Source organism: Periplaneta americana, chromosome 7 (genome assembly GCF_040183065.1).
Source record: "Periplaneta americana isolate PAMFEO1 chromosome 7, P.americana_PAMFEO1_priV1, whole genome shotgun sequence".
NCBI classification, from domain to species: Eukaryota; Metazoa; Arthropoda; class Insecta; order Blattodea; family Blattidae; genus Periplaneta; species Periplaneta americana.
The window spans coordinates 145,445,440-146,482,976 of NC_091123.1; the positions used below are offsets into that span (position 1 = coordinate 145,445,440).

At 37.0% G+C, this 1,037,537-nt stretch overlaps 12 protein-coding genes, 1 long non-coding RNA gene and 1 other non-coding gene across 37 annotated transcripts; 7 read left to right on the forward strand and 7 right to left on the reverse strand.

Moving 5' to 3' along the window:
* Positions 1–16,010: 16,010 nt before the first annotated feature.
* On the forward strand, positions 16,011–16,082 carry TRNAH-GUG (transfer RNA histidin (anticodon GUG)). Its single transcript has one exon. It is a non-coding gene; the product is annotated as a tRNA-His (tRNA).
* A 70,648-nt stretch (positions 16,083–86,730) lies between these two features.
* On the forward strand, positions 86,731–99,126 carry LOC138703533 (meprin A subunit beta-like). The gene is made up of 6 exons (XM_069831480.1): positions 86,731–86,855; positions 88,814–88,997; positions 90,366–90,473; positions 90,610–90,730; positions 93,336–93,748; positions 97,139–99,126. The coding sequence occupies exons 1-6, from the start codon at positions 86,758–86,760 to the stop codon at positions 97,397–97,399; spliced, it is 1,185 nt and encodes a 394-aa protein (XP_069687581.1). The 5' UTR covers positions 86,731–86,757; the 3' UTR covers positions 97,400–99,126.
* A 417-nt stretch (positions 99,127–99,543) lies between these two features.
* On the reverse strand, positions 99,544–386,690 carry Rhp (GTP-Rho-binding protein rhophilin). Of its 7 annotated transcripts, none has more exons than XM_069831459.1 (14): positions 262,235–262,377; positions 252,298–252,493; positions 163,876–163,991; positions 141,102–141,230; positions 139,312–139,387; positions 120,718–120,795; positions 118,270–118,394; positions 115,223–115,481; positions 114,728–114,826; positions 110,099–110,372; positions 108,422–108,616; positions 106,748–106,977; positions 103,880–104,032; positions 99,544–100,477 (listed from the first exon to the last, which is right to left on the reverse strand). In XM_069831459.1, the coding sequence occupies exons 2-14, from the start codon at positions 252,364–252,366 to the stop codon at positions 100,280–100,282; spliced, it is 2,001 nt and encodes a 666-aa protein (XP_069687560.1). In that variant the 5' UTR covers positions 252,367–252,493; positions 262,235–262,377; the 3' UTR covers positions 99,544–100,279. The 7 variants fall into 7 exon arrangements, with proteins under 7 accessions (XP_069687560.1, XP_069687561.1, XP_069687559.1 ...); XM_069831460.1 differs by having other exon boundaries at positions 252,298–252,476; positions 262,235–262,361; XM_069831458.1 differs by having other exon boundaries at positions 252,298–252,646; positions 262,235–262,304.
* On the reverse strand, positions 157,749–162,458 carry LOC138703525 (uncharacterized). Its single transcript, XR_011333200.1, has 3 exons — positions 161,928–162,458; positions 160,755–161,821; positions 157,749–160,484 (listed from the first exon to the last, which is right to left on the reverse strand). It is a non-coding gene; the product is annotated as an uncharacterized lncRNA (long non-coding RNA).
* Positions 314,778–325,326, forward strand: LOC138702735 (uncharacterized). The gene is made up of 3 exons (XM_069830039.1): positions 314,778–315,611; positions 324,094–324,229; positions 324,304–325,326. The coding sequence occupies exons 1-3, from the start codon at positions 315,548–315,550 to the stop codon at positions 324,413–324,415; spliced, it is 312 nt and encodes a 103-aa protein (XP_069686140.1). The 5' UTR covers positions 314,778–315,547; the 3' UTR covers positions 324,416–325,326.
* Positions 386,691–387,946: 1,256 nt separating the features above from the next.
* LOC138703526 (fatty acid synthase-like) lies at positions 387,947–463,201 on the reverse strand. 2 transcript variants are annotated; one of them, XM_069831451.1, is made up of 31 exons: positions 463,065–463,201; positions 451,684–451,891; positions 449,746–449,898; positions 447,717–447,887; positions 445,712–445,912; positions 441,396–441,634; positions 438,231–438,458; positions 437,965–438,159; positions 436,493–436,624; positions 434,500–434,730; positions 434,225–434,414; positions 431,423–431,652; positions 429,046–429,350; positions 426,977–427,121; positions 426,781–426,897; positions 424,522–424,888; positions 420,889–421,053; positions 419,584–419,744; positions 419,362–419,496; positions 415,286–415,695; positions 412,305–412,490; positions 410,324–410,381; positions 408,377–408,541; positions 405,166–405,345; positions 400,837–401,029; positions 398,247–398,427; positions 398,016–398,134; positions 395,082–395,341; positions 392,979–393,264; positions 392,395–392,687; positions 387,947–388,757 (listed from the first exon to the last, which is right to left on the reverse strand). In XM_069831451.1, the coding sequence occupies exons 2-31, from the start codon at positions 451,850–451,852 to the stop codon at positions 388,206–388,208; spliced, it is 6,417 nt and encodes a 2,138-aa protein (XP_069687552.1). In that variant the 5' UTR covers positions 451,853–451,891; positions 463,065–463,201; the 3' UTR covers positions 387,947–388,205. The 2 variants fall into 2 exon arrangements, with proteins under 2 accessions (XP_069687552.1, XP_069687551.1); XM_069831450.1 differs by lacking the exon at positions 463,065–463,201 and adding an exon at positions 453,184–453,248.
* LOC138703527 (fatty acid synthase-like) lies at positions 461,391–540,302 on the reverse strand. 2 transcript variants are annotated; one of them, XM_069831452.1, is made up of 34 exons: positions 540,061–540,302; positions 529,058–529,239; positions 525,419–525,742; positions 524,185–524,385; positions 520,412–520,650; positions 517,673–517,903; positions 515,816–516,007; positions 513,896–514,030; positions 512,308–512,538; positions 512,038–512,227; positions 508,582–508,811; positions 506,295–506,599; positions 503,126–503,270; positions 501,851–501,967; positions 500,075–500,183; positions 499,462–499,719; positions 494,829–494,984; positions 491,500–491,657; positions 488,599–488,727; positions 487,028–487,243; positions 485,562–485,755; positions 482,858–483,040; positions 479,971–480,031; positions 479,727–479,891; positions 475,800–475,979; positions 472,725–472,923; positions 472,064–472,244; positions 470,849–470,958; positions 470,515–470,777; positions 467,735–468,020; positions 465,137–465,420; positions 464,830–465,060; positions 463,309–463,524; positions 461,391–463,233 (listed from the first exon to the last, which is right to left on the reverse strand). In XM_069831452.1, the coding sequence occupies exons 2-34, from the start codon at positions 529,224–529,226 to the stop codon at positions 463,132–463,134; spliced, it is 6,390 nt and encodes a 2,129-aa protein (XP_069687553.1). In that variant the 5' UTR covers positions 529,227–529,239; positions 540,061–540,302; the 3' UTR covers positions 461,391–463,131. The 2 variants fall into 2 exon arrangements, with proteins under 2 accessions (XP_069687553.1, XP_069687554.1); XM_069831453.1 differs by lacking the exons at positions 524,185–524,385; positions 525,419–525,742; positions 529,058–529,239; positions 540,061–540,302 and having other exon boundaries at positions 517,673–517,917; positions 520,412–520,483.
* Positions 540,303–540,404: 102 nt separating this feature from the next.
* Positions 540,405–695,553, reverse strand: mub (poly(rC)-binding protein mub). Of its 15 annotated transcripts, none has more exons than XM_069831478.1 (10): positions 695,418–695,553; positions 579,250–579,382; positions 575,924–575,980; positions 566,608–566,724; positions 566,113–566,376; positions 565,735–566,028; positions 558,353–558,446; positions 558,093–558,243; positions 557,202–557,330; positions 540,405–544,960 (listed from the first exon to the last, which is right to left on the reverse strand). In XM_069831478.1, exons 2-10 carry the CDS (start codon positions 579,325–579,327, stop codon positions 544,876–544,878), a joined length of 1,269 nt encoding a protein of 422 aa, XP_069687579.1. In that variant the 5' UTR covers positions 579,328–579,382; positions 695,418–695,553; the 3' UTR covers positions 540,405–544,875. The 15 variants fall into 15 exon arrangements, with proteins under 15 accessions (XP_069687579.1, XP_069687578.1, XP_069687577.1 ...); XM_069831477.1 differs by having other exon boundaries at positions 566,113–566,388; XM_069831476.1 differs by having other exon boundaries at positions 558,093–558,261; positions 566,113–566,388.
* A 533-nt stretch (positions 695,554–696,086) lies between these two features.
* On the forward strand, positions 696,087–721,593 carry mal (molybdenum cofactor sulfurase). Its single transcript, XM_069831454.1, has 9 exons — positions 696,087–696,507; positions 701,304–701,460; positions 704,503–705,117; positions 705,635–706,028; positions 708,394–708,913; positions 711,331–711,543; positions 713,169–713,287; positions 713,363–713,467; positions 715,526–721,593. Exons 1-9 carry the CDS (start codon positions 696,453–696,455, stop codon positions 715,733–715,735), a joined length of 2,388 nt encoding a protein of 795 aa, XP_069687555.1. The 5' UTR covers positions 696,087–696,452; the 3' UTR covers positions 715,736–721,593.
* Positions 721,594–722,848: 1,255 nt separating this feature from the next.
* On the reverse strand, positions 722,849–735,411 carry LOC138703536 (migration and invasion enhancer 1). Its single transcript, XM_069831485.1, has 3 exons — positions 735,277–735,411; positions 734,886–734,983; positions 722,849–723,125 (listed from the first exon to the last, which is right to left on the reverse strand). Exons 1-3 carry the CDS (start codon positions 735,372–735,374, stop codon positions 722,962–722,964), a joined length of 360 nt encoding a protein of 119 aa, XP_069687586.1. The 5' UTR covers positions 735,375–735,411; the 3' UTR covers positions 722,849–722,961.
* LOC138703534 (dnaJ homolog subfamily C member 9) lies at positions 723,993–731,495 on the forward strand. The gene is made up of 5 exons (XM_069831482.1): positions 723,993–724,180; positions 724,310–724,462; positions 724,546–724,662; positions 725,318–725,529; positions 731,149–731,495. The coding sequence occupies exons 1-5, from the start codon at positions 724,087–724,089 to the stop codon at positions 731,350–731,352; spliced, it is 780 nt and encodes a 259-aa protein (XP_069687583.1). The 5' UTR covers positions 723,993–724,086; the 3' UTR covers positions 731,353–731,495.
* Positions 735,412–735,432: 21 nt separating the features above from the next.
* On the forward strand, positions 735,433–854,904 carry LOC138703535 (valacyclovir hydrolase). 2 transcript variants are annotated; one of them, XM_069831484.1, is made up of 8 exons: positions 735,433–735,555; positions 754,964–755,041; positions 794,731–794,772; positions 831,562–831,728; positions 837,706–837,859; positions 840,551–840,806; positions 848,290–848,382; positions 854,505–854,904. In XM_069831484.1, the coding sequence occupies exons 3-7, from the start codon at positions 794,769–794,771 to the stop codon at positions 848,378–848,380; spliced, it is 672 nt and encodes a 223-aa protein (XP_069687585.1). In that variant the 5' UTR covers positions 735,433–735,555; positions 754,964–755,041; positions 794,731–794,768; the 3' UTR covers positions 848,381–848,382; positions 854,505–854,904. The 2 variants fall into 2 exon arrangements, with proteins under 2 accessions (XP_069687585.1, XP_069687584.1); XM_069831483.1 differs by lacking the exons at positions 735,433–735,555; positions 754,964–755,041; positions 794,731–794,772 and adding exons at positions 830,700–830,929; positions 831,014–831,104.
* On the reverse strand, positions 745,224–820,970 carry B4. Its single transcript, XM_069831479.1, has 6 exons — positions 820,705–820,970; positions 808,242–808,322; positions 763,568–763,879; positions 755,550–755,687; positions 752,026–752,400; positions 745,224–746,122 (listed from the first exon to the last, which is right to left on the reverse strand). The coding sequence occupies exons 3-6, from the start codon at positions 763,875–763,877 to the stop codon at positions 745,569–745,571; spliced, it is 1,377 nt and encodes a 458-aa protein (XP_069687580.1). The 5' UTR covers positions 763,878–763,879; positions 808,242–808,322; positions 820,705–820,970; the 3' UTR covers positions 745,224–745,568.
* A 78,647-nt stretch (positions 854,905–933,551) lies between the features above and the next one.
* On the forward strand, positions 933,552–942,217 carry LOC138703537 (tubulin beta-1 chain). The gene is made up of 2 exons (XM_069831486.1): positions 933,552–933,839; positions 940,573–942,217. The coding sequence occupies exons 1-2, from the start codon at positions 933,783–933,785 to the stop codon at positions 941,857–941,859; spliced, it is 1,344 nt and encodes a 447-aa protein (XP_069687587.1). The 5' UTR covers positions 933,552–933,782; the 3' UTR covers positions 941,860–942,217.
* Positions 942,218–1,037,537: the final 95,320 nt, after the last annotated feature.

The following is a 1,037,537-nucleotide window of genomic DNA, read 5'->3' on the forward strand; positions in this document are numbered from 1 at the left end:
TACTTTGTGACCGTCACGGTACTGCCCATACGCATCTGAGCTCCGCATGTAAAACTTTTGTACACGCCGTCCTAAGTGGTCTAGAGGTTACCATGCCAGGGCGACAAAATCCTTAGCAGGTTTCCTCCGAGTGGGAAGTAAAGGTGGAAGGCCTATGCTGGTTATTTCAAAAGAAGGGAATATCTTCAGAATATTTTTAATAGTTATAATACCTTTTAACAATCACATTACTTTTTAACTCTGTCTTTCGTAATATTACAAATAATTTTAATATGCTAATTATTTAATATAAAATTGAGCAAAGATAATGAAAATATATATACTTAAGGCGTCCAATTTTTCAATGAAATAAATGTTTCAATTCTTAACGTCATAGAAATTTGTATTATTTTAAATCCAGAAAACGAAAGTTTGTGTTCTTATTTGGACGCACAATGAATGCTTTCATTCATACACGCACAACAGATCAAGAAAATAAACTATGGCATACTTTCTTTCTTTGAAGTGTCGTATCTATATCAAAATGATGACAGGCTATAAAATTGAGGAAGATACAGTATGTTTGACACAATTCACTTGAAAGAGCAGTTTCACGTTCCGTAATGAAAAAGTACCGTATTTTGAAGAGGTAGCGGACAAACTCAGAATTCACTCACCTCATTCCCGCAGTAGGGAAACAAGCCTCCGCTTTCTACTCAAGATATGGTAGTGAAAAAGGGTCCACTGCTTTGGAAATTATTAATTCAACCAGCACTCCACATGACAATAAGAGAATAGTACATTGTTGTATAAGACTCACATCCCGAAATGAGTCTCTGCTTTCTAATCGCTAAAAACAGGATATGCAGCCACCGATGTGTGATTCTTTTTTATAGGGAAGGGACTATCGAGATCAAATTCCTCATATTTTTTTTCCTCTAGTTGCAGAAAGATTAAATGCAATGTTTGATAAGATGATATAATATGATCGCAGCAGTGTCACGATTATTCCTGTGTTTTGTAGGTTAAGGACATGCAGTTTTGAATACTATGTAGGATGATTTTGAAAATTTGAAATAAAAACATGGTTTTAATAATTAATCTGCAGCACATTAAAAACATTATTCACGAAATGGATTTCACTATGGATTGTCCTGGATAATAACCATCTCAGTTAATCGAGAGTTTACTGCAGGCGTAAACTTAGGAGACTCCTAGAAGTATTGAATATAAGCTAAGCTAACATAGCTTGCTGTCGAGGTTGCATATGTTTTTATTAATTTACTTTTCCCTCTTCCAAAATGAAATTGTAGTCAGCAATTCCTTACTTGAAGTAGTTATTTTTGTTTAATTGCTAACACTTTCGAGGCGCAATTTCATTAGTTAAATTTTTAAGGTTCAAAGCATATATTCAGAATATTTCGGGACCTGAATGAAGACAAAAGGCTTTCCCTAATTTTTACATATACGAACATAACAAAAATTTGCCATTTTTAGTTGTTTTTAAGAGTATTTAATGTAGTAATACACTACGTAAATCCTCAATGTTTACATACCGGAAAACAAATGCACTCGCAAAGCGCATCCTTCAAATTACACGCGCGCTATCTGTTGGTGCTAGTTCAGGATATCCCTATAAGAGCAGTACATTTTAGTAGAAGACTCACAGCCCGGAAGCGAAATGAGCCTCTGCTTTCTAGTTGACACAGTGAAGAAGGGTCCACTGGTTTTGGAAATGATTCATTCTACTAGCACTCCATCTGGCATTAAGAGGATAGTGCACTGTTGTATAAGACTCACACTCCGGAAGGGAAATGAGCCTCCGCTTCCTAGTAGACACATACGTAAGTGAAGAAGAGTCTATTGGCTTTGGAAATGATTCATTCTACTAGCACTCCATCTGGCATTAAGAGGATAGTGCACTGTTGTATAAGACTCACACTCCGGAAGGGAAATGAGCCTCCGCTTCCTAGTAGACACATACGTAAGTGAAGAAGAGTCTATTGGCTTTGGAAATGATTCATTCTACTAGCACTCCATCTGGCATTAAGAGGATAGTGCACTGTTGTATAAGACTCACACTCCGGAAGGGAAATGAGCCTCCGCTTCCTAGTAGACACATACGTAAGTGAAGAAGAGTCTATTGGCTTTGGAAATGATTCATTCTACTAGCACTCCATCTGGCATTAAGAGGATAGTGCACTGTTGTATAAGACTCACACTCCGGAAGGGAAATGAGCCTCCGCTTCCTAGTAGACACATACGTAAGTGAAGAAGAGTCTATTGGCTTTGGAAATGATTCATTCTACTAGCACTCCATCTGGCATTAAGAGGATAGTGCACTGTTGTATAAGACTCACACTCCGGAAGGGAAATGAGCCTCCGCTTCCTAGTAGACACATACGTAAGTGAAGAAGAGTCTATTGGCTTTGGAAATGATTCATTCTACTAGCACTCCATCTGGCATTAAGAGGATAGTGCACTGTTGTATAAGACTCACACTCCGGAAGGGAAATGAGCCTCCGCTTCCTAGTAGACACATACGTAAGTGAAGAAGAGTCTATTGGCTTTGGAAATGATTCATTCTACTAGCACTCCATCTGGCATTAAGAGGATAGTGCACTGTTGTATAAGACTCACACTCCGGAAGGGAAATGAGCCTCCGCTTCCTAGTAGACACATACGTAAGTGAAGAAGAGTCTATTGGCTTTGGAAATGATTCATTCTACTAGCACTCCATCTGGCATTAAGAGGATAGTGCACTGTTGTATAAGACTCACACTCCGGAAGGGAAATGAGCCTCCGCTTCCTAGTAGACACATACGTAAGTGAAGAAGAGTCTATTGGCTTTGGAAATGATTCATTCTACTAGCACTCCATCTGGCATTAAGAGGATAGTGCACTGTTGTATAAGACTCACACTCCGGAAGGGAAATGAGCCTCCGCTTCCTAGTAGACACATACGTAAGTGAAGAAGAGTCTATTGGCTTTGGAAATGATTCATTCTACTAGCACTCCATCTGGCATTAAGAGGATAGTGCACTGTTGTATAAGACTCACACTCCGGAAGGGAAATGAGCCTCCGCTTCCTAGTAGACACATACGTAAGTGAAGAAGAGTCTATTGGCTTTGGAAATGATTCATTCTACTAGCACTCCATCTGGCATTAAGAGGATAGTGCACTGTTGTATAAGACTCACACTCCGGAAGGGAAATGAGCCTCCGCTTCCTAGTAGACACATACGTAAGTGAAGAAGAGTCTATTGGCTTTGGAAATGATTCATTCTACTAGCACTCCATCTGGCATTAAGAGGATAGTGCACTGTTGTATAAGACTCACACTCCGGAAGGGAAATGAGCCTCCGCTTCCTAGTAGACACATACGTAAGTGAAGAAGAGTCTATTGGCTTTGGAAATGATTCATTCTACTAGCACTCCATCTGGCATTAAGAGGATAGTACACTGTTGTATAAGACTCACACTCCGGAAGGGAAATGAGCTTCCGCTTCCTAGTAGACACATACGTAAGTGAAGAAGAGTCTATTGGCTTTGGAAATGATTCATTCTACTAGCACTCCATCTGGCATTAAGAGGATAGTGCACTGTTGTATAAGACTCACACTCCGGAAGGGAAATGAGCCTCCGCTTCCTAGTAGACACATACGTAAGTGAAGAAGAGTCTATTGGTTTTGGAAATGATTCCTTCTACTAGCACTCCATCTGGCATTAAGGCAGTGCACTGTTGTATAAGACTCAAAGTCCGGAAGGGAAATGAGCCTCCGCTTCCTAGTAGACACATATGTAAGTGAAGAAGGGTCTATTGGCTTTGGAAATGATTCCTTCTACTAGCACTCCATCTGGCATTAAGACAGTGCACTGTTGTATAACACTCACAGTCCAGAAGGGAAACGAGCTCCGTTTTCTAGCTGGCATTTAAGTGGAGAAGAATACACTGGGTTTGGAAAATCCTTCAGTCAAGTAGAGCTCAACATGAAGATAAGAGGACAACACTCGTAGTACTTATAAGACTCACACTCCGACATGAAAAATTATGATTCTTGCTTTCCAGCCGGCACTTGGGATTCACTGGTTTTGGAAATTCAGGCAGCGCTCCACGCGGCGATAACGGAACAACACAATTCATTGTTGCAAAGCGCCACGCGGCGCACGGGAGGTGCGATGACCTCCGAAGTCTTGTGCAGACCTCCGGACGTAAATCACAGCAGCTTGGCCAGGGTTGTCCGGCTGCACTTTAATCGTGAGTTAGGTCTCAGCTTAGCAACCTCTCGAGTAAGAGGTGTCGCCTCTTTATAATGTCTGTATATTGTATCCCCATTATAAACATGCAATGCTTAGAGGCCTACTCATTTTTCGTCATCATTTGCTAGTGTCGAACTTTCTTAAGTTTGCGTCCATATAACGTTATTTTCAATTCATGTGTATATGAAGTTATTTTTAAGGTCGGGTGCATATTAAGTTATTTTAAGTTCCGATTTATAGCTATTAACTTACTTGAAGTTCTGATTTACATTAAATTATTTTAAGATCAAGTGCATATTAATTTATTTTTAAGTTCGGGTTCATAATAAGTTATTTTTAAGTTTTGATGCATATTATGTTATTTTAAAGTTCGGGTGTATAACAAGTTATTTTAGGTTAATAATAATAATAATAATAATAATAATAATAATAATAATAATAATAATAATAATAATAGTTTATTTTAACTGGCAGAGTTAAGGCCATTCGGCCTTCTCTTCCACTCAACCAGTATGATAGGTTCGGGTGCATATTAAGCTATTTCTAAGTTCAAGTGCATATTAAATTATTTTTAAGTTCTGGTGTACATATTCGGGTCCATATTAAGTTGTATTTAAGTTCAGGTGCATCTTAAGACAATTTTAAGGTCAGGTGTATTTGCATATTAAGTCATTTTAAGCATGATGGATATTAAGTTACTTTTAAGTTCTGAAGCTTGTTAAGTTATTTTTAAGTTTGGGTGCATATTAAGTGGTGCATTTTAAGATAATTTTAAGTTCGAGTGCATTTTAAGTTCAGGTCTATACGCATATTAAGTCATTCTTAAGTTCGGGTGCATATTAAGTTATTTTTAAGTTGGGGTGTATTAAGTTATTTTAAGTTCGGATGCTTATTAAGTTATTTTTAAGTTCGAGTGCATATATGTATGTTGTTATTTTTAAGTTCGAGTGAGTATGAAGTTATTTTTAAGTTTTTATACATATGCATATTAAGTTCTTTTTAAGTTCTGATACATAAGTTAATTTTTGTGCAAATATTAAGATATTTTGAGTTTGGGTGCATATTAAGTTGTTTTTAAGTTCGTACACATACGAAATTATTTTTATATTCGGGTACATATTAGTTTATTTTGAGGCCTCTTTCTATACATGTTGCGAATTTACATTAGTTGCATCAGGTCACAATTTAAAACACATTCTGCATGTCTATAGTAAATGAGCCTATATTTATTAAGACTTGAACATCTAAAGTTTTTAGGGTCGGAATTCTCGGTGAAACTAAGCACTCAACAACCTCGATCGTTGAATAACATGCACTGCAGAAACTTAAAGGCAATTTTATCGTGGCAGTTTCACCGTCACGAAGTCATTCAAGATTAAACTCTTCGCTACCATCACGCGTCTATTGTTGCCATTTAGCTGCTCAATTATTAGTTTTCGATGAATTGAAAGATCAGACATTATATGCCTCAAATTAGTAAGTGCGCCTTAAGTGATCATGTCTGAAACGAATCATTCTGAAGCAAGTTGCTTAAGAATACACATTTTCGAGTTCGGGAAAGAAACGCTTTATTTTAGTACTAGTAATGCGTGTGGAACATTCTAGATTTCGCTCAAAGACGCATTTTCATGAACTCCAGACAAAGAAATTTTCAGAAAAGATGAAGTGTAATGTATAATGCCATTATGTTTAACATTGTCATTGCAGTTTCGTAACATATTTTGAGATGGTATTCCCTAAATCTTTGTGCCACTTCTAAAGCAATTTCGTCATCAGAATTCACACACAATCTTACACGTAATCTCTTTTGGTGGCATTTTTATGTCATGTAATTATTGTCCCAAACTACTGATATCTTCTGAGATTTCATGAATAATATTCGCATGTTCAAATATGAGGAGGCCTCCTTTTCCACCACACACAACTTACATATTGTAGTTCCATTCTGCGCAAGTATTTTCTAAGGTACAGTGCCCTCTCAGTAAACCTATCTCAAACTCTCAAAAACTCTCTATCATTACACAATTCTATTTACAAGAGGACATACTTTCGGGATCTCCAATTCTGATGATCCTGTTTAATGAAATAAAGTGAAGTATAGAAGGTTTTCCAATTATTTATTGAGAACGACATTTGCGGTAGGCCTATATCTCATTTTAGTTAATACTTACAAATATGATCTTTTTATTTCATTTTTCATTTCATTTCATTTATTATATTTCATAGATCTTACATGAGCAATGAAGCTTTAACATGTGGAACAAGTCAAAATTTTACATTACAACAGTTACATTTTTACAAATTTTTACCATGTTTACAATATTTTACAATTTTTACAGTTTTTACAATTTTCTACAATTTTTTACAATATTTTGGCGAGATGTAGTGAGACGAGGTGAGGCACGAACCATCGATAGCTCAGAATAACTTAAGTGATGTATTGGTAATGAGAAGGTCCCGAATTCGAGAATCGTCTACTCTTTTTTTCTTTCCTTATTACCATTTTTAGAGATATTGCTGTAATCAATTTAGGTTCATGATTGTCGTTTGTCTAAAATAATAGACAAACAGATATTTATTTTTTTCTTAACGCAATGTCTTACTGCAACGAAGCAATCTCAACATTATTTTCCTATAAAAATTACCGAAAGTCATCACCACTACGTGAAGAAAAAGGCACATACATTTACGAATTCATAAGTAAGCTCAACCGAAAGTTGTCGCTGTCTTGTTATAACACAGACATTTCTATAAACAGAGAAACCCGTTTATTTTTTACGGAATTCCCTCTGTGAAATTTAAAACCGCCTTTGGCTGTAAACAAAGGGTAAAGATGAGACTCAAAGAAGAAATTCCTCTCCCCTCTACTGATTTAAACATACGAGAAACACGTGCATTAATATTAAAAAAATAAATAAATAAAACTTATACAATCTTCAAACCATTCACAAATCTGGCGCTTAAGCTGTGAGCTACCAAAGATTCCTCCCAGAATTGATAATATGACAGGTGACAGGCCGCAAAAACTCAGTAACTCGTTGTATGAACTGGCTCCTTTACACTTCGTTCTACGTAATTAACTTCCATTCGAAATACAATTCAAAGTCGTGAGACTTTCCTATTAAATACTTAAAAAAATGCCTGAATTAAACCCAATGCTGATCATGTCACATTGTCAGTAAGATATATAGCAGAGTGCATACATAAACTAAAAACGAAAGATAAACACATTAGTAGTAAAATTTTCTACGATTATTGAATTATGCTAGGCTTTATGAAGATTATTGGAATACACTAGGCTACAGTTTATCACAAATTCGTGCAGGTTGTGACAAAACACGAATTTTGCTCTAGGACAGCCGTGGCGAAAATTTGATCTTGCGCCGAGCCACTGTGTAACCTGCAACGTGCATAGCAACTATGAGGGAGGCGGATACCCGAAGGGGAAGTGAAGCAACTGTCTGACTTATTAAAGGATTTTCATTTTCCTTACGTCAAGCACTTAAATATAATTTTATACAGTACAAGACTACAAACTAATGTTTAATACGTGTAACGAAGAAAGAAATGAATAAGAAAACATAGGACACATTATCACAACCTAAAATTAACTGCCTTCAGAATGTCTCTGGGACAGAGTTTCAAAATCAGGAATTATGTCACTTACTGCCAGTCGCAGCTGATGACGAAGGTATTTGTTTGTCAGTCGTAATCTAAATTTGGTTTTTAATATTTTCATTGTTGAAAATAATTTTTCACAAACGTAAGTTGTAGCGAACATGGCTTCAACAGAGCAAGCGAAAGAACGAAGCTTCGGATATTTATTTTTTGGCAAAGATTTGAAAAGTTCAACATTTGTCAAGTCCTTATATCTAGCTTACATTGTAAATCTGTGAATTTAAATTGAAGATCTAACCGCATTATTCGTACATCTGCTGAAAAAGGATCGACGTACAGAGATAATAATAATAATAATAATAATAATAATAATAATAATAATAATAATAATACTTAACCTTTTAATGTTTTATGAGTGACATGTAGTATAATGTCGTTTTATGTTATACAACCGTTTTCCTCGTAATAGCTACTTGCGAACAAATCATACATTTAATATTCTCATCATATTGGCAGCAAAAAAATTCGTCCTCCCATCCTACTTGAAACTTTGGTTTTGTAGAGGTACATGGTATCGAGAGAGACATTGCGACGATACGCCACTCGCAGGTCTGAGACAAATATAAATGGAAAGGAGTTTGACTCCAGTGAGTCACATTTTCGCCACGGCTGTTCTAGGAGAATCACTCAGACTTAAAGTAACACACCACAATATGCACTTTTGCGCGATCTTGGCGACAGCACTCTTTATTCTAACTGGACAACATAGCAACAACATCGAACTGACAGGAAAGACACGCTCTAAGCAATTCATATGCCTTCTTTGGCGTCTACAATAACAGAAATTGGGCCTTGTACACCCGCAGATCGTCCCCTGTAGTTGTTATGCGCGGGCCGTAAGGACCAGATTAATTGCTAGACCACTCCTGTATTGCTTATCGTTCGAATTTTAAATAAGCGGACCTCGATTGCCAGTGAGTGAGACGGGATATTCAGTATATTGCATAGGGAAATTTGCTCCCGAACTAGAACGAATCAACTTAACCCTCATGGCCACAATCAATATGATTGTTTATGAATACACTCCACACGACATTTGAGTTGTCGACATGACAAATTTATTGTATTATAACACTGCTTTGAAGCTGGTGTGTATCATAAATTCTATCCCCAACTACCTATCTTCTTTTATTTAATACTTCCATGGCAATTTGTTACATCAATTTATAGTATATCTCTAATTGAGGTTCTGCCGATATGTACATTTATTATCAGGCAGTACATCTCACTTGACGATTTATCAGAGGAAGAACAATTGTTTGTATGCATCTGAAGTCTAATTAGTGTAATATGTAACTAGTAAGCGATACGTGCAATGGAGAGTAAAATAAAATTGGCCAGCCTACCCCATTATCTCTTGGCTTAGTTTCCTCATAAGTGATGCCTTATTGGTGACTAAACAACAACAATTAATAGTGCTATTTAAAGATAAATATATTAATATAAGAATTTTCAGTTGCAAATCTATCTTTCCTTCTTTCATATTTTCATCACAGAATGTTATATAATTCGTATTCGAAGACTTATCTATAGTAGTTCCAACGAACGTAAAATATGAGTATCACTCCGCCGAAGTACGTACTAAAGAAAGCAGGCGACATTTCTTATCTCAAAGTAAGCCATGTTTAGCTAAGCATTACAGAATATATAATATGCAAAGATTACGATATAATAATAATAATAATAATAATAATAATAATAATAATAATAATAATAATAATAATAATAATAATAATATGTTTTCCTCTGATTGAGGTTCTGGCTGACATGTATAACTATCAGGCAGTATATCTCACTTAACGGTAAATGTCAGAGGATGATATCGGCGTTGTTCCTGCAATAACTTTTATGCGACATATTTATCGATTTTCAGATTTTTGCTCTATTAAATAGCTTAAATAGTGATACAGCAAATAATAAAATCTCCTATATGTAATTATATTTCTTTGTTTCGAAATTGTAAGAATTCACAGTCTCCTATGTACGGCTGCCATAGGATGAATAAATGAGTTTTTTTTCCCTCCTACTGAATATTTTGCAAATAGGAGTTATTGCAGGAACAACGACGATATGTTGGTATGCATCTGAAGTCTGATTAGTGTAATATGTAGCTAATCGGCGATGTTTGCAATGAAGGTGGAAAGTAACTGGCCACCTTACCCCATTATCTTCTGGCCTAGTTGCCTCATAAGTTGTGCCTTGTTGGTATTACTTATGAGGTTCAGACCTGTCTTTGGACAGTTGACTAAACAACAACAAACAACAATATTATGTTATAAAGTTTTAACGAAATTTAACACAGACAATTGGTCGTACTGACATGAATTGGAGACTGGCGTGAAATTAATGACAACTTCATGCAGGCTCCATTTTCTCCATATCTATAGTGGTATTCGAACTGGAATATTCACTTAAATTTTATCATTTGCAAGTGTGTACACTACATTGTCTACCATTCCTTCTCAGTCCCATAGATAGTTCTTCCTGCACCACGTCATCTATGCAATCACGCCATTGTTAGCTAAGACCTCTGTAAATCTTTGATATGTTAGTCCCCGCACTGGTACAATGCATCCCTTAACTTGGCTTAAGCCCATTTCTGTAGGGTTTAGATTAGTAAGGTGCTAATCTTGCAACAACATGACCCGCTTGTTCAGCCAAATAATCTATTACTAGAGATATCTAGTTTTCAAAAATCACGGATTCGCTAAATACGGTTTTTCAGCTGATAAAAACAAAAATTCTATGTTTCAAGCCTTCCAGGTCATAATATCGTGAGTTTAAACTCGCGAAATAACTCTAAACTTTGTGTATAAGCACTTCTTTCTTGTTTTAGCACGAATTTATTCGGAATTAATGTTCTTCAAGAGAAGTTTTGTTTTTTTTTTTCACAAAAATTTCAATTTTAAGTGTCCAAGATATATTTATTGAAAGTCATATGAACATATGAGTGAATTAATAAAATAAGCTTCGGAGAAGCTAACTTCCCTGTCAGCTATAGACTACTGTTAAGCCTTGGTTTTTCTGAACCGACGCATGCGACGTGCGAGGTGCGATGCAGTTATAGAAACCACTCACTATCTCTCGTGTAGTCCGGATTTGTGCGAGGCGGGCCTCGCACCTCGCACGTCGTAGAAAAACCGAGGCTTTAGCAAGCATGGCAGCGATTAGAGTTAGTGTCACTGTATACAATATGTATATTAAATGATAAATGAAATAAGTGTTTCTATCAGAGAGATCAGAGATATTAAATTCTTACGTAATTTTAGTGACTTTGCAAACTAAAGCATCGTTAACAAAAAAAGAGAATAGTTCATTTTGGTATACAAGTTAAATAACCAGCGGCGTATCTCAGGACATGATCCGAAGCTGTGCTTGGGTGCGGGTTCGATTTCCTTTTGGGCTGATTATATGGTTGGGTTTTTTTTTTTCCGAGACTACCCCAAATTGTAAAGGGAATTGCAAGTAATCATATGGCGAATCCTCGAACGTATTTCGTTACATCTCGCTATCATGAATTGCATCGACTCTAAATAACCTAGTAGTTGATACAACGTCGCTAAATAGCCAACTAAAAAAATAACTTATTTTCTGTATACAAGATTAGTTACGTCTCGAGTTCAGAACAGATAAAAATACTGAGGAAGTTTAAGAATATCCTGACTAACTACTTCTTAAAATGAATGTATCCTTAGACATTACGGAAGTATAAATATTGTATAAAAATTTACTGTGAGAAATCGTTTCTTGCCACGAATAATCTGACAGCTTGATGGAACAATTCCAGCTCTCGCTCTTTCTTACAAGATTAGCCGCCACTATTTTTAAAGGCTACTTTGTTAAACGCGAGCGAATTTCCACAAAATAATAGACTACAGATTTACAACTTCAACGCAGAACTACTGGGTGTTCATTTCAAAGTGTGTCATGACGTCACTGTTGTGAGCCAGCGATTTGAAGCGAGTTTCAGTTTTTATGTCAGAGAAGTTTCCTATTATTCAAGGCGTTCAATCTGAACTTGAGAACGTGTACGGTATAACTTGAACGTCGTAGCAATAGATGGCGGTCTGTAAGGTCTATGTGCTACCATAACCTCTTTCGAACTGTATTTTGCGCGGGCAAATCGTACGCAGGGTATTTGTTATCATCGGTAACGGCAACATTCCACAATACAAATCAAATGCTCCGTGTCTATGTTGACTGTCGAAGTTAATGTCAACAAATACGTAAGTAATTGTGTTAACCCTCCCCACATAAAGAAAAAAACTCATCTCAGTACGTGTTTCCAAACACTTCACATACCTGCCACTACCGGCGTTACCGTACGTATCGGTAAGTACCTTTCAGAATGAACGCCGTACTTGCCAGGCAACTTCTCTGGCACACAGATATTACGCCTTTGCGGGAAGTGTAGGAAGATTGAATTCTCTAGGCTCATCGGCTAGCCACATGACGGCATACAGCGAGCCATGACACACTTTGAACTGAACACTCAGTATTAGTAACTTGGCAAGTACGTCATACATTTAAAACCTCTTTAGGGATACATACATACATACATACATACATACATACATACATACATACATACATACATACATACATACATACATACATACATACATACATACATACATACATACATACATACATACATACATACATACATACTGTACATGCATGCATACATACATACATACATACATACATACATACATACATACATACATACATACATACATACATACATACATACATACATACATTACATTACATTACATTCATACGTATGTTTTCTGTTCTCAGGTCTTTCACTGCAAATCCAGCATATTCCTTTATATAAAAATTGTTTAAAATATCAAAATAATTTGAGAAGCGGTAATTAAACATTGTAAATTAATTTGTTCATGATTAATTATATAGGGTGTAACTAAAATGTATGTCAAAACTTTAGGGGAATATTCCTATCATATAGACTAGAGGATGAAAAAATATTCTATGAAAATTCGTCCATAAACGCTTTATTTCTTTGTTACAGTCCTTCTTCTGTAACTCTGCTTGCATTGTATAATGCGGTCCATTATGAATTAAAAATAGCATACGACATGGAAATCTGTCTTACAGGAAGTGCTCAAAAAGGCTCCTGTTAGCACGAATACATGCATCAACCCGACGTCGCATTGAATCCCGGGTGCGCTAATGTATCCATGGAGAATGTCGTATTGCCTCGTCTTCCAAAATACGGGCTCGAAGACACTTTTATCTTGCACCGGGATTCCATGAATAAGCTTTTTTAAATGACTCCACAAATAAAAGTCTAGTGGGCTTAGGTCCGGAGAGCGCAGAGGCCAAGGAACTAGTCTATCAGTACTTACGAGTATTAATCTGTCACGGAACCTTTAATTTAGAAATCGATGAACATTTACACTGAAATGAGCAGAAACTCCATCGTGCATGAAGTACGTGTTTCGTAGTTTTAACGGCACGTGGTGTAACAGAACAAGCAAGCTGTACTGTAAGAACACTTTGTATTTTTCTCTGTTAAGCCAGGGCGGAAGAACATGAGATTCCACCAAAATGTCACCAACAATGCCTGGCCCAAACATTTACATTTCCATATAGTACGCTATTTTTTTTCCATAATGTACCGCATCATACAATATAAGCAGAATTGTAGAAAATGGCTGTAAAAAGGAAATAAGGCGTTTTCGAATCAATGTTCATATAAACATTTTTTCATCCTCTATATGAGAGGAATGTGCCCCTAAAATTGACATACATTTTAGTTACACCCTGTATAACCGTACTTTTTAAACAGCGCAATTGGTAAGTTAATGCCAAGTACTTTAGTTCTTGAGACTCTAAACCGACATTTTATTACACAAGGGGTAGAGAGACTATTTTTCATGTGGTCAGCTTGTCCGCATATCCAGTTTTGTTGGGATAGGGATAAATCTCTACAAATCCTGCCGGGAATCGAACAGATGTACGCTGGATTTGCAGCTGCTTAAGTCACGGATAAGGACGTGTACTAGTATTTATAATGTAGTGTTAGCTTTTCCGTGTAGCCTATGTTACCACAGCAACCTCTTTACAAGAACATTTTTATGAAGCAGGCGTTTGTTTTTATTTGCTGAGCAGATACAAGCAGACAGGTTCGTAAGCGGAAGAAATGAGAAAGAAAGAGCTCGTAATTTATCTTTTTCTTGGGTTGCTTTAAATATTCGTGGAAAAAAAATAAACACTTGTGGCAGACATATTACTTCCAAGAGTGCATTCTTCTGCAACTCTGTAGCAGAATAAATATAGAACAACAAGGCACATGCGTGCCGTCGGAATATATATCTAGCACCGAGTTTTCCTGATTGTAGACATCGTTGCGAAAATAGAGCAATCGCAGTGGCAGGATATAATAAAGTGAAATAGCTGAAACTTCATTAAAATAAATGGAATGGAATTTAACGTCGCCATATTTTCTTTAATAGAACATTATGCAACGAGCCAATAATGATAGTAATTAAGAAGCGAGTATGGATGTTTATGAAACGAGCGCAAGCGAGTTTCATAATTTTCATACGAGCTTCTTAATTACCATTATAGGCGAGTTTCATACGACGTTTTATGCTCGACCATATTTATAACTTGAAATTATTTAGATGTATACATTTTATTTGTATCTCACAAGATCGGAAGTGACCTTGTTCTAGGTCGTGAATTGTGAGATGTGCGCAGACGCGAAAGTATTGATTTTTTCCGAGGAATAATAATGGCATTGACCTTGATGTAATCCCGTTAAACTTGGTATAACCTTGATTATTGAATTCGACATTGAAAAACGAGATGACAAATTGAATTTATTTGAATATTATTTACAATTAACACTAATTTATTATAGTAACAGAACATAACCTTCTGCGACAGTATTGGATTTCCAGCCTCCGTGACTTTTCGCTAATTCTCTTTCGATTGCATATCCGAGAATAATCGATACTTGCGGTTTTATAACGGTACAAAGCTGACTTGTCATTGGCTGAACACCTGTAAGCTGAGTTGTGTCATTGGCTGAAAACACCTGTACTTTAATGAGTAGGTGTACTTTAATGACATGCATTAAAGGACTGCTACCAGGTGTATAATTACTGCATTTCGGCATGGTCGAGCATAAACGTTTTTTTTCTTAATTCGGTTGCTTTGACAACGGTATATAACACATGAAAGTAACTTACTTCACCATGAGTTGTTGCGTTTTTAAAGCAAATTAGTTCCCTTAATAACGGTTTTAATATGAGAATAGAGTTTATTCAGGGTTTCGATTCAACAATTTTTTCCGCGCCATTAGAAGATTAATAATTCTATATGATTTTGAGGTGTGGGCCCTGTAATCTATCTTCCTTTCTAAAGCTATCAATGGTTGAAGAATAAAATGTCGCTAATAAATAAATTTCATATTAATCGCTCTTCACACACACACAATATCTATTCTTTTGAGAATTCTATACTAATCTTAAGATTATTACGGTGTACCGAAGTAGGCCTACACATGATATTTCCATGCAGAAATTCTGCATCATCATATGATGAAGGATGGGTGGAACGGAGAAAAATTCTCTCCGGCACCGAGATTTGAACCCGGGTTTTCAACTCTACGTGCTGACGCTCTATCCACTAAGCCACACTAATATGATATGCGAAAATAATCACTTAGGGTTGTATTCATAGACATTCTTAGCGGGGGCTTCCGGTGAATGATCAGCGAACTAACATTTTTCGTATTCATAAAACAGTGTTAGCGATATGATACGATATGAATTCCGTACAAGTAGTAAGTCGATAGCCGGGGCTAGTTTAGCACGCTCGTAGCGTGGGCTAGCGAAATGTCTATGAATAGCACCCTTAGTGATTTAAGACGGCGCTCAATCCGTCGGATCCTGGCTACTTAGTCACTCGTAATGCGTGGCCCTCTGCACATTAATGTGTTGGACATTGTGCCACTGTCATATATTTGTGATGCAGTGCATGAGGGTTGGCCACTAGAGGGAACCTAAGAGGTGGAACTTAAACTGAGAGGATTCAATCCGGCATCGGAATGGGAATCCGGCGTGGCTTAGTGGATAGAGCGTCAGCACGTGGAGCTGAAAACCCGGGTTCAAATCCCGGTGCCGGAGAGAATTTTTCTTCGTTCCACCCATCCTTCACCATAATCTTAAGATGTTCGAATAAAGTCATAAACGAGGAAATACTTAAGATATTGGGAACAAATTGATTTCATGGAAATACAAGCTCCTTGCACACGTCATACCTAGAAAATTGCACTTGCCTACCTAACTTCTTCTGAACAACGAGCACATTGTCTTCACATTCAAATCCTTACAATTCATAAGAAAACAATGTAGGTCTATATTAAATAAAAACAGGCATTTATATTAAATAAATACAAAACAGCAGTTTACTCAAATCCTTCATCAGACGTATAAGTAGCGATGTAGTGTACATAAGCCTACGTGGCTGTACCAGTAATAATAATCTGTCGCGCGACAGCCCATGAAGGGTCAACCCTCTCCAGCCGATTGCTGGCCTCACGCCCACAGAGATGAACGATCATCCAACAAGTAAGGGAGTAAGGTATGGTGAGTACGATGATCCTCTCCTCCGTTACAGCTGGTTTTAGAAACCGGATTTCGTACCTATGGTAGCTCCCCAAATTCATCACGATGCTGGGTGGACACCGGTGTTGTACAGTGGTCAAATTTTAATGAGAAAATTCCTTCCTCATGAGGATTCGAACCAGGGCTCATTTCGTAATGCGAGTCCTAGGCAGGATGGCTTAATAATAATAATACTTACTTACTTACTTACTTACTTACTTACTTACTCACTTACTGGCTTTTAAGGAACCCGAAGGTTTATTGCCGCCCTCACCTAAGCCCGCCATTGGTCCCTATCCTGAGTAAGATTAATCCAGTCTCTACCATCATATCCCACCTCCCTCAAATCCATTTTAATATTATCTTTCCATCTACGTCTCGGCCTCCCTAAGGTCTTTTTCCCTCCGGCCTCCCAACTAACACTCTATATGCATTTCTGCATTCGCCCATACGTGCTACATGTCCTGCCCATCTCAAACGTCTGGATTTTATGTTCCTAATTATGTCAGGTGAAGTATACAATGCGTGCAGCTCTGCGTTTAATTTATTCCCGAGTGTCATTTATATTTGTTACTGTTGCTCCAAGATATTTGAATTTTTCCACCTCTTCGAAGGATAAATCTCTAATTTTTATAGATCCATTTCGTACAATATTCTGGTCACGAGACATAATCATATACTTAGTCTTTTCGGGATTTACTTCCAACCCTATCGCTTTACTTGCTTCAACTAAAATTTCCGCGTTTTCCCTAATCGTTTGTGGATTTTCTCCTAATAATAATAATAATAATAATAATAATAATAATAATAATAATAATAATAATAATAATAATAATAATAATAATAATAACAATATGTACAGAATCGGGCGTCTGCTCGAGAAAGTGCCTTAATTAGTAGCATATTCTTTTTTTTTTCTGAATTAGAGTAAGCTTCTGCCTTTGCATGGATGTTTGCCTATTGTGGCATATTACGATAACCCCCCAAGCTAAGCGCATTTCTAATCCACTAAGGAACTCTGTGTAACCAGGCTCCATGCAGACAACCCCAAATGTCCCTGGACTAGCCTCATCAGCACGATACATGATCGAAGAAATGCTGTTGAAATGAAGAAATATTGATGAAATGATGTCGATGCCTACATTGTAGAGATGAGAGAACCACGAGAAAACTCTCAAGTGTGACCAGACCCGCCACAAGTGTCACTATAGATTTTTCAATGAAGAAACCAGATCTGATCGGAACTCGAACCCGGTCCACCTGAGTGCCAGGTTAATCGTCCAGACTACGCAGGGACAAGAAATACACCGTGTTTCAAAATGAATATCGGGGTTTTAAGGCTTTGTAGTATTTATTACATTTAACGTACAATAATTAAAAATAATACATGAAATGAAAGAGCAACTCAAAAAGTTTTGTACGCGCATGCACTGTTTCCTCTGTCTGCCGTTAGAAAGCGCGTTGAACGAGTGAGAGAGTCTTTCACGCGTAGCCCCAAGAAATCTGTTCGGAAGGCTAGTCGTGAATTAGCAATTCCAGCGACGTCTGTGTGGAGAATTTTATGGAGACGCATATGACAGTACGCGATTGGGTAAACGACGTTGTACCCGACTGCTGGATTGGCCGAAAGGGGCCGAATGACAGAGCTTGTATCGCATGACCTCCACGTTCACCAGATCTTACGCCATGCGATTTTTACCTTTGGGGATTCATAAAGGATCGTGTGTATGTACCTCCGCTACCAGCTGACCTACCACACTTAAGACACAGAGGATTGAAGCAGTTGTTGCAACAATTGCTCCAGACACACTGATCAAGGTTAGGGAAGAACTCGCTTATCGACTCGATGTGTGCCATGTGACGAATGGTGCTCACATTAAACACTTGTAGCAAACTGTTTGAGTTGCTCTTTCATTTGGTGTGTTATTTATAATTGTACGTTAAATGTAATGAATCCTACAAAGCCTTAAAAACCCCTATATTCATTTTTAATCAGATCCAGATTAACACGTTATGCCAATCAATAGCCAATCTGCACCTCCGCATCATGACCGGATACTTCATTTTAATTTGTTGTGCATTCTTCGGGTAAGGGTATAAATCTGGAGAACAGCTCGGATCCAACAGATAAGTTTACCCTTATGATGGAATCAATATGTAGGCCTAGCTCCTAAACGTTGGATAATGTACTGTACTGCACGAAGTAAATACGCTGAACGTTGAACGCTGTGAAAGTTTTAAATCATACAGTGTAAACTTTGTTTGCAAGAGGAGGGAATGTGACTGTGCCCAGGTGAAAGTGGCACATTTTGGTGTCCGAAACGTCTCTCTCTCTCTCTTCCAGTTCTCCGCATGATCTGGATAATATAGCGAATAGGACACTTATGACCTAGTTTTGTATTGTATTGTATTTATTAACATTCCATGGTAGTCATACATTGCTTTATAGCTAGAATATGGAACAAGTCAACAAACTTAATACTATTAAAAGATTTAATTTATAGTCACAGTCTAGATGAAATATATAGAGACGAGATCTACAATATAGTCTACTAGTACAACACATGGTTTTAGTATCAATTTCAGGAAGTGTTATTGAATGTCATGAATTCACCTACAGAATAGAAGGCATGAGAAATTAGGTACTTCTTTAATTTGGCCCTAAATAATCTTATGTTTTGATTTACATAACTTGCAACTACAACAAGACAATTCTTTGTTCCTATTTGTGACATGTGATGCTGAAATACACGACCTTCGAAATTGAAAGTATCTGCGGGTTTCATGCAGTTCGTATCCCACATTTTTAATTCTTAGACCTTTAACCAGAGATTTTCTTCAGTTGTACGTAAGACGGATGTCAGACAATCCCATACTAATTCTCCGTCTCATATCGCCAATTGCACCTATGCTAGACTGAGTGCAATTACAACAGCGTGGGTAAACAACATTTTATGTACATAAAACAGCTAACAGCTGTAATTTTAAAATATCAACAATGAAAACGAAATGCATGGTTTTTAAAGAAAAATGTATGAGACTGAAATTCTTGATAAGTTGACGTATAATTGAACAAGCTTTGAATTTAAATTATGCAGGTTGTCAACTATCACTTTATAAAGAAGGATATTATACAGAGTGTTTCAAAAGTGATAGTTTAAAATTTATAGATGAGAAGAAAAAACGAAGAGAAGAAAAAGTTCCAGTAAACATGAGCCCGCAAATTAACCGTTTACGAGCTAATGTCGTTTTGTTCTGGTTGTGGACCGCTGAATACTAAGTACTAATTGAAACAAAATTTATGAATCACGAGGCAGTAAAATTCATAATTTTGGCTTGAACACCACAGAAATGTAATTTCACATACACAAAATAAACTCTTTGTTTCAACACAGTTAAGTTTGTGGATAAAGAAGGTACAGTACATTATGAACACATTAACTGAAGAATTTTACAGTAGGTGTTCAAAATGCTCACCATGCACTTGAATGCATCAGTCTAGTCTTCTCCGCAAAGACCCAAGAATGAGCTCGAGCAATCCTAGGTCATTCTTCATTTGCTGAAAGGCATCTACAATCCGATGCTGCAATTTTTCAGGTATGGTGATGTCTGTTGTGTGAACTAGACTTTTCGCACAACCCCATACACAAACATACAAAGGATTTAAATACGGTGTTCTAGGTACAGGTCCTCCTCTACCTATCCACCGTTCACCATATCGTCTGTTTGGATATCCTCTCACACTTTGAAGGAACTGGCATGGGGAGAGTGCGGCATACTTTCGAAGCATGAACGTTGCCGCTTTACAGTATCCAGGCGGTCGGTTCACTGGTGGTCTCAACCAGCAAAAAATGCCATTATCTCGTAAACGGTTAATTTGTGAACCCATGTTTACTATAATGTTTTTGCTTCTCTTCGTCTTTACTTCTCATCCCTAAATTTTAGCAAAACTTCTGAAACACCCTGTATAAATAATAAAATTCAACCAGATCTGTCGTACAACTAAAAAAAAGATCTGAAAATAAAATTAGAAAAAAATGCTATTTTTTTAGAAGTACGGCACTTTCGGTACGATTATATGCAAGTGAACCATGGACTGTAATCAAGAAAGAAACAAGCCCAATACATGCAGCAGAAATGAGATTTTAAGACCAGTGGGAGGAGTCACACGAGAAGGTAAAATAAGAAATGAAGATATAAGAGACAATCTTAAAATCAAATCAATAAATGTATGACAAGAAAAAAGAGAAAACTTATTCGAGCATCTAGAACGTATGGAGGACACTATATTGCCTGCCACTAGAAGCATACCGATATCGACCAAAAGGAACATGAACAGTTGGCAGACTCAGAAAAAAAGATGGAAATACCACTTAAAACTGGAGCTGGAACGAGCCATCATGCCTAAACCATGATGATGATGATGATGATGATGATGATGATGATGATGATGATGATGATGATGATGATGATGATGATGATGACCGATTAAAAGAATAATATGACATCTGTATGGAAGCAATGTCATAGTAGAGAAAATCTTATTCAACTCTGCCACATCGTATCAACTTTATGTTTGTTATGCCAAAAAATTGTAATCTTGTAAAATCTTGACTTGTGCCATATCTTAAAGCTTCAATGCTAATGTAAGAAATATACAAGGGTCATCCAATAATTAGTGGCAACATTTGAATTAACAACAAAGAAAACATTTTTGGAACAGTCACATTGTTGCAGTGCTCAGAAGTAATCTCCTCCAACATGAAGAAGCCGCCTCCACACCTCAGGGAGACGACGGATGCCATGCACAGCGTCTTGTTGTACTAATCTTCGATCAGACTGCTCTACTGTTGCTATAATTGCCTGTCTGGTTCTAAAGCGAACTCCTCTAAGTGGTAATTCCATTTTCGGGAAAAGGTCAAAATCACATGGACTCGTATCTGGAGAGTATGGAGGATGTTCCAGAACTTCCCAGTTCCATCTGCGAAGTACATTAACCACAGGGGCAACTATGTGAGAGCGAACACTATCATATTTATTTATTTTTATTTATTTATATATTTATTATTTATTTATTTATTTATTTATTTATTATATTGCTAATGATTGTAACATAAAATATAATATATACAGAGAAACTTTAGCTCGCCCCTGAAAGAGTAGAACTCGTTCTCAGGGGCGGATTCCTGAATTGAAATTAATAATTATACAATACAATCATAATTAATAATTATGCAATACAATTTTCAATTATAGTATATAAATTTAAAATTACAATTTTTCAATTTTTATAAAATCCATACATAACTTTTTAAGTTTAATACTAGAACTATTCGAATTGACAAGATTAGGATATTTAAATAAAAATTTGTTGGGCCTAAATTACTACTATGATTAAATACTGTAACAGTGTTGCATTTTGGTTCAACCAATCTTAAAGAATTCATACCTTTTGTTTCATAACTATGAGAATACAATTCAAAATTATTTCGATTTTTATGTATGAATTTTATTAATACGATATAATAAATTTGTCTTACGTTAAGTACATTAAAGTCTAGAAACAATTTTTGAGGTGGAAAATCAATAGGTTTATGAAAACATATTTTAATTATTTTCTTCTGTAATAAATAAAGTGGATTAAAATTGGATTTAAATGAGCTACCCCATCCTATAATTCCATACATAATTACCGATTGAAATAAAGTTAAATATATTGTGCGTAATAAACTTATTGACAAGTAATTCCTCAATAAAACAAAATAATATACTATTTAACGTAATTTATTACAAAGGTAATTAATGTGTTGGTTCCATTTTAAATGATTATCGGAAATTATGCCTAAATACTTAACTTCAGAGGACTCTTTAATAATCGGACATTTACACTGTACAATCAGAATTATGTAATTTAATACTTAATATAGATGTAGGATGATATAGCACAATAGGATGGGAATTCAGGACATTTTGACGTTTACGGCGCATCGCTGGTTGTAAATGGTGTTCCAGAAAATAACTTACTGTACTATGTACCATTCACACGATTTCCGACAGAAACTGAATGAGTGAGAAGAATTCCGTCGAAATCATAACCAACAACGGTGTTCTTCCAGCAGCGCTCTTACAGCGTTCACTTGCCGATTACTGTCTGCCAGCTCCACTTTTTTTATGAACATTTCCCTCTCTTTGCGAAATGCATGCGCCCTCCTAGCCACGGTACAATATGGTGAAGTCTCTCTACCATAAGCTTCCAGTAATGCAGTATGTCATTGTCGAGCATTCTTGCCTCTTGAAGTTTGAAATTCAATGAAGCATCTTTGTTCGTATTTACTAAACAGATACTTACTTACATATTTACTTACTTACTGGCTTTTAAGGAACCCGGAGGTTCATTGCCGCCCTCGCATAAGCCCGTCATTGGTCCCTATCCTGAGCAAGATTAATCCAGTCTCTATCATCATATCCCACCTCCCTCAAATCCATTTTAATATTATCTTCCCATCTACGTCTCGGCCTCCCCAAAGGTCTTTTTTTCTCTCCGATCTTCTAACTAACATTCTATATGCATTTCTGGATTCGCTCATACGTGCTACATGCCCTGCCCATCTCAAACGTCTGGATTTAATATTCCTAATTATGTCAGGTGAAGAATACAATGCGTGCAGTTCTGTGTTGTGTTGTTTCTCCATTCTTCTGTAACTTCATCCCTATTAGCCGCAAATATTTTCCTAAGAACTTTCCTAAGAACTTCCTAACTTTCAAATAGCAGTCTACAAATTAAATTCCCTACAAATATATCTTATAAATGAGATTGTCTTCAAACTCACAGATAACACACGTCAGATGCTCTTCTTTCTCATTGTTATCAGCTTTCATCATTTACCGCTGATAGCATCACATGTAGAATACAATAAAATAAATGAAAAAATGAAATTGAAAGAGAGAATCTGCAGTAGAATAAGACAGTTCTTTAAAACTTGACATGTCAAACATTTTGTGGAACTTCTAGCACACTTGGTACATCTGATGCAAGTCTGTAAAGCAGTGAAGTAACCATCGACAATAATTAATTCAAATCTGCCAAGTGAACGACATATTAGGAGTAGTCTGCAGCATATGTGAAGTGAATCGACTCCCAAACGATGACCAATTTTTAGGGACGCCTGAGGCACTCGATTTAGATTACGGCTGAGAGTCGTGGTGGTCATTCATCGGATTCGTCTTCCTGGAACATCTGCTGCCACACTCGACGTCGCATGTGGTCTGGTTTATTTTAAACGTCTTTATCAAGTACAACATACCAGTAGTAGCACAAATTAGTTAAACAAAATTCTAGCATACTAAAGCTCGGGTATAATTAACTCGTGGTAAAAGCTGAATGCTGTGGCAACACAGGCCACGCGGAGAATAGTTTAGGAGAAATCTCTGCACGACAGCAAACAGATTCATGAAGCAAAGGGTGTCCCAACAAGAACGCCGGATTTAATAAATGCAACAAAAACAAGTAACAAAGTAGATTGCAGTGTCGCCAACCCAACCTATCAACATAACCTTTAGCCTAAATCATGTAATAAAAAAGGACAACATACAAAACTATACCAAATTTCTAGGACTTTTTATAGACTCAAATATATATGCACAAAATTATCAAGAGTTATATATTTATTAAAGAAATTAGTGACTTGCGTTTTTCAAAATTATTTAAGATGTGCCTACTTTTCGTACTTTCAGTCGATAACTAGGTATGCCTTAATTTTTTGGGGAAATGGTAGCAAAATTGAGAGTATCTTGATTTTGCAAAAGAAAGCCATTAGAATTCTATGTCAATCAAACTATCTTGAACACTGTCGACCTCTTTTCAAACAATCACAGATATTAACTGTCATAAATGTATATATATATACGACCTAGTCCTTTACACTCGACAAAATATAGACAATTACTCATTAGTAGCCAATATACTTGATCATGCAATTAGAAATAGTGAACAAATTAATATTCCATACTGTAGATTACAAAAAAGTAGTACCGTACACATTTTTCTGTCATGGGGATGAAATTATATAATAAGCTTCTTAGTCAATATTATAAGTTACCAACCAATAGTTTCAAAACTAGATTTTATAATTGGCTTTTAATTAATCCTTTCTACTCTGTAGATGAGTTTCTTAGCATAAATTCATACGAAATTGTTTTTTAATAAATAAAGTTATTTACATTTAGTTACAAATATTACATTAAGAGTGAAGTGTTTTCATTAATTTTAGAGTTTCAAAATGTTTTGTGTTTTCATTCTGATTAAACTTTACTGTTTTCAATTATATGTGTATTTTCAAATGTATGTTTTTTTTCCTCCCTTCTGTATTGTGACGAAGCCTATCACTGTATGTTTAATGGCTTAATAAATTGAACTGAATTGAATAACAAGATACTTTTGGGACATTGCGCCACTGTCTTACTATTGGTTTGGAGGAACTCTGTTATCTGTTTTGTTGCATTTACTTACATTATTAAATCCGGCGTTCTTGTTGGGACACTTTGTGTGTGTTCATTACTTGTTGGTTTCGTTTCAAGGGTAGTACCACTTGAGAACTGAGTATTAGAACCCCGAGAAAATCTCCAGGGATCTTAGTCTTAACCACCACAAATACGACTTCGCCATCACCGGAATTCAAACATTAGACGACTTCGCAGTGTAGCTATACTTCGTTTCTGCAATCTGTAGAGCAATGATCGCCAAAAGCTGTGTCGCGACACATGCTCCTGCTTCCACTCAAGCGCAACCATGGCATCATACCTCCACCCTCTGTTTACAGCCTTCACTTCGGTATAAGACAAGGCATTTATCAGCAGCGGACGTCCACATGTAATGTTACAAGTGTGTAGGATAATATGTTTCTATGTCTTTTCCAAAACAGAAAACAGATAATATGAAAACTTAATTTTAAGGAGTGTGGGAGCAAAAGTATTTCTTTTGTGCAGATGGCAAAAATATGAGATACTTAATTTGTTGTACAATTTTAAATGAAGTATAAAAGAACAATGTACGTTGTCATTATTCTTCTTGAAATAAAGACTACCACGCCCTTACCTGTAAACTAAATATTTTATTAATAAACCAACAATAAAAAGAATCGGCTTCTATGTCTTAATCGGGGTAAAATTAGAATTAAAATTAGAATTAGCCACGAAATCCCATGAAGGGCAAGGGCCTCCTTACTATGCAGGGTGGCTTGTCAAACGGTTCCCGGTTAGCCACTCCGGGAATGATGGTCACTTTTGTAATGTCATATCTGAAGGGTCCACTGTTCACTAGTCACTGTTTAGGTTGCAAGTCACTTTGTGATTAGTTTCCATTGTTGTCGGTCTTTCGCTGTTCTTGACCATAGATGGCTGAATCTTGCTCTAAGTTCGTCTGCCCATCTTGTCTTCTGTCTTCCAGCGTTCCGTTTGCCAATCCTTGGCTCCCATGTCGTAAGGATGTGTGTCCACCGGTTCGCGTTGAGTCGCATCACGTGTCCTGCCCATTTCTCCTTCAGCTTGTCGGCCGTCTTTGCTGCGTCTTTGAGGTGTGTTTGTCTTCTTATGTCTTCGTTACGTAGTCTGTGTCTGAGTGTAATGTTCAGCATCTTCCTCTCCATTTTCCGTTGGCACTTTCTCAGCATGTCCCGCTCTCTTTCCGTTAGAGACCATGTCAGTGCTCCGTATAGGAGAACTGGAAGGATGCAGCTGATCATGACTCCACTTCTTAATTTTAAATTGTATGTCTTGTCTGTCAGAATGAAACTGAGGCTCCAAAATCTCTTCCATGCGTTTCCGATTCTTCTCTGAATCTCGTTCTGTCGTCTGTTGTGAAAATACTTCGACGTTTTTTCCGACGTATGTAGTATAATTTCAATATTTCATTAATAAACAAACAATTAAAAAGTATCGGCTTCTATGTCTTCATCGGGATAAAATACTTCGGCTCTTTTTGAAGTGTGTAGTGTAATTTACAACTTCGTGACCAGCCTGGTACGTATTTCTAATTTAAAATATCTGCTGATGTGAAGTACACGTTCTTTTTATGGTAAATAAGAAAATATACTTTATTTTATTAATAATACAAAAATAATGAATAGGAGGATAAAAGTTAACACGGAAAAATGTGTATAGTTAATAAGTAGAAGAATATCATATATTTTTTTGTTTTTTGGTCACAGTCCGTCTCTGCATTGCCATTCACTGCATTACCTGAGGAGATACCCACTTCACCCCTCTCCCTGCGATAGTGGTATGCGGGTTGCATTTCCATTACGTTACAATTTCGTGATGTTTGGCAGCCACTGCTGTAGAGTATAGGATACGAAAGAAGTCTTTTGCTCAAGTGGTCAGTGGAGGGGGCCAGTTCAAGTGACCGCTCTGGGGGAAAGCATTGCTTGAAGACGAGCGTCGAAAATGCCACCCAACGTGTCATATACACAAAAAGAAACTAAATGAAGGGGTGAGAATGGTACAGTCCTAAGTCAAACAAACAAAATTTTATAGGACAGCTTGTTAAAGATTTAGAGTCCAATGCTATTAGGTGTGGTATCATAATTTGTTGAGTAATTTTTATATTTTAATAGTAGCTTCCCTATCTGTGAAGAGAAATAAACTCGCACAAAAATACATTTTTACTAAAAGTGTGGCTTTGAACTATCTCATTGTCACCCATTCAAATAATAGATTAACATTAATTTTACGTTTCGCTATGCCATTACTTGTTACCAAGAAAATATCTTCACCTTGTGTTAAACAGTTAAGATGAAGATCCACTACATTTTCAGAAAAAATGATTTGTTACACTTCATATTAATCATTGATGAATTGGCCCCTCGATACTGAAGAAGAAAAATACATCCTTGGAATGGTTTAGGACAGGGCCGGGCTTGAGAGCGGCTCCATTTAGTCGGCCAGAGCTGCTCTCGCTTCGCAAGGCACTTCAATTCCAAGCCAGAGCAGAACGCTCACGCAGTGGCGGACTCGCATTACAGCTACCTTCCCTGCATTAATATAACAAGAGCCACGGTTGTTCTAGCCATTCAGTCTGTCAGTACATAATAGTTTATAAGGATATTACATCAATCCATTGTACATTACAGAATTTATAACACTCTTATTAATTTAATGAAATAAACTTCGCTCTATGCACACACACAAATCATTAGGCTTATTTACATAAATATTATTTTAATGTACCGAAGTACACATGATATTTCCATGCAGATATTCTGCGTCATCATAACCCATACGCACATACTGCAATCTCCTCACCACGGTTTTACGAGACGTATGGCTTCCACTTCTCCTGCTTGCTGTGGACAGAGTTCATCTGCAAATATAATTAAACATCGCTTGATGAATTCACCTCCGTTGAACGTTTTCAATTCCTTTGCAATTTCGTGGCAAATTTTATAGCTAATTCTCATAACCGATTCACTAAGTGCATTATTGTAATCCTGTTAATATATAATATAATATAATATAATATAACATAATATGATATGATATATGATATGATATGATATGATATGATATATGATATATGATATATGATATATGATATGATATGATATGATATGATATGATATATATAATATGATATGATATGATATGATATGATATGATATGATATGATATGATATATGATATGATATGATTTGATATGATATGACCATAAATTAATACAACTTAAAGAAAATGTTTCTCAGGTATACACTATATTAGAGTATCTATTCGATATTTATATTGCATTATAAGTTATTATAGTACATTTAGTAATATATAATTTTAAATTATACAAATATTATGATGTATCATAGTATAGTATATTACAGTTCATGATATATAATATGATATATGACATATCATGAACTGTAATATACTATACTATGATATATCATAATACTTGTATAATTTAAAATTATATAATACTAAATGTATAACTTATAATGCAATGTAAATATCAAATAGATACTCTTATATAATGTACCTGAGAAACATTTTCTTTAAGTTGTATTAATTTATGGTGTTCATTACCAACATATTTGTCATATTCAGTAGCATGTTGTAAAGAATAATGTCATTGGATATTGAACCTCTTAATCAGTTGGAGTGTTTTATGCCAAATTAAACACTTTGCTAATCCACTCTCTCTACCAAAAAGAACTCCTCCTCCCATGATACATTAAAAGCATTGGGAATAGCGGGACGCTTTAGTGTATGAGCGGAAGCTCCGTCTTCAAAATTCGCCATCATACTGCAGAGTCACCACTGCACCGACACTGAATGACGTACAGTATGCATACGTCGCAGCGCTCGCAAGACTCACTCTTTAAAGAACACAGCGCTCATTTCTCAGAATCACGTAATGTGCCCAGCCCTGGTTTAGGAGAAATCTCTTCAAATGAATCGACAGACGGACTGCTGAAGACTACGTCTAGAAAATCTAGGAACAAAATTTTTGCGCCATCACAATACTTTATGCACTTCGTGAAATGACAACGTAAAATTCAGTAGAAATAACAACGGCATGTAAGCGTAACTGTTTCCAGCGTGAGGTAGTCTTACACACACAGAGAGTCTACTGTTTTAATTACCAGGTTACCGATAATGGACATCAAACATGTGTCCGTCGGACGCATTCTCTACTCACTTAACACCTGCAAGTGCAAATATGGCGAGAGAGCAGACTTCAGAAAGTGAAGCACAACGAACAAAGGGCCACCGGCGTAGGTCAGTCGGCTAAGGCAATTGCCTGCCGATCCGGAGTTGCGCTCGGGCACGGGTTCGAGTCCCGCTTGAGCTAACTAGCTGGTTGGGTTTCTTTTAGAGATTTTCTCCAACCGTAAGACAAGTGTCAAGTAACCTATGGCAAATCCTGGGCTTCATTTTGCTAAATATCACCTCGCTATCACCAATTTCATCGATGCTATATAACTTCGTAATTGATACGGCGTCGTTAAATAACCAAGTAAAGAAAGTAACAAGGGATTCATAGAATCCCTGTAATTTCATTAAACGTTTATGTTGTTAGATAGATATCATAATATTAGATTTTAAAATAATTTGATCTTATTTACAACTATTGTGAATATGATTCAGAGCGAAATAAATTTAATGCAATTTGCGTGTTATATTACTGATTATTTTCCCTTTATTTCTTTATTGAACACATGCCATGTAACACTACAGATATTTACAATGGAATTGCTGTGTTTCGTCTGAATTAGTTTGTTGGAGAGCCGCTAGTTTGGGTTTATAAAAAGAGAAATAAATATAATTCAGGCAAGAAAGTAGTCTATCTCTCTAGCAAACATCACATCAAGGTAAGAATCTGATCCGTTGCTAAGCAAGTGACGTCAAAATAGTGTCACTAACTCATTGCCGTTGTTAAGCAACTGACGTCTGATATTGAAATATTCGTAATATTTTATTCATTTCACACTCGAGCACGAATGGTTCACGTTTAAACTTAGAAAATTAATTATTTCAAATCTAGAGCAACTCTCTGCTTTTCTATCTTTATTTAATAATAATTAATATTTTGTTCTTTTAATTATATTTATATTATAGTTCTAAATTTTTATTTGTCGATGTGTAATATTCTGGATCCTAGGGTTCTTCCTCATTGGAGGGGCAGATGGTTACACAAATAAATCAATATACAGTAATATGTATTATAATAGGGCATACAAAATGAATTCAAAATAGATTTTCTCATAAGAGTTTTAGTATTCTCAGGATTCCCTTTCCTAGCAACCGCATATAGTTAACACAGATTGTGTTAAGGCCATATGACAAGATTCACCTTAAAATCAATTCGATGTCTTAGACGTGATACCTCTTATCTACAAAAATGGTAATTTAGTGTAAGTACATTATTATTATTATTATTATTATTATTATTATTATTATTATTATTATTATTATTATTATTATTATTATTATTATGTTCACAACATTGGAACGTTAACTAATATTTTGTCCTCGAGTAAAAGATCTTGCAAAGGAGAAGCATATTTATTCTATTTTGATAAAAATTAATTTTAAAGCGATTTTTTTATTCATCTGCGAATTTACAGATACGAAGTATCACTTCTTAGCCATCGAATTATAACTAATAATGCATAAAATATGACCTTAACAACGATTTCTTTACGTCAGTCTTAGTTTCATTACGATGTCATATCCTAGCAACCACATAGAACATTACATTTCTGACATTTACAATTTTCTCATATTAATCCAGGCATGCAATCGGATTCTGTATCAAGGGTGTTATCATAAAAGTTATTTCGAAAGTAGCTTTAACACACGAGAGAGTCGCACGACCGTTGTGTGGACTGACTTGGAAACAGAGGTCTGACAGGTGGGCCCCAGATTATCCGGTCAGTGGGAGCTGCTACGCCGTAAAAATGTAGCGAGTTCGTAATGGGGGGCCATAAAACCGCGCGCTATCTCAACTGTCCGCCCCTGCACACGTTCGAGGTCTCATGGTCTTGATAAAACTGATAAGAATCTAAGTGCTCAATGACTCCAATAAAATGAGACCTGACAAAATGAATACACAACCTGAACTAAAGCAGGCACTCCTGCCAGCAGCATCGTTCAAAATGGACACAAGGTCCAATATGACTTAGTTCATAGTCTCACAGTAATTCCATGTCTTATACAGAGTGTCTCACGAGGAATGTAAAATACTTCAGGATAATGTAGTTTGAGTTAACCTACATCGATTTAATCTGATATACATATCTTTTGCACACGGCAGCATCTGATCACCGCAACGCCAGCGCAACACACACGACTGAATACACGTTTACTTGATATTTAATTCGTGCAATCGTATAGTGAATATTCAGACACGCTTTTGTTTGTGGATTTTGTGGTGGTAATGCATAGGCTGCTGTTGAGGAATGCAGACGACGTTTTCCCAATCGAAGGGTTACATCTGAAATCTTTTCGCTGTAAGAATAATCCTACAGTAAACAATGGCACGTGACTAAAGTGAGGCTTGATTGGCCACAATTTGGCGCCAGAGATTCTCAGTAAGTGATCCCGCCCACTCCTGTACATTCTGTTTCATGTTAAACATTTTCCGTTTCTCGTAAGAGTAGACCTAACATCACTACTATGCATTCGTTTGCTTAGGAAAATGCTACTTTGTAATTTATTAATTGAAACTTACTACATACTGTACATTCAACATTATTTGTTTCTCTGCGGTTTTGAGAGAGTCTCCACTCTTACGTTTAGTAACCACACACATTGAGTATGCAGAAGCCATACTATCACTTGCTTACGAGAACACGCTCAAGTGGCGCCAGAGTATTACTCGTACAAGAACAGAATACCTTGACATTACTCTTAGTATTCATCCGCTTACAAAGTAAATAACAAAATATAAAAGTAGCTTCCCTTTTACATGGCGTTTACATATGAGTGAAGTTATATGTTTCGTCGTATTTAATAACTAGAATTCAAATTTTATTTTCAAATAAAACAAGGTTATGACCTCCAAGTACATAATTATATTTTCCTGCGTCGTGTGAGTGTTTCGACTGTGAGTCAATCACGGATATGACAGCCACGTGCTTGTGTTTACATTAGGATTTTTCTTACAGCGAAAAGGCTATAGCTGTGTGTTTGCTCGTCTTTACCAGATGTTATCTGAAAGTGGCAGGCTACCAAGTGTTTCATTGAAGTCGGAAAGGGAACCGTTACCGGTACTTGATATGAATTTACAATTCATGGACTCCATAAGAAGGGCAACCTCAGTAATTTGTCCTGTGTAATCATTTTATTTTCTTACTAGTTTTTTTGTATTTAATTATAAAATAACACTTATTAGAACAACGCAAGATGCAGAATTTTCGATAATACATCATATTACAATGTTCTAAAAGGTACCCGTACTCGTATAAATATGTCTATAATGCCTCCCTCCGTTTAAAAGTTCATCCATCAATAACTTTCCAACCGTTATATTTCGGACATAAATATATCAGGATAAATTGATGTAGATTAACCCAAATTACTTTATCCTGAAGTATTTTATATTCCTCCTGAGACACCCTATATATGACAACGTTTCAAATGCCAAGGAAAAACACAATCACTTGCGCTCACACGCATTGTTAGCAAATTAGGCTATGTTCATTTGTTCCTGTGCAAAATTCAACCTTTTTGAAGGAGAATACTAACCTAACGATGTACCGAAGTACATATGATATTTCCATGCAGAAATTAATTAGCATTAATGTGTTGGACATTGTGACACTGTCACACATCTGTGACGCAGTGCATGAGGGTTGGCCACTAGAGGGAACCTAAGAGGTGGACCTTAAACTGAGAGGATTCAATCCGGCATCGGAAAGGGAATCCGGTGTGGCTTAGTGGATAGAACGTCAGCACGTAGAGCTGAAAACCCAGGTTCAAATCCCGGTGCCGGAGAGAATTTTTCTTCGTTCCACCCATCCTTCATCAGGAGAATGCTAAGCAAAACCATAATACTTCCTGCGAATAATAGCTATGTAGGGGAATTTGTCTTTGTATAAATATTCCCCTTGTTGAGGAAATTGCCTGCGAACTAGTTTTCCATTAGAAGTATCGTAACAAAGCACTAACTTTGATTAAAATCTGGGAAAATTTCCAAAAATTGTGCAGGTTTCTGCTTCGTTGTCAAGCTAACCAGTTAGAATGGTCCAAAAGTCAGAAGGTTGGCAACATATTATTTTCCATGGAAAATTTTTCTCTATTAGTAACTGAAGCTGCAGACTTCCATAAGCCCACGACATGTCAACCAAAACAAATGATCCTGTCACACTCATGAGGCCTACTGCCCCAGGAATCAGGTCACTCAGTTGGCCCATTTAGCCAACTGTGCGGTCTTGACACAGTCATTTGTTTGCAGTGCCCGAGGGCTCGAAGGGTGACTTCACTGGGTTTGCCTCCTTGACGACTGAGGACAAGTGACTAACGAATAAGTTTTTTCCTCCCGAAATTATTTCACGTGCGAAACTAAATTCCTGCTGCATCTCAACGTCTGGATCAGGGGTGTACAAATGTTTCAACTTCCAAACAAGTGAGGAGTATACTATAACCTGGGTAGTCTACACGGTGTTTTAACAGTGTCCGATATTTTAATTTTTTGTTTGGTCTTGAGGAAATCAATTTGTGACTCGGATGCAGCGAGAATGTTGCGCGTGACTTAGTGTTGCCTGGAACAACGGCGCAAAGCACCCTCTCTAGTTCTGTGTTTGAATATTCTGTGAAGTGTTTCTTGACGCTATAGGAAATCATGAATCTGAATGATTCGGGGAACCATGAACATATTTAGCTTAAACATCTTTATTACATAAGCATTATTATTATCATTATTATTATTATTATTATTATTATTATTATTATTATTATTATTATTAGAACCTATTATTATTACAGTTTCTACAGAAAATATCGGTATCACGAAAGTGGCACGTGCTTTTTCACATGTATTTTACGCAGTTCGCAGGAATTAATTTTTTATCATGTTGTGAGTGATAATTTTGTTTGTAGTTAATTATCTTAACTATAATTCAAACGAAAAGCATATCAAATCATTTTCTGTGCACCCAAATAACAAGGTAAACTTTCACGTTCTGGATTACATAGAAAATACGTACAAGTAGCCTACATTGCTTATAATGCTAAAATTGAAGATATCTGACTTCACATAATAAATTATACGGATTTAAAGGATGTACAGCTTAAGACAGAAAAACTTTCCGATCGCACGAATTCTAGCTTTAATCGGAATACTTCGGCTAGACAAACATGATTCACACTAGTAACCTGTTCCTTACCTTACCGGTATACAATGTATATCTCCAACGAGAAGAATACAGTCATATATACTCATGATGACGCAAGTGGTTAGAAGACCGACGCGATGGTCAGCATAAAACAAACCCGTGGAGTGTTTGAGTCTCAGTATGTTCTTTTTATTAATTTTTAATATATCCTGAAAATGCTTTGTGGCTTTCACGGGGATTATGCCCTTATTACAAAATGGGAAATATAAGCCTGTTTATTTACTTATTAATACAAGGTGAGACAATGAAAGGAGCGATTTTAAAACTTTATTAATTATTGCACTGATTACTTTGAAACAAAACTTTCACTTTACATTTAAAGTATACACAATAACATTTACCTGTACCTCATGAAATTCTTATTTTCTGAACACTACATCCCGCAGGTGGGACTCATTTCGTTGCACACATTCTTCAAGTCTAAGTTGTGTGTTTCCCATTACAGGACGCAACATGTCCACAGGAATATTAGCAACTTCATGGCGAATGTTTTCTTTGAGTTCTTCGATGTTCTGTGGAGGCGGATTTTTTAAGACCATACTCTTCAAATATTCCCATAAGAAAAAATTGTATGCTGTCAGATCCGGAGATCTCGCAGGCCATGAAATTCTCCATATCTTGAGACAATGTGGTTTGGAAATTAACGTCTGACTGCATCCATGGAGCGTCTAGGCGTGTGACTGGTCGCACCATCCTGTTGAAACCACGTGTCTCTATTGTTGAGAGGATTATTGGCAATTTGTGGAGACAAAAATTCTTGAATCATTCGGACATATCGCTGTGATGTTTCAGTAACAGATGTCCCATCATCGTCTTCAAAGAAATAAGGATCAATGATTCCAAATGACGCTACTGCACACCAAACTGTGACTTTGATACTGTGTAATGGTTCCTCATGCATTTCATAAAGGTTGGTTGGTGACCAGTATCGAAAATTTTGTTTATTGACGTATCCAGAGAGATGAAAATGAACTTCACCACTCATCAGCATATTGTGGAAAATGTCTTCGTTAACATTTAGATCGAAGAATTGTTGAAAAAAGTCATGCGGTTTACTTTATTATCAGCATCTTTTAATGTCTACCGTTGTGCAGCATGAAACTATAATTATTTTTGTAATATGCCTTAATATCAAAAGAACGTTGTTCACCCGTCCAACGATCCATTATAAACAAATGCTATCGAATGGAGAACAGATTGTTGCATGTAATAATTAAAATACTCGACAACAGCCGAAAAGACACGATCTGAAAATCGCCAGTTTCATTGGCTCACCTTGTATATCTTATAAATGCATGGTATCTACTCTTTTAACGAAATCAACAGATCGAAGTATTAAATTGCCTACTTTATGGGACAAATACGAAGAAATTAAGACAAAATTCGTGTTTTTGCAAGTTACTGTATCCTACGTTAATGCTATAATACAGTATTGTGTTATGATTATTAAATTTTAGAAAACAATGACTAAATACATAAATAAAGTATCATAAAAGAAGAATAAACCTCAAATTTAAAATAAATCAATAAATAAAAACAGTATTCACTAGTACTCGCACCATTGCCAAAACTACCTTCAGGGGTTTTTAGGCTTTCACGGTGACTATGATCAGAATTAGTCTTTTGGGTATTCCACCGTTTCAGAACACGGTGGATTTTTTTTTATATGAGTGAGATAGTCAACACGTAAAAGTATGGTTTCAATTAACAGACCAAGAGTCATTGGGTCTCGTCCTTTCTCCAGAAAACGATATCATACATATTGGGTTATTCAAACGGGTTAGCTGTTTGTAACGACCACAATGAGCAAGACCCCTCTTCCCACCCCATTTTGTCTATATTTTAATCACCTGAAGACAAAGATCCAGCCAATCTTTCAAACGTTGTAAGTTCCTTTTTCATCATCAGCAATAGAAAAGGTATCTCTCTCTTGTATAATACTGTCCGATGTGTATTTATGTAATGACGTAATAGCTTGATAAGACGCTTGCGAGATACCTACAAACTGCTCTATTAAAAAACACGTAATAACAGTGCGCAAAGCCACAGTCATGCACTGAATGATTTGCTACTGCATGCTTTGGGACAGGCACAAGTCTGGAAAGCGATGTGAATCAGACCAAGTTTGGCGAGAACTTTATTTTAACATCCTCTTTCTGAAGGAGCTAAGATACGAAGAATAAAATTCCCTTCGTGTAGTATTTTCTGTGTTTTACTAATCAACAGTCAGATATTCGTCTTTCACTATTTTCATCATTATCGCTTTTGTAACTGCTTTGTCCTAAAATTGCATAAATTCGATAGTTCAAAATTTGAATATAAACTTTGTGACTTCATTAAGTTTGATATACATTTCTGATTACCTGGTTGGGTTTTTACCGAGGTTTTCCACAACCATAAGGCAAATGCCGGGTAATCTTTTAGCGAATCCTCGGGCCTCACATCATCTCACTATAGCTCCCTAAAATATTGTAAAAAATTGTAGAAAATTACAAAATTGTAAAACTGTAAAAATTGTAAAATATTGTAAAAACTGTAAAAATTTGTAAAAATTGTAATTGTAATATTGTAAAATTTTTACTTGTTCCACATCTTAAAGGTCTATTGCTCATGTAAGATCTATGGAACATAATAAATGAAATGAAATGAAAATGAAAATATATTTTTTTAATTTAAACATGATTTGCAAGCCAATATTTAAGATGTTGTTGAAACGAACAGTTCATTCTTTCAAATGTGACTTCTTGCTTGCAAATATGTGCTTCCCCGAATAAGCCTAGGTGGCCCCGTCTTCTCCTACATCACGATGCTCGTTAGCCCGCTGTTCCATTGTCCACGTGATAGTAATGCTTTTCACTGACAAGACATTTGGCTCAGATAAAGATGAAATCCAACAGCGCGTGTGATGATCAGAGTGGGCTGATCTGCGAGGCCCCCTGCATTCACACCCGACAATGGTCTTCAACTTCAGGACGTTTACATAACTCTTTGCAAAGTTCGCATTAAATTCCTGTGGCTATCTAACATCTAGTGCACCTTTTAAAAATAATCGGTGTCACGAAGATGCGATATAATTTCTAATTATTCGTTTTAAGCTTTCTCCAACAATTAAATTCCTTGATTATGTTGCTCTTATGTCTGCATTGAAAAGACGTAGTTACTTACTTACAAATGGCTTTTAAGAAACCCGAAGGTTCATTGCCGCCCTCACATAAGCCCGCCATCGGTCCCAATCCTGTGGAAGATTAATCCAGTCTCTATCATCATATCCTACCTCCCTCATATCCATTTTAATATTATCCTCCCAACTACGTCTCGGCCTCCCCAAAGGTCTATTTCCCTCCGGTCTCCCAACTAACACTCTATATGCATTTCTGGATTCGCCCATACGTGCTACATGCCCTGCCCATCTCAAACGTCTGGATTTAATGTTCATAATTATGTCAGGTATTGAAAAGACGTAAGTAAGTTAAATAAAACCACTTACTATGTACCTAAATAAGAAATACTCCAACAAATTAGACATCTCATTTCATTCGCCAAATTTAAGTACTATTTATGTAGACTTTCACATGAAGTAACTATCCCATTTTAGAGACCGGAAAAATATGAAGAAAATATTGCCAAAATAGGAAATTTATTTTAGCAAAGTATCAAGATATGAAATAAATATTTTAATGCAGAATGCAGAAAACAAAGAATATGCAGAAAACAAAGAACGGATGTGGCAAAATTTTACTTTGTTAACCGCAAAATAGTAGACTGGAACAGCTTACTTGTAGCAATCTTTCAGGGTGGTCCTCTCAAAATCAATACATTTAAAGAAAGGTTGAGAAGATTAGACTGAAAATGTAATTGTAGGTGCAGTGTAATTATCTAAGTTGTATCATGTAATTAATTAAGTTGATAAGTAATTAATTAAGATGATATGTAATTAAGCTGATATGTAAATAAATTAAGGTGATATGCAATTAATTAAGAGCATATGTAATTAATTAAAGTGATATGTAATTACTTAAATTGCTAGTAGTTTGGTGAAATAGAAATACTTATAAGTTAGGTTTACTTTTGTTTATTGTAGGCGTTATTATAGCATAGTTTTTATTTAGAGTCCTAGGTTTAGTGCATCTATTTATTTATAGTTAGAACAAAACTTACGTTTATTTTATTTTTTTTTAATTGCTGTAATTATTGTATTATTGTAATGGTATTATTGTATATTATAGATCACTGCCACCGGGTGTATACCCAATTGTAGTATTAATAAATACATACATACGAAAATTTCTTCGTTTATAAACCATTTGAAGCAGGTTAACATCATTATTTGCAAAATAAGCCTCTAGATATTAATAATTTTGGATATTTTATAATATGTTGACAAATAAAATACCATAAATGTGCATTATTAAATATTTTTTCAGCATCACCAAACCCTTACCTGAATGCAAGAATCAGGCAACTCAATTTTTACACTGAATAAATTACTTCTTTTTTTTTTAGTTGGTTATTTAACAACCCTGTACCAACTACTACAATCCTACAATGCATGTAAAATTCATACAAAAAAGACAGTATTAATTAATATACATTATACGAAACAAATCACTGCATTTGAAATGTACTGTAATTTATTTAAACAATTCAAATTTCACTTAACAAAAAGAAATAAATATTATCCCAGTTGAACACGAAATAGATATTACAAGTACCTGAATCATTTTTACTCCTTCACATTGAAGTTGATGCCGAAGTCTGCTAACCTTCAGTCAGCTGTTCATAGTGTAATGTACGTACTGTATATTAAGCTTTCTAAAAATATTATTCTCAAAATATACTATCTTGCAAAAAATACTATACAACACGTTTGTGAAGTGCATTACAAAATCTTGGAAACCGAAAAACTCATTCTTCTCGTTTTTCAAATTCGTATCGTAATATGCTATTTCCACATAATCACAAAACATTCTTTTAGCATTTAATTTTAGGTGGGAATGTGTAGCCTATTTTAAGTCTTCTTGACACGCTTGAACTGTTTTTACTCGAAAGCTCGAGCAGCAGGACTGCCACGCTTTTGTAAAGGATAATAAAATCCCTCTTACCGGCTTGACCAACTTGAACAGTTGACGAGCTATATTTCGACAGTGTGTTGTTAGCGACTCCCACGACTTACGCCTCAACGACTCCAGTTTTGTTTATTTTCTTGCAATTCTGTGGGAGTAGAGAATTGAGTCCTGCTCCAAGTTTAGAGGTTGTCATGGACACAAAGAAACAAGCGACGTGCGGGAACGAAAGTCTTCTGTTTGAACACATGTTGCGAGCGAGTTCTGACAAAGAAGTGGGTGAGTTCTTGAAGACCAAAGCATGACAACGTTAAGTTTCAAAGTACTATTCTATTTCGCACAAAAGTGAAAGCTCGTTTATGTCAGTTCCAAGAAAGCCTAACATTTAAACATTAAATAATGTAGAGATCTAGACCCCGCACCATTTAGAGTAGACAAGAGCAAGTTCCAGCTGCAATGTGTCGGTGTGCATAAGTATTATGGCCTTGCACAAGCACCGAACAACTCATTACTGCTGCTGAAATTTGATCGTCGCTCTACCTTTGTAAGATACATCTCCACATATGTATATAGAATGTATGAATGTGATGTACTGTACAATATATAGTAGAACTTGGTTATAGCGACCTCGTTTTTTGCGACACCTCGCCTATAACGTCAAATATTTTGTGGTCCCAACTAATTTCCCATAAGACATGCTTTTCTACCTTGCTTAATACGACAAACGTATATGCGTTTACCTCGTATATAACGTCATTTTCAACCTCAGTTTGGAATGCAATTTTCTAAGAACCAAAGTATTTTAAGAAATATTTTGCTGAAATCTGGCAAATTCTTTACTGTTCCCTTCCATCATAGACCTCTGGAATGCGGGCAGATTCCCCATCCCATTGTAACCCGCCCGAATTCATGCGGTATTAATGGTACCTGCATGCGGTAAGATTCGACAGGAAGTTTTCACTAAGTGCACGCATTTTAACGCAGTATGGCCACTATAAGAAGTGAGTGACACTTTAGAAGCCATTAGAATTGTGAACATTTCTATGAAGCTAGAGGAGGGAGCAGTGAAATTGCAACTGAAATAATGAACATAGAATGTGATTTAGAAAATGTGTATTGGGCAAGTAGGAAACAACGGAGTAAAAATGACTGATTACTTTACTCCTCAGTAAAGAAGTTTGGTGAGTAATGAACAAACTGTTTTAATACAGAATTCTGTATTTATAATTGTACATGTATTTTATTATGTTCATGGTATGCTTAAAAGTGAATATATAAAACTAAAATAAGCCTAATTATGTTTATTATTTTTTATTTTCCACCTCACTAGACTGATAATATGAATCTCGGTTACTACGACACTCGTTTCTAACAACATAATTTTTAAGGTCCCTTGGATGTCGTTATAACCAAGTTCTACTGTAGCTTAAAGTAGATGTAGATGGATTCGTTGCTGTTCATCAGTTTATATATAATCCATGTCGTCAAATGTAGCCTACACTTTTTCACCTAGTATAACTTAACTCCAATTAAGTCACTCTTGAGCCATTTCTTTATCTTTACTTTCTTATTTTGTTAAGCATACAGACAAAATTCTGTGTTGCTGCGAAAATTGATTGTGAAAATTTTACGAGATACATAATTTTAGCACCCCTGATACATTATCGTAATAATATATTACGATACAAGTTTGGGAAGAGCTTTTTACAAAATCGAGGAAAAGTTTTAAATACGAGCAAAGCAAGTTTTTAAATTTCCAAAATTTTATAATGTACTTCAAAACGTATTTTGTACAACATTTTTTGCACGATGATATTTTCAAAAGTGCAAATACAATATATATTACTTTGAAAATTTAGAGCAATATTATACCAAAGCCTTCGCAAAACTACACTGTAGTGGTAACTAAGTAACAATAAGTGCACTTAATTGATCTATTTCAGTATAGTTTTATGTTATGAGGAATGGCTTCCCTAGCAACAAATTTCTGTATGGGAATTCTAACTTTCAAGACCTAACAACAATAGCTGTAAATACAACAAAAAGCACGATCTTACAAAAAAAGATTTTTTCTGTATGCCGTCAGTCTGTCTGTACAGCGATTTCTTACAAACTATTCGATGCATTTTGTTTATTCAATTCTTCTGTGAATGATGCACATGTATATTACTAGAAACATTTCAATAAAATATTAATATGTTTAATAATAACATTAATAATAAACATGCGAGTGAAGAATCTTACGCTAATGTTTTCCGGGAGCCAGCATGCGATAACTGCGTGGACTACCGTAAGAATCACGCTGTATTTTATGTAGAGTAATACAAACTAATTACATACATGATCTTAAATCGTTTAATTTATAAATGAAATTAGATCTCTCATTTCGTGATTTTAAACAAAGTTGTCTTTATTGTCCAATCTAGAAAGCGAAAGTTTACTTTTTTTGGTTTGTATGCTTACTTACTTACTTACTTACAAATGGCTTTTAAGGAACCCGAAGGTTCATTGCCGCCCTCACATAAGCCCGCCAGCGGTCCCTATCCTGTGCAAGATTAATCCAGTCTCTATCATCATACCCCACCTCCCTCAAAACCATTTTAATATTATCCTCCCATCTACGTCTCGGCCTCCCTAAAGGTCTTTTTCCCTCCGGTCTCCCAACTAACACTCTATATGCATTTCTGGATTCGCCCATACGTGCTACATGCCCTGCCCATCTCAAACGTCTGGATTTAATGTTCCTAATTATGTCAGGTGAAGAATACAATGCGTGCAGTTCTGTGTTGTGTAACTTTCTCCAATCTCCTGTAACTTCATCCCGCTTAGCCCCAAATATTTTCCTTAGCACCTTATTCTCAAACACCCTGAACCTATGTTCCTCTCTCAGAGTGAGAGTCCAAGTTTCACAACCATACAGAAGAACCGGTAATATAACTGTTTTATAAATTCTAACTTTCAGATTTTTGGACAGCAGACTGGATGATAAGAGCTTCTCAACCGAATAATAACACGCATTTCCCATATTTATTCTGCGTTTAATTTCCTCCCGAGTGTCATTTATATTTGTTACTGTTGCTCCAAGATATTTGAATTTTTCCACCTCTTCGAAGGATAAATCTCCAATTTTTATATTTCCATTTCGTAAAATATTCTGGTCACGAGACATAATCATATACTTTGTCTTTTCTGGATTTACTTCCAAACCGATCGCTCTACTTGCTTCAAGTAAAATTTCCGTGTTTTCCCTAATCGTTTGTGTATTTTCTCCTAACATATTCACGTCATCTGCATAGACAAGAAGCTGATGTAACCCGTTCAATTCCAAACCCTGCCTGTTATCCTGAACTTTCCTAATGGCATATTCTAGAGCGAAGTTAAAAAGTAAAGGTGATAGTGCATCTCCCTGCTTTAGCCCGCAGTGAATTGGAAAAGCATCGGATAGAAACTGACCTATACGGACTCTGCTGTATGTTTCACTGAGACACATTTTAATTAATCGAACTAGTTTCTTGGGAATACCAAATTCAATAAGAATATCATATAATATTTCCCTCTTAACCGAGTCATAAGCCTTTTTGAAATCTATGAATAACTGATGTACTGTACCCTTATACTCCCATTTTTTCTCCATTATCTGTCGAATACAAAAAATCTGATCAATAGTCGATCTATTACGCCGAAAACCGCACTGATGATCCCCAATAATTTCATCTACGTACGGAGTTAATCTTCTCAAAAGAATATTGGACAAAATTTTGTACGACGTCAACAAAAGTGATATTCCTCGAAAGTTACCACAGTTGGTTTTGTCCCCCTTTTTAAAAATAGGTACAATTATGGACTCCTTCCATTGTTCTGGTACAATTTCCTTTTCCCAAATAGCAAGTACAAGTTTATAAATTTCGCTATATAATGCACTCCCACCCTCTTGTATTAATTCTGCTGGAATTTGATCGATACCTGGAGACTTGTACTTTTTCAGATTTTCTATCGCAATTTCGACTTCTGAAAGCGTGGGTTCGGGTATAAATGGCTCAGCAGTTTGTATTTCAATTTCGTCCCGATCATTTCTATTTGGCCTATGTACATTTAGTAGTTGCGCAAAATAGTTTTTCCATCTGTTTAGGATTGATGGAGAGTCTGCAAGCAAGTCACCATTCTCATCCTTGATCACGTTTACCCTTGGCTGATATCCGTTCTTAAATTCCTTTATACCCTTATATAAATCTCGAATGTTTTTATTCTTACTATTTGTTTCTACCTCATTCAGTTTTTCCTTCAAGTAACCTCTCTTTTTATTCCTAAGTGTACGACTTGCTTCCCGTCTTTCATTGAAATAATTATCTCTCTTCTCCTCAACTGGATCCTGTAAGAATTTCAATTTTGCCTGTTTCCTTCTTTCTACTACCATGCAACAATCTTCATCAAACCACGGTTTCTTTTTCTTAGTTTCATAATAACCTATGCTCTGCTCAGCTGCAATTTTGATACTATCTCTGATATTTTCCCACACGCTATTAACATCTAATTCTTTCTCAACTTCGTCGGAACTTTCTAAAGTGGCAAACCTATTCGAAATTTCGACCTGATAATTTTGCTTAGCTTCCTCGTCCTTTAATTTCAAAATATTGAATTTAGTAATATTAACTTGTTGCTCTACTCGCTTGGCTACTGATAATCTTTCTCTTAATTCTCCAATCACCAAATAATGGTCAGAATTACAGTCTGCACCCCTGAAAGTTCGAATATCTACTATACTAGTATGTCTCCGTTTATCTATCAAGATGTGATCTATTTGGTTGTGTGTCAATCCATCTGGAGAAGTCCAAGTATATTTATGTATATCCTTATGGGGGAATGTTGTACTTTTGACAATTAAATTTTTCGATGTGGCAAAGTTGACTAATCTAACTCCATTGTCACTACTAATTGCGTGTAGGCTCTCTTTTCCAATAGTTGGTCTAAAAATATCCTCCCGTCCTACTTTAGCATTGAAATCCCCCAATAAAATTTTCATGTGATATCTAGGGAACTGATCAAAAGTATGTTCCAATTCCTCATAGAAGCTATTCTTTATATGGTCGTCTTTCTCTTCTGTAGGGGCGTGAGCATTTATAACTATGATGTCGCACCATCTACCCTTAAGTACTAAATATGATAACCTGTCACTGATAAATTCGACCTTTTTTACTGCTGATTTTATTCTTTTATGAACAAAGAATCCTGTTCCTAATTGGTGATTATTGTTTCCTTCCCCATAATACAACAAGTAATCTCCTATTTGTGATATGCCATTCCCATCTAACCTAACCTCTTGTACTCCTACGAAGTCTATTCTATATCTAGCTAGTTCTTTTGCTACTAATGTTACCCCTCCTGTTCTATAAAGACTAGTTATGTTCCAAATGCCAAATCTCAAATCCTTATTCCTTTGCTGTGGTCGTGCCAGAGAATCAGTCCTATTCCGAGGCTTATTATAGGGATACGTAACAAGCTGTTTTTTTACGGTGATGGGTTGTTAGCCCTTCGCCCAACCCCCAAGCTGGAGGACCACCCCTTATCGGCTGTCCACGACTGCTTATTCAATATATTCGCAGCTACCCTCCATATCTGGAGGCCGTCTCCTCTATCCGCAACCTGAGGACGCGCCATGCCGTGGTGATAGGGACCCACAATACATGCTTACTAATTAATTTAATTTAATATAGGATGTCCGTTGAAAATTAATTTGAAAAAAAAAAAAAACTACGAACGAAAATAGCAATTATAATATGATAAAAGAGTTGGGTTGGTGGCGGACTTCATTATGTATCATTTTCGTGACACGGCTTTATTTTATTTGGACAACTTTACTGCCGATTGTATCTCCGTCATGTCACAGCAAAAGGCAACGCTGGCAGTAGCAGCGTCAGGACCAGCAGCGTATCCACAAACCGGCCGCACTGTTTATTGAGGGCGTGGGCCACACGATTGAGATGTGCCGAGGCGTGACCCGTGTAACCCTTCGACTAAGAGCTAGAGTACGTGAACCGTGGAGGAAGCGTGTCTTACCTGAATACAGTGGCCGATCTTCTCCATCGAAATACCATACATCCACAGCATACCTGAAAATATCAAGAATAAAATAAGTGTAAACCAAAATAAGACAGCACATTTTGTCAAGTTCTCTCCGCAACAGCCACAAACCGAATCTCATGGACATTTGCAACACCCAGTGTGTCCGGTCAAATGAGACAATCAGATCATTTCTTTGACAAGTCCACAATAGTATAGTAATTGTATGACGCTGGATTGAAAGTAAAAGTAAAACATATCTATTATTCATAAATGAAATCATTGCACATCCATAGAAAATATAAAGGAGCTGCATACATGGCCGGATCAGAAGACTCCATAGCTAATCCAGTATACATCTTACTGTGTTTAGCTATCACCAGGCTTCGGTCCTGGGCACAGAAACGCATGAAGTTCAGAACGCACGGACAATAGTGTTGTGTTGGTCGAATGGAGTGGGAGATGGAGCGCGCCGTTACTTCGTGTCTCAATATGTAAACAGTCCGTCACAATATATATTTCACCCTGTATAGATGCAGTATATACAGTCCATTCCTAGTGTAGACAATAAATGTCTACCATTAAAGTATTAACGTGAGTTGTAACCTTCAATCAGGTGTCCCTACGCCGACGCCTGTTACACGTACCGCAGTCAAGCAGCAATACACACAACGGTAATGCACAGGTTGCTGTGCTGTTGCAGTCACCCTTCCACACGGGTCATGACGTCATTTATACTCCATGTAGGCTACTCTAAACCTCATACTGGTTACTCTGTGTCCTTAGGCCGAAGCCTGGCTATCACTGATGTAAAGTCTACGATTGAATTAACTAATATAATTACCACAATCTCTACAACTCCATCCACTGTTTGCACACATTAATTCGTGGGTGCGCGGGCAAAAGGGAATAAGTCGCCAAAAGTGCAGTAAGTTTAGAGATAATTGCAAAAAAAAAAAACACTTTGACGAAATATGTAGGATCGCTGAAACAATTTTTTAACTCCATAAAACAATTTCCTGAAAGAAATAAAAAGTATATTAATAGCGATGGCTATCTAGATCAAGAGTTTTGTGCACCTTTACGCAGATGGTTAAGAAGTCACTTAAACACTTCTCGCCAAACTTAGATGGCCTTAGCCAGAATAGAAAGATTAGCTCACCTTACTGCAAATGTTTATAGTACTGTACAAGGGGCACCCAATAAGTTTCCGAATTGTCCTGAATGTAGGCAACACACAGGACGTAGGAATCGGAGAAGTTATATATAACCAGGGAAATTCCTGGAATCTATACTAAATGCATCATTTGAAAGGCACAGAAGAAGACTAGCCATAAGGCGTATATGGAGAGATTCCAAGAAAAATCGCAATAGTTTCTTGACACGTTTACGAAAAACCACGTGCAGAAGCTCGGTTCTTAAAGACAATTTGACGCTCTTTGATAGACTTACTCAACAGGCATGGAAGCAATGATCTTCAGTGACGCCCGCATGTATGTTTAGTAGTAGTCACTCCGCAGGGAAGCATAGGGCCTTGATGAAAGCACGCCATCATACTCTATTGTTCGCCAACGCTTTAATTTCTTTTCAGCTTTTCCCTGCCTGTTTAGCCTCACCTCTAATTGTGTTGCTCCACGTTATTTTAAGTCTTCCTCTCCGTCTGTTCAGTCCTTGGGGGTTCCAATCCAGAGCCATTTTAGTGATGTTATCATTTTCTGTCATTAGTACATGCCCAAGCCACTTTCATTTTCTGAATTTGATTTCTTTGCTGATTTCGTGCTAATCTGCTCTTCTCCAGAGTTCCTCATTAGTTATAATCTTTGGCCACCAAATACCCATGATGTTCCTCAAGCAACGATTTATAAAGACTTGCAATTTCTTTCCAGTTTGTTTCGTTGCCTTCCAAGTTTCGCACCCATATAGTAAAATCGACTTTACACTTGAGTTGAATAATCTTAATTTAAGTTTTAACATGTGTGTTTAACAGTACAATAAATACAAGTGTAGTTCGGAAATATATTGATTTCACCTTTTGTTTATGTAAGTGAAGCTATGATTCCTGCCTGATACAATCCATCACTGACCTTCCTGTCTGCTCGTACCGCACCAAAACATTACTTTCTCAGACCTAGAAGGTGGAGTGGGGAGTTAAGGATTGTCTGCAATGACTCAAACGAGTTAATAGCGCCCAGGCCTAACTCAGACGAATGTTCAAGATGTGTTTTTCCATGTTCCTTTGACACACTATTGATTCCATGTGGCTGCTTATGAAGCACCACGTCTGACACCGTAAAACAGAATTGGTACGACGCACGTCTCTAGCACTTACGCTTTCAACATCAAGCTGAGGTATTTCTCTTCCAAGAAGAAAATAATATATTTTAATATTATTCTTTATGTGAGGCATCTGGATGTGGCGTCATAGGATAAGATCTCAGTACTGTGCAGTCAGTCGTAGTCATCTAGCTGGCCGAGGTTCAGATATAATCCCCTTCTGATTGCATTGTTAGCCGCGTGGCGATTATTCATTCTTCTCATGTTCGACTCTAAAGCGATAGTTGATGATGGATCAAGAAGGGCGAGTCTCATAATCCATCACATTTCAATATGGTAAGTACTGTCACAAGACAGAATGAATGGTCGCTTCATGTCTGCCAAAATTCGATGCGCCAATCTCACTGGTACGTGCTCTTCTTGAATCACTAATTTCGGTTATTGGTACACTATGAGATTTATTTATATTTTTATTTCTCTCAAACAGTAAACATTGCTCTAGAGAACGTTATGAGAATAATGCTAGTGGACACGTACAATACATGTTAAGGTCGAAAATGACTACTGCATTATGAAGTGCAAAATATGTCCTGAGCATAGGTGACGAGAGCGATGTGTTATTGAACATTGGCACAATACATTACCTATAAGATTTATTCATAATAATTTTCTACACTGGATAAAGAATAAGAATTTAATTGATAGGAATGAAAAAAAAGGCTAAGCTCAGGAAATAGTGATTCATCCATTCCAAGTCGGCAATAGCCACTATACTGCATTATGACGTCAAAGCAAATACATTGTGTTTCCAAGTGACGTGCTATTTTAAAAATGTTACCCATTTTATTACTTGCACTTTTATCAACAGTAATCTCACTAGAGGATTTGATTTATCTAGAGAAAATCAAAACTCGAATGGGGTTTAATTGACTTTTACACGATTAGAAGAAAGTGTGTAAAGATTAGAAGTAATAAAGTATTCTAATATAATAAAATATTAATTGACCTACAACAATATGTACTAACCTGTCTTGAAAATGTATTATTGTACATTTCATCATTACAAATATTCCGCTAGATGGCAGTAGTGTGTTATGATCTACTGTTCTCTTGTTACCAGTTGTACCAACTATACAATCTTCATTGAACTCTATGGACGCTTACTAGTCAAGAAGGTTTTGTTGATTCAGTTATATTCTTATTAAAACAGTTGCATTCCACTTCCATTACCAATATATATTAAACAATACCTGATACGTGACTATCCATAATCTCATACAGCAGAAGCTATAGCATAACATATGAGGGGCTTAGAACAAAAAGCAGGTAAGTGACGGAAACCTAGTTTTGAGGAAATTACAGTTAAAGTTCTACATGCATTGGAATATTATACACTAGTTTGGTGAAATGATGCCCATATAGCAGCACTGCAGAGTGTGATCACTTACCTGATTTTATCCCAAAGAAACATCCTTGTGGGCTATCACAACACGCACTTACCTCATTTTTTAAAATAATGTCACTTAGCTGCTTTTTGTTCTAAGCCCCTCAGATATAATATAAACAAGATAAATGATAGAAAAGTTTAATTAAGGATGATGAAATAAACATGAATAATTTTAAAAGGTACAAGTATTGAAAGTACAATATTGGAAAACAAAGAAACAAATGCGTGTTGAAAGTGCCATAGCTGTCACAATCACATTATGTCCTATTTCAAGTTCTTTTGTATTAAAACAAATCGATTACTAGTATAAACTTAATTGTGTCCGGAACAAGTTTTTTCCATCATCTTAATATGTATAATGTGGTTGTGCTTTTTATAGGTAGACACTTGTCCTTGATAATTGAGTAATTGTTCTTTATAGGCAACAAGTTCCTGATAATTAAGTACTTGTTTTTCATAATTAGATACAAGCAATTTTGAATCCATGTTTACTAAATTACTAATTTGTATATGTAGTGTAAGAACTTAAAACAATACCGTTATACATATAACATAAATACATGTCTATGACTCGCGTTATAAAATGCGCGCTGGTTCGGGTCCTCATGGGGAAGAAATATTTTCATAAAATTTCGGCCAGTATATGGGATCGGTACACACTCAGTATCGTGATGCACTTGGGGAGCTACAATAGGTAGCGAAATCCAGTTACGAAAGCCGGCTATAACGGCTGGGGGGATCATCGCGCTAACCACACGATATCTCCATTCTAATTGGATGATTGTACATCTCTGCTTCGGCATGTGGACGTGAGGCCGGCTGGTCGATCATGGTCCTTCATGGGTTGTCGTGCCTCGGATTATTATTATTATTATTATTATTATTATTATTATTATTATTATTATTATTATTATTATTATTACTGGTCTATACATATAAAAATAATTTACCCTTCTGACATAATTATATCGTCTCTTGAACTGAAAAATAGCAATTTCATTGTCTTCATCAATAATTCAATAGTAGCTTTATATAGAAATTTAATACCGTCAATTGTGGTGACTTTGCCACCTTTAGGAACGTGTTTTTCTTGTTTCATTGCCTATATATTATTCTATAATCACTAATATTTTTCATAAAATAATGGATGTATGGCTAAGACTTTCCTTCGTTCAAGTTATTCTTTGTACTTACATTTTAATATAATATATTAACCTTTTCTGACCTTAATTGTTTTTCTTTGCATCTATCTTGTGTTTTTACCTAAGACAATGGAGAAAAAAACAAAGCACTCCTGTTCCTAATAACAGCTGGCCAAGGAACTGGCGGTTGCTGCACTCTATCGGTAAAGAACGAAACTACTTCTCAGGATACCAATGGAACCCATCAAAATTCAAATTCAAATTCAAATACAAATTCAAATTTATTTACAATTTACATTTGAATTGAATACATGTGAATAGATACCCGAAATGAGCATAATGCTCGTGCTCGGGTACAGTCCAGTAGTCTACATCAATGTTACAGGGTTCAAATAATAATGCTGATGATATAAATAATAATAATAATAATAATAATAATAATAATAATAATAATAATAATAGAATAATCGTGACAGAAATGATACAAAGATTGTAATACAAAATAATTCATTAATAATAATAATAATAATAATAATAATAATAATAATAATAATAATAATAGTGATAAAACAAAAATATTTACAATAATAAAATAAATACTAAGACGGATAAAATAAAATATAAAACCTCTAGCGAGGCAAATCATATGAGTCAGAGATTACAGAAATGTTAGTGATTCCAAATGGACTACTCATTCAAGCGGAAAGGTTACAAAACTTTCAGGGTGTCAAAATCACCTCGGCATTGGGATGACTTTGACACACTATTTTATTGTATTATTTTAGTCTTCTGAGTATCTTTTTTTTTAATTGGGTTATTTTACGACGCTGTATCAACATCTAGGTTATTTAGCGTCTGAATGATATGAAGGTGATAATGCCGGTGAAATGAGTCCGGGGTCCAACACCGAAAGTTACCCAGCATTTGCTCGTATTGGGTTGAGGGAAAATCCCGGAAAAAACCTCAACCAGGTAACTTGCCCCGACCGGGATTCGAACCCGGGCCACCTGGTTTCGCAGCCAGTCGCGCTGACCGTTACTCCACAGGTGTGGACTCTTCTGAGTATCAAAGTCATCCCACAGATCATAATAAAATGGTCTTACAGACCTTGTCAAGTACATTCAATAAAAGTTACAGTTAAAAAGTTGTTGTATGTCATAAAAATACTTACTAATGGGTCAACTAACATTTCTAAATTCACTGCTTAGAATAAGTCATCTCGCGATCTCCCTCATCTCTTTAACGACCCCTCTGGTGGTCGCGACTCCTACTTTGGGAACCACTGTGTTAGAAGTATAATAAAGTCTCCGTAACAGCTAGACATGTCGATGGCTGTGAACCAGACTGTTCTAAGTCCAATTTCTTATAAGAAAGTAATATATGTTTCATTGTGTTCCAGTTCTTGTCTGTATATATGAATCGAACAAAATTGTAAATATTCCTCTCCATAAGATTGCTATGAAGCTATTCCAAATTGTTTCATGAAGCTTTGAATGTCAGGAGCTTAAAATAGCTCTCCTGGAAAAAAAATTGTAAAATGGACTTGGAACAGTTTGGTTCTGGGCCATCGATATATCAATTTTAACGCTGTTTTATAAAAGAGCAAGTTTCAAGCAAATCGCCATTTTATATTACTTTCTAAAGTAAGTAGCAATTAATTTTTTCATAACATTACTATTACCTTTGACATGTATTATTTCCGGCTGAATTGAATCGTAGATACTTCTTATTAACAACATTCGAACAACAATTAAGAAGAAATCTCTGTACACATAGAGACAGATGACATGCCCGAACACACTTTTTGGAAATAGTGGCGTTAAAAACGTGCGTTCCATGAAAACTTCTAAATCGATTTTTTCTAACATCACAATAATTTCTTTAATCGTGGTCTGCATTTTCTTTGCTGCACACGAAAATTCCAGAGACGTTTCTATGGCAACTGAAGAACTGCATCATCCTGCTGATGGTCCGAACTGGTTGCCAGACCCTCTCTGAAGGTCGCTGTAAATGAATTTCGAATAACAACTGACTCGGAGAAAGCGGCCTTCGAATTGACGTAATAATCACCATAAATCTTTCTGGTTCATTTGAATGGACATCGCTTATAACCGCTTTATTATGCAGCTGGGCGGCATCTGCACACCCGCCCCCCTCCAACCTCTCACCAGCGATTCGCAACCTCGCAGCCCTGGTTTCAATTTCAGAACCAAAAAGTGGGTAAAATCCCAAACATACCCAATGAGATTTGGAATGGAAACAGGATTCCTTAAAACACTTTCGTTTCATGACACCATTAGTCCATTGTCATACCAACTTTTTTTATTTTTAGTAGGTTATTTTACGACGCTGTATCAACATCTTAGGTTATTTAGCATCTGAATGAGATGAAAATGATAATGCCGGTGAAATGAGTCCGGGGTCCAGTACCGATAGTTACCCAGCATTTGTTCATCTTGGGTTGAGGGAAAACCCCAGAAAAACCTCAAACAGGTAACTTGCCCCAACTTCGAAGAACTCCTACGGAGACCATTGTTAGGACACCTTTTATCTCTTTGAGGCTTAAATTCTACAAAGAGGCTCAAAACATTTCGAATTTATACTCGTACCATTGTTCTCTATTTTATTTCCTTCTAACTCCGAATAAAATATAATATCAGAACGAAGAAATCAAATTCGGAAGCCTATAGAACAGGTGAAAATTGGAGCTCCTGTAGTTTTCTCATAACTTGACCATAGCTCCAATATTCTTTACAAGCCAACATCTCCGAACATGGATGCAAAACTGTGTTACAATTGTGGCAAACTCACAAGCCGGAACACGTAACTCATCCCATCCTTTCAATCCTTGCGTCATTGGACATGATAGGAGGAGAAGAGATATGTATTAATTGTGCTTACGAAACGTCACAGATACGTCATTGAAGGCCGAGGATTGTGGACGGGGGAACAAACTCTTTCCCCATGCTTCCACCCCTCTCTTTCCCAGTTCTGCATCCCTGTCTCAGAGTCATCAAGTCGAAACGTTTAGTCTAAGCAAGAGAACTCTTATAGGCTACAATGCATTAGGTGCGAGTACGAGCTGTGAGATACAACTATTCCATTAATGCCGTCACGATTTGAAGTTTGTTTACAGCCAGTACTTCATGCCCCTCTCACTGCTATGCCAATAAATTGTATACAACAGACACACAGAAAGCCATTCCCACGAGCAGTGATGAAATGTTGGCACATATCACAAACCAGTTATGTGGCTGTTATTCTAGCTTGAACACCACTGAAAACGGGAATACAAAATACAGGCGAGTCAATCTGGACATGCACACTAAAGCTATGGTTTGTCTAAGGCGATCTTCGCTGGAATTCCTTCCCGTTGATTTGAATGCACATGGTTTCTTTACAGCGATGATCGTCAACGACATCGCTGGGCTCAACGAACATCGTCGGAGTTTGCTTTCGAAGCAAAAATCTGGCGAACATCACCGAGAAACCAATTGTAAAAATTTACAGTAGGTCATAAACTAAATAATAACATGTGATCTACACATTATATATACCATAATGACGGTAAAACAGCCTCGCAGCTATAGAAACCACTTACCTTCTCTCGTGTAGTCCGGATTTGTGCGAGGCTCGCATCATGCACGTCGCATTCGTCGGTTCAGAAAAACCAAGGCTTCAATCGTCAGCGACGATCGTTCGACGAACATCGTCGTAGACAAACCATAGCTTAAGGGTGGAAGTAGAAGACATCAGTAAGACTAAGAAACGAGACGGCATTATTGGAATCCAGTGTACAAATAACTGGTGGAAAAGAGATCATCATAGTTGGCAGATAGCGCAACAAAGTTCGCAGGAGACACTGATCTGTTAAATTGTGATTAGGTTGTAAATATGCCTTTACTGTAGTGTAAGGTGTGACGCATTTGACTTGCCTTTGTCAAAGACAAGTACAAAGTTATTCACATAATAACAGAACTGAATATTCTACCTTTTTATTTCGAACCTAAATTATTATTTTTGTTACAATGTATTACCTTCTCCGTCTCCTTCTATTATTACACCAACACTCTCCATCTCCTCATTTCATCTGTCTTACGCAGTAGTGAAAACAGGCTGGGGTAGTACGGGTTTCTGATGCTACTAAAGGAAAGGCTTGGGGCTCCGGGCCCTTGGGGCTTACCAGGCTACTCGTATGCGGACAGGACCTGGCTCGACCTGGCTCTTCAGAGGCTGAGGCAGGATGGCCTACCTGTCAGCGTCGGATTCACTAATCCCATCCAGGCCACCTGTCGGACTAGGACAATCATCGCATATATAGAGCGTACAATGGCCAAAGCTTGTCTAAGTGTGGGACCCGTCCCGGTTTTCAATCATCATAAAGCCAGTCAGCTGTAGGTCTATTACTTTTTATGGGTAATCTTTCAAAAGAAGTGCCGATCTCAAATTTTGGAGGCTTCTTTTCCTAGAATATACCTTCAAAGAGTCGCTAAATAATGGAAATCCATTTATCAAAATCATATTCAATAATGACAATAAACTGTGGATGCGTATATAAACTTCACATATTATGATATTTCATTATTTCTCCATAACAAAGCTATCCTCCATCATCTGTTATTATTTAATTTGTACCTACATAGATAAAGTTACTAAAATGTCAGAGAGAATTAAGGCATCAATATTTATTTCGTTGCATGCACTCAATTATATACGCTATTGTATGCAGATGACGGCGAGTACTAGCTGACTCAGAAGACGACTTGGAGAACAGTACACGAATTGTGAATAATCTCAAATCTAAAAATTTATAATAGTAAAACAAAATAACGGCTTTCTGGGAAGCAAGCCCATTCAGAATCGTAACTGTTATAATAATTAAATTATAAATCAAGTCGTATGAGGTTTCAGTTTTTTTTTTTTTTTTCCGATGATTCTGTTCTGAATCAGAATTCTGGGTATTCTAATATGTATTTGGATTTAACTTTGCCAACGTTTCGGAACTACATTGGCCATTAGGTTCCTTCTTCTGTATAGTAAGACCTGAGGAATGCCGCGTTTGTTCGATTCCCGGTCCGGTCGTGATTAAATTTATGGTGGACAAAGCAGACCTTCCACAAGATCCTTCTCGGAGTGCTCCCGTTTCCCACCTCTCAGTATCGGCTTCACGATATTAATTTAGAAAGGGCTTGTGACTCCGGGCCCCTGATGCTTATCAGACTACTCGTCTGCTGATGGCTCTACCAAGCACTGAGGCAAGATGTCTCACCTATCAGCGTCGAATTCACGAATGTCACCCAGGCATGCCCGACTTGGATAATAATCATCGCATATTTATATGGCGCACAATAGGCCAAAGCACGTCTTGAAAAATCAAGGCAAGCGATACCTAAAGAATCGATCTCCTATTCTGTGGGGCTCGTTATGTCTGGTGATTGAAAATCTCTGCGACAAACTCTGAGGGGTGATAGATCTAACAATAAGGAACCCTTTTTGTTAAGCAATCTATGTCTTTTGACGCGTCGTTTCGAAGTTATCGTTGAAAGTGTTTTTGCGAGGGCGTACATCAATGTATGCGAATGTGTTCACCCCTGTTTGTTAGTTAGTTAGTTGGTTGGTTGGTTGGTTGGTTGGTTAGTTAGTTAGTTAGTAAGAGACGAGAAGGGTTGTTGTTGTTTGTTTACGTTTAATGTTCAATACCTTTTTCTTTCAGTTCAGTGTAATCATCAATTGAGAATGGATGTCTACGCGGTCTTCCACCAATCCGCCCGGGACGAAGAGACCCATCGTCTCGAAGGCGCTGATAAAGTCGAGCAAACATTGTGTGGTGAGGGTGATTTCTGTTTTGAAACTGTTATTGGTACATGTGGAGAGCTCTTCTTCCGTTTCCGCGAGCCTCTCCATAATACATTACCATGTCGGTTAACTCGGGAAAAGTGTGGACATCCATTCTGGATTGATGATTAGACTGAACTGAAAGGAAAAGGTATTGAACATTAAACGTAAACAAACAACAACAATCCTTCTCGTCTCTTACAAACATCTCAACAAACAAACAGGAGTTCACACATTCGCATACATTGACATACGCCCGCGCAAAAACATTTTCAACGGTAACTTCGAAACGACGCGTCAAAATACATAGGTTGTTTAACAAAAAAGTTCCTTATTGTTAGATCTATCATCCCTCAGAGTTTGTTTTGAATCACCCTGTATATATATATATATATATATATATATATATATATATATGAAATAAGGAAGACATAATTTATGTGACATAACTTTGTATTATTTAGGACTATAAAATCCAAATATTAAAGTCACAGTACTGGCGGAAAAATAGTAAGTTTAGCTATATGAGCAGCGTAGAGTAAATACCCGCAATGCAGCTATTATTCCAGATAAAATGAAATTCAACATAACGGATACTACAAGTATTTAGTCAGAACTATGATGTAAACACAAATTTATGTTATTGAAATCTGGGTTAAACTGAATGTACTGCGAAGAGCTGAAATTGTATGCATGTATGTTATTGTTTTTTACTGGTATACGTTTCTCCTGGCTGTGTTCTTAGAACGTGTGCAATCGATTTTCGTGGCTTGCTCAACATAAAACCACTCTTCCTGTTAATTGTTCTGAGACATACATTAATTTCCATGGCCTCTCTAATTAAGCGTTCACAATAGCTTGACTTTCTAGCTAAAACCTTGGTTGCAATCTCCTTCAGTAGCAATGAGAGTAAACTGGTTAAATTTCAACACATCATTCACACAATGAAGAGATTTAAACTGCAAAAATATTAAAACAAGAGCAATTCCAACATTCAGACACGAGGTTAATTACTACTGAAACAAACAGAAGCATTTGCGCTGATGGGTCATGTCATAACATTCATACAGGAAGAATTGGCTGGGTCATACCATATAAGAAGAATCCCACACAAGGTCTTACATTACAAAGAACAGAAAAAAAGTCTAGAAAACAATGGAAGGATCAGTCATTTTCTGAAGACAGAAATGCAAACTTCATCACATTTGTTTTCGTCAAAACCTAAAAATTAAATGCTAAGGGACACTTCATCTACTCCAGGGATGCAAAAAAACTGTGCTACAATTGAAACACACGTCATAAGCCGGAACACGTAACTCACCCCTTCCCTTCAACACTCACGTTAGAGGGAGAAGAGAAGAGAGAACAGTGTGTTTGCCAAACGTCACAGAAACGTCATTGCAGGCGCCGGCATTGTGGATGGGGGAACGAACTCTTTCCCCATTCCTCCACCCCTTTCTTCCCCAGTTCTGCAACCCTGATCTACTCACTGCAGCTTACTGTTCACCCTAATTTTCTTTACTTTGATCGGCTTCGGTAGCGTAATCGGTATAGCGCTGGCCTTCTGTGCTCGAGGTTGTGGGTTCGATCCCAGGTCGATGGCATTTAAGTGTGCTTAAATGCGACAGGCTCATGTCAGTAGATTTACTGGCATGTAAAAGAACTCCTGCGGGACAAAATTCCGGCACACCGGCGACGCTGATATAACCTCTGCAGTTGCGAGCGTCGTTAAATAAACCATAACTTAAAATTTCTTTACTTTGTCCGTCAAAGGTTTCAGCAAATTAACGAGAATGTGTCCTGCAGGAATCTATAGAGAGGTTATTTGAATATGTGCAAGATTATTTACATATATGGTTCCCTACATATATATTTACTTAACGCGTATACTGTATAAGTAATCGGATGCCTTGCTTTTGGAATATTATTATAAAGAAAGTATTTTGTGTGCAACCCACAAAATGAAAGTTCACCTCCTTATTTGGGTGCATATTAAATGCGTCCATTTATATACTCTATCTTTTGAGTAGTAGCTGAAGAAAACAAATTGAAAACAGTAATATAACTGCGTGATATTTAAGGAACTGAATTGTTAAGAGACGTGTAAAATGTGTAATAAGAAAGCATGTGTCTTTTTATTGAGTTATTTAACGACAAGATGTCAACTGCTAGCTTTTTGCATTGATAGCGAGGTGGTATTTGGCGATATGAACCCGACGATTCACATGAATTACCTGACATTCACCTTACAGTTTGGGAAAATTTCGGAAAATACCCAACCATGTAATCAGCCCAAGCGGGAATCGAACCCATGCCCGATCTATGTCGGTTAATTATTCTTCTTCGTAACACTGATTTTTATCTTAAAAAACTAGTAATGAACTGATCTATCCTCAGTGAAATAAAATTCATCCATCAAACGAATGCATATGACACGGATAATGATGGTTATTATTACTACTACTATTATAATAATTATTATCCTGTAGTCGGCCTGGGTGGCGTTGTCGGTAGAGTGCTGGCATTCTGTGCCCCAGGTTACGGGTTCTATCCCAGCCTAGTCAATGACATTCAAGTGTGTTTAAATGCGACAGGCTCATGTCAGTAGATTTACTGGCATGTAAAAGAACTCCTGCGGGGCAAAATTCCGGCACACTGGCGACGCTGATATAACCTCTGCAGTTGCGAGCATCGTTAAATAAAAAACATAAATATCTCGTATGACGTTTCCACGTGTCAGACGTTACCACTCTTGGTATTTCTCTTGCCTCACGATAGAGGGAAGCACACTCAGTGAGATGTGTTATTTCCCGGATAGATGGCAGATCATGGTGCACCATTAGCTAAACTGCTCGGCTAGTGTATCGAGTTTCCACGTTGGTAACCGGAGTTCGAATCCCAGCGGTTCAAACTGGAATTTATAGTGGTGGTAGGTTTTCGTGATGTACTCCCGTTTCCCCTATCGAAATTCTACCATTCATTATCATCGTTTGTAGTCGCTTCCCATGCTGTACCGAAGGCAACGATTAATGGCGGCTAAAAGAATTACAGTTTCGGTGTGTCGTCCTCTATATGGGAACGTTTTGGTGAATGACGTATGTTAAATGCCCGCCACTAGATATAAAATTTTTCACGAAGACTGCTATAATGAATGATTACAGGTTTCAGGAAGGAAGCTGGTTATTTGGTCCTTGTAATAGATACTACATCGGTACTATTTTGGACAGACTTGGGAACACACGAAAATCGAAGTCAAGATAGTCAGTTCTTGGGATCGAGCTACGGATCTTCTGAATACGTATTACTTCATTTCGTCCCAGCCATTTCCTCATGGGAAAAATCGTCCTACATTTCAAAGTCGCCACATTACAAATTAGTCCCACAGTCACACAGGACAAATCTTCCCAAACATTTTTTTTACTTGGTTATTTAACGACGCTGTATCAACTACGAGGTTATTTAGCGTCGATGGAATTGGTGATAGCGATATATTTGGCCAGATGAGGCAGAGGATTCGCCATAGATTACCTGACATTTGCCTTACGGTTGGGGAAAACCTTGGGGAAAAAACCCAACCATGTAGTCAGCCCATGCGGGAATCGAACCCGCACCCAAGCGCAACTCCAGATCGGCAGGTAAGCGCCTTAACCTACCGAGCTACGACGGTGGCTTCCCAACCATATGGTTACATTATCGCTTTATAAAAATGGTCCCATATTTACATGACAAGAATCTCGACAATTGGCGTTGTTTTTACGGCAACGTATTCTCGATTTATTTCAATTAAGACCGTTCTCCAGTAACTACCTCTCGAAGGAGTAGCTACAAATTGATATGGGAGGCTTATACAAGACAGACAGGATGACCATAAGACTCAAAGAATGTACGAAACAAGAAGCAAGAATTCAGTTGTCATTAGGGTTGCCAACTCTTCCGTATTTCCCGCGATCTCCCGTATTTGCCCCTAATTTTTAAGTCTCCCGGCTCCCGTATATTATTCTTCTATTCGAAAATTTTTCTCCCTTATTTTTGGCATAACGCAAAAAAAATACTCTAAACATTTAATTTTGCTGTGAATGATGATTGATTATATAATGAATTTTGTTGTTCAAGAAATGTATTAAAATGTGCAGTCTTTGTAGAAAGTAATGCTTGCCAGAAATGGGTTTTAATGCTCACCCGTCTAAAATCAAACCGTGTTGATGTTATAAATTTGGAAAAACAGGCTAGTTTTGTTTCAAGTATGGCAAGTAGTAATACTCATACAAAAAGGATGTTTCATCTCATGAACAATAATTGAATAGATGTTCGAAACATGAGCACGACACATTTAACCAAATCAGAGCTGAAAACTGCAGTCTACTTCAATTATTACGCGAGAAAAAATGTCTCAAAATACTCTTAATTTAAGCCTAGCTGCCGAATTGTAGAATGAAGATTTTTTTAGTAACTGAACCGAATAATTTGTCTATTTTATATGTGAAATTTTGTCGATTCCTTAGTCTCCCGTATTTTCTTCAAAGAAAGTTGGTCACCCTAGCTGACATCCACATTGCCAGAATCAGAAATGAGGTACGGAATCAAACAGAGTACACATATGTCCCGACTGGGATATATGGAAGGCAATGGGCATAACAAAGACGCTTGGGAAAATGCTTTTCTGACCTCGTCACTAGAATGATGTGGTGTGGTCGGCAACACGCTCCGACCGCCTTTTACCTCCGTGAAATACCCTGTATTTAATTTAATAAGGGGTTGAGTGAACCTCGGGGTCATTTTGAAACGAGAAATATCTCGTCACCACCTGGGATTTAACCCAGGACCTCCCAGTCCGTAGCCAGTTGCCCTACCAACTGAGCTGCGTGTTGAAAATAACGAAATAAAATTAATTCATGAGGTCGGAATGCAGAGTCAAGCTCGTTCGGCTTTATGGACCGGCTCAAGTTGAACTCGAACGGGCGTCATTTGTCATAATCGACACTGTTGTTGAAGCAGCACGGGACATTATCCATAAATCAACCCCACAAAAAACTACAAAACAAGAGAAGACAGATTCCGATTGGTATGTACTCATACCAGCAAACGAAACATCAATTATAAGTTACTATGGAAACAAAAAAAATAAAAAATGCAGATTTATTGCTGAAAGAACCGTCTGTCATAAATCACAGTAAGTAAGCCAGAAGATTGCTTTCGCATTTCGATATTGTTTTCGGTAACATAACCTCTAAACTTGGTTAAACATGTCGATATTTTTATTATTTTTCAGGTACAGAAGTACAGTCCTAACAAAAGTTTCACTGTTTCAAATGAGATGAGTAGAATCAAAACATGGGCGGCTCCACGGCTCGGGTCATGGCCGATCTAACATTTAAAGTAAATAATAATAATAATAATAATAATAATAATAATAATAATAATAATAATAATAATGAAAGAAGAAAGCACGGACTAAGTACTCTATAGCGTTAATATTTCTATTAGATTAGATAAAAATCAGTAGGGCCTATATTCAACACTATTAATCATTGAGTACGCGAGTTGTCATCTGGTTTGCAAATTCCCTCTAGCGGTCCTCCTTTGTTGTAACAAGCAAGTCTTGATCAACAATGTAGCGTGTAAATTTGAAATGTAATCCTTTTCAAATTGAGGTTGTTTGTACAGTGTTGCCAAGTCAGCGGTTTTGTAGCTAAATCTGGTGTTTTCAGGACTATGGTCAGCTACAGAATTTTACCGTCAGCGGTTAGCTATTTATTTGGCGGTTTTTGATTATTCCGGCAGAAGAAAATGATATTTTTTAGTTTTTTTTTTCTCCATAGATATAATTGTTTTTATATATACTTGCGGACAACAATATTAGTTAATCATAAACCAGACTTTAATATGGCATTATCACAATTTTTCACTGTGCGAGTATAAACGTTTTATGTCAACTCGATTTGGTACAATCACAGTCTAGTATATACAGTCACAAAGCTTGAGTTGTGAGGGTGCTAGGAACAATAGACTGTGCAGGTACTATTTCGCATTGTCTGTAATGAGACGATAGTAGCGATCCTAGTGGTTGGCAACTATGTAAAAAAAATGTTATGTTTTATTTAACGACGCTCGCAACTGCAGAGGTTATATCAGCGTCGCCGGATGTGCCGGAATTTTGTCCCGCAGGAGTTCTTTTACATGCCAGTAAATCTACTGACATAAGCCTGTCGCATTTAAGCACACTTAAATGCCACCGACCTGGCCCGGGATCGAACCCGCAACCTTGGACATAGAAGGCCAGCGCTATACCAACTCGCCAACCAGATCGACAGCAACTATGTACGGATGCATATTTACTACATATTGAGCTTCGTGACTGTATATACTAGACTGTGGTACAACCACATCCATTTTCTGCCTCATCCATTGTTGTTGTACAAATAAGGTATGCCACATTTGTTAAACTCTTGGTCTAATCATGTATGCATTGTTTTTGTTAATGAATTGATATATTTAATCATAAAGAGTAGATAATGAACTGAATTATTATTTCTCATTTATGATAACTTATATTATGATATATTATTTAATTTATCATTCCGCATTATAGTTTATGTAACACAGACATACTTAAAACTTAAAACCAGACTCGTTGGCAAGCACGTCTCCAGCTCAGTGTGAAATCAGTTTCGAACCGACTGGTGTGATTGTGAATGTGATTATTTCCGAAGTGTCCAGTATATTCTTGAGCTATTTCATTCAATTTTGAAGAAATATTACCCGTAAAACTCCATACATTGTAAGGTTTAGAGATGTGTAAAAAAAAATATATATGTGTTGAAAGATAGGGTGGAAGAAGTTGCCGGTGATACTTGGAAAGCTCGATGTAAATGGTGTAAGGTGATATATTGAATACAAAATATTCAGATTTAATTGTCCATACGATTTTCCATAGAACATAGAGCCTACAAAGTGATACATACTTTCCATAATTTAATCTACATTTTTATAAAATTCTCCAATTCCTAAAACTGTATAGTCAGTATTTCAAACTTGGAAGTGATATGTTAAGAAAAATCTGGAGTTTTTCAACTACAGTTTAGAGGTTTTTTTTTTAATCTCGTGCAGTGGTAAATGGAATTCTAGTTGCCAACACTATGTTTGTAGCTAGTACTCACTTGTCAGTAGTGATCTGAGTCTAGTAATGGTATGTATCCTTTGATGGATCGGTAATTATCTGTAGTAACTGCACAAGCGTATCATCTTATTGATAATACGTGCCCGAAGGGCGTGTGAAATTATGCTAATAAAATGAAACCACGAGTGCAATTTAATAAGATTATTCAACGAATAAAATTAAACAACTTGCAAAACCGAATTACTTACGTAAATTATAATAATTATTATTATAAAACACAGCAATAAGACATTATTTTGTTTCCTTATAATGAAGTTCAAAAACAAACTGCTATCTATCACGGCATACTAAATATTATTATAGGCAACGAGTTAGAAAGTTCTAACTCGTTGATTATAGGCGTCCAACAAACAAGACTCAGTGCGTAGAAACCAGCGGGCGTGACTGTCTCGCGCAGATGACGTATGCTCTCTTTCCCCAAGGCTTCTATACTCTATAGGCCTTGCTCTTTCCCAGCATGCTCCCTGTCTCCAATCACACCACCGACACTATGCGCATGCGCACGTATTATCTTCTTGTGCTGAACTGAACACGTGTTATTGCTACAGAGTCAGGGAGTCACATAGCGTTTTATATTAAATATTAATTTAAATATTTAAAATTTAAATATGAGGACAGTTCCAGAGAAGATAGATACCGATTGTGACTTAGAAAGAGACGATGTTGACATCCTGTAATGTTATATTCACTTAATTGGTTATTGTTACAGCTGCTCTTCGAGTGCACATGTCCGCAACCGTAGCCGTTACAGCTATACCAATAGCCGCTTATCAAAGAACCCGCCTACTGCAGGGGTGTAAGAGGGGTACAGCATGCGCGGCGCGAGGAGTCTGAGCTGAGTTTTGCTTGTAGGATACCTATACCAACTACTCAGAGCGAAAATACGAACAACAATATTTAACCTAAAAAATAAGATAAGCTAGAATGTTACATTAACAGAATAAAAACACAAAACGTTTTTACAGATATTTATTTATTACTTGAAGTTACAGTTATTGAAAACGCAATTTTCAAAGTTAAATTTTGTTCGTATTTCTTGATTTTCTGTGATTGACACTGAAATGGACTGGACTGAGCTGGAGGTAGAGGGAGTAGCAGTGGGATGGGTAGGATTTCGTAATTTATCTACGATCAGCTCATCAATGTCTTGAAACGACGCTCGCCATATTTGAATTTGCCGCTAATAGAGTGTGATGACGTAATCGCTGCATACTAATGAGCGTATTCCGAATCTCAGCGCTGAGCAATCTGATGGCATCACGGTGTTCCGAATTTCACCGATGGCTTCACTAATGTTCCACCGGCGTCGCACCGGTGCCATCAACTTGCAGAGGTGGTGGCAGTCTCCATCAGCCGCCATCAGTGAATCTGGTTGGTTCTTGTATAGGGCGGGAATTAGCAGACGAATGACATCGTGCACTGTTGTGTCATGGCGGTGTGTTCTGCTTTAGTTCTGCTGTATTGTTTGTAATGACCACAACATGAAAAGAATATGTTAATGGATTATGAGCGAACATGTCAACGGACCAGTTATTACTACCGGTTAAAGAAATAAATTGTTTATGCTCTCTTTTCTTTGAACGAGATGACAGTACGGAAATTTCGTAAAATTTTGCTAGCTTAGCACAACTTGTACAGTCGCCATGACAGCCATCGATCCTTCCAGCAGTTTTGTTCCTATTTCGCTGCAGCATGACGTCATTGATGTCCACCGGTCCGGTGAGATTCGGAATACGCTGAATGCGATTACATGTTCGGCATTGTACGGGCGTCTTATCAAGAAACACAACTGTGATTGGTAGATTTTAAGGCGGTTCTGAAATGTTATTAGCCAATATCGCAAATTCATGCTATAAGCTGAATAATCTCATCAATGCTACAAAATAATGTTTTACAGTACTTCCTACATTTCCCTTTTAATTATAAGTATTTAACTGTTTAACTCTTTGACAAAATATACCTTGGGCTAGCGATACGGTATGAATGCTGGTTCGAGTCCTCACACTGGAAGAAATTTCTCATGAAATCTCGACCAGTGTATAGTATCGGTGCCCACCCAGCATCGTGATGAATTTTGAGAGCCACAGTGAAGTGCAAAATCGTGTTTCATACGTCAGCTACAACGGCTGGAGGGGGGGATCATTGTGCTGACCACATGTTACTTCGTCACTGATTGGATGATCGTTCATCTCTGATGAGGCATATATGAAGCCAGCCTTGACCCTTCATGGGCTGTCGCGTCACATATTTATTTTGTACCGGTATACAGTTACAGAAACAAAAAGTGACAGGAACTTTACAAAACTCAGTAATTGCGTGAATACGTTTTTGTTTTATTATTCTTTATTTCAGTGCTGTTTTTTTTAACATCAGGGATAGTCCCACTATTAGACTGTTACGATATTATGACGGGAATGCGCAATAGGTCTTTCAGGTTGCAGTGCTAGGGCTGTCATAGGCCTCCCCTTTTTAAATTCAATTCAATTCATCATTTGGGATATTATTTTTATTGATTAATATCCTTATTCTATTTTATTTTGGTTACTAAGGTTATTATTGACGTTTTAACTCTGTTTATAGTAGGTTACTAGAAGGGCATTGTAGGATCCAAACCCACAGGATCAGAGCGGCCAAGTAGGAAAAATCCAGCAACACATTGGTATGCTGTGCACGTAGTCCATTTTTGCTGTAGTTTTCCACTACACGGGTGAAAGTCGACAAGATCGCTACTACGAAACAATTGAAACGTGCTCGGGCTTGAACTGTGGTGGTCGCAAAACCTTACCGAAATAGCCCTAGAAAGAAACAAGATATAAGCAGTTCGTTAAGAGTATAAAATGCCGAGTAGAAAGTGTTTTGGTTAATTCCTGTTCAAGTTATGAACAAAAAGACCTTTAGGACGTAAGCAACAGACACACATTATCTATCAACACAAAATCTGTCTGCTCCTCTATTACAAGAGCGCTGAAAACTGGGAAAGCTAATCGGTGTGGGTTCCAACCCTGCTTGCGCCGATTACCTGGTTTAGTTCTTTCCGAGGTTTTCCCCAACTGTTAGACGAACGCCAAGTAATTCCGTTACTCCCGAAAATATCGTCTCATTACCATTAATTCCATCGACGATATACTGGGTGTTCAGTTCAAAATGTGTCATGGCTCGCTGTATGCAGTCATGTGGCTAGCCGATGAGCCTAGAGAATTCATTCTTCCTACACTTCCACAGAGGTGTATAACCTAAGAGGCAGAGAAGTTGCCTAGCAAGTACGGCGTTCATTCTGAAGAGTACGTACCGATACGTACGGTAACGCCGGTAGTGGCAGGAATGTTTACTGTTTGGAAATACGTACTGTCGGGATATGGGGAGAGGGTTAAGACGATTACTTACGTACAGTATTTGTTGACATTAACTTCGACGGTCAACATGGACACGGAGCATTTGATTTGTGTTGTGGAATGTTACCGTACGCAACCGATGATAACAAATACCCTGCGTACGACTTGCCGGCGCAAAACACAGTTCGAAAGAGGTTATGGTAGCACACAGACCGTACAGACCGCCTTCTGTTGCTACGAAGTTCAAGTTATACCGTACACGTTCTCAAGTTCAGATTGAAGAACGCCTTAAATAATAGGCAACTTCTCTAACATATCAGCTGAAACTCGCTTCAAATTGGTGACCCAACAACAGTGACGTCATGACACACTTTGAAATGAACACCCAGTATAACTCCCAGTTGATATAGCGTCTTTTATAACCGATTGAAAAAAACAGCTAGGGAACAAATGGAGATTCTGTTACGTCTTCATGCAGTAAAACGGAAAGCTCAGAAAAATAATCAGTGTCACGAAGATGACACATTTCGTATACTTACATCAGTTCAGAACTGTATCATGCTGTCGTAGCCATGATTTCATCGTACCCATCGGCTTTACAAAGGTTATTTCTATAAACATACATGTTGATGAGGGATTTATTTGAATGAATAATTTGTGCCGGCCAATCAGAGGTCAGTACAAATGGTGACAGCAATTTTTAAGTCCACATGAAATATGTAGTGTTACCAGCTCTTGCTTACACTTCACAATTATACGTAGATTTCTATTATAATAAATAATTGAAGGCTATGGATTAATGCAAATGAAAACAAATAAATTTGAGATATATCGATTATGATTAATGTAGCCTACCTAGTAAGTAGGCTACATCAAGAAATTCATATAAGGAAAAAGTTAGCATTGCTTTATCTCTGACTTGGGCGTAAATAACTCGATTGAGTCATTGCAAACCACCCCTTAACTCCCCACACCACCTTCCCCGGCTGAGACAATAATGTTTTGGTGCGGTACAAGCAGGCAGGAAGGTCAGATGACGGATTGTATCAGACGGGCATCATAGCTTTTACGAACTTTTGGCTCTCGCTGGTCGCCTAAAATCCACCACTATGCACAGAGCCTTACTCTGAGTTTGTTTACAAGGCGGTGTAAGCAGAAAGGATATAGACAGGGGTTTCACCGTCCCTTTCACTTCCTCTCTTATACTCGGGCTGCTTTATCTCAGTCTCAAATGTTGAATGTTAATGCCAATATACCTAGAAGAAACTAGGTCCATTAACGAAACAGCAAACATTGTGAAAAGGAAAGAGGGGGGGGGGGTTGTAAGATTGCAAAAAAGAGTGGAAACTAAACATCTAAATTTCTAAAAAGAAAGGAAGCAAGATACAGAAATTTTATAAAGTCATCCATTTTTCGTGCAATTTAATTTGTCGGTAAATCTACAAACTTCATATGAGTCGACTTAACCAACAATTACAGATCTGCAAGATTGCCTCATAGAAATCACTATATTGTGCACTAATGACTTCATCGGGATTTAAAACGTCAGATGATGTGCACTGTGGCCAGGTTCGTTACGAACAGTTCTGTACTATAGAACACTAGAATCTTCTTACTTCTGAATTTTAAACAAAATGGAGTAGCGTTCTGACGCAGACAGGTGTTACTGCATTGTTCTATACGTACCGGTAATTCTAATCACTAGTACAAGAGACGTCATACATCGGAAACAAGGGCTCCCTTAAGTCTTCATACAAAGCGTGAGTTCATAGAAGAAATTCAAGTGCACGTAACGTTAGTGACGTGCATTGCTGAATATGTAGGCAACAGTTTAATATTCAATTCACCAAAACCTTCAAAGCGAACGTAATTCCAATACTCACAGTTTACAGAGTTGTACGGATTTGTCATTGAGTAATATTATACAGAATGTAACGCTTGCCCCTTTTTTAAAGTTATATAGTCCCGCACAGTGCCGTAAATTTGAATCTGTGCTCCTTAAGCCGGCGTGCGTATCACTTGCGGAGACAGCGTCTTACCTACAACTAACTGTTCCCTTGTTTATCAAAGTCACCAGTAGAGTAGGGGTAAAAAGTCTGGATTGTGTACAGCAGTAGCGGCCGGTGACCGAAATCCTCGGTGAAGTCTGATGTAACTGGTTTAAATAGGCTACCTCTAATACAATATGTTTATTATTGACGATACTTTATTATGATTGACATTGTTACTATATTATTATTACTAGCCGTACCCGTGCGCTCCGCTGCACCTGTTAGAAATAAAATATATAAAGTAATTACATAATTAAAATAGGACGTTTGATCCAGGGAACATTCGTGTTTGATAGAAGGATAAATCGTTTAATATATTACTTAATTTAAATTGTATTTAAATAATTAAAATGCGGTCATTTTGGTCCAGAGAGCAATCATTTGGTGCAATGACAATTCTTTTAACATGTTTCTTAATTGTTATTACATGTAACCACAGTTTAATGAAGACTGACATATCATTTAGTTTTAATGTGTATACTTTATATTACTTGCTATATGTTTCAGAAGTTACTGTAATAACATTGTAGAATTATGTCCATCTAGAGAAACTAGACACTTTCCAATGGTGAAATAATAATTAAACAATTAATTAGCTTCCGATATTACTTCATACAAACACAGAAACATTCTCTTAGGCTATGTTTAATAGCTTTCGATTGTTGTTGTCCAAGTCCCCTTATAGACGAAGTCATTTTTTTTTATTTCAGTACAGCGCCTTAGATGGCGTTGTTATTGTAATTTTAAAACTCATTATCTCATTAAATATCAGTCCTATCAAAATTTTGTATAGAATAAAACTTATCGGAAATTATTTTTAAAGAAACTTTTGTTATGTTATATTTTTCATGAAAATTAATAATAAGCGAGATATTTCGATTTATTTAATTGAGGCCCCCTTATAACCCCCCTTTTAAATAAAGTATTTTGAATGCCATATAGCCTAAAATCTAAGTTACAACGAACTTAATTTATATTCCAATTTTCATATAAATCGGTTCAGCCATTATCGCGTGAAAAGGTAACATCCAGACAGACAGACAGACAGACAGGCATACAAACAAAAATTTCAAAAAAGCTATTTTCGGTTTCAGGATGGTTAATTATACATGTTAACACCAATTATTTTTGGGAAATCGAAAATTACCAGAACAATTTTGGCTACAGATTTATTATTAGTATAGATTATTATTATTATTATTATTATTATTATTATTATTATTATTATTATTATTATTATTATTAATGAAAAATAATGTCACTCACCAAATAAGTTGCTATGCTATGAGTTTGTTCCAGTAACTGCTTCAGTTTTATAAAACTATGCATATTATGCTCAGCTGAAGAAGTATATGTTGAAATTCCCTTGGAAATATTTTTCTGACCGCTGAAGCTGTCAGTAGGCCACACTGTTCTCTCTCTCTTTTTCTCTCACCCTCTTTTTGTTTTTTTGTTTTTTTCTTTACAGCAAAAGCAAGACCAACAGAAAAATTCATTTCGCACCCATTTATGTTGCTCACACCAGGATGTAATTAAAACTCGCGTTTTAAGATTATCATTCTGAAAAATTGTCAGTGATGGCGTACGTCCGTCTTAATTTAAAACTTTATTTTCTTTCAATACTATTTCTTCTCGAAAACGATACTCTAACAATGAATTTATTGCAATAATCATCATTATTTCTCGCATCTCTTTCGATTTCTATTTTCCGGAAACACGTAACCACACTGGGTCACACGATTCACCATTGTTATTCTCATCCCATCCCACCCTTGACAAAATACCGGGTTCTGAATGGGAAGTGAAGACTGGTGGATGAGCGAATACTGCTAGTCCACGAGGACACAAGAAATGTGCCTCAGTTTCAGCTTTCCGAGTGCAACCTCAAAACCCGTGGAAGGTATGATGGTAGAGACTGGATTAATCTTACTGAGGATAGAGACCGACGGCGGGCTTATGCGAGGATGGCGATGTACAGTTTCCCTGAAAAGGAATGAGACAATTGAATATTCCTAAATCTCATATGTAAAACACTGCGCATGATCAGAGACCAGAGCACTGATACACAAGATAACGAATATTGAGTTACTTAGATTCAAGCTATTTGGTTTGTTACTAGCATCGTTCCGGAATTCACTTCAAAAACTGCAAAAAATATGATAATATTACGTAAATAAAAGATAAATATATACGTAAATCGTGTAGTTAAATCGACAATGGACCTTCATGACTAGATCGACACTCCGCACAGAAAGCAAAGCTTTCGTGTCGTTGCAATAGCTCAGACGCTAAGACCTCTGCGTGTTGTGTAGAAGAGAGCGAGTTCGATTCTTAATCTATATCAACGATTTTTTTTCAAATAACGTTGAAATAGATTTACAAAGTCCTTAGGTTAAGTGTTATTGATCACAGGTATTACAAAATTACAAGTTATAATTTTATAAACGTTAATCTAATGAATGCATTTATACACACACATACAATGTAAATGCATATATATATATATATATATATATATATTAAAAACTAACAATTAAAATGAAATTTAAAAAATATTCCTAACCCACACAGACAAACGTTTACAAAGGTTTAGAGTCCTTAGGCTATGTTATTTGTTAAGTAATTATTACAATATTTTATTAGTAGCTTTCCCATATGTGTAATAAATGCACTCGTACAAAACAATTTTTGTTAAAAGTGTGGCTTTTGATTATTTCATTCTCACCCCTTCAGTTGATTTTAACTATTTTATCTACGTGTTTTCAATAGTGTTTAATTTAATGTGCATTCAATTTCATTCATGTCATGATTGAATGAATAAGCACTGTTGCAGTTATTGATTAATTACATATATTAATACTAACTATTAAATGCACGTGTTAAGTAACTAATTGCAGTATCTTTTGCAAAATCTTGAATGTTTAAGTTGTCAATAATATTTCTGTACTATATACTATAAGACGTTAAAAGAATTTGCAATAGATTTGGGATCCTCTACTTTATAATCACTAATTTTAACGAAAAAAATATTTTCTTTTTTAGGATATCTACAAGTTTAACTTTAATAATATTCCGAATAGCTTTCATTGCATTATCTGGATTTTGTGCTTTTCTATTCAAATGTGTTCTATTTCCCACTTTCATAAATTTTGATAAATTACACTGTACTTCTTGTAGTATTTAAGAATATGAGGATAGTTACATTGCAGCTCATTACATATAGATTATTCTTTTTAATACATGAGATTTTTAAGTCCCTGCAATATCTACATGTATTTACTTTTGAACTTTTTCACCACATTGAGTCTAGAACATCCACTGAAGTGATTCTGAAATGAAGTGAAAAATACAATACATTTACTCTTAATATCAGTAGTACCAGTAACATACACGTTTTTCCAAGGTTCATTTTGTAGACATAAATGTAAATAATCACTAGATACAGCATTTACGACCCTTTTTTAGTTTTTAAATTAATATTTTGAAATTGTTCAGTAACATTGGAAACACTTAGGATTTGTTTATCATGTTCATACAAGCCATTGATTATAGGTGCTGTCGAATAGGAATTCAGTCTAATTCAGTGTACAAAACTTTTATCAATGGTGGGAAAATGAGTCTACTACTAAGGTTTCCAGTTTCAAGGAGTGAATTTAATTTACTTTTACGGAAAAGTTCCGAGAGATAATCTATGTTTATGTCACTACAGATCACAAATTCCATATGAGATTTCTAAAGTCTTTTATTTACAGATTCAATGTTGGCTATAAATATTAATAAATATTAAGAAATATGAATTATTGTAGTTATAAGTCTGATTTACATTATAAAAAGCAAGAAGTTACATTCCTCGGCAACATTCGAACTTTTCGATGTTTGGTTTTGTCGTCCATCGCATAAGCACGGACCTATTCAATGCTTATGTTAATAGCCTACAATTTAGCTGTAGCACTGTGGTGTCATAACTTTGGGTTTGTTTACTTAATGTAATTAGATTTAATTTGATTAGCTTCGCAACAATTGGACTTCCTGTTATATCCTGTTATTTAAATATTTAAGTTAGAGTTGATTAATTAACTCTTACTGTGCAAGATGACCCTTATTTCAATAATTCTATATCACGTTAAATAGTCATTGTCTGCACTAGAGTATTATCATCATCTCTCATTTCTCATCTTAATGGCGAACCGCCGTGACATGAGACAGCGAGTTATAGCTCTAGTTGAGGCTGGATATGGGGCTAGATCTGCTGGCCGTTTGGTTGGTGTTCCTGGAAGTACAGCCGAGAGGTGGGTTCATCGTTACCAAAATTCAGGGGAGGTCGAAAATCGCCCTATTCCTGGGCGTCCCCGGATTTCTTCATTGGAACAGGATGCTCTCTTATTCGAGGCAATTCGACAGGACCCCTTTCGGACTGCTAACGAAATAAAAGCAGCATCTAACTTTCCCGGTTCTTCACAGACTGTGATCAGCAGGTTGAGGAACCGCGGTATTAGGAGCCCGAGGGCTGCGCAAATGGAAATATTGGGGGAAGCACAAACTGTCGACCGTCTTGCCTTCGCTACCAATCGAGTGGATTTCGATTGGAGAAATGTAATTTTCTCCGACGAAATAACCATCTCGAGTGATTACGAAAGTCCTGTCCGTGTCTATCGTGAGGATGGTCTTCGACATGATCAGCGCTATGTGCACCGACGTGAAAGATCGGGGCGCTTTAGCATATCGTCACAGTCTAGTATATACAGTCGCGAAGCTCAAGACGTAGTAAATATGCAAACATTAGATAGTTGCTCATCACTAAGATCGCTAATATCGCCTCATTACAGGCAATGCAAAATAGTACAGTCACAGTCTATTGTTCCTAGCACGTTCAAAACTCAAGCTTCGTGACTGTATATAGTAGACTGTGATATCGTGTTGAGGTGGATGTCTTACGATGGACCTGGCGTTATAGAACGCATCGATGGCCGGTTTAATGCGGGAACTTACGAGCATATTCTGGAAAATATATTCCTTCCTTCCGCCCCTAGAACGTTTTCCCGAAGGAACATTGCTGTTCCAACAGGATAACCATCCCGTGCACTATAGCGCAAGCATTCAAAGATGGTTTCAAAGGAGACCCGAGTTCGAAATCATTAATTGGCCTCCGAAGTCACCTGATTTGAATGTCATCGAAAATTTATGGGCAGAATTGAAAAAGAGAAGGATAGCCACCTATGCCCACCGACGCCCTCGAAATCGAGACGAATTGTGGGATCAAGTTGTTGAAACCTGGGAAGATCTTGCCGGGGATTAGAATTTGTTCCACAATCTCGTGACATCCATGCCGGACCGACTTAGAGCTGTAGCCTAATAGAAGCTGATGGCATGTGGACAAGATTTTAAGTTGACAGGTCTCTTTTTGTTTCTTATGATTTTTTTTTGAGGAAGAATACTCTTAATTTCCAAGTAAGATTTATTTATTTTTTTTTTGACGAGGTTCAGCCCACTTGTAAGACCCAGAAATTGGGCATAAATTATTCATATTTTTCGACAAATTAGACAGTCTATGAACTCTGAACAAATTAATTACACCTCAATAAAAAAAAGTTTTACCTGGGATCGAACACGAGATGTTTCGGTTAAGCAGTTGAACCGACACGCTACTACATGAGCTACCGAGACAAGACAGTGACAACAGCAGTCTAGAATGTAGATCCTATAGCAGGCATTTGCCATTCGGCACAGAGAAGCAATGATAGTTTGTGACCCGAGCTATGTTGTGAAATCGTGGCCTTAAATGGCTGTCTTCTTCGTGATTCTTATTTTGGTCCTTGTCCTTGTTGTGGTCCTCGTAACAATTCTTACTATATTGGTCATGTTACGTATCGTTACGTCGATATCGAGTAAACCGCGCTGTAGAACTTTAACTTCCGACGACCAAGAGTCGTCTCATTCCTTTTAAGGGTAACTGTACCTGCGGGTTCTCTAAAAGTCATAAGTAAGTAAGTAACTAAGGCATATGTCAGATACGTCCTACACATAATTTTGTATGGTGAAGGTAAAGGTATCCCTTTGAAGGCGATTGGTGTGAATGGAGGAGAACTCCATGCTTCTGTGATCCCAGCACTTGAATGAGGTGGTGTGGTCGGCAACACGCTCCGACAGCCTTTTACCCCTAAAATAGACCCGGTACTCAATTTGATAGGAGGCTGAGGAAACCCCGAGGCTGTTCTGGAAGTTTGTGGTAACAACAAAAAACCCTTCACAAACCGAGATTAAATCCAAGGCCTTCCAGTCCGCAGCCAGTTGCTCTACCAACTGAGCTACCCGGCCACCACCGAAAAAAATTTGTTTGTTCACAGCGCCAATGAAACACAAGAGCTGTTATAGTGATATTCGTTTTTTAAATAAAAAAAATACAATACAATGTCCGGTAGTTGGTTCTTGTTCCAAAATGGCTACAATGTTTAGAAATATCAAAATAACACAGGATATGGCTTGAACAATGCAATTTATTGGCATGCAGTTATTTTTTAAATGACACATTTCAAGGAATCCCCTCAGCATCTTATGGTTTGTTGCAATCTTACCCGGAAAATTGTTTGCTACAGCTGGATCTGACGAGTTTGGCAGAACTGTAAAATTAAATGAGAGCGGCAACAATGAAACGATGTCTAAGTACAGCATAAACGACCAATACACAGAACAAAGGCGACCGTATGGTGTACTTTCTTCTGCTAGAATCGTCATTGGTCCCTACTTTTTTCAAGATGAAAATGGGAGAGTTGTTACAGTGATTGGTTAATGGTATCGGCAAATGTTACAGGCATTATTCAGAGATACATTAAACAGGGACGGTATTTGGTTTCAACAAGACGGAGATACGGCCCGTACTGTCAGACATATCGCGGTTGTTGAGAAATATTTTCCCTGGGACGCTTAATTTCTCGCTTTGCTAATATCAATTGGCCAGCTCGATCCCCAGACCTTACAACTGCCTATTTTTTCTTCTGTGGGGATATCTTAAAGAAAGTGTGTTTCAAACCAGACCAGAATCTGAAGAACAGGACACAGACAGAAGTCCAAGAAATCAACAAAATCTCAGGTTTAATGCAACGTGTCATCAATAATTTCCGGGTAAGATTGCAAGAAATCAAAAGATACCGAGGAGGTCATTTGGAATGTACCATTTTCAAAAAATGTCATGCCAATAAATATCATTGATCAAGCCATATCCTGTGTTATACTGTTATTTCTAAACCTTATAGTCACTTAAGTAGATCCCGAAAAGACAAAGTATATGATTATGTCTCGTGACGAGAATATTGTACGAAATGGAAATATAAGAATTGGAAATTTATCTTTTGAAGAGGTGGGAAAATTCAAATACCTGGGAGCAACAGTAACAAATATAAATGATGCTCGGGAGGAAATTAAACACAGAATAAATATAGGAAATGCCTGTTATTATTCGGTTCAGAAGCTTTTATCATCCAGTCTGCTGTCAAAAAATCAGAAAGAATTTACAAAACAGTTACATTACCGATTGTTCTTTATGGTTGTGAAACTTGCATTCTCACTTTGAGAGAGGAACATAGGTTAAGGGTGTTTGAGAATAAGGTGCTTAGGAAAATATTTGGGGCTAAAAGGGATGAAGTTATAGGAGAATGGAGAACGTTACACAACACAGAACTGCAAGCATTGTATTCTTACCTGACATAATTAGGAACATTAAATCCAGATTTTGAGATGGGCAGGGCATGTAGCACGTATGGGCGAATCCAGAAATGCATATAGAGCAGACGTCTCCAAAAGCGTACTCGCGAGTAAGCCCCTGAACGGAACCCAAGCCAGTACGTAATGAGCGCGCTCGCCTCACCCATCTCCATCTGTACTGTACTCAATGTTTATGCGTAAACGAAGAGCAGTGGCGGACTACCATTATCATTGTGTTGATCGGCGTGGTCCACCTTTTCATAATGTATTCTAATCATGGACGTAGTACATTCAAGGATGAATAGGAAGAGACATTTTTTTTTAGTTAGTGGGGAGAATGTGAAATGCTTAATTTGTTCGAAAATTCTTAAGGGTGTGTTAAAATTCAACATGCGAGACAATACTAGACTCTTCACAAAGGATATCATACAATTACAGGCATGTTGGACATGTGAAAATAATTTATTTTGGGGCTATCTGTATGACTGTTGATTATACATAATAATCAGTATATTATTACAATACGTTTACACTCAGTTCCACATGACAAACATATAGTTTTCCGTTTAATTTTAGATGAAATGCGTAGGCCTACAAATATTTTGATAAATATAAAACAAGAAAATACAAACACAAATCACACGTCCTCAGTCTTAAACAAAAAAAAGCTTTTTGCTAGCTATGTTTTAGCTTGGAATATTGGAAAATCAATGAAGCCTTTTACATAAGCATCATTTGTAAAATCGTGCATATAGGACGTTACTAAAATACTGTGCCCAGAACAAAGTCAAAGTTTAAGAAAATTAAATTGTTTCCAATTACAGTTCAGAGAAGGAATTTCAAGATTGCAAATGTAATTGAATCTGAAGTCGAAACCACAATTAACCAGTTCGTAGCTTACTCACTTGCATTGGACGAAAGCACAGATAGAAATGACAAAACTCACCTAGCCATTTTCATCCAAGGAGTTAATAAACATTTTACTGTGTCTGAATGTCTTCTAGATGTAATTACAAAATATAACTGGAGAAGATCTTTTCCAGGCACTGAAAGGCACCATAGAACAGAAGAGGTTGCATTTGCAATGGCTTGTGTCAATAGCAACAGACGGGGCTCCAGCTTCATAGTATGTCATAATAATATACAAACGTATGTTATTTCTTATTCTTTTGATGTTATTATGTGCAAACTTAAGCAGACCGTTGCCGTGATCCCCCAATGATCGTTCCTATCTGTTGAGTTACGAGTCTCTTCCCCTTTTCTAGCCTTACAGCACACTGTGTTCGGCGGGCAGCATCGAGAGAACGAATGACGATACGCTTTTTGGAGCCCTCTGATAGAGAGTGTTAGTTGGGAGGGAGGAGGGAAAAAGACCTTTGGGGAGGCCGAGACGTAGATGGGAAGATAATATTAAAATGGATTTGAGGGAGGTGGGATATGATGATAGAGACTGGATTAATCTTGCTCAGGATAGGGACCAACGGCGGGCTTATGTTAGGGCGGCATGAACCTCTGGGTTCCTTAAAAGCCTGTAAGTGAGTAAGTAAGTATAGTCAATTAAGAACACCATGCTGGAATTCGGCACAATCAACTGCCGGACTCCATATATTTTAACACGTGTACTTATTTGTTTCTGTTTTCTGGCCAAGTTTGCCTCATTCTACGGCAATCTTTATTTACTCATACAAACATAAGAATGTCGGGAATCAGTAGGCCTAGATAGCAATGCGTATGTTGTTGAGGCGCTAATGTGACCCGAATATTCGGGGATGCGTCGCGGTTCAACGCTCGCGCCTGATTAAGTTGCGACGCGTCGCGCGGACCTATAAGAAGCCCGAGCCGTGATCACGCCGCTCGAACACGATGAAGGGCTTCACGGCGACGCTGTTGCTCGCGACGGGACTGCGCCTCTTCGCCGGCAACCCCCTCAAGGGGCGATTCCATCCCATTGGTCCGGGAAGCGACGAGGGCCTCTACAACAAAGGCTTCTTCGAGGGAGATATCGTGCCACACGTCGACGTGAGTATGGCAGTGTCTGTGGCTGCTCTTCCATCCAGGCGGCCCGGGTTCGATCCCCAGCGAGGTAGCGATTAAATTTCTAATGGACAAAGCAGACTTTTTATAGGTTTTTTCTCACGGTACTTCCGTTTCCCTCTATTATTACACCAACACTCCCCTTCAATTCATCTATCATCTGCAATAGTAAAATAGGCTGGGTAAAGTCTTGGGAGTAGTAGGCTTACTGGTTTCCGATGCTGATATAGGAAGGGCTAGGGATTCCGGACTCCTCCAACTTATACAGCTACTCTTGTGAGGAATGATAACTGACTCTACCAAGGGCTGAGGCAGGATGATCGGATTGAAAAACGTCACCCAGGCCACCTGTCGGACTTGGACAATCATCGCACATACAGTGTGTCTAAAAAAATAAATCGGTAAAATTTCCTGGAATAGTCTTTAATTAAAAAAAATACACAAAAGCAAAAAGTTTGAATCCTTTAACCCAAATAGATTTTGATATATCAAATAAACACTGATTAGGCAGTGTATTAGTATACATCACACGCACATATTGGAAATTTGTTTATATCTATTCAACTTCTAATTAGCGCGGAATCAGGGAACAGCACTCCATACACTGCCTCATCGCTCTGAGTTACGTTAAGCTTGCATAATTTTACCTATTAAAAAAAGTTGAAATCATTTGAACAAAAAGAAACAAAACATCAGGAATATCTTTCCTACAAATAAAACATAGGTCCCACCCTTTCTCGGCCTTTTAAGACTACTTGTTAACTCAGAATTACTTAGAAATCATTTTTAGATATTTTTACTGGAAAAAAAAACAATACAATGGGCCTACATGTGTAAAGCTTTACAAACAGCAAATATACCGTATTAAAAGAGAAAATACTGTACAGTATTACTATTTTGAACTTGGTCCTGCTTCAAAGAAATCAGGTAATTTGGCTTGTTTCACTTTCCTTGCTCTTGCTGACGGTGCGCTTTGCTGATTTTGCACCCAATTTTAAAAAATCATTCAAAATAGAGTTTATTTTACTGATGACTGTACATGATGTATGCAATACCTAAGTCTGAAGCAATTTCAATTTTTGTTTTGTGTGGATTAGCATCCACCTTTCATATGAATTTTACTTTTTGATCTAGTATATAACTTTTCTTTTTATATTCTCCATGGCTGAGTTGAGCGATTCTGAAGGGCCGAAGTGACCAGGGGAACACGTGTTATATTTTTACTCTCTTATTAGATCTATACGAAGTACAAAGTATTTTGATGTTGCAAAAAAATCGATGCCGACAAGAAAATACACATTTCCAGCATGCCTGATATCAAAAATACTCTTTTCGGAATGCATAATATGTGGACTGAATTATGATACATAACTAAACCTTCCAGAGAGTGGACGTTTCGTTAAAAATACTTTTTACTACATTCTAACTTACGACGCAACGTTATTGAAGTGACCCATTCAATATAATTGCGATCCAAACAATAAATGTAAGTAAGTGTATTTTGGATGTTTGTGGTATAATGAATATACAACTAATACTGGGAGGCATACAGTTTTAGTAACTGATGTACAGATGACACAGCTAAATAAGTTTTTTTTTATATTTGTTCACTTAGCTGTTTATCAACTATTGGGTTATTTAGCGTCGATTGAATTGGTAATAGTGAGAAGGTATTTGCCGAGATGAGGCCGTAATTACCTGACATTCGCCTTACTGTTATAGAAAATGTCTGAAAACCCCAATCAGATCAGTCCAAGCGGGAATCGATCCCACGCCCAAACGCAACTCCGAATCAGCAGACAAACGCGCCACCATCTGAGCTACGCTGGTGGTCTAAGGTTTTCTATTCCATATCTCTTACATGCAAGATTTTTATTGCGTTGCCCTCTGATCAGAAATAGCGTACTTTTCTTTTTAACGCGAAAAGTTTAAGCGGAACCCTATAGGATAAAATTGGCCCATTTTCTTGTAATACCAAGAAAAGAGAAAGCCTTTTTTAAGCGGTCCGTTTCGCTCTATTCTCGATTTAATGTGCCTCTATGTTTCGTTACACAGGCTTTTAACATCTTCGGCGAGCCTGCCAGTGTTGCTGTTCTATAGTGCTTTGTCCATTTTCGACGTTCCCCTTCAAAAGTCTCTAATGTTCATTCATACGACGAAAATCGGAGTGAGACAAGTGGTTAACAGGCTTGGAGCTCACATAGACACGTCCTCTCAGCTCCAATTTCCTTACGAGAAAAATTCGCTCCGGCGCCGCGGATCGAACACGGATCCTTGGTTCTACGTACCAAGTGCTCTACCCACTGAGCTATGCCGAAGTTCAATTCACAGTACCGAGTCGAATCCTTCTCCTCTAGTGTTTTTCCCTTTGTGACCTGACTCCAAGTTCGACATATACAATATGTTGACATATATTAAGTCAACTGCCATTATACAAGGAGAGCGCACTCAATTGAGTGACTTGGTGGCCGGGATTCCACAGTAATATGCACTGTTGGGCGAAGAATCTACGTAGAGATTAATTTTTTGTCCTACAGAATATATCTGTTGTGGTAACATTGATTATTAACACTAGAGGAGAGGGATTCGATCCGATATTGTGGATTGAACTTCGGCGTAACTCAGTGGTTAGAGCACTTGGTACGTAGAACCAAGGACCCGGATTCGATCCCCGACGCCGGAGCAAATTTTTCTCCTCTAATAATAATTGTAATTGTAACATATATTTTGTAGGACCAAAAATTAATCTTTACGTAGTTCCCTTGGAAGGACGCGTTTTAGCGCACTTTTAAAGGTTCACCTTCCATTTCTCAAATTCATTCATGATGTTTTTTCACACACTAGTCATGGATTGGGTATATGGATTATGTAGTCTACTGTATGTACATGAATATTAAATAAAATACACTGCAGTAGGCCTACGTACAATTAAAGAAAGTACATATTGTATTTGATTACTTCATACTTCAAGTCGAACACGTTTCACGCAATCATTGAGGTTTCCTTCAACCCAGTCTTTCTTTTAAGTAGACGACAAATCTCGTCAACTTCGTCATTACTTTTAATACTGCTATCGGGCCATTTAAATCAGATGATGCAAATGTACACTCTATAAAATACAAGTAACCTTCCCTTCACTGGTAGAAAAACTTATATAGGCGTAATATGAAAGTAAGTTGATGATCCGATACTTCTGCGGAACAAAATAAATGACGTCACTTTTAAGTACGAAGTAATAAAAACCAAATCTACAAAGAAAATATATTGTATTGCATAGATACAATGTTTATAATTTTTTTTTATTACAAATAATTTAATTTTCTCCATACTATTATGGAAAAGATCGCTGATTATGATTCAAAATCGTGAAAATATTCTGGGCTCAGCTTTCTAGAATAAGAAGTCATTAAATATTTGCAACGCTGAAACATACCGGTAGATTTTGCAAGTCGCATTAAGGTGGATAAGTTCACAAATGGTTGATGTTTTTTGATACATAGGTAGATAGATTAACCTGGACAATAGCGAAGAAAGAAAGATTTACTCTGGACCATAGCGAAGAAAGAAAGATTTACTCTGGACCATAGCGAAGAATGAAGTACTTTCGTGGGCTATAATTATCAAAGATTCGTATCTCTAGAGTGGTGTGCTAAAATTTTAAAGTTATATTCAATTATTTAAGTATTTTTCTCTCACACGTGTGGTATGTAATAGAGATCGAAGTTTCATCAAAGAAAATTAGCCTAACCTAACAAGATTTCGGTATGGACCAGCGTTCCACTCGTCCAACTGTTTTAAGTTCACCCACTGTGCTTACCTAGTGTGCGACAGGAAGCAGACGGATGGCGAAGTCTAGGAGCACTTTATGCCTGAAGAATATGAGTTAATGGCGTTGCTTACGAGATTACAAGCTGGCGCATAGCGCCTGAAATACGAGTCTAAAGTGGTTCCCTCGCAATGCCAATTCCACCACTCGGAGCGCTGTTCGTAGATATTCATAGAAGAACACTTAAATGACATCGACATTTGAGACATTTAAAGGACTCACCGTTGCTTATTAAATGCTTCTTACAATAAGTTATGGTCAATAGACGTAATTTCAAAACTTCTACGTCTCAATTATATTAAAATGAATGGCTGTCATTCTTGATATTAAAAGATATTACATATTATAAACTAACGTACTACCTACATGTTGTTCAATTCATACACCGTACCAGTCCACACCTGTGGAGTAACGGTTAGCGCGTCTGGCCGCGAAACCAGGTGGCCCGGGTTCGAATCCCGATTGGCACAAGTTACGTGGTTGAGGTTTTTTTCGGGGTTTTCCCTCAACCCAATTTGAGCAAATGCTGGGTAATTTTCGATGCTGGACCCTGGACTCATTTCACCAGTAACTTATTATCACCTTCACCTCATTCAGACGCTAAATAACCTGAAATGTTGATACAACGTCGTAAAATAACCTACTTAAAAAAATACACCGTACCTTTTCAGAAATAATGAAAGAAACTTAATATATTTTACATGAACACTGTAGTCTATCCTTTTCACGTATTTATTTATTTAATTTATTATTATTATTATTATTATTATTATTATTATTATTATTATTATTATTATTATTATTCCAATGAATTAAGGTACTGTATTATCATCCATTTCCCTGACTTCATAATTTAATCATTTGTAAGTGGGCCTAACTTATCCCTTTCTTTTTTTAAAATACATTGACGTTGAAGTGTTATGATTTTTACTAATGCAAACAGCAGTCACAATACATGATTAGAACAAATGTGCGATTTTTCTTGCACACCTTGCAGTGGTGAAATAAATATCTAAAAGGCCTGCTGATTAACCTGTAGTGGATAGTAATAGCAAATGATATGATATTTTAGTGTGTGTAAACAGTTTTTAAATTAGGAGTTAGAATTAAATTAATTTCGAAGTTAGTCTGCAATATATGTGATTAGAAATGGTTTACGAATTTGACCATTTCCCAAAACAAACAAATATCTCAGGAATCTCAGGGACGATTTTTTTTGCCGTCAATAAGCACATGCGCATCTGCTCTCCCGGATCTCCATTCCATTTTTAGTAATGTCTGCATGTCGCTTCCCTGAGCTGTTTTTTGTCGTCACTCATGACATGTCAATTTAATGAAAACATAAAGTAAAATCTTTCGTACACCATGCAATTGTACTTTATCACAACGAATAATTGTACTAATTATTATTTATATTGGGGGGTAACTTTCGGCGTTGGACCTCGGACTCATTTCGCCATCATCATCATCATCATCATCATCATCATCCATACCATAGCCTGGGCTCAGTTCACGATGCATCGTGCTGTACTTGTACAAGAACGCAGACATTCGGCTACCCAATCATTCACAAAGAGTGGTAAGCACAATAAGCCTCAGGCTGCAGTGCAAGCTTTCGGGTCCCTCCTCCGTACAAGAGAAAAAAAAGTGGGGTAAACTTTGCCCTTTTTTTCTCTATTTTACGGAGAAAGAACCCGAAGGCTTGCACTTCAGCCTGAGGCTTATTGTGCTTACCACTCCATAGCCGAATGACCATACTCTTGTACAAGTACAGCATGCTGCACCATGAACTTAACCTGAATTATATATGGATGATGATGATGATGATGATGATTTTATATGAATTAATGATGGCGAAATGAGTCCGAGGTTGAATGCCGAAAGTTACCCAGCAATTGACTGAGGAAAAACTCCGGAAAAAACCCCAACCAGGTAACTTGTCACATCCAGGATTTGAACCCGGGCCTGCTCGTTTCACAGTCAGATATGCTAACCATTACTCCATAGTGGTAGACTAAATTTGACCGTTAAACAAAGTAAACCATGATAATAATAATAATCCTTGGCGCTACAGCCCGTGAAGGGCCCAGACCAACCAGCCGGCTGCTGGCCTCACATCCACATGCCGAAGCAAAGGTCATCCAACCAGAATTGAGGTATCGTGTGGTTAGCACGATGATCCCTCCAGCCATTATAGCTGGCTTTCGCAACCGGATTTCGCTACCTATCGTAGCTCCCCAAGTGCATCATGATGCTGGGTGGGCATCGGTCCCATACACTGGCCAAAATTTCAAATAAACCATGATATCAGTCCTATTTCTGCAAAATAACAAAAATATACCTGTAGGCCTACTTAAAAATGGAGAAAAATTAATACTTTAAAAATATGTTCAGTGTATCTGATAATATGGTTTTGAATTCTTTTTTCCTTTTCCTTTATAATCAAGTTTACACCAGTTGACGGTATGGAAAATAGTTCCTTTCAGAGATAATATGGAGGGAGCATGCCGTGCAATATGCCTTACAAGATCTTCCCTAAAATACCTTGTTCTCTCCCTGCACAAGCAAAAAGTAAAATGTCGCTCCTGATTAAATTTGTACAGTAATATTGTTAAGGCAAAAAACAAAATAATCAAAGATAGTAACAAGTAAAATACAACTGTTCACATAATTATTTCCGACGATCCTTAGTTGTTTTTTTAATTACTATGCTATCTAAGTAAATTAAACAAAAACTACTATATGAAAATGACGTAGGTAGATTTTAGGTGCTGGGGCATCTATTTTTGTTAATGTACTAGAGATTTTATTTTGTTAAATGGGGCGAATGTGTAGTGTCCCAGTTTGTAACTAATTATCACCCAAATGAAGTAGAAACTGTGTCAACATTGCTTTCCCTGATGATAAAGACAGACGAGAAAAAAGGAGTAGTGCCATATATATCAAACTGATTTTTAACCAGTAATTATGCTAATGTTTATATCAAGTCTTTTTCTGAAAACCACATAATTCAAACAGATACTGCAAAGAGACTGGATGGCTATATCTTAACTGTGTTTAGGGAAAAAACAAAACCCTGATGATGTCTTTTTTAACAATTATAATTATATACAACAACCAACCCCCATTAAGCGAAATGTTCCAGGTTTGTCTGTGAATGTGTTTTAACTTTTTACAGATGAAAAATGCAGTTGCTGACCCAGATCTCTTGTGGCCTTATGGGGCTGTCATATACAAAATAGAAGATGACGTTGGTGAGTGACAAGTTCTCCAGAAAATCGAGCATACAGAATCAGAATTACTCTAATAAAAGTGAAAGAGAATTGTCATATGAGAAGTTTGTGTTGAAATTAGTTCGTTTGCAAAACTGACAATATTAAATATTGCTGCAAGGTAGGGTTACCATGCAAAATTGTATATTCGGAGTAAATGTAAATGAGATGGTGATTTTTTGTAAGATATTAATTTGTGTTAGTAGAAATGCATACATGTATTCTTTATCCTTCCTTCCATAACTTTCAACCAATGATCCTTAAGAAATTCTATTTACTTTTAAGTAACTGTTGACTTGAAAAAAACCAGTCTGAAAATCTTTTTTTAATAAAGCTACAAGGTTTCAGGAAAAGTAGAAGAATAGAAGGTCGAAGAAGGCGGACAAATGAGATTTTAAAGTTAAAGTTAAAGTTAAAGACTAGACAATGATTGGGAAAGCTCAGCTTATCCTGCCTACCCTGAGACTTCACCAAACATTTTCGAAGAAGGGACAAGATCAATTTGGAATTTAGTTAATTAAAAATAGGAGCGTTTATCTTTTAGCGACATAAAGCACAGCCTAGATCACTATGCCTTCAGCCCAGCTTACCCAAAATTTTTGTCATGCTTCGATACTAAATTCTTAAAAGAACAATGATGGTGCCTCCAGATTTCCTATTACAGGTACTTTTACAAGTTTAGGATTTCACTCACAAATGATGTTAAAAGCAAAGAAAATATTACATCTTCGTTTGAAACCATTCAAGTATGATTAAAGTTTGACAGGACATGTTCTCGAAAAATTAAATAAACCTGATGGTGCAAAGATCAATAAAACTAAAACCGGGAAAGAATAGGAACTGTGGGAGAAAAAGAGAGATAGAAATGGAGATGAATGATGAAGAAAGAGAAGAAAAAGAAGAAGACAACGAAGAGGAAAGAGTTGATGTATATGAGCGAAAGATGGAATTGATAGTCTATGTTTGGGAATGTAAATGGAATATAAAATCAACCATAACTTGGGAACATGTCTTGAAATTGTCCTTTATGCTATGAAATATTCTGTATATGGTGCAATGAACCATGTGCGTTACAGGATGCCCTGAGTCACCACAGTGCGAGATCTTAATGCGGGCCATGGATCACTATCACCAGCACTCATGTATCCGCTTCAAGGAGTGGACGGGCGAGGCCAACTATGTCACAGTGTTCTTCAATCCTGAGAGGTGAGTTTACAACAGGCTTTGTCAGATGCTGTTAACTTGAGAACTTTGTAGATACAAAAAGACCGTATGTATGTACAATAGGAAGGAAGAGACTGCAGGCAGAATAGCCATTTACTGGTTGAAATTATGGTGAAGTAATATGGATTTTAAATATTTAACAAATAATTGACGAATTTCTTGAAATTACTTTAGAGTAGGCAGGACTTGATGGTCAAAATATATTATAAATTTTATTAATAATGTCTCCTTCTTATAGTAACAACATTCCATTACGTCAGTGGCCTTTTTCGAATATCTGACTGAACAATACAATTCGTGTACTACTTGTTTTAAGAACACACATCCTGAATACTGAACTGAAACTGTACGTGAATGCATTACCCTTGCTCTTAACATTTACAGTTCAGAGAACTGAGTGGGTGGATGCTTTATGTTTTGTTTTTATTTTTTTATATCACATCTTAAGAACCATGTGGCAAATGCATTGAATTATCATGCTGCAAAAGGAAGCAAATAGATGTTACAAGGATGGATGACACATACTTTCTAATTACACATTTTATATGCCATTTATGGGAGAAAGGAATTGGCCACTCTATCCCATGACCTCCTGACCTAGTTGCCTTATAAGTTATGCCTTGTTGGTATCACTTGTGAGATTCAAGCCTGACACTTGGATAAACAATGCCACTTATAGACTTTCTTCAAATATAATTGAAGGGACACATATAAATGATATAATTTATGTGTACTCCCAAATAACAAGATAAACATTGGTTTCCTGTATTTATTGCACACAAAAGGCTTTTTTCACAACCCTACAAAAAAAACCAAAAAAAGCAAGATATTTAACATATTTTTTTTTTTAAGTTCTGCAGTTTAAGTAGGTGTATGTATATAATTTAAGTTTGCACAAATACACATAAAATAGCTATGCACATATTATAATCTGTTCTGGTAATATTTTGATGTTCACTAAAATCAGTATATAAGAAAGAAATTTTCATGTAAAATTTCTACCTCAGGACTAGGAGAGATGGCGGTGCACAACTTCTAATCACTAGATTGTGCACCAATATGCCTGGGTTAAATCCCAAATCTCTCCGCAGTGCATATGAAGAGAAGACATATGTCACTGTTGATAGTGGGACGTCGGATGGGGACGTTAAGTCTGGCGGCCCCCTTGGTGCAATTCGACAGGTGTAGGCTATGTGCCAGCACCGGGTTTCCCCTTCTCCTTTCCTCATCTTCATCACCAGGTGGCCCGGGTTCGAATCCCGGTCGGGGCAAGTTACCTGGTTGAGGTTTTTTTCGGGGTTTTCCCTCAACCCAATATGAGCAAATACTGGATAACTTTCGGTGCTGGACCCTGGACTCATTTCACTGGCATTATCACCTTCATTTCATTCAGATGCTAAATAACCTAGATGTTGATACAGCGTCGTAAAATAACCCAATAAAATAAAAAAAAATTCACAGATACACATCATGTAGAGTGTGGCCCGCCGAAGTGGTATACAACTAGAAAATGGGTCACAGTCCTGCCATCTTCTGCAATATGCGGAACCCGAATCATGTAAAGTGATGTGGGTTGGCATTGGATACATACATTAAAATATATCATCAGCTTATATGAGGTTTTAAGTGTATTTATTTCTTACCAAACATAGAGCACTACCATGAAGAGGCAATTGTGAAGCCATTTCCTATTCTTGACATCATTATTGCTACTTTACGTAGTGATAGTTAATGCTTAACAGTACGAAGGGGTGTACAGTGATTTATTCTTGAATATGTTTTTCACACGAAAACTGTTAAATAAAACAAATACGATGAATATGACAGTGATATGGATTACGAACTTCAATGTAATAGAAATACTAAATGAATTGTGTACTACAATTTACCATGTGCTTTCGCTCATAGCATAGTATGGGTTTGTTCGCTTGATGTTGCAGCGGGGCCTGCTGGTCCCCTGTGGGGCGTGTAGGTGGTGGTGAGCAGCGTCTATCACTGGGGCAGCGATGCTGGTACCTGGGCATTGTGATTCACGAACTGGGCCATGCCGTCGGTTTCTGGCATGAGATGAACCGTCCTGACCGTGATACATGGATCTATGTCTACTGGAAGAACATCATTCCTGTGAGTGCCATCATTTGTTACAGCAGACCATATCATACCCTCTAGCATAAGAAGTAAAAATCAAATTTGTCGAAAATTGTCAAGAGTTATCAGTTAATGATGCAGGTGGGTTTCGTAATTTGATAGAAATTTCTCATCCTGATTCTGAACATTAGTAATAAACAAAATTGGAAGTTAAATTTAAAGAAATATAAAACTATTTCAATGAGAACAGTAACTTTGAGACGTATAGCAGTTCACAAGCTACTTCTTTTGTAATTATTATAATCGTGTTTCAGAATGATTGCATAGTAGTAGTATAGCATAGTAGTTTTATAGTATAGTATTTATTAGCTGTCGCTATAGCAAAAGCTAATGACATTGTCAAATTACACGTGTGAAATAATCGTACAAAAATGAAAAATATTCTATTACAACACTAAAGATAAAACAAAACGGTCACAAATACTCCTTAGAGTTTATAATTGAGAGTCAAGATTATCAAAAATAGGCTAATATCTAGATGAAAATTGTAACACACTGATCACAAATATTATTTGATACACTCTGTTTATATACAATAAAACAAGAATTAACTTGACAATTCATGAGAATTTCCTAATATATTACAGAATAATAATAAAATTCAGAGAAAGAAACCTAAAAAATATGTACAGCTTGATTTTCTAACTCAAAATATTCTTGCACAGAATAGAATGGGTTTTTAATAAGCCATGTTTTCACTTTGACTTTGATTGTCTTATAAATTTCAAAGTTAAGTATCTTTCTGGCTCTTCTGTCTTTTACTGCCTTCACCGGCTCATAAAAGATTGCTGACTGCTTCATTCTACGTAAAAAAATAATATTATTATCGAAGTCTACAAGCCTGCATACATAGCTGAACTATTTAAAAACAATCAACAGTCTATAATCACAGATAGCCATAAGAGACAGTTCATTTGTTACTGCGCATGTGCTGCTGAAAATGTTAATGAATAATGTGAAAGTACAAATCAAATTTCATTCACGTAACAAACACACTTTTGTGGATCAGACAGAAATTAACAGTTTTAGGACTAGCCGCAGCAATAAATGCATGCTCGCATGTTCAGAAGCTCTCATTTCGAAAGTTTACAAACACGCAATAATATAAAGACTGAAAGAAAAGTGGAAGTGATATTTTAAATAATTACGATCTATCACATATGGCACAACTTCTGAAGGGATGCTGCTTGCAGAAATAGATTTAGGTTTCCTGTGCCTGACTTTCCGTTAGATCAATCTCATGTTTCAGCAATCAAACGAATGTCTACTGCTGAAGTATTTCACATACATCAACAGTGAATATGCTTGTCTCTTCTGCAGTACAGCCAAGTCTTTGTCTTGCAGGGCTTTACGTCGGCCTTTGCCAAACACGACCCCAGCACAGTGGACACCCTTGGAGAGAACTTCGACTACAAATCCATCATGATGTATGACGAGTATGCCTTCTCCAAGGTACGTAGCGCAGGCTCAATTCCGCTGGTGTCTGTGGACTACCACCCCATTTAAAATGCTTCATTTTCATTTCGTTACGTGACAGTATGATTTCCAAATTGATTTTCAACAATTGAGTTCGTGTGTTGCGCCGCAGGATGGAGTATCACCCACACTGCAGGCCACGCAAAACGGTGTGGTGATCGGACCCATCTGGAAGAAGCCTGGCCTCAGTGCCAGTGACATTCGACGCATTCATAAACTATACAAGTGCCCAGGTGAGCTGGCATGAACAGGTATTCATACAATATTGTTTCCAAGCTATGCAAGTAGGCTGCAAATTGACAATGACCACAGCTTCTCTTTCAAAACATATTGCATACAATTTGGTAATAAAATACATTATCTTGGTCACACTTTGAAGGAAAATTGGCATATTGTTAAGCAGGTACGTTACAGTTTGAGATAAACAATATTTTCGGTAAGGACCCAGTAAGAAAAATAAGCTGCATAGTTGCGAACAATTATCTGTTGAGAGAGAGTGTATTTCATTAAAAAACCAGTTACCGTAAATTGGGGTTACTTACTTGAAAAACTTTCAAAATTTAATTTAAACAAAGTCCTTAATTTTTATATAATTCTGATCTGATGATACATATAAGGCCGCCAGTGGCACCGGTGGTGCAACATCTCATTCAATTCTGTTTGCAGACTGAATTTTTAGTCTTTAGTTTCATGTTACCCCACAGGATGGTGATATTTGAAACATGAATGAGAACATGCTGACTTTTCAAGTTAGAAATTAAGTGTGATACTTGAAACAAAAAAATAATAAAGAAAACTAATTAAGAAATGTTACTAAACAATATTTTATTTTTTCAGTAGTACAAATTAATTTTCATAGAACATTTGGTACAAAATACAAAATGTAATTAATTGATAAACTAGTGGACTTACTCGTGTTATTAATTAACACGAGTAAGTCCACTAGTTTATCAATTAATTATATTCAAGTGTTAAAAGTAGGGTACGCAAGATTCAAAATGGATAAAATTTAAGTTTTATAAATGAAAACAGAAAATTTCCTTTCTTTCATATAAACTATAAATGAGTAGCCTACATTTCATTTGCAATGCAATAGCGGCCCTTTATTACAAACAATGGTTTTACTGCACACACAGTGTGTTGAATTTTCACAAATTAATAATAATTTTCTTCTGGGAAAATGTAAATGTTAGAAGCTTTCATCGATTGTCTCATGAAGGAAAGTTGAAACTCATCCCCTTTAATGCTCATAATTTTGGCTTTTTGAAGAGTTTAATCTGAGAAATTCATATGGCAACTTCTTATACTTCCTCGGTATTTTTAAGCTAAAATGGAACCAGAAAGCTCATTAAATATCCATCAATCAAATAGAACTGCAAATGAGGTAAGATTTTCACTGAGGGTTAATTGGAAATCCATCGGGTAACTTGAGGGTAATTTGAAATGTATGGTATGTTTCAAGTTACCCCATATTAATCTACTATAAATTATTCTGATAATTGCAGAATGAAAAAGAGAACTAGGTGTACCCTAAATATTACAATAAGTGAGGTTAAGTTTGATTACAAGTTTTATTATTTCACTCATATAGTTTATAGTAGAAGTTTCATAAGCTATGATTTTTAGTTATTACTGTTACCTTTGCAATTATACCCATTTAAAATCACTTACATTATGATAATTCATCTAATGATGATGAGCAATGATCTTCCTGGCTTTGGTCTACAAGTTGGCCACAAAACAATTGGAAGGAATTTAAAAGTAGTGTTGCCACACCATTTTAAATAATTACTGGTGAAAGTGTTTCTATACCTGTCTTTCTTTAAGATGGGACATGACAGTTAAGCAGCCGAGCTTGGAACTACAGCCCTATGTTGCCAATATGAACTACCACGCTGTCAGCTAGTGGGATTAACATTAGATGGCTGACGTTAAAACGTTCATTGACAATTGACGCGAAGGTAAAAAAAAAATGCAAAAATTTACAAAAAAAAAAAAAAAAAAAAAGAAAAAAAAGAAAGATGAAATGTATCAATGCTAACATCTTGTTGTTGTTTTCTAATGCCAGGTGTTTGACAATAAAGTCATTTGACCTCTTGCACTCCAATATTTTTCAAAGATATTATCATGACCAGCCACTGAAGCACAGGTTTTGAGGTGTTCCGAATCCATTTCTTGGTTTGAGTTGCACAATGGGCAGTTAGGGGACTGATACATTCCAATTCTATGCAGGTGTTTAGCCAAACAATTATGGCCTGTTGCCAATCTAAATGCAGCTACAGACGATCAATGCTAACATTGTGTGCACAATAAATGGCGCCAAGAGAGCTATTGAACACTCACCACGAGGGAACTGTAACTTTGGCAACTCAACTGTTTTCACCATGGCAACAGGCCTACTACACTATGTGACATTCAGTTGTTTTTCCGATCACAGCACTCATGTCATGTACCATATTTAAAAAAAAAAACAGGTATAGTAACCTCGGTGTTTCAAGTATCACCATTTTACAGTATGTACACACAGGACTGGACAATTTTAGTCTCAAGTGCCATGTCACATGTCACCTTTGTGACGAAGAAATTTCATCTGGCATCTAAAATGATCAATTTATAACTGCTAAAATTCCATTCTCATATTAATGTAATATAATATTTATTTCTTAAAATCTTCTCAACATTACCACCAGTAATAATGAAGTAAATAATTAATAAAAATAATTAATCTGCTTACTTTTTATGGATATCAGCTTGTTATAAAATTGAAGTAAAATAATAGTTCAAATGCTCTATGAGAGTGGTTGCCCCAATATAAAAAAACTGGTTTCTGTACACCAGATGATCAGCCCAAGCCTGGCTTCCCCTATGACGAGGTGTGCACCTTCAATACACACACGTGTGGCTTCAAGAATGGTGGTGCAGCAGTGTGGAACTGGCGAGCGCTCAACAGCTCAGATGGTTATGTGTATGCCTCCTACGAACAGGCAGGTGCCACGCCAGGTTACTTCCTGTCTGTCAACTTCCATGCGCTGGCAGAACATGACCCGCGTGGGTCCTTAGGGTGTGTGCGCTTCTGGTATCTGCTGCAGGCAGACTGCGACCTGCGCCTGGCCCTGTCACAGGCCTTCCTCAACGCACCCACACAGCTCTTCTACGACCCCGACGCTGCCTTCGAAGTCTGGGAGAACTCCACCAGCACAGGTCACTGGATGCATGTGCAAGTGCCTATCTATGTCACCAGGCCTTTCAAGGTACTTACAACGCACAGGCCAATTTCATTCATCTCATGCGGTCTGCAAAGATAAGTTCTGGAATTCTGTCTCTGAGGACATGTTGCCAATTTATCGCTAGCGGATATTTTGTAAGAGAAATACCACTGAATTATTCCATTCTCTCTGAATTTGTCAATGCTGTAATTGCTACACTTCAGTCTACAATTTCCTTTCGCCTCTGAAAGTAATTCCTATTCTGTCAGTTCAAACTCTGGAAGCTATAATCCGGATAATATGGACAGAACGTATGCAATACACGTTTTCGTTGTAACTCTAAACATAGTCATAGATCTAGTGTTGAATTCTTGCTGCATTCGAAAGCGAGTTAATTACTTATGCACATTTGTTGGTGATGTTCCTGGTTAGTGTGCTGCATGTATTCAAACATGCATTTTCAAAGCTAACAATTTCCGTTAAAATACCTTCAACTCCAGTTGTGCGAAATATGTGTGGAAACCATTCCCTTGTATTGAAGTAAATTTTCTCAGCATTTTATTCAGTGCCTTAGAAAGAAAGTGTTCATTTGTAATGCTATACAATGTAAAATTTATAATGTTATATTCATTAATTCAAAGCTTTCTTTCCAAGGGCAGGTCTTTCACTGCAAATGTAGCATGCTCCAATCTTTCCTATTTTCTGCCTTCCTCTTTGTCTCCCATATGATCCATATATCTTAATGTCGTCTATCATCTGATATCTTTTTCTTCCCCGAACTCTTCTCCCATTCACCATTTCTTCCAGTGCATCCTTCAGTAGGCAGTTTCTTCTCAGCCAGTGACCCAACCAATTCTTTTTTCTCTTCCTGATCAGTTTCAGCATTGTTTTTTCTTCACCCCCTCTTTCCAATAGAGCTTCATTTCTTATTCTGTCTGTCCACTTCATATGCTTCATTCTTCTCCATATCCACATTTGAAATACTTCTAATCGCTTCTCTTCACTTCGTTGTAATGTCTATATTAAATATAAGCATATAATATAAGCACTGTTTATTTTAATGCATACATTACTTCCAACTCTAAGGTAAATGTTAGGTGATCACTGAAAGAATTCTCGGTCTCATCTTGTCAAAATACCATCTCACAATCACCAATTTCACTAAAGCTAGATAATTCTGCAACTGATACGGCTTCGTTAAATAACAGATTTAAAAATTACTGCTCTAATTACATATGTTGTAAAAAACTTCAATTTGTAACTGAAATCTATCTTAATTTTTGCAATTATAAAAAAATACACCCTTCATAATACAGAGTATTCCCTCATAAAACCGACAAGCTTTGCCAGTGTGTTTGGATAGTTATTCTAAGTAAGAGTTCATAATACATCAGGTATTCATTTTGGCTTCATTCTCAAGATAGAACTGAAATAAATTTGTTATATCACAGATATTGTACAAACACGTGAAACTTGGTTGAATGTGCAAGGTCTGTCAGTTGTCCATTTCTGCAAAGAGCCGACTGAGAATGTATTAGTCAGTGTAACTGATAATATCTTGTGATAGGCTGGGCTAACAGATGAGAATAATGTTGACCTCCAGTTTGTGTCAGTGAGGCGTGAGTGAAGAGGAGGTGCAAAAAAATATTACACAAATGGCATGTTCATGTATTCCTCGTTTGAATACAATCCAGGCATTTAGCATACTACCTTTTCACTCATGCCTTACTGATACAAATTGAAGACCAATGTTACATATGTTATTGCGGCCAATAACAATGACATTATCAGTTACACTGGATGTATGCATTCTCTGCTGGTACATAATAGAAAAAAACAACTGACGAACCTCGCAGAAGGCAGACAGGATATTTCATGAATTCTTAAGACATTTTTGGTGTATACAAGCATTTGATTCCTTATCTTGGGAATGAAGCTGAATCAACACATTGTGTATTATGAACGCTTGCTTAGAATGACCACCCGAACACTTTGGCAAAGATTTTTGATTGTGTGATGAAACATGAAACACTCTGTATGTAATGCAGGAGAAACAAGTTGATCTTATTTGGGTGTATAGACATTTTGAGTGATAGTTTTAGGATCCCAATGAAATAATGAAATAAAACCTTGTGAGAAAAATAAACATGGGAGACCAATGATGAAATGATGTAACTGAAATAGGGAGATACGCCTAATCTTGTATAGTATGAAGAGGAAGAGCTTTAGAAAATAAACTACCTACAAAGGGACATGTGGTTGATAACATGATAAAGAACTACAGGGTATCCTAAATGTCCCACAGCATAGCTTTAACCACACCATAGCTTCACCACACACCATGCAGGTCCATGAGACGAAACCACATATTGTTTAAAATACGGGTCACAAAGCCAGATAATATGGCTCGTCACTCATTTTCTAAACTTTGGCGTAGATGTTCCATGTCTCGAATCTTGACGCTTGAGATCAGTGACTTAACATTTCCCCAGAAAGCAAAATCAGGGAATTCAAGTCTGGCGAGCATGAAGTCCATTTGACAGGACCTCTGTGACCAATCCACTGGGGAAAGTTATTGTCCAACCAATCACGCACTGCTGGGGCAAAATGTGATGAGATGTCACCTTGCATGACCCATGCAAGTCGGTCACCAATAGCTTTCAATTCCAGCACTGGTTGACAACTTGTTGCAATGGTAATGTAAATACATAACAGAGAAGATACAGCAATGGGCATGAATTAGGATAATGTGTGTTGAGCCTCACGGAGCACATAAAAAACTACTATTATTAATTGAAGCGTATGCATGAACAAATGTCTGTTACATTTTTGTGAAATTTGAGTTATTCATGGAACAAAGGTCTATAATGTCCTAGATCCGATTTACACGTAGTTTGAGCATATCCCAACAGATGTCCTCAGTGTTTCGAACATTCTAAAGCGAAATGCATTTTGAAAATCATGGAACAGAAGTTTTATATCACATCGCTTCCTGCAACAATGTTACCGGTACAAATTTAAAGCAACATTATTTTCACAGACTAAAACATTATAATTATGTTAAAAACATTAACCTAAAAATATGTTATTCTTTCTATATGCATCCATTCCATGTGAGTAAGTGCGCTCACTTATTGTTTTGATTTATGGAACAAAAGTCTATGTTACCTGATACGACGTAGCCCTGCTCCGCAGACAACATCAACTTCATTTCTAATTTTCTAAATATACATGAAATGTGACATAGACGTTTGTTCGTGCATATGCTTCAATTGTCCTATGGTGTGGGACTTTATAGACACACTGTAAATTGTTGCAAAACATGTAAATCATAAAGGTAATGAGAAAGTATTGTCATCTGCGTCACCTAGATTTCTTTGTGCAAAATTAGGACCCGTACCTATAGAATTCTGTGCTGAGCTATTGTGTTTGCAGCTCATGTTCCAGTCATTCTTCAACCAGAGCTGCAGCTTCGGCAACATCGCATTGGATGATGTAGAAATGTTATACATGCCTTGCGAGGGCGTCACCACAGCATCACCTACTACGACATCTCCCACCATTTTCAGCACCAGCACAGAGTGCGTCACAGATGAGCCAGTGCCAGTCACGACGATGGCTCCACTTCCCACCACACCCTTGCTGCCAGTCACCATCTTCCCCACGGACTTCATGAAGCCACCCATGCATGGATAGGAGAAACAGTATTATTTATTCATTATATTAATAATTTTCAGACCTGTGTACCATAAAATAATAATAATAATAATAATAATAATAATAATAATAATGTGCCAGTAAACAAGGCACAATATAAGAACCTCATTTACTAGCAATTATGGAATCCCATGGAAATAGCACTCTCTATATTATAGGTACTTAGCGAATGACAGAATTTTCCCAGCATGGACAGCTGGGTGCTGTTGCCAAATTTAGTTTTTCATGGAACTCGAGCATTTTTTCCGTAAATAAAGCGATAATTCGCAGTAACAGCAAAACAAGACATATTTCACTATGGTTTTAACCAATTGTATGGTCGAAAACAACATTCACTACGGTTTTAACCAATTGTATGGTCGAAAACAACATTCACTACGGTTTTAACCGATTGTGTTGTCGAAAACAAACAACTGGAAGGGACTTCATTCTAAATTCTGTAGTGCCATATTTTTAACTGAACTTTTCTCAGATGTAACTCATGTCTACAAATACACGAGTTACATGAAACAGATCTGGGCATCCTTTTATCACTCTCTACGTCATTTCGTTACTAAAGACTCAAGTACAAAATCATTTTCACTTGTTCATTGCAGAGCATTTTAAGACTGCCACACTACCTTCAACATTATTCGTCAAAGTTCAACAAATCTGTACAATATATATTGTATCACTTGCGCAGTTGATATTGTTATGTGTACCTAATTAATTTAAGTATATTACCTGTCGCTTTTCCTTATATATAACATAATGTATTTATTATCATCTTGAATCACATGTGTGTTGTTTTAAACTATAAATAATTAAAGACAAGTTCTGGAGATCGTGAGTTGAGTTTAGCTGTTAGAATCCTTTCCCTTCACAACAGAATACAGATAGCTAAGGTAAATGAAAAAATTAAAGAAACGGATGCTGAGTCCTTAATATAGGCTACAAGTTATAAATTACTTTCACATATCTCACTTTAAACATACTTTCACAGAAGTACATTCTCACACATGCAGTAAATAAATTTTAACACCAATTAGTAATAATAAATCAAACTGCACCACTTGCAATGACAAGGCTGTAGCAATGAACTGAGTTCACACTGGGCAACATCGCACTGTTACCATTGAAATGGAGTAAACATCCAAAAACTATTTGGCCCAAGCTATCACGTGTCATCTGCATTAAACCTTTCCAATTAGTATACAGTGCGTCCATAAGGCCATGATGTGGGAAAGCTATAATGATGTTGCAATGGTACTTGGTAGACATACATACACCCGAACAACTGCTCAAGTTATGAATATGACACCAGCCAAAATAGGCATGTGCTGAGTGTGTTACAATCTGAATCTGATGATTCTTTATTTGGAATGTGTCATCATAAAATCATATTATGCAACAACGATTTTGAACAGACTAACAAGAAAGATAGGTACGGCACAAATCCGAGTCACGTGGTTATCATGGTCTAGTCCAGGAGTTTCCAAACTTTGAGACCACGTCTCCTTTCATATGTCACATTTTCCTTATAATCCCCCACCCCTGTACAAAAAAAACCTGAAATTCGATGTGGCGATATTTTTTTTAAGAAAATAGTATTTTACATTACTAGCTTGTATTGTTTTAAATTTAAAGATACAACATTAGAAAAAAAAATAAATATGTACACGTAGTGAAAATTTGAATGTTGCACTTCATTATACATTATATTGGTAGATTTTAGTTACCCCATGTAGCCACAACGCCCCAGATAAAGACCTGTAATGCACCAGGGCATTGCGACGCACAGTTTGAGAATCTCTGGTCTAGTCATGGCCATCTTGACAATCACCTAATGTAAAGACATCTGGAAAGTTCTAGAAAAAACAAAGGAATTATTTTATTAAACTCATGTTAAATTTGCATTTATACCTAAACTTATTCAATGTTGACCATGTTATGACTAAGAATGTGTTGTCGCACCGTAGCCTGTCTTTTTCGTTAGTCATGCATTTCGAAGCTATGACGTCTTACCCTGCTGTAAACTCCTAAACTCAAAGTCAAGAAGGCTATAAAGGATATGATGTGACTTAAACAGATGAAACATAAATGAGAATAATGACTAAGTGCAATGCTTCAATACTGAAACAAAGTTATATTCAGAATAATATATTTCTCATAATGATAATACAATCATTTTGTACTGACTGACTCGCATGTCTTAGACGTACATAATTACATTAGTTGCTGAGGAATCTGTACAAGTTTTAATGAAATATTTATATACTTTTATACATAACGTAATATATATGTCTATGTACACATAATACACTACCAGGATAGAACTGGCCCCTTTGGGTTGGTGCGGTAACATGGGGCATCCTGCACAAACACCAAGTCCTGTCTCAATGTATTGCAGCTGTCAGTCTGCGTGGTGGGGACATCGGAAGTGCGTCCAAGATAAATAAGTTCGTGAACTGTTCACGCACGTGTCCATCAACTTTAACACCACTTGATATTTAGCACTTTTATAAACAATGCCGCTTAATTTTTCCATCTTGTCATAATATTTTCTATTACAGTGTACACTTGCTATAATGTGACATTCAGGAATAACTTAATACTTTCACATTATAAAGAATAAAAAAAGAAATCTGGACCAATCTGTTGTGTCCAAGTAAGAAAGGAATGGATCAAATGAAATAATAAACATATCGGAACATGCATTAAATTAGTTTAACACATTGTTTTTCCAATTGTATCAAACATAAGGGCTGACTGGAAAACAGTTCCATGAAGATCTCTTGCAGCATCCTAAATTATAAATTTCTATTGTCAACACGAATGCACAACATGGCCACTTCGTAATGGCTGCATCACATCTCTCCTTCATCTGAGGATCACGTTGGCATCGTAAGTAGGCTCCTTGGAGTCACGCTGGCCAGATGCACGTCGGAACGGGTTCCACGTCAGCTTCTTGTGCTGGTGACCAGTCACGCTGCCTGCAGGACTGGGCTGCCCACTCGACACGCCTGAGCTCGAACTGCTGCTTGTCGACACAGAGCCCTTTGGTCCACCCTTCGGCTGCTGTTCACACACAAACAAACATCTGCTGTACAACTAATTTTGCAATGACCTCTCCTTTCCAAGTTACCAGTATATCTGTGGCGTTCATCCAAGTCAATAAAAAATGTTGATTCCTACTCCAACCCTGATATAAAATCTAAAGAACATACAGGCTAGTTGTAACTACAACAGGAAACCAGATATTGGCAACAATCATACTCCACCTACTACTTATCGAGGGTATCATGCCAGAAGGGCGTATCAACAAAACTGAAATTTTACACAGCCATAAAAAGATGGAATGATTTTTCCTTTCCTTGGCTATGCAACAAAGTATAGCAGAATTCCTCTTAACCAGCACCAAAGGGACCAGGCTAGTTCCGGATACGAGATTTTGTCGGATAATTGAATAAGTACTGGTATATACAAAAAAAAGTTCGTATTTCATGATGCCAAATGCTGAAAGTGCAGACACGTGAAGCTTATTTCTCTATTACTTGCTCGTAACTGAATAAACATAAAAACTGTGTGGATTTTTTTTATTAAAACACAACACAAATAATACCAATATACTAATTTTAGGTTCGAATATTCACTGAAAATGAAAGTTCGTGCGAACTTCCTAATGTGGCAACACTGACGGCCCAGGCTGTGGCAGATTTAAACTTTTTTTCTGGCCTAGCCAAAAATGTCGTTGTTTTGTATTGCTGGTTATGAGGGATTTTACTGTACTTTGATTCTTTCTCGTGTCCACTGTAATTCTCAAACGATAGTTTCAAACATAAAAAGGTTCCATTACAAATATCTCACTATCAGAAAATTTGTTGATATGCCCTTCTGGCATGATGCCCTCAATATGTTGCATAACTATTGCTAGTAAAGTCTCTGAAGTTATGTTAAATAAGAATATTTTTCCTATATTGGAGAGGAAGAGCATTAATTGCTTTATTGCAAAGAACTAAGCATTAGTTAACGACAGCAATATTACTCACTTATTTGATAACAACTGCTGAAAATGTTCTCTATGCACATCTGAACATAACTGGCACCTTCGAATTTACACAAAGTAGATCTTAGAAACATATGAAAGAATTGCTGTCCTAAATATCTTACAGTTCTACAACAGTGTAGGGATTGTACTTGCACACATTCTTCTTTTTATTATCCTGCAGGTAAAAATCTCAAGGCAAAAGACAGTGAGAGGGATTTCTAATGTCATGTAATGCAATTCATAGTTTTGTAGGGACTAAGAAATTTTCCTACGAACTTTCCTTTACTTTAGTGTGGCTCATCACACAGAAATGATCACTGTTCGCAACTCTTGGCATGATCACACTCAACAACTGACAAACTTGTGACACAAATTATTTATCTGAACTTGAAATGCATGTGATTTAACAATATTGTCATTTTTCTTAAAAGTATGGTACAGATGGTTAATTAGCGAAATGTATGTGGCATGTTTTATAGATGGAGCATCAGTCACTGCCAGTATGGGACCGACTTGCAGGCTTTGGTAGCTTAGAAATGACATTACAATATTTGAATACTGTCAGCAATCTCAATGGCTTGGCATACTAAATGAAACCACACTGTTTGGAAACAGTAGTGGGTATTCATATCAAAATTTAACAATAAACAGTGCATATATGGGTTAAGATCAAGTAGCATAATATATGTGGCTCCAAGGCAAAATGTGGTATGTCATCTCTGGCAGTTTTCCAGGAGCGAGCATTTAAAGTTTGAATGACAATATAAAATCACATTAATCATCTTCCATAACAACGAGAAAAATAATAGAGATATGCAAGTCATCTTTTGCCAAAATAAAGACGCCATCAGGATGCACAACATTTGACAAAATCTCATTTTCCCCCAAAAACTGACATATCATCTTTTGCCTTGCAACCATACACAATGGTTTGAATACACATTCCATCTTCTACTCATACATTATAGAAACTGCAAATAACAAGATTGTCAAATTTACATAAACATAAGGTACAATAAATTAGTTTTTTTAGAATCCATTACCGTGAAATAAGTCAACACTTCATTAAATCTAACTTTTAAAGACGGTAAATATTAGTTAAAGCAGGGCTTCAGGGTCGGAAATAGAATAAATTTTGTATAGAGTTGTAGTCTGTAAAAATGCATCGATTCAGCAGTCCTAATACAAAGTGAGAGTTTTTGCAAAAGTAAACATTATTCAGAGATGAGATATGACTAGAACCCGAATTTATATGCATTTATAAAGCTTGAAATATGCATGCAAATATACTCTACAAAATTTGCACTATAATATGCATATAAATTTCGAAAAATAACACCTCGTAAATGGTTTCACTTTCAAATGGAGTAAAAAGATTGCAGCTTTTTAAACCTCAATGCATGCACAATTTGTGGAAAGTTGTGTAAAATATAGTACATTGTAATAAAACACAGTTAAACAACAAACTTCAGTTTCATAAATATTATTGAAGTATAGAATTTCTATCTTTTACCCACATCAAGCTTCAGAATTGCAGGAAACCATGAATTACATCTTCACGTTTTCCATGAGGGAACTCCTATGCCTATCAGAAAACAAATTTTTGCACACTAAGAATGACCTCTCTACATCACAAGAAATCAAAGGTGCATGGGATTAAGTCTATGTTTCTTCTTGTGCCAATTCCTCTTCTAATTCTAGTGCTCCACCATGTAACAATTTTGTCATCTTACAAACGGAATAGTTCCCAGAATTTTTTGCAAGCACTAATTAAAGTTTTTCAGAATTTTTTTTTATCATTTCTTATTCATTAAGCTTCGTACATCATAATACGTCCAGAATATGAAATTTTTTATACTGATATGGGAGAATATGCATGCAATGTAAATAATTTTTTTTTTAACTAATGGCAGGTACTTGACTTACGTCATTCATGTGAAGCAAGTTATGTAGACCAATTTACCGACACAGTCATTGCCCAGGGTGTACCATAGGAGGCTTGTCTACGCTACACTCACAATAAGATGATGATGGAGATTTGTTGGGATGCCAAAGAGGAACCAGAGCTCCCGTAGAAAACCCCAATGTTACGTGGACCATAGACTTGCCCAACAAAAGTTATAAGTCGGAGATACACCAGGAATCGATCCCGGGTCCAAAGGATTATACATCCAACACTCTAGCCACTTGACCATCGTGGTGGCTGAATAATACACCTTAAAATATGCAATCATATGTACGATATTAACAAAATGTGATTACTATTGTCATGAACTCATGATAATCAAAGAAAACCATGTTTGCATATGTTAAATTAGTTTGCATGCAATATGCATATATATCCGGGTCTAGATATGACATATTATGACAGATGTAAACATCTCACTGGCTACTTTTTCTTTTAATCCCTTCCACTGTCTGTATATTCTTACCTTGAGATAGTTCCTGTCCATGGGTGTGACGAGTTTGAGGCTCAGAGTATCCCCAGCATCCTTGATGAGCTTCACCACATCCTCGTGTGGCGACCACTTGACATCTTGCTCACCAATCGACACAATGAAGTCTCCTTCCTTCATCCCTCCAAACTGAATGACAGAAAGAGGAGCAATCACAACATCTGGCAATAGCATACAGGGACACGACTTAGTTTGTGACTAACTCCACTCTCCTGTTTCAGGTCCTCAACAGCCCAAATAATCCTCCTATTGTATCCACTTGCTTTGGTCTTGTCACATTGCTTCGATATAGAGAGGTATAGCCAGCTAGGAAGATGTCTGGGCGTACATGCTAGGAGCAACACTTATCACAACTCTACCCACAAGCAGTGGCGTATACTGGTTAAAGGGTTTGGGCTACCGCTGACCCTATTATTACACAAAATATATCTAACAATTACTTTAATTTTAATTACTATGATAAAACTAATAATACAAAATTATTACATTATGTTATATTATAAACTTTTTCTTTTGTAATTTCCTTGGGCTACCGCTGGTAGCCCCGGTAGCCCACAAAATACGCCCCTGCCCACAAGTACACACCAGTGCAAACATTTTCAATTGTCTTTATTTATTTTTTATTTTATTTACTGTATTTGGTTGTAGTGAGTTATACTGTTGATTGACAGCAGTGATATCCTGTCATTAGCTATCATTCACTTATCAACATACAATTTTATACATAAACACATAGGTCTACTTTCATTTTTTTTTAACAAATTTCCCTCATTTACTTTTCTTGTACATTCCGAAAATATGTTCCTAAGGATTTTATTATCTGTCCATTTGTACTTATTGGTATTTTGGCTAATACAATAACATTATTAAAATATTGTCATTCCTTGTACAACTGTGTTAACTCTAATCTGCATTAACATATAATAACAACACATGCTTCCATTTCGCCACATAATAAATATGTCATTTTCTATATTAGGTACCCCTAAAACCATTAATTTCCACACTCTTAACATAATCCATGTGAAACCAATTCTAGCATTTCTATTGCATACCGGTACCGTTATGTATGGTTCTTGACTCCATACAGTTTTAACTTTCCTGTAATTTTGTAGTTAAATTTTGTTATTCTTGTAACTAAACATTTGTTGTTTTTCTATATTGTTACATTTTTGTCTAATAATATTTAAAACATTGTTTTCTCTTTCGTGAATTTATCTCCACAGTTGTCCTAGCCCAATTTCATCCAGTTCATATCTTAAAGAACAATCCCAATTTATTTTATTGCCATCCATATCTATAACAAACCTTAACAATCTTGTTATCTTTCATCTTTAAAATTCTAAACCAAAACTATGCTATTCTTATCATAATTTCTCTATTGCTACATCTACCACATTCAAACATTACTGTTCATCTGGGAGTTGAATTAGGGAGCTGTAAAAGCAAATTAAAATTCATGGGAAGGGAAATACTAAAACAATTAACAGATGCAGGAAAGAGTAGTAGCAATGGTTAGTGTGCAACAAAGTTCCTTGAAACAGATAAAAGATAAGAAAGAAAAGCAATTGGAACGTTTGTTTGAAACATCGAATAGAAAAAAAAGTGCGCCCAAAGATGATAACGAATTTAACAAAAGTGCAGTTCTCGTTTCGTAAATAATTGTTATTTAGTGAATAAATGTCTGTCTACAGAATTCGTGCAAGAATGGGGAAAGAGTGAAACTTCCAATACCACTGTAAAAAGAATGCTTCATAGATTATAGACTACCCAACAAAATTCGGATGGAATAAAAGATCAAACTTGGAAAATTTATTGACTAACTCTGAGGTAATCCCACAAGGGCCACGCGAATCTGTTGTTCAAGGTTGATAATAGGTCATGACTGTTTGGCAAGCAACAAGTACTGGATAGAAATTTCGCATACAAATAGTAACAGCAACAACAAGAGCAACGACTACAACACAACAACAACGACGACAACAACAACAACAACAGTAGACTGTCATCAGAAAAAAAAACTTTAGCTGTATCAAGCATAACAAGACAATATACTATAAAAGAAAAAAAAATAGTTTAGTACCGAGAGGATGAATGAGACTTACATACATGCAATTCATGTTTCCAATGAAGGTCGGTCTCATAACTGAACAGCAGACATTTCAATGTCCACGTCAATGCGCAAAATGTTTATTGTTCTGCAGGAAAATGGACTCCTCTGACAATAATTATTGTCTAATAATATAATATGGGTAAGAGAAGCGTCTTCTCAACCTGCCTCCTTCGGTTATGAGTAATGAAATATCTGAAGTGACCTGTACATGCTACAAAGTCCAATCGAGGAGGGGAAGCCAGACACTCATGTCTTCTCTCGGGACTTCTTCCAAGTTACTTGTTCATTTCTATTAGGGGAAAAAATTGCCAGTAATAGTTAATAGGTAAAGCCACAATAATTCGAGGAGCAGCTAGTGAACCCATCTGTTCAGTTAGGAAGTATTTTGAGAAGGAGAAGTCACCTCTTTCAAGACAGGCCATATTAAATATTCACCAGAAATGTGCTCTGAATCTACGCAAGAAGAATATAGTTCTTCAGTTGTTCTTGAAGTACTGGGATATTAAAGACGATCAAGAAACAAGCTTAGGAGGAATCAATTCTTTCAAATATTTACGAATATTACGAGCAGCATCTATTCTCGTAATGGCGACTGTAGTGATGGTGATGGAGGTTTATTAATGACTGAGAAATTGTGTAATTAATTATTACCGATGGAATGAAATTACGCTCAAGAAATATCTTCCACACAGTCATTCACCACAAATACTATTTGCTGCAATGGCACTTACATCAGCAAGGCTGCCCTGGTCCACCCCAGCCACTATGACAGGTCCATCTCCACGCACCGAGAAACCGAAACCTTCGCCCCCTCCAAGGCGCTGCAGCTGCACAGACCTGGGGGCTGTCCAATGGTGCTTGGCTGAGAAGATGGCGACAGGCCCAAGTGGGCGGAACAAGTCTTCGACACGAAATTGGGAGAAGTCCGGAGGTGTCAGTGACAGCTGAAACTTGGTGGATGCTGAAACATCACATTAACATGATACAAATTGGATTATTTCATTTTTAACATGATCTAACTTACCAATAGAGACTTTCACCTTCGTTTTCAGGAACCTTATATCAGCCTACATTCACACTTTCAGCCAAATCCATCATGTCCTACTGAAAACCCTCCCTTGTAAGTATTTGAAATTCTGTTATTCTTTTTTTTTTTTTGTTTCACAATGAACCCCGGAATGAGTGCCCATGCTTTTTGTGGGAAAAGACATATCAGTATCTAATATGAAAAAAGCTCTATTTTTGTAACTGCTAGAGTTAGGTTAATTTTGCAAAGCAATTCATGCAGCTGTCTTTAGATCCTAAAAAACATTTGTCTGAAGCTTTTTTAATTGTAAACATTATTATATTTTACAGAAAAATAAACCAATTTTTTTTTTTTTTTTTTTTTTTTGCTAGATTAGGTTAATTTTGTAAAGCAATTTATAGATATATCATTAAGTTCTAAAGTTTTGGCCTGAACAAGTTTCCAATTCGATTATAATTATGTCAACAGTATTTCTCCAGAACAACATTTTTTCTGGGTCATATGGTCTCTACACAGAAATAAAACTCGCATGAGTTAGTTTTGGTAAATTACCATTTTGCTTAGTTTTTTTAATTACAGATCCATTAATATTTTAGTAAACATTATACGAGTATTTCATGCATATCATTCCCAGATGATATTATTACGATGTACATATCATATTTCCATGCAGAAATTCTGCGTCATCATATGATGAAGGATGAATGGAAAAGAGAAAAATTTTCCCCGGCAGAGGGATTTGAATCCGGGTTTTCAACTCTAGTGCTGATGATCTATCCACTAAGCCACACCGGATTCCCATTCTCTGTTCCACCCATCCTTCATCATATGATGATGCAAAATTTCTGCATGGAAATATCATATGTAGTTCGGTACATCATAATAATATGATATGCGAAAATAATCACTTAGTGATTTAAGACGGCGCTCATTCCGTCGGATCCCGGCCACTTAGCCACTCGTAATGAGTGCACCTCTGCACATTAATGTGTTGGACACTGTGCCACTGTCACACATCTCTGACGCAGTGCATGAGGGTTGGCCACTAGAGGGAACCTAAGAGGTGGAACTTAAACTGAGGGGATTCAATCCAGCATCGAAATGGGAATCCGGTGTGGCTTAGTGAATAGAGTGTCAGCACGTAGAGCTGAAAACCCAGGTTCAAATCCCGGTGCTGCAGAGAATTTTTCTCTGTTCCACCTACCCTTCATTCCCAAATGAACTGTGATGTCAAGTAATACATATGAAAAGCATCTATTCAATAGTTATGAGAAATCACTGTACAGACACGCAGAATACCCAGAACTACTTTTAAGAACTATGGATGCTTAAATGTATATTTCCGTAAAAATCTCAGAATCAAATCACAATATAGCACCTAGAACATGAGGGGGGTCAAGCAGCTCCCTGAAGTCGTCCTCCTCCTCGGCAGCTGTGTAGGCCTCCAGTGCCCGACTGTGGGACTTCTTGAGCATACCCGTCAGTGCTGCCTTGCCCTTGAGCTCACGGCACATGCGGTGCAGCCTCTGACTCTCCTCATGCCGCAGCAGTGCCTCACGCAGATGGGCTCGCCCTGCAATACAATTTTAACACTTACATTTAGGCTCATCAAGTTGCTGTGATTAAAATGAAAACAACTTGTAGTTTTCATAAAATCAAAACAAAGAGAATAGAAGCTAAACTGAAGTTTAATCAACTGGCTTGGTTGTTAAGTAGGCACTCTCGACTATCGCTGTACAACAAAATTATTATCTATAAAACAGTAATTAGACCAGTATTATGGACATATGGAATACAATTGAGGGGTTCTGCCGGCAATTCCAGCATAAACATTTTAAAAAGATTCGAAGGTAAATTTCTTCACTGTATAGCCAATGCTCCACTGTTCATGTCCAATATTAACGTACACTGTGACCACTATCAAGGAAGAAATTACCTTCTACAGTTGTCGATCTCAGCAGCAACTCAAGTTACATCCAAATCTGGCCAACAACCTTCTGGCCAACAATATATTGCCTCAAGTGTCATCACATTCTTAATTTTGTGCACAATAACTAAAGAGTTGTCTGAGAACTCTTAGATTTTCTAGTTCAATTTTGCAACACATTTACTGAATATTCCTTTGGAAACAGATTGTAAAACAGCAGTGATTAATAATAAAACTAACTAACTAACTAACTAACTTACTGGCTTTTAAGGAACCCGGAGGTTCATTGCCACCCTCACATAAGCCCGCCATTGGTCCCTATCCTGAGCAAGATTAATCCAGTCTCTATCATCATATCCCACCTCCCTCAAATCCATTTTAATATTATCTTCCCATAGTGATTAATAAAAAAAAAAAAAAACTTGAAGTTTCCAGCCAAATGACGGTTCCATCAGCAGGACAGAATATCAACCTAAAGGGATGACTAATTCAAACATTTTCTGGTAAACAAAAGTCAATTGCGGAATAAATGATTTACAGAAGAACCTGGAATTAAGAGACCTTTAGATTTATTAGTAACCCTTTCTGTAAGAAGCTCTGTGAAATATTTCTGCAATGGAAGGTAAAGGATATTTGGTACATTCACTCTAGTATGCTAATGACATCTGACAACTGCAGTTCCTGTTAAATATAGACCTTATATCAATAACTTACGGCAAAAAAAAAAAAAAATTACTTTACAATGGATTCCTTCCCATTGTGATATAAAGGGAAATGAAACAGCACATTTTTTGACTAAAAAAAGCACTGAAGTTTTGCTACCATTAATAACGGACTTTCATTTTATTCTGTAAAACAATTAATCAAAAGTAAATTCAGATCTGCCCAAAAACAGCAAAATTCATGGAGCAAAAGATAAAACCTAGGAAATTTTACTGAATAACCCCAAGGTAATCCCCTCAGGGCCACATAAATCTGCTGTTGCAATGCACATTGTGATAAAAATAACGTAGATAAGTGTAGCTAATGCATTGTTTATTTTTAGCCTGGGTGTGTTTCTGAACTTTACAAGGTTCTACTACTTGCTTGATGATTCCTGTCATAAGTAATAGTGCATGCCTCACTCACCCAATAGCTTCCGCTCTGAGTTGTCCTGGGGCACGCGGATCTCTAGCTGTGTCTTTGGATCCGAGTCGCCATGTAGATACTGCAGTGCATCCTTGGTGCGGTCACTGAGCTGCTCGAGTTCACGGCTCAGCACGCCGACTGCCACATGGAAGTGTGCCAGAGCAGAGTAGTGCTCCTGCTTCACCAGCACTAGTGACACCCACGAGTACGGCACGTAATCCTTGACGGGTGCCGCTGAGATCAGCGTGTGGACTTTGCTGTACACGTCCGCAACCTGCACATATTTGTGTACAGAACCAACCTTGGTTTTCATATATGACAAGCAATGAAAGAAATCAGGAAAAGTTACCTCCTCTCTCCATCATGTTAAACTTATATCTTATCTAACAAACTCTTAATAGTAGAACAATGAAATTTGTTTCAATCTAGAAAAGCAATCAAAATACATTTGCTATTGTGGAAATGTATGCTGCACTAGCTTAACTTAACGACTTTCTGACACAATTATTGTGCAAAATTATAAAACTGTACGATAATTTTACATCTGTGATACAATTATTATTATTATTCACAAAAAGTTTTTGTACAGACCAGGAACAAAATTTCGGCCACCTGAATTTTCCAAGTTCTAATTATAACATACTGTGCATGTTCAGTAAGTACTGAGCATGCACAGTATGTTATTGTATTGTATTTATTTACATTCCATGGTATTCGCACATTACTTCAGAGCTAGAATATGAAACATGTCAAAAAAATCTTAATAGTACTACAAAGTCTTAATTATAGTCAGTCTAGTTGAAATATATACAGAAGAGTTTTACAATATACTAGTACAGGGCAGGGGCGTATTTTGCGGACTACCGGGGCTACCGGTGGTAGCCCAAGGAAATTACAAAAGTAAAAGGTTTATAATATAACATAATGTAATAATTTTGTATTACCGTATTAGTTTTACCACAGTAATTAAAATTAAAGTAATTGTTAGATTTATATGCGCTCTCTGCTCTCGAAAAGAAACAAGTTGTCAAGGCGGCATCACTGGAGAAACCGCTGCCGCGAAGGATAGCCTGTGACCGTTCCGCTCACGTCGCACAACTGCCCGTCCCCCGCTCCCTCCTGTTTCCATCGTGCACTGTAGGTGGGTGAGTTGCCGCTCTCGTGATCGGTTTCTTGGAAGGCGCGAAGCAACAATATGCTTAGTACGCTAGCTCATTAATGTGATTGTGTTCTTGCAGTGCAGTATTTTAAATTTGTGATTTGTTCGAGTGTCTAAGAGTTATATTAATTGTGAATTATTAAGTTTTTAATTTCCCAATTAAGTGATATTGTGAAAAATATGGCAGAACAAGTTTCTGGAGAGGTTTGTGTTGAAAATGACTGTGTAATAGGTTTATTAAAAGTGCCTTTTAACCGTCGTACATACAACGAGAAAGTTGAAATTGTGAAAATGGAAAGACCTACTCCTGAGTTAAATTTGTCCATGGACGTAAAAGAAAAACAGCGTGAGTACACACGCCATTTCACTTCAACATCATATGGTAAGTGGAATTGGTTGTGTGGTAGTTCTAAACTGTCTAAACTATTTTGCTGGCCATGTTTGTTATTTAGCCGCGAAACTAATGTGTGGTCAAAAGAGGGGTTTTCTAATATGAACTCCCTTTGAACGGCAGTCCTAAAACTCGACAAATCAAAAGCTCATATTTATAGTAGCATGAACTTTGCAAACTTTGGGAAGACAAGAATTGATTTACAGCTAGATAAGCAATAAGTTCTACACATCAACCAACACAATGCTCTTGTGAAAAAAATCGGGAGATATTACTGCGTCTTATTAACGCAGTCTGCTTTCTAGGAAAACAAGAATTGGCTTTTCGGGGTCATAATGAGAGTGTGGAATCAGACAATAGAGGAAATTATATTGAATATTTAAGTTCCTTAAGTGAATTTGACCATTTACTGGCCAATCATCTTGAGAGTTCAACAGTATTCCGTGGTACTTCTCCCGCAATTCAGAAGTGGGGTTATGATAAAGAACATAAAATCTGAAATAGAAGAAGCACCTTTTGTGGCCATTGTTGTTGATGAAACAAGTGACTGCTCTAATCAGAGTCAATTGTCCACTGTTTTAAGATACGTCGACAGTACTGCCAATGTTCAAGAACGGTTTATAGGATTCACAAATGTCAGTTCGGGCAAAACTGCTGCTGCTTTGTTTCAGCATGTGGAAGGTGTTATAGCAGAATACAATGTCGGCAATAAGTTAATTGCACAGACATACGATCGTGCTTCAGTTATGGCGGGAAATATTAATGGCTTAAAAACAAAAGTTCAAGAAAAGTATCCTCAAGCACTATTTGTCCATTGTTACAGCCATGTTCTCAATTTAGTTTTGCAACAAACTACTGTATCCATTCCAGAATGCCGCATTTTTTTCAAAACACTGTCGGGTTTAGCTGCATTTTTCTCATCATCTCCTAAAAGATCAGAAAAACTCAAGGAATTTATGAAAAAGAAACTCCCAAAAGTAGCACCAACTAGATGGAATTTTACATCTCGGCTTGTAAATACAGTAAAGGAATACAGAGAACAACTGACTGCTTTCTTTGAAAATATCATTTGTAATGACTCTGAAGAAAACTGGGATGATGATGTAATTGTGCAGGCTCAAGGATATTTGTATTTTTTCACACAGTTTCAGAATATATTTCTTCTTGAAGTCTATGCTAGAGTGTTCGCACATACAGATGTGCTCTACAATATTCTTCAGACAAAAAGTCTAGACATAGCATACTGCTTGCAAGAGGTATCAAAGTTAAAACATACTATATCCGAGTTCAGACGTAGTGGGTTTCCGTCCATATGGAGTAATATGGAAAATGAAAATTCTTCAGACAATACAATGGAACCACCATTAAAGCGAAGAAAAGGAGATGATGAATTGAAATACAGGCAGCTGTACTACAGCACACTAGATCGTATGCACATGGAAATTACTGACAGATTTTCTGATTATGGAAAGCTTCAGTTCACACATCTTCTAGATTCTCAAAAATTTTCTGCTTATAGAGAAAACTTCCCGAATGAGGCACTAAACAAATTATTTCAGTCCTATAACAGTCACTTTGATCAAGTACGTTTGAAAAATGAATTAAGTGTAATATATTCAGCAGAAGTCTGTGATTTTTCGAACAAACCTATCCATGAAATATTATCTGCCATATATGAAAACCAGCTGAACCAAGTTATTCCTGAAGTCCTTAAATTGGCAACATTAATTGTGACAATACCAGCTACGTCAGCATCGGTAGAAAGAACATTTTCTGCGTTGAAGAGAATAAAATCCTACTGTAGATCAACTCATACACAAGAACGTTTATCCGGCTTGGCACTGATGTCAATTGAAAAGTCATTTCTACAGAAACTTCGCAAGCGGCCCAACTGTAATTTCAATGACGAAATCATCAACGTATTTTCGTCCCAATCAAGGCGTCTGGAATCCACATATAAATAGGTAAGGAATTTTATTACAGGGTTTTAAAAATATATTTTGTGTAATAATAGGGTCAGTGGTAGCCCAAACCCTTAAACCAGTATATGCCACTGGTACAGGGGTTAATATCGATACTTAATATAAGACAGAAATATTCATGCACTCTTTAATTTGGCCCTAAATAATCTTATGTTTTGAGTTTGGTTTTTATATCCATAGGGAGACTATTAAAAATTTTTACTGCCATATAATACACTCATTTTTGATAGCACAATAGACTTGTTAATGGAGTATGAAAGTCATTTTTTGACGAGTATTTATGCTATGAACTGTTACATTATTTACAAAGTTTTCACGGTTACATACGAGGAAGTTCATTAATGAAAAAATATACTGACAAGACATGAACATTATTTGTAGTTTTTTTTTTTTAAGTGGTCCTACACAATTCCCTAGATTTGACACCTACTATTATTCTAATTATTCTTTTTTTGCAGCAGGAATATATTATCTGTAGAATTTCCCCAGAATATTATTCCAAAACTCATTACCGAGTGGAAGTATGCAGTATGTTGTAACTGGAACTTGGAAAACTCAGGTGGCCCAAATTTTGTTCCTGGGACTGTACATCAGCATTATAAACAGTCTTCATCATTAATCAAAATCGTACACAATATGCCACATTATTGTTCCAGTACCGTAAAATATGACTATGTCAATTAAAACATAGTGACTTCTATGACAACGGCATAACTTGTGTCATAAAATAAAATATTATGAAACTATTTCCGTGCAATAATATTTAATACATTACTGCTATCATAGCAACCCATTCTTCATAGACTATGATATCAAAGTACCCATTATTACAAATTTGATACTACATTCTTACTTTATTAATTGTTTTATAATGCTGTCATAAAAAACAATAGTATATGAAACACGTTTATAATGTTATACAGTTATTGCATTCAACATTGACTCATACAATATAAAGTATAATGTATTATAAACTAGCTTCATAATAATTTTAAAACTAATCAATTTAAATGTGAAGAAGTTTCCATAGCAACTAATGTTTGTGCTAGTTTGAAAATCCTGTGTCATAACAGCCTGCTTCACTGCAGTTAACTGACCTGTGATGCTTCCTGGGCAAGATCCAAGCACACGTCGACGTCTCTTCTGTCACGTGATTGCAGCTCTAGTTTCTCAAAAAGACACTCACGAGCCTGGGCCTAGAGCAAATTGCATGAATTAGATTTAGCTTGAGTAATTACAAATTAATCTTGCATCTCACCATCGTAATGTACTATGTGATATCTTACAAGCTATGAGCACAGCATTGTTTCCAAACACATATTGAGAAATAAGAAGTTATTGTTCTTTATGAACATTTTTAATTCAAAACTGTACACAATAAGCTGTCAATTGTTTGTACTGAAAATTAAAGAAATATTAAATTCAGTGTACGTAGACACTCTGGACAGATTTCCAGCATTTTTCAACGACTGAATCAGTGTGAATCATGGACATTATATGAAATAGATCTCTCTCTTTGTAAATGTATGGTAATTTACTTATTACTTTTTCATTTAAATTTTTTAATTTTATATTGTCATGAACCAACTAACCAGCATCAGCTGTGACAGCATGTCCAACATGTCAGGTCCCAGATCCATGCTGGGCGCATTCGTGAAGTTCTCGTGGATGTAACGGAATGTGCCAGCAGCTCGCAAGAAGCTGTCGACAGCGCTGTCCAAGCCCTTTGGTGTGAGACGATCTTGCTTGGCACCAATTTGCGTGTACACAGCGCCCATATTGAACAGAACACACGCCTTCTCGAACGCCACTGTTCGCTGACAGCTTGGAACTCCAGTCAGAGAGTCGTACCTGCATACATGGAGTGGACAACTGGCAGCTAAACCAATTAAATGTACATCAATATGTAATACACAAAGAAGGTTGTAACATGTTCCCACACTCTACAGCTAGAGGTTATTGTTATCAAATTACCAAGAGTTTAGAACACGGTAATGGCAGGTCTGAAATTTTATTTTATTCATCTTTATTTACATGCAATAAATCCACTGCATGTAACCAAAGAATTTAATTCCTCATACTATTGAACTGTTCTGTTCATCACAATCTCACATGCAACATTTGATTTCAGAGAAGTGTTAAGTCATATTCTATTAAAAAAAAAAGTCTTTGCTCTTATACAAGAGCTTCGTATTTTTTAAGAATACACACTATTTGAATCAGTGACAAGATTTACCAAAGAAAAAAAGTTAAGAAACAGCAGTGACAGAATTTAGAGGAGGAAGTGGCATTTAATTCTAGAAGTTCCTCAAAAATAGTTGTAGGAGAAATTATATATAAATACTCAATCCAACATCTTCAAAAGAAAAGAATATGTGTTCTATGATAGTCTCTTCCGTCAATGTTCTCTGCTTTGGAATGCAAGAAAGAAACATTTCTTATGTTTTATAAACCCGGAAGTAATCTTGTATTTTGTTAGGCTGGTTTACGAGAAGAAATTGTTCATGTGTGCTTGAGAATTCACTAAAATTAAAGTTCAATTTCTTAAATCGGAAATTGAATGATATATGCGGAGAAATGTTGTTTCAATTCCATTAATTGAAATTCGTAATTTTCTGTTCCTTTGTCCTCATTGCTGTAGTTGGAAAAAAATTTTGAGCGGAACTCACTTTACAGTCTATATCAGAAGATCTCAGATTGTCTCATAATGTGTAACTTCTTTCACTGCTGTCGATGCTGTTTCAACTTCCATCTCGCAATCACGATTGTACATAAAGGTGTGGATTGAACTCTTGAAATGGAGGGCCAACACTACTTATGAATATGAACCCACTTGCTCAGGAGACTAGAAGAGCATTTTTCTTCTTTGATATTACTTCATTCATTGTGCTGAATAATCTTTTGCACTTTGATGTTGAAAATGGCGGAGTGTAGATAGTTTGTTTTAAAATTTTCAATTCATGTGTTCCAGTTTCATAGTCAATACATTCACGGACGGCACTTACAAAGAGTCACTTTTCTAGCAAACAAAAAATATCGCAGAGTCTTATCACTTATCAACACCAGTGACATCAGTTTTTTGTGTTAACCAAATTGAGGTCATTTACAAGTAAATTAATTTGTTCATCACTTAGTGAAAAATAATTTAAATTGATAATACAGGAAACTGAATAGCTAAGCGGCGTTTTTTTGAGACTAACTTCACCTTCATACACCAAAGTGCTCTCTGTCTGTCTGCATAGAGAAAAAAATATGGACTACTCACATCTCACTCCATCTTTTTCTAATACAGTATAGTGTTTCTGTTTAACAGAAGCGTACTGTAAATTGAAATTTGCTCGATTACTGAACCCGATAAAAAAACAAGATTTGTTTTACTGGTAAATATTTAGCTAGAATTAATTTCATTTAGTGTTCTGCCCAAGGGCAGGTCTTTCACTGCAAACCCAGCTTTCTCCAATCTTATTAGCTAGAATTAAAAGTTTATTTATACAGGAACAGTGAAGTCATATTAATTTTTAACTATAGCGGTAATGGTAAAGTCCAACTAAAATTTTAACCAGAACTGTGTTCCGGTTCATTCCAGCCCAACTACAGCACTGTTTGTCCTAACAGCATATAGAATGGTCCACATAAAACATTACAAGCCATTATTTCTTAAATGGATTAATAAAACTAAATGTTGATTTTTCCAAACTGCTGGATTTTCTTGACAGAGAAGAGATGTTGATATTCTTGAACCTTCAAGTATTGGAAATTCATAGAAAGAATGACAGGGTTGTTTGTGAACCATGAGGTGAATGAACTTCTTTCAAGCCAGTCCACTACAACAGTAACTGTAAGAAGTGCAATGCATGCCAAGTGTGACACTTAAGGCTACAAGAGAGTATTTGATATACTTGATTTCAGTCTCTGAACAGGAAGCTACGTGTTATCTCTGTCAGTTGAGACTCTATTGCTACACAGGAAAGTGAGATTCTATTGCTACACTGCAGAGTGATAATGAAAGTTTGTTTGGAGTCCTAAGCTTGCAATCAGCATACTAAAAATTCAATATTACCAAAGATTTGCATTTAATTTAACAGTAATAGTGGTAAACATTTAACAGTAATAGTGGTAAACATTTAACAACAGAATATTGATTGCCAATGCACAGCAGGATAAATTTTGCTACAATGTGTATGTGAACATATTACCAATCTATCACTTGCATATTATATTCTGCACAATAAATTCTTCATCCCTCCATGTGTCAACCCTGCATGCTACCACTCTATCCCGAACTCCTCTCGTCCGTAAGACTGCTTCCTTATTCACTGGTTCAAAACCAAGACAGTGTGTTGAATTTTAGACAATGGATTATGCAAAAGCCACCAAATGTAAAACGAAAGGACTAATGCCAACTCAAGAATATCCTCATCTGTATGGATAAAGCAGCAGTCTGTACCTTCGATGGGTCCAGTCATTTACTGTGAACTACCTATCCACTACAGGACACATATTATGGTTGGTGTTTAGATGCAGGGGACATATTTTGCTTATATTCACAAGCTCTTGATTACAATTCCATGCTCTGCATACCTCACAGAAATGAAAGAAGACTGGAAAAGGAAAAACTTACCCCAATATAAACACTCACCATTCGAAATAAATGCCAAGGCTACGGTCTGGAGGAAAGAACCTGCGCTCCACAAAGTAGAGTTGGTTGTAGTACTGGAACAATAGCGCCACACCTGAACTGTCTCGCAGAGGTGTCCGCATTGCCTGCAATGCACAACATACAACAAAATGAGTTTTAATCGTTTTGTAACAGTCCAGTTTCTTATTGTGTTGCAAATAATAATTACTGTGTATAGTTCATTTTCTTGAACTATTATTCAAGATATACCAGTACATATTGAAATGTTTAATATGCAGTCAAAGAAAAATATTAACTTTCGTTTTCTCGATTACACATAAAAGGCATTCTCCGTAATTCCAAATTAAGACATATTATGACTTTATTTTATGAATTGTACAGTTTAAATGCATATACATTACTAATGTTTCTTAAATTTGCATATAATAGCTGTAAATATATCGTATCTCTCCTATTATTATTTTTCTATTTACGTAAATCCGAATTTGTTTATTAAATTATATTATTACTGATTCTATGATTAAATTATTATTTATGGTCATGGACATATAATGCACATGGAGGAAGTTAAGACAAAATACACAAATTAGAAACAAATATTAACATTAAAATCCGAATATTCACTCACATTATAACATGGACTATTAATTATTAACCTTCGAAACAATAATTTTAAACCACATAAAATTCACAGTAAAAGCCTTTCGTTGTAATTTATTAAACAACATGGTAGCCATAACATTAAAACTACTTTTCGTTTTAGTTAGTCTGATAGTAGGTAGGTTCAAGACAATACAGTGAAACCTCTCATTTACGGACATCGAAGGGACATAACAATCTGTCCGCATCTAGGTGGTGTCCTTTATTGGGAGGGAGGTTCTCCAATCTAACAGTAAATTTATAATATGCGTTATGTAGACCTTCACGCTTTAAATGAAATGTATTACTCTAGTTTAATTCTAAATACATTATACTGCACTACAGTAAATTCTTTGCAACTATGAACTACAGTAGGTAAGACAGAAAAAGGAAAATACAATACTGTGCCGTGCAATTTTATTCTGGGTCTACAGTTATGCAGTACCGAGATTTACAATCTATCACCTATTTAATCTCAGCCATTCTACTAACCTTGCAACAATGAATATTTTCAACAAATCAAAAATATATTGGAACTAATTTACAGTTTTAAACTTAACCTTTATGTTCAGGTGCCATGTCTCTCGAAACAGAAAAACTGATTGAAGTGAAGAGAATAATCCTACTTACCCTATCATGTGTCGAATACAATTTCACGATCGCGGAAACCTTAGACCCATCAGACAGGTTAAATTTTATAACTCTGTTTATCCACCCTCTTCCAGCTAACAAGGGGTAACCGGCTGGGGTAGAGATAGCCTACGGGACCCTTACTTTCTCTTTCATATTAAGGAATTTCTGTACTAAATGTTCCATTTTTGTAACACATTAGGTCTTGAAATCCAAGTTCTGTCCGCAGTCAGGAGGTAAAGCATGCTTTAGGACTGTGAAACAGCTGTCCGTGTCCGTGTCTGAGAGTGTCCTTAAACGAGAGTTAAATTTATCATTATTTCTATATTATTCCAGTTGGGACATAAAAATCTGTCCGTATATGAGGAGTGTCCGTACCTTGGGGGTGTCTGTAAGGAGAGTTTCACTGTAACTGCATAATTTTGAATATCAGACCTAGTATAATGTTCACTTAAGGTGGTCTTAATTCTCATTAGACACTAGTATTAATTACAGTTAAAATACTTTCAGAAATAAATAAAGGCTTACAATGGGCATCATAAGATGAGCCAAGTATGTTACAAACATTACAATTACCTGTATTATCTCAAATATAAATGCCATACAATAAAATACTGTTAAAAATAGAACATATTCTTCAGACACAAGTTGTTTCGAATACCCTAAATAACTTCTGCCAAACGAAAGAAGATTGGACTTTTCACAATGCTTGAAACAATAAATACAGAATTCACAACGTTTTGAAGATTGCTTCCATTTTCGTCTTCATGTGAAAAAAGGGGGAGTTGATCTAAAGTCGAAGGTATAGCCAATCTTCGAAACCTTGTGAATACCGGTACTTTATTCAATTTTTAAAAATGCAATGAAAAGAATATAATCTATACCTCTTCTTAACGCATCACTGCTTGCGCACTCTTTTATATCAACAACAACAATAAAAATTAAATATAATATAACAATATAAATTAAAATAATAATAATAATAATAATAATAATAATAATAATAATAATAATAATAATAATAATACAGCAAAATCAGTTCATAAATGCAGTATAGTTCTCAATTTGACATCAGTGTTCTTGAACTGCAGAATAAGTGCATATAGTCAGTTCTTATTAGGTTATTTAAATCAGTGAGATCACGAAGAATGTTTAAATAAGGAAGAACAGGGGAGTCACCTGTCGAATATCCATGAACTCTGCAATGGAGTCCTCATACTGGCTACCATCCTCGCTGTAGTGCTCCAAGATGAAGTCCTGCAACAGTTCAAAATATACAAATAATATATAATATCATTTGTTTATCTATTTATTCTATATATAAATCCAACCATTAAGTGCAGAAAAAATAGTTAACCAACATGAGAGTTTGCTGACGATATAATACTGTTGTAACAAATTCCGGAGATTTATTACAGAGATTATGTCAACTACACACAATACTCGAATACTCTGCAATGTAACATGGAAGAAAAGAAAAAAGCGAAAACAAAATAACTGTATTGGAAGAAACATTGCCCGGACGCGTGACTATAAGAAATCAAGCATACTGCCGACCTGAACGTGCTTACTGGTATTGGACCTCCTTTCTCTGTCTTATTGTACCACAAGAAGTTCTCGCTTCCTTCGACAGCTTAGCTATGTATTCCATCCAAGCGGTTCGTGGTTAGATTCTCGCCACAGACAATGGAAGAGATTTATCTTCCGTGATGTGAATAAGATCAGTGCATCATGATTCATTACCCCAATGTTTCATTCAGAGTGACGTTGTCAAACTCTCCAGACAGTATTCCTTCTAAGCATTCCAGTAATTAACTTCTGTTTTCATAGTCAGTGCAAACAAGTCTACTAGTAAAATTCCACCTTGCATTGGGAATCCTAGGAAGTCTTTTATCCACTACTGAGAAACGAGCGTTGATCGACCAGTCAAGAGATTCAATTCATGTGCTGGAATTGCCGAATCCGTCAAACGGTCACCTCGTAAATCGACATGGAAAAGAGCATCAGAACTCTGAGTACCACATTCAATAATGCGTAACCATTTCAATTTGTTTTCGTCAACGAACCTAGTAATGCTGATGTGAGCAAACACAGCAAAGCATGTACTTTAGTAGTTTCTTACAGTTTTATTTGTGTCTCAAGAAAATGTTCTCTTTACAAATGAAGATACAGGGTAAAAACAATCAAAGTCACAATTATCGTTAAGTTATGTTTTATTTAACGACGCTCGCAACTGCAGAGGTTATATCAGCGTCGCCGGTGTGCCGGAATTTTGTCCCGCAGGAGTTCTTTTACATGCCAGTAAATCTACTGACATGAGTCTGTCGCATTTAAGCACACTTAAATGCCATCGACCTCGCCCGGGATCGAACCCGCAACCTTGGGCATGGGAGGCCAGCGCTATACCAACTCGCCAACCAGGTCGACTCAATTATCGTAAGGGTGATATCATCTAATTCAGTACATTACTGAAAAATGTATCTGTTTTTCTTATTAAAACTGATAAGAGAGAATTTTTACGACGGATACAGTCATCCTTTCCAATTTTTCCATTTGGGAAAGGAATAAATTTTTCAGTAATCAAAACGAGAATAGCAATGGCAAAGGAAGCTTTTAATAGAAAAAGAAGCATCTTCTGCCGACCTCTGGAGAAAGAACTACGGAAGAGACTAGTAAAGTGCTTTGTATGGAGTGTAGAATTATATGGGGCAGAAACATGGACATTACGACGAAGTGAAGAGAAGCGACTAGAAGCATTTGAAATGTGGATATGGAGAAGGATGGAGAGTGTGAAATGGACAGACAGAATAAAAACGAAGCTGTGCTGGAAAGAGTGGGTGAAGAAAGAATGATGCTGAAACTAATCAGAAGGAGAAAAAGAAATTGACTGGGTCACTGGTTGAGAAGAAAGTGGCTTCTGAAGGAAGGAATGGTGAACGGGAGAAGAGTTCGGGGCAGAATGATATCAGATGATAGACGACATTAAGATATATGGATCGTATGAGGAGACAAAGAGGAAGGCAGAAAATAGAAAAGACTGGAGAATGCTAGGTTTGCAGTGAAAGACCTGCCCTTTGGCAGAACACTATGAATGAAATGAATACGGAATAAGATGACATCACTCTTAAGAGAATTGTGACTGAATGTTTTCCCCCTGTACTCTTCAAATGAGTGTGCAATTTATCGCAACATGCGCCAACGCAATATCGTTTCTTGGGCAAAGAAAAATCCACACTTAGCACCAGATCTGGAACAAAATCCATGTATTATGTCGTGGATATGTGTTACTGAAAATTACGTGACTGGGCTATATTTTTCCGAAGGATCTGTTAACGGAACAACCTATCTGGAAATGCTTCGAACTTGCTTAACAGACTATCCGACTGAATAAAAATGGAGTTATGGATGAGGTATGGTTTAAGCATAACGGTATGCCGGCCCATTTTGGGCTAACTGTTCACGACTTCCTAAATGACAAACTTCCCAGCTAGTTAGATTGGCCGTGGATCTTCAACTTCATGGTCACTACTATCATGGCCTCCACAAAGTTCCGATTTGACCACACTGAACAACAGCCTGTGAGGATACATCAAAGAGACGGTGATACAAATCGCTACAAAACTAAAACTCGAGCAGCTGTGAGAGCCGTCTTCGCAACAGTAACACCAGCGACGTTACACAAAAATGTAGCAAAGGACCTGGAGACATATCCAACTTTGCAGTGACAATAATAGAGCTCAAACAGACCCCTTTAGGTCAATAAATATGTAGAGGATATGGTGACATATAGCCCATTCACCATTACATGCTCCCCACTTACTTAAAGATGTTGTGATACTACCAGTTTACATCTCTATAAATACAGAACCAATGAATTGCCGGCATCATTTATAAAAAAAAAAATTCTGCGCTGTATCAAGGATCCATGGACACGTAGAATACGTCACCTAGTTTCGGGAATGAAACTGCACTTGTGTGAATTTGAATGTTTTATTTTTGTTTCGATTTATGAATGAAGAGTATGGGTCTACGTAATTAATGGAGGACATGCAATGTATTTTCTTTTCATACGAAGCGACATTTCGAAATTACGAGATTTAGCTCACGACAAATTCTTCACTATGCTTCACTCAAAGTAGCTATATCGTACATTTTAGGACTGCTGTCACTTTTCAGAATTCGCAATTACAAATCAAATCCACCACGGTCTGTACCTGTTCTCGATGCCAAGATGTTACTGAGAGAGACCGCGCGGCACGGCCAATTTTATATGTAACTTCAGCGCCATCATGCCCGTAGAGAAAGGAGGTGGATTCATTGGGCGTGATCACACAAATTACATTGGTTCATGACTTTAATAACATTAGCATTCAGCTGTTACTCATATTCTTCTTAGCAATTGAAAATTTTGAAAATCCACAAAAGGATTAGGGAAAACACGGGAATTTTACTTGAAGCAAGTAAGGAGATTGCTTTTTCTGGGTTTACTTCCAAACCTAAGTATATGATTATGTTTCGTGACCAGAACATAATACGAAATGGAAATATAAAAACTGGAAATTTATCCTTTGAAAAAGTAGAAAAATTCAAGTACCTTGGAGCAACTGTAACAAATATAAATGACACTCTATAGGAAATTAAACGCAGAAAAAACATGGGAAATGCCTATTATTATTCGGGAGAGAAGCTTTTATCATCTAGTCTGCTCTCGAAAAAGCTGAAAGTTGGAATTTATAAAACAGTTATATTACCGGTTGTTCTGTATGGTTATGAAACTTGGACTCTCACTTTGAGAGAGAAACAGAGGTTAAGGGTCCTTGAGAATAAGGTTCTTAGGAAAATATTTGGAGCTAAGAGGGATGAAATTACAGGAGAATGGAGAAAGTTACACATCGCAGAACTGTACGCATTGTATTCTTCACCTAACATAATTAGGAACATGATATCCAGACGTTTGAAATGGGCAGGGCATGTAACACGTATGAGTGAATCTAGGAATGCATATAGAGTGTTAGTTGGAAGACTTGAGGAGAAAAGACTTCGGGGAGGCCAAGGCGTAGATGAGAGGATAATATTAAAACAGATTTGAGGGAGATGGGATATGATGGTAGGGACTGGATTAATCTTTTTCAGGATAGGGACCGATGGCGGGCTTATGTAAGGGCGGCAATGAACCTCCGGGTTCCTTAAAAGCCTTAAGTAAACAATAATTTGAAATTCTGTCACCACGGATCCCGGAACATGTGTCCATATTTGGTGTGGGGAAAGAAGCTACATCAAAATTAAAATTAACAAGATAGCAATCAGTGTCCCTTGCATCGCCTTGTCAAGGTAGATATTTCTGGTTTGTTATGTTTATGCACTTAGGGAAATTGCTATGTATGCAGACGATACAGCTATTTATGCAACCCATCGCAACATTAACATAGCCTCAAATCCCCTTCAGAAAGCCTTAAACAACATATGCCCTTGGCTTGAAAATTGGCGCGTCGCACTGAACTACAATAAATGCGAAGCAATGATATTTACCTACTTTGTGTCGTCCTGCTAATCCTCCATGCATAAATTTTTCAACTAACGTGATACCGTGGAAACCAAAGGATGAAGCTGTAAAATATCTTGGAGTGCACTTAGATCGCCGTCTATCATGGAAACATCACATCAACAACAAACTTAAATTGGCCTACTCAAGACTCACTAAATTATATCCGCTCCTCAACAAGAAATCATCTCTAAAGCTACAAAATTGCATGCTACTTTACACATCTCTATTATGACATTACTGCTTTATGCCTGTCCTGTCTGGGGAGGAGCTGCAATAAGTGAAATTAAACACATCCATTTCAAAATAAAGTCCTACGAATTTCACTCAATTCTCCTTGGTTTGTCCGCAACAGCCAACTACACAGAAAAACTAGTATTGACACAATCAAACAGTTTATTCATTCACAAGTTAGAAATGCTCTATAACAACCTAGAAAATGTTCCAGGCGCCATCCACTACTCTCTCGGAAGGAAGTCCACATTTCCCACCAGAATCAAGAGCCGACTTCCAATGGACCTCATATTATAATCAAAATTTATCATCACACCAACCTATGTAAATAACTATTTATTAACAATTATTTTTGTTCATTGAGGAGCCCAATCTAGGCTGCCCTCAATTCAGTGTCATGTATTGTATTTATATTTTATTTAGAAATGATCTGTATAGCGCTAAATGCGCTGATCGATCAATAAATTATTTAAAAAAAATGCACTTAGGGATAGTCCTTTAACGTTAAAACGTTGAATTTAAAGAATATTAAACAAATAGATCAGATCCTATCAATCAGTGACGAGAATGCTGGATTACGAATCACTAGTTGGCAAAGTTAATATCCTTTCATGACTAGGATTTGTGGAACGAATTCCTAACTTCCTGAAGGTCCGCCCTTGTGCTGTATGTTATGCAGTATAACCCATTTACAACGTGCCATATTTTGCCAGAATCACAGAAGCCATTTGAAAATGTATACACTTGTGTAACAGAAGTATGTGTGCGCAGACCTACCTCAATTCCCCTCACCCAGTGAATGGAAACTTTAAAATCCGCACAAGCAGGTAACTCTCAACAATCTTAGCTCGAGGATCTCAGTTCGACGCCAAGTCACGTTCCTTCAGTTTCAGTCGTACTTGTGCCTGTGTGGCATGGAACCAATTTGTCCGACATGATTGCAGGTAATCGCTCTGTAATGGAGCCAGCTACAAGATGGCGTGCCGACGTGACAATGGCGCACGCCGCCAACAGCTGTTGCATTCAGATCGACAGCTGCCGCTTTATGCTTATGTTCCAACTTTTCGTGCACTATAAATGCTGTTATTGTGGCAGTTCGAAACAGTCGAGTGTTCCCAGCTGCAGTTTTCTTTAAAATAAGTGGAGTATCGGAAAAGTGGCCTCTTACAAGATCCAAATACTTGCGCTACATCATCCATGAAACGAATAAGCTGTGAGCAAATATTTACCGGTATTCAGAGAGAAAAATGTTCTCAAAAATAAGTCGAATTCAAAATTCTCCTCTACTAATAACAGAGCTACTTCAACTCCTTCAAATAGAGCAAAAAGGTGATTGCTGAGTGGCTGAAGGTTTCAATGTCCTGTTCCTTCCTTTCATGAAATGTAAACATGCCTTTGAATGTAAACACAAGGTAAGGAGAACATTAATCTAGCGTCCCTTACTGCCTAATGCATTGCAGTATGGTATCCTAACCCAGAGGAAGCGCTGAAATGTTCGGTTGAATTTAGTTTTCTTTAGGAGAGATTCAGATATTCCTGCCCGAAGTTGAAGAGAACACTTTACTATACTTGTTTTTTTTTTTTTTTTTTTTTTAAAGATGGGACATGACAGGAGCGTTGCGATCGGAAAAACAACTGAATGTCACATAGCGTGGTAGGCCCGTTGCTATGATAACAACGGTTGAGTTGCCAAACTTACCGTTCCCACATGGCGATTGCTTAATAGCTCCCTTGGCGACATTTATTGTGCATACAATGTTAGCATTGGTACGTTTCGTCTTTAATTCTCTGTCGATTTTTGTATTGTTTTCTTACCTTTGCGTCAATTGTCAATGTTTTAACGTCAGCCATCGTAACGTCAATTGATACCTTCCATCAGCTGGCAGCGTGGTAGTTCATATTGGCAACATAGCACTGTAGTTCCAAGTTCGGCCGCTAAACTGTCATGTCCCATCTCTCAAAAAAACAAGTATAGTACCGGTATGGTAAGCATCTAAAAAAATCAAACTGGAATGGTAAATTAGATTAGTAGGTGATTAGAATAGTATAAATAGAAAGTCTCCGTGTATCTCATGTTTGCGATTCTCAAATGTTTTTTATTGGGTTATTTTACGACGCTGTATCAACATCTAGGTTATTTAGCGTCTGAATGATATGAAGGTGATAATGCCGGTGAAATGAGTCCGGGGTCCAACACCGAAAGTTACCCAGCATTTGCTCGTATTGGGTTGAGAGAAAACCCCGGAAAAAACCTCAACCAGGTAACTTGCCCCGACCGGGATTCGAACCCAGGCCACCTGGTTTCACAGCCAGACGCGCTGACCGTTACTCCACAGGTGTGGACTCTCAAATGTTTTCTATCAGAATTCAGATTTTGAGTTTACCGTTTGCTCTGTACAACTGTTATTTTCCAATGCTCAGTTGGCAATGAAGCTAACTGCCGTCTTGCAGTCCAATACTCTTCGATGTCTTGATCTGCTGGGAGAGTCTCGCAGACAGCTAGATGGTCTTTGTCCATGTATACATCCTTACCACAAAGTACACAATTTGATGACTATAATGCCAATTCGTCAATCAGTTATGGCCAGTTAACAGGCGAAGCTGCAACAGCTGTTTGTTCTTCCGGGATTAGATTTTGGTTTCTGGAGGAGACCTATCTTTAAATTATTCTGTGCAAGTGATGATGATGATGATGATGATGATGATGATGATGATAATAATAATAATAATAATAATAATAATAATAAAAAGAAAAAGAAAAGAACTTAATAAAGAGTGAACATGGAAGAGATGAGCTGTGTCTGGCCAATCGTTCATTACAAGGTTCACATTTACAGTAGGGCTATCGATAATTAAGATTACTAATTTTGCTCACTGTACAAAACTTAAAACATGCCGTGTGGCGTCAGGAAGGTCTCCACAGTGGGTGACGGGCTCAAGGCTATGTGCAGGCAACGTGAAGCATTTGGAACCAACCCATTTCACGTCATCATCGTCATCATCATTTTCATCATCAGTCAAGTATAGAGATGTCTGTGCATTTCCACCTTGGACTTTCTAGACGTCTCGTAACGGACGTAGTTTATTGCGAGCAATGTCAGTCTTCTGCATTCTTGTCTTTGTGCTCTTCACAGCTGCATTCGGTGTTCAATTACAGTGTGATATTTCTCATTCCAAGTCTTAGCTTAGATCCATATAGAAAGGTTTACTGTCGTCGTCTTGTACAATTATGCTTAATTTTTAATGAAGAGTTGTCTACTCGTGTTCCACAGTAGACGCGTAAAACAGTGCCTTTTTTTCTTTTATATTATACTCTGAAATACAGATCACAGTACACTAGAACCCCTTTTATCCGTCACTCTATTAACCGATCCGAGTTTTACCAGTCTTATTAGGTACACAAAAGATGTCTTTCTTGGAAATATCGAAACCACGTTTTTTGCAGGCTTCTTTTATTTAGACTAAACTGTACTTACTTGGCACTGAAAAAGGTCGTAATGTACCCCTCCCAAAAAGGCTCGATTTTCTTAGACACTGCTGCTGTGAGACACTGTGCACTCTGACTATGAAATCACTCACTACTGGTCTTACCACAGTTCAGCTGTCGTACGACTCCTGACGCATATGACGTCATTCAAAATTCGTTTCCAGAGATCGGAAATAACCTTTGTACTACTTTATTGGCATTATTTCTCGTCATTATTATTCTAATATTGCTATTAGCATTCTTATTATTGATGTCTGTATAGAATTTATTTTTGATGTCTGTATAGAATTTATTTAAGTCCTTAACTTCAGCTCTACTAGTCTGTACCTGAGCACGAGTTCATGCACATTTCACGTAACTACCTTACAACAACAACAACAACAACAACAACAACAACAACAAATGGCTTTTAAGGAACCCGCAGGTGCATTGCCGCCCTCACATAAGCCCGCCATCGATCCCTATCCTATGCAAAATTAATCCAATCCCTATCATGTCCCACCTCCCTCAAATTCATTTTAATATTATCCTCTATACCTCGGCCTCCCCAAAGGTCTTTTTTCCCTCCGGTCTCTCAACAAACACTCTATATGCATTTCTGGGTTCGCCCATACGTGCTACAAGCCGTAGCAAACGTCTAGATTTAATGTAAACTTAATAAAATTAAATACAAAATACTTATAAATGACGAAATACAAAATAATCACTAAATTTTCACGAACAATTTGAAACATTTTCACCTAAAACACTTGGCCTTGCCCATCACTAAGTCATCCAGCATTGCAGTCACGTAAGGAGCTGTGCTTCCTTTAGTTTAATACTGAGCGCACAGATGGCGTGAGATTCATGCAGTCGAGTCAATTTGCAGAAAGGAAGTTCATTCAGTTGAACCTATTTATGGTCATCCCATTAACTGGGATCGTAACAAAAGGGCTAATATATTATTATAGTAATTTTGGATTGTAATACACATGGCATACAAACTTATTCACGTCCAGTGTATGAGCCACATCAAGACTGCACGAAACCTGAAGTTCCTTGCAGAAAGACATCTCAGGTTTTCTGACATCAATTTTGTTTAATATTCAACGCTCACGATACATTATTCGATGAAAGCCTGTTATATACATTTTCTACGGCAAGTGTTCAGTTCCCTAGAGCCCGGAACAGACGTTTGCAACATATCCTACGTAAGAATTATACGCAACGGAAACGACAGTTACCTACTGGAGCGTGACAATAGACGTCATTCAAGTTTGATATAACGTAAAATGCGTCATAGATTGCGATAAACATTTTGAAGACGTGGGGAAATACTTCAGATTATTGCGTAGATGTGTTCCCAGTTCGATTTCGATACGTGTTACATAAAAAGAACCAGCAAAAACAACGAAACAGTGGCGTAATCAAGTATTTAACATGGGTGAGGGCAAGTTTTGGGGAACTTCACTTGGCAACTTTGCTTGTGTATAACTTACATGCAACATATTTACAGACAATAATAATTACTTTTTAATAGGCTACTCTGGCATTCGAAATCAATTTAGACTCCCAAAAGTTGTTATAAAGCAAAATCCATTCTCCGTCGTTGCAGAGTAAATGAATAGACGCCGACCATAAATAAATATGGTTATTATGTTGAGAATGGTAACTTCATAATTTCTTTGAAAATCATTGGTGAGTTTAAAACAACCTGTTTAAGGAAATATACAGGATTTGTTTGTTATTCTAAATATTGGTCATAGTCCGTACAAACAATCAAGCGATAGGCCTATTATGCAAATCTGGCATTCAGGCAGAAGCTCCCTGTGAAGCAGGCTTGAATAATTTCAAGGGAAAAATTGTTCCGGGCCGGGTATCGATCCCAGAAAAAGTTGTTCCGGAGCCGGGTATCGATCCCAGATTTGCATAATATATTCGTTACTGTAGATACGTTAACAGAAAGCCACAATTCAAGTCACACAGAATTGTGTGCAGCGTCTTGTCAGCCCGAGTTGTGAGGATTTAAATGGAAGAATTGTGACGGTGTCGTGTATGGTTCCTGGGGTAGCTCAGTCGGTAGAGCATTCGTGCGCTAAGCATGATACCCGGGCCCGGAACAATTTTTCCTTGAAATTATTCAATCAAGCAATATTTTCCTTTCAGTGCCGTATTCGAAATTCTAATCGTGGACTATTTCTTATGTTTTAAATCTAACACATAGGCCTATTTTAAATATTTTTTGAAAAAAAAATGAGGGCTTCAGCCCAATGAGCCTCCCTCCATCTGCATACGTCACTGCAACGAAGTGTGTGAAGAGATGCGTTTAAGTTCAGTTACAGAATATATTTTTAGTAGGTTATTTTACGGCGCTTTATCAACATCTTAGGTTATTTAGCGTCTGAATGAGGTGAAGGTGATAATGCCGGTGAAATGAATGCGGGGTTCAGGACCGAAAGTTATCCAGCTTTTACTCATATTGGGTTGAGGGAAAACCCCGGAAAAAGTCTCAACCAGGTAACTTGCTCTAACCGGGAATCGAACCCGGGCCACCTGGTTTCGCGGCCAGACGTACTAACCGTTACTCCACAGGTGTGGACTACAGAATATACATGGTGGAATAAAAGAAAAGTGAAGATACAAGACACGAATATTAACTGTGACAAAAACAAAAACATTAACGGCGCGAAAAAATACAAAGAAATGAGCGAAACCCGCATTCAGAAGCTAGTCTACGGACAAAGAAGTAGAGGAAGACCAACTCTGCCGCGCATGATCACGCTAATGTCACGATACGTAAGTTTAAGAATTAGTATGCCCACGAGAATCCCAGTGCCTCAACAATGACCTCGGCTGCTGACCTCCACGACCCCTATACGATCGGCGGCAGTCTTCCCTTAGCTCAGTGTTGCCCACCAGCAGAGCGCTCGCGCAGTAATCGTCTCACTAAACACAGTGTTTAAGGCTGAGCCAGATTAACGTTGAAATTGAATTCTTCGTAGTGACGCAGCTCAATTAGGCCCAAAACACAGAACTTGCCTGCCTGCATACAATGGACGGCAATTGTTTCGGTTCCTTGGGCTAAAAACCTATGACGTCCGTCCTTGCCTCATCCCTTTCCAAAACCGATCGTAGCGCGTGGCGGGTCTCTCTCCTCAGCGTTGCCACTTTGTATTTTTCCTAACATTTCTTATTCGTGAGAACATATAGTGGGGTTCACGTAAGATTATTTCCTAAAAAGCTAACATGGTCATCTTTTCAATGTTACCAATTATTAACAAATATCACCAAAGCTGGTAAAATTACAATGCCATGTACTGAAACAGGGGGGCAAAGGCTAATTGGGATTTCCCGGTCTCTGATCGGGTCAAAAATCCTGATAGAACTGATATTTAACCCTTGCGTTGAATTTCAGTGAAGTCTGGAGGGTCTAATTAGTCAAATCCACTCTCTTCACCTCCACGTTGGGGGTCCCTGGCTGAGAAGAAACTGTCTACTGAAGGATGCACTGGAAGGAATAATGAACGGGAGAAGAGTTGGGGGCAGAAGAAGATATCAGATGATAGACGACATTAAGATACATGGATCATATGCGGAGACTAAGAGGAAAGCAGAAAATAGGAACAATTGGAGAATGCTGGGTTTGCAGTGAAAGACCTGCCCTGGAACAAAACACGTGTATGTATGTATGTATGTATGTATGTATGTATTCATTTAGGATTGATTGATGACTGACTGCTTGATTGGATTGATTGATCGATCTAGTATTAAAATGTATTTTGTCTGACAACATGAAATTCAGAATAACTCTTCTCGGGTTCTCAGCCAGGTGAGTTGGAGATTTGCTTCCAAGCTTTCGACGGCTAGCTCTGCCATCTTCTTGAAGCAAATCTCCAACTCACCTGGCTGAGAACCCGAGAAGAGTTATTCTACATCAAATGCCGGGAAAGCCTCAAGTCAAACATGAAATTCATTGGTTTGACTAACGGTTTACGATTTATGTGACCTAACCTAAAAATTTATTTTGTTTCATCACATGAAATTATTAGTATGAACTCCGAAAACCGAATACCATTTTCAAATACAAGCTGTTTATTTATTTATGATTACTATAATATTTATTAATATTAATATTATTATGTTAAAATTTCAAACACTCGATAAGCCTAGTAACTTTCGTTTTATAATGCTGTCAACATAACAGAAAGTAACTGCATGTTGTGGTATTTGTTAGTTATAAAATTCGAAAAAAAAAAAAAAAAAAGTTGGCAAAAGAAAATTCAACCTTACAACTAGAAAATCACTATAATCTCATAATATAATATGTAGTATCCCTAATAGGGAAAATGGTTAGGTTTCATCCTTGGCTATAAAGTAAGCAGCTTTTCCGTTAAGAAATCATCATTCCAGTCTCGTCTGACATTTCCAATCGAGCTCTTCGTGATGTTATATAGACCTGGCTAAGTTTCGTGATGTCACACACTTCACCTGAAACGCGTCCAACTGTACTCACGAATACAAGTGAGAAACACGTAGAACTGTGATGATTTATCATGACAAAACTCTGCCGCATCCTAAATCAGTGTGATACTTATCAAGAAAAACAACAACAGTGCTTATTGACATCTTTTTACATTCACAATTATTATCCACTCAGCAAAAAAGTATTAGAATATTTAAACCAGAGTCTCATGTGACGCCGCACTGGCTTGAAGGTAGAAAGTAGGCCTATAAATAAATATTACCTTGTTATGTGAGTGGAAGTTAAGTTTTGTTTTGTAATTTTGTAATCATTGTATGAAAACATGCAACACTATCATAAAACGTAAGAGATAATTCCACAACTACACATAGGCCTACTGCAGTTGTCACCTATATCACTGTTCTCACATTTTCCAGCCTCAGTACTGAACCAAGTATCTTTGAGTACTTTATTAAAGAAGTCACTTTCATATGAGGGTGAAATTAAAATCTCAAGTACTATAGAAGTGTTACATGTTATTTCATCAATACTCTCTTGGCCATTTCGATCCTCCTCGGTCTATTAACTTCAAACGATCGTTCACTTCAGACATCACTATTTTAGTTCAGAAGGTCATTAATACAAAAAAGGTGCGTACAATTTCTACATTTAAAATTCATGCTAACACGTCTGGCAACATAGCGTGCAATGTGAATAGGTGCCATCATATGTTTTGTTTATTTCTACACCACCATACACTATAATAAGGTCTTGGAAACTTCCATCGTCTATTGTTGTAAGATCTTCTCGTATGCACACAAGACACGGTATGAATAATTAATAACCCTTGGTTATATCAGTTATAGTCTAGTGGTTACCAAAGTGTGGGTCGCGACCCCTTGGGGGATCGTGTAAAAAGCTGTCGTGCAGTAAAATAGAAAGATGGTAAAGAAAATTAACCTGCATAATTAATTTAAAAAAAAACTTTTTTCAACAGCATCCGAACCCCGAACTTTGTAGTGTGCAAGCAAGCACGCTGTCACAGAGCTATCGGAATGCTTGAGATGAATTGTCATAATCTGGGTTGTCGCACTGTATCGTGTTTGTTTAATAATGACTAGGGCTAGGATTTTGATGAAATTGCATCTTTTTTTTAGTAAGCCAGAAACATAGCTGCTTTAGTATTTATATGTTATGTGATAAACTGAGTGTTTTAAGACATATTTGTTACGGAATTTTTTTGCATTTTTTGCCTGTTTCAACTCATAAGAGCATCTTTTGTTTTATTCGGTCATTTTTAGGCATTTTCTTTTCATTTTGGCCATAAATTCCCATTATTAATGTAAAATAATGTTTATTTCCTGTGATATTTTCTTTACATATTTTGTCCATTAATACCCATTATTTTGTATAATATTTTAATCGTTTTCCTACACAAATATTGCCATTTTAACGTAGTACACCCCATGTAATGGATCAGTCCAACCACCTCTTCAATATAGACTCCTCTATACCTGCTAATTCCGGATAAGAGTGGCCTTGTGGTAGACTACATGGAAACTAGAAGTAAAGTAAATCCATGGCGCTACAGCTCATGAAGGGCCAAGACCGACCAGCTGACTGCTGACCTCACATGCACATGCCGAAGTAGTAGTGAACGATCATACATGGAAACTACATCAGGTAAAATAATTTAAAGTATACTACTTAGAAAAAATTATGTAAAATTTAATTTAATTACTAGTCTAAATATTAAGTACTACAAAACCTCTTTTCCTACTAAGTCAATTATGTAAAATAAATTTTTAGGGCATTTTAATGGCATTTTTTTTAAAGATTTTTAGGTCATAAATGCATTGTTTTTAGGACATTTTTTCATGATTTATAGGTCATCAAAATCCTAGCCCTAATAATGACTCTTAGGCATTAATTTGATCTTACTTTCAGATTAATTTCCTGCTTTATGGATTAGTTGTGAAATATCTTTCTATAACACGTACTATTCAAATAAGAAATTGAAAATCGTTGTGGTGTGAATCGTGCTCTGTAAGGAGCTTCCAGAGTCGGGCCATTTTTTGTTTCTGGGAATGTACTAATGTGTAATGCATGTACAGAGCGTACTATCCAACGTCCCAGAAAAGAGTGGCTGACCGGCTGGCGACGCCCTACGTTGTTTCCGCCGCCACGTGCTAACCGTTTCTCCCGCGCAATTGAGCTCCAGTAGCCATATGACATTCAGTGTGCTTAGAAGTCATGAAATGAAACTCTCAATTCAAGTGTACAAGTTAGTGTATAAAGTTTCGTGATTATTGTATTATTTAGGTAAAGCCTAGCAACAAATTCTCACTGTGTGAACGTGTGTATATGTACAGTACGTACATAAAAGGCAGAAGGTCGTGTGCAAAAACAAGACGAAAATTTCCAATAAAGTTTCCAAACAGACCTGTGCCTTTTAACAAAACAATTAGACGACTCGCTAAAAGATTTAAGGTAACAGGCTCAGTGAAGAATCGAAAATCAAGCAGAAAACGTAGTGTTCTTACGCGGAACGATTGTCAGTTTATTTCCAACAAGATTCCGCCAATGTTCATACAGCTGCCGTGTCAACGAGGGAATTGAGAAGTATTTTCGGTACGAGACTAATCAGTAATAATTTGTGGCCTCCACGAAGCCCATATATATTTATGGAGAACACTAAAAGGTAGTGTTTATAGGAAAAATTCTCATTCTATAGTTGAACTAAAAGACTACCCTATATACGGGAAGAAATCTAAGCTATCAATGATGTGAAACTTCAGAGTGTTGTTCATTCTTTTATCAGAAGATGTCAGGTTTGTGTGGCGGCAAACGGGGGTCATTTTCAGCAACGACTGTGAGCATGGCAAGTCCAAATTATTGAACATTTATTGTTAGTACTGTTATATATTGGAGAAGCGCCGGAGAAATGGTTATGTGCTCGGCGGAAACCACGCAGGGACCGTCCGACCGGCCGATCTTTTCTGCGACGCATGATAATAACAGCTCTGTATTTACTATGAAGAATGTATGTAATGCTCGGCAAGGATATGGAAGGTGGATCTTTGTTTTCTTAAAAACAAGAGAAAAATACATTCATTCATAGTAGATCTAAACTATAATTAAAACAATAAATAAGAACAAAATTAATATAAAATAATTCACGACACAAACTGATTCTAGCCACATTGAAACACAAATTCAAACTGAAGACATTGTTAAAAAACCTCCAAATTACAATATTCCTCCTACATGAGCAGTTGCAAATTCGGAACTGTGCCTTTAATTTAGTTTTCCGTATACAAATTAACTAACCAAAAATCTCACTACATTCATGGCTGAAACATTTTAAACCTCTTCATGACAACAGGGAACCAATTACGTACCTTTTAACTTCCTTCTTCTTACAATGAATAACTTAGTGAATCTCGTTATGCTATTATACACTGCTTATCTTCACGTAGGACAATATTAAACATAGCTAACCCTTTCATCAAACAAAGCAAATGTATTTTATTAGACTCGAACGAGGAGTGTAGGCAGTGTCGGTAGCATCCACCAATCCAGGGATTTCGGGTGGTTGTCAGTGTTTCAATCACTACCCACAACGAGAGTGAAAGAAAAGCCACTACAGCAAGAAAAAGGTAGTCAAAGCATGTCAGAAACTGTAAAGGCCCATTCACAATGAAAATTAAACATAACCGTAACATAAACACAGAAGTTTGCGCCCAGGCTACCAAATGGGATCATTCACAATGATTCACATAAGCATTGACATAAACATTACCGTAAGACGTTAACATGAAAGTTTGCAAACTCCAAACTTTCATGCTTATGCTTACGTGATTTGCAAACAGAACACAATCGTGGAGGCTGAAGTATACGACAGAATATAAGGAAATGGCGTCGTTGTTATGTTTCCATGGTTACCAAGTATGTTTGCTGTTATGTTTATGTTCCCATTGTGAATGATGGTATGACTTCTTGATTTTACTGTAACGTTAAGTTAACGCTTACGTTATGTTTAATTTTCATTGTGAATGAGCCTTAACAGCCGTTTTATCGAACTTCCTTACGGGAGTGAAAAGGTAGTGATGAGAGATGCTTAAATCCATTTTGTTTCTTTGTCGCCATTTTGTTTTGAATGTGAAACGACAGAGTTAATAGAGATTTTGGAGAATATATCTGACAAATTGCTGGCTAAATGTTACAAGGGTGTATGCAGTAATATTTCTGATATAGACATAGAATCTTGTAATTTTGAGCCAGCGAAATGTAGCAGCGCGTGTTTGCACACTATTCCAAGTTATCTAAGAGATCCTGACCCCGACTATTTAAAGAGAACTTACATGGAAATTGAAAGGATATTGCAAGTGTCGACGGATGTTCCATGCACGATATGTTCACGTAACAAAGATGAGAAAAATTCCTCCTCAGGCCCGAATTAGATTCACATACAAAATGGCGTCTTCCGTGACCTTCAGGAAGTGCAGCCACCAAGAAATTACAGCTCCGCTCCCACAGCACGAGGCTCATTACGTGCGTCTAAAATTAAATTAATGGGGAAACAGCGGCCGTCCTCGCAACACAGACTTTGGACACAATGCTAGAGATCTATATGTAACTTCAGAAACGGAGTCAATAATGTGCAGACAAAACCTTAAAGATAAAGTTTCAAGTGACAGAAACGGGCGCTTAATCTTCTCTCCCCTACCCTCCTCAATAATGTACATTAATACAAAGAAAAAAATGAAAGGATATTGTGAACGGATATTCGAATTCGATTTCCAAGGAAATGCTTACGTCACATCCGATAAAATAACAATGTGAACGAGTCCATTCCTAAGCACAAGGTGAGTCCACAGATCTACATAACCTACTTGGAAGAGTTTATTATAATAAATGGGGGGAGTGTAATATAATTTTAAAATAAATGTATTCAATTGTGCTTTAATGTGGACACGAATCAGACGCGTGCAAAATATAAGCGTAATTATAGAAAGGCTCTTTGTTCTTATTGAGTTATTTATTATAGTTTACTATTCCTGAGGTAATTCTGTATTTGTTAATTAAACTTGTGTTCCAAACGTGTTGTTTTACACAAAAAAGCTAGATAAATTTATTGTGTTTAAATGAAGTTTTGATTTATCTAGAGAAAATCAAAACTCGAGTAGGATTTAATTGACTATTACACGATTAGAAGAAAGTATATAAAGATTAGAAGAAATAAAGTACTCTAATACAATAAAATATTGACTTACTGAAATTATATTTCACTAATGTTAGCTTCACCAAAACGTTTCAACGGAGCCTACATTTTCAGTTGACTGTCTATGCTGTAAAAAAATGACGATCGCAAAGCATGTTTTATAGTACCGTAAAGAATTTGCAGTTTGAAATTGTTGACAAACAAAGAAATAAATGGTAGGGAGGCGATAAAAACAGAAGAAAGTACATAGATATTAGAATAAATCTGCAGTGCTTGGGAAAAGTGACATAAGTCAGTTTCCACAAACCTTTTTTGATAATTTATTGACAACTTACACTGGTTTATGTCGATTTGATTTTTTTCTGTATGAATTATTGTAATGGGAGAAATACTTATGTATTTTTTTTCCAAGCGAGCATATGTTCCGTACGTTGTCAATAAATTATCAAAAAAAGCTTGTGGAAACTGACTTATGTCACTTTTCCCAAGCACTCCAGAAATAAAGTACTCTAATACAATAAAATAGATATTAATTGACTTACTAAAATTCTATTTCACTAATGTTACCTTCACCAAAATGTGACTACTAACTATGCGGGAAACAAATGACGATCGCAAAGCATGTTTTATAGTTACCGTAAAGAATTTGCAGTTTGAAATGTTGGCAAACAAAGGAATAAATGCTAGGGAAGCGATAAAATTAAACAAATTCTAGGGAAGCGATAAAATTGTGCGATAAGCAGCCATGATTGGTTGAAAGATGTCCTTTCGCACCGTTTTATTGGTCAAAAGTAGTGTGACGTAGTAAAAATGTAATAGTCACTGAAATTCAAAAGATCACTGACCTTGAACGGCTCCCGGAAGTCGATCTCCTTGGTCTCCTTTAGGCCAAGGGGAATCATAGGCATCACCGGCTCCGAGCTGCAACAAAACGAGGGGTGAGATGGCTGGCAGCAGTAAAGTTATCCACTAGTTCAGCGAGGTAATACTACTGTGAGTTCACATTCCCGTCTACATGTAATTTTCTTGAACTAGGTAGGCCTACTACTGAAGGGTACACATAAATTAATATTTTACTGTGCACCCAAATGTGAAGGTAATACATTTTTACTTTATAATTCCAAGAAGACGTGTAACTTAGTTCTGTAGGGTTTAAATAGATATATTATTCTGCATAAATCATAACATAACTTAATGGGGCTTTAATTATTGTCGTTAATTAGTTCCATAAAACTATGATAGTCGAATAGCTTAAATCTGTGTTAGAACTAAGGCTCAAAAATTGATGAAATGTCATCTTTTTTTTTCTTTAGCATCACACAGTGCAAGATAAACTTCTTTCATTTCAATACTAACCAATATACCTTCTTTTATTTTACATTTTTCGGTCTTTTATTATCTATTGGTCATTTTTAAGGAAATGTTCTACTTTTTGCTGCATTTCAATCTGCACATGATATTTATTACTTCACTTGATGATCTGTGTCAGAAGAACAATTTTATTGTTTGTATGCATCTTAAGTCTGCTCAATGGAATATGTAGCTAATCGGCGATGTATGCAATGGAGAGGAAAAGGAACTGGCCACCCTACCCCATTATCTCCTGGCTTAGTTGCCTCATAAGTGGTGCCTTGTTGGTATCACTTGTGAGGTTCAGACCTGTCTTCGGACAGTTGACTAAACAACATAATATCTCTAAGTTCTGTGAAACAATGCCTGCAACAGACGGTTGTACCGTTCTATCTACCCGATTTCGAGTAAGTCGCCTTTTGTGCAAGTAAAAACTACCGATTAAGGTTTAGTGAAATGAATGTACATCAGGGGTGAAATGACTCAGAGATAACGAATACGTCCAACAGCTCTGATCAGGAACAAACTATTTACAGTTACAGGTAGACAGACGGACGTACGGACGGACGGTATACTCAAAACTACTTTTAAATATTAGGGATTAAGAAAACATTTATTTCTGAAGAAATTTTGAAACAGTTTTTCTTTTGAATAATTTCAAGGGAAAAATTGTTACGGGGCCGGGTATCGATCCTGAGTTGAACGTACCAGCGCTCTATCAACTGAGCTACTCAGGAACTCCACCCGACACCGTCTCAATTTTTCCAGTTATATCCACACAACTCGAGTGGGCTGACGAGACGCCAGAGACCCACATCGAGTGCACACAAACTCTGTGTGACTTGGAATTTTGGTTTTCTGTTAACGTACCTCCAGTAACGTATATACTATGCAAGTCTAGTTTCCAGGTAAAGCTCTCTGTGAAGAGTTCCTGGGTAGCTCAGTTGGTAGAGCCCTGGTACGTTTAACCAGAGATCCCGGGATCGATACCCGGCCCCGTAACAATTTTTCCATTGAAATTATTCAAGTCTGCTTCACAGAGAGCTTTATCTGAAAACTAGACTTGCAGTTTTTCTTTTGCTGCATCCTAATACTTTCTACATATTCCTCGTATAATGAAAATGTAAAAAATAATAAAATAAGGCTGAAATAGCTGTCTGGAAACCGTAAAATTGTTTTAGATGTGCTAAAGTTCAAATATTGTCATTATTGTTGATGGTATTATTATTATTATTATTATTATTATTATTATTATTATTATCATTATCATCATCATCATCATCACCTGTCATTCTGGTAGAGCTCCACCGAGCTGTTGAGTTCGGCCAGCTGTTCCTTGAGCAGTTGCAGGTTCGAGTTGACGAAGCTCAACTCCAGCGCCACTGTCTCCTTCAGCTTCCGGTTCGTAGTGGCCCTGGGAAAAAAATTACACATAATGAGGACTTAGAACAGAGTGGAACACATTTCATGTCGAACAGCGCAAAATATTCTTCTTTACGAATCAAATCCTTTATTACGTCTTATGGAAAAAGACATACGCAGTTTTATTTGATTGAATGCCATAATTCAGAACGTATAGATCTATTTTCAACTCCTGCACAAGGAGTCGGCAGGTCTGATCTTATTCTTTGGATACTGCTTTTATGGTACCGGTAGAATAAATCGAGCAGCGCTCTTGCTACTTCTCGATTAGAAGTCAGCGCGAAGTCTTTCTAAGGGTACGTACGCGTTGGATAAACGATAAAAGAAACGATCTAGCGACGCTTTGGTATTATCAAAGAGTCAAGTGTTCATATCGGAGCAACGAGGACGCGGGAAGCGAACATTTTGATTTATCAGTAGAAGATATTCTATGCATTCACTTAATAAAAGAAGATATATAGAAAATATCAGCTGCTAAGTTCAAGGCTAGTATAAGTTAAATACGTACAAAATTAAGCCAGTTTCTCATCCCAAAGTTAGTATAAATTCGTTGTGTTGTGATTGGTTCTTGTGATCACATAACATATGACCAATAAATACACAACTGATCAATTTGCCAATATCTACAATAATTAATTTAATATGCCGAAATAATAATACATCGATTAATATTCGGATATATTGACAACCACCGGTAATTATACAGATTAATATTATCTTAATCAGAGATCATATAAACGACAAGAGCGAAGAAAATTGAACTTTTCTTTTTCGTCCCTTTTATCGTGTATCTTCGCTTTTATCGTTACTCCAATATGCACACCTCAATAACAATGCATGCTTCAATTCTCTCTGATATAGCATCGCTGCTTCCTTTATCGTTTATCGTCGCTCCAACGTGTACGTACCCTAACGCGATCGTGTCAAAATGATGTCATTGACAATTTCTTTGAAAATTGTTCAATATTTCCGAAAACTCTTGGAAATGATAAAATGTTTCCTGGACTGGTTTTAATATGACTAAGTACGCAGTGGCGTAATAGCCAATCAGCGATCCTAAGCATTATGCACATGCCCGGTGTTTATTAGTAATAAATAGGTGCCTAACTTCTGGCAACAACGATAAACTCAAAACATTCCAAATGTCATTTTAGCAGCATTCCGCCTTTTAGACGCAAGTATAATAAAGCTGCGAAATATCGCAAAATTTGTTGGTTTGCGCGAAATATCTGTTGCAGCTAAATCAGACCCCTTTATTACAAAAATTACGAAATATTTATATCCCCCCAAAAAAACAGTACAATTGTAGTCTTTATTTATATTTCCTGCCCTCTACCTAAATGCTTTGTTCAAAATTTCCATTCAGAAATGCTTGTATGTCGCTGGCTGCTATAATAGATTAGTTAATTTTTCTGCCATTTCGTAGCATTCATATTTCTTGACCTTCTCTGTTTGACATTCTCATTTTACAACCTCTATGACAATATTTTGTATTGAGTTCACTGTGTGTGTAAAATTTTAAGCAAATAGACATCATAAACAAAATCTGATAATGAGAAATATCCGATGAAATGGCTATTTATTTTAGGAAATATTGTCGGACCATCGAATGGATCTATGCACCTTCAGCGCTGTCGTCGTTCTTGGAAAAGTTAACGCCTCTACTCACCCCATTCCACCAGTTTCTCTCCCATTACGTCAAACAGCAGGCCACGAAACTTGCCGAATAGGGATGTTGCCAAACTTCCGTCAAACAGTGTCATGTCTCTTGAATATTGCTTATAATAATGTAAGGTTAATTATTACTTATTCATAATTTAATTTAAGTAGGTCTAATGACGCTGATTGACTTATGCAAAATGCTATTACTTGCTTAATAATATTTCTTTCACCACTCCGTGCTACAGTATTCATGTTGAGTTGACAACACTGGACTGCAAGTGCAAATAAACTGTCCCGCAAGAAGGCTCAAAATTGTGAGTAGTGGGAGAGAGAAAGAGAGAGGGGTAGAAAAGAGAGAAATAGGAATACAGGGAGAGAAATGAATTGCCGAGACTGAAAAGGAATTAAGGTTCAGTTCGCATATCTTACGGGGGCACAGATCCGATGGTCGGACTATACTCATCGAAATAGAAACATGTATAGCACCAAAATCAGGATTTTATTTCACCAAAAAACCAGACCTACAGTAATAATTTTTAATTGGTTATTTTACGACGCTTTATCAACTGCTATGGTTATCTAGCGTCTGAGTGAGATGAAGATGATGTCAGCGAAATAAGTCCAGAGTGCACAGCCGAGAGTTACCCAGCATTTCCTCTTAATGGGTTGAGGGAAACACGGAAAAACCTCAATCAGGATTTGAACCCGGGTCCGCCTGTTTCACGGTCAGGCATGCATGTTGTTATGATTGCTACTAAATATTAGACTTATATAATTGCTAGCCCCTATTACTATAATTATATTGTAACAATGAATTATTAAGTTTTATTTCTAACAAGTTATATTATATACTGTATTAGCAATGCATATAAGAAGCTAATTCCTTTTATTTTGTCATTTCTGTTTGTTTACAATGTTTTATTGTGCCTGTTAATTAATTTCTTCTTTACACAATATACAAGGTTTTAGATCTTACTGAATTGATTACATTAATTAAATATCTCGTTCCTTAAACGTGTTATTCTTAAGTATATATCTGTAGTGCTCGGGAAAAGTGACCCAAGTCAGTTTCCACAAACCTTTTTTTGATAATTTATTGACAACTTACGGAACATCTGTTCGCTTGAAAAAAAAAAATACATAGGTATTCCTCCCATTACAATAATTCATACAGAAAAAAATCAAATCGACATAAACCAGTGTAAGTTGTCAATAAATTATCAAAAAAGGTTTGTGGAAACTGACTTCTGTCACTTTTCCCAAGCACTGCAGATATTCCTTTCTGAAAAATAAAATATGACGAACGACGCTACTCAGCCGAACACATAAAACAAATACGATGAATGATTATAATTTGCCAGTCCGCTACTTGCTGAGATAACTTGGGTTGTTACTGTACCTGTATGTCGAGTCAACTTGCATCTGTAACACCTCTTCTACCCTTAACATGCCCACCCCTAGTGTACTTAAAATAATAATGGCTCATTAATTTTTGTTACGAACTATTACATTTCACGTGTATAATTTGCTAAAAAGAACTGACTTGTAAATATTATGAACAAAATCGCTGTACACAGACGGACATACGGCAAGCTACAAACGTGTACTTGAATGAAAATCTCGAAAGAAAGGAAAAATAAAGAAGGAAAGAATACGATGAAGTAATTGACGAACAGGAATGGAAAGCATTTGACGCCAGAAACATCCTAGCAATGAGAAACAGGCTTTGGAAAACAAAACAGGCTTTAATTATGACGACAGGATTGCGTAACAGAGAGCTGAATACAAAAGTGGCCTATGGCTCTTGGTTACGTCACTCATTTGCATTTTTCCCAGGCTCCAAGGCCAGGGCGGAGCCCCATACCAGCACGTCGCGGGACAATGCCTCGGAGATGCGCCGCACCGCCACGGACGGTGGAACACAACTATTCCTGCAGGCAGGTGACTTGAGAAAGCAGCGCCATCATCATCATCATCATCAATAATAATAATAATAATAATAATAATAATAATAATAATAATAATAATAATAATAATAATATATTCTTAATCTTCCTTTTCGTAAGATGTGTTTCAACTCTTCACCAAAGGCCAATTTCACTTCTATTCGTCAGATTTTGCTCGCCGAACGCCAAATTAACACAGAAAATTTTCTAAGGCTTAATTTATTAACAGAAGTCATTACAAGAACAGGCGTAATACGGTAACGGAAGATCAGAATCGAATCGCATCTTCGTGTTTTATAACGTGATTTCCGCCCTTGAGGTCAAACATCATTGCAAAATCTGAATTCGCGCCTGAAACTCAGACCGTACCAAGTGATATCGCCTCGGACTCGCATTCGGGAGCCCCGGATTCAAATTCTGAGGCCGACTAATCTGAGCGTGGGTATTTTTTTCTCGAGTCTTCCTCATTCGCAAAGAAGAATGTCGGATTGGAATTTACTTTCCACCGACCCCGTGCGTGTTGCTTTTAGGATATGGTCCCTGCGTCGAACTGATTCCTCCATTGTTCATATCTCGTGAGTGATACAAATAATTTAATTATTTCTCCCCTACGGGCACTGGCTTGTAAGACCCAGAAATAAGGAGATTAAACGGATAAAGAAATTGTTGTATACATCGATAATACTCTCCGAGAACCAGCAGAATTAGTTAAGCCTAGGAACAACGCGAATACTCTAGTATGTATACGCCAGACTATTAGGAATGTAAAGAAAGAAGGTCATGTATTTTTCGGAAAAGCAAAGATGATACAGAAGTGCGCTGATTGTTTAATCATATCAAACACATTTATTCGAAATACGTGTTTGATTTTTGGTATGAAAACAACTGGGAAATTTTACAAGGAATATCGAAAAAGAAAACAAAGATATAACTTCAAGCCCCAGGAGAAGACTTTGATAAATTTAATCCAAGAGTATAATAAACACATAATTATAATAAAATGAACACACTCTTTTATCGTAAACGTTATTCCATTCATGTATTTCTAGGCACTCCGCGTGAAACACACCGGAACCAAAATTAGGGCTATCTGCTATTTTACAAAAAAAATATTTATAAAATTTATATAAAAGGTTAGAAAATGACTCTTCATTTCCATCCAGTATATTCTAAATGGCCAACTGCGCAATACTTCTTCAAACATTTAATGATAATCAGCTCAGTGATGGACCGAAATTAAAACCCCAAAATATCTGGCCACCGATTTGACGAATGTCAGAGATCACCAATGCGATGAAATGAAAATAAGCTCTCACAATCGTTCAACAGCTAACATCGTCAGCTTGTCTCGATCATGAATGGTGAAAGCAGCCGAAAGTGTCCAGTTCTCTTCCGCCTCTAGGTCGGTACTGGAATACCAATTCTGGAATTACTCGTGTATCTTTGTCCATTCACTGTATATGGTATGCCCACTTATTTTCTTAAGATTCTACGTCTTTCAGGAAGTCATATACTTTTACTTTTCATTTATAACGTGATTTCTTCGCTAGTCTAACCTTACGAGTCCTTAAAGCCCTAGGAAGCTCATCTGCGGCCTGTAGTTTTTGGACATTCCTTGTAAAATCGAAACTTTGCTATACTTTTCTTAAATTATGTTGTCTAATCTAAACTCTCTTATGTAAAATTATATTAATTTGTGTCATTGTATCAGTTTTGATTAATTAATTATATAAAATTTCTCACACAATGCCAGTAACTTGTTCTATTATTTAATATGACATATATTTTTTAAACAATTTCCAGATTTCCACTAGACAATTACATAGTTTTCGGCTACGAAGTGGAAAGTTTTCATTTAGTAGGCCTATGTATTGCCTACTTAACTCTTTCTCGTTGTTCACTGTGCTTGCTTGCACTCGTACACAGACGGCAAAGTTCAACAAACGAATGGGAAAGAGAAGCACAGAACATAACCCGGGATTTCTGTCAGAACTTGCCAGGTTTCACACGAATAAGTGTACAACATTCAAACATGTCCGTTGCTGAACCTTGCAGGAAATTCCTAATAGCTATAGAGACTGAAAACAAAGACGAAGCAATTGCAATACTGAGCATGGTCACCGGCATCTCCATTCTATTCAGATTTGCATAATTTTTACATGCAGACTTCCGGCTCAAATTACACGTAATAACACGGTATCTGCGCCATTGTCTCTTGGTGATACATGGAAACATGTACGCGTAACATTCTGCATGAAGACAGCACTGCTGCCACGGTATAACAAAAAGCTATAACTTACATAACACACATGCGTTAGTATGTAGGACCCTAGTAAATAGTGTCGATATTTAAATACAGAGTGTTAAAAAATATCCAATATTTTAGGAGGTGCTAGTATGCATCAAAACAAGAAAATGATGTCTAATAAACATGGGTCCTACAACACATACTTTCTGAGATCTGAACACTTGTTCATAGGAGGTGCTCAATGTGACGTTCATTCATAGCAATGCATTCCTCTGCCCTTCTGAATAAGGAATCACGCACTCTTTGAAATTGATCTGGTTCCTTCATGTGTTCCCATAACCAAAAGTCTAGGAGATTTAGGTTTGAGGAACGAGCAGGCCAAGGTGTGGAGCTTCCCCGACCAATCCAACGGTCCTGAAATGTCAGCGTCAGGTGTTCACGCACATTGCGGAGAAAATGTGCTGGTGCGCCATCGTACATGAATCACATCTGTAGTCTCTGCTGACATGGCACATTCTCCAGTAAGATAGGCAATATGTTAATAAGAAAGTCCTCACAGTCTCTCTGGTAGCACGTATGGTTCTATTAATCTATCACCAAGAACGCCTGCCCATACCTTGATTGTGAATCGGTGCTGATGCCTTGTTTCTTCAACTGCATGGGAATTTTCATCAGCCCAAACATGCTGATTACGAAAATTCACATCATCATCTCTGCTGAACCCCGCTCATATCCGCAACCAGACTTTTGTTTTCAGTATTCTTTACGACGTATCATTACTCCATGCCAAGGGTGTCAACTACAGTATGATTATCTGGTAGTCTGCTGTATTGTAGTGCAGAGAAATGCATTGCCATAAATGGACGTCACATTGAGCATCTCTTATGAACAAGTGTTCAGATATCAGAAACTATGTATTGTAGGACCCATGTTTATTAAACATTTTTTTCTTGTGTTGATACACACTATCACCTCCTAAAATATTGGATACTTTTTAACACCCTGTATATCATTACATATCGTATCTTTGATTGAGGTTCTGGCTGATACATCTATTATCAAGCAGTACATCTCACTTGACGATATGTGTAAGAGGAAGAACAACTGTTTGTATACATATGATTAGTGTCATACGTAGCTAGTCAGCAATGTATGCAATGGAGGGGAAAAAGAACTGGCCACCCTACATTATCTCCTGGCTTAGTTTCCTCGTGAGTGATGCTTTATTGGTGTCACTTATGAGGTTCTAACCAGTCTTCGGACTGCTGACTAAACATAACGTACGGTATATTACATATCGAAGCACTAGACAACAATATTAGACATACCGTAGGGCTGCACTAATAATAATATACGAGTAATAAAGGATTCATTTAGTAAGTTACCACTCCCACCACGAACATTAACGCAACCACCACCAGTATGACGAACATTACAATCACCACCGCCACCACCCTTACTGACCCACCAATATCAATGTCTATCCACAATGGTATCGTTTTGCTTTACGGGTGCGAAACTTGACAAGTAACCAATAACACTGCTAATAAAATACAACACCTTTATAAATTGCTCTTTGAGAAGAATAGCCTACTTGGATAAAAGGTGACTTGGTGTAAATAATTATACATTGTGGAAAATTAGCGGAGAGAAACCAGTTGCAAAAGAAATTGAGATGAGAAAATGACGATGGATAGGACATACTCTGAGGAAGTACTGATTTGGAACCGATAAGGCGTAGAAAAGAAGATCGAAGCAAACTTGCAAAAGGGCAGTCGTAAGTGAGGCAGAGATATGTGGCAAAACATGTGGGGAAGTCAAGTGTTGGCAGGCAATAGAGTGAGAAGGAAATACTTCGCAGACGCCTTATCACAGTCTAGTATATACAGTCGCGAAGCTCAATACGTATGCAAACATTAGATAGTTGCTCACCACTAGGATTGTTAATATTGCCTCATTACAGGCAATGCAAAATAGTACCGTCACAGTCTATTGTTTCTAGCACCCTCAGAACTCAAGCTTCGTGACTGTATATAGTAGACTGTGGCCTTATGCTCTTAACAGAACGAAAGGACATGCACCCAACAGCACCATCACCTCAATGGTATTAAGCTCGTCCTGGATCAGAAGAGAGATTATTCTACAACTGCGCGTGGTGCGATCGCAACGTGCAGCAATCTCGCGCCGTAAATTGACATCCTGCGGCTGTGAACACACCTCGGTAGGTTGAGCTGATCACTTGCGAGTCGAAGAGCAGGACTTTGACATGAGGTACATTTATTTCAATGCTTCAGTTCGACGTTAAATAAATAAATTCAGTCACCGTGACTCCGTGCAATAGCCGGGACATAATAACATTCATTTTAAGGTTCAATTGCAGCGAGTTGGACTGAAGATATGAGGCCGTGCTCGGGTGTGAGTTCGAACCTCGCTTGGGCTAATTACCTGGACGGGTTTCTTCAGAGGTTTTCTTCAATCTTAAGGATATATACAGAAGTCAAATAATTACTTTTTCACGAAATATATCATTTCGTTCTTTCTCGTAAAAATATCTGGATGTTTATACTCCTCGCAAAATTTCAAAGACATGCGCCCCTTAGAACACTTGTTTTGGCAGTCATTTTTAAAGTGTGCGCGCTTTAAATCTCTTGCAGTCTCTGCTATTTATCTCTATTTCTCTCGCTTTTTAGTTTTTTTCACTTTTGCGCATGTTCAAAACCTAGGTAGCCCTATATGCTTTCATAAGTTTTGAGCTAACTGTATGGATTTTTTTTCAACGCCTCCCTCAATATATACTGTATGAAATTTCGCACGGATATCTCAATAGGAATACGAAGAGATTTATATGAGCCGTTCAGAGCAAAAGTGGCATAAGTCAAAAATGGGTAATGAGGGTTAAACTAAACATTCTGTAAAATACAGCGCAAAATAGCAATTAATATTCAATTTATTTAAACTATTAGTAGTTAGTGGATATCAGGAAGGACATATTAATTGCTACTTTGAGCTGTATTTTACAGAATTTTTACTTTAAACCTCATTACCCAATTTTGACCTACATCACCTGCTCTGAACAGCTCATATAAAAAAAATAATAATAATTTGTAAAGTCGTGGCAAATTTTTTATTTCGAATTTGAGGTACAGTAATGTAAACAATTTTTTTAGACAAAAGTAATGCGCGCACTTAGAATTTTCATGCCAATTATTGTTAATGACAGTAGGTATGTTGGACATAATAGTGAAATTTCGGTTCTAAAATGTAAAAAAAAAAAAAAAAAAAAAAAAGTACAAGTTCATCACAAAATTGAAACTGTAGGTCCAATAGCCTATTGCAAAATTTGAAAATTTAACTTCGGTGTAAGCTTAAGGTCAAAGACATGTAATACATGATGAATTCTTGCATTTAACTCGGTATCACCAATTTCACCAACATGAACAACAAGTCTTCAGGCTCCGATGCATTCGTAACAGGAAAAGGGTTTAACTGTAATTAATAATGCGCAGAAAATGAACTTAAGTTTATCTGTTTATGTCAGTTGTAGTATCATCACAACTGAAGAGCTTGGTAGAAGAAGGACCTATCCTACTCTTCCATCAATTTATATATACACGGTGACCAGATTCACATCGATAAAAAAAAAGAGGACACAAAGCTTCAGAAAGGAGGACATTGTTCGAAAAAAAAAAAACGACAGAAAATATGTAGTAGAGTACTTTGATTTAGGTTTAGGCCAATATTATACTTCAAATTACGTCAATATACAGTACAGATCTAGGCTTATATCATACTTAAAAGTATCCTATGTTAATATCTATTTTATTACAAAATAATTACGATAAAACTTAATAATGATTTTACAGTTAGCTACATATGAAAGTCAAGGGAACTATAATTATTAAAGAGGACAGAAAATATATATTTATATTTAGGCTTATGTATACCTATTTTATTTAAAATTATGTCAATATCTACTTTATTATAGCATACTTATGATAAAACTTAATAATATAATAGTACATTATGCAACGAGCCTATAATGGTAGTAATTAAGACGCGAGTATGTTTATGAAACGAGCTCGAGTTTCATAATTTTCATACGAGCGTCTTAATTACCATTATAGTCAAGTTTCATACGACTTTTTATGCTCGACCATATTTGTAACTTGAAATTATTCATAAGTATTCATGTTATTCTTATCTGACTGAGGAGCGGAACTGACCTTGTGCAATACCTCGTAAATTGTGAGATGTGCGCAGACGCGAAAGTATTGATTTTTTCCGAGAAACAAATGTCGACATTGACCTTGATATAATCTAGAGAGTAAAATAAACATTAATCTTGATATAACCTTGAAATTGAATTAGACATTGAAAAACGAGATGACAAATTGAACTTATTTGAATATTATTTACAATTAACGCTAATTATTATAGTAACAGAACTAGTTGTCTTTCGATTGCATATCTGAGAATAATCGATATTTGCGCTTTCATATTGCTAAATTGGTATTTTCTGATTGCTGGAACACCTGAACTTTAATGAATAGGTGTACTTTAATGAGTTCCATTAAAGGGCTGCTACCAGGTGTATAATTACTACATTTCGGCATGGTCGAGCATAAAAAGATTTTACAGTTACCTAAATATGAAAGCCAGGGAACTATAATTATTACGAAAAGGAGGAGCATAGAGAGTTATGAATGTTAGCAATGAGGATATTCTGTCGATGCTGCTGCCACCTACTGGCGAATTGCTTTAAAACGGCGTCAAATCAGGTAGTTTCAAAATATCAGGCATGTAAGTTACGAAGAGGAGGACATTTGATTTTTTTTAAATCCTCCCGGACCCCGGACAAAGGCCTAAATGGAGGATAAAAAAGGACGTCTGGTCGCTCTATATATATATATATATATATATATATATATATATATATATTTTTTTTTTCCAAAATATGACAGCAGGCACCATGTAGTGTACGTTCACAAGTTTGTTTTGAGGGGGAGGGGTATTTTTGTTATTAATTAATAAGAGAAAGGTGCGCTCGAAGGAGCATTAAAGTTTGGCACACTGCACTGTTTATATTTTGTCTTTGATGAGGTTATTTTAGGTGAAATAAAAAGTTTTAAAATGTGGGTAGTCCTTTCTTCTATTAAGCCATTCAATTTCCTATCATGGCAAACACGGTGTTAACGCCACACTACAAAACTGACCCTAAGGCTCAACTGAAATTAATAATGCACACACAATGTTAGTTCTAGTATTAAACCGTTTTCTATGCCACCAACCATTAACAAATGTTTTCAAACCACATAACGAAGCTCAATAAAAGGTTCGATTTATTATACCTAACAACGTAGGCCACATAAATTAACCTTAAAAGACTTTTCTTTTGCCAGTTTTAGTGTTATCACCGTTTCGTATCCTAGCTACCACATAACGTCATGCTGCATTGTAATCACTTGCACACGCCCCTCGAGTCACGCCGTCCGTTCCCACGTCTTATTTCCATTCCAGCCGCGACGGAGAGCCCGAGCCACGCGTCGTGGCGCAGCTGCGGCTGCCATGTTAATACGACGGGCGGGTCCAAGGCAACGGCCGAAGAAAGCAAAAGTCGACGATGTGTTGCTTACTGATGCGAAGGTCCGACTACGAGTCAGGTGCCATCCACGACAGACCCTCTTTATTTGTGACGCTCAGGCACTTGGCCATTCAAAATCCATCTCATATCATTGTTTGATCGTTAGTAAATAGCAAATGAAAGGAACAGTCACATAATTACCTGAATTTCAAGCGTCCGCACCTCCTCTACGTATTCCTAGGGTTACTTGACGACTCATTCGGCAATTAATACATGCATTCCTACAGATACTTGATGACTCATTCGACAACTAATCTATGCATTCCTACGGTAACTTGACGACTCATTCGGCAACTAATATATACATTCCTAAGGTTACTTGACGACTCATTCGGCAACTAATCTATGCATTCCTACGGTTACTTAACGACTCATTCGGCAACTAATCTATGCATTCCTACGGTTCCTTGATGACTCATTCGGCAACTAATCTATGCATTCCTACGGTTACTTAACGACTCATTCGGCAACTAATCTATGCATTCCTACGGTTTCTTGACGACTCATTCAGCAACTAATCTATGCATTCCTACGGTTACTTAACGACTCATTCAGCAACTAATCTATGCATTCCTACGGTTACTTGACGACTCATTCAGCAACTAATCTATGCATTCCTATGGTTACTTAACGACTCTTTCGGTAGCTAATATGCATTCCTACGGTTACTTGACGACTCATTCGGCAACTAATCTATGCATTCCTACGGTTGCTTGACGACTCATTCGGAAGCTAATATATGCATTAATAGTTACTTGACGACTCATTCGGCAATTAATACATGCATTCCTATAGTTACTTGATGACTCATTCGGCAACTAATCTATGCATTCCTACGGTAACTTGACGACTCATTCGGCAACTAATATATACATTCCTACGGTTACTTGACGACTCATTCGGCAACTAATCTATGCATTCCTACGGTTCCTTGATGATTCATTCGGCAACTAATCTATGCATTCCTACGGTTACTTAACGACTCATTCGGCAACTAATCTATGCATTCCTACGGTTACTTGACGACTCATTCAGCAACTAATCTATGAATTCCTATGGTTTACTTAACGACTCATTCAGCAACTAATCTATGCATTCCTATGGTTACTTGACGACTCATTCAGCAACTAATCTATGCATTCCTACGGTTACTTGACGACTCATTCAGCAACTAATCTATGCATTCCTATGGTTACTTAACGACTCTTTCGGTAGCTAATATGCATTCCTACGGTTACTTGACGACTCATTCGGCAACTAATCTATGCATTCCTACGGTTGCTTGACGACTCATTCGGAAACTAATATATGTATTAATAGTTACTTGACGACTCATTCGGCAACTAATATATACATTCCTACAGTTACTTGACGACTCATTCAGCAACTAATCTATGCATTCCTACGGTTACTTGACAACTCATTCGGCAACTAATCTATGGATTCCTACGGTTACTTGACAACTCATTCGCAAATAATATATTCATTCCTACAGTTACTTGACTCATTCGCCAACTAATCTATGCATTCCTACAGTTACTTGACGACTCATTCAGCAACTAATCTATGCATTCCTACGGTTACTTAACGACTCATTCAGCAACTAATCTATGCATTCCTACGGCTACTTGAAGACTCATTCAGCAACTAATCTATGCATTCCTATGGTTACTTAACGACTCATTCGGTAGCTAATATGCATTCCTACGGTTACTTGACGACTCATTCGGCAACTAATCTATGCATTCCTACGGTTGCTTTACGACTCATTCGGCAACTAATATATGCATGGCTACGGTTACTTGACGACTCATTCGGCAACTAATATATGCATTCCTACGATTATTTGACAACTCATTCGGAAACTTGTCTATGGATTCCTATGGATATACACGACTCGTGTCGGCGACTAATTTATAGAGTTCTACGGTTAATTGATGACTCACGTCGGCAACCGAGCCTAGGCCTATTTGACGACTCATATAAGTACATTTCACTGACAGAGAGGAGTTGTCCTCAATAGTCTTAGAGGCTTCTTGATCACATTCCCAGAAAATTCCCGCGTTACTGTTTCTGATGCAAGTGTAGTGAGGGTTAAAAAAAGTGACCGTTTCCTATTGTGTACAGATGATACAGTTATAACTAGTTTGTTATTTCAAGCAGATTGGTGTGTTTCATGGTCTTGTGAACCTGTGAACAATGGAAATCACAGATTGGTAGACAAAAAAATTGATGTTCTTAAACAAAGTCATTTTTATGTTAATAATTCTCTTATCTTAAGTATAATTTTTATCTTATGCTTAATTATAGTGTCTTATTTAAATGGTGGAAGAGGGGAAGTACAGAGCTTATATGCCGGGTTCACGAATATTTCCAGAAGAATATGACGATGCAAGGTAAACCTATAATAACCGTCAGTAAAATGTATGAAAGAACTATTAAAGCAACTAGAATTGGTGAAAGTTCTTTGAGTAGAATTCTTAAGGAGAAACAAACAGGCGAATTGAAAAGTCTGACGAAAGAGCGGCTCGGCATTGTTCTGAAACAAATATAGATAATTTCGACAGTGATGCATTGAGAAGGATTATTTTAAGTTTGTATGGAGAAGGTTTCATTCTAAGCTTGAGTGACATATTAAAAAGTGCCAAAGAAAAGTTGTGTTTCGATCATCTCTCTGGCGGATAATGAGGAAGATTTGGTTCCGCTATAAGAAGAATGGTATTGCACGGAAATATTTGATGGAACGTCAAAACATAGCTGCGCTGTGTAATCAGTTCCTTGTACAAAGATGCAAAATCAACCGAACGTCTTACATTTTGTGACCCATCAAATCAAAGAAAATAGATATGATCTATTCAAACCTAAATAAGCAATAAGTTACGTTTATTTCACACGAATACACCATCAAATCCAGAATGTATGTTCGTATTCATTTGACAGCCTAAATAAATGCGGCGACCTTACTTTCATTCGTTAATATGTATAACAAATTAGATATTCATATCAAATAAAATAACAATTATAAACAAGTGTTCTACCAGGACTAGGAAGTTTCTTTTGACCATGATTCTTTTCTGCTGTTAAGCCAAATATGGAACAGTTACTGTATGCCCACCACTAAAAAAATTAATTACTGATAAATGCGCAAGAACCGCGCAAACTTTAAAACAAGGATTAAACACTTTAAATGATGCTGTATTAAATGGTAAAAGAATTATTGTAACCGGACGTGACCGACTATATTAAAACGCATATTATATTTGGAGAACTTTAAATTTTTTTTTCAATTGTAATGTTTAAACCCTTCTGTAAGAAGAAAAATACTTTAGAAACCTGTAATTGAAGTTACATTAGTCAGAACGTACCTAATCTGAACAGATTCCATGTCTCACAACACAATAAATCATTAACGATTGGCTCTTTTTCATCCACATAGTAAGCCTCTCTGTCTACGACTGAACAGGAGCGAGAAGTGTTAGGAAGAACTCATTGTTCATACCCTTCTAAATATAGCTTTCCGCTGATAAAACAATAAAAGCTATTTCTCACAACAATCTTCAAATGTTAAAGCACATGAATTAATATTCACCTATGTCTAACTAAACAATTAATATTTAAGGAGAAAAATTCGCTCCGGCGCCAGGGATCGAACCCGGGTCCTTGGTTCTACGTACCAAGCGCTCTGACCACTGAGCTACGCCGAATTGGAGTCAGGCCAAAGGGGAAACATTCAAGGAGGAAGGTTCGGTCCGGTGCTGTGGATTGAATTCGGAGTAGCTCAGTGGTCAGAGCGCTTGGTACGTAGAACCAAGAACCCGGGTTCGATCCCCGGCGCCGGAGCGAATTTTTCTCCTCAAATATTAATTGTCAATATTACATATATTATTCTGTAGGACAAATTAATAAAATATCTTTAATGTAACTAAACAAGTCTAAATTTGATTTTTGTCCACCTAGACTGGGAAAATTGCACACTGTGCGACGTCGGGACTCTAACCCTAGTTGTCTGCATGAGAATAACATTTTTCATTTCAGACTTCCAGTATAGTGAGGATCACGTAAGTTCAGTTCCCAAACAGCAAATATTTCCGCCTTGTCAGTGTTGCCAACTGTTACCAGATATCACCACATGTAGTAAAATCACGATCCTATGTACTGAATGACTTCTTTACTCACCGTACTTTACCTTAATGTTGGAAGGTTATTCTAAATAGTTTCAATAATAATGAGAAATGTATTGCTATGTTCTATTCTTTTATTCCTTTACATTATTATTAGTATTAGCATTAATAGGTTACTAGACGTAAATATACAACAAAGTATAGTATATAATATTCAAGAATCAAATCTGTTCCAAGACCAATTAAATTATTGTCACTTCACTTCAAAGATTCCAGCGTACATATACTGTACTTCCTAAAGGTAGATAAATTAATAACCAATTGACTTTTGGTTGGAATTCGAATGAACTTCTGATTATCTTTTGAAATTAGTAAGGAAATGGATAATACAACTAGGCTAAAACTGAAATAATAATAAATCAACTTAAAAAATTATTTTGGTCCTTAAAAGCCATACGTAATTTCACTTCTAGATACCTTTTTAAAGATTTCATTTGTTTGTAAATTGCTTAATAATGCTACACTTACACTTATTATTTCTGCAACTCCACGTCTGTCATTGAAAAAATGTATGATACATAACTGTGAAGTCTCTTTTTGGCTCTTGTGTCCTAAATTTAAATAAGAAAAAACAAATGATTCAAGAAATGTGAGCTGGTGAAAATTAAATACTCAATTAATAAAATAATTACTACCAAAAGAATATTTTATTAATTCTATACAAAAGATGGATTACACAGAACAGATGGCCAGAAATCATAGATTTATACACAACATACAGCATGAAACGATCATCAAAAAATGCTTTTTGTACACAATAACATCTTTCAAACGAAGTGAAATAGCCAATAAGTTCAATAAATATTATGCTAATAAGTAATAACTATAATTAATAATTATCTACAAGCTGTAAAAGGGAATAAAATAGTATATTGTTGAAATTAGGGGGTTATGGTTTATTACGTGTATTTATAATTTTAATTACTTTTTCTACATTTAATTATATTTTAATTTCTATTAGATTAGTTGGTGGTGTGGTTGTTAGTTTTATCTGTGTACGTCAGACTATTAAGGAAAAACTGAAAGAAATATTAAATCTACTATCTGCTTTATATAACAATATTTAATCAAGAACTGAATATTACTATTAATTTAATAACATAAGACCCAAAACATCTCCAAGTCCAGACAATACACATGCTGATTTTCTTAAACATGTTGGCAAACAAGCAAACTCACTACTTTTATCTTGTAATCTCATCTAAAATACAATATCTGTCTGGAGAAAATCTATCATAACATCAATTTTGAAAAGCAATTATTCAACTAATGTCTTTTCGAGTTATCGACAGATACCACTTACTAGTATGATAGCCAAAATTATGGAAGAGATGATTTCATAGATTGAATTGGTTCCTGGAATCTAGTAACTAACTTTCATTTTATTGGGTTGACTTTAGAGAATTGCATTTAACAAATGGACAGATTTTAAATTTTAGTCAAGATATTAAAGATATTTTAAACAGAAAACAAAACAACTTAACAATTTTAATTTATTTTCAAGGATCATATGGCTCTGTAGATATAAATCACTTAAGAAATTGCAAACTTAGGGTGTCCATGATAAAGTGTTACACTGGGTCAGTGACTTGATTATTTGATTCATTGTCACAAATATGTAAATAGAGACAGATTCATCTGGGCTTCCCACATTGTTGTTTTCAGGAATACATTTTCCAATATTAATGTCGATGGTCTAACTAAAGAAATAGATCTTATGATAATCTCATCATTTGCAGATAATATGGTTGTCTAGAACAAAAAATCACAGTCTACAAATATTAATAAACTGAGCCAAAATCCCAACAGACTTTTTGACTCTACTTGGAGAACTCAAACTTGCTCAATTAAGGGAAACTTTACTAATAAAACACAATCCCAAGTTATTTCAAAATGAATAGTATATAAGTTAACTTTAACAGATGATGTTAAGAAATGTGATACTTCTCCAGACATTTTAAAAATCATTAGAAACGATAAATGATCTGGTCAGTGAGTGACTACATACAGTATTTTTTATAGATGGATCCTGTTTACCAAGCCATAGATGTAGTGGTGTTGTAGTACAATACCAGTATATTCCCTTTTACAGGGAATTATATTCAAACACTTGTTTGCCCCATTTTAACCGTGACAACGCTTTTTAGCATTTTAAACATTCCGGTTATTGTATTGTGTTTAGTGAAAGATTTTAGATAAGGGTGCAAATAGCCATAGTAGCTGACGCGCCCTTTTTAAACGCCACTAACTAACTAACTAACTAACTAACTAACTTCAAACACTGACTAATTTTGATAGTGAAAATTTAGATACACTTTTAAGCTTACAAAATCTCCAGTATCGACTTCATAAATCTGAGAAGGCTGTCATACTATCAGATTCAAAATCAGATGTTCTTGCTGCAGTAATGGACGTAACAGCATGAAATCTCAATATTTTACAGTGTTTTAATATTTTAAGCAAAATGGTCGAATTACATCGACGACTGGTACTTCCGTGGATCCATGAACTTTATGGAGTGGGAGGTAATGAGGTAGCTGAAAGGTAGCAAAATTACTGTAAGGTTATCTATACCTGCATCTTACCACACTGTTAAAAGAATAACAAGATCAGTACATGACAATGTGGTAACAAAAATCGGAATGATTCTAAAGCAAATGAAAAAATTGCAATAGGCCATCCGGCATCTGCTCCACGATGGAGGAAAATCCTCAGAAGAAACCAACTAATCAGACCAAATGGGGGATCCAAACTACCCTCGAGTGCAGCTCTGAATTTGCAGGCCAACGAGTCTACCGACTAAGCTACATTGGTGGCTCCACTAAAAATATGAAGTACATGGCACTCAGATTATTAAATTGACAAACCTAAACAATTATTCATCAGTTAAGCTATAAAATATAATACATAGCAAGCAAGTTAATTCAATTTAAAAGTATAAACAATTCAATCAGTTGAAATATACAGAAACTGATAATAAATATCATGCAAATTACTTCACATTACAAGCATAAACAATTCATCACTTGTGGTATACAGCCTACTATTTAATTTACAGCACATACAATTCATCAGTTAAGCTATAGACCTACAGTCTACTATTCAATTTACAGCATATATAATTCATCAATTAAGCGAAACAAAAATATAGTACAATACATAGTAAAAATAATACACCTAATTTAATAACTGAACTTCTATGAAAATCTACAGTGGCAGTACTCATATTATCACAGGCCATGATTGTCTGAAATATTTACAAAGAACTGATATTTCAGAATCTCCCCATGCCATTTCTGAAATCTCAATGAAGATATGGATCATTGTCTTGACTGTTTAACTTTACACAGCTTTCAATCATCTGGTTAAATATTGGAGTGCAAGATAACAAATGACATCAACTGCTGAACACTTGGTATCAATCAACCAACAACTTCATTACATTAAAGGGGAAAAAAAACTGAAAGAATTAATTGTATATAGACACAACACATAAGACAAGGCCGCTTCAGAACAGTAATTGGTAAGGCTCTGTTGTTTTAGGATTCTTATGTAGATTCAATTTCACCTGAAAGAAAAAAGTAGCATCTATAAGTAGTAGTAGTAGTAGTAGTAGTAGTAGTAGTAGTAGTAGTAGTAGTAGTAGTAGTAAAGATAATAATAATAATAATAATAATAATAATAATAATAATAATAATAATAATAATAATGACTGTAAAGTATGGAAATTAATATTGCAATGTAATATCAAAAGGTGATTTCACACCATCAACTCTTATCATTTAGTACAACTCTTATCATTTAGTACAACAAATCTATTATATTCAGTTGCAATCACCAGTAGCTGTTCTTTCCTCCATTTTGTTGTTGGCTGATTTTTCACAAGTCTGCTATGATATGCAGCACTATCCATGACAATAACGCATTGCCCTAATGTTCTCAGGTCAACAACTGTGTTTGCACCCACTTCTCAACTACAGGGCTATTCATAGCACTATGGTAGTCCTGACTTTTCTTTCAATTGCATGAAAAAATTAAATCAGCACCTGCAATAAAAATTATACCTGGGCATATAATTACGTCACATGAATTCACAGCATTTAAATAAAGAAAATAAAACATAACATAACATGACAAGACATGAGATCCTCTTTGGTGAAAGGCTTTCCCACGTTTTTATTTAGTCACCAATTTTTATATTTTTGTACCCTGATTAAAAAAATTATTCTTGCCAAATTTATGTAAAATATAAATCAATATAACTTACCGAGTATAAATCCACCTTTCGTTCCGGCATCTAATCTTCCACCCTCATTTGTTGGTTTATGAATAACACCATTCATGTCACTGGAAACTTCACCTGGTTTATTTCATGAATAAGTGGGTGATCATACTTAAAAAACAGAGAGAGAAAAGCAATTCACATTGACACTCTAAGAGACACAAAAATTTTAAAGACAGGAAAACCGTTCAAGAATTTTATAACTAACCTCTAGTTATAATATGAAACTATTAATTGCAAAACACGTTGTTCCCACCTGAATTCATTACTAGTAGCCTATATTAATTGCAATTTCATATTCCACATAAGTGTTAATCTATTTGTTAGTAAAAAATTCAATCACTCAATGTCTCACAATACATTGAAATTTACCATTCATAAAAATCCAAGTCTCATCCAAGAATACTACGGGTTTAGGGTTCTCACGCTCCACATTTCTTATATATTCTCTTAAAAACGAATAACATCACTTTCTCATACATGTGTATAAGGATCCCCTTTGCTCCATAGAAATTTCATCTCTTTCAAAATTTTTTTCACTGATGATAAGGATACTCTAAATAAATATGTTTCATAATCATCATTCATATGTTCCAGAACTTTTGCTGCTGTTAGTACTTCCCCTGTAACAATAAATGAAAATTATGCCATATTTTTATACATAGGCCTATGACTAATATCAGAATTACATTGCATAAATCAACACAATAATTCCTGTAACTTCCCTACCTTTATGTAACTTGTCATAAATAAATCTCGCAATTGCATCTTTCGTAAAATCATCAGCATCAGTCACTGGATGTTTACGTAGTCTATGTTTTCCTGGTGTCACGAGTGGGGTCCCCTTGTGTGAATTTATCACTTTCGTGGCTGTAGTTAAGCCAAGCTGTAATAACAAACAATAACATAATACTTCTAAAAATTGTTATATCATAAAATTCATGCATAATACCAACATTTACAGCTATATGAATAGAAAATGATCAACATGTTAGGTTGGGTCTACGATAGGTTTAAGTAGGCTAATATTTAGGTAATTCTCCAGAAAAGCTACACCAAAGAAGGCATAATTTTATTTTGTTTAATTGATTTCTGTGATATTTACATAGTGATGAACACGTGGTTTTAGTGCACAGCCACAAATACTTTCAGCACAAAAATCCTTTGACACTTACCTGTATATTCTAATGCATTGTTGTAGTCCCTCCCTCAAACTTGTTACTAATTACCAATATAACATGCGAGAGGTCCAGGACGAAGAGAAATGGTTAGTTTCCCAGTAGTGCGTCCTCGTCCTCTCGAGTGTTATATCTTAACAAGTACTTTGGGTGGGGTAGCTTTTCTGAAGAAACACCATATTTAATATTACTTAGACCAGTCATGAATAAATTATTCAGCCAGAGTCAACGTTCCTATGCTTTATAGAGTATGTTATATAGTTATTATATAAAACTGAATTATTTTTAAGCACCATAACAGGCCAACATTCATGTAATATTTGCTGCAATATCAAGTTAATAATTACAATATGACTTGTATTTTCTTCGGCCGATGTGGCATGTAAATTGTGATCTGAACGGTTAATTTAATACCAAAAGAGAAAACCGGAAATTTACTTTCGTGCTGTTTGATTACTTGTTCGTCTAATTTGTAAATGTATTTAAGCTATCACCTACTGCAGTATTACAGTATCTTAAATGTATTTAGTTTGGCAATATGAAAATCACTGACTTGATTAAACATTAGGCCTAACCTAAAAATTTGTTTTGTTTGACCACAATCATGAAATTATTAGTGCAAACTCCTAAAACTGAATACCACTTTGAAATGTATGCTTAAGAATACTTACTCCTAATAATTGTCCTATTCTGGTTGTAATTGCTGTCTCCGTTAGCATAATTCCTTCTTCATTATCTTCTTTCTTCAACTCATTATACACGTGAACTACAGATTTCTGAAGCGTACTCTGAATGCCACACATTTTCTTCCTTGGAGGAGTCACTGCAACACTATTTCATTTTTTTGACATAGTAATAAAAATCTAAACACGAAAGAAATTCATTAAAATTTGAAATAATATTTCTATCCATTACCCACGTGCATTATCACGCCCAAGTATATTATATTCATTCGTACTTATCTGACTATTCTTGAATTATAACCACAACGCAACACATAACATAACTATTATGTATTAATATTAATACTAATATTAATTAATTATTAATAAGTTCGAATTTCACTATCTTCCAGTAACCGGCTGAGAAATCTAGTACAATTTTAATTTCATGGAACTCCAGTACCGGCAAATATTGTCGATATTTGCCTCAGCTGCCAACATACCGGTTACAAAATCACTACCATTTATAGTATTTGTCAGTATCGAAATTCGAAACGAAGTTGGCAAAAGAAAATTCAACCTTCAAACTAGAAAATCACCATAATCCACTAGCATTTGTAGTAATGGGGGAAAAATAGTTAGGTTTCACCCTTAGGGTATCAAGTTACCTGGTCTTCCCTATAGTATGGAAATAGACGTAGAACATTTGTAAAGAGCCGTGCTCGGCAGGCAATTTCTCCGACGCACGTGTAGTTCTCGGCAGTCTAGTCGACAGTCGCAGGCGCACCCCTTTTGTAACTACGTTCAAGGATAAAATAGATCACGACTTGGACTCACTTGAAGAGGTTCTCGGCGCCGGCTCGCAGGCGCAGTTCTTTGTTGATCTCCTGGTTGAGCTTGGAGCGCTTGTTCTGCAGCTTCCCGCGGCATGTTGCCACTCGCGGGTCCGACCCCTGAAACAAAACAAACACGTCATTCTGTGGAACAGTGCCTTTGAGATTCATAATACTGTACATCTCCGTGAAAGGGAAAATAAGTTTATTAAATAAAAAAAAAAACAGTGTAAATAAAGGAGCACCGCTGTGGAGCAACGGAGAAACAAGTGGGCACGGGTTCAAATTCTGGTTGAGGGCTTTTGCCTCAATCAACTGAAGCAGAATTGAAGCGCTGAGATGAATAACCACTCAAGTTCATTAAAACAAGTTTCGAGAAAAATCCAAGAATTTTTTTTTTCTTACCTAACTATTATTTTTGCATGTAATATTTCTAGTCGTTTTAGAGACCAAGACAAAGTAGTATACCAACTTTTTAAAGTCTTAACACTTGTGGAAATATCCAAAATTTAATTTCAAATTCGCAAAAAAATTAATGATCAGAAGTGGACTTGAATGGTTATTGTTCTCACAGCTTCAATTGCTGGGTAACTTTCGACGTTGGACCCGAGACTCATTTCGACACTATTTATTCACATGCCATTATCATCATCATCATAGATCGGGTTAATTTCACGGTGCAGCGTACTGTATCTATGCAAGAGCGTGACCATTCGGCGACAAATATAATTCACAGAACAGAAGTGGTAAACACAATAAGCTCCAGATGATGCATCGCTGTTGAATAACGGTTAGCATTCTTGGTCATGAAACGAGCGGGCCCGGGCTCAAATCGTGGTTGGGGCAAGTTACCTGATTGGGGGTTTTCTGAGGTTTTTCCTCAACCACTAGAAGCAGAATTGCTGAGTAACTTTCGGCGTTGGACCTCGGACTCATTTCGCCTTCATTAGCATAATTTCATTAATCATCTCAACAGTTTACAGGTCGACCAGGAGGACATGGCGGATGTGGTTCCGGGATCTGCCTATAGGCGGCATCTGTCTGTGGAAGCTGCACATATCCAGTGCAGTCGCAGGGGCTTTTAAGCGGACTGTTGGCGAACGGGGTAGTGTAGCTCCCTCGGACAGATGGCGCTTTGGTAAGTCGTGAAATCGATTGCGATATGTTCTTCTGAAGGATGCAGTAGATTCAAGCACATGAAATGCGAACAGATGCCATCGATCTGAGGAGGCTCGCAGAACAACATCACAGGAAGGCGGAGGATCAGGTCTCCAGTCAGGACTGGACGCTGCGGCTGAATCGATATGATGACACCATACAGTGTATCATGAGCTTGAAGAACGATCCTAAAATGGACTTCAACAATCATTCCAATATAAGAAGGTTGCACAATAAGCCTAAGACTGCGGCGCTTGTCTGCGGGCCCTCCGAAAAAAAAAAGCCTCAGGCTGGAGTGTTAACCCTTCGAGTCCCACTTCCGTAAGAGAGACAAAAAACAACAGTGGCTCTCTAATGAATAATGAAGTGAGCCGGAGAGTTTATGGACGTAGAACTACGTTTCTCAGCGAAGGCAGTTATGGGCGAAATTTAAGAAAGAAATGTTTTAAATTCGTTTCGTTTATGAATGAATGGTTTAGAGAGTATAAAGAAGTTATGCTTAAAACTAAGAACGGATACACGGTTTACAGAGTACCTATGCTTACAGACTGGACCTGTAGATATGTCCTACAGCTACTGCCACAGTCCACAGAGCTTGCGTGCGCCAACGTTCTCTAGAGCTCTCTCTACCATCACTTGTATTCCGCAGCAGTGGCCTTGGGCTCGGAATGTCCTTTTCTCCTGTTATGTTCGTCTTCATTTTTCCATTCTCTCAGCGTTTGAATTCCGTGGCATTTGGAAGTTCACAAATTATCACAACTTTTAAGTTACGAGAATAGGTCTAATTTATCCAGAACTTTTTTTTTCGTTTACTTAGTCGATCTCGTCGCGCTCGATCGTTCGACACTTCAAAAGTCCAGGTTTGGTTCACATCTCACGGAGTTACGCGCATAAAACGGCAGCTGGAGCGCAGTTTTGGAGGCACGTATAATCAAATTCGTCACGCCGGTCTTGAGGGTTCGACCGGTTTAGCGAAAATGTCTGCGGTTAGGGACTCCTTCGTCTACACGGTGGTGTTCTTTTTCGTTTCGCTATGTTTATTTATTTAAATATTATAAGCGATTCTAATGTAACAATTTTTTTGGCCATCGTTAGAGAGTGGGTGGCAATCTACGTAAAAAAAAAAAGGAAGTCTTTAAGATCCTGCTATGAGGTTTATGGGTTTTAACATCTTGTCAGAAAGGCCCAAACATACAACGTATCGGAGATGAGCATCGGCTCCATCATCACGGAAGGCAAAGGACAGAAGGAATCCGTGTAATGATCCGTTATCGAGATCCGTTCTCCGGAACTATACGGCGCGCAAGCCCGAAACTCTCGCACAACGTTAACGTTATGAAGGGGTCGGGTCGCGTTCCGTCAACACTGACCTTTACATATGCTGCTGTCAGCATGACGAATCAGAAAGATTCAGCTAAAGGAGTAGTCATGGCAACGCCGCTCTGGTAGTGTAGCTTCCATTAAGCCTAGCAATGGAATACCGTTTGTGCCTCTAGAAGGTATCACAAACCAACTTCAGTTGTTGCGATCCTCATCAAAGTTACACAAAATGGGGATGTATCTCATTACCAGACCGAATTTATTTCCTGATAAAAACGTAGGTTCTATGTTACGAACGAATATATGCCTCAAATGAAAACCTCCTCGTCCCAAAGCTGGACCGATGTGCGTTAAATGCCGCACAAGCAACGCCCGCAAAATCACCGCCATGGCACAACGCGTTTCTTTCACTTTGTACATTCGCATTGGAATGCAATTGAAGCGCTCCGGTGGGGCCGAGATGGCTTTCTACCTCGACCCACTTACACACTTAACGCAGGTGTCTCCATGTTGGAGCATTCTCTACCTTCATGGAAACTTCTACGTAATAGATTGTTAAACTAGCCGATGCCCTGTGCAACACCAGTCATAAGAGTGGTAATATAACACAGTGCAGCAGTTTCCTACTGTTTTCTGTATTGGATATAACTTTTAACTAGGGGCGGATATTAGCATAAATCGTCGTTGTTCCTGGAATTACTGCTATGGGATATATTTACCGATTTTCACATTTTTGCTCTATTAAATAACTTAAATAGTGATACAGCAAATAATAAAATCTCCTATAGGGCTATGTAATTATATTTCTTTGTTTCGAAAATGTAAGAATTCACAGTCTCCTATGTACGGCTGCCATAGGATGAATAAATGTGTTTTTTCTTCCTACTGAAAAATTTTATAGAAGTTATTGCAGGAACAACGACGATTTGTATGTTTTATTCCTTAATTGCAAATCATATGCTACCACTATATAAATGCATTTCAAGTTATTCGCAACCAAAGATCAAGGTTTTATAGTGCGCATATTATGCATATTTGAGCCGTTCAGAGCAGAAGTGGTGAAAGTCAGAATTGGGTAATGAGGTTTAAAGTAAAAATTCTGTAAAATACAGTGCAAAGTAGCAATTAATATATCCTTCGTGCTATCCACTGACTACTAATAGTTTAAATAAACTTAATATTAATTGCTACTTTACGCTGTATTTTGCATAATGTTTACTTTAACCCTCATTACTCATTTCTGACTTACACCACTTCTGCTCTCAATGGCTCATTTAAGGGGTAAACGCATATTTGAGCTCATAGCACATATAAAAACACATTTTGCTATCTTTTAAATAATCTTATGCTTAAAGCAGATTTAGAATACGGAAACCCGAAAAATGGAATACGGAAGAAACTCAGGACATTGAAACACATTATTGTATTGTATTATATATATATACATATATACATATATAATTTATTGCAAGTGCACATCTGTGGAGTAACGGTCAGAGCGTCTGGCCGCGAAACCAGGTGGCCCGGGTTCGAATCCCGGTTGGGGCAAGTTACTGGTTGAGGTTTTTTCCGGGGTTTTCCCTCAACCCAATACGAGCAAATGCTGGGTAACTTTCGGTGCTGGACCCCGGACCGGCATTATCACCTTCATTTCATTCAGATGCTAAATAACCTAGATGTTGATACAGCGTCGTAAAATAACCCAATAAAATAAAATGTATTGCAATCTGGCAACATGCAGACAGTGCGCTGTTGTCAGCAAATCATTGCGGACAATTCAGCGGCAATCAACTAAGCACTCCATAATTAAATGCATTACTGACTCTGAACAAGTACACAATATAACATTGGGACGTTACGATGGATGAAAGCTGAGATTAAAAGAACAGATAATCAAAACAAGAAGCCGCTTTATCGTCTACTTCGCACGTGCATAAGATATTGGCAGTTGTCACGAGAACGCTGCAATATGACCGTGAGAGAGTTACTGGAAGTATTGATAAATTTATTTGCGCTCGCTAAACTCGAATTTTGGCGCCTGTCAACAATATTATTGGCACAATAATGTAATTTTCTCTTTTTTACTTGCCGACGAATATTTCGTTTTATTTTGTGACAAGTCAAAGAAACTTTCACAGTGTGTAGAGTGCATTGTATTTTAGAACATTTTAGCTGCAACAAAATTATTAATTTTGAATTAGTTTTATCAACGATGACTAACGAAAAATGTGTCAGAAGTGTACTGCTTAAGCAGTGGTTGAAGGACACGCAACATAACTGATGGTGTCTCAATATTCATATGTATAACTGAAAACCATCAATAACAGTAAATTGCTTAACATTCTTTTAAATTTTAATAGTGCATATTGTGCTATGTTTAGTGCACATAACATGATTTTGGGTGCATACGTGCATGCATATTTTTATATTTTTTTAGTGCATATGAATCCGCCCTCTACTTGTAACAAAGATTGAGCATTACGGGGAAAAATGCAGCACAATAGCAGGAGAAACGGAGAAATTTCAGAGAGAACTTGACTAAACCATCTTGAGAATCTGACCAAACCATCTTTATGAAAGAATTTGAACATGTCGAGAGGCTCCGGTGTCCGAAGAAGACTCCAGCCGAAATATAACACAAGTCCCGCTAATATAACGTCTAGCTTTACATTAATTTACAAACCAATTCATGTATGTCTTTAATGCTTAGAATTGCATTAGTTAAACAAAAACAAACTGTGTAATATCTGTTTTTAAAGTGTAGAGTTACATTAATTCACAAACCAATTCGTGTACTGTATTTTAAATATAGAGTTACATTAATTCATAAACCAATTCGTGTACTGTATTTTAAGTGTAGAGTTACATTAATTCACAAACCAATTCGTGTACTGTATTTTAAGTGTAGAGTTACATTAATTCATAAACCAATTCGTGTACTGTATTTTAAGTGTAGAGTTACATTAATTCACAAACCAATTCGTGTACTGTATTTTAAATGTAGAGTTACATTAATTCACAAACCAATTCGTGTACTGTATTTTAAGTGTAGAGTTACATTAATTCACATACCAATTCGTGTACTGTATTTTAAGTGTAGAGTTACATTAATTCACAAACCAATTCGTGTACTGTATTTTAAATGTAGAGTTACATTAATTCACAAACCAATTCGTGTACTGTATTTTAAGTGTAGAGTTACATTAATTCACAAACCAATTCGTGTACTGTATTTTAAGTGTAGAGTTACATTAATTCACAAACCAATTCGTGTACTGTATTTTAAGTATAGAGTTACATTAATTCATGTACCAATTCGTGTACTGTATTTAAAGTGCAGGGTTACATTAATTCATGAACCAATTCGCGTACTATATTTAAAATGTAGCGTTACACTAATTCAAAAACAAATTTTTCTCATGTATTTGAACTGCAGGGTTACATTTCATAAACCAATTCGTGTTTTGTATTTAAAATGTAGGGTTATACTAATTCACAAATCAATCGTGCACTGCATTTAAAATGTAGAGTTACATTAACAAACCTATTCATGTAATTTTTTAACGTCTATGATTACATTAATTTACAAATTCATTCGTGTAAGTATATTTAAAGTCTAGGGATATATAACAATTTACAAACCAATTTATGTAGGTGTTTTCAACGTCTACAATTACAATTATTTTTTCTTTTAGTAAAAGTTATTATGTTCCATGCGCATTTTTTTCCGGATGAACTGACTCAAAAGATACCGAATATTAATTAAATTCGTCCAATATTTTGGGAAACCCCTGTATGGAGAGTGTTGAATGCTGTTGCTGTTCCAATTTGCCTGAATTATTCCAACTGCCAAAATTAGCACAAAAATGTTTTAATTGCTAGGATCTGAGCTATTTAATAATGATTACGATAGAAGTTAGAAATCTCAGATAATTACTAATCACTTAATAAGTTGCATAAAGCTAGAAGAATGTCCCGCACAGTAGCGTCGACGTCTAATCAATCATGCCTGGACTCGCATTACGGAATGAGTGCTGGTTCGAGTCCTCTTGGGGAAGAAATTATCTCATAAAATTTCGGCCAGTATATGGGACCGGTGCTCACCCAGCATTGTGATGAATTTGGGGAACTATGATAGATAGCGAAATTCGGTTTCGAAAAGTAGCTATAACAGCTGGAGTGGGGGATAATCGTGCTGACCAGACGTTATCCCCGTATTTGTATGATCGTTCACCTCTGGTGATGCATGTGGACGTGAGGCCAACAGCTGGTTGGTCAGCTTGGCACTTCACGGGCTGTCGCGCCAAGAATTACTTAAAACGAAAGGAATAGCATAAAAAGAAATATGTTAGAAAATTAGGTCTACTGAACAAAGACGAAAAGGAACAAAAGTAACAACGTACAAAGTACCAGAAATGTTAAAAAATGACCAACAAACAGAAATACATAAAAACAAACGGAAATATTAGAAAATTTCTAACAGATGAGAAGCAACAAAAGTGACATAAAAACAAATAGAAACGTTAGAAAATGACTAACAAAGACCAAAAGTAACAAAATATTACAAAAAGAAAGAGAAATAGGTATATTATAAAATAGCAAGATGAAAGCAACAAAAGTAACATAAGAACAAACAAAATATAAAATGACTAAAATGTTAGAAAATGACTAACAATGCTAAAAGCAACAAATGCAAGATTAGAACAAAGGAAAAATATTTTTAAATTACTAACAAAAGCAAAATAACAAAAGTAACGTAAAACAAACAGAAACGTTAGACAATAAAACCCCTTTCCGCATACTGGGACAAATATGGCACATTCCGGTTTTATATTCATGTAACTTATGATATAAGCGTATAATATTTCAAACTGCATACTGGGACAGATATGGCACACTGTCAAGAACTGGATTTGACTATATGTGACATCAGTTGAAAAAGATAGAACTAAAGTTATCTGAATACATAAAACTGATGTGTGCAAAACTGTCCTATGCAGTAAGGGGTTAATTAACACAGACGAAAAGCAACAAAAGTAACACAAGAACAAACAGAAGTGTTAGAAAATGAGTAACATAGACGAAAGCAACAAAAACACATGCAAATGTTAGAAAATAATTAACAAAGACGAAAAGCAACAAAAGTAGCATAATAACCAGCATAAATGTTATAAAATGACTAAGAAGAAAAGCAAGAAAAGCAACATAGTAACAGAAATAACACAAACTGTTTGACTTAAAGAATAATTTCGTAGAAACATGAAACAAAAAGAAAGCATTGTCCGTGATTTACTAACGAAAATGCGACGAATCGTCATTATCGACTTTCTTTCTTCCTCTCTCTTTCACATATCAACATGGCAATACACCGCCGGATTCTGAAAAAATAAGTGAGCCAATTATTGAATCGGTTCGATGAGATGACCTCGCACTTGGACGCTACCATTCTCATCTCTTCCGAACTTGTCTGGGGCGGTAACAATTCTACCTACAAGTTTGGATTCGATAACAACAACATATCTCTCTTTGAAACCTGGTGTGCATGACAGTGTTCTGGGCCGGTCTTGAGGATCGCACGTCTCACATTCCTGTCGCCTTCCGAACGAAATGACTCGCGCGCCACACAACATACGCGTTGCTAGGGGCTACGCCCCGTGTGGGCGAGACAAGCGACAGTCGGGCAAGGACCGAGCGTTACCTGGAGACCACTGGAGCAGCCGCGCAACCCGCAACTTTCACTGAGCGCTGCGGGCCACGGCAACGACACCCGGTGCCAAGACCGGTAGGAAGTGAGCGCGCTCTTCCTGTTTGCTTGGAGAGCTACTCCACGTCCCGTTACTGTAATGTGCTTGTTAGGCTACCAAATCTTGGTATCAGGAAATCTCTAAGTTCACGCATTATTAATTACAACTGCACCATACAGTAGGATCAGCCTTGTTACATGGTGTTAGGTTGCTAAGATACTAAAAGTGCTTATTAAAAGTAAATAGTTGTTAAGTTCATTTTATGTGAATTTTATTAATTATTGCAATTGAGCCCTAAAGCTAGTCTTGTTATGTAGCAATAACATGATATACAGAGTGTCCCATAAGTCTGGAACCATAGGCCAAAACCAAATCTCTGAAATGTTGTTTCTTCTTCTTTACAGATACTTGTGAAGCCAGAGTGATGTCGTTAAGTAAAGAGGAATGATATTCAAGCGATCCTGTTTGTTGGCAGCGTGAGAAAACTTATTGTCTGCTCGTTCGTTGACGTTCTGGTGATCCACTGACAAGCAAACATACTGATGGGGGTAGATAAAAAAAGTTAAATTTTTTTCTTCCACCATGTTAATAATGTCGAAAGAAGTTCTTGTACAGATTTTGGCCACTCGACCGCAATTACGAGGGCCGTAAAAATAAGTTCGCTGGGGGCCGTTAACACAAAGAAAACACAATCTCATGAGAAAAATTTATTGTAACACACATAGCAATTGTTGAGCTATTTTTCAACATATTCCCCACCGGAATTGAGACATTTATCACATCATGGGATCGAAAGAGAGGTGCAGACGACTATCAAACGCTGGTTCCGATCCCAGGCGGCTGACTTCTATGACACGAGGATACAAAAATTGATCCCATGGTATGTCAAATGTCTCAATTCCAGTGAGGGATATGTTGACAAATGGCGCAACAACTGCTGTATCTCTTTCTATAAATCTCTCCATAAAATTGTGCCTTTTTCTGTAAACGGCCCCAGGAAAAATCGCTTTCTGGACGGCCTCGTAATTGCGGTCGAGTGGCCAAAATGTATATAAGCACTTCTTTTGACATTATTAACAGTTCCTTTCCGCCTCCATTGCATACATCGCCAATTAGCTACATATTACACTAGTCAGACTTCAGAGCCATACAAACAATAATTGGTTTTGTCACACGAATATTTTAAGTACCAAAAATGAGGCAGTGCGCATGATCAGAGGACGAGGGACCTGATTCACAAGAGAAGAACTTGTTGAGGTAATAAAATTAGTTTTGTTTCGTTGTGCGTTTGATCATGAGCACTACCGCCTTTGTGGGACTTATAAAGTAGGCCTATCTGTACGACAAAACCTTTTTTTAAGACTGTACTGCCTGATAATAGATGTACTGTACATATCAGCCAGAATCTCAATCAGAGGCAGTACAAGAATTGTATGTACATGACTAAAATAAAAATTACTGAAATCCTTTAAGACACTATCCGCTTGCAACCCCTTCTAACATGCTAGCTTTACGTGTTGGTTTCTACACGTTATTTCAGGATGGAACGCACGTTGTGAAAGTTATCGCATCTTTACTTCTTGGATGTTGGCATCACCGGACTGATTTATTTCATTAACGTCGGCAGAGTTGTCGCCGTCACGCATTTACCCGCGTCTTAGCCAGTTGAACTCGCTCACACAGTGATTTAGAACAGGGTGTGGTGCAGGTTTATTTCGGCTCCTCCATACCACCTCTTCGGTGCGCATCGCCCATTGTCGGATGGTCAGGTCCTCAACATGACATCATCCAATATTTCTGGCGTTTAATGCGCCTGTCAATGCTAATGAAATTTGCTGCAACAGTGAACTCCATATTTGTAGGCACAAAGCAGCAGCCGCCGTCGCAACGACTAACAGCACAGGACAAATAGTAATGGTGGAACTTCGCGAGGGTTGTGTTTTAAAGCTAATAAAGTACAATATTTTCAATATACTTTTCAAAATAATATGTGATTGTTATCTCTGAGGTACTAATGTTTCATAAATTACTCTAAGCAATTACATCGATTCTCCAAACTTCCCCAAATTAAGACTATGGTGTACGCTGCTGTCGGGAGGTCACTGTTCGCAAATAAGAAAGTTTTTATTCTAATTGTGATGTATTCTGTGGATTTATTTAACTAGATTTTACAAAAGTAACGCATAATTGCAATTAAAATTGAATGAGGGAATTTTGAACAAAAACTCAGACACGTCATTTTTATCGAAACAAATTTTTTGCGACTATCGTTGAGTGGGTTATGACGTCGTCGAGAACATTTTAGGTTTGTTCCAGCACGGTTCAGAATCGATTATGAACTCCCCGCTCATGCGCAGTAGTTCAATGTGCGTTCCAACAAGACTAGAACTGATTCCGATTGATACTGAATTGTTCCTACGTGCTTTAGGACTCGTTCGAAACGAGTGAAATTGGTTCTCGATTAAGAGCAGGAACTGGGAATTCTGAACTGCCGACGCATGCGCACATGGTTTACTCTGAAGTTGCTTCGAGATTGGGCAGGTTAAAATCATGAGTGATTTGGAAGGTGATAGCGCTATATTTTGAGAAGAATTAAGTTCGGAAGATGAATATAATCTTAATGTGAAAAGAAATTTCGAAGGCCGCGAAAGAAGAGTTCAAGAAACGTTCCAACTATGTAAAATCCCAAATTAGTTCTGACACCGTACACAACTGGCGCATGCATCGAAAGAAGTTCGGTATTATATTCTTAATTGCTAGTTGGAACCAACCTTCTGAAATGACACACTACAGCTTTGTAATATCACGTGAAAGAGCACAATATTTTCTTATGTAATATTGCATTTGTCCACACCTGTGGAGTAACGGCTAGCGCGTCTGGCCGCGAAACCAGGTGGCCCGGGTTCGATTCCCGCTCGGGGCAAGTTACCTGGTTGAGATTTTTTCCGGGGTTTTCCCTCAACCCAATATGAGCAAATGCTGGGTAACTTTCGGTGCTGGACCCCGGACTCATTTCACCGGCATTATCACCTTCATCTCATTCAGACGCTAAATAACCTAAGCTGTTGATAAAGCGTCGTAAAATAACCTACTAAAAATATTGCATTTGTTTTGTACAGAAGTACTGTGGTTAAGGGTGCTATGGTAACAATTTTATTATTGACTAGCCGTACCCGTGCGCTCCGCTGCACCCGTTAGAAATAAATACAAAGTAATTACATAATTAAAATAGAACATTTGATCCAGGGAACATTCGTGTTTGATAGAAGGATCATCATCATCATCATCATCACCACCACCATCATCGTCATCATCATCATCATCACCATCACGCTTTAGGCCTCTCGACCTGTTGCGAACTTCATACATATTGCAAACCTAGTCTTTCAGGTAAAGCTTCCTGTAAAGCAGATTTGAATAATTTCAAGGGAAAAATTGTTCCGGGGCCGGGTATCGATCCCGGGACCTCTGGTTGAACGTACCAGCGCTCTGCCAATTTAGCTACCCGGGAATTCCACCCGGCACCGTCTCAACTTTTCCCTTTATATCCACACAACTCGCGTGGGCTGACGAAACGCCAGAAACCCACATCGAGTGCACACAAACTCTGTGTGACTTGGAATTGTGGTTTTCTGTTAACGTACACGTGTACGTTTAATGAAGATTGATATCATTTAGATTTAATGTGTATATTTTATTTTACTTGTTATAGGTTTCCATTGAATTATGCTAATAACTTAATTTTAACCCTTGTTTTCTACGTATTCAGTAAATGGCGCTTGGCCCACTATGGTTCTGAACCCTTCAAGTAACTTAAATTATATTATATAATATCACATTATATTACATTATATTATATTATATTATATTATATTATATTATATTATATATTATATTATATTATATTATATATTATATCAGAAGTTACTGTAATAACAGTACAGTATTATGTCCATCTAGAAAAAACTACACTTTCCAATGGTGAAATAATAATTAATTATACAAATCGGTCAATTTAGCTTCCGATATTACTTCATACAAACACAGAAACATTCTCTGTATGCTGTCTTTCATAGTTTTCGATTGTTACTGTCCAAGGCCCCTTATAGACGAAGTCATTTGTTTTTTAATTCATTACACGGCCTTAGATGGCAGTTATTTTAATTTTAAAACTCATTTATCTCATTAAATATCAGTCCTATCAAAATTTTTCAAGGAATAAAACTTATCGCAAATTAGTTTTAAAGAAACTTTTGTTATGTAACATTTTTCACAAAAATCAATAATAAGCGAGATATTTCGATTTATTTCATTCAGGCCCCCTTATAACCCCCCTTTTAAATAATGTATTTTGAACGCCATATGGCCTAAAATCTAAGTTACAACGAACTTAATTTATATTCCAATTTTCATCGAAATCCGTTCAGCCATTATCGCGTGAAAAGGTAACAAACATACAGAGAGACAGACAGACATACAAACAAAAATTTCAAAAAAAGCTATTTTCGGTTTCAGGGTGGTTAATTATATATGGTAGGACCAATTATTTTTTGAAAATCGAAAATTACCAGAAAAATTTCGGCTACAGATTTATTATTAGTATAGATATAATTTTGTTAGTCCCTGTGTTATAAAAGCAATTTTATTGGCAAAATCAACATAAAACAAGATGTTCTTAACATAGAATAAGATAACTGAAATCCTAATGATGATAGGATCTGGTGACAACAGACGTACAAAACAAGAAGTGTATGAGCCGTTCAGAGCAGAAGTGGTGTAAGTCAAAAATGGGTAATGAGGGTTAAAGTACACATTTTGTAAAATACAGCACAAAGTAGCAATTAATATTCAGTTTATTTAATCTATTAGTAGTAAGTGAATATCAAGGAAGACATATTAATTGCTACTTTGCACTGTATTTTTACTTTAAACCTCATTATCCAATTTTGACTTACACCACTTTTGCTCTGAACGGCTCATATACACTTTTTAACGAAACTCATCCAAATCGGCCATCTATTTCTCAGTCAAGTGTGAATGGAATAGAAGCGAAACATGCATTTCCGAGCATATATGATTATATGAACATTTTTGTTCATTTTCCCATCAGGAATCACGTCTTGGAGCTTGTCCCTATAGTTTATATTTACTCTATACAGGGTGTTTCAGAAATACTTGGACAAACATTGGGTGCATGTTCTACACAACAAAACGAGAAAAGAAGTTCATATTAACATATGTCCGAAAATCCTTAGTTTTTTTTAGTTATTAATGAAAGAACATATTGAAACATGTTAGATATTGTCAGCTTGTAGCAAGTGTTGCAACTTTAATCAATTCAGAAACTCATAACAATGAAAGTTTACGTTCAATGCGTTTCGAGGCACAATCCAACAACTTTACTTATAAGTTTGTAAACGATAATAATATTCATTATGTTACATAATCGAATGATGTTATCGATACTAGTCGATACCGTGTGGGAGTATTTGAAAGGGTGCGATAATCCATGATCCGACGAGTTCATACGCTTGTGGAAGCAAGAGGAGAACATTTTGAACATTTGTTATAAGTTTCTGAATTGATTAACGTTGCAACACTTGCTACCAAGCTGACAGTATCTAACAGATGTTTCATTATGTTCTTTCATTAATAACTAAAAAACTAAGGATTTTCGGACATATGTTTATGTGCACTTTTTTCCTAGTTTTGGTGTGAGGAACATGTCCCGAAGGTTTGTCAAAGTATTTCTGAAACACCCTGTATATGCAGGTAAACTAATAGGTCCGTGAGCATTTCTTTTTGGACTCAACCCGATGTCTACACGCCTTAGGAAAACCACGGAGATACCAAAGGCAGGACGAATTGCTTAATTAACATTTGACTATAGTAAAATTGCCCCTTCGCTCAAAAAGAACATTGACATTATTATGAAGGTGGATTGAATTTCTGCTCCGGACATTCGCCCCAGTACAAGGATGTGCGGACTGTCGGCGGCGTGCGAAGGAGCTGGCTCGCTGGCAAATGTTGAATTTGTAAAGCAGTTCTGTCGGTAGCTTGAGCTGACCCGAGCGGATGACCTGAGCACGGCTTGTTGACAGAGGAAGCGGCCGCCAGCTGACACCAGGTGGCCGTGGGAACAGTTCAGTCACAAGTCTCATTACCTCAGGTTACAGAGCAGCCATTCCGGGCAAACTGGGAATTCCAATGAAAAAGTATGTTTCAGAAATATTTGTTTATTATAAGTGTAAGACAAATATGGCTCTACATTTAAATATTCTTATGTTTTATTTTCAAAAGGAAAATATTTTACAAGTTTTATAGGTTTTCAAGCTAAGTGGTCTTGGCTGGGCAATAGATACTGCTTCGTTTTCCTAAAGTCTGCAGCAATTACTGATAGAGAGATCAGCTGTTAATGTATGTTTTTCAAGGAGCTATTGTTTAAGAAATATTTTGAGAGTCTGCACTGTTAATTTCAGAGCTCCAAGATCAAGGAACTTTTTACTCTGCACTGTATTATTTTTGCCATTTATTTTCAGTAGTTTGGGTTAATAACAATTAATCTTATAGTTCAAGTGAATATTCTGACTTAGAAATGTCACAGTTATTTTGAAACTGGAAAAATGAAAGCATTAACTCATTATTATTATTATTATTATTATTATTATTATTATTATTATTATTATTATTTGTAACACCCGTGACATGGAAGAAACAGCTATAAAATACTTACCGATTTATGTTTTTGTGAACTATTTGGATGTTACGAGATTTGCATAGCTTTCACATGGACACTTAGGGCCATATTCATAGATATTTTTAGCGCGGGCTTTCGGTGGATTATGAGCGTTTTTCGTATTCATAAACCAGTGTTAGCGATAGGATATGATTTGAATTTTGTACTAGTAACCAGTGGATAGCCGGGGCTAGCTTAGTACGCTCGTAGCGCGTGCTGCGAAATGTCTATGAATACGGCCCTATGAGAATGAATATCGTTTTGCTTGAGACAGAGACCTGTGTTTTACACTTTTTCTGTACTATTCATAGACATTTCACTAGCCCGCGTTACGAGCGTGCTAAACTAGCTCCGGCTATCGACTGGTTACTTGTACGGGATTCATATATCATATCATATCATATCATATCATATCATATCATATCATATCATATCATATCATATCATATATCATATCATTATATCACTAACACTGGTTTATCAATACGAAAAACGTTAGTTCGCTGATGATCCACCGGAAGCCCGCGCTAAGAACGTCTATGAATGCGGCCCAGTTAATAAGGCATGGAGTACAGAAATCTTGTAACATTCGTGACGGAACCTTTTCTTTATTTTCTACAATAATAATACATTTTATTCAGTTTTTTTCTCTAAAATGATACTAATCTTCTAAACTTTAATGTATTTTGTTTCAATGTTTTAAAGTTTAAAAACATTAATTCAACTATTCACTAGCTTCTGGTATCGTATACACCGTGTTTCAAAAAGGACATCAAAACTTCAGAAGCTTATAGAAATTTATCCACTTATCTTACAAAATCGGCTCACGTGTCACCTTAAAGGATATCAAATAAAGTTTGACTCGTGTAGTGGCGCAGTACTAAAATCAGACATCAATAGCGCTACATCAGTTGCAGTACAAAATTGCTACTTTCACTGGTGCGGAACATGCTCGCTGTGTTTTGGCTTCACGAATCAAAGTCAGCGTATACAGTGCAACGTAATTTTCGTACCCAGTATGGTAAATATCCTCCAAGTAGGCCTACGATTTACTCTTGGCACAAGAATTTTGTTGAGACTGGTTGTTCTGTGCGACATGACAAATCTCCAGGTCGCCCGCGACTTTCTCATGCTGTTATTCAACAAGTCAGGCAGAACTTTACCCGTAGCCCCACAAAATCAAATCAACGAGACTAATCTCTCGTTGAGGTTGGTATACCACACACGACGGTTTGGCGAGTACTACGAAAACGTTTGCAGTTGCAGAAGTAACTCCTGATCTATTGACTCGTATGTGGCAAGAAATTGACTATAGATTGGATGTGTGCCCTATCACAAACGATAGTCACATCGAGTCAAAATAACTGCTTGGTAGAAACTTTATGTATTGTCTTTAAAAATGACACCTTAACCATTTCTGTAAGATATGTGAATAAATGTCTATAGACTTCTAAAGTTGTAAAGTACTTTTTGAAACACCCTGTACTTCTTGAAAATAAAAAGAAACAAACGTACTACCGTAACAATATTTAACTTCGTTCTAACCGTGTAATTCGAAATACACTAAGAGATCACATAGTAACATATTAGGAGTAATAATTAAAAGTAGGCTACGTGCCGGCACCGGGTTTCCCCTTCTCCCTTTCTCATCTTCATCATAATCACCACTCATTCCAGATACTACACTTACACATACACTCACCCTAGTACACGACATAACTAGCCACCGGCGTGGCTCAGTCGGTTAAGGCGCTCGGGCGCGGGTTCGATTCCGGCTTGGGCTGATTACCTGGTTGGGTTTTTTTTTTTAGGTTTTCCCCAACCGTAAGGTAAATGGCAGGTAATCTATTGCGAATCCTCGGCCTCATCTCGCCAAGTACCATCTCGCTATCACCAATCTCATCGACGCTAAATAACCTCGTAGTTGATACAGTGTCGTTAAATAACAAACTAAAAAAGAAACGACATAACTCTCCACAGATACACATCATATACAGTGTGGCCCGCCGAAGTGGTGTACAACTAGACAATGGGTCACAGTCCTGCCATCTATCCGCAATATGCGGAACCCAAGTCACGTAAAGTGAAGTAGGTAGGAACTGGATACATACATACTGTACATCATTCTACAGCGATTAAATTATTGGTTGCGTTTAGCAACACTTCATAACCGCTGATCACAAAAAAAAATATATATACATATATCAAATTGACAATGTTGGAACATTTGACACTTGTATACCATCAACAGCAAATCCTAGTGATTAAACTTATCAGCTAACGAGATTTTCTTTCTGATTCGCTGCCGGAAATAAGAACGACGTAGCTATAGTCCTACAAGCCGGAGAAAATATTATTGCAACAGTTTCGTGACTGGTTTCGTTCCACATATTTCAACAAATAATAAGAAAAAAATTAGTATGACATGGGATTTTGAAAAATGAGTGCATGTGCATGTGAAACCATTAGAATAATCTGGTAGCCGGTCGGTCGGCCTGCTCAGCTGTTACTGGATCCACCTGTTCTTATTTATAGCGAGTCGAATCGTCTTTTTGCATCCGCAGTCGCATCACGTATAAGGAAACAGAGCTGCACCGCTCCGGAGTGCATTGCTCGGGTCACCTCCACACCAATTTGAGTGTATCCATCATTTCAATAAAATTATTTCATAAAAGTTCTTGAAAGCGATTTGACTGCTTTACGGGCACAATGTCTTTGCCACTTACTATCGCCCCTCCGATACACAGTTCAGTGTCAGAACACGGTCTTATTTCGCGAAGTAGCCTCAATGCCCGAAGCTGACTGGGGGGTAAAACTTGTGGTGGAAGAGATCAAAGGTGCAAAGTGGATTTTTTTGGGCTGTACCCTTTCTCTCAGCATTAAAAATAATTCCAATATCACTTTTTATTTCATGTAATAAAAAGAGTATGGTTAACGGTAAGGTGTGTGCGATACCAGCGAAGGAAATTTCCAATGCTATAGTCGTAAGATTAATTCTGAAAAAAGTTAATATCTTTTCAATGTTGCCAACTGTTATCAGATATCACCAAATCAGGTAAAATCACAATGCTATGTAATGAAACAGTAATAAATATTTTATTTATTTATTCACTTATTTATTTATTCATTTATTCACTTACTCATATATTTATTCATTCACCTATTCATTCATTCATTCATCCATCCATCCATCCATCCATCCATCCATCCATCCATCCATCCATCCATCCATCCATCCATCCATCCATCCATCCATCCATCCCCATTTATTTATTGGCTAATATTTTGTCTCCTTTGACTCTTACTTTGAGAGAGGAACAGAGATGAAGGGTGTTTGAGAATAAGGTTCTTAGGAAAATATTTGGGGCTAAGAGGGATGAAGTTACAGGAGAATGGAGAAAGTTACACAAGCAGAACTTCTCGCATTGTATTCTTCACCTGACATAATTAGGAACATTAAATCCAGACGTTTGAAATGGGCAGGGCATGTAACAGGTATGGGCGAATCCATAAATGCATATAAAGGGTTAGTTGGGAGGCCGGAGGGAAAAAGACCTTGGGGAGGCCGAGACGTAGATGGGAGGATAATATTAAAATGGATTTAAGGGAGATGGGATATGATGATAGAGAGTGGATTAATCTTGCACAGGATAGGGACCGATGGCGGATTTATGTGAGGGCGGAAATGAACCTTCGGGTTCCTTAAAAGCCATTTGTAAGTAAGTAATATTTTGTCTCTTAATATGAAATGCATTGCTTCAATTAAACAGTTCATGATTCATGAGACCTAACTCAAAAATGTATTTTGTTTGACCATACGAAATGATCACTACGAATTTCGGAAACTGAATACCACTTTAAAATATATAGGCCTACTGTTTACATAATTTAAAATTTAATTACAAACTGCCCCCATTGAGGGTAGCCTTACGGACTCAGTAGGCCTAGGCCTATCCTAAAAAAAATATACATATGTAAACATAGATAATTAAATTTAAAAAAAAAAGAAACGAAGAGAAGGGCATGAAAAATTACAATTGCTGTATATTAATGTAGCACCATGTGATTGATCAGGATTTGACAGAATTTTTTGAAAAATTACAATTGCTGGATATTAATGTAGCACCATGTGATTGATCAGGATTTGACAGAATTTTTTTTTAACACAGCATAATGTCATCCCTCAGAGATGTTGGCAGAGCAAATTTCCGTCGCAATTCTTCGTAAAAAGCTAGTATAGTCCCTCGAGCACCTATGAGCAAGCCGAATACCTCAACATGAATTAAGGCATATTCCAGCTTGAAATAGTTGACTGTAGGCTCATAGATCGACTTTTTCTCGGCTGACTGATGACATCCTACTTCAAAACGTATCGTGAGGTCCACAATGATGCCCTGTTTGGTGTCAACATTGTACGCTAAAATATCGACTCGTCTCGCTGACCCATTTTCAGCTTGACAGGAGAAATCTTCTTCTATTATCCAGCCCTTATTTCTTGATACTGTATTATTTGTTAATATTACTATTATTAATTACGTTCAAATTTCAAGCAACACACGCTATAGATGATTTCACGTCAAGAAAAAAAGCAATGTTTTCATGGGCTTTGCCTAGTAGGCTACATTGTACAAGCTATGTGGTAGGTTGGCGTTTCTACAGCAACTGGTCATTTGATGCAATAGCCCCATATACTCAATGCTTTTCTCTTAATGTGAAATCCTCTATAATAACTTCTTTCGTTTCATGAAAGCTGGCAGCTTCTTCAAAGGCAAACATGCTGTCAACATAACAATTAGAAAGTAACTGTCAGTTGTAGTATTTATCAGTACCGAAATTCGAAACAAAGTTGACAGAAGAAAATTCAACCTGACAACTATAACACAATAATTCACTAGCATATGTAGTAAATAGGTTTCACCCTTAGGGTATAAAGTAAGAAGACCAGGACTGTACCTGCACGCGGGAAGATGTTCATATAAGTATAAACAAATGAAAAATAAATTTCTAGTAATTTATGAATTTGTGTCATTCCCCATTATTTCCGATTAAAATAGACTGGTAAATACTGAAACTGATACCAAGAAAAGGCCGTCTGTAGACAGAATATTGCGGTAATATTAGAAAATAAATTATCCTCATTTCTAAATACTGGGCTCATATGCAGTAAGTGGATTGATTCAGACGACGAGGCTACAAAGAAGATTCTTAGCATAGACTATGGTAATGAAAAAGAATAGCGCAAGAGAGAGAAGAATGGAGACGCTGGACAAAGGAGGCCAGGGCTGACATCGGTCTGTCGCGCCATATTAGAAGATGCATATATGCATTTAAAGTTTCTGTGAGGGTGATGAAATAAAGCTATACTGGGGATGGTGTGTAGGAGGTTATCTACGTCGAAGATAAATAAATGTTTTCATAACCATGAGGAATTCAGTCTTGCTCTAACTTCAACGTAATTTCTGAGCATGTGTATTTGGGTTTGCCTATCGCTTTTAACTGTTACGAACCAATATCCAAAGACCGTTCATCTGCAGCACTCAAACGAATTATAACCAAGAGCAAGAGTTGCCGTTCACTCTCATGTCTATTGAGAAAAATATTATCTCGAATAATTTAACACTAGAAAAACTCTGAAAGGAAAGGCTAATATTTAAATTATTCTCAGATTCTATCTAGGTACAAGTTAATGGAAGTTTTCACTTTACTGTTCTTGTTTGTTTTAATCAATTGTCCGAAGACAAGTGTGAACCTCGCAAGTGATACCAACAAGGCACCACTTATGAGGAAATTAGGCCAGGAGATAACGGGGGTAGGGTGGCCAGTTCCTTTTCCCCTCCATTGTATACATCGCCGATTAGCTACATATTACACTAATTAGACTTCAGACGCATACAAACAATTGTTCTTCCTCTGACAGTATTATCAAGTGAGATATACTGCCTGATAATAAATGTACTTCTCAGCCAGAACCTCAATCAGAAGTAACTTTACTGTATGGCGCTGAATACTGAACAAAAACTGCGGTAACTTAGAAGTTGCAGAAATGAAAATCCTACAATCAACAGCAGTGTATGACATAACAGACAATATCAGAAATAAAGAAATTAGAAATTATATTAAGAATTTTCTACCTCTTGACAAGTTATCGAATATCAGAGAAATAGAATGACGAAAGTTGAAGAATGAAAGTCCGACAGAATTGGACAAAAGATATACAAAGGAAAACAAATGACCGAGATAAAGACGTTGCGATGATTAATTTTAATAATTGTACAGCATTTGACTATCACTGGAAGAACTCCTTGGAGAAGGAACAGTCTGTAATATGTTAACCGATGATGATGATGATGATGATGATGATGATGATGTAGTGAAATAAACCACAAATAAATTGACGTGGATAATCACCATTAAAAGTTGCTTTATTGACAAAACAAAATACATATAACAACTGGCAATCGTTGTTAGGGGTCACAAAACAAAATATGTTTGGACGGTTGTCCCCACAGCACTCCCCTCTAAGCACTCCTAAGCGTCGATGTAACTCCAGTCTCTTACGGAAATGTACATGTTTTTCACTTCTTGTAGTTCCAGTACGAGGTGGAGGTTTGTTAAAAGGAGAGTAAAGTTTTGACAGAGACGGAAAATAAGACTTTGATAATGAATTGTCATTTTCAAAAATGAAAGCCGGTATTAGATGATCAATGGATTTTTTTCTTTTCTTTCCCCCACCCTGGTTAATATCTAGCAGAAAAATACTTGGCTTCTCTTAGTAACACTTCAAAGGGGTGCGGCTGAAGTGACTTCTAAACACTACAGCTGCGGACAAAAACACGACATTGTCATTAGGTTGTGCTGAACAAAGACTGGACGATTACCATGCTGTTGGACACGATGAGGGTGAATTTCACAAAATATTTGACCTAAACGTGTCACAAATGTTGATTGACTACTAGCGATGATGATGATGGATTATTATTATTATTATTATTATTATTATTATAAAAGTCCATACCAACTTTTGACGATGAAATTACTGAAAGATATTTTAAAAAATAACGAAAAGGAAGACATGCTTTCAAATAAATCGGGGAATAATAGTACATTATGCAACGAGCCTATAATGATAGTAACTAAGACGCGAGGATGTTTATGAATCGAGCGCAAGCGAGTTTCATAATTTTCATACGTGCGTCTTAATTACCATCATAGGCAAGTTTCATACGACTTTTTATGCTCGACCATATTTCTAACTTGAAATTATTCATAACTTTCACGTTATCTTATGTGAATGGGAAGGGAACTGACCTTGTGCAATCTCGTGAATTGTGAGATGTGCGCAGATGCGAAAGTATTGATATTTTCCCCGAAACGAATGTCGACGACCTTCATGTAATCTCGTTAAACTTGATATAACCTTGAAATTAAATTTGACATTGAAAAACGAGATGACAAATTGTATTTATTTGAATATTATTTACAATTAACGCTAATTATTATAGTAATAGAACATAACCTTCTGCGACAGTATTGGATTTCCAGCCTCCGTGACGTTTTGCTAGTTGTCTTTCGATTGCATATCCGAGAATAGTCGAAAACCCGAACTTTAATGAATAGGTGTACTTTAATGACATGCATTAAAGGACTGCTACCAGGTGTATAATTACTACATTTCGGCATGGTCGAGCATAAAAATATAAATAGTTCAGTATCAGCTCCACGAACATTCTCGTATGAATATAGTCCACTTCTAAATAAGCCTTATATACGATTTTCAATAATATGACTCTTTATTTGTAATAATGGTGCCATACAGGCCGTGGTTTACGCAGACGCACAATTTTAACGTTACATGAAGGTCACGATCTGAGTTCGAATCCCATATGTCGGATGTCCTTTTGTCAATGTGATGTGCAGTGTTGTAGCATCCCACGTCATGCTGACTCATATTTCTCAGTTTGTCATGAAGAAAGTATATACTTTTAAGACAGAGCGTTCCAGTGCCATGGAAAAACGCTCGGTAGAATGACAGCATCACATCCTTCAAAATGACGGATCAACAGTTTTAAAGTGTTTTAAAGTGTTATTACAAATAAGGAATCATATTATTGAAAATCGTATATAAGGCATATTTAGAAGAATATTCATACGATAATCTTCGTGAAGCTGATACTGTACTATTTTTATTTGTATTTTCCGTTTTATTTGAAAGCATGTCTTCGGAATGATTCGTAAACACTGAAATTCCGACATGACATTTAGAGAAATTTGGCTCTCAAGACTAAAGCTAACACGGACTTGTACAGAAATCTGATCATACAATCTGTAGTTCAAAATCATCGCTAAAGTAGCTAGTCTCCTACACTCGGATAAACTAAGTTTAAAGCTTTCACATGGACGAAAGTGAAGACAAAGTCACTCTGAAAAAAGCGCGTTTTCAAGTCATACTTCCAAAACTGCAAATAAATCTTCTAAGTTTCATATTAAGCAACATCGAAAGCCACAAGTAAGATTCTAGTCATTGTAAAAACACGACGTTGGATGAGGGACAGACATTTTCTCTTACCTCGTTTCATAATTTTTTTCAGAATTCGTTATCGTCGACAAGGACATTTACTGCACCTTGTCGCAGATGAACTCATTTCAATGCCAAACAAACTGAGTTGCCGCACTCGGAAAATCGCAATAAGAGCTACAGACTCTCGAATTCAAGTCTAGGATTATTGTGAAGGGTTCAGCAATTCCGCAGCATCACCAATCTGTTATAATTGAGACGCATGCCAAGAGACTTCAATGGCAAGACGAGACATTAACTCTAACTCGAGTCACCTGAAACTGTCGCAATGGAGACTTCAATGCCAGGATGGGACACTAACCCATGAGCCCGTGAATCCTCCGAGTGAATTGGTGGAAATGAAGATCTGGAGAGGAGGAGGACAAGGTCGTCCGAACGCAATATATTACGTCACAAGTAGGACGCGCACGCGCGGGGCGTGAAGACTTTCCTCTGCAGAAAGCCAACTCGGCGACAGATGGAGCTTCATTTGAAAGAATTCTTTTCTGAGCGACCAGAGAATTTCTCCGAGGTTATGCGAGCACGAACATTCAGATGACGACGATCCAAACCAATCAGTGCGGGACATTGAGCGTGACGTCAGTAATCTGTACCGTTGCTCCGTGCCCCGGTCAGAGCAGCGACACAAGACACGAACATTGACGACGTGTCAGGCTAGCGACCACTTTAATCGCAACTTAATGCAGAATAAATGTTTTGCGTCTCGTGTATCGCCTGTTCGATGACCAGGTAACGAGTGGGACTGAACGAAGCAAAGCCGCAATATACGAGAGGGGGAAAAAGACGAATGGAATGAGAAAGGGCGAATGGATTTATTTTAGTAGATTATTTTACGACGCTTTATCAACATCTTAGGTTATTTAGCGTCTGAATGAGATGAAGGTGATAATGCCGGTGAAATGAGTCCGGGTTCCAACACCGAAAGTTACCCAGCATTTGCTCATATTGGGTTCAGGGAAAACACCGGAAAGAAACCTCAACCAGGTAACTTGCCCCGACCGGGAATCGAACCCGGGCCACTAACCGCTAACCGTTACTCCACAGGTGTGGGGGGCGAATGGAATGAGGGAAAAAGAAGAATTAAATGAGAACAAAAGACGAATGGAATGAAAAAAGGACGAATGGAATGAAAAGAGGACGAATGGAATGAGGATAAACAAGACAAATATGAGCAAAGGGAAAAGAATATGGATAAGAAAGAGGACAAAAATGACGAAGAGGAAGAGTAGGAGGACGAGGATGGCAGAAGGAGAGCTGCTTCACAGTCCTCTGCCTAGGTTCAAACTCTGGTCCCTTGAGGGGAGGCTCTTGTCCGACACAGCCTGCTGCCTGGTCGCTACATTATAAAAGTGTGCTTAATTCTGTTGCCTAGTAACCAGTGAAAGTTGAAAGACGTTGCGCTATAATTAGCCGTCGCAATCAGCTCGAACCTACATAACAGGAGATACAAACGGAAACGGCAGTGCTTGCAACTTCTTGACGAGCCAATGCGAAATAGTTGTCAGTGCTTAGGCTACTTGAAACCGTTATCAGGAAGTTCTTTCCATATTTTGCTGTTGATTGTGTTGTACGAAATAATAATAGACTAGGCAGCACAAGAATCGAGCCACAGAATTCAGATGAGTTTGCGATCCGGGAACAGTGTGGAAACTTAATCGAAAGCAGTACAAGCCATCTGTAAAACCGAGACATTCACTTTGTGATTGTGCTTTGAAAGCTATCTTTCTCACTAATGTTTAATGAAAGGAGTTATATCGGGGCTAATGCAGAACTTCATTATTTGCGTAGCAAATAAGCATAACCTATGTTTTCACAACAATTACAACATAAGCTCTTAATATCTAACAGTCTCTGTCCCTCTGGTACGGTACCTGCCAACTTAACTTATCAGAAGGACGTTTGAAAACTCGGGGACGATTTAACACAACTTTACATTGCTCCTCATTTAGCCTACAGGAAGTTTAGAGAAATGTGCTTTCAGGCACTTTTCTGTGTTTCCTGTCGTCGGATGGACGGGAGCAAAACACTTAGGGGGCTTCGAAGCATGTTAAATGAAGAATAAACGTCTTCACCTTGTGGGTGGAGTTCTACCTCCCAGGACTCTAAATCCTGCAGCAACACTCGGCGAGCACTGTGGCAACGTCGGGTTCATTGACAGAGCGCGCGGTAACCCACTTTGCAGACTTTCATATCTCGGTGGCGGCCGTGTCAATCAGACCCGGAATCTGTTAACACGACGTCATTTCAAGTGGACAGACTATTTGCATGTTCGAAAGAATGAACGGCTGAGGAATGTGGCTGATTCACATCACCTTTCTATGAAATGTCAACAATTGTGGCCTTGTGTCAAACTGTTGGCACGACATTGCAACTATTGTTCTCATCATTTTGTCACCTTTAATGGTTTCCTGCGACCTTATAATAAACATCGTCGTCACTATTGAAGGATGAACAATGTACATAGATCATTTTTTTGCATTTATTATTTCTTGGACTCTAGCTCGTAAGTAAAGTGTAAGAAAAGAACTGCCACAATGCTATTAGAGCCAGCATTAATGTCCAGGTCGCTGTTGACATCAGTGCCTGTATGGATGGGCGAGTGACAGCTGACGTATATGTTTTGATGACGAAGTAATAATAGAGAAAATTTTCTACTAACCATCTCTTCCATTTCATATTCACATGTCTACAGTAACTTTTCAAATATTCCCTAGTCATGACTAGAATGAGGATTTATATAGCCTATACTAAAAACTGTCAAAATATTCATGGAATTATGCACTAAAAACCTTAGAAATATGCACTTGTTGTTTAGTCAACTGTCCGAAGACAGGTTTTAACCTCATAAGTAACACCAATAAGGCATCACTCATGAGGTAGCTAGGCCAGGAGATAATGGGGTAAGCCACCGGCGTGGCTCAGTCGGTTAAGGCGCTTGGCTGCCGGTCTGAAGTTCCGCTCGGGCGCGGGTTCGATCCCCGCTTGGGCTGATTACCTGGTTGGGTTTTTTCCGAGGTTTTCCCCAACCGTAAGGTGAATGCCAGGTAATCTATGGCGAACCCTCGGCCTTATCTCGCCAAATACCATCTCACTATCACTGTCTGATTTACATTGTCGTGACAATGGCCTTGCAATTTCTCATACTAATAAGTTCGACTTATTTGTGTACACATAAGTTACACTTATTGAATGAAACTTAACAAAGTACGACTTATTAGCCAACTATGAATACCGTAATCATATAAGTTAAGATTTTCCAATAAGTATACCTTAACAAAGTCATACTTATTGAACAAATAAGTCACTGACTATGAATACCGGCCTAAAAACCTTAGAAATATGCACTTGCTGTTTAGTCAACTGTCCGAAGACAGGTTTGAACCTCATAAGTAACATCAATATAGCATCACTTACGAAGCAACTAGGCCAGGAGATAATGGAGTAGGGTGGTCAGTTCCTTTCCCACCTCCAATGCATACATCACCGATTAGCTATACAGGGTGTATGTATATGTGTGTCCATAAATGTGGGGGCGTATTCCTGACACCAAAACATAACAAAAAGTTCATATGAACATGGGTCCGCAAACCTTTCGTTAGGGAGTTATGGGTATACTGGCAATGGTACATGTGATATATTTAACAACACACATTTACAAAAATTGCTCAAAGTGACCTCCTCCTGCTTCGATGCACGCCCTGAGCCTGAGTTCCATGCTTTGCCGTACTCTGTGCAAATGTCCTGGGGTGTTACGGATTTGATCAAATTTGCTACCGTATTCCCATCTGCTAGGCCATAAATGTACTGCATATCCGTCATTTCTCTCACTGAATACATCTTGTGATGTGATGAATGTTACTGTGAATAACACAAAACAGAACAAAAGGCAATCAGACAAAACAAAACAAATGTCATGACCAACTGTAATGAAGAAAGTGGGGAAAAATGCAAGTTTGAAGTGAATTACATGTATCAGGGGTCACTACAGGAAATTCCTTTCATAACTCCCTAACGAAGGACTTGCGCAGCCATGTTCATATGAACTTTTTGTTATGTTTTGGTGTCAGGAATACGCCCCCACATTTATGGGCACATATATGGATACACTCTGTATATTCCACTAATCAGACTCCTGATGCATTCAAACAAATTATTGTTCTTCCTATGACACATATCGTCAAGTGAGATGTACTGCCTGACTAAACATTAAAAATAAACTTTAGCGCACTTTTAGAAAGAGATTCAGGTAACTTCTAACTGTACTTTTACTTTCAAAAAATTCTGATAAATATCAAATAATTTAACGTGTGTTAATGCAACTTTTTCGCCGATTATTTACAACAGTCCATTTATATCTGTCGTGAAAGAAAAAAATGGATGGACCAGTGAGACTCGACTGGTGGAAATAGTTATTGCTTGAAGATAAAGAATAAGAAGTATACGGAAAATGTTATGTTTTATTTAACGACGCTCGTAACTGCAGAGGTTATATCAGCGTCGCCGGATGTGCCGGAATTTTGTCCCGCAGGAGTTCTTTTACATGGCAGTAAATCTACTGACATGAACCTGTCGCATTTAAGCACACTTAAATGCCATCGACCTGGCCCGGGATCGAACCCGCAACCTTGGGCATAGAAGGCCAGCGCTATACCAACTCGCCAACCAGGTCGACTAGAAGAAGTATACGGTGGCGAGTTCTTTAATTTTGATTACTGACCAAGCTTCGCCTTCGTTTTTGCCATAGTTTAAATGGCAATAGGTAAGGTTTTTTTTTTTTTTACAGGTTTTATTTTGTGAAGGAATGTCTCCCCCCCCCCAATCAATACAAGCCTTTGTGCTGAAAATGAACGTTCAGTACCACAAGATATAACTTGGGAAACTTAAAAGGAGGGATCTTTGTAGATGGGCTCCTGGTCTCTAATTTTAACGCAGGAACGAGTAGTGTGCTACTAGGAATTTCAGACCTTCCTGCAGACCAGGTGAATCAGCGCCCTTCCCTTTATAGGTGTTCGCTGCAACTTAAAGAGCCGGCTATCCGCTGTCCGTTTCTAAACTGTTTATTTCAAATTCTTGTGGGAGTTACGGATTCTTTGAATGTGGTTGTGACAATCATCCCTCTCATTTAAAGGAACTTTTTAAGATTCCATCGTAAAAATGTGTGGAAAACATGAAAAAATGGTAAACTAGGCAATTATACGCGGTATGGCATAGTTGCGCCCCGCGGTCAATTGGGAGGCCTAGGCATGGCATAGTTGCAGAATGGACATGACATAGTTGCGCCCCGATGGGCATAATACACATGAAAGTGATTGTCATAAAATAAATAAATAAATCACTTTAAAATATTATAGTGGTAGCTGCTTTGAAATCAGGTAGGCCTAGCGTATGATCAATTTTGCTGTTTAAAATAACCCTTTTTTATCGATCACACACAATAAATGAACTGCATTTTTTGTTTGTACACCGATATCTTAATCCTACGGTACAGGGTTTCGAAAATTGAAACTTAGAAACATTGTGAATTATTAACTCTTTACCCTTTTCACTAAACTTAACATTCATTTTAAATTAACCTCATTATACGCCACAGACGGTGTGAAGATCACTAATAAAATGTCACGACAGCTAAGGCCCCATATACCAACGGCTCATTCATTTGAATATGTCAGTTAATAAAGTACTGCCAACTTCATGGTGTTCATTTTAACGGTATCATAATGAATATTAAATCCATAATAAATCAGTAACTTTGGTTGATTACGAGGCTCGAGTTCCCGTAATGTCTTTTTCTCTACCTATTTCATCGGGGCGCAACTATGCCATGCCCCTTTTTCTACCTGATGGGAACGAGGCGCAACTATACCCACAAAACAGAGACCCTTTTTTTATCTGCTGCAGCTTACCCGACTGTGGGGCGCAACTATGCCCTGCCCATTATACGCAGTATTAAATTAAAATAAGCATATTTAACCATAACTACTGAAATATGAATAATATGCAAATGATTGTTTTTCTTCGGTTATTCTTCGTTCGAAACGCAAAGATATCAAGTACTTCTTCAACATGACGCATCGATAAAAGCATGTATTTCCATTCAAATCTTGGGTCTAGTCATAACAGTATTCCCTGACTTGTCAAGTTTTAACTTATACATCACAATAATTTATAAAAGGTCTACACGTAGATTTCAGACGATCTGTAGAATACTGGTGGTATCCTTGACTTTGAGGAGCAATGTACTGTCCGCACCTCATCAGAAGTCCATGGGAAGAATTCGCCTTCAATAAGTGCTACGGATCCAAGTGTGAGTGTGCAAATACTAAATGCATATGTTGCATTCGGGTCCATAATATTACTCACTGATGAATTAATGTTATCCTGAAATTAAAAAAGAATCTAAAACGGAAAAGAAGTTATGTAAGTTAAGTGTACAGCCTGTTCAAGTGAAGCAATAAATTAACACATAACAACAACAACATCGCGTTGATACAAACTGCGGAATGTCCGTCGGCAATGACTACTGCTTTCACTTCTTAAATGTCAGATTGCTGTCCACATAAAATGTTATTCTCCTTCGGTGTGCAGTTTTCTAATGATTCTCATCTATGTAGTCCCCAGTGAACAATATTTCGAGTTTCGATTAACATTTTCCAGGTACTTTCACTCACTTTATCTGAACCCAATAAGTACAAAATTCTTCGTAAAGAATTAGGGTCCCACGACAAGTATTTTAATAACTGGGAGTAATTTCCTGCACGCTGGCCGCACAACATTGTGCGCCCAATCATCACCGCAACATTTCTCTGTCCATATCCCCTTATCCAGTGTTCAAACTTAGTTATTTTCCGGATCTTTTTGTTGTGGATACTTTGCCGCCTTACTGCTGCTTCACCACGCATTTTGAATTACGTCTACGTCAGCTATTAGTTGGTAGAGCAACTGGCTATGAACTGGAAGGTCCTGGATCAATCCCGGGTGGTAACAGGATTTTACTCGTTGTCAAAACATCCAGAACGGTCCCGAGGTTCACTGAGCCTCATACAAGTTGAGTACCGGATCTTTTCCGGAGGTAAAGTGTATCGGTGCATGGTGCCGATTGCACCATCCCATTCTAGCACTGAGATCAAGAAAGTATGGAACGGAGATCTACCTCCATTCCCCCAACCACCTTCATAGCATAAATACGAGATGCATTTACCTTTACGCCTACGTCTTCCGAAATTCATCACGCTGCTTGGTGGGCACCCGTCCCATACAATGGCTGGAATTCCATGACAAAATTTCTACTCCATGAGGACTCGAACCAGTGCTCATTTCGTAACGTGAGTCCAGGCATGATGTCTTAGACGAGTGGTATTCAATCTATGAGGTTGTCTCAAGAGGTACGCATCCCACTGACCCACCGATTACGTATGCAAAAATCCTGACATATTTATTATATTTGTTGGTAATTAATTGCACTTTACGTATTGTAATTGTTTTTTTGTTATTTCTGGTGTAAGTACAATGCAGTTTCCGGGTGTAAAGGTAAAAAACATATTTTGGGTGCACGCTAGCAAAAAAGATTGAATACCACTGTCTTAGACCAGGGATGTCAAAGCACCTCCACTGCGTGCTCTCAAGAACCAGCATAACATTTCCTCAAGAGCGATGATTGTACTTTATCTTGCTAAAATGTGAACTTTGTTGGATTTGTATTGCTTGCAGTATGAGCACGCAGTGCAGGCGCTTTGACATCCCTGCCTTAGGCACGACACTACGGCGCGGAACCTTAAAAGCTGATTATAGTCACAAATTCCTCGTCAGTAGCAACTTAGTTCAATAGTTGTGAGTGATGTTTGCAATAATAGTACAAAGACACACTACAAATTACCTATTGAGTCGACCATCGACCAATAGCAACAAAAGTTTTCACTATCGACTTTGGTAGGCTTACATACAACCCCGGCCTAGACGTTCAGGTGAGAGTTGTCAACCCGCGAGACACGTCCGACAATGTGGCACTTTCTGAGTAAAAATGTCTAAAAGAGACAGAGAAAATTCCCAAATTAAAATGCAAAAGAAAAAGAAAGGCAAGTCTCAAACTGCGCAAGGAAACTGTACAATACAATGACACATTCGCACATTAAGATTGATTGATCGTATGCCACCTATTCAATCCGTATCCGGTCGATAGTGATCTCGGGATAAGAGCATTTATTTTACTTCAAACTTAACACCAGCTTCTTCCACCGCTGTGGAGTAACATTTAGCATGCCTGATCGTGAAACGTGTGGCACCGGGTTCAAATCCTGACCGGGACAAGTTACATGGTTTGAGATTTTTTCTAGGGTTTTCCCTCAAACCATTAAGAGCAAATGATGGGTAACTTTCGGCGATGGACTCTGGACTTATTTCGCCGGCATTATCACCTTCATATCATTCAGACACTATATAGCCACAGCAGTTGATTAAGCGTCGTAAAATAACCCACTAAATATATCAGCTTCCTTGTCCATATCTATTTGTTTACTTAATCATCTTCTATTTACTTGGGTACCAGAATCCTACAGCTGAAAATAACAGTTGTATTGTGACTTAGTGTTTCGTCCTTTTAATTTTATTTTTCTATCATATAAACTAAGAAAAGAGAAAGTGTTGTGATGCTACAAAAATCTATTTCAAGATATTTACTGAAATAAACATCAACTTCAAGAAAGCAGTTCTGAGCACGCTGTCTTGTACAGCGATTTCTCTTCAACTATTGGTAAGATTTTCTTCATATCCTGTATCCACGAGTCAATTTATCGCAGAATTTTGCATCCTGATGGGTCTTCCATATCAAAAACAGACAACGACGCTGAACTTTAGAAAGCGTCAGATGATTTCCTCCGGGATGCAAAACTACACTTACAAACGACACGGTGAAGTTACACCGTTTGGCTAAGAAGAGTGAACGCATTTATTTCTAATCTTTGTTACGAATCCAAGTTCGGATCACTAACCAAGTAAAAGTGTCGCCGCGTATGTGGCTACAGTGCTAGCGCGCTGGCCTTCCATTCAAACGGCTCAGGTTCGATGCCCGTCCAAGTCTGGGTGAAATTTGTGATGAACAAAACAAACGTTGCAGAAGGGTTTTTGTCGGGTTATTCCCGTTTCCTTCTCTCATTCCACCAACATTCTCCACTTCCTCCTCATTTCATCTATCTGTAACAGTAAAAATAGGCCGTAACGATGTCTGGGTTTTTCCGATGCTCATCCAGGTTCTAAAGGCTTGGGGTTCCGTGCTTTGGGTGCAAGACCCTGGAAAGATGGCTCGCCTGTCCGCGTCGAATCACAATCCAAACCACAAACCACTTAGACAATTATAGCTTATAGGGCGTAGTACATGGGTCCAGTCACAGTGAAATCAATCCAGTAAAAGGGCGGATGGCTTCTTTCCCTTTCATTGTTATGTAGTTATAGTTGCGAGTAGCGAAGATATGCTGTACGTAAATGAACTTCAAAAGCAAAATGTCAAAACAGACTATCTCTAATAAAGTTATAAGCCTAATTATGAACTATTCATATATTTAGGACTCGCTTAAGTTTTAAATATCGGTTTTCGTGAATAGCAAAACAATATTGGACCAAAATACAATACAAAACCTGGGAAAATCCGGAAAAAGATTATATAATCAGTTTATTAATATAAATTCAGATTTAAGTAAGCTTATTAACATTTTTACTAAGAGAATTAAATATATATTTCTTTAAACTGAAACCGTCCATTATTTAACATTTTCGTAGAGATATTTTTTGTCTTTTTTTCCAACTAGTGTTTTTGGTCTCAATTTCTGCTTAAATTTTGAATTATACCATTCAACTCATTCACTGATTCGTTTTCTTCCTATGTTTTCCTCAGCCGTGGGACTTATGCCGGATGACCTATGGCGAGCCCTCGGCCTGACTTCATTTCACCCCCTTTGGTCTGATTACCTGGTTGGGTTTTTCCGAGGTTTTCCCCAACCATAAGCCAAATGCCAGGTAATCTTTTGGCGAATCCTAGGTCCTCACCTCTTCTCACTACATCTCGCCAAAATATTGTAAAAAAATTGTAGAAAATTGCGAAATTGTAAAAATTGCAAAAATTTGTAAAAACTGTAAAAGTTTTACTTGTCCCACATCTTAAATCTTCATTGCTAATGTAAGATCAATGGAATATAATAAATGAAATGAAAAAAATGGAATGTAGGATTCATTATGTAACGAACTATCCCAAGCACGAGCATTTAATCTTTGTGTGTAAACTTTATTATTTTAAATATGTATAGGCCATGTAGCCCAATTTATTTCAATAAAGTTAAAGTCAAAATATTACAAATTATCACAATACGTAATCGTGCAGCTGTTTCATTCAATTTTTTAAAAATTAATTATGTGTGGGAAATGCATATAGAGTGTTAGTTGGGAGGCCGGAGGGAAAAAGACCTTTGGGAAGGCCGAGACGTAGATAGGAAGATAATATTAAAATTGATTTGAGGGAGGTGGGATATGATAGTAAAGACTGGATTAATCTTGCTCAGGATAGGGACCAATGGTGGGCTTATGTGAGGGCGGCAATGAACCTCCGGGTTCCTTAAAAGCCAGTAAATTAAGTAAGTATATATGTTGATCTATTTAAGCCGTACATTTAACAAAATAAGCGGAATATGTTTATTTTGGGAATACAAGAAAAGTCTTATGCATACAAAAGAAAGTTCACCTTATTTGCGTACATATTAAATTATTTAATTAGTGTCCTTTCTGCGTAACAGTTCAACAATTAAAGCTACAAACGGTAGTATCACTCACAGCATGATACCTAAAGGAACTGAACTGTTGCGAAACGCAAACACGTACGAGAAAGTAGGCATCAACAGCACTTTAGACCTTTATCCGGGATTTTCAACATCTCAGTATTGGCAACACTGTTTGATGCATTCATTCGAATAACCATCGTCAGACATCGCAACCAACTATGTTCATGTAGGCCTACGAGATTGTGACCTGAAGATGAGCAATGCTCACATCATCTCAACGAGCCGACTCCAGGGCTTTCCATGGTTACTTGTTCCCAGCTGATGGGAGTTCCTCTATAACACTTGCTTTTACACTTCAGCGACCGGTACCGGTTCTTGTTGTGGCACAGACCATTTCACCGACAAGCGGAGTCATGCTACATTGAAGTTTTAAAGGGTTATAGCGCAGACAGTCCGCCAATTTTCCATAAAACCACTTTTTAAAACAGTTGCCGTCAAGCTTTATGACTTCCCGTCAGCGCGGACTGGCTAGTAACGGTCTTGTTTTGAGTCTCAGTACTGCCACTCCCTTTTCACTGTTGGAAGGCTTCTTAATATCATCATTAGATACATACGCCTACTCGGTTAATGAATTGCACATGCTACGTTTAAACAAAACTCTAGCGACACTGGCAGCCCATAGAGCGCGGCTAATGTTAGAAATATTCAAAATTTTAAATTTATTTTGCCCGTGACTACGCGAGAAATGTTAAAAAATGAATTTGCGACACTGTGGTCCGCAACTCCTTTCTTCTCTACCATCGGTTATTAACCTCTTCCCTTACTATATATTTTACCAGTTTTGTGAAAAAAAGTGTCATTTTTTTATTTCCGTAAAGAAGTCATTTAATATTGCAGAATCACTGTACATCACTAATTTTCTTATATACCTAAAAAATCACTATGAAACAGACATACATTCATACCTGAATTATTATCCCGAGTTATCTCGTGCACCTTGATTCCAGCTCTGGTAGTTATCCCACTTTGATTTTCTCCTGAATTATTTACCACCTTATGTTTTTAATGGATTAATTTATGAGGTACACTACCAGTGCTGTTATCAAGGCGTTAAATGTTGCTTGTCGTGTGATAGACTCGAAAGCAGGGTATTACGCACAGTGGCACATTGCATTCCGGACAGTAGTATCTGCTCTCCTATATGAGAGCGTTTTGGGAAGAATGGTGTAACAATCATTGAATATTTGTACCAGTACATCTGTTCTTCAGGTTTGTGAATGATGTTCTGCAGTATCACTATGCCCAAAAGTACACGTATTTCAGAGTCTGTAGTAGGCCGCCACGAATTATTTTCAGCATTCTGTGAACATTTATTAGCATGCCGAATCGTCTCCTCGAGTATAATGTTAATGAGGCCATTATTAAAGAATAATTTAAAAAATTGAGAATTATCGTTATCAGAAACAATGTTAAAATTTCAGGGAATGGGGACCTCGGAGGTGCAGAAGAAATGGTGCCAGATGTCTTCTATTCAAACCACTGTCGAAAAGACGTGACACCAACTGATCTGAATTTGTTTGTGGGTCTATAACTTCGTCTTCTGATACCGATGTCTCATTTCCTAATCAAAAGTTTCGGAATCACTAACTTGATCCATCTTTACACAAAACAGCACAAAAAAACAATAAACACAAACAGAAACCGCCAAAACTAACTAGCATCTACTCACTACTGTGTGTGAATGCTATATGAGCACAGAATTCACTCGCAAGGAAGAAGTACAAAAACACCACCAGATATAGCAATATCACTAACTTCTGTAGCCATATAGTGAGGATATGGTTAATGAAAGAATGGAAACGTATATATTCGGGATATAATACTTAGCACCGAAAATGGGACTCAAACGAGTTAACTCGGGTTAATTAATTTTGACACAAGTTAGCAACCCGAGTTAACTCGGGTTAATCAGGGAAGTGGTTAATGGAGAAAATTCGCTCCGGCGCCGGGGATCGAACCCGGAATTCCCAGTTCTACGCACTGGACGTTCTAATCACTGAGCTACGCCGAGGCTCAATCCACAGCACCGGATCGAGTCCCTCTCCTTTGGTATTTTCCCTCAGTGGTCCTTACTCCATGTTCGACATATATATATACATTGACACATACAGTTATTATTAGGGGGCGGATGTTGATGACCTAACAATCTACTTAAAATTAACATTAAAATGCCCTTAAACTAATGGAAAAATGACAAAATTAAAAGAAAATGACATTTAAATATTATTCACCGTACTCACAACTTCTTAAAAATTAGTCACCTCGTTTCAATGACTCCCCTGCAAATCTCCAGGAGAGGAGGCAACTTCCTGGAATATCTGGCTAAGATAAAGGAAAAGAACATGCAACAAAATGAAGGTTTTAAGGGAAAACTATAGATTTTAATGAGAGTTTACAATGTGTTTCAATCAGGGGTGGTCCATGTCAGTGCCTTCATTCTTCGCCTCCTCCTTCCGCGTTTCACTCTTGTTGCCAGATCTTCCAGATAAGGGAGTGTGAATGACGAAACAAATTGTGAGCGCAGCGTGCATTCTTGCAGTACACATCCCTTCCGAACCACCTGGATTTTATTCCTGGGTCTGTACAAATTACAAGGGTTACGACTCCCTTTCTTCCCAAGCCTATAATCCTTCATATCATCATTTCCTTGTCATCTTCTCACTTTCCTCGACAGACTGGCCATCTGTCAGAGAAGTATTGAAACTGGCTGAGAAGGCTCCCCTCTATCGAGAGGAAATATCATTAGAGGCAAACCGCTGGATGGTGGAAAAAGTCTATAAAAATCAAGCTATAAGTTAGTCTATATTTTATACAACAGAAGACGCTCTCAGGTAAGTGTTTATCATCTTGAAAATATTGAAAAAGAATGCAATAAAAACCCATGTCATTCCGACGGAACACTGTCGGATCCAAAAGTGTAATAACATGTAACAAGTTTTAAATACATTGGGCTTAACGTTACACGCTGCCAGAAACAATACTCAGTTATTAAAATTAATGAATTCAAGACAAATATGGAACAATGATAAGAGCAAAAATAAGACACTGAAACAATGAGAACCACAGAGTTAAAATTACATACAGCAATGATGGTTACTCTACGCCTATATACGATTGTGAAAACTGATTGGTTTAACATTCAAACATAATTAGAAGCAGCAGAGATGAGATTTTTCGAGTCACTTACAGAGCAGCCCTATACTATTAATAATACAAATAAATACAGATATCAGAAATACGCTACAAATAATAAATACAACTGAGAAAAATAGATGAACCAAGGAGAGGGTGGTTTCAAAATTCACAACGCACATCAAAAAATACATTTCCAAATCTAATTTGAAATTATAAACCAACAGCATTGAAATCCAGATGCCGTCCCGTATCAAGAAGAGGAGATCAAATGAAAACCTCTTTAAGTCGGAATAGGTCAAATGGTTTAAACCGTAATTACAAAGAAAAAGATTCGTGTTAAAGAGTGGACACCAAAATGAGGAAGTAGTGTGTATCACCAGATGAGAAGCCGGTTCTTTGTCGGAGACCTTACTTACTTACTGGCTTTTAAGGAACCCGGAGGTTCATTGCCGCCCTCACATAAGCCCGCCATTGGTCCCTATCCTGAGCAAGATTAATCCAGTCTCTACCATCATATCCCACGTCCCTCAAATCAATTTTAATATTATCCTTTCATCTACGTCTCGGCTTCCTCAAAGGTCTTTTTCCCTCCGATCTCCAAACTAACACTCTATATGCATTTCTGGATTCGCCCATACGTGCTACATACCCTGTCCATCTCAAATATCTGGATTTAATGTTCCTAAGTATGTCAGGTGAAGAACACAATGCGTGCAGCTCTGCGTTGTGTAACTTTCTCCATTCTCCTGTAACTTCATCCCTCTTAGCCCCAAATATTTTCCTAAGAATCTTATTCTCAAACATCCTTAATCTCTGTTCCTCTCTCAAAGTGAAGGTCCAAGTTTCACAGCCATACAAAACAACCGGTAATATAACCGTTTTATAAATTCTAACATTCAGATTTGACAGGAGACTAGATGACAAAAGCTTTTCAACCGAATAACAGGCATTTCCCATATTTATTCTGCATTTAATTTCCTCCCGAGTGTCATTTACATTTGTTACTGTTGCTCCAAGATATTTGAATTTTTCCACCTTTTCGAAGAATAAGATCGAAGAATTAATGATATTGTTCTACTTGGTTTCTGCATTCCTTAGAATTAATATCCTTAATACAATGTTATTTTCTGCCCTCCTATATTGATAAGCACAGATTTGCTATTTTCAACAATCTAGTCGTCCCTATCAAACGCCGGAGCTAAGAATTTTCGACACCTGCATCAAATACACGTTTCAAACAATGGGGCACCTCCAATTGGTTGTTGGCGAATTAATCGACTGCAGTTACCTCATTTGAAAGTGCCTATTTAAAATGTTTGAGGAGAAGTTGTACCGATAGATCGTCTTACGGGCAAACACAACACGGTAATACCAAGGTAAGTCACCGCCACGCACTGGAAAGGTTGCTAAAGCTCGTCACTTCAACAATGGCTTCGAAATGGGCAAACACTAGGCAGCTAGGATTGGAGTCCTTCACGGGGTAAAAAGAACATCCCTGATGGAGCAGTGGTGAAACGAGACCGGCAGAGAAATCTGCCGCCATGCCTTCTTATGACATGCCACTACATTGCCATGGAAACGCGTTGCTCCGCCCACCTAACTGTGCACGAGCCCGCGGGATGGTTGCTAGTAGCAACAGTTACGGGGCCGGGTCAGGCTCCGTTATATGGACCCGGGCATCAGCTCTCCGTTTTTGTGGCAGATTTAACCCTTTGGTGCATAGCTACGAATACGTCGCAGAGAGACTTTTGTAGACGTGACCTTCATGTTTGATGGATCGTGAACATATTCCTTGGAATTCGCTATATCTAGAATATTGAACTCCTACAATTTTATTTGAGATGTATTCCACTTTGAAACGCAGTAATCCTCGATTCAGGAAATGCAATACACAGATTACAGCTCGGAATCAAGAAAAAGACAAATACATATGCTTTACACTGCATAAATCAATTCAATTATTTTGTAATACTGCCAATAACATTGCTGTTCATTGCTTACTGTCTTGAATATACATAAATTAAATCACCTTATATACAGAATTAACCATAAGTAATGTCATTAATTCAGGGGCTTATTCTTTGAGATATTTCACACAAAAAAACTTTAATACAATTTTGCTCGTTTTAGGCTCCTTCTTTAGATAAAAATTGTTTTATATGAAACTTTTCTGGAAAGCCATTGATTTAATTGCCAATATGCCCAGTTAATTTAAGAGAGCAGTGTATTATGATAATAAATTATTGGAAGAATTTTATTTTTATTCTTTAAATGTGCAGAATTTTGAACCGAACAAATGTAACATTGGAAAATTCCTTTGCTACATTTGTTCGGATCAAATTTCCGCACATTTAAAGGACAAAACTATTTTTTTCAATCATTTATTACCACAATACAGTCCTCTTTTGAATTGAGCATATTCGAAATTAAATCAATGGCGTTCCCAAAACAAGCTATGAAATGTTTCATATAAAACAATTTTTATCTCGAAAAGGAAGCAAAAACGAGTAAACTGTATCAAACGTTTTTCGTTTGAAATATCACAAAGAATACCCCCCTTAAATTAATTACATGATTTACGGTTCACTCTCTATAACCAGATAAGATGAACTTTTATTTTCTGGTTTGTATGCAACATATAATTCTTCATGATCCCGAAAGCAAAATGTTTGACTTAATGTCTATTATGAGATTTAAATAGTCTATACATAAATTTCACAGAATTTTTAAATATAAAATAGCTATCCGTGTACTGCAGACAATCGTAATGTTATTTAGGAAGATCGGAATTTAAAAGCGGTGTCATTGGTAAAGGCGTATTAGAGACGTATAATTACATTCTAAGCATAATCCCTTCTTTTCACATAGTCAGCAGTAGTGTCAATCAGATCACAATAAAGGTATCTAATTGCTTCCGTGGAATTTGGTCAAATATTACAAGGACGATTTAGAGTTACTTCTTTAATAAAATGGATGATCTTCAATGCCGGAAGAATTGGAATATCAATAACTTCGCATTAAGAACTACTTCCCTTGCAACATTCAATATACCGCATAAGCCAGGTATGCGAGCAATATATTTTTAAAATGTCACACCAAAAGACAAAAGTCTTGGTAATTAGGCTAAAGCAAGATATTCCGTAAGTACATTCCAAAAATAATGATAAATAATTATATAACAGAGCAATTATCACACTTTAATTTCTTAGGATGTGATGTAAAGTTATGAAAGAGTGGAAGACGTAATAAGCTTAATAAAGTAAATAAATTTCAAGCAATCTGTGGCACAATCAATAGAATTGTGGTGTAGGGATCAGCATGTTGGTTTCTTACGCAGAGGGCCCGGGTTCGAATCCCGGTCGAGTTGAATTTCCTAGTTGAGGTTTTTCAGGGTTTTCCCTCAACCGTAAGGTACATGCCAGGAAATTCGGGCCACAACATCCCTAAATATCACCGGCCTCATTCATCACCGAAATCATATTCATAACAAATCAGTAGGCCTGATACATATAAAGTCACCATCTAGTTCACAACAATAGAACCAGTACTCAACAATAGTACACAGGCCTTCGGATTTCACTCAAAAAGATTAACTCGCGATATGACCAAAGATGTTAAAGCGAGTATAAATAATAGCAGGAAAAAAATCAATAGAATTCTTAACCCTTAAATGGGCAAAACTTCATTTCTCACACTAGTTTATTAAACCGTGTCGGACTGTAAAGAAAACAACTATCACAATGTCCATATTTTATATGTTGCACAATATTACAGTATTGTGAAATTTTAATTTTCCTACCAATTTTTTTATTGTTCTATTAAAATTATAGCATACAGTATAGCCTATTAACCTGTTGTATCCTATAGGATACTTTGCGAATTTTAGGGTTAAATATAAGGTCACAAGAGAAACGTATGAAATTTTACGAAGTTATGGCCACACCGAAGCAAGTCATGTGCACTTACAAAGCGAGATAGACAAAAATATAGCATCTGCAGAAATAAAGTTTAAAAAAAAAAACAAAAGGTTGTAACTTAAAAGATCAAGAACAAACTAGTAATATAAGAAATTAATTAAAGATATATTCATTCAATAATAAAATACATGAAAGCAAAGAAAAATGGAGTGAACACACAGAATGGAAGAAAACAGGATTCAAAAACAAACACTGAAGTACAAGTCTACAGGTAAAATAGAGATAGGACGTTCTAGGAAAAGGTGGCTGGATGAAGTCGGAACAGTCTACTGAGCAGGGATGTCAAAGCGCCTGTATTGCGTGCTCATACTACAAGCAATACAAATCCAACAAGGTTCACTTTTAAACAAGTACAATAATCTCCCTTAAGGAAATGTCGTGCGGGTTCTAGAGAGCACACAGTGCAGGCGCTCTGACATCCCTCTACTCCATGAAGTAAATTATAATAATAATTATTATTTATTTATTTAATCTGATAGGATTAAGGCCATAAGGCCTTCTCTTCCATCCTACCAGATAGCACATATAAATACAAAAAAGAAATACAAACACTGATGAAAATAATACAAATTAAGTTAAAGCCGCATAGAGGGTCAACAGAGTCAAAAGAACACTATAGAGCTCTCATCGAGCTAATACAAGAGAAAAGAAAGAAAACAGAGATAGCAATGATATTGATAACTGACAATAATAATAATAATAATAATAATAATAATAATAATAATAATAAATACATTACATATTAATTTTCAATTTTACAACAGCATAGTTACAATATTTACTATATGTCATGGGTTAAGGTGAAGTTGCACAACCTAACATGTGTTCAACAAGCAATTCCACGAACTAGAATGTGATTTTTTAATTTAAATTTGAATTTTGATATTGTCCGACAGTCTCTGACATGGTCAGGGAGAGAATTCCAGAGGCGTGGAATAGATATGCTGAAAGATGATGAGTAGAAGGATGTTGATGATGAAGAAGAAGAATTAACTTGCTTCCCCAAGATACGATGCGGTTTCATGTAACTTTATTCTATGTAATCCAAAATGTCACGAATAAAGTAACTTAATTTAATTTGGATTAAATCGCAACTGAAGAGTAATTTATGTTAACGCTATGCTATTGACTGCGAACAAAATCCATCAAATACTTGAAGGCAGATAGACGACAGCTCCAAAAAAAATTCCCATTATGAGAGATGCTGAAAACATATGTAGACTATGTAAATGGGAATCTCTAAACCTAATTTTTTTTTTCATAATGATAAAGTAAGGATAGGGCTATACATAGAGTTCTCTAATATTACATGGATGATAAATAAATGAAGGCCTCATCTCATAACCGAGATTGACAGTTTTTTGGTTATTAACAGCCTATAAGTCACATTATTTTTATTTGGTTAAATAATTATGTAAATATGTTAACAAATGATTGAATTATGCTGCTTGAAAAATATGGCAATCCCCTTGTGTTTTCAGTAAAAATTTGCATGCAATTTGTATATGTGGGTTATAATTATTTATTACCGAAGTCTTGAAATATTATCGAAGCAAATGAGCCGTTCAGAGCAAAAGTGGTGTAAGTCAAAATTGGATAATGAAGTTTAAAGTAAAAACTCTGTAAAATTCAGCGCAAAGTAGCAATTAATATGCCATTCTTGCTATCCACTGACTACTAATAGTTTAAATAAAGTAAATATTAATTACTACTTTACGCTGTATTTTACAGAATGTTTACTTTAACCCTCATTACCCATTCTTGACTTGAACCACTTCTGCTCTGAACGGCTCAAATATAAAATTACAAACTGAAGAGACGGTTACAAATAAAATGGACAGGAGACGTCGACATGGTCTGAAGGATTAAATAATATTATCGTTGAAGAAGATGCTGAAGATGATTAGAACGACGACTTTGTTGGCCGGTAAAATACCAAAATAATTCCCTGAAGCACTTTACCCTTAAAACTTATGTTAAACACAAGTGACAAATTATCTGTTAAGTTATTCTACAAATAAAGAACATTACAATCCCCTCAGCGTAGACTTCCCAGCAGTTTTAATCACTTTCTAGTCTGAATCACTGAAGTTAAGTGGATGTTGCAGAAAACAAGGCGTAGCTTCAACCGCGCTCTATTCGTGTGTCTGTAATTATCGGGATTCGAACGCGCGACTTAATTTCCGTCATAACGAGTCAAATTTGAACAGCGAATTTTGGCAAAGACAGGTGATAGAAGATAAACTCCTAATTTGGAAAAGGTTGGGTGAAGGAGTAGTTTAATGTCTCTTTTCCTCTGGAGATTACATTAATTGTGTTTGAAACTTCCCTGTGAATGCGGTTATAAAAACTTAATACGTATTAACAATGGCAGGCAAGCCTATTGCAGTAATAAGTGGTGCCAAGAAGACATTTCATCACCACCACGTGAGTTATAACAACATATAATTCAGTACGAGGCTGGTGGTTACTGTAGCCAACAGCAGAAATCTGTTCTTGAAGTACCGGAGTCAAGGTTGGTTCAATGCATCATCGAGTTTGAGGCTCACACGAAAGAGTGATTTTCTTCAAAGATATCATCTCGAAGTCACATATTTGCAGACTCCACCCAGAATTGCTTTCGATTCAGACCTTTTAGGTGGACTACTCTCGATGCAAAACAATTATTCTTAAACAGCGAAAGCCATAAAGATAAAGAGTGGATGAGAAGGAAACCCAAGATTGCACCGCTTGCGGAGGTGCCTCTCCCCGAAGACTTCGGTTTTACCGCCAATGCAGCCACTAGCGCCGTGTCATAAATTCATCGACCCCGAATAGTTTAACATTGTTGTTAAACAAAAACTGGCGAGCGCTCGTCGAGACCACAAAGTGGGTAATTTCCTCGTAGTCACGTATCGCTTGCACCCATAATGCGAAATAGGTTAATCACGAAATTACGTCGAAGATGCGCGCGCGGCCTGGGAAAATGACGTCAACGACCTCCGGAGACATAATCTCCCTCAACTGGCCTCCCTCTGAACCCAGGTCACATGCATCTGACCCGCTGGGAACAAAAATCAGCTTAACAGCGATTTACTTATGTCACTGTTGATGTACTAGCAACCATATCAATGCCACTAACTCTAAGGTTCAACTGCAATTAATAAATTGACAGAAAATAAACTTAACAGCGATTTTCTTATTTCATTTCTAGCACTATTACGATCTCATATCCTGGCAACCGTACACAGCGAACATGGATTATACTGTCGTAATATTTCCGGGTCACGCACTACGTAGTGACTGGGTCTACTACGTCTACAGCTTGCACTAGCTACTGCTGGAACAAGTGCTTAACGTCGATTAAAAATATACTTGCAGATTTTGACAGGAATAAACATTCCCAGGAACGAATAGTAGTTTTTGAAAGATCCTTCCTCCTCGCTATTAGAAAGACAGAAACGTATGTTTAATATGCAGGGCCGTTTTTTTTTAAAGCGATGAATGCGAAATGTGACAGAGATACACCATGCAGGTTTCATCGTAAATGCGAAATGTGATAGATACACCATGCAGGTTTCATCGTAAATGTGATTGAATGATGACAGTAATTTGTCACGAATTTTCGTTAAAATTTGCTATTTCTGCGAAAAACTTCGTTTTTTTGGAAGAAAAAAAACATTTTAAAAATTATTTTAAACAGTTAATTACGATATACTGCATTAGTTTTGAAGATGTTAGATGCAACAAACTAGTGAGAAAAATTATTTCGAAATTCTTCTATTATACGTTTTAATGACCTATAAAACCATTCATGACTGGATGTTTGTACAAAAACTGAGTTAAGTAACAAGGCTGATTTAATAGAGTTAAACTATTACCTATTATTATTATTATTATTAATATTATTATTATTATTAACAGCTTTATTTCGCCATGAATGTTGCAAATACAATGCCGTGTAGACTATAAGATTATTGTGAATTAAGATTATGTATAAGTGTTTCGACATTACATGGTGGAAAAAAATAATCATGGAATTTCCAAGAAATTAGTGGCTTTTAACTATAAGTACGATTTTTTATTCATTTCTCACAATTTTTTTTTTAAGTTTTCTCCCCTCCCCCTCCCCCAAAAAACAGCTCTGGTAAGATGAGTCGCCTAGTTCCAAACTGCACTTTCTTCAAATTATGAAATATGAGATTAATGTTTCAGTGCAGAATTTTGCAAGGAACGTGATAAACTGGTTGTTTGCAGTCAAACTGGAATTTATCTATCTTAAAAATCGACGTTTGGAGTCTAACTGCTCTAGTTCTTCGTGTTTTCTTACAAATCAGATTTTTGGATGAAGTACAGTTTGATTCTAGGCGACTCATGAAATGTCAAATCTTACTTACTTACTGGTTTTTAAGGAACCCGGAGGTTCATTGCCGCCCTCACATAAGCCCGCCATCGGTCCCTAGCCTGAGCAGATTAATCCAGTCTCTACCATCATATCCACCGCCCTCAAATATATTTTAATATTTTCTTCCCATCTACGTCTCGGCCTCCCCAAAGGTCTTTTTCCCTCCGGCCTCCCAACTAACACTCTATATACATTTCTGGATTCGCCCATACGTGCTACATGCCCTGCCCATCTCAAACGTCTGGATTTAATGTTCCTAATTATTGTATGTCAGGTGAAGAATACAATGCGTGCAGTTCTGTGTTGTGTAACTTTCTCCATTCTCCTGTAACTTCATCCCTCTTACCCCCGATATTTTCCTAAGCAATTTATTCACCCTGACAAATCTACACACCCAAAACAACCAATTTCCTTTCATATCTCGTTGGTGAACACTTATCAACATTCCCATCTTCTACAGATGTTTAGGGTGGACAAAAACTACATGATTTACGTTTGTATAAAATGTTTTCTTCACAGAACTGATGTAACTATGTAGGCCTGAGGCACATGATGGGACCGGGAGGGTTGATGTACCGAACAAGCTTCAACAATTGAACGGCAAACTTGTACTGTTGCGGTGACGATCCCTGAACTCAAACCTTCCCATCCTGTAACGGCTCATCTCAATTCGCCTGCACTTTACATGTACGTCGGTGGGTATTGTTACACACAGGGTTATAATATGTAGACTACCGGTGATATTTTGAATCAAGGCGTTTCCGATCTCTTGTACTAGAGTTGCCGTGGTGACTTCTGTCACCAAGAGTTGAAAACTGAGTAACGGTGGCTCGAATAGTATTTTTGTATCGCGTATACGTGAAGTGAATCTAGCACATGGGACCGGAAAGCCCTGGACCTCAGCTCACCTTCTGGCTGGCGCGGTGCTGCGCTCGGATGACGGCCGCCTGCGCCATAACGTCACATCACAGTCACTGCTGTCACCACTACACTCGGGGCCACGCGCCTCGCGACTGACGAGAGCTGAGCTCCGCGCTGAGCTGCTGAGCGGAGCGGACGGGTGGGGGCGGCCGAGCCGCGGTTGGCTGGGGAGACTCGCGCAACAACGAGCTATGCCGCAACACGCGAAAACAAATAACAACAACCCTCCAGCTATCTAAAATTAAAACTTACTGTGCAAGAATTAATTAATTAATTTATTTATATACGTACTCATTTATTTATTTATTTACGTACTCATTTATTTATTTACGCACTCATTTATTTATTTATTTATTTACGCACTCATTTATTTATTTATTTACGCACTCATTTATTTATTTATTTACGCACTCATTTATTTATTTACGCACTCATTTATTTATTTATTTATTTACGCACTCATTTATTTATTTATTTACGCACTCATTTATTTATTTACGCACTCATTTATTTATTTACGTACTCATTTATTTACTTATTTATTTATTTATTTATTTACGTATTCATTTATTTATTTATTTACGTACTCATTTATTTATTTATTTACGTACTCATTTATTTACGTACTCATTTATTTATTTATTTATTTATTTACGTACTCATTTATTTATTTACGTACTCATTTATTTATTAATTTATTTAAGCATTCATTTATGTACGCACTCATTTATTTATTTATTTACGTACTCATTTATTTATTTACGCACTCATTTATTTATTTACGCACTCATTTGTTTATTTATTTACGCACTCATTTATTTATTCATTTATTTATTTATTTTACAATTTACTACCTACATAATATACTGGTGAAGACACATACATTTTGAAGATTTCTTTCCACATCGTCATTTTAAATCTAAATGCTATACTTTGTAATACATCCCAGTAAAGCGCAACTTGAATTACCAAACAACAATTCCGTCAAGGGGTGCGGGATGGTTTTTAAAGTAAATAGTTCACATTATCGGTAATATAAAATTTAAAATATGTTTATTCTTCTTCTTATTATTATTGTTATTATTATTATTATTATTATTATTACATTCTTCACCTGACAATTAGGAACACTAAATCCAGACGTTTGAGATGGGCAGGGCATGTAGCACGTATGGGCGAATCCAGAAATGTGTATAGAATGTTACTTGGGAGGTTCGAGGGAAAAAGACTTTTGGGGAGGCCGAGACGTAGATGGGAAGGTAATATTAAAATGGATTTCAGGGAGGTGGGATATGATGGTAGAGACTGGATTAATTTTGCTCAGGATAGGGACCAATGGCGGGCTTATGTGAGGGTGGCAATGAACCTCCGGGTTCCTTAAAAGCCAGTAAGTAAGTAAATAAGTAAGTAAGTATGTATTATTATTTTTTTTATTTTAGTAGGTTATTTTACGACGCTTTATCAACATCTAGGTTATTTAGCGTCTGAATGAGACTCAGTCTCCTTTAAGCCAAGGAACAACGCGGTTCGATCACCTGAACCATCCATCGTGGTAAATAGTCACTGAAGATGGAGAAGCATCTCCGAAACATGTCTGACTATTAATAATTTCTTTAATAATTATATTATATTTATTAGTGTTCATATAACTGTAATATATAATTTGTAATGTTTCTAATGTAGATATTACTTGGATGCTGAAAAATTAGAAAAAAAAAAAAGAAAACGATGGATAAAAAAATTCAAATCTAAATACGGCAATTTTTTCCCCTCATATTTTAAGAAAGAGTGGTTCAAAGTTGAAGGAGGGTTAAACTTGCATACGTCACTGCCAAACAAAGATGTTAAATAACATAAAACTCCGTACACTCGAGGAACCATTCTTAGAACATGATTCTTCAACAGCTCTCAATGTTTAAAATATCAGGAAAGCCATCACTTTCGTTCGTGCTTTAAAACCACAGCCGAAAAATACCCGCATGCCGCAGACAAAAAGATTAAAGCACGGCCATTTCCCAGAATTACAGTATTCAGTGGCTTTGTGTGAATGTTGTGTACTATTTATCACCTTCAGAACGACTCGTGAACAATATTTGGTTGCCACCCTCCCCCTCAACACTCTAAAGTTCAGAGTCAGTGAGAAAATGAGATGGTAATGAAGGTATGGTCGAGAATCTTAAATCTGTGGCTCAGTTTCTTAGATCGATCTGGCACTTTCACCAAGTGCGTGAATCCAACACGTGCCAAAAGTGAGTCATCTGCCGATACTATGGCCATTACAAAGTGCCTTACTACAGCGGTGCATACGTAATGCCACTCTTGATCACAAGCAGCGGCCCATGAAACCACGCAAGTGTTATGAGGTATGGGGAAATACGGTATCATGTATGCAGAAGAACAAAACAGTAAATTTCTAAAATACTTTAAGCAAGAAAATGTGTTGATAAGAAGATAATCTTCTGTAGGCTTGCCGTATTCATAGACATTTTTATCGCGGGCTTTCGGTGGATTATCAGCGTTTTTCGTATTCATAAACCAGTGTTAGCGATAGGATATGATTTGAATTCTGTACTAGTAACCAGTGGATAGCCGGGGCTAGCTTAGTACGCTCGTAGCGCGTGCTGCGAAATGTCTATGAATACAGCCCATACTGTTTAAAACCTCCAAAATGCAAGACTGCAGCAACTTATATAATCAAGTGACTGTCATTTCAGAATGTGTACAAAGATCGTACCTGCAAATTCGGGTATTTACGAATAAGTGTGCAAGGAACATAAGGACTTCAGCTCAACACACAAAACGTTTTTAAGTAAAGGACACATGAAGCTGCTTGAGAGATCATTTCAAATCATTTTTAAAATTCAACTTTCGTAAACATAAAACCATGGTTATATTAACGAAATAATGCGATTTATTTATGTATTAATATAAAATTCGAATAAGACTTCATTCTGTTCTTCTTGTCTAGCATTCAGAAGAAAATTGTTTTTTCCAGGACGAAAAGATCATGTAACCTGGAGTCCTTGGTGCACAGCAACAAACATTCGTCTATTTCAGCCATTTTCAACTGATGTGCAGCGAGAAAATTAAATTAGTAAGTATATGGTAGCAAAAATTGGAAAAACAAGTGAAAATAGTAAAAAGAGTGTCCATAGGAGTCAACTTTCAGCGAACGCGGCACAAATCAACATTCAGTAGACACATTGTTGGTGTGCGAGCGGCAGAGAAGAGAATGACTGATACATAGTCGCGTTTCCCAGGTCACTAGAGTTAGAATATTGTATCAACTTGAAGTGAACTAGATTTGAATTTAGGGCGGGGTCACTACGACCCATCACTGCGATCATATATCTATTGCGCTGACCCTCAAGCTAAGCGTATTCCCAAACCCATACAGGCCAACTATACTAATTTTTTAAAAGTCATGTTGAGTTCAGATAAGTTTATGAAATAATATCATATAAATTAGTTTTTTTTTTATTTTTCAGTCAATCACTTATCATGTTAAGATGGCAGAAATGGATTCTGTTACATCAAGATACAATGTTAATATACGTCACGAATATTTTCGACTTACTTTCAAGTCATCTTCAGGTGATAGTTTTCTAACAAACAAACATCTGAACTAGGTGAAAATATTATTTAAACATATTTATAAAACACTAGTAAATAGTCTGACCATGCATACTTTACATAAAATGATTGAATGGCGTACATAGTCTTAAAATTAAATTGGCATACAGATATAAAGCCTTCCAATGAACATAATTATAATACAATATATTAAGAGGCATGCAGTGTGCCTGACTTATGAAATTAAAATCGTTTAAAATTATTATGTATAAAACTGAAGACTAGGCTTGTTCTTTATGACGTTCAATGTATTGGAAGACTGTATGAAGTGGATGTAAAAGAAAATCTCGGTCTATTCGCCGTGGTGAGAGGAGTTACCATGTAACGCCAAGATGAGAAGGCCACATCATCTGAAAACCTCCACTGTACATCTTTCGTGAGTATTAACCTTTAAAGCCCCTTTAAGGCTTTAATCACTTAACTTCTCTTCAAAATTTTAAGACATCTTTGATAATTTTTTCAGATATAATGCCTCTCACCACGGCGAATAGACCGAGATTTTCTTTTACATCCACTTCATACAGTCTTCCAATACATTGAACGTAACAAAGAACAAGCCTAGCCTTCAGTTTTATATATAATAATTTTAAACGATTTTAATTTCATAATTCAGGCACACTGCATGCCTCTCAATATATTGTATTATAATTATGTTCATTGGAAGGCTATCTGTATGTCAATTTTAATTTTAAGACTATGTACGCCATTCAACCATTTTATGTAAAGTATGCATGGTCAGACTATTTACTAGTGTTTTATAAATATGTTTAAATAATATTTTCACCTAGTTCAAATGTTTGTTTGTTAGAAAACTATCACCTGAAGAAGACTTGAAAGTAAGTCGAAAATGTTCGTGACGTATATTAACATTGTATCTTGATGTAACAGAATCCATTTCGGCCATCTTAACATGATAAGTGATTGATTGAAAAATAAAAAACTAATTTATATGACAACTATACTAAGGTTCTCTGTGTACCCATGTTTCGTACCTGGCAATCCCACTCGTCCCTAGCGTAGCCTCCTTCAGTGTATCGACAGCTGGCGTTAGGAGAATGTTACGGAACGATGACGGAATGATGTAATGTCTAATATGAGGAAACGGGAGAACCCCGATGAAAACTACAAATGCGGTCTCTTCCGCCACAAGGATCACTATAGACCAACATAAAAAATATGTTTTACTTGTTTTTATGAAAATTCCCCCCCCCCCAGTTAGAAACAACAGGTTTATAGTATATATAGTGTATCATGGGATTTTAAATTACAAATATAGTGTGTCACATATTGGAAAAGGTTATTTAACATCAATAAGAAGAAACTTTTTGAAGTTAAGTTAATAGCGAGAGTAGAAGACTTAATAGTTTAACAGGCTGTCGGGATTGCATGCTAATTGTAGGTACAGTATATGTAATAGAAAGTTATGGTGAAACCCGTATATATAAGTTGTGGTACATCATAACTAATATAAAATAATGTTGATGACAAATATATCTACATAGTGAAAAAGGTTTAAAAACGCTGGTCCATTTGAAAGTAGACTTTAGAACCTTTCCCTTTTTAAGTTTGCAGTTTCCCCTGATACTCCGTACATTAAATGAATATCGTCTAATAATTCAGCATTAGTGAAACTTCCCAGTACGCCAAATATTAGCGAGTGACTTCCTGTAAGGTTAACAACCTTCATCTGAGGCAGAATGTGGTTGAAAGACGTACGTATAGTCTAAACCAGCAGTCATCAGCACCGAGCACCCTGGGGCTAGCGTCTCTTACCCGCGGAAAAGAAACTGCACTATGGTTCATTCTTAGCTGCTAGCGGGTATGCTCTCTACCTCTTCCTGCTGCACGATGGGGACACACGGGACGGCTCCGCTTGCCCTTTACCCATTTCAGCGAGTTCTGATGACCACTGGTCTAAACGGTCAGGCGTTTCATAGTACGGTAATTCACAAGACATTAGACAATAAAATACGAGATACATTTTTATAGAAGACTATTAACGCACGGGAAAAGTAAATAGGGCGGTGGTTTATGTGCATTTTCCTTAAATAAATATTAAAATATTTGCATGAATACCCCTTACATCATGTATACTTGTAATATATTAATTTAGCAAGTACCACCAAATGAAGGACAAGAAGTATCATATTACTCTACATTTAAGAGCTGCCCGTAAGGTCGACATCCTCAAACCTGTAAACCTGTTTGTACACCGGCAAACAAAGCAGACGTTTGTTCTGTATTTTTGTATATTTGTAAAACTGTTGAAACATGATATCTCCTAACATAGTCTGAGAACATCTATCGTTCTCATAAAAATGTTACGAGACATCCTGGAACCGAAGTCAGGACGAGTAGACATTGTGTCTAGTTGCTATGGCAACATGAAATAAGAGGCAAGAGCAGGCTTCACCTTTCACCCGTTTCCCATTCCTTTCTCTCGGCCGCGCTGTCGTTTATTGACAAAAAAGGCCATTCAGCGCGTGAAAGCACGACATGCGAACACTGCCTTTTCTTGTTTTGTTTCCATAGCAACTCACATCACCCTTACAACGTTAGTAACAAAATGATTGTAAATAACGGTCGCGTTTACATCTATACTGTACAGTATTGCATGTTAGTTGCTTTTTAAATGTATACGTACTGTATTTTTGAACATGTAAGGCCGTATTCATAGACACTTTTAGCGCAGGCTTCCGGTGGATGATCAGCGAACTAACGTTTTTCTTATTCATAAACCAGTGTTAGCGATATGATATGATATGATATGATATGATATGATATGATATGATATGATATGATATGATATGATATGATATATGATATGATATATGATATGATATATGATATGATATGATATGATATATGATATGATATGATATGATATATATGATATATGATGTGATATGATATATGATATGATATATGATGTGATATGGTATATGATATGATATGGTATGATACGATATGGTACGATATGATACGATATGGTAATGATATATATGATATGATATATGATGTGATATGATATGATATGATATGATATATGATATATGATATGATATATATGATATGATATGAATCCTGTACAAGTAATCAATCGATAGGCGGGTCTAGTTTAGCACGCTCGTAGCGCGGGCTAGCGAAATGTCTATGCATAGTACCCACAGAGTTCATATTAACCTAATTTGTTCATTCTATTTGATCTATTAGGTAAAGAGTTTGTCCAGTTTCTAATCAAAACACAGTTTTTCAGTAACCATCCGTTTTATCCAAGTTTTTGCTTATCCGAGGTAGTCTTCATTAACTCGGATAATCGAGAGACTACTGTACGCCAAGAAGTCCAAGTCTTCTGCAACGGAACATTACAAATGTGCTTCTAATTTTCTAAATTCACTAGCCGTTTCTAGTTTCCTGAAATATCCTTAAAAGAATTTACGAACTCTAGTTACAGTCACTTTTAAACTAAATGTTACCCTTCTCAAGATGTCTGTCATTCCAATAAATTCCTGCTTCAATTTTCAAACAATAAAGTTGTCAAGTAACAGAAAACTCCACGCACCACGTAACTACCCTCAGAATCAGAATCATCAATAGTTCTTAACTAACAAACAGACCTATTACAACTTCACTCTTGTCAAACAAACCACCACTTCCGCATGTACTGTAGAAAGTAACAGAACGCCGCAAGGCGGATTTTATCAAAACCAAGTAGTCGAGTGGAATAACGACAGAGGCTGCAACAGTTCAGAGAGAAATTATTTTAATATATATTATGTAAGTAGAAATGAAAACTGGGACTAACACCAATATGTAGTGAGTGTGGGTGTAGTCTTTTTCAGTCTCCATATTGTCACGGTGCTATTTACTTATTTATGAGCCACTGTACGAACTCTATGCGTCTTTTGCAGCTGTTCAGATAAGTCGTTAGCAAGAAGCAATACCGAACTAGAGTCCAGGGAAATTGTGCATAGTAGACGTAATCAGGGATGTCAAAGCGCCTGCAACCCGTGCTCTCAAGAACCCGCACAACATTTCATTAGGAGCCCAACTATGATGAATGCTGTGCTGTCGGACTGCAGAACCATAAGCCACTCTTCAAGTAAGTTGATCGTGTCGCTTACATAACAATGGAGTCTGAAATCACTTGAATGAAAACATGGACTAAAGTTGCATACACACTATGCTGACGTGTTAACCCGCCATCTGGGGCTAGGTTTGTACTCTGTTCCGACGTTGTACCGCGTCAGTTAAATCGATTTTACAAGAGCAGTGGGTGGGCTCTAGACAAAAAAATAAATAAATGAAGACATGAGAAAAGAATTAGCAATAGACTAATTACTTGCTTGCTTACTTACTGGCTTTTAAGGGACCCGGAGATTCATTGCTGCCCTCACATAAGCCCGCCATCGGTCCCCATCCTGAGCAAGATTAATCCAGTCTCTTTCATCATATCCCACCTCCCTCAAATCCATTTTAATATTATCCTCCCATCTACGTCTCTTAAAAAAGTTGGCAACCTTAGTTCGGAGGCAGTCAATAAGTAAGCAACATATGTCTGTTGTTGCGAAATAAGATTCCTTTATAACAAAAAAAAAAAAAAAAAAAAACGAAATATACCCAAAAATTGTAATCCAATGAGGTTCAAGTCTTTATTTTTTTTATTTTTCTGTCCCCTACCTAGATGATCTAGGCAGCAAGTACTTCAAGAAACCGCAATGCTATTTACTCTAAGTACCAAATTTTATCTATGCTAAGATTGATTCCAGACTTACAGACACTGTCAAAAACTTTACCCTACTGAGCATTATCCCCAAGTAACTTTAATAGTGGCAACACTGCTGTAAAAGCGAAACGAGACGGAGTTAATTGTTGTCACTTCTACCACATGTTAGTCTATGTCTGCCCTCCCCCCCCCTAAAAGAACTCTTCCGTCCGACTCACAGCGCATGCGGTGTGAAGAGTTGAAGTTAGTCTCCTGTTAGTTACAGCTCTAAGCGGTTGTGTTTCGCCATGTTTACCAAGCAGGAACAGCGATCTTGGCTGAATGTTAAGTATTTCCGTAATTTTTTTTAGCATAATCTGAGACCGGTGTTGCGAAGAAAGCGTCCACACGTTTTGCAGAACTCTCCCATCATTTTGCTGGATAACGCAGGGGCGAACACGGCACAGTCTGTAGCTGACCTGTACTGTCGCTGGGGGTGGGAAGTGCTTTTCCATCCACCACATTCACCGGACTTAAGCTCCTGTGATTATGACTTAATCCCAAAGATGAAGAAACCACTTCGTGACGTTCGATTCCGGACTGTTCCCGATATTCTGCAGGCAGTAGGGCGGTCCATCAGAAAGATCAACAGAACAGGAGCTGCTACAGGAATACTACGACTTCCACATCGCTGGCAACGAGTTGTTGACAGTGCTGGTTACTATATTGAAGGACTGTAGAAGTTTCACACATGTATCACTTGTATATTCGTAATAAATAAATAGTTGCCATTGTTAAAGTTACAACCTATTTTTATGCGGGGTTATAATGCCTTACAGAAACAGGTAAAATAATATGCAGGCCAGGTAGAGAACGAGGACTATGTGGCCAGTATTAGAGGCTCTGCTAGAGGACTACGGTGAATTTGCTGCAAAATGTTTGTAGAGAGTGTGATTTCAACATCAAAATTAATGTGGATAGCGAGAGTGGGTTTTCTGAATACACCAAAATAATTACAGACTATTGCACAATTCGTCGTGTAAGTAGACTAATGTTGAAACTATGCTAGATGTTTTGGGGATGTACTTGAACGCTGCAAACGTTGTATCGGTATTGTGTTTATTGTGTACATAAAATGTTAAGCAATCAGGCATCTTAATTAAAATCTGACAATGACAAATAGACGTTAGCATGGCTATTTATTTCACGAAATACCACCGAAATAGAAGCATGCATAGAAATTACGAGTTTTATTTCACCAAAAAAATCAGACTCTTACGATTACGTCATTGAGCTAATATGTTTCCTTTTCACGCCATTTACAATTTTATGGCAGCCACAACATGAGTTCCCTACGATTTCTTCCCGTCCATCAATATTTTCAAAGAGCCCGGTTCGAATCCGGGTTCATGCCCTAGGAGCGCTACTGTCAGGAACATGCGTATGGTAATGGCTACACGGTCGAGCGCGCCGCTGCAAGACTGGCACAAGAGACAAAATACTGGCTACTGTGCAATTGATATTACTATATCAAATATGTTTGAAGTTTTAACCGACTGTGACAGCTGTCAAAACGGCGTCATACATTGTAGGATAGCGAAAATTTGATGTGAAACATTTTTAGAAATCGAAAGTGTCGAAGTACAAAATTTCCACTGCCTATATGTTCTTACAGCAGCCCATTATGAAGCGTTCTTACTAGAGAAATGAATCCCTGTTCTTGAAAACATTCGTTACAACTTAAAAAAATTATTCTCCAAGACAAGACAGACAATACATCATACTTTCTTACTTACTGGCTTTTATGGAACCCGGAGGTTCATTGCCGTCCTCACATAAGCCCGCCATTGGTCCCTATCCTGAGCAAGATTAGTCAATTTTCTATCATCATATCCCACCTCCCTCAAATCCATTTTAATATTATCCTCCCATCTACGTCTCGGCCTCCCCAAAGGTCTTTTTCCCTCCGGCCCCACAAATAACATTCTATATACATTTCTGGATTCGCCCATACGTGCTACATGCCCTGCCCATCCCAAACGTCTGGATTTAATGTTCCTAATTATGTCAGATGAAGAATACAATGCGTGCAGTTCTGTGTTGTGTGACTTTCTCCATTCTCCTGTAACTTCATCCCTCTTAGCCCCAAATATTCTGCTAAGCACCTTATTCTCAAACACCCTTAGCCTATGTTCCTCTCTCAAGGTGGAGTCCAAGTTTCACAACCATAAAGAACAACCGGTAATATAACCGTTTTATAAATTCTAAGTTTCAGATTTTTTGACAGCAGACTGGATGATATAAGCTTCTCAACCGAACAACAACAGGCATTTCCCATATTTATTGACAATACCTCATACTTCGATAATGCTTTGGACGTTTGCACCACCATTTCAATAGCATTATTTCCGAAACTGAACAGTCACAGGCGACTTCCTCCCACATTGTTTTTCGTATGATTATCGAAATAACAGAATGTACGGAATCGTGATATGTTTTCAAAGATAATTTAGGTATTTCAACAGTACGCTGAGATATGACTACATGGAAGAATCCCCATACACGTTAGCCCATTGGGTTTGGCTGCGCAATATATTGTTCAAAAGTCCAAATTATAAAAAGACCGTCCTCAACGGTTGCGCGTTAGAGGAGTAGAGATCTTGGGTGCTATTCATAGACATTTCGCTAGCCCGCGCTACGAGCGTGCTAAACTAGCCCCGGCTATCGACTGGTTACTTGTACAGGATTAATATCATATCATATCATATCGGTAACACTGATTTATGAATACGAAAAACGTTAGTTCGCTGATCATCCACCGGAAGCCCGCGCTAAGAATGTCTATGAATACGGCCCCTTGAGTGTAGCTAAGCAAAGAAAGTAGTTTTTTGTGGTCTAGGGATTATCGCGTCAGCGACGAATCCAATACGACAGAGGGAGAAAAAAAATCCTTATTTTAATTTCTTTCGAAGGGATGATCTCGTGTCGTACAAACAATCCCGGGTCACGCAAGCAAAATTACCGGCCAACTGTTACTCGTTCAACATGTTCCCTTACTTTGTGGACAGGTGTCTCTAACGTCACGATTTTGAAACTGCAGATGATTCTGAAGCACAACGCTTCGTGAGGACACAGCGGCCTCTGACGGACAAAGGAGGAACGAAGTAGAAATTTTCCTGAATATCACACAGGGCGCAAGTGCCGTGTTCTGGTGCCAGTTTGTTTCTTATGTTTAAAATGGTAAACTGACTGTGATACATTTCACTTCCTCCGTTTATTACTGATGGTTAAAATGTACAATGCCGTGTTGCTCTTTTGGCATGGCTTTTACACGAAATGTGAATTGTGTCATTTAAGTTCAATCTTTAAATGCAATTTTATAATTCTGTGACGATGTACCTTTCTTGTAGAACTATGAAATGTATAAAGATACAATTTTGCATACCTAAGTAAGAGAGAATACTGACTGTGAGTTATGAAGCATGACTTACAATTACATAATTTATATTTAGAGTCTCAGACATAAAACCGGTGGAACGTCTTTCTTCACTATGTTTATTAAACACAAAGTAGGGACAGCGTCGTTAAATAACCAAATAAAAAAATTAAGAGGATAAATTTTAGATAATTTACTATACTTGCACCTTCTTCATTACGAGTATGCAATCTTGTAAAAAAGTAAATCCATGGCGCTACAGCCCTTTGAAGGGCCAAAATCGACCAGCCTGCTGCTGGCTTCACGTCCATATGCCGAAGCAGAGGTGGACGATCATCCAAACAGAAGGAAGGTATCGTGTGGTTATCACGATGATCCCCCACCCGTTATAGCTGGTTTGCGAAACAGGATTTTCGCTACCTATCGTAATTCTCAAAGTGCATCACGATGCTGGGTGGGCACCGGTCCGAAATTTCATGAGAAAATGTCTTCCCCCATGAGGACTCGAACCAACGTGCATTCCGTAACACGAGTCCTAGGCGGGATGCCTTAGACCACGACGCAACGGCGGCGCGGAACATGCAATCCTGTACATTCATAGTTTATTCCGTAAACAAAGCAGACATTTATCAAATCTTAAATGTAGACGGAAATAGGCCTACTGTATCGGGCACACACTATTCGTTAAAGTGCAGCTTCGGACCTCACAACATGCATGCCGTTTCAATGCAAATGTTTTAATGTGGGCCAGAGAATATTCCACAAATTTAGTCAATTATTCTACGCCATTCTTCACTATCTCAGAAACATAGGACTTCCGATAAATTTCAATGTTGGTTGCAATAAGACTCATCAAGTTTAAAGAACAGGCAACGCAATGAAGAATACGTGCACATGATCTTACTTTATTCGGAGGCACGACGAAATGCAGATGAGGCACAAGGTATAACCATAACCATGAATTCCCTCGTGGGATTATTTCATCATCGCAAATGTGGTGCGTTTTCTGGCCACGAATCTTTTCATAGAGCCGAACATCCACAGTGCATTCGACAACAAAATTACACGATGGGTCATTGATGAGAGCCCCCAAGATAGCACAGGAACTAAATTTTCATAACACAATACGTTACTAAAATTTATCAGTAGCAGTACAATCTAATCTATGATGTATGATTCCTTCATCAACATTTTGCAATAAAAAAAGTGTCTAATACCAAAATGTGTCAACATTTTTTGGGTAACCAGTAAAATGCAGTGTTACCTGTTTTCAGAAGAAAAGGCATAGACATTCAGAAGAAAAGGCATAGACAGATCATCCAAAATAGACAGAAGATTCACGCCTAACCTTGCGTTGCAATCTCCTTGAATTTTGATTCCATGCTACAAAATAAAGAGTTGCATGGAACTGAAAAGGCAAATGGTAAGTGAAATACAAGAAAGTGTCTAATATCAAAATGTGTCAACATTTTTTCGTTACCCAGTAAAATGCAGAGTTGCCTGTTTTCAGAAGAAAAGGCATAGACAGCTCATCCTACATAGAAGGTTCATGCCTAACCTTGCGTTGAAGTCTCCTTGAATTTTCGATTCCATGCTAAAAAGATAAAGAGTTGCATAGAACTGAAAATGCAAATGGTTAGTGGATCATCCAGTAGGCTATAGCAGGTGCCAAGGATACAGCCAAGAATACATTTTATACCTATGTGATAAAATTTGTAAGATAATCCGTAGTAGTTTCAGAGTAAACCGAAATCCTTCCGATGCACACATAAATGTCTGTAATTCCCAATACACAATACACGGAGGTGCTCTGCCTGTCATCGGTGGCCGGCCGAACCCGTCACTAGTGCGCGGCAGGACAGGGCGATGAACCAGAGTGAGTGACACCAGGACATAAAATCGCCAACTACTCCGATTAACTTCCTGCTGCCCGTTTTAACTCCTTCTTGAAGAAAAATGCCCTCCTTTTCAGATTCCTTCAACGATGCGGTCTATCTGTTCCACTTCTTCACTATTCCCTTTGTTGTCAGGAGGTCTTTGTAGTCGTTAATGAGTGACTAGGACTAGGATTTTAATGTGCCAAATATGAAGAAAAAATTATAAATTTATATGCCAGAAATATGTGCTAAAATATTAATACGAGTAATTATGGGGAAAATAGTTCATTAATGTCAAATTTCACATACTGTTACCTTTATATCTGGGTGTTGCAGTGCAATACGAAGACCATATCTAGGCCTATGAGTTGTAATATCTCAAGAGTTTATCTGTAGAGCCTCTAGTCTTCTGCAACACCCCACACCGCTGTTAATCAAAAGAGCTCATTAGGCGAAAAGTAAGAAAGAAGTTCAAAATATATCATTTTACGCGTTTTCTTTGAATGTAATTTTAATTTAAAATGCGATTTCAAATCAAAGAAACCCCGAAACGTTTCTGTCAAAATGTGGTTTTAAGTTGCTATGCCTACATATGAATTTTTATATGAAATAAAACTTCGGAATTACGTTCATAAACATGTGATAAATTGTCATACGAAGTTCCAACGATGTCCAGTACAGCAAAAGAAATATGTGAAAACTTAAAAATCCAGGCCTCAGTAATGACACAGCTAGTGTCTCAATGTTGATTACCAGGATTGGTGAAATTTCACCTGATATGGAAATTTGTTTCTGCAGTTGGATCAAGTCTGCAGACTTTTAATACTTCCCTGCCTTTCTTCCTCCCTCGTTTCCATTAGGACTGCCTAAATACAATACACGAAGCGAAGTTGATTCTCGTATGGAAATTTACGAGAATTTTTCTTGGAAATAGTATTTGTAGGAAAATTTTCAATTGCATGATTAGTTATAGAAAGAAATTGTCGTCAAGGCAGCACATAAATTCAGTTCTCTTAACACGCTGCGAGTTATACTACCACTTATATTCTAGTTTTCTTTTTTTTTAATATCATTCGTAAGATATGTATATCATTTTACTGTACATCTAATTAACAAGATACAATTTCGCTTTTAACGTGCAGCGCTTTTCTGTTTACTACTCGAGAAAAGTTGTAATAAAGATTGCAGAATTGCCCTTTATAGGAGTTAGGTCGATGCCGCCCTCAATGCATTCATTAGCTGAGGGGCTTCATCTATTCATATAATATGGCTCAGATTATGCTTCTGCTTCGTCATTGTTGAAGTGTTTTGTGTGGAGTGTGGCATTGTATGGGGTAGCAACATTGGTACTACGACGAAGTGAAGAGAAACGACTAGAATCATTTTAAATGTGGATATGGAAAACAACGCAATAATGTAAAATGGATAGACAAAATAAGAAATGAAACTGGCTAGAAAGAGAGGGAGGAAATGAATAATGCTGAAACTCGTCGTAAAGAGAAAATAAATTAACTAGGACACTGGCTGAGAAGAAACTGCCTACTGAAGGATGCAATAGAAGGAATGGTGAACAGGCAGAAGAATATTTCAGATGCTGAGACTAAGAAAAAGGTGGAAAAGAGGGAAGACTAGAGAATGGTGGGTTTGTAGTGAAGGACCTGACCTTAGATACAGTAGAAAACTAAATGAATGAACGAACGAATACGAATGAATAAATTAACGAATGAATGAATGAAAGAATGAAATTAGTTAATAAACTTATCACCAAATTTCTCTACACGATCTCTGTTCAAAGCACACATGAGCCAGCACAGACATTCACGCGCCAACATATAGGCAACCCACATACTAGTAGCGTACGATGTGTTGCTGCACACACGATTGAAGGCTCAGTAAAATAAAGACTGCTGGGTTAGTAGCAGCGACACTTGCAGTGCGTTACCAAGAGCTATCCTCGAGGCTTTAACAATCCTCTTCTCAGATGATAAATCCAATTGCGCATCTCAGACCTTGTGCATGAACGAAAAATCTGGCCAATTCCAAATAAATCACAAGTTTTCTATTAAATGCTGATTTACCGATCTGGAATAAAAAAAAATATGTTAAATCCCTGGAAGAACTCTGTATCTTTTTTAAATGAGCAATAACATCTGTAATTATCTACGACAAATATGAACGTAGAACCCAAAGGTACCTTTATATATTGTTGGTCTTTGGAACGCATGAATTTCATACAACTTTTACAACATAACGTATACTTTATTCATTTAATCAATTTCCAAGAATCAGTCTGAGCCACTCATCTGGCGACAAGGACTTAAATGTAAACGTAAACCAAACATGGCAGTGATGTTTCGCTATAATGGCCCCATCCCCAGGACGTTATTGTAGATGATTTTCCACGGCCTCATTTTTCGCGCTGTCGCTAATTCAAACCAATATAGGAGGCTAAATATTAACGAAAATATGTTTAATTCTTATTTTCTGCTGTCATTCTTGATGACGTTACAACATTAGTGTCGTCCTCGATGGTCTACGCTCAACATGCGAGGTTCAAGGATTCATATCCGGGGAAAGGAGATACATTTTAAAGGGCGATATAGTTGAAACTCCTGTTAAATCTAATACCACTACTTCAGCATTAGCCTGGTAAGCGTAATGTCAACGATTGCACGCGTCAAATTCAGAAGCTAGTAACCTTGTCGACTAACTACTACTCGACTCATTTTTTTTACAACGCAGTCTAGGTTCAATTCGGTCCACAATTTTTAAGATGTACTATTCTGACAGACGATTTTTAATGTAGGTTTGTCATTAACCATCTAACGTAAAATCTGATTGTATTTGTTACTATCCATCAAGTACAGTGTGTTCCATATCATCTGGTGAGTAATAACATATTTTAATATCCATGATTTATTCGAATCTCTAGTTTTGGGAGCCATATTTGTTTAAACGTGCACCCTCTTGTACCTTTGAACACAGAACATCTTGTACCATGGAACATGTCCCAAGGTACATAATACTGTTAGTTTTTGTCTTTCTTTTATTTTAAGATCATGCCACGAAGTAAGTCTGGAATTAAGAGACCCCCCCCCCCCAGTTGATCCGGATGCCTTGAAGAAAGCCGTTGAAGCACATCTTGTTCCTCCAGGAAATAAAGTCTAAATCAGAGAAGCCTGCTATGGTTTAGGATTGCAAATACATTTTAAATGTGATTGTCAGTTCTTACAACTATATTCCCTCCTATATTCCATGTGTTCCAACTTACAAGAGGGTATGTTCTAAGGTACATGAACCTGTTGTACCTTTGAACATATTATATATATATATATATATATATATATATATATATTTTTCCATCTTTAATAGATGTGTAGAACAGGAAAATATAGACAGGAAGCTGTAAAGGAATCTTCAATAATTATTTAAAGCACTTCTTTAATTTAAAAAATGTCATTTCCCAAAATAAAAAAAAGATAAAATGTGAAAAGTGTTTAAAGGTACAACAGTCTCCCCTACTCTTTGGCAATGGTTAAGCATTTCAATTCATCAACATTGGCAGTTAATCACTTCAATTCATCAACATTGGCAACGGTTAAACATTTCAATTCATCAACATTGGCAATGGTTAAACACTTCAATTCATCAACATTGGCAATGGTTAAACACTTCACTTCATCAACATTGGCAATAGTTAAACATTTCAATTCATCAACATTGGCAACGGTTAAACATTTCAATTCATCAACATTGGCAATGGTTAAACACTTCAATTCATCAACATTGGCAATGGTTAAACACTTTAATTCATCAATATTGGCAATAGTTAAACATTTCAATTCATCAACATCGGCAATAGTTAAACATTTCAATTCATCAACATTGGCAATGGTTAAACACTTTAATTCATCAATATTGGCAATAGTTAAACATTTCAATTCATCAACATTGGCAATGGTTAAACACTTCAATTCATCAACATTGACAATAGTTAAACATTTCAATTCATCAACATTGGCAATGGTTAAACACTTCAATTCATCAATATTGGCAATAGTTAAACATTTCAATTCATCAACATCGGCAATGGTTAAACACTTCAATTCATCAACATTGGCAATGGTTAAACACTTTAATTCATCAATATTGGCAATAGTTAAACATTTCAATTCATCAACATCGGCAATAGTTAAACATTTCAATTCATCAACATTGGCAATGGTTAAACACTTTAATTCATCAATATTGGCAATAGTTAAACATTTCAATTCATCAACATTGGCAATGGTTAAACACTTCAATTCATCAACATTGACAATAGTTAAACATTTCAATTCATCAACATTGGCAATGGTTAAACACTTCAATTCATCAATATTGGCAATAGTTAAACATTTCAATTCATCAACATCGGCAATGGTTAAACACTTCAATTCATCAACATTGGCAATGGTTAAACACTTTAATTCATCAATATTGGCAATAGTTAAACATTTCAATTCATCAACATCGGCAATGGTTAAACACTTTAATTCATCAATATTGGCAATAGTTAAACATTTCAATTCATCAACATTGGCAATGGTTAAACACTTTAATTCATCAATATTGGCAATAGTTAAACATTTCAATTCATCAACATTGGCAATGGTTAAACACTTCAATTCATCAACATTGGCAATAGTTAAACATTTCAATTCATCAACATTGGCAATGGTTAAACACTTCAATTCATCAATATTGGCAATAGTTAAACATTTCAATTCATCAACATTGGCAATGGTTAAACACTTCAATTCATCAACATTGGCAATAGTTAAACATTTCAATTCATCAACATTGGCAATGGTTAAACACTTCAATTCATCAATATTGGCAATAGTTGAACATTTCAATTCATCAACATTGGCAATGGTTAAACACTTTAATTCATCAATATTGGCAATAGTTAAACATTTCAATTCATCAACATTGGCAATGGTTAAACACTTCAATTCATCAACATTGGCAATGGTTAAACACTTCAATTCATCAACATTGGCAATGGTTAAACACTTTAATTCATCAATATTGGCAATAGTTAAACATTTCAATTCATCAACATCGGCAATGGTTAAACACTTTAATTCATCAATATTGGCAATAGTTAAACATTTCAATTCATCAACATTGGCAATGGTTAAACACTTTAATTCATCAATATTGGCAATAGTTAAACATTTCAATTCATCAACATTGGCAATGGTTAAACACTTCAATTCATCAACATTGGCAATGGTTAAACACTTTAATTCATCAATATTGGCAATAGTTAAACATTTCAATTCATCAACATCGGCAATAGTTAAACATTTCAATTCATCAACATTGGCAATGGTTAAATATTTCAATTCATCAACATTGGCAATGGTTAAACATTTCAATTCATCAACATTGGCAACGGTTAAACATTTCAATTCATTAACATTTCACATTCGTCAACTTGTCTTCATCGTGGTTGGTGAGTGATGTAAGTTTAGTTATGCATCTTGTTTCCCTTCGCAAGTCGACCTGGCACATGTTCGTAATCGCCTTACATTACAGTAATCACATTAGTTTTTAAACCAGACAGCTACGTGACACGTGGCGACGCGCGTGGCAGAACGAGGAACTCGATGAGTGACAGTTGCACACGGTGGCCCGTGTATGTAACAACGCAGGCATGGGAAAGGTGCGCATTCCGCGGCGGCAGGATATAAGAGCTCTGTGGAGGGTTATCGGCCCCGAACGGCTTCCGGAACAGAGGTCTCGCGAGCGATTCCCACGGAGTTCTCGAGTCAGATATCCGCCCCTCCCCACCCCGCTGCTAAGCTCAAAATTCATACCCCCAAGGGACTTCGAACGCCTATAAACTATTTTGGTTTAAACTCTTTATGGCAAGTTGAAATAAAAATATAAATTAAGAATTTAATGAATCCCTTGCTTAAGCCCGATACACAACATGATACTCTCCTTAGGTAACGATATCTAAAAACTATAATTTGTAACAAAAATCCTGACGAATATATATATTGAAAGTGGCACCTTGAAAGGACCACCGGCATAGTTCAAGTGGAAGAGGGTTTGTCTGCTAATCCGGAGATGCGCTCGGGCGTGGGTTCGATTTCCGCTTGGCTCTTTTCCTGGTTGGGGATTTTCAGTTTTTTTCCCCAACTGTAAGATGACTGTAAGGTAAATTAATGGCGAATTATCGGCTTCATCTCGCCAAATATCATTTCGATATCACTAATTACATCGACGTTAAATAACCTGGTAGTTGATACAGCTTCGTTAAATAATAGACTAGAAAACCATGAAATGAGGCACTAGTCTATCAGTTCTAAAACATTTCCTCCCACCCTTCCAGTTGAGTGCATTGTATAGTCACAATGGCTACGCCTCACAATAAAAAAGGAAGGTGAGGTTACTTCACTGTCAGTGCTTCATACCAAATGACGGTGTGTCACCACTCAGTCCACATCGCACCAAGGACGATGACCATCTTTAGCTTTTCTCGTGGCTAGCGTTCAGTACAATTTCATTGTTTTAACGAAATTGTATATCTCAGCAAGCATCCATCAAGAACTTGACACGAATAATTGCCAAAAGGAAATGCAACGCGTTACTATATATAAAAATTATATGATTCAGCCCATCCCCTGTAGAATTTAAAATTACGACAGAGTTGTATGATGAGAATTTCGCTTATTAAAATTGTACGATATTCTCAGAAAAATATATTAATAATAATCCGTGGCGCTACAGCCCGTGAAGGGTCTAAACCGACCAGCCGACTGCTGGCCTCACGCCCACATGCCGAAGCAAAGGTGGACGATCATCCAACCAGAATGGAGGTACTGTGTGGTTAGCACGATGATTCCCCAGCCGTTATAGCTGGCATTCGCAACCGGATTTCGCTGCCTATCGTAGCTCCCCAAGTGCATCACGATACTGAATGAGCGCCGGTCCAATACACTGGCCGAAATTTCATGAGAAAATTTCTTCCCCCACGAGGACTCGAACAAGTGCGCATTCCGTAACGCGAGTCCTAGGAAAGATGCCTCAGACCACGACGCGAGACATAAAAATATATTAGGCTCTTTAAAAAAAAAAGTAAGTAATCATTAAAACTCTATAATGTAACTGAATCACAAAACAGGAATCAGTCATTGTAGGATTGTTCCTTCAGGTGGCTGAGTGATCAGATCTTCAACTTGTCACGCAGGCGGTCCGGGTTCAAGCCCCAGTAAGGCCTGGATTTTTTAAATTAAAAATCCATGGCGACACTTGTGGCGTACAAGGTCGCAGTTGAAATTTTCTCGGGGTTCTCCCGTTTCCTCATATTAGGCATCTACATCATTCCGTCAACACTTCTCCATTTCGTCATCCCTGAACGCCGGGTAGCCTAAGGACAAGTGGGCTTGCCTGTACAAAACCCTAGATAGACAGCGTTTCTCAAACTTTTTTGAAGTGGGGACCACTTTTTAAAGTCAGAACAGTTCCGCGGACCACCTTACTCTTGTTCCCTTCGAAAGCAAATTTATCATTTTTGTAGTATATTTTAATATCAATATACTTATATTTTAAAATAGAATTAAGTAATTAAAATTAATTACTGGACACTGCAACTAGTACAGTCGATCAGTCCTAGTGAAATGGAGGAGTACACGAGAGCGGAATATGCAGACCTGGTTTTCGAATACGGATGAGCCAATGGGAACAGTAGACAAGCTCGCAGATTGTATCAGGTCAGGTACCCATACCATTTTTCCACGACTGTTCCAAAAGTTAAGGGAAGGAGGGCAAATGGTGCCAAATTACAATTCCATTTCCACACAACTATTTTTGCTTATAACTTTCGACTGCCATTTCCGGACCATGGTTCCATATGTCTAATTAATAGTCTACATGTATCCTTCGCCATCATCCTTGAAATTTTGTAACACCAATTCGGAAACAGCCTGTCTAAAACTTCTCTCTTAACCGAGTCATATGCCTTTTTGAAATCTATGAATAACTGATGTACTGATCATATCGTTTTATATAGATAGTACAAATGTTCCACATCCCATATCTGACCATGAAATGTCCCTGAAAAATCACACTGAAAGAAGGCGCAGCGTCATGCCTCTTCAACTTGAAATTTATCTTCATAAACGTGTGTTACGTGGTTAGATTACTTATCGTACAAACAGGTACTTCTTCCAATCTAAATTTCACGCAAAGTAAACTATGGACATTACTTACATCTAATACAGCCTACTATTTTTTCACTGTACTGAATTGCTCACAAATTACACACACGAGTAAAAAAAAAAACCACTTGACATAAGTTGACAAAATACAGCGTTTTACGTAGGCCTACATAATCTAATAATAATAATAATAATAATAATAATAATAATAATAATAATAATAATAATAATTTACGCTACAGCCCTTGAACGGCCTAGACCGACCAGCCGGCTGCTGGCCTCACGTTCACATGCCGAAGCAGAGGTGGACGATCATCCAACCAGAATGGAGGTATCATGTGGTTAGCACGATGATCCCCAGCCGTTATAGCTGGCTTTCGCAACCAGATTTCGCTATCTATCGTAGCTCCCCAAGTGCATCACGATGCTGGGTGGACACGGATCTCATACACTGGCCGAAATTTCATGAGAAAATTTCTTCCCCCATGAGAAATCGAACCAGCGAGCATTTCGTAACGCGAGTCCTAAGCAGGATGCCTTAGGTCACGACGACACGGCGCGGAACAATAATCCAATGCAACCTTACGACATTACTTCAGTGTGAAAACGAAGCTCGTCCGTAGACACGAACTGGGGATTATTATATAATGTGTTGATCAACAGTGGTTTGTTCACGTGCAGGTGGGACCAAAAACGATGGACAGTCAAGAGCAGAGTTCTTTCAACACAAAACGCACATTTAGTGTCGCTAACGATGATTAAATTCGTCACTTTTCTCTTGTAAAGTATATGAATATCAATATCATATTGTCGACAAGATACAAGCAATGCTCGAAACAGAGATCACGATCAGGTGAGTTTGGTTGTGTCCGACTTCAGTACTGTAGCAATGACTTAGTAGTACACGTTTATGTCTGAACAAATGTTGAAATAAACTGTTTAAATTAAATATATGTCATGTGACTTGACAGCACGCTGATGTTTCCATACAACTATTGAGTACACATGTACATGTAGTGAATAATAATTATTACTATTCACAGTTAAATTTCTTGAAAAGAAAAGACAACATACAAAAACGGTACGTAATATATACCCAAACAAAAAGATGAACTTTCGTCCTCTGCACTGCACACAAAAGACGCTGTCTAATATTCCGAAAGTAAGACATCAAACTTCCATTTACAAATTGATGGTTTAACTGGATGTAATTTATGTGGCACAAATCGACATAAAACGGCTCCATGTACAATATATTATAATAGTTTATAATATTGCTCTTCTGTTTACAGACAATTATTTATTTCATATCTTAAAGTATATTCTATTATCCATGTGCTGAAAAGGATAAATGTTCATCTCCCCTCTTGCTTAAAAAAGTCCCTTGTGCAGACACTTGTATTTCCCTATTTTGACTATGCTGACATTTTACTGACCTCTCCAGCGACAACAAAACGAAACTTCAACGTGCTCATAATTTGTGTGTACCTTTTGTAAGCAATGTTCGTAAATATGATCATATCACCCCATCCCTGGAAGCAATAGCTTGGCTTAAACTAGATAAGAAAAGAAATTTACATTCACTTCTCTTTCTCTTCAAAATCTTGAACTCTTCTATTCCTTCGTACCTGTCGTCTCGCTTCACTTACCTTTCTTCCCACCATAATCTGAACACACGCTCTCGTCATGAAACAATACTAACAATACCATCCCATCGCACCTCCTCATACTCATCCTCTTTCACAATAGCCCTGCCAAGACTCTGGAATTCGCTACCTGCTAGCATCAGGGACTGTCGAAATAAAATTGAATTCAAACGCAAACTAACTAGGCACTTAGTAATTGATTTCTTGTAAATAGTTATCTTAATCTATCACAAAATATTTCAGTATCCAGTAATTTCATCACTATACAATTTTGTTATTCTAGGTTTAATTTGTAATTCAGTAAATATAAAATATTCTTTGTTTTTCTATTATAAATTATCTAGCTTTCATTAGTCAGGTAATCTTTTCGTAATTTTATTTTTATTGTAATTGTAACTATAAATTTAATATTGTAATTTTATTTGTAGCCTAATTGTAAATCTAATACTAATTGTAATTTTATTCTTCATATTATAGTTGGAATCTCCTGGTAGAGGGGCAGAGAAGGCCTGACGGCCTTATCTCTACCAGGTTAAATAAATAAATACTAATACTAATACTAAACCCTGTTTTCAACCTGTCCATCTTTCTAGCCTGGAGGCCTGGCTCGAGACCTCGCAGAGTGAAGGAAAGTTATGGACTGTTGGTAGAATGAAGAGAAACACGACAAAAATCCCACAGCACCCGCTCTATCCGGTAACAATTCCACCTTGATCCAGACGGGGATCGAACCTGAGTCGCCGAAGTGAAAGACAGAAAGGCTAACCACTTTGCCACAGGCGATGTCGAAAAGCAGAAATACTCGTGAATCATGAATAAGTTTACGATTTTGCTTGCTTTAAGCGAGACGAGAGCTCGTGCACTTGCGCCGCTCTTGCACGGCGTTCCACCTGATCGAGCAGGTGACTCACTAATAGCGACCCGCAGGCTGCAGCTGAATAAACAATGCAAAAGAACGGCAATGCTATTTGTAAAGCAAAGACGTAGGTCTGCGTCCTGCCGGGCATTCACGGAGTGCTAGTGAGGTGACAGATCTGTAAATTACCGACTCTTATCGCTGCTGTTTCCACAATCGGGGGGAGAGGAACAATAACTTTGTTCCTACTTACAGTTCAGAACGTATGCAGAACAGATATACTGTACCAACTTTTCGTAATGCGAAAGCGTTGATACGAGTAAAGAAATAGTCCAGAATTTTGCTTGTTGCAACACCTGCATTGTGTTCTGTGCGTAATCACCAGAGTCCGGATATTTAGCAAAATGTCTTTTTTACTAGGTGGAAGTAAATCATTATTTGCATAGATATAAATGTGATTTGGAGTACATCAAAGTGATAGGGCCAATTTTTATTTTGCCTATTTTCCCTTTTTAAGATGTTTCTTACTAATAAATGCCTTTTTTTTTTGTCATTTTAAAGCAATATGTTTTGTTTATTTGCAATTTTCTAATTAATTGTAATGTAATGTGTATGAAATTTAAATATTTAAAACAATTAATAACTTTACTAACAACAGTAAATAAAAGTAATTTATTTCGGTGCTTAATCTGCTAATAATCGTGCTTTAATACTATTGATGTAATATGAATAACGATCGACAATCCACAGTTACAAAATAATATAATATTGTCATGTCTTCATGATACCAACAATCAGCTTTATAATTTTAAATATTAAGCTCGTTCTCATAGAAGTTGTCACGTAACATTTTCAATTGTTTGTTTTCTTATTTTCAAATCTTGCTGTTACAATTACGTGTAGCACAACACGTGTTTATTATTGTAGGAGAAACACTGTTGCCAAGTCAGCGGTTTTGTAGCTAAATCTGGTGTTTTTAGAACTATGGTCAGCTACAGAATTTTACCGTCAGCGGCTAGCTATTTATTTGGCGTTTTTTTCTCATGATTCCAGACAGAGAGAGATGATAGTTTAAAGTTCCTTTTTTTCTGTAAAGATGTTATAATTTTTTAATATGTACTTTCGGACAATGTCAGTTAATCATAAACCAGAATTTAGTATGGCATTAACACACTTTTTCATTGTGCGAGTATATAATATCAACGTTTTATGTGAACTCGATTTGGTGCAACTACGTCCATTTCCTGCTTCATCCATTGTTGTTGTACAAATCAGGTATTCCGCACTTCTTAATCTAATGTATGCATTGTTTTTTAAATGAATTGTTGTATTTAATCATAAAGAATAGATAATGAACTGAATTATTATTTTCACTTATGATATGATATATTATTTAATTTATCACTCCGCATTATAGTTTATGTAACACAGATATACTTAAAACTTAAAACCAGGCTCAATGTTAGCAGGCATGTCTCCAGCTCAGCGTGAAATTAGATTTCGGACCGACTGGTGTGACTGTGAATGTGATTATTTCCGAAGTGTTCTGTACATTCTTGATCTACTTCATTCAATTTTGAAGAAATATGCCGCATAAAACTCCATACGTACAAAAGTTTAGAGATGTGTGAAAAAAACATATGTTGAAAGATTGGGTGGAAGAAGTTACCGGTGATAGTTCAAAAGCTCGATGTAAATGGTGTAAGGTGATATTAAATGCAAAATATTTAGATTTAATTATCCATGCTGATAATTATACACACAAAAAAGGGTAGCGAGTGTTTTTCTGTTCTTCGACAACATAATATTGCCATTCACAACAAGCTTCTGAACAGACATGAGCATTATAAATATAGATTTTTTTTTAATTTGAAACCTGAAATTCTTCAGTTCCTAAAACTATATAGTTTGTATTTCAAATTTGGAAATTATGTGTTAAGAAAAATCTGGAGTTTTTAAATTACAGTTTAGCGGGTTTTTTTTTTAAGCTTTTGCAGCGGTAAATGGAATTCTGAGTTGGCAACACTCAGGAGAAAGACATTTGAGTGAGGAACAGTCGTTATTGTCGGGTGACAGGAAGTATAAGATCGGTTAGCTAGAATGTCTAAATTCAGTAACCATTGCAAAGTAAACTTCATGCTTACATTAGTGAATTTGGTGCCCGTGTGTTTTCAACCGATGGAACAGTTTTGTTATGTAAGGTTTGTGAAAAGACTGTTAATCACGAAAAAAAAGTATTTGATAAGTCAACATGTGTCACCTAAGAAGTAAATATGCGAGTTATGTTGATGTAATTTAAATTAATTGCTAAAATATATTATGCCTTTTTAAAATGTATAATGCCATTTTCAAAGATTATTGTGCCTTTTCTTTTTTACATTTTTATTGCCTTTTTGGCCTGCCTATTTTAACTTTCATAAATGCCTAAACAACCGGGCTCTAGTAGACAGATGACATCAGGGCTGCCCAAACTACCACATCCGGCCCGCCATGGCTTTTTATATGGCCCGAATTTGTTCTTGAAAAATTGAAAATCGTATATTAAATTACTAGCGATTTTTGGAGTTCCATTTCTTGCACACGAATGTCCCGACAGTGAAACCTAGTCCGGCTGCGAGAGGGGTGTTTACTTTATATTAGTGAATATGGCGATGTAATTTACCACATATTAGGACGGTGACAGCCCCGGGCACGCATTGGCAAGGTTTCTTGCTCTACGAAAAGTGACGCGCAAATTTCTGGAAGAAAAAGGACGCCTGTTGAATTGTTAAGTAACCCCGATTGTATACCTTGCTTACCATTTAACAAATCGTTTAATATGATGAAAGAGTAATGGAACGGAGAAAAATTCTCTCCGGCGCCGGGATTTGAACCCGGGTTTTCAGCTCTACGTGCTGATGCTTTATCCACTAAGCAACGCCGGATACAATCCCGACGCCGTTTAGAATCGGAGAGAATTTTTCTCCGTTCCATTACTCTTTCATCATGTTAATACGCAGAATATCTGCATGGAAATATCATATGTACTTCGGTACATCAAAATAAATATGATATGCGTAATAAATCACTTTGTGATTTAAGACGGCGCCCATACCGTCGGATCCCGGCCAATCAGTCACTCATCTGAGTGCACCTCAACACATGTATGGACTTCGGTCCTGCGTTCATAGACATCTATGACGTAGTGCGGAGGGCGGCCACCAGAGGGAACCCAAGAGATGGAGCTTAATCTGAGACGATTCTAAACGGCGTCGGGATTGTATCCGGCGTTGCTTAGTGGATAAAGCATCAGCACGTAGAGCTGAAAACCCGGGTTCAAATCCCGGCGCCGGAGAGAATTTTTCTCCGTTCCATTACTCTTTCATCATGTTAATACGCAGAATATCTGCATGGAAATATCATATGTACTTCGGTACATCAAAATAAATCGTTTAATGTTTTGAACAATTACAAGGCAAAGATAAACTTAATGATGAAAATTATGATGCAGTGAAATAACTTCAGTTAAACTTATCAGAGAAAAAAGTTCCTGTGAAAAATTGAGGGAATTTTCTTATAGTCAATGATATACAAAATGCATTATCCCGAAACATTTTTCAGAACTGATTCTATTGTGGAAGTTATTGAAGAAAAATTATTTCTTAGAAGATATGTAAATTTTATGAAAATGGACTCTGAAATTTCTTTGTTTTCGTCTATTTTTACCTGTTATATTGACGATGCACCGGAGCAACTTAAATTAGAACTACAATTATCGTAATAAGTTTGTATTACAGACACACAATTATGACACAAGACGAAATATTAATTCAACATTAGTAGAACCTAAATGTCTCACATCTGCTGGTCTAAAGCATAGCATTAATTTTGGCCCTCGGTTGTACAATGCTTTACCTAAATTACACCCAGAACTTCTAACATGTAACCCACTAACATATAACAAGAAAATTAGAAACGTGTTAATATCTTCAATTTGATTAAATAAATTTATAGCCTATGTGTATGAATTAATCAACCTATATTATATTTGTATTCTATAATTTTGAAATATATATTAGTCCTACTTTTCACGTGCAATATTATTCTTCTCTAGTGTTAATATTATATTATATAATTCCATTGCCGCTGTAATTATATTTTAGTTCCTATTTTATTTTACTTATTTATTTTTATTATTATTTTTTTTTATTTTAATATTATATCTGAACTGCGACCGAGCACAAGCGCTGCTCATTCGGTCTCAAATTTTGTTAATACTGCTGTATCTTCTTTTTATATTGCTTGTATTATTTTATTTCTATTTCTCGTTTTGTTTTGTAATTATATTCTTTATTTTGTATATTTAAATTTAAATAAATTGAATTAAATTAAATTGCCGTGTGGTCATGGTGATGTGAAAGGAGTCTTTGATCCTATGATCACATAAAATTCTATCAATTGGTAGCACATAGCTTTTAAAAACTACGCCCTGCGTATGATGTCCATGATTTCATTGACATAAGCCTATATTGTATTATGTGAACAAAAATGTTCATGCTCAGGACGAGAATTCAACTCGGGATCTCATGATTTATAGTCATGAATGCTAACCGCTGACCACGAAGTTGTGTTATACAGGGACATCATTTTATTTTTACTAACATTTTTAATATTAACCTGGCTATACCTTTGGATCAACGCCGTTTGCTACCTCCTTCCAAGACTGGAGTTCGATGATACTGACGTAATATACAAACAAATCACTTCACTAGATATAGGAGGGAAGAAAAATAGTTCATCCATTTACGTAAGCTAGGAAATATTGCGATTTTGAGTTTGATCATTTTCATTAGGTTTTTGTTTAATCAAAATACAATACTGCATTAACAATGAGTGTTTTTACTCACGAACTGAGCTTTCTATGCGGACGTATTCATTATGCAGTGTATATTATACTCTCTACAGCACATTAGCGTACAATATAGAGAATGAAGTTACATTGAAAATAATCATAATATGGATATTTAAACACATTTTTGAAAATGGTGGCCCTTCTTTTCGATAGAGGCTTCAGTTCTAATGTGCATATTATTGCACTATAGACTATTGTACCTAATCCCAATTACCAGTTTCGTCCTTCGTACTAGTAACTCATGTTGAAATAATTCTGTACCTACTCTATAAAAGAGTACCTTACGTACTGTACATTCAATCTTCACTTCTGCCCGATCCGAAAAGATAAAATTACTCACATACTATCTACTGCCCGTGCAAGTGGTTATGTCGTAAGGTCGTAGAAAGGAAGGAAATAACGTGATAGTTAATTACTTAACAAGGCACTTTTATTTAAGTTAGTTTGAACAGTTGTATAATATTACGTAGACGTCCAATTCCTAACAGAAATTAATGTTCTCAGAAAAGAGCTAAGACAGCCCAGCCACTAGCTGGCGAATAAAAGCTGGTGGGGGAAACCGGGATACGACGTAGGCAAATGGACGACAGTATCTATGCTAAAATGATTCAATATTGAAAGCTCTTTCGTCACTGGAAAACGAGAACATATTTTTGGAACGTACTATGACCGTAAGGTTACTATGAATGTATACGCGGTCTTGGATCTGTGTGGAGGACGGTTGAACTTCATTAGTAGAAAGGGTGGGAGTGAAGTACAGTCAAAAACTCAGGTACAATAAAAACTGAAGTAAAAATAAAATGATGTCCGTGTAGAATCTACTTATTATATCGTCATTTTTAATGGCATTGATAGAAAACATCGCCTTGTTGTATTTAAGGTTGCATTGTATTCTACGAATGCAAGTAGGAAAACCATCATATTCTACACTGCAATTTCGTATTTTATGATAGATCTACCGTAACTTTACAACTCTAATACTATTACATCGGGCCCGCGATCGATCAACCTTGCAGTTACTGGCACTCCAAATAAAGTCTGAGCGCCTCTGACAGACTGACAATGAACGAAAGTGGCGGTCCAGAAATTTCAAAAATGTTAAAAGGTTATTTTATTATTTTTTCATACCGATACAAACAATAATTACAATTATATATAAATCACTGAAAGTGTCAAATGACAGGTTCGCCAACCTAATCTAAATACTGCATTTCTGTACTATAATTATTATAAACGTACTTACTTACTGGCTTTTAAGGAACCCAGAGGTTCATTGCCGCCCTCACATAAGCCCGCCATTGGTCCCTATCCTGAGCAAGATTAATCCATTCTCTATCATCATATCCCACCTCCCTCAAATCCATTTTAATATTATCTTCCCATCTACGTCTCGGCCGCCATAAAGGTCTTTTTCCCTCCGGCCTCCCAACTAACGCTCTACCTATAAAAAATAAATTATGGTTTATTTAACGACGCTCGCAACTGCCGAGGTCATATCAACGTCGCCGGTGTGCCGGAATTTTGTCCCGCAGTTCTTTTATACCCCATTAAATATACTGACATGAGTCTGTCGCATTTAAGCACACTTAAATGCCATCGACCTGGGCCGGGATCGAATCCGCAACCTCGAGCACAGAAGGCCAGCACTATACTGACTACGCTACCCAGCCCGACTAAACGTATCTCATTTGTACAAATAATTTGATAAGACTTTGTTGAAAAATTATAATTAAATAAATTTTTCATCTAGAATTACAACAGTTTATGTAGAGCAGGACAATAGAAACCAAACAAAAATTTAGAAATGGAGTTATGTTTAAACATTGACCCATGATCGTCTATAATCAGAGTAAGGTTATTTCAAAACCCAGAATCCTCTGCACAAAGCAAAGCTGGATAAAAGAAGGCATCTGTGCACATACCCAGTAGCGGCTGATGGTAAAAATAATGAGTGTGCTACAATCTCTATATCGATCTACTGTATAAGCCTACACTTATTAAATGTATTTATCTTAATTTGAGTCTCGCCTAGTGATGAAATATGAAGTCCATTCGACATTCTTTCGTACTGCAGAACTTGTCAATTGGTGTTAAACCCCTCCATCTTGGACATCATACTCTTTTCTATTGACAGTATTGCAAGAGCAGTCAGACGATCCTGGGTCATAGTGTTCCTTAAAAACGTTTTTATGCGTTTCAAGCAAGAAAAACATCTTTCTGGCTCAGCAGTGGTCATTGGTGTTGTAACCAAAATATTTAACAACTTCGTTACTTCACAGAATGGATCCTGTAAATTGTTGTTTGTAACAATTGAACAGCCATCTATATTTCGGAAGTCAGGTCTTCCGTATAGAAATCCAAGTTGCATCTGGAACACTATTTTGTTCAGCATAGTGTAGCTGTTGACAGCAAGTTCAACAGGTAGATGGCAGCAGCAGTCGGACACTTGAGTTACCAAATACATTGTAAATAGTTCCGAGTTCCTCTTTCGTTACGCTTTACTTTTGCAATCTCGAAGCTGTGTCATGCTGAAGCTGACTACAGCGCTTTCCCGCGTAAAAATAGCCAATCAGAGCAGTGAGTTCAGCTTCGCACATGCGCATAACTGTCTACATTCTCATATGGAGTTTTGAGTAGCACAACGAACCCCCTGAGGCACCAAAGAGCGAAGACTAAACACTTTATAACGCGTCATGAACATAACCACGGGAAATTGTCAAATGACAGATCAAATACTATGGTATTACAAATACATTATTTGAGCAAAAATTATCATTGTGCTGTAGCACTGTAGCATATAAGGACGGGCCGCCCCTGCACATACCCACAATGTCCAATTCCTGTTCTTGACCGAGAACTGTTTTCACTGTTCTGGATCAGTTCGTAAGTTCGTTGCAACACTCTGTATGTTACTGTCCAAGCGTCGGCAGTTCCCGCACGATACTTCTGCGCCCACATGAAATCAATGCAATATCCAAGGCACGTGTCGGTGTTGAATGAAGAGGAAATGGGAGGAGAAACAATTAAAAGGTAGGTACGTGATTGCGCGTCCTTGCAAGGGTATTTCGGGCCGTGAGGAAGAATCTACAGAATGCAAGTTCCAAGCCGGTTGGCTACTTGTCTAATAGGTATCATATAAGGGTGAAGAATGTCGCAGAGCACAATCCGTAGCATGGCTGAACACCAGCAGGGCAGGATCGCCGAAGATTTTCGAAGTCTGAGCATTGCGACTGAAGAGAGGTGTGCGTCGCTATCCTCGCTAGACGAGAGATCCGAGCCCTTGGACCATCCAGATGAGTGGCAATCGAGTAAGCTCGCCCAGAAGTGCCCAAAGTAACAAGCGTAAGCCAAGGCTGTAATCTGCAAAGATTTTAATTTGGAAAATGCTGAAATTTATGACGGAGAATATGTAGAATTCTGACACTGTGCATTCGGAAACCGTTTTTGTGCGAGATAGAAGGTATATGAAAGACAGGGATGGAAGACTCGAGCATGAGTAGAACAACAATGCTGCCACTCTATCCCATTTCCAGAAACACCAGTTGTTAAGATTTAATAGAATGACAAATATCATATTATATATTAAAACGAAATAAGAGTAAAGTAAGGAACTCTAAGAATAATTTATAAAGCCTGCCTTCCTGTTTCAAATAATTCAATTCCTCTTTGGCTTTGGACTATCTCATTTTCATCCCTTCATATCATAAAGGTAAAGTTCAATAATTTTAATTATTATTTGGTCATTCAATTTATGTCGAAATAATCAATAATTTCAAATTTGAAAATCTACTTTAATCTCCTCCATTTAAAGCAAATGTCTACTGATTATAACAGTTGCTAGGTTGCAGAAAATAACGAGTAATTTCACTTTCGAGTGTTCTTTGAATGATAGTTCAAGAAAATAAACTATACCTTCACCATAACAGCATGGTTAGGAACATCTCAGAGCTGTGTGTAGTTTCCATGACAGCAATTGAGATATATTATTCTGATCACATCCAATATTGAAGAAATAATTTCCCCTTCATCCATACCTAAGCTTCGTTGTCATTGTTAATTTCTCTTCCTAATTTCCACAGAAACCAATTAGCCGTCTCTACGGACTGACACAGTTTTACTTGGTATGCTTCCTGTCTGTGCGGTTTCGTGGCCTTGAACTTGCAAGACATACGGAGGAAAAGTTTTATGTGGCACGCAGAGAACAACAATTCGGATCTTTCTGAAAAAGTACCTAATTATGGGAAAAAATTAGAATAATTAATTTATCAATGAAGAGCATAAGGCCATATACTACAAACCACAGATTTCGATTATCATTTCTGAAATTGGAAAGTGCTTTTCGCCATCTGATAGTGTCAACTGTTATACGGTCTTGACTAGCTTCGTTCTTCTGGAGACAGCTGATTCGCTTGCTTAAGGCGTATTTTATTATACACCGGGTGTCAAAAAAAATATTTCGGAATATGTATGATAAGAACTTTCTTGTGTTAAATATTAACGTACCTTGTTAACATGTTTCGACCTATTTTCGGTCATCTTCGGAACTGGTCGTTGTTGGTCTTGGTGCCTCTTGTTTCCTGTGTGGGTGCGTTCGTAGTGTAGAGTCAAAGAGTGTATGTGTTTTGAAATTGAGTTGTGTGTTGAGAATATCGTTGGGGTGTGTTTCCGTGTGTCTGTATATTTAATATTGTTCTAGTGTGTTGAGTTTCTGGCTTTTTGGTTGGATGTGCAGTATTTCCATGTCTGTGTTGATGTCTCTGTATGTGTGGTTGGCATTTGTGATGTGTTCTGCATATGTGGAGGTGTTTTGTAATTTTGTTATGGCTGTGATGTGTTCTTTGTAACGTGTTTGAAATGATCTGCCTGTCCGTCCAATGTAGCAGTTGTTGCAAGTGTTACATTTGAGTTTGTATACGCCTGTGTGGTTATATTTGTTTGTTTGTGTTGTTTGTGTGTGGAGATGTTTTTGTAGAGTGTTATTTGTTCTGTATGCGATGTTGTAGTTTAATTTCTTGAATGAGGTTGCAATTTTATGTGTATTTTTGTTTTCGTATGTTAGTGTGATGTATTTTTTGTGTTCTTGTGTTTGTGTTGTATTCTTCTGTTTTTTGTGGTTTTGTTTTGTCTTACGTATTATGTTGTCTATTATGTTGGGGTTGTATCCGTTTTCTTGTGCTATGTATTTGATTATGTTTAGTTCTTCGTTGTAATCCTGTTGGTTCATTGGAATGTTGAGTAGTCTGTGCACCATTGTTCTGAATGCAGCTTGTTTGTGTTGTGTTGTGTGGGGTGGTTGGATGTGTTGTGTATGTGTGTTGTTGTTGTTTTTCTGTATATTTTGAATGTGTGTTTGTTGTCTACTTTTGTTATGTACATACACTCTTTGACTCTACACTACGAACGCACCCACACAGGAAACAAGAGGCGCCAAGACCAACAACGACCAGTTCCGAAGATGACCGAAAATAGGTCGAAACATGTTAACAAGGTACGTTAATATTTAACACAAGAAAGTTCTTATCATACATATTCCGAAGTGATATAGTGTTAAAAGTTGTGTAATCAAGATGTATAAAAATATATTATATAAGCATAGTCCCGAAATTAATATCTTTGAAGAAACAAGTACTGTAAACTTGGTAATATGATAACAGCATATCTTGTAATGTCAGCTCTTTGCTGGCTTCTTTTTGGATATTTCGCATCTGGCGGTTTACTCTTTCGTTCATTAAGTTGCAATTTCCAAACAATATAAATTAATACATTAAATGAAAACCTCTATTATAAAATTGCAACGCCGCATCCGTTTAATACTGTCACAACTACCTGACGGGTGAGTCACTTCTGACTGCAGCTGCCAGCAGTCGCAATGGAAAGCTTTAATAGCATTAATTTCATTATAAGGAAATATCCTTACAGAAAATATTACACAAGTGATACACGCACAATAAATGAAAGACACAGAAAACTGTGAAAAAAAAAATTGTGATAGCCAGAATACTATTTACGAAACACTACCAAGCTGGAGTATTTAACTGAATATTCGGACTTTTTATAATGTAGTCGATTGCCGTCAGGAGCTCTTTTCTATGCACCAAAATTTCGAGCGTGTCATATTACTAACAAAGTCAAATTGCTTTAACCCCTCACCGCATGGGACAGTCTTGCACACACCAGTTTTATATTCAAATAACTTAAGTAGTTCTTTCTTTCTCAACTGATGTCACATATAGTCGAATCCAATTCTTGACAGTGTGTCATATCTGTCCCAGTATTCAGTTTAAAATATTATATGCTTATATTATGTTATTCTTACTTACTTACAATTGGCTTTTAAGGAACCCGAAGGTTCATTGCCGCCCTCACATAAGCCCGCTATCGGTCCCTATCCTAAGCAAGATTAATCCAGTCTCTATCATCATATCCCACCTCCCTCAAATCCATTTTAATATTATCCTCCCATCTACGTCTCGGCCTCCTCAAAGGTCTTTTTCCCTCCGGTCTCCCAACTAACACTCTATGTGCATTTCTGGATTCGCCCATACGTGCTACATGCCATGCCCATCTCAAACGTCTGGATTTAATGTTCCTAATTATGTCAGGTGAAGAATACAATGCGTGCAGCTCTGCGTTGTGTAACTTTCTCCGTTCTCCTGTAACTTCATCCCGCTTAGCCCCAAATATTTTCCTAAGCACCTTATTCTCAAACACCCTTAACCTATGTTCCTCTCTCAGAGGGAGAGTCCAAGTTTCACAACCATACAGAACAACCGGTAATATAACTGTTTTATAAATTCTAGCTTTCAGATTTTTGGACAGCAGACTGGATGATAAGAGCTTCTCAACCGAATAATAACACGCATTTCCCATATTTATTCTGTGTTTAGTTTCCTCCCGAGTGTCATTTATATTTGTTACTGTTGCTCCAAGATATTTGAATTTTTCCACCTCTTCGAAGGATAAATCTCCAATTTTTATATTTCCATTTCGTAAAATATTCTGGTCACGAGACATAATCATATACTTTGTCTTTTCGGGATTTACTTCCAAACCGATCGCTTTACTAGCTTCAAGTAAAATTTCCGTGTTTTCCCTAATCGTTTGTGTATTTTCTCCTAATTTATTCACGTCATCCGCATAGACAAGAAGCTGATGTAACCCGTTCAATTCCAAACCCTGCCTGTTATCCTGAACTTTCCTAATGACATATTCTAAAGCGAAGTTAAAAAGTAAAGGTGATAGTGCATCTCCCTGCTTTAGCCCGCAGTGAATTGGAAAAGCATCAGATAGAAACTGGCCTATACGGACTCTGCTGTATGTTTCACTGAGACACATTTTAATTAATCGAACATATTATAAGTTATATGAATATAAAACCGGTATGTGCTATATCTGTCCAAGAATGCGGTAAGGGGTTGTTACGTAAATCTCAAACATACAGCCAACACGGCACTATCTATATGAAGAGTACAGAGGAAAAATAATCAAAGTCACAATTCTCTTAAGAGTGATGAATCTTCTAATTTAGTATATTACTGCAAAAAATGGGTAAGGATGAATGTATCCGTGGTGATAATTCTCTTTTACCAGTTTTGATAAGAAAAACACTAATCTTCCAGTAATAAACTGAATTAGATGATGACATACCCTTTAAGAGAATTGTGACAATGTTTTTCTCCTGTACTGTGTGTATGTATATACTGTATATTATACAATATATATATATGTACATACATATATATACAGTACATATATGTATAGGATCGTCGCTGCGCCTCCAAAATCCGCTATATGTTTTTATAAAGATTTTGTAGGCCAAAGAAAAAAGCATGGAATGTAATTTACGGGGGAGGGGAGCACTATGGCCCAGCACAGCTATCTGTTACGATATACAGTATTGCGTTAACCCTCAAGCTAGGCGCATTCCCAAATCCACACCGACTAAGGTTCGCTGCGTACCCAGGTTTCGAGCAGGCAACCCTTCTCGTCTCTAGGCCAGCCCAAAGACGTTTTATAGTTTAACCAGCCAGCCCCAGCCGTGCGTTGTCAGCCGGCGTTCGGGGAATGCTATGGAATGACGACGAAATGGAGAAATTGTGACGGAATGATGTACATGTATAATTTGGTGAAACGGGAGAACCCCGACAAAAATCCCAACTGCGACCTTGTCCGCCCCAAGTGTCACTATGGATATCCCAGATCTGACCGGGACTCGAATCCAGGCCGCTTGCGTGAAAGATCGGAGGTCTGACCACTCAGCCACAGCTGGGGTGATTTTCAGAGCTACTTTCGATATAATTTTATCATTTTTCTTGTAATGATTGAAATTATACCGAAAACAGCTTTGAAAATCAAAGGGATTAAAAGTGGCAATGATTGTTTCTTTGGCCTGCGAAATCTTTTTAAAAATACAAAGCGGATTTTGGAGGCGCAGCGACAATATACAGACAGACAGACAGACACACAAACACACACACACACACACTTGAAAAATTATACTTCTAAGCCCATGTTTTCCACGTTGTCCGTACATTTGAGAGACAAATGTGAATATGCCGATCCCATGACCAGGAAGACCCGCATTTGTGAATGTCTAGTGTGCGATCCAGTGAATCTCCCGCTCCTTGCACTCAATGGTGTGCAAGTCGGATAAAAGGGAGGTAAAGCAGAATGAGTCCATTTTCAATGCGATGTCCACCCGTCATGCTAACCCAGCGTGCACGGAAACTCTGGATAAGCTGTATATCATGTGTAGTTGAAATCATCCTATCAAGCAGGCAACCCGGCGTCCCAGAGCTGCGGGCAGTGTTAACGGGGCTAACAAAAGACAACCGTACACCAGCGCTCAAGTGCCGTAACGGTCACTATGAAAATCGCTTCGTCAGCGCAGGAACAAGGGCAATGGGGCCCATCCTCACATACACGGGCTGGTTGCCATGGCGACTGTGGCGAGAAGTACACAAACTGAGTAGGCGGAGGGTCTGAATATGTCTTCTTGTAAGGCACAACGAATCATAGATGATGTTTTTTTGTAGGTTATTTTACGATGCTTTATCAACAACTTAGGTTATTTAGCGTCTGAATGAGATGAAGGTGATAATGCCGGTGAAATGAGTCCGGGGCCCAGCACCGAAAGTTATCCAGCATTTGCTCATATTGGGTTGAGGGAAAACCCCGGGAAAAACCTCAACCAGGTAACTTTCCTCGACCGGGAATCGAACCCGGGCCACCTGGTTTCGCGGCCAGACGCGCTACCCGTTACTCCACAGGTGTGGGCTAGATGATGTTGAAGGATTAAAATTCTAAATAGTACAAAGAAAATATTGGCAGGAAACGTCGCCCCACTAAAGGGTTTCTGAAAATGTTGCAAGGGAAGATGGCGGAGAACGTCTGCCCACGGGTCTTTGAAAATATAGCAAGGAAAGAGATCTTCAAGTGAACGTCTATCAACGTAACAGTGGCACGTTAAAAAATTTCACCAGATGTAGGCCTACTTCATGCTTGCGAAATACAGATAAGTATCATAGTATCGTAATATGGCTAAATTACGTGACCATTCGCTTATTCTAACTCCCAAGAGCTTCACCAGATCACTTTAACTTTTTGGGGCGTTATATTGTTCTGAATTTAAATCCCGACGAACATGTACCCACTGCATCTCTTCTAATGACTACATATGGGCATCACTCTAATGCAGGCATTTCTAGCCTTTAAACGAGGTGCAACAGTGACGTAGAATATCTTTTTAAGCATGTAACTGCATACGATTCTGAGATTCTACGTTACTCATTTAAAAACTGAAATTGCCGTCGCTGAACATGCCTGCTCTAATGGATGATGAAATATTTGGGAAACGGGAATTATACCTGTGTTCGTCCATGGTTTGAAATTTAGATTAAGTTTAGATTTAAAACCTCTTTTGACATCACATAATCATGATCATCTCATCATATCATCGGGGTAATGTACCTCCGTCTTTCAGGTGCCCCAACCTCAGAAGTGGGTTACATCTTGTAAGTCACTGCCAGGAGAGACCAGAAATGTCGAAAGATAACATAGTGGCTTTTAAAAAAAACTCAATTTTCTTACCACCTTTCAATTTTAGCCATATACAGAGTGTAAATAGTACATATACCGGTAAATTTACTAGTGAGAGGGATGGTGTTCCTGAAGACAAAAGTCTAAAAACATTTCCCCAAATTCTCAAGTTTAAACTATATACATTTATATAAATATATAATATACTACATATTTTCAAAACAGATAATAATGACATCGATTGTTCGACTGTTTTTCTAAACAGTCTTCAAAGTATTAGACTCAGAAATTATCGTCAAATGCGGAGAAACTACTGAATATTTTTTTTTTTTTTGTTTAGAGATGGATATCTACCAAAATTTCGGCATTTGTACTGTTTACACTCAAAACAGCAGTTCTCGATGTGATTAGTTGGTAAGACCAAAAAGAAAAATCATTTTGTTTTGACATGCTAACATAAGAAACTTCAGTTATCTCATAATTAAACCACACTGTAAACAGACGTAAGATTTTCAAGGTTCAAAAATTTTAAGAATTAAAAAAAGAAAAAATTTTCCTTTACAACTTGACAGAACATCTATTATACTTTGCTGCTGAGAAAAGTTCTGCTGTTGGGGAGATGAATTTTTAAGATTATGCGAGGCAACAGTAGGCCTACTTACCACAATGTCGCGGCCCCCTAACGTACCGGTATTGTTAACTCTCTGGTAAAATCCTAAGGTTGTTTAACCTCATCTCTCTTTAGTAATATTAGTTCATTATACTTTTATTTCATAAAATTCATCGATGAATTTAGCAACACACCCTTAAACGTGTTATGAAACATTTAAAATAAATTATTTTATTATAATTATAGCTTGGCTCCGCTGAGTTTTCTGTTTTTTGTTCTATGCTCTCTTTTCATCAATTAATTATATCTGTAAAAATAGGCGAAAGAAAATTTGAAGTTAAGAGCATCTTGTGGCACATAATTGTTATGCTTCCTGTGACGTAATAAATTAAACCAAACTATAACACAGTGGGAATTCAGTCTGGTTTCAAGATGAGTGTAAGAGTTAAACTGCCGTCCAAATAAATAGCTTGGATTCTTGCATTCTATGAAGCAGCGTACTAGAAGAGGAGAGTGTCATTTTGTAAGCTTGGTAGCCTAGTATCGTTGGTGTACATAAGAAAGGGAAAACATAGTCAGGTTATTTCTAGTGAGCGGCGAAGAAATCAATCGGTACTGCAGCCAAGTAGTAGGGCTTCAAGGTATAGGTGTGGCTACTCTAAAGTGGGTTATTAATTGTTCAACTGCAAGGACGAAACATTGCCGATAACACGATCGTGACTGACACAGCTTGGACATAAGAACCACTGCTGTATTTTTGAATGAACGAATGAATGCGGAAATGCGAGGAGAAACTTTAAAAGACACGCCGAAATCCGTCCTTGCAAGGGAAATTAAGAGCTAGAAGTGTTTATGTGAGCTCCAAGCCAGTTGGCCATTTGTCTCACTTCGATTTTCGCCGTTCCATATGATGGAAAATCAGTGGATTCTGAAGATTTCAAAATTTCAACAAATTTAAACATATACAGAGTGGAAGTGAAATAGCCTTGCAGATTTTCAGAGCGTATAGCTCATGTTGTATGTAACAAAAAACTATAACACCATATTGGTGTAAAGTTAACAGTTCTTTAAAAAAAAAGTTTTTTCTCATATGTTTAACAACTTCTTATTCGGCAACTATTGCAAGTAGGATCGTGATTTTTTGTCCACATCGGTAGGAAATCTAATAAAGAATAATTTATCCCTCTGGCGTATTTCAATAGTGTGGACGGTTTTCGTGTAAATTTAATTTTAAAAACCTCTAATTTCAAACCACTGCACGATGCAAGTTGGTTGCAACACAGCGCCAGAGAACAGCTCATCTAGCGAGACACGCCGAGTTCGTTAACCTCTTACGTCTGTATACCGAGAAGATAGTGTTTTCGGCGATGTTGCCGGACTGCTGAAACTTCAAGTTAATTTTCTAATTAACAGTCCATTTAATCACAAAACTTGATACAGGTTTTCTATTCATTTAAGTGTACCCTATCGTCCCTTTCAGTCTCCATGATTATTTCTCTTTCACCCTATATGTAAGTTTTGTATATAATTATAATGTGAGTTATGTACAGTAGTGGCAAAAAAAAACCGGACCGACCCTTGTAGCTGATTTCAGAGCCTTGTTCACTCCAGAGCGTCGGTGCACATTCACCGCCAGTACCCTTTCCTTCCACACCACCAGCCCACTGTCCCCTCGCATGGCCGAACTCTCCTCAGTGTACACGATTACTATTAGAGTGATATCACTTGAGGGATACAGTCAGACTTACCCCAACTCTCTTCCTGGCATCCAAGCCGAAACCGCCACTGCCCGCTTCACCGCGTACCCACTTCAACATGGCGGCACATAGCTCCAGTCTATCACAACACACGAGTACTTGGTTTGTGCGTGCTACATGTCCAACCGTCCACACGCACTCACACACTCTTCAGCAGCATTTCAACTAGCCTGCGAGACCAACAATGCTGAACAGGAAATTGGGACTATTAGGAGAATGTTTCACTCTGTACAAGATGACGGAGAGAGGAAACAAATGTTCTACAACAATGTCCCGCGAGTGCGTTGCAGTGGAATTCAACAACAGGATAGATAAAGGGTAGAAGTGAATGACTTTCCACCTTGAAAATTAAATATCAACCACACAGGGAAAATTCTCACCATCGTAAGTCATTTTATGAGCACAGATAAGAAGTGGAACCACAATGTCACCAAGAAGTGAGAAGCGAGAACTGAATCTACGATTTGTGACCGGTTGCTAGGAATCTGGTATCCATTGAGTACTTGTGTATCATCTCACACTATCTCAACGGCTTAACACAACAGACATCATAGACAGAACTGTTATATGATGTCCACAGTTATAACTAGGATATGATGATGTGATAATACAGTATTAAAACAGACATAAACGAATCAATGTTTATTTTATTTCAACTGCATTATTAATTACCGGTATAATTCAACTTAAAACTCAGTCTTGTTGTGTGGCGTTATCAGCCATTTGATATACGAGTGTACTTTCCCGAAGAGGGCGTCATGAGTGTTTCTATGGTGACCAAATGTCGTCATGCAGATAGGCGAATTAATTCCAGAAACATACGTCAGCACAGATGTAATATCAAATGAGTATTAACTTCACCTATATTAACTCTATATGGTTGCTAGGATACGAAAACGTGATAATATTCAAAACTGACATGTGGAAACCACAGTTAAATTCATATTTGTGCGTTATTAGTTACATTGCTCTCAAGTATGCAGGCTGTTTACGTATGTCGAAACGACCGATGTGTGGTGCATGTGTGAAGGTGTCTAATAGCTTCGCACACGTGACGTCTCCAGACCCGGCTGCTGCTTCCCTGTCACGATCTCGTGCCCTGCACTCACGCACATCTGCCATCATACAGGAAAGAGAAGCTGTCCCTTTACCATCAGTTTTCTACGCTGAAGATCCAAACCGATGTAGAATTTGATGAACAAACACCATCACTCAGGAAAGAGAAGCTGTCCTTTTACCATCAGTTCTCTACGCTGAAGATCCAAGCCTATGTATAATTTGATGAACAAACACCATCATACAGGAAAGAGAAGCTGTCCCTTTACCATCAGCTTTCTACGCTGAAGATCCAAGCCTATGTATAATTTGATGAACAAACACCATCACTCAGGAAAGAGAAGCTGTCCCTTTACCATCAGTTTTCTACGCTGAAGATCCAAGTCTATGTAGAATTTGATGAACAAACACTATCATACAGGGAAGAGAAGCTGTCCCTTTACCATCAGTTTTCTACGTTGAAGATCCAAGCCTGTGTAGAATTTGATGAATAAACACACCACACAGGAAAAAGAAGCTGTCCCTTTACCATCAGTTTTCTACGCTGAAGATCCAAACCGATGTAGAATTTGATGAACAAACACCATCACTCAGGAAAGAGAAGCTGTCCTTTTACCATCAGTTCTCTACGCTGAAGATCCAAGCCTATGTATAATTTGATGAACAAACACCATCATACAGGAAAGAGAAGCTGTCCCTTTACCATAGCTTTCTACGCTGAAGATCCAAGCCTATGTATAATTTGATGAACAAACACCATCACTCAGGAAAGAGAAGCTGTCCCTTTACCATCAGTTTTCTACGCTGAAGATCCAAGTCTATGTAGAATTTGATGAACAAACACCATCAAACAGGAAAGAGAAGCTGTCCCTTTACCATCACCTTTCTACGCTGAAGATCCAAGTCTATGTAGAATTTGATGAACAAACACCATCAAACAGGAAAGAGAAGCTGTCCCTTTACCATCACCTTTCTACGCTAAAGATCCAAGTCTATGTAGAATTTGATGAACAAACACGGCGTCGCTGCAAGACACTTCCGTCTCTCCTATCACCATTTCGCAACCAACCTTATCACCGGTGCAGAAACCATCGGGAAACTGAAGCACTGTATCACCTTGTCAAGAGATTGTTGGTCAAACACGTAGTTGCAGCTTTTCTCTGGTGCTCCCGTTTCACCTACCACAAGTTGCTGCCAGTTTGCAGAAGGCAATCGCCGGTGCAGAATATACCGCCTTCGCACGGCGAGCGTACAGCCGGCCGCTGCACTGATCCGAGCCACACTGCAGGCGGCCATGTGGGTCAGCCGAGAAAGCACAGTCCGCCTCAAGGTCGCCTTTCCTTTGCTACGTGGACCGAAAAAGTGCGGACTTCGATTCCAGGTCACAATTCTCCCGCGAGACGTACCGGCATACAGCTCGACATTTCACCTTCATAATATTTCATCAAGGAAATACCGACACGAATGAAGGAACCAAGACACACCACGTGGGTAGTGCAGCGTCCTCACAAAACGCATTTCAAGTTTCTGCAGCTTTCTCCTGACAGCGAAAGAGGACCAAATTTGGAACATCTAGCTAGGTCCAGGACATCAGTTCTCACGATTACATGTGTAACCCTGATCGCTCAAGACGGCCAGGAAACCAAAATGTAAGCTAACAGTGAAAGCCTCATCACTCGTTTGGTCACTGAAGAATTAGCTTTCGTAGGTTACGATGTCGTTGGCAAAATGGTCATCTTCTCTGAAACGTTAGGGGTGCAAATTCCTTCAAGAAGTTATAGAAGTCATGCAGAAGGCACTATGGTGCAGGAATCGGTAGAACGGAGAAAAATTCTCTCCGGCACCGGGACTCGAACCCGGGCTTCCAGCTTTACGTGCTGGCGCTTTATCCACTAAGCCACACCGGATTCAAGTTCCGAAGTGTGTCGTGTATAGTTCTTGGGGTAACTCATTCGTGAGCTAAGCGAAGGGTCCCGGGATCAATACCCGGCCCCGGAACAACTTTTCCTCGAAATTATTCAAACCTGCTTTACAAGGAGCTACTACCTGAAAGCCAGATTTGCATAAAAGGGCATTATGTTACGACAAGATGCAGAAGTAGAATATTACATGGTCGCCACGGTTATTTAGTTCCTACCGGCCCAGATCACATGTAGATTGCTCATTCCTATGTTTAAAAAAATCGGTTGCACTTTGAAGAGAACAACCGCCAGGATCGCCACCCGTCCGCCGTAAACGAACACGAGATGGTAGTACAGTTGCTAATAATATTCAAATGGGATTTACGACGTGACTCCTTATGTAACAACTAGATGGCAGCATAGTAAACCTGACAAATGTTGTTACCATCAAAGCCTATAACGTAGAGCAATCTGAGTATAATATGATCTAGGCTACCGGCAAGCTTTGTGTTGGATAGATCTTTTTTGCACACATCAATATGTCTTGTAACGCCAAGCGATATTGTCACATTTTCGTTGTAAAGATTACTCCTAGCCACAAGTATTTTATACCAACATCAATATATTAATTTTTACCAGCACCCTCCACAGTAAGGTGACTTTTAATTAATACTGAAATTAAAATTACTAGGTAACTTCTTTTGTCATCAATCAACTCGAGATACAACAACGTTTTTCTATACTCCACGTGGAGTTGACATGGAAATGTCACTTGAAAACGTTAACGCACCATTAGCAGACATAATATTTTTACCTCTTTTCGTGACTGGAGCGGTATCTGAGAAGGCCTGATCAGTAAACTATTATGTCATCTCTTCAAAAGAAAGCGTCTGCTTTGACAGCGGTTGGGTATTTAATTGAACGAGGATACTATACAAATAGTTATTTTTTTTATTTCATAATGAATATTCTTTTCAACAGTATTAGTCTGTTTTATAGGTCACACAACAAATGTATTATACGCTGAATTATCGAGTATGAAGAACGTGACGAGTCTAGTAAGACAACCGTTAAAACTTAACGCAACTGGTCACCTACAACTTCCGATGAAGGATTTGTAAATATGCCTGCACTCTGCGTATAATTAGCATCAGTCACAACTAGTCTTGCAAAGCTGCGGCAGACTCCCATACAATACGAAATGACATTCCAGTGTAGAACACGGTAGTCTTCCTAGCAACATTCGTAGAATATAATGCAACCTTAGATACAGCAAGGTCTTCTAGTTGCGATGTTATCTATCGAAGCTATTAAAATACAATATCAGAAACAGATTCTGTAACATACGGCTTCGTGATTTAGCACTCAGCATTCCTGACTACAAATCATGCGATCCCGGGTTCGATTAACGTCCTGAGCATGAAAATTTGTCCTTAAAGATACTACTCAAGATTTTCACTAGACGATTTTTCTGGAATACGATACTTCTATAACTCGTAAAGTTCCATTAGTTGTCTGAGTGATTGTATATTGATTTCTAGAGAAAAATTCACATTAGTGTTCCTGTATTAGAAACAGATTTTTCTGGTACCACGATGTTTCTGGAAATCACAAAACTCTAGAAGCTAAGTGAATATATATAAAGGTTTTTTTAGGTAGGAGCATCTCAGTGTCCAAGTATTGGTGTCTTGAAAAAATAAAAAATAAATTTTAAAAACAATTTATAGAAATGAGCAAAAATTGTATTCTTTTTATTTATTTATTTATTTGTTTATGTATTCATTTATTCGTTTATTCGTTTATTCATTCCTTTATTTATTTATTTATTTATTTATTTATTTATTTATTTATTTATTTATTTATTTATTTATTTATTTATTTATTTATTTATTTATTTATTTTTACATTTCGGGACAGGTATAACCTGACACAGGACACACCATTTAAATCAAGAATAATCCCGGGAAATCCAGGACATCTGGCAACCCTGCCCTTAGGCAAGGCAGTGAATTTGCGAACCACGATTCGCTCTAAATTTACTAGAAACGGATTACACTGCGATAGTTTGCCTATTGCCTTCCGCAGTATGGGAATAAGGGACATCATAGAACACCTCGTCCTGCGGACGGAAGATGAATTCCTCCATTGCCCACACCGGGAATCGAACTACGGACGATTTGGTTGAGAATCGCACACGCTAACCACATATCCACAATGGCAAACAACTCATGTAAGTTACTACTAAATTAGATCAGTATCTAGTATGGATTGAGTTAACTCGAGAGGTATTCCCCACAACTGTTAATTTAGTGATCTAGAAGGTTGAACGCAAAATGTTTATTTTTGGTTTGCAGGCACAGTGGAAGGATCACGGAAAGACTGACAAAATGCAGGTTTTACGCCTTTTTTTTTGCAAGGTGCCTCTGATATTCAAGCTTTCTTTTACAGTATGATTGCTCGTGCTACGGACCATGATTAAATCGGTTGTTACGGCCACTGAAGAGGGAGCGAACGGGTTTGTAAGTGGACAGCTATTAAATACTCGCTCAATGAGCCTAATTGGGTTACTTGCAGCTTCGATCTGTGTCATTGGCAGCAAAAATATTGGAGAGTGTAGCACAAGATGCCTACCACTCAAGGCTAGGACCTTGACGACACAAGTCCATTCCGACACTGTCAAGAAGACAACCACAATCATTTGTGATCGTGAAATGGGCTAATGGCGTATCGTAATTTTGTTTCAATTCTCTTATTCCCGAAATATGCATCTGCGAAAATGACATAAAACATAATTCTGCAATAAAAGCAGTGTTGCCGTCTTATTCACATCCAGGGGGCTCAGTCCCGTGCTGCACGAATAAGTGTGGCACTGCCTTGTTTGAACTAACAGCTTAATGTTGCATAACCCTCCACCAATCAAAGACGATTGCAAAACATGTTACGTGCAGACAACCCACAGCAGCAATTGAATTCCACAACGTTCAATACGTGTGAAGGGAAATGTGCCAACAAAACCGACTCTTAAGGTTCAGTTATATTAACGAGTATAAAATGAACTTAACAGTGATTTACTTTTGTCGGTGTTAATATCTGCACGATTTCGAATTCTAGCAACCACATACAATTAACATAGATTGTGTTAAAACCACATAAATCCGACTCTAAGGTTCAAATCTAATTAATAATGCACATAGACCTAATAGAAACTTAACAGCGATTTTCTTGTGTCAGTTTTAATATCATGATTTCGTATCCTAGCAACCACATACATTTAAAACAGAAACAAAGCCGACTCTAAGCTTCAAATCTAATTTATAATGTACATAATGCGAACTTAACAGCTATTTCCGTATGTCAGTTTTAATATCACGATTTCGTATCCTAGCAACCACATATTTAGTTAACACACACTGTGTTAAAACCAAGAACAAAGCCGATTCTACAGCTCAGGTCTAATTCACAATGCACACAATAGGAACTTAACAGATATTTTTGTATGTCATATGCCAGTTTTAGTATAATCACGATTTTTTATCCTAGCAACCACATATTTATTTAACACAGATTGTGTTAAAACCACAGAACAAAGCCGAATCTAAGGTTCAAATCTAATTGATAATGCACACAATAGGAACTTAACAGCGATTTACTTATGTCAGTTTTAGCATATTCACAATTTCGTATCGAAGCAACCACATGTTTAGTTAACACAGATTGTGTTAAAACCACAGAACAAAGCCGAATCTAAGTTTCAAATTTAATTGATAATGCACATAATAGAAACTTAACAGGAATTTCTTTATGTCAGTTTTAGTATTATCACAATTTCGTTTCGTAGCAACCACATATTTAGTTAACACAGATTGTGTTAAAACAACAGAACAAAGCCGAATCTGAGGTTCAAATCTAATTGATAATGCACATAATAGGAATTTAACAGCGATTTCTTTATGTCAGTTTTAGTATTATCACAATTTCGTATCCTAGCAACCACATATTTATTTAACACAGATTGTGTTAAAACAACAGAACAAAGCCCAATCTAAGGTTCAAATGTAATTTATAATGCACATAATAGGAATTTAACAGCGATTTCCTTATGTCAGTTTTAGCATATTCACAATTTCGTATCGTAGCAACCACATGTTTAGTTAACACAGATTGTGTTAAAACCACAGAACAAAGCCGAATCTAAGGTTCAAATCTAATTGATAATGCACATAATAGGAATTTAACAGCTATTTCCTTATGTCAGTTTTAGTATTATCACAATTTCGTATCTAGCAACCACATGTTTAGTTAACACAGATTGTGTTCAAACATCAGAACAAAGCCGAATCTAAGGTTCAAATCTAATTGATAATGCACATAATAGAAACTTAACAGCGACTTCCTTATGTCAGTTTTAGCATTATCACAATTTCGTACCGTAGCAACCACATGTTTAGTTAACACAGATTGTGTTAAAACCACAGAACAAAGCCGAATCTAAGGTTCAAATCTAATTGATAATGCACACAATAGGAGCTTAACAGCGATTTCCATATGTCAGTTTCAGTATTATCACAATTTCGTATCGTAGCAACCACATGTTTAGTTAACACAGATTGTGTTAAAACCACAGAACAAAGCCGAATCTAAGGTTCAAATCTAATTGATAATGTGCATAATAGAAACTTAACAGAGATTTCCTTATGTCAGTTTTAGTATTATCACAATTTCGTATCGTAGCAACCACATGTTTAGTTAACACAGATTGTGTTAAAACAACAGAACAAAGCCGAATCTAGGGTTCAAATCTAATTGATAATGCACATAATAGGAACATAACAGCGATTTCCTTATATCAGTTTTAATATTATCACAATTTCGTATCGTAGCAACCACATGTTTAGTTAACACAGATTGTGTTAAAACCACAGAACGAAGCCGAATCTAAGGTTCAAATCTAATTGATAATGCACATAATAGGAACTTAACAGTGATTTCCTTATGTCAGTTTTAGCATTATAACAATTTCGTATCGTAGCAACCAAATGTTTAGTTAACACAGATTGTGTTAAAACCACAGAACGAAGCCGAATCTAAGGTTCAAATCTAATATTGATAATGCACATAATAGGAATTTAACAGCTTATTTCCTTATGGCAGTTTTAGCATTGTAACAATTTCGTATCGTAGCAACCACATATTTATTTAACACAAATTGTGTTAAAACCACAGAACAAAGCCTAATCTAAGGTTCAAATCTAATTGATAATGCACATAATAGGAACTTAACAGCGATTTCCTTATGTCGGTTTTAGCATTATCACAACCACATATTTAGTTAACACAGATTGTGTTAAAACATCAGAACAAAGCCGAATCTAAGGTTCAAATCTAATTGATAATGCACATAATAGAAACTTAACAGCGATTTCCTTATATCAGTTTTAATATTATCACAATTTCGTATTGTAGCAACCACATGTTTAGTTAACACAGATTGTGTTAAAGCAACAGAATAGAGCCGAATCTAAGGTTCAAATCTAATTCATTATGCACATAATAGGAACTTAACAGCGATTTACTTATGTCAGTTTTAGTATTATCACAATTTCGTATCCTAGCAACCACATATTTATTTAACACAGATTGTGTTAAAACAACAGAACAAAGCCCAATCTAAGGTTCAAATGTAATTGATAATGCATATAATAGAAACGTAACAGCAATTTCCTTATGTCAGTTTTAGTATTATCACAATTTCATATCCTAGCAACCACATGTTTAGTTAACACAGATTGTGTTAAAACCACAGAATGAAGCCGAATCTGAGGTTCAAATCTAATTGATAATGCATGTAATAGGAACTTAACAGCAATTTCCTTATGTCAGCTTTAATATTATCACAATTTCGTATCGTAGCAACCACATGTTTAGTTAACATAGATTGTGTTAAAACCACAGAACAAAGCCGAATCTAGGGTTAAAATCTAATATTGATAATGCACATAATAGGAATTTAACAGTGATTTCTTTATGTCAGTTTTAGTATTATCACAATTTCGTATCGTAGCAACCACATGTTTAGTTAACACAAATTGTGTTAAAACTACGGAACAAAGCCGAATCTAAGGTTCAAATCTGATAATGCATGTTAATAGGAATTTAACAGCGATTTCCTTATGTCAGTTTTAGTATCACGATTTTGTATCGTAGCAACCACAAATAATTAACGCCATGTTAACAACGGGAAACAAGTCTAACTTCAATTGTAAAATTGATAATGCATCTAAAATAAACTTAAGAGTGATTTCCTCATGTCAGTTTCAATATTGGCATGATTTCCTACCCTAGGCAGTCCTGATAGACCTTGATCCTGCCGGACGGCTTTCACTCCGCTCTTATTCGGAACATGATAATTATCGTGGATGTGGGCCACGGCAAATGAGAAGTCCAAGACGTCAGTAATCGGAAATTGCAGCTGATATCAATCATTGTACAAGGACCTAAATTGACATAGGAGTGAAGAATCGACTAACAGTGGAACGAACGAATGACAGAATGCAAGACAAAGTAGGGAAAAATAAGAAATGAAGAAGAAGTAAGTAAAGCAAATTATAAAATAAAGTAAGACTATAGAAACTGAAAATAATTTAAGGAAGGACAAGATAAATGTAGGCAGAAAGAAAGAAATGAGAAATAAACGAGAAGAACAAATGATATCAAAGTAGATGAAAGGAATAACGAAAAAAGAGTTGAGAAACGGAGGGTGGCACAGAAGTGACAGTTTAGGGATGAAGAAATAATGAAAAAAGATAAAAAAAAATGAAGAAAAAAATTCAATTAAAAAAAAAAGCCGAGACGTGAGAAAGGCACAAAGGATAAAAAAAAGAAAACACAGTATGAATGTAGGCCTAACACATGAAAGTAGAAGCGAGATCCCTGAAATCTGCTGTTGTCCCTAATATTTGTTGACATCTCACCCTCTGCCGCGGAGGCGACCACAGCTCACGGAATCACAACACTCCACACGGCGTGTTTACTACTAGGTCCGTCGCGACAGTAGCGCGAGAGTCAACTGACGAGAGGCAAGTAGTTTCCCGCCACGCGCCATTAACGTCTGCGGCTGCGCAGAAGTGATCATTGCGGTGCGCTGACCATCACTCTGTGGTCAGCACCGTCTCCATAAAACGGTGCTTTTACGAGCCGCCTAACTGTTCGAATCCGGGAGATGGCTATGTTTACACCAAATTTTGAGCGCAGCATAGAAAAGGATTTCTTAGTCAGATAAGATATAATTACTCGTATAGTGTTCCTGTGTACCAGAGATGCTGCGAAAGCGAATTTAGAGACTGATCATTTTCCTCCATACAAAAACTATATATATGTTCGATGCGCTGTTTGTATCAACTACTAGTTCGAGAGGTGTGAATAAACGTGTACTGGCCAACCACGATCAAGCTAAGCACAGTACAGATGTTTAACTGTTAGCAAAGAGCTTACAGACATGTGCAAATTATTAGACTCAGCACCACATTTTTTACATTTTCATAATATGAGCCGTTCAGAACAGAAGTGGTGTAAGTCAAAAATGGGTAATGAGAGTTAAAGTAAACATTCTGTAAAATACAGAGCAAAGTAGCAATTAATATTCAATTTATTTAAACTATTAGTAGTCAGTGGATAGCAAGAAGTCCATATTATTTGCTACTTTGAGCTGTATTTTACAGAATTTTTACTTTAAACCTCATTGCCCAATTTTGATTTACACCACTTTTGCTCTGAACAGCTCATATCATGAATTACTGGCCACAAAATAAATGTGTAGGACTCTATGTGACAGGATCAGTACAAAGAAGTTCTAGAAACCCGAATTTTTCCACAAATGAGGGACTGGTTCCCTGATGGTGAATGTATCTTCGTGTAGGATGGAGCACCCCGTCACAAAACCACATCAGTAACCAATTTTCTGACTGAAAATAATGTAGACGTCCTTCCCTGGCCAGGTAACAGCCCAGACGTAAATCCAATTGAAAATCTTTGGTGTATCATAAAGAGAAAACTATATAAAAAAAACGACGATTACCACCAAGGTGGACCTCATAGAAGCACTTATGCCAAATACGGCACAGGGATGTAGACATCAAGAAACAATGTGAAAATCTCATGAACAGCGTGCCAAACCGCATAAAATTGATGATAAAGAACAAAGGGTTTCATACTAAATGTTAATTGTTGCGAACAGTGTGTAATAAATGAGTTTTGTAGAATAAATGTTACTTGAATCATATTATATTATCGTTTGAGTCTAATAATTTGCACACGTCTGTAATTCTATTTCATCTCAATGTTCGTAATACCTGATATTCGTCAAATCGATGATAAAATTGGAAAATAGGATCTCGATTTGAGTTTATTTTCGTTCTATATTTGAAGAAGTACTACGCAGTTGGTCACACTGAAAATACTGGATGACAGTAAAGAATGATCTTTTAACGTTTTATCGAATATTTACAATAGAATGAAGGGTAATTTGATGCCGAGAGATGTTGTACTAGAGAGCGTCTAGAAAAATACGACCTCAAAGTTCTTCAAAAACGAACGGGGCATTAGCATTTGCTGTTTAAGGACAAGCAGTGTTCGAATTCAAAGGGGGAAGCCGGATATTTTTGCCCCTTCTGGAAACTTTTTCCAATTTCTGCATTCCCCTCTTTGAATATATGCCATAACATTATTAGTACCACACCAGCCTGAATAGCGATATTTTTTTTTTTTTTTCTAAAATTGCATTTCCGAAAACTTACTTTTATTTTTTGTGCGGTGTTCAAACAATTTCTCCTCTAGAGTGAATTTGCTACAGCGAGCTTATGGTAAATGCCGTTTGTAAATATCATCTGACTTTCAACATTTACAAAAGAAGTTATCCTTAGTAATATATTAAAACATTTTAGTTTTAGCCTATGTCTCTTTTATATAATTATGTCAGAAATACTATGCTTGTTTTCATGAACATTTGTTACTATTATTGTTACCATAATACGATTTTGTAATTAATTTGTGAATTATCGATTACCTATTACGTCATAAGGTACCTATGTCAGGTACCACACTAATTGAAATGAACGTAAACAACAATAACGATAATAACAACAATAGGCATACCTAACTTTATAACAATAAACTTTAAAACCAAATATGTTATAAACTGACATCGATACTTAAAAAATAAAAATAAGGCATTACTATGTCAACGAGTAATTTTTCCTTCATTTTTATCAATTCGAACCTGATTGGCAAGTATATCTATATCACGAAATGTTCTGTCGAAAAAAGTCATATTAAAAATTCTGAATGAAATATAGAATACGGTAAAAATGGGCCACTTATTAGTTCACAAGCAATTATTACTGTACTGTGGTTCTGCAAAAGGTGGATTTTCAAGAAAATAAACTATAAACATGATAAAGGAACACGTGCAACACATAATGCAAACAGTATGTGTCACCATTACCTGAAATGAACCCATGTTTAGGAAAGAATGTCCATAGTGTAGTTTATTACTAATGAGCATGCTTCGGATATATTGTTACACTGTCAATCATCCAGACGTGTTAGTGCTGTCGAAAATTAAAGAAATTTCGTAAAAATCTAGAAACGAAAACGTAGATCTCAGAATATTTTATTTCATAAACGGGTAATGTTAAAAAATATAAAAAAATGAATTAAATAACATTTCCAACACAATAGCCTTCTCATTTCTACAAAATCTCCATATCACTTCCTCAAAGAGCAGTAATAAAATAATGCTACCATCTGTAGCTTACAATTTATACAATAAATGCTTTTGTGCGAGATCGTGCGTATTTGCTTGTTTTCCGCACAGAACCAATACGCGGTAAGTGTGAAATACCACATTCGGTATTCCCAACGTAACACACATAACAATTTCCCTCTTCTTACCGCTTAAGCGCGACATTCATTTTACTGCTTTAGGCTTTTAACATATTATTTTTAGAGACGTTTAACATAGTAATAATTATAAATTGGAAACTTACCACTGCAATTTCACCTAAATTGCAATGTTAATTATTGTTTTTAAATATTTGCAAAAATTAAGTAAAGTCTACTACTCCACGAAACTTATTGCATTCCTGATACAAGTAACATTAAGGAAGCCGTGAAAAAATCAACAAGATTCCAGATGCCGATGTTATTACTGCAATATGTTATATAAATAATATTGTTAAAATATTAAAATGAAAAATAAATCATTACATAACCTTACCGTTTGTTTTAAGTTCGCATTTATAGACTGGGGGGAAAAAAGACAGACGTATATCACGGCCTGCTGGAGTATAGTAAACACAGAAAACATTTTAAAGCAACAATGTTGAAGAAAGATATTTTGGTTTTCCGAAGTTGCCGTCGTTAAACAGAAACCAACATGGAGATTTCATTGCAACTAATTAGAAATTCGTCTTTCAGGTATGTAATAAACTATCTTCGCACAAAATAATGTACGATACACGAGCGGTACGTTTGTTTTCATGTTCTCGGAAATTAAAAAAGCTCAACTACGTTTCGCGTTTTCAATCTTTTCCTCGACCATGATAAACGTCAACATACCGCTCTTGTAACGTATATTACTAATACAATACTCATTCCTAATGAATTTCTGAGCAACAAACCTCACCGTATTTTGTTTTACTCGTACATACATTTCCATAGCAACTCGGATTACAGTTTATGAATAGGCTCATCTATACTGATATATTCCAAATGAAATCTTGAGCAAGAAATGTGCGTTCTCTTGTTTCAGATTTCCTTGACAAGGCGAGCTTGGAACCAGCTACTGAAGTACGGCATATTTTATAAACGTTTTCCACTTGTGCAGTGGTCAAGCGCCGCGGGAGGTGGTGGAGCGGAACCTAACTGTACAGCGCGGCACGCATGCAGCGACGGACATCGAGCAGGAAAGATTTCCTACAGTAAAGTTTTGTTTTACATGCTATGATTTCGTATCCTAATAAATATACGTCTACTTGACTGCATTCCAACTGGGCCATGAAACTGAATTCCGTGAACAAAATTATGCAACCAGTTGTTTCCAGAACTTACAAAGGTAGGGTTCTGCCTTTCCTTTCCATCGTGAAGACACTGCATAAACACTGCAACCACTACTGGAATCCGAATAAAATACTGTATCACCACGAAATACGGCAAACTAATGTTTCAGTGTGAATATTTGTGTTTAATTCACAGCACCATGTTGTACCATGTTTCGTGAAATGCAAGTTTCAATTATGCAGAAACTGGTTGTCTGGTTACACACGGATATACAGAATGTACCGTAAGTAATGTTATTAATTTCATGGGGCTATTCTATGAAATATTTCAAACAAAAAAGTTTCATGCAATTTTGCTCGTTTTTGTTTCCTTTTCGACATAAAAATTGTTTTATATTAAACATTTCATAGTGTATTTTCGGAAAGCCATTGATTTAATTCCCAATATGCTCGGTCAATTTAAGAGAGCAGGGTATTATGATGAAGGATTTCAATAATTTTAGTTTTGTCCTTTAAATGTGAAGAAATGTTTTTAGTTATTTAACGACGCTATATCAACTGCTAGGTTATTTAGCGTCGATGGGATTGGTGATAGCAAGATGGTATTTGGCGAGATGAGGCCGAGGATTCGCAATAGATTACCTGACATTCGCCTTACGGTTAGGGAAAACCTCGGTAAACCAGGTAATCAGCCCAACATGGAATCGAACCCGCGCCCGAGCGCAACTCCGGATAGGGAGGCAAGCGCCTCGGCCGACTGAACTACGCTGGTGGCTAAATTCTTTTTCAGAACGAAAAGTTACATTTGTTCAAATCAAATTTCTACATATTTAAAGGACAAAACTAAAATTCTTTCAATCTATTATTATCATAATACACTGCTATCTTAAAATGACTGAGCATATTGGAAATTAATTCAGTATATTTCCTAAAATACGCTATGAAATTTCATATATATTTTTTTTTCCTCGAAAAGGAAACAAAAAAGAGCAAAATTGTATTAAATTCTTTTCTTTGAAATATCTCAAAGAATAACCCCTTGAAATTAATGACATTACTTACGGTCCACCCTGTATATACGAAATTTTAGCTTTCACTGTCTTTACGTTAAGTATTCAAGCATCATACACTCTACCTCATTACACTGTTGAACACAAAATTCTTCTTCTGAGGTAAAATAAAGAAGCAATTCGCTTTCAGTGATCTACAAGAAGTCTCTCAGTAAAAAGATATGAACTGCGGTCAGTGTGACAACGTAAATACTTGTAAGTGGACGAAGACAGCGACACTATGAATTGAACAGACAGTATTACTTGGTCTTCCTAGAAAATTAATCAAGAAAACATACAGACGATAGTCTATGATAATCCAAGAAAATTAAAATGCCTAGAAAGCTTAAAAAATAGCAGTGGATAATAATTTTAAAACGTCTATCACAAAAACAAATTTATGGTAGAACATAACTGTAGAACAGGTTTACAGCTTCAATTACATTATTTCTGATACAGCATTACGTATGAAAACGCAAGATTTAATTAATAAATCGAGAATATTTCAATGTTTCGCGACATGACACTTTGAAATCAAGGTTCACATACAAACAAGGCACCGTTTCATTCACGAAACAAACTGCGTGCATTTATGTAAAAAGCTAATTACCGATAATATGTTAAATATGACCGCCATTTTGTTTATCTAGTCTTTGAGACGAAGATGCTATGAAATGTTCTGAATCCCCCACGTAATAAGATAAATAGTTCTCCAGCATTAAAAGAGTGACAAGGAAAAATCTTTTCTTCTAGATAGTCACTCATAAATCAGCAGCCTTATACTGTGATTCCAAAGAACTTCAATGCGCGGGATTTCCTGCAGTTTCTTGCACTTCTTGTGAAACAATGGCAGCATCTAAAGCGTCTACCACGAATTTCGGTTACCCAGAGCTTTCTTTTATCTACTACGAAATCGATCTCTTCAAATTTTGCAACAAGTTTAACAAATGAACACAAATTAATTACAGTACGGTATACGAGTATAATAATTATAAAGGACAGAACAAGGCCGCTGATAAGGACCCAACGTGCTACTCCAAATTTCTAAGCGGGCGAGAAATGACAGACAAGTTCCCCCCCCCTGCAGCCCTCTATGTGGCGTAAATCTGCAACATGGAACCCACAGTTTTATTCCCGTCCCGGAGGAGGCCACGCTAAGCATTTTACGTCGCTTTAAAATCCAATGACAACGGTCGGTTTTGAAAATCATGAACCTCAGATCCAAAGGCTGGCATGGTAACTGCTAAAGCACCAAGGAGACGTCTACAACAGGTTACAGAGCCCCCTCCTCAAACCAGAGTTCAAAATATTCTTACGACATGGAAAACTTTCTGCTGCATTCATAACAGCACTGTACATTTCTACAACAGCAGTGTACAAAAGAGCAACTTGAATAGCTATATTTGTTACATTGCGGAACAATGCCAAAGCAACCCAATTTAAACAGTTGAAAACAAATATCGTGACTACATTGCGGAACAATTGTTGCTAAAGCAACCCAATTTAAACAGTTGAAAACAAATTTCGTGACGTTAATCTTCTTCGTAAGGAATGGATGCTTAAGGACGTATAGAACTGTAAAAAAAGATGTAACACACTAAACGAAAAACTACCGGATTTTTTTTTGGAATTACATATATCTTCCTTAGTCTGTATATGAAAACTCAAAATGTTGGCGAATTAGGCTACTAAGACCATTATATTTAATTTTAATACTACACGTTTTTACATATTTCGAGATAATTACATATTTTTACACAAAATTAACATTCATGCCAAATATTGTTTAATTAAATGCCTTGTAAAGAAAATGATCAATATTTCAGCATAAACTAAAATGAAATTATAAAAGGGTGCTATGCACAGACATTTCGCTAGCTACGAGCGTACTAAACTAGCCCCAGCTATCGACTGATTACTTGTACAGGATTCATATAATATCATATCGCTAACACTGGTTTATGAATACGAGAAACGTTAGTTCGCTGATCATCCACCGGAAGCCCGCGCTAAGAATGTCTAAGAATGTGGTCCAAATGTTTATATAATTTAAACTCCGCGTAGTCCGCACATAATGAGATACACAGTTCAGCATTCAGGATAGGACAACTCAGACCACTGACATTTATTTCCCTGCTAATCCTTTCTCTTACACTTTGTTCTCAACTCTGGAAAAACCTAGGTGATTCACAGGTCTCGCTACATAACGACTTCATGTCACTCCACAGCCTGAGGGCAACTCAACTTGCATATGTTTTGTTCTACTGGACAGTGGCTTTACTTTTTATTTCAATATTCACTTGACTGCTTTGCAATGTGTCTTACAGAATTATAAAATTCTTGTGAAGTGGTGTTTATTGGCTGTAACTTAAGCTGGATTTCCGGAATCATCAAACAGTTCAATATTGTCACACTTTCACTCATGGTATGATGGGCATCTGTAACACAAAAAAAAAAAAATAATAAACCCACTGCTGTCCATGGAGCTGCAAGTAAACAAATCTTGAAAAAATTCGAAGCAATCCTTGAAAGAAATCGGAGTGAAGCCAGTTTATTTACTGTTAGTCAGATCCTTAATGGAGAAACGCGGAACCCTCCAGAAGACATCCATTTATTTAAAATATGCACCAATAACCTCATGCGATGTCAAGCGATTGTTTTCAGTGTATAAGAACATACGGTCCAATCGCTAGCAGTACGTAACCCCTGAAAATATGGAGAAATATCTTAAGGCACATTGTGCTTCATGTCTTAACTTTAAAATCGCACCAAAACTATTACCGTGGCATTTATAAATCTACAAAAGGTTGGATAAAAAGTAATGGCAACAGTCCGATAATTCTGATGTGGCTTTATTCACAGGGGTGCAACATTTTCGTACCTTCAATATAGTCGCCCCTCTTATTTATCACCTTTTGTCAAATGTTTGGAAGGCGTCGTACACCATCAGCGCGTCCATCCATATTGACTGCTCTATAGCACAGATAAGTTCATCTCTGGTATTGTACCGGGTCCCTCACAGTGGTTCTTTCATTTTGGCGAAGAGATCGTAATCGCATTGACTCATCGGATGACTACGGTGGATGTTCAAGAATCTTCCATTGGCAGCGGCGCAAGATGTCCTTGACAGCAGCAGCGGTGTGACTCCTTGCATTGTCATGAAGAATGATGGGGTTCTGTACCACCAAGTGTCGTCGGTTTCTCTTGAGCGCAGGACGAAGGTGGTGGTGCTTCACGCAGTCCCTGAAAACATTCTTGTGTACTACGACCTCGTGTCACATCAATTTTGATGCAGGAACGTTGCTCTAGTTTTGTAAACGTGGTCTTAGGGCACTCGCACTATCCCTATGAAAGTCAACGTTCTATACACTGCAGTAGATTGACACAGTACTGTCGCCGCTGGCTGCACTAACTCACAGGGGCGGCTTTTGGGGTAGTACCAGTGTGCCATGGCACCGCCAATGAAATAAACAAAAAATAATATCCTAAAAAGCAGTTGTAATAGTTTATTTCTACACATTTTATTCGTATTTCATCTGAACGAGCGCGCGCGCAGATCGGGACGCACTCTTGCAGCGTTTTTCCGAACTTTGGAGCCACTTCTGTGTGGCACTGCCCACATCCATATAACACTGTACAAAAGGCTACTGATTCTATTTTATATACGTTTCTTATGGCAGACTTTGAGCCGAATTCAGTTTGACTCAGCAGTTAATATTCCGCCCGCTAGAGTACAGTAATACAGAAATTTCGCTAGATGGCAGGGTTGTTGGAGACTTTAGGAAGGGAACCATCAACCGCAGACTTGCACGAAAACACAAGTTAAAGTTCCGCGCCAAATGTTAATGTAATGTTGCCAATTCAAAACTAATGCACATAACTTGGATTTTAGTGTGTAAAGTATTAATCCGTTTAACTATATTGAATGCAGAGATAGTCATGGTTCTTTTTAGGAAGATAAATATTTTTTTCATATTATGTAACACTGTTTGTTAATGTTGTGTAATATTTATTTTATTTTGCGGCAACTAAATATCGCTACACTGTTGCTATAGTATTGATGCTTTTGTTAACGATATCTGAGATCTATGCAGGACATGAACATGTGTTATTCAGGCTGCTGCCTTGGATTCATCGGCCTGTTAAATAAAATGCAAACGTGTTCGTTTATTATCTATATCACTGTTTATCTCGAGTGTTTTTGCCAGTAATTTTATTAGTTATAAAATTTATTTGTATATGACTAACAATACTGTGAAAGTTTTGCATTATCTGTATCTGTAAATTTCGTTATTAGTTTCGGAACTGTAACTGTTACTAGATGCATTATTAGCTATACACCTGGTAAAATAGCTGGTTTAATTAATATGTTTTATTTAACATAATGTAAACGTGAGCTGCGATTATCAGTTTCACTAGGGTAATTTGCGTAAAACCTTTTTTTCATTTTTGGCACCACCACCAGAATGCCTCACCGGCCGCCACTACTGACTCATCTAACAGTCCTTGTTCATGTCCACACAGCTGGCAGCTCTCGAACATACCATCGTCATGTGACAGCAGTGTTGCCATAACTTTTTATCCAAATTGTATAATTTTTATTAAATTAATCTTATAATTAATATTTATCTTAATAAAACTATTTTAAAATAAATAATTTTAATACTCTGTGCAATTTTTATATTACATATTTTGTGGTTCTTAGTTACATATTTGTGTAAATATTTTTAGGATGAATATTACATAAAAATCCGGACTCTAGTCATAAGACATACGTGAAGATGGCTAGAAACTACGAGTATCATTATCGACCTGCTGAAAGAAGTAAGAAGAGGATAAAGTGAGGTAGGAACAGGCGAATCTGCTGCTGTATGGTGATGACTACATGCTAGAAGACTACTGTGAAATATGCACATAACTTACCTAACATGCATGTAGCTAGCTGCAGCCCACAGTTCAAGCCTCCGCACTGTGGCGTCACGCTTCATGCATCATTGCCTTTCTGCATCCAAGGAATCTGTTTTAATGTTCCTCTCCCGATCATCTTTCTTTCCTTTGCGTTGCTTTGCCTTTTTGTCTCAGGTATTCCTTCGCATCTTCAACATTCTCGTTTCGTTTTTCCTCATCCCTTCACGCGCTCCTATTTCGCCACCTTTCAAATTTTGACTTCCGATTCTTTCGGCTACGATACACAGTTGAATTATCTGGTCAAATGTATGCCGCTTGAAACAACACAAGATAAACGAGAATCAATGTTCTGACAAAGACGCATCTCTATTCTCTTCGTACTAAACCTGTTGCCTGGTGTTGGTATAGCGACTTCTCAACAGCTGCTTCACATAGGCTTCCCATGCGTCCCGTAAAATATGGCAATGTTTCTTTTTTTTCGCTAATGTCTCCCGTTGTCCTGAAAACGGTCTTCTGGACGCATATTAGTCCCGTACTTAAAAATTAGTGACTGAAGCAGCAAAACTGGGAGTATAAATTGCTATTTTACTATAAATATCACTCTTCATCACTGTTTGTTACATTGGAATTCGCTAATTGGCAATATTGAAGGTGACGCTGAATAAGATATTCATATAAAATAAACAGAATAATATAAATAAACTCAATAGGGTCTTCTTAACTTAAAAATTAAATTCAACAGAAATAATAAGAAACAGTCTATTCCTCGTCTAACCAACCAAACCATTTAATAATCTAATTTCACCTAATAAATTTAATGAAGGTGGAGCAGCTATATTACAAGATCTTAATAAAAATCATCATATAGTTATTCTAGGTATAAATCCTAGTAAACCCTTATTAAACAATAAATAGTTCATACAATGAAGCAAATTGCTACCAGATCAAACATTGTTGAATCTTACTTGTTTGATGATATCATAATTATTGTGAAAAATGTTCTGAATTCCAAAGATATCATTGAAGGAAATTCTTACATGAAAATATTTAGATGAAGTCTGGATGGATTTGTTGAAGGTATTGAAGAAAAACTCCCAAATTAAAAAAAGTGATAACTTCATTATGTGTATCCCTGGTACAAATCCAAATAATGGAAGAATGTTCTCCCGCATGAGCTCACTGTGAACTGATGAGAAAACAAGTTGCATAAAAGACAATGAAAGAAATGCTTATTGTGAACAAATTTTCCAGTGAGAACTGTGTTGCATTTCATGACTTAATGCTTCAGAACAAACAATTTTATTGTTACAAGAAATTCATTTTTCAGAAAATTATTGTACGAGTGACTGATTTATATTATAGTACTGTATTCTCAGGTAAACCTATTTTGTAAGAAGCGTATTTTCAATTCATTTTCTGCAATAAATATACAACACCATACGTTCTATGATCGCAGATGCACTTCGATCCGAAAATACAGGTTGTTTCCGATCTCTGATAACGATTTTGAATGACGTCATATACGTCAGGAATTACACTGACAGCTGAATTGCGGCAAGAGGTGACAGACCAGTAGTGAGTGATTTCATAATCGGAGTGCACGGTGTTTCACAGTAGCAATGCCCAAGAAAATCGAGCCTTTTTGGAAAGGGTACATAACAACACTTTCTCATTCCAAGTACAGTTACGTGAAAATCATAGGAGCCTGCAAAAAACGTGGTTTCGTTATTTACAAGAAAGGCATCCTGTGTGTACCTAATAAGACTGCCAAAGCTCGGATAGGATTAATTCCAGAGTGGAAAAAGCAAGCAAATCCACCCTCCCCCACAGTTACAAGTCGCCGCACCCACGAGATGATACAAATTAATTCCATTCGAGCTTTACCAATCTTATTAAGTAAGCCTACACAGAAGATGCCTTTCTTGGAAATAACGAAACCTCGTTTATTGCAGGCTTCTTATATTTTCGCTTAACTGCACTTGGCATCGGAAAGGGTTGTTATGTACCCCTCCCAAAAAGGCTCGATTTTCTTGGGAATTTCTGCTGTGAGTCGCCGTGCACTCTGACTATGAGATCACTCACTACTGGTCTGTCACCTCGCGCCAAGTTCAGCTGTCGTGTGACTCCTGACGCACATGATGTCATTCAAATTCGTTATCAGAGATCGGAAACAACGCTATATAAAGAAACAGTCGAAATAATTGACTCTAAGATCAGATTTGAAAATTCAGTCACTCAACCATCTGAAGCGAAAAATAAAATCTACGAGCCCACCATTCCGTTTCTATCAGTCAAGTACAACATTAAAACAATCTCTGTTACCGGTCTCTTCTTTATAACTAGATGCACCATTCCGAAAACTTTGTAGGGTGGAGGGAAAAATATAATCTGAAGAGAGAACTTCAAGATGCCATCGTCACCACCATAATAAAATTTTCCGTAGCGATATTTCGCCAGCATCTTTATGGAGTATACTCAATTTAAATTGTACTACAGTAGTCTCTTTTTGTCATGTCGTAATTTGTTTTGCTTGAAACCTGTTCGTATTATTTTCCATTTTAAATTTTATTGCGAGCTAGTATGTGTCGCAAGATAAACTCAAAATATTGGGTCAGACTAATAAATAATCTTTAAGTAAGGTATCTTTTTTCAATAACAGTATTTAAATTTCATTTAATTGTATTGTTTTAATCTGTTCAAAGACAACATAGATAAGTGCGATGGAAAATTTACAGCAAAGTTTAGTTTTTAAAATCAGTGCTGACTGTCCCTTTTTTTTATTTTTTTTTATTTTTTTTTATTAAGTTTCCGGGAACCCTAGCTTCGAAGAACCAACCCTTGGAATGGCCGGCGGTCTGTAGCATTCCCAGAATCGGGGGAGAACAAGGGGTCAATCTACTCGGCTGAGTTCCGAGAAGAAGGGGAAAGAATACTGCCTAACTGGAAGTTCCAGATGAAACTAAAAGTGATCAAAATTAAAAGCATGTGTTATTCGTGGTAGGGTGCCGTTCCAACAATCTTGTGCTATGGAACCCTTGCAAATGCCACGACAAAACAAGCATGCAATCCTCGCCAGTTGCTAGGACAACGCTTCTCTAGGCTAGCGCTGTTCGTCTCCATGGCTACCGGTATCCGGAGCGCCCGCGGCAGATAACTGCGAGATCTTCCTGCCGCGCAGCTGCTGGCGTAACGGGACGACCAAGTTTTTTCGTTTCCATTTCAGTTGTTTGTTTCACCGGTCGACGCAGCTCAGCGATCTGCTTCCGGTAACGAACAGTGGCGTGCATACCATCAACACTAATATATTAATTATTATTCATTAATACTATTTTTGAAAGATTGGACTTTTCCAGTTTGTTCTGTCTCTTGGAATAATGAACAATGATTAGGTATCCAGGGGGACTCGCTGGCCGTGTAATCAGCATGGTGCAAGGAACACTGAGGGGAGAAAGATAAATGTCCACTTCCCACCAGGAATCGAACTCGGATCCGCCGAACACATCATACGACACAATAGTCTTTACTGTATCGCGGCATGAAGTCATCCGCCTATCAGGTGAAATGTGTCATTCTAACATTTGTTTAAATTCAAAAGCATGGTGCGGGGTTCTTGACCTGATAAACTCCAACAACCACAGCAAACAACTCATACAGAGTCAGTAATTTCAAGGTTGTGTGTGGTGCGTAATCGTGACACAAACATCACTATAGTCCCGTCGCTCTAATTTCCGGCAGTGTGGTGCGTAATCGTGACACAAACATCACTATAGTCCCGTCGCTCTAATTTCCGGCAGCCAATCACGTTGCAGGTCGGCTACATTTAAACGTGTGGGTCTTGTGATTTGCTGATGATGTTAAGCATTTCCTAAGGCTGGATAAATACTTAATATAATCGCCCGCCATTTTGGCTCTTTCGTTGGCATTCGCAGAAAGCACACGAGGACGTTATTTTCCGCTCAATTATTTGCTGAATTACAGTGCGTTTTATTTATTATCATAGGAGCTACGACGTGATTGTGTTTAACGGTGTGACAAATAGATTCCTCGTATGGTAGCTCGGCAACGAAAGAACAAAAATGGCGAACGATACTACCTACCTAGACTTTATAGAGCCTTCACTTCCTAAGACGTAAGCAAAGAGGAGGAGTCACACCGGGAATAACAGCGTCGCGACTATAATAGAGGTGGAAGAAGCTGTTGTTTTCGTAGAAATGTTTCGAACTATCAGGTTTCAAACAGCATCTACATTTGTACACAAATGAACTGCGATCAGTGGCTTCCGACATTAACGTGCCATCTGGGAAGAAGTATGATGTAACGAGCTGTGAGGAAACAGTACAGTCTCAATGCATTACAAACGTCTATCCTGAAACATAAGTGGATCAAGTACCTAGGCACATCATGGGCAGGTACAGAACTTACGCACTCGGTAGACCAAACCTAACTCGTACATGGACGCCGAATACTGTTATCGTACCATTTTCACTGCAGTCATCATATCACAATCAAACAGTCTGTCACGTCCGAGGCCACAGTGGCACAGTGCTAGCACGCTGGTCTTTCATCCAGGCAACCAGGGTCAGATCTCCGGGTGGAATTTATGGTGGGCAAAACAGACGCTCCAAATGTCGGATCCATTTCACACGCTCCATTCTTCATGTGCTTTTGATAACCATGGTCTTTGTCTTGTTTACATTGTTTAAATTTTATCTTCATCCCATACTGCTCACAGCTGTCATTTAGCTCCAGTAGCATATCCCTTAGTACCTATCATCTCCTCTTCTGCTAACAACGCAATATTGACAGCAAATCTTATACACTTTATACTTCTTCTTCCTACTATCACCCCTCCCAGGTTCTGAAAACAGTTCTTCAATAAGTCCTCCAAGCAGATGTTGAATAGGGTAGGCGATAAAGGGCATTCTTGTCGTACCCATCAAAATTATAATATGACTAATTAAAAGAAGAGATTAAACTGTTACAAGTTTTATGTAAAGGTTGATATTACTGTGATACGAGTAATATTATGATAGTTCTTTTTGAGAATTTATTACAATTTTACTGAGCGAGAGGAAGATAGTTTTTTTGCGTCAACGTATTAAGGGAATGTTCGTGGACAAGTAACTGCACAAAACCGTTCCTTCTCTCGCTCAGCAAAATTGTAATAAATTGTCAAAAAGAACTATCACAATATTACTCATATCACATTATTAGCAACCTTTACCCTATGTTTCCTTACGAATAGGCGTAAATAGAATATATATGGAATGATCCAAATGTCACTATCCATTATTGAACTTAGATTATATTTGTAATCTCCCTATGAATATAAAAATAGCCATTTTCACTTTCAATTAACAATTAGTATAATGTAAACACTGGAGTGTATTACTATAATTATAATCAATCAATCAGCTGTTAATAAAGTGTCACTTTACCATTCGATCTGTGTATTTTCATTTGTGACTTTTGGGCCATCCTTTTTGGGCTCCCTAAGTCGGCGCACAGCGCAGTGGCACGTCCGACTTGACGAACCATTTTCAGAATAACAATGTTGGTTTCCGGAAGTGTTCAGCTATATTTTCCCCATCAATAAACAACGTGGGATTCGGGCACCATGACTAAACATGACGTGCCGACTGTCACAGCATGGCGACCAGTGCCTCTCTTTCTTAGACAGGAAATTCCGTACATCTCAATTAAGTAGTAATCGAGGCTATTACCTTTCATCCTACCCCTCCTACGTTCCACCGCTCACCGAGCGAGGCTCAGACGGTAATGTTTGAGACTCGCAATCGGGAACTCCCGGGTTCAAACCCCGTGGTCTGCCAATCTGACTGGGGTGTTTAATGGTTTTCCTCAGTCACAAAGGCAAATGCCGCTGGATTGGAAATTTACATACCATGATTCATCAGAACCTTCGATCACCACTATCAACATTATCTTCTTCCAGTGTTGCCAGATTGTTCAGCCTGTGAACATTTTCTCAACATACATTAATGTGTTACAGTTTACGTGGTCTATAATAATAATAATAATAATAATAATAATAATAATAATAATAATAATAATAATAATAGCCTGACAGATCCCAAACAAGGAAAAGGGTTCCTAGAATAAGGAAGGGCTCGCTAGAACTCAAGCAGGGAGCAATTCTAGGTGAAGGTTTGTTACTTATGGTCTAATACAGGGACATCATTTTATTTTTACTAACATTTTTAATATTAACCTGGCTATACCTTTAGAGAACCGGAAAACCCGTTCGCTACCCCCTTCCACAACTGGAGTTCGATGATACTGGCGTAAAACACAAACACATCACTTTACTAGGTATAGGAGGGAAGAAAAGTACTTCATCCATTTACGTAAACTAGGAAATATCGCGATTTTGAGTTCGATAATTTTCATTAGGATTTTTATTTAATCAAAATGCAGTACTGTATTAAGAATTAGTGTTTTTACTCACGAACTGAGCTATCCATGCGAACGTGTTCATTATGTAGTGTATATTATACTGTCTACAGCACATTAGCGTACAATATAGAGAATGAAGTTCAATTGAAAAATAATCATAAAATGGATATTTAAACACATTTTTGAAGATGGTAGCCATTCATTTCGATAGCCTACAGGCTTCAGTTCTTTTGTGCATATTATCGCACTATAGACTACTGCATCTAATTCCAATTACCAGTTTCGTCCTTCGTACTAGTAACTCATGTTGAAATAATTCTGTACCTACTCTATAAAAGAGTACCTTATGTTATGTAAATTCAATCTTCACTTCTGCCCGACCCGCATAGATAAAATTACTCGGACATGCTATCTACTCTCCGTCCAAGTGGTTATGCCGCAGGATCGTAGAAAGGAGGAAAATCACGTGACAGTTAATTACTTAACGAGGCCCCTTTTATTTAAGTTATTTTAAACAGTTGTATAATATTACGTAAACGTCCAATTCCTAACAGAAATTAATGTTTTCAGAAAAGAGCTAAGACAGCCCTGCTTTTACAGAGGGCCGTGCAGAAGCAGGTGGGGGAAATCGGGATGTGACGTAGGCAAACGGACAGTACCTGTGCGAAAATATGATTCAATATTAAAAGTTCTTTCGTCACTGGAAAACGCGAACATATTTCTGGAACGTACTATACTCAGTAACTCAGTGCTGTTTACTATAAGCGGCCTTGATTCTGTCTGGAAAACAGTTGAAACTTCATTAGTAGAAGGGGTGGGAGTGAAGTACATTTAAAAACTCAGGTACAATAAAAATTGAAGTGAAAATAAAATGATGTCCCTGTATAAAACACTATTAGCAGCAAGATGTATTATGATCAGTAACTTCAAAGGATATTAACACATTCAGGCACACACAATTATGTTTATTGTATGGGAACCAACTACGTCTCTACGACATGACATAGGAAAGTTTGTTTACGAAAACAAGTATATGTAAAAAAAAAAAAAAAAAAGATTACGATGAGGTATAATTTTATTCATTATTTCAGAAGTATTTTTCATTTCATTTTTCTGGGCATTCTCCCATAGAAGTTTGTCTCCTACCATTGATATTGGATCCTTATGACCACCTATAGGTATTTATCCTTTCAATCCATTACAAATTCCACTATTAAATACAGCTATCCTGACCCACATAGTAGCTGTAAACTCAGAAAAAATAAGTTTCCAAAAGAAAATTAAGTATTGGAATATGCTTTACACTTGTCATTAGTAAGAACAAGTAAGATGTTACACATTACACAAATCAGAAAAAGGTTGGTCTCAATTTAACAATATTATGAACTGTGTGTATTATCTTTCAATAGTAAACAAATATGGTAAAGAATGTCGAAAACAGATTGCTAATATTTGGTCTAGAGTAGTGGTATTCAATCTTTTTTGCTAGCGTACCCCAAAAATACAATTTATTTTCGTAGCCATTATATTGCCATTGTATTATTTTAAATACCAAAAGATTTTGATAATCTATGCAGAATATATTATTATTATTATTATTATTATTATTATTATTATTATATATACGGTAGTTACTGATGCAGCAATAATAGTAACGAATTATTACTGAAGCAGAGAAAAACAGGAGTTTTTACTGAAAAAGAAAATATGTAAACTGCAAATCTACAGGTATAATAAAAATAAATGTCAGTGTTTTTACACACGAAGTCAATGTGATGCGTACCACTTGAGAAGTCTCCGCTTACCTCTGGGGGTAGGCGTACCATAGACTGAATACCACTGGTCTAGAGGTCTAGCTGATGAAAAGTGAAGGAGAAGGTGTGCCCCAAGAGCCTGTGAAGTGCACGGTATAGTTTGTGACTTGCAGTTCGAATACCTGTTCGATTCAGCGACTGATGACTGGATTTAACAATTACATTTACAATAAGAGATAGGCTACCTAGAACATCTGTGAAAGTTGTTGTAAGTTTCTACTTTTGAGAGCCTACAGTATATTCGATTCTCTTTTACTGACGTCTCGAAAGTAATGAAAACATGTTATTGTAAAAAAAAACCTACATTCAATTATCTTGAAAATCCTTTCATCCGTTATAGGCAACACCCACACAAATCTAACGTAACAGTGGGAGCGAGTTCCACGATATAATTTAAATGGAGGAAGAATACAGAAACGACGACGACCAAGTTAATCTTCCTAAGGATTGAAAAGATTGGTAAAATTACATTACGTTCTACCTTAAATAAAGACAGCAATGAAATGGTAGCGATCAAGAGAAGAGTGCTGTTAGCCAATATGACATTATTCTGCGCTACTTATGTATACAGGATGATTCACGACTAAAGACTCGCACTTTAGAAATCAGTTCTATAGATAATTTTTAGATAAAATATCATATAAACATGTATCCGATAGTTACAGCTAATTGAATCCTACAAAAGCAGCAGTGTTTTTGAGCAAAACTAAGAGTTATTCACTTAAAATACACAGATATTACTTACAAATGGCTTTTAAGGAACCCGGAGGTTCATTGCCGCCCTTACGTGAGCCCGCCATCGGTCCCTATCCTGTGCAAGATATACACAGATGCAAATACACAGATATATTAATATACATTAATTAATATATTAATATAAAATACTGTATTGATCATAAAATAAACGTATCTCATTTTAAAAGCAGATTTTCAAATATCCTTTATTTCACTCCAATACAATTGGCCGCACTAAAGTGAATGGTGCCCATACCGATTCCTACCTAGTCAAGGCTGTCCCTAATCGGGCGTCGGAAACTGCACATCAAAATTTTCTACCTGGATTTTGGACATGTAGGAACTGCACACCAACATTTTCTGCCTGGATTACGGTCATATGGAAACTGCACACCAAAATATTTTCTACCTGCTTTGCCAATATTATAGATAGTTTTAATTTACGAAACTGTTTTAATTTTATTCCAAATGGAGCGTCTGTTTACATCTGAAAGCGAACGAGGTAATTTAGTACTGGTATATGACTGTAAATTTTATAAAGCCAAGGAATCTAAAAACTATGAAGTAATGTGGAGGTGTTATGTTAGAAAATGCAATGCGAAAATTTATAGCTTGCTGAACAATGTGGAAGTTATTAGAGAACGCGGTGGGCATAACATGTGGTGGACATTAGTATATTAAATCATCAAATAATTAATGCAGCTAAGAAAAGAAAAGCCATCGATGTTGTTAACAGGAAGTCACCAAAAATATTTCATGCTGTTTGTCAAATCTTTCCTACAGAAAACCTAAAAGTGAGTGACATATCTCGAATAAAAGATAACATACAAATCGTGGGGGAAACTTCAACCTATTCTACTTAAATCCAACCCGAAGTTCATGACAGACGGAGTCATTTAAACTTTATTACTGAGCGAAGCGAAGATTTCGTTCTTTTCAATAACAAGAAGTCGGGGATTTCTTCGCTATGGAACTGACTGAGGTAAAACCGATAGGTACTAGACTTGATAAATTTGCAGATTGTTTAGCCTACTAGAAACGTACATCTCCGAAGGTAAAGTTTTCTCTCCTACTGTATGGGCAGCCCTGACTGCATCGACCTCTCGCACAACAAATGATTGTGAATCATTTCACAAGCATTTTTGTTTGTTTTTACAGCAGCAATCTTTCATTGTATAAATTCGTGAATCAACTTTTGGACATACAAACTGAAGCTTATATTATTAAACTGGAAAGCACTGAAGGAAGTAACTGAAGTTTCGATGTAAATTCAGCCAAATGCAAAAGAAACATATTTTGTAAATTGTGCAGTTTCCGGGTAAGATTAGTAAAACCCTCGTGAATCAGTGTGCAATATCCGGGTAGGATTAGTGAGTCTCTCGAAAAGCGGTGTGCAGTTTCCGGATCAAAGTGTGCAGTTTCCACCTACCCGTCCCTAATGAGTGCAGCTGATAATCATCAAACCCATCTTCCCCTCCTCTCCCGTACCTCACGTCAAAACGCAACACTGTTTAGTCCACGTTTCAATGTTTGTATTACTGTATGATGCAAGCAGCTTCAAAGCCTGATTCACAATATGACGTTTGAATTTTTATGAATAACTTTCAAACTAATGACAACTGGACTTATGTTCATACGGCATTTTACGCTTAAAATGGCCTACAGACGTGATTCTTAAAGCGCGAGTCATTAGCTGTGAATCACTCTGTATAGAATTTTACACAGGAAAAGGAAACTAAGACTTTATAAAACGGTTGTGACATCAATCCTTCGTTATGGTTATGAAAAAAAAATAGGTGGAACATGCTGGGTGAATTTGAAAAAAAAGTTTCACTATCTATGGACCAAAATTGGATGGAGACAGATGGATAATTACATGTAGCGAAGAAATTTATAGTATGTAGCAAATATTAATTTATTAAGATTGCAATGGCTGGTCATTTAATTACAATGGATGAAAGTCGCATACCTAAAAAGGCATTTCAGCAAACAATTATTTATGGCGAAAAAAAGAATATGAAAACCAAAGCCAAAGATAGGGATTTCTAAAGACGATACGAAGCTCGATTTGGACTCTAGCTCCATAGCAGTAGTAATGAACCTTCGTTCAGCTACTTTGAACAAATTGGTCACACCATAAGATGGCATGTTTTACTATCAGGAAGACCTGAGTGGAAGTTGTGTTAACAGTACCACCCAAGTCGGTCAGCAGCTGTTATCAGTGACCTCATGCTTCCGCTTCCTGGAGAGTTTCGTGTGTCGATCAGACAGTCCCAGGTCGTATCAGGGGCAGATCCAGCAGTAGCAGATACGGTGCGAATGTGATGTTGCAAAAAACCAATTTCAAGATTTTCACAGAAATATTTTCGTTTTCAGCATCCCGAATACCGAAAAACTGGCTTTGGATATGACGCCTCTATGCTGGTGTATATGTAGAGCATTTTTTTTTTCAACTATTGGCCGGATTTTGTTTTTATTCAATACCTACGAGCCAATTTATCCACAAACGATGAACAGGAAATTAATAATTAATTTTAAAAAATTAGCGCGCTTTACTTGAAAATGGAGACATAAAATGGTGAATCACACAAAATAAAAGTCAATGATTTTCTTCGTGACGTTTTCGTATCAACAACAAAAGAAACTGACAAATGAAATGTTATAATTCTTATCAAACGAAGAGAGAGACTTGTTTATTATATTATATTCTTGGCTGTATGTTCTATTGCATCCGACACGGGAAGAACCATCATAAAAGACGAAGCAACAGACAGGTACCAAAAGGATACCTCGAAGGATTATTTTGGTGACTTGATCAAAGCCCTCTTTATTATTACACGAAGTGACTATTTACAGAAGCGATTATGCAACTTTCCCTTCAACGGTCTGATTTAATAGTTCTGTTATCATAAAGAAGAAAAAGAAGAAGAAGAATATATTTAGGACATGAATAAAAAGCCCACAAAGACGAGGCAGGTCAGTTTCAATAACGTGTTTCTCCTACCTTAATTTTATAGGAATTGTGTTTTCTTTTCTTAGTGTATGAAAGAAATTAATGTTTATGTAGGTCTTTGCCAGTAGTGACAGCTTCAGATACTCCGAGTGTACTAAAAGTAGTAACATGAGCTGCGCCAAGAAGTCAAAAGAAGAATATAAGCTCTTAATATAAAAAGGAGCATCTTCTGCAGACCTCTCGAAAAAGAACTAAGGAAGAGACTAGTGAAGTGCATTGTGTGGAGTGTAGTATTGTATGGAGGCAGAAACATGGACATTACGAAGTGAAGAGAAGCGAATAGAAGAATTTGAAATGTGGATATGGAGAAGGATGAAGCGTGTGAAACTGACAGACAGAATAAGAAAATAAGATGTGTCGGAAAGAGTGGGTGAAGAAAGAATAATGCTGAAACTGATCAGGAAGAGGAAAAGGAATTGGCTGGGTCACTGACTGAGAAGAAACTGCCTACTGAAGGATGCACTGGAAGGAATGGTGAACGGGAAAACGTTTCGGGGCAGAAGAAGATATCAGATGATAAGACGACATTAAGATATATAGATCATGTGGAGACTAAGAGGAAGGCAGAACATAGGAAAGACTGGAGAATGCTGGGTTTCAAGTGAAAGACCTGTCCTTGCGCAGAACACTAAGAATAAATAAATGAATACATGAAAACATTTTCTTACCTTATAGTAAACAAAGGAATAAAGTTAATGTGTTAAGGGGCCCGGCAAAATATTATGAAATGGGTCCTCGAACTCTCGCAATTTAAAACAGCTGTAATAGGGCAAGTATCTGAAACACTGGTTCTAGGAGTTGTTTCAGTTTTTTTTTTTTTCAGTTCCTTTATTGCTTATGTATAAAACATTCAAATTATCTTATGATACCACTACCACTCTCAATGATTATTGCTGTTTCATTAATACTCCCAGCTTATTATTATTATTATTATTATTATTATTATTATTATTATTATTATTATTATATTATTATCTACTTTTAGTTCACACCTGTGGAGTAACGGTCAGCGCGTTTGGCCGGGAAACCAGGTGGCCCGGGTTCGAATCCCGGTCGGGGCAAGTTATCTGGTTGAGGCTTTTTCCGGGGTTTTCCCTCAACCCAATATGAGCAAATGCTGGGTAACTTTCGGTGCTGGACCCTGGACACATTTCACCGGCATTATCATCTTCATTTCATTCAGACGCTAAATAACCTCAGTTGTTGATACAACGTCCTAAAATAAGCCAATAAAATATCTACTTTTACCCTTATTATTTACTAATATTTCTCACTGTCATACTGTTTTATGTTCTAGATGTTATTGCAATTATTATTTAATAGGTAAGGCTACTGTATTCAACTATAGTCTGGTCTTAGCTCTGCTAGATTAAATAAATTTATCATTATTAAATACCGGTACAATAATACTGGCGTTAGAAATTATTGTATGATGTAAATTTAATTTTATACTACATACCACGTTAGTCTAGATCTAAGCCTAAGCCACTTAATAAAGTTTTATACAGTACATGTGATAAACATAAAATGAAAAATTAAGAGGCCACAAGAGCAAAATTTGTTAAAAGCGCTGGACTGGCCTGATTCTTCACTCTCCATTACGAGATGCAATCCACGTAGTTCTGGGTACGGCAGAAGATGGCCCTACATATACTTCATGCGGAAGCATTCGATATGCTGAAGAGACTCTGCTGCTGCCATCTGCAGCCTGCGGTAGAAATTGCTGCGGTGCAACGCATATAAAAACATCTGGCGCTGTGGCGACTTGATGGAACATCTGCTGGCTTCAGGTTGGTTATGGTGGGTGGAGGGAACTTTGCCATTTAATCAACTATCAGACCATGTCTGATGCACTGCAGTTTATCGCCTTATCAGTAGTGGTGACGTGTTCGTTCTCATATAAAATTTGACTATAACCCAGAACTGTAGGAAGAGGCTAAAAAAATGATCAACTATTTTGAGAACTTGCCTGTGTCTGTTTTTAGGGGCAGATTCTGGCAGCCGAATGATACAACTTTCAGTCATTTTTTATTTGAATGACTCGGGACCTCGCGGAGTGAGTGTCATTGTGGAGTATTGGTGGAATAATGATAATGGTGAGGGGAGAACCCCGAGAAAACCGCTTGCTTCCTTACTTACTTACTGGCTTTTAATGAACCCGGAGGTTCATTGCCGCCCTCACATAAGCACGCCATTGGTCCCTATCCTAAGCAAAATTAATCCATTCTCTATCATCATATCCCACCTCCCTCAAATCCATTTTAATATTACCTTCCCATCTACGTCTCGGCCTCCCTAAAGGTCTTTTTCCCTCCGGCCTCCCAACTAACACTCTATATGCATTTCTGGATTCGCCCATACGTGCTACATGCCCTGCCCATCTCAAACGTCTGGATTTAATGTTCCTAATTACGTCAGGTGAAGAATACAATGCGTGCAGTTCTGTGTTGTGTAACTTTCTCCATTCTCCTGTAACGTCATCCCTCTTAGCCCCAAATATTTTCCTAAGCACCTTATTCTCAAACACCCTTAACCTATGTTCCTCTCTCAAAGTGAGAGTCCAAGTTTCACAACCATAAAGAACAACCGGTAATATAACTGTTTTATAAATTCTAACTTTCAGATTTTTTGACAGCAGACTGGATGATAAAAGCTTTTCAACCGAATAATAACAGGCATTTCCCATATTTATTCTGTGTTTAATTTCCTCCCGAGTATCATTTATATTTGTTACTGTTGCTCCAAGATATTTGAACTTCTCCACCTGTTCAAAAGATAAATTTCCCATTCCGATGCTTATTTGAAGGATTCGTAACAAGCTGTTTTTTTACGGTGATGAGTTGTTAGCCCTTCGCCCAACCCTCAAGCTGGAGGACCACCCCTCATCGGCTGTCCGCGACTGCTTATTCAATATATTCACAGCTACCCTCCATATCTGGAGGCCGTCTCCTCGATCCGCAACCTGAGGACGCGCCATGCCGTGGTGATAGGGACCCACAATACATGGCCGAGAAAACCGCTAGCGTCCAATTTGCCAACCACAAATTCCTTCGTGAATCAGAGGGGATCAAACCAGGATCACCACGGTGGAAGCCAAAGAGGCGAACCATTCGGCCATGGACGACGTGGACTGAATGTATAACCGTGAGGTAATTTAATACCAGCAGGTGTAAAAAGTATTGAAAGACAATACTACACGCAACATGTCGGGGATAATAGTCGCAAGCGTCAGGACTCACAGACGGCGCACAAAAGCTGATCTTAGGCAGATACTCTCTACATGCTGTCGTCGGCGTAGCTCAGACGGTAGCGAGTTGAACGGAAGTTCGAATCATGTGCGATTATTTTACTTTACTTGGTTTTAGTCCAATATTAGGTAATCCCATTGCGAATTATCAGACTCTCTCGTCAAAATACAATCTCGCCATCACCAATTTCACGGACATCGCACAACCTCGCATTTGATACAGCGTCGTTTAATAAAACCGGTTAACATATGCTGTTAACACGTGCGGCACAGCAGCGTGATCTGGGTTCGGATTTCATTTTTATGCTGGCCTCTTTATACAAACTTATGCTAAATTAAACAACTTCTAGCTTTTCTGAACACGGTGATACGGCTCTTATTAGTTTCATAAATCCATATTTTGCCATATTTTATCAATGTCATAAAAGCATATTTTTGGCCATATTACAATTGTTTTAGCAACTATTCACGTATAGCTCGCGCAAGGAACGATTACCGAAAGCAATGGTGGCGTTGCTGTCTGTTTCGACGTGTGTATGCAGGCACGCCGTGGGAGGAGAGGTGCAGGCCGATGGAAGTACAGTCTCTTCCAAGAAGATGAACAAATGAGGACATCGCTGTGAAAATAAAGAACTGTACTCTTCAATATCATTCAAGCTATCTCGTGACCTTTCCTATCGCCCGCTCTTCCTTATCGCATTATTTCATTCGCATTCCTTCCGTCGGTATTCCCTGCTTGCGAGACCTATATTATTTACATGTATTGTGTCAATAATGTCACGGTGATCTTGTTTGAGTTGGTTACTTATTTTTGTTCCTTTCCTTAGAAATATTTTGTGGTTAAATAAAGTTTTAAGATAATTGGATTCACCAGCCAGCAGTAGGCTGTTAAAACACGAAGGACAAAAGAATGTTGGGAATAAAGCCAGATTGTTGCTGGTCAGTCTCGCCTTCACCTCTTCACTAGTCCCAAACATGTGACGCTTTAAGAAGTTCCAGCGCCGCTGTTGCCAAGGTAGCATTTCATAAACAATCAGTGATCCTGTTACCATAGTTGTAAAAGAATTAGTCACGCAAAGGACAGACGTTGGACATTTTCACCCCTCTTATCCCAGTTCTATTTTTATAGGGTCAACAGTCCGCTATGGCTAATACAAGGAGTTATAGCTAGATCACTTAGAAAATGCAGCTATGGCGGAAACCTGAATCATTTCCTTCTCCCACACTCGCTGCGTGTTCCCCTCCCCGATGTCGATCACCAATCAGAATCTGTGTCTTAACCGAATTGGCGGTACTAGGCCGCTATTATCGCGACTCTCATTGGATTGCGTTGTTTACTTCCGCTTCAACCGTACACTTCTCGTCAAAATATTTGTCCTCCATTTTCCGCACATGATCACATAATTTCCTCCATCTTTCGGGAGAATATTCATCCATGAGTTTATGAACAAACAATATTTCTCAAGTAAAGACATGCCAATACTCTGGTTATAATTTAAACACACAGCACTATTGCTAGTATTCATTTATTTATTTTATACTACTCTTCACTTCACTTTGGCGCTACTCTACTCCCTACGAACTCAGCGTTCGCCATGAACAAGAACTGTGGGAGGGGAGATTAGCGCATGCGCATTACAACTGCATTTACAAAGTGGTATCCCTATAGTATTCAAAAACCAATTTTGCAGAATGGTGAATAAAAACGTTTTCTAAATATTGTATGTATTTTCTGGACAATGCTTAATTTGTTCCGCGTCATATTTCCAAGTTATTATATTATATTTTGGTATTTTTAGGGTATACGTGCAACCATATTTTCATAGTTTTTAGGTCATAGAAATCCGAGCCCTAGTGGCCACTATCATAACGTGGACAATGATAATGAAGTCTAAAATCCCAGAAACTAATCATTTTTGTCCTATAATATCGTTAAAAATAATTTTCTTTCGCAATGGAAACATATTCCTGAGTTTAGTTACATCCTGTACAATATACAAGAAATGGTATGGACGTTAGTGTTAAGATTTCAAGGAAGTAGGCAGTAGCCCCCCTGCTATGCAGATTCTATATTGATCGGTCGTTTTCTTTTAAAGTGTTACCGCAGTGGGCTCACTCTTCTGTCTCGCACGATGCACAATACTTACGTCACGATAATTGCGCAGTCCTGCCTTACGGAACAACCAAACACATTATGAACATTAACACACCAAGTATTATAAATGATCGAAAAATGCCGAAAGAATATAAAAATGACCTATTAGTTCAAAAACGTCAAAAATGCAATATAAGAAATTGTTTTTTACGTTGATATTCACATAGAAAGGATTTCTATATTAATAGGCATCGTCCTAATGTGAAAAATAAGATGATGACTTTTCATCAACATTCGCCCCCTAAAATGTTGATGGTAATGTGCTAATGATGATGATTGTGGTGATATGAAGGACGGGATGTGAAATGACGGGAGGGGATCCAGCGATGGTCCTCTTCTGGAGAATCTGGTGTCCCCTGTTCAAAAAGTATTCATGTGTCTTGTCAGGTACAAAATTATCCCCTTCAGATATAGTTTCCGTATTTTCTAAGTTATTAATGATTCTCCTTTCTTCTTTTAATATAAGTTGACCGCGACAACAATATGAGTTGGCCGACATTGATAACTGTTATGGACAGTATATTTTATCGACATTAAAATTGTAATATCTCACCCTGATGGAGGTGACTATAAAGGTAGAGGTCAGAATATGACGATAGTGACAGTGCTTACGTTGATGATGATCCTGATAGTTATTGTAGGTTGATGACAGTGATAATACTGATATTTAGCATTTATTCGTTTATTTATTTATTTATTTATTTATTTGTCTTTCCCTTCTTCTCTTCTCGTGGCGATAATCATGGTTGTAGGCCTACTGGTGATAGTGGCAATACTGTGTTGGTGATTGTGACATTACACATGCTGGTACGCTGAGCACAATCAGCTGTCACTCTTCTCCAACAACAGACACAACATTTATTAGACTACACGTTGCATGCAACAATTGTTCAATACTTCATTACCCTGACAATGATATTCCTGTTATTGTTATTCTGATCGATCCGCCCATTTTCTTCGGTCTGGTAGGCGTACTGTCGTGTACTGCTGTTGTACAGTAAATCTTTCAGTTTCTCTCACTTCGTCTTCAGCTCCCAATTCTAAATCGTGTTGTACTGAATTCAATTTCGAGAGGAGGGCACTACGAACCAACACTGTCTATTTTTTTAGTTGGTTATTTAACGACGCTGTATCAACTACGAGGTTATTTAGCGTCGATGAGATTGATGATAGAGAGATGGTATTTGGCGAGATGAGGCCGAGGATTCGCCATAGATTACCTGGCATTCACCTTACGGTTGGGGAAAACCTCGTAAAAAACCCTACCAGGCAATCAGCCCAAGCGGGGATCGAACCCGGGGTCGAGCGCAACTTCAGACCGGCAGGCAAGCGTCTTAACCGACTGAGCCAAGCCGGTGGCTCTAGAAAATCTATTACCCAACTTTCGAGCTAGACGCATTTTCAACTTAAACAGGCTGTCTACACTAAGGTTCGCTGCGTAGGCCTACCCAGGTTTCGAGCAGACAACCGCTATCATCCCTATGTCAGACCTCACTGTGTGTCGCTAGCCGGCGTTCGAAGAATGCTATGGAATGATGACAGAATGGAGATCGAACGGAATAATGTAGATGCTTAATCTTGGAAAAAGGGAAGGACCCTAACTGCACCTCGTCCTCCACAAGTGTGTCTATGGATTTTTCACAGACCGGGGCTCAAATTCAGACCGCCTGCGTAACATGCCGAAGGTGTGACAACTCAGGCACCGCAGGGGAGCTAAATTGTGTTACTTAACATACCGATTTCTACGCCTGGATCATTTTCATGTTTATTTTAAATTACTAGAGTTGGTTATCCTTACTGTACTAATTAGGTATGTTATTTCCACGGTCTCCTATATACAGTCACGAAGCTTGAGTTTTGAGGGTGCTAGAAACAATAGACTATGACTGTATTATTTTGCATTGCCTGTAATGAGGCGATATTAGCGATCCTAGTGGTGAGCAACTATCTAATGTTTGCATATTTACTACGTATTGAGCTTCGCGACTGTATATACTAGACTGTGTTATTTCGTTGTGGCTAGTGTCGTAAGCCTGTAGTAGACTTTTACAGAATACGAAATGACAGTGTAGAATACGATAGTTTTCCAACAGCATTCGTAGAATACAGTGCAACTTTACATACACCAAGGTTATGTCAGTTGCATATACGACAGGCTATGTTATCTATCAATGCTATTAAAAATTACGATATTGTACAATAATAAACAGATTCTATGGCTTCATGGTCTAGTGATCAGCATTCCTGACTATAAATCATAAGATTCAGGGTTCGATTCTCATCCTGAGCATGGAAATTTGTCCTGTAGTTATTTCACTAGAAAAAGCTTTTTCTGGAATACGATATTTCTGGATCTCGTGAAGTTTCAGACGTTATCTGAGTGATTGTATGTATGTTGAGAATTTCTATACAAAAAAGCGAATCAGTGTTCCCTTATTATAAATATGTATTTAATTATAAACGACGTACCAACGTTAAAGATTTACATTGATATGAAATATGTTTTGGGTCGTCACGAAAGTATTAGATTAAATGTAATTCTCCTTGTTAGAGAGGTTTGATTTTATTTTGAGTCTCATTTATATCATTTTATTTAATGTAAAATTAATTTAATAATAATAAGAAATTATTTTATACGCCAGTTCATTTACTAACTTTTTTAAGTAGGCCTAATAACTCATGTCTGTGCACAATTACTTCGACTTTGTTTTGTACGCTTGCGCTATTCTGTCCATAAATTGATAATTACTGACAGCAAAATGGCTACGATTTGAAACTGTTTCAATTCTGGAACTTGTAGCTAAATATCTGTCTCATATATTACACATACAAGTACGTCAAAATTACCATTCACACCAATATAACACTCACAACCGGCTGAGAGTCTTATTTGAGTAACCTACAAAGGCATTTTGTTTATTTTTATATGAATCACAAACCCTTGATAAAAAAAATAGATACTTCGTTTCTTATACATGCATTCAAGTCCCTTTTCTGATCATTGCTACTAATTCTACGACTATTTCTGTTGTAGCATACCAGCTTTTCGTATTCTACCAAAACTACCGAACCAGTATTCTACAAGGCCGTAACTCTATTTTATGCTCTTGTCTAGCAGATAAATATTTATTATTTAGGTCCATGGAGAAGAATGGAGCGTGTGAAATGGACAGACAGAATAAGGAATGAAGCTGTATTGAAAGAATGGGTGAAGAAAGAATGATGCTGAAACTGATCTGGAAGAGGAAAAGGAATTGGTTGGGTCACTGGCTGAGAAGAAACTGAGTGCTGAAGGATGCACTGGAAGAAATTGTGAACGGGAGAAGAGTTCGGGGCAGAAGAAATCCGATGATAGACGACATTAAGATATAAGATGGATCTTATTCGAAGACTAAGAGGAAGGCAGAAAATAAGATAGATTGGAGAATACTGGATTTTCTCTGAAAGACCTGCCCTTGGGCAGAAAACTATGAATGAATGAGCGTAATATTGACTCATGGCAATTATTTCAATTTTCTTTATTAAGTCAAAGATACCAGTTTTTTTTTATTCACCAAGCTCGCATGTTATAATTATTATAATTAAACGACGATTATTCATTAACTGTACACGCGCTCCTTTGCGTCACAAGGCTTGTATTACATTTCCCTTCCTATTTTCTAATATGACGCTTCATTTATCCCTTGATGGTTACTAAAATGAAGCGTAACCTTTCGATAGTTGTATTTCATTTAACGACGTTTTCAACAGCAGAGACTATTTAGGGTCGAAATTCAACATGGGAAAGAAACGGTCGATAAATTTTGCCTCGAGATCTCTATCGAAGACAGGGTTCTCTCAAGTGTCATACGCTTAAGCCTACGACACGGGATCCACAACTTTACTTCCCATCCGGATCAAATCATGTTAATTTTATTATCCTTTAACCTCGTCTGTCCTTCGGTATCATATATGATAGCTTAGAAATTTATTCATGTCATTCATTATGCGCTTATATAGGTCCGTGGCCTGAGGTATCTTATTCTGTACCATCTGCGCTTTCCGGTTATCATTCGAGTTTCTTCTATTTACTTGTCACTAGATACTTCTAGTTGATTAAATTTGTCATTCCGTCTAGTCAGCAGCATGGCTGAGAAAAGCAAATATAATTGCCGATTTGTTATTTTAAATGAAATAATATTTATTTATTTATTTATTTATTTATTTATTTATTTATTTATCTATTCTGGTGTAGTTAAGGCCATCAGGCCTTCTCTTCCACAACAACTGTTAATACATTCTTACACATTACCTATTCACGTAATAGTAATAGAAACATTGTTTGGGTTCTCATAAAGGCGTACAACACTACTTTTTAAGAGGTATCATTGGCGATACCTTTGGTCACTAGCATGACTTTTCATAAATCACATTACTAGGCCTATGGTTTTGTGTAATAAGTAGAATACATAACACTGTATAAACGCGATAGCTGTTATTTCATGCTCGCATCATTTTCATATAATCAAAATATCCTTTACAATATAATACGCTTCACTAAAAAGTGACACTGATACGAAGAATAAAGATAGAAGTAGTTTCGAGCAAGTGGTGAGAAATGACGACAAACTAGCTTTACTAAAGTAGTTTGACAATACGTCCATTTTATGTCATCGACTGAATTCGGTGTGGAACTAGTAGAAGACTATAAGTGCTGGTCAAAAAAAGGTTACTGTGCCCGTGTATTGCATAATACTCCAATAGATGGACAGTTTAGTAAAAAATTGTGAGCAGAAACAATTCGTGTAAGTCAATGCCTGTAATAGAGAGTGTGTGTGGAACTGCCAATCAGATTTGATCACTCTACCCGTGTATTGCATAATACTCCAATAGATGGACAGTTTAGTAAAAAATTGTGGGCAGAAACAATTCGTATAAGTCAATGCCTGTAATAGAGAGTGTGTGGAACTGCCAATCAGATTTGATCACTCTACCCGTGTATTGCATAATACTCCAATAGATGGACAGTTTAGTAAAAAATTGTGGGCAGAAACAATTCGTGTAAGTCAATGCCTGTAATAGGGAGTGTGTGGAACTGCCAATCAGATTTGATCACTGTGCCCTTGTATTGCATAATACTCCAATAGATGGACAGTTTAGTAAAAAATTGTGAGCAGAAACAATTCGTATAAGTCAATGCCTGTAATAGAGAGTGTGTGAAACTGCCAATCAGATTTGATCACTCTACCCGTGTATTGTATTATACTTCAATAGATGGACAGTTTAGTAAAAAATTGTGAGCAGAAACAATTCGTATAAGTCAATGCCTGTAATAGAGAGTGTGTGAAACTGCCAATCAGATTTGATCACTCTACCCATGTATTGTATAATACTTCAATAGATGGACAGTTTAGTAAAAAATTGTGAGCAGAAACAATTCGTATAAGTCAATGCCTGTAATAGAGAGTGTGTGAAACTGCCAATCAGATTTGATCACTCTACCCGTGTATTGTATAATACTTCAATAGATGGACAGTTTAGTAAAAAATTGTGAGCAGAAACAATTCGTATAAGTCAATGCCTGTAATAGAGAGTGTGTGAAACTGCCAATCAGATTTGATCACTCTACCCGTGTATTGTATAATACTTCAATAGATGGACAGTTTAGTAAAAAATTGTGAGCAGAAACAATTCGTATAAGTCAATGCCTATAATAGAGAGTGTGTGAAACTGCCAATCAGATTTGATCACTCTACCCGTGTATTGTATAATACTTCAATAGATGGACAGTTTAGTAAAAAATTGTGAGCAGAAACAATTCGTATAAGTCAATGCCTGTAATAGAGAGTGTGTGAAACTGCCAATCAGATTTGATCACTCTACCCGTGTATTGTATAATACTCCAATAGATGGACAGTTTAGTAAAAAATTGTGAGCAGAAACAATTCGTATAAGTCAATGCCTGTAATAGAGAGTGTGTGAAACTGCCAATCAGATTTGATCACTCTACCCGTGTATTGTATAATACTCCAATAGATGGACAGTTTAGTAAAAAATTGTGAGCAGAAACAATTCGTATAAGTCAATGCCTGTAATAGAGAGTGTGTGAAACTGCCAATCAGATTTGATCACTCTACCCGTGTATTGTATAATACTCCAATAGATGGACAGTTTAGTAAAAAATTGTGAGCAGAAACAATTCGTATAAGTCAATGCCTGTAATAGAGAGTGTGTGAAACTGCCAATCAGATTTGATCACTCTACCCGTGTATTGCATAATACTCCAATAGATGGACAGTTTAGTAAAAAATTGTGAGCAGAAACAATTCGTATAAGTCAATGCCTGTAATAGAGAGTGTGTGGAACTGCCAATCAGATTTGATCACTCTACCCGTGTATTGCATAATACTCCAATAGATGGACAGTTTAGTAAAAAATTGTGAGCAGAAACAATTCGTATAAGTCAATGCCTGTAATAGAGAGTGTGTGAAACTGCCAATCAGATTTGATCACTCTACCCGTGTATTGTATAATACTCCAATAGATGGACAGTTTAGTAAAAAATTGTGAGCAGAAACAATTCGTATAAGTCAATGCCTGTAATAGAGAGTGTGTGGAACTGCCAATCAGATTTGATCACTCTACCCGTGTATTGCATAATACTCCAATAGATGGACAGTTTAGTAAAAAATTGTGAGCAGAAACAATTCGTATAAGTCAATGCCTGTAATAGAGAGTGTGTGGAACTGCCAATCAGATTTGATCACTCTACCCGTGTATTGCATAATACTCCAATAGATGGACAGTTTAGTAAAAAATTGTGAGCAGAAACAATTCGTATAAGTCAATGCCTGTAATAGAGAGTGTGTGAAACTGCCAATCAGATTTGATCACTCTACCCGTGTATTGTATAATACTCCAATAGATGGACAGTTTAGTAAAAAATTGTGGGCAGAAACAATTCGTATAAGTCAATGCCTGTAATAGAGAGTGTGTGAAACTGCCAATCAGATTTGATCACTCTACCCGTGTATTGTATAATACTCCAATAGATGGACAGTTTAGTAAAAAATTGTGAGCAGAAACAATTCGTATAAGTCAATGCCTGTAATAGAGAGTGTGTGAAACTGCCAATCAGATTTGATCACTCTACCCGTGTATTGTATAATACTCCAATAGATGGACAGTTTAGTAAAAAATTGTGAGCAGAAACAATTCGTATAAGTCAATGCCTGTAATAGAGAGTGTGTGAAACTGCCAATCAGATTTGATCACTCTACCCATGTATTGTATAATACTCCAATAGATGGACAGTTTAGTAAAAAATTGTGGGCAGAAACAATTCGTATATGTCAATGGCTGGAATAAAAATTATGTGAAACTGCCAATTAGATTTGATCACTGTACCCGTGTATTGTATAATACTTCAATAGATGGGACAGTTTAGTAAAAAATTGTGGGCAGAAACAATTCGTATATGTCAATGGCTGGAATAAAAATTATGTGAAACTGCCAATTAGATTTGATCACTGTACCCGTGTATTGTATAATACTTCAATAGATGGACAGTTTAGTAAAAAATTGTGGGCAGAAACAATTCGTATATGTCAATGGCTGGAATAAAAATTATGTGAAACTGCCAATTAGATTTGATCACTGTACCCGTGTATTGTATAATACTTCAATAGATGGGACAGTTTAGTAAAAAATTGTGGGCAGAAACAATTCGTATATGTCAATGGCTGGAATAAAAATTATGTGAAACTGCCAATCAGATTTGATCACTGTACCCGTGTATTGTATAATACTTCAATAGATGGGACAGTTTAGTAAAAAATTGTGGGCAGAAACAATTCGTATATGTCAATGGCTGGAATAAAAATTATGTGAAACTGCCAATTAGATTTGATCACTGTACCCGTGTATTGTATAATACTTCAATAGATGGGACAGTTTAGTAAAAAATTGTGGGCAGAAACAATTCGTATATGTCAATGGCTGGAATAAAAATTATGTGAAACTGGCAATCAGATTTGATCACTGTACCCGTGTATTGTATAATACTTCAATAGATGGGACAGTTTAGTAAAAAATTGTGGGCAGAAACAATTCGTATATGTCAATGGCTGGAATAAAAATTATGTGAAACTGCCAATTAGATTTGATCTCTGTACCGGTGTATTGTATAATACTCCAATAAATGGACAGTTTAGTAAAAAATCGTGGGCAGAAACAATTCGTATATGTCAACGCCTGGAATATGAATTTTGTGAAACTGCCAATCAGATTTGATCACTGTACCCGTGTATTGTATAATACTCCAATAGATGGGCAGTTTAATAAAAAATTGTGGGCAGAAACAATTCATATATTAAGTCAATGCCTGGAATACGGACTGTGTGAAACTGCCAATCAGATTTGATCACTGTGCCCGTGTATTGTATAATACTCCAATAGATGGACAGTTTAATGAAACATTGTGGGCAGAACCAATTCATATAAGCCAATGGCTGGAATAGGAAGTGTGTGTTAGGTACCTTGAAACGGCATAGGCTTTGGTTTAGGACGGGGTTCGTCTGCAATGTTTTGAAAAATGTCTGTTACATTATAAGTCACGTAGTGTTGTTGCTGTTATTCTGTTATTATTCTTCAAATGTTTTTTTTTTTTTTTTACTTTCATTTGTAAAATAAATAAAACTGAATAGATATCAAATTAAGTCCCCATAGAATCCCAAGGTATCACATTATGATACCTACTGTCCATTACTCAGGAGAAGACGAGCGGAAAGAATGTGACCTTCTTGACTATCGCTGTTGATTATTATAAACATCGCTCAGATAAGCATCCCAGTAGCCAGGTTATTACTCGTGCAGGAAACATGAGTAACAATGCTTATGGAAATTAAAGCTAAGTTGAACAGAAGGAGACCTAATGTTTCCGCTTACTGCAGTACAAATATTGCATGTGTTGTCTTACATTATCTATTCACATCCCTTCCTCCTCAGTCCGCTCTCGTCTTCTCCTGAGTCACCGACAGTAGCATAAAACAAGAATTGAGGTCATGATAGAAAAATTTTGATTGGTTAGTGTCTGTCTTTGTATCGCCAATTAGCCAGTAAATAATATTTTAATTTTTTTTTACTTTAAATTTGTCTTGGGACTGAAGACCGCCTCGACCGGATGTGAACCCGGGAATATCAGGTCCTACGAGACCACTGAGGATACTTTAACCTCTAAATCTCCCAATCGAATGTAACACTTCGCATACGCTACAATTAAATATGATTCCGAATTAACGTACAGTACGGGAGAACAGGCTAGCACCGTTTCATAGTAGACAATTTCTACATAGATCTATGTAGGAGGAGGTAATTTCTGCGAATTTTACGCCATCAATCAATCAAGAACATGTTGGCACATTTACCGTGCATGAATCTTGATATTTCAGGTCGAGCTTCAGTCCAATAGCATTTCTGTGCGTTGTGTGTTACGCCATGGAACCAGTTCGTGGCGGCACTAATAAGTTCCACGCAGAGTGAACTTACATTAGCAGGCATTGACCGAGAGACTGCAGAGGTGCCATGATGAGCACTCAAATTAAAGTTCACGACGGTGAAGAACTAACGAATAGGTCTATAACAAATAGGTGGCGGCGGCGGTGGTGGTGGTGGTGGTGGTGGTGGTTGTGGTGGTGGTGGTTGTGGTGGTGGTGGTGGTGGTGGCACAGTAGTAGTAGAATAATAGTGGCGTTATTTAGGGGGTAGGGATATACTGTATATTTTTTAGTAATACTGGTAAAGAAAGAAAACCGAAATTTGTACGGTTAATATTAAAATATTCTACTTTTATAAACGCTTAAGAAATAAAAGACGAGCTAATTAATGACATTCCTCAAATTAAACCAAGGCTACCAAGGAAAACTTTGCTATCTTTATTATCATTAACATTATTACTAATTATTAGTAGTAGTAATTATTATTACTGGCATTATTATTAATTCTCATTATTGAGTGTAATTAGTTACCACTACCACCGGATATATACCCGTTTGCAGTGTGAGTAAATAAATATTTTGCAGTGTGAATAAATACATATATACATTAGTGATTGTTAGCTATTGTAAATAAAAGTACTACTCCATTTGTTAATTGAAATTAAAATTTATTTATCAATAAAACTGTTTGTCTTCATCTGTTCACACATGTCATATTAACAGCAAGTGCATGTAAATTATGTATCATGTACTGTATGACAAGTTAAAACTAAGCCTATGTGTGAAAACTGGAAATGCACTGTAAAGTGGGGTAAACTTATCATAAAAAGCATTAATGATATCAACCCTATTTGTGACTTAACATAATAAAAATACTTAACATTTCATTTCATTTATTCAATCTGACCCAAAATCGGGCTTGTCATTTGGCCCAGAATAACTGACAGTTTTTTAATTAATATAAAAATAAGCGACATAGAATAATTCACAAAGACTGATTTTGATAAATACAAATTATGAAATACATAATAAATTTCTCCTCTCTAGTTTCGCCTAAGAATCTCGAATATCAAATAAATGATTTCTTAATATAGCAACTGAGATCTTTATCACACATATCACATCACAGTGTTGTTATGTAAACACTTCAAGACACACAAGACAATTAGGGGCTGCAAGACAATTTAGGGGCTGCAAGACAATAAACACCTTTAAGAACAGCTTAAAAGATAACCTTATTAGCATTTCACTCCAATCATACTGATTTAAACTATCACTGACTACATTGTTACTTTTTTCTTTAGACATCATCCTGATTGTGCTGTATTTTAATTGTCTCGTAATAATATCTTTCTATTATCTAATATTATTTGAAATATATTAACATTCTATGTATTTTAGTTTAATTCTGCTACACAGTTTATTTCAGTGTTTAATTAATAGTTCATAGTATTTTGTTGTTTAATTTGTAAATAACTTTTGTATACATGTAACTCTCATCTAAATCAAATTGTTGGATTCTTTGTAAGTTCATGCATATGTATATACACTTTTTGCTGGTTGAGTGGAAGAGAAGGCCTTACGGCCTTAACTCTGCCAGCTAAAATAAATTATTATTATTATTATTATTATTATTATTATTATTATTATTATTATAATTTACAAGCTTCCTTCCATTAAATAAAAAATTTAGGTATGTTAGTATTTAGTATTAGTATTTATTTAGTATTTATTTATTTAACCTGGTAGAGATAAGGCCGTCAGGCCTTCTCTGCCCCTCTACCAGGAAATTCCAACTGTAATACGAAGAATAAAATTACAATTAGTATTAAATTTACAATTACAATTATAAGTAAAATTACAATTAGTATTAAATTTACAATTACAATTATAAGTAAAATTACAATTAGTATTAAATTTACAATTACAATTACAATAAAAATCAAAGTACGAAAAGATTACCTCACTAATTAAAGCTAAATAATTTATCATAGCAAAACAAAGAATATTTTATATTTACTGAATTACAAATTAAACCTAGAATAACAAAATTGTATAGTGATGAAATTACTGGATATTGAAATATTTTGTGATAGATTAAGGAAACTATTTACAAGAAATCAATTACTGACCAAGTGCCTTGTAAGTTTGCGTTTGAATTCAATTTTATTTCGACAGTCCCTGATGCTAGCAGGTAGCGAATTCCAGAATCTTGGCAGGGCTATTGTGAAAGAGGATGAGTATGCGAAGGTGCGATGGGATGGTATTGTTAGTATTGTTTCATGACGAATGTTATCATGTGAACCAAAAAATAGATCAGTTAAAACAGTGCATCTGATATCATAGTTCAAAGTTTCTTCTTTTTAAAGGTCAAGTTTACCCCAGTTTTGTCCAGCGCCGTGGCGTCGTGGTCTAAGGCATTCTATCAAGGACTCGCGTTACGGAATGCGCGGTGGTTCGAGTCCTCATGGGGGAAGAAATTGTCTCATGAAATTACGGCCAGTGCATGGGACCGGTGCCTATCCAGCATCCTGATGCACTTGGGGAGCTACGATAGGTAGCGAAATCTGGTTACGTAAACCAGCTATAACGGCTCGGGAGCTCATCGTGCTAACCACACGATGCCTCCATTCTGGTTGGATGATCGTCCACCTCTGCTTCGGCATGTGGCCGTGAGGCCCGCAGCCGGCTGGTCGGTCTTGGCCCCTTCATGGGCTGTAGCGCCACGGATTATTGTTGTTGTTGTTATTATTATTATTATTATTATTATTATTATTATTATTATTATTATCCCAGTTTACGGTACAGAAAAAAAGTTAATTTCGGATGAAAAAGGGAGCGAGTACGTCCCGCGATATACCCCATAAGGTCTTTCCTAAAAAAAGGCTTTCTCCTCTCCCCCAAGTAAAAACTGAAATGACGCACCTGTAGTACAGTAGTGGTAGGCTTAGAAGCAGTAGTGGCAGCGGCAGAAATGTATTTTTATTCGGGATACTGTTAAGATTTAATTTATGTTTGTTTCTTAATAAACTACGCACAGTAATATTGTTATTTTGTAACGTGATAAGATTCGTAAGTGTTGCGAAACGAATAAGACGCATAACAGTGTGTTCATAATTATTATCATGCATAAATCATTTCCGGCACGTAGCGTTTCATGCACGACAAAAAAATATTGTTCATTACGTCATTTATGAGAGTATTCATACGTAGCGTAGTGTATTCGGTCATGCACGATTCGGCATGGTCCGCCACCGTATGGGATTCTCGGCGAGAATATGTCTGATACGCTACGTGCAGGAACGTGACAGAAGGAAGCACCTGTAATACGCTCAGCATGAATGGGCCTCTGTCAAGTTCAGAAACGACCAAGAGCTTTGCCACTATGGATTCTTTTATTTATTTCAGTAGGTTATTTTACGACGCTTTATCAACAGCTTAGGTTATTTAGCGTCTGAATGAGATGAAGGTGATAATGCCGGTGAAATGAGTCCGGGGTCCAGCACCGAAAATTACCCAGCATTTGCTCATAGTGGGTTGAGGGAAAACCCCGGAAAAAATATCAACCAGGTAACTTGCCCCAACTGGGAATCGAACCCGGGCCACCGGGTTTCGCGGCCAGACGCGCTAACCGTTACTCCACAGGTGTGGACGCCACTATGGATAACGAACAGCTTATAGGATCAAGGGGCGATCCATTAATTCTCTGTATTGAAGTTCAATATTTTATTTTTTTTTATTTTTAAGGAAAAGCGTTTACGTTGGTCCTTCCGAACATCCTCTTCTAACAGAATTGAAATTGAGCACAAGTCTTTTTTTTTTTTACAAGTCGGTATACTGTTGGTACGATTTGTTGTACGATATGAAAACTCGGACAAATGACGTGCATGAAACGCTATGTGCCAGAAACGATCCCTGCAAGACAGCATAAACACACAAAAAAGTACTGTATTAATTGAAAATAAGACCCAACTTTTTGCTAGATCTGCATTCTATAAATAATCTGAGGTGGTCTTATATTCGCTTTTATATATTACATTAATTTCGTTGTTTTCTATCTTCATATATTATATTAATTTAGTTATTTTATGTCATATTCATTTTCACTGTTGTATTCCCACCAAACAAAAGCACTCATTTTCAACTGTACAGTATGATTGATTAATCTAGACACTATCTGGCTTCAACGAACGCTGCATTCATAATTACACTGTAACTGATTGTACGTCATAATTTTGTTAGTATTTCACATAAGTCTCAGCATTAATTATGGTTCGTCGTCATAAGCTCTACGGTCGTAATCAGCGAATGTGTTCCCTGGGAGAGGGGGGGGGCATTATATCCGTAGATGTCGCTTATCTGGCCATGAATTTCTGCGGTACACGAGTCACAGCTGGCGAGTTTGTGGACTGCATTGCTATTTTGAACCAACATTTCAAAACGACAAACAATCACACAAGCTCACAAAATGATATGACACACACACACACACATACGCACACACGCACACGCACACGCACGCACACGCACACGCACGCACACGCACACACACACACCTTTCCAACAATACACTTTAACAGGCTAAGGAACCAAATCAATTATTCGGATTTTTTGATCAGTAATATTCGAACCGCTTTCACTTTCTGGATATCCGCAATATATACAGAGGTCTACATATTATTATATTACATGCATATATTATTATTCGGCAACGCAATATGAGTTTCTTAATATAAATTTCGCCGAACATGTCATAATTTGTTCATATCTGGTGAGCGTCCGGGAGGTTCTTCTCGATGTAAGTAAAATATCCGGCTTTTTTTCGACAGAAGTAAAATATCCGGCTTTCAAGGACATAACGTTCCAAGCATTGAAATGTGTATAAATGGAATTTAAGGTCGAAAATCATTAGTTCAGTTTGATGAAGTTCAGTGTTTTTGTTAGCTGAATACGAGAAACTTGACAGAGAAACACTGCAGTTTTAATGATAGGCTATTATTTCCTGTGCTCAGTATATTAGTGAAGAAAATGGAAAACAGAAATGTATTGTATTGGATGATATAAAATTGTTTGATGAGTATTGTGATGTAAAAAAATTATCTTCAAGCAAAATGAGTCTTTTTTTTTTTTCTTGGAGACTATAGATTCACAGCGGAATAACTTTTTTGAACAGAATGTGAATATTAAGAGTTTCCGGAAATTGATGTTCATTATTATTATGTTTTTTTCTTTTTTAACAATTGCACAATGAAAATATTGAAAGGGTATTTTCATTAATCAATACCCAATGATATGATGAAAGGAACATATTGTCAGTAGAAGAAGTATTAGTGCTGGGGTTCCCAACCGGTGTGTCGCGAAATTTTGGAATTGAAAAGTAAATTTTATGCCATCCAGAAAGTCTCTTTACAACGCATTTTTCATTTACAACGAAGTCTTTGATATGATACATTTTATTTTGAGACAGACTTTACCAATGAAATATGAAGACCTGCAACAATATTCAGTTCAATTTTTCTGCCTGGCGATAATTCGAATGAAAGTGAACACTTGCAACAATGTTTAGTAATTCGTTTACTCTGCCCACTTAGTAATAAACAGAGTTTAGAACTTATTGGTCAGTTTCAGTATATACGTAGTACGTGTGAGCGGGTGATAAAGCATTTTTTATAAAAATAGTGGCACTATTTAGATTTTATCTCAGACAAATTTTGAATTCGAAAAAGACAATCTGAATCGGGTTCAGAATTAGATCACAGCAGTGTTAATTCAAATAATGTAAGCGAAAATTCCCTCAGGTTTCACAAAAACTTGCGTGTTTCGTAAATATAGCGATGAATATTTGCAATATGGTTTTACGTGGCGTGGAGATGAATGTAAAATCCCGAGTGTCTTATATGCGGAAATGTTTTGTCAAATCAATCGATGGTGTCTAATAAACTAAAAAGACATTTAGAACTGCCGTTTTCAAAGTCATTGTGACTGGTTGTTATATTATATTATTTACTTACTTACTTACAAATGGCTTTTAAGGAACCCGAAGGTTCATTGCCGCCCTCACATAAGCCCGCCATTGGTCCCTTTCCTGTGCAAGATTAATCCAGTCTCTATCATCATACCCCACCTCCCTCAAATCCATTTTAATATTACCTTCCCATCTACGTCTCGGCCTCCCTAAAGGTCTTTTTCCCTCCGGTCTCCCAACTAACACTCTATATGCATTTCTGGATTCGCCAATACGTGCTACATGCCCTGCCCATCTCAAACGTCTGGATTTAATGTTCCTAATTATGTCAGGTGAAGTATACAATGCGTGCAGTTCTGTGTTGTGTAACTTTCTCCATTCTCCTGTAACTTCATCCCTCTTAGCCCCAAATATTTTACTAAGCACCTTATTCTCAAACACCCTTAACTTATGTTCCTCTCTCAGAGTGAGAGTCCAAGTTTCACAACCATAAAAACAATCGATAATATAACTGTTTTATAAATTCCAACTTTCAGATTTCTGGACAGCAGACTGGATGATAAGAGCTTCTCAACCGAATAATAACACGCATTTCCCATATTTATTCTGTGTTTAATTTCCTCCCGAGTGTCATTTATATTTGTTACTATTGCTCCAAGATATTTGAATTTTTCCACCTCTTCGAAGGCTAAATTTCCAATTTTTATATTTCCATTTCGTACAATATTCCCGTCACGAGACATAATCATATACTTTGTCTTTTCGGGATTTACTTCCAAACCGATCGCTTTACTTGCTTCAAGTAAAATTTCCGTGTTTTCCCTAATCGTTTGTGTATTTTCTCCTAACATATTCACATCATCCGCATAGACAAGAAGCTGATGTAACCCGTTCAATTACAAACCCTGCCTGTTATCCTGAACTTTCCTAATGGCATGTTCTAGAGCGAAGTTAAAAAGTAAAGGTGATAGTGCATCTCCTTGCTTTAGTCCGCAGTGAATTGGAAAAGCATCAGATAGAAACTGACCTACACGGACTCTGCTGTACGTTTCACTGAGACACATTTTAATTAATCGAACTAGTTTCTTGGGAATACCAAATTCAATAAGAATAGCATATAATACTTCCCTCTTAACCGAGTCATATGCCTTTTTGAAATCTATGAATAACTGATGTACTGTACCCTTATATCCCATTTTTTCTCCATTATCTGTCGAATATAAAAAAACAAATAACTGTGTAGCGATATCGTGGACGTTCGGTAAAGTGTGTCGTCAGTCAAAAAAGGTTGGGAACCACTGTATTAGGGTATAGTAAATGTGAGTAATTTTAAACATTTCACATGCAAAGAATTTCATGCATATTTGTTGAAATCCCCGCAATAACTTAAGCAACTTTCCTCTTCACAAAAGTATGAACAATAACAAGACTAAGATGAATAACCACGTATATCTTTAATGTATGTGCCAATACCATTTTTATTCTTCTAAGACAATACATGGAAATTTTAATACAGTATGTCAGGTTCTTTTTCTGAATGTGCTGCTTTTTTTCCCATTTATATATTCTGTTTTTCAAAATTTCATTCTGGTCACACTACCTATTTCGGCCTCGTCTAAGGGTATGTACACGTTGGAGCAACGATAAACGATAAAAGAAACAACCTACCGACGCTTTGGTATTATCAAAGAATCAAGTGTTCATATCGGAGCAACGAGGACGCGGGAAGCGAACATTTTGATTTATCAGTAGAAGATATTCTATGCATCCACTTAATGAAAGAAGATATATAGGAAATACCTGCTGCTAAGTTCAACGTTAATATAACTTAAATACGTACAAAATTGAACCAGTTTCTCATCCCAAAGATAGTATAAATTCGTTGTGTTGTGATTGGTTCTTGTGATCACATAACATATGACCAATAAATACACAACTGATCAATTTGCCAATATCTACAATAATTAATTTAATACGCCGAAATAATAATAAATCGATTAATATTCGGATATACTGATAACCTCCGGTAATTATACAGGTTAATGTTATCTTAATCAGAGATCATATGAACGACAAGAGCGAAGAAAATGGAACTTTTCATTTTCGTCGCTTTTATCGTGTATCTTCGCTTTTATCGTTACTCCAATATGCACACCTCAATGACAATGCATGCTTCAATTCTCTCTGATATAGCATCGCTGCTTCTTTTATCGTTTATCGTCGCTCCAACGTGTACGTACCCTTAAAGACGTTTTAGCAGTGTTGCAAGTCTTCGACGTGGGAAATGCACCGTTATGATTGTTATGAAGACGCACTTCCGGACAGTCAGCAAAACACGGAGATGATTTGACAACAAAGGTAATAGTGAAACAAACATATGCGACGGCAGAGATTAAATTGCCCTTTATGAAGTTAAATCTTTACCTGAGAGGAGACGACGTCTGGCAGGAGCAGCATGGCACCGCGCGACTCCAACAGAGTCTGTCCACACACTGCCGAGCGGAGTTACGGAGCGTGCCTTGCCGGCAGAGGGCAACACACAATGCGTAAACCGTAAACATAAACACAACAAAGAAAATTTGAGCATACGTAAGGAACAGCCAACCAACTCTCTAATATTGCCGAGACAATAAGTTTTGTTTACATTCCGTGTCACAGAGTTGGTTGCTACTCCTGACATTGCAAGCAAGTTCTGCGGTGCTGCTCGGGCCTTTAGCGACGCACAGCACGCCGCGCCTGTAAGCAAGTTGAGAGGATTAGAGTACGTACACGTTGGAGCGACGATAAACGATAAAAAAGCAGCGATGCTATATCAGAGAGAATTGAAGCATGCATTGTTACTGAGGTGTGCATATTGGAGTAACGATAAAAGCACAGTCTACTATATACAGTCACGAAGCTTGAGTTTTGAGGGTGCTAGAAACAATAGACTGTGACGGTACTATTTTGCATTGCCTGTAATGAGGCGATATTAGCGATCCTAGTGGTGAGCAACTATCTAATGTTTGCATATTTACTACGTATTGAGCTTCGCGACTGTATATACTAGACTGTGATAAAAGCCAAGATACACGATAAAAGCGACGAAAAAGAAAAATTCCATTTTCTTCGCTCTTGTCGTTCATGTGATCTCTGATTAAGATAATATGAATCTGTATAATGACCGAATTATCAATATATCCGAGTATTAATAGATTTATGATTATTTGGGCATATTAAATTAATTATCATGGATATTGACAAATTGATCAGTTGTGTATTTATTCGTGATACGTTATGTGATCATAAGAACCAATCACAACACAACGAATTTATACTAGCTTTGGGATGAGAAACGGGTTCAATTCTGTACGTATTTAAGTTATGTTAACCTTGAATCCAGCACCTGATATTTTCTATAATCTTCTTTCATTAAGTGGATGTATAGAATATCTTCTAGTGATAAATCAAAATGTTCGCTTCCCGCCTCCTCGTTGCTCCGATATGAACACTCTATTCTTTGAGAGTAACGATAAAAGCCAAGATACATGATAAAAGCGACGAAAAAGAAAAGTTCCATTTTCTTCGCTCTTGTCGTTCATGTGATCTCTCATTAAGATAATATTAATCTGTATAATTACCGGTGGTTATCAATATATCCGAATATTAATCGATTTATTATTATTTCGGTATATTAAATTAATTATTGTAGATAATGGCAAATTGATCAGTTGTGTATTTATTCGTCATATGTTATGTGATCACAAGAACCAATCACAACACAACGAATTTATACTATTTTTGGGATGAGAAACTGGTTTAATTTTGTACGTATTTAAGTTATATTAAGCTTGAACTTAGCAGCTGATATTTTCTATAATCTTCTTTCATTAAGTGGATGTATAGAATATCTTCTACTGATAAATCAAAATGTTCGCTCCCCGCGTCCTCGTTGCTCCGATATGAACACTTGATTCTTTGATAGTAGCAAAGCGTCGGTAGGTTGTTTCTTTTATTGTTTATCGTTGCTCCAACGTGTACGTACCCTTATGCACCACCTTTTCCCTTTCACTGTTTTGTTCACCCTTCGTTGATCGTGGCGTGCATATTGTGTTCCACCCGTCGAAGAGACATAAGCTCTTGAATGATCCCTTCAACCGGGGTCAAAGACACGCCCCCTCATTGTACCAGAAGACGCGTGCGCCACTGCATTTCCCATCGGAAGAGAAATTCAGTCAGGGTCCTTAGTTCACCAATCGAGCGTCTGTAACAGTCCAGTCAGAACGCAGCATGGCTAGGGACGGCACTTACTCCACCAGGTAAGGTAAAATAGTGTTAGGTCGACGCACACACAACGCTGGATTCAACGTTATTTGCCAACGTGAGGATGGACGATTTGACATGATAAAGCGTTGGGAGCTTTCCGTCGGGTGTCTGTCGACCAATTATCAAAAGGAATGGCCCCAATGTACAGGTTATGTCCACCAAAGACCATGTCCACACAATGGTTTCATGCCACGGCTGTCACTGTTAGCATTTTAGTACTATACCTAGTACTTATAAATATTTTTAGTACGCTTGTACTGTTTATGGAAATCTAGTACCTTTCTTTACACTGCAGAATTTTACAAATTTTACTGTGTGAAGTCAAAATCTTACCGATTCAAATTAAAAGCACTTCATTAGATTTAGATTACTAGTTTCGTGTGATATTTCTTTTAAATCGAGTAATTACTACTGTAAAACTACTGGTACCAATGCTTCCTAATTTTTTCACTCGTTAAGTAGGTTCAGATCTATTTTTAAGTAGGTTATTTTACAACGCTTTATCAACAGCTGAGGTTATTTAGCGTCTGAATGAGATGGTGATAATGCCGGTGAAATGAGTCCGGGGTCCAACACCGAAAGTTACCCAGCATTTGCTCATATTAGGTTGAGGGAAAACCCCGGAAAAAACCTCAACCAGGTAACTTGCCCCGACCGGGAATTGAACCCGGGCCACCTGGTTTCGCGGCTAGACACTCTAACCGTTACTCCACAGGTGTGGACATTCAGATCTATATGAAACTCTACAATTATTTATTTTGGTGAATATTCAATAATTTAATAATTGTTTCAATTATTATTATAATTAATAAAAAATTAATATTAACCCAACATAAAAGTTTTTTATAAATTATCACAATTTTGAAGCTACATTAAAAATTCTACAGATTCAGCATCACAGTATGGTCATAAAAGAGAGTGCAAAGTTTCAGATCTCTAAATTCAATAGTTCACATGCTATGTGTACCTAGAGGTGAAAAAAAAATAATTTGCAGAAAACTGCAGCAAAGGCATTTCAAAAGGTGGTGTGGCAAATACGGGGCTTCATATATATATATATATATATATATATATATATATATATATATATATATTTTAATTTCTTAATGAATTCGCACGCTTTTCGAAACGAGAGTAGAAAAAAAAAACTAACTTTTTTATCATTTTCACGACCAATGTCCTTAATATAGGAATGCAAAACTGTGCTACAATTGTGGCACAGTCACAAGCCGGAACACGTGACTCATCCCTTCCTTTCACCTCCACACGTCATTCGATATGGTAGGGGAGAGGAAATATGATTCAGTGTACTTGCGGATGTCACAGATACGTAATTCAAGGCCGGGGGATTGTGGACGGAGAACAAACTCTTTCTCCATGCTTCCACCCCTCTCTTCCTCAGTTCTGCATCCCTGCCTTAATATAATCATTTAGCGGCAGTGGTGACACTTTCAAGTGAACAGATTATTGAGCGTCTAAATTCAACATGGACGAGAACTGATTGAAAAATGTGACATGGAGCTCTCTATCGGGTTTCCAGCTTCGCTTCATTTCCGAAATTAAAAACTAAGGGTTTACGGCCTTAAATTCATCCCCCCCCCCGACCGAATTTGAATCCCTAAAAACCTCGATCCAATGGCTAGCGCGTAACTTCCGAAGAATACGAGTCGAATGTAGGAAAATAACGCGCCATAAAATGCTGGCAACATCTTATAATGAAGGCGTGGGCAGTAACAATTACATTGTAAATTTGATCATCCCCAATTACTGAACCTGGTTGACCAAGTTCAGCACGGATTAGTAGACTATTCTTCATATTGGACGAGGAATATATTATGGCTCATATAAATTTTTACATGCCTGGATTATCCCGATGCTTATACAGACTGAAATGTTTTACCGTGCAATTCGGTATTATCTGAAGTATTTATATATATATATATATATATATATATATATATATAATTTTTGTTTATTTATTTTATACTATTATTAATAAACATAAGGGTTTAATATTACTAACAATAATAGTTGCGTACCATCAATTATTTTTTTATATTGGCTTTACAAGGACTGAACATGGAACAGGTCCGAACACTTAGGCACGCTATGACCTATTGTGCGCAGTATACAGTATGTGATGAGATGATGTGATGACTATCCAAGTTCGACAGCTCTGGATTGTATTCGTGAATCCGACGCCGACAGGTGGGTCATCCTGCCTGAGCCCCTCATATAGACAGGTCCCATTTCGCGAACAAGTAGCCTGATACGCCCAGGGACTCGGAGCCCCATGCCCTTCCTGATAAGTCGATGCTCACAGGTGAGCCATCCTGCCTCAGCACCTGATAGAGCCAGGACCCATTTCGCGGATAAGCCTGATAAGCTCCAAGGGCATAGAGCCCCTAGCCCTTCCCGATCAGCCGCCTCAGCCCCTGATAGAGCCATGTCTCACCCGCGAAGAGTAGCCTGATAAGCTCCAGGTCAGCATCGGAAACCCGTACTACTTCAGCCTATTTTTACTATTGGATATGACAGACTAAATGAGAGGAGGTGGAGAGTGTTAGTGGAGTGATAGGAGGAACCGGGAGAACCCCGAGAAAAACCCTCTCAATGTCTGCTTTGTCCACCACAAATTCCATCACGATATGCCAGGAGATCGAACCAGGGCCGCCTGGATGGAAGACGGCGCACTAGCACTTGAGCCACAGACGCGGTGTGGCCACCGTCACGCTCCGGCCGTATTCAAATCTCCTCTGAGTAGTTGGAAGTGTAGTGTCAATATCAAACTAGCGTATGACCCTGTTACCGTCAGAATAGAAAGTCGTGGCGGTGGAAACATTCCCACGGTCCGGCTCGTCGCCTATCTGTACTGTTTGTCTCCGTACCAGTCACAATAAAAATATCACACACCTACAACTCTGGTCTTGTGTTGCCTGTCACTGTTAAGTACTTTTGCGATGCATGCAAAATACATTTTGATGCATGCAAAATACAATTTTGCATGCTCTTCGCACGTCTCAATACATAAAAAAAAAATAAAAAATAAAAAAAATAAAACAAGAAAAATTGTAGAGGATTCCGTACCTGCGAATGCATGGTTGAAGAAACCAACGCCGATCATTGTGCTACCTCAAAATTTGGACGTGAGCATAAATTATAGGTAAATTTCTCCCGGAGCCCTCTCATTCTTTGACGTCCCGTAAATGTTATGACGAGATCATCGCCCCCAAAGTCTACGAATGTTATCTCCCTTAAGTGCATCGCTCTCGGCCGGGTTCAAACCCGCGAACCTTGCACCCACTGGCCTGCATGGACTAGCATACATGAACAGCAACTACCTACATTCCCATGATAAGGGGCCGACACGAAGGCGCTATCAGAATATGTATGTAGGTATAACTTAACAAAAGGAGATGAACCACAAAATATTGTGAAGAAAGACTGCTACTTAATTTGCCACCACAGTCTGTAATTATTGTTAAATATAACACGCCTTACTACAATGTGAAAGGAAATAAGCCACCCACCACAGCGACAACGGAAGGAAACGTTCACACCTGTCTTCGAAGACAAGACCTTACAATGAAAACGGAAATGTTGTAACTTGTAAAAACTCATTGTCGTCCTCCGAACTTCAAAATGTATACTTTCTTTCGTCACAATTCGTTAAGGTAAGTTAAGTTAGAGTTAGAGTGGAATAGGTTAGCATTAATTGATTTGGTTAGGTTAATCTAGGCATTTGGTTATTTTATGTTAGGCTCGCAAAAATGCAATGCCATATTGCGAGAAGAAGTGACAAGTTTCGTTTTGCACGTCTGATGCGGTATACAACGTAGTCCAGCTTTTCACGGTGGTAACCCTATTCGAGTCCCGGCGGAGCCAACTGGAATTTGTACGGTGTTTGGTGGTAGGTTTTAGCGGGGTACTGCCGTTTCCTCTATCGACATTCCGCCATTGGTCAATTGATCATGCGGTGCTGTATAGTTCTCCTCCCATGGTGCGCCAAGGGAACGCCTATAGCGGCTAGAAGAGCTACAAGTTCGTCGCATCGCCCACAGATGGGGGCACTTGAGTGAAAGTCAAATGGCCGACGTCAGAAAAAAAAAATATTTTTTCCAGCACCATCATCGACTAGGCCAGTAGACAGTCGTTGTGTCGTCCATTACTAGACAACTAAGCAAAGCAATAGTACCAAAATGTGCAGGTTTCATGGAAACAATGCAGAATGCGGCAGTGTATTGTATGCAAATGTTCTCGATACAATCCTTTTTTCGGCATGTTCAAAATCTCAACACGTGAGATGACTTTTTTTTTACAAGTTACAGCATTTCTCCCACCTCAATATAAACCTCAAGACTCATCGAATATCTTCCTATTTTCGTGTCGTCTGCAAACTTTTCTACACTGATAGTAAATATACCATAGGCATACTCATACCATTTAGGGCCTTCCAAATTAGAAATTTCAGGTCGAGTAAACGAAATTCTGTAATCAACTACACTGACTGCATGTTTCTCCCTCACTCATTAGTAAGGAGCGGATTCCTATGTAATTAAATATTATTTTTGCGTGTGATGAAACACAATTAACAAAGTTAAAAATTCCGTACATGAAGTTTCAAGTTTAAAACCCGAATTTTATTTCACATAAAAACAAATATTTTCACAAAAAAATTATGTAAATACATATTTTCAAGAAATCTATTATAAACACATAAATCTTGGAGTTTTTTTACTTAAATACTTTTTTACAAGAACTTTTAAATATTTTAAAACTAAATCAATTATATCACTCTTGGTTGCTTCGTGTTTCTAAGCACTGTATGGTGTATCCGTGATCCATTTTTGTAATAGTATCGCCTCAAGTTCTGAGAACTGCTAGGCAGCATATCAGTGTTATTATTAGAGAATAAATTAACATGGACAAGGAGGAGAGATTTTGTAACACAAAATTAGGAATGTTCATTGTTGCTGAAGATGATTTCATTCCACGCTTTGTTTGTGAAACACAACAGATAAGAGCTCGGGTATGAACATTATCTAATTTAAACAAATCTCTCGCCTCTCGCTCATGTCTATCAAGTAAGGCAATATATCTTGTTGTGATTCCCTGTTATCGGGCTTCGTCAATCGATATCCTTCAAGATATACTGAAAGAGGGTTGTTTAAAAACGATTTGGCTTTCCTATTAGCAAATATAAGGTTTTTGTGTGACACCATAAAAAACTCGAAACATCCAAAAACCTGTTGTCTGAAACAGGGAGGTGCGTGCCGTGGAAATTAAACTAGACTCGCTACCAGGTTCAGAAGCACAAGTACTAAGGGACAAATTCCAGAATATGTTTGGGAAAAACAGTGGATATAAAAAAAAATGTGTAAAGTTGCTCAAGTATTGGAGGATGTGCCTGTAGTGAAATTGACGTTATTCAGAGATAATCGGCATGCATTTGTGATGGAGGATTTGGAGATGACCTTTGTTGTTCACTGCAATTCTCGGCCAACTACTAGCACTCAAGTGTGGTTGGTGAGTACTTAGTAACATTTTTTTTTCAAGCTAAGTAAGGTATTTTTGTCATATTAAAAAATATATATACATTTTTTTTATTTTTAGCAAATATTTTCATACTTTTCAGCACATAAAAAATAAATATATTTAATTTTTTTAGCACATAAAAATCCGCTCCCTACTCATTAGGAATAATAAAAGGCCCCGTTCACATTCTTTTTCCTCTTCATCTTCTTCTTCTTCTCCTTCTTCTTCTTATCATGTATTAAGCCTGGTGGCCTATTATGGTCTCACCCCTTATATTGATCATAAATTCATATGCAATGACTTGAAATTTTCAACAATGCTATTACTCGAGCGCTGCGACTGCTGAGTCGCGTTAAGACCTCCAGCTCTTGTGCTGATCGATCGCAGTAATATATCACTGCCTCTTCTAAAACATCGACCCGATGCTGATCGCACAGTTGGGACTATGCAATTCATGAGTCACACAGTTCGCCTCCACAGTAACGATGTAGCTATCTGGTGACCGCAGGTGGGGGTTCACGGTACTGGCGTCGTTGGGAGAAGACTGCTCCTGTCGCTGTGGCTGCGGCGTCGAGGCGCTGGTGCCCTGCCTGCTGCTCGCCGGCATCCTGGCCCTGATGCTGTTCGCCGCTCTGCTACTCTGGGCTCCTCGGAACCAGAACCTACCCTCACAACGCACAGGTAGACCCAAATTATAAAGTGAGCCGCACAAAACATACAGGAAATAGATGTACTCACACAGTCGGCCACTAAAGAAGTCGATGACGTAATTGACCATGCAACTGTACCGTACTCGAGAAGAGATTCACGCTCACTGTTTCTTAAGAAGGAAGACGGATGAAATTTCGACATTTCTGGTCAAATATATTATTTTCGTTTTACTGCAAAAAATAAATCTACTGGCCATAACCCAAATGTCACCAAATTTTCAGGACACACTTGGAACTGTCATATTTAAATGGCTGCGCTCTTTAAAAACTCCGTTGTATATTTTAAAGCGATTTTTCGATATTGCTATTTTTAGCACATTTCTACATGTTTATATTTTGAAGTTTTTTTTTTACAATTTTAAAGCTATCAGGTTGAATTTCGTTCCACATGAATTATAACATATGGTTAACATAGCGTATCTGATTTTATATTATATTAACTTTATGAAATAAAAAACAACTTCCATATAATATGCACTACTAAAAACTCTTAAAATAGCGCCTTGAGTTAAGTAGATATAGGCCTACATTTGCTTTTTTTCATTCTAAGAACCAGTTTTTAAAATATGTAAGCCCAGTGTTTTTATAAATTAGAGATTCTATACACAAATTTGTAAATATTATACTAAAATTTGTGCGAGAAAATAGGCTTTTAAAATATTACCCATTTTCAAAGGAAAAACTGCATAATTAAACATTTTGTAGCATATATTCATATTCCAAGAGAAGTATGCGTGTAAAAAATAAACTCTCTAGTTATAAATAGTACACGTTAGAATTTTCACCCCTCTCCTCTTTTAAACAAAGTATCGATCATGATATTGCTGCAAAAGAATCCATTTCGAGGTTTCCACCGAAATACAGTAGAGCATCGATTATCTGAATACCGATCAACCGAAACATCGGTTAACCGAAAGCGTTCCAGTCGACAAATTTGAATTTGCGCGCGCGCCATATAGAAGTTTCGCTGCTAGCACTGTTTGCGACATTTAGTGGCAAAAAAAAAAAAAAAAGTCTCTCAGCTTTGAAGCAAAAAAAAAACTTCTTTTCCTAAACTGTAGGCCTACTTTAATGGCCATTTTGAACTTGTCAAACTAGGCTAGTTAGTTCTCTGTGTTATTTGTAAGACGTGTGACAGTTTTGTGTTTAATATCAGTGTTTTTTTGTTTCATACTGCTCCTATGACACCGTACAATTAGTTTTCGTAAATGATCGGTTATCCGAAAAATCACTTATCCGAATACCCTCCGTCCCCAATTGTTTCGGATAATCGATGCTCTACTGCACATATTTTCAGCACCCTTTGAACAGAGAAAGTAGTTTTGGGCTTTCTGCGTATAGCGATTTCTCCTAACTATCGAACGAATTTTGTTCATATTCAATATCATCGAATCAAATCATCCAGAATATATGCACATGAAATATAATTCTCTTCGTAAAAAATTAATGTATCTTTATATAATACAATACAAAATGACGATTAACTCTACAATCAACATTAGAATCTGCATGTCTCCAAAAACAATTTCGTCAGAGTAAATTATTATCATTTGCTTAATTAAATCTCGAATCAAAGAATTGAAGGGATAAGAATGATAGTCTTAAGTCAAACAAAATTTTACGGGAGAGCGTATTAAAGGTTTAGAGTCCAATGCTATTAGGTGCGGTATCATAATTTCTTCGGTGTATATTTACGTCATTTGTTGAATAACTTTTCTTTCTTTCTTTCTTTCTTAACCTTAGTTTAACCTCTCCCTTTTAGGTACATTTATACGACCCACGCCACACGGGCCTTACAGGGCCGCGACCTGTCAGGAGAGGAATTAATCTACTGGATCACATACATACTTTTTTGACCACACAAGGACGTGGAGGGCCTCCCCGGATGAGGGATCAGCTCAATGCCAGAGCCACCTCCGATACAACACAAACATTTAAGACATTACACAGTATTCACTCACACATATGAAAGGATTAAGGGAAGGATCCAGTCCATGGCCGGACCTTCCAAGAGGTACAATCCCGGCATTTGCCTGGAAATAACTGAGGAAACCATGAAAACCCTCAGTTAGGATTGCCGGCCCCTGGAATCAAACCCTGGACCTCCCGAATGCAAGGCCAGCCCTACCACTCTTCTACCCCGCTCGGTGAATAACTGTTCTAATAAATTTTAATAGTGGCTTCCTCATATGTGCAAGAAATGAACTCGCACAAAAAAACATTTTTGTTAAAAATGTGACTTTGAACTAGGTATCTCATTCTCGCCCCTTCAATTATTCAAACAAAATGTTTAGAGCTTAAACATATCCACAGGAACTGCTTTATAAAATTGACGTAATTCTAACCGCTACGGCAATGGAACATGTAGTCTTTATCTTTTTCTGTCTAAAAATTCAATTCATATGCACATTATTAGACGTTCAATTTACATTTTCTCAAGTGACACTTTTAAGGACTTGGAGATGTAAGGCTACAAGTAAATTAATCTGCAAAACTAAGGCAATAATCAGTACAGAAACAGTACCAAAAATTGGACTTAAATGCATAAGAAAAACTTAATATTAACAGTTCGGAGAAGCACACATCTTATACTTTATTAAAATCTACAACTCAGAATTCGTTCCTCACAACATTATTTTAAAGCTAGAAAGGATGGGTCAAATGACGAGACTTCTTTGCAATGAAGGTTACCAACTTTTCACAGTGCGTTGCGAAGGCTACAGAGGGACTGTTCATAAATTACTTTCACTTGAAATGTTTGACTTCATAGTGCTGATAGTTCCTCAACAAGCAACAAAGTTCAAATGTCAGTGTAATGGATGCATAATAACGCCTTTCATATTAGTATGAAAGTGCTGGTTTTCATACACGGCGAAGTAATAGTACAAGAATTACTAGATACAAAGAGGTACACATCGTGTGAATTACTGCGAAATTAATTACACGACCTACTTAAACCGTAAAATGTAAAGCTGAAGTCGTAGGCCTACATCTAACGTTGAGGGGTCATAAAAATGTCTTGAGTGTGCAATGCGTTAAGATGGAAATTCATATTTAGGTGCACAGTAGAGATGAACAAAACTAACGGCCGCTCTCGCTCGCTGGGTTCGTTGCATTTGTCTTTCGAGTCTTGTCTCGTAACTCTCGTGCGCTTTGAGTCTCGCTCATCATTCTCGAAATAGCATTTGGTCGGCGTGGAAAGGTTTCGTAACTTTGAATAACATACATCATTGAAATAAATAACATTATAAATGTTTAATTGAGACAAAAAGACAAAACAGAACAGTATCTTAGTTATCAAAATGTTCTGGTTCTATTATATGGTATTACCTATGGTTATATAAACATAAAAAACATAAACATAAAAACAATTCTCAAATAAATTTGCATTTCTAAGAAACATAAATAAAGCGTTAATATATTTTTTTTTTACTTGAGATTGCACACTTGATCTCAAACATACGAAAAGAAAATTCCTAGCCTGTCAATAAGGGCCTAGTTTCAAATAGGCTACTTGATTGTTTATACATATATAACAGTTGCCAAAGTAGATACAAGTTCAGGCTGGTATAAACAACTGTGGCGATTCAAGACTGCTTGACGTTCGAGAGTTGAGCACTCCTGAAGTCTTGAAACACTCACAATCAGTCTTCAAGTCAATGACGGGACGTATACAACATTGCTGTGCGGGTTTTCGGCTTTGCGGGCGCTGTTAGTCTTGCTTTCTCGATCGTTGTTCAACTATAGTGCACAGTATACAAATCTATATTAATATTATTTAACCCTTGAGAGCTCGCGCACGGTCTTTTCGACCGGGTGTGATAAACTTTAGCTTCTGCTTCAAGGTCACTTGAGTTCTGCCGCTCACCCCTTCAGTACCTTTCATTCGACTCTTCCAGAATAAGATGTGATTGTTGTCATGCACTTTGCAATTGGTCAATTTGATTTGAAACTGTTGTTATACAGACCTGGTCGTTTCAACCGTGTGCGAGTCATTACGCAACTTCGTATTGTTTCACTTGGTGTATAAGTATAATGTAGTTTTTTCTTGTATTTATAACTTTTCACATATACATATGTTTTTGTCAGTGTAATACTTTATTTTCACTACTGATCACCTTACATTGCCGTGTAGAAATATGGATGAAGAGGGAGAAAGGATAAGGAATCTTATTGATAGTGTAGAAAAGGAAATGGCCCGGGAAGAAGAAACAAGAAGGGAAGCTGGTGCAGTCAGAAGACAATTGTTCCGTGAAGAAGAAATTATCAAACCAATTGATAGCATTGAATCGGACGTTGAAGAAGAAGATATGGTTGAAGAAATCGATCATAACACAGACTCTGTTCAATCAGCAGATGAGGAAGTAGACCTTGTTCTAGGTCCAATTTATACAGGAAAAGATGGAGTAACAACATGAGAAATGCACTGTCCACCACGTAACAGACGTGTTGGCGAACGTAATATAGTAAGGTTTATACCTGGTGTAAAACAGGTAGCAAGGAGCGCATCGACTCCATTCCAGTGTTGGAAGTTATTTTTTACTGACACTATCATTGATGAAATTGTTAGACATACAAATGAAAAAATTGAAAAAGTGCGTCCAAATTACAGCCGCCCAAGAGATGCACACAATACAACGAGAACTGAAATGGAAGCTTTCATAGGACTTCTTTATATGGCTGGAGTTTTGAGAGCATCTCATCTGAACCTGTTCGACCTTTGGTCTGCTGATGGGACAGGTGTTCCTTATTTCAGAACTTGTATGAACCGGATACGATTCAAGTTCCTGGTGACAGTTTTAAGATTTGATGATTAAAATACTCGACAAGAGCGCAGAAGTGTTGATAAGCTTGCTCCTATTCGATCTCTCTTTGAGCAAATTGTTCAAAAATGCTCCGAGAATTTTACTGTTAGCGAATACGTCACTATCGACGAGATGTTGGAATCTTTTAGGGGAAGGTGCAGTTTCAAACAATTCATAAAAACAAAACCGGCAAGATATGGAATAAAGGTATTCTCTCTGGCATGTGCAAAAACCTTTTATACACTGAATATGGAAGTCTACGCTGGTAAGCAGCCTGAAGGGCCCTACCTGCTAAATGTGTTGTGAACAGGATGGTGCAGCCAATCAGTGGATCCAGGAGAACGTCACCACTGACAACTAGTTCACTTCAGTGCCGCTTGCTGATGAACTTCTAACAACTCACAAGTTAACATTAGTTGGAACGCTGAGAAAAAATAAGAGGGAGGTGCCCCCTTTATTTTTGCAAAGTCGTTCAATAGAAAATAGTAGTGTTTTCGGGTTCACCAAGTACAAGACCCTTCTGTCCTACTGTCCGAAAAAGGAGAAGGTGGTGTTGCTGTTATCCACCATGCATCATACCGATGAAATTGATCCAGACTCTGAAGAATCTAGAAAACCTTACATGTTGACGTTTTATAATTCAACGAAAGGAGGGGTGGACATGATGGACGAGTACAAGGCTAGGTATTCAGTTGCAAGAACCAGTAACCGCTGGCCTCTAACTCTGTTCTTTACACTACTGAACATAGCAGGCATGAATAGTTTCATTATACTGAAACACAATATTCGCCAATTTGACATGTTTCGAAGAAAATTCCTACAAACACTCAGCAAGGAGTTGTCTAGAAATTATCTACTTGAAAGACTGCAACTAGAAAATCTGCCGCGTCAACTGAAGAGAAACATCAGAGAAATTACTGGAACTGCCGAAGAAAGAAATCCACCTCCATCTGGAGAAGATGAGGGTCCAGGAAGGTACCATCTCTGCGATTGGAAGAAAAATCTTAAGTCTAAGACGAGGTGTAATGTATGCCGCCACTTCATCTGCAAAGAACATACACAGTCAACTTGCACTTTTTGTGCTAATCCTGAAGAAAGTGCCGATGGTGATAGTGATGAAGATATGTAATACGTATGAGGTCATGTGACTAAGTGAGTTCATCTTCTAATATTATTTTCTTCCGTGTTTGTTGAATTTAGGCCTATCTCACACCGATAATGACTATAATGAATAGGACAAGTGGAAATACCGTCATATTTTTGTGTTACTCCTATACCAGGCCATAACGTTGATGAAAATATTTAACATATAATGTGATTTATATATTTTTCACAGTATAAAGAACACTCAAGGTTACTTGGATATTGGCATGTTCATCTTCTTTTTAATACATAATAACAGTGATGTTAATGAATAAAATACAGTTAAATAATGTTTTTCTAATAATATTGATGTTAATGAATAAATACAGTTAAATAATGTTTTTGTAATAATAATATTGATGTCAATGAATAAACTGCAGTTAAATAATGTTTTTGTAACTTTTGTGCTAACAGATATTAGCAAAAAATATATATTCCGCTTCATTTCCACGCACGGTCGATTCGACCGTGCGCGAGCCATGAAGTAAAGTTTACAGGCGCGAGCTCTCAAGGGTTAAACATATCTGTGTACATTCATCCCCCACAAGGCAAAGTACCGTAAGCGCCACTTTTACCGAAAATGAGTTATAGTGCCTATAATAAATTGCTCAGCACTGCGCATTGACTGTAAAAGTTCCGTGAGACCAACAGTTGCTTTCATAAGTTGGTTTAAACTTTGACTATCGAATTCATCAACATGTTCGATAAGTATTGTAACTGCCTCTCCTGTAAAGTTACGATACTCTGCCTTGCAGAAACTGTACAGTCTTAAACAAATAAAAAAAAATGATCGGCTGCCATACGCTAAGTCCCCTTCGGAATACTTCGGGTGATTCCGTGAGAGCATATGTTTAGCTACATGTGTAGAAATTTCTTATGCACGACTCCGCTCTGTCTTTTCTTTGTTTTGTTTGTTTGTTGTTTTTTCTGTCTGTTTATAGGTCAAGTGTTATGAATAATCTATAACGAAGATGTATTCAAGGAGTACATTAGGTGCAAAATAAATGTCCTTTCCCTAGTCGTGAGAACCAGGCGCTGTCCGAAGTGGACTTAGAAAATTCATGCCACAGAAGATCGGTCATTGTTTGTGTCTAAGCCTTGGATAAAATAACCTAAAAAAGGAAATATATTTGGAAAAATGAACTGATTTGTTGCAAAACGTAGGTTATTATTATTATTATTATTATTATTATTACTATTATTATTATTATTATTATTACTATTATTATTATTATTATTATTATTATTATTATTATTTACAAATTGCGCCCATCGTGAGTAGCCCTTACGGACTCAGTATGCTCTAAAAAAATATACCTATGTAAACATAAGTAATGAATAATAAAAACAAACAAAGGAAAGAGCATGGAAAACTACAATTGCATTAATGTGGCACCATGTGATTAATTAGGATTTGACAGGATTTCTTAACACGGTTATCACAGTATCAGAGATGCAGACCGAGCAAATTGCTATCGAAATTCTTCGAAAAAAACTGGTATAGTCTCTCGAACACCTATGAGCAAGCCGAATACCTCAATGTGTATTAAGAAATATTTAAGATTGAAATAGTTAACTGTAGGCCATAGATCGACTTCTTCTCATGGACTTATTCTCGGCTGACTGACGACACTCTACTTCGAAACGTATCATTGGGTCCACAATACTTCGAAAGCATATATAAATTTTTATTTCTAAACCATCTTTTAATTCCTCAAACATGTTGTATGTATGTGAATATATCATTAGGAATAAGCAAATTAATGGCATTTTCTGATTAGACCCAATACAATAACAAAATTATTAGTATCAAATCATAATTAATCGGACTGAGATATCTTGAAAATAAATAAAAATATTCTCATTTAAAATGTACTGAACAAAGGCTCCAGTTTAGTTACAAAATGTTCTACAAAGTGGCAAAGTGGCCATAATGTCTGGACACCAAAGCCAAAAACATGCACTCATTATCCCTCATTCTGCTGCTCGTCTTTTCCTTTTTCCTTCCGTCCTCCTCAACATCTGCTTTTCCCCTTTTTTCGTTCATTTTTCTTTCTTGTTGCGTTCTTGTCATTTTCTCTGGTTTTGCTGACGTCCTTCTATTACTTTTCTCTTTTCTTCTTCTCGTTTTCTCTCTCTTTCTCACCTTTTCCGTTCTTTTTTTCTCGTATATTTTTCTTTTCACAGTTTTTTTTCTTTTTCTCTTCATCCTCTCCTTCTACTAACCTCTTACCTTTCCCGTCTTTCCTACGTGTCCAAGCTTTAGTGACTATTTTGTAGAATGAAAGAGTACAAAACACTGGAATGTATAGGGCTTCTGCATATTTCGAGAACAAACAAAAATGGAATCTTATATTACACTGTATATTCATTGCAATCACTGTATATTCATTGCCGAAAACGACAAATGAACTGAAGTTAATGAAAAGTAAATTTCTATTTGATTAATACTGATGGTGATGGTGGTAGTGATGATGATAATGATCTGCATGTCATTCTTACAAGGTGGTGATCCGTCTGGTGGGGACAGTAGGCCTACTACTCTCGAAGAGACTTTGTTGTTCCCGAGACAGTCGACGCCCGTGCCAGCGTCGGCGAGCGGCACCCGAGGGTCCTCGGAGCCTCACCCGACACAACTCAGGTGAGAACGGCTTTGCCTCCTCCAGGCAGCAAGGCGGTGCCACGCGCTGATCCTTGGCCCTTGTGTTGCAGCAGCTCGCAGAGTGGCAGCGCCTTCCCCGGGCTCAACACCCCAGAGACCACGATGCAGGACACATGCCCCGTGCATGGACCACCCGCCTTGCACCCCTTCGAGTTCTGGCTCTAGCGAAACCATATGTAATTTTGATTATCTGCCACTAGTCAAGTATCGCTTCCACTACTGAAGAAAGCAGTGAAGCCGTTGATTCCAAGAATGTAAAAGACCCCAACGTTTGTAAATAAATATGAATAAAAACGAAAAGTATATTTCCAATAGTTGTGAGGCATGATTTTGAAGACCTGTGATTTTGTCGCTGTGATGGGTTTGTCGCTGGTTCCGACTGTGACGGCAAAACGCTGTCACATCTCTCCTCTAATTTCCAAGCCCGCCCACCATTACTCTGTTATATACATACAAGGTGTAACAGAATAACTATTCCTAATTGTCTGATGTGATAGAGGGCATGAAATTAAATATTCCTTTCTTAATAAAGTAATGTCCGGAAACGCTTCGTTTTCAAGTGATAGTGGTATGAAGGAAGAAAATGAAAATCTCAACTTGGAAAGTTACTTTATTAATTTTACTTTCTATGGTTACACAGTAACTTTTTTCATCTAATACCAGATATTAAGAAAATGGCATTGACAAACTATAGAAACTGTCCAAAATTGCGATCGCCATTGTTGACACACAAAGTATAACCCTCACCCAGATGGCTCGGCCTTATAGGATTTGACGGTAGCAATTTTTGTCATGTTTACTATGCTGCCATCTAGTTGTTACATAAGGAGTCACGTCATAACTCCCATTTGAATTGCATTAGCGACTGTACTGCCATCTCGTGTTCGTTTACGGCGGACGGGTGGCGATCCTGGCGGCTGTTCTCTTCAAAGTGCTGCCGATTTTAACATAGAGATGAGCAATCTGTTACATATAATGATCTAGGGTCTAACGCCGTATGATTGAGCGACGAATCTTTCGAAATATCTGTGGTCGATTACGAAGATCGTCAAAAGCAAGAATAATTCTAGAAACTAATTCTTCTGCTGTGTCGATGGGTGTTTAATAAACAATGATTTAATATGACCCCAAACACGAAAATCAACTGGAGTCATATCTGGGAAAGTACCGACCAAGCATCTGGACCTGCTCTCCCTATCCAACGTTTCAGAAAATGTACATTTAAATAATTTCGAGAATTTAAGTCGAAATGTGCGGGTGCACCATCGTCTTGAAAGATCATGTTTCTCCGAATATTAATCGGGACATCTTCAAGTAGCTCTGGAAGCATTTCCGCAAGTTTAATATTTGTATACCGATACATTTTAGTACCATGAAATTAAATAAACAGATCTCACATAAGATATTTTGTAACATAAAACAACAAACTAACTTCAATTATTATTTCCATGGTAACAATAAGACCTGAAACATAAATACAGCCATAATATGAGTTTTGAGCTCTGTCTTTTATACGAAGCATTTCCGGACATTACTTTATTAAGAAAAAATATTTATTTTCATGTCCTCTATCACATCAGAAAATTAGGAATAGTTATTCTACTACACCCTGTATATATAAACATGTCGTCAAGATCACGATTGATATCAGGCGGAAAAGAGCGAATTGATGTCGATTCAAGTTCTCACTGTAACGCAGTCTTCTTTGTGCAACAAACCGCACCGACATGGCATGTACAAACTAAAAATGGGCATTATGTACAGTCTTAGAAACAAGTTTTGTCGCACAGATACTCAGAAAGGAGGCAGTGCGCATGATCAGAGGACGAGCGACCTGGTTCACAAGAGGACTGGTTGGGGTTATAAAATTAGTTTTGTTTCTTTGTATGTCTGATCATGCGCATTGTGTCCTTTCTGAGTATCTGTGCGACAAAACTTTTTTCTAAGACTGTACATTAAGGTGAGACTAATCCCAGCAACAAACATTCCGACTTTAGAACTCGCTCCATGAGGGGATGAGTGACACGAAATGGTCTCAGGCTTGTTTTACGATGACCTTGCCCCACAAACCGCGGGGCAGCGAGCAACGGGCCCGCCCACGCGGGGACCAATGAACCCACTGCAGTGTGACGCCACACCGGCTGGGAGTGACCGCGCGCTCTTCCTGATGCAGCGTGCAGCGTCCTTGGAGGCCCAGGAGTCCGCCAGGCCGACCGAGTTCGTCTGAAGAGCATCAGAAAAGCTGAACCCCGACCACGCTGCAGACAAACAAATGACTGTGTTTCTGTGTTCGGAACACTCTACTACCAAGCATTGTTTGTTCTTGCACGTGTGACTACATCTTCCGAATTCCCAGTCTCCAGTCATCTCGATCCTCCCTTAGTATCCCTTTAGACGAGGCCACTTTAGTGGCGCTGCTTTATAAATTAATTTTTTTAGAGAATTTTTCAGTTTTCTAGTGGTCATGGACATAGAAGGAGATACAGCTACTTTGGCAATTTTGCTCACACGGAGAAAGAATAGACTAAAAATAGAAGAAGAGTCTGGATTCATCCATTATTTTGGAAAGAATGAATCGAGGACTATTCCATACCTTGTTTAATGATTTACATCAGGACGGTAAAAAAAAATATTAATTTAAAGTTATGCAAATGAGGAACAATATGGCATAAAACATATATATATATATATATATATATATATATATATATATATATATATTAATATTTAAGAATCCAAAATTAAATATAATAGGCAGCAAACATGAAACCATATTTCAACCAATAGGTTATACTACAATCTGTTCTCCAATCAGGAGATTAAACGCAAAAGGAATGTGCTTACTATTGCGTCATCTATTGGAGCGAAGTAGATAGATAATATTACCGTTATAACGTCAGTTTAAAAAACATGCGCTCTCCTGCATATATTATTTCCTGTATGGAGGGATTACAAGACCAGGAGATTAACCGTGATCTAATTTTGTAACTAGGGTAGTATAAGTATGTGTGTATCAGTGTTATCGTTTGTGCTTTGAGAGTTAGCCAATAGAGATGCGTGTACCCACGTGTGTGACCTTATGACATCAACATTCGTTCACAGCATTACCCCTCTCATTCCCCTGAAACTTTCTCGTGGTTGGAGTACAGTAGGTGTCTGTTGTGTAATGATAAAGTCAAAGACCGTGGTGTAATTGAACCCAAGTTCGAACCTGAGATCAACTAGTTTTTTTTTATCTCTTTGTTAATTTATTTACATTATTTTAGATGCATTATTTTATTTTAACGTAAAATAAAGGAGATTTTGCTACATAAATAATATAACTGTAATTCGCACTAGTCCAGTATTTAATTGTCTAGTCTACGGTTATATTATTATTATTATTATTATTATTATTATTATTATTATTATTATTATTAGTACCGTCATTCTATATTATTTTGTGCCAGATCGTGCGTATTTGCTTGTTTTCCGCACAGAACCAATACGCGGTAAGTGTGAAATACCACATTCAGTATTCCCAACGTAACACACATAACAATTTCCCTCTTCTTACCGCTTAAGCGCGACATTCATTTTACTGCTTTAGGCTTTTAACATATATTTAGAGACGTTTAACATAGTAATAATTATAAATTGGAAACTTACCACTGCAATTTGACCTAAATTGCAATGTTAATTATTGTTTTTAAATATTTGCAAAAATTAAGTAAAGTCTACTACTCCACGAAACTTATTGCATTCCTGATACAAGTAACATTAAGGAAGCCGTGAAAAAATCAACGAGATTCCAGATGCCGATGTTATTACTGCAATATGTTATATAAATAATATTGTTAAAATATTAAAATGAAAAATAAATCATTACATAACCTTACCGTTTGTTTTAAGTTCGCATTTATAGACTGGGGGAAAAAAAAGACAGACGTATATCACGGCCTGCTGGAGTATAGTAAACACAGAAAACATTTTACAGCAACAATGTTGAAGAAAGATATTTTGGTGTTCCGAAGTTGGCGTCATTAAACAGAAACCAACATGGAGATTTCATTGCAACTAATTAGAAATTCGTCTTTCAGGTATGTAATAAACGATCTTCGCACAAAATAATGTACGATACACGAGCGGTATGTTTGTTTTCATGTTCTCGGAAATTAAAAAAGCTCAATTACGTTTCGCTTTTTCAATCTTTTCCTCGACCATGAAAACGTCAACATACCGCTCTTGTAACGTATATTACTATTGTCGTAACATAGCCTGTATATTGTCGTAACGTGTAGATGTAGGGAATTAGTGGTCCAGCAGTTGTCCGTTAGCAGCGCCACGAACGCGCTACTCATGCGCCACTAAAATATTGGCCTGGCGGTGGCCCCGTCTGAAACCTACCATTTAATTCCATGTATCGCGACGAAAAGCGCTATTTTTAGTGGCCGCCACCAGCGGTGAAGTCAACCACTCAGAGCGTCTTCAGCGCGACTGATTTTGTGCTTGTGGTTGTGGCTGCGTCTGAAGGCCTCCATTTAAATACATTATCCACGAGCGGCAGCGCGTTGTCAGCGCTTCTACAAGTGGCCTCGTCTGAAGGGACTCTTAAACCACATATTTTTTTCATTATGCCATTCTACCAGTCGTATGTACTCCCTGGCCTTCTGCGTTTCTTTCTTTCAGAAGGTTTCCAATCAGTTTCTTTGGAAGTCTTGTATTGGTCAGTCTTTGAATATGGCCAAATCACAATAGCTGTTTTGTCATTTTTTTTCCATTAATATTTGGTTCAGCTCCATTTTACTCTCATATTTTTTCCATTTCTAACTCTATTTGATGTTCTGTTTGCCCGTCTCCAAAGATCCATTTCAGTTGCCAAAATCTTTCTTTCTTGTGTTCTTGTTATTGACCAAACTTCAGATCCGTATACTATGATTTTTTTTTTTTTTTAGATTTCATTGGAAATAAACTTGTTTTCCATTTAGTTCTGTCATCCCCCCCCCCCCAAAAAACATTTAATAATGGTATCTAGCCTTTTCACCCTGAATATTTTTATTTTGGATTTACATATCAATCCCCTCGTTTTTACTAATATTCATAATTTTCACAGTTTGTAATAATCTGACCATTATCCAAAATCAAGGTTTGCTGAGTTCTTCCTATGCATATAGGTAGCCCTGATTTAGGTAGTGCTATGCCCATGACCCCGAAAAATATTGCGTCCCTTACCAACAAACGTAAGTAAATATTTTAGTAGTCAAACTGTAAACATACTGTAGTTTCATGTAACAATTTAGCATATGCCACTGTCTAAAGCATCTGCGAAGTAAATATATATATATATATATATATATATAATTTAATTTCAACTCGATTCTTTTCTTTTCTAGTAAAGAAAAGTCTGAGATAAGGTTTTTCTATATAGCTAACTTTATTCAAAATTTATCTAGTACAAACACTAAAACACTGGAAAGCAAACTTCAAATCTATGAATGTGCCAGTAGAAGAGAAAACGATGCCAGTATATTCTTTACGCTTTGCAGATGATCAAATAGTAATATCACAGGAATATGAAGATACTGAATGCGTGATGAGGAAATCGATTGAAGATTACGAAAAATGGTGTTTGGTAATTTTATACTGGAGAAAAAGGTGGTGGAACTCTGTGTAGAATATATTACAGCGAAAGAGGAGATGATTTGATTACTGTTCAGTGCACGGGAATGTTATCGTTTTCAAACCCCTTTCCATCCAGTTTTGAGACTTTCAAGTTCTAAGCGAAGCTCGAAGAACAATTGAGGATCTAACATTCTAAATGTGTTAAGTGCCAAAAACAAATTTCTGAGATATTGATGAAAAACATGAAAAACACTGCGTAATGCATGTTGGGATACCTACAACACCGTCTTTTGGTGCAAGAATGAGTCACTTAAAGTTGAGCTACTACAAAGACAATGTAGTATGATATTTTCATATGGATGTTACTCCCTTAGATTAAATAAAATGAAATTATGTTAAAAACATAATTATTAACACATTTCTCAATTCCATCAAGAAAAACATAAGAAAGAGGCCTGTTCCGCCAGAAAGAAAGCACTGGATAAACCTGTTACATATTAGGCCTACATCAGAATCGTATTTACGCATGGGCCTGGGCCAACGGCGGTAAATTCTGAGAGCCCTTTAAAAGACGCCTTTTGGATTTCACGTTCTCTCAGCTTGTCTGTACTCTGCCTGCGGTCTTCCTTGCTTTCAGAATATCAGGACATCAAATCGTCCTCTCAGTCAACTCGAGCCGCGTTAACTGCTATAGACTGTCGAAGGGAATATCTCAAATACGTTTAAAGTAGTCAGGGTTCTATACTCAACTCATGTAAGACGGCGCTCAACTCGGCAAGTCTCGGATTACCAAGTCACAAGAAATAATTACATTAATACTCATCGCTGGGTTTCCAGTGGGCTGAGATACATCAATCAGACCGCAGTGCGTTACTATTCCTGCTCACTCACGCCAAGTGTACCCTAACTTTGACGGCAGTAATAGACTACATACAATAAAATATTTTAATAGGTAGTATTGCTTCTATTGAGCATCATTATTATAAATCATTCTAACAGTAAATAAGTCCTACTAAGGAAACCAGATATTTCTGTCGATGGATCTATAAATGATACCTCGTTTTAATCGTGACAACATTTTTTTAGTTCTTTTAAGCATTCTGATTATTGTATTATGTCTCTGTTCTGTAAAGAATTTTAGATTATGGCGCAAATAGCCATAGATGCTGACGCGCCCTTTTTTAAACCCCACTAACTAACTAACTCTATAAATGACAATATATTTTGCACTGTTATCTCCTAACAGAATCCATAAATGTGCTAAGGAGATAAGATATCTAACAATAAACAGGAATATGTTGTTAAGTCAAACAAATTGTCTTTCTTTTTATTGTATATACTGTACGTGGGGGACATCATCCAAACGAACAATTTGCCAGTAAGAAACTTTGCTTCTTTTATTGTCCGTTGTGAAAGCATGTCATGCTACACGATGTACTAAGCGAAGACGGCATCCACCAATGGTTAGCACGTCTGGCCATGAAACGAGCGGGCCCGTGTTCAAATCCTGGTTGGGATTTTTTCCGGGGTTTTCATTGAACAAATGAAGCAGAATTACTGGGTAACTTTTGGTGTTAGATTTGCGACTCATATTGCCATCATTAATTTACATATCATCATCATCATCATCATCATCATCATCATCATCATCCAGACAATACCCCGGATTCAGTTCACGGTGCGGCGTGCTGTACTTGTACAAGAGCACGGCCGTTCGACTACCCAATCATTCACAGAATAGGAGCGGTAAGCACAATAAGCATCAGGCTGCAGTGCAAGCCTTCGGGTCCCTCTCCGTACAAGAGGAAAAAAAAAAAAGCGAAGACGGCACTCTGCTAAGAAATTTGAATGCTATAAAATATCAATGTCACAAAGTTTTTTAAGTTTTATGCGTTTTACAACAATTGAGCGTGTATGTCATATTACAAATAATAGTGCTTACCTTTAAATAATGGGCCTTTATTTTAAAACAAAATTACTATTACTCTTTCAGTTTTTGAAACGGTCTCTCTTTTTGGATGATGATACAAGTACGGTAGTTAAAATTTCTGTATCACTTTTTCGCTTCAGCTCTTCTAGTTTCGTTATTTGTGCGTCTTCTAAAGAAAAACATAATTAGTGCACCTATAATAATAATAATAATAATAATAATAATAATAATAATAATAATAATAATAATAATAATATAATAATAATAATAATAATACTAATAATAATAATAACATTTGAAGCACATTTATATGAGCAATGAACACACGTATCTAACAAAATGTGACTCCCATAATTATGCTGATGCAACCTAAAGTGCCTTCATTGATATCAATTTAATTATAGATTGGCATATCAGACATCTTGCGCTACGGGGCCTTCCTGTACGCTGAAATATTCTAGTTCCAGGAATTGCGATCGATCGACTTGCCATGATAAATCTGCCTTACACAATCCGTCACTGAGCAATAGTTACTTTACTCCTATCTGATCAAAATATTACTGTTATCTTAGCCAGGGAGGTGGAGTGGAGAGTTGAGGGGTAGTGACAGTGACTCATTTGAGGTATTAATTGCCCAGGGCTTTTGGCTAGGCTTTCAGAGAGCCGGACCTGGGAAGGAATCTTGCACTTAAACACTCTCATAGCCCTATTGTGCGTGATGAATGCCCAAGTCCAACAGGTGACTGGATGGCATTCGTGAATCTGATGCTCACAGGTACAGTACTCCAACCACGAGAAAGTCTCTGCGAAATGAGACGAATCGGGGTAATGCTGTGAATGAATGTTGATGTCATAAGGTCACACACGTGGGTACTCGTATCTCTAATGGCTAGCTCTCACAGCACAAACAATAACATTGCTACACACATATTTATACTACCCTAGTTACAAAATTAGATCACTGTTAATCTCCTGGTATTTTAATCCCTCCATGCAGGAAATAACATATGCAGGAGAGCGTATGGTTTTTAAACTGACGTTATAACGATAATATTATCTATCTACTTCGCTCCAATAGATGACGCAATAGTAACCACATTCCTTTCACGGTTGATCTCCTGGTTGGAGAACAGTAGATCACCCTGTCTCAGAGCTCACAGAGACGGGTCCCATTCTCAGACGAGTACCTGATAAGCCCTGAGCCCCAAGCCCTTTCTATATCAGTATCGGAAAACCTTATTACCCTCAATACTTCATCCCAGCCTCTTTTTAGCTAAAACAGATTATAGATGAAATTAGAAGATGGAGAGTGTTGGTGGAATGATAGAAACGAGATTGCCCTGAGAAATAAATCTCACAGACGCGGCATGCCCAGGGTTGCTTTATTTATCAATGCGGGACTTACAATAAGTGATGTGTAATACATCGTGGAAAGGACGTGACAAAGCAGTAGAGAAAAGTGTTCGTCAGATGCTTACTTCCCGACTGAAACAATCAAAAAGCCTCGAGCCCGCTGCGAGTTAGTGCTTGCATGAAAAGGAATCGCATTCAATAAAATGCAGTACTACAGTATTTTTTTCGGCAAGAATACGGGAATCATGGTCACAGGAAGAAAAATAGCGAAGAGACTATTGAAGTGATTTGTGTGGAGTGTAGTACTGTATGAGGCAGAAAAATGGACAATACGATGAAGTGAAGAGAAACAAATAAAAACATTTGAAATGTCGATATGAAGAAAGACGGAGCGTGTGAAGTGGACAGACAGAATAAGAAACGAAGTTTTGTTGGAAAGATGGGTGAAGAAAAATGATGCTGAAACTGATCAGGAAGAGGAACAGGAATTGGCTGTGTCACTGGTTAAGAAGAAACTGCACTGGAAAGAATGGTGAACAGGAGAAGAGTTCGGGGCAGAAAAAGATATCAGACGATAGATGATATTAGGTTATATGGATCATATGCGGAGAATAAGAGGAAAATAGAAAAGAATGAATGAACAATCCTAAATTACTTATGTTGAGACGTGTGACTGTACCTGTGTTCCAACAGAAAAACAGCCAATTACAGTGGAGTTTCAAAGACCGCTATACGATGTAATCCTAATAAAGACCCAAAGGAAAAACCAATTAATTAATGAACGACTATAATAATATTGCTCCATACTGCGCAACTTCAGTTCGACTGAATTGTGATCTAGATGTTCTGCTTTTGCCCCTTCTCTATTGGACGCCGATTATATGGTGCACTTCTGATACTGATTTTATTATTTCGTACTATGACATGTTGGAGGCTTGTCCAACGGTCTGTTACTGTGTTCGGTTCCCTACAATGACTATACACTGCTCCGCCGATTTAATAGAATGTGTTTCAGTCTAAAGAAACCAGAAAACAGTACAACGTGGTCTGTTGTGACGAGAATCCAAGCCCCCGCATACCGGTAAGGCATCATGTCACAAAACGTTCACGTATGAGTATTTTCGACAACGTAAATATTATTCAACGCCTAGAAAACGGCGCAAATATTAAGTATATTGCTGGAGAGTTTAAGGTAATATTTATTTACTTATTCATTAATTCATTCATTCAATCATTAATGAATTAATAATCTATTTATTATTATATTTTATAGATAGATATATTCTAGGAAATAAAATTAATTGGTATTAACGTTGTATCAGATTCACTCTTTATAATGAATTAACAACTCTTAAATACTCATTACCGTATGATCGATGTTTTTCTGTTCATTACATTCCTCTACTTTGATGCTATACCTCACAGATGTCCAATTGTAACTCCTACGAGATAATCCCTGGCGTAAGCAACCCGCAGCGCATATTCTTTAAGGTCGTTTTTCCTATTTTATATGGGAAGTTATTGACTTTAGCAGAGCATGCTTGACGTGCAATATCTCCTGGTTCTATAGGTGTTTGGTCACCCATGATGTAATGCCATTCCATGACCTAACGCTTAAAATCCTAACCATCAGTCACGAGGTTCAAAACCGGCGGAGGACGATGAATTTTAAAGAGCCATAAAATCTTGAGCATTGCTTCTTCCGTGAGAGAATAGTAAAACCATGAGTCCCATGTCGTAGATTTACGGCACGTGAAAGAGCGCTGTCCAGGGAAAGTTAGTCACCCATTTCTCATCCACAATGAATTTAGACGGTGAATAAGCTCTGCGGTTGAAGCGTAGCTAAATACACTGCTGCTACTGCTATTATTACCATTAGGCCTATACAGTATAGGCTATGATAAGAACTCGTCTTTTTCGTGTTACGAGTAGTCTACGAAAGAGCTGCTCCAACCCCTTCTCCACAAGCAACAGACCTAATCTGTTATCAGTTTCGTGTTGCGTTGTTAAGGTTAAAATGAACAGTTCTGCATTAAGCTTGACTGACACACACTTAATTACAAACTGACTTTATCTTGTGACTGTGACACGAACATAAAATAATACCAGAAGACGTCACAGCCGCCATAATTGCACATATGGATCTGAAGCACCGTTCACACTATACCTAGGTTTATGTCAGATTTTAAATCAACCTCGCGCAGCTCTGAATAATGAACATGCACTGTATCTACATACATTACGGTCATTTCTGATAAAAATCACGGAACTCTAAACAATAGGCATTCATTGTATCTATATAGGCTACACTACAAAGTACGGTCTTTTCAGATTTTAAACATCACGCAACTTACGATCATTTCAAATTCTAAATTAACCTCTCACAACACTAAATTATAATAAACTAGTGGCTTGTGCAGCAATTGCTGCAAACTAAGTCCACAAAATGTTAAAAAAAAAATTGTTCAGATTTATTTTCAATGAAGAATACCAGACATTTTGATAGTTATTTGCTTCCATAATAGTGAAACATATTCCCTCTGAATGTTTTTTTTCTCTCCAAATACTTTTTCTTGAACCTATCCGTCTCCAGTTCTTGAGTTTCAATGTGAAATCGCAGTAACAATGTCAGGATGATCAGTGGGTTTTTCATGTGGGTGTAATACAGTAGCTATTTCGGGTCATTGCGGATTGTATGTGAAAGTTAAGAAAATGTAAGGTTTGTCATGCTTTGAACAAAAGACTTAGCATCTTGGTATAGCTGCTGCATGTTTCGTGAACTACCCTGAAATGTAGAGGGCAAAATCATTTTTTCCCACTAAGAGATCTTGCTGAGGTGATCAAGAGACTACAAAATCTTGTATGCCTCTTATTTTATCAATAAGTAATACCTTTTGGTCTTTTCTTATGAATTGTAATTTTTTGCGCTTCTTCCAGAAAATACTGATCTATCAAATACTGCTGGATTAATTTGTGTAACAATGAATGTTATTTCGTATATTCTCTGTAATATAGGCTGTTGTGAGGAATTTATTGCTGATATGTGGAAAATGAGGCGTATGATATGTCAGAGTTGTACAATCTTATTTGCGCCCTAAATAAAATTGTCCATCGAAAATCGTTAGCAGCTTCAGTGTTTCATTTGTTGCTGGTTGCGGGAAATAAACTTACTCATTACGGTAGCAAGAAGTGAAATGGCATGCTATTTTCCCTACAACAAAATATGCTTGGCAGCGATCACAAATCTAATCAATTAAACCAAAGAAATATGAAATTAAGTTTGATGTAGTTTAAAGACGCAGCTAAAATAGGAAGCATGACTCAATTACTACCAAGGAAAGTTAGAGAATCAGACTTATATAATATATATATATATATATATATATATATATATCACACTGCCATTACATATATGAAAAGGACCCACACCACTCGATTAATAATTGTAAAAATATTTCATTTTTAATAACAATATTGTTACCTTACGTAAGTTTTATAGTTTTCAGTAACATAAGTTTATATAGGCCTATAGCCGTTACTCAGTAAATTATAGAAATGAAGATCTAATATAAAATATTCTTTCTCTGCGTCTACTTACATAAAGCCCCAAAAGGTTTCACTTTCATATATCAGTATAGGATTATGTGTTGCATTAACTATAATAATATTTCATTTTTAATGGTAATAATTCATCAAACATTCTTAAGTTTTGTAGTTCTTAACATCCAATACACAGCTGTACTCGGAAAACTACAGACCAGAGAATCAGACCTGTAAATTATTTTTTATATGTTATCAACAAATTGCACAAATGAAGATCGACATATTGACATTATGATGGAAAATAATCTGAGCCATCTGAACTCTATGTCAGCAATCCTGTAGGTCATGGCCTTCGTGTAATAGCCTATTGTTTATTGTAGTGTGTGTTTTGTTTTATTATGAAATGCAACACGGCCGACTTGATGCTCGCTTCGCTTAAGGAAGCGAACATCAAGTCGGCCTTGAATGCAATTAATTAGTTCTCAAAACTGACGAAAGATGGATTTTGGAAAAAAGGAAAATGATGTAGGAAAATTGACATTTCACTGAAAATATTATTTTTCCGAAAAACTTTTGGTTCCAAGCTTCAAAATGAGGGGTCATTTATTAAAATCCGTTCAGCCGTTTTCCCGTAATTTCCATTAACAGTTCAAATTATATATAAAGATATTCACTGTGTCTACATATCGATGGCCCATAACCAGACTGTTCCAAGTCCGTTTTACTTTTTTTTTTTTTTCAGGAGAGTTATTTTAAGCTCCTGACACTCAAAGTTTCATGAAACAATTTGAAATAGCTTCACAGCAACCTTATGGAGGAATATTTACAATTTTGTTCGATTCATATATGCAGACAAGAACTGGAACATAATGAAACACAGATTTATTGCTTACAAAAAGCGGGACTTAGAACAGTCTGGTTCTCAGCCATCGATATGCTACGAACATTTCAGATTTTAAATAAACTTCACGCAACTGTAATTCATAATAAGCATTCACTCTATCAACATAAAATACAATAATTTCAGATTTTGAATTAACCTCAAGCAACTTTAAACAATAATTAAGCGTGAATTGAATTATTAAAATAAAACTGTCGGTGGTGTCGGTACTGCTTTATTGTATTACAGCATTCGTGTAAGCTTTCGCTAATTTATAATAGGCTATATTTCTACCGTATGCCTTTGATATGTTTGATTCTGCATTGAGTATGTATTAAACAATTGAGGAGCAGACATGGAAAACGGTATAAGTGCCTCCGAGATCAAATTTTGTTTTTGTCATGGAATGTGATATATGTAGCAGCGCCAATGTCATAGTAATGAATATATGTGCCAAACATCCTTCCATATAGTCAAACAATGGCAATCAAATATAAGTCCCGTAGTTCCCGTAGTATAGTCCTGATGAACGATATAAGTGCCACTTACTGTATGTTCTGTGGAGGGTTACTCGCTGTGTTGATCTGCAGTGAATGTAGCGGTGTTGTAGCATTTATCATGGATAATAACAGACCACTAACTATAAAAGTATCTAAGGCAAAGAGTTGTGTAGAAAATAGGAAACTACGGCAGCAAGGGAAGCCATACACAACTGCTAACGGAGAGGGTTTGTAAAGCCATGGTTCCTGATACACGACACTGTAAGGTCGGCCAGAATTAAAAAAAAAAACATTCAAAGTGATTTCAATGAAATCTGAAAACTTCTTGGATGTGGCTTCAAAAGCTGATAGGGCTCTAAATACGTTAACATTGCGCATTACTCAGGTATCATGGATTCGAGTTGCTTGCGATCATCCAACATTGGTTCTTACCAGGAATAACTTGAGAGATTCTAAACAGTGGAAGACATGTCAGGTTCTAAGAAGAGGACGAACACTGCAGTCTATTACAAATCTGGAGACGTTTGCTATACTGACTCCTAAGAGCTCTTTAAAGGCAGACCTTCTGGCAATGCTAGATTTCATGGACACTAGTATCATGGTTTTTATAAGGACCTGTGCCAGTAAGAAAAACAAACAGTTTCTCATGCTTATAATTCAAACTGTTAGTTTTCTATCTTTTAATATTCACAAATCACTCGACTAATTGCACCGTTTTCAAGGAAATTACACATGGCACTTAAGTCGTTGTCAGACTTTGATAATGCGGGAGCCAGTTACACTACATAATATTGTCAGTAATGGGTTGTTTCACAGCTCAATATGTTTGCAGGGAACTTAATTGGATATTGAGACACTTTATGTTGAAAAAATTAAATAATAATTGCAAGTACACAGTTTTTTGTGTTTTCCCACACTTTGACATTTTGGCACATATACCGTTTTCCTTGTCCAGTCCACAATTTCAAATTATGTTGAGAACATATAAACAGCTGTATTTCAAGTTAATAATAAACTAACAATAACGACAAGAAAGTAAAAAAATATGAAATTATTGTAGCGTATGTATGGATACGGAATTAAAAATTTGGAGCGAGTTCTGATGGGAGTCCACATTTATGTCGGCAACAATTTCACACGACTGTCCACAAGTAGCATATAAACAGGGGTTCTTGTTTACTGCACATGTGCAGTGTGTTATGAGCGAAACATACAATAAGAGAGATCCAAATTTTATTTCCGTATCTGTACATACAGTAGGCCTATATGTTTTTATCGTTGTGGTATAACAGCGCGGCGTTAATGAAAATTAAAGGACCAGAAATCAGCAACACTTTATCGCCCCATATCCAGTTAATGACCAGATGTCATAGGCCAACGCTAGGTAGCTAGTCGAATTTCTTACTGTTTAAACTGCGACCTGAGTACCCATTTCAAAGACTTTGGGAAACAAAGTCATAAGTGTAGGGCCGGAAATCATTCCCTTTCGCTAGTAATAACTTAAACAACGCGTCGAAGTAAAGTACTGAAGGTGTGCATTTTATTCAATATATTTTTTTCGGTTCAATGAAGTGACTTCCGTCAGATTTCTAACCACTCTTGGAGTAACAATAGCTGTACGGTACGCACACTTGCGTAAGTTGTGGAGTTCACACAAAAACTATGGTAGCTCTCACTTTCTCACAAGACAATTCCTTTGAAGATTATACGCACTGTACTCGTTGCTTATGCATGATTACAAACAACATTAACCGTTACAATCTGATGCACACCCGTGTTTCCAGTTAGTACTATCTTTGTCATAGCGCAAACACACAAATGTATCTTTAAGAATATGTAGATAATGAGCTTTTAACATTTAAAATAAATTATTTTAATGATTTACCTCTGCTTCAGAATATGTACAGCAGGTACATTTGGTTTAGCTATTTTACACGTTGCCTTCCATAAGGTTGCCTTTCCATAACTTCAGGCTAGCCAACTATTAATTTACAATTCATTTTTGATAATCAGATAAGCCGATCTCACTGTTACATATATCAATACATTAAAGCTTTCTTTCAATCTTTATGGCTTAACACATTAAACAAAAAACAGGTTACATATCACTGCTTAGTATATTTGCATTTGTACTTTACGAACGTTTTCATCCTGCAAGGGACATCATCAGTAAAATAACATCAAAATATCATAGTCTATGTATAAAATCAAGATACGTTATATAGTCTACATTTCGCTGATGATCAAGTGCTGATAGCGGGAGATGAAGAAGATTCCAGCTATATGTTTCGTAAATTGAATGAGGCTTATAAGGAAGGGGGCCTAATCAATTAATTTCAAGAAAACAAAATACATGGTTGTGGGTAGTCGCAGCAAGGTACATTTAGATACTGGGGATACACAAATAGAAAATTCTGAGTCATTCAAATATTTGGGTGTTACCCTCAACAGTCAGGCCAAAAGTGATGAAGATAATAATAAGATTGGTCAAGGAAAGCGGGCCATAAGACAATTAAATACACTCCTGTGGAATGACAAGGTAACAAGGAAAACCAAGACAAGTATATATAAAACTATAGTAGAAAGTATATGTACCTATGGATCATTGGGAAATGAGAGACAGGATGAAGAAGAAATTGTTGGCTTTAGAAATGGATTACTGGCGCCGTAGTTGTCAAATTTCGAGGATGGACCACATTAGGAATCAGGATGTCCGTAATATAATGCAGGTATGAGGAGATATCTTACAATCAGTGGAAACTAAACGTCTGATATGGTATGGACATCTCCAGAGAATGTCAGCCGACCGCTGGCCTAATAAGGTCTTCAACTGGACTCCCCCGGAAAAAAAAAAAGAAGAGGAAGGCCAATGAAAAAATGGAGCAAGGAGGTTCAGGAGGATATGGTCTGCAGGGATCTACATGTGGGCGATTGGCAAAACCGGAGTACCTGGAAGTTGAGAAGCGGGAGACGCGACAGCCGTAAAATTACTCGCAATACATACATAAAATCAAGTATATAAAATGTACAAGACTGTTTAACATGATACATAACGTATGAAGAAAAATCTACACTATAATATGAGATTTTTCTTCATACGTTATGTATCATGTTAAACAGTCTTGTACTGGGACATCATTTTATTTTTACTAACACTTTTAATATTAACCTGGCTATACCTTTGGATTAACGGCTGAGAACCGGAAACACCGTTTACTACTCCCTTCTACGACTGGAGTTCGATGATACTGGCGTAAAATACAAACAAATCACTTTACTAGGTATAGGAGGGAAGAAAAGTAGTTCATCCATTTACGTAAACTAGGAAATATCGCAATTTTGAGTTTGATAATTTTCATTAGGTTTTTGTTTAATCAAAATACAGTACAGTATTAACAGTAAGTGTTTTTACTCACAAACTGAGTTATCCATGCGAACGTATTCATTATGCAGTGTATATTATACTGTCTATAGCACATTTAGCGTACAATATAGAGAATGAAGTTAAATTGAAAATAATCATAATATGGATATTTAAACACATTTTTGAAAATGGTGGCCGTTCATTTCAATACAGGCTTCAGTTCTAATGTGCATATTATCGCACTATAGACTATTGCATCTAATTCCCATTACCAGTCTCGTCCTTCGTACTAGTATAACTCATGTTGAAATAATTCTGTACCTACTCTATAAAAGAGTACCTTACGTACTGTAAATTATTTTCTGTAAACATTAACCGATATTGAGCTAGCGCAGACATTTATATCTATTCATATTTCAGATTTATGTACCTACTGTGTTTACAGAATCAACTATGAATGTGCAGGATTGCATAACTTCGTATGAAGTAGGCATACTACATGACTCACTCGGTATATCTCCACGTGAAATACATTAAAATACCAACAACTGTTCTTCAATATGTTTCGACTTCATAAAATATCAACCACCTGTTCTTCAACGTATTTCGTAACGATAGAATACCAACAGCTCAGTATTCTTCAGCGGGTTTCGTAATGATAAAATACCAATAGCGCTGTGTACTTCAGCGCTTTTCGTCAAGAGAAAATACAGTACCAAACTCTGTTTTTCAGCGTGTTTCGAATACCAACAGCTCACTGTTCTTCAGCGTGTTTACTTATGAAAAAATACTTGTAACTGTTCTTCAGCGTGTATAATTACTGCAAAATACCAATAACTTTCTGTTCTTCAGCGTGTTTCGTCATAATAAAATTTCAACAACTCTGTTCTTCATCATATTTCGTCAGGACAAAACACGAACACTTAATCGTAGGAACTCTATTGTTAGCAGAAAGAACGTGAAATTTCTGGAGTCTGTAGCTAATGAATGCACCTGCCATTTGTGTAATTGTGTGCTAAGAAATATTCACCAGACAGTTTCGTTGAGAGGTGGTATTTAATTCTGAAAGTTTTTACGATCTACAGTTCTACACGCTCTCTCTATCTCTTTCTCACTCTCTCTATTTCTTCTCCTACGTTCTCTCTGGCCCGTTTCCTCTTAAAAATGCTTCAGGTTCCTTTGGTTGGACGATGCATTTTGGACAGAGACAACTCACTGCTCTAGAGCTCTCTAAATCTCAAGCATCTTGTAGAGCAACTTGAACAGCAAATGCCTTCTAGATTTTTCTCCCCCAATTTTTTCTCACGCTGCAATATGACGCATTAGTCAGCTCACAAAATTTCACTCCCCTTCGTTACAGTCTGGCACGCAAACGCAAACGGTGTAGAGACTGTCTGAATAGATGGTTAAAGACGCTTCATTACTACTGTATCAATTAAATGTGGTTGAAACTAACGCCATTACTCCTACAAGGAAACGTTCAACACTCGATGATCTGTTGGTTGCCATGGTAGTTATTGGATCCACGATTCTCGAGATCAAACCTGACCGAGGGCGATGGATTTTTAAGGGCGATAAAATTCTTAATATGCTTCATCCGCAGCGGAATTAAAACTGTAAAAGTAAACTGAATTATAACATTTGTTGACCACTTCTCGCCCACGTTCAATTATTATGCTGAACCAATTGCTGCAGTTCCAAGAGTCGTTGAATAAAATATTGCTGCTGTTATTTCTCCACTGCTTGTTACTACTCCTACTACTACCACCACCACTACCACTACTACTATTATTTGGCTAGAATATGCTGCATCCCTACAACACGCAAATAGTAAAATTGATGTTTTTGTCTGTTTCGAAAAGAGTTTTTTAACTACTAGAGTACATCTAACTCAGTTTTTTTAAGTACTAGGGTACAACTAACTTGTCTATTGTTTCATTCTTAAGCCGATTCCTTTTCTTCCTCTTGATCAAACTGAAGATCTTAAAATTTCGTTCACATGGAATGAAGCAGCAGTCGCTGGAATGCGTAAGATTCGCGTTGCAACAGTGGACAAGTGTTTGATGCTACTGCAATAGTTCTTCCACCAAGTTAATGGAGAAATTTCCTACAGATCACCAAATTATATTATATTATATCGAGCCTCCGTAGTTTTTTGTTTCTATATTGTGCCACTTTTACCATAACAGCTGCTTCATTCACATCGGGAATTCGCTGTCCACAATAATATACAAAGCAGCCGAAAAGACCACACCTCGACGTATTTGATCCAAAAGATTTGCACCCAACTGAATAGAGGATGAACGATTTTCTGCAATGTATTGACATTTTTCTGTTCTTCGCTGCTCAACGGGGAAGATAAAAACGTTGATTTGATGTAGTTCATCAGATTACGTAGAATATCATACGCTACTGAAATATTAGATCTGTCTTCTTCCTATCTTCCATACGGCTTCAGAAATTAGTTGTAGAATACTTTGAACTTCTCACACATTCTTTCAAAAATCATTATCTGAAATATTCAATCTGAGATTATCATTTTAGCTATATCTTTCTCAACAGTAGTACTCTGAAGGCTGCTTTCAAATTTCAGTAGGCCACCGAACACCTAGTTTTGAAGCTTCACCTTGTTTCAATCGGGAGTGACGAGACACTTTCTTTTCCATCCTTATCATTTTCAATTTTCTTCAGGATTTGATTTGACACATAGTGATTAGAAAGAAATTTACGATTGTCTTTCAGATCCCAATGGTAGTTTTAACAGAGTCAATGCAAAAACATTCAGACCATGGTCCAAACAGCCAAACGTCACAAAATGCGTAGCCTATATTCATCATTCGGAAGTTTCCCAGCGAGTTCATATTGACAGGATTGTGGGTTACTAATGCTTGTACTTTTGAGGCACTGCCACAATCTCTGTACTTACCACTTGAGCTATATATTCTACCTATGACGTGATTTTCAAACCGGTTGAGGTGTTGCAAAGATCACACTGATGAGAGGATTTCCACGAACGTCTAGCCGTCTGACATCAGTGTGAGAGATTCAGCTTCAGCAAGTTTGTGTGCTACTTTTCTCTGGATGAATTCTGCCATATTCTTTGTTTAATAGAGGGTTATAGAGGCGGCAGCGTGAAGGGAGCTAATAGGAAAGCAGAAGTTCGTTGCAGTGTCCTTTCAAGTACGTATGTTGTTACATGGAGAGAGCTACATATTTCAAGTGCGAATGATTCATCAAATCTCTGTTTTTCTTCAATGGACATTTCATTAAAGTACCGGTACATTATATTATCATAAATTTCCTTTGTATCCTCTGGTTGAGTGGAAGAGAAGGCCTCGCGGCCTTAACTCTGCCAGAATAAATAAAACATTATTATTATTATTACTGATTAATGTTCTCTCTTCTTGTAGAAGAACTTCGCTCACTTCTTATTTCTGATCAACTTGACAACTATATCTTAAAAGTCTACTTCTACCGGTTCATCAACACTAATATTTTTGGTTCCACCAACAATGAAGGACATAGTTCCTCCAGAAACTTTGCATGCAAATGTGCCACACAGCTTTGCTACTTCATATGTTAAGCAAACTATTTTTTTTCGGAAACTTCAAACAATTTAATTTTTTAGCGACACTGTTGTGTATGTCTATACACAATAAAGACACTTCCAAACAACTGTTTATGGTTCGGGATTTTTAATTAAAATTAAAATGCGTAATTAAAAAAGGATCGAGATTTAAAAATAAATAATATCTCGAAATTAACCACATGAAACAATTTTGTACACAATCACAGACCACACACAACACAGCGTACAATTTCGCTCTTGGTATGAGTGATTCAAACAGAAGAGATGTGAATGCGTAATAAAAAAAACAATAAATTGGGGAGTCCACAGATATAGCGAACCCGGGAAATCACGAAATATATTAATAATTTCCTTAGGCAACAATAACTGTTTTCACCAAGCGAGGTGGCTCAGACGATAATGTTTGAGACTCGTATTCGGGAGGTTCTGGGTTCAAGCCCCGTGGTCGGCCAATATGACTGGGGTTTTCCATGGTTTCCTTTACAAAGGCAAAGCCACAAAGGCAAATGCTGGATTGAAAATTTACATACGATTCATTACCGCCTTAATCACCAATCTCATAAAAAATATGAATCAGTTACATGAACACAAGCCATCTATCTATAACACATGACAAAAGAACAGTAATCTCAACAATAAGTCATCGGACCTACTGATATACACAAAGTTTCTACACATGCAACATGACCAATGATCACAGATGTTAAATGAATGAATCTATATAAAAATAACTACTATTTAAAATGATCTGCATACATTAGCTGCTCGTGGAACAAAACTATTCCGACAATTGAAATAGAGCAGTAAATTTTACAGAAATGATATTCTGTCAGAGCTTGTCCCTTACTAAGAATCAATTTTATGGTGAAACAAACGTTAACAATAGCGCTTGTTTTGACACAGCCATAAAAGATTAGACGATTTAATGTCGCATAAGTTAATGGTTGAGGATAGTGGTGAATAATATTACAAGTGCAGCTGATACTGTAAGCAAAATAGTTGATAACAAGAAAATTTGGTTGGGCGAAAATAGAAGGTTCAGAGCTATAGTGGGCCAAGCGCATATAACAAAAACGGAGAAAACAAGGGTTAAGATTAAGTGAATACCATACTTTAATGAAACATACAGCAAGTAATATAAAGTATGCGCCTTAAAACTAAATGATATGTCAATCTTTATTAAACTATAGTATTAACTTAACTTTAACCCTTGCTTTCTCCGTTTTTAATAAATGGCGCTTGGCCCACTATGTCTCTGAACCCTTCAAATGTTCTAGAAAAATATAAGTGAGCATTTTCTAAAAAGTTTTCCTTCTTACATCACGATATAAAATTAACATAAATTGTTCGAATGTCGCATAACAAGACTCGCTGTAAAGTTTAACTGTAATTAATAAAGCACAGAAAATGAATTTAAACAGCGCTTTCTTCTTGTCAGTTTTTGCTCTAGCTCGCTGGTCTTGTGGGCAGTGAAGCACCTCAAGTGCATATCGACCGTTCTTGTCAGGTTTCGAGCCCGCAACATGACTCAACAACAAACTATGCAGCAGCCATCACGGTCAATCTTATCCGTGGTTTCTCTTCAGCAGTTGATACGTAATTGTTAAATGCAGTTCACCGCAGTAACGGCTGTGGAATGCGGTCGTAACGTTTATTTTTATGTCGCATTTCTACGATATCTGCAGGAATGCCAACAGCCTCTTCGCTGCAGACTGCGAGTTAACCCACATACGCCAGCGTAAGCAGGCCTGCCAGTGCACACAAGACGGTTCGCTCTGGTGCGGCATGTGGAGGGATTTGAGCAATCAGTGATAAAGTAAGCAAACACCGCGCTCAGTTTTATAGGCTACATAGGAATCTGATAAGAGCCCGGAGCCGTGATGACAAATCCTGTTTCCATTTTCCGCAGGAACAACCAGTACACTCATTCTTACATCATGATAATGAATCATTACCCATAAATTCTCATTTCTAAAATTCCAATGTAATTTTGCAATCTCATGTTTCACGGAGTCATTCTGTGAACCTAACAACGGCTAAGTGGATTAAAAATAAGTATATCACAAGTAAGACACAATACATACTTTCTCGTATGTTCTACGAGTGTGGTAACAATTCCATTCATTTTCTTTATCACGTTGTGAATCATACCACAAAATCTGCAGGCCTGTTGTTTATTTTCTTGAACCATTATAGACATAGGCGCCGACTTGTAAAATTTATTGGGGGTTCTCACTCAGAGCGTATTCCGAATCTCACCGGTGAGCAATCCGATGGCATCACGGTGTTCCGAATTCCACCGATGACGTCATATGCTCCACCGGTGTCGCACCGGTGCCATCAACTTGCAGAGGCGGTGGTAGTTTCCATCAGCCGCCATCAATGAATCTGATTGGTTCTTGTATAGGGCGGGAATTAGCAGACGAATAACATCGTGCACTGTTGTGTCACGGCGCTGTGTTCTGCTGTATTGTTTGTAATGAGCACAACGTAAAAACAATATGTTAATGGCTTATGAGCGAACATGTCAACGGACCCGTTATTACTACTGGTTCAAAAAATAAATTGTTTATGCTATCTTCTCTTTGAACGAGATGGGAATACGAAAATTTCGCAAAATTTTGCTAGCGTACCACAGACAACAACTTGTACAGTCGCCATGACAGCCATCGATCCTTCCAGCAGTTTTGTTCCTTATTTCACTGCAACGTGACGTCATTGATGCCACCGGACCGGTGAGATTCGGAATACGCTGTCAGAGAAGGAAAACTACATTCAAGTTCAATACAATTTATGTTGAAACTGTTGAAAGTCCTTCTTCATTACAACAAACGGCATTATTAATAAGGTAAAAGTGAACAGCCTGTTCATAATTTGTTTAATCAATAATATTTAATTTACGTACAGATTAATTTTTGGTCCTACAGAATTTACAATTGTTACCATAACAGATAAATTATTTAATTATTAACAACACTACCACTTTTCATGAGGATTAATAAAATATTAACATGTTGTACCACTAGAAAATTGTGATTTCTCAAAATATGCTATTTCCTAGTAAAATACTGCTGTAAAATATTTTAATAAATAGGTATCAAAACTCTTGATAGTTTACTATTTTATTAGGCCTATTAGAATTTTATACCTCTAGCTAGTAAAACAACGTTGTAAATAATTTACGAAAGGAATATGCGATTTTCGACTTACGACAGAATTTTACTGGGAAGGCCTAAATATCAATACAACAATAAGGTATGTAATCTGATTTTTATAGCAAAATGTTTTGAAAGGAAGTACTCAATTTTATTTATGACTGATATTTCCCTAATCTGCTATGTCAGTAACAAGAATATGTTTTGTTTAAATATTTAGTATTATCAGTTCACTTTAACTAATTGGATTTAAAAAAGAAAATTGTGAATTTAAATATTTCCAAATGCCTTTTCTTTTAACATATATACGTATTATATTTGTTTACAAACCATTAGACATGTAATGCATTTAATCCGAATTTGCTGATTAAGTTTAAGTGTTGTAATTATTGTGATCGAAAATACTTTCGTCATTTTGTTCATGAGCACCAGTCTGTTGTAATCCGCCATATGGTTGTGGACGGATCATGGAGACGTCATTGAACGCCAGTGGACTGTGGAAGGGGGACCAATGCTTTCCCCATGCTCCCACCTCTCTCCCTCCCAGTTCTTCATCCCTGGTCTAATTTAAGAGAGGTTCCAGGTTAGTTCTTTTACTACTACATCATTTCTTCAGTGGTCTTACAGTGTGATTAATAAATCTCATTTCCATTGTTGTTTGGCGTGTTTCATCAGTTTCCCTAATAGTCCAGGTTTGCGAGAGTGCTTTATATTATAACTTCAAATTTTGTTCATTTTGGATTTTTGAGAGCTTCATTATTGAATTTATAACTCTCAAGTTTTTATCAAGTTTGTTATAGAGATAAATATTCATTCGTATAAGACAAGGAAATTAAAACAGTTGATTCTAATATTTTGTTACTAAATGCAAGTAGCATTCTTTTTTTTTTTCAATTGAAATTTGCATATTAAAATTTGTTGCTATTTTATTAAGGTTACGTAGAAAGATTTTCGGAACATCTTATGAATTTGCCAATCAAACATACTCATAAGCTTACAAAAATATTGTATCGAACATAGGGTTGCCAGGTGTCCCGTATTTGAGGCCGGAAAATGTCTTATATGGATACCATACGGTGCACCAAAAATCCCGTATTTATGGACATTGTGTCATTCCGGACAATGTTTTTTATCTTACTTTCATTCGTCTCTCCCTACGTTTTGTGCGGATATCGTGTTGTATAAATATCATAGCAAACAGTCACTTGTAATTAGAAACAACAGCTTTTGTAACATTAATTTACATACAAACAACTTTTAGAGAACCTGAAAGTTCATTGCCGCCCTCACGTAAGTCCGCCATCGATCCCTAACCTAAGCAAGATTAATCCAGTCCCTAGCATCATATCCCAACTCCCTCAAATGCATTTTAATGAGCCTCCCATTTACGTCTCGGCCTCTCCAAAGGTCTTTTTTCCTCAGGTCTCCCAAATGACACTCTATACGCCTTTCTGGATTCACTCATACGTGCTACATGCCCTGTCCACCTCAAATGTCTGGATTTAATGTTCCTAATTATATTAGATGAACAATATAATGTGTGCAGTTCTGCGTTGTGTGACTGAAAACATGACACCAAAAGAAATAAATTAAAATCTCCACATTCTTCAGTTTCAGTTAAAAGTAATGAATAATATTAGATTTCCAACCAACTAATATCTGTGCACGACAGTAATTAATGTTTCTGAGCTGAGTGTACGAGTAGTATGTGTAAAGACGCGAAAAACGTTTGAAACCAAAATTAGTGATCTCCTCCTCTTAAACAAGAACATTGTGTGCGTAAAAAAAAGTGACAGGGAATTTAAGGAAATTCCAATGATTACGTGAAACGTCTATGATTAATGTAATCTAAATAATAAAATACAATATACACTTGTACTGTAGGCCTACTGTAACGTATTTTATTTGAAATGCATGTATACTGTATACAAAACCAATATATCCAATATTTCCATGACTACTGTATAGAAAACATCCAATGAACGAATGGGAAAATTGGAGGAAAAACATTTAAAAGGTACTTTTTGCAATTTAACAAATTCAAAACATTTCATTATACTACAATACATAATATTTAATTTTATACTATTATTCATTGATATCATAAGATAAAACATATTTGATTGGTCATCTATTATCAATCAATTTAATATTTCATAATTTTAACAAACTTATATTACTTTCAATATTCGTTTTCAGCCTCGAAAACTAATTCACATCATAATAACATTCTACGCTAATTCCAGATTGAAGACAATCTCCTATAACATAATATATTACGTAAGTTTATTTACATGTCCAATATACGTTACATAATTTTTTCCACTTATGAACACTAAACACGTTTTATATTTAATTTCATGAAATACAAAACAATCATTTCATTAATTCCAAACTTTTCGATATCAAAATTACATACGTTAATATTTTCCCATTTTATAATTTCAAGATATAACATTATAAACGAATCATTTTCAAAAATCTTAATCACAATTTGATAATTTTAAACAATGTTTGTAAACATTTTACTTTCAGTCCGGAAATCTTCTGATGTCACATTGCCACATTACATCCCGTCTAGATTGAAGATAGAAATCAATATATAGTTTTCAAACACGTTAATGATATCCAATTTTCATGCTACTACTTCTAATACAGAAGAATACATCTATTATAGAAAATATATGACATGTTACTCTTATTATCAGTACATACTAATTATCTTCTTCAGCAAACACATCAATGCTGAATGACAACTATTAATTTTAGCACAAACTAACATGTGCGAGTAAATATAAATTGATCAATGTTATAATAATAGGCTCACATACATCATCATATCACTCAATAAATTCCATATGACACAACAGTCAAACATGAAATGTAAACAAGTCTTCATATTTTAATATAACAATTTTATGTAGATTTAGATAATGAAGGCTTGTAATTTTATATTAAACTTAAGCTTTTAACTTTATTGATATTAATGGTAAGCAATTACAGAGATTATTACATTATGAATGGAAAATATGGTATCTGATGACGTCGCAAGTAAAAGCGACTAAAACGTTAATATGAACAATTAAATATGTAATATAAAGGTTTTATATCTTATGTATAATATGTTAAGTCATAGACATAACAACATTAAATCCACTTATTGAATTTAAAAGGTACACTAAAAAAGGGTCCTTTCAAGAGAAATATGGGGCTGAATAGGAGTGTATGTGTAAGCTCCAAGGCTGTGGGCCACTTGTCTCACTCCGATTTTCGTCATTGCATTGAAGGAACGTTAGAGAATTTTGAAGGGCAAAGCCGAAAATGAACAAGGCACAGAAAAATAGAAAACAGCGAAACGGATGGAGTGGAAGAACATCTACACTTGTTTTCATGGTAACATAGGCGGAGAGAGAAGCGTTTCCTTGGGGGGGGGGGGGCAAAGCAAAATCACAGAATCCCGATATAACGAGGTTACGGAAGATATCATTTACTTACTCCCCTGTTATAGCTCGACCGTGGTACAGTGTATCGAAATATGATCATTTAATAAAAGTATTTTGGGTGCATGTTTCTTATAGTGTTACATCCATATCTACGACGTTTCGGACCGAGTTGTGTAGGGCTTCAACTATGGGTCTACTACAAATTATAATAGGTCATAACCATAAGCAGAGTTATGGGAGGGTATGTGGGGACACTGCCCCCCCCAAATTTGTCTGAACTCTTTTTTTTTCTATTAAAATTACAAAATATTGAATTCAAAATACTTTTCTTGCTTTTGTTTATGATTGAGATATTATTTGTAAATGCTACCATCGTACCATCTTCCTAAAAATGGCTGTTTCACAAAAAAAAATCTTTGGACTATCGTTGTTTTATGAAAATTACTGAAAATTTTCACTCCTTTAACATGGGACTATGGTGTTTTTTTTTTTCTTTCCTACTAACATCTAATTCAGTAGATGGCCGCTTCAGACTTCTAACACAGGAGTACAGGTTGTTGCAAAAGAAACATTACAGTGCTTCCATACCTCAAACGAGGTATAGAAATTCTTATACATTCAGAAATTTAAAATAAATATTATAGTCTAGACATATGATATGAAGATATTAATTCGTCAATAATTTAAGCACAGAAACTTAATCATAAACAAAAGCAAGAAAAGTCTTTTGCATTCAATATTTTCTAATATTAATAGAAAAAAAAGAGTTCAGACAAATTTGGGGGGGGGGAGTGCCCCCCATGTCCCCACCCCAAAACTCTGCCTATGCATGGTAACATGAATGACTATATTATTGTATTACAAGAAAAGGGAACAATTTTATCCGTATAGGGTTCCACTTAAGCGTTTCACGTTAAAAAAAAACCACACACACACTCATTTTACTTGAACACAATCTTTGCAATTATATCTCCCCAATCTGAACCATTAATATGCCTTCTAACTTTTAATAACACAAATCAAATTATTAATGGTTAGTAATACAACAGTTTTAATGGTGTACGACTACAGTACAGTATATTGCGATACACGACTAGTAAGTGCATTATAACAAAAAGAAAAGACGAGACGAGCTCGTCTTTTCTATTTCCGAGATTCTGTTACGCACTTAGCACATGTGTATTGGTGCTATTGTTTTTACGATCATATTTTTAGAGCTTGTTGCAGGGCTTAAGCCACAGTCGCATTTGTCGCATTTTGCTACTCGACTTCTAAAAATGCAACAGACTTTGAATGTAAATGTGCAAAAATGCGACAAACACACTGGACTTCAGAAACGAAGATGATAATGGAGAAAATGAAATCAGAGATGTGTTTGAACTAATCTGAATTTAAATGAAATGCTAATGGCATGGGCAAGATTCAAGAAAGTATTAAGCAATAGATGTTCACGAATTGATTTCAAAGAGTTGGTGCAATTCATGTAAGTTAAGTGAACAATTTCTTCTAATTGATTTATATAATTCCATCGCATACTGTAAATTGTGAGCGAGGATTTAGTTGCATGAATCCTGTAAAAACTGGTATTAGAAACCACCTTTCAGTAAAAAGAGTCACCACTCTGCTAACAATAAATCTTAAAGGGCCTACTAGTAAATAATTTCAATGTTTAGAGTGCCCATAAAATAACGTATTTTAATGTGATGTAAATTCATCAGTAATTGATTCTAAATATACACACCTACGTCTAATGATTTACTTCAGTAGCTATATCCAGGAAGAGATAAGACAGATTGAAAGTAATAAAACTCCAAGAAACAAATTACATAACTTTTTGTATCTACATCGGCTACTTTATCAATTTTATCTTTCTGCACAATTATTTATAATATTGCACAAGCATTTTGCAATTTGCACAAATACAATTTTTAATTTGTGCATTTTTGGGACAATTATTTATTTTCTAGCTTAAACCCTGGTTTGTTGATGCTCTGCCATTTTAGTCAGCGTAACTATTATGCCGTGGGCTTACTGGTAAAAGTTGGTAACTACATAGGAAAGCAATGAGGCATTCCAACTTTTTTCAATAAGCTCACAATACATTCAAGGGAGTAATATTATTAAAGCTAAACCTCATTTCAGTTTGGTTGATAGGTTTTCCCTCTACTCACGCTCCCTACCATCAGTGAAGGGGAAGATGCTACTATTCATCTCACAAACGTTCGACTAATTGACTTCCTACATAGTGACAAATTTTATTTCAGAAAATGTTTACCAGTACTCTATATTTCGGAAGTCCATACTAAGCGTTTATATTGAATTTTATTGATTTTTATATTAACTGGCACATTAAAAAACTGCTGATAATAGAAGATAAATGTTTTATCCACCGCTAGTTGCTACTCTACAGCATACACAATGGGACAATCTGCACTGTGTCGCTCCCCCTGACTTTATAATACAAACTGACATTCCTAAATGTAATTAATTATATTAATTAAAAATATTGTAAGAATTACACAAAAATATATTCTAACATGTAACTGTCAAACATCTGTGACACTGTATTTTATTTTCATTTATATACTTTATTTAATATTTTCTAGTGTGTACAGCTTGGGGGGTGCAGGTATAAGAGGTAACAGCTACCAGTCTGTCACTGACGGACTCAAGACAAGTAGAAGGGGAAAGAAATTGCCTTCGCATCCTCTCAACTTGTATGAAATGTCGTTTAGTGTTATAATATCTGATATATCAAAGAAACTAAGATGATTCTGACATCTCCGTGGACATAATTTATATTAAAGAGCTACGGAAAACTGACTGTAATAATTCACAGGTACTGTCCTGACCTATAACAGCACTGTTATGAGTTGTAAAAATGCTCTGTTTCTCTAGCAACCATTCCGCGTGTAAAATTCAACTTTAAGGCCTGTCTACAACAGCGGTGCGTAGATAAAAAAAACACGGTCGTGCATACAGGTATTTTCTCCTATTATTCTTTAATATGCTAGTAGTATACGCTGTGAGATGGGTTCTCTTTCTTAGAAGTTCCTCGTATTTCCTCGAATTAAATGTTGCGACTGTCTCTTCTTTGTATTCCGAAAGGCTGGAAACCTTAATCTAATATGAAATTAGGTTTAGTAATTTTTTATTGTCATAAAAGGTATAGAAAAGAGTCCATATAGGCCTACCCTGTCTAACTTCGCAATTTACTGGTTTTCAAACTTGATGCTTGATTTTTTTTTTTTTTTTTTACTTTCACTGAAATTAATTTATTTTCATATTCAAAAGATATAAATAAATTAAATAATTAATATGTACCTGAATAAGAAGGTAACTTTCGTTATCTGAATTGTACGTGAAAGATTCTCTATAGACTAAAAACTAAGACATTTGATTTAATTTATAAATTGTACGGTTCAAGTTGATACATGGTGTAAATTTTTCACAATTTCACGTAGAACAGCTTATTCGTATACTCTTATCAATTCAGATGTACGATGACGTTTTAAAAATTATATGGATATTGAAAGACATTAGAGGTTGTTGATAATGAGATTCTAAGCAAAGACATCTTTTTTAATAAACAGCAGCACTATAAAAAAGGAAATTTGTCAACTAACTGCTTCTGTGTTAGATCCAAGGTTCATGGTTCGATGGATTTTAAAGGACGATAAAATCCATAGCACGGCATCTTCCGAGAGGGAATGAAGCTAGGAGGCCCATATCGTAGAAGTACGACACGTAATAGGGTGTTCCAAGAGAAATTGAAGGGTTCAGAGCCATAGTGGGCCAAGCGCCATTTATTAAAAACGGAGAAAGCAAGGGTTAAAATTATGTGAATACCATAGTTTAATGAAGGTTGACATATCATTTAGTTTTAATGTGTATACTTTACATTACTTGTTATATGTTTCCATTGAATTATTGTAATAACTTCATTTTAACCCTTGTTTTTTACGGTTTAGGTAAATGGCGCTTGGCCCACTATGGTTCTGAACCCTTCACTTCAACGAAAATTTCTCCATCACGTCGGATTTCGACGCTGAATAAAATGTGCAGTCGTTAAGTAGAATACCACTACTAAATCTAAGGAGCAGACAGGCCAGGCCACTTTGGTCAAAATGGGGCATTAACAGCAATCCCTGGTCAATATGAAGAAAGTCATGTTGAGTGAGGAAGTGACAAGTTTCCGGCGGCAGCAGCAATTAGGCTGGAACATCACTCGAGTCGAAACTAAACCGTGTTCCATGGCAGTGACTTATGTTGCTGGATACACTAGTGTTTTATTTCAAGTTTTCTTATATTGGTTTCCTTCCTCTCTCAATAAATACCTCTCAATAGCGGAACACATTATTGTTATTATTATTATTATTATTATTATTATTATTATTATTATTATTATTATTATTATTATTATTATTATTTGCTCTTCGTGACTTTTCACGGGTTCTGACTTCACAGATTCCAATGGTCCAAGTTGAAATTCAGTAAACTTAGCACTATTTCTGCTTGCTGACTAACTAATAATTTGTTTTGCTGAAGAATCTTCGGATATTGTTGCCTTCTGCATTATCATGAATGAGTTGTTACTGATGTCCAGATATTTAATAGATATTAATACACTTGTTGCTACTGTGATTATCGGCAATATTTGCACAGCACTTATCTCCCAAAGTTGTGTAATTCCTATTGCTAAATCAGTATAGCTCTATTCTGATACCTTGATAGTACTGTACATACTGATTGCAAATTTGACGTGTTTGGGATTGCTGCATCCGTAAGTTTGCCTCAGTTAATTTCGTCCAGAATTATATCTTGCCTGTTATTGCCAACTGTTTCATCTCTCAATGTTTGTATATCTATTCTAGAACACCTTTGCTGTATCTTGAATGGATTATATTGATGATATGGTACAGTGTCTCTTAACAGTAAATATTAAATTTAATGTCAATTTTTGGTATAAAAACTCGGCTACATTATTTTCCCTCAATTCTATGGTTCAGTGCAAGAATCCAATACTAAACAAATTAGATAAGTTATTAATACGGATCTAAACTTTTTATTCAACATGCCTCTTATTGCGACTGTTGTGTAAGCCAAAGTATCCATATCAGAGATAAAATAGAGATGACAACATACTGCATTACTATTATGCAAAGTCCCAGAAAAAATGGCACGACTCTTGAAACTCCTTACAGAGTATGATCACCATACAGCGATTTAACTACGGTTTTCAACCAAGTATTATTTGAATAGTCTTACAGAAAGGTATTTCCAATTAATGAAAAAAGCACGAAATTAATCTGAAAATAAGATCAAATTAATGCCTAAGTGTCATTATTAAACAAACACGATACAGTACAACAACCCCGATTATGACAATTGACCGTAAGTATTCCGATAGCTCTGTGCTAGCGTGCTTGCTCGGATACTATAAAGTTCAGGGGTTCGGATACTATCGAGGAAAGAGTTTTTTTTAATGTTTATTTTTAGACTTGTAACATTTCAGGTTTATACCCAGATCATATAACAGACTGCTCAGCCTTACAGGCTATGACGGTAACAACTTTTATCAATTTCACTATGCTGCCATCTACAGTAGCTACTGCATAAGAAGTCACGTTATAACTCTCATTTGAATTGCATGAAGAAACTGTACTTCCATCTAGCGGTAGTTCTCAATCGACAGTGACGATCCTGGCGGTTGTTATCTTCCGCATGTTACCGATTTTAACATGGGGATGATCAATCTGTTATATCTGCAATGCTTGGGAACAGTGGCATAAGTCAGTTTCCACAAACATTTTTTATTAATTTATTGACAACTTACGGAACATCTGCTCGCTTGGGAAAAGAGACATAAGTATTTCTTCCATTACAATAATTCACACAGAAGAAAAATCGACATAAACCAGTGTGAAGACAGTTTTTTTCCTTATCCTGTAAAATTAACATTTTTTACTTGTGCCACTTTTCCCGAGCACTACAGATATATGTGATCAGGGATTCATGCCGCCACCACCACCAAAATGAATGTCAACTTCTACGAAAAGCACAACCGATGAAATACTTTATAAGATGTCTGAAATAATATAATGGTGTTGATGGATATGTTGCATCTTATTCCTATCTCTATTTTTCATGCAATACCTACTTATTAATTTTTATAACAAATGGATTATATTTGACTTTCGGATGAATTGACTCTCCTGTTAACGCCGCATATATAGACGTGCAGTCATTTGCACATGTGCCTACTTGTTTTGGCGATTATGATGAAGAATCTTGTTCTGAGGTTGGGCCATTCATTTGGTCGGATTCTTTTCTCCACCGTAAGTATGGAAGCGGGCAGACTGACGATGAAGGTGATAATGACGACTAAATGAGCGCCGAAAGTTAGCCAGCATTTGGTCTTAATGTGTTAAAGAAAAACGCCGACAAAAAACCTCCCCAGCATCTTGTCCCAACTAGAATTCGAACCCGGCTCACTAGCTTCACAGTCAGGCACGCCGACCTCTACTCCAAAGCGGTGAACTTTTGTCTATATGTGAGATTTCAACACAAACCATTTCGATTCTGAAGCTGTACATTCTAATACCGGTAATAAGAGTTTGTGAGGATTATGATTTTGAAGCGTTCAAAGCAGAAGGCGAATTCATTAGGAAGAAATTCTGCACTATATAACTTGTTGCTATTATGTTAAAACCTGTTGTAAAATGCATCTTCATTCTGAAAGCAGATCTGCATAAAATAGGTAACGGTTTATAGTACAATAACTGTTGGCAATGAGAGGACGAACCGTTTAGCTATTCGTAAGTGGAATAAGAAATATGAAAGAGGTAAGTCAACAGTGCGATGAACAATGGATGCAGAGCGTTACCTCTGAACTGTATTTTAAACAGACATGTTATTTATTTCAGAGGTTGTAATTAGCTCGCATCTGGATCAATTAAAAAACTTCAAAATGAATACAAAAATTAATGTTTATGCACACGTGCAGAATCCTTAAAAATAAAGCACATTTACTATTCGAATGCCAACTTTAGAATTGAATATTAATGGCAATGCTCAAAAAAAAAAAAAAAAAAAACTGAGTAGGCTCCTTGTCCGACTGTTGGAGTAAACAATCTAACACCACTCTCTGTGATCCTTCACTTCTGTAGACATTTTGATTTCGACCTTCAGTATGATATTGGATTACTGTTAACAGATACTGCACCAGACAGTTCGTTAATAGTAGACAATGACCTAGTTAAACCACAGTCTAGTATATACAGTCACGAAGCTTAAGTTGTGAGGGTGCTAGGAACAATAGACTGTGCAGGTACTATTTCGCATTGTCTGTAATGAGGCGATAGTAGCGATCCTAGTTGTTAGCAACTATCTATGGATGCATATTTACTACGTATTGAGCTTCGTGACTGCACTAGGGTGCACTCCGTAGCTGCTAGCGGATATGCTCTCTATCTCTCCATGTTGCACGACGGTGCACACGGGACAGCACCGCGTACCCTTTGCACATTTTAGCGAGTGCTGACGACCACTGTACTAGACTGTGATTAAACTGTGACATACAAGTTACAACTCGCATACACTGTATTCTAAGGTGTGACACATCTGGTTTGTCTTCGTTAACAAGCGGAAATGTTATTTAGGCACTAGCAGAACAGAACATTTCAAACTATTTTCAGTTGTCACTTGTTTCTCATAGTATTTACAGGCTTTCAAATTGAGTTCCAACATGACAAAGTCGCTTGTAGGAGTAAACATCTCAAGAATTTGTGACCTTTTTGGTTGTAGATTTCCAATTGGAATTTCCAAAAGAAAAAAAAACGTATAGGATTTAAACAAAAAAAAAATAGTAAAATAGGTATAGTCTGTCTGTTGAAGATCAAGTTTCTGGCTGCTCTGCGCATATTATCACGTTGTACGTCCTACATTATCACGTTGTTACACTCGGATGGTCGTGAACAAGTTCCCATTCTTCTCTAGCAGAGGCCTCCTCAATCGTAATCGTGGTCACAATGAAGCAACGGCGGGTCTAGACATAAAACATTGTCTTCATTCATGAAAAAAAGGATTTCAGACATTCCGCAAATATACTGAATAAGGCCAACAGTTCATTTCGAAGCAGTACGATGACGGTACGATGACGACGCCAATTTTATTTAACTGCCACAGTACGTTTAGTGTTTCTGTAGTGAGCAGGAAGTCGATTATGGAGATTCCAAGGTCAGCTGAAGACCTCGACCGACACAACTTACAGGTGGCATGGAGAAAGTCAAGCAGCGGGCCTCGTGAGGAGAGCGAAGTGGTTGGTGAAAACCTGCCACACAAGATGGATGTGCATCGCAATACTCTGCTGGGTGGTTGTGCTCTTTTCCAGCAGCAAACGTACGCCACACGCTAAAAATTTTAGGCATGGGACCATGCTGATTTAATTTTACTTACAATGAGGGGAAAAGCTCTACGAAAAAGTTGAAGTGCATGCTCATGACAGATGTAGTATAGGGCTATCTATGTTAAAAAAAACTCACTCACAATCAACAACTCTAGCTTTATTTTAACATCATCAGTATTACTTGACATCGGAATAGGGCAGATACGCGCAGTGATCTTGCTCTCACAAAGTTGCCACTTCTTTCTGTCTTATCTTATCTTATCTTATCCTTTGCAAAGCTCATAGAATACTGGCATCACAGTCATAAATAAAAAATGGCAACATCTTATTACTTGAATTATATGTCTTTCTTGCACTCCTCGAAGATGAAATCGGAGATTGTTCTCCTCTGTTTTTAAGGGCAGGGGACTGTGAACGCATACAAAAATTATTGCAAAACATGTACTGACATTTTTGACAATATCTACCACAATATTTATTATAGCAGTACATAAATTTTACTACTGTATCTCGGAAGAAAGATGAATTGAATGACATACAGTTCACTTAATTTAAATTATTCATTTGTCCTAAATGATTTGTTAATTGTAGTAACAAATCGAAAATACACTGAAACATAAGATCACATAGGTACAAATTCCTGGTAAACTAATGATCTCTTTGGTCCTAAATTTTATCAGATATTACATATAAGTACAGCAGCAGAGGATTTTCAGGGGAGACAAGGGAAGACGTGCCTCCCCTAATATTTTACCAGAATACAATATGACAGTATTAATTCCAGCTGAATTAAGAACAATAAGTTAGGGTATAGCAAATGACGGACATTTTTCCTTTTATATTAATTTTACTATTCACTATGACTAAGATGTAAGTTACGTCAAGTCGACCACATCCAGTTGGTGATGCCCGCTCGCTATACTGTAGATAGTGCAAATAATTCGTTCCTAAAAATAACAGATAGCGCTGTAACCTGTGCAGTCGACATTAGCACTCTAGCAGCCTGCAGTATCTTCTATGCGAGAGGGGGAGAGAGGAGACAGCTATATCACTCTGCTCCCCGGTAACCATGACAACAGAACTTCAACCAATAAGATAGCTGGTCAGCGGATTGTTTAAACTTGACTATAACGCGCGAGGGGAGCCGAATTTGGAGACGTCCTACCCACAGCTGACAACTGTACTGCTAATCACGGCTGCTTTCGGCATGTATTGGCAAGCTCTTTCTTTCTTTCTTTCTTTCTTTCTTTCTTTCTTTCTTTCTTCTTGGTTTTAGAAAATTGAGTCTCGTGTTGTTAGTTTTCTCTCCCTGCGTAAAAGTTTTCTTTTATGTTGGTAGATTTTTCTCTTGTTTGCGGGTGTTTCTGTTATTTTTTTCCTTTTGTGTTACGAGATATATTAATTTATACAGTATATTAAGTGTATCGAGAGTTTAGAAACAAATGCGGTTGTTGCTATCTTGTTACTCTCGAAATATTGCTTTTCTTATTCGTTGTATGTTGCAATGAATAACGTTCTTAAATTTAATATGACCTAAAAATACCTAATTCGTTGGTTAGGACTTAAAATGGCCTAGAGAGACCTAATTCATATTAGGAGCACTACTTAAAAAGGTTCGGTGTATGAATTGAACAACAGGAAGGTAGCATCTTAATTTATAATATGTAATATATTTTAATATCAAGAATGACAGCCATTCATTTTAATATAATTGAGACGTAGAAGTTTTGAAATTACGTCTATTGACCATAAAATATTGTACGAAGCATTTAATAAGCAACGGTGAATCGTTTAAATGTCCCAAATGTCAATGTCATTTAAGCGTTCTGCCATGACTATCTAGGAACGAACAGCACTCCGAGCGGCGGAATTGGCATTATGAAGGAACCACTTTAGATCCTTATTTCAAGCGCTATGCGCCAGCTTGTATAATCTTGAAGCAACGGTGAAAAGAATGAGGAATGTTTCCATATCAGTCATTCGTAATAATAAATAGGTCACAATGCCGACTGCTGCTATGGAAACGTCAAGACAAACGTAAGCTGGGGCGTGATGTTCATGACAGTAAGACAATCAAGCAAGATCGCTAATTTTGTGCTAATGAAGGTAAGTTAGCCGTCATCCTACTTAACTCTCTCCATGGGCTACACTCGAGTTCCTCGGACCATTAAATTCTAGTTACGATCGGTATTCATTGTTTAACAGGAATTGCATCTCCAAACTTTGTTTCCTTCTCTTTCGCAAATTCTGGACCAATTAATCTGGACTTTATCACCAGGAATTCGGAAGAGATTTATAAAATGTTGAGCATCATTCATGCATGCCGTCTTGGTAGCTTAGTTGACGACGACGACTGCGGACCGAAATTCAAATACTGGCGATGACGAAGTTGTATTTGTGATGCACTAACTAAGGTTGCCAAGATTTCCTCTGGTTCTTCCATTTTCTCTAATTTCACCAACACACCCTACAATTCCTCTTTCGAAAAACGGAAACTGGTTGTGTTTGTGCAGCGCTGAAACGACCGTCAGCCCTGGTGCATGAGTGTATTTTCCTTGGCCTCTTCAAGTAGTCTGCAATGAATTTTAGAAGATTTGTAGATCTAAACTTTAGATCTTTAGATTCTAAAGAGAGAAACCGACCCCATGATAGGGAATGACTCAGGTAATCTATGAGGTTCGGCACATTACCACCAAAGGTGTTGTATTCGGACATGTTGGCTGGAGATTCTATGCGTGGTGCGACAGATGGCGGAGCAGGCTTAGCGGGACAGTACAATTAACAAGCAAACCATTCCATAAAGAGTGTACAGAAACCAATTTGGGCTGAAGTTCATCGAAATGCTTCTTGTTTTACCTGATAATTACCAATACAATATCTCTCTTACGTGCCATTCATTTACAAGGCTTGCATACTCCTACAGTTGTTCCCGACGATACAACCATGGCTAAACCTAATATATATTTTGTTTTAATCTGGATGTTTCTGTTTTTCAAAATCTTATAAATGACAAGCAACTCCGTAGATATATATTTTATAAATTATGTCATTGTTATGACATTGCACAAACAAATGGAAGTATTGCAACGATTCAAGTGGACATCATTATTAGAGTATGCCTACTCACCGAGATTATGATCTCTGCTACATTCCTGCGAGTAGAAAGTACTTCCTAGTGGACAAGGAATCATGCATTACTTAACTATCAATCATTACTCTCATCAGAATGTCTCAAATAGACACGCTGTCTAGCGTTGCGTGGAAGCCACGGCCGTATGGCAAAGTTCTACTCAACTAAAGAATAAAGTGATGTAAACTGTAAACCTTAGAACACCAACTAAACCGCAACGTATCACTCCGGCGTTGTTACATATCCATGTCACATCATTTAACAATATATTTGCATCTGTTTATTTGGTAACAACAAAAAAGTTCTCATTTACATATTTCTTTAAAATAAACTTTTAAAAATTTAATAATAAAAATTAAAATGAAACTTTTCTCAAAACTGTTACATGGATGAAAACGTGTGAGGAGTTCTATAGCCAATCAGGACTATCAGAACCATGTGCGTGTGTGTTTACATCACTTCATTCTTCCATTGCACATATTCTATCACGAGTTCAACGTGTTGTATTCAGGGATGTATTTTAGCCTTGGCTGGCCCTGACAGCGTCACGGTACTATTTTTGGAGGCCAGGCGGCGCCAGGGCACTTTTGTATTTGCAAAAAGTTATATTTTATTCGTATTTAAACAATTTCATAGTGAAATGTACTTCGCAGACCCAACAACTACTATAGCCTATCTATATTTGAATCCATAGAATTTTTGTCTGATATTCTGTAGGTATTCCTATGAAAATTGTGGTCTAAAATCTATAACCTTTAAGAAAATCAATGTAAAAAAAAAACAATAAATATTTTCGTGAATATCCCAAAGAACAAGAATAAATACCAGAATAATACATTCCAAGTTGTCTATAATATTACAAATATAAAGAAAAACAGCACTAAAAAGGTTTTAAAAATTTGTGGTGGTGGTGGTGGTTGTGGTAGTGGTTTGTGGTGGTGGTTGTGGTAGTGGTAGTGGTGATGGTGGTGGTTGTGGTGGTGGTAGTTGTGGTTGTGGTGGTGTTGGTGGTTGTGGTGGTGGTTGTGGTGGTGTTGGTTGTGGTGGTGGTGGTTGTGATGGTGGTGGTGGTTGTGGTGGTGGTGCTTGTGGTTGTGGTGGTGGCTGTGATGGTGGTTGTGGTGGTGGCTGTGGTGGTGGTTGTGGTGGTGGTTGTGGTGGTGGTAGTGGTGATGGTGGTGGTGGTAGTTGTGGTTGTGGTGGTGTTGGTGGTTGTGGTGGTTATGGTTGTGGTGGTGGTGGTTGTGGTGGTGGTTGTTGTTGTGGTGGTGGTGGTAGTTGTTGTGGTGATGGTTGTGATGGTGGTTGTGGTGGTGGTTGTGATGGTGGTTGTGGTGGTGGTTGTGGTGGTGGTTGTGGTGGTGGTAGTGGTGATGGTGGTGGTTGTGGTGGTGGTAGTTGTGGTTGTGGTGGTGTTGGTAGTTGTGGTGGTGGTTGTGGTGGTTATGGTTGTGGTGGTGGTGCTTGTGGTTGTGATGGTGGTTGTGGTGGTGATTGTGGTTGTGGTGGTGGTTGTGATGGTGGTGGTGATTGTGGTGGTGGTTGTGATGGTGGTTGTGGTGGTGGTTGTGATGGTGGTTGTGGTGGTGGTGGTTGTGGTGGTGGTGGTGTTGGTGAGTGAAAAAGTTTTTTTTCGCATAGGTAGGTCGCCCCGAACATAGCTTCGCATTAAGAGGAACACTCCGTAGTATTTAGAACTTTTTTTTATTTCTTCTGCTTCCCAAAGGCTATGCTTTCTACTTTTAAAACATTTCAACGCTAATGAGAATTGGAGATGTGTCAATTGAAGTTTCTCACGAGTACCCTTATTATTCTCTTGAATCATATTGATTATTCTGAGTAAGTCCACAGTGAACGGAAAGAGACTGTACACCATGAAATACGAGAAGGCCTATTAGGTCGCTAAAATAGTATAATGGATGGATAATAACACTCTTTGTCCCGGCTGGTACAACAAAGTTTGCATTGGAAAAAGGACCTCAGGAGTGTTCGTGCACATTTGTACTCGCTTAACGAGAGCACCAAATGTCATTAAAAGAGCACCAGGATGATAACGCCTACCTTAGACTATGGAATAGAAAAATATCATCTGCAACGTGATAGAAGAATTCCACTGTTGCGAAAGCATGAAACGTAAAAGAGGAATATCGTAATTTGTTATTAGGGGGCGGATGTTGATGACCTAAAAATCTACTTAAAATGATCATTAAAATGCCCTTAAACTAATGCAAAAATAACATAAAATTAAAAGAAAATGACATATTATTCACCGTACTCGCACCACAATTTCTTAAAAATTAGTCACCTTGTTTCAATGACTGCCCTGCAAATCTCGGAGAGAGGAGGCAACTTTCTGGAATTTGGCTAAAATAAAGGAAAAGAACATGCAACAAAATGAAGGTTTTAAGGGAAAACTATAGATTCTAATGAGGGTTTACAATGTATTTCAACCAGGGGTGCCTTCATTCTCCGTCTCCTTCTCCTTCCGCCTTTCACTTTTGTTACCAGATCTTCCAGATGAGGGAGTGTGAATGACAAGACAAATTATGAGCGCAGGGTGCATTCTTGCAATCTTTGTGTTAAAAATACTGCCTACTACAGTAGACATCCCTTCCGAACCATGTTGAGGACACAACGTCCTGTCCAGGACATGGTGAAAGTTTCCTCCCTTCCAAACATAAATTCTAAAGACATCCTCTTACCGGTAAAAGTCCTCACTTAAACTAAGCTCTTGTCAAGCATTTTATATTACTTCCGTTGTGAGAAGTGAAGCCTTCAGTGGAATGAGGGATGGACTTCAGAGTCTGTTCCAAACTATGAAACTCAAACTTCACTGTTATTCACTTATTCAGTAGATAATTACTACTGACCTGTTTGGTTAGAAAATGATTTAACAGACCTATCGGTCAAGAAGAAAGTAAAATGCATTCCAAATGATCTAAAAGTTCTTCAAAGTATTAAAAATTATAAAAAAAAAGGCCGAAAAAATATAAAAATGTACTATTAGTTCAAAAACGTCAAAAAATGCAATATAAGAAATTACTTTTTTACGTTGATATTAACATAGAAAGGATTTCTATATTAATAGGAATCATCCTAATGTGAAAAATATGAAGATGACTTTTCATCAACATCCGCTCCCTAGTATTTATTATGTCACCTCGGTTCAGCGATCTTCTTAAATTATTTCTCGATGGGATGTAGGCTATGAATCCGTGTGAATTTAATAAATAAAGCTCTCGTAATTCCTATAAAAAACTGTGGGCCACAAATAGAAAAGAAACACAAAACTTTTCCGATATTCGACAAAGAGGCGCTTTTGACAATCTACAGCTCTCACCTACCCGGCCAGAACCCCACGGCGACGACGTGCCACGTGAGAGGAGCTCACGCGTATCAGTCCACAAACAGCATCCACATCATGAACAGTGAGGTAATACCTAGGAATTGAAAAAAAAAAAAAAAAACGCGTTTTTACAGCTCATGGTCAGGACTTCACAGCACAATCACAAAAAGCTACGAAAACCTGTATACGTACACAATGAAAAATAAATATGACGTAGGTAAAACATTTTTTTAAGTTGCTTATTTAACGACGCTGTATCAACTATAAGGTCATAGTATATTAATTACGTAAAATAGTATATTATTTTGTTTTACTGAGGAATTACTTGTCAATAAGTTTATTACGTACAATATATTTAACTTTATTTCAATCGGTAATTATGTATGGAATTATAGGATGGGGTAGCTCATTTAAATCCAGTTTTAATCCACTTTATTTATTACAGAAGAAAATAATTAAAATATCTCTTCATAAACCTATTGATTTTCCATCTCAAAATTTGTTTCTAGACTTTAATGTACTTAACGTAAGGCAAATTTATTATATTGTATTAATAAAGTTCATACATAAAAATCGAAATAATTTTGAATTGTATTCTCATAGTTATGAAACAAAAGGTATGAATTCTTTAAGATTGTTTGAAACAAAATACAACACTGTTACAGTATTTAATCATAGTAGTAATTTAGGCCCAAGAATATATAACAAATTTATATTTAAATATCCTAATCTTGTCAATTCTAATAGTTCTAGTATTAAATTTAAAAAGTTATGTATGGATTTTATAAAAAATTGTAAATTTAAATTTATATATTATAAATGCACAGTAGACATAAGGAAAATTGTATTGTATAATTATTAATTTCAATTCAGGAATCCGCCCCTGAGCACGAGTTCTGCTCTTTCAGGGGCGAACTAAAGTTTTTCTGTATATATTATATTTTATGTTACGATTATTAGCAAAATAATAAATAAATAAATAAATTTAGCGTCGATGAGATTAGTGATAGGGAGATGGTATTTGGCGAGATGAGGCCGAGGATTCGCCACAGATTACCTGGCATTCACCTTACGGTTGGGGAAAACCTCGGAAAAAGCTCAACCAGGTAATCAGCCCAAGCGGTGATCGACGTGGGTAAAACATACTTTCTTATTATACACTTTTTTTACGTGGTTCACAGTAGTTCAGTTCCCTTATGTTATACATTATTCTCTTCTTCTTCCTTTTTTCCCTTTTGCCTTTCCAGGCGTTTGGTTTCCTGAGTCATTCGTGATGCTTTTCCTGCATTTTACCTTATCTTCTGTTAATATTTTTGTTTCCTGCAGGATCTTTCCTCTATTGTGTACTATTTTTTCTATGTACCCTTCCATTTTATTCTCAATCATCCTCTTCTTCTATTCATTCTATTCCCTTCCACTCTGGCCTCCAAAATTTGTTTTGGTTTCCCATCTCTACTGGAACATAAGAAGTAGCTTTTGCTAGCAGTTTTCAAGCTTATACTAGTAGTTTCGTGAATAAAAACAAGCTTTTGCTGGAGAGCTTTAACTATTGTTCTAACCAAACCATCTCAATTCGTCTGTCTCTATTATTTTTGTTGCTGATTTTTGGATTAGTTTCTTTCTTATATAGTTATTTCTTATTCTCTCTCCTTTTATTCTTCCTACGCATTTCCGCAGATATCTCTTCTCTCCACTTATAACAAAATTCTGCTTCCGTGTTTTTTCAACATTATCCAACTTACTCAGCCATAGAGGAGTGATGGAAGGTATAATGTATTGTATATTCGCATTTCAATGTTGTTAATGTCTTTCTTTTTCCGTTAATGTACTATTTATTTAGTTCATTATCTTGAACTGTTAATCAAAAGACATACATATATGAAATTATTTAAACTGCACTAAAATAAGATGAATTCCTCGATTTATAAATTCTGCTGTTTAATTAAATGTATGTAATTAACTTTTCACAAATTTATATAAAATATCCATATGTATATTGTAATCATTTCAAATATTATCTATATTTAATTTGCGGATTTGAATTTTGAAATATCGTATTAGACTTCGCTTTAGTCCACTTGTGCGTAACAAACGTAAGGGATGCTAATTGAGTGATTTCACAAGGGCTGGATCCGGGATAGATCCTTTAGGCCGTTTGGCCTATCATACGCCCTATATGCAATGGTTAAGTCAGACAGATGGCCTGGGTGGCATTCGTGAATCCGACGCTGACAGGAGAGACATCGTTCCTGGGCCCTACAGATAAGGTCCCAACCGCTACTGACGAGGCCTAACCCAGAGCCAGGAGATCCAAGCCCTTAGAACATAGATTAGCATCGGAAACCCGTACTATCCTCAAATATCATTCCAGCCTATTTTTACGGGTACTATTATAGATGACAAATGAAATGAGGAGGAAGTAGAGTTGTTGGTGGAATGAGATGGAAACGTGAGTACTCCCGAAAAAAAACCCTTTGCAACGTCTGTTTTTTCAACCACAAATTTCACCCATACTTCGCCGAAGATCGAACCCAAGGTGCCAGGATAGAGGGCCAGCGCGCTAGCACTGTAGCCACAAAGGCGACACACGTGGATTATTACGATTTTGATTATTCGCAACGAATTCTGCGTATGTTATTTAACACGATGCTAAATACATAATTGTTCGCCGATGATCAGGCTATATTCGCAACCACAGAAGATGGTCTTCAAAGAGTCCTATTTAAACTGAACTGTAGGTAGCCTACTGCAAAAGAATATGATCTTCAAATATCTACCAAAAATAGTACAGTGATGAGTTTTAAGGGAACAACACCACTAAAAACAAAACGTCGTTGTTTCGGTAAAAAGTCCTATGTGACATATTTGTCGATTTTCAGATTTTTGCTTTATTAAATAACTTAAATAGTGATACAGCAAATAATAAAATCTCCTATATGTAATTCTATTTCTTTCTTTCGAAAATGTAAGAATCCACAATCTCCTATGCACTATTGCCATAGAAGAATATATGTGTTTTCTCTTCCTACTGAAAATTTTCATATTTTGCACATAGGAATTATTGCAGGAACAACGACGAAGAATAATTATCGATAATGAAATTGAGGAGCAACTGAACTGTTTCAATTTCTCAGACTCTATGATATCGTATGAACAAATTATTTTTTTTTTTTACCTTGGGGATTTAGTGAAGTGAATTTTTAATGGCAGGCAGAGTAACTATCTCATGCCCCCATGTTTTAGATTGCTACCAGTGCACTTCATTAGAACCAGGTACCCAGCTTCGAAGCCGTTAGCCCTGTGAACAAATTAATGTTGTAGACATAAAACTCTCTAAATTCCAACAACTATTAGGCGCGATAATAGCAACACTAATGCAGAAAGGTAGGACCGATGCGATTTTAAAATTATATAAAGTAAGATAATATAAATTCCAGCATTAACCTATGAATATGATATTTGGTGCACAACAACTTAGGTCTACATGAAGAGAGTTGAAGCTGCTGAAATGAGGTTAACGTCAATAGCAGGATAGTACAGTTTAATAGATCACAAGTGAAACGAAGATATTTAACAATAATTAAGCATGCCAAATATCACAGAAACAATCAGAGAATATAAGAATACAACATTTCACCACATATCCAGGATTGAACCAACTTGCATTCCATATTGAATTGAATTGAATTGAAAGAGGTGAAGTGGGAGGAGAAAATTAAAAGGTACGCAAAACGCGTCCTTGCAAGGGGTTCGGGGCTGAAAGAAACTAAATATGTGAGCACCAAGCCTGTTGGCCACTTCTCACTCCGGCTGCTCCATTGAAGGAACTCTAGAAAATTTTGAAGGGGAAAAGCCGAAAATGGACATAACCTCTTAAGTACCACATATGCGAGGGGAGGGGAAATGTGCATTCCATATTAACTGCTTCACTATAAAACGCAAGAGAGACGATGAATCCGACGCCCTAGAAAACGTTGGAAAGACCAATTTTAAATTGCTATGGATACGAAACAGGTAAAAGGCCCAAATCGTACCGTACATGATTTATTATTATTATTATTATTATTATTATTAATTTCTTCGAAACACGCGGGTTTGGGGACAAGGAGGGCATTTCATTTCATTTCTCTCATCTGATGTAATCACACAAAAAAAAAAGTATTTTCAATCGATTTATAATTAATTGATATTTTTATTTCAAATAAATGCCTATTAGTTATTTACTATATTTGCTATATTATATCACTCCCAGGCAAATTGCCTCGTAGTTACTAAATAAGAACAAAATCTATCTAATAGTTGGAAGAAATCCGTGTCGTCTACAGACAGACCACGGATCAGAGAAGCTGAAACTCGTATTCCGCAAAAATCTGGAAATCGATTTGTTGGAGCATCACAATACTTTTTCTAACAAAGAGTAAAAAGAGCATAACACTTTGTATTCACAATTAACAACAACAAAAAGAAAAACATAGCATTTGAAGCACGTGTGGCAGAAGCAGCGCGTAACCAAGGACGCATGTTCCCTCTCCCCTCTACATTCATGGTGCCCATGATTATCTACATGCATGTTTATAATGTAATGAATGGAAACTTACCAATGAAACTGGGCCGGATTCTACTCACAACTTTCCGTTTAAGACTCAGGAAATCGTTGGCTACTTTGCTAATAACAGATTAGTTTACTTTTTGGAATAATGCATAATATTAACTTTGTTCAGAGCCTAAAATATTATTATAAATTAACAATATTCTTAAAACTATTCGCGACTCGAACAGCTCCACAGAATGCTCCACAGAATGCGTTGTTTATGTGAACATACTGTGTATTAGAGATGAACAACGATCGAGAAAGCGAGACTAACAGCGCCCGCAAAGCCGAAAACCCGCACGACAATGTTGTATTACGTCGCGTCCTTGGCGTAAAGACTTCCGTGACTCGATATTGATCATTTCCCGAAATCCCGAAGTCTAGCATCTTCAATCGCCACAGATGTTTATACCTGACTGAACTTTTATCTACATTGGCAACTCTTATATATGTATAAACAATCAAATAGCCTATTTGAAACATCATATCTACCTTTCAGTGTAATCCGTTCTCCAGTCTTTAATTACTAGGACATTATTAAAAGGCTATTTCTTTTCATACGTTTAAGATCAAGTGTGCAATCTCAAGTAAAAATATATTAATATCATGTTTTATATTTCTTAGAAACGCAAATTTATTTGAGAACTTTTTTTTAATATATTAACCATAGCTAATATCATATAATAGGACCAGAATATTTTGATAACTAAGATATTATTCTGTTTTGTTTTTTGTCTCATTTAAACATTTATGTTACTTATTTCAATGATGTATGTTATTCAAAGTTACGAAATCTTTCCACACCGACCAACGAGTTAGATACTAGTATCTAGCTCGTTGACGCCGACTAAATGCTATTCGAGAATGACGAGCGAGACTCGAAGCGCACGAGAATGACGAGACGAGACGAGACGAGACTCGAAAGACAAATGCAGCGAACACAGCGAGCGAGAGCGACAGCATAGATAAATATATAATTATATATATATATATATTCATCCATGGCGAACAGTTAGTTTTGTTCATTTCTACTGTGTATCGTATCATCTGTAGAGAGTGGGAAGGCGAGACACGGGTGATGTCTATAGTCTACTCCTCGCTAAACCGGTACTCAACTGAAATCTACTGTTTTGGTACGAACTTCCTACCTATGATTTAAGTTTTGTTTGCGATTGTTGAAATATCTCCAAATATATAATGACTGATTCTACAGACTGTCAAATTCAGTTTTGTCTACAATTGTTAGAAAATCTTCAAATGTACACATGAATGATAACTAGATCCTAAGTTCATATTGTTAGCCATTATTTTTTTGTTATTATAAGTTTTGTTTACGATTGCTAGAAGAATGTCTTCTTAGTTGGCTATTTAACGAAGCTATATCAACTACTAGATTACCTGGCGAAAATGGAATTAATGACAGTAAGATGATATTTGACGAGATGAGTCCGAGTATTCATGTTATTACCCGACATTCACGTCGGAAAAAAAAACAACCAGGTAGTCAGCGCAAGCAATTAGAATAGCTGTTCATAAATAATGGCGTCTCCTACAATGTTGTGAACATTGTAACGGAGCATTATGGAATCCCTCAGTCTTTAGAAGATAGTTAACAACAAGAAAAACACTTATTCACCTGCAAATTAAGATCCAAGTTCAGAAAGAGCTACATACTTTCTAGGATGTGTGCAAACTTTACTGCAAGGAATTGTATCGTAAAAAGTGAGAGCTAACGAACAGATTGTTAGAGCTCAACTTCCAGCTGCAGAGTTGACGTAAGTATATCGTGACGCAGTTATTGAACGAGTGATTGTAAATCTGCACTGCAATGACTGCGAAATCGACTAAGATGACTATATAAAATGTATTATTATTATTATTATTATTATTATTATTATTATTATTATTATTATTGAGTCACCAATTACTTTCAGAATAATAACTGCTTAACATCTCAATTTACTAGCAAGTTATTGGTTTTGATAATGTTATTAAACGTAGGTAATAAATTAATGATCGTATAAACTTTTACTGCTGAAGTGTATCCTACTTTCCGTGTTTAGTTTATGTGCGCAAGATCGTGAAATGCTATATGCAGAGTAACTAACGACAGGCGCACTGCTAGATACAGATGACAGGAATAATCCAGCTACTGTGTTGAAACGTTGTCAAGCTCACACAAACAGATATCACGGAGGTGACACATACATGTTTCATAGAGCTTCAGTTATTTTACCATATTACCACAGTCTAGTACATACATTCACGAAGCTTGAGGTGATTTTTTGCATTTCTCGCGATATAATGCTCCAAGCGGTTAGCAACTGACAGTAACTACTATACTTACTATAGAAACAATAAACTGTGCGATAGTAGCGATCCTAATGGCTAGCAACTAAAGTTCAACTGTCATTGGATGCATATTCCCTACGTATTGAGTTTCGTGACTATAATTATGTACTAGATTGTGATATTACTGTTCACAGAGCTTTTTCTTAACTGTCATTCAAAAGACATTCATAAATGAAATAAATAATTTACTGTGTACCTAAAACGATGATGTTAGTCAACTGTTCGAAGACAGGTCTAGACCTCGTAAATGACAACAATAAGACATTACTCATGACGTCATAAGACAACCAAGCCAGGAGATAAAAGGAGAAGGTTGGCCATTACTTCCCCTCTCCATAGCATCCATCGCTGATTAGTAAATATGACGTAATACGCTTTAATTTGCTATACTGCACAATGCACACAGAAGGGAACCCTAATGATAGAAGAAAATGATATAATATTGACGCAAGTTAGGAATATAATGGAATTAAATTTTCGGGAAGGGAGCACTATGACCCAGCATTGCGACCTTTTACGATCTATTGCGCTAACCTCAAGCCAGGCGCATTCCCAAACCCACACCGGCTGCTACACTAATGCCCAATTGTATAAACCATTTAATCTTAGATCAGAAGTTAAATTGATCCTTGTTTCAGCTGAACTTGGAATTTTGTGTTGTATAAAGTCTAATCTGAGATTAATTTGTCTCAAACTAAAGTCAACTTTGACTGAAGAAATTTCTCCGATTAAGTTAGATGATCCAAGTTCAGTTATTTCTTTTCTGTTTGAAATATACGAGTGACAGATTGTGCAAATAAAATATCCATTATTATTAATATTAATAGATATGTTAGATACATTTATATATATATTCCTTTCAATTTCTTGTCTTAATACACAAACAATCTTATATTTTATAAGGCTCTATCGTGTTCAGCAGTATCAAATAACATAACCTATAATTATATTATGCTTATAAAAGTCATTAATTATTAATGGATATGATAGGTACATTCATACATTTTCAATTAACTGTATTACTAAACGAAAATTGTCGTTTTATAAAGCTTTATTATATTTAGCAGTATCAAACACCATAACATGATAACAACTCGGAGAAGTCAACCTTCTTCTTATTGTCTGCCATTATTTACATTGCACAAAAAACCAGTGTCTCCAACAGAGTGTACGGAAAGTCGCCAAAAAGTAGTTGTAAAGTCGCTAGATTTCTCATTATCAACAAAGAAAGATTAAATTTTGTCACTATGGGGTGATAAAAAGGTCACTAAATCCCTATTTAAGCAATATAAAAGTTAAAAGAAATTGTTGTTGAAAAAGAGTTAAAGTCGCTAGATTGGCAACACTGAACAAGCCTGTATAACATGGTTCGCGCATCACGTATTTCACCTGTTTATGCGATGTTGCCAAATCCTTTTCACGTGAACTTAGATTGCATTTGAACCAAGGTAATTTAATCGCAGAAAAGTTTTATACAATAGAAGAAGTGTCTGAACTCGGTTCACTTTTCGATCTACGATCAAAGTTGATCTTTAGTCAGGGAGTTTTATACAATCGAGCCTAAGATTCGCTACGTATACCGGGGACAGAACAACTAGAGGCTTCAGTGACGTCACTACAGAAGAACCCACACACAGCAGAATTGTTCGTTGCACTACAAACTGAAAACGTTGACTATCTACTTTCACTGATCCAGCTGCGCTCTCACAATACAATAACGTCTTTCACAAAATGTTTTGCAGCTGAATGGTACCGTATACCTGCTAGTGCGAGAGGAGGGGGTGGCCGGACAGTAAAAGTAACCGTCTCCAAGCTTCTAGATGTTCTGTCCCCAGTATACCTAGGTTTCGAGCAAGCCATCCCACTCGTCCCTAGGCCAGCCCCCTCCGTGCGTCGCCAGCCGCGTTCGGGGAATGCTATGGAATGATGACTACGGCTCGGACAAAGGAGCTGTATCAGAATAAGCATCCTAGGTCCATGCGCTCCCTACCCTCTAGCTAAAACATCAGTGAATGGACAGTATAGCCCTAATTAATGTTTGTAAACAAAACGCAAGGACCAAAGATGCCTATCCTGACACAGTTACTTTATCCGAACCGTAATGTACAGTATTTATTCACACTGCAAATGGGTATATACCCGGTGGCAGTGGTAACTAATTACACTCAATAATGACAATTAATAATAAACACAGCTAATAAAAATGCAATCAATAATAAATTAATAATAATTAATACTAATAATTAATAATAATAATATAATTAATAATAATAACAATGCACAATGCACATGACGAAATGGAGAGATGTTGACGAAATGATGTACAGAAGATGCCTAACATGACGAAATGGGAGAACCCCGAGAAAAATCCAACTGCGACCTCGTCCGTCACAAGTGTCCTATTGATTTTTCAATCACAATCAAATCACCAATCCCTACACAAGACGTCGCGGCCAACAGAACTTCGTATGAAACTTAAAACGAAAGTACGATCTCGTAATCCTAGAAATAAAATATGGTAAACATAGCTTGTGTAACGTCACATAACAAGACTGACTCTATTAGGTTCAATTTATAATATTGATTAAAGCATATAAAAATAACGAACTTAAGAGCGATTTGCTTACGCCTTACGTAAATTACGATCTCGTATCCCAGCAATCACATTATAACAAGATTGAATCTGAGGTTCTGCTGTAATTCATAAAGTGAACTTACTGCGATTTCTTCATGTCAGTTTTAGTTTCATCACTGTTTCGTATCCTTCATACAACATACAGTTATAACATAAATTGTGTTGATGTCACATAAGACCGACTCTACGGTTCAATAATAGGCTATATTATCTATACTAATAATAAATCTGTAGCCAAAATTGTTCTGGTAATTTTCGATTTTCCAAAAATAATTGGTGTTAACATGTATAATTAACTATCCTGAAACCGAAAATCGCTTTTTTATAATTTTTGTTTGTATATCTGTCTGTCTGTCTGGATGTTTGTTACCTTTTCACGCGATAATGCCTGAATGGATTTCGATGAAAATTGTAATATAAATTAAGTTCGTTGTAACTTAGATTTTAGGCTATATGGCATTCAAAATACGTTATTTAAAAGGGGGGTTATAAGGGGACATGAATTAAATAAATCGAAATATCTCGCTTATTATTGCTTTTTGTGAAAAATGTTACATAACAAAAGTTTCTTTAACAATGATTTCCGATAAGTTTTATTCTATGCAAAATTTTGATTGGACTGATATTTAAGGATATACAAAAGGTAAAGGTAAAGGTATCCCCGTAACATGCCATGAAGGCACTTGGGGGGCATGGAGGTAGAGCCCCATGCTTTCCATGACCTCGGCACTAGAATGAGGTGGTGTGGTCGGCACCACGCTCTGACCGCCTTTTACCCCCGGGAAATACCCGGTACTCAATTTTATAGGAGGCTGAGTGAACCTCGGGGCCGTTCTGAAAGTTTGGCAAAGAGAAAAAATCCTGTCACCACCTGGGATCGAACCCCGGACCTTCCAGTCCGTAGCCAGCTGCATTTAAGGATATACAAGACTTTTAAAATAACAATACTATACATTTTCACCGCCGCCTCAGATTATAGCGTTGTTGTTCCTGCAGTAACTCCTATGTGCAAAATATAAAATTTTTGAGTAGGAAGAAAAAACACATTTATTCATTCCATGGCAATGGTACATAGGAGATCGTGAATTCTTACATTTTCGAAAGAAAGAAATATAATTACATATCACTGTTTATGCTGTATCACTATTTCAGTTATTTTAAGGGTTCAGAACTATAATGGGCCAAGCGCCATTTACTGAAGATGCAGAAAACAAGGGTTAAAATTAAGTTATTACCATAATTCAATAGAAACATATAGCAAGTAATATAAAGTATAAACATTAAAACTAAAAGATATGTCAATCTTCATTAAACTGTGGTTGCATGTAATAACAATTAAGAAATACTCGTATGTTAAAGGAATTGTCATTGCACCAAATGAGTGGTCTCTGAATCAAATGATCGCATTTTAATTTTTTAATACAATTTAAATTAAGTAACATATTAAACGACTTAGCCTTCTATCAAACACGAATGTTCCCTGGATCAAATGTCCTATTTTAATTATGTAATTACTTTATATTTATTTCTAACGGGTGCAGCGGAGCGCACGGGTACGGCTAGTTGTAAATAGAACGAGTATAGAATCAAATTAAAAGTCATTTATGTACTGTATGTCAGTTTTAGTATCAGTACAATTTCGTAACCTAGTAAACTACAATAGAGCGTCTCGTTTAGGCATAGTGAAAACGCAAAGAAACTGCAGGTAAAGTGTGAGGGGAGGACGAGCCGTACGATAAACACGAGGGATGCACAAGGTTTTAGTTACAACATTTATCGCGGAGCATTAATTGAAATTACATTTTCCAAAAACACACAAAACAAAAGAACACAAAGTTCATAACGTTATCATATACACATTTTAACAAACAAGCAATTGTAACGTTGAAATAATTACTGTGCTGTATCTGAATAAATTTAACTTTGAGAAGGGATAATTATGTTTAGGAAATAGTGTTGTCACTTCAGACGAATATACTGTAGTTTTGTTAATTCGACAACAGAAGACGGTGTATTACGAGTATGTTATCATACAGAAAATGAAATTCATGACCGTAAAAAAATGCTGCTTGAGAGCAACATCATATAAGTAGCAAAAATTGATTTGTTATATTGAATTAATTCAACGCTACAATTGCTTGTTTGTTAAAATGATAACATTATGCAATTTGTGTTCTTTTGTTTTGTGTGTTTTTTAAATATAATTTAAATTAATGCTCCGCCATAAATCTGCAGTGCCTGGGAAAAGTGACATACGTCAGTTTCCACAAACCTTTTTTGATAATTTATTGACAACTTACACTGGTTTATGTCGATTTGATTTTTTTCTGTATGAATTTATTGTAATGGGAGAAATACTTATGTCTCTTTTTCCAAGCGAGCAGATGTTCCGTAAGTTGTCAATAAATTATCAAAAAAGATTTGTGGAAACTGACTTATGTCACTTTTCCCAAGCACTACAGAAATGTTGTAACTAAAACCTTGTGCATCCCTCGTGTTTATCGTACGGCTCGTCCTCCCCCACACGTTACCTGCACTTTGTTTACGTTTTCACTATGCCTAAACGAGACGCTCTACTGTAGTTAACATAAATTGTGTTAATATCCCAACAAAACCGTACAAACAGAATTAATTTAACAGCGATTTTCTAATGTCGGTTTTAATATTAGACGGTTTCGTAGCCTTGCAACTGCATACAGTTATAATATTTTATGATGACGCCACATTAATAATAATAATAATAATAATAATAATAATAATAATAATAATTTATTTATTTAATCTGGCAGAGCTAAGGCCAGTAGGCCTTCTCTTCCGCCCAGCCAGACTCTAATTCTAATTAAATACATTTGCTTACATAGTTATTACATTAATATCTAGATCATAAAACAACATGAAAGTAAATAATGAAAATTGGATAACTAATGTTAGTGTGACAATAATAAACATTGGTAAGAAATAGTTATAATAATAATAATAATAATAATAATAATAATAATAATAATAATAATAGTATTAGATTCTAAGGTTGAATTGTAATTTAAGACTAATAAGAGGTTCTGGCTAATGTGTATATCTATTATTAGGCAGTACATCTCACTTGAGGATAAGTGTCAGAGGAAGAACAATTGTTTGTATGCATCTGAAGTCTGACTGGTGGAATATGTAGCTAATCGGCGATGTATGCATTGGAGGGGGAAAGGAACTGGTCACCCTACCCCATTATCTTCTGGCCTAGTTGCCTCATAAGTGATGTCTTATTGGTGTTACTTAAGAGTTCAAACCTGTCTTCGGACAGTTGACTAAACAACAAACAACAATGCACATAAAATGAAAGACTAATAACCAGTGGCGTAGCGTCAATGTAAGCTAAAAAGCTCAGCTTCCCCAGTTAATAATAATTTCATAACAAACCTGCAGTTTATGAACAAAATTATTTATTAATTTTAATATAACTTATATTTACGCGTTAAATATTGTGATGCGGTAGCTCAGGATGATTTGTGATGCAGCAGTAAACAAGAAGCCCGCACACACCAGCTTGCAATCCCCTCATTCTTCTGTGTAACCCTACCCGCAGATTTTCCATCTCTTTCTAACAAAACTACCCTGGTCGCAAGGCTCGCAAGAAGCTAGCCGTCGAAAGCTTGGAAGCTAATCTCCAACTCACCTGGCTGAGAACCCGAGAAGATTTATTCTACATCAAACGCCGGGAAAGCCTCAAGTCATACAAGCTAGCTTTAACATTGAAAAACATTTAGTTTCCGAGTTATCCCTTTCGTGCGTTGTGTTTTGTTGAAGTGTTAGTGTGCATTGTGGCTGATATAATAAATAATGAGTGAAATAACTGTTGCTGACACTAATTTACTTGAAATTTTAGGACAATTCCATTATCAAAACTGACTTATGAACAAAAGTGCGATTTAAAAAACAAACGACCGGCTCCCTTGCTATCAATGAAGGACACAACCGTCCACACCTGTGGAGTAACGGCTAGCGCGTCTGACCGCGAAACCAGGTGGCCCGGGTTCGATTCCCGGTCGGGGCAAGTTAGCTGGTTGAGGTTTTTTCCGGGGTTTTCCCTCAACCCAATATGAGCAAATGCTGGGTAACTTTCGGTGCTGGACCCCGGACTCATTTCACCGGCATTATCACCTTCATCTCATTCAGATGCTAAATAACCTAAGCTATTGATAAAGCATCGTAAAATAACCTAAAAAAGGACACAACCAAGACAGACGCATACTTACGTAATTAATTACTAACACTGTATTTATTGACCGTTAATATTGTGATTTCTCTAAATATGACAGAGAGTGAGCTAGTGTTAAATTATACGTATACGTGTCTATTTGTTAGAGATATGTGTAAACCATGAAATCATATTTTACTACGTTCCAACCAATCTTCGGACTCCTGACTGACTATTTACTTTAAGACTATATTTTTCCAATATGTACATGGAAGAGAATTTGAGTTAGCTTCCCCTGCTCAAAATTTCATGCTATGCCACTGCTAATAACGCACATAAAATGAAGTTAACAGCCATTTCCTCATGCCAACACGGTCGCATAATATCCTAAGAATGAACACCCTGTGTCGATGTGTGAAGAGAGGCTGGGAACGCAAACTTTCACCATATTTCGTGGCTATGGGATCGGCGCGCGCAAGTGGGTCAGATGGGAGACAGAGTTCACGGCTACACCGCGAGCTGCTGTGGAATGCGGGAAAAGACTACTCGACTCATATGGAAGAAAGCAGACATTCACCGTTAACCGAATAGATGAGGCCCGACATCATATCCCGGTCAGGTCAATTTGTGGCGCGACGGCCTTGTCAACTGAGTAGCATTTTTATTAGTCAATGGCAGAGGCATTTTTGCAATCACGATAAATGTGAAATGTGTGCAAATCCTGTCAAAATAAGTAATTATGTTTAAAAGCATGTTATATATATATATATAGCCTATATTATTGTAGTTTTTTGATCAGCGATAAAACGAGAAATTGAGTACAATAGTAATATGCGTTACAAGAGCGGTATGTTGAAGTTTTCATGTTCGAGGAAAAGTTTGAAAAAGCGAAACGTAGTTGAGCTTCTTTAATTTCCGAGAATTGAAAGAAAACATACCGCTCGTGTATCGTACATTATTTTGTGCGAAGATCGTTTATTACATACCTGAAAGAGGAATTTCTAATTAGTTGCAATGAAATCTCCATCTTGGTTTCTGTTCAATGACGGCAAATTTGCAAAACAAAAATATCTATCTTCAACATTGTTGCTTTAAAATGTTTTCTGTGTTTACTATACTCCAGCAGGCCGTTATATACGTCTGTCTTTTTTCCCCCAGTCTATAAATGCGAACTTAAAACAAACAGCAAGGTAATGTAATGATTTAGAGTTTACTTAATTTTTGCATATATTTAAAAACAATAATTAACAGTGCAATTTAGGTGAAATTGCAGTGGTAAGTTTCCAATTAATAATTATTACTATATTGAACGTCTCTAAAAATAATATGTTAAAAGCCTAAAGCAGTAAAATCAATATGTCACTTAAGCGGTAAGAAGAGGGAAATTGTTATGTTATTGTGGTTTTTGGGAATACTGAATGTGGAATTTTAGACTTTCCGCGGATTGGTTTTGTGCGGAAACCAAGCAAATACGCACGATCTCGCACAAAATCCTTTACTGCTTCATTTAGAATTCGCAAGTTTATCTTCTGTATTTTTCTTCCTATGACGATATCACGTCCCTGGAATTCGTTACCTAACGACGTCAGGGACTGCCGGACTTTATCACAATTCAAAATTAAATTGGAAAATTTTGTCTTGTTTAATGCTTTTTAGGTATTGCTAGAAGTGTTGATTTGTGTTTTTTACTCTAGATTAAAATCGCAAGTTTCTCGTTTATGTTAGTTAATTAGTTAGGATACAATTAACTATACTTAATCACTCATTTAAAGTTTGTGTGACTGCAACCTGCGTATATTTTTGTGTGACTTTACTTTGTTTATAGTGTCCCCCCCTTTTATTTCTGTTATTGCATTTGTATTTCTGGTGGTGTGGAAGAGAAGGCCTGATGGCCTTAACTACACCAGAATAAATAAATAAATAAATAAATGCTCTTCGTCTTATTTGCATATCTTCATTCCATACTGCTCACAGCTGTCATTTTGCTCCAGTAGAATACCCTTTAGTATCATTTCCTCTTCTGCTAACAACGCCATATCATCAGCAAATCTTATGCACTTTATTCTTCTTCCTCCTACTATCACTCCTCTCATGTTCTGAAAACAGTTCTTTACTAAATCCTCCAAGTAAATGTTGAACAGGATAGGTGATAAAGGACATCCTTGACGTAGGCCTACTTTTTTATTTTATTGGGTTATTTTACGACGCTGTATCAACATCTAGGTTATTTAGCGTCTGAATGATATGAAGGTGATAATGCCGGTGAAATGAGTCCGGGGTCCAGCACAGAAAGTTACCCAGCATTTGCTCGTATTGGGTTGAGGGAAAACCCCGGAAAAAACCTCAACCAGGTAACTTGCCCCGACCGGGATTCGAACCCGGGCCACCTGGTTTCGCAGCCAGACGCGCTGACCGTTAATCCACAGGTGTGGACACGTAGGCCTACTCATCTCCATTATTATTATTATTATTATTATTATTATAGAGGATATTTCATAGTAGCCTAATAAACATCATCACAATAGTCATTAATTCCGTTGTCGTCATCCACACCAATATGTTCACGGTAGTAACAGCGAAGCAGTCCGGTTCCTGGAAAGGTCCATTTCGTGCCCTCCTGATAGTACATTTTGGAGAAGAGAAGGCCCATTGACTTTTACATTCTCTTTATACGAAATATACGGAGAAAATATTGTGATGCTAGTTTCCGATTTTCCGGACTACCTATACATTTTCAGCATCTATGGCACCGAAAAAGCGGTTTTGGCTGCCTCCAAATTCGTACATGACCTTTTCTTCTATTCTTTCCGTGAGCACTTCGTAACATGGTACTTCATAGTTCTATTCTAAATACCTTGCTTTGTAATATTACGTAAAAAGTTCTCGACAATAGCGCGATTGGTGCTACGAGCTGTAATTTCTGTGAACCTTTGTGCAAAAATTATACGACGTCTAGACCAAAGTTTTTCTTACGTTACTGGATATAGTGTCGTATAAACAGACCACCCTTTTCGTTCAATGTTGGTTGGCTGCCAAATAAAATTGGAACAATTTTTCCCTTTAAATTATTCAAGTCTGCTTCACAGGAAGCTATATCTGCAAGTCAGATTTGATAATACCGGTATATACGTTACTATATACGTTAACATAAAACCACAATTCAAGTCACACAGAGTTTGTGTGCACTCAAAAGTTGGGTTTCTGGCGTCCTGCCAGCCCACTTGAGGTGTGTGGATATAAAGGAAAAAATGAGACGGTGTCGGGTGTAGTTCGTGAGTAGCTCAGTCGGTAGAGCGTTGGTGCGCTAAGCCAAAGATCCCGGGATCGATACTCGGCCCCGGAACAATTGAAATTATTCAAGTCTGCTTCACTGAGAGCTATAGGCCTACCTGAAAGCCAGAGTTGCATAAAATTGGAGTATTTTTATAAGCAACATGTCCAAATTCCTTGATGATAATGGTAGTTTAGATGCTTTAGAAGAACAATGTGATGGTTTTGATTCGGGAGGAGAAGACAATGATGCAGATTATATTCCATTAGATTCAAGACCAGAAAAATAACTACCATTTGACATTTCCTTCAACAGATAGGTCGCTTTCAATGAACGATGCAGTATTTGTGCAGGAAGTAACACCAGCGGCAAAAGACTAAATAACTGAAAGACATATTTCTAAAAAAAAAAAAAAAAAAAAATAGCAGCCACAGAAAAGAAGATTAACCCGACAAAAGTCTATAAAGTCTGTTCGGGTCAAGGCAAAGCAAGGAGAAAAGGAATAGATTTGATTATAGGCCTATGTTTCTATGCTTACCAGAGAGCTAAAAAAAAAACCCTTACAAAAGTGTATTAGGGCATAATGTCTCTGATGACATTTTTCGCAATTCTTCTTCCTAAGTAAATTTCCATGCTTGTGAATAAACGTATAACTAAGCTCGTAATGTTTCATTTTACTTAATCAATATCGAAAACATTAAATGGCTTAGCTGCGACGTAGGCCTATTATACCACGATCATGTGGTAACAGAAATTATATGGCCGATAAGTCTTCAAAAAGTTTCTATAATAGAAATTATCATGCCTTCAATCAATATTTGGAAACAACAAATTTGGGGTTAAAGAATTGATTTTCAAAATAAATGTATCTTTAGCAGTTACGAAAATGCAACAAAAATTATACTGTATTTCTCCCTTAGATTAACCTAACCCTGACTGTTACAGAAATAGAACAAAATAAAAGGACTGCATTTTCCTATGAAAATTTTACTTTTCTGGCGACAAGTAGGATATGTATTTTCAGACAATATGCCTATATAACTTCTTGCCAAATAATTTCGGAGCTCGAAAGAACACCAAACCAATAATTCAGAATGGCTCTTCCTTAAAGAATCAGTAATCATTAGTAAAAGAAACCTATCATAGTAGCCTATACGGTTTCACAAATTTCCTTTTAATAGTCTGTTTTCATAATACTGCTAGTTACTGTCAATATTATATACCATATACGTAGACTCTCATTATAAACGCAAACCCATTTTAACATTTCAAACACAAATGCCGATTTTGTACCTTTGAAATGTGTTGTAGATACTTAACATCAGGCAAATTGAGTATTTTCTCTAGGGGAGGGGAGGGAAACTGAAATTTGAATTGTCGATAAAAATATTATCCATAATAATAAAATTAGTGGCAGTGTTGGCCGACTCTTGTAGGTGCAGCGCTCAAATTATAAAATATTAAAGAAGAAACTATAATCGTTATGTACAACATTAGTAGACCTAAGTTGTAAGCCCAGCACCCTCCTCTCCCGTCAACGTGAACAAAAACCATGTAATAATTATTTCTTATGAGAGTTGAATTATAGAAGTAGGACTAACATGTCGAAAAATTCTTCTCTGATACGGTATAAGATGTGCTGAAAACGCGTCTCCGCGAAAATCTAGGTAGGCTATCACTTCTTTGTTAACACAAAAAGAAAAATCGATATTATCTCAAAGAATTTTAATGTAAATGTCACGGTACGATATGCCTCAGTCATCAGATGTAATATTATGTGAACTGCCATATTATTGTGTAGAGTGTTTTGTTCGAGCGTGTTCTTCCTTCCGACAAACCTGCGACGCAGACAGCAAGCATCGCCCAATGCCCTGCCCTCCACTGAACAGATGGGAGGCCAGTATATCCCCTTCCGAAACGGAACATGGAAATGATTCGGACAGGCCTTATGTAACGTTAATAACATTCCACATTGTTATCTACAATGCAGTACGTTAAAAGAGACCTTGACAACAGTATAATACCCATTACTCTTGGCAACAATTGTTATACAATAGAAGGGCTAACTTTCTGCTTCAACGTGAGTTTTGAGAACTCCTGTCAGGCAGAATTTCTCCTAATTTGTTCGAGTTCCTGCAACTCCAATACCCGTTGTTTATTAATATTTTGAATTATATCAGACAATATTTTTAATAATAATCTTAGTAGCGTAAATGGATTGTGAAACAATTATCGGTAAGGGATTCAACTGTCAATTTACTTTGTTCTCGTATATGGTTTGAGGCATCACTGGAAATAGAAGGGTAACAGATGACGGCGGCATAATTACTGAGAGTTGAAACAGAGAAAACGGATCGGAATAGCAGACATGATGCTACTTTCAGTCTGACAGTAGGGAAACAGGGCTAAACTAATATACTCGATGGATTATTCCGGGGACTGTTTAACTTGATCTCAATAATGCATACTATATGGTACTTTTATGGAAACGCTTACCATGGCATTTTATTGTCTTTAATGATTCATAAAGATACACTACATATATCTCCCATATTGTAATCTTGCCTTTATAAACTGATAACGCCAATGAACTTAAACAAATACCACGTCGGTTAGATAATGTTTTCGACGCTAGTCACCCTGAACTGATAGTGAGAAACCGATTATTCTCAAAACAAAATCTGGGAAACTGTGTGACGGAAGTGTCAGCTGGAAACATTCGCTGAACGGTCGTTGTTCAGCGTGAATAATTGTCTTCACTTACAAAATACCTCGCATGACATGCTTGGTAGAGTATTACAAACAAACTTACCCTGATGATGGCGAAATTAGTATCCTTCTTGTTCAGGTCATCCTTATTCTTCGTCGATGTCAGCTTTTCTGTCGCATTCATTGTTGAGACATTGTTAACCTCATCTCACTCTTTCCTGCGTATAAAAAACCCGCGAAAGCACTAAACACACACAATCACGGCACGAGTCCAAGAAACGCCTATCTCACTCCCCAATCGCTTTACACTCGTGCCACGGCCTCAAGCAACAAACAAAACAACACGACAACGCTTCCGACTTCTACCAACAGAGGCGACTACTGTTGCACATGCGCAGAGACAGCTGCCCAAGCTGCCTAATGACGTGATGCTGCGCGAGAACTAGGTGCCACGGTGAGTTCCGTAAATTCCCTGAAGCCGTAGAATTGTATTACAAATTACGATGGAATTTATTCGCAATCATTAACTACACTCTTGCAACACAAGTCCTTAACGCATTAACTCGTCTCCTATAGTACTAACAGTGGTGGTAGCTCGGCGTTTTTTATTTACTACCTATTCAGTTCGCGTATTGTGATAATCGCTCAGCAAAAGGAAGACTGCTCCCTAAATTGATAGACTTTCGGAATTAATTTTATCATTTTTTTTATTTCTCACTCTGTTTTATTCTAAAACTGACACCAGTCTGCATGGTACAAACAGCAAGTTACTTTTTTTTTTGCTGCATTTAGATTGGCAACAGGCCATGATTGTTTGGCCAAACACTTGCATAGAATTGGAATATATCAGTCCCCTAACTGTCCATTGTGCAACTCAAACCAAGAAATGAATTCGGAACACCTCAAAATCTGTGCTTCAGTGGCTGGCCATGATAATATCTTTGAAAAATATTGGAGTGCAAGAGTTCAAATAACTTTATTGTCAAACTCCTGGCATTAGAAAACAACAACTTTTTTTTAATGAGTTAGACTTAGGGTGCTATGCATACACATTTCGCTAACCCGCGCTACGAGCGTGCTAAACTAGCCCGCGCTACGAGCGTGCTAAACTAGCCCGTGCTACGAGCGTGCTAAACTAGCCCGGCTATCGACTGATTATTTCTACAGGATTCATATCATATTGTATCATATATCGCTAACACTGATTTATGAATACCAAAAATGTTAGTTCGCTGATCATCCACCGGAAGCCCGTGCTAAGAATGTCTATGAATATGCCCTAAAAGATAATGGTGGAGGTGTTACAGAAACCCCTCTTTCCTTAGCCCATGTCCCATTGAATATATTTATAATATTAAATATCAGAACAGACTGGCATAAGGTACATTTTCAATCTGAAAACTATCTAGAAATGAAAAAAACATTACTCTAAATTTGAACAAATTAAAACAAAAACAATGGTACACTAAGAAAAGCTGTAAATTGTATTTTTTTTTTACCTCTGGGAACCATTCTATAAAGCAGTTTCACACAATTCACGTCGTTTTAAGGTGCTAACCGTTATAAAAACGTAATGAATACGTATTTTCATACCTATCTTTGAGTCTCTTTCAGCATTTCACTTAATTTTTTACTTAACATCACCATTTACAGCATATAATTTAATCCAAATTCTTTTTGCATTCGGGCTTGGGACTGGCTTTGGAGGAACTGACCTTTTGTCATTTTAAATTTTGTCTTGGGACTCTTTTCATCAAAAATCCATTTTCCTCAGCCAAGTTTGACCTGGGTCAGGACATATTTAAGCATGGTAAACAGCAGACTATTGATGCACGTCATATTCTGTATTCAATAGTGAAGTTGAATTATTTCAAGACATTTCTTATAGGGCTGGAAATAGTAATGAAAAAGTGTTCAATGCTTGAAATAACCATTGCTTTTATTTACTGTCACAATAACATTAGTTAGACAACAAAGCTGTTAATGAGGTTGCCGGTGTCCACATGACTGGGGATGGTGTGGTGCTTGGCATCCACAAAGCAGACACGGACGGTTTTCTTGAAGAATTGCGTCAGCCCACAGCTGTCCTTAACGACCCCTGAGGGGCGCACTAGAAGCACGTCGCCATCCAGCAGTGTGCCAGGGTGCTGATGCTGCAGGACTGCTTCCACGCGATCCTTCAGGGCAGTGAGTGCCACTTTCGCGCGAGAAATATCTTCAGGAGGTGCGTCTTGCAGGGCATGGGTGAGTCGGGTGTCCCAGTCAGGCAGGGCTCGCAGCTCCTCCTGCAGGTGAGTTCCCTGCAGTAGCCGGCACAGCAGGTTCATCTGCAACTTCTCACCTTCTCCCAGAGGCTGCAGCATGGCCACCATTGTCTCCGGTGCCCCATCCAGCAGCATTACTCTGGTCTCCTCTCCTCGGGATTCCAACTCTTTAGCCAGCATCAATGTAAGGACGCCGCCCCATGACACACCCACCAAGTTATATGGGCCCTTTGCCTGGGCCTGCTGTATACACTGCAAAAAAAGAGAATACTCATAATTTAAAAAGCACTAAAGAGACAAATATACAGTGATTCAAACATCACTACAGTGACAGCTGTAGTACAATGATTCATGCAACACTACAATGACGACAGTACAGTACCGTAATTCAGATTATGAAGGTTTAACTCTTAATATGATGCAAGGTGTATCCTCACTAGAAGTTCCTTAGTTCGCTGCTTTGTGGACCAAGTGTGCTGACTGCACGAGATCAATGGGAATGATGGGGAAAAACTGGTTATAGGCTAAGTGTTGCCAATCTGACAATTTGAAACATTATGAATACCAATTATTTACAGAATTTGTCAGTTTTATAATATTGATATCATTATTATTATTATCATTTATTATTTACCAATGCTGGATACTTGATCGTTCATCATTCACTATGGTTGTGTTACTAATTTACCGACAAAGTCATTACCCAGGTGCGCCATAGGAGGCTGGTCTATGCTACACTCACGAAGAGATAAGATAATGATGGAGATATCCTGGGATGACACAGGGAAACCAGAGCTCCCGAAGAAAAACTCTGTGTTACCTAGACTACAGGTTTGCTCAACACAAGTTATAAATAGAGGGTACATCAAGGCTCGAACCCAGGTCTACAGGATTATAAGTCCAGCAATATTATTGAGCTTATAGTTATTTTTGTACAGTCGATTTACGATTTCAGCCGGAGATGAAGTAACCAAATTAGGCATACTTGTTCAGCTGGTCAGCAATTAGACTTTGGCAATCCTGTTACATTTGAATCTAATAAACCCAGACCGTTGTTGTAAACAGATCAGATAGCAGAGAGAATGTGTTGTCAACTGTTTTCAGTTTAATGTTCAACCATTATACTCATATGCATATGTTAAATCAAAAACCATGTGTGGTCTGCATGTGGTGGTTAAACATTTCATTCAATCTGATAAATCATTATGCGCTTCTTTGGAGGGTAGGCCTATATGAAAAATACTACAAGTACTAATAATCAGGGGCGTATATTGCGGATGTTCAAGGTGTGCGCTGGACACCCTATAAATTCGGTAATCTCATTTTTTATTTTAAGTTGTTTTATATAATGCAACAATAATTTTAATTTATCACAATTTAAATGCGTGGTAATCTCATTGGAAGTTGACGTATATAGTTCAAGACTAATTTTAATTCATTACCATTTAAATATTTTTAATGCCTGCTGGTTGAATGTGCAAACCATCCCCAGAACGGCTTTCGTTTTATAACGTACGCTCTGCCTGACGAAGTGGGATGAGTTCTGGTCTGGTTGTCCTGTCCGTACAAAAGAACATCCCCTGCTGAGAGTTACTGCTATAATTCTCTATGTGCGCAAGGTGGCATGGTGGGGATACTTGCTTCTCTCAAGCTCGCAGGTCATCCTGTATACAGGCAGCTCAACTTGTCAATTGTAGCGTTACAAAATATTGTGTTTGACATGTGTGTTTACTGTTTGTGTGAGTGAATTTACTGTGTTTAGGTTTTACTAGGGTTCATAGTTGTGTGCCAGCGCAGGTGAACAATTTAAATTACTTATTTAATGATAATAGCATTTGCAAATGTAAAAGATCTTTTGCAAAAGCCATTCTCTTCTCGCCCACTAGGAGAGAAATTACATATAGTGAATAAGGGTAGACCTACCCTGCCGCTTCCGAATTTAGTGCAACAATATAAAACAAAAAGCGAACAATATACTAGACATTTTTCTATTTCACAATATGAAATTGTAGAATAGTTAGCGGGTTGTGGAACTTCAAACAGGTTATTTGCTGGTCATGGTTATTGTTTGATCATAAATAATGCAATTTTGAATAACGTTATTTGTAGTTGCCTCCTTTCTCCGGCATTTGCAGGGCAGTCATTGAAACAAGGTGATTAATTTTTAAGAAGTTGTGGTGCGAGTACTTTGAATAATATTTAAATGTCATTTTCTTTTAATTTTATGTCATTTTTTATTAGTTTAAGGGCATTTTAATGATCATTTTAAGTAGATTTTTAGGTCATCAACATCCGCCCCATAGTTATTATTTATAACTAATACTAAATTATATATTAAAAATGGCAGTTAATGTTGACCCGATATTTCACTTAGGCTTATAATAATTGTGCGACATAGACCAACTATATATTTATAACAGAACACCCAAACTCCAGGTTCAGCATACGCCACTGCTAATAATGTTGGTATAATGGACACCTGTAATGTTGATCGGGCTTCATAACATGAAATGTATTTCCGATTTTTGCCACCATTGACTGCAGCATTTGCTTATATATTCGTATTTCAATAGTCTCTTAAAAGTATAGATTCAGTTAGAGGTATAATATATTATTTGTCTGTGATGCAGACTATAAAAAAATATATATAGTAGTGTCGTACAATGTTAAACATGAGAGGAGAAATGAAAATATTACAAACTTCGCCTTATTACATAGACATCCAAGAATAGGTAGAAGGAAAGCATGCAAACTAAAATAACCGAATTCGTTGAAAACTGGTAAGAGACCTTAGGTTCAATTCATATTTGCTGAGTTTCTATAGAACCAAAGCTCACTTTGCGGAAGGTCTGCCATGTTTGTTCAGCCTTTTCCCTTATGTTCGGTATCTTTTTCCTTAGCTCCTCCCCTCAATGCCTCTTTATGATAAGGATCTAGGTATTGGTAATGAAATCATTTATTTTTATGAACTTATGCAACTTATTTTATATTGTGTATTCATGTTATAATATTTCCATCATTTGTGTTTGTATAGTCACACATCTACTGTTGCCGAGAAACTGTAATTTATTTCAATATTACCTGAAGATATAAATTATATTTTCTGTCTGTAGCTGGCATAGTAAACACTGTCATGTATTTTTAAAAGAGATTTGATTTACTTACATGTAGCCTATATTTCTGTGGATGTTAATCATATCTTTGCATTAAAAGTTATCTGTACTTACAACTATATAAAACTACACAAGAAACTATACAGTGATTTAGACTACATTGAGGAATATACACTGATTGAGCCTAAACTACAATGAGGACTATACAATGATTCAAACTACACCACAGTGACGACTGTACAGTAACTCAGATGACGTTACAGTGAGAACTATATAGTGATTCAGTCGACATTACGTGACTGTACAGTAACTCAGATGACGTTACAGTGAGAACTATATAGTGATTCAGTCACAGTGATTCAGTCGACATTACGTGACTGTACAGTAACTCAGATGACGTTACATTGAGAACTATATAGTGATTCAGTTGACATTACATGACTGTACAGTAACTCATGACGTTACAGTGAGAACTGTATAGTGATTCAGTCGACATTACATGACTGTACAGTAACTTAGAAGACAATATGGTGAGAACTGTACTGGATTCAAACTACACTACAATGGGAACTGTAAAGTGATTCAGTCGACAATGAAGTAGCCTTATTGTACAGTAATTCAGATGACACTATATTGAAAAATGTACAATGAATCAGGCAACACTAAAGTAAGGACTATACAGTAATTGAGACCACAATACAATGAAGGACTGTATAATGATTCAGACTGCAGTACAGTAATTAAAATGTTGGTAAAATAATTCATACAACACTTACCTTCGCCAGTGCTGCAGCTGCGTGTGACAGAGATGTGCATGACTTTGGCAGTTTGACACATAGGGTTGGATACATGATCTGCCGTGCAAGGGGCTCTAGTTCCTCAGCTGGAACACCCTGTAGCCCGGGTACAAGGAAAACAGGTGGAATGTCTTTTACATAGGCACAGCCAGGGCTCAAGGAAGGCAACTCTTGTAAGCAGTACGTAGAGCAGTTTTCAATATCCTCGCCGAACTTTACCATGTCCTCTAGAGATACTGGCATGAAGGCATCGAGCGATTTAAGTGAGAAGTCTGTAACAAAGGCAAATAATTTCGTAGCCATCAGATTGTTGGAGGCTTTAGATCGTTGTTGAAAATACTATATTTCAGCTATGACAGAATTCTTCCATCCAGCTGACCATCACTCATTTTAAATCATTTAGAATGTTTACATAAATGAATTTAAAATGTTCTATATAGTAATTTTACACTATTATTCAATCAGCTATACCACGAGGGCTAATAATGGCTTGCAGACCATAGCTTGAAAAAAATGCTGACTTAGGAGAAAGGGTGTATATAAAAGGGAATATTTTTACAGACCTGTCTTGACGTCGGCATTGCGGCTCTGCTGCGTCACCATGACTACAGGACCAACGTTCTTGGTGAGCATGGCATCCAACACATGCAGGGATCGCCTCAGGTTCTGGTACTTGGGCCAGTGCACAGCGAGTGCTGGCAGGCCGGCCCTGTGCCGTGCCTCACAAGTGTTCCAGCTACCTTCTGACAAGAAACATACGAAGTGCTCCAGAGAGTTCAGATTACGCGATGCTACGTCTAGCTGCGACACTGTCGCTGTAGTGACACCGTTATCGTGACCTGACGGTTCCTGCAATCAGTGTGACAAACTTTGTTCAGTCTGCCATTACATTTCGATCAGACTTAGTTCTACACATTTTCAAGAGTGAACACAGCACTTGTGGAATTAATATGCAGAACATAGTGTGTTCATAAAGGCCGAATTAGTGAATACCAAATTAAAAAGTTAAAATCAAAAGTATTTATATCACTCGAGTTCATATAATAACTACAATAGATTTTTGCTTACGTAAGATTACAAAGGAATGAGGAAACAAAATTATAGACAAAGGAACAAACCATATCTTTTTTTTATACCAATAAGAATAAAATACTCATCACAAGAGATATCCACAATGGAAGATATGAGATATACTGGTCTCAAAGTACAAAAATAAGTTGTAGACACGTTACTCAAACCAGAAGTCTCTTATACTTCTAGATAGGAAGCCCTACAACTGACTGGTATACAAATATATCTATACAAAGTTCACCTTGTGCAATAAACAAAAATTGTTTTCTTGTCTTAATTTAACTTCATTTGAATTCCATGAAAGCGAGGAGGCAATAAAGGACTTAGGTGGGTTAGTGTTCATCCAAGTTGACCTATTGCTCATTACTTTCATTATTGTTATACGTTTCTTAGCAATTACTGCACAGCCTTTCTCACCAATATGTATAAGCAAACTATGTTTAAGCGTAAATTTGATCATGTTCATTCAGTTTTAGCCTCATATTATTCATTTTTGTTTAAGGTACCGGTATAAGTTTTGAATAAAAATGAATCATATTAAACCAGTACAAGTGTTTAGTATTACAAATGTTTGCCTTGACTAGTAATACTGGGTGTTCATTTCAAAGTGTGTCATGACGTCACTGTTGTTGAGTCACCGATTTGAAGCGAGTTTCAGCTTATATGTCAGAGAAGCTGCCTATTATTCAAGGCGTTCTTCAATCTGAACTTGAGAACATGTACGGTATAACTTGAACGTCGTAGCAACAGATGGCGGTCTGTACTGTCTGTGTGCTACCATAACCTCTTTCGAACTGTGTTTTGCGCTGGCAAGACGTACACAGGGTATTTGTTATCATCGGTTGCGTACGGTAATATTCCACAACACAAATCAAATACTCCGTGTCCATGTTGACCGTCGAAGTTAATGTCAACAAATACGTAAGTAATCGTCTTAACCCTCTCCCCATATCCCGACAGTACGTATTTCCAAACAGTTCACATTCCTGCCACTACCGGCGTTATCGTACGCATCGGTACGTACTCTTCAGAATGAACGCCGTACTTGCTAGGCAACTTCTCTGCCTCCTAGGTAATACACCTTTGCGGAAGTGTAGGGATATTGAATTCTCTAGGCTCATCGGCTAGCCACATGACGGCATACAGCGAGCCATGACACACTTTGAACTGAACACCCAGTAGTCTATTCCTGAAGCAATTTTATTCGTCCACTCTTCCCCCAAATTAAAAATGATGGCACTACCATTGATCTACTTCAAAAGTTATAATGGAAAACAAAAACATAAGTGGAAACTATTTCAGTTCCTGGGCCACAGACCCAGGATGTCAGAAAGCTATAAAAATATCCTTAACATATTAATAAAATATGTCCTAAAATCTACAGCCTAATGATGAAAATACAAAAGCTATGATCTAGCAAATATCAAACAAGCAAAGCAACAAGTAGAAGTCTTTTGCTGAAGAATATAATACTCTTCTACTATGATCATTATTTATCTCATATCAATGTATCATTAATAAACTCTAAAGCTTGTAGTCGCAACTTGACTTGCACACAGTAGGATATACAGCTAGCATTATGAGACATCACTCACAGCAGGCAGGATAAAGATGGCTCCTATGTCTACTCCTATGGCAGAGGCTGCCGCTTGCAGCACATTGGTAGCATTGCTGCTTGTTGTGGGTGCAGGAGTGGACACCAGCACCACGTGGGCATTGTGGCACAGGCGCAGCAAGCTGATGCGGTGTGTCACCTGACTGGGCACCGCCTTGGAGCGTAATGCGAGCACCACATGCTGTGCCCCTCGCTGTACCAGCCACTCTGTCACATCCACGCACTGCTCTGCCTTACCACCTGAGAGCAACATAGCAACATCATACGTATGTGTGTGTTACCTGTCTCGTTTGGAGAGGAATTAATAAGCATTTTATATGGCAGTACTACTGCTACTGTTATTATTATTATTATTATTATTATTATTATTATTATTATTGTTGTTGTTGTTGTTGTTATTATTATTATTATTATTATTATTATTATTATTATTATTATTATTATTATTATTATTATTATTATTATTATTATTATTATTATTATGAGTTTAACTGCAAATGTTTTAATTGTTGCAGTCTATTTGCCAGACGTTAAGATCTTGATTATTTATTTTATTTTTTGTAAGGTCATTAAGGATGATATATTGATTGGTGAATCCTTCTTAAGCAATATCAGTCTTTGAATTTCGACCAAAGTATTAAGATTTAAAAAAATTTTCTACACTAGAAACTCAAAATCTCTCTTTCTAGTCTGCAGATTTTACATGCTACATCCTCCTCCATATGCTTTTCTTTACTTTTTGTAATGTCCATATACAATATGTGTTCTACAAACAGCTTTCTTTTCTTCAGAATGTTATTAAGAGTAAAAGTACTTCTAGTAATATGGAAAATGTTGCTGAAGAAAGCTTTCTGTCGGTGAACAGCACTCTACCAGCTCTACTGTGCAAAATATGGAAGAGAGAGGAAGCAAAAGGAAGAGAGTAGAAGAAGTGTCTCCCGACTTTGAACATCTAATTAATGTGCTACAAAGTAATATGGAAAAGCTAGAAGAATGAGAAAAGTCAAGCGAAGAAGATGATGATCGGTTGTTTCTATTAAGCTTATCACTTCTCATCAGTCTTATTATAAATATTCCGGAACATTTACGTTTTGGTGTGCGCATGCAAGTCATGCAAATTATTGACAGTGCCACAAAAATAAATGTTCCTTACCACTTCAACAGTTTCCCCCAGCAACAATTCAGTCCGCAGTACCAATATCCTCAAAATTATAGTTTGACCCTACTACAACCTGTCATAAACTTAACTCAAGTTGCTTCCCCTGACGGAAACACATCTCAAAACAGCTGTGAATCTGAAATCGAGAGAATTTTCTAGGACTAGAAATGTACGATATTCAAAAAATTTGTTTGTGAAATTATTAAATCATATTATGTATTAAAATTTAATAATCAATGCAATCAGAATTCTATTGCCTAAATGTGACTACAGGCTTTTCACTGGTGGTATACTGTCTCTCATATTTGTATCCACACCGATCAAATGATCCTTTAGAGATTCCAATAACTCGTCGAAAGATAGGTACTACGCTCATGTGTATGAAAGTGAAAGTGAAAAACTTGTCTGGATTATGCCGAAGATCAAAGTACAGAGTACGAAATGTACCTTTTCTTGACCTGTCTTGTAAAAGTGAGTGAATCCAAAATTTTCTATTTCTCCGATTTCGGAAATTACGTAACCGTGTGTACAGATAAATAGCAAGTGTCTGTTTCTTCCACCTTCATTCTGAGAAGACTGCATGAACATAAATGTCACGCCACTAAGAGAAGCACCACCAAAGACACTGGTGCTTCGCGTGAAATAAGTTAAATATTAGGGAACTCATCAGCCATGCTGATGAAGGGAGACGAACTCGTGAGAACAGTCGAACTGGCATTTTAGTGTTTAGTCATATTTAGTCATATAACAAGAATGTCAAATTTTGAAAACGTACATACGGAAAAAGAAATCGTGTGACAGAACAAGGGAAAACTTTAGACGTAAATTTCCTGCCCACCCAGATCCGTGTAGAAAAACAATACTAAATAATAGTGATTTAGTGTTTAGTCTTACAACAGGGATGTCAAAATTTGAAAACGTACAGTAGTGGCAAAAAAACCGGACCGACCCTTGTAGCTGATTTCAGAGTCTTGTTCACTCCAGAGCACGACAGACTGGTAACTAAGACTTTCGTGGTTCGAATCCTGCCTGAGAAGGAAACTTTTTATTGTTCCTTATTCAAATTTATTCCCAATACTTTTCGATTGCAGCAAATAACTCATTATTCCCAGAACATGAATTTTACCAGTAATCGAAAAGTATTGGGAATAAATTTGAATAAGGAACAAAAAACAAGTTTCCTTCCCAGGCAGGATTCGAACCACGAAAGTCTTAGTTACCAGTCTATTGTGCTCTGGAGTGAACGAGGCTCTGAAATGAGCTACAAGGGTCAGTCCGGTTTTTCTTTTGCCACTACTGTACATGCGGAAAAAGAAATCGTGTGACAAAACAAGGGAAAAATTTAGACGTAAATTTCCTGCCCACCTGGATCCATGTAGAAAAACAATACTAAATAACAGTGAATAGTTTTAATGAATCATGTTCTGTGAATGATGTGATGTGATATCACACAAAAAGAGCACAGCTACTGTTTGGAGGGTGAGTACCGAATGTTATATTAGTAACACAGAATGTAAATTTTAATCTGGAAAAGTACCTTGAGTCACAGGTGCAAGCAGTAGGGTTAGTGGGGAAACCTTTCACTGGTCAGAAACACTGGGTGTGTTCGCTGAGATTCACTGTATACTGGTACCGGTAAGCCTTTAATATTAGTCAGTAATAATTTACGCCCTTCTTTCACTAACCACATAATTCTTATATAGTTGAATTAGGAATAAAATCATTATCTTGCCAGACCTCCTGGACTACACTTGCCTGTCACGAGGTAGGCAATGCGAGGGTTGCACTTGAACTGGTGTTGTTTGACACTGTAGCCATCACCAAGTGAAGCCTGCAGCAGCACCTTGCCCACATGCTGTGTGTCGCATAGCGTCCTGCAAACCAAACAATTTTATTCTGCTGATTCTGCCTCAGGCAGGTGATTGTGATTACGTCGTCTTGTCTAGTCATAGTAGTACCTTACCAAATTTAGTTATTTTGTATTACCTGAACGCCTGCTGCGTCTGTTGACGTGAGAATACAGTGCATGCCAGAGGCTGCACCACCCCTCGTTCAATTCCATCCTGCACTTTGTTATGCAAGTCTGTCTGCCAGTCTAGTGGCAGGCTGAACAGGTCCTCTAGTGCCACCCCAAACACAGCAGTGTTCTTGGCAAACACCTCCATCCCTTCAGTTGCACAAAGTAAAAGTAAAATAATTCACTGTAATTACAACATTAGTTATCTCCATTCTTCTGAATACACCAGGCATGAAAGTAACGTCCCATCAGTCTGTGCATATCTCTATTTGCTATGAACAACAGCCAAAGTAAAAGAAAGCCTACTTACCAGAATTAAACGTTCTGTTCTCAGATAAAGGGAAATAAAAGTAATTTTGCTCCTTTGGTATCTCGTTCATGCGAAGTTTATGATATTAATTGTAATAAAATATTATTCAGAATATGATTGCATGTGGATGAAAAAGTTCGTTAATATCAATTTTTGTTTGCCTATTTTTCTATATCAAATACAAGAATCAACGATAGGAAGGTTATTTGTAGAATTTAAGTTATTAGAGGAGTTGCTTTATAGTTTCTGAACGGTGTTTGTTGACTGTTTTCTTTGTTTTTATTCATCAAATATTGAAGTGTCTTTACGAAGTACTTGATGAAATTGGTTATTTATTACTATAGTTGGTGATGAGGATGAGATTAATTATTATTTCTATAGTTGGTGATGAGGTTGAGATTAATTATTACAGTGCATTTCACGAATAGGGAGGGCTAACCTCAATACCGTAGCTTTTAGAGGCTCCTTGACCATATTCCTGGAAAACCTGCACGTTTGTGATGCAGGTATAGGGAGGGTTGAAATAAAGTCACTGATTTTCCTGTAGTTCCTATTGCCTACAGATGCTACAGGCATAACTAGTTAGCTATTTCAAGCAGTTTGGTGTGAATTGTGGTCTTGTGAACTTGTCACAATGGCAATCTTAAATGTAAGTTTTATATTATGTTTAATTGTAGTGTCTTATTTAATTGCTGAAAGACGAAACCATATTCGTTCCAAAAATAAAGAGCTTACATGCCAGATTCGCAAGTATATTCAGAAAAATGATGATGCGAGGTCCGATAAACCTATGATATCCCTCACTAAGTGTATGAAAGAACTATTAAAGCGACTGGAATAATTTCTTGAATGAGGTTGCAATCTTGTGTGTGTTTTTGTGTGATGTATTTTTTGTGTTCTTGTGTTTGTGTTGTATTCTTACGTTTTTTGTGATTATGTTTGTGTTATATATTATGTTGTCTATTATGTTGGGGTTGTATCCGTTTTCTTGTGCTATGTATTTGATTGTGTTTAGCTCTTCTTTGTAATCATGTTGGTTGTTCATTGGTATGTTGAGTAGTCTGTGTCTGTGTACCATTGTTCGGAATGCAGCTTGTTTGTGTTGTGTCGGGTGGTTGGATGTGTTGTGAATGTGTGTTGTTGTTGTTGGTTTTCACTTTTCTGTATACTTTGAATGTGTGTTTGTTGTCTACTTTTGTTATTGTGATGTCTAAAAAATTTATGGATTTGTTGTTTTCAATTTCTAATGTCTAGTGTAGTGCAGTACACACAAAAACATAAGAATGCAACACAAACACAAGCACACAACAAATACATCACACTAACATACGAAAACAAAAACACACACAAGATTGCAACCTCATTCAAGAAATTAAATTATAACATCGCATACAGAACAAATAATACTCTACAAAAACATCTCAACACACAAACCACACAGACAAACAAATACAACCACACAGGCATATACAAACTCAAATGTAATACCAGCAACAACTTCTACATAGGACAGACAGGCAGATCATTTCAAACACGTTACAAAGAACCCATCACAGCCATAACAAAATTACAAAATATTTCCACATATGCAGAACACATCACAAATGCTAACCACACCTACAAAGACATCAACACAGACATGGAAATTCTACACATCCAACCAAAAAGCCAGAAACTAAACACACTAGAACAATATGAAATATACAGACACACAAAAACACACCCTAATGAAATTCTCAACACATAACTCAAGTTCAGAACACACACACTCTTTGACTCCACATTACACTACACAAACACACCCTCACAGGAAACAAAACAAGAGGCGCCAAGACCAGCAACGACCATTTCTGAAGAAGACCAATAACAGGTCGAAATATGTAAACCAGGTACGATAGAATTTAACACGAGAAAGTCATATAATACATATTCCGAAGTGATACAGTGTTAAAAGTTGTGTAATCGAGATGTATAATATTGATATATTTCATATGCATCATTTCCAGATAAAATGACTCGTAGATAGTGAGTATGAAAAAAGTCCAATCAATAAGTTTACGAGGAATTTCTGTACACTAATAGACAGACAGACAGACAACATGTCCAAAACTAGTTTTTTGTTATCAAGAATGCTGAAAACGTGTATTATAACGAAAAACTCAAAGTAAATCTATTTTTGTAGCAGCAAAACACAAAAAATAAAAACAAAAAACAAGCATGAGAACAGCAACAGGATTCGTGTGTCTCACCTAAGGTCTTGTTGGCTACAATATCGGCAGCAGCCATCTGCAGCAGTCGTCCATGGGTAGCGAGGCAGCGCACGGTGCGGCTCATTTTGGGACCACTCAGGGTGTTAAGGATTAGACTGCAGCCCTTGCCAGCCGTCTGCAGCAGGATGTGCGTGTCGAACTGCTCGAGTCCCAGAATGTGACTGTCCAATAGCTGCACACACGCATTCAGACATACTGTAGCTTGACTTGGCTTTTCAAGGGATGAATCCATGTATTTAGGCCTACATTGGCCCTTGTGCACCCTATATATGCGATGAGTACTCGAGTCTAACAGGTGGCCTGAGTGGTATTCGTGTATTCGTTGCTGACAAGTGAGCCATTCTGCCACAACCTTCACAGACCAAAGTCCCATCCTCAGACGAGTACATGATAAGCCCCAGAGTCCCAAGTCTTGCCTACATCAGCAATGGAAAATGGTACTACCTCCAAAAATTCATCCCAGTCTGTTTTTAAATTATTTAAAATGAGGGAAACATGGAATGATAGAGGGAAACGGGAGTACCCTGAAAAAAAGCCCTCTGCAATGTCTGCTTTGTCCACCACAAATTCCATCATGATCTGACCGGGTTGCATGGATGGAAGACGAGCGTGCTAGCACTTGAGCCACAGATGCGGAATTTTTATGGTATGTTATTTTAAGATATCTTCGCATCTGTGGCATACCATAAGCCACACACATGGCCCTGGGTGATGCTAAATGAACAACAATTTACAAGGTGCATTAAATATGAATTACAAGTTGATCAAGATAAAAATGTGCATTTCAACACAAATCACATCTGTGGCAGGGAGGAAAAAGACCTTAAGTCAATATTTTGTGAAAGTGAGATTTTATATATTCTGAAAGCGGAAACAATTCTCTACAATCTGGTAAAGCGGCTAAAGTTAAGTAAGACTCCTGACTAGATTTATAGTGTTACCAATGTCCTAAGTCCTTTTTGAATCGAGCACACACAGAATAAAGGGCTTAAGAATATTTAATACTTTATTCCTTACAAACCATCACATGTTTACTTTCCATGCTTCCCTATTAAAAAGGTCTAACTTGTATTTTAGCAATTTTATCACATACTGATGCCCTTTCCTTTTAAAACTTTAAGAACAAGGGTAAACAGTCCTATAATTGTTTAAGACCCATTTTGCATTTCTAATAATTTACATTTCTCATTTATTTTGACATGAAAAAGGTCTTATGTTTAATAATCCCTTTTACTCAGTTTGGCTTCTAGTCTTAAAAGGGCTTAAGTGCGGCTGTTTTTTTGGAAATAATCAAGAAAATTGTTAAATGAGCAACATTATCTATTTTAGAAGAAATATAAACAAATAATATCCAGGAAAAAACTCATATTAAAAAACCTCTATAATTGACACCAATTTCTACTGTTCTCCTGAAAAGTGTAACATTTTTACTTAAGACCTTTTTCCTCCCGGCCACAGACATAATGATTTTATCAAGTTGATGAGGCTAGTGTAATACATGAAAGGACATATTTTGATCAAGATAAAAAATATGAGACATACCTATTACTGTAGCTACATAAGAGAAGGAAGATTGCAAGTGAAATTATTGTCAGAGTACATAAAATTAATTTCTCAAAATTATCTAGGAAATAGAAGAGTTAAACAAGACTGGCTTAGTGGAGATCACTGTTTGGAAAAATAACGAGGCATCAGAAATTGTTACATTTTATAACCTACAACTGGATCTACTAAGACTATAATAACAAGTGACTGTAATGCAGCATCACCAAACTGGTACCGGTATTATAGCTACACAATCTAACCTGGGTGCTATTGCATAATCGTTTACAAACTTATAATTAGGTCCCGATGTTAGGTAAAATGCCTTTTTTAAACTGAGTGTATGTATGAAAGACCTATTAGAGATAAACACGTTTCCACACATTTGGGGACCATAGGCCCAATTTTTATTTTGCCTTTTTTGCCTGTTTTAGCTGCCGTTGATTATTTTAAGGTTAAATGTCTTTTTTAGCCTTTTTACGTCGTTATTGTACATTTTCTATATTTTTAATGCATTTAAAGTAAACCGCTCATAAATTATATAAAAAAACAAAAAAGAATTCTCCCCTATTGATTCCATCTTTTATGTCACGTAACAAAGATGTTTGAACAGTATAACCCTCAGTGCTCAGGCCACTTCGGGGTTTACTAGCAAAAGAAAAGGGATGAGGGAAGTATTAAAGCAAGTCTCCAGGTCCCATTACTGTTGTTGCTTGCACACACAAGTCACTCGTACTTCGAAGTCTCTATTCCCTTCTCACATCCCTCTTTTTGAGACAATACACAGTCGGTTTTTCCCGATCTCTGAAAGAAAGTTGAGACAGTCCTTCTGAAATAAGTTTGCTCCACTCACTTCAGTAGAAGTAGAAAGATCTTTTTCCACCATGAAAAACGTTCTCGCTGACAGGTGGCTCACTGTAACAGTTGAAGGGTACACGGGAAAAACGAACAATGTCACAATGCTGTTAAGGGTGATGTCATTATCTAATTCACTGTATTACCACAAACTTTAGTGTTATTTTTACGAAAAGTGGTAAAGGAGAATTAAAACCACGGATACATTCATCATTTCTTTCATTTCAAATAGAAACACCAATAAATTTAGCAGTAATATACCGAGATAGATCAATATCTCAACCTTAATGGAAATGTGACATTGTTCGTTTTTCCCGTGTACCCTTCAGTTGACAACTTGAAAAAGCATCTTGTTGTGATATGTAACAAAGGAAAGTGAGTACCGTATGGGATAGTTTATTAAGTATTTGTTTATTTTTTGTCTTTTTCCATCAATAATAAATGCCTATTTCACTGTCTATTTTTACTATTTTTAATGCCGATATGCCTGCCTATTTTAACCAAAATAAATGCCTAAACATCGAGGCTCTACTTATAACATTAATGTATTTACATATTTGTGCCATGTAGAATATTTCTGTTGCATAATGCTAAGGAGAAAATTTACAAATTACAAATAAAATTTGGTACTGGCACTAATATTATTAGTGAATTTTACAAGCACCTGTTGCATAATTGGAAGTAATGTTATTAGTTATTAGTGTTTACTAATACCGGTATTTTTTCTACAACTTTGTATTCACTCATCATTCCGAATTATCAATCAGGTTAATTTGTTTGTAGTGAACATGAGTAAAATGAATCATGATTCGTTATCTAGTTTTTAAATCTTCAAAAACCTCACCCAAACGACAAAAAAAAAGGATAATCCTTACATAAAATTTGATAATCCATTTTGAATCTTGCGTACACTACTTTTAACACTTGAATATAAGTAATTGATTAACTAGTGGACTTACTCGTGTTAATTATGTAAGTCTGTGCGGCTTATAGCTGTTTCGGTGCATCACCACACCATCTTCAGAGCCTACTAGATCTCGGCGTCATCTCGAACTTCTCTGCCTGTTATGTGGGTGCGTTTGATTGTTGAAAGGTGTTGAATAGTGGAGTCAAATAGTATGTGTGTACTGAAATTGATCTGTGTGTTGAGAATTTGATCAGGGTGTGTTTTAGTGTGTTTGTATATTTCGTATTGTTCTAGTGTGTTGAGTTTTTGGTTCTTGGGTTGTATGTGTAGGATTTCTATGTCCGCATTTATGTTATTGTATGTATGGTTAACATTGGTTATGTGATCAGCGTATGTAACCAGAGGACGCAATACATCTACATACGCCGATCACATAACCAATGCTAACCATACATACAATAACATAAATGCGGACATGGAAATCCTACACATACAACCCAAGAACCAAAAACTCAACACACTAGAACAATACGAAATATACAGATCAATTTCAGTACACACACACTATTTGACTCCACTATTCAACACCTTTCAACAATCAAACGCACCCACATAACAGGCAGAGAAGTTCGAGATGACGCCGAGATCTAGTAGGCTCTGAAGATGGTGTGATGATGCACCGAAACAGCTGTAAGCCGCACAGACTTACATAATTAACACGAGTAAGTCCACTAGTTAATCAATTACTTATAAAATTTTATTTGCAAAATGATTCAGACTTCTTTGAAAGATTTATATAGCATATGTTTTTAGAAGACACATGAGTTCAACCAATACTGAAATTTGTTAAGTTTTACAGACTTTCTAGTAAATTTAAACAAAACAGATGTCAATTATCACCTGTAAATAGTCAAACATTTCAATTACGCGGAATACAATTCTCAAATGACTGTTACTGTTGGGATACACTATGAAAACCAGGACTACAAAGTGCACGTGCTCACCTGGGGGAACCGCTTCTTAAGGAAGAGGCGGTGCTCAGGTGTAGCCACTGTGGTGAACACTGTACAGGCATGGTCCAGTGCTATGCTGATAGCAGCTTGCCCAATGTTCGTCCATCCCTTGTGTATCAGCACACACTCTTCACGCCGCAGCCGCGCTGTTAGCTCCAGGACATAATATGCCTGAAAAAGAGACAGTCAGTTGGTAAGCCAAGAGCAAGCGACCCAGATATGACGACGTCCCCACAGCTGAACATCCCATTAGTGTATTGCTTATCATGCTTACTCCTGGATTGAAATTCGGCCGGAGTTTTAAGGGCGATAAAGCCTTTATCACAAGATCAGTTGAGATTTCCTGTTGTAGATTTGTGGTACAAAACAGAACTTAAAGAGAACAGAGAGAGAGGGTTGCCAGACGTCCTGGATTTTAATGGTGTGTCCTGTGTCCTGGATTGAGTTATATTTTTCCCGGAATGTCAAAAAGTTTCGAAAAATATAATTCTTTGCTCATTTCTGTAAAATAATTTTTGAAATTCCTTATTCAGTTTTTCAAGACCCTGTCCAACCTATGTTCAATGCTGTCATTGCTGCCTGGCACCTCTTATCGGGTTGTATTCAAATAAAAACGATAATATTACGTATTCTATAGTATCGTTATTCTTTATTCTCTTTGGAAATTGATTTATTATTGATAGGACCTAAACACAGTATCAAGCATTTTTTCTGTATAGATCAGGCTGAAACATTGTTTTTCCAGAATTTATCAATAATTCAAAGGAAATTTCATAATCTAGCAAAAATATAACAAAATTAAAAGTATATATTTTATATAACTTAGTTGAAATACATAAAAGGAATAAAATTAGTTGCATTACAAACTGAATTAATTCAAATGTGTAGTCTCGTTAAGGTATGCAGTATCATCACCTCTTCTGGATTCTTGCCGAGAGAATCTGGCAACTCTCATTCCTATTGTGTAATTTCTGAAGTTTTGTTGTGAATGACTTCATTGTGCAGAAACGAACAGGCTTAAAATATGATTAATATCTCTCCTTCGCTCTACAATTCACTTGGAGGTCTATTAAATTGTGTCATAAATTGAAGGCCAGTAACTGTCATTCTTCAGACTGAGTGAAGACGCAAAATTGATAGTTTCTTCTGACTCAAAACATTGGTCAAAAAGTGGTTCTTTGACAACCAATAGTCATAAGAAGCGAGATCTGGAGAGTAGGGAGACTGTACCATCACATATCACATGGCGATGCTGTGTTGCTGAGCTGCTGAAGTTCTGAAAGTGATTATGCATGAGGCCACTTCAATTGAAGAACACGTGATTTTGAGTGCAGTCTGTCTGTGCTGAAATATTTTTTACTTGGCAATTTGGCGAATGCCTTTCTGCACTTTATTTTTCAACTTAGGGTCATTGCCAGTCCCAAGTCCGCATGAGAAAGGAGGGGCAGAAGTAATAACCTGGTTTAGTTGGTTCATTGTTAGAGTTATGATGAAGACCTTAATGGCAGAAACAGCGAGGTATAAGTCTTATGAAGGACTGTAAGTGACAGATGAGGCAAACCACTCTCCACCGAAAATGATGAGATAACTGCTATCTTACTAAGGGATGATATCCCAACAGAAAATTCCTGTTCCTCCAGGATGGAGGTTGTGCTTAAGGCTAACGATCCTATCACGGAAAAAAACCTAAATAGTGAATGACAATATTGTCAAATTGCCAACACATAATATATTATGAATCAACATGTTTATGAATATCAATATTGGAATATGGAATGTCTTAAGTTTATACAGATCTGAATCACTGGATAATGTTATAAAAGAAGTATCACGTTACAAACTTGATTTATTTATTTTATTTATTTAATCTGGTAGAGATAAGGCCATCAGGCCTTCTCTTCCCCTCTACCAGGGGATTACAACTACAATATTAAGAATACAATTACAATTAATATTGAATTTACAAATACAATAAAAATCAAAGTACTAAAAGATTAACTGATTAATAAAGGCTAGATGGTTTATTGTAGAATTTAAGAACAAAGACATTTTTTAATTAATTAAGTAAAAATTAAACCTACTCTAGGCAGTAAGAAAATCCTTAATAAGTTTGTTTTTGAACACTGCTAAATTCCGACAGTCTCTGATGTCACTGGGTAGGGTATTCCACAAGCGTGATAGTGAGATTGTGTATGATGATGAATACGATGTTGTCTTATGTGTTGGATTTAGTTGGTATGGAAAAAAAACAAGAGAGTTAGGCAAAGGAAGTATGACAAAGTACAATCACATAATTTTTTATGGTAGAAATAACATAGATGGGCATCAATTTGATACTGCATTTCAAATTAATAACAGAATATTGGCTTATATCAAGAATAGCATATTACATTATATTAAAATTGAATGTAAATACATTAACACTATTGTTATTAATTGTCGTGTGCCATCTAAAGAAAAATCAGATGATACTGAAGAAGATTTCTATACTGACCTTGAAAATCTAATTGATAATTTCTCAAAAAGAGTAGTCAAAATAATATTAGGAGATTTTAATGAAAAAATTGGTCAGGATAACCACTGTAAGCCTCTAATAGGCTCACACCAGGGAAGCAATGACAGTGATTTAAACTTAATTCATTTTGCTATCTCTCAAAATCCTATAATTAAAGGAAACATGGATATGATGAGACAGTACTACTAAAATCTAATTGAGCTTGCTTTAATTGATAAACATCACCATAAATGTATACAAAATGTACGAAGTTTCAGAGGAGCTGACTGTGACTCGGATCATTATATAGTCAAAATAAAATTTAAAATATCACTCTCAATAAGAAAATAAATAAAGTAAGTAAAATAAAATATCTAATTTTTTTTTATTCATAGATTGGAAGATGCTGAAATAAATAGCCAATTTATAGAAGAGTTAAAATTAATTCAATGTGCTGTAGAAGAAGCTAGCACAGCAGTTACCACTAACAATGATTGTGATATAAATGAAAAATTATTAAATCTCAAAAAGAAAAATCTGCTGAAATTTTTTAAGTTACTTGTTCAGCTAAAAACTCTTGGTTTGATTCCGAGTGAATAGGCAACAGAAGAAAGGACGAAAGCTAAAAATAAATACCATAAAAATTTATCTAAAAAATTTGAAATATAAATTTATTAAAACGCAGAAATATGCCAACTCGTCACTTACTGCGGCATAGGCCAGTGGGACAGTGGCGGCAGCCTCTAGACTCCAGCCAGGGGGCACGTGCCACACAAGGTACTGCTCTTTGGTGGCATCACGAGCAATGCCCATTATCTGCTGGCCCTCTGATGTCCTTCCAGCGAACTCCACTATCTCCACACTGCCCTCACCCTGCAAAAATAACATCTTACGTCATTATTGATAAAGGTACACTTTCGAATAACCTCAAACCAAATGCAACTCTTTGTTATCTTTAGATTCGCGATACTCCTGAGTTTGTAAATTTACATTCAGGCTACTCTTGATGTACTTATAATCATTTTACCTGAACTTGTATTTGATGGTTCAGATCTTATCAAAGATCTAAATATAAATTTTCCGTTAAGCAGAATTGTTTGACGCAGAAAGGGTTCATATTTTAGTACAGGTAATGTTACTGAACCTGCTCATTTCAGTTCATTATCAACATTTATTTCTCGAATCAATTCGGCATTGTTAACATTTTGTTTCCAATATGCCACAGAATTATATGCAATCTTAATATAGAATGTCACCAGATTTGTATGAAGAGAAGTCACAACATTCCTTTTAAAATATTACAAAAAGAACAAATGAGTGGTGTCCTGCCAATTGACGTTTGTCTTGTCCATGAGTGCTTTAGTACAGACAACTGTGTTAGTGTCGAGATATTTGAATAAATGATGGAGAAATGAATCCGAGGTCCAATGCCGAAAGTTACCCAGCAATTCTGCTTCAGTTGGTTGAGGAAAAACCAAGGAAAAAATCCCAACCGAGATTTGAACCCAGGCCTCCTTGTCTCACATTCAGACTTTCAGACATTCAGAATTTTGGTAAGGAGACTTCCCCTACAGAATCGTGTATTCTGCACTGAAACAATATACAGCAGTATGATATTAAAATCAGTAAGATTATTACGATGAGCCTATTTGTTCTATATATTGCACTGTAATTTATATTAGGTTGATGCCTAAGTTTGTAGGGTTTTTATTTCGTCATCACAACACTGCATTGTTAGGAGATTGTTTATAATTTGTTATTTGGAGTGTTGTGCTTGTAAATATGCCTTGAAGTTTACAGATTTGAAGAAACTTTGTGCTATTCGTGGGCTAAAGAAGGTGAAGTGTCAGTGGTAAAAAACGAACACTTCCGACTTATTATTCTGTTTGCGTTTAATAGAGGAGCAAAGGCAGAAGAGGCGGCTCGAAACATTTGTGCCGTGTACAGGGAGAATACCATCGAAGAAAGCGCTGCAAGAAAATAGTTCTGTCGTTTCAACACACAACATCCCGTAAAAAAAATAGTGTCCATCCACAGAAGATGATGTTATTCTTCTGGCAGGATTGATTGATTGATTGATTTTTTATTAAGCCATAGCAATGTAATCATTGCTGACATTTATTGCCAACAACTCAGACACCTTGAAGAAAAATGACCGCGAAGACTACATCAAATACTGCAGCAACATAATAATGCACGCCCGCACTCCACCAACATGACGAAAGCAGCTACCCAGAAGCTTGGTTGGGGAGTGATTCCACATTCCCCATATTCTCCCGATCTTGCATCCTCAGATTTCCACCTTTTCTGTTCTCTGTATACCGGTAACAATCTTCAAGGGAACTCTTTTGATAATGAAGATACTTTACAAATTTGGCTTGACGACTTCTTTAACGCCAAACCAGCAGATTTCTTCAGACATGGAATTGAAAACGACCCCAGCATTGGCAGAGTCATAGATAATGTGCGAGAATATTTTATTCATTAATTTATGTCTTCTATTCATCACAAATGAAAACTTTTGTCACAGCGAAAAAATGCTACAAACTTTTGCATCAACCCAGTACATAAAAACAATTAATTCAAATGTTATTAAAAAAATATGCAAAGTCAACAGGAAATAATGAATATGGCATTGCCTTGTTATGAACTTACCTCAGTATCAGCATGCTTGAGGTTGAGTCCCAAGTACTGAACTTCCACACCATCAATACTGCAACAAACAAAATATTGGTGTATGCACAGATTAACATTTCCTTTCCGTTTGAAAGAATATGAAACTGCATATGATGTCGGGATAACGAAAACTACGGACTATTGACTTAGAAGAAATACTGTTAGTAGTCAACATACTTACTGAAATTGAGATGTTAATACATTTACAATGCCAGAGTTAGCCTTTGGTTCGTGTGCACTGAATTTGAAATATCATAAATAAGCAACTGTACTAACATCCTACTGCCTAACAGAGCACTTAAGCAATAAACTTATTAATTAAAAACATATGTGGCACTATAAGATGAACATTCATATAAAAAGCGATAAGAAGTACTCTGATGAAACTTTTACTGGTATAAAATGATAGTGGTGCCATTGTTGATGTATGGATGCGAGAGTTGGCCTTAAAAAGAAGTGAAAAAGGAAAAGTAAATCATCTGAGATGAAGTTCTTGAGACCCCTCATAGGCTATATTAGTATGGATAAAAAAGGCACAGTGATATAAGGAAGGAACTGAATATTTTCAATCTTTTATATTGATTATTTAACAATGGTCTATCACCTACGAAGTTAACTAGCATTGGTGAAATTTGTAATTGCGTGATGATATTTTGGCGAGACGAGCCCTAGAATTCGTCATTAGATTATCTAGCATTCATCTTACAATAACATTGCTGAGAAAATTTCTGAAAAAAAAAAATCACACCAGGTATCAGACCACATAGGATTCGAACCCACATCAGAGTGCAACCTGGGATGACGAGGAGCACAATTCGCCATATCAGAACTATACCATTGATGCACTTTCATTTCTAATAGGAAACGGAGCAGTTTCTTTGTTTTAACGGACTTCTCAGCTGGTATATTTCTTAGCTATAAAATTATTAAATATTCTATCGTTAAAACTTATATCATATAAAGTAAATCATATGATACATACACTCGCAAGTTTCAGAGACGTTATTCTGAGTCTAATGTGCCATCAAAATCGTGTAATGTAAGAGTGTGCAGTCCCATATTTACTCATTCATTCATAGTATTCTGCCAAAAGTAAGGGCTTTTACTGCAAACCCAGCATTCTCCAATCTTTCCTATTTTCTGCCTTCCTCTTAGCTGCCGCATACAATCTATGTTACTAACCTGTGTTTTTATAAATCATTCTGTTTTAATTTCATCAGTTCAAAATTATGATAAGGAAATCGTCACAGAGTTTGAAGCTGCTTGATTGAATGTTAAAAGTTGGACAAATAAGTACAAAAACAGATAAAATAACACATTCATTATGTGACTGTTCAATACTAACTTTAACTTTAGCTGGCCTTTAAATTAGAAGCATATATATGTTATTTTATTTTTTTTTCTCGCTGTTATTTATACTTGCTTAAATATCTTTGGTCATATCGCGAGTTAATCTTTTGTGTGAAATCCAAAGGCCTGTGTACTATTGTTGAGACTGGTTCTATTGTTGTGAACTAGATGGCGACTGTATATGTATTACTGATTTGTTATGTACATGATTTCGGTGATGAATGAGGCCGGTGATATTCAGGGATGTTGTGGCCCGAATTTCCTGGCATTTGCCTTATGGTTGAGGGAAAACCCTGAAAAACCTCAACCAGGAAATTCAATCCGACTGGGAATCGAACCTTGGACCTCTGCGTAAGAGACCAGCAAGCTGACCCCTACACCACAGAGGTGGTCTATTATTATTATTATTATTATTATTATTATTATTATTATTATTATTATTATTATTATTATTATTATTATTATGTTCATCTTCATTATTATGCCTCCAAATTTTGTTCTGTTGTTTCTTTAGTTTTCTGCTAAGCAAGCACTCTGTAATGGGAAACTTCTGGAAATTAAACTCAGCAAAAGAAAACTAAGCAGCGTGATAAATGAGAAGTAAACCAACCTGTCAAATGGAAGTTTCTCTGGATCAGTCGTGTGCTCGTCCTCTGTTGTGATGGGAATATTGTGGTACGATCCCCACACCCCATTCTTGAAGATGTTGGTTACCAAGTCCAGGCACAAACGCTTCAGGTATGGGCTGTTGTGCAAAGAGAATGCAGGAGCGGAACCATCTTCCACAAACACGCACCTACAAGTGCAGTCGAATTAAAATATTATCTTCGATATTCAGTGGAGAAGCAGCTTCGATTATCATTTTTTACTGTCGCCATGAACACAGTTTACCTTCAGAAGTATCAACATGACAGTAAAAACTGACTTATTAATTTGAGAAAAATTCGTTCCGGCACTGGTAATAGAACCCGGGACCTCTCAGCTCTGTGCACTGAGCGCTCTTTCCAACTGAGCTATGCTGGGACACAATCCATGGTGCTGGCCGAACTCTCCTCCTTTTGTATCATCATGATCTATTACCTACATTTTAGACATATAAGTCATATATGCAGGAGCGCATATTTAAATGACTTTGTAGTCATATTCAACAACAGTTTATGATATGAATATATGTATATAAAAATTGACTGTTCATATAATTTTTAACATCATTCTTTGAAATTAAAATAGCTAATAGCCCCTACGAAACTATGAAAAGCAAATTACTGTAATAGGGTACTGTATTTAGAAGGAAATAGTCATCTGTGTAAAATATTTTGGAAATCTATTTTAACACTAATACCGGTATTTCAGTTACGGTAAAATTGGCGATTTTTGGTATTTAATTCAGCGATTAACTATTGAAGTAGAGCATTTTTTTTTAATTTTTTTTTGCAAATTCAAAATCAATAACATCTATTAACTGATAGTTATGGTGGACATACATCCAGTTTTAAATGGAACTGAACCATTTTATAATGCAATCTCAGCCATCCATCAATTTTACATAAATCTCATTTTGTCTAATTTTCGTTTGAAATATAATTTTAATATAGTTGAAAGTTGTTTCTACGAAGATAATATCACAACATTAAGAAACACCAAAACCAGTTCTTCAACATTTAGATCAGATGCACACAGAATCAGATGCAGTGCAACACAACATTTTGTTTGTTGGTACTTGATTCCCATTGATTTTTTATAATGTGATGCACACAGAATCAGACGTGACAAGATGATCGCGAGCAAACACGAAGAGACAACATTGGATGACTGCTTGGACTTGGTCGTGAGCAAACAGTCTGATGGCTGCAGCATACTGCGTGTGCATGAGTGGGTATGTTGACGATTGCACACTCCCACTATCTACAGATACTATTATTGTGTGATGTACATTATTTATAATGGAGCTTTATGCGGATAAATTAGTTGTTTTAGTACAGGAAGGACCCATTCTGTACAACCCCAGAAAATAATGTGGTTTCTAAAATTTGGGAGGAAAGTGCAAATGACATAAAAGCACCATATGAGTATTAACTAATAATAGTCTACAGTAGGTTCACTTCTCTGCTCTACATTATCACTCATTATTTAATATATTTCAACACTGTAGCTCGTGAAGTAGTCATAAACATACACAATGACGTTTGTGCACTACATTTGTAACATATCTACAATAAGCTAAACCATTAAGTGCTAGGCATGCTTAGGAAATAATAACCAAATACAATAGAATTTCTGATATAAACAAAAAAAAAAACAGGATGCATGGAAAATTCGCACGAAAACAGACTGTTTCTTCCAAATAAAAAGTGAAAATTTTCTTCGTTACAAAATATACATGAACATTTCTACATATTTGATGCAGGGTGCGAATTAACGGGGGATGGGGGGGATTTCCCCCTGTTGGAAAGTTATCCCCCCTTCATAAATTCATATTAACATCCCTGCCAGGGATAACCTCTATCCCCCCCTCACAAAATATAATTGTTTTAATACATGTATGCTTTGTAAAGTACAGTATAAAGTAAGCAAAGAAAATAATATTGATGTATTATCATCACCGGTGAGCTGACAACAATCAATAACTTAGGAATTACACATCTTATCTTAAGCCTGCTCATGGATACAATAATAATAATAATACTTCCTTACAAATGACTTTTAAGGAACCCGAAGGTTCATTGCCGCCCTCACATAAGCCCGCCATCGGTCCCTATCCTGTGCAAGATTAATCCAGTCTCTATCATCATATCCCACCTCCCTCAAATCTATTTCAATATTATCCTCCCATCTACGTCTCGGCCTCCCCAAAGGTCTTTTTCTCTCCGGTCTCCCAACTAACACTCTATATGCATTTCTGGATTCGCCCATACGTGCTACATGCCCTGTCCATCTCAAACGTCTGGATTTAATGTTCCTAATTAATAATAATAATAATTATTATTATAATTATTATTATTATTATTATTATTATTATTATTATTATTATTATTATTATTATTATTATTACAATCAAGATGCAAGACAAACAACTCAGTGCGACCAAGCGTTGAGCCATATTGAATGAGGATAATAATAATTTTATGTATGGTATTCTTTATCTAGAATTTTATCCCCCCCTCATCAGAAATCTTAATTTGCACCCTGCATACGTTTGGTATCTGGCAACAATATACACATAGATTCCGGGACTACTTTCAGGGAGCAGCATAAGCAGATAATGATCATTTCTGTTTCTCACAACAACTGCCCTCGTGTGATCAGTGCCATCACCTTCTCACAGCCGAATGAAATTGAATTATGAACTTAATTAATGATGCAAATAATTTTCTTTAGTTTCAAAGGGATTGTTTCAATAATGATTTTAGAAAAGTTATTATTTTATTTTCTAAGTTTCTTTAGGGTGCGAAATATGCACGACATTGTTTGTTTGTTTTTTACGAAATATTCACCGAAATCAAACCATCTTAAAGACCGAAATCAGGATAAAATATTTCATGAAATTCTTTTACACCTGTATTAAAAAAGTCTGGGCTCTAGTGTCCTCACCTGACATGTGCCAGCTGAGGGTGTTCCGCCAGCTGTTTTAAGAATGTGCACAGTGAGCTGCTGGTGTGTGCACTGCTCTGCAGCACCACAGCATACAGGCGCTCACATGGTGCTGCCGCCTGCACCTGTGCTAACCATGAGGATGCCTCCTCTCCCAGTGTCAGCACACACACTCTCTGCTCACTGAGTTGGTATGCCTTCCTCAGCAGTGCAAGCTTCCTATTTCCAAACTTCTGCTCTGCTACGGTCACGAGATCAGTACTGAGCGGCCACACTTCTCCATCACCCATACTGAGCAGCAGGAAGCCCTGGTGCACAAGTGTGCATCCTTCTTGTAGTGCAGCTTTGTCGGTCACCACCACGAGCGAAGCATGTCCCTCTGATAGGTTGTGAGTTGTCTTCAGGCTGACCTGCAGGCAGCAATAAGACAGTGCAAGAGCTATGGTAACAGCAATCAGTGCGTGACGCAACACTTACCTCCCCTGGAGAGATTTATTTTATACCAAGGTGGTGGGGCCGACAGCAAAAGAAACAATAATTCAGATCTTACCTAACAACAACAAAGGCAGTCTATGTAAAAGGGAACACAGAAAAATTGATTTAATTTAAGAAATAGAGCTTTCACTACTTTATATTTGTTTTAAATTCTGCTACATATTAATACTTACTTACAAATGGCTTTTAGAGAACCCGGAGGTTCATTGCCGCCCTCACATAAGCCCGCCATCAGTTCCTATCCTGAGCAAGATTAATCCAGTCTCTACCATCATATCCCACCTCCCTCAAACCCATTTTAATATTATCCTTCCATCTACGTCTCGGCCTCCCCAAAGGCCTTTTTCCCTCTGGCCTCCCAACTAACACTATATGTGCATTTCTGGATTCTCCCATACACGCTACATGCTGTGCTCATCTCAAACGTCTGGATTTAATGTTTGTAATTATGTCAGGTGAAGAATACAACACGTGCAGTTCTGCGTTGTGTAACTTTCTCCATTCTCCTGTAACTTCATCCCTCTTAGCCCCAAATATTTTCCTAAGCACCTTATTCTCAAACACCCTTAACCTCTGTTCCTCTGTCAAAGTGAGAGTCCAAGTTTCACAACCATACACAACAATCGGTAAAATAACTGTTTTATAGATTCTAACTTTCAGCTTTTTTGAGAACAAACTGGGTGACAAAAGCTTCTCAGCCGAATAATAGCAGACATTTCCCATATTTATTCTGCATTTAATTTCCTCCCGAGTATCATTTATATTTGTTACTGTTGCTCCAAGATATTTGAATTGTTCCACCTCTTCAAATGATAAATTTCCAATTTTTATATTTCCATTTCGTATACTTTGTCTTTTTGGGATTTACTTCCAAACCTATCTCTTTACTTGCTTCAAGTAAAATTCCCGTGCTAAATATTAATACAGGAGGTATTAACTTAAAAATGTTTAAAACGTGGTGAATATGAATGGTAAATTTAGTACAATTAGTAATTAAATACTAAATTAGATGAATGCGCCTTCCAGTAGTTTTTCTAAGGTTCTTAAAGGACGCTGATTTGAATACCCCATCTGTTATTGAAGAGCGTCGAGATCTAAATGCATTTCACACAATTAACAAAATGCATCACTTCAAGTACGATCGAAATACAACCAATCATATTTAGTTTCCCATTGTTCTTTATATTTGACTTCACGTCCAACCCAGTGGCGGCTCGCAACCTCAAAAGTTGGTGAAGCTCTTTTATTAAGTAACATGATGTATGATTTACCTATCTGTTGCAGATTAAGCTGATTCGTCTGTCTCTACGGAAGGAGAATTGTCACTGATGTCGTCATGAAATGGCTGCTTCTCAATTAGATCATGTAGCAAGTCCTTGTGAATGGAGATGCACGCCAATGATGATAATCTTCCTTGTGCCATTGAATTGCGAAGATTTGTCTTTATGCAGTTGAGTGCAGAAAAACTTCGCTCCACTGAAACGCTTGTTGGCGGTAATGTCACAATAAGGGAAAAGAGCCTATAGGTTTCTTCAATAAGTCTTTGTTTTACCTTACAGGTTTTAGTGCTTGTATCAGGGGAAATATTCTGGTACCAGTACTCATGATCTGCATAGAGAAGCTCTAGTTCTGTTTTCAAACGACTTACTTTGAACAAATTTGGGAAAGTCTTTTGTAGAGTGGCAAGAGCATTAAAAGGACAAATATTTGAATACTGAAGAAATTTTGAAGTATTGGCAAAAGAGCAAAACTGAAGCTGTTGAATGTCTTGATATCTAGTGTTAACTTGCATAAAAATGATGTCACGTATTTCAAAAATAATTGTTTGTACTTCTGAAAAAGTTCACCTTCTGACAGGTTAACATATTTCTGCCCTGAAAATTCACCCCTTTCTTTAGCCTTTTCAAAAAAAAAAACTGAAAAAACTTCATCTGTTTTCACAAAATCCATTCGAGTTCCATGCCGATTTTTTTATTTCAACTAACAATCAGGACCAACAAAACAATTTTTTCAAATAAGAACTACCGCACAGCCACTGATATTCACTGTACCACGCACTTTTAAAATGTTTGTTATAAGATCTTGCACCTTTCCTTTTCAATTTTTTTGCCGATATATTAATAATTAGTGTTGGTTTCCCCTCTAACAATTTTTTTTTTTATTTTAGTCGGTTATTTAACGACGCTGTTTCAACTACGAGGTTATTTAGCGTCGATGAGATTGGTGATAGCGAGATGAGGCCGAGGATTTGCCACAGATTACCTGACATTCACCTTACAGTTGGGGAAAACCTCGAAAAAAATCCAACCAGGTAATCAGCCCAAGCGGGGATCGAACCCACGCCCGAGCGCAACTTCAGACCGGCAGGCAAGCGCCTTAACTGACTGAGTCACGCCGGTGGTTTCCCCGCTAACAATACATCTCTTTCTTCACCTTCAGTCCAACACGAAAATAGTGTCTAACATGCTACACGCTATATCGTTTATAGGATACATTCCTCGTTGTTAATAAAAATATTTGAGTTACCACTTTTAAAAATAACTATAAAACTATCACTAGAAATAAATAACTGCTTAGTTAACTTAATCTTCTAATATATCGTTTTAGCAACAAGACATAACAGAGTCACTCTATTCACACGTCTCACAAACTGAAATTAACAGGTACAAAGAAGTGTGAACACTGTGAAAGACAAGGAATTTTATCTCATTGTATTCGCGTGCCATTATTTTCCTTTCAAAAGAGCCAAGCCAAAAGGTTATAATGTGTTTGCAGCTACAAGAGAAATGTTTTGTCAGTGATTCAAGTACCCTTGCAGACAGGTTCTACAGAAATCTTACAAGGGTTCGTTGCCATCGTTACCTGTAAACAAATCCGCAACTTGAGAAGCTCTACCTCTGAAAGAGGGATATAGCTGCAATTGTCACCCTTCTCCACTCTGCGCCAACCATTGTGACAATGGGACTAGTGTTCCATAATGCAGAATACCTAAGTGCAGAACATATCACAACGCAGAACGTAAAAGACAAAAATGAAGTGAAATAAAATGAAATATTAAAATACTTGTAATAAGTGAAGTTGCACTTAGTAAACAGGTGAAGTACCGCTTCACGAACTTCACCCGAAAAACCGCCCCTGGTCCAACCATTTACTTCATAGACTCACCACTAACAGCATTAGGTGAAGGTAACACAGATGGAATTACCGGTTCACAGATTTCGCTTTCACTTAAAGCCAATTCAGAATTTTCTTCATTAAATACATCAGACACACTTTCCATTGACTCCTCTATACGGCTTTTCTTTTTAAGAAAAGTAAAGTGTCCGTTCTTTTGCCATCATACACTGAAATATTTATGTATTGTACATGCTACAACTACTGTATTTTAGTAAACAAAAATTGTTATAGCACACCTAACTTCTTAACTGTAACAATCAATACTGAAAATTCAGACAGTTTAAATTTTAACCAATCAAGATCAGCTGGTAGACTCAGCTGCGCGAATTATAAATTCGGAAATGGCGGACAACCTGGAATCTGGGGGAATGGGGAGGTTCCCACAGACAACTAGGCCTACTTACCTGAGGGTAGTGGGGCAGTAGTGCTTCGAGGGCCGAGTCAAGGCCATCAGACAGCTTTACAATAGAGATGCTGTTCTTCCCCACGCTGTTCTCTATCACCAGCTGCATGCACATTTGCAGGAACTGCTGAACACTCTGCACACACCACAGCAATGAGACTGACAACAGTTTCATAGACTTGTCTGTGTGAATACACAACTACAGCACAAACTGCTCGCTCACCTGAAGTTTTGGATTCATATGACAGATAAACTTGACTGTTTTCAGAGTGAAGTTGGACTGACAGGAGGGCAGTTGCTCTGGATTTGCCAGACGCACCTTGTGCAGCTCTAACCCACCGCAGTGCAAGACCCCTGCCACATGGTTGTACACTGCATCCACCCCTATAACAGCATGGAACTCATGGAGCCAATGATCCACTCAAACTGTACTGCGTATTCAGTGTTGCCAGATTTCTCAGATCAGAATAAGGAACATAAACATATAAACATCTGTCAACGTGTAAATAACTAAATATTTATTAAAATCTAAAAACTTTAATAACGTCACAGTGTTAAAAAGAAGTTAAAAAAGATAATACATACCTTATTAACAAATTTTAAACTGTGAAGTTTTTGAAGTTTTAAAGTGTTTAGATTTTCATTATATTTAAATACTAAGCATTATAAAGTGAATCAATAACAAATAAATAACTAAATTTATTAATTAATATTTGAGGAGAAAAATTCGCTCCGTTGCCGGATATCGAACCCGGGTCCTTGGTTCTACATACCAAGCGCTCTTACCACTGAGCTACACTGAATTCAATTCACAGCACCAGACCGAACCCTCCTCCTTGAATATTTCCCTTTTGGCTTGACTACAAGTAGGCGTATATGTTGACGTTTTTTGTCCAAGTCAACTGCCATTATACAAGGGGCGCACTCAGCTGAGTGACTTATTTGGCCGGGATTCCGCAGTTAAGTGCACAGTAATCTGTACAGAAATATGCACTGCTAGCTATGAGAATATTAAAGATATTTTTATTAATTTGTCCTACAGAATAATATCTGTAATATTGACAATTTTTCTCCTCAAATATTAATTGTCAATATTACAGATATTATTCTGTAGGACAAATTAATAAAAATATTTTTAAATTTATTAAGTAATAAAAAGATATTTGCAATCACTTTTTAATAATAAGGAAATTTTTGCTCTGTACAGTAATTAACAAGATCAAATTTAAGATCTGTAGTTGTTAAGTTGGCGGCCTCTCCGATAAGTTTTTATTTAATTGCACAGTTGTTTCTTATGTCTGTGCATTTCAAAGAAATTTGAGAAAGGTCTCCTGCAAAAACTTCTGAAACTGGTATACTTGAATAAGAATTTATTATTAGTTTGATAGTTTATTGCTCATATCCTTGCAAATTACCATTCATTTACTAGCAACATTAAGTTTTTCTCTTAGATAACTGAACTGTGAGTTTCAAAATACAGGTCGAGTACACAACTGTCAGGGAATTAGCTATACTGAGCAATACTAACCTTGCACTGAGCTCTGGAGCTCTGAAGGGTTCACAATAACTTTCTGCAGGGCAACAGGCAGCTGTAGGCTCTGCGAGTACTCCATAGAATGTAGCATCGCCATCTGTAGCAGCGACTCACCAAACGCCACCAAGTTGTCTGTCCACTGCACTCGTGCTGTGCAGCCTACCACAACAATTCACTCAATGGTTGAATGAAAATAGTAGTAGAGGAACTAGTACTAAATTCAATACAAGACCAACATGACCGAGTGAGATGGCTAATGATTACATTTGAGACTCTCATTCATGGGGTCCCGAGTTCAAACTCTGTGGCCCATCAATCTAACTGGGGTTTTTTACGGTTTCCCTCAGTCACAAAAGTAAATGCCGGATTGGAAACTTACATACCATGATTCATCACTGTTTTAATCACCAATATCATAAACATTAAAGCAAAATCTACATCCATAACACACGGCAATAAAAACAGAAACTCAACAATAGTCAATAGCCTACTGATATACCCAAAGATCCTACACAAGAGATTTGACCATAGAAGAAGAAGAAGAAGAAGAAGAAGAAGAAGAAGAAGAAGAAGAAGAAGAAGAAGAACAGCAACAACAACAACAATAGAATGTTTAAACCCCGAGATTACTATCTACTTATCTACTTCTCTCTCACTCCACTGCTTTTCTAGAATGCCATAAGCTTCTCTCTCTCTCTCTCTCTCTCTCTCTCTCTCTCTCTCTCTCTCTCTCCTTCTCTCTCTTTTTTTTTTAAATAAGAAACATGAAACAAAGAATTCCAATTCTGACATTCCAAAGTAGCAACAACGAAAAAGTGTCGTGGCTCTGGGATTTCGGTAGTACCAGTGGCAGTTGTCGTCATTGTCATTGTCGTCATAATCATCATCACCACCATCATTTCCGCAGGTATACTTATGGAATGTCAGACGAAAACACGTGGATTCGAATCTAGATATAGAGGTTATTAGGTCTGCAGAGTAGGCCTCACTATGAAATAGTTTAAATATGACTTTTTAGTAAATGCAAAATTTGACGATATGAAAATCAGAAAACTGCTCTGGCGCCACTTGACCTCGAAAAATAATACCATGGCACCGCCAGGCCTGAAATACACTCCTGGCACCAACATACTGTAATAGGAAAAAGCACATAATTAATCAAAATAGGAAAGTCACCAAAGACGAAGAATAATCATAATCAGAATAGGGATAACAGATTATATATCTGTGGGAGTAATGAGGGATGAGTATGACAGAAGACTGGTAGTTAAACAAAATCAGGGCTACTGTACGCAGTATTTCACAAATGAACAAAAGCTAGTCTAGAAGAATTTTTTTTAAAATTATAGCAAACATATCAAGAGAGAGTGCAGTTGCTCTATACAGATACAGACCATAATAAAATTGTTTAGTTGAACATTTATATAAGATGAATTGCCTATGTGCAAATAACTGCACGATATGCAAAGAGAGAGATGTAGTACCGGTACTATTAGATGAGAAATACCTGCAAAAATGACAATGTCTAAATATTAGGAAATGTGAGAAACATAACTGCCTAGTTGACTTGTGTTCAAATGGGTGACAAAAACATAACTGAAGAAGCTTGAGGAACATGACTGTTTATTTGTTAAGCTATTTGTGTTCAAATAAGAGCACGACATGCAAAGAGAAAAAATGCAATACTAGATAAGAAATACGCCTGCAAAAATACCAAGATCTGAATATTAGGAAGCTGAGGAACATGACTGCCTAATTGTTAAACTGCTTGTGTTCAAATGAGTGCACAATATGCAGAGACTAGATGAGAAACTTAAATGCAAAAATCAGAAACATGACTGAACTGTATTAGAAAGTCTGAAGAACATGATTGGGAAGTCAGAGTGAAGATTATGCAAATCAGTTAATCACAGTCGTGGATCGAAGTTTTAAAATTAGGGAAGACTATAAAGGGCACATAATAATATATCAGCTGTGAATTGTTCGGGGCCTTGGGGAGTTTATATTTATTTACTCGTTTATTCGCCTATTTATTTTCGTAAGTAAGTAGTTAGAACATTAAAGTTACTTATATTACACAGCTCATCACTGGGAGGAGATGGATGACTACTCTCATCCTTGATGTATGTGTTATTATTGCGGCTGTATGAAGAGGCTTCACAATTTACCAGTTTTCTTTATTTTAATAATATGTAAATATGATTTAGAGGAGTTGATCATGCACCAAAGTGTTGCTAGATGGCCTAAATGCCGCATCTTATGATTTCTATATTATTAATTATTGTGTCTGTATTAATAATTTAGTATTAATATAATTATAATTGTAATTGTTATTATTTTTATTTACATAAGAAATATTTCATTTGATGGTAAGCTAGTGCCTTCTGGGGCAATTTTTTATAAATTTAAAGATACCATTTGATTAACAAATAAAAACTTCTCATTCTTGTCACAGTGTTCTTCCGAAAGATCAGTTACCCATTATAGAGCGAATGAGAGAGACAGAGCCTGAGCTTTTTGTTTTCACTCTGAACTTTTATTTTTTATGTAAGCTATTAGATGTGACATCTTGTAGGGATTTGTAAGACGTATTTAGACATAGGTATCTGAGTCTTCATGTCAATGAAAATCAACAGATCTCCACTCTAACCAAGTCCTCCAGCTCTGTTACACAGAAAATAGCGGTAATTCATGGTTGGAGCTTGTAAAAAAAAGAAAAACCTGCTGATATCAACAGTCCCAAATATGTTGACTGTCATTACCATATGAACAGAGTAAAATTTAAATTCTAAATTCCATCATAAAATAATCCATGTTGAATCTTTCGTACAATACTTTTAACACTTGAATATAAATAATTGATTAAATGGTGATCTTACTCGTATTAATTATGTAAGCATGGTGCGGCTTACAGCTGTTTCGGTGCTATTCGACACCATCCTCAGAGTCTACTAAATCTCACATGCAATAGTTGCTACAGTTTCTACATTGGACAGACAGGCAGATCATTCCAAACTCGATACAAAGAACACATTAAAGCAATAACCAGAGGACACAATACATCTACATATGCCGAACACATAACTAATGCTAACCACACATACAGTAACATAAATACAGACATGGAAACCCTACACATCTACACATACAACCCAAAAACCAAAAACTCAACACACTAGAACAATATGAAATATACAGACACACTAAAACACACCCCAGTCAAATTCTCAACACATAGATCAATTTCAGAACACACACACTATTTGACACAACTCTTCATCACACGAACGCACCCACACAACAGGCAGCGAAGTTGAGATAGCGCCGAGATCTAGTAGGCTCTGAGGATGGTGTCGAATAGCACCGAAACAGCTGTAAGCCGCACATGCTTACATAATTAACACGAGTAAGATCGCCATTTAATCAATTATTTATAAAATAATCTTTAAAAATTTTTATAGGAATCCTTCCCAGAACCTTTCATTAGGAGCCATGGCTGATCAATCCCTAGTGCCACTGAGCAACCAAGTTCTTTATTTAATAGACCTTTCAAACCACAGAGAATATTCACTGTCATGCCGAAAAAGTGAAGTGGACAAAGCCTACAAAACAGTACTTATAGTTTACCTTGGCGACCCAGCGCAGCATTCAGAATGCCTTTGAAGACACCACGGTACTGGTATCCACGCTGCTCTAGCTCCTCGTACACCTCGTCCCTTTCCAGTGCGATGCCATCATCCATGTCCAATGGGGGCAGGGTGGACACGAACTCTTTCTGCACATTCTCGGGCACAGTGACCTTGCCCTTGGCTACCATCACGTGTTCCTTGCAGATCTCGAAGTCTCCACTGCCCCGCTGCACCATCACAAACAGCTGCACCGCACCTCGTTCAGGGATCTCCAGTGGCTGCAAGATGCGGATGTCCTCGAACACGACAGGCAGGTCTGCACACTTGCTGCTCCGCAGTGTGGCTATTGCCTCCCACACGATTTTCTATGGAAGCAAATAAGGGGAGTACTCATCAGGGAGAAACTAGGTAACGTGTTTCTCTTAATCAGTTACTGCACAGATGACATCTCTTCTCTGTCTCTAACTTTGTATTTGAAAGCTACCATTCAAGCAATAATATTAAAGGCCCATTTAACGTAAAATGAATGGGGTACTCATAATAAAGATTTGGTTAGAAAAATATAACAGTGAACATCGCATGTTTCTAGGGTGCTCTGTTCTCTCGATATGTGTAACTAACTGATACATCTATTGACGTGATGATGTCATTCCTCCCAAGATTAGCTGAGATTCACCTACTGCTGATTGCAATGAAACCCGGGATCACTTGCACCTATTATTGTCACACGATAACTCCCATCTTAGATTTTATCAGCCTCATGGTCTATAGTCAGAGCTTCTGGCTATAGTTCATGAGGTCCCGGGTTCGATTCCCGGTTAGAGCACAGGAATTTTTCCTTAAAGGGGATTATTCCTGTGTCCGTCCATGGTCTGGAATTTAGGTTAAGTTTAGATTTAAGACCTCTCCTGGCACTACATTATCATAATCATCTTATCACATCATCGGGGTAATGTAACTTCGCCTTCCAGGCGCTCCAACCTCAGAAGTGGGTTACAACTAAGCCACGGCCAGGAGAGAAGGCCAGAAATGTCGAAAAGACAACCTGGTGGCATTGGATTAAAAAAAAAAAAAAATTATCTAATAAACTTAATTTTTTCGTTCCTTAGTTTATATGTATTTGCATTAACACATTCCCTGCGAAGGAGGGATTTGATGTCTGGATGCTCCCATGTATTGGCCCACCGGTGACATAATAATGTCATTAGTTAAAATCAGTTCAGGTCATCGGTGCCCTGAATGCTGGGAGTGTACAGATGCCTCAAACTAGCAAGCTGTCTCGTTCACGCAGGCGCATAGAGCACTTCTCCCCTACCACTGTCCGCCTACTGCTGTGCACTGTGGACTAGAACGGTACAGCTCAGTTCTAATAACAGTTGAGAAGGCTGCATAGGGAGGGAACATCTTGAATACATTGTCAAGAGGTCAACTTTTCAGATAATATGACTATACCTGGGTATCGGAGCCTAGGTGGGTCCCCTCCTTTAGCTCTACTACTTCCCCTCTCCAGGCATCTTCCTAGTTTGAGGCATCTGTAATCAAGCTGCTCTATAGCCTCAATGCAATACACAAACGTTTGCTGAGTTGCTTACTGAAAAGAAAATGTTCTCTTAGAACTTATGTTGCAGCAGTGGGTCAGTGTGCCCCAATATGACCCTCAAAACAAATGTCGGTTTATCAGATATTTTTGGGACATGGATTTTTAATCACATCATATTTATCAAGTTTTAAGTAAAAATAAACTAATTTTAAAAGTGTACTTACCTTAATGAAACATAGAACTTTAGACATTTGCACAGTTACATCTTACAAAATATCATATTTGCACGTTTTTCATTAAAGCAGGCAATGAACATTTTAGATTCTCCTGGGCATTCGTGCAGGAATTCGTGACGTTACTGGTTTTGTTATCTACTTCCTTCTTGTCCTGCTGAGCAAAAGTTCTTTTGTAGCACAATGTGCAATGTCGCCGAACTCATCCCATCCCCATCCCTCCCCTCACCTCACCTCATCTCATATCTCATCTCATCACAGATGCCTCGTAATTGCGTTTGAGTGGCCAAAATTTGTATAAGCACTTGTTTTGACATTATTAACATGGTGGAAGAAAAAAATTAACTTTTTTATCTATCCCTATCCTGCTTATTAGCCAGAGATAGAGAAGCTTTGATAGCTTTATATTATGTCTGTACAAAAAGGCAAATAGTTCAAAATTAAAATTCTGATGCCAATGGGAACAAGCGACAACGAATCTTACTAGATATCCAAAGGTGGGGTACAGCATTCGCTCCTGTACCACATGACCAGCATACATTTGATCGTCAGTATGGCTCAAGCTCACTGTGATGTCTGCCTCTCCCGTAATGGCGTCGAACTGAAATGACATATCAACACAATGAATGGCACATACAGCAGAAACACATCTACATGGCAGCCTATGTCCCGGCACTAACCTGGGTGACTTCATTCATGACATGCCAGTCTGTACTGTGGTCCCAGCTCACGAGTGGTGTGAGAGACGGTGTGTTATTGCTCACAGGGAACTGCACAGGAGGGTACAGCTTCGACACTTGGGGCATCCCTCCCACCATATAGATTCTGGAATAGGGACATTGCTGTCAGTACCGACACTATATTTGGGTTAAAAATACTTTGTGATTGCACGGGGAATATGTTCACAGGACATTACCATGGATGCTATGCCAACAACAGATCACGGTCCGTTCTGAATTGTGACACAGTAGCGTTGTTGCTGGTTCATCTTTTAAACAAAGTCAAGCTTGTTCGCATTTGTATTTCATCTTCTACGTGGCTTGTGTGTGCTAGTTCCCAGCTAATATTGCTGTTGTTAACTAATGCTGAGTTCTTGGCCATAGAACTATTAACTTTCTTGCTCTCCAATATTTCTCACACACAGTGGGTTTAAGGGATGGACATTGCTAAAGATGATTTTGACCCATTTCTTCCTGAACATTGCACAATGGTCAAGCAGTGAAGAAATAATTTCAATTTTGTTCAAGTATTTGACAAACAGTCATTCCTTGTGAACAATCGAAAGGATCCAACTGCATTTTTCCTTGGACACACAGGAATATTATATTTTGTTGTACATCGAGACACTCCCATCCTTTATTATTTGAAATTTCGTGGCAATGCTATAATATTACATCTTGATATTTTGAATTGATTATTACGTATTTTCATCTGTTAAAAGATTAACAGTGACATGGGGTTTTAAAGTTGTTACTTTCCTTCTTAACAAGACAGTCAACAGCTTCAATACCAGATAATCCAGTGTGCCATACCCACTGAAAAACTAGCATTTTGTTGAGCTTCATCAGATGATGTATAATTTTCCAACACAATCAGTTTTTTTTTTAAGGTGGCAGATTGGTTGTTATAATCGCCGCGCTCTCATGCTTAACATTCGGCAGGTCTTTGAGCAACCTCGTGAGTAACATTCGGCAGGTCTTTGAAATTTAATTGTATTATTGTTTTCAATTTCTTGTGTCGTTGCTCCAATCACTCACCTCAATTTCAATGTTAGAACCAATAAGCTGCTTCCATTACAAAATGACACCTACTTGTCTAATCCACGTGGACTAAAACCGAGGTTGCAATGTCTTGTGCTGAGGACGAACATTAAGGTATGTGATTAAAAATTATTATTAAGAGTTAAGAATGTCGATGTACTCGTATATGAAACAACAACAACAACAACAACAACAACAACAACAACAACAACAACAACAATAATAATAATAATAATAATAATAATAATAATAATAATAATAATAATAATAATAATAGCCATTTAACAATATAACAAACTAGTGTTAATTCTTATCGAGGAAGTAGATGTGACAACGTGATGGTTAGAGTGAAACCTACAGAGCAACAATCGGTCGGAAAAATTATGCTTTAAAAGCACATGGCACGTTATTGTATGATGCCGACATGTTAAGCATGAGACTGTGGCGATTATACAACAATATAATAGTTGCTTCAGAATCACTGAATATAGCAGTTTGTTGAAAATAAGAGCTCCAGTGCAACAGATTTTGAAGTGTCAAATAGATAGTTTCAACTTCTCCAAAAAAAAATTTGTAGCTTCATAACCAAAGGATTTTAAAATGAAGCCATTCTTTGTTAGGACATCTAGTTTCCAATGTGAGCAATTTTAGGACATCGTTTGGAGTGTCTCTTTTCTAGTATCTTCAACCAAGCCCAGCTAACTTAAACAAGTTTATTCTATTTTGTTATATAGTTATTATTGATGCTGTTGTAGCTTAATTCAATGTTAAATCTATTTGTTTCGTTGTTGTTATTTTATTATTTTATTACTTGTGGGCATTTATTTAGTTTCAAATTACACTGACAAATTGCATATGCATCAAGTACTGGAAGAGTGAAATGTATGGCAACAGGATGTATCAGTTGGGATCACAAAGTATTTTTAATCCAAGTGTAGCAATCTTATTAAGTTTTGGCAAGCTGATGAATAGGTACTTAGATGACATACTTGCCAATGGCAGACAGCAGGAAGTGGAGGCCTTGTGGGTGTGCACGTTGTGTCAGAGCGATGTTGGTGCAGTTAGGTCCCAAAGAGCGGCGCAGGATGGCCTGCAGCAGCCCATGGGGTGCCACCTCGATGGCGATGGCGTCCTTAGGAACATGCTTGCTGGCCTCCTCGAACAGCACAGGGCTTAGCAAGTTGTTGGTGTGGTAATCAGCTGAGCAGTAGCGTGCCAGGGGCGAGTCCCAGGACTCCTGTGGCACTGACGAACATATCCAGCGTGGAGAACGGGGCTTTGGCTCCGGAATCAGCTGCAATGAGTCACGAGTTCATTAGGCGCGCCATGATTTCAGAGCATTGTGCACCAACACTAGCATCTCATGATTCTCTACACTCCAGAGAATCAAGACTATCCACAAATGTCACTACACTACAGACGTAGTACTCTTGGTTTCACAAGTAAAGAACCTTCGTTGGAGGGTTGGGTTCAGGAAGCCATAAATCTGACTGACACGCTCCCCCAATTTGTGAAACTGTGGATAAAGATACCACCAGGAGACCGCCGAGAATGCTGTGTTGTGAATTTTCCATTTTTGAAAGAATCCAACCAGTTGCAAAAGAAAATACATTTAAAGACTCAAGCCAAGCACAAACGTGGCAACAGCTGAAAGTTTTAGCAAGTCTACTTTCCTAACTGGCCTGTCAATCACTGTCATCTGTGTAGAAGTGGTGTGAGGCCAGGGTTCTTTACTGTGAAGCCGAGAGTAACTACAATTTCAAGTTCACCACTGTGGAGTAATGGTTAGCATGTCTGACCATGAAACGAGCAGGCCCAGGTTCAAATCCTAGATAGAATAAGTTACTTGGTTGAGATTTTTTCAGAAGTTTTCCCTCAACCAATTGAAGCAGAATTGTTGGGTAACTTTCGGCATTGGACTTCGGGCTCATTTCGCTTTCATAATTACATTTCCCCTCTTTCATCATCATCACCATTTCTTTCCCACATTTCGGGCTTACTCCGATGTAGAGTCAGCTGTGGGCTACCACGGAACTTGGTCCCAGTGGTATATGGTCATTAGTTACTGGTAGTAGTGCTATATACCGTCGGCTTTCCCCTGGGTTCATGGTAGCTCGTGTGACCAAAGTTGAGGAACTGTGGTGATGCCTATGCAGAAAAATAAAAGGGTTCTCTAACTTATAGAGGAGTTCGGAAATGGCCTGCAAGAGAATCTGTAGTGCAGGGAACCTTAGGGCATACACATCATTCCATTTTTGTGTAGTACAATGGGCCCACCCAAGCAGCCTACTTGCGAGGCCAGTCCCCAGCCCATGGCACTTCCCTCAATGGGGATTAATAGAATAGAACTACTACTTCAGATGACAATCACAATGCAATGGTCGGCCAGCACTGTGGATCGGGTTGCAGCATAGCTCAGATGGAAAGATACTCAGCACGCTAACAAGCAAACGTTCTGATGGGGGCAGATAAAAAAGTTAATTTTTTTTTCTTCCACCATATTAATAATGTCAAAAGAAGTCCTTACACAAATTTTGGCCACTCGACCGCAATTACGAGCCCGTCCAAAAAGTTATTTTCCCTGGGGCCGTTTATGGAAAAAAGCACAATTGCATAGAAATATTTATTGAAACAGATACAGCAATTGTTGCGCTATTTGTCAACATATCCCCCACTGGAATTGAGACATTTGTTACCGGTATACCATGGGATCAATTTTTGTGTCGTAGAAGTCAGCCGCCTCAGATCGGAACCAGTATTTGACTGCGTCTGCACCTCTCCCTGTCGATCCCAGGATATGAGAAATGTCTCAATTCGATCGAAAATATGTTGAAAAATATCTCAACAATTGCTGTGTCCGCTCCAATAAATTTGTCCAATGAAAATGTGTTTTTTTTTTCTGTTAGCAGCCCCTGGCGAACTTATTTTTTACTGCCCTCGTAATTGCGGTCGAGTGGCCAAAATTTGTATAAGCACTTCTTTTGACATTATTAACATGGTGGAAGAAAAAACTAAACTTTTTTATCTGCCCCTATCAGAACATTTGCTTGTAAGCTGAGAGTTTTGGATTCGATTCCCGATGCCAGAACGAATTTTTCTCCGCTAATAAGTATCTAAGTGGTGACTCATAAAGTCATTGACATTCAATAGAGGACAGCAAGGTCCTCTAATGCGAATATATGTATGTTAACTGCGATAATGTTTGTTTATGTTCCCATAGCAACTACTGTTGCTCTTCTGGTCTCTAACCTGCTAGTTCAGCAGGTGTGATGTTTCCTCTTTCATAGAAAAGGTATGTCCTGATATACAATACTATGTTAAAAAAATATGAACTAAGTTAAAAAAAAGAGAGCAACAATATGTAACCTCAGTCAAATAATTCAAGAGTGCTGGAGCAGCAGGTTGGATGTAGCGGCTGTGGTAAGCAATGTTGGCCACATTCACTACCCGAGCAAATATGCCCCTTCGCTGGAGCTCTGCTACGAACTTCTTCACTGGCTCCACAGGTCCAGAGATGGTGCAGCTGGTCTCACTGTTGTGACAGGCCACGTCCACCTCCGGAGGCACTATGTTCTTCACCTGGTTTCTCCCCAACCCTGCAACAATTATGGCATAGTCCAGAAATACGATCTATTTCTTCTATCATGACTGCATATTTAATAAGTACCGGTAAGTAATGCAGTCTTACTAAGCATGGTAATAGTAATTTTCCGATAGTCAATATACAATGTAATATAATGTTTATTTTAGTATTCAGTCTAAATGACTTATCATAGTTTAAACAACATCATCATGTTGTTTGCTTACCATAGAGATAATTATTCAAACTGTTAATTAAGTAAGAAATATATGATTAATAACAACAGTTTTAATTATAAAAAATGTTTATTACAAATGTAATTTTATTTTAATATCTGTAACTTAATTTGAATTTCATGTTGTTTGCTCACCATGGAGATAATTATTCAAACTGTTAATCAATGATGTACACATGATCTTTAAATATATTAGATGTAAACTGTCTGATACATATTTCACAGCCATCATATGGTAAAATTTTGTACACGATATTGTTGAATCAAATGCCTGAAGATGCCCAAGGGCGAAAACGTTAGCACATTAGTTATCTATAACGTTCAATGAATATTTACATTTGTAAGTGTTGTTGATGTTTTTTTGAACTATGATAAGTCATTTAGACTGAATACTAAAATAAAATAATGCAGGGTTGAGCATGATTATCTGGCCCGCCTCATCTTGCCAGATATTTGCATCACTCATCTGGTGATAGTGGTGGTCGTGGTGGTGATGATGGTGGTGATAGTAGTAATGATGATGGTGGTGGTGATTGTAGTGGCAATGGTGGTAGTAGTGGTGGTGCTGATTGTGATGATGGTGATAATGATGGTGGTGGTGATAATGGTGGTCGTGTTGGTGATGGTAGTGGTCGTGGTGATGGTGGTGGTGGGGATGGTAGTGGTGGTCGTGGTGATAATGGTAGTGGTGGTAATTGTGTTGATCGTGGTTGTGGTGATAATGGTAATGATTTTGGTTATGATAATGGCGATGGTGGTGGTGGTGGTGGTGTTAGTTGTAGTGAAAGTGGTTATGATGATGGTGATAGTGGTAATAGTGGTCGTGGTTATGATGATAATGATGGTAGTGGTGATGGTGGTGGTGGTAGTGGTGGTGGTAGTGGTAGTGGTAGTGGTGATTGAGCCAATTTGACAGTGGACTTCTAAGACTTCCTAATTATGATTTCATTAATTTGCGTCACAAATTGAGATGTCTGAACAGAAGGCTCTTTGTTCTTGGGTGTATTTGCAAAGGATCCAGTTGCTTGCTGTGCTCATTCACAATGCACAACACAACTGCCTTGATACTGAGAACAGACGCCAATACGAGGAGGGTGGAGGGAGGGTTGACATCGTTGGACGAGGAGAGGGGAAGTGAAATGGCTGAGTGTAGGAGAAAGAATAGTTTGAGACCAGATGAGTGAGTACAAATGTCTGGCAAGATGATATACAGCGGTTACTCATATCCAACCCTGAATATTTGAAATTTTCATACAGTCATCTCGTTCAAAGAAAAGAGAGCATAAACAATTTAGTTCTCGAACCAGTAGAAATATCTGGTCATGTTGACATGTTCGTTCATAAGCCATTAACATAGATTTTTTTTACGTTGTGCTCATTACAAACATTAAGTTTGTCAGCTCGTCTTCCTAGCATATGAAATACATACCTTTCTGGAATTCGCCCCCCTCATCCATTAGCCATGACTACCTGTGTGCAAGTGAGAGAGTAACTATCTTCTTCTCTTTCTAAAATTTTGTAACCCGATTACAATAGGGGCCAGTCTGCTGTTCTCTTGCAGTTTCTTTACTGGGTTTCTAGATGAAGTTTGTGTGTCAAGTTTGCTAAAGAAAAAAAATCAGATTTCTGTGGTCTGTGAAAAAAGTGAAAACTCTATTATGTCATAGGCCTATGAGGATTTGAGAAGTAAACTCGGTGAAACATTTGGATTTAAATTGAACGATCGTGGAGAAGTGTTAGTTTTAATTAGACATGTGCAGAGCAGACGATACTTAAGACATATTATATTACAGGTACCATAATTATGGGACCTGCAAGTAGTTTCGAGATGTTGGAAATATTAAATCTTAATACATACCGGGTAGTGGAAAACTTTTTTTTTAACATAATCACCATAAAATCATATAATCTCATATGTCATTTTCACGACTGGAATTATTTATTTAAAGAATATTCATATCAGATAGTCCTGCGCCGTGGCGTCACGGTCTAAGGCATCCTGCTTAGGACTCGCGTTACGGAATGTGCGCTGGTTTGAGTCCTCATGGGGGAAGAAATTTTCTCACGAAATTTCGGCCAGTGTCTGGGACCAGTGCCCACCCAGCATCGTGATGCACTTGGGGAGCTACGATAGGTAGCGAAATCCGGTTGCGAATACCAGCTATAACAGCTGGGGGGATCATCGTGCTAACCATACGATACCTCCATTCTGGTTGGATGATCGTCCACCTCTGCTTCAGCATGTGGGCGTGAGGCCAGCAGCCGGCTGGTCAGTCTAGGCCCTTCACGGGCTGTAGCGCCACGGATTATTATCATATCAGGTATGTTGTGTTTAATGAAATGCTCTACTTACCGATAGCGGCCATGTATCCTGTGATGAGTTTAGACTCTATGGAAGCCATGCCTCGGTAGTAAGCTGCCAGCAACATCTGCTCCAGTGTGAGGCACCCATCTGCATACGAACAGCCCAGCTCTCCCACAGAGTGTCCAACCATCCCATCTGGCACAATGCCCAGCAATGTGAGAGCGTCCACCAGGGCCAGCTACAAATCAACAAACAATTTTATTGCATCCCACCATTGATAACGGCAGCAATCCTGGTACTTATCTGTATTGCGCCATACTTACCTGTATTGCGGCAATGCCAACGAAACTGTGAAGAATCGTGTCGAACACAGAGGGATCCTCGGTTGTGATGATGTGCTTGAGGTCCAGTCCCTTGGTCTTCAGGATGTTGTGGCACTTGTCGATGGTAGCCGCACATACAGGGAGCTTCATTAGCTCCCGCCCCATTCCAGGCCACTGGCTACCCATCCCAGAGAATATGAACCAGATAGGACGTTTTAAGTTGTCAATATGCTGCAACACAACACGAGCTGACCAGTGACTGTGCAGCACATACAGTACATCTAAAGTTGACTATTCATTACATACTGGTACATGTTCACTACGATTCCCAGATAATTTTCCCAATTCGTTTCGCCCAAAGAAATATTTCCCAAAGCAGTTTCCCAAAACACTTCTTCCCAGTGACATTGCGCACAATGTATTTGTTGTTGTTTTCCAATGGGATCATTTAACCCATTTTGCTAAAAATGTATTTATTTTCAATTGTAATTTTTACCAATCCACATCTTTCTATGGGTGGCCGGGTAGCTCAGTTGGTAGAGCAGCTGGCTACGGACTGGAAGGTCCGGGGTTCGATCCCAGGTGGTGACAGGATTTTTTCTCGTTACCAAACTTTCAGAACGGCCCTGAGGTTTACTCAGCCTCCTATAAAATTGAGTACCGGGTCTTTCCCGGGGGTAAAAGGCGGTCAGAGCGTGGTGCCGACCACACCACCTCATTCTAGTGCCGAGGTCATGGAAAGCATGGGGCTCTACCTCCATGCCCCCCAAGTGCCTTCATGGCATGTTACGGGGATACCGTTACCTTTTTTTACATCTTTCTATGACAGATTTTCCCTTTCTCACAAATAATAAATAACAGAAACTTTAAGGAATTATAATCGCTGATTTTTTTTAAATGTACATAATTACAGTGTAAGACCAGCCTCATGGGCTAGTGGTCAGAGCTTCTGACTACAGTTCATGAGGTCCCGGGTTCGATTCACGGTTAGAACACAGGAATTCTTCCTTAAAGGGGAATGAATGTTACTGTGTTGGTCCATAGTCTGGAAATTAGGTTAGGCTTAGGTTTAAGTCCTCTCCTGGCACTTCATAATCATACTTACTTACTTACTTACTTACTTACTTACTGGCTTTTAAGGAACCCGGAGCTTCATTGCCGCCCTCACATAAGCCTGCCATTGGTCCCTATCCTGAGCAAGATTAATCCACTCTCTATCATCATATCCCACCTCCCTCAAATCCATTTTAATATTATCTTCCCATCTACGTCTCGGCCTCCCTAAAGGTCTTTTTCCCTCTGGCCTCCCAACTAACACTCTATATGCATTTCTGGATTCGCCCATACGTGCTACATGCCCTGCCTATCTCAAACGTCTGGATTTAATGTTCCTAATTATGTCAGGTGCAGTTCTGTGTTGTGTAACTTTCATACCATAAATGACTTTATTGTCAAACGCCTGGCATTAGAAAACAACAACAACAACACTTTATTTTTCACTGTTCCCCAGAAACAAAAGTCACATGAAATTAGATCTGGGGAATGAGCAGGCCATAATCCCCTACTAATAATTCTACGGCCAAATATACGAAAGTTATTAATATTAATATAACAGAAATTTTAATCCAGCGAAGTCCAGTGGGTTCGCAGATGCAAGTAGCAGCAGTAGTGCGGTTGAGGGGAGGGGAGACCTGCCACTGGTCAGCTGACAGAAACATTGGGAACGTTTTCTTCAGACTTACTGTATACAAATTGACTCTTCAGTACATAAATCTACAAGCTGATTATTTACTACATATACTGTATCTCATCACTAGTGGTTACTCTTTCTGGCATTTGTTCTGTATGTTCTCTCCATTTAGTCTGATATATGTCTACAACCTGATTGTTCTACATAGGCTACATCTACAAACTGACTGTTCTGTATACATACAATGCAAGCTGACAATTCATTATGTACATCTACAAACTGTCTATTCACATATATATTTACCTGGACGTTATGATGGACTGTCTCCCCAGCAGGTAATATGGTGTAACCACGGTATAAGTGGTTGTTGATTGGCATTGAATATACATCCTGTACTAATCTGATGAACTCCACATCCATTGGTCGCGATTCTAGCTGAAAATACAGCAATAGCAATAATAATAATAATAATAATAATAATAATAATAATAATAATAATAATAATAATAATAATAATAATAATAATAATAATAATAATGAGAAGGAGGTAGAGTTGCCAGATGCTCCCTTTTGTATGAAATATCCCGCAGTGAAGACAAAAAATCTTGTCCTGTATGAACTTGATATGAGGCGCCCAAAATTCGGTATTTATGAACATTGCTTCATAGATGGTCAACTTTCTTTGTTTTTACAGTTAACTAATGTCAAATAAGAAACCAAATATGAATATTCATCATAAATTTGTATACACTATAAAAAAAAGAATTGTGTTAGAAATTTAATACAGCACTATAATGGAAACCAATTTTTAAGAGGAATATACACATACATTAACAAAATATAGTATCAGTATTTACAATCTTTACAATTATGTATCCCAAATATGAATTTGAGATATCAGTAACATGCCTTCCAAATTTTAATAATAAAACATATGGATGGTTAATAATATAACTGTTTGAATGGTGCAAGAAAATGGTATGTTTGTCTTATAGTGTGTATTAATATGCCAGTATACCGATATGCTCTGAGCTGATATGCATGGAGTTCCCCCAACCTCAGAAGTTCTCAGAATACCTTCTGCAAATTTTAAGTCTACAACACTGGAGAAAGGTAACACATACTGTAGAGATAGCAAAAGTTTTTTTTTTCCTAGTACCATACTGTTCCACATGTTCCAGTCCTACACCTGAAATACCGATATTAGATTCGAATTTTATTGACAGCTTCACAAATGAATTGTGAGATGGAACTTTCATACTAGTATATTGTCTGGGAAGAAATTCTAAGAGACTGTATGACGAAGGTAACACGCTTTTGGGAATGGGCTGGATACAGTACATGATTCGAGGGAGAAAATATTGATCTCACAGCACGATTTCTGTTTGTACTATAAGACTAAATATGTAAGTGGATTCTTGATCAGAGGGAAATTCGAAAAGAAATTAAATAATTATTACCGTACTACAGTATCAAACATAACCTACAATGTGTTACAACCTCTTTCATGAACTCTAACATAAAATTTCACTGTAGTGTGTGGTGCTGGAATAGGTGGAATTGGAGGTAAATAAACTCCACAAAAGAGAATAAATCATGGTTTCCTGTTCATTTGTTTATCAGTATGATGTTGTGGAATTACTTGTGTGGTCAATCTGGCAGCTCAGTCAATGAGAAGACTCTGGTGACAAATATATATCAATACGAAAGAACAGACAAATCTATATAAATCACTTCTCTGTCTGTTTCCAACTCAAGTTAATATAATACTGTACCTTGAAACACAAGTCTTCGAGTCCTTTCTGCGTCCTGGCAGAAGCCACCACTAATCTGGGTAAGCCGTCATCGTGTGTCTGCTTGGGTGTGCTTCGCTTGAAGGACTTGAGCAGTGCATGTGCATACACTCCAGTAAGACCAATCGAGTTCACGGCTACCAGACCGCCCTCCCAGGGTGTCGACTCTGTGACAACCTGAATGCAACAAAAATGTCAAATGCACTGCCTCTACTCGAGTGTCTGCAGCATAATGGAAGTCATCTCACCTTGAGTCTGTTGTCACGCAGGGCAGGCACATCACAGGGCTTCTCGTAGTTGATGTTGGGAGGGATCTTTCCTGTCTGCATCGCGATGAGGACCTTGCAGATGGAAGCAAACGAGGATGCTGCGTAACAGTGCCCCATGTTGGATTTGACAGAACCAATCAACAGTGGCGTCTTGCGTTTCTGGAGCAGGACTGCCTCAACTGCACTCAACTCCTCCACGTCTGAACCCTGCCATACATACATAGTTTAAATGCCATCAACCTCTTAAATTCTGTGGCCAGGAGGAAAAAGGTCTTACGTCAGTTTTTTTTCAATGAGATTTTTATATATTCTGAAAGCAGAAACAATTCTCTACAATCTGGTAAAACGGCTAAAGTCAAATAAGACTCCTGACTCGATTTATAGAGTGTTACCAAATGTCCTAAGTATTTTTTGAATCGAGCACACACAGAATAAAGAACTTAAGAATATTTAATACTTTGTTCCTTACAAAACATCACATGTTTTCTTTCCATGCTTCCCTATTAAAAAGGTCTAAATTGTATTTTAGCCATTTTATCACATACTGATGCCCTTTCCTTTTAAAACTTTAAGCACCAGGGTAAACAGTCCTATAATTGTTTAAGACCCATTTTGCATTCCTAATAATTTGCATTTTTAATTTATTTTTACATGAAAAAGGTCTTATGTTTAATAGTCCCTTCTACTCAGTTTGGCTTCTAGTCTTAAAAGGGCTTAAGTACGGCTATTTTTGGAAATAATCAAGAAAATTTTTAAATGAGCAACATAACCTATTTTATAAGAAATATAAACAAATAATATCCAGGAATAATATCTTAATTAAAAAAACTCTATAAATGACACCAATTTCAATCTTTCTACTGCTTTCGTGAAAAGTGTAAAATTTTTACTTAAGACCTTTTTCCTCCCGGCCACAGAATTAATCTGTTAATAATTGTAGATTTTCCTTTCAATATCTTTCTATATTTTTGGTATAACAAACTATTCTCTTTTTGCTTGCTTCTTCTTGAATTCCACAATTTCTTCATTCATATCTGTCATACATTAAGTCACTAATTTATTAGCTTAAAATTAAATATGTAAAACAATATTTTAAAACTGTGTGAATAGATCTACAGGCGTATAATTTAACAAATGCCTGATCAGGAAGTTGATAGGAAGTATAATATGGGCTTGAAAAGGTGAAAGGGGTTTTGCACTTTACAACCCAGTAAATATAGGTGGGGAAGTAATGTAGCCATTCTGTAATGTGCGTGCCATTACCTGCTCAGTCAATGCTTATGTGCTAGTAGCCACTAGTTGGTAGGTAGTGCATACCGTTTTTAACATTATCAGTAATAGTGGTGTGCACTGTCTGCCACCTAGCGGCAAAATAACTTTAATTGAGCGGCAGTTAACTCAACCATAGGATGCGATCTAGCAGGCAGTGGCGCGTGCAAAATATAAAGGCTAGTGCATTGTCTCATTGACAAAATAGATTATCGTATACTGTAGGTTGACAACATTGAACTTATTTAAAGAAAAGGCAGGCATTGTGACGACAGTCGTTAGCCCATAAGTCGGCCTCTAGCTTTTCAGTGTCTCTGGACTACAGTGCTTTATGTAGTGCTGGACATCACATCAAGTGGTTCACATCCATTAGGGACTTCAAAGTATGTGTAACTTGTGCATGCAAGCGACAACAGTAACGGGACCTGGAGACTTGCTTTTAATACTTCCCTCATCCCCTTTCTTTCGCTGGTAAACCCCGAAGTGACCTGAGCACTGAGGGGTTATACTGTTCAAACATCTTTGTTAAGTGACATAAAAGATGGAATCGGTAGGGGAGAAAAGTTTACGACTTCTTGGGAGCATATGTATTACTGGAGAATAAAATTCTCAGCAAATATTTGTATGAGGTGAATATATATTTTTAATTTGTACAATCGTTCTTTTTTGTTTTTTTATATAATTTATGTGCGGTTTATTTTAAATGCATTAAAAATATACAAAATGTACAATAACGACGTAAAAAGGCTAAAAAAGACATTTAACCTTAAAATAGGCAAAAAAGGCAAAATAAAAATTGGGCCTATCACCCCCAAATGTGTGGAAACGTGCTTATCTCTAATAGGTCTTTCATACATACATTCAGTTTAAAAAAAGGCATTTTGCCTAACATCCAGGCTCTAATAATAACTATGAATCGTAGTTTGGCCCATATTATATGGGAGAAAACATTGCGACATACAGTATACTACTAAACACATTAAAAATCATTACTGACTCAGCGTTATTTAGTTAAGACTAATTGATATGTGGTATATATAAGTAGTTAAAATGAAAATGTGGTTAAGAATAAATAATGCTAAAATTGATCAAGAAGAGAAAAAGAAATTGGCTGAGTCACTGGCAGAGAAGATTGCACTGGGAGAAAAATGTTCGGGGTATAAGAAGATATCAAATAATAGACAACATTAAGATATATGGATTTTTATTTTAGTTGGTTATTTAACGTTGCTGTATCAACTACTAGGTTATTTAGCATCGATGAGATTGGTGATAGCGAGATGGATATTTGGCGAGATGAGGCTGAGGATTCGCCATAGATTACCTTGCATTCACATTACGGTTGGGGAAAACTTTGGAAAAAACCCAACCAGGTAATCAGCCCAAGCGGGGATCGAACCCACGCCCGAATGCAACTTCAGACCGGCAGGCAAGTGCCTTAACCGACTGAGCCACGCCGATGGCTAAGATATATGGATCATATGCGGAGACTAAGAGGAAGCGGAAGAAAAAAGGAAGGGAGAAAAAGAGATGAAAGAAAAATATGAACATTATTTTAGAGAGGTAAGCATACCACTGTTATTTTAAAAAAGCTTTGGAAAACTTCGGAGTCACTACTGATGATGCTTTACAAGAAGGTTGAGACACAGGTTATTAAAAGTGTTAGTCTACGTTATGTGTTTCAAATGTAAGATGTATTCATAGGAATTTCATGTGTTTGTGTTTGTGGGTGTGTGAGAGAGAGGTCTTACAGAACTCAATTATTAGGACCATGCATTTTTCCAAAATTCACCTTGCTAGTATGGCATACCAATTTCTCTCGACGCGACCAACCAGCAGTCCAGGCCTGCATCATACAAAGAAGTCCACTGTTACCTTGGTTGCACTGCCATCAGCTTCCAGAAACTGAATGGTTGTAGGGTCGACACCACAAGTTTGATAGAAGCGCTCCATCAAGTTGATGAGGGGCTCTCGCATAGGCGTAATGAGAGGTGTCATCCTATTTCCACATATCTCAGCAGCTGAATGCACCACACATGCATATATCCGCTTGGCACATTTGGCTTTCTGTAGTAACATCACTGCCACACCGTCACTCCGACCATACCCATTCGCTGAAGTAAGAACATTCAGTCACTGATACACCTGCACTGAGCAAAAGATGAGTAGAGGCAAGTTTAAAGTAGACTAGAATCGTATGAAATGCTGAACTGGTAGGAAACAATAATAAAAAACAAACAGAGAAATATATTGTGACAGAGCTGGGATCAGATCTCGCGACTGGTGGAGGGATTGCATGGTCGGCCGTGGTTCGGCGTGGGTTGCGTGCGCGTCTGCTTCCTGTGGCATGTGCTGTGGCATAGAGAGGAGGGAGGAGAGGAGAGAGAGCGACTGCTGCCGAGAGGGGAGATATCCAGATTATTCGAGAATGCCATCTCTGGACATCCGTGGAAATCTCTAGCATCGTAGAAATTTCTCGTAACTATGGTTGAGTTATAAATACAACACGCGAGTGAACTTGAGTTACTGTTGTCACGCCAGGAGAAGGCGGCTGAAGTACTTAGACGGGGCGGAGGGGAAACCGTCGCGCATGCGCACTGCGCTGTTCACTGCAATATTCCTGTTTCACAAACATCTACTGCACGTGTCTATGAATCTTTGCGACTTTGTGAAAATAATAGTGGGGTTTTTACTGTAGTGTTTTATTAGTTTCAACAAGACAATTGTTTTCAGTATACCACAAATCTTGTATTGCTTTAGTTATCCTTTGCTTTTCATGTTAATAGTGTTGATAATAATATAGTTAATAGAATTTATGTTATTGTATACTGTTATTTAGGTTTATAGCAGTTTTTTGTTTATTGTAAATATGTCGACAAAGAGGAAACAAGGATTGACAATCTATAGCGAAGAAGAACAACAGTGCCTTTGCATTCCTCTTACAAAACCTACAGCAAAGGTAGAAAAGTACTCTAATCTATCCACAAGAACAATACAGCGTATAAGGAATGAAATGAAAGACTGCACAGAAAAGAAAGTGCGTTGTCGACACCGGAGGGAGAAAAAAAATGTAAACGTCCAGAGTACCGAAACGCAAATGTAGATGACTTCGACGGGAGATTGACAAAAAAGATATAATTGAGAATTTTTATTTGAAAAAAAAAGAGGGCCACCGGCGTAGCTCAGGAGGTAGCGTGTTTGCCTGCTGATCTGCAGTTGTGCTCGGGAGTGAGTTCGATTCCCGTTTGTGCTGACTACCTGGTTGGGTTTTTTCCGAGGTTTTCCCAAGCGGAAGGCGAATGTCAGGTAATCTATGGCGAATCCTTGGTTTCATTTCGCCAAATACCATCTCGCCATAATCAATTCAATCGACACTGAAGAAGTTAGTAGTTATTACAGTGTCGTTAAATAACAAATAAAAAAAATAGTACCAAGCTGCAACAAACGTCTACCCTTTTACAAGAGAAAATTGATTTGAAATGAAAGACAACATTAAGACGAATACTGAAGAAAAAGGATTTCAGGTGGAAGAAGTGTGCAGCAAAAAAAAAAAATGAGGAAAACACTGTAAATTAGAATACATGAAGATATCTACAGCAAATAAGAAAGCTTAGGAAAGTAGAAAAACCGATTTTGTATCTGGACGAAATGCGGATAGATAGGCCTACCAATTTAACGTTTCCCAAGTTCTGGCACGATAAAAATGTCACGGGAGTTTTGACTACCGTAAATGTGTCCAGAACACTCATTGTTGTCCATCAGGATGGGGGCGGTGGGGCTAATGGCTTTGTTGAGAGATTCGAATTAATATACACGGCTGGAACATAAACAGACGATTATCATGGACAGATCATACTCCAGAAATTAAAAAAAATGTGATAATGATAGTCATAGCGACAGCACCGAAGATGCGGAATCCTTTATGTCTGACTCCGTTCCCGTGTAGCCAAGTAAGTGGACGAAGTTTTCAGGTCAGAGTGTAGCGTAAAGTTCCCCCCGTCCCGCCTATCTACTCCCCGCGCCAACTCATAGCGCGAAGACAGTAGTTGTGTTGTTGTAATCGTTGGACAGCAAGCCAGCCAGTCTTGTGTAGCAGTGAAGCCAGCTATGAGACCGAAGTTCGACTTGAGTTGTGTCCGTAACTGTGGAGCCGGAAGTCCTGAGTTTGAGTGCAGTGGACTGCAGTTGGGGGACCTGATTTCGAAGTTCAGCGGATTGTCTCTGAAGGTCTGGGGTTCGAGATACTGTGAACTCGAGTGACTGAGCTAGAAGAATCAGCCAAGGCAAACGAACTGTGAACTGAGAACTGACAGTTCTGATTTGTAAATAGTGCTTTGTGAACATTAGTTAAGATTAACAGTTCATTGTTGTTCTCAATAATCCAAGTAAATTGTCATTGTCGTCGGTGGACTGCAATAACGAATACTGTGTTACTGTGTGGAGTGGAAATCCCATTGTTGACGGGAGTAGAATTAAATTGTAGAAAGTGATTATTACTGTTTTGAAATAAAAGTTACATTGTTGAGTTGGAATAAATTTACAATATTATCATGAATTAAGTAATGACACTACAAAGAATTGAATATAGGACAGTATGTTGTGTATGTTGTTGAACTCATTACTCTATTGCAAACATACAACACATTCTTTTAATCTTGTGGCTGCAATGATTCCTAAACTTCGAATTTATGAAGGTAATGATGATTATGACACAACATTGACGTTGATGGAGTGGTGATGGTGGTGGTAGTGATGTTGATGATAAATAAACGAAACAAAACACAAACTAACTGTAGCATTGTTGTTTACTGTGGCCTACTTCATAAGTAAATCCTAAACATAAATACAGAGTGAGGGGTATAACTGCATTAATTTGAACTAGTAATAGATATCAATAAAACTACCGGTAGCAGATAAGTTCGAATAACCGTTTCTCTATCTATAATGAATATGGAAAAAATCGATTTTTTTATTGAATGACTGAAAATGGATACATTGCAACAGCGCAATGCCTTTTTACAGCTGCGGAAATTCGAAGCCTAAAGCAGAAGTAATAAATAATAAGCAAAGGATTAGCTTCTACTTGTATCGAAAGCCTTTCAGTGTGGAGGCAATCGATAACAGCTGATTTGTAGGTCAGTGTGCTTTCTAAAGACGTAAATTCATACATGCGGTGTTATTTTTATGAATAAAGTAAACAGAAATAGGTTAGGACCTAGTCATGAGTGTATGGATACATGAACGTCCTCACACAGGAGAGACAATTAGCATCATACGAGAACACTTTAGGAAACGAACTTGTGTCTGCCATTTCAACTCACAAAATGACGATTGAGTGAGGTGAATTTAACAACAATAACAAAGGTATACCGACATAACAACAATGCACAAACAACAATTACTAATGTTATGAATATTAATAATAATAAATAATTACAATATAATAATAATAATAATAATAATAATAATAATAATAATAATAATAATATATGCTATGCTAATAAGAAACTAGTAAAGTATAGGGGTATACAGATTTCCCGGACATACTGTACAATAAAACCTCGTTAATTCGGACCCCAATAAGCTGGATTTCACTTAATCCGGACAGGCAAAAAAAAAAAACAATTAGTTTGGAAAAATTAAAGAACCTTGTTTTAAGACTTACTTTATACATTAGAACTATGGAATTACAATATTACACCTATAATATATAAAATTCTACTGCATTGTATATATTGTTTTACATTTTACTGTACTTTATAGTGTATTTAGGTCTATGGTCTGTGCATAAACGTGTTTTGTTGCTATAAACGAAGTTTTAATGCACTTTCTATTATTCTTTTAGGTTATTTCAGTTAATCCGGACTTTCGTTAAACCAGTCAACATATCCCCCTCAATTAGTTCGGATTAACGAAGTTTTACTGTACCAGCAATTAATTAATCCTAACAAAAAAGTTTCATTCAACATGAGCTGTGCCATTCTAGTAACATCTGATGTAATTTGGAATGGACTAAATCACCACTGTGTGTTATTAGCTTAAAATAACGATCTGTTATAATCTCTTATTGAACATTATTACACTCCCTATGTACTATTCTCTCATAAATTAACTTGTATATTTCATATAATGAGAAAATAAAAACAAATGAATCACATTTTTTGCTGTTTGCTGTATTCCTTTCCACTCACCTGCAGCATCAAAGGATCTCGTCTTGCCATCTTCAGAGAGTAGTCCGAGCTGCTGGTAGTGGTAAGATACTTCGGGCAGTAACACTAGACTAATGGACGAGATGATGGCTGCATCCACACGTCCGCTCTTGATGGCGTGGTACGCAATGGTAAGGGACTCTAGGCCACAGGTCTCCATCGACACTATAGTGTAGCTAGTGGCTGTAACACGAACACATTGCTTAGTTTATGTCAGATCTGAAACGCAAGCAGTATGAGTGCTTGATTAGGTCATCTGTTAGGCCACTGTGTTTGAATGCAATAAAATGCAGATCATCCACTACCACTACGTTTGTTTCCAGAAATAAATGGAAAGAAACTAAATGAACTACTGAAATGACCAAGAAGTCTTGAACCATGTGAAAGCATACGAAGTCACTATGAAAAATACAACAATGAGTGAGTATTGTTCTGTAGCACTAGACAAATTCAAGATAGATATGGAATCATAGAATAGAAGTAAGAATTTTATTATTTTATCACCACCACCATCATCATCATCATCATCATCATCATTATTCAGTAGGTTTAAATCATCTGTCCACAACTGACTCTTAAATAATCCATTTTATAATGGTCAAGAATTTTTTTGTTTCTAATGATATTATTTTCTAACCACTCATTTTACTAATTTAATGTATTTATTGTATACCTATTTTTGACTCGCCACATACTCTAGAAGTTTCTGGCTAAATAAAGATTGATTGGTTAATTGACTGATTGATCGATTGATTGATTGATTGTTCACAGCAATATTTTTTTAATTAATTTCATTAATATATCAATGTATGTAAAATGGTGTATATAACAGCAACAACAACAACAACAACAACAACAATAACAATAATAATAATAATAATAATAATAATAATAATAATAATAATAATAATAATAATACATTTCTCAGAAGACTTTTGAGTTCCCTACCATATCCATTTCAGAACAACATACAAATTCCATCTGTAAGGTATCTAATACTTATAACAAGACCTGAAGATGCACTTACTATGTTGAGCCCGTTATGTATGGCTACTCCAAACATCTAGGCCACTAGTAAGTTATTATTCAATCTGTCTTAAACAAGAGTTACTGGTAATCAGTTCATAGGCCTACATTGCAATCTCGAAACTTCATTGTTGTGTTAAGTATGTGCTAAAGAAATTGGAGTGTCAAATACTAGAGAAAAACTACCATTTCCGGCATTGAAGTTTGCTAATTCTTCCCATTTTTTACGAATTTGGCAATTTTTTATATTAAGTTTAAGCACAATTTTTTTTATGAATATCGCTGAGTCATACATTCATTGATCACGAAATTCCATTGTTTTATTTTCGACTATGAAAATTTAAAATAAGTGCGAAAATGGGTTTGTCTTTCATATTTCATCATACGGAAAGCATGGCTGCTCAGCTGTGAAAAATGAAAATCTGTGTGTCACGCATGCACAATGCTTAGGTTTGTTACACAATAAGAGGATATGCGTAAAAGATATATAAGCTTACCAAATTTTCAGCAATAATATGCAACTATGGAATAATGTGGGTGAATGAGTTTTTATTATTATTATTATTATTATTATTATTATTATTATTATTATTATTATTATTATTATTATTATTATTATTATTGTTACTACCGTTTTTTTTAAAGTGATTTCCATGTTTAAATTCAACTTTTTCTTCGTGATTTACATGTTTAAATACAGACATTTTTCACGATTTACATACTTAAATAACGACTTTTTATTTACCGAATTTGATGTATGTATTTGATTCACCGTTTTACAGTGTTCCTACAAATAAGAAATTAACATATCGAAGGTTGGCTTTATCTACGTTGTGAATTACTTATTCATTAACAGCAATGGAACAAGTCCGATGTATACCTTTTTTAAATAGCAGTTTCATAAAGATCACGGGATTAGGCTGTAAACTTTGTTATATGTATAAGTTGAAAAATGACACACCATGCAGATCGAGCCAGTACGACAACCTGTTGGCCAGCATGGATCGACTGTGGCCCAGGAACTCCAGACCCGACTGGACGTTGCTGTACAGCCACGTGTTCTCAGACTCGCAGACGCCAGTACTGGATATTACTGCCGTGTGTGTCTGGCGCAGCTCGTTGGGATTTATCCCTGTAACACAATCAGCCGATGTTCAAGATTTTTATTTGCTCAGAATGAGAGGGTTCTAGGCATTTTATCACATAGGTTTATTATTACACAGACAGTCTGCAGTGGTCTTTGATGCCTCCTGAATCAGGAAAACAGGGCAGAGAAGTTTCATTTAGAGAATTCGAAGTGAAGAGTAAACTGTGGACTCTTAATGGATGTACGAGGATTGTTCATAAAGTAATTTTCGTTTTCATAAAGAACACGCAGTAATCAGCATAGTGATGCCGTTTTTGCAGTGAATATTTTGTGATTTAGTTCACTTTGAGCAATGGTACAGAGAGGATCGTGAGGCTGTTACAGTGCTATGTGTGTTCAAAATGTGTGCTCTAGTTGACAATCCTGCCAGCTGTGAGATATGATTTCTTGTGGAGAAAACTGTAAAACTACTGACATCCATCATGTTGCGCACTTTCTTTTTTTTTGCATGACTATGCCTGCCTGTGTATTGTCAATGTACTGTGTCTGAACTGCAGAATTATTTCAACTGAGAAGTATTTGGTTACCTTCCATACAATCTGATTTGGAGCCTAGTGATTAACATCTTTTCATGCATATAAAGAAGTGGCTTGCATCACAGAGCTTTGACGATGACGAACAGTTGCAGTCCAGCAACATAAGTTTGCTTCAGCCACAGACAGGAGACTTCTATGTCTGCAATATTCGTTAAACATTATGACAAGTGTCTCAATTTAGCCGGAAACTATGTACAAAATTAATCAAAGTCTGTAGTTTCAAACTGTTGTAAACAAATCCTGTAACCACATGGTCATTTTTGTTACAACGGAAGTTACTTTATGAATAGCCCTCCTACTGTCTTGGGATATCTCTGAAGTTTTAGGTATTCTATTAAGACCAAATTCGTAGAATTAGTAAGTTACCAATATGCAATACGTATAATGGATAACGTACAGCCTTAGACACAAAAAATGATCGATCTCCTGTAGCATAATTTGTCTAAGTCCACTTTGGGCAGCACCTGGTTTACATGACTACGGAAAGGATGTTTATTTTGCACACAATTTACTCCTTGAATATCTCAATATTATGTGAAGAATGTAAATTATAGCTGCTTTCTGTTGGTAATTGGTATAGTAAAAAGTGCCATATATTTTTAAAACAAAATGTGATTTATATATATATATATATATATATATATATATATATATATATTTCTGTGAATGTCTAATGATAATTTTGTAATAAAAATTATCTATCCTTACATCTAAATAACATTTAACAAGATTTATTCTAAAATCCTTACGCAGCTAAAAGCATGAAGGGTTTAGGACGGGAGGATAGAAGAGGCCAGTAAGCTTAAAGGGGCAGATTCGAGCGAGTGGAATAGATCTGCCTCTTCAAAGCAGACTTCGGTTCTTGTCATGCTCGACAAATTTGAACCAAACATAGTGCTTAAAATGCACGACACTAGTGCACACTACAATAGTAAGCTGGAAAGTTTGTTTCCTGTATAGGTACTTGTTTGTCTATTGAGTCGATACTGTAAATGTATGTATGTCAAAATGAGTGAGGCTCTTTCCTCTGAATCACTTTCTAAAATAAACGCATTATGTGATGTCTCTGATTCACTGTTGTTGTTTAAGGCCTATGCAAGTTCTGTACTTGTGCCAGCTGTGCAGGAGAACCATTGTAACATTGCTCCTTTAAGCCCCACAGTGTAGATGAACTAAAACAAATTTTGTTTTCCATTACCATATTTGTCACCTATATTAATCCTATTTCAAATATGCCAATTTGAAAAAAAGAATTTGGCAATTTCATTTTCAAATGTTAGTAGTGCCTGTAACTGTTAACCACTCACCAGCATCAACAATGGCTTCATAAGCCCTCTCCATGACAAGACGGGTCGTCACATCCATTGTGGAGGCGTGCTTGCTGTGGATTCCAAAGAAGCCCGCATCGAATTTGCTCTTGTCCCTCATCAGCCCAACCTGTATTGGTACACGAAGCTTGCCTATGCACACAGATAAAATAATTGTATTATTTATACTTCACTTAATGGATTTTTTTGGAGAATTTTCCAAGCATTGGCCAATATCATCCAACATTTCTTCCATCAAAACTCTTTTTTCCTTTCTGCATTTCTTATACTTCCATTCTCCCGAAATTTACGTACTAATTTACGAATTGTTTGATGAGCTAAAACCTTCATATCAAGAAATCTTTCTGCAAATAAATATCTTCGAACTTGATGAGCAGACTCTGTAGCCTACATATAAATGAATGAATATACAGTGCTCCAAAGGAAACCTAAACTCAGCGATATTACACACTTTTTAAAGAAATATTGCAGTTACAATGGTTAAATGACTGACTCAACTAATGGAAAATTATAAATTTCACATTTTCAGTGCAAACTCATGTGTATGATGATGATGATGATAATAATAATAATAATAATAATAATAATAATAATAATAATAATAATAATCGACATCATCATCATCATCATCATCATCATCTGCCTGTCAAGTAATAGGCCTAGAGTCGACGGCAATTTGGAAGGCGGTAGTCTGCTAGCGTTTGCGTCGAGAGAGGCAGATAGAGAGGGTAAGGCACCGTACAACATTGCCACATCGTACTTCATGCTCACATGCGATGCAAATAGCGCAGGAGAGAATTTAAATTATCAAAAGACAATAATGACCTTAGACGTTGATTACTGTAAGCATGACACCAAACAAACCCTGTTTCCTTCACTAACAATATTCTTTGCACGGTTCTCAATCCCACACCACATGCTTCTGCAGTCGTTTCTTGCACTTGGCAACGTTGCAGCCAGCATCAAGATGGCCGGCAGGGTTGTGCTCGTCAACGTTTTTAAAATAATTATACACCTTAAAAAATATTTTCCGCACCTGCCTGTGCAAGACTTGTCTTTTTACAGTCTCTTCTTCCATTTATTTATTTTACACACACAGTAAATGTTAGTTTTACTTATTCAATGTATTGAAACACTCACACGTGAACAAACAAACTCGGGAAGTACTTGTTACAGACTGATTCTGATTGGTTCTGCTGTACAAGCTTGTGACGTCACATGCCAGAAATGCTATGGCGCATATAGCAGTTGACCGCCTTCCGAACTGCCATCTAGTCTCGTGACCTATTATAGTCCCCTGCCATCTTCGGGATGGTCGACCCACAGATCTTCTTCCTCTGGGGATATACTAGTACCGCTAATAATAATGGTGGTGGTGATGGTGGTGGCGATGATGATGGTATAATAATAATAATAATAATAATAATAATAATAATAATATAATAATAATAATAATAATAATTTTTTCTGCATTCAGTAAGACCTTACAAATCTCTAATCTGAAATCGGTGGCTTATACTGATTTGCCTCATTTCTACAACTTATATTTTATCAATATTATTGAAAATAGCTCAAGAAAAATTATAATTACTGTATCCTTAATTTTTTCTTAAATGGAATATCTGTCTCTGTGTGTCTTTATGACTGTCTTATGTTTCTATCTACTTATGTCCATCTCAATGTCTGTCTACCTGTGTGTATGTATATGTTAATCTCTCTTTGTGTCTGTTTACGTGTATATCTGTCTATCTATGTATATGTGTCTGTCACTGTGTGTTTTTAGCATATGAACACTAGTTTCAAGCTCTTCTAGTAACGGAAGGAAGAAGCTCTCTTTTCTTGCCTCCGTAGGCAGGACGTCTCTATCTCTCATGCATGTCTTAAAACTGGAATATTAATTTTCTGTGCATTGCTTACTATTCTTCCACAGAGGATCTTCATTAGGTCTCACGAGATCTGCCATGTTAAACAGGTTCTCGCTGAACTCGTCAATGTTGTCGGAATCTGGGAACTTCCCACTGAAGCCACTGATGACGACATCATCATCTGCAATATCCTCCTTCATCTTCATCCCAATGGTCACCATCTTGAACTTTATTTCAACCACTGGTTGCTCAGCTCACATCTACCAGAAATAATCAAATCACTATACACTTCATATTCTTTGGCTGATCTGGAGATTTTTACCTCTCTCTCTCTCTCTCTCTCTCTCTCTCTCTCACCCCTTATCTCTGTGTATCTATAATAATTTCTATATACAAGACTACCTCAAGAATATGAACTGGAGAAAGAGAAATTATCAAAGTCAATCTATTGTAATAAATAGCAAACAGCTCATTACATTTAAGTTACTATTTGGTTAATTTTTAATGACTAATTTTGAATGCCTAGGACTCATGATACGGAATGAGTACTGGTTTGAGTCCTCATGGGAAAGAAATTTTCTCATGAAAATTCGACCAGTGTTTGAGACCAGTGCCCATCCAGCATCGTGATGCACTTGGGGAGCTACAATATGTAGCAAATCGTTTACGAGAGCCAGCTATAATGGCAGAGGGGGGGGGGATCATCGTGCTAACCAAACGATATCTTGATCTGGCTGGATGATCGTCCTCCTCTGCTTCAGCATGTGAACATGAGGCCAGCAGTCGGCTGGTCGGTCTGGGCCCTTACAGATCCATACCACAACACACACACAATTGTCTTCACTTAGTGAATTTATTTTTTATTTTATTTTACGACGTTGTATCAACATCTAGGTTATTTAGCATCTGAATGATATGAAGGTGGTAATGCTGGTGAAATGAATCCGGGGTCCAGCACCGAAAGTTACCCAGCATTTGCTCGTATTGGGTTGAGGGAAAACCCAGGAAAAAACCTCAACCAGGTAACTTGCCCCAAACGGGATTCGAACCCAGGCCACCTGTATGTATGTATGTATGTATGTATGTATGTATGTATGTATGTATGTATGTATGTATGTATGTATGTATGTATGTATGTATGTACTGCAGGTACCAGTAAGATCTGTCCACTTGGATTCATTAGATCTGCTTAACACAGGAAGACTGTAGTTACAATGAAGAAGAAAACGAAAACAAAGAACTGCAAAATTTACAAATTTGCTTTATAATGCTTTAAAAGGGGAGTATGGAAGTGAAAGTATTATAATATTGTGGTATGTGGCACTGAACTGGCATTGCCTAAAAATGTTGCTATGTCATTATACCCATTACTCGCATGCAAGAAATGTTAGAAATGATGGACGACAGAAAATGAATAGATCTGAAGAGAGAAACTTAAAGCAGACTTTGTAAGAGGTTAATTTCATTAAGTTATATATAGTACAATTCGTCTGATACAGGTCTCTAAGTATTCACAAATTACTGCATATCACTAATTTCCACAAGTACAAACCTGGTGAGAACACTGCACACACACTGTTGGAGCTGCACTCCATAGACGACCATGAAATGGGTGCCACGTGATGTGATTAGAATAACAAAAGGCATTCAGCATTTAAACTTGAGACAATGAGGTCTTGACCTGTCGAAACTTCACACGGAAGCCAACCATAAATATGAAATTGGATATGGAAGCAGTTGTAATTATTTCACGACACTTCTAAACTACAGGGATGGAATGGCCAGTAAGTGTACCGGTAACAAGAAAAATGTCGAAGTATTGGAAGGAAACCTGTTCTTCGGACATTCGTAAACTTACAAATTCTAAGATATCAGACTGTTATGATGACTGAAATGTGAACGTGACTTTTCAACCTGTGTTTATATCAATTTCTCCAACGTTTCACAGCTACTAACAGGTTCCATCCTCGGGATAAGTACAAACAACTGGACTTCGGGAATGTAAACTGACAGTTCCGAAATCTCAACATACTGACAAGTGTATTCCAGATCAAACTTCACTCCCTTAGCAAGAAGACTTAAGATAACTGAGTTACTCGTTGTTTAGTGTTGACCTCAGCTATATCGTGGAAAAATGATCCATTATTGAACTCATTTTCCATTCCTTTCATTCTAAGAGCAAGTAGAATAAAATGAGGATGAAAAAAAAAACACTCTTGTATCCATTTTCTGACATAAACGAGCTTCTTCAGTGTTTATATGCTGGGTAATTCAGGATGGATAGTAAATATTTCACGGGAAGGTAGTATGGAATATTCTGAGTAATAAGTTCAAATAAACATGTGGCAATTGTCAATGGGTATGGAAATACAGCTATTTGAATGTAACGCATAATAAGCATTACCAGTGGCAAGAGGGAAAAACAAATGACTTAATGATTACATTTATTGCTTATTTATATGTATAAATACATTTCAACAGTTCAAAGTAATGGTTAAAAAATTCCACCACTTTTCAACCATCCCCACAGACAAAATTCGATAGCAGTAAGACTAAAGTCTGAGGACCTTGTTGGCCATTGCACATGGCTATCATGACCTATCAATTGTTTGGGGAATGTGAGATGTAGATGATGTACCACCTGATGGGGCTCCGTCATGCTGGAAGAACATGCCCATCCTTGTAGCCAAGGGAACTCCGCAACAACATTGAGAGCTCATTTTACAGAAAATCTAAGTATCTAAGCTCTGTAAGAAGATTTAGTAACACAGAGGCCCAATCAACTGACCGTCAATCACACCGCACCCACACATTCACAGTTGTTTCTACAATGGGAAGTGGATCTTCATCAGACCACCTATGTGAGTTAAGGGTGTTGCTTAAATGAGGCGTATTTTTAAAGTAAGCACCGTTTTTAAATTTTTCCACGGCAGCACTGCAGTAGCAATTTTGAGCATGTGTAGTGACTTTCTCTATTCATTAGGAAGCCAGATGCTGCTGTGAGCGGCAGTCATTTTGTGTTTCCTTATTGTGAGAGCGTTTCGAAATGTTCAAAACAATCGAACGACCCGCCAACTGTAAAGTCCGATCAGTGGTTCGTTTTTTGAATGCAAGAAATGTTATGCCAGCAGACATTCATCGCCAACTGTGTGAGGTTTATGAGGAAGCAATAATGAGTGATGGAATGGTGAGGAAGTGGGTTAGACAGTTTAAGGAAAGTCGTCAAAATGTGCATGATGAGCAGTAGAGCGACCAACCATCTGTGGTCACAGATGATTTTGTGCAAGTTGTGGAAGCAAAACTTCACGAGGACAGACGTTTCACAATATCGTTGTTTTCTTCGCATTTTCCACAAATTTCAAGAGCAGTCCTCTACAACATTGTGGCAGAACGCTTAGGATTTCGGAAATTGTGCTCAAGATGGTTGCCAAAAAATCTTTCTGATGAGCACAAGATCGAGCGATCCGCCTCTGCACTGACTTTTCTCACGCGATATGCTGAGGAAGGCGATGATTTTCTAATGAATATTGTTACAGGCGATGAGACATGGGTGTCTCACACCACTCCTGAATCAAAGCAACAATCCATGGAGTGGAGGCACACAGCATCCCCAGTGAAGAAGAAATTCAAATAGACATATCTACTCACAAGATCATGTGCACGGTTTTCTGGGACAGACAAGGTGTTTCACTTGTTGAATTATTTCCCAAAAATGCGACAGTCAACAAAAACGTCTATTGTGCGACACCACGAAATCTCCGTCATGCAATACAGAACAAAAGGCGTGGAATTCTTTTGATTCATGATAATGACCGGCCACATACAGCCAAACAAACTCACGATCTCGTCACATCATTTGGTTGGGAACAATTTGATCATTATCACTACAGTCCTGACTTGGAACCAAGCGATTTTCAACCGTTTCATCTGAATAAATTCCTTGGTGGAAAACATTTCATCGACGATGATGTTGTGAAATACGAAGTGCAGACTTTGCTTTCATTACAGGCGGCATCATTCTTTGGTAAAGGCATATAAAAACTGGTTTCCCGTTATGACAAGTGCCTCAATAACGGTGGTGCCTATGTGGAAAAGTAGTGTAAGGTGTAAGGTCATTCATTCATAGTGTTCTACCCAAGGGCAGGTCTTTCACTGCAAACCCAGCATTCTTCAGTCTTTCCTATTTTCTGCCTTCCTCTTTGTCTCAGCATATGATCCATATACCTTAATATCATATATCATCTGATATCTTCTTCTGTCCCAAAATCTTCTTCCATTCACCATTCCTTTCAGTGCACCGTTTAGTAGGCAGTTTCTTCTCAAGCAGTTACCCAGTCCATTCCTTTTCCTCTTCCTGATCAGTTTCAGCATCATTCTTTCTTCATCCACTCTTTCCAACACAGCTTCGTTTCTTACTCTGTCCATTTCACACGCTCCATCCTTCTCCATATCCACATTTCAAATACTTCTAGTCGCTTTTCTTCTCTAGATATCTTTCGCCGATTGTTCATAGCAGTCCAATTGCATCTCTCGTACTTTTTCCATTCCTGAAGCCAAACTGCTCTTCTTCCAACTGTTCTTCCATCTTAGAAAATAAATGTCAATTCAGTATTTGCAAGAGAATCTTCTCCGAGTGCGATATCAGGCTTATAGTCCTGAACTCATTACATTGCTTGTCATATATGACTCAGTTTTTTAAATTTTGTGGAAACGTTTCATAGAATTTAATGCTCTGTAAGAAACTCTTTTGAGAAGAAACAAGTATCCATACACTTTTCCGCCAATACAAGCCTGTTTCCAATATTGCTATGTCAAGGAACACTTGCAGTACGAGTCAAAGCTTGTTATAAGTCAATATGTTTGGACTAGGAAGGAGAAACCCTGGCATGTGAGTTGCATACTCACCAAAAGTAATACTGGCAGACAAATTCCGCTGCATCCAAAGACTGTCGGTAATACTGCCAATGTATGGGCAGCTACTGTGCTACATCAAAATGTCAACCTGGGAGAGAAATGGCCGATAAACTTTGTCTATGGCTACATCAGATTCACTTCTTTCCTGGAGGAAGCTATGCTATAGATTTTATTATCTTTTAAAATCAATCATCCTTGGCAGGGTTTTGAACCCACAACCTCGGATTCAGTGACTAGGAAACTGTGCCTGTTAGTTGGTCCTCATGCATATTGATAACACATAAACAGGGGTCACAGTTCCATTCAGGTCTGGCATGCTTCCTCATCATACAATACACATTGCTGTTCATTTATACATGAGATGCAAGCATTAGAAACATTATGCAAATCTGGCTTTCAGGTATTGCTCTCTGTAAAGCTGATTTGAATGTCAAGGGAAAAATTGTTTCAGGGCCAGGTATCGAACCCGGGGCATTTGGGTGAGCACACCAATGCTCTACCAATTGAGCTACTCAGGAACATACCAGACACCAGCTCAATTTTTCTCCTTTTATGAGCCGGTATCTGGTACAGTCCTGAGTAGCTCAGTCGATAGAGTATTGGCGCACTCAGCCAAAGGTCCCGGGTTCGATACCTGACTCCAAAATAATTTTTCCCTTGAAACTTTGTTCAGTTATTACAAAATATTTGCATAAATGGATTTATGTAAGTCAGTAAAGGCCTACATATGCCTACATTCCCGCAAGTATAAATCCATCACGTTATAATAATTCACAAAATGGTGAACTGCCTTAATATTCGCAAAATCTAGAATTTGTCCCAAAGGCCTACCATTCTTATAAGGGTTTATTGACCCTTCACAGGGATGACTGCAGCAATCACTCTCTTTCTTCTATTTACAAGTTGATGCTGAATAGTGTCTCCAGTTGAATGGATGGAAGAATGCATGTTCTAAAATTTGAGACTTTCAAGGTCACTTTTTTGGTAGTACCTACTAAACCATATTGTGGAGAAAAATGTCTATAACGTTTAAAAACTACGTATTAGATACGTGTATTTTATTTATCGCAAGTGCATTTCATACATTGTACACTAATCAACATTTCTTCATATCACTAAAGGCTGCCTACTCAAATTTGCATGTTCTTTCATTCTAGCATGCTAAAGTGTTCTACATAGTTAAAAGAATTTTGTTCAAATAGAATGAACACATCATAATTTGATCATTATCGATTTATGCATGGCAGTAATAGAAGTCGTGAAAGAACTGCTAAGAAAAGATTTTCTTCAAAAATCATAATACGTATCAGTTAATAAGTACATAACCCTAGTTAGAATTACTGACTATAGAAACTCATATAATACACAGTATTCAACATATCGTTGGCTAAGAATGAAGACCTCGTATCTCACAAAAACCAAACTTTACAGGAGGAACAAAAACTGTCTGTAGACTTCATTTTTATATTTTTTAAATATAATTGACCAAATTATCTTTTAAATCAGAAACAGAAACAGTTGCTTTCTACACTTTTTACCAATGAGTTACGAGATTATCCAAAGCCAAAAAAGCACTTTTTAAAGTGAGATATGAGGTTTTCATTCTTAGCTGACGATATAAGAATTGTGAGCTAAATATAACCACAGTTAAAAGTAACGAATAAATTAAGTTTGAAGAGACCTAAGACAAGCTCTAAGTTTTAGTTTAATTTTTTTGGCTGAATATGCTAGCATTTTATCGTGTAGGCCTATCCTTTATTTATTTATTATCTATTTCTCTCACAATCTATTGATCTATTTATTTATTTTGTATTCTTTTTATCTAAGTAATTATTATTAATGATCTTTAAATTAACAACTTATTAACTTTACTGTAGTTATGTTAGTGGAAAACCACAATTTCTAGTCACACAGAGTTTGTGTAGACTCGATGTGGGTTTTGGTGTCTCGTCAGCCCACTCAAGGTGTGTAGATATCAGGGGAAAAATTGAGATGGTGTTGGGTGAAGGTCTGGGTAGCTCAGTCAGTAAAGCACTGGTGCGTTCAGCCAGAGGTCTCGGGATCGATACCCAGCCCCGGAACAATTTTTCCCCATGAAATTATTCAAGTCTGCTTCACAGGAAACTTTACCTGAATGTTAAATTTGCTAAATATATATGTTACTGTAGGTATGTTAACAGAAAACCACAATTTCAAGTCACACAGAGTTTGTGTGCACTCGATGTGAGTTTTGGCATCTCGTCAGCCCACTTGAGGTGTGTGGATAAAAGGGGAAAAATTGAGATGGTGTCAGGTGAAGTTCCTGTGTAGCTCAGTCGGTAGAGCACTGGTACATTTAGCATAATTTACTGTGTTAATATTGAAACTATTATGGTATTTTACCTTAATAGTTTTAATATAAACACAGTAAAGTTGATAAGTTCTTAATTTAACAAATTTAACAGATCATTAGTGATACGGTACAATTTTAAAAGTGTATAATGAAGAATAAAAATATCCGATTACATATTTAGCAATTCAAATAGCAAGAGGTCATTCCTAGCAATACATTATTGTCTTGTGCTTCTGTAAAGTGAGGGGGAGCATAGGTTAACTATGCAATTATGTAGTCAGTATGCGTGACTGTGAAACAAGAGGGACCAGGATCGAAATCTGGTTGCCTGGTCGAGAATTTTTCTGGAGTTTTCCCTCAATCCATTAAGAACAAATACTGGGTAACTTTCGGCGTAAAACTCTGTGCTCATTTTGCCATCATTATCACCTTCATTTTCACCCATCCTGCCTACTTCCATATTCATGTCAACCTTATCATACAGGGCAAACAGCACCCAACTTCAGAATTGAAGGGTACACGGAAAAAACGAACAATGTCACAGTGCTGTTAAGGGTGATGTCATTATCTAATTCACTGTATTACTACAAACTTTAGTGTTATTTTTACCAAAAGTGGTAAAGGAGAATTAAAACCACGGATACATTCATTATTTCCTTCATTTCAAGTAGAAACACCAATAAATTTAGCAGTAATATACCGAAATAGATCAATATCTCAACCTTAATGGAAATGTGACACTGTTCGTTTTTCCCATGTACCCTTCAATTGTATTCTTCATCATAATCGCCAAAAGGTAGGCAGAGACGCAAATGGCTACATGACAATATGACTGGCATTAAAAAAAAAAAGGATAATATAAAACAAGTTCATAATGTTATACATTATGACACGAGTCAATTTTTAGGAAACGAGAGAAGCGCGTTTTCTAATTTTGACGAGTGCAATAACTGCATAACATTATAAACGTTATAAAACAATTAATAAAGAAATCAGATTTGTAATGCTAGGTAGTTTGATATCACAGTCTATGCAGTCTATGTTGTCATATGACAACAATGATGTATTAACTAAATAGCATTGCAAATTGTTTCATAATGTTAACTTTATGGCACAAGTTATGCCGTCATAATATAAGTCATTACATTTTAGTTGGCAAGGTAATATTTTACGGCTCTGGTACAATAATGTGGCATATTATGCTCGATTTTCACTAATGATAAAGACTGTTTATAATGCTGGAGTACAAAAAAAAAAGTTTCAGTTTAAGAAACTGTCGGGTTGAAAAGTGCTTACATCTCTGTTCCATCTTTGTAAAATGCACATGTGAGACAGCCACTCCAGTGTGAAGCAAATTAAGTTTCAGCAATGTAGACATTGACATGTCTCTTTATATTTTTCGGAATTAAGCTTAAAAACAAACATAATACTGAATATGTAAGTTAACAAAGACAAATAAATCTTAAACGGTAAATGTCGAGTTAGAACATTGTTTGGTAATTAATTATTGTTTAAATTTTGACCACAAGATTACATTTCACACACATACGCATACATGTATACACTATTATAAAGATAATTATCGAAGAGTATTCATAGAACGATTTTCTGATGGAACTGGCCACTAGCCTTCCTAATAATCACAACATCTGCTTCTTATTCTTCATGAAGTTTGTCAGTCTGATAAACGTTTGTTTTCTAATGCAGTATCACAAAAATCTTTAGTGTGGGATGGTCTTCAACTGTACAAAATTCAGTATTATATTTACAATATTGTAGTTTTGTAATCCGTTACGCAAAATTTAAATATTTCACGCAACTATTGTGTTGACTTTTTATTTCATGAAAAGAATGTTCTAATCTGTGTTAATTTTTGGTGACTAAGAATTGAAATCACCCACACATTATCTTATAATCCGATTCGATACTCTTCACGCAGAAGCTCAGAACATCTTGTCTTATGCATCAGAATTTTGAGACCCACTAGAACAACACCTACACGGAATCTGTTACCTGACAAGAATGGCACATGAGACGATCTAGAACAACATAAAGGACAACTATTACAAGAAGTTATGATCAAGGATGTGGGCTCTTAGGACAGAGAGTTGCTGAGAATTGGACATGCTTGCAAAATGGGTGTGTTTCATACTACATAGAATTGACAGTTGCAAAGCTAGGTAAAATAATATATATGTAACACCATATTAACAGAATGGAATAACAAGGACAGTAAAACCAGCTTACAACACAGTCTCATAAACAGAAGAAATTTGGGACAACCAAGAAAAAGATGGGGCTATAACGGGATCCAGAGAGTCTGATACGTCCTATTGTTGCTATTGGTAGTAGTAGTGGTACTGGTAGTGGTAAGGAGGGGGAAGAATTGAAATCACAGAAATATTTATATCACACCTCTAAGCAATACATTTTGTTTATAGTAATTTATTCATCCACTTTACGGTAAAGAATGGGACAGGGACAGAACAGACGAGATTGGGTGAAACATACGATTGTCATTGATCATGTATTTATGAAACTAATTTTTCATACATTTTGACAAGGGTGCGATACATGAATAACCATATCGAGCACAACTTACATGGTCATTTTTTGTTAACTTTCTTTCCCAAAGTTCGACCTTAATCAACTGTGCATACATGTAAATTAAATATTATGTACAGGCGTACTTTATAATTTTAAAAAATGTTTCAATGACAGAGTATTCTGTTCTTAAAATACAATAACAACAATGCCAAATAAATCTCAATCAATTTGAACTTAACTTCAACTCTGAAACAGTGAGTAAACAAAAACTCTAAATCATACTCTTTAACTACCAAGAAGTGTGCTAAATCAATGGGACACATATAGCATCTCAGTATATTACAGCGAGATCTGTCTTAAAATAAACAAAACTACACCACTCCAGTAGGCAGTAGATGTCTCAATAATGACAAATATTCAACACCTGCCGGTGCAATATATGAATGTAAGTCATATGTATGTATATGTTACAAAAACAATACATTACGCAGTAGATATAAAAACCACCTTTTGACACTAACATAAAGCGGTAGTGATAATGGATGAGTACCTCCTTATGTAATAGAGTAAGGAAGACTTTCCCAACATACAAACAAGCTCTCACACAGATGAAGAAATCAATACAGAGGTACCAAACAGGTCAGGCTGTGTAGAAGACATCCACCTCTTTTCTGTTTCTCTCTCTCTTTTTCTTACTTAAAATTTTATTATCGATTTCTTACTCAAATCATCCATTAGGAATATTTTCCTCTCAAGTTTTTATTTTCTCAGTATAAGCTACGTACAACAGTACGTAAATGCAAACACATATTTATATTATAATGTAAATATTCCATCGTGTTTATAAAGTAACACACACCAAAAATAATTGATGAATACCAACTGTTTAGTTCCAGTTTTAATTTTTTATAGAGATCATAATATATACTGAAAAACATATTCATCTCGCTTCCTTGAAGACCTTCACAAGTTTAGTTATCCGCAACTGTGCAATGTGCATGGAGTTCATGTGACAGGTGCAGAACAGAACCCCATTGAAATGTAGTACAAGGAATGTAGCATAACCTAACCGAACTCCACATTTATCCTTTGAATATGTTCTAGTTCAGCAGAGGTTACAGATAGCCTCATTTTTTATTTGATTTCAAATGGATGATTGAACAGCTTTCAATAACAACCACTTGTTTGTGGTGCACTGTCTCTTCTTGACTGATATTGATACCCATTTTCATTGTGTGCACACTATAATACCATTAGCAGGTATTGTTACACAAAGAAGAGTATGGGCCAATGAGATTTTGAATCGAGATATTCTCAATCCTTCTTATCAAAGGTGCCTGTTATCAACAGTTAAGAACGAAGTAATGGCTGGTCCAGACACAGAACTTTATCTTTATTCATTTTTGTTCAGGAACAAAAGATCTTTTCCACGCAGTTAATTTACTACATGGAAGCAAAGACTTTACTGTTTCATCATATGAAAGCAGTATGTTAAAAAATCAGTCACATTCGGCTGGGTTTGAACCTATGGCACTTGATTCTTAAACCACTAGACCACAGAGGACGACTGAAAATAACATTCAAAAGTATATTATTCAGGCCAAAAGAGGTGTTCAGCATGTGACACAACACTTTCATACCAGAAGGATGTGCTGTGCTGGCATTCCTCTCACATATGCTCAATGTCTAGATGCAGTGAGGTTTCTGCTAGAGGATGAAGTCATTGACAATGGCATGAAGTCTGGGGCTTGCGAGGCAGCTGAGGTGGTCACCTGGCACCAGATGGATGCGCACCGTCTGCTTGAAAAACTGCAACAGACACAGAGTTGGTACTGTAGCAGAGGTGGTGTAGAGCTACGGAATGTGGGATGGCATTGCACTCACCTGGTCCAGTCCGCAACTGTCACCCTCACTTGCGTGGGACGGCCTCACCAGAGTCACGTCACCCTGAAGCAGCACCCCTGATGGACTATACTGTAAAAGGGCAGCGAGACAGTCCTTCAGGGTGGTGAGAGCAGCTGAGACGTGAGGGTTCAAAGTAGGTATACCCTCAGCCATTGTCTCGGTAGTTAACACACCTCCACTGTGCATGCCAGCCAGCTGACATGAATAGAGAGCACAGGTCTCAATAACAATACAATTACATGAATAATTTGAATAATTTCGAGGGAAAAATTGTTCCGGGGCCAGGTATCGAACCCGGGACCTTTGGTTTAACGTACCAACGCTCTACCAATTGAGCTACCTGGGAACTCTACCAGACACCGATCCAATTTTTCCCTCTATATCCACAGACTTCAAAGTGGGCTGACAACTGTCAAGCAACCAACGTTGAGTGCACACTAACTCTGTGTGACTTAAATTGTGGTCTTCTGTTAACGAATAGTGACGTGTATTATGCAAATCAAGCTTTCAGGTATAACTCCCTGTAAAGTTGATTTCAATAATTTCGAGGGAAAAATTGTTCCGGGGCCAGGAACAATTTTTCCCTCGAAATTATTCAAATCAACTTTACAGGGAGTTATACCTGAAAGCTTGATTTGCACAATACAATTACATGTATAACTCAGCACCATGCATGCAAATCTCAGTTACAACACAATTACACATATGGAGCCCCATACAAGCAAAGATTTATCTGTACAGACTTATCCCTGGGAGATATGTCTGAATTGAATTGAATGATTGTCCAAACATACTCAGGCCTACCTCCTGAAATTATAGTACACCAAGAAGTCATCAGAGGTTGTTGAAATCATCTATTTCCCATGGAGAAATGGGTTCACTCGAGAAATATTATTCCTTCATGGTTCTACGGACAACATTAAGGTCCAGGGATCATATGCAGAGACCAAGAGGAAGGCAGAAAATAAGAAACATTGGTTTGCAGTGAAAGACCTGCCCTTGGGCAGAACACTCTGAATGAATGAAAGAACGAAGTGCGTTCATAGAAAATACGCGAGAATAATTTCTCAAATCTGTACTTTCATAGCTTACAACCATTTTGATAAAGAAAACTGCTTAAAACGAAACAATGACGAAATTTCGACCACATGCTCGCAATATCGTTTGTTTTTATGTTTACTTTCTTTCCCGCTTAGTTTTTGGAGAGTGCTCAAATTGGAACTATTTAAGCAGCTGCTGAACTCTGGAGACTTATCTGAAAGCCGAAAGTCTTAACACTTTAATACTTTTCGCCTATACACGGGAGGATTTGCCTAGAATTTAGGTTTGTAGGCAATCTCTGCGTATATAGGGACCTTATGACTCTGTGCCAAGACTACATATCTCAGTAACAAATCTTAGTAGCAATACAATAACATGCAAGGACTCTGCACTAACATTGCAGATCTCAGTAACAACACAATTACGTGCATGACTTTATGCCAAGACTGCAGATCTCACCTTATGTGTAGGACACTGTAATAGCCTCGCTACAAGACTGGTTTCCAATGAGTTCTTTTCATCCAGCTGCCGCACTGTAGCCTGCATCGTTTCTGGAGCACCATCGATAATAACTACTCTGGTCTTGTGACCTCGACATTCCAGTTGTCTCGCCAGCTCCAATGCTAGAGCTCCGCCCCAGGACACTCCTAGTAGATTGTATGGACCCACATCTTGCATCTGCAGCACGTGCTGTAAGCAACATCACAGCATCTTCAACTGTTCATTTGTATTACTATAAAATTTCTGTCAGAATGTGACTGATTACCTGAATGAGAGTGGCAGCCATGTCTGGTATAGAGGTGCAACCATGCATCAACCTGGCACACAGCACGGGGTACATGAGTCTCTGTACGAGGGGCTGCAGCACCTCAGATGGCAGACCCTGCAGCCCAGGAATCACGAACACAGGGGGCACTTCTTTTACCACACTGTAACCTGGACTCAGAGAAGGCAGCTCCACCAGGCAGGAAGTGTCGCTGAGAAGATGGTCTCCAAGGCAGGTCAGCTGCTGCAGTGAGGCTGGTAGCAACATATGCAGTGCAGGACCAGCTGAAGACAATATTATACTCTTTAAAAATTGCACATATGTCTCGGATTCTCTACTGATCTAATTTCTGTAATGTCGTGTTTTCCGGGCATATTTGCTATCAGGAAGTGAATAGTAGGATGAAGGGATTTTTCCTCTTAACGCCAAACATCTCCTCTCTGCTTGTACGCTCCTCATCTGAACCAGGGATGATTAATTCCCTCCCTCCTCCTTTCATAACAATATTTTCTTAGAAATAAATTTGTAAAGATGTATACTTTCGGGTATAATATTTAGGAGATTATACAAGAAATTTTGAAGGAGAAATTACTGCTACTTATATATCTTTGCAAAACCTCTTATATAGAATAAATAAATTGGACACTTTAAAGTAGAAAGGTGCAAAGTGCCAAAATCATAGAAAACGAAATTATTACGCAGAAAAGTGCAATGTGCCTAGGAGGATGATATATGAAAGAGGCTACATCCAGTTGTGTTTCATAAGCGAGATATTTAGATGTTACGTTGCCAGCACCATGCAGTTTCAGACGGTAAGCGCCCTATTGGGCTGCATCATAGAATGGAATGGATCTTCAACAGGTCATGTTTGTGCCCAAAGTTACACACAGCGAAATGTTTTACAGATGTCAGGTTTCACGTTATAACTTTGGAGTTTGTGTATGTGATACAATGCAGTCTTATATGTGTATGTGGGTTGAAAGCATCGCGAGTAGAGGTGCCAATGAGATTGCCTCGTGTATACTAAAACTGATGAATATGGACATAACAAACAAGAAGAATCTGATAAATGTGCAGCTGAAAACAAAAATCATGTAATGGTTTTCATGTGTCTCTTTTTAGTTGCCATGGGTTTATTTGAGCACATAGAACAACGTTTCCTTCTTAGCAGCTACAGCTTCTTGCAATGCGATTCTGATTTCGTTTTGATTGAAAAACGACAGAAAGTGACAAAAGCCTTCATTCCTAGTGATCTGCTTAAAATCGTACAAGACTCTAAAGTTGTAAAACCATTTCAAACCGTTTCAATGCTAGAGTCATATTTCCTTAATATGCAAGATGTTGCTGATCAACTAATTTCCATCAAGAACTTGAATATTTCTAAGGCATGTTGCATTCAGTATGATGTTAGTAACGCAGGTAGTGTTTCTGTGAAATAGTCCCATGATAATGAAGCAGTGCATACCATTAAAGTGCTTAAAAAGGAAAAAAAAAAGCATGAAAGATGTGCAGTCAGCATTGTTTCAAGTTAAAGCATAAAATAGGGAAATTACTGAAGAAAAGAAGGGGGATTTACTAGCAATGACACCCTATCTTCCAAATGAGGAGCATAGGCAGTTCTACAGGCAGATCTGTGAGTAAAAATTGCTCCAGAATAGGAAAAAAATAGGTATTGGATTTTGCACCATTCTACTGCAACTGTACCCATTACTTAACCCTTTTCACAATCTGTGTTATATAATTAAATATGGAGAAATAATGTCTTTACATACCACTATTATTAATGAGTAAACACTGTACTAGTGCTGTTTTCTATCATTAAAAAAAAAACATGACATAAATATGTGTACAATTATTCTTATAGCTACATTTTTTTATCTTATCTCCAATATTTCATTTTGGCACTTTGCACCCTTCTATTTTAAAGTATCCAATTCCAAAATGCTGTCATATTGTCAGATTCAAGGCCAGCCATACAAACTATAATTTCACAGCAGTCTACAAAAGGGGATAAAATTCAAGATTGTAAGAAAATAATCTATTACCTAACTAAACTACAGAAAAAAAAATAGTTTGCAGTGGATTCCTTGCCACTGTGATATAAGATAGAAGATTTTTTGCTAAAAAGAGCACTGAAATTTTACAATCATCTAATAACGGACTTCGATTTTATTCTGTAAAGCAACTAATTAAAAGTAAATTCAGACCTGCCAAAAAACAACAAAATTAGGATGAACAAAAAAGAAAACCTGGAAAATGTTATTGACTAATCCCGAGATAATCCCCCAGAGGCCGCGTAAATCTGCTGTTGCAATGTTCAGGTTGATAACAGGTCATGTTTATATGGCAAGCTACTTGCACAGGATAGGAATTTTCCATACATCTGCCTGTGTATCGTGTGATGCAAATGAAGAGATTAATATGGAACACATCAAAACATGCACAACAAGATGATGACATCATACAAAAGTACTGGAGTGCAAGATAGTGAATGGTTTCACTGTCAAGTGCCTAGGCACTGAACTGAACCGACAACTTCTCTGATAGAAGTTTTACTGGATTTATAGCCATTCACGAGTAATGAAGTTTCTGAGGTACCATTGGTAGGCGCTGAGTTCTGTGTCCTGTTCTCTTGCACGATGATAACGCTATCTTGCATGCCCAGCAGCTGGTCCAACACGCTCAGACGAAGTCCTCCATCTCCACGGTGTGGCCAGAGCACAGCCAGCGCTGGCAGACCTGCCTGGTGCCGCACCTCGCATGTACCCCAGCTGTCCTCCATGAACAGGCACACAAAGTGCCGCAGCAAGCTGAGCCTACACGTGGCTGCATCCAGATTGGCTACAGTGGTTGCCGTCACGCAATTCTCCTGCCCCACAGGTTCCTGCAACAGCATGAGTGGCCTGTAATTCTTGGTGGTTTATCTTCCAGTTTTTTAACTGACAAAATAAGAAGTACATAGTTAAGAAAGTGTAGCAAGTACAGCATTGACACACTGAAGGAAAATGGAACATTTCAATGGAATATCTCATGCAAAAGGTGCCTAGGTAGATGGTGGGACAAGCTCTCGCGCATTTAAGTCAGTGTTGAAGGCCCATTGTGCTACATACATTTTTTTCATGTTGACGAAAATTGGCCGGTAAATTTTCCTATAGCCCTATAAGAGACAATATTATTTTGTGTGCTGTACATACGCAAGATGGGAGCCTCATATTTACGTCCTTTAAATCATCAATTTAGGGGAGAAATCGGTAGATACGAGAAAAAAATAGGTAAATCTTTACAAGATGTAGCCTATAATTCTGGTATAAATATACCATATGTAAGGATTTAATTAAAGAAATTATCTAATGTAACTATACAACACGACTATATTTTACGATCTTTTACATGGGATCTATTGTTAGAAAATTTATATTTTTTTAACCATAGATACTACTGTCAGTAACGATCACTGTCACAAAAATATACTGGTATGTACATAAATTTGCTCCTAACTAAAAGAAACAAAAAATATTTTTAATTGTCTGGTCAGATGAAAGTGAATGTGTGACATATAGACTACCGGTACAGTACTTGTTTCTCATAGTCATAAAACTACTGACACATTAGTTATAATTACAACAATCAACATTTTGATTTCATATGAAACTAATTTATCACTAGTGGTTCAACGGAAAAAGAATAATGTTTGACAAAAGTAAATAATGAAACGGAAATTAACTGTAAATGTAATCATTTTATAGCCTCAAGGTTGATCAACTGATTATACACCGGAATTTTGGTTACGTTGTAGAATTAAAACTTAAGAAAACATAAAAGAAAAACAGGAAATTAGTCAACATGGAAATAATTCAACATTTGGTATCATGTATGAGATTTCTGTAAACGAATGAAAAATTCAGTATGGTTGGCAACAATGATTCTTGAACTAATCAAGCTTAAAGTGGCAGGAGTAATGCAGAGTCAATGTCTATAATTTGTTGTTGAAGTTCGAATTCACGATAATAAAACATGCCTGGCATTGCACCTAACTATCTGATGCAAGGAAACAAACCAAAATGTAGGATTACCAATCAGTGCATAAGTTATTATATTGTTGATAACAGATCTTTAAAGTTAATTGCGTTGCATAAATAACATCTAATGGATAGTCAGTTATCATTCCAGTAGCAATTTCTCTCTGTATTCTGAGCAAGTTGACATTGCCAGTTATAGTCTTTTACACTACTTCCACGAAATACCATGTGTTCATTTAAAAACTTCCGAGCTTGAGTAATTTTAGTTCTGCAAGGGGCATGATTTTGAGAAAAAAACATGTCGATTTAGGTTTTGAAGGGAAAGTTCAAAACCAGTGCTGATTGAGCACCCCCTATCTTCAGATACATCGTTTTAAAGAGGACGACAAACTCTTATCTGTCTTTGGGGGGGGGGGGGGGGGGAAACAGTAATAATAAATTAATAAAAATTCGGTCCATCTATTTCTGCATTTCTGAGATAGAGCCTTCTAGCTTCACAATATAATTTAGAATATGTATGATAAGAACTTTCTTGTGTTAAATTGTAACGTATCTTGTTAATATGTTTCGACCTATTTTTGGTCATCTTCGGAACTGGTCGTTGTTGGTCTTGGCGCCTCTTGTTTCCTGTGTGGGTGCGTTCGTAGTGTAGAGTCAAAGAGTGTATGTGTTTTGAAATTGAGTTGTGTGTTGAGAATATCGGTGGGGTGTGTTTTCATGTGTCTGTGTATTTCATATTGTTCTAATGTGTTGAATTTCTGGCTTTTTGGTTGGATGTGCAGTATTTCCATGTCTGTGTTGATGTCTGTGTAGGTGTGGTTGGCATTTGTGATGTGTTCTGCATATATGGAGGTGTGGAGGAAACAAGAGGCGCCAAGACCAACAACGACCAGTTCCGAAGATGACCGAAAATAGGTCGAAACATGTTAACAAGGTACGTTAAAATTTAACACAAGAAAGTTCGTATCATACATATTCCGAAGTGATACAGTGTTAAAAGTTGTGTAATCAAGATGTATAATTTAGAGTTCGAATCCAAAAGATTAGATGCCAAAGCTGGATATTTTCGTGTGCTGCTAAACAGTCATGGCCAGTTAACATTCAAACTTCCCCTTCGAAAACTAAATCGATGTGTTTTTCCTCAAAATAGAAGGTGGAAAATTTTGAAATCAACACATGGCATATCCAAATAAATATAGAATCTTCATAAAAGTATTATTCGATTGCCTAAAGTGATAGAATTTTAAGAAGTCAGTCAATCAAAATGAATAGGTAACTTATCCTTTGAACTTTGAAATATTACGTTTATGAGACACGCTTACAGCGATGGAAATTGTCACCACTGCTTTACTCACGCACCACAGGCAAGACGAACAGCCCCACCAGTTCCCCACAAAACACGGAGCAGGCCTTCTCTAGGAGTGTGGGGATAGAATTGGCAGAGTGAAGGGGCTCAGCCTCCACGAGCTCCACGCGTGCCTTGTGGTATGAGTGCAGCAGGTCAATCCTGTGTGTCATGCTCTGTGATGGCACGAATCTGCTGCAGACTGCAATCGCTACACGGTGGACGCCGCGTGAAACCAGCCACTCCACCACGTCCAAGCACTCGTCTACCTGCAGACCTGAACAAAGCTGTGAGTCTGCACTTCGAGCACCCAGCATGCAACAAATTGCAGCAAGATATGGCACTCACCGATCACGAGGTAGAACTCACAAGGCCCACAGTGTAAAGCTGCCTGGATGCAAGCACCCGATGACACACAGAGGACCACCTTTGTGGTGTGCGACTCATTTGCTGCCACTCTAAGAACAGACAGAAAGTCACTGGTTGTCCTTTACTTGAGTAATATCCAATTTTAACATATATATCACTGCATTTACATTATGATTCGATATGTTTATTCTCTTCTCTACCAGATCATTATCTTCGTGGCTTCTGTTGAAAATGAAGTAATAACGTGCGTAAAAAAATAATTTTTCTTTTATTAATATTTATTTGTCCACAAAGGGATCTTATGCAGTAATTCTATTACATGAGATCAATGGCATTACTTACTGATTAATCTGGGTGAGGTGAATATAAAAGTAAATACTTTGTAGTACAAGAATTATTTATTATATTTGCCAATATTAATGAAAACAATTATTTATTCATGAGTGAACAAACATTTGATTTTATTCGAAAGTGTTTACTAGGAAAATTCAGTGTGATACAGCTTTATAGGTAATGGTGATTAGTCACTTGTTAAACATATATATGAAGTAGTCTCAATTTATACACTCCACTTCACTTCCATATAATTATCACCACATGGTTTCAGTTTACTGATTATAATATGATCACAATCTAGTACAATCATCACTATCAAAATATTAAATCGAGTACCTACTCCCTCGTCTCCTTGCATTATAGCTAAATTTCTTCCAACACAAATTAAAATTTCATCCATTTATGTGCTCTTTCATAATTTTACTAACTCACGTGTGGGGAACACGAAAATTATCAGCTATAACAATCTGGAAATTTGAACTGCTTAGATAACGGAGAAAATTCTAACCTTCTTTATTGAGCTTGGTGTCCTACCTCTTGTTTAATTTCCTTCAGGCAGAAAACAATTTGTAAATAATTCAAAGTTTTATATTTCGTATATTAAAATATTTTACATTACAAACTGGGACAAAATTTTCCAGTTTTATAATTTTAGTTATTTCAAGCAAGCTCGAATAGAAACTTAATAAACACAAGTATTTATTTGAGATCACAAGTGACAATGGTTGTAATAGTGGTGGTGGTGGTGATGGTGGTGGTGGTGGTGGTGGTGGTAGTGGTAATAGTAGTGGTGGTGGTGTTGGTAGTGATGGTGGTGATGGTAGTAGTGGTTGTGGTGTAATACGTAATTAACAATACCTGAGAGCCAACTGTGCCTGGTGTTTAGGGAACACGCTGCAAGGTAAGGGATGCACCACGCCCCTCTGAATCGCAGCCTGTATTCCTTTATGTAGGGTCTCGCCTCTCTTGCGTGTCAGACTGAACAAGCTCTGTGCGGTCACGGTGAACATGTCCGTGTTACGCTGGAACACCTCCATCCCTGCAACAGAGAAGTGTAAGCACACCGAGACGAGCAGGTTCAGAGCTATAGTCGGGACGCTGTTATTCCCGGCGTGACTCCTCCTCTTTGCTTACGTCTTAGGAAGTCAAGGCTCTATAAAGTCTAGGTAGGTAGTATCGTTCGCCATTTTTGTTCTTTCGTTGCCGAGCTACCAGACGAGGGATCTATTTGCCACACCGTTAAACATTATCATGTCATAGCTCCTATGATAATAAATCAAACGCACTGCAATTCAGAAAATAATTGAGCAGCAAATAACGTCCTTGTATGCTTTCTGCGAACGCCAACGAAAGAGCCAAAATGGCGGGCGATTATTATTAAGTATTTATCCAGCCTTAGGAAATGCTTAACATCTTCATCAGCAAATCACAAGACGCACATGTTTAAATGTAGCCAACCTGCAACGTGATAGGCTGCCGGAAATTAGAGTGACGGGACTATAGCAGACGAATTACTCACCTATACTCTGGCCGACCACATTATCCAGCCAGCCCAGCTGCACAAAGCGACCGTGCCGAGCGAGGCAGTGCAGTGAGGCATGCAGCCTGGAGCCTAGCAGTCTGCTCAGCACTACCTGGGCGCCTGTCCCATCTGTCGCCATCTTCACACGTGTCTCAAAGCTCGTGTCCTCACAACTCAGGATCTGCTCCTCTGCCAACTGATAGATGAATATGAGTCAATGGGAAGAAGCCGGCATTTTATACAGAGAGGGTGCATACTTAAAAAAAAACGCTATCTGCAGTAAATATAGTTACAATTATTACAGAGCTAAAATTATTACAGATGTTTTCTTTTTCAAAGCAACAAAATTCCCCCTACCAAAGTTCTCTATCTACTCTGTAATTTACACCTCATGTAACCTCGGCACTAGAATGAGGTGGTGTGGTCGGCACCACGCTCTGACCGCCTTTTACCCCCGGGAAGGACCTGGTACTCAATTTTATAGGAGGCTGAGTGAACCTCAGGGCCATTCTGAAAGTTTGGCAACGAGAAAAAATCCTGTCACCACCTAGGATCGAACCCCGGACCTTTCAGTCCGTAGCCAGCTGCATTTACACCTCATGTACAAACAATAAACAATAACAATGTAAAGTGCTCCCGACCACCAACCGTACTGATATCCCGAGCAGTCAAGACCTCAAAAATGGTGCATATCAAAATGATAATGAAGATTCTATGACCACACATGCCACACTTTATTCTGTAATTAATTTTTCTAATGGAAACATTTGTCACTTTGTTTTATGTAAGAAAATACTTTGAAACAAAAATTATTATTACGACCAGATTTTAAGTAAATGTCTAGTTTGTGTTAATTTTTCATTCGTTGATGAAATCATTTAGTGTTCATCCAAATAAGAAGAAAAGTTTCACTTTCTGCATTGTATACAAAATTCCAAATAGTGAAATTTCTAATTTCATTGAAAATACAAAATATGAAGAAATTGAAACAAAAAACTTTGACTTTATCATTGCTTCAATATCTAAAAATCATAAATCTCATTTATTTTGTGGGATTCAAGGTAGTGGTCAGCCTGTAAAATTTTACTGTCTTTTACAGAGCATCAGTAGAAGACAAATATATCCCACTTAGATTTATTGGGAAAAAAAAAAAAAAAAGACTTTACAAACTACATGTGGTATTTGTAATTTGTGGTGACATAAACATAGATTATCTCTCAGAAAGTTTCCACAAAAGTAAATTAAACTTACTTCTTCAAACTTATAACCTTAGTTCCCCAACCAGAATACAAGATGGAAGTAATATAACCAATGATAATAAATATTTTGTTTTACACTTTGTACAATAACAAAGAAAATACATTATTTACTTGAAATTTGGGCATTTTTCATTTTATTTTGTTTATTTTTTTTTTTAACTAATGGGAGGTACTTGACTTTTCGTCATTCGCTCTCATTAAGCCAGTTGTGTAAACCAATTTACCAACAAAGTCAATGCCCAGTGTGCGTCATAGGAGACTGCTTTACGTTACATCCACAGTGAAATGAGATGATGGAGATGGGATGGCAAGGGGAAAGGGAGCTCCAGGAGAAAACCCCTGTGTTTTTCCAGGTAGGACCATGGGCTTGCCCAACACAAGTTACAAATCGAGAGTATGCCGGGGATTAAACCTGGGTCTACAGGATATTAGGTAGAGCAGCTGGCTACGGACTGTAAGGTCCGGGGTTCGATCCCAGATGGTGACAGGATTTTTTCTCGTTGCCAAACTTTCAGAACGGCCCCGAGGTTTACTCAGCCTCCTATAAAATTGAGTACCGGGTCTTTCCCGGGGGTAAAAGGCGGTCAGAGCGTGGTGCCGACCACACCACCTCATTCTAGTGCCGAGGTCATGGAAAGCATGGGGCTCTACCTCCATGCCCCCCAAATGCCTTCATGGCATGTTACGGGGATACCTTTACCTTTACCTACAGGATATTAAGTTCAGTGCTCTAGTCACTAGACCAGCGTGGCAGCTATATTAAAAATACTAAACACTACTATTATACCATAAAACACTACATGATGCAAAATTTCGCAAGTTTATTATTTGAGTGTAAAACCACAATTCTTCAAACAATTTTTCCTTTTCACAGTCACTGGTGCTGCTACCTATGCACATAATGACAAAAGGGTTTCAGGTGTTGTTTAGCCTATCTCTAAAGCACCATACATCCACTCATACAAATTCATTGAGTAAATACACAGATCTGAAAGTTACAATGCAGAAGACTTCGATCCACCTCCTCTGCGTGGTGTGTGACAGTAGAGTATTTTACTCTCATATTACAAATGTAAGGTGTGTGTGTATATCCATCCAATGCCCGCCCACTTGACTTGCGTGATTCGGGTTCCGCATGCTGCGGATAGATGCAGAACTGTGACCCATTTTCTAGTTGTACACCACTTCGGCAGGTCACGCTGTACATGATGTGTATCTGTAGAGAGTTATGTCGTGTACTAAGGTGAGTGTTTGTGTGTAAGTGTTCGTGTAAATGTAGTGTCTGGAATAAGTGATGATGATGAAGATAAGGAAGGGAGAAGGGGAAACCTGATGTCAGCACGTAGCCTACTCCTGTCGAATAGCACCAAGGGGGCCGCCAGGCTTAACGTCCCCATCCGATGGACGAATCACTGTCAACAGTGACATATGTCTTCTCTTCATATGCACTGCAGAGAGATTTGGGATTTAACCCAGGCATATTGGTGCACAATCCAGTGATTAGAAGCTGTGCACCACCATCTCTCCTAATCCCAAGGTATAAATTTTTTTACATTAAAATCTCTGACCTGGGCCAGCTAGTCTGGAGGCAGACACGCTACCACAGAGCTAACACGGCGGACTACAAATTTAAGGTAAAAAATTAGAGATTTTAGATAAAAGTCAACACTGTGTTACTTAACGCTGTTATTTGTCCACTGGAAATTCACGTCTACTCGAAAGAGTTGATGGCTTGTGAACATTAATAGTCAAGGATAAGGGAACAGACAACCTTCTCTTAAAATGTGTACCTTCTTCCCATGACAATGCCAACCTGTGGTATGCACTGCTGAATGAAGACCTTCTGTTCAAGGGTGGCAGCAGTTGTAAACACAGTGCAGCCTCTGTCGAGGGCCAGGACGATGGCAGCCAGCCCCACTGCATGCCAACCCTCGTGGACTAGCACAGTCTCCCCGCTCTTCAGCTCAGCTGCCAGCATCAGAGAGTAGTATGCCTGTGCCAAGAGGAGGCGATCCAAATAAAGAGATCACGATATTTCTGAAGTTACCTACTTTATGGGGACAATACAAATGACAAAATTCATCTGACTGATCAATCACAAAGTACACAAATCATGAAATTATAAACAAATAGGGAAATCCAAGAAACAATTGTATGAAAGACAAGTTATTATTAATACAACTTTGGTACCCACATAATATGTATTATGTATTTACTTAGAGATGTTGCCTTTTCTCGAATTTGCATTCTTTAAATTTTCAGTGCTCATAGCACTGGAAACAAAGATTAGGGTACATATCGTAAACATCTTATCATCATTCCCACTTTATAATTTATCTGTCACACATGTGTTAGAAGTTAGCATATATGTAAAGTAAAATTATTCTCTTGAAATTTATCTCATATAAATTGTCATGAATTAAATGTATAACCCTAACAAGCCTAATTCGGGTAAAATAAGGTTACTTGTATTATTGGTTATCTAATAGCAGCAGCAGCAGCAGCAGCAGCAGCAGCAGCAACAACAACAACAACAACAACAACAACAACAACAATAATAATAAGAATAATAATAATAATAGGCCCTAATAATAATAATAATAATAATAATAATAATAATAATAAAAATAATAAGTAAATTAAGAATAGGTTCAAGGTACTGTATGCACTCACTAAGTAGAACAGATTTGTTTGGCACATTCGGATTTTAATTCTTTGCACTATTTTAAATTAAGCAATGCCCATTTGGTGATATCGCCTTTGCCCATATAACTGGATTCTGTCCAGAGAAGTCTAGATGGATTTCCGTATGGGCTAAGATCAAAATAAAGAAAGTCATGACAATATAATTGCAAGGCCTCCAATCACGGTAATACTGAAGGCATAAATTAAATGGATGATATGAAGTATATTTTGTTTTTTCTTCTTCCAAAGCTAACACATTAAAACAACAACTGAATAGACTACAGTGGACTATAGTGGACTTTATGTTGTCAGCAAACAGCTGGATACATTAAGAAGATTGATTCCAAAGCTAACACAATTAAGAATACATCCTTCTCATTTCTACTCATTTTATTTACAGGATTAGTCCAGAACACTACAATAAAGTACTACATTTGCTCTAGTGGTAGATAACACTATTAAGCTATAGTTTATCTATAACGATCTTCACCGAACAATCTTCGCTGACAATTGGAATCGCCAGCGTTCATCGTCAGAGAGTGGTTTCTTTACCAGCGAACTTCGTAGGTGGATAGTAAATTGTTTTATATAGTTGACCATGCCTGATCAGTTGATAAATGGATGATAATCTGATAATGTTACAATATCAGTTTTGCTTTGAAAAACAAGTTTGGATCTTAAAAGTAGCTAATATCATATTTAGAAATAGATATACAGAGGGCTGTTTTAATTCATTGGTATTGAGACATCTTGAAAATGATCCCACCAAATTTAAGGAAAATTTCACTTTCTCCTGAACAATTTAATTTTGTTTTAAGTTTAATTGAAAATGATATTGTAAACTTATCCACAATTTCATTACAAATGAGGATTGCTTCAGTAAAAATCCAACTTCACACAAAAGCACTAATGAGTACATAATTATATACAGTAGGCTTTCTTGTTTCTTTTTAAAATGCTAATGAAGGAAACACCTATGATTGTATCTAATCTAATCTAAGTAGGTTGTACTGATACATTTTAATAAATTAACACAGTCTGTTCATTTATTAACTATTTAAGGTGTTAATGTTGAAAGTACAACCATCTTATAATACATACCCAAAGAGTTGGCCTCGTTCGGCAATGTATTTACGACACCTCACCAGCATATAGCACCTGACAATGGAATGTGTCAAGTATTGCATTTTGCATTTCAAATCTAATTATTATTGGTATGTGTTTAGGAATTCACTATTGATGTGCGGAATTGCAGTTTCGTATAGAGAAGGAGCAGGTGATTTGGTACACTATAAGCTTACACATTAGTTTGTTGCTTTTTTTCTTATTTTTAACTTAGCCTTAATATGTTCACCACTATTTATTGTTGGTGTGTCTGTACGGTTAGCCCAGCTACTTTTTGCACTTAATTGCCATTTTGAAGTATCTTTTTTCATGTAATTTTCATTTAAACTGTAATAGATAGACTTGTGGAATTCAAAACATTGCATTGGTAAATGTAAGACCCAAATATTGTTTTATGGTGTGATTTTGTATCACAAATTGCACTGACATTGAGAGGTCTTTATCTTTCTCACTCCCTGTTCTTATCCAACTATAGTTGTATATTATGGTAGCTTGGACAAAATAAAGTTATCCGCTCATGGTGGGATATGGTAGTGAACATGTCAAAATTTATGTTCTTTCTCGAATTGTTTTATATTTCCTCATATATTTTCCACTAATTATATACAGGGCATATCAAAAGTCCGGTAACACTTTCAATATTTTATTACACAAAAACTACTATTGATAGCACTTTCAAACACACGTCAGTTTAAAGTCATACTCTCAAAGTTCTGTTTACACCTTACAGAGATTCAATGTGTGAACCACGAGTGACTCAGCAGATGTCCAAACGATAATCAAACTCTTCCCATACCCTTTTCAACATATCCTCTGTGACCGTGGTGGCAGCTTCTCGAATTCTGGTTTTCAGTTCCTCTAAATCACGTGGCAAAGGCGGTACAAACACACGGTCCTTTAGTTACCCCCATAGAAGAAAGTCACATGCAGTCATATCGGGTGACCTTGATGGCCATGTCATGAAACATCTGCCCCTTACTCCAGCACGTCCTATCTAACGATCAGGCATCTCCATCGCTGAAAATTAAGCGGCTGAATAAGTCATCGTCGTCTGCTGCCTGTTGTTGTAGCTGGCAAGAAAACTCGTAGCGCTTGCGTTTGTCATCGTCATTTAGCATATGCAGAAGCTGCAGTGTGTATGCTTTCATAGCCAGCCTCTTACGCAAAATCCTCCACACAGTTACTGAAGGAAGTTGAAGCTCACAGGACGCTCTATGGACTGATTTCCTCGGGCTCCTTACGAATGCTTCTCTGACTCGCTCAACGTTCGCTTCATTCACCCTGGGATGGCCACTCCTCTTTTGCGGACACAAGAAAATATCTCTATGACAATTTCATCTTTCAGCAAGATGGGGCTCCGCCACATTTCCACAATGCAGTTCGTGTTTACCTGAATACGGAGGTGTCTGATCGTTGGCTAGGACGTGCTGGAGTAAGGGACAGATGTTTCATGACATGGCCACCAAGGTCACCCGATATGACTGCATGTGACTTTTAGGACCGTGTGTTTGTACCACCTTTGCCACGTGATTTAGAGGAACTAAAAATCAGAATTCGAGAAGCTGCCACCACGGTCACAGAGGATATGTTGAAAAGGGTATGGGAAGAGTTTGATTATCGTTTGGACATCTGCCGAGTCACTCGTGGTTCACGCATTGAATCTCTGTAAGGTGTAAACAGAACTTCGAGAGTTTGACTTTAAACTGACGTGTGTTTGAAAGTGCTATCAATAGTAGTTTTTGTGTAATAAAATATTGAAAGTGTTACCGGACTTTTGATATGCCCTGTATTACAGATGTTTAATTATTAAGGAGGATCAGAAACTACACAGACTGACAAGGATTTTATTCATTTCAATACATGAACACGTAGCTGAATACATTATAGTCTGAGATAATAAGTCACATAGCCAACCACTGATATTACTCACAATAGCATATGCCAGGGGAACTGTGGCAGCGTCCTCTAGACTCCAGGACTCAGGTACGCACCAAGTGAGGTGTGGAGCAAGGACTTGAGTGCTTGCTGATGCCACTCCCATGAGCCTCTGTCCTGACTCTGAGCAGCCGGAGAATTCCACGGCACTCAGCTTAGCCTGCAACACAGGGAATCAGTGTAAGCAGCCAACCCTATCAACAGCAACAAGATCAAGAACAAGGTTGAATCATACTCACGTGAGCGTGTCCTGTGTCATTCATATCCAGGCCCACGTGTGACAATCTCACTCCACTCATACTGCAACACAGAAAGGCCAGCCAGGACTCAATCATTTTGCAATAATCCACAAGGAAACATTGCGATTTGAAGGGTAGTTCCAGAATACCACGCAAATAAAAAAAAAAAAACTAAAATTTATCAATCAATACCGTAATCGTTTTATATCACAGACTAGTATGAGCAATGTCATAAGTTCGAATCTTATCATTCGTATTTCGTTGCCAACATATACTACTGAAGCTAAATGACAACTGTGAGGAGTATGGAATGAAGATAAATGCCAACAAGACGAAGACCATGGTTATAGAAAGAAAAGTAAAGAAGGTAAACTTGCGAATTCTAAATGAGGCAGTAGAGCAAGTGGACAGCTTCAGATACTTGGGGTGTACTACTGCATGTTCAGTTCAAAGAGTGTCATGGCTCGCTGTATGACGTCATGTGGCTAGCCGATGAGCCTAGACAATTCAATCTTCCTACACTTCTGCAGAGGCATATTACCTATGTGCTAGAGAAGTTGCCTAGCAAGTACGGTGTTCATTCTGAAGAGTACTTACCGATACATACGGTAACTCCAGTAGTGGCAGGAATGTGAACTGTTTGGAAACACGTACTGGGGTGAGTTTTTTTTACTTACTGTCGGGATATGGGGAGAGGGTTAAGACGATTATTTACGTACAGTACTTGTTGACATTAACTTCGACTGTCAACATGGACACGGAGCATTTGATTTGTGTTATGGAATGTTGCCGTACGTAACCGATGATAACAAATACCCTGCGTACGACTTGCCCGCGCAAAATAGAGTTCGAAAGAAGTTATGGTAGCACACAGACCGTACAGTCTGCCATCTGTTGCTACGACGTTCAAGTTATACCGTACACATTCTCAAGTTCAGATTGAACGCCTTGATTAATAGACAACTTCTCTGACATAAAAGCTGAAACTCGCTTCAAATCGCTGACTCACAACAGTGACATCATGACACACTTTGAAATGAACACCCAATATAAGCAGTAACATGAGCTGCTGCCAAGAAGTCAAAAGGAGAATATCAATGGCAAAGGAAGCTTATAATACAAAAAAGAGCATTTTCTGCGGACATCTGGAGAAATAACTGAGGAAGAGACTAGTGAAGTGCTTTGTGTAGAGTGTAGCATTGTATGGGACAGAAACATGGACATTATGACGAAGTGAAGAGAAGCGACCAGAAGCATTTGAAATGTGAATATGGAGAAGAATGGAGCATGTAAAGCAGACAGACAGAATAAGAAATGAAGCTGTGTTGGAAAGAATGAATGAAGAAAGAATGATGCTGAAATTGATCAGGAAGAGGAAAAGGAATTGGATGGGTCACTGGTTGAGAAGAAACTGCGTTCTGAAGGAAGTACTGAAAGGAATGGTGAATGGGAGAAGAGTTCGGGGCAGAAGAAGATATCAAATGATAGATGACATTAAGATATATGGATCATATGAGAAGACAAAGAAGAAGGCAGAAAATAGGAAAGAATGGAGAATGCTGGGTTTGCAGTGAAAGACCTGCCCTTGGATAGAACACTGAATGAATGAACATATACTTTTACTACATATATTTACCATACAAACAAAAACCACTGCACGAGTTTAATTAAAATAGTTTGCATCCTTCCCTTGTGAGAAATCATGTCGACTCTTGTTAGAATGAACGTTATTGTCTTGTTCTACCATATATAATTGAAAATATATAAACTATAATAGTACAGTAAAATTACATTTATGTGTTTTATGGGGGTCAGAAGAAAAAAAAAGGCATAAATGAAAAAAAGAATGCAGCCTATAACTGAAATAACATTTAATAACATCTGAAAATCTTCTGATTGAAGTTCTGGCTGATATGTACGTCTATTATCAGGCAGTACATCTCACTTGACGATATGTATCAGAAAAAGAACAACTGTTAGTATGCATCTGAAGTCTGATTAGTGAAATATGAAGCTAATCGGCGATGAATGCAATGAAGGCAGAAAGGAACTGGCCACCCTACTCCATTATCTCCTAGCCTAGTTGCCTCATAAGTGAGCCTTCTTGGTATCACTTGTGAGGTTCAGACCTGTCTTTGGACAGTTGACACAACAACAACATCTGAAATGGCATTTGAAGACTATAGGCTACAGAAAGAACAAGTTGACTCATTTAGTACAATTGCATGAGTCACTTAGAACTTCATACTTAAGCCATCTTTGATTCTATAATACAGTACTCAAATTTATAACATGTATTCTTGAAGAATATAAAATTATTTGTAGGAAATTTTGCCTGCTTAAGACCACAACTGAGTATTGCATTACATTTCAAACTCTAAAGCATAAAATTTTACGAAAAAAAAAAAGCCAGTTATTTTGGACTGCTTGCACATAAAAATAAACCATTTCCTTCAAATTGTGATAATGTTCATAATTTGTTCAGTTACAGCATGATGTGTTACGAGACATTTCACTATTTCTAAAGCAGTAACAGCGTCATTAAAGGACACAAGATTGTTGGAGGCAAACATGGGCAGCTTCGAATTTTCACGAATTCCAAAGTGGGTCGCATCTTAACAATAAACACATGTTGTGTTTCGCGTTCTTACATTTTCACAACAAAACTAAATTCAAGCAAACTTGATTTAGAATATGTAAATGATGTTTTGTGTCCTCTGGGAGTTTAAAATACGATGGTATAAGTGTAAAAATCGAATATACGAAAAATGTATAACCGAAATAAATTAACATGGAAAGTATAGGAGTTTTGCATGGACCTCTGGAAAAAACGAATAAGTGTGAAAGGTGTAAAAGAAGTTTTATTGTATAGCAATATTTGAACTACCTCTGCAGTGATAGCAGTTGTGCCTCTTGTATGCTTGCTGCCGAATGACCAGTGCTGTCAAGGGGCACACGGTAGAAGCCACCCCACTGGCCAGTATACAGCACATTGACCAGCAGATCGCGATGCAGCATCTCCTGCTTGAGAGAGAATGTGGGTGCACATCTGTCCAGTACGAACATGAACCTGCAACACAAAGACTAATCTATACAGCAGATATGACAAAGTGAGCCATAGATGGCATTTTCCATAGCCAGGGTTTGACTCTTTTACAGTGGCCAAAGATTGACAACTCAGCTGGGGTTAGATCGCTGGAAATTAATTTGCTAGTCCCATGTCATAGTAAACATACTAAAAACATTGGTTGTATTATGTTTCAGAAGAAATAAAGTTTTATTGTTTCCGTTTTACTATTGATTGAGTTTACTTTTTAAAAGTGTATCATTACTGTAACATAGTAGTAGTAAAGTGATATCAAAAACTTTTTCTTTGCATTTTTGACTATGTCCTGATAGTACCTATGCAGTGTAAAATATTACCATGGCAGCTAAAACTTACGATTAAGCAAAGCCTGGATGGTATAGTCAAAAACAAGGTACAATAAAAATGTAAGGAAAAAGCAGCAGTAGCAGTAGCAGTAGTAGTAATCTAATGCCCAAATGCTCGGATATATTTCACTTGCTTTCTTGCTTTCCAATAAAGCCCAGTCAGCGTTCTTGTAGGTGATATCCTGGGAGCTAAACAACTCGAAAGGTGAAAGGTAATATTATAATACAGTTTTAAAATGGAAGCTAAAAGTACAAACTTGATAATTTATGAATACCGAAAGTTTTTTTTATTTTATTTAGGTCTATATATTTTTTCTTTTAATTTTTAAGTAAAATTACGTGCTGTACAATGCTTACGAACGAAGTAGACATTTTCTTGTGCAATATCTGAAGTGTGAGATAATGTAATTTTAGTGATTTCAAAAATCGAATGTTTATAAACCTGTTTCCATACTTCAAAATATTAAAAATATCAATAGATCAGAATGCATCATTTATTATGTGAGGGGGAAAAATATATCATGTAGAACTAATTAGATATTTTACAATAAGCATGTTTAATATTACAGTATCGGGGTAAACTGCTTGTATGAATCTACTTCAGTACCAACATATTGTACACAGAGTTCTGGATTTTATGTATAGTATCATAAATTTAACATTTAGTGTAAGAACACTGTAACATATGTAAGTATTTCAAGGCTGTAGTTTGTAGTATATTATTTCTATAGGAGACAGCTACTACGATTTCCATGTGAGCAACAACCCTCTCGTAGTGGCCAGTGACCTTGACAAAACTGCTGTACAGGAACCTTGATTTAAGCAATCGGCTAAGTGAGTGTAACCTAATGAAACAAACTTACAAAAATGCATAGCCATGTTCTAAATTATACGGATAAAAGGCAAGGAAGTTTTTAAGACAATTATGAGAAAACAACGCACAATCAATAAAATTTGTCACTCACTGAGCTAGACAGGTATACTTGCTTTTTTGAAAGATGGGATATGACGGTTAAGCGGCCGAGCTTGGAACTACAGCGCTATGTTGCCAATATGGACTACCACACTGTCAGCTAATGAAAGCTAGCAATTGACGTTAAGATGACTGATGTTAAAACATTCATTGACAATTGACGCGAAGTTAAAAAAAAATACAAAAATCGACAGAGAATCAAAGACGAACCATACCAATGCTAAGATTGTGTGCACAATAAATGTTGCAAAGAGAGCTATTAAGCACTTGCCACGTGGAAACTGTAAGTTTGGCAACTCAACCGTTGTTACCATAGCAACAGGCCTACCACACTATGTGACATTCAGTTGTTTTTCCGATCGTAGCGCTCCTGTCATGTCCCATCTTTAAAAAAAACAAGTATAGATCGATGGGTGGAAGGGGGATTTGGTGGAAGGTGGGTGGATGACTGGAGGAATGGTACAGTAACTATGGGTGGATGGATGGATGAATGGATAGGCGGATGAATTGATAGCTGGGAGAGAAAATAAGGACTGGATGGACAGATGAATAAGCGAATGGATGGATGGATGGGGTGGAAGGTGGTTGGTTGGAGGGATGGGTATGGTGAGTGTGGGTGGATGAATGGATAGGCAGATGAATTGAGAGAGAGGGGGAGAGGATGAGGGGAAGGGGAATGGGAGAGACGGAGAGGGACGGGGAGAGGGAGGGTAGATTGAGGGGGAGTTAGAGAGAGAGAGTGGGAGGAAGGGAGGGGGAGAGAAGGGATAAGAGATGGGGAAGAGAGGAGAGAGGGAGAGAGAGAGGGACATGGAGGGGGAGGGGATGGAGAGAGAGTGTATGTGTATGTGTGTGGCTGCAAATGGATGAATGGTTGAGGATGGCTAGATGAATGGATGGTTGACGATGGCTAGATAATGGATGGACAGATGAATATGCAATTGGTTGGATGAGTGGGGGTTGACTGGATGAGAAATGGATGTGTGGGTGGGTAGACGGATGAATAGATGGATGGCTGGATGGATGATGTATGGATGGATGGGTGGGTGGAAGCAAGCATGGGTAGGTGGTTAGGTGAGTGGTTGAGTGAATGGATTACCACCATTGTTTCCATCTTCGTCAGATGTTAATCAACGTGGTTAATATTAGCTCAGGGAGTTGATTTATATCACTCAGCATAGATTACCTCACATGCTTCAATTCTGTCTTCTTGTTCATTTGCTGACAGAAGACAAAGACTCTTTCCAGTCCCTGTAGATCTGACTCCACCACAGCATACACTCTGCTGCTTGAAATGTAAGCCTCCAGTTGCTGAAGCCAAGTGGATGTGTGTCTGCTGAGGTGAAGCACTTTAGTTGCGTGCATGTCCACGGCCACTGCCTGCCACACAAACACCAACACCAATGCAAAGTGGCATTCATAGCATTTACACGAAATGAACTACCAATATGTCTATTATATACAGAGTCTTCCATTAGGAACGCAACTGGACTCGAGTTACCAGTGAAAGGGAACCACACTATAACATGCAAAGGCCATGCAGGCTGCATGGACCAGTCACATTCCTGTGTAACTATACATCATAGGTAATGAATAAGATCTATGTAGTCTACAAGTTTTAAAAGTTTTTAACTACTTTAACTATTTCCTGCGTCCATACCACGTTCTGACTGCTTACAGCGTCATATTTTCACCTGGTGTCAAGACTTGGAACTATTTTTTTTTTCCATAATTCACGAGCACATTGTTTAATTAGCATATCTGCGAGGTTTCACACTCCTACGATCATTACAGTCCGTGCTGTGCCAAGCTGAAAACCGTCAGTAAGAGTTGCCAAAAGACACAGCATACTAAACTGATAAAAAAGCTACCCCTGTGACGATATATTGGTAACCCATATGGTGAACACTTCAGAAATATAGTCAGTTTTGTGGTGTTAAAAGGACTAATATTAATCATATGTGTGCAATTCTGAATGGTATACAAATAGTAACATAAATACTTTGTGGGAAACGCACGAGATGTTGTTGTGCATTACTATTTTGACATTATTCTCTGTGATTTTAAAATCATGCAAAATCATCTTGCATAACTGACGGCACAGATTTTAGCATCCAAAACTGAAGAAGGCTATTAGATGAACTTCGTTCATATTAGGCATGTACAAGTCAATTCAATCAAAAATGTTCCAACATGAAGTACACTCATTTTTATTACAAATTAATTATAGGACAGGATATCTTTTGGTTGAGAAAATCTGTGTGATCACAGGAAATTCCCTTATAAAAAATTATTGGATCTGTATTTAAAAAAGAACACATAATGACGATTTAGTCGAAATGTTTTACTTTTTATTTTAAAATAATCTTCACGTGTGTTTATTGGAATGGAACATTGTAAATGTGTGACATTACACAAACACAAACAGGTAATTGTGATTAAACGTGGCAGCACTTTAAAGTTCAATTTCGTAGCACCAAGTCGTTTCAATATGTTCGGAATACACAGCACCTGACTGTGGAAGTAGGCTTTGCATGGTTCAAAGTACTATCTAAAAATTCTCTTACTGATAATAAATCTCTTGTTTCCTATTGCTGGCAAAATATCTCCTGCACAATTGAGCTTGATTTATCCAGCATATATTATTCCCACCTTTCTGAGCAGCACCAATGTGTGAACATCGAAATGCTGTACAGCCACCGTGATCAATGCTGGATCTTCATGCCAGGTGTCGCCTGCATCAACCCTCATCAGTAGGAAATCAAAGGTGACATTCGCAGTCCACCACAGCTCAGATGCGGGCACTGCCAGCACATTACACACATCTCCTGAGCGCAGATCTTTTGTGCTGTTGCAATGCAGCGTCACCTGTCACATACCGGTACAAAGGTACTATAAACAGCAAAACATCTGGAAAACTGTTGTTTGGTCAAAAGCTATACGTAACACATGATCAGGCAGTCTTTGATGGTCATTTGTTACAGTAAGGAAGGAAAGAGTCAAAGGGTTCATTGCAAGAAGATGGTCGTGGTGGTGGTGGTGGTGGCAGTGGTGGCAGCAGCAGTAGTGGTGGTGGTGGTGGTGGTGGTGGTGGTGGTGGTGGTGGTGGTGGTGGTGATGATGATGATGATGATGATGATGATGATTATAAGAATGACGACGACGTTGATGCAGGTGGTGATAGTTGTGGTGTAAGACACTTCTCCCAACATCGTCTCTTACAAGGGAAGGGTTTCGGCTCGAACAGGAATTTTTGGTTAAAAATTTGTACAGAGGCTTACCTCACAATGGTGATGAAGTCCGTAAAAGCATTCATTTGTGTAACTCTCCGTTTGGTTGGTATTGGTCAATACACTTCTTTAAAAATGTACATGGGGATTCTCTATAAAATGCATGAAACAGCATGGAGCAGAGCAATAAGCACAACACATGAAAGCAACACTTGAACAATCTTCTGAATGACACTCCATTGCTATAAAATGAAATGCCACCTAAATTACATTTTTGAAGTCTGAGACTTGTTCAGGATTCACGTAACCATTTGACTGCCAGGAATACTGAAGCACATGGCAGTATACTGGAACAGACAACTGGTTACGAATAACAGAGTGCATTTTCATTATAAACACTCGATTTCCCAAGTTAAGTTCTGGATTCTCAGGAAGAGTCCTTATGTAATCTGTTATCCTCTGAGCATATATTTTGTATTGTCTAAGGAAATATACATTCAGAGGCTGGAAATATTTAGTTTTTTAGTTGGAATGATCATACATTCTATGTCCTAGCCTTGGAATGATTCACTTATTAAGGTCGTGTCCTTGTGCGCATTCAGTGACTCACACAACAGTGTACATTTTTGATTAGCTGCAATATTTTCAGACAGAACGTTGGAGAAAAATGTTCTTAAATGGGCTTTAGACATTTTACCACTCGCACTAGCTTCTAGGTTAGGCTAGGCTAGGCTTACGGGTAAGGTGTCCCATCTCCTTAACTTGTGCAGTGCTCTTCCCACCCCTCAACTTGTACAGCGCTCTAACAGACAAACCACACATTACACAAACGAATGCTTTTGGGAGCTTTACAGAGATGTAAAGATGGGCCTGTATACAAATTTTGGATACGAAATTCCGTTCGAGCTGAAACCCTTCCCTTTTTAGTTCATAACAAATTAGACATTCACTTGCTAGGATTTTAATTCGAGTTTCCAATGGCAAAAAATGTACCTGTGTGAAATGTGGCAACAAAGGCTTCATGCACTCGGCGAGGTTTGCCTCTGCAATAACAGTCACGTCGTCAACAGGGCTGTTCTCCATGGCTAACTGTAGACTCACAGCAAAAAACTGTTGGGGAGACTGTAAATCACGAGAAATGTGTCACTCTAGCATCACAACATATACGAACTGCTTCACCTACAGTCTACTTTCATAACAATCACTCACTTATAGAGAGCAATGGCAATTCTGGAGCAGGAATTTATTGTACACTGTTTCCAGTGGCGGCTCCTGTGTATTTCTTAAGAGGAGGAAAGAAGTTAACAGCACGAAATGACACCTTCTTGAATGGAACATGCTATAAATTAGCCTACATACATACATGTAAGACCAGGTAGTGTTGGGGTTGGCCTTCCCTTCTGTATAGCAATAATCTGTTTTTGTAAACTGAATTTCCTAAATTTTCCAAAATATAATATGTTTTCACTTCCATTCATTGTTGCATAATTGCACAAATTAACAATTACAAGGAAATTCACAACCTCGCAACTTTTTTCTCGCACACTACAGCATCACACGTGTTGGAAGAGACCAGCTACTAACACGTAACCGGAACCGTTTTACGGAAATGGGAATGGGAAATAATCTGAGGAAAGCGAGAACACTGCACCCACCCACGTGATCTGTGTTGCCATATATACATTTTACAAGTTCAGTATCACATACTTTTGAAGAATATCAGTTCTTGTAAAGTCATACTACCATTATTGTTCAAAGCTGCTGGTGGCCGATTAATTTTTTATGTTAAAAATAATGCAGTTTGGAGTACCTACTTTCAATTTCAAATATATTTGTACAAAACTGACAACTTGGCTGTTACCCTGTCTAGTAGACAATGAATGGAAGTGAATTTCAGGGGCCAAAAAGATCTGCGATACTAACAGAACTAACTACTTCCTCTTAGTTTTATATAAACCCAGCTTTAACTTTCAAATATCCTTGAAAGTTTCAAACCATGAATAGTAGCCTATATAAAATGCAATGAATAATATATTTTGATTTATAATTTTAAGAAAGTTTATATGGTGTCTTTCATAGCTTTGCGTTAAAACTGTTTTTATTGTGTCTCCTCCTAGATGTGTTATAGTCTGGTTGAATGCAGCACCGTTAGATGGCAGCAGTAGCGAGCTTGCTGCAAGACCAGTCGGTTTCTATTTCTCGCCCATGCGCTGATTCAGAGGAGGATCTCCTCCCTATCCTTTCATTTACTTGCTTTAAAACTCTGCTTCTTTCTCTGGCCGCTAGTGCGCTGTTGTCTATGTGTGTTAACTACAGTAAAGGAGGAAAGGATTGACTTTCCTCCACACAAACAATCTCGCATCTTTCTAACAGTTTTCTAGCAGCACATGAGCACGCGTCGTTTAAAACTCGAGCAACCGAGGTTTTCTTATAGCTGAGAACTTAAAAATTATCGAATCTTCCTCGAATTTCAAGGCACATATTTTATTTGGTATTTACTTTCAAAAGAAGAAAAATGTGAGGAGGACGTTCCTCCCTTCCCTCCCCCGAGGAACCGCCACTGACTGTTTCCATTTGATATCTCATTAGGAGCAAACACCAGTTACTTGGATGGCAAAGTTGAAGCCATAAACATTGTACTTCGACAATTATTCCACAGGATAACACTTTTCAACAAAGATTCTACTGCAGCCATTTAGTCAATAGGAAAGGTAGATACCTTCTTCAATGAAAACATTAAAGAAGTACATAGGAACTTCAATAATATATTTACAGCAGCTAAACAAACTGTTTACTAAAGATATTGCACATTGTGGATTTGTTAGAAATGAGACAGCAGACATGTTAGTAAAAAAAAATTAACAAATGACCATCCAAAAATTATCGTATCATTCCACAACACTCGAAGTTAAGAGAAATTACAAACAGGAACTATCTAATATATATCTCACGAAATGAAAACAAAATCTGGAAATCTATTTTGGAAGACACAAATGTAAAACCGGACGAACGTAGAAGAACAGCAGTAACAATATTCAGATTTTTAAATGGACATGATTGCATAGTTACCAATCTGAATCATTTAGGAATTTATCCATCCCCAGCATACCTTTGTAAAGAAGATTCATTGATGGATTTTTTTTTTAATTTTAGTTGGTTATTTAACGACGTTGTATCAACTACTAGGTTATTTAGCGTCGATGGGATTGGTGATAGCGAGATGATATTTGGCGAGATGAGGCCGAGGATTCGCCATAGATTACCTTGCATTCACATTACGGTTGGGGAAAACCTCGGAAAAAACCCAACCAGATAATCAGCCCAAGCGGGGATCGAACCCGCGCCCGAATGCAACTTCAGACTGGCAGGCAAGCGCCTTAACCGACTGAGCCACGCCGGTGGCTTTCAGTGATGGATAAGGCGCATTTCATGAAATGTAAAGTTCTAAACCAGAAGCAAAGAAATCAGTGAACTATACTGAGATGCCAGGATGCATATGGAGTTATACAAAGCTTTAGCATCAGATACAACTACTACTTTTTTTTTGCAATTTCACAAGTAGAAGCAGAGTGTGACTTTACTTCGAAACTTATTTTTTAGTGCGCACTATGAAAAATAAGAAAATTCTCAGTGCAGTATATACTATCTGAATGTTAGTATGACTTCTGACAAGCATTTTTCAAGCTCCTGTAGTAATTCTATCAAACTGCATAGTTTACTTAGAAATACAGAACTTACTTATTGGTAATGCACATTTATGAAAAATTACCACCAGCCACCACTGTATAGTCACAACACACTCATAGACTCATAGTTTAGTATTGTGACACACTCACGAACTCAGTGCATCAGATTCAAAATGTAGTATTTGACACTCACATTGCAATGACATACCTGGAGGTCTGTATTGCCATGTGTTACAAATCGTATGGCCTCCAGTGAGAGGCTAGGATCCTGCTGCAAGGACAGGGATGGCGCTGTTTTAAATCCCATCAACTCGATGATCCCGCAACGCATAATTTCTGTGCTGTAGTGGAAAGTTGCTTCCAACTCTATTGACACACAAAATTCAGCTCAATTTGTGCCTGGTCAGAGCAAGTTTGAATGGTTGCACAGTATGCCTTAATTCTCCAGAAAGATTGAAATAAAAAATGAAAGAAACGATGTAAAAAATTAACTTATTACTGAAAAAAGACAGAAAAACCATTACATGCCAGAATGGAATGACTTAAAAGGGGAGGTACACCTTTTGCTAGTATAATTTTACTATATTTCAACATTTTGTCCCTCAGAATCTATAGGTCCTTTGGAAATAAAAATTGTCGTGCTCAATATAATTACAGTAGCGTGCAAATTAATCCGAACAATGTAATTACTTATGTAAAAACACTCAAACGGGATAAAAAAAAAGGATCTAAGACATACCTCAGTAATCTATGTGGCCTCCCTTGTTCCTAATAACAGCTCTGAGACGATTTGGCATGGATTCCACTAATTTCCCACAAATATTCTTCATTTCTTCATCACGAAACCATACACCAATGAGGGCAGAAATCATCTTCTCCTTTGTAGAACAACCCATTTTTTGTATTCTTCTTTTGCAAATTGACCACAAGTTCTCAATGGGGTTGATGTCGGGTGAGTTGCCTGGCCAGGGGAGTACCTGAATATTCTTCTTGTTGAAGAATTCTGTAGTTTTTCGAGACGTATGGCATGATTTTATTTTTTATTTTATTGGGTTATTTTACGACGCTGTATCAACATCTTGGTTATTTAGCGTCTGAATGAGATGAAGGTGATAATGCCGGTGAAATGAGTCTGGGGTCCAGCACCTAAAGTTACCGAGCATTTGCTCGCATTGGGTTGAGGGAAAACCCCGGAAAAAACCTCAACCAGGCAACTTGCCCCGACCGGGAATCGAACCCGGGCCACCTGGTTTCGCAGCCAGACGCACTGCATATGGCATGCCAGGTCTTGTTGGAACACACCTCTGCCATCCGGAAATGATTTTTGCAGCTGGGGTACGATTCTGGTTTCCAATAAGTGAATATATTTGTCAGAATTCATCATTCCCTTGATAGGTATTAATGCTCCAGGCCCTTCATGTGTAAAACAACCCCAAAACATTACTTTAGAGGGGTATTTGGGTGCTTGTTGGAGATGAGCTGCTGTTACTTTTTCGGATCCTTTCCATACGTAAGAAACATGGTGGCCGTGGACCTCGAAATGCATATAACAGGGGTTAGCAGTTGCTTCTTAATAGGCTTACGAGCCCTTCGTCCAGCTTCCAAAAGCCTACGCCGCGCCGCACTGTTGTGACGTGAAAATTCGCCCCAGTGGTAGCCATTAACTCGCGGGTTAAGTCGACAGCAGTGAGTCTAGGAATTAATTTACTTTTCCTGACAATTAAACGATCATCTGCAGGTGAAGTCTTCCTTTTCCGGCCACAGTTTCCTTTTTTCTGAGGTGTGATGGATCCAGTCTCCCTGTATCGTTTTATGATCGAATTAACAGTAGCCAAATCGATGTGACATTCTGCAGCAATTTGCCTCTGTGTCATAGAAGAATGCTCTGCTAATGTTATAATTTTAGACCATTTTCGTGGAGTTGTATCCATTTGTGAAGACGACAGAATGTACACAGGATTGCAGTATTAAGTCTTCAACACAACTGAAATGCTTATAAGTACAAAACGACAGGCAAAATGTCACATATTATAAAAAAAATAATAACGACAGACCTTCAACAATGGAATTACACGTACTACAGATGTCAATTAAAGCGGTATGAGCAGCTGTGAGGCCAACAATGACAGAAAATGTAAAAATATGTCATGTTCGGATTAATTTGCACGCTACTGTATACTATCTGTAAATTACTAAGCAATTTTAATGTTTTTTGAAAACCTAATAGTTTTTTATTATGAAAATTTTGTGAAGTATTTTGTTCAAGTCAAAAAGTATACTTAAAATATTTTTTGCTCGACCATATTATAGTACACTCATTACATGTGACGAAACTGTATCTTAATGACATATATTACAGTACTGCTGTTCATTATGTTATTGCAACTATCGATTTCCAACTAAGCATATGAGATATTTATTAAAATCATACACGCAACATCTCGCAATTCAGCGGTTTTCCTGCTAAATCTGGCATTTCTCAATGTTAGTTAAGTGGGTAAAATTTATGAAATTTGTATTGCTGATATTGGGATTTAGTGGGTATTTATAGCCGGTACAGTGGCAAATTAATCCCATTTACATTGACAAATTAGCAATTTAACGGTTTTTGCTCTGTTTCACAGGCGGTTTTTAAGAATCGAATTGACAACAGTGCTCGCAACTCTTGAGAGCACCAATTCAAAATGGCAGGCGCGAGTTTTGAAAGTGACATTAATCGAATCACTCAAACAAACATTAACCCAACTTCAAACATTCCACTGGGAACTTTTCCCCAGATAAATTTCACAAACTGCATAATCAACAACATGTATTTAAAATAAAAGAAATTCTGTTCATGTTAATTTTAATATTCTAATAAACTAAGTTCATTCCCTGTGTTTTAATGTGTGTTGTTTTGAGTTAAAATCTCTATACCAAGCCCTGCAAAAAATCAATAAATTCGGCGTACACGCCTGTCATCTGTTGCACTACTCGAGAACACACTGAAAAGACAGTCACACTTGTGCCATCTGTTACAATAGTCGAAAACACACTGAAAATACACGCATGTTCATCATTTCATTATCACTAAAGTAACAAGGTAAGATAGTACCGGTATTTGGAAAAACTTAAAACTTAAGACATTTAATTATGGTTGAACAAAAACAGTCGTATGCATCTTGCCTGTAATGGTAATTAAGATACTCGTACGAAAATTTTGAAACTCGCTTACACTCGTCTTATATGCATACTACCATTACAGGCTCGTTGCATAATATATTAATAAAAATTTGCATGCATGTATAGTTCTTCCATGTAAACAATATAATTTGGAATCTTTAATGTAGAATGTATAGTTTATTTGAAAGGAAAATATATTTTCATAATACATTTAAGTTAAAAAAAAATTTGATCAATATTATTTTAATTATTTTTGTCTCTCCTGAAGATTTGAAATAGATTAAACCACACAAGTTAATTGTTGCTCGGTAGCATCTTTAATTTTTGTGAATGAGCCACATTTCAAACCATTTGAGATCACCACCATGTGCTTACCCTGATTGGGGGCATCACAGCACTTCAGGGGATTGATTACGACTTTCTGCAGGCCTGCAGGCAGCTGCAGACTATGGCTATGCAACATCACCAGTTGCATGAGTGCTTCTCCAAGTACCACCCAGCTGTCAGTCCACTGCAAGTTCGCCACGCAGCCTGCAACATTGCATTTCCTTTTCACCCATTTTTCATGTTTATACAGTACTGAGAAAGTGGTTAAACATTCAATAAAATGGATGGATTTTAAGACATTATTTTTGAAAATGGCAAAGTAGTGATTTATAATTTTGAACTGTATCTCTGAATATAACACACAAACAACTGCAAAAACAATCAATTAATTTTAATATAAAGATAAACCAAAAAAAAAAAAGCAACAATGCTATCAAAAAAACAGATTGAAGATCGAGAAAAAAGTTCACCTTTTGAATGTGGATTTGACCCAAAATTTTAAATATGAATATATTCACAAAGAAAACTAAGTTCATGGCTTTTGTTGATATTAGTTAAAAGATAATTGGCCAGTTTTTCCAAGTAATGTTTAATTTGGCTTAACAAATGTTAAATTAACAGTTGGTTTATTTTTAACGTTTTGTTAAGATATTTTCCATTTTTCCAACATAATTTTGTTTAAAATAACCAACACTTAACTTTAACTGTCGTTAATACTATTCTAACTACTCAACAGCAGTTGGTAATGATTTTGCATATATAAGACAACTTCTTATTGGCTGATATTATTATTTAAATTCTGTACTATGGAGTAAGTCATGAAACATGTGTAAAATCGTAACCTATTACAGTAGCCATGATTCATACAGTACAGAGAATTGATAAATGAAAGTTGCATTGACTGCTATTGAATAATAATAATTATTATGTATGGTTACATTTTATAATGCTAAATATGAATTTCTGTTTAGAAAAATCTCAGCATTATGACCACCAGGTGACAATAATTACACGAATGTGTGTGTAGTCAACTGTACAGAAAACCCCGAGGAGAATTCCGTATCATATAAAATTCTCTAATTTAGGTTCATGTATAAATTATATGTAATTTCGTCCTAAAGAAGCAATTGCTGCTGAAACATTTTATTATTTACTCACTGCGTATTTTGAAGCACTATTGACATCGGCTGTAGTTGAAGAGCTAGTAACATAGAATCTAGAGTTAATAGTAGCTAGTGAATTGAAACAAGTGGCCTATTTCAACTAGGTAACATACAACTGAGTTTTATTTTAAGACATGAAAGTGATTATTATAACTACATACCGGTACCTAAGAAATATTAATAAATTAATACATAATGTGCATTCAAACATAACGAAACTTAATTGGTATATTAACTTTCATTTATTAGAATTATATTATAGCTAGCGATAAGATATGTTTGCACTGGCTTTAAAACAGAAGCGAAAGAGCTGGATTCTTGGAATTTATAATCGTTTTCTTTCCGATGGAAATTTAATTTTCCAGCAGGATAATCACCCCGCGCACACCGCCATAAACGTTCAAAGACGGTTCACGGAAAAGCATGAAAAAGAGGATTGACAAATATTGAGACATCCCACCTCAAAATCCAGATCAGTTCTGGGATCAAGTTCTGGTTACCTGGGAAGATTTCGCTAAGGACCAGAACTATTTCCGCGATCTGGTGGACTCAATGCCCCGAAAATGCCAGGCAGTGATAGACGCCGATGGCATGTGGACAATGTATTAGATTCACATGTGTATTTCTTTTATTTTTCTTTAATTTGTTTGTTTATCTTTGTTTTATTTCGGGAAGAAAATTGATCTCCCAAGAGTTTTTTAAATTCTCCTAGTGGAGCCAGAGTTGCGAAATAATAAGTTCCACTACACAAAATTATAAAAATGAAGAAAGGTAACATGTATAAAAATTAGTTATGTTAAAAAAAAAAAAAGTTATCGCCGAGAACGGAACACGGGTCCCTGGGATAGCAAGCCAACACGCTACTGACTACTCCATCTGGGTACCATGACGTAATCAGCGCGACGAGGCACATATAGCTGCTAGGCTTGAAGTCTACGGACACAGCTCACATACAAACGTAATCGTGTAAATATTTCTATGTTCAGTACTAGTTAATGTTTCATTTGGACTGATTTATTGAAACTTGGTGAAACCGTCCCTTACTCTAGACATTCCTCAAAGAGAAACATAACATGTTACTTTCACAACTTTTGTCTGAACAGCTGTGGTGTTATCCGCCATGTTTAACTGTTTGTTAAATGAGTTAACAGCCTGAAATCCTACATTTAAAGTTAACAAACGGTTAAGAATCTGTTAAGCCAAACTGGTGTTGAACAAATGGAAAAACTGTATTTAACAAACTGTTGAAGGTTTAACAGTCGTTAAGTCTTCTAACAATACTTGGACAAACTGGCCAAATAGAAGACAATGTAACTGAGAAAGTGAATTTTTTAAATTAATCGAAAATTTTGAATAAACATGAATATTAATTTGAAAAAAATATATATATAATGTAAATTCACTTATCAAGCGGTACTCTGTATCTGTTATTATGCGAAACAAAACCGCTATGAAAGAGGAAGAAAGAGTATTGTGCGCCTGAGCACAAGAAATTTTCACATTCTCAAACTGCTGTGTGAAAACATGGAGTTCCATGCTGAACAAGTGGTGTTCGTATGTGAAAAACGTCTTATTAAATTAAAATACCTATAGGAATTATAATAGTAAATTATGAATCAGTTTCATTTGCGATTAGTATGATTAATAGTATACCTTCCCTTATGAAGTGTTAGTGTGCAAATACTTCTTTTTACATAACACCATGCATATTGACTTGTAGCAGTAGCCACTTGTGTCTCTGTCTACTTTTTGACTGTTACAATGAAGAATCCTGTTCTGAGTCTGGGGCACACATTAGGTCGCATTCTGTTAGCCCCCTATGATATGAGTATGGAAATAGGCAGGATGGATCAAGATGAAGGTAGTAATGACGGCGAAATGAATCCAGATTCCGGAGATGAAAGTTACCCTGCATTTATTCCCAATAGGTTGAGGGAAATCCCGGAAAAATCTCAACCAGACAACTTATCCCATCAAGGCTTTGATTCTGAACCCGCTAGTTTCTCAGTCAGACATGCTGACCACTACTTCAAAGTGGTGGACTAGTGTGCAAATAATGTAGCTGAATTTGAAGTCAAAATATATTCACGTAGGTACATTACGTGTTAACATACGCAAAGAAGCATTCCTTAAATTTTATAAAGTGATGTCAATTTCGAGTTCACATAATTGCTGCGAAAATTTATTAAAAGAAATAAGAAAAGGAAGATCAACTGAAAGGGAATGAAGTGGCAGGAATATGATCCCTAACAATAGCTCGAGGCTGCGAACTACTGGACAGGAAACAAAATGATGATAATATTTAGATAGTTTAGATTTAGTTATTGACAACCTAACTAGCATCATCTAGATATATAGGAATAACTGGAGAAAGGGAAACTTGTTCTGAAAGCAAGATTTTCAACTATCGAAAATACCCAAACAAAACGATCAAACGAACAAAAAAGACCAGGAAATCCTGACAGGTTTTCCGATAGTAAACTTCGTGTAATCATCGGTACTGGTGTTGATTATCATCATCATTATTATTATTAAGACAATCTGAGGAAGCATTAATTCAGTAATGACTGCTAGAGGAAGAGACTGGGACGTTGGCTATGACAATGATTTAAAAATGCTACTTTTGTCTCTGTTTCTAGTTTCAATTAAAGTAAAAAAAAAAAAAAAAAAAAAAGAAGTGCAAGTTCTTACTATGTATAATTTGCCATTCTAATATTCCAACATTTTTATTTTGATATTTTAATTCTTCACGACTGAGCTCCTTCATGAGTAACTCCAAAAGAAATAACTTCGAAAGATATAATACTGAAAAGCTTTCCTTTCTTACTAATGGAGGGTATTTGACTGTTCGTCATTCATCCGGGATGGGGTGGGATAGGCTGGGCTGGGTTGAAGTGGAGTGGGGTGGGATGGGATGGGATGAGCAGGGTGCGAATTAACTGGGGGGATGGGGGGATTTCCCCCCTGTTGGAAAGTTATCCCCCTCTCATAAATTCATATTAACATCCCTGCCATGGATAACTTCTATCCCTCCTCACAAAATATAATTGTTTTAATACGAGTATAAGTACTTTACAAAGTATGAAGTAGGCAAAGAAAATAATATTGATCATCACCGGCAAGCTGACAACAATCAATAACTTAGGAATTACACATCTTATCTTAAGCCTGCTCATGGATATAATTATTATTATAATCAAGATGCAAGACAAGCAACTCAGTGCGACCAAGCATTGAGCTGTGTCGAATGAGGATAATAATAATTTTATGTATGGTATTCTATATCTAGGATTCTATTCCCCCCCTCATCAGAAATCGTAATTCGCAACCTGGGGATGGGATGCCACAGAGGAACCGGAGCTCCTGGAGAATGTGTCACCTGAACTACGGATTTGTCCAATACAAGTCATAAACTGAGGGTAAGCTGGGGATCGAACTCAGGTCCACAGGATTATGAGTCCAGCGCTCTAGCCACTGGGCCACCATGGTGGCTAATACTGCAATATCTGGTCGCACACCTTCACGTGTTAGAGTCACGTGTTTCACGGCTCTGAAGAAGTGGCTGCAGTTGTAACCATATTGCTCCAGCTCCAGATATAGATCTTCACTCGTCAGCTGGATGTCGTTGGCAGTTGTACAGATGGGGGGCTGTGTAACGAGGACGTCGTCTATGCAGTCAGGCACGTGTACACGCCCAGTCACCAGCAGCGTCTTGTCACTGCTGATCTCGAACATGCCACTGCCCCGCTGTACAAGCACGGACAACTCCTGCGTCCCTGCATACAGACATCACGTTAAGCTGCAACCATGTCATACTACTCTGAGGAGCATGCCGGCTATCAAAATGCATGCTGTCACTATTCACTGACTCGCCTGATCACTTACTTCACTTTTCTCGTCCTCTTCACTCGTCATCAATTGGCTGAATGTTTTTCCTAATTTATAATTTATTTCAATTAAGTTCAGTGTTGCCAAATTGTGCTATAACTATAATTCCGTACGATATTTTTGTCAATCCGACATGAAACGACTTTAACTTTCGTTTTGGTGGCAATTATTATTATTATTATTATTATTATTATTATTATTATTATTATTATTATTATTATTATTATTACACATTATCCTTGCCTCTCTCCTCGATATATAGTTGATGCAGGAAGTACACATCCTCGAAAACCACTGGCAGTCTACTTGGTACAGTCTTCTTCAATGACGCCACTGTATCCCACACCATTTTCTGCAACACGCCAAAGACATTGTTTTACATTTTCAACTTTGCAATTCTAGCTCTCAAAATTAACTTTGTACATATAGTACAGTAAGTCTATAAAAATAGATTCATAGTTCACAATCTACAATTAACAAGAACAAATTAGCACAAATGAAAGAATAAAACTGGGCTACTAATGGTTCCCACATGGAACCCATTGAACAGTGGCAAGAAGAATATTAAAATTATTAGTGCAATTGAAATCCTTACACTTTTTCCTATTCCATCAGGAGTCTCTTGCTTCTATCCTTCACCTTCTTATTTTTTCCATAAGAGCTCTTCAATCGCCAACTCTCCTTCACCTTTTACCCTTTATTCTACCAATCCATTATAGAACTATCTGCTTTTCTTGCAATAGAGGCTGTAATCGGCTGAGCTCTGAGGTCTCTTCTGGTGTAGCCTCTTCTTTGTTGTAGATCACCTGGGAAGTAGGTAAGTAGCACTTCGACCTTTTTTTTTTTTTTTGTTATTTTTGTTTTAGTGCATAATTGTAAATTGTGTTACTTGCCCTCATGTCACCAGCGACTCTATTTATTATACATATTGATTACACAACTTTTAACATTGTATCACTTCGGAATATGTATGATAAGAACTTTCTTGTGTTAAATTTTAACGTACCTTGTTAACATGTTTCGACCTATTTTCGGTCATCTTCGGAACTGGTCGTTGTTGGTCTTGGCCCCTCTTGTTTCCTGTGTGGGTGCGTTCGTAGTGTAGAGTCAAAGAGTGTATGTGTTTCGAAATTGAGTTGTTAATTAATCTTGAAACCTTTTAAAATTTGTATTATCATTATAGTTTAAAGTTTGTTTGGTAATTGAATAACAGAAATGGCTGTAGTGGTAGTAATAATGGTGGTGGTGGTGGTGGTGGTGGTGGTGGTGGTGGTGGTTAGCAGCAGTAGCAGCAGCAGTAGTAGTATGTTGTTGATCTAATGTTGTCTTCTAATGTCGGACACTTGGCGATGAAGCCATTCATCCTCTTGCATTCCAATATTTTTCCTAGATTGTTTTTTTCTGGAGGATTGGACATCGGCGAGGTGCACCCAATCCATCTCTTCATTCAGCAAATACAATGAATGGATATACAGGTGACTGGAAGGCTCCTATTCTGTATAGGAATTTTGCTATGCAATCATGTTGATCTATGTTCAACATTTTGATTACATCAATTTTTCTCTAGCTAACGAACAGGTATAATTGTTGCAGGAATACACAGTCTTTTCAGTTCCAGGCATTCCGTAAAATTTTCGCCATTTTATATTTTGCCAGTGGAATAGAATTTTCACAAACTGTTCTCTATAAATTCTATTCTGTAAATGTTATCCTGAGTAGTCATGTCTGTAGTTAGTCTAAAGTCAGCACTGCTTCCTGGTTTTAATTTAGTTGTATGGCCTTAATTGTTTTCGTTATGTTGGAGTAGCTTTTATTTTATATTTATTTGTTGAGAATATCCAAATATTTCTTTCTATCCCGTGAGTCCAAGTGAAATAAAACTGCATTAAAAAAATATGTCAGATATGTCAGGCTGTAAGGGAGGATGAATTTTCTTCAATTTGGAAACAGACCAATAGATGAATAGCTTCATGAAATAAAGTGCTATGAGAAAGAGAAGCAGGTCTAGAATAAACTCACCAGGAATGCAAACGCTGGGAACAAGATGTGGCCATTAATGACATGGCCTGCATATGCCCGGTACTCCTCCTGATTCAAGCTGACTGACACCTGCTGCTCGCCAGAGATCAGTTCTGACTGAAAATGTACACCAAATGCATTGATCAGTAAATACCAGAATTTTCTATACACATTTCGATTATTATTTATTTGAAAAGTTCCAGTTGTGCCAAATATATTATCATCACTGTGCATAACCGTTTATTTTCAAAGCTTAAAACTGTAATAATTATTCGTACACATAACAGCAAGAAGAATATGGTGACCAACACACTTACTTTAGCTACAACCAAGCTGTGGTTGTTTGAAAGCATAAAGCTGAACTAAAGGGAGGGGCTACTCATCAATTAGCACTGGTCAGCTTGATGAGTTAATGACTGAATTTGGTATAATTTTCCTCTATTCAATACCTAATTACCTCTTTACCCTTTCCTATCCAGTCCTCTGACTGAACTCTTACTTCCTTCGACCCCCGATGGCATTAGAGCATTCGAGGCCTAGGGGTTTATTTCCCTTTCCTTCCTCCTCTTTCTACTTTTCTGTTCCTAGTGCTGACCTGCTATAGCACTAAAATCGTCCTCCAGTGGCTTAAGGAGGGAAAGCTGGTGATCAACAAGATCTCCCAGCTAAGTCCAATGGACCTGTCGACCAACAGCAGGTGTGGTCCTCCAGACATTCTGGGGGTTGTGTGTGAATGAAATAGCCACCAAAACGTTAAAATATGGTGTTCACTTAAATCGGCTACAACTTCCCATTTTCACTCTCCAATATGAAATGAGTACCATTAAGGTAAAATTATCCGGAGGTAAAATAGTCCCCCAATCGGATCTCTGGGCGGGGACTACTTTAATGGTACAGAATCAACTAAACATCTTTAGTTAATTCCCGATTTACCACGAAAATCGTCTGTAGCTGCATTTAGATTGGCAACAGGCCATGATTGTTTGGCCAAACACCTGCATAGAATTGGAATATATTAGTCCCCTAACTGCCCATTGTGCAACTCAAACCAAGAAATGGATTCGGAACACCTCAAAATCTGTGCTTCAGTGGCTGGCCATGATAATATCTTTGAAAAATATTGGAGTGCAAGAGGTCAAATGACTTTATTGTCAAACGCCTGGCATTAGAAAACAACAACAACATATCTGTAATACAAACATTGATCTAATACTAGAAATTCGGAACCCATGTCCCTTCTCAGAAATTAATAATTGCTCTACGTAAATCACTCACAATGTCCAATTCCCCCACAGTGTACCACGAGTCTGTGTGATCCCATCTCACAAAGGGGGATATAGACGGAGTGCCTCTGCTAACTGGTAGTTGTACAGCCGGGTATAAACACCTCACCTGAGGCAACAATCCCACCAGATACATCCTGCAACGTGGATAAGTCACTGTTTTATTATGACGAAGGTGAAAAGTAACATGTGAGACAGACATATTCTATAGGTCAATTATTATAGGCGTCACCTATGAAACATATAGTAACTAAATTTCCATTCACTTTTTCTGGTACTGTAGATAAATTACTCAACAGTGGAAACTGTTCCTGTGGTCGTCCGTGATTTGTGACTTAGGTTAAGTCTAGATATAAGGCATTTAAAACAGCAGACAAGATGAACCCATGCAGTAACGATGTGGGACCCCTACGTCGGAAAGAGAGGACAGGGAAGACCGCAGCTCAGATGGTCTGACATGTTTACCAAAGAGGTGGGGAAACAATGGTTGAGGACAGCAAAGAACAGAGTTTTGTGGAAAGAACTAGAGAAGGTCATTGTAAATAGATAACGTAATCAGTGTTAAGATATTGAAAATAGTAAAGTCAGTATTAGTGAAAGTGTAAGATAAGTTTTGTAAATAGTAAAGTCAGTGTTGAGAAAGTATCAGGTAAATAGTGTAAATAGCAATCAGTGTTTGTCAAAGTGCCAGTGTCAGTATAATGTGTGTAGTGCAAGAAAAAAAATGAACAAAGAACAGAGTGCTGAGACTAGTTAAAGTTGAACAGGGTTATTAACCATGTCACAAAAGTAGTATACACGACAAGCTCGCCTGGATTGGCTCACCAAGCGAGTACACTTGAGCCATCCCTGTCGAGGGGGTTCTAACCCCATCACAGGAGGCCTGTGCCCAACATGGGACATCATGGCTAACATTCATTCATTCTAGATTTAAGATCTCTCTTGGCACTACATAATCATACATAATCATCCTATAATATCATCAGGACAAAGCAACTACGCTTTTCAGGTGCCCTCAGAAGCAGGTTACACATATGCCACTGCCAGAAGGGAAGACCAGAAATGTCTAACGACAATCTGATAGCAAAGGGGGGAAGGGGGAATTATTTAACGGTTACAATTTTTATTTTTCACTTATGTGTATTTTACATCTAAATCTAGTATCATGTAATTATTTTAAATTTTAATCATGTTCAACTAATTTTAGAATTCTAACACACAACATAGTAAATGACCTGATGATGCATATGTAGCAAAATGGGGGCGAAAACGTTTGTTAATTAAAAACTACATAGTAATGATAAGGTATTTGACGGAAATATAATATACATATCAGTAAATGGAAATTTTAATTATAACTTATCCCAGTAACAAAATTAATATTAAAATAAACACCGAGTAGTTATGCATTTTATAACCAGTGCCGTGATTCTAAAATTAATAATTATAGTAAAGATATGTTGTTGCATAATTTGAAATAAGCATTGCAGAAAGCAATCCAGACTTGAATGAGTTCTGAATTACGATAATTATATTTCTACTTATCTCTGTCTGTATGTATGGTCCTTTTCTCTGATCGATATTTGTAACAGAGTCTTCAAGATGTTGAGCATTGCGCGACATTTTTAGGACTCTTAGACCATGTCGCTGTGTCCAACATTTCAAAGCTACACTTAGCTCCAGCATCAAAAAAGGTAAGAAACTGGGAAACTAACTGAAAAATGTCTCTTTGTAAAAAAACGATGTTTAGGTGCCATTTTACTTGCCATTAATGATAATAGAGTTGATATATATCTCTGAACATCTATACCATCAATTGTAACAGAATATGTACTTTAATGCAACAGAACCATCTTTCAATAAACAGAAGGTCAGGCGTCAACAAGAAACATATTGAATCAAAATACAAGCACGTATACATAACAGCATGACACCACTGGCGTAACTTGGGTTTAGAAGTTGGTTTCCTAAATCAAGGCTACTCAGGCGTGGGTTCCAAACCCACTTGGGCTGATTACCTAATTGGTTTGTTCTTCCGAGGATTTCTCCAACAGTAAGCGAATGTCCAATAATTCATGATAATCTTCGGTTTCATCTCGTCAAAATAACATCTCATATCACCAATTTTACCAATATGCTGCAAGGTTATCTAATCTTGCAGTGAAACAGTGTCGTGAAATAACATATTAAAGTTTGTATGATGGAAAGTTTCATATTCATAACTTGTGCTGGCAGATTCAATTACAGGGTTTACAGATATATTCGTTTCTGGCTCTTATAAAACTTCACTGGTTTTAAATTGAATGTAACAACACAATTTTATTTCTCAATTATTTTTCATATTACGGTATATATTATAGCCTATTATACCATGGTAAATCCTCGCATGGGAAATATTATTACTTACCATTCCCACATTCCAAGACATTTGTTGCCACACGCAATAATTCTGAGCGTGTTCTTGTCTTGATGGAACTCATGTCGTCAGTGTCATGGTATTTGTATTCAGTCAGATTCCTCTCCCCCTTACCCACACTTTTGAAATATTACAAATCATTTTTCTGTTTTGGGATTTTAAGTTTTCACGCTGAATATGTCTGAAGAAAAGTTCTGGTGCAAAAACCCTAAACTTTTCTTCTAAAAAGTTGTTTAAAGTAAGCTGTTATATCTGAAGTGCTTCTTTGGTTGACATGAAGCTAATCATCAGACTATTGAATCTAGCGTTCATTGTCATACATGAAACAATCTGGTTAATTTGAATCATGACAAAGATCATTGGTGATATCTGAACTTTAAAAGTGTCCAGTCTTATGCCAACTAGGCAGCTACATGCCTACTACCGGTACGTTAATAATGGAAAAATATATACTTGAAATTAGAAATAAGAAAAACACAAATCTTCAAGAGACAGAAGCAATAGCACACCACAAACTTGTTTATACTGTTTCATAGAATTGCTTCAGAGGTGCACTGGTAACAAAACATAAACCTATAATAGAATAGACAGGTCAATTTGTGAAGCATTCTCTTCCCATCACAGCTGTTTAAGTGTGGCTGTGATTCTCTTACTCTCCCACAATGAGAAGTACAAGGGAAAGTGGATATTGAAATTAAAACATTTCATCCAATTGAGTCAAGCATCATTATATTGTGGTCCCTACTTGCCAATGGCAGACAGCAGGAAGTGAAGGCCTTGTGGATGTGCACGCCGAGTCAAAGCAATGTGGGTGCAGTCAGGTCCCAGGGAACGGTGCAAGATGGCTTGCAGCAGCCCGTAAGGTGCCACCTCGATGGTGATTGCATTCTTTGGGATGTGCCTACTGGCCTCTTCGAATAACACCGAGTTCAGCAGGTTGTTAGTGTGGTATTCAGCAGAGCAGTAACGTGCCAAAGGCGAGTCCCAGGATTCCTCCGGCACTGATGTGCATATCCAGCGTGATGACCGGGGTTTTGGCTCTGGAATCAGCTGAAAATCCGTAAAGTTACTGACAATCCTAGAGCATTATGCAAATCTGGCTTTCAGGTAGTAGCTCCCTGTAAAGCAGGTTTGAATAATTTCAAGGAAATATTGTTCTGGGGCCTAGTATCGATCCCGGGACCCTTCGCTTAGCGCACAAATGCTCTGCCAACTGAGCTACTTCAGGAACCATACAGGACATCATCACAATTTTTCCTTTATATCCACACAACTCAAATGAGCTGACAAGACGCCAGAACCCAACTTTGAGCACACACAAATTCTGTGTGACTTAAATTGTGGCTTCTTGTTAATGTACCTCCAGTAACGAAATATATTATGCAAATTTGGTTTTCAGGTAGTAGCTCCTGTAAAGCAGGTTTGAATAATTTCAAGGAAATATTGTTCCGGGGCCGGGTCGTGTATGGTTCCTGGGATAGCTCAGTTGGGAGAGAATTCGTGTGCTAAGCGAAGGGTCCTGGGATTGATACCTGGCCCTGGAACAATATTTCCTTGAAATTATTCAATCCTAGAGCATGATGCCAGTTGCCTACTTTCCCCAGTCCAGCATCATTCTTGTTTCTAATGTACAACTTTCAAATGCCTTCTTACTTCGCTACTGTATTAAAGTTATTTAAGACTCTACAGGATTAGAGGTGTTATAAATTAAAAGTATATTATTATGATTCTGAAGTTCTTATTTTGAATAGATGGGCTTCCAAATAATCATACCAGTTGCTAATATAACAACAGCAACAGCATCTCTTCCCATATTGGATAGCATTAATGAATATTGCTTACCAAGTTTATTTAATGATAATAGTTCTATCTGATTGTTTTATATTTTTTTATGCGAAATGTGTTTCGGTTTTTGCACTGTATCAAAAGTATAGAAACTAGAAACAACTACAGAAATATACATCTTCAAGGAAAAATGGAACCTATCTGTTGGACCCATTACAGGGAGTTATTCTAGTGGAGAATGATGGATGCTTTTCTTAATAACTGCAAAAAATAAAGAAAACAGCTGTTGCCAATTTATAACTGAATATGCAGACCATGACTACCTGGTTGGTCCCTTCATGCAGAAGACACACGTCAGGAATAGAAGGATAAAAACAAAACTCATAAATGGATGAAGAACAGTTACAAAATAACTTCAACAGTCCAGAAACCTAAGAGGACTTCACTGAAAGACAAAAGACAAAATATGAGCAAAACAGAAAGCAACCAACCAATTTCTCTTAATTTCGTTACTGAAGGTTTGAGGATTGTCAAATAGATGTGACTAATAAAACCCAAGTTATGCCTTAGCTTGCAATTGCAAGTGATACCTATAAATCCTACCATTTGGATGGGTGAAGGCTAATTTCCGGTGTCATAAAACGAGACCTTTCGGCTAAGGTATGGTAACCCCTAAAAGAGAGTCCCTGGTCCTCCTGGTAGGAAGTTGGATCGCAAAGCTGACAACCTTGCATCCGTAAAACAACTATTGTTGAGAAACCCTATGATGCAAGCCGGACTGATATGAAACGACGTCCTGGCAAATGTAAACAGATTAACGGTTTGTATCTAGCTACATGGAATGTTAGAAGACTTAATGAAAGCTAGATACATGTCCAAGAAAATTCCAGAATGACATAATGGAATTCAAGGTTAAGAGATGGAGAATTAAAGCACATGATCGGACAGAAGAAGAAGAAGAAGAAGAAGAAGAAGAAGAAGAGGAGGAGGAGGAGGAGGAGGAGGAGAGGGGGAGAAGAAGAAGAAGAAGAAGAAGAAGAGGAGGAGGAGGAGGAGGAGAGGGGGAGAAGAAGAAGAAGAAGAAGAAGAAGAAGAAGAAGGTTTGAGGATATAACTAATGAGAATCATTGTCTTACTGAATAATTTGAATTCTAATTGAGATCTGAACAAATTGTGCACTTTTAGAACAAAGAGATATTTAAAAGCTTAGAAGGTAATAATTATATCCTCATAAAATCTAGACTCACCTTTTGCAGAGCCTCGAGTAGGAGTGGAGCAGCAGGCTTGATGTAACGACTGTGGTATGCTATATTGGCAACATTGATGGAACGAGCAAATATCTTGTTATGTTGCAGGTGATCCACAAAACGCTTCACGCTCTCAGCTGGTCCAGAAATGGTGCAATTGTCAGAACTATTATGGCAGGCGATATCCAAGTCTGATGGCAAAATTTCCTGCAGTTGTGTATGCCCGATACCTGGCAATGAATGCACATTTTACAAGCATAAAGTCCTTAGTTTGAGAAACTCAAATAGAAGTAGGCCTACAGAGATAGAATATAGTATCTGGGGGACTATATTGTTGTTTAAAAATGACACTTCCATAAAAAATATAATGTAGTCTACCTACTACAATCCTTTTGCATTCTCTGGAAACTAATAATAATTATGAAATACAATTCGTCACATTTAGTTCAAACTTGACTCAGTATCTGGCTCTGAAGAAAGGGCTGTGGGATGATTCTATACCTTGTGAAAAGTGAGCTGCAGAAAGAACTGATCATTACTATAATAGTTTACAATGGGTGAAGAATTTCAGCGTTTTATGTCTGTTGATATTTAAAATATTTTATGATTCCACCACAAGCCAGATTCAACCAGGCAGGTTTCTGTATGTTTGATTTCTTATTGTTTAGTATTTAGTAAACTGTTAAAGTGAAGGAATGTTTCGGTACTGCTATCACATCACAAAAAGCACAAACACGGCGAAAATACTTACAAACTTGTAGTTATAAATAGAAGCTCCAGAATGAAAGGATGAGATGTTATCAATAATTTATTGTGTAAGGCTTTTATTTGTATAGACGTCACACACACGATAATTTGTTAAACTTCCAGCTGTTCACTTAAAGCACATAAGTACATCTTTTCTCTGCCATTTGTCTATGCCTATTAAGTTTATATGTCGTGGTCTTTTCTCTCTTTCGTCAATTAATCACATTTTCTTCCACACGATAACTCACAATATGCTTCAATATGAAATTACCACTCATGTTTTCGTAGCCAGCAGAGATGTTGATGCCACTAAAGCATATTATGAGTTATCGTGTGGAAGTAAATGTGATTAATAGATGAAAGAGAGAATTCAATCTTCTTAATGTATCCAGCTGTTTGCTGACAACATAAAGTCCACTATAGTCCACTGTAGTCTATTCAGTTGTTTTTCACGAGAAATGAGGGGTATTTTGATCGGTGTTCATTATAGATGCCTGTTGCTAATAGCCAGAGTTGGGGTGTAGACAATATATACTGCAGGGCATGAAGGAGAGAAGAGATCGCGACATATCATCTTAATAGGCATAATTAGTCTAAGAGACAAATGGCAGAGAAAAGATGTATAGTCTTGTGCTTTAAGTGAGCAGCTGAAAGTGTAACAAATTAGGAGGGGGAAACGGCCACTTGAAAAGCAGGATGTACAAACTCAATTGTAAAAACTGTAATAAAGTACTTCGGACAAACGAAAGAAAATTCCAATACTAGATATAAAGAACACAAAGCAGATTTCCGGAATAATCGAAATAAATCTAAATTGCCTCCCACCTGATAGAAACTGAACATGAGCTAACCAATATCAGTAATGCATTACAAATTCTAAAAATAGTTAATAACTATAATATAATCAACACAGCAGAAGAATATTATATTGCGAAGCATCATAATCAAAATACACAATTACTTAATGAACAGATATTGAACCATCAAAATCAACTTTATTGATTGACCATGAATACAACTTACTGACTAATCCTGCCAGTCAAGTGACTGGCCCACCCCAACTCATAAACCAACCTCGATGTAAAACTCTAATGAACCAGCAGTGCAGCACACCAATCAACTACTCAACTCAGCCATAGTAAGTACGTAAAAACAATCTTTATACAGATAGAAATATATATACAAAACTTAAAATTCAATATTCTAAATTCTTCACATTAATTTTCCAGATGCCCATGAACACGAATCACCCGAGTTAGCAGTCCATACATAACATATGTAATTAGCCTACATTTATTACAATTAAAAAAAAAATGTAAAACTTGACTAAAATGCTAAAGACATATTGAAACTGGTTTTAGTTTTCTTTAAAGATGGGACATGACAGTTAAGCGGCTGAGCTTGGAACTACAGTGCTATGTTGTCAATATGGACTACCACACTGGCAGCTGATAGGAGCTAGCAATTGATGTTAGATGGCTGACGTTAAAACATTAATTAACAATTGATGCAAAGGTAAAAAAAAAAACAATATAAAAATAGACAGACAATGAAAGACGAATTGTATCATTGTGTGCATAAAAAAGTCGCCAAGACAGCTATTAAGCACTCGCCACGTGAGAACTGTAATTTTGGCAACTCAGCCTTGTTACCATAGCAACAGGCCTACCACGCTATGTGACATTCAGTTGTTTTCCGATCACAGTGTTACTGTCATGTCCCATCTTAAAAAAAAAGTGTAGTCACTGTTTGATCATTATATAATGGCTTTTTAGTCCATTAACTGAAATAAAGATAAGTTTATAGACTGAAGATATTCAACATTAAATATTTATTCACTGTTTAAGTTACCCAAACTGAAATAAGCTACTCTGCTTATGATACTTATACTAAGATAATCTAAAATAAGTTACAGGTATCCTAATCTACATAACTTATTAATATAACCTATTCTATATCACCTACACTATCTCACCATATCTAACTTAACCTATCCTATCTAACCTAACATACTTAAAATCCAACCAACCTATCCTTCCTAACCCACCCTATTCTATTTAACCAAACCCATCCTAACTAAACTAGGTCTACAACATCACACATAAGTTGGCATACTGTATACCATCTACCCGTTTGATCCCGGGCCAGGTTGATGGCATTTAAGTGTGCTTAAATGCGACAGGCTTATGTCAGTAGATTTACTGGCATGTAAAAGAACTCCTGCGGGACAAAATTCCGGCACATCCGGCGACGCTGATATAGCCTCTGCAGTTGCGAGAGTCGTTAAATAAAAAAAAAACAAACCATCTACCTTATCTTACTTTACCTACCGAATCCTACCAAACCTAAGCTAATATAACCTAAATTACTCGATTACACCTGATTATACAGTAACCTACCTTACCTAGCCTAACCTATTATATCCTACATAACCTAACCCGACTACCCTATGTCACTTAACCAAAGCTACCTAACCTAACTTAAACAAACGCTATTAAAACTAACCTAAGATCATACAAGATTATGTTAGTTCTGTAAAACATTTCGTACAATGATAATATAATTCAGACAACATGGTATATATATTTTTTATTACTGAAATGCAGTAGATTTCGTAGCCAGTTGCGTAGCTTAAAATGACATTCTATTATTAATAGTAGCTATTATATGAATATTATGTATATATCATTTGTTTTGACCCTCACTCACCAACAGCTGCCATACATCCCTCTATCAAAGTAGCATCAAAAGATGCTCGGCCCCGATGATATGCAGCAAGGATCATCTGCTCTTGAGTGAAGCAGCTATCTGCATAAGCGCAGCCAAGCTCCCCTACTGAATGTCCCAGGAAGCCATCAGCAGTGATCCCCAGTGCATTCAACAGGTCTACGAGAGCTAGCTTCAGGGAAAAGAGCTCAAATTACAGTGATGTCATCTGCACAATGCAGTAGCCACAAACACCAGTCTCAAGAAACTCACCTGCACAGCAGCAATGCCTACAAAGCAATGCAGGATACTGTCGAACACGTGTGGATCATCAGTTGTGATGATGTGCTTTAGGTCCAGCCCCTTGTGTTTGAGGATGTCATGGCACTTGTCAATGGTGGTAGCACACACTGGCAATCTCATCAGCTCCCGCCCCATGCCAGGCCACTGGCTACCCATCCCCGAGAACACGAACCATACGGGCCGACTGGATTGGTCGTAGTGCTGAAACCAAGTATTAATGTCTAAATATGCTCTATATATGGTTCTGTGTAGCAAAAAATGACTTTGGAGAACATATTTTCTATCACATCTTCATAAGAGTCAACACAACCCTAACAAAAAATCTTCGCAACAGCTAAGAATAAGTTCATTCTTAAACAGTCATTCCTAAAAATAAAAACCTGAAACGTTTGAAGAAATTTTCAATGAGATGCAAAGATGTGTATATAAATTAATTATTCTGACAAAAAACTTTTTTCGAGACATGCTCAACCTAGTTTGTCCATCACAAATATGACTCTGTCATCAGCAGAATTTCAACCCAGACCCAATCATTGTAAGCCAGTGCTTTGCCAGTTAAGATATCAAGGTGGCTATCTTGGTATGTTATGGATTATATTTGGAGTTTTACACATATTTTCCTAAGTGAAAGTCTCAGGAATCTTCTATGCCACATCAGTAAATTTAAAAATGCAGTTATATTGTCAGACTCCAAAGCAGCTATTCTATCAATAGTCTCTAAACACACACCTTCATCTCAAACAGCAGAAATAACTAAAATGCTCTCTCAATTAATATCACTCAATAAAAGAATTGTATTCCAATGGATACCATCTCATTGTGGAATCCTGGGAAACGAGAATGCGGATGCTTTAGCAAAGAAGGGCAGCACTGCTACTTACAGACCTGTTACTAAATCTACGTATTACTCTGTGAAAAGATTTATTAAATCTACATACTTAGACTTCAACAAGCAAAATTTGATAACACAATCCCAAGGGAAAAAATGGAACTCTCTGCATCAAAATCCACAGTTAATTCCCGATTTACCACGAAAATCGTCTGTAGCTGCATTTAGATTGGCAACAGGCCATGATTGTTTGGCCAAACACCTGCATAGAATTGGAATATATCACTGTCCATTTTGCAACTCAAACCAAGAAATGGATTCGGAACACCTCAAAATCTGTGCTTCAGTGGCTGGTCATGATAATATCTTTGAAAAATATTGGAGTGCAAGAGGCCAAATGACTTTATTGTCAAACGCCTGGCATTAGAAAACGACAACAACAACACATATTTTCCCCATTTCTTCTATTAAGGGAGCTTTCGATTAATATTTTACTATCTCATCAAATGAATTACGAGGAGATGTGATGCTGCAAAGGATCGAATTCGAAATTATTATGGAAATACATATTTCTATACATACTGTAATACATATTCCGAAACATATTTCCAACTATTTTCTTTTTTCTTACATAAAGTTATGTATCATTGAAATGTTCATGAACAGATCATAAGTGATCAGAGAGTGCTTACTTGCCTATGACGTTAGTATTACCCAAACTTTCGGTACCTGAAGATCGTGCACTGGCTTCTTTGCAGCAGATGGAAGTACTGTGTAGCAGCGGTACAGGTGCTTGGCGATGTTGGTAGAATACACATCATGCAGCAGTCGAGCCATCTCTGCATCCACTGGCATCGACTCCAGCTACAAAAACGTCATAACGACCATGATACCATCTTACCATGATAAGCTTTCATGAAATAGACACATCATAAAATATGTAAACAAATTACTGAATTTCTCTCTACATATAATTGGTCATTTTTACTGGAGTCAGTGACTCTTCTCGATTGGTAGCTCAATTTCAATTTTCCCATCTCTTATATTATGTCATTGCACATTTACTGTAACACTGTGAACCGGTGAATGAATGTTTTTTTTTTTCTATCAGAGGACTCCATAATCATCATAGCAACGTCCGTTTCAAGAGTTGAAGATAGAGCAAAGATAGCCCTGGACATAGCATGTTACACCTCTACTAGAAACATCAACAACCAAATTTCTTGGTTTGCATATTAATAATACAATAAATTGGAAAAATCATATCAAAGAAATAACCCCCAAACTTAGCTCAGCATGCTTTGCAATTAGGTCGTTACAACAATTTCTAAAAAGCAGTATCATAAAGACAATATATTTTGCCTATTTTCATTCTATTATGTCCTACGGAATAATATTTTGGGGAAATTCTGTAGATAGTAAAAATATATTCTTATTACAAAAAAGAGCCATTAGAATAATACTGGGTGTTCATTTCAAAGTGTGTCATGACGTCACTGTTGTTGGGTCACCGATTTGAAGCGAGTTTTAGCTTATATGTCAGAGAAGTTGCCTATTATTTAAGGCGTTCTTCAATCTGAACTTGAGAACGTGTACGGTATAACTTGAACGTCGTAGCAACAGATGGCGGTCTGTACGGTCTGTGTGCTACCATAACCTCTTTCGAACTGTGTTTTGCGCTGGCAAGTCGTACGCAGGGTATTTGTTATCATCGGTTGCGTACGGTTACATTCCACAACACAAATCAAATGCTCCGTGTCCATGTTGACCGTCGAAGTTAATGTCAACAAATACGTAAGTAATCGTCTTAACCCTCTTCCCATATCCCGACAGTACGTATTTCCAAACAGTTCACATTCCTGCCACTACTGGCGTTACCGTGCGTATCGGTATGTACTCTTCAGAATGAATGCCGTACTTGCTAGGCAACTTCTCTGCCTCATAGGTTATACACCTCTGCGGAAATGTAGGAAGATTGAATTCTCTAGGCTCATCGGCTAGCCACATGACGGCATACAGCGAGCCATGACACACTTTGAACTGAAACCCAGTAGTTGCAGCAAAGGCTAGAGAATCATGTAGATTATTTTTTTAAAAATTAGAGATCTAACCTTAACAAATCAATACATATACTCTACAATAAATTTCCTCTTATGTAATAAAGAAAATTTTCCAACTAACTCAGCCATACATAGTATAAATACCCGCAGAAGGAATGATTTTCATACGCCATCATCAAATTTATCATGCTTTCAATGGGGAGTACGTTACATGGCAATAAAAATGTTCAATAGTCTTTCTGAAGACATTAAGAATCATAGCCAAAACCCTGCATTATTTAAGGTAAAACTAAAAAACTACTTAATATCTCACACTTTCTATTCTATAGAGGAATTCTTGACATTTCACAGTACTGTGTAAATATTATAATACTATTAAATGGTAAACATATTACATTGTATAAAATATTGTTATTAAGGTATTAATTCTGTACATATTTCATATTTGCATTTTATATGTATTGCATTTTATTGTTAAACGTAAGAATTGGACATGTTCTTTATTCTATGCTATAAAGCAAATGTATTTATTACCTGCAGTAAATGTACTATGTACATGCTTATTTTCATGTCCTTGTTTCATACTCACCTTCCTCAAGATCTCTCGCACACCCTGCTCCGTCCTGCTGGACAGTAAGATGAGCCTTGGTAGACTGTCACTCGTGCTTTCTGATTTCTCTCGACTGTACGAGCGCAGTAACGTATGTGCATAGGTGCCTGTCATGCCCATACTGTTCAGTGCCACCAGCCCTCCATGCCATGGCGTGCTTTCTGTCACCACCTGCATACACATAAATGCCATTCAATGCCAGGAAGCAATTCTTGAACATTACGAGGATAGTAACTTTCTTCAGCTCTTTGCTTTCTCCTGTGTTCTGAAATATCAAATTGTTCTACCATTCCTGCTTAAAAAGAACAAGTTGGTTATTTATGCAGTATTAATAATTTCCCTCGTTTCTTTAAAGATAACTATACTTTTCAAATAATTAAGAAAAATAATGAAGACATTTTAAAGGAACTTCAAGTGATACTGGTGTCCATTTTTCCACAGCAAATGTAAGAGAAATGGTAAAACCGTGTCCAGTACAGATGACTGAAAGAAATTGTTAATTACTGACTGGGAGGAGAAGAACTTTAAAAAAGACAATATGAGCGTAGTGATACCACAATCGATCACATGCATGAACTGGATGTGATAATAAGAAATTAATCAATCTGAATAATCAGTTACAACTTTATTTTACGATGAAAGTAGATCAACTTTTGAAATATTGTATATTTCATGCAGGTATAAGGTAACTGAAATATTGCAAAGAAAATATTTTACAAATAAAAGTGTGCACAATATGGCGTAAAAATCGCTATATAGTCTAAATTTATAACAGGTGATGAATATTGTTCGCAAATATTAACTTTTCATGTGATTTACAAGGGTCATACTTTTCCAAAGGAATAGTAACTGGTGAACCAAGGGGCATATTTGGGAAGAAGGAGCTCCAATCTACAAATAAGACTGGTGGGAAAAGCAATGATTTTCTTCCTAAGAAAAGAAAAGTCTTTCCCTACCATAAAAAAATGTTCTTTCAAAAGCCTGACCATCATATCCTGCCTAGATACCTGGACAGGCAAATGGATGAAGCCTACTATTTTTTTTTTGACAAAGAAGGGGCCCGAAGGCTTGCACCACAGACTGAGGCTTATTGTGCTTACCATTCCTGTCCTGTGAATGATTGTCACCAAATGGCTGCACTCTTGTATGAATGCAGCACACTGCACTGTGAACTTAGCCTGGCCTACAGTAATGATCAGACAGTCGATTTTTCGGTCCCTACATAGCGACAAGATGTTACGTTCCTTGGCGTATGAACAGAGCATAGCAGTGAGTTCAATGACCTCCATGCAACTGACGTACATCTAATGTTCAGTATCGGGACCAAAATTCGCTGTCTAGTAATGATGACAATAATATTGAAATAAATGATGGCGAAATGAGTCCAAGGTACAATGCCGAAAGTTACCCAGCAATTCTGCTTCAACTGGTTGAGGGAAAATCTCGGAAAAACTCCCCAGGTAGCTTGTTCCAACCGAGATATGAAGCCATCTGCCCGAATCACAGTCAGACATGCTAACAATTACTCCACAGCAGTGGACTAATCCTTTCTTTAAATGTCACATACGTGGATAGTGCATTCAACAGTGTGTTGATCGATAGCTGCACCACCAACGTCGATTTACTTCATGCTATTGAGGTTAACATAAAGACTTGGTGTATCCTTAGAGCATCGAGATTGATGACAATACAAAAATATGTACGTGGGTACGAAAAAATGTGCAGAAAGACTTTGAAATGACTAGGTGAAAGAATAATAGAAGTTTAAGTTGAACAGTTACAAAGGCAACTGCGTGAAAAAAGTTCGAACTTGGTGCGCTTCAAGATGTTGCTCACCTTTGCTCTGCCCTGCGTGAGTGCGGTGATCTCCACTGCTGGTGTGTGGTAGTGCAGGGTGGGAGGGATCATCCCCGTCTGCATGGCTATCAGCACCTTGGCAACAGAGCATAGATTGGCGGCGGCATTACTGTGTCCCATGTTGGACTTGACAGAACCCACAAGCAATGGAGTCCTGCGCCTTTTCAGAAGAACAGCATCCACTGCACGCATCTCTTCTACATCAGCCATCTGCAGGAAGAGAACTAACCTAGTTGTGTTCCTTTAGTCTAAAACCGCTTGTAATATTTTCGAATCTAGTCACGAAAGCCAATTTAATGTAAAAAGAGAAGACTAATGCTCACTTTCACTACAAAAACCACTCAGACATGCAAATTAAATGGACAGGAAGGATCCTGAACATGTGCTTCAGAACTACCGTCTAAACAGACAGTGTTATGCTATGGAACCAATACAACTGCTACTAACATCTATAATGACTAATATGTATATGTAATAACTTATGTATAAATGCAATGTTTGTGCTCCAGTGATAAGAATTGGGTGGTGCATCTGGTTGCTACAGGTATGGTGTACGAGATATTGATCAGCGTCGTCAGAGGTGGGCTCTAGTACGTTCCTGTGAGCTAGGGAGGTTTGCCATGAAAATTGACTAATCTCAAAGCTTGAATGTTGCATAGCCATCATGTCAGAGGTAAGTGTGAGACATGATTTAAATAAAAGTCACATATATGTGTATCTAGCAGAGGCTGATGAATTTTGTAAGAGTAACAAAATTTCTTAGGATTAATTTGTAATATACTGTCAATAGAGGACAGTTACGGGAAATTATAACCAGTAAAAGCATTCCAAACTACCTATTCAAGACTATTCAAAGTATTATATGAAAAACATAATAAAATTATGTATTGTAATGGCAGTGTTTTTCTTTTGGAGAGAGGGATGGTGAAACTCTATGTAGGATATATTATAACAGACTGAGAGGTGATTACTATTCAGTGTCGTTTTTAACCTCCTTTTTTCCCAACTTTAAGACTTTCTAGGCCTAAGTGGAATTCAAAGAAAAATTAATTATTAACACATTTCTCTGGCTTCATGATGAAAAATACAACAAAAAAGTAAATCGTCTGTAGCTGCATTTAGACTGGCAACAGGCCATGACTGTTTGGCCAAACACCTAAATAGAATTGGAATATATCAGTCCCCTAACTGCCCATTGTGCAACTCAAACCAAGAAATGAATTCGGAACACCTCAAAATCTGTGCTTCAGTGGCTGGTCATGATAATATCTTTGAAAAATACTGGAGTGCAAGAGGTCAAATGACTTTACTGTCAAACGCCTGGCATTAGAAAAGAACAACCACAACATATTAATGACTAAAGAACTGGACAGGCACAACGAATGTGTTAGGAAAAATCGCAACTAACTAGTCTACCAGAGTGCTGCATTGGAGTTAAATCGCTTGCTTGAACTCGGTCGAGTGTCGCACCCTCGAGTGAGGTACAATCGGTCGTGATACGCTCGTAATAAATAGAAGCACAGTACAAGGTCATCTCACCGACATGTCTTATCTTGTATGGAAGGCGACAGATAAGATACGCATATGTTTTGCTCACATGATAAAAATAAGGCTTTATTTTCTGCGTTTATGACAAACGTTTAATGGAACGGTCAATGGAACGTACCAAAACAGGAACATGAAGTTATAAATAAAATAGTACGAAAAACTTCGATACACAGTTATTATTGCTAATTAATAATTATTCAATATTTGATTTACCACATATATAATATGATAGGTCCATACATAGTGTTCTGCCTATATACTGCGACAATGTAGAAACGTTTTACAAAATATTATTGATATAGCACCAGATTAATAACAATATTAGTACAGAGATAACTTCACAGAAAATATAATAAAACGAATAATCATGCTGCACAACTGTTACAGACGCAAAGATTGATACACTAATTATTAGAGATTATTATTATTATTATTATTATTATTATTATTATTATTACTACTACTAGAAAACTTGATACAGTTCTTGCATTATCGTGATTGTGTTCTCCGTTTACAATAATTATATAATTACATTTACATCCAATAACATCTATCTGATGTGGCAAAAAACAAAATCACTCCTGTGTGGAAAAAAAAAAAAAAAAAAAAAAACATTTACCTACAACATTTATATTACATTTTAAAGCAAGTTTTGTAGTTGTACTATGGAGAGGTTAGTTAAACACTGCAAAGTTTTGAAATGATAAACATCTATGATGTTACTACACAGTTCATCATTGTAACAAGAACGAATGTCCAACGCTCGGCTTATACCGTTCGAGGATTTATCGCTCGTGACAATTTTACCCATCATGCATGTGCACTACTTATCGGATTATGCTATGAACTACTTGGCGCTCGAGCGAAAAGTCCGATGCAGACCTCTGTAGTCTACATTATCCAACCTCTATTCATTCAAACATTAAAATACATTTCCATCCCCCACTTGCGTATCTATCCATTCACCACACAACCATTCACCAATCCATCCATTCAGCTATTCATTCATCCATCGAAACTTCCCTATACGCAATCAGCCATCTATCAACCACCCTTTCATCTATTCATTCACCATCAATCCATCTATCCATCCATTCACCTGTAATTCTATTTCTATAAAAATCTAAGCACATCACAATATATTACAAGTCGTGTAGACGTTGCACTCACCTTAATACCGCAGCCCTCTGCCTCCAGGTAGTTGATGTCAGCAGGATCAATGCCACACTCACTGTAGAAGCGCTCCATTAGTGTTTTGAGTGGTGCTCCAAAAGGCACTGTATAGCGCACATCACGGTCACCACAGCCATCCACTTCTGAATGCACAACAGTTGCGTAGATCCGCTTCGCATCACGTGCCCTTTGCAAAAACAGCACCACCACACCATCACTGCGTGCATAACCATCCGCTGAAACATAAACGAACTTGTTTACATGCTGTGTAACCTCCCACGGAAATTATACTCTATCAGTGAATTTTATACTGAAGAATTTTGTACTTGGCTTATGATGAGAATAGGAAGTATCAGTAAACTTGACAAAACAACCTCTAAGTAGAAGTGTATTAACCAGTGACTTGCATATAATGAGAAAGATGTTCACATTAAATACAACATTTTTTTATGTTACATGTATTGCTTTCTGACACAAAAATACAAATTTTCATTCAACTCGTAAACCAAATATAACCAGACAGAATTAATTTTAAAGAAACAATTAAAGATATGTTCAAAATCACTTGCATTATTCGACATAAATTCCCCTAACTTCGATACAGCAAGTGGCATGGTTAATTGACAACTGAAAAGTCGTGTGGTAGTTCTGTTTGGAACAGCTTGCAGACAGCTCGGCACTGAGTTTTGGATGGATGTGATATCATTAAAACTTCTTCATTTCTGTGGCAACTTTGGTTTCAGGAATAGCAATAGGTAGAGTTCAAAATATCAAGAATATGGTGGGTGACCAACTACGGAATTAATATCTGGTATATAATTTTTCGATCAGACACAAAAATCTGACTTATTTCATCCCCCCCTCACTGAAAGAAATTATGCATAACCCAGTCGCTCTTTATGCAGATTTTTTTTTAATCTAAACAATCCCTCTAGTTGATCATGCATAGATCATAATTATTTACATTAAGGCAAATACTAAAAAAATGCAGAGTTCAATCAGAAGTAGATTTGGTACCGGTACTTACAGATTTAGAAAAAGGCATATGATAGTGTACCAAAGAAAATGTTCTGAGTGTCACTAGAAATAGCTAATGTCGATGAGCCTCTAATTAAATAATACAGGAGATATATAGAGATTACAAGTGCAAAGTAAAATCCGGTACCGGTAATAGTAATACATTACAAAAATCTTAAACTAACAAGAGTCTATTACAAGGCTGCAGTATGTAATTGACGGTTTTCAAGATCTTTATTGTAATAATGAGATGAAGGTCTTGCAAAGTGAAATGCTGGGATTAGAGATAGGAGAAGGAAACTATCTACATCTATATTTTGCTACTGATGATCAAGTTCTTATAGCACAAGATGGAGAGGACGCAAATAATATGTGTAATCAACTGCTTAAAGAATAGGCCTTACTGAAAATGGGATCTAAAAACAAATTAAAAACCTCTGTTTTAATTTTTTCCTTTAAATGTACAGAAATTTGATCCAAACAAATGTAATATTTAAAAATTCCTTTGCAGAACAGAAAGTCACATTTGTTCGGATCAAATTTCTGCTCATTTCAATCATTCATTATCATGATGCAATACTTACTTACTTACTTACTTACTGGCTTTTAAGGAACCCAGAGGTTCATTGCCGCCCTCACATAAGCCCGCCATTGCTCCCTATCCTGAGCAAGATTAATCCATTCTCTATCATCATATCCCACCTCCCTCAAATCCATTTTAATATTATCTTCCCGTCTACGTCTCGGCCTCCCTAAAGGTCTTTTTCCCTCCGGCCTCCCAACTAACACTCTATATGCATTTCTGGATTCGCCCATACGTGCTACATGCCCTGCCCATCTCAAACGTCTGGATTTAATGTTCCTAATTACGTCAGGTGAAGAATACAATGCGTGCAGTTCTGTGTTGTGTAACTTTCTCCATTCTCCTATAACTTCATCTCTCTTAGCCCCAAATATTTTCCTAAGCACCTTATTTTCAAACACCCTTAACCTATGTTCCTCTCTCAAAGTGAGAGTCCAAGTTTCACAACCATAAAGAACAACTGGTAATAAAACTGTTTTATAAATTCTAACTTTCAGATTTTTTGACAGCAGACTGGATGATAAAAACTTTTCAACCAAATAATAACAGGCATTTCCCATATTTATTCTGTGTTTAATTTCCTGAACTGATGATGCAATACTTTCTTCAATTGAATGAACATATTTGGAACTAAATCAATGGCTTTCAGAGAATACGCAATGCAATGTTTCATATAAAACAATTTTTAGCTCGAAAAGAAAGCAAAAACGAGCAAAACTATATTAAACTTTTTTGTTTGAAATATCTCAAAGAATAACCCCCTGAAATTAAGGACATTACATACGGTTCACTCTGTCTAGGGCTCCTGTAAGCAATAGTAGCAAGTTGCGTGTGAAAGATTGCAGTCTTGCAAATGGTGTCTCGAATTTCTCTTGCATCCCAGGAAACAGTTTTATAGTGGGATTGCCAGTTCTTCATAGAGTTGTCAATGCTAAGTCAGTAGCGGCTGGTGGTCAAAATAATGAGTGTGCTACAATCTCTATATCGGCCTACTGTACACACTTATATGTATTTATCTTAATTTGAGACTCGCCTAGTGACGAAATATGAAGTCCATACGATGTTCCTTCCTACTGCAGAACTTGTCAATTACCCTGGTGTTAAACCCCTCCATCTTGGACATCATACTCTTTTCTATTGACAGTATTGCAAGAGCAGTGAGGCGATCCTGGGACATAGTGTTCCTTAAAAGCGTTTTTATGCATTTAAAGAAAGAAAAACATCTTTCTGGCTCAGCAGTGGTCATTGGTGTTGTAACCAAAATATTTAACAACTTCGTTACATCACAGAATGGATCCTGTGAATTGTTAGAGGCTATGTATTGTAACAATTGAACAGCTTCATCTATATTTCGGAAGTCGGGTCTTCCATATAGAACTACAAGTTGTGTCTTTACCACTGTTTTGTTCAGTACAGTATAGCTGTTGACAGCAACTTCAAGAACGCGTTCTGGAAAATCACGAGAAAAATTGTCAAAAAATTTGCTGTTTAACAATTTTGTTGCGTCTAGGTAGCTTAAAGACTGAAACGATAAGTAGTTTCCCGAATTATACTGTCACATAATTCCTTGGCTTCAATTTTCTGTACTGACTGATTCAGGAGGAACCTCAAAAACCAGGTAGATGGCAGCAGCGGTCGGACACTTGAATTACCAAACACATTGTACATAGTTCCGAGTTCTTCCACAAACAAGCATTCTTTCGTTACGCTTTACTTTTGTAATCTCCAAGCTGTGTTGTGCTGAAGCTGACTACAGCACTTCTCCGCGTAAAAATAGCCAATCAGAGCAGTGATTTCAGCTTCGCACATGCGCATTAGTTGTCTACATTCTCATGTAGAGTTTTGAGTAGCACAACGTACCGCCTGAGACACCAAAGAGCGAAGCGCAAAGACTAAACACTCTATAACGCGTCGTGAACATAACCACGGGAAATTGTCAAATGGCAGATCAAGTACTATAGTATTGCAAATACATTATTTGAGCAAAAATTATCATTGTGCTGTAGCACATAAGGACAGGCCGCCACTGTGCTAAGTACAACTATGAGAAACTTAATTACTGTCTGTACCGTCACCTATGTCTAAGATGGGGACTGCACTGTGCATACTTAAAATTAAAAGAAATTAGCGAATGATAGTGAAGTTACTGAAGCATATGGACCTCTCTCACCTTGTGCATCGAAAGGCCTGCATTTTCCATCCTTGCTGAGCACGCCAAGTTCGTTGTAGTGGTACGACACCTCCGGATGCATTACCAGGTTTACAGCACCCACAACTGCTGCATCGCAGCGCCCTTGCTTCATCTCATTGCAGGCTGCTGATAATGCCTCAAAGCCACTAGTCTCTGTTGACACTATAGAGATGCTCGTGCCTGACACATATGAATACTTATACTATTAACTGGAACATTATCAGTCTTTAAACGTCTAGAACAAAAATTGTTTCCTAGTTCATATATATACGCACACATACTGATATAACTGTGCAGACTGAAGGAGGCAATAGTATACATTAAAATAAATAAAAAACCTATTATGAATTTTGTAATTAAGTGCATGGTTAATTAGAAAATAGGCTCAAAGTCTCAAATAGGCAGTTTGGCAACAGTTCATTGCTAGCACATTTACGAATACACACACGAACAGGTCTCAACAGAAGCATTCCCTTCCTTAGTCACTGCAGTAGGGTTGCCAGACTTCCTAATGGCAGGAAATAACAATTACGTATTAATCTTTTTATTTAATTTGCAAGAAAAATCTGCACAGTTATATTACATCCACCCTGTATAAGATGGAAGGGAACATATTACATTCCTTCTCAGTTATGATTCCTAGAAGAGTAACAAATGAAAATGTACCAAATTTTCATTCTCTAAGGTCTGTTTTAGAAAAAAAAAATGACATTTTATGTTAAAATTCTGATTGAGGATTCTATGAAATTGTTTTTTTTTTTACTTGGTTATTTAATAACGCTTATCAACTACTGGGTTATTTAGTGTTGATGGAGTTGGTGATAATGAGATGAGGCCGAGAATTCGACACAGATTATTTTGAATTCGCCTTACAGTTGGATAAAACCAGAACTTCGGAAAAAAACCCAACCAGTAATCAGCCCAAGCAGGAATCGAACTCACGCCCAAGCGAAACTCTGGAAAAGCAGACAAACGCGCTACTGCCTGAGCTACACCAGTGGCCATGAAACTGTTTACAAACATGAGTCTTTTTTTTTGTAGGGTAGTACAGAATAAACTGGTGTTTTACTTTGCAGAAGCAAAATGGAAGAACTAATCTAATTTGGCACTTCAACTAGGATCTTTGAATGTTCATAACCTTCGATAATTATTGGGTTTTCTAATCATTCAGAGATCAGTAAGGAGCGTAAATAGAGGTTTATATTGACATTACCATGCACGTTGAGCCAGTATGAGATGCGGTTCGACACCATGGCACGGCTGTTGCCCATCACTGCCAGATTGTTCTTCTCAGGGACGTAGATATAAGTGTTCTCTGACTCGCTTATGTTGGAGCCTGTGTACACAGCTGTGTTGGTTCCACGTAGCTCACTGGGGTTGAAGCCTGCATCCACTATGGCTTCGAACACCTTTTCCAGTAGAATGCGCACGTATGGGTCTGTGGACGCGCAATGTTTCGGATTCACGCCGAAGAACCCTGCATCGAACTTGTTCTTGTTACTGACCTGCCCCACGAAGGTCGGCGCACCCATTTTCTCTAACAAGATAACAAATAACAATGAGTAAATAAATACATTAATTAATTATACATAAATATCTTATCAACAGAACAATTTTATTGTAAAACTTCCCCAGTCCTGTTGAGATTGTCTCATTATTACTATGTTTACAGGCCGGCTTGCTTTGGCAGTTGCATCGTTTTAATTAAAACGTACTGACAATCTCATTGTGATGAATTCAGAAAGTGACCTCGGAAGGAAATGTTCCCCAAATCTCAAAATTCCCAACAGTGGAGATTTCAGATGCACCTAAACCATTTTGCTTCAACTTAACTTAGAAAAACTGAATTCAAATTAACATATCTCTCACAGATGAAGATATTTAAAGCTATGTATTAACATAAACTATACATATTGTAGCTTTACTTAGTCTTCCAACTTTAAAACAAGTATTGAAATGGTCTACACTGGAAAAAGTTTGAACAGGCACATAAACATAATGACGACCCAGTTCGAACTGGAAACAACTCAAAATTTAAAGTTTTGAGAAATCTGCATTTAAAGCTTTATGTTGCTGTGAAAAATCAAAGGATCGTTGAAATTATTCCAAATTCTGTTAATGATGTTTCATATACGGTATATAAGTTTCAAATTACAGTATGTTAACTGGATTTTTCACAGTAACATGAAGCGTTAAAATTCAGTTTCTCAAAACTTTAAATTTTGAGTTCTTTCCTTTTTGAACTAGCTCGTTGATATGATGTAGTAATGATAGAATTAGTAGTAGCAAATAATAATAATAATAATAATAATAATAATAATAATAATAATATTATACCTTATGGCTTACTATCTTCATCCATTTCCCTCAATTTCATTTATCCTCCTCCCCAACCCTGAGAGAAATAGACCGAAATCGCGACAAGTAAGGAAAGAACAAGCTTTTGGGAACAGTAATATTGACAATACTGCTTCGAATTAATGTAAATTGTGTAAAATTAAGTATAGTAAAGTCAAATTTTACAATGCTCAAAAATTACGGAGTTACTAACATCGAAAGTTGTGACCTGTCAACTATTAAATGCAGGTCTACATACTTTCACACCACCGGTAATGCAACATAGTAGCTCCAATAGTCTAAAGTGTATATGCCAGATTGGTAATTGAGAGATTCAGTGTTCGAAAACCAGCTAGTTTTTCTATTATTAGAATTATTGCCATAATTTACTTATCGACTTGTTTCGCATGTGTTTAAAATAGTAACAGAGGGTATTTTTTCCCCCACTACAGGCTCATCTGCATTATGCTCCAGATGCACCACAGTCTATGACTTATTATGCTTACCTGAGTTATTTACTATCAATTCCAACTCATCAACCCTGTATCCTTAATTAAGAAATAGTTCTACTAATGAAACTTGATCAAGATCCTCTGGTACTAAGCCAAGGGTGCCCACAGGGGGTAGGGGGGGGTAGCCAATTGCTACCACTGAGATTTGTTATTTTTTCTCGTTTCTACCCCCCCCCCCAATTGAGCAACCTTTGACATTCTCCATCACTTTACTCTGCACTATGCACTACATGTACAGTGGAACAGTCATTCAGGTAAGTTATGTGTAATCATTATTATTATGTTCGTTTGTTATGGTTACAGCATTTATCAGAAAATATTTATATGCATTCCTTGCATTTATATGTTTCAACACCCTTCGGAGAGTGAAAAATGGCTAAGGAACACCATGCGAGATGACCATCTTTCCTCTCTATGTATTCTGTCCACACATTGGAAACGCATAGAAGAAAACAGAGAATCATTTTTGCATAAAGTGATTGATATCTATGGATGAGTACCTAGGCGACTGCGAATTTTGTTTCAAGCTCAAGAATCAGAATGGTGAAATACTGCTAGCTGGAATATTATATGTAGGTACAGCAGAACATTAAAATTTGAATTATTATATTATATAATATCAGCGATATCTTTGCCTCCTATACAGCGGTAGGCACTCATAGGTCAGCTTATGACGGTGAAATTGAAGCTATCAGGGTAGCCTTAGCTCAACTGATATGTCAGCAAACTAAATTCAAGAATGTCGTCATCCCGTCAGACTCCAAAGCAGCCATAGAATCTGTAGGTTCCTTAGACCCTGAGTCTTCATCAATCCAAGACTGTCAAAATGCCATACAACTATTACAAGCAAAACACAAAATCATGGTACTACAATGGGTCCCCGAGCACTGCAACTTATCTGGCAATGAGCAGGCCGATGCCTTGGCAAAAAAAGGTGCTAGAATTTTACAAACATTTCCTAAACCAACATCCTTCCAGACAATAAAATTATACATCAAAGAAGTTGCCCACAACATCCACTCCCATAAGATTGCAAAAAGAACGTATGGCAAACACTGGAGAAGGGGCCTTCTATCAATACCTAACGGACCAAGAAGATTGGCAGTCGCACATTTCCGCCTTGCAACTGGCCATGACTGCTTGGCGCAGCATCTCCACCATTTCGGTATTTATCAAAATCCAACCTGTACCCTTTGTGACCTTCAATAAGCGATTAATAGGGATCATCTCCAACGCTGCCCAGCTCTAAAATCACTGACTGAATGTGCCAGATACTGGGAAGCGAGAAGCCTCATACCTCTTTTTAGTTCTTTAAGAATTTTGTTTAGTTCTTCATTAGATTTAATTTTAAGTTGTATTAAGTTAATTGTTTTAATTTTGAGGTTATGTATAGGTAAAGGATAAGTTATCTATGTACCTGTCATTTGCATAAATAAATATTATATAATTTAGAATTAAATTTTCAATTTAGGGTAATTTATATTTCAGAACTGGCTATTTTTCATGTTCAATTCTCTCTTTACTTGTCCATCCGTTTCCTCTAATTTTCTAACCATCTTGCTACCACTGAGATTGAATCCTGCGGGCGCCCTTGTACTAAGCTGAAACAGAGGGAATTACTTCTTTCCTTAAAGCAGTAATATGCGACATTTTACAGCAATATAAAATATATCTGAAATAAATAATCCCCACTATAAACATTTATGTAATTGTTCTTCAGAAGTTTCTTTCATTCATCCCCTGGAGACCCAATTTCTACCCCCCACCCCCAGAGTGAAATAGATGACTTCAACACTGACAAACGTTGTTTTAATAAAATTACTTTATCTTTTGAATATACTGTATTGCTTGTAAATAAGCTCTTCCTTAACGTGACAAAACTGTTGCATCCACCTCTGTACAGGCATAAAATAAATTGATAGAAATCTACTAAAATGATTTCCAACAAAGTCGAGAAATAGATTCTTTTACAACATTATTTATATGAATCATAGTGAACTCACCATTCTTCCAGTTGCCATCCTCCTTGGGTCGCACTAGGTGTTCCTTACTGAAGAGTTTGTCTCTGAACTCATCAATATTGTCTGCATCTGGGAAGCGTCCACTTATCCCTGAGATCACAATGTCATCATCTGTTGGGAGACCTCTCTCCTTCCCGTCTCCACTACTCATCGTTCAAATGGCTCTGTCACATCAAATTCAAACCAAGTGTATTTGTATCTTATGTTTTAAATCGCCTTAATGAAATATTCTAGATTTTCACGATATTTTGATTTTGAGATTGATATAGAGTATTTCTCTTCAACATTTGGAACCACTTACAGATTCCATTAACAACCACACCACCCAAGTCATGGAAGTGTCGCTCACTTTACTTTGTCTATTATGCTTGGATAGTCCAAACAACTGGACAAAGAAAATCACAGTTGACCATCATAATCCTGACTTCTTTGCATTGAAACAAGCAAACAAATGTAAAATAATTCTGAAGACAAAGTATACCTCATTAAAATTTTTTATCCTCATGGGGTTTGAATATAAAAAATGCACGCGGTAATAATCTCTAAACTCGTATTTTAGCCAATACACCATGAGGTACAGAAAATCATTCGATAAGGAAAGCTGTATCAATTATTTATTAGTATAGGTCATAGGTCGGCATTCTGTGACTCGTGAGCCAGCTCCTGGAAAACAAAGCAAGTGAAGGGGAATAGTAGAGGCTATACCCCCACCCACAACAGACTTGCAATTCATTGTGCGCAGAGTATACAACATAACTAATATCACTGGTGGCTTGGCTTTATAGTATCATGTCATTATCAAGACCATTGAAAATCCCAAGGAAACGTGAATTTCGACCAGAATATCGATCCTTGTAAAAGATATATCAATTATTGTTATAATTATGATAAAATTTACAATTTATTTTTCTGTAATTTCACAATTAAACATTGACAATAATAATATAACTTTCATCCATTCTATAATTCACCAAGAGGCACTACGGAACAAAGCAACAAAATATGAAATATGTTAAGGACTTGGTTGTTGACACCATGACCCAAATAAAATCAAAGTCAAATTAAAACACCAGAAATTCCGAAAACTCCTACAGGATATGGGGGGGAGAATATCAGATTTTCCTTATTATACAGCTGTAAGGTGACTCAGAATTTGAAAAATGATTCGTCGGTTTTTGGAAAGCATAAAATAATTTCTGCTTTTATAAAGGAAAAGGTGCAGTAATTTTCTTTAAGTACCGGTAATAAAATTGTCGATTATGTTTGAAATATATCACACTGCCCTAGGATTTCAATATGCTAATAAATAATTAGTGTTATAGGACCAGTAAAGAAGCGTGACAAAATTTTTGGGTTAGCTGGGCTGAAGACAAGGTTCAGAAATAGTGATCTAGGCTATGCTTTATGTCGCTAAAAGATAAACGAAACGTGGAAACAATTCTGTTTTTAATTAACTAAATTCTAAATTGATCTTGTCCCTTCTTCGAAAATGTTTGGGAAAGCTCAGCTTACCCTCCTTACCCTGATGCTTTGGCACAGTATAGGACACAGAAATTCCCAAGTTGGCCAAAAATTGGCTGCTAGATTTGATACTCCTTTCCAAAATTTCAGAACATTTCAACAATTTAAATCGATAGCTTCAAAGGAATAATAAAAAATATAGTACATATGTATGACAGCATCAATTCTTTCTTTTACTTATAGATTTATGGAATCAAAATTTATTAGAAAAGAAGACATTTAATTTTCCTTGCTTACTCATTTGGCAATACTGTATATGATATATCAAATTACAATTACATTGATGTCTTAAATGAACTACAAATAGATTTTCATAACAAAAGATTCGTTCAATTTAAAAAACTGAAACTGATTTCTAATTGCATTGAAATCCTTTTGGCTTAGAAATAATGATAGTAAGACCTGAATTACAATAGAAGTTGTATATATTTTAAACGACATGTTTTTTTTTTTTTTTAACATAGAATAAAGATTCCAAAGGTGTTAATATTGTCAAATTGCTAAATAAATTAAAATACGCTAATCTGAGGTTTTACACAGGCATATATGGCTCCACATTATATTATATGTGAACAGTTTTTTACAAAAATGAACATTGCAAAATCAAAAAGAACCCGTATTACAGATGAGCATCTCACTTTACAGTTAAAATTAGCCATATGTAATTTTACTCCTGACTGATCAGTTACTCAAATGCCATTTCTCTTTGAATTACTGTCTCGGTTTTGTTCTGTTATACTTTATCAGTCATTGTTCAACGAAATTTGTGAAAAGTGACGAAGAAAATAAATGAAAACATACCAATAATAATCATGGTGATCAATGTTTTACTTCTAAGATTACAGTCAGGCACTATACAGTACATTGAACACTGTGGTAAGGGGAAGCATACCCACTCCCTTTCATCCCTTCCATTTGAATGCTGAGTTTGTTGTGTTCTGCTGATGTATTCGGAAAGTAAGTTTTGCCGATGTATGGTGTAGGTTAAAGTAAAATTGGTATTGCCACTTCAAAGTAATTTATCGCCTTTATTTGATTATAATGTCATTAAAGTATATATTACTGTTCTATAGCGATGAATTTTAATAGCACCAGTCCTTTTATCAAAGTTAAAATCTCGTCCATTGTAAAACAAGCTGCAAATACAGACTGAAAATCCATATGATAATATATCCATAACTATATGGTGGAACTTGAATTCTGGAAAAACAGGATGGCCAATTTATCTTTCCATGAGTGCACTTGTGGGGTCCTGTACTTGCACAGATATGTATTTTATTGTCATTAAGTAAAATAATGTGATTATTTAGCATCTGTTTCTAGATTATGTTGCCATATTGATTTGAAGAATACGTTCTACATCATGGTCGTCAGCACTCACTGAAATGGGTAATGGGTAAGGAGTGTATCGGTGAATGCACCACGGTGCATGCTCCGAGAAGTGGAGAGAAAGGAAGCTACCTTAAGTTGATGTGGGTGATCAGTGGAGAGTAGTCAGTAGATACTTGTGAGTGTGGTGGCTGAAAATTCTGATAGTTGTTAACGTAGGTCTTCTACCACTACATTCTTTAACCCTTCGTAGGAGGAGGCATTTTTTACAGAGTTTGAAAATATTGCGAAATATTTAATTTGCAATAAGAACCTCAATGTGATGAGAAAATATAACCTGCAGTGCCACTATGACAAGTCTCATGCTAATGATTACAATAAATTGAAAGACAATGAAAGAATCGCAATGGTGGAGCAGTTAAAAGACCCAACATACTATGTGCAGACAGTCAGTTGTTGGGAAGCTCCTTCACTGGTTTTCACTTTGTGTGAAGAAATCGCCTTATTCATGGACATTAATGATAGGCAAGTTCCAGAGCTTGAAGATGATAAATGGATCAATGACTTATACTTCCTCGTCGATTTGACTCATCATATCAATCCTACATGCTTACCTAGAAGATGGAGATCATACAATTGTTCAATTGTTTGGAAACATGAAAGCATTCAAACAAAAACTACTGTTATGGATAAATCGACTACTTGACATGGACACATACATTTTTCAAATCTCGTCTCTGTGAGCATGTTTGGCAATAATAAATTAATAAAGAAACATAATCGCCAAGAAGAAAAATTGCAAGAAGTGTACAATGTGTACATATATTCTAAATTAACATAAATATGGATATTGTGAAAATAAAGTCTGTATTTATGATTGATTTTTCTAGAAGTTTTTTTTCTTCTTTCGACCAATTTTTGTACATATATTAGACACTAATGTTTGAGCACAGCTGAGACTCAGCCCCTCAATTGTGTTAATCCTTTATGTGATGAAGTGTCCAGTCAGATAATGAATAAGTCACAATTAAGATATTTACATAAACTGGAATGCTCTGCCATCTGTGCTCTTAAATCCCAAATTTTACAGAAGTGAATTACACCATTGGAATAATATGTTGTCATAGAGTTTAGTCTGAAAGTATTATTTTCATCACATTCCAGTGAAATAAGGAGATATTCTACACATCAGGATTTGTGGTTTGTCCCCTTCTTCCACTGGATCCCTCAATTTCAAAGGAGACATTGATATATAAACATTTTTTTTTTAAGTTACTCACATTATAAACGAACATGCGAAGTATTTATTAATTATATAAAATATGTTTAATTAAATGCTTATGTGAATATTGCGTACTTGATTAAACTATTATTGCTGAATTCCACTAACAAGTCACGTAATTCCTGGCACAAAGGAAATGCCGCCAATGTACAAGCAATACTGCTTACCCACCAGCAGCCATGGATGCAGCAGATGCTCGCTTGAAATAGACACCAGCATGAGAGTGCACTGTGCTGATTGCTGTTCTACATCACCCAATGAAAGGTTTGGATTTGGAGGTGTATACACATTAATAAGTGATATGGATAATTACTTTCAACAATGTTGTACTGATCTATTTGGCATGTTCTTCAGTTCTCTGTTTCGTTTCAAGTATATTAACAGAACAATTGCGTTGTGGGTCATATCAATTCCTCCACCATCTTTATCTTCACGAAACAAGTTAAAAATTTTGTAATTAGAAAATTTAGCAAGTTTTGAAATATCAGTATTCAGTAAAGATTCTTCTTGTATGCAAATTACCAAACTTTTTTTGTCTTGAATATCCTGTTTTAATAATTCAATTTTATTTCTTAAAGATCTGGAGTTCCATTGGTGAAATTTTAGTACTGATATTTCTATATCTTTTTATATCAATATTTCACGATCCTTAAATGTGGTACTCGGTGTTATGAAGAACAGATTTCGCTTCTGTATTTGACTGACACACACCATATTTCAATCTGAGATTATATTTGCCACTATGCTGTTTCTCATTCCAAAATTGAGCTTTGTTCTCAAGTTCTTACACAGTATTGTTTTTGATTTCCAAATATTTAGTCATTTAATTTCTGGTCTCCCCAATGCAGACCCTGCCCAGAGATCTGGATGAGGGGCTATTTTACCTATGGAGAATTTTATACTGAAGAACTACATAAATCTATAAATCAAAGAGGACAGTAATATTTTTGACTTAATGTGTTTTACTTGTAAACCAACGAACTATTCATTCTGCTACAAGAGAAGATAAGTCTCTTATTGGTATTTACCGACTTCTCTGACCATTAACCCAGTTTCTCTTTCAGATTACTAACTTTTCTGCAATGTGCAAGTATTTGGAATACACAAATACTATTGCCTCACTCCTCAGTAAATTAAAGGAATCAAATAAGGGAACAGATACTGAAAGGTCACTGCTGCTTCAAGAGGCATTAAGTCATGGGGAGCATTGATAGTCACAAATGTAATCAATATGCGAAGAAAGAGGAAACCTTTTCAAGCATATAGTTGTTGATTAGTCAACTGTCCGAAGACAGATTTGAACCTTGCAAGTAATGCCAATAAGGCACCACATATGAGGCAACCAAGCCAGGAAATAATGAAATAGGGTGGCCCGTTCCTTTCCCTCTCAAACATATTATGGAATTGGATTAGGATTACTAACAGTTCTGCATCCAAGAAGTTGAAAATACTGTTCCTTATGCACATAATTCTAAGACATAAAAAATCTACACAGGTACTTTACATTTGCTTCAATAAACATTTTATTAAAATAAACAAGAAAGTAGTTATAAGTTACCGACCTATGGTTGGCAACATATATGCAAAATATTACTAAGGGAGCTTCTTCCCAAAAAACAAAATAGAGCTGTGAATGATTTTTTGAGCTTTTACTATACTAGCCTAGGTTATTTAGAAAAATCACACTCTAGTTCCCTGGTGATAACACTCTCAAGCGAATAAAGTTTTAAGGTTTACTAAAAACTTTCAGTATTGGTAATTCCAAACAGGTAGCTTACCTCCAAAGAATTATGTACATGATCATTTATTTCACATTGAACATTTCGAAATCAAAATTATTTTGAGCAAAGTGTTTCCTTTTACTTAGTTATGGCTTTTAAGGAACCTGTAGTTCACTGCCGTCCTCACATAAGCCTGCCATTGATCCCTATCCTGTGCAAGATTAATCCAGTCTCTATAATCATATCTCACCTCTCTCAAATACATTTTAATATTATTCTCCCATTTATGTCTCAGCCTCCATAAAAATCTTTTTCCCCTCCCAACTAACACTCTATATGCATTTCTGGATTCGCTCATACGTGCTACATCCCCTGCACATCTCAAACATCTGGATTTAATGTTCCTAATTATGACAGGTAAAGAATACAATGGTTACAGTGCAAAATGTTTCCTCAGTTAAAAAAATGGAATAATAAAATTAAAATTGAGTAAAAAAATTCTAGTTCAAACATATCGCAACTATAATTTTCATGAATATTTTCATGCTTAAAGCAATGATGTAACAGATTTTAGAGAAAACCAAAAAATGAACTAAATATAGTTTTGAAATGACTGATTCTTCAGTGCTTTATGTGAACTATTAAACACAAATTAAAAGCTAAATACCGTAATTTTCCCTATGATCCACACTCCACAGTTTTTGTGTATGTGTGTATATATATTTTTTAACAAATAAATCCACATGAGTAACTGAAATTCAACGATATTTTGGCTTTGGATAGTTGTACATCTAGGTGAAAGAAGTTCCACACAAGAATTGAAATAACCTTTGTTAACAATTTATTAAAAATTGTTTTAACCACTGGTACAGTACATAGTTGTTTTCTAAGTTGCCAAATTATGGTCTGTTAATGTTTTCTCTATTTAAACTATCATATACACTGTTTCTTGGACCATACTTACATTTTTCCTTTCTTCCTGTTGGGATACACTTTCGTAAGTAGTTTTAACAATCTCTCCAGTTCTAGTTCTTTCTGTCACTTCCATTTCACTCTGTACTACTGTTAAATCATGTGAGGCTGTGCTCAGGTATGGACTTTATAATCTTGCTTGGGTTAATTAGCTGGTCACGTTTTATCAGAGGCTTTCTCAAAATGTAAGATGAATATCGGATAATACCATAACAAATTTTCAGACTTACCTCACTATCAATTCCACTGCTACCAGGTACTTAGGCCTACATATATTATGGCTGTCTCCACTCCAAGCTATAGCCTACATGTCCTTTCTCTGTTACAAGATTTCTGTGCCTGTCATACACATCTCTTCCTCAATTTCTTACATTATTTTTACTGTAATCATGCAGACAAACGCTAATAGAAAGTTAAGAGACTGAAAATTAGGAAATTACAAAAGACTGACAGAATTTCACATTCTAAATTAACAATATTATAATTCAGCCACCACATTGGTAGGTATAATGATTAGAGTGCTGTACTTTCGTGTGGACCCAGTTTCAAGCTCTGGTTCCCCTCTGGCATCCCAACAAATCTCTATCATCATCTCATCTCACCATGTGTGTAGCGTAGACCAGTCTCCAATTGCACACCCTGGGCAAATTACTCTGTCAGTAAATTGGTCTACACAATTGGCTTCACATGGGTGAATAACAAACAGTCAAGTACCCATTATTAGTGAAAATTCCACAATAAAAAGAAGACAATTTTTTTAATTCCCAACAAAAGTTTGCATTTATGTCCATTACATATAAACCATAAGTTTTATATTTTTAGCTAATTTAATTTTAATAACATACACTTTTTGTTCGTATATTCCTTTACTTAAGGGATATGGGTGAAATTTTGGTAATTATCAATCAAAAATCGCATTTTCGATTTCTTGTGAAAAATCAATCAGCAATGGTGTGTGGATAAGCTTCAGGGCTTCTACCGCGTTGTCTCAGTGTTGGTGGCTGACATTTTGACAGCTGTGTTGTGGTCATCTTCAGAGCAGTTGTTGGATAAGGAAATAGTCTGCGAGCTCGTACGTATGTATGTATGTGTATATATATATATATATAGTAGTCTCGATGGAGGGAGTACTTGCAGTGATAGGTCGTAGGTTCTCCTTCTGGCATCTGATTGGTCCTATGTTGTCCAATCCGGTTGAGGTCTGTATGAAGGGGAGTATTCATATTAAATACTGGCCCTCATAAGGTCCGAAAGAGTGACCTTGATACCGTGCCCAATGTCCGGATGAAGGGCGTACATGTGGAGACCTGGTTTCTTGTTCCTATGTATGATCTTGGAATAGACTTCCCCATGAGTTGCTGAGTTGTAACCCCTCGTCCTTGTTGATGTTGTTGGGATGTTGTTTGATGTGGAAGGCTTCTTTAACCAGTCTTCTGTATAAGTTGCCTTCTTTATCTATTATCTTGATATTGTCGAATTCGATGGCGTGGCCTGAATCTGCTGAGTGTAAGGCTATTGCTGATTTTTTGTATGGTCCGTATTTGCAGAGTCAGATGTGTTCCTTCCTTCTATCTTCCACCGTACGTCCAGTTTGGCCTATGTATTTTAAACCGCAGGAGCAAGGGATCATGTATATTCCGGCTGATTGGAGGTATGGAAGTTTATCTTTGACTTTGACAACATAGGACCAATCAGATGCCAGAAGGAGAACCTACAACCTATCACCGCAAGTACTCCACCCATCGAGACTACTATATATATATATATATATATACAAGCTCGCAGACTATTTCCTTATCCAACAACTGCTCTGAAGATGGCCACAACACAGCGGTCGAAACGTCAGCCACCAACACCGAGACAACGCAGTAGAAGCCCTGAAGCTTATCCACACAGCATGTACACCAACCGTGGAAGCCTATGCGAACACTTAATCAGCAATCTCTTATTTATGTTGAGCATGTTTCAATGCTCTGTGGCGCTTGAAAACATAAAAATTATGCATTATATAAATGGCTGCAACCTTGAACTTCCAATTCCATCCGAATTTTACAAGGTGTTTTCTCACACTTTGTTTTTCCAATACATTTTGTCAGATTCGAAGTGTAAAGGCTCTTTACAATTTCAATGCTAGGAACATGAAATTTTTACTGCATGTTCTATATACTGTGGTTAACAACATAGCATATGGGTTTTATGATTAAATGAATACTTTTTAAAATAGAAAATGAAATACTTATAGTAGCAATAGAAAATTTTTATTTTTAGGTATACAGTGGTTATAAAAAATGTGTTCCTCCTTTTGTAGTATATATATATATATATATATATATATATATATATATATATATATATATATATATATATATATAGGAAAACTAATGCGTAATGATTTTCTAAATATGCTACTGATCTTGCAAAAAAAAAAAAAAAAAAAAAAAACAAACATTTTACTGAAAAATTGAGCGACCCATTTCATTTTGAATTATGCAAATTTTTCAAAATATTTTTTGTTAATTACTCGAACTAATTAACTCACAGAAATGAAACTTCACCACATCATTATCTATTACACGGAGATTATGTCTACTGCGAAATTGACAAATCATGTGCATTACTATTACAAAATATACAATAAAGCAAAGAAAAATAGCACCCTGCAATTGATTACATGGTGCAAAAAATGCAGAAAAAGCCCACAGAAATAACGGAAACTAGCGATTCCAATAAAATAAGGTGAAATACAGGAGTCCAGGAATTCTGGGAGAGATTGCAAACCTAGTATACACTATGCTCTGAATCACCTGATTTCCATTTTGAAGAGTTAAAAAAATAAGTACAGTAAAACCCCGACAAGACGCTGTTCAAGGGACCGGGTGTAAGCCACGCATTAGGCAGGTATACTAATTTTGACTTATATACAGTATCTATTAGCATTTTTCTTTATTGAACTACATGATCCATGAAAGGTAATACAGTATTACTTCATTATGTAATTACTGTACTGTACGCCAAAGACATTTACAATATGTACTGTACTTAATTCTTTCGGAAAAAAAGTCATTTATACATAGTTGTTTGCAGTGTGCGTGTTCTCCAAGTCCTCATGTTTACCACACTTCACTTTCCTGCTATTACATCCTCCTGACGACGTCGCAACTGTAGTGATTGAGTCGCGATTTTTTATTATCATTCTTAATATCGATGATGGGATTCCTAATGAATCAGAGAGTTGTTTCTGAGTAAGAGTACTGTTTTCATCGTACATGAGCAACATTTCCAATTTTTCCGACACAGAAAGCACTTTTTGTTTGACAATCATTGTAATGACATTCACAGACACTTCAATACACTAAAGGATAACAAACTGCCCAGCAAAAATTTCCAGAATTTTATTACGGCCGAGTGAGGAATGCTGTTTGAGAGTGAGAGAGGGTTAGCAAGAGGGTGAGGTATTGTAACTGTATGTAGGCTTTAAGCACGCAGGTTAAGAGTCGAATAAGAGAGCGTAATACGAGGGTGAGGTATACTAAGGTATGAATTATGAAGGTTTAAATGTGCAGGTAAAGGGTCGAATACTAATAGTTTTCAGGTTAATGGCACCAGTGAGTTCAGTGACCAAGATGTTTCATTGCTGTTACAGTACATTGCTGAAAATTACATCGAAAATATTCCACAAAATCAGAGTATTATGCGGGACTTGAGCGCAACAAATGGGGTATTTTATAAAGGTGTTATATATGAAATCTGCAGGGACCGGACAAAAAAAGCGTATTACACGGGATAGCGTAATAAGCGGGCTGTAATAATGGTTGCCTGTATCAACTGTGAGGACATCAAGCACTGATAGAAATAGTGATAGCAAGTTGCTAACTTGAAAGTTGAGTTTGACAATTTGTTATGATTACCTGACATTTACCTTAGTTTGGGAAAATCTTGGAAAGGATCCAACCTGATAATCAGGCAAAGCAGAAATCCACCTCATGCTCAAGCCTTAGAACATGAGTCCTGCTTGCTTCCCCTAGACTATGCCAGTGGCCAGAGATGTTTTACAGAGGATTTGTTCAAAGTATATTTGGTACATATTTAAAACATTTGTATTAGATAAAATTCCACATAATTTATTATAATTTATGAACACAAAAGTGTGTAAGACTTACCGCAACAAAAAAACAAAATGTTCTTCTCTAGATCAGGTACGTGTCACACAGTCAATCCAGCAGCACCTTACCTCAAAGCAGAAAGTTGTAAACTAGGGACCAGGTCGATATGTCTATCTGCGTCAGCTCACCACACAATTGCAGGAAGTTGAGAGGGCATTGGCTTGGCACCTTAGCATAACATGTTCCGATCAAGCGAAGCGGACACGAACCAGGAAGCATTACACAAGAATGACGACAGCATGCAAAATCCATTTATAATCAATATGCTCAGCAACCAAAAAGCCTCCATTATGAGAAGGAAAAGGAGGTGGGAGGGCAGAAGAGTACTGGAAAATGAAACATTCTTTTCTAAATATACACACTTTAATAAACAAAACAAACAGTACACAATGTGTTAATAGTAACAGCTTACAAGACAGCAGTACATGTGCAGTTCTAAAACTTGTCTTTTTATGCCTGGTATTTTTTTTATTTCTTTTACTTCAATATTATTGCCCTTTACTTTTAACACTATTATATTAGCAGTAATAAAACATCTTTGATTTCTGATTCTTTTTACTTTTCCGAATGAATGACTACAAACATATTCTCCCCACCCATTTCAGCTTGGAGAACTGCATGTCTCTCGACTGGCCTTGCCTTGCCCACTTCTTCTATTTGTACTCCCACACCACCAAGCTGAAATGCGCAGGTTGTGTTTCTCTCTAGTAGCAAGCAAGAAGCACTAACAACACAGAATTTTATTTATAGTAATATTTCTTTTTGATTTGCCGTGTGATGACAATAATAAAAGCATCACCCTGAATAATAATATTATTTACAAAGATTCCCCATCCTTCTCCCCTCCCAATGATGTTTTATTAAATACGTTTATTAACCTCAATCCCTGATTGATGGAACACATGACTAGCTCTCATTGTATCGTACGTGTTGCCACGTATCATACTGAGGTGTCCCTGCTGTTCCAGTACACAAAAATTTGGCACCTCTAAGAATGCTAGTCCTCTACCCTCCCCATTCAAAAAATGTTAAAAACACATAAAAAACAATACTGATTTGAACAACCACGCTCGCATATACGTAGTCTCATTCTTACACAACTACTTATTATTTTTTAATTATTTACTTATTTAAATATGTTAATTATGACCCTGTTCATTAAAGGCTAGAAAAATCTTCTGTTCGCTCACACGCACTGTGGTAGCCTTGGTTTGGGTTTTAGATAGGGTGTCTCGTTTTCATGTTCAGACGGTTGGATGTATCAGGAGGGTTCGGAGGTCTATCAACATTCATTAATTTCTCGACCTCACTGTGTTCTTCTTCCGTGCCAAATTCGTCATGTCTTACCTCACACTAGTCCTGCAGGTACTGTCTGGGACTGGCATGGAAGACGCCCACAAGAGGCCAGCAGTGGGACAGGTACAGACAAGTTTCCTGAGCTTTGCGTTACGATGACACGGGTCCCCCGTGCACCCGCACGATGTGATCTGGGATTTGGCACAGCAGAGTGTTTGGCACGCTAATTTGACTTGCGAACCTCGAAGGTTCTGCCCATCGCCGGTGTGCTACGGCTGAAGCCGCGTCATCACAGAAACAAAATGGATGCCAAATCGTCTCCTGAAAGACTCCATCACAAGGGAACTACCCACGCATCTAAAAATCAGTGAAAGTAAAAGAATTCGCAGCCGCACTAGAAACTAACAGTCAGTCAGTCTCTCAAGTTGGACACTGCGTCAGGATATTTACAATTGTCCCAACTTGTAAACAAATGACTACTGTCGGCAGCGAGCGAACTAACAAGCTTCTGTTCAAAATACAAACAGCATTTTTATATTATCAATAAAGAATCAACATTGTTAAATACTTTTAAGGAATCTTTTCTTTGGAAGAAAGGTATATTATTAGTATTACATTACTTGATTGCCTTGCGTACAAATGTCCAAATGGGCGCACATTCAATGGAAAGGAATAGAAACAACTGAAAAGCTTTTTGTAAAAAAAGTAGTTACTGTTTTAAGGCCCCTGTGCTCCATGACTTGTATCATCCGATTCAACATAAACAGTTTCTGATTATTGCTCTGAGCTCATTAATAACTACTCCCTGCATTGGAAAGTAACTCAAACGCCACAAAGAGGGGTGTCATGGGTATGGGCACAACACGTCGTCTTCACACCAGTTTGCTTTAGAATTGTCTGGCTAGAACACAGATAGGGGGGTAGAGGGATGGGCATCTACCGGATGTTTTTGCCTTCATGTCACAAGGACAAGGTTCGAGAGAGACTTCACCACCGTCTCATCATCTTAAAAAAATAGCAACAAAAAAAAAGAGAGAGAGGGAGTCAATTATGTTACCTATCTGAAACCACAGCCGTGAACAGTGGTGGAATCACTACATAATGAAGTACAATGTTACTCACATAAAGATATGTGCGGAGGAGAAAAAAGCTGTCCGTCAAAAGGCAACAGCCTGCAATATACAAAATAGTAGTGAGCTTTTTCCTCCTGCCAATTATATTTTATGCATCATGATGGAAACTATTTACCTAAGATATTGTAAAATTTGGATACCTCTTCAATCTAACGTGAGTCTGGAAACATGAAAAGAAGCCTCAAACAGCCACCCGAAGTATGACGGGTATCTGTTCAAGGGAGAGACAAAAGTGCATCATGTTATAAACTAACTCTTTAAACATGGCAAACGATGTAAAGGTGCAAGAGAGAGAAAGAGAGAGAGAGAACGGGCTATACTACGTTGGTGCTTTGCATTATTGGGGCAAGTTTCCTTGGTACACATTATTAATAATAATAATAATAATATTAATAATAATAATAATAATAATACCGTTATTAGCTTAGATAAAACCATTTGCTCTTTGCACAAAAATATCTTTTCAGTCAAGATATTTCATTTTATATAGTACAAAACACTGGTACATAACAATTATATTATTCTGATTAAAAAATTGCAGAACATTGCAGATCTCCTAAACAAAACAAAAACAACCTACATCTCTACAAGTGTAACCAAGATACCAACACTCATTCATAAAGAAGTGCGACAACACACTAATCGACACAGAAAACAATATGCAGATTGTCCGCGTTGTTACCATGCTCCTCCTGCTCACCCTACCTGCTCATCAGGTTCGATTGATTTAAAGCTTATCATTTGTATCAAGCTAAATTTCTTTTAAAAGATATGTCTTTATCTTTGCTATATGTGAGCATAAAAAACTTTGTTTATTCTCTGGAATCATTTTAAAATGCACAGAAAAAATGTATATTTTGACATTTGTATTGAATCCGCATCACATGTGATAGACACATTCTACTCATTATCACACATCATCACATGTGATATGTCCAAACACTTTTTTGTCATCTCTCTCACATAAAAACTCACTACCATCATCACCACTACCATATCCACCTTTGTTGGATAGAGCAGCCTCATCCCATCCCGTGCATCTCGCCCAATAGATGACGATAATCATAATAATAGTAATCGTAATCATAATCATAATAAGCTATCTCTAATCACAGCAACAGTGATTTGCCATCGGCTAGTGCTGTCAGTTTATGTACACAAGTGACTTAGTCCTGACTAAAACAACAATGATACATTTGTTAGACAAAGAACCTGCACACAAAATAAAATAAATATTTCCTAAAACTATGTTTTTTGTTCATAAATGGAGATTCCTCTAAAATGTGATCCTTTCAGTTTCTTAAAAATTTATGCCTTCTTTCTTAAAGATGAGCATTAAATTGTTACTTTCTTATTAAAAACTGGATTATATTAAATAAGATTTGGCACATTTCAATATTAAAAGGGTATGTATGATATTACATGGAAGATATGACTGAGAAGCTTTGGAAGAAAAGGGATATGTCCTACATATGGCGGGTCACTTATTGTCCCACATGTGGTGTCTACCCGTCTGATATGCTAAAAATATGTGATGTTTCAGAGCTCCTCTCCACCACGTGAGCAAACGTCCTCCAGGATATGCCTGGGCTGATATGGTCAATTTAGCATCATTCCATCTCGAGATTTGACTTATTACTTTCTCAGGAAGACACTAACTGAGATGATATATAAGATTCAGCAGTATGGGTAAATCTAATAAGAAACCTAAGTCTGCGGCAAGAAGAATCCACATCAAACTACTGGCTACTGTGAGAAAGACTTCACTCCTAATAAGATCACTAGACTAGGTGTTATGCAAAATCGAAACACTCGAGGGAAACAAATCGATACAGATACCTTAATATATATATAGTAGTAATAGTAGTAGTAGTAGTAATAATAAATAATAATAATAAATAATGTATAACATTTCTAGTATATGATTATTAATAAAAAAACAACAAAAGAATCACAAATCTTTGGCTTGATCCCTTTACCACCATCCAACTGACTTGCCTGCAGTCCTGGCATTCAGCGAGTATTACTTTCACACTATATGCCCTTGTCCTAGCTTTAAAAATTGTCCCATGCCTGCAAGCATTGTTTATACCAGATATGCTCTACTTTCAACTTGGAAAATACTGCATGAATTTGCCCGAACATTGTTTCAACCAGTGAAACAATTCTTGTTTTCTATCGACCTGGAAAACAATGCTTGCCTCCTTGTTCTCTACTCGCATTATTTCCATCACAACTCGTTCTCACACAGATGAGTTTGTTACAACAAATTTTCCCAATACAAACTTCTGCAAATCCTACACAAGTATTCCCTCCTCTCCGCAGGAGCCTGAGAAGGAAACAGTTGGGCAGAGCTCCTTACACAATTACAATATACTTTACATTAGTGTATCGGAGCCTTGACAATGTGATTGGGTGTGATATAGTGGTACCCGGGCATCGGCATGCCAGCTGTCTCCATTGATATCCTGCAACAAACGCAAACAGAATGTCATGTAGCAGACATTAAACAGCTCCAATGCTGCCACATGTCTACATACCCAACATCGCGCATCTGCAATAAACCTGTAACTGGCTGACAAGTCAGTATCTCAACTATTTCAGGACAGGAAATCCATGTTCGCTTGCAACATACATGAATCATATGCCATCATTATGTGGTATCATGATAACTAATGTTATCGTAACATCAATCTTTCAAGAAGCAAACCTCCTCCATTACAGTCTGACAAATGCAGTAAGTACAATATTTTGGCTCTCATCAATCTGAAAATTCAATACTGAGAACACACATTTCATTTTCCACACAAAAGTATCGGTAGTTTCACTCACTTCATCTGAAGGCAACACCACTAGAATAAGTTAATTACAGTGAACAAAGAACAAATTAGCCAAGAAGAGCCAACATATTTACCTTCAGCTCAAGGCACCCTCGTCCATGAGGTTAGTGTTTATCTTTCACATTTAATGATGCGATGATCTGACAAACAATTTCCGTCTGTGAGCGATTCTTGCAAGGAGCAGAGGGTGTCAACAACCTAGCAATAGGTACAGGGGCTGTAAACTGCATGCAAAACTGCAACATGGGCACTACAGCTCCATGCAACAGAGGAACCATTTGTCCTGTCTTCAAACAGGGAGTACCACTACATTACAGCAAGTAATTCAAACAAATCAGTAAACCAGTGGTGGTACTAATAAATTAAGTGTTGTGTAACTTCCAACCATTTTCACTTACATGTGATGCCAGAAAATATTACTGTTTAAAACATTTGGTTCACATGTGGTATTACATTCATTATCAAGATGATTTTTATTAAGTTCACACTGACAGAATTTCTTCAACTAAGCTACACATAAAGCATCATTGTATATAGGCTCGCAACTACAATTTCATGTAACTGTAACCCTTCCATCCTCTCTTCAGATTGTATTGTATATATCCTCATCATTGTATATAGGCTCGCAACTACAATTTCATGTAACTGTAACCCTTCCATCCTCTCTTCAGATTGTATTTTCATAGTTTTCCGACTACACGAGTATTATATGTTAGCCACTTTCATAAAGGACGTCAAAACATCTGCTAGTCACCATAAAAACTGTTATTAAGAGATTTAAAATTTATATAGTTTTCGGGCAAAGGTGCCTCACTCCAACTGTGAATTGAATAAGTAATGTTGAAAAGAAAGAAAGCTTTCTATTCTCTAAAAGTTTCTCCTGAGCATTTTGATGTAAACACCAACAAACTTGCTACTAAAAAATTTAATTTACTGATAAAACAAAATATACTTTTCACAATAATATTCACTGTATTTCTGCTGTGGATAACATAACCTGAATAAGGAACAATAATACATTCCAAAATCCTTCCATTTTGTAACACTAGAAAGCCACATTTCAACTTCCACTTAAAAACAAAGCAACCCCATGATACTTCATTAATTTCAAGGTTGTTGAAAGTAGTGTATAAATGGAATTTTGCATGTTTACAAATGCAATCACAGCACAAACATTTTACATAAAAGAAAAATGTTGACACACGATGTTAAGTGCTCTGCAAGCACATCAATGATATTGATGATGAAACATCACAACTTTCCAGCAAGAAACACTTTTTTGATTTGCACAATATATGCCAAACAGAAAATTGGCCATCTACTATTCTTACTACATTGAAAAGCCAACACAATAGCAACTAATCCTTATTTGCTTATTGCCTACTATAAAATATAATCTACATTTCTCTCTCCTTTTATTTTAATATTATTTAGATTGCATTCTTAAGAAAATGTGCAACAGTGAAAGCACAACTCAAAATATTATTTACGAAATGTCGACACTGACAAACAATTTTACAATTTCCTCCAATCTGTGTCATTTAAAAGATACTTTGTTCCACATTTCAGAAGCTGTTATAATATACACATTACTGATGTGCATTTGAAGAGAAAGGAGTTTTATATATAGTGAGACACTTTAAATTTTAATTTGTTTGTTTTTTTAACTAATGTCTCAAAATTCTTAATGATTTCTCATTGAAAAAACTCCTTATTCATCTTTTAACCTACTTCAGTTTCATACACTTCTGAAGAAATGGGGAATGTGTATTTTTCGGTTTCTAGAAAATTAAATTAGGTAAAACACATAACCATACTATGAAAGCTTTCTTTCTTTCTTTCTTTCTTTTTTTGAGGCATTTGATATTATATTTCTCTAAATGAAGCTATCCCTCAACCTTTCCCTCATTCATTCATTCATTCATTCATTCATTCATTCATTCAAAGTTTTCTGCTCAAGGGCAGACAGGTCCTTCACTTCAAACCCAGCATTCTCCAATCTTCCCTCTTTTCCACCTTTCTCTTAGTCTTGCTATGGAATCCATATATTTCTCATATTTGGAAACAAATATTCTTTAATTGTATTTAGATTCATAATTAAATTTATTTCCCAAATTTTACGTCATAGTGTTTATATTTTTACACTTTATTTGAATGTGGTCATGTTTTCTTAAGAATATTCAACAAATTGCAAATCTGAACTGCCATACATTACTCAATCATGACATGTCTCCAGGTACTATCTCTAACTACAAAACATCATTCAAATGGAAAAAAAATAAGAGATTAGAAATTCAGAATTAAAAATCTTGTGAGAACATGAACCTAATATAATGGAATTAACTTCTAAATTAATTAGTAAAGTAATGTTATGATATCAAACACGAATTCTTCTCACCAAATTATAAACATATACTTCAGTTTTGTGGCCGATTTTATTGCATTTTCGTTATATCTTAAAATAGGTATATCAAATCTACCTTATGTTAACATTAAAACAATATGATTGTCGAAATAGAGTTTTCTTCTTATTTTGTAGGTTGGGGGAGAAGTATGTTACACATTATATGAGTATTTCCAAATGAACTAGATGTTTTCAACTCGAAGGCCATTGGATGAAGACATGCTATGAACATAGTAGATGTACTTTAATCTATTTATTCCACTATGAACTAATGATGTCATAGCATAATTTGACAAGTTTCTGTTGAATGACACTTTGGAAAACAATGTTGTAGTTTTTCAGGAACATGTAGTATAATTTTTAACATGTGGCCATTCAGATATAATTTGTCATATTACAGAATGTTATGTATTAGGAGCAAACAAGTTTTTTAGTAATATAGGGAAATGAAAGGAACAAAAAAGCCTTATGTATTGCGCTTAACTTGGAAGTATTTTTACACACTGCAAATATCCAATGTTTTTAGCTTAAACATAATTATTTTGCATGGTTGCATCAACAGTTAATGATATAGAAGTGAGTAACTGATCTGCAAGATATTAGTAGTAGAACAGGTACTTGCCTCAATGTGACAATAAATGTTTTCCTACAATAAAAAAAAATAAATCAATAAAACTTGAGTATGAGTGTCAGAATTCCACAAGCCTCTTTATGCTCTCATGAAGTACTGTTGTGATCATACTCAAATAAATAACTTTAATATGTAACAGCAATGAACATATAATTAATCAAACAGTGCAATTTTGGTGTTGGGAATAAAAATGTAACAAAAACTTCAACTAAAAAATAATATAACATAGTAGAACCTCACGTATGCAGAATGCTATGCTACGTTATTTTAGTCTTCATACTTCTTTGTAAGATGTGTGCAGCTATCTGTAGAGCAGGGATGCAGAACTGGGGAAGAGAGGTGTGGAAGAATAGGGAAAGACTTTCTTCCCCTGTCCACAATCCTTAGCCCTCAATGATGTCTCTGTGACATTTGGCAAGCACAGTTTTGCATCCCTACTGTAGAGTATGCAGCACCTCATCACCTTGCAACTCTGTTCGGAGGAGTATAAGTGTGTAACGGTACTGTGTGCAAATTGCTAGCAGATCTTGACATTTCAGTGTATCATTTCAATAGGTAGGCCTTTATACGAAATTTTGAATTTTGGGGGTGAAATTACGCACTTTTCTGTTTTTCATGGAGTTGAACAGAACTTACTTTAATCCCAATGTTCATAAAACATGTTACTGGTATTAGTTAGTAGTTATGCACTACAGTAAGAGCATCCATAACACCATGTTTATTAAATTATATTATAAATCTGTTTCCCGATTTTGAAGGATCTAAGTAGTTATTTTAGTTATTGTTTTATAATTATTAACAATAATTATTATGTGGATCTATTGGTGGGTTAAATCAAATTTCAATCCGAAAAATTCTGACATACTCTTCAATCAATCATATACGGCAGTAGTGTCAGAGTTCTAAGCTCCAAAACCGGTTGTGGAGCTAGATCGGAGCTTGAACTTGCTTATGTCTGTGGAAACACTGGAGCACGCAACCAGTCCAGTGGAGTGCTCCGCTCCATTTAGTCCCTGTCTGACATCGCTGGTATAGGGTGAATATTTCTTAAAGGTATTATTTGTGGAATAGAAAATTATTCTAACGAATAATTTTATCTCTATATACATTGCTATCATTTCTAGCAATTTCGTGAATTTTTAGGTTTAGTTATTGATCTGCAAACATTTGAATAAATCTGTCCCTCCCTCACAATTTTACCAAAAATTACTGCCATTTCGTAATACAAAACATTTACATTTCTATGCCAAAATTATATATTTCTAGCAGGAATTGGCAAATTTACACAGCAATGGGATTCATATACTGAACTATGTGCAAAAACAATAATTTTGAATTTAAAATGTGAAGAGATTAAATCAATAAAAAATCTTTATTCCTCAGTGTTGTAAAAAAAAAATTATGTATAGCACATCCTTTTCCAAATTCTCACTTGTAATAACCAGATAAAAGTGCATACAACTAAAAATCATTATGAGATGGTGGAATGGTTAACAGTAAGAGGGGATGAAGGGAATCTAGACTTGTATTCTTTCTTCAGAATGGGCGTATAAACTAAAATTAGATTTGCTCTTTAGTTATATTTTCAATTCTGAAACTATATTTTAAACAGCACATTTATATCTACAAAGAACTATATGCTACTGAAACTGGTGTAAGGGAATTCGTATTAAAACTTTCTTCTCAGCAGGATGAGTATTTCTACAATCCATCATTCCAATAATTTACAGAACTCGAGAATCCATACTGGAAACAGTATAACAGAGAACCGACATCTTATTTCAGCATGACTGCAATGCTTACAGTCGTGATTCAGAAACAAGATTCTCTGAACTTATAAAATTTTCGAATAGCAGCTGCGAACCACATGTAAAATGTGAAAAAGTGTTTGTGGTCTCACACCGAAAAATGAAACACCTTCAGTTCAAAACACACGTAATTCTGATACTGAATCAAGCTGGCAGTCCAAATATATGGTGTAATCATTAAGCACACGATACAGACTGAACTCGCAACAATTAAAAATACTAATGGGAGCTGACTAGAAGGTCAAAATTGATTATTCTGACAAATGAATTCAAAGAAAACAATATTATATTCTTAGTGCTACACTGATACCATTTAATGTGCCCACCTAATGCTTCTTTTGTGAGAATAACAGGTATCAATTTTCACTCAGAAATTTAATTTTCTATTTTGCAAAATAGAGCCTGAATTAGATATATGTGCTTAAGACTGAATGAAAACTCTGTCTAATTCAAGACCACACATGAGTGAAGGGGCATACCGTGTCATGCTAGCAAGGACATGATTCATAAACATGCAAAACAGTTGTACAGACTTCAAAGCAATGTCTGTATTGCTGTAACACAGGAAGTACATAGAAGAAGGCAGTCAGTGACCTGGCACATGAGAGCTTTGTATGCAAATTTAACATTGGAACAGTGTCAACTTGAGAGCAATGTACCACAGGGTCCTTTAGTGAAATAACCTATGATAGTGACCTGCAGTTGTCCAAAAGGCTGAAATCTAACTGTGAACATTCAATCAACTTAAATTATCCTTTTTAGCAATGAAGTTTATCTGTGAGAACTCTGCACACTGTGCATACTGGTAATTTAGCTTAATATTGAAAATAAAACAAACTGTACTCATTCAATCTACGAAAGGTTCCTCATATTCAAGCAACTTAATAGTGGATATGGAAGAGAATGAGGCTTGTTTAGACAGAATCTCTTACAAACGTTGCAACACATCAGCAATTATCTGGTATCTGATCAAGTAATATTGTTACACAAGTACAATTTGCGAGATATTATGATTGCTGATGGACACGTTGTTAAAAGACCACTCCTTGAATACAAAGATAACTTAAAACGAGCATTTTTACACAATCTTTCTGAAGGTTTTAATGGCATCACAAGGCTTATGTTTTCCTATAAACTCACACCTGAGTAGCGACATGGCTATTCGTAATTTCAACTCTGTAATATAAACAGTGGTTACTATGAATATAATACTAACTTGGGGAGGGGATGCTGCTGAGTCATTGAGAGAGAACATACGAGTAACATCTTTGCCTGACAACGACCTCACTCTTGCAGAAGATCTCATCCATTCTGTTTCATCTTAAGTACAACAAAACCCCAATTTTGTGTGACTTCGAATTAATGTAAACCCACATTTAACATAAGAAATTTCAGACCCCGAAAATGATTCCATAACAATGTATTTTCATACTTGATTTCACGTAATTCACTTCAGAATAAAAGCCGCATTTAGCATTACAAAAAAATTAGGAATTCTCGAATTTTTATTACCAAGAAATTGTTTAAATTTGCCTTCAACGCAATACATACCCAAGCAGTCCTGGAGTTTCTGAAAGAACAGAACTGGAACCTCTGTGAAAGGTTATGGGGTAGCACAATAAGCATTGAAACTCATGTGCGAGAGTAATAAGCTCGTAAATAATCCTCATTTATTACTATTACCCAAGCAGAGCCAAAGACAATGTTTCACGTGGTTTGAATCCAGGTCGCTTGGCCTTTGGCCTTTCTGAGTTTCTGTTATGTATTTGACATTGGCAACAGTGTAAGTTTCAAGTTTGTCTTTGTGTGCTTTAGCAAGACTATGTTTCATAAGACTGACTTTAGTAAAGCAGTAAATGAAGAAGAAGACTATGAAGAAGTGGACTGCCCAGATTGGATACAAATATTTAGTGATGTACCCATTATGTTTGATGAATTTCTGGTTTGTTATGAGTAGGGTGCGGATTTTAGCTTGTTTTATTCCTTGGTTGCAAATCATATGCTATCATTATATAAATGTGTTTCAAGTTATTTACCAAGCGTTAAGATTTTATAGTCCATATACAGTTTATGTATATTTAAGGGCTTAATACATCATATTTCAGCTTTAAGCACACATAAAAGATTTTTTTAGCAATGTGGTACTTAACCAAGATCAAGAACACGGAAATTTCGAAAAATGAAATATAGAAGAAACACACAGACATTGAAACACATTAATTATATTTTATTTATGCAATCTAACAACATCCAGACAGTGCACTGATGTTGGCGAATGACTGTGAGCAATTCTGTTGCAATCAACAAGCACTCCATAATTAAACACATTGCTGAACCTGTAATGTTGAAAGGAGTTTTCGTCATTTAAAAAGATTCTTGCATACAATAGAAAAAGCTTTTTGCCTGACAATTTAGAAAAATATGCAACTCAGCAGAAACAAAGATATGTCCCAATATGTAACAGAAAAACTACCAGCAATAGTAAATGGCTTAAAATAAAAGAAGTTCCCCTTCCCCCAATTTTGACAGTACAAATTTTATTATTTTTAGTGCATATATCCTCGTTTTTAAGTGCATACGTGTATGTATATTTTGCCGCTTTTAGTGCATATGATAATGTATTCACAACAGGTATCTGTGATGATCGAAGGGATGATGGTGATTATTATGATGATGAAGGTGAAGAAGATGCAGAAAAAAAACCTACTCCAACATCCAGTAAAGCTATAGCCAATACTGATATTGTAAAAAAATATGTAAATCATTTAAAGTAGATGACCTTTTTGTTGTACAGGTAAACCAACTGGAAAGGGGCATTGTGAACTTGAAAAGCACAGTTGTACTAAAAAGCAAACAACACTTTTGGACTATTCGAAAAATTAAAATATGTCTAGTACATATGAAGGGTACACGGGAAAAACGATCAAGGTCCATCAAAAATCGAAATTGAGTTAATAATGCCATCTTATAGTGGAAAGGAAGTACTATCATGTGGTCTAGCTAGTAATAAGAAACCATCGTTCTTGACATTCCACTACATCAGTTTCTATTAAATACACACATAAGAAAGTATTAAGTGCTTAAACTTTAAAAGTCGTTTTTCTCGAAACTTTGTAAAATGGACCTTGATCGTTATTCCCATGTACCCTTTATATCTTTTGTGTTAAACCCCATTAAAAAAAAGTGCCTTGAAAAACGTTAAATAGAGGTTTTATTGTAAATCTGTGGCTTTGCACACAGATGCTAGGATTCATGAAATTTGAAATTTTTTGCATTAGTTTTCAAGTATACTTTTAACATTACTTTACTCTTTATCACACGAAACGGCGGTATGGCTGAAATAGGTTATTCTTTAAATATGCAACCGTTTGCACCAACTACATTAAATTCTGTTGTGTTCTGAAAATACACAATGTATGAAAACTTCGCAAAAAGAGAAATGGCAAACATTTGCTATCATCAAAATACATCTTACAAATGTTCGCGAATTCTAAAGCACTGTTTTGCAACTGTACCTGTGAAAACAATCGCAAAACATTTCATGTTGGCAATCCAAAAATTCATAGCTTTCCTTTCATAGGAGATCAACTACTGACTTACCATGTATCAAGGCTGTTACTGACATGCTTTCGGATTTAGTAAGAGGACCCAACTAAAAATTATTTGTGAATAATTAATATCCAAGTTAATTTTTTGTTTTAATGTGATAAGAAGACTAGTTTATGACATGAACTGAAAATAAAACTGACGGCAAATATTAGAATTATGAAAATATATTTGCGAGGATGAGTACTAGTGTCCTGCAGTGTTTGAACATGAGAGAGGCAATCGAGACATTACAAACTTCGTATGAAAAACTGAAAGCAAGATCTGTGCTAAATCCTTGTGCAGTTAAAACATGAAAAGGTGGGTGTGAAAGACAGCGAATACTTTCATAACAAGGTGTAACAAACACGACAGGCTTTCTTCTGCAGAGCAAATATCGAACTTCACCATACTCGACAAACTTGAATCGAACATATCGCCTGTAATGCACAGCACTAATGGATACAATTGTAATCTTGATGTGCTTTAGCAAAGATGAAGTAACACAATGCATTTTGTTTTAGTGTTAACTATCATTTTTTAAGCAGTGTTCACTATGCATTAAATATTACAAGATGACGATAAATGAATATTATATGAACAAGAACGAAAATGGTACATGAAGAGTACCAGCATTTCAAAACACACATCTCTCAGTGCGAAGTACAACATGCACTAGGCTTCTATCACCAATGTACAGCTTATGCTTATGTAACAGAATTTGCAAGAGAAGCTAGAATCTGGACGACTTTGGGTTGCTTTCTACGGAGAGCAGACTGTATCATTACGAATATAATGCCGATTCACTTCTGAGCTTAATTTATCTACACTCATATAGTTTTCCAATTTCGACATTATAAAGAACTGAACACTTTCTCCTCTCCCACTGAACTGCTTGTTACATGTAACTGTACCTACAGCAAGATACTGCATCACTCACCACAGATGACGAGCATTATACAGTAATGACTCAGCAGTACCCATTTCTACATCATGCTCAAAAATTCTCTCCTTTACATTTCAATTTCATTGCACATGTAACATGTTTAAAATCTGTAGAAGAATTAGTAAGGAGAGAATTCAAGGATGGAACAGGAGAAGAGAAAGAAAAGACTGTCAATGTAAAATTATGGAATGGGAAAGCCAGTGGCGTGCACAAAGGGGCATGCAGGTATGGAAATGGACAACCCTGAAGGACAGTTAATGCAATTCGATTCATCAGCCCTTTTTATACTGTGAGGAAAAGGAAACATCAGACACTAATATGACATTCAGTTCTCTCTGCATCATGAGGTGATTGATTCCCATTTCCATCCCTCAACACGACAGAAATAGTGCTGGAGTCTCAGAAGGATTGGATAGGATATGCAAGGACACGTTCAGACAGGAAATTGAGGCAGAGATTTGGCATCGTCCTCGCATTTACGTAGAACAACAGAGACTTTCGTGTTTTGTTGCTGCAATTATCCAATTGCTAACAAATTTTATTTCAATTGCCACAAGGCAATTTCATCAAATAAAAATGAGCCTATTAAATGTTTCAGTTTATTTTCCTTAATGAACTAAATACACATGACAAAGAACCTTAAAAACAAAAGCAGTGATCTAAACAAACCGATTCATGATATGTTCTCTTCACTTCAGCATTCTTGTAAATATTCAACACAAAAACTTCACTTTGCTGGTCACTTTACAGAAATCAAAACTATAAAATAATAAAAAAAATCAACCCAAAACATATCACAAAAAGTTTGGAATCGTTACCACTTTCGCAAAACAAGAAAACACTGACTTGCAAAACTTTCTATAAAAATCATACTATTGATTTGTCTTCAGGCAGCTTGCTCTATGTATCATGGAATAATAGAAATTGTACAAGAAAAATATAACAGTAATAATATTAATAATAATAATATAGTAGTAGAGTAATAATGAACTATTGAGACGATGATCCTAATGAATGTATCTAGAGTGAGATTTGTAAAGTACTTCGCATTTCTCTGCTGCTGAACTACAGAGAAGAATCACACTTACGTCAAACTTATGGCTAATTTAACTGTTCTGTCAAAAGACCTGCCACGGTAAAACCCCGTCAATAAGTGCCTGTTACAATTCAGTGCCAACCAACATTAAAACGAGGTCCTTACAGTGGCCCCCTCCATGAACAAATTTATACAAATCCACATATTAAAGAGGTTTCACCGTGCTCTACCCCTCTAAGTTGTGAGCTATTATTAACGTAAATAATATTTTGTCCTGTAATTATGTAACCTGTTGGCCGACACCCCAGCGCTGCGGAGCAGATGGTCGGGTGAGCAGGATAATGGGTGGACTCTAGTATGGAGCAAACTTGCTCCTCTCAGATTTTATCTTGCTATTATCCTGCGGGCCCAAACCTCCACCCGGGCTCCGCAACCTGGGGGTATAGGTCTTATGTGAACGGTGAACGCCTGTGGTCTGGACGGGGGCTGAGGCGCCCGTGCCCCCCAGAAGCTCCGTGAGCCCCCCCAGGGCGCTCAGACTCGAGAGTGCGTTGAGGGCGCCAGGTTTGGACAGCAGCTGGGCGAGGGGAATAGCACTGGCCAGAGGGGAGGCGGCCGCGGAGGAGGGACCACTCGAACTTGAGCCAGGGGTTGAAGTGCCCGGACCTCCGGGGGTGGCGGGATTTTGGGCCTCAAGGTTAGCTTTCTGCAGTTCGACACTGGGGGAAAAGAGACAACGGACATAATGGCAAGGATTAAAAAAATATACGAAATAATGTGGCCGCCGTGGGTGTATTTGTTGACCAGGAATCAGGAACAAGTCGCCCGGATGCGGCAAGGTGTGCAGGAAGGTGGTGCCTCTCCGTGTCTTGTCCCTAGACCCCAGAGCAAACAAATGCAGCCGCGAGCACCCACAGGAACAACACCATCTAAGAATGCCATTCAACCAAACTTTCTAATGCACTGTGTTATGCGGCCAAAACGAGCATCAACTGAGAGGCATTCTTAAAGGGGAGTTGGCACATGGCATTCGAAAAAAACACGACCATGTGCCCATCCAATTCTACCGAATTTAACTGTACAAACAGAATGAAGAAATACTGCAAAAACAGGTAACCAAAAACCACAATTTCAGCCCCCAAGCTGTGACATTAATTTTAGAGTTTAAAAATAAGTCATAGCACCCAGTGCTACTATAAATTTAGAAACCTCGAGGTCACACTTCAATGCAATGCTCGAACACCTCCCCAGTCCTAACTTCAAAACAAAAGCAAACAACACAAAAGGGAACCATGAGGAGGGCGAGGGGAGCACTGCAGAAAAGTGAGGGGGCAGAGATCGGGAAGAAGTTAGTGTTTTGTAACAAAGAACGGGAAATTGAGAGGTCCTCAACGCTGCAGAGTCACCGCTGTCTTGAGCTGCAAGTCTACAACACACTACTTGAGGACTGGGCCCCTACCTCATGTTGATCAGATACTGCGCCAGGGCCACTGCATCAGGGTTCCCCGTTATAGTGATGGTTCTGTCTGTGGCGCCACCTTCGCGCTCTTCACAGTTGGATATGCGGATCATGGCCCCACTGATTTGCCTGCAAAAAACGATAGCATTACTAATAAAAATGTACTCTGCTGTCAATGTAGACATTACAACTTGTTTTTCACCTGAAATTGCTTGTGAAGTTATTTAAGATGGTTAAATGAACTACTATACTACAGTAATTCTGAAGATATGTATAATTCATCATAATCAAATAGCAATGGGAGGCACTTCAACAATTCAAAACCAAGGGCACTAGTATGCTAACTACTTCAACAATAAAAATTCTTTTCTTCTTGGCAACTGATATTTTCAAATTACATTTTTTTTTTGGTTTGACTTGTCCATAGAATAAAATCATACAAATTTTCACATTAGTAGTACAATTTTTTCTAGATGCAGCTTTCAGGTTTAAAGAATAGGAGTTGCTGTATTAAAGTACTCATGAATAACGTTGTGTGTATATCACATTTACAAATAGTCAAAGCATTGTGGACTTTCACAAAACTCTACCACAAAAGATACTTTTCCTTTATAAATATAATAATTCTAAGAATGACACAAAGAATATGCATTTACTGTCAGCCACAATTTAAATAATTAAATTCACCCCATTCAGTGCTCTTAAGATTTGTGTTATCTGTCTGGCCTATTAAAAAAAGAAAAAAAAAAGAAAAAGAAAGAAAGAAGAATTTTCCAAACTGTTTCCCAATTTTTCTCTATAATTAATTTCATTGCTGAAAGAATTATGGCAATTAGGACAGAAATAAATATCTGCTAATATAATAAAAAATAATCTCAAATTGAAACATACCTGATCTCTGCAATCTTGGTGCCACCCTTGCCAATGATGCAGCCAATAAGTTCATTGGGGACAGTCATTTCATGTGTCTGCTGGTTAGCACCAGGTTGGTTGCGGCTCTGATTGTTGGTGCGAAGTTGGCTGCCAGCAAGAGCGGCAAGAGCTGTGCCAACAGAGAACACTGCTCAAAGAAATATCATACTTGTTACACCATCGGTGCAGCAAGCTTGCACGCCTTTTTGCTCAATATCACAAGTGGACAGCATAATTACCTGCAGGATTCAGGCCTCCTGTGTTGCCCGTGTTGAGGCCTCCCAAACCAAGAGCTGCCAAGCCGGCCAGTGGCGAATTGCCCATCCCCATCTTCTGGAAATATTCAAATATGGCGCACCTCCATACATCTCCGCCATATGGCAAACATCTGCACCGACACTCAGCATGCATTGCTCATGGACACAAGCTGTCAGCTACTGTCTCAATTGCGAGAAAACAGGGAAAGGGAAGGAAATGGCAGCAATGCAAAACTGCTTCTATATGTTGCACAATTTAAAATAAAACAAGAATCTTCTAATTAGCATCATCTCCATCATTTCTTAAGATTTCTGTATCTGCCTATTATAAACCTGGAACTACTTATTTTCATATGCTACATTCCCATAAACACAGTTAATATTCACCAACCCTCTTAACCACCCACCACCACTACTACTACTATGCTACTGTGTAGTTTCACTGTCCACAGCTATACTACAGTCTTCATCATGCAGTTTGTAAGATGGTAAAGGACAGTCATTCATCAATACCACTAATTGTTGTTTGTAAAAATACAATATTTGGTTTTATTAAAAACAGTCTAGACAAAGTGCTATCTAAATGGGTCAGAGTTTCCTGGGTCAAAACATGTTGACTCCTCACACAGTTTTTGTCTTGTACACTAGTCTCAATTTTCTAACCAGATTGGGCACTTTAGAATGACTAAGAACTTTCCCATTTGGAAAATTGTCTGTAAACCTTCTTTTCTCTTGCCAGGCAGAGTCCGTCAGTGCACAGGACAAATAACACTTACTGTTGTGTAGTAAACTGAGAGAAACCCATTCCAATCACATAATAACTACAAAAGAATTTTTGGCCTATACTGACTGTTAGCCCCAGAAGTAAATTAAACGTCCTTTCACAATCATTGAGTGAATGCAATTGTTTGTGTTTGTCTTGTATCGTTATTTCAAGTTCTGCAGAATAAGGTGCATAAGGGAAATTTGTAACATAGATGTGGAAGCAAAAAAGAAAATGAACTGAAAACACAGTGATTTGCTTCTTTAGAAGTACCAACTTTACGCCATAAAGTCACTATATACAGTCAAACCTCCATATAAAGATATTTGCGGGCCCTAGCAGAATGTACTGTTACATCAGGTTATTTTTGTATGAGGGTCTGTGATTTATTACATAGGATAAAAAGTGCAAGCAGAGTACCATTTAACCTACAGGATAATACTAGGAGGTAACATGTAAAGGAACTAAATACAATAAATCACACATTTATGTACTTCCATACTGCATACATCTATTTTTGAAACTTTTCTTTGCTTTTTGCTCTTAATAGCCTCTTTGATAAACACCGACCTTAAAGATTCCAAAGCAATTAGTTGTTCCTTTGTAATACATTGAAGACAACTTCCAACACACTGAATTGTTCTGTTGAGTCCAAGGAGTTCTAAATAACATACTTTTTTGGTTCCAACATCACCATCATCACAATCATATACGGAATCTTTATCTTCGCTGCCTTTTATCTTCCCATCCCTCAATTCTGCAATTACAGACTCTCCATAAACACTGATTCACCATCATCCACTGACACATAAACTATTTTATTGTAGCACTGTCTACATCATCTGAAACTGCCGTCTTCAATTGTTTTCGTGCGAGATCAAATTTGCCGCTCATAACACCGTCCTCAATTTCTTTCATTTTTGTAAGAAAAGTAGCCAATGTAGATTGTGAAAATTTTTATTTTTGTGAAACTGCTGCCTGTTTCATTCCTTCATCCAAATCTTTAAATGCAGCCAATTTAGTTTTCAAACTTGATTTCCGTTTAGCAGAAGCCATCGCAATGCGTACTCACTCCCAACTCATCACCTGTACACTGGAAAATAACTAGAAAGGCAGATTACACGTCCATGCCTTTGAAGAAATTTCCACTCTTGGGTCAAGAATGTTTTAACTGTTACCGTCCTCAAGACCAAGCTGCCAATTTACAAAAAACCTTGAAGTTAAAAATGCATATCATTGTAACAGGGCGTTTCTAAAATTGCTTCATCACTATAGTGAGGGATATTTAATGTTATTTATATAGGAAATTTGCCGGGACCATAAAAAATATAGTTTAATGCAGGTTTATCATTATATCGATCTTCATTATACGAAGGTTTGGCTGTATATATAAAATTTGTATTGTAACGATAACGGCACATACACACATCTTGAACTGTCCTTCTCATTTGATATCTTGTATGGTGTTAAAAATGACCTCCCCTTTGACATTCAACACTATTCACTCTAACATTTCAAATATGGCTATAACCTTTCGGTGTATTTAACTGTGACTGTGGGACACTTATTTTTGTACACTTTTTCATTAAGTAGGCCCTAACAGAAGAAATCTGACAGTGCTAAATCTGAGTACTTTTAAAAATTACACAGATAAAAATAAATTATGATCAGATAATTTGTCTGCGAGACCAGTCACACCACACATTAACTTCTTTCCACTGTAAAAAAGCATATTCTTCATCTATGAAAGAATGAAAGAAAAAATCTGCAGAATTTGCAGTAACAAACACTGAAACCATGGAGGGAGGGAGAGGGGGAGGGAGGAGGGAGAGGGAGAGCGAGAGATACATTTTTTGTGGCCCTTGGAAGTAATACTCGATTGAAATGAACATCACATATTCTGGTCTCTAGTTTCACTTTTTCATAGCTCTTTGACAAACTGAATATGTTTGGTCTCCTGGGAAAGTCTTAATGATTCTAATGGTGATACTTTCAACAGTTCCTTTACATTTCGCATTCTATGATAAGATGGTTTCTGGCCTCCTGAATGCTGAATGACAAATCTTTTGAAGTAAATTTGAGATTGACTGTTATAATAGGGGGAATATTCCTTCCATCATCAAGGCAACCACTATTCATCCCAACTGGTTTATGTTGTCATCATAACAACTGCGCAATATCTGACTGCCTGCTTCCCTTACAACATTTTGAAGGCATACTTTGTCCACAAAAAAGGGTTTCGAAATGCCCTTTGGCATGATTTAAATAAACCGAGTTAAGATAAGAACTACACTGTTCATTTGTGTATATCTTTATTACACAACAACCAATGTTATAGTAAATTAAGTTTGAATGAGTCAAAATCAAGAGAAGTCTAAGTATGTTGAAAACTATATAGATCTATCATAAAGTTCAAATTTCGTGTATATAAATTTTCATTACCAATTAGTATAACTGCTTAGTAATTTCATTTCAATTCATTCTGTGTTACCCAACAGTACAGTACTACAGTAGTTTTGTCCTCTGTGGGCTATTGGATACCGTGCTTCCATCTTCTACATTCAACTATAGTTAAGAACAAACGAAAACAATTCGAAGTATATTATAACTTCCTATGAGAAGTGTATGTGGCCTAGGCCATACTTCGCACGAAACTGAGTCATAAAATTATTATTTGAAAGAAAGCAATAAGCACTTCCAATGCCACATTTAAAATACATGGCGATAAACTTCAAGAACAGAAGGAATGTGACACATAATGAATAAGAGAAGAAACATTTCCCAGGTTTTGACCTAACATCAATCTCTGAACAACTCATCCAAAATCCTTCAATTTCCTCTACACTACACTTTTCTGCTCAAATCAAGTCATAAGATCAGCATGCAGGATTCTTCTTATGTGGCAGGGAAGCAAATCTGCAGTTACTGAAAAAAATAAAAAATATAAACCTCAGACAACAGACTTGGACCCTGTTTCTATGATATTTATGTGTTTTGAATCTTACAACCATTATCACTTCATGGATTAGCAGACACACACATTCCGTTCACAATTCACGTTTCACTATCAGGTACGAATTAATAGTGCAAAGACTGCAATTTCCATTCTTTGTAAATGACCATCTGTTTCCACAACAGAATTTTTTTTTAAATTTAATGAATAAATTTTTAAATTATTGTCTAATATTTTTGTTTCCTATTTTGTCCATCCTTGTGTATCACATCTCCATTCTTTAGATATTTAAATTCTGTGCTGTTTCCTTTGTTTATATTTAGTATATAACAGTCTGAGGCAAATATACACACAAAATTAACCATTTTATTACAAAATTAATATAAATTTGGAGGAGGGAAACGAGAACAATGTTGATCTGTTTCATGTAATGAAAATAGTATAGCTGACAATACGTCAGAGAAATTAATTATCGTCTTAGATCTAGAGCAATAACTGATCTTCATCTTTTCATTTACTACCTCATTGTATTTGATGTATATTTTTCGTGGTCCCACCTAAACCAATAAAAAAAAACATACTTGAAGGATGGTAAATGTTAACGCACTTAACAGTACATCTGTGCTTATACTTAGCTACAGAGATAAATCAACCTCAGGAGAAGCAGATACAACACTATATGCATGTCATCACTAACATAGAGTCTATTTCTTGCTTTTTGTTTTAAAATTCGTCATTGTTGCAAAATCCTTCCAACACAAGTTGTTGGAAATATTCATGCAAATAAAAAGATCACAAATGACAGTAATTTTATAATGACCTAAAAATTTAAGTCTGACAAAACATTTTGAGGGATATTTCTTGGAAAAAAGCTGACCACAAATCCTCCAGTCTGGTGTCATGACTTACATATCCAATGAAAACAGATTTCCAGTCCACTCTGTGACCTATCCTTATAATTTCGGGGGGAAAAAAATGACTTGATTAATTTTTAGAGCAATTCTAAGTGCTCGTCCATACTTGTAATGTCATCAGTGTAAATGAAGCATTTTCCTACAAGAATTCACATAAATTCCTAAATGGATCAACATTTTTACTTTTTATCTTTGCTGCTTTACCAAGATAACTGGCACAGTCATGTCAGACTATGCCTACAGCAAGAATCCCTCAAACAGTCTTGAATTACATACCAGCGGGCGAAAGATCACTAGGACGCCCTATGAAAATATGGAACGAAAATGTTGTAGGCTGGAACAGTTCTTTTTAGGATATTACCTGTTAGGAGGAGGAGGAGGAGGAGGAGGAGGAGGAGTAGGAAGAAGATAATGATGATCTTTGCTGCAATGCTAAGACCTCTTTTTGGAATGAATTTTCTTAGCATGATCAAAATGAGAGAAGTAATCTCTTTGCATTGATAAACATGAAGATTTAAATTAAGTATGTCAGCCAAGTAGGCTAGGTTTAAAATCAATTTTGAGTTAAAAAGGGTTTGTGTATGGCGAGGCTTTACTGCTTAACATAATAAGAAGCACTCATGGTGTAGTTAAACTCCTTGAAAGACACCTTATTCTTGAAAGCCAAGGAACTTCTAACTTGCTACTTAAAGACTTTCCTTGAACTACTAGTCCCAACTGCTTTCCACTAAATGTATGTAAATTTAAAAAATCTTTCTCCTGAAGGTTCTGAAGCATGAGTCATGACAATGGCAGTGAAACTTGATGTAGTTTGGGGAATTCTAAGGGCTTCACTCTTAAACTGAAGTGACCAAAATGCACAGCCTTCAATCCACTGCACTTGTCTGAAAGTAACTCAGTTTTTGTGCCTTTCAAACTCATTTGTACACCTCTTCGAAAGACACTATATTCCCAAGCCATATGATTATTTCGGTTAATATACTATACCAGTAAACATGCACATTTTAACGCAAAGGATATAGTAAATATCTTCAATAGAAAAAGAGTAACTTCATTTTCAGTGATAGGTATTCAGATTGCTATCTCAACTCTTGCATGTAGGAGTGACTGGAAATAAGGTAACTAACAATTTTACAGAGTGAAGGAGAGAAATGCACTGAGACAGTAAATCGAACCACACTTAGCAAAAATAAAATATACAAGAATTAAATATCTTGTCGAAATTAAAAAAAAAAGTTTTCATTAGTCCTACTACCAGCTAGTGACATTTGACATGAGCAGCGCAAGTACTTTCAAGTGCAGATGTGTCGGTGCAATGTTTTACTTTCTTAACCTCCTCAACACCCTACATAGTTATCTATCCGCTGGCTTCTGGCAGAAAGGAGAGGTTCTCGGCGGATAAAAACCAAGGCTAGGGCAGAAAAATTCCACACTACATCATAACAATACTAAAGTAACACAACCATGTAAATGTCCACACTTGTACAAATAAAAAATACAACAGTGTTACCAGAACATAAACTCTGTTAAGTGTGTTGGGTAGGGTCTAACAACAACGTCCTGGTGTTCGCTCCAGATGGGAGATCTGGGCTGTCCCTCTGTGAATAGACTGTGCATCAAATTTATCAACTCTCTGTCCTAGTGAAACCTCAGTAATCCAATCTAATGCTGGTTGTACATGCTGGTCACACATGCAGATTAGAAAGGTTTCACATCTTACCTCCTGATCCGCCATCTCTACAAGGACACGTGCACTTGCTACGCTTACCTGCAGTTGGGAGAGCAAGTCTACAGGGAAGGGGCACAACAAACAGAAGTGTGGACACTTACATGAGCAGAAACTAAAGCACTAGAATCAGTCATATCCTGGCCTGCGCAGGCTGTCGGCCGGGCAACCCCGTTGGGTGACCCCTCCCCTCTGAGGTCAGTGCGATCGGCTTACCGAACAGGTAAACAAATTTCACCCCACTTAATTTCTTGTGCCACTTAACAAACAAGAGATGGTGTGCGAAAAAGATCACGGAAAAAAAGCCATGCACAATGTATGTTATCTGTTTCCCCATGTATAAATTTTCTCGGTCACTGGGAACAGGTGGACCTGCGTGGAATGGGTCGATTGAGTGCCAGAAGAGGAGCTCCAACAAAGCAGCAGAATTTGTAACTAGAAAAAAGATCCTTAAGCTGACATGACACCACAGTAAGCTAACTTAAAACACATCAGTCTCACACTACCATACCAAACTAGGGGTCTCGGTGAGACGGTGTATTCACGGATGCCACACCAACAGCACAGAGGAATGCGCCGCCTTTCATCTTCTTGCGAATACATAGTAGGCTCCCGCCCCACTGCGTGTTAGAGTGGCATCCTGTCAAACTGTACAAACATGAGGGCGGGAAGGAAGACACAAGTTTGAGCGAGATGCAAACTCCTTGCTGCATGGCAGAGGTCAAGCGAATCAGCATGCAATGACGGGAGTTGGCACCTCCGACTAATACGTTAACAAGCTCCAGGTCCCAGGGCCACACAAGACTAGCAAGCAGATGTTAGTTGCACCACACCCTGGAAGCTGCAGCAACAGACACCGGAGGAAACACTCGCCACGCCATGTCTAATGCAGTCTTTGTGGCCTGCAAGTGTTTCCTCCGCTTGGCATTCTGGGTGAGGTGAGGGGTTATAACAGAATAGTGTGTACATGTGTGTGGGGGAGGGGGTTAGCTGCACCCAAAGACTTACGTCGGCAGCCGCCAGATGCGCGGGCGGTAACGCAGCTTGCAAGTGTCCGTTCTTCAGCAGCGGATCTGCCGCCAGCCCCGCGGTATGGAGGAGTGGGGAGGGGGGCAGGCCCAACGGGGTGTGTCCGGCGGCAACCGGAGCCAAGCCCGGGAACAAGGGCATTGTACTTACGTCGGCATGGGCAGGCACGGCATAGTTACCCTGGATAGTGTAAGCTTGTCCGCCGGCTAGGATCACTGGCCCAGCCACTTGGGGTTTGGGACGATAGGGAATCGTGGCACCTTTAGGAGGGGACTGCAACAGATAAACACACACAGTCAGTTAGGGAACTGTAGTGGCAGCAGAGCTCCGCACCCATTCTTTAGGACTCAAGCTTACCTCGAGCATGACACAACAGATGTGATAGATACACTGTGTGATGGCCTCACTGGTGCCGGATATGGTGACAGCACGCTCTGTCGAGTTGGGCAGCATCTCTGATGCCACCTGTATTGACGCTCCTGTCACCTCGCGGATCTCCTTGATTTTGGAGCCTCCCTTTCCAATAAGGGAGCCACACTGTGATGCAGGTACAATGAGACGTAGAGTGATTGGGGGACGAGGGATGCCCGATCCATTTGGAGCCCCCTGCATCTCCTGGAACTGGAAACACCACTGGGGGTTCACACCACCTTATTAGCAATGAACATCGAGTTTCCACCTTCACTACTGCAAAGCCGAGGAAAGTGAGTGAAACCAAATTAGCACTGCAATCGGTTTTCAATGTAATAACTGACCTTGATGAGAAAAATAAACTAAAAGGTATCGTTCCAGTTCATTAAGACATTACAGTACTTTCCCACATCTTCAGTACCGCGCATCTTTAAGCCTTACCTCTTCGAACTTCTTGCAGATAAGTGTGAACGCCTTAAAGATGGCATTTGTCGGTCCAGTGACTGTAACAATACGTTCAGGACACGAGCCATCGGAGATGTTTATCTTGGCACCTGACTGTAAAGCAACATTACAATTACATTACTTTCATCCATAATTCCAATCTGCACCACTTAATAAGAGAAGTGAAGCAATTACTGTACTCTGATGATACCCACTACATCACCATCACCATCATCAATACGAAAAAAAAAAAAAAACACTAGTCCAAACAGTTTTACCTACTTCGTCAACAATATCAGCAATGAATTTAATTAACATTCTTGTTATCCAGCTTTTCCCCTTCCCTTCATTTTAAGCAGTGTTGCAGTTTACCATCACATGAGACCACACCAAATAAAATATTGCGTAACTACCACACATAATGCAAAGCAACTTATTATTTCTTCCTACAGTGACCTACTCAGTATCCTATTGGAATTTTAACTGACAAAATTATTTAAAATGCACACAAATTCAGGAAATCTAAAACCTGCCACACACGCACAGTCTTGAAATAACTACTGAAGCTTTCCTGGCGACGTGATAATTCGAAATTTTCTCGGGCTTCCAGCCAGGTCATAAGTTGGTGATCCACCGACGTTTCGAGGATGTTCATCTTCCTCATCTTCAGGGTTAAGTGAAGCACTTAACCCTGAAGATGAGGAAGATGAACATCCTCGAAACGTCGGTGGATCACCAACTTATGACCTGGCTGGAAGCCCGAGAAAATTTCGAATTACACACAGTCTTGTTCATAGATTTACTTGTACATTACTTGTTGTCATGCATGACGGAGTGTGCAAGACGATTTATCAGTTGTGTTTCTTCAATTGTTTGGCATGAATAGAATCAAGCTCTGCCTGAAATTTTGCTGCATGCTGCATGCACATGCACACTGAAGAGGACGGAGCTTAATAGGCGGTAATTACGATTTGCATCTAGTCTTTTCAAGGGATATGACTGATTTAAGATTAATTTCAAGGGAATTTTTTATTGATTTAATTAATTTATACAAAAACAACCCATGTCTTTGGAAAATAAAGTAAAATGAATATTCAGTCTCTATAAGGCTAAAAATTGTGTAGTCTATGCGGACGACATAATATTAATGGCCAGAACCCAATCATCTTTAATTGAAATTTATAAACTACTAAAGAATGAATACCTACAATATGGCCTAGTAATAAATATTCAAAAAACAAAATATTTAAACTGTATAAGAAATAAAAATAACCTAGATCAGGGATGTTAAAGCACCTATATTACATGTTAATATTACAAGCAATACAAATCCAACAAGATTCACTTTCAGCAAGATAAAGTACAATCATTGCTCTTAAGAAAATGTGCAGGTCCTTGAGAGCATGCAATGCAGGTGCTTTGACATCCCTAACCTTGACAATTTACTGATTAATAACGAACACACTGAACGAATTAATTCTTTTAAATTTCCAATTCACTACAGACTAAAGCACGGAGATACACTATCACCTTTACTTTTTAACTTTGCTCTAGAATATGTCATTAGGAAAGTCCAGGATAACAGAGAGGGTTTGGAACTGAATGGGTTACATCTGCTGCTTGTCTACGCACATGACGTGAATATGTTAGGAGAAAATCCACAAACGATTAGGGAAAACGCGGAAATTTTACTTGAAGCAAGCAAAGCGATAGGGTTGGAAGTAAATCCCGAAAAGACTAAGTATATGATTATATTTCGTGACCAGAATATTGTACGAAATGGAACTATAAAAGTTGGAGATTTATCCTTCGAAGAGGTGGAAAAATTGAAATATCTTGGAGCAACAGTAACAAATATAAATGATACTCGGGAGGAAATTAAACACAGAATAAATATGGGAAATGCCTGTTATTCGGTTGTGAAGCTTTTGTCATCCAGTCTTCTGTCAAAAAATCTGGAAGTTAGAATTTATAAAACAGTTATATTACTGGTTGTTCTGTATGGTTGTGAAACTTGGACTCTCACTTTGAGAGAGTAATAGAGATTAAGGGTGTTCGAGAATAAGATGCTTAGGAAAATATTTGGGGCTAAGAGGGATAAAGTTACAGGATAATGAAGAAAGTCACATAATGGAGAACTGCACCCATTGTATTCTTCACCTGACATAATTAGGATCATTAAATTCAGAGTTTGAGATGGGCAGGACATGTAGCACATATGGGCGAATCCAGAAATGCATATAGTGTGTTAGTTGGGAAGCTAGGGGGAAAAAGACCTTTGGGGAGGCTGAGACGTAGATGGGAGGATAATATTAAAATGGCTTTGAGGGAGGAGGGATATGATGGTAGAGACTGGATTAATCTTGCTCAGGATAGGCACTGATGACTGGCTTATGTGAGAGTGGCAATGAACCTCCGGGTTCTCTAAAAGCCACAAGTATCTAGGCACAATATTAAATGGTAATAACTTCATTGAGGTAAAAATCAAAGCAAGAGTAATATCAGGAAATAAAGCCTATTAGGCAAATTTACATCTGTTCAAGTATATCTAGTAAAGCAAAACTGATGCTATAAAGACATAAAAAGACTCACAATAGCATATGTGTGTGAAACATGGGTACTTAAAGAAGCAGATACCCAAAAATTATTAGTATTTGAAAGGAAACTATTGAGGAAAATATATGGGCCAATGAAAGAGATGGAAGTTGGAGAGTTCGGAGAAATAATGAATTATATATACTATATAAAAATGGAAACACTGAAGAGTTCGGGCAGAAGAAGATGTCAGACGATAGACGACACTAAGATATATGGATCATATGTGGAGACAAAGAGGAAGGCAGAAAATAGGAATGACTGAAGAAAGCTGGGTTTGCAGTGAAAGACCTGCCTTTGGGCAGAACACAATGAATGAATATTAATTTCATTATATCACAAAGATTAAGATGGTTCTGTCATATAATCAGAATGTCAGATGACAGATTAGTCAAAGAAATATTCAAATGGACACCATTAGGAAGAGCAGAGGAAAGATAAAAAATCAGATGAGAGGATGATATAATAAACCACCTGAAAGAAATAAAAACTTGAAGAGTATATACAGAAGATGGGCCATAAATATAAACAAAAGGCTTATGTGGAAAATGACAGAAACAATTAAATGTTTTGTGGACTGCACTGTGGTCGTCTTGCACTGCAACTTAAATTTGTACATGTAAATCCATGATCAAGACAGCAGGTTTAACATCTTCTCAATATGTCTCTTGTTCGTGGATATAATTTCAACTAAAAATTCGTTTTGCTGTGCTAAAATCTCATAAGTCACCCATACAAGTAAAGTTAAATTGTCATAACGACTGAAAAGTGCAATGTTGTAGGCATTTGGCAATCATGTCAACTGTAAATAGAAGTTGCAGAGACTGAATAACACACACAACAAGACTCACTGTAAGAATTGCACTATTTACCATAGTAGAATTCTAAATTTTCTACATTTATTTGTTCCCAAATCACTACTTTAATCAGAGTGTCGACCACCGTGTGAGCCACTTGAACACCTACAATGGAATTTATGGTAGATTTGAGATTGCATTTGCGAAGAGCTATAAACCTCCATGTGCATCAGCCTAATGACTATTTGTATGCCTCTGAACACCAACACTGTTAACCCACTTCCAAGTTTTAACATACTTAAAGTCTTTTAGAACTTGCCATGCAATGCTCAGAGGTAATTTATATATTCATAATCCCAGCACCACTGATCACTGTGGTAACATCTGTGAGGAAGTGGGTTATGTAAAGGAGATCGAAACACAAAAATTCATTTTTCATTCTTAATTGATAAATTTAAAGGAGAAGAAATTAACTGCAATGAGTCTTAGTTATGCACTTCTGGATGCAGTAGATCTCCAAATACAACGAAGATAACAATTGTAGTTTGATGTCATTGGATCAGACTCCACACTGCTTGTGCTATAAAAGTTCACAAAGCAGCAGTTTCTCGATCAGCTGCTTCTACTGACAGCCAATAGTAAATTACCATGGCTTCAAACCAAATTTGTCCATATCAGTATCAGTCAGAAAGGAAGACGGTGATATTACATTTTTCATGTAATGTTGATCAGTTTATTAACTTCTCACAGTCTGCTTTTTCCAAATCACCTATCATCATTCTCCTCTGCAATAGATCAAAATCAATTACTTTACCCCAATTTAAATTAATAACTGAATAAATGAAATACTTCACTGAAAACTTAGAGGTCATACTAACCACCTCCTCCTAATCATATTGATTTATAATCATTTTTTAATAATGTAAACACTTTAATCTTTATTACTCCCAACATTTCGTAATGACTGGGAGGTGTTATAATGTGGATAAGACTTTGAAAATTTTGATAAATTTATTGATTTACAGGATTGAAATTGGTTCAAACAATATTTCAGAAAGTAAGTATGCACTTGGTATTATTACATTGCCTTCTGGTTCCCCCCCCCCCCCGACTTTTTTGTGAATGTCATATAAACACATTGTCAAAATCACAAACTGTTTTAACACGCATCATGTCATTACCGTAATAAGATTTTATTTTAATTTTGTTTCTACATACAGGGTGATTCACGAGGATTTACTGCTACTTACGGAGCTTATTTCTGAAGAGGTTTTGAGCAATAAACAAAATGTTCTATTCTCAATATTTACAGAGTTACGTTTCGTTATTGGAATGGATTGCTGTGAACAAGGCGTGATCTTGGCTAGCGAGCAGCCAGTGCGAGCACGTGACAATGTCTTGTCAGCACCGTTTCACTGATGGGGTTTGTGGTCAATGAGACAATGAGTCAGATTGTTGCCTTCGGTTGCGAATGTTGTGGAGTTTGTTCCAACAAGCAGTCCATGTATCAATTCATGTACGAATCATGGATTATCTTATGCGCATGCGCTGGTTGGGCATCTGCTGTGGGCTTGAAACAGAACTGGATGATGTTGGAACGCTTTTTTGGATCACTGTGTACTAAATCCAGAGATGCTATAGCTGTGATCATCTTTGACTGAGAAAAGGCTGCATAATTATCGTTTCACAGCTAATTCAAATTGCAGAAAATAGAATTTCTATAATGTTCTACAAAAAGGTAAAAGATATGGAAAGTAAGAATTCCGCTTATTCGATGTCGTGTAATGGGGGATTCTTTTATCTAAAGAGAAAAAAATAGTTTTTTTTATTAATTTATGTACTTTAATCAAAGTTGCATGTTCAAAATGTAATTAACTATTTCAATACCCAAATACTTTTCATTCTCTTTATTTTTGGCGAAATTTAAATTAAATCTCTAGTTTTATTATTCGTCTGCACTATCATTTTCCATCTTAACTCATTGATATGAACAGAAAATCATGTTTGTCTTTCTTTAGCATCCAGGAGATGTCGGTGAGCATATACATAGGATGGATGAAGGATCTTGTCTACCAAACGAAGTCACAAACACATGATAAGATACTTGCACACGTCATGCATGCCGCTACAGAAATCAAAGATAGCCATATGCAGTTACGTAGAGCGATGAATGCTGTTCACAAGTGTGCAGCCAAGTGTATCAAAGCAGACGGCGACATTTTTTAAAATGTGTTGTAAACTCTCTAAGACTATACATTAGGATGCAAATTTTAACTGCATAGAATCAAGCCGGTGGAAGTGGTGTGATTTGTACTAATTGTTGTCATAAGTATGTAGCAATAACGTAATTTTCTAGTTAAAAATTTAAAAAGATATTTGTACGAAGCAACTAAGGAGTTCACAGCACATTTTTAGCTTCAGAATACTTGCCAATTAAAGAAATGATACTTCTGAATATTTTTTCACCTTAAAACCAAAGAAGAAGGTATTTTACAAACAATTTCACATTAGTGTAACTCTGTAAATATTGAGAATAGGACATTTGTTTATGACTTTTTTGCTCAAAATGTCTTCAGAAATAAGCTCCATAAGTGGCGGTAAATCCTCGTGAATCACCATGTATATTACACTACTTTAAAAGAAAGAGTAACATGTTTAAGTGACAATAAAATATTCTACTTTGGGTTCAGTATCTTAAGACATTTCTAATGACTCTTCTTCACTGTCATCAGGCAATTCTGGATCACAGAAGTTAATACTTAAAACCTTATGCTGTAAACAATCCTCTAATATTTTCTTATTAATTTCTGGCTCTGATTCAAGGAATTTTCATGCAATTTCACGGTTTCACGACATATGACTGTATTTCTGCAGTCTATGTCAGCATGCCCGCATACATCTCACTTGATATGTGTCAGAGGAACAACAATTGTTTGTATACATCATTCTGAAATCTGATTAGTGTAATATGTTACTAGTAAGAGATATATGCAATGGAGGGGGGGAAATGAACTGACCATCCTACCATCCTGGCTTAGTTTCCTCATGAGTAATGTCTTGTTGGTGCTACTTGTGAGGTTCAGACCTGTCTCCAGACAATTGACTAGACAACTAACCATACTATTCCTCGTCTTTTACTTTTTGAAGGACAAAGTTGATGCTGGGAGCTAAGTCTATCTTCATTCTGGAATACACTCAGTAAAACACTATCTTTCACAGTCTGATGGTAAGAAATGCTCCTGGCTTAATGACATTTTCATTTTACAATAATTTTATTTTCATAACTAGTCACCTTTAAATATAAGCAACACATTCGAAACCTTTCACTAGAACAAATGTTTTTTTCTTTTTAAAAAATTCAACCCAATTTTCACAGCTCTTTGGCGATTTATATCAATTCGGAAATCTATGAAAATTGATGTTTTTACTTTCACACCCCTCAGATTTACTTTTTATGTTACAGCGATACACACAGTACAATGACATTTTCTCCCCTCATTTAAAACATAACTAAAAAGTGACACTTAAAACGTAATTGAAAAAAATAAGATGGAAGGTATATACTCTAGGTATAAAAGTTGCAGCAACACAACTCTACAAGGAAACATTGCCTAGCCAGCTGCATACCAGCGGTCTTGGATCCAATGACGTCATGGTCACTTCCATTTCCTCTTGTCATTGGCAAACACATAGAAGAAAAAGTATACTAATCTATGTAGGTACAGTAATTTTACAAGCAATATGATTATTGTGTTTCAGTCTCCTTTAACCTTCTTTATTTTGGGATACGGTTCTTCTACACAACGTAAATATTTACGTCACTTACTGAACTCAAACATAGTAAGCATTGTCCAGCAATGTTGAAAGAAGTCAGGAGTCGTATTTGTTAGAATTGTAACAGAGTACAAGTAACTAAAACTTCCAACACAACAGTAATTAAAACTATTCCAATATACAGTGTAGTTAATAAATGAAAATTCATTAAGAACTTGTGTTCAGTTTCTACTAGTGCTGTCAATCGATCAAAATATTTAATCGATTAATTGATAGACTAATCAAGCTTTGATCGATTTAAAAAAAGTTTCAATATACTGTAATACACAATTATTGTTGAATTTAATTTGTGTTTGGTGATAAATGTAAGTATAAAATGTATATTATGTATATACTGTATGGTTGTATTACAAAACAATATTATTGTTATTTACCAACATATTTATTATGTAGATTTATACTATTTATTGTGTCAATTCTTCAGGGATTTTTGAGACAAACACAAAATAAGTATGAAGACTCACCTAATTAAAACTGCTTCATCCATGATTTTAAACATTTGAGTGCAATACATACTCCAAATTAAGTGTTGTTCTATGTTTATTAACAATATTTCCTGCATCACTAAACACGATTTTTCTTTTCTGTAAAGCACTTCTCCACGATCATTCAATTTAAATTTAAACGTTTCACCAAGTTTACTTCTCAAATTCTAGGTCTATGACATAACGGAGTTTTCACTCTTTTCACAGACCATAGAAATCTGATTTTTTCTTTAGCAAACTGAACACACAAGCTTCATCTATAAACTCAGTATTAAAAAAAAAAAACTGCAACAGAACAGCAGATTGGCCCCAAATATAATCGAGTTACAAAATTCCAGGAAGAGAAGAAGATAGTTACTCTCTCACTTGCACAGGGCGAAGGCATGAGGGGGCGAATTCCTGAAAAGTATGTATTTCATATGCTAGGAAGACGAGATGACAAACTTAATAAGGGTTTCGCAGTGTGTTTCAACTTTCAATAGGGGTACACCAGGTCACTGTCACATCTTAATCTCTTTCTGAAGTGTTTGTGCAAAGATTTGTCCCATGATATACCTGCTATCTGCTTTGTAGTTACAAAATAACAGTATTATCGTATTCGAAGCAAGCAATTTCTGAGAGACGAATATTGTCGGAATTTTTACTCTGAGTTTGCATTAACAAAATAATAATTAATATCAAGTAAAACGGATTAGTTTTAATCGACTCGATTATTCGATTAAATATTTTTGATCGATTAATCTTACAATATAAATTGATCGATTAAATCCCATAATACTAGTTTCTACACAAATGTAACAGTATAACATTAGTTTTTCAAATACACATCAAGTTAAATACCAGTACATATTTAAATGCCTCTTGTTTTAATAATATAGACCAGGGGTCGTCAGCACAGAGCACGCTGGGGCTAGTGTCTCTTACCCGCGGAAAATGCAGTGCACTAGGGTGCACTCCGTAGCTGCTAGCGGGTATACTCTTTATCTCTCCCTGTTGCACGACGGTGCACACGGGACAGCACCGCGTACCCTTTGCACATTTCAGCGAGTGCTGACGACCGCTGATATAGACAAACGATTCCTACTTTGATTTACTATTTTATTTCATTAATTCCGTTTTGAGAAACTGCTGAGTAATATGTTATTAAAACTTGACTTCCAGTTAATTCAGAGATACCTTCCAATACCGTGATAGTTCTTACGTTATTTCTTCTGGAGAACACACAATGTCATTTAATACACTTTTCTTACGAAGTGATTTTTGCATACCGCACACCAAGCATCATTTAACATAACATTCCATTGAGGATTGGACCTATTGTATGTTGTTTTTGTCTATTTTGATATTTTGCCACACAAACTTTAGCACCCTGCTTCTTCCTCCTCATGTTTTTGCATAGAGGAGAAAATAGCATCTGTGCTATTGAAATTTAATGACGGAGACCTTTTCTACTGGTTTTATGAAGTAAGTAACATCCCCATATTCTAATATAGGGCCTACAGCCAGTTAATCTTTTGTGCTATATATAACTTTCAGGCTTTAGTTCACCAAGCAATGCTATACTAGATTAACTACCAAATCATTCGATTTTAAGCAACATACCTCTTCACGAAATCTCTTCACTATTTCACCCTTTTTTCCAATGATGCTGCCAACTTCCTGCAACAAAGCAAATACTGAAATTATTGAAAGTTCCACAGATCACTTTTAAGAAATCAGTTATGCACTACCACATTCCAAGCCAAATCTGGTATGCAACCAATATTCAATCTTTGTTATGCAATTCAAGTAGTGCAGCATGCTACAAGCGACATAATCTAACTAAAGAAAAACCCTCAAAGTAGTGAAGATATCAAGTATGTCTTCACTTACAACTATGTTATCGAAATTAAATATTCTTGTGACAACCCTGAAGACCCTATCAAACAATCGATGAGAATGCTGAACCTTGTCAGCCTGCCCGTTGTTGTTCTTTTGTTCCCATGGAATGTGCTGGCAGAGAATGTACCAGATTGACCTGACCCCAGCCGAGTTATATTTAGTGCTGCTGTAGGTAGAATAAAAGTTGGCTGTTGTTTTAAATTAGACTACATGGTGACAGATACCTTCTACACACCGAAAAGAGACATAATACCACAAAATACTGCCGCATGACCGAGACAAACAAGGTGACTGTCCATCAAGCAAACATAACCTTTCACATGCAGATGCATCTGGCTCTTCTCCAAACATCCTGCACCACTCTGCTGCTGGGTGCATTTTCGCCAAGCTCTACCAACTTCTATTACAAAGAATTCAATGTGAAGAGCTTTATTGCAATTAGAAACTAATACAGTGTTAAGTGCTTCGATTATATACACCTGGTCAATTTCAAACACACAACTCTCTGCTTCCAAATCAACCACTACTATTAAATATACTCTTTTTGAATCGTAAGGTATTAACGACACTGAGAAATACCTGAGAAGAAACAATATGTTCTTTTGATAGATTTCTGTTGTCCCATTACCAGCGTTTAAGGATATGGCTCCCTGCCAGGAGACAAACTGCCAACACGCCCTACCACAGCATCAGTGACACAAGCATCACTCATCCCTCATGTGCAGAGCACAATCTCTATTCAAATTAAGAAATCCATAGGAACTTGCGTAAACTACAAATTGAGGTGTTTGGCAAAGGGATTCTTCACTAGCTTCCAGGTGATACAAATGGGGTCCTTCATGCAAGGCACAAGCCACATATGCGAAAACAAACAGAATATTGCGAACTGGAGATAAGTGGAAACATACACCAGAACTGTGTCTATACATTTTCCCATTAAGTATAAAAAGACTCTTCTACTAAGCGATAGTGATGTTGGATAGTTCACTTTCACTTGTGTCACTCTTGTGTAAATATACTACTCAGAGATCCCAATCAAGAGCTCCATCTCCATAACCCAATTACACAAAATCCTGATATTCACTCTCTATCTAAAATTAAACCACAAGTGAATAGAAGAGTTGTGAAGACTGAGCCAACCCTTGGCTTGTAATACCAACCAGAATGACATACGTTTCCCATTCTCAACAATGTCCTACTCACTACAGCATCATGTACTTCATCCCTGCTATGTTAATTCAAAGCTAAGATAATAAACTAAACCTGTCAACAGTTTGGTCTGACTTTGCTACTCTGCTCTACCCATAAGCATGGAAAGCAATCTAACATGTAATACATTAAATCCCGAATGTTTTGTTTAGTACCAAATGGGGACAGCATTCACTCCACAGTTCTTTTGAACATAAGAAATGTATGTTATTAAAATTTATCATCGTGGGTATTCTGAAGAAAACAATTTACCGTTTATTGTAAAATTTAACAGAAACTGTAATTTCATAAAAATAATTTCTTTCGGAAGTTGTCCTTCGAAATCAAATGCATTCCATTCATGACTCTGTGCAGTCATGTGATGCCATCACGCTGAAACAATGTAGTCTTCGAATCAATGTTACTATTTTGTAAATGAGACAAAAGGTCATTTACCCACCATAAGCACACATTCATCAGATGTTACTACGTGACAATTCTCATTTACATGCATGCACACACAAAAAAAGACGTAATCCCATACCATATTGTAATTATGAAGAGATTTCATGTGAAGCTCACGAGGATTGCAATCACTTCAATTAGGCCTATAGGAAATTTTGCTTGTTTACTCCGATACTTGAAAATTGTGCTTTGTTGGATATTAACAAGGGTGACAAATCAATCAGATCCTCGCAAAACGTTTTCTTAATGCATAATCATGTTCAAGCAATTCTTGAACAATATGTAATTTATATAGGCAGTAATGGAAATCCTGGTGCAGTATTTGGTAAAGAGAGATGTTTGATATGGCATGTCTTTGAATCAATTGCTTAGAACTATGAGTGATTGCAATACATATCATTTTGATGATTTCAGGTGTTTTTACAGTTTTCTCACTCTGTCCAGCATTAAAGTTGAAATGCAGGAATTATGCTACTACAATTTTCGTTGCAGCATCTTATTGGCTACATAACAAAAGCTCGAAATGTGAAACTCTGATTCATAATTTACAAAAATGATTTTTTTTTTCAACCATGCATTTCCAATGTTAATTAGTTTCAATTTAAGTTTCGATTGCAACGCAGTGCAAGGGCAAATAAAATAAAGAGGGAATGCTGCCCCCCCCCACGTGAAATTACAATCTACCAATTGAAGATTTGATACCAAAACAAGATGGAAAATTATTTGCATTCTACCCAGACAATTGACACACATACTGGGTACGAATAAATTCATTCAAACACAAACAGACAATACGTAAAAAATATGTGAATACTTAAATAAAAATGTATAGCATATATGACATTCATGCACATGTAAAGCAGAAATTAAGAACAGTCCCTACCAGTTTACTGGAGGGGGAAACAATGTACAGTAGGTACTGCTTGAAATGTTGGGGTTTAATAGTGTATTTTACAAGAATTCTTCTTACAACCCTGCCGTCCTGATCTCAGTAACATTCCTACATCAAACAACAGACGAGACCAAGTGAAGTTAATTCATTCAGAGTATTAAATACTGGATATGAACAAAGTCAACGCATTATTCTTACATGACAATTGGCCTAATATATATTCACTTAGCATTATTACTACATAAAGGTCCACCCACATCCACTGTTTTCTATACCTAGATATATGTTAAAGCACACTTCATCTGGGTTCCGATATTATCCTCATTACAGAAAGCTTACAAAACCTAACCTAACAAGATTAGAGAAGCCCAACAATTGCTCAGAAGCCTTACAACACGGAAGAACGAGGAAACCCCTAAGCATGAAGCAAGAATGCTGTTAAGCATCACTTACCGAGTTACAACTATGAATATAGGGTCATCGGACAGGGTGTGCTCCTTACCTTGCCCTGCATGATAAGCCTAATGGTAAGGGTGACTGTGGGGTCATCATTGGGCAGAGGCTTGTCCATGGAATCCATGCTGTGGTGATGTCTGGTCAGTACAGAGGGGTGGCGACACTCAACTCGCTTCAGTCTGCAGATAAACAAACACACGGCGAGTTAGTGGGACTCGGGCTGGGAGGGGACCACACTCTCAAGCCCATGCACTGCCACAGAAGGTTATTGCTTAAATAGACATTACTGGTGCACAGAACAATTTATTAGGGGAGTCGGTAGAAATGTGCTAATTCAGACTCCACTTTTCTACCGCTTCAGATGACACCAATCTACATGTCCACTCATATAGATAGTGTGAGAATAGTGCTTTAAGCAGACTTCCGTTGTTGCCATGAATAATAAATAAACTTGTACTTAAATAAAGGTTTAAAAAAAGTAGCCTGCTGATGCACGCTCCTGGTACTATATACCATTAATACAACTTATCTGATAATGTCCAACATGAGAAAATCACCTTATATCAACTGTGTCCATCACCGTACATCCTGAACAAAATCACTGATATTTGACATACAAAATAATAATGGTAAAGGAAATCACAAAGTCTCAAATGTCAATTAAAATCAGACATCACTAATTCTGCTCTTTTTTAAATCTATCGCGAATATGAATATAATGTTTGGAATTCATGAGCAATTCTCTTAAGAAGAAATCCACAATACTTCCGAAACAGTCTTAGTTCCAAATCTAATCCAAAAAATGGGAATTGCGAAGTTGCTAGCAATAGTAGTAATCCTATTATTCATCACAATTTCTAATTTCAACGCTTTGTAAAAGCAGTCGCAATATTAAATGTCTCCTGTCCGAATTTTGTAAACATATAATACAATAGGATACCATCCTATAATTCTCTGATATTTCAATTATACATTTCAATAAAAATAAGCAAAATGGACGTAAAAGCTTTTACAAAATCTATGGTGCTTTTATGCATAAGGGTACGTACACGTTGGAGCGACGATAAACGATCAAAGAAGCAGCGATGCTATATCAGAGAGAATTGAAGCATGCATTGTCATTGAGCTGTGCATATTGGAGTAACGATAAAAGCGAAGATTCACGATAAAAGCGACGAAAAAGAAAAGTTCCATTTTCTTCGCTCTTGTCCTTCATATGATTTCTAATTAAGATAATATTAATCTGTATTATTACCAGTGGTTATCAATATATCCGAATATTAATCGATTTATTACTATTTCGGCATATTAAATTAATTATTGTAGATATTGACAAATTGATCAGTTGTGTATTTATTCGTCATATGTTATGTGATCACAAAAACCAATCACAACACAACGAATTTATACTATCTTTGGGATGAGAAACGGGTTTAATTTTGTACGTATTTAAGTTATATTAACCTTGAACTTAGCAGCTGATATTTCCTATAATCTTCTTTCATTAAGTGGATGCATAGAATATCTTCTACTGATGCGTCGCTAGGTCATATCGTTTATCGTTGCTCCAACGTGTACGTACCCTTAGTTGGTGCCTGGGAATCACACGTATGCACTGTGAAGTGGGCAGTAAACAGCTTACAATAATAATACGAGTAATGCACCTTGTTCCTGGACACACTGGTGTAAGGGCGTCATCGTCTTATAGCCTTCTGAATCAAGTCTCGTCACAAGTGTTGGAATGAAGCTACAAGCTATGAGACAGGCTATTACTAAACAGGAGGAATTTATGGTGATAGGTCGATGTCGCCTACAATCAAAGAATGATCTGTGTGTCGACAATGAGCAATGTAAGAGTAAACATCTTCACATATCCTTTTTCTGGTGAACTAATTTGATATTACATTGTTCTTTGAATACTGAGGCCTTACAGAAAAGATCGACTTGTGTACGGTTAATATTTGCCTGTCTTTGAACCCTATGGATGAGGAGCACAATGGATCAAATTAATAGACGAGAGTACTTCAGACCAAGTCACAATAATCCAAAATATGATTAACGAAATAGTGTAAACCATGTATAGAATGAATAACAAAACTGGAAATGTGTAACATGTTTCAGCATGATCGCTCCATCTCAGAGATTTCACAATCCAAATCTTGAGAAGTGTGGACGTGTTAGTTACCATCTACAAGAACTGCATGGTGTTATAAAACATGTACCAATGGTAAGGTACATAATTAATTACTAAGTTAATGTAGTGCAACACATATTCACTGCACATGGAAGCAATCTCAGTCATGAGAAGTTGTTATAAGAGTATACTAAATTAAATTAAATGATTAATTAAAAGCTATCAAGCAAACTAAACATGATTTCACAGAAAATAGTTCTACACCAATGTCAAACATATAGGGCTACAATAATACTGTCACAGATTTGAAAAAAGAAGCCAAAACTTATCACACAGCACGAAGAATACAGCATAAGGTGGAGATGTGCTCTAAATCAATATGAAGCGTGTCTAAGTTAAATTATACAATTTAGGGCAAAAACTTGAAAATAACAGATTAAAACAGTCCTTCATCATGATTCCATTTCCACAGAAAAGGGCAAAAGAGTCGCTTGCGCGAGTATGTACACAACCCTGTATGAATGATCCAACTTCCAATTTAATGAAGATGCCTTTAGTTCTAGAGATATTACAACTCAGGGTGAGAATTGGTGGGGGATCGTCACTCCCTTGGATAATTTGGTATGCCCTGCTAAAAGGGTGTTGATTTGTCCTTGCCAGGGACACATTTATCCCCTTCGGGTCATAATTTACAGTTTCCATATTTTTATGTGTTAGGCTTACTAATGCAGTACATAATAATGACTAATTTCTTTAATATAATTTTAGCACGACAACAATACGTATCGGGCAACACTGCTATTATTATGAACAAAATTTTTATAGACAATGAAAATTTTAATGTCCACCCCCCTGGGGAACATATTCAATTTGCATCTTGTTAATATTTATATTATTGGCAGGAAGTTCTCGTTAAAATTATCTTATACAAAAACATATAACATAGGTCATGTCCCAGTTTTGTCACACAGTGCAAATCGTCAATAACGCTTGGTATATGTAGCAGTTGGTTTCAAATCTATATATAGATGCTGTGTTTTGTTCACATTACTAGCCAGGCAAAATGAACTACATAAAAGGGTAATACCTCATACAATATTAAGGACATTAACATGGAGTTCCTTTTAAAAATTAAATTATGGTTTATTTAACGAAGCTCGCAACTGCCGAGGTTATATCAGCGTCGCCGATGTGCCGGAATTTTGTCCCGCAGGAGTTCTTTTACATTCCAGTAAACCTACTGACATGAGCCTGTCGCATTTAAGCACACTTAAATGCCATCGACCTGGGCCGGGATCGAACCGGCAACCTTGAATACAGAAGGCCAGCGCTATACTGGCTGCGCTACCCTGGCCGTGTTCCTTTGAAACTCTATTAAAACTAATCCAGTATTTATTCATATACACTTGAGTTTTACAAATATTTCCTCTAACATCGAAATCGTAATTAAAATTGGTCAATTTATACTAGGCCATAAAAAACAACACACATTTTTTCTACATAGTTGTCTGTGGTTGCATTGTTGCATGCATTTCATCAGGAAGGCTGTACCAATCACCTACGACGAGTAGAATTGGCACAGACAGACTCGACTGCTTCATGTTGCCCCAACCACAGGGGAAGCACCGACATAGACACTCGTCTTCAAACATTAATTATGTTAATATTTGTTATGCATGTAACATTATATTGCTCAAATGTGCGACTATAATAAAAAACTTATGTTACTATACTGCTGACGAAGTAAGTTCCATGTGATTGGCGAAAGTGACAAATAGTCGATATGTATCTAGAGAACTGGTGGCGAGAAAATCATCACGCATGAAATTTCTTTAGCAGGAATAGAAGTCAATTGATTTCAACATTTATTTCTATATTTACGAAATTCAGAGACCAATTATTCGGTCTGATAAGACTTGTCCATGAAAGTGTCCCCAAACATTAAGTAAACCTGCTCCTTGCAAAAAGTAAGAGCCTTATTAATAGACATTCTTAGCGCGGGCTTCCGGTGGATGATCAGCGAACTAACGTTTTTCGTATTCATAAACCAGTGTTAGCGATATGATATGATATGATGTGATATATGATATGATATGAATCCTGTACAAGTAATCAGTCGATAGTCGGGGCTAGTTTAGCACGCTCGTAGCGTGGGCTAGAGAAATGTCTATGCATAGCACCCTAAATGTTTTACTTCCAGTTTATTTTGTATTTTAGATTATTTTTGGGTCACAATAAATTGAAATGTCATTTATAGTCGATATTGTTATAAATGCGTATTTTATTATCAATTTTATTCGAAAGGATGTCTTGTTTTGTTGAATAAGCATAGCAAATCCTTCATGTCTGTACCATGAAGACGGTGAAGGTAGTAATGGTGTATGGTATGGCAATCTGGAGACTACAGCAAGATCAATACTACACAACAGCTCTTAACATTGCTGAGCTGGTGGAAATCAAGAGGCTGATGCCACACTTTTCAATCACCGCAACTGCATCTTAGAGACGAGATGCGACAAAGGCCCATGAATAAATTCAAACCTATTTATTATGAAGCAACTAAACTGAGAGCCCATCGAGAACAGACAATCCTGTCAGTGTACCTGTGACAAAGAGTTAAATCCATCCTGTTTGGGGAAAACAAAAGTTAACTAGTACATTATATTCACAATCTCCACAGTTGTTACAGCTACAAATGTGGAACTCCTTCACATGCATTTACGTATATTCTTCGTATTTGGTTTACTAAAAAAAAAAAAAAAGAGTATCACGAACGTGACACATAATTTCATACTTTTACGTGTTTCGCAACAATTCTGTTTCTTTATCATGTTGCGAATTATTATGTTGTTCACATTGTAATTTTTGAGCTATCGGTATTATTAAAAAAGTACTTAACTGGAATTATTTAATATGCACTGAAACAAAAAGAAACTTTAGTTGCCTCCTTTGTACAAAAAAGACCTTGAAGTTCATTCATGAATTGTACAATTCAAGTAAAGGCAATTAATTTTCCACGAATTTACATGCAATAATTTTATAATAATTATTTCTAACACTTTTCCATTTACTAAAATTACAATTAAACAATTATGCTAAAATAAATTACTTTTCTTTGGTTCACTAATACGTAAAATGAGTTCATGACATGGGATACTAATCCTACGAAGATGGCTCAGCATAGCTTCACCTGGCTGAGAAAATGGTAGACAATAACTCTATATACAATAATTTTTTCTAAACTTAATGGGCTGCTCATCTTGTGTCAATTTCGAATTCTTAAGTTTGTGTTTCTGCTTTCTAACAAAAATCAATAAATTATATTTTATTCACCATGTGCCCAAAACCACTTTTCCGGGATAGTTACCTATTCCAGCAAAAAATCGAAATCGATCTCGAGTCACTGACATATCTCAGGGTGGGTTCGATTCCCTCCTGCAATTATTACCTGGTTGGATTATTTTTTCCCAACTGCAAAGCGAATGCCAAGTAATGACAAGGTAAATTCTCGGCCTCATCTCGCCAAATATCATCTATCACTGACTCAATCACGCTAAATAATCTCGTAATTGATATAGATCGTTAAATAACAGAATAAAATAAAAAAATCGCTCTCTTACAGCATTATAATATTTTATGTACTGAGAAAGTAAAAAATGAAGTGAGCTAGATTTCTTTCTGGGATAAGAGATTTCCTACAGTGTCTTCGCTATATGCACAAATTAACATTTCCAGAATTTGATCAGGAGTTTTTAAATGTGTTTGGGTTCTAACGAACAATGCCTATTCTTCAGCGAATATTTAATTACGAAAATTGACAAAGGGCAGTAAAAAAATTTGCCAAATATTCTCATTTAACGATAACTGATTCATAATAAGCCAACTCTTTCAATGTATGATTCTTGGCCAATGTTTTGTACTCTTAAGTAGAAACTTTGTACTGTTAATCTTCGTTTCATATCGAGGAAGACGGAACCATGAGTCTTACTTCATATCATGTATACAATTAAATTAAATATCATGTTAAAACATAATCATGTTACCCTCTCCGACACAGAAAGAGATTACCTCATAATGAATCACATTATTATACGTGAATTTCATGTCACAAAAAGCTAAAAATATATACAAAATAAATGTCAGTGATCCGTCCTTACGCTTCCTGAACTGGAACTTAAACACAAATCCAATGAGCCCCGAGTTCGATTTCTGGAAATTACTGCGAGACTTGTATAGAACTTTCTCTCTCAAAGAGACAGCTAATCCATTTGTTCATTATGTCATCTACGTTAATTATTTCAGTGTCGTAATGATTAGTTATTCCGGAACCTAATGACATTTTGATGAAGCGATGTGCAATTAATGACAGGTAATCAGCGTGAATACAGTACTTATTATCAGTAAGCCTTCATATTCGTTATTACATATAAATTGTGTTTTGAGCTACATTTTCACATTCAATTATACATCCGTAATTAAATAAGCGAAAATGAATCTGCTATAAGCGGTCTGTTCTCCGATTTGAACTGAATGTTCGTAATTTTTGCTACAGTGAGGAAAGTATTTTGGGTAAGCGAAAAGTTGGAAACCTATGACTGAAAGAAATCCGCTTGGTTTGTTCTTACCGTTGCAAAGTGTATAGAATGGCTCGCAGCTTTTTGCCTTCTTGTATCATACCGTTTTGTATCGATACCATAAGAAAAAGTGTTATTAGTAGACAGTGGATGCGGGATGACTTATCGTTGAATGTAGGTGCACATTTACTATATGTTACAATTTTTTCATTCAGATCATTGGCTGAACAGGTTTTAAACGTGAACAGACGACGTCAATAAGCTACTGTATCTCCGTACAGTCAGAATGAAAAGAAAAATGATGTACTGTAGCTCATACCTCGTCATCATTGATGGAATTACTAGCGTTGCAGTAAACGACGATATAGTCTCGCAAGTTGTCGAAGCTGAATCGTCTTCGCCTATAACACAACTGCACACATTGCGTTGCAATGTTACTATGAAAGGACCGGGGTTCCTTCGTTCTGTACGCTGCTATACTCGCCAGGTACACAAAAGACGGACGACACGGCACGTGCCATATACTATGATACGAAACAATTTCACTTTTCCTTAAGTCATCCCGCATACACTGTCTAGTTATTAGTGATTGACATGAATTTGAAACTCCAAGGTATGAAAGAGAAAGATTGCACTAACGTAAGCTTCAATTGTATGAACGACATACAAACCTAGCATCGGTATGATTGTTAATTCAATACTGGGGAAAACTTATAAACTTTAGTAGAACACAGTGTGCCAGTTTAATTCCTTACCTAAGAGGCACGTACGCCCTCAGCTGGGTTACGAGTTCCTTTTACGCGCATAGTATTGTGTACCCCCACTAAAATCAAGACCATACAAGGGAGATGTTCATTTGTGAGGCTCTCAGCACAATCGGTGGATGAATAAAAAAAAGTCTTCAGATACTGATTGAGAAATTAAAGGTTAATTAAAGGCTACCGAAAAAACTGAGCAGCTTGCAACCTTGAGTAGTAGTGCTCACTTAGCTGGCGAAGTATGTTGAATGCTCAACCTTCTCGCATGTAAAGTGACAAGGTATGCATTCACGGATGGCAACGCAACTACTCTCTCCAAGTAAGCACAGTTGTTTATTAAGCCTGCTCGAAACATGGGTACGCTGCGAACCTTATTGTAGTCAGCCGGTGTGGGTTTGGAAATGTGCCTAGCTTGAGGTTAGCGTAATAGATCATGAAAGGTCGCAGTGCTGGGTCGTAGTGGGCCCCTCCATAAGTATAATTCGCGGGTGCTCGTGTAAAGGGGATTAAGTATGAATTGACTAACTGGAATAAGTTTAGATTTGAACTATCCACAATTACTTTTCTCTTGTGTTGAAGGGGTTAAGTAATTCTTCCATCTATGATGCAGTTACAGTGCTTCATATTTTGTAACAAAGGGGTCTTGTTCAGTGCCAAAGGAGAGAAGTTTACATACCTTACAATTTGACTTAACCCTCTTTACATGAGCACCCGCGAATTAAAATTCAATTCACACCTTTAGTACGGATAGAACATTTGTATGTGTGTGTGTCTATCTGATGTGGAGATCTACGTACACAGTTTTGGGCAAGGTTCCGATATGAATTCCTTTTTTTTATGTAAGTCAATACAGGACTAGTTTTCTGTCAAAAAATCTGAAAGTTAGAATTTATAAAACAGTTATATTACCGGTTGTTCTGTATGCTTGTGAAACTTGGACACTCACTTTGAGAGAGGAACAGAGATTAAGTGTGTTTGAGAATAAGGTTCTTAGGAAAATATTTGGGGCTAAGAGGGATGAAGTTATAGGAGAATGGAGAAAGTTACACAACGCAGAGCTGCACGCATTGTATACTTCACCTGACATAATTATGAACATAAAATCCAGACGTTTGAGATGGGCAGGACATGTAGCACGTATGGGCGAATCCAGAAATGCATATAGAGTGTTAGTAGGGAGGCCGGAGGGGAAAAGACCTTTGGGGAGGCCGAGACGTAGGTGGGAAGATAATATTAAAATGGATTTGAGGGAGGTGGGGTATGATGGTAGAGACTGGATTAATCTTTCTCAGGATAGGGCCCAATGGCGGGCTTATGTGAGGGCGGCAATGAACCTCCGGGTTCCTTAAAAGCCAGTAAGTCAATACAGGACAAACTAACGATATGATTGAACTATCCCCTATGAAAGCGACGTAAGTTTCCTGCTGAATCTGACAAGCAGTGCGAGTGAGAATTTATTAAGTGTGTTCGTGTGAATGAAAGTATGTATCTCCACTAACTATACAGCACCGAGATTTCATTTATGTTTCTCATGTACAAACTTGCTCTGCCCGACAAGAGTAAGGGTAATTTGAAGAGAATTTCCCAGGTGTCAAAATCGATCTACAGTGCATCTGAAAGAAAATTTAGCGGATTGGGAATGTTCTCCAAGACAAAAAGCATAGAGACAGCGACATGTTTTGACAGAGGAAACTCTAAGCGGTGTAACATTTCTGTAAAGCTGCAATAATAATAATAATTAATGATAATGAAGAGTGACTGACTGCCTAATAGCCCTAATAGGTTCTTGCGGTCAGTGAAAGTGCCACTTCAGCGGTAAGAAAATAGGTACACTGTACTTCACGTAAAAAAATAAAACCTTCACGCACAGAAAAACGTCATTAAATATGTGGCAGGGCCCATTAGATTTTTTTATCTTTCCAGGATGTTGGGAAATTCGCTACTACGTAACATTCTGTAATACTAATTCGCGTCTAGAGATACAAACCCATTATTATAAAGAAAACTAAAATCTGCTTAGGAAGGCACTCAAAAACACATACACGGAGGCTAGAGAAGCTTTCATTTCTTACACTGCGAAATAAACGTTGTAAAAGCAAAGGAAATAAAATAACTGCAAAGTATACCACCGCGACAATAAACTCTATTCCTTTAGGAATTGAATGGTGTTTTATTTTTATGACACGATTATTTTTAATAAAGTTTCAAAGATTTCAAAAGTGACATAACTTTAAAGCAAACATGTACTTCTATAATAAAAATGCTTTACGTCGTAACTTCTGTTTAATTACTTGTAGTTTTTTTTGTCCCCACGCAAATTTCCCGCTTAAAGTACAGTGAGAACATTGTCAATATTGAAGCGCACAATAAAAATGACAATGCCTGAATTATAAATTCCTACACACACATTTTAACACCTTATCACTAATTCGTTTCTATCGGACGGAACTTTCCCGAAGCTGTCTAGAATAGATTCTGCGAGTTTTAATGCGTTTATTAGAGGGTGGTATGTTATTATCTTATTTAAATCGTGTGTTTAAGAATTTTATCAATAATTATTCACGTAAAATAAGACATATAAAATAACAACCCGTGTTATTTTTTACAACATTTACACGAACGTCTTGCAACATTTTATGTTTTGTTTCTGTGTATGTATGTGCGTGTATATATATATATATATATATTGTTTTATATAATATTTATTCAGATGTTAATGAAGTGTCACCTCCATCCCAAAACAATGTCGAGGTCGTGAAGCGAAACAAGTAACTTTTGGCAGGCCAGATATACAGATTCCAGGACAGTTCAGCTAATCCTACTTACTGGGAATAGAATTTCTTACGCAAGTTTTCACATGGTTGGGCACTTCTCCCTTCGCTTGATTAAAAAGATACAACTAAACCCAAAAAATGTCGAATATTTTTTATTCTCATTTTCACAGTCCGTGATGACATAACGGTGGCTAAAAGAAACGAACCTAAGTTAATTAAATTCGGAACATGATTTTATTAGAGACCGGTAATGCTATTTTACTGCTAAAGTGGCCAATTTTAGGAATGCTCGTGTGATCTACTGAAATTATCGTCTTCCTAAACAGAAACACTTCACTGTAGTTAGTCTATGCTGATACCTGAAGTAGTACCTTCAATGAATGATCTTATGTTCTAAAGATCTTAATATTAAGAATATATCATGATAGCACTAGAACTCATTATTGCAATCCTTACAACTGATCGATATAGACCGAAGATTACCTCTCCACCACACACAATTGAAATTACAGCGGTCAATAAGTATATGGGAAGAGACCTTACACTTCGTTGTCCTGCACCATAGCGTCGTGGTCTAAGGACTCCAAGACACAATGCCTGGATTCGCGTTACGAAATGAGCGTTGGTTCACAGTCCTCAGCTGGAAAGAATTTTCTTATAGAATTTCGGCCAGTATTTAGGACCGGTGGTAAATTTGGAGAACTATGATGGGTATCGGAATCCTGTTTCCCAAACCAGCTGAAACGCCTGGGAAAGAGTACCAACGTGCTGACCATACGTTACCACAGTACTGATTGGATGATCGTTCGCTTCTAATGAGGCATATGAACGTAAGGACAGCAGTCGGCTGGTCGACGTTGACCCTTCATGGGCTATCGCGTCACGCTTTATATTTTGTTACTGCCAGAACATACAGAGTTCTCTTAGGCTTAGTGTTTGATATATGGAACTTCTTAGCGTGATGAAATATTGTGAAATTAGGTATTCAACGAGAAACAACATTTTCAACCAATTTCATAAAAGAAAAGCACCAAATTTCACTTTAACAACAAAATCAAGAATTGTTACTCCATTCTCAGCAATTTTAAATTTTTCGTTGTGTGGGATAGACGACGAAAGGGTTACTAAGGTTATAGGGACTGCTGATAGGTGTTTTGTAGCAATGTGACAATAATAAAAAAAAAAATAAGAGAATTTTCTGCCTATTCAACGTATTTACTCAGTCGAATCAACCTTTGTCCAGGAAATAATGAAATCTAGTTGTGTATTTCGGAATGTCTGAACTAATAAAAACAAAAATAAAAGTGATCCTGATTGAAACAGTTGAGGTCACAGAATATTGTATTCTTGTACGGACAAACCCGAATTACGTGAACTCGGACTTACGTAGTAGAATATAATATACGGAATGCTACGGAACAACGCGGAACGTGAAGAACGAAGATTACGAGAAAACGTGTGAAACAGTGGTATAGGGAAATCATATTTTAAATTTTATACAGTACTGTACATCAGATATTACAGTAATGTTTATTCTTTAGTGTAACCTGCTTTTGTTATCAAGCGCGCACGCGCATATATACACACACACACACAGTTTATATTTTTTTGGATTCAGCAATGTTAGTAGACAACATATAACAATAAAAAAAAGCCGAGCCATATAAGCTATGAATGCATCACTACTTTTTACACAGCATCCAGCAAAATTCGTATTTAAAATTTTTTAATCCGTATTTAACAACGCTGTAAATTGCGAGGTTACTTAGGCCCGATTGTATAAACCATTTAATCTTAGATCAGAGGTTAAATTGATCCCTGTTTCAGTTGAACTTGGAATTTTGTGTTGTATAAAGTCTAATCTGAGATTAATTTGTCTCAAACTAAAGTCAACTTTGACTGAAGAAATTTCTCCGATTAAGTTAGATGATCCAAGTTCAGTTATTTCTTTCCTGTTTGAAATATACGAGTGACAGATTGTGCAAATAAAATATCCATTATTATTAATATCAATAGATATGATAGGTAGGCCTACATTTATATATAAATTTCTTTCAATTTCTTGCCTTATACACAAACATTCTTATATTTTATAAGGCTCTATCGTGATCAGCAGTATCAAATAACATAACCTATAATTATATTATGTTTATAACAACCATTAATTATTAATGGATATGATAGGTACATTCATAAATTTTCAATTTACTGTATTACTAAACGAAAATTGTCGTTTTATAAAGCTTTATTATGTTTAGCAGTATCAAACACCATAACATGATAACAACTCGGAGAACAGTCAACCTTCTTATTGTCCGCCATTATTTACATTGCACAAAAAACCAGTGTCTCCAACAGAGTATACGGAAAGTCGCCAAAAAGTAGTTGTAAAGTCGCTAGATTTCTCATTATCAACAAAGAAAGATTAAATTTTGTCACCATTGGGGTGCTAAAAAGGTCACTAAATCCCTATTTAAGCAATATAAAAGTTAAAAGAAATTGTTGTTGAAAAAGAGTTAAAGTCGCTAGATTGGCAATACTGAACAAACCTGTATAACATGGTCAGCGCGTCACGTATTTCACCTGTTTATGCGATGTTGCCAGATCCTTTTCACGTGAACTTAGATTGCATTTGAACCAAGGTAATTTGATCGCAGAAAAGTTTTATACAATAGAAGAAGTGTCTGAACTCGGTTCACTTTTCTATCTACGATCAAAGTTGATCTTTAGTCAGGGAGTTTTATACAATTGGGCCCTAGTGTCGCTGAACTGGAATAACGACATTGTAATCGGAGAGAAGAGTTCGAATATGTTATAGAATATTGTCTAACATTCGCCATACGGTTGGCGAAAACTTCGGTGGGGGGGGGGGGAGCATACCAAGTAATCAATCCAAACGGGATTGTAACCCATGCCCGAATAGTTTCCAATCAGTACGCTAAAGCAGAACTACCGGCAGAACTAAATCAGTGGCCTATTCGAAGTCAGCTGCTGATAAAATTACATCACCAAACATTTATCTGGGTTTGATTCAACGCTGTACGAAAGAAAATTAATACAATCTAAAGTATATTACATGAGCTTCACCCCGACTTATTTCTGCTCCAGAATGCTTATTTTTCACCGAAACTAGACTCATACAGTGGCATAATTGTATCATATAGCCCCATAATACGTATTCGCAAAACATTAAGATTCTTTCTTCATTAAACACACCAAAAAGCGATATATTTTCAAAAACATCACGTGAGTCGAAAATACCACTATTACAGCAGAATAACACGATGTCGAAAATACCACTATTACAGTAGAATAACACAAAAGAATAGCATGTTTTCGAGTATAATTATATACATGTATATGGAAATATTCAGTCTCGAAATGCATTTTGTAACATCGCAATACTTCGTATCATAAAGTAAAATGTAAACGTAATCTTATGTTCATACAAGATTATCGGGACGTGAATGTGTGAGCTCGAAGATTACAGACCACTTGACTCACTCCCAGAAGGACTTAAAAGCCACAAAGGGGGCGTAATCCGCTAGAACACACCAAGAGAATGAGACAGATCCTGGGGAACAGCAAGAATTACGGCAGAACCTCACAGTCGGTCATAAAATTGATAAGAAAATTTCTTGGCACGTAACGAAGCAGAACACGGGATCTTCTTGTCACAGATTGAAGACCCAGACGGAAAGAGTGCCCTTTTTTTTAATCAGAGAAAAGTCGATAGAATGGTATCTTCTCTGAAGTCCACAAATTCTCCGTTGCATTCATGATGTTCAGTACCATCAATCTGTGTGTAGGGTTTTGTTCAAGCTAAGTTTTCAAACGTGATACAGCATATTAGTTTACGTTGCTTTGCAGCTATACGTTTTGCAAAGTCTGGCTCAATTCTAGATACTTGAAGTCACAAATCTAGCTCAACATTAATTTCATTTCTGTATTTTCTCTTCAAGACCAGGGCAAAAAATAATATGCACTCACACTAATACGTTTACGCAATGTAATTAACAAAAGTGTTGTAATGCAATTCGGGAAATATTGGGATACATAGTCGTGAATACAATATCCTGCAAACTGTTGTAGAAAACATGCTTTTTTAAGCTCGATCAGAATATAATCCAAGGGGTGAGAATGAGATAGCTCAAAGCCAGGGGCGGACGCACGATTTTTTTTCGGGGAGGGATTTGAGGAGATAGTAAAAATGGATTAATGAGAAATAAGTTTATATACTCACAATTTGTTTCCGAGTCACAAACATTTACAAATTGTCCTGAGTAGCGTAGTCGGTATAGCCTTCTGTGCTAGAAGTTGCGGGTTCTACCCCAACCCAGCTCGATGGCATTTAAGTGTGTTTAAATGCGACAGGCCTCTTATCAGTCGATTTACTGGCATGTAAAAGAAGTCCTGAGGGAAAAAATTCCGGCACACCGGCGACGCTGATATAACCTCGGCAATTGCGAACGTTGTTAAATAAACCATAATTTTTTAATTTTAACATTTACAATGACTGCAATACAAAAACAATGACAGAATGACATTTATAGAAGAAGGCGACGAGGCTTCTTAGACATTTCATCCAGTACTTCATGAGCTTTTACGTCTACATTTTTATGTATATACATCAAGGCCAGTCCATTTAATCTGTCTGCTCCCATCGTGCTCCTCAAGTAAGTCTTCAAACACCGCAATGTTGAGAACGACCGTACTGGTGTTGCTGTAGTTACAGGCAACGTGCAGAAAAGTTTCAGCGCCTTGCGAGTGCAGGGAAAAATAATTTCATTGCACCTGTTCAGAGATGATATAAAATCAGTAGGTATTAGGTGAAGATTTTTCTGATCAAGGAAATTTCTTCTCCACATCTTCAATTCATTGAAGAAAGACTCTGGTGATGCATCAACATCATTGGGCCACTGATTTACTACAGCCTCAACAGCAGTTTCTAAATCTTCATCTGATACTCGCACTATGTTTTTAGGCAGAAAAGTTTGTATGGACTTCAGGATTCCCTTATGATTTAAAAACCAGTCCTTGAGCTGACTAATGAAATAGTCTAAGAAGAGAAGGAAGATAATTAAAAGCCTAAAATACTCTTCATGACTCTCTGTCTTGAAGTAAGAACGCTGTGTTTGTCTTCCTGCAGTTCTTGGAATTTAACATTTTAGCAAAGAGAATTTACGTGGAAAACTCTCTAATTCCTATGTACATTCACGAATTAAAATTAATATTATTTTTGTTTCTGGTTTCGTATTTTTCTCAAAATTTCGGGAGGGGATATATCCCCTTAATCCCCCCCCCCTTGCATCCGCCCCTGCTCAAAGCTACACTTGAAAAAGGAACATATTCCCTTAATTTTAATTTCAACGAATCAATATAACACTTTATACTTTCAATGCAGAGGGGACTATCTGTCGCTAGAAACGAACTGGGAGTAGGAAATTAATTCTCAATTGTCAACTCAGCAAAATCACAGGTTCAATTTCTTTATCGTTGCTTCAATCTTATTCTGAAGAGCAAACACTGTTAAATTCCAACCCTGAAGACCGAAAAGTAAAGAATTAATTTTAAAAGGTAAAAATAGCAGATACTGTAGGTAGGCAAAACATGTAAGCCAAGAGAAATCCCTCAAATTATCTCATCCCTGCGTCTCCATAGTCTGAGATAAAAAGGAAATGTTCAGAGAAGCTGAGAAAAATCAGAGAACATGATGACATTAAGCTTAATTAAATTACTATTTGAAAACCCATCTCGGTTCCGCGGGTCCCTTTCGATCTGTAAATCCGAATGACTAGCGGACCACAGGTTGCTAACAATTATTGGTATAGGCCAGCCAAGTTCCGATTACCGACGTCAGGAGTCCGAACTACTGAGCTCGTTGCACGTTTCCTGTTTGTAGCGATAGCAGCGACCTCATCTCCAATCGGTAATAAGAAGTCAGTGATCTTATACAGAGCAAAACATTGCTCATAATCCGTAACAACTGCATTCATTTTGATATTTCCTGAACACTTGTGTGGACTTGTCTTAATTCGAAAAACTCCACATGTCAGAAAATCAGTAAAGCAATAGCTTCATTACACTTATATATATATATATATATATATATATATATATATATATATATATATATATATATATATTATATGATCATTAGAGCCCGAATGTTTGGCAAAATGCCTTTTTTACTGGGTGGAAGTAAATAATTATTTTCATAGATATAAATGTGATTTGGGGTAAATGAAAGTGATAGAACCAATTTTTATTTTACCTATTTTGCCTCTTTAAGGTGTTTCTTACTAATTCAATAATAGATCCCTGTCTTGTAATTTTAAAGCAATATTTTTTTGTTTATTTGCAATTTTCTAATATTAATTGTAATGTAGCCTAATTTGTATGAAATTTAAATATATGAAACAATGACACACTTTAGTAACAATAGTAAGTAAAAGTAATTTATCTCGGTGTTTTATCTGCTAATAATCGTGCTTTAATACTATCGGTGTAATATGAATAATGATTGACAAAAATATAATGTAATGTCTTCATAATACCAACAATCAGCTTTATAATTTTAAATATTACGCCCGTTCTCATTGAAGTTGTCACGTAGCATTTTCAATTGTTTGCTTTCATATTTTCAAATCTTAGTGTTACAATTTTGTGCTGCACATGTTTATTATTGTAGGAGAAAGAAATTTGAGTGAGGAACAGTCAGTTATGTCAGATGACAGAAGTATAAGATCGGTTAGCTAGAATGCCTGAATTCAGTAAACCATTGAAAAGTAAACTTCATGCTCACGTTAGTGAATTTGGTGCCTATGTATTTTCAACTGATGGAGCAGTTTTGTTATGTAAGGTTTGTGAAACGACTGTTAGTCGGGGGGGGGGGGGGATATTTTATAAGTCAGCATGCGTCAACTACGAAGTAAAAATGTGAGTTATGTTGATATAATTTAAATTTATTGCTAAAATATATTATGCCTTTTTAAAATTTATAACGCATTTTTTTTTTCCAAAATTTATTGTGCCTTTTTTACGCTTTTATTGCCTTTTTTCCCATGCCTATTTTAACAATTTATAAATGCCTAAACATACGGGCACTAATGATCATGTTTGAGACCTGTTATATTTTAAGCTTGTTTTCTCCCAAAACAACGCCAATCCCTGTCTAGAAGTTCGTGTTATTGTGCATGTCACTTGAAAACTCGCTCAGTCCTTAGACCGGTGGATAAAAAAACTAGCCTAGTCCTTTAAAAAAATGGACTTAAAGCGTTTCAGGATCACACTCTTCAATAAACTGTTGTTTTTAACACGTTGCCTTTCACACCAGTGGAGTAACTGTTAGCGCGTCTGGCCGCGAAACCAGGTGGCCCGGGTTCGAATCCCGGTCGAGGCGGGTTACCTGGTTGAGTTTTTTCAGGGGTTTTCCCCTCAACCCAATATAAGCAAATGCTGGGTAACAATCGGTGCTGGATCCCGAACTCATTTCACCGGCATTATCACCTTCATTCCATTCAGACGCTAAATAACCTGAGATGTTCATAAAGCGTCGTAAAATAACCCAATAAAAAACACGTTGCCAATGATCACAATTATTTTCTATATTAGCCTACTGTTATTCGAAAGAGACACGTACATAAAGTCATCCTGTTTCTTTCTGCGACTGCATAAAAAAGGTCTTTTTAATCACAAAATGTAAGGAATGACAATTAGAAATAGTAAATTAAGTACTACCGGCGCGTTTCCCTGCTGATCCGAAACTGCGCTCGGGCATGAGTCCGATTTCCGCTGGAGTTGACTACCTGATTGGGTTGTTTCCGAGGTTTTCCTCAACTTTACGGTGAATGACAGGTAATCTCAGGCGAATCCTCGGCCTCATTTCGCTATAATCAATTCCACCTACGCTACATAACCTAGTAGATAATACAGCGTCGTTAAATCATATGCGTAAACTCGATAAGTGACTGGTAGATACGTAAATACCGCTATGCAGAGGCATGTGGCATTCCGAAGACCATTTTCTCAATATCGGGGATGAAGAAAACGCGTGAACGTGAAAATCTCAAAATAAATTTTCTGCAACACTTTCTTTTCCTATTGAACTTAATTATAAACTACTTCGCAGTAACAAATTTCCACAACACTATCATAGTCTGAAATGTTTTCCTTTCACATAGATTCTATGCAGATATCGCGCGGCGTTTATGATCGTTGACCAGCTCCGTGCGCGCTGCCCCATTTTATTTTTATGAGGCAATGATTCTCAGTGGCACTTTTATAATGGCCATAAACGAACACACAGATAGCAGCACTGCAGTTCAACGTCTTGTAGACACTTCGATAAATTCATTTATTGTTAATGATAAACCAACATACCGCATGTAAAGCAAGCGTCATTCTCTCGGAGGAGGATAATTACTATTCAAGATCGATGTTCAAAAATTAAACAGCTCGCCGTCCACTAGACTTCAAAAATTCATTTAGAAGAAAAAAAAAAAAAAAAGGCAACGTGACGAAAATTCCGTCTACTTTCTTATATGTTTTACGTATTTCGCAATAATTATTCCATATTGTTGACAATAATATTTTATCATTTATCATTCAGACAGCATGCAAAAATTATACAATCTTAGAATGTAGACCTTCACGATCGATGTCGGTTTTATCCGGGCTAGAGGATCGTGGTCTGTCAGTAACGCAACCAAACGTTTCCTCCACTACTCCGGTGAACATCTTCAGTGGACGGCCCTCTATCCCGCAAAAAACCAATCCTATACTTTCGTTTCCTACATTATGCAAAAATGATTTTCTTTACAATTCAAAATGGACGTAGTAAGGTATTTAACCTTTGTGCGAGATCGTGCATATTTGCTTGGTTTCCGCACAAAATCAATCCGCGGTAAGTCTAAAATTCCACATTCAGTATTCCCAACCTAACACACATAACAATTTCCCTCTTCTTACCGCTTAAGTGACATATTGATTTTACTGCTTTAGGCTTCTAACATATTATTTTTAGAGATGTTCAATATATTAATAATTATAAATTGGAAACTTACCACTGCAATTTCACCTAAATTGCACTGTGAATTATTGTTTTTAAATATTTGCAAAAATTAAGTAAACTCTACAACTCCACTAAAGTTACTGGATTCATGATGCAAGTAACATTAAGGAAGCCGTGAAAAAATCAACAAGATTCCAGATGCCGATGTTATTACTGCAATATGTTATATAAATAATATTGTTAAAATATTAAAATGAAAAATAAATCATTACATAACCTTACCGTTTGTTTTAAGTTCGCATTTATGGACTGGGGGGAAAAAAAGACAGACGTTCTATATCACGGCTTGCTGGAGTATAGTAAACACAGAAAACATTTTAAAGCAACAATGTTGAAGACAGATATTTTTGTTTTACAAATTTGCCGTCATTGAACAGAAACCAAGATGGAGATTTCATTGCAACTAATTGGAAATTCCTCTTTCAGGTATGTAACAAACGATCTTCGCACAAAATAATGTACGATACACGAGCGGTATGTTTTCTTTCAAATTCTCCGAAATTAAAAAAGCTCAAATATGTTTCGCTTTTTCAAACTTTTCCTCGAACATGAAAACTTCAACATTCCGCTCTTGTAACGCATATTACTATTAAATTTATAACGTATCCTATAGGATACAACAGATTAATAGGCTAAATGCTATAATTGTAATAGAACAATAGAAAAAAATTGGTACGAAAATTAAAATTTCACAATACTATAATACTGCACAATATATAAAATATGAACATTGCGAGAGTTGTTTTCTTTACAGTCCGTCACAGTTTAATAAATAAACTTGTGTGAGAAATGAAGTTTTGCCAATTTAAGAGTTAACAACAAATACCTTATAAAATTACTATACGTATATTGTATTCACCTCTAATATAGCATACAAAAATGATACAATGTAATAATATCAAACCACAATAAATGCTGTACATCTTTCGTTTCACAGAGTATACAAAAATTATTTTCTTTAGAATGCAAAATTGGAGTAGTAACAACTTTCATAAATTTTGTCGTTAAAGCGGAACAAAATATTACTTGTACACTGTATTGTCTAATATTCCATTAACGAAAATCGCTATTTAAACGTCATATGAACTTTAAAACTGAACAACAAGATTTTACGCATATTCCATTCTATTCCTCCCAGACAACCGGTAGTATTCCAATTACAACCTTTAAGACTGATTACTTCTGTGTAAAATCGCCGAAGTATTAATAATGAGGGTACCATAGCTTGTGACAGCTAATCAAGACTTCTATTTGTGGAGCGTGGTTTATTTGCAAGTGAAATAGCAATGAAAAGTAGCAACTGCATAACTAAAAAACATTTCCGTCAGTCTATCCCAGAAATAAAATATACTGATTTGATTCTGAAGTAAAATCATTGTATGTTTTGATTTCCAATAAGGACTAGTCAATTACACACGTCAAGTGAACAAATGTGCCCGATAGCTTAGGGAGACATCGCTGTACACAGGTAAACACAAAAGCACTCGGACACAGAAACAGCGTATTTTCAAGCCAATCTCGAAATAATTTTTTGCAGCAACGCAATACAGTCTCTTTATACTTCGGGCAACAACAAAGTAAAGATGCAGAAACAGTGAAGTAGTAGTAGCGCCTAAACACAAGAAACGTCTCAATTGCCAAAAAGTGAAGTCTGGAAGATCATCTACAGTATTATGAGGTGCTGGCATATAATTCAGCGTATGTACAATTGTAATTTCTTCAACCTTCAAAAGTGGCGCCATTCTTTTCACAACGATGATAACGTTCACTACGAAATTTCACTAGGCTGACCCTCGGAAGGTCTTGGCTCGGCCGGTTGATCTTTATTTAACCCTTTTAATTACGGAAGCCGAGGCCAGTTCATAAACAACAGTACACAGAGGCGAGTAAACAACCACATTCAGAGACGTATTTTGTGGTAACAATCACTTATTTGAAAGCTGTAATGTAGTGGATAAAAAGTAGAATGATTAATTTAATTTACAGAACGGTCTTTAAGCCACTATGGCATAGCGTGGTTATAAAGCTGCAAGCGCAAGACAATAAATAATATTACAGAATGTTGGCTGACATACGTATGTTCAATGAGCAGACTTAATCCCTAGCTACATAGTTCGCGAGAGGAAAGAATAGATGCAGTCAGAAATGGAGGAAAGATATATAGGGGTGAGGATTTCATACTACTGGTGCTGCTACTACCGAACCTGAAGATATCAAGTTAACTGAGCTACAGACGTGTGCAAATTATTAGACTCAAAAGATAATATATGTGATTCAAGTTACATCTATTCTACAAAACTCATTTTTATTACACACTGTTTGCAACAATTAATATATATTTAGTATGAAACTCTTTGTTCCTTATCATCAATTTTATGCGGTTTGACATGCTGTTCATGAGATTTTCACATTGTTTCTCGATGACTTCATCCCTGTGCCATATTTGGATAAGTGTTTTATGGTAATCATCGTGTTTTTTAGTTTTCTCTTTATGATAGACCAAAGGTTTTGAATTGGATTTGGGTCTGGGCTGTTACCTGGCCAGGGAAGGGCATCTACATTATTTTCAGCCAGAAAATTAGTTACTGATCTGGCTTTGTGACAGGGTGCTCCATCCTGCATGAAGACACATTCACCATCAGGGAACCAGTCCCTCATTTGTGGAAAAATTCGTGTTTCTAGGGTTTTTTGTACTGATTCTGTCGCATAGAGTTCTTCAGAGTTATTTTGTGGCCAGTAATTCATGATAATTATGATAATGTAAAAAATGTGGTGCTGAGTCCAATAATTTGCACACGTCTGTTGAAATTTGACAGTTCCCTCTATCCAAATGTTCTAAATAAATTATTATATACTATTATGTTCATTGTTTGCATGCATCTGAAGTCTGATTAGTGTAATATGTATCTAATCGGCGACATATAGAATGGAGGAGAAAAGGAACTGGCCACCTACACCATTATCTTCTGGCCTAGTTGTCTCAAGTGGTACCTTGTTGGTATCACTTGTGAAGTTCAGACCTGTCTTCAAACAGCTGACTGAACAACAATTATGTTCAATATTGGTGAGGACTCGCCTAGAAAACAAGTTGAGACAAATACGTGATGGACTGGTGTTTCGTATAGGTTTACAGGCTGAATTTTTCGCATTCAAATTATTTTATTACCAGAAACAATTCGTCTCACAATATCAAAACTCACATCTATGCGACCATCTTTACTGTGCAAGAAATTCCGTGTCTACAGAAAATAATTTTACTATTTTTGTGATTTTAAGTAAGTTTAAGAATTTTCTATATATTTTTTTTAAAAAAGGACATTAATTTTAATTTTAGCAACTGAACTTTTCAACACAATATTATAGCTTCTTTTAATCATAAGAGATCCTCTTTAAAAACATAACATGTGTTTTGACAATTTTAATGTTTTGTTCAGTGTGCATGTCTTGAAAGTGATTGAAAACTGAGTCCCGATTTGGAATCCTGGCAGTCCACGTGTAATTTGTTTTCACAGGATACTTTCATATCACAGTCACAGTCATAATTTCACATCTCCGTAATGTAGGTATAATAGGTAATGCGGGCATGGCGGTGCGGCGCGATGCGTTCATTGCGGCTGACGTTCATGATCAAATTGTGTGTAATAAATGGAGTTGTCCAACGTGAACACGTGACGCGTGCGATTCATACGATGCTGTGAAGCCGCGCCGCACGCATTGTTTGCAATTTAAAACGGTTTGATTTTCACCGCAGTTGTCATCCGGCAAGCAATAGCAATGGAAGTGTTAATTTCCGAAGTACAAACAAGAAATGTATTGTGGAACAAAATAAATCCTCAGTATAAGGATCGTTAGCTACTGACAACGAACGGGACTCTGTAGCTGATAGTATGAGATATTCATTTAAGTTTAAAATGAGTGAATATGTAATTATATAGGTTTTAAGCAATGTTTATTGCAGTGGCGTAGCCAGCGGGTGGCCAGGTGGGCCCAGGACCACCCAAAAAATATGTGAATTTTTGTGTTTTTCACGGAAAATACTCAACATTAAAACTAAACCATGGATCCAGAGCAATAGTTACAAACGATAGCATTATGGTAAGAAGTCGAAAATGCGTTCATTTCTTCAAGAGCCAATTTAACTGTGTTGGGTTGGGCCTAAAAATTGCCTGGCAGAGATAAAAAGAAGGAAGCAGTGGAGTTAACTGAATTGTTACATCAGCTAGAAACATTTGACACCTTATTTTATTTGGTATGTTCAGACGATATTCTTGCTCTTGCAAATTCATTATCGGAAGCACTGCAGTCTCCAAAAATGGGTAGGCCTATTAGTAAATGTTCGTCCTTCATTAACTTTTCAAAGCTCTGAAACGAAGAAAACTTCGACAATCATGTCAAGCACAAGGCTTTGTAATCTAGCAATTTTATTCTATCCATTGAGAGAGAGAGAGAGAGAGAGAGAGAGAGAGAGAGAGAGAGAGAGAGAGAAAGAGAGAGAAGTTGGGATTTGTTGAAGGATCCATCATCAGCGATCGACAGATTCGTTGCTAGAAAATCTCGACAGCTCCAGTTCACTTTGTGAAGCGTTTGTATAGGTATGCCTTCCATGATTGTTTATCATAATTTTGCATATTATTAAATAAGACTTCCGAGAATGAGTTTCAAGAGAGCTGACGGCAGCGGCATTGTCAGGAGATGGGCCAGGTACTTTCTAAATCTAAACCTTGCATACCTGGCCCACCCAAAATAATTAGTCTGCTACGCCACTGGTTTATTGTTTTCAAAACCCGTGATAATATGATTACTTGAACATTAAATTGCTTTCAATTAAAATTATTGATAAAAGGTGTCTCGCACATTTTCTGCTGCTCTCGATATACGATTGTTTGACTTCGAGTGCTAGAAGTTATGATATCCTTGAGCCACATTATCTTCCGAGACACTGATAGAAGTATCCTCTTCGTTGTCAATTGTAGCGCTATGGAAAATGATTTTACAACTAATCGTATTGTACGCAGTTACATTGGACACCTTCGCTTTCTCCGCAGATATCTGCGACGAGTGTCTTAAACACGGTGCCCGCATCGCTCGTGCTCGCATTTACTTAGGACACGGGGTAATACTTCTCATCACTACATGAACTACTCCACCGTTTCATCTTGCCAAAAGACAACTTCATGAAGTCCAATAAGCGCGTGACCAAAGGAAGTCTTTAATTGAAAGAAAAAAAGGGGTGAATATAATGTGTGTATGTGTGTGTGTGTGTGTGTGAGTGAGAGAGAGAGCGCGACAGCGTATTATGTAAGCTCAGACAATCTGCTGTTATTTTGTTGAGATAAGAATGCGGGATAATCCAATTTTATTATTTAAGATGAAACTATAAAAGATCTAAATGATTTGAAAAAACGCAGTGGAATAAAGAGGCTATCTAATAGCTATTTAAACATCTTGATTGGATAGATGTTTTCCCAATTGACGAACTGGACAGCAGCTTTTTTTTTTAATTGTCAATCAAAATAGCCGACGCTGTACTCCCTAAAGACCCTAATGCGTGAAAATTAAGAAAATAAATCCTGAGAGATGGAAGGAGACGCGTAACAGTGAACAGAAACATCTTCTCTAAGAAACAGTAAAGTTGTGTTTGGTGAAGTTTCTTGAGATTCATTGCTATAAAACAGCTGTCAGATAAAAACCACGTTGCAAGAGAAATATATTAAAGACAGACGTGGGGGGGGGGGGATTGGGAAACATAGAGGCGTAACAGCAATACATTAAATCATGCAGTACGATGACGACCAGGATACGCGAAGTTGCATTTTTAACCATTGCATTATAGACATAAAAAAGAGTTGGTTTACAGATGCAAAATACAGAGTTTGGTATTGGGAATCTAAAGCGAAGGATTCATGCTTATAGTCCTCAGAAATGGGAAAATCTAATCAGGAGTGCAAAGAAACGGAACCCATTCGCTCTGTTTTAATACACATAAATTCTGTACGTCTGTTAAAAAAAACCGTTCCGGTATAAAGTTGGACTTCAGGAAAGTGCCCATTTTGAGATTCCACTGTGGACATAAAGTAAATGCGGAATACATACAGTGATATAAGCCCTTACACGACTATTAGCTTGCAGCAAGGTGAAGGAAACCCACAGACAATAACGGACACAGCAATGACACCTAAGTACCATAATGGAAGCCCCATCGTATCTGTAACGGTAGCTGTATTACGATACAATTTGTTTGATATGAGAAGACTTTTGAGGCAGACATAAAAGTTTCAGGGATTTTAATACACTTATAACTGAGTTTTTTTACACTATTCTAGACTAGAATGCCCACAATAGAAATATGAGATTTAGTAATAAATTTAACTACAATTGTAGAAACGAAAATTAATGTAAAAATGAGAAATAATAATAAAATATTACAAAAAAAAAAAAAGGTCTCCAGAACAATAGTCGCATACAAATGCTCCAAATACTTCGTAACTTGATCTTAACTCATGCCACCAAGATGAACACCTTCCACACTGAACCCACTCTTCATCGTTGCTCTCCTGACACTCAAGGCATTTAGTTAGTTCCTGTGATCCAGCCTGCTTCCTTGACGGTTTTGAGGTTCGCAGCCCAAGTCGTCGAGAAATAACGTTTCTCTTTTTGCTATTTGCTCTCTCAGCTTTTGCGCTTCTTTTTCCCTTTTATTGTCTCTTTCTTCCAACTTTTTTTTTGTAAGGAGACGATGAATGGATTTTTTATATTTGAGTTTGTTTCTGCCTCTTCTTTTTCACGCTGCATTTTGGCAGTGGAGATATTTCCGCTACCTTCTCTTTTATTCCCACTGTGGTGTTCATTTTCGGGTTAATATCTTCATTACCATTTCCTCCTTTTGCTGTTGATTCTGAGCTTATATTTTCATCATTGCTCCCATTCTCGCAATTTAACAACGTTTGTGGCTGTGTGAAGATCTTCTGAACTTCTGAGAGTGACAAGAGATGGAACAAACTGATCTTCGGTAGTAACATCAGGATTAAATGGACTGATTATTTACATACCTTTCTAAATAGGCATTCTTCTGCGGCTTTACCAACGTATATCTCACCCTTGTCAATAATCCATACTAAATCGAATAATGCAAGCCAATTTCGCAGCAGGCAATACCAATTATGAAAACTTCACTAGAGCGTTCTTATCCGACCGCGCACACTTACCCTCCGTTACCTTACACCTTCGGAAGCTCAAAAAAATGTTTAAATAGCCCATCTCTACGATCTAAAATGTGAGACTAGAGGATTTCACATTAAGAAAAAAAGCATTGAGGATATGGGGTTATTCAATCAAATGACCAGTTGCCATAGAAACTCCAACCTTCCACATAGCTTCTGCAATGTATTACACAAGGCCCATGAAACCAATACTTTTTTTTCTTAACGTGGAATCATCTATGTCAACTGACTTGGTCATTTAAGTATGGACAGAACTTCTCATCTTCTGTGAATTTGTCACTCATTTCCTGTAACTTAAGTTTTCCAAATCCGTTTTCCTCATAACTTCCACATTTTTTAGACAAATTCATGAAATTTTGGACGCGAATAAATTTCATATTGGGGAACAAGCCCTGCCTTTAAGCACTTTTTCATGATTTCAAGTACTTTATTAATTAATTCTTTATGTGAAGTAATTAAATTTTACATTTCATAACAAAAAAATCACAAATATTTTTTTATTTATAGGCTATATTCAACTGATAATGGCAGGATTTCTTAACACTGATTATGAACAAAATAGAGAAGAAAGCATTATAAATATTCAAAATTGTGCAAGGTATCAGCGAAACCAATTTTCCCTGCACAAATTGCAGCCTTCCCAACTTTATTGAGGTTCTAAAAATATCATTGTGCTGAATTCCAGCGCAAAATTAATTCCGCATATGTTTGAAGTTTACTAAATTTATACTAGCGAGTTTGTATGGTGTGATTTCATGTCTCCATGCATTGTCACGTTTTCTGGTATGTGGCTCTACCAAATGAAGGTGTAAATAAGTTCCATTGTCCACCCTTAAATAAATGTACCAATCACCCGATTCGAGAGTAAATTTACATACTATAGGTTATCACGTTTAAGTAACCATGCATTTGCCCATTTTGATCTAAACCTTTTCCTTTCCTTTCCTTTTTGTCTCAAATCTGAAGCTAAAGCAGTGTAAATTAAAAGCTCCTCCAACATCTTGTTCCATGTACGATTCGCTAAAACGGTGCGTAAGACTGGCTACAAAAGGGAACATGTGTCCTCTTCCGTGTTCCGTCTTACATCTTAGAACTGCGGATAGTCTATGGGGCCCTTTAAATATAAAACCCACTGTCTTAGTGCGCGCCTTAAAAATCATCCACCGACTACTGAAAATCAATTCCTTTTTATGACAGGTAATAGTTACCAGTATTACGGTATTCTTCACGTGGATATAAAAATCGTCTATAATAGCTTTTATGAAGTGGCAATCGAAGTAATCGTGGGAGGCTTTGTACTCCTCTACACGGGATCTCTTCTTCCCTGAAGGCAATTTCTCAATCAAGATGGTATCGATATTCTTTTCTTATGTTCTTAATAGTACACTAAAGCACCGTGCAATATTTAGTTGCTCTTTCCTTTTCGATAAATATGCATTGCGAAAAGCAACGCATTTCCAGTTTTTTCTTGTCTCAGAACTCAGCAATTCTTCTATCGAACACCTTTCTTTTCTACGAGTACTAAAACCTTTTCTGCGAATTTCCGACATGATAGCAGGAATTCGCAAACGTTATAACAGCCTCCGACAGCAAAATGTTATGCTTATACAGCAAAAGTTTACAGAGAATCACTAGTAGTAAGCAAGCAGGAAGAAACGGTCTAGATTCTAGATACATCAGGGTCTCTGAAAAGTGAAATAATAATAAAATCGATAAATACAAAATCAACCGAAGCGAATATGAACAGAAACACCACGTATTAAGCCGAGCCGATAGTAACAGTCATAGCAGCGTAAGTCGTTACGGCATTGGTCTATTGAACAAGTTGATAGTTGTAGCTCAAGGTTCGAATCTCCCCCCAACCTTCTTTTTTTTAATTACAGCATTTCCATCATATATGTCTCGCAAAGCTATAATTATGTGGCGATATTTCTCTTAGAATATGCCCAAACTCTAATAAATGATAAACCTCCCTCTCTCTTTCAAGCAATACTTCTACCTGTTAATAAAACATTCTGTCTCGTCATTACGCTTGAAAATGGCACAGAGAATAACTCACTGCTTTGGTTCGCATAGGTTATTCTGTGTATGCTATTCTCCGACAGCACTTCGATTGGAGAAATGTCATTTTCTCCGACGAGATAATTGTCTCCAATAGCAACGATAGTACTGCCCTAGTTTATTGTATGAATGGCCACCGATACGATAAACGCTTCGTGAGACGAATTAACAAGTCGGGTTGCGTGTTCGGGGTGGATGTCATACGATGGGGCTGGACTTCTGGAACGCATTCACGGTCGGTTTACGGTAGAAGTCTATGAACACATTTTGGCAAATGTAATGATCCCTTCCGCCCGAAAACGATATCCAGAAGGAACACTTTTCTTCCAGCAGGATAATCATCCGATACACACCGCCAACCGGATTCAAAGATGTTTTACGAGGAGGCGTGATGTCGACCCAGTCGACTGGCCTCCAAATTCACCAGATATGAATCCGATTCAAAATTTGTGGACTGCAGTCAAAAGGATCCTACGCTCTAACTGGGCAGAACCACCACCCGTTCGGACACCTGAGGAATTGTGGGAAAGACTTCTAGATGCGTGAGAGGAGATGGCCAAGAATTTAGACCTGTTCCATAATCTTGTGGACTCCATGCCGCGCAGAATGAGGACAGTTGTTGACGCAGGTAGTTTGTGGACAAGATACTAGTCCCCACCACAAGCCCTTTTTTGTTAATATATTAACAAATTGTTTGCTTTTGTTTATTTATTTATTTGTGTTTGATATGTGTCCGGTTTTTTTAGGATGTGAAACAAGTATTTTTGTTTATACAGACCAGGTCTCGCCTATTAATAGCCCACAGGTGATGGGCAATAATATTTTTACAAGGCAGGCATAACGAAGTTTATTAACAAATGCCATTTCACATTTAAACTAATAAATTAAGTAAAAATTAAAATAAAAAATAATTTTACTGTACCGGGAGGCGAACTCACAACCTCTGGTACGGATGTCAGACATCTTACCACTGGGCCACACACAGGTCATAAGGTTTATTACATTATAGACGGATGACTGAATGAAGAGGCACCTCAGCAATGCCTTGCAGTGCGTTACGTTTACACGAGTGAACCGCGCGACAGAACTTAGCATTTCTATCGACCAAGAGTCGGCCCATTCTTTTTGCCGTTAAGTGTACGAATAATAGCTACTTAAGACGAAATTCTTAAAATTAATAATTTCCACTTATTATTTATAAATTATAAATGGAATGAATTCTCTTTTTTCACGTTATAAAGCACGTGTTTTGTATACAATAAAAATTACGTCATTTAAATAAACAGTAAGTCTGTTATACTATAGCTTAATGCATAGCGAGAGCAATTCCCAAATAAGCAGTCTGTGGTTCGATTACCGGCGTGAAAGTTTTTCTCCATTGCACGGAATTAGATGTTTGTTTCTAGTCTTGTACTCGTCCTATAACACCTCCACTGTGGTCCTACGTGCTTGCTGGCCACGAGGTCAGCGAAGTTCCGTACTGTGAAAGAGTCTGGTGTTGGTTCAAACACCCATACACTGCACTGGATTGTTAAACTGATATCAAAGAGGGAGTTAAAAGATCAAGATAGGAATATGTAAATTGGTCCAAGAAAAACTGTAAGCAGTAGTATCATCACAACTTGACAAAATTAAATATTTGCGAAACGCTTGATTAGAAGCTACGTGCCAATTTCGTGACACTGATATTATTTTATTGGAAGATGAGCATCGTGTCACTCACAAATTGAAAACTACGCTCATTAACTGGTACATATTTTGCAGCCGCTCACATATTGATCACAGGCGGCTTGTGTGGTGGCGGCAACGAACAGCTCCCTCCGCAAGCAATGGGCTAGACCCAATCGATCGTGCGCCGAACCGCGGGGGCGACGAGACTCGAACCCGAGCGAGCGAGAGCTCAACAAGTACAGATCAAGACGGGTACCTAACGTTGGTCCAAGAGAACTAGGTATCAGGACAAGGTAGTAAGCCGGCGGGGTCGCAGCACCGGTTATAAATAACAGGAGGCACAGCAATTAAAACAAAATCAACTTGCTCCATACACGATCTACGTACACCATCCAGTTAGTTACAGGCTTACAGTGCAGTAGGTTCCCATTATCTCTGAACCTGTGGAATGCTGGCTGAGGAAGCAATGAAACTTCATACAGTGTCGATGGTGACAAATGTAAAACTAACACAGCAGATTAACATCCCGTGTTTCAAACGGCGTTGCGTCACTTGCACATACTTCCAGACAATAAAAAATACAAATGACATTCCTTATAAAAATTATCCGTAACCGCAATCAGCCAGAATCAAAGATACTAGAGTCGATGTAATCCAAGGGCTGAGTCAATAACATGCCCATAAAATATAGAAAACAATAACAGACTGGATAACCAGCCATTTCGTGTCTTTAAATAAGCCACTTCTTTCTATTCTAAAAATGAACTGATTCGCAGGTACTGAATACGAACAAATCCCGTGCATTACTTAGAAATTCTGTACAAAGCAACAGACATGTCCTGATAACTTTAACGGTACCAGAATGCCGAAAACGTGTACTGCAATGAAATTATCTGAATTTATAGATGCAACAAAAATCTCTTTTTTTTTAATGGGTTTATTTTACGATGCTTTTATCAACTGCTATGATTGTCTAGCGTCACAGTGAGATGAAGACGATTATGCCAGCGAAATGAGACAAGGGTCCGGCGCCGAAAGTTACCCAGCATTTAATCTTGTGTTCAGGGAAAACCTCGGTACAAACCTCAACCAGCTAACTTGTCCCAACCAAGGTCTGAACCAGGACCCGCTCATTTCACGGTCAGACATGCTAACCTTTACCCCAAGCGGTGGACAAGTCACTTTATAATTTATATATTGAAAAGTAAAGTATTTACAACAATAATAACAGTGACTGTACTTCCATATATTAATTAAAACTAGTGTATTCACCCTATTCTGTCCTCAATATAGTACAAAACAGGAATGTGCTTTCTCAGCCCTACTAAGAAGCCAAGTGCGATTTATCTATATTTTTTCAGTAGGTGTAGTGTGTATCTACTAAGATGATAGGTCGGCCTGGGTGGCACAGTCGGTAGACTGCTGGCGAGTTCGATCTCAGCCCAGGTCGATGGCATTTAAGTGTGCTTAAATGCGACAGGCTCAAAATTTACTGGCATGTAAAAGAACTTCTGCAGGGAAAAATTCCGGCACACCGACGACGCTGATATAACCTCGGCATTTGCTAGCGTCGTTAAATAAAACTTATTTTTTTAAAGATGGTATTAAGACAATTCATGAGGGGTATATATTTATATAGTACATCATCATGAGTCGTTCCACGGTAAAAGATTCCGGACGTAAACTATCCCCCATTCGGATGTCCGGGAGGGGGATGCTGGGGAAAGATACATTATGAAGCAACCCAAAAGAGACAAGGAAAGAAGTTTGAGGATTGGAACGAGGAATGTAAGGACTCATTTGCAAGCAGATATGTTGGAAAACTTGAATGAAGAAATGAGAAGAAACAGAGTGGATGTGATGGGAATATCAGAAATGAGGTGGGAAAACAGTAGTGAGTTGGTGATGAATTTAGGTTGTTTTATTCAAATGGTGAGTGCAAAAGAAATAATGGTGTTTGTGTATTATTGGGACCACGTGTGAAAGATAAGTGATATCACTGAGCTATGTAGATGACCAGATGATATTGGTGAGATTACTACGGAAGAAAATAGACTTGCAAATTTACATGTCACATAGTGGGTTAGCAGACGAAGTGGAAGAAAGCTATGACAAGATAAAAGACATAGTTAACAAGGAGAAGAAGGGAGTATGCGTAATCTTAATGGGCTATTGGAACCCTTGTATTAGGAGAAGGGCAAGATCGAAGAACAGTTGGAAAATGTGGATTGGGAAAAAGAAATAGAGGAGAATTTTTTGTGAATTTCTGTAATTGAAATAAAAAAAGAATGTTGGAAATACATTATTCAAACAACATAAACGAAGGAGATATACGTGGACATGCTAAGGGACGAAAGCACATATCAGACAGACTATATACTGGTACAGGAAAGATTCCGAAATTGCTTAAAAATGCAAAGACTTTACCAGGAGCGGATATTAACTCCGATCATGTCCTGCTGACAGGTGAAGTAGATATTAGTCTGAAGAAGATAAGAGGAAAGAAGAAAATCTGCTTCAAATTTTCAAGAGAAAGCCGCTACTTTGGAATCCACGCCTGAGAGTAGTAATGAGTACTGGACTCATCTAAAAAGTTGTATACAGATAATAGCAGAAGAAACAATAGGATACATAGAAGGTGTGAGAATGAAGAAACTTTGGGTCACAGAGTAAATGTTGAAGATGGAGGAAAGGAGAAACTGGAAAAACATCAATACAGAAGACGGTAGAAGAAACTGCAGGAAGCTTAACAACCAACTAAAAAGAGAAACTGATTAGGCGAAAGAAGACTGGATGAAAGAGAACAGTAAAGAAGTAGAGGATCTAGAGAGAAAAGAAAAATGCGATTTAATGTACCAAGAAGTAAAACGTTTGGACTTCACAAATAAGAACAGGAATTCCATGTGGTTCATAGAGGACGAAATCGGAAATGAAATAACAAATAAGGAATAATGAACAGAAGAACGAAATGCGTAGAACAGTTATATGAGACAGAGAATTGTCCAGATGAGTTAGCCATTGGAGACGAAGCAGCCGTTATCAGAAGAAAAAGGATTTTCTATTTTAAGAGAAGTTGAACTAGCGATTAGGAAAATGAAGAATGGGAAAGCAACAGGAGTTGATGGAATCCCCAATGAATTATTAAAATGCTTAGGTGAAGACAAGAAGGAAATTCTGTCATTATGCAATGAAATACAGTATATGAGAAAGGCGAATGGCCTAATGATTTTACGGGGACAGTGTTGGTGCCAACACCGAAGAAAAATAATGCCAAGAAATGTAACGAGTTCAGGACTATCAGCCTGATACCGCACTCGGCGAAGATTCTCCTGCGAATACTGAATCTACATTTAAATTCCAAGATGGAAGGACAGTTGGAGGAAGAGCAATTTGGCTTCAGAAAGGGAAAATCTAACAAGGGATGCAATTGGACTACTACGAACAATCGCCGAAAGATACCTAGACAAGAATAAAAAGTGTATATAGTATTTGTGGACTTAGAAAAGGCGCTTGGCAAAGTGGTTTGGAACAAACTGATGAATAACCCGAAGAAAATAGGCGTGGATTGAAAATACAGAAGGTTGTCCAGTAATCTTTACATGAAACGAGTCAAAGTCAGGATATGGTAAGAAATGTCAGAAAGAAGAGGAGTACGACAAGGATGTCCTTTACCACCTACCGTGTTCAACATCTACTTGGAAGATTTGGTGAAGAACTGTTTTCAGGACAAGGAGAAGTGATAGTAGCAGGAAGAATAGAGTGCATAAGATTTGCTGATGATTATGGCGTTGCTAGCAGAAGAGGAGACGATACTAAGGGATATGCTACTGGAGCTAAATGACAGCTGCCAACAGTATGGGATGAAGATAAATGCAAACAAGACGAAGACTATGGCCATAGGAAGAAAAATAAAGAAGGTAAACGTTCGAATTCGAAATGAGGCAGTAGAACAAGTGAAAATCCCCAAATACTTGGGTTATACTATATGCAGTATCATGAGCCGCTGCCAAGAAGTCAAAAGGAAGATAGAATAGGCCAAGGAAGCTTTTAATAGAAAAGGGAGCAGCTTCTGCTGTCTGGAAAAAGAACTAAGGAAGAGACCACTGAAGTGCTTTGTGTGGAGTGTGGCCTTGAATGGGTACAGAAACATGGACATTACGTCAAAGTGAAGAGAAGCGGCTACAAGCATTTGAAATGTGAATATGGAGAAGGAAAGAGTGTGAATTGTACAGACAGAATAAGAAATTAAGCTGTGTTGGAAAGAGTGAAGAAAGAATTGTGCTAAAACTGGCCAGAAAGAGAAAAAGGAACTGGTTGGGTCACTGGTTGAGAAGAAACTGCCTTTTGAATGATGCACTGGACGAAATGGTGAACGGGAGAAGAGTTCGGGACAGAAGATATCAGATGATAGACGACATATGCAGAGACTACAAGAGGAAGGCAAAAAATACGAAAAATTGGAGACTGCTGGGTTTGAGTTTGGGCAGAACACTATGTATGCATTTGTTTATTTATTTATTCAATTGTTTATTGACTTTCTATGATAATGAACACATCAATCTGGGATTTTCTCAGGATTTTAAAGAATTACAGTGGACAGTGCTCCTGCAGTCCATTGTAAAATGTCCAGATGTTTAATAGCGTCCTTACAAGGGCGATTATCATTAACTTTCATCATCTTATTAGTTTATTCAGCGCCAACATTCAGACCATTAAGCTGCATTGTACACCAAAGGGAGGTAGGTCTATCTTGCACCAACACAATTTGTAACTCAGCAAAATTGCTTATCCCAAGAGGTTAAATGTCTCCATGTAAGTGTTTTGGTCAAGTGAACTTACAAAGGTCAAGAAAAAACGTGAACACGAGGAAAAGAGTCGAGTAAACAAAAAAAGTGTCAAAGAGTATTAAGACTGATTCACAATAAACCGAGAACGGAAACGGCAACGAGAATGAGAACGGAAATATTGTTAAAATAAATGTATTTAAATGCGAGGATTCACAATTAACTATTGTGAACGCTCACATTTAAATACATTTGTTTTAACATTTTTCCGTTCTCGTTCTCGTTGCCTTTTCCGTTCCCGTTTTATTGTGAACCAGCCTTTAGACTTTAAAGAAGGCAATTTGATAGCGAAGAGACGAGATAAATTTCTCACATCTGCAAATTAAAAACAAAGCAAACAAAAAAAAACACCAAAATATGCAGATTTTCAGATAATGTACAAAGTAAGAGACAATAAATAAAAAGACTTCAATAAAACACAAGGATACAGACTTAATAGCAGACATCAACACTGCTAAACCTTTCTCAAAATTCTACTGTCAAGCTAAAATAAAAGATCCACAGCTACAAGAAAAGGTCCACGTGTCAAAATGAAGTCTGAAGTTGTTAAAAGAAAACTCACAATAAAGGAGCTAACAGATTCAAACAACCTTTATCAAAGTTCCATTTTCAAATTATGATATTTCTGAATATTAACTCCTGTTAGCATTTAAGGACCTACAGAACAAATTGAATTTCCTGAAGAGAATATCCATGCTGAGTTTATCAACTACCTAGGAAAACATGCTAGCACATCAATATTCAAGTGGTTTAATAAAATTTTAAAGGCATGTAACAGCCCATCACAATGAAAGAAGGCAATTTTATTGTTATACCTATTCTAAAGAAAGACAAGGAATCTTCTTCTATACGTAACCTATAGACCCATCTCACTAATAAATTAGCATTATAGCAAAGCCAACAGAAGGCTAGAAACAAACTACATTATGGAAAATTAACAAACTGAATTTAAGATAAACAGCTCTACTAGTTAATTTAGTCAACAGCAATGGACGCACTACATAGGAGAAACATTCTCACAGCAGTATGTGGACCTCAGAAGTGCTTATGATTCAGTTTGGGAAGAAAACCTTGTAGCTACAACTTTCAAACGCTGGTATTCGCTTCCATATGCTCACACAGATCGATTCTTACGCCGTGAAGTATATTTTGGAGCAGCTATAATGAGTCATGGTAATGAGTACTTCAACCGTTTTATCACAAACTTGGTCCAAAATAGTCGTCTTTTACGAAAACAATCGTCATTTATTCAATAATTTATAGTACTACTTTGGATCAATGCAGGATAGCAGATATTTGGAGTCATATGTGGATTCCCAGTTTAAAACTAATAACTCCAACAAAAGAATAACCAAAGAGCTGTTACCACTGCTATAAGTGTGTGTGTGTGTGTGTGTGTGTTATTTATATGTGTATGATTTGATAACAAAAGTTAAACCGAACCCAGGAATCAGCTATCTTCCCGATGCAGACAATTCGATATTTTGGACAGACTCCAAAACTGAAAATAGCAAAAACTAAGGCAGTACTAAACATGGGCCTAACTCTTGAAGCCTAATGTGATAAAAATAACATACGCAAATTTAAACTTGTCAAAAACAAAATTTCAGTATTTTTCTTTGACCCACCAAAGCATTAGCTCTGTGCTGAAACACAAAAACGCCAAAATCTCGCAGACATCTTCACATATCTTCGTTTCACATTTGACAATTAACTAAGCTAGAATCCCATATGGAAAAACTCGCATCACGATCACAACAACGTAATGCCTTGAAGCCTTTAGCAGGAAGCATATGTTGGGAACAGCTCTCGCAACATATCAGTAACATCATACTGTTAGCTATACTGCTCTGCAGCAGATAATACTATCAACAAAATTGAAACAAACCAAAATCAAACTTTGTAACTGATATCAAGAGGGGGGAAAAAAAACAAACTTCAGTGGATGCAATGCTTATGCTCACAGGGATGCAACCATTGCGCATTAACAATACAAGAGAGGTCACTCTTTCTCTACGAGACGTATTATATCCACAGACGTTTTATCCAGGTGGTCTCAAATACAACATTTCAAATATCTATAAATCACTTCCGAAAAGCATCAATGCCACCGGAAAATGTAATTCAGCTGTGTACTAGGCATACCATGTCATGTACATAGTCCAATAATTCAGTGCTAAAAATGAAATGGATGGAACTTGCTTAGATTTTCCTGACCTCCTTCTAGAAGGAAGGAATGCTTGGCCTAAGAAATAGTTCAGGAACATCTGGGTTTTAATGTTACTGGCCCTTAAAACTATATTACTGAAGTTACCCTGAATACCAATGGTTCCATATCTGCACTGATGGGTCAAAAAACGCAAACTACAAAAGTGGAAGCAAAGATGTATAGTAATCTTTTTCTGTTTTATATGCCAATTGGAGAGCTTACGATGATGAAACTGATGTTATAAGAATAGCCTTAAACCAGCTCACCCAACATCCAGAGAAATTCCGTAATGCTGCCATCCTTTCAGACTCAAAAGCAGCTAATCAATTCCCTTCCTGCTTCAGTAGACATTCAAAGTTGCCACCGTACTATCCAGTTCCTCAAGCAGAAAAACGCATTGCACTACAATGGATACTAGGTCAATGTGAAATATTTGGAAACGACCAAGCAGACAGACTAGCAAACAGGATGCTTCACTATCTCAAACCTTCTATAAATCCAAGTCATATCAGTCTGCAAAACTATGTATCAACAGACTGTACGAAAAAAAAATCAACCTACAAGAAATAGAATCCAGAACATCTCAGAAGTTGTGAAGGATATCAGTCACATCAACACTAGATAGAAGAAGAAAGGAAACACTGACACTATTCCACCTCAATACTGGTCATGATCTCCGTGCAAAAAATCTTTTTCGCTTTGAGATTATGCGAACACTGGTGATGATATGGACTTCCTACACCTTCAAGTACAGTATGTTCTGCCTTGCGCCTCCTCAGAAGTAGAAATACACCGATAAGCTAGACTCTTGTTCATATTTCTTTGTTAAATATGCTTATTTATGGTTAATGATTTTTATTAATGTACACTGAACGGTAAAAAGAATGGGCCGACTTTTGGTCGATAGAAATGCTAAGTTATATCGCGCGGTTCACTCGTGTAAACGTAACCCACTGCAAGGCATTACTGAGGTCTCTCTTCATTGAAAGTCGTCCGTCTATAATCTAGTAAACCTTATGAGCTGTGTGTGGCCCAATGGTAAGAAGTCTGGCATCCGTACTAGAGATTGTGGAGTTCGCCTCCCGGTACGGTAAAATTATTGATTTTTACTTAATTTATTAGTTCAAATGTGAAATGGCATTTGTTATCAAACTTTTTTATGCCTGCCTTGTAAAAATATTATTGCCCATCACCTGTGGGCTATTAATAGGAGAGACCAGGCCTGTATAAACAAAAATACTTGTTTCACATCCTAAAAAACCTGACGCATATCAAACACAAATAAATAATTAAATTAACAAACAAACAAACAATTTGTTAATATATTAACAAAAAAAGGCCTATGGTGAGGACTAATATCTCGTCCATAAACCACCTGCGTCAACTGTCCTCTTTCTGCGCGGCATGGAGTCCACAAGATTATGGAACAGGTCTAAATTCTTGGCCATCTCCTCCCACGCATATAGAACTTTGTCCCACAATTCCTCAGGTGTCCGAACGAGTGGTTGTTCTGCCCAATTAGAGCGTAGGATCCTTTTGACTGCAGCTCACAAATTTTGAATCGGATTCATATCTGGTGATTTTGGAGGCCAGTCGACTGGGTCGACATCACGCCTCCTCGTAAACCATCTTTGAATCCGGTTGGCGGTGTGTATCGGATGATTATCCTGCTGGAAGAAAAGTGTTCCTTCTGGATATTGTTTTCGGGCGGAAGGGATCATTACATTTTGCCAAAATGTGTTCGTGGACTTCTGCCGTAAACCGACCGTGGATGCGTTCCAGAAGTCCTGCCCCATCGTATGACATCCACCCCAACACGCGACCCTCACGCAACCCGACCTGTTAAGTCGTCTCGCGAAGCGTTCATCGTATCGGTGGCCATTCATACAATAAACTAGGGCAGTACTATTGTTGCTATTGCAGACAAGTACCTCGTCGGAGAGAATGACATTTCTCCAATCGAAGTTCTGTCGGAGAGTAGCATACGCAGAATAACCTATGCGAACCAGGGCAATGAGTTATTGTTTCTGTGCCATCTTCAAGCGTAATGACGAGACAGAACGTTTTATTAACAGATAGCAGTATTGCTTGAAAGAGAGAGAGGGAGGTTTATTATTTATTAGAGTTTGGGCATATTCTAAGAGATATCGCCACATAATTATAACTTTGCGAGACACATATGATGGCAAATGTGTAATTAAAAAAGTAGGATTGGGGGAGATTCGAACCTTGAGCTACTACTATCAACTTGTTCAATAGACCAATGCCGTAACGACTTACGCTACTGTACTTTTTATATCGGTTCGGCATAATACGTGGTTTTCCTGTTCATATTCGTTCCGGTTGATTTTTTATTTGTCAATTGTATTATTACTTTGCTCTTCAAGGGCCCTGATGTATCTAGAATCAACCCGCCATTCGATTACATATTTTAGACTCTTAAACAAAATACAGCAAATTTAAATGGTTTAATTATGTGTTACCTAGTGAACTACGGCTTTGACGAGACGAGCATGCGCAATGTTATGTCTCTGGAACTCATAAATTGTCAGCGGCTCATTCTTCTTGCCGCTAAGTGTACCTATCACTAGATAACAAATAAATACATACATTTTACCGCATTTTGAATGGTAATTTATGATCAACGTTCACGTAAAGTCTGGCGTAACGTATGATGCCTTGAGGAATAGTCCTGTAGCCTGAACCGAACCGAATGTATGAAGCATTCTTTTTGGACTCTGTATTTCATACAAGGAAAAAAATTAACCATCTCCATTCTTGTAGCGTTTCACGTACATCACTACAATTATGTTCTGGTACTGAAATGGCTCACAGATATTGCGCACGAAACAAATCCAAAGGGAGAGCGGGCAAACGATCAGCTAGAAGCCGACAGTTTTTTTCGATAAGATTGATGATTTCAATTATTCATGTGTCATTGAGTCAGCATACATCGTGCACATGTGTATTTGCACAGTTTCAGATCAAATCCACAAAGTGTTCAAGAGTATTAAATAAGTGCCGTACTTTAATTATCCTCCATCGTCATCCACTTTCAAGAAACGAACCCGTCTACCCAGAAACTCGTAATTTTATTAAATGATATGAAGTATAAAGAAGTACAGTAGTTTCAGATATATTACCTTTATGTCATCTCTCTTAAAATAATGGACGGATTTTGTTCAAATTCAGTACTTCGTTAATGAACATGATATATAATAATTATAGTAAAAAAAAGTGAATCTATATTATATACCACAGAACACCAATTAATCTGTCACACTGGCAGCAAACAAAAGTCATTGTCAATTCAGAGATCTCAATACCACGTGCAAGTATTTACATCCCTTAATTCTTTCGTTGGACAGATTTTAGTTCATTGGAGTACACAAATGTATAATAATTAATAGCTATTTAACACTTTTCTGGGCCTTGCACTACTTCAAGATAGTGTGAATAAAATTGTTGGCGCTGTAAGATCTTCCATAGGCCTACTGTCATTATGTCACTTTCTCCATTGTTATGTTTCTGATGCTGCTTCCACTTTATTCTCAATAGCATTAAGACCTGTTCTTCTAGGTAGGCGTTTTGATGCTGATGGACCTCAAGTTTTTATACTGAAATCCTAAGTATAACCAACAGTGCTCTTTGTAAAATTAATTCCTTTTTTATGGACTTTCGTTCATTCATAAGGTGGAGGACATAGAAGAGTGACCGCAAATATTTTTAAGAGCGATTCTTTGATTATCCTCCTGGCGCAGGTATTGTGGCCGTTCTTCTATACTGGAGGGTGTGGAATTTTTTGGAAAATCACAGCTAAGAGTAGAAATGATTATGGTTTATTTTACGACACTTTATCAACTGCGGTGTTATCTAGCTTATGAATGAAATGAAGATGAGTCAGGGAAATGTGACAGGGGTCCAGCATCGAAAGTTACTCAGCATTTGCTCTTAGTGGGTTCAGGAAACCTCGGAAAAACCGTCAATCAGGTAACTTTTCCCCAAAAAGAACTTGAACTCGGACCCGCTCGTTTCGCTTTGTGAAAGTACCGAATGAATCATGCTACAGTTTTCGTTCGGTGTTCTTTTTACACTAATATACTACGTAAACCAAATCAATTCATCCGATTGTTTCCAAACTATTGTGAGATTAGATCCACCAAATACGAAAAGTTTCTGCTTTGCAATGGATTGTAGTTACCGTGGTAACAAACTTCAGCCGAAAGTCGTTAAAAATCAACACAAACGAATCTAGGCCAGAAAGTTGTATGGGATAGAGTAAGTCAATAGTAACGTTTCATCTCGCACCCAAGAACAATGCGAAAATAATTAACATATTTTACACAAGACTTCATCGCTGGGAATTCATCTTCAACAATTACTGCTATATCCGTGCTTTATTAAATAATCAACGAAGGGCACAATCAGTAATTTTACAATCTCCTACTGCAATATTATTCAATACTGCTGGGATCGGCGCACACCCAGCTACGTGATGAATTTGGAAAGATACGATAGATAGCTATTTCCCGTTACAGAAACCATCTATAACGGCTGGGAGGATCATCGTGCTAACCACAAGATTCCTTTGTTCTGGTTGGACGGTCACTTCTGCTACGACATGCAAACGTGAGGCCAATAGCTGACTGGTCGGCCTTGGTCCTTCATGGGCTGTCGCGCCACGGATTTAATTCAATTAATGAACGGCGAAAAGTCCTGAATACCAACAAAAATGATGGTAAATCAACTCTTTGGACTCATACACTGACCGAAATTTCATGAGAAAATTCCTTCTCCACAAGCACTCGAAACAGCGCACATTCCGCTAGGTATCTTAGTCCTAGGCATACCTTAGACCACGACGCTACGGCGTCTATCAGGCCAGTACGGAATACAGTCATGTATCAGTCCAGTGTGTAAGGCTGAACGGTCAAAATCGGACACGGGTAAAATGTCCACAGAAAATTAAAAATACACAAGACCTTCATCGCATTGTTACACACGATTTCTTTTGTGAAACCATCTCGGTTGTAAGGGAAAAATGTAAGGTTTTAAGACTACAAAAATCCCGATAACAAAACCCCACAATTATTTTTGCTAGCTTTAATTTATATATGTTGTTTAGTCAACTGTCCGAAGACAGGTCTGAACCCCAAGCGATATCAAGAAGGCACCACTTAGGAGCCAAGCAGGCCATTCCCCCTCCATTGCATACATCGCCGATTAGCTACATATTACACTAGTCAAACTTCAGATGCATACAAACAACAGTTCTTTCTCTGACATATTGTCAAGTGAGATGCACTGTCTGATAATAGATCTACATATCAGCCAGAACCTCAATCAGAGGATAATTTAGATAATAGCATTAATAAAACATCAGATTGAGAAAATGGGCTTTTTAATATATTATTTAACGATACAATGACCTACGAGATTACCTACCGTCGATGGAATTGTTAATGGCGAGTCGAGACACAGGATTCGCCAAGGAATTGCCTGACACGCGCCTTACAGTTGGGGAAAATGCCAATAAGAGTCAGCCAAAAGGGATTCGAACTCCCGCCAACCGAAGTCTCCAATCACGAGTCCAACTCGCGACCATCTCAGCTACTCAGGCGGTTGAATATATTCATTAAGGAAGAATTCAGAATGAAGTCTGAATGCATGTAGTGATTCTGTACTCTTCTACGGCGCAATCTAATAGTGATACTAGATACGTGTACACCTACGCAGTTTCCAGTTCATGAACACCTACCCTCTTTCTTCAAAATTCCATATTAACTTTACTATGTCCAAGAATTGAAAGCTGGATTCTTTAGACAGGTTCAAAACTAATAACTTCAATAAGGAGTCTGAAAATGTGTGACGCGATCGATGCTTGCATAATAATTTTTAGATCCTTCTACATTTCAGCCTATTCTACGTCAGTTTTCATTATCAGTCACGTGCTTCGCTTTCGCTGTTTAGCATTAAAGACTGACAGTCAGTCACAGGCTCGGAGAGCGAACTATGTTAATATGCCTACTCACGTTAGAGCTGCTTCCCATAGCAAAACTGTGAGGTACGATATATTATTATGTTTTCAAACAGATCGGTAATTTCACTGCAAATGCACCGAACTGTATATCAGATTTGATTTTAGTGAAAAAATATTTCTGCAATGTACAGAGGAAATCTTGCTATGACTACGGTATATTGTTGGTCTTGAATATTACACGAAGAAAATCAGCAAACCTATAAATCAATTTCATGTTTTAACGTTGCCAACTTCTACACCGGGGGGGGGGGGGGGGGTTCTAAAAAAACCGCGGCGCGAGGAATTTTAGCTACCTTAAATTGCTTCAAATCAGTGTATAAGTTATAAGTCCATTTAACAAGACTGTTTTAAATGAAGACACTGGATTAGAAAAGAACGCTTGGGTCGTCATCCTGGAGGACTTAGCATTTGAGTTACAGCAATTCCAACAAAATTATACATTAAGAGCAAAACAATATTACACAGACAATTCCCGCATCGTAGGGCTAACGCGAATTCAAGCGTACAGCAATTTCGTACGTTTTCTCACTATCTGCGTTAAACTACGTTTTCGCCTCCTTCCGTAGATCTTTACTTTTGCATTATACAAAGTATTGTGATGCTGCAAAAATTGACTTCGGGATTCGCGAAAATACAAGCTTTAAGCATCACTTTTTGGGGTTATATCGTCTGCGTGAAGTACGAGATGAAAGAATAGATCTAAGAATGTGATGTAACATATGGGATGAAATTATCAGAAAACCGGTCCGTTTGAGTCATGGAGTAAATTCGTAACTTGCAACGGCATCCCCTGCTTGATGGTTTCTTCCTACTTGCTTAGTAGTTCCCTCTTAACCCCTGCTGTGTAGGCCTAACGTGGTGCTACCAGGTCGTGTTCAAACGTTCGTGAATTCTTTCTTGCTAGCATGTCGTACAAATAGCTCTACAATTCGTAGCAAGGAAAGACAGTTGATTAGGAGAAATGGTGAACATTGCGGCCAGCAAACATCTAAAAAGACGTTACTTATCCCAACTGACAAAGTAAGAGAGAAAGCAGTGCATTACTGTATTTTAAGGTTTATTACTCTGCTATAAAAAATCAGAGAAGAAAATCGGGAGTATTCTCATACCCTAATCGGAGTACAAAGTTTTCGTCACCATGCTATACAGTAAAAATTGTAGATAATTGTTATAGCTATCCATGACAACAAAGCATCACCATGCCGGAAACTATCACTTCTCTTAAAATGGGAGGGGGGGGGATTTACAGTATAGTCAATGAACTATTATAAGACATTAATAATACTAATAATGATAACATACCGCTCCTACTAACGTTTCATAGGTTCAGAGCATAAAATTGCTATTAGCATGGAAAAAAAATGACTTGTTTAAAAATTAGTGCTGTTCATCGATCAAAATATTTAATCGATTAACTATTTGAATTTAATCGATTAATCAAGTTTTGATCGAGTTTAAAAAATGTTTTAATATACCGCTACTGTAACACACAATTATTGTTAAATTTAACTTGTGTTCGGTGATAAGCATAGATATATGTATTGTATCGTAATATTACAAAACAACTATTTCAATTATTACTAACATATTTATTATTGTGTCAATTTCTCCAGGAACTTTTGAGACAAACATAAATAACAAAAATTATGAAGACTCACCTAGTTAATACTGCTTCATCCATGATTTTAAACATGTGAGTGCATTCACATGCTCCAAATTAAGTGCCGCTTTACGTTTAGTAACAATGTTTCTTGCATCACTAAACATGAAAAACATTTTTTCTATCAAGCATTTCTCCACGATCGTTCAATTTAAATCAAAACGTTTCACCGAGTTTAAATCTCAAATTCTCATAGGTATGACATAATGGAGTTTACACTTTTCACAAACCACAGAAAATTGATTTATTTTTCTTTGTCAAACTAAACACACAACCTTCATATACAAATTGCGGTCGAAACAGAAGACTGGCCCCTATTGTAATCGAATTACCCTGTTTTAGAAAGAGAAGAAGATAGTTACGCTCTCACTTGCACAGTGTAGACATGGCTATTTTATAAGGGATGAGGGGGACGAATCCCAGAAAAGTATGTATTTCATATGCTAGGAAGATGAACTGACAACAAAGTTTTCTTGGAAAACCATAAAACTTGATAAGAGTTTCGCATTGTGTTTCAACTTTCAATAGAAGTAGACTAGGTCACTGTCCTCATATCTCCATCTCTTTCTGAATTGTTTATGCAAAGATTTTCTCTACGCTACCCGGTTTACAGTTAGAAAATAACAGTACTATTGTGCTTTTAAGTAAGCAATTTCTGAGAGAGAAATATTGTCGGAATTTTTAGTATGGGTTTGTATTAACAAAATAATAATTAATATCAATTATAACTGATTAGTTTTAATCGATTAATATTACAACAGAATTAAACATACATATGGTGACAAGAGTTACTACATGAAAGTCTCTAACAATTCATATGTGGATACTAATTCAAGAACTTCAGTTTCTTTTTAGCGACGAGAAAGATTTGCATAAATTACGGGTAACTAAAATATGACTGTGTAATTTCCGCACACACTTTCCAAGACTCCAAATGACGACTCAACATTAAACTGGTTTCAATTCACAGTGCACTGAACACGTTACTAAAATTGACAAGGTGCATTTACGTTTTCAAAGAGCATGTTTTATGAATAAAAAACGAGCAATAAGATGTTTGAAAGTTCCCTTGCTGAAATTCTAATTTAATGTGCTACTTCTAAAATACAAAATAAGAGAAATAAATCTTAAAATCACTCAAATGATAAAACTATTTCCTACTGGCATCGAAAAATACAATCTTAGCTTCAATAGTAGCAAAACTAGTAGCACGAAATCCTCAACCCCCCCCCCCTCGCCACGTACCTTTCTACATTTCTGACCGCGTCTACGTATTACTCTCGCGAAACGCGATTTCTCCTGAACTACTGGAAGCATTTTATCCATATTCAGTATCTACAACTGAATTTACCCGGGGATAATGGCTTGAAATGTAACATTTTTGTGAACAAATATAAAGTAATACATCTTCATTTGAAATCAAAAGTACAAAATGGCGATGAACTATAAATCTATCCTAACGATTGATTAATAAAGTCTTTACGGTACTATAACAAAATTAACCCTCGAGACAATTGTTTTTCCTTCTTCTTGCATAAAATGAAATGAACAATCCAGTCAGTCTACAGACCAATATGTTTTTGGAAAATTATACGCAGAATTATTAAAACAGTACTTTTACCTCCGAATATTACAAGTTCAAACAGTTTCTTTACTACCATTAGAGGAGGGCTTCATTGATATTGTAGTAGCATACGCTTAAGTGAACCAAAGGAAAATCTGTAACCTATACGTAGTTTAACATTCATGTCGTAATGCCGACTTTGAAAATAGAAAATTATTGGAAACGTATACAATATAGTTCACATATAGGTCTAGCTATTATATGCAATTTTTTTTAATTATGCACATCTAGTTAAACAGTAGTTTATAAATTTAATTAAATATCTTTTTTTTATTTTTTTATCATTCCTCCTCTCTAACGCTTTCTTTAGTCCCTGCTTTCTCATCTTCCTGACACTTTTCTTTTAGCTATATCTGGAATTTTCTTTACCGAAGTCCACGTCTACATCATATGTCGCATGAGCATAAGACGAGGCCTTTATAAAATTTTGTACACAATCTTGAAAATCCCACTGTCCCTTTATAGAAGGAATGCATTAAGTTGTGAAAGAATAGTTTTAAATCTACCGATTTTTGTTTTATCTCGACAAGCTATGTAGTATCGATGTCATATTAGTCCACACTGGTCAACACCTAAATCCTATGTTTCGTGTTGTAACACAAGTCTTCGGTATTTTCAATCAGTCTCATTCTCTGTCCGGTTCACAGATGGCCCACACAGAAGATTGATGAAACACCGTTCTAACGGGATTAAAGTAACATTAACTCAACTTTTCTTTGAACTCGTTGGTGTAACGAAATGTGTGTGTGTCACTATTGTATTGATTAAGGCTGGTTGAGTGCAAGAGAAGGCCTTATAGCCTGAAATCTGCCAGCGAAAATAAAACATTCTATTCTATTCTAAAGACTGAATATACACATTTAAAACTTCCCATTTATTAACAATATTCGAATTCTCAAGACTGCATCAAAATTATCAACAATTTAAACGGTATTACTTTTAAAGTGTGCGCAATTTTAAAATGCAATAAACATTCTTTAGAATGGTTTCTGAATCCACTTCCAGAACATTGGTTGTAGTTTTATTTGACATTAAGAAATGGTAGACCCACTGAAGACATTGACACGTGGTTATACGACGCAAAGGGAAAGAAAACCGAATTACTAGCGTAATGCCTCAATGTGCAAACATGCATCAGACTGAGACCAAGTATGACAGCTCCAAGCTTGGAGCTGACGCGTAAATACGAAGGACAACGCCATACGTTCACCTCTTCAGTCTAAAATAAAATTGAATTCGTGAACTTGGAAGAAGATAACTAGGCTAACCAGTAATGAGTTTCGTATTTGGAGGTCCGAGATACCCGAGGCTGTATATTCTATCGATTTAAGCAGGGACATAGGCCTACATGTTCGATTCAAAATCCTACTGTTTACCAATAATAATAATAATAATAATAATAATAATAATAATAATAACAATAATAATTATTATTTAGTTCTTATAGCCCATTTCGTTTTCTCATTGCTGCAACAAAAGAATTATAAACATTATGCATTTACAAATAAAAGGACTCTCGTAATGTGGTCAATATAGCGAAAGGACACCGTTTAAGAAGGACAAGGAAGACGAAACGTATCTAATCAACCCTATGAGAAGGGGAACAATTCAACTTTTGTTGGGGACGGAAATAATAATAATAATAATAATAATAATAATAATAATAATAATAATAATACCGGTAATTTAGTTCTTATAGCCCATTTCGTTTTCTCATTGCCGTAACAAAAGAATTATAAACATTAGGCATTTACAAATAAAAGGACTCTCGTAATGTGGTCAATATAGCGCAAGGACACCGTTTAAGAAGAAGGGCAAGGAAGACGAAACGCATCTAACCAACCCTATGAGAAGGGGAACAATTCAACTTTTGTTGGGGACGGAAATAATAATAATAATAATAATAATAATAATAATTTAGTTCTTATAGCCCATTTCGTTTTCTCATTGCCGTAAAAAAGAATTATAAACATTAGGCATTTACAAATAACAGGACTCTCGTAATGTGGTCAATATAGCGCAAGGACACCGTTTAAGAAGGGCAAGGAAAACGAAACGCATCTAACCAACCCTATGAGAAGGGGAACAATTCAACTTTTGTTGGAGACGGAAATAATAATAATAATAATAATAATAATAATAATAATAATAATAATATGGAGCACGCATGTCGGTGGGTACCACAAAGGGGTGCGAATACCTACCCTAAACTTGAAACACATTAATGCTACTGTAATTATATTCAATACAAGTGGATGACGTCACACGCGCGTCATACGGCCGACAATCAATGCGCGGTGCTACCATGGCAACGGATCACATCTCGCGTTGCCAGGCGACCGCTCGGGAAGAGTTGGGGAGGGGGCGCCACCGATACATAAAAGCTAATACAGTGCACACAACCTGATCGAGTTATGCACGTGTGCGGGCCAAGCCGGCCGCAGCGCCCACCCACGCGTCACGTCGATCGATTATCACACGTGCTCAATTTTATGCGCGTCAATTATTCCAACTGAATTGCTTCAAGATTCACAGCTCCTAGGCAATTCAATGCGAGTATGACAGCAAATCGCCCCTGGAAAAATATTACGCACACACGCATACCCACTCAAAATACAATTATAATGACCTCTGATAAATACAACACGTGCTTGCTAGATACCAATTTATACATTCAAACTTACGTAAAAACAATATTACTGTAGAGTTCATTTAAATAGAGTTACTGATCTTTAATATTTTATGTGACATTAAATACAATCTAAATCAACTGTAAGTGGTTACTAGGATACGAAACCGTGATAATACTAAAACTGACGAAGTTCATTTTTTTACTTGATTAAATACAATTTTATTGAATCTGGTCTTATTATGTATGTATATCAATACAACCATATTGCAATGAGGTTGCTGATATATGTATGAAATCGTGTTAATATCAAAACTGACATTAGGAAATCTCTCTTAAGTTCACTTTATTTACATTATTAGTTAAAACTTAATCTCAAGAGTTATCTTGCGATGTGATTGTTATCATGTAAACTGAATATGATTGATAAGTCGCGTCCGTACTAAAATCGCTGTAGTGTTCATTGTAGTATCATTATCAATTAAAATGAATTTTAGAGTTCATCTTTATGCGTTTACTAAAAGACGAAATCAAGATAACACATGAAACTGACATAAGAAAACTGACTTACAGTCAGTCTTATTATGTGCCTTACTTACTAGGATACGAAACAGTGCTAATACTACAAGTAATACACAAGTGTAGCACATAAAAAGTCGTTTATCAACGCTGTGTGTGCTGCTGTGGGATGTCAGGTGACCGCGGTGGTTGTGATTGTCTTATGCATACTACCTGCAATTCCAACACCGTCTGACGACGCCTTCCTTCCTCACACACTATGCCGGTAGCAATCACACTGTATTTACAAAGTTATCCAGAATCAATGATATGGTGATATGGAGCAATGGTGAAATGGAAATGTATGACTAAACCTACCACAACCGCTTTTTGCACAAATAATCCGAAAGGATATGCGCAACAAAACGCTTGACACTTAACAACAAGTACATACATACTGACCGTGCGAGTGCTGAGTCCACTCGGCGGTACCTGTCTGCCACACACTGTCACACGCTCACTGCACTCACTGCACTGAGTGGCTTGCAGAGCGCCGCGACCGGCCGGTCAGGGCACGGGGCGGGGGGAGAGGGTCGCACAACAGGTAAAAATAAAACTTGTGTTGTTGAGGCGAGCGGCTCTCGCTCTCGGATGGAGGAATGAATCGCGCTGGCTTGGCCGAGGACTGAACCTACGTACTCAAGGTTGTACGTGCTCGCTGCCCCCACTCTCGTCGCTACGTATCCCCTCCATCCGCCGCCTCGCTACCCTGGACCGCGCGTCGCGTCCCGTCCCGGCCCGGCCAGACGGTAGGTAGCTGCCGGATCAATGTCTACATGGAGCCCTGGATCAATCGCCCTATCTTCAGGACTCGGTCGCCCCACGAACCCACGTTCTCCCGTCTGCGGACGGGACACGAACCCGGCTATCACACATGTCCTCTCTGTACATAATAACCTCTTTATTGACTTCGTAGACGATGCATTCATCCAGAACAAAAAAATTTATTTTTACGCTGTAAAGATAATTTCGAGATTTTTGTGAAAATATGTAAATATATACGTGAAAGTTACCCAGCATTTGCTCATATTGGGTTGAGGGAAAACCCCGGAAAAAACCTCAACCAGGTTAACTTGCCCCGACCGGGAATCGAACCCGGGCCACCTGGTTTCGCGGCCAGACGCGCTAGCCGTTACTCCACAGGTGTGGACACGAATTATAATATTCCATATTCACGAGCCAAAAACATGCAAATGCAAAGTCATAGCTTTTTTTTTTCATTAGAATAAATTACATGCATAAAACTGTTGTTTTCTTAATCAACTGTAACTGCTTCCATCCTGATTGTATATTTCAGTCAAACGCAGAAGCGCTGGGCTGAACAGGCCTCCTGCCCTCATTACACCTGACAAATGGCACATGGGGACGTGCAGCGGGTTCACTAACCAACACACAAGTGCTAGTAAAATACATACGCACGCGAAAAAAAAAAGTTGCGTGTTCGATTCCCAGGAACAGCTGTATTTTCACAACATTTCTTTTATGTTACACATTTATTTAAAGATTTTAGGGGTTTTATCCATTATTCCGATGTTTCAGGGTCAATTACCAAGACATACAAAGGTCAACCGATGTGTTTTACACAACCCAACAAAGGAAACCTGCGTCATTCATGCCCTTTCTACAGTTATAGTAAGAGACATGATATCAGTTAGCCATCTAGTACAGAGGTGTTCAATTATTTTTAAACAATCGTGAAATTATAACTTCTGAATATGTCTACATAATTTGACAAACGTAATTTTAAATTCTACCATAGAGTATGCACAAGACGATTGTACACAATGAACATATCCAACATGCATATTATATCCATGTCTAGATGAATGAGTAACATCTCATCTGTGAGATTACTACTAGCAAGTTACGTATTGCGTATCTTTCATAAAAACAAACTGATGAAATTATGAGGCAATATGGATTAATATAACTTATAAATGTCCATTAGAATTAATATGAAATACAGTACATACAAAACTCAGCGACTGTATGTCTTGGTAGGTTGCTCCTCAAATTAGTCGGTGTGATTTCATAGTGAACTAAACGCCAGTTCTGAAAAAAGGAATGACTTAGGTCTACTACCCTGCCTTAGTTGAAGTTATTTTCAACATCTGCTTGTGCCTAAGTAGCTTTTTTTTCAAAACCAACATTTTGGCACTTCGTTCAGTATTGACGGGGATTCAGTGTGTGCACAATAAACATACAAAACATTTAATTTCCGCAGTGAGTTATATAAAATGGAAAATGACTGTGTATTTAATATTTAATGCCAAGAATTCTAAGGTAATATACTTATTGGGAAGCTTCACACCATTGTCAACAGTTCAGTTCAATTCTTGTATCATTGTTTCACTGTCCATGACATTTGATAATGTCTATGATTTATTTTCTTGTATTCAAAAGATGTACCTAAATGAAATAATTTAATACGTACCCAAAGAATATTAACTTTCTTTCTCTGGATTACACTAGAAGGCATTCTGTGTAACCTCAGAATTACTCGTATATTCGAGTTAATTTATAAACGGCTATGACTTACGTAGATGTTCGTATTTTTTTTTAATTTACATAATGTAAACTAAAATAATATAATATAAATTTACGTAACATAATATGATTATTTAATAATTTGTAATTATTTTTCTATTTACTGAAGATCAGCATTTAAAATCGACATGAATACTACATTTTATAAGAATCTGCTTTGGTTCACTAACGTGAAACACGTGTTTATGATGAGAAACGCCAATACTGAATAGATGTTAGTGACTGGCTGGGTCTCACCTATCTGCTACGAAAAGTTGAGATATTTCCGCATGTAACAATTTACTCTGCGAAACAGATGGGTTTGGAGGATATACTAAAGAGCTCATTCCATTTATTGATTTCACCTTATACAAGAAATTAAATAAAAAGAAATCCTTTGTCGATTTCAATGAAAAGCAGAATTATAGGCCCTAAAAATGGCATTTTAGGCGCCTAAAATACTCAAACTCCTTTATTTAGGCTCTGTAAAATAAAAAATAGGCTTTATTTCTGTTAAAGAACATCACTAATATAAGATTCAAAATATTTATTTAATGCAAAATTCTAGGATTAAAAGAAACTTCCACACATTTCACATTTTACAACGGTACACATGCATACACAAAATGACATTCTGTCTTTGAGTTACTGTTTTTCATTCACCAATCACATTTCCATAGTGTGCTCCACAGTAGATGATTAGCACCTATTGTGGCTATTGTGTCACTCACTGCTGTACTTAGAAATGGTGGGAAAAAAGGAAGGAGTTGTTATTTGTCTTGGAATGTAAGAGAATGCTTATTCAGGTACAACCCAACGAGTTTATGTTAAATTGCTGACAGGCAGAGGAAGATGATATAATAATAATAATAATAATAATAATAATAATAATAATAATAATAATAATAATAATGTGTCCCGCAGGAGTTCTTTTACATGCCAGTAAATCTACTGACATGAGTCTGTTGCATTTAAGCGCAATTAAATGTCACTTATCCGAGCCGGGATCGAACCCGCAACCAGAAGGCCAACGCTGTACCGACTACGCTATGCAGGCCGACTAAAAGTTGGAATTTTAGGATTGAAAGATTGTAAGAATGAGAAGGGGTGGTCCGGAGGTACTTCTCTATTGTGTTGTTCACTGCTAGGAAGGAGTTGTTATCCGTCTTGGAATGTAAACGATACAGGATGTTAAGAAAACAGTAAGCTGTTAAGAAAACAGTAAGCAGTAACGAAAAATGATGCAAAAATTAAAAAAAAAACTTAAGAATAGGCACTAATGTCGAAATAGGCATTTTTAGGCACTATAAAACCTCTTTATTTATACCTATATTTCCATGAAAAATGTAAATATTAAACCTCAAGCCTGTATGTATCAAGGAAAAAAATGTTTTTTGCCTAAATTCCGCTCTGTAGTGATAAGTTACTACTGAGCAGTGTAGGCCTACGCCAAAAATTAATAAAATTTGACATATTATATATGGTGAACGTGATATAACTATGCAGACTGAAGGGGGCAATAGAATACATTGAAATACAGTGAAACCTCTTCTTATGGACACCCCCAAGATACGGACACTCATATACGGACAGATTTTTATGTCCCAACTGAAATAATATAGAAATAACGATAAATTTAACTCTCGTTTACAGAAACTCTCAGACACGGACACGGACAGCTGTTTCACAGCTTGCTTTACCTCCTGACTGCGGACAGAACTTGGATTTTAAAGACCCAATGTGTTACAAAAATGGAAAATTTGGTTTTGAGAACTCCACAGAAATTCCTTAACATGAAAGAAGACAAGGGTCTCGTAGGCTACCACTAGTCCAGCCGGCTACCCCTTGTTAACTGGAAGCGGGTGGATAAACAAAGTCATAATATTTAACCTGTCTGATGGGTCCAAGGTTTCCGTGATCGTGAAATTGTATTCGACACATGATAGGGTTAGTAGGATTATTCTCTTCACTTCAAACAGTTCTGTTTCGAGAGCCATGGCACCTGAACGTAAAGGTTAAGTTGAAAACTGTAAATTACAGTACTGCATAACTGTAGACCTAGAATAAAATTGCATGACACAGTACTGTATTTTCCTTTTTCGGTCTTATCTACTGTAGTTCAAAGTTGGAAAGAATTTACTGTAGCACAGTATACTTTATTTAGAATTAAACTGCAGTAATATACTTTATTTAAAGCGTGAAGGGATACATATTGCATATAATAAATTTACTGTTACACTGGGGAGCCTCCCTCCCAATAAAGGACACCTCCCAGATGAGGACAGATTTTTACGTCCCTTCGATGTCCGTAAATGAGAGGTTTCACTGTAAATAAAAACCCACTATGCGTTTTGTCATTGAAAGTCTGCGCAGTTTTTCAAAAGATATCGCCGCGTCAGTTCACCTACGAATATACACAAACTCGGGTCTGAATAGCTGCATTCCGTTCCTCAGTCACTGCAGTAGGATTGTCAGACTTCCTAATGGCAGGATATAACCATGTGTTATTCTCTTATTTAACTTGCAAGAAAACTGTCCATTTTATTTTAAAACTGCAGAGGGATGATAAAAGTAAAATTCAGAATCGTACGAATAGTACCTATCGAGTAAAACAGTGTCAACATTTAGGGGTAAATTATTTTATCTGAGAAAAGTACTCATTTGGAGCTAATACGGTACTACAATTTTGTTGTACTCCATCCAAGAAATAAGCTATTAAAATCTGCACAGATATATTACTTCCATCTTGTATATTATGTATGCAAAGGACCACGGATGTATTTCTGCCCTGGAGGCTCCAGGATACTGTTTTTCGAGGTCAGGCGGCGTCAGGACAATTCTATGACTTCCATATTATCGTCAAATTTTGCATTTATAAACAATAATATTTTATTCATATAAACAATTGCATAGTGATGTCTACTCCGCATACCCAACCATCTCTGTATCCATACTCGCACAGCTATGTATTTTCGTCTGGCATTCCATAAGTATTTCTGCGAAAATGACGACGACGACGATGATAACTACTACCGAAATCCCAGAGTCAGTGCACTTTTTTATTTATAAATACGCCACTGCAAAGAACAATAGTTGTAACAGCTACCAGTGATCAGAAAAAGGTTCTTCACACAAGGGGCATTAGTCTCAATTGCGTAATTACGAAAATGACAGGCCTTTCAAACATAGACACTCCGTATGAGAAAGTACATCTACGATTCCCTGTACTCCAACTATCGGAATGACGCAGCACTTACCACACGGCACCTGGTACTCGATGATTAGCTGTACTTACCGCAGTCCATTGTTAAGTGAGACAAGTAGACTACCGCCTGTTATTAGTGAATATTTTTGCGCAAAAGTAATAACCGTATCGTGAATATATAATATACAGTATTTAAATTTGCAAAAACATTTCCTGATGTAAATGTTCCAAACAAGCCAATGATAAAAAGATTGAACTTTTGAGCTACTGGTTCGGTGTTGTACAAGAAATCACAAGCGGCCTGTTCTAACAGAAGAGACATTTGGACAAAATTGGATCATAAGAAAGAAATAGGAGGAAATCTCTCAATAGTCCAGGTATACAATGTGCAGTTTCACATAGATTCGCAAATACAGTAACAAAATTACTCAAATTGCGACATAATAAGATTTCAGTGGTTCAAAGACGAACCCCAACAGCAACACTAAAATTCGGTTTTGTAATTTTATTGGTTCCTGCAGTATGTTGGCCTACATGTCGGAGGTGAATATCCAGAACCGACTGGTTTTTTTTTTTTTTTTTTTTTTTAACAGATGAAGGGTCGCTATATTTATCGGTTACGTAAATTTCCGTAACAATCGGTATTGGAGTTCGGAAGCACCTAATCTTCAACAATTACACGAGTACCAATTACTCAGTAAAAACTGGGCTCAGTATTCAACAATTTGTTAATGTAAAGCTTATTTACGAGCAGATGGACACCATTTCAAACATCTGTTGTAATTAAAACAAAGATTAAATACCATGATAGAATTTAAATACACTCTTACCCCTGCAGTTTAATCACAAGATCCAAAAGCCGTTTCTATTTGCGTATATCATTGTGAAAGCGGGTCCCATTATGGCGCAGCGGTCGAAGAGCTAGCAACAAAACGGAAAACGGCAGGTGGGGACGCTCGAGGTTGGATACCTTACGCTCATATACGTACGTACTTTCCGTGTCTTCGGATTTTTTCTAGCTCCACGGGTTTAAAATAGACTACATGTAGTCTTGTTTGTTACATTCACATGTGCACTAATCACAACGCTTTTGCTCGTAATGATCGCCAACAGTAATCGGCATAATGGCATTCCATTTGCTTCGGTGATATTGCTCCATAGTAAAGGTTGCCGCCATAAGCGTCGAAAAAACGTGACTACGCTATTTTCGGCACAATTTCCCCGTTAAAGTATCACAATCAGTCAATGAAAGAGTAATGGAACGGAGAAAAATTCTCTCCGGCGCCGGGATTTGAACCCGGGTTTTCAGCTCTACGTGCTGATGCTTTATCCACTAAGCCACACCGGATACCCACCCCGGCGTCGGACAGAATCGTCTCAGTTTAAGTTCAAACTCTTGGGTTCCCTCTAGTGGCCGCCCTCTGCACTACGTCATAGAGTCTATGAACGTAGGACTGAAGTCCACACATGTGCTGAGGTGCACTCGTTATGAGTGACTAGTTGGCCGGGATCCGACGGAATAAGCGCCGTCTTAAATCACGAAGTATTTACGCATATCATATATATTATTTTAATGCACCGAAGTACATATGATATTTCCATGCAGATATTCTGCGTCATCATACGATGAAAGAGTAATGGAATGGAGAAAAATTCTCTCCGGCGCCGGGATTTGAACCCGGATTTTCAGCTATACGTGCTGATGCTTTATCCACTAAGCCACACCGGATTCCACCCCGGCCAACTAGTCACTCATAACGAGTGCACCTCAGCACATGTGTGGACTTCAGTCCTACGTTCATAGACTCTATGACGTAGTGCAGAGGGCGGCTACTAGAGGGAAGCCAAGAATTGGAACTTAAACTGAGACGATTCTGTCCGAAGCCGGGGTGGGTATCCGGTGTGGCTTAGTGGATAAAGCATCAGCACGTAGAGCTGAAAACCCGGGTTCAAATCCCGGCGCCGGAGAGAATTTTTTTCCGTTCCATTACTCTTTCATCGTATGATGACGCAGAATATCTGCATGGAAATATCATATGTACTTCGGTGCATTAAAATAATATATATCACAATCAGTGCCTCACAACACACAAGAAAATACAGCGAGTAGAAAACCAAGAAAGATACGTTAACAAGTTAACGAATATAGTATTTACATGGATCGGAAGAAGAGGATTTGTAGAGTGGCCTGTAAGATCGCCGGATCTTCTTTCTCTTGATTACTTTATTTGGGTTATTTGAAATGTAAGATATTTGCTACGAAGCCTGCTGATATTGATGAATTGAAAAGAAGAATACGAGTGGAGTGCAGAGAAATGAAAATGTTAAAATTAAATTTGTTCTGCGTCTTTCACATTGCCAGATCGTAAATGGGGAACATTCTGAACATTTAATTAATTGAAGATTTGCTTCTCTAACACATTTACTTTAACTAGTTATTTTGTTACCATAGCAACGTTTGTTGTATAAAACAATTGATAGCTTATGTAACCATGGAGAGTAATAAAATCTTTCAGATGGTATACAGAAAAATACAGGGTGTCATTTAAAAATGTCTCCGATGGCGTCACAACTCGCACAGCAATATCAAGAATGGTTTGTTTTTGTGAAAAAGTCTTTTAAAATATACTGTTTGACGCGTTCGAGCGTTTTTCGAAAAACATTTCCATTTAGCTGTAGCAGAAAATATGCGTGATTTCTTAAACGCACTACATATAATTTTCATATTTTAAGCGTGTAGTTTCTTACATTCCCGAAAATGGGTAACGTATTCTACGTGCTGGTATATCCCTGATACAGCGCAGATTATTTTTATGAAACTATGAGTATATACATCGACTTCAGTATCAGGGAAGACAAGTTGAATTAATTACGAAGCTAGGGAAAAGTTCTTGGTAACGAAGTGATGATTAAGACAAACTCCTTTAAGTTTTTGCATTAATGCAACACAAAAAAAAACATACATACATACATCGCAGTACGTGTAATATCTACCATAAAGTTTTGAACTGTAGAATATTAAATTACTGTTGTATTCTAGGCATTTCTCCAACAGTCCTGGTTGGCGAGTTGGTATAGCGCTGGCCTTCTATGCCCAGGGTTGCGGGTTCGATCCCGGGCCAGATCGATGGCATTTAAGTGTGCTTAAATGCGACAGGCTCATGTCAGTAGATTTACTGGCATGTAAAAGAACTCCTGCGGGACAAAATTCCGGCACATCCGGCGACGCTGATATAACCTCTGCAGTTGCGAGCGTCGTTAAATAAAACATAACATTTTTCTCCAACAGCGTGGAGTTGCGTTTTGTATTCAGTGAAGTATTGTTTTGTAATTGGTTTGTAACTTGACATGTCGAAATGGATATCTTCTAAAGACTGGCCTGTAGGTGTAAATACTACAAAAAGATTCTACGGGACTGCCTTTAACATAGCTTGTGCTTAGCTGTTCAGCTCTTCTTCCTACAGCGAACGAGGTTCGACCTCAGAACTCAGTGCATGTTTCACACGCAAGACACGTATGCACCGCTCCGACTACGTGAGCGGATTTGGGCCGCGTTTTGCACAATTTCGGAAACAAATGCCATCGCAAGTTCATGCCCAAATGCCACTGAAGTAGGTCACGGACCGACGATCAATAAACATCAAGAGCGATTCTTTTGTTCTACTCAACACTGTCAGATCGTCGTCATGGCGACGCCGGCCGTCAGCGCCTCGCTTGCTTTATCAACTGAACCATTAACTTCATCGTAACTGGCGTCTACGAAACACCGCCCAGTGGTTAGCATCGCACTCTCACCAACGCGAGCCGTTGGTTCGAATCGCCCTGCTTGCATTTTTCCCTTTTATTTTCAACGTCATATTTACTGTTCAGTGTATCGCATTTTTAACGTCAGTGGTATCTTCCGAAATGTAATAACCTTGTAAATACGCTTGTGTGTGTCTTTTCTTCTTCTGCAACTTTTATATTATATTCAGAGTCGGTTCTTGATGTTTAGCCACTGAGGAGAGTTGTGATTTTGTAAAGATAAGCGCATTACCTACTTGAATTTACACTCCATTCATATCCGCCGAGTGAAGTCGTACACAATCGCTTTCAAATAAAGTCTGAAAATCATAATTGGAAATTCATAACCTCCTGCGTGAAGAACTCCTTCAAACTCTGCCCGAGCGTGCATACTGCGTGTTATGTAATGCATGTAAGCACGCGTGGATACCTACACGCAAATATTTTGTTATGCTTCGACTCAATGAAAATACGCTCGTCAAGCAAATAAGAACATTTAAAATTATTTCCACACAGAGAACAGCAGTCCAAAGCACTCCTCGTCTCGCAGAATTACCACAGCGGTAGGCAAGAGTTTCATTTTATTTGTTACAAGCTCGTTAAAATATGCATTTTCAGATAGTGTCCGGGTTTCCCCCCCCCCCCACTAGTCGATTATCAAATGTCTATCGGTTCGTCCTAAGAGAACTGTCCTCCTTACCGAAACTTGAAGAAAGACTAAGAGAGTCACCTGGTCGCGAAGAAAAGAAATAGGGTGGAACACTGTTAACTCTCTATTGACTAATGTTGCTTTTCTTATGATGTTCATATTTGTTTATTTAATGTTTATTTTGTTTATTTAACTAGCTAGCTAGTGAGTACGAATTAAATTTATAAAACAATTATTTGATGCATTTGGATAATGTATTAGTTCATTTTATATGATATTCAGATCATTAAAATTATCTAATATACAGGGCTTTCATTTCAAAATTTCCCAGTCTAGGTAACTATAAAATGTAAAATGAATTTAATTAAACAAAAAACACGTCAAACCAATCTTAACTGCATATTAGGTTTCACCTCCCTCATTCCCAGCCACCTTCACTCTGAAATTTCAAATGGCACCCCTATCTTGTGATTTGAAAGAGTAGTCAATTGTTTATACTCGTACATCTCATTAATTTGCTTTCGCATATTTTATTTTCTATCGTTGCCTGGCAACCTGGATTATTGTTACTGTTCATTAAAACTGAAGAGAATAAAGCTAGAAACACTACTGAGCAGTTAGTTCATGTAATACTTCTGTTTATATATTATATTATTTTAAAATGGTGTATAACCTTGAAGATAGAACAGAAATCATATTTTTTATGGAGCTGAATATCGTTGTGCCCACAGAAGTGCTAAAGCTTTCAACGAGAGGCATCCCAAGAAAAACAGAGGCCATCGATTTGTGATAAATCTAGTACGTAAATTTGAAGAAACCGGTTGTGTGCAACAAAACAAATAACCAACCCAGAAAACTCGATGAAACTTCGCAGATTCCAATACTAGGCCACTTCATTAATGAACTCACCACCACCACCTTCATTCCAAACGTCGCTGCTGTAACGAACATTTCGTTTGGTTCCACACAAAGTACTAAAAATGAACAAATTTGTCTCCTACAAAATACAAACTCTCCAACAGCTCAGTGAACACGATTGTGATAGAAGAGTAAAATTTTGTAAGCAGACGTCTCAGATATTTGAAGATAACCCAAATTTGTCAAAAGATATTTGCTTCAGTGATGAAGCGATTTTTTTCTTGAATGGGCATGTCAACAAACACAATTGTAGGTACTGGGACAATGAAATTCCGTGTGTTTCGTGACGATCATACACAGTTTCTTCAAAAAATCATGTGTGGGATGGAATTTGAGGATGACATTGATGGACTGATTTTTATTGAAGAAAACCAGACTGGAGAATTGTATCTGAACTTATTAGAAAATGTAATTGATCCCCTTAGCACACTATTGCTAGAAAACCAAGTCAATGAAGGAAACCTGATGTTTGACGAACAAAAAATTGCATTTTCAACGGGACAGAGTTCTTCCAGGCTATGCAGTACCTGTGCGACAATGGCTGGATACAACATTTCCTGGAAAATGGATTGGTACGAGAGATGCTGTAGAATAGCCGGCGAGATCTCCAGACCTGACGCCACTTGACTTCTTACTCTGGAGCGCATTTCGAACATTTAGTTTAGTACAGTTAATCAATTAAATTTAGAAAATTACCCAGATTAAACTGCGTTTTCATCATACAACCGATTTATACTGTAACTTATTTGTTAAAATTTAAACGGTTTCAGATGTCAGGCAACGATAGAAAAAAATGGAAGTAATACTAAAGATCACTGTCCGTAAATTCTTCGCTGTAGGCCAGTTTTGAGCCCGTATACTTCGAATCTAAGGCGATTATATTTACAGCTCATTGACATTTGCTCATATTGATACAAAGTGTCTCAAATAAGAGGAAGTTTCTAAATACAACAAAATAAATACGCTGCATGAGATAGAAAATAAAAATACAAGAATTGTAACATTACATACTGAAATTTGTGTAACAACATCTATCACATTCAAGTTTTGAAACTTATGTCAGGCAGACGACAACCTTAAAGATGTTAACATTCGGAGAGTCTGAGATGGAGATCAATCATGGCATGTTCCAACATCGCAATAGGAATGGTTTCGATTTCAACATGGATGTTATTCTTGAGCTTTTCAATAGTGTGCCGCTGACTTGCATACACTTTGCTTTTCATGTCCCCCACACGAAATAATCACGCGCAATTAAGTCAGTGAACCAGAATCAATGTCACAATTCTTAGAGATGACGCAGTTGTGGAAAATTTGGCGCACTGCTTACATAGAAATTGTAGCTGAATGCAACGTCTTGCCGGAACTAATATGGCCTCTGTGTAAGGAATCTAGCAAGTTCCCGTACGCAGGACATCCCTGACAGATGTTATGTTGGACAGGACCATTTCTTCCGATATTAAAATAACGATATTTTCCTTCAGCATCTGCTAAATTATCACCACTTTTATAAAAAGCTTTAACAGCTATTGCTCGTTGAGATCCATTCCATCGATCCAAATTTCTGACTTAGTATTGTTAAACAGATGGCGGTCAAATATTGTTTCTGCAAATGGCATAGTATTGTTAAATAAACGATGGTCAAAAATTGTTGGTAACAATCTCGGTAAGTCAAATGAGCTTGCATTATTTCCGCGAGCGCGAGCGACACCTGGAGCGTCTACTTCCCGCCATTTTCAAATTACACGAACACTCCTGGCTATATTTTTTGTCTAATGACTGGCACTTGACTGTCATTCACCCACATGAAGCTAGTTGTGTAGACCAATTTACCGACAGCCAATGACCAGAGTACGCCATAGGAGGCTGGGCTATGCTACCAGCAGTGATAAGATGATATTTGTCGATATGTCACAGGGGAACCGGAGTCCCCGGAAAAGACCCGTGTTATCTGGACTACGTACTTCCCCAACACGGCATAGCTCGAGGTACGCCGGGGATCTAACCCGGGTCCACAGGATTATTTCAGCGCTCTAGAACGCCTGGCATACTCCAAACATTTTCAATGTTGTATAAAACAAAAACTATGTGTGATATCGTCATGCATTTTGCGCTGTTAGGTTGAGGAACTGTACAAGTTTCGATAAGACATACTGTTGGTACTACTGCGTTGCTTGTTGAGCTGATGCAAGCATAATAGCTAAGATAGCTATCGGTGATATCGACAAGCATTTTGCGCTGTTAGGTTGCCGCAACTGCATAGGAAAGTGGGGAACTCTATCTTCCAACAGGATGACTGGGACCATGGTGTTATAAATAATCTGAACGGAACATTTCCACAGAACTAGACTGGCCGTACAACAGACAACTGCGCTCTCGCACGATAGCCACCAAGAAGCCCCGATCTCACACCGTGCGACTTTTTTGTTTGGGGATTTGTGAAACACTTTACTTCCCCTAGTGATTTATATGAATTGAAACAACGCATCATGATTGCTGTGGCTAGTGTCTATATGTTACACCGGGTTTGGGATGAATTAGACCAGTGGTCGTCAGCTGAAATGTGCAATGAGTACGCGGTGCTGTCCCGTATGCACTATCGTGCAACAGGGAGAGATAGAGAGCATACCCGTTAGCAACTACGGAGTGCACCCTAGTGCACTGTGTTTTCCGCGGGTAAGAGAGACTAGCTCCAGTGTGCTCTGTGCTGACGATCCCTGAATTAGACTATCGCTTTGATGTGTGCTGTGTGACACAAGGAGCCCATATTGAACATTTGTGAGTACCCGAAGTAAACTTGAAGAATTACTTTATAAAACAGTGTAAACTAAGTCCTGATAATTTTAATGGTTTTATATTTATTGAACATTGAAAGTGTATATTTCTTTTGTACTAACCCTGTATATTAAACAGTAAATGTAAAAACCGTTTGAAAATTAACATCCTGATTTTATGAAAAAAAAACTGTATAATTTCAATAAAAATTAGGCCTACTGTAAATATATACTGTGATTACGGTAACTGCATCTGCTTTAGTTAAACACGTATTTGTCTTCCACATGCAAACAGAAATATACATATTGGTATTACAAACTTCAGACAATACAGGAGCAATGTAAGTATTCGTAATGAAGAATACGCAGCAAAGGGCTCAGAACCGAATAATATACATTGCACTGATCTATGATGCACTGCATCGTAAAAAAAAAACTTCAGTTACGTAACTCAACGTGCAGTTCGCAGTTAAAATGGGATGTAAAAGAAAAATGTTATGTTTTATTTAACGACGCTCGCAACTGCAGAGGTTATATCAGCGTCGCCGGATGTGCCGGAATTTTGTCCCGCAGGAGTTCTTTTACATGCCAGTAAATCTACTGACATGAGCCTGTCACATTTAAGCACACTTATATGCCATCGACCTGGCCCGGGATCGAACCCGCAACCTTGGGCATAAAAGGCCAGCGCTATACCAACTCGTCAACCAGGTCGACGATGTAAAAGATCTGAAACAATTGAGGAAGAGTCAAATTATAATTATTTACCTTCAATAATCAGTTTAGAATTTTACCTAATGATTGGTAGGATTACAGGCAGGGGTAATACTGCGATGGACTACGACCTTAATTCTACGTAAAATATACCAAATAGTGCGCAGACGTAAACCAAGCTCGAAATAATAATATATTGTTATGGTGAATGAAAGTCGTTTAAAATACGGATAGGTATTGACGTCTTAAGGTGAACCAAAAATACAAACTTTAAACCATAGTAAACACGTTGAAGGTTCCGTCTTAGTGTGGGGCTGGCATGGGATCGCCACATTTCATCGGTGGAATAATGGATCATCGTTGTTACATCAATATAGTGAAAGAGAAGCTGCGCGCCAATGCTGAAAATATAGCCATTCTAAACAATTTTCTGTTTACGCAGACAATGATCCCAAACATTATTCCTGGGAACATCAAGATAATTATAGTGTTGTATACACTACGCCCTGACACGAGAACTACCGATTCCTATGCTGGATATTACCACCGATGTCTAATCATACTGGGCCGTATTCATAGACATTCTTAACGCGGCTTCCGGTGGATGATCAGCGAACTAACGTTTTTCTTATTCATAAACCAGTGTTAGCGATATTATATGATATGATCTGAATCCTGTACAAGTAACCAGTCGATAGCCGGGGCTAGTTTAGCACGCTCGTAGCGCGTGCTAGCGAAATGTCTATGAATAGCACCCACTATGACTTGGGGTCAATGTTCATGAATAAAAAAAATACATAAGCAGTCAAATAATGATCCTAAAAACGTAAAATATTACCAACTTTTTAAAAATAAAAATAACCGTTAAATTAAAAAAAAAACATCGGAACATACAACTATTAGGCCTACACTAGGCCTACTCGATCGATATCCATTTTTTTTTTTTAACTTTCTCTGTGAGTTACTTGTTATTATTACGAGTCAGGACAAACTACGCACATTTGGTAGAATATTTAATCAAAAAAGCCTGAATAAAAAAGGTTTAACCAGAAACCTAACCATGACACTTTCATCACTAATGTTACCACTGCCATGTCAGAGGAAGTAATTTAGTAACCATTCTGTAAAACAATTCGGCGTGAATTTGCGTTGTACTGCATGTTTACGAGACGCCGAGACAATGACGAGAGTACTTTTGCGATATCGGAGAAGATCGAAAGAATATTCCCGTAAAAATATAGACATCAATATTTTGCAGCATCAGAATACATCTACACACAAGGCAGAATTCAAAAATAAAAAACCGTGCGACTGCGGGTACCCGACATTGCTTCTGTAAAAAGGTAAAGGTATCCCCGTAACATGCCATGAAGGCACTTGGGGGGCATGGAGGTAGAGCCCCATGCTTTCCATGACCTCGGCACTAGAATGAGGTGGTGTGGTCGGCACCACGCTCTGACTGCCTTTTACCCCCGGGAAAGACCCGGTACTCAATTTAATAGGAGGCTGAGTGAACCTCGGGGCCGTTCTGAAAGTTTGGTAACGAGAAAAAATCCTGTCACCACCTGGGATCGAACCCCGGACCTTCCAGTCCGTAGCCAGCTGCTCTACCAACTGAGCTACCCGGCCGCCACATTGCTTCTGTGGGGGGAGAAAAAAATGTTACACTTGTATGAGAAATAAAATTGCACTGGACTGTTTCTGGGGTCCTCCGCACTGACGACGCAACCAACAAAGTTCCGCCCAGTTTGCGTCTCGGCATGTTGAACGCCGGCCAAGTTGGGACAATGCGCAGCACCGACCCGCCGCCGCGTCTAAGAATGCGTGACTGAGGGGGCAACAGCTGCGGCGAGTGACAGTAGTACCCGCGAAGGACCTCCAGCACACACGTCCAGGTTACGTTTGGAACTCGTGCAGACGAGATAAAGTCTGAATCTGGATTTGTAGACTCCGACCTCGCTGTAGTATTATTTAATCGTATTCTAGTAGTAGTGGAGTCACATGGTGTGGGATTAATGGCGAGTAATCATTTCATTACGTTACACGGAAATGTTTCCACGTAACTATAAAATAACGTATTAGTATAACAGTAGATCACATTAATATTCAGTACGCGTTAGTGCCATGTCTTAAATTAGGTTTTTTTCTCTATTGTACGGAGGAGAAACCCGAAGGGTTATACTGCAGCCTGAGGCTTATTGTGCTTACAACTCGTATTCTGTAAATGATTGGTAGCCGACGGCCGCGCTCTTGTACAAGTACAGCACGCCGCACCGTGAACTTAACCTGGACTATGGTATGGATGATGATTATGATGATATGTGGATTAATGATAGCGAAATGAGTCCGAGGTCCAACGCCGAAAGTAACCCAGCAATTCTGCTTCGATTGGTTAAGGGAAAGCTACGGAAAAAAACCCCAACCACGTAACTTGTTCCAACCAGAATTTGAACCCGCGCCCGATCGTTTCACTGTCAAACATGCTAACCGTTACTCCACAGCTAAATTAGGCTTACTCTACACATGCCAAAAAGTTTTTGGGGTACCGAAAGTGACGAACAGTGACAGAGTCCTGTGAGGGAAGGGGATCATATGCCATTGAGGTCACACAATTTCTTGCATGTCTTACGCTCTCAATGCAGTTCCTTTAAAATGTTGCGAATTATATTACTGTCCACAGTATATTTTCTTCAACCATTATTTAAAAGACATAATTCGATTTTTTGGCTCCATATTAAAACGAGCACTTACATCATAACGAAATACATTAAATTTGGCTTTACATACAGCTTAAATAGATATAGGCCTAGGTACAGTAATTAATTTTCACAAATTTGCATAAATTGTTGCACATAGATTGCAATCATTTTCCATAATTTTTTTAATTAATAAAACCGAAAATAAAAAGAGATTATATGCTTTAAAAATATACACTGACCGACAAAAAAAAAAAAAAAAAAACGAAACACCTTGAATACTTCCAGGTAACATTTAATTATGGAAATTTCATGATTATGAAACTAAATTGATTTTTGAGGTAAATTAAATGAGTCTATGATACAAATATCGTAAAATATAAAACAAAATATCATAAAATTAAGGTCTGAATTAAATTTGTGTGAATACCTGTTCACACATTAAAACAATTTGTTGCTGATAGAGTAACCCGCATCAAGGACACAACCTAGTAGCGGGTGTTTCCTCCTCTGGCTCTGAAGACAGCTTCCATTCAGCTTGGCATGCTCCTTACCATAGCACTAATGTATTATTGTCCAATGTTTTTCAATTCCTGTAGTAAAGCTTCCCTCAATTGTTGCATTGTTTCTGGAGGGTGATCTCTGCCTCTAACACTTCGTCCTAGATTATCCCATACGTGCTCTATCGGATTTAAGTCCGGGCTGCATGAAGGCCACCCAAGAGACACGATACCAACTTCATAAAAAAAAATCCGACACACACCGAGCAGCGTGAGGACAGGCATTATCATGCGTAAGGATGAAATTTTCTCCTGCAAATATCGAGAACGGAACCACATGATAATAAAGAACCTCATATTTCGGTGCTGGACCCCGGACTCATTTCACCGGCATTATCACCTTCATCTCATTCAGACGCTAAATAACCTAAGCTGTTGATAAAGCGTCGTAAAATAACCTACTAAAAAAAACCTCATCAATATATCGTACTGCATATATCGATCCATTTTCGATGAGGACAAGCTCCATTTTCTTGTTGGTAGACCATAATGGAGCCACATCTAAATGGTGTGCGTTTAGAGATGCAGTCAAGATAGCGTTCTCCTGGTCTCCTCCATACTCGATCCCTTCCATCTGGTCCTCTTACACAGAATCTGGATTCGTCTGTAAAGAGTACATGGCTCCAGTCTTCATGCGTCCAATGTTGGTGGTTCTGCGTTGTTCTGCAGACAGCAGAGAACCAATTGCGGGCTTGCGAGATCTCACATTTGCTTCATCAAGCCTTTTTCTAACTGTCCTTTCACTGATGTTGATGTGCGTGGCCAACTGAAGTCGATTACGGGTTTCGACAGCGGTGGTGTGCTAGTCCTGCAAGATCTGATTCACCAAAAATCGATCATCTCTGACTGAAGTTTTTCTCTTACGGCCTGAATTCGGTCCCCTAGTGTACTGCTGAGTTTCCCAAAAGCGATGCAGTGCCCCATACACCATAGAGAGGGCTGCATTCAACGTCTAGGCAACGTAACTACAAAATTGATTTAGTTTGTACTAAAGATTTCAAAATGTTCCGTTTTTTTTTCTCTCCGGTCAGTGTATTTATAACGAGATACTGAAAGCATTTCTCACCCTCCAGTATAATTTTTTAAAATCCGGCGGCCGGGTAGTTCAATTGGTAGAGCAACTGGCTGCGGACTGGAGGGTCCCGGGTTCAAGCCTGGGTAATGACGGGATTTTTCTCGTTGTCCCGAAGTTCACTCAGTCTATCAAATTGAGTATCGGATCTTTCCCGAGAGTAAAAGGCGGACGGAGCGCGGTGCCGCCCACACCACCTCATTCCCTAATTCTAGTGCAGAAGTCATGAAAGCATGGAGCTCTATCGCCATGCCCCCGAAGCGCCATTATGGCTTGTAAAGGAGGATACCTTTAAGAACCTGCTTCAGTGTTTCATCGGGCGTAAAATATGCTTTATGAACCAGCAGTAATGCTTCCAAAGAATAAAGAATCATCCGCCAGTTCCTTACCTACTTACCGACCGAGGAGATGGGAAGAATTCGTAATGAAAAGTACATGTTTATAAAATTCAATTCTCCTAGAAATTTTTTTTTCGTCCATACTAAATAAGTAACCCTCTTAATTTAATGTTAACAAATTTTGTTAGTTTATTTTATTTAAAATAAAAAATCATAAAGAAATCTCAAATTCTAGAATCTGAGCACCGTTTATATTTCATAATTTTTTGTTACTAAAAATTACATTTAACAAACAATTTCCAGGTAAATTGACTCGTTGATGCTGAATAAGAACAAAATACAGCTAATAGTTTAAAAGAAATAGCTGTACACAGAGAGGCGACGTATCCAAAACCATTTTTTTCGGTAACAGGGACACTGAAACGTACATTTTCGCAAAAATATCTACATATTTTTTTAAGCATCTCAATATTACTACTCCTTATATGTCGTACATTGACCCATTTGACTTTATTAGCAAAATTATTATTATTATTATTATTATTATTATTATATTATTATTTCTAATAAGTGAGAGAGATGAGAGGAACGAACACGAAAAAAAGATTAATAAAAAATACTGAACGCGGAACTTGCCTTACTATGTTTCTTATTTTTGTTCTGTGGCCATTATTGTAAACAAAATACTCTTTCTTAATAAATTCAATTTTCAAAAAATGACTATAGCATGGAAGTATAAGAAAACTAGATATCCACAGTCGTCCAACTGATCTCGAGACGCCGAGTGCAAAATGTTCAACTGTTACATCTCCGCAAGAAACTACTCCGTCCATCTCTTCCTTGACCTTTCCAGTCAAATATGGTATACCAAAAAATGTTGGTTATCTTTTGTCCGATACGCTCAACGTATTATCCCTCGAAGTTTCGAAATGTCACTGATGCTACACATGTAAAATCCATTTCTATTCCTGCAAGCCGTAAGCAATCTCAGAATTCTTATTGCTTCTCGTGATATTCTCGTCTTTCCTTATTGCACTCCCAAGTAATTCAGAATCTATAAACTTTTCTCACGAACCTTTTTCCCCAGCAAGCTTTTAATGCCGTCACAAAACACCTAAATGATTTCTACAACTGTATGCTTTGCTACGTCGGCTCTCAGCCAAAAAATTAAAGACACTAATCTAATCTACAATAACCTAGACTGTGTTGACTCCATTCTCTCTTCTCTGACGGTATTTGCTTTATCAATTAAGATCATGGATCGCTTCTTTGGCGACGACTATTATTTTGCTAATAAAAGAGTTATAAAATTTATACTTCTTAGTATGAACTTTATTTTCAAATTTCTTGGCCATATCTGTAAGGTTTACTCAATACAAAACAGAGAGCTTCCTTGCCTCACTCCCTGACTTATTTCAATAGCAGCAGCATATCAAACATCTGGCCAAGGAAATTATTACAATAAAGTCAAGTAATATGCTGCTGTAGTCTTTACATTGACTTCAACGAACGTTTTCTCAAGTTCCCATAACCTACCCTACATCGCACTTGTACAGAAGAGAATGCAAGACCTGTCATGTGTCGTGGGTATATCACCAATGGATGTGGAGGGGGAAATAGTCCGAGACGAACTTCCGTCTCGGTAGATTCCTATAATATTAATCATAAATTAAACTCTCTTTCTGATAGCTTATTCTTTCCTCTATCGCACAGCTCACATGCCAGGTCTCGCCTCCTGATTTATACCATGCGCATTACAAAAATGGTGCAGTCATTGCCAATAATTGCTACCTACCTCCTTTCGTTCTTACTACGGCAATTCAAAGTTTTCTATTTAAAGAATTTCGACCTTACAACTCATTGATATTAAATCGCAATGGCGTTCACACGCAATAATTGCTACCTACCTCCTTTCGTCCTTATTACGGCAATTCAAACTTTTCTATTTAAAGAATTTCGACTTTACAACACATTGATATTAAATCGCAATGGCGTTCACATGCACTGTGCTGATATTCAGGGGGTAGAGAAATATTAGCTAGTTGCACAATAGAAACATGTCGCTCGTTTAGCATATGTGTATGTTATGCGCACACAACCACACTAACACTATTAAATGCGTCTTGAAACCTCGGTTTGTCGGTTCAATATCCCAAGAAACGCTTCTATTAGCGCGAGTTTCGAACCTTCGGATTCGTCATAATCGCGAAACAAATGAATCGGCTAATAGAGCGGGTGCCATATTAATTTGGCTCGAGACCACCACGTGGAGCGACGCCAATTTGGCAACCGGGGGTCGATACAAAATGCTCCAGTACGACAAAGGTCAGCCGGCGGCGGGCGGGCGCCCTGGAAATCAACAATACAAACAAGCAACTCCAAACCGAGCGGCCTCGGTTCGACTAATAAGAGGTGGTCTGTCTCGCTCGACACGGGCGGGATGTGTTCCTCGCTAAGGGACGCTGCAACATGCTGACCACAGCACTTACCGCAGACACCATTCTTACGTAGCGCTAACGAATATGCCTACAAACGACCGCCTTAGAATGTGTCAAATGGGCCAATGCTTGAATGGAAATAAATGTACAAAGTAATTTCTTACGACTGGGAAAATTTGGAATAAGAGATGGAACCGACGGACATATCTATGTCACTCTTCGAGATAGTGATAGAACCTTCCTCACTAGACGACTTAGGGCCGATTGTATAAACCATTTAATCTTAGATCAGAGGTTAAATTGATCCTTGTTCTAGCTGAACTTGGAATTGTGTTGTATAAAGTCTAATCTGAGATTAATTTGTCTCAAACTAAAGTCAACTTTGACTGAAAAAATTTCTCCGATTAAGTTAGATGGTCCAAGTTCAGTTATTTCTTTTCTGTTTGAAATATACGAGTGGCAGACTGTGCAAATAGAATAACCATTGTTATTAATATTAATAGATATGGTAGTCACACTTATATATACTTTTTCAATTTCTTGCCTTAATACACAATCATATTTTATAAGGCTCTATCGTGTTCAGCAGTATCAGATAACATAACCTATAATTATATTATGTTTATAACAACCATTAATTATTAATGGATGTGATAGGTACATTCACAAATTTTCAATTTGTCGTTTTATAAAGCTTTATTATGTTTAGCAGTATCAAACACCATAACATGATAACATTTTGGAGAACAGTCAACCTCCTTCTTATTGTCCGCCATTATTTACATTGCACAAATAAACCAGTGTCTCCAACAGTGTGTACGGAAAGTCGCCAAAAAGTAGTTGTAAAGTCGCTAGATTTCTTAATATCAACCAAGAAAGATTAAATTTTGTCACTATGGGGTGCTAAAAAGTTCGCTAAACTCCTATTTAAGCACTATAAAAGTTAAAAGAAATTGTTATTGAAAAAGAGTTAAAGTCGCTAGATTGGCAACACTGAACAAACTTGTACAACATGGTCCGCGCATCACATATTTCACCTGTTTATGCGATGTTGCCAAATCCTTTTCACGTGAACTTAGATTGCATTTGAACCAAGGTAATTTGATCGCAGAAAAGTTTTATACAATAGAAGAAGTGTCTGAACTCGGTTCACTTTTCGATCTTCGATCAAAGTTGATCTTTAGTCAGGGAGTTTTATACAACTGGGCCTTAGCGACACAAACAATCGTAGCGTCTGATTAAGAAGGGACAAGTATAGTATTGAAAAATAACAAGTCTGCATTTATGATCTTTGATCAATATAGGAGGGGCAGAAAATATAGCATTGCCTTATTTATACGATATTAATGCTGAGGAAAACAGAATAGAAGAGGACATATTCGAAATAGTTGATACAACATAGTTAATTGACTAAATAAAAAGAGAAATCTGCTATAATTACTATGTAAAAATAACAAAGGCAGCTCTTAGGGAAAATAATGAAACATTAATAGGCGAAACTTTTCTACGAAGGCCTTAGTTCTCAGGCTATGAATTTTAAAAAATAGTTTCGTGCCACAAATGATTTAAAAGGCCATACGTAGAGGCCCATTCGTAATGTTATTTCGTACTTAGTTTGTAGTCGTTTTTTGTGTATACAACATAGAAGTACTCGAGTGGAAAACTTTAAGGAAAGCGTCTGGAACCTGGAGTGCACAAATCACTGTGTTTAGGGTAAAATGTTTCGAGATAAGGAAATTTAAGTCGACATGCACTGTTACTGCATGGTTAAAATTACTGCATCCATTGCAGCAAATCCAGAGCTTCAGCTGGTTGATACGGGAAGGATTAGTAATGCCACCAAGACTTCGTTAAGTAAAAAGTAAGCCTTGGCACATGTCTGCAAAAACTCCAAAAATAGTGAACTAAATCCACAGTTATCCAGCTTATTAGCTGTCATGCAGGATCTGCAAAAGCAGATTTTGTACCATAACATAAATTTGTATTTAAGAATTGACGCTCTATTTCACTTACGATTTCCACTATGAAAACTAGTCGAGCACATTCTCGGCCTTTGTACTTAAAAAAACTAGAACAGACATAATACGACATACGAACTACGCATCCAAGTGAAATAGCGGCTGTCGTTTTGGTCGACACCCAAAATGCTTTAGAAACAAAGCGCTGTATACCTGGGCTGCGAGTCTTTCAGTCTCATCTGTTGATGCTACAGTTGCTGGACACTGATAACATCGCGCACCATACTGTCGTTATTAGACATATCAACTATTCAAGCCCCTCCAGTTGCTTTCGGTATTTCAGAACATTGGAGCAATGGTCTATCGACCATATCACAGTTCTACAACCTTCATAGTATAGAACCATTTCGTAATGTTGAATCCTTTTCTTGCAGACGTCAGTTTAAATAAGGATCGTTTCAGCAAAACAGATGGAAGAAATGACAGATGATTGCTTAGTTTATGAAGTTTTAAGAAGGGCGTATATACTTCGTCGAAGCGAAGGTTACTTATACAGAAGTGTCCTCATTCGCCAGCCATACTGAGAATCGTTTCCATTATAAAACGTATTTGTTGGAAATAACTGCTTGATATTAGGTAGGAATATAACAGTGAAAATGAACCTGATAAAAATATAAAAAGAAACCAAACTAGAATCCAATGATATAACTGAACGTGCGTATATACAAAGCAGCATCGTACATTAAGAAGTTGTATTTATGGCAAAAAGTAACGTCCAGGGAGGGGGGAGTGAAATGAACCTGTTGCTTATTTTAAGTCAGTAACACTTGCTGTGAACTACTAAGTGACCCATTTCCGTAGCTAAAACATAATTTCGTTCAACTGTAAATTATGTTTGCTTTGACAGAAGAATTCATGCTATAGATTTATCCTTATTCAGCGAATAATCCATCATACCTTTCTTTTAAAGGATAATAGAGTCATATATTTTCTAGGCATTCGAAGTACGTCACCGAAAAATTTTACATTTGTGTGAGAGGTTGGGAAGAAAAAAAACCACATTCACTTTCATCTGGTACATTCAAGGCGGCTAACTACATATAATTTCTTAAAATGATTTGACGATAGTAAACTCGGTGACGACAGTAACCTCATCTTCAAATTTTACCATTTAGGATTGGCAGAGATAAGAGATAATGAAAAGAAAATAAGCTCTTCGACAACCGTTGAACATCTAACACTGATGTCGTGATTAGTGAGATCTGTCGAATCTCGCATATCGTGACGTCAGGTCTGAACACCCCGTTTCCTATAGGGCTACTCAGACGGTCTGTTACAAACTCAACCAGTACTTTCCACACCCCATTTTAACCTTCAAGAACATCGTTCTCTCTATAATGAAAAAAAAAAAAAATCCAAACCCTTCTATAACAACATTATCTTATTCTAGGTTATCGATGAAAACAAATAAACCACGTTCTTGTGCACGACAACAAGGAAACAAGGTAATTCCGTTGTAATGAAATTATTCCTGCACAGACCCCCAAGGATTCGTATCTCAGATATGAGCCGGCGATTATTCAGCTTAAAGCCATAACATAAGTTCCTTATAGGAGGCAGTGGGTACACAGGAGAGTAAAGGGTTACAAGATGGTGTCCACGTAGGTAGGGCAGGTGGCGTTGCACGTCTCCTGGTCCCAGGCCCAAAAGCAAAGCTATCTTTGGGGAAGCCCGGACAATTCCTTAGCCCTGGCCCCGGCTAAAAATAACAATCAAAAGACAAGATGCATTATAATGTCGTGATGGGGCGGCCGCGCGACGACATGCAGGGCTGTCCACAATTAAGTACCGACGCCAGACGGCCACTCCTCTTTAACCACTGCTCCATTCTCGCCTTAGCATCCTGAGAAACAAAACTTCTACCATTACGGGCTTAGTAAACGCTTCTTCCGGATATTTATTGCAATCGACAGTCCACAAGAAAGCGCAATTACGGACTCAAGAATTAATAAAAGATATTACACTCCTGAAAAAATGTTTACAGAAATACAGTATGTGATATCGAACGAGCAGGGTATTTATCACAGAAATGTATGAACTGATTACGCCACAAGTTTTGTTCGAAATAGAGACGTATTATTTGAAACAAGTGGCGACTTCATCTATTCAGCTTCTTTCGAGTGTTCGATAAATTATTCCGTAAAAAAAAGTATTCGTTACTTCCCTTAAATCTTAATAAATGATAATGATACTTAAATGTTAATAAATGATAATTGTAGCAGTAGTAGTAGTAATAGGTTCAAACCTAGCCGAGTGTGATGATTTCGCATGACTTCCTCGGAGAGGGAAGTAAAGCTGCGAGTAACGTGTTGTATATTAAATGAGCCGTTCAGAACAAAAGTGGTGTAAGTCAAAATTGGGTAATGAGGTTTAAAGTAAAAATTCTGTAAATTACAGCGCAAAGTAGCAATTAATATGGCCTTCTTGCTACCACTGACTACAAATAGTTTAAATAAATTGAATATTGTTACTTTGCGCTGTATTTTACAGAATGTTTACTTTAACCCTCATTACCCATTTTTGACTTACACCACTTCTGCTCTGAACGGTACAAATAGTACAGACACGGAAAAAAAATTGGAGCTTATTGTGTAAGTTTCACTTACAACACACTGCGCATATGCTACTTGTGGACAGTTGTACGAAATTGTTGCATACGTACAGTTGGACCTCCCATCAAGACTCGCTCCAAATTTTAATTCCGTATTTGTATATAAATTAAACTCTGTCACAGTCAGCCAGCTCAAGCGAAATGTGACGGCCATTTCTCGGAATTTTGATGTTGAATAATATCTAGTTGAAAGTCGCTAAAAAATACTATTATTACACCATTAAGAATTACGTCCCCAGGATCACCGAGATTATTAGACTACTTGTCTGTTCATTACTTTTGTTTATGACTATATAGGCCTATGTATGTTAGTATACTATGTATGTTTTCGGGTAGTTTTTCTTTGCATCACCGTAAACAGTAGTCTTTGCAATTTCCCATCAGCATCTTATTACAAACGCTTCTGTTATCTGGATGATTTTCCAGCTTATCGCAGACATCCTAGCTTGAAGAACAATGCATTATTTTTTCTGGAGATTTCCTGCCTACCTAAATGTCTGTTATGCACTGAAACTCTAAATAAAAAAAAAAAGCGAGAAATAACGTTTTCTCGTTAAGACAGCGAACCCGCTTTATTAAAAAAAACACACACACAGACACACACACATGACGTTCGCAACAACTTCTGTGCAATTTTGTCTTGCACACGTCTTTCAATCCAATAGACTTTGTAAACACCAGACACCACGTGCTGGAAAAGGGAAGGAGTTCTTCGGAATGCAATAGTAGAGGCTAACTTCATGCTTTTCGCATTATCGGAAGAAGCATCACGCCTTCGCCAGTCATCCCTACTCTTCCAACTGCGACCTGTTTATAAAGCGTCAAGTCTAAAAGTTGTATTTTTTTAGTAGGTTATTTTACGACGCTTTATCAATAGCTTAGGTTATTTAGCATTTGAATGAGATGAAGGTGATAATGCCGGTGAAAAAAGTCCGGGGTCCAGCACCGAAAGTTACCCAGCATTTGCTCATCTTGGGTTGAGGGAAAACCCCGGAAAAAACCTCAACCAGGTAACTTGCCCCGACCGGGAATCGAACCCGAGCCACCTGGTTTCGCGGCCAGACGCGCTGACCGTAAAAGTTGTATTACAAGTACTATATTACAACTGTAGAAAATATGCTTCATAAACAGAATTATTCCTACAATCGAGTTTGCGAATTTCACAAGTTCGCCTATTTTAGTGTTTACGAAGACAGCCAAACATGAAATTATCAATAGTTCTAGTAATTAGTTCATTGTAGATCAAAACTAGGATGAATTTCAAGCAAGACCTTTACTGTGTTTAATTGTTGTGGTCTGTATGTTTTCGGGTAGTTTTTCTTTGGATTACCCATCAGCATCCTATAACAAACACTTCTGTTATCTGGATGATTTGCCAGCTTATCGCAACATCCCAGCTTAAAGAACAACGAAAACGTTAAGACAAATATTTTACGTGTACGAAACAAAGCAAGATATAACATTTTTTTCGTTAGACATTGAACCCGCCATACTCTGTCTGTGTGTGTGTGTGTGTGAGTGTGTGATTTATTAAATTACACATACTTGCGTAACAAAGCTCTCCAATAACTTTTGTGCAATTTTATTGTCTTGCACAAGTCTTTCAATAGACTTTGTAAACATCGGACACCACAATCCTTACTAAAAAATATCTTAGTAAATCTGCAGATGTGTGGAAATTTGAGTGCTGGAAAAGGGAAGGAGTTCTTCGGAATGCATTAGTAGACAACACACAATATTGCGAAGCGAATTGCACAAGTCTGAAGCATGGTCAGAAGAATTCGAATGACTAAGACTTCATTCATACTTATCGCATTATCGGTAAGAAGCATCACGACTTCACCGGTCATCCCTACTCTTCCAACTGCGACCTGTTTATAAAGCGTCAAGTCTAAAAGTTGTAATACAAGTATACTATACTGTAGGAAATATGCTTCATAGACAGAATTATTTTACAATCGAATTTGTGAATTTCACAAGTCATCGGATTTCAGTGTTTACGAAGCAGACAAACATGAAATTATCAATAGTTATAGTAATAATAGTGCAGTGATTAACATTTTAATTTTAGATAAAATATGCCAAGTGGAAAATTGTAATTTAATACTTTATAAATTTGTGTACAGGAATTATTGGCGAGCGTCTGGTACGCCACCAGCACGTGTGTGTAATTTAATAAATCACACACACAAAAGAGCAGGGTGAGTTCACTGTCCAACGAGGAAATGTAATTTCTAAACATTTGTCATAACTAGTGTTTCATATATATGCACTAAAAATAAAGAAATATGCATTTATATATGCACTAAAAATTCCTAAATATGCACATTTATGCACTAAAAACTGAAAAGCTGGCAAACTTACCATAGTACAAAATCAGATGAAAACAAAACACTAGTCATATAACGAGAAATATTCAAATTAGTGGGCTTAAAGGAAAACACAGTCACTGTAATTCCTTAGTCACAGCCTTAATGTCTATTGCTAATTTAATTGAAGCCAATTTTACACAGACAATTTTCTTTTATAAGGCATAATTGTATAAAACTTTGTTATACAGTTAATAATCTTTTCCATATTATCAGGAACCAATCTGTTTCTCCTGTCAGTAAATATGAACTTGTTCAGAGAGGAAGTTCTTTCCACATCACATGATGTGAGGGGACAAAACTTATAATCCGGCAATATGGTAGAGTCACCGTCCACATCACTATCGTACCCTTAAAGCACTTTGCAAACTTCCCTCATCTTCTTCAGTCCATTATTCTTAGCAAGGACGATAGCCAATTTCTCTTTGGAATTGAAACCTTCTTTACCTCCAGCTGCAACCACACATTTGATTGCAGCATCAAGCACCTTCAAAGTTTCAGTAAGCTGCAGGTCCTGCGTTTCTAATATTGATTGATGCTGTTGGAAAGAATGTAAAAATTTGATTTTATATATGCAAGCTTCTTATGCACACTGGGTGAAGCCATGGCTTTCTTCGCAACTGCAGCACATGCAGCCTCATCGTCAATAGAGTTTAGTGCCTGAATGAGTAAGAGTTAATGGCAGAAGGAAATTTGAGAGCAGTAAATAAATTACGTATTTCAAAATTAAAATGTCATACCTTTCTTATTTCACAAAAAAAAATGGTCACTGTAAAAAAAAAAACAGCAGACTCAAGCGAAGTCCCCCATCTTGCAATGAAAGGCTCTGGAGGTACATGAACATTTGGCAGCATCTCTCTGTATGTGCTTATTCTGGAAGGTGCTTCTAAAGACACTTTCTTCACAGAGTATATTAAACTGTTTACATCAGGAAATGAATTACGAACCTTCTCCGTAACCCTTACTAATACAAATGTTCCGTATTGGATGCCTCTGCTGCACAGCAACTGTCCAGCAACGCTAACGTGTCCTTTAAAGAGTTACGGTACATGTTTGACCAAAGTCCATACACTAGAAAACTGTTTTCGCTACAAAAAAGAAAAAAATAATAAAAAAATATGCACTAACGTCCAAAATATGTACATATATGCACGAACAACTATGCGTCAATCATCTTAATTTAACATGGAACATGTAATGACAAAGTTTCATTAAGATGTGCCATTCCGATACAAATATGCATTTAAAAATATTTCTCATTACTAGCCACAACGTTTGCAAATATGAATTCCAAACAGTAACAAATTGCTCACAAAAGTACAGTTATAAATAAAATCAAAGCCATGAAATAACTTTTATTCAGAGCTTTCAAAGATTTTGTGACAAAAGATGGAGCCCAAAAATCGAAAAATGTGGAGAGCGTAATTTTATTTATCTCTGCAGTTTGTTTCAAACAAAGATTTCACCTAAAGTATGACTTTGACATAATTTCGGTTCATGAAGATCCAACGAAAAGTAACAATTCTAATAACTTCTCAGTAAGACGTAATACGTTCTTCAGATGAAGGCTCTACTTCACAAGATGTAATCTGCTAACATACAGCCACTTTATTGCAGCCTAGTATCATTGCTTACGTAACAATGAGATTACAATCTCACACAAATCAGTGATACTATTAAATATAAAATAAATATTACAAGCCCTTCAGATATCTATAGGCCTACTTTGAGAATTTGCGGAAAATTACGCGTATGTAGGCAATACTAATTCCTGAAATTAGGAATAAATAGAAGTTCTGTCTCCTTACAAAGAATTATTTCATTTCTGTATATTATGTGAACTATATTTCAAGAAAAACTACAGAAAAAGAGTATCTTTGGTAATGTTATGAACTGAATTCTTGCGAAGCGCGTAAAACGTATGAGAAAGGTGTCATCTTCATAATACTAGTGGCGATGGTGTTCGTCTACAAGCCAGTCCGCCGCTGCGAACGCTCCAGTGCGCACTAAAGGCGCTTTAAATTAAAACCCGGCGTTTGACAAGTGAACCGACGAGCAGGTGAGCGAGGCAGATAACGGCCAGCCAATCACCACCTCCAGCTTAATGACGCTCATCCAAACAATGCACCATTGTGCAAAAACCGCAATTCAATCATCACAATCAACACTCGCCAGCGCCCGCCCGCCTTCACGCTCCAGGGGCGCAGTGCCCGCGCTGCGGTAGCATTTGAAAACCGGGGCGCTAGGTGGACACGGCTACGGAGTGACAGGCAACTACGGAGTCCAAAATCTTCCTTTGAAAAAGTGGTTCAACTTGCTTATACGCGTTGTTATGAGACGTGTAATGCACAGTGACAACATTAGCCCAATGGCACACGTATCTTTTGTTGTAACCAGACGCGAGACTTACAAGCGTGAGATTAAGTACACTCGAGAGGGAAGAAGTTCAACTTTCAACGTCGTCCTTCGCGGAAAGCAATACAAAGATATTAAAACAAAGATTTTAAGCATACTTCTTACTTTTCAAATTCAGCTATATATATATATATATATATATATATATATATATATATATATATATATATATATATACTGTTTTCGCTTTAAGAAAAATCCTAATGTAAACATAAGCACGTTGCTGTCATACCCTTGATTGGCTCCCAGTCGAAACACTCACATGACGCAGGAAAATATAGTTCGTATCTGGAAACCATAATCTTATATTATTTGATAATAAAAAAATGAATTCTAGTTGTTAAATACGATGAAATATATAACTTCATTCATGTGTATAACGCTATGTAAAAGAAAAAACTACTTTTATATTTTGTTATGTACTATGAACGCGGATGAATACCAACAGTAATACCGAGGTAGTCTGTTCTTATAACAAGCTGGCGTCACTTGAGCTTGTAGTTGTTCACATAACCTTCTGCATCCTCGGTGTGTGGTTTTTAAACATAAGAGTGGAAATCCTCTCAAAAGCGGAGAAAAACAAATAGTCTTAAATGTATATAATAAGTTATGTGAGTTTTAATTACAGTAATTATAAAGTAAATGTTTCCTAAGCAAGCGAATGCGTAGTAGTGAGGTTAGACCTACTTGACGAGTAAAGGGAAATGTTTAACATGAAACAGAATGTACAACAGTAGGCGGGAATACGTACTGAGAATCTATGGCGACAAACAGCGGCCAATGAAGCCTCACTTCAGTCACGTGCTATTGTTTATATTAGGATTTTTCTTACAGCGAAAAGATTATAGTGTCATTCGACCACTCTTTGTTTACAAATTGCTTGTCAAAATTCATCCACGTATAAGGAACATTTATAACTAGTCGCCGCTAATCCGTTAATAGAGAGATCCTTCCTTCCCTACCTGTGCAGTCAACTGTTCGGAGAGGGTAAAAACTTGAGACTAAACCTGCAACGAAAGGTATAAACAATTCTGTATGTCATAATTATATCCTCTAGGGAAATCGTTTTTCCTTTCACACGAAATATGCTGTTTCATTTGCCAGTAATACAAAGAATCACAAAGAAATCGTCAATTAGACCAAATAACCATTTTTGAATTAATTTTAAATGAAATCTTCCAAAAAACTTTCTTCAGATTACTGTAATTTAACATACACCATTCTCGGATAAATTGACGCGTATATCTACTGAACACGAGCAAAGCCTGTCCAAAAGGCAAGAAAAATCACTGCTTAGTGTAATCATTTATTACGGTATCAGGAATTCTAAAAACGTGCACGTCCATGAAAATTTCGAAATAAACTGCCTGCAGCATCCCAATACTTTTCTTCTATTTGAATGAATGTAAAAAAGGGCATTTCCAAAAGCATCTTTACCCAAAAGGTCAGACATATGGTTTTCTGCAAAGGACATCCGAGTTTCAATTCCAACTTTCCATGGTCAAAGACGACTTTAGGGCAGATTTGCTCAGAATGCCAGTTGCCATTCCACCACACTCGTCGTAATACTGCAAACCGAGAAAACAACGGTACGGTACCATCTTAACAGTATACCAACTTCACAGAGCAAGCAACCACATGCATCCCAGGAGTTGTAGCCATCGGCCAATGTCTCCGCAGTGATTATTTTTATTACGCCGCAGGCACTGGCGACCGAAAGGGCCGTGGGTTCGAACGACGCCTGCGGGAGCGCTGGGGCGCGTAATCTGGAGCCAGTCAGGTGTACACGTACTTCAAAGAGCCTGGCGCAAAGCGCCTTCAGCCGGAACAGCGAATGGACGGACGGACGCGCCGGCTATTTTTGCGCTTCCAGAGACTCCGCAGTCCTCCGGCTTCTGCGCTGGACTGGCAGGCAACTGGAGAGAATAGCGAACGAACCCGTAGCTATGCGACTCAAGACAGCTTGCAGTAAGAAAACGCAATTCCTCTCGATAAGATGATAATAGCACCGATTTTCAATATGAGGCACGCGTAGCTGTATAATTATGAATAAAAAAAATTTTTAGTAGTTTATTTTACGACGCTTTATCAACATCTTAGGTTATTTAGCGTCTGAATGAGATGGTGATAATGCCGATGAAATGAGTCCGAGGTCCAACACCGAAAGTTACCTAGCATTTGCTCATATTGGGTTGAGGGAAAACCCCGGAAAAAACCTCAACCAGGTAACTTGACCCGACCGGGAATCGAACCCGGGCCACCTGGTTTCGCGGCTAGACGTGCTAACCGTTACTCCACAGATGTGAACACAAATTAATTAATGATATTTCAAAGTAATGGAAACGAATATGAATTTGTTCGTTATACTTTAACAGTAGGTAACAGACCAAGATTCTTTAGGAAAAAATAAGAGCATTATTATTATCATTATTATGTTAGCATGATGTTAGAACGCCATCCTTGTATTCTAGAGACCACGGATTCGATCCTAAGGGCTAAGTTTTTCGTGACTTCACAAGTACCTCCCGAACAAAATGCCGCGACAACACCAATACAACAGGACCGAACAACCTCTTCCCAGGTAATCAATCACACTGTGTATGTGATTACTGATTAGCCAACTTCTTCTACAATAGACCAGCAATGACAGGTATGTACTGGGTGTTCATTTCAAAGTGTGTCATGACGTCACTGTTGATGTGTCAGCGATTTGAAGAGAGTTTCAACTTTTGTGTCAGAGAAGTTGCCTATTAATCAAGGCGTTCAATCTGAACTTTAGAACGTGTACGGTATAACTTGAACGTCGTAGCAACAGATGGCGGTCTGTAAAGTCTTGTGTGCTACCGTAACCTCTTTCGAACTGTGTTTTGCGCGGTCAAGTCGTACGCAGGATATTTGTCATCATCGGTTGCGTACGGCAACATTCCACAATACAAATCAAATGCTCCGTGTCCATGTTGGACATCGAAGTTAATGTCAACAAATACGTAAGTAATCATCTTAACCCTCTCCCCATATCCCGACAGTAAGAAAAAAAACTCACCTTAGTACACGTTTCGAAACAGTTCACATTCCTGCCATTACCGGCGTTACCGTACGTATCGGTTAAGTACTCTTTTGAATGAACGCCGTACTTGCTAGGCAACTTCTCTGCAGATAAGTAATACACCTCTGGGGAAGTGTAGGAAGATTGAATTCTCTAGGCTCATCGACTAGTCACGTGACGGCATACAGCGAGATATGACACACTTTGAACTGAACACCCAGTATATGTTTAGTCAGCAATCTGAAGACTGGTTGGAACTCTTACGCGACACAATAAGACATCACTCGTGAGGCAACTAAGCCAGGTAGAATATGTAGAAACGTCCAGGAAAAATTATTATTATTACTATTATTATTTACACCGTCAACCGATCAATTTCGTAAGTGTATTTCATGTTCCTCGTTATCAAATATACAAATGGAATTGGAAAAATAACAATATAATGGTGTGCATTTTGAAATAAGTAACTATGAGGGATATTCTCTCGAATCTAATATAAAAGGAAAGTATTTTCCAAAGTAAATGGATGTAGGCCCTATTTCATTAAATAAAAATGCATAATGTGGTAGATCGTTACACGTACAATGAATTTGGATATTCTTTGCTGCCTGAATATGGTTTTACATGCCGATCTTGGTTTCGAACACTCAAGTAACAGCAAAGGAAGTCCAATGTGTACTGTGATTAATATCTGTAAGCCGGATAATGTTAATCAAATACCTTTACAAGGGATCCACTTCATTACTGTAAACTCAGTTCGATATTGGCATAAAAACTCTACGAAAACAAGAGTTTCTGGCCATTAAAAAGTAGACTAGGCGCAAAGGAAAAATAAAATATCTGATACTCGACAATGAAACCAGGTATGTCTAGAAAATTCAAATACAGTAAAATGGTGTTTACTTCAATGTCCCTGGTGGTAGGAATGAGTATGTCAAAAGTAAAATTATCAAATATTTTACTGATTCGAGCTTCTTTGGAATTAGCACCAGTTTCAGACATGAGAGCTTCAGCTTCGTCACCAAGAAAGGTGAACAACCAAACCAATACCATAACTACGCAATATCTCTAATTTTTTCTTGCCTTTCAAATGATGCGCCCATGTAGCTCCGAAACATTGAATATTTCTGTAATCTAAGACAAGGTTAAAAAAAATTCGCATCACATCTAATTTCGCTGAAGTCTTAACTCCTAACAATTAGTTCTTCCCAACAAAGGACCAAGCACAATTCGTATCCCTGATTTCAACTTTATATATAATATATAACCGAAATTTAACTTCAAACAAGGTCTAAATGTGGCCAGGAGAATAAACAAGAAATTAGAACGATAGTAAAAGTCGGCAAACCTCCTCCCAGTGTACAGTAGTGGCAAAAAAAACAGGACCGACGGAATAATCGAAGTCCCCGAAATGAGCCACTGCGCATGCCACGCCCGCATTCACAAGATAGCGAGTAATCTATTGAAATTGTTGTTGTCCAGTGATACTTAAATTAAATTAAGAGATGTAACGGAAACGTTTGTTTTCACAAGTAATGCAAATTATATGAAATTCGTTCTAAATTAAAGCTACTCGTAGGACGTAGTCTCCTTTTAAATCACTTGTTGTATGACAGACTCTCAAAGAACGTTGGTTCTCAAGTGATTCCGTAGCACAGTGACAGCACGATAAACTGGTAACTAAGACTTTCGTGGTTCGAATCCTGTCTGAAAGAAAGAACTTTTTTTTGTTTGTTCCTTATTCAAATTTATTCCCAATACTTTTCGACTGCAGCAATATCTTACTAAATTAACTTATTATTCCCAGAACATGAATTTTACCAGCTTATTTTCTAATGGCTTTCGAAATGGGCGTCATCGAAAATGCGTGGGCCAGACTAAAAGGAAGGACGCGCAAACTGATTGCAGACAGACCACTTCGAAATCGTGACGAGTTCTGGGAACATGTTCTTGACGCCTGGGAGGACATCGCCCAGGATCTTGACTATTTTCGGAGGCTCGTCGATTCCATGCCTAGGCGAGCAGAAGTTGTCAGAGAATCTGAAGGGTATTGGACAAAATATTAGTAGTTCAATAGCCTATTTTATTTCATAATTTTTTGTAAATTTTTTTTAAATATTTTTTGTTTTGTTTTGTTAGAGGAAGACCAGATGCATCTTCCAAATAAATCTTTATTTTTTTAGGCCAAATAATAATCCACGTTTCACCAAAATTAAATTAGGTCCATGAGCTGTGACAATGAATATTACTGTCGTATACTTAAAAAAAAATGCCTGCCACGGCAATCGAACCTGCGACCGTTTGCACGATAGCGACGCGCCCCAAGCACCTGAGCCATTCAACGAAGACGAAAACAGTAACCAGCTGCGTGGCTGTTGTTCAACTGCACAGGTGGTTTCGGGTCCAAGGAATATGCACCGACGTTCTGCAGTGAACAAGGCTCTGAAATCAGCTACAAGGGTCGGTCCGGTTTTTTTTTGCCACTACTGTACAAATATGAAGGGAAAAAAAGAGCTCAAACGGTGATTTAAGAAGTAAAACGGCCATTTCCATTCACATAATGCTGGGATATTATTTATAAAAATTAGACATTGGAATTCGACTCATGACAATTTAACTGGAGTCAAAGAAGACCCGCAGTAGGTAGAACGTTATCGAGCAGAAATGGGCCTTAACATCGTAGTCCATGATTAAGAGGATGTGCTTTTACAATCAGACCAGAAAACACCCGGCCCCAGTAGTCTGTAAAAGATGCATCGTAACACGTCATTGTGCAGTTTGTGAAGTCGTATGTATGCGCGGATTACAGGGGCAAGGAAGCCACAGAAACGCATCACGAGCCGGATCTGCATTCTTGTATTGCGACAAAGCTACGAATTGCGTGTTCCATGTTAAATAACGACAGCAAGACTGTAAAAATAAATTAACCTCAGTCATAAGCTTTTTCGCTCTGAAATCCCGGTAAAATAAAAAAAAACATGTACCACAAAATATTCTACTCACAATTTCTTCCTACTGCATATAATAATGTATTTGAACCTAACAAGCTACCATTTAAATCTTTTATACAAGGTAGCCAACAAAGTGTTACTTTTAGCTTCTCTTAAATTGGTCAATAAAACTAAATTTTTCCAAATCCCATTAGAAGGGGGCCTTACAGAATGCGTCATGAACAGTATTCCGTTAGGCCCCACTTATGAGGCTCCCATATTTTGAATGAAATTATAATTATAATACATATCCAGAGTGAGTCAAAAAGTATGGAACAATGCTGGCAACTTTCTTATTTCTAATTTTATGAAGAAACTATTTATACAAAAGTTGTAGGGTATCAAAGAAGGAACATTTTGAACTTGTTTTCAAATAACATGCTTTACACTTATAAAGGTTGTGCCAATGAGTCTGCTTTTTTTTTTAATGGCACCATGTACTTATGTCCCCATTTTTTTATTCTTCAGGTCTCAATAGCTTACGTACATTTTTTTTTTTACATTTATGAAGTATTGTTTTGTAAAAATTACCTCTTTTGATGACAATGTATGTCTACTGAACAAAGAGAAATTTTAATGCTTCAGTACATCAATTTGAGGAGGCTTTGGATTAAATAATTGCAGACAAAAGCTAACAGAAACAAGTGAATAAAACTAATCAAAAACAAATGAATAACAATTTTAATCTTATTTAAATTTATAATTTAAAAAACACACGTTGTAGGATATGCACATTGCAATTTAGCTACAATAGTACTGTCAAAGCGGGCTACTTGGACCCTTAAGGTGTTACTTGAACCCAGAAGAAAAAAATGTTTTCGTCGATGTAAAATAACAGTTTGGTGTCGAAAGTTGTGGTTTTTTTCTCTGCAAACTTTCATCTGTACAAATATTTTACAAATATTTTCACCTAAGTTATTCCAATGGTAAGTAAACATTTTTTTTTTCTTCTGGGTTCAAGTAGCCCGGTTTGACGGTAATACAATACATGGATTTTAAAGCAAGAAACCCCATTAAAACCAGAATTAGCATTGTGTTGTATCACGTATTGATTTCAGTTCACAAAAGGTGCTCTAAATGGCCCCCATTTATTGCCAAGCAATTCATAAATCTGTCTTTGAAATTGTTTAATGTTCTCAACAACAATGTTCGATTCATTTGCTGTATTTCATCCCTAATTCTTCGTTGTAAGTCTTCCAGGTCTCGTGGTCAGTCCTGGTAGACCTTCCACTTCATATATCCTCATAAAAAAATCTAATGGATTCAGATCAGGAGATCTTGGCGACTATTCAATACTTCCTCTTCTGCCTGTGCATCTTCCATATTCATATTATTTGAAAACAAGTGAAAATATTCCTTCTCCGACACCCTCTCACCAACAATGTGGCCTCCGCGATCTCCAGATTTCAATCCGGCCGACTTTTGGTTGTGGGGTTACCTTAAAGAACAAGTTTTCCTGACACATCCAACAACCCTACTGCAACTGAAAGATCCAATCTCGCAAGAAATTGCCAATATTCCAAGATATTATCTGCAAAATGCTGTGCATGGTGTTGCAAACAGAATGCTGTAGGTACACGTTGAACAAGAGAACGGCGGACATCTCTCCAATGTTTTGTAAACCCCGTTGTTTGTCCAACACTGTGATGTTTTTGTGTGTTCCCTATCTCAAGAGGTTAATGTTTGAACTGAATACTAAATATGGGAAAACCCCGCTATGGTTTAGGAGATGTCGCTCTACACAGACACAGGCGGGATGCCCAAAACTACCCTTTCGATAACAGGAATGATGAAACGTCTTACGCGAATACTAGAAAATCATTTTATGCAAATCATAATACTTTATCAGACAAAATAAAAACGGACGACCATACAAATATTCAGGACTATAGCCTGATATCACACTCGGTGAAGATCCTTCTGCGAATATTGAACTGACGTTTATATTCCAAGATAGAAGAACAGTTGGAAAAAAAAAAGTTTGGCTTCAGGAAGGGAAAAGTACGAGAGATGCAATTGACTGCTACAAACAATGGGCGAAAAATACCTAGAGAAGAATAAAGAAGTGTGTATAGTATTTGCGGACCTAAAAATGTCGTTTGACAGAGTGGATTGGAATAAACTGATGGGGGTCCTAAAGAAAATTGGAAAGACAGGAGACTGTTCAATAACCTTTATATGAAACTAGTCAAAGCCAGGATAGGAGAAGAAATGTCAGAAGGAAGTGAAATAGGGAGAGGAGTACAAGGATGCCCTCTATCACCCACCCTGTTCAACATCTACTAGGGGGATTTTGGGAAGAACTGTTCCCAGAACATAGCAGAGGTGGTAGTAGGGGGAAGAAGAATAAAGTGTGTAAGATTTGCTGATGATATGGCGTTGTTAGCAGAAGAGAAAAGGATACTAAGGAATATGCTACTGGACCTAAATGACAGCAGTGAGCAGTACGGAATGAAGATAAATGCCAACAAGACGAAGAGCATGGTCATAGGAACAAAAGTAAAGAAGGTAAACTTGCGAATTCTAAATGAGGCATTAGAGCAAGTGGACAGCTTAAAATATTTGGGGTATACTATAAGAAGCAGTAATATGGGCTGCAGCCAGGAAGTCAAAAAGAGGATAGCACTGGCAAAGGAAGGTTTTAATAGAAAAAGGAGCATCTTCTGCGGACCTCTGGAAAAAGAACTGAGGAAGAGACTAGTCAAGTGCTTTGTGTGGAGTGTGGCATTGTATGTGGCAGAAACATGGACATTACGACGAAATGATAGAAACTAATAGACGCATTTGAAATGTGGATATGGAGAAGAATGGAGCGTGTGAAGTGGAGACAGAATAAGAAATGAAATTGTGTTGGAAAGAGTGGGCGAAGAAAGAATGATACTGAAACTGATCAGAAAGGGAAAAAGGAATTGGCTGGGTCACTGGCTGAGAAGAATCTGCCTACTGAAGGATGCACTGGAAGGAATGGTGAACGGGAGACGAGTTCGGGACAGAAGATCAGATAGACGAAATTAAGATATGTGGATCATATGAGGAGACAAAGAGGAAGGCAGAAAATAGGAAAGACTGAAGAATGCTGGGTTTGCAGTGAAAGGCCCGCCCTTGGGCAGAACACACTGAATGAATATACAATAACCTAGCAGTGAGTCAACCTAGTAAATAGAGCATTTCGTCCACACCTGTGGAGTAACGGTTAGCGAGTCTAGCCGCGAAACCAGGTGGCCCGGGTTCGATTCCCGGTTGGGGCAAGTTACCTGGTTGAGGTGTTTTCCGGGGCTTTCCCTCAACCCAATATGAGCAAATGCTGGGTAACTTTCGGTGTTGGACCCCGGACTCATTTCACCGGCATTATCACCTTCATCTCATTCAGACGCTAAATAACCTAAGCTGTTGATAAAGCGTCGAAAATAACCTACTAAGTAAGTACAGCATTTCCTATTGGGGCTCTCGTCTTGTGTGATTGTCGTACAGAAGCTAATTCTGAACACAATAGACTTGCGTTCGAACCCCGTCCTCTTGGCAGAAAGGAACAAGACTCTTTTTGTGGTTCTTTAACTAGGAGCACAGACGCTCAGAGCTTATGTTGTCCTAGTGACTTATTCACGAAGGCAAGGGGAGAGACTACGCACACCCGAAAAAATTCACATGGTCGTGAATCGTGCAGGACTGCAGAAGGGAGGTCCAAGCAATTTCGGATAGTGAATTTCACGTTTGATGAAGTGCATCATTAAAATGGCAACAGAGCGGGCGGCTGCATTGCTTGCAACCCTTCTCGCCTCCCCCGTCAAATCAATAGCAGTCTGGCAGCCCGGGCGAAGGCACCTCCCTCCCGCGCCTATCATCTCGCAAGTAATTCCGATGCATTTCATAAAGCCAGCGCAATGATTAAATTTCACGCGCGCCCGTCTGATACCTGCACAATGCCTGACAGACTGACGTATCGCATCGCCATTGTTCGGCAGCTCCGGCCACCTTGACAGCTCTGGAAATGTAACCGCATCCGGGGGCGGCGCCACTCTCGCCCAATCAATGCCGCCGCCATATCACAGTCCTGCGCACACCGCTACCTGGACACCCCTTCAAGGTCTACACATTTCCTTCAAATCCTACGCAACTTGGGTCACAGTTCCTTCGACAGCATATTCAAGTTTCCTGTTTCCCCTGCCATTCGCATTCAACTCACCCTCTGAAATATCTATCTCGATCCTATTATATGTAGTACTGAATTTTCGCATGCAGGATTTATTTCGGCATTTGTCTAAATCGAGTCAACAGCTCTCAGAATGCAGGACAGATGTGAAATTCGACTGTGATAACATAAAAAATTATTCAACCGTATACAACAATGAAGCAACAGGTAATGGAAGTACGCAGATCCGAACCAACTCGCTATGTCGTTAACGAATCGTCTAGAGACTCTTGGTAAACGAGATGCAAGGAGGTTGTCAAATCTGATAACATCGAATAATTTTTTTTGTAACGGCTGGTATGGGCTTCATTAAAATGTAGAGTTTTCCGTTCGCGACGTCTCCCTGTCACTTTCGTGCATTGAACACTGAAAAACTGCACGAGTCTCTTAGCTACGACTTTGGGTTCATACGTGGAAAACAGCCAGAAGTCGATACTAGTGCTGCTTATGATTAGGTTTTCTCCGGAGCGGTTGCTTGCGCGCTTTCAATCGGAGACCTCCGGTTACCTCCGATTGATGCCGCGCAGGTTGTATATGTGCTGCGGTGCAGACATACACTTTCCGCTGAGCATTCCTTTAATCGGATCAGGTAGTGATTCGAGTCCGCTGACGTCCGCGTATCTTTTAAAATAAGTTCTAATTTGTTGTTGTTTAATCTCTCTTTTATGTTAATCTCTCTCTCTTTCTTCGGCTCTTTTTTTTTGTGTTGCTTAAAGTGCTACGTTAGCTGACAGATTTTTTTTTCTAGTTTTGAAATTCATAGCATATGTGGATAGCCGTATTAGTTTTATGTCATTGATCAAATTAATAACATTCAATCTAACTGCAAAACTAACACAGAAGTAAAGCTTTTCAGTAGCTAATGTAAACATTTATACTTTAATTCTCCTAGAAACTCTCGTTTAATTCCAAACAGGGTTTGTCAATTATTATTCTAATCGGTTTAGTTAACGTAAAATATATTAAGGGAGCTTCAGAATGAAACAAAAGAAACGTGGGCCATCCATGGGATAAAGTTTACTGTCCAACATAATTTATTCAGATTTCAGATTCTTCACCGAACAGGATTGTGATTATTGTGTTAAAGGGTGTCAGCATTTGAACTGCCTCTTCTAAAACGCGCCACTCTTGTTCTGTAATAAAAATATAAGTGGATAGCAACTTAAGGATAATTGTAATTATATTATTACCAGATATTTCTTTAGTTTCATTCAGAAATATTTTAATCCACACAGTAAAATATAATTCAAGTTGTCTAAACAGTAAAATATAACTCAAGTCGTATTGTAAATATTTCATTTGTTTTTTTATTGCCTCGAAAGTTACGTTTTAGAGAAATGTCAAGACTTTTTCATGGACTGTGAGTCTTTGGGAACAATAGCACTAAAACAATTTAAAAAGAAATCGTATCAAATGTTTTGCGTAATTGTTTTCATCAAGTTCGCGATTGTGCGATCGCTTCAAATGGTTAACAAATTCGATGTTCCACCACCCTTAGACTAAATTCGCCCACAAAGTTTACAGTGTGCGACTTTATTATTACCTTCAACTAAATTAAAGAATTTCCATGCGACGGATATCCGATTTGGTGCCATTTTATTCCCCTCACAACTACAGTCAGTCCGTACGCGCCGGTCGTCCTTGAGCTAACTGTCGCTTCGCTCCGAACCCCCGCATCCCTCTGTATGTCCCCTGTTCCAACTACGGTACTATCGGAGATCACCGGTGGAGAGCTTTATTTGCAATCTCCGATTCCTCCGCAGTAGTAGTCACTCCGATGAGCAGCACTGGTCGATACTCCATGAAAGTATTGCGCCAAATGGAATCTGATCTTCAATATAAACTGTAGCTGATTTGTTCCAGTATCGAACTGAAGGTCCGAGAACCTAGGTTAGATTCTTGGATGGAACATTTCGGTTATCTTATATTTTTATTTAAATAATTTTCTTCCATACGGTAACTCACAATGTTTCAATGGCATCTACATCTCTCAATTGCTTGAATATTTAGACACTAGTACTCTTTCAGCACTACGATCAGTTCAGACGGCCTTTATGGTTCGTGTTCTCGGGGATGGGTAGCCAGTGGCCTAGCAAGGGGAGGCACTGATGGAGCTGCCTTGTGTGTGCTACCACCATTGACAAGTGCCATGACATTCTCAAACAGCAGGGGCTGGATCTAAAGCACATCATCACAACTGTTGCACCTTAGGCTAAAGTGCCCGCGCTGAACATGCCTAATTTAAGACTAATTTCACGGTACTCAACGCCAAACTAATTGGTAGACCAAATCAGCCAGCACAGCTACATGGCCGAGGAGACTGGCATCAGTAAAAATTGTGTGCCGAACATTTAACTTAGTACATTTCCGCCCAGTATCGACAAGGATCATCCGAGGAGAGTTCAATAAAATTGTAGTAGCATCAACAAGGACCATCTGAGGAAAGTTCAATACTGTAACTGGATTAGTTAACGCACACATAATCCAAATTTTCTTCTGAATGACATATTCTGTGGTCTTCTTTTTATGACTATGAACATATACAAAATGCAAGATAAAGGGTTCCACAAAATCCAAAACTGGATGCGTCCTTCTCATGAACCAGATTATGCTATCGTGTGGTATTCTATACGCCACTGTGGGTCCATACTTATTTGATGAACTTGTCGACGAACACACACTTACAAACATGCTTTATGGAGTTTTAATGGATTATTTCGTTATCTGCCACTAAATAAATGGCAAAAAAAACAGTAGTTTTAGCATGATGAAGCAACAATGTATTACGCTCTATCGGTTCGCCGAAAATTAACAAGCCTATTGATTTTTCCTCTGGGGCAAATGTGAAATGAAACATGTTTCAGATAAAACCCGAAATGATGGACGTCTTAAAAGGAAAGAATCGCCAACACCATTCAAAACATTCCAACAACACATTTATTAAACGTGGTTCGTGAAACTTTGGGTCGTGTAAGACATTGTCTTCAAATCAACGAAGTACATTCTGATCACTAAGAATGAGCTCAAGGACCTGTGCGGGGGAAAAAAAAATCAATGTTAAAACACAGACCATCCTATGAATAGGAAACCATACTCTAGTTCAAGTTCGCCGTGCTACGTAGGCAACTTCTTCACCATAACTGCAGTGCGGGAGAATTGCATAAAGGCTAGTTTTCCCATTTCGAACGTACGGCTTCTGAGACAGTATTAACATACTTTGTGCCACTGAAATCAGCAAACACTTTTTAAAACATACAACAACAAAAAAAAGTTGACATCATTTGCATTGGAATAATTTACCAGTTCACTCACATTCTCTTCGTAAACGTACCTTACCTCGTTTCACTTGTACTTATTAGTTTTAAAAAATGTCATACACTTATGACACTTTTCCCATGAATATAAAAGATCATTTTCTCTAATGTTTAATCAGTCATTCCCCCTCATACCCACCATTCTATATTGTTTTTGAATGGCCATAGTTATTTGAAGAGTAATTTTTTTTCGTTATTTGTAACGCTATTCTCTCTCTTTTTCAGCGCGTTTTTCTTTAACGGCACCCCTCCCACAAATCAAAGACAAACTACCATGCAACGTCATACGTAAAGAAATCATTAGGCCTGCTTCTGTGGAATGGGAGTGGTAGTTACTATATAACCAATATCACCATTTTTACTCTTTTAGACATAGCACCGCGTACACACATATTCGCCGTACTGCAGCAAGATTGGTTACTGAGAATCAGTTCAGTTTAGCTCAGATGGAACAGCATAATAATTTTCCACTATAGCAAAGTGGATATGCAAACATAGACGGGTGGCATGCTTCCTCGTGCAGGCTCCAGAGGTAGATGTGCTTCCACAGACGAACTACAGGTCACCAAACTCATTAGGGAAGCTGGAAGGAATCCCTTTCAGTCTGCTCTGACGTGTCTTAATTTTCTAGAGAGCAATCACACTGATAAGATGAAGGTGCTATAGAACTATAGATCGTCACAAAACCAGTTGTAACAAACGACCAGAGGATTTTGCGTTTGGCATTTGCAGAAAAAAATGCGTTTTTTTTTTATTTTAAGACGCTTATCGACATGTGGTTATTTAGCGTCTAAACGATATGAAAGTGATAATGCCAGCGAAATAAGTCCTGGGTCCAAAGTCGAAGGTTACCCAGTATTTGCTCTTAATGAGTTGAGGGGAAACCCCGGGAAAAAAAAAACCTCAACCAAACTTGCCCCAACCAGAATTTGAATCCGGACCCGCTCGTTTCACGGTCGGGAATGCTGTTACTCCACAGCAGTGGACGAAAATGCATATAATAATTTTATTGAGCGTGTTATTTTTTTCGGGCGAGACTATATTTTCCACTGCATTCAAGGGGAACACGACGCCATAATACCGTGTTAGGGATCGATGTGTCGCGGTGGCTTTGAAATTCCGTACATGTGAGCAATGACCAACATAAACATACTGGAGCACGTATTTCTACCTTCTGATCGCAAGAATTGTGTGGTATGTGTAAGTGGTTGGAAGATTCCAAATAATCTGTAACACCGTCTGATGAGAATCATTAAAATAAAGAACTTGTACTTTTAATGAATATCGTATCCAGTACCAGTATTACAGAAATAACTGAACCTTTTCCGAAAAAAGTGCTCACTTAAACATTCCACGTCAAAATAATTCACAAAGTTATGTCTATAAATGAAATGAATTTTAGGAGTTAATGACGTTCATACGATTGTTAACACTGACATATTTCCCACTTACAGGAAAAAATTTTATTTCCGTAAAAAAAAATGTTTTTTCGGGAACGCAGTCATGCGTACTTTTAAGAATTTCTTCCCTATCATAAATAATTTAAAATGCGTATGAGGGTTGCAAGGGATAGCGAAGTGCATTCCATAATCTCTATCCAAATCCTTTTACAGATGAGGTTCTGGGGACCGAATATTGGCGGTATAACCACAAAATCATATACAGATGAAACGCTGTATAGGTGGGAACCCCACCAATTCTACTCTTTCGGGCCGGCAACCCATTGGGCAGTAATTTTATAACTGCTTTTAAATTTCACAATAAGCCTCATATGAACCGGATTGATAATTCTATTGATGACAATGGCAAGGCTAAGGACAATTCTTGGTTTCTAAATACACCAAAACAATGGGAATAATTAACAACATTATGAAACCTTCCCTAGTACAAAGGCATACTAGAATTCGCCTATACAAGACCTTGGCGAGACCTGTACTTTGTTACGGCAGTGAGGCATGGACATTGACGAAGACGAAAGCAGAATAGCGGCCAATGAAATGAAATTTATGAGATATACAGCGGGATATACGAAATGGGATCATAAACGCAATGAAGATGTAATGGAAAAATTACAACTAGAACCTGTAATTAATCACATAAAATATTATCGGAACAACTGGATAAATCATCTGCATCGCATGCGTAGAGATAGAATCCACTATCGTCCAAACGGGAAGGTATCTCTCGGTCGTCCAAAGAAGCGCTGGATTCAAAATTCAACTGTGAGATCGTAACAGGCCATATGGCCTAATACTTGAAGGGAAGAAGAAGAAGAAGAAGAAGAAGAAGAAGAAGAAATGCGTATGATAGAAGAACTAGCCTCTCAGTTATTGTTTTGAAGGTAGTCGTCACAAGTTGTGGAGGGTGAATGTACTCCATTAGAAAAAAACACCTAACTCTTAGAGAAGGAATTTTTCAGTATCCTTCAGATAAACACTCTATTCATTAGCGACCGGAGAGCGTCATAGACGAAGGTAATGTGATTAAACCGTAATCTCGTATATAGTTCAGCGGTATGCCACGTGCTCCTCATGCAAAGATGGGCCTTTCAATCTAACTTAGTGATTTCGATACTTTTAAAACACTATACACTGGGTGGCGTACAAAAAAAAAATCAGCCCGAATACATGTAAAATCACAAACGTGTACATTACTGCTTCTGAATAGTATCGGTGCGAGTGTATTATAGGATTTGCCGCGCGTGATGAGTGGTTTTTCTCGGCCACGTAAATTTACACAACAGAAGTCATTGGGCGGCGGAGAATAAATACTCAACTCTGCACGAACAGCAACTCTATGACCCAAAAAAAAATATATATATATATATATATATATATATATATATGTTTCGTGAGCTGTGTCAAGGAAACGTATCATTCGACTGACATTCTTTACAGTCCCGTCAACACGGAAGTCTGCATTAACATTTTTTTATGGATCCTATGCTCAACTTACGAGGAAAGACAGAACTTGTTTTTCCAGCAGGAAGGAGCCACATGTCACACTTATCGGTTATCGGATATTTCTGCAGCTAGTCCAATGTATTTTCTTAATGTACACGCGCGCATAAACTGCATCCTAAGAGAAAGCGGTAGCGTTTTAATGATTCTAGAGGGTAATGGGCAACAGAACACACAGAAATAGCGCTTGTAAACAAGTTCTTTCCCTTGTAAATAAAAAAGGATTCTCCGCTTCTGAGGCAAGGTAGGCGACTTGTACCCAACTTCACTACATGACGATGAGTGAGATTATCCAGTACAGGAATTTAACACCGTAGAGAAGCTAGTTTTAGAAGAAGTGTCAACTTCTGTACGGGACACTGTTGCAGATCCGTAATGTTTTCAAACGAGCTTACATTCAATTCTGAACACGATGGGCGGCAAACAGTCTCATCGTTCACGGGCATCCATATACAAATCTAAACATGTGAAAACGCAATACAGTATTCTTGACCACGTACTGTAGCATGTTAGGGGTGGATGTTCAGTGATTGTCTAAGTACAGTGCGTTCGTAGCTCGGCCGGACCGTTATAACATAACATAAATAAACAAGTACTTAAAAAATTTTAATTAGGGATGACGAAATAAACAAGAAACCTTTAATTTAATTAAGGACGATGAAATAAAAAATAAACATGCATAATTTTAAAAGGAACAATTATTAAACGTACAATTTTCAAATGTGGATGCTTTAGTGGTCTGGCCGATCTACGAACGCACTGTATTTATGGAGAATTGGCGAACAAATGCCATACAATACAAAATTGGAACAAGTGACATCAAATAACTTTTTCCTTGCATTTTTAACTATGTCCCGATTGTACCTATGCAGTATAAATATTACCATGGAAACTAGATCTTACGGTTAAGCAAAGCCTGCATAGTATAGTAAAAAAAAAACAAGTTACAAAAAAAAATGCGAGGAAAATGTTTTTGATGCCATTCTGTGAGGATGATATACCCTGAGGATAAAATGATTCTGGTTGAGCATGATAATCATCCTGTCCGCTACGGTGACAAACTGTTTTCGGAGAAATCGGGTATCAGATGGACTGGCCTCCTAGTTCACCAGATACCTGATACGTAGAACTAAGAAAATCCATGAGGAAAATTGCGGGGAATCTTATCAGCCAACCACAAAGGATGTCCTCTGAAAAAAAATATCGAGTATGCCTGGAATCGTGTAGCTTCACGTCGATGTCCTAGGCGCGTGGTATCATATGTCATGGAGGATACAGCTATAGTAGAAGCGGAGGAACGGCATTTATACCATATCATATTAATTGGTAATTTTTTATTTAGTGTTTTTATAAAAAATATTTTAGGAGAAACATTTACATGGCCAATTGTGCCTATGATTTTATTCAATTACTGCATTACTAATACCTACAAAAATAACTTTGTCACCATAAATAGTTTATACTTGGGGGGGGGGGGGAAACTGTTACATTTGTAATGTGTATATGTATGTATTATAACTGAATGCACCCGAGCACGAGCTTTCGGGTTTTATATATCATATTTAAAATCAAAAGGAAATAAATTATTTATTATTATTATTATTTATTATGTATTATCCCCTTAAAATCGACAAAAACTCGCGTCACTTTTAAATAATACATAATAAAAAATTTTACGCTGGGATTTCAACACGGAACGTCGCAATTGCAAGCCGCGATCCTATCCCTAGACTATTATCAATACCAGATGATACTCATGTTTGTAAGTGGCATTTGAAATGCTAAACCATACTGTAACACAAAATCTGTTTATATAAAACTGACATTTACACATCTCACGTAGTTGGCTAGAATATCTCTGTACAACATCACATCATCCGGTACTTCAAAATAATTTAGTAGAACTGCAATAACATCCTTTTCTTTGCTCACTTTGGTGAAGTCGTGAATGTTAGCAATGCTTCATGACTTTTCTTGTCAGGATGCTAAAATTTCATTTCATTTTACTGATAGACAATATTCTGCACCTTTTTATAATACGTGATTGCACGTTCACTTATACATTTTAAATGGCAAACTCTTAGTACCTTCTGTGAACTATCTTCCAGACGTTTTATTCCAAAGTCTTTGCTCAGAACTTCCAAGCTTCTACATTCGTCTAAAATATTACAGTATTGTTTGGGAGACAAGATGCTTTCCTTCTTTAAGATTTCTCTTTTTACTAAACACTCAGAAGCCATGCAACTATGTCACGGAATTGGGAAAAAAAAATTAATATTTACTTTGTGTTTTATTATTTCTTCTTCTTCTTCAGCTACAGGGATTAGACCTATTGGCCTGTTCCGTCTTCAAGGTTTAAATCATCTGTCCATCTTATTTTCGGTCTTCCGACATTTCTATATCCTGTTGGTGTATAATCCATAATTTGTTTTGGTAATCCATCATTAGTCATTCTTGTAATATGTTGGTACCAATTTTGTTTCTGATTTTTAATCTTTTCTTCTAAATTAAAAATATTTAATAATTGTCGGATATTTTCATTTCTTTGATGATCCAATGTACGTTGTCATAGTAACATGTCCCCGTTTCGGCTGCTGCAAGAATCTGAGAATAAAATGTAATCCTTACAGGACTGTCATTTGTTTCTTTTCTAGGTCACGAAGTTCAACTTCTAGATAGGAATGTTTCCAGTAAAGTACAGAAAACTAGGTTCACCTTACTGTGCTCTTTAGAATGGATCATGATGCACAGATTGCATAACCATATTTTTCTAGCATAAGGAAACCTCAGTTATACGGAACTGGCTAGTTTTGCAGCATGTCAAAGCATACCTTCAGATCACCTGAATTTTCTTCCTTAGTTACACTGCAAACTATGACTAATTCTCAATTCATTCTTCTTCTCCAACACATTTCTGCCTTTATTTTCAAAAGACTCATCTAACAAGTGAAGCATGTATCGGTGCGAGAGTCTTGGTTTGCATTTTTGACAAGGATCATAGTTTCAGTCCTGAAGTTTTCTTTCTTCACAGAAGTTCCTCTACCTTTACTGACCAAGATCTGAAGGCAAATACAGTTTCTTAGACTTTCCTCTTTGATAATTATCATCTTTTCATTTGTATGTCTTAACATTTTTAATGGCAATGGTTAGATCCTTGTGTTCCTTTCTTGTTCTATTCCCTTCTCGGACCTACTTTGGCAACTTTCCTGTTTCATGAAACTTGCGTGCCAGATACGATAATTTATCCCTACACATGCCAGAAACTCCTTGAAAAGTAGCAGTACAGAGTACTTTATCTTTGTTATGTTCACTAATCCGGGTTGAGATGTAGAAAATTATGATAAACTAACAACGTGCAGTGATGTCTTGTTTAAAGACGTCACATGATTATGAAACCGGGTGACATCTTCATAACAGAGTTCAGCGGTTTTGCATTATTTCTTCCCTATAATTTCTGCATTTATATAGTTTTGAAAAAAACCCATCTCATTTTATTTAGGTGTATTTTAAATGGTAGTTCAAGAAAATATAAATAATAGCAACTAAACATTATAAGAGACGGAATTGTTGAGAATCGCACAAAATATAAATTAAGAAAATATGTCACTCTCGTTACACCAATTCATTTTGTCAGAGACATTATATATAGAAACCGTTCTAAATTTTCAATATTTGAACACAGATTTAACTTGCTTTCGAATTCATCGCGTTTATTTTTATCCCAAAATTGCTACTATGTAGTCTGCAGGACATACAAAAGAGGTGACTTAAATATATGTATTTGTAAATGAGCCTAGGAACCCAGAAGATGAAGTAAATAGTGGAACAAATTTTGAATACACCACTGGCACCCTCCCTGTCCCACAACTAAAATTGTTCTGAGAGTAGATTATTCGTAAATGCAAATATTGAATATCAGCACTAGTTCGCATACAACTCACTTTTCCTTTCCCTTCACATTAACGTTAACATTTACAACTCAGAACTAATTAAAGACATTAAAAAAATTCACGAGATTGCGGGTTCGATCCCGGCCCAGGAAGATTGTATTTCAGTGTGCTTAAATGCGACAGGCTCATTCAGTAGATTTACTGGCATGTAAAAGAACAGCGAAACAAATTCTGGCACACCGGCGACGCAGATATAATCTTAGCAGTTATGAGCATCGTTAAATAAACCGCAATTTTTTTTAATTCAAATATGAAGAACAAAGGTAGCCAGTGGGACTCTTTCTCCAACGTTATACTAGAACAGGTTCAAATCCCATTTGGGCTTATTAAAAGATTGGGTTTCTTTCTAGGTTTTCCAAATTGTACAATAAACTTCAGGTTACTCCACAGTGCATTCTTGGGCCCATTTCACCAAAACACCATCTCACTATTACCAATGCCATCAATGTTAAATAATTGTGCAGTTGTGTTTAATTAAATAACAAATAATAAAGGAAAGACATGAACTGCCAAATATAAGTTGAATGAAATAATTACAGTAAAATTTAGGTGGCAGGTATTCTGAAACACGTTTCAGCTGCACTTCCACCACCTGTTTGAAGAGGGGAAAATGGGGAATAGGGTGCGCACAGATTAACTTACAAGGGAGTACGGACACCAATTTTGTTAAATGTAATTAAATTCAATTTAGATATATGAAAAAGCGATTTCCACTCAAAAACCCTGCCGAATGAGAGTTAATTTTCGAGATTTTAGCTTCTGAATTTTCTTCTACACTTGTCACATTATCTGGAAAGATCATACCCATAAGCACATACAAACCTCAGCAGCATGAATAAACGACAACCTTCTCCTAATAAGAATTATTAAAATACAAGAACAGATAAGTGGAAGTTGTGTGAAGAACATTGCTAGAAAAGGTAGAAAACCTAAAATGCAGCACATAAAATTTCCTGGCGGAAAATCAAGTGCATGTGTATGACAGTATTTCTAAGTTACACTGAATCAGCCAAACAATTGCGGTTCTACAGGATGATCCTTAAAAGTCCAATCCTCTTTACATCCTCATCCATGATGTGTTCAACAATGTCAAAAATATGTACAGAGCACAAGCATATACGAGGGTCATTCCAAAGTAATGCACCACACTTTAAAACAACAGATTTTTCATTCACAGCTTTGCTACTTACAGTGTGTAGATACATTTCAGCTGCTTCTTTCTCAATTTTTTTTGTAATCCTCTTCCCGCAAGGGACGTACTGCAGCGTCAATTAAAAATAGCTGCTTCTGATGTCCATCAGAAGCAACATGCTGTGAGTTCCTTGTGTGCGAGAACATGACGGTAGAAAACATTCACAAAAGGTTATAGTCAAGTGTATATAGAAAAGATACCGTCAATTGCAGTGCAGGCAGTCTTGGGCACAAGCAATATCAAGCCAAAATGTACATTCCGATTTTCGCAACTTGCCTCAGAGCATCAGGCTACAGCCCACTTGAATTCATCGCGTTAACTGCTCTTGGCAGACAGGAATGTCAGTGTGAAGGAAATTTCTCATATACTGGATCTGGGAAGCAAATGTATGTCATACATTGGAGCTACGACATTCCAAAGTCTGATCTGCACAAGGTGAATTGCAAAACAGCATACAGATACACTGCAAGTCGCAAAACCATGTGCCTGGAACTTCTTGCAGGGTATGAGAATGATGGTGACTAATTCCTTTCAAAAACTGTCACAGAAGACGAAACGTGGCTTCATCATCACGAGAGACAAAGAACAGTGAATGAGCGGCAACACAAAGAATCTCCAAGGAAGGAAAAATTAAAATCTGCACCTTTGACAGAAATCGTGAAAACTTTTTTTTTGCCTCTGAACAACTTTCACCAGTAGACAATGCCAAAGGTGCCACTACAAATTCTGAATCGTACATAAACACGCTGAAGAAAATTTGTTCTCAACACTGTGTTCGACCACATCTGCACATGGAAGACAGTCTTCTGTTTCACATTGTCAGGTCCCTCGTCAGTTAACACACTGTAACGACAAAATTTCAAAATCAAGATGAAAATTTCTTCTCCACCCACCATACAGTCCTGATCTTGGTCTTTAATATTACCATATTTTTGGGAAACTGAAGAATCATACTCAGAGCACTATGTTTGAGGATAACCCTGAAGAAGTTCCTAAAACATAGTAGTGGTGACTTACCAAAGAAGCATACATGTACTTGTTCTGAGATCACTTACGGCTATTTTAAGAGAATGAGATCGTGTATAGAAAGTAGCAGCTTCTTCATAAAGTATAAAAGCTGTGATTTAAAAAATTGTGTTAAAAATGTACAGCACTTTTGGAATGACAGGCATACAAAATGCCCTTTGCTTCAGTCAAGAACTGCAAAAGACAATGATTTCATTACTGAATGAGTAGATGGAAATGGAGTGTAATTAAAAGATAAAACTAGTAAAATTTCGAAAATATAGAAGACTGGGTAAACAAGAACACGAGTAGGCAAGGGACGAGTACTGATAAAGAGTTCTTTCAAGTATCTAGGAATCAATAAAACTGAAATATCTAAGAGAAAGGCTCTCAGCTGCACTCAGTGAAGTAGACATGACAAACTCATATCACATATCACACACTGCCATGAGACCCTTCCGGGCAAAATCACTACCCACACTCATATTTGGATTAGAATAAGATTTGGGAGCATCTATGAAAAAACACAACTACAGCTTCAGAAAAAAGTTTAATGTGGCTGAAGGAGAATTTGGGCTAGAGGAACAGTAAGGATAGCACTGACAAAGAGGAAGAACGAACAAATTATATCATATCTCTCTTATAACTTCGAAAAATTAGACAGAGCAGAAAGACTTACCTGCCATGTCACGTGAGTTGTAGGCCAAATCATTGTGTACCACTGCTGTGTTCGTGTTGGATTATTACTGCTACTACCATGAAATTACCTAAATCTTTCATAATACATGTACTAGTAACAACCTTAATGGGTTGATTTTTGTGAATTATGCAACAACAAAGCCTCAACGGTTTCTGGTTAGGCTACTTCAAGTACTAAAATCAAGTACTTAAGGTGCACAAATTGAAAATGAACATCAATAAAGAAGAAAATAGCCAATGACTTAGTTGACAAATAACATACCTAACCCCAACCAACTTATCCAGGAAGAAAATATATGTAATGAAAATTTGTGAAAGTATTGACACTTACTATTGGTTTCTAAAGACAGACTGTGATTTCTAAGTGTATTGTGGATTAGAAATTACGAACATTTCACATTAAGTACATGGGAATAGCTTGATTTACATGTATATGGTATCTACCATGCCACAAATTGACAGTCGACACACAAAAACATCCGTGCACCGAGTAAATTTCAAATTGAAGGTCTCATATTTGGGATACTTCAATTTTCCATGCTATAAATGCATAGAACAAGGGATATCATTATCCCCACAACGCAAACATCATAGGCTTCCCAACACAGATAAACATTGGAATTTTAACACCAGTGAAAGGACTAAAAACTAAACTGTCACATCCAACTTCTTGATTATAATGGTTCCAGTCACATCCACTTGCACTTTCAACAAATCAATGGTGAGAATAAATGTTGTATACAAATTACTCTATATACTGAGCTTAACATGTATTCAATGGGAATATAAACAATTTCTTTTTAATTCATTAAATAGTGATTCTTAATTGGGAAGTTACAAAGTTTGATCAAAATCTCCTTTTATTGCATAAAATACTGTATATTATTGTTTTGTTATGCATCTCAAAATGATGTGAAATCCTAGAACAAGATCTCTATATTATGCAGTCTGTCAGCTAGCTAGCTAGCTAGCCAGTCAGTCATCTAGCAGGCTGTGGTTCAGATTACAATCACTTTCTGACTACACTGTTGACTGTAAGTGACGGTTTATGGGTTCAAGAAGGAGCAATCCATATCTATCACATGTAAAGTTTATATGTATATTAACTACTTTCATAATGCTTATGTCTGTCAAAATTAGAGGCATCAAGATCACAAGGAAAGTGGCACTGGTATACTCTCTTCATGAACCATTAATGTTGATAATTGATAAGATATTAGTATTTGAATATTTATTTTCCTCTAATAAAAAGTATTGCAGAGAACGTTATAGAATTAATGCTGTTGGAATGATTCACCGCACATAAAGTTGGAAAATGCTGTTGTGCTGTGTCATACAAATGACATGATTTGTGTCTTAAAGAGTCAGTTTTCTAAAGGAATGTGTTATGAAAAATCACATGAAAGTAGCTAGTCTTCTGAATAATCTATGCCATGAAGACGACACACACTTGTTCATAGTTATAACAATTCAATTCTTTATCATACTATTAATGATATTTTATATTACAGTGAATTTTCTTTATCATACAGAAATGACTATTTACTGTTCACCAAATTAAAATAACATTTTGATTGCAATGCACACATAAGACATTTCTTGTACTATAATCCCAAAAATTAAGATATGTCTTCAGTTTATAAATAGTATGTTTATGTCCTTGTAAGCAATTAATCTCGCTCAAATTCACATAATATACTTCTTGTTATACAGTTCATTGTTTGTAATATTACTTTGCTATTTACAAAATCCGTACTTAAAACTGACAAGTTATTAAAAGGTATTAATCGCTTATGAGCTCCTAAGAATGTTACTTGACAAATAACCAAACTGCACTACGAAAGCACACCATTCAAGAATGTTTATGTATATTCATCCACGTAAGAATAAAAAAATTGGTCATAAGAAAAACAAGAGATAAATCTTTATTACAATCAGCAAACCATCCAGTCCAGGTGTTTTCCTTGGCTTTTAAATTATTTGCACATAGTGTAATTTTTAATGAAAAACAGATCTTTTTAATTTCTTTGATGGTCAGAATTAACGTCACTTTACAAAATAATTCGTGTAGATATCTTTAAGCACTGTAAAAAAAATTTCTCAATTGAAGGCACAATTCCGAGGTAATTTTGGACAGAAAAAAAGTAGTTTCTTGCTCTCTCTGTAACTGCTAGAATTATCTTAATTTGAAAAAGTATTTGCATAAATAAGTTAAGACCCAAAAACATTTATGTAAAGCAATTTCAAATTGCAGGCATAATTATATAAATAATTTAACTAACACCATCCAGACTGTGAATGTACTGCCATCATCATTTATATTACCACATATCTCGTACAAGAAACATTGAAATAAATGCTAACACCCATTTTGAGTAACTCGTCATTTTGAGATTTTTTTTTAGCAAAACTGAATTGCATGTGCATCATTTGCAAGTGGACTAGGAGATACTGAATATGAACAAAATCAGCCGAACTGTATTAAGAGACAGATGGCATGTTAAAAAACCAACTTTTTGGTATCTGAAGCTGAACACGTATACTTGTGTGAAATCTTGGAGTCGATTTTGCAAGTGTCACAATATTTTCTCTCGATAATTCGTGTAATAAGTCTCCTTCCTATCTTCAATTCTCAACAAGTAGCCAAAAAGGTAACTCTGCAAATATACCAAATAGAGCTTTGGGTCACAAATCCAGTACTAGAGTTTTATGAAGCTAGTCAGCATATGTGCAAAGAATAAAATACGAGCTTCACATATTGGGAGCTACACTGTCTTTACAAGCCTCAAAGCCAAACAACAAAGCTGCATCAGCAATTTCTATCATGCTGCACTCGAGAAAATCACTGAAGAATCCCTCTGCAGTCACTCATTAGCATGAATCATTACACTATAAATTATGTACATATAGTATTAATCGAAAGCACTCATTAGCTTCATAGATATGTTGACCCTAACATCAACATAGGCCTATCTTTCACATCTGGAAAGAAATTTCTCAATTACATGGTGCAATTTCCTTTTTCTGGAGCGAATTTTACATATGTTTTCTTGCAGCTGTTCCAGAGTATGGAGATTTACCCTGCACACTTTGTCCTTATATTCTCCAAAGGTAAAAATTTACAGTACACAAATCAAGGTAGCCACAGATTTCTGCTTGTCATCTGTCTACTTACAGGAAGATTCTTTGGTAAACGTTCTACACGAAGTGTTGAATTATCTATTGGAATACTTAAACTCTCCCTTGTGTGTGTTATGCAATTCTAATAAACCCATGAACCCAGAACATTTAGAAAGATGTAGAACCCTGCGAAAAGAACTTACTCTTAATACATGTATCCAGCTATAAGATGATTACACGATGTCCACTGTAAATCAAATATTCAATTTTTCAGAGCTGTGGATGGTGAGAAAGTCACGTAACGAGTGGTTTTTCATTCTTTCCTGCAGTTTATGGTTGGTGTTATTATATTGACGTAAGATGTGTTCTATTGTTCCTTCTTCTGTTAAACATTTTTTACATAGCGGTTACTATGATAATTTAAAGCAAAGATTCCGTAACATGGTGTCCAATTCTAGCCCATGCAGCAAAAGTTCGTATCTGTCTGGAAACATCACAGTAGACTTTAATATTGTTGGATTGTTTCAAATTTTCCATAGTGCTCTTCCTGTCTGTCCACTTAATCTTCTGCAAAAAGAAGATTCTATACCTAAAAATATTTAAATGCAAAAGGACTAATGGCTTTGTTGCCAAACGTCTAGGCATTTGAACACAACATTAGAGTTTCCTGGGTCAAACATGATGCCTCTTCCTATATCTGAACACAACATTAGAGTTTCCTGGGTCAAACATGATGTCTCTTCCTATATCGTAAGTCTTTTGTACTTTCAGCCTTCAGCAAAAAAAATATCTCAACTACACCAGCTCTGTAAGACAAATACAGACTACCACTAGAGACTAACTCCCAGAAAACTCTCTTCAAACCTTCATTGGTTTTTATTTTTTTTTAATTTTAGTAGGTTATTTTACGATGCTTATCAACATATTAAGTTATTTAGCATCTGAATGAAATTGAAAGTAATAATGCCAGTGAAATGAGTCCGAGGTCCAGCACTGAAAGTTATCCAGCATTTGTTCATACTGGGTTGAAGGAAAACACCAGAAAAAACTTCAACAGCTAACTTGCTCAGACCAGGAATCGAACCCGGGCCACCTGGTTTCGCGGCCAGACACACTAACCGTTACGCCACAGGTGTGGATAAACCTTCTTTGTATTTATCAATCAAAGTTGGTGACGAGTATGAGAAAACACTTGCTGTTCTATAATAAACCAAGAAACATCCAATTAAATTATGTTATCACTACAAAATAAATTCTCACTCACATCGATTAATATCTAGCAGAAAACTCAACTCCCATCCATGGGTAATGAGAGAATTCAATTCTCGACTGTTTATTCTGTGTTTTCTCAATCTTAGAGTACTCATTCAGAGACATTTAACAAGCTCAAAACACAGCTGTCAGCAGAAGACGTCTTCGATGATATATTAAGGAGCATAAATCTGCAATAGTCTTGATTCTCCCTAGTTTTTTTTTTTATTTTAAGCTTTGGGGAAATATTAAAGACGAAGTGTGCAGGACAAATCCTCATATTCTGGAACTGCTGAAGAAAAATATATGCTGAGAAATTCATTCTGGAACAAGAAAGGAATTGCGAGTAATAAGAAATTTCCTTTGCAGATGTAAAATAGTATGGATGTCAAAGATCAACATTTTCATCGTCATCATCTTAAAGGTTTCAAGTGATTTTACACAGAACTATACAACATAGTGATCCTGCTTAGGAAATGGAACCTTAATTTGGAAAAATCAATTTTCTGTTTTTGTTTTATTCTACTTCAGAATTAAATTCCGAACATTAAAAAAAAAGTTTGAATAAAAAATTGAAGATCTTATATGGATTACGAGTTAATATTATGAAACTGTCCTTTCTGCAAAAATGGCTTTAAAATTAGGTGAAAGCATTGTATATCAGCATTGCTCAGATCAACATTCATATTTTTGTCGAGCGCACTGTGTTTATTGGAGGAAAATTATATTTTGTCAAGAAAGAGATATATTATTAAGGATTCAATATTTGCGGACCTTTATAAAAAAAAATAACATATTCGTTGTATTGCAAACTGCTTCCACATCGATGGCAGTAAAGTCACATAATTCAAAGTTCGATCAGATGACGTTAAGATCCAAAAATCGATTTTTTTCACTCAGGTCATTTTTTCGTTCTGTAAAATTACGAATTTCGAATTGGCGTCCCTTTTCCTAGGCAGGGTCACAATTTTTACTATATTTGAAACCAATGGAGTAGCTACAGGCAGTTAAAGTAATGCTTTAGTGGTAAGCTTTTAATTCAGGTACGGTACACTGTAACACAGCCTTTCAAGATAAAAACTCATAGAATTTTTAACATAGTCTTGGCTTTGAAATCTTCGAAAAGTCAAGGCCCACAGTGCCAGTCTAACCTTAAGTTCTCATACAACTACCTGATCTACAGGTACGTGTACAAACTTGAAGCAGCTGTGGAATCAATATCACGATGCGTAACAGAACTGTAATGAGAATATAATGATCAATTTAAATACAAAAAATGTTAATAGGTACGATAATCTAATTCAGGAATCATTATATAGTAGATTAACTGCTTGATATTCTCCCTATTTACAAGACAGTGGTTGCTAGAGAACAAAAGAATAGAATTGATAACTTGTTTGCTACTTTGCATACTGAGTATTATAATAGTAGGTGCAGATCTTAGTTTACTAACTATAAATTTTGACGTATTTTTCACTCAATTCTGCAAACGAATACAGTGAAGGATGTGAATTATTCCTTCAAAGATTACAAATAATGTACTAATATTACAAACAAAAGACATTACAGAAACTCCATTCAGAGCATGAATTCGCCACTGCAATAAAAATGATTCCTTAGCACACAATCCTGTTCAGTACATGTAGGTTTTAAGGTGATGTCATACAGAGTCCATATCGTGTGGTGACATTTTGAATTTGTTTCAGACAACAGTCAACAAAAGAAATATCTAATACTAGTCACAAAGTCAATAAAAGAATATGGTGACAAATTAAATTGCCTGGCAAAAATCCATCGCCCATAGCCTTAAAAGTGGCTGACAACTTATATAAGAACACAGAGAGGCATACATGTTTCAAAGAAAACTCTTCCATGCAAGTATACAAATTTCCTTAAACATTTTACACATGAAACTGGTCTTGGTACATTCATAACTATATTTTCAGGAATAAATTTAATACTTTTTTCAGAGAATTGTCTACAATCATTTTCTTACATACCAATCTGTTCAATACACAGAAGGTTCTCTATATGTGTAATTATCTTTCCTGGGGTTACCAGAACTTCTCATAAAAAATTAAGACATCTTAGTCAACATTTTCTGAACATTTTAAACCAATTAATGTCTGCCATCACACTGCAGCAGAGTTTAAATATACACAATAAACAAAAATGCTAATCTGATGTTGACATAAACTCTTAGCAAAATTTTCGAAAATAGGCTTTCATGGCCAGCGTCAATGGGTTGAGTGTTTTTCAGGCTAAGAGGCCATCACCTACTGGTGATGTTACGTCCAAATTTTTCTTCTACAGCTGCAGTAGACACCTTCAGTGGTGAGGCAGTCATGGGTGTAGAGAACTCAGTGTGCAAGGGATGAATGATGTTTCAACTGGTTTCGTGTCATAATTTATAGGGTCGATTGGGTGTGACTTACTATTGTCTGTGCAATCTGCACCAGGTGCTCCAACGATTTGGTTGCAGATTGTGGTGTTAAGACTGCTGCAGGTGAATGGGTTTTGTTTCTCAGCACTAGACACCACACCTTACCGAATTTCAGAACTTCTTTATGGTGAAATTTATAAACACAAGAACAATTTCAACCATAAAGAAGAGTGTCTAAAACTCAATAATGCGTAGTATTCGACACTGAGAAACACATGTAGTATCCGACACTGAGAAACACATGCATGAAACCCATTCACCCCCTGCAGTCCACATTACAGTCTGCAACCAAATCATTGAAGCCCCAGCAAAGACCACACAGACAATAGGAAGTCACACCCAATCTCCCGCATTTAATTATAACACGAAATCCGTCAAAGCATCATTTGTCCCTGGCAACCTGAGATCACTGCGCCCTTGACTGCCTCGCCATGTCTATTGCTGCTGTAGACAAAATTCTGGATGTAACATTGCCAGTAGACCACAGCCACTTAGCCCGGAAAACACTCACCTTCTTAAGAAAGTATTAGAACACAATACATATTGCCATATCCTTCACAAATATAAGACAACTTACTAGAGTATCGTTAAATTTGAAGTTCAGCAGAACTTATTTTACAGACATAAAAACGTATGCAACTAATGCATAATCATGCTAGAAATATAATACAAATGTAAAATCTGGCAACTCCTAACATGCTGTATGAGGCGAGAGTCATTACACCAACCCTTCCAATCATCTGTTAGCAGATAATATGCTGTCAACGAAAATACCACTACTAGTTTAACGTCTCTTCTAGCACGTCTCCAATTTAAAACATCTACTTGACTGAAGTGAAGTTTTTTTGAAGTATGCAAACATAGGCCTAGGCAGGACTTTTCATGTAGGTGTGCTGAAGGTAATTCAACCTTCCCTCTCACTGTAACATTCCCCTGTACAATGGTCCATCCAATTGCATATTATAAAAACCAGTTATTTCCGATCAGGAAAAGATATGATTAAGTTAACACTTAATTATCAAATCAATCAATTGTGTGGCACATCAAACCAAATAAGGTTTTTTACTTGTTCACATATCCTCCAGTCACTCTGTCCTCTGCCTGGTGTTCACATCCACCTATGAAGAGGTCCATTTTGACTTCATTTGCAGTTTCTGCCTGACAAGAGGTCTTCGGCCACCTGGGTTCTCTCCATGCACTCTCCAGTAAGGAATCATTCTTCTGAGAACATGTTGCTTATTCTCCAGAGCTGCTTTGATATCAGGATACTTATATATAGCCTTCTAATTTCTCTATCATTCTTAATTCTCCATACTCTATTTTCATTAATAGGACCAAAGCGGTTTCTTAAAATTTTATTTTAAAAAGCCACGGAGTATTTTTCATTCTTTTTGTAATTATTGTCCATGTTTCTGCCCTATATAGTAATTCTGCTTGTATTGTCTTATAACATTGGAGTTCAGTAATACTAAAACTATTTTGGAGGAAATGTTTGTAATGCTGGAAGCATTTGTCATCAATTGTTAATCACTGATGAATTTCTATTTCCATTACCAAGATTTTGTGTCCTGAATATTTAAAATCTCTAACCAACTCGCAGTTAGGATTACCATACACTTTATTTATTATACTGTATATTTCTTTACAGCACACAAACTAGCAAATATACTAGTTTAAGAAGATATATAGGGTGGCCTAAAAGTCAATACCCATTACTGAACTTAGATTATATTTTTAATCTTCCCATGAATTTCATGAATATATTGACTACACCCAAACTCTAGCTACTAGCATTTATAATGAACACCAATCAAAATTTCTCATGGAAAACAAGAACTGAAAAGACTACAATGTTGCTCAGCAAACAGCTGGATACATTAAGAAGATTGATTGATTGATTTGATTGATTGATTGGTTGATGAATTTCAAATTATCTGCCTTTCACTTTCATTCTGACAATTAGTCACTAATGTAAACACTAGAGTGCAATGCTATAATAATCAGAGCTTGTCAATAAAGTATCATTTTACCATTCGATCTGTATGTGTTTTTTTTGGGTCATTCTGTATAAAATATGCATTTAAGAAACTTCCGTTGACGTAGTCTTATTAGAGTGTGCAAAGGACACCCTTGCATAATTGTTTACAAAAAAAATACTAGCACAGTCTAGTATATACAGTCGCGAAGCTCAATACGTAGTAAATATGCAAACATTAGATAGTTGCTCACCACTAGGATCGCTAATATCGCCTCATTACAGGCAATGCAAAATAGTACCGTCACAGTCTATTGTTTCTAGCACCCTCAAAACTCAAGCTTCGTGACTGTATATAGTAGACTGTGATACTAGTAACCAAGAAATAAAAAATCTATTTAAGTGAATTGTTTTAATATACTACCAACACGCACTGTAGTTTGACTTTTAAGGAACATATTAGCTGAATGAAGTACCACGTAAATAAACAACAGAAGTCCTTTCAAACATATTTTGCAGGGGGAAGGAACGAAATGCCTCAGGGGTGATTATGATCATTATCATTATTATTATTATTATTATTATTATTATTATTATTATTATTATTTTGTCGGAAAGTGAAAAGTATAATTAATTCTGTCATTTCCAAGAAAGTCATTAGAGTCCAGGTTTTTTATATAATATTATGAAACATATAAACAGCATTAAAGAAATTGAGTAATTTTATAATTTTATAAAACTCCATGTTTGGAATATTACAGCTGTGGATGTAGCGCATTCACTTTGATCGAATAAGCGTTCTTATAGTTGTTTATAAAACAAAACTAACCAAAATTTTCGCGATCAGATTAAAACACTTGCTCTAAAACCACAATATGAAATCTACACCAATTCAAATGCAACAAAAATAAATAAATAAAAAGCTTTTTACAGCAACTAAAAATATGATTTAGGGTCTTCAGTGTGTTACAACAGATCTCAATGTTTTTTCCCCACTGTAATTTCAGCATATACTCTGACCCTCCTCACAGCTATAGCGGAAAGACGTTTCCTTACTGTAAGTTAATTCACATTTGATTATATTCAGTTGTAAAAAAAATAAATATTCTCTATAATGCATGCCATACCTGCAATTGTTGGCCTTCAAAAGGCATATTTATTAACTGAAGAAAGCTGTTTCAGAACATTAGAAGTCAAAAGTAGTACAAAAATAATGTTACATGTTAGAAGACAAAACTTCATCAATTTGAAAATTTTTACAGTATAAAATATGTAATATACGAACTCTGACTCCACTCATAACCTATTAAGGCAATAACAATAGAACGCCCGAAGCAAAAATTCTTAATTGTTGTATCACGTAATTAAATTTGAATTTCGGTATGACACTTTGGTAAAATAATTGGTTGCATCTCCTACTGTGGCCTGGATCTCCTGCCATTAGTATCTTGAGAGGGTGGCGGGCTTTTAGAAAATATCATAACTCTAGCAACAATGCCGGCAGGTATCAGTGCAGTCATGTGAGTTGCTCTCTTGTGTTCCTATTTGATAGAGGACAAGACACACAAGGCCAGATCCTGCCCCAAACAACCCTGGCCCTCTGACATAATCCATACTCACCTCTGTTGTCCAAGTGTTTAGGCTCTGATTTGACACCCTAATGACAAATTAATAATGCATTTAAATTTAGGTAATAACAGTTCCTGTCCAATTTAACAGACCGACTAACCTTCCAGGGATTCTCACAATGTGATATGTCAATCTCCAATAACTGCAAAATAAATAAAAATGTAAGAAAAGATCTGTGAACTCCCAGCCACATTAACGAAATAAAATCCACCCCGAACTATGCTACAATCGAAAGGAAGGTACGGTATGGACCCCAAAGATAAGACCGTGAACTGGATAGCAGGATTTTACCAGGTTCGGGATGAATCTTTACCAGTTTTTAATCATCAGAAAAACATCAGTTCACTGCCAGCCAGGCTTCTGTGGAATTTTGTAAGCACATGGGGATGATCACACATGACGGGTACCGCCAGCCCAGAAGGTCAGCGGGGGTGAAGGCTACATGCCAAGAGCGGGGGAAGCCATTAGAGGGCGTAGGGGTGGTTGGAACCAGGAACTTGCTTCGAGTGTCAATTCGTTATTTAAGTCTATTCCAACAGAAAAACATGTCTGCATTGTTTTTTCTGTTCGCAACCTCATCTGCTCCCGTAGAACAGCATTCAGACACGTAATACACCAAATTATGTTATTGCCTAACTGATACTTTTGTGTTCGGGTCAGTGCATCACGTTAGTGAACGCGATGCAGTGACTCTCATTCCTAGACAGCAATCACAACTACAAAGCCACTGGACCAACCTGGTTCAGCAAAAACATACAAGCTGGGTGGTACAGGCAACTAGGAACAAACAAAGACAGGTCAAGCACAACAACCACAAAGTCAATGCACAACTCTCAATTTCTGTATTAGGGTATACCCAAAACAAGGCAGGGTCCCCAAGGCAGAAAATAAAATACAAATTCTTTGTGGGAAGAATTCAATATGACAACTAAACAATATAGCCTCTATGCTTATGAGGGTAGGAGCACCCTAAATTAAACAAAATATAATGTACTCCCTATTTTGAAAATTATATATATGAACTAGTAATGAATATGTAAAAGTAGCCTGAAATGGGTTCCGTAACGATGGCCGATTTCATGGGACTGACTAAGGTAGCTTATATTGGTACAGAGGATAAAAATTTAATTCAATCACGCGCCTTGTTTCTGATATGATTCAAAACTGCCAACTCCATATGTAACAGACAATTATTAAATATACTAACAGAAACACACGTATAAATATACATCCGGCACTTAGGCCATGAACTTTGTTCTTACACGTGCAATGCACACCGATGAAGTTCAGACTCGTCACTCGAATTCAAAATTCAAAGCTAGTCGCAATGAAATTTTACGGCTCCAATTTTACTCTAGGTACAGTGTGAAATACTGATGATGAAAATATTTGCTACGTAGTAGCACATTTGAAACATAATTTGGATAGATCAATTATGGCGTCAATGGAGATGGCTCAGGAAGTTGTAAATGACTTTGTGCAGGGACTAGTATGTTAAATTCACATAAATGGTTGAAGGAATAGTTATAAACATACCTTTATACACTCGGGATATAAAACTGGCAGGTCCAGGAATACCGGGATTATTTCTGGGGTGTTCAGGTCACAAATGAAGGAACACTGTATGGATGGCAGCAGGCTGGCAGCGATGTTCCAAGGACAAAGTGGCGACCTGCAAAATGGCGCAGGTGACGCTGCTACAAGAAGTTATATCCCTCCGCGAATTTATGTAATAAGCATCACTAATATGCTTTAGCGCGCTTTCATACACCATAGCGTCAACAAAAGTTATATACATGCTATCATATTCCTCAAATATATAAATATTATCCAAGTTAGACGATAATTTACTATATACTACGATCTATTTTTTTGTACTCCATGATATGACAAATTAAGAGCTCTTATATTATATTTAAAAGTTAAAGGAACTTTTGTTTATGGACTGTAAAAATAAAATTATAATATAATTGAAATATAATAACAATATGTAATTGTTTTACTTAAAACAATTTCGCGATATTTATAAAAACAATTGAATAATAGTCCTCGGCCTGCGGTCACAGCCCCCTAGAGCTCTTCGAAAAGCTACATCAAGTGACATGAACAATATGGAAAATAAACAATAAACATGTTTTGTAGTCATAATGGTCACAAATCACAATAGAGCTATAAGGTTATCAATCAGAACTTATCTCTCCTTTCCTGTGACATCATGACATTACCTCAGTGTTTTTCGCTACACCATGCATATTCTAAGAATTCTGAACGTATAAAAATGTTCCAAAAATTGTTTACATCATCGGAATCCTACTGATAAGCTGTTAGCGATAGGAAATGTACTACATGCATGTAACATGTAACACATAATCATTTTATGTTACGTAATATCCATACAGAAATGGGAACGATAAGAAATGTCGAAAGACTATGTACTGTATATTTGCACCGCGAACAACAAATGACTCTCCCCTCTCTACTTGCTTACGTACTTATTGTTCGACACGAAGTTAGTTTCAGCATACGAACTTTATATTGAGACTAAGAGTAAGACGGAAGATAACATCAAGTATGTATTCTAAAGAACAAGAAGATAAAATAACAAAAGAATTTTCTAGGTTAGGAGGTAAGTATCGGCTAACCTTTACCCTTCTAAGATTACCTTGTGCAGAATAGAAGGCGGCAGCATGAAATGCAATGATTTGAAAGCCACGTGTTCAATACAGGTTTCTGTAATGAAAATTGGCTATGTGATTTGTTGTGCTAATATTTTGTGCTGGTATGAATTCGGGCTAAACTAGCGCCTAGATATTCCCTTCGTAAGTTACCCTTATAGTCTACACCTTTCATATACGAAAGTGACAGGTTAGGTTTGGGGGTGGGGGGGGGCAGAGGGAAAGAGTAGGGGATCCAAGAGTAGTATTCGTGTTTTGAAAGTTACCCCAAAAAATCCCTTCTAAATTGAACGATTTTCACTTCCAAAATCACCGAAACTCAGCGCTAGTTGCACTCACATAGATTCATCATTTAAATATTTTATGTAAAACATATTTTGCATAATAGCCCACATACACATTTCCGAAATGTTGATTTACAGCCACCAATCTTCGATATTGCCCCACACCACACACGGGACTGACATCTTAGTTATGTTTCTTTATGGGTTAAGTGAGGGGATAGCTTACTGACATCAAGGGCGAAGTATGTGGCAAGTTTAGTGGGTTAGTTGAGGGGATTATTTAAGTGATACGAGGCCGAGAAATGTGAAAATTATTTACATACCGGTTCGTTTTCTTTAGTGTGGGGGGATACAGAAGTTTCACCACAAATTTTTTCCTGTCCTATCTTCGAGATCTCCCCACACCATACACGTATCTGACGTTTGGTTTGTGTCTCGTTATGGGTTATAAATGAGGGTATAGTTGAGGACGAGATATGTGACAAGGTTATGAGTTAGTTGAGGGACTACAGTATAAGTTTTCAGTGATTTAAGTACGTTTTCTCTCATGTGTGTGGCGTGAGGAGATATCGAAGTTTCACCTTACTTAACTTTTCTGGCCCATAGCATTGATGTAAGAAGTAAAATTTCAAGTTTTCGACCAGATAAGATAACCAGTAAATAACGCTATAAAGTTATTTTTTAATTAAATGGGAGGCCTAATTACTTGTCCTATGACAAAAAAAGTCTATAAGTTAATGTACAGTCTTTATGTACACAATCCGGCACTTGGAAAATGGGACTGATGCTGGAAAAGAAAAAGAATTCATGTAAGAACAATATGAGCATTGTATATTTTAGCTTCTGTAGATCATGAAGCAACTGGAAAAACTAGCATTAGGTTGAAGGCCTTGTCTGGAATTCTGTTTACTATTCTCTTTACACTTAGGGCCTATAGTTCTTTGAATGGAGTTCACGCCATCAAGAAATTTCTGATGTATTTTGAGTTTTGGAAACAAATAGGAGTCATACAGAGCTAAGTTCAGAGCCGGATTTATCTCTTTCCTGCCCCTAGGCCAAACAGGCCCTGCTGCTACCTATCGTGTTTTTTTAAATACAAAACTCATAATAATGTCGTGCAGTACGCTATTAATTAAATTAGAGATGTAATACATACAAGACCTGCAAAATGCAGCAAAACGATATGACATAAATTATATAATTTATTCTTAACATACCTCGTTTTTATGAGAAGACCTTCCTCCTCGCTTTATGGCGAGCGAAGTCATCTCTCAGGCTATCAAATTTCATATTCTGCACCAACCTTCCTTCAATGTTGAGGAGTGCCAAAGCAACAAACAGCCTGGCGCTTAGGGATAGAAAGTGGCTCATGGGGTGGCATTTTATGACCTCTTAACATGATAAAAAAATATTGAATACATCTTTCCTTAGCCATAATGCTACTAAATTTAATAATACTCTCTCTGAATTGGTGGATTATTGACAATGATTCCGTTTTTACGAAGTGATCCACTTTTTTTTGCTGGTCAGTGTACATAGTATATAGGCCTGCCAGAGCTGTGGAGTAATTGTTAGCATATCCGACCCTGAAGCAAGCAGGCCCGGGTTCATATTCTGATTGGGACAAGTTACCTGGTTGAGGTTTTTTCTTTGTTTTCCTATCAACCAATTGCAGCAGAATTGCTGGGTAGCTTTTGGCATTGGGTCTCAGACTCAGTCTACCTTCGTTAAATTTCAATTTCATCATCTTTCAAAAGCTTCAGGTCGACCGAGGATGCAGTAGAATTTAGTACAGATGCAGAAACAAAATTCAGGTGGCCCAAATTTTGTTTCTGGGTCTGTACCATAACTTGCATGGCATCAATCTGAGGAAGCTGCAGAAGGCCCAGGAGCACGGAGGAACTCTCATAGCAGACTCCGTCGGAACTGGGTGATGTGTAGCTGAATCAATAGATGAGATCAAGTAGTGACTGACGATACCTACAGGAACAGTGTCTTCAAGTCAATATAGGTATGATTCAGCAGAATGTAGTACCATGGCTTGCATATAGTTAGTATTGATGTGAAGAAACTGCATAAGTCCCAGGGGGATGGAGAGGCTCCCTCAGACCTGGGTGATATGTAGCTGAATCGATAGATGGCATCAAACAGTGAATCACGATACTTACAGGATTGTGGTCCTATGGACTTCAATCAGTCATTTGTATTATGTGAAGGAGGTAAGCCTCAAGCTACAGTGCTAGCCTTCGAGCCCTGCTCAGAAAAGAAAAGTAAAATAAGATTATTATCTTCTTATACTGTCAGCCTGGTTGGCTCAGTTGGTATAGCACTGGCCTTCTATGCCCGAGATTGCGGGTTCGATCCCAGGCCAGGTCGATGGCATTTAAGTGTGCTTAAATGCGACAGGCTCACGTCAGTAGTTTTACTGGCATGTAAAAGAACTCCTTACTTACTTACTTACTTACTTACTTACAAATGGCTTTTAAGGAACCCGAAGGTTCATTGCCGCCCTCACATAAGCCCGCCAGCGGTCCCTATCCTGTGCAAGATTAATCCAGTCTCTATCATCATACCCCACCTCCCTCAGATCCATTTTAATATTATCCTCCCATCTACGTCTCGGCCTCCCTAAAGGTCTTTTTCCCTCCGGTCTCCCAACTAACACTCTATATGCATTTCTGGATTCGCCCATACGTGCTACATGTAAAAGAACTCCTACAGGACAAAATTCCAGCACACCGATGACGATGATATAACCTCGGCAGTTGCGAGCGTCGTTAAATAAAACATAACATTTCTTTGTATACTTAATCATTCACAGCATTTCCATCTGATATTCACTCTTTGGTCCATTCTTGTTTCGTGACACACATGTAAGAGAGACGAGTAGTTCAGTTCACATTATTTTCTCAAATGACGACAATGTATAAATGACTTTCAGTGTAGCATTTTAGTGACAGTACTTCTTTGGATTCATACTGTCAGATGGTGTCTGGCTCATAACACCAATCACGTTTTCCAATTGCCGCACTGTATTTTAACTGACAGCTCGTAATTGAAATTGTTGTGGCTATTTTCTTATATTACGTCAAAATATTTTGGTGACCAGTTTCATTTACATCTACAAAATGAAAAAGAAATGGCATCTATACTAATAATAAATCTGTAAGCGAAATTTTTCTGGTAATTTTCGATTTTCCAAAAATAATTGGTGTTAACATGTATAATTAATCATCCTGAAACCGAAAATCGCTTTTTTGAAATTTTTGTTTGTATGTCTGTCTGTCTGGATGATTGTTACCTTTTCACGCAGTAATGGCTGAACGGATTTCGATGAAAATTGGAGCATAAATTAAGTTCGTTGTAACTTAGATTTTAGGCTATTTGCCATTCAAAATACTTTATTTAAAAGGGGGGTTATAAGGGGGCCTAAATTAAATAAACCGAAATATCTCGCTTATTATTGATTTTTGTGAAAAATGTTACATAACAAAAGTTTATTTGAAAATGATTTCCGATAAGTTTTATTCCGGGCAAAATTTTGATAGGACTGATATTTAAGGATATACAAGAGTTTTAAAATAACAATACAATACATTTTCAACGCCGCCTCAGATTATAGTGTCGTTGTTCCGTAATTCCTATGTGCAAAATATAAAATTTTTCAGTAGGAAGAAAAAACAGATTTGTTCATTCTATGGCAGTGGTACAAAGGAGATCGTGAATTCTTACATTTTCGAAAGAAAGAAATATAATTACATATAGCAGATTGTATTATTTGCTGTATAACTATTTAAGTTATTTAATAGAGCAAAAATCTGAAAATCGATATGACACAAAGGAGTTATTGCAGGAACGACATCGATGGCTATAATGAAATTAAAACAAATGACTCCGTCTATTTAAGGCGGCCTTGACGTTTATCAGTATTAATATACAGAGAATATTAAATTTGTCTGTTTATATGAAGTAATCTCAAAAGCTAATTTGGATAATTCCTTCACTATCTGAAATTTCTAGTTTCTCTAGATGGATGTAATACTACATATGAGGACTGCGGTAAGATGAAAATAGATCTTTACGCACAGAAAAAATATCTTCATACACAATCCACTCTATTAATTTGGAGTGTTTTATTAAAGATGCATTCAAGACTAATTTAGCAAAAATGTTAAACGGATTATCATTGCATCAAAAACGGATGTTCTCTGAACCAAATGATCATATTTTAATTATTTGCATGTAATAACAAATAAGAAATATGTTAAAGGAATTATCATTGGACCAAAATGATCGCATTTTAATTACTTAAATACAATTTAAATTAAGTAACATATTAAACTATTTATCCTTCTATCAAACACGAATGTTCCCTGGGGCAGATGTCCTATTTTAATTATGTAATTACGGAGCGCACGGGTATGGCTAGTAAGATAATAATTTACTATTGTATCATTTGTTAGGCATATGCTACCTGGATCATGTGGGAGCTACATTGTATGCGGAGAGCCAGATTGAGGCAGTGGCACGGGATTTATGTGAAACTGTGTATGGAAATCCACACTCACTCAGCACCAGCAGCCGCTACTGCACTGATGTTATCGACCAGATCCGCTACAGGTGAGGTAACCAAGCACAATTAAGTTTTTATAGCAGCAGCCAGCTACCACTTACACACTGGTTACTTTTAAATACTGATTATGACCAAAGTCAGTTCAATGGGAATATATATGACATAACCACCTTCAACAAAATGATTTTTTTCACTGTCAGAGAAAATCAAAGAATGTTGTTGTTGTTTTCTAATGCCAGGCGTTTGACAATAAAGCCATTCGACCTCTTGCACTCCAGTATTTTTCAAAGATATCATGGTCAGCCACTGAAGCACAGATTTAGAGGTGTTCCGAATCCATTTCTTGGTTTGAGTTGCACAATGGGCAGTTAGGGGACTGATATATTCCAATTCTATGCAGGTGTTTGGCCAAACAATCATGGCCTGTTGCCAATCTAAATGCAGCTACACACGATTTTCGTGGTAAATTGGGAATTAACTGTGGATTATGATGCAGAGAGTTCCATTTTTTCCCTTGTGATTGTGTTATCAAATTTTGTTTGTTGAAGTCTAAGTATGTAGATTTAATAAACCTTTTCATAGAGTAATATGTAGATTTAGTAACAGGTCTGTAAGTAGCAGTGCTGCCCTTCTTTGCTAATGCATCTGCATTCTCGTTTCCCAGGATTCCACAATGGGATGGTATCCATTGGAATACAATTCTTTTATTGAGTGATATTAATTGAGAGAGCATTTTAGTTATTTCTGCTGTTTGAGATGAAGGTGTGTGTTTAGAGACTATTGATAGAATAGCTCCTATGGAGTTTGACAATATAACTGCATTCTTAAATTTATTGATGTGGTATAGAAGATTCCTGAGACTTTCACTTATTGCAACGATTTCTCCATCAAAACTTGTTGTTCCATATCCAAGAGATCTATAAAGTGAGAAGAGACAGCATGTAACACCTGCAGCGGCACCTTGTTCTCTGGAGATCAAGGATCTGTCGGTGTATGAATGAAGCCAGTTTTGTGGAGGGTACCTAATATTAATTGTCTCTAAAGACAATTGTTTCATTATTTCAGTGTTTACTACTGATTTCAGTATTTCTTCTGTTAAATTTAGATTATATTCTATATTTAATAGAGTTAAGGGTTTGGTTTAATTGTAAGTTTTCTTTTAAATTTGGGATATTGATGTATTTACATCAAACTTCCTCGTTAATTTTCCTCAAGATCGTAACTAGACCTCAGATTTTAGGTAAAAACCTATTTTGTTTCACAAGTAATACATGAAAATAAATTCGTATGTATACGATTTATGGAAATATATTATCGAAATTGGTGGTCTCATAGTACTTATTCCAAAATTGACTTTAGAAACTATTTTTACCTATTTTATTGTTTCTTTGCGAAAATTTATACCGGTTATGAAGTATATAAAAAAGTTGTTTTAAAATATGACATAGCCCTAATACTGTATAACTTTATATACATGTATGTATATACATACTGTCAACTCTGGATTTAGTGAAGTCGGTTATAGTGAACATTTGGCTATACTGAACTGAAATCATTGGTCTTGCAGTCAAGTGCAACGACCTTTGCTACGAACCCGCAGGGTAAATGGGAAGGGCTGTGTTGAGAAGAAGGACGTCAGGTCTACTGTGCTGTACTTGTCATTTTAATTACAGTTACTAGTGGAAAATGAAGTAAAAATGATCCTTTATATAAAGCTGAAGTGAAGTCATTTCCATTACAGGCCAAATTGACCCAGAAGCTAGAGGAAGGTTAAAGCCCCCATCTGTACACATAATCTGCACTAATGGCAGTAGGTATGTCCTTAGTGCCTGCAACCTTTACCCCCAAAGAAAAATCCCTTTGATGCACATTACTTTTAGAGGCTGAGTAAATGCCAGGGGCATAGTGCAGCCAGAAAAATTAAATCAATGAGGAAATTCCATGACTCCATCGGGAATTGAATCCACGACCTTTCGGCTTTGCAGCATTGTGCCTTAACTGTGACGCTACCGTATGCTCCAGTTTTTTATATACAGTATATAATTTCCTCTGTGTGCGTGTAAAATATACAAGCAGGAACAGTATAACTTAATTCGTACCTTAGAAAGTATACCAGGACTTCTAAAAGTTAATTCTTAGAAAAGAGAGAGTGAGTGAGAGAGAGAGAGTGTGTGTGAGAGAGAGAGAGTGTGTGTGTGTGTGTCTCTCCCTCCCTCCCTCCCCCCTCCCTCTCCCCCCTACCCATCTCCCTCCCCCCTCCCCATCTCCCTCCCCCCTCCCCATCTCCCTCTCCCCTTCCCCCTCCCCTCTCCCCTCCCCCTCCCCCTCCGCCTCCCCCCCTCTCTCTCTCTCTGGATTTAACAATGAAGTCATCATCCTCCTTGCTTCCCAATATTTTGATGGAAGGTCCACAAATGTCCTCAGAGTTTCACAATTAGCCAGGTGCTCCATCTCCATGTCCTCTTCTCTGGTGCACAGTAAGCATTTAGGTGAATTCAGTACTCCGATGGAGGGTTAGAAAAATATTGATGTGTTTATTATCAGTACAATTTTAAATATGTAACTTCCTTCTGTTGCATTATACTTTCCTGCATTACATCTCACATTATTTTAGTTTGTGATAATAATTTATAAATGCAATCAGAAAAAAAAAGTATTTTGTCGTTTTAGAATCTATTTTGCATTGGAACAGAACCTATTTTAGGTACCTAAAGGAACATTTTTAGAACCTAACAATCCGAGTTCTAATCATATCACTTTTTTCCAATTGCTGTAATGAGAAAATCATTACTCACAGTTTCAGTAAAGAAATATGCTCCTGGCAGTTTCAATTAATTCTTTCGTATCTGTTCTAATGTATTTGATCTAGTAGCAGTAGTGAAAATATTTCTAGTACACATAGTATAGTTTCGATATTCTACTTCCCATGAGAGTTCGTCAGCAGCAGGAGAAATTTCATCATAGGTGCCTTTCTTGTCTATAGATCCTTCGTTTTTGACTTTATACCCTCATAATGTTAGCAGAAAGTAATAATTGAATTAGTCCAGTTTTACTCGTAAAACAGTGTCTGTGTTTGGTCATGTTTGCAGGGTGCTGCAGCACTTCAACACAGATCCTGACACCTACAGCGTCATATTCACGTCTGGCGCCACCCAGGCTCTCAAGCTTGTTGCCGAGTCATTTGATTGGAGGGGTGGCACCTTCGTTTACCTGCAGGACAACCACACCTCTGTGCTTGGGATGAGGGAGCTGGCTGCACACTCAGGTGCAGCTGTACACTGTCTGTCTCACTGTGACGCCTTCCAATACCTCCATCAACGCACACAAGGCATAACACAGGCATGTGGGGGCAACTCCCTATTTGTATATCCAGCCCAGAGCAACTTCTCCGGTGTAAAGTACCCACTGTCGTGGGTATCGCAGGTGCAGAAGGGGCTGTTGGGTGGCGAGTCAACACACTGGTTCTGCTTACTGGATGCAGCTTCATTTGTGTCTACTTCTCCACTTGACTTGGCTCTAGTGCAGCCCGACTTTGTATGCCTGTCCTTCTACAAGATGTTCGGCTATCCCACGGGTTTGGGAGCACTACTTGTGCGCAATTCCAGCGCCCACGTCTTGCAGAAACATTACTTTGGTGGTGGCACTGTGCTTATGTCACTCAGTTCTCAGCGCGAGCATTTCCTGCGTCCAGCTTTGAGTGACAGGTGAGTGAGAGGCAGTCATACTAAACTGCTCTTTTGCGAGTTGACCATTCAAGTATGAATGTGAATCAAAAGACTCCGGCTTATTTTCCACACAGGTGGATTAGGGTCACTCAGGCTGATCTTACACATGAATAACTTTCAGTCAGTAACTAAGACATAGCCACCGGCGTAGCTCAGTCGGTTAAGGCACGTGCCTGCCGGTCTGAAGTTGCGCTCGGGTTCGATCCCCGCTTGGGCTAATTACCTGGTTGGGTTTTTTCCGAGGTTTTCCCCAACCATAAGGTGAATGCCGGTGATCTATAGCGAATCCTCGGCCTCACCTCGCCAAATACCATCTCGCTATCACCAATCTCATCGACGCTAAATAACCTCGCAGTTGATACAGCGTCGTTAAATAACTAACTAAAAAAAAACTAAGACATATCTTTCACACAGATGAGTTGGTCTGTCATTCAGGCTGATCTTTCACGCAGTTGAGTTTGAGTGAAATCCTGACTGACTGCAGTCCTCCCAACAGGTTCGAAGATGGAACATTGCCATTCCTGAGCATCGTGGCACTACGGCATGGGTTTGACACCCTGCAGCAACTGCCAGGTGGCATGAAAGGCGTGTCAGATCACACACATGCATTGGCCAAACGCCTGTTCCATGCTCTACTGATGCTGCACCACTCAAATGGGGCGCCTGCTACTGTGTTGTACTGTGATTCAGACTATGAGAGTGCATGTACACAGGGAGGTGTCGTCAACTTCAACATGCTGCGCCGCAGTGGCGAGTTCGTGGGTTATGTGGAGGTTCTGAACATGGCCAATCTGCATGGCATCCATCTGCGTACAGGATGCTTCTGCAACCCAGGGGCTTGCCAGCGCCACCTTGGCCTGTCAGACCATGATGTCAGGAATCAATTCCAGGTATGATCCCAGGCAACACCCACTGACAGCATTGGCTTACTATGCACTAGACAGTTGTTATTTGCGTTGGTAACTCTTCCTATGAAGAAACTGTAGAACTTTTCTGAACCAATCAGAACGTAGCATTTTCTATCAGCTGCTGCTATTACTAAGTAAAGCACTGCTATGTTGTCAGTTTACCACGTGTGTAATTTGTGTGTTAGTGTTATAAATAATTTGTACCCTTGCTGTGAAATTTCGCAAAAAAAAAAAAAGGGCATTCAGGGAATGATAAGTCACGGAATGAGAATCCTTTGTGTAAAGGCATAACCTTAAATTTAATAGTAAAGTGTCAGAATTGGTGCAAAGGACTTGTCAGCTGTTGTATAGTGGTCATTGTGGCAACATCGCATTTCTCGCTATCAACATTACGCAGAGCTGTCATGTGCATAGTTACAATGGTTCATGTATAGAGGATCTCAATGAGGTATAAGTTTTGAGCAATGTAGAACTCACAACACTGGATTCAAACCATAAATAGTATATAGCCTATCCATTACCTTTCTTACAGATTCTCAAAGTGAAAGCAGAAGAATAATATACGAGTGTTGAAAGAAAACATGTTGTGCTTAGAATCGAAAAAAAAGTATAAATAATTGAGAGGTTTGGGAAAGAAGAAACTGTAGCCCATGTCGAATTAGAAGGCGTTACAACTGTGCGCGATTTAATAAAAAGAACAAGGATAAAATATATATAGTACGAGAATGTAAACATACTATACGAGCCCTCTATTCCTATCTTTCCACAGATAAACATCACAAGGATTCCCTTGGCATTCAAAACCCGTCATTGACTACCGGACATAAATTAGTGAACTTAAGATCCACTAACTACTCGGAGCATGTTAAACACAAGACCACGGGGAAAATTACGAAGCTGTAGACCTAAGTATTAGGCACTTGAATGAATGAATGAATGAATGAATGAATGAATGAATGAATGAATGAATGAATGAATGAAATGAATGAAATAGCCTATTAGTGTCCCTTAGAAGGGCTGAGGCCTCCTGCAAGAGGGAAAGCTCTGGCTCTGTTTTGCTCATGTGTCGAGCTAGTCCACGTGGGCGGAGTTATGTACTACACATCGACAATTATGACTAAATATTAACACTTTGTCACTTAATTATAATTAAAATATTCAACACTTCTGTCATTTAGGATTGTACTCATTGCTGTTAGTCTGTTGTGCACGTTAGTTATCACATTAGAATATTTAGGCTTTGTCATTCAGGTGATTTCAGTTCCTACTCATTGGTCTACGTTTAATTCGCACTAAATTAACATATTAGGATATGTATCACTTTGTCCTTGGGATCCGTTGTCTCTACTCAACTAGCTGTCGCCCTAGCTCCTTCCATCCTCTCCTACATTGTGCTACTCTGCTCCAGTGTGTTCCGATCTGCTGCCTGAAGGAGTCAGCCCATCTGACTCTCGGCCTTCCCGGTCTTCTCCTTCCTTGCTAAGTGTCCCAAGTAGTTGTTATTTGCGCCCATTTATTCCCCTGCAGCCTTACCACATGTCCTCCCCATCTCCATTTTATCCTTGCCGCTTCATGAACTACCGTATTTGCTCGCGTAATTTGCGCCCCCGCGTATTTTGCGCACCCTAATTTTTAAGGGATTATTTTGAACTTTATTTTTGCTCCGTGTATTTTGCGCACACATTTTACGTACATATTTTTTTCAGTGTGGTAGGGATTACGTACATATTTTTTTCAGTGTAGTAGGGATTTTCCTTCCCTACAGTCCATCGTAGGTCATTCACCAGCAACTGAAGTACCTGCTTCAGAAAGAAACCCTAAAGTCCCGCTACTTTAACAATGCTTGTCCTTGGTAGAGACAAGTTACCAGTATAGAAAATTAGCCCTACCGTAAATACTTACCTATACATATACTAATTGAGATAAACTCAGAATAGGACCTCTTATTTGAAAAATCCGCATATTTTACGCACCCCAATTTTTCAGTGGCCAAAGTTAATTAAAAAGTGCGCAAATTACGCGAGCAAATACGGTATGTTCTTGGAGGATGTGATTTCTTGCAACCTCTTGTTGTTAATCCTGTCCTTCAAAGATATGCCGAGTATTTTCCGCTCCATTCCCCTTTGGCATACTGCTAGGGTGTTTTTCTGTCTAGCATTAGGGACTTAATTTATGAAAATCTTTTGTTACAGATTATCCTATTTTTCGATAAACCGTTCAGTCCTCCCCCTTCATTACCACGTCTAATAGAGGTTCTACTGTAGTTCAGCAATTCTGCACAACTTTCCTTTATGTAAAACAACTGTCCAGATCATGATGTCATACATTTGTGTATCTTTCTTTACAGGCGGGCCACGTGTGTGGGGACGAGCATGACCTTGTGAATGGACAGCCCACGGGTTCAGTGCGTGTGTCGTTCGGCTACATGAGTACACGGCATGATGTGGACTGCCTGGTAGACATGCTGACTCATTGCTTTGTGCACGAGCCACCAGTGCACAAGCTGCCAGTGTGGTGGCCGGCCTTCCAGCAAGAGTGTGCCACCAAGTTGGAGAATCATGTTACACCTGCCTCCAGCCCCAGACCCAGATCCAGCACTCCTTGCAATGGCTCTACTGTGCCCAGTATTCTTCCAGATTGCAGAGTGCCATGCACCCTCACACACATGTTCCTGTACCCTGTCAAGTCATGTGCAGCTATGCCTGTGGACAGCTGGTTTCTAGGTTCAAAGGGTTTCCTTTACGATCGTGAGTGGATGGTAGTAACACCTGCTGGCGTGTGTCTCACACAGAAACAAGACACGAGGCTGTGTCTCATCCAGCCTCATATATGTCTCAAGAGCAGGATTCTTACGCTCACATTCCCAGGTACTCTTGAAGTATGAAAATTACTGAGTCAAACTTTATATAGTTGTACAGCACATTCTACTGAACAAGAAAGTAAGTACAGAGTGGGCGAAAAGCCTGTATACCCCTGTCATTTACATAGATTTAAAACGATTTGACTTGCTTATTACAGATTCAAAATATGTTGTTGTTGTTTTCTAATGCCAGGCATTTGACAATAAAGTCATTTGACCTCTTGCACTCCAATATTTTTCAAAGATATTATCATGGCCAGCCACTGAAGCACAGATTTTGAGGTGTTCCGAATCCATTTCTTGGTTTGAGTTACACAATGGGCAGTTAGGGGACTGATATATTCCAATTCTATGCAGGTGTTTGGCCAAACAATCATGGCCTGTTGCCAATTTAAATGCAGCTACAGACGATTTTCGTGGTAAATCGGGAATTAACTGTGGATTATGTTGCAGAGAGTTCCATTTTTCCCCTTGGGATTGAGTTATCAAATTTTGTTTGTTGAAGTCTAAGTATGTAGATTTAATAAATCTCTTCACAGAGTAATATGTAGATTTAGTAACAGGTCTGTAAGTAGCAGTGCTGCCCTTCTTTGCTAAAGCATCCGCATTCTTGTTTCCCAGGATTCCACAGTGGGATGGTATCCATTGGAATACAATTCTTTTATAGATTTAAAATATTCGCATGTACTCTTCCATGGTCTCTGTACCGAAGGATGTGTTTCCAGGTCTATTTGCTCATTTTCCATAGTATTTGTAGCGTGACAGTCGTAAAGACATTGCTCACAGCATTCTTTAACTTGACATTCGAAACACAGTGCCTTTTGTGGACATCCTGCTGTATGATTCGCCAAAGAGAATTGTTTGGCATGGTGAGATTTGGGCTTCGTGATGATCATGTCAAAAATGAAGAGAAGTTCTCGAATTCCTAACGTGAAAAGCTCGATAAAACGTATTTTCACATTCATGGCGAAATGAGCTGGAGTGCCATCTTGTTCAAGCCATACAATGTCAATGTCTTTTTTTGGAATTCAGAAAGCAACTATTTGCTAATCATATGGAGGTAAGTTGTCTGATTCACCGGCCATTGCAAAAATACAGTACAGGCAGTTGATTGTTACCACCACCCAAATCATAACATGAAGTGGATTTTGTTCAATTTCTTGAGAGAAATGTAGATTCTCCTTCGACAAAAAAAAAGAAAAGTTCATGTCTTTATAACTTCGATGAATACCACATTCATCAGAAAAGTCGGCCTCGGTAGCGTAGTTGGTATAGCACTGGCCTTCTATGCTTGAGGTTGTGGGTTCGATCCTGGCCCAGTCAAGTGTGTTTAATTGCGACAGGCTCATGTCAGTAGATTTACTGGCATGTAAAAGAACTCCTGCGGGACAAAATTCCGGCACACTGGCGACGCTGATATAACCTCTGCAGTTGCAAGTTAAATAACCATAATTTTTTTTCATTTTTCATCAGAAAAAAACAACTTTCCCTTTACTTTCTCTATTTGGGAAATGGCTAAGAAGCAAGTTACATGCTTCTTTGCGCCATTTCAAATTCAAATCTGATAGCTCACTGTGACGCCACAAATACCAAGGAAAATGTGTAAACGGATCCGGAGATGCACCCAGAATACATGTGGATGTTTTGGGTCCATAACAGGCATGTCAAATCATTGTAAATCTATTGATGACAGGGATACCGAACTTTTAGCCCACTCTGTATAATGAAGCTCCCTTCTGTTAAGCATTTTCATTATTAAGGCATTTCCACATTTCAGTGGTTTCCATCATGCTCCATGTCAGTATAACCTCTTTTGCTTCTCAACACAGGAAAGCACACTCAATCAGCCAGTTGGTATACTTCCCACACAGACGGGTGGACTAATATCGAATTATGTGATAATGAAGGTTACAAGATTTGGAAAGGAAGCAGCTCTTAGTAATAGGACTATCCCAATATTCACTCTTAGAAAATTGGAAAACCACGAAAAACCCACAATAATATAGCTCAAACTTGGAATCGAATCCCAGACTGGACTTCCGAATACAAGAGACATGGTAACCTTTACACCATTGTGTTTATACATTCATTTTAATATAATAAAATATTATATTTGTAAAGTGTAGAGTAGCCACAGATTGCATCTTAATCTTAACCTCTGGACAACAAAAACAAGTGCTGAATATGCAGGAATCTGACACTGCAGAATTGTACAATTAATGTAAAAATTGTCATCAAACAGGACAAAAATCGAAAAAAAAAAAAAAAAAAATGCTCTTTTCCTTGTAAATTTTATATGTATCACTCTTCATAGCATTCTTCCTTCATACTTTGTTTCACATTTCCAAACCATTTTAACTTTTTTTTTTCTAATTTTTTTTTTTTTAGTTTATCTTTTATATTTTAAGGTAGTTTCTTTTCCAGACTCACCACCTATGTCCATCCCACTGGATGTATCGCAGAATCACAAGGTCGATGCATCCCTGTGCCAGAGCAAAGTGTGTGGGGACCGAGTACAGGGCTGGGATTGTGGTGACGATGTGGCCAGCTGGCTGAGTAACGCACTGGGACGCCCTGGGCTGCGACTCATTCGGCACTGGGATAGTGACTGCAGAATCAGCAAAGTCAAGAAAAAAGGCAAGTCATACCATGAAACATCCGTCACTGATGTACCTAGGTACTGTTTTTGATTAGGAACTCAGCACACATACGCAAAATCATGACCAGCGAAATTTGCAATTCAAACTTACTTTGTGAACATGCTTCGTAACAAATTAACCTTTGTAAATTGTCTGAAATATGCTGGTCATGTCTGTGACATCTGAAATTCAAGGTAATTTTCTAATGATGATTATGATGATAATCCTCCTCTCTAATCGTGTTCTCCGATTAAAGTTCAATTTCCTCCTGTCTTTATTTTTTGTGTAAGTAATTATTCCTTCGGATTTAAACTGCATGCCCTAGTCTAGAATCACCATCTAGATTTTCTTTGCATACATGAAAAGAGTAAACATCAGAAAGTTTATGCATGGTATAAGCATTCGTCCCCATGATTTTGTTGCTTTAGTATCATCCTTACTAATCTCTATGCAGAACCTAATATAGGACTTTGCTCCATGTTAGAGATGGGTAAAAAAAGCTGGAACAGTTTATTTGAAACTGTTTCACAATTGAAACTGTTTCGTATCGAAACAGTTTCGTGATATAACCTGTTCCAACTGTTCCAAAGATTGTTACACTGCTCTAGTGATAACTTCAACGTTCCACATGGTTCCAACAGATAAACAGTTCAGTTTCTAAACAGTTTTCCTCTTCTTTGTTGTCTGCAAAGGCCATGTGTAGCGCTATCATTGACCTCCAATCGAAAGTAGATATAATATCCATGTTCCACATGGCCTTCATGCAACAGTAGCCTATGTAGGATCGCGCAATTTAATTGTACGAATCAAATTCCCTGATAAATCTCCTAATTATTAGCTGTCCATTGATGGAGAATATGTTCATGGTGCCCTGACATAGTGTTAATTATTAATATACCGCGAAAAATATCATCAGCTAATGTCATCGTTATTAAACTTTCCTAGGGTTATAGGTGTTATTTTTACTAAAATCGATTTATTTTGAATTGTAGTTACTTACCAGTATGTATTTTTTCTGTATGTGATTTGATCCTGGTTGAGTGGAAGAGAAGGCCTGATGGCCTTAACTCTGCCAGGGAAAATAAAACTATTATTATTATTATTATTATTATTATTATTATTATTACTATACCCTTAATAGTAACCTACGAAAACTATCTTTCATTGTCATAATATGCTGAACAGGTGGTTTAAAGACGATTCAAGGGCCTTGAAACATGTTCCCGAAGCAGATGAGAGGTTGAAACAGTTGGAACACTTGGAACAGTTGGCACTGATGTTGTAAACATATTCTTATGAAACTGTTATTTTGGAACAGTTTCGTTCATGAAACAGTTACAGTCGAAACTGTTTCTTAAAAAGAACAGTTTATCCCATCTCTACTCCATGTTGATTTTGTGACAGCAGTTAAGGTAGTTAACGTTGTTGAGAAACAAAGAACAAACACAGCACAGACTAATGATAATTTTATATTTAATAGACTAAGTAAAAAGTTTTCTTGTCATGATGTTTTTAATATTTAAGATTAACATCATACTCATAAAACAAGTCATCATTTATTCATGGTCAAAAATGGAGGTTGGGGAAGGGTCACAATTAACACAAATAACTTACTGTGTACAGACGAGAGACAGAAGGTTGCCCTCTCGCTGTCAAACCAGGCTCAGTTCCTGCTGATCAACAGCAGCAGTGTCGAGTGGTTGAGTGACCATATCAACCAGGAAGAGTCAGACTGTCAGAAGGTGAGTAACCAACAGTACGTTGAGATGCACATTGAAGGTGAGAGCATGGCTGACCACCATCTGCCACTTTTTCAGGAAAGCCTATTGAAGCGATTCCGCAGTAATCTCGTGGTGCAGAGCTCTCAGCCTTTTGAGGAAAATAGCTGGTCACAACTTCAGATCGGAGATGCCAGATTCCACGTAAGTTACATGTGCAGTATTTCATCACAAAATATTGCACGATTGTTTTTCAGTGCCTTCAATATTTACGATTTATCTAAAAATCTTAGGATTTTACATAAAGTCACTACAAGAAAAGATATTTAACAAAAAACTATTCCCTAGAAAGATGTAATAGTTTCCCATATTTAGGTTACAATCCTTCCATTTTTGAAGAATTGGACATATCACAGAAAATTAATAAATATACAATAGCTATGGGCATTATAAATAGTGTAATGAAACCATCCTTGGTTCAGAAACACGCCCGCATACATCTCTACAACACATTGGCACGACCGATGCTCAGCTATGGCAGCGAAGCATGGACGCTGAGGAAAGCAGAATAATGGCTTGTGAAATGAGATTCATGTGAAGAACAGTGGGCTATACTAAGTGGAATCTGAAAAGAAATTGTGAAATTTTAAAGGAACTAAAAAATCGACCAGTTTTAGATTACATTGTTCAATATCAGTCTAATTGAAAACATCATTTGGAAAGAATGAGTAATAGTAGACACCCAAAGGCAATTTATGATTATGTATCACATGGCCAAAGATCTGTGGGTCGTCCTGCTAAGAGATGCGTGAAAATTTTATGTGAGACCGTAACAGGTCTTGTGGCCTAACACTTGTCAGGCAGAAGAAGAAGACTATTCTCTAGAAGACATTTAGATAAAATGGCAATAAATAATTTTGGATGGGCCTAAAATAATAATAATAATAATAATTCACAGTTTTCTCCCCAAGAACAGATTCTTCACTGCAAACATAGCATTCTCCAATCTTCCTATTTTCCGCCTTTCTCTTTAGTCTTCACATACAATCAATATATCTTAATGTTGTTTATCATCTGATATCTTCTTTTCCCCCGAACTTTTCTTCCGTTCACCATTTCTTCTAATGCATCCTTTAGCAGGCAGTTCTTCTTAGCCAATGACCCAGCCAATTCCTCTTTATTTCCCTGACCAGTTTTAGATTTATTCTTTCTTCACCCATTCTTTCTAGCAACCTTCATTTCTTATTTTGCCTGTGCATTTCACACTTTCCATTCTTCTTCATATCCACATTTCAAATGCTTCCCAGTCGTTTCTCTACACCTCGTCGTAATGTCCATGTTTTTGCCTTGTATAATGCCACACCCCATATAAAGCACTTCACTAGTCTCTTTTTTAGTTCTTCTTTCAAAGGTCCGCAGAAAATGCTTCTTTCTCTATTAAAAACTTCCCTTGCTATAGTATCTTAATCCCATGCTGCTCACATTTGTCATTTAGCTCCAGTAGCATATAATAATAATAATAATAATAATAATAGGTCCACCGCTATGGAGTAATGGTTAGCCTGCCTGACCATGAAACAAGTGGGTTGGGACAAGTTACCTGGTTGAGGTTTTTCTAGGATTTTCCCTCAGCCCATAAAAAGCAAATTCTGGGTAACTTTCTGACTCATTTTGCTGGCATTATCACCTTCATTTCATTCAGACGCTAGATAACCACAGGAGTTGATAAAGCATCGTAAAATAACCAATTAAAAAAAAATAATAATAAACTTCTTCTTCTTCTCCGCTTGAGGGATTAGACAATTTGCCTGTTCCAGCTTCACAGTTGTCTCCAGCATTTCCTGGGTCATCCTCGATCTGTACTTCCCCTTGGCATATAAATAATAATAATAATAATAATAATAATAATAATAATAATAATAATAATAAAATGTAATTCCAGGAAACATCTTTTCTCTTGATGCAATTACACTGTTTCATCAGTTAATTTTATTCTATGCAATACGAGACATAAAAAAAAAAACATCACTGGCCTTGATTCGCATTGGATCATAAGTGTGTGTTTATTTAAAGTAAAGCCCCCACAGTCCACTTCTTTTACTAAAATTATTATATTTCATGGGCATTATTCCTTACTTACTTATAGGTACTCAGCATCAGGAATGCTGAACACTTGTACTCGTACTTACGTGAAAATTTCGAAATTGATTTTTAGTTAAAAATAAGCCACCAGTCTAGATCTGCCTGAATTCTATGTTGCAGTGTGAGGGCCCATGCACACGTTGCCAAATGGTGTGCATTGACCAGACAACGGGCAAGAAGACAAGGGAGCCACTGCGAACCTTGGCAGCAATGCTTCATGGGAAGATGAAGTTTGGAGTTTACCTGAGTCTGCTCACAACAGACAGAATCAAGATCTCAGTCGGGGACTATGTCAGTGTGACCTATCCAAGCAATGGAGACATGCCATAATATTGATTGAACTACTGCAACTTTGTACACATTGAAAATCGTATTTTACAGGATGATTCACATAAAAAGGGTGGTTTTTTAAATCTTTCTACAGTATTTCTATTTGATAGAAGATACGAAGGTGCAAAGTTTTTTCTAAATATCTCTGGAAGAATTGCTTACCTTCACAGTAGATGTTCAAAATGACCTCCTCCTTCCTATACACACATCCGTAACCATTGCTCACAGTTTGTTACATTTCTTGGTTAATTTCATTGATTTCGGTCATTAATTTGTTCTTCAAATCATCAATTGTTCGTGGTCAATTCTTGTAAATTCTATTTTTAAGATAATCCCACAAGAAATAAACCGGTGATATTTGGTCAGGTGATCTGGATGGCCACGAATTTTTAGAAATTAATCATCAAAGTAACTTGCGATCAGATAGAGAACCACGTGAAGTTTAGGATGTTAGACAGCCACATAAGTGAACCCAGGAACAATATGCAGTAATGAACTCGTTTCTCATGACCAGGGTCTCGAAACTCGTGAACAACATAATTCTTTATGGCCACATTTTCGTTCCTTTGCCACTCTTTCACAGGTGGAATAGGAATACCCTGCCTCTTGAGACAAATGACTTAATGATTTCTAAGTAGATTGCTGCAAACAGACTAACATCTTTCGCTGTGTTAGCCAGATGGCTGTGCGATGCTTGCCAGTCTTGTTCAACGAAAATCCTGTTTCAATTTTCAGACTACGGCCAGTATTGTGTCTCTCTTCGGAAGAATGCGCACTAAATATTCTCTCTGTAATACCCTTTGTGTGGCAACGGTAGAGTTTGATCTTCAGTTATTTTTCACTAGAAACAGCTTAGGCATTGTGTACAGCATTTTGATCACATACAACAGCAAATGAACAACAATAAGTGAAACAGAAGATGATAGCAACATCATTCAGACATCTTACAAAACTTCCAACTTCCTGCATCATTCGAAGAAAACCAAATCTGAAATGGTGTAAAACACAAAGTTATGCAATTTTAGAGACCACCTGTTTTATATGAATCACTCTGTATAATTCAGTATCTTTAACCTGGGTACGGGAAAGAGAAGTATGGCATTAAAAGGGGCATGATGAAAATTCTGTTATAAGTAAATTACAGAGTGAACAAAACTTCACTATACCACCAATATCCATTCCTTCTTGAGTGACTCCTCATATTAACAAATGCATGTATTAAAAGATATTTTCTATTGGAAGTAGGATGATGAACCTCTTAATGAAACTGTTCCCTTTTTAAAAGCATACATATTTCATGATTTCATAGGAATTAGTTGATTTTTTTATGATAATTAAAGAAAAGGAATCTGACACAGTTGGTACAGCATTAATGTCGAAAAAGAACGTGAAATTTGGAAGCAGGGCAGTGGAACCGACTGCAGTCTTTATAATGAGGAGGTCATAACAAGGAGTTGTATTTTGTCAACATAATAACCCAAAATCTGGGGATTGGTGGGCAGTCGATTTCAATTTATTCCTCATTCCACCATAAAGCCAGTCAGAAGACAGAATGCTGAAGACATGGATTTGTTTGCTTTCATGGGAGTCATCCAAGAAGGAATGTAGACTATGCAGCAGTATGTATTCGTTCAGTAATGAAAAATGAACAAATATTTGTGTTGGTGTGTTCACTGATACAAAAATTCTCATGTAGTAGTATAACGAAGTTATACACGTAACTAGCGGAAATAATAAAAAAAAGTGTTATATCGATCTTAAAATAATACTGTCTGTTAAACAGCAAATTGAAAGACCACGTTTAAAAAAACGTGTATAATATGGCCTGATGTATGTGACTTTGATCAGTAATAATATCCGCAGTAGATTGGAGTTATGATGCAATTGGATCATTGGACCCTTTGTTTCAGTCACTCTGAGTTGCCAGTTAAAGCAGTCTCCTTGTTCTTACAGCATGCAATATTATTCAGTTCGGTGCAGATCCAGGCACTCACGTCCAGCTAGAGTTGCCAGATTTTCAGAATGCCACTAAGAGACAGTCTCGATATTTAGTTCAAGGAAAATACTAACTTGTAAAGAAATCCATGCACACCAAATATTAGCATGTTAAAGCACAGTATTAGACTCTTTTTCACATAAAGTGATACACCGTAGAATGATCTACTACTGCAGTAACAATAGGCGAACTAAAAAAAAAAACCCCTCACCTCCACTCACCGCTTGTTAGGGTTATGGCAACAGTTTTCGTTTTTGTGAGACTAGAGCTTGTGTTCACTACTTTTAAATAAATATCTCTTCACCTGTTTTTTGTGTGTCTGCATTGTTTTGAGCTCATTCATCCACCATATCACTAGAACTTAATATATAAAATATGTGTGTATCTAATGCTCTGGATTTAACAATGAAGTCATCATCCTTCTTGCTTCCCAATATTTTGATGGAAGGTCCACAAATGTCCTAAGAGTTTCACAATTAGCCAGGTGCTCCATCTCCATGTCCTCTTCTCTGGTCCACAGTAAGCATTTAGGTGAATTCAGTACTCCAATACGATGGAGGTGTTTACTGAGGCAATCATGACCAGTAATCAATCTAAACATGGTCACGGCAGATTTTCGAGGTAGATCAGGAATTAGTTTTGGATCTTTGAATGATTCTTTCCATTTTTAATTTTGATGTTTTGTTTGTTCGCTGTTACTTATTCTTTTTATGACTCGTTTTATTGATTCATATGGGAACTTGAAATTTGTTTTTAAGTTGATATCTGCTTTCTCGTTACCGTTCAGTCCACAGTGAGCCGGGATCCTATGTAAGACCACTTTTTTATTTAGCATTTGAATTTGTTTTACCATGCAATGAATTTCTTTTACTTTTTCCATTTTAGGGTATGTAGTTAAGCTGATGGACTGGATTGCAGCTTTGGAGACAGACAGGATGACTATGTATATATAAAATATACAATATGTTCTCCATTATTACAAAAGATGTATGAAGACGCAACCTTCCACAGTTTAAGAGTACCTCCCTTTACCCTTTCGCAGAAATTTCATCCATGTCAATTTTTTAGATAAGATCCTATCTACCTATTTGAGAGAAAAAACCTTCCAAACAGTAGTCCATAGTATGAGATCTAAAACACCATTCAAGAGTATTTCATTCCAACAAACTGATTGTAGGACGATCACAGTTGGGGATATAATATTGAAACGAGAAAAATTAAAAAAACTTTTAAGTCATGAATCTATATACTTACTTACTTACAAATGGCTTTTAAGGAACCCGAAGGTTCATTGCCACCCTCACATAAGCCCGCCATCGGTCCCTAGCCTGTGCAAGATTAATCCACTCTCTATCATCATATCCCACCTCCCTCAAATCCATTTTAATATTATCCTCCCATCTACGTCTCGGCCTCCCCAAAGGTCTTTTTCCCTCCGGTCTCCCAACTAACACTCTATATGCATTTCTGGATTCGCCCATACGTGCTACATGCCCCGCCCATCTCAAACGTCTGGATTTTATGTTCCTAATTATGTCAGGTGAAGAATACAATGCGTGCAGTTCTGCGTTGTGTAACTTTCTCCATTCTCCTGTAACTTCATCCCGCTTAGCCCCAAATATTTTCTTAAGCACCTTATTCTCAAACACCCTTAACCTATGTTTTTCTCTCAGAGTGAGAGTCCAAGTTTCAAAACCATACAGAACAACCGGTAATATAACTGTTTTATAAATTCTAGCATTTAATAGAATATAATCCTATCAGTACAATATGCGAGCTTGTAGATGGCACTGACAGTAATGTGAAGCATCACAGTCATCATCTACAGCGATTTTAGACGTTGGAGACTTTACCATACATTTGAAAAACGTAAAAATAATGTGTGATTAACTGATTGGTATGATTTAAAAATTTCAACATGTTACAGATTAAAAAGAAACTACATCTTGGGAAAAGCGGAACCCATTGACAGTAGTTCTCTAAAATGGATCCAGCAGGTAGATTGCCCTTTCCTTGCCTTCCCTGATGATCTAGATCCTATACGTTGAATGTTTCTGCATCTGTAACAAGTGCAACAGTGCAACACATTGCAGTGTGAATGACTATAGGCAACATAGCACTTGGCTTTTACATGCACACTCTTGATCACAAGAGCTCTTCATGATTACTCCTACTCTTTCCTCTTGCTCCACGCAAGATTGAACACAATCCAGCAAAACAAAAACTATTGTATAAAGATTGCTACGATGTACAGTGTTAACCACAATCACTTTATTGAAGTACAGACAAGAAAACAATGCTGATACGAGAGTGCATCAAATCTTAAAACTTAGATTCGAAACAATTCATTGACGAAATAAAATAAATGAAGTAATTTAATGTCGGTCCTTTGTGTTGTTATTTTTACAGTCTCATTAGAAACCTTCCAGATTCGTAAAAGCAACCTCTCATTATTGTATTAGATGGATATACCAATTCAGTACAGGAGGCCATGTTAGTCCTTGCTGCCATTGTTTTGTGTGAACTTTCGGAGAAAGAATGCATTTTTATAATTGTCTGTGATCGCACAACAAAGAATGGTTACATTCTTTTCATATTTTTAGTTTACCACTGAAATGCACATAGAATGAAGTATTGAAGACATTATTAATTCATCATCATGAACAAGTATTATGACATTCCTAGACAAACATTTTCATGTGCTTTGTTACTGTGATATTGAAATCGAATTTTTCTAAAGAGAACATGTGTAATATAATATATGAAATATTGTATATAACTTTTATGGATAAAAGTGTACTGTACTTAATTATTACAGATCAATACAAATCTTTTTAACCAAGTCTTCTCTCCTTCTTCCTTGTATTACTGCACTTTGATGTTGGGTGGCAAGAAAACTAAATATACAAATTAGCTTATTTTGTCACTAACATAAGTAATGAATCTTTGAAGTTAGTTGGTCATTAAATTATGGAGCACTGCTTAAGTATAGGGATGTGTAGACATCGGATTTATATGCAAATACATATTTAGTTTGTTTTTACTTGTGATACAGAATTAACATTTGCAATATGTTTCATGTTCTTCTGTTTTTGTACATGAAGTTTTATAATGCATATAATTGCATACTTCCGATGTTGCTGCATATTTCGCCATTTTTCCATGCATATAATACATGTATTTTTTTAATTTTAAAATTAATATTTAAACACATTAGTGACAAGATAAGTTTCCGAGTCCCATCCAGAGTTAATGCTGACAAAGAAAAATTTACAGATCTCCCATTACCCCCAGAGCCAATACTTACCAGCTGGAGTACATAGATTGAAGCTGCTCTCTCTATTCAGATAATTTCAATGAAGTTAAAGAATTCGTTGGTGCGCTAAATGCAACTGAAGCTTTGTCAATTCAACGTTCACAGAATATTTTAACAGTGAATATTTGCAAAGGGACTTAGCTGTAATCAAGCCACATTTCAAAGTTATAGTTGAAGTCACAAAAAAGAAACTCAAAAAATGTGGTTTGTCTTTACATGAATCTTTATCAATCCTCAATGAGGTTTAAAGTAAACTTCAGAGTGCTCCTTTAAAATATGCAGAAAAATTAAATGATAAATTGTGCGCTGTTTTAGAGAGAAAACCTGACATTAAAAAAAGTTATATGTTTAAAATAATACACTGCATTATAAGCGATAAGGTAAGACTGTTAGCAGAATATTACTATTACTTATTCAAACATCTAAGATTCTTAATAAAATTGTAGACATACAATTCTAGCCTTATCATAATGAATTTTTAAAATTATTATTATTACTAATTAATCTTGAGTGTTTCCCCTATTTCAGAAGCCACACTACGCCACTGGACACTACATAACTTCGTTTATGTGTGAAGGCATGTGTTCTGTGGTGTCATATATTTGTTTTTGTTTTTAGTTCTTCAATGTTGTTTACGTGTGATCCTGTGATGGAGTCAACAAGATGGTGCTATAATTGTACAAGAATGATTTATGAAAGATGGTGCTCCACCACATTATGCCACACCTCTGTGAAATTAGCTTGATGACAACTTCCCCAATCAGTGGATAGGCCGCAGAGGACCGAGAGATGAGCTCCCAGGTCGCCTGACCTAAATTCACCTGACTTTGCTTTCTGGGGTTACCTTAATTAAAAGGTTTACAAAGTGAAGATTCGTAACCTAAAACATCTACAAACGTAAATCAAGGAAAAGTGTTGTGATATCACGGCCGACATGTTACACTGTGTTGTAAATAACATGTTCTGCCTCCAGACATGTTTGGAAATAGGAGGGGTCATAATGAACAAACTTCATGATTTAGTCTGTGATGCGAGATTTGTTGGGTACCCTGTACTTCCCTTTTACTTTCCTCCCCTCTCTCCCAAATTTTCTAGCTTCTTCTAACCTGATATTGAAAAATTCCTGGGAATTATGTAGTAAGCATCGGCCAAGCCATCATCTTCTCGAATTAGACATCCAGGAAACATACTATCCCATCAGACTGTAAAGAGACTGACAATATGTCAATCATAAGAAAATATTGAAAATTTAATTAAAATTCACCTATGTATATATTTGGTAATGTATGTGTCCTGTACCTCTGTTGCTTGAAGGTGACCTGGCCGATTCTTACTACATCCTTAATCATTCTACAGTCAGTAGAGCTTACTGGGCTATATGTCCAGTCATTGGAACTCTTTTATTGTTACGAACCTACCATATTTAGATCATTAAATAACTTATCTCTTGTAACCCTTCCTCCATGTCCTGTTTTCTTTCACTACGTAGTCCAAAAATATGTTTCTAAACCCTTCTTTCAAATAAACTTAGTTGTCTCATTTGCTATTGACAGAGACCAGGTCTCTGCTGTACATAATAGCAATGGTCTCACAATATATAGATATGCTACATAATGACTTTATTTTTTCTACATCGAAATAATATTTAAGATGTATACTCTACGAAAATAACCGGATTAACAAAGGCAGCAATACAGTTAACGTATATGGCATCATTAACGTTTACTATTACCCAAATCCTTGTCATAGCAACCAGCACTGCTGACTGTGCTATGTTTGTAATTTCAAACAAACTGCGTAATATCTTTACATAATGTTTATTACATATTTACAAGCTATAAAATAATAACACTGCAAGAGTTTCAAGTCCTCCATATGGTTCATTCTTCCAATTCCCAAGTGAGTGCTGCCTCGTTACAAGATGATACAATCAATGGGCTGCTGTTTGGACACTGACTGAACCACCTTCCCATTTGCGGCATCATTCACAATGTCAGTCACATTCTCGAAGTCTGGAAATGCCATCGTGGACAGCTTGGAATACACGAGCGTGCCATTTACTGACACTTCAAAGGAACCTGCAAGCACAAATAATCTAGACAACACATTATCAATGAATGCCGCATATTAGACAAATAATAGAGCACTAGATTGGTCTAGGAGCAGCAAGTGTGACTTGTGCATTGAGACTGCACTCGGAGCCCGCCTGGGTTCGTTAAGTAGTAGTTGGGTCTTTTCCAAGGTTTTCCCCAGCTGTAAGGCGAATATCTGGTAATTCCATTGCGAATTTTCAGACTCATCGTGCTATCAGTAATTCCGTCAAAGAAATTTGCGCATGGGAAGCTCAGCTGATTATGGAATCGAAAATCATATTTTTAGTCGGGGGGAAATACTATTATTTTACGAAAACACTACATCGGTCACTAAAGGCATAAATTCGACGAATTTTCACGTCTTACGAAATCACCTGAACTTCCCGTAGTTTCGTCATTTCGTCGGCACTAGATATGACGCAGTTTACATAGCGTCATTAAATATTCGGCATCCTCTCAGCATTAAACTAACCTTTTTCCATGTGAATTTGTATTCCAGTAATTAATAGAAGTCGTAAACAGCTGAAAGACCAACGAGTTAGAAAGAGAAGACATTTAAACCACAATTGACAATACTATATTATAATGAATTGAATTCAAATCATAAAAAGCGCCCAACATGCTACAGGGCTTACACTACACACACATTAATTTCCCTGTATGATTTTATACGGAACTCTACGGAACATACTACTATGAATTGTAAATATGAAATATTTGATCTCTCATAATCAACCAATCTTACAATAATATTATATTTCCAATCAACTAATGAAATTTAATTAAATAGGAATTAGAAATGAACCACAAAGTAGAAATTATAATCGACTTACGCAACTATCGATTATATATCGCATACCTATCATTCGGTATTCGTTCGCGCCGAAAGTGTAAGCATAGCTTTTTGCTGTCAAAATTTGATGTGCGTGCTAAAATCTTAAGTATAATGCCTGGATTACTCGATTTATGTGAAAAGTATTTTGGAAGCAGAGACTTATATGAGGTCTTAAAGATTAATAACTCAGCAAATGAAAAACAAGGTGAACGCATTACAAATCTTTAATTCCTAACCTCTTTCTGAGTTGTAATACTTCGGGTACAGAAGCAATTCTGCAAATGCAAGTCCAAACACTAGCGAATTTTAGAACTGTTGTTTTCTCTGTTTTCAGTTCGAAAGGCATATCACAAGTTGTCACTTTTAGTTCATCCTGATCGGGTAGAAGAACATGAAAAAGTAGAAGCAACCGAGAAATTCAAAGTTCTGGGAAAGATCCATTCGATATTAAGTGACAAGGAAAAAAGGGCCATTTATGATGAATCTGGTAAATATTTACAACAGCAGTGATGATTTCGATAATCAAAGCACGTATATTTCAGAATTTCAATAACTTTTCATTACTTTTAGGCGACTTCGATGAAGAAAGTGATGAGATGGTGGAAAGGGATTGGAGCGAATATTGGAGAATGCTCTTCAAACCTATTACCGTGCAAGATATTAACAACTACGAGATAAAATATAAAGGTGAGTGGTATTTTAATTTGGCTTATTAAAATGACGGCCATTATCTGCTTAGTTTCCAATACGTTGTTTCATATGCATAATATTAGACACTGGATCATGGAACATGAAAACTTTTAGATAATGGTTATGTTAATTAAACGATCATTTTCAGTGTGTTAATATGGGAGACATTTATTGAGATATTGTAAGAATTCAAAACTTTAATGCAGTTGATGCGGCATTCTAAGACTTAAGACATCTACAAATTTTTACAGAATTTTAATACGGTGTACGAAATAATTTGATGTATGCCTACATTTCGTGATGCTCATTTCTTCAACTTAAATTTGTTGTACAGACTGGCTTTTGAAATTATTAATTAAGCATATCGGTAGGCGATAAATTTATATTAACAATTAGGCATACATCATAATGAAAATAGTGACGTTTTTAATAGATATTATTCGCAAAGTTGCTTTCTTTGAAATTTTCACTACATATAGCAATACTTCGTACAAACTTTTTATGAAAATTGGTCGAAAAAAATTATGAGAAATTATTCCTTTTGAGTATAGGCTAGCAACTGGAGGGAGGTCAATTCATGACATTCAAAGGCATTTATAATTTGAATTAGAACATGATGATAATCAAATTTACTGAATACATATGTAAACAGGTTCAGAGGAGGAGTGTGAAGACCTGAAGCGTGCCTATCTTGATGGTAAGGGTGACATGGACTTCATCCTGGAAGCCGTTCCCTTCACCAACACTGAAGAGGAACCACGGCTTAGGGAGCTCATTCAGCAATTCATTGACGAAGGAACTGTGCCAGCCTACAAGGCCTTCACTGACGAGTCCCCCCGCAAGCGAGAACGCAGGAAACGCAAGGTATTATATAACACAGCATTTACGGTATATTAAAAATAAGTCACGAACTTGAGACATACCTCCTTTCAGTAATTCGGTAGAAAACATTGGTCAATATGGCGGACATCGAGGATCAGTGACAGGTTAGTTTTGGTTTGTTCGAGTTTTTGCTATGCCAACCAAGAAACATATAATATGGAAGGCATAACAAAAACCTCAATAAAAACTCTTATTTTCTGGATTACACACAAAAGTATTTTCCAGAATTCCAAAGACATTTTTACATAATTTATAAATTGTAAGGTTTAAGTAAACATTTTTTATTTACAAAAATGGGAATAAGTGATGTATTAGCCTACAAGGCCCCAATCCTCATTTTATGTAAGGAACAGAGTTTAAGAAAAAAAATGTTCAAATAGATTTGGAGATAACAGGCATTTTGTGCTTTAGATATCAAGTAAAGACCTTCAGTTTTTAAATAAAAATTACTGCATTTCATGTGCATCATACCTGCATAAATTGACTGGTAAATATTAATGAATGTAAACAAAATCCGAATAATATTTTAGAATAAATCTCTGTACACGGATAGATGGTATGCTGGAAACATCATTTTAATATCACGGCAGTAATTATGTAGTAGGCCTAAGCATTGGGCAAGCCATCTTCTCACAATACAGGTCCAGGGCACATACATTATCAGATAATATACATAAAGTAAAATTCCATTTATAAGTTTTCATGCGGGTCTGAAGAAAAAAGTGTGAGAAAAACGTATATGAAACTGAAATGACATTTAATAACATCTGAAATAATATTTGAAGACTATATGGGAAGAACAAGTTAAGTCAATAAGTAGTTTTCACAAGAGAAATTTACAGTTACGCCATATTTGAGTGTATATAACGCATATTCTCGAAGAATGTAAGATTATTTGCAGGAAATCTTAGCTGCTTAGAGCCAGAACTGACTGATATATTACATTTCGAACTTCAATTCAGAAAATTTTATGACATTGACTTACCTTGTTCTTTCAGTGTAGTCTTCATTTAAAATAATGCGATTATTTTACAAAAGAAAAGGCAGTTATTTTGGACAGATTGTTCCTAAGGAATAAACCATGCCCTCATATTCTGATAATTACTATTAGGTTAACTGGAAAGGTGTATTTTCGCGAACATCTCGAAGTGTTACACCCCCCAAGTTAAATTTACGTCCTGTGATTGCAAGAGACAAGCGCTAGTAGCTCTAATTGCTCTGGTTGTTAGTATACTACCTACTGTTTTGTGTGTAAGTAAGGTCATGTTACAAGAGATAATGCAGTGAGTGAGGTAATATATACAATGTATATAAGAAATACAATGCATAATATTAACACTTGCACATATTTATAGGATAGAACACTTTCAGCACCTTCTATCTCATACAACTCGCTGGCACGAACAGTAAACACCTCTTTATCAACTTAGTATTTACTCATAAGTCACAAAGCCCAGAGGGAAAAAGAACAGTGATTCACATTCTTTCTGGATGCAGATTTAACTTGTGCGTGTAGTATATATTTTTACAGGATCATATAACTATTTCAAGAGTATTATAGTTCCTCATACGAAATGTTTAAGAAAAATAAAATCTCACGTTATCTTCTGAAAATAAATAAATTGTAACACTTCCTCCTTCAGGAACTAGAACGTGAAGTAGATAAAGCCAATAGCATTTGGAAGTGTTATTATAAACTTGACAATGTCGACAGCAGAGAGGAAGGCAAAGAACCTTGATATCTATGCTCACAAAAGTTTCACTGTTTTCAGTAAATACAGATGCCTGCAATAGACGTAAAGAAACCTTGAATGCTTACAAATTTCACAGAATCAGTAAAGATCTGTACAGGAAAAATATGAGAGAAATATAGTTGGTATTATTTTACTTATCAAAGGGGTTTTCAGGCTTAATGTTCAGAAGCCTGTCCATAATTTGAACCCTGTGGCAAAAAAAAAAAATTCTAAATGAGCTCCACATCATCTTCAACTAGATTTCATGATTATTTAAGTTTTTATAAAAACTAAAGCTTCTGCAGGACAACTTGTGACAGCTCCATAACGTATATCTTTAACTACTATCCACTCCCCAGATCCTCCAGCCAATGGAAACTGGATACGTCACTCGTCTTTCTGACATCACACAGGAAGTAGATATGATGTTGCTGCATAGATATATTGCCAAACCCCACACCCTCCACATCCATCTGCCAACTCCTGCCATTGGGATGAGGAAAGGGGGAATGTTGTTGGTTGCAACATTGCATTCTGGCCCTGCAACTTCCATGTGTTTCACTAGAGATGTGAGAATTCGCAGTTTTCTCCATGACCACTGTAGTCTTTACTTTTCCAGAAAATAATAATATTGTAACTTTTATTCAAAACAAGAATGTAACTTTATTGTTACGACAATAATAATCACTTTCTACAATTTAATTCTACTCCCGTCAACAATGGGATTTCCACTCCACACAGTAACACAGTATTCGTTGCACTCCACAGACGACAATGACAATTTACTTGGATTATTGAGAACAACAATGAACTGTTAATCTTAACTAATGTTCACAAAGCACTATTTACAAAACAGAACTGTCAGTTCTCAGTTCACAGTTCGTTTGCCTTGGCTAGCTCTTCTAGCTCAGTCACTCAAGTTCACACTATCTCGAACCCCAGACCTTCAGAGACAGTACACTGAACTTCGAACTCAGGCCCCCCAACTGCGGTCCACTGCACTCGAACTCAGGACTTCGGACGCTCACACAGCTGCGGACACACTCAAGTCGAACTCCGGTCTTGAAGCTGGCTTCACTGCTACACAAGACAGGCTGGCTTGCTGTCCAATGATTACAACAACAACAACTGCTCAAGTTCACTCGCGTGTTGTATTTATAACTAAACCATAGTTTCTGGAGAGTTTGCGATCAGTCGACAGATACCTAGAAGATGACACCTATCCAGACTTCTCTGGATTTCTCCCCTCAGTCACCAGGTGCTTACTTCCACTTCTCTCCCGCGGCCCAGCATGCCGCCATTTCTCCTCTCCTCTCCTCTCCACGCTGCGTGCCGCCCCCCTCAGTGCTCCGTGGAACCCGTGTCTACTCCCGCGCAACTCTTGCGGGATGCGTGTTCAAGTCCTGATGTGGCTTTCACAATATTCTTCAATACCAAAATAAGAGAAATTCGTAAAACTGTCCGAAATCCTAATGCTAATTGCTCACTGCTCTGAATAAAACTGATAGACAGCCCTGTGCATGTCTAACAAACTCTCCAATTCATTTAACTTAAACTGTGGAGTATCATGGGGCTATACTTAGGACCTGTTCTTTTTATAATCTTCACAGACAATATCTCTACAGGAATAAGTTCTGTTCATTGCTGAAAAGGAGGGAGTCCAGTGCTTATCAAAGGGGTTTTCAGGCAAGATTAAACTTCCAGTTGAGACTCGTTCTCACGAAGTAAAATAACACTTGAGTGGAACTTTTCTGGTTGAGGCGGAATCGGTTAAGAGTTGCAACTTCGATTTATTTTAGGAGTTGTACATCGATGTAACTCTCTCTCTTTGACACACAAAGAGAAATAACTAATAAGTAAACAGTATTTCTGATGGTAACTTGTGATTTTCTTTAATCGATTAACATAATTTAATTAATATTGCTCGTGTATATGTGAATATGGTGAAAGATTCCATTACATGAACAATTATGACTATAGTAGGGAGCAAAGATATTGGCGGGTCGTACTTAGCACATTTTTGCACGTACCACCCCCTCTCTTCTGACCTGTCCATTGGGATGACTGGCTGGCAGTGTGTTGATGCGTTCGGGTGTAGTTGCTTGCAAGCCAATCATTGTGTATTGAGAGAGTAGTCATCGTAGCTGTTGTCTGTTCACTGTGCACATATTCAAACAGTAATTTTCAATATTAACAGTGGAATTGCTTCTGTGCCTAGTCGAGCGACATGTCTAGAAAGGGAGCGGATACGCGGAGCCAAGCGAAAGGAATTATTTATAGTGTTTACGAATACTTAAAAAAACTTTAATTAATACAACAAATTAAAATTTTCGTAATATGATTGAAATTCTGGTTATTAAGAGAATGAGGAAAACAGGAATTAGGTCACTATAAGTTTAAGTGAAATATTTTAAGATCTGATAATATATTGGCAATATACTCATTGCAGTGAAGTAAATCTTTAAAAACCATTGTGTTATTATTATTATTAAATTTGCACTGATGGATTTCATTTAATATAGCATTACTAGCCATTGTTAAGTCAATTATATTATATAAAATAAAACCTGGGTACCGACACAATACTATTCACAAATTATTTACATTGTCAACACCAGTGATTTTACTCACGGGACTGGCTTCATCTTTTCTTGCAACCCTTGTTTTGTTCAAAAGGTCTCTGGGCACTGCTGTCAGTTGGGCACCTGCTGTGATTCTTCCTGCCGGAAGGTCCCTGTTGACTTTCTTTGCCGCAATTCCAGGACCGCTGCCATCATTTTTGGCCTCATTTCTGAACAGCTGGAGCCATTCATCACGACTTCTACTCTTTGTGAAGCTGATGACAATAGGACGCGTCTTCCCTGGCCTGGATGGTATGCGATGTGCTACGCTTACATCATGTTGCACCAATTCACTACCGTCTATGACTTCCGATATTTGGTCAATGACTTCATAAGTTGATTGTTCATCGATCTCCGGAACTCCAAATAGCATTATATTGTCTCTGCGTGTGTACTGCTGCAGATCACTCACTTCCTGTTTGAGATGGTCATTTTCTTGCACTAGCCTCTTTATCTCCTCCAGCGTGGAGTTGAGTTCATGCCTTGTGTGCGCCAATTCCTCTCTAAGACTGTCGAACTTGGAAGATATGAATTCAACTGATTTTCTTAGTTCATTCACCTCAAAATACGAATGCTATTCGATATCAGTATAGTAGTTATAAAATCATATCGCATATTGTATACCAGTAGTTTGTATGATAACAAATGAAGTGTTCACATGTGCTGTTGTTTAATGATGTAATTAGGCCTATAATGCTGCGCACAGAAATTACACTAAATACTGACACACAGACAGTGTTTATATATAAACACTACTTCGATGTTACAGACTTTAGGTTACGTAGTGAGGAGTAAAAGATGTTTCGGAAGCGACCCTTCGAAGAACGTTTACAGCTAAAGTAGGGGTGGAACGTGGGTTAGGTTAGTATGAAGGGTTATACCTCCATCCGCCAATATTCCTGCTCCCTACTATAATATGGTATTCAATTTCTCTCTCTAACAGTACACTGTTATGTTCTATGTCACACTGTGTACTTGCTGGTCACTGCCTTGCAACACAGGTACTACACAGAGCTTGCCTTCTTCTGAGTGACAGCATCAGGGCTTCCAAACTACTACTAATATTCCAAGTACTTTTTAACTGTCTTATAGGTCAATTTCGAAATTTTTTTTTTTTTTCATAGAATATTTGTTATAAATGCGATCTTTCAGTGTACAAAATTTGAAGGTCGTACCCAACCTTCCAGTTTTGAACGTTCCCTTGTGAGTTTTATTTTATCTGCCTCATTCCATTCTGTGTTGTGTAGTGGGAGAAGGAGGCGCAAGAGGCTGCCAAGATGAAAGAGGAGAAGGGTGTGGGAGACACAGAGGATGAACTGAAGATGCTGATTCAGCAGAAGCAGCAACAGCGAGCCTCTGAGTTCAATTCGTTCTTTGATGCCCTTGCTGACAAGTATGGGGGCAAGTCTGCTGCTGGTGCCAAGAAGAAGACGGCCAAACGCAAGAAGTAACAAGTGCTTTGTTTTTGTTGAGATTTTGTAACGATTCTTTATTTGTAATTAATATCTACCTGTTGCAGGAGCAAGTCTTGCAGTTTATATTTAAGGATTCCTTCTTGTATCGTAAAAATGAATAAAGAATACAATTAAATTCATTTCCAGAAAACCATTTTTTCCCAAATGAGGACTGGATAAAACAGGCTAAAGTGCCAATATCTTAGAAAATTAGTTTTTACAAAATAGAGTATATGTCTCTGGCTCAATCCAGTAAAAAAAAAGAATGGGGTAAGTTCATTGCAATTTCATTTAGAACCTAAATTCTTCCTTAAATGTGCAAAACATAATTCTTCACAGATACACATCATCCATAATGTGGCCGACAGAAGTGGTGTGCAACTTGAAAATTGGTCACAGTCCTGCCATTTATCCGCAGTATGCTGAACCTAAATCATTTTTAGTGAAGTGGGTAGACATTAGATACGCACATTTCTAGTTGCAACAAGAAAACCCAATCTAGGGCACTTGCAGCCTTTTTTATGTACAGTCTTCAAATGTGTAACACCATCTTTTGGTAATAATTGCAAATGGGACCGTGATTTTTGTCTATGTCAATAGAAAATCTAATAAAGAATTGTTTATCCCTCTGGCGTTTTTCAGTAGAGTGGACGGTTTTCATGTAAATTTAATTTAAAAAGCACTAATTTGAAGCCACTGTATGATGCAAAAAGCTCTTGCATAAGTATTAGAAGGAGAACCAGGAGTGTGTATTAGCATCTTGTTGATATTCAGTGAGGATGTTTATTGCATATCGCACAATTATCTTGCTACTTAGATTAATTTTTGCAAACACATCAGTCAGATAATCGGTTAGAATATCTGCTGTTTTGCTGGAACATTCATCAATTTCCAAAATTCGAACATGGACACCTTGTAACAATAAAAAGTACCTAACTGTAACAGGGAAAATATTTTTCTCCCCATGATTAGAAACATCTGTAAACACCGTAACAAACCTGACTTCATTCAATTCCTTCTGCAATATTTCACAAGAATGAGATGCAAGTATGTTCACAGTAATGACTTCGCACTTCATATGACCGCAAGAGAACTTCAGTTCAAACCAATTTCTTACTGCTTTCGAAGTACAGTCATTTGAGCAAAAACTATGATTTTCTTCAATTGTGTGCTAAGCCAAGGCTCCTTGAATTGCAGCCGGGTGCAATTTATTCATGGTCTGTTGCTGAAGTTGGCTGGAAAAATGAAGTTACACTTCTGGAGGACGCTGCTGCAAGTTCTGTGTTTTTATGTTTGATTTCAGATGTTGTTCAATGTCGCTCTTCCCTCCATGGGACACAGAAAATTCTGTGTTAAAAATGGTGCAACGAACATCACAATCGGTCAGCATTTTCTTTATGAACGTGTATCTATGATAGAAAATAAGTATTTGTTGATCTATAAATAATTACTGGGAGTTGAATTGCATTAAATTCGCTATAAATTCTAAGTCATAAGACACTTACCTTTCTTGCAGTAGCGGCTGGTGGTCAAAATAGTGAGTGTGCTACAATCTCTATATCGGCCTACTGTATACACTTGTATGTATTTATCTTAATTTGACACTCGCCTAGTGACGAAATATGGAGTTCCTTCCTACTGCAGAACTTGTCAATTACCCTGGTGTTAAACGTTAAACCCCTCCATCCTGGCCATTATACTCTTTTCTATTGACAGTATTGCAAGAGCAGTGAGGCGATTCTGGGACATAGTGTTCCTTAAAAACGTTTTTATGCGTTTCAAGCAAGAAAAACATCTTTCTGGCTCAGCAGTGTTCATTGGTGTTGTAACCAAAATATTTAACAACTTCGTTACTTCACAGAATGGATCTGTGAATTGTTGGAGGCTATGTATTGTAACAATTGAACAGCTCCATCTATATTTCGGAAGTCGAGTCTTCCGTATAGAACTCCAAATTGTGTCTTTAACATTCTTTTGTTCAGTACAGTATAGCTGTTGACAGCAACTTCAAGTTCGCGTTCAGGAAAATTATGCGAAATATTGTCAAAAAATTCGCTGTTTAACAGTTTTGTTGCGTCTAGGTAGCTTAAAGATTGGAAACGAAGAGTAGTTTCCTGAATTAGACGGTCACATACTTCCTTGGCTTCAATTTTCGAATTCCATTTTCCGTCGCTTGCTGACTGATTCAGGAGGAACCTCAAAAAACTGATAGATGGCAGCAGCAGTCTAACATTTGAATTACCAAATACATTGTACATAGTTTCGAGTTCTTCCACAAACAAGCATTCTTTCGTTAAGCTTACTTTTGCAATCTCCAAGCTGTGTTGTGCTGAAGCTGACTACAGCACTTCCCCGCGTAAAAATAGCCAATCAGAGCAGTTATTTCAGCTTTGCACATGCGCATTAACTGTCTACATTCTCATGTAGCATTTTGAGTAGCACAACGAACCCCCTGAGGCACCAAAGAGCAAAGACTAAACACTCTATAACGCGTCATGAACATAACCACGGGAAATTGTCAAATGACATATTAAATACTATGGTATTGCAAATACTTTATTTGAGCAAAAATTATCATTGTACTGTAGCACATAAGGATGGGCCGCCCCTGCTTTCTTGCAACGTGGTAGTGAACAACTGAACATATATTTTCGTTTCAGCATCTTTAATCTCGCATCTCATTATATCCAACTGTTGTTGCTGAGAGAATGGATTGAAGTGAACTAGTGAAGCGAAGGAAACAAATGCAGCCAGGGTAGCGGCATTGCAATATTCGTTGTTGTTCATATATCACATCTTCCTATATTCCCTCTTTACTCTTTGCTTAGCTCTTATGGACATAAAAATAGTTACCTTGCAATAAACGGATTTCAGTATGTATAATAATTTAAAATATTACATTAACGAAAATAGAGACTAAAATTAAATTCCATTTTCTGACAAAACTGGACAAAGAGGCATCCCAACAAAATCTATTGGGACACTGGGACAACAGGTTGAAAAATGGTACTGTCCCGTTCAAAACGGGATGCCTGGTCACTTTAGATATAAGTATGGATCATATGCGGAGACTAAGAAAGTCTGGAGAATGCTGGGTTTGCAGTGAAATACCTGCCCTTGGGCAGAACACTACGAATGAATGAATTATTGACATCATCAGAAAACAAAAATTCACCAGTCTTTGTCCAGTGTATAGGCTATGCAAGGCATAATATAAAAGCCGAAACTAACCTGTCACAGATTCGTATGCAAGATATAGCGTGAATGTACACTAGCGTGAAACTTTTGTAATGCACCAAACTTATGTTGGTATTACAGAGGGACAGCTGAAGGTGTGGAGGAACAAACTCAGCGCTAGTTTAGCCACCTAACCTAACCTGTCACCGATTTCCTTACAGTAGAACTTCGAACAATTCAATTACATTGGAAGTTTCAGTGTCGTGTGCTATAGAAAAATCCTATTTTTTTTTTCTAAATAAAACAGCTAGTCAAATGTAAACGATACAAATATCCCGCCAAAAGATCCTTACCTCTACGGCCCTCTTTACCCATCACTTCAGCTGTAGGCACACTGGATTTTATCTGGTTTGCCAATTCTTCGAAACGAGACCCATAGCCGCAGGAACCACTTGAACAGAAACACAGAAAGCTAAGTAACAAATGCGCTTACTGAAAACAAGTCAAATTAGTTTTACAATTTAGTAATTTTCTACAATTTTTACAATACTAAACTGGTTCCTGATTATGCCTGCTACAAAATCGGCTTTCAGCTAAACTAACGAAAATTAATGATTACATCAATATACATTCTTAAATGGAATATATTGTGTAAATTACTTTCATAACCTAAATCTCTCTACGTACCAAAGGCCTATTCCTTATTAACATGAAACATATACACATGGAATAGAAATCACTCACCAATATTCGACTTCAACTTTAACATCTTTCTTAATATTAACGTGTCTCGCCGGAGGATTATTATATTCATCGTCTGACGAACTACTACTTGACTCCATTTCATAAATTATAACAATGACAAGTATTGAGTAACAAGGCGCACATCTAGAAGGCTGTGATCAAGCCAAGGGATACCAACAACCTGCACGATCTGTCAAACTTGTAGCAAACGTGTTATTCTTGCTGATTCATTCATAGAAACAATGGAATTAATTACAGAATAAAGGAGTTATCTTGAAGGTAATGTAATAATAGTTCTCGATTATTAATATGTAACTCCTAAGCACTAAAATAAAAACAATTGTCATCTTCATACCTATCTAAAGAAATCATGCACTCTCGCCAATATTTCTTACGTAATACCGGGAACAATTATTTTGCGTGTGTTTTGTAACTTACGATATCGCCCATTGACGTAAATGCAATTTTTTTCGAAACTGAGTTACTGATGTCAAGTTGTTTGAACACACCTATCTGGGGAATCAAAAACAGAATTTATGTAATATTAAAATTTACAGCTAGATAATCGCCTAGATTTACTGTATGTGATCTGGGATATTCGTAATCAGGGATAGGGCGTATGTCGTTGTAAAATTGGCTCGCATTTGGTGCGTTCCTGTAGTGACAACGTCCGATGGGTCAGTAGCACTGCCTGCTCGATCGCATCCTATGGCTGTTTACACCTAAACCACAAACTATAAAAGTCTTTGGCTTACACTGACTGCTCAATCAGAACCTTCTATATTATATTAGAAGGTTCTGGCTCAATCAACGCATATGTGCGAGTAGTCGCTATTGGGGATAATGTTAATAACGGTTACAGTGACTATATGTATTCATACAGTCACTTAATAGCGGTGGCCACTGCCTGCCACCTAGCGGCGAAATAACTGATTGAGCAGGCAATTTACGCAGCTATAGGATGCGATCCAGCAGGCAGTGGTCAGTAGTCAGTAGTGCGCATATTGTTGTGGCAAGTGCGTGTGTGTTGAGCAACAATGTCATAAAGGTAATTTCGATAAATTTATTATTATTTTCATTTGAAGAAACAATGGCGTAAATATGCATTTTGTGGTTTTTGCTGCTATTATTATTCATTTCTCTATCACTAACTGTAGGCAATAACAACGCAAATGTACCATAATATGTCTTTGTTACAAATAATATTCATCCATAATTATTGAGAAATAAAGACGCAAATGTGTTTTCTGCTATTGTTATCTTCACTTTGGTCTGAAGTGATAATGATGGAATAGCATTTTGTGTCGTAATTGCTACAATTAATAGCAAACAATTAATGTGAGCAAAGAAACGTCCAAATGTTCCATGTATCTTCTTAACTCAGATAAAGTTATTTTTTATAAATTAAAATGGGTTTTGTGTCAGTGTTTCATCGGGACTTCACTATTAGCAAATATAGGCCTATTTTAATGTCTATATTGATGATAATGTCTTATTGATACTCAGTTTATAATAAATAATAACTTCTCACAAAGAAAGATAAGCACCTGCCTGACAAATTAGGTGACCATTCAGATCCAGATTACATTACAACTCAACACAAGAATTTAATTTAACTGATTAACGTGAAAACGGTATTGTTTTGAATTTCTTCTTCATAAAATAAAAATTCCGTTTACAATACGGTAATTATTAGGTTGTTTTCATTTAAAATCATCCTTCAAGGTTTGCCGTAATTGAGAGAGACAACAAAACCGTAGGGTAACAATGACATAATTGGGGGCTATGTCTTCCTTAAATTCCTCTTGAAAGGATTAATTTACGAAATATCATTAAAGACATAATAAAATATAAATGACAAATCATTTGAATCCATAGAAGTAGGCCTACTACTAGTGCATAATTAAGATATTCCATTTTAAACATTTGAAAAATCATTAAATGTCTCTCCTGAACAGTTTAGTTTTTTCACTTGCGTCAGTATTTCTCCGGATGGGTGATATGTAGCCTACAGTACTTTATCATCGTTACAAACTTAATTTTTGTTGATTCAATTAAATTAGTTATTTTTTTTTATTTAGAAATTTTGTACAGAACCCTTTAACAATTCTGCTTCTCCATAACTTCCTACTCTCCACGTCTTCTTCAGTCAATCCTCTATAATCCAGAGGCTACTTCTTTGGACTCCATGAATGCATTGTTCCTTACATCTTAGGTTTTCTCTGTCTTCTGTTGCCCTCTGCATCCAGTGCATACGAGTACATAGTGTTCTGCCAAATGACAGGTCTTTCACTGCAAACCCAGCATTCTCCAATCTTTCCTATTCTGCCTTCCTCTTAGTCTCTTCATATGATCCATGTATCTTAATGTCGTCTATCATCTGATATCTTCTAATGCCCCGAACTCTTCTCCCATTCACCATTCCTTCCAGTGCATCTTCAGTAGGCAGTTTCTTCTCAGCCAGTGACCCAACCAATTCATTCTTTCTTCATCCACTCTTTCTAACACAGCTTCATTTCTTATTCTGTCTCTCCATTTCACACGCTCCATCCTTCTCTATATCCAAATGCTTCTAGTCACCTTTCTTCACTTCATTGTAATGTCCATGTTTTTGCTCCATACAATGCTTCACTCCACACAAAACATTTCACTAGTCTCTTCCTTAGTTCTTTCTCCAGAGATCAGCAGAAGATGCTCCTTTTTCTATTAAAAGCTTTGGTAGCAGTATGAATTTAATTTTCTTTCTTCTATCACCTCAAAGACATTTTTCTTAACATACATATTTTCTAAGTTTTGTATTTTTAGCTATATCCCTCCTTGAGTTTCGTTAAGTCCTCCTCCAAAAATCCGTCTTGGTTACTAGTTTTTTCTTGGTGTCCATGATACCGCTCCATACAGTAATATACTATGTACTGATGAGTTATAAATAATCGAACTTAGCATTCCAATAATTTTTCTTCCTTTACTTACTTAAATATTTACCAGTGGCGCCAAGTTTTTGAAAACATTGGGTGGGCTCAAACACTTGAGTTATAAGTTAAAATAAATAAATCTCATAAATAATGACAACAATAATAACATGACGAACTATCGTGTGGGCTCGGGCCCCACGGGCTCATATAAGTTGGCGCCACTGTTACCTACAATAAAACTCCTGAATCTGAACACTATTGAAACATCTATTATCACAGTATACCGGTACCGGTAACTATAAATAAAATTGTTACGTAGTCTTTGAAGATATAAAATACTGTAGTCTAATTTAATAATAAATAGGCTAATGATTAGATTTAGCATTTTGTATTAAAATATATAAAAACGAAAATGGTTGAATTTGAATATTAAAACTATAAATGTAAGATGCTTGATGTACGGTATCCAAAATCATGTATACTTCTTAAGAATAAAAAGCCAATTACAGTACTGTACTTTATTCTGCATTATTTTCATTCAATGAAATGCAATAATTTATTTTATAGACTAATTCTCCATTTTATTTTGAAATCTTCAAGGAAATTTGTGAGTGCAATAACAGACCAAATGAAGGCTAGGTTCAATGATAACAAGATTGTTTCTCTAATAAGTCTAAATTTCACTTAATAGAAGGATTTAGCCATAGTCATCTCAAACCAACTTAAATAATTCAAGATGGCTTTGATTTAACATATTAACTCATAATGTTATCAGTATAAGTAGCCCTATAGCCTACTTACCTAAATATCAGTAATAAATATGCAGTGTGGGCAGTGGTGGTGCGTCCTAAATGGTTCAGAGAACCTCGAGGAAAAACAAGGTAAAATAATATAATTGTTCAAATAAATTTATTTATAATTTACACTACCATTCTTTGTTCCTTGCTCATCTTTAAGTTTACTTGCGGCTCTGATGTATTTTTGTTGTATGAAAACCTATGAATCGCAGAGATTGAATACCTACATGCTTGTAAGCTTCCGAGGTTCAATTTTCCTCTGAACCTCGCCAAGCCAGCTTTTGGACTTGCGTGCAGGGTGAGAGGCAAGGGGAAATGCTACATAGCAAACGTGTGGTTGTGCTGGTGTTTAGACTAGCGCAGCTATAGTCACGTAATCGTGAGACAGCCGACACGTGAAAGACTTCATGATGAAAACCGGAAGTTAGCTCCAATCTGTAGCTGAGATCCATGCTTTTAGCACATGTACATGTGTGACATTAAATTGTTGTATTTATTAATAGTTTCTTATAAGCCTTTAAATGTCCATTTAGTCTTTCTTGGTGTTTTAGTCTTAATATATTCATCTGTGAGTGTGATCAGTGTTCGTTTCCAAAGAAAATGAATAGTGTTCAATATATTTTACAAACAAATTTTTCAGTTTTAATCTTGGAAGATAAGTGTAAAATAAAGAAGCTTGGAAGGCCGTTACCTCAACTCGATTTGAAGCAAGCACAAACAAACCAAGATAAGACATTTTGCAGGGCTTTCAATGTAAAAGAATATGAAAGAAACAGCTGGATTTGCAATTTTGAATCTACAAATAAATTATTTTGTTTTCCGTGCCTGCTATTTGCTAAGGGTAAAGATACGAACTGGATATGCACTGGTATGTCATATTTAAGCCATTTGACACAGAAAATTAAGAATCATGAGAAATCTATTGCTCATAAGAATGCTTGCCTAGATTTATCAGTCCTTGGAAGAACAGAAATTAGACAACAACTTAGCTCAGCTTTCAGGCAGAATATTGAAACACAGAATGATAACTGAGGAAAAATTGCTATGTTCTTTCAACTGTAATTCATCATCATCATCTGGCTCATTTTAAGGCAATTATCTACTTTATAGAACTGTAGTATTTTTTTAATTTTTCAGAAATGAGATATTGTGTAAATTGTTGGCAAACTATGTACCGGTAACATCATAAAAGTAGTGAACACCTTGTCATTTAAGCACGAACCGCCACTAAGTCTGGGCACATATTTGTTCGTTTAGACAAGTATCTATTGGACACAGAAGAAATGAAAACCCTTTATCTTACATTTTTCAGTCTAATGTTGTGTACGTACTTTATGAACATCCAAAAGAGTTTTGTATCTGTTTTTGATACTTTCCAGTTTCCATGATCGCAATAAAACGATTATTCATCATCTCGGATTACAGGACAAAATGATTACCATCTCTAAGAGACATGAAATTAAAAAAATATACGAGTTAGGCCTATATAAATAAATAAAACATATGTTATTAAGTATAAGCCTCTAGCTTCAGAAATCTTCTTCTGGAGTAGGCCTACTGGTACTTAACAATATCTCTAGCTTCAGAAATCATTTTGTGGAGCACAGTTGGTAGGGCAATTACAAATTTCGTTGTAGAATATGAGATATAATTTCAGAAGTAAACTTTGAAAAACATTTCATCTTGCATCTGAAAGTAAGAGAAGATTTCTGAAAGTGGTACAGCAGATAAATTTTATTCGTTTATGGTCGCTAATCTAGTCATTTTACATAGATTATATTGTTTTCACTTATTGACAATCGTCACCAGTAATTTTTCTGGTAGCGTATGTACGCATTTTCCTTAATAGGCATATATTGTGAATTGTGAACCACTTAGTATTTTCATTTTATATGGCTTATAGTTTGTTTTGTCTCTCTTCCTTTTCCTTAATAAACCATCTAGAGAACTACACTCTGAATCACTCATTTTATTTAAACACAGCTCGATATAAAGTGATTATTATAGACCAAATATTTAATATACCAGTACCACAGTCTACTATATACAGTCACGAAGCTTGAGTTTTGAGGGTGCTAGAAACAATAGACTGTGACGGTTCTATTTTGCATTGCCTGTAATGAGGCGATATTAGCGATTCTAGTGGTGAGCAACTATCTAATGTTTGCATATTTACTACATATTGAGCTTCGTGACTGTATATACTAGATTGTGCCAGTACTGAGAACTAAACCTGCAGCTTAAACACATACAATACTGAATGGTACTGTAAGCTATGATTACAAGCCATTGCATGTTACCTCCTGAACATGACATGTTTTCAAACTAAATTAAGCTTTCGTAGTTCAATATTGGCTATATTTAATAGAAGGAGATGACTTGTTTTAAGCTCAATCAATGCATTTATCTCTGAAGAACAACAAACTGATCAGTATTTCATTTTTTATTCACTATTGTTTTTTTGCATCTATTAACTAACATAATATTTAATTAGTTTATATAGAGTGTTTCAAAAGTGGTGGTAAAAAATTTAGATATGGGAAGTAAAAATGAAGAGAAGCAAAATAGTTCCATTAAACATGAGTCCTCAAATTAACCGTTTATGAGTTAACGCCATTTTGTGCTGGTTGGGGCTTGTTAAATACTAAGTACTAATTCCAATAAAACGAGTGATAATTTTATTAATTTATCAATCACGAGACAGTGAAATTCATCATTTTGCCTTCAACACCACAGAACATACACAAAAGAAATATTTTTCTTTGAGCAACAGTAAAGTTTATGGATAAACAAGGTTCAGTACAATATGGACATGTTAACTGAAGAATTTTACAGCAGGTGTTCAAAATGTTGACCATGCACTAGTCTTGTCCACGAAGACCGCGAATGCACTCAAGCAATCCTGGGTAATTCTTCATTTGCTGGAAGGCGTCTACAATCTGATGCTGCAATTCCTTAGGTGTGTTACTATCTGTTTTGTAAACTAGGCGTTTTGTATAACCCCACACACAAAAATTGAAGGAACTAGGTACAGGTCCTCCTCTATCTATCCACTGTCTGTTTAGATATCATTGCAAACTCAGAAGAAAATGGGAATGAGGGAAGTGCGACATACTTACAAAGCATGAATGTTGCGACTATACCATATCCAGGCGCTCTGTTCACTGATGGCCTCAACGAGTAAGAAAAAGGCATTATATCGTAAACAGTTTTTTTTTACTTCACATCCCTAAACTTTTGGCCATAACTTTTGAAACATCCTGTAGATTTTAGTTTTGTATAGACCTACTTGTATAAAATTTTGTCATTATTATCCGTGTAATAATTGTTATTTTAATTTTATATTCATTCTTTCATAGTTTTCTGCTCAAGGACAGATTTTTCACTGCAAACCCAGCATTCTCCAATCTTTCCTATTTTCTGCCTTCCTCTTAGTCTCTGGATATACATTTTATATTATATTATTATTGTATTTATTGCGCTAGACTATTATTGGCCAACCGCTGTTGGCTAGTAACTGATATTAATATTAATTAAATAATAATAATAATAATAATAATAATAATAATAATTTATTATTATTATTATTATTATTATTATTATTATTATTATTATTATTATTATTATTAATTTGAATCCCTTAAGTCAGGGATGGGAAACAGCCTCTCCTAGCTTCTCCCACTACAGTTGCTATTATGTAGGTACTAATATGCTGACTGCTCTGTTTACAATTCGAGTTTCCCGCCCTTGCTTTAATATTAAAAGTTTATACTTTAGCTGGTACTTAGTCTATCAGATTTTGTGCACACAAATTCAGAGCCGAAATTTTAGATTGCATGGAGAGCACTCTGGCCTGGGCCGTGTCGTCGTGGTCTAAGGCATCCTGCCTATGACTCGCGTTATGGAATGCGCGCTGGTTCGAGTCCTCTTGGAGGAAGAAATTTTCTCATAAAATTTCGGCCAGTGTATGGGACCGGTGCCCACCCAGCATCGTGATGCATTTGGGGAGCTATTATAGGTAACGAAAATCTGGTTTCGCAAAGTAGTTATAACGACTGGGGGGATCATCATGCAAACCATACGATACCTCCATTCTGGTTGGATGATCGTCTACCTCTGCTTCGGCATGTGGGCGTGAGACCAACAGCCGACTGGTCGGTCTTCGCTCTTCAGGACTGAAGTGCCATGGATTTTTTTTTTATTTTTTTTATTTTTTTTTTTATTTTTTTTTATTATTTTTTTTTTTTTTGTGGAGAACACTATACAAGGGGACGAACCAGTCTCTGAACTGAAGCACCAACCAACCAACAGTAAAAAATAAAGTGGAGATGACTGATTTTCGGACTTATCGATTCAGTAATAAAGATGATAGGATCTACTTAAATGATAAAAATATATAAAGTGCATGTTCCATATTGTCGAAATTTTAAAATCTCATTGCATGGAAGCCTTTGATAGGAAGAGTAAGAGGTGTCGGACTTTATAGCAAAGTCACTCCTGCAATAACTAGATGTTAAACAAAGCAGGATTGTCTTCTTCAGAGTGGATTACATGTTTAGAGATGAACGCCAATGTAGCGACTGTATGCTCCATTCCCGGTTGGTCCCTTGACAGAAACCAGTGCACACATTGTCCAGACACTGGACAGGTTTTGGGACAATCTGAACGTGAAATGTTCTTGCATAATTCCACATACCATGTTGTACGATCTACATTGGCCACTGCCTTGAAGAAGAAGGGCTGGACTGTGGAAGAAGTTTCTTGCCTAGCTCCAAATTGATCAATGAGGTGTGTTGACATTATTGCTATTAAAGCTGATGACCATGGGGTTATTGTTTACCCAATGATTCGTTTAAGTTGGGATTCATCAAACTCCACGAAGAAAAGCAGAAAATCTATAAGCCTATAGTGGACTATTTAAGTGTATGGCTTGGTAATAGGTTCTCGAGGAGTTATTCTAAAATTCTTTGAGGGCTTTATAAAGACATTCATTCATAGTGTTCTGCTCAAGAGCATATCTTTCACTGCAAACCAAGCATTCTCCAATCTTTCCTATTTTCTGCAGTCCTCTTAGTCTCCGCATATGATTCATATATCTTAATATCGTCTATTATTTCATGTCTTCTTCTGCCCCAAACTCTTCTCCCATTCACCATTCCTTCCGGTGCATCCTTCAGTAGGCTATTTCTTCTCAGCCAGTGACCCAGCCAGTTCAGCCAAAAAAATTCATGCAAAGCCACCACTTCTATATTCAACATTAAAACCAGAAACTAATTCTTTTTCTCTTCCTAATCAGTTTCAGCATTATTCTTTCTTCACTCACTCTTTCTAGAACAGCGTCGTTTCTTATTCTGTCCATTCATTTCACATGCTTCATTCACATTTCAAATGCTTATAGTCGTTTCTCTTCATTTCGTCATGATGTCCATGTTTTTCTCCCCATATAATTCTACACACCACACAAAGCACTTCACTAGTCTCTTCCTCAGTTCTTTTTCCAGAGGTCCGCAGAAGATGCTCCTTTTTCTATTAAAAACTTCCTTTGCCATTGCTATTCTCTTGTAAAGACATTCGACTTCCAGTTTCTCTTAGGGATAATATAGTTGTAAGTGTCCTCAAACAGTGAAAGGCAATTTGGCAATAATAATAAATAATAGAGCATGAAAAAACGGCTTGGAGATTGCTTTTATTTGTTACCATATGGGCTCGCTTGTTTGAATGTACATAAGATTTCATTTTGCAAAGTAGATTCCAGAACCATTGCAGAATATGATTTTGTTTAGAGGGACTGAAGCCACCGGCGTGGCTCAGTCGGTTAAGACTATTGCCTGCCGGTCTGGAGTTGCGCTCGAGCGCGGGTTCGATCCCCGCTTGGGCTGATTATCTGGTTGGGTTTTTTCCGAGGTTTTTCCCAACCGTAAGGTGAATGCCAGGTAATCTATGGCGAATCCTCGGCCTCATCTCGCCAAATACCATCTCGCTATCACCAATCTCATCGACGCTAAATAACCTCGTAGTTGATACAGCGCCATTAAATAACTAACTTAAAAAAGGTACTAATGATTAGATCAAGTGTGAAGTATGTCTTTTTTTTCCCCCGAATAATGGCATAGTGTTGAAGTTTAAATATTACAGTGAAATTTGATTTATTTAGACAATGCGACCAACATTGCCATCATTCACTGAAAATTTTCGATGGGAAATATCTATTTATTCACTCAGTGTACAAAGAAAACAGTAAGGCATGAAATTCATATATTTCGACTGAGAGACGTTTACATAGTAAGTGCTCCGTCAGTCACGTTCATGAGCATCTATTCTACAAAATTCCTTAATTTATTATGTACTTTCAAAATGATGTCCAGTGTGTCGTTTAAGAGATGTTTTACTACACATTCCGAAATTGTGTGATCAAATTAGTGAATGAGAAGACAGTTTAAACATTTCATTGTCATATGCATAATACCGCTTATCTGAATTCAGTCTTTCTATCTCAGCGCATGCACTACACTTCAACAAATCACATACACACCCTCTCAGGGTTAGCACTGGCACACCACAAGTCCCCGAGGCGGGCGTTGCGTCAGCACACCGTGTCGTAGTCGGGGTTGGACGACGATGTGGTGCCCGAAAACGTGCCGTCGCTGCCGCTCTGAAGCTGCACATAGTAGAGGTCCTGCAAGTATAGGTCCTTGCCCTCGCATATCTCCGCGTAGATGTTCTCCTCCAGAGCGTCGGCTACGCGTCCATATGGTAGATCGTCTGCTGCAGGCAGGGCGTCAGCATCAGGTGGGCGCTGCTGCGAAGGTGTGTACGTGAAGGACGAGGACTTCTTGGTGCTGCGCCGCGCCTTTGTTTTGGGCTTGCTTGCCTTCTCCGGCTTCTTGTCGTGTTGCGACGGTAGGACGTAGTGCGTCACTTTGATTTGTCGCCGCCAGAAGTCACCTCGGTCGCGGCAGAAGGCCAGTGCCGTCTGCAGCAACGGCGATTTGAAGAGGCGGGACTCGAACTCGTGGTGGAATAGCGGCCTGGACAGGAAGAACCGCGAGTCGGCATCCATCTCGAGCAGCTGGGGCTGTGGCAGCGTGCAGGCCAGGATCACATCTTCCTCCTGACAGCCCTCGAGCAGCAGGCTCCCTGCAACACAGCCTACAGTTAATTATGTCTAATGTCTTCTTCCTCCCATTTTCATCAAGTAGCTTTCGTAACTCAGGCTTAAGCGCAGAACAATAAAAGAGCTATCGAGTTCCCTTTTTTTCTTTCGTAATTTTATTTTACGTTTAGAATTTATTTAAGGACGAACGGTATCCCTCACATATAATACGGTATAGAAGTATCACTTCCTCCCTTAATGCATCTCAACATTATTAGCTTATGGGAAATGATTGAAACTTCTCTGATTTTTTAAGATGATGGCACACATATTTTCGTTTTTATGGCAAAGTCATCTCTAATAGCACAGATACTTCTATGAACATAGGACACTTGTTATTGTATGTTGTATGTTTGTATTTATTAACACTACAATTGGGTATACACCCGGTGACAGTGGTATATAATATACAATAATAACAGTAATAAAAAATAAAATGAACGTAAATTTAAATTTAACTATAAATAAAGAAATGCAATTAACCTAGAACTAAAAATAAGAACTATGCTATAATAACGCCTACTACAAGCAATAGTAAACCTAACTTATAAGTACTTCTATTAAACCCAACTATTATCGACTTAAGTAATTACAAGTCACCTTAATTAACTGCATTCAACTCAATTAATTACATATCAACTTAATTAATTACATGACACATCTTAGATAATTACACTGCACCTACAATTAAATTTTCAGTCTAATCTTCTCAATCTTTCCTTAAATGCATTGATTTTGAGAGGACCACCCCGAAAGATTGCCGCAGGTAATCTGTTCTAGTCTACTATTGTGCTGTTGTTGAGTCATTGGAGATTCTTTCTATGAAATAGAATCGTTCGTCAGAGTATAAACACAGGTTAAGTACAGTATAATATATCGCTCTCAAGAAAGGCTTTCCATGGAGGAAAGAAGCGATACTTCTAACCCTCTATTATCATTTTAAACATGTGAGAAATATGTCCACAAATAAATGCATTATGTAAAATAGCATGACAAGATATAAACAAGCTAAACAGCCTCATGCAACGCTCTGAACTATCACGTCCACCTGGCGGAAGTAGAATGAAGGTACGTATTATGGGCTATTAACACAAGGCATCAGATCGAAACTGTCGCTGCCAAATTGGCGGTTTTTGAGCGTCGTTAGAGAGCAAGGGTCAAAGTTCCAAATGATTTTCTGTCTTTATGTTCTTCTGTCTGTTGGTTACATATTTCAAAGCTTCTTGTCTTCATTCGCCGAATGCTGTCCGCAATATGCTAACGGAAACAAATGAATTATGTGTTTTGTTAACGCCCATGATAGTATAAGTAGGTGGTTGCAAAGCCTCATTTCATTTGTCAACTGTAACGGTTAAAATGCTATGGTGTTGTCTTGGTGTAGTAAGGGTTTCCGATGCTGATATAGAAAGGTATTGCACAGTGGTTCAAAACGCGGATCTAGCGGGACAAAATTAAATTTGGTCACCGTGAAAATGCAGTTTATTGATGAGATAGTATTGTAAACATACTGAACCTTCATAATCCGTAATAGAAACTACAATAAACAGCGGTATATCAGCATCATGTTATCGTGAGGTTGGGTCTGCAAGCAACTCACCTTGCATCTCATGCGAGACAGTTATCCAGTGTGAAAGAAAGAAGGGGGTTGTTCGACAATGTGAAGAACTAAATGTTACATTTCTATTGCAGGTTTTAGCTTAATGTATGTAGCATGTTTTGACACATAGTCATCTTCAGTTACAAGCCGGAGCATGGGAAGATTTGGCAACGCTGAGTGGAGGCGGGCGAAGGCGAAATAAAGGCATGACGTTTGACGTTTTAGTGCTTTGATTTCGTTGTCACATGTATATTTTCGACATTAATTGATACAAAACTAGGTGCATATGATCAAGATTCAGTGTATTGATGTACGTAATTTATTACGTAATGGTATTTTATTTTAGTTTCAGAATACCGCGTAAGTACTTGCATACAGGCACTTGTAACTTTAAAAAATTAAAAGCATACGTGTTTTTTATTTATGGTACAAGGGAAAATAAATAAATACTTAAAGAAATGTTACTTGTACCAAAAATAATTAAAATAACGACGTACTTTTGCAGTACCCTATTCCAATCAATCAATTAACCATTATGTGGCTAGTAAATTCACAATGTTTTGCCGTTTTATGTTGTTTCACCTCTGACGTGAAAGGTCTAGGATATCATATACATGTTAATTTCATGTGATAATCTGTCGAGCTTTTCTATAAATATTTCAGATGCCCAGGAAGTCAGTTTTAGTTTGAACCTCGTCAGTCACCATAACAATACTGTTATTCTAAATTATTGCAGTTGAGCCAAATTTTCTAAAACATTATTTTAAATAGGCCAAGGCCAAGTATAAAAATCTATGAAAAAATGAAGAAACATACCTTCAACATAATACGTAACAAAACACATCATTATCTATTAAGTATGTGCCAATTAGCGTAAACTCAGTGAACTTTAAATCCTGCAAATACGAAGTGAAAAGAAACATGTTTACAACTACTGTAATTTATTACAAAACAAATAATATTAATAAATAAACCTTGAAAACCAACAAAGTGAGTGTATGCATCTACAAATTATAGGTAGTTCTGACGTATAGCAGCATTCCGAATCTTCAACAAAACTGAAACATTTATGGGATCACAAAACAGCTGTTTACAATGAACTTCAAAAACAACGGCATAACTTTATTGATATAGCAGACGAGACCCAACAATTTGGCTAGCATTCTGATACACCACAAACCACAAGTAAGACTATAAAAATGTAGTTTATGCAATATTTAAAATTTAGAAGAATTGCCAATCACTTTGTCATTAATAATAACCGGTAAAATTGCTGCAGCCCTATTTTCATTCATTGTCTTGTTTTCATCGCCAGCACGCACTTAGTTTATAATACATCAACAATTAACGTTTGGTACTACCGCGACCATAATTCCATCGACACACATTTGTAGTGTGACATTAATTTACATTGAAAATCAGCATTAGACCAACACATCAGGGGTTCACAACCAGAGTGGACCAAGTCCATCTGGAATAGTTCTGAGATATTGAGTCTTAAAGTTCCTGGCTCATGCTTAGCAACCTTCACCTTCCATAGAAAATGCTGCCCTCTGTGGAGTAACAAATGAGTTACGGACTTTGTTATGGCAATGAATAAATCTAAGTTTTCTTCATTCAAGATTGTATTAATCCACAAACTGATCACTGGTGAACTTGGTCCACTCTGGTTGTGAGCCCCTCACATGTTCTGGATAGTAGGCCTCCGTTTGACAGTTCATTAGGATGTTGCCGACGTATGGTTCCGGCTTGTAACTGAAGAAGGCTCTGTTTTGACGTAATATTGGATGGGATACAGGAACTCGTGTGTGCATGCTGATGACTGACAGTCATTGAAGAAAAGCAATAATTTTAAGTTGATTATGAATATTGACATAGACTTTTAAAAAGAATGAATCGGAATGGAAGGACGATTTTTTTTTATTCCTTGTATTCTATTATATTTATATTCCCTTGAACTTTAAAACATTTAAGGTGCTAGGTGCGGTAACCTGCGGGTTTCTTTACAAGACTGTCAAGAGTTGAAGGTCTTGCGAGTGAAATATAATTGAAGCTACTTTTGTATTATAATAATAATTATAATAAATTCCTTAGCTCAATAGAAGTTTTAAGTTCTTTCTCATTATTTAATATTATTCCTGCATGTAATTTATTCATATAATATCGAAATACTAATTTCTTTCGGACGAGATTATGTCGAGCGGAGGGATAAGGTGATTTATCTGTTGAACTGTGTGTTTATATACAAAAAAATATTACAGGACTGCAGTATTACCACTTTTAAATTATAAAAACACAATTAACCGTTTTAAATCTGATTTTCGGAAGTCCTGCAAACGATTGAGTAGGAACTAGCATACATTTTAATTGAAAACCAGGTTTAGTTAAATTGTGAAGTACAATTTCCTACAAGTATCACAGAATTATCGAAACCACTTTATGCCACTGAGCCTACTGTCTATTCTTAAAAAATAGGAAGACCGTGTAAATCTTTCCATGAAGGTAGTGACAAAACTAAGAGCAGACTGTTAGAATCCCTTGTCTGAGAAACTTCGAAAGAGGAACCATTATTATGTTTCGCAAGAAATTTGGCTTTGATAATATATATATATATATATATATATATATATATATATGCTAGCTGTCAGTGCTGAGGCATGATAGCCCACCTGTGAGTATTGGATTTGCGAATACCGCCAGGCTACCTCTGTCTTCCTCCGACGAGTTTAGCGCTGGAACCTGAGGTATTCTTGCCATCGGTGCGGGGAGGTTGCAGGTAGATTCTTTTGTTGCTACAGTCAAGCCGAGCCGAGCGGAGTTGGAAGTATTAATCGTCCAAAAATATGCAGTCTTCAAGTGTGTGAATATTTCATATACATATTGTTTACCTAGGCCTATATGGTTTTGTTATTAATATATTAAATATATTGTTGCAATTTTTAGTCAAACATCTCCCTGATGTTAATACTGGGTGTTCATTTCAAAGTGTGTCATGACGTCACTGTTGTTGGGTCACAGATTTGAAGCGAGTTTCAGCTTATATGTTAGAGAAGTTGCCTATTATTTAAGGCGTTCTTCAATCTGAACTTGAGAACGTGTACGGTATAACTTGAACGTCGTAGCAACAGATGGCGGTCTGTACGGTCTGTGTGCTACCATAATCTCTTTCGAACTGTGTTTTGCGCCGGCAAGTCGTACGCAGGGTATTTGTTATCATCGGTTGCGTACGGTAACATTCCACAACACAAATCAAATGCTCCGTGTCCATGTTGACCGTCGAAGTTAATGTCAACAAATACGTAAGTAATCGTCTTAACCCTCTCCCCATATCCCGACAGTACGTATTTCCAAACAGTTCACATTCCTGCCACTACCGGCGTTACCGTACGTATCGGTACGTACTCTTCAGAATGAACGCCGTACTTGTTAGGCAACTTCTCTACCTCATAGGTTATACACCTCTGCGGAAGTGTAGTAAGATTGAATTCTCTAGGCTCATCGGCTAGCCACCTGACGGCATACAGCGAGCCATGACACACTTTGAACTGAACACCCATTATTATATGAATTACTCATATCAAATATTTCACCGTTACAAGTCATTTTTAAGGAAACATGCTGTGGAAAAGTTTTTGGTTTTATTTTATTGGAATTTTAGAATATGTGTGATTGGTATCGTGAAAAACAGATTCCTATAATGTCATGCCAAAATCATTTGTTGGTGATATCTTAAAATACAAATGAAGTAGTGTTACTTCTCAAGTGAGTTCAGCAGTAGAGTATATTTAAATTGATAACTTTACAAATTTAATTCAATTCTACTAATCACTAAATTTTATAGTATGTTTCTTCTTTTCATTTATATTATTGTAGTTTTATTATGATTTTTCTTTTTATTTATTTTATTGTATTTGTATTTCTGGTGGTGTGATGGCCTTAACTTCACCAGAATAAACAAATAAATAAATAAATAAAATTTTCTACAATACTTCCCTTCTCTGAACACGTAAATACGAATGGCTGTATCTCTATCTCGCCAAAAATACGTCAGAAAACTAATAGGCATACTGCTGTCGTAAATTGGACGTTTTCAGTATGATTGAACTTCCTTCAAGACTGCCGCTGTCACTGTTCCCTCCCACTCCAGTACCGCGCTAGACTAGTCGGAACCGCATTCCTCTCAGCACTAAACTCCTCAGAGGATGACAGTACTTGGACAATCATCCCATAAACAGGCAGTGCCTGTATTTGTCCCGGGTCCACACTCGAAAAGCCAGGCCAAGCCATTACCTGTGAAGCCGACGGGAAGGGGCGCGGGCAGAGGCCCTGCCACGAGATGCGCCTTAACTGGCAGTCGGTGGTCGCGCAGCAGCTGCGCCAGCTGGTAGAGTGGCGCCTGGTGCGCCTCGCGGGCGCCACCCAGCGCCACCGCGAAGAACTGCCCCGTGCAGCCGAGCGGCACGAACACCGTCTGGTTGCGAGCACCAAGGCACTGGGCGTAGCGCTTAGTTGCGGCGTGCGCGCGCCCCAGCAGGGGTAGCGAGAGTCTCTTGTCGCCCACGTCCTCGAACACGGCCAGCAGCTTCAGCACCTGGCCCGCCGCCACGCTTGTCTTGGCATACTGCAGGCGCTTGCGCACTGAGGAGTCGTGGGTCGCCGCTTCCCCTGCACACACAGCAGAATCGCTTATTGTGTTCGTAGACGAATTTATTAAAATTCTTGCAACGCCCTAGATTATCACATTTCGCCATTAAATTAATGTCATGTCCTTCAGGCGGGCAAAGAGTTAGAAAAGGTTGTTAATGTCGTGCAAAGTTCGAACGTGAGATATTACAAATTTCGCCCTACTTCTTAGGGTACGTACACGTTGGAGCGACGATGCTATATATAGCGATGCTATATCAGAGAGAATTGAAGCATGCATTGTCATTGAGGTGTGCATATTGGAGTAACGATAAAAGCGAAGATACACGATAAAAGCGACGAAAATGAAAAGTTCCATTTTCTTCGCTCTTGTCGTTCATATGATCTCTGATTAAGATAATATTAATATGTATAATTACCGGTGGTTATCAATATATCCGAATATTAATCGATTTATTATTATTTCGGCGTATTAAATTAATTATTGTACATATTGGCAAATTGATCAGTTGTGTATTTATTCGTCATATGTTATGTGATCACAAGAACCAATCACAACACAACGAATTTATACTATCTTTGGGATGAGAAACGGGTTTAATTTTGTACGTATTTAAGTTATATTAACCTTGAACTTAGCAGTTGATATTTCCTATATATCTTATTTCATTAAGTGGATGCATGGAATATCTTCTACTGATAAATCAAAATGTTCTCTCCTCGCGTCCTCGTTGCTCCGATATAACACCTCATTCTTTGATAATACCAAAGCGTCGCTAGCTCATTTCTTTTATCGTTTAACGTTGCTCCAACGTGCACGTACCCTTAGGCATCCAACAATACGTATAAGTGAAGCATATAACTAAACTAACCGAGTTCGTTAAAAACTTGTAAGAGGCCTTATGTTCGGATCATATTTGCCGAATCTTTGTAGTACCTTTCTCCTTGCTCATGTTCGGTGCTCTTCGCCTTAGTTCCTTTTCTCCTATCCCTTTATGCTTTAGCTGCATAAGGATGTCAGGCACTTTATCGTGTGAAGTTACGCATAATAATGAGTAGACCTACAGGTAATTGTTGTTGTTATTAATATGAATAATCGTTCACAAAACTATACGTATAAGTAAAGCAAACAAAATATCTTTTTAAAAATGCAGTCTTCATAGTACCGACTATAAGGTATTGTGCAATCTTCTAACATGAAAGGGAAACCCAGACATTACAAACTTCGTTTTATTCCATATGAAAAACTAAACGCAAGATATGTGCTCACATCCTTAAGCGGTTTATGATGGGATTGGAGAGGAGGACAGCAAATATTTTCATAACACGGTCCAACAAAAGTGACTGGTTTCCTTCTGCAGAGCGAACATCGACGAATATCGAACGTCGCCATACTCAACAAAATGAACCGAACATAGCATCTGTCATGCATGACGTTAATGTGTAGTATGAAAATGACATCATTTATTTTATTTATTAACAAGTTGGATATTATAAGTTAAAATAATGTGTAGCATGAAAATGAATATTTTATTTATAAACAGGTTGGATATTAAAAGTTAAAATGATGTGTAGAATAAAAATTATACGATTAATTTTATGGAATTATACAATTTATTTTATATTATGTGTTCATGTTATAGTATGTATATAAATATTCACATAAATAATGTTGCCGAGCAGCTGTGAATATTATGTGAAGAAAGTAATTATACTTTCTGTCGGTATTTGGTACAGTAAACACTGTCATGTACAGTGCATACATTGTCTTTCCACACTATCATGTGTGTAGCTGCGTTGTGCTCTGTCGTGTCCGCTCTACATTCACGACCGTGGAAATATAAAATGTATGCACTATATTAAAAAATATATTGTAATTTACTTATATTTCTGTGAATGTTTAATCATAATGTTGTAATAAAAATTATTTGAACTTAGAAGTATATAAAACTCAAAGATTTGTTCTATAATTCTTACGCAATTAAAGCATGAAGGGAGGAGAGGCGAGAGAAGAGAGAGTAGGGAAGGGCAATGAACGTGAAGGGCAAATCCGAACGTATACATCGCAGAGCAGCAGCTCAGAAACAAAGTTCGGATTTCCCCAAACTCGACACACTTGAACCGAACATAGCGCCTGTAATGCACGACGCTAAAGGCTATTCATATCGTCGTTGTTCCTGCAATAGCTCCTATGTGCAAAATATAAAATTGTCCAGTAGGAAGAGAAAACACATTTATTCATCCTATGGCAGCCGTACATAGGAGACTGTGAATTCTTACATTTTCGAAATAAAGAAATATAATTACAAACAGGAGATTTTATTATTTTCTGTATCACTATTTAAGGTATTTAATAGAGCAAAAATCTGAAAATCGATAAATATGTCACATAGGAGTTATTACAGGAACAACGACGATATACAGCCTAACAGACGCATACTACCGTACTTCTCAAGTTTAGGTAGTGACTTTTGAATTTGCATTATGTCTTCTCCTGTGGCAACAGGGCGCTTTATGTATTTGAATATGACTGAGCCAAGAGTAACAGGGGTATAACATATTGCACTTATATTATTTATTACAGATTGGTGAAGAATCGCGGCCCATAAGTTGCCAGTCATAAGCCACCGACAGAATGAACATACTCAGGTCATCTTGACAGGTGGGTTTTTTAAATTCTGTTACATCGCCTGCTTTCGAGTTGCCGAGCTGTGAATAATTTATTGAGTAAAATGTTTGGTGATATAGTTAACTGCGAATCTTACGACAAACCACGAAATAACAGTATGTATTTATTAAATTAACCGTTACGGTGGCTGAGTGCTAGCGAGTTGGGCTTATAAGCCACGAAGCCCGGGTTCAAATCCCGCTGCATTCTGAATTTTATTAAAACTTGTATTGGACAACCCCATGGTCCAGGCAACACAGGAATTTTCTCCGGATACTCCGATTCCCTTGTGACATCCCAACAATTCTTCGTAATCATCATCATCATCATCATCATCATCATCCATTCATTACGAGTGTAATGTAGATCCACTGCCTCTATGATAAAGAAGAAGATTGGGATAAGAATGGAGTTAATTTCTTCGGCAGGTGTCAGAACTAAACAGGCAAAAACCCTGATCAATGTATTTCTTTTAATCTAGAAAGATATAAATGCATGTTACCTTTGCTGTCATTCAACTTGTAGGCCGCAATCTCCGTCTTGGTCAGGAAGCGCGTGACGCGAGCGGCGATCAGTTGCTGCATAGATGTGTAGCACTGCGCCACCAGTTGACCCTTGGGAGTTAGCAGCGAGAACCAGCCTGAGACACAACGTCCAATGTAAACTGATTTAATAATAATAATAATAATAATAATAATAATAATAATAAATACATTTTATTTTAGGGAATTTATTCCATATGCACATAGGTTTTCATTAGTTGTTTAACGGTTTGTTTTCCTTCACAAGTCACGATCTTCCTCCATAATAAACCTGCAGTTTATGAACAAAAATATTTATTAATTTTAATACAATTTATATTTACGCGTTAAATTTGTGATGCGGCAGCTCAGGATGATTTGTGATGCAGCAGTAAACATGAAGCCTGCACACGTCAGATTCCAATCCCCTCCACTGCACTACAAGCAGACTCGTTTCTTTCACGCATTCTTCTGTGTAACCCACCCCGCAGATTTTCCATCCCTTTCTAACTAAACTACCCTGGTCGCAAGGCTCGCAAGAAGCTAACTTTGGCATTGGGAAGAATTTAGCTTCCGAGTTATCCCTTTCGTGAGTTGTGTTCAGTTGAAGTGTTAGTGTGCACTGTGGTTGATATAATAAATATGAGATAAATAACAGTTCCTGACACTAATTTATGTAGTCAAAAATAACCTTCTGATAAAGATTTTAACGTTGATTGACGTAATTATACTAACACTGTATCTGTTGACCGTTAATATTGTGATTTCTCTAAATATGACAGGGAGTGAGCTAATGTTAAATTAGACGTATAAGTGTCTATTTGTTAGAGATATGGAATATGAAATCATATTTTACTATGTACCATTTGACGTGATGCCTTATTAGTATTACTTATGAGATTCTAACCAATCTTCGGACTACTTACTTGACATGGACTACTATTTATTTTAAGACTATATTTTTGCAATACGTTTTCTCATACCTGAAAGACAACTCGAGTTAGCTTCCCCTGCTCAAAATTTTATGCTATTCCACTGTTGAGTAGGCTATATAGCGGATGTTTCTCGGCTTTTCTGTCAACATTTTTTTGTGACACAGACCCTACAAGAAGATAATGACCACTCATTTTTACCCCCCAAACAGAATACAGGTATAACAATATAGCAACTTGTCTCAGAGCACCCTGTTAACCAAGGATATTTCATATACCATGAAAATTAAAACTTCCTATTTTGTCTCCTTCATCCGCTATTTAATAATGTAAATGTAGTGTCGATCTCCTATCTTTGTACGCCCCAATGTTCTCTCAGTATTGGCCGTTTTACACCAAAATTAGTAGATGCATGCACTTTTGATTAAAGTAACACATAACACTGCAGCGTATTCACAGAAAACCAACATAGCGCGGCGTATTATATCGCCGTTGAGGCTAGCCCCACATCCTGCTATTGAGTCGTAGCGAATCGATACCTCCTCCTCCTCGACCTCCCCTCAAGCTTGCGAGTGCCGCTACCTGTGAGTGAGGCTTCTGCCACAAGCCTCTCCCAGTGGGATGACTACAACAGTAAATTTAATATATGGAAGGATCGGCGTGAAACCAAGTGTTATAATACATCGTTATTACGAACTTATACTGTTACTAGATATTAACTCAAATTTTTTTGGATAGGCTAAGCCTCAAAATCCTTTTGTGCGAGATCGTGCGTATTTGCTTGGTTTCCGCACAAAACCAATCCACGGAAAGTCTAAAATTCCACATTCAGTTTTCCCAACCTAACACACATAACAATTTCCCTCTTCTTACCGCTTAAGTGACATATTGATTTTACTGCTTTAGGCTTTTAACATATTATTTTTAGAGACGTTCAATATAGTAATAATTATAAATTGGAAACTTACCACTGCAATTTCACCTAAATTGCACTCTTAATTATTGTTTTTAAATATTTGCAAAAATTAAGTAAACTCTACAACTCCACTAAAGTTACTGCATTCGTGATGCAAGTAACATTAAGGAAGCCGTGAAAAAATCAACAAGATTCCAGACTCATAGACTGGGGGAAAAAAAAGACAGACGTATATCACGGCCTGCTGGAGCATAGTAAACACAGAAAACATTTTAAAGCAACAATGTTGAAGATAGATATTTTTGTTTTGCAAATTTGCCGTCATTGAACAGAAACCAAGATGGAGATTTCATTGCAACTAATTAGAAATTCCTCTTTCGCACAAACGATCTTCGCACAAAATAATGTACTATATACACGAGCGGTATGTTTTCTTTCAATTCACGGAAATTAAAAAAAAAGCTCAACTACGTTTCGCTTTTTCAAACTTTTCCTCGAACATGAAAACTTCAACATACCGCTCTTGTAACGCATATTACTATTAAGAGTTTCGCCATTGTTGCATTCCCATGACTTGTCCATACCATCATAACTGTGTTTCTCCTATTTCTTATAGCACCCTTTCCTTTACTTTCATTTTGTAATTACTGATAATACAATGATGATGGCTATGATCATGATGGTAATGATATTAAGTACATTTTAGACATTACTAACAATAAGAGTTTTTCATAGACCACCCATAACACAGTCTCTTTAAACTAGAGATAGAATGTACAAGAGCTAGATATTCTCTACAACATTCGACAATAACTACAACTGCACGTTGTTTTATTTGCTTGTTCGGTTGGGGAAGACGAAGCGCTCAATTACCAGCGAGCAAGATAATCTGTAGCGAGAAAGACTGCGGATGAAGCTGAAGGCTGCCTCGGGGCACGAAAGTGGGTATTCACACGCCACATTCCTGATGAAAGCAGGAAATCGGGCGGGGTCGGTGCAGCACAGACTGCTTCCTACATCGTCACGCCAACTTCTTCATCACAATTATTATCATCATGTATTATTATTAACCTGTCATATATATGATAACCTCTGCAAATTCCATGCAATTATAAATGTAAACATAAACATGAATTTTTGTATTACTATTCAGTTTAATCAAAGTAATTCTCATTATCCTTCGTACGCCACATAAAAATTGGGTTGCGGAATTCAAGAGAGGAAGAACGGACATCAAAAGTGAACACCGTGCTGCAAGACCAGTTTCTGGATCACTCCAGATGCTGTGCGTGACATGATTTTAGAGGATTGACAAATTGGACTCAAACGTATATCAGAGGCTTTAAAAATTCCCCACGAATGTTATATCACATCTTATATCGTGATTTGGCTGTGAGATAATTATATGCTAAATGGATTCCTAAATGCTTGAACGCTGATCACTGATCAGAAACGATTCAGAGTGACGATTTCCAAGTTGCTTGGCCGCCGATTTGAAGAGAATTAGGGAGGGCAAAGGCTAATTGGGATTTACCGGTCTCTGATCGGGTCAAAAACCCTGATAGAACTGATATTTAACTCTTATGGTGAATTTCGGTGAGTCCGGAGAACCTAATTAGTGAAATTCACTTTTCTCAACTCCACGCTGCGGCCCCCTGGAATCTTTTAACCCTTAAATTCGCAAAGTATCCTATAGGATACAACAGGTTAATAGGCTATATGCTGTAATTTTAATAGTACAATAGAAAAGAAATTGGCAGGAAAATTAAAATTTCACAATACTCTAATATTGTACGACATACAAAATATGGACATTGCGATAGTTGTTTTCTTTGCAGTCCGACACGGTTTAATAAACTAGTGTGAGAATAGTAATATACGTTACAAGAGCGGTATGTTGACGTTTTCATGGTCCAGGAAAAGATTGAAAAAGCGAAACGTAGTTGAGCTTTTTTAATTTCCGAGAACATGAAAACAAACATACCGCTCGTGTATCGTACATTATTTTGTGCGAAGATCGTTTATTACATACCTGAAAGACGAATTTCTAATTAGTTGCAATGAAATTTCCATCTTGGTTTCTGTTCAATGACGGCAACTTTTAAAAACTAAAATATCTATCTTCAACATTGTTGCTATAAAATGTTTTCTGTGTTTACTATTCTCCAGCAGACCGTGATATACGTCTGTCTTTTTTTCCCCCAGTCTATAAATGCGGACTTAAAACAAACGGTAAGGTTATGTAATGATTTATTTTTCATTTTAATATTTTAACAATATTATTTATATAACATATTGCAGTAATAACATCGGCATCTGGAATCTTGTTGATTTTTTCACGGCTTCCTTAATGTTACTTGTATCAGGAATGCAATAAGTTTCGTGGAGTAGTAGACTTTACTTAATTTTTGCAAATATTTAAAAACAATAATTAACATTGCAATTTAGGTGAAATTGCAGTGGTAAGTTTCCAATTTATAATTATTACTATGTTAAACGTCTCTAAAAATAATATGTTAAAAGCCTAGCAATAAAATGAATGTCGCGCTTGAGCGGTAAGAAGAGGGAAATTGTTATGTGTGTTACGTTGGGAATACTGAATGTGGTATTTCACACTTACCGCGTATTGGTTCTGTGCGGAAAACAAGCAAATACGCACGATCTCGCACAATAGTAATATGCGTTACAAGAGCGGTATGTTGAAGTTTTCATGTTCGAGGAAAAGTTTGAAAAAGCGAAACGTAGTTGAGCTTTTTTTAATTTCCGAGAATTGAAAGAAAACATACCGCTCGTGTATCTTACATTATTTTGTGCGAAGATCGTTTATTACATACCTGAAAGAGAAATTTCTAATTAGTTGCAATGAAATCTCCATCTTGGTTTCTGTTCAATGACGGCAAACTTGCAAAACAAAAATATCTATCTTCAACATTGTTGCTTTAAAATGTTTTCTGTGTTTACTATACTCCAGCAGGCCGTGATATACGTCTGTCTTTTTTTTCCCCCAGTATATAAATGCGAACTTAAAACAAACGGTAAGGTTATGTAATGATTTATTTTTCATTTTAATATTTTAACAATATTATTTATATAATATTGCAATAATAACATCGGCAAGTTGATTGGTTGATTTTTTCACGGCTTCCTTAATGTTACTTGCATCACGAATGTAGGTGGAGTTGTAGAGTTTACTTAATTTTTGCAAATATTTAAAAACAATAATTAACAGTGCAATTCAGGTGAAATTAATATGTTAAAAGCCTAAAGCAGTAAAATCAATATGTCACTTAAGCGGTAAGAAGAGGGAAATTGTTATGTGTGTTAGGTTGGGAATACTGAATGTGGAATTTTACACTTGCCACGGATTGGTTTTGTGCGGAAACCAAGCAAATACGCACGATCTCGCACAAATGAAGTTTTGCCAATTTAAGGGTTAAAGCATTTATCTTTCTCAAGAAAAACTGCAAACATGACATGAGTCTTCTAACATCTTGGATCGTATTATAACTATGGAAGAAACATGGATCTATGAGATTCATCATTACGATCCAGAAACAAAAAGAAATCAGAAGAATAGAAACACACGGTTCTGTCTGTTAGTTGCAGATGTTACTCCAAAAAATTTCCAGTTATTTACAAGATTATGTAAGTTTTGTCGTGATATCGTGTGATGGACGCATGTGCCCAATATGATTGACATTTTTTCTGCGTAATTATGTACAACTTGGTACATTATAAGTTACTACTATGTTTTAATAATGTATTGCGCTTGCAATTTCCATTCAAAATTCATTGCTCCGACGACTTTTTGGAAAGTAAGGAGGGAGGGCAGGAACTCTCTTGTCGCACTATACTAATTTTTTTCCAGACATGGGTGTCAAAGCAGAGACAGTCAATTCTCACGGAGAGGGTAAAGCCCTTTCACGGGTCGCCGCGCGGTCTCTATTGGGCCCGGCCCGGAATCACTGCAGTCTCGCCTGGAGCTACCGGAAACTAAGCCAGATACGCTTTCACTTGCCACAAGAACAAGTCTGGCGCTGACGACAATGAAACTTAGGTTATGAATATGTATCTCATGTCACTGAAACAAGTCAGATTTTTGTCTATCTATCCATGTCCTTGCTGCCTAACCTATCATGCCCATCCCTCTGTAAATGTCTGCTCTACAGTAATACCAACAAGTGTAATGGGCTCCAATCTGGGTGCAGAGAAATGTAGTCCTCTGAAGTCCGTCGCAATAAAATTAGTGGCGTAAAAAACAGTTAAGGAGCGAAATTTTGAAAGTGGTCCACTTAACTTTTGGTATTCCTAGTTTAATCAGTACCTGTGGTTCTTGATGAAGTGATATTCACTTCTCTCGGGTTTATAGCAAAGTGGTTATTTCTACCACCACTACCATCACTGCGGGAATCTTTTGTTCAGGCCTCAATATGTACTGCGTCTCGGTCCCTACCATTTCTTTCTTCACACTGTTGTTTCTTAATGAAAAGTGTAATTGTTAATTTCTTATGTTTTATTTTATTTTAGTAGATTATTTTACGATCCTTTATCAACATCTTAGGTTATTTAGCGTCTGAATGATATGAAGGTGATAATGCCGGTGAAATAAGTCCGGGGTCCAGCACCGAAAGTTACCCAGCATTTGCTCATATTGGGTTGATGGAAAATCCCGGAAAAAAACCTCAACCAGGTAGTACGGTACCTGTTTCCTTGTTAGCACCTATGTCACATTAACAGCAAATCATGTAAATAACATGGCATAAGTTGGATAAACTGGGCTATGTATGGAAACTGAAAGTGTACTGTTAAGTGAAGTAAACTTTGACCATAAAAAATTAAACCATAATATCAGCCCTATTTCTGACTTAAAATAAAAGCAAACATACATATTGATTACACAACTTTTAACATTATATCACTTCGGAATATGTATTATATGTCTTTCTCGTGTTAAATTTTACTGTACCTGGTTAACATGTTTCTGAGTTCTGAAGAAGGCCAATAGCAGGCCGAAACATGTCAACCAGGTACAGTAAAATTGAACACGAGAAAGACATAATACATATTCCGAAAAAAAACAAATACTTGAGAAATGGAAAAAAAATCTTTAAAAAATATATTCAATGAATCTGATATGATTATATATTTTTACGGTCAAATTTGTCCCATAAAAAGTGTTTCCCCCCAGGCAAAGACTGAAATGACGTCCCTGTGCTGAAAGCTGTAATTTTTTATTTTTTCGGGAACCTACTGTACAATTACCCATCCCAAAGCCACGGCGATCCGTGGGTTAAGAACCTCTATTTAAAGGCTGGTCCACAATAAACCAGGAACGAGAACCAGAACGAAAACGGGAAGCAGAGGACATGAACGTGAATATTTTTGATTCACAAAAAACGAGAACGAAAACGGCTATACATATCGATATGTATGTCAATAACGATATGTAAAATTGATATTACGCATTCTGATGTTATTGTGTATAGTTGACCAATGGTGCGTTCTCTCATGAGTACAAACCAGCCAACATAAACACAGATTAACCAAGTTCAAAATGTATGAAACAGAATGCAATTCAAGTGTTAATCTGTCACACATACACGAAGCATATCGACGGTTTCTTGGTAAAAGTGACCAAGTCCAAAGTTCAAAATTGTTGTTAAAAGGCATTTAAAGGTTTAATGATCCATCCAAAGATAACTGTATTTCTCTAGATGTTAGTAACACGTTATTTTGAAGGTAAATGTGCTATATTATTAGTTTTTAATTTAAAATTATGTCTTAAATTTTCATAATGCTTGGAAGCCTTAGAATGTGAGTTGGTCACTTTTACCAAGAAACCGATGATATATTGAAATTGATTCTACTGACTTTCTGGGTTAGTTACAAGCAATGTATGAAGAAGAAATTATGTCACGGCCTCCTTCCTACAAAATATAAGTCGATCTTTCATGGCAACAGAATGAATCTAGTAGGCTGTGATCGGAAACGAGAACGGCAAAGTTAAAACTTTCACGTTTCCGTTCCCAGGTTCCGGCAAGCATGTCGTTAATTTTGAATGCTCACATTTAAATACATTTATTTTAACAATATTTCCGTTCTCGTTGTCATTTCCGTTTCCGGTTTATTGTGGACCAGCCTCAAGGCTCACCCTGGTAGGAGTCGGGTATGACGAGAGCAGGGCCGCGCGCTTTGCCGCCCGCGACGCTGCGCGCCTGCACTTTGGCGCTGCGATACTGGCGGTACAGGAGCAGCGGCTCGGCCAGCGGGCCCAGCTGGGCGGCGTCGTCCGCCACGACGCGCACCACGCGCGGAAGCGAGTACTTGTCCAGGAACTGACGCGGCGTCAGACGCTCCCGCCGCGCGCCGCTCTGCCGACGCTCCAGGCTCGACGAGTGCTTCAGAGACAACTGCGCGCGCGCCGGGTCACTGGCCGCCGTCGAAATCTCCGAGCACGACATCGCTACGGACAAAAATAGCAAACACTAATTAATTCAATGATTCTTATATTAATTTAACCCACTACATTTTACTTCAGTGTCATTCAACAATATTCATCTTGAAATGTATTGAATCTTCTTTTAATTTAACTTCAGTTTATTATTAGTTCCTTATTTATTTGGGGAGGGAGTTCACATCCAGATGTGCGCAAATATAAAATGAATATTAACCAGCACTGATATTTAACATTAGAAATTTTTCTCAATAATAATAATAATAATAATAATAATAATAATAATAATAATAATAATAATAATAATAATAGTAATAATACGACAGAAAACTATTAGTGCGAATTGAAGTAGCGACCTATATTTTTTAATGAGGTGCCTAAAGTTATCATTGTTATATAACAGTATTATCGATTTGCGCATAAGCGAAACAAAGAAGCAGTAGTTGCAAGATTGTGGCACCTCTGCACGAGTGTACCATTGGCGCACGTTTGTCTCGGGCTAGTAATGATCATATGAACCAGAATGTTTATAAAAGCTCGGATGCTGCCGCCGATAATTCTGTAGTGTTTGGTCAAAACATGATAATTCCAAAAACCTGTTTTGAGATACAAGTTACAAGCATTTTTATTTTGACTTTTCCTATATAAATCATAATTCGAGTTTACATACAAATGTGAATGAAAATAACATAAGAGTACATGGAGAGATCACGGCTATATCAAACGAAAGGAACTGATTTTATATAGGACTGCGATTTCAACAAAAAAAAAGAGACCATTTTTGGAGTTATCATGTTCTGACCAAACACCACAGAATTATTCACGGTCCAATCTCTAAAACTCGTGACAACAAAGAGAAAGATTGCCACGGAAGAATGGAAAATAATATATTCCAGCAAGCAGTATACAGTACGTTGACATTTCTAAGTTAATGCGCGTTGTCGTCTATCACGTATGTCTTAGTTAGAACCATATGATCTGTCAGAGTCTGAATCCAACATTTTACTTGGTTTGCTCAGGTTTTGAAGTTCTCATGGTAGTGTCACTAGGAGTGACACATTGAAAGTATCTTGAAATAAATAAACAAAATTGTGTTAAAACTCTGCGCTGTCTGTTCATACTTTCTTGTTATGTCCGTTGTTTGTTCCGAATGTTAACAAGGAAAATAAATTATTATGAGGGATTGAAGATAACCTACGTGTTGATATGATAGGTTTATTATCGGAACTGTAAGAAGAGCACAGGCCTATGACTCGATAAAACACTATCCGCCGATAAACGCGACTAAAAGAAACGTTGGAAAGCCGAAAGAAAATAAATTATTAACATAACAGATTAACTGTGCATGTTTAACTTAAAATTATCATACGAAGACTGAAATTCGTAACATTCACACGACGTCAGTGGGCTAGAGCTGGAGACGGAGCGATTAGAACTGTTGAGTTGCTCGGTTCTATCGGTTTATGTGCTTGGCAGTGGAGCACCGAAGTTACTCGGTTAACCGTAGCCGGTCAGTTCAAACAGAATTCACATGTTTTACTTAATTCTAGCAGACAGTAACGTTGTTACTGTTGTATTTAAATATTTTCTGCTGCAGGACAAATTATTTTCTTATCCCCAAGGCGGGCTGAAAGGCCTCTAGTATTGAAGAGGAGTTCATCCTATTATATGACCTGTCAAGTGGGCCTAATGAACACTGACAGTCTGACCATATTACTGTAAATAATAATAATAATAATAATAATAATAATAATATTATTATTATTATTATTATTATTATTATCATCATCATCATCATATTAGAGTGTTTCATTAATATTAAAATACGTCAAAAAAGGAAGTGCATTATATTTTCTTCTATTTGTGTTTATTGGATTTGTGTTACCTCATCAGTCATCATTTTATTTATATTTATTTCTACGAATTATGTTACCTAATTACTTTAATTTATCAATAATGTTACTCTTCACCAAAGATAACATGGTTGTATTGAAGGCTAGTAATGTTATAAAATAAATAAACATTATGTTCTTCAGTTTAAGATTCCAACGTTTTATTGATTATTTTATCCACTTTCCGTAATAGTAAATAATTCTGTGTGTTATTTTTAAGTGTTTTAGGCAGCGCTTCATGGAGCCCGTTTCTTTCTATCTTCTTTTTTACTTAGCTCCAGCGTTTAACGTTTACCTCACATGTTAGTATTATAAATTATTTTATCAATTTTATTTCGTCTGTCATATATAACAACACTGAAAGTTAAATAGGCCTTTCATACAAAATAACTCCGCAAATAGTTGTAATCACGCAAATGAAATTTGCAACAGCCACTTCGCAATGAAGAGAAGCACTTTTTTCTCGTCAATTGGCAAAGCGAAAGCGCTTTACTACAACGATTTTAAAATACGCTTGGTTTCACTTTCAAAGTACGTTCTAAAATCGATTCAATCTATCTAAATTTTAAATCTGCCGCCACAAATTTATACTCGGTACTGTATTCGGTTCAACCGAGTAATGACGTCACAGTAACTGCTCCGAACCGAACCGCTCCGTCCCCAGCTCTACAGTGGACGCTATAACTACCTCTGATTCCGCCTGCGAAACCTTTAAATACCTCCCACATGTCTCTGCTGATATTTTGGCTGCCTAAACAAATATTAATAAATAAATGACTTAAGTCGGACACTGTTGTACAGTACAGTACATACATACATACATACATACGTACATACATACATACATACATACATACATACATACGTACGTACGTACGTACATACGTATGTACATGCAAGCATGCATGCATACGTACGTACGTGCGTGCGTCCATACATACATACATACATACATACATACATACATACATACATAATACATACATACATACGTACATACATACATACATACATACATACATACATACATACATACATACATACATACATACATACATACATACATACATACATACATACATACATACATACATACATACATACATACATACATACGTACTTTAAATCCCTGGAAAGCGGAGAAGAATATTTTGAGCTCGAGTTCATCTCCTGACTGCGGATTTTATTCGACCCATTCCAATGTTGAGAGTGGAGAATAAGTGTAATTGAACTGGATTATATATAATTGTTCTCAGAATCACCCACTAAGTTTATTTTCCAAATTTATTATTATCTTTTCTACTTGAACGCGAGAACTTTTATGTCGGATCGGAAAATTTCAACCGCCTTGGAGGAGAAAATTCTTTGCACAACTGGCAATACTGACTGAACTGTCCCACGTGAGACCAACCACATCTGTCTACGAAACTGACAACACATTTCCACAAAACGTGACACCGATAGTCCCACTTTCAGGTCAGGGTTTTGTTACGGTTTTCACGGTCATGGTAGAGGAACTACTACAACACATAATAGAGTCCAGGAAGAGATAGCGGGATGACTTTGATTGGAGCAGGAACAGTGTGAGAGGCTCGGACCATACTGCGCACGATGCCACTTCTTGGAAGACTCACCGTTACCACTCAAAATGATGTATGCATGTATGCATAGACGGAGATAAGGGGAGGAAGGTATGCGGGACAATATCAAAGTGATATAGGCTACTGTCACTATTTAGCATTAGGTATGAAGAAAGCATATTTCTGCAATATACAAATCAACCTTTACATAAACGTTATGTTTCTGAATACAGGCACTCATTATGCGATTTATCTTTTTATAGTATGATCAAGAAAAATTGGGACAAACGTGGAACATTTTCTAGAAATCTAGAGAGAGTGGACTAAACATATTAGTAATATTGAAAAGAACCTGCTATTACTATGGATAATAATATAAGTATTGGTGCAACCTACAGGTAATGACCATATAAGTGGTGATAAGAAATGGCGAAGTGGACAAATACATGAAGCATTCTACAGAATCAGTGATGGCACAGCTCTCTAGTTCACACAATGATCTTAGGGCCGTGTTAACAAAAATCGACAATATTTATTTGATATAATTGGCATTTTGCTGTAGCTTCTTAGCTGAGGAAGGTATACGTTTCAGAGGGCATAATTGATGTTTATGTTTTCATTGTGTACATTGTGTTCATGTATTTATCTTTTTATGCGTGTGGTCGCTTTCGTATTCACATAATAAGAATACTTATTTGTGTAGCTTAATATTCTATTGTGCGGCCACAAGGAAGTCTATCTCTGCCATGTGTGAGTGTACCCTTGGGTGAATGTTTATAGGGATTTTCATACCACTACTGGGGAGGGGGCTTCTTGGCGTGTGGTCAACACGACACCTTGTCTCCATTTGAGACAACACAGCAGTGGGAGACATAAATGTCCCAAGTATGATTTGAAAGTACGTCCGTAACTTCCAAGTAATATTAAATCATATATATGACTAAATTTTAGGAATTCAAGTGAATGCTCGGGGCTATTGAAAGAGCTACTGTATGCCTGGTAATGGAGTCATGCCGTTCATTGAAGTGTTAGTCAGCGCGGTGACCGGAACGGGCAGCAGTTGTCAAGTGGCAAAACATCTGACGACCGCTACCCGAATCTCAGAGAGCTGCTCGAGTGGCCAGCCTTCATATTCCATTTCTGTTGAAAGTAAAGAGACCTCTGATTTAAGCTTCTAAAAAGAAATTTTGAGTCCCATTTTCATTGAAGTTATTTAAATTAGATAAGATGATATTTTATGACACTGCGAAAGGGAATGTGTGTTTCTGTATGGATAAAATTGTTCTTCTATGACGCGATAGTTCACAGTTGGGCCTTGGCCTACTTTATCAAGTATCTCCATTTTTCTCTATGTTGCGTATGGATAAATTCTTTTGACCTTCACTTCCTAAAAGATTGACATTGCGATATAGCTCATTCGAGCTTTTAATTGCAGTATAACACTAGCATGCCTTTATTCTTTCCACTATCGAGACTCTTGTTCATTACAATAAATTTTCACGCAGAAAATATTTCCACACGAACTGAAGTGAATGAATATTTTTTAAACATTAGATAATTTTTTCATATCCTCAGGAGATCTACAACGTGTTCAGTACCCAAATCCTTAAGTTCCTTGTTAACATGTTAGCACATTCGTCCACTCTTCGATAACTTAACCTCAACCACGTTTTATTTTCATATCTGCTTCCTTCACAACAGAAAGCTTCAAGCTTTATAAATAAAAAAATAAATATAAATGAATTCTAATCTACACAATGTCACTTTAAAACAGAGAAATTCACCGTAATATACAGTAGTAACTAGCGTCGTTCCACTTCGTTATAAAGATATTCGCTGTCCCCCATTTCCACCCCTTCATGTTTTAACCGTTTAAGGGGAGTCTGTACTTCCATATCTTACAATGTTTAATTCCTCAATTTTGGGTGCACTTTTTTCAGAAGTTATAAAAGATACAAATGTATAAAAAATATACCTTTATGTATACAACCGGTTAAATAAATTTAAAATTACACTGAGCGGTTGGCAAAAAAAAATCATTGATAACATTTTTTGCATTAAGAATCACTGCAAATTATTTTTTATTTTTTTCTAAAAATAGAAATCAACTTAATTTTTTTTAATCTACTGTGTAAAATGCCATCACATTGATATTGTATTTTAATTTCAGCCTTCTGGGTACAATACTATCCGAGAAAAGTGTACCAATATCACAAAAATAAGAAAGTGCAGAAAAATGGTGTCAAAGTGTCCATATCTTTTATTATTAAATTCCTCAATTTTGGGTGCACTTTTCTCAGAAGTGACAAAAGATTTTTAATTTTTATTTTTATTTTAGTAGGTTATTTTACAACGCTTTATGAACATCTTAGGTTATTTAGCGTGTGAATGAGATGAAGGTGATAATGCCGGTGAAATGAGCCCGGAGTCCAGCACCGATAGTTACCCAGCATTTGCTCATATTAGGTTGAGGGAAAACCCCGGAGAAACCTCAACCAGATAACTTGTCCCGACCGGGAATCGAACCCGGGCCACCTGGTTTCGCGGCCAGACGCGTTAACCGTTACTCCACAGGTGTGGACGATAAAAGATACAAAAGTAGAAAAAAATAAGGCATATGTAACATATTTTTATATATACAACCGGGTAAATAAATTTAAAATTTCACTAAGCGGTTGGTAAGAAAAAAGTTTTTATTGATAACATTTTTTGCATTAACAATTACTACAATGTTTTTGCTGAAGATAGGGTTAAAATCTGACAATTAGAAGAAATAAAATCATATTATTATTATTATTTTACACATATTAAACTACCGAAAAACAATAAAACCAAAATTTCATTTTTTGTCAAAATTCGGTGTACAGACTCCCCTTAAGAATTTTAGCATAGATCTTGCGGTTAGGTTTTCATATGAAATAAGACAAAGTTTGTAATGTCTTGGTTGCCTTCCTCATGTTCGAACGTTGCAGGATACTAATAGTAACCCGCCATGTTTTGCAATGAAAAATGTACATTCTGGAATATTTGAAACGAAAATCGACATCTTTATTCATTTTGCTTACCATTATTCAAGTCAATTCTATTATTTAAAAAGTCACATCAATTCTGCTGTTACCCAGTGGCGTAGCCAGCGGGTGAGCCAGATGGGCCCACCCAAAAATATGCGAATTCTTGCGTTTTTTATTGAAAATACTCAACATTAAAACTAAACCATGGATCCAAAGCAATAGTTACAGTCGATAGCATTAAGGTAGGAAGTCAAAAATGCGTTCATTTCTTCAAGAGCCAATTTAACTGTGTTGGATTGAGTCTAAAAAATTGTCTGACAGCGATAAAAAGAAGAAAGCCGTGGGGGCTACTGAATTGTTACACCAGCTAGAAAAATTTGACACCTTATTTTATTTGGTATGTTCAGACGATATTCTTGCTCTTGCACATTCATTATCGGAAGCACTTCAGTCTCCAAAAGTGGATATTAGTAAATGTTCGTCCTTCATTAAGGCAATGATATAAAACTTTCCAAGCTCTGAAACGAAGAAAAATTCGACAATCATGTCAAGCACAAAGCTTTGTAATCTATCAATTCTATCCATTGAGAGAGAGAAAAGTTGGGATTTGTTGAAGGACCTATCATCAGCGATCAACAGATTCGTTGCTAGGAAATCTCGACAGCTCCAGTTCACCTTATGAAGCGTTTGTATAGCTATGTCTTGCATGATTGTTTATCATAATTTTGCATGTTATTAAATAAGACTTCCGAGAATGAGTTTCAAGAGAGTTGACGGCAGCGGCATTGTCAGGAGATGGGTCAGGTACTTTTTAAACCCTGCATATCTGGCCCACCCAAAATAATTAGTCTGTCTACGCCACTGCTGTTATCCAGCGTCAGTGGCATTGGTGATACCAGCTGAGTACGATTATTCGCAATGGACTATCCAAATTTCACCTTACAGTTGGGAACAATCCCAAGAGATCCAGGAGATTCACTCACTACCAAGTCCACGTTGGAGGCTCCTTGTATTATAATTATTAATGTTTTAATTTTTCTATTGGCTTTATAACACTTAATTATTTAAAAACATGATAAACATTTTAAATATTAAAACACTTTTAAAACTTTACTGTGTTAAATACTTAAAAAGTAATATTCCTTGATATGCACGTACGACCGTCTCGGTGTCCTTCACTTCATCCCAAGTGTTATCAAACGAAAGAGTAAAGGACTCCGACTCTATGGAAAATCATTTAGCATACTAGATTTTCAGCCAGAAAATAAGAGTAAAACTATCTTTACATTTTTCGATCAAGGCATATGTATTTTAATTGAGATTTTCTGTAGCGAATTTAGGCCACTGGTACCTCCAAATTCTGACATGGATGACAAATGGCCGGCATATTTTGTCTGCAGCCCTTTACCAAGCATAGCTAAAACTATTTCCCTTCCTATTATTTTCCTTACAATCATTCGCCCTCGGACAGGTTTGAACCCGCGAATCTCTGAACAAATTGCAAGTATGATAACCACAAGACCACGAGGACGACGACGTTTTCATTTGGTTGTACTAACAGCGTTATGAAGCTTCTACGCAAGAAGATTTACAAAAACAGTATATCACTTCTCTGAAGTAAGCATCTAGCTAGTGTACTAGTGATCATTCAGACTGCAGTAGACTTGTATTTAAAGTCTAAAGCGTGTCAGGCTCAGATCACAGGTAAAGAACCTTTCGTTTTTTATATTCCTTTGAGCTCAAGTGTTCATTTTGGCGTAACTGTATTAGAATCATTAGGGGTGAATTTACAAAGGGAACGATATCTGCTGGGCATTATAGTGGCATCGGTACGAGAACGACTGTGACATTTCCCTGCGATGTTGCTAACAAGCATCGGAGCGCGCCACGTGTAAGAAACTTCATGTTGTCCAATCTTGTGTCTAGAATTTGACTCTAAAAGCAGTTGTCACAGACGTTCTCTTATAGACTGCACTTTAGTTTGCACTATAGCAATTTTATTAATTATTTTTTTCTCCCTTGTACAGAGAAGGAACCCGAAAGCTTGCAATGCAGCATGAGACTTATTGTGCTTAACACCCCTATTCTGTAAATGATTGGGTAGCCAACGGCCGCGCTCTTGTACAAGTACAGCACGTCGCATCGTGAACTGAACCGAAGCTATGGTATGAACGATAATTACATGTGGATTAATAATAGCGAAATGAGTCCCAGGTCCAACGCCGAAAGTTACCCAGCAATTCTGCATCGAGTGGTTGAGGAAAACAATCGGAAAACCCCAACCAGGTAATTTGTCCCAACCAGGATTTGAACCCGGGTCCACTCGTTTCACAGTCAGACGCGCTAACCGTTACTCCACAGCGGTGACTTATTAATTGGTTACTGAGTAAAGGATTATTTACATGACAGTATTTATTTCATTTGCGTAATCATGAGAACTTGAGCAGTTAAGGATTGAAGCTTTTTTTGCTGAATATTTATTTATTTCTATGTATGTATGTATGTATGTATATATGTATGTATGTATGTATGTATGTATGTATGTATGTAAGCATGCATTTATTCATTTATCTATCAATTTCTGTATTCATATATATATATATATATATATATTTATTTATTTATTTATTCATTCATTCATTCATTCATTCATTCATTTATTTATGTATTTATTTATTTATTTATTTATTTATTTATTTATTTATTTATTTATTTATTTATTTATTTATTTATTTATTTATTTATTTATTTCCAACAAGCTATATTCGACAATACAAAATAAACAATAAATACATCAGAATGAATTAAAGTAAACAGTGAAATTAGGAGTAATCAGGGTCCGTCAGTGCTTATCTGCTTAACAAATATTAATTGTTAGAATACTTGTCACATTAGTTTATTCAGTTTTTTTAACATTTTCGGCTTGAATAAGCCATCTTCAGAAAAGTTATATGACTAATTACATGAATGAAATTGGTACATGTGTGTATGGTACAAAACAGATGAATCAGTACAAGTCTCTGTGGTGATAATATTAAACATAAATCGATTAAAATGTTAAAACAAGGGCTATATGAGCAATGGCCATAGATTATTAAAATACTAAAATATTAAAACTGTGCAACATTGTTACAATTACAATATGTTGGACCATCTGTGGCAATATCCAATGTTGACTAGAGTGAAGGTCAGTAGGCTCTGAGGATGGTGTGAAGAAGCACCGAAACAGCTGTAAGCCGCACATACTTACACAATTAACACGAGTAAGATCGCCATTTAATCAATTATTTATATTCAAGTGTTAAAAGTAGTGTACGAAAGATTCAACATGAAATATTAATTGTTAGAATAGGCTCTGAGGATGGTGTGAAGAAGCACCGAAACAGCTGTAAGCCGCACATACTTACACAATTAACACGAGTAAGATCGCCATTTAATCAATTATTTATATTCAAGTGCTAAAAGTAGTGTACGAAAGATTCAACATGAAATATTAATTGTTAAAATAGGCTCTGAGGATGGTGTGAAGAAGCACCGAAACAGCTGTAAGCCGCACATACTTACACAATTAACACGAATAAGATCGCCATTTAATCAATTATTTATATTCAAGTGTTAAAAGTAGTGTACGAAAGATTCAACATGAAATATTAATTGTTAAAATAGGCTCTGAGGATGGTGTGAAGAAGCACCGAAACAGCTGTAAGCCGCACATGCTTACATAATTAACACGAGTAAGATCGCCATTTAATCAATTAATTAATATTTGTTAAGGAGATAAGCACTGATGGACCCTGATTACTCCTAATTTCAATGTATTAGCTTATCGGTCCTCACTAAGTGTCTTTCAAATTAAAGTAAACAGCATAATTATTGCTAGAAAAAGAATGGACAATGTTAAAATCAAATACAAGAAACAAATATTCTAGCTTGAATCAGCTGTTTAGCTACGTAGCAGTAGACCTATTCGACCCTGTGCTTAAGGTGTCATTGCTTAGGATATTGCAGGTAATACTTGCAGTTCAGAATTTTAAATGAATCTTGTAATGAGGATATTCTCCTCTGATAGTACAGTACAAGCGTATGTAAGATTCATATAGAGTATAGACGGAAGTGCAGCGTATCAAAGCGCTGTCCGTCGATTCAGTTTAAAATCTTCGCCTGGCGCAGCATCTGTGCGCCTTGACCTATGAGCTGTAGTTCGTTCACCCGCGGCTGCGTAACGGTCGCGACAAAGAAATACCAACGCCACTTCCGAATCATCACCATCATCATCATCGTCATCAACTCCGGAGAATTTCGCCCTCCATCTCTTCCATCTTCAAACGTTTTTAGCAAAAGAATCCTCAATCAAAGACGATTAACTCAAGCTTTACAGGGGAAAGAATCAACACAGAGTATGCAGTATATTCACACGTAATGCACGAAATAAAAACGAGGCAATAGAATCGCTTTGAGAAAGAGATAAGTTTATAAAAAGGAAACATTCCTGGAGCAAGTCTCTAGAAGAACGGAAATAAAAGAAGAAACGAGCTTATAGCCTGCAGTGGCTTAGTACAAAAAATCCAGCAGATAAAATTATATAGGGTAGACCAAGGTAATTGTAATTTTCACTGATTTCAAATATATTTCAACATTACACAACCCTCAGTTTCGGTAAGCATGACAAAGAAAAATTGTGTTATTTTTAGATCTTTCTTTTCCCTGAAAATGGGTTTAAAATAATAAGGTTCACTTTTTTTCATCTTTTAATTGCTAGTTTATATTTACCCCACCTGTTTACATTTACCCCTTTGAGAGGGGGGTAATTGTAAACACCAATTTTCGCACGGCTATCAGACACTGAACATTTTTTGTTCTGTTTCAGAAGAAAGAGCTGTACTCCTTCCAACTCCAATTTTGGTCACTGGTACATTTCGTCCTTTAACCTATGATATATGACGGTATAGGAACTCAGTAACTCTCCTAAGTTTCACGATAACTGTAATTGCTATTTTTCACATCTGTGACAACCCTCTCTAAATCCTCTACAGTGTAGTTTGGTGGGGGTCTCTTTGATTACTGAAAAGTACGAAATGTAACCATAGTAAAACATGTTTACAATTACCCCCAAGCAATTAAAAATATGGGGCAAATGTAAACACGTCATAATTTAATGAACTGAGGTTATGGGAGATCTCAAAACCATTGTAATAAATGTTAACTACTATGCATTACTCATAAAAACAACATATTCTTAAAAAATAGCACTGTACGTTTACTTGCAATGCCAAAAATGAAGGTGAACAAAATTCTTTCTCAACTTTTTTTTGTAGACTCTTACAAAACATTCGGTCACAACTAAGCAGTTACTCCTATTTGGCGCCAAATTGTTTAGGTTAGCCAACATGTTAATTTAAATATTCCCCCGAATTAAAATTGTTATATTGACAGTTTTGTATTTCTCACTGCATTTGTTTACAATTATCCCCTGTTCACAATTACCCCCACCTACCCTACAGAGGAAAGATTGCAAAATTTAGGGAATAAATAATAGTTGGGAAAGAAAATGCAATGAGATTGGTAGGTACTTAGGAAGCACAATATCATCAGAAGCCCAGAGAATTGTTAGCAATTCAATAACTAAAGAGCGGAAAATCAAGTGTCTCAGAGGATATACCAGCAGAATTAATGAATGGGTAGGCCAGTGAAATTAATACGTTCTTGATCCACCGCTGTGGAGTAACTGTTATCATGCCTGACTGTGAAACTAGCGGTCCCAGGTTCAAATTCTGGTTGGGACAAGTTACCTGGTTGAGGTTTTTCCGGAGTTTTCCCTCAACTCATTAAGAGCAAATGTTGCGTAACTTTCCGCGCTGGACCTTGGACTCATTTCGCCAGCATTATCACCTTCATCTCATTCAGATACTAGATAGCCACAGCAGTTGATAAAGCGTCATAAAATAACCCATTAAAAATAAGTTCTTCGTTGTTTTTATAAGGTCATAACTCGTACAGCAATAGTATAAAAACATTTTTGTTTCCATAAAAATAATATTCCTTTCTAAATACAGTGCGTCTAGAGATGGAGTGGACCGCGGCGGTCTTGGACTGGGAGAGAGTTGCCGCACCTACTGCCAGACTTACATGTAAACAGCCGGCAAGTTCACTCTACCTCTAGACGCATTGTACAATACAATAAGACGTCTGAACTTTTTGACCAAAATACCCTTATTCAACATGAATTGCAATTATGCTTTATTTTAGAAAAATCCTGTATAATTTTGACTTGTAACATCTATATTCAACCTACATTAGTATAAAAACTGAAAGAATTCGGTAAAACGTTTTATTACGCTGATGTAACTCAACTTTGATCAGCTTGAAAATGCTTACGTCACATGCGATAAACCCGTGGCTCGATGCCACCTCTTTTTTTTTCCCTACACGAACCAAAATAATGTTCTCTACTTATATTAAATTTTATTCTGTTGAATAGCGTCTCCGATTCACGGCGACAGCGCATGTTTTAATCATTACCGTGGAAACATACAAGTTTACGACTCAAGATAGACATCAAAGTCATATTAACCGATGGCACTGTAGTTAAAAGTATTTGATGCTATAAAGAACTTCACTCAAAATGAATAAGACAGTAGTGGCAAAAAAAAATCGGAATATTGTGGCAAATGTGTCCGATTGCCCTTACCTCAGGGATGTCCGAACTCCTGCACTGCAGAGCGATGATTATACTTTATCTTGCCGAAAAGTTAGCCTTGCTGAATTTGTATTGCTTGTAGTATGAACACGTAATAAAGGCGGTTGACAGCCCTGTTGTATCTCGTTGAACGAGGTATTGTGCTTTGATGTGGTCATAGGCTACCGGTATCTGTCTGCGTGTGTACCGTACAAAGATTTCTCCTAAACTATTAAAACACATTCCTATCGATATCTACGAGACAATCCATGCGGAAATGTTGTATATGACAACAATAAAAAACAACTGACGGGTCTTTATCGAAAGAGACACGACAGAGTGATTTACAGAAGGATTTGTGTCAGAGACTTATTAAATAGGGCGCATTAGTTCCTATAGCGCTCCAGTTCCCCAGTGACAAAATTCTCCATCATCATCATGATTAATAATGAGTGTAACGTAGATCCACCGCTTGTGGTGTACTCTGAGTAGTCTCCGACGAACGCGTAGAGGCCTGTATAGGCCGAAATTCTTAGGCCCAGCCTAGCCTGATTTGAACCGGACCCGAACCCGATTCGAAACCCGATATTAGCTTAATTATTATCACCCGGACCTCTGGAAAAAGAACTAAGGAAGAAATTAGTGAAGTGCTTTGTGTAGAGTGTGGCATTTTATGGGGGGCAGAAACATGGACATTACGACGAGATGAAGAGAAACGAATAGAAGCATTTGAAATGTGGATACGGAGAAGACTGGAGCGTGTGAAGTGGACAGCAGACAGAATAAGAAATGGAGCTGTGTTGGAAAAAGTGGGCGAAGAGAGAATGATGCTGAAACTGATCAGAAAGAGAAAAAGACTGGATCACTGATTAAGAAGAAACTGCCTACTGAAGGATGCACTGGGAGGAATGGTGAACGAGAGGAGAGTTCGGGGCAGAAGAAGATATCAGATGATAGACGATGTTAAGATATGTGGATTAAGATGTGGATTGGATCATATGCGAAGACTAATGGAAACCAGAAAATAGGAAAGATTGGAGAACTGTGAGTTTGCAGTGAAAGATCTGCCCATGGGCAGAACACTTATGTATGTAGGCCTCTGTATTATCAACCCCGGTCCACACCTGTGGAGTAACGGTCAGCGTGTCTGGCCGCGAAACCAGGTGGCCCGGGTTCGAATCCTGGTCGGGGCAAGTTACCTGGTTGAGGTTTTTCCCGGGATTTTCCCTCAACCCAATACGAGCAAATGCTGGGTAATTTTCGGTGCTGGACCCCGAACTCATTTCACCGGCATTATCACCTTCATTTCATTCAGACGCTAAATAACCTAGATGTTGATACAGCGTCGTAAAATAACCCAATAAAAAATTATCAACCCAGCCGACCCAAAGCCCGAGATTAGATTAGGAAGAACCGGAGAAGTATAGAATCAAAACAGTGGGTGTAGAGACAAAATGAGCTACAAACTTACTTATTTTGCTACTGTCAGCACACTAGCAGATAAAGCAGAGACAAGGACCCACAGGGGTCAGAAACAGAGATTAGGCTATCATTCCAGTGGAAGCATGAGAAAGAGTGATCCCTCAGTCTCCCAGAAACAAATAATCAATGCTCTGTGTCTATGAGAGTAGGGACGAGACAAATGCCGTTACGAAATGCAAAGCCGAACTATGCGATAACTTACGATACAGGAGAGTACTGTTTTGGATGGGTGTCGGGTGGACATCTGATCGTGCATGCATTAAAATCTTCGTATTATTTATAATCAGCATAATATAATTCGCGGGGAAAAAATTATTTGCGTTTCTTTAAGGCCCGAGCCCAGCCCAGCCCAGCCCAAACCCGACAAGCATTAGTGAATTTCAACTCGAACCCGGCCCGGGCTTAGGTCCGCGGTCTTGACCCGAGCTCGTGCAGACCTCTGTGAACGCTAGGCTTCTCGATACTAGCGACATCCGTGAGGGACGCTCGTAGAGGCGGGGCGAATAACTGCAACAACTTTTTTGCACTAAATCTAGAGCTGAAAACTTATTCAAACTAAAATGTTTGGCCTTTAAGCTAGTCCATAAGAATTACTTCGAAAAATTAATATAACTCTAGCCGTTCCGGAATCAGATGAAGGGACAATTAATCCTTGTGAAAAATAAATACAGAAATACGCCCCTCATTCAAGTCTCCTTAAATATAAATTTTATGGCTTAGGCTTATAGATAACTGCACAATTTACTTTGAAAATATAACGTTACGCTAGGCATTACGGAAATAGAACCAAAAAGAAGTTCAATCTTCTATAGAAGATTTATCTTCATTTACATATTACCTTTCGTATGGTCGAAAATTTTAGGGCTTCGAAATACCTACAGGAATTACTATGAAAAAGAGCAATAGCTAAACGTTACGAAAACAAATACATAAATTATGTTATTTCTCTGTAAAATTATAGACCTACTCCTCATGGGGGAAGAAATTTTCTCATAAAATTTCGGCCAGTGTATGGGACCGGTACCTACCCAGCATCGTGATGTACTTGAGGAGCTACGATGGGTAGCGAAATCCGGCTACGAAAGTCAGCTATAACGGCTGGGGGGATCATCGTGCCAACCACACGATACCTTCGTTCTGGTCGAATGATCTTCTACCTCTGCTTCGACATATGGAAGTGAGGTCAACAGTCGGCTGGTCGGTAATAGTCCTTCATGGGCTGTCGTGCCTCTAATTATTATTATTATTATTATTATTATTATTATTATTATTATTATCATCATCATCATCATTATTATTATTATATTTAACAATATTAATAGATTTGTTCTCATGACAACAAACAAAAGAAAAATGTTCTTCTTTCTATTCTTTATACGCATATATTTTATTTGATATATTTGAAATCATGTAGGCTTAATAAAAATAAAATGGAAACATTTCGCTACGACTATTTTATGGAAAAAATATATGTCATGCGTCCATGGGTCAATCAGAGATCTCAAAATCACATGCATGTGAGCCATCGGCGTAGCTCTGTCGGCTAAAGCGCTTTCCTACCCATCCGGAGATGCGCTCGGGCGAGGGTTCGATTCCCGCTTGGGCTGATTACCTGGTTGGGGTTTTTTTCCGTAGTTTTCCCAACCGTAAGGCAAATGTCAGGTAATCTATGGCGAATCCGTTGGACTGATTACCTGGTTGAGTTTTTTCCGTGGTTTTTCCCAACCGTTAGGCAAATGTCAGCTTATCTATGTCGAATCCTCGGCCTCATCTCGCCAAATGTATGTATGTATTTATTCACACTGCAATGGGTATATACCCGGTGGCAGTGGTAACTAAATACACTCAATAATTACAATAATAAACTTATTAATTAAAATACAATTAATAATAATACTAATAATTAATACTAACAATAATTTATAATAATAATAATAATAATAATAATAATAATAATAATAACAATAATAATAATAATAATAATAATAATAATAATAATAATAATAATAATAATAATAATAGGGAATATCCTAAATTAAATGAAGCCCGATCACTTAAAATAACATTTAAAATAAATTTAATTTGTATCTTAAACCTAAGTTCGAACTAAAACCCACGAGTATGATATGTTCATATCTGCACAAGTACCTTTCAACATTACCCTCATTTCGCTGTCAACTCACTCCTGCACTGGAATTACGACACATTTCACTGATTCTATCCTGATTTCACTAACACTTCAAAAACATTTCACTGTTCAAATACTTTGCACTGCCACTATAAACTATAAAGCTTCACTGACAGAAACACGTTTCACTTACACAACACACTTCACTGACACAACATAATTCTTCACTGATACAACACTTCAAAAACAAAATATCATTTACACCCTTTAAATACTGTGTATAATTACCGTCTATTAGTAAAGTCTTTAAGCCTATTTTTAAATACATTTTTGGTTGTTGGTAAAGCCTTTAGTAAGCCTGCAGGTAAAGCATTCCAGTCCCTGATAGTACGATTGAGAAAAGAAAACTTTCCAGTGTCGGTCCTCTGTCATCTCACTATCACCAATCTCATCGACGTTGTTGATACAGCGTCGTTAAATAACCAAATAAAAATAAAAAAATAAAAAAAACGTGCATGTGTTAGATCACTTTATTCTTTCGTTTGACAGTTTTCAGTAGCTATTAAGTTTGCCATTGGATGAGAGGTTCGGCCGAGGACGAAGAGTTTTAAAGCATGCCTTCCTCCAGAAGAGATGTAAAGTCTTAGGTCCAATGTTGCAGATAAAGAACCCTACTATCGGTACTACTGCTACAACCAAAAGGCTTAAATTTACTAGTTTAAATTTCGTGCTTCAAAACTGTTTTCTCCTTCTTCTTCCATACATTACATTATTTTGTGTATTTTGTGGCAAAACAGCATGCACTATCACAAGAATTCCTCCTCACTTTGGCTTGGCAACATATTTATAAAATGGAGACTCGGAGAAAATTGGTGAGCAGCTGATGCATATCCCCTGGTTGCAGACGGATCGGACGTTGACCTGCTGCAGCTAGGAACGAAGCGCGGACCCAGCCTCACGAAGGCGAGCGTTGCCAGTTTAGCTCGGTAGTGACCCATGTTTACAAAGAGCCACATGTGTCTGCAGTAAAGTTTTACAAGTTTTTACCTCAACTGGACCATATTTATTTTACACCAAGTGTATGGAATTAGTAATGTTAGATAAGAAAAATCGACAGATCCATAGCTTTGTTATGCTCCATATCTTCACGTACAAAACGTGTGGTGCAGTCATAAGAACAAGAAGACAGCAAGGAGAACAAGGATAATACAAGAAAAACAATGGGAAGAGAATAAGAAGATGAATACTAGGAGAACACGGGAACAATAAGATGAAAAAGTGAAATACAAGGAGAACAACGGGAATACAAGGAGAGCAACGGGAAGACAAAGGAGAACAAGGAGGCAACAAGTTAAAAAAGGGAATAGAAGAACTAGGGGAATAGAAGAAAGACAAGGGAAAAATCAGGAGAGCAATGGAAAAACGTGAAATACAAAGAGAGCAAGGAGAAAAATGGAGAACAAAGAAACAACAAGGTGAAAAAGTGGAATGAAAGGAGAAAAAGGGGACGACAAGGAGAACGCAAGGAGAAAATGGAAAGACAAGGAGAACAAGGAGACTTCACTCCTCGTTTAAAAGGTTAATGATAAGACCTCGCATTTTGAAGAGACTGAAAATGGAATAATAATGTTTTAGATTATGCAATGATACCACAACAGCGAGCTCAAAACATCACATGCTGTACTTCACCCTAGTGTAATGCTATCTGCAAAAAAAATTCTGCGGCATTTTGGCTATGGGGTTATTTAGAACAAACATTGATTTTAATTGCAACCAGAGTTTGCTAAGGTAAAATCAAGCCTCTTCATAAACAACAACTGATAAAAGCCACTTCTACATGAATAATTTAATGTTAAATTAATCATACTCTTTGCTATGACAACAGACTACTTAATTTATCTGTAAAGAAACAATATTCGAAATATTGCATAAAATTACCCAAGCTATAATAGTTTATTGTGAAACAAGTTTATAATGTTACACTTTATTGAAAGCCACCGGCGTGGCTCACTCGGTTAAGGCGCTTGCCTGCTGGTCTGAAGTTGCGCTCGGGCGCGGGTTCGATCCCCCCTTGGGCTGATTACCTGGTTGGGTTTTTTCCGAGGTTTTCCCCAACTGTGAAGAAATGCCAGGTAATCTATGGCAAGTAATCGGCCTCAACTCGCCAAATATCATCTCGTTATCACCAATCTCATGACGCTAAATAACCTCATAGTTGATACAGCGTCGTTAAATAACCAACTAAAAAAACTTTATTGAGTGAGTCAATTTTTAGAAAATAACGAAGCGAGTTTCCTAATTTAGACAATTGCAATAATTGTAAGCATTATAAACTTGTTTAATGCGTTATTTGTTTTTTTCTACGACATAATTATAAAACAACTCATAATAGTACATTATGCAACGAGCCTATAATAGTAGTAATTAAGACGCGAGTATGTTTGTTTATGAAATGAGCGCAAGCGAGTTTCATAATTTTCATACGAGCGTCTTAATTACCATTATAGGCAAGTTTCATACGACTTTTTATGCTCGACCATATTTCTAACTTGAAATTATTCATAAGTATTCATGTTATGGTTATGTAAGTGAGGAGCGGAACTGACCTTCTAAATTGTGAGATGTGTGCAGACGCGAACGTATTGATTTTTTTCCGAGGAATGAATGCCATTGACCTTGATATAATCTAGAGAATAACATGAACATTAATCTTGATATAACCTGGAAATTGATTTGGAATTGAAAAACGAGATGAAAAATTGAATTTATTTGAATATTATTTACATTTAACGCTAATTGTTATAGTAACAGAACATAACCTTCTGCAACAGTATTGGATTTCCAGCCTCCGTGAAGTTTTGCTAGTTGTCTTTCGATTGCATATCCGAGAATAATCGATACTTGCGCTTTTATAATGCTACAACGGTGATTTCTCATTGGCTGAACAACTGAACTATAATGAATTGGTGTACTTTAATGAGGTGCATTAAAGGGCTACTACCAGGTGTATAATTACTACATTTCGGCATGGTCGAGCATAAATAAATAACATAAAATCTGTAGGCCTAATAGTGGGTAGTTGGATATCATGGTCTATGAAGATAGGGTTGTTATGATAAAATTGATGTATTAAATATCGAAGGAGCATATCAGAAGGCCGTATCAACAAAACTCTAAGCTTATATTAGACCAATTTAAATATAGAATAATTTTTCCTATCCTTGTCTACTTAAGAGGATACTTTCTTTTATTCTTTCTCATGCCCATTGTAATTCCCAAATGATTGTTTTCAAACATAAATAGATTTCATTAAAATATTTCAATAACTCTGCATTTGTTGATACGCCCTTCTGGTATGATGTCCTCGATATTATTGCACGGAAAATCGTTTCGTATTATGCACAAATTATGCCTTCGCAATAGAAGTCATTGCCCCTTTTGTTGGCATGGTAATATTTTACGGCTCTAGTACAATAATGCGGCACAAATGATTTTCACCAACGATAAAGACTGTTTATAATGTTGGAGTACAAAAAGCAAATTCTTCTCGAATAACTTCTATTTCATTCACTTCATGGTCATATTACAAACCTGCGGAATTTAGAGATTATTAACAAAATTGATGTTTTTAACATCTGAAAACTGAATTTTGAAATGCATCTTGCGTGTCCTTCCTCAGTACTTGCAGCTAGTTGTTGAGAAATTATGCACATGTGTGGGTTTTCTACTGACTGCTGAAAAATGATTAGATATCAATTAAAACAGTCAATAGCAGCGTAATTTCCAACAATGATCTCCAATTCAAAAATATTCGAATAAGCAAAGCGGCATATCTATTCATTGCATGTAATTTATTTATCCGTATGAAAAACCCAATTTCACACTTTCTCAGCCATTTTCACTTTCATCTCTCTAAAAAAACATTTGTGTGATCTTGAAAGCGAGTGAAGTAATACTGACTTCTTGCTATTATGCACTCGGTAATCAATGAGAGACGTATTTAATATCTGTTGGAAAATGGATCAGCAGTGACACTTTCACATCTACATTGATTTGTTTATGTTTTACTCTTACTGCCTATGTAATGAAATGAAGCCGACACATATGAAATTTAACTTATTGTTTGTTAAAAATTGGATGGCTGTGAAAAATTATGTTTCAAGATTTTATAAGGATATTGATGAATATGTTCTGTTAGAGCATAGTACACTATCTACCAAAAAGTAATTGGGCACTGTTTTTCCTCCTTTAGAATCTCGTGGTACTACCTCTTGTTGCTGTAACAGCAGCCACCCTGTCAGGCATGCTCTCCACCAGTTTGTGTAGGATATCCACTGGAATGCGTCGCCATTCCTCTTGCAACATGGCACTCAGTTGGTTAGTGGAAGTTGGCCGCATCTCCCAAGACCTCAATCGTCGGTCCAATTCGTCCCCAAAGGTACTCAATGGGATTGAGATCAGGACTCTGTGCAGGCCAGTCCAACCGGTGAACATCATTGTCTGCATACCACTGCATAATAGCCGCCGAAACATGGGACACTTCCATTGTCCAACTGAGTGCCATGTTGCAAGAGGAATGGCGACGCATTCCAGTGGATATCCTACCCAAACTAGTGGAGAGCATGCCTGACAGGGTGGCTGCTGTTAGAGCAACAAGAGGTGGTACCACGAGGTTCTAAAGGGGCAAAAACAGTGCCCAATTACTTTTTGGTAGATAGTGTATAATAATGGTAGTAATAATCAAGGTGTGAATTAACGGGGGATGGAAAGTTATCCCCCTTTCATAAAATCATATTAACATCCATGCCAGGGATAACTTTTATCCACCCTCACAAAATATAATTGTTTTAATACTAGTATAGGTACTTTATAAAGTATAAAATAAGCAAAGAAAATAGTATTTATATATTATCATCACCAGCAAGATGGCAACAATCAATAACTTAGGAATTACACACAAACCAATTTAAGAATAGACTAACGAAATATTTTTCTAACAATAATAGCTGTTTCAGGTTTCTCAATGTTTAATGGTTATATAGGCTTTATCACAGAATAAGTATTTAAATTATCTCATTATTATTATTATTATTATTATTATTATTATTATTATTATTATTATTATTATTATTATTATTATTATCACTATTTCTTACCAATGTTTATTATTGTCACACTAACATTACTTATCCAACTTTCATTATTTACTTTCATGTTGTTTTATGGTCTAGATATTAATGTAATAACTATGTAACCAATTGTATTCAATTAGAATTAGAGTCTGGCTGGACGGAAGAGAAGGCCTACTGGCCTTAGCTCTGCCAGATTAAATAAATAGATTATTATTATTATCATCTTATCTTAAGCCTGCTCATGGATATTATTATTAATACTATTATTATTATTATTATATTATTATTATTATTATTATTATTATTATTATTATTATTATTATCAAGATGCAAGACAAGCAACTCAATGTGACCAAGCGTTGAGCCGTATTGAATGAGGATAATAATAATTTTATGTATGGTATTCTCTATCTAGGATTCTATCCCTCCTCATCAGAAATCTTAATTTGCACCCTGGTAGTAGTAGTAGTAGTAGTAGTAGTAGTAGTAGTAGTAGTAGTAGTAGTAGTAGTAGTAGTAGTAATAATAATAATAATAATAATAATAATATATAACGTTTAAAATACTGATAATGTAAATTGCATACAATTTTAATAATGACCCTCCCCCTTGACAAAATTCTGCGTACGCCACTACCTGGGAGGTAGACGTATATTTACGTACAAATTTAGTATGTTATTTCTCTGAATAATGAAAAAAATTCCTACGTGAAGTGAAGAAGCGCTTCACAAATCCTTAGTAATGCAGCAAATCCTTGTCAGGTTCGGATTACTGTTCCTCACCCCATTGTTATATTCCATCAAACAAAAATGATCATTTTGGATCAGCTGTGTTAAAATGATGGAAGAATTTTTAATTTGAGAAGAGAAATACATATCTTGTTAGACATAATGGGCCATATTCATAGACATTCTTAGCGCGGGCTTCCGGTGGATGATCAGCGAACTAACGTTTTTCATATTCATAAACCAGTGTTAGCAATATGATATGATATGCATCCTGTACAAGTAACCAGTCGATAGCCGGGGCTAGTTTAGCACGTTCGTAGCGCGGGCTAGCGAAATGTCTATGCATAGCACCCTAGTTGCCTAAGTTAACTTAGCACGAGCATTTCTATTAGTTACTGCTAAAACTCATGAGGAAAAATGTGTCATTTAAATGACATTGTTTAATATTACACAAAATGAACTTGAAACCCCTATGGCTCTCTTTCCGCAAATCACTCCTTCTTTAATTGCCATGTTGAATGCTATGAGCTGATATGCTAATATTCTGAACACTCTTTCCTGTTCGTCAGTTGTTTTATCTTGTATACAAAGGAATCTTTGCGGCAGTTTATCTCGGCTGACTGGCTTGCAGTCGGAGACGAGATGCTGGGTACCCCTGACAATATCTCGTTATGCTATGCGCTACAGCTAATTGACCAGATCAAACAAGTTCCCGTGGAAAAAGAAAAAGAGGTGCGCGCAGCCTCGTGGAAACAATGACCTGCTACTCAGCGGCCACCTGGGGGGCAATTAAAAGCAGCTCTCCGGTCCCGAATTTCATCCGATTGTCGGATTGCAATACACCTGCCATCTCTGCACGCAGTGTTGCCAATACTGCCTAGAGAAAAATTGCTCATTTTACGAAATAAGTAAACAGATATACAGGCACATCATTTTATTTTTACTAACATTTCTAATATTAACCTGACTATACCTTTTGCTACCCCCTTCCACGACTGGAGTTCGATTATACTGGCATAAAATACAAACAAATCACTTTACTAGGTATAGGAGGTAAGAAAAGTAATTCATCCATTTACGTAAACTAGGAAATATCGTGATTTTGAGTTTGATAATTTTCATTAGGTTTTTGTTTAATCAAAATACAGTATAGTATTAACAATGAGTGTTTTTACTCACGAACTGAGCTATCCATTCGGACGTATTCATTATGCAGTGCATATTATACTGTCTACAGTACATTAGCGTACAATATAGAGAATGAAGTTAAATCGATAAATAATTATAATATGGATATTTAAACACATTTTTGAAAATGGTGGCCGTTCATTTCTTTACAGGCTTCAGTTCTTTTGTACATATTATCGCACTATAGACTATTGTATCCAATTCCAATTACCAGTTTCGTCCTTCGTACTAGTAACTCACGTTGAAATAATTCTGTACCTACTCTATAAAAGATTACCTTACGTACTGTAAATTCAATCTTCACTTCTGACCGATCCGAAAAGATAAAATTACTCAGACATGCTATCTATTGTCCATCCAAGTGGTTTCGTCGTAGAAAGGAGGGAAATCACGTGACAGTTAATTACTCAACGAGGCCCTTTTACTTACGTTATTTTAAACAGTTGTATAATATTACATAGAAGTCTAATTCCTAACAAAAATTAATGTTTTCAGAAAAAGCTAAGACAGCCTAGCCGTTAGCCTTTACAGAGGGGCGAGCAGAAGCGGGTGGACAAAACCGGGATGCGACATAGGCAAACGGACGACAGTACCTGTGCGAAAATATGATTCAATATTGAAAGCTCTTTCGTCACTGGAAAACGCGAACATATTTCTGGAACGTACTATACTTACTAACTCAGTACTGTTCAGGCGTCTTTGACTGCATACGCGTCCTTGGTTCTGTGTGGTGGACGGTTGTAAGTTTACTAGTAGAGAGGGTGGGAGTGAAGTACATTCAAAAACTCAGGTACAATAAAAATTGAAGTAAAAATAAAATGATGGCCCTGTAGCTAATTGCAAGTATTGAGTTTGTACACAAATTCGTAGTATTCTTTATTAAATTAAAAGTTATTTATTTTACATAAAAGTAGATAAATTAACCAATATTATACATCTGAAGTCTGATTAGTGTAATATATAGCTAATCAGCAATGGTTACAATGATGGGGAAAGGAACTGGCCACCCTATCCCTATATCTCCTGGCCTAGTTGCCTCATAAGTGGTACCTTGTTGGTATCACTTGTGAGGTTCAGACCTGTCTTCGGACAGTTAACTGAATAACAATACATTTTAAAATTTGTACACCCAACAAACTAGGTTACGTTACTATGCAGAAGTAGAATATATTTATAGTGAGGGTCACATAAGAACAGTTCCTAAACAGCAAATATTGCCGTCTTGTCAGTGTTGCCAACTGTTACCAGATATCACACGATCCTTCGTACTAAATGACTTATTTACTTACAGTTCTTTATGTTGGAAGGTTATTCTAAATAATTCAATAATTTGCAACATATTTTCGTAGGCAAACTATACGGGAAGGGATCAACATGTTAAGTATTTTGTCTGGCAATACGAAATTCATTGGTTTGACTAAACAATTGACTCACAGGACCTAACCTAAAAATGTATTTTGTTTGACCATATGAAATTATTACTACTAACTCCGAAAACTTAGCTGATTATAGTCTTGAATTATAACCACAACGCAACACATAAAATAACTGTTATGTATTAATATTAATACTGATATTAATTAATTATTAGTATGTTCAAATTTCACTAGCTTCCAGTAACCGGCTCAGAAATCTAGTACAATTTTAATTTCATGTAACTCCAGTACCGACAAATATTGTGGATATTTGTCCCAGCTGCCAACATACCAGTTACAAAATCACTACCATTTGTAGTATTTGTCAGTATCGAAATTCGAAACGAAGTTGGCAAAAGAAAATTCAACCTGCAAACTAGAAAATCACCATAATCCACTAGCATATTTAGTAATGGGGGAAAAAATGGTTAGGTTTCACCCGTAAGGTATGAAGTAAGCTGACTCGGACTATATTTTGGAGACATTATTGTATCCTTTCTGTTGCGAGATATCATGCGTAAGATAAGTACGTATCAGAGTCGTAGACTACTGGTGAACTAACGCCGGCAGTGATTGCATGTGAAGACACGCAGATCCGTGGTTGCATTGCGACACGTAGTCCGTTTCGTAAGAGTTTTCTCTGAGAAACGGCACGTCTGATTAAATCTGCATATATTATGTGTTATTTTATGTTCTCTTTTCACATTATATGGAGCGACGTAAGGTTTTGTGACCGTATTATTGTTGCTGCAAGCACTATATTGAAGTCGGCTTTTTACTTTGCAGAAGTAACACAATGAAGTAGTGCTCCTAATTATCTCCCTTAGTCATCGCTGTAGGATTTCCAGACTTCCTAATGGCAGGAATTAACGATATGTCTGTATTTTTTTTATTTAATTTCCAAGAAAACTGTCCATTGTATTTAAAACTGCAGTCCCTTATCAGTTTCTCTTACAATATGAGTATAAATCAGAATCGTACAGACAGTAACTACTTATCGAATAAACAGCGTTAACCTTTAGAGGGAAATTATTTTTTCTGAGAAAATGATTCACTTTGGACTAATGTGGTATTATAATTTTTGTTGTACTCTGTCCAAGGAATAAGCTGTTAGAATCTGCACAGTTATATTACTTTCAGCCTGTATATCTCGCCATAATCTCAAATGTCACATTTACTCGCTAACTGAGTAACCTACTAAGATAACTCGAAAATTGTTGAGTAGTTAGAGGAAACTGTTGTACCTTTAGCATAGTGTACCTGTGAACATTTCTAGTTTTTTTTTTTATTTTTGCTGCTACCTAGAGGACTCAAACTGAAGTAGATTGTAGAGAAAGCCGCTAAGTAGCTCCGGTCGTAGTTTCGGTTTGATTTATTGCAAAGTGTGAGTTCTGTGGACAAAAGAAGTCTTTCAGTACCAAAAGTAAACATTTCGTTCATTGATATATGTTTTCTAACACAAAACCAGATTGTATTTGTTAATATCTTTCAAGTACAGTGTGTTCCCTATCATCTGGTGAGTAATAACTTATTTTAATTTCCGTGATTTATTCGAATCTCTAGTTCTGGGAGCTATATTTGTTTAAAAATGCACCCTCTTGTACCTTTGAACACAAAACGTGTTGTACCATGGAACATGTTCCAACGTACAAGATACTATCGGTTTTTGTTTTTGTTTTATTTTAAGATAATGTCACGAAGTAAATCTGGAGTTAGGTCCCCAATTGATCCGGATGCCTTGAAGAAAGCTGTTGAAGCAGGTATTGCTCCTCCAGGAAATAAAATCTCAATCAGAGAGGCCTGCTCTGGTTTATGATTGCAAATACATTTTAAATAAGATTGTCAATTTTTACAGCTTGTATCCCCACCTATAGTCCATGTGTTCCAACTTAAAAAAGAGTAGCCTATATTCCAAGGTACATGAATCTGTTGTACCTTTCAACGTATTACATATCCCTACATTTTATTTTTTCCATAGATCTGTAAAGCAGGAAAATACATACAATAAGTTGTAAAGCAATCTTCAATGATTATTTCAAGCATTTTTTTTTATTTTAAAAAATTTCATTTCCCAAAATTAAAAAAAATTAAATGTGAAAAGTGTTTAGAGGTACAACAGTCTCCCCTACTTCTTTCTAACTAATTACTTGTTCTTTTATTCATTTGAATAATCGAGAAATTACTCTCGTCGGAACAACTATTCTGATTGTGAGCAAGTGTTCGTGATTGAGCAAACAGAAATATTTATTCTTATGGAATTGAGTAATTTCTCCAAAATTTCGATAAAAGGGTAGGTACTTACCTACCTTTATACATTTTATTTATTATTCTTGGAAAACACTGTCTTAGAACAAAAAAAGAGAAGGAGAACGTAGTGATCGGAACTGTGCTGTTCAATAAGAAAGGATGCATGAAACCGTATTCGAAGTGGAGTGTGTGTTCTTATCAGTGGCATAGCATGAAATTTTGAGCAGGAGAAGCTAATTCGAGTTGTCTTTCGTGCAATATGAGAAAACGTATTACAAAAATATAGTCTTAAAATAAATAGTAGTCAATGTCAAGTCAGCAGTCGAAGATTGGTTGGAACCTCGTAAGTAACACCAATAAGGCATGACCTCAAATGATACGTAGTAAAATATGATTTCACGGTTTACACACAAATAGACACGTATATGTACTATATAACATTAGCTCACTCCCTGTCATATTTAGAGGAATCACAATATTAACGGTCAATAGATACAGTATTACTATCATTACGTAAGTATGTGTCTGTCTTTTGGTTGTGTCCTTCAGTAACAGCAAGGGAGTCGGTCATTTGTTTTTTAGATCACACTTTTGTTCGTAAGTCAGTCTTGATAATAGAATTGTCCTACAAAATTCAAGTAAATTGGCGTCAGGAACTGTTATTTCACTCATTATTTATTATATCAGCCACAATACACACTAACACTTCAACTGAACACAACTGACGAAAAGGGATAACTCGGAAACTACTTATTTTCATGTCAAAGCTAGCTTCTTGCGAGCCTTGCGACCAGGGTAGTTTAGTTAGAAAGATATGGAAAATCTGCGGGGTGGATTACACAGAAGAATGAGTGTAAGAAACCAGTCTGCTTGGAAGCTGGTGTGTGCAGGCTTCTCGTTTACTGCTGCATCACAAATCATCCTGAACTGCCGCATCACAATATTTAACGCGTAAATATAAATTATATTAAAATTAATAAATAATTTTGTCCATAGACTGCAGGTTTATTATGAAATTATTATTAACTGGGGAAGCTGAACTTTTTAGCTTACATTGACGCTACGCCACTGGTTCTTATCCGGAACTACTTCTTTTGCGGAACTATTCAGCTACTTTTTTCCTCACCTCTGTTCTGCCTAATCTTAAAGGCATTGGAATGTTGTCACATAACATTTGTAAGCATTATCATGAGAAGTTTACTAACGGCATGTAGAAAAATGCGCATGCAACTCCCTCTCTGTGCCCTCCATACGACACGCATTTGAGTCTATATGGACGCACGCGCTGTCTTGGATTCGTGTCATTTCCGTAGACTTTCCATTCCAACGCTTTGTTCTATTGTGCTCATACTACTGGAAAGTTTCACACGGCGTCCAGGTGGTCCGCTACTCCACCCTGGCCCGCGAGCACGACACACTTGTGCTTCAATTAATTACCTGCCATTAACTAAATTCTAATAACTGAAAACTTATTATTACACATCGGCTTTTCAAACTTCAGAGCTAGGATCAATTCCACATCTGGACTAATGGAAGTTTTGGCGAATTAAGGTGGATTTCTGGGAGAGTTTTTTTCTCATAATTCACAGTAGATGTTGTTATCACATCCATTTTACTCACAAGTCACGATGCTTGATATCCCGAAAACAAAACGCTCCTAGAACTTCATTGACTTACTTACTTACTTACTTACTTACTTACTTACTTACTGGCTTTAAGGAACCCGGAGGTTCATTGCCGCCCTCACATAAGCCCGCCATTGGTCCCTATCCTGAGCAAGATTAATCCAGTCTCTACCATCATATCCCACCTCCCTCAAATCCATTTTAATATTATCTTCCCATCTACGTCTCGGCCTCCCTAGAGGTCTTTTCCTCTCTGGCCTCCCAACTAACACTCTATATGCATTTCTGGATTCGCCCATACGTGCTACATGCCCTGCCCATCTCAAACGTCTGGATTTAATGTTCCTAATTATGTCAGGTGAAGGATACAATGCGTGCAGCTCTGCATTGTGTAACTTTCTCCATTCTCCTGTAACTTCATCCCTCTTAGCCCCAAATATTTTCCTAAGAACCTTATTCTCAAAAACCCTCAATCTCTGTTCCTCTCTCAAAGTGAGAGTCCAAGTTTCACAACCATACAGAACAATCGGTAATATAACTGTTTTATAAATTCTAAGTTTCAGATTTTTTGACAGCAGACTAGATGACAAAACCTTCTCAACCGAATAATAACAGGCATTTCCCATATTTATTCTGCGTTTAATTTCCTCCCGAGTGTCATTTATATTTGTTACTGTTGCTCCAAGATATTTGAATTTTTCCACCTCTTCGAAGGATAAATCTCCAACTTTTACAGTTCCATTTCGTACAATATTCTGATCACGAGACATAATCATATACTTAGTCTTTTCGGGATTTACTTCCAACCCTATCTCTTTACTTGCTTCAACTAGAATTTCCGCGTTTTCCCTAATCGTTTGTGGATTTTCTCCTAACATATTCACGTCATCCGCATAGACAATAGAACTTCATTGACACAAAATAAAAACCAGATCTGTATTGCATGAATATTGTACTTACAGAATCAACTGTCCACCACTGTGGAATAACGGTTAGTATGCCTGACCGTGAGACCAGCGGGCCCGGATTCAAATACTGATGGAACATGTTACCTGGTTGAGGTTTCTCCGGGATTTCCCCTCAACCTCTTAAGAGCAAATGCTGGGTAATTTTCGGCGGTGGATCCTGGACTCATTTCGCTGGCATTATCACCTTCATATCATACAGACGCTAGATAACTGTAGATGGTGATAAAGCGTCTTAAAATAAACCACTAAAAAGACAAGTACAGGTGATATAACCTACGTGAACTCGTCATAATATAAATTCCGATAATTATCAATAACCCCTTATTAAGTTAAAAATGATATTTCTTGTTGGTATTACAAAAAGTCACTTTTCTACATAGTTACAGTTTCTGTTCTGACATATTTTGTCCCTACTTGCCTCAAGTATATTGAAAGAGGTCTAACTCCAATGATGACATAGCACGGACGGATGTTTTGAATTCTTGAATAGTTTTTCTTTCCAGCATTTCTTTGTGGGCCCGAAAAGTCCGTAAGTCGAAAGCTTAGTATCGAAATTGAGCATGTAAATAGTAGACAAAGTACACTCATGCTCCAATTTCAATATTTGGTTTTGGCGGCGCGTCATTTGAACTCTTACTTATGCTTGGATCGATGATTGATTGATCTCTGATGTTCCCTTTTTTCTTCCTGTCCAATATCTTCTTATAATCCCCGTCCTCTTCCTTGCCCAAGTAAATGACGTGTGACGAATTTAATTATCCATTTGTTCTGTTTTCTCCTTCTTCCAGAGAGCTCTGCCAATCTGTAGCGCTATCTTTGTGGCTCGATGTGTAAGTATATTTCTTCTTTTCCCTATTTTATTTCGAAATTTTTAATTACCTAACTAGCATAATGATCCTGTAATATTTTCTTCCTGTAAATGTATCATAGTTCAGTTTCTGGTATATCTACTGAATTTATGTTACAATGTTGAAGCTCCCTTGTGCACACGCCTAAAACAGCAATGTGTGTCATTTTTATATTTTCTAATATTAACACTTCATTGTAATCATTTTATATCTAAAAAGATTGATTTTATTCTGCGAGTTGTAGGTTAGACCAGAGATGGGTATTCGTGTGCATTTACACCTACTGAGTGCCTCTTTCACTCGATCGTATGCACTGTTCTGAAAACTGCCTAACATCCAGGCGCTCTTGACTTTCTTGTCTCGACAAAGTTAATGATCGACAAACACCGATTGCAGCACTTAAAAAGCGAACTAAAATATGCGATTGATCAATGTTGTGTTTAAATTAGTTACAGTGTATAGCTAGCACGAGTGATATTAAACAACGCTCAGGGTCTCGACTGAAATCTTCTTGAAAAAATTATTATTTATTTTCGGAGATAGAAAGTGGGGCACAATATTCAGTTTGTTGAAGAGTTATTACCATTGTTAGAAATTTCATTTAAAGCGCCATTATAAAATACCATATCAGTTAGTATGGAGATTTCGTAGAATGAATCGTGAAGCTCCACTGAATGATCTTCGTAATGATAAGCTTGCGAAAAAAGTAAGGTATTTAATCTTACTATATATCATGAATGCATTTACAAAACAGCTATATTACCGGTTGTTCTGTATGGTTGTGAGAGAGGAATAGAGATTAAGGGTGTTTGAGAATAAGGTTCTTAGGAAAATATTTGGGGCTAAGAGGGATGAAGTTACAGAAGAATGGAGAAAGTTACACAACGCAGAACTGCACGCATTGTATTCTTCACCTGAATAATTAGGAACATTAGATCCAGACGTTTGAGATGGACAGGGCATGTAGCACGTATGGGCGAATCCAGAGATGCATATAGAGTATTAGTTGGGAGACCGGAGGGAAAAAGACCTTTAGGGAGGCAGAGATGTAGATGGGAGGATAATATTAAAATGGATTTGAGGGAGGTGGGATATGATTATAGAAACTGGATTAATCTTGCACAGGACAGGGGGCTTATGTGAAGGTGGCAATGAACCTGCGGGTTCCTTAAAAGCAATAAGTAATTAAGTAGGCTACATATTTATCTACATATTTTGCCATTTTTCTCATTTTCATATTACATTAAATCCGGACTCTACTCATTACGAGATTACGAACAAAACAATTATGAAATTAAGGTAACAAAGAAAAGACACAAAACTACTGATTCCTTCCCCTCGAGGACTCGAACCAGCGTGCATTACGTAGCGCGAGTCCTGGCATGATACCTTAGACCACGGTGCTACTTCGTATGTGTTAGTAAGTATAAAGCGTTTAATGAATCTTTGTTAGCAATGTTTAAATTTACGTGATTCTTTCAAATCTCGTTTGACGTGCTCGATTTAGCTACTACACTCCCTCCTTGAAGCTACCAGTAGTAATTTTTTTTTATGATGAAAATATATAAAAACAGTGATTCCTTTTCCCTCTGCGCTGGCCATAACAGTATGCAGTACGGGAACTGCGAAATCCGTAGAACAAGTTTACTTTGGCCCTCCCAACGATAAAAGGAGGCTAATCTACCAATTAACACATTATTTGATACAATCGTACTTTTGCTTGACTGCTTATTGGTTCGAACAGTGAATAAGTCGTCTGATTGGTTATCGTCTTATGTTCTGTCCAATAGAAAATAGAAACAAACTGGTTTTTGTACATATTCCATCCCTTCACATTCTTTATTATAGTATTCATTTGTCACCCAACAGACCTTGAGACCACGCCTCACAACCTTATAGTTCCACCTATACAAACAAAGTTGTCACACCGTACCAAGCACGTAAGATCATGATAATAATTATGGACCATAATTGAAGACTGACATAAAGAGTCTGTAGGCTATAGGACATTCGGTGGATAAATCGCAATATAGCGAACGCCATTAGGGGAAGTTATCCCCATCCACATGAAATGTGCATTCGACACAACACTCGCCTATCACGTAGAGTGTCTGGTGAGCTAGTAGGGGAAAAGTGGAAGGGGCCGTGGGCGGAGCTTCTACGTTCGCTATATTGCGATTTGTCCCATTTAATATTGTTTGGAAGCGCAATTAATAATTAAATATTTTTCCATATTTTCTGCTGTCATTGATCGTCTCGTCAACGGCAACCCATACATAGGAATCATCAAGTTCAGCTCTAATCGTTTCCATTGTGTCAGTGTAGCAGGAGTTCAAATAATTTTTCGGGAATGTTGATTCATGCGAAATATTGAAGTTGCAGTATTTGCGTAGGAATGCTTGAAACTTTGACACTTCAAGTTTATACCATGGTATATTTGCAGCAATCATTGTCATGCACAAATTTTTATTAAAGTCACTGGTAGAAGACGAAGAATTTTTCAGCACCACTTCTGTAAGAAGAACTTGTTTCTTTTTTTCGGAGCACGTTTTTTATTTTTCACATGAAGTTCAATTTTTAAATGCTGTTCTAATTGTGACCTCATGGAGCACCCAATGCGTTTGTCACACACTTTGCACAGAACGATTTTACCACCGCAGTAAAGGAATCGTCAATTGAAATCCAGTCTTTTAACTTGGATGCGAATGGCAGTAGACTAGCTACTAAACTTGTAGACTATCACCTGATGTTAAAATAAGCTTCTCAAGAAAACAGAAAAAACTATTGTTTTCTTTCAGAGCAACTGATTGGGGGTGTTTGTGCAAAACGGTCATACCTAAAGGGTAACTTTCACTCTTTCTTCCACTGCGTTAGCAGTACAATGGCCTACTTTTCGCATTGGAATTCGTTCCTACTTTATCGTTACTTCTTAAGGGAAATAAAAACTATTAGCATTGGAAATAGATTTCCATTTTTGACAGAATACGTTATTATTTTCAATTATTAAGTTATATTTATGCACTAGAGACCAAGGGATAAGCTTTATTTTAAAACCTATATAACCTAAGAATTAAGTAGAGGGAAAATTGGTGAAAAAAAATGTGTATTCTTTCAGAACATGTAATATCCTTCAAAATATGTAAAAAAATATGTAATATATGTAAAAATATTTATTATGCACCAAAATATGTAAAAATATGTAACTTAAAACTTCGGAATAATGATCTCTTTGATATGATTCGCAGACTTTTAGCTTTCCTTATAGATACATACTGTATATAGAAACAGAATATGTAATTACATAAAATCCGGACTCTAGTAATGAGTAACCTAACGTACTTCCAAATAATTACTTCCAGGTGTTTTAGTCTAATTTACCGCGAAACGTTTATGTTCGAGATTCAAATGATTAATATGTTAAGAAAATTTCAACATCTGAAGACAATATTGCTTAGCAACGGCAATGTATTACTGTAAGAATACGTCCCCTATTCTGACGTCAGTTGCTTGGCAACAGCAATGAGTTAGTCACTCTATTCTGACGTCACTTGCTTAGCAATGGATCGTTCAGATGACGTCCAATAATTGAATTGTAATCACTTATAGAGATGTATGGTATATAGGGCCTATTTAATAAAGAAATAAAGAAAAAATAATAATCATTAATAGGTCCTAAGACGTATAAATTGCATTAAATCTATTTCGCTCTCAATCGTATTCATAATTCTTATAAATAAACCCGATTCGTTAAAAATCTAGAAATATGTCGCCACTGTGGTCCAGTAGCTAGAGTGTGGACACATAGGCATAATCCTGCGGACCCAGGGTCGATCCCTGATTTATCACTTGTGTTGGGCAAGCCCGTTGTGCAGGAAACATAGGGGTTTTCTCTGATAGCTCCGGTTCCCCTGTGGCATCCCAACAAATCTCCACCATAATCTCATCTCATCGAGGGTGTAGCGTAGACCAGCTCCCTATGGCGCACCCTGGCCAATGATTCTGTCGATAAATTGGTCGGTCTACACAACTGGCTTCATATGAGTGAATGGCGAACAGTCAATTACTGTCATTAATAAAAAGAAAATGTAAATACAGTGTTACAGTAACACGTATCGGAGTACATAAACGTTTCACGCAATTACAGGAATTCTATGAATCCCCTGTCACTTCTTGTGGCGATGTCATTAGCATATAATAGTGTGGGTCCGTTGATGCGTTGTAAATTGTTCATTCATGAAGTCTCCTGTACCAGATTTGGTTTCATGCATTGTTTGTTATTCCGAGAATCCTCAATTTCCTATGAATGTCGTTTTCATAACGTAACGAATCATCGGAAAAGAAATGCATTGCATTGTCAATATCGTGTGTCCTGTTTCTAATATTGGCGTGTGGAACGGCAAGCCGAAGTTGCACGAGAATGCTCCTTGCGCAGTAGCTAACCCAAATTCCCGCCCCAGAAATGCGTGAGAAGTGTTCTGCTCCATTGTTCGCCGCACTGCCAAGTCTGCCATATATGAAAACACTCCCGTGATATGGTGATGCCACGACACACACAAGGCAGGATTCAAACTCACGCCCTCTTATCCGATTTGTTACGCTGCCCTAAGATTCAACGTCTCCCTTCGAAGCAGTCGCTCCAAAAGAATCAGCTTGATTGCAGCAGAGTTATCTCCAAAATGCCTGTGAAATATCTTTCCGCTTTTGAAAACAAACCTACATTTTATATCGCTTCCACCAAGAATTGCCGTATTCTAAGGAACATGGAGTAATAATTTACATGTTGCGATTTGTGTGATCCGAAATGCCGCATTTCTAGTCCTCGTTTTGCTTAAGGGAAGACTCCACAGAAAATCGTGGAAATTTTCCAAAATATTTTTATTCACTATTTCAGTTCTTTAGAATGTATATTTTTGTATCCCAAATGGATGTAGTTGAATTCTGAATAGAAATACGTTTACATTATTTTTAATTAAGGAAGAAGAGCTGTCAAAATTATTCTTTTGATTAAAGAATTCTTACTTTACAAATTTCTGATTACAAATCTAGTAACTTTTGTTCTGCAGTTGGCTCCGTGAAGTTACTATATGAATGTAGTAGAGCAGAATTTTAATAGGTATGTGTTGCATAAATATTAATTTTACTTTAAAATCCATTTTTCCACCGGTTTATTTTTCTTGATTGGATACCAACTTTTTTATGCCAAATATTAAACAATCTGGATTAAATTTTTAGCGCAAGTATTTATGATGTACCTACATGTTTCTATGCATTTATGTTGTAAGAAATGTTGTTAGTTTATTTTATTATTATTTTTTCATGAATTATAGAAAAAAGTAGCATTTTCAAAAGTTCAAAAATTTTTTCGAAAGAGAATAAACGAGATATTTCATAAAATGAATGCATAGAAATTTTTCTCTATGTCTTGTGAATGTAACCAAAAAAAGGAAGCTTAAAAATTGAGATCTTTTACTAAAAAGTTGGGTTTGAAAATATTTCTAAAAAAAAATAGAAAAAACCAAAAGTAAAAAACATTTGGAAGTTCAAAATTTGGAATTTGTTAGTTCTTTACATAGTAGGCTAAACATACTCTCAAAATTTGGTTGAAAAAAATGATTAAGGGAGAAGTTGTAATTTTCAGTGGAGTGTCCCCTTAAGTTGTCGCGAACAATCAATCCGGCTTACTTTCGTTTGGAACACCGACTATTTGAATGTCCTCTGGAGGTGTTACCACAGTCTAGTATATACAGTCACGAAGCTCAATACATAGTAAATATGCATACATAGATAGTTGCTAATCACTAGGGTCGCTAATATCGCCTCATTATAGACAATGCGAAATAGAACCAGCACAGTCTAGTGTTCCTAGCACCCTCACAACTCAAGCTTCGTGACTATATATACTAGACTGTGGTGTTACCATCACCCCAGTAAGTAAGATTGTCGATAGGGCTGTGTCCAATCTAGCTATCATAATATTATACTCTGTCCAGTGGAAGAATAAAGTGATTTAAACCATAGAATACCACTTAAAAATCGGAATGTATCACTCCGCCACATTTAACAATATCAATAGTTTTGTTCACATGGCAACAAACAAAAGAAAAACGTTTTTATTTTTATTCTATATACAGGGTGTTTCATAAATACTTTGACAAACCTTGGGAGCATGTTCCTCACACCAAAACAAGAAAAAAAGTTCATATAAACATATGTCCGAAAATCCGTAGTTTTTTAGTTATTAATTAAAGAACATAATGAAACATCTGTTAGATATTGTCAGCTTGGTAGCAAGTGTTGCAACTTTAATCAGTTCAGCAACTCATAACAAATGTTCTCCTCTTGCTTTCACACACGCATGCACTCGTCGGATCATGGACTGTCGCACCCTTCCAAATACTCCCACACGGTATCGACTTGTATCGATAACATCATTCGATTATCTAACAAGAGGAATATTATTATCGGTTACAAACTTAAGTTAAGTTGTTAGATTGCACCTCGAAACGCGTTGAACGTAAACTTTCATTGTTATGAGTTCCTGAATTGATTAAAGTTGCAACACTTGCTACCAAGCTGACAATATCTAACAGATATTTCATTATATTCTTTCATTAATAACTAAAAAAAAAAAAACTAAGGATTTTCGGACATATGTTTATATGAACTTTTTTCTGTCTTTTTTGTGAAGAACATGTCCCCAAGGTTTGTGAAAGTATTTCTGACACACCCTGTATATCACAAAATGTATTTTGAGAGAAGGCAGTATTCATAAAACAAGATAAAAAATGTATAATAAACATGTATCCTCGTACCTTAAGAGTTATAAACACTTGTTTATCGTCACTATAGGTCCATAGGCAGTGCCCTATGTGATATAACGCAACCTTTTGCTCTACTTCTTAGGGTATTAGGCACTCTTTGAAACACTCCTGGTTGGTCTCGTATGTACTGATAAACATTGAAGACACTTTCCTGTAGTGTCTGTATATTACTGATGAGAGTGCATACACCAAGACTTTTAAGTGTCTGCCAGATACTGACAATCATAGACAAAAATGTTTATTGCATTGCAGAAACAAATGACTTCATGCCTGTTTACTCTTTTGTTTCGTACATTGCAATAAGAAACGAGCAAAGAGATCACATTAGAAAATAATATGCTATTATTACAATATAAATTTCACAGTACTTGTTTCTTTAAAAAATATATTAATTTTTGGATCCATGTTTATTATACTTTTCTCTTGTCTTTTGTGAATACATCTTCTCAAAATATTAAACCCTTCTTTATCGCCTTGTGCTTATTTAAAAAGTTCTTAAAAACATAGTAGTAAAAATAAAATAGAAACATTTCGCTGACTGTTTTATGAGAGAAAATGTATGAATCTTCCAAGAGCCATCCAGAGATTTCAAGATCACGTGCATTTATTTACATCACTTTATTCTTTCGTTAGACAGACTAGCTTTCACGGTAATCCTAAATAAAGAGGTTCTTCCTCCCACTTCTGGCCGTTGAAATGACGTAATTAGAAATAATCTACGAGTCCTCAGCATCCTTGACATTATTGATGATGATTATGGAAAAGGCCTAGTTGGTAGGACCACGAACAAAGTATGAGTCAGAACAGACAACCTAAATTTACCATTGCATATCAGCCTGATGGTACAAGAAGTATTGGTCGAACAACAACACCATGCTGTAAGCTGTTGGCTTAAGGGCCTACAGCTTACAGCAGAAGAAAATGAAAAAGAAACAAACGCTATTTTAACGATGCTGTATCAACTGCCCGCTATTATCTATCGTTGATGATGTTGGTGGTAGCAAAAGGGTATATTTGTGGGATGAGTCCTAAAATTCGCAATTGATTTACTTGAAATGCGCCTTATAGTTGGAGAAAATCATCCAGGTAACCAGTTCAAGTTCGAGTACCAGTGCCACTTATTACTCCTAGACTACACAATTTATTGAAGTTGTGTTCTTCTGTTCCACTATTTGTGCTCGGATTTTTAGGTGCATAAAGTCAGGAAAATATTTGTTTTTATGTGTTAAAAATTGGTAAAATATGTGACAAAAAAGGAAAAAAAATGTAATTATGTTTCAACTATTTTATGTGAATATAAACAGTATACAGTACTCACTAGTATAAATTATGTTGTCTCGCCAACTACTGAGTAATTACAGTACATAATGAGATTCGTCCTCAAGTTGCCCATCACAAATGACTAACGATTATCGCGGAACACTGCCTTGTACTGGGAAAAAGAGCGCCCTGGCCATTGAGAAACAACGTACTCCCTAGAGACATGTTTATTATTGGAAACGAAAACAGAGACAGCTAATGTTTATGAAATTATGTTTGCTCCCTGAATAAGTGTTATGATAACTTACAAGGCACTCCTAAATAACATATCAATGTTTATGTGTGTTAGTTACAATACAATTTATTAGCCTACTTGTGGTGAGAAAGGAGACTGCAGTTCCACAGGTCTACAGATAGGCAATTCCGAGAAATAGTTGTCAGCTGTCACGTCAGCAACTGCTCTGAACATTCGAATGATGATTAATCTGAAATGGGGTTTTGGCGAAAATTATTTGATGAAAACTTAACTTTTTATGTGTTTTATGAATGTTTGAAAATAGGTATTTACATAAAAAATCGTTTTTATGTGAAATAAAATTTAAAATATATGCTCAGGTGACCTTGTCCGAAACTTAAAACATAATTAAAAGTTTCTATAACAGTGCAAATAAAATATTTATTTACTTAAGAATCCTAGCCCTAGTTATTATTCGATAGTTACATCTTAACGAAAAACTTTAACTGGAATTTTATATACGAGTGAACTCTTCTGAGGAGGGCACCAGCGGTGTTTCCGTGGCAACCAAAGGCCGTCATGCAAAGCGGTGGGTGAATTCCAGGAAAGACAGTCGGCTCAGATATATCAAATGAGTATTAAGGATTATATTTATTCCTATAGTATCAAACTGTGTGCATTTCCATAATCTAGAGATCGACTTGCGCATCACAGCATTTTTTCTCTGCTTCGTGCCATTCACAAAGTAAAGCGAAGACATTGACGCATGCAAATCTTAAAGTAGGCCAAACCCTTGACGAGGTTTTCGCTGTGACTCAACGCAACGAGCTGGAATGTACAATGAGACAATTAATCGCTCGTTCTTGGCTGTTCGGTCATTTGAGCACGTAACGACGTGCCGCAACCGGGAAAGTTTGTGTGGCTTGCGTAACTGGTTGATATCACGAGGCTCTGGGGGTCGAACACTTCTACCTGGAAGATGTATGCGCGCTAAGTAACCAAACCAAACGATGATCCGCAAACAACACAGATCATACAAATAAATATGTGTAGACAGTGGATTGAAGAGGCTATACTTTTGAACGCGAATGAAGCAAACCGGAAGACACATGCTTAAATGTATGATTCATGTGATAGGCAGGCGCCTAGGAGTGGCGAGTGGCGAGTGGCGGTGCCTGAATTATTGGGAATAACCACTCTGAAAGATACCTCTCTTTATTCGTATGTAACATGTGAGTTTGCATATGTATGTTCAGCACTACAACAAATACCGCATCAGGAATGCGTAGACATTACATGCATGCAAGCTAACACTTCGCGAAATTTTTCCTGGATTGTTCTTATTGTTGATTAGAGCTAAAGAGAATAAAGCTACAAAAACTTATTGAGCATTTCATGTAATAGTTGTGGTTATGAATTAAATTATTTTTAAATGGTGAGAGAGAACATAAATCATTCTTATTGATTAAATTTAGGATATTACACAAAATAAGCTGTGTTTTCATCCTACAGTCAACTGATAATAACAAAAACGCAGGTTGCCAGGCGACGATAGTAAACAAAAGATGCAAAAACAAATGAATGAGATGTATAAACAATTGAATACCCTTTCATCTACACTAATAATAAATCTGTAGCCGAAATTTTTCTGGTAATTTTCGATTTTCCAAAAATAATTGGTCCTAACATATATAATTAACCACCTTGAAACCGAAAATCGCTTTTTTGAAATTTTTGTTTGTATGTCTGTATGTTTGTTACCTTTTCACGCGATAATGGCTGAACGGATTTCGATGAAAATTGGAATATAAATTAAGTTCCTTGTTTAGGCTATATGGCATTCAAAATACATTATTTAAAAGGGGGCTTATAAGGGGGCCTGAATTAAATAAATCGAAATATCTCGCTTATTATTGATTTTTGTGAAAAATGTTACATAACGAAAGTTTCTTTAAAAATAATTTGTGATAAGTTTTATTCCTTGAAAAATGTTGATAGGACTGATATTTAATGAGATAAATGAGTTTTAAAATTAAAATAACTGCCATCTAAGGCCGTGTAATGAATTAAAAAACAAATGACTTCGTCTATAAGGGGTCTTGGACAGCAACAATCGAAATCTATGAAAGGTAGCCTACAGAGAATGTTTCTGTGTTTGTATGAAGTAATATCGGAAGCTAAATTAACCGATTTGTATAATTAATTATTATTTCACCATTGGAAAGTGTAGTTTCTCTAGATGGACATAATGCTGTAATGTTATTACAGTAACTTCTGACATAATATAATATAATATAATATAATATAATATAATATAATATAATATAATATAAGTTATTTGAAGGGTTCACAACCATAGTGGGCCAAACGCCATTTACTGAATACGTAGAAAACAAGGGTTAAAATTAAGTTATCATAATTCAATGGAAACTTATAACAAGTAAAATAAAATATACACATTAAATCTAAATGATGTCAATATTCATTAAACTATGGTTGCATGTAATAAAAATTAAGAAACATGTTAAAGGAATTGTCATTGCACCAAATGAGTGTCTCTAGACCAAAATGGTCGCATTTTAATTATTTGGATGCAATTTAAATTAAGTAACATATTAAACGATTTATCCTTCTATCAAACACGAATGTTCCCTGGATCAAACGTCCTATTTTAATTATGTAATTACTTTATATTTATTTCTAACGGGTGCAGCGGAGCGCACGGGTACAGCTAGTACTGTATTTAAGTATAAAAATATAGGGGTGCCATTTGAAATTTCAAAGTGGGTGTGGCTGGGGAGTGGGAATGAAATCTAAAATGCAATTAAGCCTGGTTTCAGACTTCCCCCTCAATATCTAAATTGACTTGCTTTTTTTTTTTTTTTTTTTTTTTTTTAATTGAATTCAATTTAAATAATTAGTTATTTAGACTGAGAAATTTTGAAATAAAAGCCGTGTATAGTGGACATGCTGGAAAGTGATTAGTAACCTATTGTTGACGATATAATATATTGGAAATGTAACTGAGAGTGATTATTATTCATAGCGATAATAAACACAATCCAATTTGATTTTCAACAATACATTCTTATTTATACAAGCAGTTAAATTTTAGAGTTTCATTGTGTAATAATGTAATACCGGCATTACAATATAATTATGCAGCTGCACACTTTCCTTTTACTCTCACCGCTACCGCGACAATGCTATAACAAAACAATATCCGACTTGCAAAGGTGTTCAAGAACGAACTTCAGAAAAGATTTATCAACAAGTGTTTTAAAAACAAATTTCTCTGTAAAGTGAGGGGGGGGAGGAAGAGAGAGAGAGAGAGAAAATGCCGGTCCCTGGAAATTGCCGCCCTAGGCAATTACTTAATATAATATTTTAATTGATGTAACAGAATTTATTTCTGCTTTCATACTTAGATCAGAGATAGACTGAAAATTGTACAAAACTATTTTATATTACAACTGCTTAGGTTGCCTAGGCATAAATCCGGCACTGGGTTTAGGCATCTATAAATGAAAGAAATTTAGCTCTATTTACAGTAATTATTGTGATAAATGGTGTTTTTTTTAATTAGGCTATTGCAATTTACTTGCTGTACGTATCAGAGATGAAATTCTTAATACGTGCACTGTAAAAATACAACCACTTCAATCCAATGAAGCTTATTACCAGTGTTGCCAACTCAGAATTCCATTTACCGCTACATAAGCTTAAAAAACCGCTAAACTGTACTTGAAAAACTCCAGATTTTTCTTAACACATCACTTCCAATTGAAATACAAAATATACAGTTTTAGAAACTGGAGAATTTTATAAAAATGTAGACTAAATTATGGAAAGTGTGTATCACTTCGTAGGCTGTATGTTCTATACAAAATCGTATGGAAAATTTAATCTGAATATTTTGCATTTAATATTACCTTACATCATTTACATTGAGCTTTCGAACTATCACCGGCAACTTCTTCTACCCATTCTTTCAATACATTGTTTTTTTTCGCACATCTCTAAACTTTTATTCGTACGAAGTTTTACGCGGCATATTTCTTCAAAATTGAATGAAGTAGATCAACATTAATATAAGCTTACTGAACACTTCGGAAAGAATCACATTCACAATCACACCAGTCCGTTCGAAATCTGATTTCACACTGAGTTGGAGACGTATCTGCAACAGTGAGTCTGGTTTTAAGTTTTGAGTGTGTCTGTGTTACATAAACTACAATGCGGAATTATAAATTAAATAATATATAATATTATAAGACGATATTAAGATATAAGTGTCATATGAGGAGATAAAGAGGAAGGCAGAAAGTAGGAAAGGCTGGAGAATACTGGGTTTGCAGTGAAAACGAATGTGACATACCTTATTTGTACAATAATGGATGAGGCAGAAAATTGACATGTTGTACGAAATCAAGTTATCATAAAACACTGATATTTTATACTCGCAGAATGAAAAATTGTGATAATACTATATTAATCTCTGGTTTATGATTAACTAATATTGTTGTCCGCAAGTACATATAAAACAATATAACATCTTTACAGGAAAAAAAAAACTTAAAATATCGTCTCCCCTTGCCGGAATCATAAAAAAACGCCAAATAAATAGCTAGCCGCTGATGGTAAAATTCTGTAGCTGACCACAGTCCTGAAAACACAAGATTTAGCTACAAAACCGATGACTTGGCAACACTGCTTATTACTGCATTACCGAGCATTGTTTAAAAAGAACGTTTGAAACATTTGAATGATCGATTTTCGATTTATTCAATATAATAATTGTAATAGGCTGGCGAAAACTACACCATTGATTGTTGGTTTGTTTATTAACGTTTCTAATTGGCTGGTGAAAATACTGTACAGTCTACACGCACAAGTGTGGCAACGTTAAGAAATTTGCTATGCGATAATGAACTATAAAACCGCCAGCATAAAGTTAAAATGAAACTGAAAACCACTAGAAAATTCGCTGTCCGCTATATAGAAAATATTCCAGCTAGTTTAAGGTCGCAATCCGCTAGACCTGGCAGAAATTCCGCTGTTCTGGCAACACTGCTGATAAAGTATGTGTTGTCTTCTCATTTTTGCAACAGATTGTGGGGTTTTTTGAAACTCACGCTTTAGTCGTTGACAACTGGATCACAGCTGCGCTCCTACGAGTGCACTGCCACCTGTGAGAGCGCCTGGACGGCCCATATCTGCGAACAAAGCGACACAATCAGTCAAGCCCAGTAGCATTTAACACAAATGAATCGTGAATTGCAGAAATCCCACATGTCTATTTGAGTAAATTTTACACGACACACAAAAAACTGCTTATCTTTAAAAGCGTTTGGTACCTTCAAATGACTATTTTTTCATTAGAGCATATTAAGATATAGTATTTGACGTAGATGATAATAAAAATAATAATCCATAACGCTACAGCCTTTTAAGGAACTAGACCGATCAGCCGGCAACTGACTCATGCCCACATGCAGCAAAGCAGAGGTGGACGATCATCCAACCAGAATAGAGGTATCGTCTGGTTAGCACGATGATTCCCTAGCCGTTATAGCTGGCTTTCGTAACTGGATTTCGCTACCTATCGTAGCTCCCCAAATTCATCATGATGCTGGGTGGACACTGGTTCCATACACTAGCTGAAATTTCATGAGAAAATGTCTTCCTCCATGAGGACTCGAACCAGCGCGCATTTCGTAACCTGAGTCCTAGACAGAATGTCTTAGACAACGGCGCTACGGCGGGGGACCTGACACACGTGAACTTGAATGATTTCCTTAAGTATTTGCTGGAAAAAAATCTGAATTGCCTGGACATGTGGGATTTTTGCAATTCATGACTGTATTATTTTATTCCTTCGAAACAATTTCTAAGTGAAGAAAGCGGAGAACAATTTTTTTTATCTTCTAAACTATTTTGAATATATATTTAAGCCAAGAAGTTGAAAAAAGTACACAAACAAACAAAAATTGGAAATTACATGATTGATATATATTTAATTTCTCAAATTCCTTCAAACCAGTAAAAATAAACAAAAGGAAGTAAACTGAGACATATTTTGGTTTCTAAAAAATTCTACATGTCCTGGATTTGTGATCCTGCAATTCACTGTAACATATTGCCGCGGTAAAATGTACACCAAGCATAGGACGTGTGGAGTTTCTGCTTCACTTGAAAGGAATTAACAAGTTATTACAAAAAAAGTGACTTGCTGTGTTTCTGCAATCATTCACGATTCAAATACAGTACCGATTTCCGGCAAAAAGGATTTATTCTGTATCGATGTGTGTTCTTCCCGTGTCCTCGTCATAGGTTACTCCCGTCATGATATTCTTGCTATCTATGATAACTATAGATAAACACAATATGAATAAAATTTTGTCAAAATACGAAATAAGTCCTATTTCAATGCTAAATATGAGTATCTTCACTCCTAAACCATTTAGAGTAGATTTACAACATTTTTACAAAATTATAAACAAATTGTAAAGAAAACAACTGTCGCAATGTTCATATTTTATATGTTGTGCAATATTATAGTATTGTGAAATTTTAATTTTCCTACCAATTTTTCTTCTATTGTCCTATTAAAATTATAGCATATAGCCTATTAACCTGTTGTATCCTATAGGATACATTGCCAATTTAAGGGTTAAACTTTTTTTAGCATCATCTAACTCTTAGCTGACTGCAACAACTAGGTAGTTCAATTTTGTACACTGAAGAGAACAAAAAAAAAAGTACCGGTACTTCTTACTCGTACATTGACTGGTTACAATACAACGCGAGTAACTTTTCTATATATATATTCTGGAAAAGATTACATCTTCTGTCAATTAATATTACTTAGTACAATGATAAAGATCGCTCCACTGGATTCGAAAGAATGAGGAAAGGTGGAATAAGAACCACTTATTTTCTTTTGGCTTCTCGAATTCATTGACGCGAGGTCAACAATTCTAAAGGGAAATTTGGAGATTTCACTTGTCCTTGGGAATCTCGGAATGTTGAAATGGGTGGCTTGGTTTTCTTTCAAGTGTTTTCTGGAAACATCTCTAATGTCTCCTTATAATGTCAGGAAATTCTGGTACAGTTGTAGTTGTAAAAAAATTGTGCAAATTATTTAAAATTGAAAATGTTTATTAAATTCACCAAGATATTATGAAATATGACATTTTTTGACGTTAATTGCATTCTACATATCGTAACCGTGAAAATTCCATCCTGCTAGCAAGAATGATTTAGAACATGAAATTTTACATTTTGTCTGCCATTAGTGTTAAGACTTCATCATTTCGAAACAGTAAATGTAGGCTATAACTTGTACGATATAAGTTTATCAGTTACTTCTAATGAGTCACGACTGCAAAGTCATCTATAACAGTACAATCTCCAAGGCAACTTAATATCTCACCAGGATTATAAGCAAGACCGTCTGCAAAATATCTAATTTGAATGTACCAACTGTAGTTAAAATTGCGATACATAACCTAACATATGATCTGAAGTCTGTTCACTGTACTTTTAACCCTGCTCTCAACATAAATTGCACCCAATCGCGAAGGATGTAATTGAAGCAATATCGTGGGGTACTGCTAGGCCTAAATTACTACTTTCAAATGTCATGTGGCAAAACATGAGTAGGCCTACTGCATCATTAAAATGATCCACAAACAATTCATAAAACGCATTCCCCTCCAACCATCAAATCTGTAAGTTATATCGTATTTCTGATGGTGACCTGGCATACCTCACAGTCATTATGTTCTCTTCATGTAAGTAAGAACCTTCGGTTCTTCGGTGCAACTTTTGCAGATCTGAGTCGTCTAGAATTATCCTTCTTCGATAATAATTGAATATAAGAGTTGATACACAGGATCTAAACATCACCTACCTTGTTGCATAATCCAGTAAGCACTTACAACGGCTTTGCTTCTAGGAAATACAAGTTAACAGGTTTTCCTTATTTCTCAGTTATGAACTAGCCGTAATAATTATTTTTATATATTATATACGAGAGTTGGGGCGCAAGTCATGGCAATTATTTTTTTTTTCAAAGTTAAGCAATAGTATCACGAGATGTCGTATGTCTTATGTGATATGGCATCCAGAGTATGTAGTTACATCACTATATGGCAGTATGACGTATAGTTATCGCACTGATAGCAATGTGAATTTAGTTGTGAGTCGACCGCTGTGCCATACATCCATAATACGGGTATGTGGTCACATCACTGCAGGGATGGCAATGGTTATCGCACAGGAAGCGATATTAGACATAATGCGTAATGCAGTTGTGAATCGATCCCGGGCAAGATGGTTGTGGGTTGGTATGTTTACTGCAATGATATTCAAATTACCGTAATAAACACGAGAAGCATGATGCTATGTCGTTCATGGATGTTTGATCGCTACCTTATCCTATCCTACTAGTACACATACCATGTTTTTTTCATTTGCATATTTCAGAATTTCAAACCGCGTCCATATTCTCACATTGCCATGATTTATGCCACAACCCTAGTATAATAATTTATATTATAAAATGATGTAATAAGTTATAAAATTAAACATCATATGTGTTTAATATCTGTATGCAATAGAGGCCTATCGTTTTTCTTTTTATAGAAGATTTGTTTTTCTATTTTCAGTGCTACCAAATTATTACATATTTTAATTGTGGATGGGATCAACGTCTCAACTCTTATTATAAAGCATGGATGGGCATTTAGTACTTCGCGAAAAGAAACTGCTTCGAAACTTCCCTCAAACGCGAAAGATGGAGCTATGATTTACAGTACTGATTTCTTCGTATCACTCGTCCTTTACCGTACAAATCAAAACAATTGAAAGAGACAGAAACAAAGGGATATAAGAGCAGTTTATTAATTTAGTTTTGGCAAAGTGTATTAAACATTTTTTTAAACTTTCCGTGAAGTTTTAATTTTAATTTTAATGTGTGATCTGGTTAAGTGATACATCCCTTTGCCACTATAATTGCTTATGCTTTAGCTTACCCTGGATGCAATTAACTTATTATTTTTAGAAATGTCACTTGTGTCCCTTTGCACCTGATCCCCTCAATTCTAGTTGAATTATTATCATGGCTCTTTCAAAGATAATGAAACAATCATTTAAACGCAAATTTCATGGTGAATGGGAAGAACAGCTGTTTTTCTATGTTGCCAAAGGAGAAACTGTTCTTTGCCTTTTATGCTCAAAAATTTTCATGGGTATCCACAAAGGTAATTCGCGAAGACATTACGTGACCAATCACAAACATCACAGGAACATTAAAAGTGTTACATTTTATCTTTTGAGACGCTTAGGTTGCATGGCCATGTCTAAAAGAATTCATTGAAATTTCTATGGTGAACGTAGCTGGAAAAAATATTCGGAATACCTACTTGATTTTAAAATAATTAAACAGTCCATGCATAGTATTGTCGGACGTTTCAGTCTTTCAGACAGAGCCTATTTTAAAAACATGGAAAGTTTTGTTCTCAATTTTCAGCTCGAATTAATATCAGTGCAAATAATACTTTTTTTAAATTCGAATTAAAACCTCACTTAATTTACGAAACAAACATTTTAATCACATTTTCTCAAAAGTAACTAAAGTTTTCTTACACCTCTTTGCTTGTGACTCCTTCAATTGTTTTGATTTGTACGGTACAGAACGAGTGATACGAGAAGACCGTCACTGTAAATCACAGCCCTATCTTTTAGCGTTGGAGGAATGTTTCGAAGCGTTTCCGGTCTAGTAAATGCCCACCCATGTTATAAAGCGACTACAGAGTCTAGACATTACAGATAATGAGGAATTTATTGCTTCATCGACGCAATTTATTTTTATTTGACTGGATTTTTTCTCGTTGCCAAACTTTCAGAACGGCCCCGAGGTTCACTCAGCCTCCTATAAAATTGAGTACCGGGTCTTTCCCGGGGGTAAAAGGCGGTCAGAGCGTGGTGCCGACCACACCACCTCATTCTAGTGCCGAGGTCATGGAAAGCATGGGGCTCTACCTCCATGCCCCCCAAATGCCTTCATGGCATGTTACGGGGATACCTTTACCTTTACCTTTTACGTAATGTGTACCTAGATTTAGTATTTGTATGTTAATGGAAGTCATGATTGAACTCAAACGATCAGGAGTATGCCTATTGTCTCAACTCTTAGGCTATATTCAATTATCAAGAGACTCTATCTAGAATCCACCACCACTGCCATCTACTATTACTCGGACAAATCGCGAGAAATACCAACCACGATGGGCGACCTATTCGATATCACACAAACACAAGTGGTGCCCTATTTTTCGAGACGGAGATGATAATGAAAGGGGAATCGTAGGTGTTAGTGGAATGACGAGGAATAAACGGGAGAATCCTGAGAAAAAAAAACCCTTAACCTTGGCTTTATCCACTACAACTCTACCAACGCCGAAATTTGAACTCGGGTCCGCTGTCGTCGTAAGCCAGCGCTCCGCCAATCTGACTAGCAAGGTGACAATCCTTAAGTTTAAGTTAGATTTAGTTGTACAATATATAGACCCTAAGTGTTAGGAGGGGACTGGCGCTTCCTAGAAAAATCCGCTGAAAATATCCCCTTAAGGTATCACTATGGTCGCTCGCGATGCACATAGTACAGCCGACTACATGAGCTGGGGACCGGTTTAATAGCGATTACCAGCTTCAGTAATTTGCCAGCTTGGTAATCAACAGTTCTCACAGTGATCGCAAGAATCCGAAAACCTAAGTCTCTAAATCTTTATTGCATTAATAGAAGCAGAAATTGCACACTCCAATTACCATCACCCTCATGATTATTAGTAATACTGTCTGACATCATAATGAGCTAAACTGCCCAGTGAGAGCATGTCAGTTCTACTGTAGAAGCTGAAAGTGAACATTTTTTCCTGACTTCAAACTAGTTTGCCACCAATAGCCTTCGAGCGTTGTATAATTTTGGCTTTGCTATACTTTGTTTTAACTTCCAGCATCCGAAACAGAATCATTAGAATGGGACACCCCAAAAGGATGCCTCTCATTGTAAGTTAAATTAATGCAATCTTGATTGAATTTAGACAGCAGATTGGCACTGGGTTTTCTTTACACACATCTTAATTGAAGCGGTGAGATCAATAACCATTCAAGTCCATTTACACAAGTTTTGAGAAAAATGCAAAAAACTTTTTTTTTATTTCTTACCTAATTATTATTTTTTGCACGTAATATTTCTGTTTTTTTTTTTTTTTAGAGATCAAGACAAAATAATATATCAACTTTTAAAGTCGTAACACTTGTGAAAATATCCAAAATTTAATTTCAAATTTGCAAAAAATGAATGACCAGAAGTGGACTTGAATAGTTATTGATCTCACCGCTTCAATTTTTACTAAACCTTTTACTTTAATTCATGGTAATTTTATGAGAACTACGCCATTTCGCGCGAAGCCCTCACATTTTCATTCTAAATCTCAGGGAGGTATTACACATTATGGTTACACAAATAGAAAGTATAACACAATAAACTCTTCCTGGTCACACGTTCCCATGGCAACGTGCTGGTTCTCTCAGGTTTCGGCGGTGCACAGTTGCGCTTGCATCACGTTAATTAAGACAATTCAGCCTACATAATGGCTTCAACAATCTGTGAGGCACCCGCCTTTTTTATTTTTGCAAGTAATATTCATGCAGAGTGCATGTTACTAGAAATATATTTTGATTAGTTAGTTGTTTGCTTGTATATTTGGTTGACTGTTTGGTTGTTTGGTTGGACGGTTGATTGGTTGGTCGGTTGGTTGGTCGTTTGGACGGTTCGTTGGTTCGTCGATTGGGCGATTGCTTGATTGGTTGATCGGTTGGACGGTTGGTTGGTCGGTTGGACGGTTTGTTGATTGGCCGAGTGAACGGTTGGACGGTTGGTTGGTCGGTTGGAAGATTGGTTGGTTGGTTGGTTGGTTGGTTGGTTGGTTGGTCGGTTGGTTGCTTGGTCGGTCGGTCAGTCGGTGGGTCGGTCGGTCGGTCGAACGATTGGTTGGTTGGTTGGACGGATTGTTAGTCGGTTGGACGGTTGATTGGTCGATTGGACGGTTGGTTAATCGGTCGGACGGTTGGTTGGTTGGTTGGTTGGTTGGTTGGTTGGTTGGTTGGTTGGTTGGTTGGTTGGTTGGTTGGTTGGTCGGTTGGTTGGTCGGTTGGTTGCTTGGTCGGTCGGTCGGTCGGTGGGTCGGTCGGTCGAACGATTGGTTGGTTGGTTGGACGGATTGTTAGTCGGTTGGACGGTTGATTGGTCGATTGGACGGTTGGTTAATCGGTCGGACGGTTGGTTGTTTGGTTGGTTGGTTGGTTGGTTGGTTGGTTGGTTGGTTGGTTGGTTGGTTGGTTGGTCGGTTGGTTGGTCGGTTGGTTGGTTGGTTGGTTGGTTGGTTGGTTGGTTGGTTGGTTGGTTGGTTGGTTGGTTGGTTGGTCGATTAGTTGGTTGGTTGGTTGCATTAGCTCGGCTGAATTAATCTAGGCTTAATTAATAACCATTTTCTCATGGAAGTTCATCGGCGAATATCGCTGCATGTGAAAGACTGTCAACCTGTGAAATTTTTAATAATTTAAAAAGTTTCATCTCCTCTCTAACACAGTCGTAATCGTAGTGACACCAGTGGAAGTCGCATTTCAAGACGTGCTTCACAGTTCTCGGCCGCGTTTGACCCTAGCTATTTGAGTCCAATCCTAAATAACATCTGATAATGGTGTCCCTTTGCTTGCTTTTTGGTGATTGAGACTTATGTTCCTGTATCTATGACACGGTTCGAAAATTCGACAGGTGCATAGCTTTACTATGCTGCATATCTTTACGGAGAACTTCGTATGGATGTTGCGAGAAATGAAACAAGGAGAACAAGGGGAGCATAAGAACAACAAGGAGAATACAAATAACAAGGGAAATACAAGGAGAACAGTGGGTAGACAATGAGAACAAGGGGAGGAAAATGAGAACAATGGGAATACCAGGAGAACAAGGGGAATGAAAGGAGTACAAGAGAAATACAATGAGAACAAGGGAAATACAAGGAGAACAAGGGGAATGAAAGGAGTACAAAAGAAATGCAATGAGAACAAGGGAAATACAAGGAGAACAATGGGCAGACAACGAGAATAGGGAAGGAAAATGAGAACAATGGAAATACAAGGAGAACAAGAGGAATGAAAGGAGTACAAGAGAAATGAAATGAGAACAAGGGAAATACAAGGAGAACAATGGGCAGACAACGAGAATAGGGAAGGAAAATGAGAACAATGGAAATACAAGGAGAACAATGGGAATGAAAGGAGTGCAAGAGAAATACAATGAGAACAAGGGAAATACAAGGAGAACAATGGGAATGAAAGGAGTACAAAAGAAATGCAATGAGAACAAGGGGAATACAAGGAGAACAATGGGCAGACAACGAGAATAGGGAAGGAAAATGAGAACAATGGAAATACAAGGAGAACAGTGGGCAGACAACGAGAATAGGGAAGGAAAATGAGAACAATGGAAATACAAGGAGAACAATGGGAATGAAAGGAGTACAAGAGAAATACAATGAGAACAAGGGAAATACAAGGAGAACAAGGGGAATGAAAGGAGTACAAAAGAAATGCAATGAGAACAAGGGGAATACAAGGAGAACAATGGGCAGACAACGAGAATAGGGAAGGAAAATGAGAACAATGGAAATACAAGGAGAACAAGAGGAATGAAAGGAGTACAAAAGAAATTAAATGAGAACAAGGGAAATACAAGGAGAACAATGAGTAAACAACGAGAATAGGGAATGAAAATGAGAACAGTGGGAATACAAGGAGAACAAGGGGAATGAAAGGAGTACAAAAGAAATGCAATGAGAACAAGGGGAATACAAGGAGAACAATGGGCAGACAACGAGAATAGGGAAGGAAAATGAGAACAATGGAAATACGAGGAAAACAATGGGCAGACAACGAGAATAGGGAAGGAAAATGAGAACAATGGAAATACAAGGAGAACAATGGGAATGAAAGGAGTACAAGAGAAATACAATGAGAACAAGGGAAATACAAGGAGAACAAGGGGAATGAAAGGAGTACAAAAGAAATGCAATGAGAACAAGGGGAATACAAGGAGAACAATGGGCAGACAACGAGAATAGGGAAGGAAAATGAGAACAATGGAAATACAAGGAGAACAGTGGGCAGACAACGAGAATAGGGAAGGAAAATGAGAATAATGGAAATACAAGGAGAACAATGGGAATGAAAGGAGTGCAAGAGAAATACAATGAGAACAAGGGAAATACAAGGAGAACAAGGGGAATGAAAGGAGTACAAAAGAAATGAAATGAGAACAAGGGAAATACAAGGAGAACAATGGGCAGACAACGAGAATAGGGAAGGAAAATGAGAACAATGGAAATACAAGGAGAACAAGAGGAATGAAAGGAGTACAAAAGAAATTAAATGAGAACAAGCGAAATACAAGGAGAACAATGAGTAAACAACGAGAATAGGGAATGAAAATGAGAACATTGGGAATACAAGGAGAACAAGGGGAATGAAAGGAGTACAAGAGAAATACAATGAGAACAAGGGAAATACAAGGAGAACAATGGGTAGATAAGAAGAATAAGGGCTATACAAGGAGAACAAGGAGGATATAAGGGTGATATAAGGAAAACGAGGTGAAGTCAAAAAGAACAAGGGGAATACATGGAAAACAAGATGAATAAACGGAGAACAATCGGAACACAATAAGAACAATAAGTACAGCCGAACGGGAAGACAAAGACAACAAGGAGAAGATGAAAACAACAAAGGGAAGACAATGACATCAAGGGAAATACATGGAGAAAAAGAGGAATACAAGAAGAACAAGGGGAAAACAAGGAGAAGATAAGGAGAACAAGAGCAATACAAAGAGAACAAGGAAAATATATGAAGAAAAAGGGGAATTCAAGGAAGTACAATACGAGGAGAACAAGAGAAATACAAGGAGAAGAAAGGGACGACAAGGAAAACAAGGGGAAGACAAGGAAAAAAAGAAGAATACAATGAAAACAAGAGGAATAGAAGGAGAACAAGGGGAATACAAGGAGATAAGGAGTTGACAACGAAAAGAAAAGGAGACAAGGATAGCAATGGTAATGCAATGAGAACAAGAGGAATACAAGGAGAACGAAAGGAAGTCAAGAAGAACATTGAGAAGACAACAAGGAGAACAAGGGGAGAAAAGGACAACAAGAGGAATGCAAACAGAACACGAAGATACAAGGAGAATGATGGAATACAAGGAGGAAAGGAGGAAGACAAGGAGACAAGGAGACAAGGGGAAAACAAGAAAAAAGGGAATAAAATGAGAACAAAAAGGAGACAAGGAGAAAACATGGAGAATAAGCTGAATATAAGAGTAAAAAGAGGAAGATATGGAGAATAAAGGGAATATATGGAGAACAAGGGCGAGAGGGGTTGCATTTTTAGGCCACTTCAATTTTCAAGTTACCTCCTTCCATACCTAGAGAGGAAAAAAGGTAGTTCTACATCTAAATCCAAAAATCCCTCACCATATTGACCTTATGAAAGTCTGAAATCATTCTTCAGCCACTCGATGATAAATATATGCAAATGAAAAAAGTATTTCTCTTCAATGAAACTGAACTTTGGTTCATTACTTTATGAATGATCCTCGTAGCTTTTGTAGCATTGTAATTTTGATCGAATCTGTATTTTTATTCAACTTTGTGTTTGTTTATATGTTGTAATGTAAACTAAAGATTGATAAGAAGAAATAAAGGTGAGCGCTTCACTTTGTTCGCTGCTAAGAATGCTAAACCTGAGATTTAAGAAGGTATTGGCGAGGCCAGGAACATAAACTAGAAAGACGGTGAGATAAAACAGAATGAATGGATTTGTTTTATTATTATTATTTAGCCGAAATTAGCTATGTATTATTTTACATTCGTCAACTACTGAACCAGCCGGACCAAGTTTAGTTCCTTTTAGAAGTACGTATGTGCCGTCATGTTAACCATGAAAATCCTAAGCTGCTGCATATTTCTTCGAGACATTACTATACAATAACTTCCAATAGTGTAAAATCATACTACAGAGCCAGCTATTAATAGAACTTGTCGCATTGCTATGTGAAAGGTAGGTTCATATAACCTTAGCACTACGACCTCCAGGATTTTTGTGCATCCCCTGACCTTAACCTCCTATTAGTCCTAATCATTGTAAGAAGGTTTTGTGTCCTTTTAAGGAAACTTGTGATAGACTGTTCAATATTGGAGAGAAAAATCCATATAATGATATTTTAACTGTGTGAGAACTTGTCTGATAATGTGATCATGGACATCCAAACAATTAGGCAATATGTCTAGACTACCCGCCACAAAGTCTACATTATTTCGTTGGAAACTGACACCTAAACTGTCATGTGTGTAATTCTCTTCTTTCTTTCGCTCCTTCTGCTAACAATGCTATTAACACGGCGCAAGGTCTTCCATGAGGTCGACGGAGTTTGCAACTATTGCCATTGGTGTCACGTTGGCCAAGCTAACGGGAGGTCCCTAAGCGTCTTATGTTCGCGTTTACTCTCGAAATAAAACGACTGTAAAATCATCATCACATTCTTCTGTGGGATCTGATCAACACGGCGTTGGGAAAAACTGTAACACTTAATACTAGGAAGTTTGAATTTTACGTGTAAACAATAAAACCGACTTTTCCTATAAGAAACCGAAAGCTACTTAGAAGTATCCTTTATGTATACGAATCTGTCGAGAACGCGCAATATCGCAGTTTATAAATAACAAAATAAATCGAATTTTCATTAAATTTGGGTTTCGCGGCAAAAAATGAATCTTTGTAAACTGGCGTGGTATAGATGCGACGGGCGAGATGTGCTCAGGCTTTAATTCGAACCCCGATTGGGCTATTACTTGACTTACCTTTTTTCAAGGTTTTCTCCAACAGAAAGGCGAATGTCAGGTAATCCCATGGCGAGTACTGAGCTTTATATATCGCCAATTTTAACGACGCTAGATAATAACGTAGTTAATACAGCGTCGTTAAATAACCAACTCAAAAGGAACACGAATGAGTAACTCGAACAAAATGTTAAGTTTTCATGTATTGAAATCTTCTATTTTAGACAAAAAGTTTGATGTACGTACGTTTTATGGCCGGGAAGCTAAGCAAAATATAGCATTGTTGACATCTAACATAAATGCCGTCTGACGGGAGTGTTGACAGAAACCACTCTCCACTTCTGTCTCTCAACGACACTCAATTTAGTGGGACGTCTTTGCGCTGATTAATAATACATTTGGAAAATGTTAATAAAGCACTGAACTTCAATTCCATCGTTTATTATTTACAATGTGATCATAATATTTTGAAACGGTAACGCCGAAACCCCTCTTTAAAAACACCGGCAACCTTAGAAAGTAGCACTGGAAAACTTGAAAAACCACACCGATCTTAAAAATAAAAAAATATGCAGCAGGTGTACATCGTCTGTTGCCTGGCCTCGACAAACACTGTAATGTAAGAGAACAGTACCGTGTGGGTTCCGCGGGAAGCTGCTCCTGCTGCAGTCGCTGTCACACTCTCACTGCGGATCCAAGGTTCTGCATGATCGCGCGCTGCCAACCCAGAGACGCAGTCATGCCAACCACATTTTCTGTAGCTTACGTGTGCTATGCTTGACGAAGCCAGTATGCGTCCCCACAGTTCAAGTCGGGTATCCGGCGTGGAAAATATTTCTGTTTGTCATCATTACGATTACAAGGGTGCTCCTGCTCGCTTTGTAACTACGACCGATTTGATGGGGTTGTGTCCCACATCATCGAGTTGGCAACTTTGACTCCTCCGAGGTCCGCACATGCGCATACAAGAAGGTCGCTCCTCTCCCAAGGCCAGTACGAGTACTATTTCCTGATGCTGAAATCGGTAGCTCAGTTGGCAAGGCTCCGGGTGGATGACCTATCCTTCGCTCGCAGCTGGATGCCCGGTAGTCGTCGTCACTCATCCGGAGGTCGTTCGGTAGTGGAGTTGCACGTCTGTACCATCATCGATGTCTCCTTGCCGGAGCGCCTAGCTATGTATGCAACTTAACGTAGCGTCACGTTGAGCGGGTTTGCTATCGACCTGCCCTCGTTGAAGGCCGAAGCGACACAAGGTGACCATCAAGGGGCTCTCAGAAATTATATTTAAGTTTAAGTAATTTTTTTGTATAGCCGTGTAAAATTGCAGTGCCTGGAAATGTTTTTACTATTAAACATGATGTTATTCTTCACAAATTAATTTCAACGTGGCCTGTAATTTTTGTCTTATTCAGAGTCGAGCTCCCTTTCCGTGTCTTAATTGTGCGACGGCCGCATTGAGAAGTATGACAACACTAGATACCGGACGACAAATCTGGCTATGGAGAGGAATTGTTTGAAAGAAAACATGTTCCTAGACGAATTACTTTGGTTGTGATGTGCACGTGATGTTCAGCAGACTGATCTGTTTACCTGCGATCCATAATGATTGAATAGACGTTTTATTCTACCTGTTGAACGTACATGTCTTCGAAATTACGAGCAGAAATACCTAAATTAAAGCTGATGTAACTCTACAACACATACTATGCACGTGCTCTGAAGCACCGCTCTGGACAGCCCTACATGTTGCCTTAACTCGTGGCATGCACCGCAAACCTTCAGCTCATTGCCAGCGCTGCCAACCTGATAGATAGCGGGGTCTGACTGCAACACTTTTTCAGATTCTTTCATTTTTCTCGAATACCGTAGTTCGGTCTTTCGTGCCGATTTCAACCACTGATTATTAAATCCTTAACTCACGATTTCAAAAAGAAGAAAAATATCAAATGTAGACGCGATCTTGCGTCCTTGCACTTGTGAGCTCCAACACTGTTGACCACTTGTCTCACTTCCGGGTACACAGCCGTACTGGAGAATATTCGTTCATGTTTGAGAGTGAAAAACTGAGAACAAAGCATTCGGGCATTTCACCAGTTTTTCTCACATTCTTGCTTGGTGAACGTCAAAGTAATGATTGTAAGTTTTTTATGTTTCGACAAAATAATAACTGGTCTATCAACACGACCAATAAATAACTGGCGACCACATGATCTACATATAGATCAAGATTTTTCGTATAAACAAGGGTCATTAATTAAATTTATTATACTGTATAGGTACAGGTTTTTAAAGTAAGTTTTTTAACAGTGAAAATGAGGGAATTGAGATTCTCATAGAGAGATTATTTTGTTACAGAAGATGTACACAACAAGAGGTGCGCACACTTTTTAACGATACTCATCCAAATCGGCCAACTATTTCTCTGTCAACTGTGAGTTGAATAAAAGCTAAATTCATTGAACATATCTGAGACATTAAAAGATCATTTTCTGTTAAAAGTATCTCGTATGAATAAAACTGCATCCATAGGACAGGGACTAACAAAATATATCAGCAATAAAATTGTTACCATAGTAACCGTAACTGTAGTGCTTCTGTACAAAACAAGAGAAATGTTACATATGCTCCTTCAGATTATATTTAAAAATTATAGGGTGTCATTTAAAAATGTTCTCGATGACGTCATAAATATAAATAGTAGCAAAAATTTTTTGTTTCGACAAAAATATTCCTTTCTAAATACAAGGTATGACTTGTCTGAGCTTTTTGACCATAATTCCCTCATTCAGTTTTAATTGCAATTATGCGTTACTTTCGAAACACCGTGTAGATGTGTCAGTCATATCAAGAATAAAGTTGGAAATAAATACTTAATTTCAAGTGAAAATACCGAAAAATAACGCATAAAAAAGAGGATACACTTCAAGACTTACGAGAAGGCACTGATAAATTTAATTGGAGAGTATAAACACGTACAGTAAAACCTATCTGAAAGACCACCCCTATTGAGAGACCACTCCTTCTAAAGACCGATTTTTTAAAGAACCGAATTAAAAATCCATACAACCAATGTAAATCTACCCCTTTTAAGAGACCACCTCTCTCCCCGACCACCAACCAGTGATTGAATAGCCATTTCCTTAATTTTACCCCTTTTGAAAGACGATACTGTATTTTTTAAATTTACAATTTTGTATTTTATTACTTTACTCTAGCCTAAATAAATTCCAAGAAATTCGTACAGTACTAGAAGTTAAAATGATGTTTGGCAATGTTAAGTGATACCGTATTCACGTTGAATGCCCATCTCTGTCCTTAATCCATTAAGGAATGTTGGAGATTGCTACGAAAAAGCTACAATGACCGTTTGTAAACGTCCTCCGAAGTATGACAAAGAGTCATTTGCACCGCTATTTAAAGTTTCTTGAAAGGTAAGATTTTTCATGCCGTATGACGGTTTTACTTTTCGTTTTGTACATTAAAAATGAAATCGTTACTTGTTAATTACAGTGCAATAATTTATTTTTTCTTCTGCAACACTGAAAGACTGTATGAATCGAGAACATATAAATGAACTTCTTAACATGTTAAAGAATAGTTTTGAAAATGAGATTGTAAAAAGAAAATTTTTAAAAAGTTAAGCAGAGTTCAATTTATGATTTTGTGAAGTGGAATCAAAGGAGAAAATAACGTAAAATCTGAAATAAAGTTCTGATTTCAAGCTTTTATTATTAGCAATATTTTCCACGTTTTTATTTGATTAACAAAGAAACGTTTCAACTCATTATTTGTGTAAAATAACTCCTCCTATTGAGAGACCATCCCTCTAAAAGATCAGTTTTTCATGAAACCAGCAGTGGTCGTTTAATACAGGTTTTACTGTAATTAAAATAAAGCCACTTATTGAAACACGTCAAATATAATGAACTTACACGAAAAGACAATGTCGGAGAAAGAAACTGTGAAAACGAACTTGTTGCCTGAAAACTTAAATATTCAATTGGAGTTACTGCTGCATGAACTAGTGAATGGTCCCCCCAGTTTAAAAACTCCAGTAGACATATCACCATCCAGGTCTTCGTGTAGATATTTTATTGTCGGGCCATCGGATCTGTGCCCCTTCAGCGCTGTCGTCGTTCTTGGAAAAGTTAACGCCTTACTCACTCCATTCCACCCGCTTTCCTCCCACCATATTAAACAGCAGGCCACGAACCTTGCCGAATAGGGATGTTGCCAAACTTCCGTCAAATGGTGTCATAATTAACTGGTCCTCCGTGCTACAATATTATTTATTTCAATCAAAATACATCTTGTATTTCTATATTTTTTAAACCTAAATCCCATGTCTCGAATCACTTTCCGTAGTTTTTCTCTCCAACCTTGGAAATTATTACTTTTCAGCAATTTATTCAATGTTGAAACTTCTTTCTGAATGGCATAAAGTTCTTGTATATTTCTTCTTAAAATACATCAGTTCATATCATCTACAATAATTAAAAGTTCCCTTGGTCTGTTCTTCTCTGATGATTCTAGCTTTTCATCTCCTACACAGACTCCCTCTCTCCTGATTTTCTTTATTAGGAGTTCTGACCTGTCTATATAAATTGCATAAAATGTTGTATTATTAGTATTAGTTAAGTAAATAATTTAAATATATAATCAATTGAAATAAAATAAGCCTCACCTGTGATATCGGTTGCTCTTTTCGTTGCCTGATTTATAGGAAACAGATATTGACCTGTTTGTTTCTCTTCATCGCAAAATGCTATTACGTACTTAATAATATTTCTTTCGCCACTCCGTGTTCATGTTGAGTTGACAACACTGGACTGCAAGTGCAAATATTGTAAACTGTCCCGCAAGAAGGCCAAAATTGTGAGTAGTGGGGGACAGAAAGGGAGAGAGATAGGAATGCAGGAAGAGAAATGAATTACCGAGGCTGAGAAGGAATTAGAGTTCAGTGCGCATATTTTACGGGGGCACAGATCCGATGGTCCGACTATATCCTTCTCTAACTACGAATGGGATTCCATTCAATCCAGGGAGATAGATAAGTCTGGATTCGGTGCATGGCATCCAACATGTTATGTGAGACTGATGTTCATAACCTTCATGCCCACCACAATTTCTCACACAGTCAGGCTTTAAACCTTTTCCCTCTCTCCCTCACTGGGAAGATTAGCAGGGATGGACTCTGCGCACAGTATATTTGGCATCCAGCATTTAGGATGATGTTACTAGTGACAATCATTCCCACCTCCAATCTCTTACATAGCCAGGACTCAAACCTCATCTCTTCCTCTCCTTCCAGGGATACTGATGGAACTTGACTCGGTGCATGGTTCACTCTGCGTCCAACATTAAAGATTGTGCTAGCAGTGACTGATGTACTGTCATCAGTACGAAGACAGCAATCATGCTCCTTCCCAATCTCTCTCAAAGTCTTAACTCACAAACCTTTTCTAGATCTTCTTATAATAATCATATGATAGTTCTTTCTTTAAAATATCAGTGTTGTCTTTCGGCAAATAGGGTAAATTTACTAGAATCAACGTAGCTGAGTCAATTTGCTTGGTCTCCTAAATTGAGGAGTTCTATGTATGCGGGGCCTATCTCAGAATATGCTGTTTTGACAAAATAAGAATTGAAATGTTTAGTTTGGGATCCCGCTTTACATGCTGTCAGTATAAGGCTATCTTGACAATCCATGTTGAATCTTTCGTACACTACTTTTAACATTTGAATATAAATAATTGATTAAATGACGATCTTACTCGTGTTAATTATGTAAGTATGTGCAGCTTACAGCTGTTTCGGTGCTATTCGACACCATCAAGTGTTAAAAGTAGTGTACGAAAGATTCAACATGGATTATCAAGACAGGAGGATGGTGTCGAATAGCACCGAAACAGCTGTAAGCCGCACATACTTACATAATTAACACGAGTAAGATCGCCATTTAATCAATTAATTATTGACAATATTCGTGTACTTATGATTTGATGCATTAGCACATTCAACAATGCACAAGAATGCTTAGAGTCACAATAATTATTAATATAAAGTTTCATAGACGGATCCTTCTTACATACATCAACTAATATAAGAAATTTTTACATTTTTATCTCTGTGTTTTTGGAACATTTTAATATAAGATTTATTACACTAAATGCATATTGATTTATAAAAAGTCTAAGTGTTACAAACATGCGGTATAATAACTAAAACTCAAGCTCTTTATGAGGACAATGTCAAACAGTAACACAAACATAAATGTTTTCTTCACATTAACATATTATCAACTAGTTCAAAGATTAATCTCATCATTTTGATTTGTATCCCATATTGATATGACTTTTACATTTATTTTTGGCAGTGGTAGGTTTTGGGCATAGTCGCATTCTAAGACCAATGTTCGGTTACCTTTATTCTTGCTACTCTAGTCTTATTCTTCGGTGAGTTACAAGCTGCAGTGCTTCTTTGGTAGACTCACTTAAAAATATTTCAATTAACCCTTAAATTCGCAAAGTATCCTATAAGATACAACAGGTAAATAGGCTATATAATATGCTATAATTTTAATAGAACAATAGAAAAAAATTGGTAGGAAAATTAAAATTTCACAGTATCTAGCCTGAAAATGACAGCAAATTTAGCAGCTGTTTGTTCCGTTCCCGGCAGATCTCTCAACGGTACCCGGTGCAGACATGGCTGCCCGGAGATTGAAACTTTAGCACACGTCTTGGGATTCTATGAACAGGGATTGCTCTTGAGGAACTCTAGACATCATCTTGTAAGATCCAAAATTGCTGTCGCATTAAGAAATAAGGGCTGGATAGTAGAAGAAGAAATCTCCTGTCTAGCTGAAAATGGGTCAACGAGACGAATAGATATTTTAGCGCACAATGCTAACACTAAACAGGGCATCATTGTGGACCCCATGATACGTTTTGAAGTAGAATGTCATCAGTCAGCCGAGGTCCACCTTGAGAAAAAGTCGATCTATGAGCCTACAGTCAACTATTTCAAGCTGAAATATGCCTTAATTCATGTTGAGGTATTCGGCTTGCTCATAGGTGCTCGAGGGACTATACCAGCTTTTTTCGAAGAATTTCGACGGCAGTTTGCTCTGACAACATCTCTGAGGGATGACATTGTGATAATTGTGTTAAAAAAATCCTGCCGAATCCTAATTAATCACATGGTGCCACATTAATAGCAATTGTAATTTTTCACGCCCTTTTCTTTGTTTCCCTTCTTTAAAATTTAATATCTATGTTTACATATGTATAATAAGGTATAATTTTTTTTTGAGGATATACTGAGTCCGTAAGGGCTACCCTCAATGGGGGGCAGTTTACTATTATATTTATTATTTATAATATTGTACAACATATAAAATATGGACATTGTGATAGTTGCTTTCTTTACAGTCCGACACGGTTTAATAAACTAGTGTGAGAAATGAAGTTTTGCCCATTTAAGGGTTACCGGTAATGTTTTGTTGTTTATAAATACACATTAATGGAATTGGCTACAAACCTTAGTTATCAAGCCAATTTTGATTTCAAAATGCTGTGCTCAGACGTCTGCGATTTTTGTACTGTATCAGTAGTTAAACTTAAGATCAATCCAAATGATCATTTAAGGAAATGTATGGTAGTTATCTCAGAAAGTGATTGTGAAAGAACTTATTATAAGTCTTGTAACTCATTTTCACTAGTTTTCCAATCTTCTCCTGAGAATACTTTCTGAATCTATACTAATAATAAATCTGTAGCCGAAATTTTTCTGGTAATTTTCGATTTTCCAAAAATAATTGGTCCTAACATATATAATTAACCATCCTGAAACCGAAAATCGCTTTTTTGAAAATTTTGTTTGTATGTCTGTCTGTCTGTCTGTATGTTTGTTACCTTTTCACGCGATAATGGCTGAACCGATTTCGATAAAAATTGGAATATAAATTAAGTTCGTTGTAACTTAGATTTTAGGCTATATGGCATTCAAAATACATTATTTAAAAGCGGGGTTATAAGGAGGTCTGAATTAAATAAATCGAAATATATCGCTTATTATTGATTTTTGTGAAAAATATTACATAACAAAAGTTTCTTTAAAAATGATTTATGATAAGTTTTATTCTTTGAAAAATTTTGATAGGACTGATATTTAATGAGATAAATGAGTTTTAAAGTTAAAATAACTGCCATCTAAGGCGGTGTATTGAAATAAAAAACAAATGACTTCGTCTATAAGGGGCCTTGGACACAACAATCGAAAACTATGAAACATAGCCTACAGACAATGTTTCTGTGTTTGTATGAAGTAATATCGGAAGATAAATTAACCGATTTGTATAATTATTATTTCATCATTGGAAAGTGTAGTTTCTCTGGATGGACATAATGCTATAATGTTATTACAGTAACTTGTGAGTGAATCGAGGACAGGTAAGATTAAAATAGCTTCTTATGAATAGACAACTTGATAGGTTATTCTGTATATTCATTTCCTGTATTTCTTAAAATAATGTTTATGAATATATTCATTTTTATCTCAGAGAATTAACGAACAACGAGAGTGTATTGAGTTCGTATGCAGTAATAGTATGTTAGCTTAGTAATCCATTATTGTATAATTCAAATTTTAACTATGCTCAATTGAATCGTGTTAAAATACATAAAATATATAATATGCAATAAATGCAATGCAAAAAAATTGGGTAATGAGCCAAGCAGATTATGTTGCGCTGTTGTAAAAGCTGTTCCTCCTGAGATTCAAGAGCTCCCACAACAAATTAAAAACTTTCTAATTCGAGTACATCCGTTATCAACACACTTTTTACATAATATAATATAATATAAACATAATAATAAATCTGTAGCCAAAATTTTTTTGTTAATTTTCGCTTTTCCAAAAATAATTGGTAATAACAATTAAGAAACATGTTAAAGGAATTGTCATTGCACCAAATGAGTGGTCTCTGGATCAAAATGATCGCATTTTAATATTTTAAATACAATTTAAATTAAGTAACATATTAAACGATTTATCCTTCTATCAAACACGAATGTTCCCTGGATCAAATGTCCTATTTTAATTATGTAATTACTTTATACTTATTTCTAACGGGTGCAGCAGAGCGCACGGGTACGGCTAGTAATTTAAATAAAGTAACAGTGTTCAGATTAGGATTTTCAAAATATAGTTTCTTCAATTTACTACTGCTGTAATGAGAATCTCAATGGAGTACCTATTTCTTGCAAATATGTATTTGTGAACAACAAGACATTAACTGAAATATTAAAGTGAGTCTATCAAATCGCTTCAGAGCATAGTGGTGAAGCATCTGATTATACACAGGTTCTTAAATCGAATCCTTGTTGACTGTACATAAGGTGAGCTCAGTTTATATATATATATATATATATATATACTAAAATTAAATCTAAGGTAAAGGAATAATAAAAAAAGGAGAGAGGATAAGGAGAAAGGAAAGAGAGAAAAATTAACAATTCAAAATTTTATTGTAGTAATATTTCTTATAAACAGAGTAGCTACCTAATCATTCACAAGAACAGGAGTGGTAAGCAGCACAATAAGCCTCAGGCCGCAGTGTTAAACCTTCGGGTCCCGCCTCTGTACAAGAGAAAAAAAAAAGGGTCCAACAGTTGTGGAGTAAGGATTAGCATGCCAGCGCTGGACCCTGAACTCATTTTATAGATAGATAGATAGATATTTATTAGCCTTAGGAAATACAATGATTTCATGGCATCGTCAGAGTGAATACATAATAAATATGCGGTTACATACATGTTTTTCCGACATACAAGATATCTACAATAATATACAAATAATATACAATCAATACATTCAGTAATGAAGTCAATTCTCCACAGTTTTCTTCAGACCATTACTTGTACAAGGTTCTTGGTTTCCTTATCCTCTTGGGCAGTCTCACCCCAGACATGAATCAGATAGAAAAGAAGAGCAGTAAACACAAAAGGAGATACTAACTACTGTAAGCTAAATTTGGAGTGCTAAACTAAGATACTCATTGACAGTAAAAGGCATGTGGAAAAGTAAAATATGTTTCACTGACTTTTTAAATCTAGCATAGCTAAGGGCTTTAGTTTCAACAGGGAGTTTGTTGTAAAGTCTTATCCCTGTATGTGATAAGCTATTGAGACTTTTGGATAACCTATGATGATTAAAATGTAAATTATTGCTAACATTATCACCATCTCATTCAGACGCTAGATAACCATAGCAGTTGATAAAGCGTCGTAAAATAGCAAATTAAAAAGAAACAGAGTAAGATAAGTGTAAAAGACTTTAGGAACATTGAGAGGTACTGGGATATTACTGAAATTATTTTAAATATGTACTATAGGTAGGCCTATATATTTTTATTTCGTACCAATCAATCTTAGTCACAGACATCTTATATTAAAATTATACATTATAATAATTTAGAATTACACTGATGTGCATTTTTTCAGTGATTTATTTCATTTATTCATTTATTTCGCGTTTTCTGTACTGTGAAATACTCGTATTGTATTGGCTATCCTGCTTACTGCGCTACTCTTGCGTCAAATATGAGAAACACGCGAGAGAGAAACAAGTGAAGGGTAACACGCGAAAGCGAGGCAAAGTGTCAAACACAGCTGCTTGGTACTTGGTAGTGTTTGAAACGGAAGCTACTATTTCATTCTTTGTATACTTTGCTAAGTGTGATAAGTATCATGATAGGTTTGAGAAGAATTTCCGCTAAATTGCTTACACCTATTCTAAGGAGTAATAGAACGTGTAAAAACTTTGTTCTTACGAAGTATTGCAGTTCTGTACCTCAGGTGGGGTTATGTAACATACAAACTTAAAATTGGTAGTGCCAGTGATACAGTGTACTTGATACTGCTATCATACTTTGTTAACAGGAAAGTAAAATAACAGTAAACGGGATAAAAATCAACTATGTCAAAGTGGGAAACGGTCCGAAACCTGTTCTTTGCCTTCCAGGAGCGATAGGTTAGTACAAATATCACTGTTGTCAAAGAGAAATGTGTAAAGTTTTTATTTTTGTACTGAACACTAATAATCTCAATTCTGTCATGATATTCATCGGAAGGAAAGGTATGAAACACTTGGCTCAGCTCAGCTGAAAAGTGTCGATGGTTGTGATAGTAGTAGTAGTAGGCTTAGTAGCTTTTAGTATTTTAGTAATAGAGGGATAATGGACCTGACATTCATGTGTGTCCGGTGTGTCATTTTGCGCGAACTACTTGTCATTAATAAATCTCTTCATCAACCTTATTTAACCTTAACTGACAGTAGAAATACTTGTTAGTAACCTATCGCCTCATTAATAATTCGAATGATAAGCTACCCAGGCAACTCAACATTACATCGTCACACAGATCATTGAAATTTCTGTACTTTGTTTTGGCATTTATTTTTCAGTCAAAAACTGGTCGTTGCTTTGCAGGGTCAATATGGAGTGATTTCAAGCCTCAAGTGGAAAGCTTGGATAGAACCAAGTTCACAGTGGTGGCATGGGATCCGCCAGGCTATGGGAACAGCCGTCCCCCAACTCGTGAGTTCCCCCTTAACTTCCTTGAGAAGGATGCCGACTGGGCTGTCAAGTTCATGCAGGTACAGTGGAGGGAGTCACATCCAAGTATTGTTGTGTTTGAATCTGGAATGAATGTGCCAATTTTACACACTCTGTTGTGTATTTTGGCTCTCCTTCCCTTTATTTGAGCAGTTCCTTACATTGTTTTTTCCACTGTCACAAAGTAACAGCATCCATAATCTCATATAGCAAAATTCAACATTTTGAGAATTTCGTGGTTATAAATGACTGTTGCATTCTCACATTATTTTGTTCTTATAAGAGATTTCAATATAAAATAACCTAGAATTGCTGAGACTTCATATAAATTCATGGGAAGTGTAAATTAAATGTGAATGTAGGAGTGGTTTATAACAACTTGCTGATATACCTGGGGTCCACTATGTATTTAAAGGTACGATCACACGTCGCTACTTTTGCAGCGCTGCAGTACAAAAAACTGCGCAACTCTCGTACTGCGACGTGTGAACAACAGTGCAACCCGAAAAGTAGCGGCTGCCAAACCTGCTGCGCGCAACTTGAAAGTAGCGACGTGTGAACAGGGTTCTCAGGGTTGCAGCCGCAGCATTTTTGATATCGGTTTTGTTGAAACTTTTGCTGCGGTTGCAACCAGTGTTACCACCCAAATGTGTCAATGATACTTTTATTGTTTGGATATATTTTAATGTTAAATGTGATGAAAATAAATTATTTGTAACAGTTATTAAATACACAACACAGTCTGAGCATAATTGGTGACGATATAATTCATTTTTTAAATTTTCCGTAGTGTAGTTCCAAACAGGAGGGTTGCCAACAATGATTACGTGAATATACTGTTGGTTATCATTTAAGTATATAGGCGTTTTTGAAAGCTTTATAGTAAAAATAATGTCAATTTCTGAATACTAGATACGACAGAAAAGCAAATAATAGATAAGTAAGCTTTCGCATGAGTTTCTTAATAATGCGAACATAACCACAAAATGTATATTGAGAAGTCAACACGGAGATGGGAACCTGCAGCATGACTGCGGCTGCAAAAGTAGCGCCTTGCGTGTGAACAGACTCACAACCTCCAGTTGCAACTTTTGCAGCACTCTGGTTGCGCAGCACGAAAAGTAGCGTGCAGCGCGTTACTTTTGGCTTACGTGTGAACACGACACGCAACTTTTGCAGCTGCAGTATAAAAGTAGCGCTGCAAAAGTAGCGACGTGTGACCGTACCTTTACTCTTATTACTCACAAATGACAGTCGAACAGATGCAGCAATATGTTCTAGTTCCTCCAACCAACACATCCTCGTTCTAATGTTGCACTTAAAGCCCAATAAGTCGACCCTTGGATTTGTGTGGAAATGTCTTCAAGCCCTCATCCACATCATCATCATCATCATCATCATCATCATCATCATCACCTGTAGCACTACAGCCCGGGCCGAGCCTCAGCTTCTTTCAGGATTCTTCGCCATTTGTCCCTATTCCTGGCTAATCTACCAATTCTTCACTCCAAGCCTTTGAACATCTTACAAATCCGTAAATCATGGTACCTTTTTCGTTTTTCTAGGTCGCCATAGATTGAACTATCCGGCTAAATTTCCTGTTAGTTTCTGAGCAATGGGTTTTTCCTGGGTGGAGCTGCCAACCACCACACCCAACCACGCAGCTATCCTGCGCGGACGATGTTTTTCTGTCGGGGTTTTCTCCCTTAACTGACTGTTCCCAAATAGAGCGTCAGGAACTTGCTTTTTCGCCCTTACATGCTTAGCGTTACCCAGGGGTCACTGCGAGGAAGTACATGTACTGGACTTGGTAGGAATAAATGGCATTTCTCAGGCTTTTAAATGAGGTATAACTGTCAGTAAGCTATACCCCCTCGAGACCACATACTACCTCTTTGCCCCCACCCTCATACACATAAAGCAAAATAGTATGAGCTGCATTGGATGCCCTGACATCAAGGCATAAAAGACTTTTGAAATGCTGAATAATTGGCGAAAAAGGAGAAAGTGCATTCTACCCTCATTTGAAAAATGTCGGCAGGACTAGCAGAAGTACTACTAGAACTGCAGCTAACATAATATAAACAAGGAATCAATATAAAACATGGAGGGCAACAATTAGACAAGTGCCAAGAACCAAACTACCTGTTCAGTAAACTGATCCATTGAAGCTGGAAGCTCTTGAGATAATTACTGGTAGTGACCATTCAGTATTGCTTTCTAAGCTAACAATGACCTCATGTATAGAGCATGTAAATAGTCGACTGAGACTGACTACACATTCTCCAAGGCTTAAAGGGGACAGGATCCATTAGGATTTTGCAAGATTGTGGAACTTATTAAGAGTCTAGAACTAAACTTACAAAATGTAGTGTGAGTGTCTTGGTGATTTTTAATCACACTCAACATATACATTTTTTGCTATCATTTACATTACTTGCCTCCGATTCATTCAAGCCAGACTCAGCATTATTATTCTCTAAAATCATATCAGCAAACAAGATGTCACCGTCTATCAATGAGACTTATCAGAGATAGTTCAAACTGACATTTGGCTGAAGAATGACTGAATGTTCAAGTAGCAAAGTGCTTTTCTTTTTAATATACTATTAGCTTCAGAACTGAAGAACTAATCTGTTGTATAATTTACAGAGAATCATCAGCAACATTGACAAATAAGGTCACACGAGATTACTTAATTGAATAATTGATTAAATGGCGATCTTACTCGTGTTAATTATGTAAGCATGTGCGGCTTACAGCTGTTTCAGTGCTATTCGACACCATCCTCAGAGCCTACTAGATCTCGGTGCTATCTCAACTTCGCTGCCTGTTGTGTGGGTGCGTTCGTGTGATGAAGAGTTGTGTCAAATAGTGTGTGTGTTCTAAATTGATCTGTGTGTTGAGAATTTGATTAGGGTGTGTTTTAGTGTGTCTGTATATTTCATATTGTTCTAGTGTGTTGAGTTTTTGGTTTTTGGGTTTTATGTGTAGGATTTTCATGTTTGTATTTATGTTATTGTATGTGTGGTTAGCATTAGTTATGTGTTCGGCATATGTAGATGTATTGTGTCCTCTGGTTATTGCTTAAATGTGTTCTTTGTATCGAGTTTGGAATGATCTGCCTGTCTGTCCAATGTAGAAACTGTCGCAACTATTGCATGTGAGTTTGAACACGCCTGTGTGGTTGTATTTATTTGTTTGTGTGTTGAGATGTCTTTGTAGTGTGTTTTCAGTTCTGTATGCTATGTTGTATTTCTGTTTTCTGAATGAGGATGCGATCTTGTATTTGTATTCAAGTGTTAAAAGTAGTGTACGAAAGATTCAACATGGATACTTAATTGAAGTGCAGCAATCACAAAAATGACCAGTGGATGGTACTGAGATTGTAAAAATAATAGTAAGTAGGCCTACCTGGATCCAGGGGTGTGCTGGCAATCATTTAACATAGGGATCACAGAAAAGTAGAAGGGTAACTAGTGAAGAGATACATAGGAGGGGAAGGGAAAAACATTGGTTTCTTTAGTAATAATAATAATAATAATAATAATAATAATAATAATAATAGTAATAATAATAATTTACCTTTAAAATAGGTTCCAAACTGCCATTTTGATGAGATCAACTCAGCTGCGGGATGCCTCAAGTATCAGTGGCTAGGTGATGATTTCACAAGCAGGATAGTACAAATGGGACCACATTCCATTCTTTCATAGCTTTTCCAATAATTTTAATAGTCATTGAATTTGGACGAGTGTGAGATTATAAGCTTACCTCTTTCACAAGTAGCAATGCCATTCATTACACTAAAACCTTATTTCAGCTTCCACGCTGCTAATGGTGATAGAATTCGCGATATTTTTTGGCTTTGACTATAGTTAATGGCAAAGTGGCATTGTTCTTTCCTAATAAATTATCTCGAAAGTCTTAACAGTTATAGAAAGTCTCATCTCCAACAAGCAGTGAAAAAGCCGCTAAATTCCTGTAGTTCAATTGGTCGCTCTAGTAGAATATAAAATAGGAGTTGGTTAAATTAAAAAAGTATGTTTATTTTATTGATTTTTCCTTGCTAGTTATTTTAACAAAGGATTCGGAACAAATATAAATATTTAACAAAGGGCTCATACAAGCTCCCACAAGTCCCTCCAGCGCAACGCAACCTGGATCTTATAAATTATCAAACTCCTTTGACACCGCCTAGCTTCTCCCATCTTCTTCTTAGTGATCTGATGTTGCAACAGCGATGTTTGCTTTTATAATTTTTCGAAATTCATATACCTATTATTTACTATATTTCAAAACATAAATTTCTTATAGAATAACTCTTCTCAGGTTCTCAGCCAGGTGAGTTGGAGATTAGATTCCAAGCTTTCAACGGCTAGAAGATGGCAGAGCTAGCCGTCGAAAGCTTGGAATCTAATCTCCAACTCACCTGGCTGAGAACCCGAGAGGAGTTATTCTATATCAAACGCCGGGAAAGCCTCAAGTCATACATAAATTTCTTGTTTCTAGAATTCAAATTCCTTATGGTCTGCAAATGTTATTGGTTTGTTGTTTATATATACAGTAGAACTTGGTTATAACGACATCCAAGGGACCTTGAAAATTATGTTATAAACGAGTGTCGTAGTAACCGAGATTCATATTATCAGTCTAGTGAGGTGGAAAATGAAAAATAATAAACATAATTAGGCTTATTTTAGATTTATGTATTCACTTTTAAGCATACCATGAACAGAATAAAATACATGTACAATTATAAATACAGTATTCTGTATTAAAACAGTTTGTTCATTACTCACCAAACTTATTTACTGAGGAGTGAAGTAATCAGTTATTTTACTCTGTTGTCTCCTACTTGCCCAATATACACTTTCTAAATTAAATTCTATGTTCATTATTTCAGTTGCAATTTCACTGCTCCTTCTCCTAGCTTCATACTCCCTCCTCTAGCTTCATAGAAATGTTCACAATTCTAATGGCTTCTAAAGTGTCACTCACTTCTTTTAGTGGCCATACTGCGTTAAAATGCGTGAAAACTTCCTGTCGAAACTGACCGCATGCAGGTACCATTAATACTGCATGAATTCGGGCACGTTACAATGGGATGGGGAATCTGCCTGCATTCCAGATGTCTATGATAGAAGGGAACAGTAAAGGATTTGCCAGATTTCAGCAAAATATTTCTTAAAATACTTTGGTTCTTAGAAAATTGTATTCCAAACTGAGGTTGAATATGATGTTATATGCGAGGTAGACGCATATACATTTGTCGTATTAAGCAAGGTAGAAAAGCATACGTCTTATGGGAAATTAGTTGGGACAACAGAATATTTGACGTTATAGGCGAGGTGTCGTACAAAACGAGGTCGCTATAACCAAGTTCTACTGTATATGCAATCCTATTTGTGTATCATCAGAGGTGGCAAAACAAATGACTCTCAGAGCGACACACTTTCCCCCTGTTACTCTGGCATATTATGCACAGTTTTCACTAACAATAAAGACTGTTTATAATGCTGTAGTACAAAAAATGTAGAATTAATTTATTATTACAAAGTAAATTAACATAAAACACCATTTCATTTTATAATGCATCAAATTTCTCTATTAATTTATAAACAGCACATCATTCAAGTGATGTCCACAATTTCTAACACACTCCTCCAGTCTTTCTTGCAAGTTTCTTAACACTCATCTCCTGACGTCTTCTGGATTTTCTGCAATTTCCTTCCAAATTACCCTCATGAGTTCTTCAGTGTGGTGGGATCAGCTAATGAAACTTGAGATTTGAGATACCCTAAAGGAAATAATCTGTGTGTGTGTGTGTGTGTGTGTGTGTGCGTGCGCGTGCGCGTGCGCGTCAACATTGGGAATTATAAAACCATCAGGTTCCTCTGCCGCACCCTGTATCTTGGTGTAATGAGAAAGTGAACAGTGCCTTATGTTATTCCTTGCACAACCATTGCTCAGTCAGCTGCAAGTTCAAAGCAGTGTTGGTTTGGTTCTGTGTTGCAGGCACTGTCCATCAATCGCTTCTCCATGCTGGGGTGGAGTGATGGTGGCATGTCAGCCATGATTCTGGCTTCCAAGTACCCTGACCTTGTTGACAGAATGGTGATCTGGGGAGGCAGTGCTTATATCATCGAAAAGGAAGTGAAACTTTTTGAAGGTGATTGAGGGCATTGTGTGTGACATCACTGTAGAATGAGTAGAGCATACATCGGCTGTTGTAGTTCAAATAAAACTCTTATTTCTACCACATGCAAAGAACATTTGCAGCTTTCCACACCACTGGTCCTATTTGATGTTAATTTGTTATTTTTGGAGTTATAAAGAAAACCTTTTTCTCTACAATCCATAAAACGGAAGTATAGTCTTCTTGCTTTGATGCGAAGTAAATTATTTCCTTCATGTATATCTTTTAAATGAATAGCTGAAGAAATCAAATCCTACACAATAATATTATTGGTAACGTGATAAAGGAATGGAATTTTTTCGAGATGTATACATAAACCAGTCCCGCACCGTGGTGTCGCAGTCTAAGGCATCCTGCCTAGGACTCGCATTACAGAATGCGCGCTGGTTCGAGTCCTCATGGGAGAAGAAATTTTCTCATAAAATTTTGGCCAGTGTATGGGACTAGTGCCCACTCAACATCGTGATGCACTTGGGGAGCTACGATAGGTAGCGAAATCGGGTTTCGAAAGCCAGCTATAACGGCTGGGAGGATCATCGTGCTAACCACACGATACCTCCACTCTAGTTGGATGATCGTCCACCTTTGCTTCGGCATGTGGGCGTGAGGCCAGCAGCCGGCTGGTTGGTCTAGGCCCTTCATGGGCTGTAGCATCACGGATTATTATTATTATTATTATTATTATTATTATTATTATTATTATTATACATAAACCGTATAATGGGAATCTTTACAACATTAATATTTTTACAAAATAAATATAATATATATTTTTGTAAAAATATTAGTGTTGTAAAGATTACACATACTTTGTCATTATATGGTTTGTGCGAGATCGTGCGTATTTGCTTGTTTTCCGCACAGAACCAATACACGGTAAGTGTGAAATACCACATTCAGTATTCCCAACATAACACACATAACAATTTCCCTCTTCTTACCGCTTAAGTGCGACATTCATTTTACTGCTTTAGGCTTTTAACATATTATTTTAGAGATGTTTAACATAGTAATAATTATAAATTAGAAACTTACCACTGCAATTTCACCTAAATTGCAATGTTAATTATTGTTTTTAAATATTTGCAAAAATTAAGTAAAGTCTACTACTCCACGAAACTTATTGCATTCCTGATACAAGTAACATTAAGAAAGCTGTGAAAAAATCAACAAGATTCCAGATGCGGATGTTATTACTGCAATATGTTATATAAATAATATTGTTAAAATATTAAAATGAAAAATAAATCATTACATAACCTTACTGTTTGTTTTAAGTTCGCATTTATAGACTGGGAGAAAAAAAAAGACCGACGTATATCAAGGCCTGCTGTAGTATAGTAAACACAGAAAACATTTTATAGCAACAATGTTGAAGAAAGATACTTTGGTTTTCCAAAGTTGCCGTCATTGAACAGAAACCAAGATGGAGATTTCATTGCAACTAATTAGAAATTCCTCTTCCAGTTATGTAATAAACGATCTTCGCACAAAATAATGTACGATACACGAGCGGTATGTTTGTTTTCATGTTCTCGGAAATTAAAAAAGCTCAACTATGTTTCGCTTTTTCAATCTTTTCCTCGAACATGAAAACGTCAACATACTGCCCTTGTAACGCATATTACTATTATGTATGTATCTCGTAAAAATTCCATTCCTTTATCACATTACCAATAATATTACTAGACTGCATCCAGTTATGGAGGGTAGCTGCCAATATACTGAATAAGCAGTCGTGGACAGCCGATGTTGGGTAGTCCTCCAGCTTGGGATTGGGCGAAGGGCTAACAACCCATCACTGTAAAAAAAAACAGCTTGTTACAAAATCACACAAAAAGCCCCAGAATTGGACTGATTCTCTTACACGACCACAGCAAATGACACTCGGGAGGAAATTAAATGCAGAATAAATGCCTGTTATTATTCGGTTGAGAAGCTTTTGTCATCCAGTCTGCTTTCAAAAAAGCTGAAAGTTAGAATTTATAAAACAGTTATATTACCGGTTGTTCTGTATGATTTGTGAAACTTGGACTCTCACTTTGAGAGAGGAACAGAGATTAAGGGTGTTAGAGAATAAGGTGCTTAGGAAAATATTTGGAGCTGAGAGGGATGAAGTTACAAGAGAATGGAGGAGGTTACACAATGCAGAGACAGTATTCTTCATCTGACGTAATTAGGACATTAAATTCGGATGTTTGAGATGGGCAGGGCATGTAGTATGTATGGGCGAATCCAGAAATGCATATAGAGTTAGTTGGGAGACCGGAGGGAAAAAGACCTTTGGGGAGGTGGAGATGTAGATGGGAGGATAATATAAAATGGATTTGAGGAAGATGGGATATGATTGCAGTGACTGGATTAATCTTGCTCAGGATAGGGACCGATTGCGGGCTTATGTGAGGACGGCAATGAACCTCCGGGATTCCTTAAAAGCCATAAATAAGTAAGTAAATCTAATAATTATGTGAATAAAATGTGTATTATGTAAACTTTAATAAACTTTAGCACTGTTTCATTGTTTTAACAAATGTCTTCAATAACTCCAGAAAACAACTTTTAGCTGGAAATAAAAGTTGAAGAGGATAAGTTTCGATGGTAACAGTCCATGAAGAAGAGTACTGATATTGCTGCAATGAAAATGTCTGCTTTTCCATTATGCAGGTATGCGAGATGTAAGTACATGGTCAGAGCGTATGCGGGCTCCCCTTGAGAAGCTGTATGGGAAGGAGGAGTTCGCTGCAATGTGGGGTCGCTGGGTGGATGCACAGCTGGGAATTTACAAGGAACGAGGAGGTGACATCTTGAAGGCCTGCCTGCCTAAGATTTCGTGTCCCACACTGATCGTACATGGCAGCAAGGACCCCATGGTGGCTCCAGAGCACCCTCCATATCTCGTGCAGAACATACGTAACAGTAGGTGAGTAGCAAGACACACACAGTTCAAGTAACATATTTGCATTTCGTAATGATAGGTAGTTAAAAAAAAACAGTAACAAATGAAGAGTCCACTGCAAGAATGATGGATGTCATTTGGAATATATTTTGCAGGAGAAGCAATTGAAAGTTTGAAATGCTTAGCGCTCAAAGCTTAACTGTGATTTTCCGATCATTACTGAACAATGAATATCAGTGTTAATGCCATATAACTCTGCATGTACATTCTATATGTCTTAAACTATGCATTGACAGTCTTGGTTAATTTTCGACAAGAAAGTGATATCCATCATTCTTGCAGTGGACTCTTCAATTATAAATGACACTTGGGAGGAATAAAACACAGAATAAATATGGGAAATGCCTGTTATTATTTGGTTGAGAAGCTTTTGTTATCTAGTCTGCTGTGAAAAAAAGCTAAGAGTTAGAATTTATGAAACAATTATATTTCTGGTTGTTCTGTATGGTTGTGAAACTTGGACTCTCACTTTAAGAGAGGAACAGAGGCTAAGGGTGTTTAAGAACAAGGTGCTTAGGAAAATATTTGGGGCTAAGATGGATGAAGTTACAGGAGAATGAAGAAAGTTATACAACACAAAACTGTACGCATTGTATTCTTCACCTGACATAATTAGGAACATTAAATCTAGAATTGCATATAGAGTGTTAGTTGGGAGGCCAGAGCGAAAAAGACCTTCAGGGAGGCCGAGTCGTAGATGGAAGGATAATATTAAAATGGATTTGAGAGAGGTGGATTATGATGCTAGGGACTGGATTAATCTTGCTCATGATAGGGACCAATGCGAGGGTGACAGTGAACCTCCTGGTTCTCTAAATACCATTTGTAAGTGAGTAAGATAGTTCAAAAAAATGTTGATTATCATCATAAGTATCAGTATTTTTTTGTTCAGTTTTGTGAATATTTTGAACCAACACTAATGCTGCCCCATCAGATTAATCTGAAATCCTATTTTGTCCTGTTTCACTTTTAAATGTAATTCAAATTGCTGTGTTCCTCGCAAGATGACATTGCAACATGAACAGAAACAAAGAACAATGCCCCAATATTTCGCAGTGCATATGTCATAAGAATTTCTTAATTTTCTGTTTAGGTTTATTCAGTTGAATTAGTTATTATATGTAGTAAACAATAGTATTCCGGGAAGGGACATTTTTCAAATTAATAATAATCAGACAATAATTGTATTATGCCAAGCTTTACATGTGCCTTAATTACTTTCCATTCCTTTCAGTACATGCTGGCAATGGAATTTTGTTGTTCTCGTTAATGTAATCCAACAACAACCAATTCTATTCTCTGTTAAGTTACTAAATATAGATATTTTAAGATAGATGTACTTAACCCAACCAAGTAAGTAGATCCTGAAATTGTCGACTTGGCAACTTGTGATGAAACTAAGCATAATTCATTATAGTTTCATTTGAAACATGGTTGCTATCTACATCTCCATCGTGCTCACATTTTAGAACTCACAGAATTTGCCCCTGTGTTCAGAATTACCAGGTTGCCGTTACTGCATCACAGTAATTTTAACTTCAATAATTTTCTATTCCTTTGCACAGAGCCATATGAGACATCCATTTGTTGTGAGATGCGCTGAAGCAATTTGGAAGAGGAATTTCCCAGTCAGAAGTCAGTGTCATCCAAAGTCTCCTTACCTCTTGTTCAGGTTCCTTTACCTGTAACACTTCTTCCCTCTCACAATTTATTCTCCAATATGTATACCATGGAACCCTGATAGTGAGAATTTCACAGGGTGACTCTGTTAACACTAATGAATCATACATGTGAACTTTGTGGATTGGAATACTTAAATTGAACAATCTCTCTTTGTTCAAAATGCACTTCAATCAATCTTCTTAATGTATCCAGCTGTTTGCTGACAACATAAAGTCCACTATAGTCCACTGTAGTCTATTCAGTTGTTGTTTTTCACGAGAAATGAGGAGAATTTTGATCGGTGTTCATTATAGATACCTGTTGCTAGTAGCCAGAGTTGGGGTGTAGTCAATATATACTGCAGAGCTGTGTCTTCTGCAACCGGTACTGATGATTTTAATTTACTTCTTTTGTGGCTTGGATGGACAGTATAGAAGAATGTGTTCCAGATCTTCATCATGATTATTACACCACAGACAAGTAGGATTATCAGAAATGTGAAATCGGTGTAGGTACAATTGAGTGACAATGTGACCTGTTCTGGCTCTTGTTAAAAATGTTTGAACATTCTTTTTGTACATTTCCAGGTCATTTGGTTTCTTTTGTACATACTGTAAAATTTACAAAATCCACTTAAGCGCAAAGAAAACTAGTAATTCGTCTTTACCACTCACACTCAAGTGAATGACTATTGGCTTGTGCATACAGTTGGAATATAAATCTATAATTGAAGAGTGTGATCCCAATGCGTTAAGTCAATTTTTATAAAAGGACTGAGCTATTTTTTGTATCCACCAGTCTACAGATTGAGCGAGTTTTCAAGTGAAATGCACTGTAACACAACCTTTTAGATAAAGATTGGCTTTGTTTTGGAAGAAAGCATGCTTAAAATATGATAGAATAATAAAGGCCTCAAACACAAGCCTATATATATAATCATTCATATAGCGTTCTGCTCAAGGGCAGGTCTTTCACTGCAAACCTAGCTTTCTCCAGTATTTCCTATTTTCTGCCTTCCTCTTTGTTTCCTCATATGATCCATATATCTTAATATTGTCTATCATCTGATATCTTCTTCTACTCCGAACTCTTCTCCCGTTTACCATTACTTCCAGTTCATCCTTCAGTAGGCGGTTTCTTCTTAGCCAGTGACTCAACCAATTCCTTTTCCTCTTTCTGATCAGTTTCAACATCATTCTTTCTTTACCTACTCTTTCCAACACAGCTTCACAGCTTCATTTCTTATTCTGTCTGTCCACTTCACACATTCCATTCTTCTCTATATCCACATTTCAAATGCTTCTATTCGCTTCTCTTTGCTTCGTCGTAATGTCCATGTTTCAGCTCCATACAATGCCACACTCCATACAAAGCACTTTATTAGTCTCTTCCTTGTTCTTTTTCCAGAGGTCCGAAGAACATGCTCCTTTTTCTATTAAAAGCTTCCTTGGCCATTGCTATCCTCCTTTTGACTTCCTGGCAGCAGCTCATGTTACTGCGTATAGTACACTCCAAGTATTTGAAGCTGTTCACTTGTTCTACTGCCTCATTTAGAATTCGCAAGTTTATCTTCTGTATTTTTCTTTCAATGACCATGGTCTTCGTCTTATTTGCATTTATCTTCATCCCATATTGCTCACACCTGTCATTTAGATCCAGTAGCATATCCTTTAGTGTCATTTCCCCTTCTACTAACAACACCATATCAGCAAATTTTATGCACTTTATTCTTCTTCCTTTTACTATCACTCCTCTCATGTTCTGAAAACAATTCTTTACTAAATCCTCCAAGTAGATGTTGAACAGGGTAGGTGATAAAGGACATCCTTGACATACTCCTCTCCCAATTTTACTTCCTTCCGACATTTCTCCTATCCTGACTTTCACTCGTTGTTTTGTATAAAGATTACTGAGCAGTCTTATCTCTTTCCAATCCACACCAATTTTTTCAAGGTCGCCATCAGTTTATTCCAATCCACTTTGTCAAAATCCTTATCTAGGTCCACAAATACTACATACACTTTCTTTAAGCCACTGGCGTGGCTCAGTCAGTAAAGGCACTTGCCTGCCAGTCTGAAGTTGCATTCGGGCGTGGCTTCGATTGCCGCTTGGGCTGATTACCTGGTTGGGTTTTTTCTGAGGTTTTTCCCAACCGTAAGGTGAATGCCAGGTAATCTATAGTGAATCCTCGGCCTCATCTCGCCAAATACATCTCGCTATCACCAATCTCATCGATGCTAAATAACCTCGTAGTTGATACAGTGTCGTTAAATAACCAACTTAAAAAGGAATACATTTCTTTATTCTTGTCTAGGCATCATTCACTGATGGTCTAAGCAGTCCAATTGCATCTCTTGTACATTTCCCCTTCCTGAAGCCAAACTGCTCTTCTTCTAACTGTTCTTCCATCTTAAAATATAAACGTCCATTCAATATTCGCAAGAGAATCTTCGCTGAGTGCGATATTACACTGATGGTCTTGAACCCATTACATTTCTTGACATTATTTTTCTTCGGTTCCTTCTTCCAGGCGCTCCAAACTCAGAAGTGGGTTACAAATAAGTCATTGCCAGGAGAGAGCAGAAATGTCTAATGACAACCTGGTGGCATTGGAAGGGTGGGGGGGAACATTCATGATTCATATTATTTGTACAAGCTGGTCTTTGCAGTGCATATGCAGTTTTTGATTTGAGCAAATTCAGATCCTATCTGAAAGCAAACAGAGATTTATGCCAACTATTGCAAGTACATCACTGCTTTTAAGACAGTTCATTATACAATTGCAGAAATGTATACTCACATGCACAAAGAACATTTCTCGCTGGAGGCATCTGCAGTAAGATTGCTTTGTGCAAATTGTATGTACAAACGAGTTTTTGCAAATTGCAGGAGTATGGGGCACCGACGTAGCTCAGGCAGTAGCATGTTTGCTTGCTGATATGGAGCTGTGCTCGCGCATGGGCACAATTCCTGCTTGGGCTGATTATCTGGTTGGGTTTTATCCGAGGTTTTCCCCAACCGTAAGACGAATGTCATAATCTGTTGCGAATTCTGGGTCTCATCTCGCCAAATACCATCTCATTATCACCAATTACATCGACGCTAAATAACCCAGTAGTTGATACATCATCGTTAATTAACCAAATAAAAAATATTGCAGGAGTATGCATGTAGCATTTAATGAACCAAAAACTCCTCCTGCTGTCCGACTTAAAATGGTCTTTTTATTTAATCAGATAATGCATAAACAAGTATAAACTTACATATTAACTGTTAACTTACTATTAATTGTTTGGCCAAATACCTGCATAGAATTGGAATATATCAGTCCCCTAACTGCCCATTGTGCAACTCAAACCAAGAAATGGATTCAGAACACCTCAAAATCTGTGCTTCAGGGGCTGACCATGATAATATCTTTGAAAAATATTGGAGTGAAAGAGGTCAAATGACTTTATTGTCAAACGCCTGGCATTAGAAAACAACAACAACAACATATTAACTGTTTTAATCTCTACAGATGGGCGGAAAGTAACTCCCTATTGGGAATCGCTAATAAATGTTGTATATATTAATGTATTGCAGGATGTTTTCTTTACAGTGGTAGAAATTGACCCATAATGGCGCCTCACATTATACTGCAGAAAAGAGTTAAGTTGGCCGCCCGTTACAAGTCTGACATTCCGTCGTACAGGTACAGAGATGGTGGTGGACAATGCATGGGCCTTACACTACAGTGGATCCTAAGATCATCTGGAATTGCCATTGGAAACTTATGAACACTGTATCTGTTGTGGTTACTCATAGAAGTGGCCAGAGGAAAATGTGCACTTTATACGGGATATGTTCAGTAGAAGTCCCAAGATCCTTCTTCCTATGGTCACAGTCTTCCACTGATAGTTCTTGACAAGAATGCATCTTCCATGGACAAAAATTTAATTCCTTCTTTAAAAAATTTCTTGTCGTGTTGACAATTTGGGGCTTTTGGTGAACATATCCCTTACCAGTTGCACATTTTTCTCTGATCTGGATGTCGAAGGATGGCCACTTCTGCGAGTATTCATCACAGATCCTGTGTTCATAAGTTTACAGTGGCAATTCTTGATGATCTTAGGATCCACTGCAGTGCCAATCCCATGCACTGTCCATTACCATCTCTACAGCACCTGTACGACGGAATGCCAGACTTGTAAAGGGCTACCAACTCAGCTCTTTCCCGCAGTGTCATGCATTATGCGATTATGGGTCACTTTCTACCACTGTAAAGAAAACATCCAGTAAGTTTGATGACCATTAATATTAGTGCTGTCGATCGATCAAAATATTTAATTGAATAACTATTTGAATTTAATCGATAGATTAATCGAGTTTTGATCGAGTTGAAAAAATGTTTTAATATACTGTAATACACAATTATTGTTAAATTTAACTTGTGTTCGGTAGTAAGTATAAATATTAAATGTTATATATCTGTATATATTGTATCGTTATATTACAAAACAACTATTTTATTTACTTACTAACATATTTATATTGAGGCTTATAATTTATTATGTCAATTTCTCCGGGAATTTTTGAGACAAACATAAATAACAAAAAGTATCAAAACTCGCCTAGTTAATACTGCTTCATCCATGATTTTAAACATGTGAGTGTATTCAAATGCTCCGAATTAAGTGCCGCTCTAAGTTTAGTAACAATGTTTCCTGCATCACTAAACACGAAAAAAACCTTTCCGTCAAGCATGTCTCCACAATCGTTCAATTTAAATCCAAACATTTCACCGAATTTACCTCTCAAATTCTCGTGTGACATAATGGACCACAGAAAACTGTTTTTTTTTTCTTTATCAAACTAAACACACAACTGTCATGTACAAACTCAGTACAGAAACTGCAAGCACTGCAAAAGTACAGCGGTTGAAACAGAAGACTGGCCCCTATTGTAATCCGAATTACCACATTTTAGAAAAAGAAGAATGTAGTTACGCTGTCACTTGCACACAGTGTAGACATGGCTATTTTTATAAGGAATGAGGGGAACGAATCCCAGACAAGTATGTATTTCATATGCTAGGAAGATGAGCTGACAACAAGGTGGAAGTTTTCTTGGAAAACCATAAAACTTAATAAGGATTTCACATTATGTTTCAACTTTCAATAGAGATTGACCAGGTCACTGTCCTCATATTTCCATCCCTTTTTGAAGTGTTTGTGCAAAGATTTTCCCTACGCTATTTGGTTTACAGTTAAAAAATAACAGTACTATTGTGCTTTTAAGTAAGCAATTTCTGAGAGAGAAATATTGTCGGAATTTTTAGTATGAGTTTGTATTAACAAAATAATAATTAATATAAACTACAACCGATTAATTTTAATCGACTTCATTATTCGATTAAATATTTTTGATCGATTAATCTTACAACAGAAATTGATCGCCCACCCTGTAGAATAAAAGATCTGTTTTCCGTGTATATATAACTGACACTCAGGTCTGCTTGGACTGATTACCTGGTTGGGTTTTTACCGAGGTAAGGTAATGGTAAGGCAAATGACCGGTAATCTATGGCAATTTGTCGGCCTCATCTCACCAAACACCATCTCACTATCACCAATTCCATCGATGCTAACCTAGTAGTTGATACAGCATCATCAAATAACCAACTTAAAAAAATAAATAACTCACTTCAGAATATGAAGGTGTCTGCTGAGGAGACTGACCAAAACTCATGTCACTGTTTTGGATCCTACTTTATTTTACATGTCAAGTTTCTGTGTCTTTGTAGGCTGCACGTGTTCGAGGAGGGCAAGCACAACCTGCACCTGCGATTTGCTACAGAGTTCAATGCCCTGGTCACAGACTTCCTCACCAAATGAATGTAAGTCACAAAAAGCTTCATACTTTGTATTTATAAAATGTTGTTCCACTCCAACTTTGATGACAAATTTAATAATCCTATTGGATGCTTCCAGCACGTGAGTTGAGAACCAACAAAAAGAGATTATACAGTGCATTTATTTTGCTTGGGCTCACTACTGTACTGAATACGGTGGTAGTAGTTATGCAAACACATGGCGAGTTGACTGTCAGCAATAAGACGACACGATACATGAATCAGTTATTCTGACAGACATTATGCAGTACAGTTTCAGTTTGCTGCCAAACAAAGAATTTTCATGTATTTAACTTTTTAAACAACGAATCATCTGCCCAGCATTATAGAATATTTCAGCGATATCGTGCCATTGATCCATATGTTAGGGGAGTTCATGAAATAGTGAACTAATTCAAAATTACGGGATTAATATTCGACAAGAAATGAAGTCAAAGACATCACAAGAAGAACTAGTCAACATTTCAGAAGTAGAACTGCAACCTATGAATCAAAATGTGTTTAAATGCTACAGCCCCTACCTTGGAGGAAATGGGGAACACTTTCCACATCATCTTTGTAAAGGTAAGTAGTCTTACTTTCATATTGCAAAAAGCTGTCCATTCCTGGTTTACCTCGCATTCTTGACTCACAACAGACTTCTCAGTAGACCACATGTAGGCAGCTGCACTGCTCAGTGCCTCATAACTGAGTTTCTGTGAGAGAGCTCTAGCAAATAAATGCACAGTATTTTCCATGGTGATGAAAATCCTTAACATGATAACATGATATCCTGAAATGGAATCAACCCAGGAATCCTATGTAGTAGTTTAGGACAGAAGTCTATCCTTGAAGAGAAGAACTGTAAACAAAATTATTATAATTTTCTCGCAGTACATGGCATATACAGTAGATACATATAATAGCTTTCAAGGAATCTACAAGATCTGGATTCATAATTGATCCCACTATGCATTTCGAAACGAATGAGGAACAGCTAGCAGAAGTGGATAAGGAAAAAAAAGAATATCTACAATCCTACCATTCCCTATTACCTCCAAAAGTACCAGCTAAAAGAGCTTGAAGTAATCGGACTTCTGGCTGGAGCAAGAGGTACCGCTACTCTCTTCATGAAAGATGTGTTTAAGAGGCTTGGAATACCTACATCTATTATTCCGATTGTAACTTTAGCTGCATTGAAAGGATCAATTGCTGTCCTGAAGCATCACCTATATTCGAAATGAAATCAAGTTCATTGGCATTCTTTACTTTTTTGTAACACTTATCTCTCTAAAACTAGGTATATTTCCACTAATCGTAAAATGTATTTGCAGCTATGTACTTGTAGGAGTTTCATTGTCAAAACAAAATTAATGGTTCACTGAACTTGTAAACATTTATATGGTTAAGTACTCTTTGTCCCTTGTGGCAGTGCACGAATAGTGAGAAGATTTCTAAATTAATAGAGGCACTCTATCTAAGATAGCAGTGGTTTCAGGTCTGGAGCCAGGAAATTGGAAAATGGTTATTGTCTATCCAAAATAACTACCACTTCTGAACAAATGAGCGTTTTATAGTAGTTAAACGTGATTGGTTGTGAGCCAAAACTCAATTGTCGTTTTTCAGATGTGTACAAGTAACTAATTTGAATCCTTCCAGTTTTAAATAAATTTATTACATAGTTGTTGTTGTTGCTGCCACTGCTCAATGCTTGGCCCTTGGCAGTGAAGCCATTAGCGCTCTTGCCCTCCAGTATTTTTCAATTATGGGTCCAGCAGGTAAGCTATTCTAGGTTTGAAAGTGGTCTTCAGTCATTTCTTCTTCTTGATCACATAAACAGCAGTTTGGGTTATTGTAAATTCCTATTTTGTTTAAGTGCTTTGCTAAACAGTCGTGCTCTGTGGTAGTCTCAGTTTTGCTACTGCAATTTTGCGAGGTGCTTTGGGGATGGTTTCTAGTTTATTCATAATGATATTCCACTTTTTGTCATTGGTTTTGTTGTGTAGTTCTTGGTTGTGTTGGTCTTTGTATCTGTTTTTAGTTATTGTTTTTATGGACATGAAGAATAAATTTTTATTCTTCTTTTGATGTAGGCCACAGACTTTCCTTGCAAGGAGATCAGCAGTCTCGTTGCCAGAGATTGATTCCACAATGTACTGGTATCCATTGTAATTGTACTTTTTTTTTCTGAAGTTGTTGAATCATTTGATGGCATTCTTTAATTTGAATTGACATATTTTTGTTTGAATTTATAGCTTGAATTGCTGCTATGGAGCTAGAGAAGATAACTTTTTTAATTGATCTATCCGATATAAAAGCTGTTGGAACGAGATGTGGATAGTTGTTATTTCTGCATCAAAGTTGGTTGGTTGTTGTCCAACTGGTTGGTATAATGAAAACAGTGGACATGTTATTCCTGATCCTGAGCTGTTGTTTTTCGTTGATCCTTCTGTGTAAACATGTAGCCATTCTTCTGATAGGTATCTGGTATTCACAACTTTCAATGCCAGAGCTTTTAATATTGGTATGAGTGTTTCAGATTTTTAACTGGTTTTTCTAACTCAAATTGAATGTGAATTAGTTGAGCAATTAATGGTTTTTTTTCTAGTCAAAATGTTTTCCTTTGATTTATGGAAATTATTTTTGTCTTCATTCTTGGATACACTCTTTTAACACTTATACAATCACTGATTAACTTTATACCTTCTTTACTGTGTTAATATTAGAAAGTTACCTGGCTGACTGGTTTCGAAGTGATATTCTTCATTGTCTGAACCCTTGTGAAGGTCCTGCGCTATCTTCTGGTTTACTGTTGTGGTGGTGTGTGTTCATGATTATGTCGAAAAGGGTGTGTGTTTTTAAATTCAATAGAGTGTTCAGAATGTGCTGTGGGTGTGTTTTTGTATATTTGTACCATCCCATTGTGAAATCCTGGGAAGGGAGATACTAATGCACTAGCAAAGAAGGGCAGCACTGCTACTTACAGACCTGTTACTAAATCTACGTATTACTCTGTGAAAAGATTTATTAAATCTACATACTTAGACTTCAACAAACAAAATTTGATAACACAATCACAAGGAAAAAAATGGAATCTGCATCATAATCCACAGTTAATTCCCGATTTACCACGAAAATCGTCTGTAGCTGCATTTAGATTGGCAACAGGCCATGATTGTTTGGCCAAACACCTGCATAGAATTGGAATATATCAGTGCCCTAACTGTCCATTGTGTAACTCAAACCAAGAAATGGATTCGGAACACCTCAAAATATGTGCTTCAGTGGCTGACCATGATAATATCTTTGAAAAATATTGGAGTGCAAGAGGTCAAATGACTTTATTGTCAAACGCCTGGCATTAGAAAACAACAACATTTCATATTGTTCTAGAGTGTCAAGTTTCTGGTTTTTTGGTTGGATGTGTAGTATTTTCATGTCAGTATCTATGTTGCTGTAGTTGTAATTGGAGTTTGTGATGTGTTCCGCATAGGTTGAATTGTTGTGTGATTTTGTTACGGCTGAGATATGTTCCTCGTAATGTGTTTGAAATGTTCTTCCAGTCTGTTCAATGTAGAAGTCATTGCAACTATTGCATGATAATTTGTGTACACCTGTTAAGTTGTATTTATTTGTGTGTCTTGTCTGTGTGTTAAGGTGTTTTTTATGGTGTGTTCTGTGTTCTGTATGCAGTATTGTATTTTAGTTTCTTGAAAGATGATGCAATCTTGTATGTGTTTTTGTTTTCGTGTGTTGATATGAATGTATCCCCCTCGTGGTTACTCACCTTGACGTGGTGAGGGGGCTTAAATTTGTTGTTTTAGCTAACAAGTAACAAAGAGGTACTCACAGAAGCTGCATTAACACCAGTGCAGTCCCACTATATTTTTCAACCCCTCATTTCTCATGAAAAACAATAACTGAAAAAACTACAGCTGACTACAGTGGACTTTATGTTGTCAGCAAACAGCTGGATACATTAAGAAGATTGATTTGATTTTTAATATGATGTATTTGTTTTGTTCTTGTGTTTGTGTTGCATTTTCTTGTTTGCATTTAGTCCTTCTTATGATGTTGTGTTGCGTTTTCTTGTTTGCATTTAGTCTTTTTTATGTACTTGTCTAACACACGAACAAAACAAATACATCACCTTAACATACAAAAACAAATACATATACAAGATTGCATCATCTTTCAGGAACTTACAATACAACATTGCATACAGAACACACTATAAAATCATCTGAACACACAGACAAGACACAAATAAATACAATTTACCAGGTGTATACAAACTATCATGCAATAGTTGCAACGACTTCTACATTGGACAGACTGAAAGATCATTTCAAACACGTTACAAGGAACACATCACAGCCATAACCAAATCACTTAACAATTCAACCTACGCAGAACACATCACAAACTCCAATCACAACTATAGTACATAGACACTGATATGAAAATACTACACGTCCAGCCAAAAAAGCAGATACTTGACATTCTAGAACAATATGAAATTTATAAATATACAAAAATACACCCACAGCACATTCTGAACACACTATTGAATTTCAAAACACACACGCTTTTTGACACAATCATGAACACACCCCACCACAACAGGAAACCAGAAGATAGCGCGGGACCTTATATGGGAGACACCGCCTTCAGATTTTCGGTTTAAGAAACATGCGAGCGACTGTCCTTGCATCTGCACAGCTTTACAGCATTTTCAAGAGCATTGGAATGTCTTGCAATACGGCATAACTGCACATTGTATGGACCAGACACATGGACATCACGATGAAGTGAAGAGAAATGAGTAGAAGCATTTGAAGATGGAGAAGGATGGAGAGTGTGTGAGATGCACAGACAGAATAAGAAACGAAGATGAAGGAAGAATAATGCTGAAAGTGATCGGGAAGTAGGGTTGCCAGGTCTCCCATATTTTACCGGTCTCACGTATTTGATAATATTTTCCTCAGTCCGTACTTTATTTATTTGTTTAAATGGTAAATATAAATAGTGCTATGATGCTATGAAAGTTATTCTAATTACGTATTAAAAATATTAACTTCTGATCAGTACAGATATGTAAGAATAAGTAAATCCCACTTTACTACGATCTTAAACTGCAGTGTGTCATTGTTTGCATTGGGATAGAATAAGAATATAACTTCATTGAAGGTTTCATTAATTTTATTATTTTCTTTTGAATATAAGCTGTATTGCATAATAAATGTACATCATATTACTGTTACACATTATGTAATATATTAATGTTTATGTTAATTAAATTTTTATGGCGAGTCATTTTCTATTGATGAGATAAATAATTAACTTTTTTTTAATTATTCATTCTTATTTTGTTCCTCAATTTCTATTACGTATTACGTATTAATGTTTAATACAAGAAAAAGAGAAGAGTAATTTTAATTTCTTTTAAAAACAAACTGCTCATTTGTGTTTATTATCTGTCTGTGTATAGTCTGGGGCCTACAGTTTGTTAACTTTTAATGCTCTTTGAGGGGTGGGGACATTTTGTGTAAATACAGTATGTCTTTTGAAGCCACTGTTGAACATCCACCTCTACTGATTAATATCTACTTCAGCTACATTTTTATATACCAGTAATCTGCAATGTCCTCAGTCCTTCAACATTGAACTATTCCACTGGGTCATGTCACATTAATCAGCCACTTTTCGTCATTCAGTGTTTAGAAAATTCTCCTTCATTTGAAGACTCTTTGGACCAGAAAATGTCTCGTTTCAGTGATATTTTCTGTTGTATTGTTGATTTCATAAATTTCTTTCATTCCCATGAACTATTTGGCTCAGTTGAATCTGAAATTGAGAGTTATGGATGCTATGGTGGTGGGAATAGTGGCGGCACCAGCAGCAATAATAATAATAATAATAATAATAATAATAATAATAATAATAATAATAATAATAAAAACTGGTTTTCCTTCCGAACTCCACTAATGTTCTTGATCACAGAAGGAGGTTTTGTACTTTATCCTTCATCACTGTTCCAGCTATTGATGAAAGGAGCATTTTGCACCCTATTGAACTTGTTTCGAAAGAAATATTATTGCTTACGATGGTGTCTTACTCTTTCTTAGGAACTGGAGGTAAGAAGAGGTCGTGGTATGGTGAAGTCATCATTTTTAAAGGCACAGAAACAAGTTTGTCTAACGAATTGCATTTACAATACAGAGTGCAAATGCTAAAACTAGGCTATAGGATAAAAGATACTTTCTTTAAATATATGACTCATTACTTTTAAACTGGATCCCATAGCAGACCATCAGAGATGCATTGATGATGATCTGAGAGATATTCTCATCTTCTGATGACTTCAAAAACATTCTCTTCTACTTGGTATAGTAATGAATTGAGCTGGGTGAACTAAACTGCCTAAATGCTATGCTATTCTTATGAAGGGCACAAGTCAGAAATGGGGCAAAACTGCAACATGTATTTGTACACTTGTTGAATATTAAAGTTGTTGAATTTTTAAAATTCTGTTTTTGCTTTCACTCCCACACCTATCTCCCGGAGTTGTTAATGCAGGTCAGAATATTGTTTCAGTAATCAAGCACATGGCTGAGTCGTGTGGTGGATTTTAACCATGGAAGCCAGTTTTTTGCAGAGAGATGACAGTGGATGAAGTGCCCTACATAGAATTTCTCCAGCTATCGTATCATCTTAATGCTTTCCACAATTGTAATTCAAAACGATTGTGCATTGAAGATGGCGCATCAACTTGTAGTACTATTCCTATCTGCCCTTAATTCTTCCATACTTCCTTTATCCCATACCTATTAGCTGAAATACTTGGACAAAGTAATTCTACCTCTGCATTTGGCTAATGGGTGAGAGTTTCTAAGGGATAGTGTGAGGAAAAAGACTTGAAGAAATATTACTTCACTCAGAGAAGAGTGTAAATTTGTATTTGTTCTACAGCAGCTCAAGCTAACTAGAATTTCCATTTATTTTTCTTCACTTCTCCAATGGAATTACCTCTCACTTTCAGGTTGACTCTAGTCTTTGTCACTCTACCTACCTATGTTATCCTGCCCATTGTCTTGAAATATATCACAGCCAGGTAGTCACCAGTTCTTGGCACAACCTTTTCATTCCTGCTCCAAGTCTCCCTTTATACCATGCGGTACAGTCTTATGTATTCTACGTGCGTTACTTTGTTATATTCATCTCTTCCTTGGTCTTCCATGCCTCCCATTCTACCATACAGCAACCTCTTATGTAATCTATTTGCGTTACCGGTACTTGTTATATCCATCTCTTCCTTGATCTTCCATATCTCATTCTACCGTGCAGCACCCTCTTATGTAATCTGCGTGCGTTACTTGTTATATCCATCTCTTCCTTGGTCTTCCATGCCTCCCATTCTACCGTACAGCACCCCCTTATGTAATTTACGTGCGTTACTTGTTATATCCATCTCTTCCTTGGTCTTCCATATCATTATACCGTGCAGCACCCTCTTATGTAATCTGCGTGTGTTACTTGTTATATTCATCTCTTCCTTGGTCTTCCATGCCTCCCATTCTACCGTACAGCACCCTCTTATGTAATTTACGTGCGTTACTTGTTATATCCATCTCTTCCTTGGTCTTCCATATCATTATACCGTGCAGCACCCTCTTATGTAATCTGCGTGTGTTACTTGTTATATTCATCTCTTCCTTGGTCTTCCATGCCTCCCATTCTACCGTACAGCAACATCTTATGTAATCTATTTGCTTTACTTGTTATATCCATCTCTTCCTTGATCTTCCATATCTCTCATTCTACCGTGCAGCACCCTCTTATGTAATCTGCATGTGTTACTTGTTATATCCATCTCTTCCTTGGTCTTCCATATCATTATACCGTGCAGCACCCTCTTATGTAATCTGCGTGTGTTACTTGTTATATTCATCTCTTCCTTGATCTTCCATATCATTATACCGTGCAGCACCCTCTTATGTAATCTGCGTGTGTTACTTGTTATATTCATCTCTTCCTTGGTCTTCCATGCCTCCCATTCTACCGTACAGCAACCTCTTATGTAATCTATTTGCGTTACTTGTTATATCCATCTCTTCCTTGATCTTCCATATCTCTCATTCTACCGTGCAGCACCCTCTTATGTAATCTGCGTGTGTTACTTGTTATATCCATCTCTTCCATATCATTATACCGTGCAGCACCCTCTTATGTAATCTGCGTGTGTTACTTGTTATATCCATCTCTTCCTTGGTCTTTCATATCTCTCATTCTACCGTGCAGCACCCTCTTATGTAATCTGCGTGTGTTACTTGTTATATTCATCTCTTCCTTGGTCTTCCATGCCTCCCATTTTACCGTACAGCAACCTCTTATGTAATCTATTTGCGTTACTTGTTATATCCATCTCTTCCTTGATCTTCCATATCTCTCATTCTACCGTGCAGCACCCTCTTATGTAATCTGCGTGCGTTACTTGTTATATCCATCTCTTCCTTGGTCTTTCATATCTCTCATTCTACCGTGCAGCACCCTCTTATGTAATCTGCGTGCGTTACTTGTTATATCCATCTCTTCCTTGATCTTTCATATCTCTCATTCTACCGTGCAGCACCCTCTTATGTAATCTGCGTGCGTTACTTGTTATATCCATCTCTTCCTTGGTCTTTCATATCTCTCATTCTACCGTGCAGCACCCTCTTATGTAATCTGCGTGCGTTACTTGTTATATCCATCTCTTCCTTGATCTTCCATATCTCTAATTCTACCGTACAGCACCCTCTTATGTAATCTGCGTGCGTTACTTGTTTTATCCATCTCTTCCTTGATCTTCCATATCTCTCATTCTACCGTGCAGCACCCTCTTATGTAATCTGCGTGCGTTACTTGTTTTATCCATCTCTTCCTTGATCTTCCATGCCTCCCATTCTACCGTACAGCAACCTCTTATGTAATCTGCGTGCGTTACTTGTTATATCCATCTCTTCCTTGATCTTTCATATCTCTCATTCTACCGTGCAGCCCCCTCTTATGTAATCTGCGTGCGTTACTTGTTATATCCATCTCTTCCTTGGTCTTTCATATCTCTCATTCTACCGTGCAGCACCCTCTTATGTAATCTGCGTGCGTTACTTGTTATATCCATCTCTTCCTTGATCTTCCATATCTCTAATTCTACCGTACAGCACCCTCTTATGTAATCTGCGTGCGTTACTTGTTATATCCATCTCTTCCTGGATCTTCCATATCTCTAATTCTACCGTACAGCACCCTCTTATGTAATCTGCGTGCGTTACTTGTTTTATCCATCTCTTCCTTGATCTTCCATATCTCTCATTCTACCGTGCAGCACCCTCTTATGTAATCTGCGTGCGTTACTTGTTATATCCATCTCTTCCTTGGTCTTCCATGCCTCCCATTCTACCGTAAGCACCCTCTTATGTAATTTACGTGCGTTACTTGTTATATCCATCTCTTCCTTGGTCTTCCATATCTCTCATTATACCGTGCAGCACCCTCTTATGTAATCTGCGTGTGTTACTTGTTATATTCATCTCTTCCTTGGTCTTCCATGCCTCCCATTCTACCGTACAGCACCCTCTTATGTAATTTATGTGCATTACTTGTTATATCCATCTCTTCCTTGGTCTTCCATGCCTCCCATTCTACCGTACAGCACCCTCTTATGTAATTTATGTGCATTACTTGTTATATTCATCTCTTCCTTGGTCTTCCATGCCTCCCATTCTACCGTGCAGCACCCTCTTATGTAATCTGCGTGCGTTACTTGTTATATCCATCTCTTCCTTGATCTTTCATATCTCTCATTCTACCGTGCAGCACCCTCTTATGTAATCTATTTGCGTTACTTGTTATATCCATCTCTTCCTTGATCTTTCATATCTCTCATTCTACCGTGCAGCACCCTCTTATGTAATCTGCGTGCGTTACTTGTTATATCCATCTCTTCCTTGATCTTCCATATCTCTCATTCTACCGTACAGCACCCTCTTATGTAATCTGCGTGTGTTACTTGTTATATTCATCTCTTCCTTGGTCTTCCATGCCTCCCATTCTACCCTACAGTACCCTCTTATATCCATATTTTCCTTGGCCTTTCATGCCTGCCATTCCATAGTACAGCACCCTCTTATATCATCTACGCCCGTTACTACTTGCTATACCCACATCTTCCTTGATTTTCCACGCATCCTGTTGTACCATACAGCACCCTCTTATGTAATCTACATACGTTAATTGTAATATTCATCTCTTTCTTGGTCTTCCATGCTTCCAATTCTGCTGTAGTAGGTATACCAGACTCTCAAGTAAAATGTAAAGTGCCATATAAATTTATCATTTTCACATAAGATTAAAGTCTAATGAATGGAAATGAACAGACATATTGTATAAATGCCTGGTAACCATTGACCCGAGCCATAATGATAACTTTGCCATGCTTCAGAAATAAGTAGGTTACATTAATTTTGACCTCTGTTATTGTGGACTCTCATTGCCGCGTTATTTGCATCCGACTGTCAATATGCAAGAGTGTAAAATGTTGAGAGTGTGGAAAAGTGGGAGTGTCTTTTAGGCAACACATCATTGTATAACACCACTGTTAATTAACTTCACCTTCTTCGATTTGACTTAGATTCTGCAATCCGTTTACAAGCTAACAGGTAAAATGAAATAATTGTTATGGTGATTATCGGCTCGTAAGATATTTTGCTTTACTACTGCGTCATTTTATGTAATATACGTACATTACTTTATATATCCATTAGTCCATTAGTCTTCCACGTCTCTCATTCTATTGTGCAATCCCATCTTACGTAAAGTACGTATATATAATACTTTTTGCGATGATTCTAATCTGACAACTGATTCTTAACAGATTTTCTGTGCTGAATTCGAAATTGACCTGCAAATAGCCCCATCACATCAGAATTTTTCACAAATCACAACGATATTTTGAACTGAAAGGGCTTGAAACCAAAAAATGTTGCTTATATCAGCTGAAAACCCGTATTTTTCGAATCCGTGGTTTGTGAAATAATAATATAAAAGATTTAAAACGTTATTTACACAGTACATTAGTCTAAAGTTGTCCATACGTTTCGATGAGGAGCATGAATTAATTTAAATAGTGTAGGATATTGATAAAGTTCTATACATTCTAAGTAAATTGTACGTTTCTTTCTTCCTCATCCACTGTTCTAATTCTACCGCACAGCACGCTCAAATGTAAACCATTTGCATTAATAATTAGGCCTACTTGCTCATCTCTTCTTTGGTCTTCCATACCTTTTCCCTTCATTTCATTATACAACAGATTTTCAGGTTCTCTGAATGTATATAATGTAATTAAATGTGTCATTCATAGATTCCCGCAGTTCTTCAATAATGCGTGAGACTCGTCACGACACGGCTGTGTGAAGTTTTCACCTTGTGTGCCGACTTTCACGAGTCGTGACCGTGGGAGATACGAGTATTGTGATACATTATTACTGCACAAGAATGATGATAATGTAGCACAGCTCATTGGGAAGAAGCCTTCTGTGAATTATTTCTATTATTGTAGGTCGACCAGTGTCTTTAAACATGTATCACCAGCATTTCACCTTATTTATCACTCTCCCATGTTTCTTATCCTCTCTCTAACACTCTCTCCCTCCCTTCGTTCCTCTCCAACAATTGGCTCATAATATTTTGTGTCTCTTGAACAGAAATAAATATTTCGTTAATGCGTAGTCACCACAATGAACAACATATTATTAGGTTTAATAATAGCCTGGTTTTTTTTTAATTCAAATCGGTGATTCTTGCAGCAGCAGCAGCAGCAGCAGCATTGGTACTCGTGGTGGTGGTGGTGGTGGTGGTGGTTGTGGCAGCAGCGGCGGCAGTAGGAGCAATTATTAGACGTTCCGGTACATTTCGGAATAATAATAATAATAATAATAATAATAATAATAATATACTAATTTTCTACTTCTAAATATTCTTACTACATTTTATGAACAGGATTTTTTTAAAGTAGCTTACATATTATACAATACTTTAATACAATACAATACAATCCATGGCGCTACAGCCCTTTGAAGGGCCAAGACCGACTAGCCGGCTGCTGGCCTCACGTCCACATGCCGAAGCAGAGGTGGACAATCATCCAACCAGAATGAAGGTATCGTGTGGTTAGCACGATGATCCCCCAGCCGTTATAGCTGGTTTGCTACCTATCGTAGCATCACGATGCTGGGTGGGCATCGGTCCCATACACTGGCCGAAATTTTCATGAGAAAATTTCTTCCCCCATGAGGACTCGAACCATCCCGCATTCCGTAACGCGAGTCGTAGGCAGGATGCCTTAGACCACGACGCCATGGCGCGGGACGCAATACTTTAATGTCTCTGGAAAAAGAGGCTAGTGAAGTACTTTGTATGGAGTGTGGCATTGTATGGGACAAAAACAGACATTACGACGAAGTGAAGAGAAGCGAATAGAAGCATTTGAAATGTGGATATGGAGAAGAATGGAACGTGTGAAATGTACAGACAAAATAAGAAATGAAGCTGTGTTGGAAAGAGTGGGAGAAGAAAGAATGATGTTGAAACTGATCAGGAAGAGAAAAAGAAATTGGTTGGGTCACTGGCTGAGAAGAAAATATCTACTGAAGGATGCACTGGAAGGAATAGTGAACGGTAGAAGAGTTTGGGGTAGAAGAAGATATCAGATGATAGACAACATTAAGATATATGGATCATATGAGGAGATAAAGAGGAAGGCAGAAAATAGGAAAGATTGGCGAAAGCTGGGTTTGCAGTGAAAGACTTGCCTTTGGGCGAAACACTAAATGAAATGAACTTCAATGTATCGGTAACCTTGAAAATTCAGACACCTTCTCGCTACGTAAGAAATGTGAGTCCGTTAATATAAACAGTCAGTTGTCATAGTAGCGAGTTTGTTTCAAAACATTTGAGTTTAATATTAATTTATATCCGTTTAATACTATAACTGAAAATCAGAATAATAGACAAAACGTTAATACTTCTCGACGTACAACTAAAATAATATAATCTAATAGAATTAAATATGATTTTAATAAGCTTATAATAATCAAATGTTCATTTTACACATTGAATTGCAATTTGCACACTCATTTGCAAGAACGAATCCACTTGCAAACACCTTCAGTAAGTTATTTAATTTAAAATATTTAGAATATGTACAAAGATGTAGTAGAAAGACTGATTGCTGTAAATATCTTTGCATCGTTTAAACAAACAAAATACTATAAAAGTTGTGTTGCGTGAACGAGTTACAAGGGATACGGGATATTTATGATCAATACTGGACTGTCCCTTACACCCTGGGACGTCTGGCAACCCTGGATTCCTATTGGAATGCGTTTTATTGATTGCCGTTTATGAAAAGAAGAAATGGATTTATCTCCGACCATTGGACTAACTGAATGTTATAACGTCTGTCTGCATGTATGTGCCGCGTCTGCTAGCACGCTGGCCTTTCATCCAGACGAGCCGCGGGTTCGATTTCCGATCAGGTATGGGTGGAATTTGTGATGGACGAAATAGACGTTTCAGAGGGTTTCCTCGAGGTACTCCCGTTCCCTTTTTCCATCAACACACTTCATTTTTCCGTCATTTCATTTATTATCTGGTAATAATAAAAATAGGTTGGGTTTATGGTTGGGGATAGTACAAGTTTCCGATTACTCATCTATGTTTTTAGGTAGGAACGGGAAACATCCACTCTCAGAGAGCTTACCTTCTCCCACTACAGTTGCTGTTGTACGTAGATACTCATGTTTACAATACAAGTTTTTCCTCCCCTGTTCTAAGAGCTTGCGGGTCCGAGCTCTATGTTCAGGCTTGTCGGTAGCTGATGGAACCTTACTATACCTACAAAATCCAAGAAGTATGACCCGCCTGTCAGCGTCGGATTCATGAATGCCGCCGTGCTGTCCATTGGGCCTAACTAGCCTAAGTTTCCAGATCCAGCCTCGTGATAACATTGTATATATGTACGTACGTGTGTAGTATGTACAGTATGCATGCATATACAGTATGTAGGTAGTTAGCTACATAATTATGTAAATATTATCAATTATCATCATCGTGAAATATAACAGGGAATCGTGTTGTATCAAGACACGGATAATTAATAATTAACTAAAAGCAGTACTAGTCTGAAATTGTATTGTATCTCTGCAATCTTCAAGTGTTGTGTAGTGTGACTTTGCTGTACTTCGTTTACATCATTAACTTGCATCCGAAACAGATTCTCTAAAATCAGTGGCATCAAAAAGAACTCTGACATGAATATTCTATTTCTTTCAAACGGCAGTCCATGCACAGTGCGTTTCATGTACTGACCCCGTTTGGAACATGAAGGATGTCCCTTGAAACGCTGTTGCACTCGCTGTGAAGCAGTTTTAACGCTCTGATGGGCGCAGACCCCCATTGACCTCGCAAGAACACCGCGGTGCCCTCTTCCCGGAGTGACGTCACACCCTGAGGAGCGGCGCGCCCACCATCAATCTGTGCTCAAGGTGACACCCATGCGGTGCATGCCGCGCTGTCAGATGACCACACAATTTATGTAATTGGTAAAAAAACTTCACTTGCATTGGAAAATATGTGATTTTAAGTTTAGATGTCAATTTAAAATTAACTGTTACCCATTTAAAGTAAATAGTGAGAAAGTGTTGTATGTGTTATTAGATACACTAACAGTACGAAGTTCTCCTTTCATCAATCACCTTCCGCGACAATGTATCTGTCACAAATTAGCTGTTATTTTGACGTTTCCTCGTGCTACATGTGCACCAGTCGATCACAACATTTCCAGCTGTTTTTGTTGTTTCCCAGCTCCCTTCGTGTAAGTAACTGAATAATATAGTTTGAAACGTGAAATTTTATTTCCTCACTGAATTCAGTTAAACAGCGAAGATGTTACAAGGTCTAGTTGTTGACGCCCACAGTCTTAATTATGCTGCTTTTGGCATTGTGTACTTTACATTGTGCAAATTCACCTCAAACCACGCGGTATCGGTGTAGATAACGTAATACAAAAGGGAGGTTGGTTGGGTAAAGTTCAAGATATTCTGATAGTGCTCAGTCTACCTACGGTACGTACAGTAGATATGTCGGCCTATAGCGTTGTAAAGAGAAGAGCAATCAGTTTGGCATATAGAGTCATTAATCCACATAGTGAACAAAACATCGCAAGTGAAGTTAATATTTGAGGAGAAAAATTCGCTCCGGCGCCAGGGATCGAACCCGGGTCCTGGTTCTGTGTACCAAGCGCTCTGATCACTTAGCTACGCCGAATTCAGTCCACAGCACTGGATCGAACTCTCCTCCTTCAATGTTTCCCTTTGTGGCCTGACTCCAAGTTAGGCATATACGTTGACGTTTTATGTCCAAGTCAACTGCCATTATACAAGGGGCGCACTCAACTGAGTGACTGTTTGGCCGGGATTCCGCAGTTAAGTGCACAGTAATCTGTACAGAACTGTGCAATGCTAGCTATGAGAATATTAAAGATTTTATTAATTTGTCCTACAGAATAATATCTGTAATATTGACAATTAATATTTGAGGGGAAAAATTCGCTCCGGCGCCGGCGTAGCTCAGTGGTCAGAGCGCTTGGTACATAGAATCAAGGACCCGAGTTCTATCCCCGGCGCTGGAGCGAATTTTTCTCCTCAAATATTAATTGTCAATATTACAGATATTATTCTGTAGGACAAATTAATAAAATCTTTAATATCGTAAGTGAAGGTTTTTTTTTTTTTGTTATTGGTGTTAAATGTTAATCAGCGTGAATCTAGCTTAACATGGCGCTGAAGGAGTATTTTCGTCTGCCATAGGCTAGAGCAAGCATCTGCTAACTGCTCGTCATATCAATCAGATCATATCAGATTACGTCATTTCGTGTTTCTGTGTCCGACTACAAGACAGACGTCCTTCCAAATTATTATGTTCAATAATAATAATAATAATAATAATAATAATAATGCATGTGTAAGACATTGGATTATGATCATTAAATTTACTATTTAGACGTATCGATGTAGAAGTGATTAATGATTAACGAAGGGTACGGAAAAAACAGGGAATGACCATTTTTAGCGATTTTATAGTGCGTAGCGCATTCTATTGGTCGCAACTAGGACTACAGAATTGTCCAATCATTACTATGGCTACTACTTTCAAACGCAGCGGCATTATTTATACCAGAGTGGGGCATTGCTTCTCCGTTTATAACTAATTATGGCTAGTTAAAATATTAACTTCGGTTAAACTAGTGCTGAGTTAGTTCCCTTCGTACTACGCTTATACATCTTGCATATACGAATCTGTGACAGGTTAGGTTTGGTTAGTTTGATCTTTTGTTATGCCTTGCATATACGATCAACAGCATTTCCAACAAAAAAAAAATCCCTTATCAATTTAAACGATTTTCACTTCCGAAAACATCGAAACTACCTCAGCACTAGTTTCACCTTCTAGTACTGATCTTTTTATTATCTCTCTTTCTCTCTGTTACGTCACAGTTTATGGTAAGGGGGACGAGAGATAGCAAAAGGTTATATTAATCTGCAAGAAAATGTAAGTCTAAACTCTCACCTACAGCAAGAAGTGACGAGAGCATTGAAATGAAGACAACCAGATATGTTTTGTTTTGCTTTTTAGTAACTTTTAATTGACTCATATCCTAGATCATAATATACCCACATGGCTCGGCCTTATGGGCTTTGACGGTAACAACTTTTGTCAGGTTTACTATGCTGCCATCTAGTTGTTACATAAGAAGTCACGTCATAATTCCCGTTTGAATTGCATTAGCGACTGTACTGCCATCTCGTGTTCGTTTACGGCGGACGAGTGCCGATCCTGGCGGTTATTCTCTTCAAAGTGCTGCCGATTTTAACATAGGGATGAGCTATCTGTTACATATATGATTAGGCTCATATCCAGCCTTCTTAAACTAACAGGTGATACGATAAAGGATCGTTGCAGTAGTGCATGTAGTTTTATTTCTCTTTAAATAGGCATTTATTTACACAATAAAATGTTTTCCCTTCAATTCTCCCTTCTTTGTTATTCATCCCTTCTTCCATATCGACTTACAGTTCAGTGTGACGTAGAAGAGAGTAGGCATATATACCCAATATCTTTAGACCGACACGTGACAGGGGACAAATACCCAGTCCATAGACGTAAGATATATCTCTTCATTTCCCCACTCGGAGAGTCGAATCACAGGCCGCTTGAATGGGAAGCACTTATAATATGCTATCCAAGGCAGTGGACACTATCGGCTCTACCACTAATGACTATTATGTAAAATCCAGGACCAACTCGTTATTTGGATATGCATGATGGTACCAAGAGAAATGCATAACCGCGTTATTCGATATTTTCTTCATTCTTGACGCAATGAGAAAGTAAAAATTAAGCGAACGCAGTTCGTGCAGCGTCTGCAAGAATTCGCCACTTCCTCTTGTTTTAATAAGGATAAGTTTAGTAAAGTAGGCTTCAAGGCCTTGCGGAAAATTATACATTTTCAAAAGTCGGTAATTGTAAAATGAGACCAATTACTTGGAAGCCGCTTTGCTCCAGGCCGCTCCTTTCTGGATGAAGGGAGTGGCGACGACCTTCAATCTGACATCGTTGTATACTGGGGGCTGCTCTTCCGCCAGGCCTACAAGGTCGACTTAACACTAGATTTGTACTGATTACTGCCGCGTGAACTGATGCTTTGTGATAAATTTGCGAAAGACATTCGTGCAAAAATAAATAAAAATAAAATTAACTCAGTGTCGGGAAAAGCAGATATAGTTACATATTATTTTCACTGGCATCATTTCTGGAGCTTGCGTCTAAAACCAGACAAGTCCGTAATTTAAAGAAAATGTGTTTATGATGTTTTCGTTATAATTTTACTGGATCGTATCGATATCTGCATTGGTTTTGAGCTAAACTTGGATAAATCCCATAAAAACTGCATTTGAAACGGGCGTACGCAAGGGGTGGGGCTACAGGGTTAGAACCCACCCTTGAACTAGAAAACATTACATATTTAGATTTGAGTTTTATTTATCCATAATCGTTTTCCCTTGTCTAATTTTTCACTGTGTAGACCTACTGCGAAAGGGTAGGGTGAACTCTTGAGCCGTGGTGAAGGCAACATCCTAGGAGTTGGATCTTCAAAATTAAGTCCCTGGTCCTCCAGGTTGGGGGTTGGATCATGGGACTGACAATTCCACATATGGAAAAAGAAACCTTGTTGAGAAGGTCAAAGAGGGAGGCCAAGGCTAGACTACAAGGGCCGTAGTGCCGAAGAATAAGAAGAAGAAGAAGAAGAATTTTTCACTATCAGACATAAGGCATAGTCCTCCTATCCGTCCAGTATATTCATCATGTTAGTTTCATTCATTATCCTTAGTGAGTTCCTTGTTCCATTATTGTGTTTAATTAAATTTATTTCAATATATTTTATTGTTTCCCTGTATTTTTCTGTTATGTAAAGTGTCTTACCTATCGTCAAATAACTGTTGACTATATATACACTACCCGTCAAAAGTTTTAGATCACCTATTACAACTATGGATTTGTGGTTAAAACAGGAATTTAGTTTTGAATATTCTATCATATCATAATGCTAGAGAGAAGATAAAATATTTATTTTATTGGTCTATTTAGTTTTTCCGATGTGTTTGTACATTGAAATAAAGTATATAGGCCTACTGTAGTTGTTTTCATAGCTGATCGAGAACTTTTGACCGGTAGTGTAAAAAAATGATTATTGTGTAAGTGTAATAATGACAGAAGCGTTTTTTATTATACAAAATTAAACAGAAGTTAAAAATTTGATGGCTGTGAAAATATTACGTTTCAAAGATTTTATAAAGATATTCATGAATATAATATTAATAAACATACCATAACATAATAATGATGATAATAATAATAATAATAATAATAATAATATCGGTACATAAAATTTAAAATACAGATAATGTAAATTGTAAACAATTTTAATACTAACTCCCCATTGGCAAAATCCTGCGAACACGTCCAAAGGTAACTTGAAAAATTAAATGTTAGCACATTTTCAATTAATACTAAACAAATCCTGTATGTTAGAGGACAGTAACCCATCCCTTTCACTTCTTGGGGTAACCAAAAGGATCTGCTGTTCACAGGGGAGCACTCTACACTTGTCTCTTAACTCTCTTCTGTTTTCTCCTTGAATCTTGGGACTTGCAGACTAGGTTTTTTTTCCTCCTTTTTCATACTTTGAATAGTATAAGAACCGAACAGTTGGAAGATTCACTGTTATTACGTATCCTACAAAAAATAATGAGGGCTGGAAAGCTCTAGATTATACATGTTAAATGAATAATTCAATAAAATTCTTCATAGTTGAGACAAACTTGTATTCCATAAATTAGTCATGTTTATTTTTAGCAAAAAATTAACATGTCCAAACCATTTTCGATCAATGCTGAACAAGTCCAGCTCAGTCAATCAAAACTGAAAAAGTCCTACAGATTTTTTACAGTAGCTTGAGGGCATTTTGTGCAAAGCAGAATCTGATTTACAGTATTAATTTGTAGGTGGTCCCTCAATGTCCTCACAAAATATTACATTCACAGTATTAATGTGAGGGTCGATTTCAGGTTTTTTTTTTTTTTTTTTCTGAAAAATTATCATTGATGGGCTTGTCTTGTTTTGGACGTAAACTTCACAAATAATGCCAGTGGAAATAATAAGTAACTACATCTAATTTTTCCGACAATGAGTTCATTTTACTTTTATTTATTTTTGCAGTCCTGACTGAATTAGGATAGTCCAGAGGACACTCGAAGATTGAAAGTTTATGAGTTGAGGATAACAGGGTGAGATTTTATCAGAACCAAGTTATAAATATAGTACTGTCATAATATTTGTAACTGCAGTAAACTTTCAAAATGAACTGGGTTTCGGAATGTCACGTCAAGTAGCTATATTGTATACCCTTCATTAATTAGGCTACTTCTCTCACAATAGACCCATACACTCCATTTGTAAACCGAAAAAACAACATTCTCAACACAACTGTAGTTTTACTCCTGAGACAGTGACGTATTCTAAGTGCCGGTGTATTCCTGACATGGTGAAGATTTTTTAAATTAAAAAATGAGCCCGTTTCTCTCACTTTTTTCACTAAATTCTGGATTTTTTAATCAGATGGTTAATGAACACCAGAATATTTCCGTATAACACGACACTTTATGTTCCATTTCTTCGTAATAGGCTATACGTAGCTATCATAAATGGAGATTCGTTGTTGTAATATATAACTCCAATGACACAAACTAAACTGAACTGCACTGAATGGAAATCAGCTATATACTAACGCTCTAACCTTTCTCGTCCCTTTAGCCTGTGTTATCTTTCCACATTACGTAACACAAGAATACTTTCCACACTCGATCCAGGAGAAATGTACACACTATTTCCTCGGAAATCGCGTTCGATCGATAATAGTAATAAGGTCGACGGCGTTTACCTGAGCGAACTCTGTGTAGAAACAGAGCACTGTCAGTTAAGACATCAGCTGCTTACTATCGTTCTCTGCATATTTAATCACTTTCAGTTGTTTTAAACTTCAGTAAGTAAAAGGTGACGTCACTTGTAGCTGTTAACAAATACCGTAAGCATATTTGCTAATAATATGAAAGATCTGTATACCGTGTATGTAACATTGAGGGATACAACTTTACAGTATGCCTTTTAGTTTACAAAGACATTTAATGTAACCTGAAAATTGTTAGTCATACTTCCGTGGAATATAGAATGACGGATATTCATGGCAGTAGCTGAGTTCACTTCTTAATGCGTAAGCATGAGTTTACCTCTTGTGTTTTGGGTGCAGCCGCAAAAGGTTGTTTGTATTCCGTCTTGGAGATTTCACATCGATTGAATCGTGAAGACCTGTTAATTTCCACAGCCAAACGGCTTTCCACACCCAAGACCAGGGTTCAAAGTCCTGCTAGTTCAACTGTTAGAAGTACGTTTCTCCTGCCATTGATCATATTGGAACGACTTGAAGTAAACCGATGCGAATTAAAGCTGTTGGATGAAAGATTTTCCAGCCGTGCGTCAATATATTTCTCAGACTGTGGATCTGCTTTACAGCTTCCATCGAAAGATCTTGTCGTCCATACTTGTTACACCCGCTGGTCCGCTCTGCATCCGTGCAAGCAATTCACAAACATCCATATCTGGGCACAAGGCCGATCTCCTTCCGAGAACCACCCGATATTCAGCCCTCATAGGCTGTTTACACACTTCGTGTCCTTTATAGTCTCAATGGAGATGTCTATCAGATAAAGCCATGACTACTCGTTAAGAACCCTTGCTTTACTTTCCTTGTGAAGGAAGCCGCGTTAATGATTTTAATCGTCCTTTAAATACCCCTTTGGGCTCGGCCAGGCTTGAGCCCGAGAACTTAAGAATCACAAGCGAACATGGATGAGTATGAGTTGGGGGCATCGATCCACAGATCGTAACATGTCGAGGAGGAGAGAGCTCCTGGAAGCAATGAACATTGAGACTGGGTTTAAATCCCAGCAGGTTTAAAGCTCCGTGCGACCTTATAAGGAGAGCCAAGGTGAGCGTGGGCCTTACTTCTTACTTCACCACCTACCAAGTATGGAGGCTGCCACGCACGGCAGAGCGTGAGACACCGTCAACGGAGACTAATGCACAGACGCCACAGTTTTTATTATTATTATTATTATTATTATTATTATTATTATTATCATCATCATCATCATCATCATCCAGCTAATACTTTGGACCGAATGATCCTTTGCATTCCATACCATCTTTCTGAGGTCGTCTTCCTTCCGATCTTTACCTCAAAATTTGTTTCCAGTCATCCGGATTGTGACATTCTCCATGGTGTTTCCATCTGTCAATATTTATTGAGATAAATGGTTTCCGAGTCGCTCGAATTCAATGGCGTATCCAGATCGTAGAGAGAGTAGGGTATGGTGACCTGGTTTCTTAGGATTCCTTAGCAATGCTTCATTGTACGTAGGGTTGCCAGGTGTCTCGTATTGACTCCACGAGGGATGTCCAAAGTTCAGTATATAGTTTATTACTACAGACTTCCCTTATTAAAGGGTTGCCACAATGAAAAAATGATATAAAACAATTAAATTTTGTCAGTGTAAAATGTTTGCTTACAAATTAAAATATGAGGCTTACAGTTTTTAAATTATACATAACATAATATTCAGTCTTAAATAAAACACATTAATTGTTAAACCCATAAAGATGGTTTCTCAAAATTGAAACAAACCTCTTAATAGCGATAATGGCCAATCTAAGGAGGAGTGCTTTATGTAATTCCATTGATGTCCAGAAACTAGAAAACAATTTTAGAGTGTTCCCCCGTGCTCCACCCATCAACCTCGTTACCGTCAAATTGTCTAGATTGTATTTTACTTTGTAATAATCGATTGTGGGTTCATATATAGCTTTTTTCTCAAAATTGACCTCTTCTGGCTGTCCACTGTAAGACTTAAACCGGACTGTAGGTCCAGGATTACTCTGGATTTGGAGTTTGGTTTAAACGCAATTATATATGCGCCGAGTACTGCCATTTGTGGCCAAGCCAGAAACTTCCTCATAGACGGTGAGGCCATGGTCCCTCAGAGCTCGAGTCATCGTGATACCTCCCCATACAAACAGGCACCCAAGACGTGTGCAAGGGTTTCGTGCTCTGCTGCAACGCCGACAGAGGGTACCGTTTTGAGACCTGCTCGGCAAGGAACGCACCGCAGACACACCTGCTGTAATTTTAATTACTTCTGTCCATTCGGAGCACGATAAACCCTTATGATCACGAATTCACTTGTTCGCTGGTATATATTCCCCATATAGTGCAACATCTTTGCCTTTGTGAGGAAGTTGGCTCCACAGAATTGCTTCTTGTTATTTAGTTTTACAGTAATTGTCTCTTCATTACCTTTTCTTAATCCATTTCTCTTCTGTACGGATATCATGTCATAGGCCTATGTTGAAAATCGCGTCGAAGATTATATATATATATATATATATATATATATATATATATATATATATATATATATAAAGACTACCACATTGTTCAGCATGTGTAGTTCCATATCATGCACGGTCTTGGTTCTCTACACGCTTCCTATGTTACAGCACACAGCAAATAAACTATATGCAGCAACGAAACAATGCAAATATTGGCACAATGAACAAACTAAACATTTTACTTGTATAAACATTTAATAGAATTCTTCAATAAGTGTGACGTATTGCAAAGGAATATATACAAGATTGCATACCAAATTTTAGAATGATTGAATTATTTAAATTTTCGTATGACGTGACAATTGTTGTTATTTCTCCATCTACGTACTATAAAATTATAACTTCCCGATCAAGGATTTGTTGGTGATTAGGTGTTAATTAATAAATGAATGCTAAGCCACCGCTGCCCCTGATTGAGATTCTGGCTGATATGTACATCTATTCATGCAGTACATCTCACTTGACGATATGTGTCAGAGGAAGAACAATTTTATTGTTTGCATGCATTTGAAGTCTGATTAGTGTATATGTAGTTAATCGGTGATGTATGCAATGGAGGAGGAAAGAAACTGGCCACCTTACCCCATTATCTCCTGGCCTAATTGCCTCATAGGTATGTCTTGTTGGTATCACTTGTGAGGTTCAGACCTGTCTTCGGACAGTTGACTAAACACCAAATCCACCGCTTTGAAGTAGTGGCTAGCGTGTTTGACTGCGAAACTAGCGGGCACGGGATCGAATCCTGGTTGGGTGATCTAAGGCAACCTGCCCAGGACTCGAGTTACAGAATGCGCGCTGGTTCAATCGAGTCCATGGCATAATTTGTGTTTTTTAATTCATATTTCAGAAAAATTGTTTGTTGTAAATTTTTATATTTAGAATTTTTTTTCCCTTGGGGATGATGTGCTTTTGTATCAAAATCTTTCACCTATTGTGTGTAGTTAAACGTTCTGTACACCCACAAACATTTTAGAGTTCTAAGTTGAATAGTTTTTGAGAAAAGTGTACCTTAAATATAAAAAATCAAACTTTCAGGATGTGGCAAAAAAAAAAAACAAAAAATAGTATTTTTTTAAATACTAACTAGAAATCTTTGATAGCAATGTACTCAGAAAACATTCCAAAATGGGCAGTGAAAAAATTGTTATCCTAGGTAATGTAGTTCTAGAGAAAACTAACTTCCTTTTCAACAGTGATTAATCATAAAATTGCCCTGCGAATTCTACCAGGTTCCTTAAATTGTGTCATCTTCAATGGTCTAGCAGTGGTCATTCTGTCCATTGAATCCAAGATTCGCGAGTTCAAACCCAGCTTAGGCCGATAGGTTTTAAATTGCGATGAAATGCTTAGCATGATTTCCTCCGAGAGAGAAATAAAGGTGGGCGCTCGGTGTCGAAGATTTACGGAACATTAAAGAACCTGTCCCTGATAGAGAGCTGCAGGCCATTCCTCGCCCGCATACAAACTTGGAGGTAATAGAATGGTGTGCGTGGGCTACCTCACCTTCCAGTAACTTCTAATCTAGGCCGCATATTGTAGCTTTCCGATTTGCTGCAAATCGTTCTAGAAGTTCAATTTTATGCAAGCACAGTTGGCGTTAATAATATTATTACTACTACGATAATAGAAATTTCACAACTTTTTAATATTTCATAAACCGCAAAATAGTAGTGACGTAAGGAGCCACATTTTTATGGTTCCAATTAGATGATTATAATGCGTCTTGCGAATGATGTGAAGAGCGCCTTAAATTGTTGTTTTCTATGCATTCAAGTATGGTATAGTCCGGTTCAGCTTACTTCATACCCAAGGGTGAAACCTAACCATTTTTCCCCCATTACTACATATGCTAGTGGATTGTGGTGATTTTCTAGTTTGCAGGTTGAATTTTCTTTTGCCAACTTCGTTTCGAATTTCGATACTGACAAATACTACAAATGGTAGTGATTTTGAAAGTGGTATGTTGGCAGCTGAGACAAATATCGACAATATTTGTCGGTACTGGAGTTCCATGAAAATAAAATTGTACTAGATTTCTGAGCCGGTTACTGGAAGCTAATGGAATTTGAACATACTAACAATTAATTAATATCAGTATTAATATTAATACATAATAGTTATTTTATGTGTTTGGTTGTGGTTATAATTCAAAATTATAATCACGTAAGTTTTCGGAGTTAGTACTAATAATTTCATGTGGTCAAACAAAATACGTTTTTAGGTTAGGTCTCGTGAGTCAAATGTTTAGTCAAACCAATGAATTTCGTATTGCCAGACAAAATACTTGACATCTTGATCCCTTTCCCGTATAGTTTGCCTATGAAAATATGTTGCAAATTATTGAATTATTTAGAATAGCCTTTCAACATAAAATACTGTAAGTAAATAAGTCATTTAGTACGTAGGATCGTGTGATATCTGGTAACAGTTGGCAACACTGACAAGACGGCAATATTTGCTGTTTAGGAACTGTTCTTATGTGATCCTCACTATACTCCAGGAAAGGTAGAAAGATGTTCCGTGATATTTCTGACAATTCAATAGTTTATGAGCTTCTTTCGGTATCATATTTCTGTCGACTGGTACAGCTAAATCAGTCATTCTTTTCTAATGGATGCAACAGTTACGCATCTTTTTCATACTATCAGGGTCACCCACAGAGGAGAGGGGACACCACTCGAGTAGGAGGGTTAGGTGTGCCCAGCCCGAGTTTTAGGCCTATATATTTTTTGTGGGGAGAGGAAGACACAAAAATTCACAAGACTTTTTCACATGAAATAAGAATTCTGTTAAATCACATATTGTTGATATAGTAATACATATATGTTGTTAATAAGATTAAGACTTTCATCACACTCCCTGTTAGTGTAGCATTTGATGAACGTGGATTCAGTAAACTGAAGTTGATCAAGAATCACTTGCCAGCACGTTTAGATCAAGAAAAACTCAACAGTCTAACAGTGCTATCCAATGAGCGTAAATTGGCTTCAAAGGTCAACTTTAGTGAGGTCATAGAACAATTGAATATCTGAGTGTAACAAGAGCGTTTGGCGTCTAACGCTGTTATTGCATAAATGCACGCATTGCATTCTTCAAACTATGAGCTATCAGCTCCATAAAAATTATTTCACTACCTCATCGCTAAATGGCAGGAGATCCATAAAAAAGTCATGTGCAACACTGTTCTTGCATCCTCGTCTTTCAGCGTGAAGCACAGCATTATAATATACCAAGCAAGAAGGTCGGGTATGATGAACAAATCATTACCTCGGATAAAGAAAGTGTTGACTGTGTTGAGAGTAAAAGAAAAGAAAACAAAATCCAAAATTGTGGAAAATAAATATTGCTAAACAACATCGAAATTGTGAGAAATATATGTATCTGTACATACAGGAAAGGGTTGGCCTGAGTAGTGCAGTCGGTATAGCGCTGGTCTTCTGTGCTCGAGGTTGCGGGTTCGATCCCGGCCCAAGTCGATGGCATTTAAGTGTGCTTAAATGCGACAGGCTCATGTCATTAGGTTTACTGGCATGTAAAATAACTCCTGCGGGACAAAATTCCGGCACACTGGCGACGCTTATATAACCTCTGCAGTTGCGAGTGTCGTTAAATAAAGCATAATTTAATTTTTTTACAGGAAAGGAAATACCAACCAAGAAATATAAGCCAATAGAATCACAGTTCTCCTTTTACCAGTACTTTAATTTGAGTGATGTTTCTAAACCAGAAATAAATCCTGATAAAAAAAACAGATGCGTTGTCTCTGTGTAAATTTTTTAAACCAGAAAATTGCTGATTCGGATAGGTACTTAGGTGTGATGTAAACATTAACTGTGCGAATAGCATTGACCGAAGTGATAATTCAGAACTTGAATCAGCATCTGAGTTGTAAAACATGTTCAAATAATTCAGTAAATAAGAAGATTGTAAAATTTTCAACATAAAAGTCTGGGCATTATGCCTTCTATGCAAGAACAGCGTTAATTATATTATTTCAAAAGTGCATATTTAAAAAAATGGCTTAATTTGATGTGATGGTACTTCAGGATGTTGACAACATATTGTATTCTCTTACTAATAAATACCTACTTTTTCAGTATATTCATATGTTACTGTAAGTCTCAGATACTATCAAAACTTTAGCTCCTTTTTTCTCAACACACCATTTTACCACTAACGCTCTTGTTGCACCCAGGTATTCAATTAGTATCTGCTAAAGTAAGATGATTCAAGATGTCATCCGCTTCGAAATCTCGAACATTAGAATTATATTCTGACTAAAGTAACCTACTTCTCAAGAGCTTCTATAAATGTGATATTTTAGTCAGGATGCTAGGGTAGGTACAACAATTAACTAGGTTACACTATTGTATATTGACTTAATTACATATATATTTGCATATTAATTCTTTTAATATATATCTAATATTGACATTGAAGTATGAATGCATTTATTGGTAAGATTAATTACATATATTTTTTTACCGATTAAAATATTGATTATTATTAAACATGTTTATCAACTGAGGATTTTATTATCTTGCTCAGGTAATATTTCAACTTCATTAACAAACAAGGTTGTTAGACATTTAATGAAATTTCCTTAGCTTGTTGTTTTAGTATTGTATTTCAATTATGAAATTTTAACATTCATTAAAATATTGGGCCCACAATTTCCTTTTTGCATTCATTGGTTTTTTTTCCAAACTTTAGTAATAATTTAAACTAAACTAAACTTCACTTTTTCAACAAAATAATTGAATATAATATACTTTATTGATTAATTTTGTTTTGAACAAGATAATTTCTAGAGATTAAAAAATAATTATGTATTTTTTGTAACGGATGTGGTAAGGATATGTAATGGATATGATAAGAAACAAAAGCATTTTAAATATTATTAATGAATTATTGTTTAATATATAGATATAATAATAGTAATATACTTGACATGAACGAAACAAAAAAACACAACTTATACCTATAAAAATAAACGAATGGTTTAAATAAGCATTTATAAATTCTTTGCATTTTTTTTTTTTTTTTTTTTTTTTTTTTTTTTTTTTTTTTTTTTTGTATATCAGCATGCTCCATTACATTGGAGTAATACTACATGCTTTACATAAAATATTACAATAATTAGTTACATAATTTATGAGAACAAGATATTTACAATTTTGATTGCGATCTTGAAATTCTTATAGATACAAGTGTTGCCTAATTGTACTTCTTCTATTTTAGGTTACCATAATTGTTAATATTATTTATAATTTCAATTCTGTTACATTTTGCCAAATTCTATGGATTTTATAAATTTTCTTAATAGATCTATTACGTATTGTACTGTCTGGTTCACTTTCTTCTGTCCTGTCAATTTGTATTGGGAAGCCCCACAGTACAGTGAGCAAGATATTCAATCTGACACCATATGGTCTATTACTTGGTGTAACCCACATGTCTGACTCTTCAGTGTCTGGTCATATGCTGCAATGCGTCTGTGCTTACTGTTTTATAGATATCTGAAAGATTCTTTGTTATCTATAAATTTTCCGTGCATTTCCAATAAGTATTGCTCATACATTTATATATTCTTTTATTTAGTGTAAATATCATCATTTTTTCTCAGAAAGGGTTTGAGTCAATGACCAATTTGTGGTTAAACATCCCGGAAACATGGTGTGCTGAATTCAGCATCCTACCAGTGCTCGGCTACTATATTTCCCACTGGGTTACTATTTTGTAACTTGCTCCATCCATCTTTTCTGAGAACATATGCTTATACCGTACTTTTTCACGGTGCAGACCACATATTATTTCTTCCAGACCAGTTCCAAACTGTACTGTAATATAAGCACTGCCAATCACTGTAATCTTATTCTCAGCGTTGTCATTCTGAAAAATCTGACGGAATCTTCTGACACATTAACATTTTAGTTTTCTTTTCATTTATGACCGCAATGTTGTAATCACTTTCGTCTATTTCTATGACTCAACGCTACCGCATTGGTCTTACTTGCAGGCGGCCCAGATCGTGGTGGACAATGCATACGTTCCAGAGGATATTTCTCGGAGTACTCCCGTTTTCCACTACCAACGTACTCCACATTTCTCTCATTTCTGATATAGGAAAGACTTCTACGGACCCTGGGGCTTATCAAGCTATTTGCGGCGGATAAAACTTGACTCTGTAAGCGGCTTAGGCAGAATGGCTCACCTGTCAGCATCGGATTTATAAATGCAACTCAGGCCACCTTTCAGATTAGGACAATAATGGCATATATGTAATAGGGCGCACAATGGGCCAAAGCACGCCTAAGTGTAAGGATCCGTCCAAACCCTCGAAAAGCCAAGGCAATTCATTCTTACATTCGTAATCTGCCTCAAATTGTTCTGTATCCCAACAATTTTGAAATCATTCATATAAAATTTCAGAAGTAATAATAGACATTATTATTATTATTATTATTATTATTATTATTATTATTATTATTATTATTATTATTATTATTAAATATACGGCATGTAGACTTATTTCTGATCAATATCTGTATGCCACGTTGTACTAGATGTAAATACATGGGATCTTCAGAGAGAAGTTCCGATTGTTATTATAAAGCCTTTATTAAGTCAACGATGAAATTTTCGTTTGTGAACAAGAACTGTCTGTCAACAGTCACTTCTCTACGTAGTCACCATGTTTATTCTAACATAATATTTTGTTTTATCTCTAACAAGACTGTTCATACCTTCTCGATGCCATTTACGCATGAATGTTTTCAACTCCTCATGACTCTGGAATTCTTTCCTTCCGGAATTTTTAGTGGTTCTAAAAGGCGGAAATCAAACTATGCCTGGTCCTGGCTATAAGGCTGAAAAATCTCCCATCGATATTGTTTCACTTGCATACAATATTCGCATTGCATTTTCGTGATGCAAAATTATTCAGTGAAATAATAAACGTGGAGTTTCCTTTGAATTCCAGACAGTGTATAGACTATACAGCGTATAGTATACACCGTCAAGGTCTCACAATTTCTGCCATTGCACGACCATCTTTTCACAAAATGCGAATGACTGCACGCACTTCATTGTTGCACCAATTTTCAAAACGCATAATTTCAAAATATCAACATTGCTTCTCATACACGTTGACTCTTGGACAGCACGGAAATTAAAACCCTTATCCCAGGCCTGCAGAACTTAGCTCTTGAGAGCGACTGCGTTCCTCCCCTTTCTTACCCCCACCCACCTTTTCTACCTGTGCGGTCAAGGCGTTCTAGTTACGCTCGGCTGTATCAACATTCATTCTCGGGGCGGTAGTCGATCATCCCCAATAGAAGTGGAGTGAGGCTGACGTCATAGTTTCCCTATTTTGTGAGTTCTGCAGGCCTGCCTTATCCTATAATATTTCACATAAACAAGTATACTGGGTGTGGGTGTTTCAATATTAGCAATGTAGGCCTACTGAACTTCAATCGTACTATTCCCATTTAAGTGTCTCTTCCACGAGATCTTGACTTTCTTCTCTTATCCATTTCTGTGTTCTTGTCCTGTATTTAGACACTACTTTTATAATTATTTTTCATTCTTTATAATGAAGCGCTTTATACATCCTTTGAATTTTATCGCCGCTGAAAAGGAAAAACTGCTTGAGTAGCATTCAACTGTACGCTTCCTATATGTTTATTAAATGTTTCGTAGTTGTACTCGTACAGAGTCGGCAGAGTTTCAAGTGTCTGAGATTTCTAAGAAAATATGGTGGTGTAGAACGAGGCGGTCTGACCTCGTGGGGCGGTCGCCCACGTCGGCCCGCGTCTCTCCTTGAAAGGCTTATGTCGGGGAAACAAGAAGGTGACAAACCCGAGAGCGTGGCTGAAACTACACACAGACATAACCCACTGGATGACGACATGTTGCGTTCGAGTTTAGAAGAACAATACTTCTCATTATGCGTTTTACAGTTCCTTTACCATTGTAATACTCAGCCTCCTATTAAATTGAGTACCGAGACTTTCCCGGGGGTAAAAAGCGGTCGGAGCGTGGTGCCGACCACATCACTCTTCTAGTGTCGAGATCAATGAATGCTTGGAGCTCTTCTTCCATGCCTCATATGCCATTCATGCCATGTATGGGACTACCTTTACCTTGTACCATTGTAGTCCCTGTTTCTAGGTCATTTTTAAATACATTTCGGAAGACATACGTAAATGCAAATATTCACTACGCACCCAGATAGACAAATAAACTTTCATTTCCCGACTTTCTAAATTTTATAAAATTTCATTTGTAAATTTATATGATTTAAGTAGGTGTAACTAATTTTCGACAGCGCTTCGTCTTATACAGGGTGTATCTAAATTCCCATTACAGACTGAGGGCTTGTAGTGGGTACCGAGAAGGTTACATTTTGCATAGGAACTCATGTCCGAAAACGTACCGTTTCCCCGCTACAAGCAAAATACCACTACACCACACGTTGAACTCTCCCGCGTTTTCGACTCTAATGACCAGGATGTACGTATGTCAGTCGATTATCACCTGATGTCACGTGTCCGACGGCTACAGGTCTGTTTGCATGCCATTTACTTCGTGAGCTGCCCGGAGAAGCGCCGATCTTTTGACGTTCTGTAGGCTTACCTACTGTAGTGCTTGTGGCGTCGATCTGTAATTCATTGGCAGTGTCGTGCTGTTGAACATGGTCGACTACACGTTTAGGGAATACGCCGATATGGCTTTATTGTACGGAGAAGCCCGGTATAATGGGAGAGCTGCTCATCAACTGTATGAGGAGCGTTTTCCACACCGCCAGACACCTTCGCATACCCTCTTCGCCAGAGAAATCGTTTCCGGTCATCAATTCCTAAGCAAAACGTAACCGCCTCGGTCCCCACTACAAGTCCTCAATGTATGTAATGGGAATTTAGATACACTTTGTAATTTCTTTTGCTATTTAAAAAATTCGGTTTTGAAGATTAATGAAATATTAAAAGGTATCGCGATGTAAATTGAGATCCCAAGTGTATTTTTTAATTAAATTGAATTTCGGAAGGAGGACACTACGACCCAACACTGCGACCTTAAAATATATATTGCGCTGATCCCCAAGCTATGCGCTATCCTACACCGGCTGACTACACTAAGGTTCGCTGCGTACTCAGGTTTCGAGCATCCAACCAACTCGTCCCCTAGGTTAGCCCCCTCCGTGCGTCACCAGTCGTTCGGAGAATGGAATGAAATGATGACGGAATGGATACCACGACAGAATGATATAGATGCCTAGGAAAACAAGAGAACCCCGAGAAAAATACCCAACTGATACCTTTTCCACCACAAGTGTCACCATGGATTTTTCACATGAAACATCCCAGGCCAGACCGGGACGCGAACCCGGACGACTTGTGTGACAGGCCACCACAGTGGTTTCTAAATGTAGTACTAACATACCAAGCAGTCAGTATTCATGTGACAACATATCGTTTTAGGAAACGTAAAAATATTCCATTATGGACATTTGCCCCCGCATAACAAAGGCACTGTGACCAGTGTTGCCAAACTAGGCTATGTGTAATTCCACAAAATGTGTGGAATGATTCGCTGTATAGATTTTGTGTGTAGAATTCTCACAGCAAGGCCCACAAACTTTTTGAGTTAATTAAAAAATAAATGTGCATATCAAAATACCGGTACAGTTGACTCTAGAGTAAACGTGGATGGATTATCTAAACCGCGCTTAAACTGTAAGGGAGCTTGGGTTTTGTCATTTTGTTTGAAAGTTTTTGAACCTTTCTTTATAGACTTTCTCCCGGGCTTTAAAAGTTCTGAGTGACAAGAAAATACTGGACACCGCTCAAGAACTCGGACAGCTGTTTAACAATGAACTTAAGGGGGATGATGTCGGCTTAGAGAACAAATTTTTACCTCTGTTGAGAGGATGGATGAGAAACTAACAATAAGCTCAGTCATTTGTTTGGTTTTCCCTGTCTCTCTAATCTACTCCATATACGGCCCGTAACGAATACATTTTCTAATTTTTATTATCTAAGATTAAATTCCTTAAAATACACCATATTTAAACAAATAATACTAAATATAAATAAAAAGATAACTATATATATATATATATATATATATATATATATATATATGATTATGCATAATACATACATAAGTTGAAACACTATTTTATAAATATTTTAATACAATGAAAGATAGGCTTATTTCTAAAAGTACTGTACGATAATCCATGTATTTTGGGTCCCTATAACCACGGCATGGCGCGACCTCAAATTGAAGATAGAGGAGACGGCCTCCAGATATGGAGGGTAACTGCGAATATATTGAATAAGCAGTCGCGGACAGCCGATAAGGGGTGGTCCTCCAGCTTGGGGGTTGGGTAAAGGGCTAACCGTAACTGGATTAATCTTGCTCAGGACAGTGACCGATGGCGGGCTTATGTGAAGGCGGCAGTGAACCTACGGGTTCTCTAAAAGTCATAAGTAAGCAAGTAAGTAGACTGTAGCAATAATAAAAAAGTGTGAATATCTGAAGGACACAATCGCTGTACTTGCCTGTACAAAGATTCGACGAACACACGGACGGCACACCAAGGATGCTGTAAAAGTGCATTTCTATGAAGAACGGGACCTTTTGTGTAATGAGTAGACATCGGATTTTTAGGCACTAAAAATTGCAGTTTTAGGCGCCTAAAATAAGCTCAAAATTTGTAAAATTAGGCTCTATTTTAATGAAAATAGGCATTTTAGGCACATCAAGGTATCATACTTATTTCTTTCACTGAAATTTTTAGTTATACACTAAAATACGCACAAAAAAGTATGTTTAAACATTAAAAAAGAATACTATATTATATTTATAAACAGAGCTGCACAAATTTAATATATTGAAACTAATGAAATAATGATTATTGATATCAAGATTACTCATTTTAAGTTATTGAAATTCAGTTCCATGCTCAGACTTTATTATAATTATCTGCACAGTACACCACCAGAATTTTTTCTAAATTCTCCACAGTTAACCTTTGCCTTTTGTCACTGAGAATCATTTTGAAAGCAGAAAAACTTCTTTCAACCGAAACTGATGTGAGAGGCGCAAATTTTAAATTTGGTACAATAGAAACATCAATACTTACTGGAACATTTACACTTTCCCCCGATATCACTCTTGATACTTTTTCCAACAATGAAAATCCTACATTCTTATTTAATACGTTGTCCCACTTATTTTTAACTTTTTTCCCAGTTTCGTCCAAAGCAGAATGTATGTTCACTTGAGCTTCCTTTACTATTGCTATTTGGCTACAAAGAGATTGTTTTTCACGTTCTAATTGTTCAATGCTTGCAGGTATGAAAAAAAAGTTTGATGTTATGTAGGCAATATCGTTTTTCACTCGTGAGTCATTCAGACAATCTTTCACTGCTTTCACACACGCTGCACTATCAGTTTCAGGTAATTTATCAATAACTGTGACCACTTCCTTAAAATACTTAGAATAATACACCACTGACTGAATCCAGGTTCCCCATCGTGTAACAGCCGGCTGAGGTGGGAGTGGGATATCTGGAAAGTTCTCTCTGAATATTGAAATCCTGGATGGGGCTTTACAAAAACATTTTTTTGTGTTAGAAATAAACGAATTGACAAGAGGAAATTCATTCCGGATTGTTTCAGAAACCCTGTGAAGGCCATGTGCTAGACAGGTTACATGCGTGAGGTTAGGATAAAATGTTTTAAGAAGTGGAGCTGCAGCAACCATGTATGAGGCAGCATCAGTACAAAACAACAGAACTTTAGAATCGTCTATATTATCTGAGTATAAAGACTGTAGGCCTTTATTTACAAAATAAGCAATGGCTTGGCTATTCACTTTCGAAAGTTCCTTAACACATACGAGGTGTGGAATCGAAGGTCCATCAGGACTAAGTTTTCCTACTACCATATTTGCTATATACCTATTCATAGGATCTGAGGTTTCATCCACAGAGACCCATATGTAAGAATCACCTGTATCCTCCCGAATGGAAGCTAAAGTTTCATTGTATATTCTGTCTAAGTAATTTTTTCTTAGGGTCGACTCAGATGGGATATTTTGTTTGCAGTATTTTTGTAAAAACTGTCTTAAAACTGGATTTTCAATTGCATTCCAGGGAATGTTAGCAGCAACAAACGCTCTGGTTAAATCAGCATAGAAATTGCTGCTGAGATTGGATGAAGTAGGCTGTGTTAGTAAAGTTTGTTGCAGTTGATTTTTCTGCTGAGCTTCAGCCTTATGAGCCGCTCCTTGCACATGCTGCTTTAGGTGGCACTTCTTTTCTTGCGAAATCTAAACATGTAAAGTAAACTGAATTAAAATAAAATCCTAATTGTTGTATTGCCGTATTTTATGTCACAAAGTTAGTGGGTTCGAACAATCAAAATTTTAATGACCTGCAAATACTTTAACTATCGGAATTTAAAAGGTTAAAGTGTAGTCGTCTTAAAAAGAATTATACCTCAGGATAGCTCAGTCAATGTATAAATATTATAGGCCTACTCATTAAAATTAATAGAATTTATATATTTCAACTATTGTTACATACCTGTTTGCTACAAATCTTGCAGAATATTATTTTTCCATCATAAATGAATTCTGAATATTCTGTTAGCCATTGCCGGATCAATGTAGATTTTGCACTTATATTTTTCGGCATTATCGCGTTAAACTCCACAGGAAAACGTCCTACCGCTCAAAACTTCTCAACACAAATAAGGTGAGGGAAAGAGCAACTGTTAACGAGCATTCAAATGAACCGTTGTTATTGAGATTCAATTGGACAAAAATACAAAGTTCCACTTATTGTTGCATTTCCTGGTAGTGTTAACACTAGGAGGGCCATTCTTTTAAATATTTTGTAACGGTTTACCCTACTAATTCGCAGTTTTACGACTTTTCATAAATATTTCAAAAACACTCTTTCTCCAAAAATTGTGATTTTATGACACTCTGAAGGGCAGTACAGCTAATCGGTTTCAGACCGAAAACAGTCATTTTTATAGTACGGTATAGTATATCTCTGAATCGGTAGCAGCACATGTTGTGATTGTTGCCTGCTTCAAAACTAAGGTTGGTTCTTTGTCGGCATTTATGCTTCCAAACATGTTAAATTCGGTGAAATCTATTGCGAATGTCGTGAGATTCAAAACATTTTGTTTCCTTTATCAATGGTTTCATGGCCGGTGTGAAGCAAACTTTCCACTTTTTAAATGCCTTAAATTTCGCAGTGAATGCATGTATAAATTATAAAAAGTAATAGTAAAATGCGAAACTTTACAGTGAGTTAGGCATTTTTAGGCGAATATTAACAAATTAGGCTCTAATAACCGTTTTAGGGCATTTTAGGGCACTATAAAACTCTTTGAATACCTTTCAATTTCCATGAAACACAAATATTAATAATTATTTTTACTTTTCTCCTAAAGAAACAAAATAGGCATTTGCCCTAGAATCCGATGTCTGGTAATGAGTAATGACTGAGGAGAAATCATAAATGTATTGCAGACAACTGCATGCTTTGTGGATACCAAGTAGAAAAGTGTATAAATCACAGCGGCGTACGCAGAAATTTATCAAGGAAGGGGACATCACTAAAATTGTTTACAGTTTACATTATCGGCATTTTAAATGTTGCGTATTATTATTATTATTATTATTAATTATTATTATTATGTTACGTATATTTATTAATATTATACTATGTTCTAATAAAACATGTTCATGAATATTTTCATAACATTTTTGAAACGTAATTTTCTCACAGTCATTCAATTTTTAACAATTTTTAACTTCTGTTTAATTTTTTATAATAAAAAATACTTGTCATTATTACACTTATAAACATATACTCATATATATTTAGTCAACAATTATTTGTATATGACGTTACACGAGTATAGGCTAACAGGAAAATACATGGAAACAATAAAACACATTGAAATATATGTATTTTTTTTAAGTTCAAGAGAGAGGTTCAAACCAGGTAACTCCCCCCTTTGCGTACGCCCCTAATAAATCACAACCTCGTTGAGCTTGGGGACACTTACATTGTTTTTTTCACTGGCATTAGGCCTATGTTTTTAACTGTGTAGGCCTACACATTTGCATATCTTTGATGATCTGACGTTTGACCGTGCTTGACACTAGAACCAAATCCGATCGAAGCCTATACATTTTTAATGAGCAATAGGGTTTCTTCGAAAAGGAAATAAAACCTGGGTCTTATGTAACAAATTTACGGCTCTACTCAAAATTACCGGCCAAATATGTTTCGTCTCACCTAGTCTGTGCTTTGCAGACAAGTCCTGCGGGTTGACGTCTGAAAAGAGACTGCAGATAGATCTGCATACATGTAGGACGACTTTTGAGACCACGGACAGCGCACAATATACGAGAGCGGGCACAGGCCCGAAATGGACATTTTCACGAACCGGAACGCTCTGTTATTTTTGTTGAGGCGGTGACGATGACGACAACGACGTAATTATTGGCTAGTGTGATGACGCAAGAGTATTGTCATACTATTGAATTGAATTCAATTGAATTTCGGGAGGGGGCTACTACTACTTAGTAGATCCATTGCGCTAACCCTCCAGCTAGGCTCATTCGCAACCCACACCGACTGACTACACTAAGGTTCGCTGTGTATCCAGGTTTCGAGCAGGCAATCCCACTCGTCCCTCTGGTGTTCGAGAAACGCTATAGAATGACAGAATAGAGATCACTTATCTTCGGAAATTTTTTATGCCTTTAAAACATTTTACACAGACGAAAACCATGAATAGTAGTCACTTAATACAGTTGAAAAAACTCGATTGAATAAAATGCATCCATCCTGAATAATTTGCTTCAATAATAATAATAATCATAATAATAATAATAATAATAATAATAATAATAATAATAATACTTACTACTTATTTACTTATGGCTTTTAGAGAACCCGGAGGTTCATTGCCGCCCTCAAATAAACCCTCCATCGTTCCCTGTTCTGAACAAGATTAATCCAGTCTCTACCATCATAACCCACCTCTCTCAAATCCATTTAATATCCTCCCATCTATGTCTCTGCGTCCCCAAAGGCCTTTTTCCCTCTGGCTTCCCAACTAATACTCTATATACACTTCTGGATTCGCCCATACGTGCTACATGTCCTGCCCATCTCAAACGTCAGGATTTAATGTTCCTAATTATGTCAGGTGAAGAATACAATGCTTGCAGTTCTGCGCTGTGTAACTTCCTCCATTCTCCTGTAACTTCATCTCTCTTAGCCCAAATATTTTCCTAAGCTCCTTATTCTAAAACACTCTTAAGCTCTGTTCCTCTCTCAAAGTGAGAGTCCAAGTTTCACAACCAGTAATATAACTGTTTTATAAATTCTAACTTTCTTTTTTGAAATCAGACTGAATGACAAAAACTTCTCAACCGAATAATAACAGGGATTTTCCACATTCATTCTGCGTTTAATTTCCTCCCGAATGTCATTTATATTTGTTACTGTTACTTTACCTCATTATTTCCTGACCTAATTGCCTCATGAGTGATGCCATGTTGGTGTCACTTGTGGAGTTCAGATCTGTCTTCGGACAGTTGACTAAACAACAACTTTGCTTAAGATATTTGAATTTTTCCAACTCTTCAAAGGATAAATTTCCAATTTGTATATTTCCATATCGTTTTATGTTCTGGTCACGAGACATAAGCATATAGGTACTTTGTCTTTTCGGGATTTAATAATAATAATAATAATAATAATAATAATAATAATAATAATAATAATAATAATAATAATCTGTGGCGCTCCAGCTCTTTAAGGGTTCAGGCCGACCAGCCGGCTGCTAGCTCACGGCCACATGTCGAAGCCGAGGTGGACGACCATCCAATCAGAACTGTGATGTGTGGTTAGCACGATGATTTCCTAGCCGTTATAGCTGGCTTTCATAACCGGATTTCTCTACCTATCGTAGCTACCGAAGTGTATCACGATGCTGGGTGGGCACCGGCCCCATACACTGGCCGCAATTTTATGAGAAAATCTCTTCCCCTATGAGGACTAAACCAGCGCGTATTTCGTAACGCGAGTCTTAGGCAGGATACCTTAGGCCACAACATTTGCTTTGATGCTCCTTTCAAAATAAACAAACTATGAAAGTGAAATTTATTGACATACAGGGTGGAAGTAAAACAGTCTTGCAGATTTTAGAGCGAATAGCTCATGTTGTATGAAACAACAAATAAGAATATCACATTGGTTGATAGTTTTTTTTTCTTCAGAAAAAAATATTTTATTTCAAATGTTTAACAACAACTTATTCTGTTAGTATTGAGAATAGGTTCGTGATTTTTGTCCATATCGATAGGAAAACTAATAAAGAATAATTTATTTCTTTGGCCTATTTCAATAGTGTGGACGGTTTTCGTGTAAATTTAATTTTAAAAACCTCAAATTTCAAGCCACTGCACGATGCGAGTTGGTTGCAACACAGCGCCAGAGAACAGCTCATCTAGCGAGACACGCCGAGTTCGTTGACCTCTTACATCTGTATCACGAGAAGAGTGTGTTAGCGGCGATGTTGCCGGACTGCTGAAACTTCAAACATAATTTTCTAATTAACCGTACATTTAATCACAAAACGTAATATAGGTTTTCTATTCATTAAAGTGTACTCTATCGTCCCTTTCAATCTGCAAGGTTATTTCACTTCCACCCTGTACACTTATTTTGCATATGCCCACGTGCATCAACGTCTGTTAGTGTAACCACTGGTTAAAATTGTCGCCTAACCCGTGGTTAAGCATTTTTACAGTGGATCGACCTCGGTTACAACTTAAATAGGAGGTTAACCATAGTAATCTCTAACCGGCCATATTCGAGCGGTTAAAGGAGATAACCAGTGATTAGCAGACCAAGTAAAACAAAATGGCGGCCAGAGCCACAGATGTTTATTTTGAAGACGATTATTATTGTACAGTACTTGAATTACTTGAATGGAGCGTGAGCGTGAAGTTTCTTTAGTGGAAAGAGAGGACTCTTACGGGGAATTAGGTGACAGAAAATTTCAGGAGGGATTTCGTTTATCAAAATCTACAAATGGATCACTTGATATAACACAAAAACAGTCATATTTCTACTATGGATCGGCTGCTTATATTACGATTTTATGTAACTATTATTTTCTGTATTTTAAAAGGGAAGACTCGAATATCTCTTTCTCTATGTCACTGGCTGAAGAAAGAGAGGTTATGGATGGATCTTAGGATAATGAACAGTTCCCTGGTGTAAATGGGGTCCTGGATCGTACACACATTCCTACTCATCTTTTGCATCCTTTTCCTTTATGGATATTACTTCTTTTTTATATTATATATCTAGTACATCTAGTAAGTAAGTCTATCAATACTTCAACCACACATTGGGATATAATCATTTTTGCATCCAATTTTCCATTTTGTACGATTTTAACCTAACAACACCGAAAAACAAAGAAATGCAACTCGTAAATATAACAGTGCCGAAAGGCAAACAAATGCAACGCGAAAATGTAGGACACGTTCATTTCGATGTAGAATGGAGTGAGCGCAGTCGTTTTTAGACGTTGACTATTGTCTTCTCAGCGGCATGGATGCTTTCCTTTAGTCATTTTGTAGAAACAGTGTACCATCATAGACTTTACTCTGGTTAAATGAGGTGTCAGCTAGCCATGTTTAAGTAATCGGTGATTGTGAATGATGAACAGAAATTACATTTTAACCATGGTTACTGTTTAACTGTCGTTTCGTAATCTATGATTACTGCGTTTTTAACCGATGTTGATGCACTTTGCCAATAGTGATTACTGATTAACAATCATAGCTACCTAATTAATACCAAATTAAAACGAATCGGAAGGGACCATAGCTATTTCTTACGAGACAGAACGGAAAGGTTCCTGAAATTCACGAACTGGAACTGCGTTCCGGTCCGCTTCAACTTTTTTCGATGTGCGTACATTAGACCTACAAGCATTTACTTCTCAAATGTATGTCGTCGCTGTCCACACCTGTGGAGTAACGGTCAGCGCGTCTGGCTGTGAAACCAGGTGGCCCGGGTTCGAATCCCGGTCGGGGTAAGTTACCTGGTTGAGGTTTTTTCCGGGGTTTTCCCTCAACCCAATACGAGAAAATGCTGGGTAACTTTCGGTGCTGGACCCCGGACTCATTTCACCGGCATTATCACCTTCATATCATTCAGACGCTAAATAACCTAGATGTTAATACAGCGTCGTAAAATAACCCAATAAAATAAAAAAAAATGTCGTCGCTTTGAAGCCTTTCATGAGAGGGATTTGGATTTTGTGAACCGACACGCTATTACTTCTGTCCAAATTCAGCGTCCCTCCTGTCCAAATTCAACGTCCCAAATGTCTAGCGCAATAATTAATAATAGATCCCTATTAGAAACAACAACAACCAAATCCTTTGGCTTAAAAATCGATAATGTGTTAAATTGGAAAAATCATATTAAGGAAATTACCCCCAAACTAAATTCAGCTTGTTATGCTATTAGATATATGCAAAAGATAGTAAATGTCAATACCTTAAAAACAATATACTTTGCATACTTCCACTCGGTAATGAGTTTTGGAATAATATTCTGGGGAAATTCCACAGATAGTAACAATATATTTATATTACAAAAAAGAGTAATTAGAATAATAGTAGGTGCCAAATCTAGGGAATCGTGTAGGACTATTTTCAAAAAACTACAAATAATGCCCATGGCTTGTCGATATAAAAATTAAACTCAAAACATAAAATTATTTAGGGCCAAATTAAAGAAGTACCTAATTTCTCACGCCTTCTATTCTGTAGGTGAATTCATGACATTCAATAACACTTCATGAAATTGATACTAAAACTTTGTGTTGTGCTAGTAGACTATATTGTAAATCTTGTCTGTATATATTTCATCTAGACTGTGACTATAAATTAAGATTTTATAATAGTATTAAGTTTTTTGACTTGTTCCATATTCTAGCTGTAAGCATGTATGAATACCATGGAATGTTAATAAATACAATACAATACAATACAATACAATACAATACTGCGAGATAGGCATACGGTAGGTCTTCGCTTCGTACCATTGTTGTCATATGATCATGGCTCCAAGTCCGAATTAACCTATAATGTAGTTTGAACGCGCTCTTAAATAAGAAAAAAGTATCGTCAGCATTTCGCAGAAATGTAAAAACTAGCAAATAACATTTCCTTAAAAGATATTAATGTGCACGAAAGCAAGACATTCGTGATACTGATAAGTAAGCACGCTTCAAAATGGCGGCCGCGGAAGCAAGATGGAGTATGCCTCCGCCTCCGCGCCCTGAATTTGGTCAAGGCTCGCGTGCGAGCGATCTTACATAAAACAGAGAGCGGCCTCGCAGCCAGGCATGGCCTTATAAAGCAACGTCCACTAGTCACAAAATGACGTAACCTTTGTGACGTCATCAAAACAGATGAAGATTCTCCACAATGCACGACTGTCATTTGTTGCTTTTTCATCAAAGTGAAAACAAGGCAGGGAATTGTGCATGTTCACGTTCGCGTTGATATATTCCTCCACCTAGTCTAACCTACTACAGTGCGGCATTCTGGAAAACGTGATTATATAAACGATCATCAACATGACACAATTTCTCTTCCTCGTTCTCCAACGATTCAGTTTTTTAATCATGAATGATATTCCCGTAAAACACATACATAGATGAAATATACTGTGAATCACTTTCTTTTTAGGGACTGTTTTCGACATAGGCTATTTATAATAGAACTCTAAGACATCTGACTTTAAGAGGGATAAGTTGTAATCATTTTACACAGATTCATATAAAACGGCTCCCTTGATATTCTTGTCAATCCGATTATTAGTTTTACTTAAGAAAATCAATATTATTTTAAGAGTCATATAACAACTTATTAAATGATAGCCTAATATTGGTTTGTAATGACATTCTAAATGTATATTCCTTTATTTTCAAATAACAGCAAATTATCAATTATACCGATATGAAACAAATTGACTAGGCGAATATTAGCCCACGCTTAACAAGAAAGGTTTAGAGCTAGTGACCGCTAATTCTTTAATAAATAGGAACGATTTCTGCTACCTGTCCGCTCGTGCTCTTCTGTAAGAACTTAGGTAAAAGAAGAAATAGTTATTTATAGGTCTACATAGTGTTAATTGTGTGAGAAATCGTTGTAAAACTAATCTAATTGGTTAAGCGAATATTATATTCAAAGCAATATATGATGAGATACCAAAGATCAAAGATGGTTGGCGCTTCAGTGCTGCCAATCTTGAACCTAAAGCATTAGTCTTACTAAACGTTGTAGCATATTATGTGATGTGATGAAAGCAATAACTTTACACACAGTTCGCTATATAAATGAATAATAATTATATTCCTGCAATATGTTATGTTATATATACTCGTATTATAATAACGGAGCGGGCTAGCGGAGTGGTAGAGGACTATTCTTGCATTCGGGAGGTCCGGGATTCGATCCCAGGGGCCAGCAATCCTAACTGAGGTTTTTCATGGTTTCCTCAGTTATTTCTGGGCAAATGCCGGGATTGTACTTCCTGAAAGTCCGGCCATGGACGACGATCCTTCCCTTAATCCTTTAATATGTGTGAGTGAATGGTGAGTAATGTTTTAAATGTTTGTGTTGTATCGGAGGTGGCCCTGGCATTGAGCTGATCCCTCATCCGGGGAGGGCCTCCACGTCCTTGTGTGGTCAAAAAAGTATGTATGTGATCCAATAGGCCTAGATTAATTCCTCTCCCGACAGGTCGCGGCCCTGTAAAGCCCGTGTGGCGTGGGTCGTATAAATGAACCTAAAAGGGAAAGCTTAAACTAAGATAAAGAAAGAAATAATAAGCTTATATTATAATAGCTATATAAAATATACACACAATATGGCAAAATAAAATAAAATTGGTGAAATTAATTAGATGACGAATATTTCAAATTGTGCCAACTTAACAGATACAAATGGCTAATTATATCGTGCTATCTGTAATATGCGTATATTCGAGGAAATGTCGGTAAAGAAGTGAATCTAATAGCAGGAAAGTCATTAAATTAAAGTAAATGATCAAGTAATGGGGAAAAAATGTTGAAGTTGCAACTTAGTACCCACGTTACATTGTACCAACTATAGGCTACACTTAACATGAAGAGTTTAGAGCTAGTGACCTCTAATTCTTTAATATATAACAACAATTTCTGTTACGTGTCCGCGCATGTTATTTTGTAAGAATTTAAATGTGAAATCGCTGCGAGAAGAAGAATAAATATAGTTCTCTATATGTCTATAGAGAGTTAACTGTGAGAGAAATCTTCGGGGAATGGATAGGGGACCTAAAAATAAGCAAAAAAAATGCATACATATAATTCAATTTCGCTTTGTTTTTTTTTTTTTATTACAGGTACTTTTTAGTTCATACATGTTTTCTTTTGTTCTAATATCTTTGTTTACAAAGTCCATGTATTATTCTATATATAGTGCTCAAAATGGCTACCATGAGTTCTACTACAGGTTCTAAGTACCGCATCATGTTCTCTCCTACTCCCTCCCATATTCCAGATGTATGTTGTATCTGTTGACATCCTTCTTCAACACGCTGGCGAAGAATTGCGATGTTCTCGATAGGTCTTGAATACACAATTCAGTTGCTTTTAAATATCCCCATGAGTAAAAATCTAATGGATCGAGGTCAGGGGAACGAGTAGGATAGGAACTTGATCTGCACTACGTATTTGCTAGCATGTCCATATATGAGGTGCATATCTATCATTTCCTGGTTAGAGTAGGCCTACAGTTTGACCACAAATACAACAGCAAATAACAAATGCTAACAAATCTTAATAGCAAATAACAATTCTCGGAACGTACACTATCCCTTGTTTCCAGTTGCTATGTATAAATAAAGAGTAGATGCTCCTTTTAAACAAGGCCTACTGATTTAGTAAACATAACTCATTAATATAAGAACTTTGCTTAAACCACATGAAATAAAAAGTAGGTATATCTATAATTTAAAAAGAAAAGCGAAATTGACTCTATAGTTACATAATCCTTTTTGCCTGTTCCTAGGCCCATTCCATAAAGGTTTCCCACATTGACATACCTTATAAAGTAATTAATTTAGCGTATCTCCAGAAACCATTCCTCGTCCCATATGAACTGCAATGCTCTTTTTGTGCGAGATCGTGCGTATTTGCTTGTTTTCCGCACAGAACCAACACGCGGTAAGTGTGAAATACCACATTCAGTATTCCCAACGTAACACACATAACAATTTCCCTCTTCTTACCGCTTAAGCGCGACATTCATTTTACTGCTTTAGGCTTTTAACATATTATTTTTAGAGACGTTTAACATAGTAATAATTATAAATTGGAAACTTACCACTGCAATTTCACCTAAATTGCAATGTTAATTATTGTTTTTAAATATTTGCAAAAATTAAGTAAAGTCTACTACTCCACGAAACTTATTGCATTCCTGATACAAGTAGCATTAAGGAAGCCGTGAAAAAATCAACGAGATTCCAGATGCCGATGTTATTACTGCAATATGTTATATAAATAATATTGTTAAAATATTAAAATGAAAAATAAATCATTAGTATAGTTGAATCTATACTAACATACGGGGCAGAGGGATGGGCACTTGTTGAACGTCAGAAGTGTAAGATACAAGCGACGGAGATGGAGGGAATAAGAAGAGCTGCTAGAGTATCCAGATTGGAAAGGAGAAGGAATGAGGATGTGAGGCAAATGATGGAGATGGAAGAGTCGGTAATTGAAAGAATCGAAAAACGAACTCTTCAATGGTATGGCCACGTAAAAAGGATGAAAGAAGGAAGATGGCAAAGATTATTCTGGAATGGTCATCTCGGGGAAGGAGGAAGCGTGCGAGACCAAGAAAAACATGGAAAGCCGGTGTCATGCAAATGATGAAGGACCGACATATGCAGGAGGAGGATTGGCGGGATCGAGAAGGATGGCGGAAGGGAATTCAGGGCAACCGCTGAAGAGTGAAAGAGCCCACAAAAGAAGAAGAAAGAGGAAAAAAAGACAGACGTATATCACGGCCTGCTGGAGTACAGTAAACACAGAAAACATTTTACAGCAACAATGTTGAAGAAAGATATTTTGGTGTTCCGAAGTTGGCGTCATTAAACAGAAACCAACATGGAGATTTCATTGCAACTAATTAGAAATTCGTCTTTCAGGTATGTAATAAACGATTTTCGCACAAAATAATGTACGATACACGAGCGGTATGTTTGTTTTCATGTTCTCGGAAATTAAAAAAGCTCAACTACGTTTCGCTTTTTCAATCTTTTCCTCGACCATGAAAACGTCAACATACCGCTCTTGTAACATATATTACTATTGTTAGTTTATTAACTTAACACAGATCATCAGTGTAGAGAGCATGAAACGCATTCCGTCATTACACTTTTTACTCAATCCAATGCGAGTAAATATCCCCATATCTCTATGATTTATCTTCTCGAATAGTCATTCTAAAGACAGTGCATCCAAATGACAACACGAACTTTCGTTTCCTGCATTGCTCATGAAAACAGTCTTTAGACCTGTAGTCCAAAAAAATAGTGTATCTGAATTTATTTATAAATTGTGTTGTTTAAATAGACATATATTCTATGTCACTAAGTTTTGCACAACTGCGCGTGAAATAGTTGCTCTATGCTATAATTATTTAAGCTTATAGTATTTTTTATTTGCGAAAATCCGCATTTGCAAGTGATGTACGTGTTAGTGTTTAGCATTGAGACTCTAAGCATGTTCCTGTGTTGTCATTTGAATCGTACTTCTTTAGAACATCACGCAGGTATAATTCGTCCAATTTCCTCGACTTTCCCAACTGACCATCTATTGCCCTCTAATAATCGGTTGTCATAAATAAATATCTTTCTTCATGGCGACAGAATCCTCTCTTCGCCTGTTATAGCCAGTCACAACCCTTTTTTAGAAAAACTGACTGCTTCCCTTCATTTCCACTTGGAAGGAGAATTGTCACATCTATTAATACACTAAAGTATTAGTCATTGAGCTGTCAAGTGTCGCTAGAAATGTGACAACTGTGGAGCATGTGAAAGGGGGTTGTCAAAGTTTTTTTTTTTGTGTAGGAAGTCGTAAACCCGTTAAGTGGGCATTCAAAAAAGTCACCGAAGAAATTGAACAGATTTTAACAACTGGCGGCCAGTAACTATCAAAGAAGCCATGGGATTTTATGACCACTGACCGACATTCCTCTCCTCAGGAAAGTCTTTCCACTCATTACCTTAGCCAGAGGGGGTCAAAACTTGGTCTAAGAGTTAACAACTAAAAGTAGAAATAATTTTGTAGGCCTATATAATAATAATAATAATAATAATAATAATAATAATAATAATAATAATAATACATTTTATTGGTAAATTATTTTTTGCTAAATACAAACCGGACCAATTCATCGGTGAGTTTATTCCACGTAGATTTATTACAAAAAATCACGAATGAGATAGTTTGATGGAGATATGCAACAATAGACCAACCGACAATTTGAAAGAAAAAAAAATAAGTATTTGCACGAATCTGTTGTTGGTTGGATTATTTAACTCAGAAAAATCAAGATTACGATATCTACACTCTGAGCAAAATTCGTTTATTGAATAAAATTAATTAATTTATTTCGAATTGAAGTATTCTACGGGCAAAAATGGTAATTGATAACAAAATAATAGAACAAGTGACAGATTTTGCATATTTAGGAAGTCATAGTTCTTTGTATAATTATCAAAAAGACATACATAAAAATATATTGAAATATAATCAATTAAATGGTATCTTGAGAAGGAACTTTGGAAAACAAATCGAAAAGAGATCCAAATCCGATTTCACAATATAATATCAAAACCAGCTCTGTTATATGGCAGTGAATGTTGGACACTGCGGCAAAAGGAAATGAATAGAATCAACGCATCACAAATGAGATTTCTACGATCACTGACAGGTGTTACCTTGCGGGACCGCATTAGGAGCGAAGACATAAGAAATCAGTGGGAAGTTGAGGAGATGACGGCACACGTCCAACATTATCAACGTAAATGGAGAAACCACCCTCTTAGGACGCTTGAACATCATTTACCAAAGAGACTACTGGGTGTACAGTTCAAAGTGTGTCATGGCTCGCTGTATGTCGTCATATGGCTAGCCGATGAGCCTATAGAACTCAATCTTCCTACACTTCCGCAGAGGCGTATTACCTATGTGCTAGAGAAGTTGCCTGGCAAGTACGGCGTTCATTCAGAAGAGAACTTACCGATACGTACGGTAACGCCGGTAGTGGCAGGAATGTGAACTGTTTGTAAACACATACTGAGATGAGTTTTTTTCTTACTGTCGGGATATGGGGAGAGGATTAAGACGATTACTTACGTACAGTATTTGTTGACATTAACTTGGACGGTCAACATGGACGCGGAGCATTTGATTTGTGTTGTGGAATGTTGCGGTACGTAACCGATGATAACAAATACCCTGTGTACGACTTGCCCGCGCAAAACACAGTTCGAAAGAGGTTATGGTAGCACACAGACCGTACAGACCGCCATCTGTTGCTACGACGTTCAAGTTATATCGTGCCGTACACGTTCTCAAGTTCAGATTGAACGCCTTGATTAATAGGCAACTTCTCTGACATAAAAGCTGAAACTCGCTTCAAATCGCTGACTCACAACAGTGACGTCATGACACACTTTGAAATGAACACCCAGTATTGCATTACCATCCACGAGGACGAAGAGATTTAGGCAGACCTCACCGACGTTGGACAGAGCAATTCCATTTGTAGTTCACAGACGGGAAACAACCCAAAACTGTGTATTGGCAGCAGAAGAAGAAGAAGAAGAAAAACTATTAAATCGACTCCTGATCTGTTATTAAAAATCGGTTAGCCTTTTTTTTATTATTATTTGTGCTATTTTTGTAATAGTATGAATGTTACAATACTTCTTCCATAAGATATTTAATAATGACCAAATTTACTTCAATGGAATACCTATGTCGAAAACATATTGTTTTTGTCGGTTGGTCTCTTAATACGTAACTCCGTCCAGTTAGCTATCATTTGTACTGGATCGCCATTGTATGCTCTGGATTCAATTAAAAGCCCAAGAATGTTTTATAAAAATAATTAGACTATTCTATTTCATCTGCATCAATCTCTGATAAATTGACTCGTATGTATTGAATATGAACAAAATCCGACCAGTGGTGTAGGATAAATCTCTATACACGGACGGACAGACAGAAATGTTGACACGTATTTCCGTGTAAAATATCTAAATCGATTCTTTTTTGCAACATCACAGTGTTTTCCATTTATATTTCGTGTAAAAAGCGAGACACTATTCTTAACAGAACAGTTTTTGTAAGTCTAACCACTGTTCTAGTGACTGAAGCGAATCTGTCTACTTTTCCACGGTTTTGCTCGGGCGTGAGTTTGCAATTGACTTGTGCTGATTGTGTAGAAAATGAAGACAATATGAGCATTTAAAATTACCTCTTAAGTTTTAAAACCTCTATATAAATACGAAGTTTGCATTATAAGTCACTGAAGAATAGCAAAAGCTGTGCGAATTTTAATGCAATAATACAATATGTGCGAGAACCTGGTTTGATTCGTAACCAAAGTGGTGACCTCGATAAGAACATGGGCTGACTGACTTGTCGCAAAGGTAAAGCATTATTTACGTATGGCCCTAAAGTTACTGATGTTACTGCATTCATAATGAAATTAAAACTGCATAGAAGATGATTCGAGAGTTACAAAAAATTGCTTTGAGTTTTTGCATGTCTGCTGGCAATGAAGAATAATCAGATTTACATTTCATTATGATACAGTGTGACAGTATAAAACCCACAACAAACATAATCATATTAAATTGTTTTAATAAAATGTCGTCGTACTAAACTGAAGACGGATCTGGAAGCGAGCCGTGGTAAAGCTAGTTTAACGAACAAGCTCATCAAGTTTCTAATGATAAGCAACAAAAAGGGCCATAAATACCTTTTGGAAAAACAATGGCGTGCAGTGAATGGAAATACGGAGTTTATTTAAATCACGTGCTGACAAGAAGGTAATGTTAAACGATGTGGACGAGAGAAAATATTGTGTTACTTTACGCTGAAGACTACAAACCTATAGTATGTACAAGCATAATTAACGAAACGAATTTCAATCACATCGTTATCATCAGTGTTGCCAACACGATGGTTTTTCCACTAAATCTAGTTTTTCTATCTCTCTCTCTCTCTCTCTCTCGGTGGGGAAAAATTATTGAACGGTGGGCAGTGGACGGCCCTCGTAATTGCGCTTGAATGGCCAAAATTTATATATGCACTTGTTTTGACATTATTAACATGATGGAAAAAAAAAAACAACTTTTTTCATCTGCCCCCATGAGAATGTTTGCTTGTCAGCCTTCTATCAAAGCGAGTACCGTGTTTTTCCTAGAGGTAAAAAGACGGTCGGAGCCTGGTACCGACCACACCTTATTTTAGTGCCGAGGTCAAGAAAGCATGGGGCTTTACCTCTATACCTCCAGGCGCCTTCATAGCGTATATATAGGATATCTTTACATTTAAAGCTCGGGATAACATGTTGCTGCCAGTCAGTTGGTGTGTGCAGCATTTCTAATAAGTTATAAGAGAATATCTCTTCTTTAATCATTGTCGCTCAAAATGTCTGATGACTAATTCAGTTTGATAAACACTAAACAGCAAAGTATATAATTCTATGCAATCATACGTATGCATGGAATGTTCGAAGTTGTTTTCGGTTTCACTTAACGAGGTGACGTCATCTTCACAGAAACGCAATAGTTGGGAATTACGTTTGAAATTTTGTTGAGACGAAAACGGAACAAATTAAGATTTGCGGTAAAACCTATGGAATGGCCAGACGACATAACAAAACGGAACGTAATATGGTAAAAGCAGGTTCACAATAAACCGGGAACGGAAACGACAACGAGAACGGAAATGATTTTAAAATAAATGTATTTAAATGTGAACAATCACAATTGACGAGAAGTTGCCGGAAACGGGAACTAAGAGTTGGCCAAGTTTTAACTTTACCGTTCTCGTTTCAGATCACAGTCTATGATTCAGTCTGTTGTCATCAAAAAGCTATTTAGTTGTCGTATTTTCTATAGCAAAGAGGCCGGGACATAATTTCTTGTCCATACATTGCTTGTAACTAACGCAGAAATTCAGTGGAATCATTTTCAATATATGCTATTTGTAAATGTGACCATACTACCACGTGAATTGAATTCTTAAATATACCGTGTCTTAAATTTCAAAGTTGGTTTACCTTGTTTATGTTGACTGGCTTGTACTCATGAGAGAATGCCATTGGTCAAGTATACACAAATAACATCAGAATGCGTAATATTGGCTTTACATATCGTTATTGACACACATATCAATATGCATAGCTGTTTCCATTTTCGGTTTATTGTCAATCATAAATCTTCACGTTCACGTTCAAGTTCTTCGTTTCCCATTCTCGTTCTGGTTCTCGTTCCCGGTTTATTGTGGACCAGCCTTAAGCAGAGTTATATTACCGGTTGTTCTGTATTATTGTTAAAGTTGTACTCTCACTTTAAGAGAGGAACAGAGGCTAAGGGTGTTTCAGAATAAGATACTTAGGAAAATATTTGGGGCTAAGAGGGATGAAGTTACAGAAGAATGGAGAAAATTATACAACAGAACTGCACGCATTTTAGTCTTCACCTGACATAATGAGGAACATTAAATTCAGACGTTTGAGATGGGCAGGGCATGTAGCACGTATGGGCGAATCCAGAAATGCATCTAGACTAGGTGTTAGTTGGGAGGCCGGAGGGAATAAGACCTTTGTAGAGGCCGAGACGTAGATGGAAGGATAATATTAAAATGTATTTTGGGAAGATGGGATATCGTGGTAGGTACTGGATTAATGTTGTTCAAGATAGGTACCGATTATGGGCTTATGTGAGGCGGCAATGAACCTCCGGGCTCTCTAAAAGCCATAAGTAAGTAAGTATATTCCCAAACTAGCAACTCTGCAATCAGTTATTGTTTCACCTTCATGTATTCCTATGTTCTCAACTCTGCATAACTCGCAGCCCGTGCCTGCTGGCTGTTCGTACAACCAGGACAGGGTAGTATTTGAAATGCATGTGTTTAAATTACGTATTTGAAATATATTTTTGTATTTTGTGATTTGAAAATATTTTCGAAAGAATTTAATATTTCTTATTTAAATGAATAAAATTTGTATATTTTGTATTTCAAATACTCATAGTATTTTTTATTAGTTTTAACTCTGCGTGATTTAAAGATTCTCATTTTGGCTACGAAATGAGTTGGATACAAAATATATGTGTAAATCAGCTGGCAGCTCTCTGCTGCACCTATGGTCAGTTCAGATGACGAAGACGATGAAAGCAATTCTTATGTTTTCAATTCAACCCAAGTACAACAGTACTGAAAAGCAAAAAGAAAAGCAAATGTCTACTGTGGAGTATGAGCTCATACCTGCAATTTTTTAATGACAAAGACAAAAACCCTCAGCACTCTAGACAATAAGTATTTTAATAAGTATAATAGCAGTTTGTATTCCTCTGCGCCTGTAGAAAGACTGTTCTATTTTGTAGAATTTATACGTTCACCAGCAAGGGAAGCTTACTCTGATGATTTTTTTTTTTTTTTTTTGAGAAATTGGTTTTATTGAAAAAGAATTGTAGTTATCAGCCTTAGGGTAATTTAATTGCTAATTGGACAAAAAGGAAGAATATCAAGGTACCATGTTTACATTAAACGTTGAGAAACACGTTACCGAAAAATAGTTTGCCCCGTTTCTTTTCTTTTTTTCTTTTTTTTTTTTCTAGTACTTCAGCAGGTATACTTTTATGAGTATGTTAATATTTTAGATTTTCAATAATTGTGCAGAAGACACAGGAACTTCAAACACTTTATTTCAGTTTTATTTTAACTTTGGCTAGTTACTTTTAAAATTTTAACAAAAATATTTAAAAGTAAACATCAGTAATCAATCACTGATTCCTTCATAATTATAAATAAATGGTAATTCAATCAAAATTCCAATAAAATATTAAAATAACCAAAATAAAATTTTAACAAATTAGAATAAGTAACATGTATCTAATTAATAGTTTTCATTGTCATATTAAAAAAATGTATATCATGATGGCAGTTTTTACTATTTCACACATGAAACATCTAAATCAGAATGTACGGCATTACTTGATGGCCATTGAATAATGTTTTGAAATTCCTGATACTAGCAGGAATATAGCCTAATTATGTTATTATGTTATGTAGGACCAGTAAAACATTTAATATAAACTATGCTAGGACATGTTATTATTATGAGTACTCTCCACTTCTTATAATCTGTTCCTTCTATAATAAACTGAGCAATATTGACATCTTTCAGGATAGAACCACACTCTTGAGAGAAATAAATACCGGTAGCGTTCAAAACACTTCATAAGTATTTTGCTAATAAATAGGTCTTAACTGGTTTGCATATTGTATTTTTGGTCTTCTTTCTTAAATTATTTCATATCAATTATCATTACGAACTCACTCCTAATTCTGACTTAACGTAGGTCTAGTTCCTCATCAGTTATTGTATTATTGTTACTAATCTGTGACTAGTTATTTGCATTTCATGTTTTCGTCATATTGTAAATACTTTTGTTTTTGTTTGCATGTAATATTTGCTTAATATCTTTTGTTGAGTAGTATTGGATTGTAACTGTTTAAGTTTGAATACCATTATTGTATGTGTTACTACTGTTATTTTCATTTTATCTACTCTGTAATTACATTGTTGAGTGGATTAAATAAATAAATAATTTATAATACGGCACGTAATTAAATACAGTGTTAATAAATTATAATCTGAATATTTGAGCTCTGAAATTTAATGTTCATGTTTATTGATATATCTTACCGAGTATTTGAAATCTATACTAATAATAAATCTGTAGCCGAAATTTTCCTGGTAATTTTCGATTTTCCAAAAATAATTGGTCCTAACATATATAATTAACCACCTTGAAACCGAAAATCGCTTTTTTGACATTTTTGTTTGTATGTCTGTCTGTCTGTATGTTTGTTACCTTTTCACGCGATAATGGCTGAACGGATTTCGATGAAAATTGGAATATAAATTAAGTTCGTTGTAACTTAGATTTTAGGCTATATGGCATTCAAAATACATTATTTAAAAGGGGAGTTATAAGGGGGCCTGAATTAAATAAATTGAGATATCTCGCTTATTATTGATTTTGTGAAAAATGTTACATAACAAAAGTTTCTTTAAAAATAATTTGCGATAAGTTTTATTCCTTGAAAAATTTTGATAGGACATATTTAATGAGATAAATGAGTTTTAAAATTAAAATAACTGCCATCTAAGGCCGTATAATGAAATAAAAAACAAATGACTTCGTATATAAGGGGCCTTGAACAGCAACAATCGAAAGCTATGAAAGATAGCCTACAGAGAATGTTTCTGTGTTTGTATGAAGTAATATCGGAAGCTAAATTAACCGATTTGTATAATTAATTATTATTTCACCATTGGAAAGTGTAGTTCCTCTAGATGGACATAATGCTATAATGTTATTACAGTAACTTCTGATATAATATAATGTAATGTAATATAATATAATATGATATAATATGATATAATATGATATGATATGATATAATATAATATAATATAATATGTAATATTATATAATATAATTTAAGTTATTTGAAGGATTCAGAACCATAGTGGGCCAAACGCCATTTACTGAATACGTAGAAAAGAAGGGTTAAAATTAAGTTATTACCATAATTCAATGGAAACATATAGCAAGTAAAATAAAGTATAGACATTAAATCTAAATGATGTCAGTGTCCATTAAACTATGGTTGCATGTAATAACAATTAAGAAACATGTTAAAGGAATGTCATTGCACCAAATGATTGCTCTCTGGACCGAAATGATCGCATTTTAATTATTTAAACACAATTTAAATTTAAGTAACATATTAAACGATTTATCCTTCTATCAAACACGAATGTTCCCTTGATCAAATGACCTATTTTAATTATGTAATTACTTTATATTTATTTATAACGGGTGCAGCGGAGCGCACGGGTACAGCTAGTACAAAATAATATAATTAACCACTTGACATGAAATGTAGTTGTGAATTTTTAAAAAGTGTTTTGTACCGGTATTTGTATTTAAAATAGGCCTACTACTCTTTGAAGTGTTTTGTATTTAAAATACTGGGATATCAGTATTTTGTCCACCCCTACGTACACCCCTGGCGGGCCGAGGTCGTCTCTGCAGCGGATCAATACCGGCGTGCAGGGTGGGGATGAGTCACCCGGACCGTCGGGACGTCTCTGTCTACCCCACACCCCTCGAAAAACTTGCAGGTCCTTCAAAACACGTGCACGCATCTTCATAAATAAAATCAATCTCGAATCGCGGACAATTAGAGTGGCGGAGCGCTGCAGACCCGCCCGGGGCCACGGACCCGCGCCCCTCCGCAGCGTCCGCTAGCCCGGGTCACGGAAGGTCGACGACCCGACGCGACGCGCCGCGGCGCATGCAGCGGCCAAAACGGTTTTATGTGAGCCCCAAGCCGCAAAGACCGCCCGTCTCACTCTTGACCAGAGGACGGACCTCGAAGACAACAATCACTGATCGCCACACTTGGCGTACCTCGAAGAAAACAACAATACACGAGGGAGGCGCGCGCCGTGCTCGGGCGGCGTGGAGGGCATCCACTCGCAGTTCCGCTCATGTGAGATCACCGCTATTGTCGGGGGCCTTGGAGGCTTGGACGATCGAACGGTGGTGACGTAACAGGGAAGCTCGGTGCCGTATCGACGGTTCCAGGAACGTGCTGGTGACTCACGTAAGGGTGTGAAGTGGGTCAATATTAGGGTTGATGCCGGTCAAGACCTCCCGTGTTGAGAACGTTGACCAGCTGTCAAATCCCAGCCCAGACGCGGTTTTATCTGAAAAATTATATCATCCGAAAAGATGCTGACTGCAATGTACTTACCTTGCAGTGTTTAGTAACTGTAGCGACACAATTCCCAGTTCAATAAACTGTTTTAATTTATTTCAGTCAGGAGTGCATACTGTACCGTAATTTCAGGACTGCTAATAGCGTACTTTCTTTTGCTGTATTTTTCATAATTTAAAACTAAATACAGTCGAACTTCGATATCTCGAAGTGCTTTTGGAAATGCATAATGCTTCGAGTTATTGAATTCGAGATATAGAAAATTCGCCTAAAAGCCCCAACAAATTATCGACTACACAGTCCACACCTGTGGAGTAACGGTCAGCGCGTCTGGCCGCGAAACAAAGCGGCCCGGGTTCGAATCCCGGTTGGGGCAAGTTACCTGGTTGAGGTTTTTTCCGGGGTTTTCCCTCAACCCAATGTGAGCAAATGCTGGGTAACTTTCGGTGCTGGACCCCGGACTCATTTCACCGGCATTATCACCTTCATTTCATTCAGACGCTAAATAACCTGAGATGTCGATACAGCGTCGTAAAATAACCAATAAAATAAAAAATAAAAATAAATCGACTGCACAAAAAACAGTAGCCTATATTTGTTTTTTTGAAAGATGGGACATGACAAGAGCGTTGCGATCGGAAAAACAACTGAATGTCACATAGCGTGGTAGGCCTGTTGCTGTGGTAACAACGGTTGAGTTGCCAAACTTACCGTTCCCACGTGGCGAGTGCTCAATAGCTCTCTTGGCGACATTTATTGTGCACAAAATGTTAGCACTGGTACATTTCGTATTTGATTCTCTGTCGATTTTTGTATTGGTTTCTTACCTTCGCGTCAATTGTTAATGAATGTTTTAACGTCAACCATCTTAACGTCAATTGCTAGCTTCCATCAGCTGGCAGCATGGTAGTCCATATTGGCAACATAGCACTGTAGTTCCAAGCTCGGCCGCTTAACTGTCATGTCTCATCTTTAAAAAAAAAAGTATAGTGTATGTAATTAACTGCAGTTACGTCCTAATACTCCTACTGCTATTACTCCTGATGTGCAACCGGCCACGAATTGAATACGTAAAAGCCAGTGCTTATTTTCGATCATTTTCATGTTAATAAAATTAATGGTTTCGTCCAGTGCATTTCCCTTAAAGTTTGGCATTTACAGCAAAACTTACATAGCCTAGGTAAAAGCAATGAATTTATAATCTATTGTAGACTATTTCTCAAACGCTGGAACTTCAAGATTTTCTATAGATCGCATAATATCTGTTTTTCAGGCTGACGATTTTATCTTTTTATTAACACAGACGAACTTAAACTCTAATTTTCAAAGCAATTTGCTCTATAAGAACAATGCATGTATCTAATGCCTACCCACTTCACTTGCATATTCGGGTTCCACATATTGCGGATAGATGGCAGACTGTAACTCAGTTTCAATTTGTACACCACTTCCGCGGGCCACACTGTACATGATGTGTATCTGTGAAGAGTTATGTCGTGTATTATAATGTTGAGGATATCTTAACGTCCTTCCCCACCCACTGCAACGGTGGATCTCATTGTGTATACTGTAGCTATTATACTCCCACCTAACTAACAACAGAAATAGGGAGGGGCAGACATTAAGTTCTGTCCCCAGCTTACATTATAGCAACAATGTTCACTTCTTGAGGACGTTTGTATTGAAAGAAAGGCTGTAGGGCCTACTTACAACGCTCGCTAGGTAACGGTACTTCATCCCTTTCGTTTTATTGCACAGTATTGAAAATTTTCACCCGAACTTCGAGTTACAGAAAAATGTTTTACAGCAGGGGAATAAAACATATCCTTCGAGATATAGAAAAATTCGAGTTACGGGATAAATTTTACACACAAATTATATACGATGCTGCCGGGAAATTAAAATTACCTCGAGATATCGAAAATTCGAGATAGAGGAATTTTCACCCGAACTTCGAGTTACAGAAAAATGTTTTACAGCAGGGGAATAAAACATATCCTTCGAGATATAGAAAAATTCGAGTTACGGGATAAATTTTACACACAAATTATATACGATGCTGCCGGGAAATTAAAATTACCTCGAGATATCGAAGATTCGAGATACAGGAGTTCGACTTATGGAAGTTCGACTGTAAATGTTTTCTTTTGTTAATAAATTAATCATACAATTATTTTATGTTCAGACAATTCATTTCCTACATGCCATAACGGTTTGACACGACGAGAAGTATGTGGACACAAATCAGCTACACTGAACTGTCATCTGGATACAGCTTCGACGTATTACGAGTACGAGTATATACAGTACTTGTTGACTAACCTCATCAGTTGATACAATAAACTGGCGGAATAGCTGATGTAAAACCTGCAGAGTGACTCCGTGGGCAAAGAAACAGCAGCTTCGTTTACGAGGACAGCCGTTGCCTTTACTAGGTCACGAGATTAAATGTGTATTAATAGGCTGGTCACAATTTTATCATTCTGTTAAAATGACGTGACTTGTGTGTTGCGCCAACTTGTACTTGTAGCTCCGATTCCCATGTTCACACGTTTTCCTAGCTGGCTATTGACAACAGAGGAACGGCCGCTTCTTTGAACTCTCGCACCGCTGTCTAACTTCCTCACCACACACATCAAATCTCGCATATCTGGGTACTAATTTGAATTGAATTGAAAGAGAGGGAAAATGGGAGGAGAAATTTAAAAGGTACGCAAAACGCGTCCTCGCAAAGGGTTCGGGACTGAAAGAAACTGAATTATGTGAGCTCTAAGCCTGTTGGCCACTTGTCTTACTCCGGATTACTCTGCTCCACTAAAAATTTTGAAGGGGAAAAGCCGAAAATGGACGTAACCTCTTAGGTACACAGACGTTCAAAGGTATTCGACCTACGATTTTATCATCGTGTAAACGAACTTTCCAACCACGGGATAAGTCAGAACCAAAGATATGAAAAATTGACAAACTTTGAAAGAGTTCCACTGGTTCTCAATAGGTGGTACTATTATTGGGAACTGTTGAAAACTGTCAAGGAAAATGATTATGTGGATTAAGCATAAATTATTTTTGTAATAGACAATATCAGCTGTTTCCAGCGAAACTCAGTGTTGTTTTACAATCAGTAGAGTGGGATGAAAAATTCAATTTTATAACACGGGTATATTTATCTACTATTGGCAACAGTGACTATTATCTTCGCCATCTATTCATAGAAATAATAACTTCAGAAGCCACACTTACACCAACAAATTATCGATCACAATCAATTAGTAAAGTCAGATACCTTTGAACGCAGTGTACCACATACTCAGGGGGAGGGGAATGCGCTGAAAAACACGAATGTATGAAGAAGAAAGAAATGGCGGAAGGTGTAATCCTGCACATTGAAAGGAACTTTGTCCTTTCGCAGTGCAAGTGGAGTCGAGAAAACTCGCTCGTGTGATGTTCGATGGCTAAGGCAAGTCATTAATTTCTGCTGCGCTTAGGTTTTTGCTATGGAGAAGGCCAATCACAGTGCACACTGTATTGTTCGTTTTTATAAGTTCGTGAAATGATTTCCCAGTAATTCAATTTAATAGACTACGCATGTGCAAACCATGTCGAAACTCTTGATCATCAGTAATATTCTATCCAAAGGCGGAGTTATGGAGGGGCATGGGGGCACTGCCCTCCCAAACTTGTCTGAACTCTTATTTTATAAAATTTAGAAAACATTGAATTCAAAAGATCTTTTTTATATTTTGTTTATGATTAAGTTTCTGTACTTAAATTGACGAATTAATGTCTTCAGATCATGTGTTTGGACTATAACATTTATTTTAAATTTCTGAATGTATAAGAATTGCTATACCTCATTTGAGGAATGGAAGCACTGTAATGTATCTTTTGTAACAGCCTGTATTCATGTGTTAGAAGTCTGCAGATGTTCAGGCCGCCACTTGGAGAAATATGAATAACGTACTGCAGAACAATGCAGAAAAAAGAAAAGTGATCCCAATATAATGTGTAAACTTAAAGACGAAATTAGATAAAATAATTATAGAGTTTACATTTCTTATGATATCTTCAGGAAAGCTTAATATAAAAAAGTTTCTGTTAGCTCTGCAGTGTACTGTTACGTAGTTTTATTGATGTACAGTATATGCGTTGACGAATTTTTTGATCGTACAGTCTCTTTGTAATAGTTCTTGGCTTATCTGACCTTGTCTATACATATTGTTCTTAGACATGTAATATAAACTATTAAACTATTCTGTACGAGAGAGGAAAAGAGAGGAATTGTTTTAAATTATGCTCTATTATAATTTGTAGTAACTTAGATCTACAGTTCAAGTCCTATACAATTCGGTTCGAAACATTGCGGTTATGGATGTAACACTGTAAGAAACATGCCCCCCGAAAATACCTTTATTAAATGATCATATTCCGATATATTGTACTGAACCACGTTCAAGCTATAACGGGAGGAGGAGGTAAATGATCTCCCCCATAACCCCCTTATATGGGGATTCTATGGTTTTGCTTTGCTCCTCCCCTCAAGGAAACGATTCTTTCTCCGTCTATGATTCTATCGAAGATTACTTCCTCGTTTATGTAGCAAATTTTCATCATTTTCTTCAGATAATGGCCTGGGGACGTGTTTCTATTCAACAGAATCGCTTTTCACGATTTGCTGTGATAATTGCTCATTGATGTATTTAATATAGTCTATTATTATTGTTTATCATTTCATTCAGGTTAAAAGACAGATCTTGTTTTATTCCAGTATTTTCTACCAGCGGTCTGAAGGTCGTGAGAATTTAATTTCAGACTCCTCGATTTTACATCTGCCAACTGTATTATTTATACAGCTGTAATTTAATAAGAATAAATTACATTGAGTATCTCATGTTACTAGTTCTCCTTATCTTACCGCAAGTTATTTAAAGCTAATATCCCATCTCTGCCTTCGTGAGCTGCATGTCTTGAAAGCATTAGCAAGTCGGAGAGAGAGGCCATGGCAACCGCAAACCAGATCACATTGATTTCTTTCATAGATACGGATTAAACAGTGGTTTGCAAGCTTTTATAAATTTAGCTGTGCCAGTCTTTACAAGATGATGTGGTTAAAGTTATAAATTTAAGTGCTTGAATAAAAGAAATCAAGTACAGTTCAAAATTTGCATAGGCCTATGTGGAAAATATCTACGTTAAATACGATTACTGTAAATCTCTGAAAATACTGAACAAAGCAAAAAAGATGAAATCCTAGTCAGCATTTTTTTATATAAACCAGTTTATTCATGAAGAAATGAAAAACATATAGCTTTGCTTTTAAATACAACTTAACATTAAATTGCTGATTCAGCAAGTTACAATAAATATTAAATATCATGAACATGAACCTAAATGCTGTATACAGAATAAAATACGCACAAAATGGTATATTGATATAAATTGATTAATTAAAGAAAGAAAATTTCATCTAAATAAGAAGACGCAGGGAAGGATGCAAGAATACTTGTTGCAATACCGCGCTGAATAGCGATACTAATGCGCTGACGTAGATATTGACTTCTTCGAGGATCCCCAGAAAGCTGCACTAAACTTCTGCCTTTGGTGGAGATATGAGCTTTGGCTTCACTACACCATGATCCAAACGTTTCAACCGCAAGAGGGATAAAAATATTACATTTAAATGCTTATAGACTTTTGATTTTAAAGAACTTGACTTTTTCTCTGTAGACCTTTGGGGAGGCCGAGATGTAGATGGTAGTATAATATTAAAATAGATTTGAGGGAGGTGGGATATGATGATAGAGACTGGATTTTAATGTTGCCCAGGATAGGGACCGATGGCGGGCTTATGTAAGGGCGGCAATGAACCTGCGGGTTCCTTAAAAGCCATTTGTAAGTACAGCTTGATCCAGGGATTTTGGCCCCTGCAAAAAGTAAGTACATACTGTGTGCGCGCCAGCTCTTAAACCGTGAGGTATGAGGAAGTGGGGAAAGGGGGCATATGACTCAGCCAGGCCAGCTAAGGAGTGTGCATGAATGTTCCCTCCGTAGTACAAACATTAACTCTCTCGCTTATCGGTTTCACGCCGCGCCGCATTCCTGCCGCGTTATATATATATTTAGTCTAGTATAGTACAGTCTTACGTCATCACCCGCTTATCGCTTCCACGCTGCATTCCTGCCACAGTTTAAGAGCTGGCGCGCAGACAGTAGACTAAGAGCGAGTTACTCATCACTGCTGGCGGGATGGGTCACACAGGTCAGGCCGCAGAGTCATAACACCTAACACTTCCTTATCATGTCACAGTACACTCCGTCTTAAAAACACAATGTTCTTCCACATGTCCCGTACGTCTGTTGCCTAACAATGTCATGATGACTTTCATTTTCTTGACAAGAGTGTCCCTCAGCTACGAGCATGGATATTCTTTTCATTCCTTCTCTTCCCTCTTCCCCTCCTATGCACATTTCTGATAAATTATGATAGTTATGACGCAACACACAGCTCGCTCACTAGCCAAACAACCAAGGACAGGGACCAATAACGTTCAATCGAGCTGTAAGTTTTGATAACATTAGATAGTGGTGGCAAGTGAGGCCGGGCCTCAGTCAATTGGCTTCCTTAAACTCAACATTTTGTGTTTTTAGTCGTATATAACATAATGATATTAGTTATTTGAATGAAGCATTTAGCGTTGTAGAAATATTAGAAAACTATGCTATCTATATAGACCTGTCTTGCAGTAAAATTTGTTCCTGAGGACCGAAATGTTCCGGTCGCGTCTGGCGTCTACATTTCGTATGTTTCCACGGGTCTTGAGGTTGCACTCGGAAAGCTAAAACTGAGGCACATTTCTTGTGGCCTTGTGGCCTAGCAGGTATTCTCCCACCCATCAGCCTTCACTTCTGTCATTCAGAATTCGGTTTTTTGTCAATGCCGGTCTCAAGTTTGGGATGGGATGAGAATAACAGTGGTGAATCGTCATGTGGTCCAGTGTGGTTATGTGTTTCGGGAAAATAGAAATCGAAAGGTATGCGAGAAATAATGATGATAATTGTAATAGATGCATTGTTAGAGTATATTTTTCTAGAGGAAATAATATTGAAAGGAGGGAAGTTTTAAATTAAGACAGACCTGCGCCATCACTGACAATTTTTCAGAAAGATAATCTTAAAACGCGAGCTTTCAATGCATCCTGGTGTGAGCAACATAAATGGGTTTTTGATAATGTGGTGCGAAATAAACTGTTCTGTTGGTCGTGTTTGTTGCTGTAAAATAAAAAGGGAGAAAAGTATGGCCTACTGACAGCTTCAGCGATCTGAAAAATATTTCCAGGGGAATTTCAACACGTGCTTCGTCAGCTGAGCATAATATGCGTTGCTTTACAAAAATTAAACAGTTACTAAAACAAACTCACAGCATAACAACTTATTTAGTGAGTGACGTGTTATTCTTTTTTTCATTAATGATAATGATATTATTATTATTATTATTATTATTATTATTATTATTATTATTATTATTATTATTATTATTATGTCAATCGTAATAAAATATAATCAATAATAAACATTTTGTATGGGAGATCACCTCACCGAGGATTTCGGTCACCGGCCGCCACTGATATTACTACATTACTCTTATTTTGTTTCTCCTGCCACTTCAGCAGATTAAAAAAGCATTAACTGCAAATTTTTCTGAGATAAAATGTATCCAAAGTCTGATAAAAGTAGTTCTTGAAAAAAAAATGTTTGAAGAAACAAATCACAATACGTAAGTCTCAATTTAAACATCAAACGGTGCCGAATTCGCTCACTTTACATTCCAGTTTATATAATATATAATATAATATATTATACAGAGTGATTTATAAAGAACTAACACATTTCTTTATTTTTTTTTATTTCAAAACGAATGATACTAAAGACTGTGATATATCTTGTCTCACTGTGAAAAGAGAGAGAAAGAAGATATGTCTTATCGTCTGTGTTGTTATGGGGATGGGGGAGTGCCGTCCATCCATCCAGTGGCGGGAGGGACTAGTTAATACATTTTGTAGCGCAAAATAAAATAACAAAATATCTCTCTTCGCACTGTGTAGTTCCGTCACTGAGCTTTCAAGAAACTGAGTTCCGATAGCCTGTACAATAACAAGGTTTTAAAAGGAATCCTGAAAATGTACAACCCTCCTATAATCTCCACCCTCATTTGAAGGGACTTGGTTTTATTGCTACTGAGACAAGATAAACCTTACCAGGTTTAGTCACAATTTATTATACCTCAAATGTAGAGTATCTTTGGGAGATTACTAACCTCTATAGCAAATGTTGAAAATGTTTTATTTATTCGGCTGGAAATTCACTTAATGACCAGTTTTTAACGTCAAATTAAGCAGGAGTTTTGATTTCTTGTCACAAGATGCGCAGACGTGAGTTCACAATTCCGGAATTCAATGTCCGCTACTAGAGAGAAAGGAGTGTCTCTCTCAATGCACCACTGGAAGTTGTCATTCCTTTCGCCAGATAAGTAACATATGCTAAAATCCAGTGTAGGATCTCAATTTATTAGTATTCTGAAACTTTCCTCGCATAAATCACGCACCCCCATTTTAGAACACAAAAGTATGGTAGAAAAGAATGCGTGAATTACGCGAGTAAATACGGTACTTTCGTCTATCGTTGTGTCAAGGTTGGCAGTACTGCTCGCTCTGTTCGCCTCTCCTTTTGTGGTATGAAAGTGTTCGACGACAGGAATTGTCGTAAAAGCGTGGATTTGTGTCAAATAAACCGGTTGCATCCACGCCTGACAGCTATAGCAAAGAATGTTCTATTCGCAGAGGCGTTCAGAATGTTCCTTCAGATGAGCTCCTGCGTGAAAGCGGTAAAGGTTAGGAAGTCATGAGAGCTCTGCCTCCCTCTTCTCACGCATCTTTGTAGTATGGTTGAAAACTTAGGAGGAAAATGAGACGTTTGAATGTTGTTGATTCCGGTTTCGATTTACCAAGAACTAAACCCGAGTCTCTAGTTTGGAAGGCAGACTTACAGGCCATCCGGGTGTGCCCCATGTCAACAGTAATCAAGAATAAAGTCCTCTTAGCTTTGTGGCCAGCATGGTACAACAGGAATTGAGGATAATCTGGAATGGCAATGAACCTTTGACTGTCGACTGATTACACCAGATTTTGCCGTCAATTTTCTAACGTGTGTTCTAAATAACTGTTCGTCCTCACCGATGAACAGTCACTTGACGACGGTCAGTTTGACGATCTCTTCATTCAGCTATACAGTATTTAATAATGTCATCCATCTTTTGTAAGACAAAGGGGTTTTGAGATCGGGAGGTTAACGACCCATTCATGTTGTCACAGATTTTACACCTAGCTAGATCACTAACTGGCTATCTCGTAAGTTTTATGTGGCCATGTACAGTCCACGTCACCGTTTTTGGCGTGTGAAATAAGTAATGGGAACGTTACATTTGTGTTTTACATTTGCCGCAGTCAGTCTGACAACTGTGTTTGACAAATGGCTGATGTGACGTGTATAGGAAGTGGTGCCATTCTCAACTGCACTAGCAATATGCTCACAAACTGGACACTATATATCTAGAACATACGCCAAAAACGCTGGCGCCAGCTGTATTAGCTGTTCTGCCATTTGTCGAGCGGCCTAAAAAGTACAGTGCCAATAATAATATTTGACATGGAAATTTTAAGTGTGCGCATCAGTTTTGTCTACAAAATAAAAACTATTTACAATACTGTAGCAAAAATGCAAAAAAAAAAAAAAAATGCCACGACTATACAAATTATTTTTTTAAATCCCTTTGAAATCTTACTGAGATATTCATAGCATCTTTCTTATAGTATAGATTGAGGGACGTGTGGAAAAAATGTCATGTAGTTAGCTAAAAATTTGTGGAAGAAGATAGGTTTTAAACATATAAAAAATTTAAAAACTGAAAACGGAAAAAAATGGAGTTATAAACAGCAGAGACTACAGGGGAATTAAAGCGCGCACACTTTAAAATGGCTGCCAAACAGTGTTCTAAGAGACGCAAGTCTCTGAAATTTTGCGAGGAGCATTGAGCTAGTTTTTATTTTTTTAAGAGTAGATGAAAAAATATGTATTTTTCGTGAAAAATGTCATTACTTCACTTCAGTGTACCATAGACTCTAACCTGTACCAGCAATCGGCAAAAAAGGCAGCAGAGATGTCGATCCTACTTGCTCGCCGCTTTTAGTCCCTGGGAACTAAGACAGAAGTTCCCAACAGTTTGAATGTCATGGATCTCTCAACGGTCGTATTTCATTTCGGCCGTCCCCCAAATTATTTTGTATAATTTAGGCTGATAATCATGTTCTATTCATTAAACATTTGCATAATGTAGTGAATTAAACATCCTTAACAAATTGATAGCAATATTAAATTTCAGTTTTAGCTTTTGAATATAATCTAAAAATACATACCGGTAGCCTAAATGTTAAGTAATTTTGAATTATATCATGTCTTCGCTGTGAAAAATCAAGCCAGTTTTTTACACTTACATAAGGTTATCAGTGAGATGGTTGATGTTGCTTTGTAAAGTCTGGCTCAATTTAGATACTTTTAAGTCGCAAATTATCTCTGATTGAGGTTCTGGCTTATATGTACATCTATTATCAGCAGGGAAAGGAAGTTCATGCCCTAAAAACGTGAAGAATATGTATGCATTTATGCCGTAAAATAGATAAATATGCTACAAAATATGCATTATCAGTCTGAGATTATTTTAACAGAATAATAAGGTAGACCTATAGGTAACTTACGTTTAGTCTATGGATTTTGAAGTGCTTACCTCATTGCTGAATGCTCCATTTATGCTGTTACATTTCATAACTAAACAGTGACGTATGTTTTCTGTTGTCATTCTTCGCCTGTTATCTCTCAGCATAGCTTTGTAGCTCGAAAAACTTCGTTCTACGTCACAAGAAGAAAGAGGGGCTTGCACAAAAGCTGTGAGCTGTTCTATAGAAAATTTTGTTGGTTTTTGGGGTGTTTTTCCTTCGAGAATATCTTGAATTTGTTTAAGTTGATAATAGCTAGGATTTTTGGAAAGAATGTTTGCTGTTTTCTATTTCACTTTATCTCCTACATTTCCTGGAACTGATGTTAAACTGGATATTGTTTTATCGAAATCTGCTGAAGACTGCAGTAAAGGAATACCAATTGCTAACTTGAGAGGCTCCCTATGAGGGCGCCCTGTTTACGACGTTATACACTTTTAAAAATGAGAGAAAGACAAATAAACATACATAATATGCAGTTTCCCTGCATAAATGTTAACATATGATGCTTTTATAAATAAAGGCAAAATATGCACTTTTAAGCACAATAAAAGTAATATCATTGTAGTCAGAAATTTGTAATTCATGTAGATAATCTTTCAGCATATTCACACAACGATAGAGACAAAAATATACAAATGCATGAACTTCCTTTCCCTAATTATCAGACAATACATCTCACTTGACGATGTGTCAGAGAAAGTACAATTGCTTGTATGCATCTGAAGTCTGATTAGTGTAATATGTAGCTAGCTAATCGGCGATGAAGTGGGAAAGGAACTGGCCATCCTACCCCATTATCTCCTGGCCTAGTTGTCTCATAAGTGGCGCCATGTTGGTATCACTTGTGAGGTTCAGATCTGTTTTCGGACAGCTGACTAAATAATAACAAGCCGCAAGTTTACCTCCACCTCCACGTTAAGTTTACTTCTATATTTGTTCATCTAGAAGACCAGAGCGCCTACACCTGTGGAGTAACGGTTAGCACGTCTGGTCGCGAAACCAGGTGGCCCGGGTTCGATTCCTGGTCGGGGCAAGTTATCTGGTTGAGGTTTTCCCTCAATACTGGGTAACTATCGGTGCTGGACCCCGGACTCATTTTTCACTGACATTATCACCTTCATCTCATTCAGATGCTAAATAACCAAAGATGCTGATAAAGCATAGTAAAATAACCTACTTAAAAAAAAATACCAGAGCAGAAAATGTAACTTATTACACTAAGTGTTGTATTGCAATTCGGGAAACATCGGGATATATGGGTGGTGCATGAACGACGATTGCAACAGGAACGTTGTAGGAAGCACGATTTTATAGTTCGAATCAGAGGAATATTCTAACAATTCTATCGGGTCTTCTTCTTTTTTTACGCACAAACGTATCAAATCACTCGATGATTCCCAGGAGTCTGCGGACCACATATTGGTAACCGCTGCTCCAGGAAATGTTCCAGGGTCATTGTGTGGCCGAAAGGATTGGTTCAAATGGTTCATTGGAGAAAATGCACGACTCCGTCTGGAATCGAACCCGCGACCTTCCGGCTTGCAGAGTTACGCCTTAACCGCGACGCTACTGCAGTACAGTAACTATTATTGTTAGCATTAATAACACTTTGCGCTTCTTTCTCCATGCTCATATGGACATATTCCACTTTCCCATTCTTAAAGCACTATTTTCTCTTTTGGAAAGCACACCTACCGTATGAAGAGATGCGTGTAATAAACTCCTACCATGATTCATTGTTTTACTGTACGTATGGTTACAATGAATGTTCAGTAATTCAATTTATGGATTCAGTGTTATGTTTGACCGCCTTTCTCCTTCTCCCTGTTGAAGTAGTTGATTTTTCAGCAAGTCGACAAGTTTTGTAAATTAAATGGAGAGAAAAGAAACTACAAAACATGCAACAGCTTTGAATTCAACGTTTTAACTCAGCGGTCTAATGCAACAATCAAATCGTTCACCCGAACAATATTGTAACCAACAATAATTTCTTACCGAAAGTGAGTAAGAGATAAAATGAATAATAATTGTACTTGGCATACAAAATATTGTGATAAAGTTCCCCCCCCCCTTACTCGAAAATTGATACATTTTTTCAGTGCAATACAGTTTTATAAAAACAACGTTGTTGCTACAGGTACAAAGCACACGACTGATATTTTCGTCATCTTCTTCTTCTTCTTCCTATCACTATTAAGCCTGGTGGCCTGTTACGGTCTCACTCCATCGTTTCAACGGACGGCGCAAAGATCTTGTTCCTACAGGGGGTAATTTAATGTTTGGCGTGGTATCTTTGTTCTAGGCATCCTGAGTATAGGTCTTTGTGATTTCTATTTTCGCCTATGATTTCTTATTTTCTTTAAAATTAGGTCAATATTTAATTCTTTCGAACTATCCAAATTTTTCTTCTTGTCTAATCTAGTATAGCCAGTAGTTCTCCTTAAAAAGTTCATTTCATTGGCAGTGATTCGGTCGGTGTTTATCATTTTTACGTATGGTTAATTTTTTTAATTACGGTTCATTTAACGACGCTCGCAACTGCAGAGGTTATATCAGCGTCGCCGGTGTGCCGGAATTTTTTCCCGCAGGAGATCTTTTACATGCCAGTAAATCTACTGATATGAGCCTGTCGCATTTAAACACACTTAAATTCCATCGACCTCGGCCGAGATCGAACCCGCAATTTCGAGTATAGAAGACCAGCGTTATACCAACTACGCTACCGAGGGCGACTTTACGTATGATCCAAGCTTCACTTCTATACATGAGAAGAGGTCTCGCCAATTTTTTATAGGCTTTAATCCATATATTTTTTTACAGAGAAGGTTTGAAAATGTTATTAATGGTATTCATTTTCGTATGCTGTAAAATTGTTAGTTACAACCTTGTCCCGATGAACAATTCAATTTGTGGCAAAGATCTAAACTTCAAATGTATTGCTAAATCATGTAGCTAGTTAACTTATGGGACTAAGATACAGTATTATGATCACATGAAATATTGACTGCAAGAATCACCCAAATTATTCCTTCCAGACAGTCCAAAAAACTTGTACGAACGGCGACGAATCTCTCCCACTTTGGAAATAGTAGTATGGCCGACTCATGGCAGAACATGATACGCCTCTGCAGCTAGGTTGATAATGTGTGGGGCAGTGCAACGCTTGGAAGGTCGCGCGTTCGTTTCCCGTGGGGGCAAGGTACTGAACTCCGCCTATCGGACAAGAGACGCGGGCACTCAACTCAATGGCAGGGTGCCAATTAACCATTGCCAGGTGATCCTAAATATGAGTTCACTTGAATTGACGCCACTGAGGCCTTGGTGCATAGACGGGACGAGTAGTAGAACTTCCTCTGTAGTCACTACAGTAGTTCCAGGAACAACACGCCACATAGATTGCGCTAATTAGAAACGCAACGATTTCTACTGTAATCAAGGCCTTAGCCAGTAATAACGTAAAGTAGGCCTTTGTATTAATACGTAGTTGACATACATACTGCACATAGATCGCGTTAACGGCACAGAACAAGAAATTGGTTCTATTAACTAATCAACGTAAAATGAACTAAACAGAGATTTCCTTATGTCAGCTACAAAAAATGTATCATAAATGCTTCCATTTCTTATTGGTGTGTATCATGTAAGCCTGCATTCAGTAGCAGAGAGGCAGGGCTGTCCTGAAGGAGGCTCGCAAGCACGAACTCTGTGTTAAATATTTTATGTTAGTTCGGAGCCTTTTGTTAGAATAGCTCGTAAGGGAAAACTAATAATAGTAACACACTTCTGTAATTTAACTATCTCCTAGTCTACATTCTGATAAAAGCGATCGACTGAAGATATAGATTTTATTTTTTTATTTTATTGGGTTATTTTACGACGCTGTATCAACATCTAGGTTATTTAGCGTCTAAATGATATGAAGGTGATAATGCCGGTGAAATGAGTCCGGGGTCCAGCACCGAAAGTTACCCAGCATTTGCTCGTATTGGGTTGAGGGAAAACCCCGGAAAAAACCTCAACCAGGTAACTTGCCCCGACCGGGATTCGAACCCGGGCCACCTGGTTTCGCAGCCAGACGCGCTGACCGTTACTCCACAGGTGTGGACGAAGATATAGAAATTTAGCAGTTTTTGCATTGCTTATTGGAGGCTTTCTATAATTATGATTTACGAGAATTCGTGGAGGATAACGTAATAGGAAAGAACAATGCATTTTAGCCCTTAAGGGTTTATGTACGTGAACGACCACAATTATTACCAGAAAATGCAGGCTCTAAATTTCTAAAATTTTATAAGGAAATGAACTCACAATTGGACAAAAATTACAAGGTACCACAACAAGACTTACTAGAACTTAAATATCTGATAAAAGTATAAAAGAGGCTACTAATAATATTTTTAAGAATTCACTTTTTACTTTAAATTAAATTTTCCAAAATTTTAAAATTTTCACACATATTATTTCATAACTCCACAACCACTAGAGATAGAATTCTGAAATTTTGTACACTGATTTAACATGAATTTATGCAAAAGGTAGATTACAATAATGCCCATTTCTTTGAAAATAGAAAAATTATGTCACAAAACATCATGTAAATTTTAATATATTTTATATAGGACAAATAAAAAATTAATTGTATTAAAATAAAAAACTCTACATGTCTAAGAGTAGTCTTCTTTTCAGAAATAAGTGTTTGTTACATGCAGGAAAACTATTTAAGATGTCAAAGAGATCATAACAATGTTCATCATCATCATCATCATCATCCTTCACGAATTAGGCCTCTGTAGACCTGTTTCGGCCCCATCATCTATAGCAGTCTTCTTAAAGGTCTTCCTGGTCGACGATGTCCTCTAGGTTTATACTGCATCATAATTGTTGGGATTCTTGAATTTTCCATTCTTCTTACATGATCTAGCCAATTGAATTTGTACCTGCTGATTTTTTCTTCTACTGACTCTACTTCTAATTGTTCTAAAATTTCTTCATTCCTTTTTCGGTCTAAAAGAGTATATCCTGCTGTCCTGAAAAATTTCATTTCCGTTGCTTTGATTCTGTTCATGTCTTTTTTTCTTTAATGTCCAAATCTCGCTTCCGTTTAAAAGGGAGGGTAATGCTAGTGTATTATATATTTTTATTCTTGTAGATTTTTGTACTAATTTAGCTTTTAATGTATTGTTTATTATTTATTATATTATGGTTACGAAATGATGTAACTGCAGAATAGTTTGTTTTTTTTTCATACTCTAATAAAACTCATTTAAAAATATTATTAGTAACCTTTTTTAATACTTTTATCAGATATTTAAGTTCTAATAGGTCTTATTGTGGTACCTTATAATTTTTGTCCAATATTGAGTTCGTTTTATTATAACATTTCAGAAATTTAGAGCCTGCATTTTCTGATATTATTCGTATTTGTGGTCGTTCACGTCATAAACCCTTAATTATAAATTAAAAAAAAAAAGTCTCGAATTCTATCACCATTAGCAGCGCGGAAGGTTTGATGTAATGAATGACATTGCCAATTGTAAAGTAAGCTTACAGTCTCCCACTTGTCAATTTAATGACTATTAAAATTATCGGCAATTAGCAAACCTATGAAAGAATGGGATCGGTCCTGCTTGTGCTATCCTGCTGAACATATCGATAAACGAAATGGCAATTTGGAACCTATTTTCAAGGTAAAAAGTTATTAAGTAACAATTAAAATGTTTCCCTCTTCCCCTGCTCCGTATTTTTCCGCTGGCCACCACTCTTCTTCTTCTTCTTCTTCTTTTATGCGAGCCCTTTGTTAAATTGCTGCCAGCACACCCGTGCGGAGAGATCTCAGAACCATAATAGGTTTTTACAGACATTTAAACTGATAGTTATAATTTGTTGTTCTTCAGTGTAATGGGTTACAACGAAGAAGCGGTTGTGGGTCGATGTAGCAGGCGTGTCCTTGTGTGCCCACTCGGCCGCCATATTCGGCGGGCACCGCCACTGCACGGCCTCGGCTTTCAAACGTGGGGAGACCTGTTTGGCGGTGCCGGCCCGCGTTGCCAACATTGCCGCAACCAATGTTTCTGTGGGGACACCAAGCTTGAAAACCCACACTTACTGTCCTTTATGGACTGGTAAAAAATAATAATATACTTCCATACATGTGGCACTCGAATCTCTTGCAGGACTTTTAAAATCCTTTCAGTCAAAACTGAAAGTAAACTTACGTCAAAAGTGGAACAGAAGATGCGCGCGTTATTCAACCGACGGATGGTTTGAAAATTTCCGTTAGCAAGCTTCACAATACGCACAAGGCTTGGGCTTAGTTCAATAGTTCCCTCACCACCAGTTTTGAACTTATAGGTAAGGCTATTCGATCGACACCGTAATGCGTATTTGTTTTTTTTTTTGTTTTTGTTTTTGTTTTTTTTTTTTCGGAGAAATGCGTTCAGGGAAAGCTTCCCAGTTTTTTTGACTACAAATAAGCCTCCTCTATGCAACTGTGGTCGTCATTTGGCATACTTAATGTATAGTTGCTGCTTCATATCTCATCAAATTAGAAGATGAATAAAATAATCACTGTCACGAGGGCGCTGTTAAATTGACCACAAGCTTTATCGTCTCAGAATCATAAACGTCGTAGATTAGACTTTATAAAACAGCATATCATACGAAACAATAGAAAATATGACAGTTACCTGTACATGGATACTTGTTAGGCTGTAATTTATGTAAATATGTTTCTCAAAAAGATTAGTGCTTGTGTTTTTTTTTTTTTTTTTTTTTTTTGTTAGGAATGAGCTCTTATTTAATATAATTGATACATCTCTTTCTGTAATAAACAGGATATTGAAATCTGTGGGTTTCAAATTGGTGGTCAGTTATAATATAGGGTATTAGGGTTATCGGATCAAAAAATGAAAAGCTGGATATTTTATCTGAGAAGCAGGATTTTTCACAAAAAAGTAGAACATTATAACGTGACGCTTATTTTGAATATTTTATATAATAAGGTAAATTATTACATTAGTTCGGAATATATATGATAAGACTTTCTTGTGTTAAATTCTAACGTACCTTGTTTACATGTTTCGACCTATTATGGGTCATCCTCAGAACTGGTCGTTGCTGGTCTTGGCGCCTCTTGTTTTGTTTCCTGTGAGGGTGTGTTCGTGTGGTGTAAAGTGGAGTCAAAGAGTGTGTGTGTTCTGAAATTGAGTTGTGTGTTGAGAATTTCTTTGGGGTGTGTTTTTGTGTGTCTGTATATTTCATATTGTTCTAGTGTGTTTAGTTTCTGGCTTTTTGGTTGGATGTGTAGTATTTCCATGTGTGTGTTGATGTCCCTGTAGGTGTGGTTAGCATTTGTGATGTGTTCTGCATATGTGGAGGTGTTTTGTAATTTTGTTATGGCTGTGATGTGTTCTTTGTAACTTGTTTGAAGTGATCTGCCTGTACTTTAGAATTTAACACAAGAAAGTCTTATCATCATGTTCCGAAGTGATACAGTGTTACAAGTTGTGTAATCAAGATGTATATTACATTAGTCTTAGTATCCAATGAAATGGATACAAAACTGTTAATAATCTATACTAATAATAAATCTGTAGCCGAAATTTTTCTGGTTATTTTCGATTTTCCCAAAATAATTGGTCCTAACATATATAATTAATCGCCCTGAAACCGAAAATCGCTTTTTTGAAATTTTTGTTTGTATGTATATCTGTCTGTCTGGATGTTTGTTACCTTTTCACGCGATAATGGCTGAACCGATTTATATGAAAATTGGAATATAAATTAAGTTCGTTGTAACTTAGAATTTAGGCTATATGGCATTCAAAATATTTTATTTAAAAGGGGGTTTATAAGGGGGCTTGAATTAAATAAATCGAAATATCTCCCTTATTATTAATTTTCATGAAAAATATTACATAACAAACGTTTCTTTAAAAATAATTTCCGATAAGTTTTGTTCCATGCAAAATTTTTATAGGACTGATATTTAATGAGATAAATGAGTTTCAAAATTACAATAACAACGCCATATAAGGCGGTGTAATGAAATAAAAAACAAATGACTTAGTCTATAAGGGGCCTTGGACATCAACAATCGAAAACTATGAAACATACGGTAGCCTACAGAGAATGTTTCTGTGTTTGCATGAAGTAATATCGGAAGCTAAATTAACCGATTTGTATAATTAATTAGGAAAGTGTAGTTTCTCTAGATGGACATAATGCTATAATGTTATTACAGTAACTTCTGAGTGAATCGAGGACAGGTGAGATTAAAATAGATTCTTATGCACAGAAAACTTGATAGGCATTCGTTTCCTGTATTTCCTAAAATAATTTTTATGACCAAATGAGTGGTCTCTGGATCAAAATGATCGCATATTAATTTTTTAATACAATTTAAATTAAGTAACATAATAAACGATTTATCCTTCTATCAAACACGAATGTTCCCTGGATCAAATGTCCTGTTTTAATTATGTAATTACTTTATATTTATTTCTAACGGGTGCAGCGGAGCGCACGGGTACGGCTAGTCACTAATAAAATTAAATTAATTGTATATGTCAACACGAAACGCGGACGTCTGTTAACTATAGTCAGTTATCACTCAGATTTGATTACCTTGTGTGTTTATTGGACAGCAGTAGGAGCTTATAAAAAAGTTATGTTTTATGAAATGTATTACTTAAAATACTTTACTGACCACATACAGAATTTGTGATGTATGGTGATATAAACATACAATCTCTTCCATTTTAGTCATCAGCAATAAGTGTTAACCTTTATTGATTGTGTTCTCATTTGTATTCTTTCAGTTTTTTTCTGGTAATTATTGTAAATGGATAAGTATACTGAGTTCTTTGGGGCTACTTTCAATGAAAGGCAGTTGCTAATAAACAAAATAAACATAACCTTATAACCATATAGTAAATTTTCTGACCAGAATACAAACTGGAAGTAGTCCAGTCATTGAGAGTATTTTGGATTTCTATCCGACAAAATCTTTAATTAATGGCCTGCTTGAAGATGATGCACAGGTCCTAAGTGTGTACAATGTCACTGAAAAATTCCAAGAAATTAATTCATAACTTAAAAAGGCTTATAAATGCTGAATCTTTTGATTACTTAAATTCATGTCTATAAAATTAATCTTGGGAAAATGTATATAGTGGCGCTGATATATTGACATTAAATGTAATGTGATTTAACTACAATTATAAATTACTTGAATTAGTGGTGGCTCGTGAGGTTTGGCATTGAGTGTGCAGAGTGTAGGCCTACAGATATTTGTAAAGAAAAGTAATTTCCTTCGTTTTCATAATCCAGTATGAGTAATGAAAGAGCCATATAACGGAATTCAATCAATAACCTTTATAATTTATTACAAAATTACGTATTAAATACATTAGAATAATTTTGAAAACTATTACATACATTAAACAATAATGCACATATAAAATGTTAAAACAAGAAAAGAGGGAAATGAATTTACCCCCATATGAGCAACGCTCGAAATTGACTTAATAGTCTTCGATCTGGAATACATAGGCCTACAAGTGTCAGTGCCACCAGGTACCAAGTGGTTACATACCCTTACATCGAGGGTTGATAAATAAATTTCATCTTCTTGTCCTCTGTACGAATTTGTCGATTACGCATTTTTTAAAGTTCCTAATATTGCCCATGAAATTCTTCTCAATGGTCACTTTTTGTGAAAGTATGCTACGATGAAAAGTGAAAAACATGTCTTTGCTCCACTCGTCTTGGTGAAGTCGCGAATACTTGATTGATTGATTGATTGATTGATTGATTGATTGATTGATTGATTGATTGATTCATTCATTCATTCATTCATTCATTCATTCATAGTCTTCTGTTCAAGGGCAGGCCCAGCTCACTGCAAACCCAGCATTCTCCAATCTTTTATTTTTTCCACCTTCCTCTTTAGTCTCCGCATACGACCCGTAATTATATTATCTTAATGTTAATTATCAGGCATGTTGAAAATATACATTTCTATGAAATTCTCATAGGTAATCAATTTTTTGGAGCATCGCAATATACTGTATCCCCTTCATACTTCATGTATCGAGAAAGCAAAAGTGGAGCGTTAAAAATGATGAAATTGGAGATAGTCTAGTATGTACAGTCGCGAAGCTCAATACGTAGTAAATATGCAAACATTAGGTAGTTGCTCACCACTAGGATCGCTAATATCGCCTCATTACAGGCAATGCAAAATAGTACCGTCACAGTCTATTGTTTCTAGCACCCTCAAAACTCAAGCTTCGTGTCTGTAGAGTCTATATAGTAGACTGTGGATAAGACACAAAACAAAACTGTGCACCAAGACTTCGCGATTCTGAGACGAAGAAAAAATAATTATTATTGATAAACCCAAAAACTACGCTGGGAAGATGTTAACCTATAATGAAAGCGAGGAATTGTGGGGCAGATACAAGAAAATTCAAAATGAGTATTTCAAAATTTATTTTAGCTTCAATTACAATTCTGGAAAAGACAGGAAACCCGGAAACATTATATACTGTCCGATAATCGTTGAAAATTCAGAAATCAGTTGCAGTTGAAACAGAATACCTGTTACTAATTAGAGAATAGTTTGAATTGCAGACTTAAAAAAAATATGTTACTAAGTAATATTAAGAAGAAGAAAGTTGACGATGACATTCGAAAGTTTAAAAGTGGGTGGGCGGATAAATATTTATTCTTTTTATCTTGATATGATATATTTCATGTCATCAATTACAGTACATCCATGTAAAGTGAACCTCACAATTTTATATCCGGTGCCACTATTAGATTCTTTACACATTTTTTTAGACGCTCTTACAATTTAGATTCATAACCCTTACTTACATTCTCTCATTACTGTATCCTTCTCATTCCCTTACACTCAGTCACTATTTACTATAGTATCTCGCTTCTGTTCCGATCTAAATTCTTTCACGCTACCCACTTTTAAAGTCTAATGACTTCATTCAAAATTTACACTTTTACAATTCATTTCTTGATTTTCAATTCGTCTTATCTAAAACTCTCTGTTTCTAATAATACTTGTTACTAAACCTTACTACACCATTGCCCAATATGTTCGTTATTATGTCTGTTTCTTGTGTACATTCCATTTTCTCATCTCACTTATTTTCTACACAATATGCTTCGCTATCCTAGCTAGCCTCCCCCAACATAGTCCTACTCCTTGCCTATTTTCATTATCTCTGTCTTCTCACTTAACTTCCTATTATACTCCTCTAATTTATTATTTATTTTCCTTAAGTTACTATATCCTTAACCGTCTCTGGACCAGACACATCCACTTCACCCATTTCTGTTATAAACTTATCTTCTCTTCACTTCCCCCCGTTTCAGCCCTTGCACTCACAGGAACACTTTCACTTTCCCTATCGGCACTGACCTTCCTTCCCCCTAAGCTAATTAATTCACTTCCCGTATCACTTAAATTTTTTCTCGTGACACTTGACTTTATTAGTCTACACTTGTACTTAAGCTGCTCTTATCTCTTTTCTTCCCGTATGTTCGCTTCTTATGTGTTGTTGATTATTCTTTTTATCATGGAGGCAGATAAATATTTATTCGTTTTATCATCAAGGAAATGTCCTTACATTACATTTTTTGTGCAATGAAACCATAGCGGTTCGCAAAGAATACATTAGGCGTCACCAGAATCTGAATTATGCCGTACAAAAGTATCTGACTACTCCAATCTGTCTTCTGTTATGCATTTCATAACGAACTAATTGCTACCGTGCATCATTGAGGATTGCTTGAATTTTAATCAGGTCTTTATTAAAACTCGGGTGTGTACAACTGTGAGCCATTTTTTTTTTTTGTGTGTTCTGGAGGTCTGGCTCGGGGCCCCATAGACTGAGGGTGATTGTGGATTATGGTGAGGGAAGCAGAAGAACTCCGTGAAAGCCTATCAGCACCTACTTTGTCCATCACAAATTTCTTTATGATCCGAACGAAAATCGAACTCGGGATATATGTGCACTTTGTTTGCTGGATGGAGATTTGTGTTGGTGCGTCAATAGTATGATTATTCAGTTATTAAGCATATAACTTATTTCTTTCTAACAATACTACAATGCGAATCGTCGAAGAACTGAGAGATAATGTTTTCTAAAATCTAAATAAATGATTAAAAAAAATATTAATTAATGTCTACTTCTTTGATGTCTCAGCTAATACTGATAATGTGGCTCAAATTTCCGTATTTGTTCGTTTTTATGATGGCGAAATATTTAGAGAGGATATCGGTCCGGTAGTTTTGATAGAATACGGAAGTCGGATATTCTACCGTAGAAACTTGAATGAATGTATAGGAATTGAATCATTTTTATGAAGTGTTACAGAATCATATAACAACCAATTAAATGCCTTGAATTGAATTGAATTGAATTTACAGGAGGGAGGCACTATGGCCCAGTACTGCGACCTGTTAAGATCTATTGCGCAAACCCTCAATGAAAAATCCCAGACCTGACCGGAACTCGAACCTGGGGCGCCTGCGTGACAGGTCAGAGGTCTGACCAACGACCGCAGAGGTAATGAAATGCCTTTATAAGATACCAAATAGGATTGTAAGTTGGTTATATTTGTTATAAATCGTGTCAATGATAATTTTGGCATATGTGGATGTCAAATAGGTATTTAGCTACAGCGTGTGTCATAAGTCACGTTACCCCCCCTCTCTAATTTGTTAATTTCACAATTAACTAACAACTCATATACATACACATACCTTATTTATCCAAAAGATCTGTGTGTGCACCGTCGTTATCATGACATAACTGAATACGATGCCATGTTCGACGAGAGGTTTTGTAAAGACAATCTTCTATTATATTCCTGAATGCTTCTGCCATACCAACCCGCAGTTGGGCCGTCCTTTGATAGCGCTGCTTACTGACTTCGAAACATTAAACTATTACAGAGCTAACGTGACTTAAGGCCCTACCTGTAGAAGTTTCAGACGCGTGGAAAGAACTTGTTACTTCTCTTAAACAATCACAGACATTTTTCTATCAACAATTACCGTCCTCTTATTTCTACGGATCTCTAAAAAAAGAACTAAGGAAGAGACTAGTGAAATGCTTTGTGTGGAGCGTGGCATTGTATGGGGCTGAAACATGGACATTACGACGAAATAAAGAGAAACGAATAGAAGCGTTTGAAATGTGGATATGGAGAAGAATGGAGCGTGTGAACTGGACAGACACAATAAGAAATGAAGCTGTGTTGGAAAGAGTGGGTGAAGAAACAATGATGCTGAAACTGGTTACAAAGAAAAAAAAAAGGAATTGGTTGAGTCACTGGCTGAGAAGAAACTGCCTATGAAGGATGCGCTGGAAGGAATGGTGAACGGGAGAAGAGTTCGGGGCAGAAAAAAATATCAGATGATAGACGACATTAAGATATGTGGATAATATGCGGAGACGAAGAGGAAGGCAGAAAATAGGAAAGCTTGGAGGATACTGGGTTTGCAGTGAAAGACTTGGCCATGGGCAGAACACTTATGTATGTACATATGCATTGGAAATAGACATTTCTGGAATACGATGTTTCTGCAACTTGTAAATATCCAGAAGTTACCTGAGGGATTGTATATTTTAGAGTTTCTATAGAAAAATCAGTCCCGCGCCGTGGCGTCGCGGTCTAAGGCATCCTGCCTAGGACTCGCGTTACGGAATGCGCGCTGGTTCGAGTCCTCGTGGGAGAAGAAATTTTCTCATGAAATTTCGGCCAGTGTATGGGACCGGTGCCCACCCAGCATCGTGATGCACTTGGGGAGCTACGATAGGTAGCGAAATCCGGTCGCGAATGCCAGCTATAACGGCTGGGGGATCATCGTGCTAATCACACAATACCTCCATTCTGGTTGGATGATCGTCCACCTCTGGTTCGGCATGTGGGCGTGAGGCCAGCACCCGGCTGGTCGGTCTAGGCCCTTCACGGGCTGTAGCGCCAAGGATTATAATTAAATAGAAAATTCATAGCTTAAATTATATGAATTAATCTGTGGATAGTCACAGAAGTGTTCGATTATGTAATTTTCGTTGTTAGTGTGTATTTTATTTTATTTTCAATCTCATCTATATAATTTGATTTAGGCCTTATGTTCAAACTGACTTTATTATAATTTTAAATTTACAGTCCAGTTGATCTACTTACATTGTATAAGTAATAACTTAAGTGTTTCGTTGTCACTGCATTATGGTAATCGGTACTCAATATTTTCGTTTGCGTTTGGCTTTCTTCCTGTTGATGGCTTTGTATCGTACAATTCCCACACCACGCACCTAGGACACATTCTGAGAATTTTTACTTGAACACTGAGGTGCTCCTGCCTACTGAAATCTTCCATACTCTATACCAGTGGTCGTCAGCAATGTGCAAAGGGTACGCGGTGCTGTCCCGTGTGCACTGTCGTGTAACAGGGAGAGATAGAGAGCATACCCGCTAGCAGCTACGGAGGGCACCCTAGTGCACTGCGTTTTCCGCGGGTAAGAGAGACTATCCCCAGCGTGCTCTGTGCTGACGACCCCTGCTCTATACGCTCACTTAGCTTGTAGTTTTATTACGAGTGAATATATTAAATCGATGGTATTCGGGTAAATGGGGGTAAGTGATTTTTTGTGCAAATGGAGTTTTGTTCTCCAGGAGAATATACAAATTAAATTCTGTAACTGGCTGTGCAAAAAACAGAAGAAAATCGGTATTTCATATGCTTTATTTGTGTAGAAAATTATTTTCAATAAGAGTCCGATGTTTAATTTTCATTTAACTTGGAAGTAATTTTTATGACTTATCTCCCTTTACCCAAACACCATCGAAATAATCTTGTGAAGGACAAATTTCAATGCCCAGGACGAGAATCGAATCCAGGATTACATATTTGTGGTCATGAATCATGACCGCTTGACCATGAATCCGTATGTTAAAGAATCTTCTTATATTATCGTCATTTTAATAGTATTGATAGATAAGATCGCCTGTTGGTTATGCAACTAACAGGGCCTTGGTGTATTTAAGGTTGCATTGTATTCTACAAATGCTACTAATATTGAATGGATAAATCATTTTTAAAAATACCGAGTAACTTATTTACCGATATATCATCATCATCATCATCATCATCATTATCATCAGTCTCAAGAGTTGGTTTTATTTTCAGACTAATGGCTACATTATTATTCTAGTGTGGACATACTGTAATCTGACCATCTCTTCTTTGGTCGACCTTGCCATTTGTGTTATAATTTACAGCTAATCCCGAGCTACAACTGACTTCATGGGCAGTGCTAGCGGGAAGAGGAAATTTCAAAGTTTACCCCGTGTACACTTCCTCCCGTCCCAGCCCCAGAAATATTTAGAATAGAGCTATACCACCTGTTTCAGAACACAAACGTTCAATTTAGTCATTAATTACTTTAGCCATAGTTATACTCAGATTTCAGCTTCTCGTATTGCTCTGCATGAATAGACAACGTTCGTGTTGTACTGTAAGTTGTTAATTTACCCTCGCATTGTTCATTTTTGTTTCGTATCTACTGTGTGTGGTGCTCAAATGGGTTTCATAGTGAGTTGACGTTTTACTGAATTTTGTGTTAAATTGATATCGTTGTGCGGAAGTTATTTTATTTATTTCTAATTTTTTTGCTTAGTTATTTTACGGCGCTTTTTCAACTGTTATGTTTATATATGAGATGAAAGTGATAATACCAGCGAAATGAATCCAGGGTCCAACGCCGAAAGTTACCCAGCATTTGCTGTTATTGGATTGAGGGGAAATACCGGAAAAAAACCTCAACCAGGTAACTTGTTCCAATCAGGATTTGAACCCAGGCCCCCCCGTTTCCTGTTAGGCATGCTATCCTTTACACTACAACTGTGAATCATTTTTAGTTATGCCACGACATACAATAAGTATAACCTGGAACAAAGATACTCGTACAGAACAGTGGTAAGATGTGACGATTCGTAAGAAAATATCCAGGCTTTTCTGTTCCAGGTAGGGAAACTGTTCATCAACTTGTTAAAAAGTTACAATAAACAGATGTTTCAAAATCCTCCACAAGAAGTACCACTGAAGTTCTTAAATTACGTAAAACTGTAAAAGTAAGTACTAGCCTACGAAAGGAAGGTTATACACAGGGCCGGATTTAGGTATAGTGCCGGCCGTAGACAGTGCTAATATTTGCTGCCCCCCCCCCCCCCAGCTCCCACAGGCAATTTATAAGCAGCTATTATACAGATTATGTTTAGTTTAAATTAGTTCTAAATGAAACGTTACAATTCAGGAAACAATAAATTACTGGAATCAAAATACATGCATCTTACTTGTGAATTATAAAGATTTCCTTCGCACTTTCTTCACAGAGAAAGCATTGGTGATGTCATCAAAGTCGATCTGACGAAGCACATCAGACTCGATGCAAAGATATATAATATTCAAATTTATTCATTATTGAAACAAACTTGATTTGTGAAAGGCAGGCTGTAGTTTATTTTTAAGCATTGGTTTTGTTGGTGGTATAATTATTACGAGTATTTCTTACTTCGATAGATTTATTTAAATTGAAAAATAAACTCAAACTCTTTGCGGAATAAACCTTTCATATCGAATTATGTAGTGCACATGCTGGAAAGTGATTAAATAGTATTGTTGACGATATAATATATTGGAACTGGGAGTTCTAATTACTATTCATCATCATCATCATCATCATCATCATCATCATCATCATCATCATCATCATCATCATCACCATTATCATCATCATAAACGGCTATATTATTCATAGCGATAAATAATAAACTCACATCCAGTTCGATTTGCAGCAATGCATTCTTGATTATACAAGCAGTTAAATTTAAGCAGTTTCATAGTACAATAACGTGATACCGATATTACAATATAATTATGCAGCGTCGCCCTGAGTGACGCAGTTGATATAGCGCTGGCCTTCTGTGCCCGAGGTTGCGGGTTCGATCCCGGCCCAGGTCGATGGCATTTAAGTGTACTTAAATACGGTAGACTCATGTCCCTAGAGTTAGTGGCATGTAAAAGTACTCCTGCGTGATAAAATTCCTGCACACCGGCGACGCTGATATAACCTCGGCAGTTGCGAGCGTCGTTAAATAAGCCATTTTGTTATTTTAATTATGCAGCTGCACACTTTCCTTTTACTCTTGCCGCGATCACGACATGCGATAACAAAACAATATCCGACTTTCGCAAGCTGTTCAAGAACAAAATTTATAAAAGATTTACCAACAAGTGTTTTAAAAATAAATTTCACTGTAAAATGAAAATGGGAAAAAAGGGAAAGAAAAATGAGAGAGAGAGAGAGAACGAGAGAAAATGCCGCACCCCAGGCCTATAAATCCGGCACTGGTTATACAGCTGCACTAATTTGTGCCCCCTCCCAAAGTAAGAGTCCTGGTGACGACTTGAAATGTACTGCGTAGTCTATTTAATCTTCAACGTGAAACCAAATCCGGTGTGAGACAAGTGACCAACAGGCTTGGAGTTCACATATTCAGTTTCTCTCAGCTCCGAACCCCCGTTGCAAGGACGCGTACCTTTTAAATTTCTCCTCCCATTTCCCCTGTATTTCAATTCAATTTCATTTTTTGTATGTCTTTATTCCCCATTATGTATAATAATTTGTGAAAAGTGAGTTAAACAATCAACTCACCACCGCCAAGTATTGTAACACAGTGTGTGAAAACAATATTTCATTAAATTAATGAACTTCACACTGTCTTTAAATAAAGTATCATGAGATCATTATCAGTAAAAAGCGTGTGGGTCGAGAGCAAGTAGGCAGGGCGATACGCTGTCGGGTGCCGAACCCAGACCTTAAAAGAAGATCGTAGCATTGAGTGTGTGGGGTGAGAAGTTAACATCCATTTTCGTACTGAATTATCTGGTGTTTTAGTTATGCCGTTGGCAGCGCTGCGTTTGCTGCACTGGGGTCGTTCAAAATTAACCAATGAGATTCAAGCAAGGGCGTCACTGTAACACTTGAAAAATCCGTTAGGAGGCCCAACGGCAGAGCAGTGCAGTTCACTTGGGCTGCAGAGAGCGAAGCGAGAGGTTGTTTCGAAGAGTTACGGACAAACAGCTAGAAGATGAGGGAAATTGTACACATCCAAGCCGGCCAGTGCGGTAACCAGATAGGAGCTAAGGTACGTACAAATGCTATATGCAATTTCATTCGTTAGCATTTATCACTATTCAACTTAAAGATTGCATTTGTTAGTGTGCATTTTTCTGACTTGTGTATTTAACCGCATTTGTCATCTTTCTTTGTTTTTATCAATTGGTTTATAGGGCTATATAAACTGAGTTTCTTGTAGAGACTTAAATGGGTGGAGAATTTACCCTGTTTAGGTTTTGTTATAGTGAAGGATTAATTTTGTAATGATGTTCGCGCTACTCTTTGTGTGAAATCACTCGTGTCGACCCCGTCTGTTGCGGCATTTCCCCTCGAGCGGGAATTAGACGCGGGAAAGAAAACCTCTCCGATCGATAAGTGGAATGAGGCACCGGCAGCTTTTAAGTTTCCCCTCCCCGGCTTCGCTCTTTCTAGAATGTGACTAAGTTGTATAGCCTTAAAAGGAAAAGAGATAATCGTACGATGTCCTTGTTCGACTCTCGTTCCCTTTTGTGACGTAACGATTGCAGGAAATATTCAGGTCCTATTTGGAAAGTAGAACCGTTTCCACTGTTGCATACGTGTTCCGATGTACCTGGCTTCGATCTGCCCCTGTCATTGTACAGTTTGGACACAACGAACTTCTGAGTGCCCCTTCGCAAGATGGCGGTTTGCCATTTGCGGAAACATCTGCCGTTAGTTGTCCTCTACAGAAATGCGTTACCTAGAAACCTGAGATTGTAAATGTAAAGGGAGTAGAACCACGAGTCCAGTATTGATGATGGAAAAAAATACTTTCCCGTTGCGAGGTAGCTAATATGCAGTGTTCCGATATATTTCTATTTTATTTTTTCATATTTTTTAAAATTTGGACGTACTCGTGTGTACTAAAACAGATGCAAGTAACTGGAGGGGGAGGTGAGAAGTTGACTTACGCCACTGTTGCTGTAACGACCCCCAAGAAAAACTAGAGAAAATTGCATTTTGAGCATGTAAGTTAAACTGATGTCCCAATTAAACAATCTATACCGGTACTAGAACTAAATAAGAAATAAGTAAACTTTTAATCTAAACATGTACCTACTAGTATTTACAAAACTGCTGCTATCTTGATATGGTTGGAGTGTGTAAGACTGTCACTACACAATTACGCATTATACCACAGTCGCTTAACACGCGCTACATGCACGGGAGATCAAGCAGCCCGTGACGAAGTGGTTAGGCTGTCTTTCACAATGGCGAACCCGAGTTCGTTTCCCGTTTGTGGGAGTGTAATAGAGGATAAATCGCAATGGACAAAGCGGGCACGAGAGACTTTTTTCGGTGTTCTCAATTTCTTCCTTCATTCCAACAATAGGAAGAAACGAGCGTTGAGGTAGATAACGGTGATTTTGGAAGTGAAGATGGTTGAATTTGTAAGGGATTTCTTGCGAAGAATAGATTTCAAAAGTTATAGATTTTATAGGGCAATGTTTCAAGAAAGGAAATTCGGTAATGTAATAAATTACGTGAAATGAGGTGTGGTAATGAAAGGGCAAAGCTTGTGTTTTCTAGAGAAGGAAAGTAACGTAGGGGACATAAAACAAGGGAAACGATAAGATGTAATGTGAACTCAAAACTTGTATTAACGCAATAACCACTGGAATACAGTGAAGCACAAACACAAAATTTTTTGTTGTGCAAATTCGTTTCCACGTCGGCCATTACGCTGACATCGCTAAAAAAAATCCCCAGGCTTACAAAATCTGCAGAGATTTTCATATGCGAGTCTTAGTAAAAGCCTAAACTAACGTAATCTAACCTGTCAAATTCGTATATGCAAGGCATTGTGAGAAGTCACTAGCGTGAAACTTTCGTAATAACACCGAAGTTGTTGGTATGAGAGGTAAAATAGTTGAAGGTACATAAGCGAAGTGAAAAGGGAATTATCTCAGCGCACGTTTAACCCATTGTAATACATCCTCTATAACGACATAAGTATAACCAATTTTATAATTAACAATAATTGTATGTTTCGAACGTTTGCGTCAAATAAAAATTACTTTGTACCAAGTACCTAAAATGCACTATAAATGTCCCATTGCTGCTTTATAATAAAAAAAATCGTTATACTGATAATTATCGCAAATTACACACCAGCTGCTTTATTCAAGTTGCATTTACTGGCTCTGTTGGGATTGGCACAATCAGGTACTCTACAGGAGTTGCAGTGTCGTCTTTTTATGCAGACTGAGCAGCGCCAACGCATTCGTCGCACCACGTAACGGGGCGGCAGAGGTAGTCAGTGACACAGTAGGTAGGGTCCTGGTTTTGATATACTAGATTGACAGATAACCCGACTGACTGATGGATTGACATAACGCAGCTGACTGATAATATTTTTTGGTGGTTTAATGAACTCCATTAGTGACAAGACGTTAAGACTGTTAATTTTCCATTTCGGACATGTTCGTGTGATTAGTACCCGTCGGCCTGGTTCTCAGAGTTCGCAAGCAGCTTTGTCGTTACAGCGTGTGAGTTTCTAGACTGTTCTCCTTAATGACATAGCTGCGCGGCACAATTTTTTAGTCTTATTTGAAATGACTCGTTCAAAATTGAAATGCTAGTGGTATTTATTCTTCAGGTAAGTTTACACGTATCTTAATTGCAAACTATGTCAGTTCGCGGACTGTAGCGCCCCGACCGGTGTAGCTCGGTTATTGCACCGGCAATGCTATTGATTTGCGCTGTCAAGGTCGTGCAGGTCTTTTCCCCGCGAGCAAAAATCGATGTTGCGTCACTCGCCCTGGCCTATGCTGCCTTCATGGCCCCAATTTTAAATCCTGGACATCCTTGGCTCGATGTAATCATTGCTTATTTTTCGCGGTGATGTAACTCCATGAGATCACGTGGTTTTGCAATTGGAAGGCCTTGGCGACGCAGCGCCGATCGGTAACAAGCACCCGTCGTCATGGATGTCTCGCAGGGCAGCTATTTAAGTGTGCATAACATTACGGCTTCTCAATAGGTCGTTTAAAACAACGGGGGGGGGGGTTTCTGGTGAAACGAGCGTTGAGGGACTTCCGCCGATTTTGGAATAGACACAGACGCACTTGAACTGCCAACATAGAAAACAAAAAATCACATTCAATCGCTTTCACCTTCATCTTGACGGGATAATAAAAACCTAAACTAACCTAATCGCGTCGGTGTCTTCCAAAATCGGCGGAAGTCCCTCAACGCTCGTTTAACCAAAGTTCTAGATCAGCATTGAAGTCTTTATTGGTGGGCTTACTATTGTTGTAAATGTGATTTTGCTAACGGGGATTTTAAGGAAATGGTTCTCAGCCCTTATCAGCTGTATTTTGTTAATATTGAAGACATAACCGTTAATGAATATGATCCGTAATTTTATTTTTAGAATGGGTGTAAATCGATTTGGTAATTATTTACTTTAACTGACGGCAAGTTTTGTGGACGCAATTTATTCAGAAGTCCCGATTTGACTTGGAAAAATACTTACAAACTACAAAAATTGAGCGGAAATTAAATAAGTATAACCTTGTCAGTTCTCGGTCTCCTGACACTTGGCCATCTCCTCATCTAAGCCATCCTAACTTCGTCATAGTTGGTCTATCACTTAGATAGCCCCTCCCATCTAACTCTAACCTTGTCATACTCGCTGAAGACAAAATGAGACCAACTTAGTGTGTATTCCCAAAGTCAAATCAAGGAGTTCTGAATTCCCCCCCCCCTCCCGAAAAAACACGATGTCGACAAAAATACTTACCGTACCTCCATTTACTATAGGTCCCCTTTAACTTTTCCTTTCATTAAGAGACTGGCGAATGAAATGCTTCGTAGTAGAGGTTGTTGTAAACTCATTGTTACACCACGCCGGGTAAAAGACGCTTAACACTCTTGCTCCGAAAACAGACTAAAGCAGCAGTGATATTGTGGTATTGTCATTTTCAAGTACTAGCCTAATTCTTATATTCTTCACCTGACATAATTATTAACTTAAAATCCAGACGTTTGAGATGGGCAGGGCATGTAGCACATATGGGCGAATCCAGAAATGCATATAGTGTTAGTTGGGAGACCGGAGGGAAAAAGACCTTTAGGGAGGCCGAGACGTAGATGGGAGGATAATATTAAAATTGATTTGAGGGAGTTCTGAATTCCCCCCCCCCTCCCGAAAAAACACGATGTCGACAAAAATACTTACCGTACCTCCATTTACTATAGGTCCCCTTTAACTTTTCCTTTCATTAAGAGACTGGCGAATGAAATGCTTCGTAGTAGAGGTTGTTGTAAACTCATTGTTACACCACGCCGGGTAAAAGACGCTTAACACTCTTGCTCCGAAAACAGACTAAAGCAGCAGTGATATTGTGGTATTGTCATTTTCAAGTACTAGCCTAATTCTTATATTCTTCACCTGACATAATTATTAACTTAAAATCCAGACGTTTGAGATGGGCAGGGCATGTAGCACATATGGGCGAATCCAGAAATGCATATAGTGTTAGTTGGGAGACCGGAGGGAAAAAGACCTTTAGGGAGGCCGAGACGTAGATGGGAGGATAATATTAAAATTGATTTGAGGGAGGTGGGGTATGATGATAGAGACTGGATTAATCTTGCACAGGATCGGGACCGAGGGCGGCAATGAACCTTCGGGTTCCTTAAAAGCCATTTGTAAGTAAGCCTAATTCTTATAAATGGAAAATACTGAGCGATGTAAATCTACAAATGACAGTTTATCTAGATTCTCTTAAATTTCAGAATAAGGTTACTTTCCTTCCCCTCTTTCCCCACAATTCAAACCGTTCGCTCACAAAATAAATTGGCATTAAAAAAAAGCGTAAAAGTTACAAGAAGTGTCATTTTCAGAGCATTACGTACGACTGAGTTACTTTCATGGCTTTGAGAAATGTGATTTAAGGAATTTTTATTAGGTTATATTTATTGTAGAAACAAATGGAGCGTGCTTGGGAGTTTCTGATTGATTATAAATTTTAATTGTTCAGTCAGTTGTCCGAAGAAAAGTCTGAACCTCACAAGTGACACCAAGAAGCCGCTACTTATGAGGCAACTAGGCCAGGAGATAATGGGGTAGGGTGTCCAGTTTCTTTCCCCTTCCATTACATATATCGCCGACTGGCTACATATTACACTAGTCAGACTTCAGATGTATACAAACAATAATTGTTGTGTCTGAAACATATCAAGTGAGATGTACTGTACACATCAGCCAACACCTCGGAGGACATTTAATTATTATGGAGACTAATTGTTCCTGCTGTGATAGTTCTCAAAGACAAACCTCGACGGCAGTCCAGTGGCTAGAGCGCTGGACTCATCTGCGGACCCGGGTTTGATCCCCGATTTATGACTTGTTGCGTAAGCCCTTTGGCCAAGTAACACTGGTTTTCTCCAGGAGCTCCAGTTCACTTACGACTTCCCAATAAATCTTCCATCGTGGGTGTAGCGTAGACTAGCTTATTATGACGCACTCTGGCCAACGACTATGTCGGTACAGAAAGTGTCTACACAACTGGCTTTGATTGCCCACCAGTCAGGCGAAAATTTCACTATTCGGCATGATCTAACTTCAGAAGCACAGTTAAACATTATTCCCCCCCCCCCCCCAACTTGTCACTCAGCAGAAGAGTGCTCCTCTGAAGTTATGTTCATATGGGTTACTACACAGTTGACTTCATATGGATGAATTATGAGCAGCCATGTTTCCGTCATTAATTAAAAAAATTAAAGACGTAAAGAAACATTGCAAGAAATGTTTCTTTACTTTGTTTTAGAAAATTCCTTTACAAACATTCTGCTAGACCAGCGATGGGAATTGTTTCTCTGAGATCTTAGCTTCTACCTTGATTACTGTTATATTATGTAGGTACTTATGCTGACTGATCTGTTTACAATAGGAGTTCCCTGCCCCTGGGTTACACCATCATTCATTACTCGCGGGCAGTTACTGCAATAGAACGTTACAAACAGTGGGCAAAGACTTTTTTTTTCTTCGACTGTGCTTCGAGGGAAAATAGAATCTCCTCTTAAATTTTGTTGCAATGGTCCCTTTCCACTCTGTATACATATATTTGTCAGTCAACGTTTGCTTATGATTGATGTATTTTCAGTCTCTCTACACTTTTAACAGAAAAATATGTGCCCTGAAGATGGCGGTCTGGACAGTGCCTACTACATAGTTTGTGTTTAATTTAAATAGTTCAGGCATGCGGAAGGATATCGCCTCACACTGTTCCATGTATTCAGTCTGATAAACAATTTGAATGGTTAGCCTGAGCCTCTCTGTTTCATGTAATGGCACTGGAAATTTGTGATGGTGTTTCTGATGAAATCAGGTGCAGAAAGCTGCTTTAACGAGATTACAGAAAAGAATGTGAAGCTATTATAAATATGAAACTTGCATTCCATTCACATATTTCAAATGTAACTGTTACTTCACTGGGTTTTATCAGTCAGAACTGTTTAAATTAAAAGGGAAATGTTTCAGGGGTCTCGGCAGCTAGTCTTATTCGTGGTTAATTCTTTGAGAGTTGAGATAAGTTTGTAATTAGTAACATCCATCCCCCTCTTTTACTTTTCAGAAAAATATTCTAATCCATCTGCAGCTAGCTTTGCTTCGTGTTGTGAATGAATCCTATAATTCAATATCCATATAGCAGTCCTAGTTTCTGGTCTTGTTTGACTTTGAGGCACGATTATTTTTGGACATGTTCTGAAACTTTGTTATATTTTTGCAGTTCTGGGAAATAATCTCTGACGAACACGGCATCGATCCCACGGGCGCCTACCACGGTGACTCCGACCTCCAGCTCGAGAGGATAAATGTGTACTACAATGAGGCGTCGGGAGGAAAGTACGTGCCGCGCGCCATCCTGGTGGACTTGGAGCCCGGCACCATGGACTCTGTCCGCTCTGGACCTTTCGGACAGATCTTCCGGCCCGACAACTTCGTATTCGGTCAGAGTGGAGCCGGCAACAACTGGGCAAAGGGTCATTACACAGAGGGCGCCGAGCTCGTGGACTCCGTGCTGGATGTTGTGAGGAAAGAGGCGGAGAGCTGTGACTGTCTACAGGGGTTCCAGCTGACACACTCGCTGGGTGGTGGCACTGGGTCGGGTATGGGCACTTTGTTAATTTCAAAAATCCGTGAGGAGTACCCTGACCGCATCATGAACACATACTCCGTGGTGCCTTCGCCCAAAGTTTCTGACACTGTGGTGGAGCCCTACAACGCCACCCTCTCAGTACATCAGCTGGTTGAGAACACAGACGAAACATACTGCATCGACAATGAGGCGCTCTACGACATCTGCTTCCGTACCCTAAAACTCACGACTCCCACATATGGCGACTTGAACCACCTCGTATCCCTCACAATGTCCGGCGTTACCACATGCCTCAGGTTCCCTGGTCAACTGAATGCAGACCTCAGAAAGCTTGCCGTCAACATGGTGCCCTTCCCCCGACTTCACTTTTTCATGCCTGGTTTCGCCCCTCTCACGTCCCGTGGCAGTCAGCAGTACAGAGCCCTCACAGTACCCGAGCTCACCCAGCAGATGTTCGACGCCAAGAACATGATGGCCGCCTGCGATCCCAGGCACGGACGCTACCTCACAGTGGCCGCCGTATTCAGAGGTCGCATGTCGATGAAGGAGGTGGACGAGCAGATGCTGAATATCCAGAACAAGAACAGCAGTTACTTCGTCGAATGGATCCCCAACAACGTGAAGACGGCTGTGTGCGACATTCCACCCAGAGGTCTGAAGATGTCGGCAACCTTCATCGGCAACTCAACGGCAATCCAAGAGCTGTTCAAGCGAATCTCCGAGCAGTTCACGGCCATGTTCAGGCGCAAGGCTTTCTTGCATTGGTACACAGGCGAGGGTATGGATGAGATGGAATTCACAGAGGCGGAGTCGAACATGAACGACCTGGTGTCCGAATACCAGCAGTACCAGGAAGCCACCGCGGACGAGGACGCAGAGTTCGACGAGGAGGCAGAAGCAGAGGTGGACGAAAACTGAACACCGTTTTGTACGCGTCTTGATCCCTCCCTCTCATTCTTTTTTGCACTTTTGTTACTTCTAGTTTCTGTCTGCACAAGCCGCCGCAGGACACTTTTTTGTATATTATACTACATTCCCGAGAAAGACTGAAGATGATGGTGGCTGAACTACTTTTGTAAGAAAATCCATTGGAACTAATTTTGGCTTTAATATTACTGTTTGTATTTTTTTTTTGCTTCATTTTGAATTAATGTTCGTTTACTCGGGCTTGTAAGACCCCTCTTGTTTTGGAAGTTAACCCTATTTGAGCTTTTGTTCTCTCTGAAATTGTGCCATTTCAGGATGTGAATTGAATTAAAAGCTGCCAAATTGTAAACTTGTGTTGTTTGTACCCTTTTTCCTGAGCCCCAAATTTGTTACCATAATTGGAAATTTGCCCAAGACTGGCTGTGGGAGACCGTAAATACAATTTTGTTTTAATTTATGGGAACCATATAAGATATGAGAGTAACGGTTTCCTTTCTAGTGCTGATGGTAGTAGAATCAGTTGGTAACTTGTATACGGTTTGATTCTTTCCTATTACATAAATAAACTTTTTTTGTCATATTAAGTAACATGCAATGTCAGTGTCCATAATGTTAATTAGAATGGTTGGTCCTAAATCTTGACATTGGTTTTGTTTGGGTCCTATGCAATGAAGTTTAAAATTGGAAAGATCCAAAGTGAAAACTGAATACTTTTTCAACATTTGCTCTAAAATTAATTTCAGGAAAAGTGGTCACCAATGAAGACGAATGCTATACTTAAACATTCGCTTTCAGAAAAGATCAGTCACCAATGAACTGGAATGTAATTTTTAGTCGTGTGAAGATCACTTGTGTTTGTGTGAGGATTAGGATCTGAAAGTCTCTTCTAGATACGTTGGGATTGGTGTATGGTTAAGGGTAAATGACCATACAATATAGACGAGTAGTAATAAATTCAACGGACGTTACATCTGTTAATTAGGAAGTAATTTGAGGTAACGTGTTAGGTTAGAGTCCCAGTAGTACCTGTCATAACATTGAGGTAAGTTCTGCTATAAGGTGAAGGTCTTTTCATATATAAGAACAAATAGTGTCTGCAAAATCTCAAAGTACTGCATAAAAATTATGCGTTATAGAAATTGCTGTCGCCTTGAACTTAAATTACATGCAAATTTTACAAGCTTCTTCCTCACAAATAGTTTTTCGTACATTTCATCGGGTTCTAAGTGTAAAGGCTCTTACACTTTTGATGCAAATAACGTTAAATTTTTACTGCATGTTTTACATACTATGTTTAACAAAATAGCGCAAGGGTTTTATGATAAAATGAATGCTGAATTATGCAAATTTTCAAAATATTTTTGTTAATGTAACAAATATTGACATGAAATTTGTCATATACTGTACAAAAAATCGAGGACGTAGTTTGAAAAATTAGAATGACTTTGGTTGTTACTGCATTGAGCTTTCGGCGTAACTCAGGCGATAGTGTTTGTCTATTGATCAGAGACTTCGCTCAGGTGACATTTCGAATCCCGTTTGGCTGAGGTATGCACATGGAACATTTAAGTGGGCACGTATTGGGGGAGGGAAGTCTGTTATTTTTGTAATTCCTAATCTTCGTGCATCTTGCTCCTTGGCAGGAGAGCGCTCAAGCAACCCACAACATAATGAAGTTAGTATCGCGTATGTATTGTATTACATTCAAGATGTCTGTAGTGGCTTGACTAGTTCATTTTTAATTTTGGTAAGATTATTTGCAAGCTGTGACTTTATTTGAAGTTTGACAACCACCAAGCACATAAAAACATTCCACATATTTAATAGGGACTCTGAAAATCTTACCTCATTTTTTCGTTATTGTAAGGCGAATGTTCGGTAATGTCATAACGAATCTTGGGACATAAAATTCTAAGAAACTCGATCTTGTCGCATAATCCGCATGTTGCTGCATTTATTTCCAGTTTTATAAGGATGTAAGCGTCCTCTTGCTTGAAATTCTGTGTTAGTATGTGCATGAGTATGTTATCTACAAAGTATATTAGGCATACAGCATGTATTGTGTTGATCGGAATTGGTAGTGTATTTAGCGTTTCTTGATGAAGTATACAGTAGAAAGCCTAAACTCTTCACTCCATATGAATTCCTGTCTTATCATTGTAGAAATACATAAACACGTTGAAGTTTGAAAGTATAAGTTACCCATAAAACGAATATCTTGGGAATCTCTTATAACATGAATCAACATACCAGCACATAAATAATAATGCTTTAAACAACGCATGAGTTAAGTAAAAAAAAAAAAAAGCCAAAATACTTATTTTTCAGCTGTCGTAGGAACAACTGAATTTGATTTGTTTTCGTATAGGTCACAGTATATTGCGATACAAGTGTGAAGTGCATAACAGAATCGCCACCTTTTTCAGTTTCCGAGGTTGTTACACACTTAAAAACTGTTTGGACGATGAAGTCTGAATATTGCATAAATTTGATAAGTAAACATTTCTCATAAAGTTTGAACATCGTTGTCTAGGCAGCATGTAGATTATTTTGAATCCGGTTAATGAAATTTGTATTAATCTGATCAAGTTTTGTAATCATTTAATGATTATGACAAAATAATTAGTCGAAGATTTAGTGGATGAAGAGATTGAAGAAGCGTAGAGGATTGGTTGCGCTAAGTTATTTTTCTAAATTACTACTGATTTCTTTTATTTGCATATCAACCAGGGAACGTGCGATATTGTCTAACTTTCGAAGGATGTAAATAACAATGATAAGTAGGACAATTAGTTATCGTCCAAAAAGTAACTATTGTTAGACTTTTCTAAATTTCCAATAATTGAAAGTATCTGTTTATAAAATAAATGTCCCCAAAAAGAAGGAAATATCCCTTCAATAGAAACCTACTTAAAACTATTGTAAACATAATTGCGATTTCAGCAATGTCTGATGTAAGAAGAGTTCTTTCACTTAAAAAAGCGTTTTGTGACTATTTTGTATTCCTCTCCCTAAAAATCGGGCCGAAATCCCTCACTTGTGTGGTGTCCGTCTTCCTTTAAAGGCAACACCCTCGGCATCATTCTCGGTCACAACATTTTCAAGGCTAGATTAAGGATCAGCGGTGACCAAAACTCAAGCTGCAGTGATTACATGCGATAGACAGCCTATGAAGTAAGGAGACGGAGGAAAGGTACTTGGCATGAAAACTACAATCAGTGGTGGTTCGTGTACTAACACCTTGATCAATCCCGCGGATAAAAATCTCAAGCTTTGCTGTATCAGTAATGTCACTGCTGTCATCAAGAGCCAGTGAATAATATACGATTTTTCTTGCTTCTTTTTTTAACCTTCTCCTTGAATATAATCAGGAATTTTCTAAATTCTTTTCTTGATACTTGGTCGAGAAATTCGTAGTTTTTCAAAATTAAAAACTTCTTATGGACAAGTTATTTAAGCTATTTTAATAATTACTCTTTTGAGAAATTCTGTTCTATTAAAAGGCTTTAGAGCATGATATATTTCAAACCCCATTAGGTAGCTGACTTCCTTACATTTATTTATCTCATCTTCCTCTTCCTGGCTATGATTTAAGACATGTCAATTCTTGGCGTTTAACAGTTCGTTGGCACAAAATATTGAATCAGTTTTTCTACAATATTATTATTAAATGAATCACTAATAAATAGTTACCCTCATCTAAAGATTAAAATTGAGATAAAACCTAATAATTTTATCCTTCTAGGGGGAGGATCTAAAGATATCAATATTCATGCATGTACAGAAGAATCATAAAAACACATACTTAGTGGTCAATAATAATATAATATTAATAATAATAATTATTATTATTATTCAGCGTGGCAATTAATGTTTCTTTATACTCCTAATTGAACCGTTGAGCAAAGTATATACTTATTACATTTTGTCCGACAGAACAACAAAAAAGATCTCATTCTTTACGAAACAACCTCTTACTGCTTGTAGAGACAGAGTTTGTAGAGCGACATGATACCGCCACTACTTTCTTACAGTACGTGAATGAAATACACAGCAATGAACAGGAAACTCCTCGTACTCGTTTGGATGTCTGTAATTACACGATGTAATCACGACACCCGCTTTGGTCACCGCTGGTCTAGATAGTGGTCAGTTATTTTTCACGTTGTAATTCTTTGATCCCCATTTCTATCATATCATTACAGCTGATGCGGAAGAATTCTCGGGCACTACTTCGTTAAGAAAAATGTTTAATTACGTGCCGTCTTTATCACATCAGAAAATTAAGAATAGTTAACTCTGAAACATTGTAGAATTTAATTCTAAAGCAACGATGTAAGGATTTCTAGGCTTTGAGTGGAAGCATCAATAGTTGCAAAGGAAGGGACGAACATCATGTGCAGATCGCCCATCGCTGACGGCTGTTTCTGCGCTGAGGTTTTCTTGAGCCTTTCGTCCACCACTTGTTCTTATTTCGAAGGGCTCGGTACGGCATTATGTAACTCTTCAACGGAACTGCTTGCTTGCTTCCTTTCTCTGGCTGTCTTTTTATTGTACAGGAACTCGGTACAGTCACTGTCAGTATGAAGTTGGGGATATTTTAGTAGGTTATTTTACGACGCTTTATCAACAGCTTAGGTTATTTAGCGTCTGAATGAGATGAAGATGATAATGCCGGTGAAACGAGTCCGGGGTCCAGCACCGGAAGTTACCCAGCATTTGCTCATATTGGGTTGAGGGAAAACCCTGGAAAAAACCTCAACCAGGTAACTTGCCCCGACCCGGGCCACCTGGTTTCGCAGCCAGACGCGCTAACCGTTACTCCACAGGTGTGGACGGGATATTTTATCTTGGCACTCCGTGATATAATGCGTTGCGAAATAATCACATTAACTCTTCCTTTGATATTTTGCTTGTTGAATTGTTATTAGGCTCTCATGACAACAACCTACTTTTTTGACCTGTTACAAAAACATCCGAATCAGAGAGGCTGACTGTGTATGTATAACAAAGTTTCCAAGCAAATATAAGCCTAACTTTTTCGTTTAGTCAACTGTCCGAAGACAGGTCTGAACCTCACAAGTGATACCAACAAGGCACCACTTATGAGGCAACTATAGTCCCGACGCTGTTATTTCCGGCGTGACTCCGCCTCTTTGCTTACGTCTTAGAAAGTGAAGGCTCTATAAAGTCCAGGTAGGTAGTATCATTTGCCATTTTTGTTCTTACGTTGCCGAGCTACCATACGAGGAATCTATTTGCAACACCGTTAAACATTATCATGTCGTAACTCCTATGATAATAAATCAAACGCAATGTAATTCAGCAAATAATTGAGCGGCAAATAACGTCTTCGTGTGCTTTCTGCGAACGCCAACTAAAGAGCTAAAATGGCGGGCGATTATATTAAGTATTTATCGAGCCTTAAGAAATGAATCAGCGAATCACAAGACCCACACGTTTAAATGTAGCCGACCTGGAACGCGATTGGCTGCTGGAAATTAGAGCGACGGGACTATAGGTCAGGAGATAATGGGGTAGGGTGGCCAGTTTCTTTCCCCCTCCATTGCATAGGCTACATCGCCGACTAGCTACATATTACACTAGTCAGACTTCAGATGCATACAGACAATTGTTCTTCCTCTGACATATATCGTCAAGTGAGGTATACTGCGTGATAATAGATGTACATATCAGCCAGAACCTCAATCAGAGGCACAGGCATAACTATCTCTAAATGTGCAATTAGAATGCTGTATGGGCCACCAAAACAAACAGTTCTCTAATGTCATATTGTGCTGTGAGGCACTATTTCGCGAGGACACCTGATCTTAATGCAACACAAACCATTGCCATGCTTTATTGCTTAAGTCGCTTATAAAACATTGTACATCACCCTGTGTCCCAAAGTACATTACCCTTATGTACCTAGTGACAGTGTGTAGTAGCACTTCCGGAAAATTTAAAAAATCTGTACAAAAAATGATTTAATTGAAACCTTTTTTTTTTCTAAGATACTTTACACTTCAAAGATACTGTTGTTAATAATAAAAAGTTATAAAAGCTTATACAAAAATTAAAAAAATTGAAATTTCAAGAAGTTTCCCTGGGTGCAACAACTTCCCTACACACGAAAATATTGCAAAGATGTTCAAAAATACCTTCTTTAACCTGTACACAAAGGTTACATCGGCGACATGAATTGTCTAACGCGGTGAAAGACCAGGATTATCGTTTATTTCTCCTGCTGGAGCAAACATCCGAGCCACCAGACTGGTTTAATAAAGCACTGCGCTGGGTCAAGACTAGCCTTGCCAACCATACCGTATTTCTCGGGATAGTCCCGATTTTGGCCATTGCGTCCCATGTCCCGAAATAATTTGCACACGCATCAAAATATCCCGATTTCATGGCAAATTAGACATTTACAGCTGATTTTTCGTTCCTATCATATTGTTGGATTTAGTACGGATTGAAAGATATTTCCGCACAGTCTCATACAGACATGCTTCCAATATGTGACGAAAATGGAGAAATGACTAGTATGCATGTTCAAGGCAGAAATTTAATTCTCGTTGATATGTCAACAGAGTGACGGGTGCAGTGATCGTACCCACACAAGTTAGGGTAGGTTAGATCACAGGATACTTACTGAATCATCTATCCTTTGTGCTCATCTTATGCACTTTGTCTTTAGTTTGGCGTCATTGAGTATTATGTCCACTTTGTTCCACTTGATGCGTCATTCATTTGTTTCGGAGGAAAAGTGGAAAAGGAGGAAAAATTTATACAACCACTTATACGATAGATATCATTGATATTTATTACATTATAGTTTACAGACAAAGTACATACAAGTAATCATTTAAACCCTTACATTACACACTTTATAATTTTACACACACACACACACACATATATATATATATATATATATATATATATATATATATATATACACTATTACTTAAATACAATTTCTACAATTTAAATATTTAATATAAAAAAGTTTTGTTTTATCTTGCACTTGCGTTTAGTTTTGTGCAAGACTCAACTCATTTTAGTCTGTTGTTACTTGCTACTTTCTTCTATGCATAATTTTACATCTATAACACAAAAAAAAACGTTAAACATATTTGTTTAATAATCATTATTCTTATTATTTTTTTTACTTATTTATTTATGTATTTATTTTTTTCATTCAATTCTAGCTATTTCATTTATTCTTTCCATTCTAATATTTTAATCAAAAAAGATATAAACCTAATTGCTTTTGTAACTTTGTGTTATTATTTTTCATAAGTTTTCCTATAGCTGTTTCTTTATTTATTTGTAGGAACTTTTCTTTTATAAATTTCATCAGTATATCTTGTGTATTTTGACATTCAAGAACAATGTGAATGTCATCTTCTCTCCGTCCACATAATGGGCCCATGCCTTGAGGTATATTACCTCTATTACTTCTTAATTCCAAATTCCTAGTCTGAACCAGGCCAGTCCAAATCTCTCTTTCATATTCATATTATCTATAGTACTCCTTCCCCATTTTTTTTTATATTCATTAAAAATATTAGGGATCGCATTTCATTGTTACTACTAAAATCATTTTGTCTAGTTATAAGATATAAATATCAATGAGGACAACAACAAAGATTTTCAAAATACCGTAGCCCCTCAAGTGTAATAAGATCTATTAGCTATGGTGATAAATCACGTAAACATCTCTGTGTTTTCCGAGAAGAGTGGCTTTTGTGTATGTAGGTTAGGCTAGTTCGTGTTAGTTCAGTTTACGTTAAGTTCATATTAAGTTAGTGGTTATACCAATATGATAGTTTCCTAGTTTCCAACGAGTTAACATTTCTTTTATAAGGAATTTATACTGTTTTTTAACGTTTGTGGTGATTTTGGTAAGTTTGTAATTTTTTACATATGAATCGAGGTGGTTCTGTTAATATACTGTATATAATAAAAGTACTAGTGTTGAATATGTAGATTTTTAGGAGGAAATAATTAGTCCAATAAAATTGTTAGTAACATTTGTGTCCCTAATTTTTACTTATGAAAGTTGGCGAACCTAGTCAAGACGTACAATGAATTTGTAGATCGTCATGAATTGAAGAACGCATACGCCTTCTTCCTGATTAATAAAGCCTCTGAGGAAAATATGACATTAGAGAAAACCGTTTGTTTTGGTGTCCCATACAATCTCCTAGAGTTTGTCGGTTTAATAACTTTTCACCCTGTAGATTACCTTCTAGTTAAATATTTTTTTGGCAAATCTTATGTCATCTTTATCTCATCGCAGGATATCGGGACACTTTGTAGTCACGTGGAATATGTCTGGAGACGGAACAATTTCCTTAAAATTGGATGGGTGGCCTTAGGCCTATGATTGCTTGGAAGTATACAACTGAATTTGACTTGACGTTCGTTTGTAGCCTTGTTTCTATCGATTAATGTGTCATATGCATAGTGGAGTTAATTTCTTTTAAAAGTATCGAATTGTGCATTCATTATACACGAGGGAATAGAGCGAAACTTGCGTGCTGTTTCCAGGAACTGTTGTCGGTCACGTGACTTCCGAACATCGATCTTACGACATATTAAAGGTTGGAGATGTTTGTTTTCATTCACTTTTGTTGGATGAATCATGTTCCCTAGAAGGAGTTTCAGATAATCCAATAGCAAGAAATTAGCCACAGGCTTGTTCTATGATTAGCGAGCGTGGGTTCGAATTCCACTTGGATTTATTATCTGGTTGATTTTTTCTACCCTACCCTTGCTAATGGCGGATCCTCGAACTAATTTCGCTGTCACTAGAATAAGATTTTTTAAATAGCGCTGAATGCGAAATGTGACTGAGAGAGGGACTGATACGTACAAGGTGAACCAGCCAGGGCTAGACTCCTAACCGCACTCACGGCGGCTGATTCATACATAACGACCCTGTATGCGGAGGATTCGGTCCGCGCTTTTGCGTTTAGTAAGCCTATGGCCCATTTTATGCCCTGTATTTAGGCCTATGTGATGACCAGGCTTCCAGACTTCGGACCCGATAGAGCAGTTCAGTAGCAAATCCGCATAACGGCGTACTGAGTATAGTGGTAAAGCGTACAGTGGGTGGGGGTACTGTAGAATGAATGCCAACAAGTACGCAAAGGAAAACGCTCTGGATTTGAAGGTTCTGACGAATAATTTGGTTTTCATACAAACTGTGTCTGAAACTATTACACGGTTAGAAAAGTCAGAGCAAGAGATGCGGGAAGTCTTCAAATTAATTGAGGAAATTACACAGAGAATTAATGAGACACCAAGTACACCGGTTACTGAACGCGTAAAACAGAAGTGGAAATCAATTTTATGTAAAAATAACGGATATGGAGCATTGTGTAATATAAACAGCAAATTAGTGGGCATAGTCATCCGAGAATAAAAGACTGTGTCTTAGAGACTGCAATGATGTTAGGTTTTTTCGTTGTGCTCCTATAAAGTCATGCGACGTAGAGCGCAGCTTTTCACAGTACAAACTGTGTTTGGTAGACGACTGAAAAAGATTTACGTTTCAGACGCTGAAAATGTGCCTTGTAGTACATTGCAATTCGGTACTGTAACTGCACTTCCTAAAGACGACCAATAGGATAAATGAAAAAATTAAAATCGCTACATGTTTATTTCCACCATTAACACTGTGTATAATAAAATTAAACACAAATGCTTATACAAGACAGGAGAATAAATGCTTTTCACATTCTTTTGACATTATCATTGTGTAATAAATATTTACTTTCAGAATGTACATATGTGTGTGTTTCCCCATACTACCGTACTCTACTCTAAATAACAACGTTGTTACCTCAACACATCCCTACCTTCACTACCTGCAGCGAGTCGACAACCTATAGTACATGCATAGTAAACTTATTGTATCGGGTCCCAAGTCTCGAAGTCTGGTGATGACTGTCCAAGTTAGACAGGTGGCCTGGGTGACATTCGTGATTCCGACACTAAGAAGTGGGCCGTTCGCACGCGAGCAACTTGATAACAAGCCCCAAGTCCTTCCTACATCAACATCAGAAACCCGTATTACCTCCAAGACCTAATGCAGATGATAGATGAATTGACGGGGGGGTAGAGAATGTTGGTGCAAGATTGAAGGAAACGGAAATACCCCGAGAGAATCCCTCTGTAATGTCCACAAATTCCATCGCGACCTGGTCGGGTCTGGATGGAAGACGAACCCACTATCGCTTGAGCCACAGACACAGCAAAGTGTTCGCTCATTGAACTCTGCTCATCGTGATACATAGATGTAAGGGGTATAGCCCTATTTGCAAATATTGTGATATATTTTTATGAAAAATGTATATATACAACAACGCCCTCTACTTTTTCCCTTACTCTTAAGTTTTACCAAAAATGTGTCACGTGCTTAATACTTTACGATCTGTTGTTTTGTTTTATGAAACGCCTGTCAGTTTAGACTATACGCACGTCTTTCGGTCACATGTATTTAAGCATAAACTTTCTGTCTACAAATGTCTGTAGTGCCTGAGTTGAGGGCTCGTAATTGTTAAGTATACTATATAGCGCATTAAACAAGACTTTTTCAGTGTTGTTAACCGTGAAGGGTGTTTGGGACTAAGAGGGATGAAGTTACAGGCGAATGGAGAGAGTTACACAACGCAGAACTGCACGCGTTGTATTCTTCACCTGACATAATTAGGAACACTAAATCCAGACGTTTGAGATGGGCAGGGCATGTAGCACTTATGGGCGAATCCAGAAATGCATATAGAGTGTTACTTGGGAGGCCGGAGGGAAAAAGACCTTTGGGGAGGCCGAGACGTAGATGAGAGGATAATATTAAAATGGATTTGAGGGAGGTGGGATAGGATTTAGACTTTAAGGGCCGTATTCATAGACATTCTTAGCCCGGGCTTCCGGTGGATGATCAGCGAACCTACGTTTTTCGTATTCATAAACCATTGTTAGCGATATGATATGATATGATATGATATGATATGATATGATATGATATGATATGATATGATATGATATGATATGATATGATATGATATGAATCCTGTACAAATAACCACTCGATAGCCGCGGCTAGATTAGCACGCTCGTAGCGCGGGCTAGCGAAATGTCTATGAATAGCTTAGAGACTAGATTACTCTTGCACAGGATATGGACCGATGGCGGGCTTATGTGAGGGCGGCAATTAACCTCCGAGTTCCTTAAAAGCCATAAGTAAGTAAGTTATTAACCGTGCAGGGAGCTCACTCACCAATATCTAAAGTATAGAGGAATTCACTAGTAAATGCTATTGGGCGATATTCATGTAATGTACTGAGGAACAGGGGAAACAGCAAACGTGGTATGGAATATTTCCAAATCGTAGGATTTCAAATGCCAAATATTCATTGCTGTGCACTAAAGACACAGGATACGAGATCTCTTCTCTGAAAGAACTCTTGAGCTTCCTATTTAGTAGGTAAACATTGGCTTTCTCCTATATTGACGGAGCATTGTACGTATTTTATGTCCGAACTGCAGACCTTTGGAGCATCGTGCACGGAATCCGTTTATACAGAGTATAAGGGGTATGTGCAAAATCTTCGGAGGAAATCGGGGACAATATACTAAACCATATTAGGCCTATTTAAAAAAAAAATTTCAATTGTCAAAGTTATTTTTTAGAGTGTGAGAATACTATTCTTTTAGATGCGTTAATTTTTTCTGTCGATCTGTTTTCCAACGAATGCCCGGCTACTTACACGGAGATCCAGACTTGTAGCCTGTCATCGAGTTTTACTTCAGTTGGAAGTTCATTAATGCGCCTTCTTTTCTATTCAAGTACGGGTCGGTTTCTCTCATATTTTTCACTAATTTTTCTGTATTATTGAATTAGATGGTTGTTGAACGGCGGAATACTTCTGATCGCTAAAGGGAACTTCAAGAGAGAAGTAGGCCTACAAAATTCAAGCGAGAAAGCGTATATACCGCGTTTTAAAAGCTGGCGTATTAGTGATCGACGTTGCCAAGTGGGTGGAGGAGAACAGCAGCGGCCTATAATATCGGCATTCATACCGTGCAGCTGCAGCAGAATGCAGGTGGGCTGAGGAAAAATGACAAACAATCTGGTACGTGGGAGGAAAAAGTGCTATCGAAGGAAAGATGTTTGCAACTTGGATGATTTCTACAAAGATTGACTAGGACACAATAGTACATTATGCAACGAGCCTATAATGATAGTAATTAAGAAGCGAGTATGGATGTTTATGAAACGAGCGCAAGCGAGTTTCATAATTTTCATACGAGCTTCTTAATTACCATTATAGGCGAGTTTCATACGACTTTTTATGCTCGACCATATTTCTAACTTGAAATTATTCAGGTGTATACATTTTATTTGTATCTGACAAGATCGGAAGTGCCCTTGTTCTAGGTCGTGAATTGTGGGATGTGCGCAGACGCGAAAGTATTGATTTTTTCCGAGGAACAATAATGTCATTGACCTTGATGTAATCCCGTTAAACTTGATATAACCTTGATTATTGAATTCGACATTGAAAAACGAGATGACAAATTGAATTTATTTGAATATTATTTACAATTAGCGCTAATTATTATAGTAACAGAACATAACCTTCTGGGATAGTATTGGATTTCCAGCCTCCGTGACTTTTCGCTAATTCTCTTTCGATTGCATATCCGAGAATAATCGATACTTGCGGTTTTATAACGGTACAAAGCTGACTTGTTATTGGCTGAACACCTGTAAGCTGAGTTGCCATTGGCTGAACACCTGTACTTTAATGAGTAGGTGTGCTTTAATGACATGCATTAAAGGACTGCTACCAGGTGTATAATTACTACATTTCGGCATGGTCGAGCATAAAATATTTTAAATGCCTGAAACAGGTGGTTATCCGACTTCAGAGAAATTAGTTTACAAAATGAGGGACACTATTCAGTTTGGAGGAAGTACCGACTGTCACTGTATTTATCGGTTATTGAAGGACATTGGATTCCGGTACAGAGCGTCCATAAAGTTCCGTGTACTGCGTGTTTGGTAATTTATTGTAAAAGCTGTGCAGCTGTGGTTTATGTTGAGGCATTTGACAACTTGTAGAACAGATGGCGTGACACAATAGTAACCATGAAACAGCAAACAATTTGCCAGTTTACAATTAGTCTTCCATGCCATCAGAGGATATTTTTATAGAGGTACAATTCCTGTGTAAATCGTATCTGAGGTGTGGTGTGGAGATATGGTAACATAGCATGGTTGCACTTAAATGGATACATCAACACTCAGAACAGAAGAATAAGAAAATCGGCGTTTTGTGTAATGTATTACATCGGAGAATTGTGAAACTGATGTTTTCCGATACCATAGTACAGTGGTCGTCAGCAGTCGCTGAAATGGGTAACGGGTAAGCGGTGAAACGAAATATGCACTCGTGCAGAAGGGAGAGGTAGAAAGCATACCCGGCGAGCAACCACGGGTGCACGTGGTGCCGTGAGAGACCTGCGGGTAAGAGACGCTAGCCCGAGGGTGCTCTGTGCTAATGATCGCTGCCATAGTAGATGTTGCTGTATACAGGGATATTGCTAACAATTTGTGGTTTTATTATAACTTGATGGTACGTGACTGTTGATTTCAGCAAGACAGCGCAACTTGTCACACTTCTAATGAAACTATGAAATGCTAAAGGGCTTTTTTGGTAATTATATAAAAAATCTTTGGCCACCACGCTCCCCTGATTTGAGTCCAGTTTTTGTGGGGTTACTTGAAGGTAAGGGCTTAAAAAGATAACCTCGTACTTTGAACGAGGCAATTATGCGGACAATAGGCTATACACAATTACTCCCGCATTGTTATGTCGCAGAACATGGGCAAACAAGTGCTTGCAAGAGGGAGGGGTACATTTCCAGCACGTGATGTTGTGAACGATGTGATCCACTATGTATGTGCAGTTATATTTGTGTAGTTTATAAATATTCAAGTTTATGTATTTGTATTTAATTTAGAAATGGTCTGTATATCGCTAAATGCGCTGATAGATCACTAAATTATTGTGATTTTCTACTGACTGTCCTCAATGTCAACCTGTCGCAAAAACTACAACGTGTTCATAATTCTTGTGTTCGCTTCGTCTGCGATGTCCGTCGCGCTGACCACATTACCCCATCCTTCCAAACTCTAAACTGACTACGGCTTAACGAACGTAGAAATTTTCATTCTCCTGTTCTCCTTTTCCAAGTCCTTCACACTTCTACACTTACCTACCTTGCCTCCCGTTTCAGTTACCTGTCATCATATCATAATCTCTTCACTCGCACGCAAAATAGCCGCATACTAGCCATACCAACACATAAGACATCATCGTATTCATAATCATACACAATCTCGTTCTCGCCCTTCTGGAATACCCTACCCAGTGACATCAGAGACTGTCGGAATTTAGTAGCGTTCAAAAGCAACCTTATTAAGCATTTTCTTACTGCGTAGAGTAGGTTCAATTTTTACTTAATTAATTAAAAAATGTTTCTCTCTTCTTAACTTTTACAATAAACTGTCTAGCTTTTATTAATCAGTTAATCTTTTAGTGCTTTGATTTTTATTGCATTTGTAAATTTAGTATTAGGCCTAATTGTAATTATAATTGTAATTGTATTCTTAATATTGTAGTTGTAATCCCCTGGTAGAGGGGAAGAGAAGCCCTGATGGCTTTATCTCTACCAGGTTAAATAAATAAATTAATTAATTAATTAAAAAATTAATGAAATAAATTTCCAAACTTTAAGTACTGGAAGTTTATGGACAGCCTATATAAGAAATTCAACGACGGAAGAAAGTTTTTAATAGAACGCCGTGGCACCGCAGCTGCTGCTCAAGTCAAGTTCTTGAGGACATCGCACAACATCCGACAAAATGATAACGCGCGGCTATTACATGGATGAAACTAGCTCAACGCAAACCATGCGATGAGGTGTCCTTGCACTACCAGTGACGGCACAGGCAGGAGTTCCAATTATTTTAGTAAGGAAGAGATGCGAAGCTCGATTGCTGGAATTATTATAGGAAGCAAGTAGGACTACATACAGTAGGTGTTACGATCGAAGTCGAATATGCCTAATGACCAGAGACCGAAAGTTTAGGCATTATGAATCATTAAAATAAGCAGGAAAAAAGGCATCATAAATAGTTAAAATAGGCAGGCAAAAAGGCATTATAAATAGCTAAAATACGCAATGAAAGATAATTACAAAAACCTTGCACTAGACCCACAACCTTGCACTTTCCACAAAGGGATTTCGGCAGAAAGAAAATCTTTACATAAGTCGAATGCAAATTGAGATTTCTGACTCGATGTTGCAATTACTGTTGGAAGCAAAGAAATCTTCTTCCCAGTAGCCTTGGAAAGTGCATTTTTGTGTTTGGTTGTACTGATATGTTGCGATGTGAAATATTTAGCTAGCTACAACAACGTCGCAATGAAAAGTGAAAGAAAAATAACGTTAGACCCGCACTCATTGTTGCCTTGTCAAATAAACACAAGCGATAATTAAAACGCTTACTGTTATACATTTTTGCACGGCAGCACTCATTGTTGCTAAGAGAATATGAACTGACTGAAAGACAATAATATACATTCGGTGAAGTCGCTTTCATTGTAGCGGTTATAGAAACAAATTAAAATATACCTGTAGGCAATTTTTAATAATAAATTAATAAATACTCGTAATAGATAAATAATCAAATAAAGGCAAAAAAAACATTTATTTTGTAAATTAGGCATTTATATTAAAAAGGCAGAAAAGGGCAACATAAAACTGTGACGTTTCAATCACAAAGTTATAATTCGTACAGATTTACTTCCAAAATGAAGATAGATTTAACACATTTAAAAAGGCATTCTGCCAAAGTTCCGGTTTCTAATAACAACTATTCCTGCACGACTGCGTCAGACATGATGAAAATCTAGAGAAGTAACATGAAATACTGAAGTCCATCATTGCAAACCTGTAGGAAGTGATTTCAAGAAGTTTTCCGATTAAGTACTTCTGTGTTGCTTGCAAATTCTAAAGCTGAATAATTTGTGTTAGGAATGATTATTAATACTTGATTTTATGTTTATTCAAAATTTCCATCATAAAAATCGTTCCAAAACATTTCTCTCACATTAGAAATACACATAAACGAGTTCCATTAGAAATATCTCAAGATCGCAAAATTTGTTGATGCCCTCAATACAATTAAATTTCATACTTTCACAGTGATCCTACGCCATATTGTCGTGGTCTAAGATGGCGATATTCAATCTTTTTGCTAGCGTACCCTCAAAATATATTTGTACCCCCAAACTGCATTGCAATTATATAAGAATTAATAAATTGTTATTATTATTATTATTATTATTATTATTATTATTATTACCACTACTACTATTATTATTATTATTGTTATACAGCACTTATTGATACAATAATTATAGTAATGATTTACGTAAAATGGTAAGTTATTCCAGCAAGGAAAAACAAGATTTGATATTGCAAAAGAAACTATAACATAATGCAATAATTGTCAACAAGTATAATAAAATAAATATGTCAGCATTTTTACATACGTAATCAGTGGGATGCGTACTCCTTAAACAACCTCGCGTAGTGGTACGCGTATCATAGATTGAACACCACTGGTCTAAGACATCATGCATGAATCGTCTTACGGAATGAGTCCTTTTAATCAAACGCAGCTGATCCTAGTAAGTTAATTCAATATCTTATTCTCCAAATTGGAAGGTTGGCAAAGAAAGTTGTTCCTATTTGTAGAGCTATCGGTAACCTTCTCAAAGAAAAGTCTGAAATTTAATTACAGTACCTGAGTTATATTTGGAACATGATGCAGAAATTGAGTTATAGAAACTTATAACAAGTTATAACTACGAGTGGCATTTTATAAGAATATGAAGCTGCAATTAGAAGAAGGTGTGTCAGTGTATTCATGATAAACAACTCCAATAATGCCTGTCATCTAATGTTAAAGCGTGAAGAAAAGTCTCACTCCTAGCCACTGAAAACTGTTTGCTGCTGATGGAATACATTGGCCGTCTTGCAGATCTCATGCATTTCTCTAGTGGTGGGGGAGGGGGAAGAAAGGAAAATTGAAAATCAGTTGAAAAAAAATGGTTAAATGACAGAAAACAGAAAAAAAAAGCAATAGGCCTATCATTCTTGACTAAAGTAACAAATATAAAGAATCCAAATATGTCAAAGAAAGTCTCTTTCACGAACTCACCAGGCTTGCTTTATATATTCTTGTACAGGGACATCATTTTATTTTTACTTCAATTTTTATTGTACCTGAGTTTTTGAATGTACTTCACTCCCACCCCTTCTACTAGTGAAGTTCCAACTGTTCTCCAGACAGAATCAAGGCTGCGTATAGTAAACAGCACTGAGTTAGTGAGTATAGTACGTTCCAGAACTGTTCGCGTTTTCCAGTGACGAGAGAGCTTTCAATATTGAATCATATTTTCGCACAGGTACTGTCCGTTTGCCTACGTCGCATCCCGATTTCCCCTACCTGCTTCTGCACACCCCTCTGTAAAAACTGGGCTGTCTTGGCTCTTTTCTGAAAACATTAATTTCTGTTGGGAATTGGACGTTTACGTAATATTATACAACTGTTTAAAATAGGCCCTAACTTAAATAAAAGGGCCTCGTTAAGTAATTAACTGTCACGTAATTTCCCCCCTTTCTACGATCCTACGGCATAACCACTTGGACGGACAGTAGATAGCATGTCTGAGTAATTTTATCTGTGCGGGTCGGGCAGAAGTGAAGATTGAATTTACAGTACGTAAGGTACTCTTTCATAGAGTAGGTACAGAATTATTTCAACATGAGTTACTAGTACGAAGGACGAAGCTGGTAATTGGAATTAGATGCAATAGTCTATAGTGCTATAATATGCACAAAAGAACTGAAGCCTGTATCGAAATGAACGGCCACCATTTTGAAAAATATGTTTAAATATCCATATTATGATTATTTTTCATTTCAACTTCATTCTCTATATTGTACGTTAATGTGCTGTAACAGTACAATATACACTGCATAATGAATACGTTCGCATAGATAACTCAATTCGTGAGTAAAAAACACTCATTGTTAATACAGTACTGCATTTTTGATTAAACAAAAACCTAATGAAAATTATCGAACTCAAAATCGTGATATTTCCTAGTTTACGTAAATGGATGAACTACTTTTCTTCCCTCCTGTACCTAGTAAAGTGATTTGTGTTTTACGCCAGTATCATCGAACTCCAGTTTTGGAAGGGGGTAGCGAACGGTGTTTCCGGGTCTCTAAAGGTATAGCCAGGTTAATATTAAAATGTTAGTAAAAATAAAATGATGTCCCTGTATTATCTTGGTTAAATGCAGAAGAAAAGGGGGCCTTCATTCAGGTAAATTCAGTGGAGACAAAACTTTGAGACAGGCTGGGAAACTCTCTTCTCTGGTTTAAAATGTTTCTTTTTCTCTTTTTAATTCGTTTATTTTACGACGCTTTATCAACTGCTATGGTTATCTAGCGTCTGAGTGAGATAAAGGTGACAATACCAGCGAAATGAGTTCAGGGTCCAGCGCCGAAAATTACCCAAATTGCAAAATATACAATTTTCAGTAGGAGAAAGAAACACATTTATTCATCCTATGGCAGACGTACATAGGAGATTGTGCATTCTTACATTTTCGTAACAAAGAAATATAATTACATATAGGAGTTTTTATCATTTGCTATATCACTATTTAAGTTATTTAATAGAGCAAAAATCTGAAAATCGATCAATATGTCACATAGGAGTTATTGCAGGAACAACGACGATTTGCTCTTAATGGGTCGATTGAAACCTCTGGAAAAAACATTAACCAGGTAACTTACCCCATCCAGAATTTAAACACTGACCCACTCGTTTCATGGTCAGACATGCTAACCATTACTCCACAGCGGTGGGCAACCTGCTTCTTGAAGATGTTTCATAGAAATCTTGCAACATTGACCAGGGTCGATTACATAGCATCATTGGATTCCCAAGGAGAAGAAGAAGAAGATAATGGTGATGACGATACTGACAGGACAACACTGTATTAAAGGCATTTCAGCTTCTGTACTTTGCCTGGATGTTTGAAAGTTTATTCATACTAGTATAAAAACATGTTTGCGTTACAGAACTTACATCACTGTCAGTAATATGCAAATTAGTTTCTTGGTGGAATTTTAATGATATTGGCTGTTTTCTGGTGGGATTTTTTTGTGTGCCTAGCGAATTGTCAAATCAACTTGTTGGCAACACTGCACGAGACCAGCCGGATCGATATCGGACTGCAACGACGTCATCAACTCCCGATCCACTCCTCGGGCCCCTCAATGACCACTCTCCCTTGCAAAGGGATGCGAGACAAGCAGGAAGTCACGTGACAGCATGAACGAGGCCCCAGGGTCAGGGACACGAGCGCAATAACGCTACGGTTTGCAGGATTCCTTTCCCCGTTCTCCCTGCTTGTTGTCACATTTTGATGTTTTATTATTGTAGCAACGCTTCTTATCGACTACGCAACCGCATTAGTCCGATAAAAAATATAGGATATTTACCCAATAGTAGGCCTACAATATATACATATTACGTTTATGAACAGTTCTGTATAAATGTTAGTGGGTCCTTACTTAGTTCATAGTCAGTGTTATTTGTCTATGAGCTTTACTACGCCAATCACATCCATTCAATGATTTTGGAAGAGGTACAGCAGCATGTGTGAGGAGAATGAATAAAGGCCCATTCACAATGAAAATTAAACATAACCGTAACATAAACACAGAAGTTTGCGCCCAGGCTACCAAATGGGATCATTCACAATGATTCACATAGTCCCAAGCATTGACATAAACATTACCGTAAGACGTTAACATGAGAGTTTGCAAACTCCAAACTTTCATGCTTATGCTTACGTGATTTGCAAACAGAACACAATCGTGGAGCGCTGAAATATACGACAGAATATGAGAAAATGGCGTCGTTGTTATGTTTCCATGGTTACCAAGTATGTTTGCTGTGTTATGTTTATGTTCCCATCGTAAGTGATGGTATGATTTCTTGATTTTACCGTAACGTTTACATTCTTAAGTTAACGCTTACGTTATGTTTAATTTTCATTGTGAATGAGCCTTAAGATACTGGAAGTCATGTCAGCATTAAGATAGAACTTGCTGAAACTACGACTTGGCTAAATAATAGAAATATTGCAGACAGCCTATATGAATCTGCTGCGTGTGTCGCTCAAGCGCTATCGCGTTGGTCTTCCAGCCAGGCGGTCCGGGATCGATTCCCGACTAGTCGTGATGGAATTTGTGGTGGGCAAAACAGACGTTACATAAGATGACCAGATTTCCAAATCTTAAAATTGGGACACCTCGCAAAGTGGGATAGTAAATGAATAATGAGCTTTTTATATAAATTCACGTGAGAAATATAAATACGCGATAAAAATAAACAGAATCGCGATAAAAAAAACAACACGTTGTAGTACATGGATCAGTCCAGAAAGAAGTCGATTGATATGCAGTGTTCTTGGAGATTTTCATTACAAATTTTATTCCACCCTGTCCTATTGTCTTTCGTCTTGAGGATGGCTATTTTTACTTGCGCTGTGCGTATCAGTTCTATGTCGTATGACTCTCGCGGTGATTAGGTTACCCCACTCATTCAGGAGTGGCTAGTTTATATTATATTAACTTGTATTCATTTGAAATGTACTAGCACTAAAATAAATAAATATGAAACGGTGAGTTCAAAAGCTCCTCAAGTCACTATTTTTTTTTATTTATTATTCTTTTAAGTTGGTTATTTAACGACGCTGTATCAACTACCAGGTTATTTAGCGTCGATGAGATTGGTGATAGAGAGATGGTATTTGGCGAAATGAGGCCGAGGATTCGCCATAGATTACCTGGCATTCTCCTTACGGTTGGGAAAAACCTCGGAAAAATCCCAACCAGGTATTCAGCCCAAGCGGAGATCGAACCCGCGCCCGAGCGCAGCTTCAGACCGGCAGGCAAGCGCCTTAACCGACTGAGCCACGCCGGTGGCTTTTTTTTTATTTAAATGCATTGGGTTAGACACATTTCATCCAGTTATGGTAAGAAATGTCCAAGTTCACTCTCCTAATAGGTATTTCGATATCCTTGAAATGTTAATTGATTTCAATATGATCCCAAGTCCAGGACGTGGTAGGTTCAAGAAAGTGAAATAAGTGTTCTCAGTTCGGGGACATTCTTTCCTACCTTGTGACCAGCATTTTGCGGTCATTGCAAAAAAAAAAAAAATTAAAAGAAATGTTGAGTCCATGGAAATGTATCAAGGATTGAGTTAGTTAGTTGAAAAGAAATTTCCTGTTTATACTGTAAATGGTAATGAAATAATTAATTTTCAGAGTGGATTTAAAATATTTTTTAAGGGCAGTGTCACCAAAAATAAGGAAAAGTTTAGTGTAACAAAATACAAACGATTCATGTTCAGTAGAGACATGTTGATTGAGTTTGTGCTTTGTGGTATCTTACCACAATATTTCAGGGTATTGAAACCTAATGCAAAACCTGTAATTCCCTCCAAGAAAGCTTACAAAGGTCAGATTCCTGTAAATGAAAAGAAATTGAATGATGTGAAATCTTTAATGAAATTCTTACATAATGATGCTGTGAGTTACATTCAGTCACTTGTTGATACTAGTGATAATGTTAATGAGGATGGAGATTATGATCATGAATAGGACAGTTTATAGGCTTCATGTTTCTGTGTAATTTTCTACCCTTAATCAGTAATTAACCTATGTTCAATGCGTTTCCTTTATAAAAAAGTGAGTGATTTCAAATGTATCCCACGTCCACAATCTTCAAATGTCGTTTAATAAGGCCTTAATACAGAAACTGATACAAAAACTTATTGAGCAAGTAGCCTATTCGGAGCATTGCTAGGGAATGCATTGCAGAACAAACAGCGCTAAATGTGAGCATGATGTCACATCAGAATCTGATTGACGTGTCTACGTGTGTGTTGAATATGTTGCACGGTAGCTTTCTTGCGGCTTGACATTTATTATTACATATTTTCCTCGTAGCAATAGCAGTGGCAGTTAGTGTTATTCTCTGAAATGTTGTATTTGTGTATTTTATACGTAACTTATTTATTTATTTATTTTATCTAACGAAATTTATAAGCTTGTACTTACTATTTGGGAAAAGAAAATTGTACCAGAACAATGGAAGGAGTCCATAATCGTACCTATCTTTAAGAAGGGGGACAAGACTAACTGTAGTAACTTTCGAGGAATATCACTTTTGTTGACGTCGTACAAAATTTTGTCCAATATTCTTTTGAGAAGATTAACTCCATATGTAGATGAAATTATTGGGGATCATCAGTGTGGTTTTAGGCGTAATAGATCAACTATTGACCAGATATTTTGTATTCGACAGATAATGGAGAAAAAATGGGAATATAAGGGTACAGTACATCAGTTATTCATAGATTTCAAAAAGGCATATGACTCGGTTAAGAGAGAAGTTTTATATGATATTCTTATTGAATTTGGTATTCTCAAGAAACTAATTCGGTTAATTAAAATGTGTCTCAGTGAAACGTACAGCAGAGTTCGTATAGGGTAGTTTCTGTCAGATGCGTTTCCAATTCACTGTGGGCTAAAGCAAGGAGATGCCCTATCACCTTTACTTTTTAACTTTGCTCTAGAGTATGCCATTAGGAAAGTCCAGGATAACAGAGAGGGTTTGGAATTGAACGGGCTACATCAGCTGCTTGTCTATGCGGATGACGTGAATATGTTAGGAGAAAATCCACAAATGATTAAGGAAAACACGGGAATTTTACTGGAAGCAAGTAAAGAGATAGGTTTGAAAGTAAATCCCGAAAAGACAAAGTATATGATTATGTCTCGTGACGAGAATATTGTACGAAATGGAAATATAAAAATTGGAAATTTATCTTTTGAAGAGGTGGAGAAGTTCAAATATCTTGGAGCAACAGTAACAAATATAAATGATACTCGGGAGGAAATTAAACACAGAATAAATATGGGAAATGCCTGTTATTATTCGGTTGAGAAGCTTTTATCATCCAGTCTGCTGTCAAAAAATCTGAAAGTTAGAATATATAAAACAGTTATATTACCGGTTGTTCTTTATGGTTGTGAAACTTGGACTCTCACTTTGAGAGAGGAACATAGGTTAAGGGTGTTTGAGAATAAGGTGCTTAGGAAAATATTTGGGGCTAAGAGGGATGAAGTTACAGGAGAATGGAGAAAGTTAGACAACTCAGAACTGCACGTATTGTATTCTTCACCTGACATAATAAGGACCATTAAATCCAGATGTCTGAGATGGGCAGGGCATGTAGCACATATGAGCGAATCCAGAAATTGCATATAGTGTGCATAATTTTCGATAATCATTTAAAATGGAACCAACACATTAATTACCTTTGTAATAAATTACGTAAAATAGTATATTATTTTGTTTTATTGAGGAATTACTTGTCAATAAGTTTATTACGTACAATATATTTAACTTTATTTCAATCGGTAATTATGTATGGAATTATAGGATGGGGTAGCTCATTTAAATCCAATTTTAATCCACTTTATATATTACAGAAGAAAATAATTAAAATATGTCTTCATAAACCTATTGATTTTCCATCTCAAAATTTGTTTCTAGACTTTAATGTACTTAACGTAAGACAAATTTATTATATTGTATTAATAAAATTCATACATAAAAATCGAAATAATTTTGAATTGTATTCTCATAGTTATGAAACAAAAGGTATGAATTCTTTAAGATTGTTTGAACCAAAATGCAACACTGTTACAGTATTTAATCATAGTAGTAATTTAGGCCCAAGAATATGTAACAAATTTATATTTAAATATCCTAATCTTGTCAATTCTAATAGTTCTAGTATTAAATTAAAAAAGTTATGTATGGATTTTATAAAAATTGAAAATTTGTAAATTTAAATTTATATACTATAATTGCAAATTGTATTGTATAATTATTAATTATAATTGTATTGTATAATTATTAATTTCAATTCAGGAATCCGCCCCTGAGCACGAGTTCTACTCTTTCAGGGGCGAGCTAAAGTTTCTCTGCATATTTTATAATTTATGTTACATATTAGCAAAATAATAAATAAATAAATAAATAAATAAATAAATAAATAAATAAATTGGGAGGCCGGAAGGAAAAAGACCTTTGGAGAGGTAGAGACGTAGATGGGAGGATAATATAAAAATGGATTTGAGGGAGGTGGGATTTTATTTATTTATTTATTTATTTATTTATTTATTTATTTATTTATTTATTTATTTATTTATTTATTTATTTATTTTAGCTGGAGCGTAACAAGCTGAAACTCGTGATCTGGACTTACGCTCGGGCGGGTTCGAGTCCCGCTTGGGATTATTTCCATGTTCGGTTTTTTCTTAGGTTTGAGGACGTTACTTATCCCTCACTCCAGGAGTTGGCTCCTCTAGATATGAAGACTCAAGCAGTCATGTTGCTGTTTAAACTTTAAAGGACAGAAATATTGTGGGCGAGATCTTGCACCTACAGCAAATTCACCATTTAAAATGCACTTGTATTACGTAAACGACTTCTCAAGGCCTGCATGCTGTCCATGGACGCGGCTCTTGGCTTCGTAATGCAATTCTGCCGAGGAAGTTGTTTATCGTTAGCCGAGTTTCACGTCTGACAATGAGTTAATAGCTATTTCAGTCGAAATGACATAAATTCACTGATACAGAGCGACATTAGACGCAAATCAGCTGCTTTACATGCCATCAATTCATCATGCGTCATATTTCCGAGTCCAAGACCGGACTCGAAGCTGACCTCATTTCACTCTGTGGTCGAATAAGGGGAAAACACGGCTTGGCGTAGAGGTTATTTTTAGAACACGCCCGCGGTATTGCGCAAACGCGTGCTGCGGGTCTTTAATGAATGACCAGCGCTTGTCACCGTGACAACACTCAATCACACCAGAGCCTTTTACTCTGGTCACCTAGCAAACACTTCTTAAATACGAGTAAACATTTCTAAATGGATTTCTCAAACAATATTACGTCAGATGAATCATCTTTGATTAACATGTTTCTCAATTTTTTACCTTCGTGAGTGATGGTCGATCTTCAATCTTGAATTCGTCCTCGCATGATTTTGTGTACTGTCGAATTAACACACATTTGTGTTTCAGTTTGAATAGCCTCGGGCAGGAAGCAGCCGTGTATTCCAATTAAAAAACCCGCCAAGATTCAGCTCTACACATGTGAATGAAATTGTAGGATATTGGCATCCTCCCCGCTATCGATTTGACGATGGTAGTACAACATTTACAACCGCCACTATAGTTTATTCAAACCGCGTCTGCTAGCGCGCAGAGGATGGCCCACCTGTCAGCCGACGATGACAGGAAGGGATTGGGGCTCCGGGCCCTTAGGGCTAATCAGGCTACTCGTCCGCTCTATCAGGGACTGAGGCAGGATGACCCACCTCTCACAAGCAAATATTCTCATGGGGGCAGATAAAAAAGTAATTTTTTTTCTTTCACCGTGTTAATAATGTCAAAAGAAGTGCTTGTACAAATTTTGGCCACGAGCGCAATTACGAGCCCGCAGAGAGTAAGTTTCCCTCAGGCCGTTTACAGAAAGAAAACACAATTTCATTGAAATATTTATTGGAGCAGATACAGCAATTGTTGAGATATTTTTCAACATATTCCCCAACCGAACTGAGATATTTCTCATAATGTAGGATCAACAGAGAGATGCAGACGGCTGTCACACGCTGGTTCCGATCCCGAGCGGCAGACTTCTACGATACAGGGATACAAAAGTTGATCCCACGGTATGACAAATGTCTCATTTCCGGTGGAGAGTATGTTGAGAAATAATTCAACAACAATCTGTATCTGTTCCAATGAATTTTTCCATGAAATGATACATTTTATAGAACAACTATTAGATCAGGAATGAAAAATAAATAAGACGTTGTTTTATGTGTATTTTTCTTAAACAAATGTCAAAATATTTGCACGTTACAAATTACAGTCAACTTCGGATATAGTGAACCTCTGCGGACCAGCATATTTTGTTCACTATATCCGAGGTTCACTAAAACCGAAGTGTCTGTTTTTATATTACTGACGTTGCTATACATAAGTTAATGCCCATTTGGGACAGACCACGTTCAATATCAGTACTAAAGTTCGCTTTATCTCCCAACTTAAACACTTTACGCTTCGACATCCTTATGTTCACAGTTCGAAACTTGAATCTAATCTGGCCATGTAGGTAGTAGGCACTGACCGATTTCGCACCTCTTCTCACTGGAGGTATGCTACTATGTACTCGGCCTTGGAATTTCCCTAGATTCATTTTTACAAAGATGCGGGAGGAAGGGTTGAGGACCATTATACTGTAATCCTTCTTGTATTTACCCTTTGGTCATCACTCTACTCCCTTTTACAAAAGAAAACACTTTTTCTTCCTATTCTTCCAATAACCCCTTTTAAAGGAGTCAGAACTAATCCTTCCTGCGTACACTATTCTCTTTAACATGTTTTAAACTGTCCAGGAAGCTGAATGAATCCTTTGTTTTTCAATGCACTTAAGGAGTAGAAGGTTTGAGATTTTGCAAATCAAGCTTTCAGGAATAACTCCCTGTAAAGTTAATTTGAATAATTTCGAGGGAAAAATTGTTCCGGGGCCGGGTATCTATATCCACAGACCTCAAAGTGGGCTTGACAACCGTCAAGCAACCAACATTGAGTGCACACTAACTCTGTGTGACTTAAATTGTGGTTTTCTGTTACGTACAGTGACGTGTATTATGCAAATCAAGCTTTCAGGAATAACTCCCTGTAAAGTTAACTTGAATAATTTCGAGGGAAAAATTGTTCCGGGGCCGGGTATCGAACCCGGGACCTTTGGTTAAACGTACCAACGCTCTCCCAACTGAGCTACCCGGAAACTCTACCCGACACCGATCCAATTTTTCCCTCTATATCCACAGACCTCAAAGTGGGCTTGACAGCCGTCAAGCAACCAACATTGAGTGCACACTAACTCTGTGTGACTTAAATTGTGGTTTTCTGTTACGTACAGTGACGTGTATTATGCAAATCAAGCTTTCAGGAATAACTCCCTGTAAAGTTAATTTGAATAATTTCGAGGGAAAAATTGTTCCGGGGCCGGGTATCGAACCCGGGACCTTTGGTTAAACGTACCAACGCTCTCCCAACTGAGCTACCCGGGAACTCTGAACATATTCTTAGAAGTTTATAGGACAAAGGGTTTCCTAAATAACCATTTTTGTCATTTTAAAATTACATTTTCTTGGGAAAGTTCTAGTTTTAGGTTCACTATAAACGGAAATATTATTGTACTTTTTAAATGTATGCAGGTCGGGACGAACGGTTTAGGTTCACTATAGCCGAATGTTCACTATAACCGAGTTCACTATATCCAGAGTTGACTGTATTATCGTAGATACATTTATTCATAATCAGTGTAGCCGAGTTCAGGTAACTCGTCACTTCCATATTATTGTTTGAAATAATACCCGTTAATGTTTGTGTTAAGATTTTTATATTTCATGAGGGTCATTTCCAAAGTACATTGATTAAAATTCGACCAGCAGAATTGGCTATACATAACAGACACACATCAGTAACACGGCAGTGCTAATCGGTAACAAAAACCTTCCGAAAGGTATGTTATACAATCCCTTTACATTTCAATCACATTCTCTCAACACAGAATTCATAAAATGTATGTTTTCAAGTCTGCCCTTTAATGTGTGTCGCATACAGCCTGCTGGAGCCATGCCTATGAGGTGATGTCATACCAACTCCAGCAAGAGTGGCACACGGCTCGATGAGTCACTGTATCTGATTGTAAGATTCTCTTGGCAAATAGATCCCAGCTGTGGAGAAAGCAAAGTGTGACTCACGACTGGGTGTCCCAGATTCCTGGGGTCACGGGTTCAAACTCTATCACCAGCGCCATTGTCACCAGGAGCATCAGTATCACCAGCTGCTTAAAAAGATTCACCACAGTTATACTGTACTTTATTTAAACGTAGTTATATAGTCACCTTCATTATCACCTCTAATGTCACCAGCACCACTGTCACCAGGAGCATCAATATCACCGGCTGCATAAACAGATTCACCACAGTTATACTGTACTTTATTTCAACGTAGTTATATAGTCACCTTCATCATCACCTCTAATATCACCAGCACCACTGTCACCAGGAACATCAGTATCACCAGCTGCATAAACAGATTCACCACAGTTATACTGTACTTTATTTCAACATAGTTATATAGTCGGCATCATCACCTCTAATATCACCAGCACCACTGTCACCAGGGACATCAATATCACCAGCTGCATAAACAGATTCACCACAGTTATACTGTACTTTATTTCAACATAGTTATATAGTCGCCATCATCACCTCTAATATCACCAGCACCACAGTCACCAGGAATATCAATATCACCAGCTGCATAAACAGATTCACCACAGTTATACTGTACTTTATTTCAACATAGTTATATAGTCGCCATCATCACCTCTAATATCACCAGCACCACTGTCACCAGGAACATCAATATCACCAGCTGCATAAACAGATTCACCACAGTTATACTGTACTTTATTTCAACATAGTTATATAGTCGCCATCATCACCTCTAATATCACCAGCACCACTGTCACCAGGAACATCAATATCACCAGCTGCATAAACAGATTCACCACAGTTATACTGTACTTTATTTCAACATAGTTATATAGTCGCCATCATCACCTCTAATATCACCAGCACCACTGTCGCCAGGAACATCAATATCACCAGTTGCATAAACAGATCCACCACAGTTATACGTTACCTCACCACAGTTATATAGTCAACTTCATCACTTTAATATCACCAGCACCACTATCACCAGGAGCATCAGTATCACCAGCTGCATAAACAGATTCATCACATTTATACTGTCCCATCATCATTACATTCAGTATCACCAGCACCAGTCACCAGGAACATCAATATCGCCAGCTGCATAAACAGATCCACCCCAGTTATACTTCACCTCACCACAGCTATATAGTCAACTTCATCACCTTTAATATCATCAGCACCACTGTCACCAGGAGCATCAATATCGCCAGCTGCATAAACAGAATCACCACATTTATACTGTCCCTTCATCATTACATTCAGTATCACCAGCACCAGTCACTAAGAACATCAATATCATCAAGTGCATAAACAGATCCACCACAGTTATATAGTCAGCTTCATCACCTTTAATATCACCAGCACCACTGTCACCAGCTTCATAAACACATTCATGACATTTATACTGTTCCTTCATCATTACATTCAGTATCACCAGCACCAATCACTAGGAACATCAATATCACCGACTGCATAAACAGGATCACCACAATTATACTGTCACCACCATTATCTCCAATATCACTAGCAGCATTGTGACCAGGAACATCAATATCACTAGCTGCATGAACAGAATCACCACAGTTATACTGTCACCATCATCACCTCCAATATCACCAGATACATAAAAAGAATCACCACAGTTATACTTCACCATAATCACCTCCAATATCACCAGATACATAAAAATAATCACCACAGTTATACTGTCACTAATATCATCTCCAATATTACCAGCACCAAGGTAACCATCACCATCTTCTTCACCCATTACCTTATTATCACTGCCATCATTTCAGCAGTACGATTATCACCATCTGCACTACCACTACAACCACAACCATCACCCTCAACATAATCAACAGCAGCAACAGTTCTAATGCAGCCACCCGTTCGTCGTCACTCCGTGTTTTTATAATTCCTGTTTTCTCCGAGTACTCCACCATTCGTTATATTATTGAAGCAGAGAGAGTACTTGTGAGTTTGTAGTCTTGGAAATAATGGGCCAAGGTACTCAGTCCTTGACTACAGGGGTATTTAAGAGTAAACATCTAAAATCACTGAAACGTTGAAAACGAGATTCACATAAGACGACGTACTTTAATGCACTAAAGAATGGGGTTTAAGTCCAGATCTTGTTTGCAGTTACCTCACACTGGTTTCTTTGTCGATGCTTATTTACAAATGACACAAATTAAAGCTAGTCAATCTGTTCTTGGTTGCACTGTTCCGTGCTCTTGCTATGGACATTTGTTCTCTCAAAATAGTCGTTTTTATTTATAGGCCATCCGCTGCACATGCGAGATAAGATCGTGCCTTCATTGTGATTCGCCAGCTGAGTGAGCACTACCCATCCATTCACAGCCTGGCGCTACTCAGTTTTTCGATAATATTTTTTCAGGCTACAATTCTGCAACCTTACAGTTGGAGGGTTCAGGATCATAGTGGGCCAAGCGCCATATATTAAAAACGGAGAAAGCAAGGTTACAGTGAAGTGAATATCATAGTTTAATGAAGATTGACATATCATTTAGTTTTAATGTGCATGTTTTATATTATTTGCTGTATGTTTCATTAAATTATGTTTTCTCCGTTTTTAATATATGGCACTTGGCCCACTATGGCTCTGAACCTTACAGTTCGTATGGGCAGCTATTTTTTTTATATTTATCTGTCTATTGTGCAGATCAAATAATGTGCACGGCTCGAAGGAAGGTTGCTACATGAGCTCATTAACAGTTCCTTTGTGATCATAAGTCGGCATTTCCGTAACATATGACCTCTGCGAAGAATTCTGCGTAATGTATCGCGGTATGGACTACCTAAAATAAAAGAATTTCTCTTCGTCGCCATTATAATGTAGAACAGAGGAGATCAATTATTCAGTAAATCCATAATACGAATATTTATAAATTTAATCAAGTTTTACATGAAGAGACCTATCAAGTTGTACGTGAAGAGACCTGCTATATTGTGAATTTAGTTATGTTTTTATTTACGGTACGGTACATGTAAACTTCTAGTTCATGGAATTGCTTGTTGAACACATGTCAGGTTGCGCAACTTCGGCTTAACCCATGACATATAGTAAATATTTTAACTATGCTGTTGTAAAATTGACAATACGTAACGTATTTATTATTATTATTATTATTATTATTATTATTACTATCATCATCATCATTGCTATCTCTGTTTTTCTTTCTTTTTTTTCTTGTATTAGCTCGATGAGAGCTCTATGGTGTTCTTTTGACCCTGTTGACCCTCTGTAGGGCTTTAATTTAATTTGTATTATTTTCATCAGCGTCTGTATTTCTTTTTTGTATTTATATGTGCTCTCTGGTAGGATGGAAGAGAAGGCCTTATTGCCTTAATCCTGTCAGATTAAATAAATAAATAAATAAACTTCATCTTGAACAAAATTTCAAAACTGTCTTAACTCTGAATAAGTAATTATAGGCGAAGGTTCTAAAGTATCCTAACAGAGATCAGCCTGTTTTTTACTGTCTAGTTTTATCTGTGGAGTAACGGTCAGCTTCTCTGACCGTGAAAAAACGGACCTCTGTACAAATCCTGGTTAGGACAAGTTACCTGCATGAGGGGGTTTTCCGATGTTTTCCCTCAACCAACTAAAGCAGAATTACGTTGGATCTCGAACTCATTTCGCCATCATAATTACACTGCTTCTCTTTCATAGTCATCTCCGTTTCTTTCCCATATTTCGGGCTCGCTCCGATGTAGAGTCGCCTGCGGGCCGTCATCGAAATTGGACCCCGTGGTATGTGGTCATTAGTTGCTGGTAGCAGTGCTATGTATCTTCGGCTCTCCCCTGGGCGCATAGTGTCCGTGAGATGTGGGATTGATGGACTGCGATGTCTACACGGAAAGGTAAAGGGATCCTGCAGGCTGCAGTCGGATGCAGTCCCCAGGGGAATCTCTAGCGCTGGGGTCTTAAGACATGAACACCATTCCATTCCGGGTAGTACAGTGGGCCCACCCAAGCATCCTACGTGCAATCTCCAGTCTGTGCCCCCTCCCCTTAACCCTTAAATTGACAATGCATCCTATAGGATACAACAGGTTAATAGGCTATATGCTCTAATTTTAATAGAACAATAGAAAAAAATTGGTAAAAAAATTAAAATTTCACAATACTATAATATTGTACAACATATAAAAATATGGACATTGCGATAGTTGTTTTCTTTACGGTCCGACAAGGTTTAATAACTTACTTGCTGGCTTTTAAGGAACCTGAAGGTTCATTGCCGCCCACACATAAGCCCGCCATTGGTCCCTATCCTGAGAAAGATTAATCCAGTCTCTACCATCATATCCCACCTCCCTCAAATCCATTTTAATATTATCTACCCACCTACGTCTCGGCCTCCCCAAAGGTCTTTTCCCTCCGGCTTCCCAACTAACACTCTATATGCATTTCTGGATTCGCTCATATGTGCTACATGCCCTGCCCATCTCAAACGTCTGGATTTAATGTTCCTATTTATGTCAGGTGGGGAATACAATGCGTGCAGTTCTGTGTTGTGTAACTTTCTCCATTCTCTTGTAACGTCATCCCTCTTAGCCCCAAATATTTTTCTAAGCACCTTGTTCTCAAACACCCTTAACCTATGTTCCTCTCTCAAAGTGAGAGTCCAAGTTTCACAACCATAAAGAACAACCGGTAACATAACTGTTTTATAAATTCTAACTTTCAGATTTTTTGACAGCAGACTGGATGATAAAAGGTTCTCAACCGAATAATAACAGGCATTTCCCATATTTATTGTGTTTAATTTCCTCCAGAGTATCATTTATATTTGTTACAGTTACTCCCAGGTATTTGAATTTTTCTACCTCTTCAAAGGATAAATTTCCAATTTTTATATTTTCATTTAGGTTTAATAACTAGTGTGAGAAATTAAGCTTTTCCAAGTTAAGGGTTAAGGGGAACTAATAGATTTACCTGTATATCTTCTGTCCATCACGGTCGGCAGAAACCGATAGAGCTGCAGGACAAATGCTGTATATATGAACAGAGACAGAAAGCGAAACTAAGAAAGGAAGCTATGTGCCGGAAGCAGATCTCATGGCTGCGAGACATGACAATAAAACAGTTTCAAGCTGCAAAAATAGCCGAAAATTTTTAAGTCAATTTTAGGCAGGGTTATTTTGTGTTTAAACCAAAGGCTGGCAATCGAATAAGGGTAATTACTGTAACAACTACATTGCATACAAACGCGCTCTGGGCCTGCAGCTCCCTTTCGCAGTATCGAGCGATGGCTAGACAGGCGCCGGTTCCGATAAGCATCGACACGGCAGCCGCTGCAGTGGCGCAGCGCACTCGGTTCCAGGTCAATAATAATCATGATAGTAATAATAATAATAATAATAATAATAATAATAATAATAAAACCGTCTTTCTCTATTCTTCCATGTCTTAATTTTATCCAAATGTTCTTATATTTCTCCATTTTTTACTTAATTTCTTCTTCTGCTTGTTTTTTTTATTTAACATTACTTTTTAAAAATTGTTTTCTCTTCATTTTACATCATTTTTATGCTTGTTTATCTCATTCTTGTGTTTTTTTCTGCCCAAGGGCAGGTCTTTCACTGCAAACCCAGAATTCTCCAGTTTTTCCTATTTTCTGCCTTCCTCTTAGTCTCCACATATGATCCATATATCGTAATATCATCTATCATCTGATATCATCTTCTGCCCCGAACTCTTCTCCCGTTCACCATTCCTTCCTGATCAGTTTCAGTATCATTCTTTCTTCATCCACTCTTTCCAACATAGTTTCCTTTCTTATTCTGTCTGTCCATTTCAAACGTTCCATTCTTCTCCATATCCACATTTCTAATGCTCCTACTAGTTTCTCTTCACTTCGTCGTAATGTCCTTGTTTATGCCCCATACAATGCTACACTCCACACAAAGCACTTCACTAGTATCTTCCTTTGTTCTTTTTCCAGAGGTCCGCAGAGGATGCTCATTTTTCTATTAAAAGCTTCCTTTGCCATTGCTATTCTCCTTTTGACTTCCTGGCTGCAGCTCATGTCACTGCTTATAGTACACCTCAAGTATTTGAAGATATCCACTTAGTCTACTGCCTGATTTATAATTCGCAAGTTTACCTTCTTTACTTTTCTTCCTATGACCATGGTCTTCGTCTTGTTTGCATTTAAATTCGTCCCATACTGCTCACAGCTGTCATTTAGCTCCTGTAACATATCCTTTAGTATCATCTCGTCTTCTGCTAACAACGCCATATCATCAGCAAATCTTCTTCCTCCTACTATCACTCCTCCCATGTTCTGAAAACAGTTCTTTACTAAATCCTCCAAGTAGATGTTAAACAGGGTAAATGATAAAGGGCGTCCTTAACGTAAATTCGTATGTTGTTATCATCTGGATATTTTATCCATAACATTTACAAAAATTTTCTACCGTATTATATGTACACATATATAATGACGTTTCTGCGAAAAGTTTTGAGTCTCTAGAGGATAAGAGAAGACCTAATGACCTTATGTACCAGATTAAATAAATACTACTACTATTATACTAGTAGAGTCAGAAAGTACCGGAACTTTGGGTAGCAACGCCAGTCTCTCTAGGAAACTTCTCTGCCTTGTCCATGTGGCATGCGACCTACTCTTCAGGCGTATAGATTCAGTGCGAACACGTGTAGATACCTTTGTTGCAGATGACATACAATCATTTACAACACCGCCTTCAAAGTACGCCCTTGGGCAGTGACATACTTCTGCCAGCGTCCGTATCACTTATCAAAACATTTCTGCTCTCCATCTTTGGTCACTTCCCGCAGAGCGCTTGTCGCATGAATTTTCACATCTTCGGCTGACGCCGTCCATTGAGTAAGGATTTGACCTTTGGAAATAAGTAGAAATCTGCTGGAGCAAGATCTGGAGATTATGGTGGCCGTGAAAGGACAGGTATTTTGTGATGTGCGAGGAATTCTCTCACCAAGAGCAGCCGATGTGCTGGGGCATTGTCATGATGAAGAGCTCAATTCTGTCTTTGCTACAAGTTGGGTTTTCTTCGTCGAACTGCATCACGAGGACGCCAATGAATTGCAACATACGCCTCCTTACTGACAGTTCGACCCTCAGGAATAAACTCGAAATGTACGAGACCCTGGATATCAAAGTACACTTCAAGCATTACTTTCCCCTTTGATCAGTCGGCACGGAATCTCTTTTGCCGCGGTGAGCCGGGAGATTTCCACGTTGAAGACTACGCTTTGGCTGCGGGTCGTAAAGGAAACACCATGTCTGTCACTGTGATCACTCTGTGCAAGAGAGTTGGATCCTAGTCCACCCTGCCAATCAGGTCTCCACTAACCAGTTGCCGCTGTTCCCGCTGCTCATCTGCTAGGCTTCTTGGAACAACGTGCTCACACACACGTTGCATTTTCAAATCATTGTGGAGAATGGACTGCACAGAACCATGCGAAATGCCTAACAAAGTAGCCACATCATCTATTGACTGTCTGCGGTCTCGTCTGGTTTCTTGTGCAACTCGAGCTATCATTTCTTCCGTTCGTGCCGATCTGGGTCTTCCTGAACGTGGATCATCATCCGTTGAAGGATGGCCACTTGTGAAGCGCTTGTGCCACTCATACACTCGGGTCCGAGACATTGCTTCTTCTCCATACGCTTGGCCTGTGCTCTTTCAAGCTCATTTTATCACATATACCTACACATCTTTACTAAACGAAGCTCAAAGCTGCACTATATTTCAATTAACTTCCGGCTACGTTAAGTCTTCCCCATTCTTATGCGCGGCCGTACTGAGTCTTTACGCCTGGAGAGGAGGTCACATACTACATGGACAAGGCAGAGAAGTTGCCAATAGAGCAAGGCGTTGCCACCCGAAGTTCCGATACTTTCTGACTCCATTAATATTTTTATGTTACCCTCTAAAATGCAATATCCTTGTGAACACAAATTGAAGGGTGGTATTCTAACTGTAGGATACGTATGATGTACCCAGCAATTAATTTCTATGCATCGAGTGTCTTTGATACAATTCCTGGAATATTCTAGAAGATACTGTAGCTTGTTTCTGCATCCAAAATCAATTACTTGTCTTAGTTGCCATGATAATATGCTGTGGCGTACGCAGAATTTTGTCAGGGGGGGTCTTTATTAAAATTGTTTACAACTTACATTGTCGGTATTTTAAATGTTGTGTATTATGATTATTATTATTATTATTATTATTATTATTATTATTATTATTATTATTTGGGGCTAAGAGGAATGAAGTTACAGGAGAATGGAGAGAATTACACAACGCAGAGCTGCACGCATTGAATTCTTCACCTGACATAATTAGGAACATTAAATCCAGACGTTTGAGATGGGCAGGACATGTAGCACGTTTGGGTGAATCCAGAAATGCATATAGAGTGTTAGTTAGGAGGCCGGAGGGAAAAAGACCTTTGGGGAGGCCGAGACGTAGGTGGGAAGATAATATTAAAATGGATTTGAGGGAGGTGGGATATGATGGTAGAGACTGGATTAATCTTTCTCAGGATAGGGACCGCTGGCGGGCTTATGTGAGGGCGGCAATGAACCTCCGGGTTCCTTAAAAGCCAGTAAGTAAGTAAGTAAGTATTATTATTATTATTATTATTATTATTATTATTATTATTATTATTATTATTATTTTTATTATTATTATTATTATTATTATTATTATTATTATTATTATTAAAATATGATCTGTCAAATACACAAAACGTTATTACGAACGTTTCACAATAAAGTCAGTTTTCAAACTAATGACGAGTGAATACCGCTCTTAAAAAGGGTTTAAAATCGACAATACACAATATTGAACATTTACACTGCAGAACTGTCAAAATAACTTTTTAAACATATTTCACAAGTTAAATTTCAGATTGTGTCGGCTTCATTTTATTACTAGGCCGGTACTAGGCGGTAGGTCTCTCTATAATAAAGATAGCATTGTTGTAATTCTAGCATGCCGCAGCACCAAAAACAGGGATTATATTGAAGTAGGACTGTGCCTTATGTCGATGTAGAGTTTGTTACTCTGACAGTAAAAAATTAGAGAAGGGAAACGATTGTGGATAAAAATTATATTAAATGTAAAAATGTATTTTTAATTCAAACTCGGTAACCCCCTTGCGTGCGCCTCTGATAATATGTAGCTATTGTAAATACCTACTCTTAAGTGATTTTTCTGCTGATTATCTAAAATTGTCTACGAGATTCTGCTTTATCAACAATCAATGTGTTGTCTGAGTTATTAGGTCTTACTATATTATAACCATTATTTCCACGTTCTGAAGTCTGGAAGGTGACTGGCCTAGCAGTGCCGTTACGCGCGTGAGTCGAGGAACCAGTGCGGAACCGTTCAGCGGCGTGCAGCCAGATAGTTGTCCATGAAGATACATCATACTCGTAGTTTGAGAATTTGCTACAAGTAAAACTGCGTGAGCCACTCTCAAATTATTACAGCACAAAAGTTAATTTAGATAATAGTTTCTAGTCAGTTCAGTATTAGTTTGCAGAGATAGAAAAAATTATGTTCACAAAATGAAATTGGGAAAACCTAGTTCCAACGTACCTACATTTAACTCAAATAACTACTTTAAACAAAATCGTTACCTGCTGTGACAACTGAATACGCTTACATAAAAAATCAAATTTCTTATGTAAAGTCACAATGTCTACAAATATTCAAGACGGTATACGGATTAGAAAAGACAAAGCAAGTTCATATTTGTTTTTAATCTTGAATAAATTATACGATATATTTTTCTTCGTGTTTGAGAAAGATTTTCTAGACTAAAATTGTTGGAAGTATAGAAGTATAGCCAGCATTTTTTCAACAGAAATAGTATGAACACCCAAAGCAAGGATACGATAATATTGAACCAAGAAAAGGAAATTATATATGAATGCACAATTCCCAATTGTTACTATTGGACATCCAAATGCCACCTTCAGATGATAGAAGTAATAGGGATAATAGTTTGCTCACGCGGTACCATACCTCAACAGTTCGCGGATACATGGCATCACATCAGTTAGAATTTTGACATATCTACACTTTCTGAAAATCTTTCGCACGATAAACTTAATTATTTAACGTCAATCTCCTTTACAGATTTAATTATGGTGTCCTTTTCGTTGCTTTTATTGAAATCTTAGTTTTTTATCTTGTATTTAATAGCAGCCTCTAAATTCAGGAGGTTGTTTTCCAATTAAAAAATATACAGGCCTAGTATAGACACCTTCAACAAAGGTACAATATTTATTAAAATAAAACATTTTCAACAAGGGTACACTAATATTATGTATAACACAAACACTTAAAAAAATAATACAATAATAATTATATACAATACAAAAACATTCAATGACAATATTTTTCATGGACTACGACTAGTGTGAACATCAAGGACATTACTAAGAAATTCGTTGAAAATGAGAACAATTCATTCATTTATTATATTCCATAGATCTTACATGAGCAATGAAGCTTTAAGATGTGGAACAAGTCAAAATTTTACAATATTACAATTACAATTTTTACAATATTTTACAATTTTTACAGTTTTACAATTTAGCAATTTTCTACAATTTTTACAATTTTGTGCAATTTTTTACAATATTTTGGCGAGATGTAGTGAGATGAGGTGAGGTCCGAGGATTCGCCAAAAGATTAGCAGGCATTTGCCTTTTGGTTGGCGTAAACCTCGGAAAAACCAAACCAGGTAATCAAATCAAAGGGGTGAAATGAAGTGATGCCGAGGACTCGCCATAGACCATCCAGCTTCAGTCTCACGGCAAAAGATCTAAAGATAGAAAATTCCTGTAGATCAGTGATCGTCAGCACTCGCTAAAATGTGCAATGGGTACGCGGTGCCATCCCATGTGCACTGTCGTGCAACAGGGAGAGATAGAGAGCATACCCGCTAGCAGCTACGAGAGCACTCTAGTGCACAGCGTTTTCCGCGGGTAAGAGAGGCTAGCCCCAGCGTGCTCTGTGCTGACGACTCCTGCTGTAGATGACTATTGTACCCTTGTTGAAGATGTTTGTATTATGAATCATAATTGAAGAGCCATAGTGGGCCAAACGCCATATATTAAAAACGGAGAAAACAAAGGTTAAAATTAAGTGAATATCATAATTTAATGAAACATATAATAACTAATATAAAGTATGCACATTAAAACTTAATGATATGTCAATCTTCATTAAACTATGGTATTCACTTAATTTTAACCCTTGTTTTCTCCGTTTTTAATAAATGGTGCTTGGCCCACTATGGTTCTGAACCCTTCACATCTGGCTCCTTATGCAGATTAAACATTTCGATATTAGGCTATATCGTATACTACATCAAATATCGTTATCATTCACAGCTTCATAAGTGTCTTCATGCATGTGACGGGGATACCTTTACCTTTATTCACAGCTCCATATATTTTCCTCAAAACTTTTTTTCGAACGTCATAAGTTTTCTCCGTTTCCTTTGGTTAAGGTTCAACTTTCTGATCCATATCTAAGAATCGATTTGAGTAGTATTTTAAATAATTTGCATTTTGTGTTTCTGCTAATAAAATGGTGCTGACACTGTTTCTCTAAAAACGATAATAACTTATATTTTCCATATGCATTCTTGTATTTATTTCTGTTCTTATATTACTATCATTTGTGGTCATGGTTCCAAAATGTTTGAAAACAGTGACATATTCGAATTTATATCTATTGATTATAATGACATATTTGCCTGAGGAATACGTACTGTATATGCTGTTGACATATTTCTTACACCTAGATGTATATTGTACATCAACTAAGTAGAGTGAAAGCTTATTTTCGTAAAGAATGAGAATGTCTTTATCACGAAACTTTCAATGCCATATATGACTCCTTGATTACACATTCCTTATTTCACGCCAAAGGAATTTTGCAAAGGTTGGTGGTAGAGTAGGTCCAGGTGATAAGTACAACCAACCGTTATAGCTCCATCGATACTTTTCCTAGATCATATATGTAACAGATAGGTCATCGCTATGTTAAAATCGGCAGCATTTTGAAGAGAACAACCGCTAGGATCGCCACCCGTCCGCTGTAAACGAACACGAGATGGCAGTACAGTCGCTAATACAATTCAAATGGGAATTATGACGTGACTCCTTATGTAAAAACTAGATGGCAGCGTAAAAAACCTGACAAAAGTTGTTAACGTCAAAGCCTATAAGACCGACCTATCTGGGGTATATATGATCTAGGATATTTGTTAAAGATTATCTTGATTCTTAATAATTATTTATTAGTCATCAATGAGAACCTTCGTAAGACTCAAACTCCTGTTAACTTTGAGGCGTATTTTTTGATTAATAGCATACTACTAGTTGATTCTTATTATGCGAAGTATGGCGAGAAACTACCGTAATGGGACTGAAGTATTTTTACTTAAATACACACTTTCAACATCCATTATATAGCAAATGTGGTTCTGGGCGTGCCTCGTGTGTCTACAACGATTTCTCTGAAACTATTGGGCGTGTCTTGTTCACATTCAATATCTGCGGGTCAGTATAATCAGAATGATGCTTATTTGATGCAAATATTACTTCTATTGAAATTACTTTTAGGTATAGTGATTCTTCGATATATACGTATTTATGTCAAAAAATAAAAAATATGGCTTCTGATGTTTAACTATTAAATTCTGAACCGCAATATTTCAAATACATCATATCAATGGTTAAATGAATGAATGAAAAGGTACACTGTGATAATCTCGTCTTTGTGATGGCCCTAGGAACTCATCTTAACCTTTATGTGAGTTCTTATCCTATAGGCCACTTGTCTCACTTCGTTTACATTGTCCCACTTAAGAGGAGACTCCACTGAAAATCATGAAAGTTTTCCACAAAAAAAAAATTATCGACTATTTCACTTCTTTAATGCGATCACATTACACCTTCCCTTGAAACGCTCCAATGGGTAAGATTATAGGATCGAAGATATATCCATTCACTAATTTTCCCATAGCGCATCATCAATACTTCTTCGCCTGACTATCATCTCTCGGTGCGTTTTAATTTTTTGTCTCCTTATCACAGCCTGGGTACTCCTTCTAAAAATGACCCTTTATTATCTATGCCTTGCCATAAAACAGCTCACTATTCTTCCTCTTTCACAGTATCAGCAATTCGTTTCTGGAACTCCCTACCCAGCTCCCTCAGGAACTGTCGAACGATATTGCAATTTAAAAGTAAATTGTTTAAACACGTGACCAGTATTCATGATTAGTTCTCCTTGGTGTGTATGTGTGTATACATATATGTAATTTTCCTCAGTGTTGTATAGTTATAGTTTACATTTGAATTTGTTATTCTTGTAATTTGTAATATTGGTTTGCTTATCGCTTGCATAATCATTGAATGTAACTTCTAGCCTTATATTATTTTGTAATTATTATTTAGTATGTTTACAAATAATTAACTCAACTTGTGCTTGTATGGCTGTATAAATTTTTTATTAGTGTTCTTTAAATATTAGTTTTTGGCTAAGTGGAAGAGAAGGCCTGATGGTCTTAATTTCGCCAGAGTAAATAAATTATTTATTATTATTATTATTATTATTATTATTATTATTATTATTATTATTATTATATTTTCGTACCCTAAATGGTTTTAGTTCAATTCTGATTACAAATATGTTTAAAAATGTTTTTAAATTAAGGCTGTAAGGGGACGTGGCATTTAAAGAGCTGTCAAAATTATTTTTTCATCAAAGAATTAGATTTTACGAATTTCTGATTACAAATTTAGTAACTTTTTATTCTTTCAAATCCATTTTTCCGTAAGTTTATTTTTCTTGATTCAACATCAACCTTTTTATGTCAGAATTAATCAATCTGGATTAAATGTTTAATGCAAGTATTTATGAGGTAGCTGCATGTTTCTATGCATTTATTTTGTGAGAAATGCTGCTAGTTTCTTTTATTAATATTTTTCCATGAATTATAGAAAAAATAACATATTCAAAACTTCATACAATTTTTTGAAAATGAATAAATGAGACATTTCATAAAATGAACGCATAGAAATATTTCTCTATGTCTTGTGAATGTAACCAAAAAAAAAAAAAGGAAGCTTACAAGTTGAGATCTTCTACTAAAAACTTGGATTTGAAAATCTTTCTAAAAAAATAAAAAATCAAAATCCGAAAACATTTGGGAGTTCAAAATTTGGATATTGTTAGTCCTTTACATAGTAAACATACTCTCAAAATTTGGTTGAAAAAATGATTGGGAAAAAAGTTGTAATTTTTAGTGGGTGTCCCCTTAAGGAACTTGAATAAATTTTACAGAAGGAAAAGCTCTAAGGACCGTCCACTAATAGTAGAAAATAGAATGAGACGGACCATGTGGAAAATCACGAGGCACATTATTTTACAGAATCGAGTGGTACGGACCTCGTGGAAAATCAAAGTCTTCTGGAATGTTACATGAAAAAGTGACTGAGCGATTGACAGTTGAAGTTAGCGCAGCTCTGGATCTTACATATTTTCATGTCTTATTCTTTCCCTCGAATGACCCTTCAGCTTGGAGGTATTTACGCCAAAATAGACTTACATGTTCAGGTTCATAAACCACTAGTAACCTCCCCCAGTTATTTGCATATCTAGTAGTGTGCACAGTGCATACGCTGCATCATGTTGATCACCCCGGTGCTACGTAAATAGCTTGTTCGCGTTCTGCATGTAATCGCATTCTTTTTATCTCTTCATTCAGCAGTAAACTGTTGCCAAGCCTATCCAGCGCGTATTTTTCCTAAGGATGCCAAAGTTCTCATTATTCTCATATATCAACCAAAACATGTGGGGACTACGGTGAGCTGGTGTTGGGACGACGCCGGGCCTCTGCCTAAAGAAACATTTGTCCACGACAGGGCCGTGCATAGGAATTGTGGGCCCTCCCAAAAACATTTGTCAGGGTCTTCCCCCCTCGCCAATATTTTAATGAATGTTGAAATTCTATAATTTAACAAGGTAAGAATAAATGATTGATACAATGGCAAACTTACTAGTGTTAATTATATAAGCACATGTGACTTACAGCTGTTTCGGTATACACTGTACACCATCATCATAGCCTACTAGATCCTGACCTCCACTTTTCAACACGCAAACGCACCCCTACAACAGGCAGCGATGTCGGGATGTCGCTATTTTATCAATCATTTATATTTAAGTGTTAAAAGTAGTGTACGCAAGATACAAGAAGGTAAGGATATTTTATTACAATGTCTGGCAACCTTGTTTTTTAGTGAAATAGAAATATTACTTTGGCAAGATAAATAAAATTACCCTCAGGTTATAAACATGTTTAATTACCGGTTTCGAAATCAGTAAAAAAAATATGTATTTTTTAAAATTAACATTACTTTCGTGAAAATGCAGTTTTTAAAATATTTTTAAGAGAAATTAATATGCCGCTTTAACTAAAGTCAGTGCAGTATTACATAATTATGAATTGTTGTACAGTAGTATCCTAATGGAAACATCACATTTATAGAAGCTCTTGAGAAGTAGGTTACTTTAATCAGAATCTAATTACTATTTGATGATGGAAGAGTGGAACAGAGAAAAATTCTCTCCGGCACCTCTGCACATGTATGGACATTGTGCCAGTGTCATATGTACAGTATATATATATATATATATATATGACGCAGTGCATGAGGGTAGGCCACTAGAGGAACCCCAAGAGGTGGAACTTAAACTGAGAGGATTCGATTCGACATCGGGATGGGAAACTGATGTGGCTTAGTGGATAAAGCGTCAGCACGTAGAGCTGAAAACCCGGGTTCAAATCCTGGTGCCGGAGAGAATTTTTCTCTGTACCACTCTCCCATCATCATACAATGACGCAGAATTTCTGCACTGAAATATTATATGTACTTCGGTACATCGTAATATATGGGTATAATTACTATTTGATTAATATGAGATTTAACAGAATTCTCTTTCACGTAAAAAGAAGTTTTGTGAATTGTGTTTTCCTGTCCCTAAAAAGTGTTTAAAAATCGAACCGGGTCCCACCGAATCGAGTTGTGTCCTTCCCCCGTTATAGGCGACTCCACTTTTTTTTTCTCTTGTACGAAGGAGGGACCCGAAGGCTTACACTGCAGCTCGAGGCTTATTGTGCTTACCGCTCCTATTCTGTGAATGATTGGGTAGCCGAACGGCCGTGCTCTTGTACAGACCCAGAAACAAAATTCGAGCCACTTGAAAATTCGGGTGCTACGTAAAATTCAGGTGGCTCAAATTTTATTTCTGGGTCTGTACAAGTACAGTACGCCGTACCGTGAACTTAACTCGGGCTATGGTATGGATGATGATACGTGAATTAGTGATGGCGAAATGAGCCCGAGGTCTAACGCCGAAAGTTACCCAACAATTCTGCTTCGATTGTTGAGGGAAAACCCCGGAAAAAAAAACCCAATCAGGTAACTTGTGTCAACCAGGATTTGAACCCAGTACGGCCAGACATGTTAACCGTTACTCCACAGCAATGGACGACTGCAGCCCTTAGAAGTAACTGAAACACATTTGGCTATTAACTATTAATTTTCACTCAACTTAAACGAGGATAAAGGAGAATGAACTACATTCTTAGGGTTGTAGCTAGCAAGATTATGATGCCAGCCAGGCTTTTTGTGGATGATGCGAGCAGCATCTTAAATTGCTGTTCTCTGTAATGCTCAAGTCTGGTGCTCGGTGAGGTGGAAAATAGTATTTCGAGTGGCATTTCATACATACCAATAATAATAATAATAATAATAATAATAATAATAATAATAATAATAATAATAATAATATTGATGTAACAGTAGCCTGTATGTTCCATATGCATGGTATTTTTTCTTGTGGTTATAGCACAGTCTAGTATATACAGTCACGAAACTTGAGTTGTGAGGGTTCTAGGAACAATAGACTGTGCAGGTACTATTTCGCATTGTCTGTAGTGAGGCGATATTAGCGATCCTAGTGGTGAGCAACTATCTATGGGTGCATATTTACTACGTATTGAACTTCGTGACTGTATATACTAGACTGTGGTTATAGTAGTAGTAGTAGTAGTAGTAGTAGTAGTAGTAGTAGTAGTAGTATTTTATTTAACAATGCTTTCAACTGCAGAGGTTATTCAACGTGGGCGAGAAACGGATAACAAATTTTGCCTGGAGGTCTTTTCAGGGACAGAGTTCTTTTGCGTGCCATAAATCTACGACATGGGCCTCCCAACTTTACTTCCCTCCAGGGGGAAGTCATGCCAAGGATTTTATCGCCGTTCAAAATCCATCTCTACCGCCATGACCCGGGTTTGAGTAGCTAATCTGGAATCCGAGATAACCACAAGATCACCTAGGGCAAGTTCTATTTCTATTTTGAGATGCATGTGCACTTCAACAGCTTAATTTCTATCGGTTGGGATAGCTACAGGAACAAGCGATGATGTCACGCATTATGCTGTCTGGTTCACTTGTTACACTTATCCTATTAGGAAGCCCCTCAGTACAGTGGTATTATTTTTTGTCATGATACCAGTGTTCAGCTACTGTTATTCCCATTTCTTGCATAGTATATTATTTGTTAATTCCCTGCACACATATTTAGAATTGCCAGAATTTCTGCCTATACAGGACATGTCCTTTATTTAATGATTCTGTCCTGCGTCCTGTATTGACTTTGTTAGGACATCCTGAATGTTCCGTGTTTTTTTCTTTTTCAATAAATTACACAGATTTTGCCAGTGGACAGAAGTAAAAAAAATGTTGGTTAATAAATGCAAACAAACCCTGAAGAATGGAAAACAAGTTATGCCATGAAAGACAGTAATAATGTGCTTCATTCAGTTCTTCATTAATGCATATTGAATTGACATAACGAAATAGATGAGTCGTTCAGAGCAAAAGTGGTGTAAGTAAAAATTGGGTAATGATGTTTGAAGTAAACATTCTGTAAAATACAGCTCAAAGTAGCAATTAATATGGCCTTCTTGCTATCCACTGATTACTAATAGTTTAAATAAATTGAATATTAATTGCTACTTTACGCTGTATTTTACAGAATGTTTACTTTAACCCTCATTACCCATTTTTGACTTACACCACTTCTGCTTTGGACAGATTAAGATGTGAGCGCTATAGAAGCTATGTTACAATGTAAGTGAAGCCTAGATTACAATTGGAAGGGATTTTATAAGCAAAGTCTTCAAAACTAAGAACTATTAAGGAGAGCCAAATCTTCATGAAAATATCATTATAAAGAAGATGTATGTAATGCAGAGATCGGTGCCGGACTGTAATTTATATTTTAATATGAACAATTTTGATTTTGAGGATGAATATATCGCTTGTAATATTGTTATTTTATCTGAATGTACTGTACATAATGCAAAGGTATTTCGAAATGTAGTTCAAATGTAATTTCTTTTTGTTAAATTGGATAACCCTACTTGTACTGTTACCCTAACGTTATGTCTAGCAAAATATTCCATTTGGTGCCAAACTACTACTACTACTACTACTACTACTACTACTACTACTACTACTACTACTACTACTACTACTGATACTTGGAGATTTAACGCATACTGTAGGTCTCTCCACACTGCATTGCATATGACGTCAGAGTCTGGAGAATTTTGGGCGCAGTGCTGCAAAGGTGAGGAACCTCGCTGACGCTTGGGGAGGCAAATATATGTATTATATCTTTGTGGGGCACCGAACCGAAGACTAATAGATAGATGGCAGCAACTCACGCAGCACTCAGGGATGAATGTCTGCCACGCCCCGGAAATAACCGGCAGTTGGAAATCGCGACGGTAGATGTCGAAACACCCAGCACTGTCCTCCAACGTTGCCGTCCTCCTCAGTACTGTCCCGCTCCATCTCTACACGAACATCTGAACTTGCTTCTAGCCGGTCTCGCTGGATTGTAAAGCAACAATAATTCCAGATGTCTCTGGTTGGCCTGCTTATTAATGAATGATGAATAATTAATTAACGAAACTGAGATTTGGTCTTAACACACAGCAATATGCCATGTCGAGTCCCTTTATATTATGTTATAGCAGAGTATTTAGTGATGGAAACTATCCTGAAAGTTTTCAATCTGACAATTTTCCTCTTATATAAAACGAATTTTTAGCTTATTAATTTTGCAAGTTTTATGCACTAATACAGTACAATTATCTTGCTTATTAAACAATTTTTTATTATTGATTTTGCTAAGTCTCATGTACTAATATAATTATCTTAGTTATTAAGCAGTTTTCTGATTATCGATTTTGCTGAGTTTTATGCGTTAATACGAGTAGGTAAGCTATAATTACCGGTATCTTATTTATTAAACAATTTTTTGCTTATTGATTTTGCTAAGTTTTATAACATATATTACACTGATATACAGTAGTTATAAATATTCCTGGAAACTTTCCCCTTAGTAAGCGCTTTTTTTTTAACGAATTGATTTGACTAAGTTTTATAATTAATTGTATTGATGTAATTAGGACCTATACATTTTCCTGTAACCTTTCCGCTTATTAACCATTTTTTATCTTATTGATTTTGCGAAGTTTTGTAATTGTACTGATGTAATTGAACACTGGACATTAAGTGCCAATATCTTTGAAAATTAGTTTTTCCAAAGTAGAGTCTATGTTCCTGGCTCAATCCAGTAAGAAAAGAGAATAACTTCCATTGTAATTTATCGTGCAAAATATGAGAAAATATTAAATATGATTTTTTATGAAATGTGAAAATTTGATCAAAATATTATTAAATATGATTTTTTTTTCTTTAATTGCATTCTATTCTTCCATTATTCTTTGTTCTCCAATACATGGGCGTACAGACATAGATTTAGTTGATATAATTGAATTAACTCGAAAACATCTTTCCTTGGCCAGGATGCCATGTTTTTTTTTTCTGGTTTTTGGCGCCATAATATTTTTTAATTCCTTTGGTCAATTCTTCAAAGCACTGTCAAATTTCGATCAATTGGAACATGTTCTTATTCACTTTGAAGACAATCAAAGACTTTTAAAAATATTGTAAGTGATTTGGTAATAAAACTTGTAGAGTGTTGAAAAGTCTTACATAGTATTGTGAAGAGTTGATCTTGATGAAAATTTGATCGTGTACACGCAGCTTAATAAATAGTCTTCACAATTAACTAATAACTAACTTTAGGACTACAGGCGTACAGACATGGATTTAGTTGATATAATTGAATTAACTCGAAAACATACTATGTTTTTTTCTGTTTTTTGGCGCCATACTATTTTTGAATTCCTTTGGTCAATTCTTCAAAGAACTGTCAAATTTCAAACATTTGGAACATGTTTTTAGCCTATTCACTTTGAAGACGATCAAAGACTTTTAAAAATATTGTAAGTGATTTGGTAATAAAACTTGTAGAATATTGACAAGTCTTAAAAAGTATTGTGAAGAGTTGATTTTGATGAAAATTTGATAGTGTACACGCAGCTTAATAAATAGTCTTCACAATTAACTAATAACTAATTTTAGGACTATAGTGTTGAATCTGATACAATTTATATAATTACTGTAAGTATTTGTGGCGAAATAAACTTTTTAAAAGAACCTGTCTGGGATCAGATCCACGTCCTTCAGGACTGCTGTTAGTATAGTTGTACCGACTATAAAGTCCTGATTATTCGATCTTCATCGTACCCAGTTTTACTTAATATAGTTGGTATTTGGTGCAGGCGGAATAAATCGTTCTGCCAAACTCTGTGGGACAGGAAGACGACTGGCACGAGAACGGAGGATCACTGGAGGACAGACCTGGCAGACTGCTTTCAAATGACGCAGCACTCTGCTCTGGACCCCCGTTAACGCTGCGGGCTCTCTTTGGAAGGACGTGACGTTTATGTTTATCCTGTACCCTATAGCAACAGATCCTTTGTTTTGATTGTTACCAGCTTTCTTTCGTGAAAGTATAAGGGACCCCTCATACAGCTGCAGGGACCCCATAATCGAGGTCGGTACTCTACTGGTTGTCTGGTTTACTCGACGATGATGATAAGGTTTCGCGGTAGTATTCGATCTGAAAACTTGTAACACAAAAGCAAGGGGAAACGGATAGATAGATGGACAGCTGAATTCAAGATATAGGTACTGAAGTGAAATAATTATATCATTTTTTTTTCTTTTTATTCTTAAAAAAATACTATCTTGATGCTTAGGCCTACACTCATTCCTCGCAAAATTTCAGAGACTTGCGCCCATCAGAGGACTTGTTTTGGCAGCCATTTTTTAAAGTGTGCACGCTCTAAATTCCCTGCAGGCTCCGCTGTTTAACTGGATATTTCTCAGTTTTTAGTTCTTGCATTTTGCCCATGTTCAAAACCTATCTCCTTCCACAAATTTTGAGTTACCTACATGAAATTCTTTCCACGCCTCTCTTAATATATACGGTATGAAAGCTCGCATGGATATCTTAGTAGGATTTGAAATGTATTTTTTTATAATTTGTACAGTCATGGAATTTTTTTTTTTTTTTTTTTTTTTTGCGTTTGAGCTACAGTAATATAAATATTTTTTAAATAAAAACTAATGAGCACACATCAAAATTTTCACACCAATTATTATTAATGACAATATGTTGAACGTAATAGTAAATTTTCAGTTAACAGGTTTGAGGAGATGAAAAATAATAAATTAAAATTATTTTTATTTTTTAATGAAATGCTTTAAAAATGTACAAAACACTTTACTAATTGAGCGAAAAATTTGTGTGTATATTGTTTAGTGTATCCAAATAATGTGTGCAAAAAATGAAAACTGTAGGTCAAATATTTTAAAATTCTCACATTTCATTTCGGTATTACTAGTAGTATTTTAAACACCTTGAACTACAGAGGCTGGTTGTGGAGATGCTGTAGATCAACGGTTCAAAAATTGTGGCTCGCGAACTCCATTCGCGAAATCTTCAAAGATTTCGGCAAAATATTTTGATAATGGCGGAATTTAAGGTGATGATGATGATGATGATGATGATGATTATTATTATTATTATTATTATTATTATTATTATTATTATTATTATTATCAGAGGAAGTGTTACAACTATGAAATAGGGGTACAAATATGAAATAGTATGATATACGACCTGAGACGTGTTGTATTCTAGCGGAAGCCTTCCAAATTACTACGCATTGATACTATCTTTCGCGGGAATTTGTTAGTTTGCAGTTAGAAGCTGAACTTTTGAAACATTTATCATAATTCCGTTTTCAAAGAAAGTGAACATTTTGGTGATAAGTTAGTTTCTTGAATATAAATTGTTATTTCTCAATGCTAGAAATATTAATCATATATATATATATATATATATATATATATATATATATTCTTAAAGAGAAAGAATCTACGTTTATAGCAATGTATGTTTAATCGATTACGTTTTTAAATTGTTATCTGTTTTGAGGTTGTGACTTTCAGTGTGTCACAAATATGAAATACTAGTATTATTAGAAAACAGTGGAATGAAAAGGCAATGCAAGAAGCCATAAAACAAGTTCGAGAAAAGACGTGAGATTCTGGATTCAGTATTATGGTTGGGAAAACACCTTCTAATGAAGATGCTGAATGCTTGTTCTGTGCTTCTCTTCGTAGAGACCATTTTGACTTTGTAATTTTGTTAATCTTGTAACTTGTTAATAGTATTCCATATTTGCATCTCCATCTTTATGAATTAAATGTGTTATATTTTGAGGAAATTATTTTTTTCAAACATATTATCACATCTTACGAACTTCTCGGTGTAAATTCACAGGGACATTCAGCAATAAACAGGACGATGCTTTACGTTCAGTATGCAAAACATGTAGGTTCCAAAAAGAAAAATCAAAATGATATTGCATATTTCTAACACTTTCTCTATTATTATTATTATTATTATTATTATTATTATTATTATTATTATTATTATTATTATTATTATTATTATTAACACTATGCATTTAACATTAGATATGGAGACGAATGGAACGTGTGAAACGGAGAGACAAAATAAGAAATTAAACTGTGCTAAAGAGAGTAGGTAAAGAAAGAATAATGCTGAAACTGATCAGGAAGAGAAAAAGAAATTAACTGGATTACTGGCTAAGCAGAAACTGCCTAATGAAGGATGCACTGGAAGGCATGGTGAATGGGAAAAAAGTTCGGGGAGAAGAAGATATCAGAAAATATACAACATTAAGTATATGGATTGTATGTGAAAACGAAGAGCAAGTTCTAAAAGAGAGGAGATTTGAGAATGCTGGGTTTGCAGTGAAAGACCTGCCCTTGGACAGAAAACTAAGTATGCATAATAATTATCTCACAGAAATGAGACTCATGCCTCGTAAATTCCATTTATGAATCCATATATACTATCTACCAAAAAGTAATTGGGCACTGTTTTTGCCCCTTTAGAACCTCGTGGTACCACCTCCTGTTGCTATAACAGCAGCCACCCTGTCAGGCATGCTCTCCACTAGTTTATGTAGGATATCCACTGGAATGCGTCGCCATTCCTCTTGCAACATGACCTCAGTTGGACAATGTAAGTTAGCCCCATGTTTCGGCGGCTACTATGCAGTGGTATGCAGACAATAATGTTCAACGGCTGGACTGGCCTGCACAGAGTCCTGATCTCAATCCCATTGAGCACCTTTGGGACGAATTGGACCGGCGATTGAGGTGTCGGGAGATGCGGCCAACTTCCATTGTCCAACTGAGTGCCATGTTGGAAGAGGAATGGCGACGCATTCCAGTGGATATTCTACACAAACTAGTGGAGAGCATGCCTGACAGGGTGGCTGCTGTTATAGCAACAAGAGGTGGTACCACGAGGTTCTAAAGGAGGAAAAACAGTGCCCAATTACTTTTTGGTAGATAGTGTACATGCACAGGGTATATACATGTGCGATAATGCACCACTTGTTAATATTATTTTGATGTCTTTCCGATCTGTTGAGAGGTTTGCAGACATCATGCCTGTACGTCTGTTCCCTTAAGTAACACATGCAGATGTCGTAAAACGTGTTGGTTTGCATTTTGAGTAGGAATTTAAAGGGAACGTTTTTGCATTAATTTCTAAACTTCAAACTTCCCAGTGGGAATAAATAAGTCGCACAATGAGGAACAACTCTGCCGCGACATGAAGGAAAGGAAGTTCATTGTGGATCTGATAAGCGAAGAACCACGAGGAAAACGGAAACAAACCGCTTGACCACAGACCTCTGATCGGAGTCCAGCGACTCATGGGTTAAACAAGTTAATATTCTTGCATACTGAATTATCTATATTTTTCCTTTCAAATTCAGCATAAGTTTTTACGCAGAAAGATTTATCAGAAGTAGGTCTACAGCTGTAATAAAGATACCACGGAGAAAAGCATTGGCTTTTTTTTTTTTGACTGGACCGGCATTTTGTGTTCATGATTTCAAATAAAAATCAACTAATTTTTTTATTGTTTTATTTCATGTGCATAATTCACTGTAAATTGACACGTAGATAAAAAATATGAACAAAATCCGACCAGTTGCAGACGGAAAACAAAGAGCATGCTCAAAAGCATTTTTAGGGATGTCAAAAATACGTGTTTTCGGGGAAATCTCGAAATATGTTTTTTTAACATCCCAATTCAACAAGAAATGCACAATGTAAAACCCACTGTTTGATGTGGTATCATATAAGGACGCCCATGTTTATTTTCGAAAGATTGATGAAGATCTCACAAGCAAACGTTCTGATGGGGGCAGATAAAAAAGTTATTTTTCTTTCTTCCACCATGTTAATAATGTCAAAAGAAGTGCTTATACAAATTTTGGCCACTCGACCGCAATTACGAGGCCGTCCAGAAAGTGATTTTCCCTGGGGCCGTTTATAGAAAAAAAGCGCAATTATATGGAAATATTTATTGAAACAGATATAGCAATTGTTGCGCTATTTCTAAACATATCCCCCACTGGAATTGAGACATTTGTTATACCATGGGATCAATTTTTGTGTCGTAGAAGTCAGCTTCCTCAGATCGGAACCAGCGTTTGACTGCGTTTGCACCTCTCTCTGTCGATCCCATGATGAGAAATGTCTCAATTCCGATGGAAAATATGTTGAAAAATAACTTAAAAATTGCTGTGTCTGTTCCAATAAATTTATCCAATGAAATTGTGTTTTTTTTCTGTTAACGGCTCCTGGCGAACTTATTTTTTTACGGCCTTCGTAATTGTGGTCGAGTGGCCAAAATTTGTATAAGCACTTCTTTTAACATTATTAATATGGTGGAAGAAAAAAAAATAACTTTTTTATCTGCCCCATCAGAACGTTTGCTTGTCAGCTACTGGAGTGATATGAGGCCTCCCCGGAAAAAAATGTTGTCATTTGACAATAATTATTATGAGCCAATTATTTAAGAGTTTCAAGCACAAATTTTCATAAAGATGTGGCTGAAAAATAATTTAGCGAAAAATAAAATTGTGATAGCTGAACGCAAAGAAAATTAAATATATATGTTTGTCAATGTAATTGAAAGTAATGGCTTCGTATTAAAACGAAAATAATTAAAATTGGTAAATTTAAAAAATGAACTCCATTCATGCGAAGAGTCAAAATCAGAGTAATTTTGTCAGCGTTCCAAATTGAATTGGAAACATCAAAATAAAATTTAAATTTTTAAGCTGTGCAATTTTTTTAGAAACAGCTGTAATGCGAGTATTTATCACAAAAACCAATTGTAGATTTTTCTTGCTTTTAGAAAATTTTTCAAAAAGTCCTTCTAATTCTTCTTCAAAATAATTGCTAAATAAGAGAATGATGATTGACTGTATTTAATAGTAGCCTATTTTACAAGCAGTCCCAACATATACAGAGTGTTTCAGAAATACTTTGACAAACCTTGGGGGCATGTTCCTCACACCAAAACAAGGAAAAAAGTTCATATAAACATATGTCCGAAAATCCTTAGTTTTTTAGTTATTGATGAAAGAACATAATGGAACATCTGTTAGATATTATCAACTTGGCAGCAAGTGTTGCAACTTCAATCAATTCAGAAACTCATAACAAACGTTCAAAATGCTCTCCTCTTGCTTCCACTTTCATTGTTATGAGTTTCTGAATTGATTGAAGTTGCAACACTTGCTGCCAAGCTGACAATATCTAACAGATGTTTCATTATGTTCTTTCATTAGTAACTAAAAAAGGAAGGATTTTCGGACATATGTTTACATGAACTATTTTTCTTGTTTTGGTGTGAGGAATATGCCTCCAAGTTTTGTCAAATTATTTATGAAACACCTTGTATAATTTAATTTTTACATAAATAAATTTACTTAAAAAGTAAATATTGTAGAACCGGTTGGGGGGTGGGTGGGAGACAGGTCCCCTTGCCCCTACTAATTGGTGTCCATGTTATGTATTTCGTTATAGCCTAGGGCAGTTTATCGTATTAGTAGAAATTAAGAAACACGGAACAGATTGGTGGACAGCGTTACTTTATAATGGAATTGTAAATCTATCTTCATGAAAGACAATGACCCATCGGGCCTCATTCTACCAATATCTAACAGTGGCTTATCTCATAGAAAGACTGTATATTAAGGATACCAGATTTTTTCGCAGTTTTCGGGGACAGATATCGATATAACTTATATGAAGAAACTGCTTTTAACATTTCTGTTAGCTTGTCATTCACTTGTATTGTTTTTTACACACCTTAAAGAGTTAAAATATTCTCTTCATTTACATACAAAAGTTACTTCCAGGAAGACACGGAGATATTTCAATCAACTTCTGAAGTTGTGCACAGAAAATCATTTTCTCAGAGAAAATTTTTAAAATTTCATTCTATTTTGATTTTCTTCATTCCACTTTGCTATTTTCTCTGAATTGACTATTTCTTCAAACAAGAAATTTTATAAAATAAATTATTTCATCCAGTTCAAGTCCACATTGGAAGTAAAATAATGAACTGTCTCTTCGAATTTTCCTCTTTCTGGAAGACATCTAAGCAATATACATCTCGCAGATAGCTTAACTTGTGAATGAATACCCCATGCACGGAGATATTCAACAGCATTTTCATAAAATTATAATAATTAACACTTACTACCCGTGCATATCTGAGGACAAATTATTAAATTCAGGGACATTCCGGGGACGAATTTTGTTCTGGGACAAAAAGCAAAATTCGGGGACTGTCCCTGGAAAACGGCGATGTTTGGTAACCTTACTGTATATTCGTCGGCTTTGTAATATTGAAGAACTTCACAGCATTTTTCAGAAGTTAGTGCAGAGCCGCAGATGTCTGAGGTTCCAGAGAATGGCGATGAAAGTATTTGAGGGTCACCCTGTGTGGCCCGAAAAAGCACGGAACTTTGAGAACTTCTTGCCTTCCTCTGTTCACGCCAACTGAGGCGTGAAGTGTGAAAAAATACCTCAGCACTTTACAGAAGATTGCTTCTCTTGCTTCCAAGTAGACTAGCCTGTTTTGCTGATGCAGCAGTTAGACTGGAGTTATATTTAATAACCCACATAATACATACAGCTGGTTTTATATCGAGTTTGTATCCCAGCTGCAACTAATAAATAGTTAAAATAGATTTCATTAGCATCATGGAATAATAGAAACTCTTAAGGTTCAATTTAATTAATGATAGGCCTACACATAAAATGAACCTAACAGCGATTATATTTTGTCAGTTTCATTATTGTCACATATATATTGTGTTAATTGTACATAACAAGGCTGACTTTAACATTAAGTTATAGTTCATAGTGTACATGAAATGAGTTTGGTAGCGATTTCGTTATGTTTTGAGTGTTACGGACTCCTTGAAGCTCATATTTAATTTTTTGCTGTCCCTCAAAATATTTTGTGTAATTTGAACTGGTAATTGTGCTTTACTCATTAAACATTTGCATAATGAAGTGAATTAAATATCCTTAATAAATTTAAGTGCTTTCTGTGGAGTGTAGCATTGTATGGGGGCAGAAACATGGACATTACGACGAAGTGAAGAGAAGCGATTAGAAGCATTTGAAATGTGGATATGGAGAAGGATGACGCGTGTGAAATGGACAGACAGAATAAGAAATGAAGCTGTGTTAGAAAGAGTGGGTGAAGAAAGAATGATACTGAAACTAATTAGAAGAGGAAAAGGAATTGGCTGGGTCACCGATAGAGAAGAAACAGCCTACTGAAGGATGTACTGGAAGGAATGGTGAACGAGAGAAGAGTTCGGGGCAGAAGAAGATATCAAACGACAGACGACATTAAGATATATGGATCATATGAGGAAACGAAGAGGAAGGCAGAAAATTGGAAAGACTGGAGAATGCTGGGTTTGCAGTGAAATAACTGACCTTGGGCAGAACACTATGAATGAATGAAGTAAATTGAGAGCGATATTAAATTTCAGCTTTAGAATAATATACTCTTAATTTTAATGACAATCAGTGTTTTTTTATACTTCCAGAGATATCGAACGTGAGTTCATGTGCTCTAGAAAGTCACTGAGAGTGGGAAATTAATCTAATTCTCGGTTGATTCTCAGACCGTAAGTTTTTTCTTTATTATTGTTTGTCTTATCCTGAATAGTGGACACAGTTAAAGTTGGATCCTGAAGACTAGAATAAAAAGAAATACATCTTGATTACACAACTTTTAACACTGTATCACTTCGGAATATGTATTAAGCTACGATTTGGCTACGGCGATCTTCGCCGACGATCATCGCTGGTGATCTTCGCTGGGATTCTGCCCCGTTAATTTGAATGTGCATGGTTTCTTTACGGCGATGAACGTCAACGAACGTCGCTGGGCTCGACGAACATCGTCGGCGTTTGCCTTGGAGGCAAAAACCTGACGATCATCGCCGAGAAATCAATTGTAAAATTACAGTAGGTAATGAATTAAATCATTTAATAACATGTGATTTATACATCATACATACCATAATGGCGGTTAAACATATCTTTCTGGAATTTCTTCACTAATGATGACGATATATTAATTGATTAAACACAAATCCCTGTTCGACATGAGCCAAAAAGAAGAACCAATGTAAACAATAACAAATCTATATTTTGCAACAACCAGAACTGTTAATACAATTTGAGTAAAATGATTCATAATTGAAGGACACACACGATGCGACAGATTTAGCTACTGAAGCAAAAGTTTGAGTGTGAAATAGTAAGTGAAGTGGAATTCCGAGCAAAGGAGAGAAGTCCAACAACCTCCTTCTCACATTATTTTTTTTTTATTTGTAACATTATTTCCTAAATAAATGCTCCTAAATGAAAAAAATAACATTGTAAAAAGTAAAAATAAAGTTTTTATATAATTGGTTTTTACCTTAAAGTTATGCTTATCTTTCAGCTGGGCTTATTGGTTTGTGGATAAATTTTGTGGGTAATTTTACAATATCATTTTCAATTGAACTTAAAACACAATGAAATTGTTCGGGAGAAAGTCTGAAATATTCCTTAAAATTGGTAGGTTCATTTTCAAGATGTCTTAATATCAATTAATTAAAAGACCCCTCTGTATATCTATTTCTAAACATGACATTAACTACTTTAAAGATCCGTACTTGTTTTTCAAAGCAAAACATATTATAACGTTATCATATTGTCATCCACTTGTCAGCTGATCAGACATGGTCAACTATATAAAACAATAAACTATCCACCTACGAAGTTCGCCGGAAAAGAAACCACTCTCTGACGATGACCGCTGGCGATTTCAATCGTCAGCGATGTTCGTTCGACGAAGATCGTCATAGCGAAACCGTAGCTTTAGGCCTATATGACTTTCTTGTGTTAACTTCTATCGTACCTGGTTTACATGTTTCGACCTATTATGGGTCATCCTCAGAACTTGTCGTTGTTGGTCTTGGTGCCTCTTGTTTTGTTTCCTGTGAGGGTGTGTTTGTGTGGTGTAATGTGGAGTCAAAGAGTGTGTGTGTTCTGAAATTGAGTTGTATGTTGAGAATTTCAACACACAACTCAAGTTTGTGTGTGTGTATAATATATATATATATATATAAACACACAAAAACACACCCCAATGAAATTCTCAACACACAACTAAATTTCAGAACACACACACTCTTTGACTCCACATTACACACGCAAACACACCCTCACAGGAAACAAAACAAGAGGCACCAAGACCAACAACGACCAGTTCTGAGGATGAACCATAATAGGTCTAAACATGTAAATCAGGTACGATAGAAGTTAACACAAGAAAGTCATATAATACATATTCCGAAAATGAAATAAATAAAAATATCGGATAGGTACAGTCTTAGAAAAAAGTTTTGTCGCACATATACTTTATAAGTTCCAGAAAGGAGATATACAACAAAACAAAACTAATTTTATACCTCAACTAGTCCTTTTTTTGTGAACCAGGTCGCTCGTCCTCTGATCATGCGCACCGTCTCCTTTCTGGTACTTGTAAAGCATCTGTGCGACAAAACTAAGACTAAGACTAAGAAGTCTCTCAGATGAAATGCCTGTTAAGCTCTATGTATCAAAAGTCTGAGATAGCTAAACAGCAAGCTGATAAAAAATTCAGAGAATGTGATGAAGTTAAGCAGTCCGCGGACCACAGGTTGAGAACCACTGACATAGGTTGTTGTCCCACCGATGGCTGAGTGATCCGTCTATCACGTAGGCGGCCGGGTTCGAGTCTCGGTCAGGCCTGGAATTTTCCATTTCATTTCATTTTCATTTTCATTTTTATTTGTCCATAAAAGAGGTAAAACCATAGAACTTGTCAGAGAGAGAGAGAGGTGGGGGGGAAACAACAATTAAAACAGAAAACAATAATTAAAATAGATAAAAATACAATAAATTAGGACCAATGTAAACCCACACGTATTTAATCTAAATTGTAGGGACAGAGGTTTGTTAAAATTCTTTTGATGTATATTTTAAAATATCTTAAATCATTCGTATTTTTAATTTCATGAGGCAAACCATTATATATTTTTAAGCCATAGCTCATATACGTTTTGTTGAAACTTGTCAATATTAAATTTTTCCTTAAAGCGAGTGTTGTAATAATGAAAATCGCTATTTTGATAAAAATGGTTCTTATTAGAATGTATTAATTCCATAAGTTTAAATATATATATATATAAAGCATAAACTGTTTAAATATTAAAACTCTTAAAATATTCCCTACATGATGTACGATTATCAACACCTGCCACGCATCTCACAACATGCTTCTGAGCAATAAAAACATCACTCATCTTCGAACTTGACCCCCAGAAGCATATGCCATATGATAATCTTGATTCTACTTCGGCATAATAAAAGGACTGTATGGTTCTATAACACAAACAAGATCTCAAATTTCTAATTTGGTAACAGACAACATTCACTGTCTGAATTAGGTGTGAAAGTGTAATTTCCAATTCAAATGTTCATCAAATATTAATCCGTAGTGACACTTGTCGCGGACGAGGTCACTGTTGTGGTTACTGTCGGGTTTTCCATCCGATTTTTTGGTGGGCCTATATAATTATCATTGCACAGCATTCCCCTATCGCCGGCTGGCTGGGAAGTGCCTAGCTGGAATGTCTTCTTCTTCTTCTTCTTCTTCTTCTTCTTCTTCTTCTTCTTCTTCTTCTTCAGTCCCTTCTGCTGCTAAGCGTCGGGTTCGCCTCTCTCCGTCCATTTCATCCATTTTTCCCGGTCTCTACACATTCTCTTCATCTCTACCATTGTTTTTCCTTTCTGTTGGCCTATTCTTTCTATTGTATCCTCCCATTTAATCCTTGGTCTTTCTCTTCTCTTTCTTCCTTCCACTCTCATTTCCATCACCTGTTTAACCTTCCTTTCCTCTCCCATACGATATACATGCCCAAACCATTTCAATTGCCTTTCATTAATCACCTCTGTTAATGCTTTTCTCAGTTTAACTTCTTCTCTTATTCTGTCATTCCTTATCCTATCTCTTCTGGTCTTTCCTACAGTTCTTCTAAGATATTTCATTTCCACTGCTGTTAATTTACTTCGATGTTTATAGCTGGAATGTACTAAATCCTATTCATATTTAACATAGATTGTGTTAACACCACATAACAAGGCTGACTCTAAGGTTCAATTGTGATCAGTAATGTGCCGCACAAGATGAACTGTGTGGCGGCCGAGTCATGCTTCCGGGCTCTGCTTCACACTCCGGCGCGCGCAACGCACTGGAGCACAGAGGAATGCGGGCGAGACGGCCGCTCGATGGCCTCGTTCCGGACTCGAGCTGCGGACCGCTGCCTTGCTGTCACACCCGACCAGCCAAGTAGGAAGCTCCGAACTTGAGATCCGCGCCTGTGCGGCCGTCACGCTGGCCACATCTCGTAAATTATACTCCATTCAATGTAGGCCCATGCACTAATTAGTGAAATACACGAATTTGTTTATCCACTGTGGGTGCAGTGCAGGTTGAGAAGGTACGCGTAAGAATTAATTTCTACACGACTCGTAAAATACGCGTAAAATGTGTAATTTATGTCATCAATGTAATAAATTCAAAACTTCTAGTCTAAGTAATACCACAGTCTAGTATATACAGTCGCGAAACTCAATACGTAGTAAATATGCAAACATTACATAGTTGCTCACCACTAGGATCGCTGATATCGCCTCATTACAGGCAATGCAAAATAGAACCGTCACAGTCTATTGTTTCTAGCACCCTCAAAACTCAAGCTTCGTGACTGTATATAGTAGACTGTGGTAATACCGTACTTTATTAACTAAATTATTTTTAACAGGATTACAATGTAAACTACATCTTTCTGTATCCAAAGTGTTTAAATTCTTATCTTCTTCCTTCATTCTTCTCTTGCCTTCCAATCCCGTTCTTCCAAGCCTCTATCCTTCATTCCACTTCTTATACCATCCAACCAGGTTTTCCTTGGTCTTCCCCTCCTTCCTCTTCCTGGCGGAATCCATTCCAAAATCTGTCTGGGCAATCTTGTTTCTGGCATTCTACGTACGTGACCATACCATTCTAATTGCTTGTAGCTAACGAAATCTAACAATGTAGGCTACTATTAACTCCCATTTCTTGTCTGATGGTTGTGTTTCGAATTTTTCCAATTTAGAATGTCTAGTGGAACGTCTAAAACAATTCATTTCAGTGGAGAGGAGTTTCAGTCTCAGTAAGTAAAGTGTTAAATTGTTACTGGATTCCCTAGACTATCAGGATACATTATATTTGCGGTGAATTTAAAGAGAGAGAAAAGGGAGGAAAAACTTTAAAGGTACGCGAAAACGCGTCCATGCAAGGGAGTTCGAAGCTGTAAAAAACTGAATATGTGAGCTCCAAGCCTGTTGGCCACTTGTCTCACTCCGTGTTTCGCTGCTCCACTGAAGGAGCTCTAGAAAATTTGAAGGGGGAAAGCCGAACATGGACGTAACCTAACAGCTACCACATAACGGGGGGGGGGAGCGTTAGAGAAGCTAACTGCAAGATTGAGAGAAGGTGTAAGTCTACACATTGAAAGTAACTTTGTCCTTTCGCAGTACGAGTGAAGTAGAATAAACTCGCTTGTGTAACATGTGTGCCAATACCGCCGGAAGAAATGCCGGGAGTTGTAAATCTGCACATTGTCCTGAAGTAAGTATTAGCCTTCTTGACCGTGAAACGAGCGGGCCCGGTTCAAATCCTAGTCGGGACAAGTTACCTGGTTATGGTTTTTTCTGAGGTTCTTCCTCAGTCACTAGAAACAGAATTGCCGAGTAACTTTCGGCGTTGGACCTCGGTCTCATTTCGCCTTCATTAGTATCATTTCCATTAATCATCTTAATAGTTTACAGGTCGACCAGGAGGACATGGCGGACGTGGTTCCAGGATCTGCTTATAAGGGGTATCTGTGTGTGGGAGCTGCACATATCCAGAAAAGCCGCAAAGGCTTTAATAAGCGGACTGCGGGTGACCGGGAGAGTGTAGCTCCCTTGGACAGATGGCGCATTGATGAGTCTTGGAATCGATTGCGACATGTTCTTGATTGAGGGTGCAGCAGATTCAGGCACATGAATACAGATGCCATCGATCTGAGGAGGCTGCAGAATAAAATCATAGGCAGGCGGAGGATCAGGTCTCCAGTCAGAACTGGATGCTGTGGCTGAATCGATACGATGACACCATGCGGTGAATCATGCGCTTGAAAGAAGCGATCCTAAGGACTTCAACAATCATTCCAACATAAAGAGGTTGCACAATAAGTCTAAGACTGCGGTGCTTGCCTATGGGCCCTCCTTCGAAAGAGGGAAGAAAATTCTGCATATTGAAAGGTACAGTGTCCTTTCGCAGCCCGAGTAGAGTCGAGTAACCTCGCTCATGTAACAGGGTAATGTATGAAAGCTGAGCAATTCATTCGAAATTTTCATATTAAGTCTTCATTTCTCCTATCCTCTGAAGCGATACGCCAACATCACACAGTGTTTCGCCTGTTGCTTAGCTACTCGCCGCGCCGATACAGATTCCAGTACTAGTTCTCATCGACTGCTGACGGTTTTTATCATTTTTCTCATTGCATTTCCCATAGTTCACACCGGCATTTTTTGCCTTTATTTTATGCCGAACTCCTTATTTCATAGTGGCAATGGATGGTGTCTTTGTGTGCAATGCTGATTTCGCTAATTTTCCTTTATCTGCTGACCAAAGATGTCCTGTCCACAGAGGACAATATTAAAAGAGAAAACATAAAATTTGTTGTCCATTTCAGAATTTGTTTGGACACTTTTCCAGGGGCGTGACTTTTACTACATACATACTACTGTACTTCTAGATTGTTCGTGATCATATTGTGGTCTGTTAGTCTAGAAATTTTAAAAGGATAAAATGACATAATTCAGTTCACTGCATAATTCTGAAGCATTCAGTAAATGTTTATATTCAGTGATTTTGAAGTTAGTGAGATCCTGTACTAAGAATAGAAATTGAAGACGACATGTCTAGTACATGAAGACCTTTGCTTAACCTAGCCTCTCTTATGGGATACATTAAAAAGTACTTTTTCTTTTTTTAATCCCGCCATCTCAAGAAGAATGTTTTAAATTTTCTTGAAAGTAGCTGAGGATGTTTAGAAGAGATGGCAATATCACCTAAACAAGAATTCAACTAAATTAATTTACGTACCAGCTCACATACTCCAAGATGGCTGTTTCTGGAAAGAAGGAGTTGCAACGTATGCATGTAGGCAAGACACTGGATTATTGATAATATTTAAAAAATATTATGTTGAATGTGTTAAATAAAACATTGTTCTGTTTGATGGCATAATCAGATTCTGTACATATTAGCCTACTTTAAAATTGAGGTAGGCTATACTGTACATTGTGTCTCCTATGGGAGACGTCAGGCTTCTAGATTTTAAAGTAAAATTTGTTATTTTGTACCGCATATTATACAATAAAACTGAATATTCAGTCAGAGTTAATGTAATTAATTTACAATGCATTGGGTCCAAAGGTCTCCTTTAGGGTATATAAATTTTGAGTTACTTTCATTATTCGGACATTTTTTCTTAATTTTTTCACCAATATACAGTCCATTTGCAACACTATTAAAATTTTATAAATTTCTGAATCCCAAAATTTTCTCCAGGACTGAGGAGAATGTTATGGCGAACTTGATTTTATTCCCACAAAACTTGAAAATAAAAATTACACGAAATGTACATTTTGTGCCTCGATAATTAAAAACTGAAGTCCCGTCGCTCTAATCACGTTGCAGGTCGGCTACATTCAAACGTGTGCGTCTTGTGATTCGCTGATGAAGATGTAAAGCATTTTCTAAGGCTGGATAAATACTTAATATATAATCGCCCGCCATTTTGGCTCTTTCGTTGGCGTTCGCAGAAAGTACACGAAGACGTTATTTGCCACTCAATTATTTGCTGAATTACAGTGCGTTTGATTTATTATCATAGGAGCTACGACATGATAATGTTTAACGGTGTGGCAAATAGATTCCTCGTCTGGTAGCTCGGCAACGAAAGAACAAAAATGGCGAACGATACTACCTACTTAGACTTTTTAGAGCCTTGACTTCCTAAGACGTAAGCAAAGAGGAGGAGTCACGCCGGGAGTAAGAGCGTCGCGACTACTGCGTGTTCAGTTCAAAGTGTGTCATGGCTCGCTGTATGCCGTCATGTGGCTAGCCGATGAGCCTAGACAATTCAATCTTCCTACACTTCCGCAGAGGCGTATTACCTAAATGCGAGAGAAGTTGCCTAGCAAGTACGGCGTTCATTCTGAAGTACGCATACCCACGGACTCTCGAAGTACGTACCGATACGTGCGGTAACGCCGGTAGTGGCAGGAATGTGAACTGTTTGGAAACACGTACTGAGATGAGTTATTTCTTACTGTCGGGATATGGCGAGAGGGTTAAGACGATTACTTACGTATTTGTTGACATTAACTTGGACGGTCAACATGGACACGGAGCATTTGATTTGTGCTGTGGAATGTTGTGGAATGTTGCGGTATGCAACGGATGATAACAAATACCCAGCGTACGACTTGCCCGGGCAAAACACAGTTCGAAAGAGGTTATGGTAGCACACAGACCGTACAGACCGCCATCTGTTGCTACGACGTTCAAGTTATACCGTACACGTTCTCAAGTTCAGATTGAACGCCTTTATTAATAGGCAACTTCTCTGACATAAAAGCTGAAACTCGCTTCAAATCGCTAACTCACAACAGTGACGTCATGACACACTTTGAAATGAACACCCAGTATAGTAACAAATGTCTTCAAGCACATATAGTATTAATTTACTTCCATCAAAATAATTTATTACGCCGCGTAGAAAATCGTATAAAATACAATTTTTTATATACGACATAAATTACGTGTAATTTACGTAAAATTTGTATTGTGTAATTTACGCGGGCAACCCTGGTGCAGTGTCACTGGAAGCGACGTTTCTCTCTGACTTTAGCACTAGTTAATATTAAGTCTGATTATTAACGTATGCAATAGAGAATTTAAATTAATTTCTTATTAACATAAACCAAACTGTGTACAATGCGACAGATTAGAATGCTTGTGACATGGAAGCGGCTTTGGAACAACGTCCATGCTGTGCCTCTTTCTTCGTAGCTGTAACCCGGAATAACTGAGACAAAACATGACACGGAGGCAATGTACGCTTTAAAGTGCTTCCAGCGACGTTTCCAAAATTAAATTCCAGCTACACAACATTCAGTGTGCGCAGTACTGCGCACCCATGCCATCGCGCAGTTTAGAGGGGGCATTGCCCAGACCTGTTGTTGACCACATCTGTTTGCTTGAGTTGGCTGGACCCGGCGTGAATAAGCTTATATTGGTCTATTCATTCTTTCGCAGTTCATAGTGTTCTGCCCAAGGGCAGATATTTCATTACAAACCCAGGATTCTCCAACCTTTCCTTTTTTCCGCCTTCCTCTTAGTCTCCGCATACGATCCATATATTTGATACTAGCCGTACCCATGCACTCCGCTGCACCCGTTAGAAATAAATATAAAGTAATTACATAATTAAAATAGGACATTTGATCCAGGGAACATTCGTGTTTGATAGAAGGATATATCGTTTATTATGTTACTTAATTTAAATTGTATTAAAAAAATTAAAATGCGATCATTTTGATCTAGAGACCACTCATTTTGTCATAAAAATTATTTTAGGAAATACAGGAAATGAATGCCTATCAAGTTTTCTGTGCATAAGAAGCTATTTTAATCTTACCTGTCCTCGATTCACTCAGAAGTTACTGTAATAACATTATAGCATTGTGTCCATCTAGATAAACTACATTTTCCAATGGTGAATTAATAATTAATTATACAAATCGGTTAATTTAGCTTCCGATATTACTTCACACAAACACAGACACATTCTCTTTAGGCTACCGTATGTTTCATAGCTTTCGATTGTTGTTGTCCAAGGTCCCTTATAGACGAAGTCATTTGTTTTTTATTTCATTATACCGCCTTAGATGGCGTTGTTATTGTAATTTTGAAATTAATTTACCTCATTAAATATCAGTCCTATCAAAATTTTGTATGGGATAAAACTTATTGGAAATTATTTTTAAAGAAACTTTTGTTATGTAATATTTTTCATGAAAATTAATAATAAGGGAGATATTTAGATTTATTTAATTCAAGCCCCCTTATAACCCCCTTTTAAATAAAATATTTTGAATGCCATATAGCCTAAATTCTAAGATACAACGAACTTAATTTATATTCCAATTTACATATAAATCGGTTCAGCCATTATCGCGTGAAAAGGTAACAAACATCCAGACAGACAGACAGACAGACAGACAGACAGACATGCAAACAAAAATTTCAGAAAAGCTATTTTCGGTTTCGGGGCGGTTAATTATATATGTTAGGACCAATTATTTTTGGATAATGGAAAATTACCAGAAAAATTTCAGCTACAGATTTATTATTAGTATAGATTATCTATCATCTGATATCTTCTTCCGCTCCGAACTTTTTTCCCGTTCGCCATTCCTCCAGCATATGTACTGAAGTCCACCGCTGTGGAGTAACGGTTAGCTTATCTGGCCGTGAAATGAGCAGGCCCGGGTTCAAATCCTGGTTGCGACAAGTTACCTGGTTGAGGTTTTTTCCGGGCGTTTTCCTCAACCCATTAAGAGCAAATGCTGGGTAACTTTCGGCGTTGATCCTAGAATCATTTCGCTGGCATTATCACCTTCTTATAATTCAGACGCTAGATAGCCATAAATGTTGAAAAAGCTTCGTAAAATAAAGTAAAAAAAATACCTACTGCAGAACTGGTTTCAGGTTTTAATGTTGAATATAGAAGTGGTGGTTTTGCATTAATTTTTTTTTCTGAATATGCTAGTATTTTGTTTATGAGAATATTATTTCGTATTATTTTAGTTATTTTTGTTATAGTTGGTGTTGCCTTTTTAACCTTGTTAGAGCGTAAAGTTCTCATTACACTGGAAGGAATGGTTAACGGAAAAAGTTTTTTCTTAGCCAGTGACCCAGCCAATATATTTTTCTCTTCCTAATCAGTTTCAGCATTATTCTTTTCTCGCCCACTCTTTCTAGCACATCTTCATTTGGCTGTCCATTTCACACGCTTCAATCTTCTTCATATCGACATTTCAAATATTTATTGACCTATGTGCACATAGGTCTATATATAGAGAGTGATTCACGAGGAAAGGTAAAAAATTTAGGGTGTGAATTCTGAAGTCATTCTGAGTCAGAAAGTTAATATGAATATGGTTCCGTTTCCGAACGGTTACGGAGATATGGCTCTTTGATTTCACAGAAACTTCTGAGATTCCATTGTACCAACTCGCATTTAGAGACCGATAACGGACAAATTTGAAGTTTATATTCACGTATGCGTACATACCTAATATTCTAGAATTCGGGGCCGATGTTTTCGCACATTTTCAAAAGTACAGTTTCCCTGGAAAATAATGAGACGATTGAATATTCCTAAGTCTCAGATGTAAAACACTGCGCATGATCAGAGACCAGAGCACTGATACCCAAGATAACGATTATTGAGTTACTTAGATTCAGGCTATTTGGTTTGTTACTAGCATCGTTCCGAAATTCACTTCAAAAACTGCAAAAAATATGATAATGTTACGTAAATAAAAGATAAATATATACATAAATCGTGTAGTTAAATCGACAATGGACCTTCATGACTAGATCGATACTCCGTACAGAAAGGAAAGCTTTCGTGTCGTTGCAATAGCTCAGACGCTAAGACTTCCGCGTGTTGTGTAAAAGAGAGCGAGTTCGATTTTTAGTCTACATCAACGATTTTTTTGTCTAAATAACGTTGAAATAGCTAAGTAACGTTGAAATAGAGTTTTACAAAGTCCTCAGATTGTGTTAATGTCACAGACAATACAAAATTACAAGTTATAATTTTATAAACGTTAATCTAATGAATGCATTTATATACACACATATACAATGTAAATGCATATATATTAAAAACTAACAATTAAAATGAAACTAAAAATATTCCTAAGCTACACAGACAAGCTTTTACAAAGGTTTAGAGTCCTTAGGCTATGTCATTTGTTGAGTAATTATTACAATATTTTATTAGTAGCTTTCCCAAATGTGTAATAAATGCACTCGCACGAAACAATTTTTGTTAAAAGTGTGACTTTGGATTATTTTATTCTCACCCCTTCAGTTGATTTTAACTATTTTATCTACGTGTTTGCAATAGTGTTTAATTTAATGTGCTTTCAACTTTATTCGTATTATGATTGAATGAAAAAGTACTGTTGCAGTTATTGACTGATTACATGTATTAATACTAATTATTAAATGCATCTGTTAAGTAACTAATTGCAGTATCTTTTGCAAAATCTTAAATGTTTAAGTTGTCAATAATATTTCTGTACTATATACTATAAGACGTTAAAAGAATTTTCAATAGATTTGGGATCCTCTACTTTATAATCACTGGTTTTAATGAAAAAATATTTTCTTTCTTAGGATATCTACAAGTTCAACTTTAATAATATTCCGAATAGCTTTAATTGCATTATCTGAATTTTATACTTTTCTATTCAAATGTATTCTATTTCCCTCTTCCATAATTGAAAAAGAGAAGGATAGCCACCTATGCCCACCGACGCCATCGAAATCGAGACGAATTGTGGGATCAAGTTGTTGACACCTGGGAAGATCTCGCCGGGGATTAGAACTTATTCCACAATCTCGTGATATCCATGCCGGACTGACTTAGAGCTGTGATAGAAGCTGATGGCATGTGGACAAGATTTTAAGTTAACAGGTCTCTTTTTGTTTCGTATGATTTTTGTTTGAGGAAGAATACTTTTAACTTCCAAGTAAGGTTTATTTATTTTTTTTTTTTGACGAGGTTCAGCCCACTTGTAAGACCCAGAAATTGGGCATAAATTATTCATATTTTTCGACAAATTGGATAGTCGAGGAACTCTGAAGAAATTAATTACACCTCAATAAAAAAAGCTTTACCTGGGATCGAACACGAGACATTTCGGTTAAGCAGTGGAACCGACACACTACTATATGAGCTACCGAGACAAGATAGTGACAGCAGCAGTCTAGAATGTAGATCCCATAGCAGGCATTTGCCATTCGGTACAGAGAAGCAATGATATTTTGTGACCCGAGCTATCTTGTGAAATCGTGGCCTTAAATGGCTGTCTTTTTCGTGATCCTTATTCTGGTCCTTGTCCTTGTTGTGGTCCTTGTAACAATTCTTGTTGTATTGTCATGAAACTTATCGTTACGTCGATATCGAGTGAACCGCGCTATAGAACTTTAACTTCCGACGACCAAGAGTCGTCTCATTCCTTTTAAGGGTAACTGTACCTCCTTCTGCTTCAATGCACTATTGCGCTCGGGTGTGAATCGCGCTCGTCTCTCGGGAGAGTTGCTCGTGGCTGTTCTTTATGCCGCATCCAAAATACGGTCGATTAGCGTCTCTCTCGTTTTCTCCTTCCTTTGATATACCAAGTCTTTCATCCAACCCCATAGACAGTAAATACTCTTCGATATGGCATCCTTCTGTTCGGAAAGCGTCGTTCATATTCAGCGACGGTACGCAAGGAACTTCTATCGCACAGACCATAAACATACACAATATCGGCGTATTCTGTAGTCGACAATTTATAAGGCATCTTGAAAAACACAACTTAACACTTCCGAGAACTGTACCTGTATAACTACTGTAATGTAGGTAGCTGACTCAACTGCTGTGAACTGAAAAGTGATAGTGTATTCGTGTTATGTGAGGGTTCTGTGTCATTACATTAGACAAGGGCAGGTGATTGGACATTTGTAATGCCTCACCATCCGGTTTGTTTCTCTTATCTACATCGCTCACAATGCAGATTCCAATGTTACGTCATTCATTGTGATCGGTGACCTTGTCTCACGTCAGAAGCATATGGTAACGTCTGATTCACATTGGGGCGAGCCTTTTTACCAAAAAATGCATCGTTCGAAAACGGACCTATGTTCATATGAACTTTTTCACTCAAAATGGCCAAAGATATCGTATCCTAAATTTTTTATCTTTCCTCGTGAATCATCCTGTATATATATGTATATATATATATATATATATATATATATATATGATTGTCTAAGTCCAACAGGCAGTGGCGTATACTGGTTAAAGGGTTTGGGCTACCACTGACCCTATTATTACACAAAATATATTTTAAAATCACTATAATAAAATTCCTTACATATTTATGTGAATTCCAGACGTCTTGATTGGGACAAAAATACGTTGATGACTTCGTCCTTGAAATTACAGTTGGGCCACTTGCAAAGTTTCTGTAGAAATGACTTTTCAATGGATATTAGTGCCAAGCCGGATAAACGTTCTTGTGTATGAGTTGATCTACAGTAGGATTTTATTCTCTTCAACGCAGAAAATGTTCTTTCTACCGATGCTGACGTAGCTGGTATTGTCACAATTAATGTTACCAATTTAAGGACTTCAGGAATAACTTGGTTCAGCTGGTTTTCATATATGGCAGATAATATTTCATGGATAGGTTTGTTCGAAAAATCAAAGACTTCTGCTGAATATATTACACTTAATTCATTTTTCAAACGTACTTGATCAAAGTGACTGTTACAGGACTGAAATAATTTGTTTAGTGCCTCATTCGGGAAGTTTTCTCTATAAGCAGAAAATTTTTGAGAATGTAGAAGATGTGTGAACTGAAGCTTTCCATAATCATAAAATCTGTCAGTAATTTCCATGTGCATACGATCTAGTATGCTGTAGTACAGCTGCCTGTATTTCAATTCATCATCTTCTTTTCTTCGCTTTAATGGGGTTCCATTGTATTGGCTGAAGAATTTTCATTTTCCATATTACTCCATATGGACGGAAACCCACTACGTCTGAACTCGGATATAGTATTTTCTTTTTTAACTTTGATACCTCTTGCAAGTAGTATGCTATGTCTAGACTTTTTGTCTGAAGAATATTGTAGAGCATATCTGTATGTGCGAACACTCTAGCATAGACTTCAAGAAGAAATATATTCTGAAACTGTGTGAAAAAATTCAAATATCCTTGAGCCTGCACATTTACAGCATCATCCCAGTTTTCTTCAGAGTCATTACAAATGATATTTTTAAAGAAAGCAGTCCTTTTTTCTCTGTATTCATTTATTGTATTTACAAGCCGAGATTTAAAATTCAATCTAGTTGGTGCTACTTTTGGGAATTTCTTGTTCATAAATTCCTTGAGTTTTCTGATCTTTTAGGAGATGATGAGAAAAATACAGCTAAACCCGACAGTATTTTGAAAAAAATGCGGTATTCTGGAATGGATGAAGTAGTTTGTTGCAAAACTAAATTGAGAACATGGCTGTAACAATGGACAAATAGTGCTTGAGGATACTTTCCTTGAACTTTTGTTTTTAAGCCATTAATATTTCCCGCCATAACTGAAGCACCATCGTATGTCTGTGCAATTAACTTATTGCCGACATTGTATTCTGCTATAATACCTTCCACATGCTGAAACAAGCAGCAGCAGATTTGTCCGAACTGACATTTGTGAATCCTATAAACCGTTCTTGAACATTGGCAGTACTGTCAACGTATCTTAAAACAGTGGACAATTGACTCTGATTAGAGCAGTCACTTGTTTCATCAACAACAATGGCCACAAAAGGTTTTATGTTCTTTATCATAACCCCACTTATAGCAAATATTAAGTCATTCTGAATTGCGAGAAAAGTACCACGAAATACTGTTGAACTCTCAAGATGATTGGCCAGTAAATGGTCAAATTCACTTAAGGAACTTAAATATTCAATATAATTTCCTATATTTTCTGATTCCACACTCTCGTTATGACCCCGAAAAGCCAATTCTTGTTTTCCTAGAAAGCAGACTGCGTTAATAAGATGCAGTAAAATCTCCCGATTTTTTTTTCACAAGAGCATTGTGTTGGTTGATGTGTAGGTAGAGCTTTTTGCTTATCTAGCTGTAAATCAATTCTTGTCTTCCCAAAGTTTGCAAAGTTCATGCTACAACAAATATGAGCTTTTGATTTGTCGTATTCTAGGACTGCCGTTCGAAGGGAGTTCATATTAGAAAACCCCTCTTTTGACCACACATTAGTTTCGCGGCTAAATAACAAACATGGCCAGCAAAATAGTTTAGACAGTTTAGAACTACCACACAACCAATTCCACTTACCATATGATGTTGAAGTGAAATGGCGTGTGTACTCTCGCTGTTTTTCTTTTACGTCCATGGACAAATTTAACTCAGAAGTTGGTCTTTCCATTTTCACAATTTCAACTTTCTCGTTGTTATGTACGACGGTTAAAAGGCACTTTTAATAAACCTTCTATTACAGAGTCATTTTCAACACAAACCTCTCCAGAAACTTGTTCTGCCATATTTTTCACAATATCACTTAATTGGGAAATTAAAAACTTAATAATTCACAATTAATATAACTCTTAGACACTCGAACAAATCACAGATTTAAAATAATGCACTGCAAGAACACAATCACATTCAATTGCTAGCGTACTAAGCTATGCTGCTTCGCGCCTGCGAAGAAACCGATCACGAGAGCGGTAACTCGCCCGGCCTACATTGCACGATGGAAACAGAATGGAGAGGGTGGGACGGGCAGTTGTGCGACAGGACAGCGTGCGCGGTACGGTCACAGGCTACCTCACGTAGCAAGCGGTTTCTCCAGCGATGCCGCCTTGACAACTTGTTTCTTTTCGAGAGCAGAGAGCGCATATAAATCTAACAATTGCTTTAATTTTAATTACTATGGTAAAACTAATAATACAAAATTATTACATTATGTTATATTATAAACTTTTTCTTTTGTAATTTCCTTGGGCTACCGCCGGTAGCCCCGGTAGTCCGCAAAATACGCCCCTGCCAACAGATGTCCTGGATGGTATTTGTTATATATTCCGATGCTGACAGTGCCTCATCCTCAAACGAGTACGGTACAAAAGAAAATATTTCTCCTTATGTGTACCGATATATATATATATATATATATATATATATATATATATATATATATATATATATCTATATATATATTGCTATGAAGTTAAGTACACAGAGACCTTTAGATCTTAGAGGGTCAGTTGTGTGTGAGACAAAACAGCTAAAAATGAGGTTTACAGAATCATATGAGTAAGTAAGTAGACTTCTTATTATTAGATTATTATTATTATTATTATTATTATTATTATTATTATTATTATCATCATCATAATCATCATTATCATTTGATTTTTTTTATCATATGACTGTTACAACAGATAAGGAACGGTCTTGTAGATACGTTTCTATCATTTTACTAGCCCATACTGTCAGTATGAGGTATTCAAAGTTCGACGGACTGTTGTACAAGTTGACAGGATCACAGAACTTCCGTATAGTTGCTCTAGTGAAGTCATCCAGTGTATGTTGATTTGGGAACAGTTTCTAGCCGGCTGTGAGTTCATCCATGTGTCGGAAGAAATATAAGCGTTGCATATATGTGTCGGGCGTGTTTTTTTATCCGCCGTGAACAATGCTATGTCGTATAATGTGAAAACACTTCATGTACAGTAGAGAGACGGCTCCAATTGTCTGAAGCTGTGAGAACATACGTGAATAGGCTGTAAAGCGAACAATTGACAGTCATATTACTTTGCGTGATCTTGCATCTAGCACACTTTGGGACCACCTCCCACGGGGTGCGAACCGGGCACCATGCGCCTGGAGGCTGCTGCGGAGCTATGCAGACATCCGTCTGCTGGAATGCGCCTGGTCTATGTTTAGCTGTCACCTATCACGCATGCTGCAGCGCCCCTCTCACTTCAACTGTCTCGGCGTATCGACCACAAAAAGTTGAAGGCGAGGGAGCGGTAAAAATACAGAACAGACTCACTGGAAACCACGGGACAACACGTGCAAGACGGCTGTGGGATAGGACTTCCCCGACTACATCACACAGCTTCAGGGCTGCCATGGTGAATGAGGGAGACCACTAGTCAGGAAGGGGGAGATTCAGGCAAAACGAGCGTTTTGTGTAGGCCTTATGATATCCCGCTCACCATCTCATATGAAACACGTCGACGAGAACTTCCGGATTGTTTATTAACACTTCCAGTCGCCAGAAACTTCTCATATCATGCATTAATGGTTTTCCCATCAGGTTCATCTCCTCCATATTGTCTCCGATAATTTCTTTGCACTGTAATGATTGATTTTGTCTCTGCATACCAGAATATAGGTTGTGCGCGCTGCTGCGGAGTCGCCATTTGCTTTATGCGATTGTGGCGCAATATAGTGAGTGAACAATCAAGTTCAAATTCATCAAATAAGAATTCTCAGAGTTTCTCTATCTTTCAGTACCACTCGCATTCCATAATTTAGTATACCTTGTTAGCAACGATTAATTAAAATGTGGTAGGTTTGAACGGGACACCTTGCATATCCATTTATTTTTTAAATAGCACAATATTTTTTTATAATTCGGTTTATTTTGTGTATATAGGCTACAACTCATGCTTACAAAACTAACTCTTTATTACAAGGTCTTTTGTTATAATCATGTACAGCATGACTCAGGGATCTTTGGTCTTATGCCTGTAGATATCTGTAAATGGTAAAATACTAAACGGCCAGGTAGCTCAGTTGGTAGAGCAACTGGAAGGTCCTGGGTTCAATCCCAGGTGATGACGGGATTTTCTCGTTGCTACAACTTCTAGTACTCCTAGAGTACTGGATCTCTCCCGGGGGTAAAAGGCGGATAGAGCATGATGCCGACCACATCACCTCTTTCTAGTGCGGAGGTCATGAAAGCACGGAGATCTACCCGCAAGCACCTTCATGGCGTAGTATTTAGGGGTTACAAATTGGTCGCTTGCACTATAGTGGGTTTCACGAATAGAGAGGGTTGACCTCAATAGAATTAGAGGTACTTGACCATATTCCTGAAAAACTTGCACGTTACTGTTTGTGTTGCAGGTATAGGGAGGGTTGAAATAAAATTCGCTGATGTTTCTGTTGTTCCTATTGCGTACAGATGCTATAGTCGTAACCAGTTTGCTATTTCAAGCAGTTTGGTGTGAAATGTGGTCTTGTGAACTTGTCAAAAATGGCAAGCTTAAGTGTAAGTTTTATCTTATGCTTAATTGTACTATCTTATTTAATTGGTGGAAGAGGGAACCATTTCGTTTCGAAAATAAACAGCTTACATGCCGAGTTCACGATTATTTTCAGAAAGAATATAACGATGAGAGGTGCGGTAAACCTATGATATCCGTCACTAAGTGCAGGAAAGAACTATTAAAGTGACTGGAATTAGTGAAAAGTAGAAATCTTAAAGAGAAACAAACAGGCGAATTGAAAAGTCCAATGAAAAAACGGCTGCGGGGTTGTTTTGAAAATAATACCTATAGATAATAACTTAGACAGCGATGCATTGGGAAGAAATAATTAAGATTGTGTGGAGAAGATTGGGTTCCAAGCTCGAATGATATAATTATTAGCAAAGAGAAGGTGTGTTCCTTGCATCTCGATCATCTCTCTGGCGGATAGTGAGAAACATTGGAACGTCAGAACATAATTGCGCTGCGTAATTAGTTTCTTTGTACAAATAAAGATATAAGATCAGACAAATGAAACACGAATAAGTAAATGTGAACATGATAAAAGATAAACTATGGACAATTAGTGATGACGACCCAGTTCTGCGTGCGCCGATTGGTAAAGGTTCCAGGATTATAATACTCCATGCAGGGGTTTGTAAAAAATAGGTTACTGTTTTTAAATAGTGTTCAACTAAGGCTTATTACGAAGAAATGGAGAGCGACCGTTTAAAAAATGGTTTGAGGAGCAGCTTCACCTAATATTCCACCTAATTCTGTGATTGTAATCAATAACAATACATTAAACCCACATACACGAGTGTTCTACCAATATTATTTATTTATTTATTTGTTATTGAACATACAGGCAAAGCCCAATTACAATGTTCAAGATTGACAAAGTAATTTATAAAACATAAAGAAGAAAAAGGAAATATACTCTTATTAAAAACTGAAACAAAATAGAAAAAAAGAAAGAAAAAAAGATAAATTGAAAATAAGGTGTGAAAGTAGCTTCAAATTAGCTAACAACAATATTCTATAAAATATGATAAAAGATAATTCTGTATTTAGAGATATTCATATTGAAAATATCAATATTCGGATGAGGATGTAATTTATTGTACAATTGTAACATTTGGAAAACTGGGGAATTTTTGTGTGATTCAGCATTTGCCCTTGGTATGAAATAGTACATTATGCAAGGAGCCTATAATGGTAGTAATTAAGACGCGAGTATGTTTATGAAACGAGCGCAAGCGAGGCAAGTTTCATATGACTTTTTATGCTCGACCATATTTCTAACTTGAAATTATTCATAAGTATTCATATTATTCTTATCAGACTTGGGAGCGGAAGTGACCTTGTGCAATATCTCGTAAATTGTGAGATGTGCGCAGACGCGAAAGTATTGATTTTTTCCGAGGAACAAATGTCATTGACCTTGTATAATCTAGAGAGTAAAATGAACATTAATCTTGATATAACCTGGAAATTGATTTAGACATTGAAAAACGAGACGACAAATTGAATTTCTTTGAATATTATTTACAATTAACGCTAATTATCATAGTAACAGAACATAACCTTCTGCGACAGTATTGGATTTTCAGCCTCTGTGACATTTCGCTAGTTGTCTTTCGATTGCATATCCGAGAATAATCGATACTTGCGCTTTCATATTGCTACAATGGTGTTTTCTGATTGGTGGAAAACCTGAACTTTAATGAATAGGTGTACTTTAATGAGGTCCATTAAAGGGCTGCTACCAGGTGTATAATTACTACATTTCGGCATGGTCGAGCATAAAATAAATTTCGAAATTTTCTATTAAGCTTAGGTGCATATAATGTTATATAATAAAATAAACCAACACAGTCCAACTAATTGTTAATAATTTTATAAAGAAAGATTAAAGATTGACAATTTCGTCTAATTTGAAACGTTCGGTAGTCCTCTCGTCCTCCTGCAAAACTGACCTGCTGCTGGTTTGAAAACCCGGCGTGATAACCCTCTCTATTCGTGAAACTCGCTACAATCTACAGTGTACTTTGGTGACTGCTCTTTGCACAAGGCCCACACTGTGCTACGCGTGATGGCAGGGATACGACACCGTGCACTACGTGTCGTGTTTTGTTTCATGGGGCTTTCCAATTATTCGTGTCTCCGAGCTGCCTGCAAAAGGAAGCGGCGCGGCGGCTGTTCGGAGGAACGCGGGCCTCGTGCGAGCAGCCCCTCGGGTGTGGCCGCGCTGCGCCGCTTCGAAGCCAGAACTGCTGACGAATCATAACTAGACTACGGAGTTTTAGGCTCTAAAATTAAATGCTAGGTGCCTAAAATAGGCTCAATAAAACTATGAAATTGACTCTATATATATAGGCCTATAATTCGAACTGGTAATGGAAATTACGGGAAAACGGCTGAATGGATTTTAATAAATGACTCCTCATTTTGAAGCTTGGAACCCAAAGTTTTTCATAAAAATAGTAATTTTCAGTGAAATGTTAATTTTCGTACATCATTTTCCTATATTCCAAAATCCACCTGTCGTCAGTTATGAGACTTTTCAGAATAAAACAAAACACACACTACAGTAAACAATATTACACGAAGTCCATGATATGCAAGATTGCTGACATATTTAGAGCTCAAATTTAATTGGTTATTAAAAACTTGAAGAGTTATTAATAGTACATTATGCAACGAGCCTATAATGGTAGTAATTAAGACGCAAGTATGTTTGTTTATGAAACGAGCGCAAGCGAGCGTCTTAATTACCATTATAGGCAAGTTTCATACGACTTTTTATGCTCGACCATATTTCTAACTTGAAATTATTCTAAGTTTTCATGTTATGATTATGTGAGTCACGAACGGAACTGAATTGTGAGATGTGCGCAGACGCGAAAGTATTGATTTTTTCCGAGGCACGAATATCATTGACCTTGATATAACCGAGAGAACATTAGTCTTCATATAACCTGGAAATTGATTTAGAATTGAAAAACGAGATGACAAATTGCATTTATTTGAATATTATTTACAATTAACGCTAATTATTATAGTAATAGAACATAACCTTTTGCGACAGTATTGGATTTCCAGCCTCCGTGACATTTCCCTAGTTGTCTTTCGATTGCATATCCGAGAATAATCGAAAACCTGAACTTTAATGAATAGGTGTACTTTAATGATATGCATTAAAGGACTGCTACCAGGTGTATAATTATTACATTTCGGCATGGTCGAGCATAAAATTATTTACAGGTCTGATTCTGTGGTGTGTATTGGATATCAAAAACTACAAAACTTGAGGTGGTTTGATGACATTATTACCATTAGAAATGAAATATTATTATAGTTAATCCCTTGATGTGACTATTTTTCACTAATTATACATATTAATGCTATAGACCTATTTATGATATGAAAGTGAAACGTTTTGGGGTATGTAAGTAGATGTAGAGAATATCTTAAATTAAATCTTCATTTCTGTAATTTACTGAGTGGAGGCTATATAGTATACATAGTAAGTTATATGTTACTGAAAACTATAAAACTTACCTATGATAATAATATTGTTATTAAAAATCAAATATTTTTATAGTTATTAATCAAGTGGGATTGGATCTTTTTAATATATTTAATGGCGGTGTGGTGGAGATATTTCTGTGCGTGATTCTCTTCAGTAGGCTATTGGCTCGAGAGAGCGCAAAAATTAGATGGAAAGACCAAAAGGTATTAGTTACTGATAAAATAAGAGGCCTACAAGATTTTGTACTCTCCCGATCATTTCAGCAAGATCTCTTAGCAGGATAAAATTATTTTACCCTCTAAAAATTTCAAGGTAGTTCACGAAACATGCAGCAGCTAGCTATTCTAAGATACTATGTCTATTGTTCGAAAGCATAACAAACCTGACTTTTTTTAACTTTCACCTACAATCCACAATGACCTGAAATAGCTATTGCTTTATTCCCACATGAAAAACCGACATTGATACTTGCGTTTTCGCGTTCGAACTCAAAAACTGAAGATGTATAGGTTCAAGAAAAAGTATCTGGCATAAAAAAAACCATTGAGAAGGAGTAGGTTTCACTGTTATGGAAACAAATAATTTTCAAAATGTCCGTGTATTCTTCATTGAAAATAAATCCTAAAAATGTTTATTTGAACGTCTAATGAAGTTAGTTTGCATCATTTGCTGCAAAATCCACTAGTAGGCTATAAAAATCAAACGTGAAATAAACATCGTAATCAAAATTAATGATTATTTCTTATACCTACTATCATTAGTTAAGTACCGAGTGCTTATAAAATCTTGACCTTTAGAAATTGCCTAAAGAAAAGCCTAATTTCCCTACTTGTCTATATCAGTGATATTCAATCTATGGTACGCGTACCCCCAGGGATACACGGAGTTGTCTCAAGGGGTACGCATCCCACTAATTACGTATATAAAAATGCTGACATTAATTTTATTATACGTGTTGATAATTGAAGGTTCAGAACCATAGTGGGCCAAGCGCCATTTACTAAATCCGTAGAATACAAGGGTTAAAATGAAATTATTACCATAATTCAATGGAAACATATAGCAAGTACTGTATTATAAAGTAAGTTATACACATTAAAACTAAATGATATGTCAGTCTTCATTAAACTATGGTATTCACTTAACTTTAACCCTTGATTTATCCGTTTTTAATAAATGGAGCTTGGCCCACTATGGCTCTGAACCCTTCAATTATTGCATTATATTATAGTTTCTTTTGCAATATCAACTCTTGTTTTCCTTGCTTGAATACCATTTTACGTAAATCATTACTATTATTATTGTATCGATAACTATTGCATAATAATAATAATAATAATAATAATAATAATAATAATAATATATTTATTTATTTATTTATTTTATTGATATTTATGTGCTCGACAACAGCCGTTGGCCAATTATAGTCCCGCACAGTAATACAATAAATACAGTATGAATAATACAATAAAAAACAATGATATAGTAGATAAAGAAATAAAATGAACAAGGTTAACTGCTGGTAATGTTAATAACAAATTTTAATATAGTATGAGGTTGTATGTAGGCCTATATGAAAATTATAATGCCTTATGTTTACAGAATAAATAATACAATGAAGCACTTAAACTATGCCACTACTATACATTAAATGGATCGAAATCATAACCCTGCATATTAGCATTTTTATGGATCTATAGACCGGTGAAAGATATTTAGAATTTCTAGTACAGAAAATTTTGTGAACTTTCAATTGTTTCGTAGGAATACAAAAGCTGACATTTCTTATGAAAGATTCCCAGATGATGTCACTCTTGATGACCATACAAAAGAACATGCAATCAAGTTCATGTCTAGCATATAATAATAATAATAATAATAATAATAATAATAATAATAATATTAATATTAATAATAATAATAATAATTACATAAGAATTAACAAAAGACTATGATTGATGTACTTACTTACTTACAAATGGCTTTTAAGGAACCCGAAGGTTCATTGCCGCCCTCACATAAGCCCGCCAGCGGTCCCTATCCTGTGCAAGATTAATCCAGTCTCTATCATCATACCCCACCTCCCTCAAATCCATTTTAATATTATCCTCCCATCTACGTCTCGGCCTCCCTAAAGGTCTTTTTCACTCCGGTCTCCCAACTAACACTCTATATGCATTTCTATGATTGATGTACTGAAAATAAATTATTATTATTATTATTATTATTATTATTATTATTATTATTATTATTATTATTATTATTATATTATTCGATACTGAATTTCAAAATAAATCAGCCACCGGCGTAGCTCACGATTGTGCTGATTTACTCGTTGCATTTTTTCCGCGTTTTTTTTCCCTACCGTGAAGTGAATGTCAGGTAATCTGTGGTGAATCATCGGACTCTTCACACCAAATATCATTACACTGTCACAAATTCCATCGACACTAAATGACCTAGAACGAGTTGATACAGCGCCGTTAAATAATCATCTAAAAATGGAAGAAAGACTTGGCAGTATAGTTTTACTAAGCTTCATATCTTTACTAGAACTACGTGTCGGTCGATAGGTGCATAGCTTTACTATGCTGCATATATTTACGTAGTAAGGGTTGTTGACAAACAGAGCGCGAACGAGAACAAAGGGAATGCAGTAAATACAATGGGATTAGAATGAGTACAAGGAAATACAAGGAGAAAAAGACGAATACAAGGGAAATAAGGGAAAGACAAGGAGAACAAGGGGAATACAAGGAGAACAAAGGGAATGCAAGGAGAAAAGAAGAAGAATAAGGAGAATACGAAGCGGGAGAAGGGAATACAAAAAGAACAAGGGTAAGACAAGGACAGCAAGGGAAATGCAATGAATATAAGGGGGTGTTGCATTTTTATGTTATCCCACATACCAAGTGAGAAGTAAGTCTTAGTTCTACGTAAAAGAACAAACAAAAACAAATTCACTGCAAACAATTCAACATATCGATGACATTTCTTTACCCACTCTTTTGTGGTTTATTGTAGGCTTCGCTTACAACTACATACTGAACCACAAAATATCTTCAGAAGAGAGAAGGAGTTGATTAAATCGTCAGCCCTCCAGTGAGGGTGACCACAAGGATCCTGAATGCAGAAAAGTTATGTTTTTTAAATCGATTAATTTAAAAAATACTACATTTTGGATCTGGGATTCGCTTGATGTCTAAATGTCATATTGACAAAATTATCTTTCTTGAAAATATAAATGATATTGAATGATATCTAAAGAGTCCCTAAGAATTTGTAATAAGATGTTTTGTATTTGTAAAACTTGGAATTTTAATTTCACTAATAGTTGGTAGGTAGACTGTGGAAGGGAACCTCTCGCTCTAAATAACATACCTTTGACGACCCACTGATTAACAGGTATGTTATATTTAGAAGAGAGGAAAGGTAGGCATGGTTAATATATTTCTTGTTTTTCCTTGTTGACCTCGTCCGCTGGTGAGAGGTTTCTCTCAAAGCGGATGGTCCGCGTATTATAGTTTAAGGAACACTGATGTATAATATCTAGTATCATCAAAATTAATTACAAATCACGCCATTGTGAACCTATTTCCGCCTCATTAAGTAGCCCTTTTCTTTTCAAATATCTTTCTGTTCATGAGTAACCTTTCGGTTTGTAATTTATTATTATTATTATTATTATTATTATTATTATTATTATTATTATTATTATTATTATTATTATTATGTTCATTGTGTTCCTGTTCATGCTTGAGCTTTTTCATCTGAAATTATTTTTTATTTTACCGATGATCGGTACCATTTTCAATTTTTCTCATTTCCAGAATTTGTATTTTGTTTTCTATTTCAACTATTTTCACTCTGCTCCTGTCTTCTTGTTTGAGAGTCTGAACTTCATAAACCTCTTCCCCCCCCTCTCCCAGCAAACTGTAAAGGAGACCAGTGTTTCATACCAGTGTGTTTTCTTCTAACAGATTTTGAACTAATTGGAATTTGTTCAGTATTCCTCAATGGTGTGTTTTTTATTTTTTATGAATTTTAAACTTTCATAATTGTTTCAGAAATCTACTATTTATTGTGTGTTTTTTTGTATTGGATTCTGTCTTAATAATTCCGTTATTTTTATTTTCCACTAATAAATCCATTCCAGAATCTTTGTATAACGTTAGTGTTCTCCTCTGAATTGGCGATTATGACCTGTTCAAACGTCCGTTATTATGGAATAAGCTGTCTTCGTACATTGTGTTCAAGCTCCGAATGTATGCAATAGAATCACATTGTTATAGTAGATTTGGCAACGCTTCTTACGGCCAGAGAGAAATCCTGAATTAGCGATAAGCACAAAACAGATTTGGAAAACAACCGCATTCCATCCACTCCTAGCTATAAGCAAAGAGCTGGAAAGTGAGCAACGGTGTAATAATACAACTGAAGAGTACATTGCAAAACGTTTGCTTTCTTTGGAAGTCGGCCGTTTCGTACTCAAATTATGGCCGAGAGTTGGAATCCTGGGTTGTGATGTACTATATGAAGGGTTCAGAACCATAGTGGGCCAAGCGCCATTTACTAAAACCGTAGAAAACAAGGGTTAAAATGAAGTTCTGACCATAATTCAATGGAAACATAGTATAGCAAGTAATGTAAAGTATACACATTCAAACTAAATGATTTGTCAATCTTCATTAAACTATGGTATTCACTTAACTTTAACCCTTGCTTTCTCCGTTTTTAATAAATGGCCTTCGCCCACTGTGACTCTGAACCCATCATATATATTCAATGGAAACCCGACCCCACGTCAGGGGAGTCTTATCCAGTGTGTGAGACTGAAATTGTATAACAGACCAAAGGACGAACCTGCGAGGGTACAAAATTGAACTACTTAATAATGTTTATTGACGATTGCTTAATAATGCCTACTTATTTCACCATAGTGACGACACTGATTACAACACTGAGTGCAGTAATAAACAGCTCATTACCGCATTCAGTACGGTAATCAACTCTCAATTTACTGAAGAAGAAAATCACAGTGGCCAGTGTATTTATGAGAATTCGTCAGTTTTAGAAATTCAACAAGATTCTTGGGTATTTTTTTGGCACCAACAACAGGCTGTCTGGTACATTTATCGTTCCTGTAACCTCCCCCATAAAAAAGACGATGATGATGAATCTACTTTGGGCGAAGTTGAATATATTTTCGGACAATTTTATCATTTTCACACCATCAACGTTATCGCATGTTACAGAAATTCCCTTGCAGTCTTAGTTTTAGTATTTGGTGCAAAAAACTAATACATTGTCCTTCCACATTTTCCACCAGCACCAGGAGATTTACTTGTTCATCTCTTCTTTAATCACCAGCTCATTCAATAATTAGAGCCACCTTCATTATTAAAAATCCACAGTTAGCTTCTTTTAGAAATATGCAAACTTCTTGCTTAGTAAAAATTTTAGATTTCTTTCCTTTATATCCGTTGCCTTTTTCTTTTAAAACTGTTATTATATTATTTATTGATATTGATATTTGTTTTCATGGACATCACACTGTGCAACAAGGAATAATACCGCCACAGAGACGGTTTGTAATATTTAGATAAATATTCAAAATAAGGTAGCAAAACCTTCTCATTTGTTATATCACTTACTCTATACTGAAGGGACATTCGAGATAAAGTGTAAGACACGAAAATATGACGTAAGATGCAGCCCTGCGCCAATTTCAACAAATGAATTAATGAAACGGTGGAGAATGGAGAGAACATCAGTAAAAGTACACGAATATAATTTCGTCTTTGAAGGGTTCTTGGAACTCATTTTAATCTTTACGTAATCTCCTAGCCTAAAGATCATTTGTCTCACTTCGTTCCTACTGTCCCCAATCAAAGGGATTTCAATAAATTTTGCAGGGGTAAAACTATAAGGACCGTCGATTAGTCGAACGTTAGGTAGCTGGGCAATAAACAGTCGCGCACGAAAACCCGCAACAGCATAGACCACTGAACTACGGCTGCATCTCACAGTAACCCCCACCCAGTCATCGAGCTGTCGATCTGAGGCAGAAAAGCAGCACCGCCAAAGTCAGATCCCCGACGCCTGTCAAAGTTTTAAGAAGCTTCACTGGGGTTTCAAGGTTCCATTGCCAGCCGAAGATAAATGAATGACAGAATTTGGAAATCTGAAATGTACACTGATGGTGATAGGTCCGGGCTCATTTCTCTCCGTGCTCATCTCGAAATTTGTCTTAACACCCTAGGGAAACCACGTGGTTTTTCACAGTTACTTAGGCAAATGCCGGGTTGGAATTTTCATTGCCGCGGTCCATTTTCCCTTCGCCTTCCGTGTAAGAAAAATAATTTACATTTCATATCATATCATTCATCTTCCTCATCTCATTCAATAGACATATTCAGGTCAAGACGCATTCTTCATCCGCTTACGGGCGGAGGCGTCCTCTCCGTAACAGTTCCTGAGTTCCCAGCCTTCCACAATATCTCTGCTAGGATTCATTCCATAAGAGCACTTCCAAGGGTGCTTCGACACCTTGGAAGGACCGTTGGAATGGATCCTGTGCTGCTTGGTCACCTTGGCGGTATGAACTTAGAGCAGGGGAGGATAGGAGCGGGTGAGGGGTCACATGCAGCCGGTGGACTGGTACACCCTCATCCTCATTCATCCCATACAATTCGAGGTGCACAATAGGCCTCAGTATGGCCGACGTGCAAAGGGTTGTCCTAACCTGCCCGTAGCCATCGTGACCTAACCCAACCTAGGGAAACCACGGAAAAACAAGAGGCAAAATGAGTGGTCTTAAATGTCAATTTCTCAATAATAGATATAGCACGTCCTAAATATAATTAAATCCACATACAACGATTGGTAAACTGTTGAGTATACGCAGTAAGTTAAAAACATAAGAACAGGGTAATAAAATCCACTATACGCTTTACATGTAAATGTTTATAACAGTTAAACATTTATTGCCCTTGTAATATTATAACTTTCAAGAAATTGCTTGTTGCATCGCGTGCATTAAATATTAGGGATGAATTTAGATATTCAGTGTACAAGATACATGAGAATTCATGGACTTTTCAAAAACCTATGTAGGGGAGACTGTTGTACCTTTAGCATAGTGTACCTTTGAACATTTTTTGTTTTTTAATTTTTGCTGCTACCTAGAGGACTCAAACTGAAGTAGGTTGTAGGGAAAGCCGCTAAGTAGCTCTGGTCGTAGTTTCAGTTTGATTTATTGCAAAGTGTGAGTTCCATCGACAAAATAAGTTTTTTTAGTACCAAAAGTAAATATTTCGTTCATTGATATATGTTATCTAACACGAAACCACATTGTATTTGTTAATATCTTTCAAGTACGGTATGCTCCCTATCAACTGGTGAGTAATAACGTATTTTAATTTCCATGATTTATTCGAATCTCTAGTTTTCGGAGCCATATTTGTTTAAACGTGCACCCTCTTGTACCTTTGAACACAAAACATCTTGTACCATGGAACATGTTCCAAATTACACGATACTATCGGTTTTTGTTTTTCTTTTATTTTAAGATCATGTCACGAAGTAAGTCTGGAATTAAAGAGGTCCCCAATTGATGCGGATGTCTTGAAGAAAGCTGTTGAAGCAGTTATTGCTTATCCTGGAAATAAAATCTAAATCAGAGAAGCCTGCTCTGGTTTATGATTGAAAATACATTTTAAATACGATTGTCAGTTTTTACAGCTATATTCCCACCTATATTCCATGTGTTCCAACTTACAAGAGGGTATGTTCCAATGTACATGATCCTGTTGTACCTTTGAACACATTACATATCCCATCATTTTATTTTTTCCATCCTTAATAGATCTGTAAAACAGGAAAACACGTACAGGAAGTTGTAAAGGAATCTTCAATAATTATTTGAAGCATTTTTTCATTTTAAAAATTTCATTTCCTAAAATTAAAAAAAATAAAATGTGAAAAGTGTTTAAAGGTACAACAGTCTCTCCTACACAATTAGATTCTAGGTTGGACAAATAATTTGGAAATTACAGGCATATAAATGTGCTTGCAGCTTGTTAAAAATAATAATTTGAATTTTGAATCATCATATGTAGAGATAGTGTCATGGCTGTTCTTGATAACAAATTATTTTCTTAACTTAATAACAAAAACGTATTTATGTCAATATATACCGGAAACGTTGGTCCACTGCTACTTTTTTGTCTTCGTTTATAGCAGCGGTCATCAGCACAGTACACCCTCGGTCTAGTATATCTTACTCGCGGATAAGAGATGCACTATCGTGCATCCGTGGCTGCTATGCTTTCTCCTTCTCCCTTTGCACGATGGTGCATATAGCGATACACTCCTTATCCTTTACCCATTTCAGCGAGTGCTGACGATCACTGGGTTTATAGGCTTATTGATGTACCTCTTTTGCTATCTTTATTAATATTTTAATGTAACGTTGATCCCAATTTTCCATCTCAATTCTTTTTGGGTACCGTAACGTCTGATGTCTGGTAAGGAGGGTGTATTTATGGGGCAGGGCTTAGGCAGCAATGGGTTGCATGAAGCAGCTGTTAATTGAGATGTCTGTTGTAATTGGATGATTCAAGTCGTTATGCTACATAATCACTCAGACACACTGGCCACGACTGAATTGTTTTCAACTCTCTCTACGTCTACGACCTCAGAGAGGACAAGTGGTCGCTCATGATGCAGGACGCGTCGTGAAGTTTCAACTCTTCTGGGCTCCATTGATGATTTCAATCAGTTTTCCCAAGAGAGAGGAAATGCAAGTGGGAGTGAGGGAGGAAACAGCATTTTTCTTCACTTTCATTTATTATTATTAGTATTATTATTATTATTATTATTATTATTATTATTATTATTATTATTATTATTATGTTGATAAGGACGACGACTAAGAAAAAGATAAATATATTATTATTATTATTATTATTATTATTATTATTATCATCATCATCATCATCATCACCTAAGACAAGAAATTAAGTCAGAATTTATAAATTTGATATAAAGCCTGCCCTTATTTATTATATCGTCGTTGTTCCTGCAATAACTCCTATTAGACATATTTATCGATTTTCAGATTTTTTCTCCATTAAATAACTTAAATAGTGATACAGCAAATAATAAAATCTCCTTTATATATATGTATATATGTAATTAATTAACTCCCTTAATAACAGTAATCTTTCAGTTGTTACCCTTAACAACACGCTAATCCCTTATTCATCTGTCGTAAAAAATCTTGACTTCTTTTTTGATAATGATCTAAGTTGGAATTTTCAAGTTAAAGAAACGATAAAAAAATCTGTTCCTCCATTCACTGTTTGAGTCGCTTGAGAAACTTTTTGCCCCAGCAACTAAAACTTACCCTAGTACAAACCCTAGTAATGCCGCACTTCGATTATTGTGACGTTTTGTTAAGTGACCTAAGTTCTGAACTGTCAGTCAAGTTACAGCGAGCTCAGAATATGTGCGTCAGATACGTGTGCAACATCCGACGATATGATCACATATCACCGTCCTTCGCAAGTCTTTCGTGGCTCCGACTTAAAGAACGCAGAACTTTACACTCTTTGTCTTTACTCTTTCGAATTCTGCACACCTTAACACCAAATTACCTTTCGTCTCGTTTCTCTTATCTATACTCTAACCACGACGTAAATACTAGATCACTTATTTGTGCCACGCTAAGTATACCTCTTCATAGAACATCTTGCTATTCATCATCTTTTACAGTATCCACCTCGCGTCAATGGAATTCCTTGTCACAAAGTATTAGGGGCTGCAAGACAATAAACACCTTTAAGAACAGCTTAAAAGATAACCTTATTAGCATTTCACTCCAATCATACTGATTTAAACTATCACTGACTACATTGTTACTTCTTTCTTTAGACATCATCCTGATAGTGCTGTATTTTAATTGTCTCGTAATAATCTCTTTCTATTATCTAATATTATTTGAAATATATTAACATTCTATGTATTTTAGTTTAATTCTGCTACACAGTTTATTTCAGTGTTTAATAGTTCATAGTATTTTGTTGTTTAATTTGTAAATAACTTTTGTATAAATGTAACTCTTATCTAAATCAAATTGTTGAATTCTTTGTAAGTTCATGCATATGTATATACACTTTTTGCTGGTTGAGTGGAAGAGAAGGCCTTACGGCCTTAACTCTGCCAGCTAAAATAAATTATTATTATTATTATTATTATTATTATTATTATTATTACATTTCTTTCTTTCTTTCTTTCTTTCTTTCTTTCTTTCTTTCTTTCTTTCTTTCTTTCTTTCTTTCTTTCTTTCGGAAATGTAGAGGAGAAGGTGGAAATATGGGCTATGAGTAGTAATATGGGCTACCTCGTTTTTTACTATATTATAGGGTTTTGTCAACTAGCGAAAAAAGCTCTAAAAGTACATCTCGTGTCCATCAGTCTGCGTGCACAAAGAGACAAACCAGTTGTCTTTGTGGTGTGAATGTGGTGTGTTCCTTGTGTTTTTCATCAATTTCAAAGTTTTTGCAAGTATGCAGTCTCAATTTTATTGAAGGAAATATGTTTCGTGATTAGAAATCACGCTTGATGAGTTGCACTGATTAAGAATAGCTCAGTCACATGACATAAGAGTAATATTTATTTAGAACAACAATTGTCATATATAATCTAAGAAACATTCATGAGTCGATGCTGCTAATATGGGCTACCGCTATGTGTCAAATATGGGATAGGTAGCCCATATTACCAGCACGTTAACACATCCTGTATTCTAACTATCGTAATTTACGTTATTTGTTACAGAATATTGTCATTGAAGTTACACAGGTTTCCTACTTGTGTTTCTTTGTTTTTTTTTTCAGTTTTATTTTCAAATTTTTGTGGTAGCCCATAATTAGACCCCACTACCTATAGAGGACTATAGTCCCGTCGCTCTAATTTCCGGCAGCCAATCGCGTTGCAGGTCGGCTACATTTAAACGTGTGCGTCTTGTGATTCGCTGATTCATTTCTTAAGGCTCGATAAATACTTAATATAATCGCCCGCCATTTTAGCTCTTTCGTTGGCGTTCGCAGAAAGCACACGAAGACGTTATTTGCAGCTCAATTATTTGCTGAATTACATTGCGTTTGATTTATTATCATAGGAGCTACGACATGATAATGTTTAACGGTGTGGCAAATAGATTCCTCGTGTGGTATCTCGGCAACGTAAGAACGATAATGGCGAACGATACTACCTACCTAGACTTTATAGAGCCTTCACTTTCTAAGACGTAAGCAAAGAGGCGGAGTCACGCCGGAAATAACAGCGTCGGGACTATAGTTCGTCTTTCAATCAAAGAATAATTATATGCAAATATATATTGCAACTATTGATTTTTAAGACTGGAAAAATTGTATATGAATAATTACTTTGTATGTTAATAAAGATTTCCAAGCAATTTGTCACACCATTTTCCATTATTGTGAGGAAAACAAAATGGTAGCCCATATTTCCACCTTCTCCTCTAAGAATTCATAGTCTCCTATGTACTGCTGCCATAGAATGAATTGATGTGTTTTTCTTCCTATTGAACAATTTTATATTTTGCACATAGGAGTTATTGCAGGAACGATGATATGCATCTAAAGCCGAGTAGATACAACAAAACTGAACGAATCATGAGAATCACAGAAATGAATACCTTTAAAAAAATAGCATGGCGAAGCTAAGGTGTGAATACTAGCCCAGATCACATCCCTATGTTCAAATCGCTAGCACTTTGAAGAGAACAACCGCCAGGATCGCCACCCTTTCGCCGTAAACGAACACGAGATGGCAGTACAGTCGCTAATGCAATTCAAATGGGAGTTATGACGTGACTTTTTATGTAACAACTATCAGCGTAGTAAACCTGACAAAAGTTGTTACCGTCAACGCCTATAAGGCCGAGCAATCTGGGTATGTATGATCTAGGATACTAGGTAGGCTAAAAAAATCTGCTTACCTTGTATCTTTTTTATATAAGATGTTTATTAGATATTCTATCAAAATTTTTTGTGACACAGACCACACAAGAAGATGATGATCACTCATTTTCACCCGCAAACAGAATATAGATAAAACAATATAATTTATTTGTCTCAGAGCATTCTGTTAGACAAGGATATTTCTTATGCCATGAAAATTGAAAATTTCTATTTTGTCTTCTTCCATCCACTATTTTAATAGGTAAATGTGTCATCGATCTCCTCACATTTTGTTTAATATGCCCAAGTTGAAAACGGTTCCTCTTTTAATTCTACAAAAAATGACCTCAACCTTCTCTCAGTATAAGCCATTTTACGGAAAATTAATATGTAACACACACACACATGCACTTTTGATTAAATTAATATACAACAACGGAGCGCATTCAGAGAACACGAATATAGCTCGACGTATTATTGTGATGTAAGGCTAGCCTCGTTTCGTACGGAGATGTAGTAAATTGACACCCCCTCCCCGGTCCCCCATCAAGCTTGTGAGTTTAGGTCGTAGCCATGCCTTTGTAGGCTTCCTGCCACAAGCCTCGCACTGAATTCTTCATACTGGAATGACAGCCAACAGTGAACTTAATATAATAGAACGATCGGAGTGCAACCAAGCGTTACGATACATCGTTATTATGAATTTAGCGACACTTGTATACAATGAAGTATTCCAATACTGCCTCAAAAGAGCTTACCAGTCTGTAGATTTCTTTAGTTTGGCTTGATATGAGTCCGAGAAGTTTAGACACAATATTGCAAGAAGAACTAATCTTCTTTTCAGATCATTGTTGGCTATTATGTATTCAGTATTACGCTGTTGCGTATCACAAAATAAATGAATGAAGAAAAATGTACCTTAGCACACCTACAATTATTTAAAAAATCCTACAATTTTAAAAAATCTAAAGAAAATGTAGGTTGCCTTTTTTTTCTGCTGAGGCACAGGTATTCCGATACAGTTCTAGCGAGCCCAGGTTATATTCTCAGCAGACAATAACTGCCTATTTATCTGTCTTATAAAACCTAGACGTGCTATCTTTTATTGTTTATGACTATGAAGTTTCGCTAATTTAAATTGTAGGCCTATAGAGTTTGTTTAGAATCCTCACAGATCTGAAGATGGAACGGCACAAAGATTAAAACATTTAGTATAGGCCTAGGTGATAATATTGTTACTATGTCATTGCCATTTGATACCATAGTATTGTTGTTTATTGTTATCATCTACAGTATTTTATCGGTGTCTGGTCAACCGTTTGTTAATGAGCCCAGTTGCTGTTATGACTTCATGATTTTAAATAGCCGACAATTGTGTGGAAATAGGACTTACAACAAAAAAAATGTCACTTTATTCATAAAAATACATTTATTTATTTAAAAAGAAAATTAAGATGTTACGCCGTAATTTTCAGTCATAAGCCTGTAGAATGAAGTTAGGGCACAGAGCCTTCACGTTAATCTGTTTAGTGCTGCAAATCTTTTTAGACCGTTAGCACATTATCTGTTGCGTAGCAATGCTGAATATGACCAATTCACATCTGCTGAGTCAAAACCATTACTTATAAAAATAATTGCGTAAAAGAAACGCAATGGCATACACAATAGTAATATGCGTTACAAGAGCGGTATGTTGAAGTTTTCATGTTCGAGGAAAAGTTCGAAAAAGCGAAACGTAGTTGAGCTTTTTTAATTTCCGAGAATTGAAGGAAAACATACCGCTCGTGTATCGTACATTATTTTGTGCGAAGATCGTTTATTACATACCTGAAAGAGGAATTTCTAATTAGTTGCAATGAAATCCCCATCTTGGTTTCTGTTCAATGACGGCAAATTTGTAAAACAAAAATATCGATCTTCAACATTGTTGCTTTAAAATGTTTTCTGTGTTTACTATACTCCAGCAAGCCGTGATATACGTCTGTCTTTTTTTCCCCCCAGTCCATAAATGCGAACTTAAAACAAACGGTAAGGTTATGTAATGATTTATTTTTCATTTTAATATTTTAACAATTTTATTTATATAACATATTGCAGTAATAACATCGGCATCTGGAATCTTGTTGATTTTTTTCACGGCTTCCTTAATGTTACTTGCATCACGAATCCAGTAACTTTAGTGGAGTTGTAGAGTTTACTTAATTTTTGCAAATATTTAAAAACAATAATTAACAGTGCAATTTAGGTGAAATTGCAGTGGTAAGTTTCCAATTTATAATTATTACTATATTGAATGTCTCTAAAAATAATATGTTAGAGGCCTAAAGCAGTAAAATCAATATGTCACTTAAGCGGTAAGAAGAGGGAAATTGTTATGTGTGTAAGGTTGGGAATACTGAATGTGGAATTTTAGACTTACCGTGGATTGGTTTTGTGCGGAAATCAAGCAAATACGCACGATCTCGCACAAAAATAGTTGCATTGGCCTTAATTTGTTACAGAGTCGAAGTAAACTTTGCCTGAGCAACCGAATTGAAGCAGGAGGAAAGAGTGTCGTGATGTGAAACCCTGTTCTTTGTGACTGACAGGTTACGAAATGGTGCCTTTATTTTTATACAACTTATCTAGGCCTGACTTTTAACAGGTTCAGCGACTTCAATATTCTGACATATTTGAATAACTTCATATTTATCTTTGTAATCTATTGGATATGAAGAGTTCGCGGGAAAAACGATGAATGTCACAGTTTTGTTAAGGTTGATGTCATTATCTAATTCAATGTATCACTAAGAAATTTAATGTTGTTCTTATGAAAAATGGTAAAAAGGAGAATTATCATCACGAATACAGTAATCCTTTCCTTTATTTTCTATATAAACAGCACTACATCTTGCAGTTATAGACTCAATTAGATCATTATCTAATCCTTAACAGAAATGTGACAATCATCGTTTTTCCCGCGAACTCTTCATATATTTTCAGCTTCTGTTTTCTTTCATGACATTACATAATCTAACGAGTAGGTAATTTCGATCGATGATGCAGACAGTTTCCACTTGAATGCTATGTAGGTACAGTATTTAGGTGTTGTAATATTAGATAGTAAGAGTGTTTGGAAAGATCAAAATGAAAATACCGTAAATAGAGACAATGCAGTACTTTCAGAAATAGATAAATATTTGACTAAACATAAAAAGCAAAAATTTAAATTATATTAAATTTACAGAGCGACAACTGAAGCAAAGATATTTGATAATATAGAAATCAGGAGAAATGACGTATACCGAGTATATCTGTCGTCGATTTGCAAAAGGGGACATGTTCAAAATGACGAAGTGTTGGAAAATCGCAAAAATTATAACTAAGTTAACAAATTAAAATATGTTTTTTTTTTCTAATTATATCACTATGGATACATACATTCAGAATCTATGAACATTTTAATTTTTTAAGTCTGCTATGGTTTTTTTTGTTTTTTTACGATTTCCCAACACTTTGTCATTTTGGACGTGCCCTCTTTTGCAAATCGACGACAGATATATCGATAGGGTAAGATCAAAATTTTTAGATATTCCGTGGAACTCCTGAAATATGGCGGTCAGACTTGAAATGAATATGGATATTTTTTATTTATTTTACGACGCTTTATCAACAGCTTAGGTTATTTAGCGTCTGAATGAGATGAAGGTAATAATGCCGGTGAAATGAGTCCGGAGTCCAACACCGAAAGTTACCCAGCATTTGCTCATATTGGGTTGAGGGAAAATCCCAGAAAAAACCTCAACCAGATAACTTGCCCCGACCGGGAATCAAACCCGGGCCACCTGGTTTCACAGCCAGACTTGCTAACCGTTACTCCACAGGTGTGTACAGATATGGATAGTAGCTTGGGACTATTTTGGTTAAGAAAATTAAAATTTTGAGTTATATTATGGAGAAAGAATAAAATTATAGAGTGAAAAACTGTATAAAATTTCTACGCGCGACGAAAATAAAGTCTAATTGGCTAAGAGAATTAGAATGTAACATCAGCAGATCAGGAATAAAGTGGGTATGGCAGGTAATAGGTTTAATGAATATAAATTTAATAGGTAAAATTATAAATAGGAGGGGTAATGAGATAGGGAGGCAGGAAGTGTTCAGTAAACAAATGCCGGTCATTAAGTAAGTAGTCGACCTGGTTGGCGAGTTGGTATAGCGCTGGCCTTCTATGCCCAAGGTTATGAGTTCGATCTCGGACCAGGTCAATGGCATTTAAGTGTGCTTAAATGCGACAGGCTCATGTCAGTAGATTTACTGGCATGTAAAAGAACTCCTGCGGGACAAAATTCCGGCACATCCGGCGACGCTGATATAATCTCTGCAGCTGCGAGCGTCGTTAAATAAAACATAACATTTCTAAGTAAGAACAGAAAAATAAAAATAGTAGGCCTATGGGGACAGGAGAATATATAAGAACTAACACCTGGGAGGAATTTGGGGATTAAGGAACAGAAGAAGAAACATCGAAAAATATGTAAGCCCAAGTTCGTTCTGCAGACAAAAAGAGGACGTTATGCATATTCTACTATTTTTTTTTGCTTGGTTATTTAACGACGGTGGTTTCTACTATCTTACCCCAAAAATTGTAGGATAAGAAAAATATTCATTGAAGAGACAATTCTAAAACTAAATTTAAGAGTAGCTTATAGAAAATTACGTAGATCTTAAAAAAAAAAAGAAAGAAAGCACAAG

Bases quoted from the DNA above. Each gene is read 5' to 3' on its own strand.
- LOC138703534 (XM_069831482.1), top strand. From the start codon at position 724,087: ATGCCTGGATTACTCGATTTATGTGAAAAGTATTTTGGAAGCAGAGAC. The intron at 724,463-724,545 runs GTAAATATTTAC...CATTACTTTTAG, and splicing joins GGCCATTTATGATGAATCTG to GCGACTTCGATGAAGAAAGT. The intron at 725,530-731,148 runs GTATTATATAAC...TGTGTTGTGTAG, and splicing joins GAGAACGCAGGAAACGCAAG to TGGGAGAAGGAGGCGCAAGA.
- LOC138703535 (XM_069831483.1), top strand. From the start codon at position 830,822: ATGATAGGTTTGAGAAGAATTTCCGCTAAATTGCTTACACCTATTCTA. The intron at 831,105-831,561 runs GTTAGTACAAAT...GTTGCTTTGCAG, and splicing joins TTGCCTTCCAGGAGCGATAG to GGTCAATATGGAGTGATTTC. The intron at 840,807-848,289 runs GTGAGTAGCAAG...GTGTCTTTGTAG, and splicing joins CAGAACATACGTAACAGTAG to GCTGCACGTGTTCGAGGAGG.
- Rhp (XM_069831455.1), bottom strand. From the start codon at position 386,425: ATGAATGCGACAGAAAAGCTGACATCGACGAAGAATAAGGATGACCTG. The intron at 141,231-163,875 runs GTGAGTCCAAGT...TTTTTTTCCCAG, and splicing joins GGCGCCGAGAACCTCTTCAA to GGCCACTACGAACCGGAAGC. The intron at 106,978-108,421 runs GTGCTATATTGT...GTGATGTTTCAG, and splicing joins TGACCCCCCTCATGTTCTAG to CATCCACCAAGTTTCAGCTG.
- LOC138703536 (XM_069831485.1), bottom strand. From the start codon at position 735,374: ATGGAGTCAAGTAGTAGTTCGTCAGACGATGAATATAATAATCCTCCG. The intron at 734,984-735,276 runs GTGAGTGATTTC...TTTCTGTTCAAG, and splicing joins AAAGTTGAAGTCGAATATTG to TGGTTCCTGCGGCTATGGGT. The intron at 723,126-734,885 runs GTAAGGATCTTT...TTGTGCTTGCAG, and splicing joins GGGTAAAGAGGGCCGTAGAG to GTTCCTTTGAAGTGTCAGTA.
- LOC138703533 (XM_069831480.1), top strand. From the start codon at position 86,758: ATGCGGGCCATGGATCACTATCACCAGCACTCATGTATCCGCTTCAAG. The intron at 88,998-90,365 runs GTGAGTGCCATC...TTTGTCTTGCAG, and splicing joins ACTGGAAGAACATCATTCCT to GGCTTTACGTCGGCCTTTGC. The intron at 93,749-97,138 runs GTACTTACAACG...TTGTGTTTGCAG, and splicing joins ATGTCACCAGGCCTTTCAAG to CTCATGTTCCAGTCATTCTT.
- LOC138703527 (XM_069831452.1), bottom strand. From the start codon at position 529,226: ATGAGTAGTGGAGACGGGAAGGAGAGAGGTCTCCCAACAGATGATGAC. The intron at 483,041-485,561 runs GTAATCTATGCT...TTTGTGTTGCAG, and splicing joins ACAGAATTGAAGCATGTGAG to GTTCATGTTCGTACTGGACA. The intron at 472,245-472,724 runs GTGAGTAATTCG...TCTCTGTTGCAG, and splicing joins TGTGGTCGGCCAGAGTATAG to GGATGGAGGTGTTCCAGCGT.
- LOC138703526 (XM_069831451.1), bottom strand. From the start codon at position 451,852: ATGGTGACCATTGGGATGAAGATGAAGGAGGATATTGCAGATGATGAT. The intron at 434,731-436,492 runs GTAAATATATAT...GTTGTGTTGCAG, and splicing joins CAGTCCATCATAACGTCCAG to CATATTGACAACTTAAAACG. The intron at 410,382-412,304 runs GTTGGTTTACTT...TGTTTGTTGCAG, and splicing joins GAGAAACTTCCATTTGACAG to TATTGATGGTGTGGAAGTTC.
- LOC138702735 (XM_069830039.1), top strand. From the start codon at position 315,548: ATGCTGTTCGCCGCTCTGCTACTCTGGGCTCCTCGGAACCAGAACCTA. The intron at 315,612-324,093 runs GTAGACCCAAAT...CATTCTTACAAG, and splicing joins CCTACCCTCACAACGCACAG to GTGGTGATCCGTCTGGTGGG. The intron at 324,230-324,303 runs GTGAGAACGGCT...GTGTTGCAGCAG, and splicing joins CCTCACCCGACACAACTCAG to CTCGCAGAGTGGCAGCGCCT.
- B4 (XM_069831479.1), bottom strand. From the start codon at position 763,877: ATGTCGTGCTCGGAGATTTCGACGGCGGCCAGTGACCCGGCGCGCGCG. The intron at 755,688-763,567 runs GTGAGCCTTGAG...GTTGTGTCTCAG, and splicing joins CATACCCGACTCCTACCAGG to GCTGGTTCTCGCTGCTAACT. The intron at 752,401-755,549 runs GTAACATGCATT...CTGTGTGTGCAG, and splicing joins CAAGTTGAATGACAGCAAAG to GGGAAGCGGCGACCCACGAC.
- mal (XM_069831454.1), top strand. From the start codon at position 696,453: ATGTATTCTAAAGAACAAGAAGATAAAATAACAAAAGAATTTTCTAGG. The intron at 696,508-701,303 runs GTAAGTATCGGC...ATCATTTGTTAG, and splicing joins AGAATTTTCTAGGTTAGGAG to GCATATGCTACCTGGATCAT. The intron at 711,544-713,168 runs GCAAGTCATACC...TACTGTGTACAG, and splicing joins CAGCAAAGTCAAGAAAAAAG to ACGAGAGACAGAAGGTTGCC.
- mub (XM_069831463.1), bottom strand. From the start codon at position 579,327: ATGGATTCCATGGACAAGCCTCTGCCCAATGATGACCCCACAGTCACC. The intron at 566,029-566,112 runs GTAAGCTTGAGT...TATCTGTTGCAG, and splicing joins TCTGTTGTGTCATGCTCGAG to TCCCCTCCTAAAGGTGCCAC. The intron at 556,462-557,201 runs GTAGGGGCCCAG...CTTTTCCCCCAG, and splicing joins CAGTATCTGATCAACATGAG to TGTCGAACTGCAGAAAGCTA.
- LOC138703537 (XM_069831486.1), top strand. From the start codon at position 933,783: ATGAGGGAAATTGTACACATCCAAGCCGGCCAGTGCGGTAACCAGATA. The intron at 933,840-940,572 runs GTACGTACAAAT...ATATTTTTGCAG, and splicing joins GTAACCAGATAGGAGCTAAG to TTCTGGGAAATAATCTCTGA.